The 1,153,433-nt window shown below is 42.5% G+C and overlaps 6 protein-coding genes and 2 long non-coding RNA genes across 11 annotated transcripts; 5 read left to right on the forward strand and 3 right to left on the reverse strand.

Moving 5' to 3' along the window:
- The first annotated feature begins 41,772 nt into the window (after positions 1–41,772).
- LOC142210859 (paired box protein Pax-6-like) lies at positions 41,773–114,430 on the forward strand. 2 transcript variants are annotated; one of them, XM_075280325.1, is made up of 8 exons: positions 41,776–42,010; positions 51,716–51,910; positions 80,656–80,814; positions 103,313–103,395; positions 105,327–105,477; positions 112,223–112,320; positions 112,465–112,612; positions 114,253–114,430. In XM_075280325.1, exons 2-8 carry the CDS (start codon positions 51,796–51,798, stop codon positions 114,336–114,338), a joined length of 840 nt encoding a protein of 279 aa, XP_075136426.1. In that variant the 5' UTR covers positions 41,776–42,010; positions 51,716–51,795; the 3' UTR covers positions 114,339–114,430. The 2 variants fall into 2 exon arrangements, with proteins under 2 accessions (XP_075136427.1, XP_075136426.1); XM_075280326.1 differs by lacking the exon at positions 51,716–51,910 and having other exon boundaries at positions 41,773–42,010.
- A 1,781-nt stretch (positions 114,431–116,211) lies between these two features.
- On the forward strand, positions 116,212–116,972 carry LOC142209583 (uncharacterized). Its single transcript, XR_012716951.1, has 2 exons — positions 116,212–116,737; positions 116,852–116,972. It is a non-coding gene; the product is annotated as an uncharacterized LOC142209583 (long non-coding RNA).
- Positions 116,973–191,557: 74,585 nt separating this feature from the next.
- EMC10 (ER membrane protein complex subunit 10) lies at positions 191,558–206,930 on the forward strand. Of its 2 annotated transcripts, none has more exons than XM_075280328.1 (7): positions 191,558–191,737; positions 197,296–197,362; positions 199,004–199,116; positions 199,228–199,326; positions 200,170–200,351; positions 200,430–200,523; positions 206,602–206,930. In XM_075280328.1, the coding sequence occupies exons 1-7, from the start codon at positions 191,579–191,581 to the stop codon at positions 206,707–206,709; spliced, it is 822 nt and encodes a 273-aa protein (XP_075136429.1). In that variant the 5' UTR covers positions 191,558–191,578; the 3' UTR covers positions 206,710–206,930. The 2 variants fall into 2 exon arrangements, with proteins under 2 accessions (XP_075136429.1, XP_075136430.1); XM_075280329.1 differs by lacking the exon at positions 206,602–206,930 and adding an exon at positions 201,031–201,243.
- A 7,499-nt stretch (positions 206,931–214,429) lies between these two features.
- Positions 214,430–243,498, reverse strand: LOC142209584 (uncharacterized). Its single transcript, XM_075278593.1, has 6 exons — positions 243,240–243,498; positions 228,102–228,275; positions 224,674–224,760; positions 221,781–221,861; positions 221,316–221,508; positions 214,430–215,088 (listed from the first exon to the last, which is right to left on the reverse strand). Exons 1-6 carry the CDS (start codon positions 243,325–243,327, stop codon positions 214,980–214,982), a joined length of 732 nt encoding a protein of 243 aa, XP_075134694.1. The 5' UTR covers positions 243,328–243,498; the 3' UTR covers positions 214,430–214,979.
- A 25,156-nt stretch (positions 243,499–268,654) lies between these two features.
- Positions 268,655–291,415, forward strand: LOC142210826 (E3 SUMO-protein ligase ZBED1-like). Of its 2 annotated transcripts, none has more exons than XM_075280268.1 (6): positions 268,655–269,213; positions 282,581–282,651; positions 284,226–284,488; positions 285,425–285,489; positions 285,827–285,984; positions 289,068–291,415. In XM_075280268.1, the coding sequence occupies exons 2-6, from the start codon at positions 282,603–282,605 to the stop codon at positions 291,116–291,118; spliced, it is 2,586 nt and encodes an 861-aa protein (XP_075136369.1). In that variant the 5' UTR covers positions 268,655–269,213; positions 282,581–282,602; the 3' UTR covers positions 291,119–291,415. The 2 variants fall into 2 exon arrangements, with proteins under 2 accessions (XP_075136369.1, XP_075136368.1); XM_075280267.1 differs by having other exon boundaries at positions 268,655–269,187.
- On the reverse strand, positions 270,170–272,551 carry LOC142209585 (uncharacterized). Its single transcript, XR_012716952.1, has 3 exons — positions 272,262–272,551; positions 271,744–271,775; positions 270,170–270,725 (listed from the first exon to the last, which is right to left on the reverse strand). It is a non-coding gene; the product is annotated as an uncharacterized LOC142209585 (long non-coding RNA).
- Positions 291,416–308,145: 16,730 nt separating the features above from the next.
- On the reverse strand, positions 308,146–334,936 carry CLEC11A (C-type lectin domain containing 11A). The gene is made up of 4 exons (XM_075278594.1): positions 334,646–334,936; positions 333,651–333,933; positions 327,895–328,086; positions 308,146–308,652 (listed from the first exon to the last, which is right to left on the reverse strand). Exons 1-4 carry the CDS (start codon positions 334,802–334,804, stop codon positions 308,258–308,260), a joined length of 1,029 nt encoding a protein of 342 aa, XP_075134695.1. The 5' UTR covers positions 334,805–334,936; the 3' UTR covers positions 308,146–308,257.
- A 67,399-nt stretch (positions 334,937–402,335) lies between these two features.
- SHANK1 (SH3 and multiple ankyrin repeat domains 1) lies at positions 402,336–872,105 on the forward strand. The gene is made up of 24 exons (XM_075280273.1): positions 402,336–402,981; positions 567,528–567,836; positions 646,215–646,418; positions 647,550–647,621; positions 649,178–649,286; positions 651,714–651,865; positions 658,767–658,934; positions 660,582–660,698; positions 665,192–665,269; positions 666,906–666,972; positions 668,694–668,976; positions 674,153–674,316; positions 679,312–679,425; positions 701,313–701,388; positions 822,597–822,679; positions 825,822–825,946; positions 833,452–833,587; positions 834,688–834,768; positions 843,689–843,712; positions 857,486–857,542; positions 858,755–858,879; positions 859,645–859,753; positions 861,267–863,835; positions 871,413–872,105. Exons 2-24 carry the CDS (start codon positions 567,567–567,569, stop codon positions 871,981–871,983), a joined length of 5,754 nt encoding a protein of 1,917 aa, XP_075136374.1. The 5' UTR covers positions 402,336–402,981; positions 567,528–567,566; the 3' UTR covers positions 871,984–872,105.
- Positions 872,106–1,153,433: the final 281,328 nt, after the last annotated feature.

The raw sequence follows: 1,153,433 nt of genomic DNA on the forward strand, positions 1-1,153,433 counted from the left end.
GTGTTCAGGGGACACTTTTGGGGATGATACTGTGTGCAGGGGCCAGTAAGGGACATAATACTGTGTGCAGGGGACACTATGGGACATAATACTGTGTGCAGTATTGTCATTGAAGTCAATGGGAGTCTTATTTTTACACGTGTATTCTTTACACGTGTATTTTGCCATAATGAGCGCGCGTTTACTCCATGTGAATGGACCCTAAGGCTATAAAGCCCCACGTTGTGGAAAAGCAGCTTTTTTTGTTGCAAATTTAGCTGCGTTTTTTTGAGCCAAAGTCAAGAGTGGCTTGTGAAGGAATGGGAAATAGTATAAAGGAAACACTTAGACATTTCTGTTAAATCCACTGCTGACTTTAGCTAAAAAAAAAACTGCAGCAAAACTAGAGCTCTTCCTCCACACCTGTCATACACCAAACTGGACCAACTGATAGTCTCCCCTGAATTGGGCCTCATCCCTACAATCACTGGCTCAGCTACCGTATTTTGCGAACTATAAGGCGCACTGGACTATAAGGCGCATTACCCATGAGCACCTTATAGTCCTGTCTAGGTTCATATATAAGGCGCACCGGACTATAAGGCGCAGCGCTGTCCGGTGCGCCTTATATGTGATTGAAAGCGGCAGCACGCAGACTTTGCCGGCGGCCGCTTAGCCCCCCCGCGTGCCAGCCACTTCTATTCATTTCAATGGCACGCTTCCATTGAAATGAATGGAAGCACTCGGCACGCGAGGAGTTAAGCGGCGGCCGCCAGCAAAGTCTGCGTGCCGCTTCCATACATTGCAATGGGAGCGTGCTATTCGAATAGTATTCGCTCATCTCTAACTTCAATTGTAAGAAGTTACAATTGAAGTTAGAGATGAGCGCTTCCATCCATATATAAGGCGCATCGGACTATAAGACGCACTTTCGATTTCTGAGGAAATCGTAGGATTTTATGTGCGCCTTATAGTCTCCGGAAAATACGGTAAGCTTGGAAAGGGAGAGGTGGGGAAATCGCCAGATGAGTCACAATGTATATTTCTATTTTATCATGTTTTTCTAAGCTGGAATTGCAGCTTTTTATATACTGTATATACATGAGAACTGCAGAAGTCATATGGGCCATAATATGCAATGTTACAAAAATGATTTCTACATGCAATTAAAAAAATAATTTGATATACTGAAATCATTTTAATCTTTACAGCATTCCTACACTTCCAGGTGACTTTTCAAGATATATTATTACATGTATTCATGAGGAATAGCACTATTTCTGGTCATGATATGAATAGTAACCAGCATTTTATAGGATTTTTTCCTCTGTGCGCTTTGTGTCATCAATATGCCACCCATTCTTCCACGGCACCATTCATTTAATGAATAAGAGCCATGGAAGTACGGCCGCAAACCTGGACAGAAATAGGACCTGCCTGGACTGTCAGTCCACTCACGGGACCGTGTATCATGTTTGTGTGTGGGCGGACAGAAATGAATCAGTCAGCGTTCTATCTGGGAACAGCCCAAATAGCGCATTGACCCACGCCACGTCATCTTCAAGAGGCCTTATTTTCAGGTTTCTCTGAGATCCTTATAAATAGGAAGAAGAGGGAAAGACACCGAGCGCACTAAGTGTATTATTAAGCTTGATGATATTGAGACATCTTAAATACAGTCGTAATACCAGATGGCCTCTGACCTTGTGGGGTTGTGCCGGTCACAACACCTTATAATGCATTTACAGTGTTGGCCAAAAGTATTGGCACCCCTGCAATTCTGTCAGATAATACTCATTTTCTTCCAGAAAATGATTGCAAACACAAATTCTTTGGTATTATTATCTTCATTTAATTTCTCTTAAATGGAAAACCACAAAAAGAATTGTCAAAAAGCCAAATTGGATATAATTCCACAGCAAACATAAAAAAGGGGGTGACAAAAGTATTGGCACTGTTTGAAAAATCATGTGATGCTTCTCTAATTTGTGTAATTAACAGCACCTGTTACTTACCTGAGGCACCTAACAGGTGGTGGCAATAACTAAATCACACTTGGAGCCAGTTGAAATGGATTAAAGTTGACTCAACCTCTGTCCTGTGTCCTTGTGTGTACCACATTGAGCATGGAGAAAAGAAAGAAGAACAAAGAACTGTCTGAAGACTTGAGAAGCAAAATTGTGAGGAAGCATGAGCAATCTCAAGGCTACAAGTCCATCTCCAAAGACCTGAATGTTCCTGTGTCTACCGTGCGCAGTGTCATCAAGAAGTTTAAAGCCCATGGCACTGTGGCTAACCTCCCTAGATGTGGACGGAAAAGAAAAATTGACGAGAGATTTCAACACAAGATTGTGTGGATGGTGGATAAAGAACCTCGACTAACATCCAAACAAGTTCAAGCTGCCCTGCAGTCCAAGGGTACAACAGTGTCAACCCGTACTATCCGTCGACGTCTGAATGAAAAAGGACTGTATGGTAGGATACCCAGGAAGACCCTACTTCTTACCCAGAGACATAAAAAAGCCAGGCTGGAGTTTGCCAAAACGTACCTGAGAAAGCCAAAAACGTTTTGGAAGAATGTTCTCTTGTCAGATGAGACAAAAGTAGAGCTTTTTGGGAAAAGGCATCAACATAGAGTTTACAGGGAAAAAAAGAGGCCTTCAAAGAAAAGAACACAGTCCCTACAGTCAAACATGGCGGAGGTTCTCTGATGTTTTGGGGTTGCTTTGCTGCCTCTGGCACTGGACTGCTTGACCGTGTGCATGGCATTATGAAGTCTGAAGACTACCAACAAATTTTGAAGCATAATGTAGGGCCCAGTGTGAGAAAGCTGGGTCTCCCTCAGAGGTCATGGGTCTTCCAGCAGGACAATGACCCAAAACACACTTCAAAAAGCACTAGAAAATGGTTTGAGAGAAAGCACTGGAGACTTCTAAAGTGGCCAGCAATGAGTCCAGACCTGAATCCCATGGAACACCTGTGGAGAGATCTCAAAATGGCAGTTTGGAGAAGGCACCCTTCACATATCAGGGACCTGGAGCAGTTTGCCAAAGAAGAATGGTCTAAAATTCCAGCAGAGCATTGTAAGAAACTCATTGATGGTTACCGGAAGCGGTTGTTCGCAGTTATTTTGTCTAAAGGTTGTGCTACCAAGTATTAGGCTGAGGGGGCCAATACTTTTGTCCGGCCCATTTTTGGAGTTTTGTGTAAAATGATCAATGATTTGACTTTTTTTTCATTCTCTTTTGTGTTTTTTCATTGCAAGCAAAATAAATGAAGATATTAATACCAAACAGTTTGTGCTTACAATCATTTTGTGGAAGAAAATGAGTATTATCTGACAGAATTGTAGGTGTGCCAATACTTTTGGCCAACACTGTAGTTACCAAGGTGAGGGTGGCAGTAGTTCAACCTGTTAACACCGCAGGTCAGAGAAAATTGTGGAAAGCAACAACCCAAGTCCACAACAGGGAATCCGCGCTCACTGGCTCTGAGGGGAGCGGGATACTTGTGGGGACAGTGCGGTGACAGTTACTCTGCACTTGAGAAAGGGCATTCAGGTGGCCTGAAACGCGTCATTTTTCTCTGTTTTTATTCATCCCAATAAATGTTTTTTGTCCATTTGGATTGTTGACCCGGCTCTTCTACCTGCCAGTGAGCGCGGATTCCCTGTTGTGGACTTGGGTCCATGTTGTTGCTTTCCATCCCTATAGACAGCACATGGAGAATCTCTTTCTCAGCAGCTGTATGGACAGTGAGATACTTACATATTTACTTGTGATATTTATTCATGACATGCTAAAGAAGAACATTGTACATGATGGGGACAGGGGGCATAGCTAGAGTCTGTGACTCAAAGCCCAGTTTAGGCTAACGCCTCATGTAGTGAACTGCAGCAAAAAAACGCTGTGGAAAAAATGTGGCAGAAACATATCACGTTTTTTTCTGCAGCATTTTTGATAGAAAGTTCTGCCCCTATTATACGTACACGGAAGCAGGGTCGGACTGGCCCCCCGGAGCACCGGGGAATCCCCCGGTGGGCCCCAGGCCCCGACTATATATTGCTGCACATTTTATTTAAGAAAAAACATGGGCAGGGGCCCGATCTGCATGATCAAGGGCTGATCGGGATGGTTAGGGGACTATTAGTACTTTCTAGTAGTACTTCGGGACCTGCATATACTAAGAGGAGGCAGCGTCCCTCTTCTCCTGCTAGTGAGGAAAGCCCAGGGGGCGGAGTTAATCGCTGTGCAGCATAAGGCTGCTGCCCGAACCCTGCAACGAAGAGGAGGAGGCGGAGGAGAGGAAGCTCCGTGCTGCAAAGAGAAAGTAAAATTCACCAGGTACATGCTGGAGGGGGGAGGGGGGTTACTATTCCTATTAATGTAAGGCATTTGGGGTTATTAATTTAGTGTTAGTAACTCCATGTGCCTCACATTGATAGCAATTAACCCCATCATGTCCCTGACATTAACCCTCGTGTGCCCCATATTAGGGTTACTGATATTTGAGATATATGGAGGTAATAATAAAGTGCCTTAATACTATTTAATGTAAGAATCATTACCTCCTCTTGTCTTACATATCAGTAACTCTTATGTGAGGCACACAGGGGGTTAATGTGAGGGACATGATGGGGTTAACTGCTATTATTATGAGGCACATGGAGTTAATAAGCTGTAATACACATGACAGACACTATGGGACACTACTGTTTGCAGGAGCCACTATGGGACATAATACTGTGTACAGGAGCCACTATGGGGCATAACACTGTGTGCAGGGACCACTATGGGGCATAATACTGTGTGCAGGGGCCACTATGGTACATAATACTGTGTGCAGGGGCCACTATGGGACATAATATTGTGTGCAGGGGCCACTATGGGGGATAATACTGTTTGCAGGGGCCACTAAGGGACATAATACTGTGTGCAGGGACCACTATGGGACATAATACTGTGTGCAAGGGCCACTAAGGGACATAATACTGTGTGCAGGGACCACTATGGGACATAATACTGTGTGCAGGGGCCACTAAGGGACATAATACTGTGTGCAGGGGTCACTATGGGGGATAATACTGTGTGCAGGGGCCACTATGGAGGATAATAGAACGCGCAGGAATGCGTAGTAGGGGGTCGGCCGAGGTCTTCGGTGTCAGTCGGGGGGGGCATGTCAAAAGTTCGCCACGGGGCCCCGCCATTCCTAGTTACGCCACTGGGTCAGTGGTAACCACAACCGTGCCGTTTGTGTGCAGGAGACCTAAGGCTGAGGCCCCACATTGTGGAAACACAGCGTTTTTGTTAAAGATTTTGCTGCATTTTTTTGAGCCAAAGCCAAGAAAGGACTACTAAAGGAATAGGAGATACCTAGGAAAATTCTTAGACTTCTTCCTTCTTCTCAATCCACTCCTGGCTTTGGCTCAGAAAAACACAGCAAAATCTGCAATAAAAGAAAGCTGTGTTTTCATAATGTGGGCCTCAGCATTAGGCCTGCTGCACACAAATGGCATGGATGTGGTTACCACTAACTTCTAATGGAAAATTACAGGTGTATCAAGGTAAATAGCGGTAAACATATGCGGCTGGCAGCACAGTATGGCAGCACCCCTATGCTGAGGTTTGTGCTATATGACTATCATATAGGGGTCATTAGCCTTACAATTATTGCTCGGCAGTCCGAGGACCTAATCTTTGATTTTTTTTTTAAATTTAAATTGGCACGCTAAACAAAAAAGGTTGCCTCCCCCTATTCTAGACCCGCCCCCTGTATCCTGGGTCCTGGTGAGGGGCAGCTACTGGAACAAAAATACAAATGATAAATAGATTGTAAAAGGGTATGTGTACAAACAAAAAGTATAACAAGGGATTGAAGTGGGATTTTATGTACACTAAAATGTAACTTTTATTTGTCTATTTAAAAAGTTTCAATTGTAACCAATAAATAAAATAAGATACGTTCCTGCAAGCATGTGTGATTGGTCTTTTCTGCACACACTATAATGGTCAAAACAGAACCCACAAACCCATCCTCTCCTTCCACAGATTAACCATTGATACTGTGGTTTGATGGCTAAACTGGATCCTTTTAGCACCCAACTTAGAGTATTAAACGTACCAGCACACTCATATGTCATCCATTCAACACTCCACTTTACTTGTAGTAACTTGGGAGGGGGAATGGCATTGCTATACTCAAGTTTGGGCTAATCTCGGGCAGTTGGGACACTCAGCTATTTTTCCTGCAGGCTGCAGTCACCTCAAGACTCATACACACATGCCAGAAAGATCGCTATTTTAAGCGTATTAGAAAGCCTGACGCGTTTCAACTAGCTCCTACACGGAACTAGATCATCAGAGGCTCAATCAGAACGTGCTGTAAGTACAGCGCTTTTAAACGAGCTTCGTATACACGCTCGGTCGGTCATAGTGTTTGACCGCGCTGGGCGCTTGCTAGAGCCGGGTATTTAAACCCAAAAGCTCCACCTCCTGATTTCACGTTAGAGGGGGCTCGACCACTGATGTCAGTAGCGCCTCCCTCCGACATCGACACAGGGAGTGCCTCGCTTTTCAATTCAACCTGCGGGGCGTAACTTTAACAGCGCAGTAAGCGCTCCACAAGGTCAGACCTACGTCGCGGTACCGCTCCGTCAGTATACAAATTATTCAGTGGATGATCAGGTAAGTATTGTGCCCTCAAAGGACCAATTGTCCGGTCAACAGGGTGCTCAGGCATATTATGAAGAATGCATAAACCGATCATAATTGGTGCTGCAAGTGTCACTGACGTCTTGACGCTGAGCGTGGCAGTGGGTTTCTACAGAAGAGCCAAAGACCAGCAACGTGGAAGGTAAGTACAACTTATCCACACAAACAAAAACAACTTTTTCCCCTATTTTGCCCCCTAATCTATTAATTTCACTGACCCCTCTGAGAACTACAACTCCCAGCAGCTCCTGATGCTCTGGATCTGTTGAGAGTTGTAGAATCCCCCCCCACCACCACCACCACCAAGTTAATTTCCCGCTGTATTGTAATGCTGGTGTCTGGTCTTGGGTTCCAGCATAACAATGACTAAGTCGCAGGAGCCCCCTGTAGGCCACACATCACATCATCGTGATGTGTGGTGCACAAGTCCCAGGGTGCAACAGAAAGAGAAGGGGCGGCAAGCAGGAGCGGGGTGAGGTAAGTGATGCAGCCAGGTTCTCTCCAGTTTTGCGATTGGACTTTAACAACCAAAAAAACCATACTCGCCTGTCCCCAGCACCCCATTGTAACTCGCCTGGAAAACCTGCACCTAATTGGTCTCAGCGGTCACATGAGGTGCAGGACTCCCAGTAAGAAGGAGCCAGCATGAGACTGAATGGACACTGGTGGCAGACAACAGATCGCTGGGGACAGGTGAGTGTGCTTTTTTGTTTGTTTGTTTTTTACTATACACCTACTGCTTGCCACATGGGTTGCTCCAGTTCCTGGACAACCTCTTTAAAGGATTTATCCACCTTTCTAATATTGATGGCCTGTCTTTAGGATAGGCCATCAATATTACATCTGTGGGGGTACAGCAGCCAGAACCTCTGCAGATCAGCTTTTCTAGGTAATGGTAATTTTAGAAGCCACGCTGTTCACTTGCCATACTGGGTGTAGTGGTGGGTTTAAGTAGTGCAGCGATGAACATCATATGGTGGGTGAGCAGCATGGCATTGTTATTACCTGTAGCCGTGATGTCTAGGTAAAGCTGATCTGCAGGGGTCCTGGCGGTGGGCCCCTAGAAATAATTCCACTGGTGGGCCCTAGGCATCCCAGTCCGACTGCACGGAAGCCACCAGTATTTCCTTAGCTATAATTGACATGCTGCAATTTTCAAAAATACAAGCATTTTGAAAGCGTAGCTTTTTTATCTGCAGATTGTTTTCTGCAATATGAGATTAGCCAGAATCCTATCCAATTTGTAGGTACTGTAAAATGCAGCGTTTTCGCAACATGGGGTTCCTCGGACTTAAAAAGATTGTCCAAAAGTGGATATTAATGGCCAATCTTTAGGCAGGATCCTCAATATCTGAACAACAAGAGTCTGACAGTCAGTGCCCTACACTGATATAATCTACTATTGCCCCTGGATCTGCATACGGAGACATAATCAGACAACTCTGTACACGGTGTAGTAGCCAGGATACTGCTGTTCAAGTGAATGGAGACTGAGTTGCAGTAGAGTGGCACATCCATTACACAGTGCATAGAAAAGCCATCAATGTCAACTCTTGGAAAACCCTTTAAATCCTGCACATTGGTTTTTAATTTAGATATTATTAGCAAACTGCGTCGCCAGGTTAAATGGGGATGAGGGGTGAATTTAAAGTGATATTCCCATGTACATAACTATTTTTAAATTTGTAGATAATTAAAAGTTAAACATTTTTGCAAGTATAAGTAATTAAACATTTTGCAGAGTTTTAAAGATTTTCTCTAAATATCTTGTGGTCACAGTCTTGTCTTGATCGGTTACCAGTGGATACGACCATAAATGCAGGAACTTTCTAAGGTCAGAGAACTAGCCATGATTTCCTTAATGTGACCGTGGTATCTTCTCATACATGTAGTGTCCCTGTCTGATATCCCAGTTACAATAAGAAAATCATAGCTGTGTTCCTGACAAGACCCAGACCATAGAAAGTTTCTGTATTTGTGGCCATATCTATTGGCAACCGATCAAGATAACAGACTGTCACCACTAAGATGGTTAGAGAAAATCTTTAAAACTCAAATACAAATATGATTATATTCATGGGAATACCCCTTTAACCACTTCCGGACCGCCCATAGACTATATACGTCCGGAATGTGGTTGCGTTGTTCTGACAGGACGTACCGATATGTCCAATCAGAACACAGCAGCTTGCATGATCTCGTGCAGCTGCTGAAACTGGAAGCCGGCTGTAACTTCAGCCGGAGCTCCCACAGAGAAGGCAGGGAAGGTTTATTACCTTCCCTGCCTTCTCGATCGCTGTGTATACAGTGTGCAATGAGCGCTGTATACACAGCTATGGGCACTACCATGATGCGCCCGCCCTCTGACCCCACGGTAATATGATCCGCTAGTATCAGCGTCTTACAAGAGCTGCTGGGTCCTACAGGACCCAGATCAGCTCTGTAAACTGTATATACTACCATGCAGGAGGCTGGATTCCTAAATGTACCAGCCCCAGTTGCAGGGGAAATCAGTCTCTAATACAAAAAAAGTGATCAGATGTCCCCAAAGGTCTCTTATGACCTTATGGGGACATAATCTGTAAAAAAAAAAATTATAAAAAAAAATAAATTGAAAAGTGTAAAAAAAAAAAAGTAAATAAAATAATAATAATTTTTTAAAAAAACCCCAATAAACTGACGTTATTAAAGGTTGTAGCCCCCCCCCCCCCCCTCTCCCCCGTGGACAACATACAAAATAAAAATTACTGTAACCAAGAGGAAAAACGATTTCATAAAGTTTCTCAGTAGCACTTTGTGGTATTAAGTAAAAAATAATAATAATAAAAAAAAGTGAAAACCAGCCATCATTTCCCTCCTATTTTGTTTATATTTTCCCGGATATTATAGAAAAGTAAAGCCCTATGTGTCACCAAAAAAACCTCGCAAAAATTAGTTTAATAAATATCATAAAAATATTACAGCCCTCAAAACAGCACATACAAAAAAAACCTAAAATGTGTCTGGTCCTGGACCACAAATTGGCCCGGTACTGAAGTAGTTAAGGCTACTTACATGTTTTTTTATTCATTGATCTTACAGAGCTGGGTTTATTAGTGAGGAAAAGAAAACCCCAGTAACCACAGCATTCTCTCAGTGTCATACAGCCAAAACAACTGTACAGTATGAGGACATCAACAGACAGCTCCAGATGCATTTTGCTTTCTGGACTCCTGAGAGTGTGACATGGGCACAAGAGGATATTGGAGTAAGATACACAGTTGAATTCATATATCATTTTAACCAATAGATGGCAGCACCTTCTCAAGGAAACTGTAGGTTTGCTTGTGCTTAACTGTGCCATGTTTCTTTTAACTATTATTATTGTTTATTATTATTGTTTATTTATATAGCACCATTAATTCCATGGTGCTTTACATTTGAGGGTTCACATACAATGCACAAAATGTACAAACAGATACAATACTAACAGTGTCCAACTAGCACAGTGGGATAGAGGGCCCTGCCCACAAGCGTTTACAGTCTATGAGGGAAGAGGGATAGAGACAGAAGGTGAGGGGAGAGACTGTTCGGATGGTGGTGTGGTGACAGTAGTGTTATTGGAGGTTGTAGGCCTTCCTGAATAGGTGAGTCTTCAGGGCCTTCTTGAAGCCTGTGATTGTTGAGGTCAGTCTTATGTGTCGTGGTAATGAGTTACAGAGTACGGGGGATGCACAGAAGAAATCTTGGAGACTGTTGTGTGAAGAGCAGAGCGGAGTAGGAGGTCTTTGGAGGATCTGAGGTTATGTGTGGGCAGGTAGTAGGAAATTAGGTCGGAGATATATGAAGGGGACAGGTTGTGGATGGCTTTGTATGCTAGCGTTAGTAGCTTGAACCCAATATGCTGGGCAATGGGTAGCCAGTGAAGGGATTGGCAGAGGGGAGCAGCTGATGAAGAACGGGGGGGGGGGGGGCGATGTGAGTTAAGCAAGCAGCACAGTTTAGGGTGGACTGGAGGGGGACGAGGATGCTTGCTGGGAGTCCATGGAGATGGGTGTTCCGGTAATCTAAGCGGAGGATTATGAGGGCATGGACTAGCATTTTAGTAGTTTATAGGGTGAGGAAGGAGCGGATTCGCTGGATGTTCTTGAGTTGGAGGCGGCAGGAAGTGTTGAGGGTTTGAACGTGTGACTTGAAGGATAGGTCGGAGTCCAGGGTTATCCCAAGGACCCGTGGGACAGGGATAAGTGTGATTCCATTAACTTTGATAGATGGGTCAGGTAGAGGGTTCGTATGGAGTGGGGCGAAGTTGATGAACTCCGTTTTCTCCATGTTGAGTTAAAGCAGGAGGAGAGGAAGGAGGCTACGGCCGCTAAACAATCTGGAACTCTGGCCAACAGAGAGGTAATGTCTGTTCCAGAGAGGTATATTTGGGTGTCATCAGCATAGCAATGGTAATGAAAACCATGAGATTCTATGAGTTGGCCTAGGCTAAGGGTGTAGATGGAAAACAGGAGGGGGTCCTAGGATGGAGCCTTGGGGGACACCTACAGAGAGAGGGCGAGGTGAGGAGGTGGTGTGTGAGTGGGAGACATTGAATGTGCGGTCGGTGAGGAATGAGGAGATCCAGGAAAGGGGCAGGTCTGAGATGCCAAGGGATGAGAGAGTTTCTAACAGGAGAGAGTGGTCAACTGTGTCAAAGGCAGAGGCGAGGTCAAGGAGGAGGAGGACAGAGTAATGGCGCTTGGCTTTGGCAGTTAGAAGGTCATTAGTGACTTTGGTTAGGGTAGTTTCTGTGGAGTGCCGGGGTCTGAAGCCTGACTGAAGTCTGTTAAAGAGCAGGTTGACGAAAGATAGGAGGAGAGTTCGGAGTGGACGTGTTGCTCAAGCAGTTTTGAGGCGTACGGGAGCAGTGAGATGGGACGATAGTTGGCTGGAGAGGACGGGTCGAGGGACGGTTTCTTAAGTATAGGTGTGACAGTGGCGTGTTTGAAGGCGGAAGGGAAAGATCTATTGGTTAGGAAGAGGTTAGGGCTGGGGTGATGACTTTAGTGAGTTTGGGGATGAGATGTGACTGGATCGGGTCAAGCGCTTAGGTATACTGCCAGTGTATCTCTGTATAAATCTGTAGCTATGTTTGGTCAATTACTGAGTTGTGGGCATAATTCTTTTTCCTTAGAGGTGTTTTTCTGAATTATAGAAAGGTAATACGGTATGTATTAACGCCCAATAATTGTCTGAATTATAGAGAATGTACAGTAAAGAGTCTGTATAGAGTCTGGCTTGACACAGATTCCCTGTAATGCTTTATTTCCCCTGTTAACTTATGAATTACAGCAGATCACTATTGGCCACAGGGGCAAGATAAACTATGGATAAGCTTTATTTACAAGGCTATTTAAACAGAAAAATAGACTGTAAAAGGCCGACAACTAAGAGTTATTATTATTATTTATTTATATAGCACCATTAATTCCATGGTGCTTTACATTTGGAGGTTACATACAATACACAGAATATACAGGTAGATGTAATACTAACAATGACAGACTGGCACAGTGGGGTAGAGGGCCCTGCCCGCGAGGGCTTACAATCTATGAGGGAAGGGGGTAGAGACAGAAGGAGGAGGGGGAGACTGTACAGATGGCAGTGAGGTGATAGTGTTATTGGAGGTTGTAGGCCTTCCTGAATAGGTGAGTCTTCAGGACCTTCTTGAAGCCTGTGATTGTGGGGGTCAGTCTTATGTGTCGTGGTAAGGAGTTCCAGAGTATGGTGGATGCATGGGAGAAATCTTGGAGACGGTTGTGTGAGGAGCGGATGTGGGCAGAGCGGAGTAGGAGCTCATTGGAGGATCTGAGGTTACGTGTGGGCAGGTAGTGGGGGATTAGGTCAGAGATATATGGAGGGGACAGGTTGTGGATGGCTTTGTATGCTAGCGTTAGTAGCTTGAATTCAATTTGCTGGGCTATAGGTAGCCAGTGGAGGGACTGGCAGAGGGGAGCAGCGATGAAGAACGGGGGGGGGGGGGGGGGGTGGATTAAGCGAGCAGTGCAGTTTAAGGTGGACTGGAGGGGGGCGAGGGTGTTAGCTGGGAGTCCATGGAGAAGGGTGTTGCAGTAGTCTAGGCAGGAGATTATGAAGGCCTGGACTAGCATCTTGGTAGTTTCCTGGGTGGGGAAGGGGCGGATTCAGTGGATGTTCTTGAACTGGAGGCGACAGGAGATGTTGGCGGTTTGAATATGTGGCTTCAAGGATAGGTCAGAGTCCAGGGTTACCCCAAGGCATCGGGTCTGTGGGACAGGGGTAAGTGGGGTTCCATTAACTTTGATAGATGGGTCAGGTGGAGGGGCCATACAGGATGGGCTGAAGATGATAAACTCTGTTTTCTCCATGTTGAGTTTGAGAAAGCGGGAGGAGAGGAAGGAGGCTATGGCCGCTAAACAACCTGGAACTCCGGCCAGCAGGGAGGTAATGTCTGGTCCAGAGATATAGATTTGGGTGTCATCGGCATAGCAGTGGTACTGAAAACCATGAGATTCTATGAGTTGGCCCAGGCCAAGGGTGTAGATGGAGAACAGGAGGGGTCCTAGAACAGAGCCCTGGGGGCCACCTACAGAGAGAGGGCGAGGTGAGGAGGTGGTGTGCGAGTGGGAGATGCTGAATGTGCAGTCGGTGAGGTATGAGGAGAACCAGGAATGGGCCAGGTCTGAGATACCAAGGGATGAGAGAATTTCTAACAGGAGGGAATCTTTCTTTTTTTCTTTTTTTTTTCTTTTGGTAGAGTTGGAAGGGACCTCAAGGGCCATTGAGTCCAACCCCCTGCGAGTGCAGGTTTTCCTAAATCATCCCAGCTATATGTTTATCCAGATTCCGCTTGAAGATTTCCATTGATGGAGCGCCCACCACCTCCCGTGGCAGCCTATTCCACTCTCTCACTACCCTCACTGTCAGAAAGTTTTTCCTAATGTCTAATCTGTATCTCTTTCCCTTTAGTTTCATCCCATTGCTTCTTGTACTTCCTTGTGCTAATGAGAATAGGGTAGATCCCTCTGCACTGTGACTACCTTTCAGATATTTGTAGACTGCTATTAAATCTCCCCTCAGCCTTCTCTTCTGCAAACTAAACAATCCCAGTTCTTTTAGCCGCTCCTCATAGGACATGGTTTGCAGACCTTCCACCATTTTGGTTGCTCTTCTCTGGACTTGCTCCAATATATCGGTCTTTCTTGAATTGAGACGCCCAGAACTGTACACAGTATTCCAGGTGTGGTCTGACCAGGGAAGAGTACAGCGGAATAATGACCTCTCTTGATCTAGATTCAATGCTTGTCTTAATACATCCCAGAATTTTATTAGCCTTTTTTGCAGCAGCACCGCACTGTTGGCTCATGTTGAATTTGTGATCTACTATTATGCCCAAGTCCTTTTCCCCTATGCTATCACTTAGTTCTATTCCTCGCATACTATATATGTTTTTTACATTTCTTTTACCCAGATGTAGAACTTTGCATTTGTCCCTGTAAAATACCATTTTGTTCGCCTCAGCCCATTGTTCCAATGTGTCTAAGTCCTTTTGAATACACTCTCTCTCCTCTCTAGTGTTGGCTATTCCTCCTATCTTCGTATCATCTGCAAATTTTATGAGTTCCCCAATAATTCCATCGTCCAGATCATTTATAAAGATATTAAAAAGTACTGGGCCCAGAACAGAGCCCTGCGGCACCCCGCTTTTGACTTTCTTCCAGTTCGATGTGTAGCCATTTAGTATTACTCGTTGTGCCCGATCATTAAGCCAGTTGTGAATCCACCTAACTGATTTTTTGTCAAAGCCATACTTAATCATTTTTTCAATAAGAAGGTTATGTGAGACTTTATCAAATGCCTTACTGAAGTCAAGATATACTATGTCCACGGCATTCCCTTGGTCCAACCATTCAGTGATTTTGTTGTAGAAGGAAATCAGGTTAGTCTGACAAGATTTATTGGTCATAAAGCCGTGCTGGCTCTGGTTAATTAATGCCTTCCCATCCAGGTACCGAAGTAAATGTTCCTTGACAATTTGCTCAAAGATTTTTCCTGCTATCGAGGTCAGACTTACCGGCCTGTAATTTCCTGGATCGTCCCTTTTCCCCTTTTTGTAGATGGGGACAACATTTGCCCTTTTCCAATCTAAAGGGACCACTCCTGTTTCCCATGACTTACCGAAGATTATAGCAAGGGGTTCTGTTATTTCTTCTGCTATCTCTTTCAGGACTCTGGGGTGTAAATCATCTGGTCCTGGGGACTTGGTTTCCTGTAACTTGGCTAAGTGCTCTCTTACCAGACCTTCGCTTATAGTCAGCTTGGAGTCCTCCTTCCCCTCATCTCCATCACCATTAATGTCGATATTTCCATTAGTTTCTTGGGAGAAGACGGATAAAAAATAGGAATTTAGTAGCTCCACCTGCTGTTCCACCATGTTAACTGTTTCTCCTTTGTCATTCTTCAGGACTCCAATGGTCTCCTTCACTTTTCTTTTGCTTTTAACATATCCCCAAAATCCTTTTACCTTACTCTTTGCCTCTTTTGAATCAACTGTGTCAAAGGCAGAGGAGAGGTCGAGGAGGAGGAGGACAGAGTAATGGCGCTTGGCTAGAGTTATACCAATGGACTGATATTTCCCGCAAAAATTGCAGGTTCTTATAATAACCTACAAAATGGCTTCTACTAAAAAATGGTATAACCCCTTTAAACACTTTCAAATACTGATTGAATCATCTTATATTTCCTGTGACCCAACATTTGGAGTGGAAACATAATCCTGCATGTGGGGCCATACAGTTGGGAGACCGTATGACACTCGCAAGGGTTCAACTATACTGTCCAACATGCTAAACTTTCTCCATACCCATGGTTAGATTGATCAAAAGTATTAAGATCCCTCTTATACTAGGTTCATACCTGCTTTTGGATTTCCGCATGGGACCCCCTGAACGGAAACTTAATCCTCTTAAAAAAAGCGGTTACCTTTGGAAACCCACGGGCACCATAGATTATAATGTGGTCTGCCGGGTTTCCACCCGAAAAGGGCAACAAAAGCAGAGAGTAAAACATCGCTTGCAGGATTTTTTTCTCTGCATTTTTAAAGCCGAATGGGGAACAGAATCCCCCAGCGGAGACCCAGCACAGGTGTGAACCTAGCCTTATATGTCTCTCTTCTGTATAGATTATCATTGAATAAAGGATTGCCATCAATCCTTTGCTGGGTTTCCAGAGCCCTTTTGAAGATTGAAGATATAACTCCTGCACAGAGCCAAATTTGGCTAAAGTGGTGTTAAAGATGGAGGAGCACATTAAGGAACATGGTGTACTGGAGAAAATAGGCCACAGTAAATTGTGGGTCACAGTAAATAATGGTAAGTGTAGCATTTTCTGTTTTCTAGAATCTCTTTTTATGTAAATAAAATTATAAATCTATAGCCCCATTAACACTGCTTCCCCCTCCGGAGTAGGCTCAAATGAATGGGCCGGCTCTGGAGGTTGCTGCTGCAAGGCGGACACGGCTCAACGAGTTGCGGAATCTGCCTGAAGAAAGGGCAGCTCGCTCCTTTTTTGTTGCCGCTAGCGGAAAAAAGAACGCTAGCGGTCTCCATAGACCACCATTGTGAGGGGGCGGATTATGACGTGGATTCCGTGCCATAATCCGCCCCCTCTGTGCCTGTTTGAACTAACCCTATATATTCAGGCACTGGGGTTTGCAAACGTTTGGCATGGACACAACTCCAAAACATCAATCCAAAAATGTAGAGTTTTATTTTCACTCCAAAAGGACAACAATGCAGTAACAAAGAAAAAACAATACAAAAATAAATACCTGCCCATTTAGGCTCTAACTGAACATAAAGTGCAGGTTACCTCACTTATAATAGCAAGTTCAAAATAGTCAGGACACAGCTCCAGGAGACCAACCTTCTTGGTGGCTTTCCAGCCAAACTCTGCCCAAAATCTATTGTTAGAGCAGACTTCTTATACCTCGCTAACAAGGCAAAGCATGTATATATATATATATATATATATATATATATATATATATATATATATACATATTCTAGTGCATCTCAATAAATTAGAATATCATCAAAAAGTTTTGTTTTTTTTAGTAATTAAATTGAAAAAATTAAACATATATCATGTGGAGTCATTACAGAGGGAACTTTTTCAAGTGTTTCTTCCTGTTAATGTTGATGATTATGGCTTACAGCCAAGGAAAACCCAATAGTCATTATCTCAGAATGTTAGAATATTATATAAGACCAACTGTAAAAAAAAATATTTAGCACAGAACTGTTGGCCAAATGAAAAGTCTATCCAGTAAATGACTGCATCAATGCGGCAATGTGGAGGCAATCAGCCTGTGACACAGAGGTGTTATGAAAGCCCAGGTTGTATGATAGCAGCCTTTAGCTCGTCTGCATTGTTGGGTCTGGGGTCTCTTCCTCTTGACTATACCCCATAGATTCTATATGGGGTTAAAGGGATCCTATCATTCTTCCGGCGCAGGCTTTGAAACTTGTAGGCCTTGGGCCTCGCCTACTGCGCATGCCCGCGTCCACAAGAAAAATGGCCGCTTACACAGTAAGTAAGCAGCCATTTTTTTTGGCCTGTGGGTTTGCGCAGTAGTCTTGGCCCGAGGCTTACAAGTTTCAAAGCCTGCGCCGGAAGAAGACGCAGGAAGTGGATGTTCCTGAAGAAGATGGAAGCAGGGCTGGAGAGTTCTCTGCCAGCATTGGGGACACCCCTAGTGCTGTTTGAGCGCTGGGGCCCACCCCCAGTGTTGCGAGAGAACTCATTTGCATACCGGGGAAAACCAGGATTTTGGGTGAACGGCGGCGCGGAGAAGACAACGAAAAGTAGGAGATGAATAGTCTTTCTTAAGGCTATTCCGACATGTTAGGGACAAAAAATTACTTCTGAATGATAGGATCCCTTTAAGGTCAGGCGAGTTTGCTGACCAATCAAGCACATTGATACTGTGGTTATTAAAGGGATCCTATCATTAAAACGCAATTTTTTGTGACTTAAGAAAAGCTATTCTTCTCCTACCTTTAGATGTCTTCTCCGCGGTGCCATTCAGTAGAAATCCCGGTTTTCGTTGGTATGCAAATGAGTTCTCTCGCAGCACTGGGGGCGGGCCCCAGTGCTCAAACAGCGTCCCCAAACAGCGTCCCCAATGCTGCGAGAGAACTCTCCAGCGCCGCCTCCATCTTCTTCTGGAATCACCTCTTTACGCATCTTCTTCCGGCACTGGGGGTCAAACTTCTAGGCCTTGGGCAGAGCCGACTGCGCATACCTGCAGCCACAAGAAAAATGGCCGCTTACACAGTAAGTAAGCAGACATTGTCTTGTGGCCTGTTGGAAAATGAAAATTCCATCTCCAAAAATCTTGTTGCATTTTTGTACATGGGTATGGCACTTTAAATAAACAATTACACTTTGTTACAACTAGAGATGAGCGAACACTAAAATGTTCGAGGTTCGAAATTCGATTCGAACAGCCGCTCACTGTTCGAGTGTTCGAATGGGTTTCGAACCCCATTATAGTCTATGGGGAACATAAACTCGTTAAGGGGGAAACCCAAATTCGTGTCTGGAGGGTCACCAAGTCCACTATGACACCCCAGGAAATGATACCAACACCCTGGAATGACACTGGGACAGCAGGGGAAGCATGTCTGGGGGCATAAAAGTCACTTTATTTCATGGAAATCCCTGTCAGTTTGCGATTTTCGCAAGCTAACTTTTCCCCATAGAAATGCATTGGCCAGTGCTGATTGGCCAGAGTACGGAACTCGACCAATCAGCGCTGGCTCTGCTGGAGGAGGCGGAGTCTAAGATCACTCCACACCAGTCTCCATTCAGGTCCGACCTTAGACTCCGCCTCCTCCGGCAGAGCCAGCGCTGATTGGCCGAAGGCTGGCCAATGCATTCCTATGCGAATGCAGAGACTTAGCAGTGCTGAGTCAGTTTTGCTCAACTACACATCTGATGCACACTCGGCACTGCTACATCAGATGTAGCAATCTGATGTAGCAGAGCCGAGGGTGCACTAGAACCCCTGTGCAAACTCAGTTCACGCTAATTGAATGCATTGGCCAGCGCTGATTGGCCAATGCATTCTATTAGCCCGATGAAGTAGAGCTGAATGTGTGTGCTAAGCACACTCATTCAGCACTGCTTCATCACGCCAATACAATGCATTAGCCAGTGCTGATTGGCCAGAGTACGGAATTCGGCCAATCAGCGCTGGCCAATGCATTCTATTAGCCCGATGAAGTAGAGCTGAATGTGTGTGCTAAGCACACACATTCAGCACTGCTTCATCACGCCAATACAATGCATTAGCCAGTGCTGATTGGCCAGAGTACGGAATTCGGCCAATCAGCGCTGGCTCTGCTGGAGGAGGCGGAGTCTAAGGTCGGACCTGAATGGAGACTGGTGTGGAGCGATCTTAGACTCCGCCTCCTCCAGCAGAGCCAGCGCTGATTGGCCGAATTCCGTACTCTGGCCAATCAGCGCTGGCCAATGCATTCTATTAGCCCGATGAAGCAGAGCTGAATGTGTGTGCTAAGCACACACATTCAGCACTGCTTCATCACGCCAATACAATGCATTAGCCAGTGCTGATTGGCCAGAGTACGGAATTCGGCCAATCAGCGCTGGCCAATGCATTCTATTAGCCCGATGAAGTAGAGCTGAATGTGTGTGCTAAGCACACACATTCAGCACTGCTTCATCACGCCAATACAATGCATTAGCCAGTGCTGATTGGCCAGAGTACGGAATTCGGCCAATCAGCGCTGGCTCTGCTGGAGGAGGCGGAGTCTAAGATCGCTCCACACCAGTCTCCATTCAGGTCCGACCTTAGACTCCGCCTCCTCCAGCAGAGCCAGCGCTGATTGGCCGAATTCCGTACTCTGGCCAATCAGCACTGGCTAATGCATTGTATTGGCGTGATGAAGCAGTGCTGAATGTGTGTGCTTAGCACACACATTCAGCTCTACTTCATCGGGCTAATAGAATGCATTGGCCAGCGCTGATTGGCCAGAGTACGGAATTCGGCCAATCAGCGCTGGCTCTGCTGGAGGAGGCGGAGTCTAAGATCGCTCCACACCAGTCTCCATTCAGGTCCGACCTTAGACTCCGCCTCCTCCAGCAGAGCCAGCGCTGATTGGCCAGAGTACGGAATTCGGCCAATCAGCACTGGCTAATGCATTGTATTGGCGTGATGAAGCAGTGCTGAATGTGTGTGCTTAGCACACACATTCAGCTCTACTTCATCGGGCTAATAGAATGCATTGGCCAGCGCTGATTGGCCGAATTCCGTACTCTGGCCAATCAGCACTGGCTAATGCATTGTATTGGCGTGATGAAGCAGTGCTGAATGTGTGTGCTTAGCACACACATTCAGCTCTACTTCATCGGGCTAATAGAATGCATTGGCCAATCAGCGCTGGCCAATGCATTCTATTAGCGTGAACTGAGTTTGCACAGGGGTTCTAGTGCACCCTCGGCTCTGCTACATCAGATTGCTACATCTGATGTAGCAGTGCCGAGTGTGCATCAGATGTGTAGTTGAGCAAAACTGACTCAGCACTGCTAAGTCTCTGCATTCGCATAGGAATGCATTGGCCATCCTTCGGCCAATCAGCGCTGGCTCTGCCGGAGGAGGCGGAGTCTAAGGTCGGACCTGAATGGAGACTGGTGTGGAGCGATCTTAGACTCCGCCTCCTCCAGCAGAGCCAGCGCTGATTGGTCGAGTTCCGTACTCTGGCCAATCAGCGCTGGCCAATGCATTCTATTAGCCCGATGAAGTAGAGCTGAATGTGTGTGCTTAGCACACACATTCAGCTCTACTTCATCAGGCTAATAGAATACATTGGCCAATCAGCGCTGGCCAATGCATTCTATTAGCTTGATGAAGCAGAGTGTGCACAAGGGTTCAAGCGCACCCTCGGCTCTGATGTAGCAGAGCTGAGGGTGCACAAGGGTTCAAGTGCACCCTCGGCTCTCCTACATCAGAGCCGAGGGTGCGCTTGAACCCTTGTGCAGCCTCGGCTCTGCTACATCAGAGCCGAGGGTGCGCTTGAACCCTTGTGCACACTCTGCTTCATCAAGCTAATAGAATGCATTGGCCAGCACTGATTGGCCAGAGTACGGAATTCGGCCAATCAGCGCTGGCCAATGCATCCCTATGGGAAAAAGTTTATCTCACAAAAATCACAATTACACACCCGATAGAGCCCCAAAAAGTTATTTTTAATAACATTCCCCCCTAAATAAAGGTTATCCCTAGCTATCCCTGCCTGTACAGCTATCCCTGTCTCATAGTCACAAAGTTCACATTCTCATATGACCCGGATTTGAAATCCACTATTCGTCTAAAATGGAGGTCACCTGATTTCGGCAGCCAATGACTTTTTCCAATTTTTTTCAATGCCCCCGGTGTCGTAGTTCCTGTCCCACCTCCCCTGCGCTGTTATTGGTGCAAAAAAGGCGCCAGGGAAGGTGGGAGGGGAATCGAATTTTGGCGCACTTTACCACGCGGTGTTCGATTCGATTCGAACATAGCGAACACCCTGATATCCGATCGAACATGTGTTCGATAGAACACTGTTCGCTCATCTCTAGTTACAACAAAATATTAAAAAAACATATTTTATAATAACAACCCCATGTTAGGTTATACAATGTACTGCTGGCCAATTATATTCCTGGAGCTCCTGGAGCAATATGGGCAGCTTCTAAGTCTAGTGACCATATCTCAATAGTTAAATCGTGTGGGTGCAGCTATTGTTACCTACTATACAAATTTTAGCAAGTAAGTAGCAGGGTGGACTCTGGCTAGAGTTCTAGGATAATGTTTCATGCTTTGCCTTCTGCAGCCATACCCTACCTACAAACACTGATTATATATTCCCCACTAGGATGTTAAAATAAATGTATCAGGTGCTGGGATATCTCAAGTCTCTGCCTTAATGCATTTCACTTCCCCATATATTCATGGATACACTTCAGGAGATTGATAACTCTGCAGCTAACTATGATGTGCAGTTAAAACTGCAGTTCCTGGAGCTTTGATGGTGGGCACTGCTACTTAGAGAACATAAGCCACTACTTCAGCTATTTATACCCTATCATCTTACCTACTGGTCACACCTGCTACATAGTGTCAGATCTATCCGCGTATCATATCTACACCCAGTGGGGAATGGCAGGGCCCCAAGGCGAATATTTTACATGGGGGCACCCCCATCCCTGCACAAATCGCATTTCTGCACACACTATTATGCCCCATAGTTACCCCTGCACACACAGTATTATGCCCCATAGTGGCCCTTGAAACAATTTTGCGCTCTTAACTATTGGATAAACTTGCCCAATAGATGGTCATTTTTTGGGCGGCATTTTAAAAACCAGTCCTTAGTATTATGAGCCTCTAGTATTCACCTGACACTGATAAGAGATGTAATAGGATGAATAATAATACAGAGCAGCCCTCACAGTATTACTATGACCTGGAGGAGCCGCCTCACAGGCAGACTTGTGGAGTTGTCCATAGCAACCAATCAGAGCTCAGCTTTCACTTTACCTCAGCAGCTTCAGTGATGAAAGCTCCTGTATAGTACAGATTTCACATTTCTCCATTATATGTATAGGGCCTGACTTCAGGGGCCCAAATTTCATGATGGGGGGACGCTAGAAGGGTGTAATATGTGCAGTATTCTGCTCCTGTGCGTGGAGAGGGGGCGTGCCAAATTTCACCCAAATCGGGCGAGAACTGTGGATTTGTATTGTTAGGATCACATCTTCCATCTTGTATTCTGTCAGCCATCTTGTAACCTTTTTCTTATATAAGCTTCATAAGGATGTCTGTTTAGAGTCTAAGAGACCCCTTTAGGGGATAAGGCGTGTGGAATGTTAATGGATGGGTTATAACTCCTTATCTGTTTGTGATTTCTAAGGGTCATCTTTGAGGGTGTGTGTAGAAAACAAGTTCTATAACCTGTTGATCCTTAGCCACAGACCGGACTGGTCAAACAGCATGTGATCATTATCTCTCTTGCTGTGATATCATGAGAAAGGTCATCCCAGCTTGGAAAGTAATAATGAGATGCAGATTAAATTAAGCTGTATCCAATAGTCATGTGCCACAGCTTATGTCATTAGAATAGTCCAACCTGCTTTTGTCTGTATCGTATTTAAACTACTTCGCTGTAACAATAAATCAGAACTCTTTTGATACACCACCATCTTGTGTCTGAATCAGTTCTCCAGGCCTAAAAGAATGGCTGCAGTCCATCTAGGCCTGTTAATTAATTATTTAATTTGGAGCCCTGCAACATACTCTTCTTCAACAGTATATAGCAGACTACTACAGGATTTGAGTTTTATATATATACAGTAGATTGGGGGGCCATAAAATATATGTAGGCTATTATAACGGGGAACAATTATATATAAGGGGACTGTTATAAGGAGAGACATATATAAGGGGGCTATTATTAATATTGGAGGAACTGTTTTATATAAGGAGCACAATTATAAGACAGGAATTATTATACAGTATATAAGGAGCACTATTATAAGGTGGGACTGTTATATATAAGGGGGGTGCTAATATAGGATATACTATAGGATCCTGCATATCAAATATTTACATTACGATTCATAACAGCAGCAAAATTACAGTTATGAAATAATTTTATGGTTGGGGGTCACCACAACATGAGGGACTGTATTAAAGGGTCGCAGCATTAGTAAGGTTGAGAACCACTGTCCTAGAGGATCTCTGGATCTTATTAAACAAAGAGTAGTCCAGTGAGTACATCACGTTAAGTGACCTCAGGTTTTTTCTGTATTGCACAGACGGGGAGCTAAAGACATATCCTACACTAATAACTGTGAATACAATTCTCATAATCTATCCTCATGGACTTAGCCCCAGAATTTTGATAAATAGGATCATAGCACCAAATGAAGGACTAAAAGGAAATTGCATCATTAAAGGGATCCTATCATTAAAACAAAAATTTTTTTCTCGATAACACGTAGGGATAGCCTTAAGAAAGGCTATTCTTCTTCTACCTTTAGATGTCTTCCCCGCGCTGCCGTTCGGTATAAATACCAGTTTTCTTCTATATGCAAATGAGTTCTCTCGCAGCACTGGGGGCGGGCCCAATGCTGCAAGAGAACTCTCTCCAGCGAAGCCGCCATCTTCGTCAGCAACGTCGTCTTCATCCTCGTCTTCCGGCGCAGGTTTCAGACTTCTAGGCCTAGGGCAGAGCAGACTGCTTATTACCATAGGCCATGAGAAAATGGCCGCGTACACAGTATTGTAAGCTTACAAAGTATTGTAAGCGACCACTTTCTCATGGCCTGTGGGCATGCGCAGCCTGCTCAGCCCGAGGCCTAGAAGTCTGAAACCTGCGCCGGAAGAAGAGGATGAAGAGGACGTTGCTGACAAAGATGGAGGCGGCGCTGGAGAGAGTTCTCTCGTAGCATTGGGGATGCCCCCAGTGCTGTTTGAGCGCTGAGGACCGCGCCCAGTGCTGCCAGAGAACTCATTTGCATACCGTCAAAAACCGGGATTTCAGGCGAACGGTGGCGCGGAGAAGACAACGAAAGGTAGGAGGAGAATAGCCTTTCTTAAAGGGATTGTCCCATCAAAAGGATCCTATCTATACTGCTTGTTAATCAAAAGGATCCTATCTATACTGCTTGTTAAGACTTTTCCTAAACACACTGCTTCAGCAAAACTGCTTTGTTTGTCCACTATCTTACTTTATTCAATTCATTGTTGACACAGCCCTTGACTTATCTGCTCAAAAGTCAAGTGATGTATCTGCTGCTCTCAGGGGGGAGGGAGGAGGGGCTAAGTGCACGGGAGCGAGCCTGTGTTTCTAGCTATTCCTGTGTCTTCACCATGTGACTTAGCTTCCTGCTATCAGATAGAGGAGAGTAGCTGCTTTCATTTCTGAACTCGTCTTCTGTTCTCCCAATTATCAGGCTAGCTAATTCAATTGTGTTCATTATGGCAGAGACAGGTAGTCTCTGTATGTAACACAGAATGGAGTTGCTCCTGCCTGTACTTCATAGTCCAATATTGTGCGTATAGTGTTCTTTGAGGACCTTTGATGACATCACAGGTCCTTCAGCCGCCCCATAGGATCACGCTATGCGGTGGACGGAGCTACACGCTAATTTGGGGGTGGAGCTAAACAGCAGGTTGCATGTGAAACCCCGCCCACATGACATAAGAAACCAGGAAGAAAGAAGATTTTACAGCAGTGAAGAATGGTGACTATGTGACGTGGGAATACCCCTTTAAGGCTATTCCGACGTGTTAGGGTGCATTCACACTAAATATACGCTCATCTCATTCTGAGCATAAAACACATTCAGAATGAGCGTTTACAAAGCAGATCCCATTCATTTCTATGGGAGCCGGCATACGTGCGCTCCCCATTGAAATGAATGGGCTGCTTTTTTCCCTATTCCTTTCAATGTGATACGCGCACAAAATTACGCGCCGTATACGATCGTAACTCCCATTGAAATCAATGGGATCTTTTTGAGCATGCAAACTGCTGACACGCGTATACGTGCCAGATTGCGCGCCACTTTACACTGTGTGAACTCCTCCTTACTCAGAAAAAAAAGTATTTGTATGATAGCATCCCTTTAAGCCTCAGTGGTTTTACACTCCTCAATCTATAAGTCCACTAGGTTTCTTTTTGGAATATTCTTCGATCCCAGTTGACCCTTTCGGTTGCTGGTTGAATTCTTTCAATCCCCTGAAATGTAAGGCTTTCGGGGGTCTCCTCCATGAATCTCCCACACATGTCTACTCCTGTCCGATTAATGATTCCAATATGATCTATAATCCGTCTTCTAAATTCTCAAGCCATCTTCTGCACATAGTTTTTTGGACATGAGCAAGTAGCCAAATAAACAAGTCCTGGTTTGCTATAATTAATGAAATTTCGATTCATGTATTCAATAACAATATCTCTTAAAAGTTGCACTTTGGTGTCTTTTTATTCAACCATGTACCTGATCATTTTTTCTGGGGAAAGATGACTATGTATCAGTCTATCTATGTAGTAATGTACCGTCACTTGGTTCAAATATTTAGGTGCACAGAAAAGGCCTCTCACAGCCGTATCACCAAAATAAAAATTTCTGGCACTCAAAGGTTGACTTCCAAATATGATGAATTTTACTGTGTCTACAATTATAAGCATCCACCAAAATGTTTCAGTCCCATGGACCTTATAAGTACATTGGATGTAAGGAGGTAAAAAGGAGTAGAGTTGGAAGCCATGTGATATATAATGGAAATGGAGCAATGTGTCACGCTAACACATTGCTCCATTGTTGATTGTCAAAGGTGCCAATTAATCTGATAATATTATCCTGTTCTCATCTGTTTGGATATTACGTATATTATTACGTATATTGCATAATAATTTTTGTTGGATATCTGTTTGAATCTCCTTTCCAGATCTCTGGATTTGTACATAAACTCAAGACAACTGACTGACACACACTATTACTCCAAATTGGATTCAGACCCCACAGTGGAATACTCCAAAAAACTAAAAAAAGATGATCTCCGGCTTATCTGGAAACTATCCACTATAGGTCCCCTTCCAGATGGAACCATCCTGACCACCATGGATGTAGAATCCTTGTATTCCAATATCCCACACCAGGACGTTGTAAACACCTGCCAATTTTTTATAGAAAAGCGAGGTATGAATGCTGAAACTGTGGTGAAACTCACAAAATTCATCCTCACCCACAATTACTTCTCCTTTGGTGACTGCATCTATTTACAGCAGACTGGCACCGCAATGGGGAGCAAAATGGCGCCACAGTACGGTAATCTCTTCATGGCCAAGCTTGAGAGTGACTTCCTATTCACCTGCACCACCAGGCCTCTGGCCTATTATCGCTTCATTGACGATATCCTAATCATTTGGATTGGGTCTGAACAACAACTGAAAACCTTCCATGAACAATTCAACCAGCTCCATCCCACCATCAACCTGACGCTCAATTACTCCTTCTCTGAAATAAATTTCCTAGACACCGTCATCAAGATACAGGACAACAAAATTGAGACATCACTGTATCGTAAGCCGATTGACCACCCAAACTACCTAAGATGGGATAGCTTTCATCCCAAACACATAAAGAACTCCGTTGTCTACAGCCAGGCCATCAGATACCATCGCATATGTTCAGACCCTGCACATAGAGACAAACACCTTGGGGGCCTCAAAACCTCATTCTTGAGGCAGGGTTACCATCCAAGAACAGTTGAAAACCAAATTAACAGGGCAACAGGAATACCAAGATCGGAGTTATTAAAATACAATACCAAACAGGAAAACAATCGGGTGCCCCTGGTTGTCACATATAACCCCCACCTGGAGACGCTGAGAGGAATTACACGCAAACTACATCCACTACTGCAAAAAGACAACCATCTAAAATCCATATTCCCAGACCCCCCTCTCCTATGCTACAGACAGCCACCAAAACTCAGGAATATGATTATCAGCAGCTCACTGTCACCTCCAACTAACACAGGAACATTTCCATGCGGACAGAAAAGGTGCAAAACCTGCCCTCACATACTGACTACGGATAAAATAAAGATCCTGAACTCTGATAATGTCTACAAGATCCCAGGTAACTTCACCTGCAGCACACCTAATGTGGTGTATTTAATAATGTGTACCAAGTGTCTTGGGGACCTGTATGTAGGTGAGACAGGACAGTTACTTAGGATGAGGATGAATTCACACCTACATATGATTAGAGAGCAGAAAATGGACCTCCCTGTGCCAAAACACTTCTGCAATGAAAATCATAATATCACCAATGATATGAAGATCCTGGTTTTAAGAGGTAATTTCAAAAACAAAAAAGATCGCCAGATATGGGAATGCAAATTCATGATGACCTTTGACACTCTCCAAATAAACCAGTCACAGGCTTTTATGACGTTTTACAACAACTAGACACCACGTGACTGTTCAAAGGAACCATAAACTCAGAGAACCTTCCTGTGAACTGATATATATGTTTAACTGTTTATTTACATGTTCTGCTTTCCATCTATTTTGCATCTAACACTCCATTCCTGTATAAATAAGCCTGCCTTCAGATCAGGGGCGTAACTACCATAGAGGCAGCGGAGGTGGCTGCCACAGGGCCCAGGCCATTAGGGGGCCTGGTGACAGCCGCTACCGCTGCGTTTTTTTTTATTTTTTAAATTGGCCGTTACGGGTCCTATTTACTTGCCGATCCTGGACATAATACTGTGTGCAGGGGCCACTATGAGGACATAATACTGTGTTCAGGGGCCACTATGGGGGATAATACTGTGTGCAGGGGCCACTAATGGACATAATACTGTGTGCAGGGCTTACTAAGGGACATAATAGAGTGCGGAGGAGGGGGTCGGTTGAGGTCTTCGGCGTCGGTTTCGGTTGGGGGGAGGGCATGTCAAAAGTTCGCCACGGGGCCCTGCCATTCCTAGTTACGCCACTGCTTCAGATATTGTGTTATACCAGCCTGATGAAGGGATAGTTCTAGTATAACGAAAGCTCGCAATTTGTCATCCTTTTTTTCAGTTAGCCATTAATAAAGGTATCAAGTACTGAGGATTTCTTTCAATTTTTTTTTTTTAACATAAACTCAGAGAGTGAAGAACAGTTTCTACTAATCTAGAGAAGCTGTCCTTTTGGAGTTCCTCATTTGAGTGGCAGCGGATAGTAGCTGTCCCATCTCAACAGGCTATTGGTTGATGTAGCTCTGTGATAGACAATTGATGGTCACTGCCCCACTTTCATCTATTTTAACCAACAAATTTAAAAAGATCCCTTGGTATTAATGTCTGCTGTAAATTTTAGGTTAAGGTTGCAATTCAATGCATTCACGAAGGACCAACAAGATGGCAATGTTCCTGTCCAAAAAATAAGGACATCATCATTGTATCTAAGCCAGAGTACCAGACCTCCATCTCTTCTGTAACATTAGGCGTTTCTCCCACCTGCCCAGAAACAAATTGGTATTACATTTTTTAAACTGAACATTGACTTTTTAATATATATATATATATATATATATATATATATATATTTACTTTTGTTTTTCTAGTGATTGTAAAACTACTTGTAAATTCAGCATTTCTACTTTCCTGGATTTTTTTTTGTAATGTATAGGTCTGTGTGGAAATTCAGCAGGATTAGATTAACTGGATGACTGCAGGGACAGTGAAGTGATCTTGGCATGCTGGGTGTGCAATGATTGGAAGACAGTTCTGTTACTGTGGTATAATAGATATCCTTTGTCCTGTATCAGACTTTGGTAAGGTACACACATCAAGGCATGTGATGGGTGCCTCAGTGCTGTGCAAATCTCTCACCCTGCGGTTATGGAATCTGGGATTGAGATGTCTGCAGAGAGCAGGAGGGTCTGTCACTAAGGATCTGGTGTCACAGAGCTGAGATGGAGCTTCAGGCACACGCTGTACATGAATTAAACATTTACACGTCGTACAGGGGAAGGAAGAGAAGGAGGGGTGGCAGACAGGAGATACAGTGTTGCGGAGCGGACAGGTTCTTGAAGAAAACTGTTATGGCCAGAATAAATATGGGAGACCTTTCTTATACTCTAGCTATCTTGCAACTCTAGCTAAAAAACACTTGGACAACCTCACTTGAGAAAACAATACAGCCTATCAGAAGTAGTCATACTGTTAGAGGCCACACAATTTACTGCTATGGGTAGGAGCAGTGTTGGACCCACCAAAGAACATGATTCTGATACCCTAAAGCATTAATACATGACCAAAAGTGTGCAGGCTGCAGATTTTTGTAATGGAAGACACTTGGATCACACTCACAAGACATCCATGCTTGATTCATTCCTTCCGTCCTGTTCCAATATCAGGGGGTAGGATAGGACCTGTTCTATATCAGAATGGAGCATTGGAGCCCCGCTTGAACAACACATTTGCTTGTGTCCATGTAGCCTAACTCACCCTTCATCTTTACAAATGTAGATGTTCCTTGCAGCGAAATATCAAGTATTACGCAATGTCTATTATAATTAAAGTGGTGTTCCAGCTCTTTTTTACCCCATAGGGAGGCTTAAATAACAAATACTATATACTCATGTATCCATTCACCTGGGGATCCTGTGAAGAGTCTCCGTTCAGGTCATCTTGGCCTTTGGCGCGCACACAAGTTTTTCAGCCAATCAGTGGCTGAGCAATGATGTTCTATTAAAATGGAGCATAAGTAGTCAGCCACTCATTAGCTGACACACTTGTGTGCAACAGGAGAAAAACCAGGGATCTGAATGGAGACTCTCTGCTGGATACCCATCTGAACAGACAGGTAAGTATATACAGTTTGTTCTTTAAAGCCTCCACATGGGTTAAAAAAAAAAAGCTGGAGCACCCCTTTAATTAGATGTGGCCTTTGTTGCTGTGATACGTGGATCTGAACCAAGGGTAACAAAACGAGACACAGAAGTTGTGGTCACACACAGGTACTGGAATCAGAGATAGCCCAGACAGTTCTCTTATTACAAGAAAAAAGTCTACGGAGTACAAAAGTAGCAGCCACATCTAAGTCCTGGTTCTTGGTTGCCCAGAACCCCCTCTGTTACAAACAAAAACCCAGTATTATATATGAACATGGTAGGTGGGTGGGAGCTTTATTTATGGACCTCATCATCTCTGACGTCCATTGGTAAGTTTTTCTTATAATGTACAAAACATAACAGGACAGATTTACTGATATTGTCTTATCAATACCATGGACTTATCATGGGCCCATCTCCATGAAAATACAGTACAATCTACAATTGGCAAGATATTCTAAAGCAGGAGGATAACCTGTTATTTATTCATTTCTATCTCTGCTCATCCTATGCTTAGAAACAGTAAATAAGTCAAGGAGGTGGTCCTACCAGTGATTGACAGCCTTATATGTATGACTGTACCTAGAGGTAGCTGTCAATTAATGACAGTAACGCCCCCTTGACTCAATTACTTTGTCTTAAGTTATAAAAGCAGATATATAAATGGATAAATGACAAGTTATACTGAATCTTTTCACAAAAATCTATATAGTAATCAGTTCGACTCGTCCTGCTCTATAATATCCCGCTGGAGCTTGTATTGTTCTCCGTAAAACTACAGTAACTACAGGAGCGTACTGCGTATGCGCACAAGAGCGGAGTGTGACCCCAGCCGGAATAAGACATGGTTGCTGTTGAAGATGGAGGTGTCGCTGGAGAGATTTCTCTGGCAGCAGTGGGGAGGCCCCCATTGCCGTTTGAGTGCTGAGGCCTGCCCCCATTGCTGAGAGAGAGCTCATCTGCATACCGGTAAAAAATGGCATTTCTACGGAATGGCGGGCCGTAGGCGACTGAGCAAGGTAGGAGGCGAATAGCTTTTCTTAAGGCTATTCTGACGTGGTAAATAGATAAAATGCTGTTTTATTGGTAGAATCCTTTTAGTCTTCATACAAGTCACAAAAGTGTCTAAACATGGCTAAAAAGCTTGATAAATGTAGCGTTATGCAGTTTTTTGCCGCAATGTACTCCAAAATTGCAAAACATTTTATTTACTAATCTCTGTCAATGTTCCCTATTGACATGGTATAATGACCGAAAAAAAACACATATAAATAGATTTTATTTCCTATTTAAATCATATTAGATGAAATATTTAAAGAAAACCTTTTATTAAAAATTCCCCCTATTCCTATGGAGGGGCTTCAATGGTGCGGGCGACGTCCTGTTCTATCATGCTAAATCTTTTAGCGCCTGAAGGTGGAGAAAAAAACTAGCATTGTTCCCAGGCTTGCATGCTCTGCAGATTGTGATGAGGCCTGCATTGCTCTCATAAAGTACATGAGAGTTAATATTTTACATTGTGAATGTCATATCCTAGTCTTAGAAGCTGTGTGTCATTTTCTCTTCTCTGGTGGGGCATCCCAGGTGACTTGCAGAACAAGAAAGCCCGCACACAGCGAGGAGAACAGATTTGTGCTGACACAGATTGTGACCATCCAGCTGTAACCTGAGTGCTCTATACATTATGAATTAAGAACTACTCAAGCAGCAAGCAAATGTACTTATGTAGGAGCAGAGCAAGCTGCCACATCTGTAATAACAATCCCTGTCTGATAAGAGGAAGACAATGGACTAGAAAGGATAACACTACTCCAAGGCTATGATTCCTGGTCAAGAACACCATCTCTTCCCTACCTGCTCTGTATAAAGTGGTATCATATGTATATTAGGGATTCTGACTAGGCAAGTGGCATGCTAGACAACTCATAAAACTCAGTGAATGACATCGCTTCCCCCCTTTCTACATGTACATATAGATCTGCCACCTCAACAGGTTCTAAGAATTATTAGCAAAAACATAAGAGGAAGAGGAAGAACCAACAGTGTTTGGCCCACCAGGTGTAACTTAGCTGAGCCTTGGCGGTTCCATAGTTTTGTGCTCAGCTTTTTCAGCTTTCTTTTATGGATCACCCTTGCTGCACAGCATAAGCTTATGTTCTTCAGTTGCCCTGCAGTGAACAAGGTACTAGCCATACACTGCTGTTTGTAGTTTGATGCCTGAGACCTCCAACCTAAGCTCTAGTACAACACACTTACATAAAAGGGGCTTTCCTAAAATCCCCTGGCTATTAGCCTATGTTGGGGACATTAAAGGGTCCTCATAAGAGTATGTTGTAGAGGTCCTAATTAGATAATTAATTAACAGGCCTAGATGGACTGCAGCCATCTTTCTTTTAGCCTGGAGAACTGATTAAAGACACAAGATGGTAGTGTATCAAAAGAGTTCTCATTTTATTATAAGAAAAAGGTAGTTTAAATACATTACAGACAAAGAGCTGGCTTGGCTATTCTAATCAGTATACAACATGATTGGTTATAGAGATATAAGACAAGCCTGGCACATGGCTATTGGCTGAGGCCTGATATGAGCTGCATCTCATTATAGCTTTCCACACTGGGATGGACTTTCCCATGAAACAAAGAAGGATTCAAAATACTTATGTGAGCTAACATCCCAGACTGTCTATATGTATATATCATGGCAAAAGAGATAAGATGACATGTTCCATAGACCCTGTGTCTATACACTCTAAGTGACCTTCATATACCATAAAATATGACAGAGTGCCCAGATACCATAAGATTAATACTTTTGTTGGTTATGTGTCCATACATCATGTAAAGGAGATAAGAGATATACAAAGTCAGCTGCATCTTCTCAAAATGAGGCCCTTGAGAAATAATGATTAGCAACCTATGCATTAACGTTCATTATCACATTCCTTAAAGTCTAACAAAGGGCCTCCTTGACTTAAGCAGAAAAATACATACTTATACAGTTTATATGTGAAAGATTACAAGATGGCTGCCAAAATACAAAGATGGAGGACTTAACTCTAACACCTATAACTGACCTGTTCTTTGTCCAAGGGGGTTTGAGTTGACTTAGAAGTTCCAAAGCCACCCCTGGGCCACCCACTCAGGTAAACAAAGACCATTGACCTTCATCAATAATTGAGCAGTGGCTTCTCTACCATGATCCTCTACTAGATCAATGGCTTTGTGATAGAGATTGGGACCCTTTGCTTGGAGGTGTAATACATACCAGTTCTCTAATACTTTGAAATTGGGACATTCAGTGATTACTGCTTTCTACATGGAGGTGCCCTCACGAAGGCAGTTTCCTGTCTTGCTGAGAACATCCCCAAAATTGGTCCTCAAAAACTGATGTACCAACAACTCAATCATATTCATTAAATTTACAAAGCAATCCCTTTAATAATGCCCCGAAAACAATAACAACAACCCCCTTTTTCCCCACACACAATTCAAATGAACACTTTTGTATTAATACATTTTTGCACCCACTCATCAGTTACAGTAGCTTCTCCCTATAAATAATAATCAATGCTTATAAATAATAGTGGCCCCTTATCACTAATAGTTCCCTTATATATAATAGTCCTTGCTTATAAATAGGACCCCATATCAGTAATAGTCCCCCTATAACTAGTAGTCTCACTTTTCTGTAATAGTTCCCTTATCAGTTAAAGTCACCCCTTAAAAATGATACTGCTCCCTTATAAATAGTTCCCCCTTATTAATAATAATTAATAATAATAATACCCCTCTCATAAATAATACCGTCTATTATCACTAATGGTCAAATAATAGTTCCTACTTATAAATAATAGCCCCCTTAACAATACTCCCCTTATAAATAGTTCACCTCTGATGAATAATAGTTTCCACGCTCATTATAGCCCCCCGTGAATAAATGCACGGCCGCAAACTAGTGCGGCGCATACGATCCCCGCTCCCATTGAAATCAATGGGAGCGTGTACGGCCCGCAAAGGGTCCCGCAGCGTCTACGTGCCACATCACGCGGCACGTAACTCTGTGTGAACTCCCCCTAATAGGTCTATTACTCACAAAGGAAGACCTATAATATACAAGGGGACTATTATAAGGGGGCAGGGCCGGCTCCAGGTTTTTATGGGCCCTTGGGCGACAGAGCCTCAGTGGGCCCCCTTGTAAAGGAGGCGGGGGAGTCGAGACACTGTGCGTTGCAGATGAAGCAAGTGACGTCACGCAGGAGTGTGGCGTCACCAACGCCATACCTCCCAACTTTTGCGCGTGTGGCAAATTTGGCTCCACCCACTTTTACGTAGACTCCGCCCACTCATTCATTTATCATGTGCTCCCACACAGTATAATCCTCCTACAGTCACCCGTAAATTATATGCCCCCCTCCATCTCTCCCCCAGTTTCATATACACCCTTCCTCTGCCCCCAGTTTCATGTCCCCCCCTCCTCCTCTGTCCCCAGTTTCATCACGTTCTCCCCTTCATCTGCCCACAGTTTCATGTCCCCTGTCTCTGCCCCAGTGTCATGCTGTTCCACCCCCCCATCTGCCCCAGTGTCATGCCATTCCCCCCTCCCCTTCATTTGCCCCCAGTTTCATTGGGCCCCCTCCATCTCTGTCCCCAGTTTCATGCTGTTCTCTCCCCACCCCCTTCATCTTCCCCAGTGTCATGCCGTTCCCTCCCTCCCCTTCATTTGCCCCCCCCAGGTTCATTGGGCCCCCTCCATCTCTGTCCCCAGTGTCATGCCGCCCCCCCCTTCATTTGCCCCCCCCCAGTTTCATTGGGCCCCTTCCATCTCTGTCCCCAGTTTCATGCTGTTCTCTCTCCACCCCCTTCATCTTCCCCAGTGTCATGCCGTTCCCTCCCCTTCATTTGCCCCCCAGTTTCATTGGGCCCCCTCCATCTCTGTCCCCAGTTTCATGCCGTTCTCTCCCCACCCCCTTCATCTTCCCCTGTGTCATGCCGTTCCCTCCCCTTCATTTGCCCCCCAGTTTCCTGCTTTAAAGCCGCGGCCCGACTTGCGTGTGTAGACGCGATGTGATGACGTCATCGCGCCTACACACGCAAGCCGGGCCGCGGCCTTAAAGCAGGAGCTGCGCTCACAGCTCCTGCTTTAATCGTCTATGTATTCAGCTCATCGGCGTCCGTCGGACGCCGATGAGCTGAAATCGGGACAGGCAAGTGCTGGGGCGGGCAAGTGCCGGGAGGCCCCCAGAGGCTCTGTGGGCCCCGGCACTTGCCCGACTATGCCGTGCGCTGACGCCGGCCCTGTAAGGGGGAACTATTATTTTTTATAAGGGGGCTATTAGTGATAGTGGAGGGTATTATTTATGAGAGGGGTAACATTAATAAGGGGGAAATATTATATATATATACATATATATATATATATATATATATATATATATATATATATGTATGTATGGGGGATTTTATAAGAGGGAACTATTATATATAATGGGGCTAATATTCATAAGTGAGGAGCTGTTATATATAATGGGGCTGTTATAAGGGGGAACTACTATATATAACAGCTCCTCTTATAGAATAGTCACCCTTATAAATAATAGTTGCCTCTTATAGTAGCATCCTTATCAGTTATAGATCCCCTTATGAATTCTCAGAAAAGAATAGATATTTTACTCAACTTACCGCAATCCCCTGATGAAAGGAGCAGCTGAAGTCTCTGCCTGTAGGACTGGCACAGGTGATGCGATGCAGTGATGTCATCACTCCTCCTGTGCTGTGATGTCCTGTGCATTGCTGTCAATTCTCTGTGGAAGAGCAGGGACTTTTCAGATCCCTGCTCAGTCATAGGCTTTAACCCCTTCACGCCGAAATTTTTTTCTTGATTTTCATTTTTGACCCCCCAACTTCCAAACCCCATAACTTTTTTATTTTTGTAGGACAAATTGTTCTTTATGATGCTACCATTTATTATTCTGTACAATGTACTGGAGGATAAAAAAAACTCTAATGTACTAAGGATAAAAAAAACTCTCTAAATATCACATGTTTAACCCAGAAGGAAGTGTGGTGCCACCTTCAAAACACTAAAATAAAGAAATCTCCAGGTCCAGATGGCATACACCTCCGAGCTCTGAGAGTCTCTTCCACAGGATTGGCGCATAGCAAATGTGGTGCCAATTTTCAAAAATGGGTGTAAAAGTGAGCCTGGAAACTATAGGCCAGTAAGTTTAACTTATGTGGTGGGTAAGATATCTCAGGGCTTTCTGAGTATCTCAATGTAAATAATCTTATAACACCAAATCAGCATGGGTTTATGAGGAATCGGTCCTGTCAGACTAATCTGATCAGCTTCTATGAGGTCAGTTCAAGACTGGACATGGGTAATGCAGATGACATGGAGTACCTGGACTTTTCTAAGGCTTTTGATACTGTTCCACATAAAAGGTTGGTATGCAAAATGAGAATGTTGGGACTGGGGGAAAACATATGCATTTGGGGTCGCAACTGGCTCACTGATAGGAAACAGAGGGTACTTGTAAGGGCTTGTTCACATCAGCGTTCTCCTCTCCGTAGTTCAGGTTTCCGTTTCCTGCCTAAAATAGAGGCAGGAGACGGAAACCTGCAGGAGTCTCTCACCCATTCATTTGAATGGGTGAGAAAGCTGTCCGGCCGTTAGCGGTGGTGAGCGTTTTAGGCTCTCCGCCACGAAACCGGGTTTTATAATCCGGACACAGAGTCGGACATGCAGTACTCTGTGTCCGGATTAAAAAATCCGGTTTCGCGGCGGAGAGCCTAAAACGCTCTCTGCCGCTCACGGCCAGACCCGGTCTGAGCTTTCCGACGTCTGGCATGCAGAAGACGGAAAGCACAGAACGGACAGCTGAACGCAGGTGTGAACCTAGCATTACTGGTAAATATTCAGACTGGGTCACAGTCACCAGTGGGGCGCTGCAGGGGTCAGTATTAGATCCTCTCTTGTTTAATATCTTTATTAATGACCTGGTAGAGGGTTTACAAAGCAGGGTGTCCATATTTGCAGATAACACTAAACTTTGTAAGCTAATAAATAATGAGGAGGATAGTAGAATATTACAAGGGGATCTAAGGAAACTGGAAGCTTGGGTGGAGACTTGGCAAATGAAGTTTAATGTTGACAAATGTAAGGTAATGCACTTTGGTCGATGTAATAAAATGTATGACTATGTACTAAATAGTAAATTACTGGGTGAGACTGCCAATGAAAAAGACTTAGGGATTTTGGTGGACATCAAGCTTACCTTTAGTGACCAGTGCCAGGCAGCTGCTGCCAAGGCAAATAAAATTATGGGATGCATCTGCTAGCAGAAAAAGGAGCCCATTGAAGTCAATGGAAGGCTTTTTTTCAGTGCTGAAATTCCACACTAAATTGCTCACAATTTTCCTCTGTGTGAATGGACCCTTAAAATGGACAAACTCAATGATGGCATTTCCAGCACACTGTTCTGAAGTATAATATATGTGCCAGTTTCTCGCGAAGGGTGGCAGTTTTTTCACTGTAGGTCTGTATAATGGACATTTCACACGTCCTAGCTGAAAATTCATCTTCAGGAATTTGAAACTGATTTTTTCCTAGCTGAAATCAAATTCTGTGTTAAAATCTACACCTGCCAGGTGGTATTTTCTGCTTCCCATTCACTTCAATGGGAGTTATGAGGCAAAATCTGCCTAAAGATCGAACATGATGCTTATTTTCCTGCTAGCTGAAAATATCTGCTAGAACAAAATCATCAGCATCTGACTCGCTGAAATGAATGGGGGTCTCAAATTCAGCGCCATATTCCTCTACGTGAACATACCCATAAGGAATAATAATGTAAGAGTATTCACTCTTTGGCAGCAATAAGAAACAATTATGCAAGTAGATTTGGTCTCTTGTAGCAATAAGGAACAAGAACGTTTAGCCATGTGATGTTCTGCTGCATATAGGAACAATTCAGGTCACAACTACTGGTGTAAGTTACTTGAGAAGTCACAATGTGAAGCATTATGCTATCAGTCTACCATCACAATTTTTGTGTCTACTCATTTGCTCTCTGGTTTGAAGCTATGGGGGCAGTAGAGGAGGGTTGCAACAATGGTGCTCATTCAGCATGTCTCTTCTCCAGGGCTCCCTCCTCTGTTCGACCAGCTCTCTCTCTGGGCCTGTGCCATCTTTTGCATCACCTTGAGGTTCCGGTGTTTGTACTTGCAATACTCAGCAGAGCACTGGTCTTTCTCTCTTTGCTGTTACCACTGCCACAATTTAGCCTTGTCTTTTGTAAAACACATATTGGGATCCCAGACTTCTGAAGCTCCACCCTCTCTTCCTGGACAGACAATGCACCCTTTCACTGCTGTTGATCTTGGGGTTCTCAAGAAACTGGCATCTTCTGTTGATTCGGTTGAGTACTGGCACTACTGCAGCCTATCCTTGTACTACACTATTTGAGGTGAAGGGGGTAAGCCCCCTTGCAGATGTCCATAACACATGGCCGTGAATTACACAATGATGTGTGTGGACCAACAGTCTGGGCCACAAAATATGGAACAGGTCCTATTCCTGTCCGATTTTGCAGCCCTGCTTCCGTGGCTCCTATTCATTGAATGAAAGTGGCCACGGAAGCACGGCTGGTACACGCGCCACCTGTGCCATTCATTCACGGCTGCCAGTCAGTATACAGTCATGTGCAACCGGATTTAGTCTTTTCACACTTATCATTTGGTCTCTAGGAGCCAGGAGAGGGGGATCAGGCAGAGGGGATGGCCTAAATATTGTGTGACTGGCATAAGAGCATGTATATAAAATCTGTACCAGGGTCCCCAGGGTTATTGCATGTCATTTATAGTACTATAGAGAGGTTGCTGGGCAAAGGTACAATTGCAACTCTATACTTTCTATAGCTATGCCAATATGAATGAAGTCTGTATGTGATTTATTAAGGTATCTATACCTTATAAGACTGTAACTCTTCTAACCTAAAGCTGAAAATAACCCCAACAAGTGTCTTATGCTGTGGGAAGGTACAGATTCTGGTTGTCAACAGCTATTTTTTTTACTGACCATACAGCTGTAAGTCGCCATTGTGTAAATGACAGTATGACTTGTATCTAAACTAAGAACACCAAAAATAAATACTAAACCACATTCAGGCAGTCTGACTTCTAGTACAGTATAATAGAGGACTCATAAAGAAAGCAAGAAACTAGAACTGTTATGCAATGGAAATAAAATCACACAGGACATAATATAGAATAGAATACTATTATTATTATTCATAATAATAATAATACAAATTACAAATTTCAGGGGTTAAAATAAATTCAATTAGGCTAAGAATTTTAAAATATCCCCAATATACAGAACATAGTAGCTACGAAACTTAAAGTGAACGTCCACTATAAAACAACCTAGCATAAATGAATAATACAGGAAAAGAAAAGAACACTTATTCTGCCATTTATCAGGCTGCTTTCCACCTTAACTGCTCATTCCTTCTTTTATCACTATTAAAACCCATATCCAGCTCAGGATAAAGGCTCAGTTTCCAGAGAAATTGAGGTGTACGGAAGGAGGACTTTTCTGCACCTCCACATTGGTCACATAGCAGGCAAACAAAGCTGAATTTCTAAAGCAATATATTTATGAAAAGTCTTCAATTTACTTAAGCTACCAGCATCGATAGGATCCTTGAGATGGGACTACCCCAAGTAACTTGAAGCTCCAGGAGCCCAATCCAAATTCTCTAATGGGGTTCCTACCTGTGTTGTATTTAGAAAGGTGATATACTGTATTTTATTGACAACTGCTACCTCTGCACCCTCTATAGCTATATCCCTGATCCATTTCCAGGAAAAATAATGTCACAGATTATTTTACACTTAGTGGCAAGAGTTGCATTTGCAAGATTTATTTTGGAATTTTTAGAATATAGATCATAATATTTAAAAATTAAAAATTTACAAAAAAATATGAAAAAGTTTAATAAAAAAATGTAAATAAAAGGTCATTTTCTGATGACATATTCCCTTACAGTCATGCTCTTTAATACATGAAGTGCTCTCTGCCCATCATCTAAATGACACAGGCTGTCAGCGAAACAGTTAATTCAGGTCAGCTGTTCTGTATGGTCATAGCAGCAGATGTCAACATTCATGGGAGCCCCTTATTATCACTAATGCTTATTCAGGAGGAAGTATAATTTTAATTAATAAATCTGGGTCAAGGCGGATTGAACCTCCCCAGACCCATTGTGTATGTGTAGCTAGAAACACATAGTTCTACTGGATGTTATAACAGTAAAAGCTTAATATCAGATCATATAAGAATGAATTATTTACATGTTGTGTCTCCAGGGTGCGAAGAAATCTCAGCAGCTATAAACATGTGAAGTATTACAGTTGTTTACATGACATATTGTTTTGTACTGTAATGTAGACATTACTGATCCAACTAGTGATACTATTCCATTACAAGGCTAGAAGAGTTGTGGGGCCAGTATCCTTTTTTCCCCTGCAGTGTTGGCCAAGCATGCACAGTCACCCTCTATGGAAAGAAATGGACACTCACTTACTGAGGTAAGTTTTCTGTATATTGTTGCCACATTGTTTCAATTATTGCTTTTATTATTGTTTTTAATTATTGCTCAATGTAATTACAGTTATAGGAATATACTTGTATACATGCTAGGCAGGCAAAGTTATAGCTATGGCGGAGATGGAAGAATGTGTGCCATAGGTGTCAGAACCAGCTTTGCCGTGGACAGGGTATTATGACACAAGGCTAGGACAGCAAATCCAAATGTTTCCTAAGTTTAGGAAGGCTCCACAACCCTTCTGGGAGCACTACAGTAAATAAATGAAAGTGTCATGGTCTTGAACCTAACCCAATATCCATTCACTTTTGGGCTCCCTCTCTCCAGATTTATAACTACTAAGATTTCTACGAAATACACTTCTGGGGATAAGATGTATGTTCTGAGCCTTAGTGTAGAGACCTCTGAATTAAAGAAACCCTAAGTACTCTCAATGACAGTAACCAGGTTTTGACAGATAAGATATAGCCAGTCAACCAGTCTAACCATTCAAGAGGGACCGGTTTCCATTCTGTCTAGAGTTTAACAAAACACAAAAATGGAGCTATCTAGCAGGTTATGAAAAAGTTATGACGGTGACATTTTGAATTACAACTTTTTCAATTTGTTTGTATTCCATAGCAGGCAATGGAAGCGAATGGAATAGATAACATAGTGAAGACACTGATGGTCCAGTATGGGAAAGTGCTGTCACACAGCAGGTATATCTAGATCCTGGGCTCCTAACACTGTTGGCTGGCAGAGACATTTTGCTTAATACTGCTGTGTGTCAAATACAAGACCTTGTTTAGTAATTATATGTATTTGCTGCCTGCTCTGGACCCTGACGAGAGTTGACAGGCCCTGCCACAAACCTTAGTGGCTCTCTCTTCACCCAACAGACCATGGCTGATATTCAGGGACTGCTGTATTCCTTCCTCATCTTCTATCTCTTTATTACTCTTTCCTCTGCCCTCCCTTCCGCATGCATTCCCCTACTCCCTCCCTTTTTGTATCTCTCTCTTTCTTCCCTCTCCCACCCATCCCCCAACCATTCTGTAGAATTAAGTTCAAACATGACATTAATGGTTAGTACAAGTGTCACCAAGATGAACCATCCTGTTGGTTTTTCATAGCTCCCAGAACTTATTTATTCATTACTGCTTCAGAGTGGCACAGTCATTTGGAGCGACTGCCAGCTGTGGGTGAGGAAGACCCATATGTGTGTGGAGAGCAAGCCAGGTCCAACTCCAGAACTTCAGCAGCCGAAAGGTGATAGAACTGCACACTTATTGCTTTACATCAGACCTAGGGCGTAGTGGCTATTGCACTGGCACAATCTATGCTTCATAGCCTTCTTATTCCTTTTATCAACTATTTTTTCCAAACAGGTCATTGTAATCTGGATATTTACCTTGTATTGCGGCTTTACTGAACTCATCAAATATTGTAGTGGTCCCATAAATACAGAATATCTATCCTTCTTGATACTTCTTAGTTTGATATCTAATACTTAGATAGATATCTAATATTTTAGTAATGTTATATTTTTTTTTTAGTATATGCTGGAAAACATTTATGTTAAAATGCTGCAAAAATCAAATGTCCCTAATACACAAGTGTGTGTGTGTGTGTGTGTGTGTGTGTGTGTATATATATATATATATATATATATATATATATATATATATAAAATCTGTCTATATATATATATATATATATATATATATATATATATATATATATAATAGATAGATAGATAGATAGATAGATAGATAGATGGATATAGATAGATGTATATATCTTGTAATTGCACTGGAGCTATTATATCTCGTTGGATTTTTAATGATGATAAGTAGGAACAGTTAAGTTTTCTGAAGTTGTCATTTCACATTGAGTTATATACACTTCTCCCTACCAGTTCGACATACAAACCTTCTAACCTTAAGATTAGAGAGTAAAGGTAGGTTACAAAACTTTGGTGGAGCTTGAAGCTGTTGTTACCACTTGAGACAAATTGGCTTCTTATTGTGGTGGGCATGAGACCTTTGGTCTAAATTGCACTGATCTGTTCAGAGGGATCGAAATAATCCAAGTGATTATCGTTGGCTGCCCAGTGGCCATGTTGCTTTTGTTTGATGAGCCTGACTGACCAGAGGCTAGCGCTAATATGCTCCTGTGCCCTGAGATTCAGCATAGTTGACAAGTTGTATAAGGCAGGTAACACAAAGTGCTCTGCTAGGTTTTATCATATACAGTATGTGGATTAGACGTATTATTAGGATGTCACTGATGTTTTTTGCTCTATCCGTCTATCTATTTATCTATCTATCTATCTATCTATCTATCTATCTATCTATCTATCTATCTACCATACATAGACAGCCCCACTACATCCCTACTGTTACGGTCACTTACAGTAGGACAGTGTGTATCAGTAATAAAGAGTAAAAATCTATATTTTTTTATTTATTGCTTAAACAAGTTCCCATACTTTACTAGTAATAATAAGCACACCTATATAGAAGTGGCAGAGCTGAAGTTGTCAGCTATCTTGTGAGTGATGAATAGTTTATATATTATAAGTTAAGATGATGTACATGGAGTTCTATGTAAATCCACAGAAGGAGATGCATGTGGAAAACCTAACATATAGGAACTTACAGTAGTAAATAGTAGCATATGGTAAATTGTATAATGAATATTTGAGGTATAAAATATACTACAAAAAAGTGTGTAATATATGACAAAATAGCTACATAAACTACAAAGTTACACATACATACATACATTATACATTACATTATACATATATTATTTCACGTTTACAAGCTTCAGTGCCATTCCAAGATATTGTGCCATTTATTAGACATCACCCTACAGGGTCACAGAATTTCTCCTCTGCACAAGTATGGATCAGTTTAGTTATGCAGTTACTTTATAATATTTTACATCAGTAAAAGTAATGGCAGAAAGGATGTGGATACCGGAACTAAGCATGAATAATGGATATTATGGTAATATTAAACAGGGGAGTGAAGGGTTAAAAGTTTGAGAGAACGGAGAGGTCTTTACATTATAATGTATATGTGCATATTTATAATTATTAATGTGAATGATACCGATTTGTGCTCAGACTCTTACATGAGGGAAATATAGCCCCAAAACTGAAGATTTCCAAGTGCCAAAATTGTGCTAAAGCAGATTTAGTTGCTATGTTTGATTGGTGAATATATATTGTATGATCTGTGGAAATGGCTTTCAGACAGATGATGGCCACATGAACATTTCTGCGGATTTGAAAGAAAGGGACAAATTACTGTCCGACAATCAGTGAAAAGTCAGATCTGTGAATCTCAGCCACGATTTCTCTCATGTCTATGAGCAGTTTGACTATTAAGCCCTTTTAGGTTACTCTAGAGCTGGCGCCACGATAGGCCATGTCGGAGTCATTTCAGAGATGAATGTTACTAATGATCTCCCACTGAGATGTTTTCTGGAACGTGGAACATGAACTAATCGGTAAAACAAGGCTGCCTGGAAGCGTTCATGTGGATGAAGTGGTTTCTAGTCACAATTTACAATGGATCATGAGGGCTACTTGCCTGGAAGCTTTCTGTGTGGTGAAGATAACAAGTGCTTTGTTCTTTATGGAAGCTTGTACGCAATGGAAGTTGTAGTGTATATCAGTGGTCTCCAACATGTAGTTCTAAGGTTGTTGTGAAACTACAGCTCATGACTTGGTGGGATTCGTAGTTTCACGGCAGTTTTAGGGATATAACTGGGAGGCATTTTTTTTTAACTATTATGCTTAGTAAATCCAATATTAAAACAACCCCATATGGAGATCATGGCCAGGACTTGTATTCCAAGCCGTAGAATGGCCCACAGGTGAACAGCTACTGTACTTCATACAGATACTTACTGTACACGATCTGGACCAGGCTATGCATCACTCTAATGAAGGTGCCCAGTGTATTCTTATACACTGCAGGTACACTGACCTCTAGGTGCAACGTCAGAGCAAACATTATCCTTCTTCGTCTTCTCAATCACACTGCAGGGGCTCCAGTCATGAATCATCTGGCGGTGTCTTTCTGATTCTGTGAAGGCAAATATCCCCAGCTCACAAAGCTAAGAGGCCTCTACTACTGAAAAATTATTTATCTTGTTGGCATTTTAGGAAAATGGGAACATGTGTCAGGCAGTATTTGTGAGCAGCTGTATAGAGGGGCCCCATAATGAATTTTACTGATGGGCCCTCGTCACAGCAAAGAGATGATGCAAAGCGTGGTTCCCCTGAAGTTGTCACTACAGAACTATGGGGGGCTATATCTAATGCACCTTTCACCTTTCATGTGACTTGTATTGTTAAGAATGATATCCAGTCTTACCCTGATAATACATAGAGATGCAGAACCCTCTACCTATTTGGGGATCATTTTGATTCCTTTGGGCAAAGACTTAATTCCCTACTTGCCTGTCCTAGTCTTGTCCTTATCTGTACCAGTACTGCTCTGGTACTCCTTGATAGCATTTGTTTATTGGGCCGTCTCTGTCTACCAATGTCAGTAAATGGCCTCAGCCATATTTTAATGATCCTGAATAACAACTTTAGGCTAAAGCCTCCAATTGAAGAAATGCTGCATTTTTTGTTGCAGATTTTGCTACAGTTTTTTGAGTCAATGTCAAGAGTGGCTACAAAAGGAATGTAAAATATAAAAGAAGCACTAAGATGTTTCCCTTCTGTTAATTCCACTCCTTTGGCTCCAAAAAAACACAGCAAAATCTGCAACTAAAAACGCTGTTTTTCCGCAGCATGGGGCCTTAAAGGTGTATTCCTACCTTAGCATTTATGGTTATATCCGTATGATATACCATTGTCAGGGTGGTCCTCAAGTCAGACCAATAGGTATATTGGATGGATTCCAAATTATGTCACACTCCGGAGCGTCAGTGATGCAATGACACAGAAACAAGATGAATCTGAGCTAAAGCATAAAGTTTATTGAACAAATCATCTCTTCTTATACCCAAAGATGTGGGCGTACATACAGGGTGTATTACAGAGTAATCATTAACTCGGTAGGCGTATATGGGTGTGTCATGGAGTAATCATTAACCGTTAGGATTCAGCAATTTCTATACATGAGTATTACAAGAATATCCCACCCCTAATCATGAATATAACTCAGTGCGCATTACGTAGTGTATGTTTTAGTTACCTTACCGCGTGGCATAACAAAGTCTATTCTGACATGGGTTTTTCCATTAGTCTCATCTTAAGCTATTTTAATAACCATCTTATCACTTTATTCCAGCCACTTTATTACTCTGTTTATTATGGGGTGCGGCATTATGTCTGCAAATATTCTGATTAATATGGAATATGGGTCAAACTGACCTGGGGAGATGCATGTTACAAGCTTAAGTTATTGACAGAATGTATACACATATAGGGAATATATATGAATGTATTGATTTCCCTATCACCATAAATACCTGAGAGATGGGGGTCCCTCTATTCACTTATATGGGAATACCAGAAGTAGTTGAAGCTTACTGTACAATGGCTCATCTTCATTCATTTAGGGGTACAGAAGGGGTCCTGCTTTCGAAACAGATGTGGGTCCCAGAGGTAACACCTACATCTATCAAGTATTTCTGGCATATCCATAAATACTAAGATGAGAATATGCCATTAAGAAAAGTACCTACAAGTATATTATCAGCTATTAAATAACACAAACATGCAACAAACTGAGAATCCATGCCTTTAAGGAACTCTAGCACCTCCTCCAAGCATACTCACCTCAGTTGTCACCACGAAATTACAGAGCACATTACAGTGATATGTAACATACTTTTTTTATGTACTTTTGTAGATTTGAAGAAAAACAACTTTGAAGTTTTATGCAAGTTAGGCAGTGGGTGCACTGGGGGCGGGCCTTCAGCCCTGGGAGCACTTAGGATTGGTGATGTCAAACCAATGGGAGAAACTCCCACTGCATAGGCTAGTGCAGACAAGAGATGGTGATGGTGTGTGTGGCAGGAGCAGTACTCCAGGGCGATGGAGCCCACAACTGTCTACAACTGTCTTATTTGCATAAGATTTCAAAGAGGTTTTTCTTCAAATCTACAAAAGTGACATAACAAAGGTATGTTGTTTATCACTGCATTGTGCTCTGTAACAGGGTGGTAATGACTAAGTATGCTTGGGGGAGGTGGCAGAAGCCCTTTAACTATTTCAGGACTTGAGTTTTTTTTTTTCATACATGCGGTTTTGCGCGCTGTAACATTTTTTTTCCTTTAGGTTATTCCAATAATTTTTGGTGATAAATAGGGCCATATTTGTATGTTTTTATTTTTCATGTTTTTTTCCCTTATTTTAATATACAAGTAAATGTAAACCAAAAAGGAGGAGAAATGTGTCTGGTTTTCAAATTTTTCATGTTTTCTTTTTAATGGCGCAAAGTGTTACTAAAATGTTTTTTTTTCACAGTTTTTCCTCTCCATTACTGTAATTGCTATGTAGGTGACAATTAGTGTTGTGATGCTATAGGAAGGGCTAGGACCAGTGACGTGAACATGGTAGTAGCAGTCTCTTTTAATTTTTCTTTGTTAAACACATTGTAAGAGACTAGAGATGAGCGAGTAGTGTTCGGATCAGCCGATCCGAACAGCACGCTCGCATAGAAATGAATGGACGTAGCCGGCATGTGTGGGGTTAAGCAGCCGGCCGCCGTCAAAGCGGAAGTACCAGGTGCATCCATTCATTTCTATGGAGCGTGCTGTTCGGATCGGCTGATCCGAACAGTACTCACTCATCTCTATAAGAGACCTTTGGGTGTATTTTAACTTTTGTTTTTTTGTTGTTTTCTCCTGTAACTGGGACCGATACATTACCCCAATTACAAGAGGAATGCAGCCTCCTATCTCTGACTGTAGAGTTGATCTGGGTCCTTTAGGACCCAGTAGCTCATGCAGTTTCCTGTCTCTTGTGGCGGTAAAACCATCCCTAAAACTATCCCTATCTTCCCTATAGGAGCTGGCTATAGTTACAGTCAACCCCCTGCTACTGTGCACCTGCTTCACACTTAAAGGTTGTATATATACGTCCTTGCACTGTTAAGAGTAACCTCCTAGATGTAAAAGGTTAGTGTACAGTACAAGTAGTTAGAGCTTATTGAATATGTTTAATCCAGACAGAGACAATGTCTGAATATCTGTCTTCTTTCCATTCAATATCTCCAATAACACTTTTGTGATTCATTGGGGAATTACTGATTTTTCAGACAATAAGATTTTTTACCTTAAAACATGAAATAGATTTTGTTGGATTCATCTCTTATTTACGTCTAGCCCACAAAATGCAGTATTTGCATTCCTGTCAGATGCACACAATATAAAGGGATTTGTCAATCCCTGTCTGTTTCTTTCAGTGAAAATACATTGCATAATCATTCTAAGATTGACCTGTCATATTGGATAAGTAGATTGAACATCTACAACCTATGTGGTTGATCCCTGGTTTGTGCTCTCCACTCACAGACAAGGTTCTGCTTCATGTTGATGTGATATTGGTCATCGCATATATTCCAGACATTAATTATAATTGGACATTCAGAGCAAGGAATGGAGAATCTTCAGCCTCCAGCTTGCTTGGCTAAATATCTATGACTGACTCAATGTTACATGGCTCTAGTTATTACACCCGCTGAAGTACGGCGGGGCAATTAATAAAATGGATTTGCCACTTCAAAAAAGGACAATTCTTATTTTATACAATTCATGTATAAAGTAAATGAATCTGCCAGTTTGGTAAAAGTTACCAAAGCAAGGCACTGTCTGAAATATGGCAGATATGGCTAACTCCTTACATACTGTGCTATTACAAGACACCATTATGTATAGTGGACTGTGTTCCAGTCATAAGGTGTTTCATTCATCCTAAGTTAGGATTCTTGTAACCACTACATGACTGGGCCATCTTCCCTGGATCATGAGCAAACATATTTTTGGTTTTCTTTGGTACATATGGTTCTGAAGGCTATAACCTTTTTTTTTGTTGTATTATTTAAATAATTTTTGCATTTTTTAGGTCACTCATGGGGCTTTATTTTTATATGATTCCTATATTTGAAGTTATAAAATATGGATAAATATAAAATAGCGTACAATTTATTTATTTAATATTATTGCCTCCCGAAATTTTCATGTAGGTGAAATTTTCACATGGGTGATCTGTAACTATGCACTATATTGTGGGTCAGTGAAAGTTACAAAGCTTATTGTGTTTATGTTAATAGTTAACATTATAAAACTGAGAATGGATCAAAACCAAAGGAGAATAATAATCTGGGTCCAATTTGACTATTGCAAGGGGTTAAAAGTCCAAAAAAAATGGCACCAACATAGCAAAGTAAACATTTTGGGCCAAATTTTGCCATATACTTTCAATTGGGGATCCCTAAATTATAGATAAGGAAACACATGTAGCTCACAAGCCCCTGCTATGTCACTCTCATTTTCAGTGGGTCTAATAGCTCATTTTTCTGTGATCCTGGGGGGAGAAGGGGGTAATGGGAGGATGGGCAGCAGCTTATGTAACTGGTGGAACCATAAAAAAAGCTTCATCATTGCTGTGACTGCCTCCTTCTCTAGTGTAAGATGTTATGCAATACAACTATACATGTGCCTCATTGCTCAGGCTCTGTAGGTCCAAGTTAGGCTGGAACGACTCCCTGTTTCTCCCCAAAACCCATTACCATCTCTCCCTCACAGTTTTTTCCAGTAAGTATGTCTTGTTAGATTAAAACAGATGACCCATAGAGAAGAGAAGGTAATAGGTTAGGTGAGGAGCTCGGCTTATGTTTAAAGGGATTGGTACAATCTTATCAAATCAAGGCCAACAGCTTATGGATATATTTCTATGATAAGTTCCATGCTCTTTTGACAGTTTTAGAAGCCATATTTATTTCTTCACCTGTCCCAACTGCATGCTTCTCCAGTCCTGAAAATGGCTGTTGATGGAGGGACATATGATTCAACCTGGCCATCAGCACATCCTATTAAAATGCATTATGCCTGCTCTACTTTCCTGCATGTCTAGAAGCTGAATTTGACAGAAACTAGCATAGGTGCAGTACGTTTCAGTTGGCGGTGCTGATGGCTGGGCTGTATCTCATGCCCCATCAGCAGACATTTTTAGGACTGTAGCAGCATGCTCTACCCCAGGCATGTCAAACTCAGGGTACCCCGAGGGCCACATGAGTAACAAGAGGTTGTTGCGAGGGCCGCACATAGCAGCTAATGTCACACACGTATTTTAACAGCCAAGATATGAAGTAGTAATATGTAACAGCAACTAATATATTTAACAAAAATACAGCAATTAAAAACTAAACATTTATTTGCTATCATTTTTTTCAATCTTTTTAAGTGTTTTGTCCTGAGGCTTGACACCTCTTTGTGCTAACAATTCTTGGTATATCAGGCTGAAATGACAACGCAGTGCCTACTTTGATCAAAGATGATAAGTGGTGATCACTCAGCCTTGTTCTCTGAGAAGATTTTGTTAGTTTTATAAAAGAAAATTTTCTGTTTACATATACACCCTTCATCTGCCCCCAGTTTCATGTCCTCCCTCCATCTCTGCCCCCAGTTTCATGTCCCTTCCATCTCTGCCCCCCAGTTTCATGTCCCTCCCATCTCTGCCCCCAGATTCATGTCCCTCCCATCTCTGCCCCCCAGATTCATATCCCCTCCATCTCTGCCCCCATATTAATGCCCCCCCTCCATCTCTGCCCCCAGATTCATGTTCTCTCCATCTCTGCCCCCAGATTCATGCTCCCCTATCTCTGCCCCCAGATTCATGTCCTCTCCATCTCTGCCCCCAGTGTCATGCCGTCCCATCCTTCATCTGCCCCCAGTTTCACGTTCCATCTCTATGTGTACACACATTAAACTTACCTTATCCGACGACTCTGAGTCCTCGCTCCCCCGCCGCACTCTCTCTCTCGCGCGCTAACAGTTGTAGACGCGATGTGACGTCATCACATTGCATCTACACAGCGAGTAGCATCGTGAGTTTTGTACATCTGCGGCCCGCACAAAAGTCTCAAACTGTCTCTAAACTTTAGAGACAAAGTTTGAGACTTTTGTGCGGGCCGCAGATATGCCTGTAAAGGGCCGCATGTTTGACATGCCTGCTCTACTCTATTTGACATGGGGCATGAAGAGACTACTCCATACCAGGAGAGACCACTGAGAAGATGGCACCTGACATTCAATGCCACCTGACAAGTAATGTGCATGTCCTATTAATTAGTATAGGACATGTGCATGGTGGACCCAAGAAATATGGCTTGAGATCAACTCTCCATGACAAATGTGGCTCTTGAGGTTTGGACCACTGCATTTTATAGATATTGGCTGAACACTTTTTTGGCCGACAGTTATTCCTTGTGACCTCCCTATACACATACATACTGCAGTGACTTATCTCTCATGTAAACAAAAGGATTGAACATGTTAGATTTATTTTCCTTTTCCAGACATCTCCAGACACCTCCATACTGGATGGTTTAATGGTCTTGCAAAAAATTCACAAGGTAGAATCTAGTATAGTGTTGTTACTTTCCTGCTGTTATAGAACAAATAGATTTCTAGAAGTGTTACAACCTCTTCAATCTCTTGATCAGCGGCGCCAGGTGTTGAATACCTGTCAACCTGAAATTGATGACGCACAGAATAGGTCAACAGTGTTAAACTCCTGGAAATCGCTTTAATTTTCTGTGATCAGTTTATTGTCAAGGGACATTCCTAACAAGTAGGCATTGTCCAAAGTGGAGAACAACAACAGAGTGTTACAGATTTTTCCATGTTGAGATCAAAAATAACTGCAGAGTTTATGGAAAACTGTGCCTACTAGGAGAACTGTGACTAAACAACATCCTCCATTTTGTTCTCTTTCAGATTAAGTCAACAGACCCCAGAAGAGAATTCCCTGCTAATCTAGTATAACCTCTGCCGCTCCAAGCACTGCTGGATGGTCCATGGGGGCTGATGGCACTGATCAGAAGATCAGAATGCTAAACATACAGAACTCAGCTTGGGGCAGTCGTCAGGACTGGTACCAGGACAATATAGTGACCAGCCAACCCAATCCAGGTATTATCCACTAAACACTGGCTCTTAACCTTTTCTTTTACACTAGCTCTGTGCACCTCCTATACATTAAAGGGATACTCGCAACTAAGGATTTCAACTGCTTTTGTCTCAGCTTCCTGGTAACTCAGTAGGCAGGCTTAGCCAGTGTGATGTACAGGTCAGTTCAGTTGAGTGTTCCCAAGACTAAGGCCCCTTGCAGACAACTCTGGTGTAGTTCAGTGTGCTATCCTGCTATTTCCCGGATAGCACAATGACTCATTCATTTCTGTTGGCCCACGCACACAGATCCATTCCTGTACAGTTTTAAGGCCATGCTTCTATCTATTGAATGAATGGAGCCATGGAAGCACAGCTAGTCAACAGCGGCACATGGATGACATCCCAGTGCCGCCCATGCACTGGCTGTGCTGTTCAATAAAGGCCAGCGGCCAGCAGACGGTCGTCTGAAAAGGCCCTAACATTGTGCTGGTTCTAAAGTACACACTGTTGTTTCTAGACGTATCCTTACTTATGTAACCCTTATTAGAGCTCGGCAGATAAGTTCACTTTGCAGAGCTGACAAAAGGCTCCATTAGCGATCAATCTCAGTGGAGAGAAGGTGGCCAGGAACAAAACTGACCTCACCAGTCTGACCACTGCTCCTAGATAGCAGAGGTGGTCTGTAACCAAGCTGTTTCAGAAGTATAATGAGCAATATCTGAAAAATGGAGCAAGATAGAGAAAACAACTTATAAGATTAAATACTTCAGTTAGCCTATGTTACAAGTTTAAATATGATTCTGGATATGGGAATACCCCTTTATATTTTATTGGGTTTCTATTTCACACTTGGTTAAGATGTCTAAGGTACATGTGCTTAATGAGAATCTGTCAGGTGTTTTCCCCCCAGCATCATGAATTGACCTTTCCTATGTTTCACTAAATTTTCTACCGCTGTAAAGTCAAGTTGTAAGGTTTTAAATCTTTAGGCTGGCATATGCAAGTTTACCATAACTAGTCACAGGCTACAGGGAGCAGCTTCATGTAGTCATGCAGTCATTGCACTATATCACACACTGTGATGTGACCAACATGTCCCTCTCTGTCAGACGTCAGCCTGAAACCCTACCTGTCGGCTTCACAGGGTGTGATCTAGTGCAATTACTGCATGAGTAAATGAAGCTTCTCCCGGCCCATTGACTAGTTTATGGTAAACATGCATATGCAATCTAAGGATTTAAAAGCTTAAAACTGCACTTTTCAGCATCAGAAATCTTATTGAGGGGGGCAATATGGTGGCTCAATGGTTAGCATTGCAGCACTGGAGTCTTGGGTTCGAATCCCGCCAGGATCAACATCTGCAAGGAGTTTTTATGTTCTCCCAGTGCTTGTGTTGGATTTCCTCCCATTCTACAAAGACATACTGATAGGAAAAAAAAAAGTACATTGTGCTCCTTATATGGGCTTCACAATCTACATTTACAAAGAAAAGAAGAAGAAGAAGAAATCTTATTGAGGGACACCATAGAAAAGGTCAATACTTGATAAAGTTCTCTTTAAACATGCCATTAGTTTCATGCTGCTTTAACCACAGGCAGCATAAAATAACAGCAGGCGCCCTTATTACAAAGAACTATGGAGGAGATTGGTTACAGGGCTGTGGAGTCATGGAGTTGGAGTGGGGAACATTCTGGGTGGAGTTGGAGTTGGAAAAAGTTAAAGGCTCTGACTCAAAATATATAAGTTTCAAAATATAATTACCATATATACTCAAGTATAAGCCGAATTTTTCAGCCCAGTTTTTGTGCTGAAAATGCCCCCCTTGGCTTATACTCGAGTCAGCAAAAAAATATTTTTATTTTTTTTTAGGAGGGGGGGGTCTATGACCACCCACAATATTAATGTATAGAATCTTCCATAAAATAGTGCAAAAAAAAAAGATTTAAAAAACCCAAAAGTTATAAATCCCTCCTTTCCCTAGAATACATATAAAAGTAGAAAATGACTGTGAAACACAAACACATTATGTATCCCTGTGTCTGACAGTGCCCGGGCTACTAAATATAGGGTATCAGCAGTGTTCCTGTTCCGTCGGGAAGGGAAGGAGCACTGCAGATACCCTATAGTCAGCCAGGCTGAATTCCAAGTGGGGGAAGAAAAAACAGTCCTCAAGCTCAGGGAAGGGGCAGACAGACAACCAAAACACCCCCTCCCCTTCCCCAGCAACTACTGCACCCAAAAACTCTGACCATTTTTATTTTTGAAATTTTCCAGTAGCTGCTGCATTCCCCCCCCCCCCAGGCTTATACTCGAATCAGTAAGTTTTTCCAATTTTTTGTGGTAAAATTAGGGGCCTCGGCTTATACGCGAAGATGGACAACCAACCAAAAATAAGCAACCTAAAGTATATTCGTAAATGCATGGGTTCCTTTAAACTATACCAAGCCCTAAAGAAATCTGTGTCCTCACCATACACATAAAATATAAACTTGTCATAATTTTATTTATTACATCATACACATATATAAAAGATGGACATTAGAAGGGGAATCTACAAATACAAACTGACTGGGTAAAAGTGAAGTGCAACAGATGGTATGTAGTCCCTTTAAGTATTTACATACAATGGAATGCACATGGATTAAGCTAATGCCAGAAAGGAGCTCAGCATTGGAGTCCTTTATACACCGTGTGTGGACATTATATACACATAGCAATAGTATCAATAGCCGCTGAGGTATATATCATGATTGGCCACTAAGTTATACACATTGCCACAACAGCTCAAAGAAAATGCTAGAAGTTTAAAGTTACCATGTGGTCCAATATATGTCTCCTATCCATTAACCGGTTAAGGACCAGACCCAGAAGTACATTAAGGACCGGGCCTCTTTTTTCAAAACTGACATGTGTCACTTTAAATGGCAATAACTTTGAGATGCTTTAACTTACACAAGTGATTTTGAGATTGTTTTTTCGTAACACATTATACTTCATGTTAGTGGTAAACACTAATCAATATTTTTGTATTTATTTATAAAAAAACTAGCAAATTTGATGGAAATTTGGAAAAAATTGCAATTTTCAAAATGTGAAATTCTCTGCTTTTCAGGCAGATAGTCATACCATCCAAATACATGAATAAATATTATCTCCCATATCTCTGCTTTATATCGGCATCATCTTTTGATTGTCTTTTAATTCATTTTGGATGTTACAAGGCTTACAAGTGTAACAGCGATTTTCCAGATTTACAAGAAAATTCCTCAAACTAATTTTTTAGGGAACACTTCAGTTCTGAAAGGAATTATAAAGGCCTATATAATAGAAACCCCCATAAATCACCCCATTTTCAAAACTACACCCCTCAAATTATTCAAAACAGCATTTGGGATGTTTGTTAACCCTTTAAGCATTTCATAAGAATAAAAATAATATGGAGGTCAAATTTAGACATTTCATTTTTTTTCACTAATACATTCATTTAGACCTAAAATTAACACATTCACAAAGGGTTAAAGGAGAAAATGCATCTCACATTTTGTTATGCAATTTCTCCCGTGCACAGAAATACCCCACATGTGGGTGTAAACTGATTTTTGGGCACACGGCAGTGCACGAAAGGGAAGGAGCGACACTGGGTGTTTGAACAGCATATTTTGCTGGAATAATTTTCAGGCACCATGTCGCATTTGCAGAGCCCTTAGCGTACCAAAACAATGGAAACCCCCCAAAAGTGACCCCATTTTAGAATCTACACCCCTCACGGAATTCATCAAGGGGTATAGTCAGTATTTAGACCGTACAGTTGTTTCACAACTTTTACTAACATTGGAATGTGTAAAAGAAAAATTACTAAAATGTCACTTTATCCCCAAAGTTTTCATTTTCACAAGGGGTTAAAGGAGTAAAAGCCCCCCAAAGTTTGTTAAACAATTTATCCTGAACATGGCAATACCCCATGTGTGGCCATATTCTGCTGTATGGGAACATGGCGGGGCTCAGAATGGAAGGAGTGCTATTTTGCTTTTGGATGGCAGATTCTGCTGGAATAATTTTTAGGTGCCATGTCGCATTAGCAGAGCCCCTAGAGAACCAATACAGTGGAAACCCCCTAAAAGTGACCCCATTTTGGAAACTACACCCCCCACAGAACATATCAAAGGGTAGAGTGAGCATTTTGACCCTACAGCTGTTTCACAGATTTTATTAACATTGGGACATGAAAATGAAAATTTACTTTTTTTCCAACAAACTGTCAATTTAGCCCCAAATTTTTCATTTTCACAAGAGGATAAAGGAAAAAAAGCTCCCTAAAGTTCGTTACACAATTTCTCCTGAACACAGAAATGCCCCATATGTGGCCATAATCTACTGTATGGGAACATGGCGGGGCTCAGAATGGAAAGAGCGCTGTTCGGCTTTTGAAGGGCAAATTTTGCTGGAATATTTTTCAGGTGCCATGTCGCATTTGCAGAGCCCCTAGTGTACCAATAAAGTGGAAACCCCCTAAAAGTGACCCCATTTTGGAAACTACACCCCTCATAGAATTTATCTAGGGGTTTGGTGAGCATTTTGGCCTCACAGCTGATTCACAGATTTTATTAATAATGGGATGTAAAAATGAAAAATTACTTTTTTTTCCAATTAATCGTCCATTTAGCGCCATATTTTTAATTTTGCAAGTAGCTGAAGAATTAAAAGCCCCCCAGAGTTTGTTACACAATTTCTTCTTAACACGGCAATACCCCATATGTGGCCATAATCTGCTGTATGGGTATACGGTGGGGCTCAGAATGGAAAGAGCGCTATTTGGCTTTTAGAAAGCAGATGTGGCTGGAATAGTTCTCAGGTGCCATGTCGCATTAGCTGAGCCCCTAAAGTATCAATACAATGGAAACCCCCCATTGTGACCCCATTTTAGAAACTACACAGGTGACAGTAAACTGGAATTCACCAAGAAGAGACCCCATTTTGTAGGGACAATTTTAGGGCCTCTGCAAATGTGACGTGGTGTCCAAAAACAAAGAATATAAATCTGCACTCCAAAAGCACATATTGCTCCTTCACATCTGCGTCCTGCTGGGTACCCAAATAGCGGTGTATGCCCACATGTATGACACTGGTGTACCCCGGATAACACACTTAATGCCATATGTGGGTATAAATGGCTGTTTGGGCACAGCCAGGCACAGAAGGGAAGGAGCGCTATTTTGGTTTTTGGCGCACAGTTTGGTTTTTGGACGTCATGCCACTTTTGCAAAGCCCCTGAATTGCCAATAAAGTAGAATCCGCAGACATGTCACCCCATTTTGGACACTACCCCACTCATGGGATTTATCAAGTGGTGTAGCGAGCATTTTTCACCCTTGAGTGTTGCATTTATTTAGTTTCCAGAAATGAAATCACAGCTGATAATGAGAAGTTAAAAATGAAATTTTTCCAGAGATTTGCCATTTTAGTGCCCGATATGTTGTGCCCAACTTATGTCAGCAGAGACACTCCAAAAACTGCTAAGCGGGTATCCTGGGCACAACAGCTTTCAGAGCGTTCATCTCTGATACAAGTCGGGCACAATATATTACGCACTGAAATGACGTATTCCTGGAAAAATTGTCATTTTCACCTCTCACAATCAGCTGCGTATTCATTTATGGATAATAAGTTATAGCAACACTTGGGGGTTAAAAATGCTCTCTGTACCCCTGGAGAAATCCTTCAGGGGTGTAGTTTCCAAAATAAGGTCACATATCAGGGGATTCCACTTTACTGGCGTTTCAGCTCTACAAAAGTGTCATGGCATGCAAAAACCAAACCGTCTGTGCTCCAAAAACCCAATAACCCTTCTTCCCTTTTGCGTCCAGCTGTGCACTAATATCAGTTTATACCACATATGACATTACGTCCGATATAACGGGTACACCAGTGTCATACATGTGTCATACATGTGGCATAAACTGCAGTTTGGGCGCACAGCAGGGCGCAGAAGGGAAGGAGCGCGATGCGGCTTTTGGAGCACAGATTTGGATGTTTGGTATTTGAACGCCATGTCATGTTTGTAAAGCTTGTAAGGTACCAGAAAAGCGGATTCCCCAAAGGAGTGACCCCATTTTGAAAACTGCACCCCTCAAAGAATTTATCAGGGGGTGTAGTGAGTATTAGTATACCAGACGTGACTGCACAGCGGATGGCGAAGAGGGAATATATAAGTTGTGCGGAGAACATTGCAGACACCAAATTCCCTACTATGTCCCAGTAGCTGCTATGATTGGGGGAGTCACTCTGGGGGTCACTTTGGGGGTCACTTCTGGTGTTTTTTCGCTCATAAACTGTAAATCTGGGGTGTCCCCTGATATTCGCTCGCACAGCTTATATATTCCCTACCTGCCGCAGCCAGTTGTGTTCTAATAATTTGGCGATTTTTGGGGGGTTTTGCCTTGACATTGCTAGATGCTATATTTTCTTTATTCTTCTGGTGACGTGGCCATATAAGGGCTTGTTGTTTGCAGGATGAGATGCATTTTGTAATGACACCATCTTTGGGTGCCTACAACTTACTGATTACATTTTATTAACTCTTTCTTGCTGGATTAAAAAAAAAAAAAAAATCAATCCTGCATTGAGTTTTACATTTTAAATTTTTCGCCATGCAGCGTACAGCATAAGTAACATGTGTCCTTTATTCTGCGGGTCGGTACGGTTACGGTGATACCTCATTTATGTTATTTTTTTATGCAATACTAAGTCTGCAGAACAAAAACACATATGGGGACATAAATCAATGTTTTTTGCATCGCCATCTTCTGAGAGGCGTAACATTTTTATTTTTCGGTTGACAGTGTTGGTTGAGGGCTTATTTTTTGCGGGAAAATGTGCGCTTTTTATTGGCACTGTTGTGGGGTGAATATGACTTTTTGATCACTTTTTATAGCATATTTTGTAGGATGAGATGGCAAAAAATCATTATTTCCGGCGAGTTTTTTCCGTTTTTTTTTTCCGATGTTCACCGTGTACATTAAATATTATTTCAGTTTTATTGTACAGGTTGTTACGGACGCGGCGATACCAAATATGCATAGCTTTTTTTAATTTTTAGTGCTTTTTTTTTTATATAATTCATTTTGTATAGAAAAAAGGGATTTTTGGACTTTAGAACTTTATTACTTTTTTCATACACTTTATTTTTTTTTTTTAAACTTTTTTTTTACTTTTTCATGTGTCCCTTTAGGACACTTGAATCAGTTGATGCTTTGATGAAAGCATCAGCTGATTCTACACAGTAGCAGACAGGACACGAGCAGGACATGAGCCTGCTCGTGTCCTGTAAGCTGCAGAGGAAGTGAGACACATCGCTCACTTCCTCCACCGCCTGGCAGGATCACCAGGTATGTGGGGGCTCCGGTAGTCTGGGGTCACTGGCCAGACCCCAGACTACCTTGTACTGACATCGGCACCCTCCGATCTCGCCGTGGGGGGTGCCGATCGGGTTAACCTGTCGGCGGATCCTTTTCGATCGCGCCGTGATGTTTGACGGCGCGATCGAAAGGGTTAACACGTCCAGTCGGACTCAGTTCCGACTGGACGTTATGGAGGAAGGGGTTAGGTGTTAGTAACACCTAACCCCTGTCCCCCCCGCACCCCTCCCCCCGCCAGAAAGGTATCTAAAGGCCGGACGTATTTCGGCAATAGTCCGGTCTTTAGGTACCAGCACATGAGGCCGTAAATTTACGTACGGTGGTCCTCATGTGGTTAAAGTAATAGCATTGATACACACACATTGGTGACTATAACAACATAGGTTCACATATATCCTATACCACTATATACAGGTTTAATAGCACTGTGGCTTACCCATGTTGACAATATAGGAGGTATACAAGTCGGGACAGGCACTCACTCCCCAGTACCTGACGCTCGTTTCGGCTATGCAGCCTTCGTCAGGAGTATATACGGTAATAATTTTTAATTAGACTATACAATTACTATTATATAATTAATTACTGCTTCTGACCAATCATGGCTGTCAACCATTTATAAAGAAGTCAGAGCAGGAGTTGGAATCTGGCTGTGGAAAAAGAGAATTTGGAGTCAGTGTTTTTGTGTGACAATTCCACAGCCTTGATTTATTATACAATTTTAAGTGCTACTTATGACAACAATATTAAATGTACTCACAAGGACTATAATAATATTTAACTATGTAAGGACATGTAGAATAGTTACCAATTAATTCATGAATGATGATACATAAAACATAACTATATGGAAGACTGGATCCTAACTTGTTAAATAATTAAATAAGTGTATAATAGATTATATATCACTTAATAAATAATCACAACACTGAAGTGAGGAAAATCTCCATGATAAGGGGGCATAATGTTAATACAAGGCTCCATTCATCCAGTCCTAGATGATGAAAATCATAAATAACCTTTAGATATGGCTAGGACTGAGTACCCACTTACCACAAAGAGCGCTACCCTCGACGCATCTTTCGCCTAGAATGACTTCAACAGGAGGTGCAAGAAATAAGACAGGATGGACATATAATACCTTACAGTACATGTCTATAGATCCTACCTCAAATGTTGCTAGGCAGTCATGTTGCGGAGTTGGAGTTGGAAAATGTTAACAACTCTGACTTCAAAATAAAATGATTAATTATTTTAAGTTATATTACCCAATTATTACTATTGTATAATATATTATATACTGCGCGACTGCAAAACCAGACAGGAATAGGACCTGTCCTGAGTTTTGTGGAGCGGAGTGTCGGCCCACATGTCATGTACACTTTGTACTATCTGGGAAAAACCCAGATAGCACACCGATCCAGCACATGGTCGTCTGCAAAGGGCTTAAAGTGGGAGTCTGTCACTGTGTTAAGTTCACTTTAATGCGTGCATGAAGTTTGTGTCTAAACATGGGTGTAACTATCAGGGTAGAATATATAAGGGCCTGTGAACATGGAGTAAACGCGCGCTCATTTTTGCATAATACATGTGTAAAGAGTACACGTGTAAAAATCAGACTCCCATTGACTTCAATGACGTTTTTTACACGTGTAAAAAACGTGCCAAAAAAGTGCATTTTTTTGCGCATTTTTTACACATGTAAAAAATGTCATTGAAGTCAATGGGAGTCTGATTTTTACATGTGTATTCTTTACATGTGTATTATGTAAAAATGTGCATGCGTTTACTCCGTGTGCATGGGCCCTAACAGCTGTAATGGGGCCCAACAACCATTCCCATTGAATCCTAGAAAAGAAATTGTAATAACTATGGAAAACGAAAGGGAATGTGGAAAACTGAACATTATGTCTGCATGTGACATTACATTCACTTGATTCATATCCTGTGATGTCACAGAGTACACAGTGATCTCCTTCTGTGTATTATCCCTGTGCTATGATGTCATAGTGGCAATTATCCCTAAACTGTGACATCACTGTGTGCATTATGCGAACTGTAAAATCACTATGTGTGTTATCCCTGTATGAAAAGGAAACCAAAATATGTTTTTTTCCTGCAGTGCTTTTCACAGAAAGTCCGCAGGGTTGCAGTCTTTCTGCTTCCATTATACCTATAGGGAAACCACCAGCGTTTCCGCAGGTATAATTGAAATGCTGTGATTTGCAAAATTGCAACGGTTTTGGAAATCACAGCATTTCTGCTGCGTGTATTTCTCTGCAATGCGTGGATGGGACTTTGCAGGGACTGTAAGACTGGGGCCCCACGTGGCAAATAACATCCACACATTGTGGGAGAATATGCGCTGCAGACACACTGCAATTTCCAAACTCATTGTGGTTTTGGAAATAGAAGTTTGTTAATTATACTTATGGAAACACCAGCGGCTTCTCTATAGGTATAATTGAAGCAGAAATTCCACATCGGACTGCATCACTTTTTTTGCTGTGGCCCACTTTGTGGGGCCTTAGCCTACAACTGTTTTTGCCATGGCGGGGCCCGGCCTAAACTAATGTAGGGCATTTCTCAGAAGATAAATTACTTGTAAAATAATGTTGCTTTTACAGGTTATATTCTGTATTTCAGATTTATATCTAGTTGATTCTTTCAGTGCTGAGTCAGTAAAGGTAATAACAATAATACTATGTGTCAGTGTTACAATAGACAGTCCTGCGGTACCATGCTGTGGTTGAGGCAGGAAGCATATTGTCTTCTGAGCTGCCTGCAGATGTGCACATTGTGCTTTTGCACGGGGCTTGAACTATTTGTCTATCTAAGAACTTGTCTTTCTTACATTACTGCTTTATATTTTGTGTTTTCTTTCATCTTTAAATTATTAGTTTCATGAAGGCAAAAACATGTGAATTCTTGTTCTGCAAAACCAGACCAGATGGAATTAGTGGAGTGAGCAGTACAGCTTCCAAAAACAAGTGGGGTGTTTTCAACATTTTATACTAGAGCTGACTCCTCGTCGACTACAGAACAGTTTTAGGCCGGTGTCCCATGTGGCACAAACTGGGGAGTTTTACAGTCACAGCAAAGTGGATGAGATTCTAGAGAATCCTATCCCCACTTTGCTGTAAAATACATGCAGTGGATATGCAGTGATTTCCAAAATTGTTGTGTGTCACGGGATGGTTAGAGTCTATACTATAGGCAATGTGTAATATATATTTCATGTGGAATGTATTCTCTAACCTGTTATATACATCAATGTGTAGTTGGCTGATTGGGGTCTAGTGTGTTAGCACATTGTATGCAAATACCTCTAACTAGTGAGGACCAGTGAGGACAATGGGTGGAGATAATCTGATCAGTGTCTCCAAGAAGATGTTGGACGGTGCATTGTCCATAGTAGACAGGGAGTCTGCTGTCCTTGGTATAGGTGAGGGGGGAAGGATCTGTGACTCAGCCCTGCCCACCCACAGATATAGGTGTAACAGTCGTAGTATATAGTATATAGCTAGCAGTTAGTATGTGTTAGCCGGCCTGTGCACAGCTCTGTAGAGAGCCAGGATTTAGTTACAGGACCAAGGAACCAAAGCTATCATTGAGTTGTGACTTCTGTGGACTTATTGTTATTATGGTTGATGTGACCGCCGCCGGCTACTAACTTTGTGGATTACAATAAATTGCTGTTGTCTCCCGACCTCTTGCGTCCGTGTTGATTCAAAAGACCTTCCGGAGGAAGACATATACCTTTGCTCCGTGACAACTGGTGGCAGCAGTGGGATCAACAGCGGACAGCGAGATGGACTACAGCAGCTCAGCGATTAATGGAGCCACAACCTCAGAATACAGGAACTGGACTATGGCAAGTCTACAAGTAAGGGCCCGGGAACTAAACCTGAGTTACCAGGGAAGAACGAAAGATCAACTGATCGAGGCACTGGAGGAGATGACCCTGCAAAGCGACCATGAGGAGGGCTGCCCCCAGGAGACAGTAGAGATACGGGAGTGGCAGGTACAGACCCAAAAGAGCAGATGGGTTGTTTTGTATGAGGAGGAATTGGCAGTGCTGGGGCTAGGAGCAACTGCAGAGCAAAGGAGTAGAGCATTACAGAGGGCTCAGGAAACGGAGAAGGAGGAACAGAGAATGGCGCATGAAAAGGAAAGAATGGCGCATGAAATGCGAATGGCTGAGATAACTACGCGGAATTATAATCAAACGTCGACCCCCAGCCCAACAGTGAGAGAACCACCATATGTCTCCCATAAACACTTCAAGACCTTTGATGAAGCGACTGGGGATGTTGATGGATATTTTCAGGACTTCGAACACCAGTGCCGCCTGATGGAAGTCCCAGAGAAGGATTGGGTCCGGTATCTGGTGGGGCACCTACGAGATGGGGCTGCGGAAGCTCTCAGAGCCATGGACCCTAGTGATCAGCGGGACTATGAGGCCATTAAAAGAGCGGTGCAGAAGTATTATGCAGTCACTCCAGAGACCTACCGAGTTCAGTTCCGCTCTTTGTCTTACAATGGGGGAAGCTCCTTCCACATGTTCGCCCACAAGTTGAAGCAAGCATGCAAGCGCTGGCTAGAAGGAGAGGAGGCTGTCACAGTCGATAAGGTTCTCCAAGTCATACTTAAGGAACAGTTCTTTTCCCAGTGCCCCGCTGAGATCCGTGAGTGGGTGCTGGAACGTAACCCAGCCACAGTTGAGCAAGCTGCTTCCCTTGCAGATGAGGGCCTGACCATCAAGCCACAGTGGAAGAGGTTGTTTGCAGAGGAGCGGAAAACTACCACAGTCCGCCAGACACCCTTCATTCAGCCACCCACCTTTCGTGCCCGGCCTCAGGATTACAATTCCCCCTCTACCCCTGCCCCAGCCCATCGGCCTCCAGCTATGAACAACCCTGTCCCTAGACAACGACCTACTGGAAGAATGCTAGAGCGCAGATGTTTTGGGTGCGGGCGGCCTGGACATTTGCAAGCTAGTTGCCCTGCTAACATGGGGGCACGGGCCACCGTGGCATCCCGGCCTATTCACTACCTGGGAACCACCCCTAGGACAGAAAGTTTGGCCCCATTTTCAGATGACTCCATGAATGACCCATCTGTTCCACCTCCAGGGGTCTATGGGATTCAGCCTTCCGCCACACATCCCGCAAACCTTCAGCGGAAGCACTTGCAGGAGGTCCTACTGGATGGCCGAACAGTTGTTGGATTCCGGGACTCGGGAGCTTTCCTAACGGTAGCGGACCCCCGAGTTGTGCGACCCGAGGCCCTAGAGGAGGGCCCTGGCATTTCTATCAAGTTGGCAGGAGGTACTCGGAAACATATTCCTAAAGCTACCGTGGAACTCGACTATGGTTATGGACCAAAACGATGCACAATTGGTGTGATGAGTGGGCTGCCGGCCGATGTTCTGTTAGGCAACGATGTTGGAAATCTACAGTGCCACTTTGTGGGAGCAGTGACCCGAAGCCAAGCTCAGAGAGAAGCCAACATGGATCCACCGGATTTTCTGCCAGATGCCAGCCCTTCAACCCTACAACTTTACCATTCAGTACCGCCGAGGGAACCAACACCAGAACGCAGATGGGTTATCCCGGCAGGAGGACATATGAGCTATAGAGACTGATGTGCATTCCCCAATTTACCTGTGAAGGCCAATTGTGTCATGCACATGTTTTGAGAGGGGGAGGGGTTGTCACGGGATGGTTAGAGTCTATACTATAGGCAATGTGTAATATATATTTCATGTGGAATGTATTCTCTAACCTGTTATATACATCAATGTGTAGTTGGCTGATTGGGGTCTAGTGTGTTAGCACATTGCATGCAAATACCTCTAACTAGTGAGGACCAGTGAGGACAATGGGTGGAGATAATCTGATCAGTGTCTCCAAGAAGATGTTGGATGGTGCATTGTCCATAGTAGACAGGGAGTCTGCTGTCCTTGGTATAGGTGAGGGGGGAAGGATCTGTGACTCAGCCCTTCCCACCCACAGATATAGGTGTAACAGTCGTAGTATATAGTATATAGCTAGCAGTTAGTATGTGTTAGCCGGCCTGTGCACAGCTCTGTAGAGAGCCAGGATTTAGTTACAGGACCAAGGAACCAAAGCTATCATTGAGTTGTGACTTCTGTGGACTTATTGTTATTATGGTTGATGTGACCGCCGCCGGCTACTAACTTTGTGGATTACAATAAATTGCTGTTGTCTCCCGACCTCTTGCGTCCGTGTTGATTCAAAAGACCTTCCGGAGGAAGACGTATACCTTTGCTCCGTGACATTGTGGTTTTGGAAATCCCAGCATGTCAATTATACCTACGGAAACACTGGCGGTTTCCGTATAGGTATAGTTGAAGCAGAAAGTCTGCAGAGGGAACTTCTAAGGAACTTTCTGGCAAAGTGCTACGGGAAGAACCACGATGTGTTACCTCTGAGGTTTTTGCTGTAGGATGTTATGTGGAGCCTTATTCTACATTCCCAATGAGTTTTCTAGTGTTTAGTGTTATATGCGCCAGGAGCTTTCAAAGAATCTATAGACGCCCTTTAGCTTCCACAAACTGGTATATGTCTGTATACCTTTTATCTACGGTATGGATTAGCACAGTCTGAGACTACATATGCTATTGTATGGCTATGATGCCAAATACCTGCGCTGCACAAAGGTACAATATAGCAGCACATAGATTGCTATAGCACATTTTTGCGATTGATGAGCAATAATTAATTTCTGAATCTGTTATAATTGTATGATACAATTTAACAATTTAATTACCATTGTAAGTAACACAGTGTGCTACACAATCAGACTGGAGCAAAGAAAGATTATGAATGATAATCTGTTTTCCCTTAGCCCAAACAGCAGCACAACTGGGGTATTCCTGCCCCTAATGAGCTGTTAGGACAGGTGGAATTTTTAATTACCTAACAGCTTTTGACCCCTATAAGAGGCCGGAAGACATGCTCCTCCCTTGTGTTAGTAACAAGTATGATATACAGAGAGCAATTTATGCCAAGAGCTACACACACATACACAAAATCTGTACAACAGTACCTCCTAGGGAGGGAGCCTTGTGCTGCTGTTTGGGCTAAGGGAAAACAGATTATCATTCATAATCTTTCTTTCCCCCTACGCCCAACAGCAGCACAACTGGGGATTTAGCAAGTATTGTTTCCCCTAGGGCGGGTCCTCCTGGCAGGCTGATGCCAAGACGGAGTGCCCAAATGCTGTAGCATTGGCCGTACGCCAGTCCAATCTGTAGTGTTTGGCAAAAGTCAGCTGTGAGCTCCATGAGGCTGCAGCACATATCTGGTCTAGAGAGAGGAACCGTGTCTCTGCCCATGATGTCGCCACTGCTCGGGTGGCATGGGCTCGTAAGAAATCTAGAACAGGAAGATTCTGGGCCCGAAGGGAACAGCTGATAGCTTCTCTGATCCATCTCGACAGGGTTACCTTTGATGCTTTAGCGCCTCTATTGTGGCCAAACACATTAACCAGAAGATTCTCTGATCTTCGGAATGGTGCTGTACGGTCTAGGTAAATACGTAGTGCTCTTACCAGATCCAGTGTGTGTAGCTTCTCCTCCTGCTCCGTAGCAGGAGAGGGAAAGAAGCCCAGTAGGGTGATCACTTGGTTGGTGTTGTGAAGTATTGGTACCTTTGGCAAAAATCCCAGAACGAACCTTAGCTGTACCCTGTCAGGGAAGAAGGTTATGAAAGGTTCGGAGGCCGCTAGGGCCTGCAATTCGCCAACCCTCTTGGCGGAGGTTATTGCCAGCAGGAAAGTCACCTTAAATGACAGGTACTTCCAGTCCACTTCAGATAATGGTTCGAAGGGGGCGCGCACATAGCCCTTGTAGAACCGCGGCCAGGTCCCACCTGGGCACAGGGGGCCGTACCTGGGGGCGGAGCCTGGCAGCCCCCCTAAGGAACTGTTTGACAAGAGGATCTTGTGATAACCGTGTCTCCAGGAGAGCAGATAGAGCTGACACTTGAACCTTGAGGGTGGCAGGTGCTAGTCCTCTCTCCAGGCCGTTCTGTAAGAACTCTAGGACTGCATCTCTGTCTGGATCGCGGTGGCTGCCTGTAAACCAATCTCGGAATATCCAGGCGATCCTTTGGTAGCTCTGATTGGTTGCCTCTGCTCTTGAATGGGCTAAGGTACTTAGCACTCCCTGGGACAATCCTCTGTCTGCGCGTATGGCGCGGTTAACCTCCAGGCAGTGAGGTTGAATTTGTCTAGGCCCAGGCACGGCCGACTGTTCAGTGACACCAGGTTCCTGACTGGTGGAAGCCTCCAGTAGTTCCCCCGACTCATAAGGATAAGGTCGGTGAACCATGCCCTTTTTGGCCAGAACGGCATGATCACTATTGCCGAAGTCTGGTCCTGCCTGAGTTTCACCAATACCTTTGGGATCATCGGGATGGGAGGGAACACATATGCCAGTTCGAACCTCCATGGTATTGACAGGGCATCCACAGCCAAAGGGTTGTCTTCCCGGTACAGGGAGCAAAACCTATCTACTTTGGCATTGTGTTGGGTGGCCATCAGATCCACCTCGGGGAGACCCCACCTCCTGGTCAGGTAGTGGAAGATGTCCTGATTCAAGGAACATTCGCCTGCGGTCGGGCGGCCTCTGCAGAGTTGATCCGCTAGGATGTTCAGGCGGCCCTGGATATGTACCACGGCCAGCTGGGAGAGGTTCCGTTCTGCCCAGGAGAAGATCAGGTTGGTGACTTGCAGGAGTGAGGGGGACCTGGTTCCTCCCTGCTTGTTGATATAGTGGACTGTCGTCAGATTGTCTGATCTTACTTTGACCGCTTTCCCTCGTAGAAGTGGTGCAAATGACAGAAGGGCTCGACGAACTGCGGTAAGCTCGCGCCACTTGGATGAGTGCGTCCTCTCCCTGATTCCATGTACCTTGAACCGGGGTCTCCCCCAGATGAGCTCCCCAGCCTGTGAGGGAGGCATCTGTAGTCAACAGGGTCCAGGCGGGCTGGACCGAGGACTTCCCATCTCGCAGATGGGTCCACCAGGGCAAGGTTTGCCGGGTGCTGATGGTTAACTGGATTGGCTTCTGTAAACCTGAAGGACTGTGATTCCAGACTCTCAAGATCTCGTTCTGTAGAGGGCGCATATGCCATAGGGCCCAAGGAACTGCATCTAGGGTAGCGGACATCAATCCAAGGACCTTCATAGCCGTCCTGATGGTGACCTTCCATGTAGAAGACAAATGATGTGCTGCCCGAGCAATTTTCCTTTTGCGAGGAGAGGGTAGAGAGACCGTCATGTTGAGAGAGTCTAGAATAAGTCCCCGGAACTGAACTCGTGTTGATGGCACCATTACTGACTTCTGCCAGTTTACCAGCCACCCCAGCTTGTCTAGTAGAGCTACGACGGTCTGCACCTGCGTGGTAAGAACCTCCTTTGAATGAGCCTTCAGAAGCCAGTCGTCCAGGTAAAGGACTATGAATATGCCTTGAAGGTGCAGGGCAGCAGCGACCGGAGCTATAACCTTTGTGAAGGTGTGGGGGGCAGAGGATATGCCGAACGGGAGGGCTGCGAACTGGAAGTGCGCCTCTTTCCCTTCTATGTATACGGCAATCCTTAGGAACTTTCGGTGTGCCGGAAAGATGGGTACGTGGAGGTAGGCATCCTTCAGGTCCAGAGTGACGAAGTGATCTCCAAGGCGCATGAAAGGCCAGGGGCGGAAGGGACAACTCGCAGTCCAGCCGTGGTCTTTTGGCTGAGGACTCCATCCTTTTCATGGAGTCCTGGACGAAGCCCTTCACCCAGGATACCATCTCCCGCATGGGGGTTGCCTCAGAAGGGGGGGCTCTACATCCTGGACAAAAACGAAACTGGGAGTCGTTAGGCAGTGGGACTCTGCAGGTAGCGCATAAAAGATGTTTCCTCTTTGCCACGGCCTTCCTCCGAGGAGGAACAGTAGAGGAGGAAGAAGACAATCTGAGAAGGAACAAAGAAAAAGAATACTAACAACCTTTGCCCTCCCATAGTGGGAATCGCTACCACCCCTTCCCCATGGCCGCCTCCCCCAAACCTGAATCAACGGAGCTGCTTTCTAGGACAAATTGACCAAGGAGCTTCTCTAGTTGAGGTGCCAGTAACCGGAGCAACAGGCACTGAAAGATGGTTTTGGAGGGGATATATAGGCCAGGGGGCGGGACTAAAAAAGGGCACGCCCCTTCCTTCTTTGGGGCAATCTTTTTGGGGGGCAAAAGCAAAAACTCACAGAGGGGGGGGGGCCCTCAATACTGACAGGATCCCCAGAAACTGGAGGGCCCCCCCCCTCAGGAACCCCGGCATCCGCTCGTCTCCAGGGGGTTTCGTTTGCCCCACATACTGTGCATGCGCGGTGGACGAGGAGGGCGGCGGACCCGGGGAACCAAAAAACGGTTCCCAGGAGAAAGGGTCCTAGCCGCGCAGGGAAGCCCGGCTCCGGCGCGGCAGCACTCCAGGTGCACGCATGAGCCGGCGGGCTCCCCCGGCGGGGGAGGAAGCAGCAGAGGCTCAGAAGAGCAAAAAGAAAGGAAAAATATAGCAAAGTCTTCCGCTTGTCAGGTAAGAAGGAGGGGGGAGAGAGAGTAGCAGACCCCTATGAGAGGTCAGAACCCCTGCTCCCCCTACCACCTGTCCTGTCCCACAGGACAGAAAAAAACACAAGGGAGGAGCATGTCTTCTGGCCTGTTATAGGGGTCAAAAGCTGTTAGGTAATTAAAAATTCCACCTGTCCTAACAGCTCATTAGGGGCAGGAATACCCCAGTTGTGCTGCTGTTGGGCGTAGGGGGAAAGAGAATTACACAATAATTATTCATCAATAGAGAAAAGCTAAGGGTTGTAAGCTGCATTCACCAAAATGACAACAACTCTTATCTGACATTCATCGTTTCTTCCCCATGGAGATGTTTATTACACTACTACTTTGTATATTCCCTTGTAGTGGTGATGTGCTTATTTTTCTTATTTGCATTTATTATTATATATATTTTTTTACACTTAGGAAGTTGTTTCTATCTTTAGGGCAGGTTTGCTGATGGAGGTTGTGCTCCCCCATATTCCAAAGGAGATTATAAATCTTTGTACTTTTAAATGGTTTTAATATTTGAGGGGTGTTTTGTCCATATAATGTTGGCTATATTTGACAATTCTGGTGGGAACAGCAAACCATAATGTGTTTGGGGGCCTCCCCACTTTCCCCTGGCAGCACATGTTGAGGAAGAGAAGGATCAGGCCACTGTCAGATTTTGGGAGTGGCTTACCCTCTCTCTATTGAGAATACATGTGTGTTCAGGTTAGCCAGTACGGCAGTGCGCATGTATATCAGAGATTGGAATGGATAGCTGTGGGCCACATGATCTAGTATCATGGCAGCCTTAGGATAGGGCTACATCTTGTTTTTTGGTGCAGATTTTCAAGTGGTTTTTTTTGGACGGGAATCAGAGCTCCAAATAGAAGCAGTCAGTGTCAAAGATCAAAATCACACCCCTTGCCTGAATCATACCCTTTTTTGCATTTTGCAATGAGTGATCAGTTTTCCTTTAGTACCACCACAGAGAAAACTGAGCATTACATGGTGTCCATTATAAAGCCTCCTATTGATTTCAATGTGTAGCGTGCGTAAGCCGGCACCCAATGAAGTCAATGGGATTTGTTTTGAAGCGCCTCGCTCTGACACGTGTTTACGTGTCTAAATGAGCGGCGCGTTACTCCGTGGGAACTGAGCCTTAACGGTGCATTCACATGGAGGAAAATGGGAGGCTTTTTTTTCAGCGCTGATTCTGATGCAGATTCCACACCAAATTCAGTGCCATTTTCCTCCGAATGTACCCTAAGGCCGGGTTCACACAGAGTATTCTGGCTCATGATTTGGTACGTAGACGCCGCGGGATCTTTTGCAGGCCGTATACGCTCCCATTGTTTTCAATGGGAGCCGGTACCGTATACACGGCGCTATTTTGTGGCCGCTGCAAAATCACGGCCGCAAAATAGCGCCGCGTATACGGTACCGGCTCCCATTGAAAACAATGGGAGCGTATACGGCCCGCAAAAGATCCCGCTGCATCTACTTACCAAATCACGAGCCAGAACACTCCGTGTGAACCCGGCCTAATATTGATGACTCATCCTAAGAATAGGCCATCAATATTAGAAAGGTCAATATCCCCTTTAGGCCGGGGTCCCATGTGGCGTAAACTCTATGGCAAAAACCCCCCCAGCATTTTACATTCCCTGCAAAGTGGAATCCCATCCACACAGTGCAGAAAAATATCCGCAGTGGAAATACTGCGATTTCCAAAAGAATCACTACAAAAGGAATGGGTACTCTATAAGGCTGGGGGTCCACGGTTTGGAAACACTGTTATTTTCCTGTGGTGGAAACGCCACCGGAAAAATTGTGGCGTTTTACAGTAATTGCAAAGTGGATGCGATTCTTGCAAATACCATGCCCACTTTGCGGGAAAAAAACGCAGCGCAAACATGCTGCGATTTCAAAAACCGGCGCGGTTTTAGAAATTGCAGCATTTCAATTATAGCTACGGAAACGCCAGCAGCTTCCACGTAGATATAATTGTAACAGAAAGTCCACGGAGGAAAACTCTGTTTCTACCGGCTCCCGGAAAAAAGCAGCTAGATGCTCATTCTTCATACCAAGTCGCCTCGCAATTCGTCCCAATGACACTCCCTCCTCTGGACTAGGCCCATTCATTGGGCCTAATCCTGAGCAGAGTGCGCGGCTCGATGCTAGTGCACTGCACCGGCTTTCCACCCGGCTTTTGGATCAGAACCTGAGGAGGCCTCCGCCTCAGGTTCCGGTCCAATAAACCCGGTGTGAACTTACCCTAATAAAAGGGGACCTGGAAAAGATGTAAAAGTGGCCCTTTGTTATATGCGGGTTAAACTGACAGGTGATATAAGGAAGTATTTAAGGGTATGGTCTGGGCAAAACCCTTCAACCATGAACCATATTGATTGATTTTATAAAACAATGAGAGGACGTACCATTACGCTGTGTGTGTCCCTTCAGGGCCCGTTCACATGGAGTAAACACGCATGTATTTTGGCAAAATGCACGTGTAAAAAATACATGTGTAAAAATAAGACTCCCATTGACTTCAATGACATTTTACACGTGTATTTTGACGTGTTTTTTTTACACAAGTAAAAAAATGTCATTGAAGTCAATGGGAGTCTTATTTTTACACGTGTATTTTGCCAAAATACACATGCTTTTACTCCACGTGAATGGGCCCTAACTGAGCCGAGGAACCACATCTTTATACTACAACCATTAACTCTTTCTTGACATCCACTGTAAGGGTGCATTCACACTACGTTTACGGCAGCTTATTCTGAACGTAAAACACGTTCAGAATAAGCGACGTATAAAGCAGCTCCATTCATTTCTATGGGAGCCGGCATACGAGCGCTCCCCATAGAAATGAATGGGCTGCTTCTTTCACCACGAGCAGTCCCATTGAAGTGAATGGGAAGTGCCGGCGTGTACGGCTCGGCATGAGCAGAGCTTGCCGTATACGCCGGCACTTCCCATTTCCCACTTCAATGGGACTGCTCGCAGTGAAAGAAGCAGCCCATTCATTTCTATGGGGAGCAGAAATCCAAAAAAAACCCCCAGTAGAATCATTCAGGACACAGCTCCAAAAATATGACCTCTCTGTCAGCTCTGTCAGCTGGAGTGCCAAACAGAGAGGTCGTTTTTTGGAGCTGTGTCCTGAATGATTCAACTGGCTTTTGATTTCTGTTATTCTAGGTGAGGTAACCTATTCTATGTTTAGTTAGAGCCTAGCCGGGCAGGTATTTATTTTTGTATTGTTTCCTTTCGTTGCTGCACCGTTTTGTTTTGAGTGAAAATAAACTCTACATTTGTTTGGACTAAAGAAACTGGACTTGTGTGTCTATGCCACCCCACCTAGCAACCCCAGACCCTGACAATATATATATATATAGCTAATACTACTCTGTGATGTGAGACTATAATGTGAGACTATATATATGATTAATACTGCTATGTGAGACTATATATATGATTAATACTGCTATGTGAGACTATATATATGATTAATACTGCTATGTGAGACTATATATATGGTTCATATTGCTATGTGGTAACATTAGACTATATAGAGAGATAATACTGCTATGTGAGACTATATATACAGTAGAGATATTACTGCCTATGTTGCAGTGTCAGTCTATATAGAATCACTTCACTGTGGTAATGGGAAGAATATGCAAATCTGTCTCCCAAGATGTAAACAGGGAGACAGTGCCTCTGTTTGCTGCCCTCTATAGCAAGCAACCCTGAACAACATGCCCGACTTCCCAGAAGCCTTTGCTGCATGATGCGAGGTTATAACCAAATCAGTTTCTCAGCTACAGACGGCACCGTTTCTGTCTCTTTGGACGTCATCAGCGCAGCACAGAGAGAACTTATTTGGTCTAAGTGAGAGGCTGTGAGACCAGATTGTGGGGATAACGTCACTCCTTAGGGAGAGACCACCTTCTCAGGTGTGTGGAGACTTATAGCCATAGTTGCTCCACTGCAAAGAAACATGGGAAGAATATGCAAATCTGTCTCCCAAGATGTAAACAGGGAGACAGTGCCTCTGTTTGCTGCCCTCTATAGCAAGCAACCCTGTGGTAATGTGAGACTGCACATATACAGTCCTATGAAAAAGTTTGGGCACCCCTATTAATCTTAATCATTTTTAGTTCTAAATATTTTGGTGTTTGCAACAGCCATTTCAGTTTGATATATCTAATAACTGATGGACACAGTCATATTACAGGATTGAAATGAGGTTTATTGTACTAACAGAAAATGTGCAATATGCATTAAGCCGAAATTTGACTGGTGCGAAAGTATGGGCACCTCAACAGAAAAGTGACATTAATATTTAGTAGATCCTCCTGTTGCAAAGATAACAGCCTCTAGTCGCTTCCTGTAGCTTTTAATCAGTTCCTGGATGAAGGTATTTTGGTCCATTCCTCTTTACAAAACAATTCAAGTTCAGTTAAGTTTGATGGTCGCCGTGCATGGACAGCCCGCTCTCAAATGATCTGAAAACAAAGATTGTTCAACATAGTTGTTCAGGGGAAGGATACAAAAAGTTGTCTCAGAGATTTAACCTGTCAGTTTCCACTGTGAGGAACATAGTAAGGAAATGGAAGACCACAGGGACAGTTCTTGTTAAGCCCAGAAGTGGCAGGCCAAGAAAAATATCAGAAAGGCAGAGAAGAAGAATGGTGAGAAGAGTCAAGGACAATCCACAGACCACCTCCAAAGAGCTGCAGCATCATCTTGCTGCAGATGGTGTCACTGTGCATCAGTCAACAATACAGCGCACTTTGCATAAGGAGAAGCTGTATGGGAGAGTGATGAGAAAGAAGCCGTTTCTGCAAGCACGCCACAAACAGAGTCGCCTGAGGTATGCAAAAGCACATTTGGACAAGCCAGCTTCATTTTGGAAGAAGGTCCTGTGGACTGATGAGACAAAGATTGAGTTGTTTGGTCATACAAAAAGGCGTTATGCATGGCGTCCAAAAAAAAGAGCATTCCAAGAAAAACACTTGCTACCCACTGTAAAATTTGGTGGAGGTTCCATCATGCTTTGGGGCTCTGTGTCCAATGCCGGCATCGGGAATCTTGTTAAAGTTGAGGGCCGCATGAATTCCACTCAGTATCAGCAGATTCTTGAGAATAATGTTCAAGAATCAGTGACAAAGTTGAAGTTACGCCGGGGATGGATATTTCAGCAAGGCAATGATCCAAAACACCGCTCCAAATCGACTCAGGCATTCATGCAGAGGAACAATTACAATGTTCTGGAATGGCCATCCCAGTCCCCAGACCTGAATATCATTGAACATCTGTGGGATGATTTGAAGTGGGCTATCCATGCTCGGCGACCATCTAACTTAACTGAACTTGAATTGTTTTGTAAAGAGGAATGGTCCAAAATACCTTCATCCAGGATCCAGGAACTGATTAAAAGCTACAGGAAGCGACTAGAGGCTGTTATCTTTGCAAAAGGAGGATCTACTAAATATTAATGTCACTTTTCTGCTGAGGTGCCCATACTTTTGCACTGGTCAAATTTCGGTTTAATGCATATTGCACATTTTCTGTTAGTACAATAAACCTCATTCCAATCCTGAAATATTACTGTGTCCATCAGTTATTAGATATATCAAACTGAAATGGCTGTTGCAAACACCAAAATATTTAGAACTAAAAATGATTAAGATTAATAGGGGTGCCCAAACTTTTTCATAGGACTGTAGATATACTGGCTATATGGTAATGTTGGCCTGTATAGAAATAATGGCATTCTCTATATTTTTCTCCAAAGTCCCATTTAGTTCTATTAATCCTAACGTAGTTCTAGATACTTGTAATGTGTGCATGGTTTATTCTGGAGTCAGTACACAAAGGTTGATATTGACTTTGACAGTCGGGTGACTCCACCCATGCGTGAATAGTTAAATCCCATCCAGGTCACTAGGGGTTCTGCAGCGCTATGTGGTCAGCAGCTGTCACTGGTGATTGACTGGTTTTAACACCAGAAATGACTGCAGCTTATAGCATCTTGTGTTGGTGAGCGACTTGCGCCCAAAGAAATTTGTGTCCGACATGACACTCATGTTTGAGGCATTTAATACCCTGCAGCCCTTGATAACCATAGTAACATGTACGACATCCAGTGGCTACTCCTGCCTGTAGGCTTGTGCTTTAGTCTAGTGATTCCAGCATGCTACTGCCGTGAGGGTCGGCTGCTCCGGGTTATAACAACCTGTTCTGTTCAAGTAGCACAGCTTGTATCATTCTGTTGGTGTCTATAGCTGAGCCCAAGGCTGGATGTTTTATGCCTTCGACAATGAGACGTGATTTGCATTGTGGATACAAAAGTGCATTAGTTATTCTGTGTTTTGTTCCATTTCAGTTAGATCAGGCAAGTAAATTATTTTTATTTACTAGTCAACTGGCAATGTGTTAAATCGCCCTACTGGAGACTTATCATTGGCCCTTAATAAAGGATTCTACAGCAATATCACACTATCTCACTTCAAGGGTGTAGTTACAGGGGATGCCGAAGTATCCAAGGCTTCATTCCTAAAAGTACCTCTGCCACTTCAAATCACCAGCACGGTAGCATGGTAGTTTGGATGCCATGTTATAGAATTAGGGATGTGTCTGTAAATCCCTATTGTAAGGGAGCCTTCACATGGAGTATACACTCCACTCATTCTGAACGTAAAAGATTTCAGAATGAGCACGTAAAACAGCTCTCATTGACCTGAATGGGCGCTGGCATACGAGCGCTACCCATTGAAATCAATGGGAGGCTTTTTTCCCTATTGCTTTCAATGTGATACGCGCATATCCATCTCTACTGCAGTACCTCCCAGTTGACTATTGGTGAAAAATACATAGTGATTCTACAACTTCTTATTCTCCCTTCTAGTAAAATTAGGAATTTCAACAGGTTTTTACAAGCACTTCAGCAACAAGGAATCAGTTTAACACCCAAAAGCCTGCCAACATATTCTCTTTAAGTTAAGGCACCATATTGTGGAAAAGCTGATTTCTTATTGCAGATTTTGCAGTTTTTTGAGCCAAAGCTTGGACTGAATTTACCAGAAAGATGATGTATAAGAGCTTCCTGTATACTTCCCATACATGTTGAAGTCATCCTTGGCTGTGGCTCAAAAAACGCAGCAAAATCTACAACAAAAATACAACTTTTCCGCAACATGGGTCCTCACCCTAAGGGCCCATTCACATAGGCACAAAGGAGGCGGATTATGGGACGTAATCCACATCATAATCCGCCCCCTCTCTATGGAGACCGCTAGCATTCTTTTTTCTGCTAGCGGCATGTTGAAGCGAGTTGCCCTTCCTTCAGGCGGATTCTGCAGCTCGTTGAGCCACGGTGTCCGCCTGGTAGCAGCAACCTCCGGAGTCAGCCCATTCAGTAGTCCTAGTTGTGGTTCCCCATGGTATTTTTCTCTGTGAGTTTTTTCATACACTGGTGGCCCGTGGAACCTTGGTGAATACAGCTAGTTCTAGCCTGATGGGTCGACATTGCATATTCTGGATAGTTTTTTCAGTAAATAAATAGCTACATACTTGAGAAGTTATACATTTAATACTTTATAAGGCTATGTTACCATATTTTACTAGTATTTGGTGAGGTGAAATTACATCAGATTTTGACAATTATATACCAATTTGGTTATGTTGTTTCCTGTGAGTATACCTGAATACATGATAGTTAAATTGGGAGAAAACGCAGTGAACAAGCTATTAAGGTTAACCATGAAAGACTATACACCTTGATGTCTCTGAATTGAGTTCTGTTTTTGTTCATCATTAGATGGGAGTTGCTCCTGTTTGTATAATGGTCACAGTATACATATTTGTGCGATTATATTTTGTTTCTTTTGTTTCCAATGAATCTTCTAAGGTATAAATCAGTCATTTGATAGCGATATATATATGTAATAATTGTTCAGCAGTGATGTTTTTTTTCTATTTCTTTTAACCAATGTTTTATGTGTTCATCGTGTTTGTTTGTGGGCTGAGGGTCATGTGATTATTTGTAATCAATTATTTTATACAGCTGTGTAAACACTAGTCTTGGGTCATACATACAAGGGTAAGATCTAGTAAGAATTTGACTATGACTAAGGGAGGATCACTCCTGAAACGCGTCAGTTGTTAATCTGCTGAACATTTACCAACGTTATACCATCAGATGTAACTTTTATGATGTTTTGGATTTGAATAAAGAAGAAATTTTTAAAGAAATTCTTAGTCTGCTGGATTTCCACTTTGGAATTTACATTCATTTGAGCCAACTCTGGAGAGGGAAGCAGCGACTGCGACAGTCATGGCAGGCGGGTTTTGACCCGAGAGTGACGTGGCTCCCAGTGTTACTCTCGGTGCCAAAATCTGCCCCACCGCCCTCCGTGTGAACTAAGCCTAAGGCTAAGGCCCAATGTAGCGGGCTGCAGCAAAGAAAAGCACAGTGGAAACGCATTGCAGTTTTTCCCAGAGTGCTTTTTACAGAAACTCTGCAGAGGTTTCCTCTGCGGAGTTTCATCTTGCATTACACCTATAGTGAAACTGCCGGTATTTCCGTAGGTATAATTGACATGCTGTTAGGGAATTGCTAGGATGACAATTTCCCAGTAGCTGCTGATGAATCCTGGAGGAAGGGGCACAAGAGACAGTGAGCCCTGGTCTGGAACCCACCCACTGTCCCTACCTGCTTGCCAGTCCTATCCTATGTAATAGGCAACAACTGGACGACAAAACCCTTCCTAACTATGTGACACACAAAATGCGGACAAGACAAACAACAACAAGGGAGGTCAGCTAGCCAGGGATCGGTAACAGTCGAGCGATGCAGTGACAAAATCGAAATCCAAAAGAATAGTCAATAGGGAAAGCCAAAGGTCAAGAATCAGAATACAAGCATAAACGGTGAGAGAAAAGCCAGCACGCACAATGCAATAGCAAGCACCAATGTGAATGTGAGCCAAGAATAAATAGGGAGGAAGAACCCGCCCTGAACCTGATAGGAAGGCAGGCTGTCAATCACAGGGCAAGACTAGAATTAACCATTTCATGAACAAAGGCAACCAAGGTGCAGGAGATGGGTGTGGTGGAAATTCAATTACAGAAATAGAGCCATGTTCACACAGTGCAACCAAAAACTCTAAGCAAGGAATTAAACTGCACACACCTCCTGCACCACAGCATGCGAGCAGAGGATGGCGCAGTGACCCGAACAGGCAGATACGTTACACATGCTGTGTTTTCCAAAACGGTAATAGTGGATCAGGAATCTTTTTTAACACTACTATGCTTCTAGATAAGAGCACAGAATGAGGCAGTAAATCAGTTAACAGCTTTCTCCTCCACCTCCTCTCTCTATAGAGTTCTGTGTGTGAACTTGCTACATATATAGATTCTACATAAACAGACTGAAAGGAGATAAGGAACGAGGAGAGCGGCCTAATGAGGGAAGAAGGAAACTGATTTAATTATAAATATTACAAAGTTTCACATTATTAATACTTGTATTACTATTCATTTATGAAAAGTTGTTTTATAATTGTACACTTTAATTATCATTTATAGTCTTTACCTTTTTGATCAGATCAATAATAAGGCTATTCGACCTAACACATATTTACTTCTTACCATACAAGATTCTTAAACTTCATGAAGTTGTTGGTTGGATTGAAACGCACAACCGTAGTATTGCAAGGAAGAGTACTAACCACTAGGCCATGGTTCTGCCCTGGTTTAGGGAGCACTCATACATTTATTTTATCACCTTTTAGCACTTGATTTCAATGAGAATTCATGATAGTTATTTCAGTACAAGCTTTTACCATGTAATGGCTCATTCACACGGGGCAAGAGGGGGTGGATTTTGGCAAATAATTCACATCATAATCCACCCCCTCACAATAGAGGTCTATGTAGACCGCTAGCTTACTTTTTTCAGTGAGCGGCATGTTGCTGATTCAGCCCCAGCGTCCGCCTCGTGACAGCACCCTCTAGACTAGGCCCATTCATTTGGGCCTACTCCGGAGCGTGAAGCCGCGACTGTCGGAATTCTTCCTGTGTCAGAATCAGGACCAAAGTATGCCATACTGCACCCCGTGTGAATGGGGCCTAACCCCGCAGTTTTAATAAAAATTGGCATATTATAATCTGGCATTTACTGCTAGAATTGAGTTTTCAAGAAAATTGAGCCAGCTTTATTTTTATTTCACGCCAGTTTTCTGGTGTAAAAAAGTTACAAACCTCTGATTTGTGACATCTAAAATGCCGGTTGCAAAATAAATTGTTGGCAACAGATTTATTATCAGTTATGCCAAATGATGTTGTAAATCTATGCCAGCAATGAGCTTCTGAGCAGGCACTGAAGTTAAAGACTCAACATCTGCAATACTATTACAGATGTCAGAAATGGGTTAAAGTCTATGACACTATTGAACAGCTGACATATAAAGAGATTTTATTTGGGGACCATAACATTTTAATCCAAATACAGCTTGCTCTAGTTAGGGAATTTCCTTTTGCATTTTTTTCCATAGGCTTCCCTGCAGAACTGCAGCAGAAAAATGCTAATAAAACGGTGTGACTGTGTGTGTGTGAATGGGGTGTCTTCTAACTCTCAGTATCCTTAGACATCCTTCACTAGTGCTTTCCGAGGTCACTGGCCAGCCACATATGTGACTCAGTCTTTGTATATGTCTTGCACCCACAGACAGTTGTCAGCAGCTGGACAGCAGTCTAGATTCAGAACATCAAGCAACAGCAGTAAATGATGACCTGGATGACTCTCAGATCCGATTGCAACTGAAACGCAAACTTCAGCGTAATCGAACCTCATTCACTCAGGAGCAGATTGAAGCGTTAGAAAAAGGTCAGTGGATTTTAAGTGGTTCACAACTCTGCTTACAATTAAAGATGTTGGGCATGGGAATGGAGCAATGACATATATGATGGACCCCACAAATAACATAAAGATTAGCTTCTGTATTCACACCAGCACACTCATGATGAACACTGTAACAATAAAATCCCTTTGTTTCTAATTCCATCCCAGTCTGAAATTTTTTCCAGCTTCCCAGTACATATTACAGTCACCTAAATGATTGATTCATGAAGAAAACTGAAAGAACAATTACTTAAAATTCACTTTAGATTTACCAATCACATCTGCTGGAAGTTTGTCCCAAGCCTCAGCTATTTTTTTTTTTTTGTAGATTGTGAGCCCCACATAGAGCTCACAATGTACATTTTTCCCTATCAGTATGTCTTTTTTTTGGAATATGGGATGGAAATCCAAGCAAACACGGGAAGAACATACAAACTCCTTGCAGATGGTTTTTTGCCCATGGCGGGATTTGAACACCAGGACTCCAGTGCTGCAAGGCTGCAGTGCTAACCACTGAGCCACCGTGTGGCCCCTCTCCCAAGCCTCAGCTATTGTGTCAGTATAATAATATTTTCTTACATTGCTTATAATCTCCCCCAACTCATTTCAGATTGGGACCCCATTTTCTTGCATTTACTTATTTGTTAGTGAAAACACTGTCCTTGTGAACCTTATTTATACTTTTAACTTACTTAAAGGTTTCAATCATTTCCCCATTTTTTCTTCTTTCCCCAAGGCTATATAGCAGGCATACTCAACTAGCAGACCCAGATCGCAGCCACCAGCCATCTTGACCCCTGCCTTCTGAATGACTCTTTCCTTACGACAACATTCTTGAGAAACCTTCATCTCTGCCCACTGTCCCTATTCTCCAACACTGATCCCTTGTACTAGTGGCAGCAGGGATCGGTAATCATGCCTGCTGCCTTCATATGTTAGGGCTCTTGTGCAGGCAGCAGGGACGATTACCAATCCCTACTGCTGCTTTGTGTAATCAGGGCTTGGGGACAGCGGACAGAAGATGAATGTTCCTCCTCGCCACTGTTAATATTATGTGTGGGGGCATCAATGGGTAATTATATTGTGTGTGGGGGATTAAGGCGTATACTGTGAGGAGGCATAATAATGGGGCATTATACTGTGTAGGGGTACTATTGTCTCCCACAGTATAGTGCTCCTCAGTGCCCCCAACCACCCTGTGGTGCTCCCTAGTGTCCCCACCCACAGTATAATGCTCCTTAGTGCCTCTACCCACAGTATAATGGCTCATAAGAAAATATTTTATCCTAATTCATCTTGTGCATCTTGTAGTCAGACGCATCTTTTTTTCTGAAAAATACTGTAAATACTGGATATGATCAGCTTGGACCCTTACTTGATGGTGAATGGATCTTTACAGGAAAACTCTACGAAAATGCAATGAAAAATGTGTTTTGTTCTGCATCAGGCTTTTTTCAGTATCTCACTACTTTGAGGCCTTGGCTAGGATCCCACATAACAGAAACTTAGTGCTTTTTTTTTTTAACTGTAATTTTTATTGAAGGTGTTTTAAATTTTACAAAACATCACAGAAACAAGGGGCAAACATAGAGAAAAAACAGGAACATATGGTAAAAATTAACAAGGCAAATAGCACTAGATCATTCCAGCGATGGGGACCATACAGCGGTCACCCTGGGACAGTGGTGCATATGCATACCGTAGAAGGAGGAACAATTTGGAAGACTGTTTGCCAAGATGTACATTTGGGAGGTTCAGGAGGTATATGAGGGGATCAAGCGGGACCCCACGGATAAACAAATCATCTGTAAGGGACTCAACCTCCGACCAAAAGGGGAAACTTAGTGCTTTTAGCTGCTGTGGTAAACTAGCAGAAAATGCTACATTTTACAATAACAGCAAAGTCCACATATTTTGGAAAAAAATAGGTTCGGTAAAGCTGCATTTTAGCTGTGGAATGGCAAGTATTTTCCTTGTATATTGAATAGCAGAAGAAAAAAAAGAGATAACAGACTTGGCTTTATCAGCAAAGTGCAATTAGCTGAACAATTGTCCTGCCGACACTGAGTAAGTAATGTCACTTGTTCTATCTCCTACCCTGTTTCCCCGAAAATAAGACAATGTCTTATATTAAATATGTATCTATAAATCCAGAGATTACTGTCACCGGATTTCTAGATTTTCTAGCTCCTTCAAGAAACATTCTGCAGTCTGAACTGAGAAGACAAGGTCTGTACATGAAAAGACTTTTGCAAAATTTTAAAAAAAAGAAAAGCAGAGTCTATTATGTGTTAACTTGCACCTTCTGCAAACATATGCTGGTAAAGGAAGGAGTCAGTAGTGCAGAGAACGGATGAGACCACAAGGCACCCAAGGGAAACCTGCTTGGGTGAAACTAGCACTGTTTCCGCTGAGCAGCAGAGCTGAGCTGAGATGAGCTCTGCACTTACTCAGCAGCCTCCAAGACTATTGCTGTATATCTAGAAATTTCCCCTGCTAATGTCTCCTAGAAGAGCACAACTCCCAACACTGTACTTATCCTGATCTCCCTAAATATTAACTACACTGGGCTGCATTACAAAAAGAAAAATGCTTTGAACCTGAATAACTTGACTAACTGTGACACCGGCAAAGTAAAACTAGTTTCACACCTGCACCCGGTCTCCGTTCAGGGATTCTGTCCCCGAATGCGCTTTAAAATTGTGGAGAGAAAAGTCCTGCAAGCAGCGCTTTGTAAGCGGATTGGGTTTCTGTTTTTGGGTCCCCAAGCAGACCCAAAGAACGAAAACCCAAACACAGCTGTGAACCTAGCTTAAATGAACTGGTTTCCCAAGGACTGCCCCTGAGATACCTATAGCTTCTGCATCATACTTTTCCAAGGAGGACAATTACTTTATAGGTCAGGGGGCAGAAGTGCAGAAAGAAAAGATTTTTTTACGCTTATTGAGCAGTGGTATAGTTATGGCGTGCAGGGATAACCATTAAACTGGTGGTCTGTGGTCTGCGACCTTTCTACATCATAAGCAGTTGGTACTCTTAGAAGGGGACAAGATAAGTAATAGATTTTCTGTACATATGAATGGGGCTGTTTCTGCAACATATGCTTGAAAAACAGATCTTGCCTAACTAACATGCTTGGCTTATGAGGAAGTAAATGGAAATCCTTGTTTACAGGCTACAGGCCATCGTACCTTCTAATGACCAATGAGGTGCCCAGAAGCCACTCTTGTACATAGCCTGTCTGAACCTACTATTCTTGTCCCGGGTCCTATGGTACTATACAGTAGACAGGCGACCTGGGAGGAGAATAGGAGGAATACACAGGCGTTGTATCAGAGCAGCTTCTGGGTACTACATCAATTGTCAGAAGGTACAGGATAACTATACAGTTAGTGCAGGGGACCTCCGGTACCGAAGGTATGCGGGGGAGGGTTATTCTTTGTGGGGGGACACTATTACAGTGACAGTGCGACCCCACACATTAGAAATAGTATTACTTATTTATGGGGGGAATATTACTGTAAGGGTATGTTCACACAGAGTTTTTCGCAAGCTGAAAAAATCTGCTTCAGGAACTAGGAAACGTTTTTTTGATGCTTTTTTACAGGATGCGTTTATTGTCGTTTTTTTATGATGGATTTTTCATCGCTTTTTTTTTTTTTGCTCCATCACAGTGTATGGACCTGGAAGCTTCTCTTTAAAAAAACGCTTGCGGTTTTTGACGCGGTTTTTGCAAAAACCACAGCAAAAACTGCATCTCATTTTTCCGCCTCCCATTGACTTCAATGGGTTTTTCCAGGCGGAATCCGCCTGAAGATACGTCATGTCGCTAGAGGAAAAAACTGTTTGTGATTCCCATTGAAATGAATGGGAGGCGTTTTTTCAGGTAGATTTTGAGGCGGATTCCGCGTCAAAATCTACCTGCAAAAAACTCTGTGTGAACAGACCCTAATAGTAATTATCCCCTCCCACAAATATAATACTACTATTTATGTGTGGGGGTGACTATTACCAGTGTGTATGGGGTGTTAATACCTGTGGGGGACACTGTTACTGTAATAGTGCCCCCAGTTAACAGTCCCCTCCTACAAAGGCAATAGTGCCTCCGAGTAATATCTACCCCCCCATATAAAGGGGAGGACTATTACCTGTGGGAGGAACTACTGTTTGGGGGGAGAACTATTTGGGTAGGTGGTATTCAGCACACTGTCAGTTTTACCATGATACACCCTGGTTGCAGAGATATTGGTGCTGTTAAGGCTACCTCTAAATCTCTGCACTGTCTTATATCTTAGTGTCATCACTGGACGTGGATGACCGCCCCCTGATAGCACAAGACTATAGAAATGTACCGTTGGGTAGGTGGGGATATGGTACCTCACTGCCCAATGATGATGATGTAAGGTCCTCCCCTCTGTCAATGCATAGATATCTCTGAGGCAGATACTGCAAAACTGACAGTGTGCTGAATTTGCAAAATGTCAGCTTTGCAGTGGTATATAGCATTGTGAAAGGTCCTCTTTAAAGGGATAGTCCAAAATGAAAAAAAAAAAAATGTATGCAGGTAGTACAGTAAAGATATCCATGCATTTATACTTCCCCTCCACTCCTACGTCAGCCACCTCCTTTGCAGGGGTGAGCCTGCTCCTTTCGCCGCCCGAGGCTAACTGCAGAAAGCCGCCCCCCCCCCGCCGGGAGGAGGGGGCGGATCGGGGGCGTGCCCAGGCGGATCGGGGGCGTGGCCGGCGGATCGGGGGCGTGTTTGAGTGAAGGGGCGGGGCTTAGCCCCGTTCACCGGCAGAGAGTAGTCCCGGAGACTGCCTGCTCTCTGCCTGAGCGTGAGGGGAGGCTGCTGGAGCAGTGCTGCTCCAGTGGCCTCCCCAAACCATCGCTCAGTGATAAGCCAGTCCAGGACAGCTTGTCCTGGACTGGCTTAGGTTAGCAAAAATGCCGCCCTCCCTGAGGCCCTGGCATAGTGCCGCCTGAAGCGCTCGCTTCAGGTCGCCTCATGGGAGGTGCGGCACTGCTCCTTTGCTGTTTGTATACAATGTAGCCATTTTGTTGAATCTGGCACCACCTATACCATACCTCCCAACTTTTAGGGTAAATTCACACAGGGTTTTTTGGCCTCCGCCTCAGGTTTCAGACCGAAAAACGGGTAGCTGCGACTGAATGCTGGTGCACTGCACTGGCATCCAGTTGCGCACTCTGCTCCGGATTAGGCCCAATGAATGGACCTAGTCGGGAAGAGGGAGTTTCTTCAGGCCAAATCGCAAGGCGAATCGGCTTGAAGAATGAGCACGTTGCTTCTTTTTTCTGGGAACCGGAAGAAACGGCTCCCAGAAAAAATAACTGACCGGCTCCGATTGATTTCAATGGGAGCCGTCTTTTTGGTCAGGATTTTGAGGCGGATACGGCCTCAAAATCCTGACCAAAAACCCCATGTGAACTTACCCTTAAATGGCAGAAAGAGGGACAAAATGTGGGTGGGCTGTGACAAATTTAGCCCCACCACTTCTAAATTGACTCCACCCATTCCCATCCATTTCTCATTGGGTACACCCTGCACCCCACATCTCTTCCCTCACAGTACACACTGCACCCCACACTACACCCATGCACCCCACATCTCCCCACACACAGTACACACTGCACCCCACATCTCTCCCCTCACTGTTCACCCATGCACCCAACATCTCCCCCCCACACAGTGCACACTGCACCCCACATCTCTCATACAGGAAGCCGTGCAGGACTGCGGGAAAGCACTCTAAAATTGGGACTGTCCTGCCAAATGTGGGATGGTTGGGAGCTATGCTTATACCAAGCTGGTATCAAGGGCAATCATGGCAGGTGAATTTGAATAAATAATGCACCTAGGCCACAGTATGCGTATCATTGCCTATAAGCTAAATCACATTTATTCAGTACTTATAGCATGATAAGGCATTAATACAAATTATTCAAAGTTATGTACATTATCCTTGTATGGTGGCACACTGCGCCTTTAAACATACATATTAAAGAGCTGTAGGTACTTTAAAGGGGTATTCCCACGTCGCATACTCGCTAGTCTTCGCTGTTGTAAATTCTTCTGGCTTTGTTGCGTCATTGGTGGGCGGGGTTACATATGCAAAGCCAGCGGCAAGAAGTCGTCGCTTCTATGCCGCTGGCCCTGCGTATGCGCTGCTGATACAGTTAGGCATCGGACGTACAGCCTTCACAATGTAATACAGACCCGGCATCTGCAGTAATAAAGAGGCGGATGCCGGGGAGTGTAGACGCCGGCACAGGTGCCTGCAACATCGCTACGCTCCTGCCCTGCATGAAGCCAGCAGCGGCAGGAGAGATGCTTCTATTCCTCTCCTCCGCTCCCCCCCCTCCCCTCCGGAATATCAACATTGCTGCTGCCGCTTCTGGCTTCATGCAGGGCAGGAGCGTAGCGATGTTGCAGGCACCTGTGCCGGCATCTACACTCCCCGGCATCCGCCTCTCTATTACAGCGGATGCCGGGTCTGTATTGGCGGCCCCTCCCCCCCCAAAGTGTAAACTACCCCCCTCCTCCAGGCTCGCTCCTGTGCACTTAGCCCCTCCTCCCTCCCCCCTCAGAGCAGCAGATACATCACTTGACTTATGACCAGATAAGTCAAGGGATGTGTCAACAGAGAAATGAATAAAGTAATATAGTGGACAAACAAAGCAGTTTTGCTGAAGCAATGTATTTAGGAAAAGTCTTACATTCACATTAAAAAGCAGTATAGATAGGATCCTTGTGATGGGACAACCCCTTTAAGCTGCATGGCTGAGCCCTTCTTGTGACACTGTACTATATCCTTGAAATTATGCTTTTAGAGGACAATATTCTGAAATACAACATGTACATTGTATACTATGTGTTCTGATTCTATATGACAATGTTAGAAACAAGAACAGAATATGGAGGTACTATAACAAGCTATGGATGCTTTATGACTTATTTATACAACAGGCATATGCACAGGTTGGGTCTTTGAGGTTTGCAGTGGCCCTGGACTGGCACACACTAGGAGGGGGTCTTTTTGACATCTCACCTGGATAACCTCTACTTACAGATAAACCCTACAGAATATACAAAACCTGCCTGAGAAAGAGGAAGTATGAATAAAGCACCTGTCACAGGATGTCATTGCAGACCTCCTCCCAGTCTGTTAGGGCGATGTTACCCAGAAATACTGCAGGCTCAGGACATTAAATGGAGAAGTAGATAACTTCTATAAACCATTTCACAAAAGGGCTTAGCATATTATATTAAGTATTCAAGGAACTGAAACTTTTTGCCCTGTACTGTACAAACAGGAGATGTGAATTGTCAAATTTGGCAAATTCACTTTAGTATCTTTTAGTGCCTATTTCCTGCGTCCTATAAAAATAGATCAGTGTACAGTTTCTCTTTTTATCAATAAACTACTTCTTAAAGGGTATTTCAAAAAGACTGCTTATAAAGGGGACAGTACAGTTTGGGCATCCATTTATTCTGGCAGCACTGGAGTGGATGCCCCTCTGTACTAGGCCAAGTAGCCAGTTGCCCTGTATTCTAAAAATCGGAAAGACAAGAAGCTGCAATCTTGAAAAACAAACACAGCAGGGATGAATCATGTTACTGAAGTGATCAACCATATAGTAAGCAGTATGTTCCCTGTACATGGTGATGTAACATGAAAGTATTTGCTTTCAGAGTAAATTGCTGTGTAGCTGCATAGCTATTGCCTGGATAGCAGCTGCCTAGAGCACTATACTACACATATACAATCAATGGGGCATACTAAAAGAAAAAAAAGTTTCTAAGCCGTTACAAAAGAAGAATAAGAGAAATGCGGAGGTGCAATATCCCTATGTATTGTAACAGATGCCCTATTACGCCCTATCAGGTCTAAAATATTATGCTGGAGGACATCTCATACACATATATAGTTAGGTAGAAATCATTATTTCTACGATAGTCGAAGGTCCTTAGACCTTCAGGAACTACATGTGTTATAAGTAGGTCACTAAGTGGCTATGGCTATGATGTTCTTAGAAACAAGTGATAATACATTAGTTTAGTAGTATTAGGGTTTGTATGAGATACTTGTGGTGAGGAATAGTTTGCTATTCTGCTGTGTGGTTAAGTGTGTTATTCCAGCATTATGTTTAGCTGTAGTTACATTAGGTTTAGGTGTTATATTATTTGTACAGCATTTCATTTGTTTTATGTACTGTTCAATACAGTATAAATGGATAAGACTATACCCGCAGTTGGTGGGAAATTCAGTTTGGAGCACTACATACAGAATAAAATAGTGTCCTGGGTTTGAGACTCTCCATGTCCCAAGCCCATAGATTGCAGACCCCCTCAATTAAGGAAAGGTAGGAAAGTGAGATCACTAAGTTCTCCCTCACTTTAATGCAAATGCCATAGCTCCCAATCGTCCCGCGATCCCGCACAACTTACTGCATGTCCCTCTTTGCCCCTGAAGTGTTTTGCTTATTAACAAACTTTCCCCCAATCACTACCCACTCTTGTAACAGTTAAAAGGTTGTAACTGGGATAAAAGCGGGTGGTGATCGAGGCAAAGTTTCACTACTGTACATCAGATGGTCACATGATAAGGTAGGCGTGTCTTTGTATCCCGTGCAGTCCTGGAAGAGGTGCAGAGTTGTGTGGTCTAAGGTACTGGGATGGGGGGATGTGTGGTGCAAGGTTGACTGTGTGTGGGGGAGAGATGTGGGATGAGGGGTGTACTATGTGTGAGGGGAAGATGTGGGGTTCAGGGTGTACTATGGGGTGCAGGTTGTACTGTGGAGGGATGTGGGGTACATGTTTGACTGTGGGTGGGGGGAGAGATATGGGGTGCATGGATGTACTGTGGGGGGGGGTGAAATGTGAGGTGCATGGGTGTACTGTGAGGGGAGAGATATAGGGTGCAGTGTGTGCTGTGTGTGGGGGGAGATATTGGGTGCATGGGTGTACTGTGGGGTGCTTAGGTGTACTGTGGGTGGAGAGATGTGGGGTGCAGAGTGTACCCAATGAGAAATGGATGGGAAAGGGTGGAGTCAATTTAGAAGTGGGTGGAGTTAAATTTATCATGGTCCTCCCACATTGTGTCCCTCTTTCTGTCCTTTAAAAGTTGGGAGGTATGCAAATGCTGTTGGATAAAGAAAATAAAAGAGTCTAAACTGATAAACCAGGAATTCAAGAGATAGGTTGAAAAACCTAAACCTCTCTCTAGAACTCTGGGGATGGAGAAGGATACAACAAACCATACATTAATTTACCAATCATATGCAAGAACATGCATTTCCAGTATCCAGTGATTTAGCACAGTTTAGGTATAGAAGAGAGACGATGAGAGATGTCAGATGTCATAGAATTGGTTGCAGACCTGGTTTCTGATGAACCTAAAAAGCTGGAGGAGTCAAGGGTCCCCTCATTGAATACCTTATCCCTTTATCCCTCCTAAATTTGGAGCAGGGGCAAGATATTACAATAAAGTCATCTGACAATGAAAGGAACATTGTCATTATGAATCAGAGGAATTATAAATCTATGTGAGAGAATATGGATGTGCCATGCTAAGAGATACTAACAGGTAAGCCTACTGTGAAATATAAGGGGGATTGCATGATATTTCAAGGGATGCAAAACAAAAGAGACTAATTGATGCAAATTATTTTTTGTATTCAAAGCATCCTATTCTGGCAGGCTTATATCGCTAGCCAGAGATTCACAAAGGTCTATTGTCCTTACAATCATACTCAGAATGTGAGCGTGTATGTAGATAGGGTCTTATGCCCATTTGTCCTGGGTTTGTGATCATATTAACACCACTGACGTGCTCTAGAGGAATTCAATTTACCTTTCATAAGGAGTTTGTTTTGCGGTTTATGCTGTTTATTCTGGAGTGCGATTTCTTCCTCTTCAAAACCTACATCTTCCACCAGCAGCAAGGTACAGCAATGGAGCGGCTGGTGGGAGAATGTAGTGGTCTTCAGGGAGGAATATCAGAATTGGACATCTTCGATTGGTCTTTGGTTAAGGTGAAATACCCGCTATTCAGGAATTTGAAAAATTTGTTGCAGCCTTAAATATGAATTAATGACCAATAGCTTCCTGAAATGGGGAAGTTATCACCTGAAACCTGTCAAGCGAGGAATACCAATGAGGCAATTCCTAAGGATCAGAAGAAATTGTAGCTCCATAAGAGATTTTAGAGAGTAAGCTGCTGAATTATCTGGGATGTTTAGGGCAAAAGGCTTTCATAATGAAGTTGTCAGCAAAGCTTACATTAATTCCTAGGAAGAGGGAAAATGATAAAAAATAATGAGAATTTGTTGCATAAGAGAGGTATAGAAATGGGGCCACATGGTGGCTCAGTGGTTAGCACTGCAGCCCTGCAGCGCTGGAGTCCTGGTGTTCAAATCCCACCAAGGGCATAAAACCATCCGCAAGGAGTTTGTATGTTCTCCCCGTGTCTGCATGGATTTCCATCCCATATTCAAAAAAAAAAACCCAAAACATAATGATAGGGGAAAAAATGTACATTGTCAGCTCTATGTGGGGCTCACAATCTACTTAAAAAAAAAAAAAGATAGGTATAGAAATATGTATCTATATCTATCTATCTAAATCATAACATTTAATGCATTTCAAATAAAAAGATGTATGTGTAACCCAGGAAAAATCTCTTTTATACGTATAGATAAAAACATGTGGGAGGATAATAAATTGATAGATAAATGGCTGGTCAGTCTCAGGGCTACAACATTTCCTCCAAAGTGCCATAGGAACCTCTTTGTGCTTATATTGATACTTTGAGACTAGTAGTTCAACTGAGATGGATACAGATAATGCTTAGACAGTCACACACTAGTGGTTCTAAAAATATGGATCAATCTTGATGCCTAAGCAGAATTGGCTCCATCTATACTTGTTATACTCCTACAGGAATTATAAAAGATTTACTAAGATTTATTAAATGTTACGTTATATAGATTGTTATATAGACAAATATATATCTCCCTATCTTATAAAAATGAATTCTTGTCTGTCTGTCTGTCTGTCTGTCTGTCCGTCTGTCTGTCTGTACTCTAATGCGAACCAAACGACTGGACCGATCTTCACCAAATTTGGTACAGAGATACTTCAGGTATCCGGGAAGGTTTAAGACGAGACTCCAACTCGCTCTGACGTACCGTTGCTGAGATACAGCATTCCAAATACAGTGCCCCCCCCCCCCTTAGCCAATACAAACCTGCAAGTCTTTCACTCATATTCCAACTGCAATACACACGGTCACTCCACATGCACAATACAACACTGATATCCAAACTGAGATACACGCATCAGAGGATTAGATACACAGATCAGCACACAGTATCACATGCCAGAGGATTAGATACACGGATCTGCACACAGTCCCACACACCAGAGGATTAAATGCGCATTTCTGCACACAGTTCCACACACTGAAGGATTTGATACATGCATTTGCACACGTTTTCACATGCCAAAGGATTAGATACAGGCGTCTACACACAGTTCCACACTCCAGAGGATTAGATACGTGCGTCTGCACACATTTGTACACGCCATAGGATTAGATACACGCGTCTGCACACAGTTCCACATTCCAGAGGATTAGATATGCGCGTTTGCACACAGTTCCACATTCCAGAGGATTAGATACGCGCATCTGCACACAGTTGTACATGCCATAGGATTAGATACATACGTCTGCACACAGTACCACATGCAGTAGGATTAGATACGCGCGTCTACACATAGCTCCACACGCCAAAGGATTAGATATGCACGTCTGCACACAGTACCACACGGGGGAGGATTAGATACGCGCGTCTACACACAGTACCACATGCCATAGGATTAGATACGCGCATCTGCACACAGTACCACATGCCGGGGGATTGGATACGCGCGTCTACACACAGTTCCACATGCCGTAGGATTAGATACGTGCCTCTTCACACAATACCATACAGGGGAGGATTAGATACACGTGTCTTCACATAGTTGTACACGCCATAGGATTAGATACACGGGTCTGCACACAGTCCCACACACCAGAGGATTAAATATGCACTTCTGCACACAGTACCACATGCCATAGGATTAGATACGTGTGCCTGCACACGGTTCCACATGCCGAAGCATTAGATACAGGCGTCTACACACAGTTCCACACTCCACAGGATTAGATACACAGATCAGCACACAGTATCACACGCCAGAGGATTAGATACACGGGTCTCCACACAGTCCCACACACCAGAGGATTAAATACGCATTTCTGCACACAGTTCCACACACTGAAGGATTTGATACACGCGTCTGCACACGGTTCCACATGCCGAAGGATTAGATACAGGCGTCTACACACAGTTCCACACTCCAGAGCATTAGATACGTGCGTCTGCACACATTTGTACACGCCATAGGATTAGATACACGTGTCTGCACAGAGTACCACATTCCAGAGGATTAGATACGCACGTCTGCACACAGTTGTACACGCCATAGGATTAGATACACGCGTCTGCAGACAGTACCATATGCAGTAGGATTAGATACGCGCGTGTACACATAGTTCCACACGCCAAAGAATTAGATACGCACCTCTTCACACAATACCACACTTTGGAGGATTAGATACGTGTCTCTGCACACAGTACCACAAGCCAGAGAATTAGATACGCGTCTCAGCACACAGTATCACACAGGGGAGGATTAGATACGCGTGTTTACACACAGTTCACATGCCATAGGATTAGATATGCGCATCTGCACACAGTACCACATGCCGGGGATTGGATACACGCCTCTACACACAGTTCCACACGCCATAGGATTAGATACGCGCCTCTTCACACAATACCACACAGGGGAGGATTAGATACACGTGTCTTCACACAGTTGTACACGCCATAGGATTAGATACACGCGTCTGCACACAGTACCACATGCCGTAGGATTAGATACGTGCGTCTACACACAGTACCACATGCCTTAGGATTAGTTACATGCGTCTGCACACAGTACCACATGCCGTAGGATTAGATACGCGCGTCTACACACAGTACCACATGCCGTAGGATTAGATACACGTGTCTACACACAGTTCCACACGCCGTAGGATTAGATACGTGCCTCTTCACACAATTCCACATGCCGTAGGATTAGATACGCGCCTCTTCACACAGAACCACACGGGGGAGGATTAAATACGTGCGTCTGCACACAGTACCACACGCCAGAGGATAAGATAAGCGTGTCTGCACACAGTACCAAATTCCGTAGGATTAGATACGCACATCTGCACACAGTACCACATGCTGTAGGATTAGATACCCACGTCTACACACAGTTCCACATGCCGTAGGATTAGATACGCGCCTTTTCACACAATACCACACAGGGGAGGATTAGATACGTGCATCTGCACACAGTACCACATGCCAGAGTATTAGATACGCGCATCTGCACACGGTACCGCACGCCAGAGTCATTAGATATGCGCGTCTGCACACAGTTTCACTTACTGGAGGATTAGATACACGCCTCTTCACACAATACCACACGGGGAGGATTAGATATGTGCATCTGCACAGAGTACCACACCAACAAGGATTGGATACTTGCATCTAAACACAGTACTACACGGGGAAGGATTAGATACAGCTTTACTCCAGGTATCCATAACAACTGATCACAGGTTTTTCACTGACATCCAAAATGAGATACACATAATCACATGACGCTTATGGACATACACACAAACCACATACAAAATACACCAGTGCAAAATTGGACAATTCTTATGGGGCCACTACACAAACATAAAATGTAATATACCCGTGCGAAGCCGGGTCCTCCCTCTAGTATCTCTCTATAATATAAAAATGAATTCTTGTCTGTCTGTCTGTCTGTCCGTCTGTTCTCTAATGCGAACCAAACGACTGGACCGATCTTCATCAAATTTGGTACAGAGATACTTCAGGTACCTGGGAAGGTTTAAGACGAGACTCCAACTCGCTCGGACGTACCGTTGCTGAGATACAGCATTCCAAACACAATGCCCCCCCCCCTTAGCCAATATAAACCTGCAAGTCTTTCACTCATATTCCAACTACAATACACACGGTCACTCCACATGCACAATACAACACTGATATCCAAACTGAGATACATGCATCAGAGGATTAGATACACAAATCAGCACACAGTATCACATGCCAGAGGATTAGATACACACGTCTGCACACAGTCCCACACACCAGAGGATTAAATTCGTGTTTCTGCACAAAGTTCCACACACTGAAGGATTAGATATGTGCGTCTACACATGGTTCCACATGCTGAAGGATTAGATACACGCGTCTGCACACAGTACCACACACGAGGGGATTGGATTCATGCGTCTGCACACAGTACCACATGCCAAAGGATTGGATACACTCATCTGCAGATAGTTCCACACACCAGAGCATAAGATATGCACGTCTGCACACAGTACCACATGCCGTAGGATTAGAAACGCGCGTCTACACACAGTTCCACACTCCAGAGGATTAGATACGCGCGTCTGCACACATTTGTACACGCCATAGGATTAGATACACGCGTCTACACACAGTACCATGTGTCGTAGGATTAGATACGTGCATCTACACATAGTTCTACACGCCGTAGGATTAGATACGTGTGTCTGCACAATACCACACAGGGGAGGATTAGATACGTGTGTCTGCACACAGTACCACACTTTAGAGGATTAGATACATGCATCTGAGCACAGTACCACAAGCCAGAGAATAAGATACACGTCTCAGCACACAGTACGACACGGGGGAGAATTAGATACGCGCATATGCACACAGTCCCACACGCCAGAGGATTAGATGCGCGCGTCTGCACACAGTACCACATGCCGTAGAATTAGATACGCACGTCTGCACACAGTAACACATGCCGTAGGATTAGATACGCGTGTCTACACACAGTTCCACACTCCAGAGGATTAGATACGTGCATCTTCACACAGTTCTACACGCCATAGGATTAGATACACGTGTCTGCATACAGTACCACATGCTGTAGGATTAGATATGCGCGTCTACACACAGTTCCACACGCCGTAGGATTAGATACGCGCCTCTTCACACAATACCACACAGGGGAGTATTAGATACGTGCGTCTGAACACAGTACCACACTTTTGAGGATTAGATACATGCATCTAAGCTCAGTATCACAAGCCAGAGAATAAGATACACATCTCAGCACACAGTACGACACGGGGGAGAATTAGATACGCGCATCTACACACAGTTCCACACGCGTAGGATTAGATACGCGCGTCTACACACAGTTCCACACGCCGTAGAATTAGATACGTGCCTCTTCACACAATACCACACAGGGGAGGATTAGATACGTGTGTCTGCACACAGCACCACACTTTGGAGGATTAGATACATGCATCTGCACACAGTACCACATGCCGTAGGATTAGATAGGCGTCTCAGCACACAGTACCACACGGGGGAGAATTAGATACGCGCATCTGCACACAGTACCACATGGCAGAGGATTAGATACGTGCATCTGCACACAGTACCACATGCCGTAGGGTTAGATATGCACGTCTGCACACAGTAACACATGCTGTAGGACTAGATATGCGCGTCTACACACAGTTCCACAGGCCATAGGACTAGATACACGCCTCTTCACACAATACCACACAGGGGAAGATTAGATACGTGTGTCGGCACACAGCACCACACTTTGGAGGTTTAGATACATGCTTCTGCCAACAGTACCACAAGCCAGAGAATTAGATACACGTCTCAGCACACAGTACCACACGGGGAGGATTGGATACGCGCATCTGCACACAGTACCACACGCCAGAGGATTAGATACACCTGTTTGCACACAGTACCACACACCAGAGGATTAGATACGCACGTCTGCACACAGTACCACATGCCGTTTGATTAGATATACACGTCTGCACACAGTTTCACTTACCGGCGGATTAGATACGTGCCTCTTCACACAATACCACACGGGGGAGGATTAGATACACACATCTGCACACAGTACCACACGCCAGAGGATTAGATACATGCCTCTCCACACAGTACCACAAGCCAGAGAATTAGATACGCGTCTCAGCACACAGTACCACACGGCGGAGAATTAGATCCGCGCATCTGCACACAGTACCACATGCCGTAGGATTAGATACGCACGTCTGCACACAGTAACACATGCCGTAGGATTAGATACGCGCGTCTACACACAGTTCCACACTCCAGAGGATTAGATACGTGCATCTTCACACAGTTCTACACGCCATAGGATTAGATACACGCGTCTGCATACAGTACCACATGCTGTAGGATTAGATATGCGCGTCTACACACAGTTCCACACGCCATAGGATTAGATACGCGCCTCTTCACACAATACCACACAGGGGAGTATTAGATACGTGCGTCTGAACACAGTACCACACTTTTGAGGATTAGATACATGCATCTGAGCACAGTATCACAAGCCAGAGAATAAGATACACATCTCAGCACACAGTACGACACGGGGGAGAATTAGATACGCGCATCTACACACAGTTCCACACACGTAGGATTAGATACGCGCGTCTACACACAGTTCCACACGCCGTAGAATTAGATACGTGCCTCTTAACACAATACCACACAGGGGAGGATTAGATACGTGTGTCTGCACACAGCACCACACTTTGGAGGATTAGATACATGCATCTGCACACAGTACCACATGCTATAGGATTAGATAGGCGCGTCTACACACAGTTCCACACACTGTAGGATTAGATACGCGCCTCTTCACACAATACCACACAGGGGAGGATTAGATACATGTGTCTGCACACAGTACCACAAGCCAGAGAATTAGATACGCGTCTCAGCACACAGTACCACACGGGGGAGAATTAGATACGCGCATCTGCACACAGTACCACACGCCAGAGGATTAGATACGTGCATCTGCACACAGTACCACATGCCGTAGGGTTAGATACGCACGTCTGCACACAGTAACACATGCTGTAGGATTAGATACACGCGTCTACACACAGTTCCACAGGCCATAGGACTAGATACATGCCTCTTCACACAATACCACACAGGGGAAGATTAGATACGTGTGTCGGCACACAGCACCACACTTTGGAGGTTTAGATACATGCCTCTGCCAACAGTACCACAAGCCAGAGAATTAGATACACGTCTCAGCACACAGTACCACACGGGGGAGGATTAGATACGCGCATCTGCACACAGTACCACACGCCAGAGGATTAGATACACCTGTTTGCACACAGTACCACACACCAGAGGATTAGATACGCACGTCTGCACACAGTTTCACTTACCGGCGGATTAGATACGTGCCTCTTCACACAATACCACACGGGGGAGGATTAGATACACACATCTGCACACAGTACCACACGGGGGAGGATTAGATACATGCCTCTCCACACAGTACCACAAGCCAGAGAATTAGATACGCGTCTCAGCACACAGTACCACACGGCAGAGAATTAGATCCGCGCATCTGCACACAGTACCACACGCCAGAGAATTAGATACGCACGTCTGCACACAGTACCACATGCCATAGGATTAGATACGCGTGTCTGCACACAGTAACACATGCCGTAGGATTAGATACACGCCTCTTCACACAATACCACACAGGGGAGGATTAGATATGTGTGTCTGCACACAGTACCACACTTTGGAGGATTAGATACATGCATCTGCACACAGTACTACAAGCCAGAGAATTAGATATGCGTCTAAGCACACAGTACCACACGGGGAGGAATAGATATGCCCGTCTGCACACAGTACCAAACAGGGAGGATTAGATACGCGTGTCTGCACACAGTACCACACGCCAGAGGATTAGATACGCGCGTCTGCACACAGTACCACATGCTGTAGGATTAGATATGCGCGTCTACACACAGTTCCACACGCCGTAGGATTAGATACGAGCCTCTTCACACAATACCACACAGGGGACTATTAGATACATGCATCTGCACACAGTTTCACACAACAGAGCATTAGATAAGCACGTCTGCAAACAGTTCCACACGCCAGAGGATTAGATACGCGCATCTTCACACAATACCACACAGGGGAGGATTAGATACGTGCGTCTGAACACCATACCACACTTTGGAGGATTAGATACATGCCTCTGCACACAGTACCACATGCCAGAGAATTAGATACACGTCTCAGCACACAGTACCACATGGGGGAGGATTAGATACGCGCATCTACACACAGTACCACACGCCAAAGGATTAGATACGCACATCAGCACACAGTACCACATGCCGTAAGATTAGATATGCACGTCTGCACACAGTTTCACTTACCGGAGGATTAGATACGTGCCTCTTCACACAATACCACACGGGGGAGGATTAGATACACACATCTGCACACAGTACCACACGCCGGAGGATTAGATACTTGAGTCTAAACACAGTACCACACCAACAAGGATTAGATACTTGAGTCTATAACAAAGTACTACACAGGGAAGGATTAGATACAGCTTTACTCCAGGTATCCATAACAGCTGATCACAGGATATACATAATCACATGACGCTTATGGACATACACAGAAACAACATACAAAATACATCAGTGCAAAATTGGACAATTCTTATTCGGGTCCTCCCTCTAGTATATATATATATATATATATATATATATATATATATATATATATATATATATATATACTGTGTATATATATTGTGAACCTATCCTATACAAGCAATTCTTCTGAGCAAATTACTCCATATAGGTTACTGTTTGGGGTTAAATATTGACCTCCATGTGATTTATATGATCACATGTCCATGATCCCTAAATTATGTGGAGAAGATGATCCATCAGTTTCATTGTCGGATTAGAGAACATGTCTGGTGATTTGGCTCTTTGCTTATAGACTGGCTATGTTTACTATGTGACCCTGCTTTATTGCAAATATTGAAGGGAATGCATGGTTACATATAGAGTAAAGCATTACCATAAGATTACCATATAATGTCCCTTGGCCCTGCAATTGCACATGCATAGATATCATGTAGTGATGTTGGTCGAAGATATACAGTATATCTGGATGTATTGGCACTTAGATGTACTCACATCTTTCACCCTCTGATGTCTAGATTGTAAGCACTATACTCTATTAGGTGCAGGGGTGTAACTATCAGGGTAGCCACGGTAGCTGCGTTTGTTTTTTTTAATAGGCCGTAACGGGCCCTATTTACTTACCTCTCTTCAGGCCTATGTGTATGACGTCCCTGACGTCACATGGCCGGGGCCTGCGTCATTATGCATCATGATGTTGGCCCGGGTTAAGTGACATCCCGTACATCATTGAAGATGGCCAAAATTAACAGGGACTGCACTGGAGCCAGGGATAGGTAAGTAACATTGTTTTTTATGTTTGGACCCTCCCTTGTGTCTCCGATTAATATACTCAGGGGTCTGAAAAGACCACAGAAAGGAAGTGCTTCTCTTAGCTCCTTATCTGATTGGTTGGCAGTATGCTAAGAGATAATTGGGACACTGGGGGCATGGGGATGTATGTCCATCATCAGTGTCTCAGGACCAGTGTCGGACTGGGATATCTAGGGCCCATCAGTAGAATTGGTTCTAGGGGTCCGCTTTACAACTAGTATACCTCTGACCCCCATAATAAAAGTTTGGCCCCATATATTAAAAGGAGCAACCCATGTAGTGTGGGGGGAGGTTTAAATTAAATTAAAGTGTAAAAAAACCCCCAAACAAATAAAAAGCAAACTTGTATGTCCCCAGCAGTCTGTCGTCCGCCGCCAGTGTCCATTCGGTCTCGTGCCTGCCTCTTGTTGATGGGAGTCCAATTATTGGCCCCAGCAGCCACTTGTGAGTGACTAGTGACGTATGTAAGTAATGTCACTAGTGCTTTTCCAGAGACACCTGAGGCCACTGATTGCTCTCAGCAGTCACATGGAGCTCAGGATTTCCAGCAGTGAAGTGCATGAGACCAAATGAACGCTAGCAGAGGACAACAGAGCACCAATGACAGGTGATTATGCATTTTTTATAATCCACAGCATAGGGGACCAGTGAAGGGGCCACTGTATGGGAGGAACTAGTGAAGTGGAAACTGTATGGACCATACAGTGGCCCATTTACTGGACCCCTATTATAGCAGTTATTAGGTCAATACTTACCTGCTTGCTTCAGGTCCCATTCTGTATTTCTACTTCAGGCGCACTGTTGTGACATCATGTGTGCCCGGAGTAGGAAGGAGCTGTGGCTGGATAACAGGCAATCATTGGTACTCAGCTTCTAGGCCACAGTCTTATTATGGCCTGTAGCCTACAAGATAGAGTGTGAACCTGTGGTTTCCTGCTCTAGCAGTAGCATAACTGGGTTGGAACTTCTCACTGGTTCTATGATCCGGTTGTATTGTTAACTCCTGCCCACGACCTCCTGGCTTCCCATTTCAGCCTTCAAAGGGCCCTGTGCAATATACATGTTGCGATGTGATGACATAATGTGTGGTACACGATGGCTCCATGGAAGGCTTTGGGGAAGTGGAGGTGGCAGTGAGCTGGAGAAGGGATATGTTAAAAGGGGTCATTAACGGCTGGAGTAATCCAGCTGGTATGGGCCTATTAAAAAAAGCAGTGGGCGTTCAGTAGGTCCCCCTAAAGGCATGGGGCCCACTGAGAGATTCACCAGGACCCCAGTGGACCAGTCGAGCCTAGTCGGGACAGGCTCCGGCCAGGGGATAGGAAAGACCTTGAACTTTAAAGCCTTGTAGTAAATGTTAGAAGTCTGCCATCAAATGTGGAGTGTGTCTTTACCAATAGTGTTCAATCTATAATTGCTATCAGACCCCTGATGAAAAATGCAAATTAGAAATGCATAGGGTTTGCAGTAATTATGATTTTGTTTGATCCCCCGTTAGACTTTCTGCTTTATAGCTGCTCTGAAATTGCCCTAATGTGTTGGAAAAGGGGGCAGAGAAGTCTAGGGTATATTAGATTCTGTTTAGGGTTGTTCTAAGACCTGTTACTAATCTGGAGAATAGGGTAAGTTTAGAGATCTTACTATCTTTCCCCTTTCACCTCTCCAGAGAACCGTCTGCATATATACCAATCCGGAAAGACTGTATATATTTCATTTATCCCTTTGTATATATTTGATTTATATTTTGCATATTTTGGCCTGGGGTTGGTCTGATGTTTGGTTTCTATACTATGAGCTATAACCCATTATAAAAATCGCCTTGATCCTGCTCTAATATTGTAGACCACGGGGAGTAGTGGAGACTAGAGAGAAAATCCAACTGTGCTGGAATCGGTGGAGCAGTGTCTATTAAAAGATGCTAAGAACTTGAATTGGTGGAGATGGAGAAAGGTCCTCTTTAAGCCTACATGTTGTGGAGACTCAGATGAAAAATACTGCAGAAAAAAATGCAGCTTGAAACGTAGTGGAACAAAAGAATGCAGCAAAATTACTTGAATTTTTCATTACTTTTCCATTTTTACTTACCCCATCTGATATAAGTCTATGGGTAAAAAGGCAACATTTCCACAAATGTGCTTAGCTACTCATACACTAGACATGTTCATTGGCACATCTCCCCGTCCCCTCTGGGGGCCAGACACACTGAGGATCATGTGACTGCTGTGGCCAAACACCGGGCTCAGCGGCTATATTTGTGGTACTGTTGACATCACTATTGATACATCACCACAAACCCACATCAGAAGCACTGGTCTCTCGAAGGAAAAGAACAGGGAAACCACCATATGATATCTCTTTTGTTTTCCAAGGTGAGGCAGAGATCTCAGCCCTATTACATCAATATACCATAAATGCCTTATAGCTTGAGCCCCTACCTCTGATATCCCATCCTGTTGCGTCATCTTTATTGGAGAAGTGTCTGCACATGTATTTGGCTCCATGTATTGAATAATTTAGGATTATGGAATGTGCCAGGGCTGTTCTCCATTCAGTAGTGAGGGGCTGCGTGTTTGTATCACTGTCCAATTATGTTGTGTTACACTTGCATCATTTTTATATAAGTTCTTATAACTACACATTTGAGCCATCTTATTATTTTATGAAAGTATAGGTCAAGCCAAAACTTCATACAAACATTAGTGCATTATTAGAATGTCTACCGTCACACCTATTCGCACTCCCCTCACATTGTAGTTCACTCCGCTGGATACCACTGCAGGCGAAACCAATTGTGTATGTAAAGAATGGCAGGAAACAGATGTAGAAGAAATCTATGAAATCTTTTTAGAAAGACTATGTGACGGTACTCGGTTAATATCTTGTTTTTTTCTTTTAAGAGTTTGAGAGGACACATTACCCAGATGTCTTTGCGAGGGAGAGATTAGCGGCAAAGATCGACCTGCCTGAAGCACGAATCCAGGTAACCCTAAAATTAGTAATGACAATCTCAGCTCTCGCAGGGATAAACTAAATATTTTAATGGGTGAGAAAGTAATCTTATTAAATATATATGCTGCAAATGGCACCATGTATAGAAAATAACACCAGAAATGTATAACTCCATTGAAATATTTAAAGGGATCCTATCATACAAACACTTTTTTTTCTCATTAACACGTCGGAATAGCCTTAAGAAAGGGCAGAGCAGACTGCACATGCCCACAGGCCATGAGGCCCGATGACCTAGAAGTCTGAAACCTGCGCCGGAAGAAGAGGATCAAGAGGATGTTGCTGATGAAGTTGGAGGCGGCGTTGGAGAGAGTTCTCTCGCAGCATTGGGGACTCCCCCAGTGCTGTTTGAACGCTGGGACCCGCCCCCAGTGCTGTGAGAGAACTCATTTGCATACTGACAAAACGTGGGAGTCCTTACGGAACGGCGGCGCGGAGAAGACAATGAAAGGTAGGAGAATAATAGCCTTTCTTAAAGCTATTCTGACGTGTTAATGAGAAAAAAAGCGTTTGTATGATAGGATCCCTTTATTCCTGTCTCAGAAAGTGATAGTATATTCTTTCTTTTTTTTTTTTATGTAGATTGTGAGCCCCACATAGAGCTCACAATGTACATTTTTCCCTATCAGTATGTCTTTTTTGGAATATGGGATGGAAATCCATGCAAACACGGGGAGAACATACAAACTCCTTGCTGATGGTTTTTTGCCCTTGGCGGGATTTGAACACCAGGACTCCAGCGCTGCAAGGCTGCAGTGCTAACCACTGAGCCACCGTGTGGCCCCAGAAAGTGATAGTATATTCTGAACTATGGAAGTAGCCACAGCAATGATTTCTATTTCCTGCACTGCCACCCCCTGGCTACCAATTCATGAATGGCTTCATTTGCTTGCACAGCCAGGTAACCAGAAGTGGCACTATGCAAAGGTAAATAGTGAAGAGCTCACAGTACTGAGTCAGCCCCTTCATTCTCTGGATCAGTGGCACAGGTCACACCACTACTGAGTACAAACTAATAACAATTCCTAGCCATATGGCAACACATTATGAGATGGAATAACCCCTTTGAAAATTATGGCTGAAATCTCATTGTCTGCAGTTAGCCACATGACCTTATGATAAACTTATTTGTGCAGAAACTGTTCAATCATAGGAATATTGCCATCTCTTAAAATCCAAAAGAGAACAGTAATCCACTGCAATCCACTGTAAATGCTCAGGTGGCCACCCTGGTTCACCAACATGACATGCTGTAGTGACACCTGATGGCCACAGTCGAATTACTGTCCTCAGCAGTCATGTGCTGTACTTAAGGGCCTGCCTCCTGTTAGAAGAGCTCCCCTGCAAGTGTTTCCATGGCAATACTCCACTTTGCTGTTAATATGGGGACATTGGTTCTTAGCAACTAACTCTAATGTACATAAGAAACAATGGCTGGATTGTTATTGGCCTGGTGACATCAGGATAACATTGGCCTATTTCAAGATTTTGCTGCCTCATTTTTATTATATATATATATATATTTTTTTTTTAGAATTTGAGAACTCCTTTAACTATTAAGGGTGCGTTCAAATCACGGCTGCAAAATAACGCGGCGTATACGATCCTAACTCCCATTGAAATCAATGGGAGCGTTTACGGCACGCAAACTCTCACACGCCGTATACGTGCCACATCAAGCAGCACGTTACATCGTGTGAACGTGCCCTTAGACTGGAGTCACACTAGCGTTTGAACTCCAGGCAGGATTTTTATCTACACATTTTTTTTGGGAAACCTGGTGGACTCCATTATAGTCTATGGGGGCCAAAGGTTTCTATGGGTAACCCCTTTTTAAGCCAAACACTAAGCTTTTATGTACAAAATGAACATACTCACAAATGTTGTCCTATTATACTACAGGTCTGGTTCTCAAACCGGAGAGCCAAATGGAGACGAGAAGAGAAACTACGAAATCAGCGACGACAAGCGGGTAATGCTTCCAGCCACCTTTCCATAAACAGTTCATTCTCCAGCAGTGTCTATCAGTCAATACCGCAGCCGAGCAGCTCAGGTGAGAAGAAAGGGAAATTGTCCTCATAGCAATACGATAAGGAACATCTTCTTGTATATAGCACCAACATACTCTGTAGAGCTTTACAGTCAGGGGCAGCTTCCAACATGCTGGTACTATTTAGAGCCCTGTGTAAATGACAGATAAGGGGAGTAACATAATAGGTACAAATGTAAGTCAATATAGAATTAACCCCATTCTGCAGCAACAATTTTTCCCCTTTTTCATTTTTTGCTTTTTATTCCCTGCTTCTCAAAGACGTAACTTTTTTTTTTTTTTCAATTCACACTGTCATGTTTGGGCTCATTTTCCAGGACAAATTGTACTTTGTTCCATTTGATATTACGTACAATGTACTGGGAAGTTGCAAAAACTTCAGAATGGGGTGGAATCAAAGAAAAACTGCATTTCCGCCATTTTTTTAAAATAGGTTTCATTTTTACATCGTTCACTGTACACTAGAAATTAAATATTCCTTAGATTCATCGGGTTGCCACGATCACAGTAATACCAAATTTATATACTTTTTGTAATGTTTTAATACCTTACAAACATCTAAAACTTGGAAAAATGTAAAAAAAATTTTTTTTTTTATTATAGTTGCCATATTCTGACATTGATTACTTTCTTATGTTTCTGTGTACAGATGTGCTTTTTTTGCAGCATGAGATGTAGTTTTTACTTATACCATTTTAGGGAATGTCTGATGTTTTGATCACTTTTTACTCAATTTAGGTTTTTGGGGAAGCAAAATGGCAAAGATATTGTGATTTTATTTATTTATTTATTTATTTATTTATTTTTCATTCTGTGTTTGTTTACTGTATGGATGAAATATTTTCACATTTTGATAGTACAGGCATTTTCAAATATGAGGATGCATAATAAGTTTATTTTTATTCACTTTTTTGTTTCTAATATAGGGAAAGGTGGTTGTTTAGAATTTTTTTTTTTTTACTTTTTTCATTAGATTATATGTACTAATGTAGTTTAGGGCTCATTCACAAGGGGCAAGAGGGGGTGGATTTTGACGCACACAATAGAGGTCTATGTAGACCGCTAGTGTTCTTTTTTCCGCTAACGTTTTTTTTCCGCTAGCAGAAAAAAAGAAGTGACATGAAGTGACAGATTCTGCCTCAGGAAATCAATACAAGTCAATGGGAGGCGGAAAAACCGCTAGTGTTTTTAGGTGTGTTTTTTTGGCAAGAAAAACGCCAGGCGGTTTTTTCAAGGTCCATTCATTGTGTTGGAGGAAAAAACCTGAAACCAAAAAACGCTCCAAAAAATGCTTCAAAATCCGCCTCATGTCAAAAAACGCTCCAAAAAATGCTTCCTAAATCCTGAAGTGGATTTTTTCCTGACCAAATTCCTTGACCACCCTGACACATGTGAACTAGCCCTGATAGGGAAATTTCTATGTACTATTGAAGAATACCAGAATTAAGTCTTGGACATGCAGTACTCTATATATATCAGTGGTGTAACTAGGAATGGCGGGGCCCAGGCCAACTTTTGACATGGCCCCCCCAGCGCTCTATTATGCCCCTAGTGGCCCCTGCACACAGTATTATGTCCCTTAGTGGCCCCTGCACGCAGTATTATGTCCCTCAGTGGCCCCTGCACACAGTATTATGCCCCTTAGTGGCCCCTGCACACAGTATTATGTCCCTCAGTGGCCCCTGCACACAGTATTATGTTCCTTAGTGGCCCCTGCACACAGTATTATGTCCCTCAGTGGCCCCTGCACACAGTGTTATGTTCCTTAGTGGCCCCTGCACACACTATTACAGTATGTCCCCATAGTGACCCCTGCACACAGTATTATGTCCCATAGTGTCCCCTGCACTCAGTATTATGCTCCACTGTGGACACCCATAAACAATTATTATACTCTGGGGTCTTTTCAGACCCCAGAGTATAATAATCGGAGACCCAGGGGGAATAAAAACATAAAAAAACCAATGTTATTTACCTGTCCCCATCTCCACTGGAGTCCTCCGCTGTCATCCTTTTTCAATGACGTGAGATGTCACATGACCCAGGACGCAGGCCGCGTTCATGTGACGTCAGAGACGTCAGACAACTAGGCCTGAAGCCTGCCCGGATAGTGGAGAGATAACAGTGTTTTTTATGTTTCTTACCTCTCTCCGGCTTCCAATCATTATACTCAGGGGTCTGCACAGACCCCCCGAGTATAATGATAGTTTTTGTGGGGCCCGCTGTGTCACTTACCGATCCCGGCCCAGCCAGGATCGGTAAGTAAATAGGGCCCGTTACTGGCTGGAGTAACTTCAGCCGGTAACGGCTTATTAAGAAAAATGATAAAACCGCAGCGGTAGCGGCTGTCGCCGAGCCCCCTAATGTCCTGGGCCCTGTGGCAGCCGCTACCACTGCTACCACAGTAGTTACGCCCCTGGGCCATATATTGTGATGGTGGTGGTGGTGGGTTGCAAAGAAAATGGGGCCATATTATGTGGTGAGAGTAGGAAGGTTCCCAACATTCTATAGCTGTGGAGTGCTATGGACTGTCCAGCCAAAGAAAAAACAAACAACTTTAGTAGTCACAGCAGCTGCCCTTGCAACTGGGCGCTTAAACCAGAGGGCCTCATAAGCCCCCTCGCCATACTATTGTCTCCAGGTGTAGGGAATTGAATACTTTCTCCTGCAAAGGGCTGATGTGGTGCCTGGCTGTGCACCTATTTTAATGTCCTTCTGGCCATGCTGTCTCGCAATCTATGATACCATAGCGCAAGTGGCAGGGTAGTCAGCAGGTACACTTCTACAGGGTTGAAAAGGTACATAGCTGGGAGCCTCATCACCACTGTGCTGGAAAAAGAGTTAAATATGAAATTCACCAGAATTGTGTGTCCTGAACTGTATGTGATGTAATGTGGGGTGGTGAGAAATATTACTTGTCAGGGTCACCAATATGTATGTGGGGGTACAAATAGCACACTATAACTTATGGGGGGACTGTTATCTGTAAGGGGGGGTAGATAATTATGGCACTATTACTTATGTGTATTAACGATATGTTAACATGAGCCTTATGATTGCCTTCAACGGGCTATAGATGTAACCACACCTAAATGGCATAGCTACATTTAACCAATCACTGAAGTACTGATGACCCTTTGAAGAAAACCATAAGGCTGATGTGGACCTTGACGAAAATTAGTTTGACACCCCTGCTGTAGAGGGAACGAAAGAATGTGAGGGGTGGCTGTAATGTAAGTTAGTAGGCTAGTTGTGAAAATTTAAGTGAGTAGGCCTACAACTCGACTACAACTCTGCTCCTCTGTTAAAGAGTAAACTTTCGGACAACTTTTGATTTTATATCAGTATTTGTGTCAGTATTTTGCAATATACTTTATTAACAAATTTTGGATCCTATATGTGAAGTCCTGTTTTTTTTTCACTCTTTCCCTAGCTTCTGTATTGACAGCTCTTCCTTCCTATCACTGAATGTTATGATGTACATGGGCAGTGTAACATGTAGAGAAAATTAGGTTAGGGGAGGGTCACTTCGAGCAGTTATATCTCTGGCATTATAAAATGTACAAACTTGCTTTTGGTGTCATATGACACTAAGGTTGCAGTACTAGCTAAACTATTTTTAGAGATATCACTGCTTGAAAACACAGGATTGGGATATTTCTATCATATATACAGTCCTATGAAAAAGTTTGGGCACCCCTATTAATCTTAATCATTTTTAGTTCTAAATATTTTGGTGTTTGCAGCAGCCATTTCAGTTTGATATATCTAATAACTGATGGACACAGTAATATTTCAGGATTGAAATGAGGTTTATTGTACTAACAGAAAATGTGCAATATGCATTAAACCAAAATTTGACCGGTGCAAAAGTATGGGCACCTCAACAGAAAAGTGACATTAATATTTAGTAGATCCTCCTTTTGCAAAGATAACAGCCTCTAGTCGCTTCCTGTAGCTTTTAATCAGTTCCTGGATCCTGGATAAAGGTATTTTGGACAAACAATTCAAGTTCAGTTAAGTTAGATGGTTGCCGAGCATGGACAGCCCGCTTCAAATCATCCCACAGATGTTCAATGATATTCAGGTCTGGGGACTGGGATGGCCATTCCAGAACATTGTAATTGTTCCTCTGCATGAATGCCTGAGGATTTGGAGCGGTGTTTTGGATCATTGTCTTGCTGAAATATCCATCCCCGGCGTAACTTCAACTTCGTCACTGATTCTTGAACATTATTCTCAAGAATCTGCTGATACTGAGTGGAATCCATGCGACCCTCAACTTTAACAAGATTCCCGGTGCCGGCATTGGCCACACAGCCCCAAAGCATGATGGAACCTCCACCAAATTTTACAGTGGGTAGCAAGTGTTTTTCTTGGAATGCTGTTTCTTTTTGGACGCCATGCATAACGCCTTTTTTTATAACCAAACAACTCAATCTTTGTTTCCAAAATGAAGTTGGCTTCTCCAAATGTGCTTTTGCATACCTCAGGCAACTCTATTTGTGGCGTACGTGCAGAAACGGCTTCTTTCTCATCACTCTCCCATACAGCTTCTCCTTGTGCAAAGTGCGACTGATGCACAGTGACACCATCTGCAGCAAGATGATGCTGCAGCTCTTTGGAGGTGGTCTGTGGATTGTCCTTGACTGTTCTCACCATTCTTCTTCTCTGCCTTTCTGATATTTTTCTTGGCCTGCCACTTCTGGGCTTAACAAGAACTGTCCCTGTGGTCTTCCATTTCCTTACTATGTTCCTCACAGTGGAAACTGACAGGTTAAATCTCTGAGACAACGTTTTGTATCCTTCCCCTGAACAACTATGTTGAACAATCTTTGTTTTCAGATCATTTGAGAGCGGGCTGTCCATGTTCGGCGACCATCTAACTTAACTGAACTTGAATTGTTTTGTAGAAAGAAATGGTCCAAAATACCCTCATCCAGGATCCAGGAACTGATTAAAAGCTACAGGAAGCAACTAGAGGCTGTTATCTTTGCAAAAGGAGGATCTACTAAATATTAATGTCACTTTTCTGTTGAGGTGCCCATATTTTTGCACCGGTCAAATTTTGGTTTAATGCATATTGCGCATTTTCTGTTAGTACAATAAACCTCATTTCAATCCTGAAATATTACTGTGTCCATCAGTTATTAGATATATCAAACTGAAATGGCTGTTGCAAACACCAAAATATTTAGAACTAAAAATGATTAAGATTAATAGGGGTGCCCAAACTTTTTCATAGGACTGTATTTTATGCTTATAATTTAGATGGTGCTGCAACCATAGTGTCATTTAAAAGAGGAGACTCTCCTATTTCATATGACACCAAACGTTTGATAAAGTATATCACAAATTTTATTCATGACACAAATATTGCCAGAAAATCAAAAGTTGTCCAAAGTTTAGTGATGCCTAAAGCTTTGCTTATCGAAGTACTGATTTTACTTGCAGAGCTCCAACTAGTGTAGGAACATTTATAAACAGCTAGCTTCTGCCTGCAACTTCATCTGTGTGTTGTTGGCATCGATGATCCTCCTGCTCTGGTGTTTTGGCAGCTCTCAAGCTGTCCTGCCACTGAACTTGTTCCTCATGCCCTGCCTGTGATTGTTCTGGCATCTCAGCAGCTTGCTGGGATGCGATATAATGAGCATGTTGTTGGTGTCGGTGATCCGCTTGCTCCAGCGTTTTAGCAGCTCTCAAGGTGGCGTGCCACTGAATTTGTTCCTCGCGCCATGCCTGTGATTGTTCTGTCATCTTAGCAGCTCACTGGGACGCCATATAATGAGTGTGTTGTTGTCGTCGATGATCCACCTGCTTCCGCGTTTTGGGAGCTCTCAAGCTGGCCTGCCGCTGAACTTGTTCATCGTGCCATGCCTATGATTGTTCCAGCATCTCAGCAGCTCGCTGGGATGCCATATAATGAGCGTGTTGCTGACGTCGATGATCTTCCTGCTCCGGCATTTTGGCTTCTCTAAGACCACGTTGATGCCTAGCTTGCTCAATCCTCCTCAGCTCCGCTTGAGGAGAAGTTTGTTGACTTCTGGCTACCTTCATAGTTCTCATTTTTTTGAGAATTTTGCGACAAATTACATTTTTGTTTTCCGAGCATGTTTAAAATTGGGAAACTGCCAATTTGGATTAAAGGGGTTTTCCCATCTCAGTGTCCCAGCACTCTGCCTGAAGTGTCTGCTTCTCACTTCCTGTATTTTAGGATATATAAATTGATAACAGTCATGAAGCCATGTCATTTACCAGGATAAAAAGTAGCCTATGTGTTATTCGATGTTACAAACTATCTATGTGCCAAATTTCATCCAAATCTGTTCAGCCGTTTTTGCGTGATTGAGTAAGAAACATCCAAACTTTCACATTTCTAATATTAGTAGGATTCTCCCCGGAAATTAAAAAAAAAATAAAAAAAAAATAGTATGCATATAAGCTTTAATCTAGACGGCACTTCTGTTGCATCTTTGTGTGAAACTACAATAAGTCTAATGGCAGATTCCCTAATAAATAATAAGTGTAGGAGTTATGCTTGATAATTTTGTGTCAGCTTATCCTACTATTGAGGCTACACAAGCCCCCATAGATGTGCAAATGCATGTTCTATAGCACTAAAAGTCTAGTTGGCAAACTTAAACAAAGCACTAGCTGGGGTCCTATTAAAGACATGTTTTCTACAGTCACCTTTAAGATCATCTGTTATTTGTACTTTATGTTCACTTTGTGACAACTTTTCTTTAAGGGTCCATGCTGAGCCGCAGTGAAGCAGCTATAACAAACAGCTATGGTTCTCTTCCTCCTTTGCCAAGCTTCACTATGCCGAATAACCTCCCCATCCAGGTGAGCAAAAGTTAATAAAATATCTCCCTACATGCCAAGACATCTAAAACAACATATTGGTACTTTATAATTATGGCAGCTCTCACTGTCTGTTTCTATGTAGATTTGTGTATTAAGAGTGTATTCTCTTTTCACTCTCCACAGCCGGTAGCCAGTCAGACCTCTTCCTATTCCTGCATGATACCACCAAGTCCTTCAGTGAGTGTCCGCAGTTATGATGCCTATACACCTCCTCAACTTCAATCTCATATGAATAACCAGAACCTAGGGTCCAGCGCTAGTGGCTCTACAGGTAAGTGTTCACCATAACATACAAAAGATCTCTTTATATCAATTGTTAGGTGGGCAAATATCTCTATCAAATAGCATGATAAAAGGGGTTTTCCAGCTTCCAAAAATTATCTGAAAGTACGTCCACAGTAATTCTAAATAGTCAATGTTTCTTTGTGCACCCTTTCCTTGGCTTTATTTTACTTGCTGCTCCTTGTAACATTGTTAGTTACAGTGAATTTGTAGGTAAACTACATTTCCCAGTGCTCCTTTTAAACACTCTCCTCCTGCTACTCCTGGACTTGGTGACTCTCCTTTAGTCGAATAGTGGTTTCCCCTGAAACGAGCATTTTTTCCCATAGACTATAATGGGATTCGATATTCGATCGAGTAGTCGAATATTCAGGCTCTACTCGAAACGAATCTCTATCTATATTTTAATATATTTTTGCTATCAGTTTACATGAGAATTAAAAAATGAGGTTAACAATTACAAACATTTGCAGAATCGTCAGTTATAATTTGGTGGCATAAAACACTGTATTCTGCTTATTTTATGGAGTTGCAATTGGTACAACTCTTATGATCACTTATTGAGGATACTCAGTGCTCTAATATGTCAGCAGCCACCTTGAGGATCAGCCACAACAGTTATACAAACAACTTAGAGATCCACTTTCAGCGCCGTAGAAATAAAAGATTTTTGAGGCTAAGGCCCCACGGGGCGTATCCGAAGCACTAAAGCGCTGCAGAAAGAACCGCTGCGTGAACACATTGTGGTTCTTTCCACAGCGCTTTTAAGAGAAAGTTCACAGAGTTTTCCTCTGCGGATCTTCTCTTAACATTATATCTACGGGAAAGCCGCCAGCGTTTCCGTAGATATAATTGACATGCTGCGATTTACAAAGCTGCAATGGCTTTGCAAATCGCAGCGTGTCTGCACTGCGATCTTTTCCGCAAAGTGGGGATGGGATTCTCATGAATCCCATCCACTTTGCCTGCACTGTACAATGCCACGATTTTTCCCGCAGCATCTGCACTGCGGGTAAATTGCGGCGTTTCCGGTCCATGGGGCCCCGGCCTGAAACCCATTCTCCTTCCGATAGAATAAATTCCAGCAAATCCCATCCACACATAGCAGGAAAATATGCACAGCAGACAAGATGCAATTTCCAAAACTGTTGCGATTTTGGAAATTGTAGCATATCAATTATTTCTACCAGTGGTTTCCCTATAGGTATAATGGAAGCAGCACTTTCTGTGAAAGAGGTGCGGCAAAAACTGCAATGTGTTGTCACAACGGTTTTCCCACAGCGTTTTTTTTTTGCTGTGGCCTGCATTGAGGGGCCTTAAATGGACCGAAAACTCAGGCTCTCTGCTATTATCACTGGGAAAGCTGCAGACAGCCACACATTTATCATGCAGCAGCCACTGCTGGAGACATGTGGCTCTACGTGGAGCTCATTCATATGTGTTTTGCTGGGTCCTCCAGACTCCAGAGCAGAATCTACTCTTGTATGTGGCTCTATCTGCAATATACAGAGGTTCTGATCTCTAAAATACATTACTAGGTTATATGACCAAGGATTAGCCATCAGAGTTCTCCAATGTAAAGTAGCATGATATATAAACTTATCAGTAAGTTATATTTTTTTTATGCAGGTCTGATCTCTCCAGGAGTTTCTGTTCCTGTCCAAGTACCGGGAGGGGATCCAGACCTCACTCAATACTGGCCCAGGCTTCAGTAAAGTAAAATGGACAAGTATGATTTAAGACTGGCAGCTCATATGCTTATGTAATGGAACCATCAATCATTGTCATTCATTAACGGACCCAAACAGGACTGGAACATCCAACCTTAAGAAGTCTTCAGTGGTCTTCTTTGAGCTATCACAAGATGGCTGTTCATGATAAACTGAAGTCCCCATGTTCCACATTTTATTAAGTAATGTTATCATATAACATCAGTTCCTAGAGAAAACTCAGCAGGAGTAAGAAGATTTTTTTTTCTTTGCTACAGCCATAAACTGATAAAAGATTCTGCTGAACAGAGCTGTTAAACAAATGGATATTGTTGAATTCAGGTCTAAACATCCGCACCTCTGTCTTAAAGACTGTCTGTCTTTAGAAAACTTCCTGCTATTAAGAACAGGACTTCGATCTTTTTTTTTCTTCAAGATTTAACTCTGTACAACAAAAAAAGGAAATAAGTTATGTAACACGGGAAGAACTTCTAACACTGCACCATCCATGCTCTATGAAGTAGATTTTCACTGGCCTGTTTGCATTGCATTGCTTTTTTCATGGGTTGGTGCCCATTTTTATAGGATGTTCAGAGATGGCACAACTAGGGCCCGCAGTGTGGATTGTGCCTAAGAACATTTTATACAGACATAGGTCAGATATATTACATACACCCAATATTTGCAAAATTGGATGATAATATGGTATTTCATCCAAGTGTTTCTCTTCACTAGGCAGACAATTCCTAACTGTAAAGCGAATTATATTCACCATTTTAACGTGTCATGGCACTGGAGTGGTTGAACCAGTTGTTCATTATGCAAATCCTATAAAAATGATACCAGAACCAGGAGCCCCTAAGTATAACTCAGATGTGAATGAGACCATTGAGCGTACCTGTACTATTACCTGATTTAGTCGCTAAAATGGAGATAACCATATCATTTATTTTTCCCCCGATACTGACCCTGAACCCCTAGTATTCATAAATGTCTGGATTTTTTTTTCCAAGCAAAGGTTCCAAAATCACTAATGAAGTGTTGGTTACTGTGGGTAATGTACACATTTATAGACTGTGTGTGTGTTTTTATACAGAGAAGCTACTTTTATGCAGATCTACAAAATGGCTTTGGCACAGATTTAGTGCCTGGCATACAAATAAGGAGACACTTGGATTTTACAGTATTTCATGCTCTACACTATCAACTGGTGGTCAACACATGTAATGTAAGCAGACATCTTCTACATCTTCTACATTGGCAATAAAACCACTGTAAACAAGAAGGGTAAAAAATATTTATGTGTAAGGATCACAAATGAATGCAAAATAATAATAGTCATTGAGTCCACCAGAGGAAGCATGAGTCCTGGAATGGGATACATTCAGTTACAGATAGTCAATACTCAATGACAATACCAGATGAATTAACTTTCCTATGTACAAGTGTTCTGAACTACTAAATGGCAAAGGGATATTCTCTGGACATCATCCAATATCTGCCGCACTTTAAGGATCTTTTCACTAAACCTGGGCATATGTCATATACATGTAAATATTTTTCTTGTTTTTAATTCAGATGTATTCATATTAATGTCATGCTGTAAAACATGTTTTTAAGGGATTATCTAGAACACTTACTGGAAAAAGCCTGCAACGAATTCAATATCACTTTGCTATAAACTATGAATATTTGACCTGTAACCTAAACAATCATAAGACCATAAGTGTGTTCAAAGATAGTGGCACAGAGCCAAAAGGAAATGTTAAAACTTATTGGAATGAGATTATGATGATGCAAAAATAGAAAGCTTGGGGTTTTAAGATTTCGACAATGTCTTTTCGTTAGAATGGGCCCTTGGCCAAGGTATAATGTAGAGATGTGATGGGTCTGCCACAGAGATGCTTTTGGTTGATGTTCTCTTCTTATGCCAGTGAAAGAGGACCAAGCAGAGGGGAGAGTATCTGAAAATAGGTTTAGTTACCCAGCGTTTTCCATACTGTGGCTTCTATATGAGGTCCTATCTATACTGAACTGGAAACAAAAATTTTTTACAAAATCATTATTTTTCTTTGCAAAGACTTTTACTTTCATTTTCCCACGTTGTTTGTACTTGTTGGCATTCTGAACTATAAGAAGTGTTAAGATGACACATTTAATGACCACCAGTGCGGCAGCCACATGTGGCCAAAATCGCGTTGAAGCGTTGTAGCCAAAGTCAGCAAGATACAAACCAAACATGGGATTATCTACAACACTGTGTGGCCATATGCCACAGGAGGTAGGTAGGGTTTTGGCTGGTTGCAATGGTGGCACCGATATTACGCTATGAATCTACTGGTAAATGCAGTCTGCATTGGCTTGTAGCTCAGAATCAGATTGTACAATTTGGAAATCACAATTAGGTGGACTTGTTCCCCATACTCCAAAGACATACCGATAGGGAAAAATGTACATTGTTAGCCCTAAATGGGGCTCACAATCTACATAAAAAAACAAACAAACAAAAAAACAATTAGGTGGACTTGTTCTTCAAGAATTCTGTGCCTTCTTGCCAGACTCAAAACCAGGACACACCAGACCAAGCAGGCCATATATAGAGATGATCAACAATAACTGCAATTAATACATGGCTATATGTGCACTAATATATGTATTCCACAAATTGTAAAGGAATGGGTAGAAGTTTATAAGCCATTAGAATACTTAAAGGGGTTATCCAGGATAAGAATAAAGGGATCTGCTCTTTTCCCCTAAGAAATAACTGGAATATTCTCAAAGTAGAAAGCAAGAATTAAAAAGATTATGCAACAAAATTATTTGTCTTCTATCCATAGGTTAAGGAATACATAGCTAATAAATACTCTGAGACCTCCACTAATCCTGAGAACTCAACAGGGAAAAACACGTGTGTGATAATCACGTCTATCCTGAGATAAAATTGAAATAACATAAGGGCAGACAAGATTGACCATGTGGTCTTTTTGTGCCGCAAGTTGTCTAGCTTTTCAAACAAACCATACTTACAAAGGCATAATACCATGTAACATCAGGAGCTGGCCTGCTTACTGACACTTTCCAGGTTGCCAAAGACTTTCGCTGATAGTTGCTCACAGCAGAAACAAAGTGAAGTAAGTCTAAAGAGCAAGAAACTAGCACAAATATATATGCCAGTCTTGGTATCTGCTTATAAGTTATTTATTGGGAACCTATGACTATGATGATAAATATGCTGTAGAAGTTTCTGCTGCGATACTGGCAAAACAATGGACACCATCATTACTGTCAAAATGAGCCATCAGGTTTTGTTGGTTTATTTCATTTATCGGTTCCTACAAAGTAGCCTAGGTGGAACTTTTCCTACTATATATATATATATATATATATATATATATATATATATATACACACTCTTATGCTGAGTCCAGTCCCTTATAATCCTCAGAATAAAGAGGCTACATTGCTGGTCTTTTGCTGAGTCCAGTCCCTTATAATCTTCAGAATAAAGAGGATGCATTGCTGGTCTAGCGGTAGAGCCCCTTCACAGTTCCCGCCACTCATTCTGCAGTTGACTGCATCACTGCCCATATAAATTACAATGAAGCTTTGTTATAGTTAGTTTTGCACTGTGGATGAATGGTAGCGCTGCAGAGCAGGGAAAAAGCTAGAGACCTTACAACTTATGTTATTGGAACCAGGGGTACAAGAGCACAGACCCCACATATCATAGGGTTATGATATACTCATAACATTATAAAATAGCAATACCCTTTTAATATTCATAACTAGCACTCTTGCACCTGCACCTTTTATTCAGGGATTTCATTACATTTGCACTTTTTATAGTCTTTGCTACTCTTTTCTTGGTTGGTCTAACAGAAGTATATAGATCATAACTAATTTCAGACTAAGAGCTTTTTAGGTGCTGGTAAATTTGTGCCATAATGTAAAAAAAAATTCCAGCTGGTATCCCTACTGGCTGCATATAGTGACAGCATATCTCAAATAGTAGGTCACTGGTTTGCTGATATAAGGTATTTGGAGCTGTATTTAATGTGTTTTTGTGTACAATGTTTGGGAAAATTACCCAGGTAATTACTGCTAAGACTTCAGAATCTGAACTTTGTTTTTGTATGATTTGCCTATGTGCCGCTCACACACCCTATGCTGTGTTTCAGATACAGTCTGGTTGGCATGCATCATATCCCTGCTGTGCATTATTAGTGTATAGCATGACCTGCCCTCTCTGTTCTGCACTGTGATCCTATTAAACTCTGCTCTCTCTCTAACTCCTTTCTGTTTATTTCCTGTAGTGTAACCGCATGTTACAGGGTGTGTGGTGTGCATCATTTAATAACACACTCGTTACAGTTAATAAGAACAAGGGTTGCCTGGTGTACTGGAATAAAAAGATTTGGATGCCCTTTAAGGGGCAGTTTATTTGGTGACCGAACTGTGACAAGTTGGTGCTCTGTGTCAAAACATTTGTTGGTGCCACCTATCTGTATGTACTGTCATACCGTTTGCATATAATCTTACCACAAATTGCACAAATGGCTATATCATTCAGGTATCCAAACAACAGAGCCATACATTGGCCAAACAGTACTAACATTCAGTACAGTAACACATGACAATGCAAGGAATACACTACAGTCAGCAGCAAACACTTGGAAAGTGAAGATTGATTCCTCCAAAAGAGGCCTGTACTCTGATGATAAATCAGCGAGAGAAAGAAGGTGACGAATATATAGGGGACAAAGGTGAAGTATTTCACAGAAAGAGGCCAAAATCCATATAAAGATATTACAATATTTATTAATGTCACAAATGCTGCAAGGAAATCTAAATCTATTCAAATGTTTAGTTAATTTGCAGAGTCTAAGGCACCCCTGATGTATTCAACAGAGCCTGCCACAAGACAGGATGGACTTTCAGCCAGGGACCAATGATGCAAAGTCAAAACCTGGTAGAAGTTATAAAAAAGCTGAGGTCAAACCAGGAGAGTGTGAAGATGCCAAACGTAACCAGAGATGTGTCAGGTGTCCAAGCTGTAGTGAAATCCAGGAGGTTATGGATACAGACCAATTCCAAACAGGGGTAATTCATGAAAACAAGGCAAATATCAGTAACCAGGAGTTCAGCAACGTCAGGGAGAGGTCCAGGGAGAAAACATGAGGAACATAAGAAGCCCAGTTGTAGAAGCAATGTCGAGGAAATGACTAGTACTACGTATAGCCTGTGGTGAACCTAGCCTCTCTGCTGCCTGAGGTGGACTATCAAAAGAGGCCCCCCCCCCGTATTGAGTGCGGGGGAGGGGGGCTTGTTCATCTTTTGATCGTCCGCCTCAGAGAGCGGGGGGATTGGGGGTGCTAGCAGTACCATTACAATGAATTACAACATTGCAATAAATACAATGCGATATTTTGTGCAGTAATACTCACAGGAGACGTCTTCCTACATTTCCCGTCTCTTCCCTTTGGACCGCCATGACCACTTCTTCCAGCTGTGACTTGACTCTGTAAAGTTTGAAACACAGACATCTTTGACTCCTCACTTCTCCACACATCCAATATATATATATATATATATATATATATATATATATATATATATATATATATATATATCTCACAGCAGCCCCTGCAGCCTATATTATGCCCCACAGTGGCACAATAGTCTGTGGGGCTTAATAGAGGTTGCAGGGGGGCCGCTGTGGGGCATAATAGAGGTTACAGGGGCCACAGTGGACCCTTCAAGCTCTATTATGCCCCACAGTTGCACACCCATGAACTATTATTATACTCAGGGGTCTTTTCAGACCCCTGAGTATAATAATCGGAGCCCCAGGGGAGGTGGGCCATTAGGTGATGAGTGCAGTCAAGTTGTTGCTGGGAATGGATGGGCCCACAAGCCGCACATTCAAAGTTAAAACAAAAAATGGCTCAGTTCAGAGGAGTCAAGAAAAAAAAACCTGTAAAATGGAGCATTGCTAAGAATGGGTAAAAGAAGAAAAATACTAATTAAAAACAGTTGTTTATTAAAACATGCAAAATACATAACAATATGTCTAAGGGCACGGCATAAAGGCAATTTGTTTCGAAAGGGAAACCACTTCCTTTTTCAAGCCTATCACAAAAAAACAGAAGTAAATAAAAGAGAAAAGCAACAAATAATACAGAGAGTGGTGTTACAATTGGATTACCTCCATCAACCTGATTCCTCTAAATCTGCTGGAAAAAATCAATACGTATTAGTGACCCATAACTATGTACATACGTACATTGTTACATATGTCACATGTTTTAATAAATATCTAGTCTTCATTACTATTTTTCTTCCTTTACCTATTGTCAGCAGCACTCTGTTTTATTGGGGTTTTTTGACTCCCTGAGCTGTTTTTCTTATTTTGCAGAGCCATATTGTGATATCACAGTTAACCATTGTCATATCTCAATGTACTTTTATGATGTCTCGGTTAAACATTGTGAACTCGCAATGCCCCATTGTGATGTCACAATTAATGCCCTGAAGTTGAAAGCAGTTCTAGCTTTCTAAACGTGTAGCTATTTTAAATAATATCTATTTTAGTTTTATTTGATCACTGCGCTCTAGTTATTCCTTGCGCCTGGGGAAGTGGGTGGTACCATAGTCCGTGTCTCATTTGTTTTCAGTAAACCATCCGGTCGAGCTGAGACCTAGTAAACAGAGTTGTGCCTTTCCTGCAAAACATTGGTGGTGAGGGTCTATGTTATCTACAATGGAAGAACTACCTCTATAGTACTCATAGCGGCCTGCAATCCAGAATATAATGATGAGTAGGGCCCAGGAGAGGTGAGCAAACATTAAAAAAAAGTGTTACTCACCTCTCCTGGGCTCCTGCGTGGTCTTCGGGCCTCTTCAATGACATCATATGACCACTAAGTCAAAAGGGGCCCAAGTCAAAAGTTTGCATTGGGCCCTAGGCTTTACTAGTTATGCAAAAAAATTATGCAAAATGAATATCAGGTCTATAATCCACAATAATAAGAATTGTTGTCAAAAATAACAAATCCCATATGGTCCAAAATTCATCTTTATTCAACCATAATTAAATTTTATAATTTTGCAATCGATGTAAAATAATTAAAAACAATTACAAAACAATTAGGAACAGTATGGTACACAGAAGAAGTATCAGAGTTACATCAAAATTAGATACAAAATTTCAGCCAATATAATAAATTACACTACCACAAATCAAGAAAATTTCATCTATAATCTATTACAATTCATAATATAAAAATAAATATGAATATAACCAATATCACAAAAAAAAACCAAGAAAAATGTCTAAATATATAAATACTACATACTGTAGCTCAGTAGAACTACAAGTAGCATCATGGAATTGATATAATTTCATTAGTGTAAAGTGCAAAAGTAGACTTCCCAAATAAGATCCATTATAGGGAGAGAGATAATCAATACCAAGGCAATAAACCCCATGGTCACATTGACTAGCTGGGGTGCTAGACTATACTAGACTATACAGTGGGGCAAAAAAGTATTTAGTCAGTCACCAATAGTGCAAGTTCCACCACTTAAAAAGATGAGAGGCGTCTGTAATTTACATCATAGGTAGACCTCAACTATGAGAGACAAAATGAGAAAACAAATCCAGAAAATCACATTGTCAGATTTTGTAAGAATTTATTTGCAAATTATGGTGGAAAATAAGTATTTGGTCAGTAACAAAATTTCATCTCAATACTTTGTTCTATATCCTTTGTTGGCAATGACAAAGGTCAAACGTTTTCTGTAAGTCTTCACAAGGTTGGCACACACTGTTGTTGGTATGTTGGCCCATTCCTCCATGCAGATCTCCTCTAGAGCAGTGATGTTTTGGGGCTGTCGCTTGGCAACACGGACTTTCAACTCCCTCCAAAGGTTTTCTATAGGGTTGAGATCTGGAGACTGGCTAGGCCACTCCAGGACCTTGAAATGCTTCTTACGCTGGGTTCACACCTGCGTTTGGGGTCTCCGTTCTATGGTTTCCGTCTTCTGCATGCCAGAAGACGGAAACCATAGACCGGGTCCGGCCGTGCGCGGCGGTGAGCGTTTTAGGCTCTCCACCGCGAAACCGGATTTTTTTTATCCGGACACAGAGTACTGCATGTCCGACTCTGTGTCCGGATTATAAAACCTGGTTTCGCGGCGGAGAGCCTAAAACGCTCACCGCCGCGCACGGCCGGACATCTCTCTCACCCATTCAAATGAATGGGTGAGAGAGACTCCTGCAGGTTTCCGTATCCTGCCTGTGTTTTAGGCAGGAAACGGAAACCTAAGTACGGAGTGCCGGGCCGCAGATGTGAACGAGCCCTTACAAAGCCACTCCTTCGTTGCCCTGGCGGTGTGCTTTGGATCATTGTCATGTTGAAAGACCCAGCCACGTTTCATCTTCAATGCCCTTGCTGATGGAAGGAGGTTTGCACTCAAAATCTCACGATACATGGCCCCATTCATTCTTTCATATACCCGGATCAGTCGTCCTGGCCCCTTTGCAGAGAAACAGCCCCAAAGCATGACGTTTCCACCCCCATGCTTTACAGTAGGTATGGTGTTTGATGGATGCAACTCAGTATTCTTTTTCCTCCAAACACGAAAAGTTGTGTTTCTACCAAACAGTTCCAGTTTGGTTTCATCAGACCATAGGACATTCTCCCAATACTCTTCTGGATCATCCAAATGCTCTCTAGCAAACTTCAGACAGGCCCGGACATGTACTGGCTTAAGCAGTGGGACACGTCTGGCACTGCAGGATCTGAGTGTCATGACGTGGTTGTTTGTGTATTTTGTTTCGGTTGGGGATTTGATCCGGACTCCTATTTTCTGCTGGTGGTTGCTTTACCACTGGACCATCTGGTTTGGTATTGGGGTCAGTCCTCTTAGCATACTTGAGGTTCCAGGAATCGAACCTCAGGTGTTTAATATTGCCATCATCCTATGAGAGGATTCTGGGGCCTTTTTAAGGAAGAGGGCTGGCCCCACATGTTGCCAGTTTTCGTGGTTTACACCTTAGGATTCTTGGCTCTAGGAGGATGATCGTTTTTGGTGAAAGTTCCAACTGATTAGGAAGTGGTGTGAGAGTTGCCTGTTGTGTGTATCTGGTTTGTTCCCTCACACTTCATCTCCACCCTATCCTTCTGCTCTGTTTGCCTGGCACTTTCTTGTGGTTTGAGAGGTTTTGGGTTCCAGTGTTTTCCCCAGTCCTGTGTTTACCCTTTCCTCACCTCTCCACTGTCCCTCTCCTCATTTTCTTGTTTTGTTTTGTGTTGTGCTGCGTGTCCGTTGTCCAGCACCTCCCAGCCCGTTTGTCTGTCTGCAGCTGCACCTGGATTTCTGTAGGGGTCACCACTTTAGAAACCCCAGTCCCTAGCTCTCCTATAGCTCTTGCCCTATCTGTCTGTTAGGTCTTCGTGCTAGAGAGCCAGGAGTTGTCGGGGCCAAGACTAGCTTGGGGACAGCTGACCACCACCCGTAGACAGGACCTAGCTAGCCACCGTAGTGCCAGGGATAGTCTCCCTCCCCTGTTTCCTTAGCGGTGCAACCTGCAATCCGGAATCTGGGTCTGGACTCAGACACGAACGTAACACTGAGTCCCTGGCGGCGTAGTGTGTTACTGATGGTAGGCTTTGTTTCATTGGTCCCAGCTCTCTGCAGTTCATTCACTAGGTCCCCCTGCGTGGTTTTGGGATTTTTGCTCACCGTTCTTGTGATCATTTTGACCCCACAGGGTGAGATTTTGCATAGATCCCCAGATCGAGGGAGATTATCAGTGGTCTTGTATGTCTTCCATTTTCTAATTATTGCTCCCACAGTTGATTTCTTCAATCCAAGCTGGTTGCCTATTGCAGATTCAGTCTTCCCAGCCTGGTGCAGGGCTACAATTTTGTTTCTGGTGTCCTTTGACAGCTCTTTGGTCTTCACCATAGTGGAGTTTGGAGTCTGACTGTTTAAGGGTGTGCACAGGTGTCTTTTTATACTGATAACAAGTTTAAACAGGTGCTATTACTACAGGTAATGAGTGGAGGAAAGAGGAGACTCTTAAAAAGAAGTTACAGGTCTGTGAGAGCCAGAAATCTTGATTGTTTGTAGGTGACCAAATACTTATTTTCCACCATAATTTGCAAATAAATTATTACAAAATCAGACAATGTGATTTTCTGGATTTGTTTTCTCATTTTGTCTCTTAGTTGAGGTCTACCTATGATGTAAATTACAGATGCCTCTCATCTTTTTAAGTGGTGGAACTTGCACTATTGGTGACTGACTAAATACTTTTTTGCCCCACTGTATATGGATGCCATTGTCATGATTCGTAACAAAAAGTGGACACCGAGCACACTTATAGTGCAGATAATCTTAAGAATTTCCGTGGAAAAATACCCACAATAAATAAAAACTAAAAGACCTGAGGGGCCTCTCACCTGATGTGACGTTAAGAATTTGATGGCTAGGTGGAGGGAGCAGCACATCACATGGACACCGGTAGGAACAAGTGTAGAAGAACCATAAAGAAACCAAAGGACCGCGCTCACAGGTCAATGTGATTTATTAAAAAAGGTAAAGTGCACAACACAGACTCACCGTGTTTCGGGCTTATATGCCCTTTATCAAGTGCATAAAAGATGTCCTGAATTGTCAGAGCATGGGAATCAGCCTGGGAATCAGCTGATTCCCATGCTCTGACAGTTCAGGACATCTTTTATGCACTTGATAAAGGGCATATAAGCCCGAAACACGGTGAGTCTGTGTTGTGCACTTTACCTTTTTTTAATAAATCACATTGACCTGTGAGCGCGGTCCTTTGGTTTCTTTATGATTATCATGATTCGTGGGAGTTTAATTTATTATATTGGCTGATTATGCATCTAATGTTCATGTGACTGTGATACTTCTCCTGTGTACCACACTGTTCCAGATTAGTTTTCTAATTGCTTTTAAATTGATTGCAACATTATCAAATTTAATTATGGCTGAATAAAGATGAATTTTGGACCATATGGGATTTGCTATTTTTGAGAAGAATTATTGGTTTCGTTGCTATTTATGCCCCTGGTTATCTATGTATGATTTTCTATTTACCGTAGTATTACACTAATATTTACCTCTCCTTTTGTTTCTTTGCATTGCCCTATTGTGACGTCTAAGTGTCTCATTGTGATATTACTATGCCCTATTGTAATATCATAAATGCCTGATTGTAAGGTCATAATACTTCTTTGTGATGTTACAATGCCCCATCATGATGTCACAATGCCAGACTATGATCATGTTACATTACCCCATTGTGATGATACTGTTAGCAATTTCAGTGTCTGTGTTCCTGATTATCAACCTTTAAGAAATTGTTTTAGGATTACCATGCCATTCAGTCAAACTTTGCCTGGGTCTTCTCAGACTGTCAGCCCCAATCACAGTTCTGCTTTATCTTCCAATTGTGGGTTGATATAGAGTATAATATACTTGGCTATAGTCAGGGCCGCACCTCTAATGAGGCGATGTGAAGCGCCCGCTTCGGGCGGCGGTCCGGGGGGGGCGGCAGCCCGGGCGTTTTTTTTTTTCCCCCCTCACAACCAGCGCAAGGAGAGCTGCCGCTCTCCTTGCGCTGGTTCAGACATCTACGTATCAGCGTAGGCGGCGTCATCACGCCGCCTACGCTGATACACAGACATCCTGTGAGAGAAGAGGATGCGGCAGCGGGAGCAGCAGCGCGGGGTCGGTAAGTATAATAACTGTTTTTTTTGTTTATAATAGGCCTCTGCCTGCTGGAGTATCTACCAGCAGGCAGCGGCCTATTTACCAACCCGGACCTGCTCACTGCCGCCCCCACTTCCCCTTGTACTTTAGGTCGCAGCGGGCGGTAGTGAATAGGCCCAGGCCAGGCCGCGATCCCACTGCCGCTATTATTATATTCGGGGGTCTTTTCAGACCCCCGAGTATAATAATCGGAGCCCCAGGGGAGGTGAGAGAACATAATAAACACTGATACTCACCTCTCCGGGATCCGATATTAATCCAAGCAGGCTTCGGGGCTATATGGTAATGTGTCAGACATCACGTGGTTTGGGATACTACCATATAGGCCCGAAGCCTGTGCTAGTAGTAATAGCCTGTTACTGCTACCACAGGCTTTGGGCCTGTATGGTAACAGGCTGTTACTGCTAGCACAGGCTTTGGGCCTATATGTTACTGCTAGCACAGGCTTTGGGCCTATATGGTAATATCCCAGACCACGTGACGTCTGACACATTACCATATAGGCCCAAAGCCTGCTAGGAGTAACATCAGATCCCGGAGAGGTGAGTAACAGTGTTTATTATGTAGAATTGACCATTGCGGCTCATACTGGCAGAGTGTGTGCACCTACCGGCATGATCATACATTGGGCTGCTCCTCTCTGTGGAGCTCTCATTATTCCTTATGCTGTGGCTGATGACCCACTTACCATCAGTAATTGGCATAATTGTGAGGGATGGCAAAGTGGTACCATGGTTGGAGATTTTGGCAGTGTCTCCTGCCTCTCTGTGTATATTGATGTGCCAGTGGGTTATGCTGTGTACCATATTGTATTACATATTTCACAAGGTTTCTATACACATATACACAATGCAGTGCTCCAAGATCCTCTTCTTTATTTTTTATGTGTTGTATCCACACTGTTACTGCACCAGCTCTGCAGGGACTGAAAGGAGGGAGTTGCAGCTTGTGAAGGGAGAGGGAGAAATATGTTATATACTGTTCTACTATCTGGTTGAGTAACAGAATTACACTAGGGTGGCACCCTTGTATGGTGTGTCTTTTTGTACACAATGGAGCACAGTCAATCACAATAGGACTGTGTTTCCCCATTCAGTAGCTTGGTATCACATGCGGCTCATGACTCCCATTTGTGTGGGTTACCATGGACATGCTCAGTTAAGGTTATATGCACTGGTTAGAATTTGCCATAAATACTGGCAATACTGAATGTATATCTAAATATTAGGTTGCCATCCCTCATTCTGCTTGAAAACTGCGGAGAGAAAATTCCTGCAAATAGAACTTTTGTCTCTGCATTTTAAGGGCTCATTCACACTACGCATACGTCAGCTTATTCTGAATGTAAAACACGTTCAGAATCAGCGGCGTATAAAGCAGTTCCATTCATTTCTATGGGAGCCGGCATACGAGCGCTCCCCATAGAAATGAATGGGCTGCTTTTTTCACTACGAGCAGTCCCATTGAAGTGAATGGGAAGCGCTGCGTGTATGGTTCGGCATGAGCAGAGCTAGCCGTACATGCGGGCATTTCCCATTCACTTCAATGGGAGTGCTCGTAGTGGAAAAAGCAGCCCATTAATTTCTATGGGGAGCGCTCGTATGCTGGCTCCCATAGAAATGAATGGGAACTGCTTTATATGCCGCTTATTCTGAACGTGTTTTACGTTCAGAATAAGCTGCCGTATACGTAGTGTGAATGCATGAGAGCGCAAACCAGGTGAAAAACCCAGCGGACTCCATTATAGTCTATAGAGTCGGCAGGTTTCCATGGGCTTTTTGAGCGCGAGTGTGAACTTTCCGTCAGCAAAATATCTGCAAATGTTTATGATTTTAAAATTTCTGCAAATTTACTGCTTTTTTCCATTTGAATGTTGGCATTGAGCATCAAAAGTTGAATGTCGCTGACAGTGAACAAAAGGCTGGGGAGTGGGACCTATGCCTTAACCTATAGGTCTACCTTTTGTTCATTGGGAGCTACATTAAACTGACTGGTGATAAAGAGACACATTCAATGTTAAAAATAAGTATATTTGGAGAAAATAATTATTAAACTGCAAACATATGCATATTTCCCATATGTCAGAATGATCAGATTTGACATGACATAAAAAAAACCTCATTAAAGAGGACCTATCACCACCTCCATCAAGTCCAGCTCTCTTCATCATTTAATAGGCACTGTTCTGCTGCTTCTGTCAGAGCTCAAAGTACATTGATGTTGCTTAATCTCATCCCTTATAAAAATCTACATTACCAAATAAGCAGTAACCCAGAAACAATAAGAAGAATGCGTAATCATTGGCAGCATGAAAAGGCGATTGTAAAGAAAGAGAGTATGAGGAAGAAAAGAAGGGGATTGGGAATCATGTAGAGAATAGAGATGACAGAACGCTAAAATGTCCGAGGTTCGAAATCCGATTCGACCAGCCGCACACTGTTCGACTGTTCGAACGGATTTCGAACCCCATTATAGTCTATGGGGGGAAATGCTTGTTTCAGGAGTACGTATGCGCAGTCGACTCTGCCTAGGCCGGATGCCTAGGCAGAGTGAATTCCAGCCAGAAGACGCCGTGGGGACGCTGCACGGAGAAGACTTCTAAAGGTAAGAGAAGAACCAGCGTTGATTGACAGAATGTATAGCATTCTGCCAATCAACGCTGGTTCTGCATCGAACCTTAAACTTCGAACAGCTAGTAGTGTTCGATCGAGTACGAGTATTTCGAATACTGTAGTATTCGATCGAACACCTACTCGATCGAACACTACTAACTCATCTCTAGTAGAGAACAAAGGGGAGTAAGGAAATATGGGAGATATGGGATGTCAAAGCCTCCAGCTTCTCCCAGCCAACACCAACCCAGGCCAGGGGATACTCAGTTATGCCAATTAATCAGTGACCATGAATCAATGCAGCAAACTCTTTAGAGTTCATTCATGGTTTTTTTTTTTAGGGAAACCATCTTATATAATGCATGGAGATACGTTTATGTTCCTTTTCATGTCCATGTTCTTTCACTTCTTTTTATCTTCCTGGACCATCATATGGGGTAATGTGGATATAAAGCTTTTTATACCTCAACTGTATCTATTTTAGACCTATCCTTTATTTATCCTACTGATCATGCAGCACAAAAAGTCTAAGTGGAGTAAGCCTTTAAGGTATGTTCACAAGGCGGAATTTGCATTCCGCATGTGAACACTTCTGCGCGGCTAGCCGTGAAGGGATGCCGGAGCAGTGCAACGGCATCCAGTTGCAGCATTCCTCTCCAGATTAGGCCCGAAGAATGGGCCCAATCGGGAGGGAGGCTTGAGCCGCAGTCGCCGTGGCTTAGTCAACCGCGGAATCAACGGCAAGATAGGGCAGCGCACTTCTTTTTTTCCGCTACTAGCTAGTGGAAGAAAGAAGCGAGTGGTTCCCATTGAAGTAAATGGGAGCCATTCTTGGAGCCAATTTTAGACGGGGATACTTCGTCAAAATCCACTCCAAAAAACTCAGTGTAAACATACCCTTAAAGGGTACCTGTGTTTCTATCAAAAGTCTAAATGTTTGCAGAGTCTTGCTGGGTAAACTGTTCTCTGTATTTCTGGTGTCCTATCACTTTTTTTTGCTGGTAATAGCCACATCATGTCTGCAGCACATTTTGCATTTCTTTTTGAGGCAGGGGGCTTGGACAATACTGAGTAATCTGCCCCCTTCTTAGTAATACTACTTGATTCTTTACATGTCATTCAACTAAGAGTAAATGTAAAATAGCAAATATATATCTAACCTAATAACTAATAGAAAAGCCAAAGGGATCAATATAATTGGTAATATAACAGATCTAGGGATATTCGACTCTAAATCCAGGTTATGACACAGAAAATAGAAATCTGAGCATGGTATGGAAAGCTGCTTAATGTCCCATCAGCAATAATACAAGCAATTATTCAAAAGTAGATAGATATAGTTGATGGCTCTGGGAGTACTCTTGGGGCGAGATCCCTTGAGAATACCAGAGCAAGTAGCCTCTCTGCTTGGCAGGAGGGCAATTGTTATTCTTAGGGTGCATTCACACTACGTAACGCCGGGCGTGTATGAGAGCCGTACACGCCGGCATTACGGCAGACTGCCGAACACATCCCATTCACTTCAATGGGAGCGCTCGTAACAGCGGCGTTTACGAGCGCTCCCATTGAAGTGAATGGGAAGTGTTCGGCAGTCTGCCGTAATGCCGGCGTGTACGGCTCTCATACACGCCCGGCGTTACGTAGTCTGAATGCACCCTTAGGCTGCTTGGTATTTTGGTCCAGAAGTCTGGGGAGAGTTAGGAGCCTATTCTCTTTTGACATGTGTTAAACTCACTTACTGAGCTGTGAGAAGCTCCAGAATCCTCTATGTGCAATATATAGACAGTGAAATACTGTGTGCAGACATTTAGAGGATGTAAGGAGAGACTTACTCCTCCCTCCTCCACTCACTGTGTTCCTGTCTTAAGCATGCTGGTTTCTAAAGACTGAATTTCTCTAGTAACACTGAGTGAACAGCAAACTAGTAAGAATGGAGACACCTAACAGCAGGAGCTTTATAGAAGGTTTTAAGGAAGAAAACAGTAAAATCTTTATACAAATGTGTATTTTGGTCCAGAATCACATTCTTTATTAAAAAGAGACTTAAAGGACCTGGCAAGTCACTGGCTGATAAAAAGAAGCAATGAATGTAAATTCTATTGGTTTTACTGCCTTTAACCACTGGTCTCTAGCTTTCTCCTCAGTAAATTTTATGAATATCTCTTGCACACAATACCTTGAGTCTGCCTTCAAACATTCAATGCTTAGTAGAAAATGTATTTCGTGATATCATTCCAATAAGTTCTGATGTCACAGTGAACAAAGACAGAATTTTCATGACTTTGTTATTAAAATTTTTCATCATATAGGGTAATTCTATATTATTACAAATTTCTCATAAAATTTCTGTTTTTTCATAGAAAAGATTTAGTGCACTGTAGACTTTCTAGAGGTATACACTGTCTACCAATAAGTATTTGGACACCTGTGGTAGGATAGAAAAACAACATTTATTCATATTCACTAGTTGGTAGACCCCAGCCGATGTGCTTCCTTACGGATGGTATTGATCAACACAATACTCCCGGATGCCTATTGAAACTCCTGGTGTATGTGAGCCATCGGTTGGGTGCGGTTTCTTTGGCCAGCACTTGTCGGTCTCTATCTCCCAGTTTCGGTGGTCTGCCGATTCAGGGCACATTCTGACAATCACTGTTCACCTTCCACTTCATAATCACATAGGCCACTGTTAATTTTGGGTAATTCAGTTCACTTGCTGTCCCTTAAGGATCGACCATTTCTGTGGTACCCCACAATTACCCCTTTCTCAAAATCGGACAATTATGCACTTCATGGCATCTTGCATGTGACTAATGCCAATGCTGTTTCCTATTTAACAGCGGAAGGTGTGACGTACATCATGACCAGATATCTTCATTTGCATGGGTGTCCAAATACTTATTGGTAGACAGTGTATAATACCACACATCTATGAGGGTATGAAATGTCCTCTTTAACTGATAGTGGCACCAGCCTCCAAATCTATGCAGATATAGAGGACCAGAAATTAGCCATAACAATTGCTAGGATAGTGTACCACATTATTACTGGAGGGAGTCTGACCTCTGGCTTCCAAGCATTTGTTTTGCTTGTGTTGCAATGCCGAACCTCTGTACAGACAATTGTAGCCGACCCCATTCACTTGAGGTTGAAGTCCCCTGCACATGGTCCTATTATTCTCATGATCAACACAGGACCTGAATCAGACCTCATCAATCATAAAGTAATATCATATATTAGTTATATGCCATCAAAGGTGGCATATAAGATACAAAAAACACCAATTGAAACCAGAATAATGGAGCAAATATATCAAAACTAGTGGCAAGACAAAGTGATTGCTTCTTTTACTTTCTGAGCTGGAATTTAGCAGGCTGCTACAGGTAATAGATTTTTATTCTAGATCTGATAAATCTTGCTCGGTCACCTTAGTGACAAGATCTCTATATATCGATTGCTTTCAAGTGGAATATAAAGGTAAAAGGTATAATGTTATTACAGTAATCATTATTAAGAAATAGGATACTGATATTGTAATGCATTGCTACATTAAACCTTTTACAACCATTTACAGTTCATTGATGTGCAACAAAGCTGCATATGTTTGTTAGAACAAAATGTAAATGTGGATTTTACTACAGTATGTATCTTGTGATCCCTTTTGAGCTAGTGAGCACACAAATCTGTATGCCCTCCCCCAGTAGCCATGGGTTAAAGAGCATATATGTATTTACATTCCTCATTGCTCTTTCAAGTTCCCGTTTCCTTCCAGGGCCTTGCTGAAAGGTCATGTTCTCTATAAAAATAACCTCTCTGTTTCTCTCCCTTCCCTTCACCCATCCTGTGCTCTGCCTCTGACACCGCAGCGGAGGGAGCTGGCGCAGCGGAATGGGTGTTAGGCGACAGGAGCAGAATCCTGGCCCTAGGGCGAGCAATGGGGGAGGTAGGAGCGAGGCAGAGAGAGGAAGGATGTCATACACAATAACCATCACCTCGACATCCCAGGCTCGCCATCCCAGGCCATCATCATGTTGGTATTAAAGACGCAAACTCCAGTGTCCTTGTTATATACTGTATATAGCTCTTCCCATATCATAGAGGCAGGGTGAGTGGAGAGTAAGCACACAGTATTTAATATGCAGCTGAGGATTTCTTATTATATTATCACATATATCAAGTATTTAACTGCAATATTATATAACCAAACTACTCTTATAACTGATTGTAATATCAGGACAACTAAGTGTAATATCATGATTTATTGCTGGATACATTGAATTCATGAAAATAAGCCTGAATGAAAACACTTTTTCCAGTTATACATATGGCAACCACAAACAAAGACCCTAATATTAATGTCAAGAGCAATTCAGAGTATGGAAACATGATCAGGATCAGAAGGGTCTCCAGGTCTGTCAAAAATGGCAGGGTATAGGATAGGGTACTCTAGGCACGGAAAAGTCTTTGGTAAGGATCAGAAATACATCACATGACCATAAATTTGACAACAATGTAGTATAAACTGGCTGCCAATTCCAAAATTTAATGTCAGGACAACAATCTCCAATTACAATACTTACCATGTCCTACATGCAGAGTGTGAACAGTGTGTAAACCCAAAGACTGACCAGACTAAACATCAGAAGAGTGCCCCTTCCCAGATAATGCCCACACAGTACTTCCAAGGTATAATAAACTGCCAGATTGTAAGAATGGCTTATTAATAAATGAAATAAATGAATAAATGAAATAAATAAATTCACATAGTTATTTAGGCTTCTAGGTGGAACTGAAAAGAAGACAACCAAATTTACACAAATATTCAAGCTTCTAAATGAGCCAAAGTTATAAATTGTTTTGATAGCCATGGGCAGATACATTGTAGGGACTGTGATACTTGAGTCCAACCTTAGTTTAGTATTAAACCCTTATTTAGATGCCTACTTTGGTAAAACTCCCTCATCTCCCAGAGGGCATTAAGCAACTTACATATCTTCAAATCACTGACAATTGGCAATATCACAATCCTTCCGTGAAAGACTATTATTTCTTCTCAAATACTCATCACACTTAGTAACATTTAGGTTATATTCTTATCTCACCCTTCATTATACTGTATTATGCCCCATACTAAAGGGCAAAAGATTAAAAAAAAAACAAAAGGATGTCAGACAAGGTGCTTTAGGTTGGCCATACACATTACAAGGTGTCAAATATATACACCGCCAATAGAGTGCTCCCAATAAACAGTGCCATAAACAAGTGCTAGCTATGTGCCTAAGGGCTCGTTCACACGGAGTAAACGCGCCGCGCATTGTGGCGCGTTTACGGCGCGTGTACGCCGCGTTTTTTTACGGTGCGCGATTACGCCGCGTTAACGCCGTCAGTTCCAAGACCATAGAATGAACCAACATTTACCAGAACAAATTGGGTTTGCGCAAGTTGGTTGATAATCAGCCAAAAGTGGTTGATTATGCAAGATCATGCCAGTCCTCTTCAGGCGGACTAAAGTATATGGTCAGGTGGCTGCAAATGTACAAAAAGCCATTGTCAGCTGCAATAAGACATTTCAGCCGACATAGATCTAGTGTGTGTGGCCATCCTAAAGCCCTTCTTCTGTCATTTGTTTTAATCCCTATAATACAGGGTGTAATACTCTATAAAGAAGGGTGAGATTACTCATCAGCACATCCTTCATTTTATATAGCTCTCAAACTGGTCCCCGCCGGACCTGCTGATTTACACTGCAGCTGCATATCCCTAGATTCTATGCAGGTCTGAGAGTGCATCATACAGGTTCTCCTACACTTACACTACATTCAGACAGCAAAGTACAAAATGGCTTTGATAAACATCCATTTTTCATGGCCATCTTGCAGGGGCAGCCATTCTCACACATACATTACAGAAAACAAAAACGGACAAAAATAGGGAATGACCTATATTTTGATGGTCCATTACAATGGACTGTCAAGAAAACAGTCATGTCCATAGCCCCCATACATTTCCACTTAATTTATGGCTGCCGTATGAGGTCCGTTAAAAAAATAGACGTCACTCAACCATTATTCACTGTTGTATGAATGTAGCTTTTGGATGTGTGGATGTGGATGTGTGAATCAACAGATCAGATAGCTGATGGTAAATTGTGGAACCCCTTCGAAGCAGAATAAATTGAAGAATGTATCACGTGAGTATCTGTCCCTTAATTATACTGCATTATGCCCTGTACTAAAAGACTGAAGAGGGTATTTAAGGATAAGTTCACATGGCGGAAAAGGAGGAGGAATTACTCCTCATTTTGCACCGCCGTTTTGAGTTGTGACTTTAGTACTAGATGAATGGGCAAGGAGTCTCCAGCCATGGAATACACGACAGATCTGCAGTAAGATCAAGCAAGATGCTTTTTTTTCAGCGTCCTGCTGCAGAGTGGGATCTGCCACTGATAGGGGTGAAATCTGCCCCCAAACCCGTGGCAAATTCCTCTGTGTGAACTTCCCGTAATGGTGCCATACACAGTTTTTGATCAGATTTTCTGATGCTGTTTTGAAGTTGCAACCAGTTGTTCATCGCATAGTGAATATGATGTATAAAGCACTGCTGTTGCTCTTCCTCTTCTTTCAATCTATTCCAATAAGACATACATTCAGGACTTATTGATGCAGTATTTGAATCCAAAACCACGTGTGGATCCTGTGAGGGTGAATACCCACCTAGCTGTCTGCCAGTCCATGGCTTTACTTGCATTGAATCTTATAATTACTATTCTAGTTACCTGCAATGCATTTTTGTAGGTAAACTTGCAAAACTGCATGGTTGTTAATAGGAGAACAAAAAATAATGTTAGAATATAAATAAAATGTTCTAATTATAATAACTCCCTGATTAAAATTCAGCAACATATTTGCAGTAGTAGGACTGTAGCCTTAGAGTTATGACGGTACATAAAGCAGGTGCTGTGTGGCACTTCTGCCTTAAACCCCATACACCTTGGGCATACCAATGGTCACTGCTATGTGTGCTATTACCTGATGAAATTCTGAGTTAATAGCCCAGTAATAGCTATCAATAGGATAGTGTGGATTATACCAGCATAGCTTTCGTTTGCAGCGGTGTGCCTGGAAGCCATGCAGTTTGAATACTATGGTGGTGATTATAAGAAGCATGGCGGGTTCTGTCTTGTACTCTCTAGCACACCACCAGGGTACCTAGAGTAAACTGTAGGTGTGTTTTTTTTAATTTCCCCCTTGCTTATTGCATGTTCCCCTCACTCGGATCTTAACTTTTGCTTGTGTGATTAGAATGAGTGTGGTAGTAGATTGTTTAGTGAGTGGACATGTTTGTGGCTGGGTTTTTTCTTTGGATTTCTGCAGTGCACTAGGAGGTTCTTTTTAACTAGAGATGAGCGAGTACTGTTCGGATCAGCCGATCTGAACAGCACGCTCGCATAGAAATGAATGGACTTAAGCGGGGTTAAGCGGCCGGCCGCCGTCAAAGCGGAAGTACCAGGTGCATCCATTCATTTCTATGGAGCATGCTGTTCGGATCGGCTGATCCGAACAGTACTCGCTCATCTCTATTTTTAATCTATTTGTCCATGTTGTGAAGAAGTTTTCCTAAATTCTGTTATACCCCTGATGGGTTTACTTACTTAAACGAAACATGAATGTCGAGTTGCTGCTAGTTCTATGAATTTGATAAGACTGAGTTTTACCATTTCTATGTGTATGTTATGGGCGGTGGCTCCAAGATAAGAATTGAGGGTTTTACAGCATTTTTGACCATGAGGATTACTAGGGAGAGACTCACCTCCTCTCTCTCACTTTTCCCTATATTGTTGCATCTCTCATTGGCCTATTGGATCAACTATGGACCACTGACACTCTGCGGCCTCTGTTGGAAGTATCATATCCAGTGACATCTGTATGGTATGACCTCCTGGTTTCCTTACACGAACAGGTCACCGATTGTCTCTTAGTGAATGTTCAGGCATAGTGGAATTGCAGTAATTTAAAGTACAATAAATGTGAATGGGATTTTCAATTCTTTTCGCATGGCTATTTAGAGAAACATATGCATAAGCTGTGATAAATCATTTCTGTAGAGAGAGATGAGTGACTCCTATATAGCACCAGTTATCACTATATAATCAGCATGTTTCACTGACAGAACCTCCCATTACATCCACTGTAATGACTTTCCTAAGATTACAACAGGAGTGATAAGAAAGGTTAAGAATTTCAACATAACCTACTTCCTATAGGTGGGCCTATGTTGTTTCCTACTAGTGATGGGAACTTTGGCTCTTTTTAGCGAGCTGGATCATTTGGATCCGCTTACTAAAATAAAAACAAGCAGCTCTTTTAGCTTCCAAATGGTTCCTTATGAATTACTGCTGTCTATGATGTGTAGACAGTCAGAAACCCTATTACTCCTCCTTTTAACCTAATGTTATGACCCCCTGTTAAAGGATGTCATATAATGAGTAGAGATGAGCGAACACTGTTCAGAACAGCCATTCCGAATAGCAGGCTCCCATAGAAATGTATGGAAGCGGACGGTCGCTTAACCCCCCCGCGTGTCGGCTACATCCATTCATTTCTATAGTGCTATTCGGAACGGCTGTTTCGAATAGTGTTCGCTCATCTCTAATAATGAGGCTAAAATTTTTCTCCGTGACCCAATGGGAGGTGGTGTTAGACATCTAAACACCCAACCCCCCAATTCTCCAAGATGGACCCTCCTTCTTTACTGAACTTTCAGATGCGCGCCAAGTGCTGCTCTGCACATTACTGTCGATAATCTACCTCTACTGAGCAGCTCCCACTTATGTGCTGTAGAGGTGGATCGTCACTGCAGAGAACAGAGCAGCACTGGGAGAAGATTGAGCTCCTGCAGAACCAGTAAAGACGGAGGGGCCTTCCCGCAGAAAGAAGCCTAGAAGGAAGAGAAGCAAGTATATAATGGTGTCAGGGGTTGGGATGAGTAGGTAGGCAAAGGCTAGTGGTAGGCAGAATAGCTAGAGAGACAGAGAGGGGGTATATGGGAGTGAGAAAGAGAGAAGGAGGGAGGAAGAGAAAGAGGAGGGAGGGAGAGAGGAAGGAGGGGTTAGTGTGGAAGATACATAGCAGGAAGCTGAACCATGTAAATAAATGCAGGAGATACCAGGAGCTCCCAGAGATACCCAGAAATCACTCAAAACATGGCCAAAGGTATGTGGGTGCATTTATTAACCCATTACTAGCACTAAAAGACATTTTTTGCCTGGAAAACCCCTTTAAGCCTTAAGCTGGGTGTGATACCACAACTGTGGAAAACCACAACTGGGTGTGGTACCAGTTCCAAAGTCACCTCATCCGACGGACCTCAATGGCTACAGACTTGTAGCACTGACATCCCTCTTGATGAAGGTCCTAGAGAGACTGGTCCTGACACATCTCTGACTTCTAGTGAATTTTGCTATAGATCCCCTCTAGTTTGCCTATCGGGTGGGCATTAGGGTGGATGATGCTTTCTTCACAGAGCTCTTTCTCATCTGGAGAAACCCGGGATCACTGTGAGAATAATGTTCTTTGATTTGAAAGCCTCGGGCTGTATGTTGGACACTGTGATCTGTAGCATAGGGGCACCACAAGATACAGTTCTTGCCCCTTTCCTCTTCACACTGTACACTGCTGACTTTAGGTGCAAGACATCTAGCTGTTACTTGCAAAAGTACTCACATGACGCTGCAATAGTAGACCTCATTACAGACGGAGACGATATGGAGTACAGACTTAAACTGGGACTTTGTGGAATGGTACAACAACCAAAATACAGGACCAGCCTCGCGGAGAAAGGCAGAAAATCAGCGCTCACCCGGTTTGGAATAGGAAAGGCAACTTTATTTGGCACCACGCGTTCCGGGCAACAAGCCCTTTTTCAAGTGCAATACAAATCTTTTAAAACAAATATTCATAATTACATTCAGCTAAAACACCCCATAATCTTAAAAAGTATCAGCAAGTAAAAAATAATAATATATATATAAATAAATATATGTATAAGTGTGTATTCCATTATGGAACTCCATCTTAATAAATAGTTTACAATGTATTCACTAAAATATTCACCAGAGAGTATACAATGTATATACACAAAAGTCCCAGGTTCCAACACCAAACAGACAAACAGGCATGTATGTTCATCTGCTTCAGACCATATTAGAATCTGCTCGTCAATAGGACTTATTATAGTCCGGTTTATAACCTCACTTTGTTGCAATTTGTTACAATTACCATGACTTGTGCCAAGCATAATTAACATATAAAATGAAAAAACACATAGAGAGCACACTTACCCCACCACTGTGGACAGGTTGCTTAAAGTGCTCAGGCTTACCACCGTTTATAAAGGAATCAGCTATGTGTATGGCAGGAAAGGACGTCACGCGCCAAACCGCCGATACACATGCTGTCGGGCGCCGCGTGTTCGCGGCGTCCGGAAGATACTACAGTGCGCATGTGCAAGGTATCTTCCAAATGCATGCGCATTGCCTGTCTGGAGCGCATGTCAATAGAAATGAAATGCGGCTATAGAATTTGGATTGCTCCGTGCACGGAGCGCTTCTTTGGTTAGTGGAGATGTTACCAAGGATTGAATAAGAACATTGTACCTGTCTTATGTTACTACCATGGCCATTAATAAGCCCAGGAGGGGTAACAACATACAGATGGAGAAAAATGATTGATGAACTTTTTAAATGATAATAAGTAAATAAATAAATAAATATAAAAATAAATAAGTAATAAATAAATGAATAATAAATAATAAAACTATATGAAAAAATGAAAACAAGAACCATATTAGATGAATTAATGTATGATAGAAAAATAGATAAATAGTTGGAGAATTACTTAAATAAATAGAGGAATATATAAATAAATAAAAAATGAATAAATGATAGGATAAGAAAAAATAGATAAATATACATATCCTTTTGGTGTAACAATACATAGGATTATACCTAAATCATGGTGGCATTCTTATATCCACACATATATATACACACATATATACCTATCCCCTGTATACACACAACCCATGAATTAATATATATGGGTCTATATTAAAACTACAATTAGAATAAATTAGTTATCTAAAAGGGACATAATATTTAAAAATGGTTTTGTGTCTACCCAGATGGTCCCAAAGGGCCGAAACTATACCAGGATGCCACTAAATGTCATTGGGTGATGTCCTCCAAGGTCTCATTAAGACCCTTCGGAAATAAACAATCATATTTGTAAATCCAATAGATTTCTCTCCGTTTCAGGGTCTCAAACCTATTGTGTATATGTGACGAAATTTGATCTATCGGAGTGACCCTAAAACCTTCAAAGGAGCTATTATGTTTGATGGCTGCATGTCTTGAAACGCTGTGCTTGAGGAAACCATTGACTACGTTGGACCTATGTTTATTTAGTCTGACTCTTAAGGGCATAATCGTCCTGCCTATATATTGCAAGCCGCATGGGCATTCCAGTAAATAGATGATGTATGATGATGAACAGTCCAGATAACTAGTAATTGGAAAAGATTCTTTCGTCACATTGCTTGTGACTTTAGTAATTTTATCCGAAATACATGTACAACATTTACATCTTTTCTTGTTGCAACGATGACTCCCTCTGGAGTTAGAACAACTAGGCCTTGATTGTTTTAATTGCCTTAATCTACTAGGAGCGACCAGGCTTTTCAGGGTCTTTGCCCTCCTAAAGATAAAACCCGGGTTTGAAGGTAAGGTGTCGCAAAGATGAGGATCATTAAGAAGGATGTTCCAGTGTTTTCTCACAATATTTCTTATGGATTGGTGTGCCCCATTGTAGGTGGTAAGGAACCTGCACTGGTAATCCATTTCAGTATTACGTGACCGGGAAACCAAGCATGCTTGTTGGGTCAAAGATGCTGCTTTTGCATTTGCAGTTGAGATTATAGCCTTAGGGTATCCTTTTGTTTGAAACCTCCGTGTTAAAATGGCACTTTGGTTTTCATAGTCACTCGCATCTGTGCAGTTCCTCCTTATTCTTTTAAATTGGCCAAATGGCACATTCTGTTTCCACCTGCGAAGATGGCAACTTTGATAGTCCAAGAAGGCATTACAATCAACTTTTTTGAAAAAAGTCTTGGTACATATGACACCTTCCTTATACATCAATTGTAAGTCCAGGTATTCAATCTGATTACAGTTAGACTGGCCAACAAATTTCAGCCCCCAGTCGTTCAAATTAAGATGCCCAGTGAAGTTCTCAAATTCTTCCTCTGTGCCATCCCATATAAACAACAGATCGTCAATATACCTACAGTAATAAATGATATTTGATGACCAGTTATGAGCTCCATATATATACACTTTTTCAAATTGACCGACATACAAATTTGCGTAGCTCGGCGCAAATTTCGAGCCCATTGCGGTCCCACATTTCTGGAGATAGATCTTGTCTTGAAACTCGAAGGTGTTATGATTGAGAATATACTCAATTGAGTTCACTATGAATTTCTGTTGTTTGGCTGGCAAGGTGGAATCTACTGCCAGGCTTGTACTAATAGCTTCCAAACCTTTGTTATGCGGTATATTCGTGTACAATGAGGCCACATCTAAAGTGGCCCATCTGTAAGTAGGTTTCCATGATTTCCCCACAATGTTGGATATCAAGTGTGTAGTGTCCTTTAAATAGGAAGATAGACGTACCACTAAGGGTTGCAATTGTCTATCAACGTACTCTGATAGATTACGTGTTAGTGATTTAAGGCCCGAAATTATGGGTCTCCCTGGAGGTTCGGTCAAATTCTTGTGTATCTTTGGTATATGGTAGTATAATGATAGAGTTGGGTTGTCAATGGTAAGATACTCTCTCTCTTTCTTGTTAAGGATACCTTCATCAAAACCTGCTTTGATCAATTGATGATATGACTGTAAATCTATGGATGTAGGGTCTGCTGGTAGAACCGTATAGAACTCTTCATCAGATAAAAGGCGTGCTGCTTCCTTAAGGTAGTCTTGTCTAGATTGAATGACTATACCCCCCCCTTTATCCGCATTGCGTATTACTATATTCTGATTCTCACCGAGTGACTTGATAACTCGTAGTTCTTCTTTACTCAGATTTTTTCGGGGGCCATGGGTACCTACACCAAGGCCCAGGTCTCTGAATTCTGAGGCCACCATAGCGAAAAAAGTTTCTATATGGCAACCCCTATGGTATACCGGATAGAACTTAGATCTTGGTTTCAGGTCAGTATGTGCAATTTGAAATCCATCTATATTTGGTGCTACTGGATCCATTTCTACAGAAGCGGATTGAGCCTCAACCTGTCTGGGTTTGGCACCAGATTCCTTGATATTAAAATGCCTTTTTAAAGTTAATTTTCTAATAAAATCATTCAGATCGATAAATAACTGAAGATCATCTATACGAAGATCAGGACAGAAGGATAGTCCTTTTTGAAGTAACGACTGTTCAGCTTTGGTTAATTGATAATCAGACAAATTAAAAACATTCCCTACAATTTGTTTCGTTTGGGGCTTGGGCTCAACGTCCCCATTAATATTGGTTCGATTTTTGCGTTTACGGGATCCTCCCCTACATCCTCTTCTGGTTCGGTATTTTTTCTCTTTACACGCATGGGACTGTAATAGTCTGAAATCTTCGTGATTCTGGTTAGGAGGGGTAGTTCCTGAACATGCACCGCGCTGACCGGAGTCAGCGCGGTGGGAAGCGGTAAAAAAGAACCCGAAAAATTAACTGTGGTGTCCTTGTCCGGGACAGTTATTAAATCTTCAATCTGAGTAGTAGACATTGGAGAGTGGTACAGAGAATCATCCATATCTGAAGGTGAAATGGACTGGACAGACGCTGTTAGTAAAACTGAAGGTGTATCTGTAGGTGTGCATGGAACAGGAAATCCGGGTGGCTCACATGGTATGGTGGAATTATCACCGGACCCAGTGATATTCAAAGGCCCAAATTTAGTAGGTGGTAATCCTAAAGAGCTTGTTTCATTAATTTCGACTGTGGTAGTTTGTTGGACTGTGCAGGATCCTTGACCCCTTGTTCTTTCAATTGAGCTGATCCTGAGATGTTCAACCGGAACATGAATAGTTTTGATATGATTGGTATCAGTGAGGGGTATAGGTTCATTAGTTGATGGTGCACAGCTCCCTTGTCTTTTGGATAGCCTTGGTGCTGGTACCGGCTGGATTTTTGGGGGGCCCCTAGATGTAGGTCTAGAGGCAGATGGTAACTTATCTACCCCTTCTCGTCTGGAGAGTTTCTGCCAGTAACACACTGGTTCTCTGATTGCTACGATTATAGGTTGTTGTGTCCAACACAACCTAGCCAGGTGAGCGGACACCTGTATTGATTTCTCCATACCCTTTTTTTTTTTTTTTTTTTCCTTTTCATTAACTATATACCAAAGGTATTACACAAGGAACGGCTCGGTGCCGGGGTTTTTTTCTTTTCTTCTTTGTGGAATGGTGTCAGCAGAACCACCTCAGGATTAATGCTGGGATGACCAAGGAGATGGTGGTGGACTTTAGTATGCAGAAGAATGCCCCGAATCAAGTGGATATCCAGGGGACAGGCATTGAGATAGTAAAGACCTATAAGTACCTAGTTGTTCTCCTTAATAATAAGCTGAACTGGGCGGATCACCTAGATGCACTGCACAGAAAGGGTTACAGCAGGTTCTACCTGCTCAGTAGGCTGAGGGCCTTTAGATTCCAGCGGGCACATCTTAGGGCCTTTTTCAACTCTGTGGTTGCTTCAGCCATCCTCTTCGGTGTGGCCTGCAGAGGGAGTAGCATACCAGCCCGGGACAGAAATAGGCTTGACATGCTAGTTAGAAGGGCCAGCTCTGTCCTGGGGAGCCCCCTGGACCCAGTACAGGTGGTGGGTGACAGAAGAATACTGTTTGTGGTGAACTCCATGTGGGAGAACAAATCCCACCCCATGTATGAGACTGTGACAGCACTGGACAGTACTGTCAGTGACCGACTGCTTCACCCCAAGTATGAGAAGGAGCGCTATCAGAGATCCTTCTTCCCAACCGCAGTCAGGCTATATAATCTACATCAGCCCAATCAAAGATCTCTCCGTACAGAAAACTAAATGATCCTGAGTCCTTATTTTTCTTTTAGCTTCTATCTGCTATGAGCATATATGTGTCTTTCTTGTAATATATTACTGTATTATCCATGCTCCTGTAACACACTGAATTTTCCCCATGATGGGACTGTTAAAAGATTATTTTATCTTATGAGTGCCTATACAATTACCTTATAAAAAAAACAATTATGAATAAAACAAATTTAGTATTTGCAAAAAAATCTGTGAAAAAGACATGTTAGATGTATATGAATTTTATTAACTCAATATGATCTCCTTTTAAGACATTACAACTGATACCAAAATGCAGTTGTCATCAAGTTTTTTTTTTTTTTTTTTTTTTTTACATACAAATTTCTATTTCAATCATCAGTTGTTACCCTGTTGGTCTACTAAAAAGTAGTACTTACCATCCCAAACCCCATTCATCCCTCTTAGGGGGATTACCACTACCACTGGTCACTGTCAGTAGTGTCCATTGCTATTGTCCACTATAAGATTTTAGCAAAGAACACCGTCAGAAATCCATTAAAATTTCCATTCATTTCAATGGGATTTTACCTGGTATCCATTAACCCCTTCCTGCCGATGGCATTTTTTGATTTTCGTTTTTCGTTTTTGACTCCCCTCCTTCTAAACCCCATAACTTTTTTATTTCTCCGCTCCCAGAGCCATATGAGGTCTTAAATTTTGCGGGACAAATTTTTCTTCATGATGCTACCATTAATTATTCTATATAATGTACTGGGAAGCAGGAAAAAAATTCAGAATGGGGTGGATTTGAAGAAAAAATGCATTTCTGCCGGGCTTTGGTTTTACGGCGTTCACTATGCAGCCAAAATGACATGTCCCCTATATTCTGTGTTTCGGTACGGTTCCAGGGATACCAAATTTATATGGTTTTATTTACATTTTGTCAAAAGCCAAGAAAAAAGATACAGGATGGCACTGCTAAATGCACAAATGAAAGTCCCGACAAACTGGAGGTAAGTATGAGGAATATAACCTTATGTATACAGAGCTGTGGGGGTGCTCAACAACCGAAAAAAGACTGTTAGAAAAATAGAGCAAATGCAGAAAAATGAGGAAGGGCACTCACCCACGTTCACGCTTGTCTTCATAAAATGCTTCTTTTATTAAGGTAACATATTTCTTTAAAAACAAGTAGTGCAGGGAGGGAATAGAGCATATATAGGCATGTAGGCAACAGCCGTTTCGCGCAACTATGTGCGCTTTCTCAAGCCTCAAAATGCAATAACAGATGAACAGAAAAGCAGGCTTAAATACCATTAAGACAATCAGGCATAATGGGGGTCTCCTGAAGTGGATTCAAATTATGACCAATAGAAATACCTGCAATGCCTCCTGTGAACTCTAACATCGGCATAAGCGGACCAGAATGAAGACTGTTTCAAGTCATTCAACCAATTGGCGATGAGCCGATGCTCATGCGTAAATCCTTTGTAAAATAATACATACAAATCTCCGCATGAGCGTCTTTTTTTGCGGGGTCGGGTGTACTTTTTAGTTCTACCATTTTCGGGAAATGTTATTGCTTTGATCACTTTTTATTCAAATTTTTATCAGAATCAAAACAGTGAAAAAACGGCGGTTTGGCACTTTCGACTATTTTTCCCGCTACGGCGTTTACCGAACAGGAAAAATATTTTTATAGATTTGTAGAGCGAGCGATTTCGGACGCGGGGATATTTAACATGTATATGTTTCACAGTTTTTAACTACTTTTATATGTGTTCTAGGGAAAGGGGGATGATTTGAACTTTTAATTCTTTTTATATTTTTTTATATTTTTTTAACTTTTTTTTTTATTTTTTTTTTTTTGCATTTATTAGACCCCCTAGGGGTGTTGAACCCCAGGGGGTCTGATCACTAATGCAATGTATTACAATGCTAATGCATTGCAAAAAAGCATCCTTTCTTTTGCAGGCTGCATAGACCAGCCTGCAAAAGAGAGGATTTGAAGACAAGCCTGGGAGCCTGTACAAGGTTCCCGGCTGTCATGGCAACGGGACGTCAGCCCTGGAGCATGCTCCAGGAGCCGGCGATCCCGGCCAAAATGGCGGCGCCCATGCGCCGCCGGGAAAATGGCGCCTCCGGTGCCTTTGTCCGCGGCGCCGGAGGGGTTAATGCCTCCGATCGGTCCCCGGACCGATCGGAGGCATTAGAGCCGGTTGTCTACTGTTTAAAGCAGTAGACACCCGGCGGCTATGGCGGCCACCCGGCTCCCGGGCTGTCGCCATAGTTACAGACCCGACATGCGCCGTACTATTACGGCGCATGTCGGGAAGGGGTTAATGTCTTTTTACACCCAATCCGTCACATTTCTGTTTTTTTTGCGGACAAGAAATCCTACATGCTGGACTTTTGTGTCCATTAAGTAAAACGGTTTCATGACGGATGTCAAGCATCCGTAATTTTTTAACATTAAAGTCTATGGGTAACAGATAGTAAAGGACAGGTGTCTGTTAGTTACTCTACATTTTTTCTGTGCATGCTCAGAAAGCAAAAAAAAAAAAAAAAAAGGAACAGTAAAAAAAGAAAACGGACACTAACTGAAAGTAACAGACACTAACTTATGCTGATGCTCTACCCTGATGCAGGCTTGACTACATCATTCATTTGTGCCTTCACTGAGGTGGAAGAAGGAGATCACCCATCTTCTCATTGTCGGAGGTGAGGTAAGTAGCATATGGTATTTAGCATGCTATGTATGGGTCCACTATGGAGCATATAATACTGTGTGATTGCCCACTAGGGAGCATATAATACTGTGTGAGGAACCACTGTGGAGCATATAATACCGTGTGATGGCCCACTATGGAGCATATTATACTGCGTAGGGGCCCACTGTGGAGCATAATATACTGTGTGGGGGCCACTGTGTAGCATATTATACTGTATGGGGCCCACTGTGTGTTCTTCTTTTAAGACAAAAAATGCTAATGTATGAGTTGTTTTTTTTCCCCCAAAAATGCTTGCAGGACTTTTCTCTCTGCATTTTTCAAATGGATTCAAGGATGGAAACCTCGAACGGAGTTCGAACGCTGTTATGCATCTAGCCTTATAGTGTGATAAAAGTGGTGGTTAGATTAAAATTTTTGCTTTAATGGTAATTTTTAAACAATCACCATTCAGTTCTATTAAGGGGGAAAAAAAGTTGCTTGCATCTTCTCACTGCAGTCCCTCCAATAGCCTAAAGTCAGGATCTCAGTGCTCAAACCTAACAGCAATACAATGGTGTTTATTTCACAGGTGTCTTGACATATATAACTGATCTATTAAGCCTAGACATAGGCAGTGATTATATTAATTAAGAAACTGAGGCGAAGTTACTTATCTGGCAAATGTACAATATTATGTGACAAGTGTTCACACAAATAATCACATTGTCTTCCATGGCTGCAAATTGAATTAAATGGCTTAAGAAAGCATTGGAACGTAGAAGCTACAAGAAAATGTGAACAACCCTTAGCAGTTGCTAAACGAAGGCAGAGAATAAACCTACGAATGCATTTACACAGCTTATATGTGATTAAATTAGGTGTAAAATGTAAAAGTACAATCCCTTTAGTTATAAAATGAACCGTGCAATATTACACAGCACCTTGCACCCTGTAATAATCCATCCCCACTGTCATCCTGAAAATGCCCCCTCTCCCTTTCGCTCTCTCTTGCCATCCTTTGCCTCTGTACACAGTTGTGCCCCTGAGCGCCAGGAAGCTGTCAATGTGAACTGTAGTGCGGTCACCTCGAATCAGGGCACTGGAGCGAACAGGAGGAGCACTAATTGCCAGTGCTGTGGGGAGGGTTCAAGGAGAGGGGAGGGGGCGATGGCAGGGGGTAGATAAGAGTGTAGCCTCAGGATAGAACTTTCAGACATTAATGCAGTCATATAATGCCATCCCACACACACAGCCGTGTTTACAGCTCTGTGATTCCTACAGCCTAGTGACAGCAGGAAGCAATGAAGAAGGTAGCACGTCTATCCAGGCATGATATACCCATACACAGTATATAGCATATCTTTATAGCCAACACTGAACACTACATCTTCATCCAAGTCATGGATTTTAGCAAAAAGTAGCACATAAGCTTGGGCAATCCAAACACAGTACAAGTACTATACTAAGGCATGATGTAAACTGTATTTGAGGCTTCCATTGAAGGCAAACATTGTGAGTATTCCCTGACATATACAGTAGCTTCAAGTGAAGCCTTCCAGGTATGCAGCTTCATCGGCATAAAGTGAAATATATCATGCATTGACCCATATTTTAAATAATGTATACAGAGCAGTATACATTACAGTATTCAACTCTATTCAATTGTTAATATCAGATTTTCACTTATTTTCTGTTATAATGGCTGTTCCTCTTTTAGGATGAGGCCCCCACATTGTCAAAACGCTGTGTTTTACAGTATCTGCTTAAGCACCAAAACCAGTGGACATCCAGGGCACGGGCACTTCTTAGGGCCTCTTTCAACTCTGTGGTAGCATCAGTCATCTTCTTCAGTTTGGCCTGCTGGGGGAGTAGCATACCAGCCAGGGGTAGAAATAGACTTGACAGGCTGATTGGAAGGGCCAGCTCTGTCCTGGGGAGCCTCCTGGACCCAGTACAGGGGGTAGGTGACAGAAGGATACTGTCTGTGGTGAGCTCCATGCTGGAAAACAACTCCCATTTCATGTATGAGACTGTGACAGCACTGGGCAGTACTGTCAGTGACCGACTGCTTCACCCCAAGTAGGAAGGAAGGATCAACATCAGGTTAAGCGAAGATCACGCCGCACAGAGAACTAAATGATCCTGAAGTCTTTCTTTTTCTTCTTAGTTACTATGACTCCTAGTATCTTTTCTATCTGCTATTCTAAGCTTGTATGTGTTCTTTCTTGAAAATATATTACTGTATTATCTATGATGCTGTAACATACAGAATTTCAACCATGGTGGGACTATTAAAGGGGTTCTATCATTGGGAAAACTCATTTTTAATTAAGTGTTATGGTTCTGTGTATATATTTAAAAATAATATTTTTAAACGACAGACCCACTAGTCTGCAAGGCACTGCAGCGAAGTCCACAGGCCCAGATGGGCGGCTGTAAGGTCTGAACAGTGTGCTACCAGTTAAACTGCACTGGCAGTCATGTGGCGCGGTACAACAATGTGAACAAGCTGCAACAACACCCTGCCAGTTAACCTCACTGGACAGGTGCACAGTACAGCTGAAACAGCAAGGCTGCCAAGGGTTAACCTTCACCCCAGGTCAGCAACAAAACACGCTCCTGCACCAGCTAGGAGCTACAAAGTGAGGAGACAGTTAAATGGCTACTGATTCCCACTGGCAGGGCCAAGGAATCCTACCTAGATCTCTAGAGACTGCTCCTACCATTAACTGGAACCTAGCCCTAACCTGCTGTCTCTAGGTACTTGGTCAAAGTGTGAGCACCGGGTGGGCGTCGGCTCACATCATATAAAGGCTAGTGCCCGCCCAACAGGGCGGTGGCCATGATGTCACCAATCATGCTCAGTATGGGCAAAACGGGACTTAGCCTCTGAGCAGCTCCAAAATGTCTGAGCATGCTCAGTAGGTAAAGAATAGCACTTAGCCTCTGGGCGGCTCCAAAATGTCTGAGCATGCTCAGTAGGCCGAAAGCTGGACTTACACTCCAGACACCTCACTACCCGAGGCCGAGGGCAAGAGTTAGATTGGCAGGTGCCACTGTGCGCTGAGAGAGAACCCTGCGGGACCCAATCCTAACACTAAGCACAAAAAGAAAGAAAAGAAAGTATCTGTGGGAAAGAATCTAACTGTGTAAGGCTAAGGCCCCACATTGTTTTTTTTTTCTGTAGTGTTTTTCCTCTGCGGACTTTCTGCCCCTATTATACCTATACAGAAAATGTGAGCGTAGGTATAATTGACATTTTGTGATTTTTCCGCTGTGGATTTTTTTCTGCAATGTGTGTATGGGATAAAAAAAGATAATCCTTTAAAGTGATTCTATCATTGGGAAAACTCATTTTTAACTAAGCATATACTTGCAAAGCCGTTAGAAAGGCTATTCCACCCATACCTTTTGTATGTTAATCCCCTCAGTCATTTTTGAATGAGCCCACTTTTATTGATATTCTAACACTGGGCAACAAATCTCAACTTCTTTTTTTGGTTCTTTAATGAAAGCTACTGTTTCTGAAACATTTCATTGTGCTGAATACAAAAATGATAATAAAAATGCTGTCCTGGTTCCTATTTTTGTGATATGCAACATTTATCATTACAAATGAAGCAAAATTACGTGTTTCACAATTTTTTTCTTTACACTTTCATTCTTATGCTTTTTTTCTTGTATAAACCTTCTGGAGTTTCTCTAATGGTAGTCCATCAATAGTCTGCAAGCATGTTGGGATTCCAGTGGCCCTGGTAACCATTTTCCATTGTAGCTATTTGTTGGTGAGATCGTTGTTCATATTCTCCATGATTGTCACTTACAGATCCTAGGTTGTCTGGGAAGAAGTCCAAGTGAGAATGTAGGAAGTGTAGTTTTAAAGACATGTGACATCTCTAAAATTTGCCACCATGTTTTCAACAATTTCCACATAGTTGAATGCTTAGATGTTTCCAAGAAAATCGTTAGCAACATTTTTGAAAGAACACCATGCCTCCTTTTCCACTCCTGCTAGAAGTTCAGTGAAATGTTCACTTTCCATAACCTTCCGAATCTGTGGACCAATAAATACACCTTCCCTGAGCTTTGCTTCACTCAGGTATGGAAACATTTGTCTAAGGCAATGATACGACTTACTGTCGTGATGAAGGGCCTTTACAAAAATCTTCATGAGTCCGAGTTTTATGTGTAATGGTGGCACCAAGATCTTTTCCCTGTCAACAAGGGGTTCATGCAGCACATTCTTTGTTCTTGGTTGTAGGTTGCTTCTCATTGGCCAATCTTTCACAATATAATGCTTTCTGTCTACACAGCTATCCCATTCACAAAGAAAGCATGAAAATTTGGTGTATCCCAGCTGCATACCCAGTAAGAGTGCCACTACCTTCAAGTCAACGCATATTTTCCACTTGTAGGAACTATACTGGATACATTCCAAAAGATGCTTCAGTGTATTATATGTCTCTTTTGTCTGTGCTGCATGAGCCACTGGAATTGAAGGCCTTTCATTACCATTGTACACAAGTACTCCTTTGAGGCTCACCATTGAGGCATCCATGAATAGTCTCCACTCATCTGGATTGTGGTCTATTCCAAGTGCTGCCAGCAAGCCATTAATGTTTTTGCAAAAGAAAACTCTTCCATTCATTGCAAAAAAAATCTACAAAAGGTTGGTGCCCCTGACGATATGAAGTGACCTTGACTGCAGTAGAAAGTAGGTTCCACCATTGAAGACATGAGCTGAGGAGTTCTGCTTTGGCTTTGCTAAGATCGAGGTCTCGAACAAGGTCATCAAGTTCCTGTTTTGTAACAAGATGGACTTCTGAGCTACTGGGAACACAAAAGTATTCATCCTGCTCCATTGGATGATCTACAATATCTGCTTCTTCTTCCTCAATGGTCCAGTTGTCTGGGGCTGTGGTACAGGCATCTCTGGTCCATGGGGAACAGGACGAAGGGCTGATGGGAGGTTTGGATAAACAACCTTTTTCCTCTTTGACACTGTCATGCCTTGAGCACTTGGTGTAGCACAAAAGTAACAGTCAGTGGTGTGATCTTTTGGTTCTTGCCATACCATTGGCACTGTGAATGGCATAGACATTCGTTTCCGATTCATCCATTCCCTCAGATGCACTCCACAGGTATTACAACAGAACTGAGGAGCCCATGCTTTATCTTGATCACCAACCTTGCAACCAAAATAGAGCTCATAGGCTTTGCAGATCATGGGCGTAGTTTCTTTTTTGTGCGGCAAATAGAAATTCACCACAAATGTAGCAAAAGATATCTACTTTATTAATTCAATCATGGGGCATAGTGTACTGCAGCCCAAAGCTGAAGATGTTGTGGCAAGTTGTCTGGAATCTGCTCCTTATACACTGGATCTGGCATCCCACAATCCTTTGTGCTGAGCTGATGTCATAGGAGACACCTCTTGTCACAGGTTTTTTTTTTTCAAATGTAGATTGCGAGCTCCACATAGAGCTCACTATGTATATTTTTTTTCCCTATCAGTATGTTTTTGGAATATGGGATGAACATACAAACTCCTTACAGATGGTTTTTGCCCTTGGCGGGATTTGAACACCAGGACTCCAGTGCTGCAAGGCTGCAGTGCAGTGCAGTGCACTTAGCCACCCTGTGGCCCCCTTCTTGTCACAGGTTTTTAAACGGAAGTTGTGCTTTTTTTGAAGGTTTTTTGGTGATATCTTGCTTTAGAATTGTCCCCCAAAAATTTCAAATACAGGAAATTAAAGCTCAGAAGATGCTCTTTACAACTGTGGAATTGAAAAATAATTTTAAAATTATTGACCCATCTGAAAACTAGAAGTGGCATTTTCATACCTAAATTTCCTATTATAATCTGAACTATTCTGCCAGTTTTTAAGAAAACTGGATGGCATTTGGCTAGATATATGTGCACTGTGTGCCAAACCTCTGCTTCAATTTTTAAGGAAATTGGTCATCAAGGACTTGTAAAATTAATTTTGAAGTTGACAAAGAAGCGCACTTTGCGTAGCATTCACTATATCTGTATGGTAGTACTAAAGTGGTATTTAATGGTGTGGGGCCACTAATGGATATTATACTGTGTTGGGGCGCTAATAGGACATACTATGTGGGGGCACAAATGTGGCATTATACTGTATGGGTACATTATATTCTGTGGGGCACTAATGGGGCATTTTATTTTGTGATGACACCGAGAGTAGCATTAAGATAAGATAATCCTTTAATAGTCCCACAGTGGGGAAATTTCCCTTTGGAGGACATTAAGGGGACATACTATTATGGTGGCATTAAAATGACATTATACTGCATTGGGACACTAAGTTTTCCTCACTGTATGTTACACAAAGAAGGGTATATCACAGTATCAGAGCACAAAGGAACTGGTTTGGATCAAAGGTTCATGGGTGTGATCAAGTTGAAGGTATATCTTAACAATAGCCGGAGGACCCGGCTTTGCATGGGTATATTTCATTTTTTTGTTTGTGTAGTGGCCCCATATGAATAGGTTTGTTGCTATGGAAAGCTGGTGTAAAATTGTGTGTATGTGAAGACTGAAGAAACTGCGAGTTTCCATTGGTCCATGTGATCATGTGTACCTCATTATGAATATTATAGAAAAACCTGCCATCAGTTGTTACCTGGAGTAAGTCTCTCTACATATGCACAGCATATCCAGCTCTGTTACATCTCTGCAGAGGCATAGCATACCCAGCTCTACTAAATCTCCCTGCATAAGCCCAGCATACCCAGCTCTACTACATCTCTGCATATCCAGTTCTGCTACATCTGCCAATTTCGATTTAAGGGGTTTTCCCATTGCAGCTTCTGCAGATCAGATCATATGTAAATGCTTGTCCTGATTGAGCCCCATATAGGGATCACAATATACTGTATGTCTTTATAGAATGGGAGGAAATCCACGCAAACACGGGGAGAACATACAAACTCCTTGCAGATGTTGTTCCTGGCAGGATTTGAACCCAGGACTCCAGCGCTGCAGTGCTAACCACTGAGCCACCGTGTTGCCCCATGATTCTACTTTTGTGACAGCTTAGAAACTTTTCTTCTTTTGGCATGTGCCATTGATTGTATATGTGTAGTATAAAGCCTCAAGCAACTGCTATCCATCATATGTCCTGCTTAATGAAATTATGTAATATACTCAACACTTTTACATTTACCCCTTTTATAGCTTTTGGTTATCATAGAAGGAAGTCCCCTACTTAATAAGGTTGCCTCATACTATATATATATATATATATATATATATATATATATATATATATATATATATATATATAATATATATATATATATATATATATATATATATATATATACTATATATATATATATATATACTATATATATATATATATATATATATATATATATATATATATACAGTACAGACCAAAAGTTTGGACACACCTTCTCATTCAAAGAGTTTTCTGTATTTTCATGACTATGAAAATTATAGATTCACACTGAAGGCATCAAAACTATGAAGTAACACATGTGGAATTATATACTTAACAAAAAAAGTGTGAAACAACTGAAAATATGTCTTATATTCTAGGTTCTTCAGAGTAGCCAACTTTTGCTTTGATTACTGCTTTGCACACTCTTGATGAGCTTCAAGAGGTAGTCACCTGAATTGGTCTTCCAACAGTCTTGAAGGAGTTCCCAGAAATGCTTAGCACTTGCTGGCCCTTTTGCCTTCACTCTGCGGTCCAGCTAACCCCAAACCATCTCGATTGGGTTCAGGTCTGGTGACAGGGGAGGCCTGGTCATCTGGTGTAGCACCCCATTACTCTCCTTCTTGGTCAAATAGCCCTTACACAGCCTGGAAGTGTGTTTGGGGTCATTGTCCTGTTGAAAAATAAATGATGGTCCAACTAAACGCAAACCGGATGGAATAGCATGCCGCTGCAAGATGCTGTGGTAGCCATGCTGGTTCAGTATGCCTTCAGTTTTGAATAAATTTCCAACAGTGTCACCAGCAAAGCACCCCCACACCATCACACTTCCTCCTCCATGCTTCACGGTGGGAACCAGGCATATAGAGTCCATCCGTTCACCTTTTCTGCGTCGCACAAAGACACTTTGGTTGGAACCAGAGATCTCAAATTTGGACTCATCGGACTAAAGCACAGATTTCCACTGGTTTAATGTCCATGGTGTAATAGGCTCAATTTCCCTAGAATAAACTTATCTAAATCTAAAACCTTAAACAATAAAAAATAAATACTCCACAACGACTTTATGTGGCTAAAATTAGGCCGCGATGTTTATTTATTAAGGGTTACATAAGAATTTGTTAGAATTAAATACCAAATTAATCAAAATATTCAGGAACCAATGAATAAATAAATAATTAAATAAATAATTAATAAATAATAAATAAATAATTAAATAATTGACCAATAAAAACCAACTCAATCAATCAAATAAATAACCAATAAGCATGAAAAAACCAATAATCTAGTCCACCCAGCATTAGCTGGTAACCATTTCCCAACAGCCATGTCTTTAAGACATGGCCCCACCAACCAAACATCTCAGCCATTTTTCAATTAAATTTTGAAGACCCTGATTGAATATGTCAATACCAATGTCCGAAAGATGTACCATATCGTCCCTGCAAAGACCATCACAGAAACCCTCCAAATCTAAGTGCCTATAGCTAAGGCCACCCAGAACAGGCAGAAATTTCTCCATAGTTTTGTTGACACGTTTTCTAATCTGGTCTTTGAACTTAAAGTCCTTCAGGGACCAATGAAGCCTAGGGACAATCTCCGAAAATGCTATGGTACAGTATGGAAACATGCTCTTTAACACTGACATATCCCTTCTGATCTCAAACATCAATTGTAATGTTTTATAATTACCAATGTCATTATCTCCTGCATGTAGAATTAATAGATTAGGTTCCGGCCATAACAAAGCAACTTTCTTTACCTCACTAATCAATGAGTTCCATTTCAAACCCCTTACCCCATGCCAAAATACTGAAAACTTATTAGTGTCCAGAGCCAGATTCTCAGTGTAGGGCCTTCTAGCTGCTCTCTACTTAGCCCAATAAATGAAGGAATGACCAATAATCCATATGGTCAATTTTCCTATAAAATAAAATGTTAAACTACAACTAAATCAGGCCTAATATAAATTTTAAATCTATGTGAATCCCAATGACCTAAACGCTTAATTACGCTTTCATCAAGACCCAATTCCGCCGCCTCCGTGGCAGCACCTATCCTGAAGGAGTGTGAAGAAAAATTCATCTTATCTAACTTCAATTTCTTTAAACAGCCCTTCAAAACAAAATTAAATTGAAACTTTGTTACTGGCGAACCATCCTTGTGAATCAAAAATACATCTTTCCCATTCGGTCTCAACCTAATGTATCTCTGTAAAGTCTGAACCGGGCACCACTGAGAACCCTGTAAACAATTCAATCTAATTAACCTACCTCTACCTAATTGATCCGTTTTCGACCTTGCAATACGAAGCATTATGTGATCAACTCCAATTTGCACATTATGCCATAACAAACCTGATACTTTATTTCTACTATCAGCAACTAACTCACCAATTCTTAGCGCTGCAAAAAATGCCAAGATGAAAGTTGCACTAAAAAGACACACCTCAAAACTATTACTACAGACCTCCGGTAGGATATCGCAAATTCTAATCAATAAATTAAAAGAAACAGGTCTCCTACTAGGTAATTTAAAGCTTCGTCTCCTAAAACCTTTTAGAACCTGTTTCACTATAAAATGGGCTGTAATAGGTAGTAAACCTGCTAATCTCAAAAAGAATGACACACCAGCTAAACACTTCGCAATTGAAGAGTACGATAAACCCCTAGGCATCAATAAATTAAGAAATCTTACCGCTAATCCTACCTCTTGATTCCAATATCCAGATTGATTCAGGTTACAAAATTCCATCCATTCCCTCCATGCAGCTGAATAATCAGCCCATGTTCTGGGAACAATGGATTTCTTTAAGTTAACCATAATCAATCCCAAATCAAGGTCCATTGATGGGGTGGACACGGAATCCCCTGCGTCTCGGCCTCTGGTGCCAACTCCTTGAATTTCTGAAAGTTACCGCGAGACAAAGCATCTGCTATGACATTTTTCTCACCTTCCTAATAACTCGCTTTAATCCAAATATTGAACTCTTAACAACATAACATCAAATGCCTCAATAATTTAACTACAAGGTCACATTTAGAAGAGAGAGTATTAATAGCAAATACCACTCCCTTGTTATCCGTATGCAACAATATTCTCTTATTCCTAAAAAATCGACCCCAAATCACTATAGATACAACAACTGGAAATAACTCTAAAACAACAATTTTCTTAATCACTTTATTCATAATCCAACTAACTGGCCATAATTCCGCTGACCATTGACCTCTAAAATAACACCCATAACCCGAACTCCGTGCTGCATCTGTAAATAATTCCAATTGATTAGAGCTGATAAATGCACTTTGACAGATAAGATAAGATATTCCTTTAATAGTCCCACAATGGGGAAATTTCAGTGATACAGTTTCATAGATGGTACAGTAGTATATAACAAGAGAGAAACACATAGAAGCTCATGGCAGATAGAGAAATCCTAGGAATCATAGCAACTAAAAAAGAAAGAAACACAGACACACTGCAGGATCATTTAGTTCTCTGTGCAGATTGATGTTAATAATAATAATTATAATAATAATAATAATACAGCCGACTTGGTTGTAGGACACGAGGAGGGGGGTCACAGCATGTGGATATAACAAGCAGAAATTTTTGCAGAGGTGGGGGACATATGCAGCTATCATGATAACATGTGGTAGTTCCTTTGGTAGGTGGTGAGATCTCCTGCTCACAGCTGATAGTTTGGTATCTTGCATCAGCACTATTGTCCTTTTAACCACAAAAAATGCCCCAAATGTCCTTCATCACAAGCCCTCCTCCTCCTCCTTACCACAGTGTTCTACTGCCCCAAGGAAGTCAGAGACCATCCAGGTATACAGGGTGCTGCTCCCTTGCCAAGCTTCCATAACTCCTGGGGTAGGTGGGTGATGGTAGGTTCCCAGGCTATAGCAGAGTCCCACGTGTCCACAGTAATAAAAAGAAAGAAATACCAGTCAGCTGTAGGCATCTTCACACATCAGCAATAGACGCCAAAAATCATCTCCTTGAAGAAGAAGTCCGCATTTCCATGTAGGTTTCTCTTCCATGCCGCATGTTGAGCCATGCTGTCCTAGCTGGGGGGATGGTAACAGGCACATGTGGAAACCAGCTGAACCAGGTCGAGTCCATGCTTTACAATGGAAACAAAAGGAACAAAAAACTCCACAGGGTCTTCCATTCGATTTATAGTTGCTAAATTCATAGTGCTAGATTGCTTGGTTACCGGATTCTTGAAGATACAGAGAAAAAGAGTGAAAAAGGAAAGAAAAGTTTGCTCCCAGCTTGGAGCACTGCATCAAGGCAGCCAGCCTCTCATTAAATTTAGATAAAATTCTAGCCAGATAGCTAGATCCTCTTTCAGCATTTTAGTAATTCTGATATGAGCCCTAGGCGATTTTAAACCCCTGGTAGAGAAATATAAGCGCTTTGAAAAGACTCTCCCAATCGGAATAATTTTTGTAGCAAAATTAAGCATACCCAAGACAGATTGCATCTCCTTCAAAGTGCATTTATTTTTTGACAATAAATTAATCACTAGACATTTTAATTTTATTAACTTTTCCTCAGGTAAACTAAATTGCATTAAACTAGAATCAATACTTATACCTAAAAATTCCAAACATGTACACGGTAACACTGTCTTATCATTAGCTAAAGGAACATCAAAATCATTAGCAATTTCAATAAAAGAATTTAATAATCTACTGCAAACATTGGAATCAGCCGGACCTACAAACAAAAAATCGTCTAAATAATGAACAATGCCCCCTTCCGGGACCAAGCACTGCACAACCCAATGTAGAAAAGAAGAAAACGCTTCAAAATAAAAGCAAGAAAGAGAAAAACCCATAGGTAAGCATTTATCGAAAAAGTATTGACCTTCAAATTGCAATCCCATTGAACTAAAACCTTCAGGGTCAATTGGTAAAAGTCTAAAAGCTGACTTAATGTCAGCCTTTGCTAACAAAGCATTGGGTCCAAATCTCTGAAGCAACAATATAGCACTTTCAAAAGATGCATAATGAACCGATGCTTTTGACTTATCCACCTCATCATTAAGAGATCCATTAACTGGGTAAGATAAGTGGTGGATAAGCCTAAACGTATTAGGTTCCTTCTTCGGTACTATACCCAAAGGGGAAAGTCTAAAATTCTGAAAGGGAGGCGCGGGAAACGGACCTTCCATTCTTCCCGCAGACACTTCTTTTAACAATTTATCTTTAACAACCTCTTTAAAATTTTCAACCGACTTCAAATTATTAACCCATAAACAACCGGAACCTTTATAACTAGGAATCACAAGTCCAATATCAAAACCAGTCATTAACAATCTAGCTTTCTCCTGGCCGGGATAGCGTTTTAGCCAGGGAAGCAGATTTTCCAGCCTCACTGGCGTCCACGCTCTTGGAAAGCTGCTCTTTTGTGGTAGGGGTGTGTAGCTGATTAGCTCTTTTATAACAGCGACACATCGGGTGCGTCCCACCACAAAAACCGCACTCATGTTTATATCTACAATTAGACATCCACTTGCATTGAGACGCATTATATGCAAAACACACTCCTTTACGCATAGAATTAGCATTACTAACTGATTGATTAACATTCAAATGACTAAGATTTGATTGGCGGAAAGACATTGATTTTTGAGGCAACATTAAATTTAACCATAATCCAATGTCTTTAGTTCCCCAAGACAATGAGGGGAAAACCGCCAACATTTGTCTAAACATTTCATCGTAGGTATACCACGCCATACCGCCGAACTGGCGATAAGCTTCTAAGACAATATCCAGATGCTGAAAAAATCCACAACATTTGGATGTGTCTTTTTCACTATACATAGAAGCGTAGATACAAAACGCTTGTAACCAATTGTTGAAAGACCTCGGCGAGCCTCTCTTTTTATCATAATCTTTATCCGATTTACTATCCTTAACAGCATGATCCTTTGTAGATGGCAAAAGAGACAATATATCTACATATTCATTTCTCCAAATACATTCTTTAACAGCTACTTGCAAGTGAAAACCTAAAGGAGAAACTGTACATGGTAAATGTCAGGATGCGGAGTCGCCGCGGTCTCCTTGCTGCGCGGCGTCTCCCTGGGAGACGTGTTAGGAGTTCTATTGGGTGTGCTTAGGTCATTAAGGGTTAATCTTTTCCTTGCTTTCAGTCTCCATGCCATTAGCCATCAGGTGTGTTCTCTGCTGCTATTTAATCCCCACCCAGGCATGGATCCTTGCCAGCCATTCACTTTGTGGTTCCTGGTTCCTCTGCTCAGTCTTATTCCCTGTCTGTTGGTATTCCATATGTTTCTTGGATTTTAGACCCAGCTTGTATTTTTGACTATCCCTTGTCTTTTGATTCGGTACCTTTATTATATCTCCTGGCTCGACCTCTTGCTCGTCTGACCTCGCCTTCTCTTCTGTGTCTTGCTGGGACTTGTGGTCCTCCCTGGTTCCATGCTGTTTAGTCTTTTGTTTTGCATTGCAGTTACACTGTGCTTTCTGTTTAGGTGTGACCCCGTGACTCCAGTCCCTAGGACTTTCTTTTTTTTTTTTTTTTTTTTAAATGTAGATTGTGAGCCCCACACAGAGCTCACAATGTACATTTTTCCCTATCAGTATGTCTTTTTTGGAATATGGGATGGAAATCCAAGCAAACACGGGGAGAACATACAAACTCTTTGCAGATGATTTTTTTTTTTGCCCTTGGTGGGATTTGAACACCAGGACTCCAGCGATGCAAGGCTGCAGTGCTAACCACTGAGCCACCGTGTGGCCCCATAGTCCCTAGGACTTTCAGGGCCTCCTCTCCCCTTATCCTAGCCGCCGGATAGAAGGTTAGGAGCCGTGGTAGGCACACTTCAATTAGGAAGTGCATTGGTCTGCCTCATCTCAGATACTACAGCTTAGTCATAGCCGCAGGGCCTACGACCCCTTTTGTCATTAGTTGCACAGTGTTGCTTTCCCAGCTGTGCACTGTGCACTGCCTGACCCTGACTCTAATCCTTACAGTAAAACTTCCTTAGTTACACTCTCAGGCACACCAATGCCTCTATCCAAAACTGGCAACATAATCTCAGACCTAGGCACCATATCTTGCTGACTACCCGACCAGACAGAAGCAGGTGAACTAACTGGCTTAACTAAATTCAACATAACTTTCATAAACTCAGACATTAACCCTAAGCTACTACTATTCTCAGCTACATTCTGATTATCAAATGCATTAGTAGGGATAGAATTTATCTCACCCCTGACGTCCTCTTCTTCCACAGCTGGGCTTCTGCTTCTTGTAGTGGATCCATCCCTCTGAGACCTCCTGGATGCTGCACGGTTCCTGCTTGAGGCGCTTCTTCCTCTTGATGAGCTGGCTGGAGGTGAGTATTGGACCCTGCTTCTCCTGGCTCTCTTTTCCCTGCTGTGCTGTTCTTCAGGCGCCGCTTCTAATCCAAATGAAGCCGGCGCCGCTGCTGCCCGCTCTCTGCTGCTCCCTTGGAGGGCGGCCCCTCCCCGTGAGAGAGGCCGCCGCTGCTGCCACTGCACTGCACTGCACTTCCCCTTACTGTGCCGGCGAAGAAGCTGCTGTGGCCTCCGCTGCTCCGGAGGCTGCTGACGTCAGCACCCTAATCCAGGCTTCGGGCGCTGACGGAATTCCTGTGTGCGCCGGCACCACCACCAGGCGTGCTGGCGCCGGCCTTTGACTGCTTCCGGCAGCCAACGCCCCTTCCTCCCTGAGCACCGGCGACCTTCTCTTCCTGCCGCTGCGCTCTGTGTCTTTTTCTGAGCGGCCTGCTATGCTTCTCCCTGCCGCCTCCACTGCCGATGGCTCCGCTCCGCTTTTGCTGGCTAGCGGCTCCTCCAAGCATCGCCGCAGCCAGGCTTCACCGCCTTGGGACTCCGCTTTCCTGATGAGCTCTGACAAGAGCTTCTCCATGGCAAGGTTCTGTATAGCTCCGGTTTCAATAGCTCCTTGACAAAAACTGCTTGACCACGGCGTCAATCCAGCTTATTTATGTTTAAATTTCCCGCTCTTTTTCCAGCCCTTGACCAATCAACAGCTGTTTGAAGAAATCTGCCCGGTGATGCAGAAGCTTGCCCAGTGATGGAGGAGAATCTTCTGGAACTAACGGTGACTACCACTGCGACCATCTTCAGAGGGGGACCCTCCTGGTGAGTACCATTGTGAACCTGAGGAGAAAAGAGGGGGAGAAAAAGAGGGAGAAAACACCGTACCACACCAAAAAACACCTCAAATTTTTTAATAAAAAATTAAACAACTATCTAACTAATTATGAGCCATTACACCATGTGTCCCCCAGGCAAAAATTCCTGGGGGGCCCCTTTACAAGATCTGGGTGAAATAGAAAGTACTGGGGAGGCTGCTTGGGGTAGCGTCTCCAAAACTTTTCCAGAGCTGCAGCGGTGCTCTGGAATACTCTAACTCAGACAATCTGATTAATCTCAAACTACGGCAGCTTCAAATATGCCCTAAAATCACATCTGTTTAGGCAGGCTTATCAGATGATCTGACCACATTGTTCTACATTTCCTCTCACTAAGCTAATTTATCTTATCCTGTTATCCTTTCTACTCTATTCCTCAGAACCTGAACCTTCCACCTAGAAATTTCACTGCACTCCATGCATTCAGTATCTGTATAGTCACAGATATCAGCTGGTGAGGGGCTCAGTTATTCAGTTCAGATTCAGTTAGTTATTACAAGATGGACAGACCAATGTACTTAACAAGCCTGCCTCATAGATTATAAGCCTTTACAAACAGGGCCCTCACAATTATTATTTGATATGTTAACCCCTTGTCACATTATAATGCCCAATATTGTCTGCAAAGTGCTGTGGAATATTTTGCCAATATATAAATAAAATTATTATTATTATTGATCATACGATTAGGTGCACACACAAATAATTATTAGAATTAATATAAATTAAAAATTAAATTATTTATGCTCTGAAAATATCACTTAGAATAGGCCATACATATCTGATAGATGTGAGGCCAAAAGTCAGACACGACACCATTTAGCTGTACAGGACTGCTTCTGGTGCCCGTACTATATACAAAACAGTACTGGAAGCAGACAGCTCTGGTCCTGGACAAACCCTTTAAGTCACTAACAGTTAATAAAAATATCTTATTGCAATTTAGTTTTGTAACAAGCCTTTATCATTTCTGCATTGGGTACTAAAATGTGAAATTCTACATTATATTGTGTTGGAATCAATTGGAAGATTATGAGATTTACTAAATTACTGGATAACTAATATACAGATTTCAATTTTTTTTTCAAAAGTGTAACATACATATGCAAGTTATTGATAGTGTTCTTTTTAGCTGTGTTAAGTTATATGTACTCCACCCCCTTTGATCTCAGATATATAAATGGGGACCCCACCCTGAAACCCACAAGTCTCAGCTTTACTGTCCCGGAAAGGTGCTGCTCTGCAGTGAAATGAATGTTGTTTGTTCCCAAGGTCCAATGCCCTCTCTTACATCTCTCACTAGTCTGATGTGGGTGATCAGAAGTAACAGAATTCTAACTTAAACCAGGTCACAGATGCCACTCCTGCCACATATCACTGTACCAAAGGATGTCACATCTCTCTGCCACACCTTTTTTAGACATAAACATTACATGGAAAACCCACCCAATTTATTGGACAAATAAATAATTGCATGATACTTTAAGAAGCAATTCATTGTCTTACCCCAATCCTATCCCCTTATTTTAAATTGACTTCTCTCCCAGGATGGAAGGAAACTGCATATGTGTAGGGAAAAAAAAAAACAGTATTTTTAGTCACTTTTAGGACCCATGCTTTGGCACAGAACATATGACACATTCAGGTAGAGAATAAATGGAAAGGTGTCTCAGCATGTACATTTTTCTGAATTCATGGCTGGCCACATTTTCATGTTTTTTGTATATATGGTTTGATGGCTATAATTTATTTTCAATTAATTTTTGTATCTTTTGGTTCACATGACTTTATTTTTTGTCATTTTTTTTCTTTTTTAACCAGTTCTGGTCCGAGTCATTTTCCCTGGTTCACTTTTTTGCTTTTTTCATATGCCGTATGTGGTTTTGAAGGCTATAACATTCTTTTCCCTATGGTTATTCAAATTAATTTTGCTTCTTTTTAGAATGATAAAAAGGGCTTTATCTTATATCAGTTATTTTAATTTTTACATGGTCTTCACATTTTTCATGTTTCTTTTAATCCCACAAAGTGCTACTAAAAAAACATACATTAGTCTTTCCTCCTAGTTTTTTGTGCCTTCTTATTTTTTAAGCATTAACACTTTATGAGGGGCATTTTAATATTACTCCCAGTTACAGGAGGAATGCAGCTTCCTGCGGTATACTGTAGTGCTGATCTGGGTCAAGAGTAGACCACCTGGATGTACAAGGTGTACAGGTGGTCCATATGCAGTCAAATATCTGGGAAAGTGCTGTCAAAAACCAAGGGTCTGGTTTTCACATTTTTACCATATTGACCAAATGGTTTTGGAAGTGCTCAATCTTTCCGTAAATTCCGTGGCTTGAGGGTTAGTGCACACAGTTTTTTGGAGTTTTTTTGGAGTTTTTTGGCGCTGATTTTGACGCTGAATTCGCCTTGGCTTTTTTGGAAGCTGATTCTGAGGCGGATTCAGCATCAAAATCAGCTCCAAAAAACTCTGTGTGCACTGACCCTGAGACTCCCTGTTGATTAGCCCCATTCATCTGAAAATGTTCAGCAGTGGAAAGCCATGACAGAATGGCGATGCCCTGCATCGGCATCGTCTGGTTAGTAGCCCACGGGTGGAAAATGAAGAGGAATCTCTCTTCATTTTCTGCTGAGTGAACTTATCCTTAGGGTGAATCTTCAAGATGTAGCATTGAAAGATCATTTCATGGCTGGACTGCCCACAAACCATTTTAAAAACAGCAAACTTCAAACATTTTGGATAAAAAAAAAACTAAAATAAGAGCAAGTAAGGAAATGTCCAGGAAACCATTTGTATGGTCAATGATGATAGGAATTTCCCTGGGTGGGGAGGGAAATACTGCTCACAACAACACATCTTGAAGAGCCTGTGTATATTATGAGGCCTCTTCATTGAGCAGTTCCTATAAAACAATAAATTGCCTGAAACTATTAACCAAAGATCTGTTCTCTGAAGTATTTTTTATTACTATTAAGATACTTTTGCACTTTCTCTTGGACAGCAGAAGCAGGTTGACAACCAAATATCCATGACACTACCCACAGACTTGTTATATAGCTTTCAAACCTAGAATATTTAGTAATATTCCATCCATGCTCCAAGCTTCTGCACAAATACTGCTGACACTATATTTAATAACAATGGACCTCTGGGTGAACAAAGCTTTTGGTCTTTTTCATAAGGAGGACCCTAGATAGCGACGAAAATGGTCACCAATTTGACCTAGAATTTGCAAATGGTGCCGAGACTTTTCAGTCTTGATGCTATTTGCAACTATTTCCGTGCTACCTCTATATGCAAAACGTACACAGATACTGCAAATGCTTCTGTGTGACAATTTGAGTGCATCTGTCAATGTCAACTCTATTAGTGTCTTTAGGCCACAGAGTTGAATAGAATATTGAAGATGGAATCCTTCAGCCTCTTGCTATACCATTTAGGCTGCCATTAGTGCTGGCTACAGGTCGGTGTAAGCCTGCTGCTTTGAGCCAGATATCTGAATTCTGCACAGAGTTCTGTGAAAAGAGGATTTGTTAGGTATTCCTTTTTTAATTTGTATGGAAGAACTTATGTGGGGCCACTAGAGAGCATTGTACTGCATGCGAGGCCACAAGGGAGTGTTATCCTGTGTATGAGGCTACTGGGAAGCATTTTGTGTAAGGGGGAACTGAGGATCATTATACTATGTGGGTCAGTAGGGAGCATTATACTGTGAGTGCGCACATTACATCATGCGTGAGGCCAATGGACAGAATTATACTGTGCGTGGGGAATTATACTGTGTTGGTTCCACAGAGAAGTATTATACTGTTTGTGGGCCCATTGTGGAACATTATGCTGTGTGTGGGCCAATGGTGAGCATTATGCTGTGTGTAGGCCACTGTGGAACCATATACTGTGTGTGAGGCATTGGGGAGCATTGTATTGTAAGTGGAGGGCACTGGCAAGTATTATACTGTGAGAGGGACAAGTGGAGAGCATTATATTGTGTGTGGGCCACTGAGGAGCATTTTAGTGTGTTTAGGCCACTGAGGAGCATTATACTGTGTTTGGGGGGAGTTATACTGTGTATGGGGCACTTGGGAGCATTATACTAAGTACAGTATGTGGGCCAATTGATAGCACAATACTGTGTTGGGGAATTGGGGAGCATTATACCATGTAAGGGAGCCACTTGGAAGCACTAGACTATATTGGAGCCACTGGGGTGCATTATAGTGCTTGGCGCTAAAATTGTGTTTTAGTTCCTTTATTTTTCAGTTTAGGAGCTAATATTTTTTTTTTTATTCTGGAGTACAGAGAAGGCAAATTAGGGTTGAATATAGGTTGTTATATAATGCTAACTCATGTCCACATGTCCCCTGGCTAGAAATTAAACATGTTTTCAGGTTTGATAAAAATTTATCAAAACCAACTCACACTGGCAATTGTAACATGAAAAAGTCACTTTCACCGAATCCCACACTAGTTTGGTTGTGATGGTGCTCAGATCCCTGCTAGTCTGTACTTGTTGCTTATAGCGCCACCTGGCCATGGCTACAGGTGTTCTTTCTCTGCACACAGCACTGCTCTAACAGGTCATGGGTGCTGTATTCCAGTCCCTGCCCATAGGATGCACATGATCCTGTAATCTCTTCCCACCCAACATTTAAGATACCTTTCTTCCCTGGAAAATGGCTGAGCAAAAAGGCTCCTAGCTTGTTCATTGAAAGTGGGAAGATGTTTTCCTCCTATTGTGTACTCTGATTACCCATCTTTTGACCTCTGCCTGATTATCCGACTCTGACTCTGTTTTATCTACCTGATTTCTGTTTTGACTTTGTGCTGCCTATTCTGACCATTGGAACACACCTGTTCTGACCGGTAAAGAAAAATATTTGGCGCACGCCTCAAAAACCCTACATTTTTTAAACAACATAAGCAGGCACAAATTAACTCTCACTTATTGAGGAGACAAATATGTGACACACGACGGTAATTTATGGTGCACAAAGTAAATTGTCATAAAGTTAATCACTTCTTAACCACGCCCATTATGGAATTTCCTATGGTTGTTTAGAGACTGGGAAATAAAGACCAGCAAGGATCTCAAAGTGTTGAAACCTGGATTGGTGCGGAAATTGGTGACCATAGAATTTTTTCAGCTAGGAACTCCTGTAGTGGGCAGTTTTCAATGTATTTTTATTAAGCTGGAAAACTTCCATAATAGATGAAGGTGCTGAGTAGAAATGGAATCAGTTTCTACTTTAAATCAAATTTACCATATTAAAAAGGCATAATGATAACAGTATATATTAAAAAGCAGCTGGTGTTTAGCCTATGTAAGGAAGTGAAGCACATTCTGCAAGACAGGTCAAGCTCACCTATAACACTATTTCCCCATGAAAATTCATGCCTCTATTGTCAAGATATTCATTAATTTCACAATATGCAAATGAGCAGTCTGGAGCACTAAAGGCAGCTCTGTTGCTTCAAACTGCTAAACCCCACACTGTTCTAATACACCAATGCAAACACGAGAACACAGAGCCAGGTGGGATTTCAGCATAGATCCCCAGTCCTATCCAAGCCCAATATATTTCTACCTCAGAAAACCCAGAAGGACCAAAACTGGTTTTATATTAAGAAGTCTGTGACTGATTCTTGCCATGCAGACACACTTAAGTCTAAGACGGTAGCTATCTTATTTTATAGGAAATTACCATACGAAATTCAGGAACAGGTAGCCCTTGACAAATATCTTTTTATTTGCATGGTGATAAGGGCTCGTTCACCTCTGCACCTGGTACTCCGTTCTGCAGGTTTCCGTTTCCTGCACAAAACAGACTCATTTGCATATGGCGAAACCTGGGAATATCAATGGAACAGTGGCGTGGAGAAGAATTATAAAGGTAGGGGAAGAATAGCCATTCTTAAGGCTATTCCGACGCGGTGGTAAGTCAAAAAGGGCTTCTAATGATAGAATCCCTTTAAAGTCAACATTTTAGTTTGGGCATGATATTTGTAATGTTACCTTTCCTATATTTGTAAATTCCTGGTCATCTAAGATGACTTTTGCGTATGTGGCATAAAGAAGAATGGAAGGCAAATAAATTTCCACATGTACTATGATGATCTTTATCAAGCGGAACCAACAGATCGTTTCAGACACTGAACAATTTCCTATATTCTCTTTCTATTCCTTCCATTGATTATGAATATCATGCACTGTTTGAAGCCCATATTACTGAAGAGAAAATTACGTTAGTTAAATCCCAAGCATACATACTTGGATCTGATGGCTTGCCGAATACTATAACATTCAGTAAGTAAGAATAATTATTACCACTCAATGAGCCCTACTCTAACAATCTATGGGCAAACAACAATGTAATAAACCTGAGTGTCCATTGAACAAAAGAATGTGTCCTATGAGTATTTTGTGGCAAATCAATATATCAATATCTACTTTCTAACAAGTATAGACATGTGTTTGATAATCTGTCTGTACAGAAGGACTCCATAACTATTTTTCTTAGACTACAATATTGACGGACAATCTTCAGGATAGGCCATTTATACTGGGTCAATGGGGTTCTAACTCTCAACCCCCTCTGCCAATCAGCTTTTTGAAGGGATGGTGCCACTCAGGTGATTGCTACATGCCGTACATATACTCAGCATGCCATACATATACACTATGTGATCAAAAGTATCCAGACACCTGGCTGAAAATGGCTTACAAGTTCATGGCACCCTCCATCGGTAATGGAAGGGGCTAGCACCCCTTGTTGTTTTGTGTGGCACTATCACAGCACAGGCCTACATTGATATTTTAAACACCTTCATGCATCCCACTGAGCAATTCGGGGATGGCGATTGCATCTTTCAACACGATTGAGCACCTGTTCATACTGCACGGCCTGTGGCGGAGTGGTTACACAACAATAGCATATCTGTAATGGACTGGCCTGCGCAGAGTCCTGACTTGAATCCTATAGAACACCTTTGGGATGTTTTGGAACGCCAACTTCGTGCCAGGCCTCACTGACCTACATCGATACCTCTCCTCAGTGCAGCACTCCGTGAAGAATGGGCTGCCATTCCCCAAGAAACCTTCCAGCACCTGATTGAACGTATCACTGCAAGAGTGGAAGCTGTCATCAAGGCTAAGGGTGGGCCAACACCATATTGAATTCCAGCATTACCGATGGTGGGCACCACGAACTTATAAGTCATTTTCAGCTAGGTGTCCGGATACTTTTGATCACATAGTGTATTTGTAGCTGTGAGCGATATTGCAGCACTGTTCCATCTACGGTGCTTGTCAGAGAGGCTTAGCCCCTTCAAACAGCTTATCAGCAGGGGTGCAAAAAGGGGTGTACCCCACCATTGGGTCATCAATATTGTGATCTTGTGAACTCTTAAAGCCAGTGGTTCAAATCTTGGGGGATCTGTATTATACTTTATCAAGATGTGACTTGTTTTTGACCAAGATCAGTTCACTTTAATGACAGTTTATGGCAAGTAACTACCATAGAAGTCAGACAACTCTCACAGATCAATCTGATCAGTAGAGTACATAGTGAAACTTGAGCATGAGAACCTCACCCTATTATACAACGGTAACCATCAATGTAGTGACCCAGGTCTTCGAGGTGAAACCACATGAAAGGGCATCAGAGTGAAACCTGTGAATATGAAATCATTACCAAGGTGAAATTTTCTTTCTCTTCTGACTCTCTTTCACACACCCTTACACTGAGACCTCCGCCCTCCCCTCCTCTAACATCTCTTCCTGTTTATGCTCTTAATATTTGATTGTTAGAGTAAACAGCTGCCTTATTTTGTGAGTGGTGACCTCACTTCCCTCAGCCCATACTTCCTTTACTGCAGGAAGCCCCACAACTATCATTTCCTGCCATCACAAGTCTCCGCTTCCTGATTGGTCGCTTGGCTGCCTCAGATAGCCTGGGGAGGGATCATGTGTGTTTTTATTTGGAGACCTGATCATACATGTTCACATATCACACTACAAGGGGACCATTTAAGCCATATGTAGGTAAGATATGTTATTTTATGTTCATGTATAGATTTTATGTGCAGATATTAAATATTATCATTAATTATATAAACTCAGTACCTATCTATATACGATATATTTTAAGAATTTAGAAACACATACTGCATACCTAAACACACATACACAGGATAGATAAGAATATATTATGAGAGAGAGATAGACTGACTTGATATAGATGGGTATCACACAGACAGTTATACAGTTATGAGACAGAGAAATAGACATGATAGATAGATAGATAGATAGATAGATAGACATATAGATAGGTAGGAGATAGATAGATAGATAGATAGATAGATAAATCTAGGAAAGAATAGGTCCAATACATGCATTCATGTAGAAAATACAGATGCACACTGTAATTCACAGGGAATCTTGCAGCTCCTGAGATTCATTACAGTACTCTGACACTTCTGCTTACTTCGAGTTACTTGACAGCTTGAACTTACCTATTATTATTTTTTATCATTCATCATAATGATCACCATTATATATGTGCAAAACAAATCTTTATTATAGTTTACATACTAAAGGGGTTGTCATACCTTTCCATTTATCCTTCTATATCATATTGAACACTCAGGACCCCCTCCCCCATTGCCCACTAACATACAGTGTGTTCTTGTTCTGGTAGACACAAGCTTTTAATCTGAATATGACAACCCCTGACGCTTTCTGTAGGACTTACATTTTTACACTTTAAAGCCTATTTCCTGCTCACTGCTTTTTTAGGGGAAGAATACTGAGATGAAGTCAGAAAAGATACGAAAAAGCCTATCACATTAAAGCAATGATAATAGAACTAATGTAAAATGGTCTGAAATCCCAAGTGTGATGTCATGTGAAGTACATCCATTGTTCACACAGCACAGCCAAGTCATTTGTCACAATGAGAGAATAGGAACATGACGGCAAAGCACATGCAAAGGACTGATTCAGCTGATACATTCAATGACAGGTCAGGTTTGTTGAGGGTGAATATCTGATATGATGGTTTTAACAAATGAGCATATGATAAGGATCTACTATGAAGCCTATCCGATGCTGTCAATAACCACAAGACTCTATACTCACAGATCCAGCCACAAACTTAATAGTTAGACCACACAAGGTTATGATTTAGAAGAAATGTTTTGGTTTTTTTTTAATTTTCACAGTTCTAGTGTAATAAAAAATTCACCAATTTACAAATCATTAATTTACTATTGATTGTACTGGAATTTTAGCACTAAATAGTGGAATAAAGTTTGACATAAGTGTTTCAAGATTTGCAAACATTTCCAGCATGAACCACTTTGATAAACTTGGTGCAGCTTTAGACTGTCTATTCTATTTTCAGTAGCATTTTCCCTTCACTTAAAAAAAATTCACCTTGACAGAAGCTGGCTCCAATCTGATCCATAGGTTATATTTACAGTGGTCCAGGAGATGTAGCTTTAGTATTGTTTTCTGAAATACTGCTGCTGTTGGCTCTGACCCTTCTTGTGACATTGAAGAAACAAAGTTGTTCAGGTCAAAGTTGTTCTCAAGCTAAAGAAAAAATTATACAGGGAAAAAAGTAGCAGGTTAGTGTTATTTTTTTTTTTAAAGAAATCAGTTTTAAGCAGGTTTAGCATCATGTAAAAAAGAAGCAAATTTATACTCACCAGCTTCCTCCGTTCCCTGCTTGTCTCTGCTTCCTGGACCTCATGACACACCAAGCAACCAAGCGTGATACACAGCCAATCATTGGCTAAGGTAGGTCACCTCTGCAGTCACTGGTCAGCAGGTAGGTCAGTGTTTCAAGAGGGACTAGGAAGCAGCTACAAGGATCAGTAAGATTTTTTTTTAAATATCTTTTTGAGCCTACTTTATAATTTCTTCCCATAATAGTCGTTTTATGTCATAACTTGTTTTTATTTTTCAGTTCACAAAACCATATGATGACTTACTTTGTGTGGGATACATTGTAAGTTGGAATGGGACTAATTTAATATTTCATAAAAATTACTCAAAAACTAGAAAAAAAAACAGAAAATAATAATGTAATTAGGAAAAAAATACATTTGCAACATTTTCTTATGCTTGCTCTCAAAGTGCACAATGTGCAGCAAAAATTAACAGGTTACCTATATTCTCTAGTTCCGTTCAACAATGACTGTCATGGTGATATGAAATTTGAATAGCTTTTGTTATGTTTTAGTACCCTCACATGAATCCAAAATCATGAAAAAATAAAATAAAATTGGGGTTTCCATGACACCTGTAACTCTTTTATATTTCCTTGTAATATGAGTTTTTATTTATACCATTTGGAAACTGTCTGAACTTTTGACTGTATTTTGTTGGGGGAAGAAGTGACAAAAAAATGGTGACTTTGATTTTGATTCCCACTATGGCACTCATGGAATAAATGTTTTTATATACTTATAGTTCAGACATTTTCGAACGTAGGGATAACTAATATGCTTGTTTATCTTAATATGTTATCTAGGATAAAGTTTTTTGTTTTTTTTAAAACTTTTTACTTGGGTTTTTACTTAACCACTATGGATCTTAAACAGCCTATAGCAGCCTTTTATTAAAGCCCGGTAATGACTGGCCTAGGAGCCTTTAATAGGCTCCTGGCTGTCATTGTAACATATTGCCTTCTCTAGGTCTCGCTTTGGGGGGATAGAGCTCCAAGTCAACATAAAAGCACCCATGCTGCACCTCTCCAGAGGTGTTTTAGTTACTTTGACTGGTGCATCTGAAAAGTTAATGCCCAAGAGAGAACTTAGATCAGAAGCATTGGCACTGGATCTCCACTGTTTTACAGGAAATTATGGTGCTCATTCAGCTCCTGAGTAAATGACATTTTTAATGTTAAAAAAAGACACACTGTATCAGCCTGACAACAGAGATTATCAAGGTGGGGGTCGTTTATGATACTGATAACCAATTCTCAAAATAGGTCATCAGTATCAGATAAGTGGAGGTCTAACACCTGGACTATGCGCTGATCAGCTGTTCCAGGTAGACCTTGTACTAGGGACTGTATAGTAGTCATCCCAGAGTACTGCATCTCTACCATTCAAGTGAATAGGGGTACTAGTGCACGGCTGGCTATCATTCAGGGGTAGTCACAGAAATTTCTAAGGCCTAATCGCTTTTCTGGAGTGTCTTTAGGGGAGGGGAGTTACTTTGGCCACATGCGGTGACTGCACTGTCTGCTCATGCCCTAAGAGAGCAGACCGCAACAATCAACATGCAATAATCAATAAATATTCCATTATTTTTAGTGAATACATCTGTAGCATTCTGCGTTAAAGCACCTTATCTGTGCATGTGTTTAAAGTATATAATAAATATTAACATATATAACAAGCCCCAGCACAAGCATAAGTCCTTGGCGACATAAGTCCTTTACCTTCTCCAGCCTCTTGTCCAAGTACTGTAATTCCTGGACAACCCCTTTAATGTATCATCTATATTTGGTACTTTTGTTAATAGCTTCTTTTTTAAGGATCATGGACAGGATGTATTTCTATAAAGGAGTTGTCCAGGATCTAGCAGAGTTGGATACTGATAACCTGTTCACAAGATAGATCATAAGCATCAGAATAGCTGTTCTAACCGCCAGAAATTACACCAGGTATAAAGCCAGAACAGCTCTGCCCCTATTCAAGCAAATGGGAATAGAGAAGTGCTTCCCAGTGCCACTGCTGCAGTGTATGGACACTGCATATAGCTTCCTGACTATACATGTAGCAGTAGTGCCTGGTATACAGCTCCTGGCAGATAACACAGGGTCAGTGTCATCAGTCTATACTTTACTAGGTCCTGGACAAACACATTAAAGATAGAATTCACTGTCAATTATTTTTTATTGTTTCAAATCTAAAATGGCTTACATTGTAACCAGCAATATACAAACCCTGTGTAGTCTGATCCTACAATCTTTTTGCCATTAGTAAGATGGACGCAAATGGATCTGCACAAGAAGTGTACACACAAAACAATAATAGATTTGTAGAAGTCCCCAAATGTAAAGCACCATGGAATTAATGGTTCTATATAAATAAACAATAATAATAATAATAATAATAATAATAATAAAGTTGCTACATTCATGCATTGAATGTATTAAAACATAGTTGTGAAGGTGGATGACTTAACATAACTAGATGTTTCTCTACCTGTGCTAACTTTACACGTTTTAACCCCATTGCAATGTTGTAGAAGATCTATTATGTCTCCGCAATGACCATTTCACATTTCATAGTCACTGTATTTGACTAATGCAATGTAGATTTACTGTCACACTACACAGCTTTTAGCTACAAGGGGAGTGACATAGTGCATGTTTTAATAATGACTGAAATAATTTATTACCACTCCCACTGCTTATTCATATTTATGGGAAGCATTAGTGGTGGCAGACTATTAAGTGTCTCTCCTGATTTCTCTCTTCTGACAGGTATGTGAAAAGCTGGGCCATTCAATGTGATGAGCTGTCCACTCTTTCTCTCTCCCAACCCTTGTACCAGAGTGATATTAGAAGCCCTGGTACAGGAGATGGCTGAAAGGAAACACTGGAGAATTCTGCATCCTTCAAGACATCAACATGTCCAGGAGTACAGAGATGCACATTCATTCTTCATATAAAACTTCAATAAACCTATACGGCTCTGACTACATCTTGGACTTATCACTATCAATTCAAAAGCTGCAGAACCTGCATTTAGATGGCTTATTTTAGGTTTATTGAGCTAAGATTTACCCATAGCTGTTCTTACATACTTACAATCAATCTAAAGTAAATAAATGTATAAACTTATATATCTGTGCAATATGGTTAAGGGAATCATCCTTAGGTGGATGATGGTATTAGATATGAGTGTGTTTTCATATTTCTTAAGTTATAAAATGTATATCTATTATCTATTTATTAATGTATGTTTATATGGACTTTCTATGAATTGGTTGATTGTACAATTTGATGAAATAAGAGGCATTTAAAGAGGACATTTCACCATCTGGGGCACATGCGGTGTAATATATATATATATATAATGCGGTGTATAGAAAGCCGGCCTGTTCTGTGCCCCCGGTGAAGAGCTATCGGTGCTGGTACTGTAGCTCTTCACTGTCAAAAGGGCGTTTTCCTCACAACAGTGTCTATAGTGCTGTACTGTGTGAGGGGGCATTGCTTACTGCCTAGCAATGACGCTGAGCGGTGAGGAACAGCCCCCCGAGGACTCATCTATGGACGAGTACTATCAGGAGGGGAGGGGGGCTCACCGCTCCCACAGTACAGCGCTATAGACGCTGCTGTGAGGAAGGGCGTTCCTGACTGACTGTCAGAAACGCCCTTTTAACAGTGAAGAGATACAGTAACCGGCACCGACAGCTCTTCACTGGGGGCACAGAACGGGAAAGCCGAATTCAGCACACTGTTGGCTTTCTAGTGGCATATTAAACCGCATGTTCCCCAGATGGTGAAAGGTCCTCTTTAAATATCTGATGATGATTGTACTTGAGAAAGGCTCTTTGATGGCCCATACGTGGCTTCAATAAAAAAAAATTGTGATTGAGCAGGATGTTGGTCAACGAATGTGTTTTTTTCACTCTTTTTTTTTTTTTTTTTTTTTTTTTACATATCCAATGATTGCTGTGCCTCCAGTGGAGAGGACCCATAGAGTTGTTGTGGTCATTTTTTATCATATCTATCTATCTGGCAAAGAAACATGCATACAACCTATGGCAGTAGCTTAGCAAATCCCTTCCCAGATCCCTTAAAGAGATGCAATGTTGATAATATTTATGATGTGGAAAACTGAATTTTTAACATACAACTGTAGTGAACGGCCCTCTTTAAAAGTGTCTAGTATGGTAATTATCAAGGTAGGGAGATATCATGACAAGAGATGTTCAGCTGCAAAGTTGGGAATCTTTTTTCTTTATAATGAATAAACCCCTTTTTGGAGAAAATACATTTCTTAGGCTGAGGCCCCACATTGCGGAAATGCAGCTTTTTTGTTGTTGAAGAACTAAGGGCCTGTGCACACGGAGTTAACGTGAGCGCATTTTAGCATACTACATGTGTATAGAATACACGTGTAAAAATAACACTCCCATTGACTTCAATGAAATTTTTTGCAAGTGTAAAAAATTTCATTGAAGTCAATGGGAGTGTTATTTTTTCACATGTATACACGTGTAGTATGCTAAAATGCGCTCGCGTTAACTCCATGTGCTCGGGCCCTTACTGCGGTTTTATGAGCCAAAGCCAGGAGTACACTGAGCAGAAGGTAGAAGTATAAGAACTTCCAATATATTTCCCATTCCTTTTGTAACCTTTCCTAGGTTTGGCTCAAAAAACCGCAGCAAAATCTGCAACAAAAGAAGCTGCATTCGGCAATAAGTGCACATGTTATATAAGCCTTTTCATGAGTTATACCATTTACTAAATAATTTTAAGGTGGCTACATTTTTAGATAAACAGGTACTGTATATATGAATCCTTCATGGCAATGTCATTGTCAAATCAGTGAAGATTGGTTATATAATACGTAATATTTATAAACCTATTGATATATTTTGCAATCCTTCCCAAAAACTATCACATGCAATAATTTAACAGAATATAGGTTCCATTACCATGTGATACTGTGACATCCATCTGCAATCCTCTCTTCCTAGGACCGGAGAAATGTGTCACCTTCATACCGACTGTGGTTTTATAAGAAGTATTCCAGGCACTCCATTTTCAAGCTGAAAAAGGCTGCTTTCATACAGTCAGTGTTTAGTCAGTGATTTTCATCAGTGATTGTGTGCCAAAACTAGGAGTGGGTTAAAAACACAGAACAGGTACAAATATTTCTATTATATCTGATCTCTGTGTAGTCTCCGCTCCTAATTTTGGCTCCCAATCACTGAACAAAATCACTGACCGTGTGAAAGCAACCTAAGGATGTGTTTATTTCATGTGTTTATTTCAACCAAATCCAGTCGGCATAAATACATCATGTGAAATTAAAGTAAAATAGACAATACGGTCATGTGATGACTCCCAGATACTTTGGTAACAACCTTCTTCAGTGCGAGTAACAGACCAGATGTGATTGAAATAAGCTGGAAATAAATACGTAACAAAGAGGGAAGGGGAGGGGGAGTGGAATGTCGTGGAAAAGCGAAAAAAGGTAGGACAATAACTAGGACAAATAACCGATTTTTCGGACTATAAGACGCACCTAGGTTTTAGAGGAGGAAAATAGGGAAAAAAAATTTTGAAGCAAAAACTGGTAAAATATTTAATATATGGGAGCTGTAGTTTTGCAACAGCTGCAAGGCCACATTGACAGGTGACCCTGCAGCTGTACGGGGACGCATAGAGTGTTTTTTTTTGCGGGGCCAGAAGTACTTTTTAGTTATACCATTTTGGGGAATATCTATTGCTTAGATCACCTTGTATTGAAAAAAAAAACGGTGGTTTATGATATATGATTTTCTACTTTTATATATATATTCTAGGGACAGGAGGTGATTTAGAACTTTTATTTATTTCATATTTTTATTATATATTTTTAAAGTTGTTTTTTTTTTTTTTTTTTAACTATTTTATTCCCACCCCCCAGGGCTTGAACCTGAGGTCACTTGATCGCAAGTCCCATAGACGGCAATACAACTGTATTGCCGTCTATGGGACATTCTGTCTATTAGTATTACGGCTGGTCATAGAGACCAGCCGCATTACTAATACAGCAGTGACAGGCCGGGGAGCCTCATTAGGCTCCCGGCTGTCACCCGAACAGGTCGGCTCCTGCGATATCGCCGCGCAGGAGCCGGCCTGCAACTTTACAGGTACGGGGCCGGTGGGGACCGGCCCCGGGGGAGAAGAGGCCGCTGATACAGACTGCAGACCCGGCATCCGCTGTACTAGAGAGGGATAGACGCTGGGGCCTGAGACATCGCTGCCCTGCCCTGCATGAAGCCAGCGGCGGGGGGACGGAGGAGCGGAATAGCATCACTCCTCCCGCTGCTGGCTTCATGCAGGGCAGGGCAGCGATGTCTCAGGCCCCGGCACCTGTAATGGCGTCTATCACTTGCCGGCTTCCGCCTCTCTATTACAGCGGATGCCAGGCGCCACATTCGCACTATAAGACGCACCCTTCTTTTCCCCCCAAATTTGGGGGAAAAAAAGTGCGTCTTATAGTCCGAAAAATACGGTAACTGTAATACATATAAAATCTCACCACAAGTGTCCCCAGCAGAAAGTCCATAAGCCTGAAAGCTAACAAACAATATGTCATATATAGCCCATATATTAATAAAGAAATCATATGTTCTATAGAGGCCTTTAGATTCAGGTTGTCCATACGGTGAATCCAGTAGGATTCTCTCATCTTGAGTAATTTAACACCTAAGGCTCCTTGTAGACGACCATAGCCATGGTCAGTGTGCTAGCTGCGTATTTCACGGATCGCGCACTGACCCATTATTTTCTATGGGTCTGTACACACGACATGAATTTCATGGTCTCATGTGTGGGCTGACAGTCTGGCCCACAAAATATAGAACAGGTCCTATTCCAGTCCTATTTTGCAGCCTGTGCTTCCGTAGCTCTTATTCATTTCATGAAAGGAGCTGCGAAAATACAGTCCATGCACAGGTGCCTGGTTGCAGCATGATCGCCTGCAACTGTGCTTAGCGACACAAGACCTTATAGTATGTCCTGCCCACAAGTGTCCTAATAACCACAGGCATACTACACAACTGTGTTGTTTAGCTGTAAGGCTAGTTGCAGATGACTGTGTATATTTTTCGGTCAGCAAACTAGTAATTAGTGTTCAGTTTTTGCAGACAGAGTGTCTTCAGTGTTTCTTCAGCACCAGTGCCAGTGGCATAATTATCACCGTAGCAGCAGAGGCAGCTGCCACAGGGCCCGGGACATTAGGGGTCCAGTGACAGCCGCTACCGCTGCTATCATTATACTCAGGGGTCTTTTCGGACCCCCGAGTATAATGATCGGCGGCCCGGGAATGGTAAGAAATAGAGATGAGCGAGTACTGTTCGGATCAGCCGATCCGAACAGCACGCTCCATAGAAATGAATGGATGCACCTGGTACTTCCGCTTTGACGGCGGCCGGCTGCTTAACCCCCTGCGTGCCGGCTACGTCCATTCATTTCTATGCGAGCGTGCTGTTCGGATCGGCTGATCCGAACAGTACTCGCTCATCTCTAGTAAGAAACATAAAAAACACTGTTACTTACTTCTCCATGATCCGGGCAGGCTTCGGCCTAGTCGACTGACGTCTCATGACCCCGGCCTGCGTCTTGGGTCATGTGACGTCTGACGTCATTGAAGATGGACTACTTCGGAGGCCAACAGCGTAGGATCCGGGAGATAGGTGAGTAACAGAGTATTTTTAATGTTTTTCTCCCCCTAGGTCTCCGATTATTATACTCTGTCAGGAACGCCCTTCTGACTGTGAAGAGCTACGGTACCGGCACCAATAGCTCTTCACCCGGGGCACAGATTTTGAAAGTCGACAGTACACTGAATTCAGTGCACTGTCGGCTTTCCAGCTGTATATAAAACCGCATGTGCCCCAACTGATGAAAGGTCTTCTTTAAGGTACTTTTAAATTTTCGTACATGTCCCTAAGGGATTAATCCTATCCCCGCCTCTGTAGGGTTGTGAACCTTGTTCCAGTATCTGGAAGCGTAACTGCACTACTGTATGTCCCATTGTATGAAAGTGAGCTGAACTGGCAACAGAAGTTTTTTGTTTCTGACAGTGGATTTGAGCTCAGAGATGTAGTCTCGTATATGCTGGATGGTTTCTCCAACATATGACATATGACAACATATGAGACCGCACGGACACTTGAATAAATAGACCACATGCAAGGAGTCACACATGTAAAAACCTTGGATGGGAAAGAATTGTACTGTTCGTGGATGTGTAACCTTATTACCCTTAAGCAAGAAAGCACTGGAGGCAGTTGAGGCATAGGAAAGTGCCATGTTTATGTTTGTGTAAAATGTTATCTAGGCACTTTATTTTTGCTATGTCTGTGCAGACTACCTGGTCGCTGATATTGCTGATATTTCTTGGACGTTTGTAGCAGGTCAGAGAGGTGGATTGGAATTCCTCCATGCGGGGAAATGCTTGGGTCAGAACAGAGCAGTATTTTCGTACACACTTTTGGATCTTAGACATGATTGGGTGATATGTTGTAACACATCCAGTCTCTTCTGCTTAGGTGAGGAGGTAGGCTGCTTGGAAATACGTTGTGACTCCTATGTAATAACTCAGTAGGATAACCACGTGCTGTGAATTTGTCTAGTCATATTCTGAAGTCTAATTGGTAATTGTGTCTGGTCAGTAACCATACATCGGACTCTCTTCTACTGTGATCTAGAAGGGAATATTTGATAGATCATGGATGGCAGCTGGAATAGTGCAATAAACTATTCTGATCTGAGGGTTTGTTAAATAAATCAATTGTGATGTGATGATAGAAGCTATGTATTATTGTGTATGAATTATTATTATTATTATTCTGTTTTTCTCCCATTTATTTTAAAGCTGTTTGTATTTTGTTCCATTTATTAAATTTTTTTTGTATATATAGCACTGAACCCTTTAGGTATTAAATTGTTAAATTTAAGACTATTTTGTGTTGCTCTTTGACTCCTTTACCTTGTTAAGTTGCGTTGTAGTGTGTGATTTCCACTGAGCCTGTGAAGTCAGTGGTGGTGGGGATGGCCAGGGGTGAACCTAGCATCTTTGCTCCCTGAGACGGACTATAGAAAGCCCCCCTCCCCCTCAAAAAAATTGAGATTATATGGTACTAGCTTCACACCCTGCTATCATCACATAATATACACAAACACAAAGTTCTAAAACAGTTTTTAAGAATTCTTCTTGCTGTATTTCTTCACTGTCAAAGATCAACACCACAACATTCAAGAGGGCTTTCATGTCTTTGGGCACATGCAGTTCTATATACCGCTAGAAAGCCGACAGAGCGCTGAATTCAGCGCACTATCAGCTTTCTCGTTATGTGTCCCGAGGGAAGAGATTTCAGTGCAATTACCGATAGCTCTTCACTGTCAGAAAGGCATTCCTGACAGTCTTTCTGGGAACACCTCTCATGACAATACTTGTCCATAGCGCTATACTGTCAGAGGGGGCGTTCCTTACTGCCCAGCCATGACGCTGACAGGTGAGGAACAGCTCCCCAGTACTAGACTATGGACGAGTACTGTAAGGAAAGGGGGACAGCTCAGTGTCATGCGTGGGCAGTAAGGAACACCCGCTCTGACAGTAACAGTATAGCGCTATGGACAAGTATTGTCAGGAGGGGCGTTCCCAGCTAGACTGTCAGGAACAACCTTCTGATGGTGAAGAGCTATCGGTAATTGCACCTATATCTCTTCCCCCAGGGCACATAATGGGAAAGCCGACAGTGCGCTTGAAAGATCCTTTTTAACAATGAAAATAACTTCACACACCTTCTGTTTGGTGAATAGACGAACCCACGTGGCCCCCATTCTCTTTATTAGGAGTGCCACACATAGCTAAGTACTGTACTTCTATCTTTGGCACTCCCATCGAAGTGAATGAGAGCCTGGGTTCGTCCATCCACCAAGCAACATACCTATATTCAGCCTGGCTACAGTAAAAAAAAAAACTATTTTCAGGCCCAGTGGAGGTCTCAGCAGACAGACCCCCTTCAATAAGGCTTTTATCTTCCATCATTTAGGTAAATACTGTGCAGTAACATTTTGTAACTTACAGGAGACGTCTCTGACTAATCGTTCACATTTCCGTTCTCTTCCCTTTGGACTACATATCCACTTCCAGCTGTGACTTGTCTCTGTAAAGTTTGCAACACAAACATCTTTGGCTCCTCACTTTACCTGTCACACTTTGTCGTCCAATGTCAGCGACCTCAGCAATCATATGCGGTGGGGACTTCCGCCAGAAAGAAACACCAGAGCAGCAGAACCAGTCTGCGTTGGCCGACATCAGAGCACAAGGTATTATGCTCCACAGCGGCCCCTGCACACAGTATTACACTCCATAGTGGTTCCTCACATGGTATTATGCTCCATAGTGGCCCCTGCACACCTTATTATGCTCCATAGTGGCCTCTGCAAACGATATTACGGCCCACAGCAGCCCCTGCACACAGTATTATGGCCCAAGAGTGGTCCCTGAACACAGTATTATGCCCCAAAGCAGCCCCTGCACACGGTATTATGCTCTATAGTGGCCCATGTACACAGTCATATGTCCCTGCACACGGTATTATGCTCCATAATGGCTCTTGCACATGATATTATGCTCCATAGTGGCCCTACACATTGTATTTTTCTCCGTAGTGGCCCCTGCACAGGGGATTATGCCCACAGCAGCTCCTGCACATGATATTAGGCTCCATAGTGGATCCTGCACGTTTTATTATGGCCAACAGCTGCCCTTGAACATGGTTTCATGCCCCACAGCAGCTCCTGCACATGGTATTATGTTCCATAGTGGACCCTGCACATGGTATTATGCGCCATAGTGGCCCCCTGCACACGTTATTATGTACCATAGTGGCTCTTGCACATGGTATTATGCACCATAGTGGCTCTTGCACATGGGATTATGGTCAACAGTGGCCCCTGCACACGGTATTATGCTCCACAGCGGCACCTTACACGGTATTATGCGTCCTAGTGGCCCCTGCACGTGATATTCTGCTCCATAGTGGCAACTGCACACGGTATTATATCCCACAGAGGCCCCTGCACACTCCATTACGCCCCATATTGGCTCCTGCACACAGTATTATGCCCCATAGTGGCCCACCCATGAACTATTATTGTACTCTGAGGTCTATTAAGACCCCAGAGTATAATGATCGGAGGCTTAGGGAAGCTGACAAACATAAAAAAAAAACAATGTTACTTACCTCTCCTGGGCTCCGGTGCACTCCTTGCTGCTTTCAGATCTTTTCAGTGTCGGTTCAGACGTCACATGGGCCAGACCGGCGTCGTGACACATGACTCCGGCCAAGCCCACGTGACATCTGGGACGTCACCAAAGAGGCCCAAAGCCTTCTGGGAGTAACAGCAGATGCAGGAGAGGTAATTAACATTGGTTATTATGTTCCCTCCCCGAAGTAGCAGTATTTGTTGAGGTTCGCAGGCCCGCGGCCCTACTTACCAATCCCCACTACTGCTCACACCTGCCTCCACTTCCCCTTCTGCTATGGGAAGCAGAGTAGGCCATGAGCAGGGATACATAAGTAAAGAGATAGTAAAAATGCCGCCGCTCCAAGTGGTGACAAATAGTGCCGCCTGGTGGTGGTGGTGTGTATTAGGGGTGCATGGACTGTGAATAGCAATCAATTTCAGTATGAGTGAAGGGTGAGCGTAAGAAGTGAAGTGAGTTGACCCGACAGCTGCAACTAAACGTCATGTGCTAGGACGGCCCATACGTGACATGATGTGCCGGGCATTGTCCTTAATAATAGTAGTATCCAGGAAGTCTACATTAGGAGTATTATGTGTAATGTAAACCCTAATTCTGGGAAGAAATTGCTGAGAAAATTGTGGAATTCAAGTAAAATGGTGACAATTTTTTTTCCCAAATACAGTATATGCCATATCGATGAATATTTGTGAAAGGAAGGGTAAGAATAAATCTATTCCTCCTGAAATGCCGCCATGTATGCAATAATATAAGTGGGGGCTATGTTAGATGCCATGGTGGTATTTTCTCTTTGTTTACGTTTGAATCTTAAGAAGCCACTATAGGCAGGACAGGAGGATTCTGGAGATTTTTAACGAATTTTCTGCAGTACACAGAATACTGGTGTCTTGGGGAACTCCTTTTGTAAAACTGAAACCAAATTTAGATCAATGATGTCATGTGTCTGATAGATTGTATCAAGTAGTAGTAGTGTATCCAGGATTCTATTTGCAGTTTCAGGAGTGGAGTCCTGTGGTATATGTTGGTAACAAGAAGTGTCTGCCAATTGTTTCCTGATTTTGACTAAATAGAACTGTCTGTCCATGATGACTATAGCACTACCGTTATCTGCCAGTTTCAGAACTATGCGTGGGTCTTGTTTGAGAGACTTAAGGGAAATATGTTCCTTAATAGTTAAATTAGAAGAGTTTCTGAAGTGGCCTATTCTGTGGGCTGAGTGCACCTGTGTGATCTTTCGTTGTGTCAAATGAATATATCGGGGGCATAAAGGGGCTTTTGAGGAAGAGCCCAAGGGTAGAATTGTTCATTGTATTGGTATGTGGATCAAATGGCATGTCGATGCCAGTAAAGTTTGCTCATAGTCTTACCCATCTGTAGAACCGGAGAAGCTCTTGTTCAAGATAGAAGGTGTCAAGTCGAGTAGTAGGACAAAATGAGAGTCCCATTTGCAGAATGGATATCTATGATGGTGACAGGTTCAAGGAAGAAATGTTGAATAATAAGTTGTTCATCACATGACTTGTTGACTATACTATATTTGATTTCACATGATGTATTATGCCATCTGGATTTGGTTGTCTTTACCTTATGAAATGAAGTTCCCGGAATATGCTTTATGGCTATGATAAGCCCTTCCGATGGCATCCTGAAATACTCTAGCGGAGTGCAGAACCAACTTTTGGATACCAAGGTGGTTATGGCACAGTTTTAGAAGTCAGTAATCTTTAAGGTGTCACTAAGAAAGCAATATCACTGATTAGATGATTGGCTTCTCTTTACTACATTGTGTTATGGCATAATCACATGAAACTAAGTTTCACGTTTTGTAAGCGGTGTTTGAGTGCCACCTGCTGTACATATTGTACATTTCATATCATGCTCGTAGGAAATTAAGAAGTGTTTTCTGACAGCAGAATATACTTATCTTCCGAATTCCTGTAGAAGAAAGTAAGTAGGCACCACTAAGATACCAACATGTACATCCAAACCACCTACTCTGCTCTTATCAGCACTTCACAGGAACACCTCCAAGATGTCTCCTGTGCATCTCCCATACTCTGGAACTCGATATCATGACTCCTAACACTCTCCCCCACAATTACAAGCATCAAGGGGACCTTGAAGACTCACCTCTTTAACTTTTAATATAAGTGCGGCTACCACACCTCTAACAGCTTCTACCCTTAGCTACTGCCTCTATCCCTCAGATTGTAAGCCACTGAAAATAGTTGGCCACTGTAAGAGCCAGTTCACACAGAGTTTTTTGCAGGTGGATTTTGACGCAGAGTCTGCCTCAAAATCCGCCTGAAAAAACACGTCTCATTCATTTCAACGGGAGTCACTAGCAGTTTTTTTCTGCTACCGATTATTTTCAACTAGCGGGAAAACATGATCTATCTTCAGGCGGATTCCACGGCTGAGTCAGCCGCGGCGTACATGGCTCGAGACTTACTCCTGATTAGGCCCTTTCATTTGGGTCTAATCAGGAGCGGGATGCCTCAACAGATTGCTGATGCACTGCATCCTGTCACGACTAGCCACCCCCAAAAAAAAAAACGGCAGCAGAAAGTGAAGAGGAATTTCTTTTATTGCCATGTGAACAGACCCTTAGTATTGCACTTGCTTTGTGTATTGTATGTAAATCCTCAAATGTACAGCACAAAGGAATTAATGGTGCTGTAATAGTAGATAATAATGTACACAACTTGATACACACCAAAAAATATACATCGATTACCAGCCAAAAACAAGTGTAAATCGCATATGTGCATTGGTATGTTAATCGAAGGATCAATAAATCCTTTATTAGTCTGTCATAGCATGTGCTGTGAGCCAGTATTGGGCTACCTTTATTAGAGCTGTAAGCCGATGGCTGGTCAGGTAATGGAGGGGGTGTACATCTCACCCAGACTACTAAGGTGGGTGAGGTGAGAAAACTCCAGAAGGAATGTTTTTTCTCAGCAGACAGGTAGGTTGGTAGTGGGACCTGTCATTCCACCCCCCTCCAGTCCACACTTTGGGGATGTTCCAGCAGCGACTCAGCTGCAGAGAGTCTCCTCGTCAAAGAGGCTTAAGAAGTTGCTCCAGCAGCAGACTGGGGGCAGAGCTTAGCTGGAGAGCCTAAGAAAGAGGTCATATTTTTGGAGCTGTGTCCTGAATGATTCTACTGGCTTTTGGATTTCTGTTATTCTAGGTGAGGTAACCTATTCTATTTAGTTAGAGCCTACCCGGGCAGGTATTTATTTTTGTATTGTTTCCTTTTGTTGCTGCACTACCTTTTTCAGTGAAAATAAACTCTACATTTGTTTTGGACTAAAAGAAACTGGACTTGTGTGTCTATGCCACCCCACCTAGTAACCCCAGACCCTGACAGAGCCAATTAATCCAAAATCACATGGACATGACAGTATACAAGCGTATACAAGAGTTCTGGATAATCGAAAGTTCTTTGTTATCGTTTTGTCCTTGTGTGGCATAAAGGTAATTCTTCCTGAATCAGAAACTCCAATGTAAAATAAACCTGTAAGGGATTTTCTGAGCTAAAAATATTTTGACTTATCCTAAGGATAGGTCATTAATATCAGATCAGTGTATCAGCTTCTGAGAACCAGGGCAGTCATAGTCAAAGTAACGGCGTTGGAACCAATTATGGGTGGAGTCACAGACAAGAACGGTTACCAACTCCAGGCACAAAATAAAATGGTTAATTATATTATACAATTATTGGTATTGTATAATTGATTAGATGCATAGTCTGTTGCATACTAACTTTCATAGGACTTCAATAGCCTCCACCAACTCCAGTTCTTAGCATCTGTTAATAGATGCTGCTCCATTAGGCTTTCTCAGGCAGGAGCTGGCAAGGGGGGCACTTTAGAGCTGCAATCGCAGAGCTTGGGATGACCCCACTTACCTGTTCCTGCCTCACACCGCCCTCCTGACAGTATAGAGCCTAAATAGCATATCATGTACCAAAACTAACAGCATTGATTGCTCAGGGACGGTAGAGGCTAGAGAAAAAATTCTCACTGTGCCAGAGTCAGTGGACCAGCGCCTATTGAATGATGCAAAGAGCTGAACCTGGTGGAGGTAGTGAAAGTTCCTCTTTAACGACTTCCGGACTGCCCATAGGCTATATAAGGGAGCCTGCACACTGAGTTTACGCTCGCTCATTCTGAAAGTAAAACTCGTTCAGAGTGAGCGGCATAAAAAACATCCCATTGACTGGACTGGGTGCCTACATACGCGCGCTCCCCATTGAAATCGATGGGAGGCTTTTTTACCTATTGCTTTCAATGCGATACGCAGAAATAAGACGCAAAAATTTGTTGAATAACACATATGATAAAAAATTTACAGGCCTCAAAACCACACATACACAAAAACCTAAAATCTGTCTGGTCCTAGACCACAAATTGGCCTGTACTGAAGTGGTTATGCTTTTGTGAATGGGACTGAGCCACAATACCAAAAACAGCTGCTATACAATGTACAAAATTGTGCTTTGTAATTAGTGTAGAAGCCACTGAACACTGTAGTCTCTTCAAACAGCTGATCAGTGGTGTGCCAGGTGTTTGACGCCTATAATACTAAGAATAGGTGAGAAATATTTTGGCTGTCCCGAAAAATCCCCTTCAGGCCAAGGATCCATGGGCTGGAAACGCCGCAATTTGGCCGTGGCAGAAACGCCGCTGGAAAAATCGCAGCGTTGTACAGTACTTGCATAGATTCATGTGAATCCCATGTCCACTTTGCGGAAAAAAAAAAAATCGCAGTGCGGACATGCTGCAATTTCCAAAAGCGTTGTGGTTTTGAAAATCGCAGCATGTCAATTATATGTACAGTAACGCCGACAGCTTTCCCATAGATATAATTTTAACAGAAAGTCCGTGGAGGAAAACTCAGTGAACTTTCTGTTCAAAGCGCTGAGGGAAGAACCGCAATGCGTTCACGCTGTGGTTGTTCCCGCAGCGCTGTAGCGCGGCGGTTCCGGCCCATGGGGCCTTAGCCTCAAAGGGGCTGTCCATGTTTTGAAGATAATTGACACTGATAACCTATCAACAGAATAGGTCATCAGTATCAGATCAGTTGGGGTCTAACAAATGGACCCTGCAACAATCAGCTGATGTGGCAACTGGAAGTCATATATATGGTATATAGATGGAAGTAATCCTGCTCCTATTCATGTGAATGGGGCTCCAGTTCCCTAACGCCATCACTACAGTGTAAGGAGCTCTGTACACTATAAGGATTATTGTACACAGAGTTTTTTGGCACTGATTTTGACACTGAATCCAACTCTCTATAGAGAGGCTTTTTTTGGAGGTTGATTTTGAGGCGGAGTCAGTGTCAAAAACTCTGTGTGCACTGACTCTAAGGGTCCATTCACACGGAGGAAAATGGCGCTGAATTTCAGCACTGAAAAAAAGCCTCCCATTGACTTCAATGGGCTCCTTTTTCTGCTGCACAACAGCAAGAGAAATGAGGTAAAAGATGCAGTCATTGTATGAAAAAATGCGAATTTTTTTTTATTTGATATATATATAAAAATACAGCAGGAGTGAACACATGCACAAATACAAGAAAAATTTCCCACAATGAATCAGCGCTGCAAGGGTAATAAATCCCTAGGGGCTATATTAGTGCCACCAAATAATATTAAAGACACATGGGTGTGGATACAATGTTAAAAAAGTGCAAATAAATAGTCATATGTACTGTATGTCATTACTGAAATCCACACTGTTGGTATACCTTAGTTACCCTAAACATTCACATACTCAAATGCACCCGTATACAGAAGATTTTCATTATGCCTGGACAGAATGATACATGCTGGATTATGCAAGGCTGCCAAGCATAAAGGTGAGACCAATGCTGACCTAAAATATCAAAAGAGCGAAAACACAAAATAACCAGCCAGTGCTGACCTGGCAGCCAAGCATATATGTAGTGTCACTGTCCAGATCTCAATGTCATTACATCACCGTCCAGGCACATGTCATACAGACAGGCACAAAAGATTCACATTGACACTCTGAACCCAGTTGTAAAGTTCATAAAATGAATAGAGCAAAATAGATCATGAATCAAAAAAAGCAAAAATCGCTTACACATATGACAAGTCAGAGAGAATGACCGGGATACCCACAGGCTGACCACCCGACGCGCGTTTCGCCTGATTGCCTTTGTCAGGGGGATGGTGGCTGAACTGAAATTCTGCTAGCAGAAAAAGGAACCCATTGAAATCAGTGGGAGGCTTGTTTTTCAGCGCTGAAATTCAGCACCATTTTCCTCCATGTGAATGGACATTTGGCTGTGTTCACACAAGTTTTTTGATCAGGAATTTGGTCAGGAAACTGACTCAAATTCCTCCTCCAAAAAACGCCTCACCATACAGTCCTATGGTGAGGCGTTTTTAGGAGGAGGAATTTGAGTCAGTTTTCTGCCCAAAAACTCTGTGTGAACGCAGCCTAAGGGTAAGTTCACACGGGATTTTTGGTCAGGGTTTTGAGGCCGTAATTGCCTCAAAATCCTGACCAAAAAGACGGCTCCCATTGAAATCAATGGGAGCTGCTCAGGAGCTTTTTCCGGGAGCGGTTTCTTCCGGCTCCCAGAAAAAAGAAGCAAGGTGTTCATTCTTCAGGTTGAGTCACCTCGCGATTCGACCTGAAGAAACTCCACCCTCCGGATTAGGCCCATTTAATTGGGCCTAATCCGGAGCGGAGCGCGGCTGGATGCCAATACAGTGCACCGGCTTTCAGATTGCGCCTCAGGTTCCAATCCAAAAAACTCTGTGTGCACTTACTCTAAGGCACTTAAAACTGAAGCCCCACTCCCATTCACTTGATTAGGAGCAGGGCTGCTTCAGCTGTATATGTTATATACTGCTTCTAGTGACTGCATCAACTGATTGGTGTGGGGTCTAGGTGTTGAACCCCAACAAATGGGATACAGTTAACCTATCCTGAGACATCAATATCACTTATTTTCCCATCCTGGACAAGCCATTTAAAATGATTAAGGATGTTCCTGAGTTTGACCATTTGTATTTCTACCTCTAAACACTCCCATGATCATACCTGACATGTTTCTTGACTAGACCTCTACTTTGAATCTTTTTACTTCATATTATTTATTTTACCAAGCAGACAACCTCCATCTATGATATCTGTATCAACTATTGGTCTCCAAGTGGAAAGAAATCCACTCCACTGCCAAAAACAAGGAACTTCTGCTGAACTGCACAACCTACATGGGCTGGAAGAGGGACTTGAACATACTGAATGGTCAGGCCTTAGGGGGTCTTCCAACTGCATAGTCTGCCTCTGTCTTTATATAACATTACATGAATTTTATCAAAACTTTACAATGAAAAAGTAGAACAGCTGCTATTTTTATTCTCCAAAGGGCCTGATTACTTCTTCATAAAGTTTTCCCTAAAAAGTTTCAGTCACAGATTTCATCAAAAATTACAGGCAAAAGAGTCCTCAATGTAATATGATTGATTTCAATCCAGATAATCGGCTGACCACATTATAGTCATTGGGGTCTGTTTTAGTCTGCTATTTAGTAGATTTGTCCCAGACAGGATTTTAGTTTTTCTTTTCTTATAATGAAACAAAAAAAAAAATAGGAATTCTGATGCCAATGTAAATACGACCATTGTTAGCGTCTTATGAAAGGTCACACTTGCAGTACAGCTTAGGGGGGCGCTCTACTAGCAGTCTTGTCTATGCGGGCCATTGTCTGATGCTGTTTATTGGGGGCACTTTCATATTATGGGGTCACTCTGATGGAGAGGGTAAGAGAGAGCTCTTCGCTGTCCTTATGTGGACATGGCCTGTACCTATTGGTAGTGTTTATTGTATATGAGCATTTCTCAAATCTTTAAGAAGCTGATTCTTCATTTTCAGCCGATTTTATCTTCTTATTTTCCTATTTCTCTTATTCAGAATTTTCTGCAAACATGGGCTTGTCTATTTGCAGAGACACAGGGACAGTGAGTTGCTGTGGTAATTCAGAGGCTGTTATAGCAGTATGCACAGCAGGTTCCTCTCTGCAATTACCGTCGTGTCACCTGTACTTGTGTAGAATTTGTACATTTCCCTAGAAATCATACAAATAAATTACAAACGACCTTCCGCAGACCAGAGATCAACTCTCGTCTCTGCCTGTGGTAAAGCCATTCACAGGACAAGCCTGCAGGACATGACGTCACCTACAAAGTCTCCATGATTGGTTAGTGATAGCGAGGCTTGAGACCCGGCCAATGCCCTTCACGCCGTACCATGAGCAGAACATTTCGCTTCATAACTCGTTTATTGAGTAAAGTCAATTTCACTTGCTTAGAGGTTACATGGTATTGGTTAGCTAAAAAAAAATTATCACAGACACTCATAAATATTTCGTGGTTTTGAAATAAAACAAACTAAGCTAAAAGTGCTCCCCATCATAGATACATGGTATGATCCGTCCCTGGTTCCTGGTAATGCGCGTGCGTAGAGCTTGATGTTGGTTCTTTGGGACTGTCATGGCTGCCTTGTCATTAGTACGGAAGAAGAGTAGGGAAATGAACGGATGCAGTTTGTTCAGGACACTCTCGTGCTGTGCCGGGTACAGCTGGGTGGTATTTGTAATAGTCTCCATTCTGTTACCGGCTGGGATTCGAGGCAATGCCTGCAGGGTGAAGGTGAGGAGCTGTCATTGACATGTTATACACTGGATATTACACCATACTGCACTGTAATATACACAGGATATCACACCATACAGCACTGTGATATACACTGGATATTACACCATACAGCACTGTGATATACACTGGATATTACACCATACAGCACTGTGATATACACTGGATATTACACCATACAGCACTGTGATATACTACACTGGATATTACACCATACAGCACTGTGATATACTACACTGGATATTACACCATACAGCACTGTGATATACTACACTGGATATTACACCATACAGCACTGTGATATACTACACTGGATATTACACCATACAGCACTGTGATATACTACACTGGATATTACACCATACAGCACTGTGATATACTACACTGGATATTACACCATACAGCACTGTGATATACTACACTGGATATTACACCATACAGCACTGTGATATACTACACTGGATATTACACCATACAGCACTGTGATATACTACACTGGATATTACACCATACAGCACTGTGATATACTACACTGGATATTACACCATACAGCACTGTGATATACTACACTGGATATTACACCATACAGCACTGTGATATACTACACTGGATATTACACCATACAGCACTGTGATATACTACACTGGATATTACACCATACAGCACTGTGATATACTACACTGGATATTACACCATACAGCACTGTGATATACTACACTGGATATTACACCATACAGCACTGTGATATACTACACTGGATATTACACCATACAGCACTGTGATATACTACACTGGATATTACACCATACAGCACTGTGATATACTACACTGGATATTACACCATACAGCACTGTGATATACTACACTGGATATTACACCATACAGCACTGTGATATACTACACTGGATATTACACCATACAGCACTGTGATATACTACACTGGATATTACACCATACAGCACTGTGATATACTACACTGGATATTACACCATACAGCACTGTGATATACTACACTGGATATTACACCATACAGCACTGTGATATACTACACTGGATATCACACCATACAGCACTGTGATATACTACACTGGATATCACACCATACAGCACTGTGATATACTACACTGGATATCACACCATACAGCACTGTGATATACTACACTGGATATCACACCATACAGCACTGTGATATACTACACTGGATATCACACCATACAGCACTGTGATATACTACACTGGATATCACACCATACAGCACTGTGATATACTACACTGGATATCACACCATACAGCACTGTGATATACTACACTGGATATCACACCATACAGCACTGTGATATACTACACTGGATATCACACCATACAGCACTGTGATATACTACACTGGATATCACACCATACAGCACTGTGATATACTACACTGGATATCACACCATACAGCACTGTGATATACTACACTGGATATCACACCATACAGCACTGTGATATACTACACTGGATATCACACCATGCAGCACTGTGATATACTACACTGGATATCACACCATGCAGCACTGTGATATACTACACTGGATATCACACCATGCAGCACTGTGATATACACTGGATATCACACCATGCAGCACTGTGATATACACTGGATATCACACCATACAGCACTGTGATATACTACACTGGATATCACACCATACAGCACTGTGATATACTACACTGGATATCACACCATACAGCACTGTGATATACTACACTGGATATCACACCATACAGCACTGTGATATACTACACTGGATATTACACCATACAGCACTGTGATATACTACACTGGATATTACACCATACAGCACTGTGATATACTACACTGGATATTACACCATGCAGCACTGTGATATACTACACTGGATATTACACCATACAGCACTGTGATATACTACACTGGATATTACACCATACAGCACTGTGATATACACTGGATATCACACCATGCAGCACTGTGATATACTACACTGGATATCACACCATGCAGCACTGTGATATACTACACTGGATATCACACCATACAGCACTGTGATAGACACTGGATATTACACCATACAGCATTGTGATATACACTGGATATTAGACCATACAGCACTGTGATATACACTGGATATTAGACCATACAGCACTGTGATATACACTGGATATTAGACCATACAGCACTGTGATATACACTGGATATTACACCATACAGCACTGTGATAGACACTGGATATTACATCATGCAGTACTGTGTTATAAACTGGATATTACACCACGCAGCACTTTATGATATACAATGTATATTACACCATACAGGACTGATATACACTGAATATTACACCATGCAGTACTGTGTTATACACTGGATATTACATCTTGCAGCACTTTGATATACACTGAATATTAAATTCCTTTTTTCTAAGTATCCACATGTCAAGCAAGTTGTACAAATTTTAGCCCAATCTAGATTAGAGCTAGATATGTGCCATGCTTACACCAGATTCTAGTCGTAACCACGATAGTAAATGTGGGCCATTGTGTTATTTATGCTTCTCCTACTGTCTAAAATACTTGTGCATCTCCCACTGCTTTGAGTGTTCTTTTGTTTGCACTGTCATGATGTCCCTAGTGGTGTTACTGCTGCATTCAGTTATTGGCTACCACGTTTACAATGGGAATCCATGGAAATTAATAACAGTTGTATGTAGAGATGAGCGAACAGTGTTCTATCGAACACATGTTCGATCGGATATCAGGGTGTTCGCCATGTTCGAATCGAATCGAACACCACGTGGTAAAGTGCGCCAAAATTCGATTCCCCTCCCACCTTCCCTGGCGCCTTTTTTGCACCAATAACAGCGCAGGGGAGGTGGGACAGGAACTACGACACCGGGGGCATTGAAAAAAATTGGAAAAAGTCATTGGCTGCCGAAATCAGGTGACCTCCATTTTAGACGAATAGTGGATTTCAAATCCGGGTCATATGAGAATGTGAACTTTGTGACTATGAGACAGGGATAGCTGTACAGGCAGGGATAGCTAGGGATAACCTTTATTTAGGGGGGAATGTTATTAAAAATAACTTTTTGGGGCTCTATCGGGTGTGTAATTGTGATTTTTGTGAGATAAACTTTTTCCCATAGGGATGCATTGGCCAGCGCTGATTGGCCGAATTCCGTACTCTGGCCAATCAGTGCTGGCCAATGCATTCTATTAGCTTGATGAAGCAGAGTGTGCACAAGGGTTCAAGCGCACCCTCGGCTCTGATGTAGCAGAGCCGAGGCTGCACAAGGGTTCAAGCGCACCCTCGGCTCTGATGTAGGAGAGCCGAGGGTGCACTTGAACCCTTGTGCACCCTCAGCTCTGCTACATCAGAGCCGAGGGTGCGCTTGAACCCTTGTGCACACTCTGCTTCATCAAGCTAATAGAATGCATTGGCCAGCGCTGATTGGCCAATGTATTCTATTAGCCTGATGAAGTAGAGCTGAATGTGTGTGCTAAGCACACACATTCAGCTCTACTTCATCGGGCTAATAGAATGCATTGGCCAGCGCTGATTGGCCAGAGTACGGAACTCGACCAATCAGCGCTGGCTCTGCTGGAGGAGGCGGAGTCTAAGATCGCTCCACACCAGTCTCCATTCAGGTCCGACCTTAGACTCCGCCTCCTCCGGCAGAGCCAGCGCTGATTGGCCGAAGGCTGGCCAATGCATTCCTATGCGAATGCAGACTTAGCAGTGCTGAGTCAGTTTTGCTCAACTACACATCTGATGCACACTCGGCACTGCTACATCAGATGTAGCAATCTGATGTAGCAGAGCCGAGGGTGCACTAGAACCCCTGTGCAAACTCAGTTCACGCTAATAGAATGCATTGGCCAGCGCTGATTGGCCAATGCATTCTATTAGCCCGATGAAGTAGAGCTGAATGTGTGTGCTATGCACACACATTCAGCACTGCTTCATCACGCCAATACAATGCATTAGCCAGTGCTGATTGGCCAGAGTACGGAATTCGGCCAATCAGCGCTGGCTCTGCTGGAGGAGGCGGAGTCTAAGGTCGGACCTGAATGGAGACTGGTGTGGAGCGATCTTAGACTCCGCCTCCTCCAGCAGAGCCAGCGCTGATTGGTCGAGTTCCGTACTTTGGCCAATCAGCGCTGGCCAATGCATTCTATTAGCCCGATGAAGTAGAGCTGAATGTGTGTGCTTAGCACACACATTCAGCTCTACTTCATCAGGCTAATAGAATACATTGGCCAATCAGCGCTGGCCAATGCATTCTATTAGCTTGATGAAGCAGAGTGTGCACAAGGGTTCAAGCGCACCCTCGGCTCTGATGTAGCAGAGCTGAGGGTGCACAAGGGTTCAAGTGCACCCTCGGCTCTCCTACATCAGAGCCGAGGGTGCGCTTGAACCCTTGTGCAGCCTCAGCTCTGCTACATCAGAGCCGAGGGTGCGCTTGAACCCTTGTGCACACTCTGCTTCATCAAGCTAATAGAATGCATTGGCCAGCGCTGATTGGCCAGAGTACGGAATTCGGCCAATCAGCGCTGGCTCTGCTGGAGGAGGCGGAGTCTAAGATCGCTCCACACCAGTCTCCATTCAGGTCCGACCTTAGACTCCGCCTCCTCCAGCAGAGCCAGCGCTGATTGGCCGAATTCCGTACTCTGGCCAATCAGCACTGGCTAATGCATTGTATTGGCGTGATGAAGCAGTGCTGAATGTGTGTGCTTAGCACACACATTCAGCTCTACTTCATCGGGCTAATAGAATGCATTGGCCAATCAGCGCTGGCCAATGCATTCTATTAGCGTGAACTGAGTTTACACAGGGGTTCTAGTGCACCCTCGGCTCTGCTACATCAGATTGCTACATCTGATGTAGCAGTGCCGAGTGTGCATCAGATGTGTAGTTGAGCAAAACTGACTCAGCACTGCTAAGTCTGCATTCGCATAGGAATGCATTGGCCAGCCTTCGGCCAATCAGCGCTGGCTCTGCCGGAGGAGGCGGAGTCTAAGGTCGGACCTGAATGGAGACTGGTGTGGAGCTATCTTAGACTCCGCCTCCTCCAGCAGAGCCAGCGCTGATTGGTCGAGTTCCGTACTCTGGCCAATCAGCACTGGCCAATGCATTTCTATGGGGAAAAGTTAGCTTGCGAAAATCGCAAACTGACAGGGATTTCCATGAAATAAAGTGACTTTTATGCCCCCAGACATGCTTCCCCTGCTGTCCCAGTGTCATTCCAGGGTGTTGGTATCATTTCCTGGGGTGTCATAGTGGACTTGGTGACCCTCCAGACACGAATTTGGGTTTCCCCCTTAACGAGTTTATGTTCCCCATAGACTATAATGGGGTTCGAAACCCATTCGAACACTCGAACAGTGAGCGGCTGTTCGAATCGAATTTCGAACCTCGAACATTTTAGTGTTCGCTCATCTCTAGTTGTATGTCATTTACATACATGGCTCTACGTCTTGTAATGGGAATTTTCTTTCCTTTGAATAATTGTGATTGACTTTCTTTTCTTTTTTTCCAGACAGGTGACGGGAGAGATTCAGAAAGTTGTGGAGCAAACCTTGATCTGGAGCATTCATTTGAACTTGGTAAATGATCGGAGTTAGTTGCCAACATGTATGAGTGTTGATCATCTAAAATCTTCCTTATCCTTCCTATTTATGTCACTCAGTCTCCTTCAGGTCAGCTGCATATGGTCTTTTCCAGTCTGGAAAATACAGTCCATAGATGAGCTGTATTTCCCAGACTGCACTCTGTCCTGGGACTCGGGTTCATAGTATCCTAGTTATCAATAATGTTTTGAGTCGCTGCCTCTCATCGTGACTACTGTGCAAGTCAGTAGTCCTGTGATGAGATAGTTACTCACATCATCATAGATAATTGTGTCTCTAAACAGAGTGCAGTTGTAGAAATACAGCTGTTATATACAGTCTGCAGTTTCTGGACTGTTACTGTCTGGGACCTCATAAGATACCTCAGATACATCACATGAGACAAGTAAAGGGGGGTTCACACTTGCACCTGTATCCGCCCGACGGGTCTCCATCCTATTACCTGGGGAAACTGCATAGGAGATGGCTTCTCAGCGGTCAGTTTTAAAACCCATTCATTTGAATGGCTTTTTAAAGCAAACCGCTGGTGTCCATATGCAGCCTCTCCACAGGGAAACTGGTTTTTTTTTTTCTCCATGGGCACAAAAACTGTGCTGAAAAACTCGGCTTATACTCGAGTATTTAGTCATCTAGCCTCATCTACCAAAGTACCCTATGTCCCTGAAGGGTTAAATGAGGAGGCAAGTAACTGGCGTACAGTTACTTACAAACCGTTTCTGCTCCGCTAGGGATTATGGGTAAAAAATATGCAAATCTATTCCAGGATGTAATTAGTAGAACAGTGCCTCTGTCTGCTGCCTTCTAGGGGCAGCCACCTTAAAGGCCAGTTTCAGACCAATATTGACAAACCAATGTACAATAAAAAAATATACAATTTTCCAATATACTTTCTGTATCAATTCCTCACAGTTTTCTAGATCTCTGCTTGTTGTCATTCATTCTGTTACTTCTAGAGGATAAAACTCTGACTATGGTCATGTGATTTACGGTCCATGGTCATGTGATGAGCACACAGGTGCCGCTCATTATAATCACAGCACAGTAATCAGACAGCTGCCTGGTAATCGGCTGTGCACCTGTGTGCTCATCACATGACCATGGACCGTAAGTCACATGACCATGGACAGAGTTTTATCCTCTAGAAATAACAGAATGAATGACAGCAAGAAGAGATCTAGAAAACTGTGAGGAATTGATACAGAAAGTATATTGGAAAATTGTATATCTTTTTATTGTACATTGGTTTGTCAATATTGGTCTGAAACTGGCCAACCCCTTTATCATGCATGACTCGTTTAGTGAGCCTAATAACATAATGTGGGGATTATTGCCAAACTAGTATTTCTATTCCAAAAGGAACAGATTGAGGCAAGTAACTGTTACTGAAGAAAGATGCAGAGATTTTTTTTTTTAATGCTCTCTTAGTCTTACACAGGCTGCTATTTGTAGAATCCCAAAGTCTGTCTCATAATAGTCGCTAACCTACAAGTTGGTTAGTAGTGAAGCCTTCCTGCTTTTATTCTGAAGCAAATATTGTATGTTACTGTTTGATCGCTTTTTTAATTTATTCATGGATAATTATGGAAAGTAAATGATACTTTTTGTTCTGAAAAACAGATGACAGCATCAACTTTAAGAAGAGAGGGTCATTGATTTGGGGACCTGCTGCAGACCAAAGTGTGTCTGTTTTACAGAAGCAACTGACAGAGGATGAAAGGAACAAATTGAGAGTAAGTCACGATAACAAAATTCCACTCTTTGGCAGCTGGGCTTCATGCAGTCCAGTGGTTATTCTGCATGAAATATGGCATTAAGTTCTTTTATTTTTTTTTGCCTGGCAGGATATTGCAAACCTTAATGGACTTTACAGAATCCGAATCCCTCGTAAACTGGGAGTTACTGAAGAATCCCATGAGTATGTCACATCGTTTGTCAGAGCGGTATGTTCAGATCAGTCTATTACTTAAAATAATACTCTGGGTGAAACAGAGTATGTTATGCCTATATACTCGTATGTAAGGCCATATATAGCAGGGCTGTAGATGGCTCCTAGACTTCAGCATTGTCACCATCTGTAACTAGCCCTACCACCATGCTACCACTTTAAAGAAAAACTGCTTCACCTAGCAGACATTACTACTTAAGCATCTGCTAAGTGAGGGAAGGAAGGCTCGCCTTTACTGGGTGGAAGCAAATGGAGGATGGACTGCTTTAGGGTTAAGAAGGATGGAGAACAAGATAGAGAGGCTGCGTTTTGCCTCAGCAAAGGGCTCGAGCAGCAGCCGACAAGTGTGAGAGATGTAATTTTGGCAAGGAAACACAAAGTGATGTGGGGGGTGGGGTGGTGGTAGGGCCTGGGCCCTTGAGGGGAAGTGGCAGAGAGCAGTGCAGAGAACAGACATGTACAAGGCAGGCAGGAGAGAGCAAACGACAGCAGCATCTAGTATTCCTAAAACTAAAGTCTCCAATCCTAACCTGAATGGAGAAAGATATGAGCAATCATTGGAGCGAACATTTACAGGAGGTGTAGTCTATGCATTTACTTATGGATCTGAATATGGAGATGGTACTACTACTACGAGATAAAGTGACTATAGAAACACAAACTACTGAATTGTACTTTGCTGTCACAGAGGGGATGAGGATAATGATTATTTAGTTAGAACACTTTTTTCCACTATCTTTTGAAATGTTTAACCATAAAGGACCCAGAATGGCACAGCTTTCCTATGAAATGTGATATATTACAAGACTTAAGTGTTTTTTGTTTTGTTTTTATCTAGTGTTCCATGGTTGAATCTCACCTCTCAGATCAGATTGCGATTCATACAGACATCTCTGGGAATATTGTGGGAGTTTCCATAGTAACTCTACCTGGTTCCTGTAGCGGCACAGAGGTGGAAGATGTAGATCTAGAACAATTTAACACCACAGTCTACATCCAACAGCCAATTCCAGCAGCAGTGTGAGTCCATAACCTGCAACCCACATCATTGTACGTCAAGGTGTTTGTGGTCTGATCTGACTGTCATCTCTTTGTTAGGCCTGAGACAGCAGCTTTCATTGAACGTTTGGAGATGGAGCAAGCACAAAAAGCCAAGAATCCTCAAGAGCAAAAATCCTTTTTTGCTAAATATGTAAGTTTTTCTAGGCATTTACAATGCTGCTCTAAGAAGTTATAGACAATTGAGTTGTACATGTTGATGGGATACCTCATGAAGGCAATCCCATTTTACAAGGAAACCAGTCTGTTGGTCAGCTGAACATTACGGGTACACCTTCAAGACACCCTGGCAGTTTTGGCTTTCCTTTGCAGTGACCAATACAGGGGAATTGGAGTATTGCATGCTGTCAATCATGTTTCATATGAATGGTTGCCATGTAATGCAGAGTGGGAGCTGCTTTTGGCTGATGGCTTTCCATTTTGGTTATCATAGTGGGGTCCTGAGCAGAGGACCCTTCTAAATGATGTCTGTATGTCCTGATAAAGTTTTTTGGGATGGTTGTCTTCTGGAGACAGGACAACCATTTTTAATGCACTACAAAGCGCAATATTAGATACGGTGACAATGAGACAGCCTCCTTTAGACCTCCTGTGTTCAGGATACTTTGTGACTGCCTGTCTTGTCTCTCCCTCCTCACAGTGGCATTTAATACTAGGAGGGGCACTGTTGCTAATGTTAACCAATTCGGCGAAAGTACCAAGGGAGCCAGGACAGCAGGCCTGAGGAATTGAAGTAATACACTTGACCTCAACTTTATCCCTTCTCTAATGCTCCTCTACCTACTTGCACTTTTTTCTCTGAGCTCTGAGACCAAACTATTATTCAGAATCAGTAAATAGGGTAGCTCCAACATTTTTACTCCTTTGCAAGTGTATTAATTAGAGATGGGCGAACAGCGTTCGATCGAGTACATGTTCGATCGGATATCAAGCTGTTCGAGATGTTCAAGTTGAACACCAGTTGGCAAACTCACTAAAAATTCGATTCCCCTCCCACCTTCCCTGGCACTTTTTTTTCACCAATAACTGTGCAGGGGAGGTGGAACAGGAACTACGACAACGGAGGCATCTAAAAAAAATCAGTAAAAGTAATTGGCTGGCTAATTCAGGTGACCTCCAATTTATACGAACAGTGGATTTAATATCCGGTTCATATGAGACTGTGAACTATGTGACTGTGAGACAGGGATAGATGTACTGGCAGGGTTAGCTAGGGATTACCTTTGTTTAGGTGGGAATGTCACTCACACAGCTCTTTGGGGCTCTGTCTGGTCGGGATCCCTGTCAGCTTGCGATATGCGGGAGCTGACTTTTTCCCATAGGCATGCATTGACCAGCGTTGATTGGCCGAATGCCATACAGAGTACAGAATTCGGCCAATCAACGCTGGTTCTGCCGGAGGCTCGGCGCTCTGTATGGCATTTGGCCAAACAACGCTGGTCAATGCATTCCTATGCCGAGATGTAGCAGTGCTGGCCATGCGTTCAGCACTGCTACACCGGAGATGAACCAGAGCTGAGTGTGTTCTGAACCCTGCTGCACACTCAGCTCTGCTACAGCAGAGCTGAGTGTGCAGCAGGGTTCAGTGCATCTCTGATGCAGCAGAGCTGAGTGTGCAGCAGGGTTCAGCACACACTCAGCTTTGCTTCATCAACACTGCTTCATCAACAGTGGTTCTGCTGGAGGAGGCGGAGCCTCCTCACAGATGAGCCACCGGCAGAACCAGCGTTGATTGGCCGAATGCTGTACAATGTATGGCATTCGACCAATCAACGCTGGTCAATGCATTCCTATGGGAAAAAGTCAGCTCGTGCATATCGCAAGCTGACAGGGATCCCGACGTACTACAGTGACTTGGGCATTTTAGATGCCCCCAGACATGCTTCCCCTGCTGTCCCAGGTGCAGTCCAGAGGTGTTGGCCTCATTTCCTGGGGTGTCATAGTGGACTTGGTGACTCTACGGAGTCGAATAGTGGTTTCCCCTAAACGAGTTTTATTCCCCACAGACTATAATGGGGTTCGATGTTCGATCGAACAGTCGAGTATTGAGTGGCTACTCGAACCGAACTTTGAACATTTCACTGTTCGCTCATCTCTAGTATTAAAACATTCTCCCAAACCTTTCTACACTAACATATTAGGACATTGTTTTCCAGTCCATGGCTTTACAGCTCCTGCAAAACAACTGTCAGGCATGTGTAGTGTTGGCAGACTGATGTTTTTATGTATATGTACATATACAGGCCATATAGCAATTTATATCCACTAATATGTGGTTTAGTAATATAAACTTAGAGAATTACATTACAATACTACATAACCTTTCAAACTTTAAATAGCTATTACTACTTTTTCCCATTAGATGGCGCTAAGAAGCTATCGTCTGTGACTAATGTACATCAATAGTGAGAGCTGTTTTTGTGATTTATGATTGCTATTGACTACTTCAACAAGCGGTGATTTCTTAATGTAGTCGTATTAAGTGGTGGTGCATACAGAGGAATTCATCAGCCAGAAGATGTTTGCGACAGGAATTTGAATCAAATTTTAGAAGCTGAGATGAGGATTCTGAAAAATTCAAGAAACTACTCCAAATTCCTGAAGCAAAAATGATCTGCCTGACAAATGTGGCGTCAAATTCTTCTGTATGAACCACCACTCAATAGGACTATATTAAGAAATCACTGCTTGTTAAAGTACCGTAGTCAATAGCTGTCATAAATCACAAAATGATGCTGCTTTTTATACTAGCTGAAAAAATCTGCATCTATCTCCCATTGAAATGTGTGAGGCAGCTTTTGGGTGGAATTTGGAGCTGTTTTTGAGGCAGAATCTAATACTGCAGCTACTGCTACTTGTATTGTTCACGTACCCTCAAAAATCACATATGTTTAAGCCTTAGGCTATATGCACACAAAAATGTGCAGATATTTGGTTCATGGATTATATCATTGCACTACTTGTGCCTCCTCAAATGTTCCTTAAAATGTACTGAGGAAGCTGGAAAAATTTTGAATGGTGTGGAATTGGAAAAAAAAAATGAAGTACTTCCATTTTCTTACAAGATTTACTGTGCATTAAAATTGACGTTCTAGCTTTATGAACTGCTTCCTTACAATCATAGTGATAGCAGAATTTTATAGGGTTTTTTCAAGTTTTAATTTTTACAAAAACTTAGAATAAAAAAAAAAAAAGATATGCCACATTCTGACTCCCCTAACTTTTTATATTTCAGCTTATTTAGCTGTGTAAGGTGTCTTTTTCTGGGGCAATATGTAGTGGTTTGTTTTGATTTTGTTTGTTTTTTTATTTAACTATATGTTCCATTTTTGGGAATGTTCACATGGCAGAAACCTTTTTCGCCATGTGGCTTTTTCATGCAGCTAGCTGCAATTGGCATCCCGTTCCTGATTAGGCCCAGATGAATGAGCCGCGTCAGATTCTGCTGCGGAATCCATATGAAGATAGGGCATGTCGCATTTTTTTTTCCCATTAGCTGAAAAAAAAATTACTAGCGAAAAAAAAAACTGTAAGTGACTGCCATTGAAGTGAATGGAAGGCATTTTGGAAGGCAGATATTAAGGTGGATTCTGCGTCAAAATCCGCCTGCAAAATACTCTGTGCGAACATACCTAGAATGGTAGGGGCTACATAAAATATTCCAAGTGCATCACAATTCTTGGAGGGTGACCTACTAAAGGGTGCAAGGAGTAGGTGAAGGTGGGGAAAGGTTTCTCTCATTGATGTAATGTCAGGGCTTCCAGTGAATGCAGCGATTGTTTCTTTTGGTGGTGTACCAAAGAAAAAGTTTGTTTTATTGGAAACAATTATCGCTAGGTTCACACTAGTGCCCGGAGTCCATTTTTAGCTTTACGTCTTCTGCATGCAGAAGACGGAAAGCTGTCAGACCGGGTCCGGCTGTGAGTGCCGGTGAGCGTTTTATGCTCTCCGCCGCGAAATCATTTTTTTTAAAACCGGACACAGAGTACTGCATGTCCGATTCTGTCTGATTTTTTTTAAAAAACGGTTTCGTGGCAGAGAGCATAAAACGCTCACCGGCGCTCACGGCCAGACATCTTTCAAACCCATTCAAATGAATGGGGGAGAAAGACTCCTGCAGCTTTCCGTCTTCTGCTCAGTTTTGTGCAGGAAACGGAAACCTGTATGAACAGAGACTGGGTGCAGATGTGAACAAGCCCTATAATCTGTTTTTGTCTGGTGCACATAACTGGATGTTGTGCTTGTCCGGGTAACTTCAACCTGCAGTAATTCCTGTTCATTGGAGTATTGTATTACTATACTGGTAATGCTTACTGAGCACAATAGCTACAGGCTCTGTCATGATATGTATCAAGAGTTTAGTAAAAAGTCAGAAACCCTTCAGAACTTGACTATTTCTTACACTGGCTTCTTCACATTGTGAGGTTAAGTGTAGAAGAAAGGAAAAGGAAGGAAAGAGCTGTCAGTGGTGCTGCATAGCGCATAAGAATAGAAGTTGAGAATTTGGACTGTCCCTACAAAGCCTTTGTTAAAAATGGAGAAAGAAAATGACTATGACCAAGCTCCTTTACAGATAAATGGCTTAGAGGAATTGTTAGAAATGCCTTTATATGAATGAAGCAGTCACAGCATATAAAGCAGTCTGGTATTACAGTCTATGTGGTGGAAGTAAGTAAAAGTTGTGGTAGTATCATGGGCGTCAGAGTCCTTACATATCTGTTGAGTCCAGTCTGTTGTAAGGTTCTAATATCAGCGAACAATGTATTTCTTTTTTTTTACATTTCTATTTCCTATCAGTATGTCTTTAGAGCGTGTCTGAGGATGCCCATGCAAACACTGAGAGAACATAAAAACTCCTTGCAGATGTTGTCCTTGACAGGATTCGGACCCAGGACTCCAGCGCTGCAAGGCTGCAGTGCTAACCACTGAGCCACCATGCTCTCCTGTATTTTTTACCTCCTATACAGTACAGTGGTGCCTCAGATCTCAGAGGTCTTTGTGCTTTTTAGAGAAACGCATCTGAGCTCTTAATGCTTCATTGTGTTGTCTGTAACCATAGAAACATGCATGTCTTCAATTCCTTCCCCCCACCACCACCCCCAAAACTATATAGTCTCTGTGGCAGCTGTCTTTGGTGGTGGGATCTTTACAATTTTCTTTCCTTGTGCACTGTGGTAGTTTAGATGGCAATAAAGGTGATGGTCTTCTTGATTCCTATTCAGGAAATGCACAGGTTACAAGTGGCAAGAAGATGACTGGATGGAAAAGCTGCGTTCGTTGTTAGGTCTGCGCTACAAGACCAGATACAGACCTTTTTGGCCCAACAGTTGGATCACCATCGATCACACTTTGATGGCATATCTTAGGCTTTATATAAGCTTAATAAACCCTGGCACATCTACCTTTCTCACACACAGAAGGTTTCTCTAGTCTACAGCATTATGGCTGTACTGAAGACTCACAAATATAGATAAGGGAGCAAAAGTGATAGTCCAGCCCCCATGCTCCACTACTTGCCCAGCCATGACCTACCTGAGGAGACTAACTGCTATGGTGAAGCTTTTCAGAAACAACGTAACCGTTGCCTAAGTTGTGACTATAACTTTCATAGAAGTGAACGCGAGTTACAGAAACAGCATAGCTCACTGTTGTACAATGTTTCCATAACTCCCATTCATGTCTGAGAGTTACAGTGAAAGTGAAGCTCTGAGCTATGCTGTTTTCGTAAAGCTCAACCACCAGTTAGATAAGGAGGTTGGGTAAGTAGCAGAAAATGAGGGTGGGGGGCTCATCTTACAGATAGGTGCGGATCCCATCTATTAGACATTTATGGGATATCCTGTGGATAGGCCCTAAAAATCTTTTGTGAGCAAGCAGTTTTAAGGTTGTGTGCAAATTATGGTAATGATAAAATCTATGTTGACTCATCGGTCGCACTTTTGTGATAGGAGAGCCCTGTTACACTATCATTTGCTGCATTTGTTCCTATACATATTGAATTAGATACTGTAACTGCAATTGCAGCGCTTTCTTTTCTTAAACTGCTCCGGAAAAGAAAAGCTGGGCTATGATTGTTTGCTGTGACCGGTGAGATCATGGTAATGAATGTCGCCCACCCACCCCTAGAAATTTTTACAATAGAACATTTATTTTTATGTCCAGAGTGAGGACTATTGTGTTGGCATAAAACTTGTCTGGTTTGTCTTTGCAGTGGATGTACATAATTCCCGTAGTTCTGTTTTTGATGATGTCTGGAGCATCAGATGCTGGTAACCAAGGAGGAAACGGCGGAGGTGGTGGCAACGGCGGTGGAAGGTGATTGGATGGATTGGAGCCGCGATATTGTCTAGAGCTTAAAGAACTGCTGTACAACCCGTTTCATACTGCTGGAGCATGTTAACTATGATGTCCTACTCAAGATCAGGAGGATTTTTTTACCTTTAGTCTTAATTTGTATTTTTTTTTTTTTTTCACTTTGGTTTTTCTTCTGATCAAATTGTCCACAATGAAAAACAATACAATCTAATTTATTAACCTGTAGTCAAATCTAATGTTGTCTTTCACATATTATGTTCTCAAAAAAAATATGATAAGTTATAGATTGTCACGCTATATATGCTGAGCAGATAATTCTGCTTTGGGACTGCATAAATACTGGTATCCAAGCAAGAAATGGCAGAGGTGGTGGAAGGTGATTGGATGGACCGGAACTCTACATGTGGCATAGTTGTACAACAAGGTAAGTCAACCTGCAGTTCTTTGTCAAAGCACAGGTAACAGCATCATAGCCAGAAGGCCCTGCAAGTGTTCTGCCATGTCAAATCTTGGGGACACCAGTCTGTGTTGCAGTTAGTATTAGGCTGCCACCCAAGCATCCTTTGGAGCATCAAAATCTAGCTTTATTCTGACTTTATACATGTATGCCCATGGGTAGAAGTAACACCTCTAAGGGTGCAACATCCTTTGAAATCCTGTTAAAAAAATGAACACTTGAAAATAAGATGCTGGCCACAGCTCACCCAGTATAATGGTGGCATTATAAAAATTTGCCATGATTTTAAATTACTCCCCACTGTTCTGGGTTGACCGTTTATATGTGGCCCACACTGTAGTCTACTCAAGTTTTTGTGGTGTAGATTCTGCTCCGCTGTTATTTCACATTTACAGAGCATTTATAAAGGAAAGACTTAGTGTAATGTTTTTTTGGGTATTGCTTACCTATTTATTATCTTTAGTCTGAGAACTACTGTGTAACTACATTATTTAGAGGAGTTTCCGACTTAAATCCATCACTTGACTTACCAGAGGTTTATGCTGCAGTTTTGTCTCCTCCCTCTGCTTTACACTGCAGCTTAGCTTCATTCTTTTTGCTGCTCTTTAAATGATGAAGTACATTAGGAAGTCGTGAAGAGCTGATTTTAGTGACTGCAAGTATTTTATACCATGTGCAACTAAATTACCAATGAGAGAATGTTTAGGTAACTAGCACACAGTTGTGCTAAAACATTTTTTCAGAGAATATGAATGATAACACAAGCTGCCATTGATGTTAGAGGGAGCAATACACGGTATTGAGAACTGGGGTATGTGAACTTTTGAACAGTCATTTTGATGTTTTTGATTGTCATTATGACTTACGAAGAGAAAACACAGAAGTTTGACAATAAATGGCTTCACCCAACCACTAATCATGAGTGGAGAAAACATTTGTGTTATCCTATTAATATTATAAATGTGAAAGTTTGTGAGTTTGGATGTTCGGATGTTCGTTCCTCAATCACGCAAAACCCGCTTGACCGATTTGGCTGAAATTTTCCACAAACATAGTTAATACACCCGATTGCGCAATAGGCTACTTTTCGTCACAATAGCGCACATATGTTTGTGCCAGGACCCTCACAAAACCCGAACTCACACCACCATCTCTGCAATCTCACACACTTTGGACCATAGCAAGCCCCAAAATTCATATTGCCCTCTACAGCCTCGCCCCTAACCCCACACAATCTCATATACATATACTTTACCACTTTGCCCCTCACCTTACCGATACTCCAGGAGGCTCTCTTTAACGCTCCGGAGCTGCCATGTTTGCCGACCCCCACCACTCTGACAATCCGCGACACCGCCCACCCATGTCAATACCCCTAGGAGGTCTAATAAATGCAAAAAAATAGTTTTAAAAAAGTAAAAAAAAAATATATATATATATATATATATATATATATTTTTTTTTTTTTACTTTTTTAATCCTTTATATATATAAAAAAGGATTAATAATTCAAATCACCCCTCTTTCCCTAGAACACATATAAAAGTAGTTAAAAACTGTGAAACACATACATGTTAGGTATCCCGCGTCCAAAATCGCCCGCTCTACAAAGCTATACAAATATTTTTCCTGTTCAGTAAACGCCGTAGTGGGAAAAATGGTCAAAAGTGCCAAACCGCAAACCGTTTTGATTCTGATAAAAATTTGAATAAAAACTGATCAAAGCAATAACATTTCCCGAAAATGGTAGAACTACAAAGTACACCCGGTCCCGCAAAAAAAGACGCCCTATACATCTCCGTACACGGACATATAAAAAATTTACGGCTGTCGGAATATAGCGACTTTTCAAAAAAAAAATTTTAAACAGTTTTGGATTTTTTTTACGGGGTCAAAATGTTAATAAAACCATATAAATTTGGTCTCCCCGGAATCATAATGAAACACAGAATACAGGGGACATGTCATTTTGGTTGCACAGTGAACGCCGTAAAATTAAAGCCCGTAAGAAAGTCGCAGAAATGCATTTTTTCTTCAAATCCACCCCATTCGGAATTTTTTCCCTGCTTCCCAGTACATTGTATAGAATAAATAATGGTGGCATCATAAAGAAAAATTTGTCCCGGAAAAATTAAGACCTCATATGGCTCTGGGAATGGAGAAATAAAAAAGTTATGGGGTTTAGAGGGAGGGGAGTCCAAAACGAAAATCAAAACATGCCATCGGCGGGAAAGGGTTAACTTCAAATCCCTCTGTCCCAAAGACACTATGTACAGTTTATACCAACACCGTATATATAGCAGCTCAAATACAAATTAACTTCAACACAAAAGTCTCACGGATTCTCAGAATTACAGCGAAAACAAGATACAAAGTTATATTTCATATCCCATACCTTATACACAGTACGAAAACCTTACCCACGTCTGTATATACCCACTGCTACAATCACCGCAGACGAAGTCGCGGGTACCAGCTATACTCAATATAACCTGGAGAATTTGCTATCCACTCCACTTTTTCAAGTACGCAAACATTTAACAAATCTGTATCCACCCAGTTCTCGAATCACCGCTGACGAAGTCGCGGGTAACAGCTAGTCATTCATATTTTCTGAAAAAGACCAAAAAAATCCCCCAAAAATCTGCTGGGGTATGTAAACTTTTGAGCACAACTGTATGTATTACAGCAAAGAACTTCAGTAAGGAGAAACTAAACAGTCACTTTAGAATGGACTGAGCAATAATCTGTAGATTTATAAGGATAATGGGATTATTCTGTATAATAATAATCCATTTAGCCTATGGTAATATCTACAGTAAAAGGGTTTGTCTGGCAGGTCTTTTTGCAAAAAAAACACAACTCGCTCTATTACGTAGTCCCTAACTGTAAATAACTAGCCATTCCATCACTGGCCGCAGCTTTGAATTGCCTCAGCCAGTGACTGGAAGCATGTACGGTACATTTAATACCCAGGCTGATTCTGAACAGTTATTATGGCTTGGTGGTTTCAGTTACAATATGATACACAATATGGCACACTAATAGTCCGTTTCTTTAGACAAAATGTGATTTCCACCATAGGTATAATATGCTTTTATAGCAACAACAAAGTATCCGATCTTCAAATTCATAAATGCAAAGAAAATTGATGTAGGTCACAGGACAACGTTTTGGTCTTTGTGAGACCTTCCTCAGATCAGATCTGTTACACGTGCACAAAGTGGGTTATGGCGGATTCACACGTGCGCCCGAACTCCATTATGCAGGTTTCCATTTCCTGCCCAAGAAACTGCGCGGGAGACGGAAACCGGCAGGCACTTTTCAAACCCATTCATTTGAAAAGTATCTGGTCGTGAGCATTTTGTGCTCACTGCGGCAAAACCGTTTTTTCTTTTAACCGGACCCAAAGTCGGACTTGCAGGACCTTGTGTCCGATTTAAAAAAAAAAAAAAAAAATGTGTCGCCGCAGAGAGCACAAAATGCTCATGGGCGCTCACTTGCGGGCAGTGAATGCAGGTTTCCGTCTTCTGCCGGTAGAAAACGGAAACCTGCATAACAGAGTTCAGGCGCAGGTGTGAACCCGCCCTTAGGCGGTGTTCTCACACAAACTGAAATGTTGTACTGTGATATGCATCCATATTCTTTGTCTTTCTATACTTGAAGTGGATGGCTTAGCGCTCATATGGCATAATGTGATATGAAATATAATACTTTGTTCCTTTACTATACTTATGGTGAAAATCATCATGCCCCACCTTTTAGATGAGAGTGCGGTACTACTGTCATATATACCATATATACTCAAGTATAAGTCAAATTTTTCAGCACAGTTTTTGTGCTGAAAAAGCCCCCCTCTGCTTATACTCAAGTCAGCAAAAAAAAATAAAAAATTTTAGGAAGGGGGGGTGTCTATGACCAGCCGCAATATCAATGTATAGAGTCTCCCATAAAATAGTGGGGGGGAAAAAGAAGCTTTAAAAAAATAAAATAAAAAAAATAACAGTTCTAAATCACTCCTTTCCCTAGAATACATACAAAAGTAGAAAATGACTGTGAAACACAAATACATTAGGTATCCCTGTGTCTGAGAGTGCCCGGTCTACTGAATATAGGGTATCAGCAGTGCTCCTGTTCTGTCGGGAAGGGGTTAATAGGAGCACCGGAGATACCCTATATTCAGCCAGGCTGAATTCCAAGTGGGGGAAAAACCCCAGTCCTCAAGCTCAGGGAAGGGGCAGACAGACAACCAGAACACCCCCTCCCCTTTCCCAGCACCTACTGCACCCAAAAACTCCGACCATTTTTGAAATTTTCCAGTAGCTGCTGCATTTTCCCCCTCGGCTTATACTCGAGTCAATATATTTGGGTTAGCTTATACTCGAGTATATATGGTACTAATGTAACTGAAACTTCTGTAGTTTTAAAATCATATTATACCTATGGAGGAAATCTTGTTTTGTGTAAATAAAGAAATGGACCCTTAACCTGCTATGGTATGCTGAGATATTTTTTCCAATGGAGACCATTAGAGGGCACAGTCACCCAGATGCCCATCAAGCAGGGATGGACGATTAATCAAGTTAAAGGGGTATTCCCACAAACATAACCATTTTTAAGGTTGTTGATAATTAAAAATATGAACATTTTTGCAAATATAAGTAATTAAACATTTTGCAGAGTTTTAAATTTTTTCTCTAAATATCTTGTGGTCACAGTCTGTTGTTTTGATCGGTTGCCAGTGGATACGACCATGAATGCAGGAACTATCTAAGGTCAGAAAATCCGCCATGATTTCCTTAATGTGGCCGGGATATCTTCTCATACATGTAGTTTCCCTGCCTAATAACCCAGCTACAATAAGAAAATCATAGCTGGGTTCCTGACAAGTCCCAGACCATAGAAAGTTTCTGCATTTGTGGTCTTATCCATTGGCAACCTATCAAGACAACAGACTGTCATTACTGAGATAGTTAAGAGAAAATCTTTAAAACTCTGCAGAATGTTTAACTACTTATATTTGCAAAAATAACTTTTAATCATCTACAATAATAAATATAATTATGTTAATGGCAATACCCCTTTAATGCACCTTTGTAATAAAGCATGATTATGATTTTTTTTTGTCACAATCATGAAGTTCTTATTAGTTTTGCCAGTCAGAGGAGCCAATATCTTGGTCAAAGGGAGGCAGCATCAGCAGAATAACAGACCCTGTGCATAGATTCAGGGGCTCTTCCTTCTCTTCCCACATATACATTGGGGTTGTCACCCCTTTCCTGAGGCTGTTACATCAGGGTTGCCCCTGTGTGCATGTACTGTAGACTGGCTTCTTGTCTTGGGCATTTCATGTTTGGAACCACAATCTGATCTCCTCATCTTTCTGGAAATGTGGAGACTTCTCTGACACCCTCATTGACTCCCACCTAAAAGACATTGGTGAAGGGAATATAATACTCTTTACACAGGGCAGACTAAATATACCCTTTTGTTGGGAATTGCATTCACTGTACTTTCTTTATAATGATTGTCAGACGTCTCCCATTAGGGCTACATAGAACAGTTTTGTAGGGCTGCTGAATAGTAAAAATGTCATTCCGCAAAAAGTCTGGGTTACTCACTTCAAAGGAATAAGTCTGATCGGTATATGTTAAAGGAGTTATGCTACAAAAAATATTTAGGATTGAGAATAAAATGTTAATTCAGGGGGAGTCTGACCGCTGAAAATTGGGGGGAGAGGGGCTATTTTACTCCCTTATGAATGCTGCTGTGGTGAAGGTGGTTGGACCCCAACTCCAATTCACTGCAGTGGGAGTGCTGGAGATAAGTACTCAGCTTTCAGTGGGGGCTCAGCAGTCAGACCTACAACAATCACCTATTTATCCTCTGTTCTATGGGTGGAAGATAAGTATTTTGTGGGATTACAACTCCACTCAGCACAATGGAATGACTAGAGGTTGACGATTTAGCAATCCCTACTAGGCCCTGGTGTCTCTACAACATAAGAAGACATTAGTATTATAGATAGTACTGAATAAGTGGAATCTTGACAAATTAAGTTTAATGTACACAAATGTAAGGTTATGCATTTTGGTCAAGGAAATAAAACTCATGATTATGTTCTTAAAGGGGTTGTCCAGGATCTGAACATTTTTCGTACGCATGATCTATCCACAACCAACAACGAACCGATCAGTTAAAGTGGTCATCGAAAGCCATATACCAAGTATACAGCTGGAATCAGCCCTGCTCCTCTTCAAGTGTATGGGAGTGGGGTTGCAGGTCTAGGCAGCATTGCTACAGTGCACTTTGGATACATCATAAATAACAAAAATGTTCAGATCCTGAAAAAAACCCTATAATATTAAATTACAGAGTAAGACTACCACTGAAAAAGACTTAGGGATTTTGATGGACAGTAAGCTTACCTTTAGTGACCAGTGCCAGGCAGCTGCTGCCAAGGCAAATAAAATCATGGGATGCATCAAAAGAGGTCTAGACACTCATGACAAGAACATAGTGATTCCTCTATATAAGTCACTAGTGTGGGCACACACAGAGCATTGCACACAGTTGTAGACCCCAGTGTACAGGGCATGACTAGTGAGGATATAGAGGAGGGTGACCTAGATCATTAGGGGAATTGATAGATTGTAATACAGAGACAAATGATTTTGCTTAGAAAAAAAGACAGATACAGCAAGATCGAATCACAATGTACAAAGACATTAAGCAAAATTACAAAGACTTTTCTAATGTTCTTTTTACTTCTAGGCCTGTGAGGTTGACGAGAGAACATCCTCTATGCCTAGAAGAAACTTTTCACCAGCATCATAGATGGGGATTCTTTACTGTAAGATCAATGAGGCCATGGAACTCACTGCCAGCCACATGATCCGATGGGGATGTAGTCATTGCAAAAGTTCAAGAGGGTCCTGGGTGCTTTCCTTGAAGTTGAAAGTTGATTCAATTTGATTGTATACTGATCGCTGGATTTAGAGTCAGAAAGGAATTTTTATTTTTGACATGAGGCAATTGGAGTGAGCCTCTGGTTTTGTTTGTGTTTTAATTTTGCCTTCCCCTGGATAAACCCTGTAGGGTTGTAGGTTAGAATTGTCTTCTTCCGACTTCATCTACTGTGTGTTACTATTTACATTGGTTAAAGATAAGGAATTGCCATCAATCTTGGCAAAAATGTCCTGAGATTGAGTATGTCATACCTCTTCTGTAGAGATGGGAAGGATAGTTTCTTCCGAATGGCCATTGCTCTTCATGCACTATCCTTATGTCCTTACCTTATAGTTGTCAGGAGCACCTGCTACCTGCTGTCTCCCGATACATGCTGCAATTCAGATCCTAACCAACTCGGTGTGCCATAAAACTGGAACAACATTGTTTGCCTTTAGAAGGGCATTGATTCATAATGTGCACTTTTTGGATCGACAGATCTTAGCTCCTATCTGAGCCAGGCTGAACCACTACATGTATGGTCATACAATGGGCACACATATGGCTTTTCCAGACACTTCTGCCGTTAATGTGTGCCTGTATATCGGTCTCCAGTTACATATTCATAGGTCTTTCACTGCAATAATGCATGTGTTCTAGTGAAACAGAAATGTCCATATACTGGAAAGTTCTACGAGCCCATAGCGTCTTTGGCACTCTCATGTATTTCATGCGTTCATAGTATATTGCAACATAGTAGTCACTTTTGTAATGAAAATCTCACTTTATCTGCTGGTACGCTACTGAGATGTCTTCAGAATGCACATGACAGTTCTCCATACAATGTCCACACAAATGCTGAGGTGGAACTAAGTCCGTTGTTTTGGTGAATCCTCTCGCCATCCATGAGCTTTCTTCCCAAATTTGTAAGTCAGCCGTCCATCAACGCGCTCCAGAATCCCTGACTTGTAGTAGTGTCTAGAACAGAGAAGGCTTATGAATTAAGTGTTCACTACAAATCTCTTAGTTTCTACAATTGTCTTTCCTAAAGGGGTTTTCCAGTAGTTGAATCTTGATAATCAAAGTGGATATGACCAAGATTCTCACCAAAGAGATTGCAATGTTCAGGTCAGCATTGTGTGCTCTACACTAAATACCAAGCACAGCACTATATATTGCATAGGGGCTGTGTCCTGCAGCTCAACGCCATTCATCTGAGATGACGTTACTGGTCAGTGAAGTGGAAGCAGAGTTCACCTGACTACCAGTTGAGCAGCTGATCTGTGGGCCCCCCTTGAAAATGATTAGATAGTGATGACCTATGCTAAGAATAAGTTATCAATACTGAACTCCAAGAGAACCTCTTGAAGGGTATAGACTACAAGTTATGGCTGCTTTACACAGTGATATTAGTGTTGTGTATATCTTCTGCATGCCCTGTCTCTCCACCTATAGCATGAACTGGATCACCCTTGCTCTCTGTTAGGGTCTGTTCACACGGCAGAAACCTTTTCCGCCGTGTGAATTCTCCGCGCGGCTAGCCGCAACAGGATGCTGATGCAGTGCATTGGCATCCCGCTCCTGATTAGGCCCGAATGAATGGGCCTAATTGGGAGTTAGTCTTGAGCCAATGAGTCTGCGGCAAGATAGGGTATGTCACTTTTTTTCCCGCTAGCTAACCGGAAAAGAACCGAGCAGCTCCCATTGAAGTGAATGGGAGCCTTTTTTGCTGATAGGTTTTGAGGCGGATTCCGTGTCAAAATCTGCCAGCAAAAAACTGTGTGAACGTACCCTTGGGTTTCCAATAGTTCCTAACTTTTGCTTTAGATATGGCTTCACCACAAGTTATCCCCCAAATAAAGAGAAGCCAAACATGGACCATTTCAATAAGTCCAGTAGTGAATAACTTGCAGTAAGTGACAGGTTTTATGTTTATGGTAGCAGCCAAAAATTTCTAGCTGGCTTGGTGTTGACCAACGCTTTTAATTAGCTGCAATGCAGAGGGTAATGATGAAAAACACATAGATTATAGATGACCACAATGTGTTTAATTCTCTTATGGTTTCAGGGTGTTAACCTGTTACTTTTGGCTAAGCAAGGCTGATGAATCTATGCTCAAACTAGGTAGGTTGTGAAACGCATGAAAATTTTATTGCTACAGGACGGTCATGAGCTGTGGACTGGAAATTACTTTTGTATGCATCTGTAGAAGGACTATGTGTAAAACCAGACATTTAATATCTCCGCTTTAGTGGCCCCAGTGGCAGTGTTGTTTAAGAAACCCTGAAGGATTAAAGGGATTCTATCATTAGAAAATGACGTTTTGAAGTAATGGCACATTAGATGTCTTGTGCTCCCCGACGCGCGCCACAGCAAATTTAGCTCTGCCCACTTTTGTGTTGACTCCGCCTATTCTCATACATTTTTCATGTGCCCGCACGCAGTATAATCCTCCTACAGTCACCCGTAAATTATATGTCCCCCCTCTATCTCTCCCCTAGTTTCATATACACCCTTCATCTGCCCCCAGTTTCATGTCCCCCCCTCCATCTCTGCCCCCAGTTTCATGTCCCCCCTCCATCTCTGCCCCCAGTTTCATGTCCCCCCTCCATCTCTGCCCCCAGTTTCATGTCCCTCCATCTCTGCCCCCAGATTCATGTCCCCACATCTCTGCACCCAGATTCATGTCCCCGCCATCTCTGCTCCCAGATTCATGTCCCCTCCATTTCTGCCCCCAGATTCATGTCCCCACATCTCTGCCCCCAGATTCATGTCCCCACATCTCTGCCCCCAGATTCATGTCCCCTCCATCTCTGCCCCCAGATTCATGTCCCCTCCATCTCTGCCCCCAGATTCATGTCCCCTCCATCTCTGCCCCCAGATTCATGTCCCCTCCATCTCTGCCCCCAGCTTCATGTTCTCTCCATCTCTGCCCCCAGCTTCATGTTCTCTCCATCTCTGCCCCCAGCTTCATGTCCTCTCCATCTCTGCCCCCAGCTTCATGTCCTCTCCATCTCTGCCCCCAGCTTCATGTCCTCTCCATATCTGCCTCTAGATTCATGTCCTCTCAATCTCTGCCCCCAGATTCATGTCCTCTGTCCTCTCCTTCATCTGCCCCCAGTTTCATGTTCCACCTCAGTGTACACATTACACTTACCTTCTCCTCGCTCCCCTGCTGCTCTCTCCGCGCCTCTCTCTCTTGCACACAGTTGTAGATGCGATGTGAAGTTATCACATCGCATCTACACAGCCAGTAGCTGGCGTGCAGCGGCAAAGCGAGGAGCTGAGCTGTGACAGCTCCTTGCTTTAGCCGCGTATGTGTTCAACTCAGATCTACGTCTTCTGGACGCAGATCTGAGTTGAAATCGGGACATACCTCCCTCCAACCGGGACCGTGGGACATGTCACCGAAATCATGAATGTCCCGCGGAAATCGGGACGGTTGGGAGGTATGTTATACATAAGTATACGGCAAATGTAATGGAATTTTCCAAGTTTCACATTATTCATTTCTTGGTAAAGCACTCCTTTTTACCCTTTAAAGAACTAATAAAAATACTCAGACCATATATAACCTTGGATTTATACTTTGAAGGACTGCATGTCACGCCTTACTTATAAAAGGTACCCCGTATTGCTGAGGTACAGCAGCATACCCACTCTTCTGACCTAGGGACGGCCGTTGGGTCATGTGCAAGGCTACTATACGTTACCATCAGGTTACAAATATTTTGTGGATTACAACACGTATCACATGAGGATTCTATTAATAGACATGTCTACCTATTATACTTATTGTGTGGGAGTTGTGGTTTCACTATTGCACAAAAACACCTCTCATAGGGTGAGTCATATTATTTACACCTGTCTGATAATGGGAATTTACTGACACAGTCACCGTCATGAGCCTGTGCTACAATGTCAGCTGCCATACCATCTACAGTAGAAATCTTCTCAGTATTATCAGAGGTGTTTCACATCACATGAAACTAGATGCTAGATGGAGTTATCATATCTCTTGTAAGACGGCTACACAATAGAATGGGGTTGTTGTGTTATTCCCTAGAGACCATGAACTCATCCCTATATAATTTACATTACTGGAAAAACAACATTACATGTCCCACTAGTAGAGACTACAAAACGAGCTCAACTCTGCTGACGACAAGTAGACCAATGAGATATTATGTTGGGCCATACTCATACCCATAAGGTCATACCTAGAACCATGAAAAATGCCCTAGGACTCAGTAATTCTACCTTAATAGAGATGAGCGAACACTAAAGTGTCCGAGGTTCGAAATCTGTTTGAATCCTATGGGGGGAAAATGTTCGTTTCAGGGGTAGGCAACATTCGATAAAATCATACTTACCAAGTCCACGAGTGACGGTCAGGCTGGATTCTGCTTGAAGTCTTCTCCCAGTGCAGGGTCCCCACGTCCTCTTCCGGGTGGAATTCACTCTGCCTAGGCATCCGGCCGGATGCCTAGGCAAAGTGAATTCCACCCGGAAGAAGATGCGGGGACGCAGCGCAGAGAAGACTTCGGAAAGGTAAGAGGAGAACCAGTGTTGATTGGCAGAATGTATAGCATTCTGCCAATCAACGCTGGTTCTGCATTGAACATTAAACTTCGAACAGCTAGTAGTGTTCGTTCGAGTACGAGTATTTCGAATACCGTAGTATTCGATCGAACACTACTCGCTCATCTCTATACCTTAACAATAAATGCTGATGTGATGAAACTTAAATTGTAAGTCCCATTATTTTAGTTTTGGTGGTGTAAGGTTATGGAAGAGTACAATCAGGGGTGATGATGCTAGGCCCACCCTTCTGACAGTGGAGGGATATCAGTGTCAAAACTAACGGCACTAATATCTCTGGCATCGGGGCGCTTACAGGCAAAGTGAATTGAATTCAGCACACTGTCACCTTTCTACTGCTGATATCAGAGGATATGAAAAGTCCTCTTTAAAGGGGTTGTCTGGAATGAAATGCATTTTCTACACTAATCTAAACAGCCTCCACCCACCTACTTTCTAAATTGCATACTTTATCAAAAATGTATATTTACTCATAGCCATGTGACCATCCCAGGCACATTTTCTGATTATCCATTGCCGTTCTGTTTCCCTGTTTCTGGAAACATAACATTACAATACTCCGCAACCCTCCATGCCATCATGTTTACCTGTCCTCCTGTCCAGACTTCACTTCTGCACGGACTCCTCCTCCTCTTCTTTGACTCTGCTGGCACGTTGCAATAGTCCCAGACTTGCGCTTTATCCAGGCATATCACCTCTACTGTGCAAGTGTCGGAGGCACCTCCGGCCTTCGCACATGCTGGCAGAGTAAAGGAAGAAGAGGAGCCATCCCATAGCAGGGAAGTCTGGACAGGAAGACCGGTAAGGGCTCTTTGACATCTGCGCCCGGTCTCCGTTCATACAGGTTTCCGTTTCCTGCACAAAACAGAGGATGCCAGGGGCTTCCAGAGAAACCCAGAAATCGCTCAAAACACTGATAAATGTATTTGGGTGCACATATTAACCCATTAATAGCACTAAGTCCTTTTTTAAAAAAATTAAAAAAAAAATTAAATAAATAAATAAATACATTTTTGCCCGGAAAACCCCTTTAAGCAGTTACAGGAAGATAGTGATAGAAATCATAGATAGGATGGAATGTGGATGCATATGTGCGCTATTTGAACCTGACTACCGCATTCCTGCTCTAATACAGAATTGCAGACAAGGGCAATAGGACAGTTAACGCTTTCATTGTCTTTGTCTAAATATAATTTTTAGTAACAGTCCGTCCTGCTGGTGAAAAATCTTTTAAGGTTTTTTTTTGGGCAACCCCCCACCCATATGTAGCAATAACTACATGTAAACATTTCAGATCAGCTTTTAGCCCATTTTGCCATGCAAAACAGTTTCAACTTATGTTTTGTTGTGTTTGCTCCCTTGAACTGTTTGCTTTACGTCTTTCCACAAAATTTCTGTTTGTTCTCAAGACTTTGACTTGGTCAGTTCAAAACCTTAAAGAAGGCCTTTCACCACCTCCACCAATGCAAGTTCTTAGATTCTGTTAATAGACAGTGCTCCACTGACTCCGGCAACGTTGGAATTTTTTCTCTAGTTCCCACCATTCCCGAGCAACAAATGCAAGTAGTTTTGATACCTAATGTGCTATTTAAGGAAGGGGGTGTGAATCAGAGATCCAATCAGAGGCAGCCAATGTCACACACCCCCTTGTCTGCTTCTGCCTGATACTGTTAGGTGAGGCACCAAAACAAACAGCATTGATTGCTCAGTAACATTGGTGGTGGGCTAGAGAAAAACAATTCCAAGTATGCCACAATCATTGGAGCAGAACTTATTAATTGATGTAAAGATTTGGACTTGTTGGGGGTGATGAAATATCCTCTTTAACTTTATTCTGTAACTATTCTTTGGTAGAATGACTTGTGTGGTTAGAATTGCTGTGTTACTGGATGTGTGCAGTAATGTTCTTTTTGGAGAGCAGAGGCTTTTTCCTTGCTATCCTGCCATGTACAATCTTGTTGTTCAGGGTCCTTTTGATGGTGGACTTATGAACATTAGCTAATGTGAGAAAGGTCTTTATTGGCTCAGGTAACCTGGGTTGGTTTGCAACCATTATACACTTTTGCTCCTGGTGTGATCTTTTTTGGTTAACCAACATTTGAAGACAATTTGTCTGACTGTGGACTGGTTGAGCCCATACTCTTTAGAGATGGTTTTCTAACCACTTCCAGCCTAAGCTTCAATAGTTCTTCATTTGAGGTCCTCAGAAATCCCCTTTGTTTATACCATTATACACTTCCTCAAATGTGATGTGTAGATCAGACTTTGATAGATTCCTTCCCTTTAAATAAAACAGGTCCCCCACTAACACCTGATTGTCATCAAATTAATTTCACCTAATTTCATTTGCAAATTATCTGATAATCCTAAAGGTTCACATACTTTTACTACTCACAGAGATATGATATTGGATCATTTTCTTCTATAAATAATTGATCAAATCTATTTTTTGACTAATTTCTTTGATTTAGCTCTTTACTTTTAGGACCCATGTGAACATCTGATGTAGTTTATGTCATATTTAGAATTAGAATATTCTGTAGGGTTCTTTCGAGTATGTGACGTTTTCCAGCTAGTTCTGGCGAGATGTTTTATTCTCTTACCTAAGAGCCCGACTTAGCTTTTCATAATTCATACATTTATTTTTCTTCTGCTCCCCCCATAACTGTGCAAACATGTCGGACTTAACAACTCGAAATGTCCCTTCTTTGCGGTTCTCCCAGCGGACGGTATCTTGGTTCTTTTGTGGACTTAGTAGTAGATCACGTACAAATTCCCATAGGTGCACACTTTGGTCTGAAAGAGAAGGACGCTGCCTTACATGTCAAGTGATTGTATGGTGGACACATTAAGAATAAGAGTAGACTGGACAAGTAGTGATGACATATATCTGTTAGAAGGTATCATTTTTGTTATAACAAGAAGGAAGCTGGAGAGGCATAGATGCAACTTTGAGGTAGAATATATGGAACAGGACAGGCTGTAAACTTTGGCCAATGCATATGACATGCATGCTACTAAAAATACAATATGATCTATTGCTAGATGGGAGGGCAGTTCTCTCTTACTTGTTCTGCTTCCTTTGGTTCCCCTTCGATTGTGTTCTTTTGGAGTAACTGGAGGTGCTTTTGTTTCCTGGGGACTAGTCTCTGGTTTACAATAGTACAATGAATATAGTTAGTAACATTGTATGTCCAATGTATTCCTTACCATTAGATACAGACTACATAAGAGCACTGTTTCCCTGGAAAAGTATTTTGGATAACTGGCTATTTAGTCAGCAAATATGACTTAATCACTTTCATAATATATCTGTATAAAATCCTATTATGTTCATGTATTCACTCTATGCGATATTGAGGTTATTATGAATTTATGTAAAGTTGTTAATATTATTTTGGGCGTCAAGTCTCCATTGTTACTCGCCCATCTGTGGTTGTTGATCTGAAGTTGAGTTACAGATGTTGGAATAAGTAATGGCTAGAGATTAGAGATGAGCGAGTAGTGTTCGATCGAGTAGATGTTCGATTGAATACTACGGTATTCGAAATACTCGTACTCGATCGAACACTACTAGCTGTTCGAAATTTAATGTTTGATGCAGAACCAGCGTTGATTTGCAGAATGTATATCACTCTTACCTTTCCAAAGTCTTCTCCGCGCTGCGTCCCCGCGTCTTCTTCCGGGTGGAATTCACTCTGCCTAGGCATCCGGCCTAGGCAGAGCCGACTGCGCATGCGCGGGCAAGCACGCGCATAACACGTGCATGCGCAGTTGGCTCTGCCTAGGCCTGATGCCTAGGCAGAGTGAATTCCACCGGAAGAGGACGCGGGGACCCTGCGCCGGCAGAAGACTTCAAGCAGAATCCAGCCCGACTGTCACTTGGACTTGGTAAGTATGATTTTATCGAATGTTGCCTACCCCTGAAACGAGCATTTCCCCCCATAGACTATAATGGGGTTCGAAATCCGTTCGAACAGTTGAACAGTGTGCGGCTGTTCGAATCGGATTTCGAACCTCGGACACTTTAGTGTTCGCTCATCTCTACTAGAGATATGTCTCTTTGCAACAGGAAAATTCAACAATTTCTTACGTAATGTTTCATCCCATCCTCCCTCCCCCAAAGCCCTTATGACTGCAGTGTCGTAACATTGTAGTTGCGTATAGTGGAAGGGATACCTGTGGATACGACAATACTGTACACAGACCTGGCTAAATGTAATCTTCCTAGACAGAGTATGAACAATGTCTACCACCATGCCAAATGTTAAGAATTGGATGGGGGTTGTTTTGACGAAATGCTGGGCTCCAACAAATAATTCTGGATAGAACCTGGAGAACCAATGTCTAATCTCCAAGATTCCGCCATTAAAATTTTGTTATAATATGCCACAAAGGCTGCGTGGATACCCTGCGTCATTGTTATTAAGTGTCCTGTGCCATGGTGTTGTATCTTCAAAACGATATGCCTGATCTGGGGGCTTAATAAGTCTAATAAGTAAGGATCTCATCTTGCCACCCCATCTATAATAATTATTTCTGGTAAAATTCTATACCTTGCTTAGCCGGAGCTAACGTGTATGCAACCAAGAGACGTCAGGTATAGTGGTGTCTGTCTAAGGGGAGTCGGAGGAACAGGCTATGTGAAGTTGGAGTGTGGTTTGGAGTAATGTTCCATTAAAAATGAGGTAATATGTCCCAAAGTGACTGCGTTGGAAGTACGCCATAGCAGAGGAACGTCAAATGTTGTTGGGGCAATATCATAAAGGAAATTACGACAATGTGTTGGAAATGTCTTGACAGAGCTATGGGAGGGCAATTGCTACTCTTGAATTTGTGGCCTTGTTGTTTATTAACACACAACTATCGGGCAAAGCACACCCATTTGGCTCTGAATATGCACACAATCTAAAATCAGAAAAAAACAAACATACAAAATAAGATACATTAGCAGCAGTAACTACACTAGATAAACAAGATACACCTAGCATTTTTTTCTTCTTAGTTACAATTCCTAGAACTGTCGGCCATTTTTAATAATGTGTTTGTGTGCGGAGTGTGTTGTAAAATGCAAATACTTTTAGGCTATTTTTGTCCATCACTCTCCGAAAGCAGGATAGACTTAGATGCTAGTGACTTGATTTGTGACCGAAATAATTTGGAAAATTTTGTCACAAACTAAGCCGACTAGTAGGGGGCATAATTTTTTGAGAAACAGTCTATGCCCCAGATTTATTCTATCACCTGTGCTATTGTGATAAATGCGCTGCAGCTTCAGATGTCCTTAGTATATGTTGTCTAAGCCCTTGTTTATATCTGTGTTTGGTAATCCGTTCAGGGAGTCTGCATGTGGACCCCCTGAACGGACTACAGAATGCTTTTGCAAGCGGTGTGCAGTAAAACTACACGGACCCCATAGACTATAATGGGGTCCGTGTGCTTGCCACGAGATCTCCGCACGAGTTATGCGGAGAGGAAAGTAGATTGTGAACTACTTTCCTCTCCGCATGTTCCCTGCGGAGATCTCGCGGCAAGCACACGGACCCCATTATAGTCTATGGGGATCCGTGTGCTTCACTGCACACCTCTTGCAAATGCGGACTCCCCCAAACGGAATACCAATGTGGCTTTCTCTCTGTGGTAGTAGTGTGGCTTTGACATGTAAATGAAGCCCAAGGAGCTTTTCCAGCTATTATTTTTATTCCTATTCATATCAGATTGGATGAAGTGTGATGGTTTAGATCCTGAGAAAAGGGGGAAAGTTACTGCACGCATGATCACTATTATAGCCTATGTATAGTTACAGAAACTGCCCAGAAATATGCCATGAATGATTATCGGAGTACTTCTTTTATACCAGATCTTTTGTGAATACTTCATATAAACATAGTAGCAGCAGTGAATCATATCAGTCATTTTCAAAGATATATTCATATTATTAGAATGACCTGTTCCACTTACCGCAAACTAAAGTCTGAGGGTTTGTCTTCTCCTGTAAAACCTGTTGATCCAAATTCTTTCTGTGTGTTGTCACTGTGGCCAGCAGGTCTGTGAGGTGGTGACACATCAACCGTAAACAACGAGAGGCAAGAAACAGTAGACTGTTAGCTAGGAGGCACCTGTGGTCGATACTGCGCTAGCAGCCCTTCATTGATTTTCTGGATGTTAACCCCTTCCTGGGACGATTTTTTACATTCCTATGGTATTGATTTGGGGAAACTACCTTCTTTCATACTGAGTGGGACGTAGTAGCAGAATGATCAGGAAATTGTGAAGGGAAATTACTAAATAAATATCTAGGTATTTACAGCATTGGTGATACTAGTTTTTTCCACTATGTGATACATGATATTGCTTGTACATTTGCTGCTACCACTAAATGAATGTAGGGCTTCTAAGTTTAAAAAAAAAAAAAAAAAAAAAAAGTAGCTGTAAATAAAATAAATTTCAATGTGTGCAGTGATCAGTAGAACAAAATGTGACATCAATATGAGGATAGGCCCCATGTAACAAGCCGCAGCTAAAACGCGCTGTGGGAAAACACACAGCTGAGACTCAACACGGTTTTCTCACCGTGCTTTTCACAGAAAGTCCACAAAGTTTTCCTCTGCAGACTTTCTGCTTCAATTATACATATACAAAATATGTCAGTGTTTCCGTAGGTATAATTGACATGCTGTGGTTCACGAAAACGGAAATGTTTTTGAAATCACAGCATGTCCACTGGGCACTTTTTTTCTGTCATGTGTGGATGGGATTAGCCAGAAACCAGTCCACTTACTGTAAAACACTGCGGCTTTTGCCGTGGCATGGGGCACTGCAATTCATCCTTTGCACATGGAAAGAGTAGGTCTGCAGTAATAGGCATGACCACACTCCTGCACCCAGACTTCTGTAGTGACCCTGCGCTTTATTTATGAAGCAATTGCACTTTTTTTCTGAATGTTATGCTGCCCCTGCCACTTTTGCTTTTTGTCAACAAAAGAAGATGTGGCCTAAATGGAGGTCCTTTTCACGCTGTATTTATGACTTGCGCCGTTTTAGAAAGGGTGAAAATAGGTGAACATCCACTCCAGTAATAGGGCAGTGTAAAAGAGCCCATCAGGTCAGAAAGCTTTAAAAAGAGGCAATTGCTCTTTTTTGAACAAAAAAGAGGCAAAGCGCACAGAGCTTATAATGGTGTCTATAACTAACACATGCACAACATTTAATAGGGAGGTGCGCCTATCTCTTTAATAGGCACTACAGTAAAACTAGTCTAAAAAAGGTGCACTTGCGAAAAAATATCGCACAAAAAGGGAGAGATGATAAATAACCCCCAACAGGTTTTCTGTGTAACATTTCCTTAGTATTTCAAGCACCAGATTTCAAGCACCAATTATTACCGTCCTTTACTCAACATCACATTCTGGAGAAATGCTCGCACAGAACACACCTGCGTGTGAGAACCACCCCAAGTAAATAAGCTATAAAATGAAGCCATTAAACAGGATTGGTAAACTAACCATTCATCATTGTGCCTGAACAGGCATGTGAAACGTGTACTGCCCCACCAAGGGTCAGAAACTACTGCATGGATAAGACATTTAGGAGGAAAAAGGTCCTTAAAGAGGACGTTTCAGGTCCTCGGGCACCTGCAGTTTTATATACCGCTAGAAAACCGCTGAATTCAGTGCACTGTCGGCTTTCACGTTATGTGCCCCTGGTGAAGAGCTATCGATGCCGTTACCATTTCTGACAGTCTAGCTGGGAACGTCCATCCTGACTGTAGAGTCCATAGCTCTGTACTGTTAGAGGGGGTGTTCCTTACTGCACAGTGATGATGCTGAGAGGTGAAGGACACCACTCTCCCAGTACTAATTTATGGAGGAGTACTGTCTGGAGTCGGGGGTGGTCATTCCCCACCGTTTAGTGTTATCACTTGGTGGTAAGGAACGCTCCCTCTGACAGTACAGCGCTATGGACTCTACTATGAGGAGGGGCGTTCCTCACAGACTGTCAGAAATGCCATTCTGACAGTGAACAGCTGCGGTACCAGCACCAATATTTCTTCACCAGGGACACATAACGGGAAAGCCGACAGTGAGCTGAATTCAGCACACTGTCTGCTTTCTAGCGGTATATAAAACCACAGGTGCCGGAGGACATGAAAGGACATATAAGTTAGGTTTTAGTGCCCAGACAGCATTTTAAATATTTTTACTGTCCCACAAGGGGACTTGACTCTGAGATATCTTGATTCCCAGTACAATATACTACAATACACTCCTTATGTGCTATAGGGAAAGACAGCCAGGAGGCTAACCAACTGCAACCCCTCAGATCCTGAAATCTCATTGAGGAGGATTAGAGGGTCTGAAAGGTTAGTGATATTGCCACCTAACCATTCAGATGCTGTAATGGCTATTGATCATGGTATTTGAGGGGTTAAGCTAGAGTCTGAGTATTTGTTGGACTCTGGCAGCTAGTCAGGGGTCCTGGCTGTGTAACATAGCCATGTCACAGAAACCGTTACTGTGATGGGCCCTAACATCGCCATACTGTTATAAATGTTAGATATATGCTCAGTGCAACATAATAGTACAGTGCTGAACGGGAAAGGGTTAAGAGATGACCGCCTTAAAGGAACACTCTATGCGGAATCTTCTTACGAGTATGACCAGTGGGGGAACAGGGCATCTCCTTACTTTTGAGTCCCTGCACCAACCCTTAGATCCATATCATAGACTATCAATTTTGCTTGGAGTGTCCCAGCATGCCAGCTAGTTCATGTTTGCTTATGTGCTTAAGAGTGTGGCTCTTGTTTCAGGTGACATGGTAGTAATCTAGTGACAAGTCCTCAGGGAACATATTCCGTCTCTGGGAAACAATCCTTTTCTTACAGATTTCATTGTGGTCTTAGTAGTTTCCTGCCATGGTAATCTAGTGTTTTGGTGTCTTATTTCTGATGGCAAGTGGTAATTCCAAAGAAGGGAGAGAGAGTATGAAAAGATGGTTTAACTAGAAGAATTGAGGTCAAAGCTCACACTAGGTATGTTTTCTGGAGGTTACAGAGGAATTGTGGACAGGAGTTAATCCCTTTGCCTTCTATAGATGGCCATACAATAAAAATTAGTTGAACCTACTGATTTGGTCTGGAAAGCCCATTTTCTAATAAGTATGGGATTTCCTGATCTGTAGAGGGAATGAAGGATTGGGTGTGTTGGATTTTAATGCCTACTTCTTTGTTCCTGCTGGATGTAAGCTATTGTCAGAAGTGGGTGCCAATGTACGGTATTTAAAGCACATGCACACTCGGCCAAGAAGGAGCAGCTGAAGGCCAAACAAGTATCTTTATACAGGTAATATCTACAGCCAAGCAATAAACTTCTTATCAGCCGTCTACTCACCTGTAAACTGTGGGAGTGCTTCGCTGACGCCAGTTCTGTCAGTCAGGTTACAAATATCTGAGTCACCAGAAGAATAATCAGGAGAGGTGAGATAAGCCAAAAAGGGCATATCAATGTCACTGATGTCATAGTCATATTCTGAACAGTCCCAGGAATTCGGGATGGAGGGAAGCTCTGCAAATAAAGGTTCAGAACAACATATATATTACACAATGTAACAGGAATTTAGTTCATTAGTTAAATAACCATGTTCCCAATGAGGTTTATATTGTTTTAGAAGATATATGTCACTATATTATGTAGCAGGGAAAGGTTCTCTGGGCAATTACACCAAATGGCACCAACAAATAGTGTGGCTGTTGGGTAGTAATTCATAGTTACGAGTCCATATGAGTGCTCTCCTCTCCACTCTTTCCACCGCGTTCTCTTCCCCTCACTAAGGGTCCACTCACACTGAATTTTTTGGCGAGGAAAAAATCTGATTCAGGAATTAGGAAATGTTTTTTTTTCCTCCAGCACAGTGTATGGACCTTGAAAAAAAAGCAATCTGTTTTTCCACGTGGTTTTTGTCAATTCCACATATTTTTTACGCCTCCCATTGACTGAGTTGGTTTTTGCAGGCAGAATCCGCCTGAAGGAAGAGGCGTTTTTGTCCACGTGGATTCTGACACTGTGTCAGCACCAAAATCCTCGCCAAAAACTGTGTGTGAATGGACCCTAATAAGGTTCTGCTGCTGACTGTATGTATGATAGTTGTCAATAGTGAAGGTGCATGAGGAAGGGGAAGATTGGGGGGGGGGGGACTGATATTAGGCACATTATCTGAAAATACCAGTATTTCAGCAAAGTTAAATCTAGCCTAATTTGTGATTATATATGACATATATATAATACATATTATTTCTGGTGCTGATGATTATTAAATGTGTCCCACAGTATAAGATGCTATTTTAGAGTAAAATTCACCAGATTGTTGGCTAATATTTTTCTGTGCCATGCAATCTAGTAGCTCAATAAACCTTGTTGCATTATGGTGACCAGGGTGGTAACTAGCAAAGACTGGGCCACATAGCAAACTTATGATTTGGGCCAGCCCCCACCAGCAACAAACGCACGCACGCACGCACGCACGCACGCACACTAATGTCCTGTAGTGCCCCATTCACAAAGTATAGTCTCCCATAGCAGGTTCCTCTTCACAGTATAATGTACCACAGCAGCCCCCACCCACATTATAATGTTCCATAGTGCCTCCATATAGTATTATATCCCATTGTGGCCCCGGGTGTTCATTGCAAATATTGCAAAAATTTTGGGATCAACAGGGTGTGAAATTTTGGAGGTACACCACCCATGAACTATTATTATACTCTGGAGTCTGTTCAGACCCCAGAGTGTAATGATTGGAGGCTCAGGGGAGGTGACAAACCTAAAAAACAGTGGTACATTTTATGGGCTCCTTGGCAGTGTTCTTCAATGACGTCAAAGACATGGGTTACATTGGCGTCATTATGTGTCACAATGCTGTCCTGATCCAAGTGACATCACCACAGAGGCCGAAGACTGCCTGCAGTCGTGCCAGAGAGGTGAGTAACAGTGGTTTTTATGTTCACTCACCTCCCCTGGGCCTCCGATCATTATACTCTGAGGTCTGAAGTGACCCCAAAGTATAATAATAGTAGTATTTGTTGGGGTTCAGCTAACAAATACTCTTGCCGCAGGCCTGCAGACTTCCCCACTCCTGTTCAGGATCGGTAAGTAAATAGGGCCCGTTACCTTCTAGGGTTATTCCAGCAAGTAAAGTCTACAGCGGTACTTACACCACTGATGATGACAGATCTGCTTTTAGATCGAGCACAGTATGATATATATCAGTGATGGCGAACCTTTTAGAGACCGAGTGCCCAAACTGCAACCCAAAACCCACAAAATTTTCGCGGAGTGCCAACACGACAATATAGACTTAATACTATGCGGATCCACAATTGCGGACAGTTACTGACCAAAAATTACAGTCATGTGGGGCTTTACAGAGCTTTCAATAATACAAACAACGTTGTACTGAAATGTAAAGGTCTCGGCATTTGGTACTTTGAACAATTAATTTTCACTATTTACATCGCACAGGATCTGTTTTATAGTTACCGTGTAATATTCTTACATCCTGTACTAATATCACGTCTGCTATAAAACAGATACTGTGTGATATAAATAGTGAGGGGACCCCAGACAGTATTATATGCTCTGCAGTGGGCCCACCACACAATATTATATTCTCCACAGTACCACAGTAGCCCCCCAGTGTTATATGCTCCGCAGTAGGTGTCCCCCCCCCCCCACAGGATTATATGCTCCACAGTGGCATCCACACACAGTATTGTGTGCTTATAAATAGCCCCCCCAGTATTATATGCTCTTTAGTACACCCCCCAGTATTATAAGCCACCCCAGTATTATAAGCCCCCCCAGTATTATACACTCCCCCCAGTATTATAAGCCCCCTCAGTATTATACACTCCCCCCAGAATTATACACTCCCCCCAGTATTATACACCCCACCCAGTATTATAAGCCCCCTCAGTATTATACACTCCCCCCAGTATTATACACTCCCCCCAGTATTATACACCCCAACCAGTATTATAAGCCCCCCCAGTATTATACACTCCCCCCCAGTATCATACACCCCACCAAGTATTATAAGCGCTCCCCCCAACATCATATACACAGTAAGCCACTCTCATACTCACCCCTGAAGAGCCGCCGGCATCCACCTTCTTGTCACTGGCGGCGCTGATGACGTAATCGCGCCCGCGTCGGGGCAGAGGTCAAACTCTGCAGCCAGTGTAGGCCGCGGTCGCGCGATCCGCGGCCTACCCTGACAGCTTTCAGCTGTATGTGCATTTGCACATACAACTGAAGGCAGTGATCGCTCATCAACGGGGAATCCTGTACTGGATTCCCTGTTGGTGAGCGATCCGGGCGACCGCACGCGTGCCAGCATGGAGGGCTCTGCGTGCCCTCTCTGGCACGCGTGCCATAGGTTCGCCATCACTGATATATATCTTCGTATGCTAGGTTATTTAGTCATTGTAGTACTACTTTTCTCAAAGGGTTCATGGACATGTCAAAGCCATGTATAAAGACGCATAGGCATTTTGTGGGCTTGTGTATGCTTTAGGCACCATATTCTATGCCTCTAGGAAAGAATACCTCTGTAGGAATGTGATAAAGCATGTTTCCACCTTGAAGAATGCTCATAGAGTGCCACTAGGAGCCCAATACCATATGGACACTTTACATACCTTCCAACTGTCCCAGATTGAGCGGGACAGTCCTGGATTCTGGGTCCTCTCCCACTGTCCCAGTTGGTATATCCTGGTGTCAAATCAGTTGTATACAATGGGAAAGCAGGAAGCTTTACCAATCAGCTTTGTCTCTACTCCAGGAGTAGTATTCATAATGGAGGGACGTCACTTACATCACATGAGCAGATGCCTGAAGCCTTCGTGAGCAGAGACAGCAGATAGTACAGCAGGTGAAGCTGGAAAGGGGGCTCATTAAACTAGAGGTAACTGGAGAGGGGCATTAAAATGAGGGGAGTATTAAACTGGTGGAAGCTGAAGGTGTACATTAAACTGTGGGGGCAACTGGAAGTGAACATTAAACTGTAGGGGTAGCAGGAGGCGGAATTTGAACTGTGGGGGAAACTGAAGGAGGGTATAAAACTGAGTGCAACTAGAAGGGAACATTAAATGGTGGGGGGGTTCCTGGATGGAGACATTAAACTGTCAGAGCAGGTGGAGGGGGATATTATACTGTGGGTGTACCAGGAGAGAGACGTTCATGAGCTCTTTGGCGGGTAAAGGGAGGCAGAGGGATACATTTGACATAGACTCTAGGAACTTTCATAGAGCATATGGAAAAAAGACAGCGTGAACGCAAACTAATGTAGCAACCATGAATGAAAGGACTTAGTTATTCTGTAATACAACACATGGATGCCGAGTCTATAAAGATTGCAGCTGCTCTGCTGCTGCGCGGCCGCCATATCAACAATGTCTCCACTGTATTAGTTCACTTTGATCGCAGATATTGTAGGCCAGGGACCCCCCCTCGCCTCAAAGTTAAAAAATGTCCTCTGGGCCCAGTCCACACCGGCCCCGTACCTTTAAAGAGGACCTTTCATCAGATTGGGCACAGGCAGTTCCATATACTGCTGGAAAGCTGACAGTGTGCTGAATTCAGCGCACTGTCGGCTTTCCCGATCTGTGCCCTAGGTAAAGCATTATTGGTCCTGGTACCCTAGCGCTTTACAGTCAGAAGGGCGTTTCTGACAGTCAGTCAGGAAGGTCCTTCTCCACAGTAGCACCTATCACGCTGTACTGTGTGAGCGGGGAGGAACGCCCCCTCCCTCTGCTCACAGTGCTCATACATAGACGAGTATTATCAGGTGGGGACACTCACACTGTACAGCGCAATAGGTGCTGCTGTGGAGAAGGACGTTCCTGACTGACTGTCAGGAACGCCCTTCTGACTGTAAAGCGCTACGGTACCGGGACCGATAGCGCTTTACCCAGGGCACAAATCGGGAAAGCCGATAGTGCGCTGATTTCAGCGCACTGTCAGCTTTCCAGCAGTATATGGAACTGCCTGTGCCCAATCTGATGAAAGGTCCTCTTTAACCCCTTCCCGACATGCGCCGTAATAGTATAGCGCATGTCGGGTCTGTAACTATGGCGACCGCCCGGTAGCCGGGCGGCCGCCATAGCCGCCGGGTGTCTACTGCTTTAAGCAGTAGACAACCGGCTCTAATGCCTCCGATCGGTCCCCAGACCGATCGGAGGCATTAACCCCTCCGGCGCTGCGGTCAAAGGCGCCGGAGGCGCCATTTTCCCGACGGCGCATGGGCGCCGCCATTTTGGCAGGGATCGCTGGCTCCTGGAGCATGCTCCAGGGCCGACGTCATGTTGCCATGACAGCCGGGAGCCTTGTTAAAGGCTCCCAGCCGGTCGGCAAATTCTCTCTTTTGCAGGCTGGTCTATGCAGCCTGCAAAAGAGATGATGATTTTTTGCAATGCATTGCAATGCATTAGCATTGTAATGCATTGCATTAGTGATCAGACCCCCTGGGGTTCAACACCTCTAGGGGGTCTAATAAATGCAAAAAAATAAATAAAAAAAAAGTAAAAAATAAAAATAAAAAAATATAAAAAGTATTAAAAGTTCAAATCACCCCCCTTTCCCTAGAACAAATATAAAAGTAGTTAAAAACTGTGAAACATATACATGTTAGGTATCCCCGCGTCCAAAATCGCCCGCTCTACAAATCTATAAAAATATTTTTCCTGTTCGGTAAACGCCGTAGCGGGAAAAATAGTCAAAAGTGCCAAACCGCCGTTTTTTCACTGTTTTGATTCTGATAAAAATTTGAATAAAAAGTGATCAAAGCAATAACATTTCCCGAAAATAGTAGAACTAAAAAGTACACCCGGCCCCGCAAAAAAAGACGCCCTATGCATCCCCGTACACCTACGTATAAAAAAGTTACGGCCGTCGGAATATGGCGACATTTAGAAAAAAAAATTTTCAACACAGTTTTGGAATTTTTTTTAGGGGTCAAAATGTAAATAAAACCATATAAATTTGGTATCCCCGGAACCGTACCGAAACACAGAATATAGGGGACATGTCATTTTGGCTGCACAGTGAACGCCGTAAAACCAAAGCCCGTAAGAAAGTCGCAGAAATGCATTTTTTCTTCAAATCCACCCCATTCTGAATTTTTTTCCTGCTTCCCAGTACATTATATAGAATAATTAATGGTGGCATCATGAAGAAAAATTTGTCCCGCAAAAATTAAGACCTCATATGGCTCTGGGAGCGGAGAAATAAAAAAGTTATGGGGTTTAGAAGGAGGGGAGTCAAAAACGAAAATCAAAAAATGCCATCGGCGGGAAGGGGTTAATGTTGCAGGCCAGCTCCTGCACGGCGAGATTGCAGGAGCTGACCTGTTCCTCCGATAGAAGGGAGCCTTATGAAGGCTCCCAGGCTTGTCATAGCATTATAGCTAGCCTCAATAGCTATGTAGCGAATCTCCCATAGACTGTAATACAGTTGTATGGCAGTCTATGGGATTTGCAATCAAATGATTACAGGATTAAGCCCCTAAAGTGGGGATAATACTGATTAAAATACATTTTAAAAAAGTTTTAAAAAATATAAAGAAAAATAAAAACTAAAATGTCAATTCATAAACATATCAAAGTAAACACATTAATACACATTAGGCATCCCTGTGGCCAAATACGCCTGGTCTACAAATTTATATTAAAAAAAAAATCCCATATGGTAAACACCATAGCAGGAAAAAAAATCAAAAGTGTGAAACCACCAGGGTTTTTTTTACGCTGTTTTTAAGATTTTTCTTAAGGAGTTAAAATGTAAACAGAAATACCGAAGCATAGAATACAGGTGACATGCCATTTTGGCTGCAGAGTTAACACTGCAAAAACGAAGCCTGTAACAAAGTCGCACAAATGCACTTTTCTTCAAATCCACTTCATTCTGAATTTTTTTCCAGCTTCCTAGTACATTGTACAGAATAAGAAATGGTAGGATCATGAAGAACAATTTTATCTGCAAAAATTAACCCCTCATCTGGCTTTGAGAACAGAAAAATAAAAAAGTTAAAGGCTTTGGAAGGTGGGCAGTCAAAAACGGAAATCGAAAAATGTCACTGGCCGGAAGGGGTTAAATTTGGTCTGGTTTACTTGCTTGAAGCATGTTGTATCGTCCCATACAAGACCACGACTCGTCTGAGCAAGCTTTATCTCAAAATTTAGATGTTTATATTTGCAACAATACCCATATGGCAGGAGCTGTTTCGATTTTTCCCATCCTATTTTTACTGGAACTTCTCACAAGGTGTACATTCCTGTTATACCTGTTTTGTCGTCTGTACCACTGTACAGCAGCAAGAACAATGAATTTTACACAGTATTGCTGCCATGTAAAGGGTTTTGTTGGGTTTAGTGTATACGTCTTGATATATGCTCAAAGAGTATATTCTATATATGTTCATAAAACCACTATAACCTCAACAGATTGCACAAGGTTATGTCCATTACAAATGTGCAGTGAATCTACTGCAAAATCTGCATGGGTGTATTTTGCTGCAGGTTTACCTTTTTACATCTGCTGTGAAAATTGGCAACAATTCCTACAAATGGTCGTATAGTGCATGTGAATCATGCATTATAATGTGGATTGTTTCCACTACTCGTGAATGTAGTCCTGAAAATGATTACGGTATATTGCACGGTGAATTTTGGTGTTTAAATGGCCTTTAGCATTGGGCAGGCTGGTACAATATGTGGGTATAGCTTTCTTTTTGCCCTAAAGGAAAGCAGCATTTTGTGCCTTCATATAAAGTTGAGCACTGCAAAAAAACTAACTATACTATGTGATATACAGTACATTGCACTCACGCTGCTGTCATCAACACCTCATTTTATGAAATCTGCTCAATTAGTTTTTTAGCATTTACATTTGCTTTTACTAAGCCACTAAAAAAGTCACAAGATCTGTAAAAAAAACAAACAAGAAACTCCCCCAGCATATAAAGTATTCTATAACAACAATACCATGCATGGGGTTTTCCCTTGCGTTGTGATCTCTACCTGTTATTAAAGGGAAAATCCAGTGAAAATTTCCTTCTGTGCTAGAGCTGGAATAGTAAACAGACTTTGCCAATGGAAAAGGAAAGTTTAGCTATGAAGCCAACACTAGTATGAATGGGTTTTACAATGATACCCCTTGAACTTTTTCATATTTTGTCACCTTACAACCAAAAACTTAAATGTATTTTATTGAGATTTTAAGTGATAGACCAACAGAAAGTAGCAGATTGTGAAGTGGAACAGAAATGATACAAGGTTTTCAAAAGTTAGATCAAATAAAAATATGAAAAGCGTGATGTGCAAAAGTTTTCAGCCCCGTATACTCTGATACCCCAAAATAAAATCCAGTGCGCACAATTGCCTTCAGAAGACACTTAATGAGTTAATAGAGTCCAGTTGTGTGTATTTTGGTCACAGTATAAATACAACTGTTCTGTGAAGGCCTCAGTGGCTTGTTAGAGAACATTAGTGAACAAACAGCATCATGAAGACCAAGGAACTCACCAGACAGTTCAGAGATAAAGTTGTGGAGAAGTTTAAAAGTAGGGTTAGATTATATAAACATATCACACTTTCAGCATCCCAAGAGGCACTGTTTAATCCATCATCCAAAAATTGAAAAATTATTCTACAACTGCAAACCTACCAAGACACATACACTGACACTTTGAGCAAGGAGAGCACTAGTCAGAAGAGCAGCCAAGAAGCCCATGGTCACTCTGGAGGAGCTGCAGAAATCCACCATTCAGGTGGGAGAATCTGTCCACAAGACAACTATAAATCATGCATTCCACAAATCTGGCCTTTATGGAAGGTGGCAAGAAGAAAACCATTCTTGAAAGAAAGACATAATAATTGTTTTTTTGCAGTTTGTCACAAGCCATAGAGGGGACACAGCAAACACGTGGAAGAAGTTTCTCTGGTCATATGAGACCAAAGTTGAACTTTTTGGCCTGAATGCAAAGCACTATGTGTGAGCTAAATACAGGGCAATCCTGGAAGAAAACCTGTTGCAGGTTGCAAAATACTAGAGACTGGGAAGAAGATTCACCTTCCAGCAAGACAATGACCCTAAACATACAGCCAGAGCTACAGTGGAATGGTCCATTCAAAGTCTAGACCAGACCTGGGCAAAGCAAGGCCTGCGGGCCATATCTGGCCCTCTGACTGATTCAAACCGGCCTGCATAGCTTGATTAGGGAGGCGTGTCTAGGGAGGCATGTCTTAGGGCCGGCAGAACAGTGCAAGAAGATGGAGACGTGATGTGTGTGTCATAAGGTACTGAGAGGGGAATGTGAGATGCAGGGTGGAGTGTGTGTGTGTGTGTCTCTCTCTCTCTGTCTGTCTGTGTGTCTCAGTAACCTAGGGGCAGAGATGGCAAATGGAGGGGGGGGGGGTCATGAAACTGGGGGAGAGAAGGAGGGGGATCTGAAACTGAGGGAGAAATGGAGGGGGGACATGAAACTGGGGGTAGATGAAGGGGGCACTTAAACTGGGGGGACATTAAACCGTGCAGGTAGCTGGAGAGGGACCTGTCTGCCTCTAGTTGCCCCCAGTTTAATGTCACCCTCCAGCTACCCCTACGGGTTAATGTCTGCTTCCAGCTGCCCGATTTTAATGTCCCCCTCTAGTTGCCCCCAGTTTCATGTCCCGCTGCAGCTGTTATTAATTTATTGACCCCCTCCAACTACCCCCACTATTTAATGTCCCCCTCCAGTTTCATGTCCCCTCTAGTCTCTCCCAGTTTAAACTGGGGCACCAGGAGAGGGACTTAATACTGTGGGGCAGTTGGAAGGGGACATTATAATGTGGGGACATATAATGTATGGGTGACTGTAGGAGGATTATACTTTGTGGGGGCACATGGAAAGATGATTGGGAAGTCAACGTAGAAGTTTGCCGCCGTGCGGCCCTATAGCATACTTTCAATTTCTCATGCGGCCCTATGGGAAAATTAATTGCCCACCCCTGGTCTAGACCTAAACCCATTGAGTATCTGTTGCAAAACATGAAAATTGCTATTCACAGATGCTCCCCATCCAATCTGACTGAGCAAAGAAGAGTATGCAAAAATCTCTAGATACACAAAACTGGTATAGACATATCCCAAAATACTTGCAGCTGTAAATATATATATATATATATATATATATATATATATATATATATATATTACAAATCTTTGTTTCACAAGCCTTTTTTTACAGTACAAGGTTAGTCATTGGTCAATGTATATATTGCCTATAAAAAAACATAAGTTGGAAGCTTCCATTATTGATGCATTGGGGAATATTTCTCACTTATTCCATTAACAATAGACAATATTGAAGTGTGAACAGAGCTAAGACTTTTTATGAACATATTTAACAGAAAGTCAAAGTGGTTATTAAATTACTATATTAAAGTAGTTTCCTGGAATTTTAAGAATATTCTAAAACTGTGCACATACTCATAATTGTTGAGGTGTGGTATATTTTGTTTATATACCCCATACCTATAAGGTGAATCCATTTACAGGAAATATTTTATAGACATTTACAGTTGGCCTGGTCATAGAGTAACTTTATGGATAAGACATAAGCAAACAAATACTAGCGCCAACTTGTCCAGTAGGTCTAAACTCCCATACAGTTACCATAGCTATAAAAAAAATTTCTTGAATATTCACATGACAACATTGTTACTCAATATCTTATGGGTTTTCTAGTTTTATGTACAGTATATGAAGCTTGTTGCTGAGCTGGACAACTTGTACAGCTGTGTACATACAGGTGCTTTAAGGATAAATTCAGATGGCGGGAAATAATTATTCCCTGACTGCCATAGCAATGGAACGGCTCCAATGATCTCCCTGCAAGAGACAAACCAGGTGGCTGAAAGTGAAAGTAACATCTCATATGCCATGGTGACATTTAACCGTAGCATAACCGTAGCATAAAACTGCAAAGAGGCAGGTGCTATGGAGCTCTGATGCAAAACACCATGCAAAGGCTTAGACATATACTCAGACATATGCGGTTTGTATATACCGCTAGAAAGCCAACAATGCGCTGAATTCAGTGCACTGTTGCCTTACCCATTATGTGTCTTACCCATTACCTGTTATGTGCCCCGGGGCTAGAGTTATCTCTGCCCACTGTCAGAAGGCCGTTCCTGACAGTGTAGCTGGGCCATGAGAAAAATCCTCCCCTACAAGTACTCGTCCATAACCCTGTACTGTCAGAGGGGGCATTCCTTATCACCCAGGGATGACGCTAAGCTGTGAGGAACGCCTACCCTGACTGTACTCGTCCATAGACTAGTTGAGCTGAGCGGTAAGGAATGCCTCCTCTATGGACGAGTACTGTTGGCTGGGGGGCGGTCCTCAGGGTCAAGATAGACTGTCAGGAACGCCCTTCTGACAGTGGGCAGAGATTGGTAACGGCACCAATATCTCCAGCAATGGGGCACATAACGGGAAAGCCAACAGTGCACTGAATTCAGATCTAGACTCTTTGCTGGCTGCTCTACTCCATTTCTGGGTGCTTTTTGAAGTATGTTTGTGGTCACTGCCCCGCTGGAAGACTCAGAACCTAGGACGCAAAACCAGCTTTCTCACACTGAGCCCTACATTAAAACTCAAAATCCTTTGGTAGTCTTCAGATTTCATAATGCTTTGCACACAGTCAGAGGCGGCAAAACAACCCCAAAACATCTTTGAACCTCCACGATATTTGACTGTTGGTGCTGTGTTCTTTTCTTTGTACGCCTCATTCTGTTTTCGGTAAACAGTAGAATGATGTACTTTACCAAAAAATTCTGTCTGGGTCTTATCTGTCCACAAGATGTTTTCCCAGAAGGATTTTAGCTTTCTTGCATACATTTTGGCTGTAAACTGCAATCTAACTTTTTTATGTCTCTGTGTCAGTGGTGGGGTCCTCTGGGGTCTCTTGCTTTAGTTTTTCATTTCATTCAAATGTCGATGGATTGTTCACGCTGACATTGATGCACCCTGAGCCTGCAGGATAGCTTGGATTTCTTTGGAACTTGACTCGGGCTGCTTATCCACTATCCAGACTATCCTGCGTTGCAACCTTTCATCTATTTTTCTCTTCAATCCACATCCAGGGATATTAGGTACAGTACCATGGATAGTGAACTTCTTGATTATGTTGCGCACCATGGACAAAGGAACATCAGGATCTGTGGAGATGGACTCTGGCGATGTTGATATTTTTCTACAATGTTGGTTCTCAAATCCTCAGACAGTTCTCTTCTCCTTTTATTGTTCTCCATGCTTAGTGTGGCACATACACAACACAATGCAAAGATTGAGTCAACTTCTCTCCTTTTTATCTGGTTTCAGGTGTGATTTTTATATTGCCCACACCTGTTACTTGCCACAAGTATCATGTGCTTGAAACAAAATTATTTACCCACAATTTTGAAAAGGTGCCGGCCCATTTTGGAATTTTGTTGAAATTAAGTCCTATTTGCCTTTATTTCTCAATTTTTTGTGTTGTTCCAATACACTCAAATGAAATAAACGTGTATAGCAAAACATGAGTAATAGAAATAGCTTTCTGGGATAAATACTTCATTTTCTGGAAAAATTTGAGGGGTGATAACACTTATGGCTATGATTGTATAATTTACTGTATATTATTATTATTTTTTTTTTTTAAACCACCATTAATTCCATGGTACTGTACATATGCAAAGGGTTAAAATAGGTTTAAAATACATAGTAGAAAGATAAGTACAGTTAAACACATAACTAACTACATGACTGAACTTAAGACTTTCAGTCTACAAGGAAAAGCAAATGGAGACAATAATAGAGGGGGTAGAAGTTGCTCATCTGGTTTCCTAGTGGTAGCAAGCCTATTGTAGCTTGTTAGCTTTTCTGAAAATGTGGGTTTTCCAGTTGCTTTCGAAGGTTTACATGTGCAGGTCAATCTTACATGTTGGTTTTCCAGAAATTGTAGGATGCATAGGAGAAATGTTTTAGAGAAATCAGAGGGTGAAGGAAGAAGTTTTGTGAGGATCAGAGATTACAGAAAATTAGGTCAGCAATGTATGGAGGGGACAGGTTGTATATGTCATATGGTTAGAGGTATTTTCATCTCAGCCCGCCATAGAAAAGAGCAGAATGCTGGTCTCTAAGTCAGAGCTATGGATGCAATATAGTACAGTAAGCTTCAGGATTATGGAAACAACATTGCTTTGCCACTCTGTTTCTGTTTCTTAATTATCTCTGTGGGACTTAAAGGGTTGCCCATCATGGACACTTATTCCTTTTCCACAGGACAGGTAATGTGTCTAATTGCAAGGATCCAATCGCTGGGTCTCCCAGTGATAAGGTGGGCAAGGGATCAAAAGTCCCCCTAACGCCTTCCTTGTGAATGGAGCGCCAGTGTGCTTGCAGGACTGTAATCTTCAGCAGCACATGCAGCCCCGTAGAAGTGAATGGAGAACAGGTCATGCGAGTGCACTTACTCTCCATTCACAAGGATGCCTTAGGGGGACTTCTGGTCGCCTGACTTCCTTACCACTAAGGGACCCAGCAATCGGGCACCCGGTGATTGTACACCAATCTCCTGTCCTGTAGATAGTGTACATAACGGGACAACCCCTTTAAAGACCCCTTTAAAGCATAGAACGATCGTGTCTGTCTGTTTCCTTAACTCTCACCTACCTAAGGTGGCCTGGAAAAGCAGGTGAAAGAATTGGCACGGGGAGAGACAAAGGAGAAACAAGGCGAAAGGTGGACTAACCAAGCAGCAAGGGTGATTTAGAGGTCCGCAAGAGCGTTGGAAGGCCACAGAGAAGGATGTTGCGGTAGTCTATATTTATATACACACCGTGGTTAATACATTTATGTGCAACTCGCTAGACATGTTAGTAATAATAATAATAATAATAAATTTTATTTATATAGCACCAACATATTCCACAGCACTGTACAATTTGTAGGGTTCAAATACAGACAGATATATAACAAAGAACGTCATTTCACACAATGGGACATGTTAGATATTTTTGTATACCATATTTTTCGGACTATAAGACGCACTTTTTTTCCCCAAAATTTGGGGGGAAAAGAAGGGTGCGTCTTATAGTCCGAATGTGGCGCCTGGCACCCGCTGTAATAGAGAGGCGGATGTCGGCAAGGGATAGATGCAGGTGTCGGGGCCTGAGACATCGCTGCGCTCCTCTGCCCTGCATGAAGCCAGCAGCGGCAGCGGTGATACTATTCCACTCCTCCGTCCCCCCGCCGCTGGCTTCATGCAGGGCAGAGGAGCGCAGCGATGTCTCAGGCCCCGGCACTAGTGCCAGCGTCTATCCCTCGCCGGCATCCGCCTCTCTAGTACAGCGGATGCCGGGTCAGTATCGGTGGCCCCTTCTCCCCCAGGGCCGGTCCCCACCGGCCCATACCTGTGAAGTTGCAGGCCGGCTCCTGCGCGGCGATATCGCAGGAGACGATCTGTTCTAGTGACAGCAGGGAGCCTAATGAAGGCTCCCAGGCCTGTCACGGCTATATTAGTATTGCGGCTGGGTCTATGACCAGCCGTAATACTAATATACAGAATGTCCCATAGACGGCAATACAGTTGTATTGCCGTCTATGGGACTTGCAATCAAGTGACCGCAGGTTCAAGCCCCTGGGGGGGAATAAAATAGTTAAAAAAAAAAAAAGCTTTAAAAATATATAATAAAAATATGAAATAAATAAAAGTTCTAAATCACCTCCTGTCCCTAGAATATATATATATATATATATATATATATATATATATATATATATATATATATATAAAAGTAGAAAATCATATATTATAAACCACCGGGGTTTTTTTCAATACAAGGTGATCTAAGAAATAGATATTCCCCAAAATGGTAAACTAAAAAGTACTTCTGGCCCCGCAAAAAAAAAAACAAACACTCTATGCATCCCCGTACAGCTGCAGGGTCACCTGTCAATGTGGCCTTGCAGCTGTTGCAAAACTACAACTCCCATATATTAAATATTTTACCATTTTTTGCTTCAAAATTTTTTTTCCCTATTTTCCTCCTCTAAAACCTAGGTGCGTCTTATAGTCCGAAAAATACGGTATCTTCATGACCGACATAATTCTACACCAAAGTTGTGTGAGTCTTTAATACATTTATGGCATTTTACATTTCCTCTTTGCCATACCCACATTACAAAACCATTTCAGTAGGTATATAAAGTGCATTATACAATGAATTCATATTTGCTGGGCAAGGCGTCCCTATGACAGTTCTTCTCTGCTAAGATAAGGACTACAAGCTTGGAAGTATTTATTATCATGTCTGATAATAAATAGACTAATGAAACAGACACCAATTAATGTGACATATTCAGATCCCTGTAACTTCTTTATTGCATGGGCAGACCTATAGGGTTTATGGCCACCATACAATAGAGATGGAATGATGTTAGACATCTTACCTGTCAGAGCTGTCTGGCTGGCACCGCTGTTCAGATCAGCTGTGAAGCTGGAGAGAAGAGTGAAGGGTAGAGCAGATGAGTGGTACATCCTGGCCGGCTTTCAGTAACATCCACCTGAGTATGGAGAGTTGAGGTCAGTCACAAGCAGAGGACACAAGACAGTGACATAGCTCTGTCTTCATGTGATGAGAAAGTGGGTCAGAGGGGGTAACTGACAGAACAGGAGGAGGAGGTTTTACTGGAGACAGTATAGGGTAGAAAGTCCTAGTTATGCCATTGGCGCTTTGTCTTTACCTGATCTCTGTTCAGATTTCACAATGCAACTATTCCATGAAGCGTCAGGGGTTTCTCCGTCTCATTGTTTTTCGGGTAGTACTGCTTTCCCAGAGTTTCAGTTTAATGTTGCAGGATGGCAGTCTGCCAATTCTTACCTTGTCATTAGCTTCAGGGCACTCCCTGTAAGTTTATCTGAGAAAACAAAGAGTTACTGTGGGGTGACAGACATGCTGCATTCTTCAGAATTAAAGGCTATAGGTAAATGACCATTCCAAAAATAGCCTTAATGAGAGGACGAGTTTGACATGGTCAGTGCCATAGTCATTGATCAACTATGAAATGGTCACTTAAATATGTGGGTCATTCAACGGTCAATATTACATAGGTAGCTGCAATGGCACCATCTGCTGGGCATTTTGTTAGTTACACCCTCAATGCTTCCCAAGGTTCCCTTGGTAATTTTATGTAGATAAGCTCAGAAGTGATGAATGGCTCCTCTGCACCTGAATCACACTACAGCTGGAATATGTGGTACATATCCCTTACTACGAAATTCTGTTGCTCTCCAACAGTGCGGAGCTGGGTCAGTAACAGTGTAAAGTTAGGGGGAAAAATTGCACAGACACTCCTGTGCAACTGAACAGTTTATTGGTCATCAACAGACAAAAAGGCACCTCTTGTGAAGTACAGTAAAGTAAGGAAAAAAACTAATGGATCAGCTGTGTTTGAGAAGACTCTCTGTAAAGAATGACCGCAGATTGCTGAGTAGATCAGGCTGCTAGCCACCAACAGTTTCTGGATCTGTTCTGGTCTGGTGTTTAGGTGTAATCAATTTTTGTTAGAAGATTTTCAACAGAATTAATCAAACAGACAACAATGCAAAAGGGGAGAACAGAACACCCCAAATATATCAAGAAAGCCGCGCAGGGCCACAAAACAGGCGAGCAACCAAAGGGAGCATGGAGCCCGAGTGGGGTGTGGCAAGAACTGAAACAGAAAAACAAATTATGGAGGAACACGGGGGCACAGCCCCCAGCCTAAATCAGAGCAGAGGGAGACAGACAAGACAATACACAACAAACAGAGACAAGAGGAAGGAAAGAGAGAAAAGACGTAAGCCGAGAACAGGACAGGGGAAGGGAGACAGGGAAAATGCCAGAGGAGGCAAGAGGGGCCCAGACCGACATAGAGAGGGAGATCAGCAGAATAGGGCGGAAAACTCAGACGAATCCTGGAACACTACCCATGGCCGCCAGAGGGTCTCGAATTTGGAGGAGTCAGGAGCGTCCCAGGAACCCATTCTGCAAATGTGGAGAAATGCCTGCAGCCATTCCAGAAGGGAGGGAGGGGTTGGACTATGCCAGTCACGAGGGATGACCGTCCTGGCGGCCATGAGGAAGTGGTGCAGAAGGTTGCCCTTAACAGAGGAAAGTTTACCAGGTATAAGGGAAAGGAAGGCTACTTGCGGGGTTGGGGGTAAGAGAGCGGCCAGTAATCTTACTATAGAGGTAGAACACAGCTTGCCAGAAAGATTGAAGCTCCCCGCAATCCCACCATATATGTAGAAAGTTACCTTCCGCGGAACCACAGCGCCAACACAGGTCGGAGACCGAGGGATAAAACTTATGGAGAAGCCACATACAATAAAACATCGTAGAGGAAGGAGAGGGCGCGAGGAGGGGCTTCAGATCGGCCCAGCGCGACCTCCAACGTTGTGGGGGCAGGGGATAGCAGAGACTGCATGGAAAACTTTCACCAAAAGGCGGACAATTGATGATATTCCAACCAGGATAGGGAGGAATCAGGAAAGGCAGCCTGCAACTGGTCGAGGGAATGGAGGGAAGAAGAGGGGCCGGGGATGGAGCCCAGCCAGACATCGTCGGCAGCGAACCAACCCAGGAAGCGATGCGCGGAAAACCCAGGAGGGAACATGGATTTTCCAAACAGGGGGCTTAGGGGGCCGTGGACCCTAACTACAGCAGCCGACCTGCAAAGACTGTCCCAAACCGATAAGAAGTGGACTGAAGCAGGGTGGTGGTGCGAGGGCAACCAAGGGAGAGAGGGGAGGTGAGTATCAGTAAACTGGGACTCCAACAGAACCCACTGTTTGTTGCGGCGTCGATAATGCCAATCCAGAAGACGGAGGAGGACTGATGCACGATAATAAAGAAGGGGGTCCAGAACACCGGCTCCCCCCTATCTCTACGCCGGATGAGGGTGCGGAAGTGAATCCTACTACGGGAAGATCCGCAAACAAAGCGCCCAAAGAGGGATTTGAGGGAGGAGAAAAACGCCCAGGGACAGGAATCGGGAGTGCTTGGGAAAGGTAGAGAAATCTGGGCAGGGTGTCCATCTTCAAGACGTTAATGCGTCCAAACCATGAGAGTCCAAGGGACCTGTAGGAGCCCAGGTCAGCAATCGTCCTCTCCATAAGGGCAGAATAATTCAAATCCACAAGGTCCTTAGGATTAGTGGAAACCCGGATCCCCAGATATTTAATAGACCGGGGTTGCCAACGGAAGGGGAAGAGAGCGGACAAAGCGGCGACTTCCGAGGGAGATGGGGAAACGTTAAGTGCCTCACTCTTGGTCAGATTAACTTTGAAGTTGGAGACTTCGCCAAAACGGCAAAACTCGTCCAAAATCGCCGGGAAAGAGAGGTGAAGTTAGGCGACGTATAATAGAAGGTCGTCTGCGTAGAGGGCAGCTTTGACATAAGTGGAACCCATTGTGAACCCCACAATATCGGAACGTGAGTGAATCGCTACTGCCAGATGCTCCATCAGGAGCGCATAAAGGAGAGGGGAAAGGGTGCACCCCTGGCGAGTGCCATTACGGACCAAGAAGGGCTCGGATATGACCCCATTCGCACGCACCCTAGCCGAAGAGTCCCCGTAAAGAGACAGCACTCTATGGAGAAAGACCGGGCCAATTCTCACTTGCTCCAGAGAAGCCCTCAGAAAGCCCCAGTGAACCCAATCGAATGCCTTCTCTGCGTCGATCAACAGGAGACATAGGGGGATGGTCACGGGAGAGGGCAGCATTCATCACTAGGAGAGTTTTAGAAAGGTTATCTTGGGCTTCCCGGCCAGGAATAAAGCCTACCTGATCCGTATGAATGAGGCGGGGCATGAGAGGGGAGAGACGGTTTGCTAGCATCTTAGCGTAAAGCTTGATATCAACATTCAATAAAGAAATCGGGCAGAAGTTAGAACAACTAGTGTGGTCCCTTACCCGGCTTGGGAATGACCGTGATGAGCGTGGTGAGGGATTGACAAGCAAAGGGGGTGTCCACACCTAAGCTGTTAAATAACTGAAGTAGGAAAGGGGAGCCTTGTAAAAACAGGGTGTAAAGCCATCAGGGTCGGGGGATTTGCCCAAAGGGGAAGCCTGAATCGCGAGGGACAGTTCCTCCTCAGTAAAGGGGGAATCCAAGGCCACCCTGGCCATGCATGAAATGGTAGGAAGAGCCGTTGACCGGACATAGTCGCGGATCCTGCACAAAACTGAATCAGGGTCTGCAGGGTCCCCAGTTCTGGAAGATTATACAAAGAGTGGTAAGAAGCTCGAAAAGATTCCACGATGTGAGTAGGGTTGTGGAGGGGGCGGCCAGAACCATCTCCAATATGGGGGATGTAAGTCCTGGCTACTCGAGGGTGGAGACGCCGAGCAAGTGAGCGGCTGCACTTATTAGCAAATTCGTAGTAATGTTTACGTTGACAGTCACGACCCATAACGTACATTTTGTCCAAAAAGGCCCAAAGTTCCTCCCGCGCATTGAGAAGCTCAGTAAAAGTGAAGGTATTGGGGGACAGTTTATGGGCAGTCTCCAAGGCTGTATCTTTACCAAACGGGCCAAGATCCAGGCCGACCGCTCCGTTTTGAGGCGGGAGCCATGTTTGAGAAAGACTCCACGTAGAACACATTTAAGAGCTTCCCAATGCAGCAGGAGGGGGGTTGGGTCGTGAGCGTGGTCTAGTTCGAACCCTTGGATAGTAGTCAGGACATCAACACGGCAGGAGGCATCTTTTAGCAGAGAGTCATTAAGGCGCCAGGTGAAAGGGCGCGGAGCAAGGCCAGGGACAAGAAGAGACACAAAAACGGGTGAGTGGTCCAACCAGAGCGCTGACCCTATCCGAGCCGAAGAGTACCAGGAGAGAGCTTGGTGGCTGACCAGGAAGAAGTTGAGGCGGCCGTAGGAGCTATGAGCAGGGGAATGATAAGTATACTCTTGCCCCTGGGGGTTAAGAATTCTCCACACGTCTACCAAGCGGAGAGAATGTAGAAGGGCCCTGAGCTTCCGTAACAGTGCGGGAGCGCACGGGAAGAATCAACCGATGGGTCTAAGACAAAATTGAAGTCGCCCCCCAGGACCACCACCCCCTCACAGAAGTCCGACAACTTCGGTAAGAGGGGCCGACAGTAAGCTATCTGCTGCTGATTGGGAAGATAACACCCTGCCACCATCACTACAGAACCGCCAATACGTAGTTTCAGGAAAACCTACCTGCCCTCCGGATCGACCACCGAGTCCAGTACCTCATGCTGAAGAGACCGATGAAAGGCGATGGGAACCCCCTTCGACTTCACAAGCAGGTTGGCGCTGTGCAACCACGTCGGGTAGTAACGGTTGCAGATGGCGGGGATATGGTCCTTCTGCAAGTGCGTTTCCTGTAAAATCAAAATGTGAGAGTGGAGCTTGTGAGATTGATAGAGGATCTGGCTCCTCTTCTGCGGGGTATTAAGACCCCTGACATTAAGGGAACAAAGCATAACTGAGGCCATTGTCTCGCGGAGGCAAAGAAAAGAGAAGGGGAAAGGGAAGAAAAACAGAAAAAATGGGGACACAGAAAAGGGGGAGAGACAAGAGGGGAAGACAAGCACAAGGGGGGAGAAGAACAAGGAAAGTAAGGAACAACGACGAGGGGGAACAACACACAAAGAACAAACACCACAAAGTGGGGGAGGAGAATCCTCCCTAGAAAAGATGGGGAAGGACGACTGATTCACCTGGAAATCGTGTTAACACTTAAGACGAGGACCCCGCAGGGAGTGGAGCCAAGCACGGATGGAGAAGCTCCCCCCAAAGGCCCTGCACCTGACAAAAACATACGTCAAGAAATAAAGAACCAAAACCTAAGCGACCGACCAGGCCTGGACACGTCATAGGAGAAAAAACAGTGGAAACATTCAAAATCAGCTGCCATGCGAGAAAAAACACAGGTCACAAACAGTCTAGCTCATGGTGGAGGGACCTCACGCCAGGATGGGCCGCCGTCAAAGGCACAGGATCGGGGGCTGGACCTCCTGTAAGGACCCGGAAGCGGGTAGACAGCAAGGGCCAACTACCAATATTAACCGAGTGCCAACATGAAAGTGGGGATGTCACGATGATGCGGGGCAATTACACGGCCCTCCCTCCGGACCTGGAGATGGAACGGGAAGCCGCAGGAGTAAGTAATACGATTGTGTATCAGGACGTCCAAGAGAGGCTTCAGGGCTTTCTGTTTGGCCAATGTGAGCCGAGAGAGGTTGGGCATGAGTTGGAGCGGATGATCCTGGAAGAGCACTTGGTCTGAGTCCCTGACCTTCCGCATGATCTTCTCTTTAAGTTGATAGCGGTGCACTCTACAAATAACATCCCTTGGATTGTTGGGGTCTTTCTTCCAGGGAAGAAGGTTTAAAGGGATTCTACCATTAAACTACCTTTTTTTCTAATGAACACGTCAGAATAGCCTAAAGAAAGGCTATTCGTCTCCTACCTTTAGACGTGGTCTCCGCCGCACCGTTCCGTAGAAATACCGTTTTTAACCGGTATGCAAATGAGCTCTCCGCAGCAATGAGGGCGGGCCCCAGCTCCTGAAACACCGATGAGCGCGTCCCCATTGCTGCCCAGAGCTCTTTCCTGCGCCGCCTCCTTGTTCTGCAGCAACTCCGCCTCTTCTGGCTTCTCTTGCTCTTGTAGTTCTATACAGGAGCATAGAGAGGCCACCCCAAAATGGCCGCTGGCCAGCTCCTGTATTGAACTGCAAGAGCGGCTACCCCAAAATGGCCGTCGGCCGGCTTCTGTATTGAACTGCAAGAGCGGCTACCCAAAAATGGCCTCCGGCCGGCTCCTGTATTGAAATGCAAGAGCGGCTACCCAAAAATGACCACCGGGGTGGCCTCTCTATGCTCCTCCATAGAACTACAAGAGCAAGAGAAGCCAGAAGAGGCGGAGTTGCTGCAGAACAAGGAGGCGGCGCAGGAAAGAGCTCTCGGGCAGCAATGGGGATGCGCTCATTGGCCTTTCAGCGCTGGGGCCCGCCCTCATTGCTGCGGAGAGCTCATTTGCATACCGGTTAAAACCGATATTTCTACGGAACGGCGCGGCGGAGACCACGTCTAAAGGTAGGAGACGAATAGCCTTTCTTAAGCTATTCCGACGTGTTCATTAGAAAAAAAGGTAGTTTAATGGTAGAATCCCTTTAATGCTGTTTAGGTAAAAAAAAAAATAAAAAAAGTCCCGTGGTCCCCCTCCCAAACTGCCGCCCTGAGGCGGCTGCCTTACCTAGCCTCAGTAGAGGTGCGGCCCTGAGCCTGACACTGCTCCATCCTGCTGCTATTGGTGGAAACTCATAGCTATGCACTTTGTGTTCACACTGCACCTCCAATACCAGGATGGGCATTTATAATTAATAATTTAGAAAGCTAAGTAATTTAGATTACTCTGAAAGAAAGTTTAGACGCTAAAGGTATTGTAACTTCCACTTGAATCAACCAATATTCAAACTGTGTTCTCCAAAAAAAAGGCATAAAATATAACTTTTATTATTAATTTAATAAAATATTACCCCGGGTATCAGACAATTAAATAAAATAAAGAAACTCTATACCCTACATTCTATTGAGTTAGAGATACTGGGTATTAATCCTAAGAGGTGAAGATTGTTGTCTCATTTATTTTTCCCACCTGTTCACCCAGAAAACAAAAGTAATTTTCAAGATATATCTAACTCCTTATACCAACGATGATAGGGTATATATTTTGCTAAACTGGAAGAAATTGTATAATCCCTAATTTAGCAACCAATAAAGAGATGTCTTTACTGATATCTAAAAGAAGACAGTTTCCATACAATGCTGTCCATATATGGTGGAAATGGATTTTAATATGGCTAACTTAGTAGCGCATACTCCTTTGTTGACCCATTCCTCCAATTAAATATTTAGTCAAAGTGATAGCTAAAAGTAATTGCTAGCGGAGATCCTATATAAAAATAGATCTAGGTCTCCGTTCACATTTAACAGTCCTGTCTCAACGCGTTTCTCTCCTCTACTAAGGAGTTCATCAGGAGACTAAATGACTACTAGAGTCCGCAGACCCTCTGTTTCGTCTACAGACATATAGGTATACCGCGCCTCTCAATAATCTCTCACAAGACACGGCACCCTCATAGGTTTTTTACGAGCATAATAGTTCACTTCCTCAATATTTAAGATGGGCAGTTAAAACCACCGTTCCCCGTGCCTTGATGGTAGGCACAGGTACAGAGATGAAAGCTGAAGGCATCACGGCATTGTACATCCCTTTATACCCGGGACGTAAGGGTCTACTCACCCGGCCTTTCGCGCGCATCGCTCCAGAGTGGGGGCGTGTCTCCCGGAACTCCCGCGAGAGCCGCTCCCACCCTCTGATTGGATTACACGCGCGAGGCTCGGTTGTTATGGTGACGGTGACGCTACTAGCTCACCGTTCATGATCGGAGAGTGTTATTCTTTCAGGACATCCAGAGTCAGGTAGATATCATCATGATGTTCCCCTTGTCACATCCTCTACCCTCAAAGTCGATAGTTTGCAGTAATTCACAGCAACCCTGAATCAAATATATACATGTTTTACAGGGATGCGTTTTTTTACACCAAAAACGCACCATATGAATCCATACCAAGATAATAATGATGAAGGTGCGTTTTTCACGCAAAACGTGATACAGCAGGATGCACCATGGTTCTATAAATATCAGTATCTTTTTAATAAGAACCATAATCCACAGATGCATAAATATATAGAGAAAAATATGTTTCATATTCATTTGGGCCTATGACTGTCCAACCTCATCATCAATATATATAAATGCCATCCCAAAGGTGCATAGCCCAGAGATATCATTCCCTGACTATCAATATATTCCCTAACTATCAATCTATATATACAATACTCTACCCTCTGGAGGTACCTCTCAAACCCAATCAGATTTTGAATCCAACTCATCAAGTTTAATCATGTTCCTCAAAACTCCTATTACTAACCCATAATATGTTGGTATGGTGGTCTAAAAACTTTTTTTTATTATTATTTATGGTACAATATCGGTAAACGATCTGATTGTACATGTCATAAAGACCTACCCCCAAACTAACACAGTCACATTCTCAAAAGAAAGGAATTGACATCAAAAACTCCCCTATACAGGAATTATTTAGATAAAAGATGTAAAAGAAATAATTTCATTCAAACCGTCCGGTTTCATACTTTTTAATTTGTAAGTCCACTTCGCCTCTTGTTGTAACAATTTTCTATCCAAGTCACCTCTACGTATAGAGGGTCTAACTATCTCTATCCCTTGGAATGTCAGAAATTTTAAATCGCCATTATGTTCCTCCCAAAGGTGTCTACTTATGGGTTGATCCTCTTTCCGATTCACATACCCCACATGCTCTAAGATTCTGCGTCTTAGTTCTCTTATGGTCTTTCCTACATAGTTCTTTCCACAGCGACATGTAACCAAATAAATTACCCCACTGTCTCTCCCTACAAGCATCACAGTATTACTGTACGTATGCATTATACATACCTAGTAATACTGCCATATTTATTTATGCATATCCGGTAAACCTGGTGATATATAATAAATAAATATATTTATTATATGCCGAGTAATACTGCCATCAGTGCCGGATTTAGATGAAAAGAGGCCCTAGGCTATTCCACTTATGAGGCCCTTTCACGTCCCGTTTTTAAGTTTGTAAATTACATGAGAGATAATAAAATACATCATTACTGTGATATATATCAATATGTTAAATGTGAGCAGTAATCGGCGTTAGCTTCTTTGCCTCATACTCTTGTAGCTTCTTTTTCTTGCGTTTGCAAGCGCCACTTTCAAATCTTTTACTCATTCTTAGATTAGCTGAACAAATACTTTATTATTGAGAGCGCGATCCTTCGTTGCTGCTCACCGTGTCGAATACAAAGTAGAAGAGAGAGTGACTTATGTCAGCTCCTTGTTTTTGTATGTCGCGGGCAAGTTGTTGCTGCCATCTGGTGGTAGCTCCGCCACAATCTTAACCAATACATTTTTATGTTTGTTTATTAGTCATATGCGTAGAATTTCTCCGTATTTTTGGCTGTGTTTTAGTATTCACTGTTTTTAGAATAGTGTAATTTTAATTTTGCTAACAATTTGAATGTGTGCCCCTCTTGATCTTTAGGCCCTAGGCTGAAGCCTAGATAGCCTATTGGTAACTGGTAATTGGCACTGGCTGTCATTCTTGTAGGGAGTGATATGGGCAGGTAGAATATATACATTGTATGTAGCATCTATAGCAAAAGGAATCTCTGCACTGAAGTCATGACCCTGGGTTCGCCTTCCCCTTGACTACAAGGACTCCTTCTGTAGCAAAAGGAGTCCCTGCACTCAGAATTAGTCATGGTCAAGGGGTGTGTGCAGTACCCCAACTGCATGCCATTTGCTCCCTGCAAACAGCAGGGCACATAGCTGGGGGCAGGCAATTTAATTATTACAGGGGAATGGAAGGGCACCATAGATTTGATAAAGGGACATGGGGGGGGGGGGGGGACATTCCTGTATATTATAATAATATATAAACCTTGGTAGTGCAGGGATTACAGTGTCCTTGCATTATTTAGCCAGGGCCACGTGATTTAAATCATAGGGTCCTGACTTGCATACTATCTAAATGCTAAACAATAGCCTTCGCTTTCCAATCCCCCACATGCAGCGCTTATATTTAAAGGGATTCTACCATTAAAAATCTTTTTTTCTGTGGCTAACACGTCGGAATAGCCTTTAGAAAGGCTATTCATCTCTTACCTTTAGATGGGATCTCCGCCGCGCCGTTCCTTAGTAATAACGTTTTTTACCGGTATGTAAATTAGTTCTCTGGCAGCGATGGGGGTGGGCCCCAGCGCTGAAAATGCGATGAGGGTGCCCCCACCGCTGCCTGAGAACAGGATCCTGCGCTACCTCTATCTTCTGCTGGATCCTCCCCTTCTTTCTTCGTCTTTCTTCGGTGGCTTCACCTCTGTCGCCTCTACTAGTGTCTCAGTAGCAGAGCCAATTGCGCAGGCATCAGAAGAAAGACGAAGAAAGAAGGGGAGGATCCAGTAGAAGATAGAGGCGGCGCAGGATTCTGTTCTCAGGCAGCGGTGGGGACGCCCTCGTCACATTTTCAGCGCTGGGGCCCGCCCCCATCGCTGCCAGAGAACTAATTTACATACCGGTAAAAACTGGTATTACTAAGGAACAGCGCGGCGGAGATCCCATCTAAAGGTAAGAGACGAATAGCCTTTCTAAAGGCTATTCCGACGTTTTAGCCACAGAAAAAATATTTTTAATGGTAGAATCTAGAGATGAGCGAACAGTGTTCTATCGAACACATGTTCGATCGGATATCAGGGTGTTCGCCATGTTCGAATCGAATCGAACACCGCGTGGTAAAGTGCGCCAAAATTCGATTCCCCTCCCACCTTCCCTGGCGCCTTTTTTGCACCAATAACAGCGCAGGGGAGGTGGGACAGGAACTACGACACCGGGGGCATTGAAAAAAATTGGAAAAAGTCATTGGCTGCCGAAATCAGGTGACCTCCATTTTAGACGAATAGTGGATTTCAAATCCGGGTCATATGAGAATGTGAACTTTGTGACTATGAGACAGGGATAGCTGTACAGGCAGGGATAGCTAGGGATAACCTTTATTTAGGGGGGAATGTTATTAAAAATAACTTTTTGGGGCTCTATCGGGTGTGTAATTGTGATTTATGTGAGATAAACTTTTTCCCATAGGGATGCATTGGCCAGCGCTGATTGGCCGAATTCCGTACTCTGGCCAATCAGTGCTGGCCAATGCATTCTATTAGCTTGATGAAGCAGAGTGTGCACAAGGGTTCAAGCGCACCCTCGGCTCTGATGTAGCAGAGCCGAGGCTGCACAAGGGTTCAAGCGCACCCTCGGCTCTGATGTAGGAGAGCCGAGGGTGCACTTTAACCCTTGTGCACACTCTGCTTCATCAAGCTAATAGAATGCATTGGCCAGCGCTGATTGGCCAATGTATTCTATTAGCCTGATGAAGTAGAGCTGAATGTGTGTGCTAAGCACACACATTCAGCTCTACTTCATCGGGCTAATAGAATGCATTGGCCAGCGCTGATTGGCCAGAGTACGGAACTCGACCAATCAGCGCTGGCTCTGCTGGAGGAGGCGGAGTCTAAGATCGCTCCACACCAGTCTCCATTCAGGTCCGACCTTAGACTCCGCCTCCTCCGGCAGAGCCAGCGCTGATTGGCCGAAGGCTGGCCAATGCATTCCTATGCGAATGCAGAGACTTAGCAGTGCTGAGTCAGTTTTGCTCAACTACACATCTGATGCACACTCGGCACTGCTACATCAGATGTAGCAATCTGATGTAGCAGAGCCGAGGGTGCACTAGAACCCCTGTGCAAACTCAGTTCACGCTAATAGAATGCATTGGCCAGCGCTGATTGGCCAATGCATTCTATTAGCCCGATGAAGTAGAGCTGAATGTGTGTGCTAAGCACACACATTCAGCACTGCTTCATCACGCCAATACAATGCATTAGCCAGTGCTGATTGGCCAGAGTACGGAATTCGGCCAATCAGCGCTGGCCAATGCATTCTATTAGCCCGATGAAGTAGAGCTGAATGTGTGTGCTAAGCACACACATTCAGCACTGCTTCATCACGCCAATACAATGCATTAGCCAGTGCTGATTGGCCAGAGTACGGAATTCGGCCAATCAGCGCTGGCTCTGCTGGAGGAGGCGGAGTCTAAGATCGCTCCACACCAGTCTCCATTCAGGTCCGACCTTAGACTCCGCCTCCTCCAGCAGAGCCAGCGCTGATTGGCCGAATTCCGTACTCTGGCCAATCAGCACTGACTAATGCATTGTATTGGCGTGATGAAGCAGTGCTGAATGTGTGTGCTTAGCACACACATTCAGCTCTACTTCATCGGGCTAATAGAATGCATTGGCCAGCGCTGATTGGCCAGAGTACGGAATTCGGCCAATCAGCGCTGGCTCTGCTGGAGGAGGCAGAGTCTAAGGTCGGACCTGAATGGAGACTGGTGTGGAGCGATCTTAGACTCCGCCTCCTCCAGCAGAGCCAGCGCTGATTGGTCGAGTTCCGTACTCTGGCCAATCAGCACTGGCCAATGCATTTCTATGGGGAAAAGTTAGCTTGCGAAAATCGCAAACTGACAGGGATTTCCATGAAATAAAGTGACTTTTATGCCCCCAGACATGCTTCCCCTGCTGTCCCAGTGTCATTCCAGGGTGTTGGTATCATTTCCTGGGGTGTCATAGTGGACTTGGTGACCCTCCAGACACGAATTTGGGTTTCCCCCTTAACGAGTTTATGTTCCCCATAGACTATAATGAGGTTCGAAACCCATTCGAACACTCGAACAGTGAGCGGCTGTTCGAATCGAATTTCGAACCTCGAACATTTTAGTGTTCGCTCATCTCTAGTAGAATCCCTTTAACCACTTCAGTACGGGGCCAATTTCTGGTCCAGGACCAGACACATTTTAGGTTTTTTTTGTATGTGTAGTTTTGAAGGCTTTAACAGTTTTTTCATATGTATCATTAAACTAATTTTTGCATCTTTTTCGGGACACATATGGTTTTATTTTTATGTTCTTTTTATTTTTGAATGTGTTTTAATTTTTTTTTATATCCAGGAAAAAAATAAACAAAATAGGAGGGAAATCGTGTCTGGTTTTCACGTTTCTTTTTTTAATTTAATAACGAAAAGTGCTACTGAAAAACTTTATAATATAGTTTTTCATCTCCATTACAGTAATTTTTATTTTGCATGGTGTCGTAGGGGTGTTTTATTGGCGTATTATTTTATGTATTTTTTATTATTTTATTTACATTTTATTTAAAACTTTTCTTTTATTTATTTATTTATTTATTTTCAGATTGTGTCCCCATAAGGTCATAAGAGACCTTTGGAGACATCTGATCACTTTTGTTTTTGTATTAGAGACTGATTTCCCCTGAAATTGGGGCTGGTATATTTAGTCCCAGTTGCAGGAGTAATACAGCCTCCTGCACGCTACTAAACACCTTACTAGAGCTGATCTGGGTCCTGTAGGACCCAGCAGCTCTTAGAAGATGTTGAGCCCGGTGGATCATGTGACCACTTAAATACTGTGAAAAACATACACATTAGATATCCCTGTGTTCGAAAACACGCGGTCTACAAATCTATAATTTTTTTTTTCCCATATGATAAACACCGTAGTAAGAAAAGAAAATCAAAAATGCCAAACTGCCCCTTTTTTCACAGTTTTGCCTCTGATAAAAATTTAAACAAAAAGTGATCAAAGCAATAGCAGTGGTATAACTAAAAAGTACACCTGGTCCCACAAAACAATAGGCCTTATGGATGTATGGCGACTTTTAGAAAAAACATTTGCACAGTTTTGGATTTTTGTTATGGGGTTAAAATGTAAATAAAACTATATAAATTTGGTATCCCCGGAATTGTACTGAAACATAGAATACAGGTGATATTTCATTTTGGTGGCACAGTGAACGCCGTAAAAACGAAGCTCATAAGAAACTCGCACAAATGCACTTTGTCTTCAAATCTTCCATTCTGAATTTTTCCAACTTCTCAGTATTTTGTACATAATAACTCAGATAATCTAATTATCTAAGGTGATATAATAATCTAAGATAATGTAATTAACTATATATCTTAACTACCTATGTTTTACCCTTGCCTAGTTATTTGGCTTTGTGCCTACTGTGAATGTTATAATCATGTAATGTATAAAAAAATAAACCATTGTTATCCTTAAAAGCTGAATGCTAGATATAGAGTTGCTTATGTTTGAAACTGGTATAATGTTATATGATAAGATGGCGTCTGCATCCAGGATGGGTGCAAGAAAAACAAATGCTTGGTTTGCTGCCAGAAGACAGCTCCCCAAGGTTACCACGCAGGACTGGGAGCAGCTGGCTATATATGGAACTGCTTAAACTTTTTCTGTTTGATTGAGATGTTCCACACCAATCAGTAATGAACATGAAAACTTACGTTGTTGTTATCTCTCTTCCTTTCTCTGCTACTATTTAATCCCACGTTGTTTTAATAAAAGTGTGTCAGTATTTCCGCCTTGATTGAGAGAGGAACTAATATCAACATTGTATGTCTGGGGTCATTTCCTTACTGCGGACACAACCTAATTAATTAGGAAAATGACAGTTACGCAGGATTATTGGTCAATTAGTCATAAACACGGCTTTGACCTTATCAGCTGGTGTGCCCAACGTGGGGCTACACTTGAGGGGGCGAGAGACCATCCTGGCCGATGCCTGGATGACCCTGGATCGTCCAATTTAGAAACCTGATCACCTCCACTGAAACACAGTAAGTCTGCTGATTCTATGAATCTGTGGCTTATCTGTGTATTGGACAGTCCTGTGTGAGTCTGGGGACGGTTCTGTTGACCCCTGTGATCTGCCTAAGTGACTGGGATGTCCCTGCTGTATAGTTCCAAGAACTTGATTTGTTTGTAAGTCCCGATTAGCTGTCTGCCGGATTGGGCATGATCGATAAGGGAGACCCGAAATGCAAGACGCACACACACCATTGAGTATGTGTCACACATCCCGATGTATGTGTGGCTAGGACTTTTTTTTTGTGTGGTGACTCCCTATAGTTAAAAAGACCAGAGATTAGTCCCTGTCCAGTTCCCCGTTCTAGCTGTGGGGTTGCAGAGCAGGGGACTCCTGCCTTGTCGAGTATGGCTACTACCCAGTTCCCCGGAGAGGTTGCAGAGTAGTGGGGTCCTGGTTTCTGGGAGAACGCCAGCCTGTGACCCCAGACATGCACACAGGTTCTGTGGCTCCAGGGGGTTCACATACGCTGCACATCCCGGACAGTAGCAGTTGTAGTGACCGGACGCAGTCAAAGGGTCTGGATCTTCCGTTCTGAGATTGCCCAGCCTTTACTGTTTAAACTCTGTGAATATGATGGAGGGTTTACCCAGTCCATGTTCAGTATGAGAGAAACTATTCAGGGACGTTATGTGAGTGCCCCTGACTTGGTTGCAAGAATAAAAGGACAACAGCATCTTGATAAGTTCATATAAATGATTCATTGTAACACCACTGGTATGATGTTTAGAGGATTATGCATTATTTAAACCTGTAATTGTAATATCCATTCTGTTTGTATCAATACCAGCATTCAACTTTTATGCCTTTTGTAAGAATATTGCAATATTTCACTAGCATTCAGCCTTTGGTTGGAACCTAGTAAAGAAAATTTTAAAGTCTAGTAAATTTCCCTCAATCTAAGATAATATAATTATCTGTATAACCTGACTACCTGTGTTTTACCTCTGCTTGGTTATTTGGCTTTGTGCCTACCCTGATCTAGGACCTATTTACCATTATGAACTAACGCTGCCTGTCCTTGGCTTGTCCTTTGACCACATCTCTGCCTGTCCCTTTGATGTCACATGTGGAGACTTCTTCACGAGATAGTGACCTGGTGGTTTCTCTGCAGTGAAGGCCAGATCTTTTTAAACAACTGGTTGTCAGGTGTCATACTCCCACAATCCTCAATGGATCAACTATCCTATTCATTATCAATTGATGAGCCTGAAAATCCTATAAGTGGAAGCATCAACGGCTGCAGTGCTAATGCATCTGTGCTGTGGCCAGAACACCACTGTTAAAGTTATATTTTCGGCAGCTGAAATGGCCATAGATGAAACATATCTTTATTCTTAAATAAAGCAGTGACTCTGCCATGACATTGTGTCATAACAAGTGCAGACCAAATGGTGGAAAACAATTGTTCATGTATATAATAATAATAATTGTTTTTGTATATAATAATAATTCTTCCTTTCAACAAAAACAAATTCTATTTATCACCGTACTTTATTATCAATAGAATAGATAGCGGCAGCCATCTTCAGAGACTTGTCATGAAACGACCATCATACTAGTCTTCACCATAGTTCTTCAATTAATAAACAAGAGTTTCTATTCAAAAGGCATCTGAAGGGCTGACTATTCATTGGATACATCTTGGTGACCCTTCTGGATTTCAGGAGGGCATGGGAATGTAAAGTTATGGCCACAGATGACACTTGACATCCTTCAACGGGGATGGTGGATTTTATTTGTTCACACTTTAGATTCTGCAGGACCTGCTTCTAAATGTTGGGTGGATCTTGTTAACTCTTCAGACAATAGGTTATGGGAACCTGAGGATAGGGTCACAGAGAACATATAATGTCCGTGTTTGTGTGTGTGTGTGTGTGTGTGTGTGTGTGTGTGAATCCCATGCCCACGTTGTGGAAAAAAACGCAGCGCGGACACGCTCCGATTTCCATAACCGTCGCGGTTTTGAAAATCACAGCATGTCAATTACAGTATATCTACGGAAACACTGGCGGCTTTCCCATAGATATAATTGTAACAGAAAGTCTGCAGAGGAAAACTCCGTTAACTCTCTGTTGAAAGTGCTGCGGGAAGAACCGCAATGCGTTCACGCTGTGGTTCTTCCCACAGCGCTTTAACGTGGCGGTTCCAGCCCACGGGGCCTTAGCCTAAATTTGGAACAGTTGCAGTTTTTTCCCAGAATATTTTTTTAATTTCCCATTATGTGGAATACTAAATATGAAGTCCATTTTATCCCACAAAATGCCCGCAATTGACTTTCTGAATGGAAAAATAAAAAAACTGTGACTATTGGAAGGGAGGTAATAAAAAACAAAAATGCCAAAAAATTTAATAACTATATCTTCAAGAGGTTAATGTAAAAAATTCTGTGTCTCCGAATGGGATGGTAAAAAAACTAAAGTAAAAAATTGCTGAATACTTAAAGTGGTTGATCACTTTCAGACCAATATGGAGAGACCAATATTATTCTTTATATAATGAAAACAATTTTCCAGTATTCTTTCTGTATCAATTACTCACGGTTTCCTAGATCTCTGCTTGCTGTCATTCAAGCTGCTTACTTCCAGTAGATAAAAATTAATCTATGGCTATGTGGTATACAGTCCATAGTCATGTGCTATATGGTCTATGGTCATGTGATGGACTCACAGGTGCACAGCTCCTTCCAAGCATATGTCTGATTACTGTGCTGTGACTATAACGAGCTGTGCACCTGTGTGTCCATCACATGACCTTGGACCATATACATCACATGACCATGGCCTGTATATCACATGACCATGGACTATATTTCACATGACCATGGACTGATTTTTATACTTATACTCACCTCTCCTGGGCTCAGCATCCTCTCCGGTGTTCTTCCATCATGTGACTGAGGCCTGTGATTAGGCCCTAGTGATTACATGGGTTTGCAGCGGTGTAATGATGTCAGTGCGCCCCCACGTGACCGCTGAAGACAAATCACAGGCCTCAGCAGGGATGTCTTAAGATGGCCAAAGATGCTAAAAACAGCTTGACTGAGCCAGGATGCCCAAGAAAGGTGACGCAAGGTAAGTATCAGTGTTTGTTATTTCTATTCACCTTCCCTGGGCCTCCGATTATTTTACTCTGGGGTCTTAGGAGACCCCTGAGTGTAATAATAGCACCGGAGCGGAGGGGTGCTGTTAAGAGCATATAATACTGTGTGGTGGCCACTGTTGGGCATATAATACTGTGTGAGGGACCACTATTGAGCATATAATTGTTAGGAGTATTTAGGTTCATTACTTTCTATTTTTCTTACCTGGGGAGTTTTTGGCTGCGCAGTGTCTGGGGTGGCATCCTGGTGCTGCGGGGTTGTCCTGTCGTGGGTATTGGTGCACACCTTCTGACTTGCACGTGCGCACTGATGGTAGGCAGCTTTATTTCCTGGTTGATTAGTCTGTCCTCCCATTTGCACCTGGGGGGAGTGGTCTCTACTCTGTATTTAAACCCATGCCTCCCATGGTTCTGTGCTGAGTGTCTCTTTTACAGTGCTAGGCCTTAGCAGGAGGAGTAGGTGGTGATCTGGGATAGAGGAAGTTCCGTGGTGGGTTTTTGGGAGGTTTGGGTGAACGAGTTGGTTTGTGTGTTTTCCCTTCTGTGTTCACCAATCCTACCTCTGGGTGTAATTGACTGTGTGAGTGAATTGCCTTATCCTTTGATTTCTACTCAGTTTCCCTGTTTGTTTCCTAGTGTAAGGTACCTTCCCATATTGGTTTGGGGGAATCCTTTTCCACATTTTTCCTGTGTGCTGCTTGTGTTGTTAGTCAGCTCACATCCTTGTCAGTCCCTGTCAGTAGCAGCTTCACTTGTTCGTTAGGGGTGACCCCCTTTAGTCTCCAGTCCCTAGAAATCTTATAGGGCATTCCTTCTCCCACTTCCCTCTAGGCCTACGGTATCAGTGAGAGAGGAGCCGTCGGGGTCAGGCTTAGCCTGAGAACAGCCGACCCACACCCGTGAGGCAGGGATCGGGATAGCTAGTGGGAGTAGTGCAGGGCGAGATTTCCTACTGCTATTCCTTAGCCCCGTTGCAGCTACCTGGACTGACATAACAGTACACTCAGCCATAAAAAAAAAAATAAAGGGTTCGTTTGCATTATGACGGACCTGAAACAGTTGTACCAGATTTCCACTGAGATGGAGGGGATCAAGCTACGAATGGATGCCATCCAAGCTTCTGATGTATCTCAGTTACAGCAGTTGGCTCAACACACAGCTTCTCAGGTGGAGGGCATGCAGAGGCAGGTGAGTAGCGCCCCTGTGGGTCGGCCTCTGGAGCCAAAAGTCAGCTTACCTGAACCCTTCCGAGGTAAGAGGTCGGATTTTTTCCGATTTCAAAAGGACTGTCTTTTGTATTTCCGGCTACGGCCGTTTTCCTCCGGTTCTGAGGTACAGAGAGTTGGGATTATTATTACTTTATTGAGAGATGATCCCCTCATCTGGGCACATTCGTTACCAGCCGACTCAGCTTGCTTACTAACTGTAGAGGCGTTTTTCTCCACAATGGGGTTACTGTATGACGACCCAGACAGGGTAGGCACGGCTGAGTATAACCTACGACGTTTGGTGCAAGGGGATCACGCTATAGAGAAATATTGCACAGAGTTTCGTAGGTGGGCAGCAGAAGTACACTGGAATGACCCCGCTCTACTTAGTCAGTTTGAGACAGGGCTCTCGGACCAGGTTAAAGACCATCTGGTTTCTCACCCTGTTCCGGGAGATCTAGATGAGGCCATGCAGCTGGCAATTAGAGTTGGACGGCGCCTCCGGGAGCGTGGAGACAAGAGTCCTGGGGGGGCTAACCCTCCTCAATTCTCTGTTTTTAGAGAGGACCCGGGGGACCAACCCATGCAGATTGGGGCCACTGTGCAAAGTGCTAGACCCAAGAGTGAAGGGTCCCGCACAGTATGCTGTTTTGTGTGTGGAGGGTTGGGACATGTAGCAAGGGTATGCCCCTCCAGAGAATGGTTCGCCAAGGAGAGTAATAACCCCAGGTCTATTGAGGGTAAAGGGAGAAAACCCACTAAGGAAGGAGGTGTGTATATTTCCTGTACTCAGACTGTCGGGTTGACCCTTGATGGATGGGTAAATGGGCAGAAGTGCCGGATTTTGGTTGATTGTGGTTCGGCAGTCATCCTTATTGATTCAGAGTTTTGCGAGCAATTAAGGGTGAGTCCTTTGGTCTTGAAGTCTCAGATACCAGTGTGGGCTATTGATAAGACCCCTCTACAGCAAGCTGTCATCTCCAAACAGGTGGAGGGTCTGGAGTTTATTGTCGGTGGCCACAGGGAAGAGATTGACTTGTTCTTGTTGTCTAAGTTACCAGCACAAGTAGTTTTGGGGTGGCCCTGGCTGAAGCAGCATAACGCTATTATCAACTGGGAGACCGAGTCAGTAGTTTCTTGGGGGCAGGGGTGTAATGGTCGATGTCTGCCCATATCCGTTATGTCTTTGTCTATAGACAATTTGCCTCAAGAAATATGTGAGTTCAGGGAGGTCTTTGAGGAAAGGGCAGCCAAGACATTACCACCACACCGCACCTATGATTGCTCGATTAAATTTATACCAAATGCAGTGCTACCCAAGACACGGTTGTACAATCTCACTATTCCGGAGAGGGAGGCGCTCAAAGAGTATATTGAGGGGAGTCTAGAGGTGGGGCATATTCGCCCATCTAAGTCCCCAGTAGCAGTGGGGTTTTTCTTTGTAAAGAAGAAAGATGGAGGGTTGCGCCATTGTTTGGATTTTAGGGAGATTAACAAAATCACGGTGCGGAATCCCTATCCCATCCCGTTGATCTCGGATCTATTCAGCCAGATTACGGGAGCTCGCTGGTTTAGTAAAATAGATTTACGTGGGGTGTATAACTTGCTGAGAATCAAGAAGGGGGATGAGTGGAAAACAGCGTTTAACACACCCCTAGGACACTTTGAGAGTCTTGTGATGCCTTTCGGTCTAACCAATGCGCCCGCGTTTTTTCAGAATTTTATTAATGATGTACTAAGTGCCGTCATAGGGAGGGGGGTTGTGGTCTATCTGGACGATATACTCATTTACACCCCGGATTTGGAGACTCATTGGGAGAGAGTGAGAGAGGTTTTAGTTCTCCTGAGGGTTAACCAATTAACTGCTAAGGTGGAGAAATGTGTGTTTGCGGTCAATAAATTATGTTTCCTTGGCTATATCCTATCAGAAAAGGGATTCGAGATGGATCCTGAGAAGGTCAGGGCAGTCTTGGAGTGGCCGCGACCCGAGAACCTAAAGGCGGTCCAACGGTTCTTGGGATTCTCCAACTATTATCGCCAGTTTATTAAGGGATTTTCTGAGGTTGTGAAACCTATCTCGGACTTGATGAAGAAGGGGGCTGACTGTGCTAAGTGGTCGCCAGAGGCGCTAGCCGCGTTTGAAGAATTGAAGAAGCGATTCTCGTCCGCTCCCATTTTGAGACAGCCGGATGAGAGGTTGGCCTTCTGAGTGGAGGTGGATGCCTCCTCGGTGGGGGTGGGAGCAGTACTTTCTCAGGAGTTCGAGGAGGGTACGCATCCCTGTGCCTTCTTTTCTAAGAAATTCTCTGCCTCTGAACGGAATTATGACATCGGAGATAGGGAACTACTGGCAATAAAACTAGCGTTCGAACATTGGCGTCATTTCCTGGAGGGGGCCAGAAGGCCAGTCCAGGTATTTACTGACCACAAGAATTTGGTTTATCTTGGGTCGGCGAAGAGATTAAATGCACGGCAGGCCAGATGGGCTCTATTTTTTGCGCGGTTCCACTTTACCGTGACTTATGTGCCGGGTTCGAAGAATGTTAAGGCTGATGCTTTATCCCGGTATATGTCGACTGAGGAGGAACGAGAGGCGCCTGCCACTATTCTTGGGGATGGAGTGGTGGTAGCAGTATTGGGCACGAAATTGGAGAAGGCCTTGATCGAAGCGCAACACGCTGCACCTTCCAAGATACCTAGAAACAAGCTGTTTGTCCCAACTACTCTCCGACAAAGTCTCCTGAGGGAGTGTCACGAGTCAGTTCTTGCTGGTCACCCGGGGATTTCTGAGACCATGAGATTGGTGTCTAGGAATTTTTGGTGGCCAGGGTGGAGTAAGGATGTCTTGCAGTTTGTTCAAAATTGTTTGGTCTGTGCAAGAGCCAAGCCGTCGCATACCCGTCCCCACGGTCTTCTACATCCATTGGAACCTCCTAAGGCACCTTGGACTCATCTGTCTATGGATTTCATCACGGGCCTTCCGGTGTCTAAGGGTTTCACGGTCATTTGGGTAGTTGTTGACCGCTTCACGAAAATGTGCCATTTGATCCCGTTTTCCAGGCTGCCATGTGCCAAGACACTATCAGAGGTGTTTATTAAAGAAATTGTAAGGTTGCATGGTCTTCCTGAGGAGATCGTTTCGGACAGGAGTCCGCAATTTGTGGCTAAATTCTGGCGGGCTTTTTGCAGCAGGTTGGGAGTTACACTGTCGTTTTCCTCCGGGTTTCACCCGGAGTCTAACAGACAAACAGAGAGGAAGAATCAGGATGTGGAACAGTTTTTGAGGTGTTTTGTTCGAGAGAACCAGAATAATTGGGCTGACTTTCTCCCCCTGGCAGAATTTTCCCTAAACAACCATGATTCCAACGCCACAGGTACCACACTTTTTTTTTGCTCCGGTGGTAGACATCCTGTTTTCGGAGTATTTTCTTCCATTTCTTCCCCAGTTCCGGAGGAGGAGCTATTTTCTAAAAAGCTGCAAGGGGTATGGTCCTGTATCCGAGAGAATCTGGTGCGGGCGTCGCACCAGGCTAAGGTCCAGGCGGATAGGAAGAGAGGAGAGTTGCAGTTCTTCCCTGGTGAGATGGTTTGGTTGTCCACCAAGAATATTAGGTTGAAGGTTCCTAGCAAGAAGCTGGGTCCCAGGTTTGTGGGTCCTTTTAAGATCATCAAGATGGTAACTGAAGTGGCGGCACAGCTGCAACTACCTAAAAGGTGGAAGATAAACCGGGTGTTCCATGTCTCCTTGTTAAAGAAGGCCAAGAAGGGAACATCTCCAGTTAAGGTTCCACCAGTTTCTGAGTCCGGGGAGTATGAGATATCCCGAGTTCTGGATAGCAAATATGTTCGGGGGAAGCTACGGTATCTGGTGGCATGGAAGGGATACGGTCCTGAGGATAATTCTTGGGTTCTGGAGTCGGATATGTCAGCCCCCAGACTTGTGGAGAAATTCCACAAGGAGTTCCCGAAGAAGGATGCTCCTAGAGAATCCGGAGTCTTCTCCTTGAGGGGAGGATCCTGTTAGGAGTATTTAGGTTCATTGCTTTCTATTTTTCTTACCTGGGGAGTTTTTGGCTGCGCGGTGTCTGGGGTGGCATCCTGGCGCTGCGGGGTTGTCCTGTCGTGGGTATTGGTGCACACCTTCTGACTTGCACGCGCGCACTGCTGGTAGGCAGCTTTATTTCCTGGTTTATTAGTCTTTCCTCCCATTTGCACCTGGGAGGAGTGGTCTCTACTCTGTATTTAAACCCATGCCTCCCATGGTTCTGTGCTGAGTGTCTCTTTTACAGTGCTAGGCCTTAGCAGGAGGAGTAGGTGGTGATCTGGGATAGAGGAAGTTCCGTGGTTGGTTTTTGGGAGGTTTGGGTGAACGAGTTGGTTTGTGTGTTTTCCCTTCTGTGTTCACCAATCCTCCCTCTGTGTATAATTGACTGTGTGAGTGAATTGCCTTATCCTTTGATTTCTACTCAGTTTCCCTGTGTTTGTTTCCTAGTGTAAGGTTCCTTCCCATATTGGTTTGGGGGAATCCTTTCCCACATTTTTCCTGTGTGCTGCTTGTGTTGTTAGTCAGCGCACACCCTTGTCAGTCCCTGTCAGTAGCAGCTTCACTTGTTCGTTAGGGGTGACCCCCTTTAGTCTCCAGTCCCTAGAAATCTTATAGGGCATTCCTTCTCCCACTTCCCTCTAGGCCTACGGTATCAGTGAGAGAGGAGCCGTCGGGGTCAGGCTTAGCCTGAGAACAGCCGACCCACGCCCGTGAGGCAGGGACCGGGATAGCTAGTGGGAGTAGTGCAGGGCGAGATTTCCTACTGCTATTCCTTAGCCCCGTTGCAGCTAACTGGACTGACATAACAATAATTCTGTGTGGGGGCTACAGCTGGGCATATAGTACTGTTTGGGGGCCTCTGTGCAGTATATAATATTGTGTGGGGGCCACTCTGGAGCATATAATACTGTGTGAGGGCCACTGTGGAGTGTATAACATTAGAGAGAGTTTAGAGAGTTTTCTATGCGGATTTTGATGTGGAAACTCTCCAAATCCTTGTGTAAAAAACTTTAGGGTAGTTTCACACAGAGCGGCGTTAACGTTAACACGGCATTAACGAGACCGCAAACATGCACCGTCAAAAACGCGGCGCAAACGTCTCGTAAACGCGGCGCATTGCGCTCCGCGTTTACTCCGTGTGAATGCACCCAAAGTCTGCAGAGGTTTCCTCTAAAGACTTTCTATATCAATTATTCCTATATGAAACTACCAGCATTTACATAGGTATAATTAACATACTGCAATTTCCAAAACCGCAACGGATTTGGAAATCGCAGCATGCCTGCATAAAATATTTTTTCACAAGGTGACTGTAAAACGCTGCATTTTTTTCCATGGCATTTCCGCCACATGGGTCCGCAGCCTTAAAGTCAAGACAGGTACTGGTAGAGCAATGTGAACTAGTTCCTCGGTTGGGGGGGGGGGGGCAGTTTGATATCACTTTGACTACCCCACTGTACTTAGGGTTAGGGCAACAAGCTGAAAAGTGAGGGTTTGCATCTGCATTGGAATCTCTCTGCCGCAGTGTCTTTCTAAAGTCACAGGGAGAAAGAGTCCTACAAGCAGGATTGTTTTTGTATGGAGAATTTAGTTACAAAGAATCCAGCTGAGGCCTGGTTCACATCTGCATTCTGGAAGTCCGCATAAAGACCCTCCAAATGGAATACCAAACGTATTGACAAACCGTGACCTGATGAAAGCAGACGTATCCCATAGACTATAATGGGGTCTGTGTGTTTTCCATGCGGTGTCAATAAGACTCCTCGGACTCCATAGGTTTCTACTGTTCTATGGCCCATTTGTCCAGCGTCGTTTGTCGCAGTTACTCTCTTCTGTTCAGGTGTAAAAATCTAAATTATTAAAGCTGGATTAATTTCTGGGAAAGGTGGGTTACACCTAACCTGCTTGTGGAAATAGTCCCCATGCGGGTTGTCACCAACCCTAATAGTGTGATGGAAGTATCATTGCATTGAGAGGACTGGGTAGTCATCCACAGGAGCTAAAATGGCAGCCATATTGGCTGTTACCCAGCTTTCTCAGATACAGATACCTCAAATGTAAAACACGATTCAATTCTATGAGACAACCTCATTCTGCCCTTCTTAGCGACCATTGCCTAGTGACACTGTCAGTCAATACCCGAGAAGTGGGCGGTACCAACTGCATCAGCGCTTGTGGGTGCTGATTGGTCTGATTCCTGTCTGTCAACATGTTAGGGGGCGGCAACTCACACAGCAAAGTGATGTTATTGGTTGTCCATACTGCCCGTCATCGTGTGATTACCAATCGATATGTCCAATCGGTAAAGGCCGCGGGGGCGGGGCTTGGACACGCGGTATCCGATTCACTATACTGCTAAGAAATCAAAATATCAGAAGAATATGTATTTGGGTTACAGTCGTAGAGTCGCTTAGTGATAGGCGATAATATCGCATCAAGTGTGAGACAGAGGCCGATACTTGCGGAGTTGATATCGATACCTAAATAAGGCAAGGGTGACGGAACCCTGGCGACCTAACATCAGGGCTGCTGGAGGACACGCTCAGCCCCAGATCGCAGGAACATTCGAAATAAACATTGCCCATCATCTACGATATTAGAGGTGAGGCGAGAGCAGGGAGGTCAAAGGTTAGTGCAGGTTGTCAAAGGGGCGGGTCAATCACGATGAATTGTAACTAATAGAGATGAGCGAACACTGTTCGGATCAGCCGATCCGAACAGCACGCTCCCATAGAAATGAATGTAAAGCACCTGTGATGCTGACTTTGCCGGCAGCTGGCCGGCGTCACAGGTGCTTCCATTCATTTCTATGGGAGCATACTGTTCGGATCGGCTGATCCGAACAGTGTTCGCTCATCTCTAGTAACTAATCGATATATCGCAATGGATGCGTGACGGGTAGCAGCTGTCTCGCAGGCGCATGTCAGATTCCGAGCGGTGACTCATCACTGGGAGTGTACAGCAGGCTGCAGCATGGATCAGCCGCATGGACGCTGTGTGTGTACTGGAGTATACAGTGCCAGAGTCATAGGTGGGGGTCTGACTGCAGAACCAGAGACCTGGGGTCTTATTCTCCCTCAGAATATGCGCCCCTGCCCCAGTCATTTCAGGGAGAGATAGCCAAATGCCCTACTTAGCTGTTTCCAGCGCGCCCATTGAAATGAATGGAGTGGGAGAGGGCACACATTTTGCTTCTACAGCATTCTGAACAGGATTTAGGCTATGTTCACATCTGATCTATTAGAGCCACCATTGCAGGAATCACATGAAAAATGGCACTAGAAAAGTCCTATACAGAGGACTTTTCCTCCTCTGTTTTTCTTTTTTTTGTAAAATAATGGACCCATAGCATTATAGAGCCCAATTGCTCCTAAAACAAACATATCATTAAACTCATAATAAAACTTAACCAATAATAAAGACCAATACACTTAAACTTGTGGCTTAAATTTTGGCTGGGATGCCTTTATTAAGGGGTTTAAATCCAATAAGTTAGTTAAATAATCAATGAATAATTAATCAATATTCATAAATCAATCAATTAATTAAGTAATTAATTAAATAACCATTAACATAACCAGATAAACATCGCAGAACATAACCTATTTATTTATTAAAAATATCTATCCCACCTCAGATAGGTGAACACCATCACCTCTATACAAACCAGGTATGAATCCTTCTAGGTCCACATGTCTGTAAGAGAGGCCACCTAGGAGGGCAGATATTTGAACATCGCCCTATTTACTCTCTTTCTAATTTTCTCAAAATGAAAATATTCTTTACTGGACCAGACCAATCTCTGAATCATTTCCGAATACATTATCATAAAATCTGGAAACATGCATTTCTCTATTGCCATATCTCTGCGCATGTGCCACATTAGATCTAGTGTGTTTACCTTTCCTACATCGTTTCCACCTAGATGCAAAATAATGATGTTAGGGTTAGGCCACAACAATATTAACTTGTTTATCTCCTGTAAAAGGCCGTCCCATAACAGACCTCGAACACCGTACCAATATATCTTAACCTTGGACTGTGCATATGAGAGGTTCTCAGTATAACTTCTCAGCTGAGCTCTCTTTCTTGCCCAATGTATAAAAGAATGGCCTATTTTCCAAATTGATAACCGAGAACCTACAAAACAAAAGAGAGAACATGAAAACAATACTTTAAAAAAATATACTTAACATTGCAATAACTCTGGTCTAACGTAAATCTTGTACCTGTTGGAGTCCCAATGACCAAATCTGTTTAATGAGAGCCTCATCTAGGCCCAACCTAGCTACTTCTGTAGCAGCACCAATCCGAAAAGAGCGAGATGTAAATCTAACATTGTTTTAGATTAAGCTTTACTAGACATTTATTAAAAACTGCCTGAAACTGAAAAACTGTTATGAATAAACAAAGAACCATAAACAGATGGTCTACAGGCTAACCAGGCCCTCATATTAGCAACTGGACATATAATCTAAAGAATATAAATGAATAACCACACCCGTGCTATCTTGGTCTGTTTTTGATTTTCTTAGATAAATTTAAATATTACCATCATTGACAACGCAATCATTCACTAAAAGACCTGTCAGACTATTTTTGCTTTTACAGATTCAGGGCTCGTTCACATCTGCGCCCGGTCTCCGTTTATACAGGTTTCCATTTCCTGCCTGAAACTGGGCAGGAAACGAAACCTGCAGGCATTTTTTAAACCCATTCAAATGAATGGGTTTGAAAAGTGTCTGTCTGTGAGCGGCGGTGAGCGTTTTATGCTCTCCGCGGCTAAACATTTTTTTTTAACCGGACACAAAGTTGGACATGCAGGACTTTGTGTCCGGTTTAAAAAAACTGGTTTTGCTGCGGAGAGAATAAAACGCTCACCGGCGCTCACGGCCTGACCTGGTTTGACAGGTTTCCGTCTTCTGACGGAAACCTCAGTACGGAGACCGAACACTGGTGTGAACCCAGCGTCAATCAGTAACCCTTAAAGCACTAAAAACACTATAACATATACTGCTCTGAATAAAGCTAATTCCACAGCATAAAAACACACCTGCTCTATGACACACCACAACTTCTTTAAAATTTCTACCGTGATCGGACACCTGTTATCCAATACACCATGACATTTCTTGTAACTCTACAAAAGCTGTCTTACCAGATGAAAACTTGAAAACGAACTTTCTCCTCCTAAACGTAGAAAAAAATGAAATACCTGTTAATGTCTTGGAGATAGAAGCATGAGCCGAGTATTATCAGGAGGGGAGGAGGCGTTCCTCCCCGCTCTCACAATACAGCGCTATAGGCGCTGCTGTGCAGAAGGATGTTCCTGACAGACTGTCAGAAATGCCCTGCATTGATGACAGCCTGATCCTGTTGCTTCCAAATTCTCTCTTTGACTGAGGTTGCTAGATGGAAACCTAGTGGTGACAATTCACAGCCTAAAGCTTCCTTGACACATGTCTCTGGGACGCCTGCACACTTAGTCAAAGAGGGAAATACAACTACTCTCAGTATTCACTGAAGCTAAACTATTCACTTTGCTGGGCGGTTTTACCCATGCACCAGCTACAGAAGATACTGATGGCGTAGCTGATTTAGCTACAAAGTTATTTAGCAGGTCTAGCGATCCTGACACTAACATACTAGCATCAGACGTAACATGGAGTGTCTCACCCTCTTCATGGTCCTCTTAGCCTGATCCTGTTGCTTGGAGTAGTTGCCTGTCTTCAGTTCCAGGGCCTGCCTGCTGCTCCAAGGTTTCATAGCCCTTATGCAAATGCAGAGGATTTATGGCAGCAGCGGGACCTGAGGAACACTCTTCATGCTGCCTTCTTCCCTGGCACCACCGTGACGTCTTCTCCTGGACCAGGCTTGATTGAAGATTCCTCCTCAGCGTCTTCCGGACCCCCTCTGGCACTGCTTGTGTTGCTCCCATGCTGGGGAGATGTCTGCATTCTGGTATTACTGGCCTCTGCCCCTGGATGCCTCTTGCTCTCTGCCTGAACCGCCCCTCCTCCTCTGACTCACAGGAGGGGAGGGGGCGTATAGGCTGTGCGGCTCTTTCGGGCTCTCTTAGCTGCGAGTGACGCTGCTTCCTTCTCTGGACGACAATCCTCTTCCGTCAACCTATTGAACTCCAGGTCGGCTTCCTGCAGCTGCTCCTTGTTCACAGACCTGCCGGCTACTGCTTTCTCCTGCTGAAGGCACCGACGTAGCCGCTCTTTACCTCCGGCAGCTTCAGCCCTCTGGATAAGCTGCCGGAGGAGTTCCTGTGGTCGCTCTGCTGCTGATCCATTCTTCAGGTAAGCTGCTGATGACTGACACTCCAGTACCACTGACATAATAAGAGGGCCTGCTTAGCCTGTAGACCATCTGTTTATGGTTCTTTGTTTATTCATAGTAACAATTCACTGAGTTTGTCAGTTTCAGGCAGTTTTTAATACATGTCTAGTAAAGCTTAATCTAAACTATGTAAACCTGTATAAACGGAGACCGGGCGCAGATGTGAACGAGCCCTGAATCTGTAAAAGCAAAAATTGACAGGTCTTTTAGTGAATGATTGCGTTGTCAATAATGGCAATATTTCAATTCAACTAAGAATATCAAAAACAGACCAAGATAGCAGGGGTGCGGATATTCATTTATATTCTTTGGGTCATTCGATTATATGTCCAGTTGCTAATATGAGGGCCTGGTTAGCCTGTAGTCCATCTGTTTAAGGTTCTTGGTTTATTCATAACAGTTTTTCAGTTTCAGGCAGTTTTTAATAAATGTCTAGTAAAGCCCAATCTAAACAATGTTAGGCTCCATTCACACTGAGTAACGCTGGCGTTTTTTGTGCTTATTTTGGCACATAGCACCGCGTAAACGCTGCGTTTGCGCCGCGCTATTTTGCGGTCACGTTGTACGGCGCAAACGCCGCGTTTACGCGGCGCTATGTGCCAAAATAAGCACAAAAAACGCCAGCGTTACTCAGTGTGAATGGAGCCTGAGATTTACATCTCGCTCTTTTCGGATTGGTGCTGCTACAGAAGCAGCTAGGTTGGGCCTAGATGAGGCTGTTATTAAACAGATTGGTCATTGGGACTCCAACAGGTACAAGATTTACGTTAGACCAGAGTTATTGCAATGTTAATTATATATATTTTTTAAAAAAGTATTGTTTTCATGTTCTCTCTTTTGTTTTGTAGGTTCTCGGTTATCAATTTGGATAATAGGCCATTCTTTTATACATTGGGCAAGAAAGAAAGCTCAGCTGAGAAGTTATACTGAGAACCTCTCATATGCACAGTCCAAGGTTAAGATATATTGGTACGGTGTTCGGGGTCTGTCATGGGACGGCCTTTTACAGGAGATAAACAAGTTAATATTGTTGTGGCCTAACCCTAACATCATTATTTTGCATCTAGGTGGAAACGATGTAGGACAGGTAATCACACTAGATCTAATGTGGCACATGCTCAGAGATATGGCAATAGTGAAATGCATGTTTCCAGATTATGTGATAGTTTATTCGGAAATGATTCAGAGATGTCCGCACCACTGTTTATACTGCAAAGTGGGGATTTGCAAGAATCACATCCACTTTGCCCTTACTGTAAAATGCTGCAGTTTTTCCCACAGTGTTTCTGTCCCATGGGGCTCTGTCCTCAGGCTATGGCCCTACTTTGCAGAAACACTGCTTTTTTTGTTGAAGATTTTGCTGTAGTTTTTTGAGCCAAAGCTAAGAATGGCTACAAAAAGAATGGGAAAAATCTAGGAAAATCTTAGGGTCAATACACACTGAGTTTTTTTGCAAGGATTTTGACACTGAGTTCGCCTCAAAATCAGCCTCCAAAAAAAGCCTCCCAATAGAACTCTAGGCTGATTTTGAGGTGGATTCAGCGTCAAAATCCTCGCCATAAAACTCTGTGTGCATTGACCCTTAGGCTGCAATCACACGGAGTAACGCGCCGCTCATTCTGACACGTAAACACGTGTCAGAGTGAGTGCTTCAAAACAGAATCCCATTGACTTCAATGAATTCCGTTTAACGCTCGTAACACATTGAAATCAATAGGTTAAAAAGCCTTCCATTGACATCAATGTGTAGCGCGCATAAGATGGAATCCATTTAAAGCGCTCATTCTGACACATAAACGTTTTGTTTACATGTCAGAATGAGCGGTGCGTTACTCCGTGTGAACGCAGCCATAGGGAGCCTTCACATTGAGTAAACGCACATGTATTTTTGCAAAATACACGTGTAAAAATACACATGTAAAAATACAGTAAGACTTCCATTGACTTCAATGACATTTTACAGGCGTATTTTTACATGTGTAAAATATGTAATTGAAGTCAATGGGAGTCTTATTTTTACGTGTGTATTTTTACACGTGTATGTTGCAAAAATACACGCGCGTTTACTCCGTGTGAAGGATACCATAGGGTGCATTCACACGGAGTAAAATGGTGCTGAATTTGGTGTGAAATCCGCTTCACATTCAGCGCTGAAAAAAAGGCCTCCAATTGACTTCAATAATTTCCTTTTTCTGCTAAAATCCAAGTGGAAAAACCGCCTCCTCATAGAGTTCTATGAGTTCCGCTAGCTTTTTTTTTTTTTCTGCTAGAGGAAAAAAACGTTTCCTTCAGGCAGATTCCGCCTGAAAAAAAACAATGCAATCAATGGGAGGCAGAAAATCCAAGTGGAATTGGCAAAAACCGTGGAAAAACTGCTAGCGTTTTTTTTTTTTTTCAAGGTACATACACTGTGCTGGAAGGAAAAAAACCATTTCCTAATTCCTGAAGCAGATATTTTCCTCGCCAAAAAACTCAGTGTGAATGGACCCTGAAGGGCAAATCGCGGCTTATCTGGTCCGTGGGGACCCGACTTAAGGGACTTTTTTAAATTCTTGCAGCTATTTTGGGTTAATTATTCTAAATTTCTGAGATAATAACTTTTGGGGTTTCCTTGGCTGTAAGCCATAATCATCCACATTAACAGAAACAAACACTTGAAAAACTTCACTCTGTTAGTAATGACTCAATATAATATGTTTTTCACTTTTTCAATTAATTTACTGAAAAAAAAAAAAAAAAAAGTCCATTCACACAGAGGAAAGTGGTGATGAATTTGGTGTGGAATTTTCCACGCTGAAAAAAAGCCTCCCATTGATTTCAATGGGTTCTGCTAGTGGAAAAAAAAGCTAGTAGAACCCATTGAAATCAATGAGAGGCTTTTTTTCAGCGTGGAAAATACCACACCAAATTCATCACCATTTTCCTCCGTGTGAATGGACCCTTAGGCTGAGGTCCCACGTTGCGGAAACGCAGCTTTTTTTTGTTGTTGCAGATTTTGTTGCAGTTTTTTGAGCCAAAGCCAAGAATGGTTACAAAAGGAATGGGCAATACATAAGGAGTTCTTATACTTCTACATGCTGCTCAATCCATTCCTGGATATGGCTCAAAAAAATGCATCAAAACCGGCAACAAAAAAAAGTTGCGTTGCCCAATATGTGGCCGCAGCCTTAGTGTCCTAAATAAGCAGACAAGTCCCTTTAAGGTTTATTTAATGAAAAGCTGGGATTCCCATTTAATACTTCATCTGGCAATAAAACAGTAGGAGCGTTGTATTTAGTCAGTGACTTGCTGTCCAAGAGAAATTTGGAAAGATGAAGGGAAATAATAAAATGTATTTTGGGTTTTATTCACTGAAGTTTCATAGATTTGCTATTTGGGTTGGGTGTAAAACCTTCTCTACGTATTGTGGTGTTCTACAAGACCCTGACAGGACGCTGGTAAAGCTATGGGACATGTTGTGTAGACGGTATTGATTCTCTTGTTTAGATATAAAGGTGTTTTGCACTAACAACCATCTAAGGCATCAATGAAGAAAGGATGCCTGAATCTGATTGGTTGCCATAGGCAACAGCGTCCTCTTTTGTCTGCTCTAGAAGGATAGATAGATAGATAGATAGATAGATAGATAGATAATATCAGTGTGTATATATATATAAAAGACTTATTTATTTTCTGCTGCTTTTATAGTGCCATCATATTCCACAGCACTGTATATACATCTGTGATATCAGTCCCAGTGGTCTCACAATGTCATTGTCCTATCAGTGGTCATACTGGGGCCAATAAATAAGGGTGTTATTGGAGTGGGGAAAAGGCTGGGTTCACACAGACTTTTTTTTGCTGAAGAACTGCGTGCGGTTTCTAATTGCAGTAATGAGTAGCACTATACATGTCATACAGTCACCCACATGATAACAGGTAACGTACCAGATGTATTCACTGTAATGTCAGTTGTCATACACATAACATGCACACCACCCAACTGTCTAAAATTCTGGGTCATGTCCTTTTGTTCCGGTTGTCGGGAAGACTGTCCCTTGCGTCCTGCAGCCTTCAGGAGTAGAAACAGTAGACAAAGCAGCATGGGAGCGAGGAGAGCTAAATATCAGTGATTTTTATGTTTAGTGGTTATCAGGATAGGGCAGGATAGGGACATGAAACTGTGGGGGAAAATGGAGGGCAAAATTTTGGGGGCAGATGGGGGGGCATTAAACTTTGGTGGTAGCTAGAGGGGGACATTAAACGGGAGGGGGGGCAACTGGACAGGGACAGGAAATTGTGGGGCAGATGGAAGGGAACATAAAACTGTAGGAGGACATGAACTGGTGGTAAATCCGAGAGAAGATAAAAAGAGACAGCGCCAAATGCTAATATTGTAATGCCGTTACTTGCACTTTACGTAATGTGGTGAAAATAGGGATTCAGTGCTCACCTTAGGAAGTTGTAATGCACCTCAAGATATTCTTAATGGACCTTGATAGCAGCTGTTCAGCTCTTCAGCGTATGAGTACCACTGTACGCCGCTAGTGATAGGTTAACATGAACTCTTGAGAAAGGGCTATGTGCCCGAAACCAGTCGTGAGACTATTATTTTATTATATTGGATTAAACCTTTTTTGGAACTAGAGCACAGCACCCTTTTTCATGCTTTTTTTTGGAAATACATCCCAGTATTACTACATCGTTTATCATGAAATTGGGGTTAGATGGAGGGGAACATTAAAAGCTCCGTTTTAACATAGTCAAAGTGTTTTACTCAGGGAAACATTACAAAATTAAAAAAATATATCTTATATAAAAATATATACAGTACAGACCAAAAGTTTGGACACACCTTCTCATTCAAAGAGTTTTCTGTATTTTCATGACTATGAAAATTGTAGATTCAGACTGAAGGCATCAAAAATATGAAATAATACATGTGGAATTATATACTTAACAAAAAAGTGTGAAACAACAGAAAATATGTCTTATATTCTAGGTTCTTCAAAGTAGCCACCTTTTACTTTGATTACTGATATGCACACTCTTGGCATTCTCTTGATGAGCTTCAAGAGGTAGTCACCTGAAATGGTCTTCCAAAAGTCTTGAAGGAGTTCCCAGTGCTTAGCACTTGTTGGCCCTTTTGCCTTCACTCTGCAGTCCAGCTCACCCCAAACCATCTCGATTGGGTTCAGCCCTTACACAGCCTGGAGGTGTGTTTGGGGTCATTGTCCTTTTGAAAAATAAATAATGGTCCAACTAAACACAAACCAGATGGAATAGCATGCCGCTGCAAGATGCTGTGGTAGCCATGCTGGATCAGTATGCCTTCAATTTTGAATAAATCCCCAACAGTATCACCAGCAAAGCACCCTCACACCATCACACCTCCTCCTCCATGCTTCATGAGTCTATCCGCTCACCTTTTCTGCATCGCATAAAGACACGGTGGTTGGAACCAAAGATCTCAAATTTGGACTCATCAGACCAAAGCACAGATTTCCACTGGTCTAATGTCCATTCCTTGTGTTCTTTAGCCCAAACAAGTCTCTTCTGCTTGTTGCCTGTCCTTAGCAGTGGTTTTCTAGTAGCTATTTTACCATGAAGGCCTGCTGTACAAAGTCTCCTCTTCACAGTTGTTGTAGAGATGTGTCTGCTGCTAGTACTCTGTGTGGCATTGACCTGGTCTCTAATCTGAGCTGCTGTTATCCTGCGATTTCTGAGGCTGATGACTCGGATGAACTTATCCTCCACAACAGAGGTGACTCTTGATCTTCCTTTCCTGGGGCGGTCCTTATGTGAGCCAGTTTCTTTGTAACACTTGATAGTTTTGCAACTGCACTTGGGAACACTTTCAAAGTTTTCCTAATTTTTCGGACTGACTGACCTTCATTTCTTAAAGTAATGATGGCCACTCATTTTTCTTTACTTAGCTGCTTATTTCTTGCCATAATACAAATTCGAACACTCTATTCAGTAGGACTATCAGCTGTGTATCCACCTGACATCTGCACAACACAACTGATGGACCCAACCCCATTTGTAAGGCAAGAAATCCCACTTATTAAACCTCAAAGACAAAAATATGAGAACACCGAGCAAACCGTAGTGTAGTATCCCAAGGATGTTGTTTCAGGAAAAAAAAAGAAAAGAGCTGACCTTGAAGAGTTGTAAACCTAAGTCACAACTCTGTATTCACAGTAAATATATAGCCGGAGGAATCCTCCTTTCGGGGTGAAGCTGCAACGTTCCCTACACCTCTCGGGTGTAAATGACAGTGAAAATGGAAAGGGCCAACCACACAGATTCGGTGAAAAATCTGGTGTGAAAGAAACTGCTCTCCCCTTGTTGAATTAAATGCTACAGCTTTATTGATAACAAACGCATACAACGCGTTTCGGGCGTTGGACTACGCCCTTCCTCAGGTGAACCCATTGGGCCTGTCTACATTCTACACAGATCCATGAAGTCTTCCCAAATCAGACTCCCAGCAGACGTTCACTCTTTGGTCCTGGATGAGATCCTGTCTCTACCTTCAGAAGCTATTGCACCTGAGTAAGGGCGTAGTCCGACGCCCGAAATGCGTTGTGTGAGTTTATCAATAAAGCCATACCAATTAAATTCAACAAGGGGAGAGCAGTTTATTCACACCAGATTTTTCACCGAATCTGTGTGGTTAGTCCTTTCCATTTTCACTTATTAAACCTGACAGGGCACACCTGCGAAGTGAAAACCATTTCCGGTGACTACCTCTTGAAGCTCATCAAGAGAATGCCAAGGGTGTACAAAGCAGTAATCAAAGCAAAAGGTGGCTACTTTGAAGAACCTAGCATATAAGACAGATTTTCAGTTGTTTCACACTTTTTTGTTAAGTATATAATTCCACATGTATTATTTCATAGTTTTGATGCCTTCAGTGTGAATCTACAATTTTCAGTCATGAAAATACAGAAAACTCTTTGAATGAGAAAGTGTTTCCAAACTTTTGGTCTGCACTGTATGTATATATATATATATATATATATATATATATATATATATATATATATAATATACACTCACCGGCCACTTTATTAGGTACACCATGCTAGTAACGGGTTGGACCCCCTTTTGCCTTCAGAACTGCCTCAATTCTTTGTGGCATAGATTCAACAAGGTGCTGGAAGCATTCCTCAGAGATTTTGGTCCATATTGATATGATGGCATCACACAGTTGCCGCAGATTTGTCGGCTGCACATCCATGATGCGAATCTCCCATTCCACCACATCCCAAAGATGCTCTATTGGATTGAGATCTGGTGACTGTGGAGGCCATTGGAGTACAGTGAACTCATTGTCATGTTCAAGAAACCAGTCTGAGATGATTCCAGCTTTATGACATGGTGCATTATCCTGCTGAAAGTAGCCATCAGATGTTGGGTACATTGTGGTCATAAAGGGATGGACATGGTCAGCAACAATACTCAGGTAGGCTTTGGCGTTGCAACAATGCTCAATTGGTACCAAGGGGCCCAAAGAGTGCCAAGAAAATATTCCCCACACCATGACACCACCACCACCAGCCTGAACCGTTGATACAAGGCAGGATGGATCCATGCTTTCATGTTGTTGACGCCAAATTCTGACCCTACCATCCGAATGTCGCAGCAGAAATCGAGACTCATCAGACCAGGCAACGTTTTTCCAATCTTCAATTGTCCAATTTCGATGAGCTTGTGCAAATTGTAGCCTCAGTTTCCTGTTCTTAGCTGAAAGGAGTGGCACCCGGTGTGGTCTTCTGCTGCTGTAGCCCATCTGCCTCAAAGTTCGACGTACTGTGCGTTCAGAGATGCTCTTCTGGCTACCTTGGTTGTAACGGGTGGCTATTTGAGTCACTGTTGCCTTTCTATCAGCTCGAACCAGTCTGGCCATTCTCCTCTGACCTCTGGCATCAACAACGCATTTCCGCCCACAGAACTGCCGCTCACTGGATGTTTTTTCTTTTTCGGACCATTCTCTGTAAACCCTAGAGATGGTTGTGTGTGAAAATCCCAGTAGATCAGCAGTTTCTGAAATACTCAGACCAGCCCTTCTGGCACCAACAACCATGCCACGTTCAAAGGCACTCAAATCACCTTTCTTCCCCATACTGATGCTCGGTTTGAACTGCAGGAGATTGTCTTGACCATGTCTACATGCCTAAATGCACTGAGTTGCCGCCATGTGATTAGCTGATTAGAAATTAAGTGTTAACGAGCAGTTGGACAGGTGTACCTAATAAAGTGGCCGGTGAGTGTGTATGTATATATGTGTATATATATATATATATATATATATATTATGTATATATTATGTATATGTGTGTGTGTATATATAAAATATATTATATTGTGGATGTGATAAAAGATACGTTTGCAGATATACCTTTTCATAGATAGAACGGTCCTCTTATATGAACATCTGACACATGGTATTGCATTGAACATGTATTCACTGAAGGAGTAATAAAATAAAACTTAACTTTTAATAATGATGTTTAAAATAGGATTCTAAAATCACCCACAATCTGTATACTCATGGTGCTCAGGGGCAAGTAGATTAGAGGTATGTCCATATAGTAAGGGCCATACTATTAATAATTTCCTCCACTATCCCTGGTGCACCACTACACACCCCTAGATACAAGCAGGGGTTAAACTTGTATAGTCAGTAGCTTAGTTTTAGCTCGGACCTGATTGCAAGTACGGCTGGACTATTCCTAGCATCCTAGCCATTAATGTTTTAGCAGAAAAAATAAAGTTCTGCTCCCAGCATATTCCCCTCAACGCGTTTCTTTAACCCTATTACGGGTCAGGTCATCAGGAGGAGTAGTGTACTCAATCGTACTAGTTGTAGTGCGGTAAGAACCGCAATTCCCCCGTCCCGTATGGTAGGACGGAGTACTGGTATATGCCTACTCCGTCCTACCATACGGGACGGGGGAATTGCGGTTCTTACCGCACTACAACTAGTATGATTGAGTACACTACTCCTCCTGATGACCTGACCCGTAATAGGGTTAAAGAAACGCGTTGAGGGGAATATGCTGGGAGCAGAACTTTATTTTTTCTGCTAAAACATTAATGGCTAGGATGCTAGGAATAGTCCAGCCGTACTTGCAATCAGGTCCGAGCTAAAACTAAGCTACTGACTATACAAGTTTAACCCCTGCTTGTATCTAGGGGTGTGTAGTGGTGCACCAGGGATAGTGGAGGAAATTATTAATAGTATGGCCCTTACTATATGGACATACCTCTAATCTACTTGCCCCTGAGCACCATGAGTATACAGATTGTGGGTGATTTTAGAATCCTATTTTAAACATCATTATTAAAAGTTAAGTTTTATTTTATTACTCCTTCAGTGAATACATTTTCTTTGAGTAATTACCCCTCAGTGATACATGCATTGAACATGTGTTGCAACCAAGCGTATCATTAATAAACCCATTAGCACAACACATTTTCTACATCAGGCATTGCTTTATGGCTATTGCGCATTGTTGGGAACAATAGACAATTGTAGCAATTACCAGGCTTGTGATTTACATCCTCAGTCTGATTGGCGCTTGTTTCACACAATGTGGACACTGTTTCATGCACAGAACATGGTGCGGACTGTATACAGTTATTATTTCTCACTACTTCAGGTGCCTGGACGTCAGTCAAACAATGCAGGCCGCAGAGGAGGCCTGTGCCCAGCTGGAGGATGAGTTGCTCTGTAAGTCCATATTATTATTTCTCAAATGAATAATTCATTATGGTTACATATGTTACATTTCTAAATGTCTATTTTAATTAAAATTATTTTACAAATTATATTGATCTGTCCCAAAAGGTTTACTTATGAACAACAAAAACTTCACTTTATGATGTGGACCCTGAGCTAAACACTTAGTAACTGCAGATATGTGGAGAAGCTATATTGCTATGGTCTATGAATGTACTGTATACACAGACCTCAGCAGAGTATTTTAACACATACCTGACCCACACAATTTATAATGGCTCCTCACTGACCCCCACCAAATTTAATGCCCCTAATTATCCCTCACACAGTATAATGACCCTGCAGAAGCATCACACATTACCCTCCCCCCTAGACATAAAACTGTCCCCCAGTAACCCCTCCGACATCATATTATAATATCCCCCTCCAGTTCCCCCACAGTATAAAGCCCCACTTCTGGTGAATCTTCAGTATTATATCCTCCTCATGCTTGCCACCACAGTTTTATATCCCTCTCCAGTTTCCCCTCTATTTTGTAGTGGCCCCTTCACAAAATATTATGTCCCACAATGGTCCCTTCACATAGTATAATGTCCCATAGTGGTCCCTCTACACAATATAATGTCTCATAGTAGCCCCTCCACATAGAATAGTATACCATACTGGGCCCTCCACTCAGTATAACGTCCCACAGTGGGCCCTATGAATTTTCCAAAAATTTCAGGTTTGAATGAACCCAAAATTTTTGGAGTTCACCACTCACAGGCTATTATTGAACTCTGGGGGCTCTTCAGACCCCAAATTATAATGAGCAGAGGCCCAGGGAAGGTGATTAAACATAACAAACACCTCCCTTTAGATTCGCACTGTTCTTCGGACCTCTTCTAATCTCAGACATGTCCTGAATGATGTCAGAGACTGCTTAGGTCTGTGATTGATCCTCAGCGGTCATGTGGGTTGCATTGCTGGGTTCTCCCAGTAAATGCTCTGTGTCTCCCCTCAAGGACTCAATAATCTACCGCCTGAAGCCTCATGGCAGATGTGCCCCTGAGACTGTCCTGCTGTTCCATGTAGCCCTCACTACCATAGGGCCCAGTTACCTTATTTCCTATAGTTAGAGGCCCTGGTCCTTAGTATACCTAGTATGTCCATAGAATGTGCTCTGTGTATGTAAATAAACATAACTTTTCCAGAAAGCTAAAAATAAGGGGTTGTACGTACAGTTTTTCCACTGCAATGACTGACCCCGTGACATTGTGAGGACACCCTATATTCGTGATAAGCAGCACTACCAAGGCAATAGGAATGGGTGCACAATTCCACAAGGGGCTGGCCAGACCCCTCTAAAATACAAAAATACTTGAAGATGATGCCCTTCATCAGGCATTATGCAGGTATCAAAAAGGCATGGGTCAGGAAAATGATGGGGTACCTGAAGGGTGACCCAGTATCATCAGAGAGAAGTTGAGGGCGGCTGTAGCCACGCATGCCTTTTTAATACATGCGGGTAATTACTATGACTCTCCCTTAGTAAAACTATTTTTTTTTTCTTCTTTATTTTGTAGTTTGTGAGGATTGCCGCTTGTACTTCAGGGAGTCCTGCCCCCAACACGGAGCACCAACGTTTATCTTGGACACGCCAGTTCCAGAAAATGTACCATCTCGTGCTTTGCTTTCTCTACCAGAAGGACTGGTGGTTAAGGAAAGATCTCAAGGAGGCTTCGGTGTATGGTGCACAATTCCCATCATACCCCGAGGTTGCATCTTTGGCCCGTATGAAGGCGATGTTTTAGTGGATAAGAGCGAATGTACCGTATACTCCTGGGCGGTATGCTTTCTGCTTGTTTCTTTTTCTGTCCTTTTTTGAGTAACTTATCTTTCCATATATAACAAATTCTGTAAAGCAGGTTGGATTCCTAAGGTGGTACAAATGTTGCACCCTGGTCCTGATGCCTACAAAGCCACAAAAGATATCTTTGCCCACATGCAGAGACCAGTACTAAAAACTATGACTGTGATACTTGGGAGGATTTGATTTGGAGACCAGGCTCATAAAGTTACTCTTTCTCTATTGATTTTGATTTGCTAAGTAATAATATCATTGTATTTGACTAGCGTAATAATATTATTACTTATAGCTGAAGAATTGTCAGAGACATGATCCTATATTTAGAAGATGTCATCACTGTCTGCTTGTATGTGCTGACTCCTACTATTGCTACGCTAAACTACAATTTGTATTTGAGAGAAGTGATCTCATCCTTAAAAACTTACATTTGGAAACTGGGGATTTTATCAGTCATATTAAAGGGCTACCTTCTCTTTTTCATCTGTTTCAAGAGTAGCATTGTCATTGTATTTGGAGAGGAAAATCATATGAACTACACCTTGGATTTGGAGATTGATGATGTCATCACTATTATTATCGTCTGTTTATACAATAGTGGTAAAAGTAGAGATTTTATTGCTTGTAAATTGGAGAATAGTAATGCTACCCTATAAAGTACAACATATATTTGGAGCGTGATATATGCTGCTGTTCTGACGGTAGTAATATCACTTCCATGACCTGAAACCTAGATTTCGAGACTGGTTATATTAAGACTACCATGTATACAGTGATAATGTCACTGTCTCTGTTTGGAGAGTGGTCTCCACATTAGTTAATCCGCATCTAAATCAAAACCATATTTGGAATACTGAAATTTACCATTCTGGTAGAAAATGTATTTTATCTTCTTGTATATTATTATTATTCATGCAGATTAGAGACAATGGATCCTATTTTTATATTGATGCCAGTGACGACTCCAAAAGCAGTTGGATGAGGTAAGTTGTCACATTAAGAAAATATAATATAATAATAACTAATATATAGTTTGAGAAGTTTAATAGGGAAGATAGCATGTGCTGTATTTACCTACATGGTGCTGTGTTTCCCTACACATGTTGGAGACTGCTACAACTACTCCAAAAATATCAGTTTCTTAATGATGTTGTCCATTTTTTTTTCTGGTGGAAAAGGTGGAAGGAAACTATATTAGTAGATTCAGTTGCCCCTCCGTGTGATCATCGGTGTCCGAGCTTTTGTGGCTAACACCTAATTCTTTGCCTCATATCGAAACAAGTCGGTGTATATAACGATTACTTTATCTACTTCTCCTAGGTATGTGGCATGTGCATCAACAGATGAGGAACACAATTTGACAGTGTTTCAGTATCGGGGGAAGATCTACTATCGTGCATGCCAGCCTATTCCTTCAGGCACAGAACTGCTGGTATGGATTGGAGAGGAGTATGCAAGAACCCTTGGACTCAAGTTAGGTAAACTTAACTCTATTGTCATTTTTTTAGTTGGTAGAAAAAGGAGAATATAAACTTGTAGGGTGCATTCACATGATGTTATGCGGCGCTGATTCTTGCACGATAACTCAAGTAAGAATCAGCGCTGCAAAACGGAATTCCATTGACTTCAATGGGTTCCATTTAACGTGCGTAAAAACATTGAAATCAATCAGATGCTTTTTAACCCATTGACTTTAATGTGTTACGCGCATTAAATGGAACCCATTGAACTCAATGAGATTCTGTTTTGCAGCGCTGATTCTTACGCAAGTTATCATGCAAGAATCAGCGCCGCGTTACATCGTGTGGAGGCCCCCTTAAGGAAAATCATTATTTTGTATAGTGGTTATCTTCATCTTGCACATGTGATCCTATGGATCTACCATACAATTCACTCACCTACTGGCAATTTTACCAAACTGGCCAGTCATCAGTGCAGCTTTTCCAGACTAAAAGCAAATAGTGAGGTCCTAACTTGGGGTCTGTGGAACGTGAAGAAACAAATACTTAGAGTAAGAACACTGCTGTAACGACATTTGCAAACACTTGTTTTTATGGATCAATCTATGGCTAGCTAGATAGAGATTAATATTTGGCAAGATATCCTATATCTCAGCACTTTGCCATATTCACACTTGGTCCTGTTTTGGTGCAGTTCCCTTTTTTATGTGCTAGTGATTATGTATGAATCAATTTAACGCTTTCCCTTCACAGCCAATTTTCATTTTTTTTTAAACTTTAGTTTGTTACTCCTTGCCTTCTAAAAGCAGACTCTGATCTTAGGCTTATTGCTTTACTTCTTCACGCTCATTGCCAAGGGTGATCCAGAGTTGGTGATAGGAGAAGCAGTCTACTTATTCCCAGAGCTGAGCTGCTGCTTCTATGGGGGAGGTACCAGCTGATGTGCGCTCTTCCGACACACACTTATATGCCCAGTAATACTGCCATGCTTGTAGGGAGAGACAAGGGCTAGGGCACATGCATAAGATATAAATAAATCTATTATTTATACATGAATAATATATATGTTACAGGCAATGTATGAAAAGCAGGCATCCTATACAGTGCCTAGGCATTGTATAGAATGCTCGGCGTTTTTAGACAATGTATGAAATGGGAGAATCGTTACATACTTTGCCTAGTCGTTGTATAGAATACCTAGGCATTCTATAGAATGCCGAATGCTATTTAGGCAAAGTATGAACCCCCCCCCCCTTCCCAAACCGATCTGCATTATGATTTTGGATTTATTCTTAACTAGGCTTAGTAAGTATTCTCATTTGCCTGGTTTGCAGATGCTTAGTAGGTGCTGCTTCTTTATTGGCTCAGAATTTTAGATGAATGCTATATTTAATATACTGTATGTTATTTATACTGTGGGTAAGGGCAGTGCCTGCCTTAAACCACCAGTGTTCCTGTTTGGACGTGGTTTTAATTTCCTCAAAGAAACTTTGGGGATTTTTGGATCAAAGGTTTTCTGGACTTTCTTCCTGTTACATAGTTATGGACTATGTCTGGTCCTGCGGTCAGGTTGTATTCCATTTCCTTGTATTGTTTACCTGCACGACATAGGAGAACGACATAGGAGAGGGAGCAGTTGAAATAAAATAACATATAACTGAACAATCTGACTACATACCAAGTGTTTGTAGTCTGTAACCATAGAGAAATAAATAAGATCATTTTTTAATTCAAAAAAGAAAAGAAAACTAGACCAAAAACAGGACCAAATGTTAATATGGTCCAATAATAATGTGTATTATATCTTGAAATGTATTGACCTCTATGGCTATCAGGGATTGACAGAAAAGTTCTAGAAAAAAAATAGGGAAAAGAAGGAGGGACGGAGAAAGACAACGGAACCAAAAAAGGACCAAGTGAGAATAGCGTCTTTAGTAATATATCTTACCGTATGTTGAAACTTATAGATACCTACAGACTTATGTAAAGATTCCAGAAAAAAGGGCCAAATGTGAATATAGTCCAGTACTGATATCTCACCAAGTATTGACGTCTCTAACTATGTATAGGCTAAAGATCCAGGAATGAAAATAAAAGGAGAACAGTACAAGACCAAAAACAGGTCCAAGTGTAAATACGGTCTAATACTGATGTATGATATCTAGGGGTGTGGTGTTTTTTTTTTGTTTTTTTAACTGTACTTTTTATTGAAGATTTTTAACAATATAGAATGTGAAAGAGACAAAACAAAGGAAGGGGAAACTTGGCGTGTTTTTAACTTCTGTGGTTAACATGAGTATCAAAAAGGTTCATGACAAAGTAATCTATGTCTCTGATTGCCACCTCACAAAGGTCCAATTACCGACTCAACGCCTCTGAATTTTAAACCTGTAGTATTACCTCCATGTACCTTGCGAAAATGTCTAGTGACTGCAGCTGGATTACTTACCTGTATCTGACAAGTGTTTACGGATCCTCACTTTTAGGGGACAAGTAATGGACCACACATACTGCACATGACAGCACTTGTGGTCTATGAGGTACATTACATATATATGTGTCTCCATGGCTGTGGATAAGATACTTACGGAATTTTTGACTGAAAATTGTGGGGGAAAAAATGGCATTCTCTGAGTTAGGTCATATCTGTAACTATGGAGATAGATACGAGAATATGATGGTTTTTTTTAACTCAAGACCACTTTCAAGATTATATTGTCACAAAATATGGCCTCAAAATTACTATAATGCTGCGTTCATATCTTCTTCGGGTTAGCCCATTCTTTTGATCTGTCACAGAACCACAAGAACGGAAAAATGGTCCGACTAATGATGGGCACAAACAGATCCTGAGAGCTCCTATTGACTATACTGGGTTCCGGTGTGTGTGTGTGTGTCCATTAACTTCTTCCCTGAAATCGATGGACAAAAAAGTCTGGATTGCATGACATTTTCCTCTAGAATTTCTGATGTAAAGACACTGATGTGAACTCTGAAATTAATAGCAATTTGTTTTCTCAAATTCACTCTAAGATTGCCCAATATTTTCATTACTAGAGTACATGGGTAACAGTGACATTGTTCTTGCATTTTATTTTTAGGTGAGCATTTTAAATATGAGTTTGGCGAGAAGGAACTTCTAATGAAGCTTTTTCAAGACCTGCATTTGAAAACTCTTGATTCTTTGCCAAATCACATATCACCTCGAAGTCAGTATGTGTGTAATGATATGGTCACCCCTATAATACAGTCACACAAACAAAATTACCCATTAAACAACATAGGACATTCTTCATCTGGCTTCCAGCTGCTTGAAGGAACTCAGAACTTAGTAAGCCTTGGTCGAGCACAAAGTCGTTATTGGACTTTTTTTGGATTTCAAGGTGATGCCTATGGTCGAATTATAGATAAAACTAAGATCATTTGCAAATTGTGTGGTGTTCGACTTTCATACAGTGGCAACACCACTAACTTGAGGCAACACCTTATTTATAAGCATAGGCGGGAGTACAATGAATTAGTCGGTACCCAGGGAGCAGTAGTGGAGCCGCAAAAGAACAATGATTCTGTCTCTCCACGTGACCTGCCATCCAGGGCTGTGGTGACTCCTACTGTTGGGAGAACAACCAAAGCCGTTGCAGACTTTATTGTCCGTGACCTTATGCCGGTTGAAATAATTGAAGGAGAGGGTTTTGTGCAAATGCTATCCATTCTGGATCCTAACTACAAATTACCAGCAGCCTCTTTCTTGGCTCATACAATCCTTCAAGAGATGCACATTCAGGCCAAGTTAAGGGTGATGGAGCTGGTGAAAAATCTACAAGAGTGCTCTGTTAGTCTTGACCTATGGAAACATAGTGGCTCCTTGTCCTACCTCACTCTCACTATACATTATGTCAATGAAGCTTTTGAATCCAAGAATGTGGTGCTATCAAGTAGAGTTGTTTCAGAAGACCTTTCAGAAGAAAGCATGAAATTGGTTCTTCAAGATGTTGCAGAGGAATGGGGAATACGGGAGAACACATTTTATGCAGTGGGACTCAGTAGTCCTTCTATTAAAATAGCATCTTTAAAGGTTGGCTGGAAGTCCCTACCATGTGTTGGACAGGTGTTAAAAAATTGTATTGAAGCTATACTCCAGCATCATACCATACAGACCACATTGGATAGGTTTCGAAGATTGATAGCCACTATTTTCTCATCAGCAGCTCAAAATGAGGAGTTGACGACTCATGGGCCTGTTTTGAAGGTCCATTTAAAAATGTTCCTGAGGGATGGTACAAAGTGGTACAGTGTCTACACTTTATTGCAGAGCATAGTGGACCATTCCAAATTTTTTAAAGGCCTACTTGAGACTTTGAATGAAGATGGTATTTCTCTCCAGCCAGATGACTGGTCGATACTCCAGGATGTAGTAGACATCCTTAAACCATTATCTATTGCTACCTCAACCTTTACCAAAGATCAGTTTGCTGGGTTATCACTGGTGAAGCCAGTAATAACCAGCTTGTTGTATAAACACTTAGCACCTAATGAGTGGGACTCTGAATTTTCCAAGAACATTAAAAAGGCCATACATGAAGAGTTGAGTTTTAAGTATTCAGATGCCGAAGTAAATCAGGTTCTCAACTTGGCATGTGCCTTGGACCCTCGTTTCCGTGGCCTTGATTTCCTCAGCCAGCCAGACCGTGTAGAGACCCTTCATTTGCTGAAGCTTGAGGCTTCAAGTCTAGCAAAGGTACAGACAACAGAACCAATTTGTGTTACACCTGAACCTCAAAGTACTAGGCCACCATCAAAGAAAATGAAACAGGATTCTGGAATTGAGTTTCTTTTGGGAGACTTATGTAATGTAAGAAATTCTTCAGTTAGCACAGTAAACCAACAGGCAGAGCAGGAGATAAGCAGCTTCCAGACAAGTGAGGCATCTTCTTTATGCCAGGACCCATTACAGTGGTGGAAGATGCATCACACCCAATACCCTCTTTTGGCACAGGCAGCCCGTAAACTGCTGGCTATCCCTGCCACTTCTGTGCCCACAAATTGGTTGTTCACAGATGCTGGCCTGGCTGTTTATCGAAAGCGTTCTGCTCTTACTGCAGAACATGTTGATATGTTAGTCTTTCTCAATGGCAATAGATTATTCCTTTGACCCTTTACTGGTTGGTCCTTCACGTTTGTGCCTCTCCCGCTCCTTTCATAGCCACCCTTTGAAAGTGGCTCATCATCATCCTCCAGGTCTGATCTAGTGCTTCCACTACTTTCCGAGAAGAGGACAAACTAAGAGACCTTTGTCCATACCAGTATCTGTAGCATTCATACCAGTACATTACTGGACTATATAATTGCTAACTATTGTTTATGTCAGTGTAGTGTGCTTCCCATCTGATCCAGCTGGCCTTCTGTTAGCAGTCTCTTAAAGGTAAAAGCATAGCATACGTTTGTTTCTTTTCATGACTGTATTCTTTGTCTTCTGGCTGTAGCTATGAAATACGAAAACCAATCTAGAACTTTGCACCTACGATGGGATGTTTGGAGAACATATGGGTATAGTTGTTTTAGTATTGCATGGGGGGTTTTGTTTGTTCAAATCCTGTTTGTCTAACGACCTAGAGTCCACAGGGGTCCTTTGAGTATAACAGACACTGTACCCCTTTTCTGAAGCTGTAGCCCATCAGATAAGCACAATGGGGCATAATTTGTGCAGTTGGTATTATGAAGCTAGGACACTACTACTGCGCTGTTGTTTTATGCCTTCGATCTATACAACTATAGGGCCCACCTTTCTGAATGGGAATGGATGGGAATGGCGGAATTGACTGGAGGTTTCATCTGGTAGGGTATTATCATGTTTGGTTTTCTCTTACAAGCTGAGATTTTTACAGTCAGACCCTAAATCCAACACGGCAAAAAAAAAAAAACCCAGCAAAAGCTAAATTCAGCACATTTGTACTTAGATTTTACCACCCCTACCCTAAGATGTTGCTTAGGAACAGGATACTTCTGTTGATAGATCTATTCTTATGTTTTTTTATGATAGATTCCTGATTTGACTGCGATATGAGTATTACTGCCACAATGACATCGAATTATTCCCTTGGGATATGTTCACATGGCTGAACCTGGTGTTGACTTTGAGGTATGTTAGTTAGTCAACCCCACTAATCTGTCCAGCGTGCCAGAATGAAGAGGAATCTGAGGAAATATGCGTCAGTTCCTCTTTGTTTTCTGACATCTTAATGGGCCTTTAGGCAGAGGCCACATGCTGAGGAAAGCAAAGAGTAGCATCCAAAACAATGTGAAATATGAAGGAAGCATTTATACTTCTCCCTTCATCCATATTCACTTAATTTTGGCTCAAAAACTGCAGTTCTTCTGCAATGTATGGTCTGAACCTTAAGCTGTATTCAGACTTGGACTTGCCCACAGGTGAATTCCCCGGTGGACCCCTGAGGCAGACCGCTCCTAGCTTACCGTAGTATGACACAGTACACACATAATTTTACTATATACAGATACTCATAGCATTTAACCAGACCATTTGTCAGTATAATATACTGGGTACGCTGGGCTCACACCAGCGTTCGGTCTCCTTACTCAGGTTTCCGTCTTCTGCGGGCAGAAGACGGAAACCTGTCAGACCGGGTCCGTCCGTGAGCGCCGGTGAGCGTTTTGTGCTCTCCGCGGCGAAACCAGTGTTTTTAAACCGGACACAAAGTCCTGCATGTCCGGCTTTGTGTCTGGTTAAAAAAAAACCTTTCTCTGCGGAGAGCATAAAATGCTCACAGGTGCTCATGGCCGGACATTCAAATCACCTGTATAAACGGAGACCGGGCGCAGATGTGAACGAGCCCGTAGATTAAGAAACTACCCAGTTTATTTTATATACTGTAGACACACTAGGTAGCTGAGATGACATCTAGGTGCAGAGTCAGGTGAATGCGTATTCTTCCACCCTTGGCCCCATCTTCACAGTCACACTGCAGGGGCCCCAATTACCAATCTTCTTGCTGCTGCCTGAGATCTGCTGCTGTGTGGGATCCTATCTCTGGCTTACAAAGCGAAGAGGGCCCTAGTTCGAGCCAAGAGCCAGGAAGCAGACTACTGACAGGGCCCCAGAAGAGAAACCATTAGAAGCAAGGTCTAGACAGGAAACTACTGATAAAACAGAAAATTTATGTTGTTGACTTGAATTTGCAAAAATGTGTCAGGTTATATTTTTATGAAGCTGTATAGTGGGCCCCAGAATAAATTAAAACCACCAGCACCCTAGTCCAACACTGGCTGTAATTCTAAATGGAAGTCTGTAGTTTTCCTATGTTTTCAATACAAAATGGTAATAAACATATAAGGTAAGTAAATGATACACTTGCTAAATATGTAACTAGTCTCATGTCAAAGATGGAGCTTCACGTATGCTGATTATAAATCTGCTCAAATATACCAGAGTTGTTTAGGAAGCTTTATATTATTGAGTCCATGTCAAACCTGTATTTAGTGGATACCTCATATAATATACTAGGTCCCCTTTATATCCTCAGGGCTGTTTTATTAGAAATATTCTATATCTAAGTTGTAGAATTTTTATTTTATGAAAATTGTAATGAGATAAATGGGTATTCTCATATTGGGGCTTTATGGCACATCCACTGGCCCTCATCTCATGGTTGCACCAAATGTAGGGTGACCACACGTGCTTGGATCTCTCCATTCACTGGTATGGAAGCAGATGGCCTCTGCTATTTTTGGAACTCCCATACAAATGAATGGAGAGAGACACACATGGGCATTTACTCTTCATTCTGTGCAGACAGGTTTCAGTGGATCCACCAGACCTAATGTGTATTTGTGGCATGTCCTGTGGATATGCTATATTTACCCAAGATGGAAATACCCTTTTAACCCCTTTCTTGATTTTTAATTCTTGTTTTTGACTCCCCTCTTTCCAAACCCCATAACGTTTTTATTTTTGCATGCACAGGGCCATATGAGGGCTTAATGTTTGCAGGACCAATTGTACTTTGTAGTGGTATCATTTAATTTTCCATATGATGTCACCGGTATTCTGTGGCTTGGTACAATTCTATACAATCTCACCAGTATTCTGTGTGTTGGTACAATTCCAGGGATACCAAGTTTATATATTTATTTTTTTATATTTTAACCCCTTTAAAAAATTGTAAAACTTGGCAAAAAAATATGACACCTATGCTTAGGGAGTCTTTTTTTTAGTGGGGTCAGATGTACTTTTTAGATATACCATTTGGGGGAATGTCTATTGCTTTGATCTCTTATTATTTAATTCTTTTTATGAGAAGCAAAATGTGGAAAAATGGCTATTAGGTCATTTTCATTTATTTTGCTGCTACAGTGTTTACCGTGTCAATTTTTTTTTATACGTTTATAGAGCAGGATGTTTTTGGATGTAAGGATGCATAATTTATTTTTGTTTATTTTTGTGTATTTATCATTATTTGAGATCTAGGGAAATGGGGGGTTATTTGAATTTTTTTATTTTTTATAGCTTAAAAAAAAACTTTTACATTTACATTACATTTTACATTTTTTTAAGCTCCCATATGGGCTTCAAATAACAACCTTTAGATAACTTGTCTTATAGACTGCAACACTACTGTGTCACAGGCACGCCTCAATAGGCATTTAGTAAAAACAGGCATCGGAACCTTGATAAGGCTCCAGGCCGCCATGATGGCCGGACTGCTCACACAATCTCTCAGTGTACTGGCAGAAGTCACTGGGCTGGAGGGGAAAGTCATGGTACGGCATTTTTTTTAAATTTTATTTGGGACTGACAATGTAAGGGTTAATACATGTGATCGAATATCTCAGCTTCTGAGCAACCTCCATATTTAAACACTCAACTTCTGCCGTAATAGTACAGCGGATGTTGGGAAAGGGTTACAGTTAGATGAGAACAAATCAGAGCAATACATTTTAGACGTTTCCACATTAAAAAAGGGTGAATATAGTTCATGAATGGCAATATTACATTATAATCCCACATACCTCCTCGAGCAGTGCTGTAGTATTGTAAGCAGTGATTCAGAACTTATATAGGAACATGGTGCACCATGGTGTGTATAGTTAGTAATGGCCTTCATTTTCATACTCAAATGTAAAGCACCATGGAATTAATGGTGCTCTGTAAATAAAGAGTAAAATTATGAAGTTACTTCTTGATGCATTAAAGGGAACCTGTCACATAAACAATTCCGTTCAATTTGTGGGCAACAGAGCAAGAGATATCTGTGCCCTTACCGATATCTCTTCACCGTCAGAAGTACGTTCCTCCTCCTGACAGTACTCGCCCATAGACTAGTATAGGGGGTAGGGTGTTCCTCATCACTCAGTGTCATTGCTGGGCGGTAAGGAACGCCCCCTCTGACAGTACAGGGCTATGGACAGTACTTTCAGGAGGGGCGTTCCTCACAACCTAGCTAGACTGTCAGGAACGCCCTTCTGATGGTGAAGAGATATTTTACCTCAAAATCTGGCCGCAGAAAACTCAGTGTGATCCCAAATGAAGTTCTTTATGCTCCATAATGTTATTCCATTAGGCTAAGGCCCCACGTAGTGGGCTGCAGCAAGAAAGCTAAAGCTATAGGGAAACTGCCAGCGTTTCCATAGGTATAATTGACATACTGTAACTTCCAAAACCGCAATAGTTTTGGAAATCAAAGAGTCTCTGATGTGGGTATTTTTCCGCAACGTGTTGCAGGGACTGTAAAATGGGTTTACACCAATTGGGGGCCCTGGCTTTACAATGTGGCTTAGATCTCTCTGAATTCTCAATTATGGTATATTAGAATTCTAGATTACAGTAATTTATGTTTAGAGCAATCTTATTTATTAGTACAGAATATCAGATGTGTTTGAACTGCTGGTTTTTTTCAGCTAGAGGAAATAAAAAGCGACATGACCTATCTTCAGGAAGATGGCAGGCGACGTGGTTTTTGATGTGGTTTTTGCAAAAACTGCTAGTTTTTTTTTTCTTTTTTTAACAGAGAAGTTTCCTGCAAAAAACTCTGTGTGAACATACCCTAAGACTTCAGACTTGTAGAATATGAGAAAGAAAAGGTTAAAAGGTTTAGGGTAAGTTCATACAGAGTTTTTTAGTATGGAACCTGAGGCGGAGGCCGCCTCTGGTTCCGAACCAAAGACCAGGTAGCTGTGACTGAAAGCTGGTGCACTGCACTAGCATCCAGCCGCACACTCCGCTTTGGATTGACTTCAATGGGAGCCGTCTTTTTGGTCAGGATTTTGAGGTGGATACGGCCTCAAAATCCTGACCAAAAATCTCTGTGTGAACTTACCCTTAGAGTTTAGATGTTCAGTTGTATACAGAGCCTTGAAGGTTTTCTGTTAGTGTTTAATACCATTAAAATAGGTCATGTCGCTTTTTTTCCGCTAGCGGAAAAAAACCTGCTAGTTACTGCCATTAAAATGAATGGGAGGCATTTTTTCAGGCGGATTTTGGGGTGGATACCACGTCAAAATCTGCCTGGAAAAAACTCTGTGTATACTGACCCTAATTCAGCTAATAAGATCAGTAACTTGTAGGTCTTTACACTCTCTTATGAATAGATATTGACATAATTGATGCTGGGACAATCCAATATGGTGGACACCTTTTTCATGGCTATGTTCAGTTTTTGATCTACATGTGTCACCCACTCATGACATGAGCATAGCTAGCAGCACATGCTATAGGGCAACTAAGTGAACCTGTCTCCACTCAGAGATGAGATACAATCAGTGATAACTTGATGACGTACTTCTTGTTGAACGTGGCCAAGTTTTACTATAGAGGCACCCTGGTAATGGATCATGAAAGTCATTATAGGAAATGAGTATTAGTTCTGTACAACCTCTTCATACACATAAGTGTTGCCTGTATTTTAAATGACATTGCACTAATGCATACCTAGACTGAAGGACACTAAAAGACTGAGGCAACTGTCTGTAGGATGATGGAGATACAGATTTTGTGATAAGTAGAATAAGCTTTAATTGCTTCAGTCTTTCATGACCCCGGGCATTGTGGTTGTTTCTGGTGGTGTACTGCTATCTGGCTGATCTATATAGAGTGGATAGAAGTGCGTGAAATAAATATTTTACATGCTCATGCTGCTAAATCACTATTCATGGTTTTCATATTGCAGCTCCCTGTGACCCACTTATTGTGTTATGAAAGCTTTTCTGGTTAGTTTAACACGACTGCGGAGAGTCAACTAAAACATTATACATTATATAATCTATCCCTGTTCTTAAAGCAGTATTGGTACACTAAATATTTCTAGATTGAAGTGGTTGTCATTGAAAGGAAAGAGAAGAGTTGCTGCCAGTTTTCCTGCTATCTGAGGAATCTCTCTTTAGGCCGGGACCCGATGGGTCAGAAATGCCGCTGCCGCAGGAAAAATCACAGCATTTTACAGCAACTGCAAAATGGATGGGATTCTTGCAAATCCCATGCCCACCTTGCAGCAAAAACTGCAGCGCGACCACGCTACGATTTCCAAAAAGCGCATTGTTTTGGAAATCGCAGCATGTCAATTATATGTAAGGCCGGGTTCACACAATGTATTATTGCACGTAATGTGGTACGTAGACAGCGCGGGAGCTTTTGCGGGCCGTATACGCTCCCATTGTTTTCAATGGGAGCCAGTACCGTATACGCGGCGCTATTTTGCAGCCGTGATTTTGCGGCGGCCGCAAAATAGCGCTGTGTATATGGTACCGGCTCCCATTGAAAACAATGGGAGCGTATACGGCCCGCAAAAGCTCCCGCGCCGTCTACGTACCACATTACGTGCCATAATACATCGTGTGAACCCGGCCTAAGGAAACGCCAGTGGTTTAACCATAGATATAATTGAAACAGAAAGTCCGCAGAGGAAAACTCGGCAAACTTTCTATTTAAAGTGCTATAGGAAGAATCTCGATGCGTTACCGACGCAGTTTTCCCCACAATGCTTTATAGCTGTGGGTTGTCCCATGGGGCCTTAGCCTTAATTCTACCCAATAGGAATTTTTGTATGCCCGGATTCTGCTAAAATCCAACCAGCCTCATGGCGGGCTCTGGTGAAATTGTCCGGTGTGCTTTAGACTTTATCAGCTGGAATAGTGTGGGATTTGAGGTAGCTTGTTTTGCGTGCCATCTGATCTGCCAGTTCCTCCATGTATTTGGAAACTCCTTATCAGCAATTCCATTTTTGGGAATTGTTCAGGAAGTAATTCCATTCCATCCATTTCACTCTTCGATCAGATGCAGAGCTGGTGTAAAACGTATTAACTACTGATATCAATAGATATCATTTTATTAACTGTACGTTATCCTTCTTCTGACATATTGAGATTAGTGACATGGGGGTTCATCTGGGAATAGGTTTCCAAATCTGCCTTAATAGCCTCGCAAGATACATGGGATTCTAAATAGACTGAGTTTTTTTTATTAAATAGCAATATTCGCTGCCATCATATGGGATGTTAGAATTTCTTATGAAGGTTGCTGTAAAAGGTTAGCTTTCTTTATGTAATAAAATAGTCTTATTACTTCTGACAATAATGTATGGTCTTTTGTTCTGTTTTTCTAGTGCAGATTGAAAGACATAAAAGCTGAACTATAGGCAGAAAGATCACTGATATGAGGCCCAGCTAAGCTGGTATTGTGTTAATGCCCATTGTGGTATTGGTGGAGAAATATCAGTTTCATTCTATATATTTATTGTAGGAAAAAGTGTTAATTTGTCTAGTCCTTGAGTTTACGAGGCACATAAAACTGCATGCAACATAACTTGTCCCCGAACGCTTATAAAGAGAGCGTTGCCTGCCCATGCAGCTATCACATTGTATTTCTCGGTGTATTTTAGCCACTAAATTCCAATACTATGGCCCATCTTGCTTTAATTTTAAGCAGCCACAGTATACCAGTGAAAAAACTTAAAGGCATATGATCTGGCCCTACTTGGGCACAATGTTTAATTTCTTTTTCTTACATGTATAGTATCAACAAATTCAGCAGCGCTTTATAGATATTGTCAGTCTCTGTCCCTTATAGGGCTTACAATCTAAATTCCCTATCAGTATGTCAGGGGGTTGGATTAGAAACTAAGACTCCACTTCTGTAAGACAAGAGTGTCAACCACTGAGCCACCATGCTGCCCGCAATCTGTAGTCAGTCTGTATATAGCTGCAGTTTATAACATCTTACGGCTAGAGCTACATGGCGATGTGTAATCGTGTGTCATAAGATTGTAATGTTGTATCACAGAATCACACCTAGTGTATAGTGAATTTCAACATGATGTGACCCACAAGGTTCCATGACTGCAGCCAAACCAGCTGAATCTACGTACCATCACATTCACTGGCATTAGGTAAGACTAGCAGTGCTGCATTTGCAGTCTTGATGTCACATGATCATAAGTGATGTTACCCTAGTCTAATGTCATAAGTTTGACTAGTCCATACTTACACCAATACACCCCCCAGAGACACTCTAATGTCTAACTTATAATATAATGTTATTTTAAGCTTTTTCTGTACATTTCTACGCAGGATACTCTTCAGGTGTGTGATGTTCAGATTACAGACTACCATAAAGACTGTTTGGTATAAGGATATATTATGTATATGTTATATTATGGAGTTGTAGTAAATTTAATTTCACTAGAATGTAGTTTACATCATGGAAGATAGAATTGCATATCCTCAGTGAGCGCCCTCTATTGGTGTGCATGACTGAGGCACTGACTTCCTAACTACATCATGGTCAGATTTGCATATTCTTCCCATGTAGAATCTAGTAGTCACTATGGCATAATCTAGGATGCCTCGAGCCCCAGTATTTTCAGTCCTTCTTCAGGTCTATAGTTACCATATAGCTAAACTAGGCTTAAAGACAGGTCAGCGTGCACTTTTTGGCACAGTTGCTTCAATGTGTTGTCCCATACAGCGGCTTTTATGTGAGCTCAGAATGTATTATAATTGTAATAAAGGCTAAATCTTTCATTGCACTTTACATGAAATGATACGTTACATGTGCACATAATGTTAATGAACTTTTACCTCATTAAAACGTTACCTATATTGTAGCAATCTCAAATTACAACATGGCTGTTGCTATTTTCACATTTCAAGCTACAGTTAACATTTTGGACGCTGTTTGTTGCAATCTGTCAGATAGGCCCCTAACAGCTTACCATGTCTTGTGCACTGTAATATCGGATATATCAGTACATCGATACCTCACGTGTGAGGTATAAATTCTATCTCTCAATACTCCGCAACTAACCAGGCACTGTACCGGTGCTGAACCAGCAGAGGGCATTAGTGAGGTGGGAAGTCCTGCAGCCTGAGACCTAACAGAAGACTGGCAGAAGCTTGAATGCTGCACTGGCAGAATAGATCACTATAAATAAGTAGTGTCATTTTGGGGTGGGGGTTGGCGGGGTTGGGGGTGTTGGCACAATATTGAAATCTGTAGCACGTTTCTATTTAATTTTATTTTTCTGAGAGCTGGTCTCTGGTGATAAGCGATAATCATTGGATGATCTTTTGTATTGTCACTGTGAATTTTATTTATGTAATATTTGTGTGTTGACGGTTTTATGTGTTTCATTAACATGTCATATATACAGTAATTTATAAACCAAAGATATACGTGAACACTGTAACTAAAGACCTCCTTCTTCCCTTTTCACAATGTTGTTTATTGCATGTTAGTTGGAATGTTAAATTGTTATTCTTAGAGAATTTTAGATGAAAATAAAAAATTCTTAAGAAACGTTAATTAAAGGCAATGCCCATTAGCCATTTATACAATACCTAAAATGTATACCCTGTGGCTCATTGTACTGGCTCAGGAATGACTATTTCCACCTAGAAGGTAACGTGTACCTCCAGTTAGCTTAATGTATACTGTATATTGCATTAGTACTTGGTGTTATATAGTAGTTTGCTACGATGAGTTACAGTAAGTAATAGAAAATTGCCTAAACGTAATACAACTGTAGCAAACACAAAATTATTAGGTCTGTGCAAGTATCTAAGAAAATACATAAGAATTTTCCCTTTCACTGCCAGCAAATAGTGATAATAAAAATATTGAGTAAAGTCCCTATTAAACAGGGCGATTTAGCAGGCAATTGTTGCAAATAACTTTTTATGTAGGCGTTCGTCCCTGATATCCTGACTAATAATGTCCACAATCATAATGGCGCTTCTGCTAGGGAAAGATCGCTTCAGTGATCCATTCTCCTGCATGAGCTCTACAGAATCAGGTCGGTGCAGAACAAGCGCTGATGGAGACATTTTGTAGTCAATCAGTATTCATTAAAAAAAATCCATGTGTGTAATACCAATGTAACTTAGTCTAGTTGCAGACCACCGTGTGGATTTTGTGGTCCACAATTTTTTTGCAGATTGTGTGTTATCAGTTTGTCTTATGTATCAGAGCTGTATGTCTGCAAAAATGGAAAGTGTATCATAAGTGAGTGATCCGCGTTTACAGATCCAAAAAAAAGCAACGCAGGAGAAATCTATTGATGTCCCTTGCTTGTCCGCAAATACGGATGGCACACTGATGACACGTGGAGTACATCCATGTGCCGTCAGTGGTTTTTAGTCTTCCATAGACGAGTCAGTGCTGCAAACACTGAACAGAATAGGACCTGCTCTATATTTTGTGGTGCAGACTCACGGCCCACATACTGATCAGTGGACATCACGGTCATGTGCATGAGCCCATAGAATTGAATGGGTTGGTGGGCTTTAAAGTGATTTTTCAGGGCATAAAGACTGATGGCCTCTCCTTAGAACAGGACACTGATATTTGATCAGTGGGGATGATCTGCAGTATCAAGCACAGCCATACATAATCTGCCTTGACAAACCTTTAAGGCTCATGGCACTCCAACCCTATTGCCATTGCTACTTACATTTTCTTCTGCATTACATCTAAGGCCGGGTTCACACGGAGTATTTTGGCACGTAATGTGCCACATAGACGCCGCGGGATCTTTTGCGGGCTGTATACACTCCCATTGTTTTCAATGGGAGCCGGTACCGTATACGCGGTGCTATTTTGTGGCCGCCGCAAAATAGCGCCGCGTATACGGTACCGGCTCCAAAGATCCCGCGGCGTCTACGTGGCACATTACGTGCCAAAATACTCCGTGTGAACCTGGCCTAATAGTGCCCATGCATAGTAAGTAAACTTTATCTGAGCCCACCTATTTCGGCAAGGGGTACAATTCTTAGCTGAAGAAGCATTGAGCCAGCAGCAATGTGAGGTATATGTTGTAACAAAAAGTACGATTCAAATGTAATTTTTATAAAAATTGACACTTGGATTTGAAATGAACGTATTTAAAAAAAAAAAAAAAAAAAAAAGAGGTTTAACCCCAATCTACAGTATTCTTAAATGGCTAATGTGGCTGTCTAAGTATAGGGTAAAAAAGACAATGAATTGCATCCTGTAACTGTCTCCATATATGATGAAACAGAAATTAAAAAAAAATTCTATATATTTTACAAAAACTTCTTCCTGTGTGGTTTTTAATAGCACAGCTCGATTATTACATGATCGTTTTATTCCACGTGGTTGACTTCATTACAAGCATTTAGGCAATATTTCTTGGTCGCATGGCACAACAGCTGGGAGTCGGAAAGGAGTCACTAAACAACACAGGAGGATCAAACAAACAACTGCATAACAACATTTTCTCTTAAAGCTTGTCCTTGTCGTGGAGTTTATTACTCTTTTGTCCCTGCACGAAGCTGCTTCAATTTTGGAACAGTGGGGGTTTAAATGACATTTTGTCTTAAGCAGAAAAAAAACCCGCTGTTTAAATCCGTGTCCCCGCTGAGTGTTCTTGCAGGTTGGTTGGCTTTTTACATCTCTACCACTATGGAAAATGACTACATCTCTGGCGTAAGTAATACCTGCAAATCTTAGTAATAGCACTCACTAAGTGGTGATGACATCATATATACTTGGGTCATAGAGAATAAAGAGGAGGCTCCTTCAGGAAGGACTAAAGACATGCAGCATTGGCTTCATAATCCATACTGGTCTCTTGTCTGAGGAATTACTATGTATTATATCTATGTCTGAGCCAGCTACTGTATTTCAGGCTGGTAACTGCATATTTCAATAGGATGAGTGACCGAGATCCAAAAAAAACTCTTGCCCCCCCATATCCACATAAATTACATATATATGTGAACTAGGAGCTCTTTTCATTGAAGAGGTTGTAGAAGATTGACATACACATGGTCACTTTCTTCCAGACACAGCACCATTCTTGGCCATAGGCTTTGTCAGATATTATATTTACCTTTAAATAGCTTCTTTAAAGAGGACCTTTCACCATTTTGCCCACAGGCAGTTCTATATACTGCCGGAAAGCTGACAGTGCGCTGAATTCAGCGCACTGTCGGCTTTCCCGATGTGGGCCCAGCGTGAAGAGCTTACGTTCCCGGTACCGTAGCTAGTTTATGGCTTGGAACCCATCAGTAACCTGGTCAGCTGATCAATGCAGAAGGATGTATTTCTCTGTTTGGGTAGTGGACCTACATGGCTTATTAATATCTTAATATTTCCTACATAATAGCTTATTAGCAGAAGAATAGACATGAATGTCTTTTGCATGAGTAGCAGCTATTGTGCTTCCTACAGCCTTCACAGCTCACTGGCCTGTTGGTGAACCTCCTTGCCCCAAACTGACAGTGGAAAATCCATGATCAATTGAACCAATGTTCTAGTCAGCTTATTGACCTACAGATAATGTAACACTGATGTGATGTTTCTGCTTCCAGCATGACAAGCTGCAACTGAAGCTGTGGGAGTACATATGTATGGAAAACAAGAATGCAATGATTTGGAAATCTCAGATAACCATATTTTATTCACACTAGAACATAGAAAACATATCAGAAGTTGCAAATTAGACAATTTACATTTCATTTGAACAAAATCATTCCTTTAGAAATTGATGGCAGCAACAGATCTCAAAAGAGTTGGGACAGAGCAATGTCTACCATTGTGCAGCATCATTTCTTCTTTTTACAACAGTCTGTGAATGTCTAGGAAGTGAGGAGACCAGTTGCGGGTGTTTTGGGGAGGAACATTGCCCCATTCTTGTCTGATATAGGATTGTAGCAGCACAGCAGTCCTGGGTCTTTGCCGGATGTTAAGTTTCGTAATGCTCCAAAAGTTTTCTATTTATGAAGGTGGGTCTGGACTGCAGGCAGGACACTTCAGCACCCGGACTATTCTTCTTTGAGGTCATGCTGTTGTGATGGATACAGTATGCAGTTTGGCATTGTCTTACTGAAAAATACAAGGCCTTCCCTGAAAGAGACATTGCCTAGATGGGAGCATGTGTTGTTCTAAAATCTCTATCTACTGCTCAGCATTGACAGAACCTTTCAAGATGGCTCATTAATACCACTGACACTAGGTTCACACATGCATTCGGGTTATCATTCTTTGGGTCCACTTGGGGACCTTTAAGAACATTAAACCTAATCCGCTTAAAAAGTGGTTAAATATGGAAACCCGTGGATCCCATAGACTATAATGGGGTCCACTGGGTTTTCCGTCCAAAAGAGGCAGAAAAATGCAGAGAGAAAAGTCATGCTAGCAAATTCGGGGACGGAAACCCCGAACATACATCTGATGTAGGTGTGAACTTAGCCTTACTTTTCCTGCCTTTTGGTAACCCTGTCCTTGTTTTAGATGTGACACTGCCATCAATTTCTAATCCAGTTAATTTTTTCAAAATGAAATATGTCAAAGCCCCGTTCACAAGGGGAGCGGAAGAGCGGATTTTGGCACTGAGAGTGACGTGGGGAGCCGTGTCACTCTCGGGCCAAAATCTGCCTGCCACGACTGTCGCAGCTTCCGACAGTCACGGCTTTTCCCTCCAGAGTAGGCTCAAATGAATGGACCAACTCCGGAGGTTGCTGCTGTGAGGCGGACACCGCAGCTCAACGAGCCGCAGAATCCGCCTGAAGAAAGCACACCTCGCGGAAAAAAGAACGCTAGCGGTCTCCATAGACCACCATTATGAGGGGGCGGATTATAACGTGGATTCCGCACCATAATCAGCCCCCTCTGTGCCCGTGTGAACGGGCCCTAATGTTCAACTTCTTTTTTTTCAAGATGGCGTGGCTGAAATAGCAGTCTGTAACTGCAGCTCCTGCTCAACTTGCGCTTTCTCTTCCTTTTTCACTTTTTGTCTGATCACTCTACTACTCAAGGGACATTGCATTATCAATAACTATTTATGTACTTGGAACTTTGCAGTACTCTTTCAATGGGAGCTGTTGTGCCTGGAGATCCTGCCTTCAGCCAAGATTCTTTTGTCTACTCCAGGGAGGAGCTGTTGTAGCTCAGGAACTCAGCTGGATTACATGCTATTAGACCTGACATTCCCCATGATATTAGGAGGAAACAGAGAAGAGGCTGTAGTGCTGGTACACTCCGGAAGAATAAGAGAAGAGGCTATAGACCCGTAATGCCTTCCATCATTATGGGCAATGTGAAATTTATTGCAAATAACATGGTAAGATGGACGAACTGGCAATGCGGACCAGGCATTATCAGGAGTTTCATGAGAGCAGTATGAGCATAATGTTCTTCGATTTCTCAAGTGCTTTTAACACCATTCGGCCTAGGCTACTGAGGAACAAGCTGGCCCTTGTTGGAGTGGACCATCACCTCTCCAACTGGATCCTAGGCTACCTCACAAACCGCCCTCAGTATGTGAGAGCCCAGGACTGTGTGTCTGACACTGTGATCTGTAGTACGGGGGCACCACAAGGTACAGTTCTTGCCCCTTTCCTCTTCACACTGTACACTGCTGACTTTAGGTGCAACTTATCTAGCTGCTACTTACAAAAGTACTCCGATGACTCTGCAATAGTAGGCCTAATCACAGACGGAGATAACAGGGAGTACAGAGACTTAAACCGGGATTTTGTGAACTGGTGCCAGCGGAACCACCCCTGAATAATGCTGGGAAGACCAAGGCGATGGTGGTGGACTTTAGTTAACGGAGACGTGCTCCAAAACCAGTGGGCATCCAGGGGACAAGCACTGAGATAGTCAACACCTATAAGTACATGGGCGTGCTCTTCAATAATAAACTAGACTGGATGCGCTGCTGAGAAAGGATTACAGTAGGCTCTACTAGCTCAGGAGGCTGAGGCCCTTTGGAGTCCAGGGGGTACTTCTTAGGGGCTTTTTCAATTCTGTTGTGGCATCAGCCATCTTCTTCGGAGTGGCCTGTTGGGGGAGTAGTATACCAAGCAGGGATAGAAATAGACTTGACAGGTTGGTTAGAAGGGTCAGCTCTGTCCTGGGAAGCCCCTGGACCCAGTACAGGTGGTGGGTGACAGAAGGATACTGTCCGTGGTGAGCTCCATGCTGAGGAATAACTCCCATTGCATGTATAAGACCGTGATGGCACTAAGTAGTACTGTCAGTGACCAAGTGCTTCACCCTAAATGTGAGAAGGAGCGCTATCGAAAGTCCTTCCTCCAAACTGCAGTCAGGCTGTATAATCAATATCAGGCTAAGCGGAGATCAGAGAACTGAAAAATCCTGAAGTTGTGATTTGTGTCCTACTTCTTCCCTTTATCTTTTTATATTTCTATCTGAGCTTTGTGTGTTATATTCTTGTATTATTATTGTATTATCCATGCTGCTGTAACACACTGAATTTCTCCATGGTGGGACTATTAAAGGATTATCTTATTTTATATGTGTCCTATGGTGAAAAACATATACCTGTAGTTATGAGATTTCAAATCATTGCATTCTTATTTTCTTTACATTTTACACTGTTTAAATTTTTTTGGAATTGGGATTGAGCAAGTTTTTACATAGCTGAGACCATGCAGGATCTATCTTTATTGTAAAATTCAGTGATGATTTTATTGAAGGATTTCCACTTTATAAAGTGATAAAACATGGGATGGATTTGCAGTGGATTATCTGGTACAGACTTGTGGCTAATCCACTGCAACGTACAATAACAGTAAACTAGATGATTATTAATACTAGGCCAAAAACTTGCAGCACAAATTGACCTGACATGTATGTTTTCATCCTTAAGCATGTCAACTCATCCTGCAGGTTTTCAGAAATTTAAAGTGTATCTGTCAGCAGAAAAATGGTTATAAACCTGACCACTGTACCTGTATGTTTCTATGTATGCCTGTTTTTATAGCATTGTGGACCCATTTTTATGTAAACTGCAATTTTATTCATATGCAAATAAGGGTAAAGGTGCACCCACAGATCAGTTGATTATCATTATTATTATTGTTTAGTTATATAGCACCATTAATTCCATGGTGCTGTACGTTTGATTGTAGGAATAATTGCACTCCAATGAGTTCCTCTTCACAGGTCAGTGCGCTGCAAGCACACAGAGCCCATTATATGCTATGGGGTCCATGTGCTTAACTGCACAGCGCTTGCAGTTGCGCTGATATTCCGTTCGGGGGGAGTCCTCCTGCGGACTCCTTCCGGACGGGAGTCAAGCAATAATGTGAACCGGCCCTTACTCGTCCAGCAGAACCAGCATTCATTGGCCGAATGCTAGTATAGCATTCGGCCAATCAACACTGGTTCTGCCGGAGGCTTGTCTGTGACGAGGCAGAGTCTAAGATCGGACCACAATGAAGACTGCTGTGGTCTGATCTTAGACTCCGCCTCGGCCAATCAATGCTGGTCAATGCATTCCTATGAGAAAAAGTCAGCTCCCGCATAACCGAAAGCTGCCAGCATTCCCGAATAGCAAAGACGAGCCTGCTGCAGAACCAGCGTTTTTTGGCTGAATTCTATACAGTGTGTAGCATTTGGCCAATCAACGCTGGTTCTGAATCGAATCTTTACAGCGAATAGCGAGTAGTATTTGATCGAGTACGAGTATTTCGAATACCGTAGTATTTGAGCGAATACCTACTCGATTGAATACTACTCCCTCATCTCTAGTCATGATATTTTGGTTTCATTACACTGTAGTACTGAACATTCAATAAATTTGTTTTCCTTCTTACAGTAGGATTGGGTCATCCTTTTAAAGTATTTATCAAAATGAATGAAATGAAGGAACATGTTAAAGCAACTTTTTGAAATTTTTGTGCTTCTATTTGTATATTATATGCAGTAATATAAACACCTGAGATATGAGCTACAAAACACGTGACGTAGATACTACAAGCAGAGCCATATTTGTCACTCTTGACGTCCCACTCAGTACTCGCAGATGTAGTACATTCTTCTTGAACAGTCATTGTCCCACCACTTTCCATCATCTGATGAGATAGAGACACAGTTCTCAAGAATGCCACCATTTGGCTGTGTCACCAAGTGATCTTTGTACCAATTGAAATAAGAGACACGATGTCCATTCTCAAAGGTATACATCCCGTCAGAGCGTAAATCATTGATCCCAATCCAGACGGGCCAGTTGAAAGGAAAGAATGCATCATGAACATACTGTGCTACAGCGGCAAATTCATTCTGGTCTATAGGCATTGCCAAGTTTCCCCCTCGGCTGTGACACAGCTGTTGTGCCGTAGCATAGTTTTCAAAGTGCTGGAAAATGAGATAACACTTTCTGTAGTATCTTTTGCCCTTCAAGCAACCTAGAAGGAATAGAGCATATGAAGGTATGGCATTAGTTCGTATAAAATATCTAGGTATGTTATTGTATGCAGGTTTTCATTTTGAGATGGTTTCACAAGAATGTTCCTTAAAGGGTGTCTGTCACCAGAACCCAACTACAATCTACTGAGTCCAGCAGATAGATGGGTTAGGGTCTCCTGAATCAAACGGTGTTTTCCCCTTGGGAATGGGTACCTCTGTCATTAAGAGATCGTTTGTATAATATAATATATTGTTAATATATTCAGACAAAGTTTTTTGCTAATTGTAGAACGAAAGGGGTTGTGTACCTGCTGACGCTAGGTTCACACCTGCGTTCTGGTCTCCGTTCTGTGCTTTCCGTCTTCTGCTTGCCAGTAATCGGAAAGCACAGACCGGGTCCGGCCGTGAGCGGCGGTGAGCGTTTTATGCTATCCGCCGCGAAACCAGATTTTTTAATCCGGACACAGAGTATTGCATGTCCGACTCTGTGCCCGGATTAAAAAACCCGGTTTCACGGCAGAGAGCGCAAAATGCTCACTGCCGCTCACGGCCAGACAGCTTTCTCACCCATTCAAATGAATGGGTGAGAGAGACTCCTGCAGGTTTCCGTATCCTGCTCTGTTTTATGCAGGAAACGGAAACCTGCAGAACGGACACCTGGGCGCAGATGTGAACGAGCCTTGACCTTTGTGTGTTCCAAACAATATGTGGGGAAGACCAACAGGGAACTGAGAGGCAGAATTTTGGAGCATGCGGGTGACATTAATAGGGGTTCTGATACACCAGTGGCCATTCATGTGAACAACTGCCACTTAGGTGAACCCTCTAGCATTAAGTTTTTGGTGTTAGAAGTGGTAAAACCCCCGCTCAGGGGGGGCAATTTTGAGAAGAAAATTTTACAGCGGGAATGTAGATGGATCTATACCTTGGATACTTTCCCCAATGTGGGACTATTAAAGGATTATCTTATCTTATCTTAACCAAAGGGACTGAATGAGGAAATTTCTTTCCACTCTTTCCTCATGCAGTAATTGTTATACTCCGGGTGTAGAATAGGCAGACTCCCCAGTGAATTTTTCATTGCTTTATGATTGATTCCCCCGCCCTACATGTGAAAATTGGGCTTCAATATGTTTATCTTTTGTATATAGACAGAAACAGTAATATCTTGGCAACAGAGACACTGATTCAAAAGTGGAAAACACCTTTTTAGCCAGGTGACCCTAATCTATCTGTGGAGCCGGGTTTTGCTGATAGACTCCCTTGAAGACTGGGACACACTGCTGTATGGTGTTCACATTTGGATGCCCTCAGTTGTCAGTCAAACATCATAATAATATCAATTTCACTCAAGATTATAACTCAGACACCTGATGCCTGTTAGGGAAATTCAGCAGCACATTTCCCTGAAAGCCGCTGTAGCAAAAACCACCTGAAATTAGCCATTTTTCCTATTGCATGCATGCAGGTATCTCTGTGGTAAGTTGAAAGGTGTGGGAGTAAAATAACTGGCATTTAGAAATCTCATCCACTATGGTGTTAGTGTACGTCACAGTGAGATGGTATTAACTATATTAACTAACCCACTGCAATTACTGCCCATGTGTGCCCAGTCTTAAGTGTTAAATTCAATTTTCCATAGGTGGAATGTTATACATCCTTGTTGTTCTCCATCCATCATTTGCTTCATAATGTGATTTTTCCATTTTTATGTAAATAAAACATAATCATTGTAGAAAGGATAAGTTCTGAAACGTTCTAGTATACTATACACTGCTGACATGTTTTTACACTGTTTAATCTAAGATTACACTGCATCTTAGTTGTTTAAGTTTCCAACAACAACAACAAACAAAAAAATCACCAAATTTTGGCATTCATATTGGTGAATAGCGGTGCATCATAAGGTTGAAGCCCTACGTTATAGAAACACAGATTTTTTTTTTCAGCCAAGAGTGGACTGAGCAGAAGGTAGATATATACATTCATGACCATAAGTGTTTGCACCCCCTGAAATTTTGCCAGAAAATTAAGTGTTTATCCCAGAAAATTATTGCAATTACATGTTTTATTACACACGTTTATTTTATTTGCGTGTAAAAAGAATTGAGAAAAAAATGCAAATTGGATATTATTTCACGCAAAACTCCAAAAATGGTCCGAACAAAATTGTTGACACCTTTTCAAAATTGAAATTTTGTTTGAAGCATGTGAGGCTTGTTCAAACTCACATGTGGCAAATAACAGGTGTGGGAAATATAAAAAACACACATCAAAGCAGATAAAAAGGAGAGAAGTTGACTAAATCTTTGCATTCTGTGTGAAGAAGAGAAAGAAAAGAACTGTCTGAGGTCTTAAGAAACAAACTTGTGGAGAAATATCAGCAATCTCAAGGTTAAAAGTCCATCTCCAGAGATTTTGATGTTCCTTTATTCATGATGTGCAGGATAATTAAGAAGTTTACAACCCATGGCACTGTAGCTAATCTCCATGGATGTGGATGGGCAGTCCGGATGGTGAATAAGCAGCCCCAATGAAGTTCCAAATAAATCCAAGCTGTCCTGCAGGCTCAGGGTGCATCAGGGTCATTGTAAACTATCCGCTAACAATTGAATGAAATGAAATGGCAAGAAACCCAGGAGGACCCCACTGCTGACACAGAGAGATAAAAAAGCTAGACTGCAGTTTGAAGCTAATGTACACGTGAGTAAGCCAAAGTCCTACTGGGAAAACATCTTGTGGACAGATAAGACCAAGATAGAGCTTTTTAGTAAAGCACCTATCATTCTACTGTTTACCGAAAACGGAATGAGGCGTACAAAGAAAAGAACACAGCACCAATATTCAAATATGATGGAGCTTCAAAGATGTACTCTGCACAGATTTACAACCTTTGTTGTTTGCCCGTTTCAGGAAAATAAATTAACCTGTGGCATCTAAATGCTCCCAAAACCCTTGATAAATTTCTTAAGGGATCTAGTTTTCAAACTAAAATCATTATTTGGGGGTATTCACTGTTCTGATTCTTAAGGGGCCCTGCAAATGGGACATGGTGCCCAAAACTATTTATGGGATTAAATACCCTACAATTAGCATTCTATCCCTTCTGAGTCCTGCTGTGTGCCCATACATCAGTTTACATCCACATGTGGAACATTTCCGTAGTCGGGAGAAATTTCAAAGTGTAAAAAACTGTAATTTTTCCAAACTTTCAGCAAAATTTTTTCATAATCAAAGACAAAATTTATATATATTATATTGATTCATTACAAACAGAGTTTTTTCAAGTGTTTATTTCTGTTGATGTTTATGGCTTCCAGCCAAGGAAAACCCAAAAGTTATCTCATGAAATTAGAATAATTAACCCAAAACAGTTGCAAAGGCTTCCTAAGCATTTAAAAAGGTCCCTTAGGGTAAGTTTTCACAGGGCTTTTTGGACCGGAACCTGAGGCGGAGGCCGCCTTAGTTTCCGCTCCAAAATACGGGTAGCTGCGACTGGATGTCGGTGCAGTGTACCGGCATCCAGTCGTCCATTCCGCTCCGGATTAGGCCCAAATGAATGAGTCTAGTCGAGAGGGATTGAAGCATCTCGCTTCTTTTTCCGGGAGCCGGAAAAAACGTCAATAAAAATTGGAAAAGGCATTTTCATTATTATCCTCACATCTGCCCCTTTAGTTTTCAGTCTCTGACCAGTTTAAATATATTTGTTTACATTAAGCGAATATATGAATATATGGACCTGTTCTCTAAATACATTACAGAGATCACAGAGGACAGCCATAGGCTACAGTGGCAAAGTGTGTTAACATAATGGAGCCGTAAATGATGGAGAGCATCAGAACAAAGATGCTGGAGCAATATGGTTTCTAATATATCTGACCTTCTCAATAGCTGTCATAAAGGACTGCTACTTTTCTATTAAAATAAGATCTTTCATAGTTTTTATATCAATAACGATCTAAGTGAATGACAAAGGGTTATATTATGTTCAGTTTGGGTTAGTAGTCTTGTATCCATGTCCATTATAACCCTTAATTTATATTGTACAGGGTCACAGGAAGTGACAGCATTATACATATATGACCTATGTGTAATGGGATTTTGGCATTCCTTCCTCTGACTTTTCCTCTGGTGTCCTGCATCTTTATAGTAACAGCCTAAAGCTTTGTTCTGTAGTAGAGTCAATCGCCCTGCAGGATCACGTCAGAAAAGCAAATGCTGGCACAGTTAACTTCTGCAGAAGATGGCTTCCAGCTGAGCAAGAGGTTGGAACAGTGTTTTCTCAGCAGGAGTTCCAGGTGAAATAGAGTGTCTCTTTCATTCTTAAAGGGGAATATCGCTTGCTGGTAACCATGCATGTAATAGAACAGGATACGTTTCTGCTGATCTTTCATATTGGTTTGCAATCATGTTTACAAAACTGTGGGATACGGTTCTAAAGTAGATACATAAAACCAGTGCACAGGCTTTGGTACAAGTAATATAAGCAGAAGTGATATTAAACATATCCAGTGTCTGATAATCCAGTATATTCAGGAGCAATGAGGTGCTGGATTATTAGGACAGTTATGTAAACATACCTCCCAATTTTCAGTGGACAGAAAAATAGACAAGATTGACATATAATAAACCACACCTCTAATATCGCCCAGACACACAAATAGCTCATTTGACCCCCTCCAATCACACTCAGTCCCTTTGTGCTCACATATTGTCTTCCTCTGTGTAACGCACAGTGATGAAGCCTCCTAAATTCCTCCTAGACCAGGGGTGAGCAATTAATTTTCCCATGGGGCCGCATAAGAAATTGAAATTATTCTAGAGGGCTATGCGCACCACTGCAAATTTAGCTCCACCCACTTCTATGTTGACTCCGCCAATTCTCAAACATCTTTCCATGTGCCCCCACAAAGTATAATCCCCCTACAGTCTCCTGTACATTATATGATCCCACATTGTAATGTTCCTTTCCAACTGCCCCACAGTATTAAGTCCCTTTCCTGGTGCCCCAGTTTAAACATGAAACTGGAGTCTCTGCTGTCAGTGGCTTGGAAGAGCAGTATCAATGATGTCACTACGCCTGCAACCAAGCCATCAGCAGCATTGACAAGGGGTCATTGGTGGAACAGTCAGCATCATTAACAGGGGGCAGAGGGAATAATGGTTCCTTGCTTTATGATATGACCTCAGCTGAAATCAGTGCCTACCTACTGGAACAGCATGACAGAACCAAAATCCAGGACTATGCCGCTGAATCTGGGATGGTTGGGAGATATGTACATACAACATACGTTTTTAACTCCTTCTGACGTCTGCTTTAGCTTTGTAAATTGAAAAATAAAAAAGTTAAGGTGTTTGGAAGGCAAGGAGTCAAAAATGAAAAAATGGAAAATGAAAAATTCCTCAGACAGGAAGGGGTTAACTATCTCCATGGTACCCTTCACTGTCCTCTGTTATGTCTGGTGCATACTTATTTTGTTAAACAATAACACTGACGCATTAGCAGACTATACAGCCCTAAATACTTCTACTTATAGTCCCTTCTGCAACTTCTCTTCATGCTCAGCAGCTTTATCCCATCTGTACCTTTCAGCAGCATGTTGGGCAGCCTGTATGTCATAAATCTCAGTGCACACAGTAGGGGAAAGCATTTAAGACACATAAATTGTCAGAAGTCAAAGAAGATCAAACATGTATAATCAGCATTAGTGTGGCGAGGAGTCTGTGGACACCCCTGACCTATGGACCCAGTCACAACTGCAACCACTGCAACCTCTATGACTGATTACTGATGACCTCATGGGCAATCTACTAATCTGTATGTCATTAGGTGATGGATTATTAGAATCTCATTTATTTTCATACAGTTTTATTTTTCTTAAATAGATTAAATCGACCCCACAAACTTATTGAGTGTACTCTTGTTCGTTCAACAGCTGTCTCCCCAACTTTCCCATAAATATGCTTACTTAACTTTACTCTCAACATCTCAACATCTAGATTGTTATTATGACTAGGAAACAACATTTGGTAACAACTATATCTGACTTCTATGTGTTGGATATAGTTCCAATTGATGTCAATAGGAGTCTAGATGCAGTACTGGAGCCCAGTCGCTATAGAGGGCATGTAGCCAACTGCTTTTGGCTAGAGAAGCAGACTTTTATACACACAGGCAGATAGGGATAGGCAGGAGGGAACCAGCAGGTGAGCACACTAATCCTTAAAGAAACAGGAGTATGCACAGATGTAATCAGGCTGCTAGGTCAGCCAGAAAAGATATCAGTAAGATGTTAAAACAAAGGTTCTTATAATCCACTATACTATTCTTTCTATGATTGGCATCATCTTTTATTCCTAAGCCTTCTAACATCCAAAATATATTGAAGGAGTGTGATTTTCCTGATGTAGAAGTAAATTTTCTAAACCCATTTGTTAGGAACCACTTCAGTTCTGAAGGTGATTATAAAGAAATCCCCCATAACTCACACCATTTTCAAAACCATACCCTTTATCTACAGTGACCCCAGAGTACCAATACAACCCTCCAAAGTGACCCAATTTTGTATACTACACCCCTCATAGAATTTATCAAGGGGTATGGTGAGCATTTTGACCACATGATTGTTTGACAGATTTTATTAGCATGAAAGTGAAAAATTACTTTTTTCCCAATAAGCCATCCATTTAAGCCCCAAATTTTTAATTTTCACAAGTGGCTAAAGAAGAAAAAGGACAAAAAGTTTGTTATACAGTACAACTTCTCCTGAACACGAAAATACCCTTTACGGCAAGGCTCAGAATAGAAAGATCACTATTGGATTTTGAAAGGTATGATTTTGGAAACTTCCCTCAGGGATTTTCTAAAGGGGTATTATTATCATTTTGAGTTCAAGAGTGATTCACAAAAATTCATGTGCAAAGTAAAAATTTAAATTTGTAAAGAAATATGCCATTTCGGTGACCAATATGTTTTGCCCACTTTCTATCAACAGAAACACGTACTCCTAAAACCTTTCAGTGGGTTATCCTGGGTACAAAAATGTTGTATATGTGGGTGTAAAATGCTGTTTGAAGGAAAGGAGCACTGCACTTTTGTAGTATATACAGTATTTGTAGTATATACAGTATATATAGGGTCTGGCTTTTGGACACCATGTTGTTTTTTCAGAGCCCCAGAGTTGCCAATAATTTGGAAGTGATCCCATTTTGTAGGGACAATTTTAGGGTCTTTACTAGAGATGAGCGAACAGTGTTCTATCGAACTCATGTTCGATCGGATATTAGGCTGTTCGGCATGTTCGAATCGAATCGAACACCGCGTGGTAAAGTGCGCCATTACTCGATTCCCCTCCCACCTTCCCTGGCGCCTTTTTTGCTCCAATAACAGCGCAGGGTAGGTGGGACAGGAACTACGACACCGGTGACGTTGAAAAAAGTAGGCAAAACCCATTGGCTGCCGAAAACATGTGACCTCTAATTTAAAAGAACAGCGACGCCCAGCTTCGCGTCATTCTGAGCTTGCAATTCACCGAGGACGGAGGTTTCCGTCCAGCTAGCTAGGGCTTAGATTCTGGGTAGGCAGGGACAGGCTAGGATAGGAAGGAGAAGACAACCAACAGCTCTTGTAAGAGCTAAATTCCAGGGAGAAGCTTGTCAGTGTAACGTGGCACTGACGGGCTCAATCGCCGCAACCCAGCTTTCCCAGGATCCTGAATGGAATACACTGTCAGTGTATTCCCGTATACCCGATATATACCCCGATACCCGTTCCAACGGTGTGCCCCCCCACCTTCACCCCAGAAATACCCTGCAAGTCCCCTAGCAATAGAATTGGGGCTATATACACCCACAATTTTTACTACTGGTATACAGTGCCATTGTCTGACTGGGAATTCAAAGAATATATTGGGAATACAAATACCCTCATTTCTTGCTACTGCCATATAGTGCCAGTGTCTGACTGGGAATTCAAAGAATATATTGGGGTTACGTGCACCCACAATTTTTACTACTGGTATACAGTGCCATTGTCTGACTGGGAATTCAAAGAATATATTGGGAATACAAATACCCTCATTTCTTGCTACTGCCATATAGTGCCAGTGTCTGACTGGGAATTCAAAGAATATATTGGGGTTACGTGCACCCACAATTTTTACTACTGGTATACAGTGCCATTGTCTGACTGGGAATTCAAAGAATATATTGGGGTTATAAATACCCTCATTTCTTGCTACTGCCATATAGTGCCAGTTTCTGACTGGTAATTCAAAGAATATATTGGGGTTACGTGCACCCACAATTTTTACTACTGGTATACAGTGCCATTGTCTGACTGGGAATTCAAAGAATATATTGGGAATACAAATACCCTCATTTCTTGCTACTGCCATATAGTGCCAGTGTCTGACTGGGAATTCAAAGAATATATTGGGGTTACGTGCACCCACAATTTTTACTACTGGTATACAGTGCCATTGTCTGACTGGGAATTCAAAGAATATATTGGGGTTATAAATACCCTCATTTCTTGCTACTGCCATATAGTGCCATTGTCTGACTGGGAATTCAAAGAATATATTGGGGTTACGTGCACCCACAATTTTTACTACTGGTATACAGTGCCATTGTCTGACTGGGAATTCAAAGAGTATATTGGGAATACAAATACCCTCATTTCTTGCTACTGCCATATAGTGCCAGTGTCTGACTGGTAATTCAAAGAATATATTGGGGTTACGTGCACCCACAATTTTTACTACTGGTATACAGTGCCATTGTCTGACTGGGAATTCAAAGAGTATATTGGGAATACAAATACCCTCATTTCTTGCTACTGCCATATAGTGCCAGTTTCTGACTGGTAATTCAAAGAATATATTGGGGTTACGTGCACCCACAATTTTTACTACTGGTATACAGTGCCATTGTCTGACTGGGAATTCAAAGAGTATATTGGGAATACAAATACCCTCATTTCTTGCTACTGCCATATAGTGCCAGTTTCTGACTGGGAATTCAAAGAATATATTGGGGTTACGTGCACCCACAATTTTTACTACTGGTATACAGTGCCATTGTCTGACTGGGAATTCAAAGAATATATTGGGGTTACGTGCACCCACAATTTTTACTACTGGTATACAGTGCCATTGTCTGACTGGGAATTCAAAGAGTATATTGGGAATACAAATACCCTCATTTCTTGCTACTGCCATATAGTGCCAGTGTCTGACTGGTAATTCAAAGAATATATTGGGGTTACGTGCACCCACAATTTTTACTACTGGTATACAGTGCCATTGTCTGACTGGGAATTCAAAGAATATATTGGGGTTATAAATACCCTCATTTCTTGCTACTGCCATATAGTGCCAGTTTCTGACTGGTAATTCAAAGAATATATTGGGGTTACGTGCACCCACAATTTTTACTACTGGTATACAGTGCCATTGTCTGACTGGGAATTCAAAGAATATATTGGGGTTATAAATACCCTCATTTCTTGCTACTGCCATATAGTGCCAGTTTCTGACTGGTAATTCAAAGAATATATTGGGGTTACGTGCACCCACAATTTTTACTACTGGTATACAGTGCCATTGTCTGACTGGGAATTCAAAGAATATATTGGGGTTATAAATACCCTCATTTCTTGATACTGCCATATAGTGCCAGTGTCTGACTGGTAATTCAAAGAATATATTGGGGTTACGTGCACCCACAATTTTTACTACTGGTATACAGTGCCATTGTCTGACTGGGAATTCAAAGAGTATATTGGGAATACAAATACCCTCATTTCTTGCTACTGCCATATAGTGCCAGTTTCTGACTGGTAATTCAAAGAATATATTGGGGTTACGTGCACCCACAATTTTTACTACTGGTATACAGTGCCATTGTCTGACTGGGAATTCAAAGAGTATATTGGGAATACAAATACCCTCATTTCTTGCTACTGCCATATAGTGCCAGTTTCTGACTGGGAATTCAAAGAATATATTGGGGTTACGTGCACCCACAATTTTTACTACTGGTATACAGTGCCATTGTCTGACTGGGAATTCAAAGAATATATTGGGGTTACGTGCACCCACAATTTTTACTACTGGTATACAGTGCCATTGTCTGACTGGGAATTCAAAGAGTATATTGGGAATACAAATACCCTCATTTCTTGCTACTGCCATATAGTGCCAGTGTCTGACTGGTAATTCAAAGAATATATTGGGGTTACGTGCACCCACAATTTTTACTACTGGTATACAGTGCCATTGTCTGACTGGGAATTCAAAGAATATATTGGGGTTATAAATACCCTCATTTCTTGCTACTGCCATATAGTGCCAGTTTCTGACTGGTAATTCAAAGAATATATTGGGGTTACGTGCACCCACAATTTTTACTACTGGTATACAGTGCCATTGTCTGACTGGGAATTCAAAGAATATATTGGGGTTATAAATACCGTCATTTCTTGCTACTGCCATATAGTGCCAGTTTCTGACTGGTAATTCAAAGAATATATTGGGGTTACGTGCACCCACAATTTTTACTACTGGTATACAGTGCCATTGTCTGACTGGGAATTCAAAGAGTATATTGGGAATACAAATACCCTCATTTCTTGCTACTGCCATATAGTGCCAGTTTCTGACTGGTAATTCAAAGAATATATTGGGGTTACGTGCACCCACAATTTTTACTACTGGTATACAGTGCCATTGTCTGACTGGGAATTCAAAGAGTATATTGGGAATACAAATACCCTCATTTCTTGCTACTGCCATATAGTGCCAGTTTCTGACTGGGAATTCAAAGAATATATTGGGGTTACGTGCACCCACAATTTTTACTACTGGTATACAGTGCCATTGTCTGACTGGGAATTCAAAGAATATATTGGGGTTACGTGCACCCACAATTTTTACTACTGGTATACAGTGCCATTGTCTGACTGGGAATTCAAAGACTATATTGGGGTTATAAATACCCTCATTTCTTGCTACTGCCATATAGTGCCATTGTCTGACTGGGAATTCAAAGAATATATTGGGGTTACGTGCACCCACAATTTTTACTACTGGTATACAGTGCCATTGTCTGACTGGGAATTCAAAGAGTATATTGGGAATACAAATACCCTCATTTCTTGCTACTGCCATATAGTGCCAGTGTCTGACTGGTAATTCAAAGAATATATTGGGGTTACGTGCACCCACAATTTTTACTACTGGTATACAGTGCCATTGTCTGACTGGGAATTCAAAGAGTATATTGGGAATACAAATACCCTCATTTCTTGCTACTGCCATATAGTGCCAGTTTCTGACTGGTAATTCAAAGAATATATTGGGGTTACGTGCACCCACAATTTTTACTACTGGTATACAGTGCCATTGTCTGACTGGGAATTCAAAGAATATATTGGGGTTATAAATACCCTCATTTCTTGCTACTGCCATATAGTGCCAGTTTCTGACTGGTAATTCAAAGAATATATTGGGGTTACGTGCACCCACAATTTTTACTACTGGTATACAGTGCCATTGTCTGACTGGGAATTCAAAGAGTATATTGGGAATACAAATACCCTCATTTCTTGCTACTGCCATATAGTGCCAGTTTCTGACTGGGAATTCAAAGAATATATTGGGGTTACGTGCACCCACAATTTTTACTACTGGTATACAGTGCCATTGTCTGACTGGGAATTCAAAGAGTATATTGGGAATACAAATACCCTCATTTCTTGCTACTGCCATATAGTGCCAGTTTCTGACTGGGAATTCAAAGAATATATTGGGGTTACGTGCACCCACAATTTTTACTACTGGTATACAGTGCCATTGTCTGACTGGGAATTCAAAGAATATATTGGGGTTACGTGCACCCACAATTTTTACTACTGGTATACAGTGCCATTGTCTGACTGGGAATTCAAAGAGTATATTGGGAATACAAATACCCTCATTTCTTGCTACTGCCATATAGTGCCAGTGTCTGACTGGGAATTCAAAGAATATATTGGGGTTACGTGCACCCACAATTTTTACTACTGGTATACAGTGCCAATTTCTAACTAGGAATTCAAAATGCGCAAGGCTCCCGGAAAGGGACGTGGACGAGGCCGTGGGCGAGGTCGGGGGAATGGTTCTGGGGAGCAAGGTAGCAGTGAAGCCACAGGGCGTCCCGTGCCTACTCCTGTGGGGCAGCAAGCATTGCGCCACTCCACAGTGCCAGGGTTGCTTGCCACATTAACTAAACTGCAGGGTACAAACCTTAGTAGGCCCGAGAACCAGGAACAGGTCTTGCAATGGCTGTCAGAGAACGCTTACAGCACATTGTCCAGCAGCCAGTCAGACTCTGCCTCCTCTCCTCCTATTACCCAACAGTCTTGTCTTCCTTCCTCCCAAAATTCCGAAGCTTTACAGAACAATAACCTAAACTGTCCCTGCTCCCCAGAGCTGTTCTCCGCTCCTTTCATTGTCCCTCAACCTGCCTCTCCACGTCACGATTCCACGAACCTAACAGAGGAGCATCTGTGTCCAGATGCTCAAACACTAGAGTCTCCTCCATCTCCGTTCGATTTGGTGGTGGATGACCAGCAACCCACCCTCATCGACGATGATGTGACGCAGTTGCCGTCAGGGCATCCAGTTGACCGGCGCATTGTGCGGGAGGAGGAGATGAGACAGGAGTTGGAAGAGGAAGTGGTGGATGATGAGGACACTGACCCGACCTGGACAGGGGGGATGTCAAGCGGGGAAAGTAGTGTGGATGTTGAGGCAGGTGCAGCACCAAAAAGGGTAGCTAGAGGCAGAGGCAGAGGTCAGCAGCTTAGGCGAAGCCAGGCCACACCCGGAATCTCCCAAGATGTTCCAGTTCGTACCCAGCCCCGAAAAACTCCCACCTCGAGGGCACGTTTCTCGAAGGTGTGGAGTTTTTTCAAGGAATGCGCCGAGGACAGATATAGTGTTGTCTGCACAATTTGCCTCTCGAAATTGATTAGGGGCTCTGAGAAGAGCAACCTGTCCACCACTTCAATGCGCCGTCATTTGGAATCCAAGCACTGGAATCAGTGGCAGGCAGCAACGGCAGGACAAAGGCCACCTGCCGTTCACGCCACTGCCACTGCCTCTGCCACTGCCTCTGCCACTGCCACTGCTGACTGTGCTGGCGATGCACTCCAGAGGACGAGCCAGGACACCACTTCATCTGCCTCCGCCACTTTGTTGACTTCTACCTCATCCTCCCCTGGTCCTGTCTTATCTCCTTCTCCTGCACCATCAAAGGCACCATCAGGCGTTTCTTTACAACAACCCACCATCTCTCAGACATTGGAGCGGCGGCAGAAATACACTGCTAACCACCCACACGCGCAAGCCTTGAACGCCAACATCGCTAAACTGCTGGCCCAGGAGATGTTGGCGTTCCGGCTTGTTGAAACTCCCGCCTTCCTGGACCTGATGGCAACTGCGGCACCTCGCTATGCCGTCCCTAGCCGTCACTACTTCTCCCGGTGTGCCGTCCCCGCCTTGCACCAGCACGTGTCACTCAACATCAGGCGGGCCCTTAGTTCCGCGCTTTGCACAAAGGTCCACTTGACCACCGACGCGTGGACAAGTGCATGCGGACAGGGACGCTACATTTCACTGACGGCACACTGGGTGAATGTAGTTGAGGCTGGGACTGCTTCCCAAACTGGCCCGGTGTACCTCGTCTCCCCGCCTAACATTCCTGGCAGGGACACGAGAAGAACACCCCCCTCCTCCTCCTCCTCTACCGCCTCCTCCTCCGCCACCGCCTCCTCCTCCGCCACCGCCTCCTCCTCCGCTGTTAGATTGACCCCAGCTACGAGTTGGAAACGTTGCAGCACTGGCGTTGGTAGACGTCAGCAGGCTGTGCTGAAGCTGATCAGCTTGGGGGACAGACAGCACACTGCCTCCGAGGTGAGGGATGCCCTCCTCGATGAGACGGCAATATGGTTTGAGCCGCTGCACCTGGGCCCAGGCATGGTCGTTTGTGATAACGGCCGGAACCTGGTAGCAGCTCTGGAGCTTGCCGGACTCCAACATGTTCCATGCCTGGCCCACGTCTTCAACCTAGTGGTGCAACGTTTCCTAAAGAGCTACCCCAATGTTCCAGAGCTACTGGTGAAAGTGCGGCGCATGTGCGCCCACTTTCGCAAGTCGACAGTAGCCGCTGCTAGCTTAAAATCTCTCCAGCAACGCCTGCATGTGCCACAACACCGGCTTTTGTGCGACGTCCCCACACGCTGGAACTCAACGTTTCAGATGTTGAATAGAGTGGTTGAGCAGCAGAGACCTTTGATGGAATACCAGCTACAAAACCCTAGGGTGCCACAAAGTCAGCTGCCTCAGTTTCACATCCATGAGTGGCCATGGATGAGAGACCTTTGTGACATCCTACGGGTCTTTGAGGAGTCCACAAGGAGGGTGAGCTCTGAGGATGCGATGGTGAGCCTTACAATCCCGCTCTTGTGTGTTCTGAGAGAATCCCTGATTGACATCAGGGATAACTCAGATCACACAGAGGAGTTAGGGATAGCATCCGATCCGTCACAGCTGGAGAGTAGGTCCACACATCTGTCCGCTTCACTGCGTTTAATGGAGGAGGAGGAGGAGGAGGAAGAAGAGTTGTCCGATGATGTGATGGTGATACAGGAGGCTTCCGGGCAACTTCGAATCGTCCCATTGTTGCAGCGCGGATGGGTAGACATGGAGGATGAGGAGGAAATGGAGATTGAACTTTCCGGTGGGGCCAGAGGAGTCATGCCAACTAACACTGTGGCAGACATGGCTGAGTTCATGTTGGGGTGCTTTACAACCGACAAGCGTATTGTCAAAATCATGGAGGACAACCAGTACTGGATCTTTGCTATCCTTGACCCCCGGTATAAAAACAACATCTCGTCTTTTATTCCGGTAGAGGGGAGGGCCAATCGCATCAATGCTTGCCACAGGCAATTGGTGCAGAATATGATGGAGATGTTTCCAGCATGTGACGTTGGCGGCAGGGAGGGCAGTTCCTCCAGTAGGCAACCAAGTTCTCACCGGTCCACACAAACGAGGGGCACACTGTCTAAGGTCTGGGACACCTTGATGGCACCCCCTCGCCAAAGTGCCGCCACGGAGGGTCCTAGTGTCACCAGGCGTGAGAAGTATAGGCGCATGTTGCGGGAATACCTTTCCGACCACAGCCCTGTCCTCTCCGACCCCTCTGCGCCCTACACGTATTGGGTGTCGAAGTTGGACCTGTGGCTTGAACTTGCCCTATATGCCTTGGAGGTGCTGTCCTGTCCTGCCGCCAGCGTCCTATCTGAGAGGGTGTTCAGTGCAGCCGGTGGCATCATCACTGACAAGCGCACCCGTCTGTCAGCTGAGAGTGCCGACCGGCTCACTTTGATAAAAATGAACCACCACTGGGTAGAGCCGTCATTTTTGTGCCCACCTGTGTAAAGCACCCCAACATGAAACTCCATGTCTGTACTCAACCTCTCCAATTCCTCCGCATCCTCATACTCATCCACCATAAGCGTTGCACAATTCTGCTAATACTAGGCTCCCTCCACCCTGATTTCCCCCAACTCTGCTGGTTAGAGGCTCCCTCCACCCTGATTTCCACCAACTCTGCTGGTTAGAGGCTCCCTCCACCATGAATTTGCCCAAACTGGGCTGTTTAGAGGCTCCCTCCACCATGAATTTGCCCAAACTGGGCTGTTTAGAGGCTCCCTCCACCATGAATTGGTCCAAACTGGGTTTTTTAGAGGCTCCCTCCACCATGAATTGGTCCAAACTGGGCTGGTTAGAGGCTCCCTCCACCATTAATTGGTCCAAACTGGGGTGGTTAGAGGCTCCCTCCACCATTAATTGGTCCAAACTGGGCTGGTTAGAGGCTCCCTCCACCATTAATTGGTCCAAACTGGGCTGGTTAGAGGCTCCCTCCACCATTAATTGGTCCAAACTGGGCTGTTTAGAGGCTCCCTCCACCATTAATTGGTCCAAACTGGGCTGGTTAGAGGCTCCCTCCACCATGAATTTGCCCAAACTGGGCTGTTTAGAGGCTCCCTCCACCATGAATTGGTCCAAACTGGGTTTTTTAGAGGCTCCCTCCACCATGAATTTGCCCAAACTGGGCTGGTTAGAGGCTCCCTCCACCATGAATTGGTCCAAGCTGGGTTTTTTAGAGGCTCCCTCCACCATGAATTTGCCCAAACTGGGCTGGTTAGAGGCTCCCTCCACCATGAATTGGTCCAAGCTGGGTTTTTTAGAGGCTCCCTCCACCATGAATTTGCCCAAACTGGGCTGGTTAGAGGCTCCCTCCACCATGAATTGGTCCAAACTGGGCTGGTTAGAGGCTCCCTCCACCATGAATTTGCCCAAACTGGGCTGTTTAGAGGCTCCCTCCACCATTAATTGGTCCAAACTGGGCTGGTTAGAGGCTTCCTCCACCATGAATTTGCCCAAACTGGGCTGTTTAGAGGCTCCCTCCACCATGAATTGGTCCAAACTGGGTTTTTTAGAGGCTCCCTCCACCATGAATTTGCCCAAACTGGGCTGTTTAGAGGCTCCCTCCACCATGAATTGGTCCAAACTGGGCTGGTTAGAGGCTCCCTCCACCATGAATTGGTCCAAACTGGGCTGGTTAGAGGCTCCCTCCACCATTAATTGGTCCAAACTGGGCTGGTTAGAGGCTCCCTCCACCATGAATTGGTCCAAACTGGGTTTTTTAGAGGCTCCCTCCACCATGAATTTGCCCAAACTGGGCTGTTTAGAGGCTCCCTCCACCATGAATTGGTCCAAACTGGGCTGTTTAGAGGCTCCCTCCACCATTAATTGGTCCAAACTGGGCTGGTTAGAGGCTCCCTCCACCATGAATTGGTCCAAACTGGGCTGGTTAGAGGCTCCCTCCACCATGAATTTGCCCAAACTGGGCTGTTTAGAGGCTCCCTCCACCATTAATTGGTCCAAACTGGGCTGGTTAGAGGCTCCCTCCACCATGAATTTGCCCAAACTGGGCTGTTTAGAGGCTCCCTCCACCATGAATTGGTCCAAACTGGGTTTTTTAGAGGCTCCCTCCACCATTAATTGGTCCAAACTGGGCTGGTTAGAGGCTCCCTCCACCATGAATTGGTCCAAACTGGGCTGGTTAGAGGCTCCCTCCACCATGAATTTGCCCAAACTGGGCTGTTTAGAGGCTCCCTCCACCATTAATTGGTCCAAACTGGGCTGGTTAGAGGCTCCCTCCACCATGAATTTGCCCAAACTGGGCTGTTTAGAGGCTCCCTCCACCATGAATTGGTCCAAACTGGGTTTTTTAGAGGCTCCCTCCACCATGAATTGGTCCAAACTGGGCTGGTTAGAGGCTCCCTCCACCATGAATTTCCCAAAACTTGGCTGTTTAGAGGCTCCCTCCACCATGAATTGGTCCAAACTGGGCTGGTTAGAGGCTCCCTCCACCATGAATTTCCCAAAACTTGGCTGTTTAGAGGCTCCCTCCACCATGAATTGGTCCAAACTGGGCTGGTTAGAGGCTCCCTCCACCATTAATTGGTCCAAACTGGGCTGGTTAGAGGCTCCCTCCACCATGAATTGGTCCAAACTGGGTTTTTTAGAGGCTCCCTCCACCATGAATTTGCCCAAACTGGGCTGTTTAGAGGCTCCCTCCACCATGAATTGGTCCAAACTGGGCTGGTTAGAGGCTCCCTCCACCATTAATTGGTCCAAACTGGGCTGGTTAGAGGCTCCCTCCACCATTAATTGGTCCAAACTGGGCTGGTTAGAGGCTCCCTCCACCATGAATTTGCCCAAACTGGGCTGGTTAGAGGCTCCCTCCACCATGAATTGGTCCAAACTGGGTTTTTTAGAGGCTCCCTCCACCATGAATTTGCCCAAACTGGGCTGGTTAGAGGCTCCCTCCACCATGAATTGGTCCAAACTGGGGTTTTTAGAGGCTCCCTCCACCATGAATTTGCCCAAACTGGGGTGTTTAGAGGCTCCCTCCACCATGAATTTGCCCAAACTCTGCTGGTTAGAGGCTCAATCCACCCTGATTTTCAAAACAAATGTTGGTGCCAACCTCAACTTACTACAAGGGCCAAATTCACTGCTGGTGACAAGCTCTCCTCACTGCAAGTGCCAAATACACATGTTTCAAGGTGTTTTCCTACTGTCAGAGAGGTGGTATTGAGTGTGTAAAGTGTGTAGTTGTTAGGCTGTGATGTTGGGGTAATAGAGGGTCTTTGGTGTGTTAGATGCCCCCAGACATGCTTCCCCTGCTGTCCCAGTGTCATTCCAGAGGTGTTGGCATCATTTCCTGGGGTGTCATAGTGGACTTGGTGACCCTCCAGACACGGATTTGGGTTTCCCCCTTAACGAGTATCTGTTCCCCATAGACTATAATGGGGTTCGAAACCCGTTCGAACACACGAACATTGAGCGGCTGTTCGAATCGAATTTCGAACCTCGAACATTTTAGTGTTCGCTCATCTCTAGTCTTTACAAATGTGACATATTGTCCAAAAACCATCTACCTAAATCTGCACTCTAAAAGCCGCAAAGCACTGCTTCACGCCCAGCTGCATATGCCAACAGATATAAGACGCTGTTGTACCCAGGATAATGTACTTAACAATGCCATATGTAGATATAAACCGCCGTTTGAGCACAGCCGGGCACAGAAGGGAAAGAGTGCCATTTTGGTTTTTAGAGCACAGTTTGAGTCTATTATGGTCTACAGTTTGCCACAGTTCCACACTCTGATTAGCTCCATCCAGTGGGGCTACTTTGTGTATGCCCACCTGCCATGTTTTCAGCACCAAAAACTGTGGCAAGTGGTCTTAGCAGGAATAGAGATACCACTTTTTTGTGGTGTGTGTTTCAAAACTCCAGGTGGAAAGAACATGTTATGCAAAGAATAGAACTATTGAGCATACATAGAATAAGGACAAGATGAGCTTCAGCTAGAAATAGTTTGTGTACCCCCTGGAGTTTTGTGTACCACAGGTTGCAAACCAAGAATCAGATTATTACTAAACTACCACTAGAGAGACATTGAATTGCTCTCTTGTATTTTTGGACTTCTGCATAATGAAACTCATACCCCTAGAAGGAACAGATTATCCCTCAGGAAAGTATGGAATATTGTAATTAAAGCAAGACATTAACTCGAAAAACAACAACCTGACACATGTTCCTTCTTGGCAATCCTACCTTCAATCTGTCCAATCTGTCTTTGATTTCTTGCATTCATCTCAGACACTGTAGCAACCGTGTCCTCTGCTTCACTGAGCTTAGTCTGGATCTTGGAAACACTTTGAGACATCTGGGTCATTTTGACATCTAAGCCATAGAACTGGACATTAAGACGATGGATTGCAGCTTCTATACCACTTAGTCGAGATACTGTGGAAAAAGGGACATTAGTATTTAACCATATGGACACATACAGCTGCTGGCTGTTTAATAATGATTCAACTGGAAAGGTTGTATTGGTAGAACTGAAGTGTCTTTAGTTGCTTTATGAAGGGCCATGTTAAGGTTGGGGCATCATTGTTACCCAGTGTTTGCTGTTGGGGAAAAAAGCTTTGGCATGTTGAATTCCTACAAACTAGAGATGGACGAAACTTTGAAATTTTCTTTTTGTTTCAGGTTTGGACGGGTTAAACAATGTTGACTTTTTTCCAGTTGAAGTGCAATTGAAACAATAGTTTTGTCTTTGTCAGTAGGTTTGACTTTGGCTAAAAGATATCTTTATTATTATATAAGCTATCTCTTTGCAATGAGGGTCTAGGCAAGTAAAGACCAAACCTTTTAGCTACCCCCGTCTTACTCTTGCATTTTCAACCAACTATAGATTCATAGTTATATTATGTTATAGTTATACATCTTCACTTCTCTATCATGAAAATCCTGTTGTATGATGGATTCCAACAATACTTGACAATAATGCCTGATTGCATTGACTTACAATGCGGTTCATTGTTGTTTCACTAAGGTTTTCACTCTGCTGTTTTGACAGTAATAATAGGGCTGACATGAAAACTATGAAGGAACACTAATGGAATGAAGTGGTCAATTAAGTGTTACCCAACCCAGAATGTCTTTTATATTAAGGTATATTTGGTTCCTTTTGCTTTAATGACTGCTTTCACACTTTTATTATTCTTTCGATCGTCTTTACGAGGTGGTTGTCTGGAATGGTTTTTCAAAAGTCTTGAAATAGATTCAAGAAGTACTGGGCACTTGACTACTTTTTCTCCACCTGTATCCCAACTCATCCAAATAATCTAAATTTCATTTTGGTGGGGTGATTGTGAAGGCTATGTCATCTAACACAACACTCTACTTCTTGATTAAATAACCCTTAAATACCCCGGAGGTGTGTTTGAGGTTTGATGTCATTGTGCTGTTGATAAACAAATGGTGGTCACAGCAGAATTGATGGTAAAGCCATGTTGGTAAAGTGTGCCTTGATGTTTGAATAAATCACCAACAGTGATTCACAGTGGAATTTACAAATCTACAAACCATCAACTCCCCTTTTCTGAGTCTCACAAAGACATAGCAGTTGGAACCATAAATAAATAAATAAATAGTTCTCTGGCTTTAAAGCCTTCATACATGGTGTCCAATCAGATTTTCTACTGCTACTAGCCCCAGTATGGCCGTAGAACATTTTACTTTTCTCACTGAGGCAGCGGACGTGAGATAATAAGGAGCAGTCTGCCCCTCACGTACCCATTACTATGACTACTACTATTGGTTTCTTTACTTGCAGTTCTGTAAAACAGCAAACAAATAGCTGAGAAAAACCCAAGTGAACATGATATCTAGGGACACTGGACTGGAAATCCAGGTTATGAAGCAGCTAAACAGATTCTTGCCATAGAAAAAGAGTAAAACAGAAAATTTGAGCACAATAACAAAACCTACTTGCTATCTATGACTAATATGCTATCATCAATAGCACAAGCAGCCAGTTAGAAGTACATAGAAATACACTGTAAACTCTCCTTGCAATGGTAGAAGCTGTAGAAATCCTGTCAGTGCTTGAAATGTACAAGCAGAGAAGACTGTATACAGATATGCACAGGCTTTGAGGAGGACTGTCCTCTCCCGTATCAATTCACTATGTGAAAAGAGACCAGCCTCTCCTCCCTCCGCTCACTGATTTTGAAGATAACTAAGGATGGAACTTCCTTAATAACAATGAGTAAACAGCAAATTATCTAGGACGGAGACAACAAGTGCCAGCAACATTATAGAGGGTTGTCAGATAGAAAACTGCAAATTTTAAATTAAAGTACATTACATTTTGGTCCAGAATCACATGAGACTGAGCTGTCTGAAAAGTCAGTGACTATTTAAAGCATAACTTAACCTTTGAACGAATTTAGATTTCTTGGCAGCATTTGTGTGTATTGAGAGCTGTGTCCTACTTGTCATTGTGTATGGTGTACAGTCTAGTGTGTAATGCAGGGAAAATAAGAATGAATGGGAAGTTTCATCTAACAGTCATTCTTGGACATTAAAAAATGAAACATAAAAATTGAAAACAGGATAGTGCTCCATATAAATATTCCAATTCTGACTTTTTCAACTGAAAATATCTGTGGAATTAATACAGCTCTCAATAGAGAAATATGGGAAAGAACCAAAGAAGAAATACAGGATTTCATAAGAAGAAGCAGAAGTTGGTAATAAAGTATATTACAAATTTTAATAATGATAGAAATATTGCCAGAAAATCAAAAATCTAGTTATGATTTAATTTATGAAAAGTTGTTTTATAGTTTGAATTACACTTGAAATGATATAATTCAGTTTAATTTTGGCATCTCCTAGATGGAACTTACAATCATATTGAGAAACACTGAGGCCTGGTTCACATCTGCGTTCCGTATTGTTCGGGGAGTCCACTTGGGGATTCCCGAATGGAATACCGAACGCATTAAAAAGTGGTGAGCAATGAAACCACACGGACCCCATAGACTATAATGAGGTCCATATGTGTTTTCCACGTAGTGTATGCAGATGTGAACAGGGCCTGAGATCATGGTCATCTGCAATATTATTTTTACAGGTTTATTACCTTTGCAACATTTTTTCAATGCATCTGAACTATATAAAGAAGCATCTTTGCAAATGTATCAATTTAACAAGCTCTTACCAGTATGTATATTCATATATCATACACCATGCCATTTGTCCTATAAGTCTTACTAACTTGCACTGTCTGGTTGTCAAGAAATACTGGACAGAAGACAATATAACTGCAGGATCCATCTACACAGGGTTTGTTCGTTGTCTGGTACTATGGAAACTAATAGCTTAATTTAGCTTTTACCATAGCATTTGGAAATAAAGAAGATGGTTACAAAGGTATATGTCCCTTTAACTACAGAATAGCAATGAATAGGCCATGATTCTTTCTGCGTGTGTAATATTTTCCCCTATGAGACCGTGGTTTGGGGTCAGTGCACTGAATTCCTAAAACAGATTTGTGGTGTGCATATAACATGCACGGACATCTCTGAGAAGCCTTGAAATCTATTCTGTCTTCGGCTTGTTTATATTCACATCAGACAGATCATGTTGCAAAAATCTTCAAGAAAAGTGTTGATGAATCAGATTGTTGCTTGAAAGAAATAAGACAGCTTTTTTTTTTATTCATGGTAGAAATTGTCAGAAAGTTACTGTTGACTTTGTGGTTTGTGGTATGACCAGAGACTCACAATGTCCTAGTTTTTGGGGACGGGGAGTTCTTGAATATTCACTGTATGTTAAAGAATAGTGTATAACTAGACAAAATTTGCCTATTTCCCAGAAACAGCTTTACTCCTGATGAGACTGGTATTGCAGTTTTCATAGATCTGAGCTGCAATACCAGGCACAGCAATGGAAAAAAGGGGCAGTATTTCTGAAGAATAGAAAGCTGACTAGTTTCCTTAATTTCGTTCTACCCCTGCACTTATTGCCTTATTGTTTCTCACAATCCAGGCTCTCATATCTGTGCAGTCTAGCTTCTCCCATCTTCCTGATCAGATGCTATCTTGGCTTTTATATATTTCACTTTGCTTTCAATCCCATGAGGCATCAGTACAGAATCACATGGACAGCTAGAGACTGTACGCTATCTACCTCCTGGGGCAATACAAGTGTCCTTCTCTCTGTATTCTCCTAAATAATCTAAGAAAATATAAATATATAGTTATGGAGGCTGTGAGCTCCTTCATTATAACTGTGTGACAGGAACTGTCTGCTCATTAGTAGTCAGTGACACAGGTTTCTGTCTCCCCTGTGGAGAGTATGTGTGGAACAGTCCATCATACAGGGCGTCAGGAATTGACTTTTTAACTCCTTTAGAAAAGATAAGAATTCAGATTGAAAGGAATAACTAAATAACGCTAGGTTCACACCTGCGTTCGGGTCTCCGTTCTGTGGTTTCTGTCCTCATGCAAGAAGACGGAAACCACAGACCGGGTCCGGCCGTGAGCGTCGGTGAGCGTTTTATGCTCTCTGCCGCGAAACTGTTTTTTTTTAATCCGGACACAGAGTACCGCATGTCCAACTCTGTGTCCGGATTAAAAAAAAACGGTTTCGCGGCGGAGAGCATAAAACGCTCACCGCCGCTCACGGCCGGACAGCTTTCAAACCCATTCAAATGAATGGGTGAGAAAGACTCCTGCAGGTTTCCATATCCTGCCTCTGTTATGTGCAGGAAATGGAAACCTGCAGAACGGAAACCGGGCGCAGATGTGAACGAGCCCTAAGATAATACTGGCTGAATTCTAAATATTAGGGGAGCAGGTGCATACTGGTAATAAAGGAAGAAAAATCATTGAACTGCTTCTCTAAGAGGTCTTGCAGCATTTATAGACAATACCTGTGCTTTCTTAGTGAATGCAACATTAATACTATATAATATAAGCACCTGGTAAATGGGATGGCTAGGAAATACTAGGGTAAGAATTGTGGGAGTGTCCTTGTAAGGGCGGGAATATTATCTAGGGAGGGTATTATCCGGGGTGAGCTAGGGATTTTCCTTGTTCCAATATTCCTTGGATGGTTGAATGGTGAACCCTGTTCCGAGACCGTTACGACCATTCTGTTATAAAACTAATGATGTGGCGTTTTTATATACTTGATTTGTTTATTTTGTGTCATGTCACAAAATGAGAGGCCTATTTTATTATATATCTATTAAAAGTTAAGCTTTAAGTTTCGCCCTGCTGCTGTGACAACATTAATACCAGTCAAAACCTTTATAAAACTGTTGTCTCAAAATGCATCTGATTTTTCTATTGCTTTGGCATGAAAAAGTACTTAATTTGAAGAAGCAGAACAGTGGCACAGGTTCCTATTGGCTATATTTGGAATTGCAGCACAATGGTATATTACTTTTTTTTATGAATATATGCAAAGTATGTAATTGAGAAGGACCCTATATAATGCCATATAATGCCTCATAATGCCCTAATATATTATTGTGCCACAAATTATTGCCCTTTTATTTGAAAATCCTACCTTTGAGGCCTTTAACATTTAACAGGGTCTTAAAACTAACATAAGGGGAGCTTTTAAACAAGCAGAGTGTCCTATGGACATACAATATGTTGATGGGGCTTCCACCAAACAACTAGTTCTTCCCACAAATACATACCGCAAGCATGCTCAGCTGTTTCTGTAACTCACTTAGAAGTGAAGAGAGAGTGTGGCCGTCTTTTAATACATTGCCTGGAGACAATGGACAGCCACTTCATTAAGCAGGATGGGGACCCTGTTCTCAACATAGAGTCCCAGTGGTGGGACGCAAATCTTTTAGACATTTATGACATATCCTGTGGTAGGATTTAGGTTCTTGTATAGATGAGGGATGTAATACTTTAATAATGGAAATTGCAGATAGATTGTCTAGTATCTACTGATGGTGTAAAAATGTTGCCAGAGATCTTGGAAATACTCACAAATATAACTCAAGTTATCATCTGCTGGTAGAGTAGTAGTTGGCTGTGCAGTTGTTGATGTGACTGCTTTATCTTCTTTTGATTCTTCTTCGTCTGTCTCCTTAACTTCTTCTTCTTCTTGATCTTCTTCTTCATCTTCATCTATTTTTTCAAGGGCCACCCCATTTTCATTTTTTGGTAAAGAAATTAATGTGACATTGAAGGAAAGCTTCGCTCCTGTTTTAGGGGGAAGTAGTGGCCTTTTTTCTGGTGGTACGGTGATTTCTAAGTGACCTAAGTGGAGCTGAACAGACATTTAAGTTTTAAGAACTATTCATGAAATCTGGTTATCACTTTTCTGTATCACCACATCCTGCAAAACATAGGCTCATTTTATATCTACCACACAGTACTGTGTTCAATCTAAGCTCAACAATGGGTTTTGTTTTGTTAGGGAGAAGTACAACTTATGTTACGGGCTACACACATAGCATAGTTGTAACATGTTAGCAATATACAGTATCAGAGTAGTATATGGGATTTAGCAAATACTATCCACACACTAATGAAAAAAAATACAGTACTAAGAACCTTGTGCTATGATATTTGAATGCAATGCAGGCCAATTTCTTCCAGTAGGTTTGGCAAAGAATGAAAACCAGCCCACCCACAGGGGAAAATCCATGCCGAAAAGCAGCCATTTGCAACTGCTTTGGTCTATGGTGGACATCCTGCTGCAGACCCAATATGCCGGCCTTAGCATGAATAGTAGGGCAGTGGCAAGAGAGGACTGGTACCAGTGTTAGTCCTCACTGCCTTGCATGTGTGGTCACCTGGCTTTGAAATCCCATAATAAAATTTACTTTTGAGAAGGATTGACATGTCATACATGTAGATTTTGAGATCATCTTTTTGAAGGAGGCATCACTATTATAATAAAGACTTTAGGTTTCAACTTAGCTCTGGCTCTATCTATCATGGCATACCCCTCGAACACAGGTTAAAAATATTCTTACCTTGTCTAAGTCTTTGTTTTGTTCTTCAGCTGAGAGCCAGTTCTCCTTCTCAGACGTCTTCTCATCACCAACAAGCCTCTCAGCACTTTCCTGTTCTTCAGCCTGGCTGCTGGAGAATTGGCTGAAGAATAGTATCAGAAAAATATTCGTCCAGATCATTGTCTGTAAGTCAAAAGAATCCAGATCTTCTAATGAAAACCAAATAGGAATCCTATGAATCTACTAAGTGAGCTGAGATGTCCAGCCACCCCTTCTCTCCTGTTCTGAAGTTTCTTTGTCTCTGCTGCAGAATTCCTCATATGAGGTTGTTCTTAAATACAGGAAATATCAAGGTCTTTTTTTTTTTCCAAACGTCTGCTGTGCAGTAGCCAAGAAAGGATGCCGAGGCCAATAACCACAGGGAAAGATGGGGGAAGTTACATATGTGATACTCTATAATAGTATTACTACTTAAGGAATAATTCCAGTTACTTTACACATCAAAAGGTGAGAAAACAGTCCTACACCAAGGGAAAAAGTGAATGTTTTCTACTAAATATATTTTTCCTATGCTAAATGTTACTTCCAGCCTTTGAGATTTTTATTTTTTTATTAGGAGGAGCTTTCTCTTGTGCCTACTACTGTGGAAAGTAGTTTGCATGTTGCATGATTTGACTTTCTGGAGTGAAGTTTCTGTTTTCTTTGCTTCCTATTTATGTTTTTCATGTGCTGTTTCTTAGGTGTGATTCAGTGGCATAACTAGGAATGGTGAGGCCCCAAGGCGAAAATTTGATTTGGGGGTCCCCCTTCCCAACCAAATCCCCCCAAACTACTGACCACCCCACCCCACATTCCTGCACACACTATTATTATGCCCCATAGTGGCCCCTGCACACAGTATTATTCCCCATAGTGGCCCCTGCACAAAGTATTATTCCCCATAGTGGCCCCTGCACACAGTATTATCTCACATAGTGGCCCCTGCACAAAGTATTATTCCCCATAGTGGCCCCTGCACAAAGTATTATTCCCCATAGTGGCCCTTGCACACAGTATTATGCCACATTGTGGACCACCCATAAACAATTATTATACTTTGGGGTCTTTTCAGAGCCCAGAGTATAATAATCGGAGACCCAGGGGAGGATACAAACATAAAAAAACAATAACTTACCTCTCCTGGACTCCGGCGCACTCCCTGCTGATGTCAGCCATCTTCAATGATGGAAAAGACGTCATATGAGCCAGGCTTGCGATGCATAAGGACGCAAGCCCAGCCCACGTGACATCTGTGATGTCACCAAGTAGGCCCGAAGCCTGCCAGAGCCCAGGAGAGGTAAGTAACAGCGTTTTTTAAGTTTCCTCACCTCTCCTAGCCCTCTGATCATTATACTAATATATCATTATACTTTTCAGACCTCCGGGTATAATGATAGCAGTGTTGGTGAGGTTCGTGGGCCTGCGGCCTCGCTTACCGATCCCGGCTCCTGCTCATAGCTGCCTCGATAGAAGGGGACGCACAGGCGGCCGTGAGCAGGAGCTAGGATCGGTAAGTAAATAGGGCCTGTTACCTGCTGGAGTTACTCTAGTAGGTAATGGCCTATTACAAAAAAAAAAAAAAATGCAGCAGTAGCAGCTGCCGTTGTGCTCCCTAATGTCCTGTGCCGCTACCGTAGCTACCCCTGTAGTTACGACCCTGGTGTGATTCTTATTCCACGTACTGTACATGGTCAGAATACCTTCTTAAAAATCTGTTTCTCTGTCTCCAGCATCTAATAAAAGCTGCAAACCAAGAAAAGATCTGAATGATACAAAAGAAAGTTATGTTAATGAACTGGTTACGCTGGGTTCACACTAGCGTTCGATCTCCGTTCTGTGGTTTGCGTCTTCTGCATGCAGAAGATGGAAACCTGTCAGAGTGGGTCCGGCCGTGAGCGGTGGTGAGCGTTTTATGCTCTCCGCCGTGAAACTGGATTTTTTAAACCGGACACAGAGTACTGCATGTCCAACAGTTTTGTGGCAGAAAGCATAAAACGCTCACGGCCGGACATCTTTCAAACCCATTCAAATGAATGAGTTTGAAAGAGTCCTGCAGGCTTCCGTATCCCGCTTCTGTTTTGTTCAGGAAACAGAAACCTGCAGAACTGAGACGGGGCGCAGATGTGAACAAGCCCTTATAGCCAAGGTAATTCAAGTGACATTTTTTGTAGATGATTGACCTCCAACCTGGGTTTTACCAGCTGTTTGGAAACTACAAGTAGATGCTATCAGGGATTGTTGTGATTTGGGGGCCACAGGTTAGGGAGCGTTCACACTACTGTCGGTGTCCGACATGTAGTGTCCGCTCCTAGTGTCCGCTCAAAATCTGTCACGGACACTAGGAGCGGACACTAGCTGTGTCCGTGACACCTGTCATTTATTTCAATGGGCATTGGGTGCGTTCTTTTGCACTCCGTGCCCGTCCTTTCCTGTCCGCAAGTGAAGATGTCCGACTTCTCAAGTGGACAGAAAAACCCTGCATGCAGGGTTCCTGCAGGGATTTTGGAAGTCAGGGAATCCAAAGCAAAAATTGAAAAATTCCTGGACAGGGAGGGATTATTCCTATCTTGGCAAATTGCTGACAAGAAGAGAATAACAAGCTGCAAGTCCTGACCAACAGACCAAGAAGCAGATGAGCAGTATTGCCCCATGCTGTATCTGTAGCTGCCCATAGAGATAGTGGTGGTTGAGGCAACAGCGTAGCACGTTTAGCTATGCTGTTTTCATAACTCTGGAGTGCAGAGACATTGGAGTTCAGCTATACTATGCTGCTTCCATATCTCCCTTTCACTTCAGTGAACGAATCCCATCCACACATTGCAGAAAAACACCTGCAGTGGAAATGCTAAAATTTCCAAAATAGTTTCTGGAAATGGCAGCATGTCAAATATACCTACAGAAACACTGATGGTTTCCCTTTACGTATAATGGAAGCAGAAAACCTGCAAAGAAAACTCTGCAGACTTTATATGAAAAACACTGTGGGAAAAAACATGATGCATTTCCACCACGTTTTTTCCCATATTGATTTTTGGCTGTGGCCCACTACTTGGGGCTTTAGCCTTAATTCAGTACTTGTGTTTGTGTTTTAATATCTATATAGGAGTTTGTTAAATGTATACATAATTTTATTTAGCCATTTTCTTTACATATTTCTGTATATATGTGCTTATATTATTTTTTATTTTAATAAATTGTATGTTTTTTTATTAACGCATATTTCATTTATTTCTGCAGTGTAAAGATTTTACATTACAAGGAATTGAAGAATCAGAAGCCCTCAAAAGACAGAATAGATATATATAATTTACTCCTTTTTTTTTTTTTTTTTTTTTTTAAAGTCACAAATATTGTTAGAACTTTATCCAGTCCTCAGGTTGAGTAGAAAGTGAAAGAAATTTAGTGGTAAATCCACTGACTGAAATGTGACAAAATTACCAAGTAAAAAGCAGAGTTCAGACGGGGTTTTTGGACCAGATTTTGAGGAAGAGGCCACCTCAGAATCTGGTCCAAAAACGACTAGACTAGCATACAGTGCACCGGCATCCAGTTGCGGCATTCTGCTCCGAATTAGGCCCAAGTGAATGGGCCTAGTCGGGAGGGAGTGCCACACCGCGGACATCCGCAGCTGATTCAGCCACGGATTCCACCTCAAGAAAGGGCATCAGACCAGAAGAACAGACACCCAATGCAGCTATGAACCTAGCCTAACTTCTATTTATTTCTATGGGAGTAACTCCTCACCTCAGCGAGATGAAGACCAGACAACTTTTATCTCAACCATGAAATGACTGAGATGAGAATATTCCTTCCTTCTCTTACTGGATATCAGAATAGGGGTGGGTGCAAGTCACATGATCGAGTCAATGAGTCATCAATTAGTATTAGCGATCTACTATAGATAATACTATCTCTTCTTCTTTCTCTCACATATCTATCTAGCAGCTGTCTGAGAATGGCTCCAGTGCGCAAAATCGAATGGTTGTACACAGGGTACATAGAATATTTCATTGATTTCTCACCTGTATGTTGCAGTACTAATCTATTTCCATTTATTTATCATCTATCTAATCTCTATCCCCTCTCTGTTATATCTCTGTAATCCTCTATTATTACCTCTTTGCTATCTATCACATATTATATCTTTCTCTCTATATTATTTCTCTATCACTTATTAGATCCTTATCATCACGGCCATCTATTATTCTCTCTGTCAATTCTGTATCATCTCTCTCTCTGTGTTTTAATTTTCTATCTCCTATCTATTCATTTATCTAGTTGTCTTTTATTAACTGTCGTTGGTTTATCTGTCTATCCAGCCACATCTTTCCAAAGCTGAAAAGAAATAGCAGGCTCGCAACGTTTGTGATTTTGGGGAAGATTGTCACAGCTGTTAATAACTGAAGCTGAATGATCATGAACATCTTCTCAAAGAAATGTTTTCATGCTTCAACATGTCTCAGAAAATGTGGAGGAGGCAAAACCAACAGCTTGTAACTTTTACTGAGAGATGACATTCTGTTCCCTGTGTGTGCTTCTTCTTTACCACCTGGATCCTCTCTCCCACAGGTGTTCACCATATTTTCCCCTCTATCCATCCATCTACTATCCATCTTTCTCAAGATTGTCTTCTTACGGGAGATTTCCTTTCATATGACATGTTACAAAATGAATCTTATGGCTCGTTCATTGATATTCTATCCCATGTGGTGTTCCTGATAGAATGCAGAAAGGATTTACTAATTGCAATGTCAGACAAGCATTGAGATGATGTAATATGTAATTAGACATATATAGTGTGTCTTATAGGGATAGCACAGGTTAAAACAAGACGTGAGAGCAGATTTGCTGAGACTGGCGTTTTCTTAGTCAATAATCCATTTTCATAAGATGTAGCTAATTTATTACACATCTTTTAACAGTTTCTGATGTAATTTATAGTCAGTCGGTCAGCTCATTTTCACGGACATTAGATCCATCAAAATGGCACAGTCATGTGCATATGAGGCCTTATTCATGGAAAATTGTTCACTAGAGTAATAAACCACCATTAGTTGTTAATCCTGTATTGATTACAATAACCCCTGACATGTAGTTTTGTAAGGTTGTAACATGCAGGCAATGGACTCAGGAGCCACCAGGTTATTTAATATACTAGTAGTCTTCATCTGCCTGTGTGGTAAAAGAGTAACCTTCCTCTAACTTCCATGGGATTCACTGAGCTGTCACTGGGTCTGTTTCCTTACTGTAGACTCCACTGTCTGTACGTAGAACGGAGATCTGTCTCTTACCCCTCGTTCACATCTGTGTTTGGATTCCTTCTGGGAGAGGTCGCAATGCCCCCCCCCCCCCCCCGAATGGAATACCAAACGCAAGTGCAAAGCGCTGTGCAGTAAAAGCACACTGACCCAATAGACTATAATGGGGTCCGTGTGCTTACTGCCAAATTTCCGCAGTTATCGTGCGCACAGGAAAGTAGTTCACCACCTACTTTCCTATCTGCAGGATTCGTGCGGGCAGCGCGCAACAAGCACACGGACCCCATTATAGTCTATGAGGAGTCTCCATGCGGACTCTCCCCAGACGGAATACAAAAGCAGATGTGAACGAATCCTTACTCCTCTTGACTAGGACTCTCCTTTGGACTCAGATGCTCAGCCCCTTCTTAGCCTACCTTCCAGGGCTGCTGAGTACATCCTGTTCTTCAATTCGCTAACAGTTATCCACTTGGTGAATGCCTAAACCCTCATGAAGTATAATGATTCCCACACCCAGTAGAATGCCCCCCCCCATTTATAGTATAATATCCTTCATACTCAGTATAATGGCCCCTTCACATGTAATATAACGTTTCCATACACTGCATCCACATATAATGGCCTCCACACATAACATAATAGCCTCCACAGTTCCTCTACATATAATATAATGGCTTTCCATGCTCAGCAGCAAGTGGTAAACTGCATTCATTTCATTAGTGGTCCCTCCACACAGCATAATGTCCCATAGGGGCTCTTCAAACAGTATAATGTCCTACAGTGGCCCCTCCACACAGTGTAATATCCCTCAGAAACTCCTCCGCACAGTATAATGGCCCCAATGCTAATAAAATAAAAAATCCCACATATATAGGGATGACTGAACCAGTTCTTGTTACAAATTTTCTAATATATTCTGATTCCGCCAAACCTAAAATTCTTGAGGTTTACCAACCACGAATCCCAGAGTCTAATAATCATAGGCTCAGGGAAGTAAACATAACAAACTAGCCCCCAAATTGCCCCACATGTAATATAATAGCCCCACAATGCCCCCATGTTATATAATGAACCCCACAGTGCTCCTCGTGTAATATAATGGCCTCTGCAGTGTCCCTGCACATAATATAATGGCTCCCCGCAGTACCCTCCACATATAATAACATGGCCCCCACAGTGCCCCTACATATAAAATAATGGCCCTCCATGCTCTGTATTAAGTGGTAAGCTGCATTCAATAGCAGCCCCTCCATACAGCTTACTGTCCCATAGTTGCCCTTTACACAGCATAATGTCCCATAGTGGTCCTCAACAGTGTAAAGTCCCAAAGTAGGTTCGCTACTTTTTACGCTAATAAAATAATATTCCACATACATAGGGGTAACTGAAGCAGTCCTCATTTAAAATTTTCCAATAAATTTTCCAAATCCATGAACCACAGAATATAATAATCGGAGGGCCAGGGAAGGTGAGTAAATGTAACAAACTAGCCCCCACAGTGCCCCACATATAATATAATGACCTCCTCATAGTGCTCTTTGTGTAATATAATGGCCTCCACAGTGCCCCTGCACATAACATAATGACCCCCACAGTGCCCTCCACATATAATAAAATTAGCCCTCACAGTGCCCCTACATATAATATGTAATTTTATGTAATTAGTAGTTAGTAAATCCTCCACACAGCATACTGTCCCATGGTAGCCCCTACGCTAATAAAATAAAAAAAAATTCAACATACAAATAGGGATGACTGAACCAGTTCTTGATATGAATTTTTCAACAATTGCTGGTTTAGCCGAACCCAAAATATTTTTGGGTTCTCCACCCACAAACTACTATTATATTATATTAGACTCCTATCATGAAATTCCCAGGGAAGATGAGTAAACATAACAATCTGACGTCAGGGACCACTAAGGCCGATGATTGGGCCTTAGCAGTCATGTGGGTCATACAGCACAATGACATCCTTCAGAAGGTCCGAAGAGTCACAGGGACCTATGCTATAGCCCTGGGGAGGAGAGTAATACTGTTTTTTTATATTTACTCACCTCCCCTGAACCTCCAGGGTCTGAAGATACCCAAAATATTATAATAGGTTGTGGGTGTTGAACCCCAATTATGGGGGAACTTTCAACACAGCACATAACCCTAGGGATAGCGTGGCATGACCCCCAAGGGTACACATACCGCAGGTTGAGAACCATTGATCTAGTGTGTCAGGAATTTGTACTCGGCATTACAAGGTACTGCATCTCCACATGCCTCCGGGGCTACTGTACAGTTGCAGAAATTGCACTTATGCCATATACGTGTAGCTCTGTGTCCCATTATTGTATATGGATGCAATAGATGGGGTGAATATACGTGAAATAAAAGGTTCTGCCTGGGGAGTATAAAATATGATCAACTTCATCAGCAGGAAGACACTTCAAGGGAAACGGAGAAATAAAAACACTGAACAAATATCAGTCAATTAAAAATAAATACAATAACATACTGTACGTTTTGTATATACCATCACTATGTACAAAAATTGCAGATATAAGTAATAAAGAACAACTAAATTTACAGAAATATTATATCATAAAATAAACATATAGTAACTAAGTATATTATTTATAAATAATACACAAATTCATGGGGATATACTGTACACAACTAGTACATTACTAGAGATGAGCGAACACTAAAATGTTCGAGGTTCGAAATTCGATTCGAACAGCCGCTCAATGTTCGTGTGTTCGAACGGGTTTCGAACCCCATTATAGTCTATGGGGAACAGATACTCGTTAAGGGGGAAACCCAAATCCGTGTCTGGAGGGTCACCAAGTCCACTATGACACCCCAGGAAATGATGCCAACACCTCTGGAATGACACTGGGACAGCAGGGGAAGCATGTCTGGGGGCATCTAACACACCAAAGACCCTCTATTACCCCAACATCACAGCCTAACAACTACACACTTTACACACTCAATACCACCTCTCTGACAGTAGGAAAACACCTTGAAACATGTGTATTTGGCACTTGCAGTGAGGAGAGCTTGTCACCAGCAGTGAATTTGGCCCTTGTAGTAAGTTGAGGTTGGCACCAACATTTGTTTTGAAAATCAGGGTGGATTGAGCCTCTAACCAGCAGAGTTTGGGCAAATTCATGGTGGAGGGAGCCTCTAAACACCCCAGTTTGGGCAAATTCATGGTGGAGGGAGCCTCTAAAAACCCCAGTTTGGACCAATTCATGGTGGAGGGAGCCTCTAACCAGCCCAGTTTGGGCAAATTCATGGTGGAGGGAGCCTCTAAAAAACCCAGTTTGGACCAATTCATGGTGGAGGGAGCCTCTAACCAGCCCAGTTTGGGCAAATTCATGGTGGAGGGAGCCTCTAAACAGCCCAGTTTGGGCAAATTCATGGTGGAGGGAGCCTCTAAACAGCCCAGTTTGGACCAATTCATGGTGGAGGGAGCCTCTAAAAAACCCAGTTTGGACCAATTCATGGTGGAGGGAGCCTCTAAACAGCCCAGTTTGGGCAAATTCATGGTGGAGGGAGCCTCTAACCAGCCCAGTTTGGACCAATTAATGGTGGAGGGAGCCTCTAAACAGCCAAGTTTTGGGAAATTCATGGTGGAGGGAGCCCCTAAAAACCCCAGTTTGGACCAATTCATGGTGGAGGGAGCCTCTAAACAGCCCAGTTTGGGCAAATTCATGGTGGAGGGAGCCTCTAACCAGCCCAGTTTGGACCAATTAATGGTGGAGGGAGCCTCTAAACAGCCAAGTTTTGGGAAATTCATGGTGGAGGGAGCCTCTAACCAGCCCAGTTTGGACCAATTCATGGTGGAGGGAGCCTCTAACCAGCCCAGTTTGGGCAAATTCATGGTGGAGGGAGCCTCTAAAAAACCCAGTTTGGACCAATTCATGGTGGAGGGAGCCTCTAACCAGCCCAGTTTGGACCAATTAATGGTGGAGGGAGCCTCTAAACAGCCAAGTTTGGACCAATTCATGGTGGAGGGAGCCTCTAAAAAACCCAGTTTGGACCAATTCATGGTGGAGGGAGCCTCTAACCAGCGCAGTTTGGGCAAATTCATGGTGGAGGGAGCCTCTAAACAGCCCAGTTTGGGCAAATTCATGGTGGAGGGAGCCTCTAACCAGCCCAGTTTGGACCAATTAATGGTGGAGGGAGCCTCTAAACAGCCAAGTTTTGGGAAATTCATGGTGGAGGGAGCCTCTAACCAGCCCAGTTTGGACCAATTCATGGTGGAGGGAGCCTCTAACCAGCCCAGTTTGGGCAAATTCATGGTCGAGGGAGCCTCTAAAAAACCCAGTTTGGACCAATTCATGGTGGAGGGAGCCTCTAACCAGCCCAGTTTGGACCAATTAATGGTGGAGGGAGCCTCTAAACAGCCCAGTTTGGGCAAATTCATGGTGGAGGGAGCCTCTAACCAGCCCAGTTTGGACCAATTAATGGTGGAGGGAGCCTCTAAACAGCCAAGTTTTGGGAAATTTATGGTGGAGGGAGCCCCTAAAAACCCCAGTTTGGACCAATTCATGGTGGAGGGAGCCTCTAAACAGCCCAGTTTGGGCAAATTCATGGTGGAGGGAGCCTCTAACCAGCCCAGTTTGGACCAATTAATGGTGGAGGGAGCCTCTAAACAGCCAAGTTTTGGGAAATTCATGGTGGAGGGAGCCTCTAACCAGCCCAGTTTGGACCAATTCATGGTGGAGGGAGCCTCTAAACAGCCCAGTTTGGGCAAATTCATGGTGGAGGGAGCCTCTAACCAGCCCAGTTTGGACCAATTAATGGTGGAGGGAGCCTCTAAACAGCCAAGTTTTGGGAAATTCATGGTGGAGGGAGCCCCTAAAAACCCCAGTTTGGACCAATTCATGGTGGAGGGAGCCTCTAAACAGCCCAGTTTGGACCAATTCATGGTGGAGGGAGCCTCTAAACAGCCCAGTTTGAACCAATTAATGGTGGAGGGAGCCTCTAAACAGCCAAGTTTTTGGAAATTCATGGTGGAGGGAGCCTCTAAACAGCCCAGTTTGGGCAAATTCATGGTGGAGGGAGCCTCTAACCAGCCCAGTTTGGACCAATTAATGGTGGAGGGAGCCTCTAAACAGCCAAGTTTTGGGAAATTCATGGAGGAGGGAGCCTCTAACCAGCCCAGTTTGGACCAATTCATGGTGGAGGGAGCCTCTAAAAAACCCAGTTTGGACCAATTCATGGTGGAGGGAGCCTCTAAACAGCCCAGTTTGGGCAAATTCATGGTGGAGGGAGCCTCTAACCAGCCCAGTTTGGACCAATTAATGGTGGAGGGAGCCTCTAAACAGCCAAGTTTGGACCAATTCATGGTGGAGGGAGCCTCTAAAAAACCCAGTTTGGACCAATTCATGGTGGAGGGAGCCTCTAACCAGCCCAGTTTGGGCAAATTCATGGTGGAGGGAGCCTCTAAACAGCCCAGTTTGGGCAAATTCATGGTGGAAGGAGCCTCTAACCAGCCCAGTTTGGACCAATTAATGGTGGAGGGAGCCTCTAAACAGCCAAGTTTTGGGAAATTCATGGTGGAGGGAGCCTCTAACCAGCCCAGTTTGCACCAATTCATGGTGGAGGGAGCCTCTAACCAGCCCAGTTTGGGCAAATTCATGGTGGAGGGAGCCTCTAAAAAACCCAGTTTGGACCAAATCATGGTGGAGGGAGCCTCTAACCAGCCCAGTTTGGACCAATTAATGGTGGAGGGAGCCTCTAAACAGCCAAGTTTGGACCAATTCATGGTGGAGGGAGCCTCTAAAAACCCCAGTTTGGACCAATTCATGGTGGAGGGAGCCTCTAACCAGCCCAGTTTGGGCAAATTCATGGTGGAGGGAGCCTCTAAAAAACCCAGTTTGGACCAATTCATGGTGGAGGGAGCCTCTAACCAGCCCAGTTTGGGCAAATTCATGGTGGAGGGAGCCTCTAAACAGCCCAGTTTGGGCAAATTCATGGTGGAGGGAGCCTCTAAACAGCCCAGTTTGGACCAATTCGTGGTGGAGGGAGCCTCTAAACAGCCCAGTTTGGGCAAATTCATGGTGGAGGGAGCCTCTAACCAGCCCAGTTTGGACCAATTAATGGTGGAGGGAGCCTCTAAACAGCCAAGTTTTGGGAAATTCATGGTGGAGGGAGCCTCTAACCAGCCCAGTTTGGACCAATTCATGGTGGAGGGAGCCTCTAAAAAACCCAGTTTGGACCAATTCATGGTGGAGGGAGCCTCTAAACAGCCCAGTTTGGGCAAATTCATGGTGGAGGGAGCCTCTAACCAGCCCAGTTTGGACCAATTAATGGTGGAGGGAGCCTCTAAACAGCCAAGTTTGGACCAATTCATGGTGGAGGGAGCCTCTAAAAAACCCAGTTTGGACCAATTCATGGTGGAGGGAGCCTCTAACCAGCCCAGTTTGGGCAAATTCATGGTGGAGGGAGCCTCTAAACAGCCCAGTTTGGGCAAATTCATGGTGGAGGGAGCCTCTAACCAGCCCAGTTTGGACCAATTAATGGTGGAGGGAGCCTCTAAACAGCCAAGTTTTGGGAAATTCATGGTGGAGGGAGCCTCTAACCAGCCCAGTTTGCACCAATTCATGGTGGAGGGAGCCTCTAACCAGCCCAGTTTGGGCAAATTCATGGTGGAGGGAGCCTCTAACCAGCCTAGTTTGGACCAAATCATGGTGGAGGGAGCCTCTAACCAGCCCAGTTTGGACCAATTAATGGTGGAGGGAGCCTCTAAACAGCCAAGTTTGGACCAATTCATGGTGGAGGGAGCCTCTAAAAAACCCAGTTTGGACCAATTCATGGTGGAGGGAGCCTCTAACCAGCCCAGTTTGGGCAAATTCATGGTGGAGGGAGCCTCTAACCAGCCCACTTTGGACCAATTAATGGTGGAGGGAGCCTCTAAACAGCCAAGTTTTGGGAAATTCATGGTGGAGGGAGCCCCTAAAAACCCCAGTTTGGACCAATTCATGGTGGAGGGAGCCTCTAAACAGCCCAGTTTGGGCAAATTCATGGTGGAGGGAGCCTCTAAAAAACCCAGTTTGGACCAATTCATGGTGGAGGGAGCCTCTAACCAGCCCAGTTTGGGCAAATTCATGGTGGAGGGAGCCTCTAAACAGCCCAGTTTGGGCAAATTCATGGTGGAGGGAGCCTCTAACCAGCCCAGTTTGGACCAATTAATGGTGGAGGGAGCCTCTAAACAGCCAAGTTTTGGGAAATTCATGGTGGAGGGAGCCTCTAACCAGCCCAGTTTGGACCAATTCATGGTGGAGGGAGCCTCTAACCAGCCCAGTTTGGGGAAATTCATGGTGGAGGGAGCCTCTAAAAAACCCAGTTTGGACCAATTCATGGTGGAGGGAGCCTCTAACCAGCCCAGTTTGGACCAATTAATGGTGGAGGGAGCCTCTAAACAGCCAAGTTTGGACCAATTCATGGTGGAGGGAGCCTCTAAAAAACCCAGTTTGGACCAATTCATGGTGGAGGGAGCCTCTAACCAGCCCAGTTTGGGCAAATTCATGGTGGAGGGAGCCTCTAACCAGCCCAGTTTGGACCAATTAATGGTGGAGGGAGCCTCTAAACAGCCAAGTTTTGGGAAATTCATGGTGGAGGGAGCCTCTAACCAGCCCAGTTTGGACCAATTCATGGTGGAGGGAGCCTCTAACCAGCCCAGTTTGGGCAAATTCATGGTGGAGGGAGCCTCTAACCAGCAGAGTTGGTGGAAATCAGGGTGGAGGGAGCCTCTAACCAGCAGAGTTGGGGGAAATCAGGGTGGAGGGAGCCTAGTATTAGCAGAATTGTGCAACGCTTATGGTGGATGAGTATGAGGATGCGGAGGAATTGGAGAGGTTGAGTACAGACATGGAGTTTCATGTTGGGGTGCTTTACACAGGTGGGCACAAAAATGACGGCTCTACCCAGTGGTGGTTCATTTTTATCAAAGTGAGCCGGTCGGCACTCTCAGCTGACAGACGGGTGCGCTTGTCAGTGATGATGCCACCGGCTGCACTGAACACCCTCTCAGATAGGACGCTGGCGGCAGGACAGGACAGCACCTCCAAGGCATATAGGGCAAGTTCAAGCCACAGGTCCAACTTCGACACCCAATACGTGTAGGGCGCAGAGGGGTCGGAGAGGACAGGGCTGTGGTCGGAAAGGTATTCCCGCAACATGCGCCTATACTTCTCACGCCTGGTGACACTAGGACCCTCCGTGGCGGCACTTTGGCGAGGGGGTGCCATCAAGGTGTCCCAGACCTTAGACAGTGTGCCCCTCGTTTGTGTGGACCGGTGAGAACTTGGTTGCCTACTGGAGGAACTGCCCTCCCTGCCGCCAACGTCACATGCTGGAAACATCTCCATCATATTCTGCACCAATTGCCTGTGGCAAGCATTGATGCGATTGGCCCTCCCCTCTACCGGAATAAAAGACGAGATGTTGTTTTTATACCGGGGGTCAAGGATAGCAAAGATCCAGTACTGGTTGTCCTCCATGATTTTGACAATACGCTTGTCGGTTGTAAAGCACCCCAACATGAACTCAGCCATGTCTGCCACAGTGTTAGTTGGCATGACTCCTCTGGCCCCACCGGAAAGTTCAATCTCCATTTCCTCCTCATCCTCCATGTCTACCCATCCGCGCTGCAACAATGGGACGATTCGAAGTTGCCCGGAAGCCTCCTGTATCACCATCACATCATCGGACAACTCTTCTTCTTCCTCCTCCTCCTCCTCCTCCTCCTCCTCCATTAAACGCAGTGAAGCGGACAGATGTGTGGACCTACTCTCCAGCTGTGACGGATCGGATGCTATCCCTGACTCCTCTGTGTGATCTGAGTTATCCCTGATGTCAATCAGGGATTCTCTCAGAACACACAAGAGCGGGATTGTAAGGCTCACCATCGCATCCTCAGAGCTCACCCTCCTTGTGGACTCCTCAAAGACCCGTAGGATGTCACAAAGGTCTCTCATCCATGGCCACTCATGGATGTGAAACTGAGGCAGCTGACTTTGTGGCACCCTAGGGTTTTGTAGCTGGTATTCCATCAAAGGTCTCTGCTGCTCAACCACTCTATTCAACATCTGAAACGTTGAGTTCCAGCGTGTGGGGACGTCGCACAAAAGCCGGTGTTGTGGCACATGCAGGCGTTGCTGGAGAGATTTTAAGCTAGCAGCGGCTACTGTCGACTTGCAAAAGTGGGCGCACATGCGCCGCACTTTCACCAGTAGCTCTGGAACATTGGGGTAGCTCTTTAGGAAACGTTGCACCACTAGGTTGAAGACGTGGGCCAGGCATGGAACATGTTGGAGTCCGGCAAGCTCCAGAGCTGCTACCAGGTTCCGGCCGTTATCACAAACGACCATGCCTGGGCCCAGGTGCAGCGGCTCAAACCATATTGCCGTCTCATCGAGGAGGGCATCCCTCACCTCGGAGGCAGTGTGCTGTCTGTCCCCCAAGCTGATCAGCTTCAGCACAGCCTGCTGACGTCTACCAACGCCAGTGCTGCAACGTTTCCAACTCGTAGCTGGGGTCAATCTAACAGCGGAGGAGGAGGCGGGTGGCGGAGGAGGAGGCGGTAGAGGAGGAGGGGGGTGTTCTTCTCGTGTCCCTGCCAGGAATGTTAGGCGGGGAGACGAGGTACACCGGGCCAGTTTGGGAAGCAGTCCCAGCCTCAACTACATTCACCCAGTGTGCCGTCAGTGAAATGTAGCGTCCCTGTCCGCATGCACTTGTCCACGCGTCGGTGGTCAAGTGGACCTTTGTGCAAAGCGCGGAACTAAGGGCCCGCCTGATGTTGAGTGACACGTGCTGGTGCAAGGCGGGGACGGCACACCGGGAGAAGTAGTGACGGCTAGGGACGGCATAGCGAGGTGCCGCAGTTGTCATCAGGTCCAGGAAGGCGGGAGTTTCAACAAGCCGGAACGCCAACATCTCCTGGGCCAGCAGTTTAGCGATGTTGGCGTTCAAGGCTTGCGCGTGTGGGTGGTTAGCAGTGTATTTCTGCCGCCGCTCCAATGTCTGAGAGATGGTGGGTTGTTGTAAAGAAGCGCCTGATGGTGCCTTTGATGGTGCAGGAGAAGGAGATAAGACAGGAACAGGGGAGGATGAGGGAGAAGTCAACAAAGTGGCGGAGGCAGATGAAGTGGTGTCCTGGCTCGTCCTCTGGAGTGCATCGCCAGCACAGTCAGCAGTGGCAGTGGCAGAGGCAGAGGCAGTGGCAGAGGCAGTGGCAGTGGCGTGAACGGCAGGCGGCCTTTGTCCTGCCGTTGCTGCCTGCCACTGATTCCAGTGCTTGGATTCCAAATGACGGCGCATTGAAGTGGTGGACAGGTTGCTCTTCTCAGAGCCCCTAATCAATTTCGAGAGGCAAATTGTGCAGACAACACTATATCTGTCCTCGGCGCATTCCTTGAAAAAACTCCACACCTTCGAGAAACGTGCCCTCGAGGTGGGAGTTTTTCGGGGCTGGGTACGAACTGGAACATCTTGGGAGATTCCGGGTGTGGCCTGGCTTCGCCTAAGCTGCTGACCTCTGCCTCTGCCTCTAGCTACCCTTTTTGGTGCTGCACCTGCCTCAACATCCACACTACTTTCCCCGCTTGACATCCCCCCTGTCCAGGTCGGGTCAGTGTCCTCATCATCCACCACTTCCTCTTCCAACTCCTGTCTCATCTCCTCCTCCCGCACAATGCGCCGGTCAACTGGATGCCCTGACGGCAACTGCGTCACATCATCGTCGATGAGGGTGGGTTGCTGGTCATCCACCACCAAATCGAACGGAGATGGAGGAGACTCTAGTGTTTGAGCATCTGGACACAGATGCTCCTCTGTTAGGTTCGTGGAATCGTGACGTGGAGAGGCAGGTTGAGGGACAATGAAAGGAGCGGAGAACAGCTCTGGGGAGCAGGGACAGTTTGGGTTATTGTTCTGTAAAGCTTCGGAATTTTGGGAGGAAGGAAGACAAGACTGTTGGGTAATAGGAGGAGAGGAGGCAGAGTCTGACTGGCTGCTGGACAATGTGCTGTAAGCGTTCTCTGACAGCCATTGCAAGACCTGTTCCTGGTTCTCGGGCCTACTAAGGTTTGTACCCTGCAGTTTAGTTAATGTGGCAAGCAACCCTGGCACTGTGGAGTGGCGCAATGCTTGCTGCCCCACAGGAGTAGGCACGGGACGCCCTGTGGCTTCACTGCTACCTTGCTCCCCAGAACCATTCCCCCGACCTCGCCCACGGCCTCGTCCACGTCCCTTTCCGGGAGCCTTGCGCATTTTGAATTCCTAGTTAGAAATTGGCACTGTATACCAGTAGTAAAAATTGTGGGTGCACGTAACCCCAATATATTATTTGAATTACCAGTCAGAAACTGGCACTATATGGCAGTAGCAAGAAATGAGGGTATTTGTATTCCCAATATATTCTTTGAATTCCCAGTCAGACAATGGCACTGTATACCAGTAGTAAAAATTGTGGGTGCACGTAACCCCAATATATTCTTTGAATTACCAGTCAGAAACTGGCACTATATGGCAGTAGCAAGAAATGAGGGTATTTATAACCCCAATATATTCTTTGAATTCCCAGTCAGACAATGGCACTGTATACCAGTAGTAAAAATTGTGGGTGCACGTAACCCCAATATATTCTTTGAATTACCAGTCAGAAACTGGCACTATATGGCAGTAGCAAGAAATGACGGTATTTATAACCCCAATATATTCTTTGAATTCCCAGTCAGACAATGGCACTATATACCAGTAGCAAGAAATGAGGGTATTTATAACCCCAATATATTCTTTGAATTCCCAGTCAGACAATGGCACTGTATACCAGTAGTAAAAATTGTGGGTGCACGTAACCCCAATATATTCTTTGAATTACCAGTCAGAAACTGGCACTATATGGCAGTAGCAAGAAATGAGGGTATTTATAACCCCAATATATTCTTTGAATTCCCAGTCAGACAATGGCACTGTATACCAGTAGTAAAAATTGTGGGTGCACGTAACCCCAATATATTCTTTGAATTCCCAGTCAGACAATGGCACTATATACCAGTAGCAAGAAATGAGGGTATTTATAACCCCAATATATTCTTTGAATTCCCAGTCAGACAATGGCACTGTATACCAGTAGTAAAAATTGTGGGTGCACGTAACCCCAATATATTATTTGAATTACCAGTCAGAAACTGGCACTATATGGCAGTAGCAAGAAATGAAGGTATTTATAACCCCAATATATTCTTTGAATTCCCAGTCAGACAATGGCACTGTATACCAGTAGTAAAAATTGTGGGTGCACGTAACCCCAATATATTCTTTGAATTACCAGTCAGAAACTGGCACTATATGGCAGTAGCAAGAAATGAGGGTATTTATAACCCCAATATATTCTTTGAATTCCCAGTCAGACAATGGCACTGTATACCAGTAGTAAAAATTGTGGGTGCACGTAACCCCAATATATTCTTTGAATTACCAGTCAGAAACTGGCACTATATGGCAGTAGCAAGAAATGAGGGTATTTGTATTCCCAATATATTCTTTGAATTCCCAGTCAGACAATGGCACTGTATACCAGTAGTAAAAATTGTGGGTGCACGTAACCCCAATATATTCTTTGAATTCCCAGTCAGACAATGGCACTATATACCAGTAGCAAGAAATGAGGGTATTTATAACCCCAATATATTCTTTGAATTCCCAGTCAGACAATGGCACTGTATACCAGTAGTAAAAATTGTGGGTGCACGTAACCCCAATATATTCTTTGAATTACCAGTCAGAAACTGGCACTATATGGCAGTAGCAAGAAATGAGGGTATTTATAACCCCAATATATTCTTTGAATTCCCAGTCAGACAATGGCACTGTATACCAGTAGTAAAAATTGTGGGTGCACGTAACCCCAATATATTCTTTGAATTACCAGTCAGAAACTGGCACTATATGGCAGTAGCAAGAAATTGGGTATTTATAACCCCAATATATTCTTTGAATTCCCAGTCAGACAATGGCACTGTATACCAGTAGTAAAAATTGTGGGTGCACGTAACCCCAATATATTCTTTGAATTACCAGTCAGAAACTGGCACTATATGGCAGTAGCAAGAAATGAGGGTATTTGTATTCCCAATATATTCTTTGAATTCCCAGTCAGACAATGGCACTGTATACCAGTAGTAAAAATTGTGGGTGCACGTAACCCCAATATATTCTTTGAATTACCAGTCAGAAACTGGCACTATATGGCAGTAGCAAGAAATGAGGGTATTTATAACCCCAATATATTCTTTGAATTCCCAGTCAGACAATGGCACTGTATACCAGTAGTAAAAATTGTGGGTGCACGTAACCCCAATATATTCTTTGAATTACCAGTCAGAAACTGGCACTATATGGCAGTAGCAAGAAATGAGGGTATTTGTATTCCCAATATATTCTTTGAATTCCCAGTCAGACAATGGCACTGTATACCAGTAGTAAAAATTGTGGGTGCACGTAACCCCAATATATTCTTTGAATTACCAGTCAGAAACTGGCACTATATGGCAATAGCAAGAAATGAGGGTATTTGTATTCCTAATATATTCTTTGAATTCCCAGTCAGACAATGGCACTGTATACCAGTAGTAAAAATTGTGGGTGCACGTAACCCCAATATATTCTTTGAATTACCAGTCAGAAACTGGCACTATATGGCAGTAGCAAGAAATGAGGGTATTTATAACCCCAATATATTCTTTGAATTCCCAGTCAGACAATGGCACTGTATACCAGTAGTAAAAATTGTGGGTGCACGTAACCCCCAATATATTCTTTGAATTACCAGTCAGAAACTGGCACTATATGGCAGTAGCAAGAAATGAGGGTATTTATAACCCCAATATATTCTTTGAATTCCCAGTCAGACAATGGCACTGTATACCAGTAGTAAAAATTGTGGGTGCACGTAACCCCAATATATTCTTTGAATTACCAGTCAGAAACTGGCACTATATGGCAGTAGCAAGAAATGAGGGTATTTGTATTCCCAATATATTCTTTGAATTCCCAGTCAGACAATGGCACTGTATACTAGAGATGAGCGAACAGTGTTCTATCGAACTCATGTTCGATCGGATATTAGGCTGTTCGGCATGTTCGAATCGAATCGAACACCGCGTGGTAAAGTGCGCCATTACTCGATTCCCCTCCCACCTTCCCTGGCGCCTTTTTTGCTCCAATAACAGCGCAGGGTAGGTGGGACAGGAACTACGACACCGGTGACGTTGAAAAAAGTAGGCAAAACCCATTGGCTGCCGAAAACATGTGACCTCTAATTTAAAAGAACAGCGACGCCCAGCTTCGCGTCATTCTGAGCTTGCAATTCACCGAGGACGGAGGTTTCCGTCCAGCTAGCTAGGGTTTTCCGTCCAGCTAGCTAGGGCTTAGATTCTGGGTAGGCAGGGACAGGCTAGGATAGGAAGGAGAAGACAACCAACAGCTCTTGTAAGAGCTAAATTCCAGGGAGAAGCTTGTCAGTGTAACGTGGCACTGACGGGCTCAATCGCCGCAACCCAGCTTTCCCAGGATCCTGAATGGAATACACTGTCAGTGTATTCCCGTATACCCGATATATACCCCGATACCCGTTCCAACGGTGTGCCCCCCCACCTTCACCCCAGAAATACCCTGCAAGTCCCCTAGCAATAGAATTGGGGCTATATACACCCACAATTTTTTACTACTGGTATACAGTGCCATTGTCTGACTGGGAATTCAAAGAATATATTGGGAATACAAATACCCTCATTTCTTGCTACTGCCATATAGTGCCAGTTTCTGACTGGTAATTCAAAGAATATATTGGGGTTACGTGCACCCACAATTTTTACTACTGGTATACAGTGCCATTGTCTGACTGGGAATTCAAAGAGTATATTGGGAATACAAATACCCTCATTTCTTGCTACTGCCATATAGTGCCAGTTTCTGACTGGTAATTCAAAGAATATATTGGGGTTACGTGCACCCACAATTTTTACTACTGGTATACAGTGCCATTGTCTGACTGGGAATTCAAAGAATATATTGGGAATACAAATACCCTCATTTCTTGCTACTGCCATATAGTGCCAGTGTCTGACTGGGAATTCAAAGAATATATTGGGGTTACGTGCACCCACAATTTTTACTACTGGTATACAGTGCCATTGTCTGACTGGGAATTCAAAGAATATATTGGGAATACAAATACCCTCATTTCTTGCTACTGCCATATAGTGCCAGTGTCTGACTGGGAATTCAAAGAATATATTGGGGTTACGTGCACCCACAATTTTTACTACTGGTATACAGTGCCATTGTCTGAACTGGGAATTCAAAGAATATATTGGGAATACAAATACCCTCATTTCTTGCTACTGCCATATAGTGCCAGTGTCTGACTGGGAATTCAAAGAATATATTGGGGTTACGTGCACCCACAATTTTTACTACTGGTATACAGTGCCATTGTCTGACTGGGAATTCAAAGAATATATTGGGAATACAAATACCCTCATTTCTTGCTACTGCCATATAGTGCCAGTGTCTGACTGGGAATTCAAAGAATATATTGGGGTTACGTGCACCCACAATTTTTACTACTGGTATACAGTGCCATTGTCTGACTGGGAATTCAAAGAATATATTGGGAATACAAATACCCTCATTTCTTGCTACTGCCATATAGTGCCAGTGTCTGACTGGGAATTCAAAGAATATATTGGGGTTACGTGCACCCACAATTTTTACTACTGGTATACAGTGCCATTGTCTGACTGGGAATTCAAAGAATATATTGGGAATACAAATACCCTCATTTCTTGCTACTGCCATATAGTGCCAGTGTCTGACTGGGAATTCAAAGAATATATTGGGAATACAAATACCCTCATTTCTTGCTACTGCCATATAGTGCCAGTGTCTGACTGGGAATTCAAAGAATATATTGGGGTTACGTGCACCCACAATTTTTACTACTGGTATACAGTGCCATTGTCTGACTGGGAATTCAAAGAATATATTGGGGTTATAAATACCCTCATTTCTTGCTACTGCCATATAGTGCCAGTTTCTGACTGGTAATTCAAAGAATATATTGGGGTTACGTGCACCCACAATTTTTACTACTGGTATACAGTGCCATTGTCTGACTGGGAATTCAAAGAGTATATTGGGAATACAAATACCCTCATTTCTTGCTACTGCCATATAGTGCCAGTTTCTGACTGGTAATTCAAAGAATATATTGGGGTTACGTGCACCCACAATTTTTACTACTGGTATACAGTGCCATTGTCTGACTGGGAATTCAAAGAGTATATTGGGAATACAAATACCCTCATTTCTTGCTACTGCCATATAGTGCCAGTTTCTGACTGGTAATTCAAAGAATATATTGGGGTTACGTGCACCCACAATTTTTACTACTGGTATACAGTGCCATTGTCTGACTGGGAATTCAAAGAATATATTGGGAATACAAATACCCTCATTTCTTGCTACTGCCATATAGTGCCAGTGTCTGACTGGGAATTCAAAGAATATATTGGGGTTACGTGCACCCACAATTTTTACTACTGGTATACAGTGCCATTGTCTGACTGGGAATTCAAAGAATATATTGGGGTTATAAATACCCTCATTTCTTGCTACTGCCATATAGTGCCAGTTTCTGACTGGTAATTCAAAGAATATATTGGGGTTACGTGCACCCACAATTTTTACTACTGGTATACAGTGCCATTGTCTGACTGGGAATTCAAAGAGTATATTGGGAATACAAATACCCTCATTTCTTGCTACTGCCATATAGTGCCAGTTTCTGACTGGTAATTCAAAGAATATATTGGGGTTACGTGCACCCACAATTTTTACTACTGGTATACAGTGCCATTGTCTGACTGGGAATTCAAAGAGTATATTGGGAATACAAATACCCTCATTTCTTGCTACTGCCATATAGTGCCAGTTTCTGACTGGTAATTCAAAGAATATATTGGGGTTTACGTGCACCCACAATTTTTACTACTGGTATACAGTGCCATTGTCTGACTGGGAATTCAAAGAATATATTGGGAATACAAATACCCTCATTTCTTGCTACTGCCATATAGTGCCAGTGTCTGACTGGGAATTCAAAGAATATATTGGGGTTACGTGCACCCACAATTTTTACTACTGGTATACAGTGCCATTGTCTGACTGGGAATTCAAAGAATATATTGGGAATACAAATACCCTCATTTCTTGCTACTGCCATATAGTGCCAGTGTCTGACTGGGAATTCAAAGAATATATTGGGGTTACGTGCACCCACAATTTTTACTACTGGTATACAGTGCCATTGTCTGACTGGGAATTCAAAGAATATATTGGGAATACAAATACCCTCATTTCTTGCTACTGCCATATAGTGCCAGTGTCTGACTGGGAATTCAAAGAATATATTGGGGTTACGTGCACCCACAATTTTTACTACTGGTATACAGTGCCATTGTCTGACTGGGAATTCAAAGAATATATTGGGGTTATAAATACCCTCATTTCTTGCTACTGCCATATAGTGCCAGTTTCTGACTGGTAATTCAAAGAATATATTGGGGTTACGTGCACCCACAATTTTTACTACTGGTATACAGTGCCATTGTCTGACTGGGAATTCAAAGAGTATATTGGGAATACAAATACCCTCATTTCTTGCTACTGCCATATAGTGCCAGTTTCTGACTGGTAATTCAAAGAATATATTGGGGTTACGTGCACCCACAATTTTTACTACTGGTATACAGTGCCATTGTCTGACTGGGAATTCAAAGAATATATTGGGAATACAAATACCCCTCATTTCTTGCTACTGCCATATAGTGCCAGTGTCTGACTGGGAATTCAAAGAATATATTGGGGGTTACGTGCACCCACAATTTTTACTACTGGTATACAGTGCCATTGTCTGACTGGGAATTCAAAGAATATATTGGGAATACAAATACCCTCATTTCTTGCTACTGCCATATAGTGCCAGTGTCTGACTGGGAATTCAAAGAATATATTGGGGTTACGTGCACCCACAATTTTTACTACTGGTATACAGTGCCATTGTCTGACTGGGAATTCAAAGAATATATTGGGAATACAAATACCTCTCATTTCTTGCTACTGCCATATAGTGCCAGTGTCTGACTGGGAATTCAAAGAATATATTGGGGGTTACGTGCACCCACAATTTTTACTACTGGTATACAGTGCCATTGTCTGACTGGGAATTCAAAGAATATATTGGGGTTATAAATACCCCTCATTTCTTGCTACTGCCATATAGTGCCAGTTTCTGACTGGTAATTCAAAGAATATATTGGGGTTACGTGCACCCACAATTTTTACTACTGGTATACAGTGCCATTGTCTGACTGGGAATTCAAAGAATATATTGGGAATACAAATACCCTCATTTCTTGCTACTGCCATATAGTGCCAGTGTCTGACTGGGAATTCAAAGAATATATTGGGGTTACGTGCACCCACAATTTTTACTACTGGTATACAGTGCCAATTTCTAACTAGGAATTCAAAATGCGCAAGGCTCCCGGAAAGGGACGTGGACGAGGCCGTGGGCGAGGTCGGGGAATGGTTCTGGGGAGCAAGGTAGCAGTGAAGCCACAGGGCGTCCCGTGCCTACTCCTGTGGGGCAGCAAGCATTGCGCCACTCCACAGTGCCAGGGTTGCTTGCCACATTAACTAAACTGCAGGGTACAAACCTTAGTAGGCCCGAGAACCAGGAACAGGTCTTGCAATGGCTGTCAGAGAACGCTTACAGCACATTGTCCAGCAGCCAGTCAGACTCTGCCTCCTCTCCTCCTATTACCCAACAGTCTTGTCTTCCTTCCTCCCAAAATTCCGAAGCTTTACAGAACAATAACCCAAACTGTCCCTGCTCCCCAGAGCTGTTCTCCGCTCCTTTCATTGTCCCTCAACCTGCCTCTCCACGTCACGATTCCACGAACCTAACAGAGGAGCATCTGTGTCCAGATGCTCAAACACTAGAGTCTCCTCCATCTCCGTTCGATTTGGTGGTGGATGACCAGCAACCCACCCTCATCGACGATGATGTGACGCAGTTGCCGTCAGGGCATCCAGTTGACTGGCGCATTGTGCGGGAGGAGGAGATGAGACAGGAGTTGGAAGAGGAAGTGGTGGATGATGAGGACACTGACCCGACCTGGACAGGGGGGATGTCAAGCGGGGAAAGTAGTGTGGATGTTGAGGCAGGTGCAGCACCAAAAAGGGTAGCTAGAGGCAGAGGCAGAGGTCAGCAGCTTAGGCGAAGCCAGGCCACACCCGGAATCTCCCAAGATGTTCCAGTTCGTACCCAGCCCCGAAAAACTCCCACCTCGAGGGCACGTTTCTCGAAGGTGTGGAGTTTTTTCAAGGAATGCGCCGAGGACAGATATAGTGTTGTCTGCACAATTTGCCTCTCGAAATTGATTAGGGGCTCTGAGAAGAGCAACCTGTCCACCACTTCAATGCGCCGTCATTTGGAATCCAAGCACTGGAATCAGTGGCAGGCAGCAACGGCAGGACAAAGGCCGCCTGGCGTTCACGCCACTGCCACTGCCTCTGCCTCTGCCTCTGCCACTGCCACTGCTGACTGTGCTGGCGATGCACTCCAGAGGACGAGCCAGGACACCACTTCATCTGCCTCCGCCACTTTGTTGACTTCTACCTCATCCTCCCCTGGTCCTGTCTTATCTCCTTCTCCTGCACCATCAAAGGCACCATCAGGCGTTTCTTTACAACAACCCACCATCTCTCAGACATTGGAGCGGCGGCAGAAATACACTGCTAACCACCCACACGCGCAAGCCTTGAACGCCAACATCGCTAAACTGCTGGCCCAGGAGATGTTGGCGTTCCGGCTTGTTGAAACTCCCGCCTTCCTGGACCTGATGGCAACTGCGGCACCTCGCTATGCCGTCCCTAGCCGTCACTACTTCTCCCGGTGTGCCGTCCCCGCCTTGCACCAGCACGTGTCACTCAACATCAGGCGGGCCCTTAGTTCCGCGCTTTGCACAAAGGTCCACTTGACCACCGACGCGTGGACAAGTGCATGCGGACAGGGACGCTACATTTCACTGACGGCACACTGGGTGAATGTAGTTGAGGCTGGGACTGCTTCCCAAACTGGCCCGGTGTACCTCGTCTCCCCGCCTAACATTCCTGGCAGGGACACGAGAAGAACACCCCCCTCCTCCTCCTCCTCTACCGCCTCCTCCTCCGCCACCGCCTCCTCCTCCGCCACCGCCTCCTCCTCCGCTGTTAGATTGACCCCAGCTACGAGTTGGAAACGTTGCAGCACTGGCGTTGGTAGACGTCAGCAGGCTGTGCTGAAGCTGATCAGCTTGGGGGACAGACAGCACACTGCCTCCGAGGTGAGGGATGCCCTCCTCGATGAGACGGCAATATGGTTTGAGCCGCTGCACCTGGGCCCAGGCATGGTCGTTTGTGATAACGGCCGGAACCTGGTAGCAGCTCTGGAGCTTGCCGGACTCCAACATGTTCCATGCCTGGCCCACGTCTTCAACCTAGTGGTGCAACGTTTCCTAAAGAGCTACCCCAATGTTCCAGAGCTACTGGTGAAAGTGCGGCGCATGTGCGCCCACTTTCGCAAGTCGACAGTAGCCGCTGCTAGCTTAAAATCTCTCCAGCAACGCCTGCATGTGCCACAACACCGGCTTTTGTGCGACGTCCCCACACGCTGGAACTCAACGTTTCAGATGTTGAATAGAGTGGTTGAGCAGCAGAGACCTTTGATGGAATACCAGCTACAAAACCCTAGGGTGCCACAAAGTCAGCTGCCTCAGTTTCACATCCATGAGTGGCCATGGATGAGAGACCTTTGTGACATCCTACGGGTCTTTGAGGAGTCCACAAGGAGGGTGAGCTCTGAGGATGCGATGGTGAGCCTTACAATCCCGCTCTTGTGTGTTCTGAGAGAATCCCTGATTGACATCAGGGATAACTCAGATCACACAGAGGAGTTAGGGATAGCATCCGATCCGTCACAGCTGGAGAGTAGGTCCACACATCTGTCCGCTTCACTGCGTTTAATGGAGGAGGAGGAGGAGGAGGAGGAGGAGGAAGAAGAGTTGTCCGATGATGTGATGGTGATACAGGAGGCTTCCGGGCAACTTCGAATCGTCCCATTGTTGCAGCGCGGATGGGTAGATATGGAGGATGAGGAGGAAATGGAGATTGAACTTTCCGGTGGGGCCAGAGGAGTCATGCCAACTAACACTGTGGCAGACATGGCTGAGTTCATGTTGGGGTGCTTTACAACCGACAAGCGTATTGTCAAAATCATGGAGGACAACCAGTACTGGATCTTTGCTATCCTTGACCCCCGGTATAAAAACAACATCTCGTCTTTTATTCCGGTAGAGGGGAGGGCCAATCGCATCAATGCTTGCCACAGGCAATTGGTGCAGAATATGATGGAGATGTTTCCAGCATGTGACAGTGGCGGCAGGGAGGGCAGTTCCTCCAGTAGGCAACCAAGTTCTCACCGGTCCACACAAACGAGGGGCACACTGTCTAAGGTCTGGGACACCTTGATGGCACCCCCTCGCCAAAGTGCCGCCACGGAGGGTCCTAGTGTCACCAGGCGTGAGAAGTATAGGCGCATGTTGCGGGAATACCTTTCCGACCACAGCCCTGTCCTCTCCGACCCCTCTGCGCCCTACACGTATTGGGTGTCGAAGTTGGACCTGTGGCTTGAACTTGCCCTATATGCCTTGGAGGTGCTGTCCTGTCCTGCCGCCAGCGTCCTATCTGAGAGGGTGTTCAGTGCAGCCGGTGGCATCATCACTGACAAGCGCACCCGTCTGTCAGCTGAGAGTGCCGACCGGCTCACTTTGATAAAAATGAACCACCACTGGGTAGAGCCGTCATTTTTGTGCCCACCTGTGTAAAGCACCCCAACATGAAACTCCATGTCTGTACTCAACCTCTCCAATTCCTCCGCATCCTCATACTCATCCACCATAAGCGTTGCACAATTCTGCTAATACTAGGCTCCCTCCAACATGATTTCCCCCAACTCTGCTGGTTAGAGGCTCCCTCCACCCTGATTTCCACCAACTCTGCTGGTTAGAGGCTCCCTCCACCCTGCTTTCCCACAACTCTGCTGGTTAGAGGCTCCTTCCACCATGAATTTGCCCAAACTGGGCTGTTTAGAGGCTCCCTCCACCATGAATTGGTCCAAACTGGGCTGGTTAGAGGCTCCCTCCACCATTAATTGGTCCAAACTGGGCTGGTTAGAGGCTCCCTCCACAATTAATTGGTCCAAACTGGGCTAATTAGAGGCTCCCTCCACCATGAATTGGTCCAAACTGGGTTTTTTAGAGGCTCCCTCCACCATGAATTGGTCCAAACTGGGCTGGTTAGAGGCTCCCTCCACCATTAATTGGTCCAAACTGGGCTGGTTAGAGGCTCCCTCCACAATTAATTGGTCCAAACTGGGCTAATTAGAGGCTCCCTCCACCATGAATTGGTCCAAACTGGGTTTTTTAGAGGCTCCCTCCACCATGAATTTGCCCAAACTGGGCTGTTTAGAGGCTCCCTCCACCATGAATTGGTCCAAACTGGGCTGGTTAGAGGCTCCCTCCACCATGAATTTCCCAAAACTTGGCTGTTTAGAGGCTCCCTCCACCATTAATTGGTCCAAACTGGGCTGGTTAGAGGCTCCCTCCACCATGAATTGGTCCAAACTGGGCTGGTTAGAGGCTCCCTCCACCATTAATTGGTCCAAACTGGGCTGGTTAGAGGCTCCCTCCACCATGAATTTGCCCAAACTGGGCTGTTTAGAGGCTCCCTCCACCATGAATTGGTCCAAACTGGGCTGGTTAGAGGCTCCCTCCACCATGAATTTCCCAAAACTTGGCTGTTTAGAGGCTCCCTCCACCATTAATTGGTCCAAACTGGGCTGGTTAGAGGCTCCCTCCACCATGAATTGGTCCAAACTGGGCTGGTTAGAGGCTCCCTCCACCATTAATTGGTCCAAACTGGGCTGGTTAGAGGCTCCCTCCACCATGAATTTGCCCAAACTGGGCTGGTTAGAGGCTCCCTCCACCATGAATTGGTCCAAACTGGGCTGGTTAGAGGCTCCCTCCACCATGAATTGTCCTAAACTGGCTGTTTAGAGGCTCCCTCCACCATTAATTGTCCAAACTGGGCTGGTTAGAGGCTCCCTCCACCATTGATCATGAATTGCCCAAACTGGGCTGTTTAGAGGCTCCCTCCACCATGAATTGCCAAACTGGTTAGGCCCCCACCATGAATTTCTAGAGGCTCCCTCCACCATGAATTGGTCCAAACTGGGCTGGTTAGAGGCTCCCTCCACCATGAATTGGTCCCACAAACTGGGCTGGTTAGAGGCTCCCTCCACCATGAATTGCCCAAACTGGGCTGGTTAGAGGCTCCCTCCACCATGAATTTGCCCAAACTGGCTGGTTAGAGGCTTAGGCTCCCTCCACCATTAATTTGGCCAAACTGGCTTAGAGGCTCCCTCCACCATGAATTTGCCCAAACTGGGCTGTTTAGAGGCTCCCCTCCACCATGAATTGGTCCAAAACTGGGCTGTTTAGAGGCTCCCTCCACCATGAATTGTCCAAACTGGCTGTTAGAGGCTCCCTCCACCATGAATTTCCAAACTTGGCTGTTTAGAGGCTCCCTCCACCATGAATTGGTCCAAACTGGGCTGGTTAGAGGCTCCCTCCACCATTAATTGGTCCAAACTGGGCTGTTAGAGGCTCCCTCCACCATGAATTGCCAAACTGGCTTAAGCTCCCCACCATGAGTTCCCAAACTGGGCTGTTAGAGGCTCCCTCCACCATGAATTTGCCCCAAAATGGCTGTAAGAGGCTCCCTCACAAAGGCTCCAACCATGAATTGGTCCAAACTGGGCTGTTTAGAGGCTCCCTCCACCATGAATTGGTCCAAACTGGGCTGGTTAGAGGCTCCCTCCACCATGAATTTCCCAAAACTTGGCTGTTTAGAGGCTCCCTCCACCATGAATTGGTCCAAACTGGGCTGGTTAGAGGCTCCCTCCACCATTAATTGGTCCAAACTGGGCTGGTTAGAGGCTCCCTCCACCATGAATTTGCCCAAACTGGGCTGGTTAGAGGCTCCCTCCACCATGAATTTGCCCAAACTGGGCTGTTTAGAGGCTCCCTCCACCATTAATTGGTCCAAACTGGGCTGGTTAGAGGCTCCCTCCACCATGAATTTGCCCAAACTGGGCTGTTTAGAGGCTCCCTCCACCATGAATTTGCCCAAACTGGGCTGTTTAGAGGCTCCCTCCACCATTAATTGGTCCAAACTGGGCTGGTTAGAGGCTCCCTCCACCATGAATTTGCCCAAACTGGGCTGTTTAGAGGCTCCCTCCACCATGAATTGGTCCAAACTGGGTTTTTTAGAGGCTCCCTCCACCATGAATTGGTCCAAACTGGGCTGGTTAGAGGCTCCCTCCACCATGAATTTCCCAAAACTTGGCTGTTTAGAGGCTCCCTCCACCATGAATTGGTCCAAACTGGGCTGGTTACAGGCTCCCTCCACCATTAATTGGTCCAAACTGGGCTGGTTAGAGGCTCCCTCCACCATGAATTTGCCCAAACTGGGCTGTTTAGAGGCTCCCTCCACCATGAATTTGCCCAAACTGGGCTGGTTAGAGGCTCCCTCCACCATGAATTGGTCCAAACGGGTTTTTAGAGGCTCCCTTCACCATGAATTGGTCCAAACTTGGCTGTTTAGAGGCTCCCTCCACCATGAATTGGTCCAAACTGGGGTGGTTAGAGGCTCCCTCCACCATTAATTGGTCCAAACTGGGCTGGTTAGAGGCTCCCTCCACCATGAATTTGCCCAAACTGGGCTGTTTAGAGTCTCCCTCCACCATGAATTTGCCCAAACTGGGCTGGTTAGAGGCTCCCTCCACCATGAATTGGTCCAAACGGGTTTTTAGAGGCTCCCTTCACCATGAATTGGTCCAAACTTGGCTGTTTAGAGGCTCCCTCCACCATGAATTGGTCCAAACTGGGGTGGTTAGAGGCTCCCTCCACCATTAATTGGTCCAAACTGGGCTGGTTAGAGGCTCCCTCCACCATGAATTTGCCCAAACTGGGCTGGTTAGAGGCTCCCTCCACCATGAATTGGTCCAAACTGGGGTGGTTAGAGGCTCCCTCCACCATTAATTGGTCCAAACTGGGCTGGTTAGAGGCTCCCTCCACCATTAATTGGTCCAAACTGGGCTGGTTAGAGGCTCCCTCCACCATGAATTTGCCCAAACTGGGCTGGTTAGAGGCTCCCTCCACCATGAATTGGTCCAAACTGGGTTTTTTAGAGGCTCCCTCCACCATGAATTTGCCCAAACTGGGCTGGTTAGAGGCTCCCTCCACCATGAATTGGTCCAAACTGGGGTTTTTAGAGGCTCCCTCCACCATGAATTTGCCCAAACTCTGCTGGTTAGAGGCTCAATCCACCCTGATTTTCAAAACAAATGTTGGTGCCAACCTCAACTTACTACAAGGGCCAAATTCACTGCTGGTGACAAGCTCTCCTCACTGCAAGTGCCAAATACACATGTTTCAAGGTGTTTTCCTACTGTCAGAGAGGTGGTATTGAGTGTGTAAAGTGTGTAGTTGTTAGGCTGTGATGTTGGGGTAATAGAGGGTCTTTGGTGTGTTAGATGCCCCCAGACATGCTTCCCCTGCTGTCCCAGTGTCATTCCAGAGGTGTTGGCATCATTTCCTGGGGTGTCATAGTGGACTTGGTGACCCTCCAGACACGGATTTGGGTTTCCCCCTTAACGAGTATCTGTTCCCCATAGACTATAATGGGGTTCGAAACCCGTTCGAACACACGAACATTGAGCGGCTGTTCGAATCGAATTTCGAACCTCGAACATTTTAGTGTTCGCTCATCTCTACTGTATACCAGTAGTAAAAATTGTGGGTGCACGTAACCCCAATATATTCTTTGAATTACCAGTCAGAAACTGGCACTATATGGCAGTAGCAAGAAATGAGGGTATTTGTATTCCCAATATATTCTTTGAATTCCCAGTCAGACAATGGCACTGTATACCAGTAGTAAAAATTGTGGGTGCACGTAACCCCAATATATTCTTTGAATTCCCAGTCAGACAATGGCACTATATACCAGTAGCAAGAAATGAGGGTATTTATAACCCCAATATATTCTTTGAATTACCAGTCAGAAACTGGCACTATATGGCAGTAGCAAAAATAGTGGGTGTATATAGCCCCAATTCTATTGCTAGGGGACTTGCAGGGTATTTCTGGGGTGAAGGTGGGGGGGCACACCGTTGGAACAGGTATCGGGGGTATATATCGGGTATACGGGAATACACTGACAGTGTATTCCATTCAGGATCCTGGGAAAGCTGGGTTGCGGCGATTGAGCCCGTCAGTGCCACGTTACACTGACAAGCTTCTCCCTGGAATTGAAGTTATATGTAAGCCCAATATATTCTTTGAATTCCCAGTGAGACAATGGCACCATATGGCAGTAGCAAAAATAGTGGGTGTATATAGCCCCAATCCTATTGCTAGGGGACTTGCAGGGTATTTCTGGGGTGAAGGTGGGGGGGCACACCGTTGGAACGGCTATCGGGGGTATATATCGGGTATACGGGAATACACTGACAGTGTATTCCATTCAGGATCCTGGGAAAGCTGGGTTGCGGCGATTGAGCCCGTCAGTGCCACGTTACACTGACAAGCTTCTCCCTGGAATTTAGCTCTTACAAGAGCTGTTGTGGTTGTCTTCTCCTTCCTATCTAGCCTGTCCCTGCCTACCCAGAATCTAACCCCTAGCTAACTGGACGGAAACCTCCGTCCCCGGTGAATTGCAAGCTCAGAATGACGCGAAGCTGGGCGGCGCTGTTCTTTTAAATTAGAGGTCACATGTTTTCAGCAGCCAATGGGTTTTGCCTACTTTTTTCAAAGAAGATCCCATTAAAAGATATATCTCACAAAGAACATTTATATCATGTACACTAGATATGCCATAAATGTATTATAGATGTGGATCACACTTCTGGGACCTATACCAATCTCAAGAACTGACCTCCCTCTGGAAGCCAGCCCTAGCTCACCTGGTCCCATTAACAGTCACATCATGGCTGTCAGTAGTGGTTGTGTTTACAGCGTGTAACAGTGAGGTGTGCTCTTTGTATAACTTATGAAATGTAGAAACCTTTGAACTCACTGTTTCACACTGTTTCCATAAGGGCAATTTCACATGGTGGAATTTGCCACAGATATATGGGGGCAGATTCTGCCTAGATTTATGGGAGGCAGAGATTGCAGCAGGACGCTGAAAAAATAAGTGTCCTGTTTGATCTTGCCATGGAATCAGTCGTGGTTTACGCAGCTTGAGACTCCCAGGTGATAAGGACCATTCATCTTGTTTTAATCCAGACTAAATGCTGATGTCCTGCATTGGTATTCCATCTCGTGAAGACTGTGCCCGGAAAACGAAGAGGAATTTTACTTCATTATCCTGGATGTGAACTCACTCCTATTCTCTTCTCAGAGAGCATGGCTGTTTCTCTAAACATGACCACAGTGACAGTTGGCATTTGGCTATCAACAGGACCGGGTTGAGTATGAGGGTATGGGGGAGTCAGTTCTAGAGACAGGTCTGTGCCTCATAGGTGGGACACGCATCTATAAGACATTTATCCTTTAAGCATACAAGCATCATGTACAGAAAGTGATATGGAAGGGGCATAATTGGCAGCAAGCAGCTTGTCAGTATTAATGAAATAATGGAATAGGCAAGCAAAATTGCCTTCGTCATGTCTACATAACATCATGGCTCCACCATTGTTTAGGCTGAATTTTAACAAGACATAATAACGAAACCTTTGCTTTTACTATACATTGCTCAAAAGTGAGACAAAGGATTGAAACGTGAAAGGACAAAGCAGTCATTATACATTTGAGGCTTAAGTGCGCTCACCGCAGGAGATAGGTTGGTGCAGCTATTGATCTGTACTATAATCTGTGACCTGTATAAGAAGGGATGGGACCTGCCGCCTCTCCAGCTGCCTGCTGAGATTCAGAATTGCTTTTCTCTTATTAAACATATCATTCCTGCAAAGCGCTCCGGCCATGAATATTTATTCCTGTCTGGAATTGTCAGTCATCGGATTTTGTAACAATTATATAACGGTCTTTGTCGACTGAGGAGTTTGCACAATGTTTATGACAGGATGAAGGCCATGCGGCTATATTTAGCACTGTATGTATTTGTCCGGTTAGTAAAACAGTGATAATGAGAGTTGTCCTGAGCCTCATATAATTCAATGGGTATCAGGGCAAAGGAAAACTAGATGGCAATTAAGTAATGGCTATGGCTCTGAATATATATCTGGGTAAACTTAAACAAATTAACTAGGGTATCGAAGGAATGCAAGCTTGTGCAATTTTGTTGAATAACAGAGTTCATGCAGCAATAAAACATGGAGATAATACAAAATCAAGATGGTACAAAATGGAAACTATAATATATTTCAAATAGCCATACAGTCACTAGCTCTACAGCCTGTAATACAAATATAGTAAGGACAAGATTGGGCGAAGGCCGAGGTGTCTGAAGGGTTATTGCCCATGATCACAGATGACACTAATCCTGGGTAGTGATTCTGGGTCACTGCTGGTTAAAACTTGGTTGAACCTCTTAGTAAAGACTAGGCATTTTAACCAGTACTGAATTAATATTGTCCCTGTTATACTACGATACAAAAGTTTCTCACAAACCAGGTGTTGCTATATAGAGCCTAAGTGCACAGAAGACAGTTCCAGCATTATCAGTGATATACTGTACATAGCTTTGAGTGGCAGTTAACATTGGAGATAATGAGTTTCAAGCTGTACCTCGTACAAAATCTAATGCTGAGTTCACACAGTTTTTTTCCATCCAGATCTTGAATCCGCATCAGTATCCGGCTCCAAAAAACGTCTCCTGGATGCCGCTGCAGTGCATTCTGCTCCGGATTAGGCCCAAATGAATGGGCTTAGTTGGGAGGGTGTGTCGTGCCATGGACGCTACGGCTGATTCAGCTTCGGAATCCGCAGTAAGATAGGGCAGCTCGCTTTTTTTTTCCCGCAAGAGGGAAAAAGAAGTGAACAGCTCCCATTGAAGTCAATGGGAGACGTTTTTTTTTGGAGCCGAATTCTGAGGCGGATTCCGTGTCAAAATCTGGACCAAAAAAACTCAGTGTGAACTCAGTATAACATTGAATGTAGGCATTGTTACTGCTCTATTGATATTTATATCCATTGTAGCCTTTTGCCTAAGACCATACTGTGTGATATGTATAAATAGAGGGACCTCTGTAAATCCACATGTTTAATGGAGGATGGAATCACAAGGGATATATGTAATCTCTGTGCTGATATCACACTCTCTACTGCCAGATTGACCTGACAGCTGATTTTACAATGTGAAAAGCTAATGACCATCCGAGATCACTTGTCATATTCGCTCAGTATATTTGATGGGGATGTTTTGTGTTACTATATGGAAAGTCCAAAATGTATTGTACAGTTTATTTGTAATTAATACTCATTGCTCTGCACAGTTACGGTCATCCCAGATGAGATTACCATTTCTTATTACTTCAGTGTGTATTATTCCTGTACTGAGATCTGATGTACGCACCGTCCATTGTATACATATCTTTGTTCTTGATATCTGATGTACACACCATACATTGTATAGACAGTAATTCAAATTGCGCTCTTCCAACGGGGGAAGATATCCCGTGCACTCTACAACTCCCGAGGATTTACCAAGCGATTTTTTCATACTGGGGCATGTAAGTGCGTTTTTCTTGACTTTTCTAACTTTTGTTGATCTGGGCTGTTTTTGTGAAATATTTTGTATTAATTGTATAGACAGTGTTCGGGAAAATAATTTGGGAAAGTATTTTAAATACAAAATACTAAATATTTTCATCCCGAAGTATTTTAAATAGAAATACTAAATACTACTTCAAAAGTATTTTAAAAATACTAAAATACTTGACAAATTTAAACAAAAGCAATTTCCTTTGAATTTGCAAGATGATTGGCATGAGCAGCCCCAGGAACGACTCCTTTTCTGATTGTAATAGGTCCAAACCCCTTGCAACTGGCTCCACAATGGATTTATACTGGTGTAGCAACTCCAATTCACCGGGCTTGAAAGCTGGAAGTTTCAAGGCTGTTGTTATTTCGTGTACTTTGGGCTCCATGTTTTCAGAAATCAAACGACAGACAGCGTCGTATGTCGAGTTCCATCTCGTCTCACCGGGCGGTTGGTTAACTTGTTTGGATGGGCCTTGCAGTAAACAGACACTTTTTGTCCTGCCCCTGCCGCTTCGGATTTAGTCTTGTTAATTTTGAAAAAAGTTCCGTCCACAGTTGCGGGAGATGTGGGTGTGCGAGATCTGAATCATTGTCGGTTGCGTCCCCTTCACTGGTATTACGATTGTCCTCCATTTTTGAAGTAATTTTACAGAATGGATTATGCGATCGGGATGATTAAAAACTAAAAATAAATCGCCCTTCACTACAAGGCGGACTTGCGTTGCTGCAATGCGCTGGAATTTTCCCTCCTCTCGTCGCACCTCGCACGAGATACGAGAAACAACAGTGATGACGTGACTCACGCTGTTGTTTTTTTTAAGTGCGGTGAGACGGGTTATTTAAATTGCAACATTTGTTCTGGATTTAGACTAATTAAAATACATAAAATACTTCCTAAAAGTATTTTAATTATAAATACAAAATACTGAATAGAAAAAGTATTTTAATTACAAAATACAAATACCTGACAAGTATTTTAAATACTATTTTAATTACTTGTATTTTAAATACTCCCGAACACTGTGTATAGATATGTTTTTGACAGTTATGCCTGGTGCCACAATGACTTCATCAAAATGTAGACCAACACCAACCCAGTCTTCAACACCTGCATAAACTTCAGTACCTTAGCACCGGGCACAGACTGTACACCCCTGATTCCCTACAAGAACTATTGACGACCCTTATTGTAATAACAGTCATCAAACAGTTCAGCAGATCATACTCCATTGACTGCCTGTGCTACCAAATACACATATAAACATCTAAGACATAAGTGTGAACAATCTGTGCTTGCCCTTTGCACCATTCTCTTTTCCCTATTGGGTTCTTTTTTTTTTTTCCTTTCATCAAATGTTGGCCTTTATGTTTTTTTCGCTTGATGCGGAGTGTATAAGCGCAGCACAGACGTTTGTCTGTTTATGATTTACGGCTATTGTACAACTTAAGAGCACAAACCTGTTCCTTTCAAGGTTCCTTACATTTTTACTAAAAAGATGTTGTCTAAGGCTTAGTATTTTAGACTTAAATTATAGTCACTTTGTCCTCGTGCAGCATCCTTTCATTTCCTCCATTTACAGAGTTGATATGTATCATTTGTGGGTTCTTTACATTCTCTGCCTATGGTTAACTTATTCAATCAAAAGCAAAAAGGAAAGACGGCGGCAGGCTCGTGTTTTGTATCCTATTATTGGGGAATGTGTGTAGAGACATAAACAGTTTAACAGTAAAAAATTCTATAAAGCCAAGGAAATTATTTGTTCTGGAATTATGCAAAATATTTAGTGCATCAGCTCATTATGATTAATGATATACTTCCTTGTTGTCATTGAATAAGGGCTGTCACTGTGTCCCAGATATGCAATGGACGCTTAGGGGCATGGCTTATTATACGGAAGTGCTCTAACTGTACTGTAATGAGCTGTGTACCTGTACAACATATATTATTATTATTATTTATTTACATAGCACCATTAATCCCATGGTGCTTTACATTTGGGGGATACATACAGTACACAAAATATACAGGTAGATATAATACTAACAATGACCGACTGGCACAGTGGGGTAGAGGGCCCTGCCCGCGAGGGCTTACAATTTATGAGGGAAGGGGGGTAAACGGGGTATATTCAGCCCCTGGATGAAACTGTGAAGGTTCCAAGTCAATGACTATACAAATTGCATCATCTACCATTTTTATATTATTTTGTGTGGAGATCCAGTACAGGGCAAATTGTTGAAGCTCATAACAATCTGCACTTTTGGTTCCTGCATTTTATATTATATATTTTAATAAAAGCTGCTTACTATATAATGAGCTTTTATTTTACCAGTATATAATCCAGTAGCCAGTATGGTTATTTAAATGTTGCCTTCTGGATGTGGCGTGCTTCATGTTTTTGGTTTAGCCATGCCCCCTTTCAGTAAAACCCACACCCCCTTTGACAAAGGTAATTGGCCGTGTTGATGTGATCATGCTTCATGAAAAAAATCAATGCCACTATTTCAGATACCTGCCTGTTATTTCGAGAAGGTTTGGTCTCCTTGGGTTAATAGGTCCAATATCCCAGGTCTTTCATTTTGTCTTCTGCTTTAATTTGTAACTGGGTGCAAGCATTCTGTTTTTTTCCTAGGCAGGGTCTCCCCTCTATCCCCGACAAACGCACATTAGTACTATTTATCCTTTCCCTCCTATCTTTGTCTTTTTTGATAGTTATATACCTTTTCTATTTCGTATTTTCTGGAATTTAATATTTTGGATTCTCTCTGTATATTTTTATCAATGTCTTTTTTCTACCTGTACATTGTAAATTTTGCCATTATTCAATGAATACTTTTGAAACTAAATAATAAAGTTTTAGCTGCACACAGCTGCCACTCGAAGGAGCTCTCTGCATACTGTTTTATTATTAAGCTATCTATAAGAAGTAAATCTCCAACTCACTACATTACGTTACATTACATTAGCAACCATTCAGCCCATAGAACTGTAGTCACATCCAGTGGCGTAACTAGGAATGGCGGGGCCCCGTGGCGAACCTTTGACATGCCCCCCCCCCCGGCTGACATCGAAAACCCCAACCAAAGCCGAAAATCCCGCACGACCCCACCCCCCGCATTCCTACGCACACTATTACGCTCCATAGTGGCCCCTGCACACATTATTATACCCCATAGTGGCCCCTGCACACATTATTATACCCCATAGTGGCCCCTGCACACATTAATATACCCCATAGTGGCCCCTGCACACATTAATATACCCCATAGTGGCCCCTGCACACATTATTATACCCCATAGTGGCCCCTGCACACAGTATTATACCCCATAGTGGCCCCTGCACACAGTATTATACCCCATAGTGGCCCCTGCACACAGTATTATACCCCATAGTGGCCCCTGCACACACTATTATGCACCATAGTGGCCCTGCACACAGTATTATGCCCCATTGTGGCCCCTACACACAGTATTATCCCCCATTGTGGCCCCTTCACCCACTATTATGCCCCGTTGTGGACACCCATTAACAATTATTATACTCTGGGGTCTTTTCAGACCCCAGAGTATAATAATCGGAGACCCAGGGGAAGAACAACATAAAAAAAAAAAACAAACACTGTAACTTACCTGTCTCCCGACTCCCCGCTGGCGGCCATCTTCAATGACGTCAGGGACGTCATGTGACCGGGAGCCTGCGTCGCGACGCATAAGGACACAGGCCCCGATCATGTGACGTCTCAGACGTCACACAAGTAGGCCGAAGCCTGCGCGGAGCCTGGAGAGGTAAGTAACACAGTTTTTTATGTTCAGTTACTTCTCCTGCACTTCCGATCACTTCCGAAAAGACCCCCGAGTATAATAGTGCTTGTGGGGCCCGCAGTGTCACTTACCGATCCCGGCCCCTGCCAGGATCGGTAAGTATATAGGGCCCGTTAGTGTCTGGAGTAACTCCAGCCGGTAACGGCCTATTAAAAAAAAAAAAAAACGCAGCGGTAGCGGCTGCCACCGGGCCCCCAATGTCCCGGGCCCTGTGGCAGCTGCTACTGCTGCTACCACGGTAGTTACGCCACTGGTCACATCTATAGGATGATGATAATGATGATGCAAAAAGTCGTGAGAATTTTTAAAATTGTATTTAGGTCAGGGGCCCTTTAAAGTTTTTATTTCTACAAGTAGAACTGAATCCATATAGAAATACACTAAACATCACACAGAATTTTATCTGCAGTAATAATTGTGGTGATGTATGTGGACATGAAAAGTTCTGAATCAGTCCAGCTCATTACATTGACGAATACTGCAGTGAAGCCTTTGCAAATTGCTTTGTGGCAATGCAGTCTTCCTCAACTGTTGATTGCCAGTGTTTTAATTTTAATGTGAAGACAGTTGTCTCGAGAGGCTTGGCCAAGTTTCTTGGAGAAAGAATGTAGACAAATGAAATGATGCACACAGAAAATTTCAGTCTGCTTGGCTGAATACATTAGGTATGCGGATATGACACGTTTAGAGAGAGCAATAGCATGGAAAGTGGGGTGTGTTTCATTGTAGCCTCTGGGTATATGTGAACGGCGTTTTATTCATGACATCGTTACAGTGCAATTCTCCAGATTTTGTCGTACCTACTGATGTGTAAACATACAAAGGATTATATTTTCAAAAGGAAAAGTTTATGACTAGGGCTATGCAGTAATTTTGCCTGTGACTCTCATCACTCTGAAAGATCTTGGGGTCGACCTGCAATTCCTTGACTAAACTTAGCAAATGGAGTTGCGGCCTAAATTGCCTTATAGCCTAAGCCTTAATCAATTATCCAGGTTTAGATAAACTATTGTCCATGGGTAGATCAGCCAAATTCAAGTAATGATCATCATTAGAGATGAGCTGTAGTACCAGATGGACAAGAGTTCTGCTGCTTCTTGGAAAATGTAGACTTATCTGTAACTCTGAGAACGTCTTTAAGTCAGGCCAGTAGTAGTTGTCCATAATACCTCAATCAAGCTGTAGTGAATACCATCTTGCATTATGAATGGTCTTGTAAAACACTATAAACCCCGCACTGATCAACTACTCTACCTGCATCCAGGCTCTGGAAAGAGTTGTAGTGGAAAGTTGCGGTACCCTGGTCCCACCATTATATACTGGACAGGGCTGCAGCTCTGCTTCTCTTTTATGCATAGGAGCAAACTACATCTGCTTCCCATCCACTTAAGTTTAACCTCTTCAGGTCCAAGCCAATTTCTGTTTTTCCCTCCCCAAATTTCAAGAGCCATATTTTTTTCATTTTTCAGTTCACAGAGTCACATGGTGACTTATTGTTTACGAAACCAATTGTATTTTGTAATGGCACCATTCAATATCCTGTGCAATGTACTTTGAAGCTGGAAAAAAAATTCAAATGAGGTGGATTTATGGGTTTAATTTTTACAGAAAGCACTACTAGGTAAAAACTACGTTACCTGTATTCTGTAGGTCAATGCGATCACGGTGATACTAAATTTATATGGTATTTATAATGATTTGATACCTTTTAAAAAATTCTAAACTTTGCAAAATAGAAAAAAATTCATTCATATCCGTTCAGCATTTTTTGCGTAATTGAGGAACAAACATCCAAAGACACAGAAATTCACATTTATAATATTAGGATTGTGGGCTACATTTATGATTGATTTGACTATTTTGTGGTATTTGACCTGGTTATTATTCTTTTGAGAATTGACCACACCCCACTGTTGCAAAATACACACAGGTTGATAAGGAATGAGATTATATGAGATCTGGGTATTATCATGAGATATATAACTGAGCATGCTCATTGTTTCCAGCACTGTTTGTTAGTGGTGCCTCATGGTCAGGCTGTCATCAGGTGTTTGGCAGTATTTTTCTCCCATGTGTTCATTACACTTTACATGGGGTGGATAGTATAGTAATGTTATAATTATGGTACAGAACCCACCAGGATGTCATTTCACTGTGTCTATTCTTTGCTTTTTGTTATTTCCCCCCTTTCTAATTTCTGTCTGATTGTTTATATTGCTATTGAAGTAAATTCTAAATTATGATCTCTTTTATTATATGTGTGTGTGTATCTCTTTATTCAGTTGTTTTGTCTTGTTCTGTGTATCACTTATCTAGCATAGGGTTTGTTGTCCAGTTGTCCCTGTCATTAGGACACTTATGACTTGGAGCCCCTTCACACGTTATAGCGTCCCCCACACAGTATAACACCCCACTTACACACATTATAATGTTCCAAAGTGGACATTGTTCTGTGCATCACTTATCTAGCATAGAGTTTGTTGTCCAGTTGTCATTAGGACAGTAGCAGCAAATATTTAGGGACACTGGGTGGGCCGAATTGAGGGCTCACTATCTCCGTCTTCCCTTTCCCTTGCAGCTGTTATTGGGAATTACTTTTGGGAAATTCTAACAGTAGGGCTATAGGATGGACTTGATGAACCTGTGTCTTCTTCCAGCCTCACCTATTATGTTACTATATAAGAGTAACTCCCCCTCGATCAGATGGGCCTTGTCTATACATGGCTTATTATTCGTTTCATGTTACTACTTATTCAAAGCACTCCAAGCGGTTTCCAAATGAGCTTGCCTATTTTATTATCACAGTTGACAAAAGGTCAAGAGACGTTTCGGGCTAATATTTCCCTTCTTCAGGCTGGGGGGAAAAGGCAAAATATATATCTGTTACAAATGGCACAGACATAACATAATATTATCACAACAATGAATAAAAATGCTAACACGGGGTATCACAAGAGAAGGCCAAGTCTGATGTCAGGGAATTGGCGGAGGGTGGTGGCAGTAGCGTAACTAGCAAAGACTGGGCCCCACAGAGGACACTTTTGACTTGGGACCCCTTCGCACAGTATAGTGTCCCCCACACAGTATAACACCCCAATTACACACACTATAATGTCCCAAAGTACCCTCCAGACAGTATAATGTCACATAGCGGCTCCTCCAAACAATACAATGTCCCACCATGTCCCCTGCACATGCAGTATTATGCCCCATAGTGGTCCCTGCACACACAGTATTATATATACACTAACCTCTGCCCACAACTTAATTTGCATGTTGTTGGCATCGACAATCCACCTATATTCAGCAAATTGCTGCTGTCAATGGTTTGCCTGCTCCCACGTTTCGACAGCTCTCAAGCTGCCCTGCTGCTGAACTCGTTCCTCACGCTGTGCCCGTGATTGTTCTGGCATCTCAGCAGCTTGCTGGGATGCCATATAATGAACGTGTTGTTGGCATCGATGATCCGCTTGCTCTGGCGTTTTGGAAGCTCTCAAGCTGTCCTGCCGCTGAACTTGTTCCTTGCATCGTGCCTGTGATTGTTCCGGCATCTCAGTACCTCGCTGGGACCCCCATATAATCAGTGTGTTGTTGGCATCGATTATCCCCCTCAGCTCCACTTGAGGAGAACTCTGTTGACTTCTGGCTACCTTCATAGCTCTTGTTTTAGAATTTTGCGACAAATTAGATTATTTTTTTCCTGGCATGTTTAAAATTGGCAAACTGAAACCCAATTTGGATTAAAGGTGTTTTCCCATCCAGTGTGTCAGCACACTGCCTGGAGCAGATCAGATAATATGCAAATGCTTGTACACAATGGACTCAGGATTAGCTGTGTGTTTACAAATAGAGATAACAGACCTGTTATTTACCCGGATAAAAAGAGTATGTGTTAATCAAGGTTACAGACTATCTATGTGCCAAATTTCATCCAAATCCGTTCAGCTGTTTTTGTGTGATTGAGGAACAAACACACAAGCATCCAAACTTTCACATTTATAATATTATTAGGATATACAAATTGGGTTTTTCATAAAGATATACAAAAAAAACAATACCACAGGCAGGACCACCAATCTATATTCTACTAATATTATAAATGTGAAAGTTTGTGTGTTTGGATGTTTGTGAGTTTGGATGTTTGTTCCTCAATTACGCTAAAACGCCTGGACGGATTTGCATGCAATTTTCCACAAACATAGTTTTCCCTTAGGATTGAGTCACAGGCTACTTTTGGTGCCACTAAACAACATGGCTTCCTAGCAGGAGACTCACAAAAGCAGGACTCCTAGCCCCAGCTATAGACTCACACACACTGCCTGGCATTTCCTGCCTCAACCTGCCTGCACAGTCCTTACTGTCACCTCAGGAGTAGCCCTCACTCTACTCACTCACATTTACATATAGCTTTCCACTATACATACACAATACAACACATCACATTGTAATTACATGTATCTCCTATCACTGCTATATACAGTACCTGATACATATATACTCCTGTACACAGGCTGTATATACTATATAATTACATGTATTACCTATCACTGCTATATACAGTGCCTGATACATATATACTCCTGTACACAGGCTGTATATACTATATAATTACATGTATTACCTATCACTGCTATATACAGTACCTGATACATATATACTCCTGTACACAGGCTGTATATACTATATAATTACATGTATTACCTATCACTGCTATATACAGTACCTGATACATATATACTCCTGTACACAGGCTGTATATACTATATAATTACATGTATTACCCATCACTGCTATATACAGTACCTGATACATATATACTCCTGTACACAGGCTGTATATACTATATAATTACATGTATCTCCTATCACTGCTATATACAGTGCCTGATACATATATACTAGGCTGTATAACACATCACATTGTCTGTATCACGACATACACAATACAACACATCACATTGTAATTACATGTATCTCCTATCACTGCTATATACAGTGCCTGATACATATATACTAGGCTGTATAACACATCACATTGTCTGTATCACGACATACACAATACAACACATCACATTGTAATTACATGTATCTCCTATCACTGCTATATACAGTGCCTGATACATATATACTAGGCTGTATAACACATCACATTGTCTGTATCACGACATACACAATACAACACATCACATTGTAATTACATGTATCTCCTATCACTGCTATATACAGTGCCTGATACATATATACTAGGCTGTATAACACATCACATTGTCTGTATCACGACATACACAATACAACACATCACATTGTAATTACATGTATCTCCTATCACTGCTATATACAGTGCCTGATACATATATACTAGGCTGTATAACACATCACATTGTCTGTATCACAACATACACAATATAACACATCAAATCACATTTGCTAGCCCACCAAACTTTTTAAAGCACTATTACAGTTTCACACGTCTGTGTCCGCCCAATTCTCAAATCACCGCAGACGAAGTTACGGGTAAAAGCTAGTATATATATAAAACTCGAATTCTGTAGTAGTCTTCTCTATACAAATCCACAGTTCTCGCCCGATTTGGGTGAAATTTGGCACGCCGCCTCTCCAACCACAGGAGCAGAATACTGCGCACATTACATCTCGCTAGCATTACCCTGTCCTGAGATTGGGGCCCCCGAAGTTAGGCCCTATACATATAATGGGGAAAAATGAAGGTGAAAGTGCTGAGGGGAAAACAACAGTTGTGATTGACAGGGACGGATTATAGCGACGGTGCCAAAGTGTTGCTGCTAAAGGGGCCGCAACACCACACACAACACACAAACATTTCACAAACACCATATAAATATCAGACAGACCGCACACATACACCAACCTACAAGCACAACACCACACAAACACCAGACCACTCGAGACACACACACAACACAAACATTTCAAAAATACCATATAAACATCACACAGATAACTTACATACACCAGCCCACAAGCACAACACCACACAAACATCACCCCACAAATATCACAACAGCACCCCATAAATACCACACACACACGCATGGACCACACACGCAAAGACACTCAGATGGATGCACACTATACACATGGACAAAGAGCACATGCGTACTCACACACAATTACTGCACACATGGACACTTGCTCTGTGCACGCAGAAGCACATGGATCACACGCATTCATACACGCATACATATACACGGACCACACACGTGCATGCACACATGCATACATACACATGGATCACATGTGCGCACACACACACATACATGGAACACACATGTGCATGCACACACGCATACGTACCCATTTGATCACACGCATGCACACATACATGTGCGCACCCACACACACACACATATATATATATATATATATATACGGACCATACACGAATGCACACACACATACATACATATGGATCACACACATGTACATGCACGCATGCAATTATAAAACATGTCTGGTATCCTTCGTGGCTGCTTGCACACTGCAGTATTTTTCACGGGCCTCCAGGCCATGGATTTGGCAGTTCCATAGACTTCTTTGTGCACAAAGCTGTGAATTTTGCAGGCTCCATAGAAGTCTATTGAGATGTAGAATCCATGGCCCGTCGACTGTAGTGTTACTGTAGTGTGCAAGCAGCCTTACTGACCAGCAATATTGGTCAGGCAAAAACTGCCTGATAGTTAGATTGTCATTATTGCTTATTATACTGGGAGATTTCATTACCGAAGCCCTACAATAGATGTTGTGTAACTGGAAACCAATTTTACTCCTGACCGACCTGCCCGTCCGCATTCCTACGCACACTATTATACCCCATAGTGGCTCCTGCAAACAGTATTATACCCCATAGTGGCCCCTGCACATAATATTATAGCCCATAGTGGCCCCTGCACACAGTATAATGCCCCATAGTGGCCCCTGCACTCAGCATTATACCTCATAGTGGCCCCTTCACCCAGCATTATGCCCCATTGTGGCCCCTTCACCCAGGATTATGCCCCATTGTGGCCCCTTCACCCAGGATTATGCCCCATTGTGGCCCCTTCACCCAGGATTATGCCCCATTGTGGCCCCTTCACCCAGGATTATGCCCCATTGTGGCCCCTTCACCCAGCATTATGTCCTATTGTGGCCCCTTTCACCCAGCATTATGCCCCACTGTGGACACCCATTAACAATTTTTATACTCTGAGGACTTTTCAGACCCCAGACCTAGGAGGGATACAAACATTAAAAAAAACACTGTTACTTACCTATCTCCCGCTGCGCTGTATTTCCTGTTGATGGCAACCATCTTAAATGACGTCTGGGACGTCACGTGACCCGGGGGCCTGCGTCGCCACGCAAAGGACGCAGGCCTCTGGTCATGTGAAGTCAGGGACGTCACACAAGTAGGCCCGAAGCCAAACGGAGAGTTAAGTAACAGTTTTTTTATATTCCCTTACCTCTCCTGGGCCTCCGGTCATTATACTCGGGGGTCTTTTCAGACCCTCGAGTATAATAATAATGTTTGTGGGGCCTGCGGTGTCGCTTACCAATCCCAGCCGCTGCCAGGATAGGTAAGTAAATAGGGCCTGTTACTGTCTGGAGTAGCTCCAGCCAGTAACGGCCTATTAAAAAAAAAAAAAAAAAAAAAACCCCAGTGGTAGTGGCTGTCACCGGGCCCCTAATCTCCTGGGCCCTGTGGCAGCTGCTACCACTTCTACCCAGGCAGTTACACCCCTGGTGTAAATGATATATATATATGTTTGTGTAAGGTGCATAAATTTTAATTTTTGATAAAAAATTGTTCAAAAAATAGTTGTAATAGTTTATACTACATAATATGTATTGAATATGTAAAATCAATAAAAATGTTGAAACGAAAAAAACGTTCACATTAATGTTATGACAAATTAGTAAAATGCCAAAATAATAAATAAATAATTTAAAGTGGGGAAAAAAAGATTTACTGTAGCTCTCAAAATGTCAATTTTAGTATGACACTGAACATTTTACTTTAGCATAACCAATAATTTAACATATTTTCCTCGAGCGAAGCCGCGGGTATTCTACTAGTTAATAGAGATGAGCGAACACCGTTCGGATCAGCCAATCTGAACAGCACGCACCCATAGAAATGAATGGAAACACCTGTGACGCCAGCCTGCCGCCGGCAAGGTCAGTGTCACAGGTGCTTCCATTCATTTCTATGGGTGCGTGCTGTTCGGATTGGCTGATCCGAACGGTGTTCGCTCATCTCTACTAGTTAATTATAAAAATATAAATTTTATTGAATATAATAAAATTACTATCATTAAATTTCAACTGCGCATGCATGAGATTAAGGATAATAAATATGAATATTGCGCGATTATCCTTAATCTCACACATGCGCAGTTGAAATTTGATGATAGTAATGGTGGAGGTTCCCAAATATTGCGAGACTACTCTCAGTATTGCGCATGCGCATTTTAATTATAACGGTGACGTCTCAGTTAAAGGGGTTGGCCACTTTCAGACCAATATTGACAAACAAATGTACAATAAAAAGATATACAATTTTCCAATATACTTTCTGTATCAATTCCTCACAGTTTTCTAGATCTCTGCTTGCTGTCATTCATTCTGTTACTTCTAGAGGATAAAAGTCTGACCATGGTCATGTGATTTACGGTCCATGGTCATGTGATGAGCACACAGGTGCACAGCTGATTACCAGGCAGATGTCTGATTACTGTGCTGTGATTATAATGAGCAGCACCTGCTTGCTCATCACATGACCATGGACCGTAAATCACATGACCATGGACCGTAAATCACATGACCATGGTCAGAGTCTTATCCTCTAGAAGTAACAGAATGAATGACAGCAAGCAGAGATCTAGAAAACTGTGAGGAATTGATACAGAAAGTATATTGGAAAATTGTATATCTTTTTATTGTACATTTGTTTGTCAATATTGGTCTGAAAGTGGCCAACCCCTTTAAACATCATAGTGCGGTTATGTTATAATTGGAGATGAGCGAGTAGTAGTCGATCGAGTACGAGTATTTCGAATACCGTAGTATTCGATCAAATACCTACTCAATCGAGTACCACTCGCTATTCGAATGGAAAAGTTCAATGCAGAACCAGCATTGATTGGCCAAATGCTATACAGTCGGCCAATCAACGCTGGTTCTTCTCCTACCTTTAGAAGTCTTCTCCGTGCAGCATCCCGCAGCGTCTTCCGGCTCTGAATTCACTCTGCCAGGCATCGGGCCTGGGCAGAGCCGACTGCGCATGTGTGATGCATTGTGGCAGTATTAGTCCCCCTTTTTGTATGTGGTTATGTTTGTTCATTAATTTTATTATTTTCAATCAAAATTTTGTATTTTTATAATTGGTAGTTCTGCCTTTAACACACAGTATTATGCTTCATAGTGGCCTTTGCACATACAATATTGTGCCCCATAGTGTCCCCTGCACACCCTACTATGCCTCATAGTGGCCCTTGCACACTACACTATGACCCATAGTGGCCCCTGCACACAGTATCATGCCCCATAGTGGCCCGGTGCACACAGTATTATGCCCCATAGTGGCCCATGCTCACAGTATTATGCCCCATAATGGACCCTTCACATAGTATAATGACCCCACAGTGGACCACCCATGACCAATTACTCTGGGGTTTCTAGAGTATAATGATCGGAGACCTTGGGGAGAATGCAAGCATAAAAAACATTACTTACCTTTTTCCTGGTTCCAGCACACTACCTACAGCTTTTGGCCCTCGTCAACGTTGGTACAGATGTCAAGTGAGACAGCCGTCTTCGCTACCCATAATGACGTTGGCCTGGCCCACATCACATCTGGGATATCACCAAATAGGCCCAAAGACTGCCGGAGCACAGGAGAGGTAAGTAACTGTCTGAAAAGACCAAAGAGTATAATGATAGCAGTGCTTGTTGGGGTTCACCGGCACACAGCCTCACTTATTATTGATCCATGTTCTTGCCATGAGCAGAAACGAGGATTAGTAAGTAAAAAAGGCCTGCTATGTGCTGGGGTTACTCCAAAAAACAAAAGCATCAGGTGCCCGCTGGGCAAACTAATGTCCTGGACCCTGTGGCAGCTGTTACCGTTGCTTATGTGACTGGGTGGTGGTGATGTGGAAGGGGGGAAGGAAAAAGGAGAGAAGGAAATGGAAGAAGGCGGGGAGAGGATGGGAGAGGGGACAAGAGGGAGAGGGATGAAAGGAGGGGGGAGTAGAGGGTGCATTCATATCAAAATTGAGAGGTCAATGCATATTGAAGCACGCCACTAGGGCACAGAAAAAGGTAACTAGTCTAAAAATTAAAATCTACAAATCAGTAGGATGACAATAATAAGGTGTACAAACATGACAATGGCATATAGTTATGGCAACTGAAGAATTAAATTTATTTTGTGCCATTTTCTAACAGATATATATTTTGACTTTTTCCGCAGCCTGATAAAGGGTAATAACAGCCCGAAACATATCTGATTATTATGCAGCTCTTGACCTCTCGTCAACTGTGATACTAGGATAAGAACACTCATTTGGAAACCACTTGGAGTGCTGTACACCCTTTCTTGAGTGCCTGAAATATTTCTGATGGAGTTCGGCCAGTTCTCACTGGAATTGTGTACCCCACATTATCTACTGAGAAAGTTCTGGCTATACACCCCTCCTTAATAGTTGACTACATTTTCAAAGGGTAAATGATTATTGACATAACATGACATTAGCATGACATCACAGGAGGTTTGGGAGGGGCAGACTAAGGCCCAATTCACATCTGCGTTTGGGTTTCTGTTTGGGGAGTATGCTTACAGCAAGCAGCACTTTTTTCTCTGCATGTTTCATATGGAAACTGAGCAGAAACCTACACGGCCCCCCATTTTAGTCTATGGGGTCTGCGGGTTTCCCAGGTAACCGCTTTTTTTTGCATATAGGTTTCTGTTTGGGGGGTCACCAAGCAGACTTCCTGTATGGAAACCCATATGCAGATGGGAATCAGGCCTTAGCTCCTATTCAGTCTAATGATGTAATGTAGTGCCACATAGTGCAGATATTGCAGCTCCAGAGCATGAACACCCACTTGGACATTTTCTTCCCCCCACCCCGTCCGTGCTGATCCTCTATCTATGCCTCTGGCTCCTCCTAAACTTCCGGGCTCATGTGCACTAGCTTTTGAGGGGAAGATGGAGGGAGAAAAAGGATGGCTGCTGCCAGATAGTAGAATATATTAATTTTCTAATTTATTTCTCATGCTTTGTAATTATGGCATAAGAGGAAAGAGGCGCAAGAAATTATTTATTCTTTTCTGCTTGTTGGGAATCTGAGTTTAGTGGTCCTTTAATGTGGGAATAACAAAAATGCAATGAATGTCATCAACAAGGTCGATGGAAATACCTATTTAGGAGCTAATTATCAAATGTAATTTAGGCTGGGTTCATACCACAGCTTGCACTTCTACTTTTGGAATTCCGTTCCCCTCTCTGCGTGTAAATTGTGGAGAGAAAAGTGCTACAAACAGTGCTTTTCTCTCCACATTTGTCACGCTTTTTGGGCAGATACTGGGCGGACCCATTACATTCTATAGGGTACACGGGTTTCCTAAGGTAACTGCTTTTTTAAGTGGATTAGTTTTCCATTCAGGGGATCGCTAAGAGGACCTGTGAACGCAGATGTGAACCTAGCCTAAGTCAAGCTTTACTTATTTATGTCCAGGCTAAAGAGTATTTTGTCTGATGATACCCCCACTCCTGCAGTTTTACTGTTGCACCCCCTGATATTACCATATTCAGAACTCATTGACTTATCTTCACTATCATGTCATTAAAGGACAATAAAATAGAAGTGACTTTAAGCTTTTTTTAACAAGATTATCCAGCAGATGAATAATAATAGAGCACAAGTGTGGAGCTTCAAGAGATGTGAAGATTATAATTTAAAGTACTGGAGTTTATAGTGTTAATCTACAAGTTTAATAGAGGAAAATTGTGTTAATTAAATAGTCCAATCCAGGCAGGTCAAATGTATCTGAAGCTGGTGATGAATAATTTAACAGGTTTGGTAAAGGGCAATTTCAGCTTGACTTTAGAATGGATAGAGAAAATACCAAGCTAATATTGTGCTCAGTTCTCTATTTGTTTCCAGATGCTAATTGATCTATTAAAGGTCTCATGTTAGGATGAGTTATGCTTCGTTTCACATCTGCGTTTGGTAATCCGTTCGGGGAGTCCGCATAGGGACCCCACAAATGGACTACCAAACGCATTTGCAATTTGCAAAATGTGCAGTGAAAGCACAAGGACCCCTATAGACTATAATGGGGTCAGTGTGCTCTCCGTGTGCTGCCCGCACAAATCATGCGGACAGGAAAGTAGATTGTGAAGTACTTTCCTGCCTGCATGTTACCTACGTAGATCTGGCGGCCACCACATGGACCCCATTATATTCTATGGGGATCCGTGTGTTTTCACTGCACACCGCTTGCAAATGCGTTCGGTATTCCTTTCGGGGGGGTCCCCATGCGGACTCCCCAGAACAGAATACCAACGCAGATGTGAACGAGGCCTTACAAAGACCCTGTGATAACAGCACAACAGCCCCTGGAAAATAGCCTCTTAAAGGGATCCCCACTTTAGGAAATTTTTAAGGTAATATGTCACCAGAAAAGGACTTAATTATGGTTTGTTTGTTGTTTTTTTTTTTTAACTCCATACCACTAGCTATATATAAAAAGTAATGTAACTTGTATACTGTATATTGTGTCCAGCAAATTTCACTCAGGCCACCAAGCCTAATAATAGACTGATGCTTGCCAATTCTGTAGGGGTTTATCTTACAGCATTCACCTCTTTTTACATCACAAACAGGATTACAACAGTAGATAACAGCGCTATAGATACCACTACTGACCCATCATTAAATCCACCACTGTAAACAAATGATGTCACATCTTATCTACTTCCCCACACCTGCACATGGCGTGTCTTGAAAATTCTCCCACAGAAATCTGTCAGCTCCAGAGTATTGCTGTCTATGGCCATGACTTTTCTGTGAAGCATATCACTAAATGCTATTACACAGAGCAGAGGAGTAATTCATGCCAAATGGCAGTCCTCAATTATCTGCAGAAAATCAAATGAAAAATTAAAATAGTTGAAAGCAGATTTGGAAAAAGTGACACATTTTACATCTGACTTTAATAACAAAATAAAAAAAAAATTATGCTGCATGCCTTTTAATTGTTAGAAAAGCCCCTGGTCAATAACCTTATCGTTTTGTGTCCTCCAGATCGGACCTCCAGGAACCAGCTGTAAATTATGGCAAATCTCAAGGAAAGTGTGCGGTTTCCCTGCAGCGCCACCACAGGAGAAATTAAGCAGTACACGGTGCCCAGATAATGATGCCAACTTAAGCAACCTCATGGATTCCATAACACTTCCGCGGCTTAAGCTTTAATAGTTAAAATGTATTACTTAATTTGAGGGCATGGGGGTTCATGTGAGAGAGCTTCCAGAATACAATCGCAATCATTTGTGCGGGCAGTGCGCAGCAAGCACACGGACCTCATTATAGTCCATGAGGTCCGTGTGCTTTTACAGCACAGTACTTGCAATTGTATTCCGTCCAGGGGGTCTCCATGCGGACTCTAACCGGACGGAATACATACACTAATGTGAACCGACCCTGACATTAATTTTCATTATATCAGATTAACAATTCTTCAGTCCAGCTTTGTGATGATTGTGACTGCACTCTAGTCAATTGGACTCTGTCTCTGTGTTTGCATTGCATTGGTATATTCTGAGAATAGAATTTGGAGATTGTTCCTGATTAGCATTAATGTCACCAAAGATGTGGCAGATTATTCCGGTACAGGAACAGCGGCTAGAGTAAAATACCATTTACTAAGCCCAATGCACTGAGCTGGAATGCTTTTCCATGGCAACCTCTAACTTCATTTTTGCATTCCTTTGGCTGAAGCACAGCTGTTGCAAAGCAAATTTACAGTTACATCTTAGTTTGTATAAAGCCATTTAAACCCTGCAGGGTAAGACATGCAGATCTTGATGAAAAATATAATTTATTACGCTTACAATCCGCACATTGTGAAAGCAAATTGGGAAGTATGAACTTTTCTGTATGAAAATAGCGCCAAACAGATATTTCATTTTATATGTATTGGTTCCTACTCATTCTATTTTTTAACACTCGAGTTATGGTCTCCAATTAACCCCATTAGACTCCTCATTTCTGGCCCCTATACAAGGCTCAGTGGAGGAAAATAATACCCAATATACATTATAAATTTTAAAAACAGCAATCACCAATTTTATTGAAAAACACAGGTGCCACAAATCATATGTGGCAGATATGTTAATGATTCATTAGTTACTTGGAACGTTTCATCCCTTATGACATGTGGTAGATCTGTAGAAACTGGAGAGTTCAGCAAACCAATATGTGCATGTCACTTCCTTTAGTCACGGTCTGTGCCACTTGGATTCGTTCCGCCAGGATAGTTTTCGATCAGGCATTCTTATGTGTATGAAAGGAACAGAGAGTTAAAATTATATAACACTATCGACATGTAAGAAAGTTGAACCAGATAATTTTTGCTGTAGGTTGTAGAATTACTGTTGCTTGACATGAACTATATTTTTTACTGAGACACTGCTAACATATATTGATTTGTATAGTACTGTACTGTATGTATAGTAATGTAGTGGATAAATTTAGATGAAGACACAAGTGCATCAAGTCCAACCTATAAAACCACCAAGTCGATCCATAGGAAGGCAAATAAAAACCTCAAGGCTGATGACAATTACCCTGCTAGAAATCTCAGTTTGATAAACTGCTAGCTACTGTTGCCATAAGGTTACAGTGCCAACATATGAAGCTTCTGCAGTTTTTAGATCTATCCTATGCTGATCCAATCAGCAGCTAAGGAGGGCTATTTAAACTCTGTTCCTGCCCAGCCAGGTGCCTGCTATTAGTTTGTACTATTGTGAGGCTGTAAATTGTCTTTGGTTGTACTGAACTGCTGTATAATTGATTATTGGCCTGTTTCTGGAAATTCACTTGCCTTCTGATTTTAGCTCTGGCGATACCTCTGTTTGACCTTTTGGCTTGGACACATTCACTCCTTTGATTCATTCCACTAGTTAAGATCTGCCTTGTGAGTTTGTTGTGGGTTCTGGTTTGTCTTCACTTTGTGGAGCATTTATTTCTTGTACTACTTTCTGTGGTGATTTCTTGGGTCCAAATTAAGCACAAGTCCATCTGTTGTCTGACAGATCCTACAAGTTTGGATATTTGAGTGATAATATCATAAATAATGATGGCGAGCTGCTTCGTCACAAACTGGATTACAGTATAGAGAGAATATTACAAATTGTTTGAATGTTAACAAAACCAAACAAATGGCAATTCGTCATGGTTGGTTGCCATGTGTTTGAACAGGAAATATAGAAGAGACTTGTGTATATGAGTTACTGTGTGACGTTCTAGCACTACCTGACTTCAATTGACAGCCTCTCAGCCAAAAAACAGTGGTAAGTGGACACCATATAGTGCTGATGTCATATACAGTATATAAGATGCTGCAAATGTGATCAGAAGCTAGTTGCAGTAATAATGAAGACAGTGTAAGGTCTCCATTCATCTCACTGCATCATACAGAGCACAGTAATGAAAGACTTGCAAGCAATAGGAATTTAGAAAGATCCGAAAAATTACACAGGCAGATTAGTGATAGAAATCAATATATAACAGGGGCCACACGGTGGCTCAGTGGTTAGCACTGCAGCCTTGCAGAGCTGGAGTCCTGGTGTTCAAATCCCGCCAAGGGCATAAAACCATCTGCTAGGAGTTTGTATGTTCTCCCCATGTTTGCATGGATTTCCATCCCATATTCCAAAAAAGACATACTGATAGGGAAAAATGTACATTGTGAGCTCTATGTGGGACTCACAATCTACATAAAAAAAAAAATAAAAAAAAAAATAAAATAAAATAAAAATAAAAATCAATATATAACAGTGAGGGCAAAGCTGCTGCTGTTTGTGCTTCAGACTACTGCTTTCTTTTTACAACTTTTTTGGGCAAGGGTTAAAATGTTTTAATTAAATATATAGAAACTGCAGCTCTAACAGTAAACTGATTCCTTTTGTGAAAATCTGAAAAAGACTCAGTTAAGCAGCGTTCACACTGCCGCTGCTGTCCGCCCCCGGGTATCCGTGGTAAACTCCGGGGAAATTGGACAGCAGACGGATTGCGAGCAGTCCAATTTAAAACCCATTCATTTGAACGTTTTTTTTTTTTTTTTTTTATAAAGGTGACTACCTGTGTGCCAGTTTTCAGCCTCTCCGCCTGGTGTCTGTTTTTATTCCCCGGACACAAAATTCTACATGGAGGCAGAATAAAACAGACAGTAGGTGGAGAGGCTTAAAACGCGCACTAGCAGTCACCTTTGAAACCAGTTTTTTAAACCAGTTTTTTTTTCAGACTGCTCGCAAGCCATCTGCTGTCCAGTTTCCTTGGGGTTTACCACGGACACTCCGGGGCGCACAGCAGCGGCAGTGTGAACACTGCTTTATTTAAGCAGTTTCTTGTTGTTCACCAAATATACAGTCTGTGCTAATATGGGAAAAAAAGAAAACCCTTGTTATTTAATAGATTAATTTTCTGCTCTGCTTTCCAACAAATGGCCAGTGTTAATCTGAATAAAAATATTCATATAATTTCTTAGGCTGAAGCCCCACGTTGCAAAAATGCAGTTTTTTCTGCTGTGGAAATGCCATTATAAAAAACCATTGCATTTTACAGCACCTGCAAAGTGAGTGGAATTCTAGCTGATCCCATCTACAAACTGCAGAAAAAAAAAAAATCATCAGAAGAAAAACAGTTTACACAAACGTCTGCATTTTTAAAAATCACAGCATATCAATTATACCGGCAGAAGTGCTTGCATTTTCCCTATAGGTATAATAAGGGGAAAACTCAGTGGAAAAAAAGTTAATGGGTTTACGTTTCCGCAGAGTTTTTTTTTTGTTGCATTTTGCTACATGGGGATGTACGGTTAAGCTTGGTTTTTGCTGCGCATACATATAGTGTTGCAGCCCCTGCTAATCTAAAAATTTTTTACTTTGTTATTTAGCCCCTTTCCGCCACAGCCATTTTTCAATTTTTGACTCCCCGCCTTCCAAACCCCATAACTCTTTTAAATTTCCGCTTTCAGAGCCATGTGAAGTCTTAATATTTGCAGGACAAATTTTTCTTCATGATGCTACCCTTAATTATTTTGTACCAAGTACTGGGACGCTGGAGAAAATTTCATAATGGGGTGGATTTGAAGAAAAAGTACATTTGTTCAACTTTCTTACGAGCTTTGTTTTTACGGCGTTCACTGTGAAGCCAAAATGACATGTCATCTGTATTCTATGTTTTGGTATGATTTCAGGGATACCAAATTTATATGGTTATATTTACAGTTTAACCCTTAACAAAAATCCAAAACTGTGCCAAATTTTTTTTTTCTAAAAGTCATCATTCTGACACCTGTATCTTTTCTATACTTCCATGTAGGGGGATGCATAGGGCCTCTTTTTTTTTGCTGGACCAGGTGTACTTTTTAGTTTTACCATTTTGGGGAATTGTTATTGCTTTGATCACTTTTTATTCAAATTTTTATCAAAGGCAAAACAATGAAAAAACGGCGGTTTGGAACTTTTGACTTTTTTCCCGTTTACTGTACGGGAAAAATAATTTTATAGATTTGTAGAGCGGGTGTTTTCAGACACAAAATACCCAATGTGTATGTGTTTCACAGTATTTAAGTACTTTTATATGTGTTCTATGGAAGGGGGGGGGGGGAGATTTGAAGTTTCAATATTTTAAATGTTTTTTTTTTTTGCATTTATTAGATCCTCAGGGGTCTTGAACCCTAAGGGGTCTGATCACTAATGCAATTCATTACAATGCTAATGCACTGCATTAAGCTAGCAGTTCTATTGCAGGGTACATAAAGTACCCTGCAACAGAACATAATGTAATACAGGCCTGGGAGCCTTCACAAGTTTCCCGACTGTCATAACAATGGGACACTGGTGATCCCTTGGAAAATGGTGGCACCCATGCTCCACCGGTGAAATGGCTGCTCGAGCTTTGACTGAGCCGTCAGAGGTGTGATGATGGGGTCCATGGGATTTCCGTTCTGTTTCCACACGAAACATGCAGAGAGAAAAGTGCTGCATGGTGAACGCTAAGAGCCACTATACTCTTCTGGACACTAATGAATCATTATATTGTATGGTAGACACTAATGGGGCATCTGTACCCATTCCACAATATTAGAGGTGAGTGGACCTTTGAAAATTCATTTTGTTTAGGGTTTGGGTGGTTCAAATACAAATATAAGTTCGGTATGAACCAGAGCGTAAATTAACTTAAAACATATATGGTAATATGACACTGTCAGGGCCCCTTGGTCTCTATGTAGACCATTTCTATCCCTTTAAGACAGACACAGTTATGCCAACGTGACAGTAATATGTATGTCTATGGAAAAGCAGATGGTAAGCAATGGATACAAACTGCCAGTTTAACCTACGCTGTTTTGCCTGTGTTTTTTGGGGGCTTGTAAGAGCAGTAGGGCTGTTAATTCTGAGAAACAATTGTGGCAGTGTGCTTGGTTGAAAGAAGGCCACCAAAAAGTATCCTGTTATAGCGGCCGAAAGCCATACAATCATTGGATTGGCTATTGGAAGAAGCAATGGTGGGGTTCTTTGTTTTATTGTCTTATGTCAACAGTGTAGCAAGTGGCTCTGAAAACTACAGAATATGAAGAAAAATATCAACATGCCTGCCACTTCAACAATGAAGTCAACCTTTAATGACACATACAAAAATGTAGGGAACTGTCATCAGTGCCTAAACACAACACATAACTTACATCTAACACCCTGAGCTGAGCTCCACTTAGGGGCCAAATCAAGCATGACATCAACATCTAGGGGGTTTCGGCACTTTACCATCTACCATCACCCCCTCCCCCCTAACAAATTTAGCAGGTACAAATACCTATTTTTGGCAGCTTGTGGTCTGACCAGTGACTTGCTAGAGCCACATACTTGGTTGAACCTGCCTGGAGAAGAGGAAGGCATCCTATGCATCTACATGGGAATCAGGAGATCACTAGTTCAAGTCCCTTAGTCTGACATAAAAAAAAATGTAAAAAAAAAAAAAAAAGTGTTTAAAAAATTTGAAAATCAGTAAAGCTCATCAAATGCCCCTTTCTTATATAAAGTGACTCAGGTAAAAAGAAAACTTAAAATTAATAAAAACAATACATACTGTATTTTGTATTGTGGAGTCTGTAACTACCGATACAATAAAAGTGATCAAAAAGTCATATGTACCCCAAAACAGTACAGATAAAAAAACAAAGCCCTCAGATAAACTTGGGCATCTCTGAAAATGGCAAAGCAAAAATAATTGATTTATATCAACGAAATGTTCTGCAAAATTAGTAGCACTTAAAAAAAACAATATAACTTACTGTAATAAAGGTAACATGTTATTTATTCTTTATGCTGCACTGCAAAAAAAATTAAAAGGTAAGAAACTAAAGTAATGCCAGAATTGGGGTTTTTTCTTGTTTTTTTTTTTTTTTCGTCGACCAAGAAAAAGTCGCCTGACACATGACCCTATTTATGAAAACACACACCTGAAAGAATTTATGCAGGGGTGCAGTGAACATTTTTTAACCCCCAAGTTTTACATTAATTTGTTTTCCAGACATGAATATGCAGCTGATGGGAAAAATTGCAATTTTTTCAGGGATACTTCATTTCAGTGTGCAATATGCTGTTCACAGCTTGTGCCAGAGACAAGCACTCCAAAAGCTGTTGTGCCTTGGAAAACCGCTTAAGGCTGAGGCCCCACGTAGCAGAAACGCAGTTTTTTTAAAAAAAAAAAATTATGTAGATTGTGAGCGCAGATAGAGCCCTAGGACCCCAGCGCTGCAAGGCTGTAGTGCTAACCACTGAGCCATCGTGTGGCCCCCAGAAACAGTTTTTTATGTTGTCTAAAGAGTTTCCTATACAGTTCTCATTCCTATTGTACCCATTCTCGGTTTTGGGTTAAAAAAAAAAATACAACAAAATCAGCCCAATAGAGATGAGCGAGTACTGTTCGGATCAGCCGATCCGAACAGCAAGCACGCATTGAAATGAATGGAAGCATCTGGTACTTCCGCTTTGACGCCGGCCGGCCACTTAACCCCCCCGCGTGCCGGCTACGTCCATTCATTTCAATGCGTGCGTGCTGTTCGGATCAGCTGATCCAAACAGTACTCGCTCATCTCTACAGCCCAACAGTTTTTGGAGTCTGTGCCTTTGCTTACACAAACTGAGCACAAAATATCAGGGACTGAAATTGCATATATCTGGAAAAATTTTAATTTTCACTTTTCCCTTTCACCTTTCAGCAAAGTTGTTTGTATTATTGAAAGCTCTGGAAGGCCTCATTAACACAACCATATTTTGAGGGTCCATAACTGTGGATCCCTAATTATGGACAGTGTGTAGGGGCCACTATGGAAAATTATACCGTGTGGAGGGGCTGCTGTGGGATATTATACTCTGTGCAGGGGCCACTATGTGACATTATACTGTGTGGAGGGGGCGCTATGAGACATTAGACAGTGTGGATGGGCCACTATGAGAAATTATACTTTGTGGAGGGGCCACCAGGAGAAATTTTACTGTTTATATGGGCCACTAGTGGACATTACACTGTGTGGAGGTGCCGCTATGAGACATTACAATGTTTGGAAGGGCCACTATGCGACATTATACTGTGTGAAGGGGCTGCTGGGGACATTATACTGTGTGGAAGGGCCACTATGTAACATTATACTGTGTGGAGGGGTCACTATGGGACATTATACTGTGTGGAGGGGTCACTATGGGACATTATAATGTGTGGAGGAGTCACTTTGTGACATTATACTGTGTGGAGGGGCTACTGTGGGACGTTATACTATGTGGAGAAGCTACTATGGGATATACAGTTTGGAGGCCGATGTGGGACATTATGGTGTGTGTAAATGGGACGTTAAACTGTGAAAGGGCCAGGAAAGGGGAGCTATGTTGTGTGTATGTGGGACAAGTCAAAATTTTGATATGGACCTAGTTTTTGCTAGTTACACCCCTGAATCTTATTTTGTGTCATCAGCACAGTGACAGCGGCACCAGGGAACAGCAATCATCCTTGGATAAAAGTAATGCATCCTCTGCAAGCAGCAGGGATGACTACTGATCCCTGCTGCTACTACTATAATATAGGAGGCTTAGGGGATAGTGATTGGGAGATGAGTGTTTCTCCTGGCTGCTTTGATTATTAAGGGCTTGGAAGGCAGGGATTCAGAAAGCTGGTGGCTGCTGTCCATGTTTGGAGCATGCCGCTTCCTCTACACTGCCACTGATCTGACAGAGCTTTATTGGTGATTTTCCCAATCATTAAGGAAGTGGACTTTGGACTAGAAAGTGAACACTTTTTTTTTTCTAAACAAACTGTACCCATGTAAACAGTCATGCCTAGAGCCCATTAATGTATCCCTTATGCCCACTATGTCTACATTTTCCAACTATTCCAACATTATGTTACGGAATTGCTAGGACAACAATTCCCTAGTAGCTGCTGGAAACCCTGGGGCGGGACACAAGAGACAGTGAGCTCTAAGCTGAAGCACCCCACTGTCCCTTCCTATTGCCGGGCCTTATCCTACGTAATAGGCGGCAACTCAAAGACGACCCCTTCCTAAATATGTGATACACAAAACGCAGACAAGACGAACAACAACAAAGGGAGGTCAGCTAGCCAAGGGTCAGGAAACAGTCGAGCAATGCAGTGCCAAATCGAAGTCCAAAAGAATAGTCAGTAGGGAAAGCCAAAGGTCAAGGATTAGAATGCAAGTAATAACAGCGACAGAAAAAAGCAAGTATGCACCAGGCAATAGCAAGCACTGGTGTGAATGTGAGCCAAGACTAAATAGGAAGGAAGAACCCGCCCTGGAGTTGATAGGAAGGCAGGTTGTCAGTCACAGGGCAAGGCTAAAATTAACTGTTAGAGGAGCAGAGAGAAATGAAGGTGAAGGAGATGGGTGTGGTGGAAAATCAATTACCAAGGTGAAAGAATAGGATAGTGTTCAGACAATGCAAGAAGAACCCAAGGAAAGAAATCACAGCCGAACACGCCTCTTATGCCGCAGCATGCGGCCAGACGATAACGCCAAAGCCTGGACGGGCAAAGATGTTACACATTATCACTCAATTCTACTTTCTCGTTATTGAGGTATCTGCATTGGTATACATGCATGTTATAGGTTTTTCCTTATGTCTACTCCTCCTCTCCCTACTAACTATTCTCATCCCACCATGCTCCCTATCTACACTATCATGCCCTATACATATTTTACTGCCCTTCCAACCAGGAAACACTCCTCCAACCGTCTAACCATCTTCTCCCCCAGCATGGCTGAACTGTCCCCATTGAGGTTCATCTCATCCTACCATAGAATCTAGAGATGAGCGAATATGCTTGATCAAATACCTCGGCCGCATAGCTCCCGGCGGCAGGGAAGGTGGGAGGGGCAGTAAAAATTTGATGCCCCGGAAGTGTTTTTGCATCGGGAACTATGCAGCCGAGGTATTCGATCGAGAATATTCACTCATCTCTAATAGAATCTGTAGCCCAAGGCAAAGTTGTCTTTCATCATGAACCCAAACCTCTCTTGCCTATACCTGCTTTTAAGTTAAGAGTGGTGTTCAATAAGTTATCTATCTGAATATGAAAACAAATTTTTCTGAGAAATTGAACTTTCTACTTTTCAATGTAATCCCCCTTGACTTTCTGTCTCTGCCTCTTTGCATTATCATCAGGAAATCATTGCCTATGTAGAAATCTCTTCAGGTTACGAAAGAGAAAGTAATCACTGGGATCCATGTCTGGACTGTAGGGTGGATGGTTAAGCTCCTTGAAGCCACATTCCTGATACCAGGTCGTGATTTGTGAGATGTGTGACCTGGCACATTGTAGTGAAGCAGCAATACACCTGCCGACAACTTCCCATGGCATTTCTCTTTGTCTCATGTAATGCCTTCATTGTTGAAGCATAGGGGACTCAAGTAATTGTTTCCTTGCGTGACATAAATTCTAGTAATAAAACACCTTCTGTATCCAAATAAACTGTTGCCATGACCTTTTCAGGTGACTGCTGCACACAAAATTTCTTTGGAGTTGGTGACCCTTTGTGCTCCTATTACATGGACTTTTGTTTGGTCTCAGGATCATGGTAGTGGACCCATGTCTTATCACCCGTAACAACCCAAAACAGCTGTATTTTCTATAAACATGTCTAAATCGTCTAAATCTCTTGGCTAAATTGCTGGCAACGTGTTTTTCTCACGCATCAACATTTGTGGAACCCACTGGGAACTGAACTTTGACATCATCAAAACATCATGAATTATACTGGAAACTGTGTCAACTGAAATGCCTAATTCATAAGCTATGAAACTGTTTTTGATCCGACAATCTACCAAAGTGATTACGTCTCCACTTTATAGCATATTTCCTCAAAAGCCTAGTAAAAAGTATATGCAATAAAGTATCAAAACTAAAATACATCCCTTTTAAAGTCTCTGAATTTGAAATCACGCTATAGATTAAACCCATTTTGGATCCACACACATTGGCAAGCAAATATACTCTGTTTTTCAGTAAGCTTCTAAACCCGCTCCCAATTAGATGCAGTGAATGCTGAAAGGTACCATGTACAAGATACACAGAGTACTTGTTCTCCGACTCATTGGTGGGTCCAGTGCAAAAGTTTCATAAGTCTCCTCCCATCACCACCACTTAGACATATCTGACCTACACAAATTATAAGGCCGGGTTCACACGATGTATTATGGCACGTAATGTGGTACGTAGACGGCGCAGGAGGTTTTGCGGGCCGTATACGCTCCCATTATTTTCAATGGGAGCCGGTACCGTATACGCGGCGCTATTTTGCAGCCGTGATTATGCGGCGGCCGCAAAATAGCGCCGCGTATGGGGTACCGGTTCCCATTGAAAACAATGGGAGCATATAAGGCCCGCAAAACCTCCCGCGCCATCTATGTACCAAATTATGTGCCATAATACATCGTGTGAACCCGGCCTATTGCTCACTCAGTGGCTTCTACATAATATACTGTCCCTTAGAGGCTCTCATACAATATAATGTCTCCTCAGTGGCCCCTCAGACATTAACCTGTCATCCATGTTTACCCAATGGCCTCTTAGACATGTATTAACCTGTCCTCCTCGTTGGTCCCTCAGACATTATATTATAATGACCTCTCCACTGTATAAAATCCCTCTCCACAATTTCCATGTATCCACAATATAAGGTCCCCTTCCAGTCATCCTACAGTACAATACAGTTCCCCTCCAGTTTCCCCACAGTATACAATCCCTGACCACTTTCCTTCACAGTGTATACAGTCCTCCTCCAGGTCTCCACACAGTGTACAGTGTATAGTCCCCCTCCAGTTGCTACGACAATATATACAGTATATTGTCTCCTCCTGGTGCCCACAGTACAATAGATAAAACAAAAAGAAAAAAAAAAGAAAAATACTCCCCTTCCCTGTTCTGCTGCTGTTCTTTTCTGTCTCTGGATCCAGGGAGCAACAAGCGTGATGTAAGTGTCATCACTACATTGTGCCTACTGAGGCATGAGCCATGTGGTGAAGCAGGGAGTGGACTGTTCCGTGTCTTACCGTGTCTTGAGGACACAGATGAGTTTGAGTCGGACATACCGGGGCAACTCAGAACCGCACTCTAAATGCAAGACTATTTGTATGTACCATTTACTCTATGGTTAAAACAGAACTACACGTTTATCAGAGGTGTATCAAATCAGAGAACTGAATGGCACACATTAAGAAAATAATAGTCTCAATGCAGAAGAGCTGTGGAATCAGAGCCATTCAGTTGGAGACAGAATTGAGATAAATTTTCGGTGGAGTCAGAAAAATTTGCTGACTTTGGCTTGGCTTCTACATAAAATTATGAATCATGTTTAATTATATTATACGATTATAAATATAATTTACTTAATTAGATTCATGGTTTGTTACATATTTTATTTAATAGGGATTCAGTTAAATGGATCTTTACTGCTTCTGACTGACCATGCCTGTCAGACATTTATAATGGCGTTATTGTTGGGGCAGTGGTTAGAATCAGACAGTGGAAAAATGGAGGAGCTGGAGGGGTCTGGGCTTCAGCCCTGCAATCCAGGTGTACCTATCTAGGGGCTAGATCCTGGCCCCAATGCAAAATATGTAATAGGGCTTCCCATCTACCACGTGCCTTTAAAAAATGGTGTCTTCCTTTGTGGCAGAGGGGCATTTGAGCCACTCAAACAGCAGGGCCTGGGTGCTGGTGCCACCTCATTATACCTATGCCTACCATTATACCTATGCCTACCATTATACCTATGCCTACCATTATATACTATTTGATATTATCTGATGACATTAGCTACAGGTTGGCGATCACTGCTCCACAGAAATAACAGTGTTATATTTTATAATTTCATTGATGTCTAAGATTCTCAAGTACTATGACTGCGGTTATTTATGTCATGCAATACTTATGCACATGAATCATCTATATTCAATCAATTTATTGTGTATAGAAAATGTTGCTGAAGACTTTGAGGTAGTAAGAACAACAATGGTCTGACCAACAGAGATTTCTTTTCCTTGGTTCCTTATTTCGAAAGGATCTCAAGGATCATAAATGTTGGAGTGATGAAGTGCAACAGGAGAAGGGAAATCTCTTATGTTCTAATCCCTGCTACGTGTGAAAGAAGAAGCTTTTTTCAGTATTTTTTAATAACTTCTTATGGCAACAAAGTTACATGTTTCATGATGGAACCTTTCCTGGTTTCTAATAATTCTAGAACCGATTGGAGCCTGTCATTTTGTTAAAGATTAATTTAGGAAGAAAGGTTTTTCAACTATGAAATCTCTACAAGTTGAAACATGAAAAATATATGATATTGTATAAGAGAGCTGAACAAATGTTATTCATACACGTAAGCCACATCTAATATGTAGATTAGTTGTATAAAATGAATTATAGAATTCCATTAGAATGTAAGTTCAAATTGTACAATGTCAAAGTAATATCTATCGAAGGGACAGAAACATTGAAAAGATATTCTCATCTTTAAAATGAATCCTTGTAGTTGTCCCCAGAGTTTAATGTCCCTCTCCTACCACAAAAAATAAATAAAAAATAAAAACATTACTCATTTCTCCTCCTCACCCTTGCTGTCTCTGATTTGAAGGCTTCAGGGAGCTGTAGGTGCAATATATATATAATGTCATCACATTGTGCCTGCAGCTTCTGGGAAAGAGAGGGGCAGAATGGTGATGCAGGGAACGGATGGCTCCCCACTTCATTATTGTATGCAACTTGGAAAACCCAGAATGGCAGGACAGCATATGCAGGACTGTCTCTCTGTTGCAATGGGGCCCCCCACTACCATAGGGCCAATGGTGCACTTAAAGTGGCCTTGTCTACCACCATTAACACTTATCAGACAAACGTGTCCTGCAGCCTGGCATGTCATGTTATGCCATCCGCACTGCCAGACATTCTGTCACAGCTGCCTAGTGCCTACCGCCATTGCCACCACTCAGACAAACATGTTCTTTGGCCTAGTACATCATGTTAAGCCCTGCCAGACATGTTGCCACAGCTCCCTAGTGCCCACCACTACTGCCACAACTTAGGCAGACATGCCCTGTGGTCTGGTCCATTATATTAGTCCTTCCTGCATTGGCACACATGTTGCCACAGCTACTTAGTGCCTACCACCATTGCCACCACTAAGGCAGACATGTCCTACAGTCTAGCCATAATATTAGCCACTGCGGCACTGCCACACATATTGCCACAGCTACCCAGTGCCTGCCAACAAACAGGCAGACATGACCTGTGGCCTGGTCCACCATCACATTACACTATAACACACACTGCCATTATTACATGTTATGTTGTTATAAAAAAAAAAAAAAAAAACTTTTTTTTTTTGAAAATCCAACCTTTCAAGTATCTTGCAGCCATAAATTTGTCTCCTAGATAGTAATAAGACTGTAGCACTTAAAAGCCATCAAAACAACTTAATTTTTGTACAAAACTATTGCTTTTTTCAATTAACCACCATGTATGTCTAAAAAACCACGGGCATGCACATTTTCCTAATAAAGGGGTCATTTTTGAAGTGTTTCAAATGTGAAATGTGTAAGTGTCAGCACAGTATATGGTTAAACCCTGAGTTTGTATCCTCTGCTTATTGTTTGGTTTTCCATAGATATACATATCACAATTATTTTTACATAACTTGGGCTCTGGTTGCTTTAGAGAACAAAAAAAATGTAATTGAATAGGTTCCTAGGAGCCGTAAGAGTGTTCTATCCTGTTTTAGGCCAAATTAAAGTGTGGTTCATCCCGAAACAAACCAAGGAGAATAGAGGTACAAGCTCCAAGAGTCGAGATCATGTGTGCCCCATTTAGGACTAAGGATGTCACTCATGGTGACACATAGGTTACATATCTTTTTTTTTTTTTTTTTTTTTAACGTAGATTGTGAGCCCCATATAGTGATCACAATGTACATCAATGTACATTTTTTTCCTATCAGTATGTCTTGAATACTGGGAATGGGAGTATATCCACACAAACACGGAAGACCTTACAAACTCCTTGCAGATTTTGGTCAAGGAGGGATTTGAACCCAGGACTCCAGGGCTGCAAGACTGCAGTGCTAACCACTGAGCCACCATGTTGCCCCCACATAGGTTACATATCTTAAAGATGACTCTAGTTATGCTTATCTGCATAAGTACTAGGGTAGCAGGAAAGTAGGCTGAGGCTCTGTGCTGTGACATCATCTGTTATTCATGTATTTAAGAATTCTGTGTTTTTAAAAGTATGATGTGAGGTCACAGTTACATGGTTGCCTTTTCAGCCTATGAAATCATGGTGTGTATCACTCTATATCCATACGTTTTATGATTCCTGTGCTTGAATATCTTTAAATAGAATATTCCTATACAGTGACATCACTATATGCATTATGCCTCTACCATGACATCACTGTGTGCGTTATCAATAATCATAACCTTTTTATGTTCTGAATTTGCTGATTCAGACACCCACGGTCATTGCACGTTTTGCTAAAGGGCCATGGTTACTTGTCAAGCTCTTGCAAATACAAAAAAAATACATTTAAAATCCTATATCCCCTTTAACATCTGAGTCAGTGTTTATATAGTGAAGAGGTATACATCTAATGCTTTCATCACAGGAAATAGAAGGCGTCCTAATATACCTGGTAACAGATAAGTGTGAAGCCTGTATATATGAATATTAGCTGTGGCCCCTTGTCATAGCTATCATTATAATCCAGTGCATTCCTCAACAGCAAGTTTTAACATTCCATTACTGAAGCAGATGAACACTAGAGAGAGCTGTGCTTACTCTAGGATGGGGGCAGCAGGCAGAACAAAGCATGGAGAGAAGAGAATGAGCATCCAAGGGAAACAGCTCAAAGCAGCATTGTAAAGCAACCTCCAGAGACCAGAGCTAAGAAGCATACCAGGCTGCAACGAGGAGAAATAGGACCATGGGGTGCACGACTGAAGTGGAGGAAGGGAGAGAGCTCTTGGGATGCTGAAAAATCACACAGTCACACAGAGGAATTTGGGCAGAAAAAAGGACTTTTGTGCATTAGCTAGATCATTGCTTTGCTCTGCTGAGCAGTAGTGGATTTCCTTTAGGATGGGCATTATGCTGCAGGACTAGTCAATGCTACAAGATTGGACTGATGCTGGGAATAGAAAACCAGGAGACAGCCAGACCTTGTGTGTGGGAGGAATACGGTGTATCACACTGCCACATCCTGCTGGGAGCAGCCAGAGTGGGGGTTGCAGTGATTCACAGGGACTGAGTGCTTGAAGCCGGCTTTGGGAAAGGTTGCCTTGAGAGAAGTGACATCCAAGTATTCTGAAGGAACATGTCAAGCAAAAGAGCAGGGTGAATGCTCTGCAGCAGCGTTGGTTTATCACCTCCTGTCTGCACTCTGGCAGCCAAAATCAGCAGGTAGGACAATGCCTCTGTACCCCAGCACTGGCAAGGATCACCCTTTTCATGAAATTGACATGTGTATGCACGGCTTCATTTCTGCTCCCATCTATGCCACAATACATATGTATACAGATTGACAGCCGACACCACCTTCTATAAGTATCCCTCAGTTGGAGTAAATCAAGTCTTTTTGCACATTTTTCATGCTATTGGAGTGTCACTAGGGTGCCCTAGCCATAGACTGTTCTCTGTTGTAGTTGTGGTATGTGCAATGCATTGTGCCCCATATTATTCCTGTGGGTCGTATCCAGAATAAATTTAGGATGAGATAGAGGTCAGTATCATTGTGAAGTGAGCACTCTCATAACTGTGCCAGGTGGAGAGACACTGAGTTTTCCCATGGCAGCCTCAGACTTATTACTATACAGCAAAAGGTAATTTGCAGCTTATTTCTAATTTGCTTCCATCTTTCCAATAAAGTAGGCAGCATGAAGAAGAAGAGGAAGGCCATGGGAGACAGGCGGAGGGGCTGTTTAAGGTGACACTTAGTGATTGAGTTAATGGCTTTATGAGGAGCTGTCCAGCCTGTGGTGCTGAAATCTCAGGCAGGCAGAATAATGAAATTCTATGGAAACTGGTTAGACTGTATTTGTATAGAGGATCTCTCTGTGCTGCAATGTCTCTTGTCTTGATTTCATCTTACAGCTGTAGATATTTGCTAATATCTTTCATAGGCATGTGCTAATGGAATTTTTGTCAACTCTCTATGTTTGATGGTAATGTTTTATATATGCTAGATTGTATTTCTACAACTCTTATTGAACTGTGAATTATGTGAAATGCAACCCTATATTGTTCTTGCAAACCAAGGATAAACTGTTAAATGACATATGTTATAAAGTTTCCATTAGTAACATGGATTCTAGGCAGCAATGAAATATTTAGTTTCACTAACCAAAACCGAGATGTTGTCTCACCTTCTGCACCTAAAGGACTTTATCAGTAGCCCTGTCACTTCAGACCTGAACAGTCCATTACTAACATATACTAGGGTCAGATTTTTTATTTATTTTATAAAATTGCCTGGAATAGTATTCATCTGCCAGAGATCCATGTGACTGTGTTAGGCTATTAGACAATATGTGTTTCTCAGGTGTTAAAAGTTTCCATCATTATCATAGTAACACCAAGAATTATAGTCAAGAATATGAGATCTCGCCCAGTGATTCCGAAAACTTCTTTGCTGGCTGTAAATGAAGTTATAGCTGTCCATAGATAGGTGCAGTCTGCCTGGTGTATTGTTTACTAGCAGACAGCACTTATTATTAGTGTGTGTATATTTATATATATATATATATATATATATATATATATATATATATATACACACATACATATAGATAGATAGATAGATAGATAGATAGATAGATAGAGAGAAAGACAGCAAAATACAAATCTGTATTATTGACATCAGTTTTGCTTTGTGTCTCTTTTTGAAAATGAATGTGACCTTTAAAGTATCTGCCCGCATATATTACAACATATCCACATCTTTAATAAATATTGTACTATTATACCTATAAATATGGGGAACATGTTTTCACTACTATATCAAGGACTATAGCTGCAGGGAGTGCTCTGTAGACTTAATGCATAATGCATACATTGCTCTCTATGGACTTATTCAGCATATCACATACACAGAATGGTTTGCATGGTTGAGCTTCATTAATAGACACTGACCCTTCCCCCATTTCTTAAATCCGGTGCTTGAAAACAGAACTTATGGACAAGGTAGGCTATACAAAAATACATCTGCAGTTAAAGATTGAGTAGAATCAAAGTTTTTGTTGGCCTAGTCAAAGCTCAGACCTATATCCAATAGTGATGTTGTGGTAGAACCTAAAATGATCATCTCATGTATGAAAATTGGTATAAAGGTTACCTTTTGGGATAAGATTCTATAAACAGTGATAAAAAGAATTGATATCAAATAATACAAGGCTTCTGGGTGCAGAATTTGCTGTTAGAGGTGATGCAGCTTGCTATTATATATATGGGAAAATATATAATGGTAATGCGGAGTGTTGTGGAAGGTTTCCTGCCAAAGCTATAGATACCACCAGTCCAGGTAGGACTTGCATTTGCTATAAAAAAGTTGGGCCCAACACAGGGCCCCTACCCTATGGCTTATGTAAACTTGTACAAGGCTCACTCTGCCCAATACTCTTGGTACTGTTAGTAATAAAGTTGTATGGAATGACTGAAGACCATTTTACATAGGGTGTGAAGGGAGGGGGAGAGGACACCTGATATTCTAATCCTGTCATAGTTGGGTGTGATTGACTGAACAGAAGGGGTTACCTTAGCTCTGTGTTTCTGTAAGTCAATATCTAGGTCGTACAGCACATGGCATGAAAGGGAAGGTTAGAATACAGGTAATATTGTACTTAATACTGAACAATAAAATACATTTAATGCATCAACTAGTTTTTTACTAAAGGATTCTATACTAACACTACATACCCTGTTTCCCCGAAAATAAGACATCCCCCCCCAACCTCCTGGACCACTCCGCTAAGGAAGCGCCGGAATGACTGCCGATTGTCCCCCGCTGTATAAGACATCCCCCGAAAATAAGACAGACCATATATTTCGGAAGAGAATTTTATATAAGACACCGTCTTATTTTTGGGGAAACAGGGTACTGAATGCTAAAACTTCACTGAACAGGCTAGTAGGTTGATGGGTTAAAGCCTTGTAATTTACACTCTGTCCCAATTCTGCCTCTAAGTAGAGACTGCAACTCTTGGGAGTACCAGACATTGTTACTTGTTTCCATATGTTGTTCCCTGGCCTTCTACTGAAGTGAATGTGGAAATGATATTATAAAGCAAAGTTACTGATATATTCACCAAAAATGGTTTGGATGCATCTTAAGAGAGTGACATACTGTATAATCGGCCATCTGTTACAAAGCCCACATTGCAGTGTCATATGTGGTGTACCTTATATACCATATATGAATTACTGCTGTCACAGTTCTAGCCCCTGTAACATCATGAAATTCTAGCATAGGACTTCTTTACTCTCTGTCCAGTGGAGAATTATCTGTCCTGTGGCTCCTGCGCTGCTGTTTGTGGAGCTCACTGCAGGAAGCTTTAATATCATGCAGTGACATCTATAATGATAGGATGGGGCTTGTACTATAGAGATGGGATGTGTAATTTAGAGAATTTATTTTGCTTTGGATACTTGCTGACTGTGGGGGTCTGGCTTCATGGGATCCCCTAAATATAGATAGTGGTGGATCCCATTGTTCCACTGTTGTTCCACTATTTTGATATTGCTTGCCATAGCCCTGGCTTACAGGAAAACCAAACCTAGAGATGAAAGTTAAAAATGGAGAAGAAATACAATAGCCTCCACCCATGTGAGTCTGAAGAATGTTCTTTATTATCCTGACACAGACAAGCTTATAGACAACCTGAAGAATTACTAATGGTGTTAATTTCCTGCTGGGCTGCTCTATCTTCAGCCCCAGACTGGCAAAGGGGCTGGGGCTTATCCAAGGAACGGGATTAATGAGTTTTTGGTCCTACTGCTGACCAGGCACAGCAAGGAGGTTACTGTAGTAGTCACTTGTATTACACCCAATCACATAACAGTGAAGTGGAAGAGCGGAGACATGGCCAGGTTCTTGGGACAGATTCGTAATCTATTTTTTAGTTTTAATGGCAACATAAGAAAAAATAGAACCAAGAGAAGGAGAAGATTAATGAAAGAAGGCTTTAATGATTTTATTATTTTAGGTGCATTTTCTGTGATTAGTGTTTCTTTAAAGGCATTTTCCTTATAGACTCTTTGATGCAGCAGAATTGGATTCTAAATCAGGCAGAGGATGATATAAAGATAAAGCATTACATCAAGCGATTCTGTATACGATTCTTGCCGAATAAGTTAAAATAAGATGCAGTGTGGCGATATTATCTTGCAGCATTTGGTCTCAGTACGTAGTCTGAGAGACAAAGCAAGAGTTTGTGGTTGGATGTGTATATTGTAATTAGGAAGAATTAACTCCTCAATGTGAACACATTTATCAGACTAATGAGCGAGCGGAGCAGGACACAGTGAACTCTACATTTCACACTATGTACATAGAAAAGGCCAGCCCTGCTCTACTTTTACATCCTAATTCTTGACAAAGGCGTAGGATGATCCAATAAGGAGACACTAAATCCTTTGTCACAGACGTGGCGAGAGCTTTGTAATCTTGTTTCTCTCAACATGATTGCAGCCTCTGATTTCATCTTCATCCAGCATTTGCTTTAATTAGCCAATGTTGTGGGTAAAGTATGCAATCATTTTTAGTTGATTAACGTTAGCAATTATTCCTCTGTTTACTCTTCCTCAGCTGCATAGAGAAAATACCCGGCCGATGCTTAACCTTATATCTTGGTTTCACAGTAGCACTACAGAAGGAACTAAGTTAATGAATTCTGGGAGATGTCGGTGTCTCTAAGCTCAACACCCATATATTTGCTGTCATTTCAATGGTGTAGGTACCATAGAGGCAGCCCTTGTGTGTGCTATGGGGAAGTTGGTTCTCTAACTCCTCATACACAGCAATTGATGGATCATTTAATGATGATGGATGTAAAGGATATGGTTTTGCCAAACATAAGACCCTCCTGTGGGAGTTCGATAGTATTAGTAGGAGGCACTGTCTGAATGTGGACTCTGAATGTGGACTCTGTCCAGATATAAATTACTTCTGCTGTAAAGCACTCAATCTTTTGCAAAATATTACTGTATACAATATATTTATTGCCCTAGGCACCTAACTTTTCACTGTTTGTGTACTGCTATGGGTAGGCAGATATTACTATTACAATTGTACCTAATTATTACAGTGAAAATTTAACAATAGAATGGGAGATGAAATTTAGACATTTAATTTTAACATTAATTTAGATCTAAAATGAACACATTCACAAGGGGTTTAAGGAGAAAATGCTTCTCATAGTTTGTTATGCTATGCAATTTGTTATGTTAAGCAATACCAAAACTATGGGTGTAAACTGATGTTTGGGTGCACAGCAGCATGCCGAAGGGAAGGAGCAACACTGGGTGTATGAAAAGCAGATTTTGCTGTAATAGTTTTCGAGTCCCATGTTATATTTGTAGAGCCCCTAAAGTACCAGTACAATGGAAACCCCCCAAAAGTGTCCCCATTTTGGAAACTACCCCACTCACAGAGTTTATTAAGGGGAATGGTGAACATTTTGACCTCACAACTGTTTCACAGGTTTTATTAGCATTGAGGCACAAAAATGAAAAATTACTTTTTTTTCCCAATAAACCGTCCATTTAGCCCCAAATTTTTCATTTTTACAAGGGGTTAAAACAAAAACAGCACAGTTTGTTACACAATTTCTGCTGAAGATGAACATGCCATGAAACTGTGAAACTGCATGGACACAAAGTCGGACATGCAGGACTTTGTGTCCCGGTGAAAAAGTGGTCTCATGGCGGAGAGGCTGCATATGGACATCTGTGAATTGCTTTAAAAAAAAAACAATGATGCTTTAAACTGACCGTATGCAAGCCGTCCTCAAACTGTTTTTGTGCAATTTCGGCGGAATCGCAGCAGGTGGACAACAGGCACAAGTGTGAATGCTCTCTTACTAATTTTGCAGAACAGAAACCTATTGGTTGACATAAATCAATTATTTTAGCATCACCATTTTCTTAGATGTGTAACATTTTTATTTCGAGGTTGACAAAGTTGGTTTAGGTCTTAGTTTTGGCAGGAAAAAGGCATTCATTAATTTATTTTTTTTAATACACTTCACTTTGTTTTTAACATTTTTTTCACTGTTTGGTAATGTCCCACTAGGGGACCTGAACTAACGATGCTCTGATCACTAATTCAGTAGTATACTTCAATACATGTGTACAGATGTGCATTGCATTGAAGTCATATAGGTTGACTTCCTTCCATTATGACAGGATCAACCAGGTATGTGGGGTTGTGGCAGCTTGAGGTCACTGGTCAGACTGTTGAAAAATACAAAATGGCACCGCCTAAACTTGCCCCGGGGGCCCGATGGGGGCAGTACATAAGTGGTCATTTTTGACCATGGCATCTAAGGTGTTAAAACCCTTGATTAGAGCTTAGCTCCAACCAGAGGTTATGGAGAAGATGGTTAGCTGTCAGTTACAGCTAACACCTGCTCCTGATGCCGCCTGCTCAGGCGACCAAGGACGTTATAATACATCCCTGGTCTTTTACTATTATGTCCTTGGTTGCTAAGGGGTTAAAGTGGTTTTCCTAACTCCCTCTTTCACTGATTTGCCTGCTGTATCTTCTTCTCACTTCCTGTATTCTTCAACAAGCTGGTGGGCAGGCTTTGACTGTACGATGTACAGGACATTATGAAGTACTTCATAGACATTGCCTTTACCATGAAAGACTTTTTTATTATTACAAGAAATCCAATATAAATGTGATCAAATAATATGCACATTAGATTAATATAACATTACATTGCACAGGACAGACAATACACTTGCAGAAAGTGTTATCTGTGTGTTTGCATATAGAGAGAAAAGACACTGTCTGAGCCTTTATCAACAAATTGCAGTTAACTGACCTGACTGACTGGGACCTAAGAGAAGGAAATAACAGGTTTGAGAGCAAACATGATCCTGAGAACTCAGACCCCTCCCCTACAGAATGCAGTAAGTCACAATGTTGGTCCCGATATCCATCACTATGTGATCGGTGGAGGTCTGAACTTGGGAATCCATGCCAAACTCCTGGATCAAAGGGCCTGTGGTGCTAGATGAAGCCCATTCAGACTTTTAGTTAACACTTTACAGTGTCACACACTCCTGATTTTACAGGACTGTAAGAAGTCTATATGAGCTTTATCTAGTTCTAGTCTGTTTCTTTTCTTTCATTTCCAAAAATTTCCCTGTGGTCAGCCATATTACATATACTGACTTACTGTACAATCAGTATAGACAGAGCATCAAGGTATGTGCTTTATAGCAGCTTAAATAAATAAGGGTATGTTCACATAGATGAATTTGAGACAGTGTCACAATACCCTTTCTATTTTCTAGAGACCAATGGCTGGGAACAGTGAGTCTAGCAATAGTAATACACAAATAGACTTACAGTCCGTTCTATGGAAGGCAGGGAAGCTTGGCCGGAAGCAGTGGTCCTATACTCAGCAGGAGGGCTTGCTGGAGGCTGTAGTTCCACAGCTCCTGTGGACCAGGTGAATAGCAAAGTCTTAGTAGCAGGAGGACTTGCTGGGGTCAGCAGTTCCACGGCTCCTGTGGACCAGGTGAATAGCAAAGTCTTAGTAGCAGGAGGACTTGCTGGGGTCAGTAGTTCCACGGCTCCTGTGGACCAGGTGAATAGCAAAGTCTTAGTAGCAGGAGGACTTGCTGGGGTCAGTAGTTCCACGGCTCCTGTGGACCGGGTGGATAGCAAGTCTTAGGTAGCAGGAGGACTTGCTGGGGGTAGGGGTTCCAGGTAGCAACCAAGTTGCAGGTAATTAACCAACTTGGAACAGTCAGTTTGAGCTTGAGGACCTTGCAGAAGACAGGCTTCTGAAAACAATACTCAGGCAACTGGGTAATCAGAACACACATGCTAAATAATCAAGAATCAGGAAATCAGGGTAAGTCACAGACAGGAAACACAGAAGACTCCATCTTGACTGCTGGCAAAAAAAGAGTTCAACAAAACAAGATCCTGACAGACAGATTCCTCCTTAAAATAAGCTCCAAATTGTGCCTGAAATCTGCCTGCTATTCATCTCAATGGGAGTCAGAGACAATTTTTTTCTGCTAGCTGAAATTTTTTAGCTAGCAGAAAAAAAAAAACAAAAAAACAGGCCTCTGGTAGTTTATCCTGTATTGTTATACTTGATTGATAAAGTGTAACTATAGTATCTAAGTATTTTTGATATGGAAGCCACCCTCTTTAATACAAAACTGCCATCAAATATAACTGATCTTTTCTGACTTGAATGATGACTAACCTCTAATCCATACCGGTTTGTGTCTAGTGACATGATGCAGAACTTGCTTGGAGTCTGCATCTGTACCATAACCTCTGCTTTCAACTCAAATGCCCTTGACCACCAACCCATCCTCTGTGAATTTGGGAGTCAATAAATGGGTTCCCAGCAGAGTCGGCAGAGGGAGGAGTTTGAGCTGTTAAGTCTGCTTTCCCTTTTAACTGCTTTGCAAAATTTCCATACCCCCTCCTTTGTGGGAAAGTTAAAGCCCCTTTGGGTTCCTTGCTGAGACTGGATTCTTCTATCTTCTTGTTCAGCCGATTTCAGCACATTTTAAACCCTTTGATGTGTAAGAGACTGGATTATTAGTGAAGAGAGCAGAGCAAGGTGGATAGAGATAAAACAACATCCAGGCTAGGAGAAGCGCAGTCTTCGAATTTTTACAATACAGATTCCATCAGGCATTAGCCCTAATACTTTTAGGATTAGAGCCTTGCTTCACACTATTCTATTCTGGGTGTGTATATGTGATTCGTACTAATAAGTCTTGTGCTAAGTGGCTGCTCTCAATTTTGGAGATCCTAAAAATATGCCAAAATTAAAATTTTTTTTAAAGGTCTGCTAATATAAAAAAAAATAATAATAAAATAAATAAATAAATTATATATATATATATATATATATATATATATATATATATATATATATATATATATATATACACATAGATGCAGCCATTCACTATATAAAGTCTGAAGATTTATTTTGCATGAGTGAATACAGGTTTTCTACTCTCCATTTTGATCATCCTATGTACTGACCTTGCCATAGCAAGGGTGAGTCTGGTACCTTACATATGTATTCTTTTCGCTATTTTCAAAAACTCAAAAAATTATTACAAAAAAATCTAGGTTAAAGAGGTGACAATTGTACTAAAGGGAGGTACAATATACAGGGTGGCCATAATATAACCTCAGGTGTTTGGAGTCGTGTGCAGGCTGACCCAATGGACGGAATTGCCTGAAAATTTGTATGTGTGCTAATCAAGGCATGGTGAGACGGATGGCATGAAAAAAAATAAAATAAAATAACCCTAAAAATCATCACCAACTGCTTCCTTGTGACAATGACACCCACATGACATTTGCATTAATGTTTCTGGCCAGAGTGGAAGTGGATACCAATTGGCCATGGAATATCCTGTGGAGCGACGAAGCACATTTTTACCTGAATGGAACGGTCAACACACAGAACTGTCGCATATGGGCCACCGAAAACCCGCGTGCCTCAAGGGGGTTCCGCTGCATTCGCCCAAGGTGACCATTTGGTGTGGTTCACCTCATCATTCATGATCGGACCGTTCTTTTTCGAAGATTTGGGCCCAACTGGGGTTTCCACCTGTTCCATCACAGGAGCGAGGTACAGGACAATGCTGGAAACAGTGGTCGTTCCCCAACTCCAACAGCGGCAGCGTCTGCAGACGATCACCTTCATGCAGGATGGAGCCCCATCTCACATCGCAAATCCTGTGAAGAACGCTCTTCGTGCACATTTTCCCGATGACAGGATTTTGAGCCGCTTATTCCCTACAGCGTGGCCACCACGCTCTCCAGATCTCACTCCTTGTGATTTCTGGTTGTGGGGACACTTGAAGGAGCGTGTTTATCGGGGGAATGTCGAAACCCTGCCTGACCTCAAAGACCGCATCATGTTGGAAGTGCGCAGCATCTCACCAGAGACGTTACATGCAAGCATCGAGCACGTTCTGCATAGGATGACCATGCTCACCATGCATGATGGAGGCCACATTGAACAGTCATGCTAGTCGGTGGTCCAAATGGGACATCCCCAAGTATCGACAGATGGGTTTTGTGCTGCGTGCTCACTGTACAGAGCCACTTTATTCCCTGGTGGGGAGTTTTCATATTAATTTTTTATTTTTTTTTCATGCCATCCAAATACGAATTTTCAGGCAATCCCATCCATTGGGTCAGCCTGCACACGACTCCAAACACCTGAGGTTATATTATGGCCACTCTGTACAATGGGGGGAATTTATTTATTTTTCTTTACTGTAGATTGTGAGCCCCATATAGGGATCACAATGTACATTTTTTTTATTCATTTAAGTATGTCTTCATAGAATGGGAGGAAATCCACACAAACACAGGGAGAACATACAAACTCCTTGCAGATGTTGTTCATGGCAGGATTCGAACCCAGGACTCCAGCGCTGCAAGGCTGCAGTGCTAACTGAGCCACCGTGTTGCCCCCCCCCCCAATGGGGGGAATTTATTATCCCATCTACACCAGTTTTCAGACATTAATAATTCAGATATGCTGTGCGCCAGCCAGTCAGGGCTTTTACTATGATAGAGTTGGAAATTCCAGTTTCAATACATTTCTTCCAATGTATTGCAAAAGTATGCACCCCATGATAGTCTGAATTACAAATTAAAATCAGTGTCTGAATATTAAGACATTCACTAATCTTTAACACTACTTGAAAGTCGCACGCCACAGCCGCAATGTTAACCATTAGAGATGAGCGAACACTGTTCAGATCAGCCGATCCGAGCAGCACGCATCCATAGAAATGAATTAAAGCACCTGTGACGCTGACTTTGCCGCACCTATGGGTGCGTGCTGTTCGGATCGGCTGATCCGAACAGTGTTCGCTCATCTCTATTAACCATAACAAACATTTGTTGGGTGAAATATAACAGCTGTTTGATCTGACCAATGACATACTATCATAATCTTGAAAGAAGATTGTGTTTGAATCTTTCTTCGTATAGTTGTCTCAGATAATTGTTTCACCATCAACCTACGTCTATGTAATGTGTATTACCATCTTAAATCACTAGCAAACAGTGTGAAAGCTGCTATAAATTCCTCTCAACAGATTTTCTAGTAGGGCAAATTAATATCATAAAGGGGACATCTGCTCTTGGGGACCTGGCCTATCCATATATAACATTATTTGAAAGACTGGCTTGTTATACTCCATATCACTGTCATTAGAAATAACCTTGCATTCCAGTAGCCAGACTGAAAGTTTACAAGATGGTTTTTCTTTAGTGCAGGGAATGTCTTCATGAGACAACCCTTTAAAGCTGCTGTTAAAGGAGGATCCACACATACAAGGGTTGAATACTCAAAGTCTACTGAAAATACTTTTTCCCATCACCAAACCACCCCTTATTTGATTATCTATGAACTTCTTGATTATCTTTGAACTTCTCTTATGTATATTACACTCATATTCCTGCAGCCCAGTCTCTCCTCTTATCAGACACCATCTTGATTTTTAGATTTCTCCTTCTCTGTGCTTCAGCATATTATAATATGAACAGCTAGAGACATAGTCATCTCTGTCTGCTGGAGGACAGTGTAATTATCTTTCCATAAGTATACGGTCAGTGAGGCTGAACTGTTATCTTCTTGCTAATAATTGTGGGACAGCAGTCTGTATATTCAATATATACAGCTAGTGATAGAAATATGTGTTCCCTGCTGTGGACGGAGCCTAAGTGCAAATCTATGTTAGCCCCAGATCTGTCATAAAAACTCTCATCAATTAGGAGAATGATAGCAAATATGGAGCAGACAGTACAGAAATGTAAAAGTGGTCAGCCTAGTGAACAAACATCACTATTATAGTTACAAGTGGTGTTACATCGTCACAATTTGCAAAGCTTTTGTGGCATAACCACAATGGTGAATTCCCTCACACTATATGATTGCTCAATGACTTTAGTACCACTACTAGGCATCTCATACATATATATCAGTGGCTTTGTATTTTACTGGCACAACACCATACAGTTTAAATACAAGCAGCACCTGAAGAGTACTAGCCTTGGAGATGTCCTTTTTTATATTAACAACTTGCTGATAATTTAACACCTACTAATTAGAAAATTAAGTTATCATTATATTCATTTTCTTGCTAATTTATGCATGGAAACAACATTGTAAGCTTCTGTGTTGAGTTGTTCAAAACCTCAGATTCTGTAATACTATGTGTTGTTCGTGCATCCTGAATACTCTTTTATTACAATATTCTTTACACAACTACCTCAACCAACCCCCATTCTTAGCATCTGTTAATATGCATCTCTCCACTGATCACAGCATATTTGGAATTTTCTCTCTAGTTCCCAACATTCCTGAACAGTCAGTTTTGGTGCCTGATATTCTGTTTATGCTCTGTACTGTCAATGTAAGGCAGCTGCAAACAAATGGGCATAATTCAGAGCTCCAATCAGAGGTGAACAGTGTCCAAGCTTAGAATTCCACCCCTTGCATGTTCCTTTCTGACACGAGAGAGCCTAAACAGTATATCAGGCACCAAAACTAACAGCATTTTATGTTAGGGAACGGTGTCGGCTAGAGAAAAATTTCTATCTGTGCCAAAGTGTTGAGCTTGGTGGAGGTGTTAAAAGTACCGTATTTTTCGGACTATAAGACGCACTTTTTTTCCCCAAAATTTTTTGGGAAAAGAAGGGTGCGTCTTATAGTCTGAAGGTGGCACCTGGCATCCGCTGTAATAGAGAGGCGGAAGCCGGCAAGTGATAGACGCCTTTACAGGTGCCGGGGCCTGCGACATCGCTGCGCTCCTCTGCCCCGCATGAAGCCAGCAGTGGCAGGGGCTCCTCCGTCCCCCCCCTGCTGGCTTAATGAGGGCAGAGGATCGTAGCGATGTCTCAGGCCCCGGCGTCTATCCCTCCCCGGCATCCGCCTCTCTAGTACAGTGGATGCCGGGTCAGTATCCGTGGCCCCTTCTCCCCCGGGGCCGGTCCCCACCGGCCCCGTACCTGTAAAGTTGCAGGCCGGCTCCTGCGCGGCGATATCGCAGGAGCCGACCTGTCCAGGTGACAGCCGGGAGCCTAATGAGGCTCCCCGGCCTGTCACTGCTGTTTTAGTATTGCGGCTGGTCTCTATGACCAGCCGCCGTAATACTAATATACAGAATGTCCCATAGACGGCAATACAGTTGTATTGCCATCTCTGGGACTTGCGATCAAGTGACCGCAGGTTCAAGCCCCCGGGGGGGAATAAAATAGTAAAAAAAAAAAAAAAAAAAAAAAAAGCTTTAAAAATATGAAATAAATAAAAGTTCTAAATCACCTCCTGTTTTTTTTTCAATACAAGGTGATCTAAGCAATAGATATCCCCCAAAATGGTATAACTAAAAAGTACAGCTGGCCCCGCAAAAAAAAAACGCTCTATGCATCCCCGTACAGCTGCAGGGTCACCTGTCAATGTGGCCTTGCAGCTGTTGCAAAACTACAACTCCCATATATTAAATATTTTACCAGTTTTTGCTTCAAAATTTTTTTTCCCTATTTTCCTCCTCTAAAACCTAGGTGCGTCTTATAGTCCGAAAAATACGGTACCTCTTTAAGGCTATGGCCCCACATAGTGAGCCGCAGCCAAAAAGCTGTGGAAAAGACTGCAGCAGAAGCGCATCACATTTTTTCAAAAGCATTTTTTACAGACAGTCTGCAGAGTTTTTCATCTGCAGACTTTCTGTCCCTATTATACATATACTGAAAATGCCAGAATTTCCTTGAAATCACAGCATTTCCGCTACAGATTTTTTCTGCAATGACTGGATGGGAATACCAGAATCCCATCCACTATGCAGGTGATGCAAAATGCTGCATTTTTGCAATGTCGGGCCCCGGCCTAAGAGGAAAGTTTCTTTTCAAAAGCAGCCAAATTATAATTAGACCTGACCAGCGCTTGTTAAGTTGCAGGGTGACAGGAACCTGGTAGTAAGTGTTTAAAGGGGTTGTCTGGGGACTTAAATTGACCTTGATTTATCTTGTGGATTCTTTATCATGGACCTGTCCTGGTTCCAGCCCCGAAGTCACTCTGCCCCCTCCCTCCTCTCCTAATCTGGCTGGTAATTTACCTGAGCTATTGGTGCAGGCTGATTATACAATATCTAGGACAAACAAAAGGAAAGACATGGACATGGACTGCACATCTTAATATTATACATTGATCTTATGCTTTTCAGCATAATCTACAAAGATTAACACAAGGTTAGCAAAAAATCTTGATCAAGGTATGTAAGCCTACTCGCCATTTCACAGCAGCCTCTGTATAGTGGGTTAGAGCACAGCAATGACAGACACCATGCAGCACCTTACTATGTGACAGGATCTCAAAAATATCTTTCTGAAATATTGTTGGCTGACTGTATTAAAGGCAGGAGAGAGGAGGTTGGTTCCAATCATGTCACTCGGAGGTTGGAACCTGGTCGGAACCCCTGGGTTCATGATGAAGCACCCTCATAGGAAAAATGGAAACATGACTCAGTGCTCATTTAAATCCTTGGACTGTCTGTATAATTCATGGACTTATCAGGTTCTTCACAGTATGTCCTGAATGGGCTTTAGAAAATACTCAGGTCCAGACCACAGGCTGCTTTCCAATATCCTGCAATGGGGCTGACACATAATACACATTCACCAATACAGAGTGTGAATAGGTGACAGGCCGAGTGCTGGACTCCAGATATATCAGCCCCAGGTTTCTGACATATGTGTGGTCCAGGGCAGATCTGGATTAGGCCTCAGCCCAGGTGTAGATCCTTGGCTCATTACTGGGCCAGAAAAGGCTGGAGCTCTTGCATTGTACTGTAGTATGCAGGAGGTGTATGGTTCTGTCCTGTAATCCTGAGTCTGGTGAGACTATATTGCGCTTTATTTTGTTTGTGCAGTTGGAAGTAAGCCACATGTATAGTTAGGTTATCCTTTCTGTTAGCCAGTGGCTCAGATGAGCAGGTTTTTATTTGGTTTTTGCCTGAAGTTAAGGCTGTATTTGTTTTGTTTATTTTGTGCCTGAAGTCAAGGTTTATTTATTTTCCTGTTTTTATTTAAATAAACCAGTTTTCTGCATATTTTGTGTCCCGGTCTTGACTGTTTGGGTCCATACCATTGCTGCTACCAAGCTAACCCCCCCAAAAGATGTACTGCTGATGGGTCTACTGTATAATACTACAGTGTAGTTTGTATGTATTCCTCCATATGATGCGTATTTAGCAATATAGTGGAAATGCTAAGATACATTAGGTCCACACACCCTCTTTTTCAGATGCTACAAAAATTTTGAAGGCATCAGTATAAGTATTGTATAGTTAAAAACGTGGTCTTTGGGCTAAAAGGCCTTCATTGCAGGATTTATCATGTAGCACCCTGCATCTAGTTCTGCATTTGCCTTACGCTCATCTAATAAATCCCTCCTCTTCTTCTTATAATATAAGAATTGATAGCAATGAATATTTTCAAGTCAAATAAAATCAGATGACTAATTGTTGTTAAACCTCAGATTTAGGTAACAGTTTATGTGTTCCTACTGATAACCAGTCTAGCACTCCCAGTTCAGCCCCAGGGATTCCTACTCAGTAAGTTCTTGAAATGATTGCAGAGCCAGAGGTATAGGTCAATGTCAGGGCTCCTTAACTGCTGTACATTATGGCTGGTTCTCTTGGGATTATGAACACAATGGTTCTGAGCCGCTGCTCTAATTTAAAAAAAAAAAAAACAAAAAAAAACACACACACAAAAAACCACTACACTTTTCTAAAACAATTTTGCTACCAAAGATGTATCAATGATTCAATGTCAAGTGCATGTCTGTCAAGTGACCTTACAAAACCACAAGAAATCCATTGAATCCCTGTGTATTTCTTTACACTCCCAAGACATCAGTTTGTGTATGGTGGAGGTAATTATGTGTGGGTAATGGATGTACTCTTGATTTTATTTTATGCCTCCTGTGTTGAGATTAAATTGACTTGGCTGCCATGAATCAAAAATTCCATTATTGGAAGTTACAATGAAATAACAGTCCTTGTATTGAGGGAACCATACAGTTTTTACAGGTACACGTTTTACGTAGAAAGTTTTCTATCCTGTATTAGTTATCACTCACGGCTGGGGATTGGTTCCATTGATCTAGGTGACGTGATTCATGATTGGCCATGTTTTACATTTTTCCTGAAATTGAAACAAGGGATTGCCGGCCATTGTTAGTTGTTACCGACAGCAAAGGTAGAAACGAAAAGAGAGTTCATTAGCAATTATTAAGGAAGCACTCAAGTGATTTTTTTTCGATTCATTATGTACCTAGTCCATATATATATATATATATATATATATATATATATATATATATATATATATTTCAGCCAGGATTACATTATTTACTTATACCTTTCTATCTTAATATATTTTTTCAGTAAGGTCTTTTACAGAAACTACAGAAGTCAGTTTGTGACTTCGTGTTAAATGGACTGTTCCACGCAGACTCTCCACAGAGGAGCACACAATACCTGTCCCACAGCTATGCTGAAGGTGACCATAGCTCAGCCTCCCTAGCTATATACCTATTGTCTGTTAGATTATTTAGGATAGGAGAAGGATACTTGCATTGCCCCACTGCAGGTAGATAATGGGCCATTTTAACACATTGGTGGGCCCAGTGCAAAGGTTTCAAAAGCATGTTCTTGATTCACCACCACTTGGAAATACCTGTCTTGAATGAATTATAATACCCCCTTAGTGGCCCTCACACAGTAGAATGCCTCACCAGTGGCTCCTTATAATATAATGTCCCCCTTCAGGTATCCCCACACTTTAATGTCAACTTCCAACTGCCCATTCACAGTATTGTAACCATCCATCTGCCGCCACAGCATAATGTCCCCTTCCATATGCACCCACAGTATAATGCACCCCTCCAGCTACCCCCATAGTTTAAAGTCCCCCTGCGGTTGCCCCCTGTTTAACGTCCCCCTGCAGTTGCCCCCACAATATTTTGTTCAAATGTCTCCTCGCTGCCCTGCTGTTCTTTTTCGGATTTTTCAGGTGAGCTGCAGTTGCCGGGGAGAAATGGTGAATCAGGGAGCGTAGCAGTTTTGGCAATCACAGCAAGTCAATTATACCTATGGAAACACTGCTAGTTTACCTATAGGTATAATTGAAACAAAGTCTGCAGAGGAAACCTGTGAAACCTTCTGTGAAAAGTGCTGTGGGAAAAACCATGATACGTTGCTGCCGCGTTGTTTTCCACAGCGCTTTTTTGCTGTGCCCTGCTACATGGGGCTTTAGCCTTATTCACCTTCCAAATTCAGCAAGAGAGGAGTGAGAAAGTGACTCCAGCCAATTCCTTTTTTTCCCCCAATAATATACAAAAATATAAGAACTCATTTCTCAGTTAGTTGCCTTTGAACTAGAATGCCCCAGGCTTCTTGTATGCATCTCCATAATCCTTCATAGTAAATACGGCTCTTTTCTATAGTGGTGTTTGAAAGGGCTTTGAGTGTTTTACACAATGATATTAAGGATCAACAGCTGTAATTATTGTCAAGCTCCCTTGATATCCTCTAAGTCTGTGTACTTTCTTTTGTTATACTTGATTTGATTGCAACAATGGTTATTATTTTCCAAATTGAAAATCTTGGAACTGAAGAACCTGGCTGCAGCTGTCTTTCAGTATATTGGGCAGCTCTAAAATTATGCCATATAAGATCCAAAAACTATTCAGTGGAGACAAAAGCTTCCAAGTGATTTGACAATAAAGGGGATGGCCAAGATTTTTTATATTGCCTATCTTAAGGATATGTGAAATATGTAATTGTTGGGGGACTTACAGGTGGCCCCTGTACAGATAAGCTGTTCAAGACTGCTTCTGTTGTCTATATTATACACGGCATGGAGCTGGAAGCCAGGGACATAGCTGTAGGGGGTGCTGAGTTAGGCCATAGGCCTCTCTACAACTTATGAAGATACCAGTATTATAGATAACACATGCTAAGTGGGTCCAGGAACTTCAAGTTACACCTCTGCCATAGGCATTTGGCTCTGGTCACTCTATAGCAGGCAGGTATTGGTACTGCAGCTCAGCTCATATTGTAGTCAGTGGGAGCTAACCTGAAATGATAGCATCTGGCTACTATGCACAGCATGGAGCCAAATGCTTCTGGCTCTGTGTATAGTACAGTAGTACAGGCAGCAGAACAACTGATCCATTTGGAGGCTGCTTGTCAACTCCTTGATGATCAAATATTTGTACATGGCATATCCTAAAGATTAATAATAATAATAATAATAATAATAAGATAGAATAAATGTCTGGCCAACCCATTAGTATTAACTAATATGACCAATTTTAGGACTCCAACGCGTGGAGTGAATGGATGGGCGTTTGAGCAGTGATCTCTAGAGTAGACTTATATCTATCTACTGTAGATTGTTGTAATTTCTACCATCACAGTAACATTCAGAAGTAAAATATACAGAATGGTCATGGTAGTGATTAGAGATGAGCGAACAGTAAAATGTTCGAGGTTCGATATTCGTTTCGAGTAGCCCCTCAATATTCGACTACTCGAATCAAATATCGAACCCTATTATAGTCTATGGGGGGAAAATGCTCGTTTCAGGGGTAGGCAACATTCGATCAAATTATACTTACCAAGTCCACGAGTGAGGGTCGGGCTGGATCCTCCGAGAAGTCTTCTCCGTGCAGCTTCCCCGCGGCATTTTCCGGCTCTGAATTCACTCTGCCAGGCATCAGGGCTGGGCAGAGCCGACTGCGCATGCCCGCACTACAAGCGGACATGCGCACTCGGCTCTGCCCAGGCCCGATGCCTGGCAGAGTGAATTCAGAGCCGGAAAACGCCGCGGGGACGCTGCACGGAGAAGACTTCTAAAGGTAGGAGAAGAACCAGCGTTAATTTGACGACTGTATAGCATTTGGCCAATCAATGCTGGTTCTACATCGAACTTTTACATTCGAATAGCAAGTGGTACTCGATTGAGTACAAGTATTTCGAATACCGCAGTATTCAATCGAATACCTACTCGATCGAGTACTACTCGCTCATATCTAGTAGTGATTGATTCATGTCGATTGTAAAGACCTTATCAGTTGTAATTGGGATTCTTTTCTGCTGGACCTTTGGCGCCTATTGTTACAAAGACTGTTACAAACTCCAACTTTTGACTAATTGACTCTTTTCATCTTGAACCTCATTCTTAGACCTGGTTCACATCTGCATTTGGTATTCTGTGTGGAGAGTCCGCTTGGGGATCCCACCATTGGAATACCGAACGCATTAAAAAGTGGTGAACAATGACAGCACATGTACCCCATAGACTATAATGGTGTCCATGTGTATTCCGCGCGGTGTCCACACGAATCATGCGGAGAGAAAAGTGCTTTAATAACTACTTTCCAGTCCGCATGACTCATGCGGACACCATGTAGAAAACACACAGACACCATTATAGTCTAAGGAGTCTGTGTGCTTTCCTTGCTTACTGCCTTTTAATGTGTTCGGTATTCTGGTGTGGGGGGGGGGGGGTGGTGGTGGTTGGGGTCCCCGAACAGAATACCAAATGCAGATGTGAACCAGGCCTTACCTGTATAGTATCTTTACTATCCATATTCATTTTATCATAAATGCTGGTCTAAAATTTCAGACTAAGCTCTGTGCCGCACCATGCATGTCAAAAGCAGATTTCAGGAAGATGTCTGAAGGAGATTTAGTGACAATGGCAAAAGTACAGATTGTTAAAAAGAATTGTGCATGACATTCAGTGTATACATGGATTGCTGCAATGCAAGAGATTAGGATTTTCTATTAGTCAGAGACAGTACTGATATTAGACATCATAATTAAAAGAGAAACTGTGGTTTTCTTTAATATCTATACCTGCTTGTAATAGAGGATGAATAGAAATAGTACAAACAGCTTATTAGTAGTGAAGATCTAGAGATGGTATGTAACAGACAAGGTAGTCAAAGCTACTGTCACTGGTGGTTCAGCTTTGATATACCAGTCTTGTAGAAGCATAAACAGACTCTGAGGAACTAATTTGCTGGTTGTAGCTGGAGGATGGGAAGTGTTTTATGCGTTATTAAAACCATCACTCATTTGGAGCTGGGAACTGCTGACCTGCACTTTGTGACAGCAACAGACTGAAATGTCCTCTCCGTTATCTCACATACAGAAACATCTGCAAATCCTCCAGCTGCTGTTGAGTTCTCCTGCAAAGTGTGCAAGATCCAGGCCATAGCCTCATTATGACCAGTTTATTACCTTCATCATTTATTGGGATGGCAGGTGGTTGCATCATACAGCTGTGCAGAGTAAGGCAAGACCCTCAAATGTTACCAAGGTAGATTATTTGCTGAATTAGGTTATGACAGTCTCTGGAGTGATGTCCCAGATTTGTTGTATTAAATCAGAGGTTTGCAGAGTACTTGCTCTGGTCTGGTTTCTAGGTGCAGCTGTCTTATTGCAGAGATGCTGAAGCCTTTAGGTTTAAAGCAGAGAAATTGATTTTTTTTCTATTTTAAAAGAGAGTTGTCATAAGACAAAACTACAGGATGCCCTATATGCTCCAAGCACCAATGGACCAACAGATGACTGATGATTGGTGTATGAGGTTAAGGCAATGAGATGTGCACTGTATATGAAATAGAGTGTTTCTCATTGCCTACAGGGGATCATAAGACAGGTTACCCTTCTCAACAAATTAAAACAAGGTAGGCCATCTTTTTCTAATAATACACCCTTACTGGCAGCTGTCCCATGCCCTATCTAGAATAGTAGATACCATAAGGTCTAGTAAAAAACAAAAAAAAGCTTGCTTCCAGTGAGAGTACTTGTCTGCTACCTATACTCCCTCAACTACCCTAAAATAGGTAGTACATGAAAATTGCATCAAAGCACTTGGATAGTAAAAACCTTATGGAAAGACACAAAGCCTCAGATTCCAAACCCCAGCATCCCAGACTTCACCAACACCCCAATACCCACAAATTCACTATGAGGACATGTAGACAGAAGTCTGTAAATCAACAAGAGCAGATGAAGACTGATGGTGACATGATGACATGCCACCACAGGAGAGTGTCTTATCTACAGGGATTGGAGACATACATGAAGCTGACAGTAATTGGAAAAATGAACATACAGGTCTGTATTTCACCTGAGTAATAAATGTTCATAAGTAAACATATCTATCTACCCCTCTAACATATCTGCCTAATCTACTAGTATGTCTCTCTGTATACAGTATATATATCTTGAAGAATAGATCTGTAACCACAAGATTACATTATATTACATATACTATGGTCTTTGAGAGCACCATAGCATTATGCAGTAGACACTTGTAGAAGTATCAAGGTTCTGTGTCACATAAACCTACAGATTTGTCCACCATTACCTTTACGACCGTTCCAATATATGCCAACATCACTGGAATTAGATTACTAGCTTTGAAACCATTAAAACTCAGTTTTTCACAACAGCCAACAGGATACATATTGGACAGTATGAATAGTTTTTCTTCTTTAAAAGTTGATCATCTTGTGCCATTTCTCTTGGCATATTTTAAAACCATTAAAAGAGCAGACATCTTTATTCGGATATGGTTTAGCAAGTGGAACCCTAGTAAAAATGACAATGGAGAAACCCTTCTTTTCAGTAAATTTTCTGAATCCACAGCTTTTCAGAATAGAAGTAGAACTTGGAAGATGTAGTGGAAGGCAGATGTGAGGATGATGCACTCTACAGTCTTCTGTCCAATTTGACTTTCTTATTTGCCTGAACAGTTTGCATAGTTTCCTGTGAGTGATCTGACAGCTCGTCAGTCCTGGTAATTAGCTGTGCCGAGATGCTGAAGACGCTGCCTTCTTTCTAGGTGAGATCAGCCATACTAAATGGAAGGAGAGGGGGCCACACAGAGGATTGTGCTCTTTGAAGGTTAGCTAGTATAGAGCATACAGAAAATATACATAGATATATTTATAGATGGATGAACAGTATCAATAATAATGTTAATGTTTCTCTTAAAGGGATTGTCCCATTAAAAGAACTCAACATATCAACCCATCCCCATAGATGTTAATACTGAGCCCCGCTAGTCTGGAGTATAGGCAACCCAGGATCTTCTACTGTCTAAATAACTGATCAACAGCCTCTCTGTATAAAGCTCTATACACATGACTGGGTACTATGTCAGTGTGATTTTCATGGCTAGGAAACTGACTCATTCCTCACACTCGATGATGAGGATGGGTCCATGGAGGCAGAAGCAACACATGGATGTCATCCATTTGCTGTCTATTTTGTTTTACCATATATCATGTATATGCATACAGCCATGTGCATGTAGTCTAAGGGTAAATAGTTTGAAAGCTGTCGATCTTAACTGGACAACAAAAGGATGCCAACTACCAATCAGTAACCGAAAAAGGGTGACATATCCTCAGTTCTCTGTCTATAGATAGTGCATATTGGCAATTGTTGTCATAAAGGGAGTCTGTTACCAGAACTCAGCATATCAACTCAAATAGATAAGTTAGGGTCACCTGAATCAGATGGCATAATGGGGGCATCCTGCCACTGAAATTTTAAAAATTCCTCTTGCCATGTGACTCAAAACCGTAATTGTCAATCATCTTAGACCACTCAATATTTCCCTTTATATTGCTATGACAGTTTTCTAGCATAAATTGATATTAAAGTTTGATATCCTTGGCGCATGACCCTTTTTGTGAATGTGGATGGGTCATGAGTTAAACAGGATTCTGACTTCATAGAATTCCATTGTGGCACACGGGTGCCTGATTTATTAACAGACCCTTTACTAAGACCGGAGTAGGAAAAATCAGTCTTATTAAATTCTAACCATACTATCTAACTGTAGACGGTCTAAACTGCATCAGATTTTTGCATAGTATCTGATGCTGTTTGAATCTCTGGGTCACTTTGTCTAGTGTAACCTTACATCTCTTATTGTTCACTGGGGATAATAAAAAAAAAAAATCTAAAATGTTGTTCACTAAGAAACATGGCTGATATAAAAATTAACTTGTATTAATTCATCTAGCCCAGAGAGTGTGAATGTCGCCAACCTGGGAGAATGTGGGAATACCTTGTGGAGTGTGATAGATGCACATGATGAAATCTCTGAATGTTATACAGTGGGGCAAAAAAGTATTTAGTCAGTCATCAATAGTGCAAGTTCCACCACTTAAAAAGATGAGAGGCGTCTGTAATTTACATCATAGGTAGACCTCAACTATGAGAGACAAAATGAGAAAACAAATCCAAAAAATCACATTGTCTGATTTTGTAAGAATTTATTTGCAAATTATGGTGGAAAATAAGTATTTGGTCAGTAACAAAATTTCATCTCAATACTTTGTTATATATCCTTTGTTGGCAATGACAGAGGTCAAACGTTTTCTGTAAGTCTTCACAAGGTTGGCACACACTGTTGTTGGCATGTTGGCCCATTCCTCCATGCAGATCTCCTCTAGAGCAGTGATGTTTTGGGGCTGTCGCTTGGCAACACGGACTTTCAACTCCCTCCAAAGGTTTTCTATAGGGTTGAGATCTGGAGACTGGCTAGGCCATTCCAGGACCTTGAAATGCTTCTTACAAAGCCACTCCTTCGTTGCCCTGGCGGTGTGCTTTGGATCATTGTCATGTTGAAAGACCCAGCCACGTTTCATCTTCAATGCCCTTACTGATGGAAGGAGGTTTGCACTCAAAATCTCACGATACATGGCCCCATTCATTCTTTCATGTACCCGGATCAGTCGTCCTGGCCCCTTTGCAGAGAAACAGCCCCAAAGCATGATGTTTCCACCCCCATGCTTTACAGTAGGTATGGTGTTTGATGGATGCAACTCAGTATTCTTTTTCCTCCAAACACGAAAAGTTGTGTTTCTACCAAACAGTTCCAGTTTGGTTTCATCAGACCATAGGACATTCTCCCAATACTCTTCTGGATCATCCAAATGCTCTCTAGCAAACTTCAGACGGGCCCGGACATGTACTGGCTTAAGCAGTGGGACACGTCTGGCACTGCAGGATCTGAGTCCCTGGCAGCGTAGTGTGTTACTAATGGTAGGCTTTGTTACATTGGTCCCAGCTCTCTGCAGTTCATTCACTAGGTCCCCCCGCATTGTTCTGGGATTTTTGCTCACCGTTTTGACCCCACGGGATGAGATTTTGCCTGGAGCCCCAGATTGAGGGAGATTATCAGTGGTCTTGTATGTCTTCCATTTTCTAATTATTGCTCCCACAGTTGATTTCTTCGATCCAAGCTGGTTGCCTATTGCAGATTCAGTCTTCCCAGCCTGGTGCAGGCCTACAATTTTGTTTCTGGTGTCCTTTGACAGCTCTTTGGTCTTCAGCATAGTGGAGTTTGGAGTCTGACTGTTTGAGGGTGTGCACAGGTGTCTTATTATACTGATAACAAGTTTAAACAGGTGCCATTACTACAGGTAATGAGTGGAGGAAAGAGGAGACTCTTAAAGAAGAAGTTACAGGTCTGTGAGAGCCAGAAATCTTGATTGCTTGTAGGTGACCAAATACTTATTTTCCACCATAATTTGCAAAAAAATTCTTACAAAATCAAACAATGTGATTTTCTGGATTTGTTTTCTCATTTTGTCTCTCATAGTTGAGGACTACCTATGATGTAAATTACAGACGCCTCTCATCTTTTTAAGTGGTGGAACTTGCACTATTGGTGACTGACTAAATACTTTTTTGCCCCACTGTATATTGGGGGTTCGCTAGATACTAAATTATTATCACCACTCTAGTATAGATCTGTATTCCTCCCGATAGCAGCTGTTTGAACGCTACATGAGTGGTTTCCTTTTATACCTCAGAAATTATCCAGGTTTTAAATGAATTAAAGTTAGTTTTTAAGTCATATGCCATATTTGATATAATTCTTACTACACCACTTATTAGTTGTCTTAGTTTAAAAAAAAAAATATATATAAAAAAGTGCTACAATTTTCTGAAGCATGGCTTTGTACCCCTTTACAGTCCCACTCCCTTTTCGGACGAAGCACAGAACCTGTTAGGAAAGTGGTGTGAGGTGTGAAGCATGCTTACCAGGTTTTTTTGATGCATTTATTAGATTCTCCGCCCCAATGTGGCTGAATTGTTGTACACTGTCATTAGTAAATTTGACACTTTGTATTTTTATATGTATGAGTCAGCTATTATAATTAGAGATGAGCGATTAGTACTCGATTGAGTAGGAATTCGATCGAATACTATGGTATTCGAAATATTCGTACTCGATCGAGTACCACTCGCTATTCGAATGGAAAAGTTCAATGCAGAACCAGCATTGATTGGCCGAATGCTATATAGTCGGCCAATCAACGCTGGTTCTTCTCCTACCTTTAGAAGTCTTCTCCGTGCAGCTTCCCTGCGGCGTCTTCCGGCTCCAAATTCACTCTGCCAGGCATCGGGCCTGGGCAGAGCCGACTGCGCATGCCCGCTTGTAGTGCGGACATGTGCAGTTGTCTCTGCCCAGGCCGGATGCCTGGCAGAGTGAATTCAGAGCCGGAAGACGCCGCGGGGATGCTGCACGGAGAAGACTTGGTAAGTGTAATTTGATCGAACATTGCCTACCCCTGAAACTAGCATTTTCCCCCCATAGACTATAATGGGGTTCGATATTCGATTTGAGTAGTCAAATGCTACTCAAAACGAATATCAAATCTCCAACATTTTACTGTTCGCTCATCTCTAATTATAATTTTTTTTCCAGTTGTTAGTATGGCATTGACATATTCTGCAACACTGTACAGAGACTGTCATTAGACATACTGGTCACTTTCCACAATAGGGTGTGTAATCTTATTTCCCTGATACAGACAAATTAAGAGAGAGACAATTATAAGAGGAGACCCCAGAAAAAGCCCAAGCAAACACATAAATGTATTTAACATGAGAATCCATTATACTGATATGTTTGCTCTCTGTCTTATAAATCAAAATGAAGCTTCATACCTGGTACTGGCTTGTATTACCACATTGGAACAGATGGGCAATGTCTTTGTTACCCTCCCATTTGTTATAGTGTGAATGGTTGTATACTGTATACCTAGGATACTAGCACAAGAGTATATACCCATGCATGCTGTATATACATATATACAAACTTATGTATTAACATTACACATTTCTCTTTGGATAATTTTCATCCAGCCTGGCTGGGAACACAAAGTATATTTTGTTTGTACGGTTTCCAGTGCTTGCTAAATACATGCATAATAACTATGTGAACATCTTGTGCAATCTGTGTAAAACATTTTCTATTCTGTTCTGTGAGCCAACATGGTTCACAAAGATTCAGGACTTCATATTCTTTGTAAATTCACTCTAAGGCTTAGATCACACTACCGTTGTTAATGTCGACTTCTGACTTCTTGAAGTTCAATTAGTTATCTACTTTAAGACCGATATTTAGAGACAAAGTTGTACAATTTTCCAATATTCTTTCTTTATCAATTCCTCACAGTTTTCTAGATCTCTGCTTGCTGTCATTCATTCTGCTTACTTCAAGTGGATAAAAATCAGTCCATGGTCATATGATGTACAGTCCATGGTCATGTGATTTACAGTCCATGGTAATGTGATGTACACACAAGTGCATAGTTTGTTACCAGGCAGATGTCTGATTGCTGTGACTGTAACGAGCCGTGCACCTGTGTGTACTGTATATCACATGACCACTATTATCCACTGGCGATAAGCAGAATGACAGCAAGCAGAGATCTAGAAAACCCTGAGGAATTGATACAGAACGTATATTGGAAAATTGTATTTGAACTTTTTGTCATTCCACCATTTATCATACATCAAATGGAAATTCCCAAGTAATGGAGTGAATAGCAAATTAGCTTGAAGAGAGACACCCACTAGCAGTCACACAGTTTGCAGCAGTTTCCTTTCTATTTCGTTTCTATTTCCAAGTCACTCTTGACTTTAGGTCAAATAAACGCAGTAAAATCTGCCACCACCAAACCCCCCCCCCAAAAAAAAAAAAAAAAAAAAAAAACAGCTTGTATTTCTTTAACGTGGGCTTCAGCCCAACAAAAGAAGCTGCTTTTCTGCAACGTTGCACAATTGCTGGGATTTGGCTGTGACTAAAACCGCAGTGTTTTACAACTGGCTAATCCCATCAACACATTGCAGAAAAATATCCACAGAAGAAATGCTGCGATTTTAAAAGCTGTTGCATTTATGCAAATCATAGCATGTCAATTATACCGCTTTTCCATAAAATACATTTCTGTCGTGGTCCTTTCTGCAGCACGTTTTGGTTGCAGTTCACTACATTGGGCCTTGGCCTAAGGCTGGGACACCAGGTAGCATAATTGCCGTGGTTTGGCAGTTTGATTTTAATGTATTTGCAAAGTGAATGGCAAACCCCATCCACACATTGCAAAAAAATACACAGTGGACAGGAGTTGGCAACCGCAACATGACAATTATACCTATGGTTTCCCTATAGGTATAATGGAAGCAGAAAATTTGCAGAGCAAATCTCTGCGGACTTTCTGTGAAAAGCACGGTGGGAAAAAATGTAATGCATTGCTGCCATGGGTTTTCCTGCAGCAATTTTTTGCTGCGGCCTGCTACATGGGGCCTTAGCGTTAGGCTAAAGTCCCACATTGAGGAAACACAGCTTTTTTTTTGTTGCAGATTTTGCTGTGTGGATTGAGCAAAAGGTAGTATAAGAACTTTATATATTTCCCATTCCTTTTGTAGCCATTCTTGGTGTTGGTTCAAACTGCACAACTGCCTTTCAATCTTTGATGTGATTTACTAGTCGGGTTGATAAAGCTGTTGATAGATTCCATGCACATGTCCTCGCCATGTGTCTTGCACCTGTTTTGTTGTGCAGCCATAGCCATAGCTTGATGCAGCCTACAGCCATACAATTATGCACTTGAGTTGGCAATGCATTTTAGGATTTGACACGAGTAATTCAATGATTTATAAAATTGATGTAAATGTTAAGTCTGCTAACTTTGCATAGTTTTGTGTGTGTCTTAGGCTTCTGCAATTGCGTCCTGTAGTCTACATTGTCTTTTACATGACTCCCAGAGGGAGTGATTTTGCACCTATGTTTGCCCCTTTTTAAAAATAATACATCCGCCAAACACCTACTTTTCTGGCCAAAATCACAAAGTGGCTGATAAAAATTCTCATGTAGAAAAAAAGGCGCAAACACTTGACAAACCTGGCGTGATGGCAAAAAAGGGGGCAGCTCACGCCAAAATCAAAGGAAAACACTTTGATTAATGTGCCCCAATGACTATTCACATCTGTGCCACATGCCTTGTTCTGGCTTTCCTCATTTTGATGACAAGAATAGCACAGCATGCAGTAGAAGTTCCCTTGTAAATTCACAGGTCTCTCATAAGATCTATACTCCTATCTCTTGTGAACATTCCAAAGATATGATTGGACCTATCAGTTGATAGGTCACTAATATGTCTATATGTGGACAGCATACATTTCTTTTTGTACTGTGATCATTTCCATGATCTGATTGGCTACCTGTACTTTCTGTTCCCCCACTATTATATAGTTATAGTGCATTTAAGGTCAGGGATTCCAATACAATCAGGACATTTTTCTCCTTTTGTAGTCTTCACTCTCCTAATACTGCCTCCATAATATCCTGTCCAAGCCACTTCAAATTTATGTCCTCTACTTGGCAACTGGTATTTATATCCATTTTCACTGCTTTGTACAAGATCAGCATACTAAGCTCTTACTATAGCAAAAAGATCTCTAACATTTCCCATATGTGTCCCTACCAGCAATCGTATAAATGGTGGACAGGTCAGTGTTTCCTTCAAAATCAGCACACCACTTCCCTACTGCTATCATGCAATGTCACGTTTCTGCTCTCTTCAGTCTTTAGTCGGTAGAAGTGTTGCTGAGAATATATTAGACTCTGTTGGGTTGCATCTGGTAGGTCTTCATTTTTGAATTTTGCAATTCCCAGTGCCACAAGCAGTCCCTGGAGGATTGTGCGAAACACGAGCTTTACTGCTGCCAGCAAATATTACTCTTTCATATTCCAGACAGGAGCTAAGCTTCTGATACCATCCCTGAATGTGACATTGACATCTGTAGACTGCTTCAGGAGGTATCTGTAAGCTGTACAAAGTAATTAAATAAGATGATGGGAGACTCATTGATTTCTTAGGTGGAAGTGGAGTGGGTGTGATTGTGTAAAGGCTTTGGTTAGGATACATTGATGCTTGTTTCTCACTCTGTCATACAGAGTCTGAAGAGAATAACTGAAATAATATTGTATAGTGCAGTAGTCGACAACTTGTGACTTTCCAGTGGTTACATACTAAGGCCAGTCCACTAGGGACAGCATGTAGCACTGGGAATTTCACAGTAGAGCTATCCCTGACAGCAGCAATTGGGGAGTTACACATTAAACACTATTGTTGTAATGCCTACTGTTTATAGACCACTATGTGATTTTTCTCATCTTTTTCCCCCATCAGACATCAATCCAGTCTTGAAGTCTGTATTAGGTTTATGCCAAAGTAAATTTTTACCCAGGTATGTGTTGTAATTAAAAAAAAACATGCTTTAAAGGGATCCTATGATTGTATAACCTTTTTCTGACTAACACTTAGGAATAGCCTTAAGAAAGGCTATTTGTCACCTACCTTTAGATGTCTTCTCTGCGCCGCCGTTTGGTAGAACTTCTGCCTTTCTTCGGTATGCAAATAAGGTCCATCGCAGCACTGGGGGCATCCCTTATTCTGCGAGAGAAATCTCCAGCGACGCCTCAATCTTCTTCTGGAATGCCCTTTCCTGGTGTCTTCTTCCGTCTTGGGTTTCTATCTTCTAGGCACGTGGAGTTGGCTCTGCCATTGGGCCTCGGGCAGAGCAGACTGAGCATGCCCGCGGCCACAAGAAAATGGCAGTTTACACCAGCTTACTGTGTAAGTGGCCACAAGAAAATGGCCACTTACACAGTAAGGCCTGATGGCAGAGCCGACTGCACATGCCTAGAAGATTGAAAGAAGTCTATTTTTTTGGCGATCTTTTTCCTGCCATTTTTTGTGCATACATTCTGAAGTTTTTCAGTTTTTTTTTTTCTATCATGTTTATTACATAAAGAAGAAGTCTTGACGCAGTGCAGGCTATGTTTTGCAAAAAATACCAAAGCAGCAAAAACAGCAGGAAATTTGCAAAAAGCTGTAAACCCAAAAAACGTATGTTGGACTTTTCATGTTCCCACTGACTAATCCGTCTGACTATTTGTCATAAAGGAATAATAAAAGTGCAATCAATCTAATACTCTAGAGCTGGATTCATAATTCTGCAGTGTTTTTTTTTGTTTGTTTTTGTTTTAAATGCAATCAGTAAATAAATGTGCTACCTTAGCTGAGCTCTTATGATTTTCCCTGTGACTTTCGCCAGAGCTGCATTTATAGTCCTGAAGCAGGATAGAGCTAGTTTCGGTCGTTTCTATTCTGTAAAGTGTCATCATTATTCCTTAAACTGCTTACACTCTGAATTATGCAAATGTAGCAATGGTGCTAAGATTGTGTCGACTGTATCCAGTAACAACCAGCTGAATTGTATTAGTGCAAGATAGGTGATGTAGTGTCTTCATGACGTTACTGGCTAATTCCTTATATTCTGTAGGCTCTGGAATATTACACCATTTGTTAAATATGCTGCAGGATTCCAGTCTTACAGCTTTGAATGAATGATGAAACAAAATGCATATTCAAGAACAAAAACTGATTAATATTGAGAGACAGGTGAACTAAACAGAGCGAAGACATCAAAATGTAAAGTCAGCAAACCTGCCGACAGGCTGTCCAATTCTAAACTCCTGATAAAGGATAATTTTATGTCCATGAGGGGAATACAAGTTGCTGAATGGTGTTTTGGCATGCAAGGCGCAGCATTAATGAAGATTTTCTGAATACCTTGAAAATGAAGAGACAGCAGATGAAAACTGGTTTCACAATATGATAAATGTACAAAACAGATAGGATATATGAAAAGTAAGGCCGGCTCCTCTGAAAATATCATGTAGGGGGTCACATGGCATCTCTGGATTTTTGGCAGTCACTAGAACTCTTTGATATTACATGGTAGAACATAGACTAGGTGGCTTAAGTTTGTTGCTTTATAGGCAGGTCTTGGTCTTTGACACTAGAATTATACTCCCATGTGAGTACTGGTTCAAATCCCCTTTATAGCGGTATCTTTGGGGAAATACACAGTTATCACAGATAATAGCGGTATTAATATAGAGCAAGTTAGCTGTAAGTTTAGATACTATTAAGGCTATTTCTTAGTCTAAGCTATTTGGTCTCCTTTTGTCTGAGGGGGTTAAATCTTATGTCTTAGGGACCAAGTAAAATTGTATATCGTGCATGTGTTAGTGAGGGAGATTACATATGGACCTGAATGTTATCCCTGTCACTGATGTTTTTAGATACACTAGTTGGGGTTCTTTTAAGGTATATTAATGAAAGTTAGGTTTTAATACATCATTTTGTGATAGGCCCTCTCTCCTATCTTGTGAAATATTACATGGTAGTGAATTTATTTGATATATTTTAGCGAAAACACCTTTGGATGAGCTGACTCCAATATTTTGCCTGGACGTCCACCTCTTGGCTTTTGAATGGATGGGCTGACTTCATTTTGTATTCTTTTTGTATTATATCCAACTGTTATGGATGCAGTTTGACAGTTTTCTTGGCCGAGAGACAGATATTGATGAGCTTGATAATGCTGTTTCACTTATCTTGGGAAATCTTCTTCATGGTTGATCTTTGATTTGAACCAGTGACCTTTTGCTTTGGAATTAACCTAATAACATACTGAGCTACTAGGGAATGAGAGAGTAGGTTGTAATTTGTAGTATGCAAGAAGAAAATTTTTCCACCTCTAGGAGCAAAACAGTAACAATGCAGTTACTGATCATGTGCTAAATAGTTGCATGTCAAAATTATATGTGAAATGAACCAAGATGATGGTCTAGTGGGGGCTCTGTGGAGGATTATACTGTCGAGGAGCTCTGAGGAACATATTATACCATTTACATCGCATGCCATGTAAATGTAATGTTATTACAGGCTGTACAATGTAAATGGCAAAGGCATCAGGGTGCTTGCAGAAGCATGGCTATTACTTTAAACAGCTTATCAACAAGGGCCCTAGTTGTTGGACCCACACTGATCTCCTAGATCATAGACTTATGACACCTACAGGTCAGCTATGTTGCAGAGAATGCAGCTCCCATCATTATTTACTTGCCCGGGTGCTGCACTGCTCACTCACTGGATTCTTGATAACCGCAATTGTGGATACTATAGTTGTATTTCTTTCAAGTATTTGAGATACCACTGCAGCAACCATAACTGTTGCTATCAAAATACACTGTGAGGAGTCGGTAAAGGGCTCCAGTCAAAGTTTTCCTACTGGGGACCACAAGACTGCACCACACAGATGGGTAGCCGTGTACAGGACACCATTCCCCAGAACTGTATTGATGGCAAATAAGAGGTTATGGAATTGGCCTGGGAGAAGTGAAAAAAGTAAAGGGGAATAAATTAGCATTATAATGGGGAGCCATTGTTATGTTTGCTATATGACCCCCTTTCTGTACACTACTGCATGGTCCTACTACTGCCATCTTTAGGTCTTAGTGATACAAAGCGCACATAAGTCTGCTTTTTATTAAATTACAGTATGATGTATTCTTTTAGAAGATGCCATTGATTGTAAACAGTCCTCAAGCTCATCACATCAGTTTACTAATATAGGGTTTACACTGGCCGAACTTGGACCTTGATGTGTAGTAGGTCAGTTTGGGTAGTTTTTGTAGCTGAGTATGTGTTTTTTGTTGTGTTGCACGTGTATATATTTTATATTATATATTGGTAACCAGGAGGTGGAGGTTAAAGTGGTGCAAAGTGGGTCATCACTGAACTTTATTTGGACTAACAAACCTAGTCCTGTGGACATTGAGAAAGACAATGATAGGGAGCAGCCTTCAGTTTTCATGCATTGAGATTTAGTTAGCGTGAGGGTTTACTGGTAGAGTTTTTTCTGTTGGCAATGAACCAGAGGGCAAGTATAGTTATTTCTTCTTTCTAAAAAAAATTATATTATAAGAATTGTCCCCATTATATTTTGTTGTCTTGTTGATACATGGTGTTGATATTTAGTAGTGTGTGCGTTTAGTGTGAGGTGTAACTTCGGGACCTTGGGGGGCTGGTTACCAGGCAAGTAAGACACATGGAGGACTTTCTGCAAGTTCACACTGGTGCTTTATATTCCAAAACACAAATAATTTTCAGCAACATAGGGCAACTCAAAATAATACAGCTTAATTCAGCTAAGGGGCAGAAGAGTCCAACAGCATAAAGCAGTCTTTGTGACAAGACTCACCAGGTTAGCAGCTTGTCTCTACTTTTGGCCTCCACACAGTCAGAGTGTTTGTAGCTCAGCTTCCACCATCAGGACAAAGAAGGACGGTGAGCCCCACCCTCCTAGTGTTAAGGCTCCAACTTTGACTCTAACCAAACCCAGGACTAGAGCTTTGAGCCCGGTCTACAATTACACCTAAAACCCATATATGGATTCCATTCTATTACCTAGTGGAGAGGAACCATCTTAACGGGATGTATCTTCCCCCCACAACCTTTCCCTCTGCCTGCCTACAGACGGCTTAATTTTAAGAACGGTGATGCAGTTGGTGTGTATGGCTGGAGCAGCTGTTTCTTGGTTTATTGTGTTATTCTATTATGACTGTGTTGTGTTGTTATTGTACATTATACATTGATATATGTTTTATATTGTACTGATGTATTATTATGTTTCAGGTTTATAATAAAAAGAGATTCCGATTATATTTCACACTCACAACTTCATATGTAATATCCATTGTTTTTGAACTTTTTATGTAAAAATCTAAAATTATGTCATTATAAAGGTACACACGTACATTTTTAAAAGATTGTTTTTCACATTATTGTGTAGTGCAATACATAATCTGCCATAAAATATAATAACTGACATATTAAGACTACTGGTACGTCAGGTATATTCACATTATATTATCTACTGGTAAGTGCCAGTTCTCAGAGCAGATCTACATGGGATTTCCCTCTTAATACACTGAGAATTGTTTGTGGATTTACTCCAGTACTGTAGAGTATTGTTGCAGTGTCATATTAATGGGATTGGAGTTTTCTTTGCTACTGTGTACTTGATAATTTATGAGGGTATGAGAAGGACAAGCACTGACAGAGACACATCTCATTATTCTGTTTTTAGCCCTAGAACATTGAGATTCTCCTCATCAGTTTATTCATATCATATTGATTTGTTTGCTGTCTTTAAAAAAGAATTTAATTAAATGCAATGTAATCTTCATTTACTTCTGTGCAAACGGAAATGGCCATTAGTTAACCCTCTGTACACAGGATGTTGAAGATCAAGTGAATAGCATTATGTCATGCCTCCTTGAAGAACTACTGAATTAACAGACAATAGTTATACGGTATATTGATGCATATAACACCTATGTAGAAATACTGCACTAAACGTAATTGTATTGCCTTCCTGGGTCCCAAAACAAAAATATTTTTGTTAGATGGGTTACATGTTGATAAGTACTCAACAGATTGCCCCACAGTCAGTAATCTTTTAGACCATGCAGAAGGGTTACATTTTTCATGCAGCTCCAGCATAGAGTAAAATATGCATTACACAAATCCTTTTGAAACATTAGATTGCCCGAGTAATGCATAGATGTGTTCAATCCAGTGCGAGACTCACTTTCTAGCCACTTTCTGTTCTACATATTAGTCCACTGATTTGGCTTCTTCTGCCATGGTTTGCATATGTTGTAAAGCCTGTGAAGATGGACATTACTTTTCAAATTTCCTTTTCTCTGGGCAACCTGTCCCATGGGTGTTTCTATGACACATATGCCTTTGTTTAAAGAAGACCTAGTAGTACTAGTACTAGTACTAATGGTAGTACTACTTAGCAGTGACAGGGGTTCTAGGAGGCAGGCATCACATCCCTTGCTCCATTGTGGTGTCTGTTGCTGGATTCCAGAGAACCGCTGGTTGCTGTTGTCATCAAATGTTGCTTTTATGCTGTACCTACATCTGACATCCAGTAAAAAGCCCTACTGTGAAGCCCCTGGAGTGTCCAGTTTGTACGTTTCCCTTCTTTCACCAGTGAAGAGCTCCCTGCAAGACAAATGTTATTGCTCAAAACTGCTGTACTGGGCATGCCCATGTGAGCGCCATTGCTCATCATCCAACTGTGCCAACTGTGAGGGAAGTAGGACTATGGCATGAACTGGCAACAATGTCACCAAAGTAAAACTGTCACCAAACCATTTTGCTTGCTGTTCCAACTGCTAAGAAGTTTTTTGCTCTATGTGCCCCAATTCCCTCAATCACCACTGTTACTTTTTGTGACTGAAGTGCTAATTAATGAAAAATTTGACAACTGGGCAGTCATCTAGTGAACTTAAGTTATTATGTCACTGACCGATCAGTGTAGACTGTGGCAGAGTGGCTCCAGCAACATCTCATCAGAGCTACACCAGACCACAGTCTCCTCTGTTTCTCTCAGTGCCATTCTCCTGTATGAGCAGTGACTTCTGGATCCCCTTGGCTGCTGTATGAAAGCATGCTGGTGTAGGATCCACAAGATTATGTTGCTGCAGTCACTCTGACACTAAGCAAAGTGGTTTGTATCCCTTTGGCACAGACTACTCAATATTAAATTTTTGTTGCTGAATTAGTATATCACCTATTGCAAGGAAAGGGATGATCTCTGCCACATGGAGCAATAAATCTATGGTGTCAGTTTTACTTGGGGACATGATAGGTTTTCTTTTCTAAAGCACATTATCTGATTTGTAACCTGTATGTGTAGTGTTGTAGTGAGGATGCAGGTCTTCTGGAATAAGTCCACTATGAGATGGTTACTCTTGTAGATCAGAACACTTTATTCCATGCTCCATCATGGCTCCCTGTCTAACAACTCCTCCCCCTAAGCTCAGCTCCTCCTCCATTACTACCTCACTGTTGCTAGGCATATAAAGCAGAATAAGTAAGCAGAACAGAACATACAGAACAGACTTATAACAACATCACAGTACGCATAATACTTGGCAGTAAGTATGGTTTGGTATAGTATAGGTGAGACCCTCATACTCTGTTTATCAGGATATTATAGCAGATAGCCATAATGCTAATGAGTGTGTATCCAAACATACTTTGCTGCTGGCTTGCCCTTAATTCACGCTATGTATTAGGCTGCTGTGTATTTGCTCCTTCTGCTTGCTCTCGGTCCACAGCATAGGGTGGGAGCATCCTCCTTCTCAGCAACTTGAGAGATGAACAAATGCACCTGGTGAGCCCTGCCCAACCAATCCCAAGTAGCTCATGTCTAATAAACTTTGCTCTGCCCTTTACACTGCCCCTGAGCAAGAAGGATCGTCAATATCAAGTTACTTCCTGTTACTTTTCTTGTTTGGTTATTTATTCTTGTATTGACCTTGGCTTGTTTCTTGACCCTGCTTCTCTGCTGCCTGACTCTGACCTTCGAGTCACTTGACCACATTTTTGTCTTTCCCTCTGGTGCTTTGCATCAGCATCTTTTTGGCATTTGAGCCAGCTGCTACCTACATTGTGGCCTGGTAGTCTCCTTGCAGTGAATGCCAGAACCCTGCACGGGAGTTAAAGTGGGATAACTAGGGAGGCTACTTAGATAACACCCTTGAGCAAGCTGAGCAAGCAGATGAGCAAGCTGTTGCAAGCGAAGGAACAGAGATCTGAGGAAGGGGTGGTGCATGTGAAGCACTAAAACCCCGAAACGCGTTATCTTTGTATATATAAAAATACCAAGGACAACTCTGTATTTTTCACCTGTGGAGAGCGCGAAGTAGGTCCTTCAATCTGAGGGTATACCCCCCAGTTGTATGGTTTAGATAACACCCTTGTGAGGGACTCAAAATCAAAGGTGGAGGATGCACCTCATTTATAACTAGGAACAAACTTCCTTCTAATTGAGGCAAACCTTCACTGGGACATGCGCCTTAATGGTTCCAGTATTATTTCTGCCATGTTTCTAGAGTAAATTATAATAACTCAAAATACATAAAAATAATAAATGCAAAGAAGAAAGAGACACATGTTTTGTGCACTAAACAATTTGCGCAAAAAAATTGTGATATTTTTTTTTTTTTATGTCTTTCACACCAGAAATCTGACATACAAGGCATAATAAATCTGCCCCTTCGAGTTACTACCCACCTGAAAGAGCCGAAAGGAATATTTTGTTCTTCTACTCTATTGTATTTTTCCAAGGTTAAAATGAGAAGAGCGGATAATTGATATATATATATATATATATATATATATATATATATATATATATATATATATATATATATTTGCTTACAATTATTTATCATATAAATACATCTAAAATGAACTTAAAACAACTTTACATCATTGTTAGGTTAAGGCCCCATGTTGTGGAAATGCAGCATTTTTGGCTGCTGCAAACTTTGCATTTTACAGTACCAGCAAAGTAAATGAGATTTTGGTTAAACTCATCCATACATTGTGGAAAAAAGAGCTGCAGAAAAGCTGATTTTTCAAAAACGTGTCCATTTTGGCTGTGGAATCGCAAGGGATTTTTCTATATATTTAATAGGGGAATAGTGGATGAAAAAGTGCATAGTGTAACATATGTTTCTATGATAATTTAGGAAAAATTATATGGCCTATAAAGATCTTTTTATCAGACACAGGTGAATAGTTTAACATGAATTTTTTTTTTTTCATAAGCTACCATCCCTGGAACTACCAATTAAACCCATGATAGAACATGTGCTTAATGTGCAGGGTAGGGTATCATTCTATCTTTTGCCAGATTGATCCATTTAAAGATAGAAGAACCTGCTTGGTTTGCGTTTTTCATCCTGGACCGGACCCAATAGACATCCGCCGTAGCTGTTTTATACCAATTACAAAGTTTTACATTTCATTGAATGTCCTTACAGCTCACTTATGTGATAATATAAAATGATTCTGGAACAAATACTTGATTCTCCTCTGTCTATAGTCGCCCTGGGTGAGAATTTTGCATTCTGAGATCTCCCCTCCCAATGTGTTCCAAATCCAGAAGCAAAAATAGCAAAACAAAATCAATGTCTTCTGTGACCAATAAACTGGGAGGGAGTTTGGTGCTTAATGAATCAGAGGGTGGGGGGAGCTCGATCTGTCAGGAAAGCTTTAGTCTGTGAGTCCAGTTAGTGTACACAGAAAGCATAATAAGGAGGAGTGGGGTGTCTAATGTACAGTCTTTGGTTTTACACCATAAATAATGCTCATATAACTCAATAAATGAGCATACATATTGTGTATGTATTTTAATGATATATTTGCGAGATAGTTGAAAGTTATCCCCTTGTTGTGGCCCTTGCAAGTCACGGTTCCTGAGAAATTAGTGGGGATGTAATGGACAAGGAGAGGTTCTTGTTGTGCCTTAGGTATACATAGAGGTTTATGGCCTGGATTTCTGTGTGAAGGTTAATGCATAATTCTTTATGTGGAGCTTCACTCTAGCGATGGATGAGTTATCACCTTACTGCATTGTTGCCAGTACTGTAGATGGAGCACCATGCACTTTTATAAGGGGGACCACTGAGACCTGTTGATATTGGTGATATGGCTGGCACCACCTACCGAGCCATTGACTAGCTAGAATATGAGGGGTAAGGGGGACAGGATAGTGACACAGGACATGTGGAAATGTCTATGTGTCTAGTGTGCATATAGTGTAATGTGTATATGTGTGTGGAATGTGTATATCTGTGGGTATATAGATGTAGAATCTGTAACTGTATGAGTAATAGTGGAATTTGTATATGTGAATAATGTGTATACAGCAAAATGTGCTCATGATATGTATTGTGCTTTGAATGTATAAACAGTACAACGTGTAATGTGGAATGTGTTATATGCGCGTAGGTAATATGTATACATGTGGACTGTGAATGTGTATGAGTAATGTACATACATAAGAAATATATACATGAGAAATGTATATGCATGAGGAATGTGTATATGTGAAGAAATATGTATGCATTTGAAATGTGTATTTTTGCCAGTGATGTGTATAAAGTGGAATGTATACATTTCAGTTCATATATAATTCTCTGGGATACAGTATATATACATTTCTGGGACACATTATTTATAATGCTCTTGGGCACAGTGAATATGTATAACACTCTGGGGCACAGTATATATTATTGCTTGGGGTATATGTAATAATCTGTGACACAGAACATATAATTGGGACATATGATTTAGGCAGGCACTATACATTGTATTATTTTTGCACTATATAAAATAGTTATCTAGGCTATTGTATGGGAGTGCTATTTGTCTGACATATGAAACTAATCTGTATGGTATGGTTATTTGTATTCTGTAATATAGCATACTGAGTCAGGGAAGGTATCACATAGAGCCTCACCCAGTGAGAGGCTGGCATTTATTGTATGTACTGTACATGTATTTGTGAATGGCGCCTGTTTATGTTCAGGATAATATATTGCAAAGAACTGTTGGGATGACAGTCAGAAAGATTAAAAGAGTTAGATTAATGTCTATGATTCCTGAGAAGACAATAAGTTACAAGCAGAGAGAGAATAAGATGGAATGAGAAAGAGTAACAATGTAGCAGAGATGGCAGTGCTTCATCTACAACATGAGCAGCAATGAGATTGTGACATTACATAGTATAAGCAGATGGTTCTTCTGACATGACTGATGTGAATCATGTGTCTGGGATATCCAGCTTGGTGCGTCAGACTGTCTTGTTGACCATAACAAAGATTGACTAAATTGAATTATCATGCCTTACTGTTGGCAACAAATGAACCTCCTTGTATATGAATCCCAAATTGTAAGACATGTAAAGGGAGTCTATCAGCTCCACCTATCATATTCAACTGCCATTGCCGTGTTACAGAGCACAATACATTGATAAGTAACATACCTTTAATTATTATGTATGACACTTTTGTAGATTTGCAGATAAACAACTTTATAGTCTCATGCAAATGACTCGATTAGTGCACTGGGGCGGCCTTCAGGACACTGGAGCACTGCTTATTCTACTCAGACCCCAACCATTAGCTGCTTGCACTACCCCAAGATACTCCCACTGTTATGACTCCTCCTACTTCAGTGACAAGAGTAGTGCTCCTGAAGCTGAAAGCTCACCCCAGTGCACCGACTACTGTATAAGACTTCAAAGTTGTTTTCCCAAAAACCTATAAAAGTGATGAACATAACAAAGGTAATTTGTTTATCATGGTAATGTGCTTTGTAATATGGTGGTAGCAGGTGAACATTCATGGGGGAGGCCACAGACTCCTTTTAAGCCCTGCCCTCACTCTGCCCATAAGCACCCTCAAAAGGTATTCTCTCTAAAAAATTGCACTGTTTGCGAGATACCGGTATTATTCGTTGCGTTTATTGTGCTTTGTAGGTTTGTGCCCTGCTAGCTGCTATATATAAACTATCTATGCAGAATGTATGTATACTGTGTATATTCAATTTACAACCAAAGTGCTTACATTATCTTTACACATTAAGTTTGGGCTGCACTGCATTTTAGGTTATCCTTGGTTATGTGATAATACAAGCCACTGTTCTGTAACCATTTTGCACTACATGTAGTTGATGATCATGGACTTAGTAGCTAAATCCCCACAATCAGTTTATAGCAAAGAGGTCCACAATATAAGACACTGAACCACATATCCTGTTACTATTTCTACCATGCACTGCATATAATAATCTATTTTTATGTCTGTATTTCACACTTAAAGCAACATTTCAGCATTTTGTTAACTATGCAAGACAGTCAAACTAAATTTGAAATCTGCTACTGAAGATACTGTCTAGTACCTTTACCCATGTCTAGTTCCTGTTACTGCAAAACATTACACATTTAATGGTAAAATTGACCATCCAGGACCTTACACTGCAAGGATGATGTCACTACGGGTCCTTGTAAAGCCATATCAACTGCTGCTGATAACACTGGAGATGTATTACATGAGATGTAGAGGAGGAGCAGGGAGACATTCTGACATCTGAGTTCACATGGTAGTATCTGCAGGCTGCACAGCAATCAATGCTTGAGAAAAAAATAGGTCATGTCAGATCATGTGACTTACTGAAGTAGGTGAAATTAAGAAGGACACTGTGAGTAGATGACTATTACTATTGAGGGGATGGCCTTTCGGAAAATATAATTATTAAAAAAACAACCCCTTTGTCTGCACTATTTTACCGTTTACATACACAAAGTCTATATAAAATGTTGAGTAATTCTGTAAATGTATGATATGCTTTATCTTCTACTGATACCTGGTTATCACACCTGTATTATATTTCAGTGCTGCATTCACAATTCTACTGGCTGATATTGTGAATAGTCAATAATACTTCCATCAGACATGCCAATAAAAGCGTATCTAATATGGTGTCTCTATTATTATTTTCTGCCTCACATTACTGTACAGTGTCTTTGTATAGACCACACTTCTAAGAATATGAAATGAAGGATAAATAAGCCTGCACACGGAGTTACGCTCCACTCATTCTGAACGTAAAATTCGTTCAGAATGAGCGCGTAAAAACCAGCTCCCATTGATTTCTATGGGTGCCGGCATACGAGCTCTCCCATTGAAATCAATGGGAGGCTTTTTTCCCTATTGCTTTCAATCTGATATGAATCAATGGGAGGCTTTTTTCCCTATTATACACGTGTATCACATTGAAAGCAATAGGGGAAAAAAGCCTCCCATTGATTTCAATGGGTAGCGCGCTTATGCCGGCACCCGTAGAAATCAATGGGGGCTGGTTTTTACGCGCTCATTCTGAACGAATTTTACGTTCAGAATGAGCGGAGTGTAACTCTGTGTGCAGGCTCCCTAACACTGTATAATATAAAAATTATCCTTTGTTTCACAATTTTTTGAGAGAAATGAAATCTACTTTTTTTCATTCATTTATTTGATGCCTGTCTCTTCCTGGTAGAATAACTATTCTCACCCCATTTCCTTGGACTAGAGATTTCAAAATTAGGGGCAAAAAAATTTCATTTTTCTTTTGTAGTTATTCCAAGGAGGTATAAGACTTTGTTTTCAGATCCAGAAGGCCTGATTTTCTTTGGTTAATAAAAATGTCTTTAGATAATTCCACTTCTGATAATGTAAGTCACAAGCTCCGAGTAGACCTTGAATAATCAGGGGACGCTGCGAAACTACAGCTCTGAAGGATTGTAAATGTAGTTCACTCTGAAATCATGTTAAAATATGATCACACATCTAATCTTCCCCAATACATGATGAATGCAGTTTTGCATGTTTGCTTCTATCATTATTATTGGTTGAAGTTTTTCACTATTCTTATTAATTATTTTTTGATTAATCTCCCTAAATTAAAATAGCTGCTTATATGCTGAAATGCCTGCCTTGTCTATGGCAGTGTGCCCGGATTAATACTGTAAAATGAGACTAATCAATTCTAACATCATATTCATCACTGACTACTAAAACTTCCTATTAGGTTTTCAGCTCACTATCTCCAATTTTTTCTTATTCCTCCTGTCAGACTAATTTTTCCTCACTGCCGATCCTTGCCCCAGATGTCTTCTAGAATTAAATTTAAAGTTCTGCTTCTTATATATAAAGCTCTTCTTAGACTTTTATCGCAGTATGGAAATGGTCTTATCTGTAGAAACACTCTTGTAATGCATCACAGTCATGATCTCCTTTTCATGTCTCATGAATTATGCTCATAATAATTTAAAGGGGAAATTCTCCCTCAATGGACTGAGAGGGGAGGTAAACTAAATGGATATGTGTGAAGAGATTGCATGAGAATTGTGCTTCAGTTTAGGGTTAAGTGGTGGTCAAAGATTAGACTTTTCCTCCAATACAATCTTCTCTTTATCTCTTGTTCTTCTGCCAATATAGCACTAGCATATTCCACAGCACTGTACAGAAATAGTCATTATTTTAGTTTGCACACATTATGGTCAGTTTACAGTGGCGTAACTAGGAATGTCAGGGCCCCGTGGCAAACTTTTGACATGGCCCGCCCTCCCCGAAGACCCTGACCGACCATTCCCCCCCCCCCCCCCCGCATTCCTGCACACAGTATTATGCCCCACAGTGGCCCTTGCACACAGTATTATTCCCCATTGTGGACCACCCATGAACAATTATTATACTCTGGGATCTTTTCAGACTCCAGAGTATAATGGAGACCTGGGGAGGATGCAAACATAAAAAACACTGTTACTTACCTCTCTGCGGCTCTGGCGCACTCCCCAGTAATGTCAGCCATCTTCAATGATGGAAGGGACGTCATTTTAGCCGGGGCTTACATTGTGATGCATCAGGGTGCAGGCCCCAGCGCATGTGACATCTGTGATGTCACCAAGTAGGCCAAAAGCCTTCCGGAGCCAGAAGAGGTAAGTAACAGTTTTTTTTTATGATGCCTCACCTCTCCTAGCTCTCCGATCATTATACTTGGGGGTCTGAAAAGACCCTCCAAGTATAATGATAATCTTTATGGGGTTCGTGGACTTGCAGCCTCTTTTACTGATCCCGGCTCCTGCCCACAGACGTCTCCACAGAAGAAGAAGCGCCGGTACCCATGAGTAGTAGCCAGTATTAGTAAGTAACTAAAGAGAGATGTTGATAGGTTTAATGATCCAAATTGAGTTGATTTTATGACATTTATATACAGTATATGAAGTTCACTTCACAAATCTTGAAGTTGTAGGTCTTGACCGTAAGACCTTCCTGTTCTTGGCTCTGGCAGATCAGTGTTATCAAATGCAGACGAGGCCTCATGGCAGTGTCCAGCTTTCCTTTCTTAATATAAGGAAAGTAAGTGAGCTGATGGGATGATGATACAACTGGTTAGCTGGATGTTCACAGAATATCAGACTAATTCACACTTTGGAGAATTAATGCAGAGAAGAATTCTTAATGATTTACTCAACTCCAGTTATCATATATATTTTTCCGTATCCTGAACAGTAAATATGTGTTGTATCTTCTGAATCCACAGTTATCTCCAATTTATTCATAATGAATGTCTGCTGTGACGTTATATCCTCTGGGTTGACATTTCGGTCCCTAGCATTATCTATTCATGGTAGACTCAAATGGCACCGTGCCTGGAAATGGGAGTTTTGATTTTTGGCATATGTATAGCTTCTCTAAAGGGAAAAAAGCTGAATGGTCATGACCCATGGTATACAGAAACATTCTGACCTAATTCAAGCTATTAATGAATGTTCCCTGGATTTGTTCACAAAAATGGTCTTATTTCTGCCAGTTAAGCCAGGAGCCCTCCTGTACCTGGACAAATATGATACAAATAATGCTCAAACATTAAAATATAACTGGTTATCAGAAAAAATATTGCTGAATGGGTAATCCTAACATTAGCCATATACTTATAGGGTTTTTTTCTTCTTGATGGCCTATGATTATCGATATCTGATCATGGGAGGCTGATACCTATGTGGCACTGTGTATTGTATAGGTGGCAAACTGCACTATTAGAGCCCAACATACAATTTACAGAGTCATCTGCATAGCGCTGTATGCACTGGGTTTTGATGGACTTGGTGGCCAGGTGTTGACATAAAACTAAACAGATATTGAGATATTGATGGTCTATCATACATAGGCCATCAAAAATATCCCAGAAGAATCTTTTAAAGACATTCGTCAATCACAATTTATTAAATAGTTTCCTTGCCAACAAGCTGATCATAAAGTACTCCCCTGATAGTACCCCTATTGATCAGTTGTAATCTGATGGGGGTTCCCTGCAACACCGCCATGGGAGAAATGACGCATTACCCACTGTTCATTGATGTCAATGCTTTGTCTGTACAATGTAGAACAGATCAGGTCTTCCACAGCCAAAGATTAGCAGGGGGGGGGGGTGTCTATTTATTAACTGTGATTGTTCCTACAAGCATATGAATATAGGTTTTCTAAACTAAACCACATGAAAACAGACAAATCTACATTCAGTTATCATTGCCACCTTAACCATCTTACGCTGGGTTCACACCAGCATCTGGTCTCCATTCTGAGGTTTCTTTTCTTTTTTTTTTTTTTTTTTTTTTTTTTTATGTAGATTGTGAGCCCCACACAGAGCTCACAATGTACATTTTTCCCTATCAGTATGTCTTCTTTTGGAAAATGGGATGGAAATCCATGCAAACACGGGGAGAACATACAAACTCCTTGCAGATGGTTTTTTGCCCATGGCGGGATTTGAACACCAGGACTCCAGCGCTGCAAGGCTGCAGTGCTGACCACTGAGCCACCGTGTGGTCCCCCATTCTGAGGTTTCTGTAATGCCGAGTCCGGCCATGAGCGCCGGTGAGTGCCGGTGAGCGTTTTATGCGAAACTGATTTTTATTTTAAGTCGGACACAGAGTACTGCATGTCCGATTCTGTGTCTGCTTAAAAAAAAAACGGTTTCGCCGTGGAGTGCATAAAACACTCACTGGCGCACACGGCCGGGCACTTTTCAAACCCATTCAAATGAATGGGATTGAAACATGCCGGCAGGTTTCCATCTCCTTCCCCTGTTTTGTGCAGGAAACAGAAACCTTCGAAACGGAGTACGGGCGCAGATGTGAACGAGCCCTTAGTAGTGACAGTCTTTTATCTTGATTGTCAGTGGATATGACAATGAATGCTCTTCTGGAGTTCCGCCGAAGCAGCTGATTGGCCTCAGTGGTCATGTGATAAGATATATAACAATGCAATGTTAACAGAGCCTTAAAGAGGACCTTTCATGGTCTGGGGAACAGGCAGTTCTGTATACTGCTGGAAAGCCGACATTGCACTGAATTCAGCGCACTGTCGGCTTTCCTGATCTGTGCCCCGGGTAAAGAGCTATCGGTCCCGGTACCGTAGCTCTTTACAGTCAGAAGGGTGTTCCTGACAGTCTGTCAAGAACGTCCTTCTCCACAGCAGCGCCTATAGCGCTGTACTGTGGGAACATAGAAGAACGCCCCCCCTCTGCTCACAGTACTCATCCATAGACAAGTATTATCAGGAGAAGAAGGACATATCTGACTGACTGTCAGGAACGCCCTTCTGACTGTAAAGAGCTACGGTACCGGGATCGATAGCTCTTTACCCGGGGCACAGATCAGGAAAGCCGACAGTGCGCTGAATTCAGCGCACTGTCGGCTTTCCAGCAGTATATAGAACTGCCTGTGCCCCGGACCATGAAAGGTCCTCTTTAAGGCACGCTTAAAAGGATGTTGGAGATGAAACCAATCTAGATTAGGATCATTTCCCTTCAGTGGCCAAATTTATCACTAGAAAATAATAGTAGAGTGAAAAAATGTGCTCCAATATTAATGTGAAAATACACTCAGATAGATAGATAGATAGATAGATAGATAGATAGATAGATAGATAGATAGATAGATAGATAGATAGATAGATGGAATATATAAAGACTGAGATATGAGATACATAGTTGATAGATAGAAGATGATGATGATAGATAGATAGATAGATAGATAGATAGATAGATAGATGGTAATAGGTTTACAGATAATTAGATAGGTAGACACTTATCGCGGTCTGTAATGCAGCATTGATCTGATTTCCCAGCTCTTGTTAAATGCTTATAGGGGGAAAACAAGATAAAACAAGGCTTGTTACCTGGCAATGCGAACTCTTTCTGTAACCTGTGACCTCTGTTGTCACAGCAACCGCATGAAGTAAAGCGTGATGTACACAGCCAGTTAACCTGGTAATTCTGTCCGACAGATATGTCATATCAATGGCTGATGCCTGAGTACTCTACTTTTTAGAATAGGTATTATCAAAGGCAATATCTATCCATTCTAGATCCATGCAATTATGTCTGTTACAACGTATCAGTGCTTAAAAGTATCAGCCCAGAATTCAGACCTTCAGTAATATTTAGAATAGAAATACAGGTACACAATGAGATATAGCCTGTGAGTCTCTCTATAGGTGCCAAATGTAAAATAATGTATACTATGAAGTATAGAGTAACTGTACTGAATACTGTCTACTACATTATTCCATCCCTTTTAGGTGTACTGATGTATACCACCTCGATGGAGGCCAAAAGGACATTATGTTTTCCATTGGTTAATAGAACCATTTCTTATATTTGGTTGCCCACTGCTTTTGGCAGCTCAGCTCTTCTATATCATTACTATTGTACAAGCATTATATGACTTTAGCAAATTACAATGTAGCCTTTTGGGGAAATTGGAGGGCCCACGGCCAACAGAATCTCTTACCAACTATAACAAGTGTATGCTACTTAGAAGGGACCTGTGTTAGCAGCAGAATGGTATATGTAGAATAATTCCACAGTACTCTCAATTCATATGCTTGGAAAGGATTTGTTCTTTACTAAATAATTGAAATTCACATTTATTCAGGCTCAATTAAACAATATTTCTCAGTGATGCTTTTCATCTATTGGAAATAGTGATATTAGGTAGGGATGTTTCAGTTCACACAAACCTTCCTTAGCCATTTACTATTAGTAGTGATAGGCTCAGGCTGTCTGACTGGGGGGTACTGGTGAACCCTTGGGTGGGCCCCATGCCTTTAGGGGACATTACTGGATCCTCACTGCTTTTTTAATATTAACTTAGATATCTGTACTCCTCCTCACTGCAGTCTTCCTCTTAAGCCTCCAGGGGGCCCCTGTATGCCACAAATTATATCATTGCAAAATGGTGGGTGGCGCACAGGGCCCATTGAAGGCTAAAGGGGGAAGAAGAGGCCTCAGGCAGGAGCAGGGATTGGTAAGTGGATGAAGCCAGTTCTCCTTGGTTCTGCCTCAGGATGTTAGCCCCCATCACTGCCCCAAAACAAAATAATGGCCTCATCACTGGTCACCCTACATTATTGGGGACCAGTAAAGGGGTCACTGTATAGAGGGGAACAGTAAAGTGGCCATAAAAAATTAGGCCCACACAACCACTTTAAAGAGGTTGTCCATAAATTGGAGCGACCCTGTGGAGGCCAGGGAAGTGTCTGTTTACTCTCATGGCAGAACCTCATTTCCAGAAATCTTCTACCTCCTGTACATAATTGGTCTCAGTGGTCATATGAGACACAGGACTTCCAGCAAGAGGGTATTGGCCTGAGACTGAATGGACTCTGGCGGCGGACAACAGAACTCAGGTCATTATGCTTTTATTTTTGAGTTTTATTTATTTATTTTATCTTTCTAATATCGATGGGCTTTCCTTATGAAATGCCTTCAATATTACATCTGAAGGAGTCCAACAGCCAGGACCCCTGCAGATCAGCTTTTCCTGGACAATGAAGCTACAGGTAATGTTAACAATTCTAGGATTTAGGCAGTACAGTGGTGGACATCATATGGCAGGTGAGCAGCATGGCTCCCAACATATATTGCCTGTAGCCATGCTGTATCAGTACTGCTGATTTGCAGGTTTCCTAGTTGTGGTTGGTGGGCTCCTAGAAACATTTCCAGAGGTGGGTCCTAGACATCACAGTCTGACACCGTGCATAATAAGTAAATAGTCAAAACATCCATATATAATATCACTATTTTCAAAGGATAAAAGTATCATTGAGAAATATTGTGTAATTGAGCCTGGATACAGTGTTGGCCAAAAGTATTGGCACCCCTGCAATTCTGTCAGATAATACTCGTATTCATCCAGAAAATGATTGCAAGCACAAACTCTTTGGTATTAATATCTTCATTTATTTTGCTTGCAATGAAAAAAACACAAAAGAGAATGAAAAAAAAAGTCAAATCATTGATCATTTTACACAAAACTCCAAAAACGGGCCGGACAAAAGTATTGGCACCCTCAGCCTAATACTTGTTAGCACAAACGTTAGACAAAATAACTGCGAACAACCGCTTCTGGTAACCATCAATGCGTTTCTTACAATGCTCTGCTGGAATTTTAGACCATTCTTCTTTGGCAAACTGCTCCAGGTCCCTAAGATGTGAAGGGAGCCTTCTCCAAACTGCCATCAGGAGATCTCTCCACAGGTGTTCTATGGGATTCAGGGCTGGACTCATTGCTGGCCACTTTAGAAGTCTCCAGTGCTTTCTCTCAAACCATTTTCTAGTACATGCGCAATACAGGCCATCCTATCTTTGCTGCTTAAAGCATACTTAATTTTGCAGACAACTTTTGATTTTATAGCAGCTTTTGTGTCATTAATACATTTTGTAATATATTTTAACATTTTTTTTTTTCTGTGAAATCCTGCATTTTTTCATTGTTTCCGTTGCTTATCTATTGTGCGTTGCATAAATATCCCAATCTAGACTGGTTTTTGAACCAGTGATATCTCTGGGAATGATACAGATAGAACCACATTCCTGTGAAGGACTCTCTTAGGTTTATGTCTCTGTTGAGCTGTTTGTGCCACTGATCTGCTCTCTCTAAGGCCGGGTTCACACAGGATTTTTTGGGCCAGATTTTGACACGGAATCCGCGTCTGAATCCGACTCCAAAAAACACCTCCCATTGACTTCAGTGGGTAGCCGTTCACATCTTTTTTCCTTTTTCCTTTTTTCTTTTTTGTCACACACATTTAATTATTTACACCTGTGTAAATTATAGACAATTATATGAATATTAATGTCACTGCATATTAAATAGCGTCGTTGTCTCTTATCTCATTTAAACCAACTCTGGATTTTTTCCAAGATAGAATTGTTCTAAATATAACGGGAGATTAACTGATCTATTAAGACTAAGCTACCTATTGTAAAAATAAGCATCCATCTTCACATTGATTTGATTTTATTACCATATATACTTGAGTATAAGCCGAACCGAATATAAGCCGAGGCCCCTAATTTTACCACAAAAAGCTGGGAAAACTTATTGACTCGAGTATAAGCCTAGAGGGGAAATGCAGCAGCTACTGGAAAATTTAAAAAATTAAAATGGTCGGAGTTTTTGGGTGCAGTAGATGCTGGGGAAGGGGAGGGGGTGTTTTGGTTGTCTGTCTGCCCCTTCCCTGAGCTTGAGGACTGTTTTTTCTTCCCCCACTTAGACCGGGCACTTTCAGATACAGGGATACCTAATGTGCATGTGTTTCACAGTAATTTTCTACTTTTGTATGTATTCTAGGGAAAGGAGGGATTTACAACTTTTTTTTTTTTTTTAAATCTTTTTTTTTTCTTTGCACTATTTTATGGGAGATTCTATACCTTGATATTGTGGCTGGTCATAGACCCCCCCCCCCCCCCCCCCCTAACAAAGAAAAAAAAATTCGGCTGAAAAATTCGGCTTATACTCGAGTATATACGGTACATTCATGTTATTCATATGCTATTATGGGATGCTTTGTATGGTTCTGAAGATGGCTGACTGAACCAGTACTCTTACTGTAGATGCAATAAGAATATTAAAGTGGAGCTATCTATGCTGTAAATAATAAATCAAAAATGTGATTGACCATATTAGATGTAGCTTGCAGATCTTGGCTTCACATGTGACAATTTACCATTTATCACTTATTGGGTTTGATCCTATAATAGCCTTCTATTGATTTGTGATAGAATATCTTTGAGGTTAAGGCCTCACGTAGTGAACCACAGATGTAAAACGCTGTGGAAAAGACAGCGGCGGACATGCATTGTATTTTTTTCTGCAGCGTTTTTCACAGAATGACTGCAAGGGTTCATTGCTGTTAGGCTAAGGCTTAGTTCACACGCAATTACATGTGTGCATTACACTGCACCGGCATCCTGTCGCGGCTTTCCGCTCCAGATTAGGCCCAAATGGATGGGCCTAGTCCGGAGGAGGCTGTCGCGAGGTGGACATCAGCCGTGGAATCCGCCTGAAGAAAGGGCAGCTCGTTTCTTTTTTTCGCTAGCGGTCTACATAGACCACCGTTGTGGATTCCATGCCAAAATCCGCCCCCTCTTGACCTGTGTGAATGGGGCCTAAGGGCCCATTCACACTACGGATACGCTGACTGATTCTGAACGTTAAAACACGTTCAGAATCAGCGCGTATAAAGCAGATCCCATTCATTTCAATGGGAGCCGGCATACAAGTGCTCCCCATTGAAATGAATGGGCTGCTTTTTTCTCTATGAGCGCTCCCATTGAAGTGAATGGGAAGCGCTCGCGTGTACGGCTGTTAGGATTGTGCGGTAACTGCGGCCATGATATGGGCGCCGCGGCCTGTTACTCTGCACAATCCAGGGTTGCAGGGGTTAATCTGCCTTGCAGCAGCTGGGCGTGGTCGACTGGGTGATCGACATAGGAGTCGACCAATAGACGCTCGGATTGGGCAGCTGGACTATTTGCTGGTGACCGCCCCTTGCCTATATAAGGGGGCTGGTCTGGTCGCCTGGTGCTCTATGATCACATTTCAAACCCTGAAATGTGTGTATGTATGGGTTCCAGCCTGTAAACTAGAATTGCCCTAGTTAGCAAATGACCCCTGAGCTAGCAATTCCACAGTTAGTCAGGCAGCATGCTGCCTTGTATGTGTGGTACAACTCTGTAGGGGCAGCTAGCAATACTTCTCAGACAGGGTGACTGGGAGTGAGCTTGACAGTAGTTGCCTGGGTGGTTGGGTGGAACTACCACACACAGGGTTTACTTGGTCTCTGGCTAGTCCTGGAGTTCAGGCTAGCCAGTTTGTTTATTTGTGCGGCTGCTCTGACTGCAGGCCTCTGTGAATGTTAACAGAGTGCACCTGGTTCTTTATTTTAGCTGGCAGTGGCAGGAACTGTTAGCCTGTGTTCACACCAGGTTGGTTAGTAGTCAGTGGCCCAGAGGGCTCTGTAGGGTTTTCATTTTAGTTTTTTTTTAATAAACCCTGCTGACCATAAAAACGGCTCACTCGGCTCATTCCGAGCCGTAAACGCGAGCGCTTCCCATTCACTTCAATGGGAGTGCTCGTAGAGAAAAAAAGCAGCCCATTCATTTCAATGGGGAGCGCTCGTATGCCAGCTCCCATTGAAATGAATGGGATATGCTTTATACGCGCTGATTCTGAATGTGTTTTAACGTTCAGAATCAGTCAGCGTATCCGTAGTCTGAATGGGCCCTATGGCCCCAAGTTGCAGAAACACAGATTTTTTTGAAAAATGAATCATCAATTTTACCTGTAAAAATGCAAGTGTTTTTCCTATAGATTTATTAAGGGAAGAAAAACTGCAGGGAAAAATGTGGCAAAAATGCAATGAAAAGTACAGCAGAACAAAATGAAATCATTATTTAGCTGTGGGTCACTATGTGGGGCCTTAGTGCAAAAACACAGCAGATTTTCCAGATCTGTTCTGGAAAATAACACCTGAAGGCTAAGACTCCACATAGCGGGCTGCAGTAAGAAAGCACTGTGGGAAAAAGCGCTGTGGCAAGGCATCAGTTTTTCCCACAGCGCCTTTCATAGAAAATCTGCAGAATCTGCCCCACATAGAGCTCACAATGTACAATTTTTTTCCCTATCAGTATGTCTTTGGAATATAAATCCATGCAAACACAGGGAGAACATACAAACTCCTTGCAGATGGTTTTTTGCCCTTGGTGGGATTTGAACACCAGGACTCCAGTGCTGCAAGGCTAACCACTGAACCATGTGGCCCCTGGAAACTGCTGGAGTTTCTGTAAGTATGATAACATGCTGTGATTTCCAAAAGCATGCAAACTTTTGTTGCAATGTGTGGCTGGGATTCCCTAGGTATCGCTTTGCAGGTACTGTATGAGGCAACGTTTTCGCAATGTGGGGCTTTAGCCTAAAGGTTATTTACTGCAGACAAAAAGTGGAGGCCTGGTACCATTGGTTGTAAAGCCTTGATTGGTCTCTGTTGGCATTTCCCCTCTACTGTTTAATTTATTTTTAATCTCTTCCTTTAGTGGCATTCTACAAATGATCAGAACCCTTTAAGTAAAATCTTGGTGCCAGAATTAGTTAAAAATATTGATTTATTTTCTTGTACAAATTTGGTGCACATCTCTATTTTATTGACAGTGTATCTACATGACCCATTATATGCTATAGCAGTTCCAAAAAGGAATACAATATGGAATCTATATAAATGTAAAAATACCCTGATGGTGCAGAACCTATGTGCTGAAATGTTCCCTGTGTATTGCATCTGTCAGCCTGGAGTCAGAGTGTAAATCTTGCCTCTCCCCATCTATCAATGAGCATTATAAAATGTATATGAGAAATATATCAGCAGAACACTCTGTGAATAGATGCAGATTTATTCTCTTTATTGAAGGCTGATTGAATTGGCTTCTTTAGAATTACATGAAGATTCAACAATTTGTCTATAATAAGGAGAGCGGGACAATGAGAACCCTATTTGTACATGAAATTACTGATATATCTATTCCCCATAAATGATGTGCAGTTATGATAATTCCAGCTGAAAGGCTTGATAATTTCACTTGCACTTGTTATGAAACAATATTATGCTTGATCCTGTAAGGCCAATTTTATTCTAGGGGTTTTAGAGAGTTTTACCCAATGCACCAGGAAAGCTCCTCATGCATGTAGTAAATGGACCGAAAATCAGCTGACAGTATTATAAAATTGATACCGCACTGTATATATTTAGGTTAATTGAATGCAACTGCATGGAATGGCACAGTCTTGTATGCTATTCCACATTGTATAGCATCTAGATGGAAACCCCTTTGGCCTCTATTGGAAAAATGTAAGTAATACACAAGAAAGAGGCTAATACAAAGAACATGTGTGGTAAACCACTGTGTCAATTCCAAAGAGAAATATCCACACACAAGAAGGTATAATAAAATACTATATCTTTATTAATATCTATTAAAAAGGATATACAAGAAACAACATACATATAACAATAAATAGGGGGGATAGGGTAATCATTGTACCAGTATTACCGAAACATTACCAAGGTAAGTATGGGAAAGTAGAGCAGTAAATATGATATATAGAAGTATATGGTGATGGAGATAAATTTATAAAGCGCATAAGTGCCAAGACATTATAGTACCAACACCTTAGCACCACTTCCAATGCCATACAAGAAAGTACATTACTCCACACATACCTAGGCTGTTACAGTGACCCGACACGCGTTTCTCCCATCAACGTGGGCTTCATCAGGGGACAAGTGTTCATACTTACCCCTAAGGGTTAATTTCATGGAAGGGTTACCGTAGTTTGATTGGGTGTGTCTTTTTAAAGCTGTTGTTTAGCAGTGTTTGGTATGCCATCAGAAAGGAACGTACTGTGTTCCGAAATGCGTAGCCAATTATGACAATACATCTTTAATCCACTCCATATGGTTGCTATGTAATCATTTTATGTAAGAAGAATAAAAGTTATTTTATTTTACATCACCTGGTCGACGCCGGATTTCTTTGTTTACTTAGTATTCAGCTGGTTGGAGTCTCCATTGCATCCGTGCCTCCCAGGGAGATGATCAAGATACCAGGGTGAGCTGGACATTACTTACTTTTTGACTTTGTGGTAAAGCTTCTTGCTGTCTGTACATAATATTCTATTTGTAATCATGCAAGCAGCAAGAAGTAGATACAGATACAGAATCCTCAGTCTTTTGCACACAGCAACAGTTTGGAGACATGTGTGCAGGCTGCAAGGAGAATCAAACACTCCCTTCTCCATTTACTATGCAGAGAGGGGAGCGGACCACCCTCTAACCTCACTGTTTTTCCATTTTGCCTTTACCTGGCATCTACGGATTGATTTCCTTGGTATCAAAAGAGTGAACTGTTAATTAGCTACAAGGAAGACACCTAGTGGTAAGAACTTATTGAATTTTGGTCCAGAATCACATACTCTATGAAAAGGTTGTCTGAAAAGGTGTGGTCTGAACTCTTATTGGCTTATACAGACCAATTTTGATTCTGTGCTGGTAATAACAAATTCACTATAATTTCCAAAAGATTCTAAAAAGTAAAGACGACATTCCAGGTTTACGTAATAAACAAAACTGCTCTTTAATAGAGATGAGCGAGTAGTATTCGATGGAGTAGGTATTCGACCGAATACTACGGTATTCGAAATACTCATACTCGATCGAGTACCACTCGCTGTTCGAATGTAAAAGTTCGATGCAGAACCAGCATTGATTGGCCGAATGCTATACAGTTGGCCAATCAACGCTGGTTCTTCTCCTACCTTTAGAAGCCTTCTCTGTGCAGCTTCCCCGCGGCGTCTTCCGGCTCTGAATTCACTCTGCCAGGCATCAGGCTTGTAGTGCGGGCATGCGCAGTCGGCTCTTCCCAGGCCCGATGCCTGGCAGAGTGAATTCAGAGCCGGAAGATGCCGTGGGGACGCTGCACGGAGAAGACTTCTCGGAGGATCCAGCCCGACCCTCATTCGTGGACTTGGTAAGTATAATTTGATCGAACGTTGCCTACCCCAGAAACGAGCATTTTCCCCCCATAGACTGTAATAGGGTTCGATATTCGATTTGAGTAGTCGAATATTGAGGGGCTACTCGAAACGAATATCGAACCTCGAACATTTTACTGTTCGCTCATCTCTACTCTTTAACACTGTCAGTGGGTTTCTGTGACACTATTAAGTGTATATTCACATTATAGAGTGGTGGGGTGCTCCTAGTATATGCCATCACTTTATAATTGGGGAGTCCGATTATGAGACCCCTTTTTATGTTGAGAATGAATGGGTCACAACATTGATTCAGTGCTGCATCCCCTTAACAGTGTATTTTTGTACAGCGACACTGCACTATTCTGCAGGAAAAATGCAACACAGCTCCATTGATTTGCACAGTCAGGTGGGAACACTGTAGCCCCTTTATTTTTACAATCTGTGGGGGTTCCTCAGGTTGTCCCAGACCAATCGTACAGTGATGACATAGCCTATCAATATGCCAATATAGATGGAATACCCCTATAATGTGGGTGCCATGGTTATCTTGTGGTAGTGATTTCAGGGTAGGACTTACAGGATATATAACTAAATGTTGCTTCACTGAAGTCTTCAATGGTTGATAACATTACCAGAATTATTGCCACCGGACCTTTATCACAGTGATAATCAAAATGTTCACATTGCTTCTATGGGACAATTCTATCCAGTATAATGGGTATCTATTGAACTAAGCAGGCCCATTTTAAGTCAGTGAAGCTGAAAATTAATGATTCTTACTGATTCTAATAGAATTTTCATGTGAACCATAATGTATTAAGATGAATCATAACAAATCCATCATACCCGTCATGGATCCTATACAAATAGAAGCCAAGAAGCCATAGTGCCTGTATTACAAAGTGCTAGTCTTATTATCCTATTATTTTATTAATGCCACCACTGTAAATATTATCATCAACCACAATGATAGACCAATAAATGTTACGATTGGCACCTTCTGGGAGTTGTAAATGTTGTGATACAGTAAAATACATTTTTTATGTTCTTTTTATAGTATGATAGTATTTTTTTTTATTAATTAATGATCTTTTCATTGTTCTTACTTCAATGGTTTTATTATAAATGAGGTTCACACGCCCTCAGCCTGGTCCTCCACAATCTTCTATGAATAGAGGCCGCTGTAAGATTAGTGACTTTTAGGTTGTAAGTCTTGGTTGACCTTCTGTTTGATGTCCGAAATATACGAGAGTGCTTTAATGTGAACAGGACATAATCACAGACTTTTCATTATATTTCTGATGAAAAGCCAAGATTTTTATTAGGGAATTCTCCATACTGGCTTTTAAAGTTAATTGAAATGAAGTTCTTGTATTGACTATAGAACAGCACCATGTCTTTTACCCAAATAGTAGATTCATTTACTTTGTTTACCATTTCTAATTACTAAAGTGACTTGATATAAAAGTATAGGTAAATTAATAGGAATAGGCATCCCTGTAGACATGGTGAATACATAGCAAAATAAAAGCCTCCTTATGGATTCATATAGAAGGGATCTACCTAAGCACCATGTAGATTTACAACCATGTAGCGTTATATGGCCTACCACAATACCGGTCTTAAACATGAATGCATAAGGAAGAAGGGAGACATGACTATGCTAAGGGTTTCTTTTGGTGGCAGACATTGAGCATTATGCAAAAAGCAGATTTGCACACATAATGAACTGCATTATGTCCTGGTGGTGCTGAGAACCCTTTGTTCATGTAATCATGGAGGGTGGCATGTTATGATAAAGATCTGGAGGTGGAGCATTTTGTAAAATCATACCCATAGACCATTTTTCTACAGGCATGTAATGTGAATGGGTAACCCCTGGTTCACATCTGCGTTCAGTAATCCGTTCGTGGAGTCCGCATGGGAACCTCCAACACTAGAGACAGAAGACAAGGTGGAGAAGAAAGTATTAGGTTTTTTTTTCTCTATTTGAAACATTGTAATGTTGGCACCAGAAAAGGGATATGAAACTGTGGGGGCAACATGGGGGACATTATACTGTGGGCGCATCGAGGAGGGGGAAATTATACTGTGGGCATATATGGAGAGGGACTTCATACTGTGGGGGGCAATTGGAGGGGGACATTGTAATATAATGTCTGAGGACCTATTGGGGAGACAGGTTAATGTCTGAAGGGCCACTTGGGATAAAAGTTTAAGGTTTGATGGTCCTTTATATTATATGATCCCACTCAGGGGCATTTGAATGTGTGATGGGCCACTGAGGGATATTATACTATGTGGGCGACAATGAGAGGGCATTATAATTTATGCATATCATTGGTAGTGACGGGGGGTACTTTGCACTGGGCTCACCAATGTATCTAGAGCCCCCCAGAAAAATTCCTTCTGTGGGGAGGGGGTCACTATACAACTACATGCAAGCATTATCTGGTACTTGTTTAGAAATATCTAAAATGTTGCCAAAATAAATGTATTTTTTCAGTAGTTGTAGTTTGTTTACAGAACATGAAAATAAATTTGTGTAATTTCTTAAATAAACTGCCCCCTATATATTATACTATGAGTATAATATAGTATACTATGAGTATCTCTATGAAGTATAGTGAGTGTACTATGTTATGCCCAGGTGAGTTCAGGGACTCACCGGGGGATTCATCTGTTCACCTGTGGGCCAGTCCTAGCCTGCTTTAAAGGTTCGTTTATCTCTATCCTGTACCTGCATGTGGGATCCACCACTTTATTTCCTTATAAAATATCGGATGTAAATGTTCAGTGACCCCATTTAGTTCATCCCAGACTTCACTTCCACCTTGTTTTTCCTTTCAGTGCAGTTTACACCCAATTTATAAAATATGCATAGTCTGCAAGTTGCCAAAGGGCTTTTCCAGAGGTGCATCTCATTGCTACAGGTGCGGTGTTGTATGTAACAAAACAAAAAATAAATTTGACATTAAGTCTGAGATGAACCATTAAATGTGAGGACTAGATTTTTTTTCTTATATTAAATCTATTACCTCCTATTGTGTTGGAAGGCTGGGTTCCCACATTGCACAGATGCAGCATTTTACAGTACCTGCAGTGTGAATGCCATTCTGGCTACTCCCATCCACACATTGCAGAAATATATCTGCAGAGGAAATGCTGTGATTTCTAAAACGAAAGTTATTGCAAATTGCAGCATGTCAATTATACCTATGGAAACACTGATGTATAAGTATAATAAAAGCAGAAAATCCATAGAGAAAAAGTTTCCAGATTTTCTGCAAAAAATTCTGCAGAATAAACTGCGATGCGATTCCTCCATGGTCCTTTCCTTTCAGCTGCAGCTCACTACATGAGGCCTTAGCCTAAATGTGAACTGTTGTATAGGAACTACAAATTTGTCATTTATTTCTTTTATTGCTTTTATTGGATGAGCTTCTTATCAATGTCTCCATGTTGAAAGGTAGTTATTAATTTAAGGGCTCGTTCACACGGGGGCCGGTGAGGCGGATTTTGGCACCGAGAGTGTCGCGGCTTCCCCCTCCGGAGTCGTCTCAAATGAATGGGCCGACTAAGGAGGTTGCTGCTACCAGGTGGAAGCCGCGGCCCAGTGAGCCGTGGAATATGCCTTAAGAAAGGGCAGCTCGCTTCTTTTTTCCGCTAGCGGCATGTTAAAGAACATTAGTGGTCTCCATAGACCATCATTGTATGGAGGCGGATTTTGAGGCGAAATCCACTGTCAAAATACGCCTTCTTACCCCCGTGTGAACTAGCCCTAGAGGTTAACCTTGTTTGCTTTTAGGATAAGGCCTTAGGGGCCATTCACATGGAGGAAAATGGTGAGGAATTTGATGTGGAATTTCAGTGCTGAAAAAAAAGCCTCCCATTGACTTCAATGGGTTCCTTTTGTTGCTAGCAGTAAAAGGAACCCATTGAAGTCAATAGGAGGCTTTTTTTTCAAGGCTGAAATTCCACACCAAATTCCTCACCATTTTCCTCCGTGTGAATGGACCCCAATGGGAGTTTTTTTTTTTTTTCAGCGCTGAAATTCCACACAAAATTCGTCTTGTATTTTCCTCTGTGTAAATGAACCCTTACATAGCAAACTACATCTGAAAAACGTTGTGGGAAAAGATGCAGCAAAAATTCTTTCAGTTTTTTTTTTCCCCGCAGTATTTTCATTGCATTTTGCTGTATTTTTTTCCTCTGTTTTTTTTCTTCCATTATTAAATCTATAGGGAAAACGCTTACATTTTTGCATGTAAAACTGACATGCTGCGTTTTTGAACACAACTTTTCCGCAGCATTTTTTCCCTGCAATGTGTGGATGGGTTATCCAGAACCTCGTTCAATTTGTTTGTACTGTAAAGTGAAGTGTTTTTTTTCTGCTGCATTTCCACAATGTTGGGCCTTGGCCTGTATTTTGCATTCATTGTGCCATCCAGACAGAGTCAAGTTGACCATGCACCTGTATGAATGACTAGTTTCGAAATACTGTAATATACAAGCTCAGAATATATGGTTCACTGTTAGCTATATACAGAATGTCTTACCATCCAACACTATCACTAAGGCAATAAAAGTAAGAATCTGAGAGAGCAGTGCAAGCATAGTGGCCATTGGGCATCTGTTGGGACTGTAAGTTGTGGCAGTTGTACATAATGGACCGGATACAATTGTTTTTGTTTGCTCTTATAGTTATATATCTAAGGGCCTGTTCACATGGAGTAAAGGCGCATGTATTTTGGCAAAATACACGTGTAAACAATACACGTGTAAAAATTAGGCTCCCAAAAAACACGTCAAAATACACGTGTAAAATGTCATTGAAGTCAATGGGAGTATTATTTTTACACGTGTATTTTTTACATGTGTATTTTGCCAAAATACACGCGCGTTTACTCCGTGTGAACGGGCCCTTTAACATTGTTTTCATTGTGGATTAGATCGAGCAATTGTTTCCATACTTCTGTACTGCTGAGTTGGCATTTCATTTAAGAAATGTTCGTGTTGGTTTATCCTTTCTTATGTGTACTTAAAGTTTAAGTGTTTGAGTAATTGCAAAGCGGCACAAATGCTTCATATTTGTTTTATGTATCACAGGGGTACAGGCACACATTAAGAAGGTTAGTTCTGCAAAAGGCCCTATGGGAACAGAACATCTGTTAACTAGGACCATGTAACATACTGCACTTGCAAAGCTGGATAATCTGTAGTGTAATAGTCACCTGTATCAGCACATTTCGTGAAAGGATAACAGTGTTGTACTCGAAAGCTACGCTTCAATGTATAATGTATTGCAACACAACCTTCTATAGGTCACCCTTGTGAATAATGAAATATCACATATTTATACTGCTATTTATAAAAAGTAGCCAATGAAAAATTCAACTAAATGCATTTTCTATGTGTTTGTGACAGGGGCCATGATTCATTTATGACATATAAATCTTAAAGTACCCTTACCCATCTGGCTAGTGGTGAGGGTCCCCAAGAGTCTTTTGCCTTGGTGACTAAGAATGCATTTCATATTCGTTGTTACAAAGTAAAAGTACGGTCAGTCAGATTAGCCAGTGCCAGGGAAAGCGCTGTAATAAATAATAATAATAAATCTGCTCCAGTATATGCTATTTTTCCATAAACTATACCATACCTGTCCATGAGCTGTTCACTGTTCAAGCGAGGGGGCGTTCACACTTGCGTCCCTGTGCGCCGAGTTTCCATCCTCAGCCCCAGTGAAACTGGACCGGTCACAGCTTCCTGGCGGTCAGTTTTAAAACCTATTCATTTGAATCAATTTTAAAAGCAAACCGCCGGTGTCTGTATGCAGCCTGTACACAGAGAAACCATTTTCTTTTTGGCGGACACGTAGGACTTTGTGTCCGGCCAAAATAAAAACCGTTTCCCCGCGGAGAGGCTGCAGGCGGACATCGGCGATTTGCTTTTAAAATGACACAGGGCGCACAGGGGCGCAAATGTGAACTCCCCCTAAATGGATCTGAAAAAACAGGCATAAACTATGAAAGGTGAGCCACTGTTTCTGGAATAGTAGCAGACCCATTTTCTAATTTTTCAGCTACACCTGTAATGGATGATATGCTGTACATGGCAACTGGTACATCAGCAAAACCTTAGCATTTTTACTATGATCATTTAGTCTTTCTCATCTGTGATTTAGCCTCTGCAGAATTTTAAGTAAACTATTTTTGCTTCGTGTCCTAATCTATTATTTAGGAATAAACATGTATTTAGCCTTGGAGAAGGAATATTTTAAGGCATGGAAAATTTAGCTGTTAAACTTAGTTAAACCCTTTGATGTGCAGTAAAGCTCTCATTGCCATGCTAGGATTTTGGAGATTTTTAAAAAAAAATGCAGAAACATAAAACACAAGTTATTAATAGCATATGTTATTAATAATTAAATAATATAATATATTGTACATTGTAGATTCATTCCTACATAGTTGAATTTCTGTTATGCATTATGGCAGAACATGTTTCTCTCTCTTTCCACCTCTTCCTCGCCTCTTACCAAAAGTGTAAGTGTTCAGGTGACCGATGTGGCCAATCACTGACCTCAGTGGTGACATGTTAGGTACAGATAACATACCAGAAGTCATGCTATCGGTACTCAACATGTGACTACAGAGGTCAGTTCTTGGCCTTAATGGTCACCTGAGCCTCTGCACTTCTGACCCAAGTGGTACAAGGAGTAAAAAGAAGGGGGGCCACACAGTGCCTCAGTGGTTAGCACTGTAGCCTTGCAGCGCTGGAGTCCTGGTGTTCGACTTTCACCAAGGGCAAAAAACCATCTGCATGGAGTTTATATGTTCTCCCTGGGTTTGCATGGATTTCCATCCCATATTCCAAAGACATACTGATAGGGGAAAAATGTACATTGTGAGCTCTATGTGGGGCTCACAATCTACATTTAAAAAAAAATAAAATATATATATATATATATATATATATATATCTATATTATAAAAATGAATTCTTGTCTGTCTGTCTGTCTGTTCTCTAATGCGAACCAAACGACTGGACCGATCTTCACCAAATTTGGTACAGAGATACTTCAGATATCCGGGAAGGTTTAAGATGAGACTCCAACTCACTCGGACGTACTGTTGCTGAGATACAGCATTCCAAACACAATGCCCCCCCCCCCCTTAGCCAATACAAACCTGCAAGACTTTCACTCATATTCCAACTGCAACACACACGGTCACTCCACATGTCCGACCATCACTGATATCCAAACTGAGATACACACATCAGAGGATTAGATACACAGATCAGCACACAGTATCACACGCCAGAGGATTAGATACACGGGTCTGCACACAGTCCCACACACCAGAGGATTAAATACGCACTTCTGCACACAGTTCCACACACTGAAGGATTTGATACCTGCGTCTGCACACGGTTCCACATGCCAAAGGATTAGATACAGGCGTCTACACACAGTTCCACACTCCACAAGATTAGATACGCACGTCTGCACACATTTGTACACGCCATAGGATTAGATACACACGTCTGCACAGAGTATCACATGCCTTAGGATTAGATACACGCGTCTACACACAGTTCTACACTCCAGAGGATTAGATACGCGCGTCTGCACACAGTTGTACACGCCATTGGATTAGATACACGTGTCTGCACACAGTACCACATGCAGTAGGATTAGATACGCGCGTCTACACATAGTTCCACACGCCGAAGGATTAGATACGCGCCTCTTCACACAATACCACACAGGGGAGGATTAGATACGTGTGTCTGCACACAGTACCACACTTTGGAGGATTAGATACATGCCTCTGCACACAGTACCACAAGCCAGAGAATTAGATACGCGTCTCCGCACACAGTATCACATGGGGGAGGATTAGATACGCGTGTCTGCACACAGTACCACACGGGGGAGGATTAGATACGCGCATCTGCACACAGTACCACATGCCGGGGGATTGGATATGCACGTCTACACACAGTTCCACATGCCGTAGGATTAGATACGCACCTCTTTACACAATACCACACAGGGGAGGATTAGATACACGTGTCTTCACACAGTTGTACATGCCATAGGATTAGATACACGCGTCTGCACACAGTACCACTTGCCGTAGAATTAGATACGCGCATCTACACACAGTACCAGATGCCGTAGGATTAGATTCGCATGTCTGCACACAGTACCACATGCCGTAGGATTAGATACGAGCGGCTACACACAGTTCCACACTCAAGAGGATTAGATACGCGCATCTGCACACATTTGTACACGCCATAAGATTAGATACACACGTCTGCACAGAGTACCACATGCCGTAGGATTAGATACGCGCGTCTGCACACAGTACCACATGCAGTAGGATTAGATACGCGCGTCTACACATAGTTCCACACGCCGAAGGATTAGATACGCGCCTCTTCACACAATACCACACAGGGGAGGATTAGATACGTGTGTCTGCACACAGTACCACACTTTGGAGGATTAGATACATGCCTCTGCACACAGTACCACAAGCCAGAGAATTAGATACGCGTCTCCGCACACAGTATCACATGGGGGAGGATTAGATACGCGTGTCTGCACACAGTACCACACGGGGGAGGATTAGATACGCGCATCTGCACACAGTACCACATGCCGGGGGATTGGATATGCACGTCTACACACAGTTCCACATGCCGTAGGATTAGATACGCACCTCTTTACACAATACCACACAGGGGAGGATTAGATACACGTGTCTTCACACAGTTGTACATGCCATAGGATTAGATACACGCGTCTGCACACAGTACCACTTGCCGTAGAATTAGATACGCGCATCTACACACAGTACCAGATGCCGTAGGATTAGATTCGCATGTCTGCACACAGTACCACATGCCGTAGGATTAGATACGAGCGGCTACACACAGTTCCACACTCAAGAGGATTAGATACGCGCATCTGCACACATTTGTACACGCCATAAGATTAGATACACACGTCTGCACAGAGTACCACATGCCGTAGGATTAGATACGCGCGTCTGCACACAGTTGTACACGCCATAGAATTAGATACACGCGTCTTCACACAGTACCACATGCAGTAGGATTAGATACGCGCATCTACACATAGTTCCACACGCCAAAGGATTAGATACGCGCCTCTTCACACAATACCACACAGGGGAGGATTAGATACGTGTGTGTGCACACAGTATCACATGGGGGAGGATTAGATATGCGCGTCTGCACACAATACCACACGGGAGGATTAGATACGCGCATCTACACATAGTACCACATGCCGTAGATTAGATACGCGTGTCTGCACACTGTACCACATGCCGGGGGATTGGATACGCGCATCTATACACAGTTTCACACGCCGTAGGATTAGATACGCACCTCTTCACACAATACCACACAGGGGAGGATTAGTTATGTGCATCTGCACACAGTACCACATGACCGACGGTTAGATGTGCGCGTCTGCACACAGTTACACACGCTGAAAGATTAGATACGTGTGTCTGCTCTAAGTACCACACGGGGAGGATTAGATACGCACATCTGCACACAGTTCAACACGCTGGAGGATTAGATACGCATGTCTTCACATAGTACCACCGCCAGAGGATTAGATATGCGTTTTTACACACAGTATCACACGGGGAAGGATTAGATATGCGCATCTGCACACAGTACCACACGCCAGAGGATTGGATATGCACATCTGCACACAGTTCCATACGCCGGAGGATTAGAAACGCACGTCTGCACACTGTACCACATGCTGTAGTATTAGATACGTGCGTCTGCACACAGTTTCACACACCAGAGGATTAGATACGCACGTCTGCATACAGTACCATACTCCGGGGGATTGGATACATGCGTCTGCACACAATACCACATGCCGTAGGATTAGATACGCGCCTCTTCACACAATACCACACAGGGGAGGATTAGATACATGCATCTGAACACATTACCACACTTTGGAGGATTAGATACAGACCTCTGCACACAGTACCACATGCCAGAGAATTAGATACGCGTCTCAGCACACAGTTCCACATGGGGGAGGATTAGATACGTGCATCTGCACACAGTACCACACGCCAGAGTGTTAGATACGCGCATCTGCACACAGTACCACACGCCAGAGTCATTAGATACACGCGTCTGCACACAGTTTCACTTACTGGAGGATTAGATACGCGCCTCTTCACACAATACCACACGGGGAGGATTAGATATGTGCATCTGCACACAGTACCACACCAACAAGGATTGGATACTTGCATCTAAACACAGTACTACACGGGGAAGGATTAGATACAGCTTTACTCCAGGTATCCATAACAACTGATCACAGGTTTTTCACTGACATTCAAAATGAGATACACATAATCACATGACGCTTATGGACATACACAGAAACAACATACAAAATACATCAGTGCAAAATTGGACAATTCTTATGGGGCCACTACACAAACATAAAATGTAATACACCCGTGCGAAGCCGGGTCCTCCCTCTAGTATATATATATATATATATATATATATATATATATGAGTAGAAAGAAGGGGAGACACTTCATGTGAACTGAGTGTCATTTTTTTTTTTTATTGTACAGTTCTGCTGACCTACAGCTAGTGTTTTAAAAATCCTTTGAAGACTAAGGCTTCACGTTGGAGAAATGCAGCTTTTGTTGCAGATTTTGTTGGGTTTTTTTTTAGACAAAGCCAAGAATGGCTACAAAAGGAATGGGTAATATATAGGAAATTCTTACACATCTCCCATTAGCTCAATCCACTTCCTGGCTTTGGCTCAAAAATCTACAACAGAATCTACAACAACAAAAACCTGCGTTTCCGCAATGTGGGGCGTTAGTCTAAGTCACTTATGGCTTAAGGTTATGTTCAGATGTGGGTGATTTACTGCAGATTTTCTGCACAAATCCACAGGGCATTACATCACAGACAAGGTTCAGCTGAGCATGTTCTGTGATAGGACTCTTATTGTCCTAATGTAGTACTCTATAAGTAGACACTTTGGGAGTGTGTCTCTGTCCAGTGGTGTCACAAGTACAACCTCTGTGCCATCCTCTGAAACCCAGAAGATAAAAGTAACTACCACTATAAGTGCTACCTCCATGTCTTTTGCAGACTGCAAATAAGTTTGTTTACAGTGTTTTGGTAAAGAATAGAGATGAGCGAACAGTGTTCTATCGAACACATGTTCGATCGGATATCAGGGTGTTCGCCATGTTCGAATCGAATCGAACACCACGTGGTAAAGTGCGCCAAAATTCGATTCCCCTCCCACCTTCCCTGGCGCCTTTTTTGCACCAATAACAGCGCAGGGGAGGTGGGACAGGAACTACGACACCGGGGGCATTGAAAAAAATTGGAAAAAGTCATTGGCTGCCGAAATCAGGTGACCTCCATTTTAGACGAATAGTGGATTTCAAATCCGGGTCATATGAGAATGTGAACTTTGTGACTATGAGACAGGGATAGCTGTACAGGCAGGGATAGCTAGGGATAACCTTTATTTAGGGGGGAATGTTATTAAAAATAACTTTTTGGGGCTCTATCGGGTGTGTAATTGTGATTTTTGTGAGATAAACTTTTTCCCATAGGGATGCATTGGCCAGCGCTGATTGGCCGAATTCCGTACTCTGGCCAATCAGTGCTGGCCAATGCATTCTATTAGCTTGATGAAGCAGAGTGTGCACAAGGGTTCAAGCGCACCCTCGGCTCTGATGTAGCAGAGCCGAGGCTGCACAAGGGTTCAAGCGCACCCTCGGCTCTGATGTAGGAGAGCCGAGGGTGCACTTGAACCCTTGTGCACCCTCAGCTCTGCTACATCAGAGCCGAGGGTGCGCTTGAACCCTTGTGCACACTCTGCTTCATCAAGCTAATAGAATGCATTGGCCAGCGCTGATTGGCCAGAGTACGGAATTCGGCCAATCAGCGCTGGCTCTGCTGGAGGAGGCGGAGTCTAAGATCGCTCCACACCAGTCTCCATTCAGGTCCGACCTTAGACTCCGCCTCCTCCAGCAGAGCCAGCGCTGATTGGCCGAATTCCGTACTCTGGCCAATCAGCGCTGGCCAATGCATTCTATTAGCCCGATGAAGTAGAGCTGAATGTGTGTGCTTAGCACACACATTCAGCTCTACTTCATCAGGCTAATAGAATACATTGGCCAATCAGCGCTGGCCAATGCATTCTATTAGCTTGATGAAGCAGAGTGTGCACAAGGGTTCAAGCGCACCCTCGGCTCTGATGTAGCAGAGCTGAGGGTGCACAAGGGTTCAAGTGCACCCTCGGCTCTCCTACATCAGAGCCGAGGGTGCGCTTGAACCCTTGTGCAGCCTCAGCTCTGCTACATCAGAGCCGAGGGTGCGCTTGAACCCTTGTGCACACTCTGCTTCATCAAGCTAATAGAATGCATTGGCCAGCGCTGATTGGCCAGAGTACGGAATTCGGCCAATCAGCGCTGGCTCTGCTGGAGGAGGCGGAGTCTAAGATCGCTCCACACCAGTCTCCATTCAGGTCCGACCTTAGACTCCGCCTCCTCCAGCAGAGCCAGCGCTGATTGGCCGAATTCCGTACTCTGGCCAATCAGCACTGGCTAATGCATTGTATTGGCGTGATGAAGCAGTGCTGAATGTGTGTGCTTAGCACACACATTCAGCTCTACTTCATCGGGCTAATAGAATGCATTGGCCAATCAGCGCTGGCCAATGCATTCTATTAGCGTGAACTGAGTTTGCACAGGGGTTCTAGTGCACCCTCGGCTCTGCTACATCAGATTGCTACATCTGATGTAGCAGTGCCGAGTGTGCATCAGATGTGTAGTTGAGCAAAACTGACTCAGCACTGCTAAGTCTGCATTCGCATAGGAATGCATTGGCCAGCCTTCGGCCAATCAGCGCTGGCTCTGCCGGAGGAGGCGGAGTCTAAGGTCGGACCTGAATGGAGACTGGTGTGGAGCGATCTTAGACTCCGCCTCCTCCAGCAGAGCCAGCGCTGATTGGCCGAATTCCGTACTCTGGCCAATCAGCGCTGGCCAATGCATTCTATTAGCTTGATGAAGCAGAGTGTGCACAAGGGTTCAAGCGCACCCTCGGCTCTGATGTAGCAGAGCTGAGGCTGCACAAGGGTTCAAGCGCACCCTCGGCTCTGATGTAGGAGAGCCGAGGGTGCACTTGAACCCTTGTGCACCCTCAGCTCTGCTACATCAGAGCCGAGGGTGCGCTTGAACCCTTGTGCACACTCTGCTTCATCAAGCTAATAGAATGCATTGGCCAGCGCTGATTGGCCAATGTATTCTATTAGCCTGATGAAGTAGAGCTGAATGTGTGTGCTAAGCACACACATTCAGCTCTACTTCATCGGGCTAATAGAATGCATTGGCCAATCAGCGCTGGCCAATGCATTCTATTAGCGTGAACTGAGTTTGCACAGGGGTTCTAGTGCACCCTCGGCTCTGCTACATCAGATTGCTACATCTGATGTAGCAGTGCCGAGTGTGCATCAGATGTGTAGTTGAGCAAAACTGACTCAGCACTGCTAAGTCTGCATTCGCATAGGAATGCATTGGCCAGCCTTCGGCCAATCAGCGCTGGCTCTGCCGGAGGAGGCGGAGTCTAAGGTCGGACCTGAATGGAGACTGGTGTGGAGCGATCTTAGACTCCGCCTCCTCCAGCAGAGCCAGCGCTGATTGGCCGAATTCCGTACTCTGGCCAATCAGCGCTGGCCAATGCATTCTATTAGCTTGATGAAGCAGAGTGTGCACAAGGGTTCAAGCGCACCCTCGGCTCTGATGTAGCAGAGCTGAGGGTGCACAAGGGTTCAAGTGCACCCTCGGCTCTCCTACATCAGAGCCGAGGGTGCGCTTGAACCCTTGTGCAGCCTCAGCTCTGCTACATCAGAGCCGAGGGTGCGCTTGAACCCTTGTGCACACTCTGCTTCATCAAGCTAATAGAATGCATTGGCCAGCGCTGATTGGCCAGAGTACGGAATTCGGCCAATCAGCGCTGGCTCTGCTGGAGGAGGCGGAGTCTAAGATCGCTCCACACCAGTCTCCATTCAGGTCCGACCTTAGACTCCGCCTCCTCCAGCAGAGCCAGCGCTGATTGGCCGAATTCCGTACTCTGGCCAATCAGCACTGGCTAATGCATTGTATTGGCGTGATGAAGCAGTGCTGAATGTGTGTGCTTAGCACACACATTCAGCTCTACTTCATCGGGCTAATAGAATGCATTGGCCAATCAGCGCTGGCCAATGCATTCTATTAGCGTGAACTGAGTTTGCACAGGGGTTCTAGTGCACCCTCGGCTCTGCTACATCAGATTGCTACATCTGATGTAGCAGTGCCGAGTGTGCATCAGATGTGTAGTTGAGCAAAACTGACTCAGCACTGCTAAGTCTGCATTCGCATAGGAATGCATTGGCCAGCCTTCGGCCAATCAGCGCTGGCTCTGCCGGAGGAGGCGGAGTCTAAGGTCGGACCTGAATGGAGACTGGTGTGGAGCGATCTTAGACTCCGCCTCCTCCAGCAGAGCCAGCGCTGATTGGCCGAATTCCGTACTCTGGCCAATCAGCGCTGGCCAATGCATTCTATTAGCTTGATGAAGCAGAGTGTGCACAAGGGTTCAAGCGCACCCTCGGCTCTGATGTAGCAGAGCTGAGGCTGCACAAGGGTTCAAGCGCACCCTCGGCTCTGATGTAGGAGAGCCGAGGGTGCACTTGAACCCTTGTGCACCCTCAGCTCTGCTACATCAGAGCCGAGGGTGCGCTTGAACCCTTGTGCACACTCTGCTTCATCAAGCTAATAGAATGCATTGGCCAGCGCTGATTGGCCAATGTATTCTATTAGCCTGATGAAGTAGAGCTGAATGTGTGTGCTAAGCACACACATTCAGCTCTACTTCATCGGGCTAATAGAATGCATTGGCCAATCAGCGCTGGCCAATGCATTCTATTAGCGTGAACTGAGTTTGCACAGGGGTTCTAGTGCACCCTCGGCTCTGCTACATCAGATTGCTACATCTGATGTAGCAGTGCCGAGTGTGCATCAGATGTGTAGTTGAGCAAAACTGACTCAGCACTGCTAAGTCTGCATTCGCATAGGAATGCATTGGCCAGCCTTCGGCCAATCAGCGCTGGCTCTGCCGGAGGAGGCGGAGTCTAAGGTCGGACCTGAATGGAGACTGGTGTGGAGCGATCTTAGACTCCGCCTCCTCCAGCAGAGCCAGCGCTGATTGGCCGAATTCCGTACTCTGGCCAATCAGCGCTGGCCAATGCATTCTATTAGCTTGATGAAGCAGAGTGTGCACAAGGGTTCAAGCGCACCCTCGGCTCTGATGTAGCAGAGCTGAGGCTGCACAAGGGTTCAAGCGCACCCTCGGCTCTGATGTAGGAGAGCCGAGGGTGCACTTGAACCCTTGTGCACCCTCAGCTCTGCTACATCAGAGCCGAGGGTGCGCTTGAACCCTTGTGCACACTCTGCTTCATCAAGCTAATAGAATGCATTGGCCAGCGCTGATTGGCCAATGTATTCTATTAGCCTGATGAAGTAGAGCTGAATGTGTGTGCTAAGCACACACATTCAGCTCTACTTCATCGGGCTAATAGAATGCATTGGCCAATCAGCGCTGGCCAATGCATTCTATTAGCGTGAACTGAGTTTGCACAGGGGTTCTAGTGCACCCTCGGCTCTGCTACATCAGATTGCTACATCTGATGTAGCAGTGCCGAGTGTGCATCAGATGTGTAGTTGAGCAAAACTGACTCAGCACTGCTAAGTCTGCATTCGCATAGGAATGCATTGGCCAGCCTTCGGCCAATCAGCGCTGGCTCTGCCGGAGGAGGCGGAGTCTAAGGTCGGACCTGAATGGAGACTGGTGTGGAGCGATCTTAGACTCCGCCTCCTCCAGCAGAGCCAGCGCTGATTGGCCGAATTCCGTACTCTGGCCAATCAGCACTGGCTAATGCATTGTATTGGCGTGATGAAGCAGTGCTGAATGTGTGTGCTTAGCACACACATTCAGCTCTACTTCATCGGGCTAATAGAATGCATTGGCCAGCGCTGATTGGCCAGAGTACGGAATTCGGCCAATCAGCGCTGGCTCTGCTGGAGGAGGCGGAGTCTAAGATCGCTCCACACCAGTCTCCATTCAGGTCCGACCTTAGACTCCGCCTCCTCCAGCAGAGCCAGCGCTGATTGGCCGAATTCCGTACTCTGGCCAATCAGCACTGGCTAATGCATTGTATTTGCGTGATGAAGCAGTGCTGAATGTGTGTGCTTAGCACACACATTCAGCTCTACTTCATCGGGCTAATAGAATGCATTGGCCAGCGCTGATTGGCCGAATTCCGTACTCTGGCCAATCAGCACTGGCTAATGCATTGTATTGGCGTGATGAAGCAGTGCTGAATGAGTGTGCTTAGCACACACATTCAGCTCTACTTCATCGGGCTAATAGAATGCATTGGCCAATCAGCGCTGGCCAATGCATTCTATTAGCGTGAACTGAGTTTGCACAGGGGTTCTAGTGCACCCTCGGCTCTGCTACATCAGATTGCTACATCTGATGTAGCAGTGCCGAGTGTGCATCAGATGTGTAGTTGAGCAAAACTGACTCAGCACTGCTAAGTCTGCATTCGCATAGGAATGCATTGGCCAGCCTTCGGCCAATCAGCGCTGGCTCTGCCGGAGGAGGCGGAGTCTAAGGTCGGACCTGAATGGAGACTGGTGTGGAGCTATCTTAGACTCCGCCTCCTCCAGCAGAGCCAGCGCTGATTGGTCGAGTTCCGTACTCTGGCCAATCAGCACTGGCCAATGCATTTCTATGGGGAAAAGTTAGCTTGCGAAAATCGCAAACTGACAGGGATTTCCATGAAATAAAGTGACTTTTATGCCCCCAGACATGCTTCCCCTGCTGTCCCAGTGTCATTCCAGGGTGTTGGTATCATTTCCTGGGGTGTCATAGTGGACTTGGTGACCCTCCAGACACGAATTTGGGTTTCCCCCTTAACGAGTTTATGTTCCCCATAGACTATAATGGGGTTCGAAACCCATTCGAACACTCGAACAGTGAGCGGCTGTTCGAATCGAATTTCGAACCTCGAACATTTTAGTGTTCGCTCATCTCTAGTAAAGAATGTATTTTGTTACCGCTGTGCTTCCAGATCATGCCTAAGAGACTTTGCTAATGACTTTACCAGAGATTTTGCTTAAAGTTAATGTCTTAAACATTACTTTCTTAAAGAGGTATATACAGGATTATATTTAGACTTGTAGCTTACAAGTTTAGACTAGTGTTTACCCAAATTCATTAGTGTATTCATCTTGCTCCGTTTGTCAGATACAGATGATTATTTGTCCTCAATGTTTATAGCTTTTTGCCCAGGTTTCAGACCACTTCTTCCATCTTATAGCAGTGGGCATGCTAGTAATTCAATGCCTGTTCCCAGTTATTGCTTTTCTCTACTCTTCACTGTGAGTGATGGGTAATGGAGCCTTTTGTCTGCTCTGCAAAGTGCACAGAGCTGCTGAGTCCTGGTAAGGGCAAAAACAGTACCTCTGTTACTTCTGTATGTAAATCTGTAATGACACACTGTACTCACTGGTTTAATGCCTTTCCCAGGACATAGCTGTGTTTTTACCTGCTAAACTTCCTCCCGTCTATTTCTTTCCACCTGTATGTACTTAAGTCTGCTTCTTTAATACCACTGTGGTTGTTGCACACATGCTGTTTTATGCCAACTTCTTTCCTTGCTCTGCTTTTATGCAAGTCCTGACATCTGTTATGTCTTTTTTATATAGTTTACCTACCTGCAACATTTGTTTCTGTTACCTGTTAGTCTGAGGCTTCTGTTTCTGTTACCTGTTGCTGTATGGTCTTCTGCTACCTTTGCTTTGTATGTTCTGTCTTGAATTCCTGTTAGCTTGTAGCCAGTATACCTGTTCTGTGGGGCTCTGTCCCATGGTCTTGACCTGCTTGGCTAGTTGGCACCTATAACGGTAGTATAGATGTAGTCTCACCGCAAAAAGACCAGAACCTCATACAGGGGTTAAAGAATGAAAATCATGGAGGCTACTTAGACAACACCCTTGGAAGTGGCCTAAAGTCAAACCAGTTAGGTGGTGCAGTGGGTCTTTGATCCAATGTCTGTTTTAAAATCCCAAGCACATTTCCAGTCTCAGAGTATGCTGCTGGCCTGAACTGTCGTCTAGGCCCACCGAAAAATTTGTCATTGAAACCAGGAAGTGGAGGAGAGGAAAGCAGATACAACCCTTGTATTGGAAAACCCCTTTAAAAATTTTACTATAAATTGAATATATGTATATCTTCAGACTGAAAAATTGACATTGACTCATGAAAGACTTGCATAATGTATGCCCTGTTACTATTGTATTGCTGAATCATGTCTGAGTGGGAGTGTCGTGTCTTCTTTGGTTTGCAATATATCCAACTACAACAAAGTTTTATTCTAAACTATTACTAATATATGGTGAAGTGAGCATATATTTCAAACAGCATTCACCATATATACTTCCATTCCTTTACACTAGATCACAGCAAATATGTAGAAGCTACACAAGAAAATCCCATGGCTTCAGGATGAATACAAACTAAAAGCAAAGAGAAATAGGTGTAAAAACAGGAAGCATTTTAAGAGTGGAGCAATAAGACCAAGGAACAGATGGGGGGCATAGCACAGCAAACCATGTGAAACCAGATGTAGCATTTTGTGGCTTCAATAATAGTGACTGACAAAGGGATAACAAAGATTAGTAGTTTGGGAATAATAGTATGCTGGAAATTGATACGACTTGGAAGAATTACGACATCAGTATTGCTTAACTGTAGAAATTCAATTGCTACCAACCTTTGTCTTTCAAGATTATATGAACAGGTGGGGGGAATATTTTCCAGTAACCAAGCCACGTACAATGGTCTATAGTTGTGAATTGTCTCTACAAGCTTTGGATATCGGAAACAAATTCTTCTGACCTAGTGTATTTATTTTATGTATTCAAGTATCAAATGCAACCATTCTAAATAATATCAATCATTGCTGAAATATAATTACCGTATATACTCAAGTATAAGCCGAATTTTTCAGCCCAGTTTTTGAGCTGAAAAAGCCCCCCTCGGCTTATACTCGAGTCAGCAAAAAAAAAAAAAAAAATTATTATTTTTTTTTTATTTATTTTTTTTGGAGGGAGGGTCTATGATCAGCCACAATATTATTGTATAGAATCTCCCATAAAATAGTGCAAAAGAAAAAAAAAAAAAAGATTTTAAAAACATATAAGTTCTAAAACACTCCTTTTCCTAGAATACATACAAAAGTAGAAAATGACTGTGAAACACATACACATTAGGTATCCCTGTGTCTGACAGTGCCCAGTCTACTGAATATAGGGGATCTGCAGTGCTCCTGTTCCATCGGGAAGGGGTTAATAGAAGCACTGCAGATCCCCTATATTCAGCCAGACTGAATTCCAAGTGGGGGGAAGAGAAAACCCAGTCCTCAAGCTCAGGGAAGGGGCAGACAGACAACCAAAACACCCCCTCCCCTTTCCCAGCAACTACTGCACCCAAAAACTCCGGCCATACTCGAGTCAATAAGTTTTCCCAGTTTTTTGTGGTAAAATTAGGGGGGTCGGCTTATATTCGGGTCGGCTTATACTCGAGTATATACGGTATTAATACAGATTCAAACCCATAACTACCAAAATTTAGCTAGATTCAGGAAGTTACTGCAAAAAAGCATCTTTCTTTGAAGGTGGTTTTCAGACAAATTAATGGTGTTTCCAAGATTTTAAGAAATATCCAGGAAATTGCCTTTTATTTATTTTTTTAAAAAATATATAATTTCTTACCAAGTTTCTTAAAATTCTGGGAAAACCCTTTAAATATTTGCTGTCAGATTCTAATGTAGATTACAGGTGGTTATGTTCACAGTGGGATTGTAAATCATGGACACTCTCTTAGGCCTCGTTCACATCTGCGTCGGTAACGCCGTGCAAGCGGTGTGCAGTGAAACACATGGATCCCCATAAACTATAATGGGGTTGGAGTGCTTTCCGCGCGCTGCCCGCATGGAACATGCGGACAGAAAAGTACGTCACAATCTACTTTTCTGTCCACGTGACTCGTGTGGAGATCTCGCGGAAAGTACACGGACCCCATTATAGTCTATCACTTTCACTGCACACCGCTTGCAATTGCGTTCAGTAGTCCGTTCGGGGGATCCCCATGCGGACTCCCCAAACGGATTACCAAATGCACATGTGAACCAAGCATTCACCCATGCTGGGAGCGGGAATCTTAACATCCTAGTTATCTTTGATGGTAGGAGTCCCTGTAACCCAGCGACATACTGTCCTGTACTGTAATTGGTATGGGACAGTATGTTGCTGGGAGGTAGGGACTCCTACCATCAAAGGTAACTAGGATGCAAAGAGTCCATGACGTTAAAACCGGTGAATCTCCCCTACACACAGTGAACCTCAGTCATATGCAGCTAGCCTTAAGTTGTATATAGCAAGTTTAAAGCAATTGAAATGATCATAATTCTCACAATCATATTTGCATTTCTAATTTATTTGTGCAATTATTTTTGCTACCCATTATAAATTCTCTGAACATGAGCACAGGAAATAATTTGCACGATTAACCAGATCATTATCTGTATTTTCTGCCAGCATAAGCTTGATGATTCAGTTGTTACAAAACTACTACTCTATCTATCTATCTATTTGCAAATTTGCAATAATCCTGCATTCACAATGGTTATCTCTTCATAGGTTTCTAATCTTGTCCTTGTGAAAGCAATTCTATGTGCCAGAAAACAGTCAGTATATTTAGAATTTTTGGACTATTGGATTCAGATTCATGTAACCTTACACTGTATAATAATAAACATAACACGTAATCTACATTAATTATTGAGGAGTCAAAATAAATACAATTGATAAAAAGATTTTTCTCCTAATAACTAAAAACAATTATCATCATGATGTACACAACCACCCTTTCCTCCTACGTACCCAATAATAATTACAAAGATTTTCTGTGAGACGTGGCCACACTAAACTTTACAGAATACCACTGATTTTAATGGGCATGTCATACTACATAGTGGGAGGGCACTCAAAAACACTGTGTTCACTCACTAAATGCAAATGATCAGCAGAGAAACACCTTGTAATCCATTTAACATTCTGAGGCTCTTCTAACAAAATGGGATTGTCCAAAGAGCATGACCCCCTTAAAGGGTTCTTCCAGGATAAATTAAAAACTAACTAAAATAAAAAAAAACAATCTTGGTCCTCAGTTTGGGAATACACCCTCATTCTCTCAAGTCCAAAAACTGACTTATGTAGCTTATGTGGCCAATCATGGGCCTCAGTGGTCACATGTCATTGCTGATACGTCACCAGTACCCAACTTGTAACCATGAGGCCAGTGATTGACCAGTGAGATCAGGACTGGGGGTTGGGGAGTATTAGGTTTTTTTAAAATTTTTAGGCTGAGGCCCCACATTGCAGAAACACCTTTTTTTTTTTTTTTGCTGCAATTTTTTGGATCTAAAGCTAGGAGAGTGTTGAAAGTAGAAGTGTAAGAGCTTCCTATATATTTCTCATTCCTATTGTAGGCATTCTTCACTTTGGCTCAAAAAACCTGCAGCAAAATCTGCAACAAAAAAAGTTGCGTTTGTGCAATGTGGGGCTTCAGCCTTTCCCCCATTTTTAATTTATATTGGTAATCCCATTCTACAACTTATAAAATGGAATTGGTACTAGATTGCGTAATTTGGTTAATTTGGAGGAGTCTTTTTCTCTGTAATATTACAACAGTTCCTTATTGACTAAAGTATATCCAGTACTGAGGTCTTGGTACACTAGTAATGAATCTCTGAAAAACATATACTTTAATCTATGCTCAAACAAAATGGAAGGTGGCAAATAAACTATATAATCGGCACAAGCTTCTAATTGTTGAAATACAGAAAATTTTGAGTGAAATATCATTTAAGAACATTTCTGGCTGTAGGAAGGAAACCCCCTGTAAGCACTTTAGCTTTTACTCTAGATCTAGAGGTTTTTTCTTTTTGATTCTTGACATTGGAAATGTTTCTTACCTTTGTCTGGTGATGTCTTTATGTTATATCCAGACCAGTGACTTTCTAACGTCTTTGATGTAGACTATATCCAGCATTCGTAGCTGTAACATAGTGCTCTACCAATTTAATCTGAACCCTAATAGTTACCTCAGCCAGTCCACTAAGTAGTCTGTGACACAACTTCCCTTTCTTTAAATCCTGAGACCTTGGACCTGTGAATTGATTTTCCATTTTCACCCTGACTTTACTCTATTTCCAAGGAATCATATTTAGTACCCTTTAGTCCTCCAGTGTCTGATCCATATAGACTTCTGATTCTGACTCTTTGTCTTAACACTATCTTACTATGTGCCCATTGATTCCTTGTCTAAGTTGCTGTCTTGGACTGCCTTGACTGTTGCTATGAAAGACCATATTTGCATAGTTGTCTTCATCACTTCCGTGTGACTTCCAAATATAGCCTATGTCCTAAGACTAACTAAGCACATCAGACAATAAAAAGGCGGACGGTAAAAAGAAAGTGCCCTGCTATAGGAGAATAGGACAAACCACTGCCTGGCTATGTTTGAAGATCACTATGAATGGTTTACAATTGTCCTATTCAGAGCTAGCTTTTGGGTAGTGCTCTGTTTAGTATTGTATGTTGGTGACTTCATACTCCTATACTGTGTTAAAAAAGCAATTCCATAAAGGTGTCTAAATAACAAGACAGTATTGTGGTGCAACTACTATACACAGCAAAAGTAATATATCTTGCAGTGGCTAAGATATAAATAATATCAAAACACACAACCAACCCATGCAGAAAGCAATCTAATACTAATAACAGCTATATACAGTGTCTAATAATACTGGTATACAAGAGTTGTGTGGGTCACCAGGATACTAAGCTATATGTTGCTTCCTTTACAATGCGATTAGCTGTGGCTTTTTTCCATATGAAGTAAGTGAACCCACTGCCCTCAGTAAAGTCCTAGCTTGTGTAGCGAGTGATGTAGTTTGCCAGCTAGGAAATACTCTCTAAGGGCTAGTTCACACGGGGCCAAAGGGGCGGAATTTGACAGCGGAATCCACGTCATAATCTTCCCCTTTACAATGGTGGTCTATGGAGACCACAAGTGAGCTGCCCTTTCTTCAGGTGGCTTCCGTGGCTCGCTGAGCTGCGGCTTCCGCCTGGCAGCAGCGACCTCTGGCATCGGCCCATTCATTTGAGCTGACTCCAGGGTGGGGGAAGCTGCGACCGCGACATCGTGGCAGGCGGGTTTTGACCATATTTTGACTTGGTTCCCCAAGTCAAAATATGGTCAAAATCCGCCCCACCGCCCCCCGTGTGAACAAGCCCAAACATACCTGTCGCAGCAGAAACTGTTGTTGACTTGAGCATGTTCAGACATACAGCAACATAAGAAAAGCATTTAGTGGCTCAGCAGGCAGGGGAGAGACCCATGGAAGGTGTACTTACTAAGGTAGTTCAAGAAATAGTTCAATGGGACCCATAGGAAGCCCCAGTTCATGGGTGAGCATTGTGGCTGCACTTCAGAGGATGACATGGAGGTTGAATTTGAACTGAGAAAGTGGTGTGCACAAGCAAAAGGTGCTGGCAGGCAGTCACTGACACTGGGACAGTGGTAATATGGCTGCTTAATGTGGCTGGTCACAGGGTTGACAAGCACAATACATTGGTAAAGTAATCATGTAGTTCTCTAGGCCATAGAACTTCTGTATACCAAATCTCTCTGCTGCCACAACAAATCCTGTATTCTTGCCTACCAAGTGCACATTACACTGTTTTTCTCAACCAACTGATGTCTGTGTTCCTGTCTTCTCCAACAAAACCTCTCAAGATGTTTCCCTCTCAAGCATTCCTCCAGTATCTAGCTGTCCCCCTGCTCCTACAAACTGTCTCTTAATCTGAAGTGTGGGAATTGTCCCTTAAATAGGGAGCTATTTTCTTGGGTGGCATGGGTAATACTTAACATCACTGAGACTTTCCAGGGGAGTAAAAGCAACTTTTCCTGCAGTGCAACTCATGGGAGCAAATTTATTCTGTCTCTAAGGAATGGGAGTCTTCATAAATCTGCCCCATTGCTCATCCATCAGCATAAATGAGATGTACCCTCCACCATTGCAGGAGATATGAGGACTGGTGTCCCATCTTCATAAATCTACCCCATTTTCTATATGATTGATTACTTGAGTGCAGGAAAGATTTCTTGTTGATAATAGGGTAGACTATACTAGAGCCTAATGATGATGCCAATGTCTCCCTATAGTGGGAATTATGTCTTTGGTACCTTCCATTAGATGTCTATGGCAGTATGCCTATTAATGCTAGTTATGTCCATCATATGGATCTGCCGCCTCAGATTTCTACTATTGGCTCGGACACAAAACCAATTTTGTACTTAGCAGAGAGTTTCTGTTGTAGAGCTCATCTGCGTCTGTGGTATTACCAAGTTTCTAATTTAAACATCCTGCTATTAAAAATTCATCTCATCTGAGAGCTGCGCCGCATCCATGAATCGAAATCTGTGTCAAATCTCGGAGAACATTTCCAGGCATTAAAGCAACCGCTCCACCTTCTTGCTTTTAAAAATCACAACTGTGATGTATAGATGTTGTCGAATATTCTAGCTACTTGGATATCTCTTTACTGTGCCATCCCTTGGGGCACTAGAATATGACAATTAGTCATTTATTACTAGTAAACTAAGTTACTACTTATGTCAGATGTCACCCCCATGTTTGCATGTTCGTTTATGAGGCAGTCTTTAATTTGTATACAGATATAGCAGAACTAGAATAATACGAGCAGGATATATTCAGCTTAAACACATGTATATTCTATACAACAGTTGTCGAGCATATGTTAGCATATATGCGATAATGTGACTACTTCTGTCGGCTGGATTCACACAGTCACAATATTACCATATTACATGATGTTCTAGTTCTGATTATTACACCCATGGCTGTGATGGGATTTGTGTCTGCAATATGACCTCAGGGTCTGATGTCTTGCTGCTGAGAGTGCCTGGGAGGGAACTGGATCTGGGTTAACAGCCATATGTAAATTCCTTTAAATAAATTATCCAAAGAAAGAGTAATTCAGGTTGGCAGCTCGGAATTGAGTCCTGGAAGCTTACATTTGATTGTGGCCACTGGGCAACTGACTTGATGCTCTCCCTACACTGAAGCCAAAGTAATCATGAAGATCAATTCCACAAAGTAATATATCCTTATTATATCAGATAATGATTTTCATGTACCACCTCCATTAAACTGCAAGTCTGGCACTTCATGGAGAAGGTAGAAAAGACTGATAGGCAGGGCTGATGCTTCACTTGCTCTCTCAGGATGTTGCGATATTAAATTCAAGGCAATAACTGCTTTGCACTTCCTTTTTCTCATTTGAAGATACAGTATTTATTGTCATATGGATCTAAAACCATTTTTTTTGCCCACGGCCAGAAAATCTTCAAATTCTTTCACTCAGGAAAGAATGTTCATTCCAAATTGTGATCTCTTGTCCTAGTTTCCTATCTGATGTATAACTATGTCAGTCTTCCAGATACTTGCATAGGGAGTCATTTCTTTCTTCACATGACCTGACCAGCAGAAAATCTGTTTTTACTGAAATCAAACAGTTTAGGAAGAATGTACTTTACTATCATACTCCGACTTACAGTGTTGGCCAAAAGTATTGGCACCCCTGCAATTCTGTCAGATAATACTCAGTTTCTTCCAGAAAATGATTGCAAGCACAAACTCTTTGGTATTAATATCTTCATTTATTTTTCTTGCAATGAAAAAACACAAAAGATAATGAAAAAAAAGTCAAATCATTGATCATTTTACACAAAACTCCAAAAATGGGCCGGACAAAAGTATTGGCACCCTCAGCCTAATACTTGGTTGGTAGCACAACCTTTAGACAAAATAACTGCGAACAACCGCTTCCGGTAACCATCAGTGAGTTTCTTACAATGCTCTGCTGGAATCTTAGACCATTCTTTGGCAAACTGCTCCAGGTCCCTGAGATGTGAAGGGTGCCTTCTCCAAACTGCCATCAAGAGATCTCTCCACAGGTGTTCTATGGGATTCAGGTCTGAACTCATTGCTGGCCACTTTAGAAGTCTCCAGTGCTTTCTCTCAAACCATTTTCTAGTGCTTTTTGAAGTGTGTTTTGGGTCATTGTCCTGCTGGAAGACCCATGACCTCTGAGGGAGACCCAGCTTTCTCACACTGGGTCCTACATTATGCTGAAAAATTTGTTGGTAGTCTTCAGACTCCATAATGCCATGTACACGGCCAAGCAATCCAGTGCCAGAGGCAGCAAAGCAACCCCAAAACATCAGGGAACCTCCGCCATGTTTGACTGTAGGGACCGTGTTCTTTTCTTTGAAGGCCTCTTTTTTTCCCTGTAAACTCTATGTTGATGCCTTTTCCCAAAAAGCTCTACTTTTGTCTCATCTGACCAGAGAACATTCTTCCAAAACGTTTTTGGCTTTCTCAGGTAAGTTTTGGCAAACTCTAGCCTGGCTTTTTTATGTCTCTGGGTAAAAAGTGGGGTCTTCCTGGGTATCCTACCATACAGTCCCTTTTCATTCAGATGCCGACGGATAGTACGGGTTGACACTGTTGTACCCTCGGACTGCAGGGCAGCTTGAACTTGTTTGGATGTTAGTCGAGGTTCTTTATCCACCATCCGCACAATCTTGCGTTGAAATCTCTCGTCAATTTTTCTTTTCCGTCCACATCTAGGGAGGTTAGCCACAGTGCCATGGGCTTTAAACTTCTTGATGAAACTGCGCACGGTAGACACAGGAACATTCAGGTCTTTGGAGATGGACTTGTAGCCTTGAGATTGCTCATGTGTCCTCACAATTTTGCTTCTTAAGTCCTCAGACAGTTCTTTGGTTTTCTTTCTTTTCTCCATGCTCAATGTGGTACACACAAGGACACAGGACAGAGGTTGAGTCAACTTTAATCCATTTCAACTGGCTGCAAGTGTGATTTAGTTATTGCCACCACCTGTTAGGATCTCAGGTAAGTAACAGATGCTGTTAATTACACAAATTAGAGAAGCATCACATGATTTTTCAAACAGTGCCAATACTTTTGTGCACCCCCTTTTTTATGTTTGGTGTGGAATTATATCCAATTTGGCTTTTTGACAATTCTTTTTGTGGTTTTCCATTGAAGACAAATTAAATGAAGATAATAATACCAAAGAATTTGTGATTGCAATCATTTTCTGGAAGAAAAAGGCCTTCAAAGAAAAGAACACGCGGAGGTTCCCTGATGTTTTGGGGTTGCTTTGCTGCCTCTGACACTGGACTGCTTGACCATGTGCAAGTTTGAAGACTACCAACAAATTTTGCAGCATAATGTAGGGCCCAGTGTGAGAAAGCTGGGTCTCCCTCAGAGGTCATGGGTCTTCCAGCAGGACAATAATCCAAAACACACTTCAAAAAGCACTAGAAAATGGTTTGAGAGAAAGCACTGGAGACTTCTAAAGTGGCCTGATCGTCAAAATAGTCACACAGAACATCCCTGTCAGTACTTATTCCCAGCTTTAGTCTCTTTCTGAGAAGGCTGGGTGGCAGACAATCCTCTGTTGTTTTTACATGTACCCAGGGTATGCCATCTGAATATCTTTGGTCCTGTACTGTGAGAAAGTTGTCACTCAGTAAAATGCTGAAGAAGGGCCTGGATGCCTTTCTGGTGTGTAAAAACATTACAGGTTCTTGTTACTAGATTTGTGGACATGGAATGTTGGTCTAGGGATTTATTCTGATAAAGCCAAAGGGAGGAGGGTTTGCCTTCCTCTGAATCAACATTGCAGGATAATAGTTGAACTGGATGTACATGTGTCTTTTATTAGCCATATAAACTATTATACTTTGTTACTAAATGACAAATCAGACAAGATATTCAAGGAAAATATCAATGGGCTGATAGGGATACATAACTATCTACACTTGTTTAGAAGTCCAAGAAATAATGATAACTGATATATAATACAGAAGATTTGAGAATACTATTGTCAAGAAAAGAAACAGATATATTTATTACACTTATCGGTGATACATTTGCATCACAATTAATGGAGCACTCCAAAGAAACCTAATACACTGGGGGGGATATATCAAAACTACTGTAAATAACAATTTTTCTATAGTTAAAAATTTTTTAGGTATTTTTCCTTGTTTCCATTTTACTGTGGCTCACACCCCTAGCATAGGCTGAGCAGGGGCCTCTGTAACTTTACAGATGTATTACCGCTGGTCTGCGGGAAAAACACAGAGACATGCACTATTTTAGCCCATTATGAAGGCCAAACATGTCGATAAAGTCTATGGGTCTGTGAAAATCACTAAACACAAAGATGCTGCCTGTTTCTCTCATGCCTTGAAAATGCATTTTAAAATGTTTAGAATTATGGCTGCTGTTTTTTTTTATGGGCATGAAAAACAGATCAACTCTTGATATAGAACCACTGTTACATGTCCTAAGCATGGACCTTTCAAGACAAAAAACTCGGATGACAAATGGTATGTGTTTTTGCAACTGCAAAATGCTGACACACATGAGAATAAGGTATTCATCTCATCCTACAGTCCCCTGTATGTGACGGGGGGTATTTCCATGTACACCATCACTAATGCAAATGATCTCATTACGTGTAATCATGTACAGTTCTTATTGTGTTTCCCTCTTGTTTGAGGTAACATTCATTTTCATTGAAATTGAATTTGTTGTGTCACACAAATATCCTGAGCATGATAAATGACTTAATCAGATCATCCTACCACTGGTATCAATGCTGATGCATTATTATACAACCCAGGCTCCCTATGGGGATATAGTGTGCTCCCTAGTACCAGCTTTCTTATTAATCTAAGTGGAAGTGAGAGATAATCCATATTCACACTGTGTTTGTGCTGCATGTTTTGCTAACAGCTTCAAAGAGAATTGTACAAAGGACTTGTCAATGCTTTCTGGAGGATGATGGGTTCGTATACAGTGATCTCTTTCAAGCGTGTCACAGCTGTTAGGCTTCCTGCTACTGTCGGTTACAAGGGCTGAATGTGGGCATGTAGCTAATAGGTCTCTCTCTGAATGAAAGCATAGGATACTGTACCTTAAAGGCAATGACTCTGAAGTTCTTGAAAGAAGAAGACATCATTAGAGGTTACATTTTTTGGTATTTACATTATTTTATATAAATAATGTAAAAATAAAAATGTACCAGTTTGTTCAAAACTGGTCATGTACACGCGAGCTGAGTTTGCAAAACTCAATGGGAGAATTTATTAAGGCACCATACACAAAAATGAGTATGTCATTAGATATTGTCCAAGTGATATCCGAGTGTATTCCGTAAAGTAGTTACCACTATGGGGGCTAGTCAGTTCCATTGGTTCACTTTTGATATGCAGCATTAGGCCTTATTCATACAGCAGTGATTTTATCAGTATCATTATTATCATCATATTATCACCATCATCATATTATCAGGGTTATTGTATATCAATACCAGGATCAGGTTGAGAACACAGAACAGGTACCAATCTTTTCCATTATACCTATCTCTGTGTGGTCTCCACTCCTGATGCAAAACACTGGCCAAAACAATGCCATGTAAATAAGGCCTTAAAAGTGACTGGTAGCTTCTTATCCCTGTCAATCCTATCCTACTAATATTATAAATGTGAAAGTTTGTGTATTTGGATGTTTGTTCCTCAATCACGCAAAAATGGCTGAACAGATTTGCTCCTCAATCACGCAAAAATGGCTGAACAGATTTGCTTGCAATTTGCCACATACATAGATTGTAACCTGGATTAGAACATAGGCTACTTTTTGCCCGGCAAATGACATGGATTCACGGCCACTATGACCTAATTTATGTTCACACTACGCTTAAGGACCCTTGATGATGTCATCACAGATCCTTGGGCTGTTCTCTGATAGGTTCACGCTATTGTGTGGGCAGAGCAAGCCACTGAAAATGGAGTCCAACAGCAAGTCAAGCGAGTACAGAACATGCAGGCTGTGTGTGCGCAACAGGAGTATCTGGGGATTACAGTTTGTGTGCGTAAGATGGGGAAATGTGCTTTTCGGGCTCTGATTGGGGGGGGGGGCATTTCAGCAGCAGCTGTTCAGCCATTTCAAACACAGAGGCTGCTTCGACACTCACACAAGACAACCCCTGTAATCCAAATTGCCAGATGTAGCAGAGCTGAAGCAGCACGGCAGCACAGCTTGCTCTGCTCTCCATAGAGATGTACATACAGCTGGGTCTGCTGCGCATATGCACAGATGTGGCAGAGCCGAGACACGGACGCAGGCGGATCATCGCCAACCGCATTTCGCTAAATATAAGCGGCTTATCGCCAACAACCTGCAGACGAAGTCACGGGCAGAAGCTAGTAAAACATAAAAGAGTCAGTGGTAATAGCTGCTGGATCACTATAAAATATCTGAAGTCAAAGATGTAACAAAGCTTTTGAGCCTCAGTGCCAAAATCTACAATCTACAGAATTTACCCCACCTATCATGAGCCCTTTATAATAATGGAAGGTCATTGGCAGAAGGACCTTTGGGATCTTCATGCACCAACACTCAAGAGTGAAGTCCTATGTCTGTTTTTTCTGTGCTACTCCGCTATTTATAGTTACTGCATTGTTCCTTTAGATATGTTGTAATTGTCGATTGTAATTGTTAAACTGTCGATTGAGGAATATGCACTCATAAAGACTGAACTGAAGGAGCGAGTGGTCACACAAGTTGGTAGTGCTACTGTTGCCAGGCAACCATTATTGGGAACATTAGATAAATATACCCAAAGGGACCTTCGATTATACAGATATAGGAAATGATAATTAAACAAGGTAAAAGTAGTCAGGTTATGTGAGTTATTCTTTAATAATGCGAGCCAATGGTTGTCTTATATCCCATATTACTAACATGTTGCCTAGACATAATAGAACTTCTTCAAACACATCATGTAATATTGGGTTAGTGTCTGCTCTATGGATATCAGGACCAGCTAAATATCTCCTTCCCAAACAACTTACTTTACAATGCCCCTATGGTTATTTTTAGAGCTTAGCAAACCTCTGAAGATTTGTTTCATTTCAAGTTCAGATGGTTTGGCCCAAAGATTTGTTATAGGTCAAATAAACTGGAAGGGAAATTATAATTCTCTGGGGTCTCTTCAGATATATATTATTAGACCCTAGGGGAGATGTGGAAAAATAAAATAAAAAACAAACTCACCTTCCTTTACATTTCTGGGCATCTGCACAACATCTGGGAATCTCTCTGGATCTTCTTCTGGCCTCCTGGGGGATGTCAAGGTCGCAGCTGAAGCTTGTGTGGGCCTCAGCAGTCATATGTGGTGCACCTTCATCAAGTTTGTGACGTCATGATGCTATGCAGACCTGAACCCTGACACAGAGGTACATGACGTCACCCAGGAAGATACAAAAAGACGCATAGGGAAGGTGAGTAAAACTGTTATTTTTGCACACCACCCCTGGGCTAACACTTAATGTACTCTACGGTCTGAGGACACCCCAGAGTATGACACTGATTTACGCCGAACTAGTAAAGGGCACAACCTACAAGAATCATGTTCAATTTTTTCTTTTCAGATGTTCTTCCCTATGGTGAAAGTTACAGCTTTTCCCCTGTGAATTGTATCTGTGTGAATAATATCTGTGCAGATTGCTGACATTACCAGGGTTCCACGTCCCATGGAGCTTTGCTAAATGACTGAAGGGTAGAAGATTGAGTTTGTTTTCTTTAAAAGGACACCATAGCAATAACAACAGCCTGGATTACTAACTGCACTCAGTTGACTAGGTGATATACTCAACTATTATATACTCAAACGCCCAAACTTTTGGATAATTCAGGTTGAATCTGGTTTGAGCAAAAATGGCTCTCTCATCTCTAGTTCTTATCATACCCTCTGCTGTCTATTATAAGTGCAGTGTGAGTACCTCATATGGACATGGTATGTGCCATATGGAATACACATACCATAGGTTGAGAATTTAGGTTCTAGATGTTATTGTTATTGGTCTTTCCATGTTCTTGAACCTCAGTCTTTGTATACAGCAATAACAAGATAACATTTTATAGATTGATCAGATGTAAACATGCATACCTATTGGTATAGGCTCCTGACCCCATGCTTATATGGAGCCTGTTACATTTAATATGTAATATGATCAGTGGGCAGGGTGTTATAGAACAGGAGGAGCTCAGCAGTTTTATATGCACATATATGGGAAAACATTCAGGAAAAACATTTAAGGGCCAATTCATATGGTTGTTTTCAGGCCTGGACACACAGTCTAAGTGACGCTGGGCCTCCTGGACCAACAGCAGCTCAGTTGACCTGAACCCACAGCATCATAGTGATTTATGCTGCTGCGAGTTCCAGAATGACCACAGGTCTGCTGTCCATACTGTAGTCTTGCTCATTCCTGGCTTGAGTCTAGTGACTATCTGTGTTCACTGACAGCTATATTTGTATGTCCACTGCTACAAAGAAGGATGTCAGTCAATAATAAGACTGTCCATGGGATTCCTAAACCCAGAGTAATCGGGGCTTTTAATAAATGAATTGCAGTTATTGGGACTTTTTTTCAGTATTTCTTGCCCTATTATATGTTGCCGTTGAATATTACAGGATTCTTATAGGTGACTAGTAATTTTCTCCATGAATTTGAAACAGATTTCATCCAGCTTTTCCACAACATAGTATGCAGGCAGCAGATTTTCATATCTCCAAACACATTTTTTTTCCACTGCATGTGAGTGAGGTTTTGAAAATGCCACCCACATGTACTATACTGTAAATCCTCATCGCAAATCCATAGCAATTGTAACACCTTTGGTTCTGACCTTACACGAATACTGCTAGCCTATAATGATAAGTATAATGCTCACCAGGAAAGCTGAATGATTATAACCTACTAGCAACTAAGTAACCTGCACAAAAACTCTAAGATCATGCATCTGACACATATAAATGAGCATCAATATGGAGAGGGGACCTATTTACAATGTCCAGCTGAAGTCACCAATTCACACTGTTACTATTAAAGGACCTTATTAGTACAACCTACAGAAATCATGTTCCATTTTTTATTTCCAGGTGCTCTTCACAATGGTGAGAGCACTTATGGTATTCGCTTTTTCCCTGTGAATTGTCTGTGTATAATTATACTTGAAGTGGGCAAACACAGTGTTAATAGAATGATATAGTACATGAATAATATCTGTACAGATTGCTGACGTTACCAGGACTCAACTTCCCTTGGAGCTCTATTAAATGACTATGGACAGATGATTGTGCTTTTTTGCCTACAGGGACACCATAGCAATAACAAGCACAAACAGCCTGGATTAGTAGCTGCAATCAGTTAATTAGGGGATAGGTTGGGGGCAGGGAAGTGCAATATAATATTTATTATATAAATCAGCTATTATATTAAATATATACAGTATCTTTATAATTATACATGCTACTATCTATATTAAATAACTTTGGTTTCACACAAGACACTGAGTTCCTGTAACAAGCTAAAACATTCCGTCATATTGTGTTGTAAGTACACGCCTTGGTTATAAAGCTGGAAGCAAGTAACACAAGCTCACACAATTCACAATATAGTAGGTGATAAATACAAATCAGCTCCATCTCCCTCCTCCTGTAATCCCTGTGCTCTGATCGCTGACAACTGCCTTTTTTTTTAGCAGACTAGATACTGTCACTTTAATCAGTAGTGTTTGTACCTACCGTATATACTCAAGTATAAGCCGACTCGAATATAAGCCGAGGCCCCTAATTTTACCACAAAAAACTGGGAAAACTTATTGACTCGAGTATAAGACGAGGGGGGGAAATGAGGCAGCTACTGGAAAATTTCTAAAATTAAAATGGTCAGAGTTTTTGGGTGCAGTAGATGCTGGGGAAGGGGAGGGGGTGTTTTGGCTGAACATAGTATATCTGCTGTGCTCCTATTAACCCCTTTCTGACAGAACATGAGCACTGCAGATCCCCTATATTCAGTAGACCAGGCACTTTCAGACACAGGGATACCTAATGTGTTTGTGTTTCACAGTCATTTTCTACTTTTGTATGTACTCTAGGGAAAGGAGGGATTTAGAACATTTATTTTTTTAAATTTTTTTAAACCTTCTTTTTTTCCCCACTATTTTATAGGAGATTCTATACATTGATATTGCAGCTGGTCATAGACCCCCCCCCCCCTCCTAAAAAATAATAAAAAAAAATTATATTTTTTTATTTTGCTGACTCGAATATAAGCCGAGAGGGGGGGGGGGGGGGAATTTTTCAGTACTAAAACTGTGCTGAAAAAGTTGGCTTGTACTCGAGTATATACGGTACTAAACTTTCTCCAGCCTATCCCCATGTCTCTGTATCTATATAAGTCTGAGGAGAAGATTTATGTAGATTGACATTATCAATGACATATAGTATCCTATTAATATTATAAATGTGAAAGTTTGTGAGTTTGGATGTTTGTGTGTTTGTGTGTTCGGATGTTTGTTAGTCAATCACGCAAAACCCGCTCAACCGATTTGGCTGAAATTTTCCACAAACATAGTTAATACACCCCATTGTGCAATAGGCTACTTTTCGTCACAATAGCACACATACGTTTTTCCCAGGACCCCCACAAACCCCAAACTCACACCACCATCTCTGCAATCTCACACACTTTGGACCATAGCAAGCCACAAAATTCATATTGCCCTCTGCAGCCTCGCCCCTAACCCCACACAATCTCATATACATATACTTTACCACTTTGCCCCTCACCTTAACGATACTCCAGGAGGCTCTCTTTAACGCTCCGGAGAAGCCATGTTTGCCAACCCCCACCGCTCTGACAATCCCCGACACCACCCACCCATGTCAATACCCCTAGGAGGTCTAATAAATGCAAAAAAAAAAAGTTTAAAAAAAGTAAAAAAAATATTAAAAACAAAAAAAAGGATTAAAAATTCAAATCACCCCCCTTTCCCTAGAACACATATAAAAATAGTTAAAAACTGTGAAACACATACATGTTAGGTATCCCCGCGTCCAAAATCGCCCGCTCTACAAACCTATACAAATATTTTTCCTGTTCGGTAAACGCCGTAGCGGGAAAAATGGTCAAAAGTGCCAAACCGCCATTTTTTCACTGTTTTGATTCTGATAAAAATTTGAATAAAAAGTGATCAAAGCAATAACATTTCCTGAAAATGGTAGAACTAAAAAGTACACCCGGCCCCGCAAAAAAAGACGCCCTATACATCCCCGTACACGCACGTATAAAAAAGTTACGGCTGTCGGAATATGGCGACTTTTCAAAAAAAAATTTTTTAACAGTTTTGGATGTTTTTAAGGGGTCAAAATGTAACTAAAACCATATAAATTTGGTATCCCCGGAATCGTAATAAAACACAGAATAGAGGGGACATGTCATTTTGGTTGCACAGTGAACGCCGTAAAACCAAAGCCCGTAAGAAAGTCGCAGAAATGCATTTTTTTCTTGAAATCCACCCCATTTTGAATTTTTTTCCTGCTTCCCAGTACATTATATAGAATAATTAATGGTGGCTTCATGAAGAAAAATTTGTCCCGCAAAAATTAAGACCTCATATGGCTCTGGGAGCGGAGAAATAAAAAAGTTATGGGGTTTAGAAGGAGGGGAGTCAAAAACGAAAATCAAAAAATGCCATCGGCGGGAAAGGGTTAACTTCAAATACCTCTGTCCCACAGTCACTATGTAAAGTTTCTCACAACACCGTATAGCAGCTCAAATACAAAGTAACTTCAACACAAAAGTCTCACATATTCTCTGAATTACAGCGAAAACAAGATACAAACTTACATTTCATATCCCATACCTTATACACACTACGAAAACCTTACCCGCGCCTGTATATACCCACTTCTACAATCACCGCAGACGAAGTCGCGGGTACCAGCTAGTATATAATAAATAAGATATACTACTCTTCACCAGGCCTTGTGCCTACTGGACAATCTATGTAAGTTCATGTGTTCACTTTATGCAATTAGGCTGTTTCTGTGGTGCTCAGCACCACAACCCTATCATTCCTCAACAGCTGCTACCAAATCAGGACCATCAAAGGAGGTAGCAGCCTGCACTCCAACTCAAACTCCAAACTCGACTGAGCTCTAATGGTTCCCCTGGAGACCAAAGTCTTTTCAGACTACTCCGTGTAGCCTGTGATAGCCAGGGCTTTAACAAGTGTAGGAGGTAAACAAAGGTGGAGAGCTGAAAACAATTCACATGTAACACATAACATATAAACAGGCCCTACAAACATAACCCAGAGGCACAAAGACAAACACAATATAAGTAGAAGCACTCTGGGATGCTGCACAAGATCTTCAGTGTTCTTCAAGAAAAAGTTCACATATGACATCATTACATAATAGTACTTCATGTGTTGCTATTTTTCCGTCAATGCTTCTGAAAAATTTCAGACAGTTTTGTCAAATTCATAGGACAGCATAGTTTGATGACAGATCATCTTTAAAATGTGTACTATCACTTCACAAACAGTGTCATGGGATCCAGGGGTGTAACTACCGGGGTAGCAGGGGTAGCGTTTTTTTTTTCTTAATAGGCCATTACTGACTAGAGTTACTCCAGCTGGTAACAGGCCCTATTTACTTATCGATCTTGGAAGGGGCCGGGATCGGTAAGTGATGCAGCGGGCCCCACAAACCCTATTATTATACTCGGGGGTCTTTTCAAGCCCCCCAAGTACAATGATTGGAAGCTCAGAAAAGGTAAAAGAACATAAAAATAGTGTTACTTACCTCTCCAGGCAGGCTTTGGGCCTAGTTGTGTGACATACATGATGGCACATGACCAGGACCTGCATCCCAGGTCATGTGACGTCTCGGACGTCATTGAAGATGGTCGACACCACCGTGGAGTGCAGCAGAGCCGGGGATAGGTAAGTGACAGTGTTTTTTATGTTGGTACCCTGCCGGTCTCTGATTATTATACTATGGGGCCTGAAAAGACCCCAGAAAAGTATACTAATTGTTCAAGGCTGTTCACAATGGGGCAAAATACTGTGTATAGGGGCCACTATGGGGCACAATATTAAGTGCAGGGGCCACTATGGGGCATAGTAGTATGTGCAGGGGCCACTATGGGGCATAATAGTATGTGCAAGGGCCACTATGGGACATAATAGAGCGTGCAGGAATACCGGGGCAGGGGGTCGGTCAGGGTCTTCAGCGTCGGGAGGGGAGGGGGCATGTCAAAAGATCGCCACAGGGCCCCGCCATTCCTAGTTACACTACTGATGGGATCCCTTTGTCAGAAACTATCGTTAAAAAAGAAAACATCTGGAACAGAACAGATGCTTCTTTACTCCTCTATTTGAGCACTTGCTTCATAGAAGGCAATGTGATTTATTCCACTTAATAATTGTACCATGTTGTGATATTATATTTCTGCGCTGACATATTTCTATTAAATGGTAATGACCTTTGGTATCAGCTTAGTCTATTTGTCCAGGAAAGGTTGGATTTCTGAACATATGTAGCGGCTTTCAGACAAGACAGATTTATTGAATCCTCTGTGACTCCTTGTTGGCAGCTGACATCTTATTGTGTGGCTACAGCTTCTGATTTTTTGTTTCACTGTACAGTGAGACATCTTATGGTTTTATTCTTCATGAAACAAGTTCCTTCAACCCAGCTTCTTTGAAGTTTCCCATGCTCTTTCTATATGAGTATTGTGTTACAAATTTGCTGGAAACATCAGAGCATTGGGGCAATTACACTTGCTCATTCTCCATGTTTGTCAGAAATTTGTTAAGATGGACTATACTATAAGAAAACATATTTATCTTAGCACACTTTAAAAGTGTTGCCTCATCTTCTCTCTCCTATTGGATAGCTACTGCTAAGGCTAGCTCTCATTTTGGAGGACTCAGACTGCATATTAAAGGGGTTGTCCAGGATAAATTTACAATTCCTATCTAAAATCCCCCATACCACCCACTCCAAATTTCTAATGTATCCTTTTTACTCATTTTGTATAGTTTTTTAGTACTATACACAGGACATGTGACCTACATATATTAAATTTTTACCTTTCCGCTGATGTAAGAGGTCATCGGTACAATCCATAGCCTGATACGTTACGTCAGTGTAAAGGCAGTAGTGCAGACCCAAAGAACGGAAACCCAAGTGCAGGTAGGAACCTAGCGTAAAAAGCTAAACAAGCTTGTTGACTGTGTGTCTGTGTGTATATTGGTGGGAACTTCTGCCTATTCACTTAGAATATTTCTGAGGTTAGACAATGATGTTGGATGAGAGGGCCTGTTTTTTTGTTCTAGTTCATCCCAGAAGTGTTTGATGGTGTTTAAATCATGGCTTTGTGTAGATAGGTAAGCTGGTAGAAGTCACCCCTTTCCACAATGTTAACCTTAATTTTTTTTTTTTTTAAATGTAGACTGTAAGCCCCACATAGAGCTCACAATGTACATTTTTCCCTATCAGTATGTCTTTGGAATATGGGATGGAAATCCATGCAAACACAGGGAGAACATACAAACTCCTTGCAGATGGTTTTTTGCCCTTGGCAGGATTTGAACACCAGGACTCCAGTGCTGCAAGGCTGCAGTGCTAACCACTGAGCCACCGTGTGGCCCCTAATGTTAACCTTAATTGTGTAATTGATGTTCTCACTCAGGACAGACTAATGTTCAGTATTAGAGACGAGCGAGTAGTACTCGATCGAGTAGGTGTTCGATCAAATACTACGGTATTCGAAATACTCGTACTCAATCAAATACTACTAGCTGTTCGAAGTTAAGATTTGATGCAGAACCAGCGTTGATTGGCAGAATAGCCAATCAACGCTGGTTCTTCTCTTACCTTTAGAAGTCTTCTCCCTGCGCAGTGTCCCCGTGTCCTCTTCCGGCTCTGCATTCACTCTGCTTAGGCATCGCGGGCATGCGCAGTCGGCTCTGCCTAGGCCCGATGCCTAGCAGAGTGAATTCAAGGCCGGAAGAGGACATGGGGACGCAGCGCAGGGAGAAGAATCCAGCCCGACCCTCACTCATGGACTTAGTAAGTAGAATTTGATCGAATGTTGCGTACCCCTGAAACGAGCATTTCCCCATTGACTATAATGGGGTTCGAAACCCGTTCAAACAGTTGAACAGTGTGCGGCTGTTCGAATCGGATTTCGAACCTCGAACATTTTAGTGTTCACTCATCTCTATTCAGTATTGTACATGTGTTACCTGTGTGCTACATTTGTAAAGTGTCTGCTAAGTAGTTACATGTCTTTCTAATGTACATTTGATGACTCATGTTTGGCAGTGTGTGTTCTGATGCAAATCTTACTTTAATTATGTTGCTGAGTCATTGTGTCACTTTCTGTTCTGGCATTTTGTGCATGGGGGCTACACAATTATTTCCCCAAGCCACAAAACTACATTTCACATATTTGCTTTCCAAGATGGTCATTCTTTGCATTGTGAAGAAGGGTGCAGAACCAAAGGTCCACTAAGGAGGAACCGCGCACCTAAGGAGGAACCGTGGACCTTTGGTTCTGCACCCTTCTTCAGTATCTTCCCGGTTTACCGATTACGGACTGAACCGCTGCCACTCTCACCTCATTACGGTCTTCAAGTGTTGTGGCACTCCACAACCATATAAGGTGAGAGGCCATCTGGTCTTTAGTAATAGTTACCTAGTTTCTAAACCAATTTTTTTTACTATCAATACTACACTTAGTGCGCTCGGTGTCCTTGTTTTGTTTTTTTATTCTTTGCATTGTGGCCTGATGTGCTACTGTCATAAGGATTGGAGTGTTCGGGGTGTTCGGTCAGTCTAGTCAGTGATTAGATTTGGGCCGCAGCTTCTCTGTGGCTATTGACATATTCTTGGGGTGGAACTAGCAGAGCAAAAGTACAGAGTGAGCCTGGAAACTCGGGACCTGTGTGAACTACCTGTTTAAGCGGGAGTGTGCTGTGTGCTGCCTAGAGCCTAAGGGTAGGTGTAACATGTAATTTCGACCTGAATCTGCCTCTCAGAGATCACAGCAGGACGTGAAAAAATTAGCATCCTATTCGATCTTGCCACAGATTCCTCGACTTGGGACTCCCATTATACTATGGAAAGCATATTAACGGGAATTATAGTGTGGGGCCACATTGAGGGGGCATTATACTGTGGGGTCATATTAACTGGGATTATACTGTGGGTGGAAATTAAAGGGGTTGTCCCAGGGGTGAACCTGCCCCTTTCGCTACCCGAGGTGAACTACAGAAAGCGGAGCAGGGGTGTGGCTTAGCGGAGGGGGCATGGTGACTTGAAGGGGCGGGGCTTAGCACCGTTCGCTGGCAGAGAGCAGGCCAGGAGACTGCCTGCTCTCTGCCTGAGCGTGAGGGGAGGCTGCTGGAGCAGCGCTGCTCCAGTGGCCTCCCCAAACCACCGCTCGGTGCTAAGCCAGTCCAGGACAGCTTGTCCTAGACTGGCTTAGGTTAGCAAAAATGCCGCCCTCCCAGAGGCCCTGGCATAGCGCTACCTGAAGCGCTCGCTTCAGGTCGCCTCATGGGAGGTGCGGCTCTGGGTTGTCCCATCACAAGGATCCTATCTATATTTCTTGTTAATGTGGATTTAAGACTTTTCCTAAATACACTGCTTCAGCAAAACTGCTTTGTGTGTCCACTATCATACTTTATTCAATTCTTTGTGGCCACAGCCCTGACTTATCTGCTCAAAAGTCAAGTGATGTGTCTGCCTGCTCTCAGGGGGGAGGGAGGAGGGGCTAAGTGCACAGGCGCGAGCCTGTGTTTCTAGCTACTCCTGTGTCTACACCACACGTGACCTAGCTTCCTGCTTTCAGATAGGGGAGAGGAGCTGATTTCATTTCTGAACGTCTTTGGTTCTCCCAGTTATCAGGCTAGCTAATTCAATTGTGTTAATTATGGCAGAAACAGGCAGTCTCTGTATGTAACACAGAATGGAGTTGCTACTGCCTGTACTTCATAGTCCAATATGGGGGCGGAGCTACACGCTAATTTGGGGGCGGGGTTAAACAGCAGGTTGCATGTGAAACCCCGCCCACCAAATGATGCAAGAAACCAGGAAGAAAGAAGATTTTACAGCAGTGAAGACTGGTGAGTATGCGACGTGGGAATACCCCTTTAAGGGGGATATTATACTGTGAGAGCCAGATTGACGGGGCATTATACTGTGAGAGTCATATTATAGGGGGGGTTTATATTGTGGGGCCATATTAAGGGGAACATTTTACTGTGGAGACCATATTGAACAGGGTGAGCACCAGAGAAGCAGGGGGTTGGCTGTCCTGTTCAATCTTTGGGAAAACTGATGTAATGGGCAGTGCACTGACTGTTCCTGGTGTTTTTATGAACCTTACTTTACGCATTTGGGCATAGTCATACTGGAACAGAAATGGAAATTTACGAAAGTTTTCAAAGTTGAAAGCATACAATTGTCCAAAACATCCAAACTAAGGGCAAAGACCAAGCCATGAAAAACAACCCCATGGAATTATCCATTATCTCCCACCAAGCTTTACTTTTGGCATAATGCAGTCGAGATTCTCCTGGCAATCTCAAAACCCAAACTCTTCTATCAGACTGCCAGATAGAGAGGTGTGATTTTTATTTTTTTTTACAGCAGAGAACACGTTTCAATGGCAGCGTGCTTTACACTACTGCATTCAGTGCTTGGCATTGTGCTTGATGATGTAAAGCTTGCATGCAGAAAGAAACCCATGTTATGTAGCAGTTTTTATATTGATGTTAAGGCCACGGAAGGTGTGGATCACTACAGTTACAGAGTTAGTGGAGAGTTGGTGTGTTTTATGTATTATACGCCTCAGTTCCCGATTACCATGCTCGGTGATTTTAAGTGGTCTCCTTTCTTTGTGACTTCGAGTTGCTGTGACTAATAAATGTAAATGTTAACAATTTTACTGCTCCCATTTGATCAATGGAACAACGGGCTTAGTTACTTTAAAAAGGGCTAGCAGTGGGCAGGATAGTTTAGAGTAGCTTAGCTAGGGAGGAGAGGGCCTAGTAGTGGGTGGGATAACTTAGCTAGGGAGACAGGAAGGGGGTGTAATGAACTGAGAGAGGAGGGGGAGCAGTGACAGGTATGTAGTGTGGAAGGTGCACAGGAAGTTGCATAGTAGGAATGTAACACCGATTAACGAATGCAGAAGATACCAGGAGCTCCCACAGATGCGTAAAAATTAGAGATGAGCGAGTAGTATTCGATCGAATATCTCACTGCCATAGTAATGCATGTAAGTGGCCGAACACCAAGGGGTTAAGCGCATCAAAGTATTATTATACTTGGGGGTCTTTTCAGACCTCCCCCGAGTATAATGATCAGTGACCCGGAAGAGGTAAAGGAACATTAAAAAACACTGTTACTCACCTCTCTGGGCTTCAGGCAGGCTTTGGGCCTACTTTGTAACGTCCCTTATGTCACATGACCGGAGCCTGCTTCCCAGGTCATGTGACGTCCCGGACGTCATTGAAGATGGCTGACACCACCGATGAGTGCAGCGGAGCCAGGGAGAGGTAAGTAACAATGTTTTTTTATGTTGGTATCCCCTCTAGGTCTCTGATTATTATACTCTGTTGTCTGAAAAGACCCCAGAGTATAATAATTGTTCATGGGTGTCCACAATGGGGCATAATAGTATATGCAGGGGCCAGTATGGGGCATAATAGAGCATGCAGGGATGCGGGGGATGGGGACGGGAGGAGGGGAGTTGGTCGGGGTCTTCAGCGTCGGTCGGGGAAAGGAGCCCCATGTCAAAAGTTGGTCACGGGGCCCCGCCATTCCTAGTTACGCCACTGGACCTGCCTGTCTATCACACTTCAGGCTTCTTTCATGTATTATGCCCTCATATATCTACAATACAACTTCTCCTCTCTCCTAATCTCACTCCATCTTGGCTTTTATATTTCTCTTTAGGCTCAGTTCACATCTGAGCGGGATCTCTGCATTTTTTGCCTTTTTTGGCAGAAATCAAATGGAAACCACACACACCCCATTATAGTCTATGAGATTCGCGGGTAACCGCTTTTTTATGTGGACTAGGCTTCTGTTCGGAGGGTCCCAAAGTGGACCCTCAAAACAGAAACCCGAGCGCAGATGTGAACCTATATTTACTTTATTAATCCCATCACGCCTCAGCACAGCGTTACATGGACAGCTAGAGGATTGTACCATAGCTGCTGCTGGGGGACAGCAAAATTATCCTTTTCTTTAGATTTTCTCCCAAATAATTGAAGAGACCAAAAATATACAGTCATGGAGGCTGCACTGTGATCTCCTTTACTATAGGTGTGTGACATGAGCTGTCTTCTAGCATATCATCTAGAAGTTTAGGAGATTTGTGTCCCCCCCAAAATAGCGCCGCCATTCGGTATAAATCCCGGTTTTCGTCGGTATGCAAATGAGTTCTCTGGCAGCACAGAGAACTCATTTGGCCGCTTACACAGTAAGTAAGCAGCCATTTTCTTGTGGCCTGTGGGCATGCGCAGTCGGCTCTGCCTGAGGTCTAGAAGTTTGACTGCCAGTTCAGGAAGAAGACTTGTGAAGAGGCCATTTCTGAATAAGATGGAGGCGGTGGTGGAGAATTCTCTCACAGAATTGGGGACGCCTCCAGTGCTGTTTGAGCACTGAGGCCGGCGCTAGTGCTGCCAGTTAACTAATATGCATACCGACGAAAACCAGGATTTATACCGAATGGCGTCGCAGAGAAGACATCTAAAGGTAGGAGAAGAATAGCCTTTCTTAAGGCTATTCCGACGTGTTAGTGAGAAAAAAATTGTGTTTTAATGATAGGATCCCTTTAAGGTTTCAAACTCTGGTTGCCCAGGCAGTAACAAATTATGTATCCTTTGCGACTAAACAGGTCATATTAGCTAAGGCTGGTCCTGTCCCTGACCTATGGGTTTATAATAGAGAACGTGACAGCTTTGGTTAAATTATAGTCCCTGGCACCAGCACAGTAAAAGTCCATAAGTCTATTCATTTTCCTAGACAATGTTGGTGCTATAGTCCGTATGCAAAACTCATTAGTCTGTTTAAATTCCCCTTGTATGCAGTGGTGCATTAGTCGTGAACAGGACAATTTATTTGCGGTCCAAGCTATAAATCTTTTGTTTTTTTAACTTGCCTTTAGCTACATATTTTTCTGCGTCTCTTTACAAGTGTCCCTCAAAGTGGCTTTTAGCCTTGCATTTTTACAAACGGTTCACCATTTCAGGAATAATGGATATTTACTTCAGCAGTGCTGAACAAAAAAAAAGACTCCAAAATGCTTTTTGTTCCCCTTGATGCTCTAATAAAACTCTGCTTGTCACTCTGGGAGTACTTTGGTTGCTTTTGTGAATAGTCAGAACAGATTTTCTGTCTGATATAGAGAATCAGTTGTAAAAAAAAAAAAAAAAATGTAGTTCATGGCAGCAGGGAGTGTTTGAATTTGAGGAAGATGGATCAGTATTTAGCAAAAAGCCATGTATCATATATGTGACACTGGGTAATGGGTGGCCACCTGCAGCTTCCCACACTAATATCAATGGGACAACCAAATTAGGAGTTGATTTACCAAAGTAACATGGCCATGTTGAGATACTGTAGGTGACAACCTATAGTTATTCTTCCTGTCTCCCATATAGATATTTACAGTATACTTATTTCTATATTAGGAGACAGAGACAAATGACTGCAGAACCCCCATGGCAGTAGCATATCATCCATGGCCATAAAGAATGGGGCATTTTCAAATTCATTAAGTCCAATCCTTGTTTCTACCAGCATTTGTCATTAGAGAAGACTTGGAACTTTATGTGTGGGTTCAATTAACATTTATCTAATTTACAAAAGTATCTTAAGAGCTTCACATTCAGGTTCCTTATAAAAATGGGTGTTTAATTTTGTACTGGATATCTAATTTAGAAAACTACATCTCATGTTCTTGAGGACCCAGCTTGCTCATGTACTACATGAGCAACTGATTGATTATTAGAGATGAGCGAACACTAAAATGTTCAGGGTTCGAAATCCGATTCGAACAGCCGCACACTGTTCGACTGTTCGAACGGGTTTCGAACCCCATTATAGTCTATGGGGGGAAATGCTCGTTTCAGGGGTACGCAAAATTCAATCAAATTCTACTTACCAAGTCCATGAGTGAGGGTCCGGCTGAATTCTTCTCCCTGCACAGCATCCACGCGTCTTCTTCCGGCCTTGAATTCACTCTGCTAGGCATCGGGCCCGGGCAGAGCCGACTGCGCATGCCCGCACTACAAGCGGACATGCGTAGTCAACTCTGCCCAGGCCCAATGCCTGACAGAGTGAATTCAGAGCTGGAAGACGCCGCGGGGCAGCTGCCCAGGGAGAAGACTTCTAAAGGTAAGAGAAGAACCAGCGTTGATTGGCCGACTGTATAGCATTCTGCCAATCAACGCTGGTTCTGCATTGAATCTTAACTTCAAACAGCTAGTAGTACTCGATCGAGTACAAGTATTTCGAATACCGTAGTATTCGATCGAATACCCACTCGATCGAGTACTACTCGCTCATCTCTTGATTATAATGAGCAAAGTGCAATGCTTCATGTCTCCTGTGGTGGCACTGCAGAAAAAAAATGAGGTGTTTGCTGCCAGGTTCTCTAACAGATTACTGATGATTTTTGTGGTTTTTAGTGGCAGGTTATCCTGTGGTCAGATTGCCGAAAGTGGACTACCCTTCTGATAGACCAACATTAATGTGAACATAGCATAAGCAAATATAAAATGTAAGATTTTTGCATTAAATAGGAATGAAAATGATTTTTCAATAATGTAGAAGCTGTTTCTATGCTTACTTCTAGGTTTGTGTCTTACAGCCATCTGTCATTGGATAATGGTCTCTTCCGCGCTTCATCATACTTTCCATTATGTCCTTTATTTTGCAGAATTGAATAAATCTTTTACTTTATGACCTCCCATTCACTGAACATTAATATTCTCTGCTTGATCGTTTTGATTACTGATACTAAATAATTGATTATTTGATGTTTTCTGCATTTAAGAACCATTGAAAGTGAATTTTTTGACAGTGAAGTACAACATGTACTGTACTATGCATTATTAGATCCTTTAACTATCTATAAGCATGGCTCTTCAACAGAACTATCATCCTTACTGTGCATCATTGCACATCCAGTTACTCTTCTCCTAGTTTCTGGAATTTATCTACTAAGGTGTGCATATAAAATACAATCTTACAGCCAGGAAGAATTTATCTTTTTGACTCTTTAATATAAATTAGACAATTAAACTGAGGGGAAAAAAAGAGAGCATTGTAGAGACACTGAAATGCCCATCTTCCTTTGTGTACGCTTCTATTCCCACAGCCACAGGTTTCTACTATTCCCTTCCCACATATATCACCAAGGATGCTGTAGCTCTTGGGAAAGAGAACTCTACCTTTGAGAAAAGATCAAACAGACAATGTATAACAACATGGTGCTGCTATAAGGCCCATGGCGCTAGAAGGTTCAACTTCAGGCCATACATCAACCTGGCTGCCGTAACTCTGTGCATTCACTGCCACACTGACAAATAAGAGAATGGGAAGCTATCTTGGGCCAGAGCTTAGCATCTCCTTAACAGTGGCATAACTAAAGTCTTGTGGGCCTGGGTGCAAACTTTTGTCCGGCCCCCCTACCCCCTTCCTAGATCAGTCAGGCCCCTTTCCATTAACAATATCTATAGTGGTTGGGGAACAAGGCTTTCCCAATCACTATCATGGTGGTCTGGCGCCGGCCATTTCCAACTGGCCACGGACTCTGTACCTCTCTGGGCCCGGTCACGGTCGCACTCTCTGTGATCACAATCATTATGCCACTGCTCCATAACAAGACGGACAAGACTGTAAACTACGTGGTTACAAAGGTGGTATTGATGACACTGAGAAAAGAGAGAGGAAGTTTGATTTTTCTCCTTGGACCCACCCCTAACCACAGAAAAGTAGGGCTGGGTCACACATATAGTGAATCATTTGTTCATTTTTATTAGTGATCGTGAGGTCCACCCTTTATCTACATAGAAAATGTGCATTTCTGCTTTTGATCGTGTTATTATATGTGTTATTATCATTGCACATACAGGACATATAAATTGATCATGCCCATTACATTATTTGCTTATTAACCCATAAGAAATACACCCTAATGACAAATAATTGGCTCAAATGTAACCTTAAATTGAGGATGCCTTCCATTCTTTGAAGCCCATTATGGTGTCACATCCTGGACCCACCAGATCCACTGATCTTCTGATGGGCTGTCTAGCCTAGCTGCTGCCATCCTTTTTTTATGAATGTAAAAAGATGCTTTTATGTTGCATATACTGCTGAACAGAGAACTGCAAACTCTTTTGTCAGTCTACACAGTGACTGTCTAAAAATCATTGGCTTAGTAAACACAACCTTTGGAGTTTGTTTCTCTGCACACCAAGGAAGGTCAGCTAATGAATCGTCCCCTGTGAGCTTATGGCACAATCGAATACAATCAATTATTCACTCTGCCTGAAAGCCAGGTCTCCTTTTCCACACAGTGACACTTCTGCTTTATTTGTATTAAGATCTTGTGTTTGTTGTAAATGCCACTTTGCCTCATGGGGTTCGATAAGGTATTATACCACAGGAATCAACTAAACTGTGTCTTACAGATTGTTCTCTAATATATAATAGCAATTGAAATCAGCCAGTTAATAGATACACACAATGGGGGAGAGTTACCATTAGCAAAATTTTAAAGTCAGTTTTGCTGGTGCATACATTGGCGTATTTTTTACCAAATTGATCATATGTCACATGATGTTTGATAAATTAGGTGCATCCTTAAGTCTCACATATCTGTCCTGAAATGTAACTTCTGCTTTCTATGCTACCCACTGACTGGAGTGGATTTGGGACAATTTTGCCACATTTTAAAAAGAAAACAATGCCCCTGTTTGCTGTCACCTAGGACAGTCCCCTTAAACATCATGCATACATACTGGTTTGGCAATAACCCCGCATCACGGTATTAGGCTTTTAAAAAAGTCATGCATGACGTCTAAGGGGGCTGTCCTAGATGGCAGCAAACAGAGGAATTGTTTTCCTATTTACATCCTGGAAAACAAATTTGCATATTCCCCATAATCCCCCAGTGGAGCGAAAATGGCTTGTAAGTCTCCGTACACCTGCAAAGGTGCTCTCTCCTTAAGGAGTGTTTTAAGTCCCTGACATTTTAAAAAGTCATACTTGATGAATGTGGCTTAAATAGTTCCTGAAATGGACACCAACTATAAAATGGTTTAGATTTCAATGTAAGAGCATGGCCTGGTGCACCTTCCGCCAGTGCAAGATATATGAAGGCTGGCTTGTGATATTCCAGTCTTCATAAATCTACCAGATATATAGAGATAAGGAGCCCAGTGCTGATTGCTTTTATAAAATATCCACAGTCTATAGGGGCTGGAGCTCAATTCTACTGTTACAGAGCCCTAATCCTCTCCCTCCTTTCCCACAACCATTCTGTTAAATGTTATAATTGTCATTATGAGCAGCAGTAAAGCAGCTACTGAAGACAAATGTATTATTGACCTATTTTGCATCTATAGTCAAATGATATATGTATAATAAAGATAACCAGTATAGTGTATAAAAAGTAAATCTTCATAGAATTTTAGGCCTATTTAGGTATTAACGGTTAAGAACCGGGCCCAAAAGTATGTTAAGGACCAGGCCTTTTTTTTCAAAACTGACGTGTCACTTTAAATGGCAATAACTTTGAGACGCTTTAACTTACACAAGTGATTCTGAGATTGTTTTTTCGTAACACATTATACTTCATGTCAGTAGTAAATTTTGGTCGATATGTTTTGTCTTTGATTATGAGAAAATAGGAAATTTGGCTAAAATTTTGAAAAAATGCAGTTTTCAAACTTTGAAATTGCAAGCCTTTCAAATAAAAAGTCATACTACCCAATTTTTTTCATAAATATAATTAACCATGTCTCTGATTTATGTAGCAATCAAATTTTAATCACCCTTTCATTTTTTTCAGATATTATAAGGCTTACAAGTCAAGCAGTAATTTTCCAAATTTTCAAGAATATTTCCAAAACACATTTTTCAAGAGCCCCCAAGGTGACAAAACAGTGGAAACCCCCAAAATGTCACCCCATTTTGGAAATTAGACCCTTCAAGGAATTTATCAAGGGATATAGTGAGCACTTTAACCCTACAGGTGTTTCACAGATTTTGCCCAGCAAATGGAAAAACAACATTTTTTGCTAAAAAATGTTGCTTTAAACCCAAATTTTGCATTTCCACAAGGGGTTAAAGGAGAAAATTCACCGCACAATTTGTAACTAGAGATGAGCGAACAGTGTTCTATCGAACACATGTTCGATCGGATATCAGGGTGTTCGCCATGTTCGAATCGAATCGAACACCACGTGGTAAAGTGCGCCAAAATTTGATTCCCCTCCCACCTTCCCTGGCGCCTTTTTTGCACCAATAACAGCGCAGGGGAGGTGGGACAGGAACTACGACACTGGGGGCATTGAAAAAAATTGGAAAAAGTCATTGGCTGCCGAAATCAGGTGACCTCCATTTTAGACGAATAGTGGATTTCAAATCCGGGTCATATGAGAATGTGAACTTTGTGACTATGAGACAGGGATAGCTGTACAGGCAGGGATAGCTAGGGATAACCTTTATTTAGGGGGGAATGTTATTAAAAATAACTTTTTGGGGCTCTATCGGGTGTGTAATTGTGATTTTTGTGAGATAAACTTTTTCCCATAGGGATGCATTGGCCAGCGCTGATTGGCCGAATTCCGTACTCTGGCCAATCAGTGCTGGCCAATGCATTCTATTAGCTTGATGAAGCAGAGTGTGCACAAGGGTTCAAGCGCACCCTCGGCTCTGATGTAGCAGAGCCGAGGCTGCACAAGGGTTCAAGCGCACCCTCGGCTCTGATGTAGGAGAGCCGAGGGTGCACTTGAACCCTTGTGCACCCTCAGCTCTGCTACATCAGAGCCGAGGGTGCGCTTGAACCCTTGTGCACACTCTGCTTCATCAAGCTAATAGAATGCATTGGCCAGCGCTGATTGGCCAATGTATTCTATTAGCCTGATGAAGTAGAGCTGAATGTGTGTGCTAAGCACACACATTCAGCTCTACTTCATCGGGCTAATAGAATGCATTGGCCAGCGCTGATTGGCCAGAGTACGGAACTCGACCAATCAGCGCTGGCTCTGCTGGAGGAGGCGGAGTCTAAGATCGCTCCACACCAGTCTCCATTCAGGTCCGACCTTAGACTCCGCCTCCTCCGGCAGAGCCAGCGCTGATTGGCCGAATTCCGTACTCTGGCCAATCAGCACTGGCTAATGCATTGTATTGGCTTGATGAAGCAGTGCTGAATGTGTGTGCTTAGCACACACATTCAGCTCTACTTCATCGGGCTAATAGAATGCATTGGCCAGCGCTGATTGGCCGAATTCCGTACTCTGGCCAATCAGCACTGGCTAATGCATTGTATTGGCTTGATGAAGCAGTGCTGAATGTGTGTGCTTAGCACACACATTCAGCTCTACTTCATCGGGCTAATAGAATGCATTGGCCAATCAGCGCTGGCCAATGCATTCTATTAGCGTGAACTGAGTTTGCACAGGGGTTCTAGTGCACCCTCGGCTCTGCTACATCAGATTGCTACATCTGATGTAGCAGTGCCGAGTGTGCATCAGATGTGTAGTTGAGCAAAACTGACTCAGCACTGCTAAGTCTGCATTCGCATAGGAATGCATTGGCCAGCCTTCGGCCAATCAGCGCTGGCTCTGCCGGAGGAGGCGGAGTCTAAGGTCGGACCTGAATGGAGACTGGTGTGGAGCTATCTTAGACTCCGCCTCCTCCAGCAGAGCCAGCGCTGATTGGTCGAGTTCCGTACTCTGGCCAATCAGCACTGGCTAATGCATTGTATTGGCTTGATGAAGCAGTGCTGAATGTGTGTGCTTAGCACACACATTCAGCTCTACTTCATCGGGCTAATAGAATGCATTGGCCAGCGCTGATTGGCCGAATTCCGTACTCTGGCCAATCAGCACTGGCTAATGCATTGTATTGGCTTGATGAAGCAGTGCTGAATGTGTGTGCTTAGCACACACATTCAGCTCTACTTCATCGGGCTAATAGAATGCATTGGCCAATCAGCGCTGGCCAATGCATTCTATTAGCGTGAACTGAGTTTGCACAGGGGTTCTAGTGCACCCTCGGCTCTGCTACATCAGATTGCTACATCTGATGTAGCAGTGCCGAGTGTGCATCAGATGTGTAGTTGAGCAAAACTGACTCAGCACTGCTAAGTCTGCATTCGCATAGGAATGCATTGGCCAGCCTTCGGCCAATCAGCGCTGGCTCTGCCGGAGGAGGCGGAGTCTAAGGTCGGACCTGAATGGAGACTGGTGTGGAGCGATCTTAGACTCCGCCTCCTCCAGCAGAGCCAGCGCTGATTGGCCGAATTCCGTACTCTGGCCAATCAGCACTGGCTAATGCATTGTATTGGCTTGATGAAGCAGTGCTGAATGTGTGTGCTTAGCACACACATTCAGCTCTACTTCATCGGGCTAATAGAATGCATTGGCCAATCAGCGCTGGCCAATGCATTCTATTAGCGTGAACTGAGTTTGCACAGGGGTTCTAGTGCACCCTCGGCTCTGCTACATCAGATTGCTACATCTGATGTAGCAGTGCCGAGTGTGCATCAGATGTGTAGTTGAGCAAAACTGACTCAGCACTGCTAAGTCTGCATTCGCATAGGAATGCATTGGCCAGCCTTCGGCCAATCAGCGCTGGCTCTGCCGGAGGAGGCGGAGTCTAAGGTCGGACCTGAATGGAGACTGGTGTGGAGCTATCTTAGACTCCGCCTCCTCCAGCAGAGCCAGCGCTGATTGGTCGAGTTCCGTACTCTGGCCAATCAGCACTGGCCAATGCATTTCTATGGGGAAAAGTTAGCTTGCGAAAATCGCAAACTGACAGGGATTTCCATGAAATAAAGTGACTTTTATGCCCCCAGACATGCTTCCCCTGCTGTCCCAGTGTCATTCCAGGGTGTTGGTATCATTTCCTGGGGTGTCATAGTGGACTTGGTGACCCTCCAGACACGAATTTGGGTTTCCCCCTTAACGAGTTTATGTTCCCCATAGACTATAATGGGGTTCGAAACCCATTCGAACACTCGAACAGTGAGCGGCTGTTCGAATCGAATTTCGAACCTCGAACATTTTAGTGTTCGCTCATCTCTATTTGTAACACATTTTCTCCCAATTACAAGAATGCCCCACATATGGCTGTAAAGTGATGTACGGGCACACTGTAAGGTCCAGAACAGAAGGAGTGCTATTGGGATTTTGGAGGGCAAATTTAGCTGGAATCTGTTTCAGGCACCATGTTGCATTTGGAGAGCCCCTGAAGTGCCAGAACAGTAAACCCCACCCCACCCCCCAAAAAACCCAAAAAAAACCATCTTGGAAACTAGACCCCTCAACCCCTCAAGTTGGAAGGTTTTCCACGGTATGACCAGCTTTTCAAAGCAACATGATTTTGCAATATTCTGTCAAAAGATACCTATACTATATGTGTCAATAGGTGACCACTCAGCATCAAAGGCGTTATATTTTATTGAGTTTAATAATACATTGATATCTTTAACTGAATTCAAGCTAAGGTAATGGTGAAACATATGTGTATACATAAGAAAATAACCATCGTTCCCCTCCCCCATGATCCAATGGAGACCCTTGAGATCCACTATGAAGCCGGAGATGGAGCACATTAATGACTCTGTTCTACAAGTCATATGAAATAAAAGAAGAAAAAGAAGTAGACTACTTTATTCTATATCCTATAGGTCAGATACTATTATAATGTATCTCTGTACAACTAGGTAACTTGCATTGTATATGCTTCCCCTGCTGTACCCACTCCCTATTCATTCTCACTGTCATTGGTCTCCTCACTTTTTCAGGACCATGGGTAGGGCACAGTCCCATTTCTGATCCAGCTGGGATATGTAATGTAAATGCTGTATTTATTATTATTTTGTTATTAGTTACTTACTATCACGCCTTGAATTGTTGCAGATTTGCCTCCGAGGGAAATGAAAATGACTGCAGCTTTCCTAATACTGTACACAGAAGTTGCTATGGCAATGGCTGATATTAGTGAAAAGGATAAGTAGTTGAAATGCTTAGCAACACAATATATTTATTTCCTAAGATATTATTTGGAAACGATTAGATGAACATTTTGCGATGAAACTTTATTTGCATTTTTCAGTTAATATTTCTGCCTAATATATAGTACATGCTTTCACGCTAATAGCATGAAAATGGGGCTGTCGGGTATATCATGTATCAGTATAAGTGCTCTACTAGAGGGTCTTATACTGTAGATTCAGCCACAGATGCACCATTTCATACACCTCTGATTAATAGCCCTATAACACTGTCCATCCTAATCATCCTGGTTCATGTATCATTTACAGTGATAAAGACACTGACCTACATATAGTTCTGATGTACAGTAGTTGGTGAGCCAAGCACAATAGTGGGTACAAAAGAGATGGATTATCATTCCTATGGGATCCACTCAAGGATTGAGACTATATTTACATGTGTGACTGCAGAAGATATGGAAAAAGAAGTGAAGTGAATATGAAGAGCCTTATTCATGTGGATGTAATCTTTTCTCACTTGTCTATTTAAGTAATACTCTAGATTCTGCCTAACACACATAAAATCCATTACGACATCCATAGCCTGCATTCAACTCTTTCTATTCTGAATGATATATTGATAAGTATTGGTACAGTTAATTAAGCGTTTTATGAGGTTTTGGAAATTGTGCTGTATAATTATATAATTAAGAATAGATGTGATCCCATATCTGTAGGGCAGAAGTGACTTCAGGAATCCTAAGCATGTCTATAAATGGTTGTGCTCACACCCTATTTTTGGCAGGAAGATGGTAAATAAGAGGTCACTCTCTATTAAATCCATTTGAGATATAGGAGAAGCAGATCACACTCTTGGCAGTCCCATATCTCATAGGCTTAAAGAGGACCTTTCATCACTTGGGGCACATACGCTTTTATATACTGCTAGAAAGTTGACAGTGCACTGAATTCAGCGCACTGTCGACTTTCATGATCTGTGCCCCAGGTGAAGAGCTATCGGTGCCAGTACCGTATCTCTTCACCATCGGAAGGGCGTTCCTGACAGTCAGTCAGGAACACCCTTCCTCACAGCAGCGCCTATAGTGCTCACCGCTCTCACAGTACAGCGCTATACGCGCTGCTGTGAGGAAGGGCGTTCCTGACTGGCTGTCAGGAACGCCCTTCTGACAGTGAAGAGATACAGTACCGGCACAGATAGCTCTTCACCTGGGGCACAGATCGTGACAGTCGACAGTGCGCTGAATTCAGCGCATTGTCGGATTTCTAGCGTTATATAAAACCGCATGTGCCCCAAGTGATGAAAGGTCCTCTTTAAATGGTGAGTGAATGTGTCACTTCTTCACCAGGCATGGGGATCTGGGTACCAGCAAAATTATGGAAGTCCTAATATTTTTAGCACTGTCACACAAGTTTTCTACTGTAAGAGAGGGATTGGAGGATCAAGCACCCATGTTTTCCTAATTTTAGAGGTCCCAGCACCAAAGTCCTCACCTCATCAGACACTGCCCTTATCAACCCCTTTAAACACGTCTTCTTCCCTGTGAGCCCTATTAGGACATAGAGTGATAATGTGACTATGACTCTACTCCTTCATTAGCGACAGATAAAATCCTGCTACTGTTCCTTTAAATGCTTCAGTATCCTTCTGCAATGACTTGCACAGCTGATCAGAGTTGGAGCTTGTAGCTGTTAACCCCTTAATAGGAGCATACAAAAAGCCTGAATAAAATAGCAATTGCTAGATGATACTTTGTTGCGTTTCTCATCAACACAGAGTAGCCCTAGACAAAACCAGACCCCAGAAACGACATAATCCGTTCACCATATGTACAAGACATCGGCCTGTCACTCTCTCTTCTGCAGGCAGTATGTTCCAGTTATGACAATGTGGCCTGTCTCATCAGTAATGACAGCAGAGGCCTTCACAAGTAGCACTTCTCAGTGCCATAATGCGACTGGCATTTTATTCCCTTGTGCTAATATCATCATCCCATATGTGCAGAATAATCTACATGTGTGAGTAAAAACTTAAGAACCTGTTATGAGATTAGCAGTTTATGTACATTGACCTCTTAAAATTGGGCAATATTAAAATAATTTCCTTTTACTTCCTTTAACATGCCAGTTGTGTTGGATTGTCACTCAGTCCAATGTGTATTACAGATTTTCAGGAAGATTCCGCTATACCTCTTAATCCCATCATAAGGCACCATACTCTCACCAAAAAGCACTGTTTTTAAGGAAAAATACCTATGCAATGAGGTATGTAGTAGAGCAAGACGTTATTTTATCTCTCAAGGATGCCCTGTGAATTTGTTGGTTAAAAAAAACTTGCTTTGTATTATGGATATGCTTGCAGACTGTGAAGGAGACCAGAGAAACAGACCATCACCCCCATGACATACCAAGCTAAATTCACAGATCTTAAATATATAGACATTGACAGATTTTGGAAAAACAGAAGTTGAAGAAGTTCATCCTCTTTATACAACTTGTTCTGAACAGACTCTGTCTACCATGTGCTGTGTGACTACTTGTGAAGCAGTAATGAGCGCCTGGGATTGTGGATTACTGACTAGTGTCCTGCTTGTTCTCAGTGCCTTGCAAGTTAACATTATCTCCCAGTCTACTCCATACAAAATGTGTGCAGTTGGTATCCTTTCCTTAGGAGAAGCTTTACCTCTCATATTTGTCCTGGTTACTTATCAAGTTGAAGATTGACAGGATTCAGGAACCCTGCGGCATTGCTGTGAGATGTATTATGATATTAAAAAGTGCCATCACACCTTGGCCTATACGTTATATCACAGTTCCTGAATATGAAGTTCTTTTTTAGACACTGTTACATTGTAAAGGCTGATACACAGGGGCTTTTAGTTTTCACTTATCATACTTTGTGTAATTCCTCATGCACATGACATTGCCGACATTTTTCACAGCCAAGTGTACACCCAAGGTACTCTGTTTTTACAGATCCCTCATACAAATTAGTCCATTGAGATCTGGGGAATTGTCCAGTGTATATATGAATAAACAAACATAACTGGGTACCTTTATGTGTGTTTGGACCAGTTTTACCATTCCTCATATTCCCAGGCTTTTGCAATACTTCCTGGTTTACACTTCCTGATTGTGGGAGTGTCAGTGCTTTTCTAGGCAGTTCTTCTCAGTATATGCCATTGCAGCATATCCATCTATCTATCGCCATCATAAAGTATTTTTTTTTAGTAATTAAATTGAAAAAGTGAAACATATTATATTGCATCATTACAAACAGAGGGAACTTTTCCAAGTGTTTATTTCTGTTAATATTGATGATTATGGCTTACAGCCAAGGAAAACCCAAAAGTCATTATCTCAGAAAATTAGAATATTGTATAAGACCAACTGTAAAAAAAAATATGTTGGCCAAATGAAAAGTCTGTCCAGTAAATGCCCTCAATACTTGGTGGGGGCTCCTTTTGCATCAATGCAACAATGTGGCCTGGAGGTGATCACCCAGTGGCACTGCAAAGGTGTTATGGAAGCCCAGGTTGTATGATAGCAGCCTTCTGCTCGTCTGCATTGTTGGGTCTGGGGTCTCTCATCTTCCTTTTGACAATACCCGATAGATTCTCTATGAGGTTAAGGTCAAGTGAGTTTGCTGCAGTCAAGCACAGTGATACTGTGGTTATTAAACCAGGTCTTGGTAGTTTTGGCAGTGTGGACAGGTGCCAAGTCCTGTTGGAAAATGAAAATTCATCTCCAAAAAGCTTGTTGGCAGAGGGAAGCATGAAGTGCTCTAGAATTTCCTGGTAGACGGCTGCGCTGACTTTAGTCTTGATAAAACACAGTGGCCCTACACCAGCAGATGACATGGCTCACCAAACCATCACCGACTGTGGAAACTTCACACTAGACCTCAAGCAGCTTGGATGGTGCACAACGTCTCCTCTCTTCCTCCAGACTCTGGGAGCTTCCAAATGAAATGCAAAATTTACTTTCATCTGAAAACAACACATTTGACCACTGAGCAACAGTCCATAACTTATTGATGATATTCTAATTTATTGAGATGCACTAGTGTATGCAAACATATGTGTATATATATTAGATAAGAACATGTGATATCTGCATATATAATTTGACTGAAAATGTCTGTAAAGCACAATCGCACAATTTAGTCTCATGATCCAACACTTCCCAGTAAGGCTGTGTTCATACAATGCATTTGTGCTAAAAAAAAAACAACAACCCCAAAAACAACGTTTTTGAAATGCACACATGCAGTTATAAATACTTCATATATTGTTCAACTACCTGATGTTGGTGATCAAGCATTCTATTGCACTTGTTGCCCAATCCTTCACTTTCCCTATGCATCTAACATGGTGCTAGGCCATCAGTGTCCATAAAACTTTTCTCCCACTCACAAAAAATGCCTGTCCAATGGAGGCAAGGGAAAGGCTCGATTAGTTAAAAAAACACACATAAAAAATGTTTGTCTACACGTGCTTGCTGCTGCATCTAATCATTGCTATGATCATCTAGATCAGGGGTCAGCAATCTTTTTTGTATTCTATGCCAATAATTTTTAAAAAGTCACAGCTAAAGCACTCAGTGTGCCGAGCAATACTTGTAAGGATCTTGACCCCTACATGAAAGTTATATGATGTACCCCATGACAGTAAGAACTAAGGGCTCATTCACATCTGCGCCAGTACTCCGTTCTGCAAGTTTCCGTTTCCTGCACAAAACGGGCAGGAGACGGAAACCTGCCGGCATGTTTCAATCCCATTCATTTGAATGGGCGAGCATTTGAATCTGGTGAGCATTTTATGCACTCCGCGGCGAAACCATTTTTTTAAAACCAGACACAGAGTCGGACATGCAGTACTCTGTGTCTGGTTGAAAAAAAAAAATGGTTTCGCCGCGGAGCGCATAAAACGCTCATCGGTGCTCATGGGCGGACTCTGTATGACAGGTTTCCGTCTTCTGCATGAAACAGGAGATCGAACACTGGTGTGAACCCAGCGTAAGGGTCCTTTCACATCACGTTTTTCACATCAATTTAACTGATCATTTAAATGGATTTGTTATTTTAATCAAAAAACTGATGCAAACTGATGTCAATTCAGGCATCAAAAAGACTGATCCGCTAACGGATGTGCATCTATTTGCATCAGTTTGCATCAGTTTTTTTTCTAAAAAAAGGATCAGTTTTTTATGTTTACCTTGTGAAACACTAATTAAAGTTTGTTGATAGAAAGAGGAGCTGTCCCCAAGCACTACAAGTCACAGCACAAATAACAAAAAAAGTGCTGTGACTTGTGCTTGGGGGGACAGTTCCTCAGCTACCCCCCACATGTGCTTCACATAGTACCATTAGTGGTAGCACATGTGGGGGAGAAGCAGCCAAGTGTACTGCCCCTAATGGCTGCTACCCCTTCCCCCACCCCTGGTCACAGCACTAGATATTCTGCCATTGTGATCCCCTTAAAGTACATGTCTGCCCCCTCCCTTACCTTGTCCCAACAGGAATGACAGACCGGGTTCAGGGACTAGCAGCAGATAAAAGAAACAATACCAAGAGTGATTCCTGCTGGGACAAGGTAAGGGAGGGGCAGACATTACTAAGGGGATCACAATGACAGAATCTTTAGTGCTGTGACCAGGGAAGGGAGGAGAGGATAGAGGAGGAGGAGGAGTTCATAGTTACATTTTGAAAAGTTCCTCTCCTTCTCCTCCGGCTTCTCATTCTTCTTCCGTCCATGCATAAGGGGCGGAGTTGTAGTTAATGGGGGCTGGGCGGGCTCATAAACGGACTGTATAACAGGATGCATAAGCGGCTGCAGATGTCTGGCAGCCGTTCACATAGAGAAGTGAAGGAAAAGGAGAACGGTCCGTTACGGATCTGCTGTGGGTAAAGGACAGAAAAGCATAGTAGTACACGCTTTTCTGTCCATTTGAAATAATGGAGAGGGACATTTTCAAGCCACAACTGAGTATTTTTTTTCATTGGAGTCAATGGGTCCACTGACTGACATGTTTTTATAAGGTAAAGAGCTGTAAAAACGTGTCAGTCAGGCGGACCTATAAAACGTGATGTGAGAGCACTCTAAGGGCTCGTTCACATCTGCGTCGTCGGTCCTTATTGCAGGTTTCCGTTTCCTGCATAAAACAGATGCAGGAGACGGAAGCCTGCAGGAGACTTTCTCACCCATTCATTTGAATGGGTGAGAAAGCTGTCCGGCCGTGCGTGGCAGTGAGCGTTTTGCGCTCTCCGCCGCGAAACCGGGTTTTATAATCCGGACACAGAGTCGGACATGCAGTACTCTGTGTCCGGATAAAAAAATCTGGTTTCGCGGCGGAGAGCATAAAACGCTCACCGCCGCGCACGGCCGGACCCGGTCTATGGTTTCCGTCTTCTGCCATGCAGAAGACGGAAACCATAGTACGGAGACCCCAGACGCAGGTGTGAACCCAGCGTAACTGATCTAGATGAATGAAGAAGGTGTTGCCTTGTGAAGTGATCAGGACCAGCCCTCACTGCTGCTCCAGCAGTCACTAAAGTATACACAAATGCTAATCAGTAATGATATCACATTCATGCTAGGTGTGGCTAACAACTGAAGTCATGCGCACAATGAACGCCACATAATAAGGACCAGTAAGGAAGTGACGGGGAACTTAATGCAATTTTAGTTTGCATTATGGATTGTGTACTATGAAATTATAGATTGTAAGTCCTTGTGGGCAGGGCCCTCTATCCCACTGTGCCAGTCGGGCATTGTTAGTTTTATATCTGCCTGTATATTTTGTGTATTGTATGTAACCCCCAAATGTAAAGCACCATGGAATTAATGGTGCTATATAAATAAACAATAATAATACTACTACTAATAATAATAATAATAAATTATATTTCCATCACACACCTTAAAATAAAAGTCCCAACAAAAAGACCCCAAAGTACAATAATAGCTCGTGAGTGGTGTACCCCCAAAAATTCAAATTCTGCTGAACCCGAAATTTTTGAAATATTTGCAACAAACACCATTGGGGTCATGATGGGAGATAATACTTTGTGGAGGGGCTGCTATGGAACATAATGCTGTGTGCAGGGGCCACTATGGGACATAATATTGTGTACAGGGGCCACTATGGGACAAAATATGGTTTGCAGAGGCCACTATGGGACATAATATTGTGTGCAGGGGCCACTATGGGACATAATATGGTTTGCAGAGGCCACTATGGGACACAATACTGTGTGCAGGGGCCACTAAGGAACATTATACGGAACTTTGTGAAGGGTCCGGTATTATACTGTGTGAAGGTGTGTGAAGGGTCTGGTATATGGCATTATACTGTGTAAAGGGTCTGGTATATGGCATTATACTGTGTAAAGGGTCTGGTATATGGCATTATACTGTGTGAAGGGTATGGTATATGGCATTATACTATGTGAAGGGTCCGGTATATGGCATTATACTGTGTAAAGGGTCTGGTATATGGCATTATACTGTGTGAAGGGTCTGGTATATGCATACCTCCCAACCGTCCCGATTTCCACGGGACATTCACGATTTGGGTGACATGTCCCGGTTGGAGGGAGGTATGTCCCGATTTCAACTCAGATCTGCGTCCTCTGGAACACAAATGCGGCTTAAGCAAGGAGCTGACCTGTGTCAGCTCCTCGCTTCGCCGCTGCCGCCGGCTACTGGCTTGTAGACACGATGTGATGATCGAGTCTATAAGCCAGTAGCCGGCGGCAGCGGCGAAGCGAGGAGCTGACACAGGTCAGCTCCTCGCTTCAGCCGCATATGTGTCAGCGAGAGAGGCGCGCAGCGGCGAAGCGAGGAGCTGACCTGTGTCAGCTCCTTGCTTCAACTGCATATGTGTCAGCAAGAGAGGCGCGCAGAGAGCGGCGAGGGAGCAGAGGAGAAGGTAAGCTTAATGTGGAGGTGGAACGTGAACGGCATGACACGAGATGGAGAGGACGACATGACACTGGGGGCAGAGATGGAGAGGACGGCATGACACTGTGGGCAGAGATGCAGAGGACGGCATGACACTGGGGGCAGAGATGGAGAGGACGGCATGACACTGGGGGCAGAGATGCAGAGGACGGCATGACACTGGGGGCAGAGATGGAGAGGACGGCATGACACTGGGGGCAGAGATGGAGAGGACGGCATGACACTGGGGGCAGAGATGGAGAGGACGGCATGACACTGGGGGCAGAGATGGAGAGGACGGCATGACACTGGGGGCAGAGATGGAGAGGACGGCATGACACTGGGGGCAGAGATGGAGAGGACGGCATGACACTGGGGGCAGAGATGGAGAGGACGGCATGACACTGGGGGCAGAGATGGAGAGGACGGCATGACACTGGGGGCAGAGATGGAGAGGACGGCATGACACTGGGGGCAGAGATGGAGAGGACGGCATGACACTGGGGCAGAGATGGAGAGGACGGTATGACACTGGGGGCAGAGATGGAGAGGACGGCATGACACTGGGGGCAGAGATGGAGAGGACGGCATGACACTGGGGGCAGAGATGGAGAGGACATGAATCTGGGGCAGAGATGGAGGGGACATGAATCTGGGGGCAGAGATGGAGGGGACATGAATCTGAGGGCAGAGATGGGGGGGCATGAATCTGGGGGCAGAGATGGGGGGACATGAATCTGGGGGCAGAGATGGGGGACATGAATCTGGGGGCAGAGATGGAGAGGACATGAATCTGGGGGCAGAGATGGAGAGGACATGAATCTGGGGGCAGAGATGGAGGGGGGGACATGAATCTGGGGGCAGAGATGGAGGGACATGAATCTGAGGGCAGAGATGGGGGGACATGAATCTGGGGGCAGAGATGGAGGGGACATGAATCTGGGGGCAGAGATGGAGGGGACATGAAACTAGGGGCAGAGATGGAGGGGACATGAAACTGGGGGCAGAGATGGAGGGGACATGAATCTGGGGGCAGAGATGGAAGGGGGACATGAAACTGGGGGCAGATGAAGGGTGTATATGAAACTGGGGGAGAGATAGAGGGGGGACATATAATTTATGGGTGACTGTAGGAGGATCATACTGTGTGCGGGCACATGAAAAATGAACGAGTGGGCGGAGTCAACACAAAAGTGGGCGGGGTTAAATTTGCCACGGCACCCACACATTTTGTCCCTCTTTCAGTTCTTCAAAAGTTGGGAGGTATGGTATATGGCATTATATTGTGTAAAGGGTTCAGTATATGGCATTATACTGTGTGAAGGGTCCGGTATATGGCATTATACTGTGTGAAGGGTCTGGTACTGTATATGGCATTATACTGTGTGAAGGGTCTGGTATATGGCATTATACTGTGTGAAGGGTCCGGTATATGGCATTATACTGTGTGAAGGGTCTGGTACTGTATATGGCATTATACTGTGTGAAGGGTCTGGTATATGGCATTATACTGTGTGAAGGGTCTGGTATATGGCATTATACTGTGTGAAGGGTCTGGTACTGTATATGGCATTATACTATGTGAAGGGTCTGGTATATGGCATTATACTGTGTGAAGGGTCCGGTATATGGCATTATACTGTGTGAAGGGTCTGGTATATGGCATTTTTCTGTGTAAAGGGTTCGGTGTATGGAATTACTAGCCTCTCCCGCAACTTTGTCTGTGTGTTGTTGGCATCGATGATCAGCCTGTATTCAGCAAATTGCTGCCATCGATGGTTTGCCTGCTCCAGCATTTCGGCAGCTGTCAAGTTATGCCCCTGATCTAAGAATATATATCTTATGGGTGATAAGGGAGTAGATGCCGAGCACATCTGGCACTTTCATAGAGGACGTTGACAGGTACGTGGATTATGGAGTGATGCTGGGATGCAGTCAATTCACTACCTAAAGTCATATTATGCTGATTTGTATGCTCATTCACCCTGTAAAAAGTCTCTATATGTAGTTAGCTTACCCCCCTCCCCCATTCCCGATTGTCATTTCAGATTCTGTTTGAAACTTTTAGTGGATCTGCAGCTAATGTAGAGCAAGTTATGCAAGATGAGAGGAAAACTGTTCCCATGGCAACAATGGATCTACACTACTATACATATTACTAAATATGTATAACATAAATAGGGGTGGTGAACTAGTTACACACCACATTGTATTGTGATGCACAGGCTGTATAATGTGTATGAATGCAATATCTGGCTATGCCCACATGGATCTCATGGTATACTTTCTTTTCTATTACATAGTAAATGCACCTATGCTACTTGGTTATTGACTATACGGAGGTAGCCGATGAATATTCAGCGCCAGTAGCAGGACACATTATCAATATACCGGCAGAATGTGTGACTGTAAGTGCTAAGGAGCCTATAGCTGTAATTAGCTGTGAGATATTATTAGGACTGTGTACAGTGATATTACATGTGCTGTGTATGGCAGTATTATATGTTTATTTATGGTAGTAGAAACGATAGGGAGCCCACATCATCTTACACTAGGTTCACACTAGCGTTTGGGTTTCTGTTCTTTGGGTCCTCTTAAAAATCAGTTACCATAGAAACCTGCAGACCCCATAGACTATATTTGGGGCCAACGTTTTTCACCCATAATCGTCGGAGAGAAAAGTCCTGCTTGCAAGACTTTTCTCTCTCAATATTTTAAGTGGAATGGGGGACGGAGTACCCAAATGCTAGTGTGAACTGACCCTTAGTTATAGCCTTAGACAGGAGGTATTGTACAGCTGTTGGTAAAACAGTCAAATCACTTAGGCATATCTTAAGGGAGCGTTCACACTACCGTCGGTGTCCGACAGCTAGTGTCCGCTGCTAATGTCCGTTCAAAATCTTGTGCAGACATTAGCATCGGACACTAGCTGTGTCCATGACATTTTGCATTCATTTAAATGGACATCGGGTGCGTTCTTTTACTGTCCGTGCCTGTCCTTAACTGTCCGTTCCCAAAGATGTCCGACTTTTCAAGCGGACAGCAAAACCCGACATGTAGATTTTTGCTGTCCGCTTGAAAAGTCGGACATCTTTGAGAACGGACAGTTAAGGACAGGCACGGACAGTAAAAGAACGCACCTGATGTCCATTTAAATGAATGCAAAATGTCATGGACACAGCTAGTGTCCGATGCTAATGTCTGCACAAGATTTTGAACGGACATTAGCAGCGGACACTAGCTGTCGGACACCGACGGTAGTGTGAACGCCCCCTAACTGTCACCGTCATGTTATAGAGCACATTACAGTGATATATAATGTATGTCACTTTTGCAAATTCTGAAAAAAAACAAGTATGCAAATGAGGTTGGTGCTCTGAGGGCGGGCCATCAGCCCATTGCTTTTGCCACTCAAACCCTTATAATCTTTTGCCTGTGCCATTGTTACAGTCAGAAGGATTTATTAAAAAAAAAAACTAAATAATGATAATCCTGCAGAGCCCACTGGGCTCTGAACTGCAGGCTGTACAGGTGTGAACAAGGCCCGACAGTTAAGCTCACTGCCGGACTACACCTCAAACTAGGTGTTTCACTGTTAGCTACACAGGGAAGCTGCCACTGCAGAACAAAGAAGCCGCTAAATGAATACTAAAGTGTTAGTGGTTACTTCACCACTAGACAACACAAATAACAATGACCGTGTGTTCCCAGTAGCTTCCTGGGCCCTAACCACCACAGCCACCTGCTGTAGTAGTACCACAGGTCTCAGACTAGCTAAGGCAGGGGTTCCCAGGGCAATTACTAGGGACAATGCAAAGTAAAGCCCTACCTAGCTTAGGCACACTGACGTGCACAATTCAGATCTTTGGTTTGAGATTAGAGCACCTGACACCCAAAGCAGCCTCCTTAAATGGAGGGAAGGCGGGACCGATCAACCAGCCCAGGTGCTTCAAGCCAGGCCAGATGCCGATAAGCTGACACCAGTGTCAGCCAGCAGACCGACCACGCCTATCGGCTGCAAGGGTATTAACCCCATGCATGCTGGACTGACCAGTTACAGTGGAAGAGGCTGCGACCCTGATATCAAGGCCACACCTGCTGCACAGTCCTAACAGCCATCTGTGCAGTGAGTTGATTCTCCCTCTGCTATAACATTATCCATCCTACTTATGTAGCAAGAACAATGCTCTGCGGACTGAAAGCCCATCCCAGTGCATCAACTGCCTCATTTACACAAGGTGATACACTAGGTAATAGATTCCCTTTAACTTATTTAGTAGATAGAGTACATGTTGTGTGGGGAAGTTAGCTCGGTAGAAGCAGTGGTGCAGACCCAAACAGTCAAGACAGGGACATAAATATATATAGCAAACTGGTTTATTTAGGAAAAAAAAAAAAAAACAGGGAAAGAAATAAACCTTCACTTCAGGCACAAAATGAGTAAAACAAAATACAGCCTTAAATTCAGGCAAAAACAAAATAAATACCTGCTCGTCTGAGCAACTAACTAAACAGAATTAATAAAATAACTATACGTGTGGCTTACTTCCAGCCATACGAACACAACAAGCGCAATATAGTCTCACTGGACTCAGGATTACAGGACAGACCCATACACCTCCTTTTACCTCATTGAACTACACACAATGCAGGCTTTGCAGCCTTTTCTGGCCCAGTAATGAGTAAGGATCTACACCTAGGCTGAGGCCTATTCCAGATCCACCCTGGACCACACATATGTCAGAAACCTGGGGCTGATATTTCTGGACTCCAGCCCTCTGTCTGTCACCTTCTCACAATGTGTTTAAGAATAAAGCATTTGGTTATCATCACTGGGCTAAGGAGCATCTGTCGCTGTATCGGGCTATAGGGCCAACCACTTGAGAAAGGCCTTTAGAGGATTCTTAACAATTTTGTCTTCAGATGAAGGGGAAAAATGGAATATTTGTCTTGTATACCAGTGAGGAGTGTTGCTACATGCTCTGTGTCTATGACCAGTTTGTTGTAAATGCTTTTTGTTATTATTTGACCCCCAGAGAAGGAGCGATTGATGCTGTGATGTCAATCATATTCTAGAGGGTGCGGATAGTAAATGGAGAAGTGTAAATCTACTGTATTTGGCAATGCTACAGTAGCAAGTTTGTTACCATAGAAACAATAGAACATCTGACTTATTATCCCCCAACTTCAGTTCTCTCTATGTTCTCTCTCATGTAACATGTGTTTCCTCTATGAGGCTTGTTAGAATGGAGACATGACAGATTTCAGGCTTTTGATGGCTTGTTGTTGCTATGGAAACCACTGAAAATCAACCTTTTTTTTTCCACTGCCAAAAAGACTCCAAACGTGAGTTCACATGATATATCCAGATCTTGCGTAACATTGCAAGAAGCTTCACCTTGAATGAATATGAATGTTTTATAAGGGGGAATCATTTTCCTGATAAAAATGAATGGAACTTTCCCTCTATTGGAGACATTGTTAATGAATTACAGAAACCATTTCATGAAGCATGTATATTAGCAATGTATACAGCGGCAGGAAAAAATAAGTGAACCTTTTAGAATTACCAGCGGCCACCTCCACCTAATGTTTTATGTAGTCGCAAATAATTTTGGGACATTCCTCCCTGCAAATGTGTTTCAGTTCAGTATTTCTCAGATGCCTTGTGGGTATATAGGATTGGAGAACGCCTCCTCTTCTGTATTGGATCTCTATGCTTTTGATATAGCAATATGTTATGTAATGTTCATTTTTATGGAGTTTATGTGCAGCATGCTGCTTCTAGGTGAATCTGTTTCCACCATGAACACTAGAGTAAAATATACAATATGTTGCACAAAAACAGTCCCAAGCTCCATTACATGTGTACAGTCCTCTTCAAGTCATTTCACAACATCTCAGGCCTGGTTCACATCTGCGTTCGGTACACCCTGAACAGAATACTTTTTTTTGTTTTAAATGTAGATTGTGAGCCCCACAATGTACATTTTTCCCTATCAGTATGTCTTTGGAGTACGGGATGAAAATCCACGCAAACACGGGGAGAACATACAAACTCCTTGCAGATGGTTTTTTACCTTTGGCAGGATTTGAACCAAGAACTCCAGCACTGCAAGGCTGCAGTGCTAACCACTGAGCCACCGTGTGGCCCCTGCCCTGAACAGAATACTGAACGCATTGACAAGCGGTGAGCACTGAAAGTTTGCTTGATTAAATGGTCCCTCAAAGTGTCCTTGGGGGCGTACCATATCATAACTTTTCTTAATCAGTTATTATCATTAAGTGACAAGTACTCTTCAAGGGTTTGGTAGGTCTGAGTCAGGGGGTTTTATGAACTGTGCATGCATGAAAGGAGTGATAAGTACATGGTCTGTCATGCTTTAGTGCTCATTTTTGTTGACTGTCAAGAAGGAAATAGTCAATTGTAGTGTACATATTGTGTGGGCTAGCGTCGAAGATGTAGTTGGAATCACTTGGATGGTTCAACCACTATATATGGAAAGTAGTGGCAAATGGCAGTGCATAACTAGGAATAGCGGGGCCCCTTGGCCAGGAGTCAGGATTGGTAAGTATAAAGGGCCCGTTATGGGCTGGAGTTACTTCAGCTGGTAACGGCCTATTAAAAAGAAAAATCTTCAGCGGAAGCGGCTGTAAACTGGGCACTGTGGCAGCTGCTATCACTGTTACCCCGATAGTTACATCCCTGGCAATTGGCATGGTGTCGTGGGTCCAACCGTCCTAAAAAACCTTACTTACTAAATACTCCAAAATAGTAATAAATAAATACTGACACTTTTTTTTGTTTTAAAAAGGCTACGATGTTTATTAAAGGGATCCTATCATTGGATACCCTTTTTCTGACTAACACATAGGAATAGCCTTAAGAAAGGCTATTCTTCTCCTACCTTTAGCAGTCTTCGCCACGCCACCATTTGGTAGATATCTTGGTTTTCTTCAGTATGCAAATGAGTTCTCTTGCAGCAATGGGGGCGGTCCCCAGTGCTCAAACAGCAATGGAGGCGTCCCCAATGCTGTGAGAGAAATCTCCAGTGCCGCCTCTATCTTCTTCCGGAGTGGCCTCTCCCTGTGTCTGCTTCTGTGTTGGGTTTCAATCTTCTAGGCATGCGCAGTCGGCTCTGCCATCGGGCCTCAGTCAGAGCTGACTGTGCGTGCCCCACGGCCACAAAAAATGGCCACTTACAGTAGAGAGAACTCATTTTCATACCTAAGAAAACCAGGATATCTGCCGAATGGCAGCGCGGAGAAGACTTCTAAAGGTAGGAGAAGAATAGCCTTTCTTAAGGCTATTCCTACGTGTTAGTCAGAAAAAAGGGTATCCAATGATAGGATCCCTTTAAGGGTAAGATAATAAATAAATAATTAAAAACACCAATAAATAAAATTCAGATAAACCAATGTATGTAATCAATTAATCAGTATACCACAAAACAATAAATTATCAGAATTGACCACATAATAGACTGAGTCCACCCAGCATAAATCGGGTGGCCTCATCCCTCTAACAAACATAAAACTAAGACTATAAAAACAGTTCATAAAAGGGGGCAGGTGGGCAGGGATGCAGGTTTCCAGCTTTTCAAATGAACTGCTTGACCATGGTGGGCATCAGCTCCTTTTAAATTGTAATTTTCCCACCACTTTTCAGCAATGCTACAGAAGAATTCTGCCTGGAGACAGGAGGAGTAACTGAGGAACATAAAAGATTGCCCGGCACTGGGATTTCCTCATGACTACAAAGTATTTACCAAAAGAATCATGTTAAAAGGGTTGTCAGATCCCCCTTTAAGATGTAAGCATTAGTAACACACACATACACAAATATATATATATACTGAAAGCATCAGATTATAAAGCTGTATCAGTTGGGGTTTTAGACATGTAGGCTGTGCATGGTAATCATGCCTCTTAAAATAGAAATCCGTTTTTAATGTGTTTGGTTATCTACATGTTCTCCAGCGGTTAAAAAAAAAATCTTTATACACTGTGTATTCTCAATTTCTCCCTTTTGCATAATTCTAGATTACATTTCCTTTGAAACCGAGCAGCTCAGCCCAAGAGCCCAGTATGGCTAGGCGATGAGCAAAATGAATAAATTGTGCTAAAGCTTTATAATCGCTTAAGAGGAAGACATGACTTTAAAGGGACCTTATATTCCCCTCCACTGTGCCCAGCCTGGGATGGTGCCAGTCATCTGCACGTGACAAAACAGCACATTGTGCTATGGTGACTTAGGGGAGAGAATTCAGAAATAGAATCTAACAGCTGGTAACTTATTCATGTGCTCCTCTCTGTTATCTGCCTGCCCTGGTTATTAGACACAAGCAGATGTTTTACATCAACTCGAAGATTCCCCTTTCATTCTTCTGAATGTTTAAAAACTGGGTTAATGATCTACCTAGATTCAGCCAGAATTATACTCTATCATTTTTCTGCATGCCAAAAGCAGTTGGGGAGCCATGACTGTGCAAGTGTGTGTGTGTGTGTGTGTGTGTGTGTGTGTATATATATATATATATATGTATATATATATATATATAGTATATATATGTATGCGTGTTTGGGAAAGTCAGCAAGTATATAGCTATTATGAAAATCAAGCGTAGAAATCATATCCAGAGAATAACAGGCTACTTAGGAATTTAATGCTTGTCATGGCATCAGTGGCGGTATGCCAGGCAGAAATGTAACTTGAAATTCCAAGACCCAATGCAAAATCTGTAGCATGGCTGCAGAGCTACAATATGTTATTTATCGTACTGGTTCCTCTTATGTGTCCTCTAAGACCTAGTTCCAGGTCTTTGGACACCTTGCAAGGATGGCTGACCATTTAGCTGATACACCTTCTAAGCGTTAGAAGTTTAAATCATACAGCACCTATTGTTTTCACTATGTAAATAAATTTGTACTAAGTGTTAATATATGAAGCTGTGTCATACAGACTCTCTAAATTAAATGTCAAATGGAAGACAAGGAGCAGGAGGAATAAGGGGAACACAAGTGTAGCGGAGTAAAAGTTTAACCTCCATGGGCTGCAACCTTGGATGGGACCTTAGTGGCTATGTGGGGAGTCTCTGCTCAGGCTAAGTTACCATTACATTGTGAACAGTGTTTACTATGTCTATTAAATATTTTGTTGTTGTTTGCCCAGATGTGTAGTGGCTAGATAAATAAAATGTATACCATATACGCTATATATGTTAAAAAATATTATTATGTGCTAGGAAGTTTCAATTTTGCAGATGGTGCTTTGCTGTTTTTTGATTTCTTTGTGGGTGCCACATGTTGTGGCAGAGGGCTGGTTGCACCAATGAGTTGTGTCTCAGCAGAAGTTGGAGGGGGATATACCTTGTGGTCTGGTGCTGGCTGTGACTTAGCATTGGGTTGTACCAACACGCCCTGTGTGGGAAAGTGCTTTTTGCAGCTTTTGGAGAGTTCCCATTCAGATTAGTTTGGTTTTGTGAGACCAGTAAAGGGCTACCGTGACACAGCAGCCTGAGGCTCAATCCATAGCTGGGAGTGTCGCCTATGAGAACAGGAAGGATACCCACTTGCTCATGTGAGTGAAACCCATTTGTTTTATGATACTGTGTGATGTGTGGCATATCCAACATCTATCTACATCTGTTATCTGCAGTCAAGCTGAGCAAAGTCTTGGCTTCAGTGAATACAGAGAGTCTAGTGATCTCTTTGGTCTCAATACATTACATAATAGAAAACTGTAGTATTATCTGAGTGGTGTGTATTAGGCTAGATTGACAAAAAAGAAGCATTAAACAGCCATGAAAAAAGTCAGTTTTCAGTGTATGAAGGGATCTGTGAAAACAGACAAAAATAGCACATTATAATGAAGCGTCAAAATATCGGTCATGTGTATAGCCAACCTTCATTGACATCAAAATGAATTCTTCCGTGTGACGCCACACAACCACTGTTCACTCTCATGTAAATATAGTCTAAGGCGTAGTCTACACAGCTGTCATTTCTGTGGGGAAAAACTCAATGCTTTTCCGACGCGGTTTTTCCTGGAGCGCTACATGGGGCCTTCGCCAAAAGGTGCTCCAGTATTGTAATTTCATGGGGAGTATGAACATTAACTAACACAGACATGTTAGGAGAGCTGACACATCATCTTTAACTTGATAAATGCCAACAGGACATTTTTGCAGCTGCATTGAAGTTCTTATTTAAGCCAGAATAGTCAAAGTTCATAAAACAATATAAAGTGGATTCTCTCAGACAAATCCTTGTATTGCAGACGCAGCAGCTATTTAGCTCTTCTATGGTGTTTAAATGGCTTGTTATTGAGGAAAACAATGACTGCATCTGTCTTGTTTTCTAACAAAGCAGTGGATTGCAATGAGAATCCAATTCCCCACTGGACCTCACACTGCAGGCTGTTTAATGAGCTGCATCAGGGCATTGAGGTGAGTGCATAATTCTGCAGCAATTCCTGACGAAAACGCTGTATCGTAATAGGGCAACAAAATAGATGCCAGATACATAGATAGATACATAGATACAGAAAAAGTGCATAAGAAGCAGATTTCCTATGGTGGAAGTTCTGTGTGCTGGGCCCCATCGATCTCAAATTGAAGACCTATACTAAGGCTAGAGCATCAATATAAAAAGCCTGAAAACCGCCTTTAATTGACTACTGATGTAATTCATAAAGGGATTAGATTAATGTAAGGCTTCTGTAACCCTTGTCATGTTCCAATTCTGAATTTACACTTGTTAGTATTTTACATTTTAACTATACTATACTATACTATACTATACTATACTATACTATGCTATGCTACATACAGGCTTTTGTAGTTAACTCTATATTGTAATGGTGTATGATATTGGTGGGGAAAGTGGAGCATCTGATCCCTCTGCTGCACATCCTTTCTGGGGCATTGTGTACTTCAGATAAACGAATTGTCAGGACCTGGACTACGTGCTAAACTGAGACAAGGATAAAGGCCTGACATGGTCTAATGTTTGTGATCTAATGCAGTGTTTATATCAATAAGGGGAAATGGGACTTCTTATACTCTAAGCTAAGGAAATCGAATTCTGAATCGTGCCTATTAGTAGCTCTTATGTGCCATGCTACCTATAGTAGTTCCTATATATAGTGCCAACAATACTAAGGAGAGATTGGATAGATCCAGCTTTGGTTATTAATTGCATCAGTCTGCTTAGTGTGCAATAATAGGCATATAACTCATTGATATTGCTGGATGGTGCAAGAAGTGCCCATAAATACACGTAGTGCCAAAACATGTTTCCAGTAATAATGAGCTGAAGGAATGCTCATTTATAGTGCCAATCTTGGCAATGCCATTGTAGGCTCATCTGTTCCATGTTTCTCCACTGTTTCCTCCTAGACTGAAGCAGGAAAATTGTGTAGGGCCTGTGGATAGTGGGGAAGTGCCAGGGATCTTGGACAGGTCCACTCATTATGAAATGGAAGAGGGCAGTGTTGATAACCAGCCATAAATTCATGCATATTGCGTAAAAATCGAAATATATGAGCAGAAATAGAAACATATAAATTAATGAGTGAATGAAAACTAGAATATATGAATGAGAGACAGAGAGGGGTACCCACATACATTTCTATGTACAGATGTACGTACATACTATACACAGCATGGAGTTGGTAACCATCCGTGTCCAGTCGGGTACTGTCCCTTTGAAGCTGAAATGCAGTAATAGTGCCTTGCCATTATACAGGTACTGGGGCCATAAAAAGATTCCTGGCCAACCTCTTTAAAGACGTTAGGTTGAATAAACACCTACAACTCCAGGTCACATTGTCACAACCTTACTAAGGAAGTTTTCAGGTACAGCAGGTTCTTAGTAGCTCCATAGATAGCAGACCACAAGCTTGCAAACCACATTTAAGTAGCAGTCACGCAGGCGCACACTGCAGTTTTCTAGCATCACTGGAGTTGTGCAGAGCTCTCACAGGTCCTGCTATTCCAAGTTTACCATACGTTTTATTCCCCTGACTTTCAGAATAGCTTGTGGCCTATTCCTGGACGTCCCAGACACTCCGTACAGACAGGTTCATAGACTGGAACAGACTTTACTGAAAAATGGCTCTGAAAGTCACAAGAAAACTCCTTTTTAGAAGATGTTTTCCCACTGCGTTGTGACAGAAGCCTCAGCATATATAGGCAGTACATACATAGGATATATTGGCTGTTGATTGATGGGAATGGCAAAAGGTTCTACCTGTCTGTAGCAAGTTGGGTATATTTTTCTAATGCTTCCCTTCGAGCTGCAATCAATAGTTTTTTCTAAACGCGACAGCTTAGAAGTCAGTTGATCTTTTATTCTGTATATATGAAGTAATACAACTGGATTCCTCTGAATGTGTATGAATGAAAGAAAATGACTTAAATATTAATGATATCATTGGAATACACTGAATGTGCACATATTTTATTCATTCCAGTTCATCGCTTCCTACGCTGCGTTTCATCTCCTGTAAAACACAATGGATATCAGACTAAGTAAAAGTTGAAGAACATTCTGTTTAGGATTTGAAGAACGTCATAAAACACAAGGGAAAGCTTCATTTTAAACCCTTATTGTACATTTAAAGAGGTCTCTTATTATGAGCCCCCAATAGACACAATTTCCCCTGCTGACCTGTTCCTGCAGAGGGAGTAATAATTTTTTAGGCTATTTCTATTACAGCATTCATGTAATAAGATATTCATTGTTTATCATGGTTGACATTATAATCTTCTAGAGTGAAGAACTGCACATGTTTGCTAGTGCCATTCATGTCAATATCTTGGAATGATAATTTGCATTGCCAAATTGGGTGAAGGAGCTACAGGCATCTTCGAGACCTTCCTAGATCTAGATAGTATGCTTGCAACTGGGGCTCCAAAATCCCTGTGAGAAACACTGTGATATATGTAGGGTCACAGGGGCTGTTCTGCCATTATTGTGAACAGTTGCAGACCTCTTGGAATTTTATGGGTTGCTTCAAGCAGACTATAGAATTACCTTCTTGTGTATTGAGTTCTTTATTGATGAAGGAGCTAAGTTAGTGCTGCATTGTAGAACTGTAGACACTCTCTGGGCCCATTAGGTACTAAGCAGGTACTGGATTTAGTGTTTATTTAGACAAGGTATAGCACTGTGGCACTATAACTGGGCATATTTGGCTCTATGCGGGTACTCTTTGGCATTATATTGCCAATGAATGGCACTCTTTGAGTACAGTTTAAAGTATGACACTTTTTGGGTATTCTTTGCTGTTATACTGCCACAATTTGATCCTGGGCAGTGTAGTATGTACCCTGTCTCCATTATGATTTTGCCCGACATAAAGTTTGAACCACCTACTATGGTTAATGGTTGTGGGCCATTATTAGGCAGTTATTACAGAAGTGTTACATAAAAAATGAAAAAAAAGGATGAAAGCCTTTACTTACATAATTCAAGTTGCCGGGAGAACTAGTGCATATGGAACAGATAAGTCAGTGCCGAAATGTACTTGTCTAGCAGGAATGCCCAAGGTATCTGAGAATTCCAGGTTTGGCCACAGCAATTAATCTGAATGTTTTCGTTAGTATCAAACAATTTTTTGTAAAGATCCATGAGGAATTAAATGATTTATTAGAGATTTATTTATTTATTGGTATTTAAAGGGTATGTGTGAGATTAGAAAAACATGGTTGATTTCTTTCACCTATAGCACCACTCCTATCCATGGGCTATGTCTAGTATTGCAGCTACACCAAGTACATAGTGCTGACCTGTAAGACAATTTCATGGAGAAGAGGTGCAGTTGTGGAAAGAGACTTGAGCCATGTTTTTCTAATCTCATAGCACTGCTTTAGTTTGAGGAGGGCAGGACAGTGGCTCAGTGGGTAGCACTATAGCTTTGCAGCGCTGAAGAAATCCTATACTTTGCTGAAGAATGCAGCAGTAGGACCTTTAATAACGTTATTAATATACTTTCGGCTATAGGGTATATATGTTATTGAAAGATTCCACCCGACAACCACTTTTCGCTGGAATTATCTTTTAATACTACAGCACTGTACAATGTGTAAATGCGGGAGCTAGGGGGCTGGTTGTCAGGCAAGTAAAACACGTGGAGATCAGTCCTTTGGTTCACACTGGTGCTTGTTTTATTGGGTGCAATTCACAAAGTTCAACACAAACGGCTTTCTTCAGCAAAAAGGAAACAAAACAAAAAGGCTTACTTCAGCCACAAGGCAGTAGAGTCCACAATTCAGCAAGCTGACTCTTGTAGTTCTCCACACACACAGAGTCTTTGGGTCCTTAGCTTCTCAACAGCAGCAGCAACCAGGTAAATGAGACACACCCAACTGTTGGACAGGGTTTAAGGCTCCCACTGCTGCTATTACCAAACCCCGGGATAGAGCATCGGGCCCGGGTGTACAAACAAACCCCAAAACCTGGACATGGATTCGTCCCTCACCAAGTGGAGAGGAGCCATCTCAATGGTATATATATATCCCCTCCACAACCATTCCCACTGCCTGCCTACAAATGGCTCAGCAATATATTTCCAAGTTGAAATTAAACCTTGTTTTGTTCTGAGCCCAGCAAACAATAAAATAAATGATTCCACATGTAATGTCCAAGCTGCTTATCATTCAGAGCTGTGATTTGCACAGCCTTCATCTCACATTGACCTTGTATTTTTGCGCAACGCTCGGTACAGCAATATGACAGTTGTCACAAAAACACATTAGAAACATTTGTACTTTATTTGGTTTATAAATGATGCATCTGGGCTTATGACGTTGATACTGAAGATTAATATTTTTGACAGAAGCACACAGGCAAAATAAGGGTGTATTCACATCTGTGTTCTTTAATCCATTCTTCTGATCCATTGTAGCAATAGAAGAATGGATTAAAGAAAAAAGACAGATCTGTAGAATTCCAGACAACATTGGATCCCGACTGTAACTGGGCTATCTGTTCTTTTCTCCCTGACATCACTGGAGGAATTATTCAGGCTTCCAGAACTTTTTGTCTACAATGTTGGACAGGCTCTGTACTGGTTGAATGTAAGCTACATAGCATAACTTGAGGGCCAGATATCAATAACAGCACTTTATCCATCGTGACCAGTCCACATTTCTTGGCAAAAGAAATCGGAACATGAGGTCTGGTGTGAACCGTGGTTAAACTATTCTTAAATCAAATGCTCGATCACAACTATTTTAGCAAAAAGGACCAATTTTTCCATACCCCCATAAAATATAATTTTATTAAGAAATCTAATATTTCCTTTGGTGAATACATGTGAGATTAAAATCCCACCTATTCCTACCTTGTTGTTACTGTGTATAGTCAATTTTGTTTGGAAATGAACTATTATATTGCTACTGGTAGGCTCTCCGATCTATATATGTCAATCTAAAGATTCTATTCTATTTATTTGTAGTATTCTGAATCTTAAGGTAAATTCATAGCATTGCCCACTATATACTGTAGCTTCCTGTCTGTGTCTCATTTATAGTGCTAGCACAGGAATGGCTGTATTAAAAAGTTTTAACATACAACCTCTCCCTTCCTTCCTGACATGTTTTGCCTTTGTTGGTTTACTCAGGGGTGCATGGGGCTAAGGCCAATATGCTTTGAGTCGTTCTTTTAAGACCTTTCATTTCTCCCCTAATTCTTTTCTTCTGGGTCCATTTCCATGTCCATCAGACTAATCGTTGATAAACATTGGTGGATTTCAAAGTCACTCAAGGTGTACACCAATAGGAATCAATTACTTCCATACAATGCATCCTCTGGGTTGTTGCCAACAAAATATGTCATTTCTTCAGTCTATTCTGCATCTACTCATCCACAGCTCATCATCAGTATGGGCCATTCCAAAGCCAATCTCAGATGTGCTACCCCCAGACACTGACACATATCACCCTCCTGTCCTATCCAAAACCACACCCCTAGCTCCTCTCCTCAAAACCTCCATCAGTCAGTACTAGTATTAGTCTCCCACTCTTATCTTCCAAGAGTTACTGAGTGTCTGTCCATTCGTAAAATTCTCCACACTCCTTCCATTCATCTACATCAAAACACATGCCCCTCTGGGTTATTCTCCTTCATCTCATGATTTCTTCAAAGTGGTTCAGCATGTGCTTTTCTGCCTCATATGGATTGTGCTGAGCGCGCCCATGGACTTATCAGACTCCATTTCTACTGTGCATGCCTTCATATCACAAATTACACTCATTAAACCTCACATCTATATCCTCGGGGTGAATTCTAGCCCTATCATCTCTATCTACATGTAGTAGTATATAGTGTGTAAGTCTCATGATATCATATACTGTATAGTTGTATATCTTTTAAGTCTCTTTAATTTGCCATCATGCCTTTACTAGCCGAGATAAAGGGCACATTCCATTCTCAGGTATATGTTCATTTTTACATCTGTTATTTTGAGGAAAGGAGAAGAATGTAGGAGGAGGTGAGTGGGCAGAGGGATAGGAGGGAAATATAGGAAGAGAGGTTAATCTTGTACATCATGTCACATGGCTCCAAATTCATCCTACTGTATATCTTCAGTACAGTCTATAAATTTCACAAACTATAAAAAGTTGCTTACCTAGGGGGACTTTTCTCTTGTCCACATTTCTAACCTGTTTTTTTTTCTCAAAATATCTAATATAATCTGTTTAATTACCGTATTTTTCGGACTATAAGACGCACTTTTTTTCCCCAAAATTTTTGGGGAAAAGAAGGGTGCGTCTTATAGTCTGAAGGTGGCGCCTGGCATCCGCTGTAATAGAGAGGCGGAAGCCGGTAAGTGATAGACGCCATTACAGGTGCCGGGGCCTGCGACATCGCTGCGCTCCTCTGCCCCGCATGAAGCCAGCAGCGGCAGGGGCTCCTCCGTCCCCCCCGCCGCTGGCTTCATGCAGGGGAGAGGATCGTAGCGATGTCTCAGGCCCCGGCGTCTATCCCTCCCCGGCATCCGCCTCTCTAGTACAGCGGATACCGGGTCAGTATCAGCGGCCCCTTCTCCCCCGGGGCCGGTCCCCACCGGCCCCGTACCTGTAAAGTTGCAGGCCGGCTCCTGCGCGGTGATATCGCAGGAGCCGACCTGTTCGGGTGACAGCCGGGAGCCTAATGAGGCTCCCAGGCCTGTCACGGCTATATATTAGTATTGCGGCTGGGCCTAGGACCAGCCGTAATACTAATACACAGAATGTCCCATAGACGGCAATACAGTTGTATTGCCGTCTATGGGACTTGCGATCAAGTGACCGCAGGTTCAAGCCCCCGGGGGGGAATAAAATAGTAAAAAAAAAAAAAAAAAAAAAAGCTTTAAAAATATGAAATAAATAAAAGTTCTAAATCACCTCCTCTTTTTTTTTCAATACAAGGTGATCTAAGCAATAGATATCCCCCAAAATGGTATAACTAAAAAGTACAGCTGGCCCCGCAAAAAAAACGCTCTATGCGTCCCCGTACAGCTGCAGGGTCACCTGTCAATGTGGCCTTGCAGCTGTTGCAAAACTACAACTCCCATATATTAAATATTTTACCAGTTTTTGCTTCAAAATTTTTTTTCCCTATTTTCCTCCTCTAAAACCTAGGTGCGTCTTATAGTCCGAAAAATACTATGGGCAATCCCATAATTTAATATATGATTCACTCTGATAAATTATTTCACTGACTATTTTGAGCGAATCATAATCATAACTTATGTTTGTATAATATGAGCATCATAAAGTATTTACATGATGATTATGAACGCACATTTCCATTGTCCACATGAAGGTTCCTGTCACCTGGTATTACCTGGATTGGTCATAAGAAGATTTCACCAGTACAGTAGGGTCATAGCTATAAGAGATGCAGAAAATGGCAGCACCACAAGTACCTTGGTGCCTGAAGGTGTTATTGCGTTGTATTGTTTCATCAGGGCAGGGGCGTCATTGTACACGTATGATTTTGCAGATAACTGTCGATACAGCTCCGTAAAACAATCAACTGTAAATATACCCTAAAACTCTTTTGGTGGAAAAGATTGAATTCTCATTGCTTGGGTGTAATACCTGGCAAAAATACACAGAAATACTAGTCATCTAGCAGTGGGTGTGATTTATCTGTACAAATATTTTACAATACATTTATGACACGTCATTAAAAAAAAAAAAAAAAAAAAGAGCAGCAAAGGAACAACTGCACTCCAGTGCATGGGCAGGGTATATAAACCTGAAATATCTGACAGCAGTGGAATTACTACCTTAGGCTAAGGCCCCACAGGACGATACGCAATGCTAAAGTGCTATGGGAAAAAAAACGCGGCAGGAACGCATCGCGGTTCTTCCTGCAGCGCTTTGAAGAGAAAGTTCACAGAGTTTTCCTCCGCGGATTTTCTGTTACCATTATATCTACGGGAAAGCCGCCGGCGTTTCCGTAGATATAATTGATATGCTGCAATTTCCAAAATTGCGTCGGTTTTGGACATCGTAGTGTGTCTACGCTGTGGTTTGAAACGCAAAGTGGGCATGGGATTCACATGTAAAATGCCGCAATTTTTCCTGCGACGTTTCCGCCGCAGGCAAATTGCTGCATTTCCGGCCCGTCATAAAAAGGAACTTTCACTTCTTCATCGATGTGTGGTATTACATACTGCAAGAAAGTAAGAGGTGTGCAGCGGACACACCGTCATGGTTTTAGAAATTGCAGCATGTCAATTATACCTACAGAAATGCCTGTGATTTCCCTGTAGGTATAATGGATATATTATGTCTGTAGGAAAAATCTGCAGACTTTCTGTGAACAGCGCTGCGGGGAAAAATGTGATGCGCTGCCGCCGCTGTTTTTCGGGCGGCCCGCTACATGGGGCCTTAGACTTTGGGAGCCTTCACACGGCGTATACACTCCGCTCATATGCGCGTATCACATTGAAAGCAATAGGGAAAAAAAGCCTCCCATTGATTTCAATGGGTAGTGCTCGTATGTCGGAACCCATTCAACTTAATGGGAGCTGGTTTTTACGTGCTCATTCTGAACGACTTTTATGTTCAGAATGAGCGGAGCGTATACTCCGTGTGAAGGCTCCCTTAAGGTGAGCTTTTGTAATATTTATCAACCATTCTGAACCTTTTTTTTTAAAGAAATTTCGAGCAGGGTAATACCTGAGATGATGATGATAATAATAATAATAATAATAATAATAATACCTGAGCAAATAATAAATACTTTTGAATGTTTTAAAATGGTTCCATTGGTGTTCTTCTTTGTTTTTGTGCACTTTTTCTAGTTTCAAAAATGCTATGAAAAGAAGTTATTTTAAAATCAATAGTAAAATATTGTAAACTTTTTTTTAAGCTTTTCTCTATATACTTCTCTATGCAGCTTCAGAAATGCTTGACATGCGAAAAAATATATATGTACCTTAATATATGTAATTAAAAAGACTTGAAATGCTTGACATTGTTTTACATGTGTCTTCAAAGGCAGGAAAAAAATATGAATAAAGAAATTCAGATCAGATTGAAATAGTAGTGTTTGAAGACAGGGATTCCCTTTGACCCGATGCCATTCTGTGCCATACTGTTACATAGCTCTGAGTGTTTAGTTACTGTTCAGCGTCGTAATAATTTGGCGCTGTTATGCTGTGGGACTCTGATGGCGACTTAACATCTCAGAGCCCCTTAAGACACCGCTTGAATTCCCTGTGATAAGGTTGTGGAGTCTGAAGGGTTGCCATTGGAGTCAGGAGGCCTTTGCACAATGTGCTGCAGTATTATATGGTTTCAAGTATGCAGGTTCAAGTCCTTTTGTGAGGCAGGTAAAAAAAAATTACAATTAAAAAGTAATTACAATTAAAAGTTCAAAATAAACAAATAGTAAAAAGTTATAAATACTCGCCTTAGCATTTTTAAAAAAACCATAATGTGTTTAAATACGTTAATTTTCAAAAAGTGACGCTTTATTTTTAAAAGTGGTAAAACATAATAATACCAATAAAAATATGGTATCGCAATCATAATGACCCACTGGACAAACTTACAGTAAAAACAAAATTAACAAAATTCTGATAGAATTGTATTTTTTTCCATTCATTCTATGTACCACAAAATGGTGCCAAATGAAACTACGGCTTGTCAAACAAAGAATAAGTCCTCACATAACTACATTAACAGAAAGATTATAAAGTTATGAATATTGGTAGACATAAAAGGAAAATAAGAAAAAAGTCTGTGTCCTTAAAGGGTTAATTGACAGGACCTGCCTCAATGCACATATGTAGACTGTTCACCTTACCGGGCACTTTATTTCGTCCCCCCCCTGATTCATATTTCAACCAGTGTATGAAGTTTTGACTTAGTCCCAGCTGTAAGAAATATATCCATATATTTTCAATATTAAAACTAGTAACATATCTTTTTGCTTTATATTTAGCACAGAATATATTCATGCAGACTGTGACAGATTCACTACTGAAAGCATTGATAATAGATGGCTCATTTGCCCAAAAAAGACAAGTGTGACAGATTAATTAGCAGCAAATCCTTCATTACTTCTTTAGAAGTATACTGCAGGCTAATAATCCTTACAGGTAGTCACAGTTTGGCAACTTCTAGTTTAACATGTATATTTTTTGTTTCTATTTAGACATGATGGGTTGTGGACGGTCTTGTTAATTGATGAGATTTCTAAAAGGAGAACTCCCATGTATATGTTTAGAATTTCCATACACTGTAAAAATGAGTTTCCTAACTAGAAAACCCCTTTACTTCCAGTGATTTTAAATACATAGAACATAGAAAAACATGAATATGTACTGATATAGCATATTTACGAAAGTAAAATATACAGCTACACAATAACATGTCTAGTATAGCATCATACTGTAGCCATATCAAACATCATCTACAGTTACTTCTTGTATCAGTTACTGCTAGGGTGTGGAATACAAACAGAAGGTTACTAAAGTATAACTTTTATTCAATAGATTAAAAAGGATTATTAGACACAATAACACAGAGCGCAGAATAACATCAAAATCTATACTGATGCCCTGAGACATGCTGTCATTGCCCAAGATAATAGAACTTCAAACACTGCCACAATGGACCTTTGCAACCATAAACAATTGTGCTTAGACATCCTTTCACACCATAAGTGCTATAGGATCCTGGATTTCAATCCTACTGACATATTCTTCAGACAACTCTATCATACGCTGGGTACGGCATTCTGATAATAGTGAAAAGGATCGAGCATTTATAGTATGATATTGAAATACCCTCAAATTGCAATATTCTATTATCTCCCCAAAGTATATAAAGGGCATGACCCAGTAGAGGAGCATCCTATTGTCTTGGGCATTGACAGCATCTCACTGGGTGTCAGTACTTATATTGATATTATTCTGTGCCCTTTTGTTACTGTATGTAATAGGTTCAGGTGTGTACTTAGCAAGGTTAATTCAAATATAACCTTTATTAAAACTAGTCAGGAGTTTAGCTGATGGATCCTCAATCATGTAGGCAGCATGGAAAGAGGGTCGCCCCTTGAGCAAACAAACATAGAGGTACATAATAAAGACCTAAAGTGTTCGTCATTCAAAGTATTGACAAGATCTGTCCATCCATAAGGAAATGTCATCTGGACTGTAAGATACTTCGGAAAGATATCTAATGAGTATTTAGGATACAATGTGTTAAAGCTTTGGGACTGAAGAATAATATTTTATTTACATGTTTTTTTTTGATAGTGACACAGTATGCCACCTTTTCTTATGTGGGATTACTCGGCTTGAGTGAGTGGTACTTATCATAGGAGTCCTTTTACTCTACACTAGCCTCTGCCCACTAGTGTAATGAGTGTGTTGTTATAAGGAAAATGTTTGTTTTTGTACCGTGTTAGCCAGTGGGTAGGAAATATAAAAAACAAAAAAAACTTGAAAGTCTTCAGTAGTTGATACCTTTTTTAATGGCTAACTCATAATGATGACAGATTATAACGTTTCAAAGCTCTCGGCTTCTTCTTCAGATATATCTAAAAACAATTTCTGAAGGCTGCATATTTATGTACAACAGGACAATAGGAATAGAATTTTAAGAGGGAGGGGGGAAGAGGGGAAGAGGCTTATTGGTATATACACGTAAACAATTCCATAGTTCCCAGGTTCTTATAAGTTCACAGAGTGTCTTTATGGCTGTCTAAGGTCAGTGATTTCTGTAGGATGCCATGAACCCATGTGAGAGGTTCATCCCATTCTCCAGAGTTTTCAATAAGGTCACCATCTTGTACTCATAAATCCGTCTGTTCTTCCTGGATTTAAAATTCCCTCTTAGAACCAAAATTTTCATGTCATATTATGATCTTCATTGCAGAAATGTTTTGACACAGGAAGGTCCATTCTTTGTTCTCTAATTGTATGGCGATGTGAGTTTATCCTCATTCTGAGCTTCTGTCCGGTCTCTCCAACATACAGATTTTCAGTGGAACATTTGGTGCACATTATTAAATACACTACATTAGGTGTGTTACACGTGAACGTACCTGGGATTTTATATTCTCTGTTAGAGTTTGGTATCTCTATCTTGTCAGTGGTCAGTATGTGAGGGCATGTTTTGCACCTTTTCTGTCCGCATGGAAATGTTCCTGTGTTAGTTGGAGGTGACAGTGAGCTGCTAACAACCATATTCCTGAGGTTTGGTGGCTGTCTATAACACAGGAGTGGGGGGGGGGTCTGGAAATATGGATTTTAGATGGTTGTCTTTTTGCAGTAGTGGATGTAATTTGCGTGTAATTCCTCTCAGCATCTCCAGGTGTGGGTTATATGTGATGACCAGGGGCACCCGATTGTTTTCCTGTTTGGTATTGTATTTTAATAAATCTGATCTTGGTATTCTGGTGGCCCTGGTGATTTGGTTATCAATTGTTCTTGGATGGTAACCCTGCCTCAAGAATGTGTTTTTAAGGCCCCCAAGGTGTTTGTCTCTATCTGCAGGGTTTGAACATATGCGATGGTATCTGATGGCCTGGCTGTATACAATGGAGTTTTTTATGTGTATTGGATGAAAGCTATCCCATCTTAGGTAGAGAAAAACTAAAGAAATAGGTATACAGACACTCAAAATAGTGAGGTCAAAAATAGACCAAAACTCGTAATAGAAATATACAAACTTCTAGGGGCCACACGGTGGCTCAGTGGTTAGCACTGCAGCCTTGCAGCGCTGGAGTCCTGGTGTTCAAATCCCACCAAGGGCATAAAACCATCTGCAAGGAGCTTGTGTGTTCTCCCCGTGTTTGCATGGATTTCCCTCCCATAGTCCAAAAAAGACATACTGATAGGAAAAAATGTACATTGTGAGCTCTATGTGGGGCATTTAAAAAAAAAAAAAAAAGAAATATACAAACTTTAATAGTATCACATTAAAAAGTTATACAAAATAGATGATGCGAGTAACACACAGATAAATGTACAAAAAAAAGAGCACAGCAAAGAGTCCAATACTGCCCAGGATAGTTATTAGATGTAGTTACACGTGAGTGGTAAACAGGATATATATATATATATATATATATATATATATATATATATACCACATGAACCAGCAAGGTAAGCTAAAGCATAAGGACAGATTATACAAATGCTGCCGAAAAGGAGGCCAAATTTATCCTATAGTATATATAGTGCAAAGTGCAATAAGGTAAGAGCGCAATTAAGCTAAAAGTATGTGAGCATTGAGTACTTTTAAACAAGAAAAAATGGCCACATAGTAGATTGTAAAAGACGGCAGCAGAAGTTACACAGCAGGTCTATTATATTAATAAATGGAAGTACAGCTTACCCATGATATAAACCACGTAAGTAGAAGTAGGGGGGCAATAGAAGAAACCGCCGGCTCGCACCCGGCGCGCATGTTTCGGCATGCCTGCCTTCGTCTGGACCCCCAGACGTAATTGAGCATCAGGTTGATGGTGGGATGGAACTGGTTGAATTGTTCATGGAAGGTTTTCAGCTATTGTTCATACCCAGATAAATGATTAGTGTGTTGCTGGCATTGATGATCTGCCTGTTCCAGCGTTTTGGCTGCTCTGAGTGCTGCTTGCTCAATCCTCCTCGGGTCCACTTGTGGAGAACTCTGACTTCTGGCTACGTTCATAGTTTTGTTTTTTTGTTTTTTCAAATTTTGTGACAAATTAGATTTTCTTTTTTCTCAGCATGTTAAAAATGGGAAACTGCCAATTTGAATTAAAGGGGTTTTCCCACTCAGTGTCTCAGCACGCTGTCTAGAGGGCACAGAACACTTATGCAGATCAGATAATATGCAGATGCTTGGACAGAATGGACTCAGTGTTATCTGTGTGTTTACATGGACTTACAGACTTGCTTTATCAGCAAAATGCAATTAAGATATTCCTTTAATAGTCCCACAATGGGGAAATTTCAGTGATACAGTTTCATAGATGGTACAGTAGTATATAACAAGAGAGAAAACACATAGAAGCTCATGGCAGATAGAGAAATCCTAGGAATCATAGCAACTAAAAAAGAAAGAAACACAGACACACTGCAGGATCATTTAGTTCTCTGTGCAGATTGGTGTTAATAATAATAATTATAATAATAATAATAATACAGCCGACTTGGTTGTAGGACACGAGGAGGGGGGTCACAGCATGTGGATATAACAAGCAGAAATTTTTGCAGAGGTGGGGGACATAGTCAGCTATTATGATAACATGTGGCAGTTCCTTTGGTAGGTGGTGAGATCTCCTGCTCACAGCTGATAGTTCGGTATCTTGCATCAGCACTATTGTCCTTTTAACCACAAAAAATGCCCCAAATGTCCTTCATCACAAGCCCTCCTCCTCCTCCTTACCACAGTGTTCTACTGCCCCAAGGAAGTCAGAGACCATCCAGGTATACATGGTGCTGCTCTCTTGCCAAGCTTCCATAACTCCTGGGGTAGGTGGGTGATGGTAGGTTCCCAGGTTGTAACAGTGTCCCATGTGTCCACAGTAATAGAAAGAAATACCAGTCAGCTGTAGCATCTTCACACATCAGCAATTGACGCCAGAAATCATCTCCTTGAATGAAGAAGTCCGCATTTCCATGTAGGTTTCTCTTCCATGCCGCATGTTGAGCCATGCTGTCCTAGCTGGGGGGATGGTAACAGGCACATGTGGAAACCAGCTGAACCAGGTCTTGAGTCCATGCTTTACAATGGAAACAAAAGGAACAAAAAACTCCACAGGGTCTTCCATTCGATTTATAGTTGCTAAATTCATAGTGCTAGATTGCAGATAGCTGATAGTCCTGCAGGCAAGAGCAGTTTAATATAGTATATGAACATAAATTCATAACAGTCGTGAAGCTATGTCATTTACCGGTATTCTATGTGTTAATCCAGGTTACAAACTATGTGCCAAATTTCATCCAAATCCATTCAGCCGTTTTTGCGTGATCGAATAACAAACATCCAAACATATAGAGATTGGTAGCAGTTTTCTTCTATAGGGCACAATTATTTCATAGCACTCATCACTATTGAAGTGATATACTATCTCTGGAAATATTATGCTAATTGCTATTTATATCAAAAGCAGAATATGGACATATAATGATATGCTCTATTTCTGATTGTGTCTCCCCTTTAACCTCTTCCCGACAACTGTGGCACTATTACGGCAGATGTTGGGTATTTAAATATTATAAAGCAAAGACCCAGCACTAATGCCCACAATCAGTGCTTGATCACAAATGTCAAGGCCCTCAGTGCCTCGGTCAAAGCTGACTGAGGTGCCATTCTCATGGGAAATCTGGAAGATCTGGGAGATCCAGGGTGGCAATTTGTTTCTATGACAGACAGGAGCCTATTTAAGGATTTTAAGCTTGTCTGTTATTAACTTCTATTGCAGGTTGCTCTATGCAACCTGTAATAGCAGTGCCAATAATTTGCAATGCACTGCATTAATGATCAGACGCCCTGGGTTTCAAGACCCCTAAGGATTATAGTAAATACATTTAATAAAAAGGATTAAAAATTTGAATCACCCTCCCCCTTCCCTAACACACATATAAAAGTGAAAAAAAACAACAACTTTTAAATACATACACATTACTTATCCTGTGCACAAAAACACCTGGTCTACAAACTTATAAAAATATTTTTCCTGGACATTGAATGTCATTGCCATTTTTTTGCTGTTTCACTTCTGTTATGAATTTTTTTTAAAAAAGTGATCAAAGCAATAGACATTCTCTAAAATTATATAACTAAAAAGTACATCTGACCCTTCAAAAAAAGATGCCCTATGCATCCCCATACATGGATGTCAGAATATGGTGACATTAAGGAAAGCATTTTTATTTTTTATTAAAAAAAAAAAAAAAAAAAAAAAAAACGTAAACAAAAACTATAGAAATTTGGCATCCCTTTGGCATTGTACTGATCCTTAGAATACAGATGACGTGTAATTTTGGCTGCACATTGAATGACACTGCAAAAAAAATTAAGTCTTTAATAATGTTGCACAAACTTTTTGTCCAATTTCAACTATTCAGATTTTTTTCTCAAGGTTCACAGTACCTTGTATGTAATATTAAATTTTACCATTATGAAGAACAATTTTTCCCACAAACATTAAGCCCTCCCTGTGAACAGAAAAAAAAAAAAATGGAGTTTGGAAGGTAGAGAGTTAAAACCAAAAATTGAAAGATGCCTGGGATGGGAGGGGGTTAAAATGTTTGGCTTACAATAGAGGACATAACAGACCATCTCTAAATAGGTCCATTTCTTTCCCCTTAGGGCTTTTAATTACCTACTCAGATATATGGGATCCTGAATTTAGTATACAATCTCCCAGACCTCTGATGGCATGATGAGAGACCTATGTTGAGCTCCTTAACCCCGTGGAGAGATGTGCTGTAATAGTACGACGCAGTGCCAAGGGATTAAGGCGCATCACCAAAGTCTAATGGCAGATGCCTCCCGCCTGCTCACACACTGAGCTGGGGGTCTCTGGGTATTAACTTTAACTTACAGCTATCATACTGCTCCAGTTGAGTGTCAATTGGGTGTTTTTAACCCTTTAGATGCCGATGTCAAACATGAGTGAGGTATCTAAGGGGTATCGTCATTTTAATGCTCCCTATCAAGCGCTCCACCTCATGTTTGAAGGGTGCTGATAATTATTTTTGGCAGCCAAGGGATGATCCTACGTCTGCACAGACTGACTACCTATACACAACTATAATACACATGTATTGCGGTGTATACTATTGAACCAGTGATCTTCTGTTCCCTAGTAGGACATCAATAAACTTTAAAAAGCGTTCAAAAGAAATAGTGTTAAAAAATTGATAAATTCCCCCAAATTCCCCTTTCTTATATACAGTACAATGAGTTATGTAAAAAACTAAATTTTTTTAAGAAAATACACATTTGTTAATAATCCACCAAGAAAAAGTTAATAAAAAGTACCTAATAAATTATAGGCAGCCCAATATGTTGTCAGTAAAAATGCACACACAGTATAATGCCCCTTTAGTGGCCTTCACATGTTAAACAACTACTACTGCTACACAACTACTGGTGCCCCCCACACAGTATAATTTCCCATTAGTGCCCCACACACAGTATAATGCCTGTGTGTGTCCAACATAGTCATCCACCTTAATGCCCCACAAACAACTGACATTAACAGTGGTCAGGAGAAACATTCATCTCCTGACCACTGTTCCCTAAGCCCTGATACCTTATAACAGTGACCACAGGGATCAGCTGCCTGCACAAAATCGTTCTGTTTTAGGGCTTAGGGAACAGCAGTCGAAAATTCATCTTCCGATTACTTTCATAATCAACGGACCTGGAGCCAGGGAACTGGACAGCTGGGGGCCATGGCCTGCTAGTTGAGGATCCCTGGTCTAGGGGATAAGAGGGCTCCTGGTTTCTCTCCCTGTGAGAAGAACTTATAGCTCCACCAGCGCAAACTTCTCTTTAGTCGTAAGGCTCGTATGCAATGCTATCGTCTTTTATTTTATGTTGATAATCTAGCTCTAGGTCTGACTTTTGTTCTTACAGGAATACTCTCCTGCTCAAGAGTTTCCACATAAGACTGCTAGGGTGGTCTTATGGGTTGCTAGACTGCCTCTAAGGGTGGCCTTATGGGCAGCCTAGATGGCTGAGAGATTTAACTCAAAGTAAATCTTAACCTCATTATCCAAGCTAAGTAAGTGAGGTCAGACAGAAGGGAATCATTCTCCAGTGGGAACTATCTGGCCTAGCCCATAAATGCCTGAAGTTCACAGAGACTATGTATGTATGAGCATAAGCAAGGTATTTTTTTGGCCTTCACCACTTATGGGAGTGAGCTGGAGAGGACAACGATCCTTCCTGGATCAATCCTGGAGAAGGTGGTATGAGCCAGAGTAAAATGAGTTGTGATTTCTCCAAACACTTGTCAGGTTGTGGGCATATCAGAGTTTGGCTAACTGCAACAAGCACTGGGAGGAGGGTTCAAGTTAAATCTGGTAATAAATCCAATCCAATCAAATTCAATCGAATTTGGGAGAAACTGGGATTTGATTTATTTACAGATTCAGTTACAGAAAAGGTGCAGTGCAAAGGTACAGTGGAATGTAAAGTATGGTGGAATATCTTGTCCTAGACTGACAATATTGCTAAAAATTTGTGACATTGATTTCTCAATTTCTTAGATAAGCTAATCTCAAATCTATCAAGCTGATCCCTCTTCTAAACCCAGAAACAGGTCTTAGTTTATGTAAGCCAGGACCAGGTGCATACCTTTCCATCATACCTTATCTCAACGTAGTCTCCGCACCTCATATCAGAATAGATTTATGCAGTAAACAATGGGCACCATGACATATTGAGCTGAGACTTTTAAAGCAAACTGATCTTATTCACCAATCATTAATCAATGTTTTTATGATCTAATTAATTGAAGCGGTCATTAACTGAAGCGCTCTCCTGCATGCACCGCTCAATATTCACAGACGATGCATATAATGACAAATTAATACGACGTCAATCTACTAAATAAGCTTCTTAGTTCATTAAATATGAATTGCAGGCCCAATATGTCTATATAAATGTAGAGCTGCATCACTGCAATGTATTTCTGTTAGAACAGAGAGGACATGACTGCTGAACTGATCTTTATTAACGATATTACCACAATTAGTCATCTAGGGTGGAGCACTATTATTGGAATCATCATAAAGGGGTTGTATCAAGAAACAACCTCAATTAATATGTACTATTAATTACATAGTTGAGGAGGGTTATTGAACACCATAAATATATCTTGCTGGTCCTCCTTGATGGTTCAGTGTTCTCAATAGTGTGTTCACAAGTTCATTCATCACTATTTCTCCACATTATGATGGTTACTTGTGGAATTCTGGTCTAGGCCACATTAATAACATGACTGGTATATAATGTATCTGTATAGAAATCAATATAAAACTAAGTATGCCCTAACAACATGTTATAGTCAGGCTTGGTTCCCTATGGCTGTCTGGCCATACAGTGAATGGTATAGAGGACATCTGGTGGATAGAATTACAACAAGCAACCAGCTTCAATGTTGGCATTACTCTGATCTCTGTTGTTGGAATGGGGAACACTGTGACCATGTGATAACTATGACAAAAAGTACCTAGCCTGATCCAGCAACGGATTTCCATTCTGGTCCTGTTTTTCATGTTCTTGTTATGATGACAATAATAATAATAAAAAAGAATATGTGGTTATCTTTACTGTTGCATCTCCTTGGAGTATTGTGCAAGATTGGACACTTCAAGTTACCTACCAACCAGGGGCATAACTTGAGGGGGTGCAGAGGGAGCCCAGGAGCCTTAAGGGACCCATAATCACTGGCATCAGTATTCAGATTGCAGCTTTTATCTGGCCCATAAACCAAGGAGACCCACAGATTACCCAAACCACACTAAGGTTGATTAAACTCCTTAGCACCCATCACTATCAAGAATTCACTGTAGGGATGAGGTAGGGGGCCCCGGACAAAAGATTGGACCAAGGTCCACAAGACTTTAGTTTCGCCAATGCTAACAACTCCACCTCTTGTGCAGCCAGCAACCAGAGTACAGTAAGGTCTATCTGCTGTAGAATAGACTGCCACTTCATCCTACACAGAACTGATTAAGGCTTCAGCAACTTATGACACAGGACTGATGAGAAGACTATGAAAGAAACATGTAGCTTCAGGCTAGAACAGGGCTAGGGAACCTTCGGCTCTCCAGATGCTGTGAAACTACAACTCCCATCATGCTCCATTCACTTCCATGGGAGTTCCAAGAACAGCAGAGCCAGTATGCATGCTGGGAGTTGTAGTTTTGCAACAGCTGGAGAGTCGTACGTTCCCTACCCCTGGGCTAGAAGATAACCATGCAAATGGACAAATGGAATTGAAAAATAAGATTGCAAACATGCTATCCTTCCACTGAAAGTCAGACTTGGGTAGACATTTAGCTGGAAATGAAGATATGCTTTAATAGTAACAGACTATGTAGGAGTTCTTTATCACTTCAAAGCCAATTATGTGGCAAATGCTTCCTTTTCACAGACCTTAACAATAACCATATTATGTTGTATTGAAATTGTGTTGGTATATAATTTCATATATTTCTTTCTATCATGGTTTACTTTCATCTCTTTCTATTGTCCATAGTACATTTTTCTCATGAAAGGCCTGAACCAGCGAGCTATAATTTATGTCCTATCCTTTTACAGAACTATAACAACTAAATACTTAAATTTCCATATCAGCTGGATTTAGAAAAAAGTATATTTTTCCTTAGGTTTGTGTTTTGTAGTACATCAGACCCTTAATCAAATCTCTTTTTAATTTCAGTTCAGACTTGTCTTCTCAGATTAGGTTATTGCAAAGTTAGGGCTCAGGTCACACCACGGGAGGCACATGGATGCCACAAAAGATAGAAACGAATGGGTTGGTGTGTTATCCAGGAAAAATGTGGATAGCACACTGAACTAGCACGTGGTTGTGTGCATTGACCCAGAGAATTTTTGATGTTGATGTTGTGGTCATTAATAGAGATGAGCGAACAGTACAATATTCGATATTCATTATTCGTTTCGAATAGGTGCTCAATATTGCAATAGTCGAACGAATATCGAACCCTATTATAGTCTATGGGGAAAAATGCTTCGTTTCAGGAGAACCCACCATTTGACTCAGAAGGGTCACCATGTCCACTATGACACCTCAGCAAATGATGACAACACCTCTGGAATGCAACTGGGACAGCAGGGGAAGCATGTCTGGGGGCATCTAACAATCCCAAGTCACAGTTTTACTCCATCATCACAGCCCATCAACTACACACTTTCCACACTCAAAAAAACCTCTATCAAAGCGGGAAAATACCTGGAAGCCTTCTTTCTTCCCCAATTGGATGGAACTAAAAGCCCAAATTTAAGCTAAAGAAACATTACCAAGCACCCCTTTAAATCACGTTGCCCATGACAACCACAGATGGAATAGGCGATGGGAAATGCAACAGTAGTCACCCTGAACTGTCATTGTGGATGTGTGTGTGTGTGTGTGTGTGTGTGTGTGTGCGCGCGCGCGATGTGGTAAGACCGTACAAAATTCACTTTTATGGCCCTTAACGTGAGCCCTTCCAAATTAAGTTAGAGACCCTTAAGCTGAGCTACCAGCAGAGATTGAGGCCCTTTAGGTGACTTCAGCCTCTTACCAGCAGAGTTTTAGGCCCTTTAACTTAGTTCAGCCTTGCACCAGCAGAGTTTTTTGCCCTTTGAGTGAGTTGAGCCTTGCACCAGCAGAGAATTAGCCTCTTTAAAATTCTTAGCCCCTAAAACGGTGGTTCCACTCTCATTGTGTTGGATTGATGCAGTGGATTGGACTGAGGATCTAGACATTGACCTTGATTTTGATTGGGAAATTGATAACATTTTGGTACCAAGTCCTGGGGGTAACTTTTATTTAGAGGACTGCAAAGGTGGAGAATTGGCTGCAACCACAACTACGGGTAATGGTCCCCTAATATTGGACTCTACATTACCTCTACAGGGTTCTGATCAGGTGTTAATAGTCCAAACAACATGCTCCAGTACTGTAGATCAGAAACCACTTTCCCTTCCAACACCAGATTTAACCAAGCTTTATCATCTTGCTGAGATGGAACCACTAAAGGAAACCTTGCCTTCAAAGGCATGTTCTGGAGCTGCGACTGAGCCAAATCTAAACAGAGTCCTTTGGAACTGAACAAAATTCACCAGCAGTGTTTTTGGCCCTTTGGGTGAGTTGAGCCTTGCACCAGCATGTGTCCCGTAACATCAGGCGGGCCCTAAGTTCTGCGCTTTGCACAAAGTTCCACTTGACCACCATCTCGTGGACAAGTGCATGCAGCCAGGGACGCTGCATCTCAATCACGGCACACTGGCTGAATGTAGTTGAGGCTGGGACCGGGTCGCAAACTGTGGCGGCCTGCCTTGTCTCCTCGCCCAATATTCCTGGCAGGAGTGCTGAAACACCACCCTCCTCCTCCGCCATTAAATTTGACCCCAGCTACAAGCTGGAAACGCTGCAACACTTGCGTGGGGAGACATGAGCAGGCCATGCTGAAGCTCATCACCTTGGGGGACAGACAGCACACTGCCTCCGAGGTCAGGGATGCCATCCTGGATGAGATGGCAATGTTTTTTGCCCAGCTGCACCTGGGCCCAGGTGCAGGTTAGCGTATATGATAATGGCTGGAACCTGGTAGCAGATCTGGAGCTTGCCAGACTCAAACATGGTCCACACATGGCCTACGTTTTCAAATTATTGGTGCAACGGTTTCTAACAACTTACTCCAATTTACACAAGCTACTGGTTAAAGTTCATCAAGCTGTTTTTAACGTATATAGCAAGAAGTAACTGCTGTGGATTCTTGCTATTTTTTGGGGGGACACCCCTAATAAAAGCTGGTTGGAACGTATATGGCAAGAAGTAACTGCTGTGGATTCCTGCTATTTTTGGGGGTGACACCCCTAACAAAAGCTGGTTTGTACGTATATAGCAACAAGTCACTGTTCTCATACCTCCCAACTTTTGAAGAACCGAAGAGGGACAAAATGTGCGGTGCGCTATGCGCGCCGCGGCAAATTTAGCCCCGCCCACTTTTGTGTTGACTCCGCCCACTCGTTAATTTTTCATGTGCCCGCACACAGTATAATCCTCCTACAGTCACCCATAAATTATATGTCCCCCCTCTATCTCTCCCCCAGTTTCATATACACCCTTCATCTGCCCCCAGTTTCATGTCCCTCTTCCATCTCTGCCCCCAGATTCATGTCCTCTCCATCTCTGCCCCCAGATTCATGTCCTCTCCATCTCTGCCCCCAGATTCATGTCCCACATCTCTGCCCCCAGATTCATGTCCCTCCATCTCTGCCCCCAGATTCATGTCCCCACATCTCTGCCCCCAGATTCATGTCCCTCCATCTCTGCCCCCAGATTCATGTCCTCTCCATCTCTGCCCCCAGATTCATGTCCCCCATCTCTGCCCCCAGATTCATGTCCCCCATCTCTGCCCTCAGATTCATGTCCTCTCCATCTCTGCCCCCAGATTCATGTCCCTCCATCTCTGCCCCCAGATTCATGTCCCTCCATCTCTGCCCCCAGATTCATGTCCCTCCATATCTGCCCCCAGATTCATGTTCCCACATCTCTGCCCCCAGATTCATGTCCCACATCTCTGCCCCCAGATTCCTGTCCCTCCATCTCTGCCCCCAGATTCATGTCCCTCCATCTCTGCCCCCAGATTCATGTCCCTCCATCTCTGCCCCCAAATTCATGTCCTCTCCATCTCTGCCCCCAGATTCATGTCCCCCATCTCTGCCCCCAGATTCACGTTCCACCTCCACATTAAACTTACCTTCTCCTCCGCTCCCTCGTCGCTCTCTGCCCGCCTCTCTCGCTGACACATGCGGCTGAAGGAAGGAGCTGACACAGGTCAGCTCCTCGCTTCGCCGCTGCTCGCCTCTCTCCCTGACACATGCGGCTGAAGCTGCTCGCATGCTCGCTTCGCCGCTGCGTCTCTCTCTCGCTGACACATGCGGCTGAAGCGAGGAGCTGACCTGTGTCAGCTCCTCGCTTCGCCGCTGCCGCCGGCTCCTGGCTTGTACATTGCGTCTACAAGCCAGGAGCCGGCGGCAGCAGCGAAGCGAGGAGCTAACACAGGTCAGCTCCTCGCTTCAGCCGCATGTGTCAGCGAGAGAGAGACGCAGCGGCGAAGCGAGCACGCAAGCAGCTTCAGCCGCATGTGTCAGGGAGAGAGGCGAGCAGCGGCGAAGCGAGGAGCTGACCTGTGTCAGCTCCTTGCTTCAGCCGCATATGTGTTCAACTCAGATCTGCGTCCTCTGGACGCAGATCTGAGTTGAAATCGGGACATACTTCCCTCCAACCGGGACCGCGGGACATGTCACCCAAATCGTGACTGTCCCGCGGAAATCGGGACGGTTGGGAGGTATGCTGTTCTGTATCCGTGTTTTCCACCGTCTGGGGTAAGCTGGACTGATGTCCCTACAGTGTATAGCTCTGAGAAGAGCTGTTGGTTTTCTTCTTTAGTTCTTGCCTGCCTATCTGAAGCTAATCGCTATCTAGCCCTCAGCAGATATATTTCTCTCCCTATCTCTGACCGCAAATCTGGCGAATATGGTGGTGGCCGTTCTTATAAATGGGAGGCCACATGTTTTTGGAAGCCAATGGGTTTTTAAAAAATTTTTTCAATGCTTCCGTTGTCGTAGTTCCTGTCCCACCTCCCCTGCACAGTTATTGGTGCAAAAAACGCGCCAGGGAAGGTGGGAGGGAATACAAATATTTACTGCGTATGCCGCGTGGTATTCGATTGGGAACGAATACCTCCAACGGCCTGATATTCGATCGAATACCTATTTGATCAAACAGTGTTCGCTCATTTCTAGTCATTAACTTTTCAACAAATTTTGCCCATCCGTGCTATAGTGACTTTCATCCTGAAATATCTACTGAATTCTGTCTTGCTACAGAAAGACAAACAAAAGACTGCAAATGGCAAATAATAGCTTAAAATAGAATTCTATGGAGAGGTGAGCAGAAAGAAGTAAGCAGGATTTTGGCAAAGGGAGCTATCACAGCCAGGCAGGCATTTCTCCTGCAGGTGTTGCTGATGGGTAAGCATAGTACTACATGGTCAACTTTCAGATGTAGTATTACAGGGTTGTTATTCATATAGAGCAGTTCCCCATTCTGGCTATAGGTCAGTGGCGTAACTAGGAATGGCGGGGCCCCGTGGCGAACTTTTGACATGGGGCCCCCCCGACACCAAAGATCTCAACTGAGTCCCTCCTACGCATTCCTGCACACAGTATTATGTCCCATAGTGGCCCCTGCACACAGTATTATGTCCCTTAGTGGCCCCTGCACACAGTATTATACCCAATAGTGGCCCCCTGCACACAGTATTATGTCCCTTAGTGGCCCCTACAGGACTAAATACTGTCACCGCTGACCGCTATACCAGGACAAATTGTGGATAAAAAAAAATCTGGTCCTGTGCATTACAATTTATTAACTTCATGTGCCTCATATTAATAGCAGTTAACCCCATAATCTCCCTCACATTAACCCCTGTCTGCCTAACCATAAGAGTTACTGATATGTGAGAGACATGGAGGTAATAATAAAGTATCTTCATTACTATTACCCCCATATGTCTCACATATCAGTAACTCTTATGGTGAGGCAAACAGGGGTTAATGTGAGGGAGATGATGGGGTTAACTGCTATTACTATGAGGCACATGGAGTTACTAAAACACAAGTAATCCCCCCAAATGCCTGATAGTAATAAGTAACCCCAGTACGTACCTGTGTAGCTTCAGTTTCATTTTCCTGGAGCAGCTTCTTCCTCTTCTCTTCTGTGCTGGACGGCAGGGATAAGCCCCGCCTCCTCCTCTCATTGGTGGGCAGAGGACAGCAGAGAAAGGGAGGGGGGAGAGAGGGGGGAAAGTCCTGCAGCGCTGACAGGAGCCAGACCTGCAGCTCCTGTGTCTCAGCCGTTGCTGCAGCTTCGGGGCCCCCTGTTGGTGGGAAAGTATTCCACCAACAGGGGGCCCCGATCATTATACTCGGGGGTCTGAAAAGACCTCCGAGCATAATGATAGCAGCGGTAGCAGCTGTCACCGGGCCCCTAATGTCCCGGGCCCTGTGGCAGCTGCTACCGCTGCTATGGTGGTAGTTACGCCACTGCTATAGGTGTCTATATGCCCTAATTAATGTATAGACAGGGGTTGACTTCACAAGAAAAACTAAGGCTAAGGCCCACGGTCCGGAACCGCCGCGCTAAAGCACTGTGGGAACAACCACTAAATGAACACATTGTGGTTCTTCCCGAAGTGCTTTGAACAGAAAATTCACTGAGTTTTCCTCCGCTGACTTTCTGTTACAATTATATCTATGGGAAAGTTGCCAGAGTTTCCGTAGATATAGTGATATAGTGAACATGCTGCGATTTTCAAAACCAACAGTTTTGGAAATCACAGCGCGTCCGCACTGTGATTTTTTCCGCAAAGTGGGCATTCGCATGAATCCCATCCACTTTGCAAGTACTATAAAACGCCACAATTTTTCCTGCAGCGTTTCTGGCCCGTGGGGCCCCGGCCTTAGGCTAAAGCCTCACGTTGCAGAAATGCAGCTTTTTCTGTTGCAGATTTTACTGTGTTTTTTTGAGCCAAAACAAGGAGTGGATGAAGCAGAAGCGAGAAATATAAGAGCTTCTGGGCTTTGGCTCAAAAATAAGCAGCAAAATCTACAACAAAAAAAGCTGCGTTTCCGCAATGTGGGGCCTAGGCCTAATAGATATTAGCTTAGAATAAATGAAGTAGAAAACTTTGAGGAAAATAAAGTCGCAGATGCTTAAAATTTTTTGACTGAAAATCCACTCCAAGTATTCTCCTAACAAATCATAGAGGCCTAGAACTTACCAAAAGGAATGACCATGGTTCTTGAGAAGTGAAATTTGTTTCAATCATGATACAGTACAATGAAGAAAAGGACTTGACTATAAACTCTCTGACCTAAAGCAGTAGACTTGTCAGCTCATGGACCTTTGTAAGATGCTTTTTGCTGTCCATTTGTCCTTTTACTGTATGTCCTCTATGACTTCCATATATCCTTAGGACATTTAGATGTCATAGCGAGGATCCTTCTACTTAGGCCTCATTTTCATAAACCACAGAGCGGAGATTTTACTCAAAAATACACCTATCCTGTTTAGTTTTATATGGCTGGCCACTGACAACAACTGAACTCTCTGAATTTGTTTCTTTGAAAAAATGTGTCTCTTTTACAGTACCTGTAAAGTGGATGGGATTCTGGCTGATCCCATCCACACATTGCAGAAAAATATCCACAGCGGAGATACTACAATTTGAAAAAAGGTCACTTTTTGTCAATTATGTCAATTTTACCCCCCAAAATGCTGACGTTTTTCCATATCAATATAATAGAAGCAGAAAGTCTGAAACACACTGCGAAAAAAACGCTATGTGTTTCTGCTATATGTTTTGACTGCGGCATGCTACAAGGGGCCTTAGGCTTAAAGTATTGGGGGCATTATAGAACTATGTATTCACTTTTTATTTTAGCTTGTGATCATGTAGAAGACTTCCGATAATGAAACAACTATCCTCGCTGTTTTACTAACAGTAACCCAAAAACTATTTTACGCTGTAACAGAACATCTGGTTTTCATGTATCTTTGAGTAACATCTCCAGAATAACTGTCCAGAATGCCAAAAAGCAAGAACTAGGAACATCTCTCATGCAGCCTGTAAAAGGATGGAGATAGGGCCATCTGGCCTTATGTTTCCTTAATGCAAAAGAACTACAGCAAGAACCACTCAAACATAAGGAACATATGGATTTCACCATAGGACCTTCCAGAAGGTATACAATTTCACAGGGCATGGGATAGTGGCAATAGATAGGTGTGAGACTTAAATGGATGTATGGATACAGGTTTTGTTATTGTTCCACATTGGCTTCGAGCCTGTCCAGAGGAGTGAGCTAAACAAGGTGCAGATGAACACAATATCTGCTCCATATCTGCGGTCAACTGCAATCTGACTATCTGATCCTGCAGGAGTCTCAGGTGTGTAAGGAAATGAAGAACATTAGAGCGAACAAAGCGGGGGGACCAGATGGTATAAGCGCAAGAGTTCTTAAAATGTGCAGTGACCAGCTGTGTGGTATTATAACGCACATGTACAATATGAGCCTGAAGCTGGGGGTGGTACCTCAACTGTGGAAAACATCTTGCGTGGTACCAGTCCCAAAGAAACCCAACCCGATGGGCTACAATGACTACCGACCTGTAGCACTGACATCCCACCTGATGAAGGTCCTAGAGAGACTGGTCCTGACACACCTACGCCCCCTAGTGAGCTTCGCTCTGGACCCCCTCCAGTTTGCCTACCGGCCAGGCATTGGGGTAGATGATGCCATCATCCACCTTCTTCATAGAGCTCTCTCTCACCTGGAGAAACCCGGGAACACTGTGAGAATAATGTTCTTTGATTTCTCCAGTGCGTTCAACACCATTCAGCCAGGGCTACTGAGGGAGAAGCTGAACCTTGGTGGTGTGGACCATCACCTGTCCAACTGGATCCTAGACTACCTGACAAACCGCCCTCAGTATGTGAGAGCCCAGGACTGTGTGTCTGACACTGTGATCTGTAGTACGGGGGCACCTCAAGGTACAGTTCTTGCCCCATTCCTCTTCACACTGTACACTGCTGACTTCAGGCACAACTCATCCAGCTGTTACTTAAAGAAGTACTCCGATGACTCTGCTATAGTCGGTCTTATCACTGATGGCGATGATAGGGAATACAGAGACTTAAACCGGGATTTTGTTGAATGGTGCCAGCAGAACCAGCTCAGGATTAATGCTGGGAAGACCAAGGAGATGGTGGTGGACTTTAGTAAACGGAGAGGTGCTCCGACCCCGGTGGAGATCCAAGGAACATGTATTGAGATAGTCAGGACCTATAAGTACCTGGGCGTGCTCCTCAATAATAAACTAGACTGGGCTGATCACCTGGAGGCGCTGCACAGAAAGGGCCACAGCAGACTCTACCTGCTCAGGAGGCTGAGGGCCTTCGGAGTCCGGGGGACACTTCTTAGGGCCTTCTTCAACTCTGTGGTTGCCTCAGCCATCTTTTTCGGTGTGGCCTGCTGGGGAAGCAGTATATCAACCAGGGACAGAAATAGACTTGACAGGCTGATCAGGAGGGCCAGCTCTGTCCTGGGGAGCCCCTTGGACCCAGTACAGGTGGTGGGTGACAGAAGGATACTGTCTGTGGTGACCTCCATGCGGGAGAACAAATCCCACCCCATGTATGGGACCCTGATGGGACTTGGCAGCACTGTAAGCGACCGTCTGCTTCACCCCAAGTGTGAGAAGGAGCGCTATCGCAGGTCCTTCCTTCCAACCGCGACCAGGCTGTATAATCATCAGACCAAACGAAGAGCTCTCCGCACAGAGAACTAATGATTATGAGGATGACCATGAGGTCTTCCTCTTTCTCTTCTGTTTTTCCTTAGCTGCCATGGACTCCTAGTATATCTTCTCTTCTCAGCTTATCTGTGTCTACGTCTGTAACATATTACTCTGTATTATCCTGTATCTGTATTACTATGCTGCTGTAACACGCTGAAATTTCCCCAAGGTGGGACTATTAAAGGATTATCTTATCTTATCTTATTATAACAGCATTACATTGAGTCTGTAGACATAGAATGTAACCTATAAATTGTGGAAACATGTGATAGTTTCATTGGCACTTTCTGCATTATAAGACATATATCATTTTGTGTCACTTGGTGACTGGATGTGTATAGAGGTGACAGTTTTGCTTGATTTTGTATGTTCCGTTCCTCATTAATTGTACCTGTCACTACTGACTGATCTATTGTTTTGACTGATGAGACTGACCTCACATATCAATGTAATACACAACCACGTGTATATGTTGTACATAAATCACTCTTTGTCATCTTATTGCGCTTATCCTTGAAACTTGCTGTCAGCATTTAAAGTCCACATATGCTTTATGCAGGAATACTCTATTTAGTTACATAGATGAGGGGGGTACCAGTAGTAAGCTTCTTAACATTTTAGATTGTAAATGATGGACACTTATACACATTGGTCCACAGCATCATTTATACAATGTTAATTGCCTGTCTGTTACCAAGGCTGGTCTTCAGGAGTGATGGTGGGCATCACTAAGACAATACTCAGTAAATATTGCAGGACTCCTGGCTCTACCAGACATGTTCAATTTGTTAGCCAACTATATGACAAGTATAGCCTTAATTCCAAAAATGTTCAAGAAACCATCTAGATTGCATAATACCTGCAAAAAATTCAGAGAATCTAGACAAAATCCATATGCACAAGGGACAGGGTTGATGGTCAATATTGGATGCTCATGAATATACAGTTAGGGCCAGAAATATTTGGACAGTGACACAATTTTTGCGAGTTGGGCTCTGCATGCCACCACATTAGTTTTGAAATGAAACCTCTACAACAGAATTCAAGTGCAGATTGTAACGTTTAATTTGAAGGGTTGAACAAAAATATCTGATAGAAAATGTAGGAATTGTACACATTTCTTTACAAACACTCCACATTTTAGGAGCTCAAAAGTAATTGGACAAATAAACATAACCCAAACAAAATATTTTTTTTTTCAATATTTTGTTGCGAATCCTTTGGAGGCAATCACTGCCTTAAGTCTGGAACCCATGGACATCACCAAACGCTGGGTTTCCTCCTTCTTAATGCTTTGCCAGGCCTTTACAGCCGCAGCCTTCAGGTCTTGCTTGTTTGTGGGTCTTTCCGCCTTAAGTCTGGATTTGAGCAAGTGAAATGCATGCTCAATTGGGTTAAGATCTGGTGATTGACTTGGCCATTGCAGAATGTTCCACTTTTTTGCACTCATGAACTCCTGGGTAGCTTTGGCTGTATGCTTGGGGTCATTGTCCATCTGTACTATGAAGCGCCATCCGATCAACTTGGCAGCATTTGGCTGAATCTGGGCTGAAAGTATATCCCGGTACACTTCAGAATTCATCCGGCTACTCTTGTCTGCTGTTATGTCATCAATAAACACAAGTGACCCAGTGCCATTGAAACCATGTTTTACAGAGGATGTGGTGTGCCTTGGATCATGTGCCGTTCCCTTTCTTCTCCAAACTTTTTTCTTCCCATCATTCTGGTACAGGTTGATCTTTGTCTCATCTGTCCATAGAATACTTTTCCAGAACTGAGCTGGCTTCTTGAGGTGTTTTTCAGCAAATTTAACTCTGGCCTGTCTATTTTTGGAATTGATGAATGGTTTGCATCTAGATGTGAACCCTTTGTTTTTACTTTCATGGAGTCTTCTCTTTACTGTTGACTTAGAGACAGATACACCTACTTCACTGAGAGTGTTCTGGACTTCAGTTGATGTTGTGAACGGGTTCTTCTTGACCAAAGAAAGTATACAGCGATCATCCACCACTGTTGTCATCCGTGGACGCCCAGGCCTTTTTGAGTTCCCAAGCTCACCAGTCAATTCCTTTTTTCTTAGAATGTACCCGACTGTTGATTTTGCTACTCCAAGCATGTCTGCTATCTCTCTGATGGATTTTTTCTTTTTTTTCAGCCTCAGGATGTTCTGCTTCACCTCAATTGAGAGTTCCTTTGACCGCATGTTGTCTGGTCACAGCAACAGCTTCCAAATGCAAAACCACACACCTGGAATCAACCCCAGACCTTTTAACTACTTCATTGATTACAGGTTTACGAGGGAGACGCATTCAGAGTTAATTGCAGCCCTTAGAGTCCATTGTCCAATTACTTTTGGTCCCTTGAAAAAGAGGAGGCTATGCATTACAGAGCTATGATTCCTAAACCCTTTCTCCGATTTGGATGTGGAAACTCTCATATTGCAGCTGGGAGTGTGCACTTTCAGCCCATATTATATATATAATTGTATTTCTGAACATGTTTTAGTAAACAGCTAAAATAACAAAACTTGTGTCACTGTCCAAATATTTCTGGCCCTAACTGTATATACACTCACCGGCCACTTTATTAGGTACACCATGCTAGTAACGGGTTGGACCCCCTTTTGCCTTCAGAACTGCCTCAATTCTTCGTGGCATAGATTCAACAAGGTTCTGGAAGCATTCCTCAGAGATTTTGGTCCATATTGACTTGATGGCATCACACAGTTGCCGCAGATTTGTCGGCTGCACATCCATGATGCGAATCTCCCGTTCCACCACATCCCAAAGATGCTCTATTGGATTGAGATGTGGTGACTGTGGAGGTCATTGGAGTACAGTGAACTCATTGTCATGTTCAAGAAACCAGTCTGAGAGGATTCCAGCTTTATGACATGGTGCATTATCCTGCTGAAAGTAGCCATCAGATGTTGGGTACATTGTGGTCATAAAGGGATGGACATGGTCAGCAACAATACTCAGGTAGGCTTTGGCGTTGCAACGATGCTCAATTGGTACCAAGGGGCCCAAAGAGTGCCAAGAAAATATTCCCCACACCATGACACCACCACCACCAGCCTGAACCGTTGATACAAGGCAGGATGGATCCATGCTTTCATGTTGTTGACGCCAAATTCTGACCCTACCATCCGAATGTCGCAGCAGAAATCGAGACTCATCAGACCAGGCAACGTTTTTCCAATCTTCAATTGTCCAATTTCGATGAGCTTGTGCAAATTGTAGCCTCAGTTTCCTGTTCTTAGCTGAAAGGAGTGGCACCCGGTGTGGTCTTCTGCTGCTGTAGCCCGTCTGCCTCAAAGTTCGACGTACTGTGCGTTCAGAGATGCTCTTCTGGCTACCTTGGTTGTAACGGGTGGCTATTTGAGTCACTGTTGCCTTTCTATCAGCTCGAACCAGTCTGGCCATTCTCCTCTGACCTCTGGCATCAACAACGCATTTCCGCCCACAGAACTGCCGCTCACTGGATGTTTTTTTCTTTTTCGGACCATTCTCTGTAAATCCTAGAGATGGTTGTGCGTGAAAATCCCAGTAGATCAGCAGTTTCTGAAATACTCAGACCAGCCTTTCTGGCACCAACAACCATGGCACATTCAAAGGCACTCAAATCACCTTTCTTCCCCATACTGATGCTCGGTTTGAACTGCAGGAGATTGTCTTGACCATGTCTACATGCCTAAATGCACTGAGTTGCCGCCATGTGATTGGCTGATTAGAAATTAAGTGTTAACGAGCAGTTGGACAGGTGTACCTAATAAAGTGGCCGGTGAGTGTATATATATATATATATATATATATATATATATATATATATATATATATGGGAAGTTAGGTTGTTAGAAGCACTGGTGCAGACCCAGACAGTCAAGACAGGGCACAAAATATGCAGCAAACTGGTTCATTTAGAAAAAAACAGGAAAAAAAAATAAACCTTGACTTCAGGCACAAAATGAGAAAAACAAAATATAACCTTAACCTCAGACAAAAACAAAATAAAAACCTGCTTGTCTGAGCAACTAACTAAACAAAATGGATAACCTAACTATACGGGTGGCTTACTTCTAGCCACATGAACAAAACAGGTGCAATATAGTCTCTCCGGACTCAGGGTTACAGGACAAACCCATACACCTTGTGGGGGGCTAACAATATCTTATGAAAAATTATGTATAGAGGTGGGGGCCGAGATTGTTCTATCTGTCCATTTCCCAGAGATGAGCAGTTTGGAACTTGCCAGACTGGTTATGTAGACACTATGCTCTGTGTATTGGGTGATGCTATCTTACAAAGAACGGAGACAGATTGGCTGGGACCAGGGGCATTGTTAGGAAAGATCAAAGACGAAAGACCCCTTTTTAGATAAAGGGAGAAGAGAAGGGTAATTAAGCTAATTGTCTCCAACAAGGATGTAAACACAGGATGTCTATTGTCTTTAGAATGCCTTGAGATATACATCTAGAGAGAGAGACTGTGGGGTGGTAGTTTCCTGTTGGAATGTACTAATTAGATGTAATTAGGCCTTAGCCAATGAGAAGATGCTAGGTTATGTTACTATGTCATTAGAATAACCCAACCTGTATAAATACTACCTCTCTGTAACAATAAATCAGAATCCATTTTGATACACCACCATCTGTGTCTTTGTAGTTCTCCAGGCTAAAGGATGGCTGCAGCCAATCCAGGCCTGTTATTTAATTTGAAACTACAACAACATAAGCTCTGGGGGTCTTGTGCCCCTAACAACCTCCTTTCACCTCACGGAACTGCACTGTAATGCAAGAGCTGTAGCCTTTTCTGGCCCATTAATGAACCAAAGATGGTGACCGGTTCCGTTTAAGCCTGAAAGATAAAAGCAATTAGCTTCAACCGACAAATGCATGATTTGTTACTAACATATATGCCAGGTGGTAATTGTTTCGTATTGTTATGGACTGAAAAAAACAGGATGAAGATCCGCATACAAGTCAGTGTAAAAAATTTAAAAGACTTGCTCCATCAAAATCACAGGCAGATACTAAGCAGTAAAAAGATGCCCTAGGGCCTCCCACACGACATGAAACTACTTCATAGTAAGGTGGGGTAAATAATTGGCACAGTAAACTTCACAGTCCAGTCACATTAGTGTGACCACCTGTCAAAATGCAGAATAAGCACTTTTCGCAGAGCGGTGCAGGAAGAGATGGGATGTTGTGATGATGTTCACTGGGATGTTGAGCCATGCCGACTCCAGTGCCGTGGCTAGTTGTGCTAGGTTACGTGGTTCAGCATCAATGGTGGGTTGAAGTCTGGGGAATTTGCTGGCCAAAGGAGTACAGTAAACTCATCCTGGTGCTCCTCGAACCACGCACATACACTGCGAGCTTTATGACACGTCACATTGTCCTACTGGCAGATGCCATCATCCTGAGGAAAAACAATTCGCATGTAGGGGTGAACATAGTCCCCAAGGATAGATGCATACTTGTGTTGATCCATCGTGCCTTCCACAATGATGAGTGCACCCAGATGGCTGATGACATGTGCCTTCTGCGATTAGTTATTTAATGTTGACGTCAATAGTAGGCGGTGGTCACATTAATATGACTGGACTGTGAATTTGTTATACATCCTCCACCTCTTATGCCTCCCCTTCCCCATGCTTGGGAAAAAAAAAAAGACTTTAAAGGGGCTCTATCAGCAAAATTATGCTGTATGAGCCCCACATATGCATGAATAGCCTTTACAAAGGCTATTCAGGCACCACTAATGTTATTTTAACCCCCCCCCCCTCCGTTTTAAAATAAAACCATAAAAACATATATGTAAATTAAACTTATTGTGCACGGTGGGCGGTCGTGCACGGTCCGACGTCATCTTCTGGCACACCTTCCTCTTCTTTCTTCTTCTTTCGGCAATGCCCTCCGGTCCTGGCTCTTTCGGTGGGATCAGCTCAAATCCGGCGTGTGCGCAGTATCGCTCCCTCCGGAGTGCTACTGTGCACACTCGGGCGCCATTTTTCTCAATGGCAGTATGCTCGCGTCCTTGAGACAAGCTATACTGCGCACGCGCCAGATTTGAACGAATCCCACCGGAAGAAAAGGACGATGAAGCCGGGGAAGAGCCAGGACTGGAGGGCATTGCCAAAAGAAGAAGAAAGAAGAGGAAGGCATGCCAGAAGATGACGTCGGACCATGCATGACCACCCAGCGTGCACAATAAGTATAATTTACATATATGTTTTTATGGTTTTATTTTAAAACGAGGGGGGGGGGGGTTAAAATAAGATTATCGGGCCTGAATGGCCTTTTTAAAGGCTATTCACGCATATGTGGGGCTCATACAGCATAATTTTGCTGATAGAGCCCCGTTAACACCTAGGACTTGAAGGACAGCATACAAGAAGACTGAGACAGTACTAACTGATAAAACACTTGCAAGGAGACTTGTAGATAGCATAAGATGTACAATATCCTATTTATCCAATATGTGTTTTGTTACATGAATTGAATAGAATGTCCCTTTGCTGGGTTTTCTTGTATCTTCTGATTTGCACATCATGCTGCTAGAAAATATTTTTACAGGAAGGTATATATTCAAGGGATCCGCAGATGTTACCATAAGAACAAGACATTGCACATAATGTTCGGCTTGTGAAAAAGTAAAAAGCACAGCGAACATAAATATAAGTATGATAATGTGATTTAAAGATATCCCACTGAGCGACATTTCAAAACAGATCATTGTCAAGGACTTATGTTTTAATTTTTCCTTTCTCATATTTTTTTTTACAATACTTTCAAGTAAAGACAGAAAAATGTGGGCAGCCGTCCTTGTATCTAAATTACTTTTACACAGTAACATAATCAGGAGTGCTTTGAAATAGATCTGAAATTTCCAAAGAAATCAGAAAACAATTTTAAAAGGGAAAAAAATGAAAAAAAAAAATAAAAAAAATAACCTGAGCTTCTGTTTGTATCCTACTGTTAGGAAAAGCATACATCCGTCCAGATTTATGTTGGATATTGTTGGACTGTTTGGTTAGATTTTGATTCAGACCCATAAAAGATCTGTTTTTTGAGGGCTGGATGCAATTGACAGATTGTTTTTCTACCCCAAATTGGTCCCAGAAAGTGTAACAAAGTATTGACCTTTCTTAACTTGCCTCTTAGTAAACTTTCTGTTCCTGACCAGCACAGTGGCTCAGTGAGTAGCACTGTAGTCTTGCAGTGCTGGAGTCCTGGGTTCAAATCCTACCAAGAACAACATCTGGAAGGAGTTTGTATGTTCTCCCTGTGTTTATGTGGGTTTCCTCCCACACTCCAAAGACATACTGATAGGGAAAAAAACAAAGTGTGGTGAGGAACACCTCCCTCCCTTGATATTACTTGTCCATAGATGAGTATTGGGGTGGGGTGTTTGTCATCGCTGGATGGTAAGCAACGGCCCCCTCACAGTACAGCGCTATAGATGCTGCTCTGAGGAAGGGCGTTTATGGCTGACTGTCAGAAACACCCTTCTGACAGTGAAGAGCTACGGTACTGGCAGCGATAGTTGTTCACCGGGTGCACAGAACGTGAAAGCCAATAGTGTGCAGAATTCAGTGCACTGTCGGCTTTCTAGTGGTATATTACACCGCATGTGCCCCAGGAGTTGAAAGGTCCTCTTTAAGTTTTAGTTTCTGCATAGAGATCTGGTTAAAAGTGTTGTATAAAACTTCAGGCAATGATGGAAACCCAACACTGAATTGGATGCGATTATATTCTGTGTACCAAATATAACACTTTATTATTATTATTATTATTATTATTATTATTATTATTATTATTTTTTGGAAATGACTAGTGTAAATGTGAGCATAGCCTTACTTAGTAGCGAGTGACAATGACTAAAAGAACTTGAAATATATGTCTACGATAGACACAATGAGCTAGACTAAACTTTTTAGTGCAAATGATGTAACCAATAAGTAATATGTTCCTTCTTGTTTCTCACTTAGCTGGCCCTGTAATGCTGCTGTGGTTTTGCCTTCCTGACAATGCCCCAGAGCCCTGTATCAAGCGAGGAGGAGAGGAGGAGCATATCCGAATATCCTGGGGAAGAGTCGGACTCAGACAGCTCCAGAGAGGACACTGTCCCTGGAGGGAAAAACAATCCCACTTCCGCCACCAGCAAAATTAGCCCTAACCCTCTTTCAGCATCCTCGGTAGCAGCAAGAAGAATAAAGGAGAGATCTATGTCTGTTCCTGACGATTCCAATTTCAGTATGATGGTCTTTCGCATTGGTATCCCTGACCTTCATCAAACAGTAAGGATTGGGAGCAAATGGGAATAGCACTGAAATATATTATGACATAATATTATAATAATGCTCATTTGGAAGAAAGCCATGGCACTGAAATAATCTATAGTTTCACTACCAATAACACAGTCCTCTTCATGGACTGTCAAAATGTGAACTGTAATTGTTTGCCTACAGGGTTGTCCATGCTCTGTTACATCTGCCTTACTAATGGTCTGTATTGCCTACAATATGTTACTTTCTCTGCTATTGTACAGTTACTCCTGGCTGTATTACATATAAACATACTAGTAGTTGTTATAATGAATAAAGGAGGGGCTTCCAGCTAATTAAAATACACCACACAGTGATGTCACCTGAGTTTCCTTACCTCTTCTTTTAATATTTCTTTCATTACATAATGTATTTCTATACAGAGAAATATCTCTATATGTCAGTACATTGTATATTTTTAAGCATACAATGTACCAGAACATAGAGATATTTCTCTATATGCCAATAGATTATGTAGGGAAAGAAATTAAAAAAGAGAAGGTAAGAGAAAAATTAATACAACTGTATCTAGTGGACTTTGTGGCTCAGTCAGTTGGGTGAAAATTTGGTGTATGTCTGTGCACCATGTTGTAGGATCAAGCCCTGTCTTATGTATTGCCATAACCGTTATGAACCACAGTATTTAACATGATCACTAAATGATGTTAATAAAAATGACGCAAATCCACAAATCACCCTGTGAAGGGCTCTCCCAGGTTGACGTCTCTATGCACCTCTACTTCAGAGCCAAATGTAAAACGTGTTGCAGCCATTATGGGGATATTAGTAGCATAAAAACTGATAGAACACGGTGTATGAAGGTTTATACAATCCTAGAATAGACTACTGTGCAGATATTTCAAACTTTCAGGTACTCTTTAATAGATTATTTGTAAAATGCACCGTAGTCTATAAGAAATTGACCCTAGTGGTAAGTGACTGGATTTAAAGTCACAACCAGATGTGGTTTTCTCCTGCTTAGAGACATACTGTATACTATTACTATTATACATTATACTATTATATTATATAGCTCTGCAGACCACTTAAGTGAATACAGTAGACTCACAGGTAACATCTCTGTCTGTAGTCATTCCCATTTCTTGTCTTTTCCATCTGATCAAGGTCACTGACATATTAATATTATTATTTATTAGAGATGAGCGAACACTAAAATGTTCGAGGTTCGAAATTCGATTCGAACAGCCGCTCACTGTTCGAGTGTTCGAATGGGTTTCGAACCCCATTATAGTCTATGGGGAACATAAACTCGTTAAGGGGGAAACCCAAATTCGTGTCTGGAGGGTCACCAAGTCCACTATGACACCCCAGGAAATGATACCAACACCCTGGAATGACACTGGGACAGCAGGGGAAGCATGTCTGGGGGCATAAAAGTCACTTTATTTCATGGAAATCCCTGTCAGTTTGCGATTTTCGCAAGCTAACTTTTCCCCATAGAAATGCATTGGCCAGTGCTGATTGGCCAGAGTACGGAACTCGACCAATCAGCGCTGGCTCTGCTGGAGGAGGCGGAGTCTAATATCGCTCCACACCAGTCTCCATTCAGGTCCGACCTTAGACTCCGCCTCCTCCGGCAGAGCCAGCGCTGATTGGCCGAAGGCTGGCCAATGCATTCCTATGCGAATGCAGAGACTTAGCAGTGCTGAGTCAGTTTTGCTCAACTACACATCTGATGCACACTCGGCACTGCTACATCAGATGTAGCAATCTGATGTAGCAGAGCCGAGGGTGCACTAGAACCCCTGTGCAAACTCAGTTCACGCTAATAGAATGCATTGGCCAGCGCTGATTGGCCAATGCATTCTATTAGCCCGATGAAGTAGAGCTGAATTGTGTGTGTTAAGCACACACATTCAGCACTGCTTCATCACGCCAATACAATGCATTAGCCAGTGCTGATTGGCCAGAGTACGGAATTCGGCCAATCAGCGCTGGCTCTGCTGGAGGAGGCGGAGTCTAAGGTCGGACCTGAATGGAGACTGGTGTGGAGCGATCTTAGACTCCGCCTCCTCCAGCAGAGCCAGCGCTGATTGGCCGAATTCCGTACTCTGGCCAATCAGCGCTGGCCAATGCATTCTATTAGCCCAATGAAGTAGAGCTGAATGTGTGTGCTTAGCACACACATTCAGCTCTACTTCATCGGGCTAATAGAATGCATTGGCCAATCAGTGCTGGCCAATGCATTCTATTAGCTTGATGAAGCAGAGTGTGCACAAGGGTTCAAGCGCACCCTCGGCTCTGATGTAGCAGAGCCGAGGGTGCACAAGGGTTCAAGTGCACCCTCGGCTCTCCTACATCAGAGCCGAGGGTGCGCTTGAACCCTTGTGCAGCCTCAGCTCTGCTACATCAGAGCCGAGGGTGCGCTTGAACCCTTGTGCACACTCTGCTTCATCAAGCTAATAGAATGCATTGGCCAGCACTGATTGGCCAGAGTACGGAATTCGGCCAATCAGCGCTGGCCAATGCATCCCTATGGGAAAAAGTTTATCTCACAAAAATCACAATTACACACCCGATAGAGCCCCAAAAAGTTATTTTTAATAACATTCCCCCCTAAATAAAGGTTATCCCTAGCTATCCCTGCCTGTACAGCTATCCCTGTCTCATAGTCACAAAGTTCACATTCTCATATGACCCGGATTTGAAATCCACTATTCGTCTAAAATGGAGGTCACCTGATTTCGGCAGCCAATGACTTTTTCCAATTTTTTTCAATGCCCCCAGTGTCGTAGTTCCTGTCCCACCTCCCCTGCGCTGTTATTGGTGCAAAAAAGGCACCAGGGAAGGTGGGAGGGGAATCGAATTTTGGCGCACTTTACCACGCGGTGTTCGATTCGATTCGAACATGGCGAACACCCTGATATCCGATCGAACATGTGTTCGATAGAACACTGTTCGCTCATCTCTATTATTTATATAACACCATTAATTCCATGGTGCTTTACATTTGAAGGTTTACATACGGTACACAAAATATAAGATAAGATAAGATAATCCTTTAATAGTCCCACAGTGGGGAAATTTCAGTATGTTACAGCTGCAAAGTAATACAGATACAGGATAATACACAGTAATATATTACAGAAGTAGACACACATATGCTGAGAAAGATATACTAGGAGTCCATAGCAGCTAAGGAACAGAGAAGAAAGAAGGAGGACATTCATAGTCATTTAGTTGTCTGTGCGGAGTGTCTTCACTTGGTCTGATGTAGATTATACAGCCTGATCGCGGTTGGAAGGAAGGACTTGCGATAGCGCTCCTTCTCACACTTGGGGTGAAGCAGACGGTCACTTACAGTGCTGCCAAGTCCCATCAGGGTCCCATACATGGGGTGGGATTTGTTCTCCCGCATGTAGGTCACCACAGACAGTATCCGTCTGTCACCCACCACCTGTACTGGGTCCAGGGGGCTCCCCAGGACAGAGCTGGCCCTTCTGATCAGCCTGTCAAGTCTATTTCTGTCCCTGGTTGATATACTGCTCCCCCAGCAGGTTACACCGAAAAAGATAGCTGAAGCAACCACCGAGTTGAAAAAGGCTCTAAGAAGTGTCCCCTGGACTCCGAAGGCCCTCAGCCTCCTGAGCAGGTAGAGTCTGCTGTGGCCCTTTCTGTGCAGCGCCTCCAGGTGATCAGCCAAGTCTAGTTTATTATTGAGGAGCACACCCAGATACTTATAGGTCCTGACTATCTCAATGCATGTCCCCTGGATTTCCACTGGGATCGGAGAACTCCTCCGTTTCCCAAAGTCCACCACCATCTCCTTGTTCTTCCCAGCATTAATCCTGAGATGGTTCTGCTGGCACCATTGAGCAAAATCCCGGTTTATGTCTCTCAGTGATAAGGCCGACTATAGCAGAGTCATCAGAGTACTTCTGTAAGTAACAGCTGGAGGAGTTGTGCCTAAAGTCAGCAGTGTACAGTGTGAAGAGGAATGGGGCAAGAACTGTACCTTGTGGTGCCCCCGTACTACAGATCACAGTGTCAGACACACAGTCCCGGGCTCTCATATACTGAGGGCGGTTTGTCAGGTAGTCAGGTAGGATCCAGTTGGACAGGTGATGGTCCACACCACCAAGGTTCAGCTTCTCCCTCAGTAGCTCTGACTGAATGGTGTTGAAAGCACTGGAGAAATCAAAGAACATTATTCTCACAGTGTTCCCGGGTTTCTCCAGGTGAGAGAGAGCTTTCTGAAGAAGGTGGATGATGGCGTCATCTACCCCAATGCGCGGCCGATAGGCAAACTGAAGGGGGTCCAGAGCGGAGCACACTAAAGGGCGTAGGTGTGTCAGGACCAGTCTCTCTAGGACCTTCATCAGGTGGGATGTCAGTCCTACAGGTCTGTAGTCATTGTAGTCCATTGGGTTGGGTTTCTTTGGGACTGGTACCACACAAGATGTTTTCCACAGTTGAGGTACCACTCCCAGCTTTAGACTCATATTGTACATGTGCGTAATAATACCACACAGCTGGTCACTGCACATTTTAAGAACTATATACAAACAAATATACAAACAAATATAATGCTAACAGTGACCGACTGGCACAGTGGGATAGAGGGTCCTGCCCGCAAGGGTTTACAGTCTATGAGGGAAGAGGGATAGAGACAGAAGGTGAGGTGAGAGACTGTTCAGATGGTGGTGTGGTAAAAGTAGCATTATTGGAAGTTGTAGGCCTTCCTGAATAGGTGAGTCTTCAGGGCCTTCTTGAAGTATGTGTCTTGGTAAGGAGTTCCAGAGTATGGGGGATGCACGATAGAAATCTTGGAGATGGTTGTGTGAAGAGTGGATAACAGCAGAGCGGAGTAGGAGCTCTTTGGAGGATTTGAGGTTAAGTTTGGGCAGGTAGCGGAAGATTAGGTTGGAGATATATGGAGGGGACAGGTTGTGGATGGCTTTGTATGTCAGCATTACTAACTTGAACTCTCAATTTGCTGGGAAATGGATAGCTAGTGAAGGAATAGGCAGATGGGAGTGGCCGATGAAGAACAAGGGGAGAGGTGTATTAAGAGAGCAACACAGTTTAAGGTGGTCTGGAGGAGGGCGATAGTATTTGCTGCGAGGCCATGAAGAAGGGCGTTACAGTAATTGAATCGGGAGATTATGAGGGCATGGAATAGCATCTTTGCAGTTTCTGGGGTTAGGAAGAAGCGGATTCGATGAATGTTCTTGAGTTGGAGGCAGCAGGAGGTGTTGAGGGTTTGAACATGCGACTTAAAGGATAGGTCAGAGTCCAGGGATATCCCAAGGCAACGGACCCGTGGGACAGGGGTAAGCATGGTTCCATTAACTTTGATAGATGTGTCAAGTAGAGGGGCCGGATGTGGTGGGGCGAAGATGATGAACTGATGAAGAACAGAGAGGGTATGTCTTGTCCAGAGAGGTATATTTGATTGTCATCAGCATAGCAATGGCAATGAAAACCATGAGATTCTATGAGTTGGCCAAGGGTGTAGATGGAGAACAGGAGGGGTCCTAGGAACGGAGCCTTGGGGAACACCTACAGAAAGAAGAGAACTCCTTTTTTATCAAATCACTTTTCCAAAACCTTCTTTATTTTGACGAACTCCATATGCTACCCAAAACTGTGTGTCTGAGTCTGGCCATTTCCTCTTGTTACAGTGCCTGTTCTGTACTTCACATACAACTCCTGGCTGCCTGTTGTCCATCAAGAGATGTGCTAAAGAGATATGCTAAAGCATGCCATGCAGATCTACTAACTATTCCACTTTTCAAGTCCTATAATATTCCAATTTTATACAATTCTTAGCTGAGACAATTTCTAAATATACTCTACTGCCATTTAGCGGAGTGATTTATTTTTAGATTGATTCAATATGACCGGCTGAAACAGGACTTGACTACTGCCAAAATGCTTCTCCTTCACAGCTCAGTATCAGCTCAAAGAACCATAGCAGACTAACTGCAGAAAAAAGACAACATGGTGGATTTAGATTGCCCTAATATTATTTCCCTTACATATTTACCTTAGTATAGACATAGATATATCCCAGGCATATTTACATTTGCTGAATATTTGTTCCAAGCCTCAACTACTCTTATCACTAAAATAATATTTACTGAAACCTGGAGAGGTCCAACATTGTAAAGAGTCTGTTAGCAGAAAAATTGTAGTCTAAGTAGTCCCAGTATCATGTAATTCTCCATAACCCTTTAAGGACCATGGGTAGCTTGTACTTTGATGCTTGGCAACTTTTTCCTTGTTTTTGCTTTCCCACCTTCCAAAATTAATAACTTTTTTATGTCGACATAGCTATGTGAAGGCTTATTCTTTGCATGACATGTACTTTCATTTTGCACTTTTTTAGGGTTTATATAAAGTTTTCGATTAGCTTTTATTAATGTTTTTTGGGGGGTCCGTGTGAAAAAAGCAATATTTGTATTGGTTTTATTATTTTTTTACCGTTTGTACAAATAAAACCTCACCCTATTCTGACATCTATAGCTTTTTTTTTACTGTTTTGTTTACAGAAGTAATTGTGTTTTTTTTTTTTTACTGTGTTCACCATACGAGATAAATAATACTGTTTTAGGATAGTGCAAACTTATACACATATACAGATACCTAACATGTGTGTTTGATTTTTTGTTTGTGTTTTTTTTAAATGCAAATGTGGATTTTTTTTCTCAATTTTTATGCTTTATTTAGAAATTTTCATTCTTTTCACCTGTTCCCAGGGGACTTGAACCTGGGAACTTTGATCCCAGTGCATAGTATTACAGCACATTGGCTCACCTTGTGTGATGAGCATTGCTCGGCCTGTGCCTGTACTATTACAGGCATCATACTATTACAGCACTAAGCGTTAACTATATGCTCAGCCTTTTGTAACTGTACCGCACTAAGCGGGAAGGGGTTAAGCACTTTCTAAATATGCCTTTGTTATTAAGCATTGCAGCTCCATTATCAAGAAAATCACTGGTTCATTCATATAAAAATTAAAGAGGACCTTTCACCATATCTGGGCACATGCAGTGTTATATACTGCCAGAAAGCCGACAGTGCGCTGAGTTCAGCGCACTGTCGACTTTCCCGATATGTGCCCGGTGTAAAGAGCTTACAGTGCTGGTACCGTAGTGCTCTATGGTCAGAAGGGCGTTTCTGACCATTAGCCAGAGACGTCCTTCTGCCTTGCGGCGCCAATCGCGCGGTGCTGTGGAGCGGGGAGGAACGCCCCCTCCCTCTGCTCACACAGCTCGTCCATAGACGAGTATTATCAGGAGCAGGAGGGGGCGTTCCTCCCCGCTCCACAGTACAGCGCGATTGGCGCCGCGAGGCAGAAGGACGTCTCTGGCTAATGGTCAGAAACGCCCTTCTGACCATAGAGCACTACGATACCGGCACCGTAAGCTCTTTACACCGGGCACAGATCGGGAAAGCCGACAGTGCGCTGAACTCAGCGCACCGTCGGCTTTCTGGCAGTATATAACACTGCATGTGCCCAAAAGTGGTGAAAGGTCCTCTTTAAGTAAAACAACTTTTGGGTTGTTTCTTATCTACTCCAGACTTTGCTCTGTGCTGTAGATTACCTACCCTAACTGCTGCGCAGTGGATGGAATTGGGTGGCAGTTAGGGAAGGTAATCTATAGCACAAAGATGCTGTTGGATATGTACTCATTCAGCCAACATCTACTTTATTGCCAGTCTCCTCATTCACATGCATGCTCGGCAGTGCCTTATCTCCCCATGAATGTAAGGATAAACTACTGACTGATCCTCATCTATTCAGACATCTGGAGCTGGGGGCGGACTCAGGTCTCCATAGACATTAGATCATCAGTCTGGCCCATTGACATATGCAGGTTTGGCCTGTACACATCTAATGTGAATGGTCAGTGTTACTGTGTAAATTCAGACCTAGGTACTAGAGATGAGCGAGTACTGTTCGGATCTGTCGATCCGAACAGCACGCACGCATTGAAATGAATGGAAGCACCTGGTACTTCCGCTTTGACGCCGGCCGCTTAACCCCCCGCGTGCCGGCTACGTCCATTCATTTCAATGCGTGCGTGCTGTTCGGATCGGCTGATCCGAACAGTACTCGCTCATCTCTACTAGGTACTTTTTGCAACATTTGAGTAATGTCATAATAAGCCCCTAGTACAAAAGGGCTCTAAATGTCCAACATACTCGGCACTAGTATACCCTATTAGGCCTTATCATAACCTATTGTTCAAGTGTGAGTGCAGTTTCAAGGTGTTGAGCGTCTGGCACAAGACCAAGGTTCCTATATTTTATGGAAGTGGTTTCTTGCTCCCAATTGCAAAGTTCCTCAAACAGATATCGTTGCTGAACTTTGTCATACCACTTTTGTAAAGGTAGTAAATTTAGCTGCTTGGAGAAGAAAGGTTGGCAAACAATATCTGTATGGCTTAAAATCCCATATTGCGAGACAAAACAACACTGTCTCTGGTCTGAGGGTCATAGCTGTATCGCAGATTGTCTAGATCTCCCCCTTAAACGATGTCCAAAAGGGCCTAATTTCCCGCTACAAAACCAGATGTGGCAGAGGGAACCTTCTTCCATCTTACATTTCCAACAGTGGGTGGACATGGACAAGTTAACTCGGTTTAGAAACACTTGGGATCTATATCAGCAGGTTAATAGTTTACATTTTTTTTTTCTTGTATCCTGAAATATGTGAAGAAACCATGTAAGGCTAAGGCCCCACGGGCCATAATCGCAGCGCTAAAGTGCTGCAGGAAAGAACCGCTGCGCGAACGCATTGCGGTTCTTTCCGCAGCGCTTTCAACAGAAAGTTTGCAGAGTTTTCCTCTGTGGACTTTCTCTTAACATTATATCTATGGGAAAGCCTCCGGCATTTCCGTAGATATAATTGACATGCTGCAATTTGCAAAGCCGCAACAGCTTGGCAAATCGCAGCGTGTCCGTGCTGTGATTTCTTCCGCAAAGTGGGAATGGGATTCGCATGAATCCCATCCCCTTTGCTTGCACTGTAAAACACTGCGATTTTTCCCGCAGAATCTTCGCTGCGGGCAAATCGCGGCATTTACGTCCCGTGGGGCCCCGGCCTAAAGGAGAAAATATAAGTTTCATCTCTTTGTCAGAAAAGGTTAAATCTGGTTCTTTCTCCCATTCCTTTATATAGTATGGTTTAAGAGCAATTTTAGCCAACAGATTAGCATACATTTTAGAAATTGAATATGCATGGAGGTTAGGAGAGTAAATTAGTTTCTCCAACCAATTTAGCTCTCTTAAGGTTCGGTTAGTAGAATGCATAAAACCTCGGCCAATAAGGCAAAAAGTAAAAGAGAGTAAAGTGTAAAGAGAGAAGTAAAGAGAGAAGGATAGAGGTCCAATTCAGATGATTTCAATGATAAATGGCAGAGCTGGACTTAGTGCAAGTGAGACCAGAGGAAGACTAATTGGGGAGTTTCAATATGGCTTCTCAACATGGGAAGAAGGTTACTGGTGTGAACGTTGATGGATGGTCTTCCTGATCTAATTTCAGGTTGAAGTCTTACCAAATAATAAGTGTGCCCCATGTATCACTGTTGATAGTGGACCGGTGAAAAGATATGCAGCTAGTCCAGAGGTAGTATTGCTGTGTTAGAGTCAATACCTGTCTCTCCATCTACAGTACATGAATAAGGAGGGGACAGTTCCTAATCAGCATGAGCCATCTCAGATAACTCTATAGTAAGTATAAATATCAGTGAGAGCAAATCCTCTTCTTTTCTTTTTTTCTGCGTTAGTAGTGTAAAGGCTAACCTTGGGTGTTTCCCATGCCATAGAAACAAGATGAAAAGACTATGTATTTTCCTGAAAAAGGAAGTTGGAAGGGAAATAAGGACAGTTTGCATAACATGCAATGGTTTAGGAAGAATGTAGGTTTTTCAATATGTTTTTCCAACCCATCCAGGATGTAAAGGGAAAATTCATGGATATCAGTTGTGTTTTAATATTAGCAAGAACGGTATAGTTAAGAGAAAAGAGCTGGCGCGGGTTAGAAGAAATTTTGACTCCAAACACTTTTTTGATTCTCACAAAAAACCAAAGATCCAGCTTCCACCAGGCGTAAAATTAAAATTTAACTTTTATTCATCCATGTTTAAAAGGCCATTACAGGATATCCAAGATTCATTGCAGATAGTAAAGCATTGAAACAGCTATGCGTTTCGGGACTAGCACGCTGTCCCTTCCTCTTGGCATTTATTGATTCTCTCTAGCCAAAAAATGGAGTGGCACAGTAAAGAGGGCAGAAGACGTGTGGTGGGTAAAAACATTAACGGTTTCAGACTTGTCGTAATTAATTTTAAAATTAGAAGCTAGTCCAAATTGCTCAAAAATTCCAAGTACTGCCAGAATAGCAGTACCAACATTAAGTCACCGTTACATGATGGAAGACTCCAACTTCCAGACCATGTGTTAAAGGGGTTGTACAGGATAATTATGTTTATTAAGTTTGAACCCATGCCCTCACCTTTCTAATATACCTTCACTTTCCATTTTCTATATTTCTCATCTTCGACCAAGAGGTCATGTGACAGCCCCAGGCTCAAATTTGGATTCAAGAGGACCTCCCACCAATCTAATTATACTTGCCAGATCTTGCTTGCAGATCTGGACTCAGGACGTCACTTCCGGTAGCAGTAGCACAGCACCTCCTCTACATTACATGTGATGAAATATGAGGTACAAGGTGGCCGACACAAGTCACGAAGAGGAGATGCCGGCCAGCACCACCATGTGCTAGCCAGCATGTAGCAAGACCACTGTGCAGCATATTATACTATGTGGGGCCACTGTGGAGAATATTATACAGTGTGGGTGCCACAGTGGAGCATATTATATTGTATGGGGGACACTGTGGAGCATATTATAGTGTGCAGGGTTCACTGGAGAACATTTTACTGTGCAGGGGCCACTGTGGAGTATATTATACTGTGCGGTCACCACTGTAGAGCATAATCCATTATACAGTGTTTGCGCCCAAATGTGGAGCATATTATACTTTGTGGGGTCCACTGTGGAGCATATTATAATGTGTGGGAGCCACTGTAGAGCATTATACTGTGTGGGGTCCACTTTAGAGCATTATACTGTGTATAGGATACAGTGGATCATATGATACTGTGCAGGAGCCATTAGGGAGCATATTATACTGTGTGGTGGCCAATGTGGAGAATTATACTGTGTGGAGTCCACTGTAGAGTATATTATATTGTGTGAGACCACTGGTGAGCATTGTATACTGTGTGGTAGCCACTGTGGGGCATTACACTGTGTGGTGGCCACTGTAAAACATACGATACCATGTGGGGGCCACTGTGGAGTATATTATACTGTGCATGGTCCACTGTTGAGCATATTATACAGTGTGGGAGCTAATGTAGAGCATTATAGTGTGTTGGGGGCCACTGTGGAGCATATTATACTGTGCAGGGTGCACTGTGGAACATATCATATTGTGCGGGGTCCACTGTGGAGCATATTATACTGTGAAGGGCACTGTGGAGCATTCTAAGGGGGTGGGGTCAACATTCTTGATGGCAGCTCTAGGTGCTATGCCTGCATCACAGCTTCCTCACTGTAATCTTGCACATACATGCAGCTTTATGGGATTCCCAGACAATAGAGTCAGGAATGTCGGGAGAGATATTATTTGAAATGTACAGTATTCAGAAAGGGAGTGCCGTATTGTCCACTGAACCATTAAGTCTTGCGTTTTCATTTAAAACCCAGAAAAAAGAAAACTGTGAGGGAGTGTTTGTATCTGAAGACTGATGGAGCATGATCAGGCACTAATATTATTAGATGTGGCATCAGTGAGCGCTGAGAATATTTTGAATGGTTGTCTGAAAGATCTGTGTAATCCTTCACTCCAGGATGAAAAAAAATCTTCAGGCCTTTCAGAAACAAATAATGGCCCTTAAAGTCTTGTCTTTGGGAGAGGAGTTTAAAAAGTAAGCTGACCCTAAAGGCTATGTATATGGAGGCTATGGAGCATACATACCATAAATAATCTATTTCTACATCCTGAATTCTATGGATACTTTTTGTGGCATAACCCCATTTAAAGGGGTTCGCTATCTCATGGAAAAAGATGTTCCTTTGCTGTAAGTAGTAGTAGGGAATATTAATTAAAATAAATAAAACTCACCTTTTTTTAAGTCCTCTGGGTCCAGCTGCAGCTGCTTACTCCTTTTTATTGCCAATCTCTCCAGATAATAATAGCTTTATTTATATAGCGCCAACATATTCCATACCACTTTACAAATCAGAGGTGGCACAAACAGACAGTATTAGACATTACAATGTGACAAGGAAATTAACATATCAGACAATAGGAATGAGGGCCCTGCTTATGAGAGCTTACAATCTATTTTAAAATAGGAAGACACAAGAGGCAGACAGATGTTTGTGTCAGAAGACCACTGCAACTAATCAATGGCCACAATAGTGACCACCATAATAGGCTAAGACCAGCAATCGACTGCAGTGGTCTCCTGACACAAACAGAATGGTCATTTGCCAACATCTGTGTCTACCTGGCAATAGAAAGGATCAAGTAGCTATCTCTACACCCAGAGGACCCGGAGAAGGTGAATTTACTTTACATCAAAAGGGCATCTTTTTAAATGAGTTGGAGAACCCCTTTACCACATATACAATATTCCTGAACATCAGGTGGTTTTCTGACTCTCCTGGCATGCCCTAGTGTTTCTTTATCTTTATCTGCCAGTATTGAGTAATGAACAGTATGTAGACACCTGCGCGATGGCTATTACGAAAGGCGCTACCAAAACGCGCATTGGGCATGGTTTCAGCACATATGGGTAATATAGGCATACAACTTATTATGTACAGTAGATGCTTTTTTTCTCCTGGTGCGTGGAATTGAATGGGGATGAGTACTATTTGTCTGTTTCATTGGGCTGGCCATATGGACATTCTTGATGTACTGTCACTTGTTTATTGATCTCTGTATGATGTATATATGGGGACTACTGATATGATGGCCGTTTATATCTATGTATGATATTTGATCTGCTGGTGGCATATTACTCATGCTGTGTACAATTTGGTGATATTTGGACCTCTGCTGTTTGCCTGACACTTATTAGTATTGTTTGTCTCTGCTGTTTTATGTGTTGATTTATACAGGACTATATATTTATTATCATCTCAGTAAATTTTTCTATATTTTTGTACATTATGGACTCATTCATTTATGATATTATGTATTGCACTAATTGTTTCTTTTTCTTTTTTTTGGCATTTGTAGTATTTTTTATGCCTAATTTAATCAAAATAAAATTAAAGTTATTTTCCGGCCCTAAAAAGAGATTTCATACTGATGTCCAATCCACAGGATAGATCATAAGTATGCCATCTAAGTAGGTCTGACCCAAATCCCTTACAGATCAGCTGTACTAGAAGCATCTAAATGCTGGAAAGTATTGCAGTATTGCAGTGAGTGGGGAGAGCACACCGTATGCTCCTATTCAAGCAGAGAAGTCCTGTCACCATATAGTGGTGGTTTTGGGAAATTCCAGCACTGTTCCTCTTGCATGAATTGGAATGCCTCCTGCACTAGCTTCCAGCGCCTAAGCAGCTGATCTGTGCATGGTTCTAGTGTCAGACCCCCATAGATCACATACTGATGACTTATCCTGTGGGTAGGTCATCAGTATAAAAACTTAATTTGTTGTTGGGAAAAACCTTTAAGTACACTGAATATTCATATGATAATAGGCCATGATGGTAAGGGCTTAGTTACTTATCCCCTTTCAGCAGGCATGTGATGTCTGTGCAAATCATATTCTGCATGTGCACCCATTGATTTTTATGGGCACATACATCTGCCCATTCTATACAGGATACATGATCTATTTTGGTAACATGTAAACAGATTATTTTTTCTTTTTGAGGGGTGGCACCTTTCTATAGTTGCCCTCAGGCATCAGAGAGGCTAGGGTCACCTCTGACCTTGAGTCAACTTAGTTTGAGGATAATAATGTTACCATCCTCCTACTGTTAAACTGCTCATTTTTGCTTCCTATTAGTCATTGCCTGCTTGTCCACTCTGCATCATCTGTCTTGCTCTATTAGCTCGCTGTGGGAAGTCATTGGCCTGCCAACTGCTATACATAATGGCCTAACAGCCTTGCTCACTGTGTTCTTTTTGATGCAAGCAAAATAATGTGACAACAGCAAATCTTTCACCTTAGACTCCTAGATGATTTCTTCATGCAATTCTGAATTAAATGAGCGAAAGTCTGTTTAATAGCAACTTACCAAAGGGTGGAGAGCTCATGTGGGATAGTCAATATAGCTTTGTCTTCAATTCCTACTCTCTAACTCTCCTCAATTTATATTCTTATGTTATTGGACGATCTCCAGGGGGGTCATTACCTGTAAGTTATGATTAATCTCTTACTCAGCACAAACAAAATCAAATATACGCAGCTCCCCTTGGCCTCTAGTTTGCTGTCGGAGTCAACCTCTCATTAAATAGTGCACTCTTACAGTACATGAAGTGCAATGGGCAGTGATCAGGAGATATCTTAAGAAGCAAAGCTGAAAATTGTTAGTGGTTTAATTTTTGCTTGAAGCACTGAGTGATTTGTTTCATCAGCAGAGTATTTTAGCTGATACTGACAAGTTAGCAGGCTCTGGATATAGAGAAAATCTGTCATATGCCTGAAAATAGAAATGCATAATGTGCTGCTGACTTACATGTTCCTTTATTAAAACATGAAGGTGATTATGGTAGACAAAACTCAAGTGTGTCCATGTCTTTACTATCACTTTGAGGGTAATAAAAAGAGTCCAGTTTTAGGATACACCTTGGATGGAGGGCCCATAGTACAATAACATTGTATAATACATTGTTAATATTACATATGGAGCACAGAATAGAATCTTTGTAGTCAACACAGATAATGATAGTGTAAGATTATGAAAATTAGAAAGATATGAGAAAATTGCATATTAATATGGTATATTAAGTGCTTTGTAGATGAGTGTAACATGGACTTGGGCCAATGACAGTTTAACGGTTACTTGTAGAGATGAGCGAACAGTGTTCTATCGAACTCATGTTCGATCGGATATTAGGCTGTTCGGCATGTTCGAATCGAATCGAACACCGCGTGGTAAAGTGCGCCATTACTCGATTCCCCTCCCACCTTCCCTGGCGCCTTTTTTGCTCCAATAACAGCGCTGGGTAGGTGGGACAGGAACTACGACACCGGTGACGTTGAAAAAAGTAGGCAAAACCCATTGGCTGCCGAAAACATGTGACCTCTAATTTAAAAGAACAGCGACGCCCAGCTTCGCGTCATTCTGAGCTTGCAATTCACCGAGGACGGAGGTTTCCGTCCAGCTAGCTAGGGCTTAGATTCTGGGTAGGCAGGGACAGGCTAGGATAGGAAGGAGAAGACAACCAACAGCTCTTGTAAGAGCTAAATTCCAGGGAGAAGCTTGTCAGTGTAACGTGGCACTGACGGGCTCAATCGCCGCAACCCAGCTTTCCCAGGATCCTGAATGGAATACACTGTCAGTGTATTCCCGTATACCCGATATATACCCCGATACCCGTTCCAACGGTGTGCCCCCCCACCTTCACCCCAGAAATACCCTGCAAGTCCCCTAGCAATAGAATTGGGGCTATATACACCCACAATTTTTACTACTGGTATACAGTGCCATTGTCTGACTGGGAATTCAAAGAATATATTGGGAATACAAATACCCTCATTTCTTGCTACTGCCATATAGTGCCAGTTTCTGACTGGTAATTCAAAGAATATATTGGGGTTACGTGCACCCACAATTTTTACTACTGGTATACAGTGCCATTGTCTGACTGGGAATTCAAAGAATATATTGGGAATACAAATACCCTCATTTCATGCTACTGCCATATAGTGCCAGTGTCTGACTGGGAATTCAAAGAATATATTGGGGTTACGTGCACCCACAATTTTTACTACTGGTATACAGTGCCATTGTCTGACTGGGAATTCAAAGAGTATATTGGGAATACAAATACCCTCATTTCTTGCTACTGCCATATAGTGCCAGTTTCTGACTGGGAATTCAAAGAATATATTGGGGTTACGTGCACCCACAATTTTTACTACTGGTATACAGTGCCATTGTCTGACTGGGAATTCAAAGAATATATTGGGGTTATAAATACCCTCATTTCTTGCTACTGCCATATAGTGCCAGTTTCTGACTGGTAATTCAAAGAATATATTGGGGTTACGTGCACCCACAATTTTTACTACTGGTATACAGTGCCATTGTCTGACTGGGAATTCAAAGAGTATATTGGGAATACAAATACCCTCATTTCTTGCTACTGCCATATAGTGCCAGTTTCTGACTGGGAATTCAAAGAATATATTGGGGTTACGTGCACCCACAATTTTTACTACTGGTATACAGTGCCATTGTCTGACTGGGAATTCAAAGAATATATTGGGGTTATAAATACCCTCATTTCTTGCTACTGCCATATAGTGCCAGTTTCTGACTGGTAATTCAAAGAATATATTGGGGTTACGTGCACCCACAATTTTTACTACTGGTATACAGTGCCATTGTCTGACTGGGAATTCAAAGAATATATTGGGGTTATAAATACCCTCATTTCTTGCTACTGCCATATAGTGCCAGTTTCTGACTGGTAATTCAAAGAATATATTGGGGTTACGTGCACCCACAATTTTTACTACTGGTATACAGTGCCATTGTCTGACTGGGAATTCAAAGAGTATATTGGGAATACAAATACCCTCATTTCTTGCTACTGCCATATAGTGCCAGTTTCTGACTGGGAATTCAAAGAATATATTGGGGTTACGTGCACCCACAATTTTTACTACTGGTATACAGTGCCATTGTCTGACTGGGAATTCAAAGAGTATATTGGGAATACAAATACCCTCATTTCTTGCTACTGCCATATAGTGCCAGTTTCTGACTGGTAATTCAAAGAATATATTGGGGTTACGTGCACCCACAATTTTTACTACTGGTATACAGTGCCATTGTCTGACTGGGAATTCAAAGAATATATTGGGGTTATAAATACCCTCATTTCTTGCTACTGCCATATAGTGCCAGTTTCTGACTGGTAATTCAAAGAATATATTGGGGTTACGTGCACCCACAATTTTTACTACTGGTATACAGTGCCATTGTCTGACTGGGAATTCAAAGAGTATATTGGGAATACAAATACCCTCATTTCTTGCTACTGCCATATAGTGCCAGTTTCTGACTGGGAATTCAAAGAATATATTGGGGTTACGTGCACCCACAATTTTTACTACTGGTATACAGTGCCATTGTCTGACTGGGAATTCAAAGAATATATTGGGGTTATAAATACCCTCATTTCTTGCTACTGCCATATAGTGCCAGTTTCTGACTGGTAATTCAAAGAATATATTGGGGTTACGTGCACCCACAATTTTTACTACTGGTATACAGTGCCATTGTCTGACTGGGAATTCAAAGAATATATTGGGGTTATAAATACCCTCATTTCTTGCTACTGCCATATAGTGCCAGTTTCTGACTGGTAATTCAAAGAATATATTGGGGTTACGTGCACCCACAATTTTTACTACTGGTATACAGTGCCATTGTCTGACTGGGAATTCAAAGAGTATATTGGGAATACAAATACCCTCATTTCTTGCTACTGCCATATAGTGCCAGTTTCTGACTGGGAATTCAAAGAATATATTGGGGTTACGTGCACCCACAATTTTTACTACTGGTATACAGTGCCATTGTCTGACTGGGAATTCAAAGAGTATATTGGGAATACAAATACCCTCATTTCTTGCTACTGCCATATAGTGCCAGTTTCTGACTGGGAATTCAAAGAATATATTGGGGTTACGTGCACCCACAATTTTTACTACTGGTATACAGTGCCATTGTCTGACTGGGAATTCAAAGAATATATTGGGGTTATAAATACCCTCATTTCTTGCTACTGCCATATAGTGCCAGTTTCTGACTGGTAATTCAAAGAATATATTGGGGTTACGTGCACCCACAATTTTTACTACTGGTATACAGTGCCATTGTCTGACTGGGAATTCAAAGAGTATATTGGGAATACAAATACCCTCATTTCTTGCTACTGCCATATAGTGCCAGTTTCTGACTGGGAATTCAAAGAATATATTGGGGTTACGTGCACCCACAATTTTTACTACTGGTATACAGTGCCATTGTCTGACTGGGAATTCAAAGAATATATTGGGGTTATAAATACCCTCATTTCTTGCTACTGCCATATAGTGCCAGTTTCTGACTGGGAATTCAAAGAATATATTGGGGTTACGTGCACCCACAATTTTTACTACTGGTATACAGTGCCATTGTCTGACTGGGAATTCAAAGAGTATATTGGGAATACAAATACCCTCATTTCTTGCTACTGCCATATAGTGCCAGTTTCTGACTGGGAATTCAAAGAATATATTGGGGTTACGTGCACCCACAATTTTTACTACTGGTATACAGTGCCATTGTCTGACTGGGAATTCAAAGAATATATTGGGGTTATAAATACCCTCATTTCTTGCTACTGCCATATAGTGCCAGTTTCTGACTGGGAATTCAAAGAATATATTGGGGTTACGTGCACCCACAATTTTTACTACTGGTATACAGTGCCATTGTCTGACTGGGAATTCAAAGAGTATATTGGGAATACAAATACCCTCATTTCTTGCTACTGCCATATAGTGCCAGTTTCTGACTGGGAATTCAAAGAATATATTGGGGTTACGTGCACCCACAATTTTTACTACTGGTATACAGTGCCATTGTCTGACTGGGAATTCAAAGAGTATATTGGGAATACAAATACCCTCATTTCTTGCTACTGCCATATAGTGCCAGTTTCTGACTGGGAATTCAAAGAATATATTGGGGTTACGTGCACCCACAATTTTTACTACTGGTATACAGTGCCAATTTCTAACTAGGAATTCAAAATGCGCAAGGCTCCCGGAAAGGGACGTGGACGAGGCCGTGGGCGAGGTCGGGGGAATGGTTCTGGGGAGCAAGGTAGCAGTGAAGCCACAGGGCGTCCCGTGCCTACTCCTGTGGGGCAGCAAGCATTGCGCCACTCCACAGTGCCAGGGTTGCTTGCCACATTAACTAAACTGCAGGGTACAAACCTTAGTAGGCCCGAGAACCAGGAACAGGTCTTGCAATGGCTGTCAGAGAACGCTTACAGCACATTGTCCAGCAGCCAGTCAGACTCTGCCTCCTCTCCTCCTATTACCCAACAGTCTTGTCTTCCTTCCTCCCAAAATTCCGAAGCTTTACAGAACAATAACCCAAACTGTCCCTGCTCCCCAGAGCTGTTCTCCGCTCCTTTCATTGTCCCTCAACCTGCCTCTCCACGTCACGATTCCACGAACCTAACAGAGGAGCATCTGTATCCAGATGCTCAAACACTAGAGTCTCCTCCATCTCCGTTCGATTTGGTGGTGGATGACCAGCAACCCACCCTCATCGACGATGATGTGACGCAGTTGCCGTCAGGGCATCCAGTTGACCGGCGCATTGTGCGGGAGGAGGAGATGAGACAGGAGTTGGAAGAGGAAGTGGTGGATGATGAGGACACTGACCCGACCTGGACAGGGGGGATGTCAAGCGGGGAAAGTAGTGTGGATGTTGAGGCAGGTGCAGCACCAAAAAGGGTAGCTAGAGGCAGAGGCAGAGGTCAGCAGCTTAGGCGAAGCCAGGCCACACCCGGAATCTCCCAAGATGTTCCAGTTCGTACCCAGCCCCGAAAAACTCCCACCTCGAGGGCACGTTTCTCGAAGGTGTGGAGTTTTTTCAAGGAATGCGCCGAGGACAGATATAGTGTTGTCTGCACAATTTGCCTCTCGAAATTGATTAGGGGCTCTGAGAAGAGCAACCTGTCCACCACTTCAATGCGCCGTCATTTGGAATCCAAGCACTGGAATCAGTGGCAGGCAGCAACGGCAGGACAAAGGCCGACTGCCGTTCACGCCACTGCCACTGCCTCTGCCTCTGCCTCTGCCACTGCCACTGCTGACTGTGCTGGCGATGCACTCCAGAGGACGAGCCAGGACACCACTTCATCTGCCTCCGCCACTTTGTTGACTTCTACCTCATCCTCCCCTGGTCCTGTCTTATCTCCTTCTCCTGCACCATCAAAGGCACCATCAGGCGTTTCTTTACAACAACCCACCATCTCTCAGACATTGGAGCGGCGGCAGAAATACACTGCTAACCACCCACACGCGCAAGCCTTGAACGCCAACATCGCTAAACTGCTGGCCCAGGAGATGTTGGCGTTCCGGCTTGTTGAAACTCCCGCCTTCCTGGACCTGATGGCAACTGCGGCACCTCGCTATGCCGTCCCTAGCCGTCACTACTTCTCCCGGTGTGCCGTCCCCGCCTTGCACCAGCACGTGTCACTCAACATCAGGCGGGCCCTTAGTTCCGCGCTTTGCACAAAGGTCCACTTGACCACCGACGCGTGGACAAGTGCATGCGGACAGGGACGCTACATTTCACTGACGGCACACTGGGTGAATGTAGTTGAGGCTGGGACTGCTTCCCAAACTGGCCCGGTGTACCTCGTCTCCCCGCCTAACATTCCTGGCAGGGACACGAGAAGAACACCCCCCTCCTCCTCCTCCTCTACCGCCTCCTCCTCCGCCACCGCCTCCTCCTCCGCCACCGCCTCCTCCTCCGCTGTTAGATTGACCCCAGCTACGAGTTGGAAACGTTGCAGCACTGGCGTTGGTAGACGTCAGCAGGCTGTGCTGAAGCTGATCAGCTTGGGGGACAGACAGCACACTGCCTCCGAGGTGAGGGATGCCCTCCTCGATGAGACGGCAATATGGTTTGAGCCGCTGCACCTGGGCCCAGGCATGGTCGTTTGTGATAACGGCCGGAACCTGGTAGCAGCTCTGGAGCTTGCCGGACTCCAACATGTTCCATGCCTGGCCCACGTCTTCAACCTAGTGGTGCAACGTTTCCTAAAGAGCTACCCCAATGTTCCAGAGCTACTGGTGAAAGTGCGGCGCATGTGCGCCCACTTTCGCAAGTCGACAGTAGCCGCTGCTAGCTTAAAATCTCTCCAGCAACGCCTGCATGTGCCACAACACCGGCTTTTGTGCGACGTCCCCACACGCTGGAACTCAACGTTTCAGATGTTGAATAGAGTGGTTGAGCAGCAGAGACCTTTGATGGAATACCAGCTACAAAACCCTAGGGTGCCACAAAGTCAGCTGCCTCAGTTTCACATCCATGAGTGGCCATGGATGAGAGACCTTTGTGACATCCTACGGGTCTTTGAGGAGTCCACAAGGAGGGTGAGCTCTGAGGATGCGATGGTGAGCCTTACAATCCCGCTCTTGTGTGTTCTGAGAGAATCCCTGATTGACATCAGGGATAACTCAGATCACACAGAGGAGTTAGGGATAGCATCCGATCCGTCACAGCTGGAGAGTAGGTCCACACATCTGTCCGCTTCACTGCGTTTAATGGAGGAGGAGGAGGAGGAGGAGGAGGAAGAAGAGTTGTCCGATGATGTGATGGTGATACAGGAGGCTTCCGGGCAACTTCGAATCGTCCCATTGTTGCAGCGCGGATGGGTAGACATGGAGGATGAGGAGGAAATGGAGATTGAACTTTCCGGTGGGGCCAGAGGAGTCATGCCAACTAACACTGTGGCAGACATGGCTGAGTTCATGTTGGGGTGCTTTACAACCGACAAGCGTATTGTCAAAATCATGGAGGACAACCAGTACTGGATCTTTGCTATCCTTGACCCCCGGTATAAAAACAACATCTCGTCTTTTATTCCGGTAGAGGGGAGGGCCAATCGCATCAATGCTTGCCACAGGCAATTGGTGCAGAATATGATGGAGATGTTTCCAGCATGTGACGTTGGCGGCAGGGAGGGCAGTTCCTCCAGTAGGCAACCAAGTTCTCACCGGTCCACACAAACGAGGGGCACACTGTCTAAGGTCTGGGACACCTTGATGGCACCCCCTCGCCAAAGTGCCGCCACGGAGGGTCCTAGTGTCACCAGGCGTGAGAAGTATAGGCGCATGTTGCGGGAATACCTTTCCGACCACAGCCCTGTCCTCTCCGACCCCTCTGCGCCCTACACGTATTGGGTGTCGAAGTTGGACCTGTGGCTTGAACTTGCCCTATATGCCTTGGAGGTGCTGTCCTGTCCTGCCGCCAGCGTCCTATCTGAGAGGGTGTTCAGTGCAGCCGGTGGCATCATCACTGACAAGCGCACCCGTCTGTCAGCTGAGAGTGCCGACCGGCTCACTTTGATAAAAATGAACCACCACTGGGTAGAGCCGTCATTTTTGTGCCCACCTGTGTAAAGCACCCCAACATGAAACTCCATGTCTGTACTCAACCTCTCCAATTCCTCCGCATCCTCATACTCATCCACCATAAGCGTTGCACAATTCTGCTAATACTAGGCTCCCTCCACCCTGATTTCCCCCAACTCTGCTGGTTAGAGGCTCCCTCCACCCTGATTTCCACCAACTCTGCTGGTTAGAGGCTCCCTCCACCATGAATTTGTCCAAACTGGGCTGTTTAGAGGCTCCCTCCACCATGAATTGGTCCAAACTGGGGTGGTTAGAGGCTCCCTCCACCATGAATTGGTCCAAACTGGGGTGGTTAGAGGCTCCCTCCACCATTAATTGGTCCAAACTGGGCTGGTTAGAGGCTCCCTCCACAATTAATTGGTCCAAACTGGGCTAATTAGAGGCTCCCTCCACCATGAATTGGTCCAAACTGGGTTTTTTAGAGGCTCCCTCCACCATTAATTGGTCCAAACTGGGCTGGTTAGAGGCTCCCTCCACAATTAATTGGTCCAAACTGGGCTAATTAGAGGCTCCCTCCACCATGAATTGGTCCAAACTGGGTTTTTTAGAGGCTTCCTCCACCATGAATTTGCCCAAACTGGGCTGTTTAGAGGCTCCCTCCACCATGAATTGGTCCAAACTGGGCTGGTTAGAGGCTCCCTCCACCATGAATTTCCCAAAACTTGGCTGTTTAGAGGCTCCCTCCACCATGAATTTGCCCAAACTGGGCTGTTTAGAGGCTCCCTCCACCATTAATTGGTCCAAACTGGGCTGGTTAGAGGCTCCCTCCACCATGAATTTGCCCAAACTGGGGTGGTTAGAGGCTCCCTCCACCATTAATTGGTCCAAACTGGGCTGGTTAGAGGCTCCCTCCACCATGAATTTCCCAAAACTTGGCTGTTTAGAGGCTCCCTCCACCATTAATTGGTCCAAACTGGGCTGGTTAGAGGCTCCCTCCACCATGAATTTGCCCAAACTGGGCTGTTTAGAGGCTCCCTCCACCATTAATTGGTCCAAACTGGGCTGGTTAGAGGCTCCCTCCACCATGAATTTGCCCAAACTGGGCTGTTTAGAGGCTCCCTCCACCATGAATTGGTCCAAACTGGGGTGGTTAGAGGCTCCCTCCACCATGAATTGGTCCAAACTGGGGTGGTTAGAGGCTCCCTCCACCATTAATTGGTCCAAACTGGGCTGGTTAGAGGCTCCCTCCACAATTAATTGGTCCAAACTGGGCTAATTAGAGGCTCCCTCCACCATGAATTGGTCCAAACTGGGTTTTTTAGAGGCTCCCTCCACCATTAATTGGTCCAAACTGGGCTGGTTAGAGGCTCCCTCCACAATTAATTGGTCCAAACTGGGCTAATTAGAGGCTCCCTCCACCATGAATTGGTCCAAACTGGGTTTTTTAGAGGCTCCCTCCACCATGAATTTGCCCAAACTGGGCTGTTTAGAGGCTCCCTCCACCATGAATTGGTCCAAACTGGGCTGGTTAGAGGCTCCCTCCACCATGAATTTCCCAAAACTTGGCTGTTTAGAGGCTCCCTCCACCATTAATTGGTCCAAACTGGGCTGGTTAGAGGCTCCCTCCACCATTAATTGGTCCAAACTGGGCTGGTTAGAGGCTCCCTCCACCATTAATTGGTCCAAACTGGGCTGGTTAGAGGCTCCCTCCACCATGAATTTCCCAAAACTTGGCTGTTTAGAGGCTCCCTCCACCATTAATTGGTCCAAACTGGGCTGGTTAGAGGCTCCCTCCACCATGAATTTGCCCAAACTGGGCTGTTTAGAGGCTCCCTCCACCATGAATTTGCCCAAACTGGGCTGTTTAGAGGCTCCCTCCACCATGAATTGGTCCAAACTGGGCTGGTTAGAGGCTCCCTCCACCATGAATTTCCCAAAACTTGGCTGTTTAGAGGCTCCCTCCACCATTAATTGGTCCAAACTGGGCTGGTTAGAGGCTCCCTCCACCATGAATTTGCCCAAACTGGGGTGGTTAGAGGCTCCCTCCACCATTAATTGGTCCAAACTGGGCTGGTTAGAGGCTCCCTCCACAATTAATTGGTCCAAACTGGGCTAATTAGAGGCTCCCTCCACCATGAATTGGTCCAAACTGGGTTTTTTAGAGGCTCCCTCCACCATGAATTTCCCAAAACTTGGCTGTTTAGAGGCTCCCTCCACCATGAATTGGTCCAAACTGGGCTGGTTAGAGGCTCCCTCCACCATGAATTTCCCAAAACTTGGCTGTTTAGAGGCTCCCTCCACCATTAATTGGTCCAAACTGGGCTGGTTAGAGGCTCCCTCCACCATGAATTTGCCCAAACTGGGCTGTTTAGAGGCTCCCTCCACCATGAATTGGTCCAAACTGGGCTGGTTAGAGGCTCCCTCCACCATGAATTTCCCAAAACTTGGCTGTTTAGAGGCTCCCTCCACCATTAATTGGTCCAAACTGGGCTGGTTAGAGGCTCCCTCCACCATGAATTGGTCCAAACTGGGGTGGTTAGAGGCTCCCTCCACCATTAATTGGTCCAAACTGGGCTGGTTAGAGGCTCCCTCCACAATTAATTGGTCCAAACTGGGCTAATTAGAGGCTCCCTCCACCATGAATTGGTCCAAACTGGGTTTTTTAGAGGCTCCCTCCACCATGAATTTGCCCAAACTGGGCTGTTTAGAGGCTCCCTCCACCATGAATTGGTCCAAACTGGGCTGGTTAGAGGCTCCCTCCACCATGAATTTCCCAAAACTTGGCTGTTTAGAGGCTCCCTCCACCATTAATTGGTCCAAACTGGGCTGGTTAGAGGCTCCCTCCACCATTAATTGGTCCAAACTGGGCTGGTTAGAGGCTCCCTCCACCATGAATTTGCCCAAACTGGGCTGGTTAGAGGCTCCCTCCACCATGAATTTCCCAAAACTTGGCTGTTTAGAGGCTCCCTCCACCATTAATTGGTCCAAACTGGGCTGGTTAGAGGCTCCCTCCACCATGAATTTGCCCAAACTGGGGTGGTTAGAGGCTCCCTCCACCATTAATTGGTCCAAACTGGGCTGGTTAGAGGCTCCCTCCACAATTAATTGGTCCAAACTGGGCTAATTAGAGGCTCCCTCCACCATGAATTGGTCCAAACTGGGTTTTTTAGAGGCTCCCTCCACCATGAATTTGCCCAAACTGGGCTGTTTAGAGGCTCCCTCCACCATGAATTGGTCCAAACTGGGCTGGTTAGAGGCTCCCTCCACCATGAATTTCCCAAAACTTGGCTGTTTAGAGGCTCCCTCCACCATTAATTGGTCCAAACTGGGCTGGTTAGAGGCTCCCTCCACCATTAATTGGTCCAAACTGGGCTGGTTAGAGGCTCCCTCCACCATTAATTGGTCCAAACTGGGCTGGTTAGAGGCTCCCTCCACCATTAATTGGTCCAAACTGGGCTGTTTAGAGGCTCCCTCCACCATTAATTGGTCCAAACTGGGCTGGTTAGAGGCTCCCTCCACCATGAATTTGCCCAAACTGGGCTGTTTAGAGGCTCCCTCCACCATGAATTGGTCCAAACTGGGCTGGTTAGAGGCTCCCTCCACCATGAATTTCCCAAAACTTGGCTGTTTAGAGGCTCCCTCCACCATTAATTGGTCCAAACTGGGCTGGTTAGAGGCTCCCTCCACCATGAATTGGTCCAAACTGGGGTTTTTAGAGGCTCCCTCCACCATGAATTGGTCCAAACTGGGGTTTTTAGAGTCTCCCTCCACCATGAATTGGTCCAAACTGGGGTTTTTAGAGTCTCCCTCCACCATGAATTGGTCCAAACTGGGGTTTTTAGAGGCTCCCTCCACCATGAATTTGCCCAAACTCTGCTGGTTAGAGGCTCAATCCACCCTGATTTTCAAAACAAATGTTGGTGCCAACCTCAACTTACTACAAGGGCCAAATTCACTGCTGGTGACAAGCTCTCCTCACTGCAAGTGCCAAATACACATGTTTCAAGGTGTTTTCCTACTGTCAGAGAGGTGGTATTGAGTGTGTAAAGTGTGTAGTTGTTAGGCTGTGATGTTGGGGTAATAGAGGGTCTTTGGTGTGTTAGATGCCCCCAGACATGCTTCCCCTGCTGTCCCAGTGTCATTCCAGAGGTGTTGGCATCATTTCCTGGGGTGTCATAGTGGACTTGGTGACCCTCCAGACACGGATTTGGGTTTCCCCCTTAACGAGTATCTGTTCCCCATAGACTATAATGGGGTTCGAAACCCGTTCGAACACACGAACATTGAGCGGCTGTTCGAATCGAATTTCGAACCTCGAACATTTTAGTGTTCGCTCATCTCTAGTTACTTGTCGAATAGCAAAACACTGGCAAATACTGCCACTGAAAATGCTTCTGGGATATTGGCTACGTTGACCCCCATGGTGTACATTTTTGGGCACCTCTATATAAGAAGCACAGAGCTGAATTAGAATGGTTACAGAGGAAGAAGTATAAGTTGATTAAGGCAATGGATGATTTAGAACTGTGCTTATTGTCTTTTCAAGCAAAGTACCCTCTAAAAGTTACAAATTACCCCAAAAGTAGGGATCACTTACAGATGACTTGTAACAGTTATGAAATGTCACCTTCAGTGCACCCACATGTAGTAAAATTGCTCACTCTATGTTTGAAGATGTAATATAATGACACGCACAGGAACATTTCCGTGCGGACAAAAAAGGTGCAAAACCTGCCCTCACATACTGACCACTGACAGGATAGAGATACCAAACTCTAACAGGGAATATAAAATCCCAGGTACGTTCACCTATAACACACCTAATGTGGTGTATTTGATAATGTGCATCAAATGTTCCACTGAAAATCTGTATATTGGAGAGACCGGCCAGAAACTCAGAATGAGAATTAATTCACATTGCCATATAATTAAACAACAGAGAATAGACCTTCCCGTGCCAAAACATTTCTGCCAGGAAGATTAGATCATAATATCATCAGTGACATGAAAATTTTGATTTTAAGAGGGAATTTTAAATCAAGAAAACAGCGACTGATTTATGAATACAAGTGCATGACCCTATTTAAGACTCTGGACAATGGAATGAATACATCACTTGGGTTCAGGTCATTTTATACAAATCACTGAATGAAAACAGCCATAAAGATAAAGAACCTGGGAACTGGGAATTGATTATTTGTTTTTATATGTATGTAGTAATAAGCCTCTTCCCCCCTCCCTCCTGTAATCCTATCCCTATATTTCCAGTTATACATAAATATGCAGCCTGCAGAAAGTGTTTTTAGATATATCTGAGGAAGAAGCCCAGAGTAAGCTTCAAAACGTCATATTCTATCACCATTATGAGTTAGCCATTAAAAAAGGTATCACCTACTGAAGACTTGCAAGTTTTTTGTTTTTTTATATTTCATAACCACTGGCTAACACAGTACAAAAACAAACATTTTCCTTATACCGTGTATAATGTAAAGGCCCCACAGTGCTCTCACAAGTAATACAATAGTCCTAATGACGATATCTATATTGCATTCTGCACTGCATACTTTAGATACATAATGGCTGCTCTCATCAGTACTGATATAAGGGCACCTTGCAGTTATCAGTGCTTGGATAGTGAGTGGTGAGTTATATTCATCACCTACCACTCTCTCCCATGCTTTATCTCTGCTTTTGGGTCTGCTGTGATGTCAGAACTCAAAGAGCCCACAAAGTAAGTGCACCAACAACTGCAATGTGCTTCTTCATCAATACGATGGAAGTGTTCGTTGCACTTCCTAAGCAAAGATGGTAGCCCGGCCATGTGCAGGCGTCCATCCTTGGACCTACATGCAGTGTAGAATGTAATGTAGACCAGGTTTTTGGCCATGGCATGTATCCCTGCAGCACGTAGGGACATACTATCAAACTTGGGTTATTCAGTTCGGGATATGTGGGTGATCTACTTACAGTGTACAAATAGATGAATGGACAGTACAGAACTCTTTTAATGATCTTTTTACACCTAGTTGTGAAATCATCCATTATATCTAGAGGAAAGAAGATTTTTATATATTCATAATCAAGGTTTCCTTACTGTAAGAGCAGTGAGACTATAAAACAACATGCTACAAGATGGTGATGGTGAATACACTGTACAAATTCAAGAGGGGCCTTGAAACTTGTGGAAAATAGATCTTTAGTATCGGACGGTGATCCAGTAATTTATTTGGATTACCATATTTGCTTTTTTTTTTTTGCTGACTTCCCCTGTTCATGAGATTTCAGTGCCATTTGCTTCAACCCACATATCACTGTACTGTCAGGTCAGCATTCTCTACTGGCCATCATTACTGGGGGAGGGGAGGTTGAACCTGACGGTGAGATTAAAACAACCCATATTACACAGTTTACCATTCTGTGTACAGCAAGCCCTGCCGATTCCAAGCATTAAATGAAAAAAACTTCATCTAGGTCATTACTAATTAAAATTCATTGATTCATTGTCATTTATGTTCTTTAAACTGTATGTTTTTTCTGATCTTTTGTTTTTTAATCAATTTGGCATAGTATTACCTAGGGTTACGGATTTCCTCATTCTGCTACAGGGCAATCCAGAACAAAGCTTAAAGGTTATTAACGTTACCTACTGACCTACTGACGTGTTATAGTGATCAAGTTTTGACTGGTATTCTGTGCTGTTAATCCTCAATATAGCAGGGTTAAATAGGACCTTTCATGTCCTCATGAATGTGCAGCTCTATACAGTATACCACTAGAAAGCCAACAGTGCGCTGAATTCAGCACAATGCCAATTTTCCAGGTGCCAATATCTCCCCTCTCACAAAAGGGCGTTCCTCACAGCTCAGCGTCAATGCTGGGCAGTAAGGAATGTCCCCTCTGATAATACAGCAGTGGCGTAACTACCAGGGTAGCAGGGGTAGCGGCTGCCACAGGGCCTGGGACATTAGGGGCCCGGCGACAGCCGCTACTGCTGCATTTTTTTTTCTTTTCTTAATAGGCCGTTACCGGCTGGAGTTACACAAGCCGGTAACGGGCCCTATTTACTTACCAATCCTGGCAGAGGCCGGGATCGATAAGTGACACTGCGGGCCCCACAAGAACTATTATACTCGGGGGTCTTTTCAGACTCCCGAGTATAGTGATCGGAGGCCCCAGAAAGGTGAAGGAACATAATAAACGTGTTACTTACCTTTCCACACTCCCAGCAGGCTTTGGGCCTAGTTGTGTGACGTCCTGACGTCACATGACCGGGGCCTGTGTCCTGGGTCAGGTGACTTCAGTACGTCATTAAAGAAGGCCGACACCACCGAAGACTGCAGCAGAGCGGGAGATAGGTAAGTAACAGTATTTTTTTATGTTTGTATTCCCCCGGGTCTCAGATTATTGTACTCTGGGGTCTGAAAAGACCCCAGAGTATAATAACTGTTCATGGGTGTTCATTATGGGGCATAATACTGTGTGCAGGGGCGACTATGGGGCATAATACTGTGTAGAGGGGCCACTATGGGGCATAATAGAGCGCGCAGGAATGCGGCGGAGGGTCGATCAGTCAAGGTCTTCGGTGTCAGTCAGGAAGGGGGGGGGGGGGGGCACTCATGTCGAAAGTTCTCTACGAGGCCCGGCCCTTCTTAGTTACACCACTGCAATACCGGGCTATGTTAGAGGGGGTGTTCCCCACAGGGATGATACTGAGCTATGAGGATTGCCCTTCTGACAGAATGGAGATATCAGTGCTGAAAATAACGGCACCGATATCTCCATCATCGGGGGCATATACCGGGAAAGCTAACAGTTGGCTTCAGGGTCGGACTGACCCGCCGGGGGACCGGGGAATCCCCCGGTAGGTCCCAGCCTGGACTATTAACACCTCATTATGGGGCCCTACCGGACCTCCACTGCCTTTTTTTTTTAGTAGACAGTGGAGGTTCGGTAAGGCGTCTGCCCAGGGCTGGTTCAGCACCCGGGCAAGTCACTGTGAAGTATGAAGGGAGAGAGACTCCGTGCTGCAGAGCTTGGGCTGAAGGACCTGTGATGATGTCATATGTGGGCGGAGCTACACGGATCATACAGAACAGTGTTACACAGGAAGATGAATTGGCCGGGAACAGTCTGATGGAAGGAGGAGAGAAGAGACAGCATGTGTAAGTAATAGGGGAGACATGGGGGGGCAGGCTGTGTGAGCAAGAGGGGAGACATGGAGGTGTAGGCTGTGTGAGCAAGAGGGGAGACATGGGGGGCAGGCTGTGTGAGCAAGAGGGGAGACATGGGGGGCAGGCTGTGTGAGCAAAAAGGGGGGAATGGGGGGTTCAGGCTCTGGGGGGATGGGCACTGTGAGCATATAATACTGTGGGGGGTGTCACTGGTGAGCACATAATTCTGTTTGGGGGCCACTGTGGTGCACATAATAATGTTTGGGGGTCACTATGGAGTACCTAATTCTGTTTGGGGGCCACTGTGGTGCACATCATACTGTTTGGGGGCCCCTGTGGAGCACGTTATGCTGTCCCAGTATTGCTTACATGTGGGGCGTTGCACTGCTTTCTCACCGTATTCTTGATAGCTGCAGTTGTGGGTACTAAAGCTGTATCTCTTTCAGGTATCTGAGATATTGCTTTAGCGCCCATAACCGCCACTATCAAGAATTCGCTCTAGTAAGGGGATAGGGGACCACGGACAAAAGTTTGTACTCAGGCCCATAAAACATTAGTTACACCAATGGAGGCTGCTCTGGGTCCAGGGACCGCCATTAATATACCTTATTTTTAACTAGATGGACTGTGCTGATACACAGACGTCCTGCACTTGGATGTAAAGTGGGCACCTCCGTTCATCAGGATCGCAGGTAGGTGAGTATAACTCTTTTTTTTAGCTTAGTTGTGGGTATTTTAATAGTACAAGGGGTTGTTTGGAGGGGGAAATTATAATTATAAGGAGGGGGCATTATGGACATAAGGGGGGTCACTTGTATAAGGGTTATTAGAGGACATTACGAATAAAAGGGGAGGTTATATTAGGAGGCATTATAAACATAAGGGGGTGGTCATTGATATTAGGGGTCATTAGGGGTGCAGTATTTATGTCAGGGGGAATTAGGGGCATACTATGAGGGGGCAATTAATTTAATGAAAGTGGCACTTGGGCTTTATTAAGACTAAGGCCTCACGTTGCAAACTGCAACAAAATAGCGCTGCAGGAAAAACCGCAAAAGCAACGCATTGTGTTTTTTTCCCGCAGTGCTTTTCACTTTCTGCTTCCATTACACCTATAGGGAAACCATCAGTGTTTTCGTAGGTATAAGTGATATTCCAGTGATTTCCAAAACCCCAACGGTTCTGGAAATCGCAGCATGTTCACTGCACTTAATTTTCCACAATGTGTGGATTGGATTTGCTAGAATCCCATTCACATTGCAGGAACTGTCGGGTTTTCCCGTGGTGTTTTCGCCATATGAGGCCCCATCCACACTTTGCGGTAAAATAAGATACATGCTGTAATTTCCAAAGCAGTCTTGGTTTTAAAGTTAGACATTGCAGCATGCCTACGGAAATTCTGGCGGTTTCAATATAATTGAAGCAGAAAATAGAGAGGAAAGCTCTGCAAACTTTCTGTACAAAGGGCTGCAGGAAGAAACGTGATGCGTCATGGACGTGGTTTTTCCTGCAGCGCTTTTTTGCTGCAGGACACCAATAATAATAATAATAATAATAATAATAATAATACATTTTATTTATATAGCGCCAACATATTCCGCAGCACTGTACAATTTATAGGGTTCAGATACAGACATACATAACAAAGAACGTCATTTCACACAATGGGACTGAGGGCCCTGCTCAAAAGAGCTTACAATCTATGAGGTAGAGGGGTGACACAAGAGGTAGCAGGGGTGGCATTGCTTATACAGTGTTCAGACAATTTTGTGCATTAGGAATTGTGATAGGCTTGTCTGAAAAGATGCGTCTTTAGTTTGCGTTTGAAACTGTAGAAGTTGGGAGTTAATCTTATTGTCCGGGGTAGAGCATTCCAGAGAAGTGGTGCAGCTCGGGAGAAGTCTTGTATACGAGCGTGGGGCCTAAGGCTTAAGGAGTTTTCCAGTTCATTTATATTGATGATCTATCCTCAGAATAAATCATCAATAAGAGATAAGTGACCCCCTGATCAGTTGTATGAAGGGGCCATGGTGCCTGTGTATATCACATGTTGTCTGTTTATAGTGACCGTGTGGTGTAATTACAGCCTTGTCACATAGATGCTTATAGGACGAGGCTGTAGTTACATGACATGGCCACTATGAGATGTACGATACTGTGTAAACAGAGAAGGGGTCACGGCGCTTGCACAGATACCACAATTCACTCAAACAGCTGATTCATCCCTCATTATTACACCTCAGCCACAGAGGTGTAAAAACAAACAAAAAAAAAAAAACACACTCACCTGTCCCCAGCACCCTGTTGTCCTCCGCCTCTGTCTGTTCGGTCTCATGGCAACACCTCATTTCTGGAAATTCTGTACCCAATTCCTCTTAGCGGTCACATGATGTGCAGGACTCCCAGAAAGAAGGTGCCAGCACGAGACTGAATGGACACTGGCGGAGGACAACGGGTTGCTGAGGACAGGTGAGTATGCTTTTTTATTTTAAACCTCCAGCCCGGCACATGAGTTGCTCCAATTCCTGGACAATATCTTTAAAGAATTTATCCATGTTTCTAATATTTATGGCCTGTCCTTAGGATAAACCATCAATATTACATCTGTGGGACTCTGACAGCCAGGACCTCTGCAGATGAGCTTTTTCATTACAGTGCGGCTACAGGTAATGGTGACAATTCTAGGAGCCACACTGCTCTCTTGCCATACAGGATGTAGCTGTGGGTTTAGGTAGTGCAGTGGTACACATCGTATGGCAGGCGAGCAGCTGGCTTCTGATATTACCTTTAGCCATCCTGTCTCTGTACAACTCATCTACAGGGGTCCTGGCGGTGGGCCCCTAAAAACAATTCCACTGGTGGGCCCTAGACACCCCAGTCCGACCCTGGTTGGCTTTCTAGTGGTATATAAAACCACACATTCATGAGGACATAAAATTGCTCTTCAGGGACAACACGGTGGCTCAGTGGTTAGCACTACAGCCTTGCAGCGCTGGAGTCCTGAGTTCAAATCTGCACAACATCTGCAAGGAGTTAGTATATTCTCCCCGTGTTTGCATGGATTTCCTCCCATACTCCAAAGACATACTGATAGGGAAAAATGTACATTGTGAGCCCTATATGTGTCTCACAATGTACATTAAAAAAAAGTCCTCTTTAAAGGTATATATTAATATTATTTTTTTGCATCTGCGCTGCTCACTGACTACGAGAGTGCTGAATTGCTATGCATCTTCACCTCTCACCATTATCAGAGTGTTTTGGTGGATCACCTTTGACAATTGTGAAAGTTCCACTCATGAAAGAAATCTCCTAAAATGCCTTGGAATGCGGGATATCTATAGGGACTACTACTGTGGACCATGAAGGCTAGTGTTTGTGGGATCCCTAATGGAAGCCTGTCTGGACCTGTTGGTTCCCAATAACGTACGTGGGATCACTTCATTATTTAATTTTCTTTGCACCATCTGGGTGGGGTGTCTTGTAATATATGCGAACAAGAATAGAGGCCTATATTCAAGTTTGTAAGAGTCAATTTATTAAAGGTTATGTTTTAATTATTTACTTTGCTGCTAAGTCACTGTAATATTGATAAATCTTACTGGCTGAGATGTTATTGTTTCCGGTTGGTCAAAGGTATTTTGTCTGTGCTGTCATTTGTATTTCCTTTTTAAATAGAGTTCCCTGTGTGTCCTCTCATTAAAGGGGTTGTCCGGCTCATTTTTATTAATGATCTATCATAAGTATAGGTCATCTAAAAAAGATCAGTAGAGGCCCATACCCAACCACTGTGATCCCTGGTCTGTACACACTGTATTGTTTGATTTCTATTGGCCATGCCTCGTCCTATTCACTTGTATGGGAAGTGCTATGTAAACAGTGAAGAGAAACAGCTGATCAGTGTGGGTCCCAGGTGTCAAATCCCCACTGATATCTTATTAATGATTTATCCTAAGGCTATTTATAATATAATATACCACTTATAAAATACCACTTATATGCCACTTACAATATAATATACTACTTATAATGTCCCTCAAATTGTGCAGCGGAATATAATAAGAGTTATACTCCAGTTTCCGATCTCTTGATGCATGGAGCTGTCATTGCCTTGTCTTAACTCTTGCTCTGATTTGCAAACTGCAAGCCTCTTCAGGTCTGTGGCTTGCAAGGTGCCCAGACGAGACATTGACGTTCCAGTTCAACAGGTTTAATACTGTGGTGTCATAGTGCCCACCTGCACTTGGAGGCAGACATCTTGTTTGTGTTCACTGTGCCTTGTAAGACATAGGCCTGAAGTGGCTTGCGTTCTACAAGTTACAGAGTGGCAGAGCAGGAAGCCAGTTGCTTCCTTTTCTGCCATGTATTTCAACTGTAATGGAGTCATGCAGAAGCTGATACACATGAAGGGGCTGCTGGTCTTTACGGTGGCCTGGGGTAGGCCATACAGAGTCAGCGGACTGGGCTTCCTCTGCCTCTCATCACTAGCTACACCTCTGGGTCTCAATACACAGTACAGTAGCTTGATGTAGCGTGGCTTAGGATGCCCACTTATTCTGCTTCATGTTGTCTCTAATATCTATGTAGACTTGACAACCTCTCATTTCTAAATAGCACTTGGGTGGCAGACAAATACTGAAATGAGTCTCTATTTTAGAAATACTTGGACAGCATTGGTTTATAGATAATACTACATTTATGCCTTATTTTTATAGAACACTTGTGGTTCAATTTTTCCTCTGCTGAAAAACACTCTAACAGTAGGAAATTACCGTGTCTGAAGACAGAAGAGAATGTCAGTTTTCTTAACAAAGTGTTGAAGAAGTGCTACATTTTCCGAGGCTGTCTTAAAGACAGTGTAGATACTTTTTCATGATTCATTAAAGAAATTTTAAAGAGTTATATTGTAAAAATGCTTAACTGAAGCATTTACCAAAGGTAGGATGGTGCTTTCAAATGGTGGTTTTATACCACCTTAAAAAACTGTTTTAATATCCAGTGGCATATCTAGGAATGGCGGGCAAACGTTTAACATGGCCCCCCTGACCCAATGGACCCCCCGAAGCCCTTCCCCGATGACCCTGACCGACCAAGCCCTCCCCCCGCATTCCTGCATGCACTATTATGCCCCATAGTGGCCCCTGCACACACTATGATGCGAAAACGTTGATAAAAACATCCAGCATGCCCAAATTGATTGATAATAAAATATAAACTTTACTTCATAATGGATATAATATCTTACAACATGGATCCAGGATGAGAAGACAAGAAGAGCCTACGCGTTTTGAGACCTACATTGCAGTCTCTTAGTCATAGCTACCAAATAGGCCCAAAGCCTGCCAGAGCCAGGAGTGTTAAGTAACAGCATTTTTTTATGTTCCCTCACCTCTCCTAGCCCTCTGACCTTTATACTCAGGGGTATGAAAACACCCTCCCCCCCCCCTTCCAAGTATAATAATAGTGTGTGTGGGGTTTGCGGTCCCGCGACATTACTTACCAATCCTGGCTCCTGCTCACAATCGCCTCTGCAGAAGGAAAAGCACCAGCTGTGAGCAGGAGCCAGGATAGGTAAGTAAATAGGACCCGTTATCTGCTGGAGTTACTCCAGCAAGTAACAATACAATAGGAAAAAAAAAAACCTCAATGAAATGGAAGTTACACTTTAAGCTAATTCCAATGTTAAGAATTTTTATTTGAAAAACATCAACCTGCAAGTAAGCAATACCAAAAATGGTTGTTTGAAGTGGATTATTGACCCCATTTAATGTGTGTTACTGTATCAGACTTAAATATTGTATCCTGGGCCCACCAAACTATATACTTCGGAAGGCCCACCCTCCAACTTTTGTATAGAGAACATGGTACAAACAAGCTATATAATCAGTAAGGACTAGGAACTCCAAATGATGTTTTACTGGTGGACACCTGGACATGAACCTAGAAGTGTTCTAGAGGAAAAAATAGCCTCTGAGTGTATGTAAGGATATTTCCTTTCCCTAATAGCAAGCGGAGAACTTAAACAATGTTATTGAATTGAAGCGCACAGTTTATTAGGAAGTTGCATAAAACTTCATTATGCAATGACTTGGGTATATTAAATTAACAGAAGTCTTTGCCAAAATTTATGGTACACGCCATTTACGACATATTTACAAACAATGTGCGCCAGAAAGAACAGAAAAATACGACTGGCTTGACACTTTTGAAAAATGTGTACCGCAGTGTGTGTGGTTTAGAAGTGTCTAACTTTACGACACATTTATGCGACAGAAAATTACAAATATGGCGCAGAATTTCTTGTATATAATGGTGTAAACATAGTTGGAAATTCAGTTGAGACAGAATTTTGTAATACAAGCAATGGAGGCAGATTTTTTTTGCCACTGTTAGAGATTTTTGGCATTAAAATGAGCCAGGATTTTGGCGCATCTGAAAGTGAGACAGATTTATGAAGGTCTGTACAAGAGATATAAATATGTCTAAAGTCTGCATAGTTTGACCAAAATGGATAAATATACCCCACTGTGTCCTATCAATTACCATATGACTGGAACTGCAAGTTAATGCTGCGGCGTCTGGTAGTGCTTTTGCTCAGTACGGTATATTTTGCAGGGATAGAATGAGTACATTTAGTTTTCTATGTAATGATAAGTATAGTTAATCCGTAGTTATTTTCTTCTTTGTTTCCTTGCCAGACAGTATTGCTGCCAACACCACTCTCCGCTTTGACTTTTCGCTGCTCGGGTTTTGATTGACAGATGCTATGTTGTAACCCTACAGAGCTGACTTTTTAAATGGTATATAACACTATGAAATAAAGTTATTTGCATATTTGTAAGAGTAAATGTCTCGCCGGAAAACCACCAGGCTTCTGGATAAATTTGTAATGATATACTGAGGAATCTAAAGGGCCCCACAGAAATATCAATGTGGGGCTCTTTTCTGGTGTATACTGATATTATCACATACGTAGTTACACATAGTAGATGAGGTTGGATGAAGACTAAAAGCTGTTCCAAGCTACAGAGAAAGCTGCAACTGATTCCTCCTCCAGAGATTGGGACACTTTAAAAATATATTGTGCCACCTCCTACCAGATGCAAACTATTGTATGGGACAATATCTTTATAACGCAGCATCATATAGTAACATGTCATATGGCGTACAGGAGCTCTGTGTACCTCCCTATAAGGTCCATGCATGAAGCCAACAATGGTAACATGCTGTAATAAGTGGCAGACTAAGTGTTATTGTACAGAACAGTTTCTGAAATTAATTATTTAGAGATTGTGCTTTAACAGACTCCTCAATAATGTGCCAAAGGTCTGTTAAGCAACTTCTTTATGTGAAATGTAAATCAAACCAGTGCCCCAGGCCATCTAGGAGCACGTGCCTCGGCTATTAATAATTAACCTCTTAAAAAGGCAGAGGATTTCAGAACATGTTCATGGATTTCTATTTCCTGAGCCTATACCTCGCTTTATAGCACACCCTTGCTTCCTTTTGCAATGTGTGAAATATGCTTACAGCTCCTGTATAGTTCAGGCACTGTCATCATTGTCATTTTCAGTAATACTCATATGGAGAGCTTGTATATCATCCAGCATTGCCTTGGCAAGTCATAAATCAATATTGCCCAACTAATGAATGAAATGAGCAAAAAGCAGTTCCTAAAATGTACTATTATGTACTATATCTGCCATCATTTTAGCATGAACCCATAAATAGCATGGAAACACCTATTTTCAAGGAAATACATAAGACAAAAAGGTCCCAAAAACAGTACAAAAATTCAACCGCCTAGACTTTCTGCAACATCATTTATCAGGATGGAAACTGGCAGTATCGACACCGTAGTGTTTGTGCTGCACTAAGTAGCTGCCAATGCAGTCATGCTGAATTTTAGGGATTAAGAAGACATTCCAAAAACCACAGGAGATGACTTGACCCATCCTAGCATAGAAATGTATCAGGCAGCACCTTTACCTTGCTATTCTGACTCTAGCAGTTGTTATTTCAAGACAATAATGATCTTGAAATGACAATGATGTCCCTAACTAATCTGATACAGCTTCTAGCAGAGGATTCTCACACAAGTATCTACAAATTAAACTAGTAATATCCTTGTATGACTTTATAATTTAATTTTATTTTGTATAATATAATTTGATGAAAGGGGCTCTATCACTGAAAAAGTCATTTTTAACTAATCACATCCTTGCATAGGCTTTAGAAAGTCTATTCCACACTTACCTTTAGTATGTAGATTGCCTCAGTGGTTTCTGAATAAGTCCGTTTTTATTAATATGCTAATGAGCCTCCAGCCAGCTCAGGAAGTTCCCAGCAGCCTCCTCTCTGCTATTATCTTCTATGTGTGTGAGGCAAACAGGAAGCTGAGTCATCATCATCATCAGCAGTCTCCCATAGAAAACAACAGGGAGAGGCGTGCACGATCTAGTGTGCACCAGTCTAATTAGCATATGAATAAAAATGGACTTATTCAGAAACCACTGAGGCAATTTACATACTAAAGGTAAGTGTGGAATAGACTTTCTAAAGGCTATGCAAAGGTGTGATTAGTTAAAAATGACTTTTCCTAGTGATAGAGCCCCTTTAATAATACCCCTCAATTAATAATGTGCTATATATCCCCTTAAATCAATAATGTCCTTTAGTCCCACCTAAAATGAATACTGTCCAATTCCCCTATTATTAAATATGCCCTTGTATGTTTCCTATTAATTATGCCCCTGATGCACTCATTATTTATTGCACCCTAGTGCCCTATTTTGTATTAACCACTTCCAGACCACCCATAGACTATAAACGTTCGGGAAGTGGTTGCCTAGTTCTGACAGGACTTACCGGTACATCCAATCAGAACACAGCAGCTGCACGGAGATCGTGCAGCTGCTGAAGCTGGGAGCCGGCTGTAACTTCAGCCAGAGCTCCCAGAGAGATGGCAGGGAAGGTTTATTCCCTTCCCTGCCTTCTCGATCGCTGTGTATACACATCTATGGGCACTGCCATGATGCGGCCGCCCTCTGACCCGGCAGTCACGTGATCCGCCGGGCTCAGTGTCTTATAAGAGCTGCTGGACTACAGGACCCAGATCAGCTCTGTAAGTGTAAATAACAGTGTGCAGGAGGCTGGATTCCTCCTGCAACTGAGGCTAAATGTAGCAGCTTCAGTTGCAGGGGAAATCAGCCTAAATGTAGCAACAGTGGCGTAACTACCACCATAGCAGAGGCAGCTGCCACAGGGCCCGGGACATTAGGGGCCCGGTGACAGCTGCTACCGCTGCTATCATTATTCTCAGAGGTCTTTTCGAACCCCCGAGTATAATGATCGGGGCGCCCTGTTGGTGGAATACTTTCCACCAACAGGGGGCCCCGAAGCTGCAGCAACGGCTGACACACAGGAGCTGCAGGTCTGGCTCCTCTCAGCGCTTCAGGACGCTCCCCCTCCCCCTCTCTCCCCCCCTCCCTTTCTCTGCCTGTCCTCTGCCCACGAATGAGAGGGCTGAGGAGAGCCCAGGAGGCAGGGCTTATCCCTGCCGAGCTGCACACAAGAGAAGAAGAAGAAGCTGCTCCAGGAAAAATGAAACTAAAGAAAGAAAACAGGTACATACTGGGGTTACTATACTTATTAATATCAGGTACACAGGTACATACTGGGGTTACTATACTTATTAATATCAGGCATTTGGGGTGATTACTTTTGTTTTAGTAACTCCATGTGCCTCATATTAATAGCAGTTAACCCCATCATGTCCCTCACATTAACCCCTGTGTGCCTCACCATATGAGTTACTAATATGTGAGACATATGGGGGTAATAATAATGAAGATATTTTATTATTACCTCCATGTCTCTCACATATCAGTGACTCTTATGTGAGGTACACAAGGGTTAATGTGAGGGACATGATGGGGTTAACTGCTATTAATATGAGGCACATGGAGTTACTAAATTGTAATGCGGTCAGCGGGTGACGTGACAGTATTTAGTCCTGTAGGGGCCACTATGGGGCATTATACTGTGTGCAGGGGCCACTATGGGGCATTATACTGTGTGCAGGGGCCACTATGGGACATAATACTGTGTGCAGTATTTAGTATTTAGTTACAAAGGAAAGGTGCGAAATATGAACTACAATATGCTGTCTTACATAAAGATATCAACTAGGGAGGGTAATTAGACGCCGTCATGGTGGATTACATGGAAACAGAGTTACCGGTAAGTTCTAACTCCGGTTTTCCATTACATCCACCATGACGGCTACACAAGGAGATATACCAGATTACAACTCCTAGGGCGGGATTACCTGCTGAAAGGACCTTACGTCCAAAGGCTAAATCACTTACCGAACCTAACCTGTAGTGTTTAGCAAAGGTCAGCGAACTAGCTCAAGTGGGAGCCCTGCATATCTGCTCTAGGGAAGCCTCCCGTCTCTCATCCTAAGAGGAGGAAGCTGCCCCAGTTGAATGAGCTTTGATGTTCCCTGGCTCTGGTAGATTCCTTAACAGGAAAGCCTGCAGGATTGTCACATTAATCCCCCTGCAATGGTAGTTTTGGAAGCCTTATGACCTTTATTTTTGTACCCACAAATTTAATTTAATAAATTTACATCCTTTCTCCAGGAGGAGATAGTTTCCGGGTAGGCAACCACTGCCCTTCTGATGTCCATGGCCTGCTACTCCCTCTCTTTTGAAGAAGAGGGATTTGAGTAAAAGGAGGTAGTTCTCTAACCTGCTCCCTGAGGAACTCTGACACTGCCTCCGGCATAAAATTTTTTGGATCCAGCCTTAAAGAATCCTGTCACTTTGATTCTAAGATAAGGTTCCCTAATAGATAGGGCCTGAATCTCCCCTAAGAGCCTCGCAGTGGAGAGAGCGAACAAAACTACCTCTTCAATGTTCATGGCTTTACCAAAAGGCAATGAATCCTTCATCCCTGTCCTCAGGAGTGGAATTTCTTTTTTGAAACTGATAGGATAAGGATCCATAGATATAATCCTTTGCTCAGAATGCAGGAAGGATAGAATGAGAACCTTCTCTCCCTAGAAAAGATCTGGATACTGACCCCGCTGAAGAACAAGCAGAATGTACACTCACCGGCCACTTTATTAGGTACACCATGCTAGTAACGGGTTGGACCCCCTTTTGCCTTCAGAACTGCCTCAATTCTTCGTGGCATAGATTCAACAAGGTGCTGGAAGCATTCCTCAGAGATTTTGGTCCATATTGACATGATGGCATCACACAGTTGCCGCAGATTTGTCGGCTGCACATCCATGATGCGAATCTCCCGTTCCACCACATCCCAAAGATGCTCTATTGGATTGAGATCTGGTGACTGTGGAGGCCATTGGAGTACAGTGAACTCATTGTCATGTTCAAGAAACCAGTCTGAGATGATTCCAGCTTTATGACATGGCGCATTATCCTGCTGAAAGTAGCCATCAGATGTTGGGTACATTGTGGTCATAAAGGGATGGACATGGTCAGCAACAATACTCAGGTAGGCTTTGGCGTTGCAACGATGCTCAATTGGTACCAAGGGGCCCAAAGAGTGCCAAGAAAATATTCCCCACACCGTGACACCACCACCACCAGCCTGAACCGTTGATACAAGGCAGGATGGATCCATGCTTTCATGTTGTTGACGCCAAATTCTGACCCTACCATCCGAATGTCGCAGCAGAAATCGAGACTCATCAGACCAGGCAACGTTTTTCCAATCTTCAATTGTCCAATTTCGATGAGCTTGTGCAAATTGTAGCCTCAGTTTCCTGTTCTTAGCTGAAAGGAGTGGCACCCGGTGTGGTCTTCTGCTGCTGTAACCCATCTGCCTCAAAGTTCGACGTACTGTGCTTTCAGAGATGCTCTTCTGGCTACCTTGGTTGTAACGGATGGCTATTTGAGTCACTGTTGCCTTTCTATCAGCTCGAACCAGTCTGGCCATTCTCCTCTGACCTCTGGCATCAACAACTCATTTCCGCCCACAGAACTGCCGCTCACTGGATGTTTTTTCTTTTTCGGACCATTCTCTGTAAACCCTAGAGATGGTTGTGCGTGAAAATCCCAGTAGATCAGCAGTTTCTGAAATACTCAGACCAGCCCTTCTGGCACCAACAACCATGCCACATTCAAAGGCACTCAAATCACCTTTCTTCCCCATACTGATGCTCGGTTTGAACTGCAGGAGATTGTCTTGACCATGTCTACATGCCTAAATGCACTGAGTTGCCGCCATGTGATTTGCTGATTAGAAATTAAGTGTTAACGAGCAGTTGGACAGGTGTACCTAATAAAGTGGCCGGTGAGTGTATATAGGCCATTATCCGGACATGCCCAATATCTACGAACATACCCCTTTATCCGAACAGGCATAAAGTGTAACCTACATACACTATTATCAGAACAGACGGACCTGTTGTAAACCGCAGAAGACTGTAGCCGTTTGCACTGTTGTCAGAAAGGGGTTTTATTCTCCAATCACTAGATATCTGACCTGATATAAGCAGGACAAAATACAGAGAGAGAGGGGCACCGAGCCGACCAATGTGTAGAAATGATGGGTAAAAGGTAGGTAAGCAAAAAATTGGCCGCTCACCTGGAAGAGTTGTGTGTGACACAACAACTCTATGACGTATAATATTGGAAGCAATAGGGACACGGGCAGCCGCTGGAAAGAACGCCTGCAAGACGTCAAGGCAATGAAGCGAAAGAGGGACCGTCCTCCTTGTGGAAGATGAAAGGAAAACCGCGCTCGCCCAGGTACAATGAAAAGACTTTATTTTGCACAACGCGTTTCGAGCATACTGCTCTTTCTCAAGTGCATATGATCAACCTTCCCAAGTTGAGGGTTAGTGCTTGAAGTAAACAAGTTTACTTGAAGGACTAACCCTCAACTTGGGAAGGTTGATCATATGCACTTGAGAAAGAGCAGTATGCTCGAAATGCGTTGTGAAAAATAAAGTCTTTTCATTGTACCTGGGCGAGCGTGGTTTTCCTTTCATCTTCCACAAGGAGGACGGTCCCTCTTTCGCTTCACTGATATAAGCAGGAACCTGTAATGAATATTATGTCCTTGCGCAATAGGCATATACCATTCGACAATGGCGTCAGTTCTATTATACATATTCACACACACACACCGATCAATATGTACCATTCCACAATGGCGTTATGCGTGCCATATACATAAGTGTATATACAGTCCTATGAAAAAGTTTGGGCACCCCTATTAATCTTAATCATTTTTAGTTCTAAATATTTTGGTGTTTGCAGCAGCCATTTCAGTTTGATATATCTAATAACTGATGGACACAGTAATATTTCAGGATTGAAATGAGGTTTATTGTACTAACAGAAAATGTGCAATATGCATTAAACCAAAATTTGACCGGTGCAAAAGTATGGGCACCTCAACAGAAAAGTGACATTAATATTTAGTACATCCTCCTTTTGCAAAGATAACAGCCTGTAGTCGCTTCCTGTAGCTTTTAATCAGTTCCTGGATCCTGGATAAAGGTATTTTGGACAAACAATTCAAGTTCAGTTAAGTTAGATGGTCGCCGAGCATGGACAGCCCGCTTCAAATCATCCCACAGATGTTCAATGATATTCAGGTCTGGGGACTGGGATGGCCATTCCAGAACATTGTAATTGTTCCTCTGCATGAATGCCTGAGTTGATTTGGAGCAGTGTTTTGGATCATTGTCTTGCTGAAATATCCATCCCCGGCGTAACTTCAACTTCGTCACTGATTCTTGAACATTATTCTCAAGAATCTGCTGATACTGAGTGGAATCCATGCGACCCTCAACTTTAACAAGATTCCCGGTGCCGGCATTGGCCACACAGCCCCAAAGCATGATGGAACCTCCACCAAATTTTACAGTGGGTAGCAAGTGTTTTTCTTGGAATGCTGTTTCTTTTTGGACGCCATGCATAACGCCTTTTTTTATAACCAAACAACTCAATCTTTGTTTCCAAAATGAAGTTGGCTTCTCCAAATGTGCTTTTGCATACCTCAGGCAACTCTATTTGTGGCGTACGTGCAGAAACGGCTTCTTTCTCATCACTCTCCCATACAGCTTCTCCTTGTGCAAAGTGCGCTGTATTGTTACCGATGCACAGTGACACCATCTGCAGCAAGATGATGCTGCAGCTCTTTGGAGGTGGTCTGTGGATTGTCCTTGACTGTTCTCACCATTCTTCTTCTCTGCCTTTCTGATATTTTTCTTGGCCTGCCACTTCTGGGCTTAACAAGAACTGTCCCTGTGGTCTTCCATTTCCTTACTATGTTCCTCACAGTGGAAACTGACAGGTTAAATCTCTGAGACAACGTTTTGTATCCTTCCCCTGAACAACTATGTTGAACAATCTTTGTTTTCAGATCATTTGAGAGCGGGCTGTCCATGTTCGGCGACCATCAAACTTAACTGAACTTGAATTGTTTTGTAGAAAGAAATGGTCCAAAATACCTTCATCCAGGATCCAGGAACTGATTAAAAGCTACAGGAAGCGACTAGAGGCTGTTATCTTTGCAAAAGGAGGATGTACTAAATATTAATGTCACTTTTCTGTTGAGGTGCCCATACTTTTGCACCGGTCAAATTTTGGTTTAACCCCTTAACGACCGGCCCATAGTAAAATTACGTCGGCACTGACAGGTCCTTCCTGACTGCCCTATAGTAAAATTACGTCGGGCAGTCAGGGAAGGATTCCCTGTCAGTGCCGATGTAATTGGAGCGGATCTTAGCTGTATCTGACAGCTAAGACCCTGCTCCATTACCCCCCATCGGAGGGGGCTCCGATCGGGGGGTTTTAACCCCTTCAGTTCCGTGATCAAACATGATCACGGAACTGAAGCGGTTCCGTGACGGTGCCGGCCGAATCGGCACCCCCCGCGGCGAGATCGAGGGGTGCCGATGTCTCTAACATGGAGCCTGGGGTCTGGCCAGGGACCCCAAGCTCCAAAAGACCCCCAATACCTGGTTGATCCTGCCGCTTTAAGAGGAAGTCAGACGCAGGCAGCCCCTGCGTCTGACTTCCTCCAGACGCTGCAAGACACTGACAGCTGTGTCCTGCAGCGTCTGATAGAGAATTAGTGATGCTTTTATCAAAGCATCACTAATCCAAGTGTCCTAAAGTAAAAAGTGTAAAAGTAAAAAATAAAAAGTGAAAAATAAATAAATAAAGTGTCTGATAAAAATGAATAAACTTATAAAGCCCCAAAATTTCCTTTTTTCTATAAAAAATGAATTATATTAAAAAAACCTAAAACTTAATAAAAACAATACATATTTGATATCGTCGCGTCCGTAACAATCTGAACAATAAAACTCCAACAATATTTAATGTATACGGTGAACGTCGAAAAAAAAACCCGGAAAAAACCCGCCGGAAGTAGTGATTTTTCGCCATCTCACCTTACAAAATATGCTATAAAAAGTGATCAAAAAGTCATATACACCCCACAACAGTACCAATAAAAAGCGCACATTGTCCTGCAAAAAATAAGCCCTCAACCAACACTGTCAACCGAAAAATAAAAATGTTACGCTTCTCAGAAGATGGCGATGCAAAAAACATTGATTTATGTCCCTAAATGTGTTTTTATTCTACAGAATTAGTATCGCATAAAAATATACTATAAATGAGGTATCGCCGTAACCGTACCGACCCGCAGAATAAAGGGAACATGTTACTTATATTGTACGCTGCATGGCGAAAAATTTAAAAGGTAGAATGCAATGCCAGGATTGATTTTTCTTTAAAAAATCCTGCAAAAAAGGGTTAATAAAATGTATTCAATAAGTTGTAGGCACCCAAAAATGGTGTCATTACAAAATGCATCACATCCCGCAAACAACAAGCCCTTATATGGCCACGTCACCAGAAAAATAAAGAAAATATAGCATCTAGTAATGTGAAGACAAACAACCCCAAAATCGCCAAATCATTAGAATACAACTGGCTGCGTCAGGTAGGGAATATATAAGCTGTGCAAGCGGATATCAGGGGACACCCCAGATTTACAGCTTACGAGGGAAAAGACACCGGAAGTGACCCCCTAAGTGACCCCAGAGTGACTCCCCCAATCATGGGACATAGTAGGGAATTTGGTGTTTGCAATGTCCTCCACACCGCTTATATATTCCCTCTTCGCCATCCCCTCTGCAATCACGTCCGGGATACTAATACTCACTACACCCCCTGATATATTCTTTCAGGGGTGCAGTTTTCAAAATGGGGTGACTCCTTTGGGGAATCCAGTTTTCTGGTACCTTACAGGCTCTACAAACATGACATGGCGTCCGGATACCAAACATCTGAATCTGTACTCTAAAAGTCGCATAGCGCTCCTTCCCTTCTGCGCCCTGCTGTGCGCCCAAACTGCAGTTTATGCCACATGTATGACACATGTATGACACTGGTGTACCCAGGATAACGGACGTAATGTCATATGTGGGTATAAACTGATATTAGGGCACAGCCGGACACAGAAGGGAAAAGAAGGGTTATTGGGTTTTTGGAGCACAGACGGTTTGGTTTTTGGATGCCATGACACTTTTGCAGAGCTGAAGCGCCAGAAAAGTGGAATCCCCTGATATGTGACCTTATTTTGGAAACTACACCCCTGAAGGATTTATCCAGGGGTACAGAGAGCATTTTTAACCCCCAAGTGCTGCTATAACATATTATCCATAAATGAATACAAAGCTGATTGTGAGAAGTGAAAATGCCAATTTTTCCAAGAATCGGTCATTTCAGTGCGTAATATGTTGTGTCCGACTTGTATCAGAGATGAACGCTCTGAAAGCTGTTATGCCCGGGATACCCACTTAACAGTTTTTGGAGTGTGTATCTCTGCTGACATAAGTTGGGCACAACATATCAGATACTGAAATGGCGAATCTCTGGAAAACTTCATTTTTAACTTCTCATTATCAGCCGCAATTTCATTTCTGGAAACCAAATAAATGCAACCCTCAAGGGTTAAAATGCTCGCTACACCGCTTGATAAATGCCATCAGTGGGGTAGTGTCCAAAATGGGGTGACATGTCTGCAGATTCCACTTCAGGGGCTTTGCAAAAGTGGCATGGTGTCCTAAAACCAAACTGTGCTCCAAAAACCAATATAGCGCTCCTTTCCTTCTGTGCCCGGCTGTGCCCAAACAGCCTTTCTACCTACATATGGCATTAAGTCCGTTATCCGGGGTACACCAGTGTCATACATGTGGGCATACACCGCCATTTGGGTACACAGCAGGGCGCAGATGTGAAGGAGCGCTATGTGCTTTTGGAGTGCAGATTTAGATTGTTGGTTTTTGGACACCATGTCATATTTGCCGAGACCCTAAAATTTCCCCTACAAAATGGGGTCACTTCTTGGCGAATTCCAGTTTACTGGCACCTTCAGGGCTCTGCAAAAGCAACATGGCGCCCCGAAAGTCCCTCTAACACTGTACCCCAATAGCTAAAAAGCGCACTGCTCCTTCTCTTCTGAGCCCTGCTGTGTGCCCAAGCGGCAGTTTACACCCACATATATAATTTTTTGACCCTCGGGATGGCCCCTTAATAGTTTTAGGAGTGCAGGTCTCTGACAACACAAAGTGGGTGCAACGTATTGGGCACCGAAATGGCATATTTCTTTAAAAATTTCAATTTTCATTTTGTACATTAATTTTTGGGAAGCATTTTTAGGCTCAAAATGATAATACCCCTTGATACATTCCTTGACGGGTGTAGTTTTTAAAATGGAGTCACATTTGAGGGGTTTCCATTGTATTGGTACTTTAGGGGTTCAGCAAATGCGACATGGCACCTGAAAACTATTCCAGCAACATCTGCCCTCCAAAATCCAAATAGCGCTCATTCCATTCTGAGCCCCACCATGTCCCCATACAGCAGATTATGGCCACATATGGGGTATTGCCGTGTTCAGGAGAAATTGTGTAACAAACTGTGGGGGGCTTTCTCTCCTTTAACCCCTTGTGAAAATGAAAACTTTGGGGATAAAGGGACATTTTACTAATTTTTAACCTACACATCCCTAAGTTAGTAAAATCTGTGAAACGGCTATAGGGTCAAAATGTTCACTATACCCCTCAATGAATACCTTAAGGGGTCTAGTTTATAAAATGGTGTCATTTATTGGGGTTTTCAATTGTTTTGGTAACTCAAATCTTGTTTGAATGCGCAATGGGCCTGAAACATTTAGAAGCAAAAATTGTGTCTTGAAATCCAGTTGGTGCTCCCTTCTTTTTGGGCCCTACTGTGCGTCCGTACATGGGATTAAGGCCACAAAGTGTACATTTTTGACCACGGGAGAAATGGGGTCATCTATTTTGGGGTGTTTTTCTTCATTTTCTTGTGTTATGTGCAAAAAAAAACGGCCTATAAAATGACACTTGTGTAAAAAATATGAAATTTTTTTTGTTTGACGCAAATTTTCTCAAAACTTATAGGGTCAAAGTACTCTCTATACCCCTCAATGAATACCCTAAGGGGTCTAGTTTATAAAATGGTGTCATTTATGGGGGGTTTCAATTGCTTTGGTAACTCAAATCTTGTTTGAATGTGCAATGGACATAAAATATCTGCAAGCAAAATTTGTGTTTTGAAATCCATTTGGCCCTCTCTACCTCTTAGGCCCTACTGTATGTGCGTACATAGGACTAAGGCCACAAAGTGAACATTTTTTAACACGGGAGAAGTGGGGTGATATATTTTGGGGTGTGTTTCTTCTTTTTGATGTGTTGTGTGCAAAAAAAAAAAACTTTAATATGACACATATTTGAAGAAAATGAAAATGAAATTTTTTTCATCATTTGTAATAATTCTTGCAAAACAATATTTGTTTGATCAAAATGCTCACTATACCCCTCAAAGAATACCTGAAGGGGTCTAGTTTTCCAAATTGGGTCATTTAATGGGAGTTTCTGTCATTATGCCACCTATTCCTGTCTGCAAACATCGCTTGGTACAGGAAAAAAAATCACACACTCAAAATTTCCAAAATTTGCTTATAAACTTGATAAACTTGTAAATTGTCTAAGTTACTCAAATATGCTAAAATTATCTCAAATATGCTTGAAACACAAAAGGAACATTTGGAAATATATAACTACTAACTTTTTTGCCCTGTATTATTGTGTATATGTGAGATATCGCAGCTAAAAATGGAAAACATTGAAAAATTTTCAACATTTTCAGCATTTGCGAGTTTTTTAATAAATTTACACAAGTTATATCAGTCTAATTTTACCTTCTCAGTAAAGTACAACATGTCACGAAAAAACAATATCAGAATCGCTTGGATGCAATATACTGTTACAGAATTATTCATTGATAAAGTCACACAGGGCAAATTTCAAAAATTTGGCTTGGTCATTAAGGTCCAAAACAGGCTGGTCACTAAGGGGTTAATGCATATTGCGCATTTTCTGTTAGTACAATAAACCTCATTTCAATCCTGAAATATTACTGTGTCCATCAGTTATTAGATATATCAAACTGAAATGGCTGTTGCAAACACCAAAATATTTAGAACTAAAAATAATTAAGATTAATAGGGGTGCCCAAACTTTTTCATAGGACTGTATATATATATATATATATATATATATATATATATATATATACACACACACATATATATATATATATATATACACACACACACACACACACACACACACACACACACACATCTCCATACCATATACTATTCAATGATGGTGTTAAGCATGCTATATCTCTATCTGTATATATTGTTCAGTACTGATGAACTGTATCACTTATACCATTCGCCAATGGTGTTTTGCAAGCTATATACACATATATGCATATATCTCTACATATATCATTCAGTAATGGTGTTATGCATGCCATATCATTATGTACCATTCAAAGATGGTATTGAGCATGCTATAACTTTCCGTATATATCATTCAATACTGGCATATTGCATCCATTATATACCATTCGACAATGGTGTTATGTAAGCTATATACCCATACACCGTTATATATCATTCAGTAATGGTGTTATGCATGCCATATCATTATATACCGTTCAAAAATGGTATTGAGCATGCTATATCTTTTCGTATATGCAGCATTTAATACTGGTGTATAGCATCCGTTATATACCATTCAACAATGGTGTCATGCATGCTATATATACACACACCTATCTGTAGCCGACATTATATACCATTCCACAATGGTGTTATGTATGCCATATGTGCCCTGCACACATATATATCTATATATTTATCATTATATACCATTCAATATTGGAGTTATGTAAGCCCAATAGAACTTTACCCTCTATGCTTTCCCTGGCTAAGCTTAGTGTTTAGCTCAAGAAAAGCCTCCTATAAGCCACAAGGTCCTACCCATTCTAAGGCTTTAAGAGAAATATACCTACTTTTCCTTCTGTCATCTAGACAGGGCACAAGGCTAGAACTGGAGGACTGGACTTCTTTATACTGAAAGGCCTAAGTCCTCCCAAGTCGGCTTACCCCCTTAAGGGCCTTCGCCGTACTTCCTGAGCATAGGGCTTCTAGAACAGGAATGCCAACTCCTTCCCACAAACTGGTCATTCCCTGGGAGTTTTTAATACACCCTTTCTCCTATGGGAACCTTCTGTCACCAATTACAATTGGAGACTGGAAGCCCAAATTACACTCTGCCCCATTAAAAGGAGAAAGGGAAAAAAAATAAATAAAATTCTCAGGTACAGAGCAGCTGTTCCAAGTACTCACAACACCAAGGGAGCTGGAACAGCCAGGGGATCTGTGATCAACAGCTGTGCCTCAGAGAGCAACATGCTGGAACATACAGTGATACATCACATACCTTGCAGGAATGTCGCCTAGTTCACTCACCGCCCGGCATTCATCCCTTGTGTAGCCAGAAATTCCTTGATGCCCCAGCCTCAGCGGAAGCTGGGACGCACGCCACTGAGCTCGGCTATGTCACATCCTGGAACCCCAGTACGCCTAGGTTGGCTGTTCCTCCCCTGTGCTGGCCGGAGCCGGCATCCACTCTACCCCCTGCATTAGCCATAACGGACCGCTGGAAGGGGGGAGTTTTCCACCCGGGGGCAGGCCGGAGTGATACCCCCATGTCCTTAATGGCCCAGGGAGGCAGGCGCCTTTGACTACGACCGAGGGCCGGACGGTGGTAATACTTACCTATTCCCCCAGACGGAGGAGAGCCTCTCATTCCAACCCTGTGTAGGGACAGGAAACACTGGTGAATGGTGGTGGGAGTGGTGTATTTAACAAAGTCTCTCAGTTCCTGTCCCTACAGCGGGTCAAAGGTCAACCTCCTTGTGTAGCCGTCATGGTGGATGTAATGGAAAAACTGTTTTATATGGTTTTTCAGTAGCACTTTGTGTTGTTAAATAAAAAATAATAATAAAGTGAAAACCAGACACAATTTCCCTCCTATTATGTTTATATTTTCCCGGATATAAAAAAAAATAAATTAAAACACATTTGAAAATAAAAACATAAAAATAAAGCCCTATGTGTCCCCGAAAAAAGACGCAAAAATTAGTTGAATGAGACATACGAGAAAAATGTTACAGCCCTCAAAACCGTACATACAAAAAAAAAAAAAAAATGTGTCTGGTCCTGGACCACAAATTGGCCCGGTACTGAAGTGGTTAAAGAGGATATCCAGGGAATATTAGAGTTTAGGAGTGCATTCCCTGTACTGGCTAAATATTATTACGAATTTTTTTTTTTTTTTTTTTTGGCGCCGCCCCCTGAGAGGCTGGCTGCCTTTGATGCAGTGCTCCAAGCTGGGAGCAAACTTTTTCTTTCCTTTTTCACTCTTTTTCTCTATATCTTCAAGAATCCGGTAACCAAGCAATCTAGCACTATGAATTTAGCAACTATAAATCGAATGGAAGACCCTGTTGAGTTTTTTGTTCCTTTTGTTTCCATTGTAAAGCATGGACTCAAGACCTGATTCAGCTGGTTTCCACATGTGCCTGTTACCATCCCCCCAGCTAGGACAGCATGGCTCAACATGCGGCATGAAAGAGAAACCTACATGGAAATGCGGACTTCTTCGTTCAAGGAGATGATTTCTGGCGTCAGTTGCTGATGTGTGAAGATGCTACAGCTGACTGGTATTTCTTTCTATTACTGTGGACACGTGGGACACTGTTACAACCTGGGAACCTACCATCACCCACCTACCCCAGGAGTTATGGAAGCTTGGCAAGAGAGCAGCACCATGTATACCTGGATGGTCTCTGACTTCCTTGGGGCAGTAGAACACTGTGGTAAGGAGGAGGAGGAGGGCTTGTGATGAAGGACATTTGGGGCATTTTTTGTGGTTAAAAGGACAATAGTGCTGATGCAAGATACCGAACTATCAGCTGTGAGCAGGAGATCTCACCACCTACCAAAGGAACTGCCACATGTTATCATGATAGCTGCTTATGTCCCCCACCTCTGCAAAAATTTCTGCTTGTTATATCCACATGCTGTGACCCCCCTCCTCGTGTCCTACAACCAAGTCGGCTGTATTATTATTATTATAATTATTATTATTAACATCAATCTGCACAGAGAACTAAATGATCCTGCAGTATGTCTGTGTTTCTTTCTTTTTTAGTTGCTATGATTCCTAGGATTTCTCTATCTGCCATGAGCTTCTATGTGTTTCTCTCGTTATATACTACTGTACCATCTATGAAACTGTATCACTGAAATTTCCCCATTGTGGGACTATTAAAGGAATATCTTATCTTATCTTATACACACCGGTCACCTGTAACAGCATTTACTATATTTGCCTAGGGCAACTAGGCTGGAATTCTTATTCCCCATCCTCTTCAGCTGATGTGCCTGGTCACATAACTGATTCACCTTCACAGATCTGCATCCTGAGTACAGAGGATTCGTGACATTAGTCAGTGTCAGAGCAGCTGCAGGGGAGACAGATGAATGAAATCTCTAAGCTGTCCTCCATAAATGTAAAAGGGGGTGCATATTAGTTTAACCAGCGCAGGAAATATAATGGTAAATTATCTTATTTTCTTGAAACTTTCTTGATACTGCCCCAATATGTCTTCCATTGCTATCTTGTATTAGTTATGCCCCGTTATAGCCATTTAATTTTGAATGACCGTACTTTCAGTGTATCATTTTCGATCTCTTTCCCTTGCTGCTGGGATTCCACAGGACTCAGTCCTAGACCCATTCCTCTTTTCGTTCTACACTGTCCCTACTGGACAAACTATCAGATTTTTCTGTTCACTTTCCTTACCATGGACAAATTAAAGACCCTTATTGTTACCCTGATTCACTCTCGCCTTGACTACTGTAACTCTCTACTAATCGTTTTTCCCTTACTAAACTCTCCCCTCTATAATTTATAATGAATGCAGAAGCCAGGCTCATCTGTCACTACACCAATGCTTCTGGTCTGTGTCAGTAACTACATTTGTTGCCTATTCATTATAGAGTACAATATAAAATTCTTGTAGGCCGGAAGTCACGTCAGGTCAGATGTCTATAAAGCACCAGGACTAGAGATAATAATGTCCTGTATCTTAGTGTGTAAGTCACAAGACAGTGATGTCATCTTGCCCGCCTGTGCTGGGACTCAGACCTCTCAGGGTTCCTCATAATCCATAGGACTTGCGGCCTACTAGTTACACAATGGCTTCCTTCTCTACTATGCATTTCTGCATCAGTGACATGCAAACCCCCAGAGTCAGTGGCTACAGGGCTGCTGCCCCCCTTGCCTTCTGAGTAGGTACATACCTGCCCAGGAGGAAAGCCATGTTGGCCATAGCAGTGTCGCCATATTGCCACCAACCCAGCAATGGTGGCCACTTGTGACTGCCTATTACAGCAGTAGAAAAGATAAAGATGAATACAAAAAGATGTTAATTTCCATGTCAAACATACATTTTAGTTTATGAGTTGAAGTTAATAGGTTGCATTTGGAATATTAGTCAACAAATCAAATGCTTACTGATACAGTATATCTACCTTTATGCATGTGAAGACGACAATAAAGCACTATGAAATGAATAGCTAAACGGTAATAATTCATAACGTTCCATCTTCTAGCTTGCTGCAATTAACTGTAATTGAATTTTGTTTTCAAATTCCGCACGCTTAAGACTCCTTTAAGTACACAGCCCTATAGAATAAATTGGCAGAATATAATGTACAGAAATCATAGCTCAATAAGAAGGGATGGAATCAGTAAGACTTGGTTGTTAGAAGTTACTAAAAAGCTAGTCTGTTGAAAACCAGTAGAAGTTGATCATTTCCAATCAACCTAGCTGCAAAACTAAAACTTTAGGAATAGCTAAAGTGTCCTATATTGAGATCACTGATTTACTGCCAACTGCTATGAATAGGAATTGTTTTTAGAGGAGTTTTCCAGTTCTATGACAGGGATCAGTTGTAATCTGTTGAGGATCCTGGCAGCAAATATTCAATTTCCTGACAACTCCAACACGTGAAAAATGAAACATTACACAGCTCTTACTGACAATTACAGACTGTAGAACAGTTCTTCGGAGTGAGGGACACTCTTTATAACCCTTTTCAGGACGGAGAACCACCCTCTATTAACTCAGAATTCCCATATTTAGGTTTTCTGTATCTGACAAACTGTTTAGACTCTACAATCGTATGGATTATAATTCTTTGGCTTTGGGTATAAATGATCCAACAATTGTTATGGCCTCTTGTAGTTAGCTATAAATCAACAATAGCCAGTTTTACTGGCTATGCTGAGCTAGCAGAGCTGAATTTGTCCCTTTGCTATCACTTTTCTACTACATGAAGACTCCTGCAAGTAGGGTTGAGCCGATCTTAAGATTTCAAGATCGATTTTAAAATCCGATTTCCGATCATTTTCCAGCCGATCTCGATCCTCATCGCGATCGTGAAATTTGCTCGATCGCCGATCGGAATCCGATCCTTTCCGAACCCGATCCTCAACCCTAGTCAATGCTTCTCTATGGGAAAAGTCACTTTTAGGGTTGAGCCGATCTTGAGATAACCTCTGATCTCGATCCCGCTGGAAAAGATCGGGTTGGAATTCTGATCGCGATCGTTAAATTTACTCGATCGCCGATCAAAATCCGATGTTTTCCGATCCTGGTCGCTCAACCCTACCTGCAAGGTTTTCCTAGTTTCCTGGTTTTCCTGCTTTGCTCCACTAAGGGAGATGAATAATACAAATATATAGGGTAGATGTGAGCAGAGCCTTTGTGATCTCTAGATGTTGTCATGGCTTGTTGTTTAGATAATCAATTTCTTATGATTAGAAAGATTTCCTCTAGTACACAGCCTCATTGTTTATTTCTACAGGATACAAATCTATCCTGGTTACGTAATGAGTAGAGATGAGCGAACAGTGTTCTATCGAACTCATGTTCGATCGGATATTAGGCTGTTCGGCATGTTCGAATCGAACACCGCGTGGTAAAGTGCGCCGTTACTCGATTCCCCTCCCACCTTCCCTGGAGCCTTTTTTGCTCCAGTAACAGCGCAGGGTAGGTGGGACAGGAACTACGACACCGGTGACGTTGAAAAAAGTAGGCAAAACCCATTGGCTGCCGAAAACATGTGACCTCTAATTTAAAAGAACAGCGCCGCCCAGCTTCGCGTCATTCTGAGCTTGCAATTCACCGGGGACGGAGGTTTCCGTCCAGCTAGCTAGGGCTTAGATTCTGGGTAGGCAGGGACAGGCTAGGATAGGAAGGAGAAGACAACCAACAGCTCTTATAAGAGCTAAATTCCAGGGAGAAGCTTGTCAGTGTAACGTGGCACTGACGGGCTCAATCGCCGCAACCCAGCTTTCCCAGGATCCTGAATGGAATACACTGTCAGTGTATTCCCGTATACCCGATATATACCCCGATACCCGTTCCAACGGTGTGCCCCCCCACCTTCACCCCAGAAATACCCTGCAAGTCCCCTAGCAATAGAATTGGGGCTATATACACCCACTATTTTTGCTACTGGTATATAGTGCCATTGTCTGACTGGGAATTCAAAGAATATATTGGGGTTACGTGCACCCACAATTTTTTCTACTGGTATATAGTGCCATTGTCTCACTGGGAATTCAAAGAATATATTGGGGTTACAAATACCCTCATTTCTTGCTACTGCCATATAGTGCCAGTTTCTGACTGGTAATTCAAAGAATATAGTGGGGTTACGTGCACCCACAATTTTTGCTACTGGTATATAGTGCCATTGTCTGACTGGGAATTCAAAGAATATATTGGGGTTACAAATACCCTCATTTCTTGCTACTGCCATATAGTGCCAGTTTCTGACTGGGAATTCAAAGAATATATTGGGCTTACATATAACTTCAATTCCAGGGAGAAGCTTGTCAGTGTAACGTGGCACTGACGGGCTCAATCGCCGCAACCCAGCTTTCCCAGGATCCTGAATGGAACACACTGACAGTGTATTCCCGTATACCCCATATATACACCCCAAATCCCCGTTCCAACGGTGTGCCCCCCCACCTTCACCTCAGAAATACCCTGCAAGTCCCCTAGCAATAGAATTGGGGCTATATACACCCACTATTTTTGCTACTGGTATATAGTGCCATTGTCTGACTGGGAATTCAAAGAATATATTGGGGTTACGTGCACCCACAATTTTTTCTACTGGTATATAGTGCCATTGTTTCACTGGGAATTCAAAGAATATATTGGGGTTACGTGCACCCACAATTTTTGCTACTGGTATATAGTGCCATTGTCTGACTGGGAATTCAAAGAATATATTGGGGTTACAAATACCCTCATTTCTTGCTACTGCCATATAGTGCCAGTTTCTGACTGGTAATTCAAAGAATATATTGGGGTTATAAATACCCTCATTTCTTGCTACTGGTATATAGTGCCATTGTCTGACTGAGAATTCAAAGAATATATTGGGGTTACAAATACCCTCATTTCTTGCTACTGGTATATAGTGCCATTGTCTGACTGGTAATTCAAAGAATATATTGGGGTTACGTGCACCCACAATTTTTGCTACTGGTATATAGTGCCATTGTCTGACTGGGAATTCAAAGAATATATTGGGGTTACGTGCACCCACAATTTTTGCTACTGGTATATAGTGCCATTGTCTGACTGGGAATTCAAAGAATATATTGGGGTTACAAATACCCTCATTTCTTGCTACTGGTATATAGTGCCATTGTCTGACTGGTAATTCAAAGAATATATTGGGGTTACGTGCACCCACAATTTTTGCTACTGGTATATAGTGCCATTGTCTGACTGGGAATTCAAAGAATATATTGGGGTTACGTGCACCCACAATTTTTGCTACTGGTATATAGTGCCATTGTCTGACTGGGAATTCAAAGAATATATTGGGGTTACAAATACCCTCATTTCTTGCTACTGCCATATAGTGCCAGTTTCTGACTGGTAATTCAAAGAATATATTGGGGTTACGTGCACCCACAATTTTTGCTACTGGTATATAGTGCCATTGTCTGACTGGGAATTCAAAGAATATATTGGGGTTATAAATACCCTCATTTCTTGCTACTGGTATATAGTGCCAGTTTCTGACTGGTAATTCAAAGAATATATTGGGGTTATAAATACCCTCATTTCTTGCTACTGCCATATAGTGCCAGTTTCTGACTGGTAATTCAAAGAATATATTGGGGTTATAAATACCCTCATTTCTTGCTACTGGTATATAGTGCCATTGTCTGACTGGGAATTCAAAGAATATATTGGGGTTATAAATACCCTCATTTCTTGCTACTGGTATATAGTGCCATTGTCTGACTGGGAATTCAAAGAATATATTGGGGTTACAAATACCCTCATTTCTTGCTACTGGTATATAGTGCCATTGTCTGACTGGGAATTCAAAGAATATATTGGGGTTATAAATACCCTCATTTCTTGCTACTGGTATATAGTGCCATTGTCTGACTGGGAATTCAAAGAATATATTGGGGTTATAAATACCCTCATTTCTTGCTACTGGTATATAGTGCCATTGTCTGACTGGGAATTCAAAGAATATATTGGGGTTACGTGCACCCACAATTTTTGCTACTGGTATATAGTGCCAATTTCTAACTGGGAATTCAAAATGCGCAAGGCTCCCGGAAAGGGACGTGGACGAGGCCGTGGGCGAGGTCGGGGGAATGGTTCTGGGGAGCAAGGTAGCAGTGAAGCCACAGGGCGTCCCGTGCCTACTCCTGTGGGGCAGCAAGCATTGCGCCACTCCACAGTGCCAGGGTTGCTTGCCACATTAACTAAACTGCAGGGTACAAACCTTAGTAGGCCCGAGAACCAGGAACAGGTCTTGCAATGGCTGTCAGAGAACGCTTACAGCACATTGTCCAGCAGCCAGTCAGACTCTGCCTCCTCTCCTCCTATTACCCAACAGTCTTGTCCTCCTTCCTCCCAAAATTCCCAAGCTTCACAGAACAATAACCCCAACTGTCCCTGCTCCCCAGAGCTGTTCTCCGCTCCTTTCATTGTCCCTCAACCTGCCTCTCCACGTCACGATTCCACGAACCTAACAGAGGAGCATCTGTGTCCAGATGCTCAAACACTAGAGTCTCCTCCATCTCCGTTCGATTTGGTGGTGGATGACCAGCAACCCACCCTCATCGACGATGATGTGATGCAGTTGCCGTCAGGGCATCCAGTTGACCGGCGCATTGTGCGGGAGGAGGAGATGAGACAGGAGTTGGAAGAGGAAGTGGTGGATGATGAGGACACTGACCCGACCTGGACAGGGGGGGATGTCAAGCGGGGAAAGTAGTGTGGATGTTGAGGCAGGTGCAGCACCAAAAAGGGTAGCTAGAGGCAGAGGCAGAGGTCAGCAGCTTAGGCGAAGCCAGGCCACACCCGGAATCTCCCAAGATGTTCCAGTTCGTACCCAGCCCCGAAAAACTCCCACCTCGAGGGCACGTTTCTCGAAGGTGTGGAGTTTTTTCAAGGAATGCGCCGAGGACAGATATAGTGTTGTCTGCACAATTTGCCTCTCAAAATTGATTAGGGGCTCTGAGAAGAGCAACCTGTCCACCACTTCAATGCGCCGTCATTTGGAATCCAAGCACTGGAATCAGTGGCAGGCAGCAACGGCAGGACAAAGGCCGCCTGCCGTTCACGCCACTGCCACTGCCTCTGCCACTGCCACTGCTGACTGTGCTGGCGATGCACTCCAGAGGACGAGCCAGGACACCACTTCATCTGCCTCCGCCACTTTGTTGACTTCTCCCTCATCCTCCCCTGTTCCTGTCTTATCTCCTTCTCCTGCACCATCAGGCGCTTCTTTACAACAACCCACCATCTCTCAGGCATTGGAGCGGCAGCAGAAATACACTGCTAACCACCCACACGCGCAAGCCTTGAACGCCAACATCGCTAAACTGCTGGCCCAGGAGATGTTGGCGTTCCGGCTTGTTGAAACTCCCGCCTTCCTGGACCTGATGGCAACTGCGGCACCTCGCTATGCCGTCCCTAGCCGTCACTACTTCTCCCGGTGTGCCGTCCCCGCCTTGCACCAGCACGTGTCACTCAACATCAGGCGGGCCCTTAGTTCCGCGCTTTGCACAAAGGTCCACTTGACCACCGACGCGTGGACAAGTGCATGCAGACAGGGACGCTACATTTCACTGACGGCACACTGGGTGAATGTAGTTGAGGCTGGGACTGCTTCCCAAACTGGCCCGGTGTACCTCGTCTCCCCGCCTAACATTCCTGGCAGGGACACGAGAAGAACACCCCCCTCCTCCTCCTCCTCTACCGCCTCCTCCTCCGCCACCGCCTCCTCCTCCGCTGTTAGATTGACCCCAGCTACGAGTTGGAAACGTTGCAGCACTGGCATTGGTAGACGTCAGCAGGCTGTGCTGAAGCTGATCAGCTTGGGGGACAGACAGCACACTGCCTCCGAGGTGAGGGATGCCCTCCTCGATGAGACGGCAATATGGTTTGAGCCGCTGCACCTGGGCCCAGGCATGGTCATTTGTGATAACGGCCGGAACCTGGTAGCAGCTCTGGAGCTTGCCGGACTCCAACATGTTTCATGCCTGGCCCACGTCTTCAACCTAGTGGTGCAACGTTTCCTAAAGAGCTACCCCAATGTTCCAGAGCTACTGGTGAAAGTGCGGCGCATGTGCGCCCACTTTCGCAAGTCGACAGTAGCCGCTGCTAGCTTAAAATCTCTCCAGCAACGCCTGCATGTGCCACAACACCGGCTTTTGTGCGACGTCCCCACACGCTGGAACTCAACGTTTCAGATGTTGAATAGAGTGGTTGAGCAGCAGAGACCTTTGATGGAATACCAGCTACAAAACCCTAGGGTGCCACAAAGTCAGCTGCCTCAGTTTCACATCCATGAGTGGCCATGGATGAGAGACCTTTGTGACATCCTACGGGTCTTTGAGGAGTCCACAAGGAGGGTGAGCTCTGAGGATGCGATGGTGAGCCTTACAATCCCTCTCTTGTGTGTTCTGAGAGAATCCCTGATTGACATCAGGGATAACTCAGATCACACAGAGTAGTTAGGGATAGCATCCGATCCGTCACAGCTGGAGAGTAGGTCCACACATCTGTCCGCTTCACTGCGTTTAATGGAGGAGGAGGAGGAGGAAGAAGAGTTGTCCGATGATGTGATGGTGATACAGGAGGCTTCCGGGCAACTTCGAATCGTCCCATTGTTGCAGCGCGGATGGGTAGACATGGAGGATGAGGACGAAATGGAGATTGAACTTTCCGGTGGGGCCAGAGGAGTCATGCCAACTAACACTGTGGCAGACATGGCTGAGTTCATGTTGGGGTGCTTTACAACCGACAAGCGTATTGTCAAAATCATGGAGGACAACCAGTACTGGATCTTTGCTATCCTTGACCCCCGGTATAAAAACAACATCTCGTCTTTTATTCCGGTAGAGGGGAGGGCCAATCGCATCAATGCTTGCCACAGGCAATTGGTGCAGAATATGATGGAGATGTTTCTAGCATGTGACGTTGGCGGCAGGGAGGGCAGTTCCTCCAGTAGGCAACCAAGTTCTCACCGGTCCACACAAACGAGGGGCACACTGTCTAAGGTCTGGGACACCTTGATGGCACCCCCTCGCCAAAGTGCCGCCACGGAGGGTCCTAGTGTCACCAGGCGTGAGAAGTATAGGCGCATGTTGCGGGAATACCTTTCCGACCACAGCCCTGTCCTCTCCGACCCCTCTGCGCCCTACACGTATTGGGTGTCGAAGTTGGACCTGTGGCTTGAACTTGCCCTATATGCCTTGGAGGTGCTGTCCTGTCCTGCCGCCAGCGTCCTATCCGAGAGGGTGTTCAGTGCAGCCGGTGGCATCATCACTGACAAGCGCACCGGTCTGTCAGCTGAGAGTGCCGACCGGCTCACTTTGATAAAAATGAACCACCACTGGATAGAGCCTTCATTTTTGGGCCCACCTGTGTAAAGCACCCCAACATGAAACTCCATGTCTGTACTCAACCTCTCCAATTCCTCCGCATCCTCATACTCATCCACCATAAGCGTTGCACAATTGTGCTAATACTAGGCTCCCTCCACCCTGATTTCCACCAACTCTGCTGGTTAGAGGCTCCCTCCACCCTGATTTCCACCAACTCTGCTGGTTAGAGGCTCCCTCCACCATGAATTGGTCCAAACTGGGCTGTTTAGAGGCTCCCTCCACCATGAATTGGTCCAAACTGGGGTTTTTAGAGGCTCCCTCCACCATGAATTGGTCCAAACGGCTGGTTAGAGGCTCCCTCCACCATGAATTTGCCCAAACTGGGCTGTTTAGAGGCTCCCTCCACCATGAATTGGTCCAAACTGGGGTTTTTAGAGGCTCCCTCCACCATGAATTGGTCCAAACTGGGCTGTTTAGAGGCTCCCTCCACCATGAATTGGTCCAAACTGGGGTTTTTAGAGGCTCCCTCCACCATGAATTGGTCCAAACTGGGCTGGTTAGAGGCTCCCTCCACCATGAATTTGCCCAAACTGGGCTGTTTAGAGGCTCCCTCCATCATGAATTGGTCCAAACTGGGGTTTTTAGAGGCTCCCTCCACCATGAATTGGTCCAAACTGGGGTTTTTAGAGGCTCTCTCCACCATGAATTGGTCCAAACTGGGGTTTTTAGAGGCTCCCTCCACCATGAATTTGCCCAAACTGGGCTGTTTAGAGGCTCCCTCCACCATGAATTGGTCCAAACTGGGGTTTTTAGAGGCTCCCTCCACCATGAATTGGTCCAAACTGGGCTTTTTATAGGCTCCCTCCACCATGAATTGGTCCAAACTGGGGTTTTTAGAGGCTCCCTCCACCATGAATTGGTCCAAACTGGGCTGGTTAGAGGCTCCCTCCACCATGAATTTGCCCAAACTGGGCTGTTTAGAGGCTCCCTCCACCATGAATTGGTCCAAACTGGGGTTTTTAGAGGCTCCCTCCACCATGAATTGGTCCAAACTGGGGTTTTTAGAGGCTCCCTCCACCATGAATTTGCCCAAACTGGGCTGTTTAGAGGCTCCCTCCCCCATGAATTGGTCCAAACTGGGGTTTTTAGAGGCTCCCTCCACCATGAATTGGTCCAAACTGGGCTGGTTAGAGGCTCCCTCCACCATGAATTTGCCCAAACTGGGCTGTTTAGAGGCTCCCTCCATCATGAATTGGTCCAAACTGGGATTTTTAGAGGCTCCCTCCACCATGAATTGGTCCAAACTGGGGTTTTTAGAGGCTCCCTCCACCATGAATTGGTCCAAACTGGGGGTTTTTAGAGGCTCCCTCCACCATGAATTTGCCCAAACTGGGCTGTTTAGAGGCTCCCTCCACCATGAATTGGTCCAAACTGGGCTGTTTAGAGGCTCCCTCCACCATGAATTGGTCCAAACTGGGGTTTTTAGAGGCTCCCTCCACCATGAATTGGTCCAAACTGGGCTGTTTAGAGGCTCCCTCCACCATGAATTGGTCCAAACTGGGGTTTTTAGAGGCTCCCTCCACCATGAATTTGCCCAAACTGGGATGTTTAGAGGCTCCCTCCACCATGAATTGGTCCAAACTGGGGTTTTTAGAGGCTCCCTCCACCATGAATTTGCCCAAACTCTGCTGGTTAGAGGCTCAATCCACCCTGATTTTCAAAACAAATGTTGGTGCCAACCTCAACTTACTACAAGGGCCAAATTCACTGCTGGTGACAAGCTCTCCTCACTGCAAGTGCCAAATACACATGTTTCAAGGTGTTTTCCTACTGTCAGAGAGGTGGTATTGAGTGTGTAAAGTGTGTAGTTGTTAGGCTGTGATGTTGGGGTAATAGAGGGTCTTTGGTGTGTTAGATGCCCCCAGACATGCTTCCCCTGCTGTCCCAGTGTCATTCCAGAGGTGTTGGCATCATTTCCTGGGGTGTCATAGTGGACTTGGTGACCCTCCAGACACGGATTTGGGTTTCCCCCTTAACGAGTATCTGTTCCCCATAGACTATAATGGGGTTCGAAACCCGTTCGAACACACGAACATTGAGCGGCTGTTCGAATCGAATTTCGAATCTCGAACATTTTAGTGTTCGCTCATCTCTAGTAATGAGGACACTTGGCTCAGATGCTACAGCACAGTTATCAGGTTTCAGTAGGTCATGCCCATGTTTGATCATAAGATGATCTGAACTCATGTTTCATCCTATGAATGTAAAGAATTCTATGGCTATTTCAATGGCTACAAACAGTGATCTTGAAAACTGTAGGGAACCAATTCAATGGCTTTTGGAACTGAAAAACTATTGACATTCTTGAGTCAATAAATTCCCCTATGATTTCAAGGGGCACCATGTAATGCACTCAGTCCTCTACAGTATATCTCTGAGCACTCTCACTGTAGTTCCCCAGGCATTAGCAGCTGATCCCAGCTGGATTCCCCACCCCCCCATGATCAGTCTTCACCCAAATGGTTGTGAAAATTGTATATGCACAAACATTATTCAAACATTCTAGCTGCAATTGTAATTTTCTACATTTTTAGAAGAATTTCCATTTACTTGCGGGTGAATGGTCTCAGCCATCAAGAACAAAGCTTTCATTTTACACATAATCAAATGGCTGCCTATTAACTCACTTTCCCTGAAATGTTCTGAAACCAATACCCTTCCATTTACTCCTGCTGGGTAAATATATTGTACAACAAACAGCATGACTTGCTTCTTTCGCATTGATTTGTTATTTGTGCTGTTAATTGCACTTTGCAAATGTATCTACTGTCTTTACTGTTTAAGTTAAGGCTAGATAGATAGATAGATAGATAGATAGATAGATAGATAGGATATATAGCACAGATATCCTTCACATTCATATGAACCCAAAATATATCAATGTTATACATTTCATTTGGAATAAAATATGCAGACATGAAATGTTATTTTGTAGCAATTTATATTAACATTTCGCTATACCTTTGCTACAATTTTTGCATTGCTACACAATTCATATACATTCCAAAATAAACCGATTTTATTAATACTTACAGGGGTTTTCCTATCTTACTCTTTCACCAGTTTGCCTGCAGTCCCTTCTTCTCACTTCCTGTAGTCTTCATCAAGCTGGTGGGCGGGCTTTGCTTGTTTGATGTATAGTACTCTATGAAGTACCTCAGTAGATATAAACATCTAATATAAATGCAGATCAAATAATATGTACAGTAAATGTATTTTGCATTACATAGGTCTGGATAGAAAAAAAGTGAACATTTTGCAAGGACAGATAACAGACCTACAGTAAACTCAATCTTATCTCTGTTAATACAGACACTGTCTGTGTATTTTATCAACAAACTGCAATTAGCAAAAATGTTAACAGCTGTGAGAGCAAGCGTGATGCCAATAACTCAGCGCCCCTCCCCTCCAGAGAGCATTGAATCACATCATCTATCCTATGCTAGCTATAGAGAGATACAGACTGGGTGCCTTGACAACAAAGTGTAAACAATGGGGGAAATATTTTCACATAGTAGGCAAAGAAAGCAGCATTTTAAAGCAAAGTATTAGGGAAACTCTTGAAGTTACATATGTAACTTCCTTGACATAGGAATAATCCTTTATAACTCTCTTGTAGTTCCTATGCAAAAGTATATGTCTACCATAGATACAGATAGCACTGTATAGTTTGATGGCGCAATCATATGTCTCCTACTTCTGGGTAAACTACCAAATGGAAGTAGTATTAAATAAATGTTCATTGATTTACACTTTAAAAACCAAAATCCCTTTTTGCACCAATAACTGTGCAGTGGAGGTGGGAAAAATTGGAAAAAGTAATTGGCTGGCTAAATCAGGTGACCTCCAATATATACGAATGGTGGATTTAACATTCGGGTCATATGAGACTGTGAACTATGTGACTGTGAGACAGGGATAGATGTACAGGCAGGGTTAGCTAGGGATTACCTTTATTTAGGTGGGAATTTCACTCACCCAGCTCTTTGGGGCTCTATCTGGTCGGGATCCCTGTCAGCTTACGATATGTGCGAGCTGACTTTTTCCCATAGGAATGCATTGACCAGCGTTGATTGGCCGAATGCCATACAGAGTACAGCATTCGGCCAATCAACGCTGGTTCTGCCAGAGGCTCGTCTGTGAGGAGGCAGAGTCTAAGATCGGACCAGAATGTAGACTGCTGTGGACCTTAGACTCCGCCTCTTCCGGCAGAACCAGCGTTGATTGACTGAATGCTGTACTCTGTATGGCATTCGGCCAATCAACTCTGGTCAAAGCATTCCTATGCCTAGATGTAGCAGTGCTGGCCGTGCACTGAGCTCGGCAGCATCTTCGGAGTAGCAGAGCTGAGCGCACGACCAGCACTGCTACATCTCGGCATAGGAATGCATTGACCAGCGTTGATTGACCGAATGCCATACAGAGTACAGCATTCGGCCAATCAATGCTGGATCTGCCGGAGGAGGCAGAGTCTAAGGTCCACAGCAGTCTCCATTCTGGTCTGGTCTTAGACTCTGCCTCCTCACAGATGAGCATCCAGCAGAACCAGTGTTGATTGGCCGAATGCTGTACTCTGTATGGCATTCGGCCAATCACCGCTGGTCAATGCATTCCTATGGGAAAAAGTCAGTTTGCGCATATCGCAAGCTGACAGGGATCCCGACATAATACAGTGACTTGGGCATGTTAGATGCCCTCAGGCATGCTTCCCCTGCTGTCCCAGTTGCATTCCAGGGTGTTGGCATAATTTCCTGGGGTGTCATAGTGGACTTGGTGACTCTCCTGAGTCGAAGAGTGGGATCCCCTGAAACGAGCATTTTTTTCCCCATAGACTATAATGGGGTTCAATATTCGTTCAAATAGTTGAATATTGAGGGGCTATTCGAAACGAATATCGAATATTTTACTGTTCGCTCATCTCTAATCAGGATATCTATGAACTCAATCATTTCCTCCAGCTCTTTTCTTGATCTACGGTGTACCTGATGATGGTGGTAGTAATCAGGGCAGGTTCTAGTGATGGTCAGGCTTCCTAAGTCTGATGAGAGTTGGAAAGTACATGGTGGTCATGCAGGAATAAGACTTAGGAGACATGAGATATGCAGAAAACAGGGTAACTTGCAACTTTACTTGAGGTAAAATGCAGTATAACAGCTCCACAAATGGAGGTACACATCTTGCAACTTTATTGCTCAGGCCAGAGAGGATTGTAAACCAGTTCACCTGCTTCTTCATTCTCCAAAGGCTAGGAAAAGACTATGTCTCCTGCTTTTTTCTAGAAAGAACTGCAGGGGTCATAAACTCTGACTCCTAACACACAATGGTAAAGCCCATTTAAAGGAGAAAACATACACATACAAACTATATAGAGTTTTCAGTGACACTGGGTTCACACCAGCGTTCGGTCTCCGTACTGCTGGCAGAAGACGGAAACCTGTCAGACCGGGTCCGGCTGTGAGCGTTTTATGCTCTCCGCGGTGAAAACGTTTTTTTTCCAAACCGGACACAAAGTCCTGCATGTCCGACTTTGTGTCCGGTTAAAAAAAAATGGTTTCGCCGCGGAGAGCATAAAACGCTCACGGCCGGACACTTATCAAACCCATTCAAATGAATGGGTTTGAAAACTGACTGCAGGTTTCCGTTTCCTGCCCAGTTTCGAGCAGGAAACGGAAACCTGTATAAACAGAGACCCGGGGCACAGATGTGAACGAGCCCTTAAATTTACACATAATATAGTTGAACAATATATATTATATATTGTGAGAGAGTGAAGGGTGTGGACTGGGAAGACAGGTACATTCCAGCCAGGCACCTAAAGGGTGTATGGTAAAGGTTCACACCAGGGAGGTTAGCTGACTAATTAGGCCCTAATAACAGTCTGTGTGTGAAGACTAGCAGGGTGGCACCACACTGACAGAGCTGACCTGTCCAGACTGGACCTTGTTGTTGTCAAGGTGGGAGACTGGTAGCCAGTCTCCTGTATAGTCAGGGAAAAGTTTCCTTTTCCTTTGTTTTGTTTATCCTGTGCCTTTGCAAAAGCACTGTTTGCATTACATGTGAATAAAGCTTGAACTTGTGGGCAATCCAGTGTCTGTGTCTCTGTTTCCTGCACTGCTACAAGCATCTACCTGAGCAATTCCCCACAATATATTGAGGCCCCAATGATCTATGGAGAGAGTGAATAAGACAGAGCAGTTCTCCCATTTCTTGTCGGCAATATAAATGAGCGAACCAATTCACAATTAACCAGTTTCGCCCAGTATTTCCCAAAAGTTTTGGTTTTTGACAAAACTGAAACTTTTGCGATTTGTCTCAATCCAACTAGTTTGACCATTGCCACTTGTAACACAAGGAAGAAAAGCAATTTTTTAATACAGTGTCAGATATGTCATTAGCATAGCTTACTGTACTGTGATTTGACTGTTCAGAGAGTGTAAGGGTGAGTTCACACTGAGTATACGCCAGCTTATTCTGAACGTAAAACACATTCAGAATCAGCGGCGTATAAAGCTGTTCCCATTCATTTCTATGGGAGCCGGCATACGAGCGCTCCCCATAGAAATGAATGGGCTGCTTTTTTCACTATGAGCAGTCCCATTGAAGTGAATGGAAAGTGCTCGCGTGTACAGATAGCTCTGCTCATGCCAGGCCGTACACACGAGCACTTTCCATTCACTTCAATGGGAGTGCTCGTACTGAAAAAAGTAGCCCATTCATTTCTATGGGGAGCGCTCGTATGCCGGCTCCCATAGAAATGAATGGGAACTGCTTTATACGCCGCTGATTCTGAACGTGTTTTACGTTCAGAATAAGCTGGTATATACTCAGTGTGAACTCACCCTAATACATTGTTTTTACTGACAAAGTCACTTCCTTCAGTGCAAAATTTCATCTTGTAAGGTTTGTTTTTTGAACAGTGTCTTTTGTTAAAAATACAGAAAAACTTCCATATTTCAGTGCAAAAATCCAAGCTGAATTGAATGTCCTGCTCAGTGCCTCATGTGTAGTATAATGTTACAAAAACCACACTTTCTGCCGCCAGCAGTATATTGGAAGGAGAAATGTACTCTAGCTCATGGCTTCCATTTCCCACTTCATTAACGCCAAATTTCTGGTGTAAATTCTTGCGCCTGCACTTGCCATCCCTCTTTTTTGTGGACGTGGCAAACATGGCGCAAAAGTAAAAAAGTTGCACTTTTGTGTGTAGATTGGCGATTTGAGAAAATAAATTGTGACTTTTTTATGCCTTGCATGCCAGAAAATGGCAATACAAGCCAAAATAAATATGCCTGAATGTGTTTTTTTTTTTTTTTAATTATCCTTTCAAACTTTATGAGGGAAGTGTGCTGAAGCATTTTGAGGACGCTCAGGCCACCAAATATGTCAGCACCAGAAGCAACTGCAGTTTCTGACATTTACAGTTAGACAATGAGAGGTAGAATAATAACAACAACTTGTACCTCTTGGTCACTCTTGGAATGTTTTCCAGCTTTTTCAGCTGGCAGGCCAGACACACGGATAGTATGCCAGTTATTTCTTGTAAATTGTCACAAAACCAGCACTATGTTGCTGGTATTTTCTCCCATAAAGGGATAACTAACATAGTAATCCAAATTCTATTCTCATGAATTGTTTCTATTTCAGATATTCTCTGTTTTTTTCAGCTTGCAGGACAGGCACTCTGAGTACCACCAACTTTTTCATGAAATTCTGTAATTGCCTCTCCTGCACCTGCCCTCATAAAGGAATCATTTGTAATGGCTGTTTTTATGAAGTCAATTCTTTAACACTTTTCAACTAGTAAACACATTGGGAGTTTGCCACAAATGTATCATCAAATTTAATGTCTGTTTAAAAAAAGCATGGGCAAGTAACTTCACCCAAAACAGGCTAATGTTTGGCGTGTTAAAATGCATAAGTGAAAATGGCAATGCAGTGCCATACATATACAGGTCACTGTCAGTGTGTTTTTTTTTACTGTAGATTGTGAGCCCCATATAAAGATCACAATGTACATTTTCTTCTTTAATCAGAATGTCTTTGTAGAATGAGAGGAAATCCACACAAACACAGGGAGAACATACAAACTCCTTGCAGATATTGTTCCTGGCAGAAATCAAACCCAGGACTCCAGTGCTGCAAGGCTGCAGTGCTAACCACTGAGCCACCGTGTTGCTCCTTGTCACTGTCACTTTGACATGTCTTCTGCTGTGTTTGCCATAGAGCGTTATAAATGGGCTAGATAAAGTCCCAGGAGCCCTCACAGTGTCATACACTATCTTTTAAACCAATATAAACCCTGGTTCATGACAAATGTATTTCATTCAATACAAATGCTTTGTGTCAAACTTATTTGATCCAATACAAATATTTGCACCAACACACCTGAACCCAAAACAAAATGTATCTTCAGAGGCTTACACAGCTCCACTAGGGACCCAGTGAACCAAACAGGAACACAGTTAATTCTGTCAGGAGAGAGAAGCCCTGTGAAAAGCAAAAGCAATGCCCGACAATTGTGGTACTGAATGGTGTTAGCACTAGAGATGAGCGAGTAGTGTTCGGATCAGCCGATCCGAACAGCACGCTCGCATAGAAATGAATGGACGTAGCCGGCACGCAGGGGGTTAAGCGGCCGGCTGCCGTCAAAGCGGAAGTACCAGGTGCATCCATTCATTTCTATGGAGTGTGCTGTTCGGATCGGCTGATCCGAACAGTATTCGCTCATCTCTAGTTAGCACTACTAGGGAAACGGAGAAGGAAACTAGGCCCTGCTTGAGGGTGTTGGTCAGCTGTACCCAGGCTAAGCTCGGCCCCGACAACTACTGGCTCTCTAAACACAAAGACCTAACAGACAAGTAGGATGAGAGCTGAAAGAGGCTAGGGACTTGGAAACTAGAGGTGGTCACCTCTAGCGAAAGGATTAGTGCAGCTGCAAACAGTACAAGCTAGGATGGGACATGCTGGAGAACTACCAGGTGCAGCATAACCAAAAACACACAACAGGAAATGAGGAGAGGAAGAGTGGAGCAGTGAACAAAGGTATCACACGATGGAAGCAAAACAAACCTGAAACCCAAAACAGAAACTCACTAATACCAAAACAGAGCCAGGCAGCAAGAAATGCAGGACAGAGGTTGAGTAGGAATGTATGAAGGTAAGGCAGAATCTCACACAGAACAAAACTCACACCACTTCAGCTCCAGAAACCGTACAACTCCAACTAAACTCTCCTTTAAGACTTGGCCAAGAATCCTAGCTGGTAACCACAAAAATCAGCAAGGGCTGAAGCCAGCAGTCAGCCTTTTACAGACACTGGAAAGACCTGATAGGTTGATGACAATTACACACACCTGAAGCTCGCATCTACTGAGACACAAAACAAGCTCAAGTAAACACTGGGGCAGATACCCAACCACTATCCCATCAGCTCAGTGGCTAAGCGAATCGCCCAAAGAATCACAGGACACTGACTCAAATCCCCAGACGAGCACCACCAAAAGCACACAATCATTTTATAAACAACTCAGATCCTGACAGTGTGCTGGAGTAAAGAGAAAGACCCGAACCAGCTTACTTATCTGAGTATCCCGCGAGAAGAGTTAGCCTAAAAGCTAGGATGTGTAGAGAATGAATGGCTTGTAAACCAGGGACCAAAAATATATAAGGAGAATGTGGACTGGAAAGGGCTGACCAAGGCAAGAGGTGCCAAGAGAGTAACCGGTCACAGAGGCTGTGTGAGTAAAACACTAACAAGTGACCCGATAGGTAAGAAACGGGAGAAAGGTTGATGAGTGTGTGAAGGAAAGCTGGATGATTGGTGCCCAGCAGGAGATAAATTGAGGAAACAGGGTGCAAACAGTGAAACAGTGGGTGGTGTGCTCAGCAGTAGAAAACTAAATCGACCACTCGGGATAGCAGCTGGATGTGCAGAACTCTGTATGCTTAAAGGGGATAACCATTTTTTTTCTAAAAAAAAAAAAAAAAGGGGTCAAATAACAGGTTGCATCAATATAAGACACTTCTTAATATATATCATTTTTAAATTCAGCCCCGCTTATCTGATTTATTTTCAGGTCATTAACCATAAGCTCTGCAGCCTAAGGGGAGCCAAAATCCCAACAACATCCTAAGAAGGCATACGTATTATAAAAGCAGAAATGTCATCCATGGAGAGCCCTGGATGACACTATAAGTAGGGGCAAGGCTCTATCAGTAACACTCTTCACAGAGAGCAAAAATAACCAAGAATGAGGCAGTCTTCTAAAAAAAAAACCAAAAAAAAAAACAATACTTAATTTTAGTGCAATTTTTTCTCGCTCCAGTCAGCTCTTCACTTTTCAGGCTGGTTACCAATAAAACAACCTCTGCAGAGTCAGCACTTATGCTGTGTTCACACATCAGTATGCCATCCGTCCGTTTGAATTCAGTTTGACACTTCAAAATGGGTGATGCACATACTGATTGTATACTGACACCTTTTTATGCTATAGCAAACACTGTGAGGAGAGATAAGGGGATTAAAAGTAGCAATTGTAAACAAAAGTAAAGATAAGGAGATATAATAAATGTCCCTGTGTCCTCCTTATCTCTACTCTGTTTACAATTGCTACTTTTAATCCCCTTATCTGTCCTCTAGGGGATAGAGAACGTTTGCTATCAGCATAAAAAGGTGTCAGTATGCAATCAGTATGTGCATCAGTCCGTTTTGAAGTGTCAAACTGAATTCAAACGGACATACCCTTAGCCCTGCAGCTCCATGTCTTAACTCTCACATACCATTGGGCATCTGCACTCCTCCACCTTAGCAATTATTTAATGGGTTAACCACAGCAGTGCTATATAATCACCGTTCCCTTGTGCACCCTTTGCTTGGCATTATTATTATTATTATTATTATTATTATTATTATTATTATTTTGCTACTCCTTGTATTATCTATTTACAGTCCATGCAATAAATCTGTGGATAGACTACATATTCCATGATTCACTAGCTTTCAGTCTGTGTACCCTTCCCTTCTCCACTCTCTCCCGTGTTCAAATTCCCTCCCTACAGAATCTGTTTTGTGTCACATTGTCTGCCTTGTGTCTTAATGAAGTTGCTACCTTTACTCCCCTATAGCTACCAATCCTATGACTACCAACCCAACCCTGGACTGGTTTATTTATTTATTTATTTTAAATCTTAAAAATAATATTTTGTGGATTGAACTCCACAAAAAAAGTGATACTCCCAATCAATTCCCCCCAAAAAAGCTTTATTGTGCAGTATTCACGACACAGTATGTCATTTACGTATTTCACAAAGGAGTCAAAAGGAAGTCAGTCCATATGTAACCCTTAACATTGGGTAAGAAAATCAGTCTGCTAAACTAGAAGAAGTTTTACTATGAACATAACCATACATAGATTTCTAAACATTTTTACAAATATAAATAACTTTAAATTTTGCAGAATCTGAAAAAGTTTCTTTAGCGATCTTAGTGGTGATAGTCTTGATCTGTTGTCAATGGATACAGTTATGAATGCAGGAACTTCCTATGATCCAGTGGCGGATCCAGGGTTTGCGGGGACCAATTTTAGGGGACCTCTGACTTGTAGCCGTGGTCTCAACTGATTTTCAATGACATGACCACGAATAAACAAGATTAAGGTAAACTGTGGTTTTGTTTAGCAGAATTTTCACTGATCTCCCAGAATAGCGCATCAATATGCCTCTGTTAGCAAGACCTTCGGGACGTTCTTTAAACTCATAGCAAAATTCTTTGGTGATCTTAAGATTTCCATGGAAACAGTATCCAGGCAGTACAAGCTGTTATCTTCTTAGAAACGATGATAGAAAAATCTCTATGCAGGTGCCTGTGCAACAACAACACCAACAAAATAATAATAATAATAATAATAATAATAATAATAAGATAATCCTAGTATCACATGACCTTTTCCAAAGATTTGGAAAAGAAAATGAATACATGAATTATAGTATGTAATTATTATCTAAGATAAAGTGGAGATTTATGAAGACCGGCATTGTCAATACCAGTCTTCATAACCACCTCATAAAAGACGCGGAGCAGGCCTCCTCATAAATGAGGCATACCCTCCTCCGGGCTGTGCATCTGGAAGAAAAGTTACACCAGCTCATAGCTGCCATAGATTTCCAGCATCAGTTAACACTAGATTTCTAGTTTTTCTACTTTTTAGGAAATTATTGGATCAAAACCCTGGCATTCAAAAGGCATAATAAATCTGTTCCATTGAATATGATGCTGGTTGCCCTAAAATCTGCTTAGTGTACCTCTAATAGATGTCTGTGGGGGAGTTTTACGAACACCGGGGTAATTAACATCAATCTTCATATACTCTGCGCTGGCGTACGGTATAGGACAAACTGTTTGGGTTATTGCAGATAGGATATTAGTCACAAACAGTATGCAATAGTTTTTATTTATATATATATTTATATATCTTATTTATTGTGCTTAGGTTTCTCTTTTTCCTGTTTCAGAGATGTTTTTGGCAGCATCATGTCCTGTATTTGCAGTCCAGTGTTTCTGTATCCTCCATATGATATTTTTTGGCATGGTAACCTCTGAATGATAATGACTGATAACAGAGAACAACAGTGAATGAGTCATGCAATGCTCTGACAATGGTGTATGCTAAAGGGGCTATTAAGAATGAAAAACCTGTGAGGTTCTATTAGTTAATATGGATTAAGCTGTGGAATAGCCTACCCTAGGAGTCGGTCACAGCAGTCACAGCTTCAAAAAGAGCTTAGATTCCTTTTTAGAGAAAAATAGTATTGATGCTTATGGAAATGTATATAATGTCATGCCTTTCCCTATTTCCTGGTTCAACTTGATGGACATATGTCTTTTTTTCAACCATACTAATTATATGATGTTGCATGGAGGATAATCCTTCACGTGGAATCCAGTGGTGCTGTATTTGCAATTATGAATAGGTCAAGAATGGTAGGTCCTAGATAGCTGAAACCAGGTCTAAAATGTTTGCCAAATTTGGAGCAGATTGGTCCAGTCGTTTGGCCATTCATAAAGAACAGACAACAGGCTCAGAAATTCCATGTACTAGGTTGGCTGTTTTCACCATTACAATGATTTAGTCTGCCATGAACATAGTACATGTAATACCACTAAACATGGACAAGATGGAGGAGGCGGAATGGCTAGGATGCCAGGTGCTTGTTCCAATGACATGACCAAATGATTCAGAACTAGTCCAGAAACTCAAGATTATTTTTTTAAAATAGTAACTGGAAAACCCCTTAGTACAATCCATTACTTTCTTGTTCTATTAATGGTACTATGAGTTGGTTATATCAGAATTATACAGAACTGTACACCAGGGATAAATATTGCTTGGATACCATACAGAAGCTTAGATTATAAAAGATAATCTGTTTTCCCTTAGTCATAACAGCAGCACAAGTGGGGTATTCTGCCCCTGTGTGCTGGTAGGACAGATGGGATTTTTAATTCATTAACCAGCACAACCTGGCCCTATAAGGGCTAGTTCACACGGGGACATGGACGCTGATTTTGACAGCGGATTTCGCGGCCAAATCAGCATCCATACAATGTATCCCTATGTGAACTGCTCGCTTTTTTTTTCTGCTAGCTTGCTAGCAGAAAAAGAAGCGACATGACCTATCTTTTGGGCGGAAGCCGCTCGCGATGAGCCGCGGCTTCCGCCCAGCCGCAGCGCCCTCCATGTCGGCTCATTCATGTGAGCCGACAGCGGAGGTGAAAGCCGCGACCGCGATGGTCGCGGTGGGAGCAGTTCACATAGTGTGGACATTGTATGGACGCTGATTTGGCCGCAAAATCTGCTGTCAAAATCAGCGTCCATGTCCCCGTGTGAACTAGCCCTAAGAGGGCACAAGGAACTCCCACCTGCGTGTTAATAAAAGAGTACATAATCTATACAACACACATAACAATAATTTACAAAAAGTAATAGGGAGGGAGCCTTGTGCTGCTGTTATGACTAAGGGAAAACAGATTATCCTTTATGATCTAAGCTTCCCTGTCGTCAAACAGCAGCACAAGTGGGGAGGTAGCAAGTAATCCCCCCACTCAGGAAGGGTTTCCATGGCCCATAGAGGTCAGGATTGACCGCCCAAAAGCTGTTGTGACAGACGCCTGGGAGTTTAGGTGTTAATGCCTTACAAAGGTGAGGGGCAAACACCTTCTTCCAAACCATACAGGAGACCACACAGGCCTCCTCCACCTGTCCCACCATCACAGGACAGAAAAAAACACGCAGATGGGAGGTCCTTGTGCCAGGTTGTGGCTGGTTAATGAATTAAAAATTCCATCTGTCCTACCAGCACACAGGGGCAGAATACCCCACTTGTGCTGCTGTTTGACGACAGGGAAACCATAAGTACACCTGCTTTATTCCTAGCAAACATTCATGAGGTGTGCACTACTAATTGAATGTAATTAATACTATTAATGTCACATGTTTATTGTATCAACTGTTCTTGGTCTCTGAATCCAAGTGATGACATTGACATACAGGGTTGGCTACAGTGGCGTAACTAGGAATGGCGGGGCCCCGTGGCGAACTTTTGACATGGGGCCCCTCTGACACCGAAGATCTCGACCAAGTCCCTCCCACGCATTCCTGCGCGCTCTATTATGACCAATAGTGGACCCTGCACACAGTATGCCCCATAGTGGCCCTTGCGCACAGTATTATGTCCCTTAGAGGCCCCTGCACACAGTATTATCCCCCATAGTGGCTCCTGCACACAGTATTATGTCCCATAGTAGCCCCTGCACAAAGTATTATGTCCCTTAGAGGCCCCTGCACACAGTATTATGCCCCATAGTGGCCCCTGCACACAGTATTATGTCCCATAGTGACCCCTGCACACAGTATTATGTCCCATAGTGACCCCTGCACACAGTATTATGTCCCATAGTGACCCCTGCACACAGTATTATCCCCCATAGTGGCCCCTGCACACAGTATTATGTCCCATAGTGGCCCTTGCACACAGTATTATGTCCCTTAGTGGCCCCTGCACACAGTGTTATGCCCCATAGTGGCCCCTGCACACAGTATTATACCCCATAGTGACCTCTGCACACAGTATTATGTCCCTTAGAGGCTCCTGCACAGCGTATTATACCCAATAGTGGCCCCTGCACACAGTATTATGTCCCATAGTGGCCCCTGCACACAGTATTATGTCCCATAGTGGCCCCTGCACACAGTATTATGTCCTATAGTGGCCCCTGCACACAGTATTATGTCCCTTAGTGGCCCCTACAGGACTAAATACTGTCACGTCACCCGCTGACCGCTATACCAGGACAATTGTGGATAAAAAATCTGGTCATGTACATTACAATTTAGTAACTCCATGTGCCTCATATTAATAGCAGTTAACCCCATCATGTCCCTCACATTAACCCTTGTGTACCTCACCATAAGAGTTACTGATATGTGAGAGACATGGAGGTAATAATAAAGTGTCTTCATTACTATTACCCCCATATGTCTCACATATCAGTAACTCTTATGGTGAGGCACACAGGGGTTAATGTGAGGGACATGATAGGGTTAACTGCTATTAATGTGAGGCACATGGAGTTACTAAAACAAAAGTAATCACCCCAAATGCCTGACATTAATAAGTATAGTAACCCCAGTACGTACCTGTGTATCTTTAGTTTCATTTTCCTAGAGCAGCTTCTTCTTCTTTTGCAGGACGGCAGGAACTCGGCAGGGATAAGCCCCGCCTCCTGGGCTCTCCTCAGCCATCTCATTGGTGGGCAGAGGACAGGCAGAGAAAGGGATGGGGAGGGGGGGGGAGAGAGGGGGAGCGTCCTGAAGCGCTGAGAGGAGCCAGACCTGCAGCTCCTGTGTGTCAGCCGTTGCTGCAGCTTCGGGGCCCCCTGTTGGTGGAAAGTATTCCACCAACAGGGGGCCCCGATCATTATACTCGGGGGTCCGAAAAGACCTCAGAGAATAATGATAGCAGCGGTAGCAGCTGTCACCAGGCCCCTGATGTCCCGGGCCCTGTGGCAGCTGCCTCTGCTGCTATGGTGGTAGTTAGCCACTGGTTAGCTACCTATACGTGACACTAAAAAAACTGTTTTCTTCCTTTTGAGGGAGACCTAAATTGCATCCCAGTTCTCCAACTGCTATGTTGTTTGTGCACAGTGTAGACCTTATAATAATGTATTATTATTTTAGCATGTGTTATATATATTTATTTCTTTTAACAGAAATGCCTCCGATTTAATCCAGATGCCACCATCTGGGTTGCAAAGCAGCAGATACTGTGCACCCTGAATGAAAGTCTGAAGGACGTACTCAACTATGGCCTCTTCCAACCAGCAACCAATGGAAGGGATGCCAAGTTCTTGGATGAAGAGCGACTACTACGAGAATATCCACAGTCCTTTGAGAAAGGTGTTCCATATTTGGAGGTAAGCATTGCAATTGTTTGACATTGAAGCACTGCTTTTAAGAGCTAATAAAGTTTATTAGATGTCAGGAGAGATGAATAGATGTAATAATCTCAATTAAGGAATGTACTGCTAAAAAATATTTCATGTGTTGGAAATTGTAATTGGTGTTATTCTTCTTTTATGAATGGACACTTTTCTACAGTTACCTTGTTAGTGATCAGCAATGGATATAATGCTGCAGGCGCAGAGCTCTGTTATCTTATTACAAGTGGAGGTACCTGGTATTTTTGCTTTGACTTCTTTTGTTTCCACACAGTAGGGCCATAATCACATAGTCAGGTTTCTGTCTTGGTTTAGGAGCCCATTCTACACCTAAATCCTAACTTAGAATAAGGCCCAACTTTGCGGAAATGCAGCATTTTTTGTTGCAGATTTTGCTGTGAGTGTTTGAGCCAAAGTCAAGAGTGACTTGAAAAGGAATGGAAAAGATAAAAGAAGCTCTTATACATTTCCCTACTGTTAAATCCAACAAAAAACACTGTGTTTCTGCAACGTGGAACCTTAGCCTTCATCCACTGACATTCTGCAGTGAAATATATGTTAATTTGGTAATTTATACCTATTTTTTCATACGCAGCAAAAATAATTCATGTATCAGATTCAGAAATCCAGATAATATTCCAGGTGATTGCCTTAGATTCCATGCAGAAAAGATCAGGCTAGCTTCATTGAATGACAATTGATCTAATGTATGTGCAGATTCACTGCCACGTCAGCAGAAAAAATCTGGCCTTGGATTCTTTGGAAACCTCACATCAGATTTGTCTATGAGAATTTCGACATGTCTGAGCATTGCCTCACTCTGTTTAAACCAATGAAATTCCATTTAACCCTTAAAGGGACTGTCCACCTGATGTGGATTATATTAGAATATATTAGTATATAAACAGTGGAGTGGTGTTATATGATTTAAGAGGATTAAACAGTCACAAATACTGCAGTCTAAGAAGCAATGTAATCACATCAAATTTTCAGTTGAAGCTTCCATTCTATATACTTAGTATATGAATTAACCGAGGGTCATAAAATGATGTATAAGTATATTCATGGCGGCCATCTCATCTGTCTGTTATTGTTGATATTTTTTAGTTCCGCTATAAGACAAGAGTTTACAAACAGACTAACCTTGATGAAAAGCAATTGGCGAAACTTCACACCAAGGTGAGTATTTTGTCGGTTTTCTATACAACCCCCTGCTTTTTCTAGATTTTCATTCCCAAACTCCCATAGATCAGGAATGGCATTGACTTCAGAACAAAACCTAGCAGGAGTTGCCACAGAGAGAAAAGTGATAAACCATAGATGCTAAAGCTGCAATTTACTATAGCTACCGCCTAGATTTTACTGCAGAGAAATGGCCATGAGCACAAGTATCTAACATACAGGAGGGAGAAGACAACAGAGGTTTATTCATGGTCTCTGAAAGCTGAATAGAATCGTACTGCATAATACATTGCAAAGGCTGTATACATACTGTACCTATATAAAGAAATATAAATGCATATTGTGGTCACATTGGTAAACCTTATTTGCATACTAGCAGAGACGAGTTCTTCAGCTACTGCAAGTACAGTCATTATTTTGCATGCTTTCAATTAAAAGATGACACTGTGAAATTTTCCTGGGCACCTGAGCCATTTATTCCCACTTGTATAGTGCAAAAAACAAATAAAATATCACCGGATCAAGCTGGAAATAGTGAGGATTGTTTATAAAGGTGCCAACAGCTGCAAAGATAATAAAATCTATATGATTTATGTGATGGGAAGGATAAGGGTTGCTTTATAACCACATACATGTATTTCTTCTTAATATAGTAAGCGAGATGCAGATTGCCAGAGCAGAGCACTGCTTTATGTTAGCGTTGTGGTCTAGCACAGATCTATTAGTAGATCTGCCATGGCCATGATACTGTATATCAATCACATTCCAATCACGGATGATGTTGGGATCCTGCTGTCATCGACAAATTTAACTAATATGCAAAAGTCCATGTGTGAAATAAGTCATAAGACAATTAAGGCAGTTGTGGTCTGCAATGTAAAGCTGGGTTTAATAGTTTGGTGCAGTCTCATACTGGCCCATGAGAGTTCCCAGACTCTAATACAATAATAGTCCAGCAGAAGGCACTCAGATTTGAAGGCTACTATGCTCTATTCCCTATATTTTATTCTAGGTTGTTGGAGGGTGGTCCCTTGAATCTGTTTATTTGCTAAACTCGAGTAACCCCAGTCTGATAATGGTTTGTGGGTAATGATTTACAGTAAGTTACATAAGATATTCTGTAGGTACTGCACTTCTAAAAATACTGGTCACTATATATTTGAGACGACAAGCTCATCTCAATCTGCTCAAAAATGCTTGGCATAATGGTCAAATTAAGGCTTGTCACACTGATAACATGTCTCATTCAGAATCAAAGATTTACAGTAACTTGAAGCTCCTGGGCCCCAATGCAAAATGTGCAAACAGGTATGTCTTATGTGGCAAGGAGCCTGGGTACGACTTATCTTTGTATCCTCTCTAGCTGTGCCCCTGTCACAAATATTGTGTCAGGAAAGGTTTATGCCGCTTCTTTGATTGGAAAAGAAGTTGAAGTTCTTCAGGGGTGAAACATATTTCAGGGATTTCCAATCTCCAGGAAGCCTTGGAATAACTCATTAAGACAATACAGAATGTCAATGGACTGTCATTTTTGCTTATTTTTGTTGTTTCAGGCTGGTCTTAAAAAATTCCTGGAGTATGTACAACATGGCTCAGCTGAAAAAGTGGCCAGGTTATTGGACAAAGGCTTGGATCCAAATTATCATGACTCTGAAAGTGGAGGTAACATTTGGAAGAGCTATTTCACATGTACACCTTTAACACTAGCCCACCAGGGAGTAGAATGGACAATAGGGGATCATAAAGGGGGAGGGTGGCTACTATTTTGGATCTTAGCAGCTTCCACACTGGTGGGAACACACTTGTATTGCACAGTCACCCAGTCAATTGAATGGGCAGTATGTATCTCATTACCTGCTTACCAGGTCACGGAAGTCATTGACTGATCACTAGGATGGCTTCTAAAGAATGAGGTGTGTTATTAAGAGGATGGTACGCAAAAATCTTACTCCTGGGAAAGTATGCATAATGTGCAGTGTAGGTAGGTAAGTAGATGGCTTAAAACTGATACAAAACCAACCAAATCATATGGCCATACATTAGTAAGCCAGAAGATAGAGCAGTCATCAAAGTTTAGCTTATTTATGGCGATATGGGTATTTTTATGTTTTATGACAAATACCAGGAAGTGCAGCCAGTCCTTATCACTTTTCATTTGTAACTTGTGATAAAATGTCAGGCTAGTAATGATGACAGTCAAGCCAAAGGGTACATTTCCTATAGGTGTTATTTTACTAAAGGGTGGTCCAGGCCAGAATTCACTGGCCTAGACATAGATTGTCATTTTATCCTACTAAATGTCAATGGCCTGCTTTAGTTTCCCTTTAAAGTGGCTACCTGTCTTTTTAAATTGACACTTGGAGTATTTTAATTTAAGTAAAACTTTATTGAGAAGATTAGTAGAAAAAGCATACATTTCTTTAGATAGTGCTGCAGAGAACTTCAGACGAAGGACTGAGGCTCACCATATATAAATATGTATTAGTAGTACTAAACCGGTTCATCATAGCAGTCATAGGCTGTTACAAGCTGAATATGTTAGTTTAAAGACACCCATTCTTAATCTAGTTCTTAAGGACAGATCCAAGTTGTTAAAAAAGGGGGCCTGACAATGAGATGACTGGCATAAGAAGTGGAGAGGAGTGACCAAATATACACTCACCGGCCACTTTATTAGGTACACCTGTCCAACTGCTCGTTAACACTTAATTTCTAATCAGCCAATCACATGGCGGCAACTCAGTGCATTTAGGCATGTAGACATGGTCAAGACAATCTCCTGCAGTTCAAACCGAGCATCAGTATGGGGAAGAAAGGTGATTTGGGTGCCTTTGAACGTGGCATGGTTGTTGGTGCCAGAAGGGCTGGTCTGAGTATTTCAGAAACTGCTGATCTACTGGGATTTTCACGCACAACCATCTCTAGGGTTTACAGAGAATGGTCCGAAAAAGAAAAAACATCCAGTGAGCGGCAGTTCTGTGGGTGGAAATGCGTTGTTGATGCCAGAGGTCAGAGGAGAATGGCCAGACTGGTTCGAGCTGATAGAAAGGCAACAGTGACTCAAATAGCCACCCGTTACAACCAAGGTAGCCAGAAAAGCATCTCTGAACGCACAGTACGTTGAACTTTGAGGCAGATGGGCTACAGCAGCAGAAGACCACACCGGGTGCCACTCCTTTCAGCTAAGAACAGGAAACTGAGGCTACAATTTGCACAAGCTCATCGAAATTGGACAATTGAAGATTGGAAAAACGTTGCCTGGTCTGATGAGTCTCGATTTCTGCTGCGACATTCGGATGGTAGGGTCAGAATTTGGCGTCAACAACATGAAAGCATGGATCCATCCTGCCTTGTATCAACGGTTCAGGCTGGTGGTAGTGGTGTCATGGTGTGGGGAATATTTTCTTGGCACTCTTTGGGCCCCTTGGTACCAATTGAGCATCGTTGCAACGCCAAAGCCTACCTGAGTATTGTTGCTGACCATGTCCATCCCTTTATGACCACAATGTACCCAACATCTGATGGCTACTTTCAGCAGGATAATGCGCCATGTCATAAAGCTGGAATCATCTCAGACTGGTTTCTTGAACATGACAATGAGTTCACTGTACTCCAATGGCCTCCACAGTCACCAGATCTCAATCCAATAGAGCATCTTTGGGATGTGGTGGAACGGGAGATTCGCATCATGGATGTGCAGCCGACAAATCTGCGGCAACTGTGTGATGCCATCATGTCAATATGGACCAAAATCTCTGAGGAATGCTTCCAGCACCTTGTTGAATCTATGCCACGAAGAATTGAGGCAGTTCTGAAGGCAAAAGGGGGTCCAACCCGTTACTAGCATGGTGTACCTAATAAAGTGGCCGGTGAGTGTAGTTCTTCAAGGTATCTAAGATGACTACTTATCGTTACAGTAAAACATCCCACACATCTACAATTTGTCTATTTTATATCCTACTAGTGGCTTTACATTTTGAAATATAGAAATAGCAAAATGTACAAAGGAATGTATTTATCAAACTATGTATTGTATTGCACGTACTGTATGTACATTGACATTCATTGCTGCCATGTCTTCCACCATAGAGACACCATTGACCATGGCTGCACAAATGGAAGGAACTGTGGATGTTATCAGGATGCTTTGCCTGGGAGGGGCCCACATTGACTTCCGTGCCCGTGATGGCACCACAGCTCTCCACAAGGCTGTCTGCTCTCGAAATTACAATGCGCTCATGGTAAAACTAAAACATTTGTCACTGGTTATTTCATAACTTTATTTCTGCAAATGCAGTGATGCCCATAGAATAGGTCACTTCAGATTTATTCCACATTAGATGCTATTTATTGCAGTATGTTCCTGAGATGCAAACTAGGCACTAGGTCTGGCACTAGGTCTGGCCTGGATGCCACTGCTGTCTCTGTAGCCCTCATAGCTATACCTATAGACAGTACTATAGGGTCTGGGGCTGTATCATTGGACTAAAGGTGTCCATACAGTATGTTTTATAGCAACATCTACTCTTCCCAACTTCATCATGCACACTCTGTGTAACCAAGTGTACTATTCTTTTTCTGTAACACCTAAGTTATGCAAACTGTGTAGCTCATTGTGTTACACTATATTGATAGCTCCAATTTACCTCTATCTGAGTTACTGAGTTACATAAACAGTGTATCACAATGGTATTTGGTTGCTGATGAAACTTGTGATTGGGGCATGAAGCCTATAGTCTCCTCTCAGCTGTGACTGGCCAAGATGGGAATACCTCTTTACACAGTCGGCCAGTCCTAGTGAATTTGTTGTTGTGGGGCAAATGTCATCAAATTTGTTTAAGCTCCCCAAGGAGTGGAATGGCATACATGTAGCTGACTTGGAAAAAGTAATATTGGCTCTTCCTATACATTTATATCATTTATTGTCTATTATCTTGAACATGTACAACATGTTGTCTTACTTAGTCTGTCTGTGCAAGCAAATCAGAAAAGACTGTATTCAATCCCACAAAGCTAAATGGGTTAGGAAAGAGTTTAAAATTACAATCAAGAAAATAACTAGATCTGTCTTTTGTTTTTTTCTGAATGCATTTTTTTTCCGCTCTGAAGAGACAAATCCATATATCACATTGCAAATCCACAATGACATGTGGAGAGAAAGGCACAAAAGACACATCTCTCTTAGACATAGCTAGAATAACCCTCCATAGCTTAATGGTTGATATACAGTGGAGGATCACTGCGAGATGGGGTATTAGGAGTAATCATTAGACTATAATGCATTCCATCCATTTCTCTGCCTCTCCCTGTCATTTCCACATCAATAAAGACCAATCACATAAAACTACTTATTGCCCATATATCACATCTTTGGAGCATTGCTGCATGTTGTTCACAGGTCATGGAAATACAGATCAGTAAATTTATTTAATGTGTTCCAGTTTTGACAACCGGCCAATTGATCTGTGATCTGTCTACAAAGGGTGAATAAATTTGAGACTTTTGGGGTTTGCTTATTTCGCATCAGTGGCAAATGCATTTACAAACTATGTTTGATGATCTGGCAAATTTGTGAATTGGGCAGATTAATAAACCCAAACAGGGCTGTCTTTAGGATGGTTAGTAACCTGTGCAGAATTCTGTTTAGTGCTTCCTCTTTCATCATAGGTTACAGACCACCTCTCTGTTCCTGTTCCTGCCTGTATGCATTTTCCTCTCTTTATCTCTCTGCAAGTTGCTTTTAGTTGCTGAACTCTGGTTAGGACTAGAACAGTGTATTGGTCAGATGGAAGGTGGACACAACTGGTTTACCAACTGATAGCATTATGTTTGTGTTCATTTTGTATCTGTTTTTCCCTCTGCACATGCTCAGAATAAAGAAGAGGGGAAAACAACTGATTTGTCAAAGATGGACACCCATTGACTAATCTGTCCAAAAAACTGATTTAGGCATTCACTGTGTAACATTTGGAATCCTTTTTGGACCATATTATTATTATTTTTTTACTAGCTGGTACCCGCGACTTCGTCTGTGGTGATTGTAGAAGTGGGTATATACAGGCATGGGTAAGGTTTTCGTACTGTGTATAAGGTATGGGATATGAAATGTAACTTTGTATCTTGTTTTTGCTGTAATTCAGACAATACATGAGACTTTTGTGTTGAAGTTAATTTGTATTTGAGCTGCTATACGGTGTTGTGAGAAACTTGACATAGTGTCTTTGGGACAGAAGTATTTGAAGTTCCCGCCGATGGCATTTTTTGATTTTCGTTTTTGACTCCCCTCCCTCTAAACCCCATAACTTTTTTATTTCTCCGCTCCCAGAGCCATATGAGGTCTTAATTTTTCCTGGGACAAATTTTTCTTCATGATGCCACCATTATTTATTCTATATAATGTACTGGGAAGCAGGGAAAAAATTCAGAATGGGGTGGATTTGAAGAAAAAATGCATTTCTGCGACTTTCTTACGGGCTTTGGTTTTACGGCGTTCACTGTGCAACCAAAATGACATGTCCCCTGTATTCTGTGTTTCCTTACGATTCTGGGGATACCAAATTTATATGGTTTTATTTACATTTTGACCCCTTAAAAAAAATCCAAAACTGTGTTTAAATTTTTTTTTTGAAAAGTCGCCATATTCCGACAGCCGTAACTTTTTTATACGTGTGTGTACGGGGATGTATAGGGCGTATTTTTTTGCGTGACTGGGTGTACTTTGTAGTTCTACCATTTTCGGGAAATGTTATTGCTTTGATCACTTTTTATTCAAATTTTTATCAGAATCAAAACAGTGAAAAAACAGCGGTTTGGCACTTTTGACCATTTTTCCCGCTACAGCGTTTACCGAACAGGAAAAATATTTGTATAGCTTTGTAGAGCGGGCGATTTCGGACGTGGGGATACCTAATATGTATGTGTTTCACAGTTTTTAAGTACTTTTATATGTGTTCTAGAGAAAAGGGGGTGATTTGAATTTTTAATCCTTTTTATTTTTTTTTTATATTTTTTTTACTTTTAAAAAAATATTTTTTTTGCATTTTTTAGACCGCCTAGGGGTATTGACATGGGTGGGGGGTGTCGCGGATTGTCAGAGCGGTGGGGGTCGGCAAACATGGCTGCTCCGGAGCGTTAAAGAGAGCCTCCTGGAGTATCGTTAAGGTGAGGGGCAAAGTGGTAAAGTATATGTATATGAGATTGTGTGGGGTTAGGGGCGAGGCTGTAGAGGACAATATGAATTTTGTGGCTTGCTATGGTCCAAAGTGTGTGAGATTGCAGAGATGGTGGTGTGTTTTTGGGTTTTGTGGGGTCCTGGCACAAACGTATGTGCGCTATTGTGACGAAAAGTAGCCTATTGTTTAATCGGGTGTATTAACTATGTTTGTGGAAAATTTCAGCCGAATCAGTCGAGCGGTTTTTCCATGATTGAGGAACAAACATCCAAACATGCAAACATCCAAACACACAAACCCACAAACCCACAAACTCACAAACTTTCACATTTATAATATTAATAGGATAAACGGTTTGGCAGCAGACGGACACCAGACACAAGTGTGATCCTGGTGTAATGCCATGTACTATGCAATATAAATAATAAGTTCAGGATCGGTTCACACTAGCAATCAGTAAGACTCTGTTCCCCATTCCGCTTAAAATAGGTGGAGAGAAAAGTTCTGTAAGCAGGACTGTTCTCTTCACCAGTTTCAGACAGAGACCCAGCAGACCCTATTATAGTCTATATGGGGTACCCATTTTTTAAGTGGATAGGGTTTTCATTTTTAGGGTCACCAAACAGACACGAAAAACAGAAACCCGAACGCTAGTGTGGACCTAACGTCCCTTTGATCTTTAGGTTACAGTAAAGTCATCCAGATATCTTTGGATACTCACATTTGCTGCATATACAGTATAGAGGATGCAGACAATGAAATCACAATGTGGCCCCAACACCTCAAGGACCCATATCCCATTCAGTCATATATGAACAGAAGTACCTTCTGCAGAAATATAATAGCATATGTTACAAATAATGGACAATACTGTAAAAAACAAAAAAACAAAAAAAAAAACATATATCAGCTGCTTTTTATCAAACAGCTGAATATAGTATATGAGTATGTGCTTTAATCATATAGATATCACTTTACAGGCTCTTCCCTCTGTCTGTATTTCTATATAAACCCTCTGCAATCCACATGTTACAGCATTTCTTGACAATATCACATGACCCCCTCCTGGCACTATATCTTGGATTGCAGCCTGATTCTGCTCATCATTACCAGAGGGTTAATAGCTTTGGGGAGGAGGATCTGCTGCCATGGTAACATTTAAGTCATACGAAACCCTCCTATTTTCTGGTGGAACGTTATAATATAGATTAAGCTGTTCAATTAACAGACAATAGCGTAAGACAAAGTATACCGTAGATTTGTAGCCCCCTCCCTTAAACAATAACTAGTTGCCATAGAAGCAAATAAGAGTGGAGCATATTGAGGTCAATAGTAGCAAAGCTACGACACCCCACTGTGGCACACGTGTCTACGAGGAGCTTTAAGCCTATCGGAACCCACAGTGATATCCTTTTTTAAGTGCATATAGAAGAAGAGCTGAATTTCTCACATGCTGTGTAGAGATGAATTTATCAGCTACAGCTCATTGTCATATCTCAGTATTACTGACAACTTACAATTGTTTCATACGTGATGAAAAGAGAAAACTTGTAATTCAGCTCTTTACAGCAAAACCTTCCAAATTCACTAGAAGGAGACACAAAATGGACAAACTGCTTTCCCTCAAGTATGTTAACCGTAGAAAAATAGTAATATTTTGTCCCTTACCATCTCATGCTTTTCAGGTTTTTAAGAGACCTATTGACCAGACATATGGGGCTGACATTGCCAAGGTGGGAACTCTGTAACATAAATATCCAGGTTCCAAGTGCAAAATCGGTCCATTTGTAAGGTACAGGCAAGGGGACATTCACATTACCGTTGGTGACTGTCAACAGTGTCCGTAGCTATTGTCCGTTACAAGATTCTAGGAAGGGACATTAGCTGAACTATCAGTAATCCGTTAAAATTTCCATTCATTTCAATGGGATTTTATCGTGTGTCCATTAGTGTCTGTTTGCATCCGTTTACACACAATCCGTCAGAAGTTTGTTTTTTTCCAGCAAACAAAAAAATCCTACATGCAGGACTTTTGTGTCCGTTAGAAAAAACGGACGGTAAGTGTCCGTTATTTTTTTTAACTTTAAAGTCTATGGGCAACGGACTTATAATGGACATTAACTAATATCCATCAGTTACTGTCCATTATTTAAAAAAAAACAAAAAAACGGACAGTATAAAAAAAACGGACACTGACAGTAACTGATGCTAGTGTGTCTGCTTTTTTTTTTTATTGAGCCATTAAATGTATCAATTTAAAAAAAAAAGACAAATTAACATCAGTTAGGGCAGGTTCACATCTGCGCCCGGTGTCCGGTTTAGTCAATATGGCGGGTTTCCGTCTTCTCCCCCGAGAAACTAGACAGGGGACAGATACCCAGTGGTCAGTTTTCAAACCCATTCACTTGAAGCTCTCAAATTTTGACAGAATGGGACCCCAAATTTCTGATGGCAGCCCTGTGTGCTATGGCTGCTCACAGCTCCCCCAATAAAATCTTGCGTGTGTGGGGGGTGCTCAGTTTCAGTGAAGAACCCACTGAACAATTTCTTCTGGTGGGCACTAGGCACATCGGCTGGACAGTGAATACACACACAACACAAGTCCAAAAAGTTGAATGACTGTTTCTGATATCTCACAATATTGTAAATTGTTATTGTAAATTGTTACTGTTAAATTGTAAATTTAATTGTAATTAATTGTTAAATTGTGAATTGTTATTGGAAATTATATATTGTATATTGTTATTGTAAATATTCATAAAATTTGACATAATTTTATATAACGTACAGTGTAGAATATTGCTGGTGTTCATGGGCATGGCTATATAGGGTGCCGGGATACAGTAGTAGTGGTCTCTTTTGACACATAAAAAGACACCAGTATTATAAATTATCCATGAGAGGAGGGGGCCTGTAATAGATTTCTTATTGGGGCCAAGGAGCTTCACGTTCTGCCTCTTCTTGTAATTCTGTATATGCTGCTCCTATAAGGTGCTGTTCTGTCCAGCTTGTGTAAGCTTTCCTCTATCAATAAGTAATATGACGCTAGCGGGCCAGTACATTGATAAATAATTTAAGCTGTGAGTCACTGCTGCATATTTACCATATACAATATATATAAGCAGATACTATATATATTTTAATCACCTCCCATCCTCCTATATTAACATTGATACTGTAGAATATTATTAATATATAATTTCAATGCCCACATCATTGTCCCCATACACTTTAATACTTCATAGAGCGGATTGCCATGGGATGTGGTGTCAGCAGTTGGGAATTCACATATTGCATCCTTATACTTTACTAGTTGCTTTGATTTAGACATATTGGTTTCTAGCAATGTTATCTTTCATCTTAATCATGTCTGAGGATCTTATCTCAAGGAAAACCCTATTTAAAGGCCTTCATCTTACATACATTTTTTATAAGTAATATAGCTCACAATTTGCCATTTTCAAACAGCTCTTTCTCTGGCTAAGGGTACGTTCACAGAAGGAATCTGCCGCAGATTTAGGAGTGGATTTTGTCCCTGAATACATGGAAGATTCTGTCCTGAAAAAAATCATCATCCTTCTCAATCTTGACACGGATTCCATGGCTGATTCAGTAGCGGATTCTGTGGCTCAGGACTCCCTGACGATTAGGCCCTTTTATTTTCGCATTACCTTCCCGATTCGGGTGGTGGAAAATGAAGAGAAACCTAGTCATAAAACATCATTTGTTGCTTTATGCATAGCATTTGATATTATTATGTCAGGATTTTCATCCATATTCTTCACTTGGGAAAGACTAGCTTGAAAAACTATTAGTATTTTTTTTTTTTTCGTATGTGATATTGCAAGATAGTTTTCAATAGTTCCTGTGTGGCTCAAATGAGATCACAGGTTTAATGAAAAGCTGTTAATATTTATCAATTTTTAACTCTTGATCTTATGTTCTGTTATTATTATTTTTTATTTTACAGACACTTTTGGATCTTGGTGGTTCTCCAAATTACAAAGATCGTCGAGGTCTTACTCCTCTATACCATACAGCCATGGTTGGTGGAGACCCCAGGTGCTGCGAGCTACTGCTTTATAACAGAGCATACATTGGCACATTGGATGAAAATGGCTGGCAAGAAATTCATCAGGTGAAAAGAACCAAATATTCATCAATGTATTTCTCACATGAAGGATAAAAAAATGTCCGGAGACCACACCTAGAATACTATGTCTTGTTTTGGAGACCTCATCCACAAAAAGACATATATATGATGAACAGGTGCAAAGATGGGCTTCAAAAATGGAGGAGGGCCTGCAGAGCAAAAAATTTCTGGAGAGGCATAAATTTAATCTGTATAGCCTTGAGGAAAAGAAGGGAGGGGGGGTGCAACTGAAACCTTTAAACATATAACATGTATAAATAGGTTCAAGAGGGAACAAGGGGGCACAATCTAAAAAGTACAGCACTATAGGCACTGCTGTGCAGAAGGACGTTCCTGACAGGGGGAAATGGCCTCGCCATCTCCCCATACAAGGATGAATACTGGGAATGCTGCTTAGACAACACCCTTAGGTTGACTTCACAGTGGGCACACAAGCATCTGACCCTGATACCTAGAGAACAAATATTTCAGATTAACCCAGATCACAGTCAAACTGTGTGGAAATTGGTGCAAAAAGAGCAATTTAACTGAAATGTGTGAACTCACCCTAACAGATATGGGTAATTGTAATTATTTACGAGTGAACAGAGGTGTACTCTTGTAAGCTATACATGTATACAGAGTAGTCCAAAGGTATGGAGACACTGAATAAATGGACAGTAGTTGAGAATGCCATCCTGTGTGTAGCATGTTACTAAGGGGAAGGGGGCAAATCTGTGAGGAGTGGAGTCCAACAGTGTGGCCATTTTAAAAGTCACTATTGTGGAACCAAGTCATTTTTTTTTTTTTCAAATAAAGAAGGGTGCATGAGACATCTAATAGAGAATTTGATGAGGATTCCAAATCTTCTTAAGTGTGACGAACCTTTATTCCTGACACAGTCATTTTCTTTGCTACAGACACAGATATGGCTACGGGTGTTAAATGGAGAGGGCAGAGATTGTGCTGATCTCCAGAGAGGTTTATTCAGGTGTCTCTATACCTTTGAAACTTCCTGGTATATTTACAGGAAAGCTGGGTGACTATAAATATGGATGCAATTGTATCTCCCACAGGGCTTGTAACTTGTTTCTAGTTTGAGAAGACCCAAATAAAAATCATGATTCATTGAATTATTTACCTTGATTACGATTCATGAGCAATTATTTTAGGACACGCCCCTTCTTCTTTTCCACACTCCTATTTATATGCCACTCCATGCCAATGAATTTTGGTTTCAGTTATTCACATATCAGCAATAATGACTGGATGGTGTACAGTTAGTGACATGTCCAGTGTCAGTGTGAGACAGGATGGTATGGATGCAACATAATTTAAATAATCAATGTCATCAAGTTCACAATGATTAATTGAGCTGATTGTTGATTTCGGTAATATTTCAATTACAGTCCTAAATCAGACTTGCTCTTCGGAAATCCTGGAAAAATCCTGTAGGAATTGCAGTGGGGCTATTAACTGCTTATCTTCTGATGATAACTTAAAGACTTTTATAATGATTCCTTATAAAGGGGATTGCTCTTTAAACAGATTTTCCCCATTCACTTTATTACTTACTCATTGTGCTATGATGGATGCTGTGCTCTAAATTCCAGGTTTATTATAATGAATGTTGATGTATTTTTTCCTGACCAGGCCTGCCAGCATGGCCACTCACAACACCTAGAGCATCTTCTCTTTTATGGCGCTGACCCTGCTGCTCAGAACGCTTCAGGAAACACCGCTCTGCATATCTGTGCCCTGTACAACAAGGTTGGTGTTTCTGGGAAATCTCATTCTGCCATATTGCTGTTACGGCTGTCCATCAGATCACCCCCAATGCCATTAACTTTCGCTGTCATCTCCTGTCTCTTCTTTATTCCTGTCTGCTTGCACTTGGTGACAGTTCTGTAAATAGTTTTCATGTCCTCCTTCAAACAGCTGGTGCCAATAAATCCTGAATTACTGCTTGATGTGGGCAGCTTGTAACCCTGGCTACAGTTGCACTGTATGCACTGCGATGGTGATGTTTCCATCCTTGTATTTAGAAAAATTATGTGTAAAGGATCTGGCAGAATAGCTTGCTGGATGACACATAATAATAAATATTCATTACTTAATACATAATAATAAAAATCATAATACTGGATTATACATAGCCTCTGCAGGAACTTCCATTCAGTGCTATAAGTTGAACCTCCACTGCTATTACACTGGTACACACAGGGGGGCAGATAAACTAACAAACATGCACCATAATTCTGGAATAATTTGCACCTAAAAACTGGTGTACGAGCTTTACATCTCATTTTCTATGTGTTTTAGACACTTTGTAACAGCTTGTGTGCCTCATACAACATGTGGGTGGGACTAGTTGAAAAGGGTGTGGGCTTAACTCTTTAAGGTTTTCATATTTTCCTTCTCTGCCTTCCAAAATTCACAACTTTTTTTATTTTCTGTCAACTTAGCTATTTGAAGGATAATTTATAATGCTTTGATTAGCTGTTATTAAAATTTCGGGGGGGGGGGGGGGGGGGGTCCATGTGTAAAAAAACCAAAGTGTTATCATTGTTTTTCTGCATTTTTTATGAGTTTTTGATCACTTTTTATTGCTATTTTCTTGGGGAAGTGAGCTGTTCAAAATGCATTAATTTGTTCATTGCGGTATATTTTTTTATGGAGTTCACCATACACGATAAATAACATTATTTTTGGATAGTGCATACCTCTTTTGACATACCTAATGGCTGCCAGGGCAACCCCTCGGATCCCTTACTCCTAAACCACATGGATGCTGTGATCGCTATTGATCACTGTATCTGAGGGTTTAAGCTGCCAGAGTTGGAGTATTTTCCAACTCTAGCGACTTGTCCCGGGTCTCATCTGTGTAATACAGCCAAGACATAAAAGTAATGCCACAGACATTATGTGCAGGCCCAAGGAAGGTGTACAACATTTATATTTACCTTCCCTCAACTGTCATGGGGCTTCTAGTGGTGATCTGTGTCCTCTACCTCCAGGCACTCTGGCGCTCTTCTGTAATGTCCAGGGTCACTGCCTGTGATTCCGTCTCAGCAGTGACACATTGAGTGTCATGAAAGTCGGCATGGCCCATGTCACCACTGAAGCCTGTGATTAGGCTCTGGTACTCTTCTGTGATGTCATGCGCAGAAAGCGGAAGACACAGATCGCCATATGCTGCAACAAGGCCCGAAAGAGGGAAGGGAAGGAGAGTATAAATCTTTTTTTATCTGATATACCTCCATTAGGTCTACACCTATGTTACCCAGAGATCTGAAGAGACTCCAGAGTATAATAATTTCATGCCCAGTTCTGACCGAACCGAATTAGAGGATTGCTTTGTCCAAACATGGACATCTTAAGAGGTTCGCCAGTCCTTAGTTCTAGTATTGGAAAAGCTCTTTATATCCAGACTGCTGTATTTTAACCCTCTATAAACAAGAATATAAATCAGAGAGGTTAGAGGCATTTTCATGTGTAACTATTTTTTATATTTAGAGAGTCTATATTTCAATTTTATAGACTATAATGGGGTCCGTGCGCTTTAACTGCATAGCGCTCCTCCTAAACACTCTCCTACTGCTATTCGTGGACTTGGTGACTCTCCTTTAGTCGAATAGTGGTCTCCCCTGAAACGAGCATTTTTTCCCATAGACTATAATGGGATTCGATATTCGATCGAGTAGTCGAATATTGATGCTCTACTCGAAACGAATATCGAATATTTCACTGTTCGCTCATCTCTAGTAACTATGTAACCTCTACAGCAGCAATTCCCAACTGAGATGCCTCCTAAACCAATATAGTGAAATAGAAAGATGCAGCAAGAAGGCTTTAGCTTCCTGCTGTATTACTCAGGTATCAGCTAGTGATGCCTGCTGAAGGCCTTCTTCATTAATCTGGAGGAGGACCACAGATTCTGGGACCTGAGGATGACTAAGTGTTGTGTTTTTATTTATATAGTACAATTACAGTGTGGAGCCACTGGGGGATGTTATTATTTGTCAGGGGAGCACGGGGGGGATGTGGGCTTTATTACTTGTGTGGAGGCCACTATTACTTGTTTGGGGGCCACTGGGGGACGTTATTACTTGTCTAGGGGAGAATATTAGTTGTCTGAGGGGCACTGGGGGAAATTATTATTTGTTAGGAGGCACTGGGTACATTATTATTTCATACCTCCCAACTTTTGAAAAACAGAAAGAGGGCCAAAATGTGTGGCGTGCTATGTGCGCCGTGGCAATTTTAGCTCTGCCCACTTTTATGTGGACTCCGCCCATTATCATTAATTTTTCATGTGGCCCCACACAGTATAATCCTCCTACAGTCACCCGTAAATTATATGTCCCCACATTATAATGTTCTCTTACAACTGCCCTATAGTATTAAGTCCCTCTCCTGGTGCCCCAGTTTAAACTGGTGGAAACTAGAGCAGCTGGAGGATGACATTAAACAGTGGTGGTAGTTGGAGAGGGACAATAAAGTAATGGCAGCTTAAGTGGGACATTAAACTAGGGCAGCTGGAAGGGAACATTAAACCGTAGGGGTAGCTGGAGGGTGACATTAATCTGGGGGCAACTAGAGGCAGAAAGGTCCCCCTCCAGCTACTCCCACATCTCCAGAAACCGGAGTGCCGGGAAAGGACACCGAATCTGGGAATGTACCGCAGAATCCGGAACAGTTGGGAGGTATATTATTTTTTTCTGGGGGCCACTGGAGAACATTATCACTTGTCTGGAGGCCACTTTAGGACGTTATTACTTGTCTGGGGGCTACTGGACAACATTATTACTTACTTTGGGCCACTAGTTAATAATACTACTTGCATGGGGGCCACTGAGGAGCTATATTAGGAGTCTAGGGTCCACTGGGAAGCATTATTAGGTAGGGTTCACACTACCATTGGTGTCCGCTCAGAAGGTGTTCGTTTAGAAAAATAAAAATCAAAACGGACACCTATCATAACTGACACAAACTGACAGTAAATGTTGGCTATCAGTTACTGTCCATTATATGTCCATTGCCCATAGACCTCAATGTTAAAAAAAAAACTCCCAAAAAACAGACACTTACTGTCTGTTTTTTCAAACGGACAGAAAAGTCCTGCATGAAAAAATGGACATGGTAAAATCCCATTGAAATGAATGGAATTTGCAAACTGACCAGGTAGTGTCCGTTGCTAAAATCTTGTATGGACAATAGCCACCGACACTACTGAGTGGACACCAACAGTAGTGTGAAAGGCCCCTAAGTCGTCTTTCGGCCACTGGGAAGCATTATTAGTTGCTTGGGGTAACTGGGGGACATTGTTACTTGTCCCAGAGTCACTAAAGGATATTATTGCTTGTCTAGGGGCCACTGTGAAAATTACTACTTGCCTGGGAGCCAGGGGACAGCAGTGTTTGCGGTTCACTGTGAAGCATTATTAGGAGTTTGGAGTAACATGATTAGGTTCTGGGGCCACTGGGACCATTATTTGGTGTCTGGAGGCCACTGGGAAGAATTATTCTGTGTCTGAGGGCCATTAGGGAGCATGTACTGTGTGGTGGGCCACTGGGGAGCATGATAATATGTGAGGCCTCTAAGGAGTTTGGTGATAGTAAAAAGTGAAGTTTTGTATGTGCTGGGTGGAAAGTATAGGATGTCGTAGCTTTGAGGCTGCATTCACATGGATGTGGTTATGATGCAGTTACAATTGCATCAAAAACTGCAACAGAAAAATGCATGTAGCTTTGATGTGGTTCTAGCTGTAATTTCAAAAACTGCTCTAAAAAGACACACATCAAACCTGTAGTTTTTTTGTCTTTTGGAAAAAATGATTTGGTAGAGGTGCCCTGAGTGTGAAAAGTTTGGGAAACACTGCTCTACAGTGAAATTGCTTTGCTTGGTAAAAATCATCATCTCCAAATGTTTCTTGTAGGCAGCTAACAATCTTACTATATACTATATACCATGTTCCCTATAGTCATGCAGACCTGGTGTTAGGGAGGCCAGAACTTTATATGAGACTGTATATGCACGTCTAGTCCTCTGTTTAGATATATGTATGTGCTGAAGTTTATCAACTCCATTCATTCACCATTTTATCTTTAATTTCTGTTTAATTCACCTTTGCTTGCTATGACAGGCTGCATTTACCTTGTCATTATTCATCATGTCTGCACCTGTACAGCGCTGTGAAAATGAAGATGGTTGCACCCTGCCGTTCTGTACTCATGCTGAATTACTTGTCACTCTTTTCCCAGGAGAGCTGTGCTCGAGTATTGCTGTACCGAGGGGCAAGCAAAGATATAAAGAACCACAGTGGACAAACCCCTTTCCAGGTTTGGACAACACACCTTTTATATTCTCACTAGTTTACTTTTCCTTAGTGCTTATTCACACAGCCAAACCAATTCTGAGTATGTGTTTCATGGATCTGTGTGAAATCCATTGTTGTCATAAGTCCATCTACCTCAATGGACCTGAGAGACTAATCCATGAAAAAATATTCAGATATTTTTCATGGACCGCAGACACTTCATGGACAAAAAACTCTGTTGTGTATAAATAAGAACTATCGTGCATTTTATAAAACCAACATGGGTGCAGGGGGTCAGAGATTGTGCTAGGACCTGGGACCTTGAAGGAGGATGCACAATGGTCCATGTGCCCCAGGAGGAAAACACTGGCAAATAGTTGCAGTGGTTGGGATTTGGGACAGTTTTGCAGACTTTGCATTGGTATCCTGAAGATTTGAGTTAGTCTTTTAAACCTCAAAATTGTATTCCAGTATTGAGAGCTCTTTGGTAGGGAACGCATATTTTAAAGTTGTTTAAACGTTAAACTTATTCCTGACTGTGACATAAAAGGAACTATGTGGTCACTGACTAATAAAAGAGCAGCTATAAATAAATGTAGCAGACTTCAATATTGCAGCTGGCACACTCCCATTCTAACGGTAAGGCCATGAATAATGCACTACATTAACAGTATAAAGCACCATGGCGTGCTATGTTAATAGCATACTACATTATGGTGGTAATGTTAATGTTTCATCTCTGTATATAGTCTGTACTCACCCTGAAAGGAAAAGCCACCTAAATTAATCTTCTGACTGTTACAGTATATACAGTATTCACTTAATTCCCTAAGCAAAGACTGAGAATCTCTCCCAGACAGTGTTTCTTTGAGATGTCTATCCATGACTGATAGAAGTTTCCAAAACACCTCTGCTGCTTGTTATGGGAAACCATTGGGGTCTTAGGTCCCTTAGGGACGTCTTGTAATATGTCTGCATGATAAAGAATTTATATAGAAGTGATAAACTAGTGTGGCCCATTCATGTGCACAAATGTATGTATGATTCAACCAAGAAAACACTGCAGGCTGAGCGAGGATGAAAGTCCAGAGGTGGTTACTTCCAGGACCATGACTCTTTCTGTGTTACAGACGTACAATATCTTTGGATGCATCTAGGACATTTAATCTAATACACTGTAGGAGACTTGGCAAGGAGCAGAGGAATAAAGCTAATATCCTGCAGGAGGTCGGACTGACTCCAAGATTAATTACATCTCCTCAGTTTAAGGCTCCCTGGACTAAATCACTTGGACCCTGTCTGTGTAGCTAACCAACAACCAAGTACAGTAGCCTGTCCCCAGCTGATATTAACATTCATTTCTTATATGCATTGCAAACAGGGATTGTGTATATTTATTCTTTCATTTCCTTCTCCTTGCCCCTGGCTGTACGGCGAGTGCATAATTTAGAATTATTTGTCACAATTCAATGCGCAATCTCATTCGGAATAGCTATCGCTATGTCAGAAGATTTGTAAATGGCCATTAGTACACTGTTGCATCTGCATCACAATTTCTAAATGTTTATGGGTCGCTTTCAGTTTTGATCTTCTCCATCTGTCTTCTTATTTCCTACATGGAAGTCTTTTACCCATACAAATTCCCATTTCTTTTGCAGGTAGCTGTTATTTCAGGAAATTTTGAATTAGGAGAGCTGATCAAGAGTCATCGAGATACTGATGTTGGTGAGTGAATGTCCTCAAGAGCACAGGCGGGGAGAGTTTCATAGTAAGGTTACCAAGTGTCATAATTACAGCTTTTTCCATGACATCATACATTTCATTTAGGATGGTTTTGGGATTACTGATAATTTTAGCAGTTAAAGGGGTTGTAACATGAAAAGCATCCTCTCTATACTGCTAGTTTATGTGGATTTAAGACTTTTCCTAAATACATTGCTTTATCAAAACTGCTTTGTTTGGCCGCTATCTTAATTTACTCACTTCATTGTTGACACTGCGTTTCTATGGCCCTTGGGATTATCTGCTCATTTCCCAAGTGACATACATGCCTGCCTTCAGGGCAACGGAGCTCCTCAGATAGTGGAGGGGGGAGATTTGAGCTCTGGGATTACTGTCCTATCTATCTTCATCTTTTCCACTTTTCCAGTGGGTTTAATTGAATTTGGCTGATAAGGGCTGAGATAAGGAGTCCTTTACCTCTGTATGTAATGCAAGCTGACTCAAATCCAGCTACATCAGTTTCCACATCAGCTTTATATTGTGGTAATGCATTTACAACCAATCCCTCATTACTGTCTGCAAACCTAGCAGAGCAAGTGAAACCCCGCCCACCAATATGCCAAGAAATCCAGGAAGTGAAGAGAGCACAAAGCCTGCAGGCTGCAGAACAAGAGTTATGGGAATACCCCTTTAATATTATTAAGGCTGGGTTCACACCAGCGCTTGAAGTCCATTTGGGGATTCCATCCCCGAACCCACTTAAAAAATGCGGACTTTTCTCTTTGAATTTTTTGGGCAGAACCCTGACAGAAACCCCCATTATAATCTATGAGGTCCATGGCTTTCCACAGGTAACTGCTGTTTTAAGCGGGTAAGCTTTCCGTTTTTCAGACCCCAAGCAGACCCAAAGAATGGAAAGCCGAATTCTAGTGTGAACTTAGTGTAATATATATTAATATCTATCATGGCCTAGGATGATAATATCCCTGAAGGTCCACAGTAAGCTAGTAGTTAAGATTTAATACAAATTTCTGCTTCATTAAATATATACGCTTTGTGTTGAACTCAATAATAAATCAGTATGTAGTGAGCTCCACCTAGTGGAAGAAAATCAATTGTTATCATTTAAAGGGGTTTTCTGGTAGTTATAATCCTTTGGATATGTCATCAATATCCTAATATCATTTGATATATTCTTAAGGCCGAGGCCACGGGCCGTAAATGCCACAATTTGCCCATGGTGAAAATGCCACAGGAAAAATTGTGGCGTTTTACAGTTATTGCAAAGTGGATGGGATTCATGCAAATCCTATGGCCACTTTGCGATTAAAACTGCAGCTGGCGGCTTTCCCGTAGATATAATGTTAATAGAAAGTCAGCGGAGGAAAACTCTATGAACTTTCTGTTCAAAGCGCTGCGGGAAGAACCGCAATGTGTTCCTTTAGTGCTACCCATCATCCCATGGGGCCTTAGCCTAAAATAAGTTAGCAATATCAGATCTGGGGAACACCTGGGCTTCCCTAAATTGTCCCAGTTTTCTATTTTATATATGTGAAAACAAAAATATACATTTTTTATTTCATTTTTTTTAATTTTCATTAATTTTATTTTGATTTATTTAATTTTTATTTATTTTTTGTCTTGTAGACAGGTTATTATAAGAGCTCCAAGGTTATTGATTACTAAAAGCAATGCTGATTTCTTAATTGTACTTGGATTTTCAGTGCCCTTCCAGGAATCACCTTCTTATGCCGTCCATCGTAGGGAAGGAGGAAAAGCACTCTCTGTTCCCCATGTCCTTTTACGTGCCAATAGCGACAACAGCCTGTCACTGCCGGACTGGATGGTCTTCTCCGCTTCCACTGCCAATACTGTCACTCTGCAGGGACAAAAGGCCTCAGGGGGAACTCTGAGAAGCTCCAGTAGCCCGCGAGGGGCTCGAAGTCGATCACCTTCACGTGGACGCCACACAGAGGAGTCCAAGAAACAACCACGTGGACGGCCCAGGTACACTTCAACATAATAGGAGTTTTGTATAAATCTTTTAACACCGCAGACACAGTACATTTGTTCCTTATATTGTAGGTCCCATAACAGCTGCTGCCACTACAAATACTGTAATATGCTTCATAATGGGACATAGAATGTAATTTTCTTAGGCCCTAGTAGCAAATAAGTTCACTTTATTTTATCTCGCTTACAAACAAAATCTGCCTTTGTAGCTGAGAGTCCCGTTATAGCTGAGAGATCCCCCTTAGGTATCAGGCCCCAATTGCAGATGCTAACTGTGAATCCAATATAGCTTGGTTGTTAAGAACTCCAACACTTTGTTTACTTTGTGTGTCCATATATCAAGTCAGACCTTTTTGACAGAATATCAAGATGGCCTTAAAGGGCATTTATGACATATCCATATGATAGCCACACTACTGAAGACTGAATGGAGAGGTGGCCCCATTCATATCTAGGGGAGTTAGAGATAAAACAGAGACATTTATCAGGGACTCTTGCTCACTGAAATGGTTTTACTTAAACAAATCATATTTGATATAAAAGTACATTGCAAAATATCATTGTCACCCATTGAAAGAAATTACCAAAATTGTCCTGTAGTCCATCTCAAGACCACTTTAACCATAGGACAAACGATTTATTTGCACCAGGCCCTATGTTAGAGGGATCCCTCAGCCAACCCGAAATGTGCAAGATAGTCTCACGTTCTAGATAGTAGGTAGTTGAATATTATGGTGGAGCACAGAGCTATCACTTCTGTACTCTACCATTCAGGCTTCTGCTGATGATGTCTGAAGCAGGAAAGCTGAGATATCGCTACAGCCAGAGCCTGCAGGCAAATCTTTGGGAGTAAAGTAAGGGGGCATTCACATGATGTAACGCGGCGTTGATTCTGACACGTAAACTCGTGTCAGAATCAACGCTGCAAGACAGAATCCCATTGACTTCAATGGGTTCCGTTTAGTGCGCGTAACACATTGAAATCAATGGGAGACTTTTTAACCCATTGATGTCATTGGTAATATCAATGACATGAAGATCTTGGTTTTAACAGGACATTTCAAAAACAGCAAACATCGGAGGATTTGGGCATATAAACTCATGATGTCCTTTGACATACTCCAAATGGGGTTAAACCAGTCACAGGATTTTATGACGTTTTACAACAACTAGACACCACGTGACTGATCAAAGGAACCATAAACTCAGAGAACCTTCCTGTGAACTGATATCTATGTTTTTTGAACTGTTCCTTTGCACATTCTGATTTCCATCTATTTTGCATCTAACACTCTATTCCTGTATAAATATGCCTGCCTTTAGATATTGTGTTATACCAGCCTGATGAAGGGATCGTTTGTTATCCCGAAAGATCGCATTATGTCATAATTTTTTAAGTTAGCCATTAATAAAAGTATCAACTACTGAAGACTTCTCCCCAAATTTTTTTATTTCATAACTCATTGATTTCAATGTGTTACGCGCGCTACACCGAACCCATTGAAGTTTATGTGTCAGAATCAACTCCGCTTTACATAGTGTGAATGCCCCCTTAGGTGGATTTAACGTGACATATTAATCGGCCATCTTCTTCCAGGTCAAGCATGCTCCGTTTCTCTTTGTCTTCCCTATAGCTACTTAAAGAAAACAAAAAAAAAAAAAAAACATTTTTAAAATAGGCTGGGGTGGTGAAAAAAAAAAAAAAAAAAGTGAAGTGAAACTCCTCGCCAGCTGTGATGTCTCAGATCCCTTCCGCGGAAGTGCTGATTGGCCACAGCTTTCACATGACCACTGAGGCAGGACTGTGCTGGGGAAAGGTGAATATGATTTTTTTTTTCACCTCACCCAGCCTATTTAAAACATAAAGTTTTTCCCTTGACAACTCCTTTAACCATGCACATGCCATCCTGATAGAGCATAAGCAATACAATAAGGAGGAGTGGCCAGGGCAGCATTTCTGAAGAATAAATATAGTTCTGGTAAATATAGTTTTCTCTAATGAAACAGTCACGTGTTCCATACCCAGGACTACCCACTCTGTCCACTGCAGGCTGACAATGTAATGGCTCTATTGGAGTACAGATCTTGAAAGAGAGGACACGTAGGAGGTGGGTGAAGTCACATTTAATGTGCAGCTGAAATATTTGTATGATCATCAGACTTTTAAAAAACATTATATGTTGGCAAAATCCTTTTAATACTTCCCACCTATCACACATTTGTGGAATGTCATGTGGATATACCATGAATAACTGAGATGGGAAAACCCTCTTTAGGCCAAGGCCCCATGTTGCAAAAATACTGCAGAAAAACCATAGCGTATTACAGCACCTGCAAAGTGGATGGGATTGTGGCTAATCTTTTTTTTTTTTTTTTTTTTTATGTAGATTGTGAGCCCACATAGGGCTCACAATGTACATTTTTTTTCCCTATCAGTATGTCTTTTGGAGTATGGGATGGAAATCCACGCAAACACGGGGAGAACATACAAACTCCTTGCAGATGGTTTTTTACCCTTGGTGGGATTCGAACCAAGGACTCCAGCGCTGCAAGGCTGCAGTGCTAACCACTGAGCCACCCTGTGGCCCCTAGGGATTGTGGCTAATCCTATCCACACATTGTAGAAAGATTTCCGCACTGGAAATGCTGCAATTTCAAAAACTATTGTGTTTTTGTAAATCACAGCATGTCAGTTATACCTACGAAAACGGTGGCGTTGTGCTTATAGGTACAATGGAAGCAAAAAGTCTGCAGAGGAAAATTCTGTGGACTTTCTGTGAAAAGTGGTGTGAATAAAAATGCAATGTGTTTTTGCTGCAGCCTTTTCCGCAGTGCTTTTGACTGCAACTCTCTACGTGGGGGGTCACTCTTATGTTGAAGTCACATGTTACAAACCCTGTAAAATGAATGGGATTTTGGCTAATTTCATCTACACATTGCAGAAAAAAAATCTGCAGCAGAAAGGCTAAGGCCCCACGGGCCGTAATCGCAGCCCTAAAGCGCTGCGTAAAGAATCGCTGCGTGAGCGCATTGCGGTTCTTTCCGCAGCGCTTTTAAGAGAAAGTTCACAGAGTTTTCCTCTTAACATTATATCTATGGGAAAGCTGCCGGCGTTTCCGTTGATATAATTGACATGCTGCGATTTGCAAAGCCGCAACGGCTTTGCAAATTGCAGCGTGTCCGCACTGCGTTTTTTTCCGCAATGTGGGCATGGGATTCGTATGAATCCCATCCCCTTTGCTTGCACTGTAAAACCCCGCGATTTTTCCCGTAGTGTCTCCGCTGCGGGAAAATCACGGCGTTTATGTCTGGTGGGGCCCCGGCCAAAAGCTGTATTTTCAAAAACGTCCACAGAGAGAAACTGTGAGAATGCAATAAAAAACGCTGCAGAAAAAAATGTGACGCGTTTCTGTTACATTTTTTCTGCAGCATTGTTTTTGCTGCTTTTTGGGGGTCTAAGCCTTAATATTTAAAGGGGTTGTTTCTTTTTGCCAACTTTTTTTTAATTTTTTTTAAAATGAAACCTGCTTTGTAATGAGCTGAGAAGGTCCAGCTTTAAAAACTTCCGACTAGCAGCTGCTATCACCAGGCAATGTTGTGCCCAGCAATATATTTCCCCTTCAGCTGTATAAGCATTACCAGAGGGTGAGACACTTGTGAAGGTTCCTTGCTCTAGCTCTGCCAATCTGCAATAGCATTTTGTCGCTGGCAAGTTTTTAAGGATTATTTTATGATATTTAAAATATCACATCAGAAAATGGCGTTAATGTAGCATAATGCAGTCTGTAGCTTTACAACACCTGGCAGCCTCACTGGCTCGATCTGCAGTCATCTGAGGTAAGAGACAGTGCAAAACACGACTTTGTGTCATGGCCAAATCTGAGCTTGAAAGTAAAACAAGGCTTGTTCTGGTCAACCATATACCTGTTGCTGTCATTGTTTTCTAAATCAGTCAATATTGCCCAAATAAGTGATCAGTGCTAGATGTATCAAACCTGTGATAAACCTAACACCCCTTCCCTAAGATGTTACAGCACTTTGTACATAACCACTACTGGATTGAGATTTCAATAATTTGCTCTTTTTTTTTTTTAGTCACTTTCGATAATCCTGATTAAGGCTATGACCCAATGTAGTGAGCCGCAGCAGAAACGCTGTGGCATTTTTTCCTGCAGCTCTTTCATAGGTAAAGTGTTTTCATAGGTATAATTGAGATGCTGCAATTTCCAAAACCCCAACTGTTTTGGAAATCACAGTGTTTCCGTTACGTGTATTTTTAGGCAATGTGTGTGGGATTTGCTAGAAGTGTATTCTTCAACAATCTGCAAAACAATAATTCTGTAACTTCTGTTCTTAGTGGTCTATTCTGTCTGCAATTCCTCCATTGTTCTTCCTGGAAATGCATCAATACATTAACTTCTGGGTGTTAACATATCCCCTTGTAAGACTGTGTCCTTACAGTCTGAAGGTACATTTACACGTAGGAAATTGTTGCAGATTTGGGGGTGGGTTCCACCTCCCATTGTTTTCAGCATCTTGCTCGATCTTGCTGTGGATTCTGCGGCTCGGGGCTCCCTGCTAATTAGGCCCATTAATTTGTGCATAATCAGCTGAGGAAATCCGCAACAGAATCCCGAATACAGTGACGGAAAATGAAGAAGAATTTCTCTCCATGTTCCACCAAGTGTGTACCCTGACACTGTATAGTTGGACTTTCTCTGAGTGTGCAGGTCATGCCCTATTGAGAGGAATAATGGCAACAGCTCCACTAAAACCTTATCTTGATTGAACAAATTATCATATTGTTCCTCTGAATAGGCATCAAAGAGCAAAAAATGGCTGGCATCCACCAAGTTTTCCCAAACTAATGATGACCTAACATTAATGTAGTTTGACTAATAAAATTATATCTACACCTGGAGATCAGTACAAATAATAAATCCCTTAGTATTTTGGGGGAAATATTGCTTCTCTCCATGATATAGGGAATGGATATATAACAACGGCACACCAATAGACTATGGTATACTAAAATGATCTAGCAAGTCTAGTAAATACAGATGCAGATGAGCTAAGGTTATAAGATTTTTTTTGTCTACTATTATACATCTTGGCATAAATTTTTTTTTTGCAAAATCTTGATGTTTTACCTTCACATTTTCTTAATCAGTTCTAGTGGTTCTGCCAAAGATGCCTCTACTGGTGGGACTGTGAATCACCGGATGAAACGTAAACTGTATTCAGCAGTGCCAGGGCGTACTTTTGTGGTCACCAAACCTTACCAGTCCCAGGGTGAAGGAGAAATCTCTCTCAGCAAAGGAGAAAAGGTCAAAGGTAACTTTTTTGCCTTTTAAATTATTATTTACTATAGCACTTGAAGTATATACATGTATCTACTAAGGATCTGGTTCTTATACTACCTGTGCTAAGATTAATGATGTCTCTATCCGTATAACAGGAGGACAGAAAACTGGTGCTGTTGGTGGAACCATGTGTTGTTACAGTGGCATACAAAAGTTTGGACTCCCCTGGTCAAAATGACTGTTATTGTGAACAGTTCAGCATGTTGAAGATGAAATGATCTTCTTTATAAGTCAAGTGATGCAAAATTTAAAGCTTTATAATCCCCAGCCTCCTCTAACCTTGTGCCAAAATACAGCAGCCATGGGTTCTTCTTCAGAGCTGCCTAGCACTCTGAAAATTATGGAGGCCCACAAAACAGAAGAAGGCTATAAGAAAATAGCAAAGTGTTTTCAAGTAGCCCTTTCCTCAGTACCAAATATAATTATGAAATGGCAGTTCACAGGAACAGTAGAGGTCAAAATAAGATCTGGAAGACCAAGAAAAATTTCAGAGACAGCTGCTCGTAGGATTGCCACAGTGGCAAATGTTCTATTTTAACTTAATTGGTCAACAGGATTTGTTTCCAAAATGCATCAGGTTTGTTTAGATGTTCATTTGCAAACTTCTGACACTGAATGTTATGATGAGGACGCAGCAGGGGTTTTCTTCTGATGACTTTTCCATGATATCAGATTTGTGCAGGTATCACTGAACAGTAAAACAATGCGCCACAACTCCAGAGTCTGCAAAATCTTCCTGAAGGTCTTTTGCAGTAAAGTGGATTTATAAAGCTGTAAATTTTGCATCACTTGGTCTTTCCTAACAATGATAATGAACAAGCCATAACCCTAACTGGCCAATGAAGGTATGAGATCTTGGTCAAAGTTATATGAGCACACAAATCTACAAGGGTTCCGAAACTTTTACTTTACTTTTACTCCATTCCTTTTTTCACTCTAAAATTGTACTCAAACATAAAAATACACTGATATTGCTTTAAATTATAGACAAGTTTGTTTAAACTTTAACTTTCTGCCTTTTAAAGATCATTTCTAGAGATGAGCGAACAGTGAAATGTTCTAAGTTCAAAATTCGATTCGAGTAGCCGCTCAATACTCGACTGTTCGATCGAAAATCGAACCCTATTAGTCTATGGGGAAAAAATACTCGTTAAGGGGGAAACCACTATTCGACTCAAGGGGTCACCAAGTCCACTAGGACACCCCAGGAAATTATGCCAACACCCTGGAATGCAACTGGGACAGCAGAGGAAGCATGCCTGGGGGCATCTAACATGCCCAAGTCACTGTATTACCTCGGGATCCCTGTCAGCTTGCGATATGCGGGAGCTGACTTTTTCCCATAGGAATGCATTGACCAGTGTTGATTGGCCGAATGCAATACAGAGTACAGCATTTGGCCAATCAATGCTGGTTCTGCCGGAGGCTTGTCTGTGAGGAGGCCGAGTCTAAGATCAGTCCACAGCAGTCTCCATTCTGGTCCGATCTCAGATGTAGCAGCGTTGAGCGAATGCTGTGCTCTGCTACACCCTCACCCTGTTACATCATGTCATATACTCCAGTCACATCTAGAGCTGCAGTTACTATTCTGCTGTTACATTATGTCTTATACTCCAGTCACATCTAGAGCTGCAGTCACTATTCTGTTGTACATCATGTCTTATACCCCAGTCACATCTAGAGCTGCAGTCACTATTCTGTTGTTACATTATGTCTTATACTCCAGGCACATCTAGAGCTGCAGTCACTATTCTGCTGTTACATCATGTCTTATACTCCAGTCACAGCTGGTTCTGCTACATCTCATATGTAGCAGGGTTCAGCACACACTCAGCTCTGCTGCATCTGAGGGTGTAGCAGAGCACAGCGTGCGCTCAATGCTGCTACATCTGAGATGGAGTTCAGAATGGAGTTCTCCTCCGGCAGAACCAACGTTGATTGGCCGAATGCTGTAGTCTGTATGGCATTCGGCCAATCAACGCTGGTCAATGCATGCCTATGGGAAAAAGTCAGCTCGCACATATTGCAAGCTGACAGGGATCCCGATGAGATAGATCCCCAAAGAGCTGGGTGAGTAACATTCCCACCTAAATAAAGGTAATCCCTAGCTAACCCTGCCAGTACATCTATCCCTGTCTCACAGTCACATAGTTCACAGTCTCATATGACCCGGATATTAAATCCACTATTCGTATACATTGGAGGTCACCTGATTTAGCCAGCCAATTACTTTTTCCGTTTTTTTTTTTCGTTGCCTCCGTTGTCGTAGTTCCTGTCCCACCTCCCCTGCGCAGTTATTGGTGCAAAAAAAAGCGCCAGGGAAGGTGGGAGGGGAATCGAATATTTAGTGAGTTTGCCACGTGGTGTTCGACTGGAATCGAAAATCTCGAACAGCCTGATATCCGATCGAACATGTATTCGGTCGAACGCTGTTCGCTCATCTCTAATCATTTCAACTTCAACTTACTTAACTGTTCACAATAAAAGTAATTAAAAATGGCTTCAAAATTGGGAATTAATGAATGAGATGGAGTTTAGTATTTATGCTTTAGAATGAGAGAATTTCTCTTACTATATATCTACACATGGAAGATTTGTTGCAGAAATTGGTGCAACTGAAAATCAGTTCCATTCATTTGAATAAAGATGTTTTTGGGGAAAACACATGAATTTCTGCAAGCTCAATGTAATGAATGGACCAGCTGCAAAAACTTGCTGTGTGTGACTATAGAGTCACAAAAGCAGAATCAAATAATACAGTGTTTTGAGATTACTGCTTGACAAGATTTGTCAGATATGGAGATAGTTATGTTTGGTGTAACAAGTAGATGTCAAAGGTGTAGTGATGTGTGGTTTTCTAGCAGGTTCTCTAGCAGAATTAGAAATCCCAAAATATTTTGCCAGGCATTTATCATTTCTAAACGACAAAATGATGTATCTTACACGTCAGCACTGCCACCTAATGGTAAGTACAGTATATTGACAGCTTTCCATATTAGAGCTATTTGCTGAAATGGCCTACAAAAGAAGCAAATATAATAGATAATTTAACATTTCCTAGACTTGAAAAAAATTGCAACATATACTTTATTACTTTCACAGTTTAATTTATTTTCATTATCACTATTATTATTATTATTATTATTATTATGATTAACAATATAATTAGTTATTGCTACTATCATTTTATTCTTTATTAATTATTATTATTATTATTATTATTATTATTATTATTATTTTATTCTTTATTACTATTGTGTTATTATTTTTTTATTATATAAATATGGATGTTATATTGCTTTATAAATATCTCCACCAAAAATAAACAAACATACAGACATCTAGCCTGAATTTGGATATTTTGCTATATCACCCTTTGACATTCAGGCTGCTTTTCATCTTCCTTTCGTCCTTGTCATCTATGTTCTGTGATACAGCTGACCCTTGTCCTATTTCTTTTTATTTTCTATTGCCATTTCTATCTCATCTTGTTTCAGTTTTATCTCCACTCTTTCTGTATAATTTTATGAAAATTTCACTCATATAGATCATAGATCTCAATTCTATTAATACTAACTGCAACCCACATGGATCACCTTCAAATAGCATTACCTTATCCAGCAATATTGTGTAAGTAAAGATAAATATGATAATGATGATAATTAGAGATGAGTGAACACTGTTCGGATCAGCCGATCCGAACAGCACGCACCCATAGAAATGAATGGAAGCACCTATGACGCTGATTTTGCCGGCGGCCGGCCGGCGTCACAGGTGCTTCCATTCATTTCTATGGGTGCGTGCTGTTCAGATCGGCTGATCCGAACAGTGTTCCCTCATCTCTAATGATAATAATTAGAGATGAGCAAATTTTTCAAAAATTCAATTCTGCGGGTTTGCTGAATTTTCCGAACGATTCCATTAAGTCCGAATTAACTTACAACGAATTGCGTTAAAAAACAGCTGTGCCTGTGCCTTGCAGTAAATTGAATTACACAAGTATGATGTATTGCAAACCTGCAATGAGCAGCATGATAATGGCAGTCAGTGCAGCAAGATGTGGTACGATTACCGATTACCCAGGCTGCAAACACCCCAAATGAACCCTGTTCTGCTTCAATACTCTGTACAAATTCCTCCCTATCCTTTCCCTACACTTCTAAGGCTCTTCCCCTGAACTTTGACTGAGCAAAATATCAGTGTTCGGGTGCATGCACACTGAGTAACGCCGGGCGTGTATGAGAGCCGTACACGCCGGCATTACAGCAGACTGCCGAACACTTCCCATTCACTTCAATGGAAGCGCTCGTAACAGCGGCGTTTACGAGCGCTCCCATTGAAGTGAATGGGAAGTGTTCGGCAGCCCTGCTGTAACGCCGGCGTGTACGGCTCTCATACACGCCCGGCGTTACGTAGTGTGCATGCACCCTTAAAGTCCTTTCTATCACTTTCCCTAGCGCCTGCTGACATCTCTCCCTGCACTAAGCACACTGCAAAATGCCTGAATCCAAGATGGCAAATCTGCTCTTCAAACTCCCAGGGTTGCTTCTTCTCTTCTGTGTGCCCAAATATTTTTAATGTATTATGAGCACTGTTAAATCTAAAAAAAAAATAGATCAAACAACCCATATAAGTTGCTATTTTTCAATTGGGCACGTGACGCTTGTTCTTTTCTTGTAATCCAGGCTCGGCAACCTAATGAGAATTATTTGGGTGGTGGGTAGACATCTTCTATTTCTTCAGTACAGTTCTGGTTCTTCTATTGTGATCAGCACTTTCATTCATTTGCCCCATTGAAGTACACGAGTCGAGCCTCACCTTAACCATAAACTTTGAGAAGCAGAATCTACTGTACTTCATGTTATTTTCACATACTATTTTCCAGATAATTCCTGAATACAGATTATAGTTGATATGATATTACTTGCATACCTCAAATAGTGAATAATATTTATTTATTTCTTAGTTTTGAGTGTGGGAGAAGGAGGATTCTGGGAAGGAAACGCCAGAGGTCGCACCGGCTGGTTCCCTTCAGACTGCGTGGAAGAAATTGCAACAAAACCCCAGGAAGGAAAACAAGGTATAGCGATGACCAATTCTTCTCATCAGGTTGTTCCCTGTTTATTTTATTAGAGGTGATATAAATATTTATAAACATATGTTTGACTAGACCTTAATCCTATTCACATCAGTTTTTTATCAACCAAAATGGCCGACAATCAGTTTAAAGAGATAACTCAAATGTCTATTAATCATAAAAAAATATCAATGTTTGGAATAGTGAGCTGCTTTTGGCCAATCACCAGCCAGCTTATTCAGGCCTACTGCTTTTTTAAACTGAACTAAACTAAACCTGGCAGATTAGCTTTTGAAGTGGTTGTAAAACATTGCTGCATTCTTCTTCTCAGGAAGTGACATCATGTCCGTTTGGTCACATGGCAATGTCACATCTTCATCCCATTAAAATGAATGCGACAGAGCTGGAGCATGCCATGTAACCAACAAACATGATGTCACTTCCTGAGAAGAAAGCAGCCATGTTTTTGAAGTCCTGCACAGCCCACATTAAGGTTGATGGTAGCATTGTTCTTTTGATTGGTCCCACCATCGATCCAATGACTGCATCAAGGCCATCCAAGAACTAATGTGTATGGCCAGCTGTTGACCTTAAATGGAATGACCCTTGACATTCATTCAGGATTAAAGCCAATTGGTGGTTGTAGACTTTATCTAATAAATGCTACCCCTAGTAGTGAGTACAGGTTAGCTGATCAAACAAGGCTTAGCCTCCTTTGGCTGTGACATACAAAAGCCCCCTCTGCATCAAAAGGAGAGTCTTCTTCCTCCTCCTCCTCTAGTCTAAGAGTCCCAGAGTACTTGCATGAGTACTTTTACTGTAAGATACATAATAAAAAATTGACATATGTGAAATGTAGAAAACAGGGCACTCACCCGCCACGGGATACATAAAACATTTGTTTTTATTTCATCCTCTTTAAAAAAAGGTCAAACCTTGACCATCGGGGTACAGAAGACGGAATGATGCAAAGAAACAAATGCTGTTTGTTTCTTTGCATCATTCCATCTTTTGTACCCCGATGGTCAAGGTTTGACCTTTTTTTAAAGAGGATGAAATAAAAACGAATGTTTTATGTATCCCGTGGCGGATGAGTGCCCTGTTTTCTACATTTCACATATGTCACTGCCTGTCTAGGTTTTTTCACAGTGAGCACCACCCTGGGATTTAATTTATTCCATGGTTTTTTGGCTGTTACAGCCGGAAGATTTGCCAATACTGACACAAGATTGTGAATACGAGCGCTGTCGCAGTAGTGCCGCTGACTACTTTGTTCTTTGCAATAATAAAAAATTGACATCACCGATGCTGGCAAATTTGGTGGCTCCCTTAAGGGCTTCAAAAGGTGGGGCACTTCTCTGATGAGCCTCCAATGATGGAGCTTGAAATAACACACTCTTTGTGGTCTGTTGTATGCAATAATCATTCATCATCTTCTGCTGCTAACATGTTTGGGTTCTTATATATATATATATATATATATATATATATATATATATATATATATAATAATTATATATATGGAGCTTGCAACCATAATACTTTTCAGTGCAGCACTTTGCACAGTTTTCACTTTAAGATTGATATGAGTCTGCAGTTAGTAAGAGGTCTGAGATGCTGAGCAAACCAGGCAGCTGCCTTAGGCCCCTTCCAGATGACCATGGCATAGGTCAGTGTGCTATCCGTATTTTTCCTGGATAATAATCCGATTCATTAATTTCTATTGGCCCACACACATGATCGTGTAATATACAGTATGGATCAGTGTGCGGACCAACAGTCTGGGCCACGAAAATCAGGATAGGTCCTATTCCTGTCTTGTTTTGTGGCCTTTCTTCCACAGCTCCTATTCACTGAATGAATGGGTCTGTGGAAGCACGGACGGTTGTCATCCGTGTGCCACCAGTGCAGTTCAATCACATCCAGCGGCGAACACATGGCTGTGTGCAATTAGCCTTACTCTCCAAGCCTGAGTAATTTAGCAGGATATTTAACTTCCTAATGACCTTGGACGTACTATTACGTCCTGGTACTTGGCGACCTAGGGTGTAATACTATGTCCAAGACCGGCCACCTGCTCACTATCTTAGCAGGCAACATCGGAAGCGGATGTTACCTGTTACTGACATCTAAGATCTAAGGGGTTCCACCATGTTGCCGACTTCCTCAGCACCTCTCGTGGCGAGATTGGGGAGTGCCGGTATGTATAATTTGCAGCCTGGGGTCTGGCCAGTGACTCCAGGCTGCTACAAGCTCCCCGTTACCTGGTTGATCCTGCCGGGATCAGAGGAAGTAAGCCTTTGCGTCTGCATAGGCTGACTTCCTCTATAAACTGCAAGACACTTGCAGTCTGTGTCTTGCAGTTCATAATATTGAATCAGCGATCAAAGCATTTATGCTTTTGATTTCCTCTAAAAATCATGATAGTACATTATACTATGTGGAGGAGCCACTAAAGGCCATTATACTGCGTGGAGTGGACACTATGGGGCATAATACTGTCTAGAGGGAACATTATACTGTGTAGAGGGGCCGCTATGGGACATTATACTATGTGGAGGGGCCGCAATGGGACATTATACTGCGTGTTGGGGACACTATGGGACATTATACTGTGTGGAGGGCACGCTATGGGAGATTATACTGCATGTTGGGGACACTATGGGACATTATACTGTGTGGAGGGGTCGCTATGGGACATTATATTGAGTGGAGGGGCCGCTATGGGACATTATATTGTAATATACGGTATGTTATAATACTGTCATAGGGATCTTTAGCATAAATATGGTGGGGGTGCTTTCTGAACAGCTCATGGTACCCTTAATCAGCACCTGGCTGATGGTATGCAGAAATGCCTCTCACACCAGCATTAGCTCCCACTTTACACCCACATCAATTCTCCTTATAGCTAAAATCCGATTATTTGATAAAGTCCCAAATGTAATATTGCAAACAATCTAAAAGAATCTAACAGCAGTGCAACTCTGAGTGCCAGATTCTCTAATACTTGTGTATGGAGTATAGAGTATGGAGCACAAAAACCACTATACTGTCTACCAATAAGTATTTGGACACCTGTGATAGAATAGAAAAACAACATTTATTCATATTCACTGGTTGGTAGAACCCAGCAGATGCTTCCATACGGATGGTATTGATCGATACAATACTCCTGGATGCCTGTTGAAAATCCTGGTGTATGTGAGCCATCGGTTGGGTGTGGTTCTTCTGAATTTCTCTGGCCAGCTCCCGTCGGTCTCTGTCTCCCAGTTTTGGGGGTCTGTCGACTCAGGACACATTCCGACAATCACCGTTCACCTTCCATTGCATAATCACATAGGCCACTGTCGATTTTGGGCAATTCAGGTTCAATTGCTATGTCCCTTAAGGATCGACCATTTCTGTGGTACCCCACAATTACCCCTTTCTCAAAATCGGGCAACTCTGCACTTCGTGTCATCTTGCATGCGACTAATGCCAATGCTGTTTCCTACACAATATTTAACAGCGGAAGACATGACACCGCAGATATCTTCATTTGCATGGGTGTCCAAATACTTATTGGTAGACAGCGTACAAGGAGTGCCATCTTGTATACTTTCATTTCATTTATGATCCATACCTGGTTTTGACTCCAAAAACAGCATCAGCTGGAGTAGCAGAATGTTAAAACGGTTTGAAACGGTTTAGTGACGTTTCAGGCGGCCATTTTGATTTAAATAAATGTAAGTTTTTCACAAGAAAATGGTCACAAGTAAGAAATGGATTGAGGCTAAGGTCCCACGGGCCGTATCCGCAGCACTAAAGCGCTGCGGGAAGAACCGCTGTGTGAACGTATTGTGGTTCTTTCCGCGGCGCTTTTAAGAGAAAGTTCACAGAGTTTTCCTCTGCGGACTTTCTCTTAACATTATATCTATGGGAAAGCCACTGGCGTTTCCATAGATATAATTGACATGCTGTGATTTGCAAAGTTGCAACGGCTTTGCAAATCACAGCGTGTCCACGCTGCGATCTTTTCCGCAAAGTGGAGATGGGATTCGTATGAATCCCATCCACTTTGCCTGCACTGTACAACGCCGCGATTTTTTTCCCGCAGCTTCTCAGCGTTTACATCCTGTGGGCCCCGGCCTAAAGGATGAAAGTTTAGATGACAATTAAGATCATTTATATATTTATTTATTTATAATCTATCTATTTACATCTTTCAATCTATTTATCTATAAAATTATATCTGTCAACATTTGAATTACATAAATTGCTAGACTGCGGCCAAGTCAGAGCCAAGTAACTCCAGCAGATTAGGGGCACTATTTACTTACTGGTCCTGGCTCCTGCTCACTGCTGTCTGTGCTTCCCCTTCTGCAGAGACGACTTTGAGCAGGAGCTGGGATTGGTAAGTGAGGCCGTGAACCCCACAAACACTGCTATCATTATCTTTTCAGACCTCCGAGTAAAATGATCAGAGGCCTAGGAGAGATGAGGGAACATAAAAAACACTGTTACTCACCACTCCTGGCTCTGGCAGGCTTTCGGGTCTACTTGGTGACGTCACAAACGTCAAGTGGGCCAGGCTTGCGTCCTTATGCGTTGCAACACAAGCCCCAGCTCAAAGTGAGGTCTCTTCCATTGTTGAAGATGGCCGATATTAGCTTGGGGTGCGCTGGAGCCCGAGAGAGGTAAACAACAGTGTTTTTTGGCTTGTATCATCCTCTGGGTCTCCAATTATTTTACTCTGGGGTCAAAAGTTTGCCACAGAGCCCCGCCATTCCTAGTTACGTCACTGACTACAGGTGACATCAGATAAATGTGAACATTGCATTAGGCCTTATACATACATTTGTCTGCTTATTCAATGCCAAATAGCCAAGCACAGTGTGTCCGCAGTGCAGTTTTTACCCCAAAGTGGGCATGGCATTTGCTAAAAACCCATCCACTTTGCTCTGTAAAACTCTGCAATTTTTTCTGCGGTGCTTCTGTGGTGTTTACGCCACATGAGGCACTGGCCTAGAATAGTTTTTCCTCAAATAGTTTTTCCATCACAGTAATTTTTATTTTGTATAGTGTCATCAGGAGTGGGGCTAGAACCAGTAATAAGGGTGTATAATTATTTTATTTTTTAAATTATTTTACTGTAATTAAAAATTTTAAATTTTTTACTTTTATTTCTTCATTTATTTTTTACGTTGTCCTTTGGGGACAGCTGATCACTGATACAGATACAAATAGCCTCAGTTGCAGGAGGAATACAGCCTCCTGCCCATAACCATAGAACTAATCTGGTTCCTGTAGGACCCAGCAGCTCTAAGGGTAAGTTCACACAGAGTTTTTTGGTCAGGGTTTTGAGGCCGTATCCGCCTAAAAATCCTGACCAAAAAGACGGCTCCCATTGAAAAAAGAAGCAAAATGCTCATTCTTCAGGCCGTTTCGCCTCGCGATTCGGCCAGAAGACCCACCCTCCTCTGGACTAGGCTCATTCATACTGGTATGTCCTTGCAGAACAAGAGAGGGACCGCCCTGACGTATATAGTCTATGGGCGGTCTGGAATAGCTTAAACAGCAATTCCATTACTGGGAATGGCTTAATGTTTTGTCCTGTTATGGACACTTATTCCTTATCCACAAGAACGGGGTTGAGTGTCTCATCGCTGGGGAGCAGGAGGATGGTACATAAAAATGGCTAATCTGCACAACACTTTTCTGGCTATGAGCAGCACCTCCTTTAAGCCACTATATCTTTAAGTAATATATGTTAATGTATATGTTAATAAAGCGGTGCACCATTTACCACATGAGCCATGCTGGAACAATGTGTTATTCTGTTCAACTGTAGTGCAGCCACAACACTGCCCAGCTGTAGTTGGTAGTTTCTGCCCTTCTTTTCAGGGATGTTCTGATGTCACACAACCCATAGGTCACCACTGAGGCCTCTGATTGGGCCTTAGCGGTCATCTGGGACATTCTGATGTAATAGCGCTGGGTCAGTGCATTATTATGTCAATGTGACCCCTATGACCTCAAAAGTAGCCTGAAGAGGACGCAAGGTGACTGATACCTCTAGATACCTAAAAGAGGTGAAACAAGTTGAATGTTTGTTATTTTTCCTGACCTTCCTGGGCCTCTACTTATTATGTTCTGTGGTCTGAGAATACCTGAATACTATCTACTAGTGAAGCAGCGCGAGGCATTATACTTATTTGTGGGGGAAGCCACTGTGGAAAATTAGACTGTGGGGGCCACTATGGAGCATTATATTGTGGGGGGCCTCTGTGGACCATTATGCTGTCGGAGCATTATACTGTGTGAGGCCACTATGGAGCATTATACTGTGGTAAGACACATCGTGGAGTATTATACAGCAGAACCAGCTCAGGATTAATGCTGGGAAGACCAAGGAGATGGTGGTGGACTTTAGTAAACGGAGAGGTGCTCCGACCCCGGTGGAGATCCAAGGAACATGTATTGAGATAGTCAGGACCTATAAGTACCTGGGCGTGCTCCTCAATAACAAACTAGACTGGGCTGATCACCTGGAGGCGCTGCACAGAAAGGGCCACAACAGACTCTACCTGCTCAGGAGGCTGAGGGCCTTCGGAGTCCAGGGGACACTTCTTAGGGCCTTCTTCAACTCTGTGGTTGCCTCAGCCATCTTTTTCGGTGTGGCCTGCTGGGGAAGCAGTATATCAACCAGGGACAGAAATAGACTTGACAGGCTGATCAGGAGGGCCAGCTCTGTCCTGGGGAGCCCCTTGGACCCAGTACAGGTGGTGGGTGACAGAAGGATACTGTCTGTGGTGACCTCCATGCGGGGGAACAAATCCCACCCCATGTATGGGACCCTGATGGGACTTGGCAGCACTGTAAGCGACCGTCTGCTTCACCCCAAGTGTGAGAAGGAGCGCTATCGCAGGTCCTTCCTTCCAACCGCGACCAGGCTGTATAATCTACATCAGACCAAACGAAGAGCTCTCCGCACAGAGAACTAATGATTATGAGGATGACCATGAGGTCTTCCTCTTTCTCTTCTGTTTTTCCTTAGCTGCCATGGACTCCTAGTATATCTTCTCTTCTCAGCTTATCTGTGTCTACGTCTGTAACATATTACTCTGTATTATCCTGTATCTGTATTACTATGCTGCTGTAACACGCTGAAATTTCCCCAAGGTGGGACTATTAAAGGATTATCTTATCTTATCTTATTGGGTCACTGTGGAGTATTATACTGTAATGGGTCACTGTGGAGTATTATACCTTAATGAGTCACTGTCTAGTATTATACTGTAATGGGTCACTGTGGAGTATTATTCTGTAATGGGCCACTGTGGAGTATTATACTGTGGGAGACACTGTGATGCATTATGCTGTGTGGAGACACCAACGAGCCTTGTACATCATGGAGACACTGTGGAGCATTATACGGTATGGGGTCATTGTGGAGCTTTGTACATTGTAGAAGTACTATGTAGCATTATACAGTGTGGAAACCTGTGTGGTCTTTGATCATGGCATAAAGAGAATAAAGACAGAAATTATAGAAATATAGAAATGATTTATATTGTTGACAAGACACTTTTGTTTGACAAGACACTATTGTTGGTGTGGAGACACCAACGAGACTTGTGCAGCATGGAGAAACTGTGAAGCATGTGAGAGAGTGAAGAGTGTAGTCTGGGAGGAAAGGTATATTCCAGCCAGGCACCTAAGGGGTGTATGGTAAGACCCACACCAGGGAGGTCAGCTGGGTAATCAAGGCCTGATATTAGTCTGTGTGTGAGGACTAGGAGTGTGGCACCACACTGACAGAGCTGACCTGTCCAGACCAAACCTACAGAGCAAGTACTGTGCCACCCACTGTTGTTGCCAAGGTTTTGGTTATTTTGTGCCTTTGCATAGGCCATACCTCCCAACCGTCCCGATTTCCACGGGACAGTCACGATTTGAGTGACATGTCCCGCGGTCCCGGTTGGAGGGAGGTATGTCCCGATTTCAACTCAGATCTGCGGCTGAAGCGAGGAGCTGTCCTGTGTCAGCTCCTCGCTTCGCTGCTGCCGCCGGCTCCTGGCTTGTAGACGCGATGTACAAGCCAGGAGCCGGTGGCAGCGGCAAAGCGAGGAGCTGACACAGGTCAGCTCCTCGCTTCAGCCGCATGTGTCAGCGAGAGACAGACGCAGCGGCGGAGCGAGCACGCGAGCAGCTTCAGCCGCATGTGTCAGGGAGAGAGGCAGGCAGCGGCGAAGCGAGGAGCTGACCTGTGTCAGCTCCTTCCTTCAGCCGCATGTGTCAGCGAGTGAGGTGGGCAGAGAGCGGCGAGGGAGCGGAGGAGAAGGTAAGTTTAATGTGGAGGTGAAACGTGAATCTGGGGGCAGATGAAGGAGAGGACGGCATGACACTGGGGGCAGAGATGGAGAGGACATGAATCTGGGGGCAGAGATGTGGGACATGAATCTGGGGGCAGAGATGTGGGACATGAATCTGGGGGCAGAGATGTGGGACATGAATCTGGGGGCAAAGATGGAGGGGACATGAAACTGGGGACAGAGATGTGGGGACATGAATCTGGGGCAGAGATGGAGAGGACATGAATCTGGGGGAAGAGATGTGGGACATGAATCTGGGGGCAGAGATGTGGGACATGAATCTGGGGGCAGAGATGTGGGGACATGAATCTGGGGCAGAGATGGAGAGGACATAAATCTGGGGGCAGAGATGGAGGGACATGAATCTGGGGGCAGAGATGTGGGACATGAATCTGGGGGCAGAGATGGAGAGGATATGAATCTGAGGGCAGAGATGGGGGACATGAATCTGGGGGCAGAGATGGAGTGGACATGAAACTGGGGGCAGAGATGGGGGACATGAATCTGGGGGAAGAGATGGAGAGGACATGAATCTGAGGGCAGAGATGGGGGACATGAATCTGGGGGCAGAGATGGAGGGACATGAATCTGAGGGCAGAGATGTGGGACATGAATCTGGGGGCAGAGATGTGGGGACATGAATCTGGGGGCAGAGATGGAGAGGACATGAATCTGGGGGCAGAGATGGAGGGACATGAATCTGGGGGCAGAGATGGAAGAGGGACATGAAACTGGGGGCAGATGAAGGGTGTATATGAAACTGGGGGAGAGATAGAGGGGGGACATATAATTTACGGGTGACTGTAGGAGGATTATACTGTGTGCGGGCACATGAAAAATTAACGAGTGGGCGGAGTCAACACAAAAGTGGGTGGGGCTAAATTTGCCGCGGCGCACATAGCGCGCCGCACATTTTGTCCCTCTTTCAGTTCTTCAAAAGTTGGGAGGTATGGCATAGGCAGTTAATGCACTGCAAGTGAATAAAGCCTGAACTTGTGTGCAACCCAGTGTCTGTGTCCCTGTTTCCTGCACTGCTACAAGCATCTACCTGAGCGATTTCCCACAAGCATTATATGGTATGGGGTCATTGTGGAGCTTTGTACGTTGTGGAAGTACCATGTAGCATTATACGGTGTGGAAACCTGTGTGGTCATTGATCATGGCATAAAGTGAATAAAGAAAGAAATTATAGAAATGATTTAAATTGTTGACAAGAGAAAGTACCAGGCATTGACCTGGAATAAAGTGTGTGTCTAAACTGTGTACCACCGAAGTCAGGCAGATTACCTTACAGCAAATGTTCACAAAAGGCATGTATTGGGGTATGATTTAGCAAAAGTGGTGGAAAAGAAAAACGAGGTACTTTCTCATAGCAACCACTCCTGAAGCCATCTGTCCAAGGTCATTTTGAAAATAAATGAAAGCACTAATCTGATTGGTTGGTATTGATAATGCTGAGTATCAACACTGAGCAAATATATAGTGATAAGGTGAAAGACAAAGTGTTGGAGTCCTGCTATGTTACATAGTAGATGAGGTTGGATAATGACATCAGTTCATCAAGTCCAACATCTAATCCTACAACCCCCTATAGCAGGGGTCGGCAACCCCTGGCACGCGTGCCAAGAGTGGCACTCCTGGCATATTTCACTGGCATGGCAGCAGCACAGGACCTGCAAGAATTACATGAAGCCGGAGCGTCCCTTCAGTGCTCTGCTAGAGCTGAGGCATAAGGACACGCCTCTTCTATCACTGCCCTCCAATGAGAGGGATGAAGGAAACCCAGGGGGGTGGAGCTTAATCGCTGTGGTCTCTGCCTGTTATAGTGATAGCTCCTGCCGTCTGCGTCCTGCAAAGGTTCCTGGAGGAGGAGAGGAGAACTGCTAGCAAAGTGAAAGTAAAAAAAAAAACACAGCAGGTACATACTGGGATTAGTATTCTTATTAATGTCAGGCATTTGGGGTTATTAATTTAGTGTTAGTAACTCTATGTGCCTCATATTAGTAACAGTTAACCCCATCATGTCCCTCACATTAACCCCTGTGTGCCTCATATAAGGGTTAGTAATATGTGAGACATATGGAGGTAATAATAAAAGACCTCAATAATGAAGATGCTTAATTATTACCTCCAAGTCTCTCACACATCAGTAACTCTTACACAAGGGTTAATGTGAGGGACATAATGGAGTTAATTGCTATAAATATGAGGCACATGGAGTTACTAAACTGTCATGCACATGACAATTGTGGATAAAAGTATGGACCTGTACATCTCAATGGGCCCGTACACATAGATCCTGTTTTTGCAGCTCTGTGTCCGGGCCTAATTGAAGAGCTGTAAAATATAGAGCAGGTTCTATATTTGTCCTATACCTTTCCTACACCTGCATTTGTAGCCCTGTCAATTTATTTTTATTCTATAGGTCAGTGAAAACCATGTCTGTGCAATTTGTGTGCGGGTGCCTAACGCTGAAGCCCCATGTTGCAGAAACACAGCGTTTTTGTTGCAAATTTTGAGCCAAAGTCAAGAATGGCTACAAAAGAAATGGGAAATATTTAGGAAACTTCTTATAAGTCTCCCTTGTTCTCAATACACTTGAGCTCAGAATAAAATAGCAAAATATGCAACAAAAATTGCTGCATTTCTGCAATGCGGTGCCTCAGCCTTAGGCCCCATATCACGGAAATACAGCTTTGTTTATTGCAGATTTTGTTACGGTTTTATGAGCCAAAGTCAGGAGTGAATTCAGCAGAGGAGAGAAGTATAAGAACTTCTTGTATTTTTCCATTCTTTTTGTAGCCATTCATGGCTTTGGATGAAAAAAACGCAGCAAAATCTGCAACAAAAAAAACTGCTTTTCCACAACGTGGGGCCTTAGCCTTAGAGTGTTTCTTTTTTGTTAGTGACACCGGATACCCAGGTGCTCCTAAAGCCAAATCCAGTTCCTGGGCACCAGCACTGTCATTTTGGTGTAAGTGTGACACCTACTAATTCCTGGATGTGGTTTAGCTGTTACCGCGCCACCAGGAATTAAATGTGGCTGAAATTAAACCACATTTCACTTACAGATAAGTGCAGGTACTGGCGACTGGGGATGTAGCATCCAGGTACATAGTGTGTCACCCCTCTACAGGTATTACCTCACTCTGCTACCAGTCACATAGGTTATCACTAATTCTAGGTTACATATGTACTTATATCGCTTCTAATGGAAAAGTACAGGTGTATCAAGGCAAATAACAATAAATGCATGTAACTGGGAGCACAGTATGACCGCATCCCTATGTTACAGTTTGTTCTATATGACTTTAGCGTAGGTGTCATCAGCCTAAAAATTATTGTGCGGCACTCGAGTACCTCATCTCTGATTTTTTAAATTAAAATCGGCACGCCAAGCAAAAAAGGTTGCCTACCCCTGCCCTATAGTGTTGATCCAGAGAAAGGCAAAAAAAACCCTGTGAGGCTCAAGTCATTTTCTCCATTTCAGGGGAAAAAATTCCTTCCAAACTCCAATCTGGCAGTCAGTATAAAAACCTTGGATCAACGTGTCCTTAAAGGGATCCTATCATTGGATACCCTTTTTTTTCTCGATAACATGTCGGAATAGTCTTAAGAAAGGCTATTCATCTCCTACCTTTAGATGTCTTCACCGCACTGCCGTTTGGTAGAAAGACGGGTTTTCTTCGGTATGCAAATGAGTTCTCTGGCAACACTGGGGGCGGGCCCCAGTGTTCAAACAGCACTGGGGGCATCCCCAAAGCTGCGAGAGAACTCTCCAGCGACGCTTCCATCTTCTTCGGGAACCTGCCTTTCTACGCGTCTTCTTCTGTCCTGAGTTTTCAATTATCTAGGCATCGGACAGAACCGACTGCGCATGCCCAGGCCACAAGCAAATGGCCGCTTACTCCAGATTGGAGTCTACAAATGGCGCGTGGGGGGGTGTCAAAATTCAACGCATGTGCATGTCAGCTCTGCCTGCAGGCTACTGGCAGAGCCGTACTCACATGCAGGCGGCCATTTTTTTGTGGCCGCTTACGCGAGCAGGCACAGTACGCTCTGTACTCCATAGAACTACAGGAACGTACTGCGCATGCTCACGTAAGCGGCCACAAAAAAATGGCCGTCCGTATGTTAAGTCGGCTCTGCCCATGCGCATGCGTTGAATTTTGATCCCCCTGTGCGCCGGAAGAAGACGCGTGAAGAGGCCGTTGCTGAAGAAGAAGGTAGGCGGCGCTGGACAGAGTTCTCTCACAGCATTGGGGACACCCCCAGTGCTGTTTGAGTGCTGGGGCCCGCCCCCAGTGCTGAAAGAGAACTCATTTGTGAACGGCGGTGCGGAGAAGAAAGCTATTCCGACGTGTTAGTGAGAAAAAAATGAGTTTGAATGATAGGATCCCTTTAAGGTCCCCTAGTGTTTGTCAGGCAGTTACCAATGACCTAAATGAACACTGAGTGGCAGCGACTCCTACCTGATGGGAAGGGTATACAAGCGTCTACCAGTAGGGTAGGGTTAGACTAAATGTACAGTATGTAAATCAGGACATTGTCAGATATCAAACATCATATTAATGGAAGTTTGAGGCAATTTTTGACCTTCTGTCACTGAATTCAATTGATTTCTAACATAGTCATCTCTGGCTGGCAACTTTCCTCACACTTAATATGAGTATAAGCAGTGGCGTAACTACCGTGGTAGCAGCAGTAGCAGCTGCCACAGGGCCCGGGACATTAGGGGCCCGGTGGCAACCGCTACCGCTGCGTTTTTTTTTTTTTTTTTTAATAGGCCGTTACCGGCTGGAGTTACTCCAGCCGCTAACGGGCCCTATATACTTACCGATCGTGGCAGGGGCCGGGATCGGTAAGTGACACTGTGGGCCCCACAAGCACTATTATACTCGGGGGTCTTTTCGGACCCCCGAGTATAATGATCGGAAGTGCATGAGAGGTAACTGAACATAAAAAACTGTGTTACTTACCTCTCCAGGCTCCGCGCAGGCTTCGGCCTACTTGTGTGACGTCTCAGACGTCACATGATCGGGGCCTGCGTCCTTATGCGTTGCGACGCAGGCTCCCGGTCACATGACGTCCCTGACGCCATTGAAGATGGCTGCCAGCGGGGAGTCGGGAGACAGGTAAGTTACAGTGTGTTTTTTTTTATGTTGTTCTTCCCCCGGGTCTCCGATTATTATACTCTGGGGTCTGAAAAGACCCCAGAGTATGATAATTGTTAATGGGTGTCCACAACGGGGCATAATAGTGGGCGAAGGGGCCACAATGGGGCATAATACTGTGTGCAGGGGCCACTATGGGGTTAATACTGTGTGCAGGGGCCACTATGGGGTATAATAATGTGTGCAGGGGCCACTATGGGGTATAACAATGTGTGCAGGGGCCACTATGGGGTATAATAATGTGTGCAGGGGCCACTATGGGGTATAATAATGTGTGCAGGGGCCACTATGGGGTATAAAACTGTGTGCAGGGGCCACTATGGGGTATAATACTGTGTGCAGGGGCCACTATGGGGTATAATAATGTGTGCAGGGGCCACTATGGGGTATAATACTGTGTGCAGGGGCCACTATGGGATATAATAATGTGTGCAGGGGCCACTATGGGGTATAATAATGTGTGCAGGGGCCACTATGGAGCGTAATACTGTGTGCAGGGGCTACTATGGGGTATAATAATGTGTGCAGGGGCCACTATGGGGTATAATAATGTGTGCAGGGGCCACTATGGAGCGTAATAGTGTGCGTAGGAATGCGGGGGGTGGGGTCGTGCAGGGTTTTCGGCGTTGGTCGGGGGTTTCGATGTCAGCTGGGGGGGGCCCCATGTCAAAGGTTCGCCACGGGGCCCCGCCATTCCTAGTTACGCCACTGAGTATAAGATACATTACAACCACGCAGTCAGAGTTCAAAAGCCAGCTAGAAAGTGCATACAACATCTCATACCCATAGTGAGTGTGAACAGTGATGTCAGTCACAGATCAGAAATCAATGACATTTCTAAGGCTACGTTCACATCTGCGCTGGAGATTTTGTTGATGTGTCTGCTTACAAATCGGCAGAGAAAAAACGCTGCAAGGACTTTTTTCCTTTGTTCGTTTCACAGACGGACACCCGATGGACCCATTACAGTTAATAGAGAGGCAATGTGAACCTAGCGTAAACTACCTCACTAGGTAGGTAGAAAATACTACAATTAGAAGAAACATTGTATGTTCTTAGTTTCTGGCTTAGGAACTATGATGATTTCTGATTTTCATCTCTGAAAGCCAAGAATCAGAAATTCTTTGAGTTACTAAGTCAGCTAGCAAGTACATGCAATGTTTGAAGCTATGCTGAATGAATAATATATAATCTGTTATGTTAGTAGACAGGAAGGAAAGTTATATTATAGACTGCACAAAGTGGTTGGTACTTGTGTGAATTGTATTCACTATTCTGCACCTGTAAATCGCCATCAGCCATCCGGAAGGAGTCCGCATGGACAGCCCCCAGACAGAATACAATCGCAATTGTGAGCAATGTGCTGGCAAAGCACACGGACCCCATAGACTATAATGGGCTCCGTGTGCTTGTTGTGCACTGCCCAAATGAATGATTTGTGCGGGCAGTGCGCGGCAAGCACACGGACCTCATTATAGTCTATGGGGTCCGTGTACCTTAACTGCACAGCGTTTGCCTCTTGTATTCTGTCCAGGGGGGTCCTCATGCGGACTCCTTCCAGACAGAACACATAAGATAGTGTGAACCGACCCTTAGGCTCCAGCCTAACTTCAGCAAACTATATATGCAGTGATATAACTAAAGTCTTGTGAGCCCCAGTGCAATCTTTTGTCCGGGGCCCCCTACCTCTTTCCTACAGCGAATTCTTGATAGTGATGGTTACAGGTGCTAAGGAGTTTAATCATCCTTAGTGTGGTTAGGATAATCTGTGAGTCTCCTTGGTTTATGGGCCAGATGGAAGCTGCAATCTCAATACTGATGCCAGTGCTTATGGGCCCCCTAAGTCCTGGTCCGATTGCACCCTCTGCAACCCGTCAAGTTACGCCCCTGCTTATATGATGAAACATTCAGGAAGCAGTACAAAAAATTATTATTCAGGATAAGAAGAATTAAGAAATACACAGTCCAGTCACATGAATGTGACCAACTGTTAAAATCCAGAATAACCATCTTTCACAGAGCAGACCGCTGCGAGACGAGCAGGAAGAGAGGAGATGTTGTGATGATGTTCACTGGGATGCTGAGCCATGCCGACTCCAGTGCCATGGCCAGCTGCGCTAAATTACACAGTTGAACATCCATGGCAGGAACAATCTGATCGAGGTGGTGCCACAGATTCTCGATTGGGTTCAAGTCCGGGGAATTTCCTAGCCAAGGGATTACAGTAAACTCATCCTGGTGCTCCTTTAGCCACGCACATAAAGTTTTATGACACATTGCATTGTCCTCCTGGTAAATGCCATCATCCTGAGAAAAACAATTGGCATGTAGGGGTGAACATGGTCTGCAAGGATAGATGCATACTTGTGTTGATCCATCATGACTTCCACAATGATGAGTGCACCCAGATGGCTGATGACACGTGCCTTCTGCGATTGGTTACTTAATGTTGCCTTCAAAAGTAGGCGGTGGTCACATTAATATGGCTTAACTGTGTATATGTACCAATTTATGGAATGAAATGGTTCTTCAGCAGTGTGTGAAGAGTCTACCTTCATCAAAAATCAGGTCTCTGTAAAGTGTTATATAGATCGCTGGATCTCATCTGTTAAGCTAGAGCCATACAGCGATTTTGGCTGCAACTCTTGTGATGCAACTAGAGATTGACAGGTTGCCCTCTGAATCCTTTACTAATGTTACTGAATGGAGTCACATTGTGACCCTCACTAATGGTTTACTTTATTGCGACTAGAAGTTGCGGCTTTGGCACACTACGGGTCGCAATGCGATTCTATCACTAACATAAATGAAGAAGTTGCAGGGCGACCCATTAATTCCATGAGGCTGTACATTTGAGGGTTTACATACAAAATATACAAGAACAAGTGCAATATTAACTTAGTGACCAATTAGTAAAGTGGGATCAATAGCCCTCCCATAAGGGCTTACAATCTATGAAAGAGGGGGATAGAAATAGTAGGTGAGGGCAGAGGCTTTTCATCTGGTTATTTGGTGGCAGCAAGGTTATTGAAGGTTGTAGGCTTTCCCGAAGAGATGAGTCCTTTTGAAGGCTGAGATTGTGGGGACAGTCTTATGTCCTAACTATAATAGAACCTGAGATATCACAGGTTAAATACATAGTCGGGGATTTGATTTAATATGCAGAAGTTCATTAAAGGGGTTTTCCGGGCAAAAAAAACTTTTTACTAAAAGGTATCTTATTGCTATTGTCAGGGTTTGGAGTTGCTAGGTGGGGTGGCATAGACACACAAGTCCAGTTTCTTTAGTCCAAAACAAAGGTAGAGTTTTATTTTCACTCAAAAAAATAGTGCAGCAACAAAAGGAAATAATACAAAAATAAAAACCTGCCCAGCTAGGCTCTAACTAAACATAGAATAGGTTACAAAAATGCAAAAAACATAGAAAAGAACAGGGCACTCACCGACCAGTGGATAAAACTTAGCAAACTTTTATTTCATTTTCTTAAAAACATCATGGCACTCACATACGGGAATCAGATCAGATGGAACAAGGTATAACTGAAGCAACAACCATTTCGTGGAGGAAGCCTGATGAAGTGCACTATGCACATTATTTTCTAAAAATCCAGCCCAGTAACCGGAACTCTGAAATAACCCTCAGCAGACAATAGTTATCTGCTGAGAAACGTTCTTTCTGGAGTTTTCTCATCTCACCCACCTTAGTAGTCTGGGTGAGATGTACACCACCTCCATTACCTGACCAGTCATCGGCTTACACTATTAATGGGTTAATAAGTGGACCAAAATACCTTTAGCAGTGTTTTGAGAGATTTCTGAGTTTCTCTGGGACCTTCCGACATCTTTTGAATTTGTTTACATGGGTAGCACTCCACCACCCCATCATACTTACTTATCTTCTTTGTCCTGAAGATCAGTTTGTTCTGTCCCACTGGCTTCTTCTGTGGTCTTCTTACACATGCGTGGTAATCGGGATCCTTCAGCTCTTCACTTCTGACGGTGTTTGTGCAATAGAGCTAGAATCACTGGCTCTATTGCACAGGCACTGGCATAAATGAAGGAAGTGACACTTCATGCCCAGAAGACTAAAGATGGGTAAGTATAATGGGGTCGGGGGGTGGGAGAGTGTTGGTGATTATCAGAAAGCGTGAGGAGGGGGGGGGGGGGGGGGTTGCACAGGATTTAATTTTTAGTTTATCCCGGACAGTTAGAGGGAAAATAAAACAATGGCGGTTTTAAGCGGCTTCCGTCTTGAAAAAGCCATTAAAATCTATGAGAGGATGAAAAGACACTCTAGCAGACCCCAGAGTATAACGATCGGAGGCACAGGGAAGGATACAAACATAAAAAAACACTGTTACTTACCTCCCTATTGCTCTGGCGCATTCCCCGCTACTTTCGGCCATCACGTGATCCAGGTCTGCGTCATGACACATAAGGACGCTGGCCTGGCCCACGTGACATCTGGGACATCATTAAACAGGGTCACAGACTGCTGGAGTGCAGGAGTGGTAAGTAACAGTGATTTTTATGTTCCCTCACCCCCTCTGGCCCAACGATCATTATACTTGGGGGTCTGAAAGAGCCCCAGAGTATAATGATAGCAGTGTTTGGTGGGATTCACAGGCCCGTGGCCTCACCTACTGATCACCGCTCCTGATCACAGTTTCTTCCGCAGAAGCGGGAGCACTGGTGGCCGTGAGCCAGAGCAAGGATTGGTAAACAAATAGGGCCTGTTTAATAGGCCATTTCCAGCAGGAAATGGCCTATTAAAAAAAATAAACAACAACAACAAAAAAACATCAGGGTCCCACCGAGCCCCCTAATGTCCCAGGCCCTGTGGCAGCCACTACCGCTGTTATCCAGGTATTTATGCCACTGGTTGTCTGCATTGTGCAGTACATATGATACAGCAGAGACAGGCAGACCTGAAATTGCCTGTGTCTCTTGATGGCTTACAGAGAAACTGAAGGGAATGTGCAGAATATTGTGGGGTTTGCCTTAGATTCCCCCAGTCGAACAGAAAAATATCATACAGCTCTGCTGCCACCTGGTGGTCTTTGAGAGGAACTCCACATCTAGCATGAATCTCTCCTTATGTTTACAATTGATGCCATGACCTCCAGTGCTCAGGATGACAAGGGGATTTGCAGTACAATATAGGGTAGGTCTATAGAGATAATACTTGCAGAAAGTTAAGAGATGACTGGGCACAATGCCAATGAACTAATTAGTAAATTTGTCATTCTGCTTTTTACGCATGATCATGGCTCTGTAATGAATTAACCCAGCCAGTCATTGAGGGTGACTATGCAGCATTCTATGTATGATGCAGGCTAGAATAATGGAGGTGACCTAAAAGGCACTTGCACAGTAGTGTGCACAAGTATGGTATAATAGGCAAATAAAATCCATTATGTAGCCTAGTGGAACAGAAAAATGGAAATACATAGAATACAATATAGAGAAAATGTAGTTTGCCCACTGACTTATTATATTATTTTGCAAGATTTCCATGCTGGTGACTGGGTGCTGACACATGAAATCCCATTCTTACAACTCTTTTGGCGTTTAACGTGGCAAACATCTTTAAGGGTTTGTCCGCTGAGAAAGCTTCTTTGCCAAAGGCAAACTGTGTTAAATAGAAATAGTGCCTATTCCACTTTACCACTTCCCAGGTCTTCTACCAGTTTCTACTTTCTGGCAGTGTTTCTGCTAAACCTTGGCCGCTGCTGAGCAGAGCAGTTAGGGTGTTGGACAATTTCCATCAATAGGGAGGTGACCAGAAAACCTAACATAGGAACATTGATGCCCCTCCCAAAAGGCCAATACAATGTAGTTAAAGGGCTGACGCGCAGGTAAATTTGACGTATACTTTTGTTATATTTTTCCTGCTAGACAACCCCAAGAAACCCTGAGCCAACTAGTGGCATAACTGCACAACCCAACATGCGGATAATATATCATAGTCAGCCAAAAACCATAGACATCCACAATATTTTTATGCAGACATTTGCCTCATATAGGACTTTATAAAATAAAAATGACTGCGTAAGTTGTTTAAAGTGGCATTTCCTGAAAGCTTCTTCCATTTCACAGTCCAACTATCATTATGTTCATTGGTCACATGACCTGCTTATAGCACAGTCCCATTCAAGTGAATGAAGTGAGCTGCAATACCAAGTGGAGTCACTACTCAAATGTACAGCACTGTTACTGGTAAGTAGTGAAGAGGCTACAAAGCTCATTGAAGTTATCTGCACCCCCCCCCCCCAGTTCCCATCCTAAAGATAGGTCATTAATTATTAAGCCTGGAATCCCTTTAATTTTGTCGATGGCCTCATATCTCTCTTTTCCTCCTCTACCTATGGACCTCATTGTAAACTGTACACTGCTTGTGTTGGTTTTAAGTACGGAATTACTAAGTGCGAAAGAGGTCAGTAAATAGTGTTGAGCGAACACATAGAAATTTGGGTTCAATGAGTTTAGCCAAACTGTGCCCAAAAGTTGGTTCAGGTACCCAAACTTGACCTGAACCTCATTGAAATCAATGGTGACCTGAACTTGGTGATGCATAGATGACTGTAAAATGGGGATAGTAAGGGGAAGAGGGCTGCAAAATGGGGGTAATAACAGGGCAAGTGCCCTGCAAAAAATGGAGTAGGGAAAGTACTGAAAATAATAACATAAATAAATATTAAAAACAAATAAAAGTGAATTTTTGAAACAAGTGGTAGAGGTTCAATGGGAGGAGGTAGATGTGTAAGTGTAAGTGAGTGAGGCGGAGTAGGAGTAGCCAGAAGTTTAATCACTCACTCAGGTGCTGCTACCGCCAAGTCCAGTGAAATACATGCCTGGTTCATCTTAATGAACATAAATATGTCCACATTGGCTGTGGATAGTCCAATCCTCCTGTCAGTAATCCTTGCAGTGCTGAACACACATTCTAATAGGACACTTGCAGGGCAGGGCAGGCCAGTACCTCCAAGGCATAGAGGGCAAGTGCCCAATTTACCAACCAGAATTTGAATGGGGAGGGCCCGGCCCATCACTCAGTACCAGGAGACGAGTTGACAGATACTCATTCACCATGTGAGTGAAAGTCTGCGCTAGAAGATGGTATGGGTACACACAAAGTTATTGTTACTGTTTTAGGAGATGGTATGGGTACACATCCAGTTATTATTACTGAGCTAGGAGACGGTATGGGTATACACACAGTTATTGTTACTGCACTAGGAGATGGAATCAGTACACACGTATTTGTTGTTATTGTGCTAGGAGACGGTATGGGTATAAATGCAGTTATTGTTACTGCGCTAGGAGACAGTATGGTTACACACATGTTTATTGGTGCTGCGCTAGGAGACAGTATGGGTATACACAGTTATTGTTACTGCGCTAGGAGATGGTATCGTTATACATGCAGTTATTGTTACTGCGCTAGGCGGCGGTATGGGTACACACGCAGGTATTGTTACTGCACTAGGAGACTGTATGGGTACACGCTCAGTCAGGGCTCATTCACATCTGCGCCCGATCTCCGTTCATACAGGTTTCCGTTTCCTGCACAAAACAGAGGCCGGAGATGGAAACCTGCAGGACTCTTTCATACCCATTCATTTTTTTTTAAATGTAGATTGTGAGCCCCACATAGAGCTCACAATGTACATTTTTCCCTATCAGTATGTCTTTTTTGGAATATGGGATGGAAATCCATGCAAACACGGGGAGAACATACAAACTCCCATTTGAATGGGTTTGAAAGATGTCCGGCCGTGAGCGGCAGTGAGCGTTTTATGCTCTCCGCCGCGAAACGTTTTTTTAAAAATCGGACACAGAGTCGGACATGCAGTACTATGTGTCCGATTTAAAAAAAAAACGGTTTTGCGGCGGAGAGCATAAAACGCTCACCGCCGCTCACGGCTGGGCCCGGTCTGATAGCTTTCCGTCTTCCAACCGCGACCAGGCTGTATAATCTACATCAGCCCAAGCGAAGATCACCCCGCACAGAGAACTAATGATTATGACTATGAAGTCTTCCTTCTTTCTCTTCTGTTCCTTAGCTGCTATGGACTCCTAGTATATCTTCTCTTCTCAGCATATGTGTGTCTACGTCTGTAATATATTACTGTGTATTATCCTGTATCTGTATTACTATGCTGCTGTAACATACTGAAATTTCTCCACTGTGGGACTATTAAAGGATTATCTTATCTTATGCTGAGCATTGTTCTTAGTATCATTATATATTGTTTCCTTTTTTCACCTTTTACGTGTATATCTTATCAACCGTATAATGTGGTTAAAATCCCAAAGATTATTATTTTATGTATTCTTTTTTACTGTCTTTGTGCCAGAGAGCCGGAGTGACAAAGCCAAGCGTTTGTTCAGACACTACACGGTTGGATCGTACGACAGCTTTGATGCTCCCAGGTAAGACATTCCTGCTCTTCTTTATGCTGCGTTCCATCTGTCTGCAGACATTGTACAGGCAAGCTGTGTCTTCAAGGACGTTTGCAGGTGTGATTATAGCATGGACTGTTGCCAGTTACTCCACAGAGGTGACTTGGAAACTGAGAAAGCAAGAAATATGAAATGTAAGACGCCAAAGTGCAGAATCATTAGTTACCAAGGATCTCACTATTTGCATTTTTCTATACTACCAAGCATTCGGTTGTATATATATATATATATATATATATATATACACTAGCTGGTACCCGCGACTTCGTCTGCGGTGATTGTAGAAGTGGGTATATACAGGCATAGGTAAGGTTTTCGTAGTGTGTATATGGTATGGGATATGAAATGTAACTTTGTATCTTGTTTTTGCTGTAATTCAGACAATACATGAGACTTTCGTGTTGAAGTTAATTTGTATTTGAGCTGCTATACGGTGTTGTGAGAAACTTTACATAGTGACTTTGGGACAGAAGTATTTGAAGTTCCCGCCGATGGCATTTTTTGATTTTCGTTTTTGACTCCCCTCCCTCTAAACCCCATAACTTTTTTATTTCTCCGCTCCCAGAGTCATATGAGGTCTTAATTTTAAATTTTTCTTCATGATGCCACCATTATTTATTCTATATAATGTACTGGGAAGCAGGGAAAAAACTCAGAATGGGGTGGATTTGAAGAAAAAATGCATTTCTGCGACTTTCTTACAGGCTTTGGTTTTACAGCGTTCACTGTGCAACCAAGATGACATGTCCCCTGTATTCTGTGTTTCGTTACGATTCCGGGGATACCAAATTTATATGGTTTTGTTTACATTTTGACCCCTTAAAAAAAAATCCAAAACTGTGTTTAAAATTTTTTTTTTGAAAAGTCGCCATATTCCGACAGCCGTAACTGTTTTATACGTGCGTGTACGGGGATGTTTAGGGCGTCTTTTTTTGCGTGACCGGGTGTACTTTGTAGTTCTACCATTTTCGGGAAATGTTATTGCTTTGATCACTTTTTATTCAAATTTTTATCAGAATCAAAACAGTAAAAAAACAGCGGTTTGGCACTTTTGACCATTTTTCCCGCTACAGCGTTTACCGAACAGGAAAAATATTTGTATAGCTTTGTAGAGCGGGCGATTTCGGACGTGGGGATACCTAACATGTATGTGTTTCACAGTTTTTAACTACTTTTATATGTGTTCTAGAGAAAAGGGGGTGATTTGAATTTTTAATCCTTTTTATTTTTTTATTTTTATTTTTTTTTACTTTTTTAAAAAAAATTTTTTTGCATTTTTTAGACAGCCTAGGGGTATTGACATGGGTGGGGGGTGTCGCGGATTTTCAGAGCGGTGGGGGTCGGCAAACATGGCTGCTCCGGAGCGTTAAAGAGAGCCTCCTGGAGTATCGTTAAGGTGAGGGGCAAAGTGGTAAAGTATATGTATATGTGATTGTGTGGGGTTAGGGGCGAGGCTGTAGAGGGCAATATGAATTTTGTGGCTTGCTATGGTCCAAAGTGTGAGAGATTGCAGAGATGATGGTGTGAGCTTGGGTTTTGTGGGGGTCCTGACACAAACGTATGTGCGCTATTGTGACGAAAAGTAGCCTATTGTTTAACCGGGTGTATTAACTATGTTTGTGGAAAATTTCAGCCGAATCGGTCGAGCGGTTTTTCCGTGATTGAGGAACAAACATCCGAACATGCAAACATCCAAATACACAAACCCACAAACCCACAAACTCACAAACTTTCACATTTATAATATTAATAGGATATATATATATATATATATATATATATATATATATATATATATACTTTGCCTGGCTGTATATACTCATGCTTTGTGCAAAGCAGCAGTGCAGAATAGTGAACTCACGGGTAGAGGTCTATTAGGTTATAGATTATAACAGTTGCCATAAAAAATAATATAGATAACTGATGTATTATAAAATGCACATTTTTTATTGGGCAAAATTTTTAGACAGACTGAAAAAATGTTGCAAAGTAAGGATGCTTTCTAAAATAAGACTCTTAGTTCTTCTATAATAATAATATAATAATAAATTTTATTTATATAGCTCCAACATATTCCGCAGCACTGTACAATTTGTAGGGTTCAAATACAGACAGAAAGATACATTACAAAGAAAGTCATTTCACACAATGGGACTGAGGGCCCTGCTCGCAAGAGCTTACAATCTATGAGGTAGAGGGGGTGACACAAGAGGTAGCAGGGGCGGCATTGCTTATGCAGAGGTCAGACACTTTTGTAATAGAGGTGATTGTCATTACATAAACATAAGACTTTATGAGCCTTCAACAGTCGTGTCCTTTAACATGTGGATGGAGCTTGGACCTATAAAGTTAGCATGAGATGACAACATATCATGTGGGGAAGTGTGGGAGCGGAGACAGAGGAGGGTTAAGGGTTTACGTTAGAAATTGTAATAGGCCTGTCTGAAAAGATGTGTCTTTAGTTTGCATTTGAAGCTGTAGAAATTGGGAGTTAATCTGATTGTCCGGGGTAGAGCATTCCAGAGAAGTGGTGCAATTCGGGAGAAGTCTTGTATATGAGCGTGGGAGGTTCTGATAATAGAGGATGTAAGTGTTAGGTCATTGAGTGAATGGAGAACACGGGTTGGGCGGTAGACAGAGATGAGGGAGGAAATGTAGGGAGGTGCGGCATTATGGAGAGCCTTGTGGATGAGGGTGATAACTTTATATTTTATTCTATAATGAATGCTGAAAATAGTTCTTAAGGACATTGGCTCTATGTTTGGGGTCTTTGTCTGCATCACATGGTCAAAGATTTCAAAGCAGTCTGGCATTTCAAGAGGTGCTATTTAAGCACTTTTGAAGAAGCACCAAGAAATGAGCAACGTGGAGGACCACAGAAGCAATGGTCGGCCAAGGAAACAATGTGGCAAATGAAAAACACATCTTGCTTACTTTCCTTCGAATTTGGAATATGTCCAGCAGTGCCATCAGCTACGAGCTGGCAGAAACCAGTGGGACAAAAGTACACTCATCTACTGCTTAGAGAAGCCTTGCTTAAGTGGTCTTCATGAAAGAACTGTACCAAAAAGCCATACTTTCAACATGGAAACAAGGCCAAACGACTTTACACAAAAACTTGTAACTGGGGTACAGAAAAATGGCAGGAGGTGCTTGGGACTGATCAGTCAAAATCTGAAATATTTGGCATTTTGTTCATGAAGGGCTGGAGAATGGTACAATAATGAGTGTCTAAAGGCAACTGTGAAGCATGGTGGAGGTTACTTTCCAATTTGGGGCTGCATTTCAGCAAGTGGAGTTGGGGATTTGGTCCGGATTATTGGTGTTCTCAATGCTAAGAAATACAGGCAGATACTTATTCATTATGTAATACTATCAGTGAGACATCTGGTTGGCTACAGATGTATTCTGCAGCAGGACAACAACCCCAAACATACAGCCCATGTCTTTAAGAACTATCCTGACTTCTGACAGTGATGATATGGTTCCCACAGAGCCCTGATCTCAATATCATCCAGTCTGTCCGGGATTACATGAAGAGACAGAAGTTATTTAACAAGGCTACATCTGCAGATGATATGGGGTTAGTTCTCTGAGATGTTTGGATCAACCTTCTTGCCAAGTTTCGTCAAAAACATCTGCAATTGTTCATAGAAGAATTGATACTGTTTTGAAGACATAGGGAGGTCACACAAATATTGATAAGACTTAGATTTCTCTTTTGTTCTTTCACTTTGCATTTTGATAATAAAGAAAAATAACCTATTAACACCTCTGTGTTGAAAACATTCCTACTTTGCAGCACTTTTCTACACTTGCCTTAAACTTTTGCATGGTACTGTATGCCATATACATCTTTATGGATACTCTCATAGCTACATGTAATGTTCTGGAATACTCAGCAGAGGGAGCACTTGTTTATGCAAAACTTCACTTTATAATAATAATAATAATCTAGTTTTGTTTATAAAAATGTTTCAATAAAATGAACATACAGCATCAATATCAGATTAGTGGGGGGTCCAACACATGGGACTCCCACAGATCAGCTGTTTGAAAACACCGCAGCATTTGGGTAAGAGCAGGACTGGCTCCAGGTTTTTATTGGCCCTTGGGCGATAGAGCCTCAGTGGGCCCCCTTGTGGAGGAGGTGGGAGGCAGGACACTGCACGCCACTATGGCCGGACGAAGCGAGTGACGTCACGAAGGAGTGCGGCGTCACCTACGCCATACCTCCCAACCTTTAAAGAGTAGAAAGAGAGACAAAATGTGCAGCGTGCTGTGCGCACCGTGGCTAATTTAGCTCCGCTCGCTTTTATGTTGACTGCGCCTATTCTCATTCATTTTCCATGTGCTCCCACATAGTATAATCCTCCTACAGTCACCCATATATTATATGCCCCCCCTCCATCTCTCTTCCAGTTTTACATACACCCTTCCTCTGCCCCCAGTTTCATGCCCTCCCCTTCATCTCTGTCCCCAGTTTCATGCCGCCCCCCCCTTCATCTGCCCCAGTGTCATGCCGTCCCCCCCTTCACCTGCCCTAGTGTCATGCCGTTTCCCCCCCTTCATCTGCCCTAGTGTCATGCCGTCCTCCCTCCTTCATTTGCCCCAGTTGCATGGGCTCTCTTCATTATGTTCCACCTTAATGTTTAACACAAAACAAACACTTACACTCACCTTCCAACGCTCCCCCGATGCTCTCTCCCCTCTCACTCCACTCACATAGTTTTAGGCCCGATGTGACATCATCACATCACGCCTACAAATGCAGAAGCCGGACCGCAGCATTAAAGCAGTAGCTGAGCTGTGACAGCTCCTGCTCGGTGTCCAACGGATGAGCTGAAATCGGGACAGGCAAGTGCTGGGGCGGGCAAGTGCCGGGGGGCCCCCAGAGGCTCTGTGGGCCCTGGCACTTGCCCGACTGTGCCGTGTGCTGACGCCGGCCCTGGGTAAGAGACACAGCCTCTTCATCATAGTTACAGCAATGTATATTATATAGTCATTGTGTTTGGTATTGCAGATCAGACCTATTTGCTGCAGCTGTACCATGTGACTGATCAGTATGCCAGCAGTCACACAGGGAAACATAATTTTTCATAATACGGTATATAATAAGTCTGAGTTACATTTAGTTGAGTCCATGCTTTATGTGATTACAGAATGTATTTTGTACTACCAAATGTACATATAGTGATCCATAACCTAGAAATTCCACTGTAAATATCTGGTGATAGTTTAAGGCACTACATCTATAATACAATTACTGTATTTGTCCATCTCTGTTGTAAAACTTTTCAAGAAAATTTATCTGATCAGAAAAAATACAATACATTTTAGTTATGGTCCCGGATATACACTTAAATACCTTCAAGAAAAATCACACAGCTGTTGACACTTTAGGTGCCGCTAGATGACACTTTAATGTGTGCAGGCACCATGGGCACTGCCATCTTTACTTGGTTGCTGCCCTTCAGAACGTTATTGGAGGGCGGCAATTGGCTGTCATGACAGCTGAGAGCATATTGTAGGCTCCCAGGCTTTTCATTAGTACGGCTCTATTACATGCTGCCATAGGCAGCGTTTAATAGAAGTCGAGGGATTTTACTATTCACTGCAATACAATAGTATTGCAATGAATAGTATGATCGGTCAGACCCCCCCCCCCCCCCCCCCCGGGTTCAAGGTCCCTAGGAGGTTCTGAAATAAAAGAAAAAGAAAAATGTTTGGTACTATTCCGTTATCGGGCCAGCAGCAGCGCATTTCAGCACCAGCTTTCGGGACAGCAGTTCAGTTCAGCAGCGGGAATTACAATGACATCCGAGGACTGCTGGCCCGATGCTTGTGCCCAGTAGCCAGTACATCAATGACCCCCCCTCCATCTCCTCCTCCTTCCAGTGCTGCCCCCCAGCTCTCCTTACATCTACCCCGTACCCTCTCCCCGCCACATGACTAAGCCGATGCTGGCCCGATGATAGAGGCCGTGCTTGTGTGTAGTAGGCAGTACATCGATCGATGCCCTCATCCTCCTCTTCCTTCCAGTGCTGCCCCCCAGCTCTTCTTACATCTGCCCCGTACCCTCTCCCTGTAATAGGCCTCACCGTAAATCTTGAGCAATGAATGCTACTAGATAGCCGCCGGACGCTGCAGAAAGTTTGTCCCTCCGGCTCGCTGTAGCTCACCGTTCCTATAGTCGGCGTGTTTCTTGTCAGGGCCTGGATTGAGCCCCGGTGTCTTTCCTTTCGGTCTCGGTACTAGCGCTGAGGTGAGGCCTAGTCGTGTGGCGGGGAGAGGGTACGGGGAAGATGTAAGGAGAGCTGGGGGGCAGCACTGGCAGGAGGAGAAGGATGGGGGAGGGGGGTCATCGATGTACTGGTTACTGGGCACAAGCATCGGGCCAGCAGTCCTCGGATGTCATTGTAATTCCCGCTGCTGAACTGCTGTCCCGAAAGCTGCTGCTGAACTGCGCTGCTGCTGGCCCGATAACGGAATAGTACCAAATGTTTTTTTAAAGGATAAAAAAACACAAAAAATATAAAACTTTAATCCACCCCCTTTCAGTAGATCACATATAAAAATAAACATAAGTAAACCTAAACATATTAGGTTGCTCCAAGATGCCCACACTATTAAAATATTTAGCCCATACGGTGAACAATGTGGCCGGGAAAAAAATCAAAATGGCCAGATGGCAGTTTTTTTTCAACTTTGTGCATCCTATAATGAAATAGAATAAAATGTGAGCAAACCATCAGACCTTCCCCAAAATGGTATCAATAAAACACCATCTTGTCCCTCATAAAAAGACGCCATACCCAGCTCCATACACATAAATATATAAATTATGCAAAGTTTTAAATTTTTTAAAAGGTATCAAATCATTACAAACACTATAAAAATTAGTTTTTTGCCATGATCGTGCTCAACCGCAGAATACAGGTAACATGTTATGTTTACCACATAGTGACTGCTGTAAAAATTAAACCCATAAGGAATTGATGCAAATGCGTTTTTTTTTCCAATTACATCTCAGGGCTCGTTCACATCTGCGTTCATCGGTCCTTATTGCAGGTTTCCGTTTCCTGCATAAAACAGATGCAGGAGACGGAAACCTGCAGGAGACTTTCTCACCCATTCATTTGAATGGATGAGAAAGCTGTCCGGCCGTGAGCGGCAGTGAGCGTTTTGCGCTCTCCGCCGCGAAACCGGGTTTTATAATCCGGACACAGAGTCGGACATGCAGTACTCTGTGTCCGGATAAAAAAATCCGGTTTCGCGGCATAGAGCATAAAACGCTCACCGCCGCGCACAGCCGGACCCGGTCTATGGTTTCCGTCTTCTGCCATGCAGAAGACGGAAACCATAGAACGGAGACATGAACGCAGGTGTGAACCCAGCGTCATTATGAATTTATTTCCAACTTCCTAGTACATTGTACAGGATAGTGAATGGTGCCATTACAAAGAACATTTTGTTTCGCATACAATAAGCCATCATGTGACTCATGTTAACTGAAAAATTAAAAAGTTATGGCTCTTGGAATGGGGGAAGGGGGAGAGAAAATGCAAAAACGAAAATTTGCTGTGGCATGAAGGGGTTAATTAGGGTCCTTCACCATTTCACACAGGCCCCATCTCTCAGTAGGTTCTGGTGCAGTGAGAATCCTTTTGTTAGCCCCGACCATTCCTGATCAATCAATGCTGTTAGTTGGAAGACCTGATATACTATTTAGGCTCTCTACTGTTAGGCTGCCTTCACACGATGTAAACGCGAGCTGATTTTGTCAAATTCACGTGTAAAAAATGGCATTGAAGTCAATGGGAGTCTGATTTTTACACGTGTATTTTTTACACGTGTATTTTGACGAAATCCGCTTGCGTTTACATCGTGTGAAGGCAGCCTTAAGTTAGTGATCCTGGGCTGGAGCAGAAAGTCTTGGACAAACCAACTGGCAGTATAGAACCTAACTAACATATTGTGTGCTGAACATAACAGCATCGATTGCTCAGGAATAGTAATGGATAGAGGAAATTTCCAGCTGCGCTAGAGTCCCTTTGCAGGGTGAAACCTCGAGGGATGCAAAGAGTTCAGGCTCTCTGATCTGCCAGCATTATTTTGCATAACAGGAAGAGCTTGATAAATACTATAATTTTGAGTCATAAAACTACCACTACGAGGAGATAACAGCATATGGATTAACATATGGAACAAGCATTTAACTTAATGGACCCTGTATAAATTTGTATACATTGAGCTTTCCCTATTGGAAGCTGCCCAGGGCCACTTTAACCATAAGGCCAAGGGTACACTAACCCATTTCCAAATTAATCTGTATCCTCTGAATGCAGATGAGTTGAGTACAGTGGTGATGCAGGTAGCTGTCTGTTACCATTTGGCCCCTATCTCTGTTCCCAATGTCTTGGGAGCAATAGGCATCATGTAGTGACATTGCATACATTTCACCTGTTGCTCCTTGAAGGGACTGGCCAGAGACAGAAGAGAACAGAGAAATGGGAAAAGGTGAGTATTAGGCTTTTCTTCTTTACTTGTTTGATCCATTGTGCTGGGAGCAACTAGAGGAGGACCATGTATACAGACACCCCCAGAGCCATCAGCAAAGGGGGACATGACTTTGGGATGGGGGAACCAATAACTCCTGCAGTTTCTTCTTCGTGCAGTAGTTGTGTAGATTTATACAGACTGGGTCAGCTTTAAGAATATATCGGTGTATATTCAGCTTTAGGAGTATATATCTGTGTATATTCAGCTTTAGGAGTATATATCTGTGTATATTCAGCTTTAGGAGTATATGTCTGTGTATATTCAGCTTTAGGAGTATATATCTGTGTATATTCAGCTTTAGGAGTATACATCTGTGTATGTTCTGCTTTAGGAGTATATATCTGTGTATATTCAGCTTTAGGGGTATATATCTGTGTGTTATGCTTTAGGAGTATATATCTGTGTATGTTCTACTTTAGGAGTATATATCTGTGTACATTCTGCTTTAGGAGTATATATCTGTGTATGTTCTGCTTTAGGAGTATATATCTGTGTATATTCAGCTTTAGGAGTATATATCTGTGTATGTTCTGCTTTAGGAGTATATATCTGTGTATATTCAGCTTTAGGGGTATATATCTGTGTGTTATGCTTTAGGAGTATATATCTGTGTATGTTCTGCTTTAGGAGTATATATCTGTGTATATTCTGCTTTAGGAGTATATATCTGTGTATATTCTGCTTTAGGAGTGTATATCTGTGTATTCTGCTTTAGTATATGCTGCTTAGTGTGTTACTGTAGGGAGGGAGGAGTTAGGAATAGATGTCACTTCCTGTCTCACCCATCTTCATCCTCTTTCTCATCACAAGACCTGGATGAAGCATTTCCCGCCCGCCCGCCCTCTTTTTATCACTATGTTACACTTGTTTGGTTTTTTTTTTTCACATTTTCCTGTCTAATGTGTTATTGTATCATTGCTTTGTTACTGTAATTGTGTATTTGGCTCTATATATTCAATTATGAGATGACTTTGATGAGTTATTGTTGGGCATTATCCTTCTAAGCCCAAGGGAAGGGCAGTCCTCCAGCCATGGTTCCCTAGAGGTTTCCTCCACAGGGGGTTTTTCCTCTCCTGAGTGCTGTAGGATGACTCTTTGTGAGTCGGGGGTTTGCCATTATTTAGTCAGTCGTGTGTAATAAAGTATTACGTGTCACATGGTCCATCGATAAACTGTCACAGCTTTACTTTTGCGGTTGAGGAGTCAGGTGGAAGTTGCAGGCAAGTTATTGTGGACTTATTTTAACTAATAGAGGAGGTTAAACCTCATGGTGGTGAACAGGCTGAGCTTTGGAAATGGCCAGCCTGAAGGATGTCGTAATAGTAACGTCATCCAGGGGCGGGTGTTACGGTTTGGGGATCCCTGACCACGGACTGGCCCCGGACTGATAACTTCTCAGTACGGTACAGGAAAAACATATATAAAAACCAACAATAATAAGTACGAGCAGTTTGGACTTCTAGTGTGGATCCTCCTACACCCTGCCTCGCACAACTAGAAGTAGCCGTGGGCCCGACTAACTTGCCTGAAGGGGCACGAGCACAGCCGGAGAAGTAGCTAACCTGCAAAGGGAAATAGAGCCCCTGTCTAGCTTCACGTTTACGAAGGAGAGGCAGATACAGAACAAGCCCCCCACGGATGTCCAGACTTGGACTAACGGTGAACGTGAATACACAAAAGCGTAGGAAGAGAATAAACGTGAAACACAGAATAACTGAACTAAGCAAGGGATAAGGAAAAACAGAACTTAGGATCACACACAAAAAACCCCTACCAAAATTCCAAACTTCCAAACAGAAAAATACCTAGGGCTCGCTGCGCCCGGAACACTATGTCTGGATACAAGCTCAATACTTAGCGAACCAGTCCTGTGTGAACAGGAGCAAGAAACTGGATGGGCCAGGATGCAGATGGTAGCAACTTCAAACAACAGACATTCACTGAGAACAGGAAAATACATTTAAAACCGGCATCAGGTAGCATGTACAACAGCCTTATATACTGAAGAGAAGGCCTCGCCCATGGCCTGTAAAGTATTCAGCACTGCAGTGAACTTAACCCCTTCAGAGGCCAAGACACACCAGGCACTGATCCACCAGGCCACTCACCACGTGAACCACGCCCGAGTGCCAGAGCAGAAACTGCATGTCTGGTGTGAACATTCCCCTGCCGTGCATCAGGTGATTCACGCGCTGAATGCCGTCCGGACACTCTGTGTCTGAACCTAACAGGCCGAGACTGCTGAGACCGGGTCATAACAGCGGGCACAGGGGTTAAGCACAGGGTCGTTGGTGCCCTTAAAGTGTACTGGCTCTGCTAGAATTGCAATTGCCGCCCCCCCCCCCCCCCTTTATTTATTTATTGCTGTCTGGCCGGGTGCTTTGTCAGACAGCTGGGGATCTCACAGTATTCGTGAATCCCAATGGTCTAGCACTTCACCTGACTCCTTCTGTCATTATTTTACTTCTGTGAGTTTAATAAAGCTGTGGCCATTTTGACAACCAAAATAAAGTGTTTTGTGCATTTATTCCAAAGTCGTTATTTACTGTAGTTTGGGTGGTTTTAGGAAGGAGTGAGGGACATCCCATATCCAAAGTCATGTGGGGGCAACTGGAGAATGACAATATATACTGTGGAGGACAAGAAACAATAGGTGCAACTGGAGGTGGACAATATGTACAGTAGGGACAACTGGAAGGGGACAATATATACTGAGGGGGCCAAGAAACTGGTGACAACTGGAAGGGGATAATATGTACTGTGGAGGCAACTGGATGGAGACAAGAAACTGGATGCAGCTGGTGGGGCACAATATATACTGAGGGGGACAAGAAACTATGGTAGCAACTCAAGGGGGAAACATACTGTGAAGGACAAGAAGCTTTGGGGACAATACTGTGCGGACAACTGAGAGTGGACAATATAGATGGTGGGAGGAACCGGAGAGGGACATGAAACTGTGGGGGCAACAGGAGGGGGATATTATACTGAGGGGACATTATAATATAATGTCTAGGGGGTCACAGGGGTGTGCAAGTTAATGTCTGCAAGGTTATTATATTATATGTGGTGCAACTGCAGGAGAATTGGGTGGGTCACTGAAGGGCAATATTTTGGGGTTACTAATTAAGCATTATACTACATGGAGTCACTGAAGGGGCATTATCATTTGGGTGGGCCAGGTATATCTAAATGCTGTTGATGGGGAGGCCCACTTATGAAACTTTTGTACTGGGCCCACCAATGTGTTAAAATGGCCCTGAAGCTACCCATAGTCAATTTGTAAGTGCCATTGCTTGTAGAAGAAGCAGTTCAGTACTTGGCCACCTGGCCTTAATGGGATATTTCAATGTCAACTAGCATTCATGTTTATGGTATGAAACTTCACCATAAATGGATAAAATACAAAAAAAAAAGAGCATAAAAGTTCTATTTACTGCAAATGTAAGAAAATCTTTCAATATGTTGACATATAATTTGAGTCTTTGATGTATTTCTAATCCCATGTTATGATCTTGTGAGTTTTTTTCATCAGTTTCTTGTTTCCAGGGCTCTGCTGAAGCTCAGTTTTTCTAAAGCATAGAATAATCAGACACCTACTGTGATGCATTAATAGACTCACTTATACTGAGCCCCTAAGGAGGAGGCTGCAGCAAATCTGATGGAACTAGAGGTTAATTTAAAGAATGTGGGTAGAAATGGAGGTGTCAGATCTATAGCCCTGCCTGCAGTATGACACTTATATATGCAGTTATCTGTAGCTGGTAAACTCAGATTTCCATATACTTATTTAAAAAGAAAAAAGAAAAGCGTGTCATTTCTGAGCAAATCCTCCAGGTGGCAGCTCTAATCGAATGGAGCCAGCTGGCGACTAGAATACATGGAAGCTGCTTTACAGCATCAGGTCAGTGACTTACCATGTGAGCATGTGGCATTGGCAGAATGGCAACATTACAATGCCTAGAAAAACCTGCCCATTTCTAAAACGATGAATAAGAGGTAGACAACCACCTTTTCAGAATTTGACTCCTCCAACCTGTTGTCAGTGATAGAATATTCTCTCAAACCCCTCCCATCTGCCAGATATGCACCCTTAGAAGGTGGAGGATGGGCATCTTCCCTGAACATACCTGCTTCAAATGCAATTCACCAAATCACACATTGGGACACATATATTATGCCTTGATTTCTTCTGGTTTGTGCCACCCATGCCACTGTCATGGTCAAGTGTATGATGTGGGCATTGTGCTCCATTTATTTATCATTTTAGCCAGATTATTGGCATAAATGGTGCTTGAGATCTTTGGCAGTAGCCAGCCAGCATAGACTTCAGTATGCAGTTGTAGGCTCAGTGAAGGGTGTGCCAGAGTTATGAAGAGGCACACCCTTCTCCAGTGAAGGGAATAGGATGATTGGTATTGAATACGCCATTCTTCATAAATCTCCTTCCATTGTCTTTGATCTTCCGGGATAAGGCAACCCCTTTAACTCTGAGTATGTCACTTCACCCAACAGCATTTTGTCAAAAGTGTACCATATTATGCAGTTTGGCACCTATTGGATTGGTTCAACCTGATAAAATACAAGTGTGTAACGGGGTTCCAAAATCTTTTCCATTTTATTTACACTGCAGCCAGGGGTGAACCTACCTTTTCTGCCGCCCGAGGCGGACGACAGAAAGCCGCCCCGGGAGGACGGGGCAGGGTGGAGCGAAGGGGGGTGGAGTGAAGGGGGCGTGGCGGAGTGGCGTTAGCACGCAGAGAGCAGGCAGGGAGAGGACCTGCTCTCTGCCTGAGCATGAGGGGAGGCTGCTGGAGCAGCGCTGCGTCCACAGGGCCTCCCCAATCCACCGCTCGGTGACGCTAAGCCAGTCCAGGACAGCTTGTCCTGGACTGGCTTAGGTAAGCAAAAATGCCGCCCTCCCCTGGCCCCTGGCATAGCACCGCCTGAAGTGGTCAGGTCGCCTCATGGGAGGTGCGGCGCTGACCGCAGCTAGAAAAATTATAGTCCACACATTGATTGCCTCAGGCTACTTCCCTCAAGTTGTTTTGGAGTAATTGACCATCTTTTCCAGATGGATTAGGTGAAAGTGCCTATCCTTAAAGAACGCCGAGTTCCACATTTCTGAACCACCTGGGAGAGCTTTGTTGCTATTTTGCCTGCTAGGGTACAAATTCAAATTAAGGCTAAGGCCCCACTAGTCATCCCAGAGCAAGAAAGCTCTGCGGGAAAAAACGTAGTGGCAACACAACGCGGTTCTTCCCGAAGCACTTTAGACAGAAAGTTCGCATGAGGTTTCCTTTGCAGACTTTCTGTTTCGATTACTCTTATGGGAAACCGCTGGTGTTTCCGTAGGCATAATTGACATGCTGTGATTTCCAAAACCATGCCGGTTTTGGAAATCACAGCATTTCTGCAGTGCGGTTTTTAACACAACGTGGTTAACTAGAATCCCATCCACTTTGCCCTGATTGTACAACACTGCAATTTTTCACCACAGACAAAATGTAAAGACGTTTACATCATGTGGGACCCCAGCCTAACACACACTTTCACTTCACTAGTTTATACATTACAGAAGAGCTACTTGGTGACACACCTATAAAACCAAAAGTTATTGTCTCTCTCCTGTAGCAGGTGTAGATTTGCATGCTGAAGAGCTAAACTTTCATATAAATTTCATTTCTTACTGCATCTGAGAGCAGGATATGAAAAAGGGTCTGAGCCTAATATTATATTGGTGTATGTGATTCAGAGCATAATTAAAAGGCACAGTAAATCCTGACATGGCTTCTAGGCAACAAAGTAAATCCTGACCACCCTACCCAAATACATTCATTGATAGCTTTTATTGTATCAGTGTGTGAATTGAAAGAAGAGAAAGCCTTCAATCAGCCTGTCAGGATTTACTCTACTTTTTATTTAGAAATTCTGCTTTGACTCACATAAACCTATTGGGACAGATTTATGAAGATTGTCATTACTAGAGATGAGCGAACACTAAAATGTTCGGGGTTCGAAATCCGATTCGAACAGCCGCACACTGTTCGACTGTTCGAACGGGTTTCGAACCTCATTATAGTCTATGGGGGGAAATGCTCGTTTCAGGGGTACGCAACATTCAATCAAATTCTACTTACCAAGTCCATGAGTGAGGGTTGGGCTGGATTCTTCTCCCTGCGCAGCGTCCCCGCGTCCTCTTCCGGCCTTGAATTCACTCTGCTAGGCATCGGGCCTGGGCAGAGCCGACTGCGCATGCCCGCACTACAAGCGGACATGCGCAGTCGGCTCTGCCCAGGCCCGATGCCTGGCAGAGTGAATTCAGAGCCGGAAAAGGATGCGGGAACGCTGCGCAGGGAGAAGACTTCTAAAGGTAAGAGAAGAACCAGCGTTGATTGGCAATGTATAGCATTCTGCCAATCAACGCTGGTTCTGCATCAAATCTTAACTTCGAACAGCTAGTAGTACTCGATCGAGTACGAGTATACTGTAGTATTCGATCGAATACCTACTCGATCGAGTACTACTCGCTCATCTCTAGTCATTACTCATATCAACCTTCATCTCCTCAGACCCAGCGTGGGGGTGCGCCTCATATATGAGGAGGTACATTCCTCTTCATAAATGAGGTGCCCCCTCCTCTAGAAAAGCAAGAAAAATCCAGCGTCCACCAGGCGAATAAATAAAAATTAACTTTTATTGATCCATTTAAAAAACCATCATAGGATGTCCAAGACTTTATGCAGATGATACAGCATTGAAACAGCATTGTTTCAATGCTGTATCATCTGCATAAAGTCTTGGACATCCTATGATGGTTTTTTAAATGGATCAATAAAAGTTAATTTTTATTTGTTCGTCTGGTGGACGCTGGATTTTTCTTGCTTTTCTGTGATCACTGGGGATTCATGTCCGTCTTCAATCCGTGCAGCCCATGATGATAACTCATGACAGGGTAAGCTGGAATTTTTTATTCAGTGCACCCTCCTCTAGGCTGTGTGTCTTTGGGAAAATGTACATTTCCCTTCATCAAAATGTGACCTAATTTTGGAAACTCTTGGGAGGGCAAGTTAGGGTTGGGGCACTTGGGTGCCGCATACGAAAACACAATAAAGTACATATTTCATTATTCCATTTATACACTTAGTTATACTTTAATAGGGGGGATCTCTCTCCATGTCATTCCTAACTTTTTGGTGGTATGAAAAGTTCCCTTATATAGAAAGAGTTCCCTTGCGTATACAGTCCTATGAAAAAGTTTGGGCACCCCTATTAATCTTAATCATTTTTAGTTCTAAATATTTTGGTGTTTGCAACAGCCATTTCAGTTTGATATATCTAATAACTGATGGACACAGTAATATTTCAGGATTGAAATGAGGTTTATTGTACTAACAGAAAATGCGCAATATGCATTAAACCAAAATTTGACCGGTGCAAAAGTATGGGCACCTCAACAGAAAAGTGACATTAATATTTAGAACATCCTCCTTTTGCAAAGATAACAGCCTCTAGTCGCTTCCTGTAGCTTTTAATCAGTTCCTGGATCCTGGATAAAGGTATTTTGGACAAACAATTCAAGTTCAGTTAAGTTAGATGGTCGCCGAGCATGGACAGCCCGCTTCAAATCATCCCACAGATGTTCAATGATATTCAGGTCTGGGGACTGGGATGGCCATTCCAGAACATTGTCATTGTTCCTCTGCATGAATGCCTGAGGATTTGGAGCGGTGTTTTGGATCATTGTCTTGCTGAAATATCCATCCCCGGCGTAACTTCAACTTCGTCACTGATTCTTGAACATTATTCTCAAGAATCTGCTGATACTGAGTGGAATCCATGCGACCCTCAACTTTAACAAGATTCCCGATGCCGGCATTGGCCACACAGCCCCAAAGCATGATGGAACCTCCACCAAATTTTACAGTGGGTAGCATGTGTTTTTCTTGGAATGCTGTTTCTTTTTGGACGCCATGCATAACGCCTTTTTTTATAACCAAACAACTCAATCTTTGTTTCCAAAATGAAGTTGGCTTCTCCAAATGTGCTTTTGCATACCTCAGGCAACTCTATTTGTGGCGTACGTGCAGAAACTGCTTCTTTCTCATCACTCTCCCATACAGCTTCTCCTTGTGCAAAGTGCGCTGTATTGCTGACTGATGCACAGTGACACCATCTGCAGCAAGATGATGCTGCAGCTCTTTGGAGGTGGTCTGTGGATTGTCCTTGACTGTTCTCACCATTCTTCTTCTCTGCCTTTCTGATATTTTTCTTGGCCTGCCACTTCTGGGCTTAACAAGAACTGTCCCTGTGGTCTTCCATTTCCTTACTATGTTCCTCACAGTGGAAACTGACAGGTTAAATCTCTGAGACAACGTTTTGTATCCTTCCCCTGAACAACTATGTTGAACAATCTTTGTTTTCAGATCATTTGAGAGCGGGCTGTCCATGTTCGGCGACCATCAAACTTAACTGAACTTGAATTGTTTTGTAGAAAGAAATGGTCCAAAATACCTTCATCCAGGATCCAGGAACTGATTAAAAGCTACAGGAAGCAACTAGAGGCTGTTATCTTTGCAAAAGGAGGATCTACTAAATATTTATGTCACTTTTCTGTTGAGGTGCCCATATATTTGCACCGGTCAAATTTTGGTTTAATGCATATTGCGCATTTTCTGTTAGTACAATAAACCTCATTTCAATCCTGAAATATTACTGTGTCCATCAGTTATTAGATATATCAAACTGAAATGGCTGCTGCAAACACCAAAATATTTAGAACTAAAAATGATTAAGATTAATAGGGGTGCCCAAACTTTTTCATAGGACTGTATGTGTATGTATTACATACAGGGACAATTCTAGCCTATCTGCTTCCTGAGGCAAAAATAAAAAATGTGCCCCCCCCCCACCCAGTTGGAATGTTCTCTCCACTAGGATAAATACGAATAATAAGTGTCCTGCTTGATCTTCCTGTGGATTCTGGTGCTGATCACACGCCGGACCCTCAGCGCGAGTCACTCTGCTGATTAGCTCCATTCATCTTAGACTAATCAGCTAGTGAAAGGAGGGGAGGCCAGGACAGGGACAGGAATATGAGGCAGAAGTCTGTCTTAATTCTTCTTCACATTCCATAACAAGTAACAGGTTCCCCACAGGAGCACTATAACCTATGTGGGGGGACTGTTACCTGTGGAGGGGACATTACTTCTGTAATAGTCCCTAATGGTACCCCCCCATATAAGTAAAGCCATTACCTGTTGGGGACACTATTTCCGTAATATTTAATAATAGTTAGGAATAGCGTCCTCCTCTCCCACAGATAACCTCCCACATAAGTAATGTTATTAAACTGTGTGGGGGCACTATTACTATATGAGTGCCCTCATAGTACCCCCATAGGTAATAGTCTTCCCCATACACAGGTAATGTTATTAACTGTCACAGTAGTAGTGTCCCCCATATAAGTAATGTTATTACCTGTGTGGGGAAACTATTACTATAATAGTGCTATAATACTGCCCACCACAAGTAATAGCCCTTTCACACACACAAAAACACATGTAATGTTATTAACTGTGTGGGGGGGAACTAATATGCCTGGTTCACATTTGCGTTTGGTAATCCGTTCAGGGAGTCGGAATGGGGACCCCTCCCTTCCCGAATGGAATACCAAACTCATTGGCAAAGCGGTGTGCAGTGAAAGCACACAGACCCCAGACTATAATGGGGTCCATATGCTTTCCGTGCACTGCCCGCATGAATCATGCGAACATAAAAGTAGATTACGATCTACTTTTCTGTCCGCATGTTCCATGCAGACACCGCGACGAAGCACATGGCGCCCATTACAGTCTATGGGTTCCATGTGCTTTTACTGTACACCACTTGCTAATGCATTTGGTATTCCATTTGGGAAGGGGGGGGGGGGGCTGGGGGGGGTTCCCATGCAGACTCCCTGCTGAACGGATTACCAAATGCATATGTGAACTAACCCGTACTGTAATAGTGCCCCCAGTTAATGGTTCACCTTTCTCTCACATACTGTTACTATAACTACATTGCGCTCACTATTGCAGCTCCCAGAACCTGTTCTTGCACACAGGATATGTGCACCTTTTATTCTGCTCCCAGGTCCAGCAGCACCATAGCAAAGGTTCTGGGAGCAAAATCGAACATAAACACTTCCTGTGTTCAAGAACAGGTATTAGGAACTGCATTATGGATCTTCTGGTGTAAACTACAGAGGTCCCCAATGATAATAGATCCATGGCCCAATACTGGTTCTCCATCCAGTCATTGCTTTAAGATACACCACAGAATGAATAGTGCTGTATAAATAAATAATTATTGCACTGTAAAAACCCTAGTCTGAAAAAAAACCAACACATTATTTTTGCATTGTCATCTTCTGAGAGACATAACATTTTTTCTGCCAGTGGAGCAGGTTAAGGGCTTATTGTTGCAATTAGATATCCACTGTGGTTGTAAAGCTCTTTTTATGTAATGGTCATGATTAACTGCAGAATCAAAGGGGTTAACAACCACAACTGAAGTTATCTCTCATTGCTATGAGAGCCTTATAGTAAATCTCATAAGATTGTATAGAGAAACAGACTTCCTGTCCAAACAAGCACAAATAAGATCACCTTTACTACAATCATGTGCTTTTTACATCATGTACTCCTCTAACAGGCCAGAGAATAAAACTTTTTGTGGTAGTTCTACTTTAACTCTTTCCTAACAGCTGCCGTTTTATACAGCAAACAATCGGCGCTAATGCTCGGGATGGGTGCCCGCATTGATCACGGGCCTTAACCCCTCTGACGACTCTGTCAAAGCTGACCGAGGCGCTATTTTGCCAGGGCACCTTGGCACCCAATAGCTGCAAAGAATTAGTGTTTGACAGCATATGTGATGTTACTTCAATTTGTAGTTAATAAAATAATGTCAACAGGACACAAAGCTGTAGAAACGACAGCGAATAATGGTCATTGTGATGTCTGGTTTTTAACAGATGTCACACTGGAGCATTCAATTCAATGTGTATGAATGGGGGCTATTTACATGACTGTAACAGACTATCCAAATATTGATCATGTGCTATTTTGGTCTGTTTTCCCAAACCCTTCCATACATTCAAATATATTGGGGATCCTTGAAAATGGCTGCCCCTTGGTTGTGTAAGAGGGCCATGAAGAACAGACATTTTCATTGCCATTTTGTACCTTGGTTGTGTAAATGTAGTCGAAAAAGTAATAGTACTGTGAGGTCAGATGATGGAGCAAACTGGTTAAAACATACAGACAACAGCTGACCCTGTCCCTGGCTTTCCTATGCCCTGATCCTAACATCAGACACCATTGACTCATAGGCGACAAGATGATCATGTGTGTGTGTTGCCAGGCCATGAGTAAAGGAGCTCTATCACTGGATTTTCACTATTTTAGATAAAAAAAAATATGCCTGAATAGCCTTTAAAAAGGCTAATCAGGTCCTGCTAATCGCCTAAAAGCCTCCCCCCCCCCCCCCCCGTTTTAATGAATTACCTTTTAAACATATATGTATATGAACCCTACAGTGCACCGTGGGCATTCCCATGCACCCTTCATGTCATACTCTGTTCACTCCCTACTCTCTTGGTTCTTCTTTGTAAGTCCGTCCTCCTGCTTTCAATTCATCACCTCCAACTGTCTCTTCCCAGACAAGTGGAACAGGACCTGTGATGTTGTCACTACTGCTCTGTGTTTGGCTTGTTCCTGCTAGTGGAACAAGGCCTGTGATGACGTCACTACAAGGTCCTTCGTCGTCTTCTATGTAGTGATTTATGCAGAGCAGGGGCTGCAGCTCCCTGTGTCTATCATAGATCTCCATGTGCACAGTAGATCTATGCTATGATAGACACATGGAGCTGCAGCCCCTGAATTGTGCATTCAGAAGAAAAAGAAACATTGTACTGGCAATAAACAGAGTTAATATTGTGTGTGACTTAAATAAACAAACACCCTAATACTCATGTTCAGTATAAAAATACGTAGTAAAGATATGGCTAAAGTGTTACCAACAAGGGAGAAGGGGGTTTGTATATAATTCATAGTCAATTAAACAAATAAATATACGGCGAATTAAAAATATTTACATAAGGTAAATTAAATATAAATGGTATATAAAATCCCAAAATGAAAAGCCAATTGGATTTATAGAATAAACATTATGGCTATTAATTAAATAAATAGACAAATACATAAATCTGGTATATAAAAAATCTAGATATGTATATAGGATTTTTAATTAAATTAACCCCTTAAGGACCCATGGTAGTTTGGTCCTTAAGGCTCAGACCCTGTTTTTCAAATATGACATCTTTTACTTTGTGAGGATAGCTTCATATTGCATTTACCTATCCAGGTGATTCCAAGATTGTTTTTTTGTGACACCTCCTACTTTATGTTGGTGATAAATTTTGGTCATTATACTTTGTGTTTGTTTAAAAAAGGACAATATACTGAAATCTTGTAAAAAAAACAGTCAGATCACACAAAGTTCCTCCTAATTAACATTTCCCATATGTCTACTTTATATTGGCATTGTTTCTTCAATGTCCTTTTACTTTTCTAGGAAGTTAGAAGGCGTATAACTTTAGTAGCAAATTGTCAAATTTTCAAGAAAATTTCAAGATTTTGTTTTCTAGGGACCTATTTAGTTGTGAAGTGACTTTGAGGGGCCTATATAATAGAAAACACCCATAAATGACCTCATTTTACAAAGTATAGCCTTCAAACTATTCAAAACAGTATATAGGAACTTTGTTAACCCTTTAGGTGTTCCACAGGAATTAATGCAAAATGGAGGTGAAGTTTCCAAAAGCCACTTTTTTATGCACATTTTCCATTTCAAACCAGATTTTCCAGTAACAAAGACAGAGTTAATAGCAAAACATACCATAATATTTATTACTCTGATTCTGAAGTTTGTAGAAATATCCCATATGTGGCCCTTCTGTGTAAGTTGACTCAAAAACAGTCCTCAGAAATGAAAAAGTACCTTTGAGGATTTTGGTGCAGCAATTTCATTAGGATAGTTTTTAGACACCATGTTGCATTTGCAGAGCCCTAGAGATACCAAAACAGTGGAAACCCCCCAAAATGACCCCATTTTGGAAACTAGACCCCTTAAGGAATTCATCTAGGGGTCATATGACCATTTTGAACCCCCAGAATTTTCACTGAACTTCTCTGAATTTGGGTGCAAGTTTAAAAAAAAATCATAATTTCTACAGTTATATGCACTTTTTCATATTTTTACCAGGGAATAAAGTAGCCCATCTTGTTACCCAATTTTTCCCAAGCACAGAAATGCCCTATTTGTGGTCAAAAACCGCTGTTTGGGCACAGAGGAGGGCTCAGAAGTGAAGGAGTGTTATTTCTCTTTTGGAGCTCTGATTTTACACAAATGATTTATAAGTGCCATGTTGCATTTGCAGAGCCCTAGCGGTAACACAACAGTGGAAAAACCCCAAAAGTGACCCAATTTTGCAAACTAGACCCCTTATATTTGTATAGGGATATAGTGACACTACATGCTTTTCGGAATGGTATGTCACAGCAGATGATACAGAATGGGAATTGCAATTTTCAAACCATATGTGCTATTTCAGTGCCCGATATATAGTGCCCAGCACATGTCACAGGAGACATTGACCCCATAAAATATAACGTAGATTCTTCTGGATATGGCAATACCCTACATGTGACAGTTGTATAACGCCTGACGACACGGCAGGGCTCAGAATGGGAAAGGACCATGGATTTGGTAGCAGAAAAATATATCAGCTAAGGCATGTACATAAGGCCCCTGAGGTACCAGTACAGTTGAGTGACCCCATTTTAAAAGCGTAACCCCTTTAGGTATTCATCTAGGGGTATAGTGAGCATATTGACCCCACAGGCTTTTCCAAATGATACTGCATAGCAGGCGGTGCAGAGGGAGAATTGCATTTTTCAAACCGTATATGCCATTTCAGTTCCCTATATTGTGCCCAGCACATGCCACAGGAGACACTGATCCCATAAAATGTAACATAGGTTCTGCTGGATATGGCAATACCCTACATGTGGCAGTTGTTCTGCTGGATGTGGCAATACCCTACATGCTGGCAGGGCTCAGAATTGAAGGGCCATTATTTAGACTACTGGAGCATGGACATAGCTGGAATGTTATTCTGGTGCAGAGTCATGTATGCAGGTCCCTGAGGTAGCAGTACAGATAAGCCCCCCAAAAGTGACCCCATTTCAAAACTTCACTTATTCATCTATGGATATAGTGAGCATTATTATATTTAAGCTAAGGGATCATAAAGAATTAATCTTATAGATCAAGCACATTTCCCTTTGGTGTAGTTTTTCAAACCTGGCGTGAACCGTATCAGTAGAACATTCTATTATTGTTACTATAAAGTATACAAACTCAAAATTGTACACAGACACTGTGCTTAAAGAGGCTGTCCAGGCAAAAATGGACCAATAAATATTTTTTTCAATTGGTTGGGGGCAGTTAAAAAAAAAAAAAAAATCATACTCCCTTTTTCAATAGTGCACCTTTGCCTCCCTGCACGGTTCAGTCCTCCTGGTCCATTGTTATTTTCAGTGGACTCAGAGAAGGGCACGTGATGCCACTACCTCTAAAGTCCCAGGGTAATGAGGCCGCTGATTCGCCTCAGCGGTCACGTGACTGTTGAGGCCAATCAAAGGTTTTAGCGGAAGGGTTCCAGGACGTCACAGCTAGTGAACAGTTTCACTTTGAGAAGACAATGAGAAGTAGAAGGACCGGATCCATGGTGAAGCACTGGGGACAGATGAGTCTGATTTTTTTTTTCCACACCTCCTTACCCTACTTCAAATCTAAAAAAAATTGCCTGAACAACCTCTTTAAGGTAGCTCTTAGACACGTTAGATATGTGCATGTTTAACTGAATATGAAATGGAAGTGTAGTGTGGCCCACATATTGTAGGCTGCATGTGCATTCCCAGCGGTGAATTACATAGTCCGATTCGCCATTGAAAGTTCCTGGAATAACAAACTTCTCTCCTGTGGTGTGTCTCCGAAAGTCAGTAGCTCCATGACAAATGAATAAACAGCACTTCCATCTAGATTTGCCACTCCTTGAGTTTCCCTTGTTGGTGTTGTACACCCAGAAGGGCAGAGTCTACTTGGTGGTACAATATTCTTAATAGTTCTGTCCTGCCTGCATGTAATATTTGGGGCCGAGGGTCATAACTTTCCCAGACAGGATCATTCAGAAGTATGTAACAATGATTTCAAAGAATATTTCTAACCAAGTTATATTTGTGGATGTATGTAGTTAGGAAATTATATTGCCACTCCTCACTAGTGACTACAGTTGATATTGGGGCTCCAGGTGCAATTCCTCCTCAGGAACTTAAATTGACTTATGGCAACATTAAGTTTCCACTTTTTGTCCCTCCTGAACTCTTGCGGGCTATTACCGTCTACCTTTTTAAAAAAAGGTTTTTGTGGATACAGTTGGACCTACTGACCTTAAAATTAGATCTAAGTACTCCCCCTGAGACTCAGGCACATTCCCTGTAAATTTGAACTCCCAGTTGTTGAAATTAAGATGCAAAATTAACTCGTTTAACTCAGACACAGAAGCTTTCCAAATAAACAAGTCATCAATGTATCTGGCGTACATAAAAATGTTTGCCACTTTGTTGCTAAATGAATAGATCTTAAATCTGCCCATATATAAGTTGGCAAAGCTATGTGCAAATTCTGGTTCCATGGCAGTACCCCTACACTGTTTATATGGCCCCCTTCAAAAGGAAACACATTATGGTATAATATAAATAGTATGGTAGAAAGTATGAACGGGTGGTATGCTACTATCAGAAATTTAAAAACTAAGAAAGTGCATTCACCCCTATGATTTGTGGTATGGTGGAGTAAATGCATTTACGTCCAAGGTGGCCCAAATGTAATCTGTTGACCAATTATACTGTTTTGTAATAAGTGATGAATATTTAAGGAATGATGGTAATGTAGGTGGTTGTCAATAAATTCAGAAAGGTTACTGGTTAAGGAATGGATACCCGAAATGATGCGGCGTCCCAGTGGTTGATTGCATCTTTGGGGAGGTTGTAATATATGGCCATTCTAGGGTTCAAGACATCTTTTTCTTTATCAGTGAGAAGTACATGTTCCCTCAATTAGAATAATCTATTCATTCGTATATTCTCTGGTTGGAACAGAAGAGAGTACTTAATAATAATCTGCCTTAGAGACAATATTTTCTGCTTCTGCTAAGTACGCAGACTGGTCCTGTAACACAATCTCCCCCTCACCTTTGTCTGCACTCCGGATGATTATGTTAGTATTTTTGGAAAGACTCTGAAGGGCTTTCCTCTCAGGCAAAGTAAGGTTGCTGCTGGCAGTAGTTTAATGTATGTTGATATTTATAAAGGCAGCTGCCACCACAGAATAGAAAGTGTCAAAGTGATTGTGTTTGTGGTGCAATGGGTAGAATGCTGATCTGGGTTTCAATGAAGTAGGTATCGGAGGTGGAGCATTGGGATACCTGAGTGTAAATTGTTCAATGTGAGTAGACTTAATGGGATGAATCGGGTTTATTACATTGGATGAATCGGGTTTATTACATCAAGCAAAGGGTTAGTTTCCTAATATAATTAGCATGGAGGAGGAGAAGTAGGAGAAAATTATGATGATATTAACTATATGCTCAGTTGGGATGTGGCCTGCCTACAAAGAAGATCATGGAGAGAAGCGGTAAGATGGTAAGAAGGGCCTGCCAGTGATACTGCTTTTCTACATCCAAAAAATGCTGCCATTTCTCATCTAGAGGTAGACTCGGGCTAGGAAGAATATCTCTCTCAGTAGATGCCACATCATTTCTAGGGAATAGGATTTGCGCCCATGAAGATGAAGACATGGTTGACAGTGCAAATGACTGTGTGTTAAATTACATGTTAAAAAAGCAGAAGAAGAGGTGGTGAAGGAACACAAAGAACCCTGACTCAACATTTGTGTTTCACTGCTGTTGGATATAATATCCTGTGAAAAATGAGTGAAAAATCTAATACTTTAGTAAAACTTCCTATTTATTTTCAGGGAGTGCAAAACCTCTACAGCTTCTGGTAGTGCTACTAAGACCAAGAGTAGTGTTCTGTTGCAATGTATTTTCTTATTGTTCGTATTTGCAGTGGTGGACAATGTGAGAATAGCATGCCCTGCTTTTATCCAGTCATTTTATGGCACTGCTTATTTAATAGTGATTAACGAAAATTCGGACACTGTTTTGTCTTTTGTTTTTTTACAAAGACCTGTATTAAGAAAGTAATTAGATTTAGCACTGAAAGGGTGACCTGGCCAGTGATTATTAAATCAGAAGTCAGTGTGTGGCAACCAGTTGGGTTTTTAGAATGACAATGGCAGATTTTTTGTATTTTTTTAACAAAAAACAGTACTGTAAAAATTAATAACAAGAAAATGAGATTCAGCATTGAAAGGGTGACCTGGCCAATGAATAGAACAGTCACACTGCATCACAGTCACATTGGATTTTTGAAGTGAAAATGGCAGTGTTTTTTGTATTTTATTACTGAAAAATCAACTTAAAAAAGCCCTTAACATTGAAAGGGTGATTTAGCCAGATAAAATAATGTAAGATGACCTGTGGACAGTCACATTTCACAATACAACACTTCAGGGTCCATAACTCACCATACACTACAGCTTCGAATATGAGACTACCATCATTTCATAGACAATTATCTTGGCTATCTCCTACAGCTTCGAATATGAGACTACCATCATTTCATAGACAATTATCTTGGCTATCTCCTACATAAATTTGACCTGAAACTATTTAGTATATGAATAGTTATATAGCAGTAGTGGTGGAGATAGGGAAGAATTTGTGCTTCATCTCACTGCATAATATAGAACGCAGTTCTAAAAAGTTTACAAGCAATAACTGGAATAGGGGGTTTAGTCAGATACAAGCAATTACACAGCAACATTTGCGATAGAAATCAATAGATAGGAGTGAGTGCAAAGGTGTACTGCTATTTGAGCATGAAGCTGCTGCATTCCTGCTCTAATACAGAATTACAGATACACAAACAGGACAGTTAACCCTTTAATTTCCAATAATCTATCTTATCTAAGTTGGTTGTGCAATAGAGCAGTTTCATCTGTTTACACAGTCTTCTAAACATACTTTTTACTGACAAAACAATCCTGTTAGTAAAAAATACTTTGCAAAGTGCTGAGTATGCCTGCACAAATCTGAAAAAGCTATTTTTTGTTGTTCACCCAATATAGAGTCTAAATTGCAGTAATCTGAAAAAAAAACCTCTTGTTGTTTAATGGTACACAGTATGAAGGAGTGTTAATGTGAAAAAAAATATTAATTTCATATTTTTGTTTTGCTGTACACATCTGCCATATTGCAGCATCTGCTAATCTAAAAAATAAATCTCCTTTATTTATAGAGGACCTTTCATCACCTCTACCAATTCCATTTCTTAGCATCTGTCAATAGGCGCAGGTCCACTTATTCTTATTCAATGTTGTTGTTACCTGATATGATATTTAATCTCGGTACTGTGAGAAGGGCAGTGTCAACGTGGGGTGAAATTGGAGGAAAACTGCTTTTGTGCATCTTTCTTACAGACTGTTTTTACGGCGTTCACTCTGCAGCCAAAATTAGATGTCGACTGTATTCTATGGCTTTGTACAATTGCAGAGATACCAATTTTACATTTTTTTTTTTTTTTTTGTATCGTAGCTAGAGATGAGCGAACACTAAAATGTTCGAGGTTCGAAATTCGATTCGAACAGCCGCTCAATGTTCGTGTGTTCGAACGGGTTTCGAACCCCATTATAGTCTATGGGGAACAGATACTCGTTAAGGGGGAAACCCAAATCCGTGTCTGGAGGGTCACCAAGTCCACTATGACACCCCAGGAAATGATGCCAACACCTCTGGAATGACACTGGGACAGCAGGGGAAGCATGTCTGGGGGCATCTAACACACCAAAGACCCTCTATTACCCCAACATCACAGCCTAACAACTACACACTTTACACACTCAATACCACCTCTCTGACAGTAGGAAAACACCTTGAAACATGTGTATTTGGCACTTGCAGTGAGGAGAGCTTGTCACCAGCAGTGAATTTGGCCCTTGTAGTAAGTTGAGGTTGGCACCAACATTTGTTTTGAAAATCAGGGTGGATTGAGCCTCTAACCAGCAGAGTTTGGGCAAATTCATGGTGGAGGGAGCCTCTAAAAACCCCAGTTTGGACCAATTCATGGTGGAGGGAGACTCTAAAAACCCCAGTTTGGACCAATTCATGGTGGAGGGAGACTCTAAAAACCCCAGTTTGGACCAATTCATGGTGGAGGGAGCCTCTAAAAACCCCAGTTTGGACCAATTCATGGTGGAGGGAGCCTCTAACCAGCCCAGTTTGGACCAATTAATGGTGGAGGGAGCCTCTAAACAGCCAAGTTTTGGGAAATTCATGGTGGAGGGAGCCTCTAACCAGCCCAGTTTGGACCAATTCATGGTGGAGGGAGCCTCTAAACAGCCCAGTTTGGGCAAATTCATGGTGGAGGGAGCCTCTAACCAGCCCAGTTTGGACCAATTAATGGTGGAGGGAGCCTCTAAACAGCCCAGTTTGGACCAATTAATGGTGGAGGGAGCCTCTAACCAGCCCAGTTTGGACCAATTAATGGTGGAGGGAGCCTCTAACCAGCCCAGTTTGGACCAATTAATGGTGGAGGGAGCCTCTAACCAGCCCAGTTTGGACCAATTAATGGTGGAGGGAGCCTCTAAACAGCCAAGTTTTGGGAAATTCATGGTGGAGGGAGCCTCTAACCAGCCCAGTTTGGACCAATTCATGGTGGAGGGAGCCTCTAAACAGCCCAGTTTGGGCAAATTCATGGTGGAGGGAGCCTCTAAAAAACCCAGTTTGGACCAATTCATGGTGGAGGGAGCCTCTAATTAGCCCAGTTTGGACCAATTAATTGTGGAGGGAGCCTCTAACCAGCCCAGTTTGGACCAATTAATGGTGGAGGGAGCCTCTAACCACCCCAGTTTGGGCAAATTCATGGTGGAGGGAGCCTCTAACCAGCCCAGTTTGGACCAATTAATGGTGGAGGGAGCCTCTAAACAGCCAAGTTTTGGGAAATTCATGGTGGAGGGAGCCTCTAACCAGCCCAGTTTGGGCAAATTCATGGTGGAGGGAGCCTCTAACCAGCCCAGTTTGGACCAATTAATGGTGGAGGGAGCCTCTAACCAGCCCAGTTTGGACCAATTAATGGTGGAGGGAGCCTCTAAACAGCCAAGTTTTGGGAAATTCATGGTGGAGGGAGCCTCTAACCAGCCCAGTTTGGACCAATTCATGGTGGAGGGAGCCTCTAAACAGCCCAGTTTGGGCAAATTCATGGTGGAGGGAGCCTCTAAAAAACCCAGTTTGGACCAATTCATGGTGGAGGGAGCCTCTAATTAGCCCAGTTTGGACCAATTAATTGTGGAGGGAGCCTCTAACCAGCCCAGTTTGGACCAATTAATGGTGGAGGGAGCCTCTAACCACCCCAGTTTGGACCAATTCATGGTGGAGGGAGCCTCTAACCAGCCCAGTTTGGACCAATTAATGGTGGAGGGAGCCTCTAAACAGCCAAGTTTTGGGAAATTCATGGTGGAGGGAGCCTCTAACCAGCCCAGTTTGGACCAATTCATGGTGGAGGGTGCCTCTAAACAGCCCAGTTTGGGCAAATTCATGGTGGAGGGAGCCTCTAACCAGCCCAGTTTGGACCAATTAATGGTGGAGGGAGCCTCTAAACAGCCAAGTTTTGGGAAATTCATGGTGGAGGGAGCCTCTAACCAGCCCAGTTTGGACCAATTCATGGTGGAGGGAGCCTCTAAACAGCCAAGTTTTGGGAAATTCATGGTGGAGGGAGCCTCTAAAAAACCCAGTTTGGACCAATTCATGGTGGAGGGAGCCTCTAATTAGCCCAGTTTGGACCAATTAATTGTGGAGGGAGCCTCTAACCAGCCCAGTTTGGACCAATTAATGGTGGAGGGAGCCTCTAACCACCCCAGTTTGGGCAAATTCATGGTGGAGGGAGCCTCTAACCAGCCCAGTTTGGACCAATTAATGGTGGAGGGAGCCTCTAAACAGCCAAGTTTTGGGAAATTCATGGTGGAGGGAGCCTCTAACCAGCCCAGTTTGGACCAATTCATGGTGGAGGGAGCCTCTAAACAGCCCAGTTTGGGCAAATTCATGGTGGAGGGAGCCTCTAACCAGCCCAGTTTGGACCAATTAATGGTGGAGGGAGCCTCTAAACAGCCAAGTTTTGGGAAATTCATGGTGGAGGGAGCCTCTAACCAGCCCAGTTTGGACCAATTAATGGTGGAGGGAGCCTCTAACCAGCCCAGTTTGGACCAATTAATGGTGGAGGGAGCCTCTAACCAGCCCAGTTTGGACCAATTAATGGTGGAGGGAGCCTCTAAACAGCCAAGTTTTGGGAAATTCATGGTGGAGGGAGCCTCTAACCAGCCCAGTTTGGACCAATTCATGGTGGAGGGAGCCTCTAAACAGCCCAGTTTGGGCAAATTCATGGTGGAGGGAGCCTCTAAAAAACCCAGTTTGGACCAATTCATGGTGGAGGGAGCCTCTAATTAGCCCAGTTTGGACCAATTAATTGTGGAGGGAGCCTCTAACCAGCCCAGTTTGGACCAATTAATGGTGGAGGGAGCCTCTAAAAAACCCAGTTTGGACCAATTCATGGTGGAGGGAGCCTCTAATTAGCCCAGTTTGGACCAATTAATTGTGGAGGGAGCCTCTAACCAGCCCAGTTTGGACCAATTAATGGTGGAGGGAGCCTCTAACCACCCCAGTTTGGACCAATTCATGGTGGAGGGAGCCTCTAACCACCCCAGTTTGGACCAATTCATGGTGGAGGGAGCCTCTAAACAGCCCAGTTTGGGCAAATTCATGGTGGAGGGAGCCTCTAACCAGCCCAGTTTGGACCAATTAATGGTGGAGGGAGCCTCTAAACAGCCCAGTTTGGGCAAATTCATGGTGGAGGGAGCCTCTAACCAGCCCAGTTTGGACCAATTAATGGTGGAGGGAGCCTCTAAACAGCCAAGTTTTGGGAAATTCATGGTGGAGGGAGCCTCTAACCAGCCCAGTTTGGACCAATTAATGGTGGAGGGAGCCTCTAACCACCCCAGTTTGGGCAAATTCATGGTGGAGGGAGCCTCTAACCAGCCCAGTTTGGACCAATTAATGGTGGAGGGAGCCTCTAAACAGCCCAGTTTGGGCAAATTCATGGTGGAGGGAGCCTCTAAACAGCCAAGTTTTGGGAAATTCATGGTGGAGGGAGCCTCTAACCAGCCCAGTTTGGACCAATTCATGGTGGAGGGAGCCTCTAAACAGCCCAGTTTGGGCAAATTCATGGTGGAGGGAGCCTCTAAAAAACCCAGTTTGGACCAATTCATGGTGGAGGGAGCCTCTAATTAGCCCAGTTTGGACCAATTAATTGTGGAGGGAGCCTCTAACCAGCCCAGTTTGGACCAATTAATGGTGGAGGGAGCCTCTAAAAAACCCAGTTTGGACCAATTCATGGTGGAGGGAGCCTCTAATTAGCCCAGTTTGGACCAATTAATTGTGGAGGGAGCCTCTAACCAGCCCAGTTTGGACCAATTAATGGTGGAGGGAGCCTCTAACCACCCCAGTTTGGACCAATTCATGGTGGAGGGAGCCTCTAACCACCCCAGTTTGGACCAATTCATGGTGGAGGGAGCCTCTAAACAGCCCAGTTTGGGCAAATTCATGGTGGAGGGAGCCTCTAACCAGCAGAGTTGGTGGAAATCAGGGTGGAGGGAGCCTCTAACCAGCAGAGTTGGGGGAAATCAGGGTGGAGGGAGCCTAGTATTAGCAGAATTGTGCAACGCTTATGGTGGATGAGTATGAGGATGCGGAGGAATTGGAGAGGTTGAGTACAGACATGGAGTTTCATGTTGGGGTGCTTTACACAGGTGGGCACAAAAATGACGGCTCTACCCAGTGGTGGTTCATTTTTATCAAAGTGAGCCGGTCGGCACTCTCAGCTGACAGACGGGTGCGCTTGTCAGTGATGATGCCACCGGCTGCACTGAACACCCTCTCAGATAGGACGCTGGCGGCAGGACAGGACAGCACCTCCAAGGCATATAGGGCAAGTTCAAGCCACAGGTCCAACTTCGACACCCAATACGTGTAGGGCGCAGAGGGGTCGGAGAGGACAGGGCTGTGGTCGGAAAGGTATTCCCGCAACATGCGCCTATACTTCTCACGCCTGGTGACACTAGGACCCTCCGTGGCGGCACTTTGGCGAGGGGGTGCCATCAAGGTGTCCCAGACCTTAGACAGTGTGCCCCTCGTTTGTGTGGACCGGTGAGAACTTGGTTGCCTACTGGAGGAACTGCCCTCCCTGCCGCCAACGTCACATGCTGGAAACATCTCCATCATATTCTGCACCAATTGCCTGTGGCAAGCATTGATGCGATTGGCCCTCCCCTCTACCGGAATAAAAGACGAGATGTTGTTTTTATACCGGGGGTCAAGGATAGCAAAGATCCAGTACTGGTTGTCCTCCATGATTTTGACAATACGCTTGTCGGTTGTAAAGCACCCCAACATGAACTCAGCCATGTCTGCCACAGTGTTAGTTGGCATGACTCCTCTGGCCCCACCGGAAAGTTCAATCTCCATTTCCTCCTCATCCTCCATGTCTACCCATCCGCGCTGCAACAATGGGACGATTCGAAGTTGCCCGGAAGCCTCCTGTATCACCATCACATCATCGGACAACTCTTCTTCCTCCTCCTCCTCCTCCTCCTCCTCCATTAAACGCAGTGAAGCGGACAGATGTGTGGACCTACTCTCCAGCTGTGACGGATCGGATGCTATCCCTAACTCCTCTGTGTGATCTGAGTTATCCCTGATGTCAATCAGGGATTCTCTCAGAACACACAAGAGCGGGATTGTAAGGCTCACCATCGCATCCTCAGAGCTCACCCTCCTTGTGGACTCCTCAAAGACCCGTAGGATGTCACAAAGGTCTCTCATCCATGGCCACTCATGGATGTGAAACTGAGGCAGCTGACTTTGTGGCACCCTAGGGTTTTGTAGCTGGTATTCCATCAAAGGTCTCTGCTGCTCAACCACTCTATTCAACATCTGAAACGTTGAGTTCCAGCGTGTGGGGACGTCGCACAAAAGCCGGTGTTGTGGCACATGCAGGCGTTGCTGGAGAGATTTTAAGCTAGCAGCGGCTACTGTCGACTTGCGAAAGTGGGCGCACATGCGCCGCACTTTCACCAGTAGCTCTGGAACATTGGGGTAGCTCTTTAGGAAACGTTGCACCACTAGGTTGAAGACGTGGGCCAGGAATGGAACATGTTGGAGTCCGGCAAGCTCCAGAGCTGCTACCAGGTTCCGGCCGTTATCACAAACGACCATGCCTGGGCCCAGGTGCAGCGGCTCAAACCATATTGCCGTCTCATCGAGGAGGGCATCCCTCACCTCGGAGGCAGTGTGCTGTCTGTCCCCCAAGCTGATCAGCTTCAGCACAGCCTGCTGACGTCTACCAACGCCAGTGCTGCAACGTTTCCAACTCGTAGCTGGGGTCAATCTAACAGCGGAGGAGGAGGCGGTGGCGGAGGAGGAGGCGGTGGCGGAGGAGGAGGCGGTAGAGGAGGAGGAGGAGGGGGGTGTTCTTCTCGTGTCCCTGCCAGGAATGTTAGGCGGGGAGACGAGGTACACCGGGCCAGTTTGGGAAGCAGTCCCAGCCTCAACTACATTCACCCAGTGTGCCGTCAGTGAAATGTAGCGTCCCTGTCCGCATGCACTTGTCCACGCGTCGGTGGTCAAGTGGACCTTTGTGCAAAGCGCGGAACTAAGGGCCCGCCTGATGTTGAGTGACACGTGCTGGTGCAAGGCGGGGACGGCACACCGGGAGAAGTAGTGACGGCTAGGGACGGCATAGCGAGGTGCCGCAGTTGCCATCAGGTCCAGGAAGGCGGGAGTTTCAACAAGCCGGAACGCCAACATCTCCTGGGCCAGCAGTTTAGCGATGTTGGCGTTCAAGGCTTGCGCGTGTGGGTGGTTAGCAGTGTATTTCTGCCGCCGCTCCAATGTCTGAGAGATGGTGGGTTGTTGTAAAGAAACGCCTGATGGTGCCTTTGATGGTGCAGGAGAAGGAGATAAGACAGGACCAGGGGAGGATGAGGTAGAAGTCAACAAAGTGGCGGAGGCAGATGAAGTGGTGTCCTGGCTCGTCCTCTGGAGTGCATCGCCAGCACAGTCAGCAGTGGCAGTGGCAGAGGCAGAGGCAGAGGCAGTGGCAGTGGCGTGAACGGCAGTCGGCCTTTGTCCTGCCGTTGCTGCCTGCCACTGATTCCAGTGCTTGGATTCCAAATGACGGCGCATTGAAGTGGTGGACAGGTTGCTCTTCTCAGAGCCCCTAATCAATTTCGAGAGGCAAATTGTGCAGACAACACTATATCTGTCCTCGGCGCATTCCTTGAAAAAACTCCACACCTTCGAGAAACGTGCCCTCGAGGTGGGAGTTTTTCGGGGCTGGGTACGAACTGGAACATCTTGGGAGATTCCGGGTGTGGCCTGGCTTCGCCTAAGCTGCTGACCTCTGCCTCTGCCTCTAGCTACCCTTTTTGGTGCTGCACCTGCCTCAACATCCACACTACTTTCCCCGCTTGACATCCCCCCTGTCCAGGTCGGGTCAGTGTCCTCATCATCCACCACTTCCTCTTCCAACTCCTGTCTCATCTCCTCCTCCCGCACAATGCGCCGGTCAACTGGATGCCCTGACGGCAACTGCGTCACATCATCGTCGATGAGGGTGGGTTGCTGGTCATCCACCACCAAATCGAACGGAGATGGAGGAGACTCTAGTGTTTGAGCATCTGGATACAGATGCTCCTCTGTTAGGTTCGTGGAATCGTGACGTGGAGAGGCAGGTTGAGGGACAATGAAAGGAGCGGAGAACAGCTCTGGGGAGCAGGGACAGTTTGGGTTATTGTTCTGTAAAGCTTCGGAATTTTGGGAGGAAGGAAGACAAGACTGTTGGGTAATAGGAGGAGAGGAGGCAGAGTCTGACTGGCTGCTGGACAATGTGCTGTAAGCGTTCTCTGACAGCCATTGCAAGACCTGTTCCTGGTTCTCGGGCCTACTAAGGTTTGTACCCTGCAGTTTAGTTAATGTGGCAAGCAACCCTGGCACTGTGGAGTGGCGCAATGCTTGCTGCCCCACAGGAGTAGGCACGGGACGCCCTGTGGCTTCACTGCTACCTTGCTCCCCAGAACCATTCCCCCGACCTCGCCCACGGCCTCGTCCACGTCCCTTTCCGGGAGCCTTGCGCATTTTGAATTCCTAGTTAGAAATTGGCACTGTATACCAGTAGTAAAAATTGTGGGTGCACGTAACCCCAATATATTCTTTGAATTCCCAGTCAGAAACTGGCACTATATGGCAGTAGCAAGAAATGAGGGTATTTGTATTCCCAATATACTCTTTGAATTCCCAGTCAGACAATGGCACTGTATACCAGTAGTAAAAATTGTGGGTGCACGTAACCCCAATATATTCTTTGAATTCCCAGTCAGAAACTGGCACTATATGGCAGTAGCAAGAAATGAGGGTATTTGTATTCCCAATATACTCTTTGAATTCCCAGTCAGACAATGGCACTGTATACCAGTAGTAAAAATTGTGGGTGCACGTAACCCCAATATATTCTTTGAATTCCCAGTCAGAAACTGGCACTATATGGCAGTAGCAAGAAATGAGGGTATTTATAACCCCAATATATTCTTTGAATTCCCAGTCAGACAATGGCACTGTATACCAGTAGTAAAAATTGTGGGTGCACGTAACCCCAATATATTCTTTGAATTCCCAGTCAGAAACTGGCACTATATGGCAGTAGCAAGAAATGAGGGTATTTGTATTCCCAATATACTCTTTGAATTCCCAGTCAGACAATGGCACTGTATACCAGTAGTAAAAATTGTGGGTGCACGTAACCCCAATATATTCTTTGAATTCCCAGTCAGAAACTGGCACTATATGGCAGTAGCAAGAAATGAGGGTATTTATAACCCCAATATATTCTTTGAATTCCCAGTCAGACAATGGCACTGTATACCAGTAGTAAAAATTGTGGGTGCACGTAACCCCAATATATTCTTTGAATTCCCAGTCAGAAACTGGCACTATATGGCAGTAGCAAGAAATGAGGGTATTTGTATTCCCAATATACTCTTTGAATTCCCAGTCAGACAATGGCACTGTATACCAGTAGTAAAAATTGTGGGTGCACGTAACCCCAATATATTCTTTGAATTCCCAGTCAGAAACTGGCACTATATGGCAGTAGCAAGAAATGAGGGTATTTGTATTCCCAATATACTCTTTGAATTCCCAGTCAGACAATGGCACTGTATACCAGTAGTAAAAATTGTGGGTGCACGTAACCCCAATATATTCTTTGAATTACCAGTCAGAAACTGGCACTATATGGCAGTAGCAAGAAATGAGGGTATTTATAACCCCAATATATTCTTTGAATTCCCAGTCAGACAATGGCACTGTATACCAGTAGTAAAAATTGTGGGTGCACGTAACCCCAATATATTCTTTGAATTCCCAGTCAGAAACTGGCACTATATGGCAGTAGCAAGAAATGAGGGTATTTGTATTCCCAATATACTCTTTGAATTCCCAGTCAGACAATGGCACTGTATACCAGTAGTAAAAATTGTGGGTGCACGTAACCCCAATATATTCTTTGAATTACCAGTCAGAAACTGGCACTATATGGCAGTAGCAAGAAATGAGGGTATTTATAACCCCAATATATTCTTTGAATTCCCAGTCAGACAATGGCACTGTATACCAGTAGTAAAAATTGTGGGTGCACGTAACCCCAATATATTCTTTGAATTACCAGTCAGAAACTGGCACTATATGGCAGTAGCAAGAAATGAGGGTATTTATAACCCCAATATATTCTTTGAATTCCCAGTCAGACAATGGCACTGTATACCAGTAGTAAAAATTGTGGGTGCACGTAACCCCAATATATTCTTTGAATTCCCAGTCAGAAACTGGCACTATATGGCAGTAGCAAGAAATGAGGGTATTTGTATTCCCAATATACTCTTTGAATTCCCAGTCAGACAATGGCACTGTATACCAGTAGTAAAAATTGTGGGTGCACGTAACCCCAATATATTCTTTGAATTACCAGTCAGAAACTGGCACTATATGGCAGTAGCAAGAAATGAGGGTATTTATAACCCCAATATATTCTTTGAATTCCCAGTCAGACAATGGCACTGTATACCAGTAGTAAAAATTGTGGGTGCACGTAACCCCAATATATTCTTTGAATTCCCAGTCAGAAACTGGCACTATATGGCAGTAGCAAGAAATGAGGGTATTTGTATTCCCAATATACTCTTTGAATTCCCAGTCAGACAATGGCACTGTATACCAGTAGTAAAAATTGTGGGTGCACGTAACCCCAATATATTCTTTGAATTCCCAGTCAGAAACTGGCACTATATGGCAGTAGCAAGAAATGAGGGTATTTGTATTCCCAATATACTCTTTGAATTCCCAGTCAGACAATGGCACTGTATACCAGTAGTAAAAATTGTGGGTGCACGTAACCCCAATATATTCTTTGAATTCCCAGTCAGAAACTGGCACTATATGGCAGTAGCAAGAAATGAGGGTATTTATAACCCCAATATATTCTTTGAATTCCCAGTCAGACAATGGCACTGTATACCAGTAGTAAAAATTGTGGGTGCACGTAACCCCAATATATTCTTTGAATTACCAGTCAGAAACTGGCACTATATGGCAGTAGCAAGAAATGAGGGTATTTATAACCCCAATATATTCTTTGAATTCCCAGTCAGACAATGGCACTGTATACCAGTAGTAAAAATTGTGGGTGCACGTAACCCCAATATATTCTTTGAATTCCCAGTCAGAAACTGGCACTATATGGCAGTAGCAAGAAATGAGGGTATTTGTATTCCCAATATACTCTTTGAATTCCCAGTCAGACAATGGCACTGTATACCAGTAGTAAAAATTGTGGGTGCACGTAACCCCAATATATTCTTTGAATTACCAGTCAGAAACTGGCACTATATGGCAGTAGCAAGAAATGAGGGTATTTATAACCCCAATATATTCTTTGAATTCCCAGTCAGACAATGGCACTGTATACCAGTAGTAAAAATTGTGGGTGCACGTAACCCCAATATATTCTTTGAATTCCCAGTCAGAAACTGGCACTATATGGCAGTAGCAAGAAATGAGGGTATTTGTATTCCCAATATACTCTTTGAATTCCCAGTCAGACAATGGCACTGTATACCAGTAGTAAAAATTGTGGGTGCACGTAACCCCAATATATTCTTTGAATTCCCAGTCAGACACTGGCACTATATGGCAGTAGCAAGAAATGAGGGTATTTGTATTCCCAATATATTCTTTGAATTCCCAGTCAGACAATGGCACTGTATACCAGTAGTAAAAATTGTGGGTGCACGTAACCCCAATATATTCTTTGAATTACCAGTCAGAAACTGGCACTATATGGCAGTAGCAAGAAATGAGGGTATTTGTATTCCCAATATATTCTTTGAATTCCCAGTCAGACAATGGCACTGTATACCAGTAGTAAAAATTGTGGGTGTATATAGCCCCAATTCTATTGCTAGGGGACTTGCAGGGTATTTCTGGGGTGAAGGTGGGGGGGCACACCGTTGGAACGGGTATCGGGGTATATATCGGGTATACGGGAATACACTGACAGTGTATTCCATTCAGGATCCTGGGAAAGCTGGGTTGCGGCGATTGAGCCCGTCAGTGCCACGTTACACTGACAAGCTTCTCCCTGGAATTTAGCTCTTACAAGAGCTGTTGGTTGTCTTCTCCTTCCTATCCTAGCCTGTCCCTGCCTACCCAGAATCTAAGCCCTAGCTAGCTGGACGGAAACCTCCGTCCTCGGTGAATTGCAAGCTCAGAATGACGCGAAGCTGGGCGTCGCTGTTCTTTTAAATTAGAGGTCACATGTTTTCGGCAGCCAATGGGTTTTGCCTACTTTTTTCAACGTCACCGGTGTCGTAGTTCCTGTCCCACCTACCCAGCGCTGTTATTGGAGCAAAAAAGGCGCCAGGGAAGGTGGGAGGGGAATCGAGTAATGGCGCACTTTACCACGCGGTGTTCGATTCGATTCGAACATGCCGAACAGCCTAATATCCGATCGAACATGAGTTCGATAGAACACTGTTCGCTCATCTCTAATCGTAGCCCCTTAAAAATCCAAAAGCTTGTAAAAAAAAAATTCTAGGAGTTATACAGTATATTGACCCCTTTTACTTTTTTATATTTCCATGTATAGGGATGCAAAAAGTGTCTTTTTTTGAGGGGCCAGATGTACAGTACTTTTTAGTTGTACCATTTTGGGGAATGGGACATTTTTTGATCGCTTTTTATTCAAAATTTTATCAGAGGTAAAATGAAATGATGATAAAATGTCGGTTTGACTCTTTTGATTTCTTTTTCCTATTACGACGTTCACCGCATGGGTAAAATATTTCTATATGTTTGTTGACCAGGCATTTTCAGACACGAGGATTTATAATATGTGTATGTTTGTTTTTGTTTGTTTACTTTTATTTCAAATCTAGGGAAAAGGGTGGGTGAATTTTTAGTTTGTCTTTTTTATAATTTTTAAAAACTTTTTAACATTTTTTTAAAACTATTTTATTAGCCCCCTAGGGGGTTTGAACCTGTAGTCATTTGATTGCATAACGTGTAGACTGCAATACTGCAAAGTATCACTATATGTTGTAGTTATTGAGGCTGGTCATAGTAACAGGAAGTCTTCTGCGATCTTGTTGTGTGGGAGCTGTGCAGCTACCATCTTTAGACATGACGTAAAGGGAGGGGCTAAAGAAAACCTTTTACCATCCTCATCAATTCAAGTTCTTGGCATCTGTTAAATAACGTTGCTCTACTTATTCCATCACAGTTACTATTGTTTTTCTTGCCCCCACTTTTTATCAAGCAACAAATGCAGTTAGTTTTGGTGTCTGAAGTGCTATTTAATCTCTGTAATGTCAGAAGGGCAGTGTCAGGCAGGGGTATGATATTCAGAGCTCCATTCAAAGACAGCCAGTGTCAGAGATCAGTATCGCACCCCTTGCCTGCTTCTGTCTGACACTACAAAGCTTGGAACTCCTCGGGGGCTATAGAAAAAATTCCTACTGTGCCAGAATCAGTGGAGCAATGACTATTAATTGATGTAAAAAGCTGAACTTGTTGGAAGTTAAACTAGTCTTTAAACTAGGCTGTGCTGTCACAACATACAATGGTACAACAAATCCTGATCTTCAGTTATATTAGTTATAATGATTATAGAAATTCTTTGGTTGTATTCAGTCTGTCATATCTTTCCATGAGAATAAACCAAATTCAGAATCTTCATATCTAAGACACTGCTATAAATAAAATGCAAAGTGGAACTTCTTTGAGAAGTCCATCCTTGTATCTTGATCTACACCAATGTCTTTCTGAGATGGTTTTCAATTTTTATAGTCTATCTTGTCCCCTTCTAAGAAAGTGCCAGCCTCTAGAAGACTGTTTTTTACTGCATTGGTTGTCTCAAAAAGGTTTCACTTTAATTAATTATATATTGTGATCATTGCAACAACTGGAGATGCTTAGGCTGAAGTATACAATGCTCTTGTGTTTGATAAATACAAAGGCTGGTTTAGCAATCGCTGATAAACCAATTTCAATTGTAACTTTACAATTTCACCTCACATTTAAAGGGGTTGTCTAGGGTTGAAGGGATTATATCATTAAAAAAAAACATATTACAAACTAAAAACACATAGGAATAGCCTTTATAAAGGCTATTCATCTCTTACCTTTATCTTGAAGGACCACGCCACCGTTTTTGAATTTCTCTTTTTTTATTCTTTATTATAATTGTGCTGAGAAAGCACAGGGGGCTCTACACGAGACTACAACAAAATGGCGGACGGAAATGTAGAGAAATTTAAAAACGGTGGTGCAGACCTTCACCATAAAAGTAAGAGACAAGTAGCCTTTATAAAAGTTGTTCCTACGTGCCTTTAGTTTAAAACGTGTTTTTTAATGATAGAATCCCTTTCAGGTTTTCATGCCCTTTCCTTAGGATAAGCCATTAATACCTGATTGGGTCGGGGGCTGAAAGTTGGTTCCACAACAATTAGCTGTACAGAGCTACTTCTGTTGCCTGTCCTATACAAAATACAGGGTTGGAAGCAGAAAATTTTGTCCCCTGTATAGTATCCAGGTGCTGGTATAGCAACTCAGCTCCTACTAAAGTCAGCTGGCCCCCTTATCCAAGTGCAGTGGGTGTGCCAGAGTCACTAATGGTGTGTATTCTGGTTTGAAGACTCCCATACTCATTTGCACTTGAGCCTCATTTGCATATTTTTAGGAAGTAGTGCATCTATTTGAAGTATGAAGGTGCTCAGCAAAATGTCACCTCCACCAAACTGTGGCTTCTTTAATAGCAAGTTTCCAGTTGATAGACCCCCTTTAAGTAGACAAGTAACATCTATGATGCTATTTTGACAGGTTCTTTTTAAATGTAGGTCATCCTCCCGCATAACAGATATGTGAAGCATAAGGCTGTTCACTAGGGTTAAAATTCTGAGCAGCGTCTATCAACACTGTTCAAAAATGAGAAGATTTAAAGTGAGGTTATGACCCAATTAGAAGAATACAGGTTGATGGAGACCAGAGGCAGCCTAGCAAGAACATAGAACACTGTTTATGGTGGCATTTCAATCTATGTGTGCTATTTGACCTACATAACATTTTTTGAGTGAGGACTTGAATATTTTATCACCTTCTATCATAAAAAGGACCATGTCTACTGCAGCCCTCTGCTTTATATTTTAATACAGGAGGAAATCATTCTGACTCAGAGCAAGTAATTTATGTAAAATTTATGTAAAAATGGGTAATCATTTCAGGAACATAAGCTGAAATACTTAATTGTAACTTTTTTAGTACTGTATGTGGTGGCTGTGAGGAGGGGGCTTGAGTCTTCTGTAATCCTATGCTCCCTGCTTCTTTTGTGGGGGTTGAGACATTGTACTTTTAGCTACTTTTTCCGCTGTGCTCCTGTGTGGATATAAACATGCAGTCAGCACGTGAACTGTGGATGAGTGCCAATTTTTATGGTGGGGGTGGGGTGGGGGATGCTTGCAGACTCTGGGGGTGGCTCTAGCAGGTGAGGCGGAGGTGTGAGTGTATTTCAGGTTTAACCCATTTGCAGTACTAAAAAAAATGGTTGTTCTAATTTGACCTTTTCTTTAACATTTTTTTTTTAAATCATTCTCTTTGTGTTCCTTTCTGTCATTAATTTTGTGAGTGTATGGAATAAAATCCTAAGCAGGTTGTCTAGCCTAGAAAACAGATTTTTATTCTTATAGAATATGGATTCGTAGAATTCTGAGCTAAGAAAGGGATTATTTAACCCTGACATCCACTGCACTATATTGGGTGTATAAAGCAGAGACCCGTCAGCAATGATACTCTGATTGTGGGAATTACCCCTTTATATGCCTTGGTCAAATGTGATGAGGCATCTGTTTACTGGTGGAGCATGGGCGTTGCACCAACTAGTGCACCAATGGCTAATCTACAAAGTGAAATGCATAGCAAAGGTATATGATTTATCACTGTAATGTGCTCTGCAGTTGGCAGCACAGTGGTGCCAGTTGAGTGTGCTTGGGGGAGGTGATAGACTGTCTTAAATAAATTAAAAAAACATACACATTAGGTATCCCAGGTCTGAAAATGGCCAAACTCCAAATTTCTAAAAATTATTTCCCCTTAATGATGGACGAATGAATTTGAATAAAGAATCATCAAAACATCAGACATTGCCCTAAATGATATAACTAAAAAGCACATTAGCCCCACAAAAAAGAGCCTTTATTCAGCCCTGTATAAGGAAATCTAAACAGTTACAGGTGTCAGAATATGGCAACTCAAAGAATTGTTTTTTCAAACTTTTAGAATTTTTTAACGGTAATAAAACATAACAAATACTAAATCTATTTGGCATCACCCTAATTTTATCGATCCACAGGGTTCAGGTAACCTGCCATTTTTACTGCATACTGAACATTGTTGCATAACAAAGTCATGCAATAGATTTTGACTTTTCAATAATTCCAACTGATTCAGATTTTTTTCCTGCTTCCAGTACATCACATTGAATAATGAATGGAAGCATTATGAAGGGTGTTAACCTAAGGATGTTTTCACACAAGGTTTTTTGTCAGGATTTTGAGGCCTTATTCGCCTCAAAATCCTGACCAAAAAGACAGCTCCCATTCAAATTAATGGGAGCCAGTCAGTTCTTTTTTTCCGGGAGCCATTTGTTCCGGCTCCTGGAAAAAGAAGCGAGATGCTCATTCTTTGAGGCGGATTTGCCTCATGACATCCGCCTGAACACACTCCCTCCTGACTAGGCCCATTCATTTGGGCCTATTCCGGAGCGGAGTGTGCAACTGGTTGCTGATGCACTGCACCAGCATCCAGTCGCAGCTACCTGTATTTTTGGTCACCTCCACTTCAGGTTCCGGACCAAAAAAAACCCATGTGAACTTACCACAAAGGTGTAAAATATGCAAGCATAAAGCATGGATCTATGAAATAGAATTTAGATCACCATAAGCGTATAATGTTTAGCTAATTTTAGTTGAGCGAAACCATGCTCATCTAGGTTTAGGCCTCATTAAAATCTTTAGCCACTGTCAGAGAGATCTTTACTAAGTGCTGCTATCTAGAAATAGCAAGAGGTTCCCTTCACTTGGTTCTTAGCAAGGGCGATCAGACACTTCTTACAAGAATCCCTTTTTTTTTTTTTTTTTTAACCCCTTCCCGCCGATGGCATTTTTTGATTTTCGTTTTTGACTCCTCTCCTTATACACCCCATAACTTTTTTATTTCTCCGCTCCCAGAGCCATATGAGATCTTAATTTTTGCGAGACAAATTTTTCTTCATGATGCCACCATTAATTATTTTATATAATGTACTGGGAAGCAGGAAAAAAATTCAGAATGGGGTGGATTTGAAGAAAAAATGCATTTCTGCGACTTTCTTACGGGCTTTGGTTTTACGGCGTTCACTGTGCAGCCAAAATGACATGTCCCCTATATTCTGTGTTTCGGTACGGTTCCAGGGATACCAAATTTATATGGTTTTATTTACATTTTGACCCCTTAAAAAAAATCCAAAACTGTGTTAAAAATTTTTTTTTCTAAAAGTCGCCATATTACGACGGCCGTAACTTTTTTATAACTTTTTTATACGTAAGTGTACGGGGATGCATAGGGCGTCTTTTTTAAGGGGCCGGGTGTACTTTTTAGTTCTACCATTTTCAGGAAATGTTATTGCTTTGATCACTTTTTATTCAAATTTATATCAGAATCAAAACAGTGAAAAAACGGCGGTTTGGCACTTTTGACTATCTTTCCCGCTACGGCGTTTACCGAACAGGAAACTGTTTCACAGTTTTTAACTACTTTTATATGTGTTCTAGGGAAAGGGGGGTGATTTGAACTTTTAATACTTTTTATATTTTTTTATATTTATTTTTACTTTTTTTTAATTTTTTTTTTTTTGCATTTATTAGACCCCCTAGGGGTGTTGAACCCCAGGGGGTCTGATCACTAATGCAATGCATTACAATGCTAATGCATTGCAATGCATTGCAAAAAATCATCCTCTCTTTTGCAGGCTGCCTAGACCAGCCTGCAAAAGAGAGAATTTGCAGACAAGCCTGGGAGTCTTGTACAGGCTCCCGGCTGTCATAGCAACATGACGTCGGCCCTGGAGCATGCTCCAGGAGCCGGCGATCCCGGGCAAAATGGCGGGGCCCATGCGCCGCCGGGAAAATGGCGCCTCCATCGGAGGGGTTAATGCCTCCGATCGGTCCGGGGACCAATCGGAGGCATTAGAGCCGGTTGTCTACTGCTTAAAGCAGTAGACACCCGGCATCTATGGCGACTACCCGGCTCCTGGGCGGTCGCCATAGTTACAGACCCGACATGCGCCGTACTATTACGGCGCATGTCGGGAAGGGGTTAAAAGACCAAGTCGGAATAACCTATTCTTCTACTACCATTTTCCTGTGGCCAAACAGACACTTGTGTAAGAGGACACAGGAAAATGGTGGAATGGACATGTGCAGTTGGCTCTGCCAACTGGTGATGCATGTGGTGATGCAACGGCGAAACAAGATAGAGGCGTTGCTGGAGAGTCTTCGGGTAGAACAGAGGACATCCCATGTGCTTTCTGAACACTTCTTTACATAAGGAAGAAATAAGAAATTTCTCAGGAACAGCATCGTGGATCAGAATGACGCTAGGTTCACACCTGCGTTCGTCATTCCGTTCTGTGGTTTCCGTCTTCTGCATGCAAGAACCCACAGACCGGGTCCGACCGTGAGCGGCAGTCAGCGTTTAATGCTCTCCACCGCAAAAATGTTTTTTTTCATCCGGACACAGAGTATTGCATGTCCGACTCTATGTCCGGATTTAAAAAAACCTATTTCGCGGCGGAGAGCATAAAACGCTCACTACCGCTCACGGCCGGACAGCTTTCTCACCCATTCAAATGAATGAGTGAGAGACTCCTGCAGGTTTCCATCTCCTGCCTCTGTTTTGTGCAGGAAACGGAAACCTGCAGAACAGAGAATGGGCGTAGATGTGAACGAGCCTTAACAAAGGTAAGAGAAGAATAATCTTTCTAAGGGTGCATTCACACTGAGTAAACGCTAGCTTATTCTGAACGTAAAACACGTTCAGAATAAGCGGCGTCTAAAGCAGCTCCATTCATTTCTATGGGAGCGGGGATACGAGCGCTCCCCATAGAAATGAATGGGCTGCTTCTTTCACTCCGTGCAGTCCCATTGAAGTGAATGGGGAGTGCCGGCGTGTACGCTCCGGCATGAGCAGAGCTTGCCGTATACGCCGGCACTCTCCATTCACTTCAATGGGACTGCACGGAGTGAAAGAAGCAGCCCATTCATTTCTATGGGGAGCGCTCGTATCCCCGCTCCCATAGAAATGAATGGAGCTGCTTTAGACGCCGCTTATTCTGAACGTGTTTTACGTTCAGAATAAGCTAGCGTTTACTCAGTGTGAATTCACCCTTAAGGCCACGCTGACGTGGTATTTGTAGAAAAAGGGGTCTGTCCACTGAGAAAAGGAGGGAACTGAGACAATTTATTGTTGCAAAAGGGATTGCAGTGGATTTTTAGGTTGAAATCTATTCAACCATCTGGGTTTAATAAACTATTTGATTTCTCCTGCTTTATTTAGCCTTGTTTTGGTCTGCCAATATACTTATATTTCTATAAATATGCTACTATGATTTTCACATACATACCAACATCTTGTTATATAGTGTATGGGGATAGAGCCCTGCATCCAGTATATCATATAGTACCTGTGGCTTCATTATTGTCACAGGCTGATTTATCCCTTTAAATTGGCTCTGGTTGCTTAGTGATCATTAGTATCATTTATTATTTGTAGATTTTACCCTTGACATCGCCCATATAGTCTAAATTCTTGCCTTTTCAAGAAAAGGATATATTGTATTTCCATCTTCTTAATAACTCTTGTGATGCCAGATTTCCCTTTTGTACTCACTTCTCCCTCAGCAAGGCACACTCTAATATACAGGGGACTTCCATGGATTTCTTAGGGTATGTTCACATGGCGGAAAATGGTTTACGCCATGCAAAATTCCACACGGCTTGTCGTGAAGGGATGCCAATGCAGTGCATCACGGCATCCCGCTCCTCATTAGGCGCAAATGAATGGGCCTAAACAGAAATGTGTCTCAAGCCACGGACGCCGTGGCAGAATCAGCTGCGGAATTCACAGCAAGATAGGTCATCTCACTTCTTTTTCCCGCTTCTAGCTAGTGGCAAAAAAAAAAGTGACCAGCTCCCATTGAAGTCAATATTTGCTGGTGGATTTTGAGGCAGATTCCGTGTCAAAATCTGCTGGCAAAAAAGTCACAAACCCTTAGATGATTGCTTTGAATCCTGTCATAGAAGAGTCACTACTTATACAGGGTGTAGGGGCCCCCACAGTCCCCTATACACTGTGATGTCTATATTACAGGTTGCACCGCATGCAAGTTCCCTCTGCCCAAGACAGATGCCAGTACATGGCCGAGGAGGCTATTCTTACTTTAAAAGCACTCATTGCAGTTACTAGTGCCCCAGGAGCAAGTGATAAGCTGCATTTATCACTCACTTCTCTGCTCCCCACTTTCTCTCTGTTCCGGGCACATCACAGCAGGCCCTGGTATAAAGAGAAAGTGGGGAGCAGAGCGGTGAGTAATGAATGCAGCTTACCACTTGCCACACTAACTGCACTGAGTGCCTCCATCAGTACTGATGAATATTCTCATTGTGCTTTAAAATAAGGAAGGCCGTGAGAATCTGACCTAGGCATGCATGGCCTGCATGAAGTGCAGCATGTAATATAGACCAGTGATTCTTAGCCAAGGTGCGTACCCCTGACTGCGGGGTGTATTCCCCGGATACACGTACTGTAGGTTGAAAACCACTGTTATAAACAATGCTAGGAGTTGGGGTCTAATAAATGACAAACATTTTTAAAGAGGACCTTTCATGTCCCCAGGTATATTCAGTGCAGTGTCAGCTTTCCCATGTGCACCAGGGATGAAGATATCGGCGCCGTTAGTTTGAGCACCGGTCTCTCCCCACTGTTAGGAGGGTATTCCTGATAGTCTAGCATCATCGCTGCGCAGTGAAGAACGCCCCTCTCCCCCCCCTTCCCCCTGACAGTACTCTAACATAGCCTTGTACTGTCAGAGGGAAAGTATATTGGGATTGGCAGCTGCCTAAATGAGGATGGTTGGTAACTTGGTACTTGGGGTGCAGGAAATGTGGACATCTTCCCTTCTCTCTGTGATGACCTTTTTGCTGACTGTTGTGCTTATCAGAAATACAGTGATTCCAACCACTCCCTTATAGTGTGATAACTCTCCCCCATACCTTATTAAATATTGAATATATAATACTGAAGTGTTGATGCATAGCTGTAATTTTAAGCCACATGTTGTTAGTGGTTAATATATTGCATTTATCAATAATGTACCTGACATATACATAAATATTGGGCACGTAGGTTCAAAGCAATGTGAAAGACAGGTAACTGTTGCATTGCCTAAAAGACTGCCTGTGCCAGTAATGGGCTGAGAAAGGGAGCAGCTTTTAATTACACTCTCCATTGCTCTTGCATGAAATCTATTGATGGCAGCAAACCATGGGCCCTGCTTTGCTATACACTCTAGAAGTAAAGCCTATTGTTAACCTCATCTGTTCCAAAACCCTTCAGCATTTTGGAGGGCAATTGTGTTGTATCCCTCTGTGTTACACACTGTGCACAAAAAGTGAAGCGACATGGATTTTTGACAACTTTGGTTAACTAAACAATGGCTTCCTGCACTGTCTGGTTTTTATGCCACTTAAGTGATAGGAATAGGGTGGTGACTGACTGATTTTTAGGGTGACTGCAGCACATAGGTTAGTTAATCATAGGGATCATGTCCATTAGGAACATAAACATCCCTATATAAATATAGAGTTACTAAATGGAATCACCAAAGCACTGAAAGCTTTATGAAAGTCACAATATTGAAACAGCCTCCAGCCAGGTCATCTAGGCCATAAGGATGTTGACAAACCCTCCTGCCATTGCTCTGAAGGAAGAAGGAAGTTTCCTATTTCCTTTCATTTAAGGATTTAGCCATGGCGGGTGCAGATGTGTCACTCAAATCAGGGCCCTAAAGTCCTTGTATCACATGTGAAGACACAAATATTATAAATAGTAAATGGCAGGTTAGGGGGCCTATTACAAATTATGTTGCATATACTCAGACTCAGTATTGGGCCACAATCTGAAGCAGCCAACAGCACTAAGCATATGAAGGCAGCATGGTGGCTCAGTGGTTAGCATAGTCCACTACACCAAAGTGATGCAAAGGACCTCTTATACACCCCTAATAGACGTCACCATCATATAAACTACCCTCATGTCTTACAGTAGTTCAACTCATGTAGTGCAGCTTCCCACCAAACTTAAGGGTCAAAGCATCGCAATTTCACTTCCCAAATTTTAGCAGGACCATTTTTCTTTAATGAATTAAAGCTTAACATGCAATGCTTGCTGGACAGTGAAAATGAATGCAGAATATGAAATCATAGAAACAATACAGGTGTTCACGAAGAGTAATCCAAACCCTTTATTCCTGAATCCTGTACATTTAAAGGGGTTGTATTAAATAAGAAATAAAGGTCACAGAAACATCTTCACTTTGGTACATGGGTTGTGATCTGTATTACAGCTCAACCATATTTAAGTGAATAGCTCACAGCTCATGGACAGAACTGAATCTGTGGATTTCTGAGAAAAAAGCAGAATCCTTTAAGTTTTCTTAGTATAATATAAACAGGAGTATAAGAAGTTCTCAATTATAAGTCATGAAAGGTCCTCTTCCAATGAGAGGTACAGTGCGGTATGAGACAGTAAAATACCGCCATTGCTGCTTATGTAAGCGAAGGGTTTAACATCTCATTATATGAGTGCACACATTTGATACATACCTTCTGCTTGCTTTAAGTCAAACAATTCCCAGAATTCCTCAGTGAAGGCAGCATTGCTAAAGAAAATCATCTGCACACATTGATGCAATATGAAAATGCTTTTAACATGAAAATGGCTCCCCTGATACATATCTAATCTCATTCAGCACTCTTTACCTCTTCCTTACTCAACACCACAAGTAAAGCGCTGAATGTTACTAGCCGCCTCATCATCTCCATTCGTAAGTCTGCAGGGCATTCTATTGTAAAGTAGTCAGATATGAAGAGATAGTGGTGTGAGATAGCCCCTGTGTATACAGTGTAGAATATTATACTCCAATTCAGCCACTGCAGTGCAGACTATGACAGAGAGAAGATTATCTCACAGTGCAATGGGAGAATGGAGTGGGACATCTAAACTATACAAGTGAGTGTGTATGCACCTGAAACCCTTAAAGAGACATTGATTGAGCATCTTTGGGATACTTTAACTGATGAGGATCTGATCTCGGTTTCCTCACATGGATGAAGTAGTGTGATGCTAGGAAAACATCCAATCCCTTTGTCCCTTGATTACTTTTTTTTAATGAAATGATATAGTGGTTAGTCAGGTGGTCTTCAAACAGCAGAGCAGGGTCAACAGGGTATAGTGATTTCCTAGTGCTACTTCTTGGCAGGGATGAATCGGCCCATTGTACTCTCATTAGTCACAAAAAACAGTTCTGGTGACAATGATGAAATAGAGAATATTTTTGCATAGAATGGACACAAGTATTGTGAGGAAGTATGACAGTATGGATCCCCTGCTTCATGGTTGGTCCAGTATGTTCAATGTCCAACCATGCTTTCCCCCAAAAAACTGAGCTGTGTCAAACAGGCATTGCATTTTCCAGTCAGCTGGTAGTCAGACCCCTAAGAAAACAATGAAAACAAGAAAATGATGTGAGGACAATGATGTTGAGGAAAAGATACTTGGTGCAAAAGTCAGGTAGCAGAAGTATTGTAATAAGTAAGGGTAAGTTCACACGGAGGAAAGTGGAGCGCAATCTGGCATGTATACACGTGCCGTCAGATGATGCGCTCAAAATGCTCCCATTGATTTCAATGGGAGTTAGAATCGTATACGCCGCGTTATTTTGCGGCCGTGATTTTGCGGCCGCAAAATAACGCGGCGTATACGATCCTAACTCCAATTGAAATCAATTGGAGCATTTTGAGCGCATCATCTGACGGCACGTGTATACATGCCAGATTGCGCTCCACTTTCCTCCGTGTGAACTTACCCTAAAGGCAAAGATAGTACGGTTTTCCTGTTTCTTCTTCTAAATCTTTCCTTTTATCCACTCCAATAAACAATACACAGGAGAAAAAAAATATATATATATAATAGTCATCTTTATTAAATTCAAAAAAGATAAAAAAACATACCATTTGTAATATAAATCCATACTACCAATAGAAAACATAAGGTCCCAGATCAGTTCATACTTTGAATGGATGAGTGACTCCAATTATACAAGTAATCCCCAACTATGGTATAGAACCAGTCACAAGGAAGACTTATATTCATAAATAATATCAAATTATGCTATATGATAATAAATATGCAAGGCAAATAAAAATAAGATAAATAATTACACATATACAGTATACCCTATATATTCGAGTATAAACCGACTTTTTCAGCACAGTTTTTATGCTGAAAAAGCCCCCCTCGACTTATACTCGAGTCAGGGTCCAACTCCGCACAGGACTGTGTGCCCCATGGGTTACTAATATGTGAGACATATGGAGGTAATAATAAAGTATCTTAATAATGTTTAACGTAATAATTATTACCTCCATGTCTCTCACATATCAGTAACCCTTATGTGAGGCACACGGGGTTAATGTGAGGGACATGATAGGGTTAACTGCTATTAACATGGAGTTACTAAACTGTAATGCACATGACCAGACTTTTTATCTGCAATGGTGGATAAAATTATGGACTATTATATTTCAATGGGCCGTTCACATAGATTCCATCGCTTTTGCGACTGTGTGTCCGGGCCAAATTGAAGAGCTGCAACTTATGGAGCATGTCTTAGATGTGTCCTATACCTGTCCTATATCTGTCTGCATTTGCAGACCAATCAATTCATTTTTAATGTATAGGTCAGTCATCAGTTAATGTAATTTTATTGGTATCTATTTTAATTTTTGAAATTTTCCAGTAGCTGCTGCATTTCCCTCCTAGGCTTACACTCGAATCAATAAGTTTTCCCTGTTTTTTTTTGTGTAAAATTAGGGGCCTCGACTTATATTCGGGTCGGCTTATACTCAAGTATATACGGTAAATCTAAAAGACCCATAAAATGCAGATTAAAATATTTGGAACTAAACCGCAACATGGTTTCACCCATGTTAGGATTTGGTTCAAGTTATTTTGGTCTGTATATTTTATGTCTTTCATATTTATATATGTGTACTTATTTGCCTTGTTTATAAATGATTTTTGGATTTTTATATTTTTCTCTTGCATATTATTTGTTGCATATACAGTGTAGATAAGGCCAATACATTTGACTAGTGGAGTTCCTGTAACTCACATAGACCCAGGTACTATAGTCTCCTCCCTGTTAGGCTGTAGATTAAATATACAGATAGTACTGTTTCCTGGTTTCTCCCTGTAATTCTCTCTTTCTGTGGAGAGTCACACTGGTACCTCTGGGAATGCAATTTTTATGCAACAGAAAGGACACAAAGGTTCCTCACTGTGGCGTCGAGTAGCCTCCCCTTCCCATGATGTCTATATATCGGTCATATTATATAATCTGCATTATGGCCGCAAATCCCATTTTGACTGCTGGTCTAATGACCCTAACTAGCAGCAGCATTGATCCCTATGATGTTGCTGGTTTGAGACATTAGACCTGTGCTCATCGATCCCCTGACACCTCTGTTCTGTTGCTTGACTAATGAGAAATGGGTGCTCAGCCTATGACTGGTCACAGTGGTCACACACCATGGCTAGTAATACTTGTAGCTGAATAGTTATTTCTAGGGTGTCCAGAGGAACTAGTAAGTAGGGTCTGGCAGGAGACTTTGAAACCCAGGAACAGGAGTGCTGGGTGATCATTGCATTGAGTATAAAGTATACAGTATCTGCATAATTTGATAGTACCAGAGGTATATGTCACAGTTCTATTGCTTGTTGTACATAAGTAGTTAGAACAGTGTTGTGTATGAAGTACATAGATGCATCTGCCTGGCAGCAAGGTGTCCCAGAAGTAGAGAAAATCTGTCCTGCCAGGAAATATTGGCATAGGCAATTATGAGATACACAGATGAGCCCTGACACACTACATGGGAATAACTGTTGTAGACAGTAGAAGAAAACAACATTGACCCTTCTGAAGTTTGGAATAACACGAGTCAATCTGCCCTTATATATCTGAACAGTCATTGTAGTAAGTTTTGCTACCAAACCTCCAAATATCAACAAAAATCTCTCATCTGGACAGGTAAAAGTGCATGTACATAGGCAGTGTGCCAAAATATCAATTTTTGTCTGGGAAATACACAGGCTCCCATTTGCTGAATTGCTAGAAAAGGCTTTCAATTAGTTAGAATGCAGACATCATTGTGAGCTCTGAGACCAGGATCTTAAAGGTCACTCATGCAGCATTAGTTGAAAAAGTGAGTCAAGCTCTGTACTCTGTACGCTGTCACACAATGCTACAAGTGCCTTTAAAGCAGAGGACATCAGAGGGTTAAGAGCATATTCAAGTAATCATATATTATATGTATAAACAAGCAATGGGGGCAAGTAAATATACCCCCTCAAATCTGTCCTGCTGCAAACTTGCTTTTCTCCATATACTCCTGCACTTAGATGAGGAAATACTATAAGAACCCATACAGATTTTTTTTTCCCATACATATCCTGTTCGAGTATAATCTGGCCCTTTCAGACAACCTAATGACATCTGATTTCAACATGTGTTATGAAGTCTGTATATGGCTGACTGTAAGCAGACCCATTGAAATAAATGTGGCAATACATACTTGAGTTTTTTTTCACGTGGACCCTTATTTCCCATGAAAGAAGGTAGGGCATGTCTAAATCTGATCCATTTTCCTGGGTCAGAAAAGCACATTCACTGTCCTGTCAGAGATTTAATAAGGCTGCACACTGAAGTTTCTTGGCATTGCCTCAGCTTTTACAATCCTCTATGGTTCCTGGAGGCACCATGAAGGACAGAAGTGTCAGGCATCTGAAAGGACCATTACGGACAGCACATGGACTTAAAGGGGTATTCCCATGTACATAATCATATTTATATTTGTAGGTAATTAAAAATTAAACAATTTTGCAAAGTAATTAAAAATTCTGCAAAGTTTTAATGATTTTCTCTAACTTTCTTAGTGGTGGCAGTCTGTGATCTTGATTGGTTGCCAGTAGTGGTTGCCATCATTGTACAAACTTTCTATGGTCTGGGTTTCGTCAGGAACCCAGCTATGATTTTCTTATTGTAGCTGGTTATCAGGCAGGGACACTACATGTATGAGAAGATATCCTGGCCACAATAAGGAAATCATGGCTGATTTTCTGATCTTAGAAAGCTCCTGCATTCATGGTCATATCCACTGGCAACCGATCAAGACCACAAGACTGTGACCACAAGATATTTAGAGAAAATCTTTAAAACTCTGAAAAATGTTTAATTACTTATACTTGCAAAAATGTTTAACTTTTAATTATCTACAAATTTATAAATAATTATGCACATGGGAATACCCCTTTAACACTGACACAATAAACTGAACAGACTTATTCATTTGTCTGGTTTCCTGCACTTACTATCCTCTGTACCCTGTGCACAGAAAATCAAAGCATGCATTACTTTGATCAGAGTCTTAGGCCGGGTTAACATGGGATTTTTTGGTCCGGAAACTGAGGCTGTCTCAGTTTCTGAACCAAAAAACGGATATCTGTGACTCGATGCCGGTGCAGTGCACCAGCATCCAGTTGTGCATTGCGCTCCAGATTAGGCCCAATGAATGAGGAGGGAGGAGGGATCGCCTTGCGAATCCGCCTGAAGAATGAGCATGTCGCTTCATTTTTCCAGGAGCCGACATGCTCGGCCTAAAAATCCTGACCAAAAAACTATGAACTCAAAAAATGTGTGAACTCAGCCTAAAATTAAAAAAAAAAAAAAAAAAAACCTTAAATTGTTGAAAATGGTTAACACTTAGACAGAAGACATGGACAAATGGAACACATTTGGAAAAAAAACAGATTCAGCACGGATGAGTTGGCCATCTTTCATCTGAACGAAGTCTAAGCTTCACAAAGTGGTGCTGACAGTAGTTGTCTGTTTGCAGCTAATAATAAATATTGTACTGATCTAAAACCCCTGATTTACAAATAGTTAGACAGTGTAGACCTAGACAGGCAGTCTGAAGTTTTGCCAAATTTCTCACAGTGGCTAATGCTAGATGGTAATTTTTGTGTATCTTTAGATTGTCTAGTTAAAATTTACACCGCCTTTTTGTTGGTTTACTTTGACACTATTTTTGCACATTGTGATGCATTTAAGCTGTGCCCCTTTTTTATGACAATCCACGGGACATAATTTTTTTTAGCTGAAACTAGGCCGAATGTGCCACACTGTGCCAGAGATGCCCTTGCTATGTCAAATATGTGGAGTTGTAAACAATAGTAAATCTGGGTCTATAAGTGGTTGGACATTTTTTTCTAAATGCACATGACATTTCTGTGTTCAATGACCCTATATGGCGTTCACATGGTTCTGTGTTACAAAATTGTATGCTAATTCTGTGCCATTATGTAAATCCTGTGTTTTTTCACTCACAGTTTTTAATTTGAGGTATGCAGAGGTACATTATGGCCCCAGAGAAGGTGTATATCAAAAAAAAAAAAAAAAAATCATACTGTCCTCAGCATTCCAGTGACTGCCACTGCTGTCCACTTGGCCGCATACTGTGCCTTCACTGCCAGAAATCTTATGCCCCATGTGACCCATGAGGCCAATCAGTGACATCAGCAGTCTCTGGAAAGTATCTGATGACATCACTCACATATGTAAGCAGGCTCCTTCCTGTGGCTGCTCGTGGGGTGCTGGACGTCCAGCACAGAAGCCCATATGTGAGTTTGATTTATTTATTTATTTATTTTTGTTAGACCTACCTCTTCTGTGATCTGCCTAATTCCTGGACAACCAATTTAAGTAGTAGAAATCTGTATATTACTGTATTTTTTGTATAATATATGTGCATCATGCATCAGCTTTTGTTCATGTAAAAGGTGGTCTAAATTGAACTTCATGAATCCCAGTGCAAGAACTATAGTGGGCCCACCACCTCACTGAGAAAAGTGCAAGCCTGGCCAATTACTTGGAGGGAGCATATAGACGCACAGTATCTGTATTTAAAATATTCTCAGAAAACATCCATAGGCATATTACTTCCAGAAAAATGATAAAAATAGGGTATGCTATGTTTCAAATATTTCTATATGCCCATGTGAAAAGCACTTTATACAGTATATATTTCTGCTTATAGGTCTCTTGTAAGGAAGTCCAATTCTATGTAATTCTGTCTCCTGCCCTGAAAGTTTGCAATAGTATATCCTTCTAAATCATTACACGCAGTTATGTTTCAGTGATTCTCTGTAGACTGCAGAGCCACAAGTAGTCATAGCTTTCTGTCCGTCGTTTGAGGAAAGGAACAGAAGTATGGCACTATAGCTGAGATAACTGCTTTTGTCTGGGGTCCCACGTTGCGAATACACAGCGTCTTGGCTGCGGTGGAAACATCACGGCAAAAAATGCTGTGTATTACAGTACCTGCAAAGTGGATGAGATTGCTGAAAAATATCTGCAGCGGAAATGCTGCGATTTCAGCATTTGCAGCATGTCAAATATACCTATAGAAACGCTGGTGTTTTCCGTATAGGTATAATACAGGGGCGGATCCAGGGCCGGGCACTTGCCTGTCACGATTTCAGCTCATCGGCGTCTGTCCGCCGATGAGCTGAATCGCGATTAAAGCAGGAGCTGTGAGCTCAGCTCCTGCTTTAAAGCTCCGGCCCGGCTTGCGTGTGTAGGCGCGATGACGTCATCACATCACGCTTACACACGCAAGCCGGGCCGCAGCTAAGCAGGAGCTGAGCTGTCACAGCTCCTGCATCGCGTATGTGACTGGAGTGAAAGAGAGGAGCGTCAGGGGAACGATGGAAGGTGAGTGATAGAAGGTGAGTGTAAGTGTTTGTTTTGTATTAAATATTAAGGTGGAACATAATGAAGGGGGCCCATGAAACTGGGGAGCAAATGAAGGGGAGGGGGGAACGGCATGAAACTGGGGACAAAGATGGAGGGGGCCCAAAGAAACTGGGGGGCAAATGAAGGGCAGGGGGAACAGCATGACACTGGGGCAGATGGAGGGGGGAGAACGGCATGGCACTGGGGCAGATGGAGGGGGGGAGAACAGCATGACACTGGGGCAGATGGAGGGGGGAGAACGGCATGACACTGGGGCAGATGGAGAGGGAGAACAGCATGACACTGGGGCAGATGAAGGGGGGGGGGAGAATGGCATGACACTGTGGCAAATGAAGGGGGGGAGGAACGGCATGACACTGAGGCAAATGAAGGGGAGGAGAATGGCATGACACTGGGGCAGATGAAGGGGGGGGAATGGCATGACATTGGGGCAGATGAAGGGGGGAGAACGGCATGACACTGGGGCAGATGGAGGGGGAGAACAGCATGACACTGGGGCAGATGAAGGGGGGGGAGAATGGCATGACACTGTGGCAAATGAAGGGGGGGGGAACGGCATGACACTGAGGCAAATGAAGGGGAGGAGAATGGCATGACACTGGGGCAGATGAAGGGGGGGGAGAATGGCATGACATTGGGGCAGATGGAGGGGGGGAGAACAGCATGACACTGGGGCAGATGGAGGGGGGAGAACGGCATGACACTGAGGCAGATGAAGGGGGGAGAATAGCATGACACTGAGGCAGATGAAGGGGGGAGAATGGCATGACACTGGGGCAGATGAAGGGGGGGAGAATGGCATGACACTGGGGCAGATGAAGGGGGGGAGAATGGCATGACATTGGGGCAGATGAAGGGGGGAGAACGGCATGACACTGGGGCAGAGACGGGGGGGAACATGAAACTGTGGGCAGATAAAGGGGGAGAATGGCATGAAACTGGGGACAGAGATAGAGCGGGGGGGACATGAAACTAGGGGTAGATGAAGGGTGTATATGAAAATGGGGAGAGATGGAGGGGGGACATATAATTTACGGGTGACTGTAGGAGGATTATACTGTGTGGAATCACATGAAAAATGAATGAGAATGGGCGGAGTCAACATAAAAGTGGGCGGGGCCTAATTTGCTGCGGCGCGCTGCGCGTAGGGCCCCATCAAAGTCAATTGCCCAGGGCCCCGCAAACCCTGGATCCGCCACTGGTATAATAGAGGCAGAAAGTTCATAGAGGAAAACTCTGCAGACTTTCTGTGACAAACGCGTTTCCTCCACTGTCTTTTCAGCAACCGCTATGGTGCTCTGTCCTTTTACAGCAAAAGTAAGGATGCACTGTATTGCCAGAGGGGAATGAGACTGATTCCACTGAAAACCTGCCCTAAGAAGCAGAGATTAGCAGCATTAAGAGGAACACAATATCACGAACAGATTCTTTTTATGCTAACAACACTGGAAAGAGTAGAAAAAACACTTTGTAAAATAAACCCTTTAATCACTTTATAATGAAACATTCTGCAGCTTTTGTGTATTAATTCTTTGTGGGTTTCAACATCTCTGCATGTATTCATTGATGGGAACTTTCATTGTTTACTTCTAGGGACTGAAAATCTGTTGTATCCATGTGATGCTCATTAAAGTTACAGCTATCATCACATGACCAGGAGAGTTCCTATTCAGTGACAACAAGCAGAGGTCATGAAGTACATTGTTGAGAAACAAAGTACAGTATGTTAAAAGTTAAGTAAATTTTCTATATACAATGACAACTTTATTTCCTTAAGATGGTTGTGAAGGATTAATAGGTTGAGCTGCAACATGGCCATGCGACCAAATCGATTGATGTCACTTCAAATTTATTTTAGACATTACTCAGAAATTTGCATGTAATGGATAAAATGAAAAACGTTATGGCTGCTTAGAGGCAAAAATGAAAATATAAACATGTATATTAGGGCCTATTAAACCCAGTCATTAAGGGGTAAGTCATTTTTTTAAAATTTCCCCTTACCTATCCTATATTTCTCAATGATTCCTAGGTGTCCATAGACAATGGGCCCCATATTCACCTTGTAAAGGTCTTAAGTGCTTTCTGAGGCCTGCGCTCCTTGCAGGAACTACATTGATAAGTCCCACGACTGTGATTGGCGGCTAGTGACTTATAAGATCAATGAAGGATGGTTTTTCTTACTTTCTGGAAGAGCTATATTCATTCACAGAACCCTCTACAGCCCATGACCTCCATGAAGGTCCATATAGTACTTTCAATAAAGGATAACAGTTTCTGATCATATAGGTCTAATCTTTAGCATATTTAGCTTCACCCAAACAATCACAGGCAGATAAGTTGGAGTGAGGGAGCTAACTTTGCGGAATAATTTAGATTTCTGCTATTCAGGGTTTGCGCTATCCTGGCAGCTATAAATAGTTGTCACCCAGCATCTGCAACAGTCTGAAATTATTGATGCTAAACATTGACTAGGTCTAGTAGTCCCAGTTTTCTGATGTGGCTCACTAAACATACTGGGGATTGTACTTCTAAAACATCTGGGATGCCCCCAGGTTGCCTACCTTAGCCATAGAAGCAATGGCATGTTAAATGTCAATGGTATTTAAATCTGTAGTCCTTCCTCATGCATTGCAGCGGGAAGGTTTTCAGCCTTTCCTGTTCCGCCTATTCAATCAAGTTCTAACAATCATCCCTTACTGTGCTATTGTCTATTTCCCAAGTCTTTCTCTATATGTATTTTCTTGGATATTTTTCCTGTGCTCTGCATTGAGCCGCAGTAGTAGCGGCTGACTTTTTTTTTTTTTTTTTTTTACCGTTTTCACTTAGCCAACAGCAGGTTGTACCCATGTACATGGCAGGCCTGCAAGGGTTAAAAGACCCTAAGCTGTTAGCTTTCAGCACCATGAACAGTTCCTTTGCTCGCTTCCTCTCTCTGGTTTGATTGAACAGTCTGCCAATGAGTACAGTCTTAGCCACTGCTGCCCTGCTCACAGGCACACGGAGGCAATGATGTGAGTATCTTACACTGGGTCTTGGCTAGGCTAGCGTACAGACGGCTGCGCTGCTGCTATACCATCACAGGCGCACTGCCTCTCTCTCTCTCTCTCTCTTTCTCTCTCTCTCTGTCTCTCTATATCAGCGAGGCTTTTTAGAATGAGGTTGAGCTCTGCTGTAATTCTGAGGTTCGGAGAAGCATCATGGCTTTGTCAGATGGCAGGATGCAACCCTCCCTCTCCTCTAGCTGGCCTGCCTTGGGCCCCCGAAGGAGAAGTGTCTGGTATATTTACAGGTAAAGAGGATCTCTCTTTCAAACCGGTAAAAATGCCTCTTGTCGCCCTTCTCTCCTCCTTTCACAGTACTGTTTTATATGCATTATTGGTGGGTGGGTGTGTGCGTGTGTGTGTATGTGTGTGTATGGGGGGGAGAGAGGGGGCTTTAAACCCCCCCTCCCTTTCCCTAGACACACACTCTGATGATGCTGCCTCTTCCGCGGTGGGCCTAGCATTGCCTTTAACTTCCATTCATTTCTTATTCATTCACACAATTCATTCATCTTTCTTTCTCTCTCTGCCGCTACACACATTCCGCCCCCTCTTCCCCACCCCCATTCACCCATGTGTGTGTATATATATGTGAGTGTGTATGCTGTCTTGCTCCATTCCTGTTTATCGAGGCTGCTATGGCTTTCGTCTATCTCTCTATTCAAGAGGGAATGAGGTAGGGGGGAGGGGGCTTGGCTGAATTTCTAGTGCCTGCGTAATTAACCCCACTCTCAAATTTTACCCCCTTTTTTCTTCATTGGCATACTTGGGAGGAGGGGTCACTTTAAGACGATGCATCCATTGTGCAAGGATTGTGTATGCTTAGAATGATCTTTCTATGTGTATCTCTTGTCCTGTGGTTAACCCTCACTAGGCCAGAGGCATTGCTCTGCAGTGGAGGAAAAAAAAAGGACACCTATGTATCTTTGATGACAAATTGCTGTTTAAAATGGAGTAAGTCATGGCTCCCTTAAGTCTATGTGCAATCCAGGATGACAGCATCCACTGCATGCATACAGTCTATAGTGTATATATGTATAATATATAGAATGCACAGAAAACCTGCCAAAGCTGCAATGATTGTGTTTCAGACAGTCACAAGAGCCTTATGTGCAGCACCTGTCAGTGGATCATATTAAACCAGTATCAATTGCTAAGTAATTAAAAATGAAATAATACATGCAAATAATATATATATATATATATATATATATATATATATATATATATATATATGTTCATTATTGATCATATGTTATATCAGCATTAGAGTTAAATGACATGATATGCAAAGTTTTCACTTGGGCCTACTGCAGCTGTAATATGCCAATATAATACTTGTGTTGTGCATATGATATTGTTGAAATCATACCGCTGTAGGTAGCACTGCATTCCTATATACAGGTTCACTTAGATAAGAATGCATTGACGATCATAAAAGTGCTATTAAAACTTGGGAAAATTTTCTTTATGCTGTCCAATGTTCTATGCGCTCTTGTCATAGAGTGTTGTGCTCTTGTATATGTTGTATAGAATCTCTGCGCATGTTTGGCCGAATTGCATAGTCCTCTAGACAAGTTTGATGGAAATATGGACTTAAGAAAGGAAGAAGTTGAGATTTTATTTTTAACAACCTGCAGTTTCATGGTTATCTTAAAAAAAATAAAAAAATAAAAAAAATAATGAAGTTCTATGTCTTACAGTGTTCTTGTAGGGTGAATGGGTAATAGCTGGTGCTTGTGGCCACTGAAGCCATGGTTTGTCTAGAGGACTATGCAACCTTGATGTTGTAAAACTACTAGGGTCATGTGGAAAATCTAGAAGTGTTGCACATAAAGTATGTCTATTAAGTTGTTGACTGCCGCTTGTTTTGTGGATTTACAATACTTTGCATTACTTTAAGCTGTAAATTTGTTATAAACCTGATCACAATACCTTATAAAGCTGATTCTACCGTTTCCACATATGTCTTTGGTATTCAGCATTGTTGCCCCATTTTCATGTAAATTGTTGTTTTATTCATATATTAATAAGGGAAAAGTACGTTATCTGGGAATCTAGAGCTGAGACCAAAGTCCAGGTAAACTAAGACACACCCCAAAGCACTTTCCTCCTCATATACTTATGAGAAAACAACAATTTACATGGAAATGGGGCTCCAAAGATGAATAACAGAGATATATTTGGAAACTGTAGAATCACCTACAAGGTACTGTGATTAGGTTTATAATCAATTCACTGCTTACAGACTCTGTTTAAAGGGGATGCTCACCCTTGAATGCCTTGCTATTAGAGATGAGCTAACAGTAAAATGTTTGAGGTTCGATATTCGTTTTGAGTAGCCCCTCAATATTCGACTACTCAAATCGAATATCGAACCCTATTATAGTCTATGGGGGAAAATGCTCGTTTCAGGGGTAGGCAACGTTCGATCAAATTATACTTACCAAGTCCACGAGTAAGGGTCGGGCTGGATCCTCCGAGCAGTCTTCTCCTTGCAGCGTCCCCGCGGCGTCTTCCGGCTCTTCATTCACTCTGCCAGGCATCGGGCCTGGGCAGAGCCGACTGCGCATGCCCGCACTACAAGTGGACATGCACAGTCGGCTCTGCCCAGGCCCGATGTCTGGCAGAGTGAATGAAGAGCTGGAAGACGCCGCGGGGAAGCTACACGGAGAACACTTCTAAAGGTAGGAGAAGAACCAGCGTTGATTGGCCGACTGTATAGCATTCGGCCAATCAATGCTGGTTCTGCATCGAACTTTTACATTCGAACAGCGAGTGGTACTTGATCGAGTACGAGTATTTCGAATACCGTAGTATTCGATTGAATACCTACTCGATCGAGTACTACTCGCTCATCTCTACTTGCTATATGTACAATACAGTAAGATAAGCAACTTAATACAAACAGCACATTACTTAAAGGGGTTGGCCACTTTCAGACCAATATTGACAAACAAATGTACAATAAAAAGATATACAATTTTCCAATATACTTTTTGGATCAATTACTCACGGTTTTCTAGATTTCGGCTTGCAGTCACAGCACAATATTCAGACATCTGCCTGGTAATCAGCTGTGCACCTGTGTGCTCATCACATGACCATGGACCGAAAAATCACATGACCATGGTCAGAGTTTTATCCTCTAGAAGTAACAGAATGAATGACAGCAAGAAGAGATCTAGAAAACTGTGTAGAATTGATACGGAAAGTATATTGGAAAATTGTATATCTTTTTATTGTACATTTGTTTGTCATTATTGGTCTGAAAGTGGCCAACCCCTTTAACTTGTAGTGAGTTACAGCATATACTACTCTCCAGAGCTGCATTCACCAAACTACTGGTTGTTACTTTGAAATTCTTATCAGTTAAGTTTCTTGCCATGCATAACCCTCATAGTTTAGCTGAGCTCCTGTAATACAATGGAATGGTTTCTTGCTCCTACATCAAGTTGCTGTATAGAGTTTAGTGTAAGGACAGCACTTCCTAGATGAAAATTACTAGAACAAGCACTGTGCAAACACTGAACTAGCAGGGAATGCTGGGAGATTTCACACCTGAAGTCTGCTGAAAGCAAGATAAGTAATGTTGTAATTTGCCTATGAAGTGACTCCACGTTTTAGTAAAATTTCTAAAGGTAACAGTGCTGTTAGGCTGGGTTCACATGTGCGTCTGCTATCTGTCCCCTTGTAAAGAGTTTTAAGAAAAAAACGGTTTGGTACAAAACTGATTCCAAACTCATACCAGAATCAGGTTTTTTTTAGATGGATTAGGGGGCATCACACTTGCACCTGTGTCCTCCCAGGGGTTTATGTCCTAATCCCTGGAGAAACTGCATAGAGGATGGCTTGCCGACGGTCAGTTTAAAAACCCATTCATTTGAATTTTAAAGCAAACTGCTGGTGTTTGTATGCAGCCTCTCCGCTGTGAAACCTTTTTTTTGCACAGACACAAATTCGGACATACAGAACTTTGTGTCCGTGTAAGAAAAAAAAAACATTTCACCGCGGAGAGGCGGCATACAAACACCAGCGGTTTGCTTTAAAAACCCATTCAAATGAATGGGTTTTTAAACTGACCGTCGGCAAGCCGTCCTCTATGCAGTTTCTCCGGGAATTGGGATGGAAACCCCTGGGTGGACAGCAGACACTGGTGTGAACTACGCATTAGTCAATAGGTGTCAGTTCAAAAAAACTGTTTGTATCAGTTTGTAAGGCCCGGTTCATATCTGTGTTCGGTATTCCATTCGATGTGAACCAGGCCTCATCCGTATGTGTCCGTTTTTGACCAATCAGTTTTTTTTCTTCCCCCTCCTTCATTCTGTGCAAGCACAGAGGGAAAAACTGATTATAAAATGGACACAAACTGATTGCTATCAGTATGTAAACAGTTTGTAATCCATTTTCCATAGACCTCAATGTTAAAAAAACAAACAAAAAAACAAAAAACAAATTGGTTGCTGTCCATCTGGAATCCTTATTTTTAAAATGGGGACAAAGTCTTGCAAGTTCTACTTTTTTCTCTGCACAGAAAAGCTGAAACGAGATGAAAATGGCACAAACTGGTACATGCGGATTACTTTTAAAACCCATTGAGATCAATGGGTTTTAATCCGGACAGTTTGAAATCAGTTTTTGAAGACTGAGTTCGAACGGATTTGCCAAACTCAGATGTGAACCAGGCCTTAAAGGTGGAGATTCACTTTGATCCTTTCCACTTTGTATCCTTTCTTCATCTATGGGAAGGTTTACAACCCCTTCACCCTAGTTACTGCTTAGGTCTATGCCTTCTTTAAAATCTTGCTCTGGTTGTTTGAACTGAATAATAATGGTTTTGCCTTTGGATTTCCTTTCCTGCTTGAAAAATATACATAATATTGCATGTTTCTGGTTACGTCATGGGGGGAGGTAGCTCAGAAGCAGCAATGATGTGGACCCAACCAGTCAGAGAAAGGGAAACAAAATATGCAGCAAACAGGTTTATTTAGAAAAAATAGGAACATAAAATAAACCTTCACTTCATGCACAAAAGGAGCAAAATAAAATACAGCCTTAACTTCAGGCAAAAAATGATATGAAATAAAATCCTGCTCGTCCGAGCTTTTACTAAACAGTAACAATAAACTAACTATATGTGTGGCTTACTACCAGTCACACAAACAAGCAAATTAGCACGATGCAGTCTCACCAGACTTGGCGTATCAGGACAGACGCAGGCGCCTCCTCTCACTCCCTGGATCTGCCCTGAAGTGCAGGCTCTTCACCCTTTTATGGGCCAGTAATGAGCCTATGACCCACACCTGGGCTGAAGCCTATCCCAGAACCACCCTGGACCACACATAGGTCAGAAACCTGGGACTGATATAACAAGACTCCAGTACTCTGCCTGCCACCCTCACACAGTCATTAAAACTTTCAGCACATCCACCAAGTCCAGTTCTTTGTATCATTTAATAGATGCTGCGGCACTGATCCTGAAACAATTGAAATTTTTTTCTCTAGCCCCCACCATTCCTGAGCAATCAATGTTGTTAATTTTGGTGCCTGATATACTAACTAGATTCTGTACGGTTAGGAAGTCAGTGTCGGGCAGGAACAGACAAGATGTGAGCTCTGACACTGACAGCCTCTGATTGGAGCTCTAAATCACACATTCCCCTACTTTCTGCCTGACACTGCTTTGCTGACATTATAGAACTTACATAGCACATCAGGTATCAAAACTAACAGCCCTTGTTGCTCAGGAGTGGTGAGGCCAGAAAGAAAGCTCCAAGTGAGCTGGAATCAGTGGAGCAGCACCTCTTTAATCCTTAGGTGTACCAGGACCTAGAGTTCCTGGTGCACGTGAATGAACATGGCGGGCTGCACTAGCTGCTGGGTCTGCACTGTTTCATACAGCAGGGACCTGGCAGCATTGCAACAATGGCATCTGAGTGGCTACTTTCACTTTTTATTTTATTATCAGTAATAGGAGGACGCAATCGTAGGTGGTGTTCCATATGGCTTTTGGAATGCAAGAAGTAAAAAATGAAAACACAAATTAAAAATGTCTGCGTCTCCTAAGGGTTAAAGGCTTTACCTATAAGAATAACTATTTTTAGATTTGTTGACAATTAAAAGTTAAAACGTTTTTGCAAATATAAAGAAGTCAAAATTTTGCAGAGATTTCAAGATTGTGTCTAATTATCTTAGTGGTGACAGTCTTTTGTCTTGATTGCTGATAGGTTGCCAATGGATCCAAACATGAATGCAGGAACTTTCTATGATCTGTCGCTTGTCAGAAACCCAGCCAGACAGGATATCAGGCAAGGGCACTACATACATAAGATGACCATGCCCCAATAAGTAAATCATGACTGGGTTTCTGACAAGTACCAAATCATAGAAAGTTTGTACATTCATGGTCGTATCCTTTGGCAACCAATCAAAACAAAAGACTTTCACCACTAAGAGGTTTAGATAAAAATCCCTTGCTGATATCTGCTGTACTACCAGCTCTTTAAGTATGGTGCCTGTATTTGCTGTTTTTAAAAATATTTAAAAAATAGGAAAAATTTAAATTAAATTCATCCACCGTTCCCTAGATCAAAAATAAAAATAAATAAAACCAAATGCCAGAACTATAAATTATATATATCATATGGAACCTACTGTGGAGGTTAAAAAAATTCAAAAGTGCTGAACTGCAATTTTATTGCCATTTCACCTCTTAATAGGGTTGAGCGATCGGGAATGGGAAAGATCGGATCCTGATCGGCGATCGAGCAGATTTCATGATTAGGATCGGCTGGAAAATGATCGAAAATCAGATTTTGAAAATGATCCTGAAATCTCAAGATCGGCTCAACCCTGCTCCATAAGCATAAAGTAACTAGGGTTGAGCGATCGGGATCGGGAAAAATCATATCCTGATCGGCGATTGAGCAAATTTCACAATCGGGATCAAGATTGGCTGGAAAATTATTGAAAATTGGATTTTAAAAATGATCCTAAAATCTGAAGATCGTCTCAACCCTACCTCATAAGTAAATTAGAATAAAGAGTGATCAAAATGTTGAACATTCCCCAAAATAATATACCATAAATAAGGATAGGTTCACACTTACGCCTGTATTCCGTTTGAGTTTTCTGCCCCTAAACCAACTGAAAAAAGAGAGAAAAGACTTTCAACCAGGACTTTTCTCTCCGCATTTTTCAGATGGAAATCCTGGAGACCCTTTTATACTATATTAGCATATGTAGTATATATTTTTTCCACTTGGGGACCCTAAGAACGGAAACCCAGGTGCAAGTGTGAACCTAACGTATAAACAACATCTTGCATTGTGATGCAAAAAGATGTCTTAGGGTCTATTTACACAGATTAAAATGGTGACTTCAATGGGAGGCTTTTTTTTTCGGTGTTGAAATTCCACACCAAATTCTTCACCATTTTCCTCCATGTGAATGGACCCATAGGCTAAGACTCCATGTTGCGGAAAGGCAGTGTTTTTTGTTGCAGGTTTTGCTGCTGTTTTTTGGGATGTTTTTGAGCCAAAGTCAGGAGTGGATTTCAACAGAAGGGAATCATCTAAATACTTCCTTGATATTGTCCATTTCTTTTCAAGCCACTCGACTCGAATGCAGCAAAATCAACAATAAAAACGCTGTGTTTCTGCAAATGTGGGACCTTAGCCTTACGCGGAGACATAAAAAAGCTATGGGTGTCAGAAGTACGGTGACTAATATAATTTTTTGCAATTTTCAAGATTTTAGAATTATGCGAGGGTATTAATACATGACAACACTATATAAATTTGGTACCGGTGTGATCGTGCCGATCAAAAGTATATAAAGAATTTTACAGTGAACGTTGTAAAAATGAAACCTATAAGAAAATGGTGCAAATGCAGTTTTTTCTCTATTTCTGTCACATTCTGAAATTTTACATATAGAAATTTTACAGTACTTCATGGAGAATATTAAACGGTACCATTTAGGAAGTATAATCTGTCCCGCAAAAAACAAAGCCATCATATGCCACTGTGAACGGAAAAATAGAAAATGTATGTCTTTTGAAAGGTGGGAAGTAAAATACAAAAATCAAAAAATTGTTGTGGCAAGTTAAATCAAATACCATAATTCCTGTGGTGGGTTGTTAAATATCTTGTATTTGCCGGTGAGACTTGTGTCCACTGTTAAATATCCGGACCTGGCCTTGTCCACGATAGGAAGAAGTCAGCTTGTTATAAATCAGTGTAGAGGTTTATTAATATCTTGAAGGAAAACACAGGAACAGGGAAAATGTCCAAATAACACAAATATCAGTCAATTGTCAATAGCTTACATCTTCAGAGAAGTTAAATCATCTGGATATCTTGTAGTTACAGCTTGGTTCATGCTTGTCATCTGGTTGGTGGACTTGGGCTGGTTACGACGTCCATGGATGTCCATCTGCCTGGACCACCCACCCTGGTGTTCCCAAAGACAGACCTCCTGGTCTTCCCCTGGTCTTTCCAAAGACAGACCCAGACATGTGTATTTCTTACTCATTTATATTCATGAGAGTGGGTGTTACCTTCCATCTTGTAGCTATGTAAGGAGATTTCTAAAATAGTGTACACTAACCGCACCCATGTTCCAAGAATATAAGACTATGATGTCAGTAGAGTGTTAACCCCATGTCTGCTAGAGAATATTGTAAATATATAATATTTAACATTTCCCCCTTTTGAGAGTGAAATATCTGTTTGAACTCTCAAGATATACTATACAACAATATTCATACAATTAGATTATATCTTCTTTCTTCTTTGCTGAATACTGGAACTTAATTTTCATTAATTGTCCATATAACAATAATTTCATCAATTTGCAATAAATTTTGTCATAAATGTTATGGTATGTTATGGTAAACTGTGATCAAAGATGGAAACAATTTGATCCACTATCTAACCTACACCTGATGAAGGCTCTTCTTTCATCGTCTGGTCTTCTGGTCATCTCTTCTTCCATCATAATAGAAGGCTTACCACAAATGTAGTTCTTGACTTAAAGTCCTTTAGATTTCCTCCGTGTTGTGCAGATATTATAACATTGTCCATTAAAGTTCATATTATCAACAAAGTCCATATGTTATGTTTCACTTTACCAAAACATAGACTGTAGTGGAGTTTTTCCTTCTGTAATTCCCTTGACCACCTGTCACTGTAGAACAACAATGTGACACTTCTGGAGCAATACTGCAAAAGCAAGGCAAGTGTGAATTCTGACATCATCCCTGCTGCTTGTCAGTAAGGTTCAGTCCTGGAATCTCAGTCTCATGGATACACAATATCTGTGTTCGGGTTTTATCATTCACAACCCTTTTGCTCACCAAACAACTTGAAGTCTTGAAATAGAGAGGATTCCACCAAACATTGATGAGGACATCCTTATATCTGTCCAATCATCCGCTGATCAAAGGTTCCAACCTCCAGCAATAATTTTTAAACACAGTCCTTGGCATAAGCTTAAGCATATAGCATCATACCTTCAGGTTATCTTTTCCCGCACATCTTCTTCTTGTAACTGTTAAAGTCTTTTTATTAACATTTGATATCAAACTTTCTCATAATCTTGGACTTGATTGAAGAAAAGTTTTCTTTCCCTAATAGCTAAGCCAAACTAGGCAATTAACTAAACTATAATATCACAGTGTACCATACCACTCATTTATATATCATACTTCTCTTTATATTGTATCACTATTTATATTTGACTTATAAAATATTGATATTCAATACATTTATCAAACTATCAGATAATAGTACTTTGGATACAATAATCTATATAAACATCATATATCAACATATATCTTTATATCTATATGTATGAATATATATGTGTACTTTACTTGTGATGACAAATTGCAACATGACTTTGAAATATAATGTGATCTCATTATTAATTACTATTCTATAGACAATCACAATATTTATTCTTTAGTTAGAACTTATCACCAATTATACTAAACATATGTTCCTATATGAATGTGTTATCATACTTAATCATACATTTTAGTCACTTTATTTTCCTTTTTAATAAGAAATAATTTTATTTTAAACATTCATTTATTAAATATCATTGTGTTCTTTATCTGAGACACAATATTAACCTTTATTCATAAAAACGTATGTGCCTAAAGTTTCCTCTTAACACCTCGTCTCTTCACAGACTCCTGTGACCTTTTTAACCTTTCAGATACCTCCAATACCAAGAATAGAGACAAGACTTAACATACTTGACTGTCTTTAACTTAACTGTATATATTCTTGTGTACTGGCTGTATGTGAATACCATATATATGAAATAAGTATATAAACATAAACTTTTCAAAATATGTCACATCCTATAATCAGAAGTGTAAAGAATAAACCAGAGACTATCTCTCTTGATATCCCATCCTTTGATGAGATTGTGATACCTCTCCCTTCATGAAGATGATTAGCTTATCTCATTTGCATATAAGACACTTATGTTTTCCCAATGTTTGTTTTCCCAATGTTTGTAGATGTTGATGTGTGTAAGTGTATGCAAGTGTGTGTGTACATGTAAGAATACATAATCAATAATAATATAATAAAACAATACTGGCTATAGCTAACTAGATTTTCCCACCATAACTAATATATTTATTATCCCATGATCCAATTACCCCAATAAGCCTTTATTATTTGTCAGGTTTGAACAAATATATTGAAGAGCTATCTATATCTTAGTCAAAAGCTTCTTCTTTTGCTACAAAATATTCACAAACTAAAATAACCTTCACCCTAGTGCAGCTGTCACCTTTTCCTCAGCTCATGTGACTTAAACACTTGGTATAAACATATGAGGTTCCTTTCAATGGATTTCACATATATTTGCTAATTTCCCAATTTAATATAGAGGATCATATAAGATAAAAAATAGAAAGAAATAGAAAATAGTAGAAAAAGAAAATAGACAGTAGAAAGAAAATAGACGTCTCTTTGTTGGATATATTTTCCTTTTTTCCTTGTTGGATGCATCCTGATTTTCTTAGGCCTATTTGTGATGTCACAGATCTGTTGTATACACCAGTCGACTCGACACATAACACTTAACACTTATACTGACCAGCCCATCAGGGTCACAGGTCACAATGTGTTGCTGTCAATCAACTGACCACATGAACGAACACTTAATTCACAGTAAGAGCTCCATGCCTAGTTGCATGCCTTTAAACAAAATGGATTATAACTTGAAAATCCTAAAAACATGGACTTTACATGAAACTATTGAAAAACATGCTTGAGGTAAGTTAGAACTTCTATCACTTTATCATGCATTGTTATTAGTCACACCATGTTAATTTGTTTACTCATTAATCGTTAGACACTCCATGCATTCTTTTAGCTAGAAGGAAAGAATGATGAATGAACGGACATCACTGATTGAACTGATCCATTTTTCCATATATGACATTTCTGATCTGAAAAATAGATAAACTTTAGCAAAAACCAAATTAATTCAATATTGATTTTAACCAATGGAAAGTTTAATAACTTTATGGATTCCTAATACTATTTGATCATATTCATATATTGTACATATATTCATATACATGCCATATATTCATATATTGTACATAACATGTTCCTCCTCTCTCTGCTTCCAGAGAGTGGGCTATGACAAAAAGTCACCACACATCAGGCTCTCCTCCTGTGTGTATACATATATTATGATTATGATCCATAGTATTATTCACAATAGCATAATTAGGATTATTTATGAACATCATCACATAATCATGTGGATTATACCTGATCATTGGACTTCTCCTCATATAAAAGGGATTTTTTTTTATATAGCCAAATAGTACGTAAGTAAAACTCAGTAGACAGTCATTCCTTCAGAGATACTTTTAAATTCAACCCCTGACCTCCTTTCAGATATATATTTTTAAGTTAAACCCATGAACTTCCTGTCAACACGTCCATCCATAATAGCCTCGCCAGGTCATGAGAGAATGCCAAGCTTGCCCTTTTCCTAAGAATATAAGACAGGTCAGATGCCATTGGGTTACTGAAAAGATCTGACATTTTGGAGACAACTGGTACATTCCCAGATACAATCTTTTGACTATCAATAGATTTGGTTGGCTGCAATTCTTTAATTTCAGTTAATACTGGAATTTCAATTTGTGGATTTTCCTGCATGGCATATGGTTTATATGCAACATGTAATTTCCTACGTTTCTCATAGATTTTGTCACTTTGGCCAATACCTTTCCTCCTACAAATAGGGGACACTATAACCGGATTTGACAGATGCCTTTTAATAGGCTTTGCTTTTTGCTTTGGACATACTCGGTTTGCTTTTGCCATTTGTCTCTCATGTGTTCTGGCCACGTCCAATAAACTAGCAGCTTCAAATAAAGTCTTCTTATCTGACGCACTGGCAAGGGTGACTGCATCCAAGAATTTGAACTTTTTAACAAAACTTTTCACCATAGATGAAGAGTTCACCTTTGGAATGACAGTTTTGTATGTTCTCTCATATTTAGACATGAATGCAAATGTACATTCTTTTCTGCCAATCTTTATCTCATTCAGTATGTCAGATGTTGGCATGCTGTCACCTCTAGTGCACCAGATTAGTTTCTTTAATCTCTCCACATCACTGTCTTTTAACCATTCATCTGACTCATTATCATAAGACATTTTTGCAGATAAACGTTCTGTAAAATCAATAGGAAGCCATAATTTAAACAGTTTATTTCTCTGTTCAATATTTAGATCAAATTTCTCTGCATGGCTTTCAAAAATTTCTGAGTTTCTACACACATGGATCTTTACATCATATGTGGGAATGGCTTTACTCAGATTGATCAAAAATTCCTGAGATTTTAATTTCAATTTAGTTTCTTGTATCATTTGTTCTTCACCATCTATGGCCATTACTGCCACATGGTGCTCTTTGTCAACATATTGAGATTTCTCATTATCTGTCTGAACAGATTTATGCATACTATTACTTAATTTCTTCTCTGTTACCACGTCATTAAAAATCTTTACCAAAGAAGCAATATTCCTAAATACCTGCTTCTCTTTTGTAGAACAAATTCTATTTTCAATCTTAGAATTTGCCTGCTCACATTGTGTATACAAATCTTGCCATATACTCTCTATACTGTCACTAGGCACAATTTTAAAATCAACGTTACACTTTTTAGACAATGACTCTAATTTTTCCATACTTTAAAAGTAAAATCTTTACTCACCACTGTAGAAAGCTTCACTTTTAGCTTGTCCTTGGAACAGTTGGTCCCTGTCATCAGAACTTTCTCAGTACGTCTGGCACTTGTGGTCCTTCTGTGTTTCCTCACAGGCTTTCCTCACACAGGCTTCCGTATCATATAACACGTACAACAGTCATCTGTATCTCACCAATATAAGTTTCTTTTCGAAGTCTTCCTGAATCTTGCAATTCATACAACTTGCAAAATACACCTCTCTTCCCCCTTAATTGCAAGTGAACGGAACGAGAAAAACAGGAAAAAAAAAACGACCATGCTGGCTCGCCACTGTTAAATATCTTGTATTTGCCGGTGAGACTTGTGTCCACTGTTAAATATCCGGACCTGGCCTTGTCCACGATAGGAAGAAGTCAGCTTGTTATAAATCAGTGTAGAGGTTTATTAATATCTTGAAGGAAAACACAGGAACAGGGAAAATGTCCAAATAACACAAATATCAGTCAATTGTCAATAGCTTACATCTTCAGAGAAGTTAAATCATCTGGATATCTTGTAGTTACAGCTTGGTTCATGCTTGTCATCTGGTTGGTGGACTTGGGCTGGTTACGACGTCCATGGATGTCCATCTGCCTGGACCACCCACCCTGGTGTTCCCAAAGACAGACCTCCTGGTCTTCCCCTGGTCTTTCCAAAGACAGACCCAGACATGTGTATTTCTTACTCATTTATATTCATGAGAGTGGGTGTTACCTTCCATCTTGTAGCTATGTAAGGAGATTTCTAAAATAGTGTACACTAACCGCACCCATGTTCCAAGAATATAAGACTATGATGTCAGTAGAGTGTTAACCCCATGTCTGCTAGAGAATATTGTAAATATATAATATTTAACATGGGTTAAGACAGCAACATTTTTAATTATTAATATTAGCAATTATGTTTAAATTTAACAGCCTAGAAATTTAAAATGTTTGTGGTTATGGGTAAACCCTTGTCATCATTGCGTAATTAAAAGTTTTACTTTTCATTTTTTTTTAGTTTCCATTTCAATGCCTCACCATTTTTAATATTTTGCATTCAGTGAATGGAAGCAATCTTATTTACAGTCTGTTTCCCTTTTTTTTTTTTTTTTTAATTGATAACATACCCTAGATGCATTGAAGTAGAATAAAAATACTTGGCCAACATTTATGTTTTTATGTTTCCATAAAAAAGAGTGCGACCTATTGCCACAAAAGTACAGAAATCTAGACAGATGGCCATAAGGGTCCATTCACAAATAGTTTTTTGGAGAGGATTTTGCTACCCGAATCTGTGTCAGAATCCATATGGAAAAAACACCTACCCATACAGTTCTATGGGTTCTGTTAGCTTTTTTTTTTCTGGCGGCAGAAAATCCACTTGGAATTGGCAAAAACTGCATGGGAAAAACCGCTAGCAGTTTTTTCAAGATCCATACACTGTGCTTGAGGAAAAAAACATTTCCTAATTCCTGAAGCGGATTTTTTTCCTCGCCAAAAAACTCAGTGTGAATGGACCCTTATAAAGCAATACATACTATAAGAATATACCATTATATACTCGAGTCTAAGCTGACTTTTTCAGCACAGTTTTTATGCTGAAAAAGCCCCCCTCAGCTTATTCTCGAGTCAGGGTCCCACTCAGGGTCGGACTGGCAGGGACCTGCATAAATTAAACGAAGGGGGAGGTCCTTTAGTGCTACAGTAATGATACAGTGCCTACAAGTAGTATTAAACCCCCTGCAGATTTAGCAGGTTTGATAAGATACAAATAAGTTAGAGCCTTCAAACTTCAAACAAGAGCAGGATTTATTAACAGATGCATAAATCTTACAAACCAAAAAGTTATGTTGCTCAGTTAAATTTTAATAAATTTTAAACATAAAAGTGTGGGTCAATTATTATTCAACCCCTAGGTTTACTATTTTGTGGAATAACCCTTGTTTACAATTACAGCTAATAATCGTCTTTTATAAGACCTGATCAGGCTGGCACAGGTCTCTGGAGTTATCTTGGCCCACTCCTCCATGCAGATCTTCTCCATGTTATCTAGGTTCTTTGGGTGTCTCATGTTGACTTTAATCTTGAGCTCCTTCCGCAAGTTTTCAATTGGGTTAAGGTCAGGAGACTGACTAGGCCACTGCAACACCTTGACTTTTTCCCTCTTGAACCAGGCCTTGTTTTTCTTAGCTGTGTGCTTTGGGTCGTTGTCTTGTTGGAAGATGAAATGACGACCCATCTTAAGATCCTTGATTGAGGAGCGGAGGTTCTTGGCCAAAATCTCCAGGTAGGCCGTGCTATCCATCTTCCCATGGATGCGGACCAGATGGCCAGGCCCCTTGGCTGAGAAGCAGCCCCACAGCATGATGCTGCCACCACCATGCTTGACTGTAGGGATGGTATTCTTGGGGTCGTATGCAGTGCCATCCAGTCTCCAAACGTCACGTGTGGTTGGCACCAAAGATCTCAATCTTGGTCTCATCAGACCAGAGAACCTTGAACCAGTCTGTCTCAGAGTCCTCCAAGTGATCATGAGCAAACTGTAGACGAGCCTTGACATGACGCTTTGAAAGTAAAGGTACCTTACGGGCTCGTCTGGAACGGAGACCATTGCGGTGGAGTACGTTACTTATGGTATTGACTGAAACCAATGTCCCCACTGCCATGAGATCTTCCCGGAGCTCCTTCCTTGTTGTCCTTGGGTTAGCCTTGACTCTTCGGACAAGCCTGGCCTCGGCACGGGAGGAAACTTTCAAAGGCTGTCCAGGCCGTGGAAGGCTAACAGTAGTTCCATAAGCCTTCCACTTCCGAATGATGCTCCCAACAGTGGAGACAGGTAGGCCCAACTCCTTGGAAAGGGTTTTGTACCCCTTGCCAGCCTTGTGACCCTCCACGATCTTGTCTCTGATGGCCTTGGAATGCTCCTTTGTCTTTCCCATGTTGACCATGTATGAGTGCTGTTCCCAAGTTTGGGGAGGGTCTTAAATAGTCAGAAAAGGCTGGAAAAAGAGATAATTAATCCAAACATGTGAAGCTCATTGTTCTTTGTTCCTGAACTACTTCTTAATACTTTAGGGGAACCAAAAAGAATTCTGGTGGTTTGAGGGGTTGAATAATAAATGACCCTCTGAATAAACTTTTCACAATTTTAAAAAAAATTAAACAAAGAAATAACATTCTTTTTTGCTGCAGTGCATTTCACACGTCCAGGCTGATCTACAGTCCAAATGTCACAATGCCAAGTTAATTCAGAATGTGTAAACCTGCTAAATCTGCAGGGGGTTGAATACTACTTGTAGGCACTGTATAGAACACTCCCCCTTCTCTTGCAAGAGAGATGAAAGCCCGGGAGGCCCCTGCTGCTGCCCTGCATTGAGGAGAGGAAGCTAGAATACAGTGAAAGTAAAACACACAGGTACCTGCTGAGATTACAATTCCTATTAATGTCAGGCATTTGGCGTTATTAATTTAGTTTCAGTAACTCCATGTGCCTCACATAGCAGCTAACCCCATCATGTCCCTCATGTTAACCCCTGTGTGCCCCATATAAGGGTTACTAATATGAGTGACACATGGGCGTACTAATAAAGGACCTTAATTATGAAGATAGCTAATAATTACCTCCATATGTCCCACATATCAGTAACTCTTATGTGAGGCACACAGGGGGTTATTGTGAAGGGCATGATGGGGTTAACTGCTATTACTATGAGGCACATGGAGTAACTAAGCTGTAATGCACATGACCGTGATGTAATTTTGTTGGTATCTATTTTCATTTTTGAAATTTTCCAGTAGCTGCTGCATTTCCCCCCAGACTTCTACTCAAGTCAATGTTTTCCCAGTTTTCTTGTGGTAAAATTAGGGGCCTTGATTTATATTTGGGTCCACTTATACTCAAGTATATACGGTATAATAGCTGTCATTGCTCAGTTCCTCTAGTGCAGTGATGGCGAACCTTTTAGAGACAGATTGCCCAAAGTACAACACGAAGCCCACTACTTTATGACAAAGTGCCAACATGGCAATTTAACCTTAAAGGGGCTCTATCATTGGGAAAAGTCATGTTTAGATAAGCACATCCTTGCATAGCCTTTAGAAAGGCTATTCCACACGTACCTTTTGTATGTAAATTGCCTCAATAGATTTGGAATATGGCAGTTTTTATTCATATGCTAATGAGCTTCCACCATGCACCGGAAGTGTCTGTGTGCACTGTCTGCTCTATGCGTATGTACAGCAGAGGCTGCTGTTCTGATGACTCATCTCTGCTGTACATACACATAAAGCAGACTTTGATCCCAGACACTTCCGGTGGACAGTGGAAGCTCATTAACATATGAATAAAAACGGACTTATTCAAAATCTACTGAGGCAATTTACATACAAAAGGTAGGTGTGAAATAGCCTTTCTATAGGCTATGAAAGGATGTGATTAGCTAAAAATGACTTTTCACAATGATAGAGCCCCTTTAATACTCTGTGGATCCACAATAGTGGACAATTACAGAGCCACAAAATACAGTCGTGTGAATGTGTCTTTACACAGCTTTCAATGATAGAAAACAACTTTGTACTGAAAGGTAATAGTTTGCATTTGATACTTTTAAACAATTAATGTTAACTATTTACATTGGATCTGTTATATAGTGACCGTGCAATGTTATTACAGACTGTATTAATATCACGTCTGCTATAAAACAGATACTGTGTGGTACAAATAGTGAACGGGCCCTCACAATCTGTTGCAAAGTGGTGCCTACACAGTATAATCTGTTCCACAAATGGGTGCCAGGGGCCGCACCTCTAATGAGGCGACATGAGAGGACCGACTCAGGTGGCACTATCAGGAGGGGTGGCATGGAGGGGAACTGGTCTGCATGCTTTCCGTCATGCCCCAGGCTATTAATATATGCCGCCCCTCCTGATAGTACTGCCCCAGGCTTCAAGACACCGATCTAGTTTAAAACTAATTCTATGACTTTAAATGATGAGAATACAGACGTCTGCTTCTCTGAGTAGGCGACGTGATGCAATGATGTCACGCGCTACCTACACTGAGACGCAGACGTCATGCACGTTGTTATCCCAGGTATGAAGAGGAGACGCAGGCTGCAACAAGGGCTCCCAGGTCGGTGAGTATACCTTTTTTTTATCTTTAGCCGAGATGTAGGTATTTTCAGGGGTCATTAGGAGGGGACATGTTATATATACATTGACAGACTAATCAATTGGTGTCAAAGAAACGGTCTGTCCGTTTTTTTCCGTTTTTTTTTTTTATTTCCTTCCTTCTTCATTCTGAGCATTTGCAGGGAAGAATGAAGAGGGAAAAAACAAATTGCAAAAAGGACACAAGCATATTACTATCTGCTGGTAATCTGTTTGTATCCACCTTCCATAGACTTCAATGTTACAAAAAACAGATTTGTTGTTGTCCATTTTGTATCTTTATGTTTTGGATGGAGCAAAAGTGTTGCAAGTCGGACTTTTGTCTCCATCCAAAAGTGTAGAAACACAGTGGAAATGCTCAAAACGAACACCTATGGATTATTTTAAAAACCCATTGAAATCCATAGGTTTTCTAACGATCTATTCCAAATCTGTTTTTATGGTCTTTAGATGGATCACAGAAACTGATTCCATGCAGAGACCACAACATAAGTGTGAACCCAGCCTTACCTGCGATGAAAGATTGTAGCAAACTATTAGAAAGGGATAACAACTGATGTATTGCTTCTTTTACTTTGCAAATGGTTGCCTAGGCCTTATGCAGCATCCTCAGCTGTGGGATGTAAGCAGAATTGTCCTTAGTTACTAACAGCAAACAGAGACATTAAAAATGGCAAGAAAATGATCCAAAAAACCCCACAGTGATAAAAGACATATGTCCATCAAGTTCAACCGGGGTATGGGAAAGGGCGTGATATCCTAATACTGTCAGCTGTGACTGCTGTGTCCAGCTCCTAGAGTTGGCTATTCTACAGATTCAAAGTCTTAACAGAGAAGAAATCTTGTCAGCTCTGGAGATCAAACATTTTTTTTCTCCATGCATTGTATTAACAATCAGACCCCCTGGGGTTAGAGACCCCTAGGGGGTCTAATAAAGTTTGAAAAAAAACTAAAACAAAGTAAAGAAAAAAGTATTAAAAGTTCAAATCACTATTGATAATAGCTGCTCCCAGTCTATATCCTGAACCATGACCCTAGTCAATGTCCGAGTAGTAAAAATCTTCCATCAAGACCACTGTACCTGCTTGTGCTGCCCACTCAATTTACTTATACAACTGGCCCTCTAACTCTTGAGTTATATTGGGGGGGGGGCGGTCCTTATACAAGTCCACCCATGAGGATCCAACAGCCTCACAATCTTCACCCACAGTTGCCTCTTTTGCACTCACTTGCATACCACTTCTTACATATATATGCACTACATTCCCTTCCTCTAGCCCTGTATGTATATTAGAAAGATCCAGAATATTTCTCTGTACAGTGAATAAAGTGGTTTTCCGGCTCACGCATACGTAAATAACTTCTAGGATGGTTTCCAGATACCACATACAATAGTATTATAGATATGGGATTGGCAATTCAATACTTGTTTGACTTCTGTCAGTATCTTTGCTCTTTTGATCAATTTGGTCCAGACAGTCATACCCCACTAATCATATATTTATGATCCTAAGGATAGGCCATACGTGATTTTTTTTGTTTAGTATATTTCATGTTTATTACATACAAGTATTTATGCTTTGTGAACAGTTCTTGAAAATTCTGGGAATATCTGTGTAAAGTTGCCTATAAAAAATTACATGAATATTATCGAAGACTTGTGGTTTTGGCAAGATCAGCCAACCATCTAATCTATATGGAAGTGTCCTGACTCTATTCCCATCAGACATGGTGGGGGGAAGAAGGTTTGGACAAGTTGAATTCCAACATATCCATTTTTTTTTGTTCTCAGGGCAGTTAAGTCTGGCTTACTCCCCTCTTCCCATCCTGGTGGAGGGGTTTAGCTATTGGCTGAATGAGTTTATGGCCAGCCTAAGTCTGTACTTTATTGCCACATATTGGATCATGTAAATTCTGATTGATGATTGTGGCCCTGTTCACATAGCAGAATCTGCCTCAAAGTCAGACTTCGCCCTAATCCTGCCTCTTGTTATTTTATTCTGCCTCCCATTATCGAGACCTGCTCACACTTGCCCTTGGGGTGGAAAATGAAAAGCAATCCGAGGTGGATGTCTGTCTCATATTTCTCTTCATTTTCCGACATCTGAACGAGGCCTAAACCATACATCTGTAACATTTGTCCTGCACTGTACTGTTAGGATAAACACAGAGTAAGTCATAAAGGGTATTTCAACTTTTGCAATTTATTTATTAGGATTGCTTTAAGATAAAAAAATATCTTTACAAACATTTTTGTGTATTCTGCTGCTATGTTGTCGTTTGTGTTACCTAGAGATGAGCGAACACTAAAATGTTCGAGGTTCGAAATTCGATTCGAACAGCCGCTCACTGTTCGAGTGTTCGAATGGGTTTCGAACCCCATTATAGTCTATGGGGAACATAAACTCGTTAAGGGGGAAACCCAAATTCGTGTCTGGAGGGTCACCAAGTCCACTATGACACCCCAGGAAATGATACCAACACCCTGGAATGACACTGGGACAGCAGGGGAAGCATGTCTGGGGGCATAAAAGTCACTTTATTTCATGGAAATCCCTGTCAGTTTGCGATTTTCGCAAGCTAACTTTTCCCCATAGAAATGCATTGGCCAGTGCTGATTGGCCAGAGTACGGAACTCGACCAATCAGCGCTGGCTCTGCTGGAGGAGGCGGAGTCTAAGATAGCTCCACACCAGTCTCCATTCAGGTCCGACCTTAGACTCCGCCTCCTCCGGCAGAGCCAGCGCTGATTGGCCGAAGGCTGGCCAATGCATTCCTATGCGAATGCAGACTTAGCAGTGCTGAGTCAGTTTTGCTCAACTACACATCTGATGCACACTCGGCACTGCTACATCAGATGTAGCAATCTGATGTAGCAGAGCCGAGGGTGCACTAGAACCCCTGTGCAAACTCAGTTCACGCTAATAGAATGCATTGGCCAGCGCTGATTGGCCAATGCATTCTATTAGCCCGATGAAGTAGAGCTGAATGTGTGTGCTAAGCACACACATTCAGCACTGCTTCATCAAGCCAATACAATGCATTAGCCAGTGCTGATTGGCCAGAGTACGGAATTCGGCCAATCAGCGCTGGCTCTGCTGGAGGAGGCGGAGTCTAAGATCGCTCCACACCAGTCTCCATTCAGGTCCGACCTTAGACTCCGCCTCCTCCGGCAGAGCCAGCGCTGATTGGCCGAAGGCTGGCCAATGCATTCCTATGCGAATGCAGACTTAGCAGTGCTGAGTCAGTTTTGCTCAACTACACATCTGATGCACACTCGGCACTGCTACATCAGATGTAGCAATCTGATGTAGCAGAGCCGAGGGTGCACTAGAACCCCTGTGCAAACTCAGTTCACACTAATAGAATGCATTGGCCAGCGCTGATTGGCCAATGCATTCTATTAGCCCGATGAAGTAGAGCTGAATGTGTGTGCACAAGGGTTCAAGCGCACCCTCGGCTCTGATGTAGGAGAGCCGAGGGTGCACTTGAACCCTTGTGCAGCCTCGGCTCTGCTACATCAGAGCCGAGGGTGCGCTTGAACCCTTGTGCACACTCTGCTTCATCAAGCTAATAGAATGCATTGGCCAGCGCTGATTGGCCAATGTATTCTATTAGCCTGATGAAGTAGAGCTGAATGTGTGTGCTAAGCACACACATTCAGCTCTACTTCATCGGGCTAATAGAATGCATTGGCCAGCGCTGATTGGCCAGAGTACGGAACTCGACCAATCAGCGCTGGCTCTGCTGGAGGAGGCGGAGTCTAAGATCGCTCCACACCAGTCTCCATTCAGGTCCGACCTTAGACTCCGCCTCCTCCAGCAGAGCCAGCGCTGATTGGCCGAATTCCGTACTCTGGCCAATCAGCACTGGCTAATGCATTGTATTGGCTTGATGAAGCAGTGCTGAATGTGTGTGCTTAGCACACACATTCAGCTCTACTTCATCGGGCTAATAGAATGCATTGGCCAGCGCTGATTGGCCGAATTCCGTACTCTGGCCAATCAGCACTGGCTAATGCATTGTATTGGCTTGATGAAGCAGTGCTGAATGTGTGTGCTTAGCACACACATTCAGCTCTACTTCATCGGGCTAATAGAATGCATTGGCCAATCAGCGCTGGCCAATGCATTCTATTAGCGTGAACTGAGTTTGCACAGGGGTTCTAGTGCACCCTCGGCTCTGCTACATCAGATTGCTACATCTGATGTAGCAGTGCCGAGTGTGCATCAGATGTGTAGTTGAGCAAAACTGACTCAGCACTGCTAAGTCTCTGCATTCGCATAGGAATGCATTGGCCAGCCTTCGGCCAATCAGCGCTGGCTCTGCCGGAGGAGGCGGAGTCTAAGGTCGGACCTGAATGGAGACTGGTGTGGAGCGATCTTAGACTCCGCCTCCTCCAGCAGAGCCAGCGCTGATTGGTCGAGTTCCGTACTCTGGCCAATCAGCGCTGGCCAATGCATTCTATTAGCCCGATGAAGTAGAGCTGAATGTGTGTGCTTAGCACACACATTCAGCTCTACTTCATCAGGCTAATAGAATACATTGGCCAATCAGCGCTGGCCAATGCATTCTATTAGCTTGATGAAGCAGAGTGTGCACAAGGGTTCAAGCGCACCCTCGGCTCTGATGTAGCAGAGCTGAGGGTGCACAAGGGTTCAAGTGCACCCTCGGCTCTCCTACATCAGAGCCGAGGGTGCGCTTGAACCCTTGTGCAGCCTCGGCTCTGCTACATCAGAGCCGAGGGTGCGCTTGAACCCTTGTGCACACTCTGCTTCATCAAGCTAATAGAATGCATTGGCCAGCGCTGATTGGCCAGAGTACGGAATTCGGCCAATCAGCGCTGGCCAATGCATCCCTATGGGAAAAAGTTTATCTCACAAAAATCACAATTACACACCCGATAGAGCCCCAAAAAGTTATTTTTAATAACATTCCCCCCTAAATAAAGGTTATCCCTAGCTATCCCTGCCTGTACAGCTATCCCTGTCTCATAGTCACAAAGTTCACATTCTCATATGACCCGGATTTGAAATCCACTATTCGTCTAAAATGGAGGTCACCTGATTTCGGCAGCCAATGACTTTTTCCAATTTTTTTCAATGCCCCCAGTGTCGTAGTTCCTGTCCCACCTCCCCTGCGCTGTTATTGGTGCAAAAAAGGCGCCAGGGAAGGTGGGAGGGGAATCGAATTTTGGCGCACTTTACCACGTGGTGTTCGATTCGATTCGAACATGGCGAACACCCTGATATCCGATCGAACATGTGTTCGATAGAACACTGTTCGCTCATCTCTAGTGTTACCCATGCCTATGTCATCTTCATGATAACCTATAGATGACAGAAGAAAGTAACACATGTCTACAGGGCTTGTTTGAATTCTGTAATCATGGTGATGCATAGGTTTAAATAAGCGCTCTATACTCGAAACAGCGGAGGGTTTGCTAATTTAATTTCTTCTTTTAGATGCACTATGAGTTGTACAAAATAAATAAATTGCAAAAGTGTACACATCCTTTACCACAAACAGTGTATGTTATGTAGTATTTGTCCTGTGAGACCTCTACTTTGGGCCCATTTTTTTTTCAATAAAGTCACTTCCGTATTAGCGCGTAGTTCATTTGGGTTCCACTTCATTTCCATAATAAGGGCCGATCAGCAGGAGGAAGCAGAATCTTGTCATTTCTCTGTAATTGTGGTGCTAAACACACGATTAGAGGACGTGGTTTCTAGGCCAACCTGAATTTGCACACAGCACTATTAACCTGAGAAGTTGCTGTGTCTAATGAGGCTTTAAAATTTTTGGCCGTACAACTAACCATCAATGTTTTATAATTGGGTATCTCATTCAGCTGTTACTACATATGAATTTGTTTCCTCAATTGGAGGCTTGGGTGAAGTAAAGATGGGAAAAGCCTTCTTGGCAGAGGAAGTTGATAAAGGTGAGAATGGTTTGAAACAAACCACAGTTGCCTAAGGACATCTGATGTCCTATAAAACATATTTATTCGCTATACATAGAATAGAGTCCTTTCCATAGGCCGCTGATTGGCCTCAGTGGTCATGTTTGTCAGAGATTTCTGTGGGAACAAGCCCTGGCACGCTGGGGGAGAAAACAGGAGCCTGGGATACTGGAGCCCCGAGGACAGGTGATTTTTTTTTTTTATTATTATTATTTTTCACTTTCCCTGGTCTCCAGAGAAATTTTTTTTTACTGGACAACCACTTTAAATTGCATAAATCAATTATACAGGAAAATGGAAGAATGGTTTTAATATATCTTATCAGAGAAAAAAATTTCTTTTTGTACTTATTACGCTGGGTTCACACCAGCGTTCAGGTCTCCGTTATGAGGTTTCCGTCTTCTGCATGCAGAAGACGGAAACCTGTCAGACCAAGTCCGCCCATGAGCATTTTGTGCTCTCCGCGGCGAAACCGGATTTTTTAAACCGGACACAAAGTCCTGCATGTCCAGTTAAAAAAAAAGAACAGTTTCACTGCAGAGCGCACAAAACGCTCACAGGCGCTCATGGCCGGACACTTTTCAAACCCATTCAAATGAATGGGTTTGAAAAATGCCTGCAGGTTTCCATCTCCTGTCCAGGAAACGGAAACCTGCAGAACGGAGGCCTGGACGCAGATGTGAATGAGCCCTTAGGCTGTTTTCTTCCTGCTGCCTTTCACTGTTGTATTATGTTAGATTATACATTACATATTACATTAGAGGTTTATGGAGAAGGGACGGGGAGAGTGAGCAGAAGCTGAAGTAGACAGAAGAAGAAATACAGGTTTAGACTGATGTGAAACTAAATAATAAGTTTCTATTTCAGCCAAAGTGGTTTATTTACATCATTAAGTCCAATACTCCTCTAAAGAGCCTGCACCAGGAGTACCCAGGCAGATACTCCTGAGGGAACTTACTTGGCTGCCAGGTGCTGACTGTGGCTGCTTTTTAAAAAATTTTTTTTATAAATAGGCCATTACCTGATGGAGTAACCCCAACACGTAAGAGCACCTATTTATTTATCGATCCCAGTTCCTGATGACACCTGCTTTCACTTTCCATTCAGCCGTTCAGGAGGCCAGTGCGTCACATATCAAATCGCTGATCAGGATGTTGCTAACAGTGATGTGATATGCAGGGGCCGCTATGGGACATTATACTGCATGGAGGGCACATTGGGACATTATATTGTGTGAGGAAGCCACTGTACGACATTAGAATGTGTGCATAAATGGAGTGTTATACCATGTGGGGCCAGGAAAGGTGGCACTATGCCTTGTGGAGTTGGGGGCTGGGGTGGGGGGGCAAGTCATATGTCATTGCTATGGACCTATATATTTATTTATATAATGTGTGTATATATATATATATATATATATATATATATATATATGCAGTTTGGTCTGCCAGCAACTTGTATGTATCTGCACTTGAAAAAGGTTCCTGTAAGGACCGATACCTGGTGTACTGCTTTTTCCAATAAAAGGACATTTTCCATCTATACAAGTTGCTGGCATACCGGACAATACCCAGATTTGCTGGTGCTGCTACAATTGTTTATTTTTTAAAACATGTGTATATATATATATATATATATATATATATATATATATATATATATATATATAATCTCTGTGAAGGCCTACTCAGTTTCTGCATTGAACACTTCTATTAATACAGATGATAGCATTCATTGCACTGTGAACAGTATTGGACCCTGGTTACGTGGTGGAATCAGCTGCTGATTTTGTGACGGATTTTGCCCCTAAATTATTGGCAGATTCCTTACTCATTCTACCTCCCATTGACGCTGGAAAAAAAAGGGTTGTGCTTGAATTTTGCATCTGATTCGGAGCCCGCGGCTTTGCATTGATTAAACTCATTTATTTGAACCTAATCAGTGGTGGAAACAAAATACTGATACTGTACACCATGAGATGAGGGCAGAAAATAAAGAGGAATCCGGGGCAGATGTCTGACTCAAATTCCTCTTTACTTTCTGATGTTTGCACTACGGTCCATTCCAATAGGACTGCCTCTGCAAAAAACAACCAATTTCAGTTGTATTTTTTGCTTCGATGCACAGAAGTTGCTCCAAAAGGAGCCCACACAAAGCTGGAGTCAGCCCTGCTCTACCCACCAGCTCAGGAAGAGCTACAAACTACAGCCAGAGAATGCAGGGTGGAAAACTACTAAAAAAAGCAAAATCAAGTCATGTAAAGATCAGAATTAGTGTTATTCCTTCATGTTCACACAAGGCAACTTGTATAAAGTCACCTGAAAAGACAGTGACAATTTAACGTGTAACAGGCCATACATACCTTCTATTTTTGGTTATCAGATGACCATGCATTATATACTCATTAACTGTCTCTGTGAACGGAAAAAAAAATAAAAAAAGTCATGGGGTTTCACTGTTGTTGAAGTTGAAGTGAAGTTGAAAAATGCCACCAGTGGGAAGGGGTTAAGGACTCGTAGGTGTAATTCACCTGGACCCGGAATTTTGCTTACGTTCATTTTGTTTAACTTGGCATATGTTTGTCCAATGTAATATATTGGCTAATGTATTAAGTCAGGTTCACACTAGTGTTCGGGTTTCCATTTCCTATCTGATTAAAAAGTGTTAGGGTGCATGCACACTACGTAACGCCGGGCGTGTATGAGAGCCGTACACGCCGGCGTTACAGCAGGGCTGCCGAACACTTCCCATTCACTTCAATGGGAGCGCTCGTAAACGCCGCTGTTACGAGCGCTCCCATTGAAGTGAATGGGAAGTGTTCGGCAGCCCTGCTGTAACGCCGGCGTGTACGGCTCTCATACACGCCCGGCGTTACGTAGTGTGCATGCACCCTTACTTGTGGAAACTCTTGGACCCCATAGTCTATGCTTGCAAGGACTTTTCTCTCAGTATATTTTAAGTGGAATGCTAGTGTGACCGATACTTTACCAGCCTTAGGGTTCGTGCACAGAGTTAAACGAGCGCATTTTAGCATAATACACGTGTATAGAATACATGTGTTAAATTAACAGCCCCATTGACTTCAATGAAATTTTTTACACATGTAAAAAATTTCATTGAAGTCAATAGGTGTGTTATTTTAACATGTGTATTCTATACACGTGTATTATGCTAAAATGCGCTCGTGTTAACTAAGTGTGCACGAGCCCTTAGTGACACCTACATCCAACTAGTCCATGTTTTTCTGCATACACAGAGCTAAAGAATCCATTTAGCAGCTCTGCTTTTTCTTAGTCCCCATTAACCAACTCTTGATTACTATTATTTATGGGAAATACTTATTCTGTGCTTGTTTTTTTTGCTTTTATATAGAATAAAGAATTTTTTAGGGGTTAGTTTTGCTTACCTTAGCTCCTTGTATTTCATTATGTATCTTAACTGATTTTATGTTCCTCTTACAGATTTTATTTTTAATTCTCAAATGCAGCTGAACCTTTGGATTTATATTTTTTAAATGTTTTTATTTGTTTATCACCCTTTGAACTATAGCTGTAAGACAGGGTGTGTGGGGGGGGAGAGATTAATTTAAGATGTTTGTACTTGTTCCACAGGGTTATACATTTTGCTATATACTTACAATCGTGATGACAGAGAAATGAATGGGCTGCTTTTTTCACTACAAGCACTCTCATTGAAGTGAATGGGAAGTGTTCGCGTGTACGGCTAGCTCTGCTCATTCCGAGCCGTACACGCGAGCACTTCCCATTCACTTCAATGGGACTGCTCGTAGTGAAAAAAGCAGCCCATTCATTTCTATGGGGAGCGCTCGTATGCCGGCTCCCATAGAAATGAATGGGAACTGCTTTATACGCCGCTGATTCTGAACGTGTTTTAATGTTCAGAATCAGGCAGCGTAACAGTAGTGTGAATGCACCCTTAAAATAAGATTCCCATTGACTTCAATGATATTTTTTACACTTGTAAAAATACGCCTTTAAAAATACGCTTGTAAAATATCATTGAAGTCAATGGGAGACTTATTTTCACACTTGTATTTTTACATGTGTATTTTGCAAAAATACACGCGCGTTTACTCCGTGTGAAGGCTCCCTAAAAACTTATTATGTGCAATAGGTGTCATTTAATTTAATAAAAAAAAAAAAAAAAAAAAAGAAAAAGCAAAATCTATGTTCACCTATTTCCCTATAATATGAAGGAACTCCTCTATATGATTGACATTGTAATAACCACCAGCAGTTGTTAGATTATTCTGCAGGTCTCTGCTAAGTGCTATCTACTTTAACTTCCATGTTTCCTTGCTCTCTTCTACTGAGCGTAGGTAAGGGCAGTGCATAGAGCTCACATAGCTGGGGGTAAGACTACTGCAGTGCACCCTGAGAAGATGCACTTGCTTGATACTCACATAGTATGTAACATGGTACAAGTATGTGCTTGCCCACATACTGTAAAATGAAAGTAGCACAGGAGTACAGAGGTGAGAAGAGAATGAGAAAGGAGAAAATGAAGCTGCAGAGCAGTTGTAAAGAAATAATAAATAAAATAAATTCATATAAGAAGTAATACATAATTCTATATATGATGTGGATAGGATTGTAAATGTATAAGGGGATCATCCAGGTGTTAAAAAAAAGAAATTGGGCTAAAGAGATGACATGTGGCAACTAAATCATCTACTCCAAGTCCTGCAGTGATTGCTGATCACACCAACAATTCCTGCAGCAGTCATGTGTTATTCTTACGGCCATCGTTTTTGTCACCAGGGATTGTCTGCAATGGTCAATGGTGGTACGGTAGATCATCATTACTGCAATATAACCTGATTCTGGCCATAGGAGCTTTGGTAATGAAGAAGCAGGGGTGTTAATAGGCACATGTTGTCTCCTTTATTATTTTAATTTAATCAACTGCCAAAACATTTTTCATTTCATACATTTATACACATACAGTCATAGCCGTAAATGTTGGCACCTCTGACATTTTCCAGAAAATGAAGTATTTCTCCCAGAAAATTTGTGTAACTACACGTTTTGTTATACACATGTTTTAATTATTTTGTGTGTATTGGAACAACACAAAAAAAAAATAGATAAAAAAGGCAAATTGGACATAATTTCACAAAATACTAAAAAAATGGGCCAGACAATATTGTAGGCATCTTTTCAAAATTGTGAGTAAATAACTTTTGTTTCAGGCATGTGATTCTTGTTCAAACTCACCTGCAGCAAGTAACAGGTGTGGCAGTATAAAAATCACACCTGAAAGCAGATGAAAAGGGAGAAGATCCAATATTTGCATTGTGTGTCTGTATGTGCCACACTAAGCATGGAGAACTGCTGGACTCGAGAATCAAAATTGTGGAAAAATATGAACAATCTCAAGGTTACAAGTCCATCTCCAGAGATCTTGATGTTCTTTTGTCCACGGTGCGCAACATAATCAAGAAGTTCACAATTCATGATACTGTAGATGATATCCCTGGATGTGGACAGAAGAGAAAAATAGATGAAAGTTTGCAATGCAGAATAGTCAGGATGGTGGATAAGCAGCCCCAATTAAGTTCCAAAGAAATCCAAGCTGTCCTGTAGACTCCGGGTGCAAACTAGTCATTGACATTTGAATGAAATGAAATGCTATGGCAGGAGACCCAGAAAGACCCCACTGCTGACACAGAGAGATTAAAAAGCTGGACTGCAGTTTGCCAAAATATACGTGAGCAAGCCAAAATCTTTCTGGGAAAGAGTCTTGTGAACAGATGAAGCCAAAAAGCATTCATTCTACTGTTTACAAAGAAAAGAACACAGTACCAACAGTCAAATATGGTGTAGGCTCAAAGATGTTTTTGGGTGGTGTTGCTTCTTCTGGCACTGGGTGCCTTGAGTGTGTGCAAGGCATCATGAAGCTTGATGATTACCAAAGGATTTTGGGTTGCAATGTAGGACCAAGTGTCAGAAAACTGGGTTTGTGTCTGAGGTCATGGGTCTTCCAGGACAATGATCCACCACCAGTGAATGTACAATAAAAGTTTTTTTTAGGAAAAGCCCTTTAAGGCTAAGGCCCCACGAGATGATCTGCAGTACTAAAGCGCTGCCGGAAAAACCGCGGCAGAAACGCATCGTCATTCTTCCTGCAGTGTTTTAAACAGAAAGTTCAGAGTTTTCCTCTGTGGACTTTCTGTTACCATTATATCTATGGGAAAGATGCCAGCGTTTCCGTAGATATGATTGACATGCTGCCAGTTTTGGAAATCACGGCATGTCCACGCTATTTTTTTTTACCGCAAATTGGGCATGGGATTCGCATGAATTCCTTTGCAATATCTGTTAAAGGCCGCAATTTTTCCCACGGTGTTTGTACCGCAGGCAAATCGCTGCATTTCTGACCCATGGGGCTGTGGCCTCAAGGAGTTATGTGGGAGAGTAAATTTTTCACAGTGCATACACTGCAGTGACCAAACATTCTTACTCTTGTGTAAACAAGTATCTCGTTTACGGAAGCCCAAGTATTAGATTTGCACAGCAGGGGGAGGGAAGTCTCTGTGTTCAGCCTTCCCTTCTGCTGGCTCTCTGTGATGGCACTTACTCCACTCTACTACCTTTGGTTTTACATAGAGTAGATCGGAGTTGGTTATGTGACATCATGCCATCTGAGGAAAGTGACTTCTCTAACATAACATTGCCTACTGTGGACCGAAATATGGATCTTTAGCAAAGTGAGGTTACTGCTGAAGTATTTTTATGTCATATGAGAGTTATTTTTGTGACTTAAAAATTTTTACTTACCAAAAAAGAACATAATAAAAATCTTTTTAGGCTCTATTTAGATCACATTCTTTACATCAATTTAACGTTTTAGATAGACATTAATGTTAAAAAAATAATAATAATTAAATTAAAAATCAGTTGCTGTTCATTTTTTTTCAGCAGACACAAAAGTTTGGTATACTATGTTTGTGTCCTTCAAAAACAACGGACAGCAACAAATCTGTTGTTTTGTTTTTTGTTGTTTTTTTTTAAACATTGATGACTATGTAAACGGATGGCCTTCTGTTTGTGTCTGTCTTGCATCTGTTAAACAAATGTAAAAAGAAAGTGATCTGAATAGAGCCTTAGATTGTTTGTATCTTCAATAAAATATTCACTTCTTATGGTTTGTATTAGGTTCTGAGCATGCAATTGTTATGAGTTGCTATTTACATCTTTCCACTGAGCTCTCAGTTTTTGTAAAGAGAGAATTTTCCATATACTAGTAGTTTCCAACCTGCAGTACCCAGGGTACACATCGTGGCTAAGAACGACTGGTCTATATTTCTGCCTGCATGTCCCCCCTGCCCAAGATGGGCGCTAACATATGGTCACCTTTGCCATGCTACTTTAGAAGTGCAACAAGTGTTACCATCAGCACTGATGGTTGCATTTAACACTCACCACTCTGCTTCCTACTTCCTCTATACTCCAGGCCCTGAGGGCTCATGTCACATCAGGCCCAAAGTAGAGAGGAAGCAAGAAACAGAGTGGTGAGTGATGAATGCAACTCACCACTTGCTAACTTCAATGAGCTGTTACATAAGTGCTCATCGTTAGGGTTGAGCCGATCTTGAGATTTCAGGATCCGATTTCCGATCATTTTCCAGCCGATCGCGAACGTGAAATTTACTTGATTGCTGATCGGGATCCAATCTTTTCCGATCTCGATCCTCAACCCTAGTCAATGCTGCTCTATGGGAAAAGTCACTTGATGGTTGAGCCGATCTTGAAAAAATCTCCGACCTCGATCCTGCTCGAAAAGATCGGGTCGGAATTCCGATCGCGATCGTGAAATTTACTTGATCGCCGATCGGAATCCGATCTTTTCCGATCCCGATCGCTCAACCCTACTCATCATCATTAGACATCACTGGGTGTGGTGACCACTATGTTACATGTGGGGGCACTGCGGGGGACGTTATGTTTAGAGATGGGCGAATCAGTTACTTAGGTGTACAATAGGTGAAGGCCCAGGCAGGTTGAAAAAAAGCAAATAAAAAATGGACCCTCTCTTACCTATTTTGGGCCTCCTTTTGGCTTCTCGCACTCTCGTGGTGACATCCGGCACTCCTCTGTGACACAAGAGGCATATACTTGGGCCTCAGCCGTGACATGGGAACAACTCCCCTAGGCCTCCACCTATTATACTCTGGGATCTGAAGAGACCCCAGAGAATAATAATGTCACTTTCACCTTGACATAACTTCAGCTGTGTTTGCTGTGTGAGAGAACTAAAAATGAGATAGATAGGTTCCCTGGAGCCCGAAGAGTGTTCTACACTGTGTTTTAAGCCAACTTAAAGTGTGGTTAGCACCAAATTGTTTAACCTGAAATTAATCAGGGACCAGAAATGCAAAACCCAACACGAAATTAATCTTGAGAAGTTCTCCCATCTCCCATTATGTTATATGTGGGGGCACTGTAGGGGACACTGTAGGAAACACTGCTGTAGCCAATAGGGGGTGTTATATATCAATTTAGTAACATATGATTGCAGCATTGCCAGACTATCTCTATAAAACCAACCATTACTGGCATAAGGGGTACATCAGTGAATGTATATAATCTTGTCACATTATAAAGTTGCATATTCTTATAGCCCAACAAAATCTATGATGGGGGCATACTGGCCAACTGAAAACATTACACAACTTGAGCTATACCCTGTATCATAGTTGAGTGCTTTGTTCACTTTTGTACTTGCTTAACCCCTTCCCGACATACTAGTATGGCGGATGCCGAGTGTTTAAAGTTGGCGGCCGCTCGGGAGCCATAGCCGCCGAGCGTCTGCCGCATTTTACCGGCTGGGCGTGGGCGCTGCCATTTTGCCGGGGATCGCCACACCCGGCATAAGCTCCGGGGCCAGCCTCCCGTTGGGAGACTTGTGAAGGCTCCCAGGCCTGTTTGTATTGCTTTGCAATTACGTTTTTTTTGCAATGCATTAGTGATCAGATGCCATGGGTCAAATAAATGCAAAAATAAAAATGTAAAAAAATAAAAATTATTAAATTCAAATCACCTCCTTTCCTTAGAACGCCTGGTCTACAAATCTATAAAAATATTTTTCCCGTACTGTAAACGCCGCAGTGGCAAAAAAAAGTCTAAAGTGCCAAACCGCTGTTTTTTCACTGTTTTGCCTCTGATAAAAATTTTAATGAAAAGTGATCAAAGCAATAGCAGTTCTCCAAAATGGTAGAACTAAAAAGTACACCTGGTCCTGCAAAAAAAAGATGCGTATACATCCCTGTACACAGAAGTACAAAAAAGTTTCGGGTGTCAGAATATAGCGACTTTTAGAAAAAAAAAAAAATTGGCACAGTTTTGGATTTTTGTTAAGGGATTAAAATGTAAATAAAACCATATACATTTGAAGAGCTCAACGGAAAAATGGCCTAAGTCCACATTTTGTCATATTTCAAATTATTACCTAGAAAGCTTCTTTGTACCTCGTTCTATGCATTGGGTTTACAAGGTACCTAGGATTAATGACCTAAGTCCATATATTTCAATGCAGAAGAATTTACATTCAATGGAATAATGGCCTAAGTCCAATACAAACTTACTTACTTCACTCTCGTTGGTCATTTTTTCATTGAAATCGTGACTTCCGGTCTGTTGTTTATATTAGTGTAAAAACTTTGTCTTATTGTTTAAAAGGCTCTAAATCGACTTTTGCACATATTTAGCGCCGAAAAGGGAGGCAGGTAATTATTATTCTTCATCGTTTAATAATAGTAGTAATTAATTAATAATATTAAATAAATAATATTTATACATGAAGCTGCAATTTTTTTAATAAATAATACAATTTATGATTAGGATTAACGGTGTTCATTTGCTGATTACATTGGATAGATATATTCCACAATAATGCCCGTTTGCTTTAGCCTAAAACTTTAAATTTCGTTTTTCTCACAATATTGATTTTTGGACTTAGGCCATTTTTCCGTTGAGCTCTTCATTTGGTATCCCCGGAATCGTACCGAAACATAGAACATAGTAGCCATTTTGTCTGTACAGTGAACACCGTAAAAATGAAGCCCGTAAGAAAGTTGCACAAATGCACTTTTTCTTCAAATCCACCCCATTCTGAATTTTTTTTCCAGCTTCTTAATACATTGTACAGAATTATTAATGGTAGCATCATAAAGAAAAATTTGTTCTGGAAAAATAAAAAAGTTATGAGGTTTGGAATGGGGAAAGTCGAAAACGAAAATCGAAAAATGCCTGCGGCGGAAAAAGGTTAAAGGGGTCGTCTAGGATTATTTTTTCATGTCCAATTCTCTGGATAGGCATAAATATATGATTGGTAAGGGGCCAACCAACAGCCCCCAGACCAATCATGTCTATGGAGCCACTTCCAGTGCCAGACCAGTACACAATATGGGGGCGGAAGCAGAAAGCATTGAAGTCAAACTAAGCTAAGCTGCAGTAAGGGCGCCAGGCAGTGGGTTTTGCTTCTGACCCTGTATTGTGTATTGTATGGCTCCTGAGGGGAAGGCCCTATGTGGCAGTCAGTCAGTCTTAGAGCAAATCCGTGGCAGGCTCCCTGTGGTAGATATATTCTATGTGACAGAATTGGTGTCTCTGACAACAAACATGTTGACTGTTTCCTGTAGCAACCTGTAGAATTGGTATTGCAGCTGTGAACTATAGTACAAATGGATACTCATGATTGCAGTATCATAGTAAAGGTGTATTATTGTTGTAGTGATCATGCCAGAAGGCTATAGGCTCTCGTGCCTCAATATCAAGCAAGTTATGTTCTCATATCTGTCAGGGAACATTTTGTATAATCTGCCAGATCTAAACATAAAGAACAGCATTTCTATTTGGTGCAGTAAAATATGCATTTGGGGAAGGCAAACTCATCAAAGGGTAAAAATACCCACACGACAAATACTGCTGTCATTGGTGATCTTGACTCATAGGACATTTGACCCTACCAATCCATATAAATCATAGTTTATAGGTCACCTCTGATCAGAATATTGCATTCACTATTTCAGTTTTGTCACAGAAATCAATGTTCCCTAGGGCCTTGACTAAAGTAAATGACAGTGTCCTCACATAGACGGTCAAACCCACACGCTTCTGCATGAAACTCTTAAGCAATGTTTTGCACCACAGTCATTGACTTAAATGACAAAAAATAGGAGTTTATTTCAGAAAGAGCTTTACACCTGTCCGTGGTTGTTATGTCTGGTATTACAGCTTAGCTCCACTGAAGAAAATGGTGTAATACTGCATGCTTTAAGATCAAGAATCAGTGAGAATGCAAATTTAGGAACCCCTGCCAATACCGTAGTTTTACAGAAGGTGCATGGTTTTAGGATTTCCTTTAAATAATATAGGATTGCATGTAAATTCCCACATATCTGTAACACAAAGTAAGCAAATCTTTATACACCACAGAACAGTTCCATAGAAAATGCCACATGCTTCTGGTCAAACACAATATAAATAATGTTCAATCTGTACCGCTGGTGGTATTTGAGAGCATTCAATGCCCATACTTTTATCTTAATGTATAGCATTATAAATAGTAATGATATATTGTGTCTGCAGCCTTTGTACAGTACAGTACATAATGCTCTGTGGATTATTGTAGTGTGAATCAGGCAGGCAACATGATGTGAAGGCTGTGAGCTTGAACTGATGCATGTATGGTAGGTGAGTGGGTGAGTAAAACGCCCTTTGTTACAGAATGTGCAATCAGCTGAGAACTTCTCATGCCCATATAAGTAGCAAATCTATGCCGTGTGTACAGTATATGGCAGGATTTTTGCATTACTTAGTATTTTGCTGCAGGGCAGGGGCATCACTTGTGGATATGAACTCTGCAGACTGTTCCTCTATTAAGTGAATTTAGGAAAGTAACGCCAATTAGATGGCATTTTTGAGAAAAAACTGGACAACCCTTTTGTAGCTGAGAACTAAAGTGACCCCTGAGACTGCAATGACCTCAGAGCCTCCCTGTTCTCCCAATGTTTACTGTTTCTTTCTACAGTAGCATTGTACTTCACTACCAGCACACTTGTTTACAGATATGAAATAAAGCACGTGTTTTGTTAAAGGAAAGGGCAATGACCTAGGGAAGTAAGCTAGGGACCTAGGATAGGTTCCCACGTTCTGACAGTGGAATACACATTGGCCGGAAGAAGACACTTGACCAGCGTCGAAACGCGTAGCCTATTATTTTATCTTCTGTCATTGGAACCAATAAAGTGACGTTACCAATTAACCCTTGAACTCACTCTTCACTCAGTAGCTTTCCCTCTATTCCCGGTTTTTACCCCATTCGTGACCTAGGGAAGTGATAGTCAATCCAACATATTGTAGGAATGCTATATGCAATCCCTGACTCCACCAAAGGGCCACACATATATTGTCAGGGTATTGATGTACGCTCACACAATGACATATTAATTTGTAGAGGCCATTTCCCCTTGTAGTTTTTATTGTTATTGGCTCGAAGAAATACAAACCCCAGTCATATAAAAAGAGCACATAAGATACATAATAATAATAATTTTTATTTATATAGCGCCAACATATTCCACAGCACTGTACAATTTGTAGGGTTTAAATACAGACAGAAAGATACATTACAAAGAAATAGTCATTTCACATAATGGGGATTGTAAGCCCTGCTCGCAAGAGCTTACAATCTATGAGGTGGAGGGGGTGACACAAGAGGTAGCAGGGGTGGCATTGCTTATACAGTGAGACACTTTTGTAATAGAGGTTACTGTCATTACACAAACATAAAATTTTATGAGCCGTCATCAGTCATGTCCTTTAACATGTGGATGGTCTCTGGACATATAAAGTTAGCCTGAAACATCATCATATCGTGTGGGGTAAAGTGGGAGCTGGAACAGAGGATTAATTTTAGGGATTCTAATTACGGTACGGAAGGGTTTTACATTAGGAATTGTGATAGGCCTGTCTGAAAAGATGTGTCTTTAGTTTGTGCTTAAAGCTGTAGAAATTGGGAGTTAATCTGATTGTCCGGGATAGAGCATTCCAGAGCAGTGGTACAAATTCAGCATACATAAGCATTTCTAGCCATACACCGGGCAAGAGCAACATAAATTGTCTTTGAAGCTACATGTTGGGCACATGGGCAAAGTTAGTGGCATAACTAGGAATAACAAGGCCCCGTGGCAAACTTCTGCCATGGGCCCCCCTGGAAGACCCCGACCGCCCCCTCCCCCTGTAATCGTGCACTCGCTATTATGCCCCATAGTGGCCCCTCACACAGTATTATGATCCATAGTGGCCCCTGCACACAATGTTATGTACTATAATACATAATACTGTAATAAATTTACTGCCTGGGGAACAAGGGGTTACAAATGCCACATTTGCAAACTTATTATAATTATTGGAAAGGAGAAAGTGCAGCAGGCAGCTGCCAGCACAGTACTGTGTGCTGTACAACCTGCCCTGCATGCATGGTGAAGGTGATACAATTACAGCTCACCAGTCTCCATGCTCAAGAAGGGCTCAACGCTGCTGCACTGCTCACTCCATAAGAAGAATCCCCTTGCACAGCTATATTCTTCCTACGTGAAACTCCGCCCCCCTCATTGTCAGGATGCACGCTGAGGCCTTACCCTACCCAGAACCCAACACCTTAAGGGGCCTCGGGCCTCAAAAAGTAAGTTTTATTTTTGGCAAATTAACTGGTGAGGGGCCCGGGTCTCCTAAGGTGTCGGGCCCTGTGGCGGCTGCCACCACTGCTACTGTGGTAGTAACGTCAGTGGGCACAGTGTATATTGAACATTATCACCTTCCTCCTGTCCTGCTATGTAAAGTGCTGAATACTGGCAAACAATTTGTTACTGTGATATGTTTGGCTGCATTGTGCTGTGATTTTCCATATGTTTAACTCACAGAAGTAAGAGCAGACATCTGGGTAGTTGATCTCAGTGTCATTGTGCACTCATTTGTAGACATCTGTGCTGGCATCAGGTTTAGTGACCACTTTGTTAATATTAAGTGCTGTCAAGTTGGTTATGACTCCTGACAACCATATCAATATTTCTCGTGAATTTCCAATTTGTTTGGATCTTCTATAAGGCATGGTCATTCATCTAATTTCTAGGTACAATATCCTTTACTAATATTACCAAAATATGATACAGATCCGATTAATCATTCTGTGCCTTAACTGAAAGAAGATTTGGTTAGGTCAGCCATAACGTTCTCCATAGAGAAGACTCACTCATTAGCATTCAAAGATGTTAATATTTTTATTTCATTAGGTTTTTCTGGACACATGGGTGTGGGTTCTGATAATTCTGATAACGATGACCTATCCTGAGGGCAGGTCATCAGTATAAGAAACAGTCCTTGGCTTGCAAAACCTCTTTAAATAATGTATACATTTTCATTAATATGGAGCCAAATCAGATTACACAATTCTGTTGTTTGTTGTTTTAGACAAGATTACACATACAGAATGATTTTCTATACAGTACTATATGTAAGTTTTAGACAGGTGATGAAAAAAGTAAAGAAAGTAAGAATACTTTCAAAAATAACATTGTTACGTTAGGTTCACACCTGCATTCTGGTCTCCATTCTGTGCTTTCCGTCTTCTGCATGTCAGAAGACGGAAAGCACAGACCGGGTCCGGCCGTGAGCGGCGGTGAGCGTTTTATGCTCTCCGCCGCGAAACCGGATTTTTAAATCCGGACACAGAGTACTGCATCTCCGACTCTGTGTCCGGATTAAAAAACCCGGTTTTGCGGCGGATAGCGCAAAACGCTCACCGCCGCTCACGGCCAGACAGCTTTCTCACCCATTCAAATGAATGGGTGAAAAAGACTCCTGCAGGTTTCCGTCTCCTGCTCTTTTTTATGCAGGAAACGGAAACCTGCAGAACGGATACTTGGGCACAGATGTGAACGAGCCCTTAATAGATTATTTTTGTCAGTTCAGAAAGTACAAAAGATTCTAGGTACACTTGTACAGTTTTTTTTTTTTACCATACATTATTTTACTGTTAGAAAAGTCAAACAGATAAAAACATGGTTACAATCAGTGGTCAATACAATATGTGTAAGAAATAATAAAACTTGTCAAAATCAACTGGTACAGGTGATCATCCAAGATCTGATCTGAGAAAGTCTATTACCGTTTAGTACCCTGCCCAACTATCAAAGTAAAGATGATCAGGTATAAAACTGAGGTAAAAGCTTCAATAAAATTAATGAGGGGCTCAGGGCTCATGTTAGAACTGTAATTTACTATACTCAAAAATGGGAATGTCAGGTTGATTGAAAAAGCTACACCTCAGTGGTAAGTAAATGCTATCCATGGTCTCCATTGGGCCACAAATTTAGAGAGCCTACGAGCCTCCCAACTGACCAGTTGTCAAAACTGTATAATTGTTTCACTCTATCTAGCCACATTTCTCTGGTGGATGGGTCTTTCCTTATCCATGACAGTGGATTAAGCAGTTAAGCTGCTTGAACTAAACATGTGAGAAGGTTATTCATGGAAGGAAAACATATAGTGTTGGAGAGTCATAGTAAGACTGACTCCAGTGTCAAAATTGTGTCTATTTTACTTATAGAAGATTCAGTCTCTTTCCAGAAATTGGTGGGCATGCCCATAGTTCTTCCAGAGCCTCCAATGTATATCACAGATGGCTAATGTACCATCTGATTAAGATCTTAGAGTATTCCCGAATTCTAGCACATTTTGAAAATCCATGTGGCCTTCCATGGATGGAGGTCACCTCTGGAGCTGAGAAAATTCTACCTAAGTTGATTTCCTGCTGTCTGTTATAAGTTGGTGTGCCACTAAAGCTCAATAGAATATGTTATGGATATAGTCTTCATATGAACCTCTTTTGTGTTGTGATCACTGAGAACCATTTTCCAAACTACAATGGGGGACCTTGGGAGTTGTGTGAATGAAGTGTATTAAAAAAAAGTTATCTGCTTGCAAAAAAATTATTTTCTGGTATGTTCCTAGAAACTCATCTGGGAAAGTTTGTCCAATAACATAGAGACCTTGTAGCGAAACTGGTGTAAAAAAGGGCCAATAAATGCACAATGGGAGCATGTTACGAAAAGGAGGAAACTGATAAGTACATAATGTACCATATTTTTTTTTCGGACTATAAGACGCACTTTTTTCACCCCCAAATTTGGGGGAAAAGAAGGGTGCGTCTTATAGTCCGAATGTGGTCGCCTGGCATTCGCTGTAATAGAGAGGCGGATGCCGGCGAGGGATAGACGCCGGCACATCTGCCGGGGCCTGAGACATCGCTACGCTCCTGCCCTGCATGAAGCCAGCAGCGGCAGGGGCGATGCTATTCCGCTCCTCCGTCCCCCCGCTGGGAATATTAGCATTGCTCCTGCTGGCTTCATGCAGGGCAGGAGCGTAGCGATGTCTCAGGGCCCTGTGCTGGCGTCTATCCCTCGCCGGCATCCGCCTCTCTAATACAGCGGATGCCGGGTCTGTATTGGCAGCCCCTTCTCCCCCGGGGCCGGTCCCACATGGGCCCCATACAAGTAAGGTTGCAGGCCGGCTCCTGCGTGGCGATATCGCAGGAGCCGACCTGTTCGGGTGACAGCCGGGAGCCTACTGAAGGCTCCCAGGCCTGTCATTGCTATATTACTATTGCGGCTGGTCCATGACCATATAATAATATAGTATAGTAATATACAGAATGTCCCATAGATGGCAATACAGTTGTACTGCCGTCTATGGGACTTGCAATCAAATGATTGCAGGTTCAAGCCCCCCCCCCCCTTAAAAAGCTTTAAAAATATATAATAAAAAAATGAAATAAATAAAAGTTCTAAATCAACTCCTTTCCCTAGAATACATATAAAAGTAGAAAATCATATGTCAAACACATACACATTATGTATCCCTGTGTCCGAAAATGCCCAGTCTACTCATAGTTTTCCTGTACGGTGAACATCAAAATCAAAAGTGCCAAACCACTGGGTTTTTTTTTCAATAAAAGGTGATCTAAGCAACAGACATTCCCCAAAATGGTATAACTAAAAAGTACATCTGGCCCCGCAAAAAAAATGCCCTATGCGTCCCCGTACAGCTGCAGGGTCACCTGTCAATGTGGCCTTGCAGCTGTTGCAAAACTACAACTCCCATATATTAAATATTTTACCATTTTTTGCTTCAATTTTTTTTTTTCCCCTATTTTCCTCCTCTAAAACCTAGGTGCGTCTTATAGTCCAGTGCGTCCGAAAAATACGGTCCATAAGTACATTGATTCTGTCAAAAGCCCTCTCGACGTCTAGGACTAGCTGCACATCATGTTCAATAGAATACTGCATAGGATGCTAAACTCTGGATGAGTTGTGGTATTGTTATAGTGATCTCAAGAGTTTGCTCCTCTTCCACAAACACAGCACACCATTGCTGTGTTTGTGGAAAAATAACTTACTGGAAGGCCATCAGGGTCAGGACTCTACCCCAAGGGCATACATTTGATTATTTCTTGAATTATATATCTGATAGGGAACAGGAGCTCACAGAGGAGCACCCATCTTGCTGCGCAGTCAGGCTCGGGCCCCTGCACACACTTGTACACAATTTTAAAGGAATTCTGCAAGGAAGTTGTTCCAAATATCTTGGAGAACGAACCATATGTCTCATATGGATGGAAACTTGCTGAAATTGTTCTGTTGCTTCATGTTATCCCAGACAGATTCAATGATGTTGAAGTCAGGGCTTTGTGCGGTCATATCTTCCAAGGGTTGATGTCTGGCAGCAGAATAAATTTGGAGACAATGAGACTTCAGATGTACATTATGTGGCCAACTGATCAATGATGGGTTTGCACAAACAATTCCATCATTAACATTAACAACTAAACTGACTGATCAGAGGGTAGTTTAATTGTTGAAAAGACGCAAAAGCAGTGAGTTATTGTAAATTGGCAAACAAGCAGCAGATGCAGTATTTCTACGGCTATTTGGCTAACACACTGACTGAGTTTCTTGGGTAAAACTCGGTCGTGTGTAGCTAGCCTTATGTTTCTAGTCCTGGCTAGGGCACAAAGAAAAAATGAGGCCTGGGTCTAGTTATGGAACTTCTTGGAAAAATTTGTATACTACTCTAGTGGAGAGAAAGAGGTGAAGGACCATCAGGAAACGTTGTTGTTTTTTACTGTGATGTTTCCCTTTAAGGGGCATTGATGAAAAAAATAAATAATACAAAGCATTTGCTACAAACGAACATTATTATTTTCTAGGACTCTAAATCCATAGAGACCCACACTATGGTCACTGCAATTATGTTCATTGACTTCTTAAAATGACATTTTTTCATATGTCAATATTGCACCTTTTTCTTATGGCAAAACCTGTTTAGTTCTCCTGTTACTACAGCTGCTCATTACCCATTCTGTAAGGTCAAGTTCTACCTCTTGAGATCTCAAAAAATGCTAGTCTCATCAGATATTCAGAATCACAGTCTTTTACATTAAAAGCATTGACTTGCAAACTTTCTTGTCCATGGAGATCTAAAGCTTTCTATTTTGTCAGCCTATTTCAAAGGATCCAATCATATTCTGTATTTATTTCTGCTACTGGAGAATTGACTGACTTGAATATATAGTTATAGTCTCAGCAATTGGAGGCTTTTACACATTAGATTATTGTCAACCCACCAATTTCAATCTAATGTGTATAGAGGTATCCCAGCTTTTATCCAATAGCAAACATTAGAAGAAATAAGACTGTAGGTGCTATACCACTGTCAGATGTCTTATCCATGTTTTGCTAAGTTGTGTGCACATCTGTGGGGCGTGGAATAGCTGTCAAGTAACTATAATGTGGTGCAGTGTCCCAGGGGTGATCAGTGCAGAGATGGCGCCTAAGATGCCACCTTCTCTAGTCTTGGTGTCCATGGTGCCAAACCCTATTACAGGTCCTAAGGTGGCACAGTGATGAAGAAGTCACACTTAAGTGATGTTAAAGGGCCCCCCTTAAAGCCCCCCCCCCCCCCCCGAGGCAAATTCTGCTGTGCCTCCTGTATGTTTTGGGGTGCCCTTGATGGTGAATGTAAATGAGACAAAGGAGACGGTGGCTATTTTACACGCAGCGCAGCTTACTTACCAAGGTTCTTCTAGATACAAAGCAATATGATAGCACATTCACTTACAGAAAGCAGTATCTACATGTTTGCCACTTCACCAGGAGTAATATCAGCTCTTCACTACTTTTTCTAGTCCTCTGACCCTTTCTGCTGTGGTGATTTGGGGTGACTTCTGGGATTTAGTATGTTCTTTCTATCCACTGTTGGGAAAATGCTGGAGATGTTTCAGCCATGCATGCCAAAGCTGCCTCATTGGTACAGAAGTTGTGATGTTGTTATAGAGGACGACATGGGACTTTCTACTGTAGCCTGACTGCCACTAACTAAGCTGGAAAGCTGATGGTGCTTTCCCACAAACTAGCACCCGCAACGCCAGACTAACCAGAGGCTCAATCTCACTAGTTAAGGCCTGGGGTATCCCAGCAAACGATAAACTCCTTTTGCCCTCTAGAAACCTCACTACTGGAGTCATTTACACAACAGCAAAGCTTAGAAGGACAGGAGGAGAAGGACAGGAGGAGAATTCCCAAGCTACCAGCATAAAGTTGGGAACGTGCAAAAAAACAGAAATAAAATAGTGCAAAACCGTAAAAAACATTTCACACATTAATAATAATATTGATAACTACCTAGCAGTGGCACTTTTGGGGAACACAGTGCAATGCCCTCAGGACCTGCCTTTGCTTACTTAGAATATGCTCACTTTATAACATTTACTTAAAGCACCAGGACACTGCTTGGGTTTTTACAGAAAAATGAAACAAAAAATCACTAGTGAGAACCACACATACCCTATCATACACATGCATATAAAAACACTTCAAAACACTGTATTGGAGGCACAGAAACAGAGTTTCAAAGATCATACTCTAAAATATATCAGAACCTCCTTGACTATACCTTGTAAAAATGGCTGATCTGTGTGAATACTGCGCAAGGTCCCTGCTACATATAGCTGCTCAGCAATATAGACAATCGGTCACCTCAGCAGTAGCTAGAAGATAGATAGAATTTCATAATGGAGTGCCATGATAAAAGGTTTCTTCATATTTCATGATAAACTGGAGAACTCCTTTAATATTACGAGTTGGATTACAAGAAGAGCTACTAAGAACAGAAACAAGTGCAAGGGAAAAAAAACAATCCAAGCGCTTATCAGAATAACAGACATTTCAGCTACAGTTGTGATTATGAGGGGGAATATTTTTCCTACTTACAGCCAAGTTCCTATAATTAATTCCATTGAAGTACACAGCAGTCAGCCTATTTTAGCTGCTGTTCATAAAATATGGTGATACAAGAGAACAATAGAGTGCACTCAACAGTTCAAGTCATCTAAATACTTCAGTAGTTTAGCATTAGAGATGAGCGAACACTAAAATGTTCGAGGTTCGAAATTCGATTCGAACAGCCGCTCACTGTTCGAGTGTTCGAATGGGTTTCGAACCCCATTATAGTCTATGGGGAACATAAACTCGTTAAGGGGGAAACCCAAATTCGTGTCTGGAGGGTCACCAAGTCCACTATGACACCCCAGGAAATGATACCAACACCCTGGAATGACACTGGGACAGCAGGGGAAGCATGTCTGGGGGCATAAAAGTCACTTTATTTCATGGAAATCCCTGTCAGTTTGCGATTTTCGCAAGCTAACTTTTCCCCATAGAAATGCATTGGCCAGTGCTGATTGGCCAGAGTACGGAACTCGACCAATCAGCGCTGGCTCTGCTGGAGGAGGCGGAGTCTAAGATCGCTCCACACCAGTCTCCATTCAGGTCCGACCTTAGACTCCGCCTCCTCCGGCAGAGCCAGCGCTGATTGGCCGAAGGCTGGCCAATGCATTCCTATGCGAATGCAGAGACTTAGCAGTGCTGAGTCAGTTTTGCTCAACTACACATCTGATGCACACTCGGCACTGCTACATCAGATGTAGCAATCTGATGTAGCAGAGCCGAGGGTGCACTAGAACCCCTGTGCAAACTCAGTTCATGCTAATAGAATGCATTGGCCAGTGCTGATTGGCCAATGCATTCTATTAGCCCGATGAAGTAGAGCTGAATGTGTGTGCTAAGCACACACATTCAGCTCTACTTCATCGGGCTAATAGAATGCATTGGCCAGCGCTGATTGGCCAGAGTACGGAATTCGGCCAATCAGCGCTGGCTCTGCTGGAGGAGGCGGAGTCTAAGATCGCTCCACACCAGTCTCCATTCAGGTCCGACCTTAGACTCCGCCTCCTCCAGCAGAGCCAGCGCTGATTGGCCGAATTCCGTACTCTGGCCAATCAGCACTGGCTAATGCATTGTATTGGCGTGATGAAGCAGTGCTGAATGTGTGTGCTTAGCACACACATTCAGCTCTACTTCATCGGGCTAATAGAATGCATTGGCCAATCAGCGCTGGCCAATGCATTCTATTAGCTTGATGAAGCAGAGTGTGCACAAGGGTTCAAGCGCACCCTCGGCTCTCCTACATCAGAGCCGAGGGTGCGCTTGAACCCTTGTGCAGCCTCGGCTCTGCTACATCAGAGCCGAGGGTGCGCTTGAACCCTTGTGCACACTCTGCTTCATCAAGCTAATAGAATGCATTGGCCAGCACTGATTGGCCAGAGTACGGAATTCGGCCAATCAGCGCTGGCCAATGCATCCCTATGGGAAAAAGTTTATCTCACAAAAATCACAATTACACACCCGATAGAGCCCCAAAAAGTTATTTTTAATAACATTCCCCCCTAAATAAAGGTTATCCCTAGCTATCCCTGCCTGTACAGCTATCCCTGTCTCATAGTCACAAAGTTCACATTCTCATATGACCCGGATTTGAAATCCACTATTCGTCTAAAATGGAGGTCACCTGATTTCGGCAGCCAATGACTTTTTCCAATTTTTTTCAATGCCCCCGGTGTCGTAGTTCCTGTCCCACCTCCCCTGCGCTGTTATTGGTGCAAAAAAGGCGCCAGGGAAGGTGGGAGGGGAATTGAATTTTGGCGCACTTTACCACGCGGTGTTCGATTCGATTCGAACATGGCGAACACCCTGATATCCGATCGAACATGTGTTCGATAGAACACTGTTCGCTCATCTCTATTTAGCATGTTAAGGCATTTAAAGTTCTTTTTGTAAACTTGTATTTTTGATTTTTTTTTTATTTTAACTTTAATCAAAGAAATCAAGATGCTATCTGCTGGTTTGCTGAACTTGTAAACTTGGGAAACTAATTCTTGTCTCTATATATAAAACTCAAAATCTGTAGTAGTCCGCTCTATACAAATGCACAGTTCTCGCCCGATTTGGGTGAAATTTGGCACGCCCCCTCTCCACCCACAGAATACTGCGCACATTACATCTCCCTAGTGTCCCCCTGTCATGAGATCGGGGCCCCCAAAGTTAGGCCCTATACATATAATGGAGAAATGTGAAGGTGAAAGTGCTTTGGAGAAAACAGTTGTGACTGACAGGGACGGATTATAGCGATTGCACCAAAGTGTCGCTGCTAAAGGGGCCGCACCACCTCACACAACATACAAACATTTCACAAACACCATATAAACATCACACAGATAGCACACATACACCAACCCACAAGCACAACACCACACTAATACCACAACACACCACATAAACACCAGACCACTCTAGACACGCACAACACAAACACCACCCCACAAATGCCACATGCACACCGCACGCACGCAGGGACCACACAGGCACGCAAACACACTCAGATGGATGCACACTACATACACGGACGAACAGAGCACATGCGTACTCACACACAACTACCGCACGCATGGACACTTGCACTGTGCATGCACAAACACATGGATCACATGAGCACATACATGTATACATATACACAGACCACACACATGCATGCATACACACATGCATACACATGGATCACATGTGTATGCAAATACACGCATACATATACATAGACCACACACACACATACATGCATGCGCACACATACATATATATGGGCCACACACGTGCATGCACACACGCATACATACACATGGATCACGTGCATGCACACACACACAAACATACACGCACACAATGGCAAAACATGTTTGGTATCCTTAGTGACTGCTTGCACACTACAGTGTTTTTCACGGGCCTCCAGGTCATGGATTTGGCGGTTCCATAGACTTCTTTGTGCACAAAGCTGTGAATTTTGCAGCTCTATAGAAGTCTATGGAGCTGTAGAATCCACAGCCCAGAGACCCTTGAAAAGTACTGCAGTGTGCAAGCAGCCTTACTGAGCAGCAATATTGGACAGGCGAAAACTGCCTGATAGTAAGATAGTCATTATTGCTTATTATACAGGGAGCTTTCATCACTGAAGCTGCTGAGGTAAAGTGAAAGCTGAGCTCTGATTGGTTGCTATGGACAACTCCACAAGTCTGCCTGTGAGGCGGCTCCTCCAGGTCATAGTAATACTGTGAGGGCTGCTCTGTATTACTATTCATCCTATTACATCTCTTATCAGTGTCAGGTGAATACTAGAGGCTCATAATACTAAGGACTGGTTTTTAAAATGCCGCCCAAAAAAAGACCATCTATTGGGCAAGTTTATCCAAATGCTAAGAAAGCAAAACTGTGTCAAAGAGTTGAGACAAGTGAACAACGTGACTTGCAGCTTGAAAAGAAACAGATGATTTTAGCTAACATAACCAACAATTTCACATATTTTTCACGAGCAAAGCTGCGGGTATTCTACCAGTATACTATAAAACTAGAGACTGAGTTAGGCTAAAGCCTGATGATGTGGAAGTGCAGCTTTTTATGGTGCACATTTGCTGTTTTTTTTTTTTTGTTTTGTTTTTTTGAGCCAAAGCCAGGAGTGGATTCAGCAAAAGGTAGACGTATAAGAACTTCCTTATATATTCTGCATTTCTTTTGTAGCCATTCTTGGCTTTGGTTCAAAAAACTGCAAGGAAATCTGCAACAACAAAAAAAAAATCTGAGTTTCCACAACGTGGGGCCTCAGTCTTACTTTTTGTTCTCATCTATTCATACTAAAAGATCAGGAGTGTAAGCACAAAGATTAGTTTTGCTTGTTTTTATTGTAGATGGTGTAGAAGGGAAGGTTTCTTATGCAGCAAGCTGCCTCCAGTAAAGCATCTGAATACTCCTCCATACTGCTGTTGAGCTTGAGGCATGGGTGCTTCATCCTGTTAATTTTTTTGCCAAGCAAAAAACATGTTTTTGTATCCGATAAAAATAAATGGACAGATTTTTTTTCTTGACATTGACTCTATGTAAACGGATAGCCATCCATTTGTATCTCTCAAACTGATCTCCTAAAGGCAGGTACAAAACATGATGTGCAAGCACCCTTAGAGCCCGTGCACACAGAGTTAACGCAAGTGCATTTTAGCATAATACACATGTATAAAATACACGTGTTAAAATAACACTCCCATTGACTTCAATGAAATTTTTTACACAAGTAAAAAATTTCATTGTAGTCAATGGGAGTGTGATTTTAACACATGTATTCTATACACATGTATTATGCTAAAATGCGCTGGTGTTAATTCCATATGCACGAGCCCTTAGGCTGAGGCCCCACTTTCTGGAAAAGCAGCTTTTTTTGTTGCAGGTTTTAATACTGTTTATTGAGCCAAAGCCAGGAGTGGATTGAGCAAAAGGTAGAAGTATAAAAACTTTCTATATATTTCCCATTCCTTTTGTAGCCATTCTTGACTTTGGTTCAAAAAAACACAACAAAATCTGCAACAAAAAAGCTGCATTTCTGCAGCATTTTTCCCATTAAAATTGATGTGTAACTCAAGTGAACAAACATTAGAAAACTGAATCAAGATGGCTATTTTCTAAATATGAATGTCTTAATGTATCTATATGCTCTAATATGAAAAGTTATAGACCATATCTCTGGAAGTCTGAAGAAAAGGTATTTCCTTAGCTAAACTTGTGATTGGGAAAAGGGACCATGTTATAAATAGTAGGCCATTCAGAAGTCATCTGATGCATCTCCTAAGCACAAGCTATTACCAGTGGTTCTGGTCGTGACCCCCTTGAAGATCATGTGAAGACTACCGGGGAGGGGGGGGGACACACGTAAGAAATCAGTGGTAATTAGGCTGGGCACTCCCAATGTGGCAGCTGATACAAATCATCCCCGTATCTAAGTAATAATAGTTATCCTCACCGCTCCTGGGCTTCCAATGAAGACTCAGCTTCTCTTTCAGATCTTTTGTGATGGTACACACCCTGGGGGTTGTGTGGGGTGTGTTGACACTATGATGCTTTGACCCAGCATTATGACGTCAGAGCGTCTCATTTGACTGCCGAGGACCAATCACAGTCCCTCAGGGCATGTAACATTGCAAGTGGCCAGAGGTTAGCGCAACGTGACTGCAGAAAGTCGCCGGACACCAAGAGGATCCCGAGGAGAAGTGACTCAAGGTCAGTATAAGTGTTGATTTTTATATATCCCTTAGGCCTCCACTTATTATATACAGTTAGGGCCAGAAATATTTGGACAGTGACACAAGTTTTGTTATTTTAGCTGTTTACTAAAACATGTTCAGAAATACAATTATATATATATAATATGGGCTGAAAGTGCACACTCCCAGCTGCAATATGAGAGTTTCCACGTCCAAATCGGAGAAAGGGTTTAGGAATCATAGCTCTGTAATGCATAGCCTCCTCTTTTTCAAGGGACCAAAAGTAATTGGACAATGGACTCTAAGGGCTGCAATTAACTCTGAAGGCGTCTCCCTCGTAAACCTGTAATCAATGAAGTAGTTAAAAGGTCTGGGGTTGATTCCAGGTGTGTGGTTTTGCATTTGGAAGCTGTTGCTGTGACCAGACAACATGCGGTCAAAGGAACTCTCAATTGAGGTGAAGCAGAACATCCTGAGGCTGAAAAAAAAGAAAAAATCCATCAGAGAGATAGCAGACATGCTTGGAGTAGCAAAATCAACAGTCGGGTACATTCTAAGAAAAAAGGAATTGACTGGTGAGCTTGGGAACTCAAAAAGGCCTGGGCGTCCACGGATGACAACAGTGGTGGATGATCGCCGCATACTTTCTTTGGTCAAGAAGAACCCGTTCACAACATCAACTGAAGTCCAGAACACTTTCAGTGAAGTAGGTGTATCTGTCTCTAAGTCAACAGTAAAGAGAAGACTCCATGAAAGTAAATACAAAGGGTTCACGTCTAGATGCAAACCATTCATCAATTCCAAAAATAGACAGGCCAGAGTTAAATTTGCTGAAAAACACCTCAAGAAGCCAGCTCAGTTCTGGAAAAGTATTCTATGGACAGATGAGACAAAGATCAACCTGTACCAGAATGATGGGAAGAAAAAAGTTTGGAGAAGAAAGGGAACGGCACATGATCCAAGGCACACCACATCCTCTGTAAAGCATGGTGGAGCGTATACGGCCCGCAAAAGATCCCGCGGCGTCTACGTTCCACATTACGAACTAAAATACTCTGTGTGAACCCGGCCTTATACTGTACAGGGAGCACTCGGGAACATTATATATACCATATGGGGCCGCAAGACAGGAAACTAAGATATTGGGGAAGTGGGGAGGAAGGGAGGGGAGGGGAGGGGAGGGTCACACATTTTGCTGGTATGGGGCCTCAAAATTTCTGATGCAGGAATAGAGTACACTGTTAAAAAGCACAAAAATAAAGTGTTAATATTTTTATTCTTGAAAGCATTCTTACATTGTAAAATTTTTCCACATCTGCCTAAAATGTTTGCCTGGCTAAAACTGTACATGACACTTGTATCACTAGCATATAGAATAAAACTTATAGTTACTGACCGTGAAACCTGGTATTCAGCTCCAGAAGCAGTCAGGGGCTCTGCAGAGGAATCACTTAATTTCTTTTTAGAAGGGAGGGACAGATGAAGGCATATTCTGCCCTCTCCTCTCTTTCACCCCCTCCATCCTATACTGATGACAAGTTCCTATGTTCACAGGTCCTGTTCCAATATCAGTAGGTGGCAGCATCACTGTGGGGGTGCTGCCACCTGCTGGCTACAATAATTATGCCTCCTCTCAAAAAGAGCAGACATAATTATTTCCGTACAGTGCTCAGTTAATACAGTTAATACCATAAGATTAACAATACCTCTATGCAAGAATTGTTGAATTATACAGTACAATGCCGTGTTTAAGTAATACCCCTATTTAGTGCTCAATAGTTAATACCATTAATATTACATACTCGATATTGCCATTAGGTGCACATTTAATGCCATCACATGGTTCAATTTGTGGTCAAAACCCACTATTTAATCCAGCAATTTAATGTTCAGTTATTGCTACCATACCTCATACATGTAATAGTCATCATTTAATAAATACGCCTACATCTACTATTCAGTTAATGCTGCCACAACTATTTCAGTTATGCATCATTTAGACGTCAGCTAATACCTCCACTTAATTGGTCAGTTTAGTCCGTTATTTAGTACTTAGCAAATGCCACCCGCGAGGATTCTCTATCCGGCTGCTGCACCTTTAATGTTACCATGCCAACATGGGAAACTTTAGTAGTTTCGGAGTCTTCCTGGCTTGGTTCAGTTAGCAGCTGAGGAGGCCTATATTAAACCCCGCCCTCCTGACACAAATGCTCACTAAATAGTTTGCTTCCTAGTTTGGCTCTCATTTTGTCTGAGTATACCTGTTTACTTACTGACCTTTGGCTTGCTCCTGGGATTTCCTATTTTCCTCCTGACTCTGCTTTGACGTGCCCAGTTGGATGTATGACCCTTGGCTTATTTCCGGGATTCTGTTCTTGCCTCCTGATTTTTTTATATTTCATTCTCTCCTGGTTTTGAACTGTGCTTATACTACTCTTGTCTCCATGCCACTGAGTAAGTTTGAGTGGGTTTTGTTTTGGTCTCTGCAGTGGTGCATTTATTATACAGTAGATACATCTCTCTGGTGAAAATTCAGATTCCCCAATACGGCACAAGTCCATCTGGCCTTGCAAGCTCTGGAGAAGGCGTCTAGGCTCTCAAAGTGTGCTAATTTTAAATAGCTGTCTCTACTGCTTGCAGTTATTACCCAATATCCTGCAATTGCTTTTAACCCCTTAAGGACCAGGCCATTTTTTGGTTTCGCATTTTCGTTTTTCCCTCCTCACATTTCAAGAGCCATAACTTTTTCATTTTTCAGTTCACAGAGTCACATGATAGCTTATTGTTTGCGGGACAAATTGTACTTTGTAATGGCACCATTCAATATGCTGTGCAATGTACTGGGAAGCTGGAAAAAAATTCAGAATGAGGCGCAATTGGAGAAAAAATGCATTTGCGCCATTTTCTTATGGGTTTAATTTTTACAGCATTCACTGTTTGGTACAAATGACATGTTACCTGTGTTCTACGTGTCAGTACAAACGCGGTGATACCAAATTTATATAGTATTTGAAATTTTTTGATACTTTTAAAAAAATGATAAACTTTGCAAAATAGAAAAAAAAATTTGTGTCATCATGTTCTAACACCTGTAACTTTTTCATATTTCCATGTATGGAGCTGGTTGTGGTGTCTTTTTATGCGGGACAAGATGACGTTTCTATTGATACCATTTGGGGAAAGATCCGATGGTTTGATCACTTTTTATTCAATTTTTTATAGGAGGCAAAGTGTTGAAAAAAACGCTTTTTGGCTGTTTTTATTTTTTTTGCCGCTACGCCGTTCGCAGTACGGGATAAATGTTTTAATATTCTAATAGTTCAGGCATTTTGGAGCGCAGGGATACCTAATATGTTTATGTTTAATGTTCTTTAATTACTTTTATAGCTGATCTAGGGAAAGGGGGGTGATTTGAACTTTTATATTTTTTTTAATACTTTTAAAAACTTTTTTTTTTCTTCTGTTACATTTATGATCAGACCCCTTAGGTACCTTGAAACCTAGGGAGTCTGATCGCTCATACTATTCACTGCAATACTACAGTATTGCAGTGAATAGGAAAATCGCAGCACTTCTATTAGACGATGCCTCTGGCATCGTCTAATAGATCTAGTGCAGAGACAAGCCTGGAAGCCTTCAATAGGCTTCCGGCTGTCATAGCAACCGATCACCGCCCTCTTGTGACGTTCAGGAGGGCGGCGATCGGCAAAACATGGCGGCGCTCATGCCGCCGGCGCCGTTTACACACTGCGGTCACGTTTGACCGCAGTGTGTAAAGCGTTAACAGCAGCGATCGGCTCGGGCACCGACCGCTGCTGTTAGTGGCAGGTCCTGGCTGTATTATACAGCCGGCATCTGCCGTGTATGGAGCGAGCTCAGCGTGTGAGTTCGCTCCATACATCCCCATGCGACCCATGACGTACAGTTACGTCAAGGGTCGCTAAGGGGTTAATGTGGCCTTGCACATAGCTGTCCGCAATGAAAAAGCATGGCGGAAACACATTGGGGTTTTCCCCACAGTGCTTTTCAAAGAGAGTCCACAGAAGTTTCCTCTACAGACTTTATCCTTCAATAATATTTATAGGGGAAACTGCCGGTATTTCCATGGGTATAATTGACATGTTGCAATTTCCAGAACTGCGACAGTTGGATGTTGGATGGCATTCGCTAGACCCCTTCGCAGTGACTATAAAAATCTGCATTTTTTGCTGTGCCGTGTCCGCTGCAGCCAAACCACAGTGTCTACGCTATGCGGGGTCCCAGCCTCAAGCTTTCCCTATAAAAGTCAAAACCTTTGCATACACATATTCATACGTACAGAAAATTACATCAAAATGCATGTACATAACTAACTATACATATAATATTAAATGGAACGACACACTTCTGATATGCGAAGTAACGTAAATTTATTCTGTAGAGCAGAGTCTCTGCTCTACAGAATAAATTTACGTTACTTCGCATATCAGAAGTGTGTCGTTCCATTTAATATTGCATACCGGGTTGGGACCCTACGACCAAATAGATCCATTAAATTGGACCTTGCATCCCTTTACTACATAACTATACATATATGTTTGACATGCAAATATACACACATAGAGACACACACCAATTTACTGTAACAAATAGTCCCCGATATTTCCTCTGTAGGAAGTACAGAGGATACTATTCTCATTGATTCATGAATGGAGTTGAAGTCAGGTCCCATTCAGCGCCGCACCTCCCATGAGGCGACCTGAAGCGAGCACTTCAGGCGGCACTATGCCAGGGCCTCAGGGAGGGCGGCATTTTTGCTAACCTAAGCCAGTCCAGGACAAGCTGTCCTGGACTGGCTTATCACCGAGCGGTGGTTTGGGGAGGCCGCTGGAGCAGTGTAGCTCCAGCAGCCTCCCCTCACGCTCAGGCAGAGAGCAGGCAGTCTCCGGGCCTACTCTCTGCCGGCGAACGGGGCTAAGCCCCGCCCCTCCACTCGGCCACGCCCCCGATCCACCCGGCCACACCCCAATCCGCCCCCTCCCGGCGGGGGGGGGGGGCGGCTTTCTGCAGTTAGCCTCGGGCGGCGAAAGGAGCAGGCTCACCCCTGGTCCCATTCACTTCAGTTGGAGCGCCGCAGATAGAAGATAGTCAACAGTCTCATTGACTGCATACAGAGCAGGGATAAAACACTCCCTATTCTCCAAATTGTTGGGGGTTTATGGATAGAGGATACATTTTTTTATGGCATAACCCCTTTAAATCATAACTCCAGTTATAAACAAATTTTCATAATTCAATAGTGCAGGTGAAAATTTGTAATTATTCAATTATTATATATATTATATATTATATATATATTAATATTATATATTATATTATATCAATTAGAAACTTTGTAATTATATCTTATTAACCCCTAGGGGACACAGGCCATAATAGTACTAAAGGACAGCCATTGTACCATTACAGCAGAAACATCTCACCCACTCAGAACTTGAGAGAGTGGCTGCTAGAGCAGGTGTTAGTTGTAAGTTACTGCTAACATCCCGCTCCAGCACCAGGGTTTTATCCCCTTAGATGCCACAGTCAATGACCGTGACATTTAAGGGCTTCCGATAGAATAATGCCACCGTCGGCCCTCCCATGGCAAGATTTGGGGTGCTATTATTCATTTTTGACAGCCCAAGAGCTGTCCAGCGACCCCGGGTTGCCTGGACTCTCATTACCTGTTTGATCATGCTGAAATGGAAGTCAGTGATATGATGTCCAAAAACCAAACTGCTCCAAAAATCAAAATATCACTCTTTTTTTTCTTCTGTGCCCAGACAACAGTTTATATCCACTTATGTCATTGTGAAGTATGTTTTCCTGGGTACACCAATGTCATACACGAGAGCATAAACTGCAGCTTTAGCACACAGTAGGTTGCAGATTTGAAGTAGCGATATGTGGCTTTTGGAGCGCAGATTTAGAGTCTTGAATTTTGGACGCCATGTCACATTTGCAAAAACGTTAAAAAAGCCCCTACAAAATGGGGTCACTTAGAGAATTACAATTTATTGGCAAATCCAGGATTGCAAAAACAACATGGCGTTCAGAAAGTCCCTCTAAATTAGTACTCCAAAAACTAAAAAACTTACTATGTGCCAAATCAGCAGTTTAAGCCCACGTATACAGCTTCTTTGTACCCGGGATAACCCACTTAAGTTTTAGGTTTGTGTGTCTCTGATGAAAAATTTCAGTTTTCACTTTGTACATACATTTTTGGGAAGCACTCAGCTGTGAGGTCAAAATGCTCACTATGCCTATGGTAAATTCCCTGAGGGGTGTAGTTTCCAAAATGGCATAACTTTCCATTGTAAAGGCATTTTAGCTCCTCTACAAATGGGACATGGAAAAATATGCACTCCAAAAGCCAAATGGTGCTCTTTTCATTCTACGCCCTGCCATACAGTTTTTTGTCCTTTAACACCTCGTGAAAATAAAAAGTTTGGGGATAAAGTGGCATTTTAGTAATTTTTTTTTTTTACCCATCAATGTTGATAAAATCTATGTGGTTGAAATGCTCACTATACAGTACAACTTGATTAATTCTGTGAGGGGTGTAGTTTCCAAAATGGAGTCACTTTTGGAGTGTTTCCACTGTTGGTACTTTAGGGGCTCTGCAAATGAGACATGGCACCTGAACACTATTCTGGCAAAATCTACTTTTTAAGCATCCAGTGTCGCTCCTTCCCATCTGTGTGCTGCCGTGTACCCAAATTTCCGTTTACATTCACATCATGGAGTATTTCTGTGTTCAGGAGAGATTGCGTAACAAACTGTGAGATGCATTTTCTCCTTTAACCCCTTGTGGATGTTAATTTTAGGGCTAAATGAATGTATTATTGAAAAAAAATTAAATGTCTAAATTTCTCCTCCATATTGTTTTAATTACTGTGAATTGCTTAAACAGTTAACAAGATTACCAAATGCTGCTTTGAATTATTTAACCCTGCTGTTCTGTTCGCATTTGCTATACACTTGTACTGTTCCCGGGTCAATATGACCCAACCTATTAATTTTTGATTTTTAGCTACTCTAATTGTTTTATTTGAATACTTTTTTCATTGAAATACTGTATGTGAACATGTTTGATCATAAACAAAAGAAAAATTTAAATTCAAACTTAATTATTTATTTTTTTTCATAAAGGTTACACAGGCTTTTTTTAATTATCTTCGATTGTTGACATTCTGCACACAAATAATAAAGAAGCTTTACATTACTATTACTAAAACATGAAATTTAACTTTTTGAAAACAAATTTTATAAATCAACAAATGAAAAATCATAAACACTTCAACCATTTTAGAAAGAAAAAAGAAAAAACTGAACATGTTCATGCGTTTTTACACTGAGCACAATAATAAGACACATGTCCTTTACACAGATATTTTGAACATCCAGCACATGTCAGATTAGTCTTATTGTCACAGGAAGATGGACAGAAGCTCCATCTCTTCCTGTTTTTGCTGGTAGCTGTGCTGGTGGAGGCCGTGGATGTGGAGTCTTTTTCTTGAGCATGCTGGACACTTTTTACAATGGCTGCTGCTCCCTCACTTCTGGGGGTCACTTTTCTGCTCTCAATATATGGCCTCACCAGGGATTTTCCCAATTCCTCAAGAAATAATCTTCTTTTATGCAGCTTATTCCGGTTCCAATCGGGGTCGATTTCTCTCCATAAGACAAATGCATTGTATGCAGAAACGTCCAGTATGTTATAAAATAAAATCATTGGCCACGGATTGGTTTTGCGTTTGCATGTATATGTTGATATTACTTGGTCTAAAGTATCAACTGCTCCCTTTGTGGCATTATAATCCAAAATAATGTCAGGTTTTCTGTCTTCTCTATCACTTGCGGCATTGTCATGGTGCATTGTGCTCATGAGAATTACCTGTTTGGTTTTTTTTGGAACATAAGAAACAACAGTTGTATTTCCAGAAAAATAAAAAGTAGAACTGTACACCTCTCTCTTGCTAAGGATACCTTGCGGTAGTTCAGGTTTATTTTTTCTCATAGTACCCAGCATGGTAAGTTGTTTTTTCTTCAACATCTGGCCTAGTTGATAGGATGTAAAAAAGTTGTCACGTGACATTTTGTCCTTTTAGTCCATGAGTCAAATCTAGAACAACATGCATACCCAGATTTTTTTCAGGTCTTTCATCAGGGGCTTTTCCTGTATACACTTGAACATTTAGAGCATATGAACTTTTGCTGTCGCAAAGTGTCCAGATCTTGATGCCATATTTTGCTGGCTTACTTGGTATATATTGTCTGAATGGGCACATACCTCGGAATGCCACCAGTTGCTCATCAGCAGTTACATTTTCACCACTGTTATACAATTTTGGTAGAATCTCTACCCATTGATTCCAAACATTTCTAATAGGGGCTAGTTTATCTTTAGCTCTTCTTTCCATTCTATCTGTTTTAGAATCAAACCGCAGTACTCTCGAAATGTCATGAAACCTTTCAAGACACATTGTAGCTCTAAATATGTGGCGACCGGTTTCGCAATTCCACAAACTTTTACCCTTTGAATGATAGACAACCAGTCTCCTCTCTCACAAACAGACTAGATAATTACTTGCTTACTGATAAGAACAGTGAAACCACCACCATTTGGGGATGAAGAACACATAAAAATACATAACTTTTGCAGTCAGAAATAATCAGAGACCTGTAGAACAGTATAAAATGCTATCGGGTCATATTGACCCAAACAGTACAAGTGTAACAATCAGCGTGTAGCAAAAAGTAAACAAAAATCAAAAACAAAAAAATAATGTAGAACTCCACAAATGAGGAAAAGTCAAGGAACCACTAGTTTCAAATCCTCGTTAAAAAAAATCTGCAGGATCTCAAAAATCATTTCGGGTCATATTGACCCGAACAGAACAGCAGGGTTAAGGGGTGCAATTTTGAAAACGGGTGATTTATTGGGTTTTCTAATATATATCGGCTTTTATAATCCCCTTCACAACTGAAGTGGTTCTTAAAAAAATTAGTTTGGAAAATGTTCATATAAATTTGGAAAATCACGTTTACACTTCTAATGTCCAATATTAATTAAATGATTAAAAGATTATGTCAATATAAAGCAGATATATGGTAGATAATATTTATTAATTTATTTGGGTGGTATGACTATCTGCCTGAAAAGCAGAGTATTTCACATTTTGAAAATTGCGATTTATGGTTTTGTTTTGTTTTTTTCCAAACTTTCCATCAAATTTCATATTTTTTTTTTTTTATAAATAAATTCAAAAATATTGATCAATGTGTACAAAGTGTCACAGAAAAACATTTTCAAAATCATTTGTGCAAGTTAAAGTGTCTCAAAGTTATTGCCATATAAATTGGCACATATCAGTTTTGAAAAATGAGACCTGGTCCTGAAGGTACTTTTAGGCTGTGTCCCCAAGGGGTTTAACAAAATGTTTTTTTTCTCCACTTTTCAGGCAGTTACTTATTCCATATTAGTCTATGAAGAGGGGAGGGAGATAGAAAAGAAACTCAAATAATGACTTCTGTTTACACTTTGCTATTCCTTTTTTTTTTTTTTTTTTACACTGCTAGATTGTGGAGAAGAGGCTAGGAGTGCACAGATTGAGAAAATAAATCAATTAAGGGGCAGGAGAATCCTACTCAACCCCTCCCTTCTCCATACAGTTGATGACAGAACATTAATGTAAAAAATAAGTGAAGTTTTAGATAAAGAGCAAGAGTACAGCTTAATAAATTCTTAAGGAAATATATCTCCTTAATAAGTGTTACAAAGTTTCTTATACATAAATGCACTATTGATTTATGAAAAAGTTGTTTATAATTGAAAGCACACTTTAAGAACCACAGATCATAAAAGTCACCTCTGTATCTGTATGTAGTTAAAACACCCATCAGATACAGATTAAACATTCATTTTGTTTGCACTATATTTTATGTTGTATAGATTTCTTCCCTTTAGGCTGTACTACTATTGTGGGCTTACAAATGCAATGGTATTGCATCAAAACAGCAATGTGTGAACTAGGTGTCATAGCAGTTGGTACTGGTTGTCTTTATACTTTAAAGGGATTCTACCACTAAAACTGGATTTTTTGTGCTTAAGACGTTGGAATCGCCCTTAGAAAGGATATTCGTCTCTTACCTGTAGACGTGAACTCTGGCTCGCTGTTTAGTAGAAATACCGTTTTTTACGGGTATGCAAATGAGTTCTCTTGCAGCAGCTCTCTCCAGCAAGACCTCCATTTTCAGCTGCAACCGCCTCTTCTGTCTTCCATCTCGTCTCGGTCTAACCTCCGACGCCTGCGTAGTACGCTCCTGTATTGAACTACAAGAGCAAGAGCCGCCTCCCAAAAATACATATTTTAGAATATAGAGAATTGATATACATAAAAATACGACTAACTTTGTAAATACATTGTATGGCTTATTTTGTGATGATATGGAGTTACAGCACTGAACTATATTCACTACTCTGCAGATCTCAAAACTAGAATCTCCCTGCATTCCTTGCTGATATATTGTGAGGTAATTGCTTTGCATGATAGATAGATTGGTTGGGGTTGACTCTTGACTATCCTACTGTTTAACTGATAAAGCAGCAGTGACAGCTCAGTAAGCATAGGTTCCCTTCATTGTATATCGGGCACAGCTGCATTCTTTTATAAGTGACTGTACCTGGTGTTACAACTAAGACTAAGTTCTCACCTGCGCCCTATCTCCGCTCGGAGTTTCCATCTCTGAATCCGCTTAAAAAACGTGGATAGAAAAGTCTTGCAAGCAGGACTTATTTTTCCACCTTTTTTGGGTGGAAACTGGATGGAACTCCGGCAGACCCTATTATAGTCTATGCAGTCCATGTCTAAACGCTATTTTAAATGGATTAAGTTTCTGATCATGGGGTCCCCAAGTGGATTCCACGAATGGAAACCCGAATGCAGGTGTGAACCTAGCGTCAGATCAGCTAGAACCTAATCAATTGAATGAGCCTGCATTACAATACAAGGTACAACCACAACCAAAAGCATGGAACTGTAAGGGAGACTGCACACGGCGTAAATGTGCCTGTATTTTTGCAAAATACACGTGTAAAAATAAGACTCCCATTGACTTGACTTCAATGACATTTTGACAGGCGTATTTTTACAGGCATATTTTACACGTGTAAAAAATATCATTGGAGTCAATGGGAGTCTTATTTTTACACGTGTATTTTTGCACGTGTATTTTGCAAAAATACACACGCGTTTACTCCGTGTGAGCAGTGAGGTGCTTGCAGAATCCCCATACTACCTTTAATCAGCTTGGTGTCAAGAGTTGGCCCGCCAATTAGTAAATAGTCATGACCTATCTGAAGTGTAGGCTATTAATCTGCTAGTCCTGGAAGACTCATTTGTGGATCCACTTGTGTTTCATGCACGTGTTGCATGCCCCCTTACTGACTTTTCTGTTTTTACTTTTTTAGTGACTACATTATTAAAGAAAAAACTGTGCTGCTGCAGAAGAAAGACAGCGAAGGATTTGGCTTTGTGCTGAGAGGAGCTAAGGGTGAGGATCTCCTATAATTACTGGGGGTTTCTTGGGCCTCCCTGCTCTGCTGGTCTGAGACTTCAATGCATGGCTCTCTGTAGGCAACTGCAAAGGCATATTTTCCTTTAACAAGTACAAAAGACCAAGATTAAGGCGATTGAATACAAGATGTGAAAGATTTCATCTGTATTATGGCTTAGAGCATAGACGCCCAAGGTACAGCTGTAGTCTGCATGGGTGATGATTGAGAGCTCCACTTTGCCCAAATCAATCATGCCAGGCTGCGGCAGTACCGGATGATTGGAGTGATTTTTTTTTTTTTTGTATCCTGAGCTGATTATGGAAAATGCTCTTCTTCTCAAAAGCTCTCTGTGAAACTTCAGTATTGAGTATCAAGATGTATCAGCAACATAAAGCAGTTCTCTATTTTGATGTGTGTATTGTCTTAGGCCCGGTTCACATCTGTGTTCAGGCCATTCTGTTCACCTATCCACATAAATTATGTGTAGAGAAAAGTCCTGCAAACAGCCCTTTTCTTTCCACATTATTCGTGCGGAAGCCACACAGACCCCATTATAGTCCATGTGGACCGTGTGTTTCTTTAGGTAACAGCTTTTTTTATGTGGATAGGTTTCTGTTCAGGGGGTTCCCAAGTGGATTTCCCGAATGGATATCCGAACGCAGATGTGAATTGGGCCTTACTCAGCAATATACAACCCATATAGGGCTCACAATGTACATTTTTCAGTATGTCTTTGGAGTATGGGAGGAAGTCCAAGCAAGCATGGGGAGAACATACAAACTCCTTGCAGATGTTTTGTCCTTGGCAGGATTTGAAACCAGACCCCAGTACTGCAAGGCCGCAGTGCTAGCCACTGGGCCACCGTGTTGCCCCTTCCTTGAAAATATATAGCTGATTGCTAGAGTTTTGCAAAAGAAGAACATCACCTGCTCACCCTTCTTTCAACTAAGACAACCAGTGACCAGGCATCATTAAATATTTAATGTTAGTGCAGGCATACCCATGGTTAAACAGGCACAGGCTCGGACTGGCCCACCGGTGTACCGGGGAATCCCCCGGTGGGCCCCCGAGCCCTGACTTAAAGTTTTGATTTTTACCAATGCAGATGCATTGGTCGGGGCCCGATCGGGATGGCCAGAGGCCCCAACCGGGCACCTGGCCAATGCATCTGCCTCCACATACAGGGGCCCCCATTAGCTGATGCTGAAGAAGTACACATCGGAGGACAGCGTGTCTTTCTTCAGCATCAGCTCTCCCTTCACTTACCTGCAGCTGCTGTCCTGTGAGATCTCCCCTGCTGCACGCACACGCACGCACTTCCTCTCTCCCCCCTCCCCCTCCTCCTCACACTGAGTCCTGTTACATCGCAGCGTGTGGGGAGGACAGGGAGCCGACTGCTGCTGGAATAGGTGAGTAAACTCTTTGTAAAATCTGTATGTTTAATATGTATATATGTACATTTGTGTAAAGTATGTGTCTTGTATACTGTGTGAGTACTGTATGTTTGTATACAGGTATGTGTGAGTATATACTGTATGCTATAATAATGTGTATGTATATATGTGTGTGTGTGTATATATAGTATTCATACAAGTATATATATGACTTATATGGTATATGAATGTATATAAATGTATATGTGCTATAGTATTGTATGTGTATATTGTATTGTATATGTGTGAGTATATATGGTATATGTATAAGGCCTGGTTCACATCTGCGTTCGGTGATCTGTTTGGGGAGTCTGCATGGGAACCCCCTCCCCCTTCCCCCCCGAACGGATTACCAAACGCATTAGCAAGCGGTGTGCAGTGAAAGTACGCGGACCGCATAGACTATAATGGGGTCCGTGTGCTTTCCACGCGGTGTCCGCATGAGTCATGTGGACAGGAAAGTAGATTGTAAAGTACTTTTCTGTCCGCACGTTGTATGCAGACACCGCACGGAAAGCACATGGACCCCATTATAGTCTATGTGTGCTTTCACTGCACACCGCTTGCTAATGTGTTTGGTAGTCTGTTTGGGAGGGTCCCCATGTGGACTCCCCGAATGCATTACTGAACGCAGTGAGTGCAATCCCATCCACACATTGCAGAAAAACACACACGGCGGACACACTGCAATTTCGAAAACTGTTGCGGTTTTGGAAATTGCAGCATGTCACTTATATCTACAGAAACACCTGCAGTTTCACTATAGGTATAAGGCTAAGTTCACACGGGGTTTTTTGGTCCGGAACCTGAGGCGGAGGAACCTGTGAATGGTGGAGCGAAATATAAAAAAAAGCAAAAAAACTTGATAGTCTTCAGTAGTTGATACCTTTTTAATGGCTAACTCATAATGATGACAAATTACTGACGTTTCGGACCTCTAGGGTCGTTTATCAAAGTAAATTTAAAACATTTCTGAAGGATGCATATTTATATACAGAGAGAGCACATAAGGTGTTAGAATTCCAGGAGGAAGGGGGGGGGGGGGTTGTTAGTAATTGGTAGAGACATTGTAAACACTTACAGGTCCTTATCTGGAGTGTGGATTGAATGTGTCACAGAGTTTCATGTCTCTTTACAGGTACATGTGAACTGATAAGGACCTGTAAGTGTTTACATTGTCTCTACCAATTACTAACAACCTCCCCCCCCCCCTTCCTCCTGGAATTCTAACACCTTATGTGCCCTCTCTGTATATAAATATGCATCCTTCAGAAATGTTTTAAATTTACTTTGATAAACGACCCTAGAGGTCTGAAACGTCAGTAATTTGTCATCATTATGAGTTAGCCATTGAAAAGGTATCAACTACTGAAGACTATCAAGTTTTTTTGCTTTTTTTTTATATTTCCAACCCACTGGCTAACACGGTACAAGAACGAACATTTTCCTTATACTCAATGGTGGAGCGAGAAATTGACGGCTTCTGAGGATGCTGATCAGTTGAAATTAACTTGCTGACTGAATGGATATCCAGATTGGTAACATGCATCTCCCCAATTCTCCAAACTACCTGTTCTTTTTTCAATTGGTTTGAGAGAGCCTGAACGACCTGGTGGGATCCCACTGTTGTGTATGCTATGGATGATTTATCATTGAAAATGTCCCATTTTGAAGATAAACTTATAATTGTCATGTTCCTTTACAGCACAAACCCCAATTGAAGAGTTCACGCCAACTCCTGCTTTTCCAGCACTTCAGTACTTGGAAAGTGTGGATGAAGGGGGAGTGGCTTGGAGAGCAGGTCTCAGGATGGGGGACTTTTTAATTGAGGTAAAAAGAGTTATTCCCTTTTTCCTTTTGTTTTTTCTTCTGTGTTTTGTTTCTGTTGAATTTTCTGTCTCAGAACATGTGAGGAAATAGACAAAGGAGAACAGCCATATTAGACAAATCTGCTATAATATTAAACTCTCATGCAGTGGCGTAACTAGGAATAGCGGGGCACCGTAGCGAACTTTTGACACGCCTTCCCCTCCTTCCTGACCGACACCAAAGACCTCGACCGACCGACCCCCCCCATCGCATTCCTGCGCACTCTATTATTCCCCATAGTGGCCCCTGCACACAATATTATGCCCCATAGTGGCCCCAGTACACAGTATTATGCCCCATAGTGGCCCCTGTACAAAGTATTATGCACCATAGTGGCCCCAGTGCACAGTATTATGTTCCATAGGGGCCCCAGTGCACAGTATTATGTCCCATAGGGGCCCCAGTGCACAGTATTGTGCTTCATAGTGGCCCCTGCACACAGTATTATGACCCATATTTGCCCCTGCACACAGTATTATGTCCCATAGTGGCCCCTGCACATAGTATTATGCCCCATAGTGACCTCTACACACAGTATTATGCCCCATAGTGGCCCCAGTACACAGTATTATGCATCATTGTGGCCCCTGCACATGGTATTATGTCCCATAGTGGCCCCAGTACACAGTATTATGCCTCTTAGTGGCCCCAGTACACAATATTATGCACCATAGTGGCCCCAGTGCACAGTATTATGTCCCATAGGAGCCCCAGTGCACAGTATTGTACCTCATAGTGGCCCCTGCACACAGTATTATGACCCAAATTGGCCCCTGCACACAGTATAATGCCCCATAGTGGCCCCTGCACACAGTATTATGCCCCATAGTGGCCCCTGCACACAGTATTATGCCCCATAGTGACCTCTACACACAGTATTATGCCCCATAGTGGCCCCAGTACACAGTATTATGCCCCATTGTGGCCCCTGCACATGGTATTATGCCCCATAATGAACACCCATGAACAATTATTATGCTCTAGAGTATTTTCAGGATCGGTAAGTAAATAGGGCCCGTTACCAGCTGGAATAACTCCAACCGGTAACGGCCTATTAAGAAAAGAAAACCTGTAGGGATAGCAGCTGTCACCGGGCCCCTAATGACCCGTGCCCTGTGGTAGTCGCCACCCTGGTAGTTACGCCACTGCTCTCATATGCTTACAGGAAACATATTTTACAACAGATTCATCTGGCGATTATAAATGACTCAGTAATTGCTACTATGTTTTTTCAACATTTTCCAAAGGTGTTTCTATTCTTATTCATAAGATTAGAATTGCAGAAATTACTAACTTTTTTTTATGTATGAGAAAGGATGATATGTAGTGTAGTAATATATAAGGGAGAACAGGCTTGGTGACATAATCCTCCCATAGTTGCTTAGAATTATTCTTTAATGTCAGTTATGCAATACAATAGTATATGCAACTTGTGTACAATGCACTGTACAGTATATAAACACCTTCAGGCAAGGTTCACATATCTTTGGCAGAACACCTACAGTGGGGGAGTCTCCCTCTCCTCCCAATCCTTGTCTGTGTGGTTGGCCAACTATAACAGTACTTCGGCTTCACTGTTATGCAACATTATATATAATATAACTTTTTTAAAAAAAATTCAAAATGACTAAGCAAATCCAATAAATAAATAATAAAATATAATAAATGTGAATTCAGACTGATAACTAGAGATAGATTGAGATGGAATAATATATAATATGTGAGATATACTCACAAAACTTGAGCGGAGACAAATTGTGCGCATGTGGATCCAAGATGAGGATGAACTTCAGGTAACAGAATATACAGTCCTATGAAAAAGTTTGGGCGCCCCTATTAATCTTAATCATTTTTTGTTCTAAATATTTTGGTGTTTGCAACAGCCATTTCAGTTTGATATATCTAATAACTGATGGACACAGTAATATTTCAGGATTGAAATGAGGTTTATTGTACTAACAGAAAATGTGCAATATGCATTAAACCAAAATTTGACCGGTGCAAAAGTATGGGCACCCTTATCATTTTATTGATTTGAATTCCCCTTACTACTTTTTACTGACTTACTGAAGCACAAAATTGGTTTTGTAACCTCAGTGAGCTTTGAACTTCATAGCCAGATGTATCCAATCATAAGAAAAGGTATTTAAGGTGGCCAATTGCAAGTTGTTCTCCTATTTGAATCTCCTCTGAAGAGTGGCATCATGGGCTACTCAAAACAACTCTCAAATGATCTGAAAACAAAGATTGTTCAACATAGTTGTTCAGGGGAAGGATACAAAAAGCTGTCTCAGAGATTTAACCTGTCAGTTTCCACTGTGAGGAACATAGTAAGGAAATGGAAGACCACAGGGACAGTTCTTGTTAAGCCCAGAAGTGGCAGGCCAAGAAAAATATCAGAAAGGCAGAGAAGAAGAATGGTGAGAACAGTCAAGGACAATCCAAAGACCACCTCCAAAGAGCTGCAGCATCATCTTGCTGCAGATGGTGTCACTGTGCATCGGTCAACTATACAGCGCACTTTGCACAAATAGAAGCTGTATGGGAGAGTGATGAGAAAGAAGCCGTTTCTGCACGTACGCCACAAATAGAGTTGCCTGAGGTATGAAAAAGCACATTTGGACAAGGCAGCTTCATTTTGGAAACAAAAATTGAGTTGTTTGGTTATAAAAAAAAGGCGTTATGCATGGCGTCCAAAAAGAAACAGCATTCCAAGAAAAACACATGCTACCCACTGTAAAATTTGGTGGAGGTTCCATCATGCTTTGGGGCTGTGTGGCCAATGCCGGCATCGGGAATCTTGTTAAAGTTGAGAGTCGCATGGATTCCACTCAGTATCAGCAGATTCTTGAGAATAATGTTCAAGAATCAGTGACGAAGTTGAAGTTACGCCGGGGATGGATATTTCAGCAAGAGAATGATCCAAAACACCGCTCCAAATCCTCAGGCATTCATGCAGAGGAACAATTACAATGTTCTGGAATGGCCATCCCAGTCCCCAGACCTGAATATCATTGAACATCTGTGGGATGATTTGAAGCGGGCTGTCCATGCTCGGCGACCATCTAACTTAACTGAACTTGAATTGTTTGTCCAAAATACCTTTATCCAGGATCCAGGAACTGATTAAAAGCTACAGGAAGCGACTAGAGGCTGTTATCTTTGCAAAAGGAGGATCTACTAAATATTAATGTCACTTTTCTGTTGAGGTGCCCATACTTTTGCACCGGTCAAATTTTGGTTTATTGCATATTGCACATTTTCTGTTAGTACAATAAACCTCATTTCAATCCTGAAATATTACTGTGTCCATCAGTTATTAGATATATCAAACTGAAATGGCTGTTATAAACACCAAAATATTTAGAACTAAAAATGATTAAGATTAATAGGGGTGCCCAAACTTTTTCATAGGACTGTAAATATTTGATCTGTTGTGGATTGCCAGGTAGTCCTGTGAGGTGTGATGCTTAATCTAGACATCCCTCATCATCAATAGCATTGTGTAGCTTTTTCAATCCATGGTTGTATTACAACTCCTACACCAACAATACTATGTGCCAGGTTCCATCTTCTTAAAAATATAATCCCTTCGATTTGGTGGTTTTGTGACTACGATTTGTTTCCGGTCAAACAAGCTTGGTACAAACAAGTGTGTAAAATGGCTGAAAACATTGTATGTAACAGTGTAAGAGCTCCTAGGAACCTATCTATCCGATTTCTACCTCTTTAAGGCCAAAGTTATGTCACATTGAAAGTGACATGTATGATTTCGGAAAAACGGATGGTGAGCATTGGATACAAACTCCCAGGATACAATGTGCTGTCACATTTTAAACATTTAAAATGTTCCTAAAATTACTCTTTTTTTGGGGAAAGGTGTTTGGTTTTTCAGACACACGTGGCAGTTATATTGCAAAAAGCAATGGTTTATAGAAAAATGAATCTATTTTGATTATTTGTAAGTGCTACAGGCTTGTTATTTGGAAGGCAAATATGTGACTGTGTGCCTAATAAAAAAGTATCAAGAAGAAATGGCTCCAAAACAAAATGCTGTAAAAAAAATTATCCCTTTATAAAGGCGTTAAAAAAAGCTTAGATTTTACATCTGCTAATACTGTGGTATAGTCGAATGTATTGGACCAGGTCGCAGGATATGTCTGGCTGGGTGGTGGTAGCTTTGGCATAGAATGATGATAGACCAAGCCTCAGGACATATCTGGCTAAGTGGTGGAGGCTGTGGCAGCCTGAGTTGCAGTACAACATGGAATGTGATGGACTGGGCCACAAGAGATGGTGATTCTCAGGAAGTACAACAATCCTGCAGCTCCTGGCAGTGCCATTAAAACCTGAAGTGGTGTTACCATGCACTTTCTTATTGTTAATACTTGCATAGGTTTTTCCCCTCTCCCTTTTCTTTTTCCTTGATTTTTTTTCCAGTCATTTTACTGCACACTACTTAATTAGAAAAGTGAATGACAACAATTCTGAAATTGTGATTATTATTTTTTAGGTTTTTTTTGTTTTTTTTTAAACCCCTTCCTACCAGTGAAGTTTTTCGATTTTGGAATTTCGTTCTTTACTCCCAGCGTTTCAAATCCCACAACTTTGTTAGATTTCTGTTCTCTGAGTCATATATGAGGGCTTAATGTTTGTGGGACAAATTGTTCATTATGATGCTACCAGATGGAAAAAAAATCAGAATGGAGTAGATTTGAAGAAAAATTCATTTGTGCAATATTCTTACCTGCTTTGTTTTTACGACACTCACTCTGCAGCCAAAATGATGTGAACTGTAGTCTATGTTTCAATACAATTCTGGGGATACCAAATTTATATGGTATATAAATATGGTATATTTATATGGTATATTTTAACTGCTGAAAAAAATGTAAAACTTTGCCAAAATGGAAAACTTTTTTTCATATTTCTGTGTATGGGGATGCATAGGGTGTCTTTTTTTGCGGAACCAAGTCTACTATTTAATTATAACAATTTGGAGAATGTCTCATTGCTTTGATCACTTTTTATTAATGCAATGGCATTAATATATTTTTCTAGAAATTAATGCATAGCGGAGATTGAAAAGTAAATATATAAAATGTGCAAGATATACTTTATTAAGGTATAAAGACGTGGTAAATAATAAAATCAGTAATCCAAGGATGTGTGATATTCTTTGAAGCAATCATTTATGCAGAGATCAGGTTTTTCAGAGCAGAACCCACAGTGGTAAATGATATCCTTCCTGATCTCCTTTTGTAAATATACTGTAAACCACTTTTAGGTCTTTCCTTTCCATTTGAGGGATTTGTTGGGGATTCATTGCTGCATACGAGAACCCTCACCTCAAGAAGTACTGGGCTCCTCATCTTCCTGATTCCCAAATATTAGGGTCTTGAAAATGAAGTTATGTGCACGGCCAGCTTTTTGTACCAAACTTTGGTTTTACAGAGGGCACTGTACGCTTCAGCACTTGGTCAGATAGATCAACCCTTCAATGTGATTATTATAGGTCAGGATGCAGGCTGGCTTGCGGATGTGACTATCGGGCCTCATACAGGGGTGCTGCTGTTACCATGAATTGTGTCCAATATAAGGACATCTCTCTTGTCCTTATATATGACTAACTCTGTATCATCAATGTATGCAGCAAATCTCAAACAATTTCCCCACTAACTCCTAGGATTGGTGAGCATTCTAGGGGCTCAATTCTGATGTCCTTTCCTTTCCCTCATAAACCCTAAACTTGTGGATATATTTCCTAGGTTACTCTTGAACAGTTTGTGCATTCTAATGCCATACCTTGCCACCTTACTGGCAAATATTATTGGAATTTAAGTTCGACTCGGATGTGGATCAGGGACTCGTCTGTAGCATAGCCCTCTCTGGGGCTTGAGAAAGGTTCCAGTCCAGGAACTGAAACATCGCTTTGGAATAAAAAAAAGATCGAATTTTTCATCTATTGGAGTGCTGTTGGTTTTGTCTTTTCTATATTCTACGGTATGTACTAGCCTCTGCCCACAACTTCGTCTGCGTGTTGTTGGCATTGTTCTGGCATCTCAGCAGCTCACTGGGACGCCATATAATGAGCGTATTGTTGGCGTTGATGATCCGCCTGCTCCAGCATTTTGGCAGCTGTCAAGCTGGCCTGCCGCTGAACTCATTCATTGCGCTGTGCCCATGATTGATCCGGCATCTCAGCAGCTCGCTGGGACATCATATAATGCAAAATCTGCAAAAAAAAAATGAGAAAGGAATCTGGGTGATTAGACTCCTCTCCAGTGGTTTTATTTCTAAGCGTATGTTCAGATGGCGGAAGATGAAGAAAAATTTCTAGCTGCGATGGAATGCAGATGCATTGCTTTTTTTTTTTTTTCTTTATAGGGCAGGGGCACTTTCCTATGAATACATAAGTAATATGCATATGTGTCTGAGACATAACTACATACTGAGTTTTGCAGTCATTCCTCTGCTGCCCTATAAAAAGTTTTACAGAGACTACTTTCAGGTGGTGTACCTCTAGGTGAAATACACTATGTGATCAAAAGTATCCAACCCTTTCCCATAGACCTTTGGGAGTTATTTTCTTTGTTATATTATGTCCAAGTATTTGCTTCAATAACAAATTTCTGCAGCTGCTGTTGCAGATCAGCCAAGAAGCATTATAGTCATGTAAAGAAAAATTAAACCTGTATAATCTCAAGATCTATATGAACTGTCATTAAAGCTAAGGCCTCACATTTGAGCCAAAGCCAAGAATAGTTACAAAAAGAATGGGAAATATATAGAAAGCTCATATACTTCTTAATTTTGCTCAATCCACTCCCAAAAAGTTGCTGTGTTTCTGCAACTTGGTGGCTAAGGCTGAGGCCCCACATTGTGAAAAAGCAGCTTTTTTTGTTGCAGATTTTGTTGCAGATTTTTGAGCCAAGAATGGCTGCAAAAAGAATGTGTATGCTATAAAAAGTTCTGATACTTCTCCCTTCTGTTCAATACATTCCTGACTTTGGCTCAAAAAACCACAACAAAATCTGCAACAAAAAAAGTTGAGTTTCCGCAATGTGGGGCCCCAGCCTAAGGGTCTTTTTTGTTGCAGATTCTGTTGCAGTTTTTTGAGCTAAAGCCAACAATGGCTACAAAAGGAATGGGAAATCTATAAGAAATCCTTATACTTTTACCTTTTCCTCAATCCACTCCTGGTTTTGGTTAAAATAAACCACAACAAAATCTGTAACAAAAAAAAGCTGCGTTTCCACAACGCGGGACCTTAGCCTAAAGGTACATTTAAAGATCTTCAGCACCTGATTCTTAATGCAAATAAGAATGTTTCAATACACAGAGATCTTGAGTAATTTCATTACAAAATATATTATAATGAAAAATAATTTGGACAAGCATTTGGTTTTGACTCCCATACTGTATGTGTACGTTGTTGTGTAACATATGTTATTCTCTTTTCTTAGGTAAATGGGCAGAATGTGGTGAAAGTGGGCCATCGGCAGGTAGTTAACATGATTCGGCAGGGAGGAAACAACTTAATGGTAAAAGTTGTTATGGTGACACGGAACCCAGAAATGGAGGATGCCATGCGAAAAAAAGGTACAAATAAAGAAACACGTAGCTCATGTTTGATACCAACTGCTTAGGATTTACTGCATATCCGGGCTTAATCAATTCCCTTACTGGCGAGAGATGCATTTTAATTATTATGAGAACCTGGCCTTTTAATAATCGGGACGTACTATTGTGCATCAGAATTGAGATCTACATCTGTCAGGGATTAGAGTAGATTTCTAGTATAATGCATACCTGTTTTTTGGCATCAGTTATAGTAAATTTGTATGGGCCCAGACTTCACCTCTCTGGCCCACCGTACTCCACAACCCACCTTCTATCTTAAAACTAGTGGGGTACACAAGATGCCTCATCATACTCTTGAAATGTGCAAGTTTCAGACAAGTTGCACTGTTTCAGACAATTTTAAGGTGTACTCTTGTTAGTCACTATTTTATAAGATGTAGCATGATAATGTAAACTGATTTTTCAACAAAATAACAGTATAAGTTGGCACTGGACAGGTGCCGCCATGGTTACAGTCTTAAAGGAGCAGTTAGAACTAAACTTTGCCCTTGGTTCAAAAATGTCAACAATTAGAGGTACTCATTAAAACCACATCCAATTTTCAAATTCTATCTAAACTAACCTAAGCAAAATATGAAAATAAGTGATTTAGTGAGTTATTTCCTTTTTGGACTAAAGTACCGTATATACTCGAGTATAAGCCGAATTTACTGAATATAGGGTATCTGCAGTGCTCCTCTTCTGTCAGAAAGGGGTTAATAGGAGTACTGCAGATCCCCTATATTCAGCCAGGCTGAATTCCAAGTGGGGGAAAAAAACCCAGTCCTTAAGCTCAGGGAATGGGCAGAAAGACAACCAAAACACCCCCTCCGCTTTCCCAGCATCCAGCATCTACTGCACCCAAAAACTCTGACCATTTTAATTTTTGAAATTTTCCAGTAGCTGCTGCATCCTCCCCCCCCCCAGGCTTATACTCGAGTCAATAAGTTTTCCCAGTTTTTTGTGGTAAAATTAGGGGCCTCGGCTTATATTTGGGTCGGCTTATACTCGAGTATATACGGTAGTTTAAAAGTATACTTGTGTATTATCTGATGTCCTTTTGTTCTGAACTATTGCAGTGCCCCAGCAGACCAAGCGTGTTACTCCACCCGCAATATCACTTCGATCCAAGTCCATGACTTCAGAATTGGAGGAAATGGGTAAGTGTTATTATTTCTTTCTATGACTACTCCTCTGAAACATCAGGCATTTTCTTGCATGAAGAGAGCCATTCTTGTAGTCATCATACATGCATGCATACTTGCATGGTTCAAGCTTTAGATACAATAATTAAAAACAAGATACTGTAATTTGTCATATTTTTTATGTGTCTGAAGACGATCAGCATTTGGTCTTTTGTGACAACTAATGATTATTATATGGAGACTTCAGCTGCCCATAGCTTTTGTTGGCCAAACCTGGTTTCTGTTGAGGGATATGCTAAAAATCTGACATATAGAGGTCCAGGCACCAAGGCCACTTGTAAAGGGGGCCATGTTCAAAAGCAAAATTGCTTCTTTATCTGTGCTGTGTTGTGGCTGCCATTGTACTCTTCTGTGACCAACACTCCGTTTGTCCTTTCTGAGCTGCCACACAGACACTCTACCTGAAGCCATCCACTAGCGATGAAGCATACACAGACATTCCTCACTGAAGATTTCTTTACTATAGCAGATGCTACACATATAGTAAATGGAATCTTTCAACAATGTTGCAGTTGACAAATTGATAACAGTTGAATGTAATGCTTTTCAAAATTCCAAGCTTTGCCTCCTCTCTTCGAGTGTGCCCTCAAACTGTTCTCCTCACCTTTAAACTTTTTCTGCACAAGTTGTCCTTCATGTAAGCCCACTGAACAAGAGCACGGCAACGGGCCCTTAAATACAGAGCCAATCCCACCCTGGGTAACTTCAGCAATTCCTGACATCAATAAGTTAGACCATAAGGGATTAACAGCAAACTTCTGTGTTGCAACTAAAAGGTACAACTTCTAGGGAGTCAGTGCACATCTTCCAGAAAATACCAGAATAGATGACAGCGTGATCACCTGCGCCCATATAGAGTGATACCTCACATATAACATAATGCAAATAATTCACATAATACGGTAACATAACAGTGAACCTTTTTGAACTGTGCCTCGGCTATCACTTTATGCACAATTTGTAAAGGATCTTACCCCCTCCCATGCCCAGTTTGGGCAATTAACCAGCATGGTTAAAAACACCATTTGTTCCAAGTATGTATCAGCACTACCTTACGTGCTTGGCAGAATGCATTGTTTAATACAATGAGAACCATTAGATAGCTTGCTCAGGGCAGCCAGGGTTTGTAATCCACTATGTGGTACTATCAGTCCTTAAATAACAACCCATTCCTTGTTCATTGTGAATCTTGAAACTTGTTGGCTCAGTTTTAAAAACTCTGGTGACACATGTAGCAAAGGTCTATTAAGCTTGGTATATAGTTCTTTTTAGGAATATGCAGGGGTTATATGGGGGAGGGTTATGTTACATAAATGTGACATAGCAGATGAAGGTCCTGCTACATACACGATATTGGCAAACATATTGGGGGAACCTGTACAATATACAAAAAGTAGGTTTTATGGCAGTCTATTCTAAATCCATGGGCTTTGGAGGTGGTTCCCCCTTTGCAGCTGAAATATGTCATTTCAGCCCATTCATCAGAAAAGACTTTCTGAGGTCAACACTTATGTTGAACAAGAGGGCCTGGCTCACAACCAACTTTTGAAGTTGAGGTCAGAACTCCATAGTGGCAAAGTCATGCTGGAACAGATAAGAGCCTTCCATAAAGCCTGTCCCCACAAAGTTGGAAACATACAAATCTCCTAAATGTTTTGTATGCTGAAGCATTAAGATGCCTTTTCAGGGGAACTAAGGCCGGTTTCAGACAACTGTGGCTGTGTTCAGTGTGTTATCCGTGTATTTTACGGATAGCACACTGACCCATTCATTTCTATAGGCCCGTACACATGACCGTGAATTACATGGTCCCATGTGCAGATCGACAGTCTGGGTGGCAAACTATAGAACAGGTGCTATTCCTGTTCTATTTTGCTTCCCTTGCTTCCGTGGCTCCAATTCATTTAATGAAAGGGGCCGCAGAAGCATGGCCCATGCACGGGCGGCACAGATGTCCCTCGTGGGCCACCCGTTCCTTTAATTCATGGCCTGAGGGCCAACCCCTGAAAAGTAACTCACTTCCAGCGTCCAGTGGGGGTTAACTTGACACCACTCCAAGGCTTGATTGCAGCTGCTCGGCCATAGAAACATAATTTTTGTCCAATATTTGGAGGTTTGCTAGTACAAGGAGGTTTGTTAGTCAGCAGAGAGATGATGACGCATATGTATTATGTGCCTCAGCCCTGAACAACCATACTGTTTGACTTACATAGTCTGCCACTTTGAGTTGCTGTGGTTCATAAACAATTCCACTTTTCAATAATATACGGTTCATGGAATATCTAGGACAGAAGAAATTTCATGAACTTGTGCCATCCTATTACATTACCACACTAAAATTTTGTATGCGCTTTAGAATCAGCCACTCTTTCACCAATTTTTTTTAAAGCCAGACTGCAGGACTAGGTGCTGGATTTTATATATGAAATTGACTGAATGAACCACCTGAAGTCAATGATGAACAGCTGGAGACTCACACGTTTCTCCATATAATATATTTTGAATCAGGGGGTGTTCACACTTTTGCCCCTGTGCGCCCTGTGTTAGTCCGCTGGGTCTCCGTCTTAAGCCCCGGCAAAATTGCATAGGGGATGGCTTCCTGGCAGTTTTAAAACTCATTACTTTGGGGGCCACACGGTGGCTCAGTGGTTAGCACTGCAGCCTTGCAGCGCTGGAGTCCTGGTGTTCAAATCCCGCCAAGAGCATAAAACCATCTGTAAGGAGTTTGTATGTTCTCCCTGTGTTTGCATGGATTTCCATCTCAGGCCGGGTTCACACGGAGTTACGTGCCGCGAGATTTGGCACGTAGACGCCGCGTGACCCTTTGCGTGCCGTACACGCTCCCATTCATTTCAATGGGAGCGGGGAGCGTATGCGCCGCGCTAGTTTGCGGCCGTGCATTTATTCACGGCCGCAAACTAGCGCGGCGCATACGCTCCCCGCTCCCATTGAAATGAATGGGAGCGTGTACGGCACGCAAAGGGTCACGCGGCGTCTACGTGCCAAATCTCGCGGCACGTAACTCCGTGTGAACCCGGCCTCATACTCCAAAGACATACTGATAGGGAAAAAAAATGTGCATTGTGAGCTCTACATTTAAAAAAAACAAAAACTCATTCCTTTGAATGGGTATTAAAAGCGAACCACCGGTGTCTGCCTGCAGCCTCTCCACGGGGAAGCCAATTTTTTTTTTGCCCGGACATACAGGACTCAAATGAATAGGTTTTAAATATGACCGCCGGGAAGCCATCCTCTGTCCAATTTCGCCGGGGTGCACAGGACGCGAGTGTGAACGCCCCCTCAGAGCCCATGAGCTTTGCCTCTGGTTATCTTGCAAGAACACAGGAGTGGCCCTGTAGGTTCCTTTTCTTTATTTCAGAAAGCACGGCTTTTTATGAAATCCTGAAGCACTGGCATTACATAAAAGAAGCCCCACAGATGGTTTTATAGGAGTAAAAACAAAGCGTAGCATCTGCAGTGTTTCTGTGTTGTGAGAATGACGTGTAGGCTTTCTATGTGTCATGCCTGCTCTCCAGGACATAGCTGAGTACTCTTCAGAATACTATGTTCCAGTGCCGCCTCCAGGGTAAATCTGGCATGAACTGCTACAGTCATCCCATTGTTCTCATTAGCCAGAATAAAAGCATGTTCTGGTTGGGGGCTATTCAACGATGCTTGTTCTGTTTCTTATACTCAAGACGTTCTAAAAGTGCATCATGTGAAGAGAAACTATCATGTAGATTTTGATTTGTTCTAGATTTAGTGTAATATATCCTTACAGCAAGCAGCCACTTTTGTGGGTTAGCAATTTTCGAGATTTTTTCAAGATACAGAAGTTGTAAAGTTCCCATACTGCATATTTTTTCCTAGTTGTAATCCTAGACCTTTTGATATTCCCATTTTGTTAGTTAGTATTGATCCCTGACCCTAAGACAATGACAGTTTGTGTTACTACTGGAACCTAGTACACTCACTACAGTGAGAATTAAAGTTTTTTTCTGGGACTTACATATTGATGATCTTCATCTGGTTGAAGTGACTGCAGCATTTGGATCAGTGATTCAACCTCTTACTAAATACCAAGCACATCGCTGTATATTGAGCAGGGCCTGTGCTTGGTATTGCAGATCAGTCCCATTCCCTTGAATGGAACTGAGCTGCTGCTGTACCATGTGACTGATAAATATGACATCTTCATCACACAGAAAAGGCTGCAGTGTTTGTGAGCGCCGAGGCCTTGTCAAACAGCTGATCTGTGGGTGTCGGACACCCACGATCACATATTGATAACCTATCCTAACATCAGTATGTAAGTCTCAGCAAACCACTTTAATCCTTCCTTAACTTGCTTTCAGATTTCATCAGAGCTGATTCTTGGGACCCCTTCTCCAAGAAACCCTCATTTTATCATTTGTGGACTTTCCTAATGTAAAATGAAAAGGCTTATACGAAGTGGGTCATCCCTTTAAGTAGTAATATGAAACTGTATTTATAAATTAATAATATTTTAAATATTACAATTAAATATATATTAAATAATAATAATCAAAATACAATATAAATATATCCTATTAATAATAATCTATTATTCATGGGCTTTCTTACATTTCTTCCTAAAATGTAAGGTTTCTCCAAATCTCCTACCTGAATAAGATGATGTAGCAGGTGTTTTCATTCATTTTGCTTCGCTACAATCACCAGGTATTAAACTCTAGATCTTAGGCCTCTTTCAGAGGACAATAATATTAAGGTCACTTTCAGTAGGGGATCTTTGTCTTCTGTCAGAATACAGTCAGTATGTTACATGGCCAGAGCCAGGTGTCCCGCATACTGCACAAAGGGACTGGGGTCAAGCCCAACCCAAGCAATGCTGAAACGTTTTCATGCATTGGCGCTCAGGTAAATGAATTCTGTATAGTACAAGCATTTTAGAAAAACAAATAATTAGAAAGCCTTCTTATTCTACATAAAGCTTCCCTAACATATGATGACGTCATTAGACCCTAGTGAGTTTATGTTGTCACAAAACAGTGACTTACTCTACAAAATGGCTGCCTCCATTCATTCTAGTCCAATTGGACACTTTATGAGAGACAAGTCAAATCATTGATCGTTTCTCTTCAAAATATATAATAAAGAGATGTGTTAACAATGGGTCATTTTCTCTCCTTTTTTCTTCCCTGTGTGTTTGGATCTTTATATTCCCATTTCCATTACAATCATGTCCTCCTTGTGCTCTATCATTTCCTCCTCTATTTTATTAAATGTTAAGTGGAAAAAGGTACATCCTTGAAATGTGTAATTGCTGGATAATTAAATGTGTATCATTTACTCTTCATTATCTGCACCATGGTCCGACAGTTGTGTAATGTGATTAAATTCTAGTGACATGGGTAATATGAGTCAGCCGTGATCTATGATAACGTTGGAAACCGTGGCCTTTATAATCTGTGAAAATTAAAAGCTTATAATAGGGCCTTTTGTACTATTCAGCATGGCAGTTCTGGAAGCTGTTCTGATGGCACCTGACTTTATGGGCAGTCAGTAGCTTAGATTACTCCAATCTGGTCAGCTACTGCTCAAATCACTAGGACACACTCATCAATTATGAGGTTGTCAGCCATATTTAAGATTATTATGGTCTACAGAAAGTATTTTCACCCTAAAGCGAAACTGTTGAACTGTTTTTACACCATAAACTGGCCCCATCATGTGCCAGATAAAGTAATTCCCTTTATTTTGTATGTATTTCATATATTTTTATTAAAAAATTTAATTTTACTAAAACATTTTATAAGCAGAATGCAGGTTTTGAGATTTAGAAATAATAAATACACACTTTATAATTACATAACCATAAGCCAATAGAAGCAAGAGGACATTTAGTCCTTGTTATGTCATTCTCCTACGATTATGAAAAGGGCAGGAACCCAGAGAAGCCTGACATATTGGTACACTTAAAAAGGGATAATAAGGGAAGAGCACAATGTTCCTTAACACATATATCCTGAAAAGGATAACCAGCTATACCAAATATTTATTTATTTTTTTAAAGTCAACAGACTTCCCGTTTGATGTCCTCAATAATACAATTCTAGTGGAAGAAATGTAGAAGATTTGCACCGTTGGGATAGGCTAGATTTAGATATAGTGAAAATATGCACAGTTATAACTAGTATATCAAAGTTGACAATCATCTTAATCGTAGCGTACATAATACTGGGACAATAAATATGCACTGCCATCAAATATGCATCAGATTACTCACATGATTATGGCACTTCCATCAGACATTTCATGAACCTGGGAACATTTAGCGATGCGGTAAGGGGTAAAATATCACCTATAGAGGAGCTTTCTAAAAGTCTCCAAATGATCAGCACATCCAGAGATATGATAAGACATATTATATGTGTGATGCCACTAAGTGTCACTAAAAGTACATGAAAATATACGTATTGAGTGTATTTATGTACAGAGAGTTAACTCTGAACCCAATATTATTTTTAGTGTCTAGTAGTATGGATGTTAAATAGGGTAACATGTTCAAGGGATATTCTCATCCTAGCCGCACATGGCTGAGATGGGAATATGTGGCTTGCTACATTGTTTCTATTACTTTGGGAGTTAGCTAGTTGTGCAAACCCTCCTTTACCACTAGGGGAGTAAATGGAACGGAACACTAATGGAAACAGCATAGAAGCGTTGCCTTTGGTTAACTCCCACCACCTTAGGGAGTATCATTTCCATCTTTGCTATCAAAGGCTGAGATGAGTACAGTATAACCTTTTTAACTGATACACAATGGGGAAGATTTACTAATTCTGTCTAAAAGCTAGTCTCTCTAACTTTACACCTCCTATTAGTTGCATTAAAAGTTTTTGGTGCACCTTAGACCATGCCTCTTTCCCTACAGGCCACGCCTATTTCCCACAATGCCACACCTCTTTTTTGGTCAAGTCGGAAAAATGTGTAAAAATATATAAGACACATAATAAATGTCTCTCACAGCACACTTGTTGGGATTTTCGTGCACATTATGCATTTTTGCTCAAAATAGTTTTAGAAGTATTTTTTTTATTGATGTCAAAGGCCTATGAGTATATAAACACCATAAAGGCTTACAAAGGACTATCTAAACAAGCTGTAAAAGTTGATTTTCAAAAGAATTTTTTCCCAATTCACTCTTCTCATTGTCCTACTTTGAAACCACGATTCATTCAAATGATGGCCATCGCCTTTCTCCAAGACTGACAACTGAATGCTTCTTTTTGCTGACAGTCATTGATCCCCTTAAAAGACCTTCCACTTGGTCAAATATGATCAATAATCACAAAATGGAGAGGTTCTTACAGATAAGTGTAGTATAACTTGATTTGGGTTGAAAACTAGAGTCCATAATCCAACTCATTTTCCAGCCATGACAGGTCTGTCATTTACAACCCTCTACGTATTAGGGCTTTGGAACTTTTTATCTTGGAGTTTTATCAACAACTAATGCTAATACTAAAACTAAACAGCTCATGTCCAAATCCAATATGTAAAACCTAACAAAAAGTAGTAGCCAGAGAAAAGACTGCCTAGCCCTGTGTCAATACTGTTTCTCCATATGTAGTAGACCAACAAGTAGGAGGTGCTTCATAAGTCTTTACTATTTGCTGCTGTCTAGCTGGACTGTGAAGAACGCCCCCCACTATACTCATCCATAGCCTTGTACTGTCAGAAGGGCCTTTCCTTACCATCTAGTGATGATACTGAACTGTGAGGAACATCCCCTGTACTGTCAGGAGGAGCGTTCTTTATAGCCCATCTACACTGTCAGGAATGTCCTTCTGACGGTGGGCAGAGATCGGTGGCAAAACTAACAGTATAGATATCTCCAGCCCTGGAGCACAGAATGGAGAAGCCGACAGTGCGCTGAATTCAGCACACTGTCAGCTCTCTATCTCCATATGTAGCAGACCAACAAGTAGGAGGTGCTTCATCAGCAAGTCATGTCTTATATTTTGAGAAGCACAGCATTAGATCAGTGACAGATCCATTCATTGGGACAACTCTGTTAAGAACTTCAGACTTAAACATAGGCCAAGACATACTCATGTACCATAGTGTATAAGGGGGAATCTATTATATATTGAAAGTCCCCAACAGTCCCTGAAAGGCATTGATCTGGTATGATTATCTTAGACAGTGTGATACATTCCTCAACTTACCACTGATAATATGGCATTGGTATTTGGATCACCATTAATGTAAATATATCCAGCTATATCCATTTTCAGCATAGTTCTGAGTTAATGTTACAGAGCTTTATGTTGATCAAAGATTGCAGATGATTGTGTATCCATCAAACTAAGCTTTTGAGAGTAGACAATTCAAGCATTCATACATTGTTGCTTCTCGCAAGCCACCAGACACTTTCACCTCATTTTGCTGGTAAGATAGTTTTGATAAGTAGCTACAAGGATCCATTGGAACAACAGGAAGACCTTCAACCTAAAGAGTGTAAGTCATGCTATTTCTGTTCATATTAATAGATTCTTTGGGTGAGGCTGAGTATTGGAGTATGCTACTATTACTTTACTATTACTTGGAACATGAGTGTAATTTCAGGATGAGCTTCTGAGGTCCTTCCTCTTCAACAAGATGTTTGTTGTTCCACCTACACTCAATGAAGGAGGAACATCAAAAGCTTGTCTTTGAGAGACTCCCAATTAGTCTAAGTAAAAACAAAAAATACTCTGCTCAGTTTTTGGAACTTAAATATGGATGTAATTTTCTTATTGCATGGGAGGGAATAAAATTGTTAAATTATTGAGAACTGATATACAAGACAGTGAGTATTTATTGACTATTTATCTGATATTTTCTCTAGTGTCTCCTTGGAAAAAGAAAAATGGTGAGTAAACTGGTTCTGTTATGTGAGTGCCTAAATACTAAAGTGCAAATTTATAATTAGCAGAATGAAGCCATCATGGTTTTGTAATACAGTGGGGCAAAAAAGTATTTAGTCAGTCACCAATAGTGCAAGTTCCACCACTTAAAAAGATGAGAGGCGTCTGTAATTTACATCATAGGTAGACCTCAACTATGAGAGACAAAATGAGAAAACAAATCCAGAAAATCACATTGTCTGATTTTGTAAGAATTTATTTGCAAATTATGGTGGAAAATAAGTATTTGGTCAGTAACAAAATTTCATCTCAATACTTTGTTATATATCCTTTGTTGGCAATGACAGAGGTCAAACGTTTTCTGTAAGTCTTCACAAGGTTGGCACACACTGTTGTTGGTATGTTGGCCCATTCCTCCATGCAGATCTCCTCTAGAGCAGTGATGTTTTGGGGCTGTCGCTTGGCAACACGGACTTTCAACTCCCTCCAAAGGTTTTCTATAGGGTTGAGATCTGGAGACTGGCTAGGCCACTCCAGGACCTTGAAATGCTTCGTACAAAGCCACTCCTTCGTTGCCCTGGCGGTGTGCTTTGGATCATTGTCATGTCGAAAGACCCAGCCACGTTTCATCTTCAATGCCCTTGCTGATGGAAGGAGGTTTGCACTCAAAATCTCACGATACATGGCCCCATTCATTCTTTCATATACCCGGATCAGTCGTCCTGGCCCCTTTGCAGAGAAACAGCCCCAAAGCATGATGTTTCCACCCCCATGCTTTACAGTAGGTATGGTGTTTGATGGATGCAACTCAGTATTCTTTTTCCTCCAAACACGAAAAGTTGTGTTTCTACCAAACAGTTCCAGTTTGGTTTCATCAGACCATAGGACATTCTCCCAATACTCTTCTGGATCATCCAAATGCTCTCTAGCAAACTTCAGATGGGCCCGGACATGTACTGGCTTAAGCAGTGGGACACGTCTGGCACTGCAGGATCTGAGTCCCTGGCGGCGTAGTGTGTTACTGATGGTAGGCTTTGTTACATTGGTCCCAGCTCTCTGCAGTTCATTCACTAGGTCCCCCCGCATGGTTCTGGGATTTTTGCTCACCGTTCTTGTGATCATTTTGACCCCACGGGCTGAGATTTTGTGTGGAGCCCCAGATCGAGGGAGATTATCAGTGGTCTTGTATGTCTTCCATTTTCTAATTATTGCTCCCACAGTTGATTTCTTCAATCCAAGCTGGTTGCCTATTGCAGATTCAGTCTTCCCAGCCTGGTGCAGGGCTACAATTTTGTTTCTGGTGTCCTTTGACAGCTCTTTGGTCTTCACCATAGTGGAGTTTGGAGTCTGACTGTTTGAGGGTGTGCACAGGTGTCTTTTTATAGTGATAACAAGTTTAAACAGGTGCCATTACTACAGGTAATCAGTTGAGGAAAGAGGAGACTCTTAAAGAAGAAGTTACAGGTCTGTGAGAGCCAGAAATCTTGATTGTTTGTAGGTGACCAAATACTTATTTTCCACCATAATTTGCAAATAAATTCTTACAAAATCAGACAATGTGATTTTCTAGATTTGTTTTCTCATTTTGTCTCTCATAGTTGAGGTCTACCTATGATGTAAATTACAGACGCCTCTCATCTTTTTAAGTGGTGGAACTTGCACTATTGGTGACTGACTAAATACTTTTTTGCCCCACTGTATATTAGGTATATTGATTCTTTCATCCCCAAATGCAAGTTTCCTAGTTGATGTTCTTTACTCCATTCGCTCTTTGTGGCTGGATACGCCAACTTACCTTCCAGGATCTGTGTAGTACTGCACCGACCCTTGAATCATTTGGCCTCATCATGTTTGTCTTCTCATAGAAATGTTCCCATGGCTCTTTGCCTTTCTCAACACTTTTAGAAACTACTCCTCTATGATGTGCCAAGTGGTATTTGTTTTTTGCTGTATTCATATTATCAACAGTATGTACAGTCTCCATTCCAGCAATGGAGGCAGAGCCAGTGAGGTACAATGTTAGGCTGTTCTTACATAGAAGAGAATTATGTCAGTATGTGTAGGCATTGTTTTAGCAATTGCCCCAATACAGAATATTTACATGGGGCCATACTTTTTTTCACTTATAGTGTTAAAGAGAACATGTTAGGTGGTTTTCTCCCTCACTGTCCCTTTACTCTCTGAGATATAGTACAATGGTACAATCTATAAACATTTGCTGTACATTTCACATTAAAGGGGCTATGCAAAATAAGAAAAACTTAGGTTATTGTGGGGAAATGTTAGAAACAATTTTTTTTTTTTTTTAAAAAAACAACCTTTTATTTATCTGATATGTCCCCCTATTCGTGTGCCACCACAGTGGTGTTCCTTTGAATCTTTGCATGCTATGCCACAGCAGTGATGTCTCTTTCCACATGATGGTTGCAGTTTATCCATGCCTCAGCCATGGATCTCCAAAGCAACAGAGCTGGCATGGTGGTGGATTTATCAAGGAATTAATAGGTCTTTACTATTCGCTGCTGTCTAGCTGGACTGTGAAGAACGACCCCCACTATACTCATCCATAGCCTTGTACTGTCAGAAGGGCCGTTCCCTACTAGAGATGACCGAGTACTGTTTGGATCAGCCGATCCGAACAGCACGCTCGCATAGAAATGAATGGACGTAGCCGGCACGCGGGGGGTTAAGCGGCCGGCCGCCGTCAAAGCGTAAGTACCAGGTGCATCCATTCATTTCTATGAAGCGTGCTGTTCGGATGGGCTGATCCGAACAGTACTCGCTCATCTCTATTCCTTACCATCCAGTGATGACGCTGAACTGTGAGGAACATCCCCCAGTACAAAGATATAGACAAGTATTGTCTGGAGCAGCGTTCTTTATAGCCCAGCTAGACTGTCAGGAACGTCCTTCTGAATTCAGCGCACAGCTCTATATATAAAACAGCTTCTGCAGGATAACATGAAAGGTCCTCTTTAATCATCCCCCCTACTGTTCAGATCTGGATCTCAGTGATTACTTTCTCTTTCATAACCTGAAGAAATTTCTACATGTGCAACAATTTCCTAATGATAATGCAGTCAAAGAGGCTATAACAAGGTTCCTGCAGCAGCAAGAAGTCTTCTATTCTGAAGGCTTCCAATCACTGACCACGAAGTCGAATAAATATGTTGAAATCATGGGGGATTACATTGAAAGTATAAAGTTTAGAGATGAGCGAACAGTGTTCTATCGAACTCATGTTCGATCGGATATTAGGCTGTTCGGCATGTTCGAATCGAATCGAACACCGCGTGGTAAAGTGCGCCATTACTCGATTCCCCTCCCACCTTCCCTGGCGCCTTTTTTGCTCCAATAACAGCGCAGGGTAGGTGGGACAGGAACTACGACACCGGTGACGTTGAAAAAAGTAGGCAAAACCCATTGGCTGCCGAAAACATGTGACCTCTAATTTAAAAGAACAGCGACGCCCAGCTTCGCGTCATTCTGAGCTTGCAATTCACCGGGGACGGAGGTTTCCGTCCAGTTAGCTAGGGCTTAGATTCTGGGTAGGCAGGGACAGGCTAGGATAGGAAGGAGAAGACAACCAACAGTTCTTATAAGAGCTAAATTCCAGGGAGAAGCTTGTCAGTGTAACGTGGCACTGACGGGCTCAATCGCCGCAACCCAGCTTTCCCAGGATCCTGAATGGAATACACTGTCAGTGTATTCCCGTATACCCGATATATACCCCCGATACCCGTTCCAACGGTGTGCCCCCCCACCTTCACCCCAGAAATACCCTGCAAGTCCCCTAGCAATAGAATTGGGGCTATATACACCCACTATTTTTGCTACTGCCATATAGTGCCATTGTCTCACTGGGAATTCAAAGAATATATTGGGCTTACATATAACTTCAATTCCAGGGAGAAGCTTGTCAGTGTAACGTGGCACTGACGGGCTCAATCGCCGCAACCCAGCTTTCCCAGGATCCTGAATGGAATACACTGACAGTGTATTCCCGTATACCCGATATATACCCCCGATACCCGTTCCAACAGTGTGCCCCCCCACCTTCACCCCAGAAATACACTGCAAGTCCCCTAGCAATAGAATTGGGGCTATATACACCCACTATTTTTGCTACTGCCATATAGTGCCATTGTCTGACTGGGAATTCAAAGAATATATTGGGGTTACGTGCACCCACAATTTTTGCTACTGGTATATAGTGCCATTGTCTGACTGGGAATTCAAAGAATATATTGGGGTTATAAATACCCTCATTTCTTGCTACTGGTATATAGTGCCATTGTCTGACTGGGAATTCAAAGAATATATTGGGGTTACAAATACCCTCATTTCTTGCTACTGCCATATAGTGCCAGTTTCTGACTGGTAATTCAAAGAATATATTGGGGTTATAAATACCCTCATTTCTTGCTACTGGTATATAGTGCCATTGTCTGACTGGGAATTCAAAGAATATATTGGGGTTATAAATACCCTCATTTCTTGCTACTGGTATATAGTGCCATTGTCTGACTGGGAATTCAAAGAATATATTGGGGTTACAAATACCCTCATTTCTTGCTACTGCCATATAGTGCCAGTTTCTGACTGGTAATTCAAAGAATATATTGGGGTTATAAATACCCTCATTTCTTGCTACTGGTATATAGTGCCATTGTCTGACTGGGAATTCAAAGAATATATTGGGGTTACAAATACCCTCATTTCTTGCTACTGCCATATAGTGCCAGTTTCTGACTGGTAATTCAAAGAATATATTGGGGTTACGTGCACCCACAATTTTTGCTACTGTTATATAGTGCCATTGTCTCACTGGGAATTCAAAGAATATATTGGGGTTACAAATACCCTCATTTCTTGCTACTGGTATATAGTGCCATTGTCTGACTGGGAATTCAAAGAATATATTGGGGTTATAAATACCCTCATTTCTTGCTACTGGTATATAGTGCCATTGTCTGACTGGGAATTCAAAGAATATATTGGGGTTACAAATACCCTCATTTCTTGCTACTGCCATATAGTGCCAGTTTCTGACTGGTAATTCAAAGAATATATTGGGGTTACGTGCACCCACAATTTTTGCTACTGGTATATAGTGCCATTGTCTCACTGGGAATTCAAAGAATATATTGGGGTTACAAATACCCTCATTTCTTGCTACTGGTATATAGTGCCATTGTCTGACTGGGAATTCAAAGAATATATTGGGGTTATAAATACCCTCATTTCTTGCTACTGGTATATAGTGCCATTGTCTGACTGGGAATTCAAAGAATATATTGGGGTTATAAATACCCTCATTTCTTGATACTGGTATATAGTGCCATTGTCTGACTGGGAATTCAAAGAATATATTGGGGTTACAAATACCCTCATTTCTTGCTACTGCCATATAGTGCCATTGTCTGACTGGGAATTCAAAGAATATATTGGGGTTATAAATACCCTCATTTCTTGCTACTGCCATATAGTGCCAGTTTCTGACTGGTAATTCAAAGAATATATTGGGGTTATAACTACCCTCATTTCTTGCTACTGGTATATAGTGCCATTGTCTGACTGGGAATTCAAAGAATATATTGGGGTTACGTGCACCCACAATTTTTGCTACTGGTATATAGTGCCAATTTCTAACTGGGAATTCAAAATGCGCAAGGCTCCCGGAAAGGGACGTGGACGAGGCCGTGGGCGAGGTCGGGGGATTGGTTCTGGGGAGCAAGGTAGCAGTGAAGCCACAGGGCGTCCCGTGCCTACTCCTGTGGGGCAGCAAGCATTGCGCCACTCCACAGTGCCAGGGTTGCTTGCCACATTAACTAAACTGCAGGGTACAAACCTTAGTAGGCCCGAGAACCAGGAACAGGTCTTGCAATGGCTGTCAGAGAACGCTTACAGCACATTGTCCAGCAGCCAGTCAGACTCTGCCTCCTCTCCTCCTATTACCCAACAGTCTTGTCCTCCTTCCTCCCAAAATTCCCAAGCTTCACAGAACAATAACCCCAACTGTCCCTGCTCCCCAGAGCTGTTCTCCGCTCCTTTCATTGTCCCTCAACCTGCCTCTCCACGTCACGATTCCACGAACCTAACAGAGGAGCATCTGTGTCCAGATGCTCAAACACTAGAGTCTCCTCCATCTCCGTTCGATTTGGTGGTGGATGACCAGCAACCCACCCTCATCGACGATGATGTGACGCAGTTGCCGTCAGGGCATCCAGTTGACCGGCGCATTGTGCGGGAGGAGGAGATGAGACAGGAGTTGGAAGAGGAAGTGGTGGATGATGAGGACACTGACCCGACCTGGACAGGGGGGATGTCAAGCGGGGAAAGTAGTGTGGATGTTGAGGCAGGTGCAGCACCAAAAAGGGTAGCTAGAGGCAGAGGCAGAGGTCAGCAGCTTAGGCGAAGCCAGGCCACACCCGGAATCTCCCAAGATGTTCCAGTTCGTACCCAGCCCCGAAAAACTCCCACCTCGAGGGCACGTTTCTCGAAGGTGTGGAGTTTTTTCAAGGAATGCGCCGAGGACAGATATAGTGTTGTCTGCACAATTTGCCTCTCGAAATTGATTAGGGGCTCTGAGAAGAGCAACCTGTCCACCACTTCAATGCGCCATCATTTGGAATCCAAGCACTGGAATCAGTGGCAGGCAGCAACGGCAGGACAAAGGCCGCCTGCCGTTCACGCCACTGCCACTGCCTCTGCCACTGCCTCTGCCACTGCCACTGCTGACTGTGCTGGCGATGCACTCCAGAGGACGAGCCAGGACACCACTTCATCTGCCTCCGCCACTTTGTTGACTTCTCCCTCATCCTCCCCTGTTCCTGTCTTATCTCCTTCTCCTGCACCATCAAAGGCACCATCAGGCGCTTCTTTACAACAACCCACCATCTCTCAGACATTGGAGCGGCGGCAGAAATACACTGCTAACCACCCACACGCGCAAGCCTTGAACGCCAACATCGCTAAACTGCTGGCCCAGGAGATGTTGGCGTTCCGGCTTGTTGAAACTCCCGCCTTCCTGGACCTGATGGCAACTGCGGCACCTCGCTATGCCGTCCCTAGCCGTCACTACTTCTCCCGGTGTGCCGTCCCCGCCTTGCACCAGCACGTGTCACTCAACATCAGGCGGGCCCTTAGTTCCGCGCTTTGCACAAAGGTCCACTTGACCACCGACGCGTGGACAAGTGCATGCGGACAGGGACGCTACATTTCACTGACGGCACACTGGGTGAATGTAGTTGAGGCTGGGACTGCTTCCCAAACTGGCCCGGTGTACCTCGTCTCCCCGCCTAACATTCCTGGCAGGGACACGAGAAGAACACCCCCCCTCCTCCTCCTCCTCTACCGCCTCCTCCTCCGCCACCGCATCCTCCTCCGCTGTTAGATTGACCCCAGCTACGAGTTGGAAACGTTGCAGCACTGGCGTTGGTAGACGTCAGCAGGCTGTGCTGAAGCTGATCAGCTTGGGGGACAGACAGCACACTGCCTCCGAGGTGAGGGATGCCCTCCTCGATGAGACGGCAATATGGTTTGAGCCGCTGCACCTGGGCCCAGGCATGGTCGTTTGTGATAATGGCCGGAACCTGGTAGCAGCTCTGGAGCTTGCCGGACTCCAACATGTTCCATGCCTGGCCCACGTCTTCAACCTAGTGGTGCAACGTTTCCTAAAGAGCTACCCCAATGTTCCAGAGCTACTGGTGAAAGTGCGGCGCATGTGCGCCCACTTTCGCAAGTCGACAGTAGCCGCTGCTAGCTTAAAATCTCTCCAGCAACGCCTGCATGTGCCACAACACCGGCTTTTGTGCGACGTCCCCACACGCTGGAACTCAACGTTTCAGATGTTGAATAGAGTGGTTGAGCAGCAGAGACCTTTGATGGAATACCAGCTACAAAACCCTAGGGTGCCACAAAGTCAGCTGCCTCAGTTTCACATCCATGAGTGGCCATGGATGAGAGACCTTTGTGACATCCTACGGGTCTTTGAGGAGTCCACAAGGAGGGTGAGCTCTGAGGATGCGATGGTGAGCCTTACAATCCCGCTCTTGTGTGTTCTGAGAGAATCCCTGATTGACATCAGGGATAACTCAGATCACACAGAGGAGTTAGGGATAGCATCCGATCCGTCACAGCTGGAGAGTAGGTCCACACATCTGTCCACTTCACTGCGTTTAATGGAGGAGGAGGAGGAGGAGGAGGAGGAGGAGGAAGAAGAGTTGTCCGATGATGTGATGGTGATACAGGAGGCTTCCGGGCAACTTCGAATCGTCCCATTGTTGCAGCGCGGATGGGTAGACATGGAGGATGAGGAGGAAATGGAGATTGAACTTTCCGGTGGGGCCAGAGGAGTCATGCCAACTAACACTGTGGCAGACATGGCTGAGTTCATGTTGGGGTGCTTTACAACTGACAAGCGTATTGTCAAAATCATGGAGGACAACCAGTACTGGATCTTTGCTATCCTTGACCCCCGGTATAAAAACAACATCTCGTCTTTTATTCCGGTAGAGGGGAGGGCCAATCGCATCAATGCTTGCCACAGGCAATTGGTGCAGAATATGATGGAGATGTTTCCAGCATGTGACGTTGACGGCAGGGAGGGCAGTTCCTCCAGTAGGCAACCAAGTTCTCACCGGTCCACACAAACGAGGGGCACACTGTCTAAGGTCTGGGACACCTTGATGGCACCCCCTCGCCAAAGTGCCGCCACGGAGGGTCCTAGTGTCACCAGGCGTGAGAAGTATAGGCGCATGTTGCGGGAATACCTTTCCGACCACAGCCCTGTCCTCTCCGACCCCTCTGCGCCCTACACGTATTGGGTGTCGAAGTTGGACCTGTGGCTTGAACTTGCCCTATATGCCTTGGAGGTGCTGTCCTGTCCTGCCGCCAGCGTCCTATCTGAGAGGGTGTTCAGTGCAGCCGGTGGCATCATCACTGACAAGCGCACCCGTCTGTCAGCTGAGAGTGCCGACCGGCTCACTTTGATAAAAATGAACCACCACTGGATAGAGCCTTCATTTTTGTGCCCAACTGTGTAAAGCACCCCAACATGAAACTCCATGTCTGTACTCAACCTCTCCAATTCCTCCGCATCCTCATACTCATCCACCATAAGCGTTGCACAATTCTGCTAATACTAGGCTCCCTCCACCCTGATTTCCCCCACCTCTGCTGGTTAGAGGCTCCCTCCACCCTGATTTCCACCAACTCTGCTGGTTAGAGGCTCCCTCCACCCTGCTTTCCCACAACTCTGCTGGTTAGAGGCTCCCTCCACCCTGCTTTCCCACAACTCTGCTGGTTAGAGGCTCCCTCCACCCTGCTTTTCCACAACTCTGCTGGTTAGAGGCTCCCTCCACCCTGATTTCCACCAACTCTGCTGGTTAGAGGCTCCCTCCACCCTGCTTTCCCACAACTCTGCTGGTTAGAGGCTCCCTCCACCCTGATTTCCACCAACTCTGCTGGTTAGAGGCTCCCTCCACCATGAATTGGTCCAAACTGGGCTGTTTAGCGGCTCCCTCCACCATGAATTGGTCCAAACTGGGGTTTTTAGAGGCTCCCTCCACCATGAATTGGTCCAAACTGGGCTGGTTAGAGGCTCCCTCCACCATGAATTTGCCCAAACTGGGCTGTTTAGAGGCTCCCTCCACCATGAATTTGCCCAAACTGGCCTGTTTAGAGGCTCCCTCCACCATGAATTGGTCCAAACTGGGGTTTTTAGAGGCTCTCTCCACCATGAATTGGTCCAAACTGGGCTGTTTAGAGGCTCCCTCCATCATGAATTGGTCCAAACTGGGGTTTTTAGAGGCTCCCTCCACCATGAATTGGTCCAAACTGGGCTGGTTAGAGGCTCCCTCCACCATGAATTTGCCCAAACTGGGCTGTTTAGAGGCTCCCTCCACCATGAATTGGTCCAAACTGGGGTTTTTAGAGGCTCCCTCCACCATGAATTGGTCCAAACTGGGCTGTTTAGAGGCTCCCTCCACCATGAATTGGTCCAAACTGGGGTTTATAGAGGCTCCCTCCACCATGAATTGGTCCAAACTGGGGTTTTTAGAGGCTCCCTCCACCATGAATTTGCCCAAACTGGGCTGTTTAGAGGCTCCCTCCACCATGAATTTGCCCAAACTGAGCTGTTTAGAGGCTCCCTCCACCATGAATTGGTCCAAACTGGGGTTTTTAGAGGCTCCCTCCACCATGAATTTGCCCAAACTGGGCTGTTTAGAGGCTCCCTCCACCATGAATTGGTCCAAACTGGGGTTTTTAGAGGCTCCCTCCACCATGAATTTGCCCAAACTGGGCTGTTTAGAGGCTCCCTCCACCATGAATTTGCCCAAACTGGGCTGTTTAGAGGCTCCCTCCACCATGAATTGGTCCAAACTGGGGTTTTTAGAGGCTCCCTCCACCATGAATTGGTCCAAACTGGGGGTTTTTAGAGGCTCCCTCCACCATGAATTTGCCCAAACTGGGCTGTTTAGAGGCTCCCTCCACCATGAATTGGTCCAAACTGGGGTTTTTAGAGGCTCCCTCCACCATGAATTTGCCCAAACTGGGCTGTTTAGAGGCTCCCTCCACCATGAATTTGCCCAAACTGAGCTGTTTAGAGGCTCCCTCCACCATGAATTGGTCCAAACTGGGGTTTTTAGAGGCTCCCTCCACCATGAATTGGTCCAAACTGGGGGTTTTTAGAGGCTCCCTCCACCATGAATTTGCCCAAACTGGGCTGTTTAGAGGCTCCCTCCACCATGAATTTGCCCAAACTGGGCTGTTTAGAGGCTCCCTCCACCATGAATTGGTCCAAACTGGGGTTTTTAGAGGCTCCCTCCACCATGAATTGGTCCAAACTGGGGTTTTTAGAGGCTCCCTCCACCATGAATTTGCCCAAACTGGGCTGTTTAGAGGCTCCCTCCACCATGAATTTGCCCAAACTGGGCTGTTTAGAGGCTCCCTCCACCATGAATTGGTCCAAACTGGGGTTTTTAGAGGCTCCCTCCACCATGAATTGGTCCAAACTGGGGGTTTTTAGAGGCTCCCTCCACCATGAATTTGCCCAAACTGGGCTGTTTAGAGGCTCCCTCCACCATGAATTGGTCTAAACTGGGGTTTTTAGAGGCTCCCTCCACCATGAATTTGCCCAAACTGGGCTGTTTAGAGGCTCCCTCCACCATGAATTTGCCCAAACTGAGCTGTTTAGAGGCTCCCTCCACCATGAATTGGTCCAAACTGGGGTTTTTAGAGGCTCCCTCCACCATGAATTGGTCCAAACTGGGGGTTTTTAGAGGCTCCCTCCACCATGAATTTGCCCAAACTGGGCTGTTTAGAGGCTCCCTCCATCATGAATTGGTCCAAACTGGGGTTTTTAGAGGCTCCCTCCACCATGAATTGGTCCAAACTGGGGGTTTTTAGAGGCTCCCTCCACCATGAATTTGCCCAAACTGGGCTGTTTAGAGGCTCCCTCCATCATGAATTGGTCCAAACTGGGGTTTTTAGAGGCTCCTTCCACCATGAATTGGTCCAAACTGGGGTTTTTAGAGGCTCCCTCCACCATGAATTGGTCCAAACTGGGGTTTTTAGAGGCTCCCTCCACCATGAATTGGTCCAAACTGGGGGTTTTTAGAGGCTCCCTCCACCATGAATTTGCCCAAACTGGGCTGTTTAGAGGCTCCCTCCACCATGAATTGGTCCAAACTGGGGTTTTTAGAGGCTCCCTCCACCATGAATTTGCCCAAACTGGGCTGTTTAGAGGCTCCCTCCATCATGAATTTGCCCAAACTGAGCTGTTTAGAGGCTCCCTCCACCATGAATTGGTCCAAACTGGGGTTTTTAGAGGCTCCCTCCACCATGAATTGGTCCAAACTGGGGGTTTTTAGAGGCTCCCTCCACCATGAATTTGCCCAAACTGGGCTGTTTAGAGGCTCCCTCCATCATGAATTGGTCCAAACTGGGGTTTTTAGAGGCTCCCTCCACCATGAATTGGTCCAAACTGGGGTTTTTAGAGGCTCCCTCCACCATGAATTTGCCCAAACTGGGCTGTTTAGAGGCTCCCTCCACCATGAATTTGCCCAAACTGAGCTGTTTAGAGGCTCCCTCCACCATGAATTGGTCCAAACTGGGGTTTTTAGAGGCTCCCTCCACCATGAATTGGTCCAAACTGGGGGTTTTTAGAGGCTCCCTCCACCATGAATTTGCCCAAACTGGGCTGTTTAGAGGCTCCCTCCATCATGAATTGGTCCAAACTGGGGTTTTTAGAGGCTCCTTCCACCATGAATTGGTCCAAACTGGGGTTTTTAGAGGCTCCCTCCACCATGAATTGGTCCAAACTGGGGTTTTTAGAGGCTCCCTCCACCATGAATTTGCCCAAACTGGGCTGTTTAGAGGCTCCCTCCACCATGAATTTGCCCAAACTGGGCTGTTTAGAGGCTCCCTCCACCATGAATTGGTCCAAACTGGGGTTTTTAGAGGCTCCCTCCACCATGAATTGGTCCAAACTGGGGGTTTTTAGAGGCTCCCTCCACCATGAATTTGCCCAAACTGGGGTTTTTAGAGGCTCCCTCCACCATGAATTGGTCCAAACTGGGGTTTTTAGAGGCTCCCTCCACCATGAATTGGTCCAAACTGGGGTTTTTAGAGGCTCCCTCCACCATGAATTTGCCCAAACTCTGCTGGTTAGAGGCTCAATCCACCCTGATTTTCAAAACAAATGTTGGTGCCAACCTCAACTTACTACAAGGGCCAAATTCACTGCTGGTGACAAGCTCTCCTCACTGCAAGTGCCAAATACACATGTTTCAAGGTGTTTTCCTACTGTCAGAGAGGTGGTATTGAGTGTGTAAAGTGTGTAGTTGTTAGGCTGTGATGTTGGGGTAATAGAGGGTCTTTGGTGTGTTAGATGCCCCCAGACATGCTTCCCCTGCTGTCCCAGTGTCATTCCAGAGGTGTTGGCATCATTTCCTGGGTTGTCATAGTGGACTTGGTGACCCTCCAGACACGGATTTGGGTTTCCCCCTTAACGAGTATCTGTTCCCCATAGACTATAATGGGGTTCGAAACCCGTTCGAACACACGAACATTGAGCGGCTGTTCGAATCGAATTTCGAACCTCGAACATTTTAGTGTTCGCTCATCTCTAATAAAGTTAAATTTTCTTAAAAATTTTGTTCTTATGAGATGGACCGTTAAACTTCACTGCTCAGTGGCTGGACAATTGTTAGTCCAACCTTGGTCGTAGAATATAGAGGTGTCTGTGTGCAATCTTACCATTATTAGAGACGCAGAGAATGTGTTGTGTAAAAATCTCTTGCTAGAGTTCCTCTATCATTTATACATCCCATTTTCCAGAAAATCTGTGTCACAAATTGAACTTTGCCAGTTATACGCCCACACTTCTGGAATAGAGTTCCTTTTATGTTTTTTTGCTAATATTGACATTCTGCTTTGATGTAAAAAATGGGATTATTTTCATTGATCGGACAGTGGCCTCATGTATAATAGTCTTCATCATCACTCTCATACTCCACATTTCCTAAATTTTCCAGGTAAATCTCTTCAGCTTGTCTAGAAAGGTTACAACAATAGAAAACAAATTAAAAGATGGAATAGGATATTGTTTTACTGTCTGCAGTTCTTCCTTAGTTGCTGCCCTAGTAGATTTACCAAACTTCTTTGCATAGAGTTCCTGTCTTGTGACCCTCTCTCACAACTATGACAAGTTCATGCGTTACACTGCAATATGTTGTATGAAAATGCTACAACTCACCCTATATTTCTTGTAGACTATGAGCCATCTCAGAACACAGAAAAGAAAAGGACCGTATATCAAATGGCACTAAGTAAGATCTGACTCCACTAAAGTTGGTCTCCATGTTTCAGAATGCTTTAGAATCTCCTTATTCATTACATTTGTTTCCTGATTAGAAAACCCATTTTATATACCCTATTTTGAAATTTTGAATTAAAGGAAGGGGGGGGTCCTTGGTTTAGGATACCGATCTTAAGTGTGTCTAGTGGTGGTGAACTTGTCCTGTTCTGCGTTACAAAAAATCCCCTAAACTGCCACTCTGGTCAATGGACTGTGTCCTTAAATGGACAATGGATATTATTCATTATTACACATGGATAAGAGTGGTACTCATTCTGTGAATAAAAAAACCTCCAAAGTATTTATGCAAATTATCTGAGTCACAGTGGTCTGTTCTCTGAGGAGATAAATCACGCTATAATAAATTCAGATACCACTATGTTGGGCACTGTAGCACCTACAACCATGACTCTAATATCAATAACGCATATAAATCTCATGATCTTCCTTCTGTATGCTACTGAAATAGAGAGACCGTCAAGAATAGGAGTTTTTTCTTCAGTTTCCACTCTCAGCTATGTCTTTAGTTGCTCATAGCTCCACTTCTCAAAGAACAGCGTGGTGAGATGTTAAAGCTAAGATTTGTAGCTATAAAACTACACCAGAGCCATGGTTCTAGTAGCTGCAGAATCCATAGTGGCATCTGAATTGATCACTCCTTCCAGCCATTCAGCTTGTTGTACCTCAACTTAAAAATATACAAGTACCACGCTTCTAAGATGATTTGAACACAGACTTCTGAGGCGATTTTTAACATAACAGAGAAATGCTAAAAAAAAGTATATTTTAATCCCTAGCTGATGTTACTGTTGGTTTAGTGGTGGAAATCCTGGTGACACTTTTTGTTCCAACCTGTACTGCTTTCTACTTTTATCAATAAATGGTTTAGGGTATCTGTACAAAATGTTTAATTTTATACCGATCCCCTATCTGTATCAAAATGTATAATATATTTGATTGGATTCCTTGTATTGGGAAGATACACAATATCGGTCCTCTAAGGTACATGGGCTCGGGTATGACAAGACCCTCTGCACACCCTTAAGTTACACCACTGCTTGTTGCCTTTTGCAGCACTGTTGTAAAAAAAAAAAGAAAAGAAAAGGCCGGATATAGGAGGCCTTTAATCCAGATTTGACGACTGCCACATTATTTCACTCTTGCCTCTTCTTTCTTCATACAGATAAACTGGATGAGATTCTTGCAGCAGCCCAACAAACTATCAGTGTGAATGAGAGCTCTAGCCCTGGTACACTGGCATCTCTGGGAACATCACGGTCTGCCTCAAAGAGCTTTTTTTCCTCCGAGGTAGAAATATAACTGTATTTATGACATCTGCTAATGTGCTTTGTTGTGTATTTAGCCATCCTTATCTATTGGCAGTGAATAGGCATGAGCTAGAATACCAAGCACAACCCATATAAGGATAAGACCCCATGGGATCGAAACACATGGCAGATTTTCCTGCAATGCTTTTCCTCTTTGGGCTTTCTGCTTCTATTATACCTATACAGAAAATGCCAGCGTTTCTATAGGTGTAATTGACATCCTGTAAATTACAAATACGCACACGTTTTTAAAATTGCAGAACTTTTCCTACAATCTGTGGATGGGATTAGCCAGAATCCCATTCACTTTGCAGGTAATTTGTGGCGTTCACAGTATGTTGGGCCCTGGCCTAAGGTAGGAAAGGGCCCCATTGCCCATCTGGGACTGGCACATCTTTACAGGTTGCACATGTTATATGTCCATCCCCAACATTAGTGCGTGGCCTTTAATTAAACTGAGTAATTTCCCATTGTATTACTTTTGTGCAGTTTCCCCTTTTATTCATGCAATTGTAATTGGATAGTACTAAATAAAGTATATTTCAGCATAGTATTTTACTGAAAGCAGCCAAAATTTGTCAACAAAGTATATTACAAAATAAACCAATGTCACAAATTGTCCAAAATTTTATTTGCATTTTAATAGCTGCTACATCTATTTTAAAAACACTTTAGTTAGTTCTTACAAAGTATTAAACATTGTCTTAGTCCTACCCTGTTAAATGATATCCTCATATTTATGCAGCCAAATTTTGGACAGCATAGAGTCTCAAGTGCACAGTCGGTGTATGAAGGTCCTTCCTACTTGTCCTCTTCACCTGGTCAGGCCATGATGCTGCGGCAAAAGTCTATTGGTAAGTAGTAGTAGGTTTATAGTATTTGCAATTCTACGTAAGACAACTTTAACATGTAAAAACATAGAAATTATTTGAGATTCAGAATCTTTTTAATGCATGTAAAGTTAAAGAGGACCTTTCACCACCTTCACCAATTCACGTGCTTAGGACTTTAGTAGTTGGAGTATTATCTCTAGCCCCTACCATCCCTTAGCAACAAGCACAGGTAGTTTTGGTGTCTGATGTGCTATTTAGGCTCTGTACTGTCAGAAGTGCATTGTCTGGCAGGGGGTACGATTCAGAGATCGAATCAGAGTTAGCCAGTATCAGAGCACAGAATCACGCCCCGTGCCTGACACTGCCCTTTTGACAGTACAGAGCCTAAATAGCATTCCAGGCACCAAAATTAGCAGCATTTTTTGCTTGGGAAGGGTGGAGGCTAGAGAAATAATTTCAACTGTGCTGGAATCAGTGGAGCTGCACCTATTAACAGATGATAAGAACTATAGTTGGTGGAGGTGGTGAAAGGTCCTCTTTAAAAAAAATAAAATAATAATTCACCCAAATATAATAAAAAATACATATAGTAGAAAATTAAATGTAAACTTTTTTTTTTTAAATGACACATTGTTTTTTTTTTAAAAAAGGATAAAATAGAAATATCATTAAATCTCCATGATCGTAAGTAATATGATTCTTCTGTAAAGAGTGTGAATTTATGAACTTGTAAATTTCTGAGAGCCTTTATACATTAAATGTCAGTGATTGTTTAAAGGGATTCTACCATTAAAACAACTTTTTTTCTAATTACCACATCAGAATAGCCTTAAGAAAGGCTATTCGTCTCCTACCTTTAGATGTGGTCTCCGTCGTGCCGTTCCTTAGAAATACTGGTACTTACCGGTATGCTAATGAGGTCTCGGCAGCAATGGGGGCGTCCTTCTTCATCTGCCTCCTCCCCTTGTTTGTCGTCTTCTTTCTTCGTCATGTCTGACGTCTGCGCAGTCGGCTCTGACAGCAGAGACCCTGTTAGAGCCGACTGCGCATGCTCAGTATTGTCCGTACAGTCCTCCGACGCACGAGTGAACTCATCCAGGCGGCGGAGGGCTGTACGGACCTTACTGAGCATGCGCAGTTGGCTCTAACAGAGTCTCTGCTGTCAGAGCCGACTGCGCAGGCGTCAGACATGATGAAGAAAGAAGACGACAGACAAGGGGAGGAGACAGATGAAGAAGAAGGACGCCCCATTGCTGCCGAGACCTCATTAGCATACCGGTAAGTACCAGTATTTCTAAGGAACGGCGCGACAGAGACCACATCTAAAGGTAGGAGATGAATAGCCTTTCTTAAGGCTATTCCGACGTGGTAATTATAAAAAAAAGTTGTTTTAATGGTAGAATCCCTTTAAGGTCAGTGATCCTTACAGTAGTCCCACTGTAGCCCAACATTTGACCTTTAATATTTTTATAAATATACTTTGACTTTTAAATATCCTAGGAAGTCTTAATAACGTTTTTTAATTTTGTTGTAGGTGCCGGGGATGATGAAAAGCCATTTTTGTCTGCTCCCCCCATGAAATTTAACCGCAGCCTATCTGTTCCTAGTTCAGAAGACATACCTCCCCCTCCTACAACTTCTCCTCCTGATCCTCCATATAACACTGCACCCTCATCTGGAGCAAGGGTTAGCCCAGTTTTAAGGTCTAACTTTAATCAAAGTGGAGATTCCAAATTGTTCTCCCCTACAATGCGACAGGAATCAGGTCTTTTTGACCAACAAATCATGGATGCATCTCAGAGACGTGAGAAGCTACAGCAGCTTTACCATCAAGATTCTGAACAAACTGCTGATGAGCAGATCCGAATAGGTATGGCTTCACAAGCAAATATGAGAAGCTGGAGGTCTCAAACACAGGAAATGCGCTACTTTAATCTACCTGCAAGAGCAGCCAGCACTGCAATGTATGTTCCAGCAAAGGCTGTGCGCCGAAAAGGCCAACTAGTGAAGCAAGTAAAGGTGGAAAATGAACAACAGCAGCACTTGCAACAACAACAGCAACAGCAGCAATACCAGTCTCATCACCAGCAGCAACAGACTACCAAGTCACATGAGAAAAGTTCCATCCCTATACCTACAATCATTATCAAAGCCCCATCAACCAGTAGTAGTGGAAGGAGCAGCCAAGGTAGTAGCATGGAGGCTGAAACCCAGCCAGACCCTATTCCATCTCTTCAGTTGAGAGATAATATTGATTTTACAAGCCAGTTTGGAGCAGCCATTGTTGGTGCAGCACGGCGGGACCGAGAGTGGTTTAATGAAGCTCGAAGAAAATCTGCTCTTTTTCTTTCCACAGATGAAGACACAGAGCCCACTCCCGCTCCAAGGTTGAAGCATTCCAAGTCTATTGATGAGGGTATGTTTTCTAGTGAACCGTACATGCATTTAAATGTTCCCACCAATTTTGGAGCACCTGTAAATAGAGATGTTACTACTGGGTACTCCTATCAGTCAAAAACTGGTAAAGGATATGGCCCTAGTACTACTAGTGCTTTTAGTACTGTGTGTTCCACTTTTTTACCCCAGCTCCAATCATGCTCTAGCCCAGTGACAGTGTCCAATGTTAACCCAGTTGGAGGAGGTGGTCCACTTATACATCCCTTAACTGGAAAAATTCTAGATCCTAGTTCTCCTTTAGGACTTGCTTTAGCTGCACGAGAAAGAGCTTTAAAAGAGTCACAGCAACATAGCAGAAATGAAATAGAAGATAGAAAGTCTCGTCCATCATCTCCACGTTTTGCAGATCAAAAGTCCCCAATAGAGTCTCGAAGCAGCTCTCCACATCGACTCTGGGAGTCAGGAGGCTCAAAAAGAAAAGAGATAGATTTCAAACCATGTATGGTATCCCCAACTGGTGAAAGAAGGTCAGATGAGAGTTCTGGTCATCGTTCTCCTGCTCTCTTGTTACTTCAGGGTGTAGAACAAGGTAAAACCTGGGAGAAGAGAACAGAAGGCCAAGAAAAAATAGAACTACATGTACGCTTCATGGAAAACTCCACCCACAAAGATGAAGATGATCATAATAGGATTTCCTTATGTAAGGAAATAAAAAATGAGAGACCAGTGGCCAACCCATCCATGAACCACACCCCATTACCTAGCACAAATTCAGAAACACATGAATCAAATTCCAAAGAGAATGGGCTCCCATTATTAGTCCTGCCTCCCCCAGCACCTTCAATTGATGTTGATGATGATTTTTTATTTACAGAGCCTCTCCCTCCACCCTTAGAATTTTCAAACAGCTTTGATAAGCCCGATTCGCCCCCAGGTGCATCAGGTGGAACGTCTACCCTTCCACCTCCTGTGCCCCCACCACCTCCTGACTCTAGTAGCACTCCTGCTCTAGACTCTACAACCTCTAGTCTCACTTCTTATGACAGTGAAGTAGCCAATTTAACCCAGGGGACACCAGAACTTAAAGAACCTCATGTCAATTTCTCATCTGTTGTGTCATCAATTCAAATACCAGCATCAGACACTATTGAGACTGTCACTGATTCTGGAATTGAAGAGATTGACAGTCGAAGCAGCAGTGATCACCATTTAGAGACTATTAGTAGTGTCTCAACATTATCAAGTATGTCTGGACTTTCAACAGAAGGAACAGAACTATTAGACACTTACATAACTTATCTAGATGGCCAAGCATTTGGTGCTGATAAGCCTATTGTTCAGAATAAGATTCGGTCAAGGACATTCCCAAGTAGAACACCTGGACTACTTAGAGATCCCATAACTGCCACCAGTACCGCCATTTCTGTTTCTCCCTGCTCAGAAAATGTCTTCACACTGACACCTTCTAAAGGACCCTCACTCTGTGCGCCTTCAGAGCCATCCAAGGATTCTCAGAGAAAATCTCCTACGCTTCCCTGGGAAGACTACTCCCAGGAAAAAATCTCTCCAGTATCTTCAGTTAAATCAAACATAATGACTGAGTTAAGTTCAAAACTTCAGCATATGAGTGGAGTTTCTTGGTCCAGGCCACCAGAATCTGCAGTATCTTTTACACCTGAAAGACCCACTTCACTGCAGAGACATAGGTAAGTGCAATGGGTTGTTGTGGGTAAGGTTTCATAGTGCTGGTTAACATTTCTTTGTAGAAAAAAATATGTAGCCAATTAGTAATAGTGAGTGTTTCATGTATTGAAATAAACAGTTGTATGGTATTATGTATAGGACCATACTGAAGTTACTCTAGGAACTGTGGTTTTTACCGCATCTAATCCACATAGGGTAGATTTTTGTTCCTAATGAGCCTCTAGAAACTAGGAGGTGAAACTTGTAGAACATGAACAACCAATGAAACATTATTAGACTTTGGATACTTTAAGGGCCAATGGCTTTCATACAGGGAATGTATAAATCACTTAGTAGGTGTATTTTATATATGGCTTCACTAGAAATAATTGTCCAGTTGTCCAGTTGACCGAGACTTATAGATGGGATAGGGTGGTCATTCTTGATTCAGTCCCTGTAAAGCGGCTACTTGGCCCCTAATACTTACCTGTGGAATTGTTTGAACAGTGGGCCCACTTTTGTTACCTATGGGTGTGATGTAGTGTAATGGGAGATTTAAACATACACCAGAGTGAATTCCACCACACCCATTGAGATTTATATGTTGATATAGGTGGACCGCACTGCATGAGGATATTGATTTCTTGATATTTATTTGTTGTTTCCCCAATCATATCTACTGGAGGGGTCACATAGTATTGTCAGTGTGGCTGATGTTTTTGAGGGACATAAGTTTTTAAAGATCCCAATAAAAGTAAAATTTTAATTGTTTGTTTTGGGGGACACCTTCCTTTCCCTACTTACGGCATTATGTGTACTTATATAGTCAGCTCTGAGGTCTCAATACTAAAGCTAGATGGCTCATTGGCTCACCCTATTGACCAGGGTAACTAGTGCACTGTTCTTGACTTTGCTATTTGGGTTGCTAATTTTCTATAACAACCTTTTTTGCATTGGGTGACTTTTAACCCCTTTCCCGACATCCGCCGTAATAGTACGGTGCTGCCAGGAAGGACTTCCCGCAAACCGCCGTAGTACTACGGCGGCTGCATGGTGCGCACACAGAAACTGTGTGCGCACCATGCTCTGCGGGTGTCAGCCGTAACATACGGCTGACAATGTCCTGTAACACCCACGGTCGGAACCGGGTCCGATCGCGGGTGTTAACCCCTGAGATACCGGCAGTCATAAAATGTTAAATAAAAAGTAATTAAATGGTCAGATGAAAACCAAAATGGTACCAATAAAAAGCAGAGGTCATCCCGCAAAAAATAAGCCCTCAACCAGCTCTGTCTACCAAACAATAAAACTGTTATGCCTTTCAGAAGATGGTGATGCAAAATTAATTGATTTTTTTTCCCTAAATTGAATTTAGCAAATAGCATTTAGCAATGCATTAAAAAATATAATATAAATATATAATGAGGTATCGCCATTACCGTACCGACCCGCAGAATAAAGGTAACATGTTACACTGCACGGGAAAAAAAAAATGCTAAAAAGCAATGCCAGAATTGATGTTTCCTTTTACATCCCACCCAGAAAGAGTTAATAAAATGTAGTCAATAAGTTACAGGCCCCAAAATGGTGGCATTGAAAAGCACATCTAATACCGCAAACACCAAGCCCTCATATGGCCACATTGCCAGAAAATAAAAATAAAAATCTAGCTTGTACAATGTGAAGAGAAAAACCCCAAAAGTCGCCAAATCATTAGGACGTAAGTGGCTGCGACTAGAAGGAAATGTATAAGCTGTGCGAGCGTTTTCACGGGACACCCCATATTTAGAACTTATGAGAGAGAATACACCAGCGCTGATCCCCCAGAATGCCCCTCTTCCCCGGCTGTGTCATAGGAGCTAGTGGGAAAATAGAATGGAATATGGTGTACCAAAATTACTCCGCACAGCTTACATATTCACTTCTGGGTTACTAATGCTACTACATCACTTGATAAATTATTGAGGGGTGCGGTTTTCAAAACGGGGTCACTTTCTAGAGGTTTCCACTGTTTTGACACCTCAAGGGCTTTGTAAATGCGACATGGTTCCTGAAACTGATCACAGCCAGATCTGCCCTCTAAAAGCTCCTTGGCGCGCCTTCCCTTCTGCGTCTCGCGGTGCATCCATATATTAGTTTACACCCCCAAGTGGGGTACTGTGGTAGTCGGGAGAACTTGCATAACAAATTGTGGGATGCGTTTTCTCCTTTAACCCCTTGTGAATGTGCAAATTCTAGGGCTAAACGAAAATATTAGTAAAATAAAATCAAATTTGAAATTTCACCTCCATTTTGTCTTAATTCCTGTTAAGCACTTATAGGGTTAAAATACTAGGTATATGTTGTTTTGGCGTATTTAAGGGGTGCAGTTTTGAAAACGGGGTGATTTATGGGGGGTTTTAATACAAGGGTCTTTCAAAACCCCTTCATAACTGGGTTAGTCCCTTAAAAAATGGGTTTTGGAAATTTCTTGAAAATTTAGAATATTGTTGTTTCACTTGTAAACCTTATAATGTCCATAAAAAATAAAAGAGTGACTAAAGTTTGATGCCGACATAAAGCAGAGATCTGGGACATGAGATTTATGATATAATTTTGGCGGTCTGACTATCTGTATGCAATGCACATAATTTCAAACTTTATAAAATGCATATTTTTCAAAATTTCCACCAAATTTCCTATTTTTTCATAACTAAACAAAAAACATATCAACCAAAATTTACCACTAACATGAAGTACAATGTGTTACGAAAAAACAATCTCAAAATCACTTTGGTAAGTTAAAGCGTTCCAAAGTTATTGCCACATAAAGTGACACATGTCAGTTCTGAAAAATCGAGCTTGGTCAGGATGTCAAAAAGTGCCATCGGCGGGAAGGGGTTAAAAGAATTTAAAAAAAAAGTAAAAGATTAAGTAATTATGCAATAATTGTAAGGTTGTTGACCCTTACATGGAAATTATGTAATGCACACAATAACAGTAAGTAAGTAGCTGTGATCCATGTCCATGACTTATTTGTCCAATATTGATTCTTCTCTGGTGGATATGACTTTTGACAGAACAAAGTACTCAGAGACATCTGCAGTAAGCCAGCTTTGTGGGGGCAGAGGATGTCCCTCACATAACCCACCCTTTTTAGTTGTATAAATCCAAACAACTCTGTCCAGCCTTGTTGAAATGAACAAACACCTATTTAGCATGTTCAGCTGCCATATCATACTTTACTTTTGCTATTGTTCAAAGTACAAAAACAAATTGCACAGACAATTGCTGCCTTCTGAGTAGGCTAACTCTCAGCCCGGACACTAGTATGCCATCCCTCATTCTTTTCCCCTTAACCACTTCAGTACCGGGCTAATTTGTGGTCCAGGACCAGACACATTTTAAGTTTATTTTGTATGTGCGGTTTTGAGGTCTGTAACATTTTTCTCGTATTTCTCAGTCAACTAATTTTTGCGTCTTTTTTTCGGGGACACATAGGGCTTTATTTTTATGTTGTTTTTATTTTCAAATGTGTTTTAATTTTTTTTATATCCGGGAAAATATAAACAAAATAGGAGGGAAATTGTGTCTGGTTTTCAATTTATTTATTTATTTATTTATTTTTATTTAATAACACAAAGTGTCACTGAAAAACTTTATAATATAGTTTTTCCTCTCCATTACGGTAATTTTTATTTTGAATGGTGTCATCGGGGGTGGGGCTATAACCTTTAATAACGGCGTTTTATTAGCGTATTTTTATTATTATTTTATTTACATTTTTTTTACTTTTTTATTATATTTTTATTTTATTTTATTTTTTTCAAATTGTGTCCCCATAAGGTGATAAGAGACCTTTGGGGACATCTGATCACTTTTTTTTTTTGTACTGGAGGCTGATTTCTCCTATAACTGGGTCTGTTACATTTAGCCTCAGTTGCAGGAGGAATACAGCCTCCTCTACGCTGCTATACACAGTATACAGAGCTGATCTGGGTCCTGTAGGACCCAGCAGCTCTTGCAAGACGCTGCTCCCGGCAGACCACGTGACCGCCGGGTCAGAGGGCGGCTGAATCATGGCAGCGTCCATAGCTGTGTATACAGCGCTCATTGATCGCTGTATACACAGCAATCGAGAAGGCAGAGGAGGTAATAAATCTTCCCTGCCATCTCTGTGGGAGCTCCGGCTGAAGTTACAGCTGGCTCCCAGCTTCAGTAGCTGCACGATCTCTGTGCAGCTACTGTGTTCTGACTGGATGTACCGGTACGTCCTGTCAGAACTAGGCAACCACTTCCCGGACGTATATAGTCTATGGGCGGTCCGGAAGTGGTTAATGCTTCCTCCCCTCCAGGAATCAGCTGGAGCAACAATGTTTTAAACATTAGAGAGAGCCCTGTGCAGACTAAATATGCCTGACAAGGGGTTTCTTACCCCTTGTCTATACCATAATAGCAGTTTCCTAACCTAAAATGTTTGATTACCCTGTTTTATTGTATTTTATTCCTCATTTACCTGTGTATTTTTCATTTTTATATTAAAGTCCATGAGTTGCACCATATTTACATGCAATTACTATATTATACATTAATTATGACCGACGTTTCTTCAAAAAAGATTAGTTGGTTACCTCAGCCCCATCATTCCTACAAGTCTTACTCAAGGTATAGAGTCTAGTTTCAGGTTCTGGTCTGTACCTGACTATGTATAATTTAAGTGAAAGTCCATAACCATATGCAGCCATATCACTTGATAAGGGCTTCATCAATACAGAGGAGAACGGAAGCGTCTGCCTGATGTCCAATAAATGGCGAAGCAGTTGTCTCAATAAGTACCATAAACGATCCCTCAGTGTGCCAGTGATGTGATCCCTGACCCGATAGTTAGGGATGTCATGTCTCTGGCTCTGCTCAATGGCAATGAGATGTTATTTATTGGAATAACTATTGCTCATTATTTATTTCTGTTGAAAGTGGCTGGACTTGTGCACTATAACTGTAGTATCCAAGAGATCGGACTTAGATGTAGTCAAGTTTGACTGACTTTTAATGAGTTAAACAAACAATTGCAGTCATTTTCAACTTGACTTTTTCAATGCAGAAATTCAATATCACAAATGCAGCAGGCTGTTAATGTCAAGTTGAAGGATGCTGAATCTGTACTTTTTAATTGACATCCTACTAATATTATAAAGTTTGTGTGTTTGGATGTTTGGATGTTTGTTCCTCAATCACAGCCAAACCGCTGAACAGATTTGGCTTAGATTACACACATACCTGGGTGGAGACCGGAAAGGAAATATAGGCTACTTCATAGGCCACTCCATCTCCGACATCATGACCACTACGGCGAACGTTTGGTCCGGTTACGCTGCAGGACCTGAGATGACGTCATCCCAGGCCCTTCAACTTGGCTCTGATAGGTCCACTGCATTCTGTGGGTGGCCCAATGGACGAAGTGCGAGCCAGAAAAATATGGCGCCGGCTCACCGTTCTGGCGCGAGGCTCACATGCGGGCTGGCTGTGCGGTGCAGGACGAGCCAATCGGGTGTGTAGAGTCTGCACTCCGTAAACAACGGTTCATACCTACAGCTCCAGCGTGAAGTGGACACGCGGTCTCACTTGTTGTGGCAGGGCAATTTGATCGACTGTGTGAGTAACCCCGGGAAAATGTAGTGTTCGGTGCCGGGGAAGAGGGGTTTGGGGATCCAGAGGGGCGCCCAGGACCCCCCTTAGCAGGGATGCCACAGAGGTGGGGTTTGGGAGTTCCCACGGGATAAGGGGGATGAGCTACAGGGGTTTGGGTGGAGCGAAGCCACGCGGGCCAGGGGCCATGAGTTACCACTTTAGAAGGACGGGGGCACAAGGGAGAGTTGCCCTTGGAACAGGAATTTGGGGTGGGGGCCGCAGGGACCAGCGTCACTGGGGGTGACACAAGACAGGAATTTGGGAGGGGGGAAGGGTGCATGGACCAGCATCACCGGGGGGAAGGGTGCATGGACCAGCATCACCGGGGGTCACACAGGAGAGGAATTTGGGAGGGGGTAAAGGGGGCTGCCTGGGAGTTGGGAGCGCGCACATATCCAAATATCGTCCCCACCGGCGACTTGCGGACGAAGTCGCGGGCAAATGCTAGTATCACATAAAATAGAAAAACATATTGAAAAATCAAACTTTCTTAGGAAACCTGAGATATTGAAAATGTTTCTTTAACAAGGACTTCAAATTAGTCTTCAATTATGTCTATGGAAGCTTATTTTTTTCATTTATTGGCTTAATTCCGAGCTCCAGATTTAATTCTGAGATCAGTCAAGAAATGAGTCACATTCATATAACTGTATTTTTTTAATGATACAATTAGAGATGAGTGAACACTAAAGTGTCTGAGGTTTGAAATCCGATTCGAAGAGCCGCACACTGTTCAACTGTTCGAACGGATTTCAAACCCCGTTATAGTCTATGGGGGGAAATGCTCATTTCAGAGGTAGGCAACATTCGATAAAATCATACTTACCAAGTCCACGAGTGACGGTCGGGCTGGATTCTGCTTGAAGTCTTCTCCCGGCGCAGAGTCCCCACGTCCTCTTCCGGGTGGAATTCACTCTGCCTAGGCATCCTGCCTAGGCAGAGCCGACTGCGCATGCGCGTGCGGCGCTGCCCAGGCCCGACGCCTGAGCAGAGCCAACTGCGCATGCGCGTGCATGCCCGCGCATGCGCAGTCGGCTCTGCCTAGGCCGGATGCCTAGACAGAGTGAATTCCACCCGGAAGAAGACGCGGGGACACAGCGCGGAGAAGACCTCGGAAGGGTAAGAGAAGAACCAGCGTTGATTGGCAGAATGTATAGCTGGTTCTGCATCGAACATTAAACTTCGAACAGCTAGTAGTGTTTGATCGAGTACGAGTATTTCGAATACCGTAGTATTCGATCGAACACCTACTTGATCGAACACTACTCGCTCATCTCTAGATACAATCACCTGTTTGTTTGTTTTTCAAGAAATTCTATAATCCAGTCTAGCTAAATGGTCCATGATGATCAGGCATTGGCCACATCACCTTAATAGCTACTAGCTAGCTAATAGCTACTGTTTATAAATACTCTGCATAAGGAAACTGTCTCTCATGTCTGACCTCTCAGATTATTACACAAGACAGAGACACTCTGTACACTGTTTAAAGGTAGTGGATTCTGGGTTGTATTTTTGTTGTTCTACATGAAAACCTGATGAGATTACAGTACTAAGTATCCTGCTATGCAGTGATTCTGCTAGGTTTCTAAAAGGCAATACTCCTTGAGAAAAGTTTGCAAGGTAACTGATCTGTGGCTAAGTTTCTTAAAGAGCCTTGAAACATGACTCAGGTTATAAGCCAAACCAGAGAGATACTTGCTGTAGAAAGCACTGGCTTCTTGTCAGGGTTGCGATTGCTTGTGTGAGATGCTATATCTATTACTTATTCTGCAAACATTTCCCAACACTACCTACTACTACTACCTGGATCTACGCACACTTGATATCTCACACAGATGCATGTCTGTGGTGTAGCTGATACGGGGTTGGACATTTTTAAGATGTTTCAGGACTGTTTTTATTTCTAAACTTTTTTCTTTTTTCTTATTAGGATAGTTGATGACTCTGCTGCTTCGCTGATTTCTTCTAAACCAGTCAGCAGTTTATTTCATAACTGGCCCAAGTCTCCACAGCCTACTCCAAAACACCCCAAAAGTGTGGATTTTGACATTCGTCCTACCTTAAGAAGAGCACCAAGCCCATCAGCCTTGCCCACGGAGCACAAAATAAGTCCAACTCCACGACCTTCTTCTCTACCCATCTTGCCTTCAGCCCCTGTTTACACAGGGGTCTTTGACCTAAGAGGCTCCCCTACAGCTGGTGGAGATGCTTTTCCTGGCTTCCAAACGGGCAGTCGGTCCTTATCTCCAACTCATTTCATTCTACCACCCACTGAGAAACCTTTTGCTTCTAAGCCCATTCACTTTTGGACAAAATATGATGTGGCTGATTGGTTGGACTATTTAAATCTTGGTGAACACAGAGAACATTTCTTAGACAATGAAATTGATGGAAGTCATTTACCATCACTGACCAAGGAAGATTACATTGACCTGGGCGTTACAAGAGTCGGCCATCGAATGAACATTGACCGAGCTCTGAAATTTTTCTTGGAGAGGTGATTTCAAGTCATTTGATTCCTAGTTACTTCATTTTGCATCCATTCCCTCGAACCTAAAAAGGTTTGGTACGCGGTCCCAGGAGAGGAGAGTATGAATGTACTTTACCATGAGTCATATTAAAAGGCAAAACAAGAACAATCTTCATATATATATATATATATATATATATATATATATATATATATATATATATATGTATATATCATGCACAGAAATTTCCTGAAATGATTGATACACCAGCTGCTTATTTTACTGTAAGGGGGCAATGAAGGCTTTATCTTGAGCCATGAAGTACATTTGGGAGCCAGAGGCACCGATGACTGAGGAAATCACTTTAGCACTATAGTGTTCCATTTTCACTGTGCTCCAGTTTTTCAGTTTCTTGCATCTTTACTGTCAACATAGAATGTAGTCATGTAGACAGATGGTCAAATGCAAAGAGATTTGAATAATATTGTACGAGGGGAGAATAGTTCAAGAGATTGAGGTGTAAGTCTTCCCTAAAGCTGTGGATATATTGTACATGGATAGTCAAACAATGGTTGTATAGAAAAATCTTACCAAACTGTATATCAGGAGATAACCACCAATATAACTTTCATTTTCCTAGGGTAAAGCTGCCATTCAAGGTCATTGGGTTTGAGAACATGGGGCATGATTTTCACACTGTTATTGAAGCGGCCTACTGAAATCGTACTCTTTTACTGATTAAACTGTGTAGGACTGATACCAGTACACCATAAAGCAAGAGTACTGGTTTACCATCTCTTCCCATCATCATCCAATTTGAGGCATTATTTAATTCAACCTTTGTACAAGAATTGCTGAACTGAGCCTGTAATTTGATGAAACCAAGCATTTTTAGTTTATTTTGAAACAATACGCTTTGTCTTTTGAGATTTTACATGGGATTACTAAGCTTCGGGACACAAATGAAGTAATATGTTGATTTGAGAGCGAGTATTTGTGTTTAGAACAGACGGGAATTGAAAAGTTCATTGGTTATTTTCCTAATTAGATGATCATTGTTACACTTCCCAGTAGTCAAAAGCCCCTTTTCCACTAAATGGTACTGGATCTCATTAATTGTTTTTCCACTTTGAATAAAATACTGGTATTGGATACATTTTTATACCTGCTGTAGGCTAGGTACACAGTAAAAGTGATAGTGGAAGGCCACGTCTCCAAACTCCTCTTAGTTGATAGGACTGGCTTGACGACTACCAAATATGAGAAGAGGGGGGTTTTCTGCAGTGCAAAATTACATAGAATCCAAATTGAATTGAGTCAAGATAAACCAAATCAAATTGATCCAGTACTATGCAGTAGATAGTGGCTAGAGAGTACCCAGTATATACCAAGGAAGCCATGTTTTTCAAGCTTCACACTCAAAATTTACTACAAGCTGGTGTTACCAAGTGTGCTAAGATCTAATCAGTGAGGTCACTATTTTCTAGAATGCAAGAGATAAAGTGTAGACTTCTGCCTCAAAGACGTCATTACCTGTGCCATAGGAGACATAGGCATTGTTACAAATATTGAACTCACAGATTAGCTGACAGAGGGTATACATTAGACTTCACCTTTCCTGAGATTTTCTGTAAGTCATTTTACATTATGTCAGGAGATGTCTACCACAAAGCGATAAACTGCACTTTGATAGCAGGTATAGTTACTAGATAAATAGTATAGTCTGCTTTCAAAGAAGTTGTTCAATTTGAATAACACCTATACATTTCCTAGGAGCCCTGGAGATACAATAATCTAGGAGGTCCCATTTCTGAGACCACCCCTGAGCAGCTTTTATTATTCACACCAGCAAGTGAGATGTTACACAACTCCTGTTAAAATTATTGTGAACTAAGTCGTTTAGATAAAGTTATCCACTCTTTTCAATAGCTCTCTGCTCAAACCAATAGATGGACCTTTGGAGCAGGTGGAATTCTCTTGACCCATTCTATGGTCACCTTCCCATGAGGACTGTAGCAGTAAAAAATAAGCAAATTTCAGTGCTGCCCAGCATCATTTTGCTTACAGGGCCAGTTCATCAGATGGTATGACCCACTAATGAATCTTATAATAGGACCAAATGGGATGTAGAAAGCAGACAATGCCTTAAAGGAGCGTCTTAAATGGCATGTAGCAAATCTCAGCAAAAGTGAACCTACCCTTTAGGCCACATTCAGATAGCTATAACACTGACATATTTTAGTTCCTGTATTACTTTGAAGTGGACCCCCTATAGTTATATGGTGATCCAAGTTTGGTTTGCTTGAATCATAGAGAGTTTGGGTCTTGTGCCATAATATAGGTGCTAAAATGCATCCACGTGATTAATTTTAAAGCCAACAGAATCATTGGAAATATTAATTGAATATTGGTCTGTTAGACTAAACTGTGTCAGTCTAAACTTTTTATCACAACACCCAATGCTCAGTTATATTTATGTAGTAGTCAGTGCACGCTCTTCTCTTTAGCCAAAGCCGAAAGACCACTGTGCTGTTGTGACTGAGGTCCTGATTCCTTTACCCTCAGACACAACCTTGTTTTAGTTTTATTTTGTTTAATACTTTCTATCTACAATTCTTAAAGGCTCTGGATGACTTCATATGGTCAGGCTTCTTGTCTAGTTATAGACATCTTAGTCTTAACCATGGGTTGTAAAGAGAAACTTGAGGAAATCAGTGGATATCTGGTATTTATAGCCTTATTTTATATTAGTTTATTAGTTCTATATGCATGTGTGATGCACTGGAAACAACACAGTTGAGCCGAAAAACTCTGTGATGTGGTGAGAGAGGTTTGTTGTGAAGACTACTAAATACATACAGTATATTGCCACTGTCATAGGATGTTTTATTCCTAGACAAATGATAGTTTATTCTGCTATACTTGACAAGGGCAAAACTTACTGAGTTGTAGACCTTTGGTACAACCTGTTTATCTTTTTGATTTTTTTTTTTTTTTTTTTTTTAGCATAGAATGCTTTCCATCACTGGTTCATATTTATGCTAAAATGCTTAGAAAATATATAGTGAAGACTGTAGAATCAATTATTAGACGACTATCTGTGAAAGCCAAAGAATGATTTCAAAATGTTTAAATTATCCATAGCCTTCCCTTTACCCCATGCCATTTACTTTCCTATCATATGGAATTAGAAGGAAATAGTGAACTTAGTCATGTTTCCTATAACAGCCAAAGTTCATCTCCAATATCCTAAAGTTCTCTAGAGAAATAAAAGTTGCTCTGTGACTGCTATGATTCTATCTATTTATAATGTAGCAGGTCAACTCGGTGCTAGTGGAAGGTACTATGTGGATGCAGAAGTAAATTAAATCATCCTTTATTGACCCTACTGTTCAGTTTGCTACACTAGACCTTTATTAAAGGGATTATATCATTAAATTGCAATTTTTTCTCACTAACACAGAGGAATAGCCTTAAGAAAGGCTATTCTTCTCCTACCTTTAGATGTTTTCTCTGCGCCGCCGTTCAGTAGAAATCCCGATTTTCTTCGGTATGCAAATGAGTTCTCTCGCAGCACCGGGGGCGGTCCCCAGTGCTCAAACAGCACTGGGGGTATCCCCAATGCTGTGAGAGAAATCTCCAGTGCCACCTCCATCTTCGTCTGGAACGGCCTCTCTTCACGTCTTCTTCTGGTGCTGGCTTCAAACTTCTACACATGCACAAAAAGATGGAGGTGGCACTGGAGATTTCTTTCGCAGCATTGGGGATGCCCCCAGTGCCCATTGAGTGCTGGGGACCGCCCCCAGTTCTGAGAGAGAACTGAATTGCATACTGAAGAAAACCGGGATTGCTACCGAACGGCGGCGCATCTAAAACATCTAAAGGTAGGAGAAGAATAGCCTTTCTTAAGGCTATTCCTAAGTGTTAGTGAGAAAAAAATAGCAATTTAATGATAGGATCCCTTTAAATATAAACAAACAAGTATATAGATTTAACTAGTCCCAGACTACCCGTTGACTATGTACATCCGGGCCACTTGTAACTCTGCATGGGCGTAATTGTACATCCTTGCAAGGTTAGGTTGCTGCATGAAATTGTGAAATTAATGCCAGCTTTTACTACAGCCGGACCTCCATGGGTCCAGGTCTATTACTGTCCCTGCCTCCTGATTGCTGGGAGCAAAATGTGTAAAAAAACAAATGTTACTACCATGCTCATGTCACGAAGAATATGAAAAACAGACACATTTGCCAAATTTTTTTGTTTATATTTTCTTGGATATTAAAAATAAGAAAATGGAAAATTAATAATATAAAAATAAAGCCCCATTTATATTTATCACAAAATAAAATGATTGAAATTAAATTATTTGAATAACCAAAAGGAAAAAATGTTTCAGCCCACAAAATCACATATACAAAAAAATGTGAGTGTGTCCAGTCTTGAACCAGGGAAAATAGCCCGATCCTGAAGTGGTTAAATAGTCACTAACTTTTCAGGCAACTTAGTCTCATAAAGCATCTGATTCTGGATCAAAATGTAGTGACCTTTAATTAAAAATGTTGCTTTCTCCTGCCTGAAAAACGTTCTCTAAAGTTGCTGCTACTAGATGTCTCTTGAAGTTAATTTGCTGTTCGCTCCCTGTTACTAAGGATGGTTTGTCTATAGGCACCATTAAAAGCAAGATGGATTTACAGTTATTGGAGGAGTGTAGGACTGGGCTGTGGAGGATTCCACACATCTTTCACAGCTTCTACACTCCACACACATTTCTCACAGGTCAGTGAGTATATATTTGTTCCGGAATAGATACTTGTGTTATGGCAGATAGTATATTAGTAATTTATTGTGCTCAGATTTATCTTTTCCTGTGTCAGATCTTTTTAAGCTTCACCATAACTTGGCTTTGAAGATCAGTGTCCCTGGATCTCCTATATTATGTTCTAATGGTCTTTTCTCAGCTATTTGTTTGCTATTTCCCAGTTCCTCCTGGCATCATAACATTTAAAGAAACCAGTTAAGACCAGCACTAGCATTAATGGGTAGGGAAGGGGCAGACTTGTTGTACACGCCTCCTCAGGGAGAAATTTCAATTGTCATGTAGCCATAATGGGGTATTAAACAGCAGAAAATAAACTATACATGAAGGCTTATACAACCATAGAAGAGATTGCTCAGCAAGATCCTGCAGATATTTCAACTTCTCAGGTACCCTTTAAGTACACAAAATGTTGAAAAAAGTAAATGTTGAGGGCATTGTTTCTTCTTTTCTAGCATCATTGTGCAGTTAAATCCATATTTGTCCTTGCTTGTTTATAGCCGGTGAAGGAGCTAGATGGTACCAAAATGTTTAGGATCAATAAAAGATCATTATTGCTGCCTCCTCAAAGTGCATGATACCAGTTCCACCTTTCGTTTGGTTTGGTTACAATTGTGTCTAGTTACGGTTCTGGCAAGCAGAATGAGCAGTGGCAGATTCCCTCAAGAAACCTCTACAAGGACAATATTACCTCACCTATACTTTCCAATATTTCCATATAGTTTGACTATTAGAATCTTGTTGGCTATCTCTGAACCCCTTTACCCATCAGCCTGTAGATACCCTATGTTTTACAAATTTCTATATCATCTATCTTTTTGTGAGAATACTGTACAAAACAGGACTGCAGGGAAGTATGCCGACACATACAATAGTTACATATAGAATTTGTTATTCTTCATACATAAGTGAACTGAAGTTGTAGATGGCTCCACTTGACCTGCTGTTTTCAATTGCAATTTATTTCACTTTTTTTTTTATTTTTTTAGAAAAGTATTATTCTATTCTTCTTCGCCAATCATCCAGTGGCCTAAAGATTATCCAAAAATCAATGTCATGTTGCTCTTAACTTCAGACATTTGGATTTATATATGTGGTGTTTGGTATTTGCCACTTCGACAGACTCTGTCCTGGTGAAAAGCAACAGGAGAAAGATTTCACTTTTCCAAACCCTCTGGTTATTCAAGATGTCAGGGATATGATTCATATTGGCACTTTGTAGCTATCAGAATAGGCTGCTTTTTTCTTTCTTTCTCCACCAGCCCATTATCCTGTCTTAAGGGCTCAGAATTATATTGCTTTATCTATTTTTATCTTTGTATCTCATCACCAATAGAGAAGATATTGATGTTGCTGAAAAAATACCTATATATTCTAACAAAATACACTAAAAAATTGTCTTCCAGATAGCAGAGGGCATCAAACAATTATTCTTTTTAGTAAATATTTCTATAAATAGACAGGGCAATGTCAAATTTTGTAACATTATTATTGCACATTTTGATGCTGCCTAGTAACATTTGTATGCTGAGTATATCTACTAGCTAGTCTCAAGTACAACATACTGTTCAATTATGAGACTTTCTGGCCTTACTCAGAGATCCTTTTTTATAAATCACAGTTTTGCTTTCATTATTCATAGCAAGATGCTAAATTATTTTGGCCATTTTTAACCCCTGTCCAATTGATCTTTTGAGGCATGTGGGTAATAAAAAAATGGATCCTCTGCTCATCTATATGAGATATTTGAGAATGAGCATTTGTAGACATGAGCCAGCTCATTGACAATGATTCTTCTGAATTTCTACTGTGTAATACTAAATTTCTCCTGGCCTGGGCACTACAGGGGAATTAATTGGGTAAATATGCGTTCCTCTAGTCATAACAGCTTAATAGTGAAGGTAATAGAGATGAGCGAACACTATTCAGAACAGCCGTTCCGAATAGCACGCTCCCATAGAAATGAATGGACGTAGCCGGCAAAGTGTGACTTTTGAGTCAACTCGCTCCTATATAACCAATCCATGACAAGACACATTCTTTATTAAGTATGGTAAGATTCCAGTGGGAGGAAAAATATAATGTAAGCATCAGAGTCAGAGTCATAACTTGAAGCTCTGTTGCCCCCCTCAAGGTCCAGGGCCTGGTAGCAACTGGTACCTCTGAAGCCCTATAACTACAGCACTTGTAAGGATATGAGAATAGGAAGAATTCTATGGCAGACATAGTCATTAGATTTTTATCAGCAGATCTGTCTTTATCATTAGGATCCTCTAGGTACCTGTTGGCTTTTGGCAGTCTCATGGTCCCCCAAAATCTCACCCCAAAAATATTTGACCAATTTGTTGGTATAATAATTTTAGCCTCCGTTCTCTTATATTCAATTATCTTTTTCCATTCCTTGCTTGAACTTGATGGACTTATGCCTTTTTTCAACAGTACTAGGTATGTAACTATATATTGAAAACTGTGTCTTCATCTATGGAAACTAGATGGTCTGTGACACAAATGGTGAAATACTGGTAAACAGAAATTTGCTTTTAATATTTTGCACCCAAATTTGGATTTGGACTTTATTAGAATGCCACTGTTTATTGGAGTTTTTTAAATGACACATGTGGTTGCTTTTCTTATGTCTTCTTATGGCATATATCAATATACACCAGTAGTCTGCATCAAGATAAGCAGCATGTTTAAAAAAAAAAAAAATTGGGACATTTTATACATCCTTTAATCCTTTCAATATTATCAAAACTGTAAAGGTATACACCGTGTGTTTGCACTATTTGTGACAGACCATATTTTCTTCATTTTTCTCGCCCTTTGTTTGATCAATGAAAACATAATATGTCTCAATGCTCTTACATTAGAATCAGATCCATATAGTTGTTAGGGTGCATTCACACTGAGTAAACGCTAGCTTATTCTGAACGTAAAACACGTTCAGAATAAGCGGCGTATAAAGCAGCTCCATTCATCTCTATGGAAGCCGGCATACGAGCGCTCCCCATAGAAATGAATGGGCTGCTTCTTTCACTCCGAGCAGTCCCATTGAAGTGAATGGGGAGTGCCGGCGTGTACGGCAAGCTCTGCTCATGTCGGAGCGTACACGCCGGCACTTCCCATTCACTTCAATGGGACTGCTCGGAGTGAAAGAAGCATCCCATTCATTTCTATGGGGAGCGCTCGTATGCCGGCTCCCATAGAGATGAATGGAGCTGCTTTAGACGCCGCTTATTCTGAACGTGTTTTACGTTCAGAATAAGCTAGCGTTTACTCAGTGTGAATGCACCCTTAAGCTTGAGTTAATACCTCTCCTGTCGCAGGGTTATGTCTGGTGTTGCATCTTACTCCTATTTTAAGTGAGTACGACTGTGATAGCATTCATAATCCTTTAGATAGGAGTGACACTGTTTCTTGAATAGAAATCTGGGCAACCCCTTTAATGCCTTTGATATTATTTCCAATAGTTAATTATAGGTAGGCCACATTTTTTGGAATCGTATATAACAACTTAAAAAATTGAAAGGGTTGTCCAAGAATTTTAGCAGTCCTTAAATAGGCCAGGGAAGGTGAAACATAAAAAAAAATAAAAAATCAATCACTTGTCTGTAGTCACTGTGCGTTCCAGTGTATGCTCTTAAGTCTCTGCTGGAAATCCTGTGCTGCCATGAAGCTGGCATTGGAAGTACTATGCCACACGTGGTCATTGAGGCGAATTGTACACCAGCAGTTACTTTCCTGTAGCCACTTAGGTGACTGACTGGCCTCACCAGTGATGTGTGGCGCAGGACTTCTAGCATCACTTTGTGGCATACACCAGAACAAACATCGACGTCGGACATGGGAGGGCCAGGTAGAGGTGAGTATGAAATTTTTTTTTGTAATGTTTCACCTTCGTCAGCCTCCTCCTGGATTGATGAAATACCTGGACAACTCCTTTTAATTTTAAAGTCATATACCACTTTTTAAATATTTTTCCCTGAAATGTGAAAAGGAAACATATCTCAAATGGATTGCTTTATGCTAGGTTCACACCTGTGTTCAGGGTCTCCGTTCTATGGTTTCCGTCTTCTGCATGCCAGAAGACGGAAACCATAGACCGGGTCTGGCCGTGAGCGGCGGTGAGCGTTTTAGGCTCTCCGCCGCGAAACCGGATTTTTTTTATCCGGACACAGAGTACTGCATGTTCGACTCTGTGTCCGGATTATAAAACCCGGTTTCGCGGCGGAGAGCGCAAAACGCTCACTGCCGCTCACGGCCGGACAGCTTTCTCACCCATTCAAATGAATGGGTGAGAGAGACTCCTGCAGGTTTCCGTCTCCTGCCTCTGTTTTAGGCAGGAAACGGAAACCTCAAGTACGGAGTGCCGGCGCAGATGTGAACGAGCCCTTACTAGTAATTTATTGAATGTCTAGTATTATGGGATCAGGTTATTCTTATAGATTGCTTATACTTTAAATATTTAAAAATTTTACATTTTCTATTAACCTGAATCTTACGTTATTATATATATATATATATATATATATATATATATATATATATATATATATATATATATATATATATAATTGTGTTATATGCAAAAAGTTTGAATAGCTTCTCAAAAGAATATTTTATTAATAAATTGTCTATTTTATAATTTTTATGATAATTTTATTTAATATTAAATTCTAGCCAACAGTAACTTTGCATAATTTTGGTAAATACATTTTTTTTTTTTTTTGTTAAAATTCAAAACTTGCTCTAAGGCTAAAAATGGTCTGATCAATTTAAAAAAAAAATAATCATATTTTTTTCAAATTATTTCATATCTAGTTGATATTGTAATGTGTTCTAAAAGTATCTAGTCCATTCCACTTAAAAATAAAGTAGCAATTTAACTTTAGTTTTATTATTATTATTATTATTAATAATAATAATAATAATAATAATAATAATAATAATAATAATTATTATTATTATTATTATTATTATTATTAAAATTTAATATATGAATAATACTAATTATGAAAATCTAGTTATATATCCATGGAGACATATTGTTCAAAATAAATATAATTAAAAAAAAAAAAAAGCTTTAGTTTTGAACAATTCAAGAGGAGAGCCCAGAAATATTTTGGTGTGTTTTAATTTGTTATATTGTATTGATTCTATGATTCAGTTTTTTGTTGAAACTGCAAAAACCTCATCATAAAATGATACCTTACAATTTTACTAATTGTTTCTTTAAAAAGGATACTTTTATGATAAACATTTTACCCCCTTATTATACAAGGGTGTAAGTAAAATGTAAGCATTTTTATTAAATTTAAGTCTAAATAAAAAAAACATTGGGTCTAATGGCAAGGTCATGTACTATGGTTATAGTTTTAATTTTATCTATTCTAATCTATAAAGAGTAGCATTGTAAAGGTGAATAGAACTGCAAAAAAATCTATTGTAATATTTTGGATTTAAAATTACTGCAATAATGTACAAATAATATATGTACATAATGTACAAATCTTGTCTGTTTTAGTATATAGTGCATGTTTTGCCATCTAAAATAATATACATTGGTTACCAACATCTTACTTATAGTAATATCTGCCAAGTTATTTAGCGGCAGTGTATACTTGAAGGAATGTTCTAATGATGACAATTATCAACATAAATTATCAAAAACCATAGTAAATAAGTTTTATAAAAAAAAAAGCAAACTGAAAAAAACCCAAAAATATTTATGAACAGTTCTTTAAAATGATTTAAATAAATGGAATGATAGTATAATTACAATATAAAACAAATGGAAATTTTTCATTTTTCAGGTGTGATTTTTATTAAATATTCTGTATTTTTTTTCTCTCAGTGGTTAGCATTTATTTTTGTAATATTTTCTCTGCAAATGCTGTCTAAATGTTATGATAAAATCTAAAAATGGATTTTATTTCATAGTATAAAATGATAAATTCAAGGGAAGACAAAAAAATTGTTAAAGATTATATACTGTATGTAACAGCATTTACTTAGGATAAATTAAATTAGGTTAATATTCAGGATTTGCCCAAAAATTAATATATGATATTTGTTTTCATTCTTATCTTATTTTTTTTTATATAATTTTTTTAGTGTAATATTAAAAGGCAGTCAATCATATTGTTGCTGTACTAAAATTATCTTTCCTGTGTTACAACTTTTATTTAGGTTAGAAAGAAAAATTCAGATCATTATTAATAAAATTTACAATAATTGATAGCATCTGGCCTTTTGTGAGACATTTTATAATCAGAAAAGTGTTATCTGGTTTATAAAACCTCAAATACCCAATTAGAATATTCTGAGTTATCAGCGGGTGATCCTTTTGGTTAGATTCACACAAAACAGCTACGAAAAATATCCACACACATCTGTCTTGCACCTGAGGGGCACCCATTTTCACGGATCCCCCATACATTTTTGTATGGGGGATCAAAAATGGGACGTGACCTATATTTTGATAGTCCATGACAACGGACCATCAAAATAATGGTCATGCGAATAGCCCCCCAGTCACCGACAATGAAATTAATGCTGCCATGTGCTGTCGGTTGAAAAAACAGATTTCACACAGCCAATATTCACTGTGGTGTGAATGTAGCCTTATTCTGGAGCCACATTAGTAGTAAAATTCCCTGTATTTCTTATATATTGTAATAATCATGTAATGGTTCATTTCCCATCTGGCAGTGATGAACTGAATATGGACCATTGCTGCTGAAATTCCATGAAAATATAGTTGATTTTTAGGGGTTCCAGTTGCAGGATGCTTTGTAATGAGCTTTTTTGGTTGATCTAGTAAAAATGATCGCAATAGAGAATCTCTTTAAATTCCAGTAGGAACACATTTCATTTATATTTTATATCTTCTAATATTTCATAGACAAAAGGCTTCCCTCTCCAATGTCACCTGTGTAACTCTATGGTGGCTTACACCTATGTTACACATTACTCACTTTAGTCCTGAAGGAAGAACACTAGACTAATGGAATACATAATAATATGTTATCAATTTAATGCTTTAACAATTGTAAAATGCTATCACCTTATGTTGTACATAGACATAAATACAAACTATTATATGTTATGTGTGACTTTTTAAGACCTATACTATTCTCTACTTTAAGCACTGTGTATAAAAGACAGACTCTGCTTGTTCAAAAGGTTGTAGAGCGCTTAATATTTGTTTGGAAAGTTGTAGAACATATGAAGGGCAAATGCTTCATTTCTTTCTGCAGCTGCTTTAAATTGCTTGAAGCCTTTTGATTTACTGTGAATATGCATCAAGAGTCTAGGACGCATTAATATATCACTAAGTTTATTATACTATGGTCAAAATGCTCCATTCTTCCAAATTCAAGGTAGGTTACATCTCAGAGTACAACACTTTATGTAGAAATATATTTTTTGGTATTTTAAGCATGTATTATGGCTGCTGTTTATGATGCGGCCATTACTTTTCAAATTGATCTTGGCTCATAATGGGGTTTGTCAGGTTGCCATTAAGGTTCCATGATCTTTGATGTGCAAAATAGAAGGCTGCACTATTCTCGCTGTCAAACATACTGTACCAGTACTACTGATGGAATTGCAAAAACATTGTGTCAAGTGCCACCAGCTTAAAGGGGTTGTCTGGTTTTGAAAAACTAATTTTCAAATATTTCCTGAAAGTATTTTGAAGTGATTGGGGATGTCTCCAATTCAGAGCTCTCGTCTGAGGATGTCTCCAATTCAGAGCTCTCTTCTATTAGATAATGCAGGGGGCAACTACAAATACATCTCTTGCTCTGGAAGTCCCAACATGTCTATGCATTAAACAAGCAGCACATTGATTTGTAATGGAAGCTGTGTAATTCTTCATCTCTTCTATGGTGGCACTGCAGGGAATTAAAAAAAACTTGCTGCCAGGTTCCCCTACTGACTTCATCTTATTATTAAAGATACTCCTTTTTTAAAGTCCAAAATAGACAACCCCTTTAACTTATGCTGGAGTTATATCTTGAAGTAAAGTCTATATCTACCTTTGTAACATTTTTATAGTTCCAATGATTTAGTTTTTGAAATTAAAAAATGGAGGTTGAGTAGCGCATGACTATCGGACACCACTACATCGAGGGCTTGTTTGCAGTCTGTAGCCATAGAGACACAAAGGACGGGGGGGAATATTAATTCAAATTAATTTGCAATGTTGCTTTTTTCAAGTTCGGTGCATTGGAGCTATACCAAAATTGCAAAGGTGGGCATATAAAATATTTTATATTTTTTCTTTACTTTATAGAGGACTAACTCAGTTTAGTCAGACAATCTGTATGCGGGATCCCTTTGTAATAGGAATACCAATCTTTTTATTTCATATATTTATTGAGTGATCCTGCTCAAGTTATTATGGGAGACGTGAGAATGGGGTTAGTCGTACAATAATAGGATCTACTATATTTAATTTTATTTTTGATACATATATAATTTATGTTTTGCACATAAAAGGTGTGTGTTGAATGAAGACCTTCGTTGAAGAGGTTACCAGGTTTAGAAATCTTTCTTCATATTGTATACTGTATTATGGAGAACCCAGCACATCCATACATTACTCAGACAGATCATTGACCTAATTTCTCTAGTGGTGGTGCTCTTGGAATAACATTTTGTTGCCCGGTACCCCCACAGTTTACAATTAATCTTTTGATGTCCCGACAGTGGGACATCCTTTGATCAACTTTTTAAGTGGGGGATCTATCAGACTAAAGAGAAATTGTTGGACCCAAACAACGACTTTAAAGGAGCTGCCCAGGATTAATTTTTACCTTGGGTATAATTGACCATTTTACTAGAAATCATTTTTCTATTAATCTTTGCTAAATATTGTGACTGTACATGGTTCCTTTCTCAATTACATACAAGGTCATGAGACCACTGTACAATTGTTTACTATTTGGAAGAATTGCAGCCATGTAGAGATTGAGGCACAGCAGCAACTATTAAAGGGGACCACAGCCAACAAATTGACTTATAAGATGTATTTATTGGGACTTTTTATCTAAAAATCAAAAACTTTCTAGTAAAATGGCCAGTTATTACACAGTTATTACACTGTACAGCAACTTTAATATATTTGTATACTCATATTCCATGTGAATTTTCTTTAGCAATATACAGATGTAGCAGAGCTGAAATGATATATTAGAGCTCAGTTTGTCATTTTACATGATATACTATGATATCCCATGTTGTATTTCTCCATATTACTGCAGGGAAACTTACTGATTTACCTAAACTCATATACTTAGTAATCATGGTGCACAATAGAAACCGTAGAATGGCAAAAATTTTCTCCACTACAGCAATGTATGTTGTAAATGACACAGGAAACTGTGTACATGTCTTCTAAATGTGAATGGCCAACCTTATCATTTTGTTGGAGTTAAGAGCCTGGACTCTTACAATGTTTACCTTTTCTGCTGTATGTGTATATACTTTTGGTGGATTTTTTGGTATTTCGGAATAATGCTAATGGATATAAGAAAGAAGTAATTATATACAATACGCCTATTTATTACCAATGGGATAGAGCTGCATTTTGTACCTTGCCCCATTTTCTACTGTATAGTTTAATTGATTGAATGCCTTTAAATTCCTTTGTGACTGTATAGGTCAGAAATGCATTACTAGGCAAGCCCAGAGCATAAAAAAGTTAGGTTTGGACCATACAGGTAGCAGGTAAAACTTTGTAGGGATAGCCTTCCCAAGTCAGTTTTCAGGTACTGCTCTGACAGATTTGTCAAGTGGATCTCATGACCGGAAAGGCCAACAATGATCTGTTATTTGGCGTCTCACGTGTTTCTTTCTCTAAACAGGTTTAAAAATTGATCCCTATTCTTGGTATTGGTGAGACAGGTCCATGGTGGATTTTTTTCTTTGATTTTGTAAGGCTTTTCAAAAACTATACAACTACAAAGGACTTTAGTCTTGTTGCCTTGTGTTCCAGCTAGTAATCTACTTCAATGTATGATGTTACATATCAATTTGAGTGTAAAGATGGTTCTGGGGGCCTCCATTGCCAAAAAAAAGTTAGTTTTTTTTTTTTTTCTGTGGTTTTATGTATAAACTATCATATTGTACACTCCTGTTGGTTCATCATCTTAGCAATGTTAAGAAAGGTATAAAAGCATGGTTTAAGTAAACACTATTTTTATACTGATAAAAAAATATCCAAATAATTACTTAAGATATCTGTTGGGAGATTTTATAATCCAATGTATGTAACGGGTATTTAAAGATGGTCCTCCTGTGATTTCTATTGGTTTAGCTCCCCTAAAGTGGCATGCTGTCCTTATAGACCAATATAGAAGAATATCTAATGAAGATTATATATCGATATGCATTTCCTATAGAAGCCGTTATAAAGATTCATTACTGAAGACATATAAAGTGCTGCTTTTTGTGCTTAAAACAGTAGTTTGTTATTAAAATACAATACCTTTCATCTACACACCTGACAACAGACACCTTTATAAGAAATCTACAGAAAAGGGGTTTTTGAGATTTTAGTCCTGCGTTTGAGGGTAATTCATTTTAAAGCCATATCTGCCAAGAGTTGACTTCTATATTTTTAAAGAGAGTAGGAATTTGAGAATGCAGGTGCGTACACGACTAATGGACTGGACTGTTCTCTTTTCATTAAATAACCTGACCAAGTCTTTCCATCCCATTCTGAAGCAGCGTCTGTTGGGTTTGGTGATGGAAGACATGGGTCCAGGCATTATATGGTTTTCCACAGAGCAGGAGTGGGTGGGTGGAAATATACATTATTAAATGGGTGGGTTGAGCTTGTGTGTGTTTGCAACTGAATGTTGATAGGGAGGAATTTTTGGATGAATGTAAGTCCTCCACAGTTGGTGAGAAAAGATGTATCTGCTGCTGGGAAGGGCTATTGAGTAATACTCATATATTCCCAGGGAAGATTGGTAAGTAGGGTTCTTCTACTACTAGGTTTGGCCTGGGTGCCTGTGTTCTCTGATTGTAATAAAAAAATATGTGCCAACCATTTTGTGTCCTGATTTATTGACTCAAAGATTTGATAAATTTAACCATAGTATACCTGATGTTCTTATATAATCTCAATATTGACTTGCATGATCACACTGAAATTTTTTTGTTTTTTCTTAAACCATATTCAAACCTTTCACAAAATTTCATGTACTATATTGTTGCGGCCATAAGTTCACCACATAGGTCATCATAATGGACATGTCCTTTATGTATATTTAGAAAGGGCTAATAAAATCTTTAGAAACACCTGTATGATGTGCACAGTGTAGATTCTCGGTTCTTTTCTATGGCTGGATTCTAGTACTGTTTCATTATTAATAGGTACCTTCAGTATTTCTGACATTTTCATCTTCTGCCAGATGTTTCAATCTAATGCAGCTAGTTGCAGCTTTTAGAATGAGTGATAGTGTTGCCAATTCAAGTTGCGACCTTTGTGCTAAGGCTCCATGTTGCGTAAACGCAGCTTTTTTTGTTGTAGATTTTGTTGCAGTTTTTTGAGCCAAAGCCAGGACTAGATTGAACAGAAGTTAGAAGTATAAAAGCTTTCTATATATTTCTGATTCCATTTGTAGCCACTTTTGGCTGTGGTTCAAAAAACTGTGACAAAATCTGCAATAAAAAAAGCTGTGTTTCCGGAACATGGAGCCTTAGCCCAAAGGTCGCAGACTTGAATTGGCAACACTATCACTCATTCTAAAAGCTGCAACTAGTGGGGCCTTAGCCTCAAAGGGAAGACTTTGGGTGTCAAGCATTGCCTATCCAACAGAACCGCCAACATCTCTTGTCAAAAGAGGTAAACTTTTGCCAGCAGACAAGAATCCAAGCAACAATGGAGGTGTCCTTTAATACATGGATACATTTCATTTCTTTCTTTTTTTCAGTGTCTTTTCTTAGATACATTTATTCAATATTACTATTACAATATCTACTTAGGTTTGTTCCATTTGGTGTCCTATGAAGATTGTTTTACAGTGGTTTCTAAGAGTAATAAGAACATGAATGCTACACCCCACTGATTTCTTATTTTAGTAAAAGAAAAGATAGCCAAGTACAATTGCGCAAGTACAGGTGGGTTCACACCTGCGCCCAGTCAACGCTTTGTGGGTTTCCGTCTTCTGCCCGAGAATCTGGACAGGAGAAATCCGGCAGTCAGTGTCCACTAGTGAGCACCCGTCTTCTCGTCTCTGCAGCGAAACCGGTTTTTTTTTTTTTTAACCGGAAACAAAGTCCTGCATGTCCAACTTTGTGTCCAGTTTAAAAAAAACTGTTTCACCGTGGAGAGGCAGAAGACGCTCATGGGCACTCACGGGCGGACACTTTGCAAACCCATTCAAATGAATGGGTTTGAAAACTGACTGCTGGTTTCAGTCTCCTGTCCAATTTCTTGGGCATAGGATGGAAACCTGCAACATGGAGGCCCAGGCGCAGGTGTAAACCCATCCTAAAAGATAATAAACCAGATTTTAAGCAATGACTTACATAAGCTTGATGGAGCTTCAGTGTGTACCAACATCCCAAGATATACAAAGGGTGCATTCACACGGAGTAACGTGCCACGTGATGTGGCACGTATACAGCGTGTGAAACTTTGAGCGCCGTATATGCTCCCATTGATTTCAATGGGAGCCTGGATCGTATACGCCGCGTTATTTTGCAGCCGTGATTTTGCGGCGTATACGAGACTAACTCCCATTGAAATCAATGGGAGCGTATACGGCGTGTGAATGCACCCAAAGATGACAGGAAACCAAGAAGACATCTATATCAAATGGGTTTATTAGTATACTATACGCTGACCCTAAATATTCTCCCAGCCTATTCCCTACTGTATAAACCTTTCCAGAAGTTGAAGGTGAAGGTACGTGTTTGTATCATGGGAAGAATATGCAAATCTGTCTCCCAAGATGTAAATAGGGAGACAGTGCCTCTGTTATGCTGCCCTGTATAGCAAGCACCCTGAACAACATGCCCGACTTCCCAGAAGTCTTTAGTGCATGATGCGAGGTTATAACCAAATCAATTTCTCAGCTACAGATGGCACCGTTTCTGTCTCTTTGGACTTCATCAGCGCAGCCTAGAGAGAATTGATTTGGTTTAAGTGAGAGGCTGAGAGACCAGTTTGTGGGGATAACGTCTATCCTTAAGGAGAGACCACCTTCTCAGGTGTGTGGAGACTTATACAGCCATAGTTGCTCCACTGCAAGGGAACATGGGAGGAATATGCAAATCTGTCTCCCAAGATGTAAACAGGGAGACAGTGCCTCTGTTATGCTGCCCTCTATAGCAAGCACCCTGAACAACATGCCCGACTTCCCAGAAGCCTTTACTGCATGATGCGAGGTTATAACCAAATCAATTTCTCAGCTACAGACTGCACCGTTTCTGTCTCTTTGGACTTCATCAGCGCAGCCTAGAGAGAATTGATTTGGTGTAAGTGAGAGGCTGAGAGACCAGATTGTGGGGATAACGTCTATCCTTAGTGTTTATATCAGACAGAGTAGTCAGCAGCGCCACTAAAACCTAGAATTGAAGCGGAAGAAGCATCAGGAAGCAAAATGAAATCTTTCCAATAAAGAAGACAGAGCTTGGGAAGTTACTGCTTCTCATTGAAGAGAAACCACTGGTGTATGGAGACTGATTTGCAGGTAATGAATTTTCCAATGGATCCCTCTTTCTTTTAGAGGAGTCTTTGGTATAGCTGCAATACTACAGTATTGCTACAGTAGTTTGTATACTTTATCAAACTAGTAAAAACTATGTTTCAAGCAGTTTCTTCTACTTATTACACTACTTACTTACATCTGCCTCTGTATAGCATCTTTAGTTTAAGGGTGGAAAAACAGACCTGATTTTTAGTCTCCATTGGTTCCACTAGGGAAAAACATATGGGAACCCCCATTAGGTGAGCATTGGTGTCACAAGAAGCCCCTCACTGTGAAGTTGACAAACTACTCAGTACATATCGCCATTTCCTGAACACATTCTCATATGCCTGACGTTGGAATCGAGGAGGACACTGATGATTATAATCATTTGCAATATGCTGATGTGGCTTGGCTAGAAATATTATGTGGAGCAGGGGTGGATTGGGATATGAAAGTGGCTCTGGAAGAAAATTTAAAAGCTGACCCATTTTTTTTTAAGTCAATAGAAATAGGCAGGGCCAGCAAAAGCAGCTCCTCCATGTAAGGTAGTCCTGTGTAAAGTCATTTTGCCCAGGACTGCTTTAGATAGAAGCAGAGGCATCGGCCCTGTGTAAGGTACCATGTCAGACTAACTGTATCTTGCACAGGTCTGTAGCCTCTCACTCCACACTAAACAGAGCTGCCTGCTTTATATGTTAAGGAAGCAGTTCTATGTATGTAATGTTACAGACAGGTTAGGGTGGCAATTAAATATGCATATGCAATGTCAGCCACCATCACAATGGTTGGCAAACGAGGTGTAGAACAGCGTGTCACTGCTGTGCCCTGCACATGTGGTATGCTGGAGGAGCACTGTGAATTCTCCATGCAGTGGGGGCTGAGGACACAGTGGAGGATGAGGCAGACACTGTTGCAACGGCATGAGAATATGGAGATGGAAGTGGTGTCACCAAGTTGCTGGTGTGTCTGGGCAAGATCCACATTCGCCCAGTGGGCCATAAAGGACATATACTGTTCTTGACCATAGTTACAGCCCACCTTCTCTTCTACATATTTGTGCAGGGCTGGTACTGCCTTTTTGGGAAAATGATGGATTGGGACTCTCCACCTCAGCTCAGCACAAGCCATCAGTTCTCTGAAAGTTACAGAGTACATGACATGGAAAGGGAGTGACTGCAACACCAGTAACTTGAACAGGAGTACGTTCAGCTTCTGCACTGCTGGATGAGTGGGCCATGGATATTCCTAGATAGGTTTCCAGATGGGTCAGGTTTCCCAGGTGGACAGGGTTAATATTTATTTGTGATTTGGTTACCCTGTTTGACTACACGCCTTACTATGGTTATTCAGGGTAGCAGGTGGTTACCCATTTAAAGGGGATGTCTAACACTCTGCTTCCATACTCTGAAGGAGAAGGAGATCGCTTGTGGTAAGATGGGGAGACAGCTCACAGGAGTTGTGGCCAACTTGTGTTGGAGGGCCACTGGAGGAGGTAGTAACCAGTAAGGCCAGATGAGTTGAGAGGGCTATTGGTCCTGATTTCAGCGACAAGAGAGTCACCCATGGGTGTAGCTATGGGGGGTGCAGAGGTAGCAATTGCTACCGGGCCTTAGAGTTTCAGGGAGTCCAAAGGCCTCTCTACAGCATAAGAAGACTACAAGATTATAATTAACACATAGTGGGGCCCATTAAATGTTTTGTATTGGGGCCCAGGAGCTTCAAGTTATGTCTTGAGTCACCTATGCTGGGATGTCCTTGAACCAACATCCTTTCTAGAGTATGTGGTGACAGGAGGTGCATCATCTGCCACAGCAGAAATGTGTCATTGACCTACTCAACCTGGTACCTGCATGAGTTACTGTAATTTCCTACTGTATAACCCACTCTGATACCAGACCTTCTGTAATACACCATGTTATGTAAAGAGGGAGTTGCTGTGTAATCCAGGTGTCCAATGTATGTCCATTCTTCGTTGGTGAAGCCCAGGTGACCTGTAGGTCCAGAGTTCAAATTTGAATGAATCACTAACCAAATTTCATTGAGGTGTTCATGGCCTATCCTTCGGTTTGGGCATAAATATCTAACAGGCGGCTGCTTCTGGTGCCTGTACTATACACAAAACAGAGCCAGAAGCAGTTGGCTCCAGTCCCGGTATAGTGGGCAATCTCAGATACTGCAGCTCAGCTCCTATCAGAAGAAGCCATGTGCAGCTGATCGGTACAGAGGCCGCCACTATTGAGATATTTAAGTACACACCTTTTAAAGGGGTTGTCTAGCTTTTGTGAAAACATGCTGTCCTAAAAAACTGTCAGAGAAAAATAGCAATAAATTACCTATGAATTGTCCTCTATTTCATTAGTCTTTTCCTTTCTTTTGATCCAGGATAGACCACACGTGGTGACACCCTGTTCGTGGCACAGCACCAGTATAGCCAATCACTGTGCACACCTCTGCTAGTCAAGTCTATTATTGACCAAGTTTGTAGTCTTGATAGAACAGAAGGTTCTTCCAGTCACAGGTAACATGAAGGCACAGTTCACTTACAGCAAGCAGTATTCACACTTTTGGGCACGCTACAAAAATCAGCAGAAGTGACATCTCTTTGCTCCTTCCTATCTCATTGTACCATGGTGAACATGGGAGAACCACTGAGACCTGGTGCTCTTTGCTGCAAGCACTGCGGGGAAAATGTAGGGCATGTTTCAGCCATTGATACCAGGTTTTCTTACTGATATGGCAGTAGAGATGTCTTGTTACAAAAGTAGTTTTCCTCTCTGAGGATGCAATGACATGGGACTGCCTGACTTTGCCTAACTACCAGTAACTAACTGTAGAGACCTGAAGTTGCTCTCTCAAATCACATCTACACTGTCCTACAGCTAACTAGTTAAAGGGGCTCTATCAGCAAAATCATGCTGATAGAGCCCCACATATGCGTGCATAGCCTTTAAAAAGGCTATTCAGGCACTGTAAAAGTTAAATTAAACTCCCCCCCCCCCCCCGTTTTAAAATAATAACTTAAAAAATAATGTTCTCTACTTACGGAACGTGCACGCTGGGCGGGCATTCAGGGTGTGTCTTCATCTTCTTCCACGCCTCTTCTTCCTCCGATGTCTTCGGGTCCCGTCCTCCTCCGGCGCTTGCTCGCGGACACTGATAAAAAAAAATAGCCCGGGCGCATGCGCAGTAGCACGCGGCTTCTACTATGGCTACTGTGCATGCGCCCGGGCTATTTTTTTTTTTATCAGTGTCCGCGAGCAAGCGCCGGAGGAGGACGGGACCCGAAGACGTCAGAGGAAGAAGAGGCGGGGAAGAAGACGGCGCACCCTGAATGCCCGCCCAGGGTGCACGTTCCGTAAGTAGAGAACATTCTTTTTTAAGTTATTATTTTAAAACGGGGGGGTAGTTTAATTTAACATTTACCGTGCCTGAATAGCCTTTTTAAAGGCTATGCACGCATATGTGGGGCTCTATCTGCAGGATTTTGCTGATAGAGCCCCTTTAAGTCACTGAAATAGCTCCAAAACTGGCTAAAGCCTGCGGCTAAAGTAAAGCTAACTATTCAGCTTCTTGAAAATCCAGAGCAAGAGCTACTTCTATTTACATAGCAGGATAGCAATGACTCTTCAGGAGCCAGAATAAAGCTGGGAAAGTGCAACAACCAACATAAAACAGCATAAAACATTATTTATCAATACACCATTTTAAATACAACACCCCACTACTACTAGTGTCCTTGGGGGGCGCTGCACATGTATGTAAAACAATGTAATAAACTCTTAACAACATCGTCTTCTCATAGGTCCAACGGCGAATGGGCCAGGAAATGAACAAAAACTCATTAGATGTTTCTCTATGAAGAACTACAGCTGAGCTGGTTAAGCAACACCCTGATGCACAAACGATACATGACCAAATGACTTCAATAAATCTTCTCCAGAAGGACCAACAAAATAAATAGTCCGCTTTTCCCAGGACGTCTTCAAGTTCCATTGCTTTATTACAAAACCATTTGCACTATTTCAAATGTATTGTTTGATGTAAACAGAGCAAATCACATACTGACATAAATAAAGGATACAGACCATAGAGTGCACACCCACAAGGGTTGTGCCCTAATGGACACCTGTCAAACATTACAAACAAATCCCTGGAAGTGCAAACCTCATTTCCAAAGAGATATGACAGATCTATATCCTTAATCTTTAATAATCTTTAATTCTTTAATAATATTATAAATGTGAAAGTTTGCTTGTTTGGATGTTTGTTCCTCAATCACAGCCAAACGGCTGAACGGATTTTTCGGAAATTTCACACAGAGCTACATATTGGCCAAGAAGGAATCATAGGCTACTCTAAAAGTGGGTCACTCACCCCAAATCGCCACCACGACTGTCAAAAGTTGGCTGCGGCTCCGCTGTAGCACCTGCCGTAACGTCAGCGCTGGTATTTCAATGCGCCTCCTATTGGTGCATGGCGGTGTGTCGGCGGGCTATGGAGTCAGCGCAGTGGCCCCAAATGTTGGCAGCAAAATGTGGGCATGGCAAGGGACCATGTACACTGTTGAAAATGTCGGCAGTCCGGAGGGCTGCTGCCATGCTGGCCGGCTTCAGATTGTCTCATGCCGGCATAGCATGCAGCTGCGCTCTCAGCCCTGAAGCGGACAGCCGCATGTCCCCGCATGACTTTTAACCCACTAGATCTTCTCATCATTCCCAGAGCAGCCAAAATCACATTTCTACAAACCGCATAGACTGAACCTGCAAGATCTCACTGCTGCAACTAAAGGAGTGTTGGTAAATTAGAATTATAGTATAATAGTTGTAGTTTACCAGCACTCTTTTAGTTGTGGGTTAGTTCTATACCAGGGGTCTCAAACTCAACTCAGCATGTGGGCCGCAGAGCAAGATCCCAGCCAGTCGGCGGGCCGCACCGCGGCAAATGTAGCTCCACCCACTTTTATGTTGACTCCGCCCATTCATTTTTCATGTGCCCCCACACTGTATAATCCTCCTACAGTCACCCGTAAACTATATGTCCCCCCTCCATCTTTCCCCCAGTTACATATACACCCTTCATCTGCCCCCAGATTCATGTCCCCCCATCTCTGCCCTCAGATTCATGTCCCCCCATCTCTGCCCCCAGATTCATGTCCCCCCATCTCTGCCCCCAGATTCATGTCCCCCCATCTCTGCCCCCAGATTCATGTCCCTCCATTTCTGCCCCAGTGTCATGCCGTTCTCCCCCCTCCCTTCGTCTGCCCCCAGTGTCATGAGCCCCTTCATTCCACCTCAATGTTTAAAGAGGACCTTCCACCATTTTGCCCACAGGCAGTTTTATATACTGCCGGAAAGCTGACAGTGCGCTGAGTTCAGCACACTGTCGGCTTTCCCGATGTGGACCCAGTGTGAAGAGCTTACGGTCCGGTACCGTAGCTCTTCTATGGCCAGAAGGGCGTCTCTGACACTCAGTCAGAGACGTCCTTCTTCACAGCACAGCCAATCGCGCTGTGCTGTGAGAGCCGGGAGGAACGCCCCCTCCCTCTGCTCGCAGTACTCGTCCATAGACGAGCATTATCAGGGAGGGAGGGGGCGTTCCTCCCGGCTCTCACAGCACAGCGCGATTGGCTGTGCTGTGAAGAAGGACGTCTCTGACTGAGTGTCAGAGACGCCCTTCTGACCATAGAAGAGCTACGGTACCGGACCGTAAGTTCTTCACACTGGGCCCACATTGGGAAAGCCGACAGTGTGCTGAACTCAGCACACTGTCAGCTTTCCGGCAGTATATAAAACTGCCTGTGGGCAAAATGGTGAAACGTCCGGATTCAACTTGGATCCGGCGTCCCTAGGCTTGTGCGGGCCGCACAAAATTGTTCAGGGGGCCGCATGCGGCCCGCGGGCCGCGAGTTTGAGACCCCTGTTCTATACTGTGAGGGTTTGTGGAAATGTAGTTTTGACTTCTCTCTGCATGATGGGAGGATGTAGTGGGTTGAAAGTCATGTATTGGCTTAAAATATACTTGTGGCAGGTCAAGTCCCCCCTACTGGACATATATAAGGCTACATATTAATATATCTATTAGACCCCTGACCATACAGACATAAAAATACAATAACCAGTCTCCAATTAAAGGGGCTCTATCACTAGGAAAAGTCATTTTTAACTAATCACATCCTTGAATAGGCTTAAGAAAGGCTATTCCACACCTACCTTTATTATATAGATTGCCTCAGTGGTTTCTGAATAAGTCCATTTTTATTCATATGCTAATTAGACTGTTGCATGATAGATCGTGCACACCTCTCCTATTGTTTTCTATGGGAGACTGCTGCTGCTGCTGCTGATGACTCAGCTTCCTGTTTGCCTCACACACATAGAAGATAATAGAAGAGAGGACTAATGCTCGTAACTTCCTGTGCTGGCTGGAGGTTCATTAGCATATGAATAAAAACGGACTTATTCAGATACCACTGAGGCAAGCTACATACTAAAGGTAGGTGTGAAGTAGCATTTCTAAAGCCTATGCAAGGATGTGATTAGTTAAAAATGACTTTTCCCAGTGATAGAGCCCCTTTAATACAACTGTTACTCCAGTACTGATTCATGTTCTCCTCTGTCCTCCACTGTGCTGTCACTAAGTCAGCAGAAAAATGAACCCATTGGGGCAACATGGTGGCTCAGTGGTTAGCACTGCAGCCTTCGCCGCACCTCCCATGAGGCGACCTGAAGCGACCGCTTCAGGCGGCGCTATGCCAGGGCCCCAGGGAGGGTGGCATTTTTGCTTACCTGGCTTAGCACCGAGCGGTGGATTGGGGAGGCCACTGGAGCAGTGCTGCTCCAGCAGCCTCCCCTCACGCTCAGGCAGAGAGCAGGTCCTCTCCGTGCCTGCTCTCTGCCTGCGAACGGCGCTAAGTCCCGCCCCCTTCACTAAGCCCCGTCCCCTCCTCCCGGGGGGGGGGGGGCGGCTTTATGTCGTTCGCCTTGGGCGGCGAAAGGGGCAGGTTCACCCCTGCTTGCAACACTGTGTCTTGGGTTCAAATCACGCCAGGAACAACATCTGCAAGGAGTTTGTATGTTTTCCCTGTGTTTGTGTGGATTTCCTCCCATTCTACAAAGACATACTGATAGGAAAAATAAATGTACAGTGTAATCCCTATATGGGGTTCACAATCTACATTTTTTTTTTTTTTTTTTTTAAAAAGGAACCTATTCAATGGGAGGCTTTTTTTTCAGCACTGAAATTCCTCACCATTTTCCTCCCTGTGAATGGACCTTTACTACTGAGTTTTTCCACAGATTACACTTGATTGTTGGGGGATTCAGCAAAGGGATCTTTTTTTATGTAGAATGTGAGCCCATATAGGGCTCAGATATATGTATTTTTTTCCCCTATCAGTATGTCTTTTATAGAATGGGAGGAAATCCATGCAAACACGGGGAGAACATACAAACTCCTCACAGATGTAGCTCCTGGCAGCATTTGAACTCAGGGCTCCAGCGCTACAAAGCTGCAGTGCTAACCACTGAGCCACCGTGTTAACCCCTCAGCAAAGGGATCTTGTTAATTACCACAGTGACAGGATTCTTCTAAGGTTCCATCTAGGTCATGTTTTTAACTTGTATTTGGCAGATCCGTTTACCAGATGTAAAGAGATGTCCATCCATTAACAAATGAAAAATTATTTGCTTCTGTTTGTTTTTTGGACTGACACAAAAGTATGGTTTCTCAACAGATCTTCTTTTGTAACAAATATTTCTATGTAAACAGATGGCCATCCATTTTAACCGATATAAACATATTATCTAAATGGCGCCTAACAAGTGCAAAGCAAACAACCCCTGTAATATGAACTTAACAATTTAGGACCCCTTCACATGGCGTAAGCACTTGGCTCATTCCGAGCCATACACGCGAGCGCTTCTAAACACTTCCCATTCACTTCAATGGGAGCGCGCGTAAAGCCGGCTTTACGAGCGCTCCCATTGAAGTGAATGGGAAGTGTTTAGAAGCGCTCGCGTGTATGGCTAGGAATGAGCCAAGTGCTTACGCCGTGTGAAGGGGCCCTTATTCAGGAATTTGCACAAAAACACTATTCCAAGTGTTCAGCTCCAAACAGTTACTATATCTTGAGTCATTAAGTTATCCTGATTGAACTTCCCATTCCATTATTTCACTTGTACTATTGTATATGAATCATTAGCCTGAACTATACATATATAACATTACAGGCCAACTTATCAAACCATATGCAGTAAAAAAGGCTTGGCTTGCTCAAAAGTTCTTTAATACTAATACAGTTAGGGCCAGAAATATTTGGACAGTGACACAAGTTTTGTTATTGTAGCTGTTTACTAAAACATGTTCAGAAATACAATTATATATATAATATGGGCTGAAAGTGCACACTCCCAGCTGCAATATGAGAGTTTCCACATCCAAATCGGAGAAAGGGTTTAGGAATCATAGCTCTGTAATGCATAGCCTCCTCTTTTTCAAGGAACCAAAAGTAATTGGACAATGGACTCTAAAGGCTGCAATTAACTCTGAAGGCGTCTCCCTCGTAAATCTGTAATCAATGAAGTAGTTAAAAGGTCTGGGGTTGATTCCAGGTGTGTGGTTTTGCATTTGGAAGCTGTTGCTGTGACCAGACAACATGCGGTCAAAGGAACTCTCAATTGAGGTGAAGCAGAACATCCTGAGGCTGAAAAAAAAGAAAAAATCCATCAGAGAGATAGCAGACATGCTTGGAGTAGCAAAATCAACAGTCGGTTACATTCTAAGAAAAAAGGAATTGACTGGTGAGCTTGGGAACTCAAAAAGGCCTGGGCGTCCACGGATGACAATAGTGGTGGATGATCGCCGCATACTTTCTTTGGTCAAGAATAACCCGTTCACAACATCAACTGAAGTCCAGAACACTCTCAGTGAAGTAGGTGTATCTGTCTATAAGTCAACAGTAAAGAGAAGACTCCATGAAAGTAAATACAAAGGGTTCACATCTAGATGCAAACCATTCATCAATTCCAAAAATAGACAGGCCAGAGTTCAATTTGCTGAAAAACACCTCAAGAAGCCAGCTCAGTTCTGGAAAAGTATTCTATGGACAGATGAGACAAAGATCAACCTGTACCAGAATGATGGGAAGAAAAAAGTTTGGAGAAGAAAGGGAACGGCACATGATCCAAGGCACACCACATCCTCTGTAAAACATGGTGGAGGCAACGTGATGGCATGGGCATGCATGGCTTTCACTGGCACTGGGTCACTTGTGTTTGTTGATGACATAACAGCAGACAAGAGTAGCCGGATGAATTTTGAAGTGTACCGGGATATACTTTCAGCCCAGATTCAGCCAAATGCTGCCAAGTTGATCGGATGGCGCTTCATAGTACAGATGGACAATGACCCCAAGCATACAGCCAAAGCTACCCAGGAGTTCATGAGTGCAAAAAAGTGGAACATTCTGCAATGGCCAAGTCAATCACCAGATCTTAACCCAATTGAGCATGCATTTCACTTGCTGAAATCCAGACTTAAGGCGGAAAGACCCACAAACAAGCAAGACCTAAAGGCTGCGGCTGTAAAGGCCTGGCAAAGCATTAAGAAGGAGGAAACCCAGCGTTTGGTGATGTCCATGGGTTCCAGACTTAAGGCAGTGATTGCCTCCAAAGGATTCGCAACAAAATATTGAAAAAAAAAATATTTTGTTTGGGTTATGTTTATTTGTCCAATTACTTTTGAGCTCCTAAAATGTGGAGTGTTTGTAAAGAAATGTGTACAATTCCTACATTTTCTATCAGATATTTTTGTTCAACCCTTCAAATTAAACGTTACAATCTGCATTTGAATTCTGTTGTAGAGGTTTCATTTCAAAACCAATGTGGTGGCATGCAGAGCCCAACTCGCGAAAATTGTGTCACTGTCCAAATATTTCTGGCCCTAACTGTATATGTTGGCTTTCTCCAAGTTCATGGTGTTAGCAATATATATTGTCCCATCTAAGATGTCAAAAGGATTTAAAATCTGTTACCAAAGTCATCAGAGGTCTTTTAGGCCTCGTTCACATCTGCGTTGGTAATCCATTCGGAAAAGTCCACATGGGGACCCCCCCAAACGGACTACCAAACACACTGGCAAGCGGTGTGCCAGTGAAAGAACATGGGCCCCATACACTATAATGGGGTCCGTCTGCTTGCCGCGAGATCTCTGCAGGGAACATGCGGACAGGAAAGTACTTCACAATCTACTTTCCTGTCCGCATGACTCGTGCGGAGATCTCACGGCAAGCACACAAACCCCATTAAAGTCTAAGGGGTCCATGTGCTTTCACTGCACACTGCTTGCAAATGTGTTCAGTAGTCTATTCAAGGGGTTCCCCATGCAGAATCCCTGAACGGATTACTAAACGCAGAGGTGAACTAAGGGTAAGATGTTATTTAGGGTCAGTTCACACGTGAAAACCGCCTAGCTTATTTGTGCGAGGTAAAAAACCTCGAGGAGTTTTTTTGACGCTGTTTTTTGCATTCCACGCGGTTTTTGACGAGGTTTTTGACGCGGTTTTCGCTAGCGGTTTTCGCTAGGGTTTTTTTTTCCTATATGTGCTATAGAAACTGCAGGCGAAAACCGCGCGGTTTTGTGTGCAAAAAACCGCGCGGTTTTTTACCGCGCGGTTTTCGCCTCCCATTCACTTCTATGCAATTCTTCAGGCGTTTTCCGCCTGAAGAAAGGTCATGTCGCTTCTTCAGGCGGAAAACGCTAGGAGGAAAAAAAAGCTAGTGGTCTACATAGACCACCATGTTAAAGGAGAGGTTTTTGAAGCGAATTCCGCTGTCAAAAACCTCCCCTTTGCCCACGTGTGAACTAGCCCTTAGAGTAATATTTTTCTTAGCATTGTACATCAGATAAAGCAATTTTAGATGCTGTCAAAGAGTTCTGAAAGTAACCCAATGACCTTCACAAATCCACAGCATGAAGGGGCTTTGGTACTTGCTTATATAAAACATGTAATATATTTGATTCTTGCCCAGTATAGAGAATAGTAAATTGGAGAATGCCGGATGATGGGTTCACACCAACGCCTAAACCCGTTTTCAGGTTTCCGTCTTCTGCATGCAGAACACGGAAACCTGTCATGCCGACTCCGGCCGTGAGCGCCGGTGAGCGTTTTATGCTCTCTGCGGTGAAACCGTTAGTTTTTTTAAAAAAACTGGACACAGAGTACTGCATGTCCGACTCTGTGTCCAGTTTAAAAAAAACGGTTTCGCCACGGAGCGCATAAAAAACGCTCACCGGCGCACACAGCCGTAGACTTTTCAAGCACATTCAAATAAATGGGATTGAAACATGCCGGCAGGTTTCTGTCTCCTGCCCCTGTTTTGTGCAGAAAACGGAAACCTGCAGAACGGAGTATGGGCGCAGATGTGAACGAGCCCTGACAGGAGAACAGTTAGTATAAAGGAATTTATTTCAGGACTCTAGTGGCCATTAGATGAACTGCAGTCGGTTTAATGCCTGAAGACTATAATTTCCTGAATGCAGCCTCCTTAGATAGGTTATACACCTTATAAAATATCTCTATACACAGCTATAAAAGGGTAAGACATTATTTTGTGCATTCTGAGACCATCCATTTGCTACAATCACTACATTGTTAACCGTGTGCTGTTTTTAACCTATCAGTAGACTTTTGTAAAGAGGCCAAATTGCTGCTTGTTATTTGGTCTCGATTTATATCACATGATTAACAACCTATTTTGGGGGTCTACTTGGAATCTGCAGATATTCATTGTTTCATTTGAAAATAAAACAGCAAGTCTATTGATGTTCTACTGAAAGCAACATGCAATGAATAGATCCAGGCTGAGCATACAATGAAGGATAACATAAATGCACTTCCCTTCAGTACCACATGAGGGAGCAGTAAGTTTAAGTGTGGCGACGATAGGTTCTGCAATCAGAAAGCATTTATATGTAAATGGAGATACTGCATTGTGTCTCAAATATACTTCGTTTTTTTCGTATAGCATTTCTAAATGAGTCACAGTCATTATATGTAAAGTGCTGCTTTGCGGAACATTCCTCTTCAGAATCAGTAAATCTTTAGCTGAGCTCAAGAAAATAGATTGAGTAGGCTTTAACCTTGAGAACAAAATTTAATTAATGTTCTGCAATATGAGGTGTGGTTTCACTGATGTACTCCAGTCATTTACTGCAGTGACTCCACATTGCCTTCATGGCTGGAGGGTATAGCAGTCAGTTCAGTCACATTGCAGCATTGAAGCGAAAGGTTTCTAAGCTGTGAGACCTTGTGTTCTGTTCATACCTAATGATGACATCACATTCCAGCAATGCTTAGTCATAGCATTGTCATGTACCTATCTATAAATGTGTGATGACAAGTCAGGACTATAGGGTTAGAAATAGGGTAGTGTTAGTAAATGAAGCTGATCATCAGAATGTAGCTTCTTACTGCATCCAGTTTTGTTCAGGACTCAAATTCCCATGAAACCAATTGAGCAGATTTATAATGCCTTGTACACCAGTTTTCTGGCATAAAAGGCATACAAATCTGCAATTATTTTGATCAAATTGAGTATGACGGCGTGCAGGGGCAAGGCCATCTGCCCCAGCAGAAAACTGGTGTAAATGATGCAGGAAATCTACACCACTTTGATGCGTCATATGCCATTTAGCTTAAAAACGTGGGAAGACAGAATCGAGCAGTGCATAGTGTAATAATGTATGAAGAAAATGACCCATGCTGTAAGGAATTACCAGTGTTGAATTTGGAAGTTAAGTGTGAATGAGGTCACAACCACTTATTAGAGCCTGTTGTAACCATAAGATGGATATCCAACTGCTGGATGACCATAGCCAAAGAAGGAGAGTTTTAGCATCAACGTAACATCATAATAAGGACTCATTACAAACACAGGAACCGTTTGCAAATTCAAAGAAAAACAGCGCTCCAACATAAAGAAGACACTTCTCCAAGATACAGTGATCTCTGTTTTTCTGTGAATTTACAAATGGATCCTTTGTAGTGGCTCCTTCTATGATGCTCATATACTACTTAGACTTTGTACTGTCAGGAGAGATAGGTCAGGAAAGATCAGGTAAGGAGTTTTGTATCACACAACCCTACCAAATACCCCCCTTCTGACAATACAGAGCTTAAATAGAACATCAGGTACCAAAACTACCTGCACTTCTTGCTCAGGAGCGACGGGTGCTAGAGAAAAAATGTTAATTGCGCTAGAATCATTGAAGTGGCACCTATTTATAGATGCTAAGGACTTGAAATGGTGCAGATGCTAAAAGGTCCTCTTTAAGCAAATACATTTGAAGAATAAACAAGAAAAGTAAAAACCTCAGCAACAATTACAACAATTAGGTATTTCCCATTGCCAAGTCCATTAGTCAATCTGACATACAAAAAAAATTATTTCAACTATTTTTTTTCACAGACAACCATATTTTACTATATACTGACCTGCTTTTTTCATTGAGGGGTTAAAGGGATCCTATCATTCAATTACAATTTTTTCTCATTAGCACGTCGGAATAGCCTTAAGAAAGGCTATTCTTCTCCTACCTTTCGTTGTCTTCTCGTGCCGTTGTTCACTTGAAAATCTGGTTTTTGTTGGTATGTAAATAAGATAAGATAAGATAAGATAATCCTTTAATAGTCCCACCTTGGGGAAATTTCAGCGTGTTACAGCAGCATAGTAATACAGATACAGGATAATACAGAGTAATATGTTACAGACGTAGACACAGATAAGCTGAGAAGAGAAGATATACTAGGAGTCCATGGCAGCTAAGGAAAAACAGAAGAGAAAGAGGAAGACCTCATGGTCATCCTCATAATCATTAGTTCTCTGTGCGGAGAGCTCTTCGTTTGGTCTGATGTAGATTATACAGCCTGGTCGCGGTTGGAAGGAAGGACCTGCGATAGCGCTCCTTCTCACACTTGGGGTGAAGCAGACGGTCGCTTACAGTGCTGCCAAGTCCCATCAGGGTCCCATACATGGGGTGGGATTTGTTCCCCCGCATGGAGGTCACCACAGACAGTATCCTTCTGTCACCCACCACCTGTACTGGGTCCAAGGGGCTCCCCAGGACAGAGCTGGCCCTCCTGATCAGCCTGTCAAGTCTATTTCTGTCCCTGGTTGATATACTGCTTCCCCAGCAGGCCACACCGAAAAAGATGGCTGAGGCAACCACAGAGTTGAAGAAGGCCCTAAGAAGTGTCCCCTGGACTCCGAAGGCCCTCAGCCTCCTGAGCAGGTAGAGTCTGCTGTGGCCCTTTCTGTGCAGCGCCTCCAGGTGATCAGCCCAGTCTAGTTTGTTATTGAGGAGCACGCCCAGGTACTTATAGGTCCTGACTATCTCAATACATGTTCCTTGGATCTCCACCGGGGTCGGAGCACCTCTCCGTTTACTAAAGTCCACCACCATCTCCTTGGTCTTCCCAGCATTAATCCTGAGCTGGTTCTGCTGGCACCATTCAACAAAATCCCGGTTTAAGTCTCTGTATTCCCTATCATCGCCATCAGTGATAAGGCCGACTATAGCAGAGTCATCGGAGTACTTCTGTAAGTAACAGCTGGATGAGTTGTGCCTGAAGTCAGCAGTGTACAGTGTGAAGAGGAATGGGGCAAGAACTGTACCTTGAGGTGCCCCCGTACTACAGATCACAGTGTCAGACACACAGTCCTGGGCTCTCACATACTGAGGGCGGTTTGTCAGGTAGTCTAGGATCCAGTTGGACAGGTGATGGTCCACACCACCAAGGTTCAGCTTCTCCCTCAGTAGCCCTGGCTGAATGGTGTTGAACGCACTGGAGAAATCAAAGAACATTATTCTCACAGTGTTCCCGGGTTTCTCCAGGTGAGAGAGAGCTCTGTGAAGAAGGTGGATGATGGCGTCATCTACCCCAATGCCTGGCCGGTAGGCAAACTGGAGGGGGTCCAGAGCGGAGCTCACTAGGGGGCGTAGGTGTGTCAGGACCAGTCTCTCTAGGACCTTCATTAGGTGTGATGTCAGTGCTACAGGTCGGTAGTCATTGTAGCCCATCGGGTTGGGTTTCTTTGGGACTGGTACCACGCAAGATGTTTTCCACAGTTGAGGTACCACCCCCAGCTTCAGGCTCATATTGTACATGTGCGTTATAATACCACACAGCTGGTCACTGCACATTTTAAGAACTCTTGCGCTTATACCATCAGGTCCCCCCGCTTTGTTCGCTCTAATATTCTTCATTTCCTTACACACCTGAGACTCCTGCAGGATCAGATAGTCAGATTGCAGTTGACCGCAGGTCGGTGGGGGTTGGGTCTTGGTGTGTGAGGGGAGAGCGGTTGGCTGACATGCTGGTGGAGGGAGCATTTGCTTGGAGTTGAATCTATTGAAGAATAGATTAAGCTCGTTAAGCCACTTCCTGTCCCCTACTGTTCGGTGCCTTGTCTTTTCCTTGTGTCCTGAAATTGCCTTAAGGCTGTCCCACACCTCAGAGATTCTACCCTCCCCCATCTGTAGCTCCATCTTCCGTCTGTAGTTGGCTTTCCCTTCCCTGATCAATTGTCTCAGCTGTTTCTGAACCGCCCCCAGGCCATCTTTGTCCCCAGACCTAAAAATTCTCTTTTTTTGCTTGAGGAGAGTTTTAATCTCAGAGTTAATCCATGGTTTGTTATTGGAGAAACACCTCACCTTCCTAGTTGGTACCGTGCTGTCCACACAGAAATTAATGAGTGAGTTCTCTCTCAGCACTGAGGGCAATCCCCAGCACTCAAACAACACTAGGGGTGTCCCGAATGCTGCCAGAGAACTCTCTTCGTCTCCATCTTCTTCTGGAACAAGGTCTTCACCGTGTCTTCTTCAGGTTGTGGCTTGTAACTTCTAGGCCTCAGGCCTAGGGAAAGCCAACTGCGCATGCCCGCGGCCACAAAAATATGGCCGCTTACACAGTATTGTAAGTGGCCATTTTCTCGTGACAATGAAAGGTAGGAGAAGAATAGCCTTTCTTAAGGCTATTCCGACGTATTAATGAGAAAAAATTGTGATTGAATGATAGGATCCCTTTAATGGTCTCCTTACAGGGAAGGGTCCAAATCTGGAAACTATATCATAAATTTCAGTAAATAGAGCTGGGCGGAAGGATTTATAATAGCAATTCCCTGCCTTGCCTGCATGATAGCTACTCAATTGCATAGATAACAATACCCCAATCATCTTCCAGGGAAGAATCTAGGAGTTATCTGTATGGTCTTAACCTCTGATGGATCACCTAAGGACAGGTTAACTAGACCTAGGGCAAATCAATGCCTTCTGTGACCTGCGTGCTCTGCAATTCTTTATAATCTCTATAATAATGAATGGCAACCCTGGAATCTAAGAATCCACCTACAGTACAGACAGTATTATGGACTTAGGCACTTACTATTTTCATTACCTTCTTATACTACCCTTTGCTTTTTCTTGCACCATAACCATTACACTTCAGAGGTTAGCACAACAGTTTCTTGAGGATGTTTCAGTGATTGCACTTGTGTCTTTAAATGTGAGAGCCACAGTAGGAGAGTTCAATCCAATAAACTGAACATAACCAGGGAATGGAAAATCATTACACAAGGTAGTGTAGCACGCCTGTATGTGTAAGCTATTTTTGCAGGGTAAACACAAGCTAAGTATCTGGTATCCCATGTGGTGTGGTTCTGATGTTCTTTATTCACTGGGATGTTGGCCAGCTCAGTGTTAAGTGGGATCTGTTCTTCTCTTGTACTTTACTTTACATCTTTAGGATCGCAGTCAAGTTTCTAATGACTTAATTATTGCACTATTTTTATCTATTGACAGTCGCATCTTCAATTCCACAGCAGTCTACAGAAATGGTATGCACTGGAGAGTCTTGATGCAGGATCTGTGCTGACTCCTTCCTGCTCATTTAATATTGAGGTTAACTCTAAAACTAATTTTTATCTCAAAGAATCAGTAAATATATATGGATGTGACCAGAGTTAATAAAATCTCTTAGACAATTTCTTGTGTAGCAGCTCAATATTACAACATGTTATCAGAAGTCTTGGAATGCTGCAATTTCCTACTTACCCCAACCCTCCACAGAGTGGCCAAACATAGACACAAATAGGATGACAAGCAGTCCTAGAAGCATTTCCAAATGGCACTCTAGTGTTCACAGTATAAAGTAAATTAAAGGGATTCTACCACTAAAGCAACATTTTTTCTAATTACCACGTCGGAATAGCCTTCAGAAAGGCTATTCGTCTCTTACCTTTAGACATGGTCTCCACAGAGCCGTTCCTTAGAAATACTGGTTTTAATCGGTATGCAAATGAGCTCTCCAAAGCAATGAGGGCGGGCCCCAGCGCTCAAACGGCAATGGGAGCATCCCCACTGCTGCCCGAGAGTGGCCATTTTTGGGAGGCCGCTCTTGTTCTTGTAGTTCAATACAGGAGCGTACTGCGCAGGCGTCGGAAGTTGGACCGAGACGAAGACAGAAGAGGCGAGGTTGCAGCTGAAGATGGAGGCGGCGCTGGAGTGAGCTCTCGGGCAGCAGTGGGGACGCTCCCATTGCCGTTTGAGCGCTGGGGCCCGCCCTCATTGCTTCGGAGAATTCATTTGCATACCAATTAAAACCGGTATTTCTAAGGAACGGCGCCGCAGAGACCATGTCTAAAGGTAAGAGACAAATAGCATTTCTTAAAGCTATTCTGACGTGGTAATTAGAAAAAATTTTGCTTTAGTGGTAGAATCACTTTAACTGTACAAATCAATTAGTCAAACTGCTCAATGTAAGTGGTGTCCATTATTATTCAAGGAAAATGTCCAATTTGAGCAGATACAATACCCCAGAAGATGAAATAAAAAGCACAGCACTCACCAAATAATTTTCAAGCTTTTTCAAAGCAAAGTCCATTCCATCAAGATACATGGTGGAGTGCATGCTGGAGTCTAGGGTATGATCCCACTATGTGTGTGTTGATGGATACACTTATGGTCGACATTACTACATAAAGTTTAAAAGAAAACATAAAAACAACTATTCAATTCAATCTTTAAGGATATTGTATCTACACAAAGAGGATGTTCAGCATAGACAAATTTGTTAATTATATAAAGGTATACACTATATGACATAGTGGGTCCCTCCCGGCGTCTAGGGGTAGGATGGTGTGGCCATTAGGTTCCCTCCTCCCTGAATTTTGGTTTACCTCTGCTTTTGTGGAGGTGTACATACACTGTCTACCAAGAAGTATTTGGACACTAATGCAAATGAAGATATCTGTGGTCGTGATGTACGTCACGCGTTCCACCATTAAATAGGAAACAGCATTGGCATTAATAGCATGCAATATGCCATGAAGTGCAGAGTTGTCCAATTTCGAGAAAGAGGTAATTGTGGGGTATAACAGGAATGGCCGATCCTTAAGAGACATAGCAAGTGAACTGAATTACCCAAAATCGACAGTGGTCTATGTGATTACAAAGTGGAAGGTGAATGGTGATTGTTGGAATGTTCCCCGAGTCAGAAGACCCCCAAAACTGAGAGATAGAGACCGACGAGTGTTGGCCAGAGAAATCGCATCCAACTGATGGCTCACATACATCAGGAGTTTAAAAACGCATCCAGAAGAATTGTGTCGATCAATACCATCCGTAAGGAAGCATCTGCTGGGTTCTAACAACTATTGAATGTTAATATTTAATGTTGTTTTTCTATTCTACCACAGGTGTCCAAACACTTATAGGTAGACAGTGTAGTTGCAGGCTCTGCGAGTACTCTTGGGGTGAGAGCCCTTGAGGAAATCACTTCAAGCAGCCTCCCTGCTATTGGCAGGAGGCAGTTATAAGCCTCAGGCTGCTTGGTACCTTTTGGTCCAGTAATCTGGGGAGAGTTGGGAGTCTAGTCTCTTTTGAGATGGGTTACCATTTTCAGATGCATCTTCTACATGGTTTTTTAGTGGCACTCCCACTTTTTTCATGCATTGGGTGAAATGTTGGCACTAAAGGTGAGCGAGTAGTATTCGATCAAGTAGGTATTCGATCGAATACTACGGTATTCGAAATATTCATACTCGATCAAATACTACTAGCTATTCGCAGTAAATATTCGATTCAGAGCCAGCGTTGATTGGCCGAATGCTATACAGTGTATAGCATTCGGCAAATCAACGCTGGTTCTGCAGCAGGCTCTTCCTTGCTAGTCAAGAGAGCTGGCAGCTTGCTGTTATGAGCGAGCTTATTTTTTCTCAAAGGAATGAATAGACCAGCATTGATTGGCCATTGTGGTCCGATTTTAGACTCCGCCTCCTCACAGACGAGCCTCCGGCAGAACCAGCGTTGATTGGCCGAATGCTGTACACTGGCCAATCAACGCTGGTCTATTCATTCCTATGAGAAAATGTAAGCTCGCTCGTAAGAGCAAGCTGCCAGCTCTCCTGACTATCAAGGATGAGCCTGCAGAAAATCAACGCTGGTTCTGCAGCAGGCTCGTCCTTGCTAGTCAGGAGAGCTGGCAGCTTGCTGTTACGAGGGAGCTGACTTTTTATCAGCGCAACTGCAAGCACTGTGCAGTTAAAGCACACAGTCCCCATAGAATATAATGGGGTCAATGCGCTTTAACTTCACAGCGCTCCTCCTAAACACTCCCCTCCTGCTATTCATGGACTTGGTGACTCTCTTTTAGTCGAATAGTGGTTTCCCCTGAAATGAGCAATTTTTCCCATAGACTATAATGGGATTTGATATTCGATCAAGTAGTCGAATATTGAGGCTCTACTCGAAACGAATATCAAATCTTGAATATCTCACTGTTCGCTCATCTTAGGTTGGCACAGCTTAGAGGCCGTAAAAAAAAAATAATCTGCACATGACCATCAACGAGGACAAGTACGGGAGTAGTGAACTTTTTGTGTTTCACATTAAGCAATATTTTAGTTGAGAGACTGCTCTACTATGTTTCATAGAGACATAACTTTTATACTGTCTACTGTTACATTGTGAACAGAACACTTTTGTATCCTGGTTGCTGAACTAGTGGTGTTTGATGGCATTGATGCCCTGACAAAGTAAATTACAGCAAGAATGATCAGTTTCTATGCTGTTAGTTAACAGCATTGGCTTAGACCTAGGAAGAGCCTGATGTGGGCACATTTATTGTGACACCAGAGTTGTGCCACAACATTGTTATGAGGGACAGACAGGAGCTAATCAAAAATGTGCCAAAAAGTGCAGATGGTTTGCATATGGTATCATGTTGACCTGCGGTTAGTCTGTAATATTTGTTAAGTTTGGAGCCTGTGGAGAAGCGTTGAACTGATGGTCAGAGGAGAGTCTTTTGCTTGGGGAGAATTGGTGAGCTGAGAGACTAGAATACCTTGACCTTTGAAGCAGAGGTGGTGGGTTATAGGCTAATTTTTGTCATACAGTGTCTGTAGTCTGTCACCTGGCTTGATTTTGGGGTTGTTGTTTGGGATTCCCAAAATCTATTATCTTGACGTCATGGATCAATCACTGAAAAGTCACAGAACAGATAACAACTAACTCATTGCCTCCTTAGAGTAGTGAGCCAAGAATATTTTTAACTGCAGAAATGAGGAGCTTGCAGAACTGTCAAGACGGCATGACTGAGTGCATTTGTCAGCCTGGAGAGGGTATGTTCTGGAAAGTCAGCGAGGGCTGTAATAGATAGGAGCCACGGCGAGTTAGGTAATGGTAAACTTTTAGTGAAGGGAGGCTACAGTAGAGTAGAGAATCAGTTTTTAGAGATATCAGCTTGGGACAAATTAATGTGCAGTCCAAGGTTGTCTGTCTTCAGACCTGTAGTGTCAGGTAGTATAAAGCAAATACTGTTCGAAGGTTTATGTGAAGCAACAATTGTCTGAAGTCCCTCTGAAGTTTACAGTTTACTGAGTGATAGAGAGAGGAATTATTTGGTTCAATCTAAAGACATTTTAAAGGGGTTGTCCCATCTCAAGGATACTATCTATACTGCTAGCTTATGTGGATTTAAGACTTTTCCTAAATATATTGATTCAGCAAAACTGCTTTGTTTGGCTGTTATCTGAGATTATTCACTTCATAACCAGGGACCTCTGGATGGTCTTATCTCTCCGCCCAGGACAAGTGAAATAGCTTCCTGCTCTCAGGAGGAGAAGGGGATCTGAGCCTCGGGACTCGGGAGCAGCTTGTATTTCTGAGCTGTTTATCTCCCTCTTTCAGATATCAGTTCAGCTAATTGAATTTTGCTGATAAGGACTGAGCTGGGAAGTCTGTTACCTCTGTATGTAAACACAGTCATAAAATAGTTATAAAATTGAGTTTATTGCAAGCTGACTTGGTCCTGTAGCATGTAAGTTTGGGATTCTCATCACCTATCAAATCCAGCTCTGCTACATCAGCTTCATATTATTCCAGTAATACTGTGCTAATTTATTTAACTATCCCTCATTACATGACTGCAAACATGTACTGCTATGAAGAGAACTAGCAGAGCTGGCTTTGTTTGGGAGACAGCAAGTGAAACCCCGCCCACCAATTTACCGAGAAAACCAGAGTGAACAGAGCACACAGCCTGCAAGTTGGTGAACAGGCTAGTTGGGAATACCTCTAAGTTGTGCCATGAAACACTGGATCAATAAGTTAAAACCTTTCCAAAGTGATGACCTCATAAAATGACAGGTCATATTGAAAAAAAAAAAATGAGGCTGTGTCCTTAGGGGGCATTCACACAGAGTAATTCCAGGCGTGTATTACAGCCGTACATGCCGGCGTTATGGCAGACTGCCGAACACTTCCCATTCACTTCAATGGGAGCGCTCGTAACAGCGGCGTGTGAATGCCCCCTTAGGCTGAGGCCCCACATTGCGGAAATGCAGCTTTTTTTTTGTTGCAGATTTTGTTGTGGTTTTTTGAGCCAAAGCCAAGAATGGCTACAAAAGGAATGGGAAATATATAGAAACTTCTTCTAGTTGTACCTTCTGCTCAATCCACTTCTGACCTTGGCTCATAAAATCTGTAACAGAAAAAACTGTGTTTCTGCCACGTGGGGCTTTAGCCTAAAGGGGTTGAACTATAAGGGTAAAACACTGCCTTGTAGATAGGTAAGAAGGAATGTTTTTCTTGGCTTACAACACATCAAATTATGTGTTAGTGACAGTTGTGTTAATGCTCTGAATTATTCAATGTATCATGCAAGTGTCAGGACTTTCACAATTTCGCATAATGAAACTCAAAGCCATTAAGTCTTCAGGGAGCCTGCAGCTGCCGCAGATCTATCTTATAAAACTGAACAAACATAAGTATGAAAAATGTGCGGTCTCTTCCACCGCATTCAGATAAATCCAGACGTACCAAATTCAGTGCTTTATCAGCCAATTGCAAAGGCGAAACACTGCACTGCTGCACCTATTCCACTAATAGATTCATGTTTACAAAGAGCCTCTTAAGATCTCCTGCTATCTCTGTATGACATTGCTAGATAAATGCAGGCTTTTAATATCCATAATTCACTTCCCTTGACTTTTTGCCATAAAGACCAAGTCAAAATCCAATAACACAATTATTCGGATTCTTTTGTAGGGCACGGCTTTTTCCATTAGGCTCTAGAATGATTTTCTATTTATCAAAATTCATTGGACTTAGTGCTGCAAATGTAGTAATACATTTTACAACCAATATAAAGAGAACAGGTTGAGTTGATATTAGTATAACTTTACCAATAGTAGAGTATCTTCAGTTCATGTGATGTTTATGCTCCTCAGATTTGCATTTATTGGGATGTATGATAAGTGTCTTGTGTGCCGCCTCAATATAGAGCTCATGTGGGCTAACAGAGGGTAGCAAACGTCATGCAGAAATTATAGACTCTAATGGATATATATAATAAATATATCCATTGCAACACTGAGAGCTTCCCCAAATGTTCATTTTATTAATGATATTAAGTGTAAAGTCTACTGTTCCATCTTAAAGTCCAAGACTATAAAATAATTGATGATATTCTATATATGGAGAATATTTTCTTAACTTGTTTAATTATATCATTCTGGCTGCCTGAAGCCAACTATGAGGAGAACTAACTGCATTGGGATTTATACAGTTTAAGGGCTCATTCACACTACGTAATCGCCAGCTACTTCTGAATGTAAAACACGTTCAGAATCAGCGGCGTATAAAGCAGTTCCCATTCATTTCTATGGGAGCCGGCATACGAGCGCTCCCCATAGAAATGAATGGGCTGCTTTTTTCACTACGAGCACTCCCATTGAAGTGAATGGGAAGCGCTCAAGTGTACGGCTCAGCATGAGCAGAGCTAGCCATACACGTGGGCACTTCCCATTCACTTCAATGGGAGTGCTCGTAGTGAAAAAAGCAGTCCATTCATTTCTATGGGGAGCGCTCGTATGCCGGCTCCCATAGAAATGAATGGGAACTGCTTTATACGCCGCTTATTCTGAACGTGTTTTACGTTCAGAATAAGCTGCCGTTTACGTAGTGTGAATGAGCCCTTACTCTATTTAGTCTTTATGTAGTGTGAGAAGGTGACAGGCAGAGTGCTGGAGTCCAGATATATTAGCCCAAGGTTTCTGACATGTGTGGTCCAGGGCGGATCTGGAGTAGGACTCAGCCCAGGTATAGATCCTGGGCTTATTACTGGGCCAGAAAAGGCTGCAGATCCTGCAGTTCGTGACAGTTCCATGAGGTGAAAGGAGGTTTATGGTTCTGTCCTGTAACCCTGGAGAGACTATATTGCACTTGTGTTCGTGTAGCTGAAAGTAAGATATACATATAGTTAGGTTATCAGTTCTGTTTAGTTAGTGGCTCAGACGAGCAGGTTTTTATTTTGTTTTTGCCTGAAGTTAAGGCTGTATTTTGTTTTGTTTATTTTGTGACTGAAATCAAGTTTTATTTATTTTCTTGTTTTTATCTAAATGAACCAGTTTGCTTCCTTTTGCGTCCCTGTCTCAACTGTTTGGATCCACACCACTGCTTCTACCGAGCTAACTTCCACACGTAGTCAGCTCCTCTACAACGAGCTAAAGGTAGCTTCTATGAGAGTACAAATAAAATAAAGACATCCATTACATGGTCATCCCTCCACTATCTGTCTATGTTCATGCTGCAGATTTCAAATTTGAACTGTAGGTTAATTTCTGAATGTATCATATCTGGATTTGGAAAAAAATCATCCACTTAACTTATACTGGTAATTTCCTGTGTTGCCATTAATCAGGTCTATATTTGTTTAGGGTGTTTTGTTTTTCCTTGGGCTGTATTGAAGATGAAAATAAAATCAAAAGTTTTGCAATTCATTTTAAGGAAAACCAAAAATGGCTAGTGCCATGAGAAACATCAGGAAGAAGCAGAGAGGAGGAAGATAACAATCTGTGACCCAGACTTTTGTCATTATCAGCCTTAGCCATCATGTTGGTGGAGAGGTCACAGTGATGATGTTGGGCAGGTACCACACATGACTTTATGGGCAGGGATCACACATGACTTTCATGAGTAGGTGTGGCAGCAGTCTGGAAATGCAAGAAGACCTTATACAAATATTGACACTACCCTGCTTGGGCAAACCCTGGTCCAACACCAGGTACCACCCCTCCGCCTACACCTGTTCCTGCTAACTGTACAACTTTCTGCTACTAGCTTCGCCAGGGTAAGCCATTGCTTCCATTACCTCAGTTCATGGGTGTAAGGTGAGCCCCGCAATGCTGTTTTATAACTCGAATCAGAGAAGTAACACAGAGAAGGAGCTGATCCTTTGTATCCAACAGAAAATATCTCTGGATGTATCACTGCCAAATATAGCAGGGAAGTTATGCTGCCAATAATGGCATGAATGCTATGACTGCAGTACAGCCGCATAGAATAACATGTCCCTACATGACATATAAACTATGGTTTAGTGGTGCCCCACTTAAGAATGGTTGAAGCATTTCTAATCGGGCAAAGAACACCATACTGGCTCTGCAGCAACAAAAAGGCCTGCCCTTGCACAACTTCATCAGCATTATTCCAATCTCTGGAATTCCATGGTGCACATGCTGGGGCAAAAAGCAGTAGATAAGGCAAACAACACAAACAATATGCACAAACAATATGCAAGATGCACAAACAAATTTTGAAATCTGCCATTGGGGGGAAGCTTTTTGCTTCCCGAAACCCTTTGAGCAGAGCATCAAATTTGTCAGTAGGGGCAAATGCAGCATTAGAGATGTCACCCCTTTTATACATATTACAGAAAACACTACCATTCATGTAAATAGGGATGGAAGAAGAAGAATGGCTTCCACATGTTGGTCACTGGCACCAGCCTGGGGCAGTTTGGAATCAGAACAATCTTACATGCAAGTGGAACTGGAGGAAGTGTTGGCTTGGAGCAAAGTGACGACTATTGGATCTTTGGATTTAGACCCTTGCTATAAAACCAAAATGCACAAATGTTTTCCTTCCTTCTGAAGAGAATCAAAACTAGCATATTATTAGGATAGATGGTATACCCAGCTTGCTGCCGTTTTTAGGGAGACAACAGCCAGCGCTACTCACATGTCTGTCCAAAAGTCCCTAGTCCACTCCCATCCTTCTCCTCCCTCAGCACTCCACCACCTCTGTCAGATGGATAGTCAGCACCAGCATTAGCCAGTACAGTATCTGAAACATGATTAACCAAGATTCTTTTACTCTGCACCATCCACCAACTAACTGACCCTTACAGCTGATCCCATGGACTTCTTGGCCAGAAGATTAGAACAGTGGTAGGAGTTGGCCCACTTTACCATGAGTGCTTTGTCTTGTTCAGACATAGACATGCTACTGTCATTTTGCCATTACTTTTCCTGAGTTTGTATTATAGGAGCTAGAAATATATAAAGACCTAGTGTAAGTCGATGGCCGAGAAGTAATGAAGGGGATGTTCCAGCAGCGACTCAGCTGCAGAGAGTCTACTCATCAAGGGAGCTTAAGAAGCCAGCTCCAGCAGCAGACTTTGGCAGAGCTTGGCTGGAGAACCAAAGAAAGAGGTCATATTTTTGGAGCTGTGTCCTGAATGATTCTACTGGCTTTTTGATTTCTGTTATTCTAGGTGAGGTAACCTATTCTATGTTTAGTTAGAGACTAGCCGGGCAGGCATTTATTTTTGTATTGTTTCCTTTTGTTGCTGCACTACCTTTTTGAGGGAAAATAAACTCTACCTTTGTTTTGGACTAAAAAAACTGGACTTTTGTGTCTATGCCACCCCACCTAGGAACCCCAGACCCTGACACTAGGAACAAATTTAAACTGATTAAGAACAAATTTATTCACTCAGAAACAAATCATGGGACAAAAGCGGCCAAAACAAAAATGAAATAAAACTTCAGGGGTTCACCTCTATTCTATATTTATTTGGGGTTTCGTCTGGTGTCTTTCCATTTTGGAAACTACACAGTTCAAGAAATTTATATAGGGTGTAGTGAGCATTTTACTTCCCCCTTCTATGTATTGCATTGCTTATTTTCCAGTAATGAAAGCACTGCTGATGGTGAAAAGTGAAAATAGCATTTTTTTCAAGAAATACATAATTTCAGTGTGCAATATGTTATACACATCTTGTGGAACCAAATCCAAATACTGTTCTACTTGGGATAACCAGATTTTGGTCAAAAAGCATGAACGAAGCAGAAGAGTCAATAGACAAGTCCACTTACCTGCACAGATTCGCTGCCGCTCCCCATATGTTCTCCTCCCGCCTCTTCTAGGTCCGTGCGCGCCCCTAGCTTCCAGGTTAGTATTACAGACCTAGGAAGAAGGCGGGTGTGAAGGATCTCGCCTCGCCAAAGCCACTTTGATCCAGCCTCTGGCCTACCTGGCCTTGCCACGGGAAAAAACGCGATCACCTTTTTACCTTTACCGTCCACTCTCACCCTGAGAGAGGGACCAGGTATTATAGGATAATAAGAGACGAGCTTTCTAAAGTTTTATATTTATTAACTCAAAAGAGTCTATACTAGACAACCAACATACATAGAGATTAGAGATGAGCGAACAGTGTTCTATCGAACACATGTTCGATCGGATATCAGAGTGTTCGCCATGTTCGAATCGAATACCGCGTGGTAAAGTGCGCCAAAATTCGATTCCCCTCCCACCTTCCCTGGCGCCTTTTTTGCACCAATAACAGCGCAGGGGAGGTGGGACAGGAACTACGACACCGGGGGCATTGAAAAAATTGGAAAAAGTCATTGGCTGCCGAAATCAGGTGACCTCCATTTTAGACGAATAGTGGATTTCAAATCCGGGTCATATGAGAATGTGAACTTTGTGACTATGAGACAGGGATAGCTGTACAGGCAGGGATAGCTAGGGATAACCTTTATTTAGGGGGGAATGTTATTAAAAATAACTTTTTGGGGCTCTATCGGGTGTGTAATTGTGATTTTTGTGAGATAAACTTTTTCCCATAGGGATGCATTGGCCAGCGCTGATTGGCCGAATTCCGTACTCTGGCCAATCAGTGCTGGCCAATGCATTCTATTAGCTTGATAAAGCAGAGTGTGCACAAGGGTTCAAGCGCACCCTCGGCTCTGATGTAGCAGAGCCGAGGCTGCACAAGGGTTCAAGCGCACCCTCGGCTCTGATGTAGGAGAGCCGAGGGTGCACTTGAACCCTTGTGCACCCTTGGCTCTGCTACATCAGAGCCGAGGGTGCGCTTGAACCCTTGTGCACACTCTGCTTCATCAAGCTAATAGAATGCATTGGCCAGCGCTGATTGGCCAGAGTACGGAATTCGGCCAATCAGCGCTGGCTCTGCTGGAGGAGGCGGAGTCTAAGATCGCTCCACACCAGTCTCCATTCAGGTCCGACCTTAGACTCCGCCTCCTCCAGCAGAGCCAGCGCTGATTGGCCGAATTCCGTACTCTGGCCAATCAGCACTGGCTAATGCATTGTATTGGCGTGATGAAGCAGTGCTGAATGTGTGTGCTTAGCACACACATTCAGCTCTACTTCATCGGGCTAATAGAATGCATTGGCCAATCAGCGCTGGCCAATGCATTCTATTAGCGTGAACTGAGTTTGCACAGGGGTTCTAGTGCACCCTCGGCTCTGCTACATCAGATTGCTACATCTGATGTAGCAGTGCCGAGTGTGCATCAGATGTGTAGTTGAGCAAAACTGACTCAGCACTGCTAAGTCTCTGCATTCGCATAGGAATGCATTGGCCAGCCTTCGGCCAATCAGCGCTGGCTTTGCCGGAGGAGGTGGAGTCTAAGGTCGGACCTGAATGGAGACTGGTGTGGAGTGATCTTAGACTCCGCCTCCTCCAGCAGAGCCAGCGCTGATTGGTCGAGTTCCGTACTCTGGCCAATCAGCACTGGCCAATGCATTTCTATGGGGAAAAGTTAGCTTGCGAAAATCGCAAACTGACAGGGATTTCCATGAAATAAAGTGACTTTTATGCCCCCAGACATGCTTCCCCTGCTGTCCCAGTGTCATTCCAGGGTGTTGGTATCATTTCCTGGGGTGTCATAGTGGACTTGGTGACCCTCCAGACACGAATTTGGGTTTCCCCCTTAACGAGTTTATGTTCCCCATAGACTATAATGGGGTTCGAAACCCATTCGAACACTCGAACAGTGAGCGGCTGTTCGAATCAAATTTCGAACCTCGAACATTTTAGTGTTCGCTCATCTCTAATAGAGATATGTGCAAGCAGATACAAGCTTATATGGTGACAGAACAATATGTTACAGTGCAGTAAGATAAAAAGAATAAAATATTAGAAACAGAATTATAATACCCAGTTGGATCTCTGGAGTTCACCTCATGAAATCCAGGGCACAGTCCTTTAGAGTCCATAAGTAGTTAGAGTCCATAAGTAATCCGTAGGTGGTAAGGGATTGATGCCCCATTATCCGAAAAGTCCAGGGTGCATGGTATATCCATAGGCAATAGAGACCTTAGTCCAAGGGATTAGCTCCTACAGCATCACAGCACTTTGTGACACATCCCAGCAGTCCAGTAAGAACAACAAGAGCCTGGGGTCTTGTCATGTGTGACAATATATCTCCAGTCAGCCCCCTCCTATGATGAGGTCAGCCAGGTGGGAAGCTCTTCCCCTCACCTTGCACCAGTATGACTATATACGATCATAACTCTTTGAAAGTCTCCTATGGAGTCAGCTTGTCTGCTAAAAGGTGATAGCAAGGCTCTCAGTCCACTGATCCCAGACACCCCCTGCTAAGAATAATCATAACAATGCTGTGCCCAGGTTGAGACAAAGGGATGAGCCAAGCTACCTCCAGGGAGGAATTAGGCTTGGACAATTGGACACTATCTCTGGCATCTTGCTAATCAGGTCTAGTAAATTAACAGGGCAAAAAAGGAAATATATCTGAGAAGGCAGTGAAAAAAACCCTAACTCTGGGCCATTCATCACAGCGGGGCTTGTGGCTTAGGAGAGTGTGGGTGGGTACTGTACCCTCCCACACTCTCCTAAGCCACAACAAGCCCTGCCTACTGCAAGCATCAGTAACACTAGTCTGGGAGGCGAGGGCACATACGGTGCTCTGCAGACATGCACAGTAGAAAGAAGAGGAGCGAGAGCAGCGTGGATCTGTGCAGGTAAGTGGACAGCAGGGGAGACTTAAGTAGCCAGGGATTTTTTAATCACTACACAGCATGGAGTCTAAAAATTAAAGCATTTAATTTTTGGATTGAACGTTGTGTAGTGAATAGGATAGTTTTTAAAATCTGATCTCCGATTATTTAAAAAATCCCATTGACTTGCATTGGGATCGGAATTGGGATACCAGATAAAGTGACACGTCAGTTTTAAAAACGGGGACTAGTCTTTAGGCCAAGACCCCACGTTGCTAAAATGCAAGAGCAAAAATGCTGCATTTTACATTACCTGCAAAGTGGATTTGATTTTTGCTGATTCCATCTAATAAAAACTGCTGCGTTTTTAACAATTGCAGCCTGTTAATTCCATGGAAATGCTAGTGTTTTCCCAATAAGTATAATAAGGTCAGAAAGTCTGCAGAGGAAAATTCTGTACACTTTCTGTGAAAAACACTGATGAAAAAAACGTGACACTTTTCCGTGGTGTTTTTAGGTCATGTCCTTAAAGGGTTAAAAACCAATAGCAATAACAAAAGCACAGTGCTGTGATTGAGTAGCCTGGCCTTTGTTACTGACACATTTAATGTATTTTGCATTCTCCCAATTACAAAGTTGTTCCATGTAGGTAAATCATTGGTAATGGGATTTTTACTGCAATGACTCTTTGTTGACCTTTTGAGAAGAGAAGCCTAAGACTCTCCAACCACCTTCCATCTCCCCGCACTGATGCTGCTGTGGTATATGGAGGACAATTATTTAAATCACAATGTGAAGCCGTTTAATAACACATGTATTTTATTATAACGTTATAAGTCTCATTTGGCAGAATAATGAAAATTGTGGAGAGGAAACTTGTATTAAAATGGTGATAATTGTATAATTTATACACAGGAAACACAAGACAGTGTGGCTGTTATTCACATTTATGGGAACCTCTCACGTGAGTCCTTCTCTTGCCCTTGTTTAACACTTTATGTATTAATTTCAGCACAGAGGCCGTTCCCAGTACTGAGTTACTGTATTTGCCCAACTTGGTAATGTGCTTTTAACACAATGGACATGTTATCTGAGGACATTATTCACAAGTGACTGCAAGCCTGAAATAGCTATTAACATGTTGTACTTTTGTATCTGAGATGATCATACATGATCTGTATAGTTTGCAGTAAAATGTGAATAAAATGTAAGGCATAATGAAGAATTAAAAAAATAGGGCTGCTCTATCTAGCCATTCTTGTCCATGATTAAACAGCCAATGTAAAGGGAGAAAAAAAGGGGGGGGGGGGGTTGACACAGTCCACTCACAGTATCCTTCACAATATGAAGAACATCACCGTCCTTGCAGAGTATGACCATTGCATGGATATTGGACCTTCCTCGGCTTGGAGGCAGAATGAAGACAGCAAAAAGAAATCCAGCATCCAGTTACTCCAAAATGTAGCTTTTAATATGTCAAGTCAACATTTGCATAAATTTTTTTAAAAATGCACAAGGTCCTATGAACCTCCATATGATGCCAAGAAAGGCTGACGCGTTTCGGAGAATAAATACAGTCTCCTTAATCACAGCCTAACAGACCAAAGCTCCCTCTAAGCTTATATGGACATAGTAAAAACATGGACCTGTGCGAGTACATAAGCAACAGAAAACTTAACACTATATTGAAAACAAATAATCTAATAAAACAAACCAAAAATTAAGAAATGAATTAAGATGAAAGAGGAAAAAGATAAATGAGGGAAAAAAGAAAAAAAAATAAAGAAAACGACTTGTAATAAAACAAAAAACAAAAAAACATGAACAAATATATATATATATATATATATATATATATATATATATATATATATATAGCAAGCCAATGGCTGGTCAGGAAATGGAGGGGGTGTACATCTCATCCAGACTACTCAGGTGGGTGAGATGAGAAAACTCCAGAAAGAATTTTTGTTCTCAGCAGACAACTTTCGTTTGCTGAGCATTTTGGTAAATGCTCAGTATTGGGCTGGATTTTTAGAACTGACAGGTAGGTTGGTAGTGGGACCTGTCATTCCACCCCCCTCCAGTCCACACTTTGGGGATGATCCGGCAGCAACTCAGCTGCAGAGAGTCTCCTCATCAAGGAGGCTTAAGAAGCAACACTTTGGCAGAGCTTGGCTGGAGAGCTGACAGAGAGGTCATATTTTTGGAGCTGTGTCCTGAATGATTCTACTGGCTTTTGGATTTCTGTTATTCTAGGTGAGGTAACCTATTCTATGTTTAGTTAGAGTCTAGCCGGGCAGGTATTTATTTTTGTATTGTTTCCTTTTGTTGCTGCACTACCTTTTTGAGTGAAAATAAACTCTACCTTTGTTTTGGACTAAAAGAAACTGGACTTGTGTGTCTATGCCACCCCACCTAGCAACCCCAGACCCTGACAATATATATACTAGGAATTCATAGTGACAGTTGTAGACTACTTGCTTATCCACAATTTTGCCAGAGATTAAGAAGTAGGGGTTACCCCCAGTGGTCTTAGAATCATGCTCTGAACATTACAGCTAGTTTGGATAGACAGACATTGTTGTTCAGTTCAAAAAGTAATCAAGAAAATGAATCATTGGCTAAAACCAAAATATATTTTTCCACCAAATATAGTGATAATTCTATTGATTAATATATGTATTTTCATTCATGTTTCTTGCACAGGTGCATGTTTAATTACTATGTCGATATAATCTTAGAGGGAACTTTGGTCTGTTAGGCTATGATTAAGGAGACTGTATTTATTCTCCGAAACGCGTCAGACTTTCTTGGCATCATATGGAGGTTCATAGGACCTTGTGCGTTTTTTTATTTTTTTATTTTATGTAAATGTTGACTAGATATATTAAAACTTACGTTTTAATGGAGTAACCGTACACTGGATTCCCTTTTGCTGTATTCTTGTCTATGAGCTGTGTTTAAAGGGATTCTACCATTAAAACCTCTTTTTTTGTGGATAAGATGTTGGAACAGCCTTTAGAAAGGCTTTTCGTCTCTTACCTTTAGATGTGATCTCCGCCGTGCCATTCCTTAGAAATACCGTTTTTTACCGGTATGCAAATTAGTTCTCTGGCAGCGATGGGGGCGGGCACCAGCACTGAAAATGCATTGGGGCATCCCCACTGCTGCTCGAGAACATGATCCTGCGATGCCTCTATCTTCGGCTGGATCATCCCCTTTTCTGTCATCTTCCTTTGCGTCACCTCCGACGCCTGCGCAGTTGGCTCTGCCAGTGGTTTAATAATAAACACTGATGTACAGGAATAGTAAACAGCAACATAAGTAAATAATAAACACTTACGTACAGGAATAGTAAACAGCAATAAAAGTAAATAAACACTAATGTACAGGAATAGTAAACAGCAATATAAGTAAGTAAATAATAAACACTGATGTTGATTATAAACATAGTGCAGAGATAAAACAGTAATGTTGCAGTGACATATGATAGGCCATTCTTAATAAATTTGCCCCCCATTTGTAGTAGACATATTTATAAATCATATCATATGGACTTTGCACCATATTCATTATTTTCTGTTCCATAAATATGTCCTAGAAGTTAGAGACACTTAAACCACGCCCATTCTAGTGCCCAATTTTCAAAAGTATTATTCTTTTTGTGTTTTTCCTGTTCTTTCTGGCGCACACTGTTAATAACTATGTCATAAATGTTGTGCACCGTAATTTTTGGCATAACTGTAAACAGAAAAATGTCAGACTTCTATTGAGTAATAAGCCCCAGTGGTGAAACAGTGCAGAGACTATAAATATAGTCAGGTTAACAGGGATCATAAAAAAGTGATGTCACCATACAGAGAAAATAAAAACATATATATGTGATAAATAGTATGTGGATGATGCTTGGTTCACATTTGCATTGAAATCCAATGTGCTTAAAGAATGGTTACACGCAGCAACCCGTGGACCCCATAGACTATAATTGGATCCACCAGGTTTCTGCCCAAAATCAGCAGAGAGAAAAGTCCTGCTTGCATGTACTAGTGTATGCTAGGTTCACACCTATGTCGGGGTTTCTGTACTTTGGGTCTTCTTAGGGACCTGAAAAACAGAAACCCAATCCACTTAAAAAGCAGCAATTTTAATGGGGTCTGCCGAGTTTCCATCCCAAAAAAGTTAAACATGCAGGACTTTTTTTTCGCGTTTTTCAAGCGGAATGGAAGACTGAATCCTCAAATGATCACCGAACACAGGTGTGACTATAGCCTTCTAAACATAATGATAACCGAGTAGGAAAATAATAAATGTGGCAGGAATGATGATAAATCTGGTGGGCTCAGGGTCCCAAATCACTCTACGCTCTCTGTTAGGAAAGTGGGGATAGTGTAAAAACGCAACTTGCAGGAAAACCCCTTGGTTAGTGAATTTTTATGCTGCAAAAGTGGCATACAACAATCATAAATGTGTCCCAGTGATATCACAATCCCAGTACTAGTAAGCACAATGATTCATTTAGAAGAAATAATGACAGAACAAGTGATATTACAGTACAGAGAATAAGCAGTGATATTCCACTTGGGTCTCCAGGTTATGGGGCTTAACTCTTACAGTAACCTATTCACCTCAGTCTGGGAATTTCTGGTCTCACATGGCTACACATACAAAGATTTCACTTTGCTGGCCAGGTTTGTATGAGTTAATATCAGTAGAAGCCCAGCATCAGCGATGATCAAGCCTCTAAACTTTACGACTTTACTTCTCCGAGCTCTGTCAAACTGCATGAGCTCTTAATACCACCAGACATTTAGCATTTGTAAAGAAATCCATTTCTTGTCAGAGCTGCAACACAGAGGAAGTCCACAGGATGGAGATAAAGCGTAAGACAAGAAGAAGGGTCATGACAGACACAGCCTTAACAACTTTGATAAAGAACCACGATGGTACAAATATCACATAGATGGGAGGGGTGTGGGGTAGCCCTGGGATTTATGGAGCCATGTCATAAATAAAGTGCATCTTCACTCATAAAAGGTAAAGACCCAACGGTATATTCAATTATCATTTCTAAGTATAACCTTCACTATTAGTGCCAACCAGACAGTCTTCACCCATTGGGAGGAGTCCAGCTCCCTTTTGTCTTTCTGCTTCTCAGTGGACTGTAGTGTGTTGCACAAAGCTGCGAACAAGGATATAGATATAATACCACCCAAGGGAAGGCAGGGATTGAAGAAGAATTGGAACCTGCTCAGGTCATAAAAGAACAGTGGCACAATGATGCCTGCATTCTATATTACTATGGACTGACATTGATTTCAAGTGAAGTACACAGCATAGCAGAGGGTGCTCCTGATTTATGGAGAGGGGTGCAAACTCCACCAACATAGGAGATATGAAGATCAATGGTAAAGTGCTGATCTTCATTTCATAAATCTCTATAGAGACTGAAAAGTTTTGTGCATACAGTCCCAGTACAGACTTTCATGTTAATTTCCATGGTTACAAGTTACAATTCTAAGTTTATTTTAAAGTCACATACCAAAAGGGGTTTGCCAATCCCACTGGCAATTTTAATATTGATGACATGTCAGCTCAGGCTGGCCCATTGGGGTACCTCTGAATCCTCCAGCAGGCCCTTATGCTGGCCAATTAGAGGAACCAGGGTCCGTGTCTCTAGGGGGTTTGGCCAACCCCCTGCTGCCTTTTTCAATAAACTTACCGGCTGGATTACTCCTGTGCCTCACTGAATCTTAGCTAAATAATGACATGCTGGGATCGATGATCTCCATCTCTGATTTTACTACTGTAGCAGGAGAGACACCAGACACAAGGGGTTGAGATAAGTTGTACGTGAGCGCAACAGTTAAGTCCAGTCACTGCTGCATTCTTGCTGTTGCTATTCATCCATAATACCTACACAGGGAAATCTCAGTAGTAGTTATTATTGCAGTGTACATCTTCAACATGAATAAGGCTGTGAACCTTTGGAGGCCTTCCTAAAAACCAGGGGGCTGGCAGTATCTGAAACACAATACATTCATACTTACCTTACTTAGGTGTGTGCTCGAGCACAAGTATTTACTTTTCAACTAGCATTTCTTCTATCAGTTCAGGGGAGTGGTAGTGGGTAGCCCTTGTGAGGCCACATATGGTAATCTCTACATGGGCTGGTGTGAGAAACATCTTTTCTCTGAAGAACTGGAGTCTCATCTGGCAGCAGCTACTCTATAGATTAGACACATAGACAATGTCTTCATATTGTGGCAGGATAATAAAGAAATATTGTACACTTGGTTAAAATACTTAACACCAGCGATTTAGGCCTCTTTTATATATGAAATCCAGGAGACCTCTATTTGCTTTCTGGAAATTACTGTAACTAAATTGACAAATGGCCTATTGAGAATGACTATGTATCGCAAAAAAACAGCATCGAATACTTTACTTCAATGTCAAAGCTGCTGTTCCTCAGCCATGAGAAGAGGCATTCCTAAAGGCCTATATGTGCATTTAAAGTTGCTCCATGCTTCCTAATTTCAAGTTAGCAGCCATTGACTTAGTTTCCAGATTTAGGTCAATCACATTCTGAGAGAGACATATCACCACTCCCTGGCTGCTGAATGCCAATCTTTGATAGCATCAATTCACTTGAATGGGTTTGCAAAGTGACCGCCCGTGAGCGTCTTGTGCCTCTCCATGGAGAAACCGTTTTGTTTTGTTTTTTAACAGGACACAAAGTCCTGCATGTCCGACTTTGTGTCCGGTTAAAAAATAACAGTTTTGCAGCGGTCACCTGACTTTGACCATTCCCATCCAGCAAGACCAATGCCCTTTCCAAACCATCCTACAGGCCCAACAAGAAAATATCATTGCCGATGAGATTAAGATGTACACCATCTTTTAAAAGCAAAATGGAAATCTCTCTCTCCAGTTCTCTATGCTGAATAATCCCCACCCCCATCCAAATGGACACACTTGGAGACACAAATATTCAACACTCTATGCAACCTATCAGTGGCTAGAAAGTCACTGGCCTTGTGCCATTTTGCTAGCGCCGACCAGACTAATATAAAGTCAAAGAAAGCATACACCTTTCAGTTGCTATCAGTTCAGCAAGTTTCGCCCAACCCAGTTTGTTACCCCCAGCGTGAATTACTATAATGGCTGGGCAGCACGTGAGCTAACTGGCTAACACAATTTCTGGCAAAATTTTATGTCACTGCAGTCCCTGGCTGCCACGCCAATGTATTTCAACATTGTTAAGTCCAAGAGAGAGACCACTCAGACAAATATCTGCTCTCTGCTCTGCCCAAAAGAAAAAGGAATGGCCTAGTATCCATATTGATTTCAGGGGGGAGACCTGAAAAACAAAGAAAAGAAAAAAAAACAAAACATAACTATCTAAACCTGGCTACAAATTGAATGACAAAACAAGTATCAGTGTGTCAACAAATTCGGCCTGATATAGGACCTATAACAATCTGATTTCCAGCTGCCTAGTTTTTTACCTGTGTCTTTGCCCAGACCATAAGCATCGCCAGTAGTAGCAGCACCTATCTGGAATGAATGTGTTCCAAATTCCTTGGGTTCTAAACTCAGATCCAATAAGCAAGAGCAAAAAACCACCTGGAATTGAAAAATTGTTAAAGGCAACCCATTCCTGAGAACCAAAAACACGCCGCTTTTTAGATGCCGAGACACAAATTCCTTCATAAGCATATTTATGTAACCCCAACAACCCTTTCCAAACATATCCGTTCTCAATTGGAGAATACAGATCTTAATATCTTCATCAGATACCACCACATAATCAACTGCCAATGCTCCTAGCTGGAACTAATCAATCCACCAACTCTAATGCAGTGCAAAAGGCAACGGAAAAAGCAGCCCTAAAAAGAATCACCTCAAAAGGCTTGCTGCACAAAACCTCCAAAACTGACAAGAGGCGACGCAATAAACTAAAAGAATCGGGAAACCCATTGTCACTTCCAATTCTCTTTTCTCCACCCTTTCAGTGCTTGTCAAATCATAAAAAATTTGTTAACATCTTGTCTCCAACATAGCTTTAACATGAAGACCACACTAGTTAAACTCTTTAATGCAACTTTGCAACGACACCACTTTCAAGCGGAATGCCAACAAAAATGCTAGCAAAACATGTAACAAAGCGCTGTCATCTATGGGTTACAGCACCACCAGAGATGGACAACCAAGAAACCCAAGCATTGTAATGATTCTTCCAGGTTGCTGCCGACACTGAACCATGAATGAGATCTAGCAGTTCTTGACCAGGCTTCACAGGATATCCGGGCAACTTCATCCATCGCTGGCCACTAAATGATGAAGGTCATGAAACACTTGAAAATTGGAATGTCAAAAAGCATCAGAAACCTTGTTCTCAATCCTCGGAACAGGTTTGGCTTTGAACCAGATATTCAATTTCAAACAGAACAAAACCTGGTGCCTGTGAAAAGCCAGAAGCAGGAGGGAAAAAGAAGATTGACCATTTATAACCTGTTCAATAACACGCAACTAAAACACCAAAAACACATCCTCCTATTAGCCATCTTCATAACTCAATTGCAGCTACAATAGAAAAGAACTCCAACAATTCCATATTTTTGACCAATACCCAAACAGCCGGCCACTCGACCCTGCACCATTCATCCCCGAATATGGCAGCAAAGCTGTCACCCCAGCCGCAACCATGAACAAATCCAGATCCACATTAAGGATCTCCTCATGTTAGCATAACATCCTTCTATTATGTTTCTGCAGCACCCTATAGGCAAATGTCAGTAAACCTAACAGACACTGCATCTGATACAAAGTCACTGTCTTAGCATGGACGAACTGTTCACCCAAGGAAGTCAACATTTCAAGTTTATCCCCATTGGGGCCAAAAAACTATATCTACTATATTTATATTGATACAGGGTTGTTGGACCCTCTATCTTTTGACCCAACAGTGGAACACACAACTGTCCCATGAGAAACTTAAATGTATGCAGAAGATAATCACAGACGCTCAAATCACTGACCATTCCAAGAAAGAAGTAAATAGTTCAAAATAATAACATGAAATGGAGAATCCCATGGGAAAGCACATGTCAATGAAAAACTTCTCATGAGCAACGCAACAACCCAAAAAATTAAGGCAGTCCAGATGAACCAGCAACAATTATAACACCAATTCTATATTCAACTTTACCAACAGCCTTCACAACCTGCTTTCCGGACTAACGATCAAATGATGTGTATGAAACTGCTTCATTCTCTTTCAAAATCCTGGGAGGATACCTCTTTCTTGGTCACAAGGTCCAGTGGTCATTTTCAAATTAGGTATCGAAGGCCTGTGAAATAGACCGGCTATGCACTCCAAAGATTCCTCCTTCATAACTTTTTCCTGTATCCTTCCACAAGCTGTTGGACAGGCTTTAACTGTGGATGGACAGGACACTATGGAGTACCTCACTAGATATAGACATTGCCTTTACCATGAGAGATTATTTATTAAGATTACTATAAATTTATAATAATGCAGATCAAATAATTTGAACAGTAAGTTTATAAGTAAAAAAAATTATGCCCCCAAGGCATGCAGTAAACTGTCTTTCATTTTGGCACTGTCCAAGCCTTCATTAGCAAACTGATTGTCCAGACTGTAGAGCAGAAGATAATAGCTCTGAAAGTGGTACAGAGAACTCAACCCCATCCACTGTAGATCAAATAACAGGCCGTTTCACATAGCAGGCAAATGAAGCAGCACTGCTAAAGCAATATATTTAGGAAAACTCTTGAATTTATATAAGCTAGCAGTATAAATAGGATCCTTGAGATGGAAATACTCCATAAAAACGAGTGGGGTGCATCTTGCATAGTGCTATGGGTTGGTTGTTTCATAAAGTACACAAAAATTTCCATACGGGAAAAAAAATTATGTCTAGACTTAAACATTTTAGAAAAAAAAAAAAAAAAGCATGAGGTGTGACTGCCAAGGAGCTGCCCTTGAGAAGGATGATTTCTTAACAGTTTTTTTTTTCCTTAATTGCTAAAACTTTCTAGCACAGAAGATGCATTTACATCACCTACAATTCTAGAAAAACTGTAATGTGAATCTAAAACAATTCACAGGATATTCCTTCACTGACATGTAATGAAAAATTGAGGTCAGTCTTTGATCCAAAGATTCTTTTATTTCTGTACCGTTCTTCAACAGATATTACAACACATTCACACTGAAACTACTTATATAAGAGTACAGAATAACATGCAAGTCTTATATATAGTACCACACTGCCCATGATATACTAGGGCATCTCAATAAATTAGAATATCATCAAAAAGTTATGGACTGCTGCTCAGTGGTCAAAGGTGTTTTCAGATGAAAGTAAATTTTTCATTTGGAAATCAAGGGCCCAGTGTCTGGAGGAAGAGAGGAGACGCTGTACACCATCCAAGCTGCTGGAGGTCTGGTGTGAAGTTTCCACAGTCGGTGATGGTTTGGTGAGCCATGTCATCTGCTGGTGTAGGGCCACTGTGTTTTATTAAGACCAAAGTTAGCGCAGCCGTCTACCAGGAAATTCTAGAGCACTTCATGCTTCCCTCTGCCAACAAGCTTTTTGGAGATGGAATTTTCATTTTCCAACCGGACTTGGCACCTGTCCACACTGCCAAAAGTACAAATACCTGTTTTAATAACCACAGTATCACTGTGCTTGACTGTGCAGCAAACTCGCCTGACGTTATCCCCATAGAGAATCTATCAGGTATTGTCAAGAGGAAGATGAGAGACCCCAGACCCAACAATGCAGACGAGCTAAAAGCTGCTATTATACAACCTGGGCTTCCATAACACCTCTGCAGTGCCACTGGGTGATCACCTCCAGGCCACATTGTCGCATTCATACAAAAGGAGCCTCCACCAAGTATTGAGGAAATTTACTGGAAAGACTTTTCATTTGGCAAAACATTTCTGTGTTAAATATTTTTTTATAGTTGGTCATATATATATATATATATATATATATATATATATATATATATATATATATATAATTCAAATTTTCTGAGATAATGACCTTTGGGTTTTCCTTGCCTGTAAGCCATAAACATTAACAGAAAGAAACACTTGGAAAAGTTCACTCTGTTTGTAATGACTCAATATAATGTATGGGTTGGACTTTTTTAATTGAATTATTAAAAAAAAATATAACCATTTAATGATCTAATTTATTGAGATGCACTTGTATTTAGCATCCAACAATGAAGACAATTGTAGACAATTCCCTTTGTTCATGTTTTTTTTTTTATATTAGTCAAGTGGTGTCTATACAGAGTACAGGAGTAGCAGTTTTATAAGCTATGAAGACTGTTGCCACTGTAATGGACAGTGGGTTGTGGACAGACCCACCTTACCACCTATTCTCGCCATTTAACCTTCATTTGTGGATATGCTACAAGGACACTACCAGGCCACTACCTTTTGGCATCAAGTGGTTCCAGTATAGGTGGTACCAGGCCAAAAGCCAGAGAGACACCGATGCAGGCACCAAGGGTTAGGCAAGAGAAAAGTCAGGTTTGGGCCTAGGTGAGAGACTGGTTTACTTCCTTCAGTGTTATATGAGGGCAGAATGTCGGGATGGGTAGCACAGGTTTCTAGGTCAGGAACAAATCTTGGTCACACAGGATATTGTCAAAACTGGGTTCAGAATCGAGGATTGAGACAAAAACTGACCAAGGTCATAATATGGAGAGTCTAACAGAACTCGACAACAAAACACCCTCACAGGAACTAGCAAGCTAGGAATTTATATTGCTCAGGCATCTGGTGGACCATGATGCTGCTTTAAATATTTTTGGGACATTAGAGATTGGCTGGGGAATGCTTTATTTCAGGACCAAATACATTTTAAGGTTTTTTTTCCGTACATGTGGTTTTGAGGGCCATAACATTTCAAGAAAAAATTGTGGCACCCTGTGCCTTGCCTGGTGGTTGAAAATGCTGGAATATCTTCTTTGATAACAACAATACTACGGAGCCTAAAAGAACCTGGACTATCCTGCATGTTATCCCTTTATGGGAGAAAATACCACATCAACTTAAAATTGGAGGAATGACAAGTACAGAATTAAAAGATAAATTAATAATGGCATCCTCCTCCACATCTGTGAAATTTCAAGGGTCCTCCTTTACATTCAAAGGAAAGTTTTCCTCCTCCTCTAGTGTAGAAGTCCTAGGTACTCCACCATCATGATCCAGACCCATTTCTTTATCCTCCTCCAGTTACTCTCTTATAACCCCTGGGGTGGTGATGGTGACCAAGAGGTACAAGTATTTTGTATCTATTTTGCCACATAAGCTGGTGTGTATGAAGATACCTAGATCATACAGTTGTACCTGCAGGACCATGGCTTATTTTGTACTTGCAGATTTTGCACATTGCCATGGATTTGTAATTTGGTAATGTAAATAATTTTCCAAACAGAATTTGACGGCATGTAGCTTTTGCAGCCATCCAGTGGCATAATTGCAGTCAGAGGTGGTGTGACTGGGCCCAAAGGACCACCATGATAGCTGTTAGGGAAAGCTTGGTTCACTCGACCACTATACACATTGTTAATGTAAAGCCGAGTCCCTGTCCAATAGATGCCTGTCCAGTGGAGGGGAGTAAAAATAAGTAATACTTATACTCACATCTCTGACAATTCCTGGCAACCTCTTTGGGGCTCTCTCTGGACTGTGATTGAGGTGTAATGACATCAGTGCACCCCATGTGACCGCTGAGGCCCAATCACAGGCCACAGCAGTGACATCTGGGCTGTGTTACCTCAGTCACATGCAGAAGAGGACAGAAGAAGATGCTCTGTGGACAGACACAGATCACAGTGCAACACTAATGGCAAATCTGATACTGTATTTATAAAGAAAAAAAAAAACCTCATCAAAGTTAGACTTTTGAGATTAAAAGTGTAACCTGGCCAAAAACAATACATATATTTGGTATTGCCACATCCAATATAACCCATACAATAAAACTAAAATATTATTTAACCTACACGGTGAATGTCGGAAAAGAATAGCGGGGAAAAAAATGCCAGGAATAGTGATTCTTTTGCCATAGCACTTTACAAAATATGCTATAAAAAGTAATCAAAAAGTCACATGTACCCTAGGGTACTTTAGGGGTTCTGTAAATGCAACATGGCACCTGAAAACTATGCCAGCCACATCTAGCTTTCAAAAGGTAAATAGCAATCTTTCCATTCTGAGCCCCACCATGTTCCCATCAAGCAGTTTATGACAACATTATTTTCACATTTCAATGTTACCGTATAAACTTGCGTATAAGCCGAGGCCCCAAATCTTACCACAAAAAACTGTGAAAACTTATTGACTCGAGTATAAGCAGAATAGGGAAGGGGGGGGGGGGGGTAATCCACCATTGCAGATAAAAGTCTGGTCATGTGAATTACAGTTTAGTAACTCCATGTGCCTCATAGTAATAGCAGTTAACCCCATCATGTCCCTCACATTAACCAATAGTGTGCGTCACATAAGAGTTACTAATCTGTGGGACATATAGAGGTGATAATTATCTATCTTCATAATTAAGGTCCTTCATTAGTATCCTCATGTGTCTCACGTACTAATAACCCTTATATGGGGCACACAGGGATTAATATGAGGGACATGATGGGGTTAACTGTTATTAATGTGAGGCACATGGAGTTACTGAAACTAAATTAATAACCCCAAATGCCTGACATTAATAGGAATAGTAACCCCAGCAGGTATCTGTGTGTTTTACTTTCTCTTAACTGTAGCTTCCACTCCTCGATACGACAGACATCTTCTATAAGACACAATGAATCCTGGCCACTGACTTACATTCTAGTTTCTACAGGACCTTAGATGACATCACAGTCACGTGACCTTACATGACAAGCCAATCACAGAGCAGTAGCACTATAGGAACTCCCTCTTTGTTTAATTTATACTCGAGTATATACGGTAATAAAATCTGTGAAATTTTTATGGTGTAAAAATGCTCACTGTACTCCTTGATGTGTTCTGTGAAGGGTTATATATGGTGGTATTACATGGGCACTGTAAGTTACTTTAATACCGAAAAATTAAAGGGAACCTGTTAGTAGGTTTAAAGACACTAAGCCAAATTCATCAGTGATTTATTGTCACAAACCTAACAATGACATGTTTGTCCACCGCTGCAGTTTAGACGGGGCGGACAAGTTAATACTTTTCAAAGAGATTTTTTTCTGGTACCAGTGCATTGCACCAATAAAGCAATACATCTTAGTTTCATTGTGCATACATCTAACTTACAGCTCATATACAATATAGCAAGTTGTAATGACCTTGGCTTTATTGTTGAATTGCGCATGCGCCATAAAGATTGGACCATCTTTGAATACTGCAGTGAAAATGGTTTTATATCACAATCTAAATAAGCACACTAAATGCACTAAAAAACTGAGCCTACCTAAGTGCTCAAACAGTCAGACCAAGGCCTGATTATACACGCAGGACTATTAGCCTGGATGTGCTGATTCCAGTTTGTACACAGGGAACTAAATGAGAACAAGACTGCTTTGTGCTTAGTCTCACATTATGTGAGTACAAAGTGCTGCTAAGTGACAGTTTTTTCTAGATTTCTTTTTTTATATGGACAGTAGCAAATCCATCTGTTCCCGCCATCTTTGTCCATCTGCTTACACATTTATAGCAGCAAAAGATAATTATAGTTAAACTCTATGTAAAACATCCTGACACAATCAGGCTATTGGGAAATGGAAGAATTATATACAAAAGTAAAAAAAAAAAGTTTGTATATTAACACTTAAAAGCCTGTGTGCACAGAAGAGTTCACTATGTTATAATCCCCCCAGCTGACACTCAGCACGTTACTTCTTATGAGTCTGCACTACTGTAGTGTTTTTGGATTGAGAAAATTGTTATGCTGACTTTGCTTCCTCTGCCAGAGACTACATCATATGAAGTAGATTGAGATGGAGAGAAGCCAGACAATGCAAACTATCCCTTCTACAGCAATAGATTCAACTTGCTGAATCTGCAAACAATGCCTCATTGGACTCTATAATCCTAAAATGGGTTCAGCAATGACATTTAAACTTATTTATCATGTCTGTATTAGGTTCCTGTAGACAAAGTGTGCCGATGAACAAATGTTCTTATTAGGAACCTGCTGCTTCAAACTGAAATATAAGATACTTGATGTTCACAACAAAAGTTTCGGATATATACTGGTTTCCTGTTAATGGAAATAGTTTCACATTGGAATACATAGAGACATACAGAGAGGTGAGGAGTCCTATAGCACTACCCATTAAAGAAAGCAAACGTCATAAGATGTGTTTTGTGAATATTCTTGAGGTTTTTCCTCTAGTTTCTTTCTGACAGTGCCTTTATCATACCCTTGAGTCATTTCAAACACCAGAATTTAATAAAGTAGAGGCCCAGGGGTGGTGCAGTAAAATAAACACTGAAGCCCCACTTCTCTCACCTCACTTGGGCTCCATTGTGTCATCCAGGACTTCATTGCTGTCCTTTTTCTTCTTTTCTGGACTCCTGGATGACATTAAAGGGATCCTATCATTAAAATACAATTTTTTTTTCTCACTAACACATAGGAATAGCCTTAAGATAGGCTATTCTTCTCCTACCTTTAGATGTCTTCTCCACGCCGCCATTCGGTAGAAATCCCGGTTTTCTTCATTATGCAAATGAGTTATCTTGTAGCACTGGGGGCAGACCCCAGCGCTCAAACAGCACTGGGGAGCGTCCCCAATGCTGCAAGAGAAACCTCCAGCACTGCCTCCATCTTCGTCTGGAACGGCCTCTCTCCGCATCTTCTTCTGGCGCTGGTTTCAAACTGCTACATACTGTATGTGATGCACAGTCGGCCTACCTTTAGATTTCTTCTCCACTCCACCATTTGGTAGAAATCCCGTTTTTCTTTGGTATGCAAATGAATTCTCTCACAGCATTGGGGACGCCCCGAGTGCTGTTTGAGCACTGGGGTCTGCCCTCAGTGCCGCGAGAGAGCTTATTTGCATACCGATGAAATCTGGGATTTCTACCAAATGGCGGCGAGGGAAAAGACATCTAAAGGTAGGAGAGAAATTTTTTTGTGAGAAAAAATTGCATTTTAATGATAGAAACCCTTTAAGGGCATCAGGGGACCACTAAGACCTATGATTGGTCTAAAGTAGTTATGTGGGGCATGCTGACATCATGACACTTCCCCTGAATTCCACTTGCAATACTTTGGGGTCTGAAGAGAACCCAGAGTATAATAGAGGTCCATGAGTAATGACCTAGACTCATTATAAACAGGTTCGCTCATCTCTACTACCCATCTGCGCCTGTGACACTACTTCTTTACTTATATAGTAAGGTCTGTGGAGAGGGTTCTTATCACTTTTTAAAATAAAGAATACACCTAAACTAGACTAGATCCCCTCTTCTCAGGGGACCTATAAGGACAGTCTATACAACTTGCATGCCTGATGCTGGGTTCACACTAGCGCCCGGACTCCATTTTCAGGTTTCCGTCTTCTGCATGCAGTGTTTTATGCTCTCCGACGCGAAACCGTTTTTTTTTTTTTAAACCGGACACAGAGTACTGCATGTCTGACTCTGTGTCCGGTTTTAAAAAAACGGTTTTGCGGCGGAGAGCATAAAATGCTCACCAGCGCTCACGGCCGGACATATTTCAAACCCATTCAAATGAATGGGTTTGAAAGAGTCCTGCAGCTTTCCGTCTCCTGCTCTGTTTTGTGCAGGAAATGGAAACCTGTATGAACGGAGACCGGGCGCAGATGTGAACGAGCCCTGAGGTAGACAATTATATAAATAGGACTAAATTGTTAGGTCACATGACTGAAGTGTGATGTAGAGTGACTGTAGTCTGTTTTTAATGGCACAGTTTTGAATTCCTAGCAGTTACATGGCTGCTAACTTTTCAGACAACTTAGTGTCATGTATTGAATCATGTGACTATAAAAGAAAATTTAATGCATTTTAATTAACAATGTTGCTTTGTGCCCGAAAACCTCTTTAAAGTTCCTGCCAATAGGTGTTTCCCTTTTATTAAATTTGCAGCTCACTCCCTGTTTCTAGGTAAGCTTTGTCTCTATAGATGCATGATGGGTTCTCAGTGAGTGGAGAGGGGGATTCTGTTCTGTCTTCATACAGTGAATGGAGTTAGGAGTGGTTGATTCTCCTTACAGCACATCTGCAAACAGCTTTCTCTGTGCATAGGACTGAAAATTCTGTAAATCTCACAGCTTACGATGTAAGAAATGTATTTTATGTACTTGTAACATGGGGTATTATTTGTTAGGAGTATTTAGGTTCATTACTTTCTATTTTTCTTACCTGGGGAGTTTTTGGCTGCGCAGTGTCTGGGGTGGCATCCTGGCGCTGCGGGGTTGTCCTGTCGTGAGTATTGGTGCACACCTTCTGACTTGCACGTGCGCACTGATGGTAGGCAGCTTTATCTCCTGGTTGATTAGTCTGTCCTCCCATTTGCACCTGGGAGGAGTGGTCTCTACTCTGTATTTAAACCCATGCCTCCCATGGTTCTGTGCTGAGTGTCGCTTTTACAGTGCTAGGCCTTAGCAGGAGGAGTAGGTGGTTATCTTGGATAGAGGAAGTTCCGTGGTTGGTTTTTGGGAGGTTTGGGTGAACGAGTTGGTGTTTGTGTTTTCCCTTCTGTGTTCACCAATCCTCCCTCTGTGTATAATTGACTGTGTGAGTGAATTGCCTTATCCTTTGATTTCTACTCAGTTTCCCTGTGTTTGTTTCCTAGTGTAAGGTTCCTTCCCATATTGGTTTGGGGGAATCCTTTCCCACATTTTTCCTGTGTGCTGCTTGTGTTGTTAGTCAGCGCACACCCTTGTCAGTCCCTGTCAGTAGCAGCTTCACTTGTTCGTTAGGGGTGACCCCCTTTAGTCTCCAGTCCCTAGAGATCTTATAGGGCATTCCTTCTCCCACTTCCCTCTAGGCCTACGGTATCAGTGAGAGAGGAGCTGTCGGGGTCAGGCTTAGCCTGAGTACAGCCGACCCACACCCGTGAGGCAGGGACCGGGATAGCTAGTGGGAGTAGTGCAGGGCGAGATTCCCTACTGCTATTCCTTAGCCCCGTTGCAGCTACCTGGACTGACATAACATTATTCACATAGAGAAAGTAGCTTTTGTGACTTTCAAAATATAGGTCATGCTCTGTTTTCGCCTGTTTTCATAGATCGTTTAATACACTGCAATGTACAGTATGGGGGCTCTGTGTAAACGGCTGACTCTTTGGTGCATGTCTATTTTTCACAGCTGTTTTCACCCCAGTCATATGAATGTAACCTTGGTCTGCTATTCATGGGGTTAACTGAGTAAAAAAAAAACAAAACACACACACACCTTTGACCTGTGTTAGCTAGTAGATGTAAAACTTCAAATGTGAAAAAAGTTAAAACCTTTTAATGAATAATTGATAATAGAGCTTTTTGTGACTACTTACTGTAGGTGTGTTGAAAATAACTAGGAAGTCCCAAAAGCTGAGGATTGTCACTTTTAATCTTTTATGTTCAAAGAACACCAATTAATATAAGGTAACAATAAATAACCTCATGTCTTTTGGGTACAAGTTTGGAGAAAAAGAAAAGCTCGTAGCAGAGTTGAAATTTAAAACTCCTGGGCCTGGTGGAAATTCGGCTCCAGGGCTCCATTTCCTACCATGTGCTTTTTAGTTTCAAAGGAATTTATTGAATTATGTCAAAAATATGAAGTAACAATATGTAAAACAGTCCAAAAACTATAAAGAGACATAAATAGGTGACATCAATAATGAGTATAAGTATTTAGGGAACACACTAATCATGATATAAGACTACAAAGTGAATCCTAAACAGTAAATTCAACAATAATAGGGATAAAAAGGTATTTAACCAAGAACAAAGGAAATGAAGGGGGGTAAGCAGTGCTATAATGTATAAGTTAGGCAGAGACCCCCCACCCCAAGAGGGGAAAAAGGAAACAGCCATATCAACAAGCTAGAGCTGCAATCAATACAGGCCAGAGACATTGGAACTACCAACCATGGAGAACACACGTTATTGAAATACATACGGGTACAATGTGCTTTTTAATATACTAGTATATTTTTATGTAGCATAAAGGCTCTTGGCGTTCTGTAGGTATTAGCCAACAACCCACTCTGCCTTGACCAGACTATTTAGACACAAGGCCCTGATGAAGATAACCTAGCTAAAGCTTTGTATAACTACTGCTTTATATTATAGCCAATAAATTAAAACAATAAAACCTACTTTCCCAGAATACAGTGATGGACAGAGCAATAAATGATAGAAGGGTATGAAGTGCACCCTACCTGTTATGGATTGGCGAGAATTGCACCATACCTGTTATAGATGGGCGAAAAGTGCACCCTACCTGTTATGGATGGGCGAGAAGTGCACCCTACCTATTATGGAATTGGCGAGAAGTGCACCCTACCTGTTAAGGATGGGCGAGAAGTCCACCCTACCTGTTAAGGATGGGCCTCTCAACCATTCTGTAGCTATCAGGCTGTCCTTACTCTAGGCTAATTGATTCCCTGTGCAACACTTTTTATTGACAAACTCCACAAGTAATACATTATACATTAATACATAATTACACAATACCCAAAACAATTCCATGAGGTAACCCATTGACACCACTAAAATAATAAATTAGGGAAGCTTTAGTTGCCATGTAAGTTATAGAACCCTAAAGCTGACCTTGATGGCAAACATATAAGGACTGTCTGGTCTAATATTGCGATAACTCAATATAAGATATATTATAAGACTTAAGGGTCGGCTATGGTATATACTTCAATGTTATGGAGAATTCCAGCACCCTCAAGCAACAGATGAAAGTACACACAGCGCCTTTGTTTCACATTGAGGTAAGACACTCTTCTTTTGCTAACTGTAATCCTGTACTTTTCCTGCAAGGGGAGTGAAAAGCTAATGTTATGCTCCATTCTGTGCTGGAGGCAGCAAACAGCAAACAACAGGAGGGCTTCAATGAAAGAGCAATCTGAAAATAGATTTAACATGCATTCTGAGCAATGTAAACAGGCAGGTTACATGGAGTGGTGGAAGCGGCAAGGAAACTTCAGCAAAGCAGTGAGCAGAACAGTCACCACTGATAAGCTGAAGGGATTTTTCTTAGCATAGTGTCATTTATAAAGTAACTCAAATATCAAGTGATAGCTACACTATCTTATCTTACAATGGTGCCTTAGCAATTCTCTCTTTGATGCTCTTTGGGCTAGCTCACACGTAGGCAAAGGGGCGGATTTTGACAGCGGATTTTGCTTCAAAATCCGCCCCTTTACAATGGTGGTCTATGTAGACCACGGGGTTTTTTTTTCCGCTAGCTAGCGGAGAAAAGAAACGACATGCCCTTTCTTCAGGGCAGCTCCCTCCTATGTCGGCTCATTCATTTGAGCCGACAGCGGAGGGGAAAGCCGCGACCGCGATGGTCGCGGCAGGCGGGTTTTGACAAGAGAGAGACGCGGCTCACCGCGTCTCTCTCCGTGTCAAAACCCGCGCGGGCAGTTCACGTGTGAACTGACCCTTTGAGTCCAAGTCAGGCACGACTTCTTCAGACATAACACTAAGCATAACACAGATTTACTTGAAGTGCTCATTTAATTAATTTAATTAAATTACCCATATCAATAAATAGTGATAGGTGTTCAGCTAGTCTACTGCAAAAATAATATACCCACCAAGCCAGGCCATGACAAATCACTTATGTAATGGGCTATGTGCTGCTAACATTGTAAGTAGGAGGTAGTTATAATGTGACTCAACCCTCTATATATTGACATTATTCATGCTTTCCACCAGTCATTATGAAGCTACAAATTCTAATACATCATAGATTGCTTGGCACTGTACCATAGTTACGCAACAGTTGTACCATAGTTACACAACAGATCACTCATATGTAGAGATGAGCGAGTAGTACTCGATCGAGTAGGTATTCGATCGAATGCTACGGTATCGATACGGTACTCGATCGAGTACCACTCGCTGTTCGAATGTAAAAGTTCGATGCAGAACCAGCATTGATTGGCCAAATGCTATACAGTTGGCCAATCAATGCTGGTTCTTCTCCTACCTTTAGAAGTCTTCTCTGTGCAGCTTCCCCGCGGCGTCTTCTGGCTCTTCATTCACTCTGCCAGGCATTGGGCCTGGGCAGAGCCGACTGCGCATGTCCGCTTGTAGTGCGGGCATGCGCAGTCGGCTCTGCCCAGGCCCGATGCCTGGCAGAGTGAATGAAGAGCCGGAAGACGCCGCGGGGATGCTGCAAGGAGAAGACTGCACGGAGGATCCAGCCCGACCCTCACTCATGGACTTGGTAAGTATAATGTGATCGAACGTTGCCTACCCCTGAAACGAGCATTTTCCCCCCATAGACTATAATAGGGTTCGATATTCGATTCGAGTAGTCGAGTATTGAGGGGCTACTCGAAACGAATCTCGAATCTCGAACATTTTACTGTTCGCACATCTCTACTCATATATACTGTACTCCTATTCATTGTATCTTGCATTATGGCATCAATGTTTTGTAATGTACGGATTAGTGATTCATTTCTCTTATTTTCTTCAGGCAATTTTTTGTAGATTACTGTATATAGTATGAATAGAGCTGGAAAGACACAGCATCATGATCACATATGGCACACATTTCCAGATTTATATAAAAGTTACACTCCTATAACTAAGATATATTTATTTTAACTATAGGAACTTTTATAATTCTTTTTTGTGAGCGGTCAATCCCTATAAATGCAAGTTTTCACAGATGTCCGCATTGTTAGAATAATAATACAGCACGTAAGACCTTGATACATTCCAAGAGCTAAGTGATAAACTCAAGTCTACTTAGATTATACTCAGTGTACATAGTATTAAACAATAACACATGTTAATAAAAGTTAGTTAATTGGAGTAACCTGTGGCTACCTATCATACAATATATCTCAGCCTGCCTCCATGTACCAATGGTCACATATAAATCTTTGAGAAGCACAAATAGGATTAAATTACATTAAGAAGAAGTTGTAAAGGAGTTTCCCTGTCGTCCTCAACAGCGGCACAATGTGGGGGGTATTTCTGCCCCTGTGTGCTGGTAGGACAGGCGGATATTTAATTAGCCAATAAGATGCGTGGCAGGCCCTATAAGAGGGCACAAGAACCTCCCCTCTGCGTGTTTTTTTCTGTCCTGTGTGGACAGAGGACAGGTGTGAGGACTTGTGTCCTCTTACAGGGCTCAGCTGTTGAGCTTGATGTTTTTGTCAAAGTCACCCTCTTTCCTATGAAGAGGGTGCTGGTTAGCCTGCGTTGGCTTTTCCCCCTGAATCCTCCTTCTCCTCCCCCGCTCCCTCCCCTCTCCTCCTTACCCTTTCAGCGTCTGTTGAGCGCTGATCCTCAGAGCCGCACCACGCCACTGCGTCCGTGGTTACGGCAGGTCCGTGCGGCAGCCGGAACTCCTCTGTATGGCTGCATTCGCGGCGGCCGCACTTTGCTTGCGCTCACTTCCGGTTTTGACCGGAAGTTCGCGGTGCGGGTTAGAGGTCAGGCCAGCCGGCGGCATGGCCAGCTAAACTATCGTTCACTTCACTTCAGGCTCCACTCCCAGTGTTCGGAGCCCTAGCGGAGGAGAGGGTGAGTGTTCCCCTGGCTTGGGGATTGCTGGGGAGGGGAGATAGTAGCCTTTATTAACCCCTGTTTTGGGGTAGTGGATGGGAGCGGTTAGCTCCTCCCATTTCCGGCCGGCCAGGTTAAAGGTCAGGCCGGCCGTGTCACTTGTGCCTTCCTGCTGCATCTGGAAGGCTGTGCTATTATTGTGAGTCTGTTATTGGTCTCACTGGCATTGCGTTTGCGTTTGTTAACCTGAGTCTGGTTATTGTCTGTCACCTTTACTCATCCGGTCTTCTGAACCTGGTAAGATCTACCCTTTTTAAAAAAAAAAAAAAAAAGTGCAATGGTATGATGCATGGTGACAGTTTGCATGGTCTATTATCTCTTTATTGCAGGATATGTCATCCTCTACTACCCCTCCTGGGGATGGTAGGAGGAAATCCTCTGCCAAGAGGAAACACCTTTCCTGTTTTAATTGCGACACACCGCTCCCTGATGGTAGGTAGCGGCTTAAGGGGTTGGTCCCTTTCATGTATTGTGGTCCTATAACTTGCCTATTATTTTTAGGCTATGAATGGGCCCGTTGTCGCGGGTGTAGAGGTCCTCCACCTGAGGAGCCCTCTCCCAGAGATATGATGGCCTGGGTCAAGGAGATGGTGAGTTTGGGCATCGCTTGGGTAAATAGTTTTTCCCTTGCTTGTTTTCTCCTTTTGTTTTGCAGGATGATTCCCTCAAAGGAATTCATGCCACCTTGTCTCAGCTTACCAAAAGACCATGCCCTGAGCACCGTTCCTCCTCCCTGCCACCTTTGGAACTGCTGCGGGTGGCAGAGGATGATTCTTCTGAGGACGATTCAGTAATTTCCGGCAGACCTGTGTTCCACTATGAACAAACAGGCAGGCTGCTGAAGTCCATCCGGTCTACAGTGGGCCGAGATGTTGACGGGGAAGCCTCCACGTCTGCCTCTGGGGGACATATTGCCTTCCATGCGGACGCCACGCTGTCCGACCTTATGGCACAGCAGTGGAAACAGCCAGAGAAGGGACACACTCTCTCCAGGATTTTCAAGACTTTGTTTCCTGTTGACACTGCCCAGTGGGATTCCTGGGGGCCTCCCCCGAAGGTGGATTTGGCCGTTGCCAAGCTGTCCCGCAGAACCCTGGTGCCCCTAGAAGATGGTTCCAATCTTCAAGACCCTCTGGATCGCAGGGCGGACTCTGCTCTAAAGAAGATCTACTCCGCTTCCTCTGCACAAGCCTCTGTGGCCATAGCCTCCTCCACGGTTGGCGACTTTCTGCGCAACCGTTTAGCCGCCTTGGAGCGGGATATAGATGCGGGCGTGGATAGAGACGAAATTCTGTCCTCTATGAAGAGAGTTCATAGGGCCGCAGATTATTTGGCAGAAGCTTCCCGCCATCAATTGAAGATCTCCGCCAAATCTATGGCGTTATCCACCGCTGCCCGTAGACCCCTGTGGCTAAAGCCTTGGCGTGCAGATTTTGCATCTAAGGCAGCTCTCTGCGCTCTCCCCTTTGAACCGGGAAGAGTGTTTGGCCAAAGTTTGGATGCCATTATGGAGGGTTTAGCTGAAGGTAGGGGAAGGTCCCTACCTCAAGCATCCAGGGGCAGACGTGCTCCCTCTAGAGGCAGAGGTTCTTCCTCTAATTATAGACGCCCGGCTCAGCAGCGGCGTTCTAGATACCGCCCTAGGGGTGCCGGACGTGGCGCTCCCAAGGAGGATGCCAAGAGGAAGCCTGAGTTTTGACGTGGGGCAGCTCCCTGTGGCCCCTCTTCCTGTGGGAGGACGTCTCGCCTCCTTTTTCAAAGCATGGTCCACCCACATTCAAGACCCTTGGGTGTTGAAGATTATACAGCACGGGTATCATATCGATTTTCACCTTCCTCCTCCAGATCGGTTCGTCATCACCCAAATCCTTTCACCTTCTCAGAAGTCCAGTCTGGAAGCCTCGGTCGCCGATTATGTTACCAAGGGCGCCCTGGAGAAGGTACCAACCTCAGATCACGGTCTGGGAGTTTACTCCCCCGTCTTTCTGGTCCCCAAAGTCACCGGGGGCTGGAGAATGATAATAGACCTGAGGTACCTCAACCAGTTTATCAGAAAGAGGTCATTTCGAATGGAGACCGTGGATTCCGTAGCTGTTTTTCTTCAACCAGGAGAGGTGATGGTTACCCTCGACTTGAAGGACGCTTATCTACATGTCCCTATTGCTCCTTCCCACAGGAAGTTCCTCAGGATTGCCGTTTCTATGGCAGGCCACAGGGAGCACTATCAGTTCACAGCTCTGCCTTTCGGCATCACATCCGCCCCACTGGTATTCACCAAGGTGATCGCTCCGGTCGCTGCGACCCTCAGACTTCAGGGTCTTTTCATCGTCCCTTATCTAGACGACTGGCTATTGAAAGCTCAGTCTCCTGCTGCCCTCCTCCAGCAGCTCAATCTTGCCATCAACTTCCTACAAGAATTAGGATGGATTATCAATTGGGAGAAGTCCGAAGTCGTTCCATCCACCCGAAGGAAATTCCTCGGTTTTTTAGTGGATTCAGAAGCGATGCAGATCTTCCTCTCCCGTCCGAGAAAAGAAAGGATCCAAGCCAGTGCACGATTCCTATTGCGCACTCGGCAGGTAACTATCCGCACCGCCATGAGAGTTCTGGGCCTAATGTCATCCTCGGCCAGGGCGGTCCCTTGGGCTTTATGGCATTTGCGTCCCCTACAGATGGAAGTGTTGGGAACCTGGAACAGGTCTCCACGGGGACTGCACAAGAAGATCTGCCTTTCTCCCGCTACCCGTCTTTCCCTCAGATGGTGGAGACACCTGAAAGACGGAAGGTCCACGGTCCCGACAGTGTGGACCCTGTTGACAACAGATGCATCCCAGTGGGGATGGGGAGCCCATTGTCAAGACAAAACTGTACAAGGACGATGGAGATGTCCGGAGCTGGGGTCATCCAATCTCAAGGAACTCAGAGCAGTGTACCTGGCCCTAGTACACTTTGCCCCGGAATTGAAAGGCAAGTCAGTCAAGATCCGGTCAGACAATACGACGGTGGTTGTTTATATAAACAAACAAGGGGGCACCAGGTCACCAACGTTGCTGAGAAAGACGAATCTCATATTCACCTGGGCAGACAAGAATCTGGTCCAGTTGTCCGCTGTTCACATAAAGGGCTCCCTGAACATAGTAGCGGATCAGCTGAGTCGGGGTATTACCGTATCAGGAGAATGGTCTCTCAATCCAGACGTATTTCAACAGATCGTCCAGAGATGGGGTCTCCCGGAGGTCGATCTTATGGCTACCCGACTCAACGCCAAGGTAGGGACCTTCTGCTCCCTGTACCAGGAGGACAATCCTTTGGCAGTGGATGCCCTGTCCATCCCTTGGAGGTTCAGGCTGTTTTACATTTTCCCTCCAATTCCAATCATACCGAAGGTATTGATAAAAATAAGACAGGACCAAGCCTCGGGAATAGCCATAATCCCGTTCTGGCCAAAAAGGGCTTGGTTTGCTCAGCTCATACAAATGAGTCAGGGCATATATTGGAGGCTTCCCCCACTCCCAGACCTGGTAACCCAAGGAGAGCTGAGATGCCAGGATCTGAGGAGACTCAACCTGACAGCCTGGAGGTTGACCAGTCCCTATTGAGAAATAGAGGACTGTCACAAGCCGTCTTGAAGACCCTATCCAGCGCCAGAGCAGATTCGACTAACAAGAACTACCGTCGAATAAGTAACATCTTTAATGCCTGGTGTCTGCAGCATCAAGTGGACTCCACCGATCCCCCTACGGAGGCGATCCTGGACTTCCTTCAAGATGGACTAGACAGAGGTCTTGCTGTGGCCACACTCAAAGTACACGTTGCGGCCCTGTCCGCCTATCTGGGGAGGCGTTTGTCTCAAGATTCCTTAGTGAGCACCTTTATTAAAGGGGCAACTAGGCTGAGACCGGTGGTAAACACCCCTGTCCACCAATGGGACCTTATTCCGGTCCTAAACGCTCTATGTGTTCATCCATTTGAACCTTTGGAGGAAAGCTCCCTCAAGTCATTAACCGGCAAGATGGCGCTACTATTGGCAGTAACAACTGCCAAACGGGTTGGTGAACTGCAAGCCTTGTCCGCTGAGGAGCCATATACCACAATTTTCTCTGACCATGTGCAGCTTAGGTTCCTCCCGGGTTTTCGTCCCAAGGTTCCATCCGCTGTAAACAGAAACCAGACAATCTCCCTTCCGGTATTTTTTCCTTTCCCTTCTTCTGCTGAAGAAGAGAGATGGCACAAACTGGACGTGGTCAGATGCCTACAGATTTACTTACAGCGCACTCGCCCTTTTAGGCGAACTGAAAACTTGTTGGTCAGCTACTCGGGGAGAAACAAGGGCGCCAAAGCCGCTAAAGCCACAATATCCCGGTGGGTGACCGAGACTATTAAAATCGCCTATACCACCCAAGGTTTGTCGGCTCCAGCATTTCTTCATGCCCACTCAACCAGGGCAGTGTCCACCTCTCAGGCAGAGAAGAGTGCCTTGCCGGTGGATCAAATCTGTGCAGCGGCCTCCTGGGCGTCGGAATCTACCTTCATCCGGCATTATCGCCTGAAGGACCAAGTGGCAGGTTCCACTGCTTTTGCCCATACCGTTTTAAGTTCGGTTATGGGTTAATCCCACCCATCCTGGGGACCTGCTTGCTATATCCCCACATTGTGCCGCTGTTGAGGACGACAGGGAACGAGTGATTATGAAGATAATCTTGTTTCCCTAAGTCCTAACAGCGGCACAAGATTTCCCACCCTGGGAATCATATCTTATGTCTAAAAGCTGTATATAAATATTATGGAGGTACTTTTGTATTTACACGCAGAGGGGAGGTTCTTGTGCCCTCTTATAGGGCCTGCCACGCATCTTATTGGCTAATTAAATATCCGCCTGTCCTACCAGCACACAGGGGCAGAAATACCCCCCACATTGTGCCGCTGTTAGGACTTAGGGAAACAAGATTATCTTCATAATCACTCGTTTCACATGATGCACGTGAAACACATTTATCTTACCTGTAAAATCAAAACTGCATTGTAACTACATGTATTTTTAGTTGGAGGGTAGGCCATAAATAGGTCATAGAACAGAGAGATCCATCTAGATTTGGGAAGCTTTTTTAATAGGAACAAAAACACTTATTTAGCCAAAGAGGGGATAGAAGTGTTAGTAGCATGTAGGGCATGACGGATACAAAGGTATTTGTAAAAGTCTGCATTGGACAGATTATAGGTTGAGAGAGATCTGAAAAGGATTTTAGGGCATTACCCATATAAAGAGAGCCAATTGAGTCACAGCCTGCTCTCTAATATTATCAACTATTGCTGCGTATGTACAGAGGGCAGAAACAGGAATATAGATATTCTGTCATGCCTCCTGAATGCAACATGAGAAGGCTTTAACAGTTGGAGTAATAGAGAATATCAGGGGACATGTAGCCGAGATCTGTGGCAGGTGGGGCCTAGCAAAATTTTACTTGTTCTAGAATAACACTTAAAGGGGTTGGCCACTTTCAGACCAATATTGACAAACAAATGTACAATAAAAAGATATACAATTTTCCAATATACTTTCTGGATCAATTCCTCACGGTTTTCTAGATCTCTGCTTGCTGTCATTCATTCTCTTACTTCTAGGGGATAAAACTCGGACTGTGGTCATGTGACTTACGGTCCATGGTCATGTGATGTACACAGGTGCCGCTCGTTATAGTCACAGCACAGTAATCAGACATCTGCCTGGTAATCAGCTGTGCACCTGTGTGCTCATCACATGACCATGGACCGTAAATCACATGACCATGGTCAGCGTTTTATCCTCTAGAACAGGGGTCGGCAACCCCTGGCACGCGTGCCAAGACTGGCATGCGAGGCATATTTTGCTGGCACGGCAGCCAGCCTGAGACTTCACACTAAATTTAGAGAGAGAGCGTCCTTTCAGTGCTCTGGTAGAGCTGCGGTGTAGGACACGCCCCCTTCTCTCACTGCCCACCAATCAAAGGTGAGCCTCTCACTGCACAGGATAAGGGCTCCCTGGACCTGCTGCTACATGTGAGGAGGAGCTCCTGCCGTCTGCAGCCCTGAAGAGAGGAAGCAAAGTGAAAGTAAAAACACCAGGTACATGTGTTACTAACTATTCTCATTAATGTCAGGCATTTGGTTTTATTAATTTAGTTTTAGTAACTCCATGTGCCTCACATTAATAACAGTTAACCCCATCATGTCCCTCACATTAACCCCTGTGTGACTCACATAAGGGTTACTGATGTGTGAGACATATGGGGGTACTAATGAAGGACCTATATAATGAAGATATTCACTTATTACCTCCATATGTCTCACATATCAGTGTCCCTTATGTAAAGTACACAGGGGGTTAATGTGAGGGACATGATGGGGTTAACTGCTATTAATATGAGGCACATTGAGTTAACCTGCAATGCACATGACCAGACTCTTTATCTACAACTGCGGATAAAAGTACAGACCTATATATTTCAATTGACCCATATATACTGCCAGTCTTTTTTTGGCTGTGTATCTGGGCCAAATTGAAGAACTGAAAACTATGGAGCAGGTCCTATATGTGTCCTATACATACCCTATATCTGTCTGCATTTGCAGCCCTGTCAATTCATTTTTAATGTATAGGTCAGTGAAAACCACATGCGTGCCATTTGTATGCAGGAGGCGTAAGGCTGAGGCCCCACATTGCAGAAATGCAGCATTTTTTGTTGCAGATTTTGATGCGGTTTATTTCAACCAAAGCTAAAAATGGCTACAGAAGGAATGGGAAATATATAGGGAGCTTCTTATACGTTTCCATTCTGCTCAATCCACTCCTGGTTTAGGCTCAGAAAAACACAGCAAAATATGTAACAAAAAAAGCTGTGCTCCAACAACGTGGGGGCCTTAGGCTAAAGCCCCACGTTGCAGAAACAGCTTTTTTTCGTTGCAGATTTTGCTGTTTTTTTTGAGCCGAAGCCAGGAGTAGATTGAGCAGGAGGGAGACATATAAGAAGCTTCCTATATATTTCCCATTCCTTTTCTAGCCATTATTGGCTTTGACGGAAAGAAAAACGCAGCCAAATCTGCAATAAAAAAGCTGCATTTTTGTAATGTGGGGCCTCAGCCTTAGTGTGATTCTATTGGGTGGTGACACTGTAACTAGATGCAATTATAGTCAAATCCAGTTCCTGGGCACCAGTGCATTCACTTTATTCCTGGCTGGGGTTTTGCTGTTACTGCACCACCAGGAACTAAAAGTGACAAATTAATCTGCGTTTCACTTAGGGAGCGTTCACACTACCGTTGGTGTCCGACAGCTAGTGTCCACTGCTAATGTCTGTTCAAAATCTTGTGTGGACATTAGCAGCGGACACTAGCTGTGTCTGTGACATTTTGCATTGATTTAAATGGACATCGGGTGCGTTCGTTTACTGTTCGTGGGTGTCCTTAAGTGTCTGTTCCCAAAGATGTCCGACTTTTCAAGCGGACAGAAAAACCTACATGTCGGGTTTTGCTGTCCGCTTGAAAAGTCGGACATCTTTGTGAACGGACAGTTAAGGACAGGCACGGACAGTAAAAGAACGCACCCGGTGTCCGTTTAAATCAATGCAAAATGTCACGGACACAGCTAGTGTCCGATACTAATATCCGCACAAGATTTTGAACGGACATTAGCAGCGGACACTAGCTGTCGGACACCGACGGTAGTGTGAACGCTCCCTTACAGAAAACTGAAGTTACTAACGGCCAAGGACTGGATGGAGCATACAGGTACATTGTGTGTCAGTTCTTCACAGGTATGACCTCACTCTGCTCCCAGTCACATACATTACCACTAATTGTGGGTTACGCATGTACTTACATTGCTTCTAATGGAAAAGAACATGTGTATCCAGGCAAATAGTGGTAAGTGCATGTGGCTGGGAGCGCAGTATGACAGCACCCCTATGTTGCGGTTTGTGCTATATGACTTTAGTGTAGGTGTCGTCAGCTTTACAATTATTGCCCGCAACTCCGAGGACCTCATCCTTGATTTTTTAATTTAAATCGGCACGCCGAACAGAAAAGGTTGCCTACCCCTGCTCTAGAAGTGACAGAATGAATGACAGCAAGCCAAAATCTAGAAAACCATGAGGAATTGATACAGAAAGTATATTGGAAAATTGTATATATTTTTATTGTACAATTGTTTGCCAATTTTGGTCTGAAAGTGGCCAACCCCCTTAAATACTATTTCTATACATCAGGTACTCCCATTCCGTATTCCAACCAATGGCACACCTTTATGGATTTCCTTACAGTTATTTGTCTCCTCAAATAAAGGTTAAAGGGAATTTATCATTAGAAACAAAACAAAACGATTTTTAACTAAAAGCATATTCTTCTCCTACCTTTATTTTTGAGGTCCATATTGCTGGTTTTGAGTTTTGTCTTCTTTCTTTGTAATGCAAATTGGTCTTCAGAAAGCACAGGCTCGTCGTAGGTTCCAGCGATGCCTCTGTCTTCTGCTCCTCATGCGTTTCCTCCTCTTCACTCCTCCTTTTCTTACACGAGACCACCACAAAAGTTGTCGGTTCCCTGAGCAAATTTGCAGTAGTCTCTTACATGAGACCACCACAAAATGACAATGGAACATGCGCAGTTGGCTGTTCCCTTCGGTCACTTTGTGATGGTCTCATGTAAGTAGAGAAGTGAAGAGGAGGAGACATGTCAGGAGAAGAAGGCTGAGGCGCAGTGCCGCACCTCCCATGAGGCGACCTGAAGCGACCCCTTCAGGCGGCGCTATGCCAGGGCCCCGTGGAGGGCGGCATTTTTGCTGACCTAAGCCAGTCCAGGACAAGCTGTCCTGGACTGGCTTAGGGTCACCGTCACTGAGCAGTGGATTGGGGAGGCCGCTGGAGCCCTCACGCTCAGGCAGAGAGCAGGTCCTCTCCCTGCCTGCTCTCTGCCTGCTAAAGACACTTGTGTCATCGGCCCCGCCCCCTTCCACTCGGCCCTACGGGGGGGGGGGGGAAGCTTTCTAAGGTCTGCCTCAGGCGGCAGAAACCATTGGTTCACCCCTTCAGAGGCGGCACTGGAATGGATGACAAAACTGTGCTCAGACCACAGGGGGAATGCCCACCATGCATTCTGAGCACAGGGAATATGCCCTCTGTGCTTTCTGAGTACAATTAGCATAAAGAAAAAAAATTCAAAAACAGCGGAGCGGACCTTCAAAATTAAGGTAGGAGATGAATAGCCTTTCTAAAGGCTATTCTGACATGCTTTTAATTTAAAAACAGGGTTTTTTTAAACAATGGAATCCCTTTAAGAGTAGATACTGTGCCAAAGTTATACAATATAATCATAAGCACCATCATTTTGATGATAGCTATATCCCCCGCCCAAGAGGATAAGAGCTTGGAAAATTTCTCTCGCATTTGCAATATTTTGAACATCATTAGAGAGTGATTGAGGGAGAATAGAAGGAAGCTGGGGTAATACCAGGCAATGCCAATGTATTGAATATGATTCTTAAATTTGTAAGGAAAAAGAGATTTGAGGGAATGCCTAGTATGATTATCTGTGCCCATTTTCAAAATCTGTGACTTAGACGGATTTACTTTGTAATAAGAGACAGACCCTAAGAGTTGTAAAATCTGTTGGACTGTGGAGAAAGAAGACCTGGGCTTCAGGATAGATAGCAGGAAAACGCCCGCGTACAGCCCTCTAGGAGATGTCACTAATCTGAATACTGTCAATATCAGAGATTGCCTGAATCAAAGCAGCCAAAGTCTCCATCACCAGTGCAAATAAGATGGGAGAGGGCAACCTTGATGTGTCAGAATACTAATTTTTAAACTTATCTGAAAGGCTTCATGACAGCACTTTTGCAGATGAGTAGCAATATGTAATTCTAAAATAGCACACTATAAAACCTGTAAGGCCAAAATTAAAACACCAGCCAAATAGCCCCAATGGACCCTGTGAAATGCCTTCTCCACATCCAAAGCTAGAAACAGAGAAGGCATCTGAGGGCACTCCACCCATTGAATAACGTCAATGAAACAGCACGTATCATTGGGGCCTCTCTACCTACATGGTCCGGAGATATAAGAGAAAGTCATATATTATATAGTCTGACAGATATAACTTTGGCATAGATCTTTGAGTCCGTATTCAGTGAAGAGATAAGACGGAAATTGGCTGGGGTGGTGACAGAGGCCATTACAATTTCAGAGAGGAAAGGGCCTGACAGTGTGGTGTTATGTCTGGGGCCTTAAACTGTTTCAAAGACACAATGGCCTTGGAAATTTCATTGGAGGTAAAGTGTTCCAATAAAGGGGGCAATTGATCCATGCTAATAATGGGGAGATCTACTGTTGACAAGAAATCATTTATAGTCTGTTCAGTTGCTTATGGAGTATTAAAATTAAGTTCCTATATAGATGTCTTTTAAATCTTGTAGTATAGATGAGGAGGAAAGAAGTATTGATTAAGTGATATGTCGCAGAGGCTCAGCAGGATAAGCCAGGCAACAGCAGGCTGTCACGTGGGCTGCCGAGAGGCTCCCGCAGGTAGAGGCAGGGAGTCACTGACCTGAGGTACTGTATGTGAAACGCAATCCTGCAGGGGAACGAGGAACAGGCCAGGTGTCCTCCAAGGGAGCTCCTACTGCAGGTTAGTGAGTGAGGCCGGGTCAAATGTGGCATGATGTCCAAAAACCAAACTGTACTCCAAAAACTAAATAGTGCCCCTTCTCTTCCGTGCCTTGTTGTGTGCCCAAACATCAATTTATACCCAAATATGACAATTAATACATTATCCTAGGTACAACACTGTCATAAATGGCCCCTACAAAATGATGTTATTTCTTGGGGAATTTCAATTTATTGGCACCTGCAAAAACAATATGGCATCCAAAAACAATTTCATCTAAATCTACACTCTAAAAGGTAAAAAGTGAACGGATTGTCTGTAGCAGTCCTCCTAACTTGACATCATTGCTGTAGCCAATCTGCATACAGAGCAGAGAAGGTGTTAGGGAGCCTAGCAAAGGAACAGTGGGAGGGATTCAGGTAAGTGTCACAGCATTTTTATTTTATAACCCTCACCTGCTGCATGCATTAAAATGTCTGATCCTGGACAACCTCTAAGAGGGCATATAGGAGGTATTATTATCTGAGGGGCACACATAGGCATTCATTAAATGACTAGAGATGAGCGAACACCGTTCGATCGAATATCAGGCCATTTGGGGTATTCATTCCCAATCGAATACCACGCGGCATACGCAGTAAAAATTTGTATCCCCACCCACCTTCTCTTTCATGTTTTTTGCACCAATAACTGTGCATGGGAGGTGGGACAGGAACTACGACAACGGAAGCATTGAAAAAAATTGAAAAAACCCATTGGCTGCTGAAAACATGTGACCTCCCATTTATAAGAACGGCCGCCGCCATATTCGCCATATTTGCGGTCAGAGATAGGGAGAGAAACATATCTGCTGAGGGCTAGATAGGCATTAGCTTCAGATAGGCAGGAAAAAAACCAAAGAACAACAACAGCTCTTCTCACAGCTATACACTGCAGGCACAGGAGTCCAGCTTTCCACGGACGGTGGAAAACAGGGATGCAGAACAGTTACTTCTTGCTATATACCAGCTTTTGTTAGGGGTGTCCCCCCACAAAATAGCAGGAATCCACAGCAGTTACTTCTTGCTATATACGTTCCAACCAGCTTGTGTTAGGGGTGTCCCCCCAGAAAATATCAGGAATCCACAGCTGTTACTTCTTGCTATATATGTGCAAACCAGCTTTTATTAGGGGTGTCCCCCCCAAAAAAAAAGAGCAGGAATCCACTGCATTTACTTCTTGCTATATAAGTTCCAACCAGCTTTTGTTAGGGGTGTCCCCCCCCAAAAAAATAGCAGGAATCCACTGCAGTTACTTCTTGCTATATACGTGCAAACCAGCTTTTGTTAGGGGTGTCCCCCCACAAAATAGCAGGAATCCACAGCAGTTACTTCTTGCTATATACGTTCCAACCAGCTTTTCTCAAGGGTGTCCCCCTGTCCCCCCCAAAAAATAGCAGGAATCCACTGCAGTTACTTCTTGCTATGTATGTGCAAACCAGCTTTTATTAGGGGTGTCCCCCCCCCCAAAAAAAAAGCAGGAATCCACTGCAGTTACTTCTTGCTATATACGTTCCAACCAGCTTTTGTTAGGGGTGTCCCCCCCAAAAAAAAAAAAAATAGCAGGAATCCACTGCAGTTACTTCTTGCTATATACGTGCAAACCAGCTTTTCTCAGGGGTGTCCCCCCAGAAAAATAGCAGTAATCCACAGAAGTTACTTCTTGTTATATATGTGCAGACCAGCTTTTGTTAGGGGTGTCCCCCCAAAAAAAAAAAATAAAAAAAAAATAGCAGGAATCCACAGCAGTTGCTTCTTGCTATATTCGTGCAAACCAGCTTTTCTCAGGGGTGTCCCCCCAAAAAAAATATAGCAGGAATCCACAGCAGTTATTTCTTATTATATACGTACAAACCAGCTTTTGTTAGGGGTGTCCCCCCAAAAAAAATATCAGGAATCCACTGCAGTTACTTCTTGCTATATACGTGCAAACCAGCTTTTGTTAGGGGTATCCCCCCACAAAATAGCAGGAATCCACAGCAGTTACTTCTTGCTATATACGTTCCAACCAGCTTTTATTAGGGGTGTCCCCCCCCAAAAAAATAGCAGGAATACAGAGCAGTTAGTTCTTGCTATATACATGCAAAGCAGCTTTTCGTGCAGTGTGTAACCCCAAAACAGCTATGTACGCTCAATACAGATATCCAGGGTGTGTACCCCCAAATCCTAAGTGGGAGACAGCTGTTCATTCAGTCAGGCCAAGTAGGCTCAAACCTGTTTTTAATGCTGTATGCCCCCAAAGATGAGTGGGATACACAGCAATTCAGTCAGTCCATATACGCGACATCCAGCTTTCCACATACTGTACCCCCCAATGCTAAGTGGGAGACAGTCCTTCATTCAGTCATTCCATATCCGCGACATCCAGCTTTCCTCAGTGTATACCCCCAAAAAACTGTAAACGCTGCTGTGGCAAGTCACAAGTGGAAAAAAAGGGATGAAGAATGCCTACTGGGGGTGGTAGGGCTGAATTGGCACAGAGGGGCACACGACAAAAATCTTTGCTTGTCGTCTAATGCAAAGAGAATAGGACACGTGTCTTCTACTCAGCACAAGATGTTAGTACGTAGGGTTTGCATCACATGCAAAGCCATGAGAACATCAGAGAGGTAAGGTTGGAGTATATGAGGACTGCTGGACTTCCCATTGCAATGTCCAGGGGCTAGTGGTTTAAATTAGAATAAAAAAATAAATAAATAAATCACAAATTCTAAAAACGGATTTATTTGTTCACAAGCAGTTCCTTTCATTAAGCTGTAGGCTTGGATCTGTATTTCTGTAGAGCTCAAGTAGAGCGTCTCCAGGATTTTATCAAGAAATCAGGTCTAAAGCTGTAAAGGCACATCTATAGTCTGCAGAAGATTCATAGAGGATCGAACAAAATGAGGGAGATGGCCAGAATAGTCAATGTCAGTACAGACATTCCCATTTTAGTTGAATCATTATGGACTTTGGGTCGGCCATTAAGCTGATTTCAAAAACATTAAGGTTTTCCTCATTACTTGATGCTTTCTCAAGGGTTGATCAGCTATTGAGAGCTCGGCTCCTTCTCCAAGAGAGATTAGCCTAGAACATGAGTTTATTCTCACCATAATCCATCATGATCCAATACTACAACATATCCACCCTTCTCAGAGACCTTAATGACTATTCATTTATCCTCTACAAGACCAACTTACAACCCAAGTCTTGTACAAATAGCAGCGCTAAGCCTCCACAAGCCTAAACTTGCAACATCTCCAGGGCCAGCAGTTTTGAGATGTGGCCGGGTTGCGCTGTACTTCTGCCTTTGATCAAACACCTGGGAGATGGAGATTTGCTGGGATGAGGTGCATAATGGTGCAGGCAAAAGGAGCAGAGGCAGGAAAAGAGGAGGCTGAGGGTGAAGTCCCCAAAGTGTCAGAGGCAGATGTGGAGGTGTCCTGGGTGGTGCTTTGGACTGCAGCGCCAGCACTGGAAACAGCGGAAGAGTCAGTGCCGTCAACGCCGGGTGACGATTATCCTGCGTTTGCTCTCTCCCACTGAGCCCAGGGCTTGCCTTCCAAATGACAGCACACACAACACGTGGTAAGGTTGCTTTTTTCAGAGCCCCTACTCAGTTTAGACTTGTGAAGTCTGCAAAACGCACTAAATTTGGCATGTAACTGGTGACACTAGGCACCTCAGCGGCAGTAGTTTAGCCAGGGGGTGCAGCTAGCCTCCTGTGTGACAATGAGATCATCTGCTACTTCATCATCCTCCTCTTCCCCCATCAATATACGCTGTGAAGTGGATAGGAGTGTGCACTGACTATCCTGCTGGTAGGTTCTGCTCCTATGCCCAACTCCTCAGCATACAATGCGTTATCCCTGATGGCGATGAGGGATTCTTGCATCACACACAGGAGCGGGATTGTTACATTCACTAATGCGTCGTCACAGCTGACCCTCTTGGTGGACTCCTCAAAGACACGGAAAGATCTCGCATAAGTCTGCCAACATGGGCAAGTTTTGCATGAGCGGCTAGTACATGGAAAATCTTTGGCCTTGCTGCCTCTGGACATGCCTCTGCCTCTAGCCTCCTTTTTCCTGCTTAGCTTGCCTCCACATCTGCTTTCCCCATTAGACATCACCCCTGTCCATGCCGGGTCAGTGGCCTCGTCGTCCACCAACTCCTCTTGCAATTGCTCACTCTCCCCTTACTGCAAACCGCACATAACCACAGCTTGATCTGATGGCAACTGTGTCTCGTCTTCATCACTGAGGCCCAGAAACGCCGATTGAGGGTCCACAACCACAAAATTGGTAGGAAATGGCGGATACTCCAGTGTTTGGGCATCAGGACACACAAAGTTGTGTGGTAACTCCTGCAATTCGGGAAGTGGTTCAACAGAGGGAGAGACAGTAAAAGGACCCAAAAATAGATCCTGGGAGGGGGCAAGGGTGGTATGACTTTCTTGGGAAGATTGGGCATGTTGGGAGGAAGGAGGGTCAGACTCTTGGGTATGAACACGACTGGAGGTAGTGGCTGGCTGGTGGAAAAGCAGCTGGAAGCATTATCCGCTAGCCATTGTAACACCTGTTCCTGGTGCTTGGGCCTGGTCTGCTTTGTACCCTGCACCCTGCATAACGCAGATGTCATATCAGGAATTGAATGGATGGAATACCATACGCAGATGTGAACCAGGTTTTATATACTTTGGATACAGAAGCTTGTCCAGATTGGATACTTCTAGTTGATACCCCATTCTCAGCTGTAAAGCACGACTACTCCTGTATGTTTTTTTCAGCCTGTGGATTTAATCTTGAATGTTTCCATTCATTAACAGCAGATATCCTGCACCTGGCAAAAAAATGAAACATTATATATCATTTAATATTTTTTTATATCTACAATAAATAAACATCATATACTAAAAACTGGAAACCCCTTCAAACTCAAGTTTTGTCAGGTTAATTTTACAGGCTGGTCCATTTTATAACACAAATTGGTATCAGATGCACAAGAATGAAATGGAAGCTCAGCATCAACTTTGAGATAGGGATTATTATTTCAGGTTATTTCAGCAGCATGTCATTATCATAGCAATTTACATTAAAACACCTGTCAAAATATCTCTTTCTTAACTTTCACAGTATCTGTGTTATTTTCTCTCAATAAACTGGTTACAGCTATTTCTAGTGATTCAGCTATCAACATGCATTTAAAGGGAAACTGTCAGTAGGTTTGAGGATTAGGGTCTAGCAGGTTTGCCATTATGCAGCTGGGGATTAGGGTCACCAATCTGTTTATATGACAGCTGCCTATCTTCACAAGGTTTAGTAAATGAAGTTTTATTTTATAAGGGCTATGTGTCAGGAACCATCTGTGTTGATAGAGGGTCCTACACATCCTTGTATGGTATTTCTCCACACTGTGGAGTAGATCTTGTGCTCCATTTAATTGTGATAGTTCTTCCTCATGGCTGACTATAGATTAGGTTCAGAATTGTTCTGGATATTGCAAGAAATTAGGGTTTGAAGCGACTACAAACAACTAAAATGTCATCTGTGAAAGCACTGAGAAAGCAGAGAATGAAGCTTGACTTCAAGGTATTTTGGTGGTCCTATCCAGCGGTGAACCTGCCCCTCTCGCCGCCCGAAGCGAACGACAGAAAGCCGCCCCCTGGGAGGGATGGGGCTTAGCGAAGGGGGCGGGGCTTAGCATCGTTCGCAGGCAGAGAGCAGTCCTGCTCTCTGCCTGAGTGTGAGGGGAGGCCTGAGTGTGAGGGGGCGGGGCTTAGCGCAGTTCGCAGGCAGAGAGCAGGCCTGCTCTCTGCCTGAGTGTGAGGGGAGGCTGCCGCAGCAGCGCTGCTTCAGCGGCCTCCCCAATCCACCTCTCCGTGCTAAGCCAGTCCAGGACAGCTTGTCCTGGACTGGCTTAGGTAAGAAAAAATGCCGCCCTCCCTGAGGCCCTGCCATAGCGCCGCCTGAAGCGCTCGCTTCAGGTCACCTCATGGGAGGTGCGGCGCTATCAATAATGTTTGTAAACAGTGTTTAGCAAACAAAAGGAGATCATCTTGAAGGTGATAGGTCTAGGGTCTCAGATGACTCATAAGCAGTAAAACAAAAAGCCCAGCAGAAAGAGAAAGTCTTCAATTTGTGGGGAGACAGAAAGATAGATAATGATAAACAGATAGTGTAAAGAAGTGTCTGCCTAAGGAAGGACTGTAGAAAAGACTTAATTAATTGATTAATTAATAGTGAAAGATAGGATAGGAGACTGAGTGAGTGGTGCCTGTCTTATTACATTGTTACAGAAGCCAGCAATGTATTGCAGTACATGCTGTGTCGATGAGTAAGTGTGGTGTATGTCGCTGTACGGCCCTCTGCATCTGCAGCAGTTGCATCAATCACAATTCTCAGAAATTAAAATTCAATATGTATTGTATGTGTCCAAAGCCATAAACAGATGAATTCTTTTTGTTTGTATCTATTTTATTTATTTTTATTTATTTTTTCATTTCCTTGTCAAACATCAAAACCCAGGGGAATCCAGTACATTACTTTCCCTAAAGTTTATTCAGTAAAATTTAGCAAAATTGCAAGATCAAAAAGAATAGTGACAGCAAAGTTATATGCACTATATACACGTGGCCAAAATTGTTGGTAGCCCTTGTTTAATGAAAGTATGATCCACAATAGTCACAGAAATAACTTGAATCTGACAAAAGTAATAGTAGTAAAACTACGTGTTGACAAGCCACAAAGCTTCTAGAAGAATGTCATATGGAGAGATGAGACAAAAAATGAACTTTTTGGCAACTTTTTGAGTTCAAGCTACTAACGCTAACATACAAAGCCATCCACAACCTGTCCCCTCCATATATCTCTGACCTAATCTAACGCTACCTGCCCACACGTAACCTCAGATCCTCCAAAGACCTCCTACTCCGCTCTGCTCTCATCCGCTTCTCACACAACCATCTCCAAGATTTCTCTCGTGCATCCCCCATACTCTGGAACTCCTTACCAAGACACATAAGACTGACCCCCACAATCACAGGCTTCAAGAAGGCCCTGAAGACTCACCTATTCAGGAAGGCCTACAACCTCCAATAACACTATCACCACACCACCATCTGTACAGTCTCCCCCTATCCTTCTGTCTCTATCCCCCTTCCCTCATAGATTGTAAGCCCTCGCGGGCAGGGCCCCCTACCCCACCGTGCCAGTCAGTCATTGTTAGTATTATATCTACCTGTATATTCTGTGTATTGTATGTAACCCCCAAATGTAAAGCACCATGGAATTAATGGTGCTATGTAAATAAATAATAATAATAATAATAATAATAATAATAATAAAAGGCACATCAGCTCTATGTTCACAGACAAAAAATGAAGCATATCTTGAAAAGAACACTGTCCCTGCTGTGAAACATGGAGGAGGCTCTGTTATGTTCTGGGGCTGCTTTCCTGTATCTTACACAGGGTGTCTTGAATCTGTGCAGGGTACAATGAAATCTCAAGACTAACAAGGGATTTTAGAGAGAAATGTGCTGCCCAGTGTCAGAAAGCTTGGTCTCAGTCACAGGTCATGGGTCTTGCAACAGAATAATGACCCAAAACACACAGCTAAAAACACCCAAGAAAGGCTAAGAGGAAAACATTAGACTATTCGGAAGTGGCCTTCTATGAGCCCTGACCTAAATCCTATTGAACATTTTGTAATGAGCTGAAACATGTCGTCTGGAAAAATCACCCTTCAAAACCGAGACAACTGGAGCAGTTTGCTCATGAGGAGTAGGCCTCATGAGCAGAAGTGCAGAAGTCTAATTGACAGTTACAGGAATCATTTGGTTGCAGTGATTGTCTCAAAAGGATGTGCAACAAAATATTAAGTTAAGGGAACCATCACCAGTGGCGCATGTGGTGATAGCTGTGGCAACATGTGTGACAGTTCGACAGGGAATATTATGATAGATTGGGGTGCAAGACATGTCTGGTTAGTGGTGACAGTGGTGTTAAAATTCCTCCATTTTTAATTTTAAGGGAGAACCTAGGAGCACTGCCATCCAGTACTCATTGCCCTGTTTGATGCTAATTATACAATTGTTGCTGTGTAAGTAGTCGAGCATACAACCTTCCATGCATGGCAGAGTATGTGTGTACTGCCATGGGTGGTGTTCTTGGCCTGTGTGGTCTTAATTGTCATCGTTATGATCTTGGAAGAAATGAGGGTCAGCCTCTTCCACTGGCTGAGACTGTGACATATCCTTCCCTTCCAATCTAAGAGTCCTATTTCTTCCACCATAACTCTGCTGACCCAGAATCTCATCCACTGGAAACTGGTGTAAACTATTCCTCCTCTTCCGTCCCTCGTTGAAATTGTGTTAGTGTTAGAATATAAAATATATAGTAGAGGGATTATATCGCTGATGCTTCTTCACAGGACTTGAGAAGTCAGCACACTATCATCATGAGCCTCCATTGATTTACTGCTGTAAATGATAACAAACATACTGCACTCCTGCAAAGTGTATTGCATATTTGAAACATTATATGAAACAATATTGCAGTACTAGATGATTCTGTTTCCATTCAGTTTTATTGCTCATGCTATTCCTTCATACACCAATGTATTAATAATTGCAATATTATTATATTATTATGCCGCCAGATAGCAAAGGGTGTCCATGGAAGGTTAAATCAGTGGAATCAATGAGTGTTTCTAGAAACTCCTTTTTGGTCAGGGCTTTTCTCAGGTCCACCATGCCATCCTTAACAATAACATTATCATGGCGATGTAGAGAAAAATGTTCACCATCAATTTCAAGCCCTGAATCCAGTAATAGGTTACGGGTCTGGAAATCCGAAACAGTAATCAGCCACCTGGGAAAAACAGATGGAATAGTCAATAACTTTTCAACAACCCTTGCATAAATCAATAGTACAGTACAAGCAAAGAGAAGAAACTTTGGAATATATCTTACCAAAATAAATAAAGCTTATTTTTGCACTTTTGAAGTTTTTTTTTTTTCTTCTTAAAACCAGAATCAGTAGGCTGAGCTGAGGGGACCAATTAGAACACGTCAGCATACAGGATGGACCTTCAGGAGGGGTAAATCACTGAGGGATAGATTGGTGAGGAGCCATTTTATTCCCCCCCAAAACATGACTTGGCTCAAACCACTTAATGGTTGTTTCAAATGCAGTGGGTGTGTAGGGTGTCCCTTTATATCAACAGGCAAGACATTTAAATCTGAAAGATGAGGTACATCTTTTCCCATCAAACAGTTCATTTCATGTAGGTCAAAAGGGGTCATTTATAAAATGACCTGTGAATTCAAGTTGGAATATATTGGAAAGACCAATAGAGAATTGCAAAGGATGGTGGGGGAACACCTAGGGGATGTTAGGAACTCATGTGACACCCCCATTGCAAGACTCGTAAATGCCTGCCATGGGAGAGATGTTAAATGCCTTCATTTTTTGGGAATTGATATTGTAAAACCACCCCCTAGAGGAGGAGATTGGGAAAAGCTGACACTACAGCGTGAATCGGAATGGATTTTTAAACTGGGGACAGTCTCCCGGGTTTTTTTTTTTTTTTATAAATAGTTGCAGATTTTGTTTTTTTTTCCCATAGGATGTTCAATTACTTTAAATAACACTTTAGTAATCTTAAAATTTACATCTAATGATAACTTCTTAGAGAAAAAATAGGATTCTCTTGTCAAAGATTTATATTATGGTAGTGCTCCAGTTAAATAGCATGAGGCTGGGACGGTTGAGACTAATATATTTTAGTCTTAATACGCATCCCTAGGTTATGTTTATGCACCTCCGCAGCAAAAGCGGTGGTTTCGTCCCCAAATAAATAATCAAGGGGGAGGTGTGGCTATCTATTTCCCTCCTCATAAAATGTGGGGAAAGAAAGCTATCTGGTTATTGCCAGATGGGTTTACTTCCGATGAATGCACATGGGGTGAGATGGCCTTTTGATTAATGGTTGGATTAAAGAGCCAATGCGCATGCGCGAACTTAGTGTAAGTCTCATGGGACCGGAGTATGCCAGCAACACAGCCTACGCTAGACAGAGACGCGACGTTACTTTGAGGCACTAAACAGGGTGCATAACGTCATTTGAGTGCGCCGAACATGGCGCCATGCGTTGAGCACGCTTGTCGGAACACCGAACACAGGTGAGGAGCTGACCCTCCTTGATTAAATGAGAGGGAAATTGATGGCTACTTAAACGTGTTCTTGCTAATGCTTAGCGCCACTGCCACAAAGTATTTGAGAAATACAGGATGAGAGTAGTCTCCGGATTGTGATCCCTGTTCATATGCACCACTGTGCTGAATGTGTAAGCCCCTTCCATGAGAGCATAAATGTGCTGGAGGAGGTTTTTTGAACTGACATTTATCCATTAGTTTTAGGATTAGTTAGGTGCCCTGAAGAGGGGTGTGAAAGCACCCTGAAACGCCACGTAGGGACTGGTAAGGGTTAACTACAGGTTCAGCTTGGGACTACCCTTGTTAGGGCGGGAGCTATATACAGGGTGAAAGGGACAGTGACCCAGGGACATCTAGGGACTGTCAACCGTCGGCATCCATTTGAACTTTAACTGTATGATCGGCTATGGTGGTAAGATCAAACCATTTTCTTACTTAAAAATGCATGGATATATAACATGGTGATGTTTTTTGTCCCTATCTGTACCTATGGGATTGTTTGTGCATTTTTCAGTGGTGGTCTGTCATTGGTCAATTTTATGTATGCTTTAAATTAGTATTTTTAGGGGTATTAATAAACATTAAGTTTTAGTATTGATGCATCAGTGCTTGCATGTAGATTGCAGTGCAGTTCCATGAGGTGAAAGGAGATGTATGGTTCTGTCCTGTAACCCTGAGTCCAGTGAGACAATATTGCTTCTGTTTTGTTCGTGTGGCTAGAAGTAAGCCACATGTATAGTTAGGTTAACAGTTCTGTTTAGTTAGTTGCTCAGACAAGCAGGATTTTGTTTTTTGCCTGAAGTTAAGGCTGTATTCTGTTTTGCTCATTTTGTGCCTGAAGTCTAGTTTTATTTATTTTCCTGTTTTTTCTAAATAAACCAGTTTGCTGCATATTTTGTGTCCCTGTCTTTGAGTGTTTGACTGTTTCTACCAAGCTAACTTCCCCACAATATGTACTGAACACAACCATAATACTGAGGAGCCAGACCTCTGTTTACTTCTAATTCTGTGGGAAATTAGAACATAAAAAAATTGTGGCATGTTCTTTTGAATGCCATATATGCAGCAGTATTCTTATTTACAAACATTTCCTCATGGGGAGAAGATAGAATGAGTACAGTGGCAACATATGGTCATAGTTTGTCACTGTAGTGAACCCCATATTACAGTATGCTGGCCTTTGTCCAGGAAGATAATATGTCAGAAATTGTTTGATGATGCCATTGAGCAGTTTGAGTTAAACCTTTGTCTACTTGTGACCCCATAGGAGCACTGTGATGAGTAGGATTTTCTACTTTTGACAAAGCAAACACACTAGAGATGAGCGAGTACTGTTCGGATCAGCCGATCCGAACAGCACACTCCATAGAAATGAATGGATGCACCTGGTACTTCCGCTTTGACGGCGGCCGGCAGCTTAACTCCCCACGTGCCGGCTATGTCCATTCATTTCTATGCGAGCATGCTGTTCGGATCGGCTGATCCGAACAATACTCTCTCATCTCTAAACCACACTACAATGTTAGGATCCTACAACACCCAATATCTCAGCATCAAATGCACCACTGGGGGTAGGATATTGGGCATGTGTCTGCTTTTTATAATCTCAACTTGAAAAATACATATTCTAAGATCAGAATTACTAGCACCCACCATATCTGAAAACGAGCAAAGTTGCATTGTACAGTAAGTACTGTAAAAGTCTCCAGTATGTCAAATGACTGCCAAGTTTAAGTATAACAACCACCAGGGAAAAGACAATTATATTGCCACACAGATAGAGCGGCCTTTCCCAAACTTCATCTATTCTGTATAAAGATCACCAATTACAGTTTGAAGGGTCAGCCTTGTTCTGAGCCAAACGTCTCCAGACATCACAATTTCATTATTTCTTTCCCTTTTTCTGCAGTTTTCTGTGCAGGGGCAGACAAGTAAAATAAAATTCCCATTACTAGCCTCTTTAAAATCTCTCATTCCATAGCGCTGCAGTGAGATGAGGTAATATCAAATTATTGTTTGGTCTCAAGCCACAACATTTTAATTACCAGCCGCATAAAAGGATGCGGTTGAGGCTCTCCTGGTAATAGCTTTAATGCATTTCTCCTCACACAAAATTGCTTCTTTTTGAGTTTTATACCTAGTAAACACTTATTTAGTGTAATTTTTGTGGTGACCTGTTTTTGCTCCCTGCTGTTCCATAGATGACGTTCATGTTCTCAAACTGGATCTTGCTCACTTGTTTCTTCTCAAAGGCTTTTGGCACAATCTGTTCTATGGCTTTCAAAATATCGCAGTGTCTGAAATCATTTTCTGGCTGGTAGGAGGAAAGGTACAGAAACACTTATTTAATAGAGCTATGACAAGAGACTGCTGGAGACTTTTTTTTCAGAATGGATACGGCCGTTCAGTTTCAGAAAATATCTCAAAAAGCAGATTAAATTAAAGGGATTCTACCATTAAAAACTTTTTTTTTGTAGATAAGACGTCGGAATAGCTTTTAGAAAGGCTATTCGTCTCTTACCTTTAGATGTGATCTCCGCCGTGCCGTTCCTTAGAAATACTGTTTTTCCGGTATGCAAATTGGTTCTCTCGCAGCGATGGGGGCGGGCCCCAGCGCTGGAAATGCGATGGGGGCATCCCCACTGCTGCTCGAAAACAGGCTCCAGTGACGCCTCTGTCTTCTGCTGGATCCTCCCCTTCTTTCTTTGTCTTTCTTCGGTGTCACCTCCAACGCCTGTGCAGTTGGCTCTGCCAGTGAGACACTAGTAGAGACGACTGTGCATGCCCGTGGCCATAGTTCCGATGCCGCAATTGCTAGTTTGGTAAAAACTGGTATTTCTAAGGAACGGCGCGGCGGAGATCACATCTAAAGGTAAGAGACGAAAAGCCTTTCTAAAGGCTATTCCGACGTCTTATCTACAAAAAAAAAGTTTTTAATGGTAGAATCCCTTTAAAGTCATATCATAGATAAAAGAATAAATATACATGTGGGAAATAAAAAGCTATTTGTCAAGGTCCTCTGGAGCAAAGCATTACACCCAGACAGGGCGAGTGTTCAGTTTAAGTTTCACTTTGGTTCACTGTGTCTTCGGTTCACCCCCACAAATTTGCTGGATGGAGTAATCTATGCCATTGCCATTACTAGTCCTTATGTTATATTGTGGTCATCTCAAAGATGTTCTTTGCATTTCTTATGCCATTTCCTTGTATTATACTTTGGTAAAAAACAATAAAATTAAGAATGAAAGGCCTTTTGGAGGGGGGTGGTGGACCTTCTGGCAGATATCCTGAGCCGTCCTGAACCATTTTCTCCCGAAGTATGCCTGTTTGGAATGTTGGATGCATTTTTCTTCGGGAATGCTTGTTTTATGCGAGGAAAGCCAACGCCTTACGGTGGATGGCCCCTAGACCCCCATCCATTCCCCAATGGCGAAAACTGATTAACGCAGTTCTCCCATTTAATCAGATTATATATAGAGAGAGAGGTTGTCCTCAGAATTTTTATAAAGTTTGGGGAGCATGGTGTGACTCCCCCATGACCCAATATTCTGCTCCTTCAATGCGTTCAGCAATTGATACCTTCACTTCGTGAGGGGAGGCTTCTGCCGGATAGGTTCACGGCTCCCTCTGTAATGGCAATGCTTCCTCTTGTCGGTATAATGTGTAATGTTATGCTCTGAACTGTACGGGTGGTGGGCGGCTTAGGGACGGGAGGAAATGATGATGTGGCTTATCTTTGTTCATCTGTAATTTTCTTTATGTTTTATGTGTGCTTACCATATATAGTTGAGTATAAGCCGACCCGAATATAAGCCGAGACTCCTAATTTTACCACAAAAAACTGGGAAAACTTATTGACTCGAGTATAAGCCGGAGGGGGATCCACCATTGCAGAAAGAAAGTCTGGTTATGTGCATTGCAGCTTAGTAACTCCATGGGGATCATAGTAATAGCAGTTAACCCCATCATGTCCCTCACATTAACCTCCTGTGTGCCTCACATAAGAGTTACTGATATGTGGGACATATGGAGGGAATAATTAGGTATCTTCATAGTTAAGGTCCTTCATTAGTACCCTCATGTGTCTCACATATTAGTAACCCTTATATGGGGCACACAGGGTTTAATATGAGGGACATGATGGGGTTAACTGTTATTAATGTGAAGCACATGGAGCTACTGAAACTAAATTAATAACCCCAAATGCCTGACATTAATAGGCAGAGTAACTAAAGGAAGGTCCCTGTGTGTGTCACTTTACTGTAGCTTCCTCTCCTCCATACAACAGACATCTTCCATAAGACACAATGAATCCCGGCCACTCATCTGCAGGGTAGATGCTAAATCCTAGTGTGCTAAAGGACCTCTGATGACGTCATGACCATGTGATCAGACTCTGGTATGGGCGGAGCTACTAGGATTTAGACTCAACCTTATCTGCAGATGTTACATACCAGTGGCTACAGGACCTTTGATGACATCACAGTCATGTGACCTCATGACAAGCCAATCACAGAGCAGTAGCACCTAAGGACCTCCCCCTTCCAGGTCCTTCCAGTTTTCTGTGCTCTGTGGACCCTGACTTGTGTATAAGCCAAGAGAGCCAAGAGAGCTTTTTCAGCATGAAAAATGTGCTGAAAAAGTCGGCTTATACTCGAGTATATACGCTATATTTTACTTTCTTAGATTGTATTATTTGCTATGTTATACATTCTTCAATAAAACGAGTTTAAAAATTAAGAATGAAAACAAAAAACAAAAAGGAAAGGAGTGCTTTTCTGAGAAGGTAGTATGTGCTGAAAGGATCTTCTTTTTAAGTACCCAGGTAACAAGTAAGGCCTCGTTCACATCAGCATTTGGATTCCATCCGGGGGAGTCCGCAAAGCACTGTGCTGTAAAAGCGCACGAACCCCATAGACTATAATGGGGTCCGTGTGCTTATCGTCAGATCTCCGCAGGGATTGTATGGACAGGAAAGTGTTTTACTATCTACTTTCCTGTCCACATGATTCATGCGGGCAGCGTGCGGCAAGCACACGGACCCCATTATAGTCTATGGGGTCCGTGTGCTATTACAGCACAACACTTTGCACTTGTGTTTGGTATTCTGTTCGTAGGGGGGTCCCCATGCGGACTCTCCCCGGACAGAATACAAAAGCAGATGTGAACAGGGCATAAGGCTCAGAATATAGAACCCTCCATGTGAGGTGTGACTGCATGGAGAAGGTTATAGGAGTCCTGAATGTGGTATCAAAGTTGGTGACATCCTAACAATATTTTATATATATACAGTAGACTTTTTTTTGCCTAGGACATGTTGAAGAGACTTTGTTTTGCATAGGCGCCAGTGTTGCTTGACTGTTACCGGACCCTTGGCTAGCTGACCTCCCTTTGTTGTTGTTTGTCTTGTCTAGGTTCTGTGTTTTCATTTATATATAGGAAGGACTTGTCGACCAGTTGTCCTCTGCCACCTAGGTCAGTGAGGCAAGCAGGTAGGGGGCAGTGGATTCAGCTTAGTGCTCACTGTCTTGTCATTCCCCTTCCACCAGGGTTCACCAGTAGCTACTGGGGAATTGCTCCTATTGCAATTCCCGTACAAAGTTACAACAGTTAAATTGACAAGTATACTAGGTTAAATAATTTTATGTGTTTGTCAGTTTATTTATGCAGAATAAACATGATCTGATATGTTTACCATATTTTTGGTTGATTTTTCATGTATTGTCCTGAAAACATATTTGAAGTTAGACAAATGACTATTTCTATACATTATTATGATAAGTGATATTATACTATATATTATGAACTGGCAATCCTATTGAGTTTCCAACTAATTTAAATATGTTTGTGAAATACTAAAAGTGAAGCTAAGAGAAGGATTTATTTGAACTTCCAGTTTGGTTAAACTTTCGTGTGGACAAACTGATATGCTTTCAACTGATCAACCATTTATGTATATGTGAAGACAAGAAGGGAGTTATGAGGATTAGTACTCCATCTTTATTCTTAAACCAGTGTCTCCCTACAGTGGAGAGGGTTGGGTAGTATTCTGGGAAATTCTGTATCGTATGTGAATCATAAAAGAAGTATATGATTGGCAATGTCTGAAAAACGATGCAGAATGTGAGGGCGCTGTATAAGTAAGCAAAAAATTTATACAAATAATAATAATAATAAAATAATAAAAAATAATAATTAATAATAATAATGTAGATGAAAATGGACTCTTTGTTAATTATGTTAATTATTTAGCCTGTTTATAGAATCTTTTGCTGTAGGAAACAAGGTTAGAACATCATTTGGTGATTGTCTTGGGACAACTTTGTCTGCTCTTTTTTTTTTTTAAACGATGACTTTAGGGGCCTGCAGTATGCAAAGAACAGACAAAGATACTGCTACAGCATTTCAGACTCAGATTTGCAGTCAGTGGGTTTGAATGGAGTAAATAGGAATATGAAAAAGAAATCCTCTGATGCAAAATCAATTGAAAAGTGGTATGTGAATGCTAGGGCAGAGTCAGGGTAATCCAAAAGCAAATGGAAGCATGATGATATTCTTGATCCATCCTTGTGAAAAGAGAGAGAGAGGATTCTACTGTGGAGAAAATCTTGAGGGCAGTAAATAGCTTGGTGATGGTGGTTGGAGGGTTAAAGTCAGAGGTCTTTTGTATAAAAGCAGATATTCAGAGAATAAGGGAAATGACAGAAGAGAAAATTGGCGGTGTAGAAATTGAACTTGGGGAATTGAGTGAGGAAGTTAGAGATTTGAAAACTGCAAATATACAATTGATGGATATGTTGTTAAATAAGGAGAATTATTCTTATAAGTTCAATATTAAATGTTAAGGGACAGTGGTTAGAAATGAGAGATTAGAGAATTGGTTTGGGACGAAATCTCCAAAAAAGCATTTTTTATAAATAAAACTTTCTCAGGTATAATAATATAATAAAATAATACGTTGGTTATTCATTTATTTTTAAAGTTTGATAATATGCTTCTCCAGTTTGGGGCAGTCACTGTACTATCATGTGATGACTGAAGTTATCTTTTACTTGCTTGACAGTTGTGAAATAGAGTGTTTAATAGATGTGATAATTCAACAAATGTGAGCAACTGTGATGACTGGCTGAGCTTCATGGGAAATGTAGTACAATCGCAGCACGAGCGCGGCATCTTTCCCCTTTCTGTGCTAGATAATTTGTTAATGAGATTTCATATGAAATGAGAAGTGACAAGTAATGATCTCCAACAGCTCCGACTGTCAGCAGACATCACCCAAGCACCAGGCTAAAATGGAAAAAACTGATTGAAAATAAAAATAAATACTAAAATATTAAAGAAAAATAAAAGTGTTATGAAGAAATCTCATTTATTCTGGTCCTGCAACATCTTCTAATGATTCCAACTTCAAAAAGCTTTATGAAGCGGACGCTGGAAATTCAAATCAACCTTTTGACCTTGTGCAGATTATCCCGGTAAGCTGCAAAAAAACTCATTAAAATAATTCTGCCAAGTGAATACGACTCCAGCGGTAATTTAGCACTATTAATACATTTGATCTGCTTGCATTCAGGCTCTGCTTTGGCTCTTTTGTGAGGCGTACTTACAAACCTTTTAAACTGTAAGTAACGGAGACACAGATATAGAATGCAGTGCTCCACTTATAATAGACATGGTTTCCATGGGAACGCAGTCCTCTTGACTGACAGACTCAGACCATTTAGTTCAGTTTCCCTTTGGGCGCCGCTTTCTTTGCGATATGTTACAGAGTGTGCTGATTCTAAGGCAGCAAAAAATAAAGGAAAACAGAAATTTGCATTGCGAGGATATGAAAACTGAAATGCAGAGATTGTGTTCTTAAATAAGGGTCGCCGTATGTATGTAACGTTATGTATGTATATAATAAAATCCATATATGTAACTATGTATGACTGTAACCTCATGTATGCAAGTAACCCTATTGTATGTAACCTTTTGTACAGTATATATGTAACTATGTATTTATGATATTTAACACAATGTATACAGTATATGTATTGTGTACTAAGTATGTACGTAACCCTATACATGCACAGTATGCACCCTATACATGTACATTAATGCCTAAATATGTAGCACAATGTAAATATTTAACTCTATATATCAGTGGCATAGCTAGTAATGGCGGGGCCCTGTGGCGAACTTTTGACAAGGGCCCCATGAAACCTTCTGGAGCCAGGAGAGGTAGGTAATAGTATTTTTAATATTGCCTCACCTCCCCTGGCCCTCCACTCATTATACTCCAAAGAATACCCCCCCCTAGTAGAATTATAGTATTTGTGGGGTTCGCGGGCCCGCAACCTCACTTACTGATCTCCCTCCTGTTCACAGCCTCCACAGAAGGGGAAGCACGGGCAGCAATGAGCAGGAGCAAGGATTGGTAAGTAAATAGGGCCCGTTACTTGTTGTAGTTACTCCAGCAGCAAATGGCCTATTACAAAAAAAATAAAAATCTGCAGCAGTAGCGGCTGCCGCCCGACCCTCTAATGTCCCAGGCACCTGTGGCAGCTGCTACTGCTGCTACCACAGTCGATACACCCCTGCTATGTATAAAGGTATGAAACTATGTATATATGTAAGAAAATGTATATATGTAACTGTACTGTAGGTATAACTGTAATGTAACCGAATGCAACTCTTTGCATTCGTATAACCTAATGTATGTATTTACTGTACATCTAACAAAAGATGAAAAGTAGAATTTGATAAGTTATAAAGAAATATTTTTATTCATCCATAGCAGACAACAGCATGAGCCATGAGCCTGAAATGTTGTTGGTATCTGCTATAGGTGAATAAAGGTAAATGCTGCCTTTTCATCTTGTTAGGATTCATCTGCCTTTAGGATCATGGAGGTGGTGTGACAATGCCCACTTTGATATTTGGATTCATACAGGGCTGCTTCTTACACAAGTTTTTATATTACTGTACCTCTATGTACTGCATGTAACCCTTCATATTGATGTAATTTTATGTCTGTATCCCTATGCAATTCTAGATAGGTATGCATGTGTAGCCTTATGTATGTATGTTGTGTATATATCTGTATAACCCTATAGATGTTATTAACCCTATATATGTATATGCACTCATTGATATAAAAATTGAGTTGTTGAAAACAAAGGAAATTTTATAAGTGTAAATGTAATGATGATATATGTAAGTGATTAGGATAGATAGGATAAGGCTAGGCATAGAGGCATACAGGTCGTATCTTGCAGCAAATTTGCCCCAAGATGTTGCAACTCGGCCTGTACAACCTACACACTTATAGGCGGATGAACTTGGTGGCCATGCTGGTCTCATAAATGCTCAATTGGCGATAAATTATTTCAGCCGGGCAAGCCAAGAAAGTGTCTGGGAAACCCTTACTGTATGTGGGCAAGCATTATCCTGCTGAAAATTCCCAGCTGGAAGCACTAATCTGTTATTGTTATTTGTATTACTACTAAGGGTAACTGACTGTCAGATGTGATGTCTTCCCAGATCATCACACAAGCAGCTGAGGCAGTGTGTCACTCCATAAGAAAGACAGGATTGAAGAGCTTGCTGTAAGGTCTTCATTGCTAAAGATGATATGGTTCACACCTATAGCAGTCCAGGTTATATCGTTTATGACACCACGGCAAATGAAGGCATCGGTTGGCTGGTTGTCAATGGTGGGACAAGTAATGGGTGTTGGGGTGCAAAATTCCCTTCTGCTAAGCGTCTGGAAATGGTCTAGGCAGAGACAGTTATGTGTAATAACTCTGTCACCTGTGTCCAGATGGTGGGAGCTGCTTGTAGTTGTTAGTGGAACAAATGAACCTTTCCACTAGTGGTCTGTCTAGGCCTTACAGAGCATGTTCGCCATGTGTGCATGTGCTCACGTAACCACCGTTCCAATGTTCCTCATAACAGAACAACCTGGGTAGAAACCGTACCATTCTGCTCCTCTCAGTACAAGGATGCGTCCCTTAACCAAGTCTGTCAGGGTAGGATTCTCTGAGCATATCATAGAGGCATGTTTAGTAGGCATTGATCTCTCATAAAGAGGTACAGAATCCGAATGCAGCTTCTGGGAAGAAGCATTTTTAAGCCGCCTTATATCGACACCCAGCATCTACCTTTAATCATTTTATGTGGTGAAAGGTAGACACTTTGACATTGCTTGTCAGCACTGGACTTTGGTGGCTAGGGATCACTATACAGCTACATGCAGATAATACCTAAAAGTTATTCAAAAATTCCTAAAATGTTGCCAATATAAATTTATTTTTCAGTAGCAGTTTGCTGCCAAGCTCTTGCCTCTGTTTCTGTCCTGGGTGCTGTCAGTAATCTGCTGCCTGGCTCTTGTCTTGGGCTTAGACCCCCTTAGCTCTGAATACTAGGGAAAGCAGGGCTCAGACAGCAGCAAGATCCTGCACAGTTATTGGAGCCCCTGTATTGTGACTGAGAAGATGGGTCCCAGTGAAGAAGGATACTGGTTGGCCTGACTCTGCACCTAGATGTCATCTCAGGTGCCCAGTGTGTCTATAGTATAGAAAAATAGGCTGGGTAGTTTCTCAAATAACCTATCCAGTATATTATATTGATGCATAGCCTGGTTGAGATGCTGTATGATGAGAATCTGTATGAAGTACATTGAGTATACTATAACATGTCAAGGTGACTTGGGGACCTTATTGGATCAGGGGCCCCCAGGAGGATTCATATGTTCCCCATTCCAAGCCTGCTGCATGTTAAGCTTTGCAGCAATCCAACATTTCTATCTGAGGGCATTATTTATTTTTTTTGTCAATGAGTGAAACTCTAAAAAACAAATTACTGTCTACTTTTGTCTATATGATGCCCTTTAATGTTCAGTCCACCCCAACCTAACTTTAAAATCCGAATCCTCATCTATGACATTCTAAATACAGTATTTTTCTCTTTAATGTCTATTTTCTGTAAAATACAGGGTGGGGCTTCACCAACTAGAAGGAAGTTTTGTGGGGATATTGCAGAAATAGCCTGCTAATTCTTATTGATAATATGTCTACAGTATGTGGGTCAATTGAGTCCTGCTGTTGTATTGTATGGTTGGATGGAGGCTCTTAGGGTCCATTCACATGGAGTAACGCGAGGCGTTTTTTGTGCTTATTTTGTGCTTATTTTTATGGCCGTAAAAAGACGTTTCCATTGATTTCTATAGTAAAATACGCCTGTATTTTTACATCTGTAATTTTACGGACGTTATTTTACGGATGAGGTGCGCACCTGGATTAGTAGTGAGGAGCCACAACTGTTGTAAAGGGTGAAAATCCTCTTATGGCAATGTTCATTGGTGCACAGCAGATTGGCATATCCAAGGCTGTTTTAGAACAGTCGATTTGAAAGAGCTACCGTATTTTTCGGACTATAAGACGCACCGGACCATAAGACGCACTAAGGTTTTAGAGGAGGAAAATAGGGAAAAAAAAAATTTTAAGGAAAAAAAATTGGTGAAATATTTAATAACCTAATAATATAATATTTCACCAATGTAAATAGAACCGGGGGCTTTCGGACACAGGGATACCAAATGTGTATGTGTTTCACAGTAATGTTTTTGTTTTATATGTATTGTAGGGCTATGGGGGTGATTTGAACATATCTATCTAATCTATCTATCCTATCTATCTAATCTATCCTATCTATCTATCCATCTATCTATCTCCTATCTATCTATCTATCTATCTATCTATCTATCTATCTATCTATCTGTCTGTCTGTCTGTCTGTCTGTCTGTCTGTCTGTCTGTCTGTCTATCTATTCTATCTAATCTCATCCATGGATGGAAAGAGACACCCTGCAGTGAAGCTATGTAAGAATAGAAAAAGGGGCGGGCCAGACGGGTGAAGGAGGTGTGGTTTTCTAAGCAAACTTGAAAACACACCTCTTTCACCTGTCTGGCTCGTCCCTCCTTCACTGCCTCTCAGATCTTGCTCCTGCAATGATGCCACACAGGCAGGGAAGGAGGGGCGGGCCAGACGGGTGAAGGAGGTGTGGTTTTCTCGGCAAGCTTGAAACCACGCCTCTTTCACCCGTCTGGCTCGTCCCTCCTTCACTGCCTCTCAGATGTCGCTTCTGCAATGAAGCCACACAGGCAGGGAAGTAGGGGCGGGCCAGAAGGGTGAAGGAGGTGTGGTTTCAAGCTTGCCGAGAAAACCACGCCTCCTCCTCCCGTTTGGCCCGCTCCTCCTTCCCTGTCTGTGTGGCATTATTGCAGGAGCCAGATCTGAGAGGCAGTGAAGGAGGGACGAGCCAGACGGGTAAAAGAGGCGTGGTTTTCTCGGCAAGCTTGAAACCACGCTTCCTTCACCTGTCTGGCCCGCCCCTACTTCCCTGCCTCTCAGATCTCGCTCCTGCAAACACGCGACACAGACAGGGAAGGAGGGGCAGAGCAGGCAGGCACCGTGCTGCTCTTCTTTTCATTCGCACAGACGGGACACAGACGCTGCGCACGCTGCATTCGGACTATAAGACGCACACACATTTTCCTCCCATATTGGGAGGAAAAAAAGTGCGTCTTATAGTCCGAAAAATACGGTAATTCCAGATTCCACGTTCCTCCAGTGGATGATTTTAGAGCTCATCTTAGCTCTTCCAAATCGACTGGATGGTGGCTCTAGTGGTCCAAGGTACTTCAATCTAGTAAACAGAGCTAGTAAGCAGAAACCTGCCCAAGGGAGTTTATGAAAAGAATCACACTCTGCCAAGTAGAGATGGGTAAATCAACTCGTATCAAGCCTGGTTTGACCCAAATATTCCAAATTGTTCAGTTTTTTTTAAATGAAACTGGACAAATTCAGATTCATCTTGGGCTGCCCCATTATGCTATGGAAATTGGATAAGCAGGTTTCTAGTAGCCCTGAGAGTGGTCTAGACTATGTTTTAAGACATTTTAAGGAGTGGTTCTTGGACCCGAACCACCTCATGGGGGAAGAAACACACATACAAGTGTGTGAAGTAGATTGAAATGATTTAAAATTTCTAAAACTGGTTAAAAAAAGGGCTATTATATCTAGTGAATGTATCAGATAATGCAGTCCAGTCCAATTAAAATGAACAGGACTGAGTTGCACTAGGAGACACGTTCAATGAATAAGAGTAACACTGTTTCTGGAAGAAAAAAAAAAATCTATTTTTATTGTAATTTCAGACAGCATCTTTATAGCAAAAATGCTGAAATGGCAGAAATGCTGGATTCCTGCAATAGAGAATGAATTCAGTGGAACTAGTGATTTGCTTTTCACATTGTATGATAAATTTAACACTCAGTATTTACTGTCTGCTTTGCAGAGAGTGTCAGCTGAAGGGATTGAAACCTTGTATGTGTCAGGTTTTATGTGACGTTCCATTTTCTATTCATATTGGTACATTGCAAATGAGGCTGTCTAGCACCCGAACCGCTGCTTACTCTAAAAGAAAGTGGCATAAGTGACAGTCATTTACAGTCTCTACTCAAGATGCCAATATTATGACCATTATACAGTATCACCATGTAATATACAGTCCTATGAAAAAGTTTGGGCACCCCTATTAATCTTAATCATTTTTAGTTCTAAATATTTTGGTGTTTGCAGCAGCCATTTCAGTTTGATATATCTAATAACTGATGGACACAGTAATATTTCAGGATTGAAATGAGGTTTATTGTACTAACAGAAAATGCGCAATATGCATTAAACCAAAATTTGACCGGTGCAAAAGTATGGGCACCTCAACAGAAAAGTGACATTAATATTTAGTACATCCTCCTTTTGCAAAGATAACAGCCTCTAGTCGCTTCCTGTAGCTTTTAATCAGTTCCTGGATCCTGGATAAAGGTATTTTGGACAAACAATTCAAGTTCAGTTATGTTAGATGGTCGCCGAGCATGGACAGCCCGCTTCAAATCATCCCACAGATGTTCAATGATATTCAGGTCTGGGGACTGGGATGGCCATTCCAGAACATTGTAATTGTTCCTTTTAGAGGAGGAAAATAGGGAAAAAAAATTTGAAGCAAAAAATGGTAAAATATTTAATATATGGGAGTTGTAGTTTTGCAACAGCTGCAAGGCCACATTGACAGGTGACCCTGCAGCTGTACGGGGACGCATAGAGTGTTTTTTTTTGCGGGGCCAGAAGTACTTTTTAGTTATACCATTTTGGGGAATATCTATTGCTTAGATCACCTTGTATTGAAAAAAAAACCCGGTGGTTTATGACATATGATTTTCTACTTTTATATATATATTCTAGGGACAGGAGGTGATTTAGAACTTTTATTTATTTTATATTTTTATTATATATTTTTAAAGCTTTTTTTTTTTTTTTTTTTTTTTACTATTTTATTCCCCCCCGGGGGCTTGAGCCTGCGGTCGCTTGATTGCAAGTCCCATAGACGGCAATACAACTGTATTGCCGTCTATGGGACATTCTGTCTATTAGTATTACGGCTGGTCATAGAGACCAGCCGCAATACTAATATAGCAGTGACAGGCCTGGGAGCCTCATTAGGCTCCCGGCTGTCACCCGAACAGGTCGGCTCCTGCGATATCGCCGCGCAGGAGCCGGCCTGCAACTTTACAGGTACGGGGCCGGTGGGGACCAGCCCCGGGGGAGAAGGGGCCACCGATACTGACCCGGCATCCACTGTACTAGAGAGGCGGATGCCGGCGAGGGATAGACGCTGGCACAGGTGGCGGGGCCTGAGACATCGCTGCGCTCCTCTGCCCTGCATGAAGCCAGCGGCGGGGGGACGGAGGAGCGGAATAGCATCGCCCCTGCCGCTGCTGGCTTCATGCAGGGCAGAGGAACGCAGCGATGTCTCAGGCCCCGGCACCTGTGCCGCGTCTATCCCTTGCCGGCATTCGCCTCTCTATTACGGCGGGTGCCAGGCGCTACATTCAGACTATAAGACGCACCCTTCTTTTCCCCCCAAATTTTGGGGGGGAAAAATACGGTATATATATTTATATATACACACGTGGACAAATTTGTTGATACTCCTTGTTTAATGAAAGAAAAACCCACAATGGTCACAGAAATAACTAAAAAAAATAAAACTCATGAAACAGGCCTGGACATAAATGATGGTTCCCTTCACTTAATATTTTGTTGCACAACCTTTTGAGGCAATCTCTGCAATCATACGATTCCTGTAACTGTCAATGAGACTTCTGCACCTCTCAGCAGGTATTTTGGCCCACTCCTCATGAGCAAACTGCTCAAGTTATCTTGGGTTTGAAGGGTGCCTTTTCCAGATGGCATGTTTCAGCTCCTTCCAAAGATGCTCAATAGGCTTTAGGTCAGGGCTCATAGAAGGCCACTTCAGAATAGTCCAATGTTTCCCTCTTAGCCATTCTTGGGTATTTTTAGCTGTGCGTTTTGGATCATTATCCTGTTGCAAGACCCATGACCTGTGACTGAGACCAAGCTTTCTGACACTGGGAAGCACAATTCTCTCCAGAATCCCTTGATAGTCTTGAGATTTTATTGTACCCTGAACAACTTCAAGACACTCTTCCAAGTTATTTCTGTGACTATTATGGGCTTTTCTTTCATTAAATGAGGGGTAACAAAAATTTTGTCCACGTATATATATATATATATATATATATATATATATATATATTTATGTATATATCACTACATATTAAGTTAAACATTTTTTACAACTCTGCATATAGCCTTGATTATAAATGCCCTACCATTTTGTGCTCGCAACTTGTGTCAACAATCTGTGTGTTGCAACCTGTGTGTCACCATCATTACAGACTATGGCTGAAACCTCATGTTGCAGAAACGCACCTTTCTTTGTTGCAGATTTTGCTGCAGTTTTTTGAGCCAAAGCCAGGAGTGGATTGAGCAGAAGGTAGAAGTATAAGGGTCCATTGATTTCAATGGGCTCTGCTAGCTATTTTTTCCACTAGCGGAATTCTCCGCTAGTGGAAAATTCCATTAGTAGAAAAAAAAGCTAGCAGAATTCATTGAAATCAATAGGAGGCTTTATTTTCAGTGTGGAAAATTCCACACCAAATTCCTCACCATTTTCCTCCATGTGAATGGACCCTTAGAACCTCTTATATCACCCATATGCTTTAGCTGCCTTTTTAGACTTTGGCTCAAAAAAACAAAAAAACTAAATCTGCAACAACAAAAGCTGCATTTCCGCAACTTGGGACTTCAACCGATAAAGAAAAACTCTGATCCTCCAGTCATATTCATACGTTTAATAATAATGGGTATTGGAACAAAAATGTAATAAATCTTTAAAAAAGTTTTTCAGTGTAAGCAAAATGAGCAAATATAGCATCTTCATTTTAATGACTGTCCTCTAGAGCAATATTCATTTGCTACCTAGAAATGCAGTGTTTTTTTGGATCATGTCTAGTTGGTGACCTCTGGCTTGAAGCAAAGAATGGATTTGTCATCTCCCAGTACCACTGATCTATTCTTATTCCTTTACATTTTCTAGTTGGGTAAATGTGGGATATACAGTTTCTTGCCTGTAGTAGTCATTGTTTTGTGTAATGATCACAGCTGTTGCTCAGTATTCGGGTTACTGGGACAGACTGCTTCTGTGATTAGCCGAATCCTTTCATCTCGGCTACAAGCTTTTTACATTAAAAGACTCAAGGAAAAAGAAAGTACAAAAATACACTTAATTGTATGTTATTCCAGCTGTAATCTAGTAAGGCTTTTATCTTCTTTCTGTTTACTATCAACAAAGGCGTTCTTTACTTAGATGTATTAACTCTTATTAAGGGAGAATATAGCAATGTACAAGGACATATTAAACCTTCCCATTGGACTATTACTATCTTTGGTGCCAAAATGGCAGGTAATATAGTTTCTAATGTACCACAGGAACACTACTGTGGGGAAATGTTTGTTGATATGTATGTGATATATATGTCATGCTTTTGTGTTCATTGCAGACTGTATAGAGGATTGTTTTTTGCCCAGAAGGTTCTAAAAGTTGGGGGGAGTTTAGGATAACACTTCTGTCAGTTCAATTCCTTTGGCAGTTCAGTTACCCCTCGTTCACATCTGCGTTTGGTAATTCATTCAGGGAGTCCGCATGGGGACCCTCCATATGGACTACCTAACGCATTTGCAAGCGGTGTGCAATGAACGCACACTGACCCCATAGACTATAACGCGGTCCAGGTGCTTGCCGCACGCTGTCTGCATGAATCATGCGGAAAGGAAAGTAATTTGTAAAGTCTATGGAGATCCGTGTGCGGACTCCCCTGAACGGAATACAAAAGCAGATGTGAACGAGGGGTAAGTGTTAGGTCGGGGCCCCATTTTGCGCAAATGATGTGGTTTGACTGCCCCGCAAACTCCATAGAAAAAAAAATCGCTACATTTTGCAGTCATAGCAAGGTGCATGACATTTTAGTGACTCCCATCCACAAATTGTGAAAAAATTTTGTTGCAGACATGCTGCAATTTCCAAAACTGTTGCGATTTTGGCAATCACAGCATGTCAATTATACTTACGAAAACACCGGTGGTTTTACCATAGGTATAACTGAAACAGAAAGTCGCCAGAGGAAACTATACAGAAGCTGTTAAATGAGCTTTGGTCTAGAGATGATGGTGGCCTTTCTGGATTGTGTTGAAATATGGCTGCTTCTTTGTATGATACAGCTTTAACTTGCATTTGTGAATTGTACAGTGATCTATATCAGTGAACTATATTCACAGACAATGATTTTTGGAAGTATTCCTGAGTGATTTGCATTACATTCATGTCCATTTTTATTGTAGTGCCTCTTGGGGGGCCTGTAGATCACAAGTATCTAATAATGACTGTTAGCCTTGTAACTTGTTCACATGGATTTCTTCTAATTCTCTGATTATTTTGTTGATATTATATACTGTAGATGCTGGGATATTCAATGTCTATGTAATTTTACATTGAGAAACATTTTTCTGAAGTTGACACAGATTGGTGAAACTCTGCCTTTCTAACGTACTCTTTTTATTCACTGAAATGTGACAATTTCAAATAGATCCTTCAGCTCTTGTTCATTAGTACCACTTACTTTTTTAGGCTAAAACCCCAAGTTGCAGAAATCGTTGTTTTTTTTTGTTGCTGATTTTTTTTGCAGTTTTTTGAGCCAAATCAGGAGTGGATTGAGCAGAAGGGAGAAATATAAAAGTGTCCCATATATTTCCTATTCCTTTTGTAGATATTCTTGGCTTTGGCTCAAAAACCGCAACCAAACTGCAACAAAAAAGCTGCATTTCAGTAACGTGGGGCCTTATCTTAACCTGTCCCTACTTTTATTTTTTTTAATACATAATTTTATTATCCACAATACATATACAAAAACCACCATATACAATATATCAGAAAACAAAACAAAACGAAAATGTATTTTACCCAAAACCCACCCAAACGGGGGGGAGGAGTCCCTGTCTGTACTTTTTTGAGATATGTTTCTGCAAATGAAATGGAAAAATGTCTAACCTTCATCTGATAATCTGTATTCTAATGCAAATAAAATATGGTTAATTGCAACTTCCATATCATTTGATTTTTCTGCATTTTTGTTTACATAGTGCCCAACTATTTTGGAAATGGGGTTGTACTCTCCATTAGAGATGAGCAAACTGTGAAATATTCGATATTCAATATTCCTTTTGAGTAGTGCCTCAATGTTTGACTACTCGATCGAATATCGAATCCCATTATAGTCTATGGGAAAAAAATGCTCGTTTCAGGGGAAACCACTATTCGACTAAAGGAGAGTCACCAAGTCCATGAATAGCAGGAGGAGAGTGTTTAGGACGAGCGCTGTGCAGTTAAAGCACACGGATCCCATTATAGTCTATGGGGACTGTGTGCTTTAACTGCACAACGCTTACAGTTTCGCTGATAAAAAGTCAGCTCCCTCATAACCACAAGCTGCCAGCTCTCCTGACTAGCAAGGACGAGCCTGCTGCAGAACCAGCATTGATTTGCCGCAGGCTCATCCTTGCTAGTCAGGAGAGCTGGCAACTTTCTGTTATGAGTGAGCTGACTCTCTTTCTCATAGGAATGAATTGACCAGCGTTGATTGGCCAGTGTACATCATTCGGCCAATCAATGCTGGTTCTGCCGAAGGCTCGTCTGTGAGGAGGCGGAGTCTAAGATCGGACCACAGCAGTCTACAAGAATCCAGCTACATTTCCTGCAGTAATACTATAGTATTAGAAACTCCTAATGTATTGTTATACGTAGCTTCCATCTACTAACCGGACTCTCCATACTTAGGGTGAGAAGATTAAGCTGAGAAGGGTTTTGAGATGGTTTTATGCTTGGTTTTCCAGGGTCCAATTCCTCGTACTTCTTGATAATCTGTTTCAGGTGACCCTTCCTAGCAAATAATTGGAAAAGGATGATAACATGAGTACCCTGGAGTTTTATTCCAACTGGAGCATGTCTAATCCATTCCATGCGGTATGCCTTACCACTATACTGTGGAAATTTACATGATATCACCAAACTCGCTGTTGGAACCATCAGACTTGTTTTAGTTTAATTATGTTTTTGCAAGTCACCTAGGACATTCTATGTAAATTGAAAGAATATTGTATAAATTATATCAAATCAGTATTTGCTCACATAAATGCACACAAATCAATGTAATCAATGTTTAGTGCAATGTAATTAGTGTTTAGTGAATACAATGCTGTTTTTCTTGCTTAAATACAGTATATTTACACAAATTGCTGTCGAAGGACTAAAACTTAACCTTTATTTAAAGTGTAATTCTAAAATTCACACATAAAATGATATATGCTTTTGTTGTGAGTCCATGAGTATTTTGAACCCAACAGATATAACGTGTGTACATCTACCTTATTGCAACTCACAACGTGTAATCCAAATACCCATATGTACATATATATATTGATTGGGAATCTCCACTAGATTGCAAGTTAGAGACATACATATAAGTAGGGTCTATCTCATGTCCTCACATTAGCATACATTGTATGCTATTGTGAGGACATGAGATAGACCCTACTTATATGCAATATTGCAATCTAGTGGAGACTCCCAATCAATATATATATGTACATATGGGTATTTGGATTACACGTTGTGAGTTGCAATAAGGTAGATGTACACACGTTATATCTGTTGGGTTCAAAATACTCATGGACTCACAAAAAAAGCATATATCATTTTATGTGTGAATTTTAGAATTACACTTTAAATAAAGGTTAAGTTTTAGTCCTTCAACAGCAATTTGTGTAAATTATCAGTGAGGAAGGTCAAACCAGAAAAACTTTGGGAGTTTGAGGATTTAAATACAGTATATGCCTTACTTTGCTTTCAAGATATTGGTAAGATCTATATTCTGGTGGCTGATGGTTTCTTTGAGAAGAGCAATTTCTAATTGTAGCTTCTGAACATTTCGGTCCAAGTCATTGTACTCTAAGTAGAAGAAAAACAACTCTCAAATGCAATGAAATAATGAAACAGTTGGCAATATTTTAGATGGATTTCTGGAATTAAAGAATATAGCTAATTATTTTGAATATGGAATGTGTGTAGACCATCTCATGCTTTGTCCTTCTGAAAGTAGTCCATAAGTCAAGTTGTCAAGAACTTCATGGAATGAACCAGGTAAATTTTGGCACATTTCAAAAAAAATGTGTAGTTATATGTAGCATCCCAGTGCAAGTATCGGTAGAGTGGACTATTTTGTGGTGGATACTACAACCACATATACACCCTGAGGGTTCGCTCTGCACTGAACCAGTCCTGAGGAACAATAGAGTATCTCGTGGACATCCATGCCACCTTGACTACAGCTACTACTAACCCATCTGCTGGCCTTCCTCTATTGGGTGCTGCATATATCTACAGGAACACATTTGGTTCACATTTACTTTTAGAGAAACAGTTCAAACTTAGGAAATCTACAAAAATCACCAGGTTTATCATAGTGGCTGATGTTGGATGAAAAATCTGATGTATCTTTAGACTGTCTAATCTATATCAGAATTTTATGCCACAAATGTGTCACCATTATGGTTCACATTGCCCCATATTAAACCATACCCCTTTTCAACGTAGGAGCATTTACTTTTCAAGTTGATTGTAAAAATGGTCTAAAACTAGATGTGACTAAAATACTCCATGTTTTAAGAAAGAATTCAGGTGCAGCCACCATAGTAAGATCCCCACATTGCTCTGCTATAGATATTAATTGTTTAACTCACTGAAAGTATTATTATTAGGTTGAGGCCCCACATTGCGTTTTTTTTTAGCTAAAGTCAAGAATGGCTACAAACGAATGGGAAATATTTCAAAAGTACTTATACTTCTACCTTCTGCTCAATCCACTCCTGGCTGTGGCTCAAAAAATACAGCAAAATCTGCAACAAATAAGCTGTGTTTCCGCAACATTTGGCCTCAGCCTAATACTGGTATGTTATGTTTGCAAGGTTCTTACCTGCTTTTAACCAGTCTTGCTTGGTGTACTTATTTGCATTGTATTTCTCTCGTACCTTCTTTGACCTGTAATAATTCAGACAAATGAAAACATATATTAATAATCCATATATAACCTATTTATAGTAGAAATTTGGGTATACTAGGACAGGGGTCCCCAACCGCCGGTCCGCGGACCAGTACCGGGCCGTGGGGCATGTTGCACCGGTCCGCAGGGCCGGCGTTAGGGGGAGGGCACTCACTGTACAGCGGCTGCTGGACTTTGTAGTTACTTCTAGCTGCACAACGGCCGTTTTATTCACAACTGAGGATAAAAGTATGGACCCAGTGTCATGAGGGCTGGTTCACATCTGCGCCCGGTCTCCGCTTTCAGGATTCTGTCTTCTGCCCGAGAAACTGGACAGGAGATGGAAACTGGAAGTCACCTTTTAAACTCATTAATTTGAATGAGTTTTTAAAGTGTCCACCGGCGAGCGTCTTCTGGTCTGCTCAGCGATCACCACCATGCTTAACCCCGCCCCCCAACCACACCCCTTCCCCACCTCCACCGGGCCATAGAAAAATTGTCTTGCTGAAACTGGTCCCTGGTGGAAAAAAGGTTGGGGACCACTGTACTAGGATAGTGTACTATATGCAGCAGTTTAATATACCTATAGATATTAACATGACACGTAATTCGTCATATAGTATTCCTCACTACCTATTGAGCTAGTTTATTAAAAAGGAATTTACATCACAAAATAGAGTAGTTTCAAAAAAACATTATTTCATGCTGTATAGGTGAAATGTAGTTGAAAAGGTCATGACTAGTATTGCTGAAGTCTAGATAGGCAAGCTGACACTATTGGCAATAGCAAAGATGAGAATGTATTCACATAGACTGTTTTGTATCACTGTTCTACACGGACATTATATAGTATACAAGAGCAACCTGTGAGACAGCTGGGGTGGGTATTAAATAAAAAAAAAGTATACTTACCTGCTCCCTATCCATCCCGCAGTGTCAGAAGCCATAAGGCTCATGTGACCATTGAGATCAATCACAGACCTTACTGTTTGCTGTAGGGGGACCAGTGACATAATTCACATATAGAATGTTCTTTGGTCTCATTGGTCATATGAGCTGCATGGTTTTCGGCACATGACGGAAAGGGGACCTTGAGTGGACAACAGAGAGCTAGGTACAGGTCAACATGAATTTTTCTTTTTTTGGATATATCTGGGGAGCCAAATGGGTTGCTCCAAATCCTGGACAACCCTTTTAAGTAAATATAAAGGGCTAATTGAAAAAAAAAAAAAAAAAAAAAATTCCTGCATTTTCCTGAAATAGAGTCACTGTTAACCATGGACAGTATCTAGTATTGAAACTCGTTCAAGTAAAAAGGACTTAGCTGCAATGCTAGACTTATACAGCCCCTTTAAAAAGTAAGTAACCAAATGAATTCCATTCTTCATCTGAATTAAATTCATGGTAGATTATTTTTAAGGGGGACTTTTAGATTTCCATTCATAAAAGACAAACCAAAAATGGTAAATCTTGCATGATGCAGGGAGCAGGGACTGTCACTTGACTTTGTCTGTCATTACAAATCTTGGTTCTTACCCGTTATTAGAGATGAGCGAACACTAAAATGTTCGAGGTTCGAAATTCGATTCGAACAGCCGCTCAATGTTCGTGTGTTCGAACGGGTTTCGAACCCCATTATAGTCTATGGGGAACAGATACTCGTTAAGGGGGAAACCCAAATCCGTGTCTGGAGGGTCACCAAGTCCACTATGACACCCCAGGAAATGATGCCAACACCTCTGGAATGACACTGGGACAGCAGGGGAAGCATGTCTGGGGGCATCTAACACACCAAAGACCCTCTATTACCCCAACATCACAGCCTAACAACTACACACTTTACACACTCAATACCACCTCTCTGACAGTAGGAAAACACCTTGAAACATGTGTATTTGGCACTTGCAGTGAGGAGAGCTTGTCACCAGCAGTGAATTTGGCCCTTGTAGTAAGTTGAGGTTGGCACCAACATTTGTTTTGAAAATCAGGGTGGATTGAGCCTCTAACCAGCAGAGTTTGGGCAAATTCATGGTGGAGGGAGCCTCTAAAAACCCCAGTTTGGACCAATTCATGGTGGAGGGAGACTCTAAAAACCCCAGTTTGGACCAATTCATGGTGGAGGGAGACTCTAAAAACCCCAGTTTGGACCAATTCATGGTGGAGGGAGCCTCTAAAAACCCCAGTTTGGACCAATTCATGGTGGAGGGAGCCTCTAACCAGCCCAGTTTGGACCAATTAATGGTGGAGGGAGCCTCTAAACAGCCAAGTTTTGGGAAATTCATGGTGGAGGGAGCCTCTAACCAGCCCAGTTTGGACCAATTCATGGTGGAGGGAGCCTCTAAACAGCCCAGTTTGGGCAAATTCATGGTGGAGGGAGCCTCTAACCAGCCCAGTTTGGACCAATTAATGGTGGAGGGAGCCTCTAACCAGCCCAGTTTGGACCAATTAATGGTGGAGGGAGCCTCTAACCACCCCAGTTTGGGCAAATTCATGGTGGAGGGAGCCTCTAACCAGCCCAGTTTGGACCAATTAATGGTGGAGGGAGCCTCTAAACAGCCCAGTTTGGGCAAATTCATGGTGGAGGGAGCCTCTAAACAGCCAAGTTTGGACCAATTAATGGTGGAGGGAGCCTCTAAACAGCCCAGTTTGGGCAAATTCATGGTGGAGGGAGCCTCTAAAAAACCCAGTTTGGACCAATTCATGGTGGAGGGAGCCTCTAATTAGCCCAGTTTGGACCAATTAATTGTGGAGGGAGCCTCTAACCAGCCCAGTTTGGACCAATTAATGGTGGAGGGAGCCTCTAAAAAACCCAGTTTGGACCAATTCATGGTGGAGGGAGCCTCTAATTAGCCCAGTTTGGACCAATTAATTGTGGAGGGAGCCTCTAACCAGCCCAGTTTGGACCAATTAATGGTGGAGGGAGCCTCTAACCACCCCAGTTTGGACCAATTCATGGTGGAGGGAGCCTCTAACCACCCCAGTTTGGACCAATTCATGGTGGAGGGAGCCTCTAAACAGCCCAGTTTGGGCAAATTCATGGTGGAGGGAGCCTCTAACCAGCCCAGTTTGGACCAATTAATGGTGGAGGGAGCCTCTAAACAGCCCAGTTTGGGCAAATTCATGGTGGAGGGAGCCTCTAACCAGCCCAGTTTGGACCAATTAATGGTGGAGGGAGCCTCTAAACAGCCAAGTTTTGGGAAATTCATGGTGGAGGGAGCCTCTAACCAGCCCAGTTTGGACCAATTAATGGTGGAGGGAGCCTCTAACCACCCCAGTTTGGGCAAATTCATGGTGGAGGGAGCCTCTAACCAGCCCAGTTTGGACCAATTAATGGTGGAGGGAGCCTCTAAACAGCCCAGTTTGGGCAAATTCATGGTGGAGGGAGCCTCTAAACAGCCAAGTTTTGGGAAATTCATGGTGGAGGGAGCCTCTAACCAGCCCAGTTTGGACCAATTCATGGTGGAGGGAGCCTCTAAACAGCCCAGTTTGGGCAAATTCATGGTGGAGGGAGCCTCTAAAAAACCCAGTTTGGACCAATTCATGGTGGAGGGAGCCTCTAATTAGCCCAGTTTGGACCAATTAATTGTGGAGGGAGCCTCTAACCAGCCCAGTTTGGACCAATTAATGGTGGAGGGAGCCTCTAACCACCCCAGTTTGGGCAAATTCATGGTGGAGGGAGCCTCTAACCAGCCCAGTTTGGACCAATTAATGGTGGAGGGAGCCTCTAACCAGCCCAGTTTGGACCAATTAATGGTGGAGGGAGCCTCTAACCACCCCAGTTTGGACCAATTCATGGTGGAGGGAGCCTCTAACCAGCCCAGTTTGGACCAATTCATGGTGGAGGGAGCCTCTAAACAGCCCAGTTTGGGCAAATTCATGGTGGAGGGAGCCTCTAAAAAACCCAGTTTGGACCAATTCATGGTGGAGGGAGCCTCTAATTAGCCCAGTTTGGACCAATTAATTGTGGAGGGAGCCTCTAACCAGCCCAGTTTGGACCAATTAATGGTGGAGGGAGCCTCTAAAAAACCCAGTTTGGACCAATTCATGGTGGAGGGAGCCTCTAAACAGCCCAGTTTGGGCAAATTCATGGTGGAGGGAGCCTCTAACCAGCCCAGTTTGGACCAATTAATGGTGGAGGGAGCCTCTAAACAGCCAAGTTTTGGGAAATTCATGGTGGAGGGAGCCTCTAACCAGCCCAGTTTGGACCAATTAATGGTGGAGGGAGCCTCTAACCAGCCCAGTTTGGACCAATTAATGGTGGAGGGAGCCTCTAACCAGCCCAGTTTGGACCAATTAATGGTGGAGGGAGCCTCTAAACAGCCAAGTTTTGGGAAATTCATGGTGGAGGGAGCCTCTAACCAGCCCAGTTTGGACCAATTCATGGTGGAGGGAGCCTCTAAACAGCCCAGTTTGGGCAAATTCATGGTGGAGGGAGCCTCTAAAAAACCCAGTTTGGACCAATTCATGGTGGAGGGAGCCTCTAATTAGCCCAGTTTGGACCAATTAATTGTGGAGGGAGCCTCTAACCAGCCCAGTTTGGACCAATTAATGGTGGAGGGAGCCTCTAACCACCCCAGTTTGGGCAAATTCATGGTGGAGGGAGCCTCTAACCAGCCCAGTTTGGACCAATTAATGGTGGAGGGAGCCTCTAACCAGCCCAGTTTGGACCAATTAATGGTGGAGGGAGCCTCTAACCACCCCAGTTTGGACCAATTCATGGTGGAGGGAGCCTCTAACCAGCCCAGTTTGGACCAATTCATGGTGGAGGGAGCCTCTAAACAGCCCAGTTTGGGCAAATTCATGGTGGAGGGAGCCTCTAAAAAACCCAGTTTGGACCAATTCATGGTGGAGGGAGCCTCTAATTAGCCCAGTTTGGACCAATTAATTGTGGAGGGAGCCTCTAACCAGCCCAGTTTGGACCAATTAATGGTGGAGGGAGCCTCTAACCACCCCAGTTTGGACCAATTCATGGTGGAGGGAGCCTCTAACCACCCCAGTTTGGACCAATTCATGGTGGAGGGAGCCTCTAAACAGCCCAGTTTGGGCAAATTCATGGTGGAGGGAGCCTCTAACCAGCCCAGTTTGGACCAATTAATGGTGGAGGGAGCCTCTAAACAGCCCAGTTTGGGCAAATTCATGGTGGAGGGAGCCTCTAACCAGCCCAGTTTGGACCAATTAATGGTGGAGGGAGCCTCTAAACAGCCAAGTTTTGGGAAATTCATGGTGGAGGGAGCCTCTAACCAGCCCAGTTTGGACCAATTAATGGTGGAGGGAGCCTCTAACCACCCCAGTTTGGGCAAATTCATGGTGGAGGGAGCCTCTAACCAGCCCAGTTTGGACCAATTAATGGTGGAGGGAGCCTCTAAACAGCCCAGTTTGGGCAAATTCATGGTGGAGGGAGCCTCTAAACAGCCAAGTTTTGGGAAATTCATGGTGGAGGGAGCCTCTAACCAGCCCAGTTTGGACCAATTCATGGTGGAGGGAGCCTCTAAACAGCCCAGTTTGGGCAAATTCATGGTGGAGGGAGCCTCTAAAAAACCCAGTTTGGACCAATTCATGGTGGAGGGAGCCTCTAAACAGCCCAGTTTGGGCAAATTCATGGTGGAGGGAGCCTCTAACCAGCAGAGTTGGGGGAAATCAGGGTGGAGGGAGCCTAGTATTAGCAGAATTGTGCAACGCTTATGGTGGATGAGTATGAGGATGCGGAGGAATTGGAGAGGTTGAGTACAGACATGGAGTTTCATGTTGGGGTGCTTTACACAGGTGGGCACAAAAATGACGGCTCTACCCAGTGGTGGTTCATTTTTATCAAAGTGAGCCGGTCGGCACTCTCAGCTGACAGACGGGTGCGCTTGTCAGTGATGATGCCACCGGCTGCACTGAACACCCTCTCAGATAGGACGCTGGCGGCAGGACAGGACAGCACCTCCAAGGCATATAGGGCAAGTTCAAGCCACAGGTCCAACTTCGACACCCAATACGTGTAGGGCGCAGAGGGGTCGGAGAGGACAGGGCTGTGGTCGGAAAGGTATTCCCGCAACATGCGCCTATACTTCTCACGCCTGGTGACACTAGGACCCTCCGTGGCGGCACTTTGGCGAGGGGGTGCCATCAAGGTGTCCCAGACCTTAGACAGTGTGCCCCTCGTTTGTGTGGACCGGTGAGAACTTGGTTGCCTACTGGAGGAACTGCCCTCCCTGCCGCCAACGTCACATGCTGGAAACATCTCCATCATATTCTGCACCAATTGCCTGTGGCAAGCATTGATGCGATTGGCCCTCCCCTCTACCGGAATAAAAGACGAGATGTTGTTTTTATACCGGGGGTCAAGGATAGCAAAGATCCAGTACTGGTTGTCCTCCATGATTTTGACAATACGCTTGTCGGTTGTAAAGCACCCCAACATGAACTCAGCCATGTCTGCCACAGTGTTAGTTGGCATGACTCCTCTGGCCCCACCGGAAAGTTCAATCTCCATTTCCTCCTCATCCTCCATGTCTACCCATCCGCGCTGCAACAATGGGACGATTCGAAGTTGCCCGGAAGCCTCCTGTATCACCATCACATCATCGGACAACTCTTCTTCCTCCTCCTCCTCCTCCTCCTCCTCCATTAAACGCAGTGAAGCGGACAGATGTGTGGACCTACTCTCCAGCTGTGACGGATCGGATGCTATCCCTAACTCCTCTGTGTGATCTGAGTTATCCCTGATGTCAATCAGGGATTCTCTCAGAACACACAAGAGCGGGATTGTAAGGCTCACCATCGCATCCTCAGAGCTCACCCTCCTTGTGGACTCCTCAAAGACCCGTAGGATGTCACAAAGGTCTCTCATCCATGGCCACTCATGGATGTGAAACTGAGGCAGCTGACTTTGTGGCACCCTAGGGTTTTGTAGCTGGTATTCCATCAAAGGTCTCTGCTGCTCAACCACTCTATTCAACATCTGAAACGTTGAGTTCCAGCGTGTGGGGACGTCGCACAAAAGCCGGTGTTGTGGCACATGCAGGCGTTGCTGGAGAGATTTTAAGCTAGCAGCGGCTACTGTCGACTTGCGAAAGTGGGCGCACATGCGCCGCACTTTCACCAGTAGCTCTGGAACATTGGGGTAGCTCTTTAGGAAACGTTGCACCACTAGGTTGAAGACGTGGGCCAGGCATGGAACATGTTGGAGTCCGGCAAGCTCCAGAGCTGCTACCAGGTTCCGGCCGTTATCACAAACGACCATGCCTGGGCCCAGGTGCAGCGGCTCAAACCATATTGCCGTCTCATCGAGGAGGGCATCCCTCACCTCGGAGGCAGTGTGCTGTCTGTCCCCCAAGCTGATCAGCTTCAGCACAGCCTGCTGACGTCTACCAACGCCAGTGCTGCAACGTTTCCAACTCGTAGCTGGGGTCAATCTAACAGCGGAGGAGGAGGCGGTGGCGGAGGAGGAGGCGGTGGCGGAGGAGGAGGCGGTAGAGGAGGAGGAGGAGGAGGGGGGTGTTCTTCTCGTGTCCCTGCCAGGAATGTTAGGCGGGGAGACGAGGTACACCGGGCCAGTTTGGGAAGCAGTCCCAGCCTCAACTACATTCACCCAGTGTGCCGTCAGTGAAATGTAGCGTCCCTGTCCGCATGCACTTGTCCACGCGTCGGTGGTCAAGTGGACCTTGTGCAAAGCGCGGAACTAAGGGCCCGCCTGATGTTGAGTGACACGTGCTGGTGCAAGGCGGGGACGGCACACCGGGAGAAGTAGTGACGGCTAGGGACGGCATAGCGAGGTGCCGCAGTTGCCATCAGGTCCAGGAAGGCGGGAGTTTCAACAAGCCGGAACGCCAACATCTCCTGGGCCAGCAGTTTAGCGATGTTGGCGTTCAAGGCTTGCGCGTGTGGGTGGTTAGCAGTGTATTTCTGCCGCCGCTCCAATGTCTGAGAGATGGTGGGTTGTTGTAAAGAAACGCCTGATGGTGCCTTTGATGGTGCAGGAGAAGGAGATAAGACAGGACCAGGGGAGGATGAGGTAGAAGTCAACAAAGTGGCGGAGGCAGATGAAGTGGTGTCCTGGCTCGTCCTCTGGAGTGCATCGCCAGCACAGTCAGCAGTGGCAGTGGCAGAGGCAGAGGCAGTGGCAGTGGCGTGAACGGCAGTCGGCCTTTGTCCTGCCGTTGCTGCCTGCCACTGATTCCAGTGCTTGGATTCCAAATGACGGCGCATTGAAGTGGTGGACAGGTTGCTCTTCTCAGAGCCCCTAATCAATTTCGAGAGGCAAATTGTGCAGACAACACTATATCTGTCCTCGGCGCATTCCTTGAAAAAACTCCACACCTTCGAGAAACGTGCCCTCGAGGTGGGAGTTTTTCGGGGCTGGGTACGAACTGGAACATCTTGGGAGATTCCGGGTGTGGCCTGGCTTCGCCTAAGCTGCTGACCTCTGCCTCTGCCTCTAGCTACCCTTTTTGGTGCTGCACCTGCCTCAACATCCACACTACTTTCCCCGCTTGACATCCCCCCTGTCCAGGTCGGGTCAGTGTCCTCATCATCCACCACTTCCTCTTCCAACTCCTGTCTCATCTCCTCCTCCCGCACAATGCGCCGGTCAACTGGATGCCCTGACGGCAACTGCGTCACATCATCGTCGATGAGGGTGGGTTGCTGGTCATCCACCACCAAATCGAACGGAGATGGAGGAGACTCTAGTGTTTGAGCATCTGGATACAGATGCTCCTCTGTTAGGTTCGTGGAATCGTGACGTGGAGAGGCAGGTTGAGGGACAATGAAAGGAGCGGAGAACAGCTCTGGGGAGCAGGGACAGTTTGGGTTATTGTTCTGTAAAGCTTCGGAATTTTGGGAGGAAGGAAGACAAGACTGTTGGGTAATAGGAGGAGAGGAGGCAGAGTCTGACTGGCTGCTGGACAATGTGCTGTAAGCGTTCTCTGACAGCCATTGCAAGACCTGTTCCTGGTTCTCGGGCCTACTAAGGTTTGTACCCTGCAGTTTAGTTAATGTGGCAAGCAACCCTGGCACTGTGGAGTGGCGCAATGCTTGCTGCCCCACAGGAGTAGGCACGGGACGCCCTGTGGCTTCACTGCTACCTTGCTCCCCAGAACCATTCCCCCGACCTCGCCCACGGCCTCGTCCACGTCCCTTTCCGGGAGCCTTGCGCATTTTGAATTCCTAGTTAGAAATTGGCACTGTATACCAGTAGTAAAAATTGTGGGTGCACGTAACCCCAATATATTCTTTGAATTCCCAGTCAGACACTGGCACTATATGGCAGTAGCAAGAAATGAGGGTATTTGTATTCCCAATATACTCTTTGAATTCCCAGTCAGACAATGGCACTGTATACCAGTAGTAAAAATTGTGGGTGCACGTAACCCCAATATATTCTTTGAATTACCAGTCAGAAACTGGCACTATATGGCAGTAGCAAGAAATGAGGGTATTTATAACCCCAATATATTCTTTGAATTCCCAGTCAGACAATGGCACTGTATACCAGTAGTAAAAATTGTGGGTGCACGTAACCCCAATATATTCTTTGAATTCCCAGTCAGAAACTGGCACTATATGGCAGTAGCAAGAAATGAGGGTATTTATAACCCCAATATATTCTTTGAATTCCCAGTCAGACAATGGCACTGTATACCAGTAGTAAAAATTGTGGGTGCACGTAACCCCAATATATTCTTTGAATTCCCAGTCAGAAACTGGCACTATATGGCAGTAGCAAGAAATGAGGGTATTTGTATTCCCAATATACTCTTTGAATTCCCAGTCAGACAATGGCACTGTATACCAGTAGTAAAAATTGTGGGTGCACGTAACCCCAATATATTCTTTGAATTCCCAGTCAGACACTGGCACTATATGGCAGTAGCAAGAAATGAGGGTATTTGTATTCCCAATATACTCTTTGAATTCCCAGTCAGACAATGGCACTGTATACCAGTAGTAAAAATTGTGGGTGCACGTAACCCCAATATATTCTTTGAATTCCCAGTCAGAAACTGGCACTATATGGCAGTAGCAAGAAATGAGGGTATTTGTATTCCCAATATACTCTTTGAATTCCCAGTCAGACAATGGCACTGTATACCAGTAGTAAAAATTGTGGGTGCACGTAACCCCAATATATTCTTTGAATTCCCAGTCAGACACTGGCACTATATGGCAGTAGCAAGAAATGAGGGTATTTGTATTCCCAATATACTCTTTGAATTCCCAGTCAGACAATGGCACTGTATACCAGTAGTAAAAATTGTGGGTGCACGTAACCCCAATATATTCTTTGAATTACCAGTCAGAAACTGGCACTATATGGCAGTAGCAAGAAATGAGGGTATTTATAACCCCAATATATTCTTTGAATTCCCAGTCAGACAATGGCACTGTATACCAGTAGTAAAAATTGTGGGTGCACGTAACCCCAATATATTCTTTGAATTCCCAGTCAGAAACTGGCACTATATGGCAGTAGCAAGAAATGAGGGTATTTATAACCCCAATATATTCTTTGAATTCCCAGTCAGACAATGGCACTGTATACCAGTAGTAAAAATTGTGGGTGCACGTAACCCCAATATATTCTTTGAATTCCCAGTCAGAAACTGGCACTATATGGCAGTAGCAAGAAATGAGGGTATTTGTATTCCCAATATACTCTTTGAATTCCCAGTCAGACAATGGCACTGTATACCAGTAGTAAAAATTGTGGGTGCACGTAACCCCAATATATTCTTTGAATTCCCAGTCAGACACTGGCACTATATGGCAGTAGCAAGAAATGAGGGTATTTGTATTCCCAATATATTCTTTGAATTCCCAGTCAGACAATGGCACTGTATACCAGTAGTAAAAATTGTGGGTGCACGTAACCCCAATATATTCTTTGAATTACCAGTCAGAAACTGGCACTATATGGCAGTAGCAAGAAATGAGGGTATTTGTATTCCCAATATATTCTTTGAATTCCCAGTCAGACAATGGCACTGTATACCAGTAGTAAAAATTGTGGGTGTATATAGCCCCAATTCTATTGCTAGGGGACTTGCAGGGTATTTCTGGGGTGAAGGTGGGGGGGCACACCGTTGGAACGGGTATCGGGGTATATATCGGGTATACGGGAATACACTGACAGTGTATTCCATTCAGGATCCTGGGAAAGCTGGGTTGCGGCGATTGAGCCCGTCAGTGCCACGTTACACTGACAAGCTTCTCCCTGGAATTTAGCTCTTACAAGAGCTGTTGGTTGTCTTCTCCTTCCTATCCTAGCCTGTCCCTGCCTACCCAGAATCTAAGCCCTAGCTAGCTGGACGGAAACCTCCGTCCTCGGTGAATTGCAAGCTCAGAATGACGCGAAGCTGGGCGTCGCTGTTCTTTTAAATTAGAGGTCACATGTTTTCGGCAGCCAATGGGTTTTGCCTACTTTTTTCAACGTCACCGGTGTCGTAGTTCCTGTCCCACCTACCCAGCGCTGTTATTGGAGCAAAAAAGGCGCCAGGGAAGGTGGGAGGGGAATCGAGTAATGGCGCACTTTACCACGCGGTGTTCGATTCGATTCGAACATGCCGAACAGCCTAATATCCGATCGAACATGAGTTCGATAGAACACTGTTCGCTCATCTCTACCCGTTATCCATCAGTTATGTGAGGTTTTTTTTTTTGCCTTTACACTTGAAATAAAACTACCACCAGGATTTGGATTATAAATGGCCCACTTTATTAAACATGTCATATGTAACACATAACTGCAATAGAGCAGGCAGCACTTATCTACTATGCATTTTCAAGTTATAATAAACTACAGGAACAGGCATAAGAAACAACAACATAATAAATAACTGATAAGTAACAGATCAAATATGTATCCAACACTGAGTACCAAATATTAAAGGGCAGTACAACTTAGGATAGGCATCGGTAGGCCAGAGGTAAGAACCAATATAGCACTGCCTCCAGTAAGCCCTTTTAGCCAGTACACACGCAGGCAAACTTACTGGCATTGTTACTACTAGTAACATGCTGGGCCCCCATACTTACAATGGAAAACTAAAGACTAGCCATCATAATGTCTTGCCCATTAGCAATCTGCCACCACAGACTTACAAGCATGATCTCTTATGAAAGCAATACTCATCACATCAACACTGCCTGCTCCACACCATCACGCAAACCCAACAACCACATACCTACACCTATGGTATTCAGATGCACCCCATCCTGTCATAAGTGTTTCCAAGAAATCAAACTTATCGTAATATCCCTTATAAGCTATTTGGAAGACTGTATCCACAATTCATTGCCCCCATGTAGAGAACCACCACCCATGGTGGATAGTCAATGCTGCAATAGTAATTAAATTCCACACCATACTTAGCACCCCAGTCCTAGTTGCCTACCAATTGCATATCCCTAAAATATATAGGAGAGACCAAGGGTCCAGATTAAGCATACCCATAAAAAATGATCTACCAATGAGATACCCAACATTGCAAGATCGCAAGACCCCATCAGGACGATTCCAATGCCATTTGAGGCAGAAGAGTGGGAATCATAGCTGTCCAGTTGCTCCCCAAACCCCACCAGCACCTTTATGAACACAGAGATAAACTGAAACCGAGACAGTGCTGACCCATTCAAGTTACAAAAGAGCGAACCAGACCAGTTGCCCTATGTCCTCATATATTTCAGCAAACAACCCAATGGGCAGGCCATGAACCATCAAACAACATGAAAACCAACTGACCATGATGGCACTGATCTGTTTTGGAATTACACAAACCTAAGCCACATGGACTGACTACATTGGTGTACATTGTTGTGAAGGTCCAACGTTGTTACAGGTTGTTGCTACAGCGACTGGCCATTGCATGCAAATAGAAACTCCAAACCACAAGGTCCTCCCACACTGCTGCTGCAAGCTGAACAAAATGAAGAGGCTACTCACATGGAAAAGAGGACGACACTAAACATTATTCAATTCTTATTAAGAGAATTTGGGCAGCTCTGTTCTACATTACCAATTTCAGTATCTTCAGAATTCAGCTAAATTGAGGCCTCGAGTCAATAATATGTATGGGAATGTTTATATTTAGTGTGTCCTTTACGGAAAAAATACAGCCATACAAAGCATAGACATTTCCATAATAACAAGATCACCCAAACATAAAAGACAAAGAAAAAAATCTGAAAAAATTGATTTTACAGTACATTGCAATTCTGAGATCTTCCAGTCAATGGTTGAAGCTGATGGACAGCTGTAAAGACGTGACTAACTCATTTCATGAAAGGACATCCAGAGGACACTTGCATAGAAAAATTCTAGACATAGAGTTGGAATGTTTGCGCATCACAATGGAGAAATAAAGAAATGTGTAATGTTAAAGAGATATCATATTGTATATCTATGTTATGTACTCTATATATACAGGAAGAATATCCCAGGGCATGTGCAGAAACAGATACACCAAAGATGCTCTAAATATTCTGTTAGTCAACTACAGCACTTCATCCAGTGTTATGGTTCTGTATATATATATTAGAAAATAATAATTTTTAACGTGACAGAACCGCTAGACTGCAAGACACTGTAGTGAGGTCCACAGTCCCCCTGAGGGGCAGCCGTGTGCCTGAAAGGCTAACCACCAGTTAACTGCACTGGCAGTGGTGTTAGTGCGGTTACAATGTGAACAGATTGCAAACAAACTCTCACCAGTTAACCTCACTGGGAGAGTGAACCTGTGTAAGGGCCCCTTCACACGGAGGATACGCTGGCTGATTCTGAACATGTAAACGTTCCGAATCAGCGGCGTTTAAAACAGATCCCATTGCTTTCTATGGGAGCCGGCATACGTGCGCTCCCTATAGAAATGAATGGACTGCTTTTTTCCATTCATTTCTATGGGGAGCGCATGTATAAAGTTGTGTTGAAGTTTAAAATAGGGTTAGGTTATAAAAACTTATCCTAAGCTTTGAGCATCCCAATGGACTTTATAGAAAAGTGGCAAAAAAAAAAGCATTGTTGAAAGAAAGACATAAGTAGTGCCGTTGTAGTTTGTCAGGAGCTATATAGGGGTCTAAATGCAAAAGTGCTATGTGTGGTGGAAAACATTGCTCATCACCCTGAACACACCATCCTACTGTGAAACATGGTGGTGGTAGCATCATGCTATGGGGATGCTTTTCTTCAGCAGGGACAGGGAGCCAAATACAGGGCAATCCTGGAAGAACCTGTTGGAGCCTCCAAAAAACTTCAGAATGGGAAGAAGATTCACCTTTCAGCAAGACAATGATCCTAAAAGCTGGTAGAGACATACCCCAAAAGACTTGCAGCTGTAATTGCAGAGAAAGGTGCCTCTACAAGGTATTGATATAGGTGGCTGAATACTTCTGTACGAGTCACTTTTCAGATTTTTATTTGATTTAAATTGTGAACATCATGTATAATTTCCGTTCCATTTCACAATTATCTTCTACTTTGTGTTGGTCTATCACTTAAAATAGCAATAACATACATTTAAGTTTGTGGTTGTAAGGTGACAAAATGTGAAAAAGTTCAAGGGGTATCAATACTTTTGCAAGGCTCTGTATATTCCATAATAGTGTCTGTGAAAATGGGCTTTCTAAACCTCTTGATAACCTCTATACAATAAGGTGGCGTATGGCAGCTGATACCATGATATTAACCATAGGATTGTGCCATCATCTTGGCTGGGTTACCAGCTTCTACTAAAGAAGTGACCTTCCCTCCTAGTCAGCATGTGAATGTTGTTCCAGATGCACCAATGTTACATCTATCTCTACAAGAATCTGGAATAAACACTATACAACTGGCTTATTAGACATACAGTACATGTAGCTGAAAATCAATGTGATATTTAATATAAACAATTATAAGAATAGGCTTTGTCTACGTTTAGTTTTTGAGGACAATTCCAATTACATATATAGGAAAGACATGACAATCTTTATCTGATATTAGCAAATTTCTTTCTAATTTATTCCTTATCTCATCTCCAGCACAGCCTAAACTTGCCTCAGATTAACCTAGAGGCTTTTGAATGGTAAACGCATTACCTTGTGACTTCGTCTGAGAACAGAAAGGCCTTGAATGACATGTGAAATGATAAAATATTACTGGATTACTCATTTTAGAGACTGTCAGTCTGACAATGCCAGTGATTGTATAATGCAATGGAAAGGTGCTATTAATTAAGGCATTTCATTGCCATCTTCTTACCAGCTTAATGAGGTAAATGCCAAGGAGCCTTAGCAGCTGCATTACATTCATAAGACCTATATGTGGAAGATTAATTCTAGGCAGAGCTGAGATAACTCAATCTTCTTCAAGCCATATGCGCCGTGTCTCCTGAAGGCCTTTCTAGCAAAGTGGTTTATATGTAGGAAGGGCTAGATCATAGAAGAACTCATATTTTATTAGTTTTCTTGTTTTTTCTTAGGGTGCATTCACACTACTGATACGCTGCCTGATTCTGAACGTTAAACACGTGTACGGCTCGGAATGAGCTGAGCTAGCCGTACACGTGAGCACATCCCATTCACTTCAATGGGAGCGCTCGTAGTGAAAAAAGCAGCCCATTCATTTCAATGGGGAGTGCTCATATGCCGGCTCCCATTGAAATGAATGGGATCTGCTTTATACGTGCTGATTCTGAACGTGTTTTAACGTTCAGAATCAGGCAGCGTATCAGTAGTGTGAATGCACCCTTACTCATCTTGGAATTTCCATCTATATTCTTTGGCATTGGCTTATACACCAATTTACACCAATTGGACAGCCAAGCAATTTAAAAAGTGGTTGCATTTTATTTTAAAGGATATCTTAATATTCGTGAAGTTATTTAATAATATAGAAACAAGTTACTTCAGTTTTGTAGGCATTGTCTGGAATTGCAGTTTGCCGCATTTACTTGAATTGGTGTAACTAAAATACCAGACAAGATCATAGTAAGGTTCTATTTTTGTGCAGTGCACCGGCATCCTGTCGCGGCATTCCGCTCTGGATTAGGCCTAAATGAATGGGCCTACTTGGGAGGGAGGTGCTGCGAGGCAGATGTCATGAGGCAAATCCACCTGAAGAAAGAGCATGTCGCTTCTTGATTTCAATGGGAGGTGGTTTTATGAGCCAGATTCTGACACAGATTCCACTTCAAAATTTGGCCCAAAAAGCTCCATGTGAACCCGGCTTTATAGTATCAGCCAATTTACAATTAGCAGTCATGTGACATAATCAGAAACGCAGGTGGATCAGCCCATTAAAGGGATTGTGCCGTTAAGGACACTTACCCCATACCCACAGCAGACAGATCATGGATGAGCTCATAATCCACAAAATAAGGGTGAACAATAAGGACAATGGGAAACTCTTGTGGCTGGGTTCCCTCTGGATAAGGAATAAGTGCACGTAACCCTTTTAATGATATCTTGTACATTTTTTAGTTGAATTCTTAATATCTAACAATCTTTGACGTAGTCTAGCGACACAGAAATCTTTAAGTGACATCAAAAACACTTAATATATGGTGGAGTTCAATGGCCTTTTCTCTCTAGTGTTCAGTGGGTATCTTCAGAACCTTTAATTATGTGTTCTTCTGACAAGTCTTAATTCAGTATTTTCATGAATATTGGTTACAATTAATGTTAAAGGGGGTCAGGAAAATCTTAAAGTAATCCCAGCTATCACCTGCTTCTTGTTTTGTGTACAGAGTGCAGGGCTGTGTGAATTGAGGAGAAAATGAGGGGGACTACGGAAACTTCATTAAGGACTGGGATATTTATATGCAGCTACAGTTATATACACAGTCCAGTCACATTAATGTGACCACCTGTCAAAATCCAGAATAACCACCTTTCGCAGAGCGGACCGCTGCGAGACGTGCAGCAAGTGAGGGGATGTTGCGATGATGTTCACTGGGATGTTCAGCCATGCCGACTCCAGTGCCGTGGCCAGCTGCACTAGGTTGCACGGTTGAGCATCCATGGCGGGAACAGACTGATCGAGGTGGTCCCACAGATTCTCCATTGGATTCAAGTCCGGGGAATTTGCTGGCCAAGGGAATACAGTAAACTCATCCTGGTGCTCTTTGAACCACGCACATACACTGCGAGCTTTATGACACATCGCATTGTCCTGCTGGTAGATGCCATTATACTGAGGAAAAACAATTCGCATGTAGGGGTGAACATGGTCCGCAAGGATAGATGCATACTTGTGTTGATCCCTCGTGCCTTCCACAATGATGAGTGGACCCAGATGGCTGATGAAACGTGCCTTCTGCGATTGGTTATTTAACATTGACATCAAAAGTAGGCGGTGGTCACATTGATATGACTGGACTGTGTATATCCCAATTCTAACTGTGTTTTCAATCAGTGATATCTCTGGAAATCATAGACATAGAACTGTATCCTTGATGAGAATCAACACTTTCATATGACACCAAAAGCACATTTGTATGTTTTAGAATACCTTAGAAATAGCCATTTGAAGCACATCCTACAAAAGATGACAACTTATGCTGCCCCGTATATGGAAATCTAAAAAAGTTACAGATGTCAAAATATAGCGACTGTAAATGAGAAAAGCAAAAAAATTCTGTGGTGGAAAGGGGTTAAAAATTATGTTGTTTGGAAGACTATGTATTCTGTATTTCATTCATTGAAAGAAGAGGTGTCTGGTAATAGTAGAGTGTTCTGTATTCCTTCCCATAACTGTCTAAGGTCAGGGCCCCATTTAGCGGAAATGCTGGGGTTTGCCTGCTGCAGTAACACAGTGGAAAAAACTGTGGTGTTTTACAGTCACAGCAATGTTGATGTAATTCTAGTGAATCCCATCCCCACTTTGCGTTTTTGGATATCGCAGCATGTCAATTATGCCTAGGGAAATGCCAGCAGTTTCCCTATAGGTATAACTGAAGCAAGGAAACCTCTGTGGACTTTGATCCGTTGCCATCACGGTTTTTCCTGCAAGGCTTTTTTGCTGCGGAATGCTACGTGGAGCCTTAGACACAGCCTATCAACCCATTACTGCTATATTCTTTAGATTTTCTGGTACTGTAATGTCTTCTGTATAAATAATATCTTATAATATAATATGTCATTTGCTAAATACAGTGATTTGACACATATCTAAAATATAACATTGACATTATAAATAGAGATGAGCGAACAGTGTTCTATCGAACTCATGTTCGATCAGATATTAGGCTGTTCGGCATGTTCGAATTGAATCGAACACCGCGTGGTAAAGTGCGCCATTACTCGATTCCCCTCCCACCTTCCCTGGCGCCTTTTTTGCTCCAATAACAGCGCAGGGTAGGTGGGACAGGAACTACGACACCGGTGACGAGAAAAGTAGGCAAAACCCATTGGCTCCCGAAAACATGTGACCTCTAATTTAAAAGAACAGCGCCGCCCAGGTTCGCGTCATTCTGAGCTTGCAATTCACCGGGGACGGAGGTTTCCGTCCAGTTAGCTAGGGCTTAGATTCTGGGTAGGCAGGGACAGGCTAGGATAGGAAGGAGAAGACAACCAACAGCTCTTATAAGAGCTAAATTCCAGGGAGAAGCTTGTCAGTGTAACGTGGCACTGACGGGCTCAATCACCGCAACCCAGCTTTCCGCGGATCCTGAATGGAATACACTGACAGTGTATTCCCGTTTACCCCATATATACACCCCAAATCCCCGTTCCAATGGTGTGCCCCCCCCCCACCTTCACCTCAGAAATACCCTGCAAGTCCCCTAGCAATAGAATTGGGGCTATATACACCCACTATTTTTGCTACTGCCATATAGTGCCATTGTCTGACTGGGAATTCAAAGAATATATTGGGGTTACAAATACCCTCATTTCTTGCTACTGCCATATAGTGCCAGTTTCTGACTGGTAATTCAAAGAATATATTGGGGTTACGTGCACCCACAATTTTTGCTACTGGTATATAGTGCCATTGTCTGACTGGGAATTCAAAGAATATATTGGGGTTACGTGCACCCACAATTTTTGCTACTGGTATACAGTGCCATTGTCTGACTGGGAATTCAAAGAATATATTGGGGTTACAAATACCCTCATTTCTTGCTACTGCCGTATAGTGCCAGTTTCTGACTGGGAATTCAAAGAATATATTGGGGTTACGTGCACCCACAATTTTTGCTACTGCTATATAGTGCCATTGTCTGACTGGGAATTCAAAGAATATATTAGGGTTACAAATACCCTCATTTCTTGCTACTGCCATATAGTGCCAGTTTCTGACTGGGAATTCAAAGAATATATTGGGGTTACGTGCACCCACAATTTTTGCTACTGCTATATAGTGCCATTGTCTGACTGGGAATTCAAAGAATATATTGGGGTTACGTGCACCCACAATTTTTGCTACTGGTATATAGTGCCATTGTCTGACTGGGAATTCAAAGAATATATTGGGGTTACGTGCATCCACAATTTTTGCTACTGGTATATAGTGCCATTGTCTGACTGGGAATTCAAAGAATATATTGGGGTTACGTGCACCCACAATTTTTGCTACTGCTATATAGTGCCATTGTCTGACTGGGAATTCAAAGAATATATTGGGGTTACAAATACCCTCATTTCTTGCTACTGCCATATAGTGCCAGTTTCTGACTGGGAATTCAAAGAATATATTGGGGTTACGTGCACCCACAATTTTTGCTACTGCTATATAGTGCCATTGTCTGACTGGGAATTCAAAGAATATATTGGGGTTACGTGCACCCACAATTTTTGCTACTGGTATATAGTGCCATTGTCTGACTGGGAATTCAAAGAATATATTGGGGTTACGTGCACCCACAATTTTTGCTACTGGTATATAGTGCCATTGTCTGACTGGGAATTGAAAGAATATATTGGGGTTACAAATACCCTCATTTCTTGCTACTGCCATATAGTGCCAGTTTCTGACTGGGAATTCAAAGAATATATTAGGGTTACGTGCACCCACAATTTTTGCTACTGCTATATAGTGCCATTGTCTGACTGGGAATTCAAAGAATATATTGGGGTTACGTGCACCCACAATTTTTGCTACTGGTATATAGTGCCATTGTCTGACTGGGAATTCAAAGAATATATTGGGGTTACAAATACCCTCATTTCTTGCTACTGCCATATAGTGCCATTTTTTGACTGGGAATTCAAAGAATATATTATATACGTGCACCCACAATTTTTGCTACTGGTATATAGTGCCATTGTCTGACTGGGAATTCAAAGAATATATTGGGGTTACGTGCACCCACAATTTTTGCTACTGGTATATAGTGCCATTGTCTGACTGGGAATTCAAAGAATATATTGGGGTTACGTGTACCCACAATTTTTGCTACTGGTATATAGTGCCATTGTCTGACTGGGAATTCAAAGAATATATTGGGGTTACGTGCACCCACAATTTTTGCTACTGGTATATAGTGCCATTGTCTGACTGGGAATTGAAAGAATATATTGGGGTTACAAATACCCTCATTTCTTGCTACTGCCATATAGTGCCAGTTTCTGACTGGGAATTCAAAGAATATATTGGGGTTACGTGCACCCACAATTTTTGCTACTGCTATATAGTGCCATTGTCTGACTGGGAATTCAAAGAATATATTGGGGTTACAAATACCCTCATTTCTTGCTACTGCCATATAGTGCCAGTTTCTGACAGGGAATTCAAAGAATATATTGGGGTTACGTGCACCCACAATTTTTGCTATGGCTATATAGTGCCATTGTCTGACTGGGAATTCAAAGAATATATTGGGGTTACATGCACCCACAATTTTTGCTACTGGTATATAGTGCCATTGTCTGACTGGGAATTCAAAGAATATATTGGGGTTACGTGCACCCACAATTTTTGCTACTGCTATATAGTGCCATTGTCTGACTGGGAATTCAAAGAATATATTGGGGTTACGTGCACCCACAATTTTTGCTACTGGTATATAGTGCCATTGTCTGACTGGGAATTCAAAGAATATATTGGGGTTACAAATACCCTCATTTCTTGCTACTGCCATATAGTGCCAGTTTCTGACTGGGAATTCAAAGAATATATTGGGGTTACGTGCACCCACAATTTTTGCTACTGCTATATAGTGCCATTGTCTGACTGGGAATTCAAAGAATATATTGGGGTTACGTGCACCCACAATTTTTGCTACTGGTATATAGTGCCATTGTCTGACTGGGAATTCAAAGAATATATTGGGGTTACGTACACCCACAATGTTTGCTACTGGTATGTAGTGCCATTGTCTGACTGGGAATTCAAAGAATATATTGGGGTTACAAATACCCTCATTTCTTGCTACTGCCATATAGTGCCAGTTTCTGACTGGGAATTCAAAGAATATATTGGGGTTACGTGCACCCACAATTTTTGCTACTGCTATATAGTGCCATTGTCTGACTGGGAATTCAAAGAACATATTGGGGTTACGTGCACCCACAATTTTTGCTACTGGTATATAGTGCCATTGTCTGACTGGGAATTCAAAGAATATATTGGGGTTACGTGCACCCACAATTTTTGCTACTGGTATATAGTGCCATTGTCTGCCTGGGAATTCAAAGAATATATTGGGGTTACAAATACCCTCATTTCTTGCTACTGCCATATAGTGCCAGTTTCTGACTGGGAATTCAAAGAATATATTGGGGTTACGTGCACCCACAATTTATGCTACTGCTATATAGTGCCATTGTCTGACTGGGAATTCAAAGAATATATTGGGGTTACGTGCACCCACAATTTTCTGCTACTGGTATATAGTGCCATTGTCTGACTGGGAATTCAAAGAATATATTGGGGTTACAAATACCCTCATTTCTTGCTACTGCCATATAGTGCCAGTTTCTGACTGGGAATTCAAAGAATATATTATATACGTGCACCCACAATTTTTGCTACTGGTATATAGTGCCATTGTCTGACTGGGAATTCAAAGAATATATTGGGGTTACGTGCACCCACAATTTTTGCTACTGGTATATAGTGCCATTGTCTGACTGGGAATTCAAAGAATATATTGGGGTTACGTGCACCCACAATTTTTGCTACTGGTATATAGTGCCATTGTCTGACTGGGAATTCAAAGAATATATTGGGGTTACAAATACCCTCATTTTTGCTACTGGTATATAGTGCCAAAGAATATATTGGGGTTACGTGCACCCACAATTTTTGCTACTGGTATATAGTGCCATTGTCTGCGATGGTGAGCCTTACAATCCCGCTCTTGTGTGTTCTGAGAGAATCCCTGATTGACATCAGGGATAACTCAGATCACACAGAGGAGTCAGGGATAGCATCCGATCCGTCACAGCTGGAGAGTAGGTCCACACATCTGTCCGCTTCATCGCGTTTAATGGAGGAGGAGGAGGAGGAGGAGGAGGAAGAGTTGTCCGATGATGTGATGGTGATACAGGAGGCTTCCGGGAAACTTCGAATCGTCCCATTGTTGCAGCGCGGATGGGTAGACATGGACGATGAGGAGGAAATGGAGATTGAACTTTCCGGTGGGGCCAGCAGACATGGCTGAGTTCATGTTGGGGTGCTTTACAACCGACAAGCGTATTGTCAAAATCATGGAGGACAACCAGTACTGGATCTTTGCTATCCTTGACCCCCGGTATAAAAACAACATCTCCTCTTTTATTCCGGTAGAGGGGAGGGCCAATCTCATCAATGCTTGCCACAAGCAATTGGTGCAGAATATGATGGAGATGTTTCCAGCATGTGACGTTGGCGGCAGGGAGGGCAGTTCCTCCAGTAGGCGACCAAGTTCTCACCGGTCCACACAAACGAGGGGCACACTGTCTAAGGTCTGGGACACCTTGATGGCACCCCCTCGCCAAAGTGCCGCCACGGAGGGTCCTAATGTCACCAGGCGTGAGAAGTATAGGCGCATGTTGCGGGAATACCTTTCCGACCACAGCCCTGTCCTCTCCGACCCCTCTGCGCCCTACACATATTGGGTGTCGAAGTTGGACCTGTGGCTTGAACTTGCCCTATATGCCTTGGAGGTGCTGTCCTGTCCTGCCGCCAGCGTCCTATCTGAGAGGGTGTTCAGTGCAGCCGGTGGCATCATCACTGACAAGCGCACCCGTCTGTCAGCTGAGAGTGCTGACCGGCTCACTTTGATAAAAATGAACCACCACTGGATAGAGCCTTCATTTTTGTGCCCACCTGTGTAAAGCACCCCAACATGAAACTCCATGTCTGTGCTCAACCTCTCCAATTCCTCCGCATCCTCATACTCATCCACCATAAGCGTTGCACAATTCTGCTAATACTAGGCTCCCTCCACCCTGATTTCCCCCAACTCTGCTGGTTAGAGGCTCCCTCCACCCTGATTTCCCCCAACTCTGCTGGTTAGAGGCTCCCTCCACCCTGCTTTCCCACAACTCTGCTGGTTAGAGTCTCCCTCCACCCTGATTTCCCACAACTCTGCTGGTTAGAGGCTCCCTCCACCCTGCTTTCCCACAACTCTGCTGGTTAGAGGCTCCCTCCACCCTGCTTTCCCACAACTCTGCTGGTTAGAGGCTCCCTCCACCACGAATTGGTCCAAACTGGGGTTTTTAGAGGCTCCCTCCACCATGAATTGGTCCAAACTGGGGTTTTTAGAGGCTCCCTCCACTATGATTTCCCCCAACTCTGCTGGTTAGAGGCTCCCTCCACCCTGATTTCCCCCAACTCTGCTGGTTAGAGGCTCCCTCCACCCTGATTTCCCCCAACTCTGCTGGTTAGAGGCTCCCTCCACCCTGATTTCCCCCAACTCTGCTGGTTAGAGGCTCCTTCCACCATGAATTGGTCCAAACTGGGGTTTTTAGAGGCTCCTTCCACCATGAATTGGTCCAAACTGGGGTTTTTAGAGGCTCCCTCCACCATGAATTTGCCCAAACTGGGCTGGTTAGAGGCTCCCTCCACCATGAATTTGCCCAAACGGGGCTGTTTAGAGGCTCCCTCCACCATGAATTGGTCCAAACTGGGGTTTTTAGAGGCTCCCTCCACCATGAATTTGCCCAAACTGGGCTGGTTAGAGGCTCCCTCCACCATGAATTGGTCCAAACTGGGTTTTTTAGAGGCTCCCTCCACCATGAATTGGTCCAAACTGGGGTTTTTAGAGGCTCCCTCCACCATGAATTGGTCCAAACTGGGGTTTTTAGAGGCTCCCTCCACCATGAATTGGTCCAAACTGGGGGTTTTAGAGGCTCCCTCCACCATGAATTTGCCCCAACTCTGCTGGTTAGAGGCTCAATCCACCCTGATTTTCAAAACAAATGTTGGTGCCAACCTCAACTTACTACAAGGGCCAAATTCACTGCTGGTGACAAGCTCTCCTCACTGCAAGTGCCAAATACACATGTTTCAAGGTTTTTTCCTACTGTCAGAGAGGTGGTATTGAGTGTGTAAAGTGTGTAGTTGTTAGGCTGTGATGTTGGGGTAATAGAGGGTCTTTGTTGTGTTAGATGCCCCCAGACATGCTTCCCCTGCTGTCCCAGTTGTATTCCAGAGGTGTTGGCATCATTTTCTGTGGTGTCATAGTGGACTTGGTGACCCTCCAGACACGGATTTGGGTTTCCCCCTTAACGAGTATATGTTCCCCATAGACTATAATGGGGTTCGAAACCCGTTCGAACACACGAACAGTGAGCGGCTGTTCGATTCGAATTTCGAACCTCGAACATTTTAGTGTTCACTCATCTCTAATTATAAACTAATAGGGCACAATACAACTGTGAAAATTATTATAGAATGATTCCTGAGAAGGTTGATGGTACCGGACCTTGATGTCGGTTTGCGAGAAGTGGCGTAACTAGGAATGGCAGAGCCCTGTGGTGAACTTTTGACATAGGTTCCACCCCCAATTACCCCGAACAACTGTTCCACCACGCCCACATTCCTGCACTCACTATTATGTCCCATAGCAGCCCCTGCACACACTATTATGCCCCATTGGCAAACTTCTGCCTGGCTCTCCTTTGCTTCTCATTGACGAAAGGCTTCCTTCCTGCTCAGGCAATGTTCTCCAAATCTGGGGACTGGTTTTTCCAGCAGGACAATGCACCATGCCACACAGCTAGGTCAATCAATGTGTGGATGAAGGAGCACCACATCAACACCCTGTCAGGGCCAGCCCAATCTCCAGACTTGGACCCCATTGAAAACCTCTGGAATGTAATCAAGAGCAAGATGGATAGTCACAAGCCATCAAACAAAGAAGAACTGCTTACATTTTTGTGCCAGGAGAGGCATAATGTCACCCAAAAGCAATGTGACAGATTGGTGGAAAGCATGCCAAGACGCATGAAAGCTGGGATTAAAAATCACGGTGATTCCACCAAATATTGATATCGGAATTCTTCCTGAGGTAAAACATTAGTATTGTTGTTTCTAAATGAATATTAACTTGTTTTCTTTGCATTATTTGAGGTCTGACTGCACTGCTTCTTTTTTTTATTATTTTGACGATTTCTCATTTGCTGTAAATAAATACAAAATTTTTTGCTTTGAATTTCGGAGACATGTTGTCAGTAGTTTCATATAATAAAAGAACAATGTACATTTTACTCCAAAATATACCAATGAAGAGAAAAATCTGAGAAACTGAAAATTTTACAGCGGTCTCTTAATTTTTTCCAGAGCTGTATATTACAAGGGCCTGTCTGCCTACATAGAGCCTTGTTTTATTTGTTATTAAAAGAGTGACCTTTTTGTCAGCGATGTTTTTTATGACAAGATTATCAACATGATCTATGATGGTGACTATGAAATTTGTAAGGGTTAGAGATGTCATATGGGAGTCAGGGCAGCATCAATTGGACAACAATCATATAATTCCCTCATCTTGGCAGCCTTGGGGGATAAATACTTATAGATTAGTTAAATGTGGATTTTGCAAAGCAAAACAAAAAAAAATTAGATGGGAATGAATATGACTCATTGTGGATGGCAGGAAAATCTATTCTGATTCACTGAATTTACCTTAGGAGAAAAAAAAATCTTGTGTTAGCATAAATCAAGGTTATTTTTATATCTGCAATCAAGTTTCTCATCTGAAACATTGAGTAGTTTGGATCAGAAAGGAAAGTGCTGTGTAAGGGGCCATCATGACAGGATTATTCATATCATAAATTTATATAGTTTGACTCCAGAAGAGACTGGAGAAGTACGATAGCTTTGATTAATAATTAAAAGGATGAAAGAGTCAGAAGATGTTCACATCTGGCAGATTTGTTGCAGAAATATTTACAACCAAAAATTTGTTCAAATTATTTGGATTTTTAGGACAGACTTATTAAGGCCAGGGCCCTACATAGCATAAATGCTGCAGTTTGGCTGTGGCGGAAACACTGCGGAAAAAATTGTGGCATTTTACATTCACTGCAAAGTGGATGGATATCTAGTGAATCCTATCCACACATTGCAGAAACATATGTGCAGCGGAAGTTGCAGCATGTCAATTTTGCCTACAGAAATGCCACTATAGGCATATAGGAAACCTCTGCAGACTTTCTGTGAAGAATGCTGTGTAGAAAATCGCACGAGTTGCCGCTGCGGTTTTTCCCAGCAAAGCTTTTTTTGCTGTGGACCCCTACATGTGGCATTGGCCTTAGAGGTTCGTAGGCTAGTCTCTTCATAAATTATTCTGTGTGCCAGAATTCCAGTGCACCAGAATAGAAATGTACAACAGTTAGGAACCAATGTAGATTTTCATTATAACTCGGGCCATAAATATGTTGGGTCAACACATCCCCAATACCCCGCTCTCCCCACCCCGCTTTGCACACAATCGCACCATGTGGTCAGTGAGGCACAGAACATGGGTAGTGGGCGCACATTTGATTCTAGAAATGTCATTGCACCAAATGGTAAAAATTAGAGATGAGCGAGCACTGTTAGGAACAGCCGTTCCGAACAGCACGCTCACAGCACGCTCCCATAGAAATGAATGGAAGCGGCTTCCATTCATTTCTATGGGAGCGTGCTGTTCGGATCGGCTGATCTGAACAGTGTTTGCTCATCTCTAGTAAAAATAACATCCCTCTATGCTGGGAAACTAAGACATTGTTAAAGGGGTATTCCCACATCGCATAGTCACCAGTCTTTGCTGCTGTAAAATCTTCTTTCTTCCTGCTTTGTTGCGTCATTGTTGGGCGGGGTTACATATGCAAAGCCAGCGGCGAGATGACGTCACTTCTATGCCGCTGGCCCTGCGTGCGCGCTCATAGATGGTAAAACCAGTCAGTTCTGCAGCCTTCACAATGCCAATACAGACCCGGCATCCGCTGTAATAGAGAGGCGGATGCCGGGGAGGATTAGACGCTGGCACAGGTGCCTGTGACATCGCTACGCTCCTGCCCTGCATGAAGCCAGCAGCGGCAGGAGTGATGCTGCTATTCCGCTCCTCCGCCCCCCCTCCCTCCGGAATAGAAGCATCTCTCCTGCCGCTGCTGGCTTCATGCAGGGCAGGAGCATAGCGATGTCACAGGCACCTGTGCCGGCGTCTAACCCTCCCCGGCATCCACCTCTCTATTACAGCGGATGCCGGGTGTGTATTGGCGGCCCCTTCCTCCAAAGTGTAAACTACCCCCCCTCCAGGCTCGCTCCCGTGCACTTAGCCCCTCCTCCCTCCCCTCTGAGAGCAGCAGATACATCACTTGACTTTTTAGCAGATAAGTCAAGGGATGTGTCAACAAAGAAATGAAGCAGTGTATTTAGGAAAAGTCTTACAATCACATTAACAAGCAGTATAGATAGGATCCTTGTGATGGGAAATCCCCTTTAACTACCCCATTTGTGTATAGGCGGCTTCATATTTTGCTTTGCATTTTGTATATTTTAAGTCTTTGTTTTATTTTGGCAATGTGCACTCTGTGTCAGATTAAAAGACAATATGGCTTCACTGTTTAGTGGCCAAAGCTTGATTCAACGAAACCTAGGATTAGGGAAGAATCTGGGTATTGTGACCATTATTTGAATGCCAAAATGCATTCTCTTCATGTCGGTTGGGAACACTGCATATTTTCAGGAGAACTGCATTTCCAAAATCCTTGATGTTCCTGAAAGTTATAATATCTATCATGGACTGATCCAATACCAGTTCAATGATTCTGCAACTGAAAAATGTATTTAATTTTTTGAAGCCAAATTTAATTCTGTTTATTTGATATTTTAGCTGATTAAAATACAAATTCTAGAAAAATGCAAATGCTACATGTGCTAGGGCTCGCAATAAAAACCAGCCCATGTGTTTCACGGAATTTGTGTAAAAATAAAATGAATGTAAACTGCGCTGATAAATAGGGAGTAATTTCCTCTTAAGAGCACAAACAGATGGTCTAGTCAGTGAATAGAATTTTAAGCAGGTTTCAGCCAGTGTTTGCTTATGATAGACACACCATTTACCCTTTCATACAGCCAAATACAAACAAACAGATATCACACCGAAAATTCTATCTTTGGCTTGATCCTCAATAGTAGCCATACAGCTATATAAAATTATACACCAACCAAAATAACACCAAGACCCTGATGCCTAAGACATCCTATTGGTCCCTCTGCAATATACTGTATGTGGACACTATTTTCATAAATGGAACAGCAGGTCGGGGACCCCATTACAGATTTTGCTTTGAAGCTCCAGAGCCAATTTCAGATTGGGGTGGTAAGAATTTATCAGTAAAGCTGATGTTGGAGGCCTGCCATACAGCTACATAAAAATATTATCTGATAACTCAATCATGAATTCCTAAAATGTTGCTAGCATAATTTTCTGTTCAGTAGTAGATTGCTGCCTAGCTCTTGCCTCTGATTGTTTCAGGCCTGGGGTCCTATCAGTAGGCTGCTACTTCAGTATTGCCATCAACTAGGCCAGTAATTGCAAACCTTTTAGAGACCAAGTGTTCAAACTGCAACCCAAAACCCATTAATTTATTGCAAAATGCCAACACAGCAATTAACGTTAATACTATATGGATCTACAATTGTGGAGAGATACGGACCGCAAAATACGGTCTTGTGAATGGGGTTTTACAGAGCTTTCAATGATACAAAACAACTTTGTACTGAAAGGTAAAAGGTTGCATTTGATACTTTTGAACAATTAATTTTCACTATTTACATTGCACAGGATCTGTTTTATGGTGCGCAGACCTGTAATGTTATTACAGCCTGTACTAATATCACGTCTGCTAATAGCACGTCTGTGACATAAATAGTGAAGGGCCCCCAGATGGTACAATGTTCTCCACAGTGGCCCTAAGATGGTACAATGTGCTCCACAGTGTCCTCCAGATGGTACAATGTGCTCCACAGTGGCCCTTAGATGGTACAATGTGCTTCACAGCATCCTCCAGATGGTACTGTTGAGGTAGTGACCTCCGCCAGAATACGGGTCACTTCCAGTGGTCAGTCACCTGCTCCAAATCAATCATGCATGTGCGCGCTTGCTAAGAGAGACTCTGACACAAGGTGGTTCAGTTTCAATCTCAGACCATGCTGGACGCTCTGGCTGCTCACACAGTACTGAGGTTTATTGAGGAAGTTACAGTTTTTATACAGGAATGCAAGAAAGATAAAATAACGGCAGGCTGTAAGCATATACGTCTTGTATCCGAATACACTGGCGATCAGTCATTGGCTCTTAAATTTCAACATCTCTTAGCTTTTGATTTCCCGAGAAATAATACTGTCTTTCTTGTAAACCACATGACGATCATGTGCGTCAGCATCTGGGTGCGGTACTGGATACGGGCGCCATCTTAATGTATAAACGTTGCACAAAGAAAAATATAATTTCTTAAGCAGTATAAAGCATGTATAGAAATAAGAATGGACATGGTCTACCTTCACATTCCCCCCTAAATTATATTTTTCTTTCCCTGAAATCTCTACACAGTGTTATCGGGAATGTGAGTACAACATTCTTCACCAATCATGGAGCAGACTCCACCTCTTTCTGCTGTGATCATATCTTTAGCTAGTAGGTTTTGGAGAAAGGAGGAGGGTGTGGTAGAGTTTTCCATGCAGAAGTCAGAGCCAAATATGCCTAGTTTGACTCCAGATGTTTCATTGGCAGTAAAACAGGTATAGTTACCAGCATGTATATACACATGACCTTAATAGTCCCCCCTTGAAACAACTCCAGACAAAGGGAATGCAGGGTGGGATGTCTGTCCCTATCTCTCACTACCGGACTGTAAGGAAATACCCTTCAGATCTTATAAAAAGCATATACATTGACTATTGTCAGACCTATAAACAATATGGATATCATAACTATAGAAACATAACAGGAATATAAGTTCAGATAGATCCAACAGTCTTCAAATTTTCTCTTCTCAAGGTCCATATCCTCTAACAGTTTATTGTCCCATTTGTTTTTAAGAACATCATCAAGTGGGCAAAGGTTTAAGGTTTTCCTTATACTCTCACAGCTGTATTGGCGATCAACAGGAACCGGAAGTGACCATTGAATCTCATATATCTCCTTATCACCATCCAATCTTTGGGTTTTAGTTTATAAGTTCCTTCCACTGACTTAGAATCTGGAGGGAAAAAGGGAAAAACTCGAGAATATACATTAATCATATGTCTTTGATGATTCTTCACATAGTCAGTCAGCACAACATATTACATCTGGAACATTTATAAAAGAATACAATCCAAAGACAGGGCTAAATATCAATTTTCCTCTTTTCAACTCAGTGTGAAACACACCGCATACTTATGGACAATAGATTCAGGTAACCAATAATGATACGCGTAGACACATCTGCCTCAGAATTAGTGGACTTTGTACACAGACTGTTTGTGATGGTTTTTCCTCACCAGATATGCCCCAAGCCATCCTGAAGGGAGACAACTACACACAAGCACGTACTCATACCGTCTCACTGTATATACTCAACCTGCAATCTCTGGAACAGGTACAAGGGCTTCAGGCCTGGCTCTCTGGCCTAGCACATGCCATGCGGGCTCAGATATATATCTGACTATAGTGATGCTAAATCCTGCAGCTGCCCATCCTCCGCTCACCAGGTCACACATGGCTACTTCTAACCAGTACCCTTAGTAATAATCTGCTTATGCCATCAATGGGGACATTGCTTTCAGTACATACTCTCTTACCACCGGACACCAGGACTTGTACATCCTCTTTCCAAGTCTCCTTTCCTCCTGGACCATCTTCGGTGCATCAGTGTCATAAAACCTGAAAAGAGAGCTAAAAGGTTTGGGTCTTATCAGTAAATCCTGTCCCCTAGGCTTCCGCAGCTGGGCTAATGGCAGTGTCTGCCTAAATGCTACCTCTACTTTCTTTCGTATCAGCCTTGGTGTGTGCCATGACTTCTGACTATACCAACCTATGAGCAGCCACAGGGTCTCTATCACACAAAAGTTCTTGCCCTCCAGATCGGACCATAATTCTACTATATCCAACACCTACCCTCAGACATTGTACCATGTTCAAGCGATGGCTTCAAGTTCAGCTGAGACCCGTGGAGTCCCATAATAGGTCTCCTTACGCTTGGTTTACCTCATATACGGTGACTGTGGCATATCTGATGCAGGATTCACCATCTTTCCCAAATATAAGACCATCTATAATAGAGCTCAATCAAAAAAGTTATCAACAGATTCATATCAGCAAAATTTTCTTAAGTTATCTTAGTCTTCTTCACCCCCCTTGAAGATATTGATAACATCACGGTTCGGTTGTGTCAATGCCCAAACAACCATATAATGAATGCTGCATGCACCTCTATGGGAATGGGGTAGGAAAGCTCTCCCTGGCGCTACTGGCTGACTAGGCCCTGCCTGCGGATGTTGGTCAGCTGTTCCCAAGCTAAGCTTGGCCCCGACAACTTCTGGCTCTCTAAACACGAAGACCTAACAGACAGGTGGGGTGAGAGCTGAAAGAGGCTAGGGACTGGGATACTAAAGATGGTCACCCCTGATGAAAGAATAGGTGCAGCTGCCAACGGTAACAAATAGGATGGGGCGTGCTGGAAAACAAACAACAATGGCTGTGCTGTCTTTCCCCCCCGGAAAAAAAAAACAAAAAAAAAACAAAACCAAAACAAAAACCTTCTAATGCAGCAAGCAAATGTGACTTGTCAGAGAAATGAACTTTAACATAATCTTAATGTTACGTGGACTGGACCTTTTTTTTTTTTTTTTTTTTTTTCCAAAAGTACCTCATGTTCTGTGAGAAAGATATACAAAGTCTCTGCAAGGTCAAAGCTAGACAATACAAGAAGAGCCAGTATTATCTTATCATGCTGCAGCTCACATAGCTGCGTATCCCACTCATAGCTGCGGCTGGGTATCCCCCCCCCCCCCCGTATCTCATAGCTGTGTCTTGTGTAGGACTACAGACCTCAGCAATCTCTCTTAAAGAAACAGAAACACATTTGTACAATCTCATGATATCAATACAATAAGGTTAGGTACATATTCAGAACATATATACAGTCCTATGAAAAAGTTTGGGCACCCCTATTAATCTTAATCATTTTTAGTTCTAAATATTTTGGTGTTTGCAACAGCCATTTCAGTTTGATATATCTAATAACTGATGGACACAGTAATATTTCAGGATTGAAATGAGGTTTATTGTACTAACAGAAAATGTGCAATATGCATTAAACCAAAATTTGACCGGTGCAAAAGTATGGGCACCTCAACAGAAAAGTGACATTAATATTTAGTAGATCCTCCTTTTGCAAAGATAACAGCCTCTAGTCGCTTCCTGTAGCTTTTAATCAGTTCCTGGATCCTGGATAAAGGTATTTTGGACCATTTCTTTCTACAAAACAATTCAAGTTCAGTTAAGTTTGATGGTCGCCGAACATGGACAGCCTGCTCTCAAATGATCTGAAAACAAAGATTGTTCAACATAGTTGTTCAGGGGAAGGATACAAAACGTTGTCTCAGAGATTTAACCTGTCATTTTCCACTGTGAGGAACATAGTAAGGAAATGGAAGACCACAGGGACAGTTCTTGTTAAGCCCAGAAGTGGCAAGCCAAGAAAAATATCAGAAAGGCAGAGAAGAAGAATGGTGAGAACAGTCAAGGACAATCCACAGACCACCTCCAAAGAGCTGCAGCATCATCTTGCTGCAGATGGTGTCACTGTGCATCGGTAACAATACAGCACACTTTGCACAAGGAGAAGCTGTCAGGGAGAGTGATGAGAAAGAAGCCGTTTCTGCACGTACGCCACAAATAGAGTTGCCTGAGGTATGCAAAAGCACATTTGGAGAAGCCAACTTCATTTTGGAAACAAAGATTGAGTTGTTTGGTTATAAAAAAAAGGCGTTATGCATGGCGTCCAAAAAGAAACAGCATTCCAAGAAAAACACTTGCTACCCACTGTAAAATTTGGTGGAGGTTCCATCATGCTTTGGGGCTGTGTGGCCAATGCCGGCACCGGGAATCTTGTTAAAGTTGAGGGCCGCATGGATTCCACTCAGTATCAGCTGATTCTTGAGAATAATGTTCAAGAATCAGTGACGAAGTTGAAGTTACGCCGGGGATGGATATTTCAGCAAGACAATGATCCAAAACACTGCTCCAAATCAACTCAGGCATTCATGCAGAGGAACAAGTACAATGTTCTGGAATGGCCATCCCAGTCCCCAGACCTGAATATCATTGAACGTCTGTGGGATGATTTGAAGCGGGCTGTCCATGCTCGGCGACCATCTAACTTAACTGAACTTGAATTGTTTGTCCAAAATACCTTTATCCAGGATCCAGGAACTGATTAAAAGCTACAAGAAGCGACTACAGGCTGTTATCTTTGCAAAAGGAGGATCTACTAAATATTAATGTCACTTTTCTGTTGAGGTGCCCATACTTTTGCACCGGTCAAATTTTGGTTTAATGCATATTGCACATTTTCTGTTAGTACAATAAACCTTATTTCAATCCTGAAATATTACTGTGTCCATCAGTTATTAGATATATCAAACTGAAATGGCTGTTGCAAACACCAAAATATTTAGAACTAAAAATGATTAAGATTAATAGGGGTGCCCAAACTTTTTCATAGGACTGTATATATATATATATATATATATATATATATATATATATATATATATATCAGCAGAGAAAGCAGAAACATTAACTGAGGGATCAAATCAATCTCCTGGTCACACAACAAAATCATACACACAGAACATTACACAGCAGGTATGGGAGTGACTTCTAATTCTCTTAGTATAGACACAAAGGAATTTTTCTCTCTCTTTTTCCTTTTTCCTAAAACCAAAACATCATTACAAAGATAATCTGTTCTATGTTTTTTATCAATCAGCATACACACACACGTTTTCAAATTCGGACACCTTACTGAGTTTCTAAGTTTCAATAACAGTTTTCCTACAATGGGGACAATCCTGGTTTCAATCAGCTTATCTCAACCTATGTTCACTTTCTTGCGCAATCTCTTCACTTGCTGGAGCAATCTTTCCACTTGCTTCACCCTAAAATCCGATACCCATCCTATTATGTGCATATTATCACATCACTTTATGTTTCAACATTCCAAGTTCCATCTCTTTGACATCCTAAACTTAGGCAACATACCCAACATTCCTAAACCTCCTGTTTCATGCCACTTTCACGATTCACATAATCTAACACATTGTGACCGCTCATTGACTAAGATACATGTTTAACACAATTTCACACTATATTCCGGATTATTGGATGGACGTCTCAAAATTCCAGATTATCAGAATGTTCCTAAAATTTTACTTTTAAAATCAAAATGTTGCTAACAACACAGTCCTAACAAGAGAAACCTTCTACTGTACCCCTCTTATAGCACTATATGTTTTTCCAACTATCTTAAGGGGTCGGGTACGGCTTTAAAGAAGGCAACACCAAATGCTTTACTAAGACAATTCTATGTCGGATCAGTGACTACATAAGAAGAGAACGGAAGCTAGTGTGTTATTGTGCACACTTCGGTATGATACAAATTATAAAGATTAATATACAATAATTAGTGTACAGCCTCATGCATATATATGTAGACGATAATCATAAAATGATATAAAGTTGTAAAGTGGTCACTCACAGTTTTTGTTCAGAAGAAATGGTGCAGTGGTCGAACAGCTGATATAAGTGCACGGACGATGTCCTCCGGCTGAGACAGAACAAGCAATGAGAAGTGAAATTGAAAATCTAACACTCCTGATCCACCACCGTAAATGAATAAAACTTGACTTTTATTGATAAGGAGTCATGCTCCAAATAAAATTATGTATGGTCCAAGTACAGAGGTGAGTAGAGAAACTAGCCTACGAGTTTCAAGGGATAAAGCCTCTTAGTCATAGCATGACTAAGAGACTTTATTGTGAACCTTAATAAAGTTGTATGAAGTTACCTTTAACCTAATGGGTGAAGTACAGAACTGTGTTTATGGTCCTTGGCATAGTTGCCAACAAGGAACCAGGACCTTGAACTAGGATATTTGTTTGCTTAGCAGCAGACCTCAGGCAGCAGAAAGTTGCTGCAAAATAATTGGTAAACTGCAGTTTGAATGAAAATGGGGCCCAGGAAGGAAGGATACTAGTTGGCCTGACTCTGTATCTACATGTCACCTCAGTCACCCAGTGTGTCTTCCGTATATAAAATAAACTGGGTAGTTTCTTAAATAATCTACCCAGCATATTATACTGACACAAAACTTGGTTGAGATGTGTATCTGTATGAAGTACAATGCGACTGGTACAATGATGTACAATGAGTGTATTATAGGTGAGCTGGAGGCCTGCCTGGCTCAGTGGTCCACTGGGAATTTCAATTTTTACAACTGAGCTAGTTCAAGCCATCCCAGAACTCCACCTTAGGGTGCATTCACACTGAGTAAACGCTAGCTTATTCTGAACGTAAAACACGTTCAGAATAAGCGGCGTCTAAAGCAGCTCCATTCATTTCTATGGGAGCGGGGATACAAGCGCTCCCCATAGAAATGAATGGGCTGCTTCTTTCACTCCGTGCAGTCCCATTGAAGTGAATGGGGAGTGCCGGCGTATACGGCAAGCTCTGCTCATGCCGGAGCGTACACGCCGGCACTCCCCATTCACTTCAATGGGACTGCACGGAGTGAAAGAAGCAGCCCATTCATTTCTATGGGGAGCGCTCGTATGTTGGCTCCCATAGAAATGAATGGAGCTGCTTTAGACGCCGCTTATTCTGAACGTGTTTTACGTTCAGAATAAGCTAGCGTTTACTCAGTGTGAATGCACCCTTATGCTCTGTTTGAGAGTTGTTATATATTATCACCACCTTTTTGTTTGCACACAGGTCTATTCTGATTTTTTTTTGTTTGTTTTTTGCTCACAGTTGTATGAATCTTGGGACCTTGCATCCTTCTAAAGTATCAAAACCTCAGTAGTGCTCATTCATAGAAGAAAGCTACAAATGGAAGATGCAATGGTAAGCAGTAGAAGTTTAGTATGTAATGTAACTGTAAGTGACCACATAAAATTAATAATAAGTTCCAGGATATGACTGCTGTCTCATCCTCATAGAAGTGCATTAAGATGTGCAATAATAACATTAAAGGTGGTGTCTGATTTATAAAAACACCTTCAAATATCCTATGAAGAGGAAAAGAGAGTAAAAGTGGAGGTTTTTTTTATTTAGAATCCTCATCTAGTATTAAGGGTAAAGAATTGGCTACAAAGGGCCTCTAAATCTCTGGAGAACTCATCATCTGTGTGCATTACATCAAGAGACCATTGACTTTGATTAGAACTATATAATACTTCATTTCCCCTGTGGTAGCAGTGGAGAGTAACTGAAAGAGGACCTCAGGCACATGCGGTTTTATACGATTCACCACTAGAAAGCCAACAGTGCGCTGAATTCAGCGCACAGTTGGCTTTTCCATTATGTGCCCCGGTGGAAGAGCTAGAAAGCCGACAGTGCACTGAATTCAGCGTACCGTTGGCTTTTCCGTTGTGTGCCCCGGTGGAAGAGCTATTAGTGCATTTACTGATAACTCTTCACTGTCAGAAGGGCGTTTCTGACAGTCTAATTGGGAACACTCCTCCTGACAGAACTGTGTGTAGTGCTATACTGTGAGGGGGGCATTCCTTACTCTATGGACGAGTACTATCAGGAGGGGGGGGGGGCATTCCTCACCGCTCAGCGTGAGGCTTTCTATATAAAACTGAGGACATGAAAGATCCCCTTTAAAGCTAGTCTCCCCCACGGTCTACAAATACATTTGGAAGGTTCCAGTAATGGAATTTCCTTTGATGAACATATCATCTGGGGTCCTTCTAACAAAAAGGAGCTGTAAAATTTTGAAAATCTGTTCAGGACTTGGAAATATTTCAGCATATAAATATGCACACATAAAGGTCTCTAAATACTAACCATCTAGTACTATATCTCTCCTAAATTCAAGAAGAACCATTATCTTTAAGCCTTTCAAACGGTGTCGTTTATAAAAGTGGATTAGTATCGGAGGTGAATGGTTCCGATTAATGGACAAATATATTTGAAGATACATCAACAGAGAACCTTGGAGAAAAGCTATGAATCTCATCACATTTCAACCTTTATGATACTTCAAGTGCTCTATAGATAATATCAGAGACTCAGAGCTAGCCCTGGCTCAGATCTACTGTCCATTGAGAGAAATGAATCATTTCTCCATTACAAGATTAAAAAAAATTAATGGAATTTTACTTCAAATGATATCTGAAGGGTTTCCTGGCCGCCTCAGCTTATGATACTTTCTGAATAGTAACGAGATTGGACGTGATTAGCAAATATATTTGTATAGCGCGTAGACTTGAAAATGTGCTAAAGTTTAACCACCCGGTCGTAATTTTTTAATTTCATTCATACATTTTTTTACTTTTGAGAAGGGCAGAAATATTAGATGAGATATGAATTTCATCATATTGTAACAATTCTGATAGGTTACATTCTATAGTTAACATTATATGCTCAGAAATGCTGCCTTGGGCCTTCTATGGGACAATGAAATAATTTCTATATCACAAGATTTCAATTCTAAGAGAGATTTAATACTCTATGCCTTTTCATGATATGAGGTTGAGGCCACTTGTGATATGTTCAGCTTATGTAATCTTATATAATGATCTTATAATGTCTTCTACTTAACTAGGTAGCATGTGGTTTTATGGCAGTTTTCCCAGAGTAATATATCATTGATCTAAAGTAACCAAGATAAAATAACGAACCTGTCAAATTGTGCTGTCATGACAACTGTTTATTTGTGCCCCTCATCCCCAGAGAATGAATGAGATATGGTTGGAATGGGAAATGTACTGACACATACTGCAATAATATACTCATTTACTGACAACTTTTTTTTTTGCTTCAAAAAAAGATTGGGAAATTCACCAACAGCAAAAAGACAACACAAAAAAGAGGCCTGGCCCTTACCCTGACTATTGCTGTAGGCTGCTGCTCAGGGGTCCCCACTTTATACCTTCAGAGCAGAGGCCGCTGGGCAGCACTGAGAGTAAGTGTTGGATGGATTTTACACACAGATCTGAACTGAAACTGCCATTATACCCTGGGGTCTCTTTATGTTTTTTCCTCTAGCCTTCACCCAAGCTCTTCTAGAGCCTAGCTATAAAATTGCATCTTCCTCTGTTACTGCTCTGAGAAAGCTTTCCCTCAAGCAGCCATAGCATTAAACTCACAGTTACTCACATATGACTACCACAAAGCTTAACAGTCCCTTGTTGTCAAATGGTAAATAAGATGTTATCATTGCATGCACCTAGCACTTCATCAATAAGAGAGGGCTGGTATATGTATATCTCTTACCATATAACAGTTAGATCCTACCCTGTGTACCCTGGGTGTGTAGATAGCATGCCGTTGTTGCTATATATCAGTCAGTCTTTCACCTGAAAGTGTGCCTAAATAATTGACCACTCTTTGTTTATATACAAAAAAGACACTTTTAATCTTTTTGCATTTAATAAAGGTTAAGTTTTATTATTTTATCAGAGTCCCCCAAGGTTTTTTCACTCAGTGACATATAGTTTTTTGGTGGACAACTTATCTATATTTGTCAGTGATTGGTTTAATTAGATCCTACCCTCCCTAAAGAGCCCCAAGCTCTTGACAGATCTTAGTTCTTGGCAGATTGTGTCTTCTTTCCCCTCTGGAGGCCTTTTACCTATGTTAGATTCCTCCATTAGAGACCTTGATTCATGGTGGATAGTGCCCCCTATTTATGGACAACTTGACCTTTGCTAATACTCTACTCATATCCACTAGAAATTGTGAATAGTAGTGGCTACTGGGAGCACAAGTGATCTTTAGAACTGATCTTGTTATAATGGCATATCAGGAATCGGTAAGTAAGGCTACGGGTCCGTGTAAAGAGTATTTTCTGGGCGAACCCCTTTCATTATACTCAGGGGTCTCTTCAGTCTCCTGAGTATAATGATCGAAGGCCCAGGGGAGGTGAGTGAACGTTAAAACTAGTGTCACTCATCTCTTCTGTGATTTGGCATGGCTCTATGCTGCCTCTGTAGTGATGCCAGTGGTATCACGTGGGTCAAAGCCAGAATCGCTAAGCATATAACACTAGCATAACTTACATCTGTGACGTCATTGAAGAGGGCCAAAACAGCAGGGAGTCATGACAGATCTCAGGAGAGATGAGTACCACTGGTTTTTATGTTTGTTACTTCCCCTGGGCCTTCGATCATTATACTCTGGAATCTGAAAAGAGGCCGCTATGGGACATAATACCGTGTGCATTAGCCACTATGGGACATTATAGTGTGTGGATGCGCTGCTATGGGACATTATACTGTGTGGAGGGCCCTCTATGGGACATTACACTGTGTGGTGGGGCCGCTATGGGGCATTACACTGTAAAGAGGGGCCACTATGGGACATAATACTGTGTGGATGGGCTGCTATGGGATATTATACTATGTGGGGGCCACTTTGGGGCATTATCGTGTGTATAAATGGGATGTTATACTGTGTGGGGGCCAGGAAAGGGGCTACTATGCAGTGTGGTGGGGAGTGGGGGGGCAATTCAAAAGATTGCTATGAGGCCCAATCTTTGCTAGTTATGCCCCTGTGTCAGAACAAAAATGGAATCACCAATGTAGAGGTTTAGATGATGCTTTGTTCCCATATGCCAGAAATTCTAAATGGTGACCATAACTACATCGATGAAGTTTGGCTAAGCTGTTCCAATTGTATTTGCCAACTTACTTGCTTATTTTTTGTGAGAGCCATCAAACCTGTGAAAGTGGCCCTGGATTATAATGTACGATATAGTTAGAAGAGTGTTTTCAATGTTACTCTACCTCTTTTGTACATTGATGCCCTTACGTACTATAGATATGCCATTATAAATGTATGCTCCAAAGAACCAAATGATGACAGATCCCCATGACTGGGCTAAATGAACTGTAATGTACAATGTAAATATAACCATGTGATCAAAGTATAGCAGTGTGAGAATCTTTTAATATACAAGATCCTCCAGACAAGGGTTAACCACATGAACATAACCCTTACATTCGCCCATTGCATTCAATGTGGGTGTAGACCATTAAATAAATCGTACTGAGTTCATGCTTCCATTCATTTACTGAAAAGGTTTTGTTGGCTCTGTATGTTTCCCTTTATGTCATATGAGTCAACGTTGCTAATATAGGTTGTGATATATGTGAGTCATAAAGTGGCCAGGAGCAAGACCACTACGCTGACTCAGCCAGGAGAGAAAGAGAAAAAGAGCAAATGATTTACATCCAGCCAACAGTCTCTTTGGTAGCAAGTGATTTGTTACAATAACCTATGTGAATAATTTAATAAGTGTTTTACCCCTTGTAATCTCGGCAGGTGCCCCTGCTGTGTGTTAGCTCTCAGCAAGCCGCCCTCTTATCTTTAGCAGGCATAGGCCCAGAGAGCTTTGTATTAATTCTTATTCTATCTTTTCATCACTCAATTCTTTAACAATGAGTTTGATTTCAAGTGCACATTTTAATATTCCTGTTTGTGTTGTTAATTATGCAGCATTAGCTGGAAACTCCTCTTTATCATAGGGAAGTCAAACTGTTTTTATGACATTAGCGGCTATTGATTAAAGCAACAGAAATTCTTTCAGCGCTGGAACTCTCTGTACGGCTAATTCTGCATTAAATATGAGGATATTTGTGTTATGTCCATTAAGGAATGTGCTGCAATAATTTATACAGACGTTTTGTTAAAGGGAAACCATTAAGCTCGATTAACAGATAAGAAGTCATATGTCTAAGAGAATGTATATACAGTGATAATGTACAATGCAATATATTATGTTATAGAAAGACAAAATGGTCTTCATACTGCAAGCCTGTAGCATATATTCGTAGAGGTGGTGAACTGGTTTCTAGCTCACCTAAAACCACCCATAAAACATGAGAAGGAAGAAGAGGGCAGGAGGATCATATGATCTGTGACTTCGCCAGACTTTCCAAAAATCAACATTTAGGTAAGCTCACACAGGGTTTTTTGGATCGGAACCTGAGGCGGAGGGCGCCTCAGGTTCCGATCCAAAAACTGAGTAGCCGCGACTGAAGCCGGTGCACAGCACTGGCATCCAGCCACGTACTCTGCTCCGGATTAGGCCAAATGAATGGGCCTAGTCCAGAGGAGGGAGTTTCTTCAGGCCAAATTGCTAGGCGCCTCGGCCTTAAGAATGCGCTTCTTTTTTCCGGGAGCCGGAAGAAACATCTCCCCGAAAAAAGACCTGAGTGGCTCCCATTGATTTCAAAACCCTGACCAAAAAACTCCGTGTAAACTTACCCTTAGCTTCTCAGCCAATGTGGGTGGAGTGGCTGTGGGTGGAGCGGTCACTGATGATGTCACAGACGCTATATAACAAAGTACCCAAATAGGTGCCATTTGTGAGAAGATGGTAGACAGAGCAGAGGATAGACTTCAGCCAGCAAGTACAAAAACCAAGAAAAATTGCATTACTACATAAAATGAATATGGGGGAGAAGATAGTGGAGAGTGAGAAGAAGAGGATAGATTAGATAGATTTAATTTACTTAAACAGATATAGGGAGAAATCTTAGCAGTCTGTGATAGAAAGCAACAGAAAGATAGACAATTCATCACACAGCACTCCACTTTTTCTTCAATTTTTTACATTAATACCTGTGGTATGACCATCTATAAGCAGCATTCATTACCAAATATACCGTACAGCAATAGTGCAGTTCATAATTTCCTGCAGGTTTGCCTCTTTTAAGTCGCATTCATTACCCCTTTCATACTGTTGGTGGCACTGTTGGCATAACAAAACATATGTATGAAAAAGAACCCCCTCAAAGAACACCAACCCTTCCCAAAAAACAAGAAAATCCATAGCTTTTTCCAATACCAATGTCATGTTAGTGCTGCATCTTTAGCATTTTTATATTAGCATTTTATTGTGTTTTATTTATATTTTAATCACGGCTTCACTTTTCCGGCACACTGCTTCAAATTTGTCTTCAGTGTATCTCCAAACTTGTACTTGCAAGTCCCCAAAATGGGCCAATTTTAGGAATATTTGTAGAAGCCATTACTTCTTCCAATTCAACCGTTGTGTGTATGAAAACAGGGACAGCGATGTTCCCCCAATATGGGCTAATTTCTTGAGTGTTTTTAATATTACAAAGTGACAGCACTGTGTATAGCGGTTTGTATCCACTGCATTCATTTTCTGATAGACCTATATATCACTGTTCTTTTGACATAACTTCGACTGTATCTGCATTAGAGAGCTAAAAAATGGGCCAGACAGAGCCCTGACCATGTCATACACAATGGGCCAGACCATGTCATACACAATGATTTAAGCCAGTTTAAAGAAATTCAGAGTTAATGCATCTACAGATATAGCTAACCTAAAATTTATATTCAACACACCATATGACATTGACAATGTAAAAGGAGGGTTTGGTAAATCACCAATATGTCCATATGGTCCAGAGGTTTAATTTCCCAAACCTGTCTCTGGTAAGCCTGTTAACCTCAGGATTGTTTAACAAAACGCATTGCTACTTACTGAGAGAGGTGCCCCTGGCACATATCCATTTCAGCTTTACTGCACAATAGGTGTACTACCCAGCTTCATTTGGAAAAATGTACGTGTGCTGGGAGCACCAGGGAAGACTATGAAGAGAACATCAGACTCATCTTACAGTAAGTCATTTATTTATTTAATCAAACCATAGAGGACAGGCTTACCACGGCCTATTTGGGCCGTTAAACCACAGATGGTTTCTTCTGCGAGGTTCCCTTTAATGTTCACTACATCTCTGGTACATCTGAAATTGAACCATGCGTGTGAAGCAAACATAAATTAGAGGACAAATATAAGACAAAATCCTAATGAACTGTCAATGTGAGGAAAAACAGATATACAGGATTAGAACATAAATAAAATGTTCTTGAGAAATGAGCATGAAACTGAGAAAATGAGACTTTTTACAAGGTAATAATTTTGTATAATATATGATTTATGTTTTACTAATGGATAGTTAGTAGAGATGAGCGAACAGTGTTCTATCGAACTCATGTTCGATCGGATATTAGGCTGTTCGGCATGTTCGAATCGAATCGAACACCGCGTGGTAAAGTGCGCCATTACTCGATTCCCCTCCCACCTTCCCTGGCGCCTTTTTTGCTCCAATAACAGCACAGGGTAGGTGGGACAGGAACTACGACACCGGTGACGTTGAAAAAAGTAGGCAAAACCTATTGGCTGCCGAAAACATGTGACCTCTAATTTAAAAGAACAGCGCCACCCAGGTTCGCGTCATTCTGAGCTTGCAATTCACCGAGGACGGAGGTTTCCGTCCAGTTAGCTAGGGGTTAGATTCTGGGTAGGCAGGGACAGGCTAGGATAGGAAGGAGAAGACAACCAACAGCTCTTATAAGAGCTAAATTCCAGGGAGAAGCTTGTCAGTGTAACGTGGCACTGACGGGCTCAATCGCCGCAACCCAGCTTTCCCAGGATCCTGAATGGAATACACTGTCAGTGTATTCCCGTATACCCGATATATACCCCCGATACCCGTTCCAACGGTGTGCCCCCCCACCTTCACCCCAGAAATACCCTGCAAGTCCCCTAGCAATAGGATTGGGGCTATATACACCCACTATTTTTGCTACTGCCATATAGTGCCATTGTCTCACTGGGAATTCAAAGAATATATTGGGCTTACATATAACTTCAATTCCAGGGAGAAGCTTGTCAGTGTAACGTGGCACTGACGGGCTCAATCGCCGCAACCCAGCTTTCCCAGGATCCTGAATGGAACACACTGACAGTGTATTCCCGTATACCCCATATATACACCCCAAATCCCCGTTCCAACGGTGTGCCCCCCCACCTTCACCTCAGAAATACCCTGCAAGTCCCCTAGCAATAGAATTGGGGCTATATACACCCACAATTTTTGCTACTGGTATATAGTGCCATTGTCTGACTGGGAATTCAAAGAATATATTGGGGTGACGTGCACCCACAATTTTTGCTACTGCTATACAGTGCCATTGTCTCACTGGGAATTCAAAGAATATATGGGGGTTATGTGCACCCACAATTTTTAATACTGGTATACAGTGCCATTGTCTGACTGGGAATTCAAAGAATATATGGGGGTTACGTGCACCCACAATTTTTAATACTGCTATACAGTGCCATTGTCTGACTGGGAATTCAAAGAATATATGGGGGTTACGTGCACCCACAATTTTTAATACTGCTATACAGTTCCTTTGTCTCACTGGGAATTCAAAGAATATATGGGGGTTATGTGCACCCACAATTTTTAATACTGGTATACAGTGCCATTGTCTGACTGGGAATTCAAAGAATATATGGGGGTTATGTGCACCCACAATTTTTACTACTGGTATACAGTGCCATTGTCTGACTGGGAATTCAAAGAATATATGGGGGTTACGTGCACCCACAATTTTTACTACTGGTATACAGTGCCATTGTCTCACTGGGAATTCAAAGAATATATGGGGGTTATGTGCACCCACAATTTTTACTACTGGTATACAGTGCCATTGTCTGACTGGGAATTCAAAGAATATATGGGGGTTATGTGCACCCACAATTTTTAATACTGGTATATAGTGCCATTGTCTGACTGGGAATTCAAAGAATATATGGGGGTTACGTGCACCCACAATTTTTACTACTGGTATACAGTGCCATTGTCTGACTGGGAATTCAAAGAATATATGGGGGTTACGTGCACCCACAATTTTTAATACTGCTATACAGTTCCTTTGTCTCACTGGGAATTCAAAGAATATATGGGGGTTATGTGCACCCACAATTTTTAATACTGGTATACAGTGCCATTGTCTGACTGGGAATTCAAAGAATATATGGGGGTTATGTGCACCCACAATTTTTACTACTGGTATACAGTGCCATTGTCTCACTGGGAATTCAAAGAATATATGGGGGTTATGTGCACCCACAATTTTTACTACTGGTATACAGTGCCATTGTCTGACTGGGAATTCAAAGAATATATGGGGGTTATGTGCACCCACAATTTTTAATACTGGTATATAGTGCCATTGTCTGACTGGGAATTCAAAGAATATATGGGGGTTACGTGCACCCACAATTTTTACTACTGGTATACAGTGCCATTGTCTGACTGGGAATTCAAAGAATATATGGGGGTTACGTGCACCCACAATTTTTAATACTGCTATACAGTTCCTTTGTCTCACTGGGAATTCAAAGAATATATGGGGGTTATGTGCACCCACAATTTTTAATACTGGTATACAGTGCCATTGTCTGACTGGGAATTCAAAGAATATATGGGGGTTATGTGCACCCACAATTTTTACTACTGGTATACAGTGCCATTGTCTGACTGGGAATTCAAAGAATATATGGGGGTTATGTGCACCCACAATTTTTAATACTGGTATATAGTGCCATTGTCTGACTGGGAATTCAAAGAATATATGGGGGTTACGTGCACCCACAATTTTTACTACTGGTATACAGTGCCATTGTCTCACTGGGAATTCAAAGAATATATGGGGGTTATGTGCACCCACAATTTTTACTACTGGTATACAGTGCCATTGTCTGACTGGGAATTCAAAGAATATATGGGGGTTATGTGCACCCACAATTTTTAATACTGGTATATAGTGCCATTGTCTGACTGGGAATTCAAAGAATATATGGGGGTTATGTGCACCCACAATTTTTACTACTGGTATACAGTGCCATTGTCTGACTGGGAATTCAAAGAATATATGGGGGTTACGTGCACCCACAATTTTTAATACTGCTATACAGTTCCATTGTCTCACTGGGAATTCAAAGAATATATGGGGGTTATGTGCACCCACAATTTTTAATACTGGTATACAGTGCCATTGTCTGACTGGGAATTCAAAGAATATATGGGGGTTACGTGCACCCACAATTTTTAATACTGCTATACAGTTCCTTTGTCTCACTGGGAATTCAAAGAATATATGGGGGTTATGTGCACCCACAATTTTTAATACTGGTATACAGTGCCATTGTCTGACTGGGAATTCAAAGAATATATGGGGGTTATGTGCACCCACAATTTTTAATACTGGTATACAGTGCCATTGTCTGACTGGGAATTCAAAGAATATATTGGGGTTATGTGCACCCACAATTTTTACTACTGGTATATAGTGCCATTGTCTGACTGGGAATTCAAAGAATATATGGGGGTTATGTGCACCCACAATTTTTAATACTGGTATACAGTGCCATTGTCTGACTGGGAATTCAAAGAATATATTGGGGTTATGTGCACTCACAATTTTTACTACTGGTATATAGTGCCATTGTCTGACTGGGAATTCAAAGAATATATGGGGGTTATGTGCACCCACAATTTTTAATACTGGTATACAGTGCCATTGTCTGACTGGGAATTCAAAGAATATATGGGGGTTATGTGCACCCACAATTTTTAATACTGGTATACAGTGCCATTGTCTGACTGGGAATTCAAAGAATATATGGGGGTTATGTGCACCCACAATTTTTACTACTGGTATACAGTGCCATTGTCTGACTGGGAATTCAAAGAATATATTGGGGTGACGTGCACCCACAATTTTTGCTACTGCTATACAGTTCCATTGTCTCACTGGGAATTCAAAGAATATATGGGGGTTATGTGCACCCACAATTTTTACTACTGGTATACAGTGCCATCGTCTGACTGGGAATTCAAAGAATATATGGGGGTTACGTGCACCCACAATTTTTGCTACTGCTATACAGTTCCATTGTCTCACTGGGAATTCAAAGAATATATGGGGGTTATGTGCACCCACAATTTTTAATACTGGTATACAGTGCCATTGTCTGACTGGGAATTCAAAGAATATATGGGGGTTACGTGCAACCACAATTTTTAATACTGCTATACAGTTCCTTTGTCTCACTGGGAATTCAAAGAATATATGGGGGTTATGTGCACCCACAATTTTTAATACTGGTATACAGTGCCATTGTCTGACTGGGAATTCAAAGAATATATGGGGGTTATGTGCACCCACAATTTTTAATACTGGTATACAGTGCCATTGTCTGACTGGGAATTCAAAGAATATATTGGGGTTATGTGCACCCACAATTTTTACTACTGGTATATAGTGCCATTGTCTGACTGGGAATTCAAAGAATATATGGGGGTTATGTGCACCCACAATTTTTAATACTGGTATACAGTGCCATTGTCTGACTGGGAATTCAAAGAATATATTGGGGTTATGTGCACCCACAATTTTTACTACTGGTATATAGTGCCATTGTCTGACTGGGAATTCAAAGAATATATGGGGGTTATGTGCACCCACAATTTTTAATACTGGTATACAGTGCCATTGTCTGACTGGGAATTCAAAGAATATATGGGGGTTATGTGCACCCACAATTTTTAATACTGGTATACAGTGCCATTGTCTGACTGGGAATTCAAAGAATATATGGGGGTTATGTGCACCCACAATTTTTACTACTGGTATACAGTGCCATTGTCTGACTGGGAATTCAAAGAATATATTGGGGTGACGTGCACCCACAATTTTTGCTACTGCTATACAGTTCCATTGTCTCACTGGGAATTCAAAGAATATATGGGGGTTATGTGCACCCACAATTTTTAATACTGGTATACAGTGCCATTGTCTGACTGGGAATTCAAAGAATATATGGGGGTTACGTGCACCCACAATTTTTAATACTGCTATACAGTTCCTTTGTCTCACTGGGAATTCAAAGAATATATGGGGGTTATGTGCACCCACAATTTTTAATACTGGTATACAGTGCCATTGTCTGACTGGGAATTCAAAGAATATATGGGGGTTATGTGCACCCACAATTTTTAATACTGGTATACAGTGCCATTGTCTGACTGGGAATTCAAAGAATATATGGGGGTTATGTGCACCCACAATTTTTAATACTGGTATACAGTGCCATTGTCTGACTGGGAATTCAAAGAATATATGGGGGTTATGTGCACCCACAATTTTTAATACTGGTATACAGTGCCATTGTCTGACTGGGAATTCAAAGAATATATGGGGGTTATGTGCACCCACAATTTTTAATACTGGTATACAGTGCCATTGTCTGACTGGGAATTCAAAGAATATATGGGGGTTATGTGCACCCACAATTTTTAATACTGGTATACAGTGCCATTGTCTGACTGGGAATTCAAAGAATATATGGGGGTTATGTGCACCCACAATTTTTACTACTGGTATACAGTGCCATTGTCTGACTGGGTATTCAAAGAATATATGGGGGTTACGTGCACCCACAATTTTTAATACTGCTATACAGTTCCTTTGTCTCACTGGGAATTCAAAGAATATATGGGGGTTATGTGCACCCACAATTTTTACTACTGGTACACAGTGCCATTGTCTGACTGGGAATTCAAAGAATATATGGGGGTTACGTGCACCCACAATTTTTGCTACTGCTATACAGTTCCATTGTCTCACTGGGAATTCAAAGAATATATGGGGGTTATGTGCACCCACAATTTTTACTACTGGTATACAGTGCCATTGTCTCACTGGGAATTCAAAGAATATATGGGGGTTATGTGCACCCACAATTTTTAATACTGGTATACAGTGCCATTGTCTGACTGGGAATTCAAAGAATATATGGGGGTTATGTGCACCCACAATTTTTAATACTGGTATACAGTGCCATTGTCTGACTGGGAATTCAAAGAATATATGGGGGTTATGTGCACCCACAATTTTTAATACTGGTATACAGTGCCATTGTCTGACTGGGAATTCAAAGAATATATGGGGGTTATGTGCACCCACAATTTTTAATACTGGTATACAGTGCCATTGTCTGACTGGGAATTCAAAGAATATATGGGGGTTATGTGCACCCACAATTTTTAATACTGGTATACAGTGCCATTGTCTGACTGGGAATTCAAAGAATATATGGGGGTTATGTGCACCCACAATTTTTAATACTGGTATACAGTGCCATTGTCTGACTGGGAATTCAAAGAATGTATGGGGGTTACGTGCACCCACAATTTTTAATACTGCTATACAGTTCCTTTGTCTCACTGGGAATTCAAAGAATATATGGGGGTTACGTGCACCCACAATTTTTGCTACTGCTATACAGTTCCATTGTCTCACTGGGAATTCAAAGAATATATGGGGGTTACGTGCACCCACAATTTTTACTACTGGTATACAGTGCCATTGTCTGACTGGGAATTCAAAGAATATATGGGGGTTATGTGCACCCACAATTTTTAATACTGGTATACAGTGCCATTGTCTGACTGGGAATTCAAAGAATATATGGGGGTTATGTGCACCCACAATTTTTAATACTGGTATATAGAGATGAGCGAACACTAAAATGTTCGAGGTTCGAAATTCGATTCGAACAGCCGCTCAATGTTCGTGTGTTCGAACGGGTTTCGAACCCCATTATAGTCTATGGGGAACAGATACTCGTTAAGGGGGAAACCCAAATCCGTGTCTGGAGGGTCACCAAGTCCACTATGACACCCCAGGAAATGATGCCAACACCTCTGGAATGACACTGGGACAGCAGGGGAAGCATGCCTGGGGGCATCTAACACACCAAAGACCCTCTATTACCCCAACATCACTGCCTAACAACTACACACTTTCCACATTCAAAAAAACCTCTATCAAAGTGGGAAAATACCTGGAAACCTTCTTTACTCCCCAAATGGATGGACACAAACCCCAATTTAAGCTCAACAAACAGTAACAACCACCCCTTTAAATCACGTTCCCCATGACAACCACAAATGGAATTGGCAATGGGAATTCCAAAAGCCCTCACCCTTAACTGTCATTTTGAGTGTGTGTGTGTGTGTGTGTGTGTGTGTGTGTGTGATGTGGTAAGACCTTCCAAAATTCACTTTTCTAGCCCTTAACATGAGCCCTTCCAAACAAAGTTACATGACCTTAAGCTGAGCTACCAGCAGAGATTGAGGCCCTTGGCATGAGTAGAGCCTTGCACCAGCAGTGTTTTTGGCACTTAGGGTGAGTTGAGCCTTGTACCAGCGTGTGTCCCTTAACATCAGGCGGGCCCTAAGTTCTGCGCTTTGCACAAAAGTTCCACATTAACTAGGCTGAATGGTACAAAGATTAGTAGGCCCGAGAACCAGGAACAGGTCTTGCAATGGCTGTCGGATAACGCTTAAAGCACATTGTCCACCAGCCAGTCAGCCTCTACCTCCTCTTACCCAACAGTCTTGTCCTCCTTCCACCCAAAATTCCCAATCTTCTCAGAACAATAACCCCAACTGTCCCTGCTCCCCAGAGCTGTTCTCCCTTCCTTTGACTGTACCGCAACCTGCCCCTCCATTTCGCGATTCCACGGACCTAACAGACGAGTATCTGTGTCCAGATGCTCAAACACTAGAGTCTCCTCCATTCCATCTCCGGTCGATTTGGTGGCGGATGACCAGCAACCCACCCTCATCGACGACGATGAGACGCAGTTGCTGTCAGGGCAGCCAGTTGACATGCGCATTGTGCAGGAGGAGGAGGCGAGACAGGAGTTGGAAGAGGAGGTGGTGGACGACGAGGACACCGACCCCACCTGGACAAGGCAGATGTCAAGCTGGGAAAGTAGTGTGGATGTTGAGGCAGGTGCAGCACCAAAAAGGGTAGCTAGAGGCAGAGACATGTCCAGAGGCAGAGGTCAGCTGCTTTGCCGAAGCCAGGCCAGACCCGGAATGTCCGAAGATGTTCCCTTTTGTACCCAGCCCAGAAAAACTCCCCCATCGAGGGCACGTTTCTTGAAGGTGTAGAGTTTTTTCAAGGAATGCGCCGAGGACAGATATAGTGTCATCTACACAATTTGCCTCTCGAAATCGAGTAGGGGCCCTGAGAAGAGCAACCTGTCCACCACTTCAATGCACCGTCATTTGGAATCCAAGCAATGGAATCAGTGGCAGGCAGCAACGGCAGGACAAACGTTGCCCGCCGTTCATGCCACTGCCTCTGCTCACAGTGCTGGCGATGCACTCCAGAGGACGAGCCAGGACATCACTTCATCTGCCTCCGCCACTTTGTTGACTTCTCCCTCATCCTCCCCTGTTTCTGTCTTATCTCCTTCTCCTGCACCATCAAAGGCACCATCAGGCGCTTCTTTACAACAACCCACCATCTCTCAGACATTGGAGCGCCGGCAGAAATACACCGCTAACCACCCACCCACGCAAGCCTAGAACGCCAACATCGCTAAACTGCTGGCCCAGGAGAGGTTGGCGTTCCGGCTTGTTGAAACTCCCGCCTTCCCGGACCTGATGGCAACTGTGGCACCTCACTATGCCGTCCCTAGCCGTCTCAACTTCTCCCGGTGTGGCGTCCCCGCCTTGCACCAGCACGTGTCACTCAACATCAGGTGGGCCCTTAGTTCCGCGCTTTGCTGCAAGGTCCACTTGACCACCGACACTTGGACAAGCGCCTGTGGTCAGGGATGCTGCAGTGCTTATCTTTAATGACAGGCAGGGTGAATGTGGTGGAGTCTGTTCCCCGGGTGCAAACTGGGGTGGCCTATCTCCTCTCCCAGGCCAAAATTCATGGCAGGAGTAGACTGAAACCCTACGACGCTGCAACCTCCACCACAGCTACTAGCGGCAAACGCTAAAACACTGGTGTGGGGAGACGTCAGCAGGCGGTGCTGAAGCTCATCAGCTTGGGGGACAGACAGCACAGTGCCTCCGAGGTCAGGGATGCCATCCTGGCTGAGATGGCATTTTTTTTTCCCTGCTACACCTGGGGCCTGGCATTTTTACGCCTGTGATAATGGCTGGAACCTGGTAGCGGCTCTGGAGCTTGCCAGCCTCCAACACGTTCCATGTTTGGCCCACGTCTAACCTAGTGGTGCAAAGTTTTTTAAAAACATACCCAAATGTACCGAAGCTACTGTTGAAAATGCGGCGCTTGTGCGCCCACTTTTGCAAGTGCACAGGAGTCGCTGCTAGCCTAAAAACACTCTAGCAAGGCCTACATCTGTCCAAACACAGGCTGTTGTCCGTCATTCACACACGGTGAAACCCTACAATACCATATCTTGAGCAGGGTGTGTGAGCTGCACAGACCTTTGATGGAGTTCCATCTACAAAACCCAAGGGTTCCTCAAAGTCAGCAACCAAAGTTTCTGCACCATGAGTTTCCAGGGGTGGCAGAGTTATGGCTAGGGGAAGAGGCATGGATAGGGATGATGTCTAGGGGCAAAAGCAGTGTGGATGTGGAGGCAAGCTAAGCAGGAAAAACTGGGGGTACAAGCTAAGGCATGGACTGGGGTGATGTCTAGGGGCAAAAGCAGTGTGGATGTGGAGGCAAGCTAAGCAGGAAAAACTGGGGATACAAGCTAAGGCATGGACTGGGGTGATGTCTAGGGGCAAAAGCAGTGTGGATGTGGAGGCAAGCTAAGCAGGAAAAACTGGGGGTACAAGCTAAGGCATGGACTGGGGTGATGTCTAGGGGCAAAAGCAGTGTGGATGTGGAGGCAAGCTAAGCAGGAAAAACTGGGGGTACAAGCTAAGGCATGGACTGGGGTGATGTCTAGGGGCAAAAGCAGTGTGGATGTGGAGGCAAGCTAAGCAGGAAAAACTGGGGATACAAGCTAAGGCATGGACTGGGGTGATGTCTAGGGGCAAAAGCAGTGTGGATGTGGAGGCAAGCTAAGCAGGAAAAACTGGGGGTACAAGCTAAGGCATGGACTGGGGTGATGTCTAGGGGCAAAAGCAGTGTGGATGTGGAGGCAAGCTAAGCAGGAAAAACTGGGGGTACAAGCTAAGGCATGGACTGGGGTGATGTCTAGGGGCAAAAGCAGTGTGGATGTGGAGGCAAGCTAAGCAGGAAAAACTGGGGGTACAAGCTAAGGCATGGACTGGGGTGATGTCTAGGGGCAAAAGCAGTGTGGATGTGGAGGCAAGCAAAGCAGGGAAAATGGTGGCTAGAGGCAAAGGGATGTCCATAGGCAGCAAGGGCAAAGATGCAAAACTCTCCCGTTTCAAGAATTTTCCTGACTTGTTTCCCCACAAAACATTCCTGGGAGGAGGGCTGAAACACCACCCTCCTCCTCCTCCGCTGTTAGATTTACCCCAGCTACGAGCTGAAAACGCTGCAACACTGGTGTGGGGAGACGTCAGCAGGCTGGGCTGAAGCTCATCAGCTTGGGAGACGGACAGCACACTGCCTCTGAGGTCAGGGATGCCATCCTGGATGAGATGGCAATTTGTTTATCCCCGCTGCCCCTGGGGCCAGGTTTTTTAGCTTGTTGGAGGGCTCTGGAGCTTGCCAGCCTCCAACACGTTCCATGCCTGGCCCACATGTTCAATGTAGTGGTGCAATGATTTTTAAAAACATACCCCAAATTAGCTGAGCTAAGGGTGAAAGTGCGGCACTTGGACACCCACTTTCCCAAGTCTACAGTACCTGGAGCTAGCCGCAATACACTCCAGCAAGGCCTACATCTGCCTGAAGCACCTACTGTTGTGCGAGGTCACCACACGCTCTAACCCTAGATACCGTATGTTCAGCAGGGTGTGTGAGCAGCAGAGACCTTTGATGGAGTACCAGCTACAAAACCCAAGGGTTCCTCAGAGTCAGCTCCCTCACTTTCTGCACCATGAGTTTCCATGGGTGGCAGACTTATGGCTAGAGGCACAGGCATGGATAGGGGTGATGTGTAGGGGCAAAAGCAGTGTGGATGTGGAGGCAAGCTAAGCAGCAAAAACTGGGGGTACAAGCAGCCGGTGACATCATCACTGACAAGCACAGCTGTCTGTCAGCTGACAGGCTGACTTTCACCAAAATGAACAGACAATGGATAGACTCATCATATACATGTCAGTTACATGACAAATTTAGTGCAATTTGCAAGTCCAAGATGGTTTGGAGATCTGCGGAGAGGAATCTCACCACCTCTTGCGGGTGCCATCATTTGGAAGGCAAGCCCTGGGCTCAGTGGGTGAGAGCAAGCGCAGGATAATCGTCGTTTGGCGGCCACTGCCTCTTCCACTGTTGACAGGGCTGGCGCTGCAGTCCAGACCAGGAGCCAGGACACCTCCACATCTGCCTCTGACACTTTGGGGAGTTCACCCTTATCCTCACCTTTTCCTGCCATTTCTCCTTTTGCCCGCGCCATCATGCGCCTCTTCCCAGCAACTCCCCATCTCCCAAGCCTTTCATTTCATGCTAAAGTACAGCGCAACCCACCCACATGCCCAAGGCTTCAACGGCCTCATCTCAAGAAATCTGGCCCAGGAGATGTTGGAATCCCGGCTGGGGGACACTCTGCCCTTTTTGGGCAGAGTGTCTACTGCGCCACCGCACTGTGCCGTCCACACCAGCACTTTCCCCCAAACATGAGGCGGTCCCTAAATTCAGCGCTTAGCCCTAAAGTTCCATGTGACCAGTTACGAATGGACAAGTGCATGTGGACGGGGACGCTACCTTTCAATTTGGGCACAGTGGTTGAATGTAGTTGAGGCGTGGACCGGGTCGCAAAATGTGGTGGCCTGACTTGTCTCCCCACACAACATTCCTGGGAGGAGGGCTGAAACACCACCCTCCTCCGCTGTTAAATTGACCCCAGCTACGAGCTGGAAACGCTGCAACACTGGTGTGGGGAGACGTCAGCGGGCCGTGCTGAAGCTCATCAGCTTGGGGGCCAGACAGCACACTGCCTACAAAGTGAGTCATGCCATCCTCGATGAGACGGCAATGTGGTTTTTGCCACTGCACCTGGGCCCAGGCATGTTGTCATGTGTGATAATGGCCGTAACCTGGGATTGGCTCTGTAGCTTGGCAGCCTGCAACATATTCCATGCCTGGGCCACGTTTTTAACTCATTGCTGCTAATCTTTTGAAAAAGGTACCCCAATGTTCCTGAGCTACTGGTGAAAGTGTGGCGCTTGTGCGGATAGTTTTTAAAGTGTATAGTTGCCGCTGCTAGCCTCTATGCACTCCTACAACGCCTGTACCTGCTGGAACAACGGCTGTTGTGCGACGTCTCCACACTGCTGGCACTAAACATATCATGTGTTGAGCAGAGTGTGTGAGCAGCACAGACCTTTGATGTAGTTCCAACTCCAAAACCCTCGGGTTCGTCAAAGTCAACTCCCTCAGTTGCTCAACCATGAGTGGCCATGGGTGGCAGACTTATGTGAAATCCCATCCCATCCATTGCACTGGACACGAAACATTAGCATGCGCTCAGCACAACTTCGGATATGGCAGATGCGTTAAGCAGGGTGCAGGGTACAACACAGACCAGGCCCGAGCACCAGGAACAGGTGTTAGAAATACTGCAGCATCTGCCATTTCCTTCCAATTTTGGGGTTTTGGACCCGCCACCGACTTGTCTGGACCTAAGTGGGGATCATGAGACACAGTTGCCATCAAGGCAAGCTGTGGTCATGTGCGGTTTGCAGTAAGGGGGCAGTGCGCAATTGGAAGAGGAGTTGGTGGATGACGAGGCCACCGACCCCACATGGACAGGGGTGATGTCTAGGGGCTAAAGCAGTGTAGATGTAGAGGGAAGCTAAATCAACAAAAAACCTGGGTAGAAGCAAAGGCATAAACTGGGGTGATGTTTAGGGGTGAAAGCAGAGTAGATGTGGAGGGAAGCTAAGCAGCAAAAACAGTGGGTAGAAGCAAAGGCATGCAAAACTCTACCCTGTTGGAAGACTTATTCCTAGGTCTGGAACACGTTAATGGCCCCCCTGGACAAATTACTGCCACTCAGGGGCCTAGTGTCACCAGGAGGGACAAGTATAGGCGCATGTTGTGGGAATACCTGGCCGACACCAGCTCTGTCCTCTCCGATCCCTCTGTGCTCTACAGCCTAAACTTATTTTCTCATCTTTTTTTCTGAACTGCACATCTCTTGCCTGCTTCCTTTGGGATCTTAGAAATGGTGGTCCACTTCCACAGATGGTAACTTCAATAGACAGTGTAACGGGAGTAGCTGAGGGATCGCTGTCTTAACCACTTTTTGGCACAAAATTAACTTCCAAAGCCAAATATGGTGCAAGTATATGATGCAAGGACACCTACACACCTATCTCTGACACATTGGGGAGTTCACCCTCATGCGCCCTTTTGGCCTGCACCATCATGCGCCTCTTCCCAGCCACTCCACATTTCCCAAGCTTTTCATTGCAGGCAGAAGTACAATACAACCCACCCCCATGCCCAAGCCTGTAACAGCCTCATCGATAAACTGCTGGCCCTGGAGATGTTGGTGTTTGTTTATGCTTCTGGAGACCCAGGCCTTCCGTCAGCAGATGGCAGCTGGGGCACCTCCCTATGCTGGGCCTAGCCGTTACTACTTCTCTTGGTGTGCTGTCTCTGCCTTGCGCCTGCATGTGTCCCATAACATCAGTCGGGCCCAGAGCTCTGCGCTTTGCTGCAAGGTCCACTTGACCACCGACACATGGACAAGCGCCTGTGGTCAGGGATGCTGCAGTGCTTATCTTTAATGACAGGCAGGGTGAATGTGGTGGAGTCTGTTCCCCGGGTGCAAACTGGGGTGGCCTATCTCCTCTCCCAGGCCAAAATTCATGGCAGGAGTAGACTGAAACCCTACGAAGCTGCAACCTCCACCCCAGCTACTAGCGGAAAACACTGTAACACTGGCATGGGGAGATGTCAGTAGGCCGTGCTGAAACTGATCAGCTTGGGGGACAGACAGCACAGTGCCTCCGAGGTCAGGGATGCCATCCTGGCTGAGATGGCATTTTTTTTTCCCTGCTACACCTGGGGCCTGGCATTTTTGCGCCTGTGATAATGGCTGGAACCTGGTAGCAGATCTGGAGCTTGCCAGACTCAAACACGGTCCACGCATGGCCCACGTTTTCCAACTTGTTGGTGCCATGTTTCTTTGAAACCTACACCATTGTGCCTGATATACAGGTCAAAGTGGGGCCATTTTCGTAAGTGAGAACTAGCCTCTGCTAGGCAGAAAACATTCAGAGCACACTCCTCTCATCTTCGCACCGTTGGCTGGCGGAGGAAGACGAGGGGGTTGGAGTGGCATCTGATGTCCCTATCCCACACGAGGCTAGAGGGTGCACTTCAGTGCATCCCATTGCTTCACCACAAATGGTGTGAAGGGGAGTGGAAAATGGAGGAAATGGAGAGTGACCCTTACAGTTGGGGCCAGCAAAGGCATGCCAAGTAACACACTGGCACACATGGCTGACTTCATCTTGGGTTGCTTTTCAACACATATTTCACATCATGAAGAACAAATAATACTGGATTTTTTCAAGCCTCGAACCCCGGTCTAGGTCTAATGTCTGTTCCTTTCTTATATTAGGGGAGAGGGAAAAAAAATTACTTCAGTGATACGTTTAGCGTACATAGACTGACTATTAATGTGTATCCCACTTAGTGTTGTTAGGGTTACACACCGTCACAACCTGGCTAAAGCTTCTATAGCTGTTAATAAAGTCAACATAACTTTACGGTATCCAAAAAGACAGCTGGTACCGACAGAGAGCAAGACAAATGTCACCCAAAGCTGTGAGCTCTGAACACCCACAGTGACTTTGGTGTCATCATCATTATAAGGGAGCGGGTGGTAATAAATAACTTGGCAGTGCCTAAAACCCAAAAAGCTTATACAACTATATTTACATTAAGATACACAAATGAAACTTTTCAGTAGCATGTCATGAGACAAGCTGATAAGCTCTTCCTTTGTGCAGTGCTATTTGAAAGTTAAACGCTGCCTTTATTTTAATTCTGGAGAAGGTGCAGACATTAGATTTAGAACATGTTGTCTTCATTGTCCAAATCCTCTATATAGGTAACGTGTTTTTCGGGCCGAGCTGTCTGGGAACGAGCTGGTGCAGCACTGACAACCTGGGTGAATATGGCAAGAGCCTGAGATGTAGGGTGAATGAATCCCCAAATTATTTGTGGAATTCCCAGTGAGACAATGGCACTGTATACCAGTATTAAAAATTGTGGGTGCACATAACCCCCATATATTCTTTGAATTCCCAGTCAGACAATGGCACTGTATACCAGTATTAAAAATTTTGGGTGCACATAACCCTCATATATTCTTTGAATTCCCAGTCAGACAATGGCACTGTATACCAGTAGTAAAAATTGTGGGTGCACATAACCCCCATATATTCTTTGAATTCCCAGTGAGACAAAGGAACTGTATAGCAGTATTAAAAATTGTGGGTGCACGTAACCCCCATATATTCTTTGAATTCCCAGTCAGACAATGGCACTGTATACCAGTAGTAAAAATTGTGGGTGCACATAACCCCCATATATTCTTTGAATTCCCAGTCAGACAATGGCACTGTATACCAGTATTAAAAATTGTGGGTGCACATAACCCCCATATATTCTTTGAATTCCCAGTCAGACAATGGCACTGTATACCAGTATTAAAAATTGTGGGTGCACATAACCCCCATATATTCTTTGAATTCCCAGTCAGACAATGGCACTGTATACAAGTATTAAAAATTGTGGGTGCACATAACCCCCATATATTCTTTGAATTCCCAGTCAGACAATGGCACTGTATACCAGTATTAAAAATTGTGGGTGCACATAACCCCCATATATTCTTTGAATTCCCAGTCAGACAATGGCACTGTATACCAGTATTAAAAATTGTGGGTGCACATAACCCCCATATATTCTTTGAATTCCCAGTCAGACAATGGCACTGTATACCAGTATTAAAAATTGTGGGTGCACATAACCCCCATATATTCTTTGAATTCCCAGTGAGACAATGGCACTGTATACCAGTAGTAAAAATTGTGGGTGCACATAACCCCCATATATTCTTTGAATTCCCAGTGAGACAATGGAACTGTATAGCAGTAGCAAAAATTGTGGGTGCACGTAACCCCCATATATTCTTTGAATTCCCAGTCAGACAATGGCACTGTATACCAGTAGTAAAAATTGTGGGTGCACATAACCCCCATATATTCTTTGAATTCCCAGTGAGACAAAGGAACTGTATAGCAGTATTAAAAATTGTGGGTGCACGTAACCCCCATATATTCTTTGAATTCCCAGTCAGACAATGGCACTGTATACCAGTAGTAAAAATTGTGGGTGCACATAACCCCCATATATTCTTTGAATTCCCAGTCAGACAATGGCACTGTATACCAGTATTAAAAATTGTGGGTGCACATAACCCCCATATATTCTTTGAATTCCCAGTCAGACAATGGCACTGTATACCAGTATTAAAAATTGTGGGTGCACATAACCCCCATATATTCTTTGAATTCCCAGTCAGACAATGGCACTGTATACCAGTAGAGATGAGCGAACAGTGTTCTATCGAACTCATGTTCGATCGGATATTAGGCTGTTCGGCATGTTCGAATCGAATCGAACACCGCGTGGTAAAGTGCGCCATTACTCGATTCCCCTCCCACCTTCCCTGGCGCCTTTTTTGCTCCAATAACAGCACAGGGTAGGTGGGACAGGAACTACGACACCGGTGACGTTGAAAAAAGTAGGCAAAACCCATTGGCTGCCGAAAACATGTGACCTCTAATTTAAAAGAACAGCGCCGCCCAGCTTCGCGTCATTCTGAGCTTGCAATTCACCGAGGACGGAGGTTTCCGTCCAGTTAGCTAGGGGTTAGATTCTGGGTAGGCAGGGACAGGCTAGGATAGGAAGGAGAAGACAACCAACAGCTCTTATAAGAGCTAAATTCCAGGGAGAAGCTTGTCAGTGTAACGTGGCACTGACGGGCTCAATCGCCGCAACCCAGCTTTCCCAGGATCCTGAATGGAATACACTGTCAGTGTATTCCCGTATACCCGATATATACCCCCGATACCCGTTCCAACGGTGTGCCCCCCCACCTTCACCCCAGAAATACCCTGCAAGTCCCCTAGCAATAGGATTGGGGCTATATACACCCACTATTTTTGCTACTGCCATATAGTGCCATTGTCTCACTGGGAATTCAAAGAATATATTGGGCTTACATATAACTTCAATTCCAGGGAGAAGCTTGTCAGTGTAACGTGGCACTGACGGGCTCAATCGCCGCAACCCAGCTTTCCCAGGATCCTGAATGGAACACACTGACAGTGTATTCCCGTATACCCCATATATACACCCCAAATCCCCGTTCCAACGGTGTGCCCCCCCACCTTCACCTCAGAAATACCCTGCAAGTCCCCTAGCAATAGAATTGGGGCTATATACACCCACAATTTTTGCTACTGGTATATAGTGCCATTGTCTGACTGGGAATTCAAAGAATATATTGGGGTGACGTGCACCCACAATTTTTGCTACTGCTATACAGTGCCATTGTCTCACTGGGAATTCAAAGAATATATGGGGGTTATGTGCACCCACAATTTTTAATACTGGTATACAGTGCCATTGTCTGACTGGGAATTCAAAGAATATATGGGGGTTACGTGCACCCACAATTTTTAATACTGCTATACAGTGCCATTGTCTGACTGGGAATTCAAAGAATATATGGGGGTTACGTGCACCCACAATTTTTAATACTGCTATACAGTTCCTTTGTCTCACTGGGAATTCAAAGAATATATGGGGGTTATGTGCACCCACAATTTTTAATACTGGTATACAGTGCCATTGTCTGACTGGGAATTCAAAGAATATATGGGGGTTATGTGCACCCACAATTTTTACTACTGGTATACAGTGCCATTGTCTGACTGGGAATTCAAAGAATATATGGGGGTTATGTGCACCCACAATTTTTAATACTGGTATATAGTGCCATTGTCTGACTGGGAATTCAAAGAATATATGGGGGTTACGTGCACCCACAATTTTTACTACTGGTATACAGTGCCATTGTCTCACTGGGAATTCAAAGAATATATGGGGGTTATGTGCACCCACAATTTTTACTACTGGTATACAGTGCCATTGTCTGACTGGGAATTCAAAGAATATATGGGGGTTATGTGCACCCACAATTTTTAATACTGGTATATAGTGCCATTGTCTGACTGGGAATTCAAAGAATATATGGGGGTTACGTGCACCCACAATTTTTACTACTGGTATACAGTGCCATTGTCTGACTGGGAATTCAAAGAATATATGGGGGTTACGTGCACCCACAATTTTTAATACTGCTATACAGTTCCATTGTCTCACTGGGAATTCAAAGAATATATGGGGGTTATGTGCACCCACAATTTTTAATACTGGTATATAGTGCCATTGTCTGACTGGGAATTCAAAGAATATATGGGGGTTACGTGCACCCACAATTTTTAATACTGCTATACAGTGCCATTGTCTGACTGGGAATTCAAAGAATATATGGGGGTTACGTGCACCCACAATTTTTAATACTGCTATACAGTTCCTTTGTCTCACTGGGAATTCAAAGAATATATGGGGGTTATGTGCACCCACAATTTTTAATACTGGTATACAGTGCCATTGTCTGACTGGGAATTCAAAGAATATATGGGGGTTATGTGCACCCACAATTTTTACTACTGGTATACAGTGCCATTGTCTGACTGGGAATTCAAAGAATATATGGGGGTTATGTGCACCCACAAATTTTAATACTGGTATATAGTGCCATTGTCTGACAGGGAATTCAAAGAATATATGGGGGTTACGTGCACCCACAATTTTTACTACTGGTATACAGTGCCATTGTCTCACTGGGAATTCAAAGAATATATGGGGGTTATGTGCACCCACAATTTTTACTACTGGTATACAGTGCCATTGTCTGACTGGGAATTCAAAGAATATATGGGGGTTATGTGCACCCACAATTTTTAATACTGGTATATAGTGCCATTGTCTGACTGGGAATTCAAAGAATATATGGGGGTTACGTGCACCCACAATTTTTACTACTGGTATACAGTGCCATTGTCTGACTGGGAATTCAAAGAATATATGGGGGTTACGTGCACCCACAATTTTTGCTACTGCTATACAGTTCCATTGTCTCACTGGGAATTCAAAGAATATATGGGGGTTATGTGCACCCACAATTTTTACTACTGGTATACAGTGCCATTGTCTGACTGGGAATTCAAAGAATATATGGGGGTTATGTGCACCCACAATTTTTAATACTGGTATACAGTGCCATTGTCTGACTGGGAATTCAAAGAATATATGGGGGTTATGTGCACCCACAATTTTTAATACTGGTATACAGCGCCATTGTCTGACTGGGAATTCAAAGAATATATGGGGGTTATGTGCACCCACAATTTTTAATACTGGTATACAGTGCCATTGTCTGACTGGGAATTCAAAGAATATATGGGGGTTATGTGCACCCACAATTTTTAATACTGGTATACAGTGCCATTGTCTGACTGGGAATTCAAAGAATATATGGGGGTTATGTGCACCCACAATTTTTACTACTGGTATACAGTGCCATTGTCTGACTGGGAATTCAAAGAATATATGGGGGTTACGTGCACCCACAATTTTTAATACTGCTATACAGTTCCTTTGTCTCACTGGGAATTCAAAGAATATATGGGGGTTATGTGCACCCACAATTTTTACTACTGGTATACAGTGCCATTGTCTGACTGGGAATTCAAAGAATATATGGGGGTTACGTGCACCCACAATTTTTGCTACTGCTATACAGTTCCATTGTCTCACTGGGAATTCAAAGAATATATGGGGGTTATGTGCACCCACAATTTTTACTACTGGTATACAGTGCCATTGTCTCACTGGGAATTCAAAGAATATATGGGGGTTATGTGCACCCACAATTTTTAATACTGGTATACAGTGCCATTGTCTGACTGGGAATTCAAAGAATATATGGGGGTTATGTGCACCCACAATTTTTAATACTGGTATACAGTGCCATTGTCTGACTGGGAATTCAAAGAATATATGGGGGTTATGTGCACCCACAATTTTTAATACTGGTATACAGTGCCATTGTCTGACTGGGAATTCAAAGAATATATGGGGGTTATGTGCACCCACAATTTTTACTACTGGTATACAGTGCCATTGTCTGACTGGGAATTCAAAGAATATATGGGGGTTACGTGCACCCACAATTTTTAATACTGCTATACAGTTCCTTTGTCTCACTGGGAATTCAAAGAATATATGGGGGTTATGTGCACCCACAATTTTTACTACTGGTATACAGTGCCATTGTCTGACTGGGAATTCAAAGAATATATGGGGGTTACGTGCACCCACAATTTTTGCTACTGCTATACAGTTCCATTGTCTCACTGGGAATTCAAAGAATATATGGGGGTTATGTGCACCCACAATTTTTACTACTGGTATACAGTGCCATTGTCTCACTGGGAATTCAAAGAATATATGGGGGTTATGTGCACCCACAATTTTTAATACTGGTATACAGTGCCATTGTCTGACTGGGAATTCAAAGAATATATGGGGGTTATGTGCACCCACAATTTTTAATACTGGTATACAGTGCCATTGTCTGACTGGGAATTCAAAGAATATATGGGGGTTATGTGCACCCACAATTTTTAATACTGGTATACAGTGCCATTGTCTGACTGGGAATTCAAAGAATATATGGGGGTTATGTGCACCCACAATTTTTAATACTGGTATACAGTGCCATTGTCTGACTGGGAATTCAAAGAATATATGGGGGTTATGTGCACCCACAATTTTTAATACTGGTATACAGTGCCATTGTCTGACTGGGAATTCAAAGAATATATGGGGGTTACGTGCACCCACAATTTTTAATACTGCTATACAGTTCCTTTGTCTCACTGGGAATTCAAAGAATATTTGGGGGTTATGTGCACCCACAATTTTTACTACTGGTATACAGTGCCATTGTCTGACTGGGAATTCAAAGAATATATGGGGGTTATGTGCACCCACAATTTTTAATACTGGTATACAGTGCCATTGTCTCACTGGGAATTCAAAGAATATATGGGGGTTATGTGCACCCACAATTTTTAATACTGGTATACAGTGCCATTGTCTCACTGGGAATTCCACAAATAATTTGGGGATTCATTCACCCTACATCTCAGGCTCTTGCCATATTCACCCAGGTTGTCAGTGCTGCACCAGCTCGTTCCCAGACAGCTCGGCCCGAAAAACACGTTACCTATATAGAGGATTTGGACAATGAAGACAACATGTTCTAAATCTAATGTCTGCACCTTCTCCAGAATTAAAATAAAGGCAGCGTTTAACTTTCAAATAGCACTGCACAAAGGAAGAGCTTATCAGCTTGTCTCATGACATGCTACTGAAAAGTTTCATTTGTGTATCTTAATGTAAATATAGTTGTATAAGCTTTTTGGGTTTTAGGCACTGCCAAGTTATTTATTACCACCCGCTCCCTTATAATGATGATGACGCCAAAGTCACTGTGGGTGTTCAGAGCTCACAGCTTTGGGTGACATTTGTCTTGCTCTCTGTCGGTACCAGCTGTCTTTTTGGATACCGTAAAGTTATGTTGACTTTATTAACAGCTATAGAAGCTTTAGCCAGGTTGTGACGGTGTGTAACCCTAACAACACTAAGTGGGATACACATTAATAGTCAGTCTATGTACGCTAAACGTATCACTGAAGTAATTTTTTTTCCCTCTCCCCTAATATAAGAAAGGAACAGACATTAGACCTAGACCGGGGTTCGAGGCTTGAAAAAATCCAGTATTATTTGTTCTTCATGATGTGAAATATGTGTTGAAAAGCAACCCAAGATGAAGTCAGCCATGTGTGCCAGTGTGTTACTTGGCATGCCTTTGCTGGCCCCAACTGTAAGGGTCACTCTCCATTTCCTCCATTTTCCACTCCCCTTCACACCATTTGTGGTGAAGCAATGGGATGCACTGAAGTGCACCCTCTAGCCTCGTGTGGGATAGGGACATCAGATGCCACTCCAACCCCCTCGTCTTCCTCCGCCAGCCAACGGTGCGAAGATGAGAGGAGTGTGCTCTGAATGTTTTCTGCCTAGCAGAGGCTAGTTCTCACTTACGAAAATGGCCCCACTTTGACCTGTATATCAGGCACAATGGTGTAGGTTTCAAAGAAACATGGCACCAACAAGTTGGAAAACGTGGGCCATGCGTGGACCGTGTTTGAGTCTGGCAAGCTCCAGATCTGCTACCAGGTTCCAGCCATTATCACAGGCGCAAAAATGCCAGGCCCCAGGTGTAGCAGGGAAAAAAAAATGCCATCTCAGCCAGGATGGCATCCCTGACCTCGGAGGCACTGTGCTGTCTGTCCCCCAAGCTGATCAGTTTCAGCACGGCCTACTGACATCTCCCCATGCCAGTGTTACAGTGTTTTCCGCTAGTAGCTGGGGTGGAGGTTGCAGCTTCGTAGGGTTTCAGTCTACTCCTGCCATGAATTTTGGCCTGGGAGAGGAGATAGGCCACCCCAGTTTGCACCCGGGGAACAGACTCCACCACATTCACCCTGCCTGTCATTAAAGATAAGCACTGCAGCATCCCTGACCACAGGCGCTTGTCCATGTGTCGGTGGTCAAGTGGACCTTGCAGCAAAGCGCAGAGCTCTGGGCCCGACTGATGTTATGGGACACATGCAGGCGCAAGGCAGAGACAGCACACCAAGAGAAGTAGTAACGGCTAGGCCCAGCATAGGGAGGTGCCCCAGCTGCCATCTGCTGACGGAAGGCCTGGGTCTCCAGAAGCATAAACAAACACCAACATCTCCAGGGCCAGCAGTTTATCGATGAGGCTGTTACAGGCTTGGGCATGGGGGTGGGTTGTATTGTACTTCTGCCTGCAATGAAAAGCTTGGGAAATGTGGAGTGGCTGGGAAGAGGCGCATGATGGTGCAGGCCAAAAGGGCGCATGAGGGTGAACTCCCCAATGTGTCAGAGATAGGTGTGTAGGTGTCCTTGCATCATATACTTGCACCATATTTGGCTTTGGAAGTTAATTTTGTGCCAAAAAGTGGTTAAGACAGCGATCCCTCAGCTACTCCCGTTACACTGTCTATTGAAGTTACCATCTGTGGAAGTGGACCACCATTTCTAAGATCCCAAAGGAAGCAGGCAAGAGATGTGCAGTTCAGAAAAAAAGATGAGAAAATAAGTTTAGGCTGTAGAGCACAGAGGGATCGGAGAGGACAGAGCTGGTGTCGGCCAGGTATTCCCACAACATGCGCCTATACTTGTCCCTCCTGGTGACACTAGGCCCCTGAGTGGCAGTAATTTGTCTAGGGGGGCCATTAACGTGTTCCAGACCTAGGAATAAGTCTTCCAACAGGGTAGAGTTTTGCATGCCTTTGCTTCTACCCACTGTTTTTGCTGCTTAGCTTCCCTCCACATCTACTCTGCTTTCACCCCTAAACATCACCCCAGTTTATGCCTTTGCTTCTACCCAGGTTTTTTGTTGATTTAGCTTCCCTCTACATCTACACTGCTTTAGCCCCTAGACATCACCCCTGTCCATGTGGGGTCGGTGGCCTCGTCATCCACCAACTCCTCTTCCAATTGCGCACTGCCCCCTTACTGCAAACCGCACATGACCACAGCTTGCCTTGATGGCAACTGTGTCTCATGATCCCCACTTAGGTCCAGACAAGTCGGTGGCGGGTCCAAAACCCCAAAATTGGAAGGAAATGGCAGATGCTGCAGTATTTCTAACACCTGTTCCTGGTGCTCGGGCCTGGTCTGTGTTGTACCCTGCACCCTGCTTAACGCATCTGCCATATCCGAAGTTGTGCTGAGCGCATGCTAATGTTTCGTGTCCAGTGCAATGGATGGGATGGGATTTCACATAAGTCTGCCACCCATGGCCACTCATGGTTGAGCAACTGAGGGAGTTGACTTTGACGAACCCGAGGGTTTTGGAGTTGGAACTACATCAAAGGTCTGTGCTGCTCACACACTCTGCTCAACACATGATATGTTTAGTGCCAGCAGTGTGGAGACGTCGCACAACAGCCGTTGTTCCAGCAGGTACAGGCGTTGTAGGAGTGCATAGAGGCTAGCAGCGGCAACTATACACTTTAAAAACTATCCGCACAAGCGCCACACTTTCACCAGTAGCTCAGGAACATTGGGGTACCTTTTTCAAAAGATTAGCAGCAATGAGTTAAAAACGTGGCCCAGGCATGGAATATGTTGCAGGCTGCCAAGCTACAGAGCCAATCCCAGGTTACGGCCATTATCACACATGACAACATGCCTGGGCCCAGGTGCAGTGGCAAAAACCACATTGCCGTCTCATCGAGGATGGCATGACTCACTTTGTAGGCAGTGTGCTGTCTGGCCCCCAAGCTGATGAGCTTCAGCACGGCCCGCTGACGTCTCCCCACACCAGTGTTGCAGCGTTTCCAGCTCGTAGCTGGGGTCAATTTAACAGCGGAGGAGGGTGGTGTTTCAGCCCTCCTCCCAGGAATGTTGTGTGGGGAGACAAGTCAGGCCACCACATTTTGCGACCCGGTCCACGCCTCAACTACATTCAACCACTGTGCCCAAATTGAAAGGTAGCGTCCCTGTCCGCATGCACTTGTCCATTCGTAACTGGTCACATGGAACTTTAGGGCTAAGCGCTGAATTTAGGGACCGCCTCATGTTTGGGGGAAAGTGCTGGTGTGGACGGCACAGTGCGGTGGCGCAGTAGACACTCTGCCCAAAAAGGGCAGAGTGTCCCCCAGCCGGGATTCCAACATCTCCTGGGCCAGATTTCTTGAGATGAGGCCGTTGAAGCCTTGGGCATGTGGGTGGGTTGCGCTGTACTTTAGCATGAAATGAAAGGCTTGGGAGATGGGGAGTTGCTGGGAAGAGGCGCATGATGGCGCGGGCAAAAGGAGAAATGGCAGGAAAAGGTGAGGATAAGGGTGAACTCCCCAAAGTGTCAGAGGCAGATGTGGAGGTGTCCTGGCTCCTGGTCTGGACTGCAGCGCCAGCCCTGTCAACAGTGGAAGAGGCAGTGGCCGCCAGGCCAAACGACGATTATCCTGCGCTTGCTCTCACCCACTGAGCCCAGGGCTTGCCTTCCAAATGATGGCACCCGCAAGAGGTGGTGAGATTCCTCTCCGCAGATCTCCAAACCATCTTGGACTTGCAAATTGCACTAAATTTGTCATGTAACTGACATGTATATGATGAGTCTATCCATTGTCTGTTCATTTTGGTGAAAGTCAGCCTGTCAGCTGACAGACAGCTGTGCTTGTCAGTGATGATGTCACCGGCTGCTTGTACCCCCAGTTTTTGCTGCTTAGCTTGCCTCCACATCCACACTGCTTTTGCCCCTACACATCACCCCTATCCATGCCTGTGCCTCTAGCCATAAGTCTGCCACCCATGGAAACTCATGGTGCAGAAAGTGAGGGAGCTGACTCTGAGGAACCCTTGGGTTTTGTAGCTGGTACTCCATCAAAGGTCTCTGCTGCTCACACACCCTGCTGAACATACGGTATCTAGGGTTAGAGCGTGTGGTGACCTCGCACAACAGTAGGTGCTTCAGGCAGATGTAGGCCTTGCTGGAGTGTATTGCGGCTAGCTCCAGGTACTGTAGACTTGGGAAAGTGGGTGTCCAAGTGCCGCACTTTCACCCTTAGCTCAGCTAATTTGGGGTATGTTTTTAAAAATCATTGCACCACTACATTGAACATGTGGGCCAGGCATGGAACGTGTTGGAGGCTGGCAAGCTCCAGAGCCCTCCAACAAGCTAAAAAACCTGGCCCCAGGGGCAGCGGGGATAAACAAATTGCCATCTCATCCAGGATGGCATCCCTGACCTCAGAGGCAGTGTGCTGTCCGTCTCCCAAGCTGATGAGCTTCAGCCCAGCCTGCTGACGTCTCCCCACACCAGTGTTGCAGCGTTTTCAGCTCGTAGCTGGGGTAAATCTAACAGCGGAGGAGGAGGGTGGTGTTTCAGCCCTCCTCCCAGGAATGTTTTGTGGGGAAACAAGTCAGGAAAATTCTTGAAACGGGAGAGTTTTGCATCTTTGCCCTTGCTGCCTATGGACATCCCTTTGCCTCTAGCCACCATTTTCCCTGCTTTGCTTGCCTCCACATCCACACTGCTTTTGCCCCTAGACATCACCCCAGTCCATGCCTTAGCTTGTACCCCCAGTTTTTCCTGCTTAGCTTGCCTCCACATCCACACTGCTTTTGCCCCTAGACATCACCCCAGTCCATGCCTTAGCTTGTACCCCCAGTTTTTCCTGCTTAGCTTGCCTCCACATCCACACTGCTTTTGCCCCTAGACATCACCCCAGTCCATGCCTTAGCTTGTATCCCCAGTTTTTCCTGCTTAGCTTGCCTCCACATCCACACTGCTTTTGCCCCTAGACATCACCCCAGTCCATGCCTTAGCTTGTACCCCCAGTTTTTCCTGCTTAGCTTGCCTCCACATCCACACTGCTTTTGCCCCTAGACATCACCCCAGTCCATGCCTTAGCTTGTACCCCCAGTTTTTCCTGCTTAGCTTGCCTCCACATCCACACTGCTTTTGCCCCTAGACATCACCCCAGTCCATGCCTTAGCTTGTATCCCCAGTTTTTCCTGCTTAGCTTGCCTCCACATCCACACTGCTTTTGCCCCTAGACATCACCCCAGTCCATGCCTTAGCTTGTACCCCCAGTTTTTCCTGCTTAGCTTGCCTCCACATCCACACTGCTTTTGCCCCTAGACATCATCCCTATCCATGCCTCTTCCCCTAGCCATAACTCTGCCACCCCTGGAAACTCATGGTGCAGAAACTTTGGTTGCTGACTTTGAGGAACCCTTGGGTTTTGTAGATGGAACTCCATCAAAGGTCTGTGCAGCTCACACACCCTGCTCAAGATATGGTATTGTAGGGTTTCAGCGTGTGTGAATGACGGACAACAGCCTGTGTTTGGACAGATGTAGGCCTTGCTAGAGTGTTTTTAGGCTAGCAGCGACTCCTGTGCACTTGCAAAAGTGGGCGCACAAGCGCCGCATTTTCAACAGTAGCTTCGGTACATTTGGGTATGTTTTTAAAAAACTTTGCACCACTAGGTTAGACGTGGGCCAAACATGGAACGTGTTGGAGGCTGGCAAGCTCCAGAGCCGCTACCAGGTTCCAGCCATTATCACAGGCGTAAAAATGCCAGGCCCCAGGTGTAGCAGGGAAAAAAAAATGCCATCTCAGCCAGGATGGCATCCCTGACCTCGGAGGCACTGTGCTGTCTGTCCCCCAAGCTGATGAGCTTCAGCACCGCCTGCTGACGTCTCCCCACACCAGTGTTTTAGCGTTTGCCGCTAGTAGCTGTGGTGGAGGTTGCAGCGTCGTAGGGTTTCAGTCTACTCCTGCCATGAATTTTGGCCTGGGAGAGGAGATAGGCCACCCCAGTTTGCACCCGGGGAACAGACTCCACCACATTCACCCTGCCTGTCATTAAAGATAAGCACTGCAGCATCCCTGACCACAGGCGCTTGTCCAAGTGTCGGTGGTCAAGTGGACCTTGCAGCAAAGCGCGGAACTAAGGGCCCACCTGATGTTGAGTGACACGTGCTGGTGCAAGGCGGGGACGCCACACCGGGAGAAGTTGAGACGGCTAGGGACGGCATAGTGAGGTGCCACAGTTGCCATCAGGTCCGGGAAGGCGGGAGTTTCAACAAGCCGGAACGCCAACCTCTCCTGGGCCAGCAGTTTAGCGATGTTGGCGTTCTAGGCTTGCGTGGGTGGGTGGTTAGCGGTGTATTTCTGCCGGCGCTCCAATGTCTGAGAGATGGTGGGTTGTTGTAAAGAAGCGCCTGATGGTGCCTTTGATGGTGCAGGAGAAGGAGATAAGACAGAAACAGGGGAGGATGAGGGAGAAGTCAACAAAGTGGCGGAGGCAGATGAAGTGATGTCCTGGCTCGTCCTCTGGAGTGCATCGCCAGCACTGTGAGCAGAGGCAGTGGCATGAACGGTGGGCGACGTTTGTCCTGCCGTTGCTGCCTGCCACTGATTCCATTGCTTGGATTCCAAATGACGGTGCATTGAAGTGGTGGACAGGTTGCTCTTCTCAGGGCCCCTACTCGATTTCGAGAGGCAAATTGTGTAGACGACACTATATCTGTCCTCGGCGCATTCCTTGAAAAAACTCTACACCTTCAAGAAACGTGCCCTCGATGGGGGAGTTTTTCTGGGCTGGGTACAAAAGGGAACATCTTCGGACATTCCGGGTCTGGCCTGGCTTCGGCAAAGCAGCTGACCTCTGCCTCTGGACATGTCTCTGCCTCTAGCTACCCTTTTTGGTGCTGCACCTGCCTCAACATCCACACTACTTTCCCAGCTTGACATCTGCCTTGTCCAGGTGGGGTCGGTGTCCTCGTCGTCCACCACCTCCTCTTCCAACTCCTGTCTCGCCTCCTCCTCCTGCACAATGCGCATGTCAACTGGCTGCCCTGACAGCAACTGCGTCTCATCGTCGTCGATGAGGGTGGGTTGCTGGTCATCCGCCACCAAATCGACCGGAGATGGAATGGAGGAGACTCTAGTGTTTGAGCATCTGGACACAGATACTCGTCTGTTAGGTCCGTGGAATCGCGAAATGGAGGGGCAGGTTGCGGTACAGTCAAAGGAAGGGAGAACAGCTCTGGGGAGCAGGGACAGTTGGGGTTATTGTTCTGAGAAGATTGGGAATTTTGGGTGGAAGGAGGACAAGACTGTTGGGTAAGAGGAGGTAGAGGCTGACTGGCTGGTGGACAATGTGCTTTAAGCGTTATCCGACAGCCATTGCAAGACCTGTTCCTGGTTCTCGGGCCTACTAATCTTTGTACCATTCAGCCTAGTTAATGTGGAACTTTTGTGCAAAGCGCAGAACTTAGGGCCCGCCTGATGTTAAGGGACACACGCTGGTACAAGGCTCAACTCACCCTAAGTGCCAAAAACACTGCTGGTGCAAGGCTCTACTCATGCCAAGGGCCTCAATCTCTGCTGGTAGCTCAGCTTAAGGTCATGTAACTTTGTTTGGAAGGGCTCATGTTAAGGGCTAGAAAAGTGAATTTTGGAAGGTCTTACCACATCACACACACACACACACACACACACACACACACACACACACACACACACACACTCAAAATGACAGTTAAGGGTGAGGGCTTTTGGAATTCCCATTGCCTATTCCATTTGTGGTTGTCATGGGGAACGTGATTTAAAGGGGTGGTTGTTACTGTTTGTTGAGCTTAAATTGGGGTTTGTGTCCATCCATTTGGGGAGTAAAGAAGGTTTCCAGGTATTTTCCCACTTTGATAGAGGTTTTTTTGAATGTGGAAAGTGTGTAGTTGTTAGGCTGTGATGTTGGGGTAATAGAGGGTCTTTGGTGTGTTAGATGCCCCCAGGCATGCTTCCCCTGCTGTCCCAGTGTCATTCCAGAGGTGTTGGCATCATTTCCTGGGGTGTCATAGTGGACTTGGTGACCCTCCAGACACGGATTTGGGTTTCCCCCTTAACGAGTATCTGTTCCCCATAGACTATAATGGGGTTCGAAACCCGTTCGAACACACGAACATTGAGCGGCTGTTCGAATCGAATTTCGAACCTCGAACATTTTAGTGTTCGCTCATCTCTAATAGTTAGACTTGATTTGAAGACAGAATTGTCTACTGACAGTAAATACTGTGCTGAAAGAAGATTTCCCAGGAGGAAGTAGGATGGATGATTGGAAGGGAGTCAAGTGAAATAAAACAGGGCAGCAACAAGTCGTAGGATGGACAGATCGACAAAAAGCTACTGTAGACAGATAGATAGACCAGAGATTTAGCTAATCTTACGTTCACCTGGGGCAAATACATTGTTCACTACCTTACTGTGTTGCTAAATACATAAAAGTGGCTAGTTGGCACCCCCTGACATCTAGAACCCAGGTCATATGTCCAAGTTGCCTTAGCTTTGCTTTAGCCTTTTAGAATGGAGGTGCCAGGCAATGCTATGTACCGGACTGCATTCCATAAAAAAACACTACAGACACACACTTTAGTTTTATAACTGTCTATGTCCATCCTAGTTTTCTGTCCATAAGCTGTATAATAACATCAGGGGAGCTTGGCCTATGTAAGCTACGGCTTTCTCTACTACCACCGAATTGCATTGATATCTGAGACATTAGCACACACAACTTCTGAGCCCCTTCAAGAGATGCATAATCTAAAGCTAAGTGCCTACCTATATTCTGGATGATGATGATGATGATGATTATTATTATAATACCAATTATCATCACTTGAACACATTGTTTCTTATAAAGTGTCACTAAAAATTACCTACTTTTAAAACCTAGCTTTTGTTAACATATTTTTTTATGAACTGTTGACATTTTTTTTTTTAATTTTTCCTTGCCACTATCTATTTTATATAAAGGTACTATATTTGACCACTAAGCTGAATAATAAGCGTTATACTTGTCAATTCTTTAGTGGTGTTCTTTGCAGAGGTTATCTCATTTACATCACAGACAAGACATACAGGATCACAATATAAGATAATACCTCTACGGATGACACCGCTGATCACTTATTGCATCCACTACTTTGATGTTTTCACTACAAGTGATGTTGTCACAGTTTATCTATGCCCACTTCCTGCAGACAGTAACTAGATAACTCTCCCACAGGCCACATAGTCATGTCCAGAACATAGAATGTTTGCAGAATATTTAGGTACTGGAGGAAATTTATTCTCTGGGCAAAAAAATTATAAACTACCGAAATTGTTTGCAAAAATGACAGTTTTAAGCTACCCTTACCTAGAAAGTGGTGTGGGGAGGTGTGGCGGGATGCAGTCATTGACTCTTGCAGTTTTCTAGTCTAAACAGGAAAGAAATCGATTTTAGTTATGAGCTGGCATAGATTTAATTCTTGGAGCATGAACTGCTGAAATATGGTAACTGCATACCACCCAACCGTCCCGATTTCCGCAGGACACTCCCGCTTTCCTGCCCCTGTCCCGAGGTCCCGCACAGCTCCCTACATGTCCCACTATGTCCTTTTAATGATTTACTGATCAATAATTCTTCCGATCACCGCCTGCTCTTATACATGAGTCCCCCTGCGAACTTCCGGTTGGCACATGCGCAATGGAAGGGCGGCAAGAAGACTTCCTGTTCCTTAGTGAATTAACCAGGGCTGGGTATGTACTTCAGGGTATGGTCCTCGGGTTACGACGAGCCTGCTGCAGAACCTCATTTTCTGAATGCTATACAGTGTATAGCATTCGGCAAATGAAGGCTGATTGTGTAGCAGGCTCGTCCTTGCTACGAGCAGGTAAGTATGCTGTTACCAGTTGACTTTTTCTCATTGAAATGAATAGACCAGCGTTGATTGGCCAGTTGCCAGTGATTTGGCCAATCAACGCTGGTTCTGCCAGAGGCTCGTCTGAGGAGGCGGAGTCTAACATCGGACTATTCAGTCCAATGAGAAAAACTCTTGCCTGCCTGTAGCAAGGACGTGCCTGCTGCAGAATCAGTGTTCATTTGCCGAATGCTATACATATATATAGCATTCGGCAAATGAATATATATACTGTATAGCATTTAGCAAATGAGGTTCTGCAGCAGGCTCGTCGTAACCACGAAACAGTATGCCTATACCCCTGCTAGACATGGCAAACTCTCAAAACCGGAAAGAGATCTTCGACCGGAAATAGGAAGGGCGGGACTTAATCCTTTGTTATTGTTGTCAAAGGGGGACTCATGTATAACAGATAAGAGGCTGCGGTGATCGGAGGAAAGCTTTACTATGGTTCAAGGACCTTGTGTGACATCACACGGTCACGTGACTAGGTGGGCATGTCAGTGTCCTGTGCAGTGAAGAGAGAAGAGATCCGTGTAAGGTACTGAGAAGGGAAAGGGAAGGGGGAATCTGAGATGCAGGATGGAGAGAGAGAGAGAGTGTGTGTGTCTGTCTGTCTGTGTGTCTGTCTGTGTGTGTGTTTGTCATTATATTGGGGGCAGAGATTGAGGAAAGGACATGAAACTGGGGGCAGATGAAAGGGGATATGAAACTGAGGGAGAAATGGAGGGGGGAGATGAAACCAGGGGCAGAGATGGAGGAGGGACATGAAATGGAGCAGATAAAGTGGGCACTTAAACTGGGGGATAACTGGAGAGGGCTTAATACTGAGGGGAAGTTGGAGAGGAGCAATACAATGTGGAGACATATAATATAGGGGTGACTGTAGGAGGATTATACTGTGTCGGGGGACATGAAAAATGAAAGAGAATGGGCGGAGTCAACATAAAGTGGGCGGGGCTAAATTTGCTGCGGCGCGCTATGCGGGCACGCTATGCACGATGCACATTTTGTCCCTCTTTTTGTTGCTCAAAAGTTGGGAGGTATGTAACTGGTATAATCAGTGGCGTAACTAGGGATGGTGGTGCCCCAAGGTGAACATTTGACATGCCTCCCCAGCCCCCTTACCAACGCCTTCCCCCATCCCCCAAAAACTGCATTCTTGCAGACAATAGTATGCACAATAGTGGCCCCTACACACACTATTATACGTAATAGTGGCTCCTGTACACACTAATATGCCTCAAAGTAGCCCCTGCACACAGTATTATGCCCCATTCAGGATCACCCATGAGCAATTATTATATTCCTGAGTCTTTTCAGACCCCAGAGTATATAGATTGGAGACCCAGGGGAGGATAAAAACATAAAAAAAACAATGTTATTTATCTCTCCTTGACTCCGGAGCACTCCCTGCAGATCTCTTCAATGTTGGACCAGGCGAACACCTGCCCCAGGCCGGTGTCGCAATGCATAATGACGCTGGCATGGGTCACTTGACGTCCTTGACATCACCAAACAGGCCTGTTGCCTGTCGGAGCACAGGAGAAGTAAGTAACAATGTTTTTTTTATGTCCCCTCACCTCCCCTGGGCCTCCAATTGTTATAATCTGAGGTATGAAAAGACCCCAGAGTAAAACAATAAAATTTGTTTTTGGGGTTCGTGGGCCTGTGGCCTCACTAACTGATCCCTGTCCTGATCACAGCCACAACCGCAGAAGGGGAAGCGCAAGTGAGTAGAAGCGAGGATCAGTAAGCAAATAGGCCCCGTTACCTACTGGGGTTACTCCAGCAGGTAACGGCCTACCAAACCCCCCCAAAAAAACAAAAACACAACATGGGCCCACCAGGCCCCATAATGTCTTGGGCCCTGTGGCAGCTGCTACTACTTCTATCCCCGTAGTTACACACCTGTGTACAATAATTTAATATGAAAGCATGCCTTTATAAGCCCATATAACTTTGTTAGTTGCTTTATACTGTAGTGAAAACCATGCCCTGAGATCTTTCTGTCCCAAAATGAAATTATTTCTATTACAGACAAGTCTGTGGTAATTGTCTCGACTATAGGGAGGGCAAAAGGGACATACAGTACACTTCCACCCGCCCTATGATTTACAGCAATTACATTTGTCTGATACTTGGCATTATAACTGTTACCTCAACATTATTAGGAATTATATGATTGTACTATCATTTAGATACTGTGATCAATATACTTTTGACAAGTAAAAAATAATTCATCCAGATAGAAATGTCAGATTGCTACAAAACTTGGCATGCAGTTGTGTTGTAGGCAGACACATACATGATGACAGGTGTGATCTGATTAAAAACTGCATTCTTTCCCAAGAAAGAGCTAAATTTCTTCCTGCCCTAAAAAAGCATTTAGAACCTACTTTTGGGTAGTGTACCTCTTGGTGAGACAACGTCGATAGATAGATTTGCTTCTATGATGCACACAAACATTCTGTCCAGTTAGCAGACTTTGAGAGGACTTCATCACTGGTCTGAGAGGCAGGATGGACATTTTGGTGAATTGCTTGGTACATCGGCTGTCCTAACCTAGCTGTTAATAGGTGTTGGAAACAACAATTATGTGGGGGCATGCACATACAGCAAACAGACTCTAGACCACTCAGGCAGACCAACTTAGAAAGTATCATTTAATCTGCTGACGACCCATAACAGCTCCTACAGTGGTCATTGTCTACCATTCAGACAGAGATGGCACCTTCATTACACACCGCTTTCTTTGCCGGTGCTTAGCAGAAGAAAATTTGGTGTCACAGCGGCCATTATGTGTTCTGCCATTGATAGCCCACCACTGTTGCATTTGTTGGCAGTGATGTAGTGAATGATATACTCTACAGCTTCGCCCTGGAATCATATCATCTTTAGTGAAAAATCCAGTGTTCTTTGCAGTTGGGTTCAAGTGTGAAGGCATTGTAGAGAGCTATTCAATTCTGTATTTGCTGCCCCAATTGCTAGAGTAATGATTTGGGGAGCCATCGCATATGACAGTCTGTCACCCCTAGTAGTAATACAAAGGTGGAGTGTTGATGCTCTGTGAGTTGGACACCAAGTACTTGAAGACAGTTCTGAACCAGAAGCCTCCACAAGCTGCTGAAGGCATGCAAGGTGACTGCAGGGAGCTAGGGTGTTGCTACAGTCTGTGCTAGACAAAGAGAAGATGGATATTGGGTGCATACTGTGTGATTTGTAAACAGATGCTATGTGGGTATGCATGATGAATAAATCATCACAAGGACTGTTGCCTTGTGTGGAAGTTGTTGCTGAAGTGCCTACTTCCCTGTATGTACACACCTTGTGAGAAACCTGTGAATCAGCAGACTCATCTAATGCAATCCTCACTGTGAGCCAGGGGAGGACAGAAGGAACTGTTGGAAGAGGTCTTCATGAATTGATCCTTCCTTTCCCTTTATGAGTCTGACCAGTTGATCCAAGCCCTGTAAGCACATGCTGTTACTTACTGCTGCTAAGGGGCAGATTTTGGAGAGAAACATGCTAAAAAGCTTTAGATAACAATGGGAAAGATGCCACCAATTGTTCATAATTACTGGTCGATTCCTCTGCCCTGTATTAAGAAGTCAAGGCCCTGCTGAAGCAGATGCAGGAGAAACGAGTGAAACCAGTAAAAGTCTTTACGCATTACCCGATAGTACTGGAAAAGAAGGAAGGTTCTGCGTGGTTTATCATCAGTTTACTTCATGCCTTGATTTAGATGTTTATCCCCTGCTAAGAACTGAAGAGCAGATATTGGCAGGTGCCTGTAACTGAGCAGGATCAAGCAAAGACAGCCTTTATCCAATGCCGATGGGACTGTATGAGTTCCTATAGATGCCATATGGGCTGAGCAACACACCAGTCATGTTCTAGAAAATGATGGAGTTGTGCCTGGGGCAATTCATCCATTCGTTGAGTGCTGTCCTAGTCGGAGGAGAACAAGTTGAAAAAAAATCAAAAATGCCATCTCTGTGAAAGCATTAAGTACCTGGGGAATGTGGAATCCAAAGGGGGCATAGGGCCCATGAATAAGAAACATCTAGCCTTTCAACGGTGACTCATTTCCCATCAACACCAGTGAACCATGCTCATTCCTGGGACAGGTGAATTTATTAAGGCATTACCAATATTACAGTTCCACTGTATGCTTTACTGGTTTTTAATAACTCCTGAGGAAAAGAGAACTTGCACCCAGAATCTAAAGGCCCTGCTCACCAGTGCACCAATACTGGCCTGCATGCACTTTCAAAACGATTGTTGTTGAAGACAGATAGGAGACTGAAAGGATTATAGGCATGCCCATTGTCAACTGCTCTTCTGCTGACAAACAAGGATGTGGATTGCTGGCTCTTGTTTCTTGTACCACCACCGTGTAGGAGGCAGGGGCAACAATGGCTTTTGGAAGGTTTGCAGGACAGGAAGAGATGGAACTATCCAGTAAACCACTTAAACTGAAGAATTAGCTCGGACGTAACTCTGGAAGAAGATCCACAAGATATAGAGAATATGTTTTGAATTAGAGGTCATCGGAATGTCAGCCCTCAACCAAGGGTGATATATATTGCTGGCCACCATCCCACATTGACTAAACTGGCAAAGTCTGGAGGTAGAGTTGACTGAAGGTGTATTGAGTATGATATGCATGACTTTTGGTGCTCACTCAGTGAGGAAGATGGCAGAGGAGATTTCTGTGAAGCTAACTAGGGCAGACCTGTCTGGATAGACTGCAGGGAAGGGAGAATGAAATAAGGTATAAGAACTTCAGCAAATACTCTGGATTATTTGCTATTGCACTTATTTCTTTTTATTTGCCAGTTGGTTGTCTGTGTCTATGTCCATAATTTCCTACACATTACATCCCAATGTTCATTTGCTACAACTGACTATTGCTGTCATGGCACATTAGGAGATGTAGTTTTGCAACAGCTGGAAAACCCCAGGTTAGAGCTTGCTGATCTATAGCAATAGAACTTGATGATAGATAATGCAAGGCGTACTTGTTATGTTGTCAAGATAATTGCTTTAATTTTAGCACTGAATTGATGCATTCATTACAGTACATTCTACAGATGCAGCAGCAGCAGAAGCACATGCCAGGATGGCCGGGCAGCCAAGTAACAAAGGTTCTATATGTCACTATAAAAATCTTCTTTCATGCCCAGCAAAGTTATTTGGAAGACTTTACCAGAACAACTTGATGAGAATTAAAACATAAATTGAAATTGATTGGAACAAGATTGACCACACATTCTATTTATTAGCAGAAAAAGCAAAGCATTGCAGGGAAAGCAATATAGAATGATTCAGTTAAAGAGAGTCAAGCAGTCCCCTCCTCACATAACTGCCATGAGGCTTTAAAAGTGATATTCTCTGATTTGAGTCAAAAATCAAAGTGTTTTGTCACCTCTCATTTACAACACAACATTGTTAGTGTAGTAGCCATCGAAAGTGGGAGAATTTATAGGACCCCACGTACTTGCAAAGAATGAGACTCCCTTAATGCTGTCAAAAATAAAATGAGCTGTAGTAATACAAACAACAGCACAAATACTACTGGAGGAATGAATGTAGTGTTTAGAGATGAGCGAACAGTGTTCTATCGAACACATGTTCGATCGGATATCAGGGTGTTCGCCATGTTCGAATCGAATCGAACACCGCGTGGTAAAGTGCGCCAAAATTCGATTCCCCTCCCACCTTCCCTGGCGCCTTTTTTGCACCAATAACAGCGCAGGGGAGGTGGGACAGGAACTACGACACCGGGGGCATTGAAAAAAATTGGAAAAAGTCATTGGCTGCCGAAATCAGGTGACCTCCATTTTAGACAAATAGTGGATTTCAAATCCGGGTCATATGAGAATGTGAACTTTGTGACTATGAGACAGGGATAGCTGTACAGGCAGGGATAGCTAGGGATAACCTTTATTTAGGGGGGAATGTTATTAAAAATAACTTTTTGGGGCTCTATCGGGTGTGTAATTGTGATTTTTGTGAGATAAACTTTTTCCCATAGGGATGCATTGGCCAGCGCTGATTGGCCGAATTCCGTACTCTGGCCAATCAGTGCTGGCCAATGCATTCTAATAGCTTGATGAAGCAGAGTGTGCACAAGGGTTCAAGCGCACCCTCGGCTCTGATGTAGCAGAGCCGAGGCTGCACAAGGGTTCAAGCGCACCCTCGGCTCTGATGTAGGAGAGCCGAGGGTGCACTTGAACCCTTGTGCACCCTCGGCTCTGCTACATCAGAGCCGAGGGTGCGCTTGAACCCTTGTGCACACTCTGCTTCATCAAGCTAATAGAATGCATTGGCCAGCGCTGATTGGCCAATGCATTCTATTAGCCCGATGAAGTAGAGCTGAATGTGTGTGCTAAGCACACACATTCAGCTCTACTTCATCGGGCTAATAGAATGCATTGGCCAGCGCTGATTGGTCAGAGTACGGAATTCGGCCAATCAGCGCTGGCTCTGCTGGAGGAGGCGGAGTCTAAGATCGCTCCACACCAGTCTCCATTCAGGTCCGACCTTAGACTCCGCCTCCTCCGGCCTCCTCCGGCCGAATTCCGTACTCTGGCCAATCAGCACTGGCTAATGCATTGTATTGGCGTGATGAAGTAGAGCTGAATGTGTGTGCTTAGCACACACATTCAGCTCTACTTCATCGGGCTAATAGAATGCATTGGCCAATCAGCGCTGGCCAATGCATTCTATTAGCGTGAACTGAGTTTGCACAGGGGTTCTAGTGCACCCTCGGCTCTGCTACATCAGATTGCTACATCTGATGTAGCAGTGCCGAGTGTGCATCAGATGTGTAGTTGAGCAAAACTGACTCAGCACTGCTAAGTCTCTGCATTCGCATAATAATAATAATAATAATACATTTTATTTATATAGCGCCAACATATTCCGCAGCGCTGTACAATTTATAGGGTTCAGATACAGACATACATAACAAAGAACGTCATTTCACACAATGGGACTGAGGGCATAGGAATGCATTGGCCAGCCTTCGGCCAATCAGCGCTGGCTCTGCTGGAGGAGGCGGAGTCTAAGGTCGGACCTGAATGGAGACTGGTGTGGAGCGATCTTAGACTCTGCCTCCTCCAGCAGAGCCAGCTCTGATTGGTCGAGTTCCGTACTCTGGCCAATCAGCACTGGCCAATGCATTTCTATGGGGAAAAGTTAGCTTGCGAAAATCGCAAACTGACAGGGATTTCCATGAAATAAAGTGACTTTTATGCCCCCAGACATGCTTCCCCTGCTGTCCCAGTGTCATTCCAGGGTGTTGGTATCATTTCCTGGGGTGTCATAGTGGACTTGGTGACCCTCCAGACACGAATTTGGGTTTCCCCCTAAACGAGTTTATGTTCCCCATAGACTATAATGGGGTTCGAAACCCATTCGAACACTCGAACAGTGAGCGGCTGTTCGAATCGAATTTCGAACCTCGAACATTTTAGTGTTCGCTCATCTCTAGTAGTGTTGTCATATACCAAATATTCTAAGTAACCCATATAGTAGAGCTAGATGGCAGAAGTAGATAACTATTTTCGTATACTTAAATGGTCCTCATCATATCCAGACCCTCATAACAGTTATAGCTAGGGTACTTCTACTGGAAATATTTGGTATACGTATACATAATTAATGCTACATATGTAGTATCAGTAGTTAAGATATATGTACACTCACCGGCCACTTTATTAGGTACACCTGTCCAACTGCTCGTTAACACTTAATTTCTAATCAGCCAATCACATGGCGGCAACTCAGTGCATTTAGGCATGTAGACATGGTCAAGACAATCTCCTGCAGTTCAAACCGAGCATCAGTATGGGGAAGAAAGGTGATTTGAATGCCTTTGAACGTGGCATGGTTGTTGGTGCCAGAAGGGCTGGTCTGAGTATTTCAGAAACGGCTGATCTACTGGGATTTTCACGCACAACCATCTCTAGGGTTTACAGAGAATGGTCCGAAAAAGAAAAAAACATCCAGTGAGCGGCAGTTCTGTGGGCGGAAATGCGTTGTTGATGCCAGAGGTCAGAGGAGAATGGCCAGACTGGTTCGAGCTGATAGAAAGGCAACAGTGACTCAAATAGCCACTCGTTACAACCAAGGTAGCCAGAAGAGCATCTCTGAACGCACAGTACGTCGAACTTTGAGGCAGATGGGCTACAGCAGCAGAAGACCACACCGGGTGCCACTCCTTTCAGCTAAGAACAGGAAACTGAGGCTACAATTTGCACAAGCTCATCGAAATTGGACAATTGAAGATTGGAAAAACGTTGCCTGGTCTGATGAGTCTCGATTTCTGCTGCGACATTCGGATGGTAGGGTCAGAATTTGGCGTCAACAACATGAAAGCATGGATCCATCCTGCCTTGTATCAACGGTTCAGGCTGGTGGTGGTGGTGTCATGGTGTGGGGAATATTTTCTTGGCACTCTTTGGGCCCCTTGGTACCAATTGAGCATCGTTGCAACGCCAAAGCCTACCTGAGTATTGTTGCTGACCATGTCCATCCCTTTATGACCACAATGTACCCAACATCTGATGGCTACTTTCAGCAGGATAATGCGTCATGTCATAAAGCTGGAATCCTCTCAGACTGGTTTCTTGAACATGACAATGAGTTCACTGTACTCCAATGGCCTCCACAGTCACCAGATCTCAATCCAATAGAGCATCTTTGGGATGTGGTGGAACGGGAGATTCGCATCATGGATGTGCAGCCGACAAATCTGCGGCAACTGTGTGATGCCATCATATCAATATGGACCAAAATCTCTGAGGAATGCTTCCAGCACCTTGTTGAATCTATGCCACGAAGAATTGAGGCAGTTATGAAGGCAAAAGGGGGTCCAACCCGTTACTAGCATGGTGTACCTAATAAAGTGGCCGGTGAGTGTATAATGAGATACTATAGATTTAGAATCATTAGCATCCAGGTACATAGTGTGTCGCCCCCTACAGGTGTTACCTCACTCATCTCCCAGTCGCATACATTCACCAATAATTGCCAGTTACACATGTACTTACATTGCTTCTAATGGAAAAGTACATGTGTATCCAGGCAAATAGCAGAAAATGTGCTATATGCCTTTAGTATAGGGGTTGTCAGCCTTACAATTACTGCACAACACTCCGAGTACCTCATCTTTGATTTTTTTCATTTAAATCGGCACGCTGAACAAAAAAGGTTGTCTACTCCTGCTCTAATGTCTCTTAGCAGCATGTTATTGCAGTCAATTTATAACACAAAACACCAATAATAAAACTAAATAAATAGCACCATTAAAGTAATGTTTTAGTAGCCAAAATAAGGTCATATTTTACCCATAGGAGGTAATGTACTTAATAAATCACTACATTAGTGGCTTCGGAGAGGTCTCTGTGCTGCTGCTTAGAAAGCACCTCCATTTTCATTGGTACTTAGTTACTTTCCATGGTAAAATACCATCCGTCACCTGTTTATTAACACAATTCAACACTCTTTCCATCCTTAGAGGTTATTTTGCTAAATGCTTGAATACTTTTTAAAAGTTAGGGAAATTATATTATTTCCATTTCACCATAGCATCCTGCTCTCCATATATAGGTGATACACCATAAGAGCATGTTCACACAATCTTTCAAATGTAATTTTCTTCAACAATTAAATACTTTTATTACTGCCAAATCTAGCTGAAAAATAAAAATAATAGTAAAAAGAAAGTGATATAATTGATTACCATACGTCATATCGTATTTAGATGAGGGTATGAGCAAGGAGCAGAACAAGTCCAATCACAGAAATAGTACAATGCATCAAATTATGCCTGTTCACGCAGTTACATATAATACAAATAAGCAAGTCAGATTCTTAGTACAATGTCATATAGTTAAATCAGATCTAAAATAACAAAAAACAAACCTACAACAGATTTATAGTAACATTTGAATATCCTATATACCTTATACCTGGGAGTAATGCTAATTACCCTGAAGATTGTAAATGTTAGGGATAGCTAGAGAGACAGGGAGGCTGTGTATTAGAGGGAGGGAGAGAGTAAGAACGGGAAGAGTGAGAAAGAAAGTGGGGGGTAAGGAGCTAAAGTTATCTGTGTACATGCATTAATGGCATTGATATCATCCTTAAAAGATTAGGGGAAAAAATGTAAACATATATATAGTTGTGAAACCACCATGTGTGTACCGCTGTGTGTGTATCGCTACAATGGGGAGAATTATTACCACTGTACAGACAATTGTCAAAGGAAACACATTATATGAAGACCACTACCCCGTCACAGTGACTACCTCCACAAGCATCAGATCAAGTAAAGGGATTTTTTATAATCTATCCGCAGGACAGCTCAACGGTATGTCAGTATGTAATCTGTCAGGGTTCGACACTCACACATATCAGATGTCCTAGAAGCTTCAAGGTGCCAGATGCTGCTCGTGGACAGGATGCCGCACCCCTCCTATTCAAGCAATGGGAGTGGCGCTGCAAATACCCAGAACCATTACTATACAGTCAATTTTAGCGGTGCTGCATCCTCTCCACTACCAACTATCAGCACCTGGAGGCTGCTGAAACAATCGGACATGACAGATCACATACTGATGTCCTATCCTGTGGACAGGTCATCAGTATCAAAAATCAGTTTGTGTCTGAAATCTCCTTTAAAATAATGATGTAATAATAGCTTTTTCTGCCCTCAGAAATAACATCCCCCTTTTTGCCCATATGCAATATAAATGACCACCTTTGTATCACCTTATGTGTTATTATATTGCCCCCTTATATATAAATCCCCCTTACTAATAATAGTTCCTTCTTGTAAATAATACCCTCCCATTTATCAGTAATAGTTTCCCCTTATAAGTATTAGAAATAAATAGCCCCCATTATAAATAATAGTTCCCCAAGCCTTCTTAATAATTGTCCTTACCTAATATATATATATATATATATATATATATATATATATATATCCCTCTTGTTAATAATAGTTCCCCCCCAGCCTTATTATTAAAAGTTTCCCTTATAAGTAATAGTTCCAGATTCACTAATATAAGGCCCTCTTATTAAGGGCCCCTTCACACTACTGATACGCTGCCTGATTCTGAACGTTAAAACACGGTCAGAATCAGCGCATATAAAGCAGATCCCATTCATTTCGATGGGGAGCCGGCATACGAGCGCTCCCCATTGAAATGAGTGGGCTGCTTTTTACTCTACGAGCGCTCCCATTGAAGTGAATGGGAAGCGCCCACGTGTACGGCTCGGACTGAGCCGAGAGCCGGGGACCCTTCACACGGTGAGCCGTACACGTGAGTGCTTCCCATTCACTTCAATGGGAGCACTCGTAGAGTAGAAAACAGCCCATTCATTTCAATGGGGAGCGCTCGTATGCCAGCTCCCCATTGAAATGAATGGGATCTGCTTTATACGCACTGATTCTGACTGTGTTTTAACGTTCAGAATCAGGCAGCGTATCAGTAGTGTGAATGGGCCCTTATAGTTCCTCCAAAATGTATATATATAAATATATTTTGGGGAGGCTATTTATAAGTAGGAACTATTATTAATAATGGGGAGGGGAAGGATAATAGTTCCCTTAGCTAATAGATCCTCTTTATAAATAGCCCCTTTATTAACAGGGTTTAGTTTTCATAAGTCGAGGATGAATATTATTAGGGGGTCTATTTATAAGGACTATCTATTATTACTAAAGCTAGGGAAACTATTACCCCCTCATTAATTAGTTCCCCCCACTAGATTTACTACTAATAGTTCCTTTTTTATACATACCCCCATTGTATAATAGCTCCCCTAGCCTTATTAATAATAGTCTCTCCTTATAAATACATCTATAAATTTATGGGTGAGCTATTTATAAGGAGAGAATATTATTAATAAGGCTATGGGAACTATTATATAAGGGGACATTTATAAGGAGTAACTATTAATAGTAAATCTAATGTGCTGCAGTGCTAACCACTGAGCCACCGTGTGGCCCCGTGCCATTCAATGGTATTTAACGCCTTTGTGCCATTATCAATAACCTGAATATTGAATATTAGTATACATATATCAAATATTATAAGATATAGTCTATCTGGGAATAAACCCAGTCTGATCTCAATTAATGATAGTTTTAATAACTGGTAAATTGCAAGTACATTGGCCTATAATGTAATATCAGTATAAAGAAGAGAAATCTGATGATAATTTGAGTATAATCCTTATCTTTTCCTGGGATTGCTACTAGATGGGCATCAAACACTTCTCTTGTGTCCATTGGTGATTGAAGCATTTTGCAAGCTGATTTTTCCCACTGAAGTCAATCGATGACATGAAAATATACTCCAGACACTACCACCTACACTTCCCAGGAAAGCCCTGAGTACAACCAAGAGAACACAAAAGATATAGTTATATAATACATACACATTCCCTTGCCCAGAAATGACTCAACTACAATTACTAAACCTATTTTATTACATAGTTGTTTGGAATGATACATTTTAGTGCAGACAGCTCTGGAGGGTTATAAAATAAATATGAAATAATACTTACCTGTATACTCCCCTCTTTTCCCGCATTGGGGTAGCCTCCCCCTGTGTGTATACATAGTGGCTGCAGCGGTGATGTCCTGTCAGTGAGACCCAGCGCTGCACCTCTAATGAGGCGAGGTAAGGCGATAGCCTCAGGCGGCGTTATACCGCGGAGCGGCATTTTGAGTAACCTAAGCCAGTCCAGGACAGGCCACTTTAAAAAAAAAAACAATATGCATGCGACTTGTCCTGGGCTATCTTAGTGTTTTCGGCGGGGAAGGAGAGAGATGGCTTGGGCAGCCATGTGCAGATAGCCAGGGCCGGTGTTAGGGGGTGTGTGCAGCTGCTTAACCCTTCCGGACATCAGGGGTGAACCTACCCCTTTAGCCGCCTGAGGCGAACTACAGAAAGCCGCCCCCCCCACGGAGGAGGGGGTGGGCGAAGGGGCGTGTCCGAGCGAAGGGGGCGTGGTAAAGCGAAGGGGGCGGGGCTTAGCACCGTTCGCAGGCAGAGAGCAGGCACGGAGAGGACCTGCTCTCTGCCTGAGGGGAGGCTGCTGGAGCAGCGCTGCTCCAGTAGCCTCCCCAAACCACCGCTCGGTGCTAAGCCAGTCCAGGACAGCTTGTCCTGGACTGGCTTAGGTAATCAAAAATGCCGCCCTCCCTGGGGTCCTGACATAGCGCCGCCTGAAGCGCTCGCTTCAGGTCGCCTTATGGGAGGTGCGGCGCTGCCGGACATTATACAGCAGCAGTTACGCATACCACTTTATAAGATCCTGTCAGTGCTTCCTGGACTTCCCTCTCCCTTCTCACAGCAGTGTCTCATCCCAGCGTGTGGGGACAAGAAGAACTCTGCAGCGACATAACATCTTCACTCCAGACAAATGTGTGTAATTTTTTGGTAAAATATAATGTTTAATACGTATATATGTGTACATTTGCTTATAGTTTGTGTCTTGTATACTGTGTGAGCACTGTATGTTTGTATACAGTTATGTGTGAGTATATATGTTGTAATAATGTATATGTGTGAGTATATATGCTGTAAAATGTATAGGTGTGAGTATATATGCTATAATAATGTATAGATGCGAATATATATGCTATAATAATGTATATGTGTGAGTATATATGCTATAATAATGTATATGTGCTAGGATAATGTATATGTGTGTATATATGCTATAATAATGTATATGTGCTAGGATAATGTATATGTGTGAGTATATATGCTGTAATAATGCATAGGTGTGAGTATATATGCTGTAATGTATATGTGTGAGTATATATATGCTATAATAATGTATATGTGTGAGTATATGCGCTAGGATAATGTATATATGTGAGTGTATATGGTATATGTATGATTGTGTAGCTATATATGGTATGATGTGTGTGGTATGTGTGAGTATATACAGTATACTCATTGCTTCATGCCAATTATACCTACAGAAACGCCACTGGTCTCCCTATAGGTATAATGGAAGCAGAAAGTCTGCAGAGGAAACCTCTACTGACCTTCTGTGAAAAGCATTGCGGGAAAAACTATGATGTGATGTTGCTGTGGTTTTTCCCACAGCATTTTTTTTGCTGTGGCCTGCTACGTGAGGCTTTATCCTTATAGTGTGATGTACAGATGATAAGGATTAGGCCCAACAGCGAGATGCAGCTAAAAAAAACACTGTGGAAAAAAATAGCGGTGAATCACAGTTTTGTTTTGTTTTTCCATAGTATTTTTTTTTTTTTTTTTTGAGCTTTTGGTGCATTTTCCCTGCACTTTCTCCCCCTATTAATTATATGTGGAAATGCTCGTGATTGCGCAGCTAGAATTCCCCTACCATAAGTTGCAGCAACTTAAGCACATGTATCTTACAATTATATAATTGAATTGGACTGAATTGCACTACTCCTATTAACCACTTTCTGACATCATGTTGGGAAGTGGTTAATAGTACCGCGGATGCCGGGTGTCAAATTATGGTGGCCACCATAGCTGCCTCTGTTCTGCTTGAGGTGGACAATCAAAAGACGACACCCCCTCCCCTTTAGTATTCAGTCCCGGGGGTGGGGAGGCATCTTTTGATTGGCCGCCTCAGGCAGCAGAGAGGCTAGGTTTACCACTGGTGGGACCTCTGCAGCCAGACACCACTCTCAGCTGTATACTGTGAAGAGCAGTGTTTAACTTAAGCTCTCCTATTGACGTGACCACTGCAGCCACTTTGTATACAAAAAGAGCAGTGTAGGTACTTGCCAGCCAGTGCACGAGAGGAGGGGAGGATGCAGGTATAAGTGCATTTAAAGTGCAGATTTAAAGACCCTGGCTAAAGTCCTGGCTTTTTGGTTGTCTAAAGTAATTCCATCTATCATACTTATGCCTTTACACCAGAACATTTCACTACCATCAATGTCAGCTGACTACAACTGATTCTGCAGTTTCTAGTGGAAGTACTTAAAGGGGCTCTATCACTAGATTGTTGTGATTTTAGCTAAAGATCTGACTCAATAGCATTTAAAAAGGCTATACAGGTGCTGCTAATCGTTTGTATAAAGACCCCCCCATTTTTGTTAAGTACTGTGGAAATCGATATGCAAATCAGCTCCAGGGTGCACGGTGGGCGTTTCATGCACCCCTTAGTGTCATACCTTCTGGATACCCACCGCTGCCTCCAAGCCCTCCTCCTCCTGGTTATTCACCGCCTCCATCGTCGGAGTTTTCTATTGAAATCACGCGCGTGCGCAGTAGTGCTCTCTCCGGTGTGCTACTGCTTCAGCACCATTTTCCCATAGAGAACATTGCAAGCTGGCGCTGGTGTATGCGCAGTAGCGCGCCGGAGGGAGCGCTACTGCACACGCATGTGACTTCAATAGAAACTGACGACAATGGAGGTGGTGAATAAGCAGGAGGAGGAGGGCTTGAAGGCAGCGGTGTCCAGAAGTTATGACGCAAGAGGGTGCACGGAACGCCCACCGTGCACCATGGAGCTGATTTGCATATTGATTTCCACGGTAATTAACACAAACAGAGGGGTCTTTCTACAAACGATTAGCAGCACCTGACTAGCCTTTTTAAAGGCTATTCAGGCATACCTTTAGCTAAAAACATGAAAACCTAGTGATAGAGCCCCTTTAAGAGGGGAATGCTGAAGGTGGCCTGACAGTTCCTAACCCATGGGTGTGTTATATGCTTCATCTGTGCCGGAAGAGCAAGGGTAGGGTAAATCAGCAGCAGTTCCAGCAATATCATATTGGGGCCATTAGCTTATATGAAGCCTTAAAAGCCAACAAATTTCAGACTGCTCTCCAGAGAGCCCCTACTCTATATGTAATAAATAAATTGTGATGGAAGAATTAGAATCTTTAGGCCATTGCAGGTGTAACCCAGTATACCTCCCTTTGGCACACTACTTATACGTTTTGGAGGATTTTGAGGAATTCGCATTTCCCTCCACTAACTTGTACAAGTACTTCAAGATATACCATTCATATCAGATAGTAATAGACTCCAAAGGAAATACACTTGCCTATAATAAAATTATGACGCTGATTTTCACACAAGAGTCTTTAACTGGGTTATATCAGACTACTAGGTATTTTATGGAACCAGTTCTCAGCAGCTTTTCATTGTACAGTAAACAGAGATAGGATGAGTGTCTCCAAAATATAACATAAAGGTTGACAGGTGGTGACAGATGATCTGGATAGCTAATTTGCATAAAGATTTGAAGTGATTTTCCTAGCATCATGATGGTACTTTTACACAAGAAAAGGTATCACTATGTCACTACCAGGCCCTAGAACACCATATTAGTGTTTTAGAAGTGATTTTGGTGGTGACAGACTCCCTTTAACCAGTATTACTAATCATGCGTAACTGGGTGCATGTCGAAAGATCTAATGGAGTAAAGGAGTTTAACTTCTTAAAACATAGCTTCAATTATAAACAAATTTGCATAAATGAATAGTACATGTGAATATATATTATTATATTATTATTTAAAATATTATTAAAGAAATATGTTTTCTTCTTCACTTATCAGGCTGTAAAATATAAAAAACAAAAAACTTGAGAGTCTTCAGTAGTTGATAACTTTTTTAATGGCTAACTAATAATGATGACAGATTACAAGCTTTCGAAGCTCTTGGCCTCTTCCTCAGGTAAATTTAAAAACAATATCTGAAGGATGCATATTTATGTACAAGGGGACACATAGGAATACAATTTTAGGCGAGAGGGTGGAAGGTTATTGGTACATACAAGTAAACCATTAATCAGTTCCCAAGTTCTTATCAGCTCAACGAGTGGTCTTTATGGCTGCTTTGATCAGTGATGATTTCTGTAGGGTGCCATAAACCCATGTGACAAATTCAGCCCCTTCTTGGAGTGTTTGAAACAGTGTCATGAACTTGTACTCATGAATCCTCCTGTCTTTCTTAGATTTTAAATGTCCTCTTAAAACCAACATTCTTATGTCATTGGTGATATTATGATCTTCATTGCAGAAATTTTTTGACACGGGAAGGTCCATTCTTTGTTCTCTAATTGTATGGCGGTGTGAGTTCATCCACATTCTAAACTTCTGACCAGTCTCTCCAACATACAGATTTTCAGTGGAACACTTGGTGCATATTATTAAATACACGACATTAGGTGTGTTACAGGTGAAGGTACCTGGGATTTTATATTCCCTGTTATAATTTGGTATCATTATCCTGTCGGTGGTCAGTATGTGAGGGCATGTTTTGCACCTTTTCTGTCTGTATGGAAACATTCCCGTTCTGGTAGGAGGTGACAGTGAACTGTTGATAACCATATTTCTGAGGTTTGGTGGCTGTCTATAACACAGGAGAGGGGGGTCTGGAAATATGGATTTCAAACGGTTGTCTTTTTGCAGTAGTGGATGTAATTTGCGTGTGATACCTCTCAGCATCTCCAGGTATGGGTTGTACATGACAACCAAAGATTGTTTTCCTGTTTGGTATTGTATTTTAATAACTCTGATCTTGGCATTGTGGTGGCCCTGGTGATTTGGTTTTCAATTGTTCTTGGATGGTAATCCTGCCTCAAGAATGTGTTTTTGAGGACCCCAAGGTGTTCGTCTCTATCTGCAGAGTCTGAGCAAATACAATGGTGTCTGATAGCCTGGCTGTAGACAGTGGAGTTCTTTATGTGTTTAGGATGAAAGCTAACCCATCTTAGGTAGGTAGGGCAGTCAATTGGTTTCCGATACAGCAATGTCTCAATTTTGTTGTTCTGTATCTTGATGACTGTGTCTAGGAAGTTTATTTCAGAGAAGGAATAATTGAGTGTTAGGTTGATGGTGATATGGAATAGATTGAAATGTTCATGGAAGGTTTTCAGCTGTTGTTCAGACCCAGTCCAAATGATTAGGATATTGTCAATTGAAGCGATAGTAGGACAGAGGCCTGGTGGTGCAGGTGGATAGGAAGTCGCCCTCTAGCTTGGCCATGAAAATATTTTCTTTTGGTGACTGCATCTATTTACAGCAGACCGGCACCACAATGGTGAGCAAATGGTCATAAAAAGATTAGCATACTGTGGCGCCATTTTGCTCCCCATTGCGGTGCCAGTCTGCTGTAAATAGATGCAGTCACCGAAAGAAATTGTATAATGAACTGTGGGGTGCTTTTTCTCCTTTATCCTCTGGTAAAAATAAAAAAAAACAGGTATGGGATCAAAATGCTCACTTTAACCTTAAATAAATTCCTTGCGGGGTTTAATTTCCAAAATGAGTTTACTTTTGGTGGCTTTCCATTGTACTGGTACTCTAGGAGCTCTGAAAATGAGTCATGGCACCTGAAAACAATTCCAGCAAAATCTGCTTTTCAAATGCCCAGTGGCACTCCTTCCCTTCCATTCACTGCTGTTTGCCCAAATACCAGTTTAATATATATATATATATATATATATATATATATATATATATATATATATATATATATACAGATTTGGGGTATTTATGTGCTTGGTAGAGATTGCATAACAAACTTTCAAATTGATTTTTTCATTTAACCCATGCTGAATTTGTTCATTTTAGGGCTAAATGAACGTATTATTGAAAAAAATTAAATGTCAATATTACAACTCCATATTGTTTTAGTTCATGTGTTAACAAGCTTCCCAAATATAGTTTTGAATTATTTAATGGATTCAGTTTTGAAAATGGGGTGATCTAGGGGATTTCTAATATATAAGCCTTTATATATACCCTTTAGAACTGAAGAAGTCCCTAAAAAATTAGTTTAGGAAATTTTCTTGTAAATTTGGAAAATCGCTTTTACATAGACTTGATCTAAAGATGATGCCACTATAAAGCAGAGTTATGGGAGATCATATTCATTAACGTATTTGGGTGGTATGACTAGCAGAGCATTTCACATTTTAAAAATTTCACATTTTTCCAAATTTCCGATTTTATTTTAAATGAATACAAAAATTTTGATCAATGTTCGTCCCTAACTTGAACTACAATGTGTCATGAAAAAATAGTCTTAAAATCACGTGTGTAAGTTCTCAAAGTTATTGCCATATACAGTGACACATGTCAGCTTTGCCAAATTTGTGTCCTTAAGATAATTTTAGGCGGTGTCCTTAAGGGGTTAAAAGAACATACTAGACAAAATTGATATACCATTTTATACTAATTGCAGGGACCAAAGGGACGATGAGTGACACAAAGATTCTCACTTTGGTCTTGTTTTAATCTCTGTTATGCATTGCCCTTGTGTTATTCTAATACATTAGCTTAGATGCATCCAATATCTATGCTAATGCTAAGTTATGCAAAACGGCTATGCATCAATGAATTAAATTAACGTCTGCTTTATCAGTATGTAATGGTTGGCATTGTGAAATCCCCTCACTTTCCATTTAAACATGTGCCCTCTGCTCTAAACTGTGCAGAACCCTTCCATCTTTATAATGTCTTTTATGTATTAAGCTACATAATCCTTTAAAATATACCTTTTTCGTAAAACAAAAAATATATATAAATTCCTATAATTTCCGCATATCAGAAAAACACTTAGCGTTAATAGTAAACTCTAATGCAGTGCCTTTTTAGAATGGTCTGCACTCATCAAATTAAGTTTCGTCTTTTATTTAATATGAAGATGTGAAGCCGCCAGACTGTGCCATTGATTATTAGCCTTTCTATCTCCGAGCCAATTACTAGTATTAATCGCGGCATACAGTAAAGATATTGGAATTATCAGACCTTGTATAGCTGAGCTCATATGCCAGGAAATTACTGCAAATAACATTGAGTGAACCGGCATAGATGTTTTATATCAACAGCTTTTAGACTGTAATACAATTTTTTTTTTTTTAAATGTTCTTGTATTCCCCTTCTGTAAGGCTTATCATACACATTAGATGAATAGGAGGATTTGCAAAATAATAAAAAATTAAATTTAGATTTTTATTAGCAAACAGTAACAGTTTCATGACAAAAATGCAGGGCCGGCTACAGGGTCTCCCCTCCCTGTACCCGCCCACACTCTCCTAAGCCACAACAAGCCCCGCCTTCTCCCAGCATTAGTAACACTAACCTAGGGAGGCTGGGGCGCACGCGGTGCTCTGCTGGCATCTGAATGAGAGAGAAGAGGACAGAGAACGACGACCCGTAGCTCCAGTGAGCAGCAGCGGTTCTGTGCAGGTAAGCACACAGCAGGCAGGGCTAAGTAGCCAGCTGATTTTTTAATCACTACACAGCCTGGAGTCCAAAAATTGAAACCTTCAATTTTTGGACTCCATGCTGTGTGGTGAATAGAATCGTTTTTAAAATCCGATTTTTGATCATTAAAAAATCACATTGACTTGCATTAGGATCGGAATTAGGATCGGGTTCAAATGGAAAATGATCGGAAATTTAGAAACGATCCTAAAATCTCAAGATTGGCTCAACCCTACTGATAAAGCCATAATAGTAGCTTCTTCATATTTGTGTCTCCTCTGGTTGTTCAACTCTCATACTAATGCCTCTTGCTTCATGTTTAATATGGCAAGTTCTCACATAACCAATTGAAGAGTCTTTTCGATTATTCTTTGGAGGCCTTTAGAAGAGATGGTGACCATAGAGAATGGATTGAAGTATCTTCTTCCATGGTGCTTTCAGTTTCTGAAGATTCTACAGGGTCTTAGATTTCCAGAGCGAGTTTTGGTTCAGGAGTGGAGAGTAATTTTTAAGATACTTGACCTATATCTGCTTGTGATTTCTTAAGTTGTTTAGGTGTAGTGTGAGAGGCGGTATTCTTTGTTCAACCATATTGCAATGTTTTGCTGATCCATGCCAGGGGAAAACAGGCAGGTATAGTGTTAGTACAGCATGGTTAATGACTGCATTTTGGTTGGCCGGAAAAAAGAAAACTTGTGGTCAGGGTTCATGGTCTTATGACAGCAGAAAAAACTGCGTCCAATATAGGGACATGGTTCTAAGGTAGTGCAAGTATGTACTGTCCTTTTAAGAAAGGAATTGTTTGCTGTGGCTGCAGAATTAAAGCTATGAAATTGAAGTGGCCTATTTATGGATTCTCTTAGGATTGGAGCTAGTCCAAAGGTGCAGCTGCTAGTCCAAAGGTACGTTTTGTCCCAGCCATGGCGCTCAGTGATGATATTGTGCTATGGGCACACCTAGAGGAGTCACATTAGAGAGACCCAATAAGGCTGATGTATCTGTAGGTTAGTATATATTGTGTATACAAATCCTTCATGGGTGAGCCCAGGGTGTATGGCCAGAAGACACTGCGATCAGAGAGGTGGAATCTCCGGAGAGTGCTTGGATGTTATGGCTCCTGCACTGGAGGCTGGAGTTAACCCTTTCGCTGCCAGTACATTGTACGTGCTCCCAAGGTGGCACTTCAGTAGCCGAGGACGTACTTAGTACGTCCTCCCTACTAATGCCGATATCTCTGGACTGCATCAACATATCTTGATGCTTTAAAATGCATTTTAAAGAAGAGACTCTCATCTTTAAAATGATACCAGGGACTTGATGATTTTACTTACAGTTTTGGAGCCATTCACTGTTGAAAACACTATTTGGCATTGAGATCCAACTGCAGATCTCAATTCCCGACAGCGTTTCAACAGTGAATTTCTCCAAAATTGTATATCCAATCATCGAGTTCTTGACATCATTTTAAAGATGAGATTCTCCTCTTTAAAATGCATTTGAAAGCATCAAGATATGTTGATGCAGTCCAAAGATATAGAGCTCCAAAGTGTCCCCCCCCTCCTGTCTAAGCAAGCAATTTGCGATCTAACAAGAAAGGAAGAGGAACACGGAGCAGCCCAGCAGAGAGAGAGAGACAGAGAAACGATCTGACTCTCTGCATAACTTGTATGTGACAGCAGGAGGGGGGTGGCAGGGACTCTATTGTCCCTATTAACCCTTCTCCTGCCAATCAGAGCGTATACTATACATTTGTCTCTGATTGTCACATACTGTTATAATATAATTCCCCTCTGAGCTTTACTAGTGGGGTATTCTTATGTTATACCTCCTGAACATAACCAGGAAGTTTGTTGGCACTGTGACCCAGACGTTTACCATTGTCCAGGTCGCAAGCCAAAAAAAAAAAGTCGCACCAAACACTTACACAACATATACATAAAGTCGCAAATGAAGTTTACATTTCACCCAATCCCTGTCCTGTCTATACCTGAGCTTTCTACAGTAAAATACGTCTCTAGTGATGTCCGTTACACACTAAAATAATAGTAATAACGATTATCACTAGAGATGAACGTATAGATTGTTAAAATTATTATAGGGGGATGGAAAATAACATTTTTATGTAAAGTCCTATTTAATTTGCATGCACAAAATGGGATGGCGCATTTCTGCGATTTTGGCGATTCTTTAACACCCACCCTGTAAATATATACATGTGTGGTATGTATGAACTCCTCACATATTGCAGTTTTATGGACAGTACATTATGTTTGCAGAAAGGGATTTCTTGAGCCGCACTTTAGTGGCAAATTTGAATTTTTGCGCAATTTTTGCTAGCAATCTCTGTTTGCGGCAAAGTTGAATGAAGGTGGTTGTATATATAAACTATTAAATTGTGTTTTTATATACGGTATGCTGTGTACTCTGAAAAAAGTTAGATTTTGGTATCACAGTCACAGTTTGGTAGGTGCAGTATAGCTTTTTAACATATTAGTGAACAACAGCAAAATCCTGCTTGTCTTCTGTATTCGTGTTTTTGGGAGTCCGAGCTCTTGTTGTAGTTGATGTTTGCGGTACATATAGTATATATACACATTGTATACACCATAAGCTATTATTTTAAAAGTATTTTGTATATGAATGTGAGATCGAACATGAGTTTTAGGTGCAAATATGTGTTTTAGCGTATTTTTTCAAAAAATTATTTGTGTTGGTCGCAAAGTTGCATGAAGGTGGATGTGGCTATCGATGACCCATTAAGACATTTGTAATCTTCAGATTGTCTACTTTCAAAAAATATATAGGGTTTAGGGGTTCACTTACTTTTCATGGTGTGTAATCCCTACATTTTATAGGATGATACTTTTTTAACATTTCCAGCTTCAAAGCAGAATTTTGTTCCTTCCAGTTCTAGCGATTTTCTGAAGACACGTGCATGCGGGTTCAGGCCATAGTGATATGTATGAACTCTGCACATGTTGAACTCTTATTTTTAGGAGGTTTGGTGCATTTAATTTTTTGTTTGGTTTCCGCTTTTAACAACTAATATACATTTATTTGCATTTTTTCATAAAACATTCACTTTAAATCAAAATTGCATGAAGGTGCCTGTTTGTATACAGTACCAAGTGGCATTCTGACAATGCTGCAGGTGTCTACTTTAAGAAAATATATAGGTATGGGGGGGTTGGATGCTTTTTTAATGTTGCAATTTAGGTTTGATTTGTCCATCTCAAAACTGTGAAAATTGCTCTGGCTACTGGAGGTGCAAAATTTCCAGAGAACCTTGGCAGCGAAAAGGTTAAGGGTCACAGGCTGTGTTGTAGGGCGGCCACGAATTTAGGCAAGTCACTTAAGTAAGAAGCTGGGTATCCAAAGATGCACGCCACGCTGGGAGCCAGGGAGAGTTGCGAGTGGTCCAATTTGCCAGGTGACGGACCCAAGCTCCAATTGTCCCTAGTGGAAATTCCAACCTCCAGCTGGATCTTTCAAGCTTGACCAGTTGGTGAAAGGTTTTTCAGCAACACTGTGCTGTGGCTGTAAATTTAGGCCAGGGCTTCAGGTGGCATGCTAGACCTTAACTTTGTGGGTGCCACTATTCTGGCTTCATGGGTCCAGGCAGAGGCATGGAAGACAGGAAGCTTATGAAGGGTGTTTTAATGTTAATTAGTCAGGCAGACAGTGGAGATAATTGCTCTTCGGTCAGGAGCTTAGGAGAGACACGTCCATTCCTGGTAATTGCCAAACCATTTTGCATAGTCACTTACTTCTAGGGCGTATTTCTTATGGGGTAACTTTCAAATAATCTATTAAACTTTATTGATGATGTATCTTATGTGTGCAATACTAACAAAAAAAAATTACAATATAATTAAAAGTGGATGTGCACATGCTATGTAGGCCCAAGGAAACCTTGCATAAATTACTCTTAGTACATATTTTTGATTTAGGCTGATGTTTCCTTGATAATTCATTGCTTTATGTAAATATTTCCCAGCAGCCCTCATTAATAAAAAGGTAAGTAACAATATTGACAGCATAACTAATGAAATGAAGAATAAGTTTCTTTCTAATACAATGATGTGTGCTGTGCTGAGTCGGAGGTGAAATATGTCATACTGCTCTAAAATCAATACTGCCACTTATAATTCCAAATCTTGTCTCTGGCATCTGTCCCACATATACAAACAGTTCTATGTCATACATTATTTTTTATATTTTTATTTGTTTTGTTTTTTAAAGTCACTTCTGCACCAAAAAGCAAGGCTGTGTTTTCATACTTTAACCCCTTCCCGCCGATGGCATTTTTTGATTTTCGTTTTTCGTTTTTGACTCCCCTCCTTCTAAACCCCATAACTTTTTTATTTCTCCGCTCCCAGAGTCATATGAGGTCTTAATTTTTGCGGGACAATTTTTTCTTCATGATGCCACCATTAATTATTCTATATAATGTACTGGGAAGCAGGAAAAAAATTCAGAATGGGGTGGATTTGAAGAAAAAATGCATTTCTGCGACTTTCTTACGGGCTTTGGTTTTACGGCGTTCACTGTGCAGCCGAAATGACATGTCCCCTGTATTCTGTGTTTCGGTACGGTTCCAGGGATACCAAATTTATATAGTTTTATTTACATTTTGACCCCTAAAAAAAATTCCAAAACGGTGTTAAAAAATTTTTTTTCTAAAAGTCGCCATATTCCGACGGCCGTAACTTTTTTATACATAGGTGTACGGGGATGCATAGGGCGTCTTTTTTTGCGGGGCCGGGTGTACTTTTTAGTTCTACCATTTTCTGGAAATGTTATTGCTTTGATCACTTTTTATTCAAATTTTTATCAGAATTAAAACAGTGAAAAAATGGCGGTTTGGCACTTTTGACTATTTTTCCTGCTACGGCGTTTACCAAACAGGAAAAATATTTTTAAAGATTTGTAGAGCGGGCGATTTCGGACGCGGGGATACCTAACATGTATATGTTTCACAGTTTTTAACTACTTTTATATGTGTTCTAGGGAAAGGGGGGTGATTTGAACTTTTAATACTTTTTATATTTTTTTATATTTTTTTTACTTTTTTTTTTATTTTTTTTTTTGCATTTATTAGACCCCCTAGAGGTGTTGAACCCCAGGGAGTCTGATCACGAATGCAATGCATTACAATGCTAATGCATTGCAATGCATTGCAAAAAATCATCATCTCTTTTGCAGGCTGTATACACCAGCCTGCAAAAGAGAGAATTTGCAGACTGGCTGGGAGCCCTTAACAAGGCTCCCGGCTGTCATGGCAACGGGGGGTCGGCCCTGGAGCATGCTCCAGGAGCCGGCGATCCTTGCCAAAATGGCGGCGCCCATGCGCCGCCGGGAAGATGGCGCCTCCGGCGCCTTTGACAGCAGCGCCGGAGGGGTTAATGCCTCCGATCGGTCCGGGGACCGATCGGAGGCATTAGAGCCGGTTGTCTACTGCTTAAAGCAGTAGACACCCGGCGGCTATGACGGCCGCCCGGCTCCCGGGTGGTCGCCATAGTTACAGACCCGACACGCGCCGTACTATTACGGCGCATGTCGGGAAGGGGTTAATACAATTCATGAGTAGATGTAAACCAATTCCATATTGTATTTTTTTGTCCTAATTTTTTCCATTTCATACAGAATGATTTTTGGATTTTAGCTTAGCCATGGTTATTAGCTGTTGTGTATCTTATATCCTTGTGTTTTAGTTAGAAAATACAGTATATATATATCCAAGAAATCTATTACATGCCTATGAAATTGTTAATAGAAGGGATAGGGTGTAGAGATGAGCGAACACTAAAATGTTCGAGGTTCGAAATTCGATTCGAACAGCCGCTCACTGTTCGAGTGTTCGAACGGGTTTCGAACCCCATTATAGTCTATGGGGAACATATACTCGTTAAGGGGGAAACCCAAATCCGTGTCTGGAGGGTCACCAAGTCCACTATGACACCCCAGGAAATGATACCAACACCCTGGAATGACACTGGGACAGCAGGGGAAGCATGTCTGGGGGCATAAAAGTCACTTTATTTCATGGAAATCCCTGTCAGTTTGCGATTTTCGCAAGCTAACTTTTCCCCATAGAAATGCATTGGCCAGTGCTGATTGGACAGAGTACGGAATTCGACCAATCAGCGCTGGCTCTGCTGGAGGAGGCGGAGTCTAAGATCGCTCCACACTAGTCTCCATTCAGGTCTGACCTTAGACTCCGCCTCCTCCGGCAGAGCCAGCGCTGATTGGCCGAAGGCTGGCCAATGCATTCCTATGCGAATGCAGACTTAGCAGTGCTGAGCCAGTTCTGCTCAACTACACATCTGATGCACACTCGGCTCTGCTACATCAGATGTGTAGTTGAGCAGAACTGGCTCAGCACTGCTAAGTCTCTGCATAGCACACACATTCAGCTCTACTTCATCGGGCTAATAGAATGCATTGGCCAATCAGCGCTGGCCAATGCATTCTATTAGCGTGAACTGAGTTTGCATAGGGGTTCTAGTGCACCCTCGGCTCTGCTATATCAGATTGCTACATCTGATGTAGCAGTGCCGAGTGTGCATCAGATGTGTAGTTGAGCAGAACTGGCTCAGCACTGCTAAGTCTCTGCATTCGCATAGGAATGCATTGGCCAGCCTTCGGCCAATCAGCGCTGGCTCTGCCGGAGGAGGCGAAGTCTAAGGTCGGACCTGAATGGAGACTGGTGTGGAGCGATATTAGACTCCGCCTCCTCCAGCAGAGCCAGCGCTGATTGGTCGAGTTCCGTACTCTGGCCAATCAGCGCTGGCCAATGCATTCCTATTGGAAAAAGTTTATGTCACAAAAATCACAATTACACACCCGATAGAGCCCCAAAAAGTTATTTTTAATAACATTCCTACCTAAATAAAGGTTATCCCTAGCTATCCCTGCCTGTACAGCTATCCGTCTCTTAGTCACAAAGTTCACATTCTCATATGACCCGGATTTGAAATCCACTATTCGTCTAAAATGGAGGTCACCTGATTTTGGCAGCCAATGACTTTTTCCGATTTTTTTTCGATGCCTCCGGTGTCGCCCTGTTATTGGTGCAAAAAAAGCGCCAGGGAAGGTGGGAGGGGAATCTAATTTTTTTGGAGTTTGCCACGTGATGTTCGATTCGAATCGAACACATCGAACAGCCTGATATCCGATCGAACATGTGTTCGATAGAACACTGTTCGCTCATCTCTAATAGGGTGGCTAAATCCTAACCAAAAGTAATTCTTTATTGATACAATTAAAAGAATGTAGAAAAAATTAGGGTCACTTGACCATAAAACATACAGACACACAAAGGGTCAAAACATGCACCTGTCCTAATCACAAATGGAAAAGGGTTAAATGACAACCACCTTTTCCGTTCAGCATAGATCGACCCTATTAAAATAGAACCCACCAACAAGACAAATAGAAAAGTGGGTTCTATTCCCCCAAGTGACATCAGCCAACAGAGCTTTGAGATAAATAAATATTCAGGGCATTAGGATAATGACTCCCTGATCTTAAGATCTGGCATTCTAAGGGTTATTTTCTAGAGACTCACTCGTACAGACCCTCCCACCCGCACCCCTTGGCTCTGATTATGGCCGCGAGAGGCCGCAGGAGGGACAGTCTGTTTAAAGCAGGGACCCCCCCCCACTCCATGAGCTACACAGCCAATTGCTGTACTACATTAACAGCTGATCCATAAGGCAGGTAAGTACCAGGGCAGGGTAACTACCAAACGTCAAAGAGCAGGCTCTCTGCCTATAGGGTAGCGGGACAGGACAAGCCTCCGCTACAACCATGCCTGCTAACCTGCTAGTGACAGGAAACCATCTACTCAATTATACACTATAGACCTATACCAGGGAGACAGAGCCCACATTTAGGGAGACTCTACCATCTTGGTACATAGTAAACAGGGATCGCACTAAGTATCACGATCATATTCATGGGAATGCCGCTACAGGTCATAATATGATCATATCCCCTCCCTATTTTTGTTGGGTGTTTTATTTTATTTTTTTTTACTTTACTGTTATTGAGCACTGGTGAAGGACACTCTTCTTCAAAATATAAAAGAAAATAAATAATTTTTTAAATATTTGTTCTTTTCTTATTTCTTTGTAGGCCGAGTCACAGAGGATGTGTTCTCCATTGAATGACAGCGAGGTCCACTAAACTAAAATTCATCTGATACAGAACAATATTTAAAATGTAAGCAAACTAAAATGTTTGTCCTGTGGGTATGATGAATTAAATGGCCAGTACATGACAATTCCCTTTTTTAAGAATGAGGATTAGGAATAAAGAAACCTAATACATGGAGAAAGAGACATTTTGTATTGATAGGCAAGCCTCTAAAGATTTGTTTAATTTTGGGTTAGCATGTCTCGAGTCTCAGATTTGTTTGGTATAAAGCAAAACTTATATTGGCTTAAAACATGGTATATAAAAACTGAGTCCTCGGAAACTACATATTCAATTTCTATCTCTCTAAGGGAATACACAGCCAAAGTTATGAGAAAGTGAAAGTGACTTGATATATGTCTATGGAAAAACAGATAAGCAGTTTAACCATACACTGTGTTGCCCCTTGCATTTTATGCATTTTAATGCGTTTTAGTATTAAAAACACTACAAAAATTACCCTTTTTTGGACAAAAGTCATGGCAGTTATATTGCAAAAAATAATGGTTTTGTAGAAAAATGTGTATGCCACACAAACATTGTGTGGTATTGAAAGAAGCAATGGTGGGGTTATTTGCTTTATTGTCCTATTATTAAGAGTGGCAGTGGCAGGGGCAGCTATAAAGTTGTGCCACACAGTCAGTGTGTCTGGGCAGCCAGCTGAAAAAGCTAGATACCTTCTGAAATGGAAAATATTTTAATGACCATGAGAATAGCACTTGCAAGCCATAAAAGAATATAGAATATTTTGTCAGTTATCCCTGTATGGGACAAAATGCCACATCAACATCATGTTGTTGGAGCAATTTACAGAATTTCATGGAAAATTTGAGGCACACCATCAGTGTGTCTGCCATTTTGAAAAGCAATAAAGAACTGAATGTAGAAAAGGTACCAGAATAGACCCCTTTATGGGTGCATGTGCGGCACCAAGTAGTGATAATTTGCACAATTTCAAGAAAAAATCTAGGGCACACCATCAGTATTCCTAGCTTGCCAGCTGAAAAAGCTGGACTAGTATCCAAAAGTAATCATGAGGTAGAAGTTGTTGTTTTTCTTCATCTCAGTTATCCACTCCATTGAATCTGTGGTTTGCTGTATGCAGTAATCATTCACAGTATACACTTCTCAAACTGACACTCCAGCATGTGCAACAGTGCCACTCAATGTGCACTTCAGCTTACAACCATATCATAAGAGAGGAGAATTATAAGTAATGGCTTCCCTGGTGATGTTGGGGCCAGGAAATGGTCCAGTGAAGAGGAGCTGGAAGAGGTACAGTATATGGGTAATGCCTGGTGTTTAATCTGTGCCTGCCCTGCACCCGTGAGTTGATGTGAGTATTAGAAAGCACCAGACCTTGCTATACATTCAAACTGTGGCCTCTGATGGCTCAAAACATTTACCCAGTGGGCAATGAAATGTATGCATTATCCCTGTCTTATATTACCGATCCATGTATTGATGGACATTTACATGGAGAGGCCCACATAGCGATATCAAGCAGGGACAGCTTTCCTAGAGAAATAATGGCTAGGCATTTTTCATTGAGATTATGCATTGCCATTAGTTGGGTGTTAGAGTAGTTCAATTGATGTGTATTCTTATTGGTACACACAGCAGCCATTTTGTATCCTCTACTCCATATTCAAGTTAGCTAACCCACATCTGAACCTTTGTGCTGGTTAGTTAGCCAGAACAGAATACCAGATGTTCAAGATGTGGTTGTACTCTTGATTCTTGGAAATCAGGAAAGAACTGTCAACGTTTATCATTTTCAGTACAATTAGATAGAAGACAGACTTAATGGAAAGTCTCCAGATTTCTTTAGTGTCATACTAAAAGAATGTATTTTTGGCCAGGTTATGCATGACGCCTGACCAGTCACATGTATTATGATTGGACAATTTAGGATTGTTGACAATAATCTTATTGGTAGAATTCTAACATAATCTGATAGGTTAATTTCTGATATACTTTTGTATTGGTTAATTCTCAATGACAATACTTACTATAAAATAAACTGATTCTGGGCAGAACTTTGCAGAGCTCTGTCCGGACGCACAGAAATCTAACTCATGTGTGTCTGTCTTTAATGTCTGATTATATGGTCTACCTGGTCGGTCCTGGGGTAAGGTAAATGACAGCTCTAACATGGGAAAATGTAGTAGATTCCACTAAGTGACACTGTGGCGACTGCACCGCCAGTAACTTGACTAGGTGTGAGTTAAAGTTGCAGACCAGGCGAATGACTAGGTGCAAATTGATATTTCTTGGACATACATTCCATTATGGATAATGACTGACTTTGGCATGGAGGAGGTGAAGCAGATGGAGATGATAATGAAAGTGACCATGTGCTAGGAGTGGATATGGTCTGCCTACAAAGACAATCATGGGGAGAAATAATAGAATGGTCTTGCTCACTTGGTGTCACAGCGAATTCCATATATCCAAATATGCTGATGATGCCATGTCATACTTCCTATACGTGTGTCTTCACACCCATGGCTAATTATCTACTTGCAGTTTTGCACCTAATACTTGGATTTTTAATTTGTAATGTCCAAAAAAATTCCCATAAGGGAGATGACCACTTGTAGCTGCTGCCACCAATACTGGCAGCAGTAGAAGCATGTCTGCCAGGTCCACCACTATCCGAGTTCACCTTGAATCTACTCTAGGTCTTTTGGATGTTGGAGCTACACATTGGGTGGAATTGTTATTATTGCTACCTTCCGCTTCATGTAATGTCACACTGTCACTATGCTCTTATCTATAATAGAATCATCATTGGATTCATTATTGTCATCATCTTCCTCACTTTTTTATGACTCATCATGGCAATGGGATTCTTTTATGCCTTCCCAATTCCTAACAGAATTCCCTCTAGTATTCCTACCAGCACCATTACGAGTAGCACACCACCTTCCACTATTACTTCCACCAATACCAAGTCTTTCACCTCTACCTCCTCTACATCCAAAACCACTGACAATTGTCTTCCAACTCATCAAGAAAAGGAAGAAGAGGAAATCTAGGAAGGATATCTCTCATAGCAGCTGCCAGATGACCACTAGAGAATGGGATCTGTGTCAGTGAAGAAGACATGCTTGACAGTACAACATAGTAAATTATGTGGTTCAACAAAAAAGGAGGAGGAACACAACAAAATCACTGCTTTAAAAAAGCTGCTGAATTCTCAAGAAGTACAACAATACTTCGGTAACAATTCTAACACTATATTTGCTTTTTTTTTTTTCCAACAAAAAATTATTTCTTTAAAAATAGAAAAGCACTTAACGGGTGACATAGTCTGCTATTAAACAAGAACTTTGTCAGTCAGCTTGTATTTTAAGCCATTAAAATCGTGAAAGTTTGTATGTATATTGAGTAACAAAAAAAACCCCTTAACAAATAGATATTTTTTCACATTAGGAGGCTACATTTATTGGTTGAGCACAAGAAAAACCACTTAAATAACTGAGATTTTAGTTCAAATTAGTTCAGGCTGTAAGAATAAATATTGGTTGAGTAACGAAAAAACTTTCATTGCATACTAGGCTTGAAAAAGCGTTTGACTTAATGCGAAACGGCTGTTGGCTGTTTTTCTTCCAACTATGTCATCTCTCCCTCCCTGAGGACTTGTTTTATTATATCTCAATAAAGTGTTTATTTTTACATAAAGAAGAAAAATGCCGTCTACTGATTGGTGAGTGCCCACCCACATCTTTCTTCGTTTTTTCATATCCTTAACTGTTGTTCCAAGGGTTGTGAGCACCACCTTTTATCAGCAGTATTTCCGATCTACAAGGATTTACTATTAATCAGTGGACTATTATTATGCTCATACCATTGGAGCGAGCAGTGCCGTCTACTTTTGTCTCTTGTTATCCGTGACGAAAAAACTGCATAAGAAATGAATAATTTTTCAGACTGGCATGATGGTCACACTGTTAATACCCAGAAAAGATTTACCTTATGATTTGACAGACTGCTTGGGCTTATATGAGTGCTCTGAATTTATCTCACTGGTTTCCAGCATTGTTCTATAGTATGGTTGCTGTACTGTAATGATAACGCTATTGCAACAAGTAAGTTTGTGAAATGTATTCCTTCCTAGATATTCCATGGTAAAGTGTGAGCGGTGTTATTGAAAAGGCATTTAGGAACTGTAACAATTCATTTACAAACTGGCAGAGTGTGTAAAGTTACAGAGCAGGGTTGCCAAATGCTGAGGCACATAGTGCATAAAAGTCACTATAAAACTAGACCCAGTAGCAGTCCTCAGGACTGAGGACTGAGTCCGAGGACTCAGTGCAGGCCCCAAACTGATCAGCTACTGATGGCCTATCATATCAATAGATCATATGCAAAATAAAATACTGGAAAACCTCTTTAATGGCTATGGATGAGACTTCCTAAAAGCTCCTGAAGGTGTCCCAATACTTTTGTCCATATAGTGTATATTATTGGCATGATTAACATCCCAGTTTATTAGAGGAATGCCCTTGGCAAAGTCTAGAAGCTGAATATTGATCATACCACGTCCCCTTCTCTGCTATACATTTAACCCTTTTGGATACACAAAATGATAACTCTTCAAATACTCATCTCTTTGCATCTACTGCAGATCCTGCAGATAGAAATGATATAACTTACCGAAAGCAATGCCACCAAAGTTAACCAAGCAAGCAATGTTTACAGTCTCCTATTTTTCTTCCCTCTTATATCTGTGGCCATTAAAATAAAAAATGTGGGATTAAATATCCGCTGTCTTTACAGGGAACACTTATCATATCAGATGTCAGCTCGAAAAATTATATCTGCTTCATAAAACGATTTGTTTACTGGCAGATAGCCTTGCGCGATGATGCTTGTGTATGTTTATCTTTCAACTAACCAGCACTTAAATGGTTAACAGTACGCATAGTAGGGAAAGGGAGGGACAGAGTAGTGCATACTAGGGAAAAAATCAATATGTCTTTATCCACATCAGAATCTTAAGTGGCATTGGGGACACACTGTAGATTCATTGCTCTGTCTGAGCAGTCTATCTTTCTGCGCTTTCCTGTTACTCTCTGAGTACATTTTCAAAGACCAACATGTGGGTTCTATTGTATCAGAGGATTTATAGCCCATAGCTATGGGGGAGCTGTGAGTTTGATCTCTTGTCTTTCATATTCCTTTTTAGCAGACATGAAGAGAGAAAATTCGAGTGCTGACAGATAATCCCAAGGAGGCTCTTGGCCCATCCCCAGTATAAAGATCTTGCATAATGAAAGAAATATAATATTATCGTAAGTGCCTTTGAAATGTTAGAAAAAAAGCAATGTAATTTTTTGTATGAAATTAATAGTCCTGGTTAATTTAAGCGCTTTTTCATCTTGGCCAGGACAGAATCTAGAAGGGATGAAATGTACCTAAAGGTAATAAATATTCTTTTTTGCTTGGCTACTCGAATATTTTTGGAAAGAGTCCAATGGACATCTTTGCCAATTTCAGCATTTTGCTACAGTATTTTAGATGATGTCAGAATTAAGAATTAAGTATGAGAAGTCATTTTACTTACAGTGATGGTTTATTACATTATGGACTGTATTGTTAACAGATTCAGAAATATTGTCCACAAAATACCATCACACTTGATCCCTCCATCCACTATAGGGATCATCTCTTGTCTTCTATATTTCATTCACCAGTGTTTTGCAAAAATAGTAATAACTAGAGATGAGCGAACAGTGAAATATTCAAGATTCGATATTCGTTTTGATTAGCCCCTCAATATTCGACTATTCGGACGAATATCGAACCCCATTATAGTCTATGGGGAAAAATGCTTGGTTTTAGGGGAAGCCACACTTTGACTCAGGAGAGTCACCAAGTCCACTATGACACCCCAGGAAATTATGCCAACACCCTGGAATGCAACTGGGACAGCAGGGGAAGCATGCCTGGGGGCATATAACCAAGTACCTATATTACGCCACTATCTCATCGGGATCCCTGTCCGCTTGCGATATGCGAGAGCTGACTTTTTCCCATAGGAATGCATTGACCAGCATTGATTGGCCGAATGCCATACAGAGTACAGCATCGGCCAATCAACGCTGGTTCTGCCGGAGGAGGCGGCGTCTAAGTTTGGTCCACAGCAGTCTCCATTGTGGTTCGATCTCACATGTAGCAATGTTGAGTACCTGAGATGTATCAGAGCTGGCCGTGCACTGAGCTTTGCTACACCCGAGATGTAGCAGAGCTGAGTGTGCGCTGAGCTCTGCTACACCAGAGATGTAGCAGAGCTGAGTGCCAGAGGAGGTGGAGTCTAAGATCGGTCCACAGTCCGATCTCAAGTGTAGCAGTGTTGAGCGCACAGCTCTGCTACACCCGAGATGTAGCAGAGCTGAGTGTGTGCTGAGCTCTGCTACACCAGAGATGTAGCAGAGCTGAGTGTGCGCTGTGCTCTGCTACACCCGAGATGTAGCAGAGCTGAGTGTGCGCTGAGCTCTGCTACACCCGAGATGTAGCAGAGCTGAGTGTGCGCTGAGCTCTGCTACACCCGAGATGTAGCAGAGCTGAGTATGCGCTGAGCTCTGCTACACCAGAGATGTAGCAGAGCTGAGTGTGCGCTGAGCTCTGCTACACCAGAGATGTAGCAGAGCTGAGTGTGCGCTGAGCTCTGCTACACCCGAGATGTAGCAGAGCTGAGTGTGCGCTGAGCTCTGCTACACCCGAGATGTAGCAGAGCTGAGTGTGCGCTGAGCTCTGCTACACCAGAGATGTAGCACAGCTGAGTGTGCGCTGAGCTCTGCTACACCAGAGATGTAGCAGAGCTGAGTGTGTGCTGAGCTCTGCTACACCAGAGATGTAGCCGTTCACTCATCTCTAGTAATAACATAAAAATAAACTCTTATGTATCACAGTGCCCAAATGAATATCCCAAATGAAAAACATGTTTTAGATCTGAAAACTACATGTATCAAAAACCTGTATAAATATGAAGCAGGAGAAATGGCCCTGTCATGAAGTGGTTAATACAATAATTTTATTCTGCTCAAATTTACCTGGCAAACATACAAAAGATCTAAGCTGAAATATTTGTTCCAGGCAGAAATTATAGAATTCTTTGCCTGGCCCTCCACCGAGCTTCTCTGAGGTAGGAGCTGGTTTTCATAGAACTGAATAGGTTGTTTAGGAGCTCTCCGATGGCAATAAGATTCAGAATACTGGCTAAGCAAACATTCCATAGCTCATCATAAAAGTAAGACAACCGAATCATGTTATAGGAGTGTAGGAGAAAACTAGAGTGACAAGAACAAGCCAACACAAGCAGAAGAAGAGAGGGAATGTGTCAAAAACCTGTCAATTACTATATCAGTGTTGCATGGCAATAAGCCCCAATATGCATTTACATGCCCTTCATACCCATTATAATTTCGGCGAAACCGTTTTTTTTTTAACCAGACACAAAGTCGAACATGCAAAACTTTGTGTCTGGTTAAAAAAAACGCTTTCACAGGTGACAAGCACAACATTGTTTCTGACTCCAAATCAGTATGATACACTGGATCAACTTGTTTTTATCATAAGAATCATTGTCTATGATGCTGGCTTTCCTCTAGGCATAGAGAATGTCCCCTTATTATTGTCACAGACCTAGGAGGATAAAGATCATTAGAAAGTTGTTTGTAATGTTCCTCCCTGTAAATGTATATTGTGATTAGATCACCCATAGCCTTCTTTTTTATACTTAATAACCCCAAGTTTTTATCTCTGTATAAGCTCTGTATATCTCTGTATTACAAAACTATTCAGCCCCCTGTACTCTAATACCCCTAAATAAAATCCAGTGTTAAAATTGCCTTCAGAAGTCACTAACTAGTTAATTTAGTCTCAGTATAAATACAGCTGTTCTGTGAAGGCCTCAGTAGTTTGTTAGAGAACACTAGTGAACAAACAGTATCATAAAGACCAAGGAACTCATCAACCCTTTCAGAGATAAAATTGTGATGGGGCAACATGATGGCTCAGTGGTTAGCACTGCAGCCTTGCAGCGCTGGAGTTCTGGGTTCAAATCCCGCCAGGAACAACATCTGCAAGGAATTTGTATGTTCTCCCTGTGTTTGCTTGGATTTCCTCCCATACTCCAAAGACATACTGATAGGAAAATAAATGTACATTGTGAGCCCTATATGTGAGCAAGGAACATTGTTCAATCCATCATCTTAAAATGGAAAAAGTATTCTACAACTGGAAAGCTACGAAGACATGACCGTCCACCTAACAAGAAGCAGCCTTCTTGAGACGTAAACGATTGCTGATTGAACCACCTATCTTGGGCTATTCGGATTACAACATACCTTTTCATCTGCACACCAATGCTAGTACCAAGAATTTAGGAGCTATCTTCTCACAAGTGCAGGACGGGAAGAGAGAGTGATTGCCTTCACCAGCTGGTCGCTGAAAGAAACAACTAGAATTACAGCTACAAAATTCCTGTTACTAGTGTGTGCTGTCAAAAGAGAAATTTAAGGACTACCTGGCTGCCATTGCATTCAAGGTCTATGCTGACAACAACCCACTAGCACACCTGGCTACTGCACGTCTAGGAGCTTTGGAACAGAGGTGGGCATCTTCTCTGGTCAATTAAAACTTAATTCTCAAGTACAGTACAAACCTAGTAAATCCAACACTGGAGCTGATGCCTTGCCCCAGTTACTTGTAGAGACCAGTCCTGATAAGGAAGCTGATGATTGGCAAGAGGTAGAAATGCCAGCCTTCTATGCATGATTTTCCAGGCAAGCTATTCTTACTGTGTTCTCAGCTTAGGGTCACAATATCCCCTGCTCCTTCACGGTTCCCAGTAAAATCAACCCCTAAGACAGACTTGTAGGTGTGACTGCAGACTGAGAGTAAAGTCCTTTGTGAGACACAGAACTTCCTGAGTCAGGCCAGCTGCGCGCCAGTCTCCAAGGAGAATTTGCTAATTCTGATCTATTTAAACTTGGGAGACAATGAAAGAGATTATTCATGAGAGGAGTGCTTATGTCTGATCCTTGCTCTGGAAAATGGCTTCATCAGATCACAGTGCCTCGATGTCATGCTGGGACTGTCTTGGAGGCATATCATGACAAGTCTGGACACTTTGGGGCTCAGAAGACCGAGACTATCCAGAGGCAGTTCTACTGGTTTGGTCTGAGAGCTGACATGAAGTGGTGTAGAGAGTGTGCTGCCTTTTCAGAGATGAGAAAGAAGATCAGAAGGCTCTTCTTCAACCCATTATGAGTTATTGGCCTCTGAAAATCATGGCTTTGGACCATCTGAAGGTGAAACCCAGCCACTCTTGATACAGCTATATATTAACCATTATTTACAACTATACTAAATTTACAGTGGCTGTACCTGTTTGTGACCTAGCAGCTAAGACTACTGCAGAGACATTGTGGAAGTATTTCTTCTATTATATAACTGTCTTGAGACGATTCTTACAGACCGTGGATCTGCCTTTGAGTCTCACCTCTTCCTGGAACTGTGTGCCCTGTATGATTGCTAGAAGTTGCATACCATCCAGAGGGTAATGGTCTTTGTGAGAAGATGAACCAGACTTTACTTGGTTGTTCAGGACTCTACATCATTCTGTGCGAGAAGACTGGCCATTGCTGTTGCCTAAGCTGGTGTATCAGTACAACAACCAGAAGCAGCTGTCCTACCTGATGTTCGGGAGACATGGAAAATTACCTCCTGATGCCACCCTGGGAGTGGTTATGCCAGATTACATCAACCCACTGCCAAAGACTGACTGGGTGAGTGACCATCAGAGACACCTGGCTTAAGCCCATATGAAAGAGGTGCAGGCAAGGCCAGAGGCAGAGAACAATCTCCATACCTAAGTCAATCCCTTAGAGGTGGGCGAGAAGGCGTGGCTGAAGAACAACCACTGACTCGCAAGTTGGACTCTAAGTTGGAAATTGAGCCGAGTTCCCCAATTGTTCACCACCTATACTTGCTACAGCTGTTAGGAGTATTTAGGTTCTTTAATTTCTATTTTTCTTACCTGGGGAGTTTTTGGCTGCGCAGTGTCTGGGGTGGCATCCTGGCGCTGCGGGGTTGTCCTGTCGTGAGTATTGGTGCACACCTTCTGACTTGCACGTGCGCACTGATGGTAGGCAGCTTTATCTCCTGGTTGATTAGTCTGTCCTCCCATTTGCACCTGGGAGGAGTGGTCTCTACTCTGTATTTAAACCCATGCCTCCCATGGTTCTGTGCTGAGTGTCGCTTTTACAGAGCTAGGCCTTAGCAGGAGGAGTAGGTGGTGTTCTGGGATAGAGGAATTTCCGTGGTTGATTTTTGGGAGGTTTGGGTGAACGAGTTGGTTTGTGTGTTTTCCCTTCTGTGTTCACCAATCCTCCCTCTGTGTATAATTGACTGTGTGAGTGAATTGCCTTATCCTTTGATTTCTACTCAGTTTCCCTGTGTTTGTTTCCTAGTGTATGGTTCCTTCCCATATTGGTTTGGGGGAATCCTTTCCCACATTTTTCCTGTGTGCTGCTTGTGTTGTTAGTCAGTGCACACCCTTGTCAGTCCCTGTCAGTAGCAGCTTCACTTGTTCGTTAGGGGTGACCCCCTTTAGTCTCCAGTCCCTAGAGGTCTTATAGGGCATTCCTTCTCCCACTTCCCTCTAGGCCTACGGAATCAGTGAGAGAGGAGCTGTCGGGGTCAGGCTTAGCCTGAGTACAGCCGACCCACACCCGTGAGGCAGGGACCGGGATAGCTAGTGGGAGTAGTGCAGGGCGAGATTCCCTACTGCTATCCCTTAGCCCCGTTGCAGCTACCTGGACTGACATAACAACAGCCCTGGCTATCACAGACCATTGGCAGGGTCTAGGAGACTCCTGGGGAGCTGTTACAGCCTCAATGTAGTGAGTGCTGTGTGAAGTGCAGAGGAGTGCATTGAGGCCTAGCAATTCCATACAGCCCATGGGGAGGATATTTAAGCCCAAGGCTCTGCTAAAGACAACCTGGAGACAGGGAATTCCAATTGTCTACACTTTGTACATTGTGCCAGGAGGAGTAGTGAAGTTTTGACCCAGCATCTTCTATAAAGTAACCAGACCCCAATCAGGACTACCCTAGAGAACAGTCAGCCTTTATCTGCTGCTGGAGGAGGCTGATGAGTGGAGTCAGTTTTGGATTGGAGTACAGCACTAGAACCAAACATAACTGGGCATGCTCTCAAGACCAAGGCTGGGGGAGTCGATTACTGGGAGACTACAACCCTCATTTGGAAGCTGCAGGTTTTACTGTTCAGTTGCTGAAGTAACGTTCATCCTGTTTCAACTGCACAACTGGCTTCCTGAGTCATTCCTGCATAACTATTAGGGTTCTTCTGAACACCATCACACCGGTTCAGAGTAGAGAGGATCCCTCTCCAACTAGAAGCACCCTAGAAGCACCTCAGGAGACACTATTACCACCACTATCAGGTAGTGCTGCAGAAACCCTTCATCAGTGTCCAGCCTAGGAACAGAGCTGGGGAGAATGGTTGAGAGTATTCGGTCTATGTATCTATGCATCTGCCACTATTACTTCCATCCTCTGGTTTCCTCCACCTGGGCTGTGGCAGTAGTGACAAACTTGTTTTCACTGCTTCTGGGGGGCAAAAAAGTACATGCAGCCAACTCCCAAGTGTAAAAGTTTTTGTACATTGTCAAACAATAAAAGTGCGAGCAGAAACTTAGCCATGGCCATGTACGAACAATTGTAGGAATGACACATCTATGTACTCACATGAAAATTTTACTTGCACCTAGCCTAGCTGTTGACAGTGCAGTCAGTGATGTACCACTTACGCTCTTCAGGTCCACTTGGAGCAGCAATTATGGACAAGGATAATACATGGCTTTCATGGCCTACTGCATCAATGTTCTCAGCTTCAGAAGCCACAATCAAGAAATTCAGCATGGTCAGGTGCTAATTCCTCCCAGATTGTTCAGGCCCAGTTCTGACACCATGCAGGGCCTATCCAACTCTTCTGGATCCTCATCCCTGGATTGTTTCCTGCCAGCATCTTCATCAGGGCAAGCCGTCACATTACATATGGGTGTAAGGCAATGTGTTACCAGGGGTGAGCCTGCTCCTTTCGCCGCCCGAGGCTAACTGCAGAAAGCCGCCCCCCCCCCCGGAGGAGGGGGCAGATCGGGGGCGTGGCCGGCGGATCGTGGGTGTGGCCGGCGGATCGGGGGCGTGGCCTAGTGAAGGGGCGGGGCTTAGCCCCGTTCGCCGGCAGAGAGTAGGCCCGGAGACTGCCTGCTCTCTGCCTGAGCGTGAGGAGAGGCTGCTGGAGCAGTGCTTCTCCAGTGGCCTCCCCAAACCACCGCTCGGTGATAAGCCAGTCCAGGACAGCTTGTCCTGGACTGGCTAAGGTTAGCAAAAATGCAGCCCTCCCTGAGGCCCTGGCATAGCGCCGCCTGAAGTGCTCGCTTCAGGTTGCCTCATGGGAGGTGCGGCACTATGTGTTAACCATGAGGTTTTGTAATTAATGAGTTGCTTTATTAATCTATATCTGTAGTTCAAAAGAGATGCTTGTCATGACCAGAAAAATCCCTGTGCATTTCAGCACACCAAAGAAGTTTGCCTTTGCACCATCTTATCTATGACATTCCAACTCAGGGGGACTCTGCCTTAAACATGCAGAAGAGACTGTGTGAGCAGCAGAATATGGTGAACTATATTGCATGAAGCAGACTACAGGGATGACGTGTCCCTTCGAGATACCTCATTGGAGGTTCATGAGGGAAGTGTACTAGCTAGAGATGAGCGAACAGTGTTCTATCGAACTCATGTTCGATCGGATATTAGGCTGTTCGGCATGTTCGAATCGAACACCGCGTGGTAAAGTGCGCCATTACTCGATTCCCCTCCCACCTTCCCTGGCGCCTTTTTTGCTCCAATAACAGCGCAGGGTAGGTGGGACAGGAACTACGACACCGGTGACGTTGAAAAAAGTAGGCAAAACCCATTGGCTGCCGAAAACATGTGACCTCTAATTTAAAAGAACAGCGACGCCCAGCTTCGCGTCATTCTGAGCTTGCAATTCACCGGGGACGGAGGTTTCCGTCCAGTTAGCTAGGGGTTAGATTCTGGATAGGCAGGGACAGGCTAGGATAGGAAGGAAAGGACAACCAACAGCTCTTATAAGAGCTAAATTCCAGGGAGAAGCTTGTCAGTGTAACGTGGCACTGACGGGCTCAATCACCGCAACCCAGCTTTCCGCGGATCCTGAATGGAATACACTGACAGTGTATTCCCGTATACCCGATATATACCACCGATACCCGTTCCAACGGTGTGCCCCCCCACCTTCACCCCAGAAATACCCTGCAAGTCCCCTAGCAATAGAATTGGGGCTATATACACCCACTATTTTTGCTACTGCTATATAGTGCCATTGTCTGACTGGGAATTCAAAGAATATACTGGGCTTACATATAACTTCAATTCCAGGGAGAAGCTTGTCAGTGTAACGTGGCACTGACGGGCTCAATCACCGCAACCCAGCTTTCCGCGGATCCTGAATGGAACACACTGACAGTGTATTCCCGTATACCCCATATATACACCCCAAATCCCTGTTCCAACGGTGTGCCCCCCCACCTTCACCTCAGAAATACCCTGCAAGTCCCCTAGCAATAGAATTGGGGCTATATACACCCACTATTTTTGCTACTGCCATATAGTGCCATTGTCTCACTGGGAATTCAAAGAATATATTGGGCTTACATATAACTTCAATTCCAGGGAGAAGCTCGTCAGTGTAACGTGGCACTGACGGGCTCAATCGCCGCAACCCAGCTTTCCCAGGATCCTGAATGGAACACACTGACAGTGTATTCCCGTATACCCCATATATACACCCCAAATCCCCGTTCCAACGGTGTGCCCCCCCACCTTCACCTCAGAAATACCCTGCAAGTCCCCTAGCAATAGAATTGGGGCTATATACACCCACTATTTTTGCTACTGGTATATAGTGCCATTGTCTGACTGGGAATTCAAAGAATATATTGGGGTTACGTGCACCCACAATTTTTGCTACTGGTATATAGTGCCATTGTCTCACTGGGAATTCAAAGAATATATTGGGGTTATGTGCACCCACAATTTTTGCTACTGGTATATAGTGCCATTGTCTGACTGGGAATTCAAAGAATATATTGGGGTTACGTGCACCCACAATTTTTGCTACTGGTATATAGTGCCATTGTCTGACTGGGAATTCAAAGAATATATTGGGGTTACGTGCACCCACAATTTTTGCTACTGGTATATAGTGCCATTGTCTGACTGGGAATTCAAAGAATATATTGGGGTTACAAATACCCTCATTTCTTGCTACTGGTATATAGTGCCATTGTCTGACTGGGAATTCAAAGAATATATTGGGGTTACAAATACCCTCATTTCTTGCTACTGCCATATAGTGCCAGTTTCTGACTGGTAATTCAAAGAATATATTGGGGTTATAAATACCCTCATTTCTTGCTACTGGTATATAGTGCCATTGTCTGACTGGGAATTCAAAGAATATATTGGGGTTACAAATACCCTCATTTCTTGCTACTGCCATATAGTGCCAGTTTCTGACTGGTAATTCAAAGAATATATTGGGGTTACGTGCACCCACAATTTTTGCTACTGGTATATAGTGCCATTGTCTGACTGGGAATTCAAAGAATATATTGGGGTTACAAATACCCTCATTTCTTGCTACTGGTATATAGTGCCATTGTCTGACTGGGAATTCAAAGAATATATTGGGGTTATAAATACCCTCATTTCTTGCTACTGGAATATAGTGCCATTGTCTGACTGGGAATTCAAAGAATATATTGGGGTTACAAATACCCTCATTTCTTGCTACTGCCATATAGTGCCAGTTTCTGACTGGTAATTCAAAGAATATATTGGGGTTACGTGCACCCACAATTTTTGCTACTGGTATATAGTGCCATTGTCTGACTGGGAATTCAAAGAATATATTGGGGTTACGTGCACCCACAATTTTTGCTACTGGTATATAGTGCCATTGTCTGACTGGGAATTCAAAGAATATATTGGGGTTACAAATACCCTCATTTCTTGCTACTGGTATATAGTGCCATTGTCTGACTGGGAATTCAAAGAATATATTGGGGTTACAAATACCCTCATTTCTTGCTACTGCCATATAGTGCCAGTTTCTGACTGGGAATTCAAAGAATATATTGGGGTTACGTGCACCCACAATTTTTGCTACTGGTATATAGTGCCATTGTCTGACTTGGAATTCAAAGAATATATTGGGGTTACAAATACCCTCATTTCTTCCTATTGCCATATAGTGCCAGTTTCTGACTGGTAATTCAAAGAATATATTGGGGTTATAAATACCCTCATTTCTTGCTACTGGTATATAGTGCCATTGTCTGACTGGGAATTCAAAGAATATATTGGGGTTATAAATACCCTCATTTCTTGTTACTGGTATATAGTGCCATTGTCTGACTGGGAATTCAAAGAATATATTGGGGTTATAAATACCCTCATTTCTTGCTACTGGTATATAGTGCCATTGTCTGACTGGTAATTCAAAGAATATATTGGGGTTACGTGCACCCACAATTTTTGCTACTGGTATATAGTGCCATTGTCTTACTGGGAATTCAAAGAATATATTGGGGTTACAAATACCCTCATTTCTTGCTACTGCCATATAGTGCCAGTTTCTGACTGGTAATTCAAAGAATATATTGGGGTTATAAATACCCTCATTTCTTGCTACTGGTATATAGTGCCATTGTCTGACTGGGAATTCAAAGAATATATTGGGGTTATAAATACCCTCATTTCTTGCTACTGGTATATAGTGCCATTGTCTGACTGGGAATTCAAAGAATATATTGGGGTTACGTGCACCCACAATTTTTGCTACTGGTATATAGTGCCAATTTCTAACTGGGAATTCAAAATGCGCAAGGCTCCCGGAAAGGGACGTGGACGAGGCCGTGGGCGAAGTCGGGGGAATGGTTCTGGGGAGCAAGGTAGCAGTGAAGCCACAGGGCGTCCCGTGCCTACTCCTGTGGGGCAGCAAGCATTGCGCCACTCCACAGTGCCAGGGTTGCTTGCCACATTAACTAAACTGCAGGGTACAAACCTTAGTAGGCCCGAGAACCAGGAACAGGTCTTGCAATGGCTGTCAGAGAACGCTTACAGCACATTGTCCAGCAGCCAGTCAGACCCTGCCTCCTCTCCTCCTATTACCCAACAGTCTTGTCCTCCTTCCTCCCAAAATTCCCAAGCTTCACAGAACAATAACCCCAACTGTCCCTGCTCCCCAGAGCTGTTCTCCGCTCCTTTCATTGTCCCTCAACCTGCCTCTCCACGTCACGATTCCACGAACCTAACAGAGGAGCATCTGTGTCCAGATGCTCAAACACTAGAGTCTCCTCCATCTCCGTTCGATTTGGTGGTGGATGACCAGCAACCCACCCTCATCGACGATGATGTGACGCAGTTGCCGTCAGGGCATCCAGTTGACCGGCGCATTGTGCGGGAGGAGGAGATGAGACAGGAGTTGGAAGAGGAAGTGGTGGATGATGAGGACACTGACCCGACCTGGACAGGGGGGATGTCAAGCGGGGAAAGTAGTGTGGATGTTGAGGCAGGTGCAGCACCAAAAAGGGTAGCTAGAGGCAGAGGCAGAGGTCAGCAGCTTAGGCGAAGCCAGGCCACACCCGGAATCTCCCAAGATGTTCCAGTTCGTACCCAGCCCCGAAAAACTCCCACCTCGAGGGCACATTTCTCGAAGGTGTGGAGTTTTTTCAAGGAATGCGCCGAGGACAGATATAGTGTTGTCTGCACAATTTGCCTCTCGAAATTGATTAGGGGCTCTGAGAAGAGCAACCTGTTCACCACTTCAATGCGCCGTCATTTGGAATCCAAGCACTGGAATCAGTGGCAGGCAGCAACGGCAGGACAAAGGCCGCCTGCCGTTCACGCCACTGCCACTGCCTCTGCCTCTGCCACTGCCACTGCCACTGCTGACTGTGCTGGCGATGCACTCCAGAGGACGAGCCAGGACACCACTTCATCTGCCTCCGCCACTTTGTTGACTTCTCCCTCATCCTCCCCTGTTCCTGTCTTATCTCCTTCTCCTGCACCATCAAAGGCACCATCAGGCGCTTCTTTACAACAACCCACCATCTCTCAGACATTGGAGCGGCGGCAGAAATACACTGCTAACCACCCACACGCGCAAGCCTTGAACGCCAACATCGCTAAACTGCTGGCCCAGGAGATGTTGGCGTTCCGGCTTGTTGAAACTCCCGCCTTCCTGGACCTGATGGCAACTGCGGCACCTCGCTATGCCGTCCCTAGCCGTCACTACTTCTCCCGGTGTGCCGTCCCCGCCTTGCACCAGCACGTGTCACTCAACATCAGGCGGGCCCTTAGTTCCGCGCTTTGCACAAAGGTCCACTTGACCACCGACGCGTGGACAAGTGCATGCGGACAGGGACGCTACATTTCACTGACGGCACACTGGGTGAATGTAGTTGAGGCTGGGACTGCTTCCCAAACTGGCCCGGTGTACCTCGTCTCCCCGCCTAACATTCCTGGCAGGGACACAAGAAGAACACCCCCCTCCTCCTTCTTCTCTACCGCCTCCTCCTCCGCCACCGCCTCCTCCTCCGCCACCGCCTCCTCCTCCGCTGTTAGATTGACCCCAGCTACGAGTTGGAAACGTTGCAGCACTGGCGTTGGTAGATGTCAGCAGGCTGTGCTGAAGCTGATCAGCTTGGGGGACAGACAGCACACTGCCTCCGAGGTGAGGGATGCCCTCCTCGATGAGACGGCAATATGGTTTGAGCCGCTGCACCTGGGCCCAGGCATGGTCGTTTGTGATAACGGCCGGAACCTGGTAGCAGCTCTGGAGCTTGCCGGACTCCAACATGTTCCATGCCTGGCCCACGTCTTCAACCTAGTGGTGCAACGTTTCCTAAAGAGCTACCCCAATGTTCCAGAGCTACTGGTGAAAGTGCGGCGCATGTGCGCCCACTTTCGCAAGTCGACAGTAGCCACTGCTAGCTTAAAATCTCTCCAGCAACGCCTGCATGTGCCACAACACCGGCTTTTGTGCGACGTCCCCACACGCTGGAACTCAACGTTTCAGATGTTGAATAGAGTGGTTGAGCAGCAGAGACCTTTGATGGAATACCAGCTACAAAACCCTAGGGTGCCACAAAGTCAGCTGCCTCAGTTTCACATCCATGAGTGGCCATGGATGAGAGACCTTTGTGACATCCTACGGGTCTTTGAGGAGTCCACAAGGAGGGTGAGCTCTGAGGATGCGATGGTGAGCCTTACAATCCCTCTCTTGTGTGTTCTGAGAGAATCCCTGATTGACATCAGGGATAACTCAGATCACACAGAGGAGTTAGGGATAGCATCCGATCCGTCACAGCTGGAGAGTAGGTCCACACATCTGTCTGCTTCACTGCGTTTAATGGAGGAGGAGGAGGAGGAGGAGGAAGAAGAGTTGTCCGATGATGTGATGGTGATACAGGAGGCTTCCGGGCAACTTCGAATCGTCCCATTGTTGCAGCGCGGATGGGTAGACATGGAGGATGAGGAGGAAATGGAGATTGAACTTTCCGGTGGGGCCAGAGGAGTCATGCCAACTAACACTGTGGCAGACATGGCTGAGTTCATGTTGGGGTGCTTTACAACCGACAAGCGTATTGTCAAAATCATGGAGGACAACCAGTACTGGATCTTTGCTATCCTTGACCCCCGGTATAAAAACAACATCTCGTCTTTTATTCCGGTAGAGGGGAGGGCCAATCGCATCAATGCTTGCCACAGGCAATTGGTGCAGAATATGATGGAGATGTTTCCAGCATGTGACGTTGGCAGCAGGGAGGGCAGTTCCTCCAGTAGGCAACCAAGTTCTCACCGGTCCACACAAACGAGGGGCACACTGTCTAAGGTCTGGGACACCTTGATGGCACCCCCTCGCCAAAGTGCCGCCACGGAGGGTCCTAGTGTCACCAGGCGTGAGAAGTATAGGCGCATGTTGCGGGAATACCTTTCCGACCACAGCCCTGTCCTCTCCGACCCATCTGCGCCCTACACGTATTGGGTGTCGAAGTTGGACCTGTGGCTTGAACTTGCCCTATATGCCTTGGAGGTGCTGTCCTGTCCTGCCGCCAGCGTCCTATCTGAGAGGGTGTTCAGTGCAGCCGGTGGCATCATCACTGACAAGCGCACCCGTCTGTCAGCTGAGAGTGCCGACCGGCTCACTTTGATAAAAATGAACCACCACTGGATAGAGCCTTCATTTTTGGGCCCACCTGTGTAAAGCACCCCAACATGAAACTCCATGTCTGTACTCAACCTCTCCAATTCCTCCACATCCTCATACTCATCCACCATAAGCGTTGCACAATTCTGCTAATACTAGGCTCCCTCCACCCTGATTTCCACCAACTCTGCTGGTTAGAGGCTCCCTCCACCCTGATTTCCACCAACTCTGCTGTTTAGAGGCTCCCTCCACCATGAATTGGTCCAAACTGGGGTTTTTAGAGGCTCCCTCCACCATGAATTGGTCCAAACTGGGCTGTTTAGAGGCTCCCTCCACCATGAATTGGTCCAAACTGGGCTGTTTAGAGGCTCCCTCCACCATGAATTGGTCCAAACTGGGGTTTTTAGAGGCTCCCTCCACCATGAATTGGTCCAAACTGGGCTGTTTAGAGGCTCCCTCCACCATGAATTGGTCCAAACTGGGGTTTTTAGAGGCTCCCTCCACCATGAATTGGTCCAAACTGGGCTGTTTAGAGGCTCCATCCACCATGAATTGGTCCAAACTGGGGTTTTTAGAGGCTCCCTCCACCATGAATTTGCCCAAACTGGGCTGTTTAGAGGCTCCCTCCACCATGAATTTGCCCAAACTGAGCTGTTTAGAGGCTCCCTCCATCATGAATTGGTCCAAACTGGGGTTTTTAGAGGCTCCCTCCACCATGAATTGGTCCAAACTGGGGGTTTTTAGAGGCTCCCTCCACCATGAATTGGTCCAAACTGGGCTGTTTATAGGCTCCCTCCACCATGAATTGGTCCAAACTGGGGTTTTTAGAGGCTCCCTCCACCATGAATTGGTCCAAACTGGGCTGGTTAGAGGCTCCCTCCACCATGAATTTGCCCAAACTGGGCTGTTTAGAGGCTCCCTCCACCATGAATTTGCCCAAACTGCGCTGTTTAGAGGCTCCCTCCACCATGAATTGGTCCAAACTGGGGTTTTTAGAGGCTCCCTCCACCATGAATTGGTCCAAACTGGGCTGTTTAGAGGCTCCCTCCACCATGAATTGGTCCAAACTGGGGTTTTTAGAGGCTCCCTCCACCATGAATTGGTCCAAACTGGGCTGTTTAGAGGCTCCCTCCACCATGAATTGGTCCAAACTGGGGTTTTTAGAGGCTCCCTCCACCATGAATTTGCCCAAACTGGGCTGTTTCGAGGCTCCCTCCACCATGAATTTGCCCAAACTGGGCTGTTTAGAGGCTCCCTCCACCATGAATTGGTCCAAACTTGGGTTTTTAGAGGCTCCCTCCCCCATGAATTGGTCCAAACTGGGCTGTTTATAGGCTCCCTCCACCATGAATTGGTCCAAACGGGTTTTTAGAGGCTCCCTCCACCATGAATTGGTCCAAACTGGGCTGGTTAGAGGCTCCCTCCACCATGAATTTGCCCAAACTGGGCTGTTTAGAGGCTCCCTCCACCATGAATTTGCCCAAACTGGGCTGTTTAGAGGCTCCCTCCACCATGAATTGGTTCAAACTGGGGTTTTTAGAGGCTCCCTCCACCATGAATTGGTCCAAACTGGGCTGTTTAGAGGCTCCCTCCACCATGAATTGGTCCAAACTGGGGTTTTTAGAGGCTCCCTCCACCATGAATTGGTCCAAACTGGGCTGTTTAGAGGCTCCCTCCACCATGAATTGGTCCAAACTGGGGTTTTTAGAGGCTCCCTCCACCATGAATTTGCCCAAACTGGGCTGTTTAGAGGCTCCCTCCACCATGAATTTGCCCAAACTGAGCTGTTTAGAGGCTCCCTCCACCATGAATTGGTCCAAACTGGGGTTTTTAGAGGCTCCCTCCACCATGAATTGGTCCAAACTGGGGGTTTTTAGAGGCTCCCTCCACCATGAATTTGCCCAAACTGGGCTGTTTAGAGGCTCCCTCCACCATGAATTTGCCCAAACTGGGCTGTTTAGAGGCTCCCTCCACCATGAATTGGTCCAAACTGGGGGTTTTAGAGGCTCCCTCCACCATGAATTTGCCCAAACTCTGCTGGTTAGAGGCTCAATCCACCCTGATTTTCAAAACAAATGTTGGTGCCAACCTCAACTTACTACAAGGGCCAAATTCACTGCTGGTGACAAGCTCTCCTCACTGCAAGTGCCAAATACACATGTTTCAAGGTGTTTTCCTACTGTCAGAGAGGTGGTATTGAGTGTGTAAAGTGTGTAGTTGTTAGGCTGTGATGTTGGGGTAATAGAGGGTCTTTGGTGTGTTAGATGCCCCCAGACATGCTTCCCCTGCTGTCCCAGTGTCATTCCAGAGGTGTTGGCATCATTTCCTGGGGTGTCATAGTGGACTTGGTGACCCTCCAGACACGGATTTGGGTTTCCCCCTTAACGAGTATCTGTTCCCCATAGACTATAATGGGGTTCGAAACCCGTTCGAACACACGAACATTGAGCGGCTGTTCGAATCGAATTTCGAACCTCGAACATTTTAGTGTTCGCTCATCTTTATGTGGGATGCCTCGTGTTCAACAAGCCAATTATGACCACTTATTGCAAACTGAGAGTGACAGAATCCTTGAACTGAGAGGATCTGGTTTATCACAATGGCAGATCACGTTGAACCTAAGTTGAGATGTCAGCACTGTTCAATATTGTATGTCTTGGTGGTTGGGAAAATAATGACAAACTGAAATGACAGACAGTCAACTAACTGGAGGAATGGTGAGTAGTGGTCCATACTGCATTGCAATTGAAATTGAAATTGATCATCACAACCCAAGTCTATGGTGGTAAACAGTATGAACACAAGCCATCAGAATTATGTATAGAACCTTTAAATAGTACTTCTTTTAGTAACTGACCTTTATTCAGTCCCATTAGTACACAACTTTACTGTTACTAGAGGTTGCCTGTACCATTACCCGGGAGTTCACTGTTTCATTGGAAGTTTCCACTGCTTTGTCCATATCTTATGCTTCATGCTATATGCTTTGCTGGTTTAGATTGTCTGCAGGGAACAAGCATGACCACAACACAAGTTCCAGTGAGCCCTAATTTCCATTGAAAGAAAGCTAATAAGTTTTAGTTAAGGGAATTCTAAAGATCTGCTTTACCTCACTCTACGTATGAAGGTACTACAGCTAAACCCAAAGTTCAACCGATATTAATGTTTTATGCAGTCCTCTAAATGATGTGGTGAATTAAATGTGAGGTCTCCCAAAGCTGTGGGACTGACCGCATTACACCAACTCCTGTTAATAATTGAAAATAACTACTGTAGCCACAATTAATCACCTGCACGTTGTAGACAACAATCCTTTCAAGATGGAAAGTCTCGTCATGTGGAATAAATTGCTTTGTTTCCTTCTTGGTTCATGAAGTCAATCAATTCCAACTATGTTATTTGCCTGTCAATAGACTTGTTCAGAAAGAGCAGTCCAGGTGGAAATGCCATTCTCATGCATGTAGGAATGTGACAATAAGACATCTCCTTGTAGCTAATAATAGCTTGACTTTATCCAAAATTAACCTTTGATTATGTTTCTAATTAGTTTTTGCTTTTAATTAATTTTGGACAACTCATTTATCCTGAAGTGCACACATGGGTATGGCAGTATGTTTATTAATTATTTACCGTAATAATTCTAGTGGAATTGAGCAGTCATTAGAACATGCTTTTATTTATAAAATGATGTAGACGCGGTACTTCAGATAATTCATGTACATTTTCTACAGTCAACCAAGCAACCAGGAAACTGAGTCCAAATAAGACACCTAATCACCCAACCTTGCCAAGAAGTCTTTCACTGAAATGAGTTTTCACCCCACAGACTTTTGCAGCATATGCTATAATTGTCTGCTTGGACTTCTGCCTATAATATACATTTTGCAGCTCTGGGTGTTGTATTGGTTACTGTGATGTATTTTATAAGGCTGCAGATAGTCGAGGATTATGACTTAGCTATACCCAGGGCTAGTGGCATTATTAATCCATATTGGGCCCAATCGCCCTGATGTACAGAAAACACTCCTAAACCCCAATTTAAAGCTAGCTGAAGAGCCATATTATGGCAGATTATATAATGCAGACACAAAAGAGAATATTCATAGCTAGAGATGAGCGAACAGTGTTCTATCGAACTCATGTTCGATCGGATATTAGGCTGTTCGGCATGTTCGAATCGAATCGAACACCGCGTGGTAAAGTGCGCCATTACTCGATTCCCCTCCCACCTTCCCTGGCGCCTTTTTTGCTCCAATAACAGCGCAGGGTAGGTGGGACAGGAACTACGACACCGGTGACGTTGAAAAAAGTAGGCAAAACCCATTGGCTGCCGAAAACATGTGACCTCTAATTTAAAAGAACAGCGACGCCCAGCTTCGCGTCATTCTGAGCTTGCAATTCACCGAGGACGGAGGTTTCCGTCCAGTTAGCTAGGGCTTAGATTCTGGGTAGGCAGGGACAGGCTAGGATAGGAAGGAGAAGACAACCAACAGCTCTTATAAGAGCTAAATTCCAGGGAGAAGCTTGTCAGTGTAACGTGGCACTGACGGGCTCAATCGCCGCAACCCAGCTTTCCCAGGATCCTGAATGGAATACACTGACAGTGTATTCCCGTATACCCGATATATACCCCCGATACCCGTTCCAACAGTGTGCCCCCCCACCTTCACCCCAGAAATACCCTGCAAGTCCCCTAGCAATAGAATTGGGGCTATATACACCCACTATTTTTGCTACTGCCATATAGTGCCATTGTCTCACTGGGAATTCAAAGAATATATTGGGCTTACATATAACTTCAATTCCAGGGAGAAGCTTGTCAGTGTAACGTGGCACTGACGGGCTCAATCGCCGCAACCCAGCTTTCCCAGGATCCTGAATGGAACACACTGACAGTGTATTCCCGTATACCCCATATATACACCCCAAATCCCCGTTCCAACGGTGTGCCCCCCCACCTTCACCTCAGAAATACCCTGCAAGTCCCCTAGCAATAGAATTGGGGCTATATACACCCACTATTTTTGCTACTGGTATATAGTGCCATTGTCTGACTGGGAATTCAAAGAATATATTGGGGTTACGTGCACCCACAATTTTTGCTACTGGTATATAGTGCCATTGTCTCACTGGGAATTCAAAGAATATATGGGGGTTATGTGCACCCACAATTTTTGCTACTGCTATACAGTGCCATTGTCTCACTGGGAATTCAAAAAATATATTGGGGTTACGTGCACCCACAATTTTTGCTACTGGTAGATAGTGCCATTGTCTCACTGGGAATTCAAAGAATATATGGGGGATATGTGCACCCACAATTTTTGCTACTGGTATATAGTGCCATTGTCTGACTGGGAATTCAAAGAATATATTGGGGTTACGTGCACCCACAATTTTTCCTACTGGTATATAGTGCCATTGTCTGACTGGGAATTCAAAGAATATATTGGGGTTATGTGCACCCACAATTTTTGCTACTGCTATATAGTGCCAGTTTCTGACTGGTAATTCAAAGAATATATTGGGGTTACGTGCACCCACAATTTTTGCTACTGCTATATAGTGCCATTGTCTCACTGGGAATTCAAAGAATATATGGGGGTTACGTGCACCCACAATTTTTGCTACTGGTATATAGTGCCATTGTCTCACTGGGAATTCAAAGAATATATGGGGGTTATGTGCACCCACAATTTTTGCTACTGGTATACAGTGCCATTGTCTCACTGGGAATTCAAAGAATATATTGGGGTTACGTGCACCCACAATTTTTGCTACTGCTATACAGTGCCATTGTCTCACTGGGAATTCAAAGAATATATTGGGGTTACGTGCACCCACAATTTTTGCTACTGGTAGATAGTGCCATTGTCTCACTGGGAATTCAAAGAATATATTGGGGTTACGTGCACCCACAATTTTTGCTACTTGTATATAGTGCCATTGTCTCACTGGGAATTCAAAGAATATATTGGGCTTACATATAACTTCAATTCCAGGGAGAAGCTTGTCAGTGTAACGTGGCACTGACGGGCTCAATCGCCGCAACCCAGCTTTCCCAGGATCCTGAATGGAACACACTGACAGTGTATTCCCGTATACCCAATATATACACCCCAAATCCCCGTTCCAACGGTGTGCCCCCCCACCTTCACCTCAGAAATACCCTGCAAGTCCCCTAGCAATAGAATTGGGGCTACATACACCCACTATTTTTGCTACTGGTATATAGTGCCATTGTCTGACTGGGAATTCAAAGAATATATTGGGGTTACGTGCACCCACAATTTTTGCTACTGGTATATAGTGCCATTGTCTCACTGGGAATTCAAAGAATATATTGGGGTTACGTGCACCCACAATTTTTGCTACTGGTATATAGTGCCATTGTCTCACTGGGAATTCAAAGAATATATTGGGGTTACGAACACCCACAATTTTTGCTACTGGTATATAGTGCCATTGTCTGACTGGGAATTCAAAGAATATATTGGGGTTATGTGCACCCACAATTTTTGCTACTGCTATATAGTGCCAGTTTCTGACTGGTAATTCAAAGAATATATTGGGGTTACGTGCACCCACAATTTTTGCTACTGGTATATAGTGCCAGTTTCTGACTGGGAATTCAAAGAATATATGGGGGTTACGTGCACTCACAATTTTTGCTACTGCTATATAGTGCCATTGTCTCACTGGGAATTCAAAGAATATATGGGGGTTACGTGCACCCACAATTTTTGCTACTGGTATATAGTGCCATTGTCTCACTGGGAATTCAACGAATATATGGGGGTTATGTGCACCCACAATTTTTGCTACTGGTATACAGTGCCATTGTCTGACTGGGAATTCAAAGAATATATTGGGGTTACGTGCACCCACAATTTTTGCTACTGGTATATAGTGCCATTGTCTCACTGGGAATTCAAAGAATATATGGGGGTTACGTGCACCCACAATTTTTGCTACTGCTATACAGTGCCATTGTCTCACTGGGAATTCAAAGAATATATTGGGGTTACGTGCACCCACAATTTTTGCTACTGGTAGATAGTGCCATTGTCTCACTGGGAATTCAAAGAATATATGGGGGTTATGTGCACCCACAATTTTTGCTACTGGTATATAGTGCCATTGTCTGACTGGGAATTCAAAGAATATATTGGGGTTACGTGCACCCACAATTTTTCCTACTGGTATATAGTGCCATTGTCTCACTGGGAATTCAAAGAATATATTGGGGTTATGTGCACCCACAATTTTTGCTACTGCTATATAGTGCCAGTTTCTGACTGGTAATTCAAAGAATATATTGGGGTTACGTGCACCCACAATTTTTGCTACTTGTATATAGTGCCATTGTCTCACTGGGAATTCAAAGAATATATTGGGCTTACATATATCTTCAATTCCAGGGAGAAGCTTGTCAGTGTAACGTGGCACTGACGGGCTCAATCGCCGCAACCCAGCTTTCCCAGGATCCTGAATGGAACACACTGACAGTGTATTCCCGTTTACCCAATATATACACCCCAAATCCCCGTTCCAACGGTGTGCCCCCCCACCTTCACCTCAGAAATACCCTGCAAGTCCCCTAGCAATAGAATTGGGGCTATATACACCCACTATTTTTGCTACTGGTATATAGTGCCATTGTCTGACTGGGAATTCAAAGAATATATTGGGGTTACGTGCACCCACAATTTTTGCTACTGGTATATAGTGCCATTGTCTCACTGGGAATTCAAAGAATATATTGGGGTTACGTGCACCCACAATTTTTGCTACTGGTATATAGTGCCATTGTCTCACTGGGAATTCAAAAAATATATGGGGGTTACATGCACCCACAATTTTTGCTACTGCTATACAGTGCCATTGTCTCACTGGGAATTCAAAGAATATATTGGGGTTACGTGCACCCACAATTTTTGCTACTGGTAGATAGTGCCATTGTCTCACTGGGAATTCAAAGAATATATGGGGGTTATGTGCACCCACAATTTTTGCTACTGGTATATAGTGCCATTGTCTGACTGGGAATTCAAAGAATATATTGGGGTTACGTGCACCCACAATTTTTGCTACTGGTATATAGTGCCAGTTTCTGACTGGGAATTCAAAGAATATATAGGGGTTACGGGCACTCACAATTTTAGCTACTGCTATATAGTGCCATTGTCTCACTGGGAATTCAAAGAATATATGGGGGTTACGTGCACCCACAATTTTTGCTACTGGTATATAGTGCCATTGTCTCACTGGGAATTCAAAGAATATATGGGGGTTATGTGCACCCACAATTTTTGCTACTGGTATACAGTGCCATTGTCTCACTGGGAATTCAAAGAATATATTGGGGTTACGTGCACCCACAATTTTTGCTACTGCTATACAGTGCCATTGTCTCACTGGGAATTCAAAGAATATATTGGGGTTACGTGCACCCACAATTTTTGCTACTTGTATATAGTGCCATTGTCTCACTGGGAATTAAAGAATATATTGGGCTTACATATAACTTCAATTCCAGGGAGAAGCTTGTCAGTGTAACGTGGCACTGACGGGCTTAATCGCCGCAATTCAGCTTTCCCAGGATCCTGAATGGAACACACTGACAGTGTATTCCCGTATACCCCATATATACACCCCAAATCCCCGTTCCAACGGTGTGCCCCCCCACCTTCACCTCAGAAATACCCTGCAAGTCCCCTAGCAATAGAATTGGGGCTATATACACCCACTATTTTTGCTACTGGTATATAGTGCCATTGTCTGACTGGGAATTCAAAGAATATATTGGGGTTACGTGCACCCACAATTTTTGCTACTGGTATATAGTGCCATTGTCTCACTGGGAATTCAAAGAATATATTGGGGTTACGTGCACCCACAATTTTTGCTACTGGTATATAGTGCCAGTTTCTGACTGGGAATTCAAAGAATATATGGGGTTTACGTGCACCCACAATTTTTGCTACTGCTATACAGTGCCATTGTCTCACTGGGAATTCAAAGAATCTATTGGGGTTATGTGCACCCACAATTTTTGCTACTGGTATATAGTGCCATTGTCTGACTGGGAATTCAAAGAATATATTGGGGTTACAAATACCCTCATTTCTTGCTACTGCCATATAGTGCCAGTTTCTGACTGGTAATTCAAAGAATATATTGGGGTTACGTGCACCCACAATTTTTGCTACTGGTATATAGTGCCATTGTCTGACTGGGAATTCAAAGAATATATTGGGGTTACAAATACCTTCATTTCTTATACTGGTATATAGTGCCATTGTCTGACTGGGAATTCAAAGAATATATTTGGGTTACGTGCACCCATAATTTTTGCTACTGGTATATAGTGCCATTGTCTCACTGGGAATTCAAAGAATATATTGGGGTTATGTGCACCCACAATTTTTGCTACTGCTATATAGTGCCAGTTTCTGACTGGTAATTCAAAGAATATATTGGGGTTACGTGCACCCACAATTTTTGCTACTGGTATATAGTGCCATTGTCTGACTGGGAATTCAAAGAATATATGGGGGTTACGTGCACCCACAATTTTTGCTACTGCTATACAGTGCCATTGTCTCACTGGGAATTCAAAGAATATATTGGGGTTACGTGCACCCACAATTTTTGCTACTGGTATATAGTGCCATTGTCTGACTGGGAATTCAAAGAATATATGGGGGTTACGTGCACCCACAATTTTTGCTACTGCTATACAGTGCCATTGTCTCACTGGGAATTCAAAGAATATATTGGGGTTATGTGCACCCACAATTTTTGTTACTGCTATATAGTGCCAGTTTCTGACTGGTAATTCAAAGAATATATTGGTGTTACGTGCACCCACAATTTTTGCTACTGGTATATAGTGCCATTTGTCTGACTGGGAATTCAAAGAATATATGGGGGTTACGTGCACCCACAATTTTTGCTACTGCTATACAGTGCCATTGTCTCACTGGGAATTCAAAGAATATATTGGGGTTACGTGCACCCACAATTTTTGCTACTGGTATATAGTGCCATTGTCTGACTGGGAATTCAAAGAATATATGGGGGTTACAAATACCCTCATTTCTTGCTACTGGTATATAGTGCCATTGTCTGACTGGGAATTCAAAGAATATATTGGGGTTACGTGCACCCACAATTTTTGCTACTGGTATATAGTGCCATTGTCTCACTGGGAATTCAAAGAATATATTGGGGTTATGTGCACCCACAATTTTTGCTACTGCTATATAGTGCCAGTTTCTGACTGGTAATTCAAAGAATATATTGGGGTTACGTGCACCCACAATTTTTGCTACTGGTATATAGTGCCATTGTCTGACTGGGAATTTAAAGAATATATTGGGGTTACAAATACCCTCATTTCTTGCTACTGCCATATAGTGCCAGTTTCTGACTGGTATTTCAAAGAATATATTGGGGTTATGTGCACCCACAATTTTTGCTACTGGTATATAGTGCCATTGTCTGACTGGGAATTCAAAGAATATATTGGGGTTACAAATACCCTCATTTCTTGCTACTGGTATATAGTGCCATTGTCTGACTGGGAATTCAAAGAATATATGGGGGTTACGTGCACCCACAATTTTTGCTACTGCTATACAGTGCCATTGTCTCACTGGGAATTCAAAGAATATATTGGGGTTATGTGCACCCACAATTTTTGCTACTGGTATATAGTGCCATTGTCTGACTGGGAATTCAAAGAATATATTGGGGTTACAAATACCCTCATTTCTTGCTACTGCCATATAGTGCCAGTTTCTGACTGGTAATTCAAAGAATATATTGGGGTTACGTGCACCCACAATTTTTGCTACTGGTATATAGTGCCATTGTCTGACTGGGAATTCAAAGAATATATTGGGGTTACAAATACCCTCATTTCTTGCTACTGGTATATAGTGCCATTGTCTGACAGGGAATTCAAAGAATATATGGGGGTTACGTGCACCCACAATTTTTGCTACTGCTATACAGTGCTATTGTCTCACTGGGAATTCAAAGAATATATTGGGGTTATGTGCACCCACAATTTTTGCTTCTGGTATATAGAGCCATTGTCTGACTGGAAATTCAAAGAATATATTGGGGTTACAAATACCCTCATTTCTTGCTACTGCCATATAGTGCCAGTTTCTGACTGGTAATTCAAAGAATATATTGGGGTTACGTGCACCCACAATTTTTGCTACTGGTATATAGTGCCATTGTCTGACTGGGAATTCAAAGAATATATGGGGGTTACGTGCACCCACAATTTTTGCTACTGCTATACAGTGCCATTGTCTCACTGGGAATTCAAAGAATATATGGGGGTTACGTGCACCCACAATTTTTGCTACTGCTATACAGTGCCATTGTCTCACTGGGAATTCAAAGAATATATTGGGGTTACAAAGACCCTCATTTCTTGCTACTGGTATATAGTGCCAATGTCTGACAGGGAATTCAAAGAATATATGGGGGTTACGTGCACCCACAATTTTTGCTACTGCTATACAGTGCTATTGTCTCACTGGGAATTCAAAGAATATATTGGGGTTATGTGCACCCACAATTTTTGCTACTGGTATATAGTGCCATTTTCTGACTGGAAATTCAAAGAATATATTGGGGTTACAAATACCCTCATTTCTTGCTACTGCCATATAGTGCCAGTTTCTGACTGGTAATTCAAATAATATATTGGGGTTACGTGCACCCACAATTTTTGCTACTGGTATATAGTGCCATTGTCTGACTGGGAATTCAAAGAATATATTGGGGTTACAAATACCCTCATTTCTTGCTACTGGTATATAGTGCCATTGTCTGACTGGGAATTCAAAGAATATATTGGGGTTACGTGCACCCACAATTTTTGCTACTGGTATATAGTGCCATTGTCTCACTGGGAATTCAAAGAATATATTGGGGTTATGTGCACCCACAATTTTTGCTACTGCTATATAGTGCCAGTTTCTGACTGGTAATTCAAAGAATATATTGGGGTTACAAAGACCCTCATTTCTTGCTACTGGTAAATAGTGCCATTGTCTGACTGGGATTTCAAAGAATATATTGGGGTTACAAATACCCTCATTTCTTGCTACTGCCATATAGTGCCAGTTTCTGACTGGTATTTCAAAGAATATATTGGGGTTACGTGCACCCACAATTTTTGCTACTGGTATATAGTGCCATTGTCTGACTGGGAATTCAAAGAATATATTGGGGTTACAAATACCCTCATTTCTTGCTACTGGTATATAGTGCCATTGTCTGACTGGGAATTTAAAGAATATATGGGGGTTACGTGCACCCACAATTTTTGCTACTGCTATACAGTGCCATTGTCTGACTGGGAATTCAAAGAATATATTGGGGTTATGTGCACCCACAATTTTTGCTACTAGTATATAGTGCCATTGTCTGATTGGGAATTCAAAGAATATATTGGGGTTACAAATACCCTCATCTCTTGCTACTGCCATATAGTGCCAGTTTCTGACTGGTAATTCAAAGAATATATTGGGGTTACGTGCACCCACAATTTTTGCTACTGGTATATAGTGCCATTGTCTGACTGGGAATTCAAAGAATATATTGGGGTTACAAATACCCTCATTTCTTGCTACTGGTATATAGTGCCATTGTCTGACTGGGAATTCAAAGAATATATTGGGGTTACGTGCACCCACAATTTTTGCTACTGCTATACAGTGCCATTGTATGACTGGGAATTCAAAGAATATATGGGGGTTACGTGCACCCACAATTTTTGCTACTGCTATACAGTGCCATTGTCTCACTGGGAATTCAAAGAATATATTGGGGTTATGTGCACCCACAATTTTTGCTACTGGTATATAGTGCCATTGTCTGACTGGGAATTCAAAGAATATATTGGGGTTACAAATACCCTCATTTCTTGCTACTGCCATATAGTGCCAGTTTCTGACTAATAATTCAAAGAATGTATTGGGGTTACGTGCACCCACAATTTTTGCTACTGGTATATAGTGCCATTGTCTCACTGGGAATTCAAAGAATATATTGGGGTTACAAATACCCTCATTTCTTGCTACTGGTATATAGTGCCATTGTCTGACTGGGAATTCAAAGAATATATGGGGGTTACGTGCACCCACAATTTTTGCTACTGGTATATAGTGCCATTGTCTGACTGGGAATTCAAAGAATATATGGGGGTTACGTGCACCCACAATTTTTGCTACTGCTATACAGTGCCATTGTCTCACTGGGAATTCAAAGAATATATTGGGGTTATGTGCACCCACAATTTTTGCTACTGCTATATAGTGCCAGTTTCTGACTGGTAATTCAAAGAATATATTGGGGTTACGTGCACCCACAATTTTTGCTACTGGTATATAGTGCCATTGTCTGACTGGGAATTCAAAGAATATATGGGGGTTACGTGCACTCACAATTTTTGCTACTGCTATACAGTGCCATTGTCTCACTGGGAATTCAAAGAATATATTGGGTTTACGTGCACCCACAATTTTTGCTACTGGTATATAGTGCCATTGTCTGACTGGGAATTCAAAGAATATATGGGGGTTACAAATACCCTCATTTCTTGCTACTGGTATATAGTGCCATTGTCTGACTGGGAATTCAAAGAATATATTGGGGTTACGTCCACCCACAATTTTTGCTACTGGTATATAGTGCCATTGTCTGACTGGGAATTCAAAGAATATATTGGGGTTATGTGCACCCACAATTTTTGCTACTGCTATATAGTGCCAGTTTCTGACTGGTAATTCAAAGAATATATTGGGGTTACGTGCACCCACAATTTTTGCTACTGGTATATAGTGCCATTGTCTGACTGGGAATTCAAAGAATATATTGGGGTTACAAATACCCTCATTTCTTGCTACTGCCATATAGTGCCAGTTTCTGACTGGTATTTCAAAGAATATATTATGGGGTTTACGTGCACCCACAATTTTTGCTACTGGTATATAGTGCCATTGTCTGACTGGGAATTCAAAGAATATATTGGGGTTACAAATACCCTCATTTCTTGCTACTGGTATATAGTGCCATTGTCTGAAAGGGAATTCAAAGAATATATGGGGGATACGTGCACCCACAATTTTTGCTACTGCTATACAGTGCTATTGTCTCACTGGGAATTCAAAGAATATATTGGGGTTATGTGCACCCACAATTTTTGCTACTGGTATATAGTGCCATTGTCTGACTGGGAATTCAAAGAATATATTGGGGTTACAAATACCCTCATTTCTTGCTACTGCCATATAGTGCCAGTTTCTGACTGGTAATTCAAAGAATATATTGGGGTTACGTGCACCCACAATTTTTGCTACTGGTATATAGTGCCATTGTCTGACTGGGAATTCAAAGAATATATTGGGGTTACAAATACCCTCATTTCTTGCTATTGGTATATAGTGCCATTGTCTGACAGGGAATTCAAAGAATATATGGGGGTTACGTGCACCCACAATTTTTGCTACTGCTATACAGTGCTATTGTCTCACTGGGAATTCAAAGAATATATTGGGGTTATGTGCACCCACAATTTTTGCTACTGGTATATAGTGCCATTGTCTGACTGGGAATTCAAAGAATATATTGGGGTTACAAATACCCTCATTTCTTGCTACTGCCATATAGTGCCAGTTTCTGACTAATAATTCAAAGAATATATTGGGGTTACGTGCACCCACAATTTTTGCTACTGGTATATAGTGCCATTGTCTGACTGGGAATTCAAAGAATATATTGGGGTTACAAATACCCTAATTTCTTGCTACTGGTATATAGTGCCATTGTCTGACTGGGAATTCAAAGAATATATTATGGGGTTTACGTGCACCCACAATTTTTACTACTGGTATATAGTGCCATTGTCTGACTGGGAATTCAAAGAATATATTGGGGTTACAAATACCCTTATTTCTTGCTACTGGTATATAGTGCCATTGTCTGACTGGGAATTCAAAGAATATATGGGGGTTACGTGCACCCACAATTTTTGCTACTGCTATACATTGCCATTGTCTCACTGGGAATTCAAAGAATATATTGGGGTTATGTGCACCCACAATTTTTGCTACTATTATATAGTGCCATTGTCTGACTGGGAATTCAAAGAATATATTGGGGTTACAAATACCCTCATTTCTTGCTACTGGTATATAGTGCCATTGTCTGAAAGGGAATTCAAAGAATATATGGGGGATACGTGCACCCACAATTTTTACTACTGCTATACAGTGCCATTGTCTGACTGGGAATTCAAAGAATATATTATGGGGTTTACGTGCACCCACAATTTTTACTACTGGTATATAGTGCCATTGTCTGACTGGGAATTCAAAGAATATATTGGGGTTACAAATACCCTCATTTCTTGCTACTGCCATATAGTGCCAGTTTCTGACTGGTAATTCAAAGAATATATTGGGGTTACGTGCACCCACAATTTTTGCTACTGGTATATAGTGCCATTGTCTGACTGGGAATTCAAAGAATATATTGGGGTTACAAATACCCTCATTTCTTGCTACTGGTATATAGTGCCATTGTCTGACGGGAAATTCAAAGAATATATGGGGGTTACGTGCACCCAAGATTTTTGCTACTGCTATACAGTGCCATTGTCTCACTGGGAATTCAAAGAATATATTGGGGTTACGTGCACCCACAATTTTTGCTACTGGTATATAGTTCCATTGTCTGACTGGGAATTCAAAGAATATATGGGGGTTACGTGCACCCACAATTTTTGCTACTGCTATACATTGCCATTGTCTCACTGGGAATTCAAAGAATATATTGGGGTTATGTGCACCCACAATTTTTGCTACTGGTATATAGTGCCATTGTCTGACTGGGAATTCAAAGAATATATTGGGGTTACAATTACCCTCATTTCTTGCTACTGCCATATAGTGCCAGTTTCTGACTGGTAATTCAAAGAATATATTGGGGTTACGTGCACCCACAATTTTTGCTACTGGTATATAGTGCCATTGTCTGACTGGGAATTCAAAGAATATATTGGGGTTACAAATACCCTCATTTCTTGCTACTGGTATATAGTGCCATTGTCTGACAGGGAATTCAAAGAATATATGGGGGTTACGTGCACCCACAATTTTTGCTACTGCTATACAGTGCTATTGTCTCACTGGGAATTCAAAGAATATATTGGGGTTATGTGCACCCACAATTTTTGCTACTGGTATATAGTGCCATTTTCTGACTGGAAATTCAAAGAATATATTGGGGTTACAAATACCCTCATTTCTTGCTACTGCCATATAGTGCCAGTTTCTGACTGGTAATTCAAAGAATATATTGGGGTTACGTGCACCCACAATTTTTGCTACTGGTATATAGTGCCATTGTCTGACTGGGAATTCAAAGAATATATTGGGGTTACAATTACCCTCATTTCTTGCTACTGGTATATAGTGCCATTGTCTGACTGGGAATTCAAAGAATATATGGGGGTTACGTGCACCCACAATTTTTGCTACTGCTATACAGTGCCATTGTCTCACTGGGAATGCAAAGAATATATTGGGGTTATGTGCACCCACAATTTTTGCTACTGGTCTATAGTGCCATTGTCTGACTGGGAATTCAAAGAATATATTGGGGTTACAAATACCCTCATTTCTTGCTACTGCCATATAGTGCCAGTTTCTGACTGGTAATTCAAAGAATATATTGGGGTTACGTGCACCCACAATTTTTGCTACTGGTATATAGTGCCATTGTCTGACTGGGAATTCAAAGAATATATTGGGGTTACAAATACCCTCATTTCTTGCTACTGGTATATAGTGCCATTGTCTGACTGGGAATTCAAAGAATATATTGGGGTTACGTGCACCCACAATTTTTGCTACTGGTATATAGTGCCATTGTCTCACTGGGAATTCAAAGAATATATTGGGGTTATGTGCACCCACAATTTTTGCTACTGCTATATAGTGCCAGTTTCTGACTGGTAATTCAAAGAATATATTGGGGTTACGTGCACCCACAATTTTTGCTACTGGTATATAGTGCCATTGTCTGACTGGGAATTCAAAGAATATATGGGGGTTACGTGCACCCACAATTTTTGCTACTGCGATACAGTGCCATTGTCTCACTGGGAATTCAAAGAATATATTGGAGTTACGTGCACCCACAATTTTTGCTACTGGTATATAGTGCCATTGTCTGACTGGGAATTCAAAGAATATATGGGGGTTACGTGCACCCACAATTTTTGCTACTGCTATACAGTGCCATTGTCTCACTGGGAATTCAAAGAATATATTGGGGTTATGTGCACCCACAATTTTTGCTACTGCTATATAGTGCCAGTTTCTGACTGGTAATTCAAAGAATATATTGGGGTTACGTGCACCCACAATTTTTGCTACTGGTATATAGTGCCATTGTCTGACTGGGAATTCAAAGAATATATGGGGGTTACGTGCACCCACAATTTTTGCTACTGCTATACAGTGCCTTTGTCTGACTGGGAATTCAAAGAATATATTGGGGTTACAAATACCCTCATTTCTTGCTACTGGTATATAGTGCCATTGTCTGACTGGGAATTCAAAGAATATATTGGGGTTACGTGCACCCACAATTTTTGCTACTGGTATATAGTGCCATTGTCTCACTGGGAATTCAAAGAATAGATTGGGGTTATGTGCACCCACAATTTTTGCTACTGCTATATAGTGCCAGTTTCTGACTGGTAATTCAAAGAATATATTGGGGTTACAAAGACCCTCATTTCTTGCTACTGGTAAATAGTGCCATTGTCTGACTGGGATTTCAAAGAATATATTGGGGTTACAAATACCCTCATTTCTTGCTACTGCCATATAGTGCCAGTTTCTGACTGGTATTTCAAAGAATATATTGGGGTTACGTGCACCCACAATTTTTGCTACTGGTATATAGTGCCATTGTCTGACTGGGAATTCAAAGAATATATTGGGGTTACAAATACCCTCATTTCTTGATACTGGTATATAGTGCCATTGTCTGACTGGGATTTCAAAGAATATATTGGGGTTACAAATACCCTCATTTCTTGCTACTGCCATATAGTGCCAGTTTCTGACTGGTATTTCAAAGAATATATTGGGGTTACGTGCACCCACAATTTTTGCTACTGGTATATAGTGCCATTGTCTGACTGGGAATTCAAAGAATATATTGGGGTTACAAATACCCTCATTTCTTGCTACTGGTATATAGTGCCATTGTCTGACTGGGAATTCAAAGAATATATGGGGGTTACGTGCACCCACAATTTTTGCTACTGCTATACAGTGCCATTGTCTGACTGGGAATTCAAAGAATATATTGGGGTTATGTGCACCCACAATTTTTGCTACTAGTATATAGTGCCATTGTCTGATTGGGAATTCAAAGAATATATTGGGGTTACAAATACCCTCATTTCTTGCTACTGCCATATAGTGCCAGTTTCTGACTGGTAATTCAAAGAATATATTGGGGTTACGTGCACCCACAATTTTTGCTACTGGTATATAGTGCCATTATCTGACTGGGAATTCAAAGAATATATTGGGGTTACAAATACCCTCATTTCTTGCTACTGGTATATAGTGCCATTGTCTGACTGGGAATTCAAAGAATATATTGGGGTTACGTGCACCCACAATTTTTGCTACTGCTATACAGTGCCTTTGTCTGACTGGGAATTCAAAGAATATATGGGGGTTACGTGCACCCACAATTTTTGCTACTGCTATACAGTGCCATTGTCTCACTGGGAATTCAAAGAATATATTGGGGTTATGTGCACCCACAATTTTTGCTACTGGTATATAGTGCCATTGTCTGACTGGTAATTCAAAGAATATATTGGGGTTACGTGCACCCACAATTTTTGCTACTGGTATATAGTGCCATTGTCTGACTGGGAATTCAAAGAATATATGGGGGTTACGTGCACTCACAATTTTTGCTACTGCTATACAGTGCCATTGTCTCACTGGGAATTCAAAGAATATATTGGGTTTACGTGCACCCACAATTTTTGCTACTGGTATATAGTGCCATTGTCTGACTGGGAATTCAAAGAATATATGGGGGTTACAAATACCCTCATTTCTTGCTACTGGTATATAGTGCCATTGTCTGACTGGGAATTCAAAGAATATATTGGGGTTACGTCCACCCACAATTTTTGCTACTGGTATATAGTGCCATTGTCTGACTGGGAATTCAAAGAATATATTGGGGTTATGTGCACCCACAATTTTTGCTACTGCTATATAGTGCCAGTTTCTGACTGGTAATTCAAAGAATATATTGGGGTTACGTGCACCCACAATTTTTGCTACTGGTATATAGTGCCATTGTCTGACTGGGAATTCAAAGAATATATTGGGGTTACAAATACCCTCATTTCTTGCTACTGCCATATAGTGCCAGTTTCTGACTGGTATTTCAAAGAATATATTATGGGGTTTACGTGCACCCACAATTTTTGCTACTGGTATATAGTGCCATTGTCTGACTGGGAATTCAAAGAATATATTGGGGTTACAAATACCCTCATTTCTTGCTACTGGTATATAGTGCCATTGTCTGACTGGGAATTCAAAGAAAATATGGGGGTTACGTGCACCCACAATTTTTGCTACTGCTATACAGTGCCATTGTCTCACTGGGAATTCAAAGAATATATTGGGGTTATGTGCACCCACAATTTTTGCTACTGGTATATAGTGCCATTGTCTGACTGGGAATTCAAAGAATATATTGGGGTTACAAATACCCTCATTTCTTGCTACTGCCATATAGTGCCAGTTTCTGACTGGTAATTCAAAGAATATATTGGGGTTACGTGCACCCACAATTTTTGCTACTGGTATATAGTGCCATTGTCTGACTGGGAATTCAAAGAATATATGGGGGTTACAAATACCCTCATTTCTTGCTACTGGTATATAGTGCCATTGTCTGACTGGGAATTCAAAGAATATATTGGGGTTACGTCCACCCACAATTTTTGCTACTGGTATATAGTGCCATTGTCTGACTGGGAATTCAAAGAATATATTGGGGTTATGTGCACCCACAATTTTTGCTACTGCTATATAGTGCCAGTTTCTGACTGGTAATTCAAAGAATATATTGGGGTTACGTGCACCCACAATTTTTGCTACTGGTATATAGTGCCATTGTCTGACTGGGAATTCAAAGAATATATTGGGGTTACAAATACCCTCATTTCTTGCTACTGCCATATAGTGCCAGTTTCTGACTGGTATTTCAAAGAATATATTATGGGGTTTACGTGCACCCACAATTTTTGCTACTGGTATATAGTGCCATTGTCTGACTGGGAATTCAAAGAATATATTGGGGTTACAAATACCCTCATTTCTTGCTACTGGTATATAGTGCCATTGTCTGACTGGGAATTCAAAGAAAATATGGGGGTTACGTGCACCCACAATTTTTGCTACTGCTATACAGTGCCATTGTCTCACTGGGAATTCAAAGAATATATTGGGGTTATGTGCACCCACAATTTTTGCTACTGGTATATAGTGCCATTGTCTGACTGGGAATTCAAAGAATATATTGGGGTTACAAATACCCTAATTTCTTGCTACTGCCATATAGTGCCAGTTTCTGACTGGTAATTCAAAGAATATATTGGGGTTACGTGCACCCACAATTTTTGCTACTGGTATATAGTGCCATTGTCTGACTGGGAATTCAAAGAATATATTGGGGTTACAAATACCCTCATTTCTTGCTATTGGTATATAGTGCCATTGTCTGACAGGGAATTCAAAGAATATATGGGGGTTATGTGCACCCACAATTTTTGCTACTGCTATACAGTGCTATTGTCTCACTGGGAATTCAAAGAATATATTGGGGTTATGTGCACCCACAATTTTTGCTACTGGTATATAGTGCCATTGTCTGACTGGGAATTCAAAGAATATATTGGGGTTACAAATACCCTCATTTCTTGCTACTGCCATATAGTGCCAGTTTCTGACTAATAATTCAAAGAATATATTGGGGTTACGTGCACCCACAATTTTTGCTACTGGTATATAGTGCCATTGTCTGACTGGGAATTCAAAGAATATATTGGGGTTACAAATACCCTAATTTCTTGCTACTGGTATATAGTGCCATTGTCTGACTGGGAATTCAAAGAATATATTATGGGGTTTACGTGCACCCACAATTTTTACTACTGGTATATAGTGCCATTGTCTGACTGGGAATTCAAAGAATATATTGGGGTTACAAATACCATCATTTCTTGCTACTGGTATATAGTGCCATTGTCTGACTGGGAATTCAAAGAATATATGGGGGTTACGTGCACCCACAATTTTTGCTACTGCTATACATTGCCATTGTCTCACTGGGAATTCAAAGAATATATTGGGGTTATGTGCACCCACAATTTTTGCTACTGGTATATAGTGCCATTGTCTGACTGGGAATTCAAAGAATATATTGGGGTTACAAATACCCTCATTTCTTGCTACTGGTATATAGTGCCATTGTCTGAAAGGGAATTCAAAGAATATATGGGGGATACGTGCACCCACAATTTTTGCTACTGCTATACAGTGCTATTGTCTCACTGGGAATTCAAAGAATATATTGGGGTTATGTGCACCCACAATTTTTGCTACTGGTATATAGTGCCATTGTCTGACTGGGAATTCAAAGAATATATTGGGGTTACAAATACCCTCATTTCTTGCTACTGCCATATAGTGCCAGTTTCTGACTGGTAATTCAAAGAATATATTGGGGTTACGTGCACCCACAATTTTTGCTACTGGTATATAGTGCCATTGTCTGACTGCGAATTCAAAGAATATATTGGGGTTACAAATACCCTCATTTCTTGCTACTGGTATATAGTGCCATTGTCTGAAAGGGAATTCAAAGAATATATGGGGGATACGTGCACCCACAATTTTTGCTACTGCTATACAGTGCTATTGTCTCACTGGGAATTCAAAGAATATATTGGGGTTATGTGCACCCACAATTTTTGCTACTGGTATATAGTGCCATTGTCTGACTGGGAATTCAAAGAATATATTGGGGTTACAAATACCCTCATTTCTTGCTACTGGTATATAGTGCCATTGTCTGACTGGGAATTCAAAGAATATATGGGGGTTACGTGCACCCACGATTTTTGCTACTGCTATACAGTGCCATTGTCTCACTGGGAATTCAAAGAATATATTGGGGTTACGTGCACCCACAATTTTTGCTACTGGTATATAGTTCCATTGTCTGACTGGGAATTCAAAGAATATATGGGGGTTACGTGCACACACAATTTTTGCTACTGCTATACATTGCCATTGTCTCACTGGGAATTCAAAGAATATATTGGGGTTATGTGCACCCACAATTTTTGCTACTGGTATATAGTGCCATTGTCTGACTGGGAATTCAAAGAATATATTGGGGTTACAATTACCCTCATTTCTTGCTACTGCCATATAGTGCCAGTTTCTGACTGGTAATTCAAAGAATATATTGGGGTTACGTGCACCCACAATTTTTGCTACTGGTATATAGTGCCATTGTCTGACTGGGAATTCAAAGAATATATTGGGGTTACAAATACCCTCATTTCTTGCTACTGGTATATAGTGCCATTGTCTGACAGGGAATTCAAAGAATATATGGGGGTTACGTGCACCCACAATTTTTGCTACTGCTATACAGTGCTATTGTCTCACTGGGAATTCAAAGAATATATTGGGGTTATGTGCACCCACAATTTTTGCTACTGGTATATAGTGCCATTTTCTGACTGGAAATTCAAAGAATATATTGGGGTTACAAATACCCTCATTTCTTGCTACTGCCATATAGTGCCAGTTTCTGACTGGTAATTCAAAGAATATATTGGGGTTACGTGCACCCACAATTTTTGCTACTGGTATATAGTGCCATTGTCTGACTGGGAATTCAAAGAATATATTGGGGTTACAAATACCCTCATTTCTTGCTACTGGTATATAGTGCCATTGTCTGACTGGGAATTCAAAGAATATATGGGGGTTACGTGCACCCACAATTTTTGCTACTGCTATACAGTGCCATTGTCTCACTGGGAATGCAAAGAATATATTGGGGTTATGTGCACCCACAATTTTTGCTACTGGTCTATAGTGCCATTGTCTGACTGGGATTTCAAAGAATATATTGGGGTTACAAATACCCTCATTTCTTGCTAATGCCATATAGTGCCAGTTTCTGACTGGTAATTCAAAGAATATATTGGGGTTACGTGCACCCACAATTTTTGCTACTGGTATATAGTGCCATTGTCTGACTGGGAATTCAAAGAATATATTGGGGTTACAAATACCCTCATTTCTTGCTACTGGTATATAGTGCCATTGTCTGACTGGGAATTCAAAGAATATATTGGGGTTACGTGCACCCACAATTTTTGCTACTGGTATATAGTGCCATTGTCTGACTGGGAATTCAAAGAATATATGGGGGTTACGTGCACCCACAATTTTTGCTACTGCTATACAGTGCCATTGTCTGACTGGGAATTCAAAGAATATATTGGGGTTACAAATACCCTCATTTCTTGCTACTGGTATATAGTGCCATTGTCTGACTGGGAATTCAAAGAATATATTGGGGTTACGTGCACCCACAATTTTTGCTACTGGTATATAGTGCCATTGTCTCACTGGGAATTCAAAGAATATATTGGGGTTACAAAGACCCTCATTTCTTGCTACTGGTAAATAGTGCCATTGTCTGACTGGGATTTCAAAGAATATATTGGGGTTACAAATACCCTCATTTCTTGCTACTGCCATATAGTGCCAGTTTCTGACTGGTATTTCAAAGAATATATTGGGGTTACGTGCACCCGCAATTTTTGCTACTGGTATATAGTGCCATTGTCTGACTGGGAATTCAAAGAATATATTGGGGTTACAAATACCCTCATTTCTTGCTACTGGTATATAGTGCCATTGTCTGACTGGGAATTCAAAGAATATATGGGGGTTACGTGCACCCACAATTTTTGCTACTGCTATACAGTGCCATTGTCTGACTGGGAATTCAAAGAATATATTGGGGTTATGTGCACCCACAATTTTTGCTACTAGTATATAGTGCCATTGTCTGATTGGGAATTCAAAGAATATATTGGGGTTACAAATACCCTCATTTCTTGCTACTGCCATATAGTGCCAGTTTCTGACTGGTAATTCAAAGAATATATTGGGGTTACGTGCACCCACAATTTTTGCTACTGGTATATAGTGCCATTGTCTGACTGGGAATTCAAAGAATACATTGGGGTTACAAATACCCTCATTTCTTGCTACTGGTATATAGTGCCATTGTCTGACTGGGAATTCAAAGAATATATTGGGGTTACGTGCACCCACAATTTTTGCTACTGCTATACAGTGCCATTGTCTGACTGGGAATTCAAAGAATATATGGGGGTTACGTGCACCCACAATTTTTGCTACTGCTATGCAGTGCCATTGTCTCACTGGGAATTCAAAGAATATATTGGGGTTATGTGCACCCACAATTTTTGCTACTGGTATATAGTGCCATTGTCTGACTGGGAATTCAAAGAATATATTGGGGTTACAAATACCCTCATTTCTTGCTACTGCCATATAGTGCCAGTTTCTGACTAATAATTCAAAGAATATATTGGGGTTACGTGCACCCACAATTTTTGCTACTGGTATATAGTGCCATTGTCTGACTGGGAATTCAAAGAATATATTGGGGTTACAAATACCCTCATTTCTTGCTACTGGTATATAGTGCCATTGTCTGACTGGGAATTCAAATAATATATGGGGGTTACGTGCACCCACAATTTTTGCTACTGGTATATAGTGCCATTGTCTGACTGGGAATTCAAAGAATATATGGGGGTTACGTGCACCCACAATTTTTGCTACTGCTATACAGTGCCATTGTCTCACTGGGAATTCAAAGAATATATTGGGGTTATGTGCACCCACAATTTTTGCTACTGCTATATAGTGCCAGTTTCTGACTGGTAATTCAAAGAATATATTGGGGTTACGTGCACCCACAATTTTTGCTACTGGTATATAGTGCCATTGTCTGACTGGGAATTCAAAGAATATATGGGGGTTACGTGCACTCACAATTTTTGCTACTGCTATACAGTGCCATTGTCTCACTGGGAATTCAAAGAATATATTGGGTTTACGTGCACCCACAATTTTTGCTACTGGTATATAGTGCCATTGTCTGACTGGGAATTCAAAGAATATATGGGGGTTACAAATACCCTCATTTCTTGCTACTGGTATATAGTGCCATTGTCTGACTAGGAATTCAAAGAATATATTGGGGTTACGTCCACCCACAATTTTTGCTACTGGTATATAGTGCCATTGTCTGACTGGGAATTCAAAGAATATATTGGGGTTACGTGCACCCACAATTTTTGCTACTGGTATATAGTGCCATTGTCTGACTGGGAATTCAAAGAATATATTGGGGTTACAAATACCCTCATTTCTTGCTACTGCCATATAGTGCCAGTTTCTGACTGGTATTTCAAAGAATATATTATGGGGTTTTTCTGTGCACCCACAATTTTTGCTACTGGTATATAGTGCCATTGTCTGACTGGGAATTCAAAGAATATATTGGGGTTACAAATACCCTCATTTCTTGCTACTGGTATATAGTGCCATTGTCTGACTGGGAATTCAAAGAAAATATGGGGGTTACGTGCACCCACAATTTTTGCTACTGCTATACAGTGCCATTGTCTCACTGGGAATTCAAAGAATATATTGGGGTTATGTGCACCCACAATTTTTGCTACTGGTATATAGTGCCATTGTCTGACTGGGAATTCAAAGAATATATTGGGGTTACAAATACCCTCATTTCTTGCTACTGCCATATAGTGCCAGTTTCTGACTGGTAATTCAAAGAATATATTGGGGTTACGTGCACCCACAATTTTTGCTACTGGTATATAGTGCCATTGTCTGACTGGGAATTCAAAGAATATATTGGGGTTACAAATACCCTCATTTCTTGCTATTGGTATATAGTGCCATTGTCTGACAGGGAATTCAAAGAATATATGGGGGTTACGTGCACCCACAATTTTTGCTACTGCTATACAGTGCTATTGTCTCACTGGGAATTCAAAGAATATATTGGGGTTATGTGCACCCACAATTTTTGCTACTGGTATATAGTGCCATTGTCTGACTGGGAATTCAAAGAATATATTGGGGTTACAAATACCCTCATTTCTTGCTACTGCCATATAGTGCCAGTTTCTGACTAATAATTCAAAGAATATATTGGGGTTACGTGCACCCACAATTTTTGCTACTGGTATATAGTGCCATTGTCTGACTGGGAATTCAAAGAATATATTGGGGTTACAAATACCCTAATTTCTTGCTACTGGTATATAGTGCCATTGTCTGACTGGGAATTCAAAGAATATATTATGGGGTTTACGTGCACCCACAATTTTTACTACTGGTATATAGTGCCATTGTCTGACTGGGAATTCAAAGAATATATTGGGGTTACAAATACCATCATTTCTTGCTACTGCTATATAGTGCCATTGTCTGACTGGGAATTCAAAGAATATATGGGGGTTACGTGCACCCACAATTTTTGCTACTGCTATACATTGCCATGGTCTCACTGGGAATTCAAAGAATATATTGGGGTTATGTGCACCCACAATTTTTGCTACTGGTATATAGTGCCATTGTCTGACTGGGAATTCAAAGAATATATTGGGGTTACAAATACCCTCATTTCTTGCTACTGCCATATAGTGCCAGTTTCTGACTGGTAATTCAAAGAATATATTGGGGTTACGTGCACCCACAATTTTTGCTACTGGTATATAGTGCCATTGTCTGACTGGGAATTCAAAGAATATATTGGGGTTACAAATACCCTCATTTCTTGCTACTGGTATATAGTGCCATTGTCTGAAAGGGAATTCAAAGAATATATGGGGGATATGTGCACCCACAATTTTTGCTACTGCTATACAGTGCTATTGTCTCACTGGGAATTCAAAGAATATATTGGGGTTATGTGCACCCACAATTTTTGCTACTGGTATATAGTACCATTGTCTGACTGGGAATTCAAAGAATATATTGGGGTTACAAATACCCTCATTTCTTGCTACTGCCATATAGTGCCAGTTTCTGACTGGTAATTCAAAGAATATATTGGGGTTACGTGCACCCACAATTTTTGCTACTGGTATATAGTGCCATTGTCTGACTGGGAATTCAAAGAATATATTGGGGTTACAAATACCCTCATTTCTTGCTACTGGTATATAGTGCCATTGTCTGACTGGGAATTCAAAGAATATATGGGGGTTACGTGCACCCACGATTTTTGCTACTGCTATACAGTGCCATTGTCTCACTGGGAATTCAAAGAATATATTGGGGTTATGTGCACCCACAATTTTTGCTACTGCTATATAGTGCCAGTTTCTGACTGGTAATTCAAAGAATATATTGGGGTTACGTGCACCCACAATTTTTGCTACTGGTATATAGTGCCATTGTCTGACTGGGAATTCAAAGAATATATTGGGGTTACAAATACCCTCATTTCTTGCTACTGCCATATAGTGCCAGTTTCTGACTGGTATTTCAAAGAATATATTATGGGGTTTACGTGCACCCACAATTTTTGCTACTGGTATATAGTGCCATTGTCTGACTGGGAATTCAAAGAATATATTGGGGTTACAAATACCCTCATTTCTTGCTACTGGTATATAGTGCCATTGTCTGACTGGGAATTCAAAGAAAATATGGGGGTTACGTGCACCCACAATTTTTGCTACTGCTATACAGTGCCATTGTCTCACTGGGAATTCAAAGAATATATTGGGGTTATGTGCACCCACAATTTTTGCTACTGGTATATAGTGCCATTGTCTGACTGGGAATTCAAAGAATATATTGGGGTTACAAATACCCTCATTTCTTGCTACTGCCATATAGTGCCAGTTTCTGACTGGTAATTCAAAGAATATATTGGGGTTACGTGCACCCACAATTTTTGCTACTGGTATATAGTGCCATTGTCTGACTGGGAATTCAAAGAATATATGGGGGTTACAAATACCCTCATTTCTTGCTACTGGTATATAGTGCCATTGTCTGACTGGGAATTCAAAGAATATATTGGGGTTACGTCCACCCACAATTTTTGCTACTGGTATATAGTGCCATTGTCTGACTGGGAATTCAAAGAATATATTGGGGTTATGTGCACCCACAATTTTTGCTACTGCTATATAGTGCCAGTTTCTGACTGGTAATTCAAAGAATATATTGGGGTTACGTGCACCCACAATTTTTGCTACTGGTATATAGTGCCATTGTCTGACTGGGAATTCAAAGAATATATTGGGGTTACAAATACCCTCATTTCTTGCTACTGCCATATAGTGCCAGTTTCTGACTGGTATTTCAAAGAATATATTATGGGGTTTACGTGCACCCACAATTTTTGCTACTGGTATATAGTGCCATTGTCTGACTGGGAATTCAAAGAATATATTGGGGTTACAAATACCCTCATTTCTTGCTACTGGTATATAGTGCCATTGTCTGACTGGGAATTCAAAGAAAATATGGGGGTTACGTGCACCCACAATTTTTGCTACTGCTATACAGTGCCATTGTCTCACTGGGAATTCAAAGAATATATTGGGGTTATGTGCACCCACAATTTTTGCTACTGGTATATAGTGCCATTGTCTGACTGGGAATTCAAAGAATATATTGGGGTTACAAATACCCTAATTTCTTGCTACTGCCATATAGTGCCAGTTTCTGACTGGTAATTCAAAGAATATATTGGGGTTACGTGCACCCACAATTTTTGCTACTGGTATATAGTGCCATTGTCTGACTGGGAATTCAAAGAATATATTGGGGTTACAAATACCCTCATTTCTTGCTATTGGTATATAGTGCCATTGTCTGACAGGGAATTCAAATGAATATATGGGGGTTATGTGCACCCACAATTTTTGCTACTGCTATACAGTGCTATTGTCTCACTGGGAATTCAAAGAATATATTGGGGTTATGTGCACCCACAATTTTTGCTACTGGTATATAGTGCCATTGTCTGACTGGGAATTCAAAGAATATATTGGGGTTACAAATACCCTCATTCTTGCTACTGCCATATAGTGCCAGTTTCTGACTAATAATTCAAAGAATATATTGGGGTTACGTGCACCCACAATTTTTGCTACTGGTATATAGTGCCATTGTCTGACTGGGAATTCAAAGAATATATTGGGGTTACAAATACCCTAATTTCTTGCTACTGGTATATAGTGCCATTGTCTGACTGGGAATTCAAAGAATATATTATGGGGTTTACGTGCACCCACAATTTTTACTACTGGTATATAGTGCCATTGTCTGACTGGGAATTCAAAGAATATATTGGGGTTACAAATACCATCATTTCTTGCTACTGGTATATAGTGCCATTGTCTGACTGGGAATTCAAAGAATATATGGGGGTTACGTGCACCCACAATTTTTGCTACTGCTATACATTGCCATTGTCTCACTGGGAATTCAAAGAATATATTGGGGTTATGTGCACCCACAATTTTTGCTACTGGTATATAGTGCCATTGTCTGACTGGGAATTCAAAGAATATATTGGGGTTACAAATACCCTCATTTCTTGCTACTGGTATATAGTGCCATTGTCTGAAAGGGAATTCAAAGAATATATGGGGGATACGTGCACCCACAATTTTTGCTACTGCTATACAGTGCTATTGTCTCACTGGGAATTCAAAGAATATATTGGGGTTATGTGCACCCACAATTTTTGCTACTGGTATATAGTGCCATTGTCTGACTGGAATTCAAAGAATATATTGGGGTTACAAATACCCTCATTTCTTGCTACTGCCATATAGTGCCAGTTTCTGACTGGTAATTCAAAGAATATATTGGGTTACGTGCACCCACAATTTTTGCTACTGGTATATAGTGCCATTGTCTGACTGCGAATTCAAAGAATATATTGGGGTTACAAATACCCTCATTTCTTGCTACTGGTATATAGTGCCATTGTCTGAAAGGGAATTCAAAGAATATATGGGGGATACGTGCACCCACAATTTTTGCTACTGCTATACAGTGCTATTGTCTCACTGGGAATTCAAAGAATATATTGGGGTTATGTGCACCCACAATTTTTGCTACTGGTATATAGTGCCATTGTCTGACTGGGAATTCAAAGAATATATTGGGGTTACAAATACCCTCATTTCTTGCTACTGGTATATAGTGCCATTGTCTGACTGGGAATTCAAAGAATATATGGGGGTTACGTGCACCCACGATTTTTGCTACTGCTATACAGTGCCATTGTCTCACTGGGAATTCAAAGAATATATTGGGGTTACGTGCACCCACAATTTTTGCTACTGGTATATAGTTCCATTGTCTGACTGGGAATTCAAAGAATATATGGGGGTTACGTGCACACACAATTTTTGCTACTGCTATACATTGCCATTGTCTCACTGGGAATTCAAAGAATATATTGGGGTTATGTGCACCCACAATTTTTGCTACTGGTATATAGTGCCATTGTCTGACTGGGAATTCAAAGAATATATTGGGGTTACAATTACCCTCATTTCTTGCTACTGCCATATAGTGCCAGTTTCTGACTGGTAATTCAAAGAATATATTGGGGTTACGTGCACCCACAATTTTTGCTACTGGTATATAGTGCCATTGTCTGACTGGAATTCAAAGAATATATTGGGGTTACAAATACCCTCATTTCTTGCTACTGGTATATAGTGCCATTGTCTGACAGGGAATTCAAAGAATATATGGGGGTTACGTGCACCCACAATTTTTGCTACTGCTATACAGTGCTATTGTCTCACTGGGAATTCAAAGAATATATTGGGGTTATGTGCACCCACAATTTTTGCTACTGGTATATAGTGCCATTTTCTGACTGGAAATTCAAAGAATATATTGGGGTTACAAATACCCTCATTTCTTGCTACTGCCATATAGTGCCAGTTTCTGACTGGTAATTCAAAGAATATATTGGGGTTACGTGCACCCACAATTTTTGCTACTGGTATATAGTGCCATTGTCTGACTGGGAATTCAAAGAATATATTGGGGTTACAAATACCCTCATTTCTTGCTACTGGTATATAGTGCCATTGTCTGACTGGGAATTCAAAGAATATATGGGGGTTACGTGCACCCACAATTTTTGCTACTGCTATACAGTGCCATTGTCTCACTGGGAATGCAAAGAATATATTGGGGTTATGTGCACCCACAATTTTTGCTACTGGTCTATAGTGCCATTGTCTGACTGGGATTTCAAAGAATATATTGGGGTTACAAATACCCTCATTTCTTGCTAATGCCATATAGTGCCAGTTTCTGACTGGTAATTCAAAGAATATATTGGGGTTACGTGCACCCACAATTTTTGCTACTGGTATATAGTGCCATTGTCTGACTGGGAATTCAAAGAATATATTGGGGTTACAAATACCCTCATTTCTTGCTACTGGTATATAGTGCCATTGTCTGACTGGGAATTCAAAGAATATATTGGGGTTACGTGCACCCACAATTTTTGCTACTGGTATATAGTGCCATTGTCTCACTGGGAATTCAAAGAATATATTGGGGTTATGTGCACCCACAATTTTTGCTACTGCTATATAGTGCCAGTTTCTGACTGGTAATTCAAAGAATATATTGGGGTTACGTGCACCCACAATTTTGCTACTGGTATATAGTGCCATTGTCTGACTGGGAATTCAAAGAATATATGGGGGTTACGTGCACCCACAATTTTTGCTACTGCTATACAGTGCCATTGTCTCACTGGGAATTCAAAGAATTTATTGGGGTTATGTGCACCCACAATTTTTGCTACTGCTATATAGTGCCAGTTTCTGACTGGTAATTCAAAGAATATATTGGGGTTACGTGCACCCACAATTTTTGCTACTGGTATATAGTGCCATTGTCTGACTGGGAATTCAAAGAATATATGGGGGTTACGTGCACCCACAATTTTTGCTACTGCTATACAGTGCCATTGTCTGACTGGGAATTCAAAGAATATATTGGGTTACAAATACCCTCATTTCTTGCTACTGGTATATAGTGCCATTGTCTGACTGGGAATTCAAAGAATATATTGGGGTTACGTGCACCCACAATTTTTGCTACTGGTATATAGTGCCATTGTCTCACTGGGAATTCAAAGAATATATTGGGGTTACAAAGACCCTCATTTCTTGCTACTGGTAAATAGTGCCATTGTCTGACTGGGATTTCAAAGAATATATTGGGGTTACAAATACCCTCATTTCTTGCTACTGCCATATAGTGCCAGTTTCTGACTGGTATTTCAAAGAATATATTGGGGTTACGTGCACCCGCAATTTTTGCTACTGGTATATAGTGCCATTGTCTGACTGGGAATTCAAAGAATATATTGGGGTTACAAATACCCTCATTTCTTGCTACTGGTATATAGTGCCATTGTCTGACTGGGAATTCAAAGAATATATGGGGGTTACGTGCACCCACAATTTTTGCTACTGCTATACAGTGCCATTGTCTGACTGGGAATTCAAAGAATATATTGGGGTTATGTGCACCCACAATTTTGCTACTAGTATATAGTGCCATTGTCTGATTGGGAATTCAAAGAATATATTGGGGTTACAAATACCCTCATTTCTTGCTACTGCCATATAGTGCCAGTTTCTGACTGGTAATTCAAAGAATATATTGGGGTTACGTGCACCCACAATTTTTGCTACTGGTATATAGTGCCATTGTCTGACTGGGAATTCAAAGAATACATTGGGGTTACAAATACCCTCATTTCTTGCTACTGGTATATAGTGCCATTGTCTGACTGGGAATTCAAAGAATATATTGGGGTTACGTGCACCCACAATTTTTGCTACTGCTATACAGTGCCATTGTCTGACTGGGAATTCAAAGAATATATGGGGGTTACGTGCACCCACAATTTTTGCTACTGCTATGCAGTGCCATTGTCTCACTGGGAATTCAAAGAATATATTGGGGTTATGTGCACCCACAATTTTTGCTACTGGTATATAGTGCCATTGTCTGACTGGGAATTCAAAGAATATATTGGGGTTACAAATACCCTCATTTCTTGCTACTGCCATATAGTGCCAGTTTCTGACTAATAATTCAAAGAATATATTGGGGTTACGTGCACCCACAATTTTTGCTACTGGTATATAGTGCCATTGTCTGACTGGGAATTCAAAGAATATATTGGGGTTACAAATACCCTCATTTCTTGCTACTGGTATATAGTGCCATTGTCTGACTGGGAATTCAAATAATATATGGGGGTTACGTGCACCCACAATTTTTGCTACTGGTATATAGTGCCATTGTCTGACTGGGAATTCAAAGAATATATGGGGGTTACGTGCACCCACAATTTTTGCTACTGCTATACAGTGCCATTGTCTCACTGGGAATTCAAAGAATATATTGGGTTATGTGCACCCACAATTTTTGCTACTGCTATATAGTGCCAGTTTCTGACTGGTAATTCAAAGAATATATTGGGGTTACGTGCACCCACAATTTTTGCTACTGGTATATAGTGCCATTGTCTGACTGGGAATTCAAAGAATATATGGGGGTTACGTGCACTCACAATTTTTGCTACTGCTATACAGTGCCATTGTCTCACTGGGAATTCAAAGAATATATTGGGTTTACGTGCACCCACAATTTTTGCTACTGGTATATAGTGCCATTGTCTGACTGGGAATTCAAAGAATATATGGGGGTTACAAATACCCTCATTCTTGCTACTGGTATATAGTGCCATTGTCTGACTAGGAATTCAAAGAATATATTGGGGTTACGTCCACCCACAATTTTTGCTACTGGTATATAGTGCCATTGTCTGACTGGGAATTCAAAGAATATATTGGGGTTACGTGCACCCACAATTTTTGCTACTGGTATATAGTGCCATTGTCTGACTGGGAATTCAAAGAATATATTGGGGTTACAAATACCCTCATTTCTTGCTACTGCCATATAGTGCCAGTTTCTGACTGGTATTTCAAAGAATAATTATGGGGTTTTTCTGTGCACCCACAATTTTTGCTACTGGTATATAGTGCCATTGTCTGACTGGGAATTCAAAGAATATATTGGGGTTACAAATACCCTCATTTCTTGCTACTGGTATATAGTGCCATTGTCTGACTGGGAATTCAAAGAAAATATGGGGGTTACGTGCACCACAATTTTTGCTACTGCTATACAGTGCCATTGTCTCACTGGGAATTCAAAGAATATATTGGGGTTATGTGCACCCACAATTTTTGCTACTGGTATATAGTGCCATTGTCTGACTGGGAATTCAAAGAATATATTGGGGTTACAAATACCCTCATTTCTTGCTACTGCCATATAGTGCCAGTTTCTGACTGGTAATTCAAAGAATATATTGGGGTTACGTGCACCCACAATTTTTGCTACTGGTATATAGTGCCATTGTCTGACTGGGAATTCAAAGAATATATTGGGGTTACAAATACCCTCATTTCTTGCTATTGGTATATAGTGCCATTGTCTGACAGGGAATTCAAAGAATATATGGGGGTTACGTGCACCCACAATTTTTGCTACTGCTATACAGTGCTATTGTCTCACTGGGAATTCAAAGAATATATTGGGGTTATGTGCACCCACAATTTTTGCTACTGGTATATAGTGCCATTGTCTGACTGGGAATTCAAAGAATATATTGGGGTTACAAATACCCTCATTTCTTGCTACTGCCATATAGTGCCAGTTTCTGACTAATAATTCAAAGAATATATTGGGGTTACGTGCACCCACAATTTTTGCTACTGGTATATAGTGCCATTGTCTGACTGGGAATTCAAAGAATATATTGGGGTTACAAATACCTAATTTCTTGCTACTGGTATATAGTGCCATTGTCTGACTGGGAATTCAAAGAATATATTATGGGGTTTACGTGCACCCACAATTTTTACTACTGGTATATAGTGCCATTGTCTGACTGGGAATTCAAAGAATATATTGGGGTTACAAATACCATCATTTCTTGCTACTGCTATATAGTGCCATTGTCTGACTGGGAATTCAAAGAATATATGGGGGTTACGTGCACCCACAATTTTTGCTACTGCTATACATTGCCATGGTCTCACTGGAATTCAAAGAATATATTGGGGTTATGTGCACCCACAATTTTTGCTACTGGTATATAAGTGCCATTGTCTGACTGGGAATTCAAAGAATATATTGGGGTTACAAATACCCTCATTTCTTGCTACTGCCATATAGTGCCAGTTTCTGACTGGTAATTCAAAGAATATATTGGGGTTACGTGCACCCACAATTTTTGCTACTGGTATATAGTGCCATTGTCTGACTGGAATTCAAAGAATATATTGGGGTTACAAATACCCTCATTTCTTGCTACTGGTATATAGTGCCATTGTCTGAAAGGGAATTCAAAGAATATATGGGGGATATGTGCACCCACAATTTTTGCTACTGCTATACAGTGCTATTGTCTCACTGGGAATTCAAAGAATATATTGGGGTTATGTGCACCCACAATTTTTGCTACTGGTATATAGTACCATTGTCTGACTGGAATTCAAAGAATATATTGGGGTTACAAATACCCTCATTTCTTGCTACTGCCATATAGTGCCAGTTTCTGACTGGTAATTCAAAGAATATATTGGGGTTACGTGCACCCACAATTTTTGCTACTGGTATATAGTGCCATTGTCTGACTGGGAATTCAAAGAATATATTGGGGTTACAAATACCCTCATTTCTTGCTACTGGTATATAGTGCCATTGTCTGACTGGGAATTCAAAGAATATATGGGGGTTACGTGCACCCACGATTTTTGCTACTGCTATACAGTGCCATTGTCTCACTGGAATTCAAAGAATATATTGGGGTTACGTGCACCCACAATTTTTGCTACTGGTATATAGTTCCATTGTCTGACTGGGAATTCAAAGAATATATGGGGGTTACGTGCACCCACAATTTTTGCTACTGCTATACATTGCCATTATCTCACTGGGAATTCAAAGAATATATTGGGGTTATGTGCACCCACAATTTTTGCTACTGGTATATAGTGCCATTGTCTGACTGGGAATTCAAAGAATATATTGGGGTTACAATTACCCTCATTTCTTGCTACTGCCATATAGTGCCAGTTTCTGACTGGTAATTCAAAGAATATATTGGGGTTACGTGCACCCACAATTTTTGCTACTGGTATATAGTGCCATTGTCTGACTGGGAATTCAAAGAATATATTGGGGTTACAAATACCCTCATTTCTTGCTACTGGTATATAGTGCCATTGTCTGACTGGGAATTCAAAGAATATATTGGGGTTACGTGCACCCACAATTTTTGCTACTGCTATACAGTGATATTGTCTCACTGGGAATTCAAAGAATATATTGGGGTTACAAATACCCTCATTTCTTGCTATTGGTATATAGTGCCAGTTTCTGACTGGTAATTTAAAGAATATATTGGGGTTTCGTGCACCCACAATTTTTGCTACTGGTATATAGTGCCATTGTCTGACTGGGAATTCAAAGAATATATGCGGGTTACGTGCACCCACAATTTTTGCTACTGCTATACAGTGCCATTGTCTCACTGGGAATTCAAAGAATATATTGGGGTTACGTGCACCCACAATTTTTGCTACTGGTATATAGTGCCATTGTCTGACTGGGAATTCAAAGAATATATGGGGGTTACGTGCACCCACAATTTTTGCTACTGATATACAGTGCCATTGTCTCACTGGGAATTCAAAGAATATATTGGGGTTATGTGCACCCACAATTTTTGCTACTGCTATATAGTGCCAGTTTCTGACTGGTAATTCAAAGAATATATTGGGGTTACGTGCACCCACAATTTTTGCTACTGGTATATAGTGCCATTGTCTGACTGGGAATTCAAAGAATATATGGGGGTTACGTGCACCCACAATTTTTGCTACTGCTATACAGTGCCATTGTCTCACTGGTAATTCAAAGAATATATTGGGGTTACGTGCACCCACAATTTTTGCTACTGGTATATAGTGCCATTGTCTGACTGGGAATTCAAAGAATATATGGGGGTTACGTGCACCCACAATTTTTGCTACTGCTATACAGTGCCATTGTCTCACTGGGAATTCAAAGAATATATTGGGGTTACGTGCACCCACAATTTTTGCTACTGGTATATAGTGCCATTGTCTGACTGGGAATTCAAAGAATATATTGGGGTTACAAATACCCTCATTTCTTGCTACTGGTATATAGTGCCATTGTCTGACTGGGAATTCAAAGAATATATTGGGGTTACGTGCACCCACAGTTTTTGCTACTGGTATATAGTGCCATTGTCTGACTGGGAATTCAAAGAATATATTGGGGTTATGTGCACCCACAATTTTTGCTACTGCTATATAGTGCCAGTTTCTGACTGGTAATTCAAAGAATATATTGGGGTTACGTGCATCCACAATTTTTGCTACTGGTATATAGTGCCATTGTCTGACTGGGTATTCAAAGAATATATTGGGGTTACAAATACCCTCATTTCTTGCTACTGCCATATAGTGCCAGTTTCTGACTGGTATTTCAAAGAATATATTATGGGGTTTACGTGCACCCACAATTTTTGCTACTGGTATATAGTGCCATTGTCTGACTGGGAATTCAAAGAATATATTAGGGTTACAAATACCCTCATTTCTTGCTACTGGTATATAGTGCCATTGTCTGACTGGGAATTCAAAGAATATATGGGGGTTACATGCACCCACAATTTTTGCTACTGCTATACAGTGCCATTGTCTCACTGGGAATTCAAAGAATATATTGGGGTTATGTGCACCCACAATTTTTGCTACTGGTATATAGTGCCATTGTCTGACTGGGAATTCAAAGAATATATTGGGGTTACAAATACCCTCATTTCTTGCTACTGCCATATAGTGCCAGTTTCTGACTGGTAATTCAAAGAATATATTGGGGTTACGTGCACCCACAATTTTTGCTACTGGTATATAGTGCCATTGTCTGACTGGGAATTCAAAGAATATATTGGGGTTACAAATACCCTCATTTCTTGCTACTGGTATATAGTGCCATTGTCTGACAGGGAATTCAAAGAATATATGGGGGTTACGTGCACCCACAATTTTTGCTACTGCTATACAGTGCCATTGTCTCACTGGGAATTCAAAGAATATATTGGGGTTATGTGCACCCACAATTTTTGCTACTGGTATATAGTGCCATTGTCTGACTGGGAATTCAAAGAATATATTGGGGTTACAAATACCCTCATTTCTTGCTACTGCCATATAGTGCCAGTTTCTGACTGGTAATTCAAAGAATATATTGGGGTTACGTGCACCCACAATTTTTTCTACTGGTATATAGTGCCATTGTCTGACTGGGAATTCAAAGAATATATTGGGGTTACAAATACCCTCATTTCTTTCTACTGGTATATAGTGCCATTGTCTGACTGGGAATTCAAAGAATATATGGGGGTTACGTGCACCCACGATTTTTGCTACTGCTATACAGTGCCATTGTCTCACTGGGAATTCAAAGAATATATTGGGGTTACGTGCACCCACAATTTTTGCTACTGGTATATAGTGCCATTGTCTGACTGGGAATTCAAAGAATATATTGGGGTTACAAATACCCTCATTTCTTGCTACTGGTATATAGTGCCATTGTCTGACTGGGAATTCAAAGAATATATTGGGGTTACAAATACCCTCATTTCTTGCTACTGGTATATAGTGCCATTGTCTGACAGGGAATTCAAAGAATATATGGGGGTTACGTGCACCCACAATTTTTGCTACTGCTATACAGTGCTATTGTCTCACTGGGAATTCAAAGAATATATTGGGGTTATGTGCACCCACAATTTTTGCTACTGGTATATAGTGCCATTGTCTGACTGGAAATTCAAAGAATATATTGGGGTTACAAATACCCTCATTTCTTGCTACTGCCATATAGTGCCAGTTTCTGACTGGTAATTCAAAGAATATATTGGGGTTACGTGCACCCACAGTTTTTGCTACTGGTATATAGTGCCATTGTCTGACTGGGAATTCAAAGAATATATGGGGGTTATGTGCACCCACAATTTTTGCTACTGCTATACAGTGCCATTGTCTCACTGGGAATTCAAAGAATATATTGGGGTTATGTGCACCCTCAATTTTTGCTACTGGTATATAGTGCCATTGTCTGACTGGGAATTCAAAGAATATATTGGGGTTACAAATACCCTCATTTCTTGCTACTGCCATATAGTGCCAGTTTCTGACTGGTAATTCAAAGAATATATTGGGGTTACGTGCACCCACAATTTTTGCTACTGGTATATAGTGCCATTGTCTGACTGGGAATTCAAAGAATATATTGGGGTTACAAATACCCTCATTTCTTGCTACTGGTATATAGTGCCATTGTCTGACTGGGAATTCAAAGAATATATTGGGGTTACGTGCACCCACAAATTTTGCTACTGGTATATAGTGCCATTGTCTGACTGGGAATTCAAAGAATATATGGGGGTTACGTGCACCCACAATTTTTGCTACTGCTATACAGTGCCATTGTCTCACTGGGAATTCAAAGAATATATTGGGGTTATGTGCACCCACAATTTTTGCTACTGGTATATAGTGCCATTGTCTGACTGGAAATTCAAAGAATATATTGGGGTTACAAATACCCTCATTTCTTGCTACTGCCATATAGTGCCAGTTTCTGACTGGTAATTCAAAGAATATATTGGGGTTACGTGCACCCACAGTTTTTGCTACTGGTATATAGTGCCATTGTCTGACTGGGAATTCAAAGAATATATGGGGGTTATGTGCACCCACAATTTTTGCTACTGCTATACAGTGCCATTGTCTCACTGGGAATTCAAAGAATATATTGGGGTTATGTGCACCCTCAATTTTTGCTACTGGTATATAGTGCCATTGTCTGACTGGGAATTCAAAGAATATATTGGGGTTACAAATACCCTCATTTCTTGCTACTGCCATATAGTGCCAGTTTCTGACTGGTAATTCAAAGAATATATTGGGGTTACGTGCACCCACAATTTTTGCTACTGGTATATAGTGCCATTGTCTGACTGGGAATTCAAAGAATATATTGGGGTTACAAATACCCTCATTTCTTGCTACTGGTATATAGTGCCATTGTCTGACTGGGAATTCAAAGAATATATTGGGGTTACGTGCACCCACAAATTTTGCTACTGGTATATAGTGCCATTGTCTGACTGGGAATTCAAAGAATATATGGGGGTTACGTGCACCCACAATTTTTGCTACTGCTATACAGTGCCATTGTCTCACTGGGAATTCAAAGAATATATTGGGGTTATGTGCACCCACAATTTTTGCTACTGCTATATAGTGCCAGTTTCTGACTGGTAATTCAAAGAATATATTGGGGTTACGTGCACCCACAATTTTTGCTACTGGTATATAGTGCCATTGTCTGACTGGGAATTCAAAGAATATATGGGGGTTACGTGCACTCACAATTTTTGCTATTGCTATACAGTGCCATTGTCTCACTGGGAATTCAAAGAATATATTGGGGTTATGTGCACCCACAATTTTTGCTACTGGTATTTAGTGCCATTGTCTGACTTTGAATTCAAAGAATATATTGGGGTTACAAATACCCTCATTTCTTGCTACTGGTATATAGTGCCATTGTCTGAAAGGGAATTCAAAGAATATATGGGGGATACGTGCACCCACAATTTTTGCTACTGCTATACAGTGCTATTGTCTCACTGGGAATTCAAAGAATATATTGGGGTTATGTGCACCCACAATTTTTGCTACTGGTATATAGTGCCATTGTCTGACTGGGAATTCAAAGAATATACTGGGGTTACAAATACCCTAATTTCTTGCTACTGCCATATAGTGCCAGTTTCTGACTGGTAATTCAAAGAATATATTGGGGTTACGTGCACCCACAATTTTTGCTACTGGTATATAGTGCCATTGTCTGACTGGGAATTCAAAGAATATATGGGGGTTACGTGCACCCACGATTTTTGCTACTGCTATACAGTGCCATTGTCTCACTGGGAATTCAAAGAATATATTGGGGTTACGTGCACCCACAATTTTTGCTACTGGTATATAGTGCCATTGTCTGACTGGGAATTCAAAGAATATATTGGGGTTACAAATACCCTCATTTCTTGCTACTGGTATATAGTGCCATTGTCTGACTGGGAATTCAAAGAATATATTGGGGTTACAAATACCCTCATTTCTTGCTACTGGTATATAGTGCCATTGTCTGACAGGGAATTCAAAGAATATATGGGGGTTACGTGCACCCACAATTTTTGCTACTGCTATACAGTGCTATTGTCTCACTGGGAATTCAAAGAATATATTGGGGTTATGTGCACCCACAATTTTTGCTACTGGTATATAGTGCCATTGTCTGACTGGAAATTCAAAGAATATATTGGGGTTACAAATACCCTCATTTCTTGCTACTGCCATATAGTGCCAGTTTCTGACTGGTAATTCAAAGAATATATTGGGGTTACGTGCACCCACAGTTTTTGCTACTGGTATATAGTGCCATTGTCTGACTGGGAATTCAAAGAATATATGGGGGTTATGTGCACCCACAATTTTTGCTACTGCTATACAGTGCCATTGTCTCACTGGGAATTCAAAGAATATATTGGGGTTATGTGCACCCTCAATTTTTGCTACTGGTATATAGTGCCATTGTCTGACTGGGAATTCAAAGAATATATTGGGGTTACAAATACCCTCATTTCTTGCTACTGCCATATAGTGCCAGTTTCTGACTGGTAATTCAAAGAATATATTGGGGTTACGTGCACCCACAGTTTTTGCTACTGGTATATAGTGCCATTGTCTGACTGGGAATTCAAAGAATATATGGGGGTTATGTGCACCCACAATTTTTGCTACTGCTATACAGTGCCATTGTCTCACTGGGAATTCAAAGAATATATTGGGGTTATGTGCACCCTCAATTTTTGCTACTGGTATATAGTGCCATTGTCTGACTGGGAATTCAAAGAATATATTGGGGTTACAAATACCCTCATTTCTTGCTACTGCCATATAGTGCCAGTTTCTGACTGGTAATTCAAAGAATATATTGGGGTTACGTGCACCCACAATTTTTGCTACTGGTATATAGTGCCATTGTCTGACTGGGAATTCAAAGAATATATTGGGGTTACAAATACCCTCATTTCTTGCTACTGGTATATAGTGCCATTGTCTGACTGGGAATTCAAAGAATATATTGGGGTTACGTGCACCCACAAATTTTGCTACTGGTATATAGTGCCATTGTCTGACTGGGAATTCAAAGAATATATGGGGGTTACGTGCACCCACAATTTTTGCTACTGCTATACAGTGCCATTGTCTCACTGGGAATTCAAAGAATATATTGGGGTTATGTGCACCCACAATTTTTGCTACTGCTATATAGTGCCAGTTTCTGACTGGTAATTCAAAGAATATATTGGGGTTACGTGCACCCACAATTTTTGCTACTGGTATATAGTGCCATTGTCTGACTGGGAATTCAAAGAATATATGGGGGTTACGTGCACTCACAATTTTTGCTATTGCTATACAGTGCCATTGTCTCACTGGGAATTCAAAGAATATATTGGGGTTATGTGCACCCACAATTTTTGCTACTGGTATTTAGTGCCATTGTCTGACTTTGAATTCAAAGAATATATTGGGGTTACAAATACCCTCATTTCTTGCTACTGGTATATAGTGCCATTGTCTGAAAGGGAATTCAAAGAATATATGGGGGATACGTGCACCCACAATTTTTGCTACTGCTATACAGTGCTATTGTCTCACTGGGAATTCAAAGAATATATTGGGGTTATGTGCACCCACAATTTTTGCTACTGGTATATAGTGCCATTGTCTGACTGGGAATTCAAAGAATATATTGGGGTTACAAATACCCTAATTTCTTGCTACTGCCATATAGTGCCAGTTTCTGACTGGTAATTCAAAGAATATATTGGGGTTACGTGCACCCACAATTTTTGCTACTGGTATATAGTGCCATTGTCTGACTGGGAATTCAAAGAATATATTGGGGTTACAAATACCCTCATTTCTTGCTACTGGTATATAGTGCCATTGTCTGAAAGGGAATTCAAAGAATATATGGGGGATACGTGCACCCACAATTTTTGCTACTGCTATACAGTGCTATTGTCTCACTGGGAATTCAAAGAATATATTGGGGTTATGTGCACCCACAATTTTTGCTACTGGTATATAGTGCCATTGTCTGACTGGGAATTCAAAGAATATATTGGGGTTACAAATACCCTCATTTCTTGCTACTGGTATATAGTGCCATTGTTTGACTGGGAATTCAAAGAATATATGGGGGTTACGTGCACCCACGATTTTTGCTACTGCTATACAGTGCCATTGTCTCACTGGGAATTCAAAGAATATATTGGGGTTACGTGCACCCACAATTTTTGCTACTGGTATATAGTTCCATTGTCTGACTGGGAATTCAAAGAATATATGGGGGTTACGTGCACCCACAATTTTTGCTACTGGTATATAGTGCCATTGTCTGACTGGGAATTCAAAGAATATATTGGGGTTACAATTACCCTCATTTCTTGCTACTGCCATATAGTGCCAGTTTCTGACTGGTAATTCAAAGAATATATTGGGGTTACGTGCACCCACAATTTTTGCTACTGGTATATAGTGCCATTGTCTGACTGGGAATTCAAAGAATATATTGGGGTTACAAATACCCTCATTTCTTGCTACTGGTATATAGTGCCATTGTCTGACAGGGAATTCAAAGAATATATGGGGGTTACGTGCACCCACAATTTTTGCTACTGCTATACAGTGCTATTGTCTCACTGGGAATTCAAAGAATATATTGGGGTTATGTGCACCCACAATTTTTGCTACTGGTATATAGTGCCATTTTCTGACTGGAAATTCAAAGAATATATTGGGGTTACAAATACCCTCATTTCTTGCTACTGCCATATAGTGCCAGTTTCTGACTGGTAATTCAAAGAATATATTGGGGTTACGTGCACCCACAATTTTTGCTACTGGTATATAGTGCCATTGTCTGACTGGGAATTCAAAGAATATATTGGGGTTACAAATACCCTCATTTCTTGCTACTGGTATATAGTGCCATTGTCTGACTGGGAATTCAAAGAATATATGGGGGTTACGTGCACCCACAATTTTTGCTACTGCTATACAGTGCCATTGTCTCACTGGGAATGCAAAGAATATATTGGGGTTATGTGCACCCACAATTTTTGCTACTGGTCTATAGTGCCATTGTATGACTGGGAATTCAAAGAATATATTGGGGTTACAAATACCCTCATTTCTTGCTACTGCCATATAGTGCCAGTTTCTGACTGGTAATTCAAAGAATATATTGGGGTTACGTGCACCCACAATTTTTGCTACTGGTATATAGTGCCATTGTCTGACTGGGAATTCAAAGAATATATTGGGGTTACAAATACCCTCATTTCTTGCTACTGGTATATAGTGCCATTGTCTGACTGGGAATTCAAAGAATATATTGGGGTTACGTGCACCCACAATTTTTGCTACTGGTATATAGTGCCATTGTCTCACTGGGAATTCAAAGAATATATTGGGGTTATGTGCACCCACAATTTTTGCTACTGCTATATAGTGCCAGTTTCTGACTGGTAATTCAAAGAATATATTGGGGTTACGTGCACCCACAATTTTTGCTACTGGTATATAGTGCCATTGTCTGACTGGGAATTCAAAGAATATATGGGGGTTACGTGCACCCACAATTTTTGCTACTGCGATACAGTGCCATTGTCTCACTGGGAATTCAAAGAATATATTGGAGTTACGTGCACCCACAATTTTTGCTACTGGTATATAGTGCCATTGTCTGACTGGGAATTCAAAGAATATATGGGGGTTACGTGCACCCACAATTTTTGCTACTGCTATA

Source organism: Leptodactylus fuscus, chromosome 6 (assembly GCF_031893055.1).
Source record: "Leptodactylus fuscus isolate aLepFus1 chromosome 6, aLepFus1.hap2, whole genome shotgun sequence".
NCBI lineage: Eukaryota > Metazoa > Chordata > Amphibia > Anura > Leptodactylidae > Leptodactylus > Leptodactylus fuscus.

What these genes read in the sequence shown, in the direction of transcription:
- LOC142210859 (XM_075280325.1), top strand. Translation starts at nt 51,796, where the DNA reads ATGGGGGCTGATGGCACTGATCAGAAGATCAGAATGCTAAACATACAG. An exon ending in CGAATAACCTCCCCATCCAG is followed by an intron (nt 112,321 to 112,464) that starts GTGAGCAAAAGT and finishes CACTCTCCACAG; the next exon opens with CCGGTAGCCAGTCAGACCTC. An exon ending in CAGCGCTAGTGGCTCTACAG is followed by an intron (nt 112,613 to 114,252) that starts GTAAGTGTTCAC and finishes TTTTTTATGCAG; the next exon opens with GTCTGATCTCTCCAGGAGTT.
- EMC10 (XM_075280328.1), top strand. Translation starts at nt 191,579, where the DNA reads ATGGCTGCCTTGTCATTAGTACGGAAGAAGAGTAGGGAAATGAACGGA. An exon ending in GCAATGCCTGCAGGGTGAAG is followed by an intron (nt 191,738 to 197,295) that starts GTGAGGAGCTGT and finishes CTTTTTTTCCAG; the next exon opens with ACAGGTGACGGGAGAGATTC. An exon ending in ATGAAAGGAACAAATTGAGA is followed by an intron (nt 199,117 to 199,227) that starts GTAAGTCACGAT and finishes TTTGCCTGGCAG; the next exon opens with GATATTGCAAACCTTAATGG.
- LOC142209584 (XM_075278593.1), bottom strand. Translation starts at nt 243,327, where the DNA reads ATGTACCACTCATCTGCTCTACCCTTCACTCTTCTCTCCAGCTTCACA. An exon ending in CAGCCAGACAGCTCTGACAG is followed by an intron (nt 228,276 to 243,239) that starts GTAAGATGTCTA and finishes CTTTATTTGCAG; the next exon opens with AGCTTCCCTCCATCCCGAAT. An exon ending in AAGCTAAGTCGGGCTCTTAG is followed by an intron (nt 215,089 to 221,315) that starts GTAAGAGAATAA and finishes TCTCTGTTCTAG; the next exon opens with ACACTACTACAAGTCAGGGA.
- LOC142210826 (XM_075280268.1), top strand. Translation starts at nt 282,603, where the DNA reads ATGCAGGCCGCAGAGGAGGCCTGTGCCCAGCTGGAGGATGAGTTGCTC. An exon ending in GCTGGAGGATGAGTTGCTCT is followed by an intron (nt 282,652 to 284,225) that starts GTAAGTCCATAT and finishes TTTATTTTGTAG; the next exon opens with TTTGTGAGGATTGCCGCTTG. An exon ending in TCCAAAAGCAGTTGGATGAG is followed by an intron (nt 285,490 to 285,826) that starts GTAAGTTGTCAC and finishes TACTTCTCCTAG; the next exon opens with GTATGTGGCATGTGCATCAA.
- CLEC11A (XM_075278594.1), bottom strand. Translation starts at nt 334,804, where the DNA reads ATGATCTGGACGAATATTTTTCTGATACTATTCTTCAGCCAATTCTCC. An exon ending in AAAACAAAGACTTAGACAAG is followed by an intron (nt 333,934 to 334,645) that starts GTAAGAATATTT and finishes ATGTCTGTTCAG; the next exon opens with CTCCACTTAGGTCACTTAGA. An exon ending in ACAGATTGGACAGATTGAAG is followed by an intron (nt 308,653 to 327,894) that starts GTAGGATTGCCA and finishes TATTCCTTCTAG; the next exon opens with GTTGCTTGAAGGGCAAAAGA.
- SHANK1 (XM_075280273.1), top strand. Translation starts at nt 567,567, where the DNA reads ATGCCCCAGAGCCCTGTATCAAGCGAGGAGGAGAGGAGGAGCATATCC. An exon ending in GAAATTACAATGCGCTCATG is followed by an intron (nt 651,866 to 658,766) that starts GTAAAACTAAAA and finishes TTTATTTTACAG; the next exon opens with ACACTTTTGGATCTTGGTGG. An exon ending in GCTGCGGCAAAAGTCTATTG is followed by an intron (nt 859,754 to 861,266) that starts GTAAGTAGTAGT and finishes ATTTTGTTGTAG; the next exon opens with GTGCCGGGGATGATGAAAAG.